Genomic DNA, 981,140 nt, shown 5'->3' with positions numbered 1-981,140 from the left:
TTTGCAGTGTTAGTTTGTGCAACTTCTGTACGTTGGAGATACGTGAGGAAAAGGCCAAAAAGATTCCTTGTAGAAATGCAAGTACTGTCTCCCTTGCTCAAAAAAAAACAACAACAACAAAACCTAGAATGACAACAGTATGCTGAATTTTACACTTTTCTATCATGGGACTCCTGTTGCTGTGAAGTACACTTTTTCCCTTAAAAGATTTTCACACATCCCTAGCTTTTTTCAACAGTTCACTACAAAGCACGGTGTATTGATTATTCACAACTCCCAAGCTCAAACAGCATGAAGAAAGCATGGATTCAAATAAATCTTCTTATGCCATATCGTTCATAGTCCACGTCACTATGGTGTGAATGGTGCACTGAGCATCCCCTTTACACACATCCCAATAACCATAGACAGTGCGGTTGAATGATTTCTGAAATTCATTTGTGTCTAAACAAAAGTATTATCAAGTGCCCCTTGGAAGAGACAATTTCAGCTGCTGTGTCACACTGTCAGATTGTGAAATAACTTCTGTCACTCAGAAGAAGAAGAGATGTTGGAATCATGGTGGATAATGCCCTAAAATATCAGTAAAGAAGACTGCAGCTATTTAAAAAGCAACAGTGCACTACCATTTTACTTATCAGATATAAATAACACAGAATATAAACCTCCTCCATTAACTGGTAATGGAAATGGTCAAAGTGGGGGCAGGCATGGTTGGATATTCCCATTTCAACTCCATTCATGTCTATGGTGGGATGCAAAAGGGCTGATTCTAATATCCAGCATGAACAGAGAGGACTTCTGAATAAATACATCTCACTTCCTCTTTCAGGTATACTTAAACCTTACTGTGCTGAAGAGCAGAAAGACTGCAGAAAGGGCAGAAGGTCTGTGCAGAAAGACAGCAGTGATGAAAGGGGAATACCAAGAAGCTCCCCCTGACCCTGTAAGGGAAGCAGAGGTGCCTTTGCGACCAATAACTTGCTCTGCATAGAGTGAGGCTTTGCTCTCTGCAGTTTACTATGAACTAATCCTAATGCAAGGACTATGTATGCATATCTTTGACCGACCTTGGGAGGAATAACTTACACATACAAGTCATAATGTAAAAGGCTACTTTGCATATATTTCCAATACACACAAATTGTGCGTTTCCTTTCGCACCTCATTTCCTTTCCTTTCACTCCCCCGCCTTTCACTTCCTCTTCCTTTATTAACATGTTTCTCACCAGTAGTACACAGCAAGCCATCATAATCTCTTCAAGTCCTATTCCTACACTTTAAAAGCCCACTTACCATATTAATTCCACCTAACGGCAAGCCTGCTGTAATATGATGGGAGTTTTAAGGTTGTAAATGAAACAAGCTCACATTAAGGGAGATTCGCTAGTTCTGTATGAAAGGCTGTGCAAAATCAATGAAGGTTGCCATCCTAGGAATACTTACTTGGGAGTAAGTCTCACTGAAAATGATGGAATTCCACAGGGGAGCAGTAAGAAATATTATAATATTGCTGACCTGCTCATTTGCAACAAATTGGGGTATTACCTCTTGTGGGGAACACATCATACTCCTTCTGGGGTAGTTTGTCCACCTTTGGTCCCTATCCAGCACTCAGCTGTCATCTGTGGCTCCTAAAAGTTGCTGGCATGTGACAGCAGCCACATCCCAGGAATGGCTTCGACTGGCCGGCTAAACCAGGTGAGGGTAGCCTATGGGTCTCAATCTCTTGGTGAGTTAGGGACTTCCCCTGTTTGCAAAGCCAGGCTCTGAAGGATTGAGCAGATGAGACCAACATTGGGTCCAAGGGTCAAGAAGACGGTTTCTGCATGTGCTATAGATGGAAGTGGGGGGCAGATGGAGATTGTCAACCCTGGGAAGGAAAACTCTGATCCTAAGCCTCTGCTGCCTTGTGGGATACCTTCAGGAGAAGAAAAGGCTAAAGAGTAAACCCTACACAAATCCCGAGTGGAGTTCCTAAGATGGTTGGATGGCATCTTGTATGCTTCCTTCCAGCAACTCCTGCAGTCAAGCTGGTGCCAAACATATTGCTCTGCTTTCCTTTGGACCATCAGTGAGGCCAAAAGTGGGGTTTGATTGTCTGGGCAGCCCAGGACCTCCATACACACTGCCCAGGCTTGCACCCCAAGAAAGTCACTTTGGTGCTGCTAACACAGTGGTTTGACTTCACCCCTGAAGGTGCAGTCCATTGTCTCTAGAGACAGACAGATGCAAACAACATTATGTATAGTCCAATCTGATGCATTTTAACTTGGAAGTCATAGTGAATTCAATGGAACCATACTACCTAAAGGACCATCTTCTCTAATAAGATAGTCAGATGAAGGGGGACTTGTTTATCTACACAGGCGAGTCCCTTTTCATTTAAACAGGACTAATGAGGTGATTTGTTCTTCTCGGCTGCTGGCTGCCATTTTGTTTCCATTTTTTATCTGCTCTTACCCTATTTCTATATGGTTTTATCATGTTGTTGCTTGTTACGTTATGTGGATTGGTTAGTTTCTATTGTGGATTTTATTATTCTTTCCCACATTGGGCTTTTTAAATTGGAACATGTTGGTGTAAATGTAACAAACAAAAATAAGTGAGTAAGTCCCATTGAACTTAATGAGATTTCTGGGTAGAGAGGCATAGACTAGTGATGGAGGTCAATAGGAATACAATAACTGACCATTTTGAGGGGGAAAGTGCTAGTTTTCAGAATAAAAGCTGGAAATATGTAACTGAAGTTGCAAAAATGTCCTTTATATGTCAGTATCATCTAAACTCCTAGTTGTAGTATAATACACACATTAAAGTTTCATTCCACAGAACTGTGTATCTAGTTATCTGAATCCATGAGGAGTTTTTCTGAGGGGAATTTCAAGAGCAGTTTCTGATATGGCATAAGATCAGCCGCTCTATCTCTACTGTCAGAGGAGGGAAGAGTGCTGTTGCACCCAGGTCCTGCTTGCAGGTTTACCCACAGGCGTCTGGTTGGCCACTGTGAGAAAAGAATCCTGAACTAGATGGTCCACTGGCCTGAACCAGGCGGCTTTTAAGTTCCTATTCTTAACCTCCTCATATTGGCAGCCTCTGAACCTAAGTTCCTAGCTGACCTACTTCTTTTAAAAGAAAGTTAAAAATCAGAAGAGGAGTTTGAAAAAACTGCAATGAAAAGCAAATAGATATGCAAAATGGTAAATAAATTGTATATATAAACAAGAGATTACCGTTAAGCCATTTTTAGTCTAGCATTTTTATTGTGTTTATAAAAAACCCATCTGGTTAATTAAAACCCTTATTACTGTTTTCATCTCTCATTAACTTGCAACAGGGGAAAACCCTTACTATCCATGAACATTATTAAACTCATTCGTTTTAAATGTACATTTAAACAAAAGCTTTTAGTGTTCATACATCAAAACAGCATGACATTGCAATGAAGGTATAATTAAGGAATTAAATGTTGCACTTTCATTTACAGCGTGTATGTTTCGCCCAGACGTATCCTAAGCAATCTTGCTTGTGGTCTAAGGAGCATTTGGAGCTGAGACGTTAAAATCAGAGATGGCCCAAGACTTTTTTGTGTCTCAGAGAAAAAACCAGCAACATATGGGCTCTTATGGTGGTTTTATATAGTTCTAATAGATAAGGCTCAGTTTTTATGTATCCTTACTTTGGAATAAGCTCCTGCACCCTACCCATCTATTCCACGTGGAAGGTAGATAGTGCTGTTGGGATAGAAAAGTGAGAATTATACAGAATCTTAGCTGGCAGCTGCATTGTGGCTAGCTGAGTCACGCTCCTCTCCCAACTTCTCAGAGTGCCCACTAGTAAGCCCCCAGCTCCAGTCTTCCCCATCACTGACATTGCCGTCACTGTTCCCTACCCATTCCTCCATACTACTGAGTATAGAATGGTTTTGGCAAGGCAAAGAAAAGGAGGCAAAATTTGGATTGGCAACTGGAAAGATTGCATTTGAACCAGGGGACAGCAGCTACCAGCTTCTAGCACAGAAGTGGGAAACCTATGGCCCTCCAGATGTTCCTGAACTACACCTCCCATTGACCAATGGGAGCTGTAGTTCGACAACATCTGGAGGGCCACAGGTTCCTTACCCCTATCCTAGCATAAAGGCTCAAACAGAAGCAGGGTGTGTTTTAACTGATCATGTGAGAAGACTCAGCAAGTTTTACTGCTTTTATCTCTATCACTTTTGGTACATTTTAGCTGCTTTAATTTCCACTATGGAAGTACGTGGAGGGAAAAAATCCCTACCCTAACAAAGACAACAACCGCTAGACAAAATGTTTTTATTTTCATGCGTCTAAAAGCATTTCCCTTGTGGTTATATGTATGAGTCAGCAACTCATCAATTCTGCAGTATTTTTAAAGAGTTGCTTAAGGGACAATATGGCAAAGCAAACCTTCTGAAATTAGGATATGCAAAACTTCCAGGGCGGGTGGAACTATCCAGACTCTGGCTCTACCAATTGATTTTGAACTAGGTGGGGGGTGGGATACCAGGATTATTATTAATAGCCTTCTAGCTTTCTGGGAAATGATCTCACCAAGCTGGACTAATCTTTTAAATTTGCATTATGGAGGCAAAATGTCTTTTTTTAGAGGCAGCTATTTAAATCGATGGGTCATTTCTAACTATATAATACCTTATATGTTGCTCTGAATCTTGGAATATGCCCAGAATTCCAACAGCAAAAAAGAAAGAGCAGGATATCTCAAAAGAGAACGCTGTGCATTTTCTCTCATTGCAGGTACACAAAATGCAAATCAACCCAGTCCCAAAACACTAAGCCCCTTCCACGCAAGGGGTCTGCAAGATGCTATTGAGCTTTAAGTGGCCTGCCTCCTTAATTAATTACACATGTAATCCTATTTAAAAAATCCACTGAGAGGATATGCTTTGAATTCCAATTTGTTTATGCCCCGCCTGTGTTCATCTTGAGCTTACTTAAGGATGCGCCCCACCCCCTTCCAGAGGCTCACTTTTCCAGAGGGAACAGGAGCAACTTCTCCCTTACTGTTATGCTATTCTTGCCTTGGTCCGGCTGCTGTACTGATAAGTGCAAAAATGAATTGGAGAGGAGGAGGCATAGAATAAACAACTGCAACAGGAACAAGCTCGTATAAATGTTCCCTACTGCAGGTGTCAAACCACTTCGGAATCTGCTTTGATGTTGCAGAGGTTCCCAAGGTACAGTGGTACCTCGGGTTGCTTACGCTTCAGGTTACATACGCTTCAGGTTACACACTCCGCTAACCCAGAAACAGTGCTTGAGGTTAAGAACTTTGCTTCAGGATAAGAACAGAAATCAGGCTCCGGCGGCGCGGCAGCAGCAGGAGGCCCTATTAGCTAAAGTGGTGCTTCAGGTTAAGAACAGTTTCAGGTTAAGAACGGGCGTCCGGAACGAATTAAGTACTTAACCCGAGGTACCACTGTACTTGCTTGGTGTACATGGGGAGAGCAGGTTAGGCCAAAACAGCACATAAGACTTTGACCTCCTGGATTTGTAAGTCACCACAAGTGATCACTAGTTGCCCCTTAAGAGAAAGCCCAAATTGCTGGAAAGGAGGCATGCACATCCCTCACGGTGGGATGGGGAGGTTTTTTGTTTTAATTAAGGTTCATGGCAGGGTGTTGCTGCAAATGAAAGAGCAGCTTTTATCTGCTATCCACTGCTTGTGGCAGTCTATTTATTTATTTAGTTTTTTATGGACTGTCTTACCCGCCCTTCACCATGAGGCTCCAGGGCAGGTTATGGCAACACAAAATCTGTGGAATCTACATCTATCTATCTAAACTGTCAAAGGCCAGGATGGAAAAGTGTGTCTTCGGCATTTGGTAAAAAAGATGTTGCCAGATGCAGCTCTGTGGAGAGGAAACTTAGAAGCTATCCCAGGGAATGGGCTACCTCAGGGAATATGCCCTTTCCTGGGCTGTTCCCCCACAACCTTCCAAGAGCGATCGAACTACCAAGGGGGCCTTTCTGCTGATCTGAACACCTGAGAGGGCCTGTAGGGAAGGGAGTGGCCTTCCATACATTGCAGAGGAACATTACTGGCTGCAAGTCTGCAGGGAAGGTTTCTGATCTGCAGCTACCTCCCAAAGTGATATGAATGCAATGTGACAGTAAAATGCCTCAATAAATCTGTTAGTCTTTCAGTTGTGTGCGCACATGTATTCAAAGTGGAATTCTAGTGATGGCAATACAAGGAAAACATATTATTGTGCATATAATGTGCTCGGGAAAAGAAGGGGTGAAAGCCATTGCATGTCTGTGAAAATCAATCAGCTGCACAACCCTTAGAATTTGAAGCAGGTTTAGAGACACCTGCTGACTTATTTCTGTATGGCAGTTAAATATTTCTTAGGGCTTTGGAATCAGAATTTAACTGTATGTCCCAATGCAAAGGATGTCAAAAACCTGTATTTTTAAATAATGAAGTACATGGAGAGCTTTTGGGGGAAAAACAACTTGTCAAGTAGCAGGGAGGAAAGTCTGAGCATGCTGAAATTTCCCCTTCTGTGCAATTAGGAAATGTATAGGCACCCAGCCCAGTTCTGCATCTGATTGCATGATCTGCATGACATTCCTATTTCTCTTTCATTCCACCTTTCCAAAACTCAGCTGGAAGCTTATCCCTTTCTCTCTTCCTTAGCCTCCCCAAACCCTACTCCTCGTACATTATGTCATCTCTCTACTGATACTTATGGGGTGAAATGAATTGCAACAGGGTATATACAGCAATTTTTGCTGACCTGGTGCCTTCCAGGTGTTTTGCACTACAACTCTCATCACATGCTGGCTGCGGCAGATGGGAGTTCTGGAGAAGGCTGGCATACGGAGTGTGTTGAATGTTGAATACAAGGAGCAGAGCAGTACATTTTGACTGGCCTAACTTGTTGTGAGAGTTTAGAAAAGCTGCACCTTCTAGAATTCTTTCTTCTTTATAATTATGTCTTTCTCTGTATCTGGACACATTAATCCAAACAGCAGGTCTCCTGGCTATGTGTTCTTCCTGAACTTCCTCACTTCTATAGGAATAAGGTTTTGTGTTTTTTTTCAATAAGAGGATCCTGCATCTTTAAGCATTGTGGAGGGACAAGAATTTTGGCATGTAAAGCTTATCATGCATGGATTTCACTTAATCTGACTCATTTGGCTGGAACAACAAGAACTAAACAGATTCATCTCTTTTTAATACAACTTGTAGATAAAAGCATGTTCTGAATAAAAACAAATACTGCAACAGCCCACTGGTAACTTTTGAGTGCAGTTGTGGTGGAATCAGAGAGGTTATTTTTATTATTTATATTATTAACTATTATTATTTTTGTTTGTTTGCTTGAAAACACTGGCAAGTATAGAAGCATGCTGCATTTTGTGGGATAAAGTCAGGGCTTTGATTCCACAAGACAAAGCAGGTGTGACAGTAATTCATTCCAGTTCCCAGGGCTAAATGAATAACTGACAGCTCTTGCTTCTTCCACATTCTTATGCTGGGTGCACAGAAGAGGGGCTCAGCATTCTCCAGGCGGGGAAGACGCTTTGCTGACACTTCACTCTCTTAGGGCTCAATAACTGTTTCCCTTATTACAGCAGCTAACAGATTTTGTCAGTAAACTGGATTCTGCAGCATGCTGCGAAGAAAAGAGTGATAGGTGCCAACAGAGTCATTTCTGGACCCTTTCTAAGTTAAATATGGGACACTGCTGATATGCCTCTTTAACTGCTGTAGATGAGAGACAATTTGGGTTGATTCTGCTTTTTCTACCACTGTGGCACCAAGCTGCACAATTTCCCCTTCTATGTAATCTGCATTTGCAGGCACAGGTAGAAGCTTTAGTCCAATGTTACATGCCTTAGTCTAAAAGTAAATTTTCTGGAGGTCATCAGTTACATTACCCTGAAGTCTCACTGTAGCTTTTATGAATAATATGATTGAAAATGGCTCAAAAGTTATTCTAACCCATCTGCCCTAATATTTGCCAGTTTTAAACACTGTTGTTCCTCACACAGCCATGCCTCCTGTTTATATAATTGCGAAGCTTTCTTTCTATCTCACTTAAGGTCACCAGAGTGTTTCCTAGCGTGGCTGGGTTGATTTGTAAGAGCTGCATAATTGGCAGAGATTCAGCTGGCGAATCTTTCCTTCCTGCACTGCATCACTATGCCAAAGAAGAATCATCTACTGAATTTTCCGCCCATCATGCACTGTTAAAGGCAGACGAGATATGCCAGCAAAAGGGTTGCTAACCTTTCTGTCTATAAGTGTGCAAATACAACCAGCAGAGTTGAGAGGCAAATACAACCCTCCCCCCCTCCGTAGTAAAAATGATGCAAGTGAAGCTTTGCCTGGGAAACCTTAATAATGAATTTTGACATGTCATGCACCTGTTAAGTAATCATGATGGAAGACAGTTGACAACCTTATTCTATCTTCCACCATCCCTCTCCCAATCTGAACAAGACTGTGACTTACCCTGATCCTAAACATGTTTCCTTAGGAAGATAATAAGATTTATTACAAGTAATGGCGCATAGGCTTAGATTCTCAGTGGAAGGGCTTTTATGTGATGAGCAGATTCCCGACCGTAAAATCTCCCTATGAGTGGCTGAAGCAGAAGTCATGACACAGCATGCCTGTTCACTTGCTATGGAAACTATGTTTGGTTAAGTATCAAGTGTCCAGATTTCTGCTCATGTGCTTAGCAAGGAAGCGCTGCATATTTATAACTTAGGCAGCCTAAAGACTACAACAGCAAAGCAATTCCCTTATGGGCTAGCAAATTCATTCCACAGCTTGGCCTGAGCAATGTATTAATTATTGTTGTTTTTATATTGCCAGAAGAATGTGGAATCTCTTCTAGACCAAGATAAATTGATACCAGAAGGATTAATGGTCTAAATTAGCTACAACACAGGAAGGCGATAAACCAAAGAGTGGGGACCCATATTGAGGCCTGAGGGTTGTATCCAACCAAGTTATACTCAAAGCAGAGTCCATGAAATTAATGGACCCGTTAGTCATGTCCATTCTTTTCAATGGGTTTACTCCAGGAGTAAGGAAGCTTTCACCTGTGAACCAAACCTGGCCCAGCAAACCTCCCCATTTGGCCTGCTAGGCTGCTTTTCTTAAACCAGGCCTACCTGCCCCACACCTGACGTATAAGATGTCAGGTCTGGGGCAGGTACCACTGTGGCTACAAAGTAACAATCAGGAGTGTAAAGTGAGTGACCGATTGTTCCTTGCTGGAGCATGGTGCATTTCAGACGATGGATGAAGGGAGTGCACCTTTTTCTGAAAGCACCAAGCAGTTTGCATTAAAATTTATGCTAAAACAGGTTTCCCCCCCTCCACTTCAATGCAACCTGCTGGGCACTACAGGATCAGCAAAGTGCCTTGTTCTGCGGTTCCCAGTTGCCAACTGGCTGTCAGGCACTTGACATAATGATGCCAAGTGATTGACAAGTGAGTTGTCCAGCCCACCTGTCAAAGCTGGCCCACAGGTTATGGTCAGATAAGGATCTGGTTCACTGGTCCACGAAGGTCCCCCATCCCTGGTTTACTCTGAGTAGTACTAATATTGGCTACAACACTGAGTAATCCAGAAAACTATTCCGTAGGGGCATGTTGGAGCTGCAAAAAGAACCTGGATGAAGGGTGTGTTTGAGAACATATATGAACACCTTAAATTAGGAGGCTGCACAGGTACATTGAATCAATTACCACCTTGTTGGTGAGATCCTGAAGCAACATAACTTTTTATAACATGTCGAGATTGGAAGCTTGGCAGGCTCCCCAAACAACTTTGTGATCCTCCCACACCCACAATCTGCGCTGTTGTTGAGATGCACACTTCCCTCTAGTACAAAGTGTATTACTTAGGAGAAAATGTGGGAATTCTTTTTACCAAAGTCATGTTTGTGTGAGAAACAGATGTGTACTGTTTTCAAAAAACTGAAATTAAAAATTTGTGCAGAAAGTATGTAAACTGGTAAACTTGCTGCCCCCTAGTGTATCAATGTATTCATGGATGGAGACTAGCTTTTCGCTCTCCTATTATAAGGACTTACAGTAATAATTGGAGCTTTGCACACTTCATAACATATAGCAAAACACAGATTTGCCATAATTAAAGAAATTGTTGCTTAAGCAACAGCATAGATTTGTGATACTAAAAATAAATTTTGAAGTACACAGTGTGAAAATCAAGGTTTGATCATTAATTTAAATTCCCAAGAGATTGCATGAACATGCTACATACCTAAATGCACACAGTAAAGAACCTGATTTTCTGTTTGGCAACAGCTTTCACAAAAAAATAGACTTTTGTTACATGAAACTATCAGCCTGGTTTAAATTTGATGATGGTAAACTAGTTTTCTGATCACTTCACCTAAAATTATCAGCACATCCACAACAAGACTACTTGTGATTCACATGGGATCTGGGTCTGTGACAGCCTGTTCAGATACTTGGCTCAACACATTTAATGTCAAACAGATAATAGAAAAAAACAATGAGTTGTGAAATTGGTACGACATCTTTGGCTATAATAATAAGACTTTGAGTAGGACTTATCAGATGCAATCCTTTAAATCAGTAGAAGTTACTTTCTAGTACTATGAATGGCTTAAAAGCTGTTGAATGCACTCTGAATTCATTCAAGCTCAGGATCTATATCTCCATCCTAGGTGGTAACATTACATGACCCCAATGTTTGGTTAGAAACAAAAACAAGCCAGTTCTCTCTAATATGGTATTCATTGAATGAAAATGCTCTTTTTTTTTTTGTACTTGCAAGGCAAAGGCATGTGAAGTAGCAATTACTATCGGATAGGTAAAAATATTGCCCCAGCTCAACACTGTGACCAAGCTAAGATGCCTCAGTGAGATCAGGAGACATCAAAAGAAAATGGTATTTCACATACTAGGGAGTCTACTAACTCAAGAGGTGATAATGCTAAGCATTTACATAGCTTCCCTAATATTATGTCTTGCAAAACTGTGATAATGATAGCGTAGCTCGATCCAGTACTGCATTCTCATTATAATTTGTGAATTAAGAACTCCTGAATATGTTGTACAGTCATTGCATGATGCGCAGAAAGTCAGCTCCTAAGACTCTCGGCTTGTAAGAACAAAGCAAGCTTTTAGCTGACATAATTGGCATGTGTTCAAATGCAGGGTGGCCTGATGCAAAAGGAGACAAAGCTTTTGCACCTTTAAGAGCTGTGTAGAAAAATGGAATTTCAGGAGGCATGGCTTGTCATGCAAGCTACATCTGCTGCAGTGCCCTCTTCTGAAGAGCTATTGATTTTATTTATTAGTTATATTTATTTCTAGCCAGACTTTCAGCCTACCCACACCACTATCCCCATCCCCAGTAATTACGGCCGGCATTTTGGCGGTCTTGTAATAACAAAAAGGAGAAAGCAGTACTCCTGAAGAGAGAGCGGCCCCTCGCTATCGCCTAACGTCAACCGTGAGCCCCTGAGCCCCTCTCTTATTAGAAGAAATCAGAGAGGACGTCGCTTTCGACCCCGCAGCTCGTCAATTGCACCGATCGCGCAATCCCAAACCTGGAGCTAAAAACCAGCGTTTTGAAGGAGGCGATTCCTATTTTTGCCAGCCAAGAAAGCAGCGCCTCCTTCCCAAATTTATTATTATTCTTGCTATTCTATCTTTGCCAGCCAAGAAAACAGCGCCTCCTTCCCAAATTCATTGTTCTTCTTGCTATTATTGTTGTTGTTACATATGTACTGAATTCTGATGGGGTGTTGTTTAGGCTGCTGCTGCTAATTTAAGACAAAACATGCGAAAAGGTATTTCATTCAATAAGGCAAAGCGTATCCCGCGCCAGCCATGGGAAAGGCCCCCTTCTCTTTCGCTGCGGCTGAGCCTGAACCAGAGACTAAGCGGAAGCTGAACCAAGAGGCGGGGGAAGGGCTATTGCTCAATCGATCCAGCGAACGGATTTAATCCGTCGAATTGGAATTTAACAAGGAGCCGCCATCTCGAGGCAGCAATAAACTCACGTGCAGCCCGAGAGCCAAATACCCCACAAAAGGGTTAGAGCTGCTTAGAGGGTGGGGAGCGGGAACCCAGCCTGGTTTGTTGTTCTGCAGTCCAGGTTTGGTTTGTCTTAAAGCAGCGTGTCCTAACGTGGTCATTTAGCTTCGGGTTCTTTTCGTGGCAAAGGCGATATATTACCACTAATAACGGAGGCTCAAGCGGCAGTTTAAACAGCAAAGTTACTCCCACGGAGCTATATAATACCAGGTCAACATGGATAGGAATTGCAGCCTGAAGGGGCTGACCTCAAAAGCCACCCAGCCTTACATCCTTTTGCTTTGCAATGGGGAATATTGCAAGCACCACCCAACACTGTGGGACCGACTTCTGTGTAAAGCAGAGGCTCAGCTGTCCAGCTGCGGCTTCGTTGCTAGAGCCACCCACCTTGCGCGCGCATGGTCCCACGTTCAATTCCCGGCATCTCCCAGTAGGCTTTTTTTTTTTTTCAGCACTCCTGCCTGAAATCCTGGAGAGGTGGGCCAAGAGCCTGACTCGACTTAAGGCAGCATCTTAAGTCCCCCCCCCCCATAGGACTGCCCTGTTTATAGGGCTCCCCCCAAGTAGAAAGCGATATGTAAAATGTTGTCAAGGCGACGAGTAAGCACCTTGGAGCCGTTTAATCTCTCCACTTAGGCTGTGCAGCTGCCTCTGCCCACGCCTATTTGCCCCCATGGAAGCCAACGGGGGGCTGACTACCCTGCGAAGAACGACGCCTAGGGGCTGGACAAGCACGAGAGCGGTGCGTTTTCCTGTCAGGCAGCGAGCGGGGCAGCCCCGCGACGGCAGTGTGGAAGGACCCGTACCTTTGGCGGCACGGAGAGTGGTGGGAGTGCCCAGAGCGCCGTGCCCGCAGCCCGTCCGACTCGCAGCTTCTCCTCGGCGGCGTCGCCATGTCCGTCAGCGAGATGTTCATCGCTTTGCAAGGGGTGCTCACGGCCGACCAGGATATCCGCGAGGTGAGAGGGTCGCGCCGGTGCAAGGGCCACGGACGCTTCACCAGAGCTCGGAAGGGGGATCCCTTTCCTGCCCACCCCTTTCGCTGCTCTTCGGATCACAGGAACTAGAGCCTTGGTTTTCCTACCTTCCAAACCTCGAGAGCCAACCTTTTAACAACTGCATGCCTGAAACATGGGACCCATTTCTATCACGTAAACCCAAACCGCCCTATGTGTCTCTGTTGTGGCTCCTGTGATATTTACATAACGGCCCAGAAGAGGGAAATTTAGTTGTTGCTGCTTGTTACGCTAAGTGTGAGAGAAATTGCATCGGCTGAAATTTTCCGTCCTGCACCACCACCGTTAAAGATCTTGTTCTCCTTTGCAAATATTCTTTGTCAAAGCTGAACAAAGAAATAACAACCACAACCAGTGATGATTGCAAGCACTGCCACCCATCTTGGGTCAAGGTGTGATCCACTATGGGGTACTGACCCATCACAAGTAGTAGTATGATGAACAAAATCATAGTAACAACCTAATTGCCTCATAGATAACCATTAGTTAGCTAAGTAGTGCAGACCCTGTTTTTCAAAAGCCAAGCTATGGACCCACTACTTTTAAAAAGTTTGATATCTCTGTGGTAGTTTTTGTTACGTGAATGGTGCCACAGATCTCCCGGGTGGATTACTGGGACTCCCTGGGGTCCGTTCCAATTAGGAACCAGAGGTCTATAAATTTACTAGAGATAAAGACAGGCAAAATTGAACAGCAGCTTTGTGCTAACACATTGCATATTTTAATGTACCATCATGTTCTGAGTATTTTATTGTTGTTTACAGGAGATCAGGAAAGTTGTTCAAACTCTGGAGCAAACAGCCCGGGAAATTCTTACAGTGCTACAAGGAGTCCACCAGGGGTCTGGATTTCAGGACAGTAGGTCATGTTTTGTTTGCCTATTGAGAAAAAAAAAGTCACAAACATGTTTACATGCATAAAGGATGGTTACAGAAGACGAGGATAAAAGATGCCACTCAGTAACATAAAAGTGAAATGGTTATGTGTTTTGTGAATAACATTTTTCTACTCCAGTTTCTTTGTGAATTGGAAATGCAGGAAAGTGAATTATGTACAATAGATTATAACACTAAATTTGACTGTTTCATTATTGGGCACTTAGTCAACAAAGACTTATTCAGCTGTGAAATCTTAAAACAAGTCTGGTTTCTATATCCTATCAGACAGGGCAGGGCAGCTTGTGGGTTCTACTCTGCTTGAGCAGAGCCTGCTACAAAAGACATATTATTAGAATGAAAGAATTCAGAACCTGGAAATTTTTTAAGGGACAGAACTGAGCAAAGCACACAGTCTTTCCACACAATAATCCACTCCCTCCCCATTTCAGCAGTACAATTTAGTGGGTCATTTTGTTGTTGCAAGTGTTAAACACATCTGAGTAAGAAATCCTTGCTGATCTGCTTCAGATCACCCAGAGAATTACTATTCAGTCACAATTTACCTTCTGTTCACTTCAGGTGTGGGAAGCCTAAACAAGTAGAAGCAGGCTTCCTGCTTCAAACTGCCACCCTCCAATTCATGGGGATTGGGGGTGGGCAGTGCTAGCACATTTGCTTCCACACCTCTACTCATCTGACAGCTTACCCAGTTGCAGGAATGAATCTCCCAGTAGAGCAGAGCGGCTGCAATAACATTCCCACAGCAGAGTCACTGCCATTTACTACGAGGGTGGGAAGGGGTAGGTGGTGTGAAGGTCAGGGCTGTACAGACGAGCTAGCTAGCAGGAGCCCTGGATTGCCTCTGCCAGTGCATCCACTGCCCGGACGCTGAGGTCCAGCGCCGAGGGCCTTCTGGCGGTTCCCTCATTGCGAGAAGTAAAGCTACAGGGAACCAGGCAGAGGGCCTTCTCGGTAGTGGCGCCCGCCCTGTGGAACGCCCTTCCAGCAGATGTCAAAGCGATAAACAACTACCTGACATTCAGAAGACATCTTAAGGCAGCCCTGTTCAGGGAAGTTTTTAACGTGTGATATTTTACTGTATTTTTGGTTTTTATGGAAGCCGCCCAGAGTGGCTGGGGAGGCCCAGCCAGATGGGCGGGGTATAAATAATAAATTATTATTATTATTATTATTATTATTATTATTATTATTATCATCATCCACAGAACCGTAACTCACCCACCCACCTAGTCTTTCCCTGTAAATGACAGTGACTTCTTCCAGGCACCTATTGCTGCAGCTGAACCACTCCTGTCATTATGAACTTATTTCAGTGGGCTTAAACCATGACTAACTTAGGCTTCATTCCTGTATCCACTTAGCTAGGAATAAGCCCCATTGAACTTAATGGAACTTAGTTTTGATGCATAGGATTGTGGTGTCCTATGGATGGATCCAGTGAATCAAACTTAATAGAAAATTAATAAATATATAAATGCTGTTGGGGTTGTTGTTCATTATTATAGTGCGTACGTTTGTGTTTTAATGTTGTAAACAACCCAGTGTTCTTCAGAGGGAGGTATAGATAGCAAATAAATAAGAAACCTGTTTCTTTAAAGTATCACAGTATTGTCTTTGCTCATGGTTCTATGCCTAAAGGGTGTTTTCTTTAAAGAAACTCAAAAACCAATAACTAGCCTTTGTTTTCGAGGTTAAGTGCTGTTTGTTTTTAATTTCAGTACCAAAGAAGTGTCAGAAGGCTCGTGAACACTTTGGTACTGTTAGAACACAGTTGGCCTCTCTGAAAAACAAGTTCCCTGCAGATCAATATTACAGGTTAGTAAATGTCCACTTTCCTCCTGCCTTTTGTGGTCTTTTTAATAATATTTTATTCTTTTTTCCATATAGAAAGTTACATTTGTTACTGAGCAATTTCAAACCAATCATTTAAATATGGATGGCTATGATTTATTTCCACTGTTGGAGGCAGCATGCTTCAGCATACCAGTTACTAGGAATCACAAGTGGGGAGGATGCTATTGTACCACCACAAGGATAGGATTTAGGACTAGATGGGCATTTTATCAGGTCCAGCAGGAGTCTTCTGTTTAAAGTGCCAGGAATCACTTTCTCTTTCCCCCCCATGCAGATTTAATGAACATTGGAGATTTGTGTTACAACGTTTGGTGTTCTTAGCAGCATTTGTTGTCTACTTGGAGACAGAAACCTTAGTGACTCGGGAAGCTGCTACAGAAATACTTGGAAGTAAGGAATTGTTTTTCCACTTAAACACAATGACTTTTGGCTTTAGCAAGGCTCCCTGTCTAAGAAATTCAGTAAAATGTTAACCTAAATTGGCACGTCAGAAAGCTTCTACATGTCACTTAGTTTTCCTTCTAAAACCTTTTGACGTAGTTTGATGGTGAAATAAAGACTAGACCTCTGCTTCAGCTCTGCCAAGGTTCCTTTTTTAACTGAAAAAATTAGTAACTGTTAGTAAAAAAAGGAGTCCATATATGCACTGCTCGAGAGCTATGAGTTGGCAGAGTTGCAGGCTCCCTGGAAAGGTAGAAAGTCCACAGTGAAAGACAGGGGAATGTGGGAAGATTAGGTGTACACATTAATTGTATGAAGCTTCTATACATTCTTATTTACTTTGAAGAAGCCACACTTGTATTCAGTGAGGCTTACTAAATGTTTAGGATTACAGCTCTACTCCAGCAGTGTGGACTCTAAACGGCAGCTACTCATGAGGATCTTGGGCAGAGGTTTTCCCCATGAGCCCTGCTACCTGAAAATCCTTTTAACTAAAGATGCTAGGGACTGAACCTGGGACCTTCTGCATGTAAATAATGTGGTCGGCCACTGTGCTTTGGATTTGGTGCTAAGATATGTAACCCTACAATCCTTCCTAGAGTCTGAGATTAACATCTGAAGTACTTCTCTGTGTGCACCCACCGAGAGATGTCAGAGAGTGGCAATGAGGGAATGGGCCTTTTCAGTGGTAACCTCAGTTATAGGATACTCTCCCCAGGGAAACTCACCTGACACTGGCTTTGTCCTCTTTCAGGCACTAGGTGAAGACATTTTTATTCTCCCAGGCATTTGGACAGCAGCACTGATATTGGAACTTTTGGTGGCTACCAGGGTATACATCCTGTGTGAAGGGCGTGGATGCTTTGTGCTGTTTCAGATTACCTTTTCTTTGGATGAACACTTTTAGTATTTTATATTTGAATTGTTTTTGAATTGATCAGTGTAATTAACTAACCATTAACCTAAAAGGAAGGCCTAATCTGAATTGGCACTCCTTTCATTTTGGAGTCTTCTAACCCTGATGATTTGTATTATCAGAGTTGAATCCAAATCCGTTCATTCTTTTTGCAGTTGAATCTGAAAGAGAGAAAGGCTTTCACCTGGACATTGAGGATTACCTCTCTGGGGTGTTGACTCTGGCTAGTGAGCTGGTAAGTAAAGAGTATTGAGAAGTTTTAGAACTAATGCAGCATGACTTACCTAGTTGGACTGAAACTAATATCCAGGGCCTTGCGTGGACAAAACTAGAGGTTACATACCATGGCTCTTTCTTTAATGAAGTTGCTAGTTGCTAGTTGCTCTTTTTCTGCAAAGGGAGGCTTATGGTTGCATATTACTCTACTAATAGTAAAGGTTCGCAAGATTGAGGCTTCTTCATCAAATGTGCTCTAAAAGCCAGTATAATTTATCCTTTGGAAGGAAGACAAAGTGCTGAATACCCTGTTCAGATGCTAATACTCTTGTGGGACTCCAGTAAGGCCTACCTAACCCGATTTGGTCTGTGCACGTCTGCTTATCTTGCACCATTCTGCCTTCTTCCATAGGCTAGGTTGGCAGTGAACAGTGTCACAGCTGGAGACTACGCCCGTCCCCTCCGCATCTCTGCTTTTATCAACGAGTTGGATTCCGGATTCCGCCTTCTCAACCTGAAGAATGACTCCCTGAGGAAGCGCTACGATGGCCTCAAGTACGATGTCAAGAAGATAGAGGAGGTGGTTTATGACCTGTCAATCAGAGGGCTCAACAAGGACTCAATTGCTAATGCTGGTGGGGAGAAATAGAGGAGGGCTTGTTGAACTGAAGCAATCATTACCTCAGTCTTGCTGCCAATGAAGGAGAAGCTTTAACTTGAGCTCTCCAGCAGTAGTTTAGAGGAACCACAAAGCTGCATACCACTGTTGTTTTTTCCTAATGGAATGTTTAGTATGTCCAAGCAGAAGCACTCATTCCCCACCCCCAAGCCCAACAGGCGCTGCTTGGAGTCCTAAGTCACCCTGGTTTAAGCAAACTGTCATCTCTGAACTACAGCTGTTGCTATCCCATTATCCCTGCAGAACCAAGCATGGGGATTATTTTCCCCATGCATCACAGCCTTTGTTCAAGCCTCATCCTTTTTGGATCTCCACGTCATTTACATGTAGCACAGTTTATGCACACTGCTGCCCTGGGCTCCTTTGTAATAAATAAAAGTTCAGTACTTGGCTGCAGCTGATGTGTAAACAGCTTGTCAAAAAGCATTCATTTTCTGCTCATCTGTGTAAACCAGATAGATTGCTGCATAAAATCAAGAGTTCAGAACTAGAATGATCAGTTCAGTAGAAATATTGTTGGGAATATATGTTTTCAAATAGTCACCATTATTATAGTACACATATATTTGTATCCTTAAAATGCTGATTTTTACATTTGGGAAGAGACATGAAATAGTCATTGAAGCTGAACAGTTGCTTGTGGGCATGTTCCAAGTTTATATATAAGTTTTAAAAAGCAAATCCTGGAACATGTTTTAGGTGATTTTTTGTGGGGGGGAGGAGCACAGATTTCAAGGAGGTAAGTAGTTACGTAACAGGGTGAAGGTGTTTGTGTTCCTTTGAATTCTAAGTGACCTGTTTCACATTTCCTTCATTTTGTATTATATCTTTTTTATATAACATTCTTGGTCCATCATGCAGCAAAGAATGTGTTTGGCCTTAACAAAAAACGGTGACACTTACCTTGATCCTAAACACATGTACATGGAGGCGAGTTGCTTTGTGCATAGGAGCACAGCTTTTATATGTAGGGTGCAGGTGCAAATCACTCTTCTTTCACCTCCATGTGTGTGCTACCTCCACTGTATTAGTATTTAACATCCATCTTCTGAATCTCATTTATATGTGCAAAATTTGTTTCTGCAATATACCGTGTTGTTTTGTCTGAGCATTTTTCATATTGTGTGCTGTATAGGATCTGTTTTCCCCCTTGCCCTAAAGTTTTTCCTTTGACAAATATCACCTCCAAAAGATAAGAAAAATATTTGTACTTTACAATATTAGTGGCTGTAAGTATCTTTTGTTTGTAAATCTTTGCCTTTTTCTGGTTACGTTTTGGGATGGGTGGGGGAAAGTTCATTGAAAAGCAAATTCTTCCTTTGTTAACGTGGGTAAATAAAAGACACTGTTCTTTAATAGTATGCTTCTGTGATTTTGTTTTGTATGTTTCTTACAAGCTTGCACCCTGTAATTCACAATAACTTGTTTAGTATACAGGTGTCATACTTTCTTTGTTTTAACAAAAACCCCTTCTTTCAAGACACTGCAATTTTACAGCGCCCATTTTGGGAGGAAGGCTATGATAAAGGGTTCACAACTGGTGCAGAAAATCTTGCTAAACGATATTCTTACAGTTTTTTCCCTGTCGGCTATAGAATAGAAAAGTGCTGCCACATATTTTGTTCTCTAGTATTCTACAGAGTTCTTTTTTATTATTATTCTCATGTGTCACTAGGATAGGAGTGATCTGGTATGGAAAACAAAAAGAGAAGTTAATTAAAGTGCAAGGAAACATAATTATTAAAACATTTTATGTTAATCTACAATAATGTAACGGATTCCTTTTTAATTAAAATTTTGAAATACACTAGATTACATCATTTAAATAATCACAAACTAGAAGAGGTAATTGAGCCTTGTTAACAGAAGCGTATTTCAGAACGATTTCTGATGTTAAGACATTCCTTGGATTTCTACAATGGGTTTTTAACCATTTACAAACAAATCCAGTGATCCGTAAAGGGAGAGAGTATTGCTTATCCACAGGATTATACAGGTATTCTGGAATGTTTGTGAGTGAACTCTGAATATATTTCGGCTTCCTTTTCCATTTACGTGTTACATGCATTCAGTGCAAAGTAAAACTCGGTAAACTGGTTCCTACATGGGCATGAGGGTAGAAGAAGAAAACTGATAAGCTAACAAAAGATGGATGAATTAAATGTTTCCTGGGAGAGCAAGCTGAAATGAGGCTAATTATACTGTCTAAACATTCTCCTTTATTGTGTTAATACTGCTCTAAATTTGACTGGATGTTGCCTAATGCTGTTATAATATATGCACAATGAAACCAGTCTATCATATATGGTCAAAATTCCTTTTTCCCAGCACAATCATGCAGTGTCAGACATCTCACACTCCTATCTGATCCCCACATTATTAACAATATTAGCTCAATATTTTCTCTCTAGAGACCTGCTCCTCATGATCTGGTGCCAATAACCCCTAATTACCATAGAGGAAGACATCCCAAGTAGGCCACAAATCTGAAGGGCCCGCCCTGCCCCCCTTGAGCAAGTCTTCACAGGGTAAAGCCTATTTGCCCTCAGACAGACAACACACATTTTGTTGTCTTCACTGTTACACCTATTTACAAAATGTGCAAAAGATTCCCATTACCCAGAATCGAGATCTCACTCCTCTTACCACTTAAGAGCCTCCTCTGATTTCTCCTCAGGCCAAGTTGTGCTGAAGTGATTATTTTGGCTAGCCAGAATAACTCCTTATGTTCCTACAGCTCATGCTCAACTTTCACTCCACACTTAACAGGCAGTCTTCAAACTAACAACACTCTTCCTTTTCACTACCAGCTCAGTCAGTTACACTAAGCAGAGGGTCGGCCACCAACCTCTCAAGATGACAGCCTCTTTTTGACAGTTCTTGTTCATTGGGGCCCTCACTTTATCACCTCATCAGGCAATGCCTCTCAAAATGGGGAATGTGGCCTCCAGAAGGGTTTGTGGGGCACCTACAAGAGAGGGGGCAGCATTTTGTAAGTCTTATTGATAAGTAGGTCTATAAAGAGGCTCAAGATTTCCCACAATCTGAGTGTCTACCTCGTGGATTTGCTGACAGGGAAGGGTGGAATGGTCAGTCACAGACTGCTGTGGGTTACCTGAAGCTAGAGACCATGGGCTGTGGAGCAGCTGAGAAGAGGAGTAGCGGAGGTAGGGGAGCAACTGTGTGTGTAGGAACCACTCAGTTGGGAGCAAAGCAGACATAAAGGTTGTAGGAGCCAGGTAGCTACACCCAATGAGGTTTCTAAGTTGGGTTGTATGGAAGATCTAACAAGCTTAAAAACGGGGCACATTTTTTCCTTCAATTTGAGAAACACTTATTTAAGTGGTACTCGTCACAAATGAATTCTCAGTAGAAAACGACATCGTTACGGATAGCTCCAATGCTAATTGGCCAGGTGAAGTTCATCCTTGGTGCAATTTTTGTTGAAAAGGAGATCTTCAACCCAAAGCAGGTTGTGAGGAAATTTCTGAGCTTACTTAGCCAAGTCATTTCGCAGTCAGCGATCCTTTCATGACCTATTGTGCGATGCGCTTATCATGATGTTGGGCAAGGCGTTGCGCCGCTTCTTCCAGGAGCCCAGCTCCCGAGAGTACCTCCGTATCTGCCTGAACCAGTGGTGAGTCCGTGCCTTGTCTCCATCTCGGAACACAAAAGACTCCCGCCTGATCTCAAGGAGTTCAAACGTGTCGTCGCAGTCGGGATCCACAGAGACCACACAGTTGCTGAGTCTCAAGGGCTCCCTGAGCAAGCTGAACTTCCCATTGTTTTTGTCCCTAATCAGTACCAATACTGCATCTTTCACAGGCCCTGGCTCTCCGGGTTCAAAGCTAGACTCAGAGGCGCGTCTTATGTTGACCATGAGGAGCACTTGCATGTTCTGGAATTTTAAGGTCTTGCTGCCCTTTTTGACCCACTGTCCATCAGGAGGCTGGGCCAGCTGCAAGGGCCCTTCCATCACAAAGCGGGTTTCTTCCCGCAGCCAGCCCACAGTCTTGATAGCGGTTTCCCTCATTTCAATGTTAATGACCTCCCTGTTCTTTTTGCTGTCCTGGCGGAAGGAACGCAAAGTCCACGAGTTCCCTTCCTGCTTGGTCTTCATGTTTATGTGCTCCAGGTGGGACTCAATGCGGCTTTTGGCCTCCCTCAGGCTGCTGTGATCTGGGTGGTACTCAGTGGTGGCTTTGATGATGCGGCTCAGCAGAAGTGGGTACTTGGTGACTCTCTGCAGTGGAGCCATGAGGAAGGACCGCAGATTCATGCGGCGAAGAGCTGTGTTGTCGTTCTGGGAAACATTGAGGAAAATCCTGCAGGGAGGTCAAAAAAGAACGTATTTTGTAAACAGGTACAGGAAAACAGAAAAGCTTACACCGAGAGACTTGTTCGTACATACACATTAGGCATTATCTTTAATTAATTAACATTTACAAAGTAATTATGACTTAAGATCCCAGAATATTATTGATATATACTGCTTTCCTGCAAAACCATTTACTTGATTTGCTAGACTCAGGAACATTTTTTAATTTTTTTCCCGTTCTCAGGCTTTGTTTAATGCATGACTAAGGTAAGGTTCAATAGACTTGCTGTTGATATCTTAGCTGTTAAATATTACTAAATTTATGCAAATGTAGACACAGGGCAGTATCTAGCATATTAGTTGCAATAGTGCAGGGAATGTTTTCACCCTCTCCTTGTCCTATGTGTCCTCTGTGCACGCCCTAAATCTGTTCTGAGGGTTCCCCCAGCCCTCTAGAATGGATTTGGGGAGGAGGTTGGAGGTGCAGGGAGCACTCAGACACTATACTGGGAATGTCACAGGTGGATGAGCACAGCCTTTCTATCGTTCTGATAAAGCCCCAGTTGGTGATGTGCCTTTATTGGTAAACTCCTCAGCTCTAGTTGATGCCACGTATCCTGGTGCAAGTGCCTGGTCATTGATGAACACCCCCTTCCAAAGCATACTTGCTCCAAGGGGTGTTGCTAAGTACTTAAAAGTAAGGGCTCATAGACAAACTTTTGCATATCTGAATTAATATGTACAGATGCAAATTCAGAATTTTAATATTACAGATGATAAGCTCACCGGACACCCCAAATATGTTCAATTATCTTGGACCCCACTCCAGATCTGTCCCCTCTTCAATTAATTTACTCTCGTTTTCCCAACAGATCTTTCTCCAAATCCATTTAATCCCCTTACAATTGCCCCCATTCATTGTTATCTCTAGGTACAATCATTTCAAATTCATTTATTTCCACAAATTTATATCTTACTCACTAACCCAGATCACACACCCCTCTGACACACACCCAGTTAATCTCTTGAATACATTACCTACCCAGAAATGCTCAGTACATTTAGGAAAAGATATGGAGTCTGTGCCCCAAGGCATATACTTCCTACCAGGCCTGTGCAAGGGGGCAGGGACAGCTGGGTACACTTGCCCTGGGTCTTGGAGGGCTAGGATGACTGGGGGGCTCCACCAGGGGCCTGCAGGACTTCCGGTGTCATGTCAAGAACAAGACTTCCATGCTGGGCTTCATACAAGCGCTGAATGGTCCTGCTACCAACCCAAGATTAAGAGGTCTCCTCACCTGAGTAACTCCTTCTCTTTTTCCAGTGCATTGAGCATGTTTACTGAAGATGACTGCTGGAGGCAGTACGTCTGGAAGGCAGGCAGCATATTGACAAATTCCAGGAATATCTCACCGATGCACACAGTCATGAGGTCATCATCGCCCTGCCGAAACACAACATACAAGGCAATGCATCAGCCAGAGAGGTGGAGGCACCAGAGGCCATTAAAAGACACCGGCCTGATATTCAATTGTGACGAATGTGCTGGAGTGGAGCTGGTGACATTGGTGTCTCTGCAGTTTACGGAGCTGAGGTGGGTCAGGGCAGCGGCAAAGGCAGGGCTGTGTGGACATACCAGCAGGAGGAACAGACTGGTGTCCACACAGCACTGACCGCATCACCTGCCTGCCCTGTGCCAGCCCTGCCCAGGTAATATGCAGCCCAGACCTACCACCTTGACTGCAACTGCTAATATAATTACAAGCTGATCTTGGACAACACGTTAGCAACACACCTCATGATAGCTGTTTCAACAGTGAGTTTCTTTTGGCCACGTTTCCCATGAATTACAGCTTGAATGCATTCTGAATAATTAAGCTCTTTCCACACTGAAAACAAGCAAAAGTGCTACACGTTTTTTCCTTGAACTGCTAACTTCTGCAATCTATTCTCCAAACAGTGGCCTAAGCCCAGTCACTAGGAATCACAAGGCAGGAAAATGCTGTTAAACTCAGCTTCTGTTTGTGAGCTTCCCATAGGCATCTCATTGGCCACTGTGAGGACAAGATGGTAGGTGAGATGGGCCTTTGGCCTGATCTAGCGGGGATCTTCTTATGATTTTCTACTGACTCTGGTAGAACATTAAAGGTGTATGCAAACACAATGCAAAAGTGATTAATCTCAGCTTGACAACCATGTTGTTATTCCCTTCCATGTCTTTTAATGATTTACTCTACTGATGTATATTTTTAGAATCTGTTACATTTTGATTCCTAATTAAAAAAAAGATAAAAGTATTTCACAAAAGACTATTGCAAGACCATTCCCTGTTTTTTGCCAGCATGAGGTGCTGTAGCACAGAGGCTCAGTTATGAGAGAGAGTACTACACTATTGCTGAAACAGAAACAAACATTCATAATTAAGGAAACATGCCATCCAACTTAAATGGTTTGCTGAAATCCATTAGCAGGCAGCATCCTTGCAAGTTAAACTGGATTTCAGTTGAATTCCATGGATTAAATCTGCACTTTTGAGGTTTTGAAACTGGAGACTGTACCACCCTATTCCCCCCAAAATTTCAACCCCATATATGTCAAAATAGAACACTCAACATCTGAACCCTTTAAACTTACTGCATTAAAATTTGAATGCACACAGATTCCTATGAAGTATTGCAATGCAAATTTTGCATATATGATTTTGAGTTCTAAATTAATTTTTAAAATTGTGACTGGCAGAGCTGGAAATGGCTCACAGGATCTCTTTTACACCTTTGGTCTTATCCCTCAGCTCCTCTATTATCCTTGATTTCCCTCCTTGGCTCCCCAGCATCTTAAAAAGTTCAACTACATCTCTGACGCAGTGGATAGCATTATCACATTTCCCCATTTTGGATGATTATATCGTGGCTTAAAAAGACACAAACCTTTTGCCTGCTCGCACCACAAGCATGCAGTCCCTGGAAGGTCAGCTATGAGGAAATACAACCCTTGAACTGAAAAAGGTTCCTTGACCCTCGTCCAGACTGGCTGGGACTGACCCCCAAGGGTTTCACACAAGTCTCGTTTCCAACCCTACCTGGGAGATGCCAGAGATCAAACCTTGAACCTTTGTATATAAAACATGACCTCCGACACCAGGAAGAATCCCTGTCCTGCCTACTTGTCCATATACCCAGTACTGTCTTCTCTGATGGCCCTCTAAGGCAGAGGGTCTTCACTGCACCTGCTATCTGATCCTTCCCCTTCCCTCCCTTTTAAAAATGGCTAAGTCAGAGACTGAACCTGGAACTTTCTGCATGAAAAGCATGTGTTCTCCTGCTGAGCTCTGGCCCTTCCCCAAGGCGATTATCCGGCCTTCAAAATAATACTCTCTCCCGCATTTGACTTGCAAAGTTCAGCAATAGGGCGCAGAGCCGTGTGCCGTACACAGGGTGCTAGTCTGTAATAATGAACCATCAAGAACTGCTGTTCCAGCAAATTATAAGTAACCTTGAGTACGTTCAAGAAAGAGAGCCAGTTTGGAGCGTGGCTCAAATAACACTTAAAGGATTTAACTAGCCTTGCGTCTGTTCTTGGCCACCGGCAATTGTTGGCAGGCAAAGCCGCTTTTAATTGCTCTCCTGTGGGCAAGATGGGCTTCTTTGAATGCTGCTGTAAAAATTAATTTCATGGTAAAAGGGTGTTTTGTTTCTTTCAGAGCCCTTAATAAAGCACAGGGCATAATATAAATACACAGCGGCGTGTAAATGCCATTCGCCTTGCTGAGGTGCTAGCGCAACCGTCTGCCTGCTGGCATTGTTTTCCTTCAGCCAATGGAAATGTGGTAATATCTGGAACTGATGGTAGGCCTCACTGCACAGCAAATTGAAAGCAAAAGGGGCAATTCCACATGTCATAAAGCTAGCCCCAGACTGGTCTGTTTAGGAGCACATAGGGCAATAGGACTCAAGGGGTAAGGCAGCCTTCCCCAGCCTGGTGCCTGCCAGATGTTTTGGACTACAACTCCCATCACCCCTTACCATTGGACATGCTGGCTAGGGCTGATGGGAGCTGTAGTCCAACAACACCTAGAGGGCACTAGGCTGGGGAAGGTTGGCATAGGGATTCATGCATTGCAGGGGGCTTTCTTAGGTGATTCTATGATTCTACAAGGCACAAAGGATTTTTGAGATGCTTATTCACCAAGTGGTCCTGAATTCACGTATCTTGTCAATCACAAAGAAACACAGGCGACTTATGGTAGACTGGGGGCATCCAATCAGAGCTGAGGCCCTCTTCCCTAATCTAGAGGCAGATGTTTTCTCACACAATTGAAATGACAAGAAATAAATAAAAAGTTGGTACCCTTTGGAACAAGAGCACAGGGAAGCTGCCTTATACCAAGCCAGACCAACTAGCTCAATACTGTCTTCTTTGACTGGTAGCATCTCTCCCAGCCCTACCTGGAGATGGTGGGGACGGAACCTGGCACCTCCTACACGCAATGCAGATGCTCTTACACTCAGCAATGGCCCCTTCCCCCTTTCAGCAGCTAAAATGAGTCAGACAGAGGCATACCCATTCTCAATTCCCTTACCTGCTCATTAGGCATTGTGCCTTTCTAATGAGTGGCACAACCTTTGAGTGCCATAGTAACAAAGCTGCAGTGGCAAAAGTAGCTCATTATAACTGCACAGGGAAACGGAGAAGAAATCTGAGACCACACACTACCTGCTCAAAGGCCTGCTCAATCTCTTCCTGAAGGTACTCCAGGAAGTTTTCGTTGAGGTCAATGAGCTCCTGTATGTTGCCGAAAACCACCAGCAGCTGGTCCTGTGTTAGCAGGCCAGCAGCTTGCATGGGGAGGTAGAACTCTTCCTTGATGATGCGCAGGTCCTCCCCGTAGCTGGTTTCAGTGTTGACAAACTCCAGCACCGACTCCTTCCGCTCCGTCCGGCACTTCAGGCACTTCTCGCAGAGGACGGCCCGCCTCTTGTTCTGGTTCTGGACATCCGTCTCCAGCGGGAAGTGTCTCCCCCCACAGTCGGTGCAAGGCTGGTGGGCCTCCCACGCCTGCAGAGATGCCAGCGTCTCCGACGCCTTGCTCCTCCACTTCCTACTCAGCACCTGGCCGATGCCGCTGTCCGCCCGCTCCATCTCAGCTGACCTCATCCTTGGCACCCCTCCACTGCTGGCATCGGCACTGTCCCTCTCTTCACTCCCGCCCACAATGCCGCTGTCGGCGCTGAGACTGCTGACGTTGCTCCAGCGGTGTTTGGAACGAAAGGAGCCGCCCAGAATGCCGTGGTTCTCATCAACGTTGCTGCTGTAGTTGAGGTTGGCTTTCGTCAGCACTGGGCCTGAGCGGGGAGGAAAATAAAATAAATCTATTTGTAGAACCTTCCCATTGTTTTGTTCCTCAGCCCTGTTCATCCAACAGTAAAAAACTTGTCCTGTTTTGTTTTGTTTTTATCCTTGTGACCAGGAAGGATTCTGCAAAGTACCTGAATACAGAGCCAGGGAGAATCTAGTTCTTAATGATATGTTGCTACATTCTGGCATTTTCATACATACATAAAGATTTTCTTTTTCTTCATGCTAAGAAAAGCTTGACCTGATCGCTGAGCATGCTCTTAAAGGTACAGTAGCAGGTCATAAAAAAAAAAAGACAGAAACCCTCCTTGTATTGTACTGGTTAAATTGTCCATCTAGCCTAGTGTTACCTCAAAGCCTTGGTCAAGGTTTCCTTAGCCTTGCCTGCTGAGATCCTTTAAATAGACCTAGACAACTTTTGACCCACCAATATATCCCACTGGCTACATTGCTTGCTGGGTGCTTCTATATATTTGCAGCCCCCCCAAAAGTAGAGGTTTATCAAACTCCTGGTGGGCCACAATGCACAACTGTGTTTAGTCTCGTGGGTCACAAGCTAGCAGGTCTACTTGACAGTATGCAAAGAACATATTCCGCTTCTGAGTTACATTTCTCTCTTTAATTCAACAGCTAGGGAAGGACGCTCTCATTTGGAATTTGGCTCAGGTGTGTTGGAAGAAACAAGCCTGTCCTAATGAACTATGCAAACAACAAGCGGAAGCCACATATTGATGGCTCCATCTGCTCAGTATACTTGCAGAACAATTGTTCCAGGTTCTACTCACCTTTTGCTATATCATGCATAAAGTCAAAGAAAGCACTAGATTGAAGCTTAGCTCATGACACTGCCTTACCTTTGCATACCCCCTTTCCTGCATTTGCCAGGAGCCAGTTTGGTCCTGTATGGGCCCAATCCAGGCTATTGGCTGTTGCTATGAATTCTACAGACAGAGAGTACACTGGAGGAGGAGCTGCTACTGTATTCCCTCTCCTCTGGAGGGACCCTGGAATAAGAGGCTACAGCCGGCTGCAAACATAATCCACAGCTGTTGAGTGCGAGATGTTTGGAGGCTATCTCTCTGAATGATGACTGCTAACCTAATGTCAAAACACACCCAGAACTATGAGTGACATGGACAGACCCTGCAAATCACACACAAAGCAAAAGGCAAGGGGAGCATACTGGAGTCTCTCTCTTGCCGGCGCTTCTGGGCATGCTGCCGTGCTGCTGCAGCGATCTTCAGCTCCAGTTGTTTCCTCTTCACAGCATCTGTTGGCATCGGATCACTGAAATGAGGCCGCAGCCGACACTCCCGTTGAGCTTTGGTGCAGTCCGAAGTTTCGTAGGAGATGTCAGAACTTGATCGGCGGCAGTTGGGGCTGGAGGTCTGGAAGGAAAGCAAGGGGTGGTTGTGGGGAGAAGTTTCTACTAAACAATATATGAGATACTTAAATAAGGTAAAGGTAAAGGTAAAGGGACCCCTGACCATTAGGTCCAGTCGTGACCGACTCTGGGGTTGTGGTGCTCATCTTGCTTTATTGGCCGAGGGAGCTGGTGTACAGCTTCCGGGTCATGTGGCCAGCATGACTAAGCTGCTTCTGGCGAACCAGAGCAGTGCACGGAAACACCGTTTACCTTCCCACCAGAGCGGTACCTATTTATCTACTTGCACTTTGATGTGCTTTCGAACTACTAGGTTGGCAGGAGCAGGGACCAAGCAACAAGAGCTCACCCTGTCGTGGGGATTCGAACTGCCAACCTTCTGAACAGCAAGTCCTAGGCTCTGTGGTTTAACCCCCAGTGCCACCCGCATCCCTTGAAGATACTTAAATATACATGGCCAAATCCGACACCCAGCACCCACTACCTCTAAAACCGTTGTTTCTCCTCATATCTTTCTGGGGGGGGGCGCAACACCCTCACTCAAGAAAGGAAGCAAAATATGAGTTGTTAAGTGTTACATTAAACACATGTTCATGAAATCTGTGTGCAGCTGTTTAAATATGCACATAGTTTAATATTGGGGTGTGTGTCAGCAAGCAACATGTCTATTTTATCGGGCTGTATGGGAGAGTTGGCAGGATGGGCAACCATATGTGGACAGTGTATCGCAGCAGCAGCTTTACTCCAATTAAGATGGCAACAGCTCTCTTTCCCCAGCCACCACTGTTTGCAATCCAAACCCAATGATTTGGATTTGTAAGTGCTTGACTGAGGATGAAACGGGCATTCCTCCCCATGCCTTTCCTTACACACTTTCTGAAGGCTGGAACTTTATGTCTATACTACATAGTTAAACCACTTTCCAGCTGCTTTCATTGTTGTGGGTCATGACCAAGCGATCAAGAAACACTTTTCCGTGAAGGATCTACACAGATTACTCTGAGCACCCTCACACAGCTGTTGTTCACCCAAAGCTCCAGTTGGGTGAAGCTAGGATAATAAAACAACTCTCAGACCAATTTTAAAATATTGTGGGCCCGATCCAGCTAACATTATGTGAACAGGTCCTATTGAAAGCAATGGAGAAAGTTAATCACCAGTTCCATTGCTTTCAACAGTACTTTGGGCCACTCCAGATATCCTTCTTATTGCGCACATGTGATGATTCATATTCATGCTGGTATCGGGGCAGTTATCCACAATCCCGCTTTCAGTCATTTGCACCTGTCATCGTTCTGATGTGAACATACTTTTCAATTGGTGCATTTCCTGTAGTTTCCTGATGAAACCCTATAACTTTTCATATGGCAAATGTCTCAGGTTTTTTGTTTTGTCCTGCATTTGTTTTGCTACAGAGCAAGATTATCCCTCCAGACAGGAATCATGCAGTAACACTGGGGAAACATTTGCAGAACAACTGATAAAGCAGAATAATCATAGCTGTCAACTTTTCCCTTTTCTTGCCAGGAATACTATTCGGAATAAAGGAATTTCCCTTAAAAAGGGGGAACGTTGACAGCTATGAGAATAATGTGTGGACAGTCCAGCGTCGATCCAACATGATTGCACTATTACTGCATGAATGACACGTTATGGAATACACCTCCAAAATGCACCAGTCTGGAGGGGCCCTTAGTCACATGTAACTTTAGTTGGATTTGCACGGTAGTGTTGATGTGCCTTAGGTATCTTCATTCATTAGCTTGTTCCTTGCAGCCACCCAGAAGCAGGAAGGGTGAGATGGGGTGCAGGAAAACAGGAAAGAGAGAGAGAGGGGAGAGAGGAAGAAGAGGGGAGGAAGGAAAGGGCATGTAGAGGAGAGCCAGAAGAGTATTAGTGACAGGGGTACAGAATAGCTGAGAGCTGTCATAGCAAGTAAAGTTACAGCTCCCTGACCCAACACTTCTGAAACCCCTTTCTGCTCCAGGCCACGCAACTCACGGTGGGTTGATGCGAGTCCTCCACAAAAGTGAGATCATCCTTCTTAAGTTCACAAAATCCTTTGGAAGGGGGCTCAGGGGTAGCTTCGCCACTGCAGCTGTGAAAAAAGGGACACCACCCCAATTAATGTTCTGCACAAACAGCAGTCCAGAGCCAACTCCAGGGGTTGAGAGGAAAATGCATCTTTAAAGCTACAGTGTATTATTCTACAGGTCTTCTACCTTGTCAAAAGCACCTCATATCTTCTTTCTCTTACATATGCCATTCCATAAACGGACTTCTGCTGATGCAGTGGATAATAGGGTTGTGTGTGTGGTTTTTTTAATGAAACATGTTTGTAAATTTAAAGGGTTGCCCCCCCTTAATATTTCTGTATAAAAGCAGCATCTAAAGTGCATGAAATCTTTAAGCTTCTCATCCCTCTTAGTTGTTTTATTTGCACTAAGATAGGAGACAACTTTCTGTTCTGTCATCAGAAAGAAAGTGCTCCCCTAAATTATCAGATACCATGAATAATTTCTCATTCATAAATGATGAGGAAACTGTATATCCAAGCCCCGAGGGACAGAAGAGAGAGGACAAAACCTAGTCACACCCACATATACAGGATTAGCGGTGGCAGAAACAGAGATAATATTTAGCATTTACGTAGCTCACTTGAAGTGTTCACTACACTCGGCACAAAATTATGAATGGGTGAAGGGGTTTAAGATTTCCAGGTGTCAATCACACACAAAAATGCATGCTTTGCTTATTTGATATATTGCATTTGGGGATCTTGTGAATCATCAGGAGACTGCAGTATCCTTCCTTCTGCCTGTGTTAAAGAACTGTATACCATTCTAGATAGTTGCCCTCTAGGCAACCCTTCATACAAAAACACAAAATACATCTTTTAAAATAAATATTCCCTGTGTGGCCCATCACACATTTTCTCACAAATATACAGTGAATCTTTGGTTACTATGCTGCTTCATATAGCATTTTTAAAATAAAAAAATACATCATTTAACAAAACAACAACAGAGTAACTATACCAACTCTGGATAGTGACATTGGATAATATCTATGTACATATTATTCCTGTGGCTTGGCTCACTTTCATGAATCGCTTGGTATTATCTGATATGAAGACAGCTCAGAGGTGTGTGACTTGTTCACTCCTGCTTTCAGCTTGTGGCACAGTGTTCTGAATTGATCTGTAAGGAGCTGGTGCATGGATAATCCTGCCTTGTGGGGAAGAAAAGGGAGGTTGGAGTCCATGCCAGTTTGGTGTTCTCCAACTCTATGGCTCTGCCTAACTGGGATGACAGCGCTTTCTGCCTAACAATGTTATACACACCGTGGACAAATTCCCAGCTTAGAATGCAGTTAGCTTGTTCTATTTCTCAACTGACGCTGGTTTAGAAGGAAATGCATCAAAATGCAGTAAAAGTATCTCCCTGCTTACGCATGTTCAACTCTCGCGTGACCATGTATATGCAGGGAAACAATTAAATAAATAGATTTAAACTTCAAAAAGGCAAGAAAAAGGCAAAAGCAGTCCTAAAAGAGCACAAGAACTACAAAAATGGTGTGAAAAGAGCAGGAAAAAAATGGCTAGCAATCCCAGGAGCCTTTGCAACTGTAATCTCATGAGCCTTTGCACCAACCTTCGAGTTAAGTTTGAGAAAGGAGGTTTGGAGGGAGCGATTGTGGTGGAGTTTGGCATGTTTTAGGTGGCGCTTGACGGGGAAGCTGTTTACAGGATTTAGATGTGCCTAATATTCTGTGTGCCCTGCTTCCCAAACCAGCTGTGGAAGTACACTGGATGCAGAATAAACAGAACTGTGAGCACCACCTCAGTTTTCCAGAGAAAGAGAGAGTACGGTAGGTATTTCAGGCGATATGCAAAATGGCAAATTATATTAAAACTACTGGGAATTTTCCTTTGTAGGAAGTTGTTTCTCTTTATATTCAAGAAATCATATACACACAGTTCCATATTTATTGGATACTGGAGTGCTCTTATCTGTACATTAGTTCTCATGATATATATCCTCTCAACTGCCTCTTGGCCGACTGTTTTTGCATCTATTCTATCTCTTTCTCCCAGGTGAGAGTAGTTCTTCCATATGGTATTAGAGCAAGGAATTATGTAATGGAAGATTTCTGGATGGGGGGAAATGTACATAATGGTACTGCAGCTATTTGTGGCTGAGGTGGTTCAATCAGAGATGAGCCTAATCCGAATGAAGCTAGGATGATCAGTATATGAGGTGGGTGTTGTTTTTGTTTCTGCTAGACATGGTAACTGGCTTCAGTTTTTGGAGAAGGGTAGTCCATTTGCCTGCTTCACTGAAAAAAAAATTGTTCCCAAGGCTCCACCCTATTTAGTACCTCACTGCTGCAGATCCCAAATGGTCCAATTTCATCTTTGATTTTATTATGGAACCATCTTTACCCACCTCTTAAATAACTGAGCAATACTTCAATCTTGAGGCACCCTGTCATCTAGCATTCCTTCATCTACTCTACAAGCTGGGCCTTTCTGTTATGGCTGAATTTTTCCTCTTCTCACTTCCCCCATATCATCCTTGACATTGGCTGCTGTTTTGACCTTGAAAGAAAACATTAATTTGCCCAGCAACTTCATGCACTTTAATATACTCAAATCCAAATATTTTTATTTTTTATTTTTTTAACCTTGGGACTTTTATTTCCTTAACTGCTTTCTCTGTCATCGTAAAATTTTTGCCTGTCTTTATTTAATTCCTTATATACTGGATGATCTGATTTCCTGCCCATTCACTGACTTGACTATTAATAATGCCCTAGGTTTTCATCTTTCTCTGTCTTCAGAAGTCAAATTCCTCAGAAAGCCTGGTAAACACAATTCACAATCAAAAGGTAAAACAGGTAATAAATCAGGATCTCCTTTCAATCATGCTTTCAACCATTTCTTTTTTGCTCAAGTAAAAAAAAAAATGCTCTACAATTCATGACAGGCTTTAGATTATTCCATGAAGATAAAACACTACAAATTAGAGGCTCAGAATTAAAACATTAAGCTGCTTATAAATGTGCTGAGTAAATTACATTTGGAAGAAAGTTCAGAAATAAAGGGCAGATGTGTTGCATGTAATTCAAACACACGCACAAAATTCCAGCAGAATCTTAAGAAGCCAATGACAAGAATAACCCAGGAAGTCTTACACTTCACATGAATGAATGCTAACTTAATCTGAAATGATAAAATTGTCATGGATGAAAAGGGTATCAATGGCCAGTAGTTATGAAGGCTATATTACCTCCAGTATGCCTCTCACTACCAGTTGCTGGACAGCATAAGTGCTATTGCAAAAATGTCCTGCTTGTGGGCTTCTTGTAGGCATCTGGGTGGCCACTGTGGTAACAGGATGCTGGACCAAATGGACCTTTGGTCTGATCCAGCAGTGCTCTTCTTATGATTTTATGTGCTGAAAGGATGCTGCTCCATGTAAACAATTGACTGTATGCAGCAGCTCACCTTACGGACTGGCCTCACACCAGATCTCCCCATGTTATTCATATTACTGAGGTTTTCTTACAACAAGCACTGGGTCAAATCATGCGGCATGGGGGAAATCCACACGGCAAGACAAGGCACATGAATACCTGGCCCCATGGAGCAACTGCCACAAGGACCCAATTTCAAGCAGCCTCAGCGCCACATGTTGCTGAAGTGAACCTAAGGCTTGCAACCCTGTCATTTCACTGCCAAATCCTGAGAATATGTTGCCTTTCAAATCTAGTGACACCCCTGCCGCTGAGCCAGAAACTCCCATCATCAAAACAAGATCCTCCATGAGATTGCTAAAGCTCTGGAAGAAAATGACAGCTGGGTTTTGAGCAAATAATGGCTCTCAGTTTTACAATTTCAAAGGGAAACTGTTTGGTCTCATAAGCTTTTGACTCAAAGTCATGAGAAGCTTGGCAACTGGTTGAAATGACCATTGTGCTTTTCATAGCAATGAATTAATTTCAGAAAGCTCTGAATGTAAGCAAACTGAGCTTGATAGTCCATCTATTACTATGACCCTGCCTGGCAAAAGGGATGTTGTGAACAAAAGAAAATAACACTGTGCGATGGATCTCAGTCCCATACTTGCAGAACCCATGGCTTACAAGAGCAGAGGCTGGCTCACCTGAGCAGGAGGAGGTGTTTTTCTGCACTTGGGACAACGGAATCTCTATGTAGATCAAACAAGAGTTCCTCAATTTTTTTAGACCAAAGGGCTGCATTTTCTCAGTCTCCAAGCTCCTATGTGGTTTTTAATGTTTGAATACCCCTTTCATTGACTTTTGCTGCTCTGATGGGTTTCACCAGGCTGTATATTATGTATTTTCTGTTGCGTTTATAGTTTTCTTGTTCTCATTCTTGTTAGTTACTTTTATTTTCAAATTTTGTATTGCCTCATGTTTGCACATCGATAAACAAGATTTTCTGGTTTATTGTGAACTGCTTCTTTCCCCTCCTAGCACCAGAAAGATAAACTAGGAAGCCTTGGCTTCCTAGTATATCTGAATCAGGGCTCATGGTTTGTGGCTTCCTAGTTTATCTGAATCAGGGCTCATGGTTTGTGGCTTCCTAGTTTATCTGAATCAGGGTTCATGGTTTGTTGATCAGTAACAAACCAACCAACCATGATTACAAGCAAACTTTAAGCCATAGTTGTTGGCCTATGACATGTGGACTTGTTAGGGAGCAACAAATCATGATTCCTAGCTTGGATGTAATGGGAAGCCAAGACTTCCTGGTTTGTTCATCCTGCCTGGGGGGAATGAGGTGGGAGTGATTGAGCATGCTGCTCATTTACAATAAACCACAATCTGCCAGAAAATCTGACTTATTATGATATGTGAATGTATATGTGATAGAGCAGAGCATAAATCTTTATATATAAACCAATAAGGGTGCCATTCAGTCACCCCGTATGACCCTAAAATAGTGCATCCTAAGCTTATGGTTCCAACAAGGGAATTCAGTCTCTGCCTTGAACTCATCATGGAAACTATCCCTCATAGGATTTATGTTGTAGGTTGCCCCAAATACACACTGAAGGAAATCTACCAATATATTAGGTCTCCATAACCATTGATAGCTTAGAAAAGGCAGCATTTTTTGAATTATTTGCCCTAGTCACCTGAAAGTCAGTTTTCAAGTGGTCACAGACTTTAATATTATGTTTTGTGTCACCTCCATTCACATGATTGACATTTCCTCCAACCTTCTGCCCAGAGTCAATAATTAACCCTCCCTGTGAAGATCTAGATGTGTGTCAATGAACAAGGAGGACCAGTCATTTCAGTGCCTCAAGGAACAGAGCAAACACCCCTCACGGGGCAGAGGGAGTCCCCACCTCTCCACAATCCCCAGACTACCCTTCTAGATTGTTAGGCAAACTCCTTCCTGACATCAGATATAGCAGTTAGTTAAAAACCCCAGCTTCATCAGTTCTCCCAAAGTGGCATATGGGAAAATGTCTGCACAAATTAACAAAGCCCCAACACTGTCTCTTTCCCTAAAGCTGCCTGATACCTCAAAGAAAGGAACTCCCCACAGGTCAAAAGGGGGAAAGTTATTAATGGCGTAAGTGTCTGTACAAATTATTACACCTCTGCAGCATACTGATTCAGCAAGGAAATTCTATAAATTACTTAATGCAGCTAAATTTGAAAGTGCATTTATAAGTACCCGAAAACTGAAATTGCTCTCAAGAACTCTAACAGAGTTGGTTACCTCTTCTTAATGAGGTCCAGTGCAGAGCCTATAAATTCATCCTTCATTTTCTGCAGTTTAGCTCCATAGCTGGATATATCTGTCGCTTCTAATAGCAATGGGCAGCAAGAAGACTGGTTTTCAGGCACCACTGGCTGTCCAGCATGGTGGAGGACTTCGCTTAGTTGTCTTGCATTCAATCCCTGAGTCTCCCCTTCAGCAAAAGTTTTCCCTCCCTCCTCCCTAAGGGCTGCAGCAGACTGTAGAGGTGGTCTTGGAATTGGACTCGAACAAATGGGGACCGGGATTCTATCTGAAGTTGGCACTTCATAGCGCTTGTCCCTAGCCATAGGCATGTTCATCAGGCAGAAGCTCCTGTCCCATGTAGATGAATTATCTTGATAGCCAACAAGGCCAGAAGTGCTCTGGGTATTTTCATGAAACACATCATCATAATAATCTATCGTTGCAACCGTTTCTTTGGCAAGAATTTGCTGGGCACCTGAACAAGGGTTCTGATTTCTTTTTTCTTCCAACTTTTGGGTTCCTTCCTTCACATCTTTTGTCACGTCACCGCTGCCACCGAGAAAACATGTCTCCTTGATTCTCATCCGCTTGAACTCTTCAAAAGTTGGAATGTAGAGTCTCTCTTTGAAGTCCCCTTTTTTGCTCAGCTCCAAAATCCTTTTGGTGTCTCCTTCCCCCTCATATCCCTTTAAGGATCCAGTCGTTTGGGACTTGACCATGTCCTGGCCATCACTGGCACAATGGAGAGTCAAGTTGGGTGAGCTGTTCTGTCTCCTGATCTGCAACCTTCTCCGAGCTTCTTGCTTGATGTCTTCTGGGTTTGTTAGTCGGCGAGAAAAGCAAGGCCGATGACTCCCCAGAGCTGTCCATGGCCCGTGAGTGAGGGTGGCATGCTGCACAAATATGGTGCAACAGTTCACCGAACAACCATTCTTATATTGCTGGCACGCCCGGCATTCAGAGCATTCCCTTGGAACCAGGTCATTCAAGGAAACCTGAGGTCTGAGAGGCTTGCAGATCTCTGCAGCTTTACTACTGTGAATTCGAAGTTTCTCCTTTAGGGTTTTTTTGGCATCCCCGTCGACGGAGGAGAAAAGCCACGGAGGCACTTTGGCACAAGGAGGAAGGGTGACGTCTCGCGCTGCAGGTGGAATTCTGTCCAACGTGAGAGGGAAGTGTCGGCAGCATTCAGGTGAGCTGGGGGATGGAGTACCTTCCGCAGAACACTTTGACCAATGAGCTGTGCCTTTGTAACGGACAACAAATTCTTTGTCTACATTTCCGTAGCGGGGATGGCAATGCGGCTCAGCCCCCGTGGCCCAGTGCAGATTCTCCACACTTCGATACAGATGTGCCCCTGCAGTGCTGTCTACTTTGCTCACAGGATTAAAGTCCCCAGTAAAAATGCGAGCGTCCAAGTTCTTCAGTGGATGCATGCTGCTAACTGAGAAATCCTTTAAGCCATGTTGTGCATAAAGCTGATTATTCTGGCAGCTCAAAATTACCCGACAGTGTTCCTGCCTCTCATCAACGCTGATGTATGTCATAGCAAATTGACACGGACAATCTAACAGGCTGATGCTTTTTGAAGGAAGAGGGCATGAGGAGGAAGGAGTTGTCGGACTGCTCAGATGCTGTTCAGGAGTCCTAGCCACAGACAGCAGGGCTGTGCTATCTGGGTGCTCACATCAATGAGCAGGCACATCTCCACTGTGAGAGCACGTGCGGATGGAGAACACCTGATGATGCAAAGAAGAAAAGGGAGCTTACAGAAGAGACACAGCATCCAAAGAGAAGACGGGCAGCCAACGATCACAGAAGTAACCAAAAGTGAAGCTCACCCACTACCTCCGACTTTACAGCTGTTCAGCATGCTCTGTGTGGTGTGGTGTAGTGGTTAGAGTGTTGGACTACAACCTTGGAGACCACGGTTCAAATCCCCACTTGGTCATAAAGCTTACTGGGTGACCTGAGGCCAATCACTGTCTCTCAGCCTAGCCTACCTCACATGGTTAGTGAAAAGGTAGATTGAGGTGTGGATTGAGGAGTGGATTGAGGAGTGGGGAAATTATTCTCTCAGCATCACCCCAGGAACCTCATGGAAGCATGCAGTGTATTATTTCATTTTCTACCTTAAAACTTCTCTCTGTGGAGACTTCACTGTGGCTAAACGTGTGAATGTGCATTTCTTACAAGCAAGCCCACTACATGAACCACTACCCCACACGGGCTCTTTTTGATGTATATGGATTTTGTACTAGAGTACTTACACCTGAATATGATTCCCCTCTCAAAAAATAAGAATAATGTAAAGCCTTGCAGAGCATCCCCAATTTGCATGAAGAAGATGTCCATGTTTTCCCCAAGGTTATTTTCTCTTATCCGCTCACCACCTCACCTGGTCCTCTCCGAGCCTAGGAGGGCTTGTTTTGAGATGCTTGATTTTCTTCATGCTTTAATTATTTCTCCTCTGCTGTTCTCTCTGGGGAAGGCTGCAGGTAACGGCAAAGAAGCATTTCTTGTGTGATCAAAGGGTACAACTTGATCTGCCAGGAAAGACAGAATAAAGACAGCACGAGAGGTGAACGTTTAGCAGAGAACAAAGATGGCTCACCACAGAGCAGCACTGGCATAGAGGGAGGTGGGAATCTGCCAGTGAAGAAGTTTCATAGTACGATTCTATAGATTTAATGGAAATTACTCCCAGCAAATTGCAGCTACTGAAGCAGTCGCTGTGAGTTCTTCTCCCACAGTGTGAACCTGGTGCTGTGCAAACTATAGACACTCCAGCAAACCAAGTGCTAGATATGTCAGTGAGTCAGTACGTATGGTCTCTCTGACTTAAATTTATTTTTTTAAAAAATAATAATCAGATACACACTTGCACTTATGCATATGTGTGTCCATCTTTCCCACCACGTTAAAATAATGCTCCTGGGACTATGTGAATTGGCATGTTGGTGTTGTCACAGTGATTTGCCAATAGATGCTTAACCCAGCTGCAACACTATCAGCATCCAGTCTGAAACCAAACAGAAAATCTACACTCCCCCCGCCCCCAGGCCTTATACCAGGTCTGAAAAACTTTATAAATGTCCAATTTATCCCGCTGTTGTTTGTCTTCAAATAATTTGGCATATCACTTTGTGTAAATATAAAAGTAATTTTTAATAAGAAGTCATGCTGATGGCATTTGACTGTGCACCACCTCACAAAAATCTATCCAAATGTCAGCAAGACATGCTGGAAACATAAAGCAGGCTATATGTGTGTGCCTATGTGGAAAGAAAACCAGAAGTTTATGGGGGGGGGAATTGTTAATATTATGCAAAATATGATTTTTATTTAATATACCAGTGAGTCTGTTGCAACTTCTTCTAGGATATTTTAAAAATGTTATACACCCAGAACATTGTAATTGGAAAAGAAATCTGCTAAGTATAGCAAAAAAAAAGAGAAGAAGCTAACAACAACTCAGTGTACTGTGAGTGTACTCAGATAATGCCAACTGAACAAGAGTGGTTTAATAAACATGGCACATTACCTCACTGCGCTTACTGCGATGCTATGATTAAAAGAAGGAAGACATCAGATAATATCACTTTGAGAAAACTTGGTTGTTCTTTATCAGTGCTATTTTTCTAGAAAAAGAGGTACAGGAACTCACCATGAATGCCTCCCTCCTTCTCTTATAATGGCTCTGGCACCCACCTGAAAGGCGCCGGAACTCAATTCTGTTGGAAAAAAGCCCTGCTCTTTACCAATCAAATGGAACAGAAATATAGTTTGGAACTATTTTAAGCCTTTTAGTTGCTGATATAAATTTGAGATTCTTGGCTGCTCCAGATGTCATGTTGATGGTGCATTCATGATTATTTGTGTGCTCGTTGTGGTATGAAGCCATTATAAATGATCCCACTTTTAACATTGTTTGCACCTGAAAAAGATTTGGGGCGAAAATACCGCTTTGTTCCCAGTCACAGCATGTCCCAAAACTTTCCTGCTGAAATCCTACGACTTTTTATACAAAAAAATGTCCTGGTTTATTTTATTTTTTTGCCCTGCTTTTATTTATTTCTGCTATTTTTACACCACTTAATCACCAAGCTTTCGAAGCCGTATACATACACGTTCCAAAAAGCATACAGTAGGTAAAATCAATCAAAATTAATCATGAAACCAGACTGTTGTGCTACAGTGCCCCTCCAGGCAGCAATAATGCAATAACATAGGGGAAGCATATAGAGCTGGACAGGGGATTGATGTGTGGAAGGTTCAATATAAATCCACTAATGCACTATTGCTGTGTCAGTGACATGTTGCAGAATACACCTGACAAAAAACCGCACCAGTCTGTCAGATGAATTGCATTTGGAGAGTTTATAATATAATGGGCTTGCAAGGGAAAGACCTTTTTCCTCATCATTGTTGCATTTAGTAGTAAACGTGTAAGTTTTATGTTTGTGTGCGTATAAAATGAAAAACGAAGAAAAAAACCATCCTAAACCAAGCAATGGACAATAGAATTCAGAAGGGGGCTGAGAGCTTAGACACCAGCTAGGAACCCCCATCTAACCAGAAGGTCCAGAAAAGAACCACCTGTATGAGGGCTTCTTCACTTCCTAAGAAGTTGCCTGGATATCTTTAGATGTGGCAAGGCTTGCTGTGTGATTTGTGCTTTGAATATCAAGGACAGTTGACAATAAATTTGTAAAAGCTGCTGAATACCTGCTGTTGCTGTGGTAGAGTTCCAAGGCTAATCACTAAAAACTTACAGACTGTTGAGGAGCTTAAGAATACTACCTGGCTTCTTACAAACTGCCTTGCAGACGTCTCTTGCCCATGCACTTTGGAGCTCATGTTCCTCACTGGACCACATTTGGAGCCAATCTCCATGCCTGAATGAGTCATCACACAAGAGAACTTTCAGAACACTGAAGATGAAAGGTCACCTAAATTTTCTTTTCGGTTGAATCAGTTCACACATTTAGCTGTGATCCATCAAATGAGGGTAATTCAAGTGGTGTAGATATGTGCATGCAGACCTCTTATGTCACTTCATCTCCCCATATTTCAGATTTTAAGAACCCTTTCACAGCAGATCATGTCCCAGCTTCTGTAAGCTTCTCACATGGGATGCAATTGTGCCTGGGCTAATTTGCAAGATGACTGTATCAAGGCCTGAGATAACTGAGGTTCAAATCCCTACCCAGCCATGAAGCTCACTGGGTGACCTTGGACCAGACACAGCCTCTCAGCCTAACTTATCTCACAGGGTTGTTCTGAGAGTAAAATGGGGAAGATGAGAACCATGTATTTCACTCTGGGCTCCTTGGAACAAAGGTGGGGTATAAACGGAATATTAAGAAACTGAAGGTTTGAATGAGTCCTATAGCTTAGCCGGAGCTGATAAGCCTCTATGGACACCAGTCAGAGTTTTTTGCTACACCAATCCACGTGACTCCTGGGAGAAACAAATCTCATTGCTTACATAACATTTGCTAATTCGCCTGACTCAAAAATTGTTTAAACACACACACACACACACACACACACACACCACAAACGCACTGTTCTTTGACAAGCACTCGGCAAGCAACAGGACTCCTGCCCACAGACCATTATTTCTTCCCCATCTCCCCTTGAACCTAGTACAGGACAGATTTGACACCACCAGCACCAAAATCACTGAAACAGGTTTAAATGACTTCCATTCCAGTGACACTGTACTGTACTTAGCTGGCTCATAAAGCTGCTGCCCATCTTCTATTCTATTCAAAATCCCTCCCCACCCGCACCACAGCAAAGAATCTGACATATTTAGAGGATTATGCCTCACTGGAATAAATTATTTCCTCCCAAGTCTGCCTCCTGCTTGCCTGCCTGGCCCAGCTTTATTAGAATTAGTGGGAACATCAGGAGGATGAAAACAGACAAACAAGACAGGAAGAGAGAGGTAGGAGGGGAGAGGGGGGGAAAAAGAGAGAAATATTTCAGCACAAATTGGAAAGGACTTATAAAAGGAGCAAGGCAGCCTACAAAATCACCACAGACCTGAGCTAAACTGGTATGTCAGGCGCCCAATGATAATAGGCACATCTCAAAGCAATGGCAAAAATTAAAAAACTGCAGCACAGGTTGTTCACTCTGCTCCTGTAGGGATTAGCTAACATAGCGTTTTGATTCTGGAGAGCGGGTTCCTTAGATTGTCAAAGAGGAGATGGTTGACTCCATGCCTGGGAGAAAACTGCTTTGCTTGCATTTTTCCACTTCAGTTGACACCTCTGCCTGCTCCCTTCTTGCATTCCACATGGTTAAATGCGGCACTGGCCCAAGGGACTGGGGGGGGGGGGGAGCAGTTCCACGCCACATTACCCTGCACCTCCCTCTATCATCTACTTCCTGGAATAATAGCTCCCAATTAGTAGAGAACAAAGCACCTTGTGACATAATGCCAAACATGACTCTGGGGAGCAGAATGTAAGGAGCAGAGGCCAGAGCAGCTGGCTTTGCTGCAGCATTGGCTAGCAGCGGGCAGATAAAGTGTGCCTGGTCTCGTACCTCTCTAATTCCCACAATTGATGCTTCTCAAATCTCAGCAGTAAATTGGCAGTGGGACAGCATCACTTAAGAGCATCCAGCAGGGAGCCCTCAATTTTATGGCCCTTCTCCTAGATATTTAACCTATATATCTAGCAGAGAGAGCACATATGTTTTAAAGTATCTGATATCAAGAAACAGAAGTTATACAGAGTGAAGCATATCTCCTAATGCATCTCCCCCTCCTAGGCAGACAACAGCCGTCACCCCAAACTAATTTTGGTCATGCCATCGTATGATACACATGGAACTGGTTGACATCAATGATCCAATGTGCATTTGCAAATGCATGCTGTTGAACCCATTGAATAACACAACTCCATGTGAATCACAACACAAGGTGAGTGAAAACATTGCTTCATGGTGGGTGGATTGATCAATCAATCAATAGATAGACAGACAGGACCACCAGCAATGCAGGTAGGCAGAGGATTGTAAGGAGCCTTATGTAACCTTTAATGAGATTTTATAAGTAAAGAGCAAGCAGCAAGAAGCCAAAAGATGCTCAACGAAATTAAAAGGCCTTTGGAGTCCATTTAAGAACCACCTAAGAGGGGCTACAAAACATTTTTAAGAAAAGCAATTCCAGAGATGCAGGCGCATCACTAAAAAGGCCCTGTCCATGGTACCCAACAGCTTGATCTTCTTTAATGGTGAACCAGAGCAACAGCACCTCTGAGGCAGATCCTATGGCATGAGCAGGTTCTATATGGGTGCAACCAGTCCTTAAAATAACCTCCAAAGCATTCAGGCTCCAAACACCAGCCTGGCTCACAGCCCTCTTGTGGAGCAACATCGCAGAAGAGTGGTTTCAGGCAGCCTCCATATGGAGGCTGTAACCTTTGGATCAGCATCATGAGACTTTCATTTCTCAGACATCACTTTGGGGATACTGTTAGCTTTTTATTGCAGATAAAGCAGGCAAGATGACTGTGCCATTTGGATAGCAAGTTCTCCAGTAGTTCCAAGTCTTCACTTCTGGTAAGCACTGCTTCTCGGTTGACATGCAAAGTCTCCAGCATGCTCAACATCAGTAGGAGGGACATTGTCTCAGCTCCAAAGACATCCCTGGGGGGTTAGCAGGCAGCAGGGTTCTGGCATCGCCCATATCCAAGCATTGTAACGCCATCTGAATTTCACTTGAGCAGCTTGTTTCTTTGCTGGGAATGAGGCACCATTTCGGACAGAGGTTTGGCCTGAGCTTTGGTTGTGCCTGACCCCAAAGCTTCTCAGAAAGACTGAATGGGGAAAACAAGTCTGCAAAACAGCTGCACTCTTGCATCAGGAGGGAGTATTTGGGAGCTTGCTGGGGTGAACCAGGGTAAGGTTTGGATCTGAAGAAACTAGCACCTTCACAGACCCCCAAAATGCCCCCAAGCTGGCATGGTTAAATCCTCACCACTTGTTTACAGTGGGAGAGAAATCAAGTTTTTTAAATAAAAACAAAATCAGAAAACGGCTGATGAGTGCAAAACTGCTTACTGCCAGTCTGAGTGCCTAGCAGGGCACTGGATTAAGCAGTTCGATCACATTCAGCCCCTCACCCCGCCCTGGCCTTTAGTATTTCATTCTAAAGCTGAGACTTATCAGGATTCTGCTGATATACTATCAGTAAAATGGCAATCATGCAGATTTCTAAGTGAGCAAATATAAAATATTTTAAAAAGTCACTTCATTTACCATCGTGTATGGATTTTAGTTAACATCCACGGGTATAAGCAAACTGGATATTTATTAATAAACTTCTAATTCTACCATACCTGCTGATATAATGCAGTGTGTATGTATACTGTGCCATATACAACTGATTATCTTCGGGAGAAGAAAAGAAATCTAGATCGGAGTCCCTAAGATGAGTGGATGGTAGCTTGCACCCCTCCTTCCGGTCAGCAACTGAACAGCAATCCACCCATCCCCTATTATTCAGTATAGTTTCCAGTAATCAGATATTTGAGAACATAAAAGGAGTCTCATAACCGAACTACCAGAAAAGCCATGGATCATTCTACTATATTAGTTTGTCTCTGGGAGTGAGCAAAGAGCATATTAAGCACAATGTCTAACTGCCAGACTCACCAGTATACAATTATAAAAGAGCCCAATTCCCAATCCAGTTCCCATTTACTGTGCAGAACCTATATGTTGCCTATAATTTAAGAATTAAGCACTGTTCCATTACCCTTGGTAAGAGACACCAACATTGTGGCAGTTATTAAAAAAAACCCTGTACAGATAGTCAATCTATTCTGGGGTGAACGTGGTCACCTGTACCATTCTGTTACAGATTTTTTTTTAAACCAATGATAAGTGGCAGATGTGTGGTGAAATATGAGGTAAAGTGGTACCCTACCATCCTTAGGGACAACTAAATGTGACATTAAAAGCACAGCTTGGCATAGCACATATAAAGAGTAGCCAATGTGGTGTCCTCCTGATGCTGTTGGACTATAGCTTCCATAATTCCTAATCACTGCCCATGCTGTCTAAGGCTGATGACAGTTGTGATCCAACAACATCTGGTGGGCATCAATTCAGCTACCTCTGGTGTATATCTTTTAACAACTGCAAATAGCAGCTTCAGGGGGTGATTTTTTTATTGGGACTATGGTGTGGGGAAGAGGGTTCTGCAGTTGCGATTCTTATTCTGCCCCTTTTTGGTAGCTATGGTTTACAATTGTTGCTGTTGGGGTTTTCTTAAAAGAAGAAGAAGAAGAGGAGTTTGGATTTGATATCCCGCCTTTCACTCCCCTTCAGGAGCCTCAAAGCGGCTAACATTCTCCTTTCCCTTCCTCCCCCACAACAAACACTCTGTGAGGTGAGTGGGGCTGAGAGACTTCAGAGAAGTGTGACTGGCCCAAGGTCACCCAGCAGCTGCATGTGGAGGAGCGGGGAATCGAACCCGGTTCCCCAGATTACGAGACTATCGCTCTTAACCGCTACAGCACACTGGTGTACCCACCAAATGAAGTGTTTTACATCACATATAATTTGGTCCTTCCGGGTCTCCCCAAAACGTCTCTCATGCAAGGGGTCTTGTTTGCACAAAAAGACCTTCTGACAAGTTGGGTAATGGATTTGTTTAAATTGCAATGGGCATATCGTAAAATAATCACAAAATTTGATTACCTCTATCAGCATGCTGCTGTTTAATTTAATGAAACGCAGAACTCACCAGCATTCTTGTATTTTTCTCTCTTAAGCAGTTTACCTGGGAGATGTGCCATAGATCAGTGCCCTTGGCAATAGCATCATTGATACAATCCGAATTGCCCTACAAATTAAGTCTGCTTAAGCTCTCTGCATCTGTGACTCAAGAAAAGTCATATCAGGCATGGGCACATGAACAGATCCAGCTAAGTTTACACTCCCCCCCCCAACCTTGGCAGAAAATCTGACAACCTTAATGCTATGACTGACCCCAGAGCAAGATCCCAGGTCTTCCTCTCAATGCTTACCTAGGTGCTATCTAAAGACCCAGCTAGATTTTATGCACAAATGGGTGCATCTTTCTCTATCCACCTAACCCTTTTACTAAAAAAATTCCCAAAAGAGAGGCTGAATGTTTTACTGGAAGAAACTTTTCTCAGATTTTCCCGAACTAACCCCATCCACCCAACTGCTTTTGGTGGGAATAGATTTTGCTATTACTTCAAAGCTGCAAGCTCCAAAGTCTTCAGAAGGAAGGTTAAGTATCTAGGGATTTGGTTAACATCAAGGAATATAAACTTATATAAAAACAACTATGAAAAAATCTGCCTTGATTATGTATTTTTGTTAAAATTATTGTGTTGAAATATGTAATAATAATAATAAAAATTCTTCAGAAGGAGAAAAAAAAATTAAAAATGGAAAAAGATCTATTTTGGACATTATCTGTGGGTAAAATTGACCGTAACAAAAAATGACAGAAATGCAGGCAAGTGCCAGATTTTTGTAGAACTAAATTTGCTTTTATTGAATTGTTATTCTTTATTTATAATATGTTACCGTATATGCTGATTTGATTACTGTGATCAAAATGCTGCTTTTTATTTGGTTAAGGATTGGTTACTGTTTCGAACTGCTTTGGGCTCAGCTTGGTTGTTAGAAAAAGCAGCACACAAATATCAAGGTAACACAAATCAAGAATTGTGCAAGCCCGTTCCCCTACTGATCTTCACTCCCAAAGTCTATTAAACACTGGTATGACAGTGAAGATAAGCTTTTAAGGGTTTTGCTGATGCATGAAATTAAAAAGAGTAAATTAGATGCTACTTTAACGGTATTATTAGAAACCATGTGTGGTTTAAAAAAAGAAAATGAATAGTAAAATTTTGTGTATGAGTGAGTGTGCAAGCGCATTTTTATCAAGACTGCAGTGCTGGGAGGAGGTTTTGCTCTTCCCTTCTCAATAACTCTCCTTCCTCCACACACACCAGGCATGGGGAAAACGTCCACATGCATGCTACAGTCCTGATGAAAATCACACACACCCTTCAGTTTACTATTAGGATTCTTTTTTTGGGGGGGGGAGAGAAGTGTGGTTGCCAGCATGGTGCAGTGGTTAGAGCGCTGGACTAGGAACCGGTCGAAAAGGATCAAATCCCCATTTAGCTATGAAGCCCATTGGTTGACTTTGTGGGGCCAGAGCTGTGAAATGCACAAGGGGCACAATTCCTAGAACACTGCGTTGCTAGCTAGCTAGTCACTGTTGACAACGCGCATTTCCCCATCCACGAGTCTGCTGTACAGTTGGCAGGAGAAACCTATTGTTGAAAAATGAGAGTTGCAATTGGTTCATTTAAATCTATATGTCACTGGTGTGGCCTGATAAGATTGGTCTAGAAATGGGAGGGAAGAGGAGAGAGAGAGAGAGGAGGAAGAGTCCTTCCCCCTGTTTCCTCTTTTGCCATTTTTACCATATAAGGAAAGGACGCTGCTAGAAGGATGCCCCACAGCAACCACCATGCAGTCTTGACTCTCACTGCGAAGTCTGCCTCCTGTCCTGGTGACTGAGGATGTTGCAGGAAGGAAAAAAGCCACGTGCCCTTTGCCTGATCTGGGGTTCCTGGCAGGAGGGCATGCCAGCTGGCAGCCTCCTATGCCAGATCCTAGGAATCACCCCCCAGTAACGTGGCCAGTGAAAACAGCCTTCCCTAATTAAGATCAGGAGCAAGAAGTTAAATGGAGCACCAAGACATGCATTGTAATTTTATTCTGTCATACTGCCTAACCTTTACAAGTGTTCTGCCTCCTAATTAGAACATAATTTTACTTTTAAACATGAAAACGTTTTGAATGAAATTATTCTGGAGGAACCATATTTTGTGGCACATTGCCCAGCTCTGCACTGTTCCGAAAAACCTACAGCTTTTTATCTGCTTCAGCAAGCATTACGCGTAAAGGTGGCTGTGCCTGTTTTGGGAACTGAGCACCCTAAACCTGAGCCTGAACTGAGGAGAGAGAGGGGGGGGGGAAACAAGCCTCAGTTAAGCAGCATGGCTCTGTGAAATGGGCTACACGGTTACTTTATGACAGCTGATGGACTTTAGGATCTTTCATAGAGCAGAAAAGCTCAGGATTTCTGAAACAGGAGCCCAAGACTTGGCAGAATTGGGTTTCCCCATAGGCAGTGTCCCACTTAATGACTTCTTGTTGCTATGACATTACAGTGGTACCTCAGGTTACAGACGCTTCAGGTTACAGACGCTTCAGGTTACAGATGCTTCAAGTTACAGACTCCGCTAACCCAGAAATAGTACCTCGGGTTAAGAACTTTGCTTCAGGATGAGAACAGAAATCGTGCTCTGGCAGTGCGGTGGCAGCAGGAGGCCCCATTAGCTAAAGTGGTACCTCAGGTTAAGAACAGTTTCAGGTTAAGAACAGACTTCCAGAATGAATTAAGTTTTTAACCTGAGGTACCACTGTATTGACCCACAGACTTTAGATAGAGGGAAGTTCCAGCGAAGCCATCATAAAAGCCAGGGACCCTTTGGGGAAGGCCAGTATTTGCACACAGATGGATTGAAAGGACTAACTAAACTCCTTTGATGATACTCCCTGCCTTTTAGCTTACTTTTGTCATTTTTTTAAAAAGGGTATCACTCAGCAAATGTCCAAACATGTAGGTATAGAAAAGGGATTGTAACAGAGGGCGTGAGAAACAGTCAGGTAGGCACATGGGGTGTGTGCATGCGCATACTAGTAAAACAGGTGTGAGGCAACCTATGGCCCTCCAAATATTGCTGAACTACAACTCCCATCACAGCTGGCTATTGGCCATGCCTGCAGGGGCTGATGGGAATTGTCATTCAGTAACATCTGGAGGGCCAAAGGTTCTCCCACAGTGGCTATGTACTTATTTTATTGGTTTATTTAATCCACTCTTCTCTAATGCTCTTGCAGTTTATCCCTTATGATAGACAACCGGCGCAAGTTCCACTGGCTGAGCCCAAGATCTGCCAAATTAAAACTCCCTCATCCCAGCAGATATTGGTTTTGGATTGAGCTCTAAGTCTTTAGGGATACTTAAAACACAAGTATCACACAACCTAAGAGCAGCCAAGTCCCAGGATGAGAGGTATCTGGTTTCCACTTCTGTAGCCGCAACTTTTTTCTTGTCACTTCCTATGCCATGGGGTCTATGGTGAGGATTAAAAGGCACAGGGCTTGCACATTTCTGCTGTGCCTTTGAACACACTCATGAGCTGATCAGCAGTGCCTTCAAATTCTGCTTTTGACAGAGAGCCACATCTTTACTCATCCACAGATGTAGTGTGGTGGGTATTGCTTGGGAAGTTGGACAAAATGGCCTGGTGAGCCAGAGATTCCCCATTGCTGCCCAACAGTAATGCTGAAAGAACCCAGCACTCAAACTGCCTGATGCAAAAAGAGGTGTGGAACCCAGGCTTGAGCAAACAGTGGATTCAGGGCCATCTTACCCATAGGCACTAGGGGTGCGGGGCACCCGGGCGCTGGGCTCTCAGGGGCACCAGGCCGAGAGTCTGGGGCCCAAGAGCTGAGCCTGGGAAGAGCCAGGCTCGGAGCACTGCTGCAGGCTGTTCTGCTGTGGGTGGCTCTGCGCCGCGAGTTCAGGGGCAACCAAGCCAGCGAGACGCTGAGGCGGCCAGCCGGCTCCACCCTCCTGCCGCCTGGGACTGGGCAGCCGGGGGTGGGCACCAGGCGGATCTTTGCACCCCAGCGCCAAATATGCATAAGACAGCCCTGAGTGGATTGCATTACACATGCATGCACACATGCACGTGATTCCTCTACACTTGTTTACCGAATACGTACTAGTTAATAACTGACATCCGAATGTGTGGACCCACTCTAACGTAAAACATTACACTGGATCCAGCATTCTCAAGACCAAGACTCCTCTGAGGACACACCTGCTGGAAGAAAGGCATTGGGTGATTTTTGCTGGTTCCTCCTTCCCATTGTACCTCCTGTATATTTGCTGTAGAGGGTTGAGGGTTGGAGGAGACCTGGTACAATGGGAATCAATGAACACTCTGCCTTCTCCTCTCCTTCCTCTAGCAGGAGCCTCCACTGGACCTCAGTCCCAAGAGATTGATAGAAATCCTTCTGTTCACAGAAGAGTCACTCAGAAGCTAACACACTGCATTTGTAAAAGTTCTGCTCACGGTATTCAACTTGTGATATGGCCCATGCATGCATGCATGCCCATCCCTTCATGCTGCAGTCACCGAGAGATAAATGTGCATTGATGAATGCCTTAAAAGCTCGAGGGTGGGTTGGGTTCCTGCCAAAGGGGAGCACAAATATACTTGGGCCTGGCCAGGTCTCCTTCAGCACAACCCTTCCCCACATTTTTGATGCAATTGCATCACATGCTGGCAGGCACAAAGCTAGTTCTGCAATATTCTTTTCCAATATATGGGGGCTGTTTTATTCCTGTGCTTTCAGCCATGGCAGCAGAATGCTAGAATGCGCCTTTAAAAGAAATCAGAAACAAGGTTCCATACTTAGAAATGTCCTTCGAGAAAAAGGAAATAAAAGGCTCAGAAAGCTATAAAATCAGCCAGCATGGAAATTAATAAAAAGAGCAGCAATAGAATGGGAAGCAATTTATATTGGACACATCTTCCATTTCGCTGTCGCCCTCGTAGCAGTGGCACTCTCTCTGAATGCAAAATCAGAAGCAGTCAGATCTAAGAGATGGAAAAACCCTGCATCTGAAGAGGACTGGGGAATCCGCTTCGATTCTGCCAAATGCTAAGCCAGTATTGCTTCCCATGCTCATCCATCAGAGGGCAGTTATCGTAGCCTTCCATAAAGACATGCCACAAAAGAAACTTTTTCAAATTCACAGCACAGAGCCGGGTTATCTCTGAATTCAATGGCTAGGCCTACAGCAGGTAAAAGGGAATAGAGGCAAAAGCCTATTCTTTTCAGATCCAGCAAGAGAATGGAAAAGAATAGATTCTACACATTTATTGGCAGGGGATGGGGAAGGAAGTGAGGCTGGCTAGTGAGGATGGAAAGCTGTCTGACAACATCCCCTCACTAGCAAAGCTGCTCATGTCCTACAAAATCAAAGGCTTTTCCTCAGAGGATATCATTTCCAAAATCTATGGATGCACTTTTATTGCTGGGATACATGGTGCAGTCGAGTTGCTTTAATATTCCCCCCCCCCCATTGTATGACACTCCAAAACCTCACCATCTGCAATTAACTAGCGGAGAAAAATTCATCAATCACAAGCAAAACAAAGGTCCTTATTAAAGTGTTCCTCTGACACTGATAATGGGGAACAAATTTGTCCACTAGTATCTTCTTCTACGGCAGTCAAGGGCTGATGGGAGTCGTAGTCCGAAATTAGTGGAGGGCACCAGGTTGGCACAGGTTGCTGTACAATGAGCTGCTGTGTAGAAGTCTGAGGCACCTCAGAATCTTCTGTGAGATGTGAGGGTTCTGCAGCAGCTATTTAAAAGTTCCTTAACATGCAGATTTATGTGCAAAGGATCTCCTGGATCAGGACCTATGAAAACATCTGCCTTATAAATGAGAGGCTGCATTGCAGTAACCACACCCACACTGCTTTGTGATACCATTACATCACACAGCAAAGAGTAAAAAATTATTGGCAGCCATAGGATGGAGCAATAAATATTTTGATCAATGGGGTGAGGCTGATTCAGTGCAATCTCCAAGAAAAAAACTCTCCAATAACGTACTGCTTTTTCAATTTCAACAGTCCTTTTCTGACAGGAAAACCTGTGTGTTTGGGTTGTACTTTAGACTGCCGGTAGAGCTCCCATGACAGAATGTTCCTCAGCACTGTAAATAAATAATAAATAAAACTCCTGCATGCTGAAAACTAGTCTGTCAGGGTAAACGCCAGGCTAGACTCCTCCTCTCTAACATCTAGTTTTCTGTATGCAGGAAACACTCAGCACTCCTCCAGACTACCCGTCTATTGGGCGTTCATCCCAATTTGATGGTATGAAGCTTGCACAGCAGTTAGAATGTGCTCTGTCTTCATTTGAGTGCTCAATTTGAGTGGGGAGATTATGCAACAATGAGCATTCATCATCATTTTGATTTGTTGTGTGGTAGTTACGCATCTTCCCATTAATCTTCATTCATCACACAGTTTTACTTTCAGAACTGCAAAAAGTCTTGTGTTGTTTTAAGATGGATTTGTTGCACCAGGACGACAGAGCACTTTAATCCCCATTAATTGCGCAAACCTAAATTTCTAGCTTGTGTTTTAATCTCTCCTGCAAAATATAGTGACAGTCAACTGGAGGCGATCTCAGTCATGGGAGCTCCTACCTACAGGGGTACAACCAAGAACTAAGCTTCCCTCTTGGCACTTGTGAGCACTTACAATAACATTTCTGAAGGTTTATAACTCTGCACCTAGTTCATGTTGTACGAAAAGGTGGGAAACTAGTAGGAAAAAATAGAAAGTAGACTTGCTCCTTTTTGCAGTGTCAGAAGCAGTTCTAAACACAGGATCCCTTTGCTCCAAAACAACAACTGCCTTCTGCTGCAATCAAACTGTAATTTTTGCCTGAATGGTGATGAATGGCATTGTTTGGAATGAGCAAAGGCAATGAACTAAACGAGTAATAGGAATTGCAAGAGTCCCTTTGCTCTGCAGCTCTCCTATTATTTTATTTAGCTTCATGATTTAATTAAAAACTCCATGACTCCACTGCTGGGTAAGGCGAGAATTGCTCATGTGAGCCAGAACTCAGAAGGCTTGTGATCTTTCTTACTTGGAAACTTAAGCGTAATGAGCTACTTACTCATGTAGGGAACCTTACGATAGATGGCCTAAATCTGCTTTCAGAGTTGACCACAAAGCTAACCAATGTTAAATTGCCCTTCAGTTTTCCAGAGATATCACTGTTTGCGGTTACATATTCAGACACCCTTTTAATTCAGCAATAAGATTGTGGGAGCTGGCTGCCGACGTTATCTACCATTGTATAGACTGTCTGGCTCCTAAAAAAAATCTCCCTGAACCATCAGAGCGAAAAGCTCAAAAATGTTTGGAAAGGTCTCCACTGCAGTTGTTGGTTTCAGTCCACAAACAGTATGTAATGCTACGTAATTTCCTCCCCCCAATTTACACTGGGTTTCTTCTGAATTGAAATGAATGGTGAGGAATAGCATAATTAATTATGTAACATTTCACCATAATGGACAGCAAGATAAATAATGTAGTTTTTGCCGGAAGATGAACTGCAGTGGAACAGAAACAATGCTGCGTGCTACGAGAATACAGGGTGGGATGGAATCTGACGCCTTCTTATATCACTGGTCAGGATTGGGCAATAGTTGCCAGATGGGCAACCTGGACATACTTTTTACCTTTACCTGATACAATGGGAGATGCAGCTGGTGAGGTGAGGGGGGGGGGGAGTAGTACTTGGCCACAGGGATTTAGGGAAGCAGCATGTTCTTACAGGTGGGGGCTGAGACGCAGCAATAGCAAAAGAGAGAGGCTAGCTCTGAGCTGAATAGGTGCCCACACAGTAACAGCACAGCAAGATACAGATGTCAGGTTGCTGGTGCAGCACCTTCCACTTCTGACTGCAGCTGACCAGCCATTCCCTGACTCCACTGCCACTTATCAACATCTCCTAAGTCCTTAATGTAGGAACCAGTGTAGTTATTGGTGTGGTGGAGCAAAACTGCCCTTTCAGCACCAGCATCACTAGAGTACACCTGGATCTTCTTCTTTGCCGATCACTCGTAGCCAAGTAAGATTGTCTTCCATAAACACAGTTTTTACATCTGGATGGGACCAGAGTGCGTAACCCTGCCCAACCCCATCCCTGTCCAGATACACCATAGCAGTGCTTGTGTCAGGAAGGAGGCTCTGTCCCACCTTACTGACTGCTACTGTGTGGGTACCACTCCTGCTTGGCCTCTGCTCAGTGGCTGTTGCAGAGTACCACTGTAGGAGATATAAAAGCAAACATCTCAGGATTGCGGTGTCCTTCATAGATCCTTGTTCCCCTCTACAGTTGGCAAACACAAAATTGGCAAGTACCCTTATGAATATTAACTGGCACAATTTGTCAGAGAATTCAGCATTCCCTAGTGCAAAACACTAGACTGTGGTTTTGTTTTAAAGCACAGCTCTGTGCATAGATACCACAGGCAAATCACTGAGCAGATAAACCCTGTGTATGAAGCAGCTCCTAACTTAACCTTTATACATCAGAGAGAGATTTTACCTTGTTTGTAAATACCATCCGGCTGTCACCACTACGTGTAGTTACGATGTCTCAGAGAACTTAATGATCACTTAAGGAAGGCAAGGGGAAAATGAGTTGCATGACCTTTGTCATCCCATATCCTGTAGGTCAGCATTATTTAAGGCAACTGGGACAACGAGGAACTGAACATTAGGCCTGCCAGATGAACAGATGGATGGATGAAAGCCAGAGCAATCCATCTTCCAGCTTTCCCCTCCACAGAGCAGAGTGACATTCAAGCCCATCTATTTCCTCACATACGTGGGGAAAGCACGTGGAATTTCACAGCAGCTCTTTGGCTGATGTGGAGGCTTACCACAATATGCTTTATGGCACAATACAGTGGTACCTCTGGTTATGAACTTAATTCATTCTGAGGTCCGTTCTTAACCTGAAACCGTTCTTAACCTGAGGTACCACTTTAGCTAATGGGGGCCCCCGCTGCTGCTGCACCGCTGCCGTGCGATTTCTGTTCTCATCCTTAGGTAAACTTATTAACCTAAGGTACTATTTCCGGGTTAGCGGAGTCTGTAACCCGAAGTGTTTGTAACCCAAGGTGTTTGTAAACCGAGGTACCATTGTACAAGCAACTGTGTGAAAGAGGAAGCACAATTTAAGGAGGCAAGCAATATAATGACCACTAGGGCTTTTCTTGGCAAACAATATAAAAATTGGGCACAAACCATTTGCTTTTATCTTGAAATATTTCAAATGAGTTGACCTTTAAATCATAATGTTGGGATCAAATGATACATTATATGTATCTGTGTATCTTTTTCCTTCTGTTTTAACTGAAACTAGCCTCAAAAATTGTGTGTTTTAGACAAGGGAACAAGACGTTTCTTAACTTTTTTGCTCTAGTTGTTTCTGGACTCAAAACTGAAAGCAAGATTTCTTTTTCCTTTTTCTGTTTTATATGCATGGCATATCTTTTCCTCCATGGGGTAAAAAGCAGCTGGGGAAAATTTGGAATAAAACAGCCAGGAGGGAAAGAGTTACAAAGTCCTTCTGTTCCTGCCCCTAAACTCCTATTCTGAGATTTACTGGCATGAAGACTACATTCAATTTAAAAAGAAAAGAAAAACATAGTTAAATAATGGATACACATGGCCGCATGTAATACGTCATTTGGCCTTTAGAAGTTGCTATCAAATAAGATGCCTAATTGCTTCTTGGCAACAAATATGTTTGGAACAAATATCTTGGAAGGCAAATATGTTCCAACTGGGGTTGCACAGGTCTAGGCAGGTTTCCATAGCTCTTGAGTTTGGATCAGGTATGTAGGAGGAGAGACTTGACTGACCCTAAGACGGTACAGCAAAAAGGGCAAAGAAGGTATGACACCTGGTGAGATTAGACTGGCATAGGCTCATCTCACACATAACACAGGTACAGACAGCCATCCCTCGCCATGCGTAAGCTGCTTATAAACTCACCACAGGACAATTAAAACCTTGTGAGGAGATGTCTGTGGTGTCCAGGTATGCTCTCTCACGAAAAGGATGCCCAACATCCTAAGCACAAGGACATCATGAGGGTAGGTAAAAGTGGAAGCTGGGTTGGAGGGCATCACTCCCCCCCCCCCGTCATGTTAACTTTATATATCACAGTTGTTGCTGGACTACAGGTCCCTCCAGGGATGTTGTCCAGATCCACTGGCTGAAGCTGATCTGAGCCCATCGGCGTCTAGAGGGCTGCAAGTTGCCCATCCCTGTATTTTCTTTAAATCCCCATTTAATCTCCAAACCTCTTTCCTTTCAGCACAGTCCTTGTCATTTCAAATCTCTATGAAAGTCTATGATTTTTTTTTAAGAAAATGAGCCAGCTCTTACACATTCAGCTCTCACTCATACCTCCATACAGATGACAAAGATCTAATAAAACAGGCAAGCCTTTTCTAATTAAAGGTTCAGCCATATGAGCCAGCATCTCCTTTCACCCGACCTCCTCCTCCTGCATTTCCTTTATAAAGATCTACTGATATCACTGATTGCTGAAGACATGACTATATTTCACACTGTGTGGTAGTCTTCTTCCATGGGCTGCTCCCAGAGGCCAGACTATAAAAACTCCCCTAATGGCAAAGCCCCTTCTGCAAGGTCTGTCTTTGAGAAATTCATCCAAAAAGATCCCCATTGTCAGGTCTGCAGGTGAGCTGCTCCACTTTGACTCTCCCTGATGACATATTTCCATTGGAATGGAAGCCAGAAACACACCACTGGTAGGTTAAATATTGTTGCACATCACCCCAATCTCTGAGTGGTGCAAGATCCCAAGGGTTCCAGGTTTGTGGAACAAACCCAGGGTTTGTGTTTCTTTTAAGAATAAGGCACAGAGGAGACTGGTGTCTTTAGGACATATGGTTTATTTACACATACAGTGGTACCTCAGGTTACATATGCTTCAGGTTACATACGCTTCAGGTTACAGACTCTGCTAACCCAGAAATAGTACCTCAGGTTAAGAACTTTGCTTCAGGATGAGAACAGAAATCGGGTTCTGGCGGCGCGGCGGCAGCAGGAGGCCCCATTAGCTAAAGTGGTGCTTCAGGTTAAGAACAGTTTCAGGTTAAGAACGGACCTCCGGAACGAATTAAGTACTTAACCCGAGGTACCACTGTATAGGCAGTCTGAGCCTACGATGGAGGGTTGCACACCCCCAAAGGGTCTTGTTTCTCCCATAGCCACAGCCTTGGATTTAAAGAGAAATGAACCATTGTTGCCTCTCTTGCTTTCCAGCTTGCTGCTCTGCTTCTGGCCCATATCACTACAAACTCAACTCTAAACACAGGCTTTGTCCTTCCAACTATCTGTGAGTTAAGGGTGGGCTCCCACCCATTTGTCGTCACCCACCCATTTGTCGTCTCGCACAGAGCCCCCTTTCCTTTGTTCTCTTACTGGCCCATCACCCAGGCTATCACCTCTTCAGGAAGCTAGCCTGGCTTATATTTTAATACTTGGTGGGTCCAGGGTTAGAAGGGTCTCAACTTCCCACCCCACCCCAAACTCCTAACAGTGTTCAGGAGGAAATCACTGATTGGTACTGAAGGCTCACACTCAATGTGGCTACTTGTCTAAATGTTTTGTGCCAAATACTTAAATTCTCTCAAGCCCACAGCATTCCCCCTGCCTGCCAAGACTTAAGCACAGATTTCTGCACTTTTTATTTATTTTATTTAACAAGATTTATATACTGCTTGATTGTAAGGAAGCCTCTTAAGTGGTCTACAATAAATATTATCGATAAAACAGTTAAAAACATTAAAAACAGTTAAAATGATCAGCAAAAAAGATTTAAAAACATCAACATATTAAGTGTCTGGATAGGCTAGCCTAAACAAAAATGTTTTTAAGTAGGCACCGAAAAGAGTGCTGTACTCTTTCTGCTTCTTATAGTCATCATGCTGCAGCTGTGACTGTAAGAACTTAAAAGCTTGCTGGATTAAGTCAGGGGTCCATCTATCCCCTGCCGTGGTCACAATCAGAACCAGACCACACACCCCATACTTGCTACTCACAATGGGAGGAAAGTGGCAGTAAGAGCTTCTCCTCCTGGGGAATGGAAGGGCTACGGGATGGGATTCCAACTGGGTCCATGGAAGGTAGAAAAGCTTAAATCCTGACCCTGACTAGGGTCCTTTTCTAGCTCACCCTCATGCCTCCCATGCTAGTTATTTTTGTTTTGCTTTTATAAAGAACCACACACACCAGGGCTAACCATCTGATTTAGTATCATGTCTAGTTGGACCCAACTGAGCTCAGTTTTCCGACATGCAATGTGATGGTTTGAAATCACGATTCGAAAGGAGAAACAAGAAAACAGTGTGAGCTGCCGAGATCTGCTCCCTGCTTAATCCCGCTCCAGCTGAAACAGAGCTTAATGCTTCCCTCCTGTACACATCAGCCAAGGGATTAAGTCCAGCGGAACACAGGCTACAGAAACACTATACCTTCAAAGCTCATTCTAAGAACAATCGGCTCCCGCTCAAAGAATTCTGGGCACTGTAATTTGCTGCAGGTTGCAATTGTGAGACATAAACTACCCAGTGCCCAGAATTCTTTGAGGGGGGGAGCGCTTTGGGGGTATAGTGTGCACAAGGCAACAATGGCACTTACTCCAAGTAAGCATGCAAAAGATTGCCACCACATGCAGGTGTAACTGCATTTGCCAAGACTCATCTCTTGTTACCTTGCCTCTCCTTTCCCACCCACTCCTCGGCTGCCCCCCTGCCAAAATGCAGAATGTAACCTACTCAAGGCAGGGACCTGTCTTTTCTTTGGTTGTGAAACTCTGTGAAGAACTATGTGCACAGATGGCATATGGTGGATAAAGGTAAAGGTAAAGGGACTCCTGATCATTAGGTCCATTCGTGACCGACTCTGGGGTCGCGGCACTCATCTTGCTTTATTGGCCGAGGGAGCCGACATACAGCTTCCGGGTCATGTGGCCAGCATGACTAAGCCGCTTCTGGTGAAACCAGAGCAGCGCACAGAAATACCGTTTACCTTTCCGCCAGAGTGGTACCTATTTATCTATTTGCACTTTGACATGCTTTCGAACTGCTAGGTTGGCAGGAGCAGGGACTGAGCAATGGGAGCTCACCTCGTTGCGGGATTCGAATCGCCGACCTTCTGATCGGCAAGTCCTAGGCTCTGTGGTTTAACCCACAGCGCCACCCGTGTCCCATACGGTGGTAATGGACAGATAAATAAATAAATAGCTTCAGCATCAATTCACAGCTCACATGGTGTATGTAAAGCATGGATAAAGAGCTGCTATATCAACACGAACAGCCTGCTCCTACGCAGGAATTTTGAGCAGCAAATCCCATTGACCTAAACAGGATTTAGGGTTCATCCATACTTCCGTTCATCCCAATACCCCCCTCCCATTTGTCCCGTGAATTCTAGGCACAGGTCTGAGAGGTTATTCTTTTGTCCCACTGCTTTCCCTGTGAAAATCCGCTGTTTACTGCTGAGTTGGAACAAACAACAATCCTCAGAAAACCCAACTGACGTTTGTTCCAATGCAGCAGTAAATATGGGTCCATGAGCCCTCACTTCCTGGTAAGCATACTTAGTTTTGCAGCCTTGGGGTGCCAACAATTACAATGCAACCCAAGGCATGTATTTACTCAGAAGTAAACCCTATTTCTTCCTTGGAATGTGTGTTTAGGATTGCAACCTTAGGCTTGTTAACTCCCCTTGGTTTCAACTGACTGTGGGCTCATCCAAACGTTCTCTTGGCCCACATTTTGATCTTACTGTGTACCAATTAATTTCCCTGGGCCTGAGAGCTTTTCTTCTTCGTCAAAAATCTGAACTTACCCACTAAAAAGAAGCTCAGTTAAGCAAAGTCTCTCTTCGGATTTCCCACACATCTGGTAAGATCCAGTTCAGCAGGTAAAATCAGATTTTCTCAAGGTACAGACGCAGAACAATGAGAAAAGCTGTTTGGCTCAGGGGAATTAATCAGTACACAATATGATCAATATACTGATCAAGCAAGTGTGCATGAGCCCTGTGCACAGGTTTGCAGCCTTGGTCTACTGCTTATCATCAGCTATTCTGACTTAAAAATGGCTTACTATGTAATATTTTATTTTGAACTGCTATCCATGGCGGTACCAAATACAGTCATTGTTTGCCTTGTTTGTCCCCTTGCAATGAACGCCAAGCATTGTTCTCAGTGTATTGTGAAACCTTGCTACAGACATTGCTCTTTTGTCAAATAGTGTTATCCAGTGGTGAATTTGAACAAAGACTGCCCAAGGGGAAAATCAATGTGAGAGTTTCATCTCTTAGGTATCAGCTTTCAGGTGGTCATTCGAGCTACCATGCTGCTTTGAAGGAGTTTATCTTCACACAGCGAAAAGAAAAGGGAAGTTCAGACAAGGCTCCAAGTACACAGACCCCATGCATTGTGTGTAGGATCAGAATTGTGCCCTCTCTGCCCACTGGGCATGGCAGTCCTGCCTGACACCCACAAGCTGGGTGCAATGTTTGTACAGTATAAGAGCCCACATGCATAGGTATCCTTGGCAGCAATTCTGCAAGGCATTTGCAAAACGTAACATATTAAATGCTTAACATTATTTTTCTGAAGGTTTGTCTCAGCTTAGTTGCAATGTGAACTTTATTCTCAAGAGTTTGGGGCAGGGAGTCACTGCCCAATTGCATCCATTTGAAGTTTCTTGCAGAACAGTGTTTCCCAAAGTGAGGCAGGCATGCAGCATGCTAAATGTACACGCAGAGGGGCACAGGAGCTTCTTCTCCTCTTGATTCTTGCATTCCTGCCCCCCATTTTTGTGTGTGCCCACTATCCTTTTTCTCCCATGTTCTTCTGCTGTGTCACCCAAAGTTGCTCAGGACCCTAAGAGTGCTTTAGGGGTTCTGCACGAGGTTGCCTCCTCTGAAAGATGCCTTAACACAACATTGCAGTACGTACAAAATATCATCCAGTCTCTATTCTGGCCTCGGTAAAGGGACCCCTGACCATTAGGTCCAGTCGTGACCGACTCTGGGGTTGCGGCGCTCATCTTGCTTTATTGGCCGAGGGAGCCAGCATACAGCTTCCGGGTCATGTGGCCAGCATGATTAAGCTGCTTCTGGCGAACCAGAGCAGTGCACGGAAACACCGTTTACCTTCCCGCCGGAGCAGTACCTATTTATCTACTTGCACTTTGACGTGCTTTCGAACTGCTAGGTTGGCAGGAGCAGGGACCAAGCAATGGGAGCTCACCCCGTCGCGGGGATTCGAACTGCCAACCTTCTGATCAGCAAGTCCTAGGCTCTGTGGTTTAAGCCACAGTGCCACCTGTGTCCCTTAATTCTGGCCTAACCTCACATTTTTAGGGGAACTTGCTGAGAATGCTGCAGCAATACTCCTGCACCAGCACCTAGACTGGGATCAGTAACTGATGAAAGGGGTGGGATGTAAATTAAATAAAAATGAAACAGATTCCAAAAACATTTTCCAGTCGGGGCTCCAATCCTCCTGTGGGATAGATGTGGCACTTGTCAGGATAGCAAATGATTTATTTGCTAATGATTTCAGACTGAGGACCGATGGCAACTGTGGTTACAGCAGACCTCACAGCACATTCAATACTATTGAGCATGGGTTGCTGTTTCAGCAGATGAGAGACATTGCAGGGTATGACCACAACTGTCAGTGTCATAGGCACAAGAAGAGAGTCAATCAGTGGTGATGGATAGCTATTCATCATCCCAGAGATGCTTAAAATGTAGCATCCCTCAGAGATGCAATCTGCAGCTCACTTTGTGAACAATAAATATAGGGGCCCCTGAGGAATGTCATGCTAAGAGCAGAGATTCAGTTTGCTGATAATATGCAATTGAACGTTACTTGCCCTGTGAGGAACAGCAGCTCTTCCTGCTCCAGAGGAAGTGCCTGAACTAAGTAGGACTGCCAGCTGCATAAACAGCTTGGGATCAGGCTAACTGAAAGTTTGCCTTCCTCTTCATGCATCTACTTGAACTTTAAAGTCCTCTTCCATGGACCTATTCTGGGTACCCCTGCCAAACAGTGAGGTCAGTAACTCATAGGGAGTTGGCCTTTGCAGTAATGGCACCTGAATTTGAATGAATTTACCTTATTACAATCATAGACCAGCATAAGCAAAGCATCTAAATAAATAGCATAACAGTGAATGGCACCTTTATTATAGAAGAGCCTTCCCTGGGAGGCTCACCTGAGAAGGCTGTTGTGGTCTGGAGAACCTTGTTTGGGCAGACCTTTTAACCAACTTCGATAATCTGGGCTTCCATTTTTCAAAGTCTGTTTTGACTTTGGGTGGTGTGACTAGTTCTGTTTTGTTGTACTTTTGTAGTGTCTGTCTCCCCCCCACACACACACCTTGTTTTAACGGTTGTATGTTTTATTTAATATGCAAAAAGCGAATGCAATATATATTGTGAGCCACCCAGAGAACATACAAATGCCATAAATAAATAAAAGTTATATTGACTTCAAGGAAGTTGTATCCAATTACGCTATCTGCAATTTTAGCCCAGAATGATGCTATTAATTTAAAAGAACTCCCTGTGCTAATTTTTAGATCAAGCTAAGTTAGACACATTGTGATCACCACCAGTGTTCATGAGAGCTCTGTAGTAGTGGTGGTGGTGGTGGTGGTGTGGTCTGCATCTTGTTTATCTATGGCTAAGTTACAATCCCCTACCCCTTTCCACTAAAAGCCCACAACAGCATTTGGCAAATGAACCTCTTGGCGCCTCGGCTAGTGGTCCTAGCCTGCCTGAAAGGGCACTGTGGAAAACTCTGGGCTTATTAAATTTAATGAGGAGTTCAACCAGTTCCTAAATAATTCACTGCTTATCATCATCAGCTGCTGTGGTAATAAGAGCTCAGCAAGTCACTACTTCAAGAAACTATGCCAGGCTGCCTCATGTCCAAAACCAACTTACATAAAAGAAAGTTTACAAAGATATTGGATGTTGCTTTAAGGTATCAACAGGCATCATAAAAGACCAGGTTTTCAGTGGATATGTTATTATATACCAACAGAATATTTGGTTTAGATACAGCTATGCTATAAAATTCATTTTGGCTTTAACGGTTATTCTCTCTCCCAGATAACCTTGGAAATTGTAGTCTGATAATACGGAAAGAGGCTAGGGATTCCTAACAGAGAATGATGAGCTCCCACACCTGGCAGTGGCCAAGTTGACAATTAAAGGTAAGCCATAGTCTGAAACAAACCATTGTTCAACTGCCCTCTCCTCCGTATACTGTGCCAGAAGAATACAAGCCAGAGCAGTGGCTTAGTATTACAGAAGAACTAACACTTATGGTTTGTTCCCCCAAAACAAACCACAAACAGTGAGCCAAGATCAACAAATTCCCTCTACCAATACACCATTGTTGCTGCTTTGGTAAACTGCTTCAAAATTACACACCTCCAGGCAATTTCTGGTGGAAATGAACATTTGAATGCTCTCATTTTAAAAACACAAACACAAAAAAAATCGCTGCACATGGAAGTCAACATGTTGGGGATAATGTTCCTCCGACAAGTCCACTGTCTATAAGCAGTACATTTTAAAAATGTGTGAGACCATCCAGATTTGTGACATACTCACCAAGGTGTATCACGTGCATTTTCTAAACATCTTAATCTATTCCAAGCTAGAAAAAGCCATAGATCAAGGTTATAATTTAAAAAATGGAATTAAAAGACAAGTCTTTAGCTCAGGGGTGGGAATCTGTGGTCATCTGAATGTTGGACTCCAATTCTCATCAGCCCCAGCCAGTATCCCAATAGTCAGGAGTGATGGGAGCTATAGTCCAGGAACATCTGGACAGCACCAGGTTCCTGATACCTACTTTGAACTGAATTAAAAGGCTAGTGTAGCCTTTAGATCAGGGATGGGGAACCTGCAGTCAGCTTCTATCAGCCCCAGCCACCGCAGCCAATGGTTAGAGACAATGACAGCTGGACTTCAGCAACATCTGTTAGGCGATGGGAGGAAAGTATGATGTCAGCAACTTGGTGACTTAATACTTTTACAAAGTACAGAAATGAAACGTATCTTCCTGACTCATAATGAGTACTATGAGAAGATTAGGAATTCAGTAAGTGATGCCTACTTCTTCTCTTTCTATTTTCACAATAAGTGAAAACATTCCTCCTCAGTGATCCATAGTGATGTAAGCCCCTTAGTGTATCTTTCTTACATAGTGTTTGTGCCAGTTTACCAGACAATGAACTTCCCATCAGTCATATACAACCATGACGTAATGCTACTGTTTATACAATTTAATTGGTGTTTCTTCCCCCTAAGAGGAAGTCATCAATAATTTACAGCATGTCCTCTGAGCAATAAGGCGCCATCCCTCAAATCATGAGCAACTGGGCATAATGAAATGATCAGAGGGGCTTATAGTTTGGAAAAGGCAGACATTTTTGATCATGAAAGGAAAAACAACAACACAAAGTAACTTAAGACTTTTCTTCGAGTACTGAGGACTAATGATGACACTGTTAAAAGGAAGTTCAGCTTGTGTATAAAAAAATGAGTTGTTTGGGGGGAGTGTTCTGGAAAGCAATTCTCTCAGAGGGTTATTCAGCTAACACATTACAGTGCAAGAGAAATAAATTAGTACAAGCTAATATGAGCAAGGAGGGGAGTTTGTCATGGTACATGGAATGGAAAGTTGTCTTATGGATATCACAGCTGGCTTCTATAAACCCTTTGCAAATGTGCCTAGAATCTACACATATTGAAAGATCGGGTACCCACCCTCCTTGAAATGCAGAGCTAGTGGCTAGGATTATTATTTTTTTAAGTATTCCCCAAACTAAAATTTCAGCAGCAAAATTGGACAAGTTTTGCAACTGAAAGGTCTACAATTTTAGCAAATCTGAAGACTGTACAAAATTTTACTTCACTTGTAATATAAGTGATTGAGTCTTATGGAGAAATGTCAAAACAAGATGAAAATCTCTGTAATTTCCCCAATGGTTTCATGCCCTTATAAATGTATCCCACCATGTGGTGCATTGAAGGGGGGATGGAAGCACTGTAAACTTATTCATTGAAGCATTTCTCTCTCTCTCTCTCTCTCTCTCTCTCTCTCTCTCTCTCTCTCTTTCTCTCTCATAAGCAATAAATATATGCCCCAGTTATATTACAACAGTTCCACATGGTAGCCTCCCTCCACAAGTCTCTTACAGCCTGTATCCCATTATGTACATAATATGAAGAGAATACTTTGCGAATACTTTACTGCTGTTTGCCACATTTAATAAAGTGTCAGCAAGGTGCACTCCAGCGCTTGAGAAGGCAAGTGCATAGCATCCTAAATTTAAAGCATTTTTAGGGAAAAGGAAATTTGTAAAATAAGCAATTAGTTGAAATAATTGATTTAATTTTTAGGAAGGGCAGATGCAACCTATTGCCAAGTGCCCTCAAAATGGAATAATTTGAGGCAGAGAAGGTATGAAATAAGTAGGTGCTTAACCTTTCCTCTGTTAGCCTTTTTTTGGGGGGGATTCTTCTCCCCTCCCCCTAGCCACTTTTGCACCACTGCAGGGACAAGACCTGGGTCTGGCAAGAGTAAAAGCAACTTGGTGGAGAAGCTTCAGCAGGAAAAGGTGGTTGGCAAGGAAATGATTAAGCACCTTCAAGCTAAGAATGGATGCAGGTCAAATGCCCAACTAGTCAGCATCCACTTCTCACAGTGGACAAGGAGATGTCTATGGGAAACTTGAAACAAGCAGGATATAAGTACAACAGCACTCTCCTCACTTGCAATTCTCAGTATTCAGAGGCTTATTGCCTCCAACAGTGGAGGTAGAACATAGCCATCCTTAATCTCCCAACACTCAGTTTCATTAAAAAAGGTAAAGGGACCCCTGACCATTAGGTCCAGTTGTGACCGACTCTGAGGTTGCGGCGCTCATCTCGCTTTATTGGCCGAGGAATCCGGCATACAGCTTCTGGGTCATGTGGCCAGCATGACAAAGCCGCTTCTGGCGAACCAGAGCAGCACACGGAAACGCCGTTTACCTTCCCGCCGGAGCGGTACCTATTTATCTACTTGCACGGCCCTAAATTCTATGACACATGCGGGAAAATGTTTCTCTGTCCACTTTCTCGACACCCTGCACAACTGTAAATGCCTCTATCATGTTCTCCCACCCTTTACACGCCCCTTTTTCTAAAATGAAAATTATAAATGTTGCAACCTTTCCTCACAGCGGAACAGCTCCAAACCCTCGGTCATTTCAGTTGCTCTTTTCTGCACATTTCCCAACTCTGCAATATCCTTTTTGAGGTGAGGCAACCAGAACTGTACACCGTTTTCCAAGTGCAGCTGCACCCTAAATATGTATACTGGCATTATGATACTGGCACTTTTATCTTCAACCCCTTTTCTAACGACTTCTAGAATGGAATTCACCCCTTTCACAGCTACCACACACAAGGTTGCAGAGTTTTGTTTTGTTTTGAAGCAGATTTTCAAATTGCACCAATTTCTCACCAAGACATCCCACGCCAAGAGTCCAACTGCCAGATGCATTAAGGGTGCTCTGAAATCAGCAGAATGCTGGGAATATCTCCACAACAGCTTAATGGGAAATGAGTGGCTTGAGCAATAAAAGAATTGTGTACAGTACTTAATTCGTTCCGGAGGTCCATTCTTAACCTGAAACTGTTCTTAACCTGAAGCACCACTTTAGCTAATGGGGCCTCCTGCTGCCGCTGCACTGCCAGAGCACGATTTCTGTTCTTATCCTGAAGCAAAGTTCTTAACCTGAGGTACTATTTCTGGGTTAGCGGAGTCTGTAACCTGAAGCGTATGTAACCTGAAGCATATGTAACCCGAGATACCACTGTACATTTGTTTCGCAGCAAACTGTGTGGAAAGGCCCTAATAGAGAATTTTCTTTGTCTGGATCTGTTTCACCACACAGAGATGAATATCAAATGAAAAACAAACAACCACTGAAAATTTACAGGGGCATTTTGCCTCATGACAACAAGCATGTTCTGAGCAGCACTTATTAAAGGAAAACAAAGGGACAATTTTCATCTCTCAAATGACAGGAGGAAATCATTGTTTCAGCCTACATGTGTAGACCTGGGGCACAAAAGTTTACAAAGCTTGGTGTTTGTATAATTTCTCATTTCTAGGGGAGTATACCTACTACAGATGCCAACCATCCTTTTGCTTTTTCCAGTCCAGGATATACAAACCACAAAATGCAGCACAGGAAGCAAGGTTCATGGGATTTTGAACTCATACCTTTGAGAACATGATAATGGAGAATAACCAAGCAAATAGGGAGAGGGAAATAATTTCTTCTGAGAAAGAAGTGACTGGAAGGACAGAAGCGAATGGAGTTAATTAGCAACAGGGGAGTAAAAGCCAAGCTTCAGGTGAAACTATGTGCATGCCTCCACGGCTTAGGTTAAACAGAACAGCTTTGCGAAAGCTACAACTAAACCCATTTATCACAGCTAATAAAATGGTCTCAGTGGTGTTTAAATGTTGTAATTTCTGAGGCTGTTTTAATTGGATAGAAAGCCTTGAACTATAAAGTCAGTTGTGTGATGGAATCAACAACCAAAACACCAGAAGTCAATAATATATTTACGTTCTATCTTCCTTATCAGACTGATAACATGGACAGCACACATGCATTTTATAAAGAGAGAGAGAACAAACATTTTACATTTGCAGTGATTGCTCTGTGCATAGTAGAAATTAAGGCACCAATGGCCATGGGTAGAGGGAAAAACCAAAGCTGCAGATTTTGTGATAATGATCATACTAACAAAGACACGAGTGGCCTTCTGTGTGACAGTTACATCATTGTCCACTTACACGAGGCAACTGGTGTTCCCTCCACATTTGATGTGGCATGGTGCAATTACAAAATTTAATGATATCTGGAGGAACAATGGGCCATGTATATACTGGTTCTGGCAGATGAAGCATAAACATAATAGAAGGAGGTGATCAACAATTATGAAATGAATACTAGAGAAGGAAAGTTCCCAATCCAGTTTGAGGACAGTTGTGTGGACAAAGCCCACAAACGTACGATTTGTACACGTGTAGGCTCTGTGCCAATGTGGTTCTGAATGTACATGGTGGGGGTGGGTAGGGATGGGGCCAGGAGGTATGAAACAATTTCCTCCATTTATGTATTTACTTCACGTACTCAGTGTACACACAGAGCTTTAGATAGGTTTTATTTACCGTATTTTTCGCTCTATAAGACGCACCAGACCACAAGATGCACCTAGTTTTTGGAGGAGGGAAACAAGAAAAAAAATATTCTGAATCTCAGAAGCCAGAACAGCAAGAGGGATCGCTGTGCACTGAAAGCAGCAATCCCTCTTGCTGTTCTGGCTTCTAGGATAGCTGCGCAGCCTGCATTCGCTCCATAAGACGCACACACATCTCCCCTTACTTTTTAAGAGGGAAAAAGTGAGTCTTATAGAGCAAAAAATACGGTATATTAAACTATCAGTGTGAACAAAACAAGGAGCTAGCATGATGCAACCCGTAATGCGTCTTAGTAACACCAATATATCATATCAATATAAAAATCACTTTTAAAGAACATTAATCAGCAGATTTCTAAAAAGAAATATTTGCTGAACTGCCTTGCCCACTCTCTCAAATGCATATATGTGATGCTAAAGAGAATGGTTATCCTGGATGAGGGTCTCCCAAAATCAAGCAGTCTTACAAGTGCAATCCTATGCATGTCTTGGGCTGGGAATGCACTCCACTGAACATTGTGGGACTTACTTCCGAGGAAACATGAACAGGATTGCACTGTGCATCTTGCAGATTTGGGAAACATGTTTGGCCATGTGCATAGTTACTGTGTAACAATTGTGCTGTTGTTGTTAAAAATCATTTCACAGGGGCATGTTTGAACACAACATGGTAAAATTCCACAATATATGAATACACTCAAATAATCTGTTTTAGACCTATTGACTGCAGTGCTAGGAGAATTACACCAGTCCAAGTGGAAGAATCTGGATTTTTGTCTCGTCCCACAAAGAGACTGAAGCAAAGCTGCAGTGAAAGCCGCCATCCATTTATCACACTGTATGCTGCTCCCCCTGAGAGGCAGAGCAAAAGCAGATCAATAGTAAACATGGAGCAGGGACAGCTAATCTGCACCCAGAGCGTTGCTGCAAATTAAAAAGAATATGCAATCATCACAGTCCTCTTGCCCCTTGCCATTATTCTATTGGATGATAATTAAAATCCACAGGCCAAATTCAATCTGAGAATAACTCTATGGATTCCAGGAGAGGTTCAGCAGAGATCAGTTCACCTCGTTATGTTAATTGTTGTGCTGTAGCTGAAAAGGGCAGCAGCAGCAGTAGCAACAACAACAAAAGGAGGAGGAGCGAGGAAGCCTCTATGTAACAGCAAAGTTGTTAACTCCTGCCTGCTAGGCACATGGACTAGAGTGGCTGCTGCCGTCCGCCACAACCTTGCTGCTTTTGTATTCCATGGAAAGAATCTTCCAGGAGCTCAGGTCATTTACATGCTGAGTTCCCCACACTGGTATTTCAGAAAGGCTGCAGTGTTGTTTCACAGCTCTCGGCAAAAGACGTGCAAATTTTTGCCTAATATTAGGCTTCTTTCTGCTATACCAGGCATAGGCAAACTCGACTCTCCAGATGTTTTTGGGACTACAACTCCCATCATCCCTGACCACTGGTCCTGTTAGCTAGGGATGATGGGAGTTGTAGTCCCAAAAAAGCTGGAGTGCCAAGTTTGCCTATGCCTGTGCTATACAGCCACCCATGCAGCTGTGCATCCTCCTCATTGGATCTACCTCATACCACATCCTCCAATATATCCTTCACCCTGTGTGGTAACAGATGATCACCTTTATTACATATTTTCCCACACCATCAACACCTGATGTATAGCAAAATCACTCTTATTTATATACTGCTTTCTGTACTGTTTGCGCCAGCAAACTTTTGAGGGCAGCCAGATTGCTTCACTCCCAATCAGTGCCTATCCCGTTGTAACTTCCTGCTGAAAGCCTTTAACTTTGTATACCACAAATATTCTTGTTTATTTTGGCTTGCATTTGTTGTACTGTAGTCCCCTCTGGGACAGCAATAATGTGGTAGCATTGGGGAAGTACTGCAGAACAAACTAAAGCAGAAAAAAGGGACCATCAATGCACTATTATTGTGTTAAGAACATGTTGCATAATACACATGAAATAAAACAGCAGTCTGTCTAGATGGGCCCTATGTTATGTCAGAATTTCTGTGTTGGCTGACCTCAGAAGCCAACAGACCTCAACTCTATCTATCTATCTATCTATCTATCTATCTATTTATTTATTTATTTATTGCTTGCTTGCTTGCTTGCTTGCTTGCTTGCTTGCTTGCTTGCTTGCTTGCCACGGATGTGCATGGAGGACAGGCCCCTGCCCCCAAGGAGTTTACAGTGTCAAAGAGGAGGTTTACAACCTCCTGTTAATCAGCTGCCTGCAGCCTGGAAAGAACGAATAATCTGAATATTCCTTAAATATATAATTATAGAACCTGCATTGAAAATATATTTCACAAGTAAGCATGGTTGTATGTTTTTCATGTGCGTTAAATGGTCACAGAAGAACCTATCACTTGAGACTTACTTGGGTTTGTAGAGCAGCTTCCCAGAGGAGCTTGAGGCCTTGAAAGTGTGTTAATAAGCAACTGTTCTAAAGAACAAAGCCCTCTTGTTTAACAACTGTCCTACTGGTCAGTGCCTCAGACTTTTGTTGAAGCTTCTTGCAGTGTTGGAGAATTACTGCTTTCTCTGAAGCTGGCGTTGATCTGTGGCTGAGGAACCAGAAAGAAAAGCAGTGTACACACTCCCATTTATTCTGTATCCAGTGCACTCCCACCACTGGTTTGGGAAGTGGTGTACATGCAACGTTATTCTGTAGCTATCCTGCCATTTCGTATGAAATATTGCATTCTGATGTTTTCCCTCAAACCAGCTTTGAGCCAAATGGAGAAAAAGAACACCCTAGCTGCATTTTGAGATGGTAACGTGCCCACAGCCAACATCACCTGGGATGAAACCTATACCTGCCTAGATGCTACTTCAGGACAAGGCAGCAGACTGCGCAAGTTGTTAAAATGAGCAACAAATGTCAACAGCCTGTTGAGCCACCCCAAGCAAGCCAAGTGGGATCTGGGAAGGGAATGCAAAGAAAATGGTTATTTTTCCTTCAAGCACCTGAATTTCAAAGAAGGAAAAGATTCCATCCTTAATGTGGTAGCTTCCAAAAGTCATTAGATTACAACTTCCAAGGATGATGGGAGCTGGAGTCCAACAACAAGTAGAATACAGTGGTATCACAGGTTACAAACACCTCAGGTTACAAACACTTTGGGTTACAGACTCCGCTAACCTGGAAGTAGTACCTCGGGTTAAGAACTTTACCTCAGGATGAGAACAGAAATCGCGCGCCGGCAGCACGGTGGCAGCGGGAGGCCCCATTAACTAAAGTGGTACCTCAGGTTAAGAACGGTTTCAGGTTAAGAACGGACCTCCAAAACGAATTAAGTTCGTAACCAGAGGTATCACTGTACACCAGTTTGGGCTGGTGTACAGCTCAAAACTTCAGTTTGTTTCTGTTTAATTTTTGATCAGTAGATTCCAGAGTAGACACCAAGACTCCCAAATGGAAGTTATACCAGATTACAAAACTACCCAACATCCATTTGCCAGTTTGGACAATCCCTACAGCTGCAGAACAGGGAGGTGGATCTTGTGGCCCTCCAAATGCTGTTGTACTCTAATTCTCATCAGCTGCTGCCAAAATGGTCAATGATCATGGGGTGATGGGAGTTGTAGTCCAGCAACATCTAGAGGGCTACAGGTCCCCCATTATCTGTTCTAGAAAGAGAAATAAAACTTTCCAAGATCTTAGGTGGTGAAAAATAGTCCCTTCCTGATCTCAGCAGGCAGCAATGGAGACCCTGGGAGGGAAATGGCAACAGTTCATAAAATATCTTTCAGATAAGACATAACATGGACCTTACACTATAGAGGTTGATAGGGGAGAACGATAGTCTTTGCATCATGAGTATTTCAGGGGAAGTAATGGCAGCACCATGCACCAGAATATGTGCTCACCTCACTTCTGGGTGTGGAGGCACTGCAGAAATCTGAGTAAAGATGCATGGAGAACAGGGATAGATTGGCAGGGTTGTAGAGCAGTGGCTCATCAAGTGTATTTTAGGCCTAAAATTCCCATCAGCCCATGCTGGTTTCCATTTCTGTAGCACAACCTTCTGTGGACAGTGGAAGAGATGGGTGCCTTTTCAAAACTGTGCTTGTTGTTGGTGTGAATCCCCCAACCTCCAGCTTCTGCACCAGGCAACACCCTGAAACAGCTCAGCTGGATTCAGCACTTCCTCCTACTCAGCGAGGGGTAGCACCTTGCAGGCCACGGGCTATAGATCCTCCTTCACAGTGGGTGGCACCCCATGCCTAGCAAATCAGGCAGTTCTTAGCAGGGAAACAGTGTTGCTAAGGGACAGCTGTGGAATTAGCAGATGCTTAATGAGAGCAAAGGAGGGCTAACAGAAGGCCAGCCTGGTGGCAACCACGTGGATGCTTCGCAGGTGAAGAGCAGTTTGTTGTGTTTTGCAAAATAACCGAACTGAGCTACAGGTGATGAAGGGATGCATATCATGTGAAGATTCTACGTACCCTACTACAGTGGTACCTCGGGTTAAGTACTTAATTCATTCCGGAGGTCCGTTCTTAACCTGAAACTGTTCTTAACCTGAAGCACCACTTTAGCTAATGGGGCCTCCTGCTGCTGCCGCGCCGCCGGAGCCCGATTACTGTTCTCATCCTGAAGCAAAGTTCTTAACCCGAGGTACTATTTCTGGGTTAGCGGAGTCTGTAACCTGAAGCGTATGTAACCTGAAGCGTATGTAACCCGAGGTACCACTGTATTCTGAAAGTAATTTCTGGATGACCTTGTTGTATACAACCAGTGCTGGGGGTGGGGTATTATGAAGGTGCCAGTACTCCACACTAGTGAATATCATCACACACAAAAAGAACTGGATACAACCCAGCCAACCAAAGTCTATGCAGCTAGTGCACAGGGCTCCCTGCCACCTTGCTTTCAATATAAACACCGAGGACGGCCATTTTGTGCCATACAGTTATCTCTGGGAACAGTGGAACATTGTCAAGTCCCATCACTTCCAGGGGGACTTCCTTTATGTGCACTGAAAGCAAAATTATGTCATTTACTGGTGATTCCTAATAAGTATTTGGGAACAACTGGTTTAAAAGGCACTATAATGTTCTTTTGTGGTGAGGCTATAATTGCATTTTTAAAAAACAGGTTGCCATTTGCAATCATCCGAGTTAATATGAAGTATTTTCTGCTATCCAAAATGAATTGTGTTTGCTTTCCAAAGGTCACAGTGATCTTATCTAATCTGTTTTGCGGGTCCGTGTCTTAACTCTTATCCTATATTCTGTATTCCTATCTCCAAAGTTTCCCCTTTGACGTCAGTGCAGCTAAACACTTGTTAATAAATATTGTATGGGATAAGCATCAATATACAAGTACTTCATTACCGTTATTTTTTAAAGCATGCTTTTGCATAATTCATGACATGAGATATAGATTTTTTTTTCCAGAGGCTGATCATTCTAATTAACCATGATATATGTTATTATTATATGCAATGATATCTGACTTACAAACACATTGAGAATTAATGCCACCCAAAAATCCATATATTTGCAACCATAAAGAGTCAACTTCATCAGTTTTTTCCCCTCCTTCAGCTTGTTGTCTTTCCACTACTAATATTTAGAACCACATTTATCAGCTATGGGGTGCTAATTTTTTCCTCAATTAGTTTTTCTGTAATAAAAGAACCACCTGGTACATTACTCATGACTAACACGTTACTTTTAAGGCACATTCCCCCAAGAGCCTCAAGCCTCCACCCCAATGCCTAGTGCATTGCTTAGCCAGCTTTGGGAAGGCAAGGCAAGCGTGGGGAGCAGTTGTCAAATTTTGAGCTTGCTCTCCCCCCCTCCCTCCACACATGCAACAGGACAATGTGTAGCCCATGGGTTCCATGTTAAAGTACTCTTGCAGCCCATTTTGTATGATAAGTTGGGTAGGCCTGTTCCAAGTGGTGCTGCTTGACTTTGACTGTGTGTTGAGGGCAGTGATATGAGATTTCTGGAAAGTTTTGAATTTGCACAGGGTAATTTGCATTGGGATTTTTTTCTGATGCCATAGTGTGAGCTAATTTAGCATGTCTATTTTACTTATATTTAATAAACAAGGTTTTTTTCTTTTTAAAAAAGGGCCACATGTTCATTTTTTGCCCCAATACACAAGTATTTGACCTAAAATATTTGAAAGGGGGAGGAATTAAAGCACACTTAATGTGGTTTAAATATTATATTGTGTAGTATTGTTCATTGGAATGCTTGTAAAAATAAAGACAATAGCATGCCCTTCCCTTACATTGTTTAAATTTAAGGTAGTGGGGAAGATATTGAAAACCACTGACACACTAAAGTTTATTTTCGCAAACCCAACTGACAACCATTCTTCTAGTTTAGCATCAATTCATTGTTACTAATGAGCTTATGAAATGGAAAAAAGGTTTCCAGGAAATTACCCCACATCACTGAAAGTTAAATTGCGTAAGTGTAACAAAGTACATTTCTGGCTCTCAGATCATTGTGGTCCCCAAGAATACAAAAACTGGCCATCTCTGATTTATAGCACTAGCTTATCTGGCTTCATCCTTCACTCTTGCTAAGCTTTTCCCTCCTCTCTACCATTCCAGCACCAATATTGTGTCCTATTGTGAGGCCTAGTGAGATCTTCTTATATTTTATTTATTTTAATTGTACTTTAATCGTTATTTTCCTTCACCTGTTGCTCCAAAGCTTTAGGATAGCATTGCCTATGAATACAAGCAGTCAGCTTTCCCTTCCAGACGCCACAGCTAAAATTCAGCAATTCCAGCAACCTTCCAGTTAGGCAACAAGTTTCCCGTATTTTGATCTTATTCTTCCTATCCTCCCCTACTCAACATACCCAGAGCAGTGAATGGCCTGCTTTTGCATGGTCAGGCACTTATACAAGGACACTTTAAAAAACACTTCATTCCTCTCCTGCCAGGAGTTATTTGCCAGAACAGTGCATACAAAAGTTTTCTTCAGTGCTTGTGGCCTGTCCTCTTTATTCAGCTCCCTGACTGTGTTCACACTGGCATTTTTCCTTCGCTGATCAGCTACACTGAACACAAGCAACAGCCAAACAACTTCTTCACAGAACAAACGCAGTGTATCTTGACAAAGTCCCCCAAGATATTCTTGCGGAGAAGTTGGTAAAATATGGACTGGGCAAGGTAACTGTTAGGCGGATTTGTAGCTGGTTGACTGACTAGACCCACAGTGCTCACTATAATGGTTCCTCATCATCCATGGAAAAAGTGACCAGTGGGGTGCTGCAGGGTTCTGTCTGGGCCTGTTGCTGTTCAACATCTTTAGATACAACGACTTGGACAAAGGAAGTGAGGGGGCGCTCATGAAATTTGCAGGTGACGCCAAACTGAGAGGGGTAGCTAATGCCACAGAAGACAGAATGGGGATTCAAGATGGCCTTAACAGATTGGAGAACAAATTAACAGAATGAAATTCAAAAGGGACAAATGTAAGGAGTCCAACAACATCTAGGGGCCCCATCCCTGCAATACACCATAGGTGCTATTTCCCTTATAAAAAGCTGATTAGCTATGTACCTGTGTAAAAATGTAGATTTTATTGTCAGTTGTTAAATAATGCTGGTAGGGTATCAAGTATCAAAACGGCTCTCAAAGATGGCTGTGCATATAAGCAAGCCAAGCAGAAACTGGTCTTTGGTGCTGATAGAGCATCAGGTGCAAATGGGAGTCAAGTCCGTAAGAGAACTATTTGGAGACAGTAATTTTGAAAACCCACCCATGATAGCTCCCTTTCGTTTTAGAAACAAAAGCTTTGTTTTAAATGTGAAGGGTAAATTACTCTGTCATTTTAAAGTCTGGAGTCTAGGAGAAAGATAATATGTATTCCTCACACAGACAGAACAGTCCAACAAGCATTGATTTTTGAGCAGCCTATATTCAAAATATTACTTGGTCACTCCTTCATGTACACTCATTGTTTTCAAATGTGTGACATTTGCTAAGCTGAAGAGTCATGGGCAGTTGTTAGGAAATAGTTCCTAATCCTTTCAGTATCCCTGTTTGAATGCTGCCCATAGGATTGAAACTGTGTAAACGTACTGGCATCCAATGCAATGTCCCTATATTTCACTGTGCTTTCTTCCCACTGTTTAAAAACTGTGCTCATATTAAATGAAGACCAGAAGGGACCACTTCCCCTTACCTTTTCGGATGACCACTTAGCCCAGGGGTAGGGAACTTTTTTTCTGGCAGGTAGGCAGAACCACCCATTGTCAGTCACCTGACACCAGGTGACGCTTCCCTTTGAAGCACCAATTGCCCCTGTGTTTCCAGAGTTCCCTGGGAAAAGGGACTCGCTAAACTACTCTGGGAATTGTACCTCTGTGAAGGGAACAGGGGTCTCTGAGCAGCTCTCAGCACCCTTAACAAACTACAGTTCCCATGATTCTTTGGGGGAAAGCCATGACTGTTTAAAGTGGTATGACACTGCTTTAAGTGTATAGTGCAGATCTTCTGAGAATCATCCCTGAGCCTAAGGGACTGGAATGTGGAGTCACAGGCCAAAGAACAATGTTTTAGAGGTCCCCTAGACAAATACATCATATTATGATAAAACTGAATGCAACTGAATGCTCTCCCATATTAAAAATCCCTGCTAGAGATGTCGAAGTCAGTCTTTACCCTGATATACTCATTTTCTACATGTAGGAGCATAACGTGCTTTTAATCGTAGTGTAATAACAGTGGTTTATGGCACCTAAGGAAAGCAAGGGAGATCAGAGGGGTTAAACTCACAATCCCAAGGGCAAAAACCTGGGAAGCATGATAGGCTTAAGCTACTGAGCTACAGTGTACTGCGCTAGTCTTTAAATATATCTGTACCACCACTGCACATCCCCTACATCTGCTATCATGGAGGCACTGCCCATATTTGGGCCAATATATTGAAGTAAATGACTTTTAATTATTATGCTTCCAGTGTGGAGAACCACCATAGTAAAGTGCCTTCAGGCAGCCTTCGCTTGAGGGCTGCAATGCTCAAAATCTTAAGCTTCTTCCACACAGAAAATGTCAGCTTTCTGCATTAGTGCTGCTTGAAGAAACTTCAAAAAAACCACAACCCAGTACCGAGCTGTTACCCAGAACTCTAACAAAGCTGCAAGCCAAAATAGTGCAGATTCATGCAAAGTGAGCGTGAAAGGCCACTGAACTCTGTGGGATTCTTTGAAGAATTACAGGATCCTGAGGGCTCTCTTACAGAGTCATTTGGAATCTAGAGAGTTTGGTTCCAGCTCTTGATAAAAATTAAATGTCTATAAAGGTAATCAGGGGGGATTTTTTTTTTAAAAAAAGAAAAACCCTCTTACGTCCCAAAGCCAAGACAAATATTAATGCAATGTTACTGAGACAAGCAAGGAGCTTTGCTAAAACTAATGTATTTTAATAATGTTATAACCTTCCCAACTGCAAACAGACACAGTGAGAGAGACAAGTTCAGCAGTGCTTTGCACCATTTTCACGTAGAGTTGGTTCCTTCGAGAGGCAGAGAAGGTTTCATCACAATGAATCGTGCACTAAATAGCCATGCCTACCCCGCCAGACAAAAATGAACAGACATGGAAGAGATCACTTCACTCCCCACTATACCAATGTCCACAGAAAGTAGAGTGTCTTGCAACACACCCTCCATGGAATTGATGACTTGATGGTTTAGGTGCTGTTTTCCTGTCTTGGTGCTGAACATGGGCGCTGGATGGAATGATCAGTGATGCTCATGACAAACGTGTGGGCCACCCCTTCACAGGATTCAAGGTCAACCAGTATTTGGTATGGGAAGGCCTTTGGTCCCGAAGGGCTATGAATTCACTGTGCTAATCTGTTGACCAGCTGTCGAGCAGTGTTTGACAACATCAGAAGCTTTTCTGCTACCTGGGTGTGTTCCAATCACCAGGTACTTACGTAGCAACCAATATGATGATGGCGTCACATTCCACAAACAACCTTTCCTGAAATCTTTTCTCTTTTATAACCAATGTCCTCGGGACACGATCCTAGCATATCTGGAGATCCTAACGGGATCTCAAATGCTTTGCTCTAAGTGTAAATCATTTCCACGCAATACCATTAACACAACTGACAATTCTCAAGTAATACAGCAGTTAATAAATTTCACATCTAATGGCATCTCTCTATGCGTTTCTCTTCGGAATTGACCCAAACCCCTCAGCACCAATGCTATGCCTGTGTTCAGCATTTACCAATATTCCACTCATCTGCACTGCAGTCATGCATGCATCTGTCTGTCAGCGCAGGGCTTGCACAGCAGGTGCTCTGTACAGACAGAGGAGCAAAGTCAGCACAATGTGTCAGTTCTGTGTATGGGGGATTTTTGCTCTCCTGGCGCTTCCACATCAATACTAAAACAGCAAATCAGGAGTGTAGGAGCTCTTTGTGAGATACGCCCCAAGCATTGCTAAGACATAAGAATCTGCGTGCTTTGTTAAGTAAACAAATTGCTCATTCAGAAGATGATGCTTTACCAAAATTACTCACTGAAAATCCTTTACAAGTCAAGTAAGGTACTATAGGCATCAGCATTCATTAGGAGGGCTGTTATTATGTCTTGTATTGATTTCAAAAGCCAAAGGTTGGACAAGTCAACTGTCACTCAGTAAAGGTACTCAATTTGGGAAAATGCCAAACTGGGAGAAAACTGTATAAGTTCTGGACCTCATAAAATCATTTTACACACCCTTTAGCAAACTGTCTTAAACTTCAGGTTTTATATTTCAGTGCACAGTTTCTGCAGGGGCTGAGTTTGTGGTTATGAAATGATACCCTTAGATGGAGTATTGCACTGTCACAGCACAAGTCTTACTGCGCAACCAAAGACTTACAGGAAGACATAATGTGGCAGGCAACATGGATTTTGGCATCCTAAGAATTTCAAATGTTTGTTATCAAAGAAAACACATAGCTTTGTTTTTGCACAGAGAAACTTCTAATATGCATTGGCAGCATCTGCCAAAGGCAAGCTGACCGATGGGATTTTTGCAGGTACTGCTACAGGTTATAGGGAGCCAGAATAACATTCAGACTGCTTGGTTGTTGTAATAAATTTTACAAATTATGTGTGTGATTTTTATGGCATTATGCAAATTTAGCAACATCTGTGTACAACTACACCCAGCAATTGGGTTTTCCTAGTACAGAGTATTTGAAGACACAGTGGCAGAAACCTGAGATGGAAAGGGCACCAGAAACCTCTTTTAGCAGGAAAAGGTACCAGGGCCAGCCCTACCATTAGCCAGAGTGAGGTGATCACACCAGGCAGCAGATGCTTGAGGACTTATCAGCGGCAGCCCCCAGCCACAAGTTCCTCTGTTTGAAAGCAGAGTTGTATCCTGCACCTTTTAAACTAGTCTGCTTCTCTTTGGTGTGGTGTGTGACACTCGCCTATTGCCAGTACTGAAGTAAAAAAAGGTAACTGCCAGCCCAGTCAGCTTTCTTCTTGTATTTTGCCTCAGGCAGCAATATGTTTTGAGCTGGTCCTGATGGGCACTTCCAAACAAAAATAAAATACCAGCGTAGCACTAGCTCATTCTAAATGAGCTAGATCTAGTCTAAGGGGCTGCTCAAGATAGTTTGCCACTTGAGGCCAAACACATTAGAGGTTGACTCTTATGTCAACACTGCAATTGAGACAGCATTCTACACCACACCCAGGATAGCTCAGTTGGTGCTGAGCAGCTTGCGTTGCACACACAGATCAGCCCTCCACAATTTGCCACCACTCCTTGCTTCCCCAAACTATCTGTCACCTGAGGCAGCTACCTCACTCTGCCTAATGGCAGAGCTGACTCTAATTCCCACAAACGTGATAACATTTCACTTCTGCGCAGAAGATTTCACCTGCCCAGCCCCTTTCCATGGAAGAGCTCCTGCCACTGCTGAGTTCCTCCCTCAGAAAAAAGGGCACATGTGTATAAACTAGTTTTAGAGCACACCATTAATATTTTAATTAAATTCACTCACAGTGCAATCCTATGTACGTCAGCTCTGAAGTATGTCCCATTGCATTCAGCAGGGCTTGCTTCCAGGTAAGTTGGTACAAGACTGTAGCCTCAGTTGCCAAAACCCATCATTGTAAAGTCTTCTGGGCTTTGCAAGGACAGAGGGCATAAATGCTTTAGGAAGAGGAGGAGGAGGAAAGAAAATACTCCATGGTTTCATAATCAGACGCTCCATTTCAATTAACTAAATTATGGGACTGTAAATAAAATAATCCAGTCAATAATATGAGTCCATCATGTTGCATTAGCATCACAGGCTAAGTGAGTGATAACAGGGCACAGAATTAATCGGATGTGACAGGAAGCTGCAACTGCAGCACCCTGATGAAGGCCCCCAAGCAGTATCCTTTTCCAGAAAGCCACTCAGCCCTAAATGAAACAACAACCTGGCCTGCAAAATTGTGACCTTAACTAACATACGCAAGTGACTGCCAATACTTTTATTGAGGGGGGGGGGAAGCTCAAGTGGCTTTTGCACTTTGTCAGTCAGTTCCAATCCCTGCTCTTGATGTGAACACCATTTCTGTCTTTTAAAATGTTATTATGCAGTTTACTGCTTACAGAATGATGAGTTCTTAAGAACCTAAGAGCCTCTGCTGGATAAGCGAAAGGCCCATCCAGCCCAGAATCCTGTTCTCAAATCAGCCAATCTGATGCTCATGGGAAGCCCACAAGAGGACCTGAGTGCAGTAGCATTCTCCCACATGTGGCCCCAGCGACTGGTACTCAGAGGCATACTCTGAGGCTGGAGGCAGTACACAGGCATCTTGACTAGTAGCCATTCATATCCTTATCCTCCATGTCTAGTAAACTTTTATAGCCATCTCTACATCTTGCGGCACTGGATTCCAGAGTTTAAACACTTCCTTCTGTCAGTTCTGCATCTCCTAACATTTAGCTTCAATGGGTGATCTCAAGAAAGAGGGGAGAAACTGGCTTCTATCCACTTTCTCAACACTATTCAGGACTTTATAAACCTGTCTTATGCCCTCGCCAGCGACACACCATTTTATCCAAACTGAAAAGCCCCAAACACCGTAATATTCCCTCGCAGAGTAGTTGCTCTAGCTGAGGCATGGGCAAACTCCATCCCTCCGGATGTTTGGGACTACAATTCCCATAATCCCTGACCAATGGTCCTGTTGGCTAAGGATGATGGGAATTGTAGTCCCAAACATTTGGAGGGCCGGAGTTTGCCTATGCCTGCTCTAGCTGCTTGATCATTTTGGTTGCCTTTTTCTAGACCTTTTCCCAGCTCTACGATGTCCTTTTTCAGGCATGGCCAGCAGAACAAAGTACAGTACACCAAGCGCAGCTGCGCCATAGATATGATAATGGCAGTTTCATTTTGCAATCCCTTTTCTAATTATCCCTAATGTGAAACTTGCCTTTTTCACAGCTACAGCACACTGGGTCAACATTTTCATTGTGCCATCCACCACAACCCCAAGATCTCTTTCCTGGTCAGTCAAAGCCAGGTCAGTTCTCATGAGCATATATGGGAAGTTAGGGATTTTTGCCCCAACGTTCATCACTTTGCACTTAACATTGACTTTGCTACCCACAGGTTATTCTGCTGGCAAATATATTGCTGGCTCCATATTAAACCATAGTCTTTAAACTACCTGAGTGGCAAAAAGTACCATCAGGTAGTGCCTTTGCCTCCAGAAAAAATTCAATGAGGACATAGGTGATTTATTCTGATAGAACATGCTGGCCTCTTTCAGACGTAATCTAAACTGTGGTTTCATGTTTTACAAGTGGCTGCATCAGAGAAGAGGCAGGGGAAGGGGGGCACACAAGCCCAAGGCTCACTGATGTAAGGCTAAGCCAAGTCTAACATTACATCTGAACCAGATCATTGTGAAGGCAAGACCTAGTGAAATTCACACTAGGAAAGGTATACAAATCTGAGCACTAGAAAAGGCTGCCGATATATTTTATTGTTCCTGTGCGTGCAATTTGTAGTACATTATACAGAATTTTATTAACTTACTTTTATTTAGTTGTTTAATAAAATTTGAATATAACTTAGCTCTGAAGAAAACCTCTCAGCAATTCACAAATATAAAATACACACATTAAGACAGTTACCAAAAAATGTTAAAAACAAGTTTAAAAAGCAAATGAATAAAACCAACGGTTAAAAGCATAGATTATGAGTATACATAAAAAACTAAAATTACAGATTAAAATATATGTCAGCTTTACATGTCCTATGTATTAATGTAACAAAATAACTGAATGGTTTGCAATGACTTCATCATGACCGAAATCAATATTTTCTTAAAACACTGTATAGTTCTGTGCATATGCATTAATTAGAATTTGTGTAATTATCTGCCTAGCTTTCCATCAGATACCTACTAGGAAGTATCATTTAACTCAGTGAGACTTGTTTCGCAGTAAAAATGCAAAGGTTCCTTTATTATAGAGTCCAGATCGTGAGAAGTAACGGTATCACTCTATTCTGCTTTGTTCCATTCTCACCTAAGACACCAGTTCTGGGCACCAAAGTTTTAAAAGGGTATCAACAAACTGGAAAATGTCAAAAGAAGGGCAACAGTGATGGTGAGTTGTCTGGAGACCAAACCCTACAAGGAAAGGCTGAAAAAGTTGGGCATGTTCGGCCAGGAAGAGACTATATTAAAAAATATGATCATATTTTTCAACTATAGAAGGATTGTAATATAGTTTATAGGCCACATTTATTTTCTCTCGCTCCAAGTCATGGCTGGCAAACTAAGGCCTGGGGGCCAGATCCAGCCCAATCGCCTTCTAAATCCGGCCCGCAGACTTTTGCATGAGTAGAATGTGTCCTTTTATTTAAAAGGCATCTCTGGGTTATTTGTGGGGCCTGCCTGGTGTTTTTACATGAGTAGAATGTGTGCTTTTATTTAAAATGCATCTCTGGGTTATTTGTGGGGCATAGGAATCGTTCATTCCCCCCCCCAAAAAAATATACAAGGTCTGAGGGACAGTGGACCGGCCCCCTGCTGAAAAAGTTTGCTGACCCCTGCTCCAGATGGTTAGGACCCAAGCCAATTGATTCAAATTTCAAGGCAAAGGATTTACAAAACCTTAGAAAGAGCTTTCCAAAAGGATCAGTTTTCCAACCATAGGGCAGGCTGGCTTGAAAAGTAGTGGAATGTCCTTCATCCGAGGTGACCCTTGAAGTCCTTCTCAACTTAATAACATCTTTTCAGTTATATATATATATATATATATATATATATATATATATATATATATAAAATGTTTTGATGCACATCATTTGATTTCTGCTTTAAAATGTGCAGCTATATGATTAAGTAGCCCCCCCTCAACATACAATGGGCATATGGAATTGTCGTTAAAGGAGCTTGTTTTTTGTTTTGTTTTTAAATCACCTTTCACAGGCTTGAACACAAAAAAACTGACAAAACTTGTTTCGCATATTTCTGTAGCTTTTTTTCTTGTTTCCCCCTATTTGTGCTGACCTGTTGCCATTAGTGATTTCATATATATTTAAGACAATGGTCACCTGATCTTTGGAATCAATGAGATTTTTTTAAAAAAAAGGATTAATAGAAACCATAGGCTTGCACAATGTAACAGAGGCCAGCTATTCATTTGTTTCCCCCAAAGAAGGGCCCATGAAAGTTCTTGTTCCTCAAAGTCAACCTCTACAATGCACACTACAGTGTGTTACTGCAGAAAGCTACCTGCAGAGCAACCTGATCCCAAGGCCAAAATATATATGACGTTAAATGCATATAAGATTTAGCATGCAAATATTAAAGACTTTGAAAATTAGGTTGGGGAAAGAATCAATACCACCATGCATGTGTAGGGTTTTTTCCTTAATAATAATAATAAAACAAACCCTTTTCCCTGTGTGCCACAGTCTGCAGAAACTGTCCCTATCCCCAAAGCTGATATTAGTCCTGGGAAAGAAGCTTTTATTTAGGTGAGAATTAAAAACTAATACAGGTTTTACAAATTAAGGAAAATTACAAGTTTTCCAAAGAAACTGATCTGGAGAAAGATTTCATTCCGACTCCATATATGGTAGTCAGACCCTAGCAATCAAAAGCTTTCCATTGAGACTGTGTATTAACGATCATCTCTGCTGCATAATAAAACCTATTGCCCCCTTACTGCAATTCTTGATAGTATGAAGAGTTGATCTAGCATCAGTAGCTTGATAACTTTACCAACACAAGTAGGAAGGCAAAAGCCTCATTGAAGGGTGTAAGAAGCCTGTTTGGTGTTTTCCTAATTACAGCCATTTCCTCTTGGGCTGCATAATTAAAAGGCAATAGGAAATTCAAACCAGATTACAAGCAATTAATAGTCTAGGCAATTTCACACACACAACCAAATAAAGCTACAGCCCCCCCCCCCGCATTTTTAGAAGAGTAGATGAACACATAATCAGATAGATATTCTTCAGGAGTGGGAAACAGTGAAGGTCTCTCAGACCAAAATATATGTATCTGCTGTAGCCATGCTGATCATACTTCTGGGGGTTTGTTTTCGCTTTTCTAAAGTACAGCTTTAAGAATGATGAAAACCTGCAAAATGTCCTCAGTATCATTGTATCCACCGATGGCTTTGGTTATATGCTTGGTGGCAAACCAGGGTTTGCATCTAACTGGGCATAAAAGTTGAGGGGTACAGAATAATGTTTAGTCTATGGCCCCAATAACTGGTAACCCACCTGTTCTTATCTGCATAAATTAGTCATCCAGTTAGCTATGCTTTATAAGGTGGCAAACTCTTTAGCTTGGCTTGCTCTGAATCACTCTTCTTTCAAACATTCTGTGCATCTCATTCACATTAACATTTCCCACCTTTGAGTAAATATGTTGATTTCTGAGTTTCCCATCACTTTGCTTCGGGGAAAAGATCTTAGTATGTTTTTCCTACATCAGCATATGCTTCCTCCAGCACGCATATTGCACTTCCCACTTCCATCTATATGTGAGATGCCCCTGTCAGCAAGCCACATTAAAACCAATGGTCCTAAAAGCTCCACAGCAGACCAAGTACAGTGGTACCTCTGGTTACGAACTTAATTCGTTCCGGAGGCCTGTTCTTAACCTGAAACCGTTCTTAACCTGAGGTACCACTTTAGCTAATGCACAATTTCTGTTCTCATACTGGGACAAAGTTCTTAACCCGAGGTACTACTTCTGGGTTAGCGGAGTCTGCAACACGAAGTGTTTGTAACCCGAGGTATTTGTAAGCCGGGGTACCACTGTATTATTAGAAAATTGTGTTCACATTTTATAATTGGCAAGCAAACTTGTATTTGTGCTGGCCTGTGCTAAAAAATAACAGCTTCAGCTTCCAGGTTCTCAAAGAGTGCAGAATATGGAATGCCACATAAACAGAGACCCAGGCCAGACCCAGAAATAAGAGATATACAATTCTTTCAGAAGGATGACATGATGTGAGCTTGCCCATGCCATTTTCATGTGCACATTCCCTACACCCGCAGTTTAGAAGCAGTGGAAATGGCAATAACACAGGCTAATGCAGATATACCACAACACCTGTCGGCCTTGGATTTGCAGCCTCAACACCTGCAAGGCTGCATCCCCATTCTTTAGAACGCACATAGAACATTGTAGTAATTATTTGAGGGGCATGTAAAGTTTAACTTTACAAGGTGCTCATTCTTGGTACAAAAAAAGGGGGGGCACAGCTACCAAGGATGACCTCATTGCTATCATCTGACACAAGTGAAAAGGTCTTTCACATCATCTGCTACCAAATTCTCCCCATTGGAGATGCCAAGGATTTAACTTGGGACCTTCTGCATGCCAAGCATGTGCTCTCACTGAGCTACGGTACCTGCATTGGGAACAACAGCTGAGCTCTATGCAAGTGCAATGCCCATTCCAGAGAACAACCTCTCACTATCCTGTGCCATGCATTGTGTTATATCTAAAAGCAGTATCAGCAAAGAAAGAACTGGTACAAAGCATGATTGTTACTGAAGTTGTTACTAACACTGTTTATAGGGCATTTTACCATGCCAAGTCTTTCACAGGGCTCACCACAAGCCCATGAGGTAGGCAAAGCTGAGTGATTCCTATGCAACAAATAATGCAGTGAAGGTGAGAATCTAGGACTTGCCTCCAAATCACCCCCACAAGTCCATTTTTGATGTGATATTTGAATTTAGGCTCTCCTCGACTTTTTGTTCCCCTCTTCTATGAGTGCCACAGCAAATAAATGCAAAGAACACCCAAGCCTTTAGGAACAATTGTGAATTAAATTTCTGCTGTGTAATTATAATTGAAGAGGTGTAGATTTGGCTTTGGCTGGTTATTTATAGATTCACGTTGGAATTCTATTTATACTTGACATTTTCCAATAATCCAATGAAATAACTCCCCACAAGCATTCAAACAGATGACCTTGCCAATGCCTTCTGGGGCTTCAAATCCATATGTATAAAAGAAAGAGGGGAATATATTATGAATCAGAGTGGTGAAAGGAAAAATGAGTCACATCCTCCTGATTCAAAGGGTGAGATGCTAAGCAGCTCTCTTTTTTTATTTTTTTTAAAAAAACACTTAAACTCCCGTTACAAGAAGTATGAAATCAGCTATCCCAGATGGGGAAACAATCATCCAGAAATGTACGCATTTTATGCCCCACTGCTCTGAGAACGCTTAGCATTTTTGCCTACTACAGATGCTGAGCTATCTCAATAATTGACTGGAAAGTGTTTGGATTTCCCTCAAATCTTTATAAAAGCAGGGAAATCCTATTTTTCAATATATCCAACAGAAACAGTGCTTTTTGCATTGGTGAGTGCAGTATGGATGATCATGTACTTAAACAACCCTTGCATGCAAATTTCCACAGGGAGGTGAAAATTCATCCTTTGTATAGTATCTTCGTTTCATCTCTAGGGTTTTTTTTTTAATTCATACTTTCATTCAGCCTATTATTAATGTTAGAAATCATTATTAATAAGAGGACAATAGGTACAACAAAAAGGCATGGTGAGTCGTCCCCAGATTGTAGGAACAGTCTGTTGAGCATCAGACACAGCCAGGAAAGGAGTTAATGCATTTTGGAAGCAATGCCTTGCCTCTGCAATGTGACAATTCCGATATGGATGCAGCTCTGGCTGGCTGTTTGGCAGGTAACAGACTTAGTAGCAAAAGGATTGGGTCTGTGTACCAGAGCAGATCCTCTGATAATGTAAGATGTGGTTTCTATTTATTTAATGATGTTCTTGGCTTGCTATTTCAAGGGGGTGAGGGATGACCAGAACACAGGCAAATAAGAGAAGGCACTGTCTGCTCACTAACCTCTTGTAGCTCTCCCTTTCACTCTACGCAGCCATTTGCCTTTGTAGCAAAGCCTATGCTACAGCCCTGCAAGCTTGGGTCAGTATAGCCAGGTTTGCTTTGGAAACCAATTCCTTCCACGCAGTCTTTCTAAACAAAGCTATTCCTTTAATCACCCCCAAACTTCCACAAATCTGTCTTATGACAACTAGCCCCACTAATGAAATCCCTACCAGACTAGGTATGGCAGAATGAGGATTTCTAAATAATAATAATAATAAATTAAGCTATAAGTACATAAAATGTGGAGATACAATCACATGGAAAGGAGAAATGGATGCTAATTTGTAAGGAGAAAGAAAAACGTTCTGAGAAGTAACTCAAGGAGACTCTTAAATTGAATACTAAATGTGTGGTTTATGCAAGGTGGCAGCTTTTTCTTTCCCAGAAATCATTCTTAAAACCATGGCAGAGTCAAGAAGAAACAACCGGTGCATGATTGTGGAATCCCCAACTGACAAGTGGTTGCTGCAGCTTTGGTTCTGAGGCACCCCTTCCTTTTACACACGGTGGCCTTTATTTTAAATGGTTGTGTTCTTTTTTCCAGAACACCGCAGTCCCATAAACCACCATGGATAGCCGGAACTCCAAAGAGCCCCATGCACAGTTCTCTGGTGTAGCCTATTATTATTATTATTAATAATAATAACATTAATTAATTAATTAATTAAAATGAATCAGGCACCTTTCACACAACGGGCACAAAACCGTGAGCATCTGCATACAGAACTTAACCCTGCAAAGCACACGACCAACAGCCTTCAAGCCCAAGTGGGAAGTTTCTTCGCCTTCACGCCTTCCTCCACAACCCAGCCCCACCAAGCACTCTGCCACTTCAGCTTCCTCGCTCCCCCCTTCGGAAGAAACTCCGTCCCCAACTTTAATGCCTTTTTTTGATCTGAAAACCTTCATTCACCAAACAGCCGTCGCTTGGCGGGGTGGGGGGTGGAAATCCGCAAGAGCCGGGATGCGCCTTATTGATTGTGTGCAGTGCGCGCACAATAGAGGCAAGGAAGGAAGCTGTACACACACACAAAATCAAGGCAACGACCACAACCCCTAACGGGGAAGGAGCGCCCATCCACGCCACAATCTACCCCGCTTCCATTTTGGCAAGTTCCCCTCACCCCTTTCTCGCCTTGCACCCCCCCCCAGCTCTACACACGCGGCTTTTGTTCCCCTGCCGTCTCCTGCTGAGCCTCACGGTTCCTTTACCTGGAGCGCTTCGACTAGGATGTTTCGCCTCGCCGCTTTTCTTGCGCCCGCTCTCCGTCTTCGGCTCCAGCCGCTGCAGCACCTTGCGCGGCTGATAAGCGAGCCCTCCTCTTCCCCCTTCTCCTCCTCCTCCTCCCTCCTCCTCCCCAGCCGAGCTTGTTGCAGGCTGGCGGGCAGCCTCTGGTTTAGTCCGTCGCCACAGCAACCCCCGGCGAGAGGCGCGCGCGAGAGGAGCAGCGCCCGCGCTGATTGGGTAGCTGCGGCGTATATGCAAAAGAGGCGAAGGGGGCCGGGCCTGGGAAGGAGCTTCTTCGCCGGGGCGTGTCGTAGGCGAGCGTGAGGGATGCACCTGCTGGGATCCCACGGAGCTGCTGTTCCAGAGGGCGAAGCGGGCGGGGAAGGAAAGGGGTGCTTCCAAGGCAAGGGGAGGGCAAGGTTGCCCGAAAGGGGCTTCGCTGAGCCAAATGCTCGTTTCACTCCCAACCCATCCCCCCCACCCGGAAGCAGGTTTATGTCCACGGAGATAACGCCAGACAAAAGATTTAGGGAGATCTTATCTCGCGCAGAGAATGCCAGTCTTGAATATTTCCAGAGGAGGGGCTGTGTTGGTCTGCTGCAGCGGGGAACGAGGAACAAGTCTCGTGGCACCTCAGAGACTTCAACAAATTGACGGTGGCAAGAGGATAAGTATTCATGGGTTACAGAAAATGGTCCACAAAAAGCTTGTGCCAACGCCAGAATAAATTTGTGAGTCTTTTAAGGTGCCACAAGACTCTTTGTTATGATTCTCAAAGTTGAAGGTGCTACCACTGCTGTTTATGGATGCTTTTGGGACTTGGGAGTCCCAAAGGGCCAAGGTCATATGGGATTTTCATGAGGGACCGAATGAGCTGACATTCAGTGAAGAGAATTGCCAACAGGTTAGAGTTAGGTCAAGGTTTAGTCCGATTTTCCATATCAGCTGAGCTTCCAGTTCTGCAAAAAAACCCAATATACCTGAATATAGCGTAATTATTATTACTATATTAAGTTTGTGTACTGCCCTTCATCCAAAGATCACAGGGCGGTTCACAATAGGTTCATAATAGGCCAAAGGGAGCAATGTAATCCCCAAACAGGGTACAAATTCTGACTAAACAAAAGAAGTTTCTGACAAAGCTGTTTGACAGTGGCCTGGACTACCTTGGAAGGTAGTAGCCTCTTCTTCATTGGAGGTTTTTAAATAGTGGTTGAATGGCCATCTGTCAGAGATTCTTTAGCTTTCATTTCTGCAGGGGGTTGAACTAGATGACCATTGGGGTTCCTTCCAACTCTACAATTCTGATTCTTAGTGTCGTCATCTCCACAAAAAATCTGCACATGCAGCACTTTGCATAGTCTTTTGACCGATCCTGACCCAAGTGTTGTTTCTCAGTTGATAACACTATACTTTCTTTGACCCTGGGAGTAAAATGATACTGTGTTTTTAAAACATTGTATTTTATAATGCCTGATTTACTACGGGGCTGTCCAAAAACAAGGCACTGTTGCCCAGTAAGAAGAATATGTTATTTATGCATCCATTCTACCCCATTTACAAGACTCGAGATGGATTAGTGTCAGAACAGCATGTGTTAAACACCTGTTGAAAACAGAATATATGTGTTTTTTTAATGGAGCAACGTGACTTGTCCAGTCTGCTGTCAATGCAAAGGCAGTTATCACATCTAATCTATCCTTCATTTCTTTGAATATATATAAATACACCTAATTCTGTTTCCTGGAAGAAGAAAAACACCAGCAGTTTCTCAGTAAGCTTTGTGCATTTATTCACACAATAGCTGAGAAAGGATCTTTTGGGCTTGGAACCTACTGACATCAGTTTGACAGCCCACTGAGATATGTTAAAATAAGCTGCTGCCTGTGCTAACTTTGCTTTTCAGGGAGCCCTTTGTCACCACAGTTCTCTAGTTACTGGAGGTCTGAATTAAGGTGGGAAACAGGGTTTATTAGGAAAGAAGCACCAGGAGCAAATGACTAGATGATGTCAGGATTCTGCTTGTTCAGGGACAATAATCTGCCTGTTTGTTTAAAGTGATGGTTCTCCACTGTAGGAACCTGTGACGTATAGGACTCTTTTGCTTCCCCCACTTATCGAGATGAATTTTCCAAATGTGTTCTGTGGCCGTTTTGTCGCTTGAGGCCCTGTGTGCAGATGAATGGCTGTTATTTGTTATTTCTCTAATTTGTATCCTTCGACTGTAACAACATTGCCCCAGCCAAGCAGTATTATCTTAAGGTGGGAGGTAGGATGGGATGGGATGTGATTCAACAAATTGTTTCAATTCATCAAAACTCCAGAATTGTACAATAAATCTAAAATGGCCTCATGGGCCAGTTTGGACAGCAGGCTTATTCCCTTCCCTCACAGAATGTGTGCTACTCCGAGGTGAATGCATCGGAGATGACAGAGCCTCTGCTCTGAACTTTCTTGGCCTCTGATGGGCTCCTTGGGTGACCTCTGCACGAGGACTCTCAAATAAATCCTTTTTATTGCTGCTGCTGTTATTGTTGATAATTTATGAATAACTTTTAACGTGTGCACCAAGATTATTTACGAACATCACAAAAAGAAGCTAAAAATGGTTTTTGAAAACAGAACAAAAATAATTGAACACAAAATGCTCTGAGTTAATGTGGGATGTGTTTCTCATATTTTTGGAACTTGCAGGACCAGCTCTCCCAAAGACTGGGTGTATAAAGGATAAGGTGGTCTCTCAAGCAGTCTGGGCCTGAGCTGTATAAGGGCTTAGATGTCAGTACCAGAACCCTAAACTCGGCCTGGTAGCTGATTGACAGCCCATGCAAATCCTGCAAACAAGGTGTTATATGCTGGTGGTAGTTTGCCCCCACAGGCAGTGGGGCCACCACCTTCTGCATTAGCTGCAGCCTCTGAACCAACCTCAAGGGTAGCCCCACATAAAATACATTGCAGTAATTCAACAGTTGCATGGGCTGTAGTGAAGCTATCCCAGTCCAGGAGCAACCATAAAAGGCACTCCTAGCCACTAAGGACATCTGTACGTTCAGCGGCAAAGCTGGATGTAGGACCAACTCCAAACAATGTACCTGATCTTTCAGGGAGTGGAACCCCATAAAGGACAGACAAGTTACTGTTCTTAACCTGAAGCACCACTTTAGCTAATGGGGCCTCCTGCTGCCGCTGCGCCGCCGGATAACAATTTCTGTTTTCATCCTGAAGCAAAGTTCTTAACCTGAAGCACTATTTCTGGGTTAGTGGAGTCTGTAACCTGAAGCGTATGTAACCTGAGGTACCACTGTACTGATTTATTGGACCTGGGAACCTCTCACTCACAGAGCCTCCATCTTGCCAGGATTCAGACATGGTTTATTACACCTCATCTAGCCAACCACTACACCCAGACACTGGTCCAGGGCCTTCTCCAGATCATGTAATATTTGCCAATTACTCGTTCTTGCATTATTTTTACTCCAAACCCAAACAGGAAATCTGCCCTCCCTGATTCATACTAGGTTACAGGCAAATCTATGATTCTTAATTCACATTGATGATTTGTGACTTCAGAACTAGGAAAGTGATAAACTATTACTTCGAGTTAATGCAGAGTGAGAAAGGGGCACAGTCTCATTTCTCTTTTCATCTATATTCCACTCCTCTTTGGTTAGCCTCACTCTTTCTGGACTTGGGTGGCTTTCTCACAGTTCCTGCTAGAAAAAGGCTTACTTTCAGTAGTCACATTATAATGTCACTAAAATAACAATGACATCCATGCATCCTATCATATAAGGCTAGGCAACTGTAGCAACCAAAAACTGGGTGACTAAGCAGCCCCAAAAATGCATATTGCTGCAGATCCAATGAAATAAGTTATAGACCAAATCTGGTCCATGGGTCATAGGTTCCTCACTGCTTCTTTAAGGCAAGGACCAAGAAAGTAACTTTGACATTATAGTAAAAACTGTGTATTACAAACTGCATGTTAATAATAGGTCTCTGGCCTAAATACGGCTTTCTCAAAAGATAGTAGTCTTTCTAAAGCAGCAAACAGCATTTAATGGAAAAATGAGGTGACTTCTAAATTGTTTTGTGATATGATGGAACCTCAATAGTGGTTTTCTTGCAAACAAATAACAGTTAAAACATTGCTTGGACAGAGATATGTACATAGATTGTTTACAATGATATCTATTCTCTCACAGGGGACCACTCATTAAGATTAAGTTTAGAATCCCACTCAAATCAATTAAAAATTTCAACATTTAAATGGTGTGCATGAATAGAGCCCCAAAATACATACATTGAACGATGGAAATATGGTTGGAATTCTGTACTGGGAGGTTTGTAGAGCTCAAAAGCCAATGTGATTGTACTTAAACGTAAGTAAACCAACCCTGACCCAGCCCTCTGGCTGGTAGCAGAAAGCTGTTTTCAGCCATTAAAAGAGGTATCTTACAGGAGCAGAATCCCAAGATAAAATGGTAGTAGAGACCACACAGCCCTGGAGAGAAGTAGAGCCATGTTTATGCTGATGATAAATAGTCTTGTATGGTGAACTCCACTGACACTTAGGTACTTTTAATCAGCCATTGAAAAGGGGGGTTAAAAATGGAAATCCTATTATCTAGCAAACTGCATATTACAAAGGGGGAGTTCATAATCTAGTTCAATGGTGGTAAGTGGCAGAGGCCATTAGCATGACAATGAATGGACTTTTGGTGAGACAGCTCTATAATTCACCAGCTATTTAACACAGGCCAGGGGGTTCATTTCTTTAGAGGGAATGCATTATGCAGGACACCTTTGTGAACATCTCCCTGTGATAAAAAGATCCTATAATGAGGATAATTATGAGGAGTTGGGAATAGAGCACTGCACTGCAGTAAAAATTCATAAAACAAGGAAGTCCAGTGCAAAAGGTATGGCACACAGTATGGAGACAGAGAGAGCCTCGAGGGCAAAGTCAGGAGCAGCTCCTCCAATGTTTTCACATGTCCTAGAAGCAGGAAAACTCTAGGCTCTTCAAAGCTGTTTCCAAGCTGCTCTTGCAACACATTGCTGCACTGTTTTTAATGAGCATTGCTGATTCACTCTGTGCCTAGAATATGAAGTGGTGGGGAATAAGTCCATTATACAGGAGAAAGCCCAAAGTTTGACACAGTTCCACTTTAAGGTGGTAACTAAGCTACGGATTTGCTGGAGATAAAAAGCTACCCTCTCTCAATAGTATACAATTTAGAAAGATTAGCCCTGCACTGCCAGTGTCATCATATCACCGCCACACCTTTGTGTTTCATGACATTAGCTGCGGTGATGTCCCAATGTAGTAACAAATGTTATGCATCAAATCAAACTTGAGTGGAATCTACACACATATAAAAAATGTTCTGAAAATGCTTTTTTAAAAAGCATTTTAAAAATACATTGATTTTTCCATAAGGCTCACCATCACCATCTATTGTCACATTGTATACAGTCATACCTGGGGTTGAAGTAGCTTCGGGATGAATATTTTTGGGTTGCGTTTCGTGGCGTCCTGGAAGTAACGGAGCGCATTACTTTCGGGTTTCGCTGCTCGCGCATGTGCAGACGCTGAAAATGACGCGATGCGTATGTGCAGAAGCGGCAAAACGCGACCTGCGCACACACGCAGTCGCGTCTTACGTTTACTTCAGGATGTGAACAGGGCTCCGGAACGGATCCTGTTTGTATCCAGAGGTACCACTGTATTGCACTTAAAACCTTTTATTTGCGGCTGTATAGCTGAGTCCTTGGTCTTGTCTTGGTCTGTTAAAAAGGGACTTATTTGTAACAATTTACTATCCTTTAATAATACAAAGAAAAGAACATTGATAGTAGAGACGTGTATTTCCCAGCCACTCTATGTTAGAGGTGAGAAATCATGTTTAGAACCCAATTTGTCACCATGAGCTTATTCTGTAAATTCCTTAAAGATTCTACAATGGCACCAAAGAGACTGTAGGTTAACAGGGGTAGCTTCCCAAGTATACAATACAGAGAACAGACCTCCTAAAATCAATAGACTGCAATTACTCAAGTAAGTAGTGGGTCTACTCTGAGCATGTTGAGCACTGCATAAAGCAACAGCACATGGAACCTATCAATAAGATTCAGTAGATCAGCTAGCCCTAGAAAAGTTCTAAATGAGGGAAGAGAATATAGCTTATGCCATGCAAAATGCCTGGTAGTCGAAAGTCTGGCCATTTTTGTAATGCTTGAAAAACACTTCTGGTCATGAGAGTCTAGGCCTATAATTTAAAATGCAATCAGAGGCAGGATCTCATAAGGATTCCTCCATTAGTTTCTCAAACTATTTAATACTGCTTCTCTCAGACAAACTAACATAATAATAATGCTAATTCATTAAAACAAAAAAGTAAATTTCATAGCACATCTAAAGAAGATAAAACATGTACAAACTGGTTAATCAGAAGACTCAAAGCAGAATGGGATGATATTGTAAGTCAAGCGTGGGGAACCTCAGTCAGGGGGCAAGCCAAATGCAGCTCTCTATTGGGCTCTTTGCACTCTCCCTAGGCTACACCCTCTTCTCTGCAGGCCACACCCCCCACACTGGCCCTGCTTTGCACCTGAATGCTTTTGCCTGGCTGGAATGACCTCTTGAACTCTGATGATTGCTCTTGCTTGTCTAGATGCAAGATAGAGATGGGTGCTTGAATGTGTGCAAAAGCTAGCTTACTGTGCAGTGCTAAAGCTGGCATTGGTCGCCTCACACACTTTTGCATCTGGCTCACACACCATTGGCATCTGACCCTTGGAAGGCTACCTAGAAAAGGAATATGGACCTCAAGCTGAAAAAAATGCTCTAAGTCATAAGGGGACTGAAGATTCTCTCTGCTGACCCTTGCTTCCTTCCAGAGCTCCAAGGTTCTATTTCCTAGCCTATACATACACACAGCTAACTCCCCACAAAATTAAATTCAAAATCCCACTTTTTTTTAAACAATCCAACTGAATTTCACAAATATTTAAAATGTGAATTGTAATGATTTTCAAGTCATCTGAATGGTAAAATTTAGATATTCTGGTCAGAGGTCAAAATCTGCAAAACAGGAACTTGATAACAGATATATATATATATATATATATATATATATATATATATATATATATATATTGCATAAGTACAAACTCATCTTATTAACTAAATTTTTTGAAAAAATCAAATCATTTGGACAGCATTGGATGGACTGTTTGCCAGACCATCTTGGAATACTTTCTTTTTTCACAGAAGACATAGTCCAGACTATAACCTTGTTCATTCCAGATTATGTTTTGCTGCCACCAATGAACAAAGTTCCCACTTCAGCACTCAGATCTTCTGAGATAGCCTCTTCCTCTAAGAAGTCTTCTTCCAGCTTCTTCCACCATGGCCACCGTGTATATTTCAACATGGTGCTGTGGGATTGTTTGGCTTTGGCTACCACAGGAACTGATCTACTCATAAAGATATTCAGATCTTTCGTAGTGGATTCGGTTAGACTTGGAGCACCTGTGACAAAAGGAGCAAAAGAATCACAATTACTTTTTTTCTTAAAATACAAGGTTGATCATCTTGGGGCTATATTTCTTCCACTTTCCATTATTTTGAGTCTTCATGGGCCAGTACCAGTGGGTTTATCCCTTTCATTTTTGTAACCTAATTCTTCTATTTATAATTCAGTGAACCCATCTTCTGGGCACTACAATTAAAAACCAAATCTCAAACATGCTGGGAAAGTACATGCCACATATAGCTCACAATGGCAAAGGGAAATAAAAGAAGAACCCCAGCATACTGAACTTCATTTTGTTTTGTTTTGTGATACGGTAGAGGGTTTCTGCCCACACAGCAAGCAGAAGATTTCTGTAAAGTTTCCCAAAACACCTTTACACAAATACTCTCAACATTAACATCTTAAATGGGAACAAGACCAAAACTGCCATGGAATCAACAGGCTACATGGCTCATGAGTCACACAACCAAATATTATCTCTGGATGAGTGCTGTGGTGTCTACTATTAGCATGAATCAGCCCCGACACTCACTTTCATCAACATTTACCACAATATGGGAAGAAAATCAGAGCCAGGCTAAAATAATGGTGATGATGAGGTAGACACATACTCATTAGCTGGTCCACATCAGTGTGGACTTGGGCTAGCAATGCCTCTCTATGCTGCTCTGCTTTGCGATCCTGGCTTCTTTTCAACAAATACTGGGCCAGCTTTTCCTGAGCTTGATGATGAAGTTCCCTGCTCATTTCTTGTGACATTTCAGAAGCCTGGAGAAAAATGATAGTGCCGGTCACTGTTAGCGGTTATCAGCTTCAAACCTTTGTGGATGTCTACAGCACAACATTTGCATTTCTTGGGTACTTGTAAATCTAATGACTGTGCTGCTTCCTGTGTTTCCTCCCTGAAGCCATCGATCTATCACTGAATAAATTTAGTTTCCTAATTAGGATTCAGGAAGAAGCAAATTCCTATTATTATATTAATGGGGGAAAGGGAGGGGGGAAAGCACCAAGCAACACCCAATACCTTGTTTCACAGACCAAATAAAGAGGGACCAGTATATTTCTGATATATTCAGAGTTTACGTTAGGTAAACAGCATGGAACTCTAGGTAAAGGCTGTGTACTGATATAAACTTTTCAAGATTTGGCAAGTGATATTGTAGAGCCATCATTACCTCTACTACCCATCAATTTCTCTCTCTACAGTCAGGGCCTCTTGTCAAAGTAGTTTCGTAGACTTAAAAAAAATGGTTTGGGGGGGGAAGCTAACAGCAAAACTGGTACTGCTGCAACAGGTATGCACACAGGTCTCATAGGCACCTCCTGGCTGCAGTTGCTTGCAGCAGCAGCAGCACTATCGACCAGCAACATATGAAAGCAACAGAAGCAAAATACTAAAAAAAAATAAATCTGTAAACATACTGGCAGTCCTTGTGAAAAAATAAAAAGCCCAACTGCATTCCTGTTGACAACTATCTTCCTCAGGGCCCCCCAATTAAGGTTCTCCTATGAAGGTCATATTTCTCTGATCAGGAACACCTACTTTTTAAAGCTTTCCTTAAACACTTTAATATTAGTACCATAAAGGATGTGTGCATATATGTATGAGCACCCATGCAACCATTTGATAAGTGAAAAATGTTCAGGCATTTATGGAAACGAAACAGACTCACTAGTTCATGAGTTTGTGTGGAATTTAAAAAGCAGTTGCAATTAGGATAGGAGGCAACAGATTTCCCCCTCCCCACTGAGTTATTGCAGTTATCTAACTGCCAATGCTGAATTGTGGCTCCTGTCAAAGTAGTGATTAGGGGCAAAACATTCCTGTTGTTCTATGGATGTGGTCTTCAAACTGTGATCCTAGGTTACCCAGGTTTCTTGGAAATTACAGGGTCCTTCAGTGAGGAGACAGAGATGTGGCACTGATGCTTCCCTAAAAGGCAGCTTTTACCTGTCTTCACCATTACCTATCTTCTTCTGTCACGCACAGCTCCAGTGAGAGCTTTGCGCATGGTCAAGGCTAAACTAATGTCATGTGTGACCATGCCATGTGTAAACTGAAAGTGTGCCTAGACTCCACAGCAACATGCAGGGTTTCCCAGCATGTCTGTCAGCATTCCTTGGCCAACAAACGAATGTGAAAAGGTGCCCTAGCCAAAGGAGGAATGATGATGTACCGGGTGCAGTTTGATGTAGTCATTTACTTTTTGTTGCAATGATAGCCTCTGTTCATCAGAGAGGTGCTTGGACTGTTTCAAGAGAGAATAAGCTTTCCTTTTCCTTTGCTTTTCCAAGAACTTAAGCACCTGTGGAAACAAAAGTATTCAAGTAACACAATGTATTTATACAGTCAGAATTTTTACAGCGGGATAGTTTCTTGATGTCCTTCTGGTTAGCTTGGGAATCCACACACACACGCGCATGCGCGCGCACGCACACACACACACACACACACACAGAATAATTCATGAACAAATAGTATCTTGTATTCCATTTAAACTAAAACATTATTATAGTATTCTTGCTTTATGCAATAAAAAAAACAAGAGTGATTCTCAATTCAGTGCTCTGTCAACATGGAAATGAATACAAACCTTTAAGCTCAGATCTGTTACTTGAGTATCTAGTCCAGCACCCTCCTTTCTGCTGAGTTACGATGAAAGCCAGACCACTGAGAAATATGCATGTTTCTCCATTTGATTTTTTTTCTTCAGGCAGATACAACTCAGCAAGCCTCAATTTAGCTGGAGAATGTGGTTCTGCAAGTGCAGCTTCAAATAAGAGCTTGGCCTCCACAATGTCATCAAATTAAAGAATAATTTTATAAATTGGTAGGAAGGATTGGCCAGGGGGCGGCGGCGGGGGGGGGGATGATGAAGCTAGAAATGGTTTTCTAGGGTAATATTCAGCACTATGGTCTCAAGTCTTTGACAGCTTCTTCTAACAGGTTTTTAAAAGGGTTGTTCAGATTTTTGCAAATTTTTGCTATGAAGATTCTGAAGACTAATGCTCCAGCTTAATTTTTAAAGCAGCTGCTTATAGTAGACTATACTGGAAGCTTTGAATTAAAACATGAATGTTAACTGTTTGGGTAAATTTTATGTCATGGCAGCACTTGCTTGCATACTCACCGCTCTCTGAATGAGGACAGCTGCTTTATACTGCTTAAGAGACTTCTTTTGATGATGAAAATTTCTCCTTTCCCTAAATGCTCTCCAGTATCTTTGGATAGTTATGGCTGACTTCTCCTCCATTTCATGCATATGCTTATCTACCTGACCTAGGAGATAAAGGAGGCAAATTTCTGAATATGCTTGGGTTTCATGGGAGACTCAAGACAAGCCAGCTGGTTTCAAAAAAATTCAGCTCAAACAGCAGAAGCAGACCTTCTTCTAAACCAATATCCATATATGTTTGAGGACATTTTGGTAAGGGTGGCGATTTGTGGTCCAGCTGCTACACAGATGAGACCCTGTACCAAAGTCCAAGAGGAAATTATTCACATAGAGATCCTCTGGGGAAATTAAACTATTCACATTCAATGAGCAGTTCAGTTCCAAGCGTAGAATTGCATTCCTGACAAGGGGCCGCAATAGTTAATACTGAAAGAAATAGATAGAAGAAATTGCACAGGGAAACGAAGTGGATAGCTATCCTGCCCCAGGGTTTGATATTAAGGATGTTCCAGTACAGTTGTTACCTTCCAAAATGAAGGAAACAGAGAATGAGTGGGGGAGAAAGCACATAAACCTAAGGCAAAGAAATGATTCACACATTTACTGAATGAGCATCGAATTACATTCATTTCTCCCATCAACTTGTTCTAAGTATACATTATCACTATCTCCCCATAAGTCCTAAAGTGGCCCAAGGGAAAGATGCTGATACATCCTTGAAAAAATACCCGGCCATTTAAGGAAATGGCATCTTGTGCCTCAAATACTAAGTCTTAGGAAACAGAGTATGAATAGAAGTTTTCAACTAACAAGAAAGAATAAGGGAAATTTCTTTCTGCATGGAAAACGCCCTTCTTGCTACTATAATAACCATACCTGGATGAACTATTTCCAGTAGCGTAAGCTGTCGTTCATGGAACAGCCTCATGGCTCTCTGTCTCCGAAGCTGCAATTGTTGGCGGAGGTCCTCCTCTTCTTTCTGCTTTTTTAAACCTTGCAACTCCTGTTTTCTTTTAGCTCTACAGCAACAAAGTTTTAGAAATTACAGGGGGCAGAGTGTTCTACATTTAAACAGGTCTGCATTTCTCATGCAGATGGGAACATGTACCCCAATAGTCTCAAGATGCACATGTAGTGGTATGCACAAACATACTTTAAATCATGGCCTGGATGCTTAGTAGTGAAGCCTGAAATTCTGATTGGAACCAAAGATTGCGCTGAAATCTGGAAACCCATTACATGCGAAGTCTGCCCTCTACTGGATTTTCCAAACATGTGCCCGTTAAGATACCTTTTTAAAATGCATTTTATTATAGAGCAAACCCCTCTATACTTCTGCAATCAATTAGCTAATGTAGCACCAAGAAATTTGCATGCTGCTTAATATATTCTCACAGCAATGTTTCTGGCCAACACAATATTATGAGAGGGAAAGAATGTAAGTATCAGGGAACTTCAAAAACCTAATCTCTAGCACAGGTAGAGAAGTTACATAGATCAGCAAGCATGTTATTGGAGAAACTGCAGAAAGGGATGAGGGTCACAGTGACCTGTAGAGGCCACATGCAGGCACTGGGTGAGACCAAAAGAGAAAGCTGCCCCATGATCTGCCTTTGCAACCACCTCACCACCACTTTCTTTTTTCTTCTATAAGGGAAGAAAAGGGAAAGGAATGGGAGAACGGACAAGGGAGTGGGAGGAAGAAGGGCTCCATCACATAACCATCTGTTTGCATCCACAGGTTTGTAATAAACCAAAGGTCTTGCTTTACCTGAAATTTCTCTGCAAGATTATTACTGCTTTTGGAAGCTGCTTTAATCTTTTTCGCGTTTGAAATCCTCTCCATGCTGCTTGGATTACGCAAGCTGCTTGATGTAGTCTCTGAAATAAACAAGTCAGAGCAGTGCTTTTTATCTAGGAAAAACAGGTGCTAGTACTCACCATGGAGTTGTTACAGTAAGTACGACACTTTTTAACAACAATAAAAAGAAGCTGGTACTGCGTACCCTTGAGTACTCCCTGAAAAAAAGGACTGGGTCAGAGGATTATGCTCATTTCCCCATCGAGCACAGTGACAATATTAATACAACTTTAATGCTTTGCATGTCCCCCTTGCCCCATGTCAATTTAAACTATTCCTCGGTGGTGAGGTGGACAATGTCATACTATTATTTGCCAGAACAATTCCTGCGTAAATTCAAACTGATCTGCCTCTTTCCAGGTAATACAATACCTCAACTTTACATGATCCAAATGAAAACAAGAATTCATTTTTTAACAACCATTAGAAATGTTCTGAATATGCAAGCATTATCAGCCTGCCCAACGGAACAATCCACGCAATCATCTCAAGACAACATACAATTTAAACAGCTAACAACTGCTTTAAAAACCACAAAAACCACAGTTCAAGTCCTTTGAGAAAGGTTTGATCCCCTCCTCAACCACCAGCGTCCATTTCCCATTCTCAGAGTTGTCAAGTGACAACCTGAAAATCCCCCTGCACCAAAATATTCACTGATGAATTGGGAAAAGATCCATTTGCTCAGCTTTAGCTTGTGTGCCAGCTGCAGCTTTTCCTGGGCCATGCTGATCAGGCAAGTGTCACCCATGCCCTGCTCACATCGAGACTGCACTGCTGCAGGGGTTGTGGGGAAAAGTGTTTAGAAACTGACAGGGACAAAATTCAGCAGTCCAAGTGGTTTCTAGTGCTTGCTTTTCAGAACTTATTACATCAGCTCTTGTCCATTTGGACTGGCTTCAAATTCATTTGAGAGCACAATTCAAAATGTTGCTTATTACCTCTAAAGAGCTAAATAGCTTAGGACCAGGTTATCTGGAGTAGTGTTTCCTCCCATATGAAGTTACCTGTGCACTGTGTTCAACATGTGAGACCCTATTTCATCTTCTCCCACCTTCAGTAGTGCATTACCAGCTTCTGAGGTGGGGAACACACAGTGGACCCTCTGTGCTGGCACCTGGTCTGTGAACTCATTTCTGATAGATGTCTGTTGGCTCCCTTTCTCCCAAGCTTAACAATGGTAGCAAAGACTCTTATTCCACTGTGCTTTTAATCATACCTACTTATACGGTGATATGTCTTTAAAGTGGCTGCTTATGCCCTTTCATGCACTGTTTTAATGATTTAATTGACAATGTATTTTTGTATTTGAAAGCTGCAATAAAAGAGGGGGGGGTGTATGAGATTTATAAACTCTTAGAGGTGTTTCTGTGTTAACTGATCTATTGTACCTATAACATCTAGTGAATAGATGTTGGTTGGAGGCACTGAAATACACAGTAATATACTGATGAAACTTTAAGTACAAGCTACTTCCATCACATACAGAACTCAGTAAGATTTCCACCACACCTGTGTTTTGACAGCCTTGTAATTTTCTGAGCACAGCAAGTCCAAAAGCTGATTGAGGTTCCTGTCAAATCCTTTGCCAGTCCACTGCTTGCTTAGAAGGCTTTGTAGTCCTTAATCAGTGAGACACATCAAGATAAATATGCTGCTTTATAAGAAGCACAGTTAGTTTGCTTATCCTGCAGACACTGGGAAATTATAGTTGTACATGCCAAAGCAGGCAGTAGCATGATTTTTTCTCACAAAAACATGAATGGTGAAAAGAATGAACGAAGGGTTGATACAACTAAAGATGTTTACACCTGCAAAGTGAGGGAAAAGCCAGATTTCCCTTCAGCTGGAAAATAAGCTAACCAAGGGCCTTTTGGTGTATGAACTAGTATAATGCACACTGGCAAATGCATTTGTCCCAATGGTATAGAGTATTTTCAAATGTACACATAAAACATGTACAGACCTGCCATAAAATGCAATATTGAAATGGTTGCAATAGTGCTACAACTTTCTAGGCCATATATTTTGATGAAAAATCATATTAAAAATGGCAAAATACTCAATGCAATTAGTACCATGCAGGAAAAGACCAATTTCATATATAATGACAGCTCAAGTATGCTGTCCTGGTTTAATATAGAACCTACCAGGACAATTGTATTGACTGAACAAACTTGGCATTGGTAATTGGTGGCAGAATGGCAGCTTATGGCATTCACTTTTGGAAAATTTGGAGGGAGTGCACTATGTTTACCAAGAAGTAGTTGCTCTCAGATGTCACAAGAGGCACCTGGAATTAATCTATACATGCTGTAATTTTAAGGAGCCCAGGTACCAGCGAAATCGAATGGCAATGCAGAAAAAAAACTTATTTTGTTGCTTGTCAGTTTCATGGGCTAGCTTGGCTAATCAATTTCAGGTTGGCTTAACTTTATAGAAGACACTGACAGTGTTTACATGTAACATTAAACCAGTTTAGCACAGGGATGGGGAGCCTGAGGCCCTCCAGACCATGTTTGGTTCCAACACTCATCCAGTTTAACCAGCATGATCAATGGTCAAAAATGATGGGCACTGTGGCCATCCAGATGATGTTGGACTCCAGCTTCCCCACTGTTGGTTTAGCACTATATATCTGAGCATAAAGGAGCCCACATGAAGCATTAGACTCAAGCACTAGACCATCCCCCTAAATGGCTGGGAGGAGGAATAAATGATGATTCAGTTTCGCTTTAGCCAATTCCTGGCTTGTCCTTATGTGCAAACCAGGAATCCTGGTGTTAAATAAACTCTAGTCAATGTAAAAGAAGCCACCTTAAAAACATGAGTTACAAAGCAGGCTTGTTAACAACTTAAGAATTTATTTTAAACCTGGACTCCTGGTTTTTGTGTTAATGACAACCCATTAAGTGAAAACAAATTCTGTTTTATTCTTCTAGCCTTACAGAAGGTGGGAGGGGAAGACTAGTTGAACTCAAGCCTTTACTCGGCCTTGCAGAGGCTCATGCTTATAATGTTACATCATACAATGTATGGCTTAGCATTACTGGCAAATGTGCCTATTGATTTTCCTGTGCAGTAAAAGTAGTGCAACATCAGATGCAGTTATTTTGTGAAAACGTTTGTACCAAGCATAGAGTTGGATCCACATTATGTTACTTGAACCTAGGTCCCATTCAATTCTGGATCCAACCAATAGGATTTATGCTTATCTGAGAGCAAGTCCCACTGACATCCATGTATGGAACTTTAAGTTTTCACATTCAATACCTTTTAGAATTGATACACAAGTTCTAGGCTGTACAAAGTATACCTTTGCTTTTGGAATTACAGTGGGCCTTGACTCTGAAGGGCTAATCAGTGCCAGCGTTACTACAAAATTCTTCCCAAGTCTGAGAAACAGAGTAACAAACCTTTGTAGCGGGTAGCGAATGTTGTCACAAGTTGGGCATCAGACTGTGCAATCAAGAGTAACAGCTTTATAGCTGCATTTCCTATGACAGGATTGATGGAAGACGAAAGCTTGTAAACAAGCTCATTTAAAATGCAGTGCAGGGACTTTTCAGCAACTTGAAGTAACACAGCACTGACATAACAAGAAAAAAGATGGAATGATACTGGAATCTATTCAATGGTGCTGGAGGGGAGGGGAAGGTAAGCAGATTACAGTAGCTAGCAAGTATTGCACCAAACCCTTTAGTAACTTTAAAATACAACTGTAGTGATGCTTAAAGGTTGTAAAAGGGATTTCACTTAATAGTATTGACAAGTAATCAAAATGGATCACACAGAAGTTTTGCTTGGGTTGACTCTGGTTGTACTGGCTTTCATTATATTGAGATTCTAAGCTACTACAGTGGAACCTTGGTTCTCGAATGGCTTAGTTGATGAACAAATTGGCTCCCGAATGCCCAAAACCTGAAGTGTTCCAGTTTTCAAATGTTTTTCGGAAGGCGAACGTCTGACGTGGCTTCCGCTTGAGTGCAGGAAGCTTCTGCAGCCAATCGGAAGCCGCGCCTTGGTTTTCAAACATTTCGGGAGTTGGGCGGACTTCTGGAATGGATTAAGTTCGACAACCAAGATACCACTGTATATTCAAGTGTTCTAAACTGCTCTGAGTGGACCAATCTGAGAGGTTCTCTGTACAAGAAAGGCAGGATGCAATATTTAATAAATAAATGCACACAATAAAATTAATAAATACAGGCTAAACCGATAGGTGGTCCTCCAGAGAGAAGAGGATATGGCTGTTGGTTAGACAATATTAAAAGTCGCCTGCCTCTTGAGGTAATGCATTATAAAACATTCCTTCTAAATTTGGAATCGTAACCATTTGGTGCAGAAAGAAAGGACCCCTCAAGGTGTATGAATCTATATGGTATCTCTACTTAAGTCAAAAAAAAGATACTGTTATAGCAGGAGGTCGTGCAACATGTGCAGCAGTTAATGGAATGGAAGAGTTTGTCACTTATCACTAACATATTACAAAAACACGCCTTGGCACACACCTGAATTCAGCACAGCAATGTCACCTGCTAGCTAGAGGGAATAATAGATTGACTGCCTTGAATGGGAAAGAAATGGGAAACTCCCATAATAAAAGCATAATCTTGAAGATGATGTGAGAACACTCTACCATCAAAGGGTAATTAATGCACAATAAACTGCTCAAAAAGGCCTTTGCTTTCAGAATCCTGGACGCTTCCTATGAACGATCATGAAGTTCTACGGATGATATTTATGTGGTTATCTTGAACTAAAACAGTCACTAGGAAACCACCTGTCATTCTTCTGGAGCTTTTACTGTGCCTTTAACTCTCTCCTGGCAGTATCTCTTGCTCATGTAAATAAATTCAGAGAAGTGATTAGCACTGTATGATAAACTTAAAGATATATTAAGGGAAATGTTTAAATTAAGGTCTATCAGTTACCTATTGACTCTTAAAATATTCTGCAACACAGACATCATTATGGTTGAAGTTTCAACATCGTCCGTCATCAGCAGTTGCTGGAAGTGTCTATTCTGAAGCACTAGGGGAAAAAACAGGAAGAAAACTCAAGCCATGAAGCAATATCCATGAATTTGTAGTTTTACCAAGGAAAAACACAACAGTTATCTACAAGCAGATCACAAAAGGGGGAAATATTTCACCAGAAACCGCTATGCAGCTATAGTAATGATCTTTCAGATCTTTCTTCCCTTACCATTTGCTGTTAGCTGAATTAATCCGCCACACAGCCAGCAGATGGCATCAGTTACTGTTCTGAAACAGTGTAAAAATTCATTCCTCTCTTCATCCTTCACAAAAAAGCAAAAATTAAGATTATAATTCCTGAAACATTACTTTGAAAGCAACTTATTCTGAAGTTATATACTTGCTGAGCAGGATAGTTAATTCTGAAACTCCCTCCATCCAAACTTCATCAGTCTGAGGTCTGGGAACTCCTTTGCCGATCACCATTGGTGGACAGATGCAGCTTTTAAAAACTTAAAACAATTTTTCTACTGGAAAACCAGTTGGTTCCATGGGTCAGTAATGCTACTACTGTAATCTGATTCATCAAATCCACCAACCTTTTTGGAATGCTGTGAATTAAAACTTTCAACATTTAGTTCAACTTTTGTTGAAATGCTGCTTTAAGAAGAAAGCATCTACACCACAATATTTGTCCTGGAGGCATGTCATAATTCTGCTTGCATTTTTTTTTATATTCAATAAACTATTAGTGATTTAACTTTTACTGGCGCTGGTCCAGTATCCCTTGCTGTCAACCATGGCATCAAACAATATCATAAGAGGACAAAGCTTCCTGCTGTAATATAGTTGTTCTGAGTCCTGATTCCACAGAAGATATGCCCTTGATATTTGGTATGCAAGGCGCCTGGAGTTGGGGGGCAGGGCGGGGGAAGCCTGAATAAATCAACTATTCAGCATGTTAACATGTCAAGAACTTACAAAACAGTTCCACTACACAACCTTAAGCCGTTCAGCCTGAATACCTTGATCGCTCGGATGAATCGTGCTTGCAGGCGCCTTCCCAAGAAGAGGAGATTGTCTGCTGCAGAAGGAAGTAGCTTATTGTAAAACTCCTCTAGTTCTTCTTTTACCTCAAGGCCCACACAACACTGGCTGAGAAAATAAACACACATACATTTTAGCAGTTTGCAGGTAATGCTGTAATACACCCAGGCTAATACACAGTCACACAATGATTTCAAGAAGGGTGGGCTAGAGGCAATTCAGGAATAAAATTTGTGTAACCATGGAAGAGTTTACCTTAGTATCTCTGCTATCTGGGCAGCAGTAGTCCAGCCTCCAAGCACTCTTGTATAATCTTGCTTAAGGACTAATGTGCAGTATTGAACCAGATCGTAGTAGTACAAGTCTTGTTTAATTTTTTTTAATTCTTTGCTGCCAGGCGGTGCACTATTTAAAATATCTAGGGAAGAAAAAGAAACCAAAACAGATGGACCAGGAGCTTGGGTGACAAAATTATACTTTCTCAATTATAGCATGTGACACTCAAGTACCCTTCTACTCTGAAAGGGAGTATAATATCAAGAAAGATTAAGTGAGCATGAGACAATGTGGAACCCCAACTACCATCTTGTCATTACTGCAACACTGATACAGAGGCAATTGCCAGCTAGGAAATCTATAAAACAAACAAACGATTCATGCGTAGAACGCTTACAGAATACATTATAGATGGATAGAAAAAGATGGGCAAAGAAGTCAGTGGGATGGCGCAAAGGAGAATTAAGAAACGGTGGAGATGCAAGTATGATGAAAAATAAGGTGGCTTATAGAAGACTTCCTTGTTTTGCACTACTAGAATTACTAGACTCCGGCCACAAAGACTTCCTTTACTAGAAAGTAGCCCTCTAGCAACTGACAGTTCCTCTAGCTATAATGCTGCTGCAGTTCATCAGCAGTCTCTCTCCAGAATGTATATAAGACTTGCTTATAAGTAGGAGCAACTCTTACCATAGAGATTTTAAGAATGCAGAAACAGGCCCATGCGGGGGGGGGGGAGGTGTAAACAGGTGCAATTGTCCCAGGCCTCAGAGGGCCAAGGTGTCAGGGGACCCTGCTAGGGGCCTGCTGGACTTACAGTGTCATGCCAAAACCTTTATTCTACACAAGCCTGCACAGAAGTCCCATTCTAGCTCAAACATAACAAACATACATACAGCTCTCAGTTCTTCCCTTCATCCTTAATCCTAGTTCTTGTGGCACAGCACCTCTTTGGTTCCATTTCCCTACTTTTGCCTTTCAACATTCTATTCCGTGTTAAAAATAATGCAAATTAGATATACTCGTTAAAATTGGCCTAGTTTGCATATAGTCTCTTATGCGCTGGGTACACACATTTCCAATGACAGGCAGTGGAAGGCGGGGAGAGGAAAGTTTATATATTCATAGAGAGGGAGATTGTTTCTATAAACACATATACTCTGTTATATCACCCTATAACAAGATCTCAAGGAGGTCCATGACCCCTGTCAAACAGCAATATCATTTATACAGCTGCCATATTGAAAAATGACAGAAAAGAAACTAACCATCTCCTATAGATGAGTTCCTTTTCCTCTGTTGGCCTCAAATCAATAATTATATTTGGAAAGACTTGCAGAAAATATAAAATGTGCACATATAGACTTTGTAGAATAGTGAATCTCAATAGTTCAGATAGAGTTTAACGAGTAGTGAAAAACAATTTCATTTATAGTTTAAGAATCTCAACACTTGAAACTATTTCATCACAGGTCTGAAAGAACTCAACCTATTTACCTTTTAACTTCAGCAGCAGCACAGGGACATCCTGATCAGGGCTTTCAGTAGCCTGGGAAGCCAGGGACAATATTCTGGAATCCACTGATAATGGCTTCATTTCATCCAAGCCAACTATATTTTAATATGAAAGAAAGAAGAAAAGAGACAAAACATTTGACTTCAGCTATGGAAGAGAGCACTGATGTTTTATAGGAAGTGAACAGATAAATAAAAAACAGTTCAACAAAACAGATGCATCTAATAAAAATGCATCTAATATGATAAAATCCACACTGGATAACCATAGGAGGATGTGTTCCAAAGACAAACCAATTTTAATAGCAGATTCATAGAATATGCCTCTTCTACTCTAAATGACATCATGTGTTTTCCCACAGCTAAGCTAGAAAACATAGTTTAATAATTGACATCTTAGCCCAAAGCCCCAGGCCCACTCCCTGGCACTGCCGGTTAGTTGATTTCAAATAAATCTGTGTGAAACACTTTTGCCTGATACCCTGCAGAGCTGTTGCCAATAACAGTAAACAGACCTGGCCTAGATGGCTCATTGGTCTGACTGTGGGAGCCAGCTCCTCATACCTTTATTAAGCCATCATATGGAGCTGTTATTAGTAGGTGACTGCAGTGCTTGTCAAAACTGGGACAAACTGGAAGGTGGCAAACTACTCACTTTACAAATACCAGCTTGGTTGGTCCCATTGACTGATTCCTAATGGGCTATAGCTGGAAATTATTAAACAGAAGAAAGCAAACAAAAAGCCCACAAAGTAAAAAAAAAAAAAGCACCTCTTCATGATTTTATGGCTATCCAGAGTTGGTAGAGGGGAGAATCATAGCTTGGGAAACAATTGGGTATAAATATTTGTGAGCAGAGAAAATATCTAGGACACTTGAGAAATATCTGCTACTCTGGCCATAGATGACTGAAGTGAGACTTTTCATTTAACAACTACTAGCTGGTTGAGTATTCTTTATGAAAATTTGTTTGCAGTGCAGTAACACTGTTGAACACCAAGGTATCATAATGAAACGTAGTATACATTGCCCAGGGGACAACTCTCTGTTTCTTCTTTCAGTACCAGCTTAACTCCCACACCTGTTTCAAAGGGAAAAGAAAATGAAAAATGCAACACAACGTACTGAGGCACTAGAATGGCAACTGGCATGCATTTACAATACACACTAAACTATTTATTTATTTATTCATTCATTCATTTCATTTACCGGTATATACCAACTTTTTCTTCCAGTGAGCTCAAGGTGCTGTATATGGTTCTCCTTCACCCCATTTCATCTTTACAACAGTCCTGTGAGGTAGGTTAGGCTAAGAAGGAGTGATTGGCCCAAGTTCACCCACTGGGCTTCATGGCTCAGTGGGGATTTGAATCCTTGTCTCCCAGGTCATACTCCAGCACTCAAACCATTATGCCACACTGGTTCTAGTCTAGTTTTACTACAAACTCCAGTTTGATGTCACCCCCTCCACATTTGTGTATTTCCCTCCTCAAATGATTAACGATCAAGAGTATAGCGATAGTTCCCAAGCCCACATGCTAGAAAACAGTGCTGTACAGAAGAGCGAGATTTGTACACATAGGCTTCTCCTATGATATGGAACTCTGTGCAATGAGGAATCCACACCACAAGGGAGCTGATTTGACACATGGAGCACTCTCCCTTCTATGCATGAGCAGCAGTGGAGTGCGAACAGGTGCAGGCACAATCCCATTGCACGTGATCATAAATCACATGAATGAACACACAAACAGGACACAAGTGTCAAGGGAAACAAAACTCTGCGATACAGAAAGGCTGATGGATCATAATGAAAACTGATGCACACATTCACAGCTTGCTGCTGTTTCAAGTACAAAGTTCAGCTCAGCCTCCACCCCACATTTCCAAAAGGGAAGAATGGGCAAATGTAGGAAGCTGCTTTATGCAGTCAGATCCTTAGCTCAGCATCAGCTCAGCATTGTCTACTGATGACAAAAACCCTTCAGGGTTGTTGGTTTTTTTACTAATGAGTCAGGATTAAACCTCAAAATGTATGCCTGTAATACAACTTAAGAAGAAGCTGCTGGATAAAACCGATGGTCTATCTGTTCCTAAAGCGGCTAACCAGATTTATTTATTTAAGATAAATAATGCATCCTTCTGAGGGGACTTACAAAGGATAATTTCATATGCATAGTAGGTACGTTATGCTTCCAAATGATCTACAGAATCGGAATTGTAGAGCTGGAAGGGACCAAAGGGTCAGCTAGTCCAACCCCTTGCAACACAGGAATACATAGAGCAATCCACTCATAATGCTTCCAAGGCAGGCCCCCAATGCTCTTTCCTTTTCTAATCCACCTCTGTGCCTATTCACCAAAGTAGTTCCCAGCTCCTGGAGCCAGTGTGGTGTAGTGGTTAAGAGCGGTAGTCTCCTAATCTGGGGAACCGGGTTCGCATCTCCGCTCCTCCACATGCAGCTGCTGGGTGACCTTGGGCCAGTCACACTTCTGTGAAGTCTCTCAGCCCCACTCACCTCACGGAGTGTTTGTTGTGGGGGAGGAAGGGAAAGGAGAATGTTAGCTGCTTTGAGACTCCTGAAGGGGAGTGAAAGGCGGGATATCAAATCCAAACTCTTCTTCTTCTTTCTACACCTTCGCTCACCCATGTTCCACCTGCCTCCTTGGATATCCCAATGTCTCAGTCCACTAGAATTTGTTTGAAGAATGGAATGATTCTGTATGTTGAACAGCCCTCCCCTTTTGACTTTCTGTTATCCAAAGCCCTTCTTATCTGCACTACAGCAAGCAATAATCAAGGCCATGAAGCTTGATCTAAGCACAATGGAGAGAATCCTGCTTCTCCTTGTCTTAGCTTCAAAGACAGCTGTGGGCAGCTTCAGAGAGGGGGAACTGTCAGCTGAAGCAAGACGAAGGTGTCCAACTGCTGTCTCCCTTGCTGTTGGTGGCCTCTGCGCCTGAAGTTGGTTACCTCTGAGAAGACCAAGCAGGTCAGGAACACACTCCTCTTCATGTTCCCCAGCGTGGGTGTAGCCAAGCAGGGGCGGGGGGGGGGAGCAGCTGCCCCTCTCAGATCAAGTAAACCAGTAGAAATACTTAATTAACTGACCAATCAGATCAGTCCTGCCCCCCCAAATACTGGCTACGCCCATGTTCCTCAGCAACTATAATTCAGAGACATACCACCTCAGAGTGGACAGCGGTCATGACCAGCAGCCACTGAGCGCCTTATCCTCCGTGCATTTGTCTAATTCCCTTTTGTAGCTTGTCCGAGTTGGCAACTATCACTATGTGACGCGGTAGTAGATGCCATAGTTCAACTACCGGCCTTGCGAAGATGCATCACCCTGGATGATTCACATGGCAGAAGAGAAGTCAGTGTGCATGTTCAGGGCACCGTCCCGAGTCCCAAGCACAAAACTGAGGTTTGATCCTCCAAAAACCTTTCACAGGTTGTTAAGAAGGCCTCTCAAACACTGCGCCCTTTACCAGATTGTTCACAATGAACAGCCTCACTGTCCGCCCATTACCCATAAACTTCACGCCCCCGCGGAAACCCCGACCATTACCAGCCCCCTCATCCAAGCGCCTCCTTCCACAACCGGAAGGACTAATGCGGGTCTCCTTACTCACACGGCCAGTTTCACGGCTGAGGTCACGAGGGCTCCTGCCCAATAGGAACGCGAACCTGGGCGCGAGGAAGCGGCAACTGTCCCGCCGGCACGCGCTTCGCCAACCGTCCCTCCGCCCTTATTTGCATATGTTCCCTCCCTAACGCCTCGCTCGAACTCCAGGAGGCTCGGCAACAGGCGGCAGCATCCCCTCACCCCACTGTCACTAGTGACGGACGCTTACGGTGGGCGTGACTAAGGTGCGTAGCTGCAGCCAATAGAGAGGCGTTAAAGCTCCCTCCGCGTCTCCGCTTCCCTCTGAGGAAAGCCGCGCGGGGAGGGGGGGGGTTGGTGCTACCAAACTCGATCAGCCGCTGAGGAGGCGGAGCGCAGAAAAGGGGGCGCGGCCTCTGGGCGGAGAGCGCGGGGTGCCCCCGCCCCCTCGCCTCGGCAGGGCGAAGAGGGGTGGTTTAGCCTGGCAGCGGCAGAAGTGGAGCGGCTCCGTTGCGCGCTGGTCTGTGTGAGAGAGAGAAAAGAGAGAGAGGCAGGAGCGGGCGGCTCGGGGATGAACGGGGCGGCCCCGCCGATCTTCGACTGCAAGGAGCGCGCCCTGCTGCTGGGCGAGAGCTTCGAGAGGCAGCCGCGCTGCGCCTTCCACACCGTGCGCTGTGAGTGAGCAGAGCGCGCCGGCTGGGAAGCAGCAGGGGCTGCCAGGCAGGCAGGCAGGGAGGGAGGCAGGCGGGCGCCTCGATCCCGTCCAGGTTGGCGTCGCGAGGTGGGGAAGAGTTTGGGTGAGGAGAGATGGCTCCCTCGTAAGTGAACGCCCGACAACTTCATAGCTGGTGTATATGTCATAACGATGGGTGGTAACTTGCTAATCGCCGTCGTCATCACTGCTATTATGTTGGAAGCAGGAAGGTTGGCATCTGTTTGGAAAGGAACCAAAGTGCTTCATCTAGAGCTAAGTCAGAAATTTTGGAAGCGACGGGCACTTTGGACTTGCTGCGGGAATTTTTTTTTTTGGGGGGGGGGGTAATTGTTTACGCAAATACCACGAACAAATTGAGGGAAAGAAGCTGTCACTGTGTCTACCATTGTAAGAGTTCAAGAAAGGAATAAGGCTTTTTTTTAAAAAAAATGCCTTTATTTGCTCAATATGATAAAGCTCCATACTTTTAAACCTATCAGAAATATTAAATTCAGCATCCAGTGACATCCAGTGAACTTTAAGAACCCATTGTGTTCTTAAAAGGGACGAAGAAAACCAAAGGTGACCTGTCAAATCTAATTAGAAGGTCTGCATGGAAATGGGGAGATCTGAGGTATTTTGGTGTGTTTGGGGAGAGGAGGCACAGGGGATGAGTAGAGTGCCTGGATATTGCCCAACAACAGTCTCTACCACAGCAATGATATAAAGATGAGCATAACTATAGGTTGTTGTGAGTTTGATTTTTTTTTTAAATTAAGGCAAGAGACTGTTTAAGGTATTGCAGCTAGGGAATATAAAACAAAGCCATGCACTTCTTTTTGTAGGTGATGTATATATGTATCTCATGCTCATGAACTCTTCTAAGTTCACAGAGGAGCAAAAGCCAGGCACTCACTCTCAGAAATCATGGCTTCCATGCTCACTAGATGTAGGCAACATTTAGCTTTCAAATATCTAAATATTTCGTGCATTTGTGGCTTTTAATGAATTTAAGTATCACTCTTCCAATGGAGCTCAGGGTAATACATGCAACCTATAATATAAGTATTACAAACACAATGCCAAAAGGAGATCTTAGCAACTCATTAAAACATGGCTGCATTTACACTGCAATCTTTTACATGCTTATTTGGAAGCAAGCCCAATGGTGATGGTGTTTACTCCCTTGGGAATTCAGAATAGTAGTGTATGGGTTTGAATTGGCTTTTAAAAAGACCTGTTAATTTGGAGTTGAAGCTAGTTCCTAGCCATGTGGAAGTTTGAGATCTATTTAAAACTTAAACACTTTGTTACAGTGTCAATAATTAACAGGCTTAGTTAACAGGATCAAGACCAAACTGGCAGTAACAAGTGTATTTTTAGTATACTATTTTGAAATATTTCAAGAAAGCAGTATGTTTTTAAAGCAAGCAAAGGAAGGAAGGAAGGAAGGAAGGAAGGAAGGAAGGAAGGAAGAGAAAGAAAGAAAAGTTATGTGTCACATTGTCCTGACCTAACTGGGTGTCAGCAAATTCAATATTTTATTTTACTAATGCCTATGGTAAGTCAGAAACTCTTGGTAGATCCTGTTTCTTTGGACCATAATAGAATGCAGAAGGCTACAAAATAGAAAATAAAGCTGAAACTTAATCTTTTAGAGCATTACTGTGTTTCAGTAGAAGGATTAAAATCACTATATATGTAACTATTGAGAGTTCTACTTGTTACAAGGATTTGGGGTAATTTCATTTGTACTTGGGCAATATTTGTCTTTAGGTCTGAAAGTTCGTGAACCTTAGTTTTCCATTATTTTCTCTTGAAAATTAGGTGCAAGTGAATTTCAGTGCTCTATTTAAAAATCATTCAGCATATCTTGGTGAATTTGTACAGCTCCTACGTGTGGTGAATATATGATAGGTATTAAGAAAACCTTCTGGTCTGTGCACATTTTGCAGTCTTTTGGATAATAATGTAACTGAATGTGGCAGGCAAACCAGCATTAGAGAAGCTATGAACAGAATGATCCAGCACCCTCACCTTCGCCTTGTGACAGGATCGCTGATTAAGGGAGTAGTGAAAAACATGACCTAATATATGTAACTGTAACTTTTTTTACTTAGATGATTTCAAACCAGCATCCATTGATACATCTTGTGAAGGAGATCTTGAAGTTGGTAAAGGTGAACAGGTGACAATAACTCTGCCAAATATTGAGGTGAGATTTTCTGTTCCCTTTGAGGGGAGGAGTCTAGCTGATTCTTAAACTGTGGCACTCTTTTGTAAATACATGAAGAATGTGGCAATAACATATGCTATGGTTGTGCCGGTGTTAAACCAATGTATTCTACTTCACATATTTACTGGGTGGATGGGGAAATCCACCTGGGTGGGTTATAAATCATCATCATCATTTCACTTCATTAAAATGCAATGGTCATACATTTGGAAGGCACAGCCAATCAGAGTTCAACACTGAGGAAGGCATATCTGTACTGTTCACTTTATTGATTCTTATCTCTTTCAACCCTGCCACACACACTTTGGGTAGCTTTGACACATAGGTAGAGCCGTCCACCTGCCAATCATCTGATGGCACAATAACATCCTTGCTTGCAAAATGCTTTGCCTCCCAGACGGCACTAGGGAGTTCTTGATGGAGACCTTTCTAGGGCAACTGATCCCAGTGGGTTTCTCTGTCGATGAACCCTGCTTGCAAAGGAACAATCGGAGGATTACTTTCAGTTCCTTGTTGTTTCTTTTGAACCACATCCATACCTGCCCATTTGTGATTCCCAGTACAGTAACTGGGTACAGCATACTGCCTCTGACAGTAGGATGCCTGTCATGGGACAGGTGGGAGGAACAGCTTCACAGACCAAACTGGGACCCATACAGAGCCTGATTAGTTCTGCGGGCTGGAGTCTCTCTACCCCTGATGTATTGATACATATTTTTGCTGTTATGTTGTAAGCTGCATGGTCATATTTATGTGGGAAAAAAGCCTTGTCACCTCCCTGACCTGTTCTTCATTTTCCATTAATTATTTCTCTTATTCACACTAGTATTTGGCCAAAAACAATTTTGTGGTGTTTATAATCTTTGTTTCATGAGAGATGTTTGCAATTCTCTGATAGGAGTGACTTTTTTGAGGCTATGTTGTGAAACTTATTATGAGATAGCTTAATGTTCATTTTCTTAAATATGCCAAAAAATATCCTCAGTAAATAATTGGCAGGCTAGAAAGCTCAAATGGTTGTGTTAAAGTGATCAAAATGGATTGGGAAAAGGCTATATGCAACCCTGACAACAATAAGCGCAGTGTTCTGTGATAGTTTCCCTTTCCCCATATTCTGGTATAGATTTTAAGAACAAAAGATGAAGGGAGTATAGTTCAATCTTTGTTGGTGGTGATTGATGGTTACTGGTGCCAACAAGCACTTGCTTTTTTATTACCGCTTCATAATTGATAGAATATGTTAATAAAGGAGTTGGTTGAAATTTTATTTGGTTATATGACAGGTTAGGAGAATGAGTCAGCTTTCAACTGGATGGAATTCAGCATCTTGAGAGGAAACTTGAAAGAACTAAAAAAGAAAAAAAAGCCACTTGGTCAATGAAAAGTCAATCCATTTTCATATTGAGACCATATTTTGTAATAAATCTTGGAGTCCTGCAAAATCACTGTAGCAAAACTGGCTTCATTCTCTGCCTTCTTATAATAATGCTGTTAGCACAGTGTGTTGTGAAAAGTGCAGGATTTTAAATCATGAAATAGACTCTTTAAAAAAGCAGTTCTAGAAGTGCTTGTAGTAGGAGTAATTTTCTTTTGATTTAAAATAGGGTTCTACTCCACCAGTAACAGTTTTCAAAGGTTCCAAGAAGCCATACCAAAAAGAATGCATCTTGATAATTAACCATGACACTGGAGAATGTAGACTAGAGAAACTTAGTAGCAATATCACTGTGAAGAAAACCAGGTGGGTGGAAAATTGGAAACACTCTTGTTTTCTTACTCATTATGAAAATTCCATAGTAAAAGCAATTTTGTCTAAATTAGGAAGAAGAAAAACTGACTGCTACTTTCTTTTAAGAAAGAGACTGAAGAAATGACCTAGTTCACATGTAACACTAAGCCAAACCATGGCTTTGCACAAGCATGCATATGTGTGAGTTCCCAGAATGAAGATCACGGCTGCTGCACTCCTCCCCCTGCCCTGTTGCTATCATACTACCTGGGGTTAAGCCATAGTTTGATTTGACAATAAGTTGAAACTAGGGCTTGTGGCTTGTCTCACTCCAGACAAACCAGAATCTGTAACCAAAGTTCTTGATTTACTACTCCTGGTTTGTCTTGTGACCTAGTTCCGTAAGCCTATTGATTTCAACTCAGAAAGTAACATTGGATATCATCACCCAGTTCAATTTGTTTGCATTTTTGGGGTGGTGTTTGGAGAACATTTCACTGGAACCTGCACAGACTTAGCATTTGTTAAGTACTGCACATAAGAGCTTTCTTATTATCCATCAAAAGTGGTGAAAAATCAGTTCTTCTAAAACTACTTGGAAACAAAAGAAATGGCTTTATAGAATTCACAGATACAACTTTGTTTTTCAACCCTTTCATACAGAGGTGAAGGAAGCAGTAAGGTCCAGTCTCGTATTGGGCAACAGCAACAGCTAATTCGAAATGCAAATAAGATTCCAAATAGTGTTAAATGTTCTCCACCAAAAGAGAAGATGTCTCCACCACCTTCTCCTATGGATGATATTGAAAGAGGTAAGTTGTAATTGAATCTCATATTGTTCAGAGTCTTAAATTATTCTGTAGTTTGAAGGTTTTGAGGTTGGAGTCCATGACCTAATTTTAATTGATGTGGTAAGCTTGTCTAGTCTTTGCAGCTCACATGACTGAATGCTTCCCTCTCACTCCCTGCCCCAGCATGTAGAAGAATGCATAATGGTGGGAAGGTTCTAACCTAGCTGTTCCCTAACATTCCAGTTTTCTATGTGAAGGAATCGTTTTTTTCTGTGGAGGAGCATTCAACTACAGGAACCGCTCCTTTGTAGTCTGAAGTGGTACAGCCCATACATAGATTTACCACCTCAGCGAGAAATATGCTTGTGTTGCAGTTTTTCTAACCCTATATTGTCTTGAAGTAGTCACTGGCTACAAATCCCCTGCTCTGACCTTATTTATCTCTACCATCCCAGCTACCACCAGAAAAAGTAGTATGGTATGACATAAAAAGGCTAATGACAACAGTGTACTGTTCTGTTAGTGTTGGTCTATCATTGGGTCTTCCTTCCATCTTAGTCCAATGATTGCTAACAGCTTACATATATCATTAGGTCCCTATCCTCGTCTTCTTCCCTTAATTGCTTGAAATGGTCTCATTTCCTTACCCGATGTGTACCTGCCAATTACATAATTTTGCTATATGTTGTTTAAGGCAAGCTTAGTCATATATTTATAAGATTTCCTTCATAACCCTGAGGGCAAGATTCTTTTAGAGCATTAACCTAAAAACTTTACAAATTTAAAAAGTATCCTGGTTGCTTAGGTACACCTTTCAGAGCCTTGGGTGACCAGATAACTGGCAATACATGGCTGCCTTAAAATATAATGTGCACCATGAGGAAAGGATTATGGGTAATACCTTATTCTACATGCAGTCACTCTAAATAAATGCTTCTGGTGGCTTAAAAGTAACTTAGTAGAATGTCATACTGTGTTCATTTGGCCAGCTGAACTTCCTGCTGAAAAGTTGGGGCAAGCAGCAGGAAAGGAAGATGTTACATGTTGAATTAATGCTGGCAGATGGTTGCTCTGTTTATTGATAACTAGTACTGAATCCTTGAGTACACAGTGCAAAAAATGGAATGTCTCATGCAGGTGTTTCTTTGTAACTATAATGAGAAAATTCTGTCATTTCTTTCCTTGAACAGTTGCTAAAAAGTAGCCAGTGCTGCAGGGGAGGGTGTTCAAGGGCACATGAAATCTGAGAGACTCTTCTAGAAGGGTTGGTTAGCTTGGTTTAAAACTTGTTCTGAGTGACTCACAAAATCCCAAAGCTGTTTTCCCACATTCTAGCAGCCGCATCATTATGCATAAAGCATTGTGTTACCTGATAATTTCCCATCGAGAAACTTGCTTTTGTGCTAGGGCCCATGACAGAAGCATGGGAACAGTAGCATTACTGAGCAAGTTGCTTTGTGTGCAAAAATGCACTTACAAATAATAATAATTATGCTGGCTAAACAGTAAGCCCCAAACAGGAGTGCTGTAGCACTTCTGTTTGGAATGACTATAATACAGTACAGGAGCACTACAACATTGGATTTGGGACTGGTTCAGGATCTGTCATGATGTCTTACCATGGGTCCTTTACTTCTTTAAGTTCTAATATCAATATCTCTATAAATTAGCAGTGCTGAACTTTGCTCTGAGAACAATTAATGTCCAAGTGGTTGGCAATTTTTAAAAAACATTAATATCGTATGTTAAAATCTGATATTCTTGTAAACCCTCTTTTAGGATTTCTAATTATACCTTATTTAGCTACGTCCATAAAAAAATATAAGGGCTTTACAAAGTAAATACTGAGAGACATTAGATACCTTACGGGTGCATTTCCACCACTATGTGAGCCTGTGTTGGCTGTATTTTTTTTTCTGAGGATATGCTATCTTCCGTATTTGATGCCATGGAATGAGCTAGCTACATGGAAGCCACCCAGCAGACACTAAGCCTAGAATGGTTTTATTTGCCTATTGTTGTAACAGCTTGAAAAAACACTGGTTGTGGTGGTGGGAGAAGTTGACTAAGGATCAACATGTGGCTGTTGGCAGAAATCAGCTGTCACATAAGCAACTCACCCTTGATAAAAGTGGCAGATAAAAGTGGCAGCTGCTGTGGCCTTAATTTGATTAAAATTTTAGGGCTGCTAGAATAACACCTCTTGTCTAATGATGTTGTGATACAGCAGTCTGGGAAGCCTGGCAATTAAATTTATCGCCTTCTTCTCCTCCCTACCCTCTGCCCAGTTTGGGAAGGTTACCTTTATACCTAAGGAGTAGAATACTGATTTATCAGAATTGATTATTATGTTTGTCTTCCCAGGAGGCATACATTGTGCTCCTATTTTATAGTTTAAGTTACTGTGTGGAGTGAGGCTGAGAGATGGTGACATCAAGGCATTCAGTGATTGTTGAAGAAGTAAAGAAACTTCGAGGTCTGCAGGCAATTATTTATTGAGCCCAATGTGCTTTGAATGGAGTTCTTCCTCAGTTGAACAACCAATTGAAACCAATTTCAATCCTCCTGAGAGGAGACCAGGATTTAAACTTGTAGTTCAAGAATGCCCCTGAGGAAGAATTAAATTCTAAACATGCTGAGATCAAATAAATGTTTCCTGTGCAGCTGTAAATTTTCTTCCCTTCCTTTTTTCTGCAGTTGAGACCTCTCTGCTTCTTCTTTCTTGAGTAGGGATTTCACCCTGGCTCCAACACTATCTATTATACCACACTGACAGATAAATACCATTCCTTTGCTCACTGTCTTGAGGTCACTCCCAAATACTACTCTTGAGTTTATTTATTTTCTTAGAATTTAATATTGTGATCATGTAAGTAATGAATTTAGTTCTTAAATTCTTTTCCCTTCCACTTAAATCTTATTTTCAGAGCTAAAAGCAGAAGCTAAAGTTATAGAGCAGATGAGTAGCTCCGATAGCTCATCTGAATCTAAGAGTTCCTCCTCTTCATCAAGCAGTGAAAATAGTTCTAGTGATTCAGAAGACGAAGAGACAAAGCCACCCCTTCCTCTGTCAATGCCACACCTACAGCCTTCGATGATGACTGTCTCACAGCGAGCCTTCCCAGATGTAGATGCTGGATATCACAGAAGTCGAGAGGGCACTGGCCACTTGATGAACACACTGCGTAAGTACCGGTACATGAAGCAGAGAAGCTTGTGAGATTCATACTTGAGGAATCTAAAAGGAAACCACATGCTTTTATAACTTTCTCATGTAACTTAAGCTTTGTCTGGGTAGAGAGGGTTTGACCTACTGAGGTTTAGATCAGAAGCTGGGATAAAAGCTGTTTTGACCACTGATTATGGTAAATTAAAGCTTATGCCGTTTACAATGTCATAGATGATGCTGACTGCTGCTGAGTTGTATACAGTGGGATTAAAAACCAGTAATTTGTTCTGGAGACATTCAGACATCTCAAAAGGAATTGCTTAAGCGTTTAGTGCAGTATGGCCTAACTCTCATTGCAATAAAATGCCCAATCAACAGGGCCAGACCAGATTCACTAATAAAACTGTGTTATGTACAGTAGGGGTATCTAACAACTTTCATCATCCCTAACCATTGGCCATGCTGGCTAGGGCTGGTGGGAGTTGAAGTCCAGCAACTTCTGGAGGGCCACAGATTCCATACCTCTTTCATTTGTGGTTCTGTACCTTTGTTCCTCATGACAAAGGGAGCCATTGCTGTCTGGTAAAGCATGAAGGTAGCAGAGGAGGTAAGGATTGTCATCACAAACATATGGTAATCCCCATCTGCTTCCCTAGCATGACATTTGGGGTTTGTTTCAGTGTTGTCAAGGCACTGAGTGTCTCAGCACCCTAGGACCAAAACATCAAGCTCCTACTCTTTCCAGTTGTAAAACTGGAGCTAGGGAGGGAAGCAGAGTATTTATCTGTGACATTGCATGGAGAAAGGTTAGAGGTTACCACAATCTCTAGCTTAGTTTCCAAGCACAGCCTAAAATGGTGAACCCTGAATCATGTACCTTTATTCCATTCTCTGAATCTTAGTTCAATGTAGCCAAAGCTGCACCACTCAAGCATGGGAGGAATGGTTTCATCAGACTTAGAAGGACCCTGAGCTTTGCAAAACTACTAGAGAATCTTAAAACAACCCATTGAGGACTAGGCATGCCCAATGTTCATGGAACATTGACTGGGTGCGGCAGGTGGTTTAGAGTGGCTGGGGGAAAAGGATGGAGGAAGAAACACAGTTCTTTCTACCATTGTATCACTGGATAGTATTTTTAAAAAAGTTCTGTTAGTGCAAGGACTTCTGGCTCTTCATGGAACTTCTGCTCCCTCTCTACCCCGCAATGCCCCCTAAAACTGTTATTGGTGTTCCCCCACCCCACCCCCTGGAGCGGATTAGGGGGAGGGGAGTTTCTATGTGGCAAAAGGAAATATTTGTGCTAACAGAACTACTTTACTAGATACAACCATCCTAACTTCTGTGATCTCTATTGCCACTCAGCTAAATTTCCTGCAACTTTTTTTGCTCTAACTCTTCCAATAAAAAAATAAAATACAGCTTTCCAAGCTGGATAATGTTGAAAGATGAGATTTATGTGCCCCATGTGCATAATGCAGAGGTCATGGAAGATGCCTAAAGAATTTGGACCATGGGGCATTAGAGATCTATGGTTGGATCTCCTCTCCATTTAAAAATATATCTCAAAAATAAGCAGCTGGTGGTATAGAAAGTAGGATCCAGATGGGGACTATGGTATTGGGTGTGGATTTCCTGGTGAAAACTGCCTCCCCCAGTGTGCTATTTACTTCATCTTAATAGTTTTCTTCTAAATATGGCTCTTAATTTGCACCTGAATCCACCGTTTGACGTGAGCTTTATGTTTAGACCAAAGAGACTAATGTACTGTACTGGGAGATATTCGCTGCTTCATGGAACAGAATGTTATCTGGAGTTGATAGCATGACTTTTTTTTAAATTTTAGGGAATGATCTCCAGTTGAGTGAATCTGGAAGTGACAGTGATGACTGAAGGTAGTTGACATCATTTCCCTGGATGAAGATGAAAATGCATTTGTTTTGCACTACGTATGAACTGATAATAGACAGAGGAATGTTACCAACTTTGATAATAAAGTTGACTTAATTTTTCCGATGTTGTGGTTCAAGTTCATCAGCATTCTTTTTGCCATAACTTTATATGGCTCTTCCAAATGTTTGGGTTTGGTACTTACTCTTTTTAGCTGAATCCAGAGTTTAGCTTTTACTACCTCCTGTACTTAGAAGTTTCAGACAGTTAACTACTATGTGTAAGTTAGACATAGAGGAAGTTCTTGCTTATACATTTTGGATTGAAGTTTCATTTGAGAACCTGTGTCTGCATGTGTATGTACAAGTAAGAGAAAGCAAACAGTTGAAACCCATTATGTTTTTATTTCTTACAGCTAATGTTATGAAATAAATTGCCAATGTTTTGAACAATACAGCAATACATTTTGAAGTTCCTTGTGTTTCCCAGTTTGCAGTCTCTCACACTAGAGATTTCCCCCCCTTTATAATAAACTTGGCTTAACTGAAAGCTTCAGCATCTTGCTAGCTAAATGTAGAATGCTGTGCAACACAAATGTGTTTCATTAAAATTCTGTTAAGATCAATGTATTAGTTTTGATAGGAATTTAAGAAATATTAAAATATTTATCATTTCATTTTTTATTACTGTTTTTTATTTGAAACATTTCTATGGATTTTTCCTCTTTATAACCTAACAGAGCGTACACTAAGGTTTCTGATTACGTGATTGCAGTAAAACCAAGAGCTATTTGAGCTTTGACAGCACAATAATGTGCATGCAATAATTTAATCAATCAAGGGTTTGTTATGGGCAAACCATTAAAAATATAAAGTACAAAATTCACTGCCTCAATAGAACCAATTATTAAGCTTGAAGCTATCTACCATAGCAAGACTGAGGAATATGTCAAAATATCTGAATGTTGTCATCTGTTTGGTAATAATTAGTTTCTTCAAGGTCCAGGATTGTCTCATAAGAGGATAAGTTATACATTCTCTAATGCCTTGATAAAATCTACCATAGAAGAATGCATGAGACATTAATTTAGTCTCTTGAGTGGGTTGCAAGGACAGCACCTATTGTTGAGGAGAACTTTGGCAAATTTGTCATCTAGGACCTTGAAGAACATAACATTAAAATAAGCCCACAAAACTCTTGTTCTGTATTTGAGTATTGTTAGGAAATCTAGATGTCGCATACTTGGTAACCATGGTATACAATGGCTTTTTAACTGACACATGTAAATCTTGCACACATGCTTATATTTTATTTTCTGTTTAGCTCTAGGAAAAAAATGGCTAGGAAAAAATGGCTTTGTGAGCCAAATTAGGACTGCTAGCAGGCTTAATTTTTCCCACAGGCTGGAGGTATGCTATACCTGATCTAAAGTAAAGCTCTTGAGCATGTTAGCAGGAGAATTTGGAATGCACAGTACATGGAGGATTGCATTATGATGTAAGGAAAATTACAGTGGTACCTCAGGTTAAGAACTTAATTCGTTCCGGAGGTCTGTTCTTAACCTGAAACTGTTCTTAACCTGAAGCACCGCTTTAGCTAATGGGGCCTCCTGCTGCGCGATTTCTGTTCTCATCCTGAAGCAAAGTTCTTAACCCAAGGTACTATTTCTGGGTTAGCGGAGTCTGTAACCTGAAGCGTCTGTAACCTGAAGCATATGTAACCTGAGGTATCACTGTAAAGCAAAAGCTGACACATTTCTCATGATTGAAGATGCTGCCTCTCTCTTTAGACTGATTAGTGGGAACACTTTGGTCTTGTCATTCCAAGTTTGCTTCACATCCATCTATGTGGAATCTACTTCATTGGTGGTGCAATTTCCTACAAACAGTGAACATTGCTTGGGAATGTTCCTTACAATTGACACACTGACACACTAGGTGTTGATTGCCTAGGAAAATCCCGAGAAATTGGATCCACTCTACCCATCTGCTTGCTTCATCTATACACAGCCCACAGCTTTGTGATCATATCACACAAAAGTGGCTATGGATGAAGAAAGGCACCTAAGTAAATAATGTATTGTTGATGTATAGCATTGCTTCTATTTGGCAATTGGGAGTAACCTCCTAAGCTGCTTTAATGGAATTGGTTATAGTATGTCAGTTAATAGACATTTGTCTTCTTAACTGGTGTCTTTCAAAGGCAAACAGCCATGGGATGCCTTGATGCTGCTTATTGCCAGTATGCCTGTTTTCTCTGATAGCATAGCCATAGCAGATTGAGACAGCCAAAGCAGGTGTGGAATTGGACACTTTTCTGGAAAAAATCCTTTATACCTGCTCGAACAACTGCAGATAGACGGGAAGGCATAGCAATCTAAGACCTCTCAGTTGTTTATAGAAGCCCAAGAGAAGTTAGCTTCAACACAGAGCAGAAAGTCCAAGAATGACAGTATGTGGAAACTGTGTCCCTTGCCCTCTTCCCTCTTCCTTTTTTCTCCTCACTTAAAAAAGAGTCTGCAATCAGGCACAATACTGCCCCCCACCTGTTGCCTGTCCGCAGAATAGCCTTCCTATAGAAAATAAAATGTGGCAAATGTCTCTGAACAGCTTGCTTTCTCCTATGCTCTGAGTGTTGTCACCCTGCTGCATTAACATTGGAAGTTATGCTGCTTTTTAAACACTCTTTTCCCCCCCTTTACTTTGAAAAATGAATTGTATAAATGTTTAAAAGATGGATTATATAAGTTATGTTCAGGGCAGCATACTAAATGTGGGTTGATGGACAGTTTTTGAGGTTATAAGAAGTAGTCTAAGAGCCCCTCCACCCTGATTTGTTTGTGCACAGCTTAGGTGGGGGTGAGACCATCTCCAGTCTTCACTGAGCATTTATTCTGATTTGTTGGCAGGGTGGTTAGACCACAGTGAGCGTTTGACGTGATTAGCTTGTGGGGTGTTTACATGTGTTTCTGGTAATCATTCATTCATCCCATACTTTTCCATGAATATCCCCATCACTTTCAGAACTGCAAGAAAGTTGGGTTTTGTTTTGTTTTTAGAAAAGTGGATTGTGTTATGCCAGGGCAACAGGGCATTTTAGTTTGTTCTAATTGCACGAACCTAAAGTTCTAGTATGTGCTTGAATCCCAAAATACTGACAGTACTGGAAGCACCATAACATTGAATATCTTCCCTAAGCAAGTCCAGAATGGTGGAATAGAGGAATACCTTGTCATGTTTACAAGACTGCTGATGTGTCCTACTGGTGGTCTGAATGAAATGAGCTATTACCTGTGTCAATTTGAACATGTTACAGAGAGAAGTGGATGATGCAGCATAAACTGGAATAAAGAGCATCCTATATATAGTTGCATACATTAAAAGAACATGCTAATACACTTGTTTCTTCTTTAATTCAAAACTGCCTGTCTCTTGTGCTTGTTACAGTCTGCTTGTTACAATAGATATGGCTGGATTCTGTCTTTATACAAAGTGAACTGTATACAAATGTGAGTTTTTGCATGACCGCTAATATTATACAAATGAATTAAGTGGAAGATGTAAAGTTTTTATAGGGAGAGCATAGTTGCTTAGAGTGAAGAACTGCTCAGTCAAGTTCCCAAAAGGTACAAGGTAATTGTTATCCGTCAGAAAAACATTAGCTTTTGCTCTGGGTGTGTGTGATAATAACATGTTAGATACTTTGGTTCCCGCTTTAGGCCTGCCCAAAGAAACTTTCTTGACGGTAGTAGATAATCTTGTTTAGTAACGCACATCTAGCTCTAGTGCTTCTGAATAATACAGTAGTCACAGCATATATTTAAAAAGGATGGGGGGGGGGGGAAACAATAGGCTGGTTATTGAAGGATTGCTTAACTGGCAAGAAGTATTCTAAGTGTTTGTTTGTTTAATCCTCCTCCTCTCTTGCAATTCATGTCAGATTGGCACATAATCTGCTGAGCTTCTGAAGACCTCCCTGGAAACTCCCTGGAAATTGTGTATGTGTTACATTACTGTTTTGCATATATGGCTGTTCAGTATAGTAAATGCTGGCTGCTGGACCATACTATAATTTATTCTGCCTTAAGAAAAAAAAATCGGACCCACAATAGTTACACAAATGATTAGATTAGATCACAGAATTGTAGAGTTGGAATGGATCACGAGGATCACCTCACTGCAATGCAGGAATCTTTTGCCCAATGTGGTGCTGGAACCCATGACTCTGAGATTAAGAGTGCTGAGCTATCCCACCCTCTCTTAATAAATATGTCTCACACTTCCTTGTCTTCCTTATTTCTGCTTGTTGTATGATTTAGGGTTCTGCTGACAGAAGCAAGGTCTGGAAAAGTAAGTCTCTGAGGATTTGCATCCACCTACAAGCCTGCCAAAATGGGAAGGTGACTCACAGTTTCTAGGTCCTGTGTTGCCCATCCCTGTTTCTGATCATTATTCGAAGCGACAGGGGCTGGGCACTTAAATTACTTAACAAGTGGGTGAAATACACAGTTATCTGTAGGAACAAGCATCTCATAAAATGTTCCAAACTCAGCATCACAATGTTTTGGTTTGTTATAAAAAAGGAGAGTGATCCGCATGGAAACATCAAAGGGGACATCAAAGTTCTTTCCAAATTCAAGGTCACAGGTTTGAAATGAAGAGAACAAGTAAATTAAAGCACAGTGAATGGAAAAAATAATAATTCAGATTCCCACTGCCATCAATGTCCTCCTCCTGTTGCAATATTCTTGGCTGGCAAGTACTGTACTGAGTTCAGCAGTAGCCCCACCCAGCCAGTGTCCAACTGCATCCTTATACCACTGCAATTGCTTACTAATTCTAGTCACCATTCAGCTTTTAAAGTCTTTTTGATGAGCTCAGCGATGCTTGAAGCCTTGCATATCTATCTGTGCAAGCTGAGCCAATAAAAGGAATGCATTTTCAGATGAAAGCCATGAACAAAGCTTCTATTGATTATGATGGGATGATGAATAACCTAACATAGACAGAAGAAGAAGAAGAAGAAGACTGGTCTGGGCACACTAGCAGCCTGATGCATCAGAGCAGGTCTCCCTGTGCCAGCATTGCATGGAAATACCGCATTCCATACAAGCGTCAGTCGATCCACCTCATGAAAAATATATTGTGGCACTAACAAATTTACTTGTGGCATTGGTAACTGTGAAGTAGAGCTCACTTTATTAGATGCATGAAAGTGCTATCCTGAGGTTGCCAATATCTGCAGATCAATATTTTGGGTGGTGAGGGGAGCTGGGAATAGTGATAGTTGGAAGCGCATGGTCTGTTACTTCAAATGACCATGTAATTGACCACAACAGTGATAACTGGTGATCTTATTAGCTTCGCTATACTAATGTTACATTTATTGGGAACATGAGAGAGAAACAAAGTCCCCATTGCCAATTTCTACCATTTTGCATGGTCAGTATATTTATCCTGTATACATCTGGCTGCAGTGTAGAAAAATCAGATGGCATTGCCATTTAGCTCCACTGTTTTACAATTTCTCTGTGTGTGTAATACAGTGGTACCTCGGGTTAAGTACTTAATTCGTTCCAGAGGTCCATTCTTAACCTGAAACTGTTCTCAACCTGAAGCACCACTTTAGTTAATGGGGCCTCCTGCTGCCGCTGCGCCGCCGCCGCACGATTTCTGTTCTCATCCTGAAGCAACGTTCTTAACCCGAGGTACTATTTCTGGGTTAGCGGAGTCTGTAACCTGAAGTGTATGTAACCCGAGGTACCACTGTATAGGGAATCCATGCATGCTGCTGCTGAAGTTATCAAAAGCATATGCAGCAATAAAAACAACATTGGTTCCTGTCACTGTTAGCTTTTTCCAAACACCTGAGCATGAGCCTTGCAGATGGAGTGACAGATATTCAATTTCTCTGTATGAAATCTTTCTCTACACAAAAAAAGTAACTTTAATTCAATAGAAATAATTGTGTTTCTTCTGCAGTCTTCTGCACGCTTGGGAGTGAGTCCCAGTGCAATCAGTGATGTTTGTTTCTCACATCATCATCATTTTTTAGTGTAAGAGAGAGATTCCTTTCATTATGCAGATTATAAATTGTATCAGAGAGCTTTTACCTAGAATCATATATTTTGTTTAGTCTGGAGGGCAGAGGGTAATAAATGCATCTGTCCACCTTTCCTACCTGTATTTGTTTTTCTCCTGTTTCGCATGAGGTTTGCCTCATGTTTTAACTTGCCCCTGCCCCATTATTTCAAATATTTAATTTGGGATTTGGAAAAAGACTTGTTTGACATCTTTCTGTTATTTTCTCCTAACCTCTATTGTCTCCTCAGTTTCCTCTGCTGTACAGAGGTAATCCCATGAACAAATATTCTTTTTATGAACCTCTGGTTTCACTTTTATATGCCAAGTAGCTTGCTCTACCAGATTTTTAAATCCTCCAAATGCAGTTGCACAACCACACACTTGGCAGCAGGCAGCACAGCTAATATATGGATGCTTTGTGCTACTTACTGCCTCAAGACTGGCCCTGCCTATGTGTTCCCTAGGTCAATCTGGGGAGCAATTTCTTCCCCCGTCCCTAGCAGTAAAAGAAAGCTACTTTTGAAAGAATGATAGGCAACCAGCTGATTCTCCACATTTGTGGAAAGACTGATTCTTTTTTGTGTCACAAAACCAGCTAAGGTGACAGGCAGATTATTATTTTTAAGTGCGTAAATATGTTTAATTTGCATTCTCTCAGGAACACTTGCATTTTAAAATAGATCCATTTTCAAAAACATATGTAACATATATTACATTTATATCCTACCTTTCCTCAAAGGAGTGCAAAGCAACACATACGATTCTCCCTCACCCTCAATGTTACCCTCAAAACAGCTCTGTGAGGTAGGTTAGGTTGAAAAGTGACTGGCCCTAGCTCACCCAATGAGCTTCATGGTTTCCCAGTACTAACCTGACAGCCTGACCATTCTATCATACTGGTTATATTTAGTTTCTTTTGCAAGTGTCAGAGCGTATGGAAGTAAAACAGGTTCAGATAAAGTAAATAGGCTTATAGGTAATTGAAACCCTAGGGGAAAACACAGATGCTCTGCCCTTAAACAAAGGAAGCTTTTTTGGGCACTGATATTATGCTTTCAAACCAAACATATATATATGAACACTAGAATTAGTGGAAATCCTCAGCAGACCAAAGCCTGAAGCAGGATCCTTGCTGAATTCAGCACACAAAGAGGTTTAGAAAATGAATAGTCATTATTATATTGCATTTTCACCACACCCTTCAAGTATATCCTTGTTTCAAAACTGTGTCTTGAAGGCCCAGACTGTTGACTTAAACTTCATTTTGTTATACCGCAGACACTCTTAAAAGCTAGAATATTTGGAAGCAAGCTGTTCATGTAAGTGGGTTAACTGCCCACAGGTTTCTAGGGGTGGGGGAGAAATGTGATTCAGTTCACATTTAAAGGTACTAATTTCCACATTCCAAAACAGTGCATGAATCGAAACAGCCATCCTTTGAAATTCACAGTTCTCTGAAATTTGCAAGGCAGTACTGAAGCCAGGTGATGTGTACAAAAACACATATACTAGGGGTAAAATGTGCGTGAAAATTTATGAAATAGCAGGTGCTGTGCCACTGAACTATGGCCCTTCACTTCTGTCATGCTCTATTCTCTTAAGATGCTTAGGAACCGGTGGAGGCTGGTGCCCATTGGGATTGGCAAGGTGGAAAGGTAGGGACCGCAAATAGTAGGTGGAGGCAAGAGCCAATGAGAGGCAAAGTCAACTATTCTAGTTTTGTGAGTTCAACAAGGAGCAATGCTGAGACTAAGGAGGAGGAAGCTGCCACAGGCAGTGCCACCCCTTAGACAGGTTGTAAGAAAGTAGGCAGACAGGTGGAGTTGACTGACAGCCGACTTAGGTTGGAGACGCAGCATCCATTTGCCCTAAGAAACCAGCCTCCACTGTTTGGAATGCATTCACACTGTCTCCGTGTGTGTGTGTGTGTGTGTGTGTACACACACATACACATAAAAAGGGGAGAGAGACACTGAGCAGGGACTGCTATTCTTTCATTTTTGTTCTACCCTTACTCTAGTGCTCTTTCTATATAACAAACAGCAAATCTCTACTAAAAGGTGATGCAAATTTTTTTTAGAAATATATTTTGTGGTGAGCTTTGCAGGGATGATATAGTTGGCATTGGCACTTGTTAATAGCACCACAACTCTGTTGGCAATATGAAACAGACAGGTTTAAGCACTGCTTGAAATGGCGGACAGGAATGCCATTTCAGTCCCAAGTCACAGCACTCTTTTCCCTGTGAGGTAGATCATCATCACTTCCGTTTTAATGGGGGGAGGGCACTGAGTTGTGAGAGGCAATTCCACTGAGCCCATAACTGAGCAGTGATTAAAATCCTGCTCTCTCTGGTATAGTAATAACACTCTGTCTGCTGAACTGCACCTGCTCTCCTCTTAAGGATTTGTTTGTTACATTTTGCATTCCACCCTTCCTCCAAGGAGCTAGCGTTGCAAAAGACAAAAACAAAACACTCACCCAAAATTTAAAAAACTCAGCAACCACCACTACCATCTCAGATATTCAAATAAACCAATAGTTGAGTCAGGATTTGAATGCAGGTTTCCCTCTTGACCAGTAGCAGCAAGCATCATTATTTGGCAACTGTTGAAGCCCCACACTGCTGATGCTGTCCTGGACCCTCCTTTCTGTTTCCCTGAACTCAGCTATGATGTTGTCCTGGTCTTCCTGTAGGGCTACCTCACAGCTGGTTGAAATGAACAGGAGCCAATGTTCATACCTGCTGCTGATAGGAAGTTCCTAATTCACATGTGAGGATGCCCATCTGCATGGGTCCTCCCTGTTGGCATGGATCTCCCCAAACCTGGCTTCCCTCTTCATTTCCCAATAGCACAGCTCTTCAAAGGTGGCCTGAGACTTTTGGCCACCTAAGTTGAAGGACAAGATGGCACTCTCCATTCTATCTTTGGAAGCTGACCAGGCTGTAGGTGAACACTGACAGCATTCTCCACCATACTGGAGCGCAGCAGGATAGCTTAGGACAGGGATGAGTGACCCCTGGGAGAGGGTGCCATATTGTCCTTCACCTCAGGTAGCAAAATGTATGGGGCTGACCATGCCACTTAGCATGCAATCACCAACAAATTTTTGCCATACCTTCCTAACAACTTCCACAAGGAACATCCTAGAACACATTATAAGAGTCAGTATGTAAGTATCTGGATAATGTTTAGTAGAAGTCAACATGGATTTGTCAATAATCTTGCCAGATTAATAATATTCCTTTTTGGGATTGGGTTACCAGTTTAGCGGATTGTGGGGATGCTGTGGATGTACTTTACCATTTCACAAAAGTCTCCTGTTATACAGTTTTTGGCTAGCAAACTGGTGAAAAGCAGGCATGATAATAAATGAGTCAGGTGGATTAAGAGTTGGTTGGAAAACCATAGTCACAGAGTGTTCATCAATGGTTTCTAATTAAAGTAGAGGGAAATTTTGAGTGGGGTGCTGCAGGTGCTGTTCAATACTCATTAACCTTTTTGATCAATTACTTTGATGAGGGGTTGAAGGCAATCTATAGTTGATAGGGATAGTAACAATGAAGTGAGGAATAAAACTCAAAATGACCATGTAATTCTGGTCTCAATACACACACAAAAAGGAAATTCAACAGAGACAAATGCGAGGTTCTGCATGACAAAGTAAAATATAAATGCACGGGTGTATTGTAGGGAATACTTAGTTTGGCAGCAGTACATGTGACAAGGATCTTAGGATTGCTGTTGATCATAAGCTGAAGAACAAGATGTGATAAAGCGGCAAAAAAGGCTGGTGTGATTTTGGACTGCATGAATAAAGCCGTCATTTCCATAGCCTGAAAAAGAGACAATGGGGACTGTGGTCAAAATAATCTTCAAATACCTGAGGAACTGTCACACATAACAAGGCAAATACTTGTTCTCTGCTACTCTAAGGGGCAGGGAAATATAGAATGTTCTTAAGTTACAGGAGGGTAGATGTTGGTTGAACTTTAAGAGAAACGTATTTGAGGTAAGAGCAGCTGGGCAATGAGATTCATTACCTAATTATGTTGTGGGGGGGCTTATAGGTTCCCAAACAGAGATTGTACAGCCATTTCTTGCAGATGTTCTAGCTCTGGATTTCCTGTGAACAGGGCGTTGGACTAGATGCCCTACAAAGTCCCCTTCATTTCTTTACTTCTATAACCAGGGCACATCTGGACAGGGACTTTGGAGGGGTAGACAACTTCCCTTCCCAACTGTCAGCGCTGGGCTGCATTTTGTTTGCCTTCTGCTCTAATCAGCCAAGCAAAATATGAGTGATTTGTTGAGGGATCATGTATTGACAAGGGTGTGCTTCCTCATTTCGGCAAATGAGATGTTTATAGAATGTTTCTAACCAGATTGTTCTCAATTTAGAGAGTACCATCTGGACAGGATGTCATAAACCTTCTGGGAATTTTTTTTTAAAAAAAACACCCCAAACTATGAATTTGAATATTTTGTTTTTTTCTACAAAGGCTTTGTTGAACTCTTTGAATTTCTCTATCCCCTGAGTGCTGGCTTTTCTCCTTTGACTCACTTGCTGGTGATGATGAAACACCAACTCACAGGTGAATATTGAACTCCCCGAGAGTGAAACTTGTTAACTTTTTAATAAGGCTTTCGGTCTATTTATAGAGTTGAGGAGCTGAGCAAGGCACAAAAATAATGTCACACCACACCGGAGTCTTTCAGCTTGACTGTAAGAGCTTTAGATACCCAAGGAGCTCACATGCTTCCCTCTCAAAACCTAGCACTCAAAAGAAAAGTGTGTAATGGATATACAATGGGTGAGTCAGCAACTGTCTGTATAGAGGCAGCCATTTTACTTCATGTCCATGGTCTTTGTGAGCAAACTGAACCAAAATATATTATGCAACTTGCTGCGAGGAGCTGCTTCTGAATCTGGGACTTTTCAGCTGTTGCTGAAAAGATCTAGGTCATGGGTGAGCAAACTTTTTCAACAGGGGGCCAGGCCACTGTCCCTCAGAACTTGTGGGGGGCTGGACTATATTTTGGAGGAAAAAAATGAACGAATTCCTATGCCCCACAAATAACCCAGAGATGCATTTTAAATAAAAGGACACATTCTACTCATGTAAAAACACGCTGATTCCCAGACTGACTGCAGGCCGGATTTAGAAGGCGATTGGGCCAGATCTGGCCCCCGGGCCTTAGTTTGCCTACCCATGATCTAGGTGTTACTATAAAAGCTTCCTGTTCAGCCTTGATCTCTGCCCAGTGGCGGCTGTTCTATTAGGGCAAATGGTGTGCTGCCCTACCAGCCTCAACCTGTCCTCACCTGTCTGCCTTCTTACATTCAACCAGTCCTGTAAGTGCCACTGCCTGTTAGCTTCCTCCTCCTTAGTGTTGCCCTTGTACAATTCAGAAGGAAGGATGATGTGGACAAAATTAGAATTATTTCCTTGTGCCTATCATTGGCTCTGGCACCATCTACTGCCTTCCACCCTACTAGTCCAAATGTGCACCAGCAAACCACTGCCTCTGCCTGAGCAAAAGGGGACTGTGCGAATGTTTCCTAGCTTCTCTTGAGGTTGGCCTAGTTCATGCCATCTGGCCTTGCCACCTGACTTGGCAGGAGCTGGGTTTGATGACTGGCCAGCCAGGCCTAGTGAGCAGAAGCTTGTGAAACCAGTCCTCCTTGTTTCTTAAGGGGACACCCAAACAGATTGTCTTGCGGTAGTGTTGGTGGAATAGCTACATGGAGTTGGCTTTTGGTTTGGGCCTCTGCAGTGGTTGGAAAGCAAAAGAGGCTGCCTGCATAAGGGATTCTAAATCTACTTCAAATGTAGCAGGCCAAGAATTAAATTAAGGGCCTGTTCACATAGCTGTTTAAGCTGGCAATACTGGCTTCATAGCCATGTTAACTGCCATTTAGCTTTTTGGCAGCCCACCACAAGCACTCAAGAAGCACGGGGTTTCTGGTGGCGTGCCCAAAGCCGACATGGTCTGACTTCAGTCTGAGCCAGTGACATGAGCACATCCACCTCACCACAGGCTGACGTGGTTGGCAGTCAGTGTGGCTTGAGTTGACTGACTGAAAACCACAGCCTCCATGCACATAAATGGATGGTACAAAGTAGGCATTCGTTTTGCTTCCTGACTTTCAAGGGAGGAAGGTATCTATCTGAAATATAATCTGGTGTGAAGTAAATGAATGCGTGACACCAAGAAATCGTATGCCACAACAAAAGACGTAAGTCAGCTATTAAACCTGTGTGTTTGCCGCTAGTTCAAGAAATGTGGGACTCGGCTATACAGCTGCAAATAAAACATTTTAAGTGTGATTTAAGTGCAATATACAATGTGACATTAGATGACGATGGTGAGCCTAATGGAAAATTCAATGTATTTTTAAAAACACTTTTTTAAAAAAAGCATTTTCAGAAGGTTTTTTATATGTGTGTAGATTCCACCATGGTCTCATACTAACACCAGCAAAATCTTGCTCCTCTCTCACATAACCTTCTTTAGGCTTCCCCAGCACACACACTCTCTCTCTCTCTCTCTCTCTCTCTCTCTCTCTCTCTCTCTCTGTATTGCTTGGAAAAGGAATACTTGAATACCTCTTTCCTTATAATGACAGGGTTGGCTTCAACATCTCATAGGTGTTCTCTGCATGAACACTGAAAGCATTTTACGAATGACATGATAACATCTCCCCCTGCCCCTCCACTGACAAAGGTACACTATCTAATTTCCATCTATTAAATGGAGACGGGAATAGCCTTGTGGAGAGAGCTTTATTCCCTTAAATGATCCCTGAGAAACATTAGCTGCTTATTTCTTTAATTAGATATTTGCTTCCTTATGCTTCCAGTTGTTTAAGCAGCCACTTAACATAAGACAATCAGTCCTGTTATCATTTGCACAGATGGTGAACAGTCTGCAGGCTGTTTGCTGCAGTATATAAACATTTACCCCTGACCTATGCATTGTATACTTAACTTAGCTTACAGCCATCAGTTGTTAGGGCATGAGACTCGTCATCCCAGGGTCGTGGGTTCAAGCCCCACATTGGGCAAAAGATTCCTTCACTGCAGGGGGTTGGACTAGGTGACCCTCATGGTCCTTTCCAGCTCTGCTATTCTGTGATTCTAATTTCCAAACTCTACACATCAGAGGATTGAAAATAATAAAATGGTGCCACCTGCTGGATGTCTCTGCACAGCTTAATCTGCTGAATTCCTTACACTTCTCTAGAGAGGTGTCTTCAATACACCACCTATTTGCAAATAAGCCTTGGTTATTGGAAAATAATGCAGAGGACCCCTCAGATGATTCTGCTAGAATACAAGGCTACTGCATATGATATGAAACATGAATCAAAGACATTAATATAACCCACAAAAGCTCTTTCCGCATGCAGATATCTAAAATAAATAAATCAAACATCATTTTGTATTGCATACGTGGAAGTAAGCCACACTGAGTACAGATATAGAACGTTATGCAATAATTGTCTAGTAGAGATCTGAAGAATCCATGCACATTGTGCATGAAATGCAGGATGCTTGTAGGGCTGAATTATTGCATTTTGGCTTCTTCCTTAAACACCCTATAGTTCTCATGAATTCTAATCTGTCTCAGGTGCTAGTGCTGAAAATGCTTGGTATGAATTCTGTACTGGGTCACACTGGCACAATCAGATACTGACCTTAGCCTGCTCTGATGTGATGCCTTATCCATAAGAGGTTTTAAATATATATATATATATATATATAAATATATATATATATATATATATATATATATATATATTTGTCCATACACATCACATTATACAGTGGTACCTTGGGTTAAGAACTTAATTTGTTCCGGAGGTCCGTTCTTAACCTGAAACTGTTCTTAACCTGAAGCACCACTTTAGCTAATGGGGCCTTCCACTGCCGCTGCGCCGCCGGAGCACAATTTCTGTTCTCATCCTGAAGCAAAGTTCTTAACCCAAGGTACTATTTCTGGGTTAGCGGAGTCTGTAACCTGAAGCGTATGTGACCCACGGTACCACTGTACATGAAACTCTCAAAGGCAGTTTACATAGGGTTGTCATACGTCCAGAGTTGTCAGGATTCGGCCATTGGAAACAGTGTCCGGGTGGAAATTGCTTAAATGTCTGGAAAACTAACTTTGCCTAAAAAGCTCAACAAGTTTTGTTTTCACTTTTTGAAATATGGCAACCCAACAATCATGACAGCTTGTCTGTGTGCCTCTCCAATCGGATCCTTTTAAATTTGTAAAGCTTTTAAAATTTCCATCATGACCTTCCCTTGTAAGGGTTAAGATCAGACAAGGTGCACTTGTGAGTTTGATGTACACACATACTGATGTTCATGAGCCCTGTGCCCTTGCCCTTTGTTTTGTGACTGGAGCAACTGTGGCATTCATCACAACTGTGTCATAAAAGTTTTGGCATCCTGCTGTCACTATAGCCCTCCCACCCCAGTTCCCATGTATAAGAAACTTTGCTGGGGAGAGAAACAGTTGGGAATTGAAGTGGCTTGTTGAGGATTATTTAAATTTTGGCAGAGAGGTGCGCACCAGCACTGAAATGCAGGAGCAATAACATGGCAAGCGGTGGGAGCAGAATGTACATGCATTCTGTAAAAGAAATGTTTGGCCTGATGGCAAAAGGCCCAAAGGTATTGCTCTCTTTTCCAGCAGGGACTGAAAACAGAATATTCCATTTTCTGGAATATTCTGCAGTAAAAGAATGTATCTGGAGTAATACAAATTTTGTACTGACATTGCTAAATGGTTCAATAGGGTCAGCTGATCACCAGTTATACTTGGAGAAACTTTGGCTAGCTTTTTATTTTTTCTTTGGATGTGCAGTTCGAGCCTTCTAAACAGGTTTGAATTCCATTATGCTTATTTAGGGATTTATTCCCTGGTAATGGTGCTTACGACTGAGGCCTGAGGGGGGCTCATGGAGACAAAGAACTGCAGCTGTGTAAGAAAGAGCAATGCAACATTTGCTGAACCACAGATATGGCTGGTAATGAAGTTACAAACACAAGGGATGCATTAAATGGAACTCTATCTGACACACCTTGTCTGTCTGTTGTAATATCCAGATTTCATTTTTATTGGAGATCACTTCAGTTTGTTCCACGGTGGTTGGGAAGCTGATGTGTTTTAATGGAATCCAAACCCTCAACCCTATAAAACCTTTGAACTTGCAAAGCCTTAAACGGCTTGGGAGCACAATACCTCAAGGACCATCTCTCATCTGAGGCCCTTCTTCGTGTGCCTCTTCTGCAAGACATTTAGAGGGCGGTTACACAAGAAAATATCTTTTCTGACACAAATGTTCCAGGGATTTTGTGTGTGTGTGTGTCCCCTTTTGTTGTGCTATAGCATTAGAGTGCCCTTCATTGTCAATAGTTAGGAGATCATGAAGGTGGCAGTAGCAGCCCATTATTAAGGCGCACATTGAAAGATGAACCTACCTAATTCACACTGAGGGAAACAATATGCAACCTGGAAAATAGCCAACCTTCAACATTCATGTTTCCACTTTTTGCAAAGCAGTTCTGCAGTCAAGTAATGCATCTATAGGGTAATGTGTGCGTTAAGATGCATTTACTAGCAAAAAACAATACAGAAATGCATTGAGTTAGGGAAAGTTCCTTTGTCAACTGAAATTGACAAGTTCACCCATCCCTACCTGAAAGTACTTCCCAGTTTGTCACATCTATATGTTATGAGTTTGGGAGTGCTAACCTCCCTAAATTCCTGGATCCAGTCAGTGTTAGAATTTAATCACTGCTTGGGATGTTAAGCTGGATGCTAGGCACTACTAATCTCTTGATTCAGCAAGTGCTAAAAGCTAATCAAGCCTGGCTACCCTCCTGGGTGATGGACCAATAACAAAGGATCAAAGGGATTGTGCTATATACCAGATGGGTGGGGACCCCCCCCCCATCAGATAAAGCAGCAAGCTGGAGAGGGAGTGAAATATTCAATTTCTGTTTGAATCCATCATAGGCTCAGGTTGTATATATGTGTAAATAAACCATATATCATAAAGACACCACAGTCCCCACTGTGCCTCATTCCAAAAGGAAGTACGAACCATGGGTAAATGCTGGAACCCCTGGAATCTTGCACTGCTTGGAGAGTGGGGTGGTATGCAACACTGGTTCCTGAAGGAAATTGGGAGAGTGTGCAACGGTATTTTATAACGCCAACTGAATGGCCACGACTTAGCAGCCAGGGTTTTACAGCTATGCAAAGCATGTGCTCAGGTATAACTGAGGCATTACCTACAAAAGGCATAGGAGCTAAGCCACACTAAAGCGGCAGACAATCCATGTGTTGTAATAACTCATACTCATGTTAGTTTTCCTTATGTATGATACTCCCTAGGGACACTTTTAATTGCCACCTGTTAGATTTAGAATGAGGTTGGGCTGCATCACATATCTTCAGGGCTGGATCTGGTTTGCAGAGTGCCAGTTGGCTACTCCAGTCTAGGGTTCTTCCAGACAGGTGTTTATTGTGGGTTTGTTGCTGCTCATTGATGAAATAAATAAATAATTTAAAACCCTTTTGCAGCATCCACATCCGTAGGATTGAAAATACCATCCTGTATTTCCCCATTTAATCAGGATTTATGCTTTCGGTGGAAAATCCGTTAAGTTTTAAAAAAAACAACCTGTTGCCAACAATCTGTTTGTGACATCAAAACAACCCATTTGCAGTATTAAGCCTTCATGTGGAAGTCACCCAAGAATGTTTCTCTCTGTTTTCCTTGAAATATCTGTGACCAGTGCTTATAGGGTGGCAATTGGCCAGAAAAGTACTCAAACATCAAATTACTCAGGGGTTGTTGCTTCTTGTTGTTGTCCTACACTTCAGCTGAGGGTCACTGAATGCAACAGTGATAGATCACGTCTGGTAGGGGCTGAGAAGCCTTCTGCATGTTGATTACACAACAATTTTGGGAACTGCACTTCAGGGCGATCATTACTCATCCAGGAAGCAACTTAGCCCAAATGTCCTTGAAATGTTTCCGAATTTTATTCTGGATACTTTACAATGTCTGCCAGTGTGTGTGTGTGTGTGTGTGTGTGTGTGTGTCTGTGTGTCTGTGTCTGTGTCTGTGTTTGTATTTGATTGTGATTTGGAAAAACAAAACAAAAAGAGGATTTGAGATTTGGCTCAGGCTATCTGGTAAAATCTAAAACGTACATTTGTGACTTGCTGTCCTTGTTCCATAAGGTGGCGTTCATGTTTAGTGCAGGATTTTAAAAACAAGGGCTTTGAAAAGACTGGTTGATGCACTCTGCTATGCAGAATAATTCACTAGGAATGGAATCAATGCGGACCAGCTGATATAGCTGAACGTTTGGTTCTTGATTTAAACTGATCCTCAGAAGAAAATTTATTACTTTGATGATTTATACATTCCACGTTGCTCTTTTCTCCCCCTCTTCAGAAATGGCAAATGCTGTTGTTTCAATATTTCCCAGTTATGTGACAAATTAAGGCAAAGTCATTGGATCATAAAATGCTGGTAATAATCACCTATAATTGCCTTCATGTGTTACCTGTGCATGAGAAAAATATTTTACTATTTTTTATAAAGGAGGAAATACTATTATTCTCACAAGTCCCAATCCACCCCCTCCCATCTGTGTTAAAAATACACTCCTTAGCTAATCAGCAAATTTATTAAGACCTGCATTTTGCCGTTTGGTAAATGTACGATAGCTCATTTTTGTCCCAGTCAGCTGTCCCAATGCTCGGTGTTGAAGTTGAGAAACTTCAAAGTTCCTGCTGTCCTTATTATGGTTCCATATCTTTAAACTGGACTCTGACAGCCCTTTAAACAAAGGACTGGATTCTGTCAAGTAGTACAGATGGCCACCTTAGGCCATCTAATCTCTATTTTTGACCTACCATTCAGGGATGGCGTGAAGATAAAATCAGATATATACCCATGTCTAATGCCCTGAACTCCTTGAACAAAGGGCTGAATGCAACTAGGGCTACAATCCTAGGTCACAAAGAACCCAGGGAACAGCCGTTTGTTAAGGGGGCTGGGAATTGTAGCTCTCTGAGGGGTTAACTACCATTCCCATGATTCTCTGGGGGGAAGTGATGTACTTTAAATGTGTGTTAAAAGTGTATTAAATGTATGGTGTAGATGTGATCCTATTCTCATTCATTGGGCAGTAAGTTCCTTTGAACTCATTGTGGACATGTAATGGATTACACTGTAAAAAGGATTAATAAATGGTGATTCTCATACACCTGTGTTTTCTGGGTGTCCCATTGTTTTGGGAACCCAAGGCTGTTTCAGCATATTCCTTCCTTCCTTCCTTCCTTCTAATTATATCCCCCCCCCCTTTCTGCAAGGAGCTCAAGATGGTATATAGAGCACTACACATCTCCATTTAACCCCCACAACAAACCTGTGAGGTAGATTAGGTTGAGAGGCAGTGACTGGCCCAATATCACTCAGTGATTTCATGATTGAGTGGGGGATTCAAACTCTGGTCTCCCAGGTCCTAGTCCAGCTCTCTATCCACTACACCACATTGGCTATAGGCCTTGTTTTTTTCCATTTCCTTTTCACCACAAAACTTTCCAAGAACTGAAAGTCATTTATTACTACCAAACAAGCCAATACGTTCTCAGAAGAGAAAGAGATTGCCGCTAGAGGGGAGGATTTACAATTATAACCTCATCTTCCAAGTGACTGATCATGTTGCCATGGGATGGACATCCTGTCAAACAGATCTACAGTTAACAAGGAGACTCTTTCATTATGGTTGGCACTGTGACTTTAGCTTTGCTTTTAATGCTACTGCAGAGGTGTTTTCCATATCGCCCAGTCAGCGCTTTTGCATACGCCCTGTCTCTTTCAACCACTCAGAAGCAAAACTGTATCAAAGGGACACGAGCAAAACACCACCATCAACCCACATCAGTGCTGATTCTGTTCAGAGGGCTCAAAACAGCAGTTCTTACATTGCTGACAAATAAGCTCTCAAGCAAAGGATCAGAATAGGGTGGTTCTACATTTTTTCAGGTCAAATCCTGCTCCCCGATCTGTCAGTTAAATGATAACTAGACTCTTAAGAGCCTGGGCTAGTGAGGCTTGGTTGCTCCTTTCAAATAGTAATTCCTTTATCTTTCAGCAACGTTTCAAAAAGATGCAGCATCAGGCTAAATCAGACAGTAAACATGTAATTGCCTCTCATATATAAGAACAAATAGACAGGGATGAAGAACATGCCCCCCCCCAATGTTGTTGGACTTAAACTCCTGCTAACTACAGCCAGTTTAGTCAGCGGTTGGAGAGAAGGGTAGTTAGAGTCCAATGAGTGGGCTGCCGATTCCCCCTCCCTATTTTAAAATAGCACCAGAGGGGTGATCTGGATCAGGATCATGGAGGGAGGAAGCCTTAATGCCCCCCCAACTGATTTCCTGCCAAACCCCTACCCTGAAGATGTCATTGCAGCCAAAGCCTCAGGGCCTTGCAAAATTTCTACCCACATATTCAGAGCCCAATTCAAAGTGCTGCTTTTAACCTGTTAAGCCTTAAGAGGCTTGGGTGTCAACTATATGAAAGACTGAATCCATACCAACCTGCTTGCATATTAAGATCAACAATGAACGTCCTCCTCATTTGCCTGCTATTTAGGTCAGTGAAGTTGGCAGGCTTGAGGTGGTGGCCCAGCAGCACTGGAACTCGATACCATCAGACACCTGGAAAGCTATTGCTTTCCAGTACTTTTGCTTTGGTTTTTAATTTTTTTTTATATAAATTATAATATTTACAAATTATTCAAGAAAAAACAATACATTTATTCATCAGCTTCCCTTCCATGGTTCTTTCTAATTATCTTCTACTGCTGCATATTCTAATTGCTCCATTTTAATGAAAGCTTTCCATTACTTTTGCAAGATCTACCTGTTACAGGTGTACTTCATCAGACTGATACAGGGCTTGAAATGTGTGTCTTTTCATTGCTCTGCTGTGAAATTATGTCTTGTAACTTGGACTGGCTATTTTTATTGGCTTAGTAACTTCAGAGGTGTTGTAGAATTTGAGGGTGAAATCCAGTTCTGCTCATGCAACAGGACCTCAAAGAGGCATCCTATGATTTCTTTCAAATTTTAAAAATACTTCTATCTCCTTGAACCTATAGTATATATATTATTTCTCCACTTTTAATAGATATAATTAAATTTTCTATAAATTATATAATTTATCCACATTTCTGAATGTGAGCGAAGCAAGTTTGTGGGAGATGGGTGGGCACACAATTGGCAGCTTTCCACGGACACAAAACTTTCTAGTTGCAGCCTTGCTTGGGGCAGAGCAGTGGCTGCTGTCAGCCTGAGGGATCTGCTGGTGGCTGAATGTTGTACATGGCCTTGGGAGGATAGACCAGCATTTGATTAATGTGTTGAATATTATTACTGAGATATTCACGCTCTATAAATCCCTCAGAATATATTACATTATTAAAATGAGCTTCACCTTCAACTTGATTTCTTTATCTTTAAAAAGAGGCTCATTATGTCCTTGCTGGAATATCAACATTCATGCCAGTGTAACGTCTAAAGGAAATAGGGCTATACATTGTTGTAATGTCGCTCAGCCCATGAGCCAGTCTCCTTGGGGTGCTCCAAGCACTTTCAAAGGCACCTCCTGGGTTGTTTACAGTGTCTCTTTCATGTGCTTCATCTTCCAGCAAATTGCATCTCTTCATAATGTACGGACTAGATTGGTGTAAGTGGACATTTGCAACTTATCAGGTCAGAGGGTTTCATTTCCAATGCCAGATCAAAGTCGGCAAAAGGTAGAAGAGTTTGTTCTTTCTGCCATTTTGCTTCCCTGTTCTTCCAAAGTATATTTCCACAGTGGGATGCTACCCTTTTCCTAAGATGCAGGTGAGGATTTCATAAAGCCACAGGTTCCAGAAGGACCTCTAAATTGTCTCTTCCTGGTGTTCAGTGCCAGATTACCAAATAGGCAGAGTAGGCACCAGCCTATGAGCCCCATGCCTTTTAGGGACCCCGTGACAACGGATCAAAATAATATTGATTTGATCTTGAAATAAACTTACAACCAAGCTTTCTTAGTTCAATGTTAATCCCACTAGAGTGCACACATGAGCCCCCCCCCCCCCGATTTTGATTGCCTTGGGTCCCCCACAGGGTTTAATCCAGCAGTGCTGGTGCTAGATTTAGGCATGATTCTGAATAACAAGATCAGAGATGGGGAACCTGCAGCCCTCCAGATGTTCTCAGATTCCAACTCACATCAGCTCCCACCAGCAGGGCCAGTGATCAGGGATGCTAGGAGTTGCAGTCCAACAATATCACAGCTTTTCCACCCCTGTCTTAGATACTGAGCAGTGGAATAAAAATGTGGGAAACTGCTTCAGTTTGTATTTATTGAGAATCATAAGCCAGTACTTTATCAAAATTTAAAGTCAATAAGGGGGGGGGGGCTTTCCATATTATTTGTGTGTGCGTTCAAATGAATAAATGTGCAGTCATCACTCATTTGTTTTCTTGGATCCAGACCTCTTTTGTCAAGATGATGCTTCTGTTGCTGGCACGTTGCATTTTCCCAGTGGTACTCAGACCACAGCTCTGTTGGGGGCACAAGGCCCTCCTGTGGCACAATGGGTACCTGGCTGTTAACGAGAAGGTTGGTGGTTTGAGCCCATCCAGGGTTGGCTGTGAGTGGGATTCCTGCATGGTAGAGGGTTGGAGTAGATGACCCTCAGGGCCCCTTCCAACTCTGCAATTCATGATAGCTCAGTTGATGAGAGCAGGGTACTAATAACACCAAGGTTGCAGGTTCGATCCCTGTATGAGGCAGTTGCATATATCTGCATTGCAAGAGGTTGGACAAGATGATCCTCAGAGGCCCTTCCAGTTCTATGATTCTATGAATTCTGTGATCCTATGAGAGCTTTGTGGAATGTGGTTGCACTAACATCACACTGGGGTATGAAATGAATGGCCCTGCCTGTGTGACGCTTCCTGCTGCTCCTTCATCAAGTTAGGATTGACAAGAAAGTCAGCTGGCACCATTGACCCTTTGCACTCAGCCAACCTCTCTCTAGCTGCTATCCCGAGGATTCATTGTCAAAGTAGCTGCTGCTATCTCTGTATTAAGAAAAACAACCTTGTGGACATCGTAACTGTCCTATCCAATTAGTTTTCCTTTATGTCAGGCACAGTGTGGTGACACTTGCAGGCTTGGCTATCAAAACAAAACCACCGTCCATCTGGAAGGATGGTTTTGTGGTATGTGCCAGCCATATTTATTTATAAAAACCCTGGGGCCACTTAGTGGAAGCAACCTTCATTCCAAAATTCAATTTATCATTTCCTAATAAACAAACAGTTATAGTTTCAGTGACATGATACCCATGTTATCTCCTTGCTCAAAAATTATAGAGCAGGCACCCTATTCCCCCCCCCCTTTGTCAATTGTTAACATGGAACTTCTTCCACTAGTGTTTTTAGCTGACAAATCAGCTGCAATCTTTCCTGGAAAGTGATGACTGTCACCCATGTTCTAGTAATGATGAAATTTGGCATTACACAGGCCTGGCTTTGAAAAGTGTGTGGAAGTGACAACAGGGTACAAAAAGAGGTGGCCATGCTGTTAACTGTGGCTGGCTGCAAAAAACAAATACAACACTGGTGTGAGATATCTTCACTGGCATAAGTAACAAGAAGAAAACACCAAGCCACTTCTTTGAGAGAAAAGAATGATAAAAAGAGAGGAGCAAATGTTAGGTATCTTTCTGAATATTGTTCTTGCTATGTATTTTTCCTTTGGCTTTTGAACTATCTGCACTCAGACATCACATCAAACCATAGTTTATCATGAGTGCAACAACGCTAGGCTTCTCCTGGGCTCATGTGCTCCCTCACTCCTCTGGGCATGACCACAGAAAGGAGTTCAGAAGGTTTTGCTTCTTCTTCTTTATCAAGCACAGCTTCTTGTCCAAACTCAATAGACCAATTTATCGTAGTAATGGTTTGTTTGAAAGGAACCACATTCAAACCCTGGTTTATGAAGCTTCTTCTTTCAACAAACCATAGTTAAGATTAACCTTGGTTTAAGATTCAGATGGAATGTTAAACTGTGCTTAATTGAAATCTTAAAACAAACCTTCCTCTTAGCGGGTGTGCTGTGTGGAAAGTGTGGGGTGGATATTTGTGCCCAAAGGAATGCTAGGTTTGGTTCATTCCTATCACAACAAACTGTGGATTATCACAATGTACAAATGTAGCCCATTTCAGTACCTGGATCTTGGTCTTGCTTCTTCAGCAATGGAGTCTGAAGTGCTCCTGTTTGATTACAGAGCCCAGGTATAAATTATCTCTAGTGAAAGCTGGTGCTAAATAACAGGCTGTATTACTAATTAGGGTAAATGTCATAGCAAGAGCATGCTGACATTGTTACGATTAATGGCCCAGTGCATTACTATTTAAAACACCTTTGGAAGTTAATGGAATTGTATTAATTGTGCTGTTGAAGGGACTGAGGCAAGTGGAGTCCATCATTCCTGGGCTTTCTGGAGCAGCACCTCTTGTCATTATGTTAGAACTGGATGCCATGCAAGTTCTTTATGCTTTAAAGATGTTCTCCTCTGCAATCATTTCTCAAATTAATATAGCAGCTGTGCTCTGCTCCCTAGTGGAAAGGGAAGGAATCCAGCTGGATTCTTCCAGTAGCACAAATCCTTCTTAGTGGACAGATTACGTGCACATTCTCCATGAGGTCTAGTGAAAGTACACAATTGCCAGCTGTTGTGCACATTAACTGATCAGTTTACATTACACACACACACACACAAACACACACACACCCTTCTAAGAAGGTTAGGTTAGGATACATGGAGTTTGTCACATTTTATCCTAACAATGACCTTGCATGGTAGGTTAGACTACCATGAAGGGCATCCACTGAGCTTCATAGCTGAATAAGGATTTGAACTCGGGCCTCCTCTGTCCATCACTTTATGTACTTCATCACACTGGCCCTGACAAAGATGGTAGCTGTAGATGAAAATGAAGCTTTTCATTTCCCCAGTGGGTGAGAAGGTGGTGGTAACCAAGCAGGCCTCAAGAGGCTACAATTCACCTGCACAGATTTATGTTAAATGCACCAGCAAAAGACCAGTAAATGTTTTTCAGATTAGAAAACATAAAAGCATGATAACATCAAATAGAAATTAAAAGTATGAATCACGAGGAATGAGAAATCCAATAAATAATGATGTGGTTATTACATGGAGGGATTATGATATGCAAGATTAAAATCAAATACAACTTAGTGGTTGCTGAATTCTATATTGTCTGACCTAAACTTTACCAGCTTTCTAGTTAAAGCTTACTACATAACCTTAATTTTTCTGGCTGCATGGCCTATTAGAGAAGAGTATAGCTAACAAAATGATATCACAGCAAATAGGCTCCTGTGGTCTTAAATGCATGTTGCTAGAGATCAAGATGGTGTCCAGAGTAGATTATCCAGGAAAATCCAAAGAGAAAATAAGTTCAGATAAAAATGAAAGAAAAAATAATACAAAGAAATATGAACCTTAGAATCCCGGAGCTGGAAGGGATCCTGAGGATCATCTAGTCGAACCCTCTACAATAGCAGGAATATGCAGCTGTCCCACACGGGGATCAAACCTGCAACCTTGGTGTTACCAGCACCACTCACTAACCGACTGAGCTATCCAGCACCCTTATCTGAGAAAAAAACACTAAATTTAGTCAAAGCTGTCTATAGGCTGAAGCTCAGAACAATTATCATAAGGAATAGCTATGGCAGGGGCAAAGTAAAATCTCCCCAAAACTCAGAGCAAAGATTAGTCAGAGTTGTATACGAAGGATGTGGAAAATTCAGCACAGAAAAACCTAACCCAGTGTAAAATTATTATCAACAGTAAGAATGGAATCTAAAAACACATCTTTCTACTTTTTGTGTGTTTGAGAGAAGAGATAAGTTACAGCACACAAAAAAGCCGTCAGAAATACTGTTTGTGTGAAATAGAGATGAAGCCAAGATAGAGTCCAGAGAAGAAAATGAAACTTATCTCTGTTCTTTAGCATTCTCAAAACTCCCCCCTTCTTGTTGATTGATTCCTTTAATTCCCCTTTTGCTCATCACTAAAATTTGTTCTGTATCAGAACACCTGCAGAAACAGTTTTCTTTTTTTTTTTTAGAGGCTGACATTATTGGGGTACAGGGAGACTCACAAAAGTCACCTAGCACTGCTAGCCACATGGAGTAACAAATCTTTTATTCCCACACTGGTATGTTGTCTTAGCTCGAATTTGTGGCCTTGCCAGTATTTCTGCTTTTCACACTCCAGACAGAAAACAATTTCTGCTCTCAACACTAGGGATGCTGAACAATTCTGACCAGTGCTGGATTTACGTATAAGCTAAACAAGCAATAGCTTAGGGCCCCATTCTCTTGTGGGCCCCCAAAAAATTTAAAGGAAAAAAACCTGGATGTCCAAAATATAAGATAAAAAACAAATAAAATAAAACCTACATACAGTTAGAGCTTAATAATTATTTCACTATTAATATACTTCTTCTTAATTGTATTTCAGTTCAACAATTACTTTGATAAAATACATATTTTGCTATGTGCAAATGGCTTTAGATACCTATTAGGTCCATAAATTTCCATATAGTATATATTCAACACAAAAAAGCGACAATTTGTGGTTGACAAAGGACAGCTGGACATACTGTATAAAGGGCCCCATTACCTTCAGTAGCTTAGGGCCTCATCAAACCTAAATCTGGCCCTGATTCTGACCAGCATACAAAAAGAAGAGGAAATTCCCATTGTTTGCTTATTCGTCCCATGTCCGGAACAGAAATCAATCCAGCAAATGTGTGTTTGCATTGAAATGAATGGGGTAGAAAAACATAAAGACAATGTAATTAGGTAAATTATGTAATGTCAAAGCAGCAGACAGCAAGACGAGCAATGTAGTTTTGGTGGAAGATGAACTGCAGTAGAATAGAAACAGTGCTGTATGCGACAAATACAGGGGGGAATGGAAACAGTGCCTTCTTGCATCCCTTCTCATGACAAACATTCAGGCCTGCTTCAGTCATGAGCCAGAGCTTCTTGCATTCTACTCAACAGGTTCTGGGGTGAACACCTTCTCCAAGCACACAGATTTACCCTAAAAAGCAAGCTTAGTAAAAATAGATGTTTGCAGCTTGTTGTTAGCCTGGCATCCTTTTTTTTCTTATGTGTCAGCTGCCATATCTAAACCTTGCACATAGTAGTCATCTCTGGTTTTCTCCATTGTGCAAATGTTCCCACATGGCCAAAAATATTTCTTCAGGGACCAGCTTGCCAAGTCTCTGTAAATGAAATTTTCTTAAGCTAGTTAATAGTGTTCTGTAATGGAAGGTTGGCGTGAGCACCACTGTTCTCTATAAAATTTGATTGTGTGAACTCAGCGACAGACATAGATGGCTACATCACAAAGCCAATTTCTGTGATCACTGAGTGTGGAATGCTTTTAGGAATACATTGGTTTGAGGTTCTCCCCGCAAAGCCTCACTGTGTGCAGCCTCTCTGAGAACAACAATTTCACTTCCGTGAACATTTGCACTGTTGTGTGAAAGAGTGGAAAGTAGAATCTATTTTGCCTGTGTGAACACTTCCACATTCCCTAAAATGGTTCCCCAGTGAATATCAAATCACACAAAAATGCAGTGCAGCACCAAGGGCAAGACATATATATTACGGTACAAAAACAATAGTGGATCATTTCAGCACATTTTCTGGCTGCTTCCTAATATATTTGCAAAACAGACATGAGGAAATGAAGCGCTCCTCAGAAAATACAGGACTAAGCTTTCTCCCCAATACTCCCTTGATCCTTGCCAGACATCCTTGCCCAGCAGGCATCCTTCCTTCCTTTTGCTGGAAGGAATAGCATACAGTGGTACCTCAGGTTGAGAACTTAATGCGTTCTGAAACTGTTCTTAACCTGAGGTACCACTTTAGCTAATGGGGCCTCCCTCTGCCACCGCCACATGATTTCTGTTCTCATCCTGAAGCAAAGTTCTTAACCCGAGGTACTATTTCTGGAGTTTGTAACCTGAAGCATCTGTAACCCAAGGTGCCACTGTAGTTGTCTTCTTGCTGCTAGATCACAGATCTCAGCAGCCAGACTACCTCACCTGCCCTTTAAAACACACACACACACACACACACACACACACATGTCCCTTCCAACTGTACAATTCTAAGAGACTATGGGCATTATTTGATTTTAGGGTGCCACTGTATCCCTGGAAGTATTTCATCAGTAGCTGAAAATTCAACAGGTGCAGTTTCCCCCACTGCTGCCTCTACAATAAGCCGCACTTGTTGAATTTCTGGCAGCCCTATTAGTTTCGCTTCCTGGATAGACTTCTTATTTCCTTCCCTTTCATCTTTCAAAGGAACTGCAGGACTCTTTTTTTATTCATTAAATGCATTCATGTTACAAAACGATGAATGATTAATTTGCCCCCAAACCCTTCCCATTTCCACCTCTTCCCATTATCTGTCTATTCTCATCCTATATAGCTCTGTACAGCCTTGGCTATCTAAGAGATCCTCCTGCATCGAAATCGCCTTTTTCTTTTCCCCTGTCCCATTACTTCATACATTCTGCCATTTCATCAAATGCTGCTGATGTTTCTCTTTCATTTTAATGCCACATTTTTTATTTGCACTCTTGTCTATTGAGAACCACATTGCAGAGAGCTGTTTTCGAAAAACTAAAAGTCCTTCCTAAAACCTAATACTCAATATTTTTTTCTGCCCATTTAATAATCTTTCTAATTCACTTTCCCTTGGTTTTATGGATCTCTAAAGCTGCTCTCTGGATGGTTTATATTTTTAATGCAATTCCTTTTATTGCTCATATTCCTCCTTACCTTTTGGCTTAAGCACCTCAGCTTTGAATGTTTTTAGGTCCCAGGCTGGTGAGTCTCATATAATGGAAGAATGTGCTCCAGGCAGCATACACGGCGGATGAACAAATGACAATTCTGAGGTGTACATTAGGGAATCTAACATACCAGCATCCAAGATTTTTTCCACTCCTCAAACCCAAGTCTCCTAGGCGCCTGAGAGAGAAGAGAGTCTTGTCTCTCTTGAATTACTAGTACAATTCACAACCTGAACTACACAATGTATTCCTGTAAACAAAATCTATGACTATGCAAAATGGCCCACTCTCTATGACATGATTTTATATAGCCTGTCACTTGCTGGTGAACACTAAGGTTCTGATTAACGACATTTAATGGCTGGTAGTGGCTGTTTAAACCTACTGACATTTTTGACGCATCAATCTGCCTGGAGATTGAGGACCAAACTTACACACGAGATCTGTGGCCACTGGGTGATATCTGTCATTCATCATATCCAGAAGACACCCACAGAAACCAAGTCCCTAGATTTCAATAGCCTAAGTATGACAAATGTTGGATATGACGCTATAGCTCTCAAAATTTCTTTTTAGATCTAAAAGCTTTTTTAAAAGCAAAGAAACAAATGTCAAGAAATCTGATTATGTGTTTCCTGCACCACGTGTCATTTGGCCTATGAGCAATTTTTCAAACTTGAATGTGAGCAGGTATGGTGCTTGGTGAAAAAGGCTGCTAAGAGACTTCTGGCTGGAGAAAGCAGCTTCTTAGGTTTTGTGATGCTTGTTGAGTAGCATCTCTAGTGGATATGCTTGCTACCCATCTGCTCAACCTGTACTTTTCTCCGTAAAAAAGAAAGAAAGATACTGAACAAGTGTTCGCTTCTCACAAGGAAACTGTTCCTGAAGCAAGCTTCCCTTTAGTTTGTACCAGTCAGGGAACTGGGTAGTATAAAATCATATTAACAAATGGTGCCAGTGCTTTCTAATACCATGTTTACAGTGGCGGAGCCTCATGCTCCGGCACTGGGGGCTTGGCTGGTGCATGTCCGGGGGGGGGGCATGTCCCGGGGGCTTGCCGCGTTTCCTGCAGGGGCATGGCGCGTATCCCAGGGGCATGGCGCGGATCCTGGGGATGTGGCGCCCAGCGTGGAAGGGCAGCCATGATGGCACCCCACCGGGATCGTGGTGCCGGGGGCAATGTGCTCCCCCCCACCCCCCTCTTCCTCCGCCAGTGCACGTTTACTTGTGGAAGGCAGGGAGGGAAGACCCAGCCAGAAGAAGTTACTGTTCAACTGCCTGTGCTAATCTATATAAATTCTGCATAGTCACTTAAGTTAACACAGGGCTAATTGTTGTGCAATAGCAGCCTAGTCCTATGGAAATGGAATACAGATGAATATGTGACACTGTCTTTTCCTTTGGCCTATTTAGGTCAATATTGTCACACTCACAGCAGCGCTCTCAAGATTTTTGGACCAGAGATCTTTCCCAGCGTTGCCTGGAGATGCTGGAGATTAAACCTGAGATCTTCTGCGCTGAAAGCATGTCCTCTACCACTGAGCCCCTGCCTCTCCTCCACTGCGGTATCCAGAGCCACTTTGGAGAGGAACTCAGAAAAACGATGAATTATTATTTTTTTGTTCAAGGTGCACAGCTTCTACAACAGTGAGCCTGCATTCTCATCTTTACCCCCCACCACCATCCGGCATGTTCCTTGCCGTGCTGCATAATGCAATTAAATTTAGCACTAGCCGAGGGGGGTCGCTGCACAACCGGATCATCTAACAGCCTTAAAGATGAAAACTCAATACTGCATCTTGCTCGTGCTTATGAAGTAAAAGCAAACTTTAGAGCAGGATGTTTGAACTGTAATCCAATTTCATTTCTTGTAGCTTCATTAGTCCTGGTGATAAAAGTTACAAGTCGGTCTGATTAAATTTTCTCCGAAGACTACGGAGGTAGTGAGATGGCTAAGGTAGGTATAATACAGATTTGAAAAATCTGAACTCCTGGGGAAATGTCCCTGCCTCTATTTATTTATTTATTTATTTATTTATATCTGGGCTCCACATAAATCCCCAGGGATGGCAAATAGGGATTCATCCGTAATCCATTTGCTTTGCAGTACTAGAAAGATACAGATGTCCTAGAAAGGGTTGTTTTAATTGGTGCATGGAAAACTACTGTGCTTTGTTGCTGTACTTTGAAAAGCCAAGAACCAAAGATGGCTTTGATGCTCTGTTACATCATGGAAAAAGTTGCAGAAATATCACTCTCTGCTCTTTGGATTGGTACCTTCCATTTATTAACACTAAGGATTGGGTGTTTTATTAACACTAACAATTTAACACCACCTCTCTAACCATGTGGTCTATCACTGGCTGAGCCCGGCTTTGGTTGGGGAGGGCGGGATATAAATAAAATTTTATTATTATTACTACTACTACTATGTGGTTCATCTGGAAAACGTTGGCTCATCTAGGAAGCTCTGCCCCCACTCTCAGTTTTCTGATTTGACCTCATTGAGCCAAATCTGATTGGCTACTTGCTTCATGATGTCATCCTATCCATTATATAAGTCACCAGTATGACTGATCCAGGAAGGAGGGGTAAAGCAGCCTCTGAGCTGGGGATGGTACCTAAACAGCAGCAACTAGATGAAACTATGGGTCTGATGTGGGTCAAAAGAGTGAATATTCATGCAAAGGTTGTGGGGGGATAAATATTTCTACCCTACCAAAATCGGTCTTTCCAACCTACTGGAGACTATTCAGCGTAGCTCTGAAAAAGACACATAATATTCCACACAAGAGTCAGCTTCTGAAATACATTAGAACATCAATTTAAGCCAATAGATAAACTGAAGTGTATCCCCCCCCCAAAAAATGCACTTGTACCACACCTGCATGCATTTTCTGACACGTATGAATGCTATCAACATGGGACAGCGACCAGAAATAAGACTGAATGCACATTGCCATCCATGTCGGTTTTGCATTCGTGTCAGGAGTTCGTTCGTGTCAGGAGCTGATTCAACAGAAAGCTGATTTAAGCTTCAAAGCTCCTTTGGGCTGATAATGACAAAACCTTTATTGTTCTCCATCCTCTATATAGTACGCACACTAGAATAGCCTTTTAAGGCGCAGATTGCATGTAAAACCTGCACAGCAATCCACTTTACAAGCCACATTTTTACAAGTCATAGCTCATTATCCACACAACAGCCCTATGAGGAAGGTGATTATTTCTCCTGTGTTACCTACAGGGAATTCTAGAGTCCATTTTGAATTTGAATACGATGCTAAATCCAAGTCTCTCGTATTTAATCTCAGCAGGCTAGCTGTGGGATTTGAGGGGGGGGAGAGGACCCTGACTATGCTAAGTTTGAAAATAAATATATCTAGCTGAAGACTAGACAGACAACTATTATCCAAAAAGTATAATGCCATTAGAATCCATAGTGCCGAGCACTGCAGCTAAAGTGGCGAAGCTACATTAATAAATAATAACTCATAAACGCTGCGGTGTAATGTTCTCTCTATTTAATAAGGTTCTACATTGATCTACAGCTGCAAATTATACTTTTTTGATTGTTTAAGTAATACCGTGCTTTCACTCGGCTTCCATTTTATGAGGTAATTTAAACTTCCACAGTCTCGCTAATGCTGACTGAACAGAAGCGGCCCAAAGTTATAGCTATTTTACATATCAGATGGGAACAAGTTCTTCCTTCACTGTTCTCTCCCCGGTGTGCCTTCTCCCTTTTGTTTCACACAACACCATCAACCAGTGTGCAAACACAGATCTTGATTAACAAACCCAAAATTATTATTTTAAATTAACGCTCAGCTAACATGGATCCATTATTTGCTCAATCTGATGAGGACCAAAAAAAAAGGGGGGGGAGGGAGAAATGAGAGGAAAAGGTACTTTCTAAAAGCTGATTACTCTAATTGCTCGTTGTTTTTGATCCACCGCCTAGAACCACTTTCCAAAAGTTTCATTAATGAATGTAAATATATGGTTGACTTTTTGATTCACACAGATATGAACTCCAGACAACAGTGATAGGGTGGGAATCAAATAATGAGTCCCGCCAGTGGAAATCGGGACATCCCATTTTTTTCACGCAAGAGCACGATACCCAAAGCCACACATTCTTGGGTGCTGTGAAGGCACAACCCCCAAAAGATGCTTTTTTTCATGGCCATGATCTTGCATGCATCATGTGACTCGCACGAGAGTGTAGCCCCATAGGACGCACATCTTGGTTTTTACTTCGAAATGTTGGAGGGTATAGGTAATTAGGCTTAGGACTGCAGCTTTAGTTAGTGTCTTTCCCCATACAAGCCCACATATCCATTAAAGTCTGGGGGACGGGGCCTTTTCCATGGTGGCCCTGAAGCTTTGGAATTCCTGCCCATATTATAAGATACTATGCTTCAAGCTCTGGCTTTCCAGAGCTGATGTCTTTATTGTCTGGACTGTGGTCATTACATAGTTTTGCTGTGGCGTTTTTCCCCTGTTTGATGTGAATGAATATGTTTTATTGGTCTTGTTCTTTCAGAAGATTTGAAGGATTTCTAATTTTTGTATTATTGATCTTCTACTTTTTTTATTGTTGTGAGCAAATAAATACTTCAGATTCTTTCTACTATGAGCATTAAATTAGTGGTACCTCGGGTTAAGAACTTAATTCATTCTGGAGGTCCGTTCTTAACCTGAAACTGTTCTTAACCTGAGGTACCACTTTAGCTAATGGGGCCTCCCGCTGCTGCTGTGCCACCGCCACACGATTTCTGTTCTCATCCTGAAGCAAAGTTCTTAACCTGAGGTACTATTTCTGGGTTAGCAGAGTCTGTAACCTGAAGCATCTGTAACCTGAAGCGCCTGTAACCCGAGGTACCACTGTACTGGATCACCCTACTCAGAAAGGTTTACTTCAGTCTAAGTCTCCATGTTTTCTGAAAGAAAAGTAAAACTTCTGGTAGGTAGGTGTTTAACTTATGTTAATGGCTCTATTTATTGAATATAAGTTTTTCTTTTGGACAATCTTTAGTGATATTTGTTTCAATACAGTGTCATTTTGTAGTTTGGGAACTGGTTTTAGCCACCTTGAGGAGATTGCCAGTTCTTGGGCAGCTGGGGTATAAATTAAATTACTAAGATTGTCATAGTTTTTTAAAAAATCTGGTTTTCCAGAACATTTCTTTAAGGGTGCAAGATTCCAATCCTCATTTGCACAATATTTGTAATTAAACTACAATATCCCCTAGATGGCAGCACCTTTATATGAATTTTGAATCTTACAGAATAAAGGAAAACAAAGCTGCTTCATGAAGCTGTTCTGCGGAGATTTGATCATGTTTTGTTTTGAATGGAGGGGCGCCCGCCTTTGCTCTTTGATGATCCCTAGAGCAGGATAGGAAACGACTAAGGAAGAGAAGCAGTGCCAACTTTGAGGCAGATGTCCAGGGACCCCCAAAGCACCTGTGAAGCACAGGTTTCGGTGAGATCTCGTAAAGCATACGAGACCTCTTAAGATTTCAGCAAGATCTCATAAGATCTCGCTGGAAGCTCCTCCCATTGCTTCTCCACCACTTGCAGGGGCAGCAGGCAAGGTGCCAGTGGGGTCCCACCTCTTAGGTTTCTGCCACCTGAGGCAGCTGCCTCAGCCCACCTCATGGGTAGGCCAACCCTGCTTTGTCTTGGGTGCCATCTTAGAACCCTGTTTACTTATTTTTTAATATGTCTATGAATTAGGTATAGCCAGTGCTTTTTTCTGGGGGGGGGATGCAAGGGGAAGCATACCCCTAAACATTTTGAGAATCTTTGTACTTTTGTCCATTTACTGTATTTATTTTCCCGAATTTGAACTAGAAAATGGTGATTTTATTGAGTAAAATTGAGAGTACCCCTAAACATTTTTATTTTATTTTTAGGGGGGGAAAGCACCGGGTATAGCAGTATACCTAATTAATATTTATATCTATCTGTCTTCTTTATTTTTCATCTGTCTTCTACTATAGGTATAGCACCACAATGCTATACTGCTATCACATTCTGCATATGTTTCCTCCAGGTGAGCTGCCTCTCAAAAGACTAGGCAAGAAAATGGTAATGTGAACTGGCTCTTTTTCTCACTTCTCAGCAGGTACAGTCTGTAAACATCACTTTATGTTGAACTTGATGTTGGAATATCCAGATGTATTTATACCCTCCTCCTCTCCAGCACTTTCCCCTCCCTATTGGGATGAAAATGGTTGTGATGAGACCTCCGGGTATAGGGCGGTTAATAATAATAATAATAATAATCGTTTTAGAGCTGAACAGCCACGGCAATGTTGTAACCTCCATGATCTGCACCAAATGAATTGGCATTCTACTTGCGTTTAAAAACCTTTTGTGCAGAACAGTCTAATTTTGTCTTATCAGCACTTTGTTTTTTTGTCACTTCAGTTAGTACTTAATTCAATAGGCCACTTGTAGTCTAATGCTTCAGGCTGCATAGAATGGATTTAAGGGCTTAAGAATGTATTTATCACATTTGTACACCAAGGATGTCAGAGGTTATCCCCATTCTGTCTTCAGATCAATGTGGTGTGATAGGTTGGGCTGGTAGAGTGATGCTTTTTCAAGGAGTTTCATTGGCTAGGTGAGGATTTGAATTCAGGTCTCCCTGGTCCAAGACCAATGTCTTGTCCACTACTGGTATTGCTGAATCTGTGAGAAGGCTGGTGCTGCTCAGTGATCATATTTGGCCCTTCTTGCATGCACTAAATCCCTTCAGAAGGAAGAAAAGACAGAAACTTCTCTTAGTCTTATTGACTGTTTATTCACTTCTTCAAAAGCAATTAGGAATTTAATCACAGTTTCTATGGATTTCTGGGGGAAAATCTGTAATTAAATCTGCACAGTGCCCTTGCATGATAGGTTTAACTTTTCCACAGCAGTGCGGGAATACTTTTAGTATTCTCGTATCTCTGCATTAAAATTGGCCAGGCATGCCACAAACCCAGGACCCCACATTGCTTTCCTACATAGCTAAAAACCCATTCTAATAAGCCAGAATTGGAGGTTAGCCCTCTTGATCTAATCAAAGTTGTTCTCATAATGGACAGAGATGTTCCTTTCCATCATTATTTTACAGCACAGAGAGGAAAGGAAGAAAGCTCTCCCTCTCCTTGTGTGGGAAATGAGGCTGGCCTCCCTCCCAATAAAGCTGGCTTAAATCTGCCGTTAATTGAAAGCTTATCTTCTCTCTGAAAAAGGGAATGATGTTCATATAAAAACGCAATGTAATAACTTAATAGCTCTGCTGGAGGTGACTTGTACGTGTGTGGGACAGATCGAGAAGGTTAAGAATTGTGGATGCTTAATTCCTGTTGGTTCAAATGTACGTCTAGGAACGAGAAGCAAAGAAAGAACATGGTCTTGCTGTCTTATTCCTGCTTGCATGGATGAGAAGAACTGTCACAATTGATCCAATGTCACTGACCCTCTCTTGGCTGTTACCGTATCAGCAGTCAAATGATGCATGAGGCAGGCATTCTCTGCTGGGCAGTTGAAGGAGGCTGGGTGCAAACGAGGCACATTGCAAAATGAGAACCCGGCTTCTGTGAGACTGCCAAATACCCCCTTTCAAGACAAGTCCTCTTCAAAATGGCACCATTATTATGCCACAGACCACCTGCATTTTCTGTCCACAGGAGTTTTTCCTCGTGACCCTTTCGCATGTGGCTAAGGGACAGGCAGAAATATAGCTAAAACGACCCCAAAGAATTTAAGGAGCAACATTTTCCTTGCATAGAACTTACACTGAAGTAACTCCTGCCTTTTAAGCCCAGTCTCCTTCCACCCAAAGAAAAGAGATGCATTGTTCCTGCCTGATGAATTGGATTGATACTTCCTTATCATGCCATTGGACTGTAAAACGTAAAACCTGGATCCAATCCAAAGTTCTTTCTCTTTGCTTTAGCATTTTAGGGAGCCTGAAGACAGATGGACTTGTTCATCCTACTGCTAATTCAGCAGTGAAGCTGAATTCTGCATGAGAAACAGTGCTTCTTCTGCAGGTAGGGATGGTGGTTGGGGGGGGGGATTAAATTCAGTTTGCATTTAAAGGTGAACTGACTTAATTTCTGAAACAATACATGAACTGGAACACAGCCATCCTTCGACATTCACACTTCTCCAAATTTTGCAATGCTGTTCTCCAGCCAAGTAATGCATACAAAAATGCACGTATATTAGAGTAATTGTATCAATGTAGCAATTCTAGATGAGACCCATGACAGGGAATGGGGCACATAAGCACATTCTGGTCCGTTTAGGATACTGTGTCGTGCTGAGGATTGCAGCCCCATGACATCCAAGAATGAACCTTTCCAAACAAGACAGCTCATGCTCTGCGGGTAGGAATGGATAAACCTGTCAATCTCAGTTTCAATTTTAGTGTGCATTTCTCATTTTATACACACGTTTGTATGCAATTTCCCATGATATACACATCTTTGCAAAGCAATTTCCCCCAATATAATGCATTTCTGTATGTTACTTGCATAGATATATGAATTTTTTATGTATGTTTTACTGCAGTATGTGCGTTTTTGTACACAATATTTGACTGGAGAACTGAATTGCCAAATTTTGAAAAGCGGGGATTTCAATGGGTGGCTGTGTGTTGTTTCAGAAAGTGCAGATCAGGGAAGTTTGCCTTTAAATGCCAGTTGAACAAAATTCTCTCCCATCCTTATTCACACCTAGCTTCTGTTGTAAGCGCACAAAGCCAGTTTCCCCTGTGCTTGGTCTGGGAAAGGTTATACATCTGCACAAAAAGTGGGGACTGCAAAATGAGCTCACCATTCAAATTAAGTACCTCTGTATAGCTTATAGTGAGAAAGAGCCTTAAGACTGACATTTCTGAGGCAAACTCATTTCCACAACACAGCCGATTAGAATGGCAGTGAATCATGCTAGCCGATAGGGCAGCCTGACAGAGCTGTTATGATTTCAAATCCAGAACTGTGGATCTTTCTTTTTCCATTCTGCCCTTTGCATTTTGTTTACACTCCTTCACTTTGCAAGATAATTCTGTTCCCTCCTTGGGTATTTATATCTCAGCACTGTGTGGGCTGCTATCTTCTCCCAATCTAATAATCTCCCTGATGAGCTCTACAGCAATATTTATCTCTCCTGATCTTCTCATCATAAATCAGTTGCACTTGCCTTTTAAAATCTTTTCGGTGTATGGTGCTCCATTTGTTAGCTTCCACCAGCCTTTGATTGCAGAAGCACACCTATGAAATTGCAGATCCACAGATCTCACCAACACCCCTCCTTAGTTGTTTGGCACTTCCGCTAGCAGGTTGTTTACCTCACTGCTGCCTGGCCTTGTGATAAGGATGGGAACGCAGGTGGTGCTGTGGTCTAAACCACTGAGCCTCTTGGGCTTGCCAATCAGAAGGTCGGTAGTTCGAATCCCCACAACAGGGTGAGCTCCTGTTGCTCTGTCCCAACTCCTGACAGTTTGAAAGCATGCCAGCGCAAGTAGATAAATAGGTACCACTGCAGTGGGAAGGTAAATGGTGTTTCCGCACACTCTGGCTTCCATCACGGTGTCCCATTGTGCCAGAAGCAGTTTAGTCATGCTGGCCACATGACCTGGAAAGCTGTCTGTGGACAAACACCGGCTCCCTCGGCCTGAAGCGAGATGAACACTGCAACCCCATAGTTGCCTTTGACTGGACTTAACCATCCAGGGGTCCTTTACCTTTTTTACCTAGTGATAAGGCAAACTGGATAATCCCATGCTGTCAAGGCAGCAAGGATCAAGCTAGCTGGGCAAGTGCTGGGCTAGCTTTAAAAAAAGAGCAAGGAGGGTACCATGAAGGGGCAAGGGGTTGTTTAACCTCCCCTCACCAATGCTTTTCCCTTCCAGCTTCCTCCAGCTGTTGCCCCCTAGATGGCATGCACTGATGTGTGTTTGCAACAAGCAACAGGCCGCAGGGGAAAACAGCCGCTTGACCATTGTCGCTTGCAAGTTACTCTACCTCCCATGTTGCTTAGTAGCGAGCAGTTTCCAGGCCAGGCCTGCCTCTGCCCCAGAATACCTGGATTTGCACATTAGAGATTAGGGTGAGAAGATGGGTCTACCTTTTGTTTCTCTTAGAACACTGCCTGCAAGGGATTGGTTTGAAGGAGTGTGGTTCCATGGCCTGTGTGTGACATCACTTCTCTTGTTCTTCTGGTGGAATTCTGACTTATCTTAGCAGAAGCTTTCGTTCCACGGACTGTTGGAGAACAATAACCTCCACTGCCTCCAACTTCTGTGCCCTCCTCTGACACCCAGCAAGCTAATATACCTTTAAAAAACATTGGTTTGGTTTTGGAGAAAGAGATTCCCACCCCTGCCCCTCGCATCTCTCAGCAGAACAATTTGGCTTAATAATTAATAGATTGATCACTCTTGGCAGCAAAGGTAACGACCATGGTCAAACTATATGGATAATGTAATAAAAACGTGTTGTTGTTTTTCAATGGTAATCGGCTTTAACAAGAAACTGAAAAGACTACGCTGTGGATGCTGAGGCAAATCCCTTAAACAGTGACGCAGCATGATGGAGCTAGTTAATGTTATAGCACATGATTGTCTTTACTTTCTGCAATCAGCGTTTTATTCACAATTTTACAATAGGTGTAAATTTTTATCACTCAGTAGGCAAGCAGAAGAATGAACTGAACCTCAAGAAAAATCACTTAAGAATTGGCTACAGTGATATAACAGAGCAATAACTGATCCAAGACCAACCATCTAGTGGGAGAAGAAAAAGTAAGTGACATATAAAATGCTAAAAGGTCAGATTTCTTCTTCTTCTTTTTTTTTTAAAGAAAGAAAGGAATCCACAAACAGGAACATATTGTACCATGTCAACAGAATGGCTGTGAGCTGAGCTTTAGAAAAATGAAGGTTCATTATAAAAGCTTTAGAAGTGAAAAATAAAATGTTACATTCTGGATCTTCTTCGTAGGCTGTGAGGGGGGTGGGAAGAAGCCCATGACAGGAGCAACAGGAAATAAGAAGTCTAATTAAGCATCATTCTTGCTATGTGAATGATAGAAGAAGAGGGAATTAGACCTGGAATTTTGCTATGATGGACAGATTATGTGACCAGGAAAATGAAATAGTAAACATATTGAATCAACTGGACAGATTATAATAAATTTAAGCATGCTTTACTTAAGAATTAGCACTATTAAGCTCAGCTGGAATTACATTCAACTAAACCTAATATGCAGGCGATAGTTGCAGATTAGCTGACATTTCTTTTCTTAATTAAACATGGTTGATTACCTGCAGGATATGACATTGTTTTTGTGGGGATTTGAGGCTGTAGCAGGAGTTTCATTGTGAAGTGAGAACCCCCACCCACAATGTTTCATATAAAATGTGATTACGTCTTAGGAGCACCTATATTTACAGCTCATACTCAATGCACTGAAAGACAGATGGACATATGCATTCAACGCAAAACACATCAACTTGGTTACTTTTTTAAAAAAGGGAGAGGGAGCTGCTCTCTGATTGGGGCTGCATAATGACGCCATGTTGTGCAGTGGTGTGGAGTCGCAATTCATGAAGGATGGGGAAGTGCAACTGGGAGAGCTGGTGGAACTGGGAGTTGTGGCATCAACACCAAATTGGAATGTGAGATCTTCTGCCCCGGAACACATTCTGCCTCTGCATACCTCAAGGCAACCCAAGGCTTCTGTACTCCCATTGTATTTTCAGAAAGAGAAATCACCCTCACATCTGGCTGCTCTTCTTCCTCAGCTTCCCAGCTGGCCTTTGCATTGGATGGATGGACACCATGGTGGATTACTACAAAATCCTGGATGTTCCCCATAGTGCCTCTATGAGTGATATTAAAAGAGCGTAAGAGAAATCTTTCCTTGGAGTGCCCCTTTTCCTAGGTAAAGGTAAAGGGAACCCCTGACCGTTAGGTCCAGTCGTGACCGACTCTGGGGTTGCGGCACTCATCTCGCTTTATTGGCCGAGGGAGCCGGCGTACAGCTTCCGGGTCATGTGGCCAGCATGACTAAGCCGCTTCTGGCGAACCAGAGCGGCGCACGGAAACGCCATTTACCTTCCCGCCAGAGTGGTACCTATTTATCTACTTGCACTTTGACGTGCTTTCGAACTGCTAGGTTGGCAGGAGCAGGGACTGAGCAACGGGAGCTCACCCCATCGCGGGGATTTGAACCGCCAACCTTCTGATCGGCAAGTCCTAGGCTTTGTGGTTTAACCCACAGCGCCACCCACATCCCTCAGCCCTTTTCCTACAACCCTGTAATCTTAATCGTTCCTCATGTTGCTTCTCTGTCAACATTTACCAGCAGGGCTTAATATTAGTAAGTGACTTAATATCAGGAAAGGTGCCATAGTTCAGAAGCAGAGCACCTGCCTTGCATTTAGAAGGCCCCATGTTTAATTCCTGGCATCTCCAGGTAGGGCTGGGCAAGAACCCTCAAGAGTTTCTGTAGATAAATACTGAGCCAGATGGACCAATGATCTGACTCAGTATAAGGCAGGTTCCTATGTTGTTGACTTGGCTTCATCCGTGGACAATTGAGGCAGAAATCCAGTTGCAAGCTATTGCCTCATCATCACCATGATAAGTCATGGTCTGAGAAACTGTCCAGAATAATGGGACTGGAAGATGGTCACTAGCCTATTTGGGTGGTTCTCACCATTATCATGGTGGATAGCATAGGTGGATAGTTCTAGGATGGATAGCCACTAATGTTTGTTGCATCTTGTGAACTGTGCAGGTACAGGAGTAAAGTGCTCAGATGGCACCCAGATAAAAATCCAGATAACAGGGCAGAAGCTGAACAGAAGTTCAAGGAGGTTGTGGAAGCCTACAAAGTCCTTTCAGACAGTAAGGCACCCAGTTTCTCTTCAGTGCTCCTTTTCTTTCTCTCTCCAATAGAACATTCACAGTCACAACAGCCTATTTTTGACTGATTAATCCCAAATAAAAACATAATGAACATGGATTAAACTTTGTCAACTGCTCTAGAATGCAAATAAATGAACAAATAAAAATAGTAACACTCCATTCTTTAGGCAGCGACACAAGGTTGCATAAGTAATTCCAAACTTCCTTCCTTCATCTTTTTGTTTGCACAGTCGGAATTGTTAACATATTTTCTCCCAATCCTTCAATGCACATATGAGACCATTCCCACATTTGACCTTTGTTTCCTTCCACTCCAGTTTAAGCTGCTTAATCTAATCTCCATTTACAATTATCTTTGGAAGGATGGAAGTTCAACCTTCTACCTTGCTGACAGAATGATTTTTTTTTCTTAAAAAAGGCTTGAATATGGAGAAACTAACTATGATTGGAGCTAAACTTTACAAGAAATATGGATCTGCCACAACTCTGTTCTCCTTTATCTCCAATTCCTAGTAAGATATAGCATAATAATACAGTTTGGACTGTGGGTCAAATTAGACTCAGCAGGAGTCTCAATTTGGGCTGCAAGGCTGTTTTCCCCAAACAACACCCACCTGCTCTGCACCCGACATCATTTGGTGTGGGGCACGTAAATACGTGGTTGCAAAGAAACAATAAGGAGTTTTAAGCACACTCTTGATTGTTCCTTGGCAAGCGGAGCTCACTAACAGCAAGGCCTTTTGAAGCTGGTGTGGTTTGGAGCCAAACTGCACTTGTAACTGGACATTTTTATTTTGTAGACCAGCTTTGCAAAGAGCTGCAGAGACACAATATCCTTTTGCAGGCATGGTTTGCATCCAAACCATGCCTGCAAAAGGCCAACGTGGGGCTCACCATCAATATAAATCAGTTGATCAGCACTAACAGCAGGCCCCTCTGAAGTTGTCACCTGCCATCATAATAAGACAATTAACAATTGGGTGGCTCTGCCCACCTGTCAAAGTGGCCTGGAGGTGGCAGTGGAAGTCATGTTCTGGTCCAGCAGTTGGAAAAGATACCACACCCCATCATGCGCTGTGCATCTCCCCACTGTCAAACTGATATTACATTCTTGACATACACTTCCCAGCCATGCTTCCCCCAGGGAGGCTCACCTGGCGCCTTCAGCGTATCTTTTGGCAACAGGCAAAAACATTCCTCTTCTCCCAGGTCTTTGTTTAATTCGCCAGTTATGGCCTTTTAAACTGTTTTTGTTTCTTACTGTGTTATGTATTTTTGTGTTTTTATAATGTAAACTGCCCTGTGAGCCTCGGATGAAGGGTTGCATAGAAATGGAGAGAACTGAAGTCCAGAGACAGCGGCTTGTCTAACAGCCACTGAGCTGGATTTATGGATGTGGTGTGGTTTGAACCAGGGACTTCTTGGTCTCTTTAACATGATGCAGAACAGCAGCAATAAAACTGGAAAACTCAAAGCTAGAGATGAAGAGGCAGCTTGAAATTTCCTTCCACTTTTACTTCTATTCCAGGAAGCACGCGTAACCAGTATGATGGGAGCAGCACAGAGACATTCAAAGAAACAAGTGAGTAGTCTATAGAAGAGGCCAAGGGCCTCGTCCCAACCTCTGATTAAGCCTATTAACATCTCTAAGGCTTAGTGGGACTTACCAACCTGTCCACTTCAGTTCTTCTTGGATTCACATTTTTCCAGCCTTTCACCACATTTCCACATCAGTTTGCATTTTTTTCTTGAAGCCCACATATTTTTGCATTCATTTCCCCTAAAGTGCATGATTTTTGCATGTGACATTGCATCCACTCTATCCAGTTTTTCAACCAATTTCCTCTAGCCTGATGCATTTTGGAACATGATTTTCATGAATATATGTACACTTTTTTGTACACTTATTTTGCTGGAGAATGGTGTTTGCAAAATTCAGAGAGGTCTGACTTTTGAAAGATAGCTGTGTTTTGTTTTGTGTATTGGATATGCGAATTGGGTAGGTTTGCATTAAAATGCTAAGAAAACAAATTTCTCACTCCGTTCCTAACAGGACATTAATGGTTTTGTTTAGCACTGGGCTCAGGAAAGCAACTGAACGCTCTTTGCAGCTGTTTCACCCACTTTTAAAAAAGATTGCTCCAGCAATCTTTAAAAGGGTGAGAGAAACTTCTGCAAAGAGCATTCAGCCCTATCCTGTGCTCAGACAGGATTGTGGGGACCACAAAGGATTTCAGTGGGTGTGTGGAGCAACCCACCTGTCAAACATGTGATGCCCATAGTGGTGTTGTGACTGCCAGATGTATCATCTCACCACCTGCAGAGCCCAAAATGTTCCTCACCCCTTTGTACACATACCTCAAGAGCTATGAATGGTTTTCAAAAGTCTTCTTCACCCATATGTGTTTAAAGAGATCCAGAATCTAATTCTGTTTCCTTACGCACAAAGAAGCATGCCGCCGGTTGAAAATAGCTACTATAATACCTGTAGGTTGACTGTATCTAGGGGTTCCATGACTGCTGCAGCCTGGTAGATTGGAAAGCAATTTGGAGGAAATAACTAGTTTTGCCTCCAAGGAGAGATTCTTTTGCCTCCTTTCCTTAATCCTCCCATACATCCTGGAAGGAGAAGATGCAACAACTTTGGTGATGTTGTAACAGCTCATTTTTATTTTTCAAAACCATGCTATTTACATATCCCTTTCAAACAGCACAGCATTTGGAATTGTTTCCCTTTCTCTCTCCTTAGAGAGATCTGAGGATGAGAAGCACCTGTCTGTGTTTGATCACGATGGCATCAAAATATTCTTCACAAAACAACGTTCTTCTTCAGGTAACCTTCACATCCTTTCTGAAAACTGCTCTGTTGTGAAGCCTGTTGGTTGCCACAGCTGTTAGCTTAGGACTGCTAATTCAAGTACCCAGGGCTTTTTTCCAGCCGGAACTTGCCGGAACTTGCTGGAACTCAGTTCTGGCACATCTCAGGTGGGCTCCATTACCATGATAAGAGAACAAGGGAGGCGATCATGGTGAGTTCTGGCACCTCTTTTTCTAGAAAAATAGCACTGCAGGTACCTATACCTGCAGGTACCTGTGGTGAGGCTTCTGTTTGTGGCACAGTATTCTGATAGAAAGAGAAATAAATAGCCAGGTTTTAAGGATTTAACCACATTGAGAATACATACAGGCCAGGCATAAAGCTATGCTGTAGAAAGAGAGCAGAAGAGCAATGCCTAAGGAAAAGATTATTTGGAAGGGTGTGTTGATCATCATCATCATCTCTCTCTCTTTCTCTCTGTCCCTCGGCCTATTTCTGGTTTCAATATTTCAGTCCCACTTGCCCTTCTGGTGCTTTGTGCCAAAATGGTGACTAAACAGCAGCATAAGACTTCTGCTGTTGTTACCAGCAATCCTCCCTCCCATTGCCAGTGTTATCAGAAAAATCACTAAATCTGATGTAAAAGTCTGCTGGGGCGGAAGCTGCTGTGGAGGTGATTTGATCCTTAGGGAGCAAGTTCAATAGCTCCAGAGGTCCTTTTCAGTCTTATAACTAGTATCGCTGAGGTAATTGACAAGAGCAAGTGTAGCCAATATGATAACCTCCTGATGTTTTGGGAATCAAACCTGCATCACACCCAGGCAGCATTGCTATGATTAGAGCAACTTCTGGAGGGCACTGAGTTAGCTACCCCTGACCAGAGCATCTTACAAGAGAGGATGAAAGATGAATTACAGTGTGCTTGTTTTGTGTGTGTGTGTGTGTGTAATTTGTGGCCTGGATGCACTTCATAATGAGTATGTGGCAACCTGTGTGTTTCAGATTTTTCTGTATCCTTCTTCAGCGCTCCTAAAAGGTTCCATCACTTTTCCATCATGACTGCCTTCATGAATGGCAAAAAAATCACAACCAAAAGGTAAGTGGGGGGGACAGACATCTTTGTAGGAATCTTCTCCTTAAGTCTTGCTTCTCCTGGCTGCATAACTCTGTGTGTTTGCAATGTGCAAGCGTGTCCAAAAGCAAAATGCCTCTGAAATACCAGTTGCTGGGAATTACAGGTGTGCACTCATGTCCAGCTTGCAGGCTTCCCACAGACATTTGTTTGACCACTGTGAGAACGGGATGCTGGACAAGATGGGCCATTGGCCTGATCCAGCAGGCTTGTTTTATGTTTCTAACTCCTGGGTCCAGGATAATGTAACGCATCTGTGTTTATACTTTGTATGTTGCTTGGAGTCCTTAGGGTAGCAAGCAAGTAATGTGTCTGACTCTCTCAGGTGTACAGGATGTGAGAGGGTATCTGTACATCTTTAGAGGAAAGAGGTATGTGAGTGAGTTTAACAGTCATATGTCTGCCTTACAGAATTTGTGAGGAAACTTTTATTAGATGAATATTTGAGACAACAATGACTTGACGGGCAGATTCCTACACACATATAGGAGCAAATAAAGTTCTCACATGCACACAGGGATCTATCCAAATGAGTGTTTGAACAAGGAGGCTATAATATGGAGGCTTCTCTTGTTCCTAAAGCATCTGTCCCTTGTTTGGTCAGGTAACTATGTGACATTTCTCCCCTTCAGACATCTTGAAAATGAAAGCAAGTACTTGGAAGTAGAAGAGGACGGGAAGACGGTATCTATCCATGTTAATGGTAAATTTGAGTGGGCTGTATTATGCCTTGTGACAGGTGTTAAATGTTTACCTCAGTGTGTATAGGGCACCTCTGAGGAGCCTGGTTTTCAGAAAGCATGCTTTCCCTCTTGAAAATTGAGACACCCAGAAAATTCTGACTCAGAGGGTTTTTTGTTTCCTTTTGTTTGAAAACCACCTTATTCTTTCACAGCTCATTAGGCAAACAAAAAACAAAACAACAACCCAACCCAATAAGAAAACATGTTCTTTGTCCTGTAAATTATAGGTAAGGATGATTAGCTCTGCAAGCAAACAAATGACTGAACAAATGAATGAATGAATGAATGAATAAAGGTGCAGGATATATGCCAAATACACTCAAATCTGGAATAAACAATGGAAAAGAAAGAACAATTTCATTGATTAGCATATGTTGTATTGGTGTAATCTAGGGAATCTACAATATTCACAATATATTAAGGCCTGGAATGGCAGGCAGTGGGAAGAGGGTAACATCCAGCTATTGCCAACAAACTTCTATGTAGAGTAGACCTATTGAAATTAATGAGCCTAAGTTATGCATTTTCAGTAATTTCAGTGTGTCTACTCTGAGTATGACTAACACTGAATAAAACCCATTAGGTCATCATGATGATGACAGCAGCATTTATATACTGCCCATCTGCCCAAGTCCTCTGGGCACTTTACAAAGACGATAAAATACAAAACCCTGTTTACAAAAACAGAACAAAACAAAACACCTAAACCTAAAAACCAAAAAATAAAAGCTCAGCAATGCTATCCCCAAAGCAGCACAAGACACAGCTGATAAAAGAATTATAATCGGCACAACCAGCATAAACCAGGGGATGCTGGTTGCAAAAAATGAACCCTCTCTGGTTTACTCTAGTCTAGTCATTTACTTGGCAAAATTATGCACCTTAGTCAATTCAGGCACTGTTCTCCATTACCTGTCTTATATCTCCTTCAATGTCTGCTTCTCTCTCCCCTGTTGAATTTAAGAATGTGTGTGGTACATTATTATCCTAATTTCCATGGGACATGATAATGAGTGGCATGCAGTGCCTCTGTTCCATTCACATAATAGACTTCTGCTTGGCACAAAGGAACTTCCTCCCCTGTATAGCTTTTACACACCCTTACAATTTGCCCCAGGGAATCTCTGGAAAGTCCTGTTGCATGAATGGAATTTTGCTTACACAGCATTGAATACAACCCAAGCTGTTTACTCTTTTTCTTGGGTATTTCCTTTGTGTGAGTATGATTAGCGTTCTTACTAAAGCCACCAAATGCAGACCACTGACCAAATTCTGGTGGGCCATCTGGTGGATGGTGGGATACTCAAGATCCCTTGCTGTTGCCTCAGACAACATAGGGACTTAGAGACCATATGGGGACCATAGGGACTGAGAGAGAACATGTGTGGCTGAATTCAGCATACCCTTAGTGCAAATAAGGGTGACAAAAAGGATTGGATCTAGACTTAGTTATGCTTAGAGCAGACCCACAGAAATCTTGTTGATTGTGACTATCTTAAGTTGCATTGATTTCTGTGGGTCTACTCTAAGCATGACTAAGTCTGAATGCAACAGAATAGTTAACATTATTGTCAGCGAGTCATAAGAATTCTGGATGTTTACATGCTCTACAAATTTCATTCTATGGGAGAAACATAAACCATGCCCTGAAATTGTGTGATAATTTTTAATCATGCTGGACATGGAAAGTGTGTGTAAATGCAAATCCTAGGCTTATTTCTGTAGCTCCATCACTGGAACAGACCTCCAGTTGACCAATATATTCTGGCTCTTGCAGGCATACCTGTTTACGATAGAGAAATTAACGCAAACAACTGGGATTACAGGTTGGACAGGGGCTACTATTATCCAGAAAAGAATCGGTTTTGGACATGTGAAAGGCGTCGGTGGGCAGAAGACTGGCGGCGCTGGGCAAGCCAATGGCGAGACTGGGCAGAAGAGTGTCGAGACTGGGCTGAAGGAAAGCAACATGAGAAAGACAAGTGCTTTTCTGGGGCTAATGCTGGTCATCGCTGGGCAAAAGCAGCACAAGGTCCAAAGGCTAGTGAGGAACATCTCAGGTCAGACAGGGGTTGTCCTAGGCCAGGGGAAGGGAAATGTGATCTGAAAGAAGGACATAAGACTAATAAGGGACTATCTCGCCCAGAAGTGGAACACTCCAAGTCAGATAAAGGGTATTTTGTGTTTCCCAAGCCAGGTGAGAATTCTGGACCAGACGAAGGGCATCTCAAGGCAAACAAGAGGCAACAGAGAGTGGACGAGGGGCATTCCCCATCAGATAAGAACAACCCAGGAGTTGTTAGGCTGGGGGAGGGACATACGGATCAGGACAAGGGGCATGCCACAAGGAAAAAAGAGCAGCCTAGGCAGGATGAGGGGCAGCCCAGGCCAGATAAGGGGTCCCTCAGTTACAAGAAACCAGACCCTGTGTGTAATGAATCAGCTATGAAGCACAAGGTGGTTTCTGAACACAACCCTCAGGCTGGGAATAGGGAGCCTCATGCTGGGAAACAGAAGCAACCGCCAGAAAGAAGCAACCCACGTGCTGTGAAAAGCGAAAAGCTGCTCAGAAAGAATGAGCCGAAGGATGACAAGCCGGAGTCCAAAGGTGAGAAGCACAGGCTTACGTTAGAGTCTGAACCTGGGAAGGGAACAGAATTCAATGGTATGAAGGGAAAGGCTTGTGCTGATACTAAAGTGGCTCCTCAAACACATCTGACTTCCTCTGGTGGCAGAGTGCTGCCACTGAAAAGGAAAGAGCCCCAGATTCGGGTAAGAAAGCTGTATGGCAAGAGGAGCAAGTCTCAAGCTGGAAGGAGGTCGTCGCACGGTGGTAGGAGCAAGTCCCGGGCAGGGAAGAATAGGGTGCCTGATGGACAAAGTAAGGCAGAGCCTGGGGGGAGCAGCTCATCTAAAGGACTCGATGAAGAACAGCCTGAGGGGAATGACTTAGCTAAAGAACCCAGTAAAGGAAAGCCTGAGAGGAACGACTCAGCTGAAGGACGCAGTTTAGGAGGGCCTGGGGGGAATGGCTCAGCTAATGGAAGCAGGGAGGCGCCACCTGAGGGGAAGCAGACACAGGCAGATTCTAAGGGTGCACTGCAAGGTCGGAAAAAGGGACCTCTATCAGCTCTCCTGGGGGGTGACATTTCTCTCCCAACAAAACACAGACTGCTCAGAAGAACAGCACAATCTCGCCTCTTATCTGAAGTCCAGGGTGAAAAGCACCAGTACGTATCTGAAACGAGCCAGGTCATCAGCATGAATGACCAACGGAGAAGGAGACTGACTAAACTCCCTCAGTCTGGTACACAGCTTCCAAGTATTGAAGGCCAGAAACTTGGAGCAAATCAGTTCCCAAATGTGACTCATTGACCAAGGGTATGTTCAAGCTAGCTGGCTCACATTTAAGCTCACCGTCTTGCTCAGTGATTTGTGATCACCTCTGACTTCTGTGTTCACACCAGGCAGTGCAGGACCCCACATTTGCTGGGCTGCAATAGGAAGGAGAGATTCCAGAGATTGTGGTCGGTAAGGGAGGTGTGTTTTTCAATAAAGGCAGTAATGTAACTCTCACAATTTATTGGTATGTGCTTATTATTCGGTAAGAAACAGGATATATATTCAGGAGATGCTGAGCTAGCTCTAGATCTCTACATTCCACATGAACCTGATTTTCCCCATTATCAGGATAGATTTGGGTTTGCTGAGCATCTGCTCACTTTTAATTCCCCAGAGTGTTTTCATCAATGCTTGTAGATTACAGGATAGGCACGTACACACAGATGGGCCTTGCAAGTTGCAATTTGGGACCTGATATTGCCTAGGCTTTCTTAACCATGGAGGAAATACGCAGCATTTCCAGCCCTAACCCATAAAGGGGGGGGGGTTTGAGGTCCAGCTCCGAGGGCCTTCTAGTAGATCCCTCACTGAGAAGGCACAGGGCCTTCTCAGTAGCGGTGCCCGCCCTGTGGAACGCCCTCTCGCCAGATGTCAAAAAGATAAATAACTATATGACTTTTGGAATACGTCTGAAGGCAGTCCTCTATAGGGAAGTTTTTTTAATGTTTGATGTTTTATTGTGTTTTTATATTTTGCTGGAAGCCGCCCAGAGTGGCTGGGGCAACCCAGTCAGATGGCCAGCATATAAGTACTACTACTAGTAGTGCTATTAATTATGTTGAGGGCCATGTTTTGGAGACCACATGCAGTCAGTCGACCATCATCAAAGGGAGCCACTGTAACAATTTCTCTGCTAATTTTGTATTAGGCAGAGCCCAAAGTGTGCATGTACGCTGCCTTGGTTGGGTTCCATGAAAGAAGAAGGGTGGTGGAGGAAGAAAAAGAAATAAAATTAAGAAAGTGGGCAAAGGAAGAACCAAATCTCTCTCTTTCTCTCTCTCCATTAACATAGGCCAGAACGGATTGCTTGTAAATGGTTTCTTCCCTTCCATTGCTTCATCCCTTTTGACTCTGTGTAATTTTCTTCTCCCTTACCTGCCCTTCTTTGCTTTCTCTGGGCCCCACAATGCTCCATGGCTTTCAGCAACACACGAGACAGCAGTGCTAGCATTATAACCAGTAAAACTAACACAATAAACCCCACATCTCAGTACAGCCTTTACCTGATGCAATATTAGCATCTCAGGGGAAATATACAAAGGTAGCCATTGTAACAATTTCTCTGTGACATTTGTGTTAGGCAAATGTGAATGTGATTCCTCTGGTGTTGTTGTTCCCAGGTCATGTTTTATTAAATTTGACATGGCGCAGATCCTTAAAACATTAATTCCCATCTTCCGGTGATAAGATACACCGTAGCAATCCTATCATGTTCTATAATTTATTTTGAGGCAGTTCACAAGCATCTTTTAATGATTTGTTTATCTCCTCTGAAATGATTAACACATCACTCTTCAAAGGTCCTTATTAGATAAGTATCATGCCACCGGGGGCTTAATAACTGAGCTATTGGGCATGAAATTAGGAGATGGACAAAACTCAGGTTCTGGATGAAGCTGAAAATGTATTTTTACGCTGTCAATTATGAAGTGATTATGGGCTTCAGCATCTGCAGCATCACTTTGAGCAATAACTGGGCTATTGTTGCAGGGAATCTAAATATCATCCCTCAAAAGCACTTACACTGTGGATACATTTTTATTTCACAGAACCCAAATTACAGTATTTTGTCTCTGCAAACATGGTAATTTCTCCTGTGGGTAGTACACTTACCACGACAGTTTGCATAGTCTGGACTAGTTGTACAAATGTCAAGACAAACAATAGGCTTGTCTTCATGACTATTGTAGTACTGTGACAAACAGTATAACTTCCTTTCTATGTGCAGTGCCTGCACCATTTTGTAACTTCAAAATGTGTGCACATGCATGCATTGATCAAACAACTGATCTAGTTTATTCAGATGGGAGCCTCATTTTGTTCAATAGGACTTTCTTCCCAGTTGTTGTGGAGTGCAGTCTTTCAGTGCAATCCCATACAGTACATGTCTTTTACTTCAATAGGGCAGATAAGTGTGCATATGATTGCAGCCTTTGTTCATACTGTAACCTCTTAAAAATTGTAGTTCTCTTTTTTCCATGGATGGTGAAATTCTTCATGAATAGTGTTATTGACCTTCCTTGGAAATGTAAATCATCATAGTGCAGTTGTTTATTGATTGTACCAAGGTGTGGTTTTATTTTAAAATGCCTTGCTCTCCAAAATGGTTTAAAATGTGTGCAGTATTACTAAATCAAAGAGCAGATAAAAGGGAAAACAAATTGAGAAGATGGAAACATGTGCTGTTCTAATACGTGAACTTTCAAGAAATATTCAAAGGACAATAGTTTGAACACTCCAAATTGATTTTGTGTTTTAAGGTCAGAAGCAGGCCTGACTGTTTTGTAAATCACATGGCTTGTGGGGGAGTCTTTTTGAACTTACAGTTTTATTGATTTTTTTCCTGGGGTGGGGAGCATGTTTACCAATAGGAAAGGAATGTTATGACCATAATAATGATAATGGATTGTATCCAGCTAAGTCAGACTCAGTGGAAACGCACTGGCATGTCCTACTTAATTGCATTGATTTCAATGGGTCTACTCTATAACTTAGCTGAATACAAACCCCAGTGCAGTTAAAGGTTTAGTATCTTCTGTCTGTGCTTATTACAGACCTTTAGTTTAACATCTGAAACCCTAACCTTCATGCTTTATGCGGTGTTATTAGTTGATGCTGTCAAGATTTGTCTGTGTGGGCATGAGACAGGGAGCTACAGCGATGGTGCTTCAGTGTTGCTGGTTCTGGGCAGGGGAAAGTAGAGCATGAGTGAAAAGGCTAGCGATAATTTGGGACAGAGGCCTAAATGTGTGGTCCCATGCCCTAACTGTAGGGGAACATGATGGGCTCCCCCCCCCCTCGTAAAAAAGGAGTGGCGGCAAAACTAGGCCTTCTGGAGTTGGGGCCCTGATGGAATTGTTATGGGAGAGTGGTTCCTGTGTGCAATAAATTGGTCACTTGCATGCCTTGGATGGAGATATACTCTCTGAAGAAGCAGATTCACAGTTTGGGCATGCTTTGGGATCCAGCTTTGTCACCAGAGGCTCAGATGGCCTCAGTGGCTAGGACCACCTTTTACCATTCTTGGCTGGTGTGCCAGCTGCAACTGTTCTGGGACCAGGATAGCTTGACTGCAATACTCCAGGCACTGACAACTTCAAGATTGGGTTACTTCAATGCACTCTATGTAGTTACTATGATGCACTGCTTGTGATTGGTCTGGAAAATACAGTGCAGAGCAATGTAGCATGAATGTTCACAGAAGTGAGACTCTGTCCATACATATATCACATCCCTGCTCAAGAGATCTGCACAGGCTGCCAATTTGTTACCAGGCCAGATTCAAGATATTTGTATGTAAGGCTCTCAATAGCTTTAGGAATGACTCTGCTGCTAGACTATTGAACAGAATAGTAACCACAAAAAGTGGCCTTTTCCTGACAGAAATGATTGTGTGTGTCCACCCAAATAGTGGAAAACCCATTACAGTACAGAATTAGAGTGATTGACCTTGCCAATTATTAAAGAAGTTGTAAGAAGCTGGTATTTTCCCTGTAGATGCATTAAATTAAAATTAGATCTCAATGGCTTGTGAGCAAATAATGTTTTTCCAAAACATCTGGTTTAAAGGTTGCATTTAACCCTGTGAATTATGGGAAGTTTTAGCCACTTGCCAAATCAGCAAGACAGGTTTTCTACCTCCTGCCCTTGCCTGGATATTTCCTGGCAGTTACTGTAGTATAGATAGCACTGGGTTCGATGGACCAAGAGTCTTCCTCAGCATAAGAAAGCATCATAGAGGTATTGATTCAAATTTCATTTCCCTCACCCCAAACCTCAAAAAATGGCCTTAGACCAACTGCAGTCTCTCAGCCATCCGGCATATGGGCTCAAAACACTCCGCTTATATTATGAAACATGTTTTCTATTTGGTATGGACAAAGGTCCTGAAATATGAATATTCTACAACAATTATGAACAAAGGCAAGCCTATCTAGGGTGCAGAAACAGGAATAAAAGCCAGCCTGTTTAGACTGAAAGAAGCTTGTCTCCTCTTCTGAAGTTAAGAACTGTCACATGGAGCCATTAAATGTTTTGAACCTAAGCTGGTGTAAAATGGCATAACCCTGTCCAAGCCAAGGAGACTGTGTCAATTTATGCCAGGCAGTGAGTTGGGCCTAATTCATCTGGAGCGAGCATCCTGTTTCCACAATAACATACATACACAAAAAACCCCTTTAAAAACCACCACTGCTGTAACAAATGGCGATTTCTGAAGTGCAACTCTCAAAAGTATGTCAAGCCTCTTTTTAAATCAATGGGCTACATTTACACACAAATGCGGACTGTCTATGCAAGCTTTTTAATTTGGCCAGACTGGGAATAAGTAACTTTAAGTTAACAAGTTAATCTTGTTGACCAAAAAAAAGTTTAGCTGCGGGGAGGAAGTTTGCTTGTATTTTAGAGGTGGCTAAGGGAGCTAAGACAGTAAAGTGAAATATTAACAAGACTTGGCACAGAGTCGCTCAGGACGTCTTAGAGAAAGTCTTCCTCTGCCAGCGCACAGCTGGATTTGCAGAGTGCAGAGGAAAAGGCAGAAATGGCTGAGGAGGAAAGCGGCGCAAAAGGAGGAAAAGAGAAGCAAAGAGGTCAGTGGCTATTTGATGCTTCCCCACCCCTAGTCCTTCTAAAGTAAAGTGACTCTGCCCATCATTCAGAGCTTCTTGTACACTTTGGGGGGTACAGATGGCGCTTCAGTGTGAAGAAGCTTGCTCACAGACTCTGAAAGACTGAGCAGTTACACTGCTGCTGAAATGCCCTTTTCTGCACCGCTACTAAAGGCACAGGAGCCCTGTCCTCGTTCGCTACCCTAGTAGAGTTGCCCTCTTCTACTCTAAGCCATGTCTAGGAGAGTTGCCTTTTTCCACTAGAACTTCTCTGTCTGCAAAGGATCAGAGCTCCTACAGGTACAATGAAGTACATATGTGGAGAATCTTGGTGGAATGAATGAGGGCCAGTCACTTCACTGGGATTTCCTATGTTGCATATTGGTCATTTACCATGTAGACTGCTGGCCAGGGATGGTGTCTAGTGCTCAGTGTTCCTCAGGTCTTTTCTTGACTCTGCCGCTTGTTCGATAATTGTCCTTTGGCAGGGCCCTTATCAAAGGTTTGGTGGTGGAGGATCCTAAGGGATGAGAAAGAGCAAAGCTGAAAGAAACCTAAATTTATTTTAAGTTAGTAGATGCATGGAGTGATGTTAATAAATTTCTGTTCTATTCATCGAAAATATTTTCATTATGTTGCTGTTCAGTAAAACCCTCCAGGGCAGCTCACAGCAGAGTAATGAAACGAAACGGAAAGATGAAAAAAATAAATTGAAGGAACTCAATTGAATAGATAGAACAGTAAAAAAATTGAATTAATATAATATGCAAAACATATGGCACTCTCAGTCTCCTTTCCGAGTTCTCCAACACTTACTATCAACAGCCAGTGATGTGGGGCAAGGAACGCACCCCATGATAACGCCATGACATGGGTAAGTTAGTCTAAAAATTTATCAGCAGAGCTTGACCACAATAGTTCAGGCATTGGTAACACCAGAATTGTCTTCCCTTGTCCTTGACCTGGAAACAGTAATTACTGCAGGATGCTAAAACACAATTGCTAACAGGAGTGAGACCCTGTCAGCATATAACACCTGAGCTCAGAGGTTAGCAGTGGCTGCCTACTTGCTATAGGACCAAGTTCAAGGTGTTACTACAGTGGTACCTTGGTTGTCGAACAGCTTTGCTCCTGAACAAAACGGCTCCTGAACGCTGCAAACCTGGAAATGAGTGTTCTGGTTTGCAAACATTTTTCAAAAGCTGTACATCCAATGTGGCTTCCGATTGAGTGCAGGAAGCTCCTGCAGCCAATCGGAAGCCGTGCCTTGGTTTTCAAACCTTTTCGGGAGTTGAACGGACTCCCGGAACAGATGAAATTCAAGAACCAAGGTACCACTGTATTCATATATAAAGCCCTTCACAGTTTGGGATTACCATATCCAGTACAATTGTACCTTGGATCCCGAATGCCTTGTGAGTCAAGCGTTTTGGCTCCCAAACACCGCAAATCCGAAAGTGGGTGTTCCAGTTTGTGAACGTTCTTTTGAATGTCCACCATGGCTTCCGTGGCTTCCAATTAAGCCACGCCTTGGTTTCTGAACATTTTGGAAGTCGAATGGACTTCTGGAACAGATTCCGTTCGACTTCCAAGGTACCACTGTATATTCTCACTCCACTGCTTCAATCTGTGGCAGTGGCACAGTTATGGGTGCCATACAATGCCCATTTTGAACTTGTTTTTAAATGCTTTAAATCAACAATTTAAATTTTTTATTTCATTTTGTGATACACTAGTTAGAGGGGTTTTAGTTTTTTGTTGTTTGTTTTTTTTACAGTCAAGGGGCATATAAACATTGCTAATGAAATAAATAAATTAAAGTTACAGGAGACACCAAGGAGAACTCGAAAAGAGCATGTGTCTTTGTTGCAGAATCGTGTCGAGGATAAGTATAGTTCCAACCTGTGAAAGGTTCAGCTGGTCCTTTTCCGTTTTAAACTAATTGTGAATTGCATTTTCAAAACTTTGAAGACTGCTGCTTTCATTGTAAAATATCAATCAGCTGGTGGAGATATTGTAGAAGGGCCTTTCCCCTCAGGCAACTGATGGAGCCCTTTCACATCCCTCTCCTCTGACACTCATCAAGGTGCACCGCAAAGCATCCTTGCCATTACGGAGAATGCAAGGCCATTTTAGAAGTTACAATGCTTTGGGATGTTCCAGCACCCCAAAGTCCACTCCAGAACTAACCCCCCCCCCAATTCATGTGTTCTGTAAATTTTCATGGTGAATCACTGCGTGTTTTCTGGCACAGTAAAATTTTTTTATTCATCATATGATGCCATAGCGTACATTATTATGCTGACATTACTGCTCCCACATGACATCTCTGACCATTAACTACTATGGCAACAAATTGCCTATACTTGGCCTGCTCTTTAAGTTTTGCAAAGGCTCATTCTCCCAACAAACAGAAATGTGCCAGGCTATCTGTTTAGCAAAAGAAACTGGATGCTGGATGTTAAGTCCTTATGTAACAAAATAAAAATCAATATGGGGGGAAAAACAGCTGTGCAGGAAAAAAGGGGGGAATAGAAAATCCTCCTTTCTCATGTGGGACAGGACAAAAGAGAACAGTCTGAACCACATGTGGAATAGGAATCAGGGATTTGCCAAGTATAATGCAGCAATTAAGGATAAGAATAAAAACATCAGTGTGGAAAGGGTGGGCAATCAAAAAGAAAAATATATACATTGTATGTTAAATAAATTTGTTATTATTTTTTTTTTAAAAAAAAACCTAATAAAAATTAATAATGAAAAAAAGGAAGCATCCCTAATGTCATGGCCCTTCCTTTCCTGGGCTCCAGGTCAGCAAATAATATATCTTGCATACTGCAGTGTGGTGTAGTGGTTAAGAGTGGTAGACTCATAATCTGGGGAACCGAGTTCGCGTCTCCGATCCTCCACATGCAGCTGCTGGGTGACCTAGGGCTAGTCACACTTCTCTGAAGTCTCTCAGCCCCACTTACCTCACAGAGTGTTTGTTGTGGGGGAGGAAGGGAAAGGAAATTGTTAGCCGCTTTGAGACACCTTTGGGTAGTGATAAAGCGGGATATCAAATCCAAACTCTTCTTCTTCTTCTTCTTCTTCTTCTTGGGCCTAGCAAGGAACAGGCCACTATATATTAAGGAGATGTGTGCATAGCCCTCACGTTCTTAGTAATGATGGAGTACCTTGCAATGCACGCAGCAATAGTTGCAAGTGGCTGGAGGCTGGTGGGAGAGACAGAAAGGACTCAGTATTCCTTGTGGGGAAGCACTTCCACAAGTGCAGATTTATGAGTGTGGAGCAATGCATGAGGAAGCGATAGATCTTGCCCATTATTCAAACATTATAATGTGCAATTCTACACATAATCTGCACAGAAGTAAGCCCCAGTGAGTTCAGTGGGAATTTCTCCTAGGTAAATATGTACAGGATTGCAGCAGACTTAATTTCTTAAAGAATTTCAATAAAATGTAATGTGGATAAGATACAAACAGAATTAAATACATTCCTAACCATGTCTACACAGAAGCACCTCCTACTGAATTCAGCGGGGTTATTCCCAGGTAATGGGGTTAGTATTGCAGCGTTAACATATTAAGCACTCTTCCTAGGGTTTTATTACCCCCCCAGTGCAAAATAAATGGGTTTTTACCATCCACATTCTGTCCTCTGGTTCTTGCTAAGCAATAAACATTAAGATCACTTCTCAGGGACTCTGTAAAAACAACACAAAAATCAGCACAGTAGGTTTAATCTGACAGACAGCCTTGGAAAGAGTTTCAGAAAAAGAATAAATTGGTGAGGCTTTTGCGGTGTAGAAAGATGACAGCCTAAAGGTAAAGCAGGGTGGGACATCAGATTGGTGCTGCTGAGGTCATTTGTTAATTAATGGTGCCTCACTTCAGATCTTACTCATAGCTAGCTAATGAGAGAAGCGAACACCAATGCATATACTTAAGCAATAATCCACAAAACCCCATCCTTGCACTTCCTCTAAATGGGAGCAACACTATATGTTATGCTTAACACACAGGGCTGCCTCTAAAAATGTAGCCCAATGTTGAGTTATTCCATCTCAACGCCATGCTCATTTAGGCACGTCTTCTCCTGTTGGGTGATATTATCACAGGGGTGGCAACTTGAATAAAATATTGGGAGGGGCCCAGGTAAGCCCCACACTGCTTAACTGATCACAAGATGTGGCATGCAGACACCGTTTGAATACCAATGCCCATCATCTTTGGTGGGAGGCCGAAGGAGTAGGCTCCTATATATGATAACATTTGGCGTTTCCCCACTGATGCCAGCAGGAGCCAAATATGGAGTGATGGCGGAAAAGTTCACATCCCAACCACCTTGCAATGCATGTTGCAAGTATGGCTAAAAATTACATGGGAGAAGAGGGAGAACTAGACAAGCAGCTGCCATTTTTAGCAGCAGCCTTGCGTCAGATATGAACAGAAGAAGCTGCCTTATACTGATTCAGACCACTGGTCCACCAAGCTCAGTATTGCCCTCACAGACTAGTAGCAGCTCTCTAGCGTTTCAGACTGGGGACATCCCCAGCTCTGCCTGCAGATGATGAGGATTGAATCTGTGTTCTGCATGCAGAGCAGATGCTCTTTCACTGAGCTACAGCTGTCCCCCCAATGCATTGCTCTGTCCAGAGACAGGGGCAGTGTGAATTGCCTTTTTAGTACGAATGATGTTGCTTTTTGCTGTTGGACGTGAAGCAGCCGGTAAAGAACTTGCAGGAGGGCCAGGGATAAGGCCTTTGCCCTCCCAGGTCATCTTGTGGCTATAGACATGCCCTTTAGCAAGTCGCTGAGCACTTGTATGACAGACAGACAGCAGCAGCAGCAGCAGCAAAAATGACAGAGATTTTTGCCAAGACTTGAACAGCAGAAAAAATAATAGGGGTGTGTGTTCCTATAAAGTTGTTCACCTTAAAATGCGAAGCAGTGAACAGCAGCAAGGAAAGAAGGGTCCTACATTACAATAACAAAACAAGGAGCAGATAAAACATAGGAGCCCTGGCCGTGGGTGTCCCTGAAGGGAGCGATGCAGTGGAAATAATGTTTGCTGTTTCGGTATTGATTGCAGAGGTAGCATGCAATTTGATCTTGGGGCTGATAAGAAATGAGAGACTGTGAACTTCAGGTTGTAATTTGGTTCTGGTATGGTTTGTGCTTGTAATAGAACAGGGGAGGGGGAACTTTTGGCCCTCCAGATGCTGCTGGACTACAACTCCCATCATTCCTGACCAGTGGTTCTGCTGGTTTGGGTTGATGGAAGTGGGAGTCCAGCAGCTAGGGGCGTCTGGGGGCCCTCCAAAATTTCAAGGCGTGGGGGCCTGGCCCCCTCAAAATCCCATGGTGGCCATGCGTGTACACTGTGAGGTATGTTGACATCATTCACACAAGCCGTGCAGCGTGCGTATGACACATCAGCACACTACACAGCATGCGCGAGTGACATCAGCATGTTGCACGGCCAAGGCCCTCTCAGTCATGGGGCCAAGCGGGCACACTTGCCAGCGACATCTGGAGACTCACAACTTAGCCTAAGTAGGACAACTGGAAAGATAGATTTATATCCCAGTCCTCCTTTGCCCAGGCAGTAGAATCTCCTGTACACATGCAGCTGCAGAAACTTTGATCACGGTCAGGATAGACTCTCGTGTGCAGCCTAGAAAGAAGTGATCCTGCTTCAGGCAGCACCATGAGCAGAGGCAGTTTTAGGGTAGCACAACTGGTGCAGCTGCCACAACAGTGCTGTAGCATGGAGCCCAAGAGGCGGTGTGGGGCCAAATGTTGCTGTTGCACAGGGTACTGCTGAAACTTGAGAGCCCAAAGTCTGCCACTGCGATAAAAAGAGGAACTGATGCCTGAATGGTACAGCAAGATTTTTAAAAGCCCTAGGGGTAGGGAACCTTATTCAGCCCAAGAGCCACATTTCCTCATGGATGATCTTTCAAGGGTTACTTACCAGTGGCAGGCAGAGCCCAAGGCAAAAGTGAGTGGAGCAATGGCTGTGACTCTTTTCCTTTTGTCCTGCATGTTCTCACAGTGGGAGATGAGGAGATATAAATTGATGGGTTTTTATTTTTACAATATGAGCAAAAACCGGGCAGAGGCCAATATGGACAAATAAATCTGGAGGGAGTGGATTTTGAGGAGCTGGGCATCTTACACACTTTTAATTATACACAGTAGTTCTAAGCTTCCTGTTCTCCCCCACCTCTTTGTTCAAAAATGGTAAATCCTTTGTGAGGTACTAGGGTTGCTAGCTAATCTCCTCCTGTGGAGCAGGGTAAGCCATAAACAACCCTGCAGGGTTACATACAAGCCCTGCCCTTATCTCTGCAGAGGGGTGCATGAGGAATCCATTTATTACCTATACTAGTAGCCTACGGTGGCTGCACAGATAAGAGACTATTAAAAAGAGGGTCAATCAAAAGAAATGTGAGGAGCTCTTCGCAGTTATTTATTTTATGTATGCATTTATTTATTGCTCTTATATCTTGCTCTTCCTGCGGCAAGCTTATTGGGGAGCATTTTATTAGTGAGATATCAGAGTCTTTTAAAGCCAAGCAGCGCCTAAATAGCAAATGAGCAGCAGAAATCTAAGTGTAAGCCACACAGAGCTCATTTGCTCTGAGCTCTCAATGCATCATTTTGCTTCAGCCAGCTAGTTTCAAATAGGCGGGGATGCCTGTGGTTCCTGCAGAATAAGCCTGCTATTATAGCAGAGATGGCCCAAAGCCACAAACCTTGCCACTAATTATGAGTTTCAACATTTGGAATAGGGATTATCATTCAGTATGCATTTCGCTTGACTCAACACAAGGGTTACTCAGAGTACCTGAAGTGTGCTCAGAGCAAACGGCACACAGCCCTGCCTGCAGGTGCTGAGGACAGCCCTGTGACCGTTGTGATTTAGTGACAGTTTCACCAGCCCAGTTTAACTTTGCTCTTCTCCTTCCTCATGAAGCTGTCCTCCTGCCTCAGCCTGGCAGAGAGAAAAATGTGCACAATCAGGGTTAACTTAAATCTGAACTAAACTCCACTCATTTGGAAGTCTTCCCAACCAACTCACCACGACAGCAGAGAGTTGTGTGAGGCAAACTGGGGAGGGAAAAAAGAAAAGCATAGGATGGACCTCTCAGGGAGAAAAGAATCTAAGGAGACTCTGTTCACTTTTATTTCTGCAGGAGATAATCCTTCAGAAGGAGTTTGCCCTCCTGAGAGAAAGTCCCCGGTAAGTATTTGATCTGACTTGGTTGGGGTGTGGTGGAAGGGTTGTCGTGGAGGGTTGTTTTTATTTTGGGGCGAGTTTATTTTGCTGTTTCTTTCAACTTCCCTGGAACAACTCTCGAGAGCTTGCTGCTCTTGCCTTCCCCTGTTGTGCTTTGGCCTCAGACAGACAAGCACCATTTCTTGCCTAGGGTTGGTATTAGCATTAGAGATTCGAAATGAAATTCTTTCTTGCTAACCTGATTAATGTACTAGAAAGGCAGCTCAGACAACAGAGGAACAAACCCGAGCCAATGGCTTCTTTGGGAATTACCACTTCTTGGAATGCATTTCCCAGGCAAAAACAACACTCTTTTGAAGGAAGCAAGAATGATATACATAGAGGGGGAGGTGAGCCTGCAGCTTTGCTTGCTGGATTTCAAAAGTGGAGGCAGCTTCCAATTCAGCAGCAATATTTTGATATGGGTTAGTTCTATTGTCAGAATTTCCACTAGATTTTTTCTTCTTCTTTCCCCTCTCTGAGGATAAGTGCTCCTGAGCCTTTCTAGCTTATTCAAAAGCACACATTTTATTCTCCAGACTGTATTTGTAGAGAGCTAGTTTAAAGATTGCTGCGAAAGGAATAGATATGCAATGGTGAATTAAGGAAGAAATTAAGGTAGATGTGCAGTCAAGTACTGGAGTAGGAAGTACATAACCTTCAAAGAACAAGATTGTGCTATGTATATTTGTAAAAGTCAAAAGGCTAATGAAGAGGAACATACATGATGATACAGATGGAGAGGGGAAACCTTGCTGGTTTTTAGTAAAACAAGGGGTGGCTTGGTGAGTGCTTATGTGTTGGAATGTCCTCTCAATCCATTAAATAAATTAATAGTGTTAATAAAAACAAGGAGTCATGGGGAGAGGGTCTAAATGGGTCACTCAGCAGCATGACTAGTGATAATCTGGAAAAGTGTTCTGATTGAGGTTTTGATCAGATTAATTTCTTCCACTGTATACAGTTTTGTCATTTGTGCAGATTCAAGGATGGATACAGGAACGCATTAGCATTGACACCTGTGCAAATTCATAAGTTAATGCTGTAATTACCTTAAGGAATGAGCCAACATAATTTTGTGTTGTTCCCCTTATTGTCAATATCCACTGGAAGAAACTATGGGCTAAAAACTAGTCAAAGTGCAAGTAGATAAATAGGTACCACTCCGGTGGGAAGGTAAACGGCATTTCTGTGTACTGCTCTGGTTTGCCAGAAGTGGCTTAGTCATGCTGGCCACGTGACCCGGAAGCTGTCTGCGGACAAACACCGGCTCCCGCGGCCTATAGAGCGAGATAAGTGCACAACCCCAGAGTTGTCCATGACTGGACCTTCTGGTCAGGGGTACCTTTACCTTTACCTTTAATGGTTTAAATCTTTTTATTAAACCCTGCTCTCACACACAAGCACAAAACTGGTGTTTGGATCTAGATTATGTGATCATACTCCACCCCCCTGTAAGTATTATAGGGAAGCAAGCTCACAACATTCCACCATGCCCATCAGGCATACCTGTTCCAGTGAATATAGTGTCTGAAAAGGTCACATCTGTTCAAAATGCAATGTGTGTAGGCCTGAAAAACATTCAAGTTCCCTCATACATTCTGGGAATTGACCAAATTGCTTGTTCTCACACATACAGGTTGGTTTATGTTTATTTGTGTTTACTCTATTCAAACATTATGTGACATTCGGATGCCTGACAAGACAGGTTTACCAAATAGACAAGGTGGGAAGGAGTGATATGCAGGATTGAAAGCAGTGGTGGAAGAAGTTTAGCAAGGCCACATAAATCTCCTCAGAACTTGGGAGGCAATTGGTGCAGATTAATAAACAGAGAAAATCAAAGGTTCCAGAATAAAGTGTTCTGGGTTAATAAAAGTTATTTTCAAATATTAGAACCAGGGCTTCTAGACCTCTATTTCGTCTACTAACACAAATAAACCTGGGCTGCTAGTAGAAGGAAACTTCAAGGGGGAAAGTGATGGGCAAGGGAAGGTTTAAGCACCCTCTTCCTGCCTATCACTTCTCTGCTGCAAGTTGCACCCGCCCAGAACTTCTTTGCAAGAAGCAATTGTGTCTAGGTTTGGAGGCACTGGAGGTGGAATAGGTAGATCTGCCCTCAGCTGAAATGTAAACACACACTTGGTTAGGAGCAACTTACTTAGCTTTTCAGTTCTATTCTCATTAATGAGATGTAGGGATCGGAGAGAAATTTGATTCAGTTCACATTTAAAGGTGAGCTTGCCTAATCCGTACTTTCTGAAACCATGCACAGTACCAAAATACAGCCATCTTGCAAAATTCGTCTTTCTCTGAATTCTGCAATGCAGTTATCCCAGTAAGGACTTTTATTTATTCATTTATTTAAATAACCAACTGATATGGAAAGCTGAATTTAAGATTGGAAAACTGGGAAACTGAAATGGACAGATTCACCCATCCCTAACGAGATGTGTCTCAATCCTCTTTAAATTCCACAGTGATCCTGATTTATGTCCTTTCTGGTTCACATCATACATTAACTTAGAAGGAGAAGGGTTTCCCTCTTCTTCTGGCATTGATGTGTGTTGCTCTGCTAAGATGCATGAAATGATGCTAGGTAGATGCTATTTTTACTTTGAAAGAAAATAATTGCTCATTGGATAATGACAGATGTTTGAATGAATCCAAACAGAGTACAAAATAGGGGTTAGTACTCAGGAGCATCCTTGGCATGCCTAATGTACTAATCCTCATTTTGAATTTATCCAGGTTTTTGACAGCATGATGACACTCACCTGATTAGTGAACACTCCTGATCGGAGAGCAAAAATTCCCCTTAACAGACGTTCCAGTGAACATGTGCTGGATGGAGCAGGATTGCTGCTGCAGACTCAGCATTTTTTGAGCATGTATAGAGAATCCCTCCATGTAGAACTGTATGTGTGTAGGGCTTTTTCTGTGTGTTCAACAGCTTCTGATTTCCAAGGAGTTCATGCAGGAACTCACTGCACATATTCACATGAATGCTTGTTGGTTGGGATAGAGCCTGCTGAGGAAGTGCAAGTTTAATTCTTTTGTTCATATCTGCGGTGCCTAAATATAAATTTCAAATTTCTAAATTTGGGCCTTCAAATTCACCTAACCAGCTAGTTGCTGTCAGAACCATGTCACCAGCACTGCATAGGCTGTTTATTTTCCCCACTATCAGATGGGTTTATGTTTCTCCATAGGCTATGCTGTCTCTTTTATGTCCTGAGATAACACCACAAAATGATGCAACAGCACTCTGGGGAAAATGCCAGCTAACATTGTTTCCTTGTTTTACAGCGAAGCCTCACAAAGTTGAGGACAAAGTGAGGGCTTGGCTCTGAATGCAATATGAGTGTCACGTTGCTTCCAGTCACATAGTAATCCTTTCGTGTGTGATGTCTGGAGACCTGTGTCTTACTGACACTGGCATTATCATTTTCTTCCCCCTTTTTGTTTATTTTTCTGTTGATGACATAAACTACTGGATAGATCTCATTACAAACTACTGGATAGGTGGAACCCAAGCATGCTGGGATTTGCTTCATGGTTAGAATTAATCACTAAATGGAACAAATGGAACTTTCTAGAAAAGCAGTTGACATCTGCCCTGATCACTTCTGATCCACAAAAATTCTTCCTCCTCTTTTCTTTCTTTCTTTACTTTTTTTTTGCCAACAGCTGTTTTCCCTTACATAAGCTGTCCCTTGGACCAGGTGGTCATGTAATTATTCGTTTCGTTTCATTTATGGATCACTTCCCTTAAAACATCCCAAAGCAATTTAACAGTGAAAAATATCAAAAATATAAAAACAGCAATAAGAACAATTTCAAGTCCAAGGCAGATATGGACAGGGATTTTTTTTAAAAAAATCCACACTTAAAGGGCTTGTTGGTGAAGGAAGGTCTTCCAGGTGTGCTGAAAAGGTAATGGATAAGGTATGTCTGATATGTGATTGGCGTTCCAAGGGTAGGTGCTGCCTCGTGAAAGGCCTGGTTCTCCATCATATGGAAGAGGACTCCTGATGAGAAGGTGTCTGCAGGAGGCCCTTTCCTGTAGAGTGCGGTGACTGGGAATACAAGGGATGAGTTTGAAGAAAACCATGAACACACATTTGTGGTTCCTGTTTATCTAACTTGCAAAGCCACAATTATGCCTGCTATAGCTAGAAAATTTATACAGAGGGAGAAATATATATTTCAAACGTATTCACCTCCATTTGACATTCGTTCACTGTGCTGATTGTCAGCCTTTGGGCAAGGCTTTATTTATTATAAGCTCTGTATTTCCTTCGAATCCCTTCTCTGGGGACATCTGCCAATTCAGCATTGAATTATAGGTTTGTACATTTGATTCTGGGATTCTGTGTGCTGTGCGTCATTATGTCAACTGTACATATGACCGAAGGACAAGTTTTGTATGACACTACCTTTTTTCTGGTTTGCTTCTTTAGAAAGTATGTGGTACCAATTACCCTCTCAGCATCGCCTTCATTGTGGTGAATGAGTTTTGCGAGCGCTTCTCCTACTATGGCATGAAAGGTGTGTGTTATATCTTTCATCATTTCTCCACAGCTTCTCAGAGAATAGTTTGGCTCTCTTTGCAATTTGTTTTGCCTTTAGGATGATAAAAGGGGGGCTGTGGGTGGGAGCAGAGAATTAATAGTAGGAATTATCTGAAAAGATTCCTTGCCTTCAGATCTTAAATTGCCTCAGATACCTCAGCTGTCTCTGATACGTGTACACACTAACAGGATAGACTGAAAGGTTATAAACATGGTGCCAGAGGCTGCTTCCAGGTGGGTGGCTCCTAGTACTGCCGAATAATTGCACTTCTGCTGTAAGCTACAAGTGAAGTTGCACTTGACTTTCCACATTATTGGGAGTTCTAAACTTTTTCTGTGTCTGCATGCTGCTGTGTTCTGTACACAAGTGCTCATGACATAACTGCTGTGGGTGAGGCTAACTGAAGCTCAGCACACATCCACTTAAACCCTTGCAGCAGCCATTTTGTATGGCCCCATTTTTTAAACTTTGTCTTTTAATAAGCTCTAAAATTCTTTCTTGCCTTTGTTAATGAATGAAAGGTATAGTGCTATAACACTATAATGCTGATTTGTTTGTTTTTTTAAAAAAACTATTTTAGGAATACATGCATACAAAAAAAATCCCCTCTCGACTACGTAAAATGGGAGCCATGTACATTTTGCTAAAATTGCTTCGGTCAGAAAGAGCATTATATAACAAATTTGGTGTTACAGTGCTGTAACTCTCATTCATTTTTTTAAGTGCCATAATACTACATTTTAAACAAAAGGTTTAAAAAATAACCTTTCTGATCACTGCTATTTTAGCGACATGTCAAACATAGGTTACTGGTAGGAGTTTCAACGCTTTTAAATAACATTAATACACACACAGAGAGAGAGAGAGAGAGAGAGAGGGAATCAAATCCCCATACTTTTAAAAATATAGAATACTAATGCTAATCTACACCTGTGGAGATTGCATCACTCTTCTGTTCTTCTGAAAAATGTCTGACTTTCTGCCTTCTGAGAAAAGGTGGGAAGAGCCACAGGAGCAATAAAGGATGAAAGCATTGTGTGGATGTCTCATGAAAAGTGTGCAAATGAAGCATCAATTCCACATCAAGCATCCATTGTGACAGCCCACTTGCGCAACTGCTCGTCCACTAGTAGAAGCCATATTCCTAAGCCATAGTGCAATAGCCAAATTCAACGAGTGTTTTGTGCTTGAATAAAAAGTTTCATAACCCCCAACTGAATGTTATTATTATACTTGGTGACAGTTAAGCTTATGCATTACTATTTGTGCTACTACTCGGACATCAACTCTCAAACTGCTTGCACTAAAGTTATGTTGGATCTCGCCCCCTGCTATGGAAGCTCTCTCCTGTCTCTTCCCTTTGGGGACAGTAATATGGAAGCAGAACTGGAAGCTGGTCAGCAAGGGCTACAATCTCTGGAGAATGACCAGGAGCATATAGGGGAGAGAAAGGAAGAGTGACAGGAAAGGTCTATTGGTCTGACATCCAGGATTGCTTGCTTTTCCTCTATTGGAGGCTGTATGCTTGTATCAGTGGGATGATAGCTAGAGACTGAGAAAGGGCAATTTGCTCATCACTGTGTTTTCATGGTAGTGAAAGCTGAGCCTCCTTGGGTTTCTTTTGGTCATTGTTGGCATCGGCCTGCCTCAGGAGACAATGGAAAAGTTGCGCCTTCAGGGGTAAAGTCAAACTGTTGGAGAGTTGCAGAGCCTGCTATGGCTGTAGAGTTTTCATGGTAGTGAAAGCTGACCCTCATTGGATTTCTTTCTGTCACACCACTGGTAAAAGCACAGAGCCTCTTTCAGGAAAAGAAAATGGCAATTATTGTCACACTCTGGGGCTCACACATTGTTTATAAAACTCATTGCTTTTGTCTTTGTTTTTATCCCTCAGCCGTTCTGACTTTGTATTTCCTCTACTTCCTTCACTGGGATGAGAATACATCCACCTCCGTCTACCATGCCTTCTCAAGTCTGTGTTACTTTACACCTGTCATTGGTGCCCTCATGGCTGACTCTTGGCTGGGAAAATACAAGTAAGGATAAAATATATTACATCTTCAAGTGGAAGATGGGAGAGGAATTTTCCAGCTTACATTTTAATGCAACCTTGTTTAATGCAAATTTGTGAAATTTGTGGTTCTCTGAATTTTGCAATGCTGTTCACCAACCAAATGATGTGTACAAAAATGGGTATGTTAAGGAAATGTGTGCATAACAATGTGCATATTAGTGAAAATAACATACAAAAATGTTTCATATATTAGCGGAAATATGCTTGCCAAAATGTGTATATTAGGCAAAATTGCATACAAATGGGTGGATATTAGGAGAACTCTGATTACTTTTCAACAGGAATGAAATTTATAACAAAAGCAAAAATAGATTCAGAAATGTGGAGAACTGAATTTACGTTTGGAGAAGTAAGAAACCTGATAGAAACCAAAATTCACAAATTTGTCCATCTGTACTTCAGGTACATAAATGATGGCCGATGCGCCCCCCCCCTGGTTAATTAATGGAGCAAATGGGGCATTTTCTAGCTGATTAATAGTACTATTTTTAGAAACTTTTGATATACGTTATCACAGATTGCCCCCTTTGTTTGCCATTGAATTTTAGCGTGCCTTATTAACTTGCCTATGCAATGAGATTTTTGTTTGCACATTGATTGGTCTTTGCACAATTATATCCTGGTTTAAGAAATCTCCCCCTTGTCCAGCTCATATCTAGATAGACTGCAAGAAAAGTGCTTAAAGCAGTGGAATGCAACTGAGGCAGCTTTACCTGCAGCAATTGCATGTTGATTGCCGTCTTAAAAGACAAAGTCCAGCAACTGGAGAAACGTGTAGCTACGCTCCAAAGAATTAGAGAGCTGGAGCTCTTCTTGGAAGCAACAGAGCACACCGTCTCCACCAAGGAGGAGACAGGGGACTCCCCTGAGAAGGAGGCTAGTTCACCAACACAGGAGCCAGATATATGGAGAAACGTGACTCAAAGAAGTAGGAGGCCCAGGGTTCGCTCTGATTGTTTAGAAATACACAATCGCTTTGAGGTCCTCTCCCCTAGCATGGAAGATGAAGAGCAGACTCCATTTGAGGATCTCTCCCTCATTACAGTCGATCAGGTATATGAAGACGAGGAGCAAAGTCAGTCCTCAGGGAATGTGCAGGCGACCTTGGAACGGACAGCTCACGGAAGAACCCCGACCAGACCTAAGAGGAGGCGTGTAGTGGTGATAGGGGATTCCCTACTGAGGGGAACAGAAGCAGTGATCTGTGGGCCTGACAAGATGTCTCGGGAAGTGTGCTGTCTCCCCGGGGCTAAGATTCAAGATGTAACTAAACGACTGCAAGGAATCATAAAACCCACTGACAAATACCCCTTCCTCTTGGTTCATGTGGGAACCAATGACACTGCAAGCAATAGCCTCCAGAAGATCAAAAGAGATTACGAGGCTCTGGGCAGGAAATTGAAGCAATTAAATGCACAAATTGTCATCTCATCTGTCCTCCCAGTTGAACGACGTGGCCCAGGGAGAGAGGGAAAAATAGTGGAAGTGAACAACTGGCTTCGCAAATGGTGTAAACAGGAACGGTTTGGATTCTTAGATCACAGACTGCAGTTTCTTGAAGATGGACTTCTGGCAAGCGATGGGCTGCACCTCACAATGGTTGGGAGGAAAGTTTTTGCAAAAAATCTCAGAAACCTCATCAGGAGGGCTTTAAACTGACTAATGTGGGGGAGGGAGACAGTGCTCCTGAAGGTAGGAGTCTATCAGTTGATGAAGATGATCATCCAAATGTCATAGACCGAATGGAGCAAACAGCACACAGACCTAGTGGTGGGAGGAAAAAAGCCTTAAATAAGAGACACGGGGGAATGATTAATGGACTTCAATGTCTGTACACTAAGGCGCAAAGCATGGGAAATAAACAAGATGAGCTTGAGCTCTTGGTACAGCAAACTAAATATGACATAATAGGCATCACTGAAACCTGGTGGGATAAGTCCCACGATTGGAATGTAATAATGGAGGGATACAATCTATTTCAGAGGAACAGACCAGACAAGAAAGGAGGAGGAGTGGCGTTATATGTCAGGGATGTGTATACCTGTGAAGAGATCCAAGATTTAGAACCTCAAAGCCAAAGTGAGAGCATTTGGGTCAAAATTAAGGGAGAGAAGAAGAAGAAGAAGAAGAAGAAGAAGAAGAGGAGTTTGGATTTGATATCCCGCCTTTCACTCCCTTTAAGGAGTCTCAAAGCGGCTAACATTCTCCTTTCCCTTCCTTCCCCACAACAAACACTCTGTGAGGTGAGTGGGGCTGAGAGACTTCAAAGAAGCGTGACTGGCCCAAGGTCACCCAGCAGCTGCATGTGGAGGAGCGGAGACGCGAACCCGGTTCCCCAGATTATGAGACTACCGCTCTTAACCACTACACCACACTGGCTCTCCTCATTGTGACCTCATTGTGGGAGTTTACTATAGATCCCCAAGCCAAACGGAGGAAATAGATGATGCCTTCCTGGAACAGATGGCCAAGCATGCAAAAGGAAGGGAGATAGTAGTAATGGGGGACTTCAATTACCCGGATATTTGTTGGATGTCAAACTCAGCCAAGAGCATAAGGTCAAACAGATTCCTCACTGGCCTTGCAGACAACTTCATTGTACAGAAAGTGGGAGAAGCAACAAGAGGAACAGCCATTTTAGATCTGGTCCTAACCAATGTTGATGACCTGGTTAGTGGGGTAGAAGTGGAAGGATCATTAGGCGTGAGTGATCATGCTCTTCTGAAGTTTACTATACAGCGGAAAGGAGCAGCCAAGCATACTAGGACACAATTTCTCGACTTTAAGAAAGCCGACTTCATAAAACTTAGGGAAGTGCCGGGTGAGATCCCATGGACAGTAATACTAAAAGGAAAGGGAGTTCATGATGGCTGGGAGTTTGTTAAGAGGGAGATAGTAAAAGCACAACTTCAGGCAATACCAATGAGACGGAAACATGGAAGGTGCCTAAAGAAGCCAGGGTGGCTATCTAAAGAACTTTTAACCGAGTTAAGATTTAAAAAGGATGTGTACAAAGAATGGAAAAGGGGGGAAACCACAAAGAGGAATTCAAACAAATAGCCAGCATGTGTAGACACAAAGTCAGAAAAGCTAAAGCACAGAATGAACTCAGGCTTGCTAGAGAGGTTAAAAGCAACAAAAAAGGCTTTTATGGGTATGTTCGTAGCAAAAGGAAGAACAAAGAAACAGTGGGGTCACTCAGAGGAGAAGATGGTGAAATGCAAACAGGAGACACAGAAAGGGCTGAACTCCTCAATGCCTTCTTTGCCTCAGTCTTCTCCGATAAAGAAAACAATGCCCAACCTGAAGAATTTGGAGCAAATGATTCAGCAGAGGAAACACAGCCCAGAATAACTAAGGTGATAGTACAACAATATTTGGCTAGTCTAGATGTATTCAAGTCTCCAGGGCCAGATGAACTGCATCCAAGAGTATTAAAAGAACTGGCAGATGTGATCTCAGAACCACTGGCAGTCATCTTTGAGAATTCCTGGAGAACAGGCGAAGTCCCGGCAGACTGGAGGAGGGCAAATGTTGTCCCTATTTTCAAAAAGGGGAAAAGAGAGGACCCAAATAATTACCGCCCAGTCAGTCTGACATCAATACCAGGGAAGATTCTGGAGCAGATCATTAAGCAAACAGTCTGTGAACACCTAGAAAGGAATGCTGTGATCACCAATAGTCAGCATGGATTTCTGAAAAATAAGTCATGTCAGACTAACCTGATCTCGTTTTTTGACAGAATTACAAGCCTGGTAGATGAAGGGAACGCAGTGGATGTAGCCTACCTTGATTTCAGCAAGGCATTTGACAAGGTGCCCCATGATATTCTTGTAAAGAAGCTGGTAAAATGCGGTCTTGACTATGCTACCACTCAGTGGATTTGTAACTGGCTGACCGACCGAACCCAAAGGGTGCTCATCAATGGTTCCTCTTCATCCTGGAGAAGAGTGACTAGTGGGGTGCCACAGGGTTCTGTCTTGGGCCCGGTCTTATTCAACATCTTTATCAACAACTTGGATGATGGACTCAAGGGCATCCTGATCAAATTTGCAGATGACACCAAACTGGGAGGGGTGGCTAACACCCCAGAGGACAGGATCACACTTCAAAATGACCTTGACAGATTAGAGAACTGGGCCAAAACAAACAAGATGAATTTTATCAGGGAGAAATGTAAAGTATTGCACTTGGGCAAAAAAAATGAGAGGCACAAATACGAGATGGGTGACACCTGGCTTGAGAGCAGTACATGCGAAAAGGATCTAGGAGTCTTGGTTGACCACAAACTTGACATGAGCCAACAGTGTGACGCGGCAGCTAAAAAAACCAATGCACTTCTGGGCTGCATCAATAGGAGTATAGCATCTAGATCAAGGGAAGTAATAGTGCCACTGTATTCTGCTCTGGTCAGACCTCACCTGGAGTACTGTGTCCAGTTCTGGGCACCACAGTTCAAGAGGGACACTGACAAACTGGAACGTGTCCAGAGGAGGGCAACCAAAATGATCAAAGGCCTGGAAACGATGCCTTATGAGGAACGGCTAAGGGAGCTGGGCATGTTTAGCCTGGAGAAGAGGAGGTTAAGGAGTGATATGATAGCCATGTTCAAATATATAAAAGGATGTCACATAGAGGAGGGAGAAAGGCTGTTTTCTGCTGCTCCAGAGAAGCGGACACGGAGCAATGGATCCAAACTACAAGAAAGAAGATTCCACCTAAACATTAGGAAGAACTTCCTGACAGTAAGAGCTGTTCGACAGTGGAATTTGCTGCCAAGGAGTGTGGTGGAGTCTCCTTCTTTGGAGGTCTTTAAGCAGAGGCTTGACAACCATATGTCAGGAGTGCTCTGATGGTGTTCCTGCTTGGCAGGGGGTTGGACTCGATGGCCCTTGTGGTCTCTTCCAACTGCTTTCGCACCATTACATCCTGTTATTGTCCCCCCCCCACTTTGGTTTTATTTTGCTGCTATTTTTAGTCTGTTTTTGTTTATATGGTGGTAATTTATTTGTGTACTTTACCATATTAATTTTTACTATGGACTGTTGTTATGGATGGAATATAAATAATTTGTAAATGAAGAGAATAAAATTGGTCTGCTTGGGTTCTGTGGGCTTGGAAAGTGGAGTTTGGGGACACCATTTGCTGTTCTGTCCCCCAGGCAGAGAGTGTCTTGGGCTGGCCCTTCCACCACAAGTGGTGGGAAACAGAGCAGCTGTGCCTGTCAGTGCGGTTGTCCCAACTTTCTGTTCAGCTGCAGCTTTTTCTCAATGCTTTGAAGCATGATGGAGAAAGAGGAGTTTCAGTTCTGGTAGAGGGAAAAGGGTAACAGAGAAAATCCTTGTGCCTTCCCTATCAGGAAATACAGACACACGTTCTGTTTTCAGATTATAAATCATGCCACTGCCTTGGGCTGATAGCATTTCCTTACTTTTTTCTCTCTTTCTTTCCACAGAACAATCATTTATCTCTCCATTGTTTACGTTATTGGGCACGTGATCAAGTCCGTTGGGGCGATACCAAGTGTGGGAAACCAAATTGTTCATGTGTAAGTAATGAAAAGACGGGTCTGCTATGTTTTGATAACATTATTATTAATTGGCTTGTATTAAGGTATAGATCATTCACGTGCACCTTGCAATAAGTGGTTGTGTGGTTATTTCTGGGCTTTTGTTAATGCTGGCACCGTGTCCTCCATCCCAAATCGTGTCTGGACATCGTAGCCTTGAAAGCTGCTAGCACCTTGTGCTAGGCAATCCACCAGTCTTGCGTCTTGAGGGGCAATGCATCAAGTCTTGTACTGTACTGGCATAGCCTCCGTACATTTCCATGGCGAGGGTGAGCACTGCTTCAAGCAATGAGCCCTTAGAAAGCGCTTTACGCATGAGCTGCAGGCAAACCTCTGTCCCGAGCCACATGCTTCAGAAGCTCATTAACTTCAGCTGTTACTTATTTTTTAGCACTCTAAGGTTTTTCATTTTGTTTAGATCTAAAGCCCAAACCTGGAGTGGGGCGGGGGGGGGGGAGCAAACCACTGTTTTAGAAAGTGTATGTTTGGTTTTCTCAGAGGTGAACGGTATAGGCAGGCAAGGACAGAGTCCATCTTAGAATCCTGCAGAAGTCTTGTAATATGACCATCACAGCTGGTTGTATGGAATGACCTACGGGAACCAGGTAGGGCATTTTCATGCCCACTTCAGCTGCATTTGCCACAGAGGGAGGGAAAGCCGTTGGGGGTGGCAGTGGCTCCCATTCAAACTGGGCGTTTATTTAATGACAATCCTGGGACTTGCAGGGGAGGGAACATTTAACCAGCTGAGGAAGGGTTACCCAGCATGGAAAATGGAGTGTGCCTCTGATCCTGCTTTGAAATTGTGCCAGTTCAGAATGCAGGTGTGGAATCACAAATTCAGATGCTCCCCTCATGTCAAAAGCTCTCTACACATGTAAAGCAAATTCTTCTTACACTGGCTGGCAGCAGTTCTCCAGGCTTCGGGACAGGGAGTTTCCCCAAGCCCTACTTGGAGATGCTGCAGGTTGAACTTTCGCATGCAAGGAAGACCCTTATCCACTGAGCTACAGCCCCTTCTCAGTTATGACACCAGAAAAGAGCATACAGAACATCATGCATAGTTCTTTGCATTCCAGGCTTTTGCTGTTGTTGTTTTTAAAACTGCACTCTTTTGGCCCACAAAGTTCAAGGAGGCTTATAAAGCCACCATGGAACATCCTTATCACATGAAAAAGTATTATGTATTAACAGCAGAGTAAAAAATACACCCGCAACAGCACAAATACAAATGCCATCCAACAGATAACCCCAGTTAATCACTTGGAATGGCTTAACTTTTCAACAGCTTGCCTAAATAAATAAGTTTCTCAAAGCTCCCAAAACCACACTAAAGGAGCGCATTAGCAGACTTCCTTTGGCAGCTCATTCCAGAACTGTATGATGTAATTTTTCTGAATGTTTGAATCAGGCCTTAGGCATCATTCCCACTTCAAGCTAGTGGTGTGCTAGCAATTTTCTTGCCAAATCCCAGGCAAGTGCAGCATGCATATAAATAAAGCAGGGTTTCCCCAAACTTTGGCTGGCTATGACATAGATAATATTTTTTTTCCTGGGCTGAAACTGTTCCCCTGCCATGGCTGAAAATGGGAGGTACATGGGTACTATAATATTGCAATGTTGTTGTTGTTGTTGTTGTTGTTGTTTGTGTGTGTGTGTGTTTAAATACAGTGTTACCAGAATACTTGGGATCAGCTCATAGGAGCAGGACCTGTCTTGTTCAGACCATTGGTTCATCTAGCTCTGTATTAGCTATCTACACTGACTGGGCAGTAGCCCTCAAGGATTTCCAACAGGGAACCTTTTGCAGTCCTGCCTGGAAATTCCAGTGAGTGAAAACAGAACCTTCTGCATGGAAAGCTTGTGCTCTTCTACTGAGCTACAGCCCTTCCCAGAAGCAGACAGTGTGTTTGCCTGCCATGGTGACAGGCCCAGCATCAGCATGGAACCCACTGGGGCTGATGCCTGGTTTGCTCTTCTAGCACATTCTGTCACTACCCAATACCTACTACCTGAAAGTGGTGGTCAGGGACAAAGTGACAGGTTGGTTCCCAGTGTCTGGTGCCAAGTAAATCCACTCGCTATACAAGGGTGGAACTGGCTGTCTCATCCGCTTCACCTCACACTCATGAGTGGGCTTAGCTGGTGGCAGTGCCATGGCTACCAGTGAGTTCACAGAGTGAGTGCAAAGGAAATAATAATAATATTATTATTATAATTTATTAATTATACCCTGCCCATCTGACTGGGTTTCCCCAGCCACTCTGGGCGGCTTCCAACAGAATATTAAAATACAATAGTCTATTAAACATTAAAAGTTTCCCTAAACAGTGCTGCCTTCAGATGTCTTCTAAAAGTCTGGTAGTTGTTTTTCTCTTTGACATCTGGTCGGAGGGCATTCCACAGGGCAGGTGACACTACCAAGAAGGCCCTCTGCCTGGTTCCCTGTAACTTGGCTTCTTGCAGCGAGGGAACCGCCAGAAGGCCCTCAGCACTGGACCTCAGTGTCTGGGCAGAACGATGGGGGTGGAGATGCTCCTTCAGGTATACTGGACCAAGGCCATTTAGGGCTTTAAAGGTCAGTACCAACACTTTGAATTGTGTTCGGAATTGTACTGGGAAGGTGAGGCTGGCAGCTGCAGTAGTGCTGACGCTCAGAGGAGATGACTCTGAGCCGGGGGCGGGGGTCAGTCAGCACTAAGGGGTAGTCTGCTGAGGGAAGGGCCCTGTAAAATCTGAAACCAGGCTTGAATGGTGATGTTTCTGTGATTTTCCTGCACTAATCAGCCATAGCAAGTGCTGCTTCAGAGACTTCCAGTGCACCCTCAGGACAGTTATCGCTGCCTGGGAAGTGATAGAGAATGTGAGAGGGTGGTTTCTGCCAAATCCAACATGATGGTTTGATTGCTTCCTCCCTTGTGGCATACCAATCTCTCTGGTAGCACACTTTTGGGGATTCTGAATAAATATCCCACCTGGTTACTACTCTCTTTCCTAGTTGGGAAGCAGTTTGACTCATGCAACTGGCCTCACCCCCACCCACCCCCACCCCCGTATTCAGCCCCTTCTTGCAGAAAAGTAGCTGTCACACACCAAGTGTGAATGGGCCTTCAGTAATGTGCTTCAAAGTATTCTGGTCCTCCACTCAGGGTTAATGAGGAGTTTGCATGCAGATGAAGGTGATGGATGGTTGGGGAAGGACCCTGTGTGAGAAGCAGGGAAGGAAAGATCTCCCAGACTGGGAGGCTGGGAGTGTTCACCTCTTTCTGTGTGGGACAGGTTAAGATCTACCTATAAGAGAGGACTTTGCATTCTCCTTTTTCTCTTTTCTCTGTTTAGATTAGTTTATTTTTTGTTGTAACACATCATGAAAGGTCTTAATAAACTTTTACTGGGGAGAAAAGGATTCTGGTATGCAATGTAGTTGGGAGGTGCTGCTATTCTCCCTACACACACACACACACACACACACACACACACACACACACACCCTTCTGTGGTACTGAAATGTCTCCATTCCTGTTTGAAGGGTTCTGTCGATGACTGGCCTGACTCTGATTGCTCTTGGAACAGGAGGTATCAAGCCCTGTGTGGCGGCGTTTGGTGGAGACCAGTTTGAAGAGGAGCATGTAAGAGTTTTGTTTCTTTTATCCATGTGGTTTCTTAATGCCTTTTTAAACATAGCACTTAGCAGGGATGGTTAATCCCTGACCTATGGGCTGTATCTGGACTCCTGAAGTAATTCATGGTGGTCCCGAACTACCACCCTAACAATTTGCCTTCTTTCTTTTAAAAAAAAACCCTTATAAAAACATTGTCCAGCAGTTGACATTATTAAGTCCCACCATTTCTCCATTGATCTGGTACACAGCGGGGAGGGGGGAGGTGCTGCTGCTTCTTTTCACCTTCCAAAGGGGCCCTTCTACATCTGACCTGGCATCATCCTTTGAATGTTGGTGACATTAGATAGTCTCAGAGAGGTTTGGGAAACAGGAAGGAATGCTCTTTCCTTTTTCCTTTCTAAGACTTCCTGTCAGTGTTGCCTTACCAGAGGGAGAAGGAGCTCCTTTGCAAAAGATAAAAAAGAAGCTGTGTTTCTGCTCCCCACGGCAACAATGGAGCAGGAGCAGGCCCTCTCATGCCAGCTTGTCTCCCTTCATCTGCTGAGTGCGTGCCTGTATATGTACGCTGCCTGTTTATCACCTTCTGCTGAGTGTGTGAGTGTGTGCACTGCCATGCAGCCCTTGGAATGGTGGTCAAACTCTCAATGTGACTATCAAGCCTCAAAGGGTTACTCACTCCTGGCTCATCATTTTTAATAAACAGTCAAATGCAATGTAATGAACATGCATTGTTGACTCATCCATGCAAAAGAGTCGATAGCAAGGTTGCCTATATAAAGGGTAGCTTTGGCTATTACTCAGAAGCTCTGTCCATGAGAAGTGTGCAACTTGCCCATCCTCTGTCCACATCTAGGGAGCCTAGTAAGTTGCCCTATTCCATGTCATAGGGCTTGTCTAATGTAACCAAGCATAGTTAAACTCTGTCTGGCAGCAGTGCTCCAAGGTCTCAAACAGAGCAAGGTATTTCTCACCACCTGCTACCTGGTTCATTTTGCTGGAAATGCCAGTGGCTGAACCTGGTGCCTTCTGCCTTCAAAGCATGAGCTCTGCCTCTGAGCTAAACCTTTCCTCCCACACTTCTCTGAAGCCTCTGAGGAACAAACAGGAAAATATGCAGGATTTGGTCACTGCTGCCAACTATGGCTTGAGGTCTCGTAAAACATGGACATCTGTGGAAACAAAATGGGATGTCATTGGACAAGCGCCACCTGAAGTTGCTTACTTCCATTTAGTCCCTCCCTCCATATCTCAGAAAGCATCATCGACGGCACAGGTGACTGTGAGCTGTGGTGGTTGGAACTGAAGAAGCAGCAAATGGAGTTCCTGCATTCCTTTGCCAAAACTTTGTGCATACAAGGCAGAATCTGTTTCATTGGAACCTGTTTTTCCACTTCTTTGCCACCACTTCCCCTAAGGATACTCTCTCATGCCATCACGGAAGCTGAGCTGAAAACAACTCTCTGAGCTCTGGGACATTCCCATTACCTACTACCCACCGTGGCTTCATGGAGATGTCAAATAGGCCTAAATGGACCACTGTCCAAACCGAGAAGGAAACTCTGGCATTAACAATTAAGGAAACAAGTTGAACCTATGCAATAAAATGGTGCAATATGTCTCCTCTTAAGAGTTCAGGCCACTTCATTTGCCCTCCTTCCCCATTTTCCTTTTCCAACCAATGCTCAGGATGATATGGCTACTGAGCATATTCAGTTCTCATTGTACTGTTTTGAGTGAGTCCTGCCCCCCAAAATATGTGAGTGTGTGTGTGTATTTATGCTGAACCTGCTGTTCCCCCAAGCATGCTGATACCTCCCTCTTTTCTCTCAGTTGCCCCATTTTGAGTCCATTGCTGTTGGCACTTGTCACAAAGTTCACTATTAAAGTCAGTGTTGGGAACATTAATGGTGTCTGTGTTTCCAATAAAAATCATGTGCAAAGCTGGTCAGTGCAAATACACCTTGTATTTCATGCTGGTTTAAAGAACAACTCTCCCTTACTTTCCACTAACCTTGCATACCTCTGCGTCCTAATCTTCCTTTCCTCTCTTTCTCTGTTTGTAGTTTCATACCCCCAAGCCCAGAGCATGGGGAGTTTTTTCTACTGTGCATGGCTTACCAGCACAAGGTGAATGTGTGTGTATTTAAAATAAGATTTCACCAAGGAATTCTATCTATTACGTTACTAGCAGTTTACTGAAACACCTTGTATTTTTTCTGTAGTGTTCCCCATCCTAGCACAAACTGCATTCACTTTCTCACATAGCTCATGAAACCTAAACAATAGGATACCTTCAGGATATTGAAAATTCCTAGCATCCCCCGAAAGCCTGTTTGTTAATGATCAGGCAGGCAATAGTTTTGATCAAACATGAGATTGCATATTTTCACAGCCCTGCATATCATCTCTGTAGCTGCGGATGGATGTACTGAGTTATTTTATTGCATTTTGGTTGTTTATTGTCAGAGCTACCCTAGGTCCCAGCTCACAAAGGACCAACGCTGCTTCGTTGTTAAGTATTTATTGAAGTTCAGTTTCACTTCCAGAGCCGCAGCGCGCAGCCCCACGTCTTTATTGAAGTTCAGTTTCACTTCCAGAGCCGCAGCGCGCAGCCCCACGTCTAAAGTGTCAGACCGCTGATGCTCCGTCTGAGTCTCCTCCCCCTTGACACCAATTTAAGATTCTAGCCTTGCTCCACCTTCTCCGCTGCTCTTTCCTCCTCTGGGTCCGCCTGCCCGCCGGGGTTCCGCCCTTTCTAGCCTCTTCTCCCGCTGATTCCCCTGAGCCTTCTCCCTCCCTCCGGCGGGCTTTAGGAGCTGGTTCCCCATCCGGGTCTCCTGTTGTTCCGCGCGCCTGCACATTTGAACTTGGCGCGCGCGCCCAGCCAGCAGCTTTCCTCCTGACCGTTCCACTGCTGCTGTCACTGCTTCCCCCTTCGGGGGGGCTAGCTGCAACTGACCTCCCCTCCGTTGGAGGCGTGGTCAGCCCTGACTCCCTCTCTGGAGGAGACACTGCCCCTGACACATGTGACTCTTCCCCCCCACTACGCTCTGGTGGGGAAACTGGTCCCGATCCTCCACTGCTGCTTTGGGGTTCCCCTCTGGCTCCTTGTTTCTGGTGCGTCCCCCCTGGGACCCCCCTTGCCCTGACCATCGGTGCCCCCTTCTGGGAATCTTCTGATTCGCTGGAGAAGCTCATGGAATCTCTCGGGCCACTGTCATACTCCCCTACGCTGCCCTCGGATTCTTCCCCTTCGCTCTCCCAATCCTCTCTCCCCAGTGCTCCTGCTCCTGATTCCCTGACATTTATGTTTGCCTGTTGTTGGGGGGGGGATCATGTAGTTAGCATCTGGGCCTATGTCAGAAAATAATATTAGAACACAGATAATCATAGATTTAAGGTATGGGGAAGTATCATTATTAGGCAGAGAGCTGACAACATAAGAATCACACAGATCATGTAATTTGGCTGGGGAAGGGAAAGACACATAAAAGATTTGTTTGAGTTTAGAAAAAGTAATTGTAATTGACATTAGGAATCTTCCTCTGCTTATCTCAAAGTAGCAGCTCCTGAGGGTTATATCATTCCCAGAAGTGCAACATCTATGACTAATAATAATTAGTAATATTTTGTAATCAACTTCTAATTAACAACTAATTAGTATATGATTATAACAAGAACACACAGCACTTGTTTTCAAAATGCTTTACAGATTCCCTCCAAATTAATCACTGTGCTCTTGTCTGAGAGGTTAAGTATTACCTTCCTGGGTTAAGTTGATCTTTAGAAGTTGTTAAAAGCTAATCGTTAATGGAGACGAGGAGACCTTTGAATGTTTCACCCCAAAATTCCAAACTCTGAATGAAGAAACAGTTGTTTTCTTTTGGAAGATCATTATCATGTGCACTCTGCTTCAGCCGTGTATTCCTTAAGGAGGGTGTACTAAGGTTCACTTCATATGTAGGAATGTAAGCAGGCATTGATTTGTGTTCTGTGTTCATCGTACACAGTCTTGTTTCTGCTCTGCTGCATGTCAGCATCCAACAAAACCTACATTATTCGTCTTGCTGTCCACTGTGGTGGAATTTTACATAATTAATTGCATTCTTGTTACATTATTCGACAACATTCCTTCCAGTGCAAAGTCCATTTATTGCAGTGCAAAGGAAGCACAGTGCAAAATGGAAGGGAACCCCAGCAACAATTATGCAATCGTTTGCAGGCTGAAAACAACCACAATGAATACCAATCCTATTCGCTGGATTGATTTCCATTCTGGACATGCACTAAATAAGCAAATGTCATTAATTTCCCTTCCTGTTTCCATTCCCATTAGAATTCTCCAACATCCCTGCGAAAAGCCAGCATGTGAGCAGACTCATGTTCCTGCTTTCCGCGGGTTATTTGGCCTGCAAAAAAGAGCAAGCGCATGCATTTACCCTGCAGGTTGCTGTGCTTCAATTTAATGTGCATAGGTTCCAGATGCACACTGGGAAGGGGAATAACACTTGTCACACTTGACTTCTGCAAAGAAAGCAGGGGTAGAGTATCTTTCGCAGGGACTGGGACCTTGGTGTTCAGCCTACAGAGCAAGGGTGACCTGGCAGCTTTTATATAGGCAGCACCACATGGTCTATTCTAGCCTACTGCTGTGAAGAGAATTGCTTGCTGTCTGATGTGGCTCTTTTCCTTGTAGTTCTCCTCAGGCTGGAGCTTGTTAGAACTCACGGGATGCCTACCTGCTGCAGGCCACAGATTTAAGGCTTACTATGGGCTTAAGTCAATGCGTTTTTATCTGGCAGGCGAAATCCTTGACTTCCTTTCTTTTTGTCACTCAGCTTTATGTCAATTTCTTGACATACTGTTTAAAATGAGCCACCCCAAACTATTCAGTGTATTGCAATGTAACTTCCTGCCCCTGTGCCTTAGGACCACTTCTCCCATTATGCTTTAAAGTAATGGGTGCATTATGGCAAGCTGGAGTATATATTCTGTGGCAAGGCAGGTAGGATTATGTGCAAAAAAATGTGATTGAGAAGGTTGTGTACATACACAAGGCATTGCATTGCTGTTCTTTGCATCAAACATTGTATCAAATGCCTGTATGGACCTCTTTAGGTACTCTTGGGCAGCAGAAGGCAATATTGGCTAGTTAAGGGTTCCCAAATGTATGTATACTGTTGTTTAAACAGGTACTTCAGATACTTTGTATTATAACTCCCATCAACCCCAGTCAGCTGTTGTGGGAGTTATAGTCTGAAACATCTGGCAAAGACTGCACCACCATACCACCTATGATTCCCTCCAAAATCATAAAGGTGTAGAACTGCCCTTACTCTGCAAAATAACATGTACAAATAAAAATTTCACTACCACTGCAAGATGATATGTCATTTCCTCACCCCAACTACTGCCACTTAACAATATAATTCATTTACACACGGTGGGGAGTTGTGCTTAAAATATTTGCAGACTGTTGTCAACTGCTACCTAGCCTACGAAATTCACTTCAAGATAGATGTAAATTGTGGAAATTGTGTTGAATTGTTGTAGTGCTGGTCATTCTGAATCCTGCTCCATAAATTATGACAAGCACACTGAAATCAATTTGAATGCATTTCAGAAATCTATCACATGTTCACGATGGATCCCTCACCTCTTCCCCACATTATTCTGTTTTCACATGATACCTGTGTTCTTGGGATATTTTAACACTTTCATGACAAACCATCTCTCCTGCAGTTCTGCAATATCAACTTTCATGTCAAGACTTTTTGCAGCTTTGAACTATTTGCAACGCCATTATGGATGAAAGAGACAATAGACTCCCCCAAATGTTGTGAGTCCTGTGAGCTCTCTTGTTCCATGCAAGTGGTGAACTGTCTGCAACCCACTGTCTTTGGGATATGAGAGTGGCTTTATGACACTCCGGCATGCCCAAGAATGACTACGCATGCAGCTTTACAAGCTCTGTGCTGCAGGGTGACCTCAAGCAAAATATGCATCTGCAAGAATGACTACAGCTTTCAAAATACAGAGTAGAGAGTGAAAATGCATGTGCACAAATATCCAGAGTTTTGAATTAAAGCAAATAATTGAGAAAGCAGCATGGAAGTACATCAGGAACTGAAGGGATTTCAAAGCAACCAACAGAAATCCACCAAAATCCAATTACACCGGAATCCAATTCTTGGAACCAAGAAAATGGCATTGACAATGAGATCACTTCTATAGGCTTCACACTCAAGATACGCTTTCTTTCCCCTCTGTGGCATCAAGATTATTCAAGAGATGTACCAGATGTGATTGCTCATAATGAGACATACATTTACATCTAAATTGTGGACTCCCAAGTTGAGGAGGCATTTAGGTGCGGAAAATGAATGAAGAACTAAGCCAGAGTCAAAACAAATATGTCAAGGGAAGGGGCTCAGGCTCATGCACTGCCTTTTTGGAAATTCACACCTCACTTTATGGATGCTGCTGCTGGGAAGTAACAAAGTGGGGAATGATCTTTGAAGTTTTCTTCTGCAACTGCTAAGTGTTGACAGATGCAGTTACTCAGCAGGTGCCAGTGCACGGTCTGTGGGAGGTGGAAACCAGTGAAGTCATCAAAACTGGTTAATTCAGGCATAAGATGCTTTAGGGATTTTGAGCCTGGTGATCCTTTCACCTTCCCTCGAATCCTAATGAGATCTCTAAAAAAGTCACCAGCCCATGATATCCACAGTACAGCTTTGAAAGTCCATGCGAATGCTGAAATCACGCTTTCAAAAGCTTGAGAATGACTGCTGACAGAGCTTTAAGGCTATAAGGTCCTTCATGCAGCATGGACCTCAAGCAAAATAAATAACTTCAAACAAGCTACATGCCAAGAATCCCAAGTGCCTTCATAATTTCGGAGTCCGTCTTGAATACCAGAAAGCACCAAATGGATAGCAATATGCTAAAGCAAGTGGAGGCAGTGCATCATTTACATCAGTCTGTATAGGCGCAGGCTAGAGATAGGGGAGAAACTGGATTCAGTTTGCATTTAAAGCCAAATTTATCAAATTTGCACTTTCTGAAACAGTATGAGATCTGAAACAGCCATCCTTTAGAATTCACATTTTTCTAAATTTTGTGATGCAGTTCTGTAACCAGCTAATGTATACCCAAAAAAGGCATATATTAGGTAACAGTATGCATAAGCATGAATATATTAGTTGAAATAACATTCAATAATTCAATATATTAGGAGAAATTGCTTGCAAAAATGTGTTTATTTGGAGAAATTCACACATGCAGAAGAATTTCATGAGGATTTAAAAGAAAACAGAAAATCTACAAATTGCTGCTGAAATGTAGAGAATTGATTTTAAGAAGGGATCAAAACGGACAGACCCTACTATCCCTAGTCACAGTCACCAGAAAAAGCACCAGAAATGGTCTTACACAGGGGCAGCCAAGGTGATGTCCTCCAGATGTTTGGGACTATAATTCTCATCATACTCAGCCAATGTGGTGAAGGGTTAGGGATGACGGAAGGTGTAGTCCACATCTGTCGGGACTCATCTTGGATAACCCCTGTCTAACAGCAGTTAGCAAACCTTGCTCGGTCTTGGGTTTGATGGATAGGCTGTTAGGAACCAGTGTTGCCTTCACATAGCAGGGCTATGGTCTGATAGTTGGTAGTGGGGATTATTTAGCTCAAGGGGCTAATAGATAAGTGGATGAAACAGTAGCACAATTTGTCCCTTAACAAGCAAGTTAAAGAGTTATGGTGAAAAGTCGTTTGCAAAATCTTAATATTTATTTTCGTTACTTGTATTTCTGTATAAATAATTAGTAATCTGGAAACCAAATTCAACTGCAGAAAATTACATTTGCTATACTTAGTGTGAGCAAAAAGGTTTCTGTGTATACTAATTATGGTCAACAGCTCTTGTTTTCTATAATTAAGCTATAGGGACTTTTTTCTTTTCTGTTTATAGAAAATGTGGCTAAGCCATACTTCCCTTTCAATATTACTGTATTCACTCAAAATGAAATTCAGCTGTTTCCAGATGACCCCAGTTCATCCTGATTTGTTTATAGGGAGGCTAGATGATGTCAGCTATTCACTGAACATTGAATGTGGTGAGGTTAAACAATGCTGCATTTTCCCTGTGACTTTCTTTGTCATAAAAAGTCCATGGGGTGGGGTTTGTTGTGCAGGACCTTCCAAGCACCTGTAATTAGACAATCATAATTTGCCAGCATGTGATTTAATCCCACCCCTACATAGTGACCTCCTGCCAACCTAGCAGTTCGAAAGCATGTCAAAGTGCAAGTAGATAAATAGGTACCGCTCTGGCGGGAAGGTAAACGGCGTTTCCGTGGGCTTCTCTGGTTCGCCAGAAGCGGCTTAGTCATGCTGGCCACATGACCCGGAAGCTGTATGCCGGCTCCCTCGGCCAATAAAGCGAGATGAACGCCACAACCCCAGAGTCGGTCACGACTGGACCTAATGGTCAGGGGTCCCTTTACCTTTACCTTACATAGTGACAGTCTGGAAGCAATCATAGATTCACACTTACCAGAATTTTGTGATACAGTTCTCCAAGCACAAAACAGTTACAAAAATGCATATATTAGGGAAAAGTGTGCATAAGAATAAAGCTATTTGTGGAAGTAACATACAAAAGTGCATTGTATTTGGGGAAGATGCTTGCAAACATCTGTACATTAGTCAGAACTGCATATTAAAATAGGTTCATTAGGAGGAATTGGCACTAAAATGCTGACGCATTTAAAAAAGAATTCTTAAATAGCTGCAAAATTTGGAGAACCGATTTTAAGATTGGAAAAATGAGAAACTGAGAGAACCTAGATAGATAGAGCCTTCCATCTGCAGTACCAGGTTCTGTCTGAATGTTGTTGTTCATGAATAAATGCAACTATTGAAGTTCTCCTGACTCCGGCTGTTTCCTGGACAGATCCATTGCAAGATTTCCTCCCACAATGAATACCCTACCCAAACCCACAGAATACTTCACTGTCAGCATAAAAAGGTCTTTGGATACAATTGAAAGTTCAAAGTGAGGGCGCTTGCCAGATCTCCTCCATAAGAGTCTGCCACAGCATGGGACCAGTATGCTGTGGACCCCAACTTGTTGTTGAAGCCAGCTGGTCCTCTGTAACATGAGGGACAACAAACAGCATTTCTCCGTGTGAGCTCAGTGAGCAAGCTGAGATATGAAAAGCTAAAATCAACAAAGGCACTTTCAATTTCATTATAAAAATAATCAGAGAGAAAGCCTAATAGATGAGCAGGGGGAGGATGTTCCACAGACAAAGTGCCATGATTGAGTCCTATCTCTTCTTGCTGTTCACCTCCCCTCAGAAGATGGAAGCACTCTGATCAGGTTCTCCAAAGAAGATATTAAAGGTTGTGCAGGCTCATGAAGGAGCTTTACCTAAATATGAAAGCATTTTGGGATAGTAAATTGGCACAAGGAAGGGTGGTCTACAAACTGGCGAAAAATAAACAAAGGTTCGCTGTTGCACCTCTTAAATATTATTAAGAAAATAATATTTGGATTCCACCCATTCATTATCATAGTCTGCCTGTGAAACTCCACAACCTTGAGCACTGGAAGGTAGCTCTGCACATAAAAAATCTATATGGGGCAATTTCTCATTACTGTATAACGATTTTGAACCTTTTTATAAATTAAATAACCGCAGGAGTTCATGTAAAAAGAGGAGCAGACATTTACATATATTGCTCTCCCTCCTGCCATTTTCTCACGTCAGAATCAGCCTGTGCCAGTACAAAGAGAACTGAGTCTGCCTATTATTTTTGCCAACTTCAGAGTCAATAATAGTGAGAGGTGCCATTAGAGCAGCACTTTGGGGCTAACAGAGAGGGGCCCCACTCAGCAGGAGGAGCTACAAACACAGCAGGGCTGGCTTCCCACACTTTAAAGTACGTGAAGTAATGCACATTACCATCTTAAAGAGTCCCTTCTCTAAGTCCAGAATCAAAATCATCTAACTGTGCTACTCACATTAGAGTATAGCTGAATAGCTGTAAATTGGCCAAGGCTTCTGAGCACATATTGAGTCTGAGTTTTTTTATTTCGCTAGCGGCTCTTTGCTCTGCTCTGTCATCCACAATTAAATAAGTGATTGTGAAACCTGAATCTTTGGCCTATTACCTGGAAACTTGTTGCTCTTGCCTGGTTCTAACTTCCTGAGCTGGGCAACTGGAGCACTTTTGATTTCTATGGCTTATTTTTAGTTGTGTTCTGATTAATGAAAAGGAGCAGCCATAAGATTCTGCATTGGCTTTGCTAGCTTTTTTTAGAATGCCCTGGCATAAGGCATGGCTGGCTGGCTGGCTGAAATCCACACTGTAGCATTTTGTTGTAAATTCCACATGTATCTGCATGTAATGCATATTAGTAATATCAGTTCTTCTTCTGTGCTCCTGGTTAGCATAAGCAAAAGTTAATAGCCCCTTGAATTAGTCTAGCAAGGATATTTTTAGCCTACAGAAGTAGGTTCCGTTGAAATAAATGAGCTAATACTACGAAGCAAATGTACTTAAGGCTGAAATGTAATTTATATAATCCCAATTATTTCTTGCCTAACTATGGCTTCACTTTGCCAAGTTCTTCCACCCTTTTCCTTATCTGAGCTGTTGGTGTATGCTTTTTATAATGAATATGTTTCTTTTCCTATTTATGTTTTTTTGGGAGAATATTGCCTAGACATGATGAGCTGTCAAGCACTGCCAAGTTGGGTTGAATGAGGCTATATTGGGACTCAATTAAAATGCTCCTTCTGAATAAGTAACTGCTACTCTCTTTGTAAATCCCCCTCCCTCCACCATGCAAAGAGAAGAGAATCTTTCCTTCTACTTGTGTGTTTATATAGAAGTGTGAAGAAAGAGAGAGAATCTATATCTTGCCTTGATTTTAACCTTGCATTTTATTTTAGGTCAATACAAATGTATAATTCATAGTGGAGTGGAATTGATGGAGCCCCGTTGACAAATCCATTTCTATGTTTCTAAGCAGTGTTTAAAAAAATCTCTGATGTTGATTTGATCTTCTCTCATTTCAGGGCCAGGAAAGAAGCAAGTTCTTCTCTGTCTTCTACCTGTCCATTAATGCAGGAAGTCTGATCTCTACTTTCCTTACCCCTGTGCTGAGAGGTCAGTGTTGATTAACAACATGGATGGATGATATTCCCCCAGATATAGTTGGGCTACAACTCCCATCATTCTTGACTATTAGCCATGCATGGTGCAGCAATAGGAGCTGGAGTCCAAGAACATCTGAAAGGCCACCAGTTTCCCAGCATGGATTTAGAATGACGGTGGGAATTAGATGCAGCATGACTATCCTACTCCCTTAGCTAATTGGGTTTTCCTGATTTCCACGTGAATAAAATCATATGTCTGTTTGGAGTAACTAGACCACTGTGATTCTGCTGAAAGAACAGAGAGAAGTTGTTTTTAAAACGGGATACAATTTGTATGTACAGAACTGCACCTTGGAGGGCTCCACAAAGAACACAACAGAACCCCATTCCCCCTTAGGAGGTGGAAACATATGGATGACTCTTTAGAAACAGTGCCAGAGCAGTCTGGGGAATGGGAGACATGGAAGCAGGAGGTCCACCTAACCAGCCTTCTCTACTTGGGGAAGGATTGCAAACGTGGAGTTCATGTTCCTTGAGTGAGTGGATCAGAGATTAGAGGACAAGTTGGGGATCTCAGAGTTGCATATGGACCTCCCGTTCACCAGAACAGCATGGCAAGCTGAATGCCTGCGCCTATGCACTATAGTGGGGTGTTGGGGGAGAAAAGGAGGAAACAATGCTCTTTTATCTGTTAGGGGGATTCCTTCATGTGCAGGTGCTGTACCCATGTTGCAAAGGATTGTGTTGTTTGTTTGTTTGTTTGTAGTACCATAAGACTTTCTGTGATATAAACATTGAAGAGAAGATGTGATTGAGTAAGCTCAGTTATGGATCCAACTTGCAATACAATACAAATCTTTATTACGGCCATAGACCAGCATTTAAAATCTGAAAAAGCGCTTTAGAAACCTAAAAGGCATTAAAGCACAAGGTGAATATAAAAATCTATAAGAATTTTAAAGAAACTAAAAGAATCCAAAAGAAGGGTCAGGAACATTGGACAGGTGTGGAAGAGCACAAAAGGTTGATATATAAAGGCTTTAACTATTATTTAAAGAGCACCCTGATATGTTCATTATAACTGATTTATGGCACAGGTCATCCTCCTATGACTCTGGAGCGCTGCTATGCAGAACCTAGCAATGCTATACGTTGCAGCAGGATCCAACTTGTATTTTCCCAGCTTCTGCTCGTGATCTTCATTCCATTCCCAAACAGAAGGGCAGCTACCCTCAGACCAGCACAGAGTTCAGCACTCTAAATCCCATTGAGTTAAAAGAACAGATAATTATATATTGGGCTATGACCAACAGATCTGGGACAAACAAAATGGTAGTCATTACAAGATAATGCCAGCCTGCCAGAGATGCCATGCTCTTTTGCTTGTCCTATATTGTATCACTGAAGGGAACGATGTAGGAAGGAGGAAATATCTTACAGGGAGTCAGATAAAGGAGTTTTCCCTCCTGGTCTCATCTTCTCCCATAGAGAAGACATGACAAATACCGTAGATTCTGGCATATAAGACGACTTTTTAACCCCGGAAAAGAGGTTAAAAAGTTGGGGGGGGGGTTGTCTTATACCCCGGGTATGGCTGCAGTGGGCGGCGGGCTCCACTCCGCGCCAGGAGGAAGCTGCCCAGCGATGCTAAGCCGACTTTGCTGGGCGGCTTCCTCTCGGCGTGGAGTCCGCCGCCCACTGCTGCTTTGGAAGCTGCCAAAGCTACCGCTGCAGCAGCAGTGGGCAGCGGGCTCTGCTCCGCGGCGGGAGGAAGCTGCCCAGAATTATACATTCTGGAGTATGCCGAGAGAAATAATTTAGGATAATAACATAATACCAGTTTCTCTTCTACATCACAGCAACTTTCAGGAGCATTATAGATTTGCAAAGGTTTTTAGTTAATGTGCCAAACTGAGTAAAGTTCTCTCCTGACCACCAAGTTGCAAAAGCCCATTTCAATCGAAACATCACTACCACCCTGATATTTAACATGTCCAAGTTAGGCCAAATGCCTCCCATTTCTTGCTTCGTGTTTTGACTGCTCTATTTGGTAGCAGGAGTATGATAGCAACGTATTGAGAACACTTGAGATGCTGTTAGGGCCAGGCCACGATCATTCTGGGATCTTCAGAACAGCAGTAGAGGCAGAATTATGCAGCTTGCTCTGCGTTAGAGAATATAGAAATCTGCCATACAGCATGTCAGACCGTGTAGATCAGCACTGTCTACACCGGCTGCCAGCAGGTCTCCAGGATTTGAGACTGGGATATTCCTTGCCCTACCTGGAAATGCCAGGGATTGAAACTGGGACCTTCTTCCTGAACAACAGATGCTCTACAACTTCATTATGATCCTTCCCCATACTGTATATGTTCTTTCTTGAGAGCTGGTGGAACGCAGCATGACATCACCTGGTGAGCATAATCTAGCGGATCACAAGTTTGCAGACCTTTGTAAATCACATTGCCATTGACTTTGCATGGCCATCTATCCACAATCATTCAGTGAGACCTATGCCAGAAAATACTGCCCTAAAGTTCCTATGCCAGTCTCCCACCCATACACTGACCAGATAGACCTGTTGAGCTTCAGCAAAATTGTTGTGTTCTGTGTTTTCAGCCCATGTCCTGAGATGCAAGGAGTGAAAGCAGACAGAACAAGAGGTTACCTTTAGCATTGCACAGAGCAGCTCTCAGGAGAAAAACAATCACATCCACAGGAGCAAAGAGAGGACAGTTTGTGTGTCTTGTGTGTCTTGTGTGTTGTTTTTGAAACCTATTTAATGTCTGGGGTTGGATTGGGAACTTGCTTGCCTTCTATATTTAATCTAAAGTACAAGACAGAAAGCAAAGCTATTTACCTGTGTCAACACTGGTAAGTAGCTGCTGCTCAGAACATTTTGTAGCTGATTGAAAAGGAAGCTTCTTTTAGGCTCTGCATCTTATATCAACACAGGTCAATGCCAGGACAAATAAATATTGTGGCATGGTGCAGAGTGGAATGAGGATGTTTGGTTCTTAAGAGTCTTCCTTGAAGAGAAAAAAGAAGCACATTCCCTTTAAAACTTGGCTGTTTTGTGTGGTCTCTGTGGCTACTATATCGAGCAAGCCAATGTCCCAAACAGCTAAAAACGTCCTCTGGTGAAAATCAGAAATAACATGGGCAGTTCTGGACTATCAAATTTCAGCTTATGCCTCTGAAAGCAAAATACTGTAAATAACCCAACATTAGGCACAAACACAAAGGCAGCATTATAAACTTTAGATAAATATGTCACACATTAATAATAGCCAGTATTTTTTTTTTATCCTGTTGGTGTTCAGCTGTGAAATTGTTTTGTTTTCATTTGTTCCGGTGCAGAACAAACAGCATCTCTGCAACCACTTCTCCTGGAATATTTGCAGCTGGGTGTATGTAACCCTTGATTCAGAAGTTGGGCCACGTTCATGAGTCTAGAGGTTTCTCTCTGACTTTCACTGTGTTCTGGCTTGAGTACCCAGCCAGGTGAGCCTGGGACTCCAGTCTGGATGCCTGGGTAACTGTTCCCTCCCCATCACTTTCACACCTACTGCATATATCCAGGCACACACTGTTGGGAAGTGTTCTTATCAACAAAGTAATGTTGTGGCTTTTGGAGTCAGTGCAATGTTAAGGTTTTGTGTATGGAAGATTAATTAAGGCAGGAGTTGTCATCAACCATTTTGGGGCAAGTTTGCAGACTGGATAAATGGGCACACATTTAAAGTACATCCAATACACATTTGAAGCACACAATTCTACCCCCGAAACCAAGAAACTTGGCCCTACAGCAATTCCCAGCACCCTTAACAAACCAAATTTCCCAGGATTGTTGCAGGGAGAGTTATGTGTTTTAAATGTGCATTAGATTCACTTTTTAAAGTCATTTGCACCACACACACACACCACAACCTAGCACATACCATAACCTAGCCTATAGGCTACAATAAAATGCTTCTTTTGAGTTTAATTTCAATGAGTGTGGGGGACCCTGCAGGCACAAGGGAAAGGTTCTGTGGGCACATGTGAGCCTACAGGTGCCCTTGACTTTAAGCACCAGTTCATACAATTTTTTAAATATTATTCATTACCCACCCTTCACCAGCTGGCTCTGGGGCAGGTTACGACAATTTTAAAATTCTACATTAAAAATAGTTAGAACACATCCTGAGAAGTCTTAGAAAGTGAGCAGAGCCCTAGGCACGCTATTTCCTGATCTGCATACATTCTGAGCCACTCACCAAACTGATTCAGTGCATGCAGGTATACTAAGGAAAACTTGTCCTGTGTTGACTTCAAGCAAAGAAAAAGGTGGTAATGGGCATCTCTTTTTATTATGGCATTGGAAGGAAGGGTGGGAATCAGAATTGAAACATGATGAAAGGGAGTTGTGTTTCTGCTTCTCTTAGGTGATGTGGAGTGCTTTGGTGGAGACTGCTATGCCTTAGCTTTTGGTGTTCCTGCTGCTCTCATGGTCATCGCTCTCAGTAAGTAGGTGGTGCTGTAACAGAGCAGCGGCAGTGCTAACATCTTATCTACCCCTTTGCAATACTGTATTGCTTGAAGCAGAGCAACTGGATGTACAGTCGCTCACAGCAGAGAATCAGTGTCCACCCAGAGGCCCGGAGAAATGCTGCCTTTTGCTTTGGAGAGAATAATCTGTGCAACGAAAAAGGCAGTGTTTCCTACCACCACCACCACCCCACCACCCCCAGCTTCTATTTGTCTAGCTGCTTTAATGCCCTCTGGAATAGAAGTCTTCCCAGCAAAGACTAGGAGATGCCACTAGACAGCAGCTGATGTTGCAGGAATGGTCCCCCTTCACACACACCAAACAAAACCCAACAACATGCCAGCAGAATCCTAGAAGCCTCCTGTTTACCACATGGTTCCTTTGTATTCGTGTACTGTGCTTGTTGGATATCATCTGACATTACTGTTTAAAAAGTACATCACAGAAGCAGTCAAGGGAAAACATGCCAGCAAATGCTGCAGTTCTTTTCTTTCACTTTTTTTTTAAAAAAAGTCTACCCAAAATGGATTTGTTGCTGTTCCTGCTATTTGTTGATATGGCTGCAGATCCTTCAGTGATATGAGGTGGGCACAACTAAGTTTCAGAGCATATATTGGAATGGACCAAAGCTAAGATTTTAGTTAGTTCCCTTCCCCCTCCAAATTGGGTTATTAATAATTATGGCTCAAGGTATGCACGCACACATGTGTGTGTGCGCGCGCGCACACACACACACAGAAGCCCAGATTAAATGCCAATTCAAAGCATGCTTCTATTTTACTTGTGTGTTTCTTTACATGTATACTGTGTGCATGCCAACACATGCCTGTGATAGCAACAAAATTAAATGCCAGAACAAATCAGATGACTGGACCATTTAGTCCAGTATTTCATTTGTTACAGTGACAAATGAAAAAAATAAGAATCAGATTTTGAGTATTTTTTTATGCATGATGGTTTTCAAATCTGCTCTTGCTTGTGTTGAGTTAGGCAAAATTTTAAAACTACTTTGTCCAGAATGCTCAATCGCGCCACAGATGCCTCCCTCCATCCCACATCGGTCTCTTCTCCATGAGCAATTAAGCACAACGTAGATAGCGGGGACATCCGACAAAGCTAAGTGTTGAAAGTTTTAGGGCAGACAAAAGAAAATGCTTCTTCACACAGCACAGTCAAACTATGGGATTTGCTCCCGCTAGATGTATTAACGGCCACCAACTTGGATGCATTTGAAAGAGCAGCAGATGAATTCATGGAGGATAAAGCTGTCAATGGCAACTTGCCATAATGGATACATTCTACCTCATCTGTCAGAGGCAGAATGCCTCTGAATACCAATTGCTGGGAATCTTGCTGTTGTGCTCAGATTCTTCTCAAGGGCTTCTGCTGGGCTTCCAATTTAGCCACTCCCAAAACAGGATGCTGGACTAGATGGGCCTTTGGCCTGGCCCTGCAGGGCTTTTTGTAAGTTCTTGTGTTGAATTATGGAGTGGATGTGCAGCTGTATGCGCCAGCCCCTCCTCCACACTTTATTCCCCCCCCCCATGCATTATTTGAACACCTAAATAAAGTTTATAGCAATCAATGTTTGGGGACACTTAGATTTTTTTTCTTAAAAAATGCATTCTTTGTCTCAATGGACACACTCTTCGTAAGATTTCTAAAGCAGTGGAAAGTGATTCTGCTTGGTCAAGGCAAGGCACCTGATTTTTGACTGTGCATCCTGCCTCTGTGCCACTTTCCGTGCTATTCTGAAAGGTCCCTGTACCCCCAGGACCAACTATGAAATTTTCTTCATGCAGATGCATAGCTACATTGGATGTACAGTAACTACTTTTGCCTACATTTCCCTACACTTCTTTTATAGTTGTGTTTATTGCTGGAAATGGAATGTACAAAAAGACTCCACCAGAAGGAAATATCTTACTCGAAATTTGCAAGTGTATTGGGGTAAGTGTGTTTCTTAGATATCCTTTTCATGCATGACTCTGAGATTGTAAAATCATATTTTCCACATGTCTGACCCTGATGTTAATTGATTAGCCATATGAGTTTTACAGTGCAATCCTATATAGATTTTGCTTAGAAATAAATTCCACTGCAGTGGAATAATGCCTACTGCTGCTGCTTCTGGCCTCTATGTTGCACACAAACAGGCCCTGGGCAAAATACCTGATCAACACAGTGAAGCAGAGGAGGGGCAGGTAGCCAACGTTATTCTGCTCCCTGCTGGATATACTGATTATCTCCACTCTTTCAGTCATCTGCTTAGGGCTTTTATGTCAATGATTCCAAGAGCCAGCTTCAGATTGGAGAAGGGACTTTAGCCAAGTAGCCATTCAGACTCAAAGGTAATACATGGGAATATTTTGTCCAACTTCTCTCAAAGCATAACTGCATGTTGGATCTAAACCAGAGGGCTTGGGGCCAAAAACGTTCATTGGCTCCGCTGCTCAACATCCAGAATGGCTCCCTACCATCCATCATCCTGCTTAGTATTACTTTACTCCAGCACTGAGGTCACTGTGACAATTTGCACAACATGGCATTCGAGGCTTAAAAAAAAAAAGATTAGGAAAAATATAACTCAGGGGTGTGATGCAATGGACATGTGAAGAATTGTGAATGGTATGAAGGGTTATATTACATCACTTTCTCATTCTCCCCTTCCTAGGATATTAGATTTCAGGGTCAACCAGTGAAATTGATTGGCACTGTATTAACTGCAGTCAAAATAAGTTGTTTCTCATACAGTCATTAGTACATAATTATCATATGAAATTCATCACCAGAAGGTGATGGCCACTAGCCTTAAGGTGGTTTCTTAAAATGGATTAAATACCTCAATAGGGAATGGGTTGCTCAGTGGCTATTAGCCATTACAGATAAATGGAAATTCTCTGTCCAAAGGAAGTACAATTGATGATGAGGTGCTAGGTATGGCTGCCTCAGTAATCATCACACCCTCCTCATTAACATAGGGTTGCCACTGCAGTGAGTAGGGCTCTCTGGGCCCCTTTAAGGGATCTACTGTTGACCTTCTGGGCCTCCTGACACTGCTGTACTTTATCTCTGCTCTCATTGTTCATCTGCCTCCTCTGGACATGCAAGGAGTGAGCAGAGGGAGGAGGAAAAAACAGCATCCTTCACTTGCCTTGAATTCTCCTTCTGGGTCCTGAAGGAGAGGGAAAATAATGGCCAATGGCAACAGCAGCAAGGAGGAGGTGGACTCTCTCAGGGATGGGGCCCACTTGGAGTTGGCAGTGGGCCACTGACAGAATGTTGGGGTGAATGAAACTTGGTCTTACTTTTCAAGGACAGGAAACTTTTCTCTATCATCTAGATTTTCCAGATCAACATTTCCAAAATAAAGGACACTGCAGATATGTGGTCAACTACAGAGTTGCATATGTGGAACTTACCAGCAGCTGTTAAATGTTGCCATTTTTTTCTGGTGAAAAGAAAAAGACCAAGAATTGCAGGAACAATATCAAGCATGCCACATACGCCATCATTTGCTTTGCTGGACTAAGGGGTATGGAACCCAAGTCCTTATTCATACAACAAATGCCATTACCCAGAAATAATATCCTTTGTGTCTTGTGGAAGTCATCCAGTGAATCAATGAAAGGGATGAAACCTGATTTAAGACAGGGATGAGGAACCCGTGGCCTTCCAGATGTTGCTAGACTGCAATTCCCATCGTCCCTGACCACAGAATATGCTTGCTGGGGTTGATGGGAGTTTGTGTCCAATGGTATCCGAAGGGCCACAGGTTCTCCACTCATGATATATGGCATGAGAATAGGGTCAATAAAACAATATAAGATTGTGTAAGAAATGATGTAATTAATTGTAATGGGCTTTACGCAGTGGACTAAGTTAAACAAATGTAGGAGCAACTCCATAACCTACACATCTCTCAATTGCTTTTATTCCCCTCTAGTTTGCTGTTACAAACCGCATCAAAAATCGATCCCGGCACATTCCTAAAAGGGAGCACTGGCTGGACTGGGCCTCAGAAAAATACTCAGTAAGTCAATATTTGGATCTGAAGTATTTTAATATATATTCCTCCAATAAGATGTGAGCTTTCAGAGTATAACAGCTAGAATGTAGAAATGGATCAAGTCTCCTCATCTTCATTCAAAATCACTGCAAGTGTCTCCTGAAGACCACTGTAAGTGTCTTCAGAGAATGTACAAAAAATACACCCCCCCCCAATTGACTTCAGTTTTTTTGTGCATGTGTGCTTCCTTTATGAAATGAATACACATTTTTGCAACACTGCCTGGGAATCGTAGTGTGAATACAGGGAAACTGAAGCTCCCAACATCAGCCATAGTGGAAATTTGTTTGTAAACTGTCCCTCTCCCAAAACAAAGCACCCAAGAACAGAGGAGTTTAGATCTGAACCAACCCAAGTTTGCCACCATGAGCACACTGTTCAGGAAGGTGCATCCAATTCCACCTCTGTGGTTGGTGCGCCTCTATTATAGGCATGTGTTTGTCACAATCACACCTTACGATTTTAGTGTATACCTGAAAAAGTAGTGTGTTCCCTGATACTGAGATACATTGATTTGGTGCAGTGCATGTCTGCCTACCCGTTTTCTTTGTTCCTCCCTTGTGCTTGCTATATTAGCTCACATTGTTTACAGTACATTTGCTCAAATATCCATAACCAGAACTGCCATGTTTGATTATTCTGCAGTAACTGGGTCACCCCAAATATGCATAGGCATAGCTCTCTTTGCATCAGCCTCCAAAGTCATTGCATCTAAAATGTTCCACAACGGAGCTGAACAGATTGAGAAGTACCTGAACACATCAACTGCAGAACTGGTGTACTTAAAGCATAAAAGTTGATATTAGGGAAAACACACATATTTTCCTACACAGAGTTCACCTCCATGCAGCAAAATTATAATGTCTGAGACTGTTGCTTATAGACCTTTCTTTCCTACTAACCATTATTGCCTTTTGCTTTGTGTTTCCCTTCACAGAACCAACTGATAACTGAAGTTAAAATGGTGACACGGGTCCTGTTTCTCTTCATACCACTGCCAATGTTCTGGGCTCTCTTTGATCAACAGGTAATGTGCAGTACTATCTAGTGTGGCTTCACTGTACCCTTCAGCCCCAGTATCAAGATAATGCAGCTGCAGGACTTTTTTAAAGAACAGGAGCAATGACATAATTGGGTAAAGCACCAGGGTAATTGGCAGACACACTTTGTTCTGGCAAGTGATTGAGCTAGTAATAAGGCTTTCAGGTCCTTTCCTTTAATGGGGTTTCTGCATTACAGTAGGTTAGGTTAGCAATTTAAATGGCAGTAGTACATCTTTGCAAGCTTGTTTTCATTTCTAATAAAAAGCTTAAGGCTACATTTCAGCTGGGCTGAAGATCTTTTCTTAAATTTCAGTGTGCTTTGCAAGTTTAAACCTATGCAGCAGGAAGTAAACACCACTGTGATCAATGGAACTTACTCTCAAATAACTAGGTATAGGGATACAGACAGGGTACAAAAAAACCTTAGACTTTATGGTGCCACAGGACTCCTTGATTAGCTCCTGCACTTCAGAATTTACCACTACACCACTGTGTATGAAATTAAAAGGTGACCTTCACCGGTGACTTTCACGGTCTTATGTTCGGTTCTCTAGTTTTCTGAACTGTTTTTTTAAAAAAGCTGTCATGAAAATTCATCAGCAAATTGCTCCAAACATGCACAATTTTGTATGCAGTTTTACCTCCTAACACATATCATTGCAATGCAATTTCCCGTAATCTAATGCATTTTTAACTTTGCCAAACCTTTATTAGGCATTACAAGTATAGGCCATGATAAAACATCTATATATAAAATTTTAAAATATATACAAATAAACAGCCATGTAAAATATGTAATAATGAGGATTTTCATTGGAATTGCTTCTCACTAAATAGTGCCAATAGTATCTAAGAGATACTATTGACAAAAACTCAGCCACCCTTGCAGTTACTTCCAGGTTAATGTCAGACAGATAGAAACTAATATTTTCACTGTGCCGTGATGTTAGACTACCCAAAAAAGGGGATAGCACATGTTTGTGTAGCTGGTTGTACAATGGACAGTAGAAAAGTTTCCTGAAATGCACACATTCAAGCAATTAAACAGAACAAAAAAACCCTCTGATATTATTAGAGACCAAATTAAATTCAGCTTGTATTTAAAGGTGAACCTACCTAACCTGCACTTTTCACAACACTATGCAAACCAAAACACAACCACTGTTGGAAATTTTCACTTCTCCAAATTTTGCAATGCAGTTCTACAGCAAAGTAAAATATTTAAAAATGCATATGCTAGGGTAAAGTATGCAATAAAAGAGGAAGAGGTGGCCTACACGATAGATAAGGCATTCAGAATTAGAGGGAAAACGCAGCAAGTGAAATAAAAAAAAACTTGCTGGCGACTGCTTAGTGGTCTTCAATTCAATTGAGATGAAAAATACGATTCTAAGATTGAGCTATAAAAAAAAACTAATAATTGAAGGAAGATCTATTGTTATATAGAAAAGAAATTCCAATCAGGCTCTTACGCAAAAGGGACGGATACAGATAAATAGCAAGTGTCCTAAGAAGGAATGCCATACCTTATAGATGGGAATTTCCAGAAGGGATCACCTTCTATTACAAGGATAAGAGATTTAGATTTATGAATACCCAAGAAGCTGATAAATTCCTGAGAAGATACGAGAAGGAACTTGGGAAAGTGGATGAAAGGTTGGAAGAGGGAGAGAGATTCACAGAGGAGAGAGAGAAGAAGAGAAGGAAAGAGAAGGGGAAAGAGAAAGGAGAGAGAGGGAAAGAAGAGGAGGAAGAAGAGGAAGAAAAAGAGGAAGAGGGGGCGGTGGGAGGAGAAGAAGAGGAAGAAAACGAGGAAGAAACTACAAGGAACAGGAAAATTAGATTATAAGCTTGTGCACGCGTGCAATAAGAATTAAAAAATAAACGCATACGATAATGACTCTTAAAATCCTATCTTGGAATGTGAACAGACTAAATGACAAATCTAAAAGGAATAAAATCCTGAAGGTTTTGGTGAAAAAGAATGCTGATGTGATATGCTGTCAGGAAACACACGTGGCCAAAAAACACAAACATATTTTGATAAACAAAAGGTTGGGGGTTGAATTCATTAATTCAGATATAAACAAAAAAAGAGGAGTGGTGATATATGCAAAAGAAAAAGGGGACCCCAAATTAATATGCAAAGATGAGGAAGGGAGAATCGTGGGGATACAGATTAACCACCAGGGAGAAAAATTAGATGTGGTAAATGTTTATGCCCCAAACACGAATAAAGCAGAATTTTTTAAAAAACTGGAACAAATATTACTGGATTTAGAGCCTCATAAATTGATCCTATTAGGTGATTTAAATGGAGTTCCAATACCAGAGTTAGACAGAAGTGCAAAAAAGAAAAAATTGAGTCAAGGGAAACTACCAAGATCATTTAAAAACCTTGAAGAAAACTTAGACTTGACGGACATTTGGAGACACAAAAACCCACTGACAAAACAATTTACATACTTCTCAGAGCCGCATCAGAGCTGGGGTAGAATAGACCAGATTTAGGTATCAAGAGAATTAGTAACAAGAGTTGAAAAATGTGAAATACAACCCAGAACCCTTTCTGATCATAATTCGATATCCTTGGAAATTAAGCGTGGAGTACAGGGTGTGTACAGATGGAGAATGAACGAATATCTATTTGAAAATGAGGAGGTAACTGAGAAGGCCAAAAAAACCTTAAAAGATTTCCTTGACTTAAACCTTAATAAAGAGACAAATATTGACACAGTTTGGGACGCCAGCAAGGCGGTGCTAAGAGGCTTTTTAATTCAACAAAACAGCCATAGGAAAAAAATAAGAGAACAAAAGAAAGATGAAATCCTGACCCAATTAAGAGATTGTGAGAAAAAATTAATAATAAATCCTAGTGATGAACAGACCAAACAAACATCCAAATTGTTACAATCACAATATTCAATGCTAATTAACCAAGAAGTCGAATGGAGAATCAAATCAATGAGGCAAAAATTCTTCGAATCAGCAAACAAAACAGGGAAATTCCTGGCCTGGCAACTACGAAAAAGCAAAAAGCAAAATGTGATTAATAAGATAAAAATAGAAGAAAGGCTTGTGGAAGAACCAAATGAAATAAAGAAAAATTTCCTAAAATTCTTTGAAAAACTTTACCAGAAAGAAGAAGAAGACATAATAGAAATAGGAAAATATCTAGAAAATAACGGAATAACATCTATAACGGAGGAAGAGAAAATCCAACTGAATAAGTGCATATCAGTAGATGAAGTTTAGGAAGCAATAAAGAGAACGAAACTGGGGAAAGCACCAGGTCCAGATGGATTATCGGCCAAATACTATAAAGTCCTCAAAGAATACTTAGCCCCGGTGTTATGTGAGGTAATGAATAATATTCTACAAGGAGGGAAGATACCAGACTCCTGGAAAGATGCTCACATAATGCTGATACCTAAAGCGGACTCAGACAAATTAAACATAAAAAATTACAGACCGATATCACTTCTTAACAACGATTACAAAATATTCGCTGAGATAATGGCAAACAGACTTAAGAATTATCTAAAAAATGCAATACATATGGATCAAACTGGATTCCTTCCTAATAGACAATTAAAAGACAATGTTAGGCATATAATAAATATCATTGAATACTTGGAAAAGAAGAACGAAATTCCTGCAGCATTGATTTTTATCGATGCAGAAAAAGCATTCGATAATGTATCATGGCGATTCCTATTAGAGTGTTTGGAGACAGCAGGGATAGAAGGTGCTTTCATGGAGGGAATCAAAGCAATTTATTCAAATCAAAGAGCCAAACTGATTATTAATAACAACTTATCTGACACATTCGAAATTTCAAAGGGTACGAGACAAGGCTGCCCCTTGTCACCGCTTCTTTTCATAATGGTGTTGGAAGTAATTGCAAATAAGATAAGGAAAACATCTGAGATACGAGGAATTAGAATTGGGGTGAAAGAATTCAAACTGAAAGCATACGCGTAATATCAGTTGAGGACCCGATACAGAGTACTGACAAAGTTCTGGCACTTCTAGAGGAATTTGGGAAAGTAGCGGGCTTCAAGTTAAATAAAACTAAAACTAAAATGATGGTTAAGAATATGGGAGAAGATCTAAGGAGGCAGCTAGAACTCCAATCGGGAATCAAAGAAGCAAAAAGATAAAATATCTAGGAGTGTGGCTAACGATGAAAAATATAAACTTAATGGCTGATAACTATACAAACACCTGGAAGGAAATCCAAAAGGAACTAGATATTTGGAATAGGATAAAACTCTCTTGGTCAGGCAGAATGGCTGCAACCAAGATGTGTATATTACCAAAACTTCTATTTTTATTCCAAAATGTCCCAGTGATTAGAGGAAGTGCAATATTTAAAAATTGGCAAAAAATTCTCTCTAAATTTATATGGCAAGGTAAAAGACCGAGAATTAGATTTAAACTGCTAACGGACAGAAAAGACAGAGGGGGATTCTCGGTCCCAAATCTGAGACTGTATTATGAAGCCTCGTGCCTTTGTTGGCTTAGAGAATGGGTTACTTTAAAAAACACAGATCTGCTAGATTTAGAAGGCTTCGATTTAAGATTTGGTTGGCATGCTTATCTCTGGCAGAATAAGGAAAAGGTGCATAAAGGCTTCTCAAACCACATTATCAGAGGAACATTGTTAGAAGTGTGGGAAAAGAATAAAAAACTACTGGAAAAAAATACCCCCTGGTGGCTATCCCCTATCGACATATTAACTACCGAAAAAACAAATATGGAAGGTGAGAGATTGACCTATGAAGACCTCCTGGAAAGATCGGAAAGAGGATGGAAAATTAGGTCTTATGAAGAGTTAAAAAGCAAATTAACAGGTTGGCTGCAGTATCATCAAATTAATGCCTTATGGAAGGAAGATAAAAAGATTGGAATGAATGAGAAAAAATCAAAGTTCCAGGTAGAGATAATAGAAAGGAAAACTAAACTGCTATCTAAAATGTATAATCAGCTATTAGAGTGTGACACCAAGGACGAAGAGGTTAAGGAGGTTATGGTAAAATGGGCAATAGACATTGGATATAATTTGGATTTTGAAAAATGGACGAAGTTGTGGACTAAAGGAATGAAATTTACAGCCTGTACTGCCCTCAGAGAAAATATGGAAAAGATGATGTATCGTTGGTACATCACCCCTGTGAAATTGCAAAAAATGTATAAGACTGGCGACAAAAGGTGTTGGAAGTGTAAATCTAAAGAGGGAAGCTTCTACCACATGTGGTGGAAATGTGCAGAAGTTAAAAAATTTTGGGATTCCATCTACAACAAACTAAAGAAAATACTTAAATACACCTTTGTCAAAAAGCCCGAAGCCTTCCTTCTGGGAATGATCGGAGAGGAGATTAAGAAAGAAGATTATATAATGTTTCAATATGCAACTGTAGCTGCCAGGATTCTGTTAGCACAAAATTGGAAAACCCCAAATACCCCGACCGTTAAAGATTGGCAAATTAAATTATTTGAGTATATGGATCTGGCAAAAATGACGCAGAGCATTAGACAGCAAAAAGGTTCAAGGTTTATCGACAATTGGTCTAAATTCATAACATATATGGAAACAAATTCTAGAGATATAAAAATCACAGTAGGTTTAATATAACCCTTGCGATGTGTTTACGCTAAAAAATGAAAAACTGCAGAATGGATTTAATATTCACATAACCCAAAACCAAGATTGAGGGAAGTCAAACGTTATTTATTGTTAATTAATGTTTGTTTTTTGGTTGGTTTAGGTGTTTTGATTTGGTTGATCTTTTCTTTTCTTTTTTTTTTTCTTTTTTTGGTATGTGTTGGCTATTTTTCTTTTTCTTTCTTTGCTGTTGTTTGGTTATAGAAAATGAATAAAAAGAAGTTAAAAAAAAAAGGATGCAATAAAATGCCTGTAGTGAGAACAATGTGCGAAAATGCATTGGTCCCTCAGCTTTCGTCAAGAGCAGATAATCAAACATCCCCAGAAATGATAGACATTGTGGATGTTCTTTGAATGTGCCAGACACTGTAGAACATATCATTCTGTTTAAATTTTCAATGGCAATCCCTACACATGTGGATATTTAAGTCCAATGATGTAGTGAGCATATATTTGCCCCACCTCCATTCCTCTTAAGAGATCCTGGGGCACATATACACTACAAGCCTATATCAAATTTATTTATACCAATTGTCACAATCAAGATAGGTGATGAGATCCTACACACACTTACATGAGAATAAGTTCCATTGAACTCAGTGGGACTTGCTTCTCAATAGACATGTGGTGGATTGCACAGATAAGCCCTTGAAGATGAATCCATCCCTAACTACTTATTTTCCTTTTCATTGAGAAGCATTGTTTCCGGGTTTCTTACAGCATTTGACTATCAGAAAAGGTATGAATAAGATACTTCCTTGTGTGGGAAATATACATGTCAAGAACTGGGTATTGCTTAGAAAATGTTACATTTGATTCCATTTTTAAGAACAGCCTTCCTACCTTGGTTGTGTGCATAATTCTACCTGTTGATTTAGCCTTTTCTTGGTTTGCTAAATGTGATTCTGTGGATTTTCTCCCTATTCAAAGGGTAGGCATTTAGGAAAAGAATTGGCAAGGTTCTGTTTCTGATAACAGATAAGGAGAAAATGCACATGCTTTCATTTAACTGCAATTATTATATATGTTAAGAATGTATGATGAATGCATTTTCATGTTCTGAACCTTAACAATATTTCATGGCCCCTTTTGGTAATTTGCTATTGCTTTTCTTTCCAATGTTGGCCATGCATGCAGTACTCCATGGTATTCATTTTGATCTGTTTTCTCCTTAGGGTTCTAGGTGGACACTGCAAGCCACTAAAATGAATGCTGACTTTGTAAGTAGATAGGGTTCATTCACGATAATTATATTTCTTCATTAAACAAATTCAAGTCAGTAGTTTAAATTATGGGCTGGCAGTGTAATAAAGGGTCACACTTCTATTGATTTTAAAATAAGTGCATCTCTAACGGAACAATAATTATAGACTTAATGACTAGTGGGGGGCAGGATGGGAGAACAATTTAATATGGAATAGAAGAGATATGGAGAGTATCCTCCAGCAATTAATATATTTTGGCTCAGTGAGATTCTGAGAGTCCCTAAGGGAATTCCCATTTGCTCTTTAGCCTACTGTGTCATATTATTTATTTAACAAAAATTGTGTACTGCTTGATAATAAAAAGACCCTCTAAGCGATTTACAGATATATAAAATAAAACATCAAACTTTTCAGTAAAACCAGGTATTTAAAAGCTTTCAAAATATTATTAGATTAAACAGTAGCTAAAAATAGATAAAACCCATTACGATCATCTTCATGGTCTTCCACTTACTTTATCATAGTACAGTGGTACCTCGGGTTACATATGCTTCAGGTTACATGCGCTTCAGGTTACAGACTCTGCTAACCCAGAAATAGTGCTTCAAGTTAAGAACTTTGCTTCAGGATGAGAACAGAAATCGTGCTCCGGCGGCGCAGCGGCAGCAGGAGGCCCCATTAGCTAAAGTGGTGCTTCAGGTTAAGAACAGACCTCTGGAACGAATTAAGTACTTAACCCGAGGTACCACTGTATTGTCATGATTTTCAGCCTGCTTTGTATTATTACCATCAGCAACAACAGTAATGTTCAGTCAAGGTAGACAAAGCCAGCTCAAAAGTGTTTTCATGCAGTGGGTGGGCAAAATAGGATATTGGACTTCTGACTGAAACTCTCTTTGACTAAGGTTATTATAGGAAGATGATGTCTCAGCAGAGAGCTAAAGTATACTGAAGCCTTATGGATGCAACCATGGCCTATAGTGTGGTTGGTTCTGCCTCTTGGGAAAGGTGGCTGAATTATGGAAGAGCCCTTGCCTGATTTTGCAGTCTTTGACTTCTGCAAGTCTGAGAGGATGGAGGTCCTGCAAGGGTCTCATCATCTGAGTCCAAGAATGGTGGCAGGGCTGTGTCATTGCACTGGGAGAGCCCCAAATAAGATACTGACAGTTATCTCCATGAGGAAGTGGTCTGAATCTTGTCACCATTGGTGTCCACTGCTGTGCACTACAAGGTCTCAGAGGTCAGGGATCATGACACATGACCAGGCGACTGAGCAGGGCAGGGCTGAGAACATAGTTCCAGTAGAGCATGACTGAGGAATCAGACAAATGCTCATGATACATTATGAAATTCATAAATAGATATACAGTCCTGTTCTTAAACAAACAGTGTGTCCCTGTGGCTAGTCCCACGTCTGTTTAGAGATGTTGTCTAAATACAGTTTGGTCTGAAATGCAATGAAGTTTTCTGCTATGGGATCTCTGTTATGTTCGGCAGATGGCTTGCTTCTAAAGCATTGTTCCTTTCATCCTCCCGCATGTGTTAGCTGTCTGCTTCACTGATGTCAGTTCTGCCACGGTTCCCTTATTTTGTTTGCTAACCAGTTTCAATCCTTTAATTTCAGGGAGGATTTGTCCTTCAACCTGACCAGATGCAGGTAAGGCAATGGTTGTCAGCTAGGGCACGTTGCTACTGTGTTGGAACTCGTATTGATGGCACTGGCATAGCACCAGCGATTCGTTGTTTAACCACTTCATCTATATAATTACAGACTGTAGCCTGGCATTCCATCAGCACCAGTTGTGAATTACTCCCTATGGTGTATTTAGGACTTCAGCCTAAGTTACCATAAATGGCTAATATAATGCATCATTTGGTTTTTCAGTTCTTAAATCCTCTCTTGATCCTTGTCTTCATCCCAGTTTTTGACTTCGGGCTGTACCCCTTGGTGAACCTGTGCAAATTTAATTTCACGTAAGTACCTGAACTTTTCCCCTTTTTATTTAGAAAATGCAGTACAGATTCATGGATGCACATACTCTTGTAGGTTGAAAATGTCTAAGATTATTAGTCAAGCATGGATAGTTTTATGATGGAGAGGTAACAGAAGGGAGAATCTCCTTCAATCTCTATAGCCTGTGAGTTCTAGGAAAATGTGGCCTACTAGTTAAAAAAAGATGGACTTTACTGCAGCTTTTAGATATCTCCTCAAAGCAGAGGGACTGCATGCAAACACTAGTATCTTCTAGTTTTAGTGGTTTGTGGTGGGAGGCACCAGTATTTTTACAGCCTTCCAATATTTTTCTGTCAAAGTAGAGCATCTTTACATATTGAAACACTCTCCTAACTTGTGCTTCACTTCATTTAGGCCCAAGGGATATCCACACAAGCACAGATATCACATTTTGAAAATGTTGGTCATGATAGGTGCTCTGAGAGATGTGCAATTTATTTCTTACATGCCTTCAGCACTTGTAGTTCAATAACCCAAGGCAATTTTTCTGTCTGCTGCCCTGGAAGGGAGTTGGAGATAGATCATCAGTGGTGCTTTCCTCCACTTCACACATTAACTAAATGCCAAACAACGTTCCTTCCTAGAAGAGCTAAGGGGAAGATAATATGAAACTTGCTAGCACAGAGAATTTTTTAAATAGCTTATCAATTTGAATGGGCCTCGGTTATAGTCTCATAATAATATAATATGGAGGTTTTATGTTAAAAGAACAGCCTCTGTCTGTTCATATGGCTTAATGTGCAATGATCTCGGACTCAGAGGAATTGCATGATTCATCTTAAATTACACATTTTTTGTAATTAAGTTGTGTTTATTTACTATCAGACCCATTAAAAAGATGGCAACTGGCATGATCCTTGCGGGCCTGGCATTTGCAATTGCAGCTGTTGTAGAACTCAGGATAGAGGTAAGCGCTGAGCAGCTGTATGAAGCAAAGAGGTAAAGATACATGCTTCCTACCTCTATGTACCAATGCACTACCCATCCTCCCTCCTTGACTTGTTTTATGGTATTGGCTCCTGAATACACAATTTTAAAATATTCTTAGGTTTCAGATCCATATTTTGGAACAGAGATTGAGTGTCATGAATCTGTAGATCAGAAAGTGATCTGGATCTAATCTGGATCATTAATAACCAGAATTCAGGGAATCATTGTGATTATATTGTGGCATACTCTTTTAATTAGGAAAGGCTATGTTGAAGCCAATTCCAAAAGAATATTGCCTTTAGAGCACATATTTGACAGACATAATCCTAGCAATAGCACGCTGGAACTCATAACAAGTGCATGTTGCCTGAGACTCAGTGCTGAGGTCCAGTTCTTGTCCTTTGTGGTGCAGCTGCTGGTTCTTCATGCTTGGGTCCCATGCCAATCTGCTAATACTTGGAACAGGAAGACCATGTGAGATGGGCAGATGTTTCTGGTTCATCTCAGATGAGTAGGACGTCTTCCTGGACACACACACTTCCTGTTCCAAACATGAATGGTGCAGTGTGACACATGGCCACAAAGATGTGATGATCACTTCGCAAAAGGTAACATCAGCCCTAAAGTTAGAAAGAAACCCACCTGTATGTATATTCTTGTATATATTATCAAGTAGAGGAAAAGTCTGTGCATGTGTGGAACACACCTCTTTTACAGCAACGTTTTCAAAAGTCTTTTATGCCTCTTTTATAATAACTACCAACCATCAAGATATCTATAACTAAGAGCTACGTTCTGTTGCTATTGTACAGCTTCAGTAAAGGAGGGAAAGGGGTTTTGACTAACTGAGTGCTTAATATTACCTACTGTAGTATTATAGCTATGCAATTTATTTCCATTAGGAAAATGCTGTGCCAAAGCCAGTTTCAAAAGAAAGCTACATTCAGGTCCTGAATTTGGCAGACAGTGATATTGAAGTGGCAATCCAAGATTATGACCTATTTCAACAGCCGATCAAACCATTTCAGGTGAGCTTATTGGTTATTTTCTTGGCAAGATCATTCCTTTTCAAAGTTAATACTTAACTTTCCAAGTTACCACAGACAGATACCACAGAAAGATGCTGTGAACTGCCCTGAGATCTATGGATGAAGGGCAGTACACAATGTTGTTGTTGTTGTTGTTGTTGTTATCACACCCTGCGATAATTATTGGTTCTGTGTTTTACATTTCTTATGTATTTATTATTGTATGGATCCTTTCTCAGTCATTATGATAATGGCTCCTGTAAGAAAGCTTCCATTTCCTCATATATTCAGAAGAACAAGAAGATTTGACCTTCCTTCCCCTGTGTCTGTCCTACCATATGGAGCGGTGACACGTTTCTACAGGGCACTGTGCCTTTGACAGCAATCCCCATCCTCCCCAGCGTATTTCAACAAAAAAGGCACAGATGGCTGACTATATTTACTTATAATTAGGGAAAAAAGGTTAAATCTTCTGGGATGAATATGTTCCCCAAAAAGCCTCTTTATATGATCTGTGTTTCCCATAGGTCACAGTCAGTTTAGATCTGAAAGAAACATGCTAGAACAGGAAAAATTAAAAGAAGTGCACAGGAAGAATATAAAGAATGGGGTGGTTAACCAAAAGCGCTGAAAGTTTGGTTCTCTCCCCTTTTTCATAATTCTAGGGTTATCAGAAGTAAGTTCAAGCATGCAATGTATCCAGCTGGCAGGCTTTCTGCATGATTTGCCACTGAAACTCAGTTAAGGAGGGAGTGTTATCATTTACGCTCCTCTTCCTTTGATTTGTTCATGCAGAAGCTTGGGATTCATTGAAGAAGTCTGGGCTGGAGCTTGGTCATGTCCACCTTTTATATTTTTTGGCTTCCCTTTTGAAGTTGAACTTCCTGCCCACCTCATTCATCTAGATGTGAGAGCTAGTGGAGCGGAGCGGCTTGAAACTTAGGTTTCTTCTACACTAACAGTTCAGTCTGAAATTGCCATCCTTAGTTAACTCATCTTTTCAGAGAAAACAGATGACATCATTGGCAGAGTATTGTATTCCATTTTCTGTATTGTCCTCCGATTTTTGTTAAACCTGAATTGTTGTGATGTGGTGTGTGTGTGCTGTAAATTGCAGGGGTAATCTGTCCAGCATGAACAAATTGCTCTTGTTCCCATGGGATGGTTTTAGGTCCCAATTTTTCCATTTTTCTTTTTCTTTTTACATCGTGAAATTACATTATTTTGCTATATAAAAATGAAAAAGAGAGAGACCATTAGTAACTAACATCCCTGTTCCACTGATGGAGCAGGAACTGACAACAAGGAAGAAGTTAAAGAACCCATTCAAGGGGCAATTCATCACTATTCTTCTAGCAGAAATTAGAGGAAAGCCACAAAAGGGCAAAAACTTAAATTAAAAGCATAGGATCACTTAAAAGATTCAACGGCCTATTTACTAATCTCCCACCTGTATAGTAAAACAGGCATAACCTGCAGATAGGTTCATACCTGCAGTGTGGGGACAATGGGTTGTATCCAAGGCAGCACCAAGGGTTGAATCCCCCAACCCTTTCGAGCTGGTTTTGAGGGTGCTGGGGGGCTGCAGGGGAGAGGGGAGCCAAGTTCTGTTCTGCTAGCCATATCCATTGCTCTAGCAGAATGGGAGTGTTGGCTACTGCCCAATAATATTGGTCTATTCAATGGGAATGTTGGGTCATTGACAAAATGCTTTGTACATTCTAGTATTACATAAATGCTAATAATCGTTCTTTCAGGCTACCTACCCCATGAACCATCTCATGAGTCTTTTTCTGACAAATTGCATAAAATCTTTGAGATGTGCACATGTGCACAGCTGCAAAGGTGCAAGTTCACGGTTTATTAAGAAATGGTATATAAACATGAACTAAAATAATATTTTTTTTCATGCACAATGAATATATTGTTTTCTTTCTTTCATTTTGCTCAGGATCCTGCTGAGTACACCAAATTGATTCTGAGAGATGGCCAACAAAACCTTCATTTGAAGATACAGTATCAAGGATCATCTTTCATGTTTAATTCTACTGCCCACGAAAAGTCAGTGTACAGCTTAATTGTCTACAAGGTGGAAAGAAGCCTAACAAGCCATTTAGTAAGTGAGGAAATTGAGTAGGGCAATGTCAGATACTTGAGAAAATCCAACAACCTACATAATCCTGTAAGGAAGATTTCAGTTTGCAGCCAACAAGCAGAGAACATTAATGTGCTGGACCTGATATCATCCCATTTTCTAATTTTTGCATTTTAAGTTTTGTACCTCCAGACTAGAGATGCATGCAAATGGCCTCTCAAAATTCTTCCCTGTATCCATGGGGAAATAGCTTGAGAAACCATTTCACCAAATTTCTCCAGGGCGAAAAGTTCTCCAAAAAATTATTGGGACTGGTGATCTGCTTTAAAGGTAGCACTAGCACAGCATCTAGCTTCCGCCCACCCCACCCCAAGAGGATTTCTTTTAGCCTAGCTATCATTTCCATTGTCTCCAACAATGCCCTGGTCCATGTGTCATTCTGAAGCATTGGTGGGGTGGGCCATAAAAATGGTGAATAATATTTGGCGAAAAATCTGTCAAAGTGGCTTTTCCCCCTAGGTGGTTGGTGATAAGGAAAAAAATTCTCAGAAAAAAATGTCTTTTGAAAATAAATTGGCTTAGTTCTACTCCCAGACTAAGGGCTAACTTCCAAAAAATTTATCCATGTTCCTTGGAATCCAAAGCTATGATTTGATTTTGGTAGGCATAGTAGCAGATTGCCTCACAGATTCTAAATAGGAAGCAATTCTCATCCTAGAATGAAAAGTATAGCATCTATTGAGCGGATATCACAATGCAATTAGTAAGAGATAACTAGTTCATTATCTCATCTACTTATTCATGAGGGACTTACGATTAATTTTGATGTCTTAACAAGTGGTACTGCCTCTGCTATCACTTCTGCTAGGTGGTTTTATAGCTTTTGAGATGCTAGACCCAATTTAAGCTGCCAAACACTGCAATGGGAGATCAGAATAAGACCTACTGGATGGCAAAGCCCTACAAAAAGAGTAGAGGACAAGAAGAAACTTTTTTCCAAAAGTATTTCACATAAAATAAAGTTTGCAAAGAGGCTGTGGAATGGCAAATTGGATAAATCAATTAGGTGATGAGATATGTTTAATCACTGCTCTAACACGACACCATAGTAATTTGGAATAGAAGCCACCAAAATGACCGTACCAAAAGCCATCAGAATCATTAGAGTTACATTGGCCATTTGGAAGTACTAAAGCACTTACAATAAATCACTTTTACATTTTTTTTTTAAATATAAGTTTTTGAATTGACAATGAACCCTGTGTTTGTGATTTAAATTTCTCCTTGTTTTCACGACAGACGCAAATTCTCTAGACTCTAGGCTCTTTGCAAATGAACAGAACAGCCATTAAGCTGACAGAATAGGCCACATGATTAAGCAAACTTCTCTCTTTCTGCAGAAATCTACATAGAAGCAGCAAAACCAGAGCCAAAGACTTAATGATGAGGCAGCTTTTGCTATTCTCTGCTTCTTGCACAATATAATTTGCATGATGATAGGCTAATGTTTTCTATAAAGAGATGATGGGCAAGGGAATCAGGCCAAAATAAAGGGGTTGAACTATATGATGTTGATGTTTGACCTAAACATTCTATAATAGTAATACTCTTTAAAGATGTAAGTACCATACTGTGGGAGAGTTTCAATGAATGAGACCTATTAGCTGGCTCCCTGCACAAACACTTCCACTTTGCAATGGGGCTCCCTGCTCCCAGCTACTCCCCCTGTGTTGCCCCCAAAATTGTCTCAGGGGTGGGGGGCTGTGCTAGGGGGGAAAGAGGATCATTCTGCCTGGCAAGCTGAAATATTTGCCCTTTCAGAATTATCACCTTAACACAATGTTGAAATCCTCCCCATGGAAAACTTGCCTTTGTTTATTAGCAACAGAAAAGTAAATCCCTGCGACGGGGTGAACTCCCATTGCTCGGTCCCTGCTCCTGCCAACCTAGCAGTTCGAAAGCACCTCAAAGTGCAAGTAGATAAATAGGTACCTCTCCTGCGGGAAGGTAAACGGCATTTCAGTGCGCTGCTCTGGTTCGCCAGAAGTGGCTTAATCATGCTGGCCACATGACCTGGAAGCTGTACGCCGGCTCCCTCGGCCAATAAAGCGAGATGAGCGCTGCAACCCCAGAGTCGTCTGCGACTGGACCTAATGGTCAGTGGTCCCTTTACCTTTACCTTTACCTTTACCTTTACCTTTACCATGCATGCAGTCTTAAAGATGTTTACAAGTGTCCGGGCTGGTGCAGGACATTTTGATTCATGAGGCAAGGAACAACCAGATGCCATTCCCTCTTTCTATGTAGTACAGAAGCTGACTGGGCTGGCAGTCATTTTTTATTTCAACAAGTGGCTCATGTAGTATCCTCTGTGGCTGAGTCTAATGATAGAGCTAGTCCTGACAGGAGTTTAAGGTCAGAGGTCTTATTTCTGCAATAGAGTTTTATTTCCTCTCCCCATGACTCCCAACTTTCTCTCACTGTCTGCAGCTGCCCCTGGACCTATGCCTCTCTTTTCATTTTATTTCCCATGTTCTTATGAAACAGACATTTGCCCCTCAGTGCTTCTATTCTCAGGCTCTTGCAAAAGCTGCCACTAGACATCAGGATGTGCACATATTTTTTTCTGCATCCCCTGTTCATTAGCGAGACATCACAGAAGTCAACTAACACATACCTGGGAATAAGGTCCATTGAACTCAGTGGGTCTGTTTCTTAGGAGATATGCATGGGGCTTGTTTTCAGTTTAAGCCCTGTTGCTTTTGCAAGACTGGTTATTTGTTTTGTTTGTTTGGTAGGATTCAGTAGGAGAATGATTGCTGCAGCATCTCCATATATTTGATGGCATCACAGCCACTGCCTGAAAAATTAATCATTGTTGGTTAGCACCAATAACTGGCTGGATCCGCTAGTGAGAGGCTAATCAGCTTGAATTCATTATCAAGGGAAATGCTGCTGTGGACTGTTTGCAAACTAGTTGTTCATTATTAATCATGTTTATCTACTATTCCTTTTACAATTTATTGTCTGTTTACCAAATATAAGCCATGCAGCACTCAAAGGCCTTTTATAGACATGGAAGTGAAAAGGTTGGGAAGAAACCCTCTTCCAAAAGTCATTACAGTTAAGTGTAAAGGACTGCCCAGCTGTTGGAATTGTTACTGACAACTGGGGTCCTCTCACTAGTCCTGTTTGTGTGCCCTGTGAAAGTTCTGTGTAGCACACTCAGTTTATGGAGTGATATTACAGCGATTACAACCATTATCTAGCAACTTGCAGGTTAAAAAAATTGTTCTGATTTTAAAAATGCTATTTTGGATGAATATGTGAAAATTCAGCAATGCATATCTCTTCCCAGCCCTTTTAATGAGAAGTAACTGTGGTTTGTATCCAGTTGTATCCCTCTGCTGATGGAAAACTTCCAATAGTGGAAGGATGTAATTCGATAGTATCTTCCATTCTTTAGATCTGTGTGAGATTTCCCACCATTCCCCTCCTGCATCTTTCATCCCCTAACCTTCAGTTAAAAAACTTTATGCATTCAGTTTCTTAACCAACATGATCTGCTATGCTGTGGTGATAAAGCTTAGGCCTTAACCATTCTGTAGGAAATAAAGGACACAGACAGTCCATTAAATATTCATCTGCTATTTAGAATTGAGAAATGCATATAAGGTGCTACATACTTGTCTAGACCTCTGGTTTTCAACTGATAGGTCGGGACACCCACTTCAAGGTCACAGCCTGATCTAAGGTGGGTCACAATGGCAGCACTTCCACACAAAAAATGCATGCTTAAAAATTAAGAACTGGGTCTCCAAGTGCATGTTTGGGTTAAAGGTGGATGGAAAGGTTGAAGAGTCCTGCTCCAGAGGCCCTCCAGGCATGTGGTATCACATGGACTCACTGTAATGCTTCAGTGTGTACCCCTCCACCACTTCTTTCTCAACTCAGTGCTGACCCAGACCCTGGTGATCTTCTCCACTCCTCCATGTTTTGTGGAAACTAAGGGCTTGTTCACACTTACCTTTTGCCCTGCACTTTAAAGCTCTGTGTCCAACTGTTTGGTTTCACTTTTTCATTTTTTGCCCCCTGCCCCAGGAAAACCCATCCTTTAATGCTAAATCATAACAAACAGCAAGTTGGGTTTTCTGCTGATTGCTGTTTGCTCCAATTCAGCAGTAAAGAGTGGGTTTCTCGGGGGGAAGCGCTGGGCACAAAAGAACATCTGGATGAGCCCTAAGTGCAGCTGGTGAAGCACCTGATTTTGTCACAAAGTAGATCAATGCATGCCTGGGCAAAACAGGGTCCCATTTTAGCCTTTAGCTTTAGCGAGATGAGAAAGTTGCCTTGCCTGTCATTTGCACCAGTGCGAGCCTGGTAGGTTATGAATTGGATAGGAACCTTCCTACCAGAAATCAAGCCATATAGGACCTGATAAAAAGAGCATTTCAAACATCTCCTTCCATTTAATAAGTTCACATTCAGAACCAATGGTTTTTTTTAATTTTTTATTTACAAATTCTTTGCTCGTTAGAAAGCCTGCATGTAAGCAGAAACCATGTACTGATTTTGTTTTCCTTTGGTTTCAGATTAAAGATATGGGGGGAAAGCCATCAGAAGGCATGTCTGCTGTGAGGTGTGAACTGGATTTGGGTGACCTGTTTCTTTGCTGCTCTAATTCCATGCTTTGACAGAAGCCGTTAACACAGGCTCAGCCAGAGCTTGGGCCTCATCAGTGTGTTTCAAATGAAAGCTGTACTATATGGCAATTATGCTTGCTATGGCTGCACCCAGTGAGAGTGTAAAGGTAGGAAGTAGTAGGAAGAGTCTATTATCACTAAGCAGTGACCAAAGAAGAGGAGAACTTTAGCAGTAGGAAATGCAAGGTGATGGTGGAGGCAGGGAAGTCAAATGGTGCAGATACGCAGCTGGTGAATGGTTAGGAACAACCACTGCAGCAGTTCCCACTGAGCACTCTGAAGCAGCCACATCACACACTTCTATACAACGCTGAATTCAGTTGGCTCCTTGCAGCTGCTTCTCTCCTCTCAGGGAAAGGGTGCTGTGTTTTCTCCACGTTTTGTAAAGCGTTTGGACAAGATGCCTTCAGTGGGTCACTTTCCCAAGTGGGTCAGTCAATCGCCGTTTCCCTCTGGTCCCGATCCATTGTGCTCTCCAGAAGGAGAGGGAGTCTGCAGCTCTTGACAAGTGTTTAGCAAGTGTTTAGTGTTTAGCAATTCATGTCTCCCATGCCAGATTCCCCCTGTTTCATGTGGCACACACAGTTTTGATGTTGCTGCAGCAAACATGATTGCCATGCAAACTGTGAAGAGTCTCAGAGAGACAGCTGCACTAGTGAGGTATTCTGGTTCAGTCTTGTAAGCTACCCAGAGTGGCTGGGGAAACCCAGCCAGATGGGCAGGGTATCAGTAGTAGTAGTAGTAGTAGTAGTAGTAGTAGTAGTAGTAGTATAGCAGTAATACAGTTCATGAATCCACCATGCAAGCCCGAATGGCATTAGAAATGCTTCCTTCAGAGTGGCCCAAGATTGAAATGTGGTCGAAGGGGAGTGACCTTATGTGAAGGATGGGAAACCATTTTGGTATCAGTGAACTGCAACTCCCATAATCCTTGACTTTTGGCCATGTTGGCTGGGGCTCATGAGAGTTGACAGGGGAGGGGAACCTGTGTCCCTCCACACAGAACTTACTGGGTTTTAACTCCAGTCATTCCTGACAACTTGGTTGGGGCCAGTGGGAGTTGGAGTCTCCAACAACATCCGAAAGCCAGCCCCCCCCGCCTTACCCCACCAAAATAATGTTCTAAAGAAGGAAATGCAAGCTTGTCATATTGCTTATACATGTTCCTTATTTTATTCTTATTCCTGTAATGTGTCGTGCTTTTAAACTGATTAACTGAAGATAATTCTGAGAGTATTAATAAAGGAAAGAGTACCCCTTCCATCTGAATAACAATTCACATAATTCATTGGGAAAGTCATCTGTAAAACCTCACATGAGTGGAGACTTCTACACAGTCTGCTTATTACAAATGTTGTTTCTGTTGAACACTCTTTGGAAGGGAAAATACGTCTTTTAAATTACAACCTCTGTTAAAGCCTGTGATTAATGAATTAATCAATTGCAATAATTAATTCCATTTTTTCTCTTATCCTAATTATTGTTGTGTTGCAGTCCACTGCCCACCTCTAGGGATCAGAGCCTCCATCATTCTGCAGAAAGTGGCGGGTGGGGTGGGTGGAATCCCGGATAGTTCAGATCTGTAGCCATTAGACCATAATGTTTTTTCTTTCTTTGCATTGTGCAAGGAGTAGAAACAGTCTACACTGTGCTTACCTAAAAGGAGCAGGGAACAACTCACTTGGTTTACATGGTTGCTGATGCTCGTTCGGTTCTACTCCTTGGCTGCAAGGAAAATGGGAAATATATGGAAAGAAACTTACCATTTTGCATGAGACTGGACAGATCTATTCGGCTTACTTAGGACTTGGAACACTGTAAAGTTTATGGGAAAACTAAATCTTCATTGTTGAGTTTAACTCCACTTTGGAGATCTGGCATTGTACCCAGTGCTGGTGTTCCAGCCACATAGCAGACTTCGACTTGCACTTCAAAACTTTCCCCTCCTCTCACCTGTGCAACCTCAGAATCTGCTTTAGAGGGCTGAGGAACCTTGTGGAGTAGATTTTGGGGGTGCAGAAGGAGGGGAGGAAAAGGGGCTGTGCAGTTGGATTTGACTGGACTAGATTGGATACAACCAATGGATTCCAGGTCAGGAGGATGTAAGGAATTACAATATGCTATTCAGGCGTTCTGTTAAAGTTTGGGTGAATAATATGAGGATGTCCCTGTTGGCTTCACCCTCAACATTTCCATGTTTAGAGGAAATCCTCCCCACATTTGGGAACCCTACACAGTCCTTTAATTGACAAAGCCAGACCAAACCTGGGAACTTTAGCATACAAGTATGTGCTGTGCCATGGAACCGGCAAATGTTCATAAACTGTGCTGAGCTGGGATTTATCCAAAATGTTCCTACAGTTTCTCTACCCTCCCAGATGAAATATTTAAGATATAATGGGATCCATTTCACCCTCCCAAAGACATATTCACCCTGTCTTGTTCATAGAGCATTCTATTTAAATTGCTAGCAAAAGTAAGCCAGCACACAAAGGAATAGATAGAATTTGAGGAGGGAGGACACTGGAAATCATAATGCAGGTTTGTGTTTCCTACCAATGTTAGAAATTCTATTCTGATTTGTTGAAGGGAGGTCTCTTTCAAATCAGCAGATGTCAGGCTTGCACAGTTAGTAACTCAAGCCAAATGCAGCCATGTATGGTGGCTCACCAGGATCACAGTGAACCTCCTGTTCTGCTGCCTGCCTATATAAGAAAAGATTAAGGGAAGATATGGTAGCAGTCTCTCCAGAAATGTGAAGGGATGTCAGGCAGAAGATGTTCTCATTGCCCCACTAGAACCAGTGGGTGGCAGTTTGCAGGGAAACAACACTCTTGGCTGTTAGGAAAACCCTGCTAATTGTAAGAGTTGTGCAAACCATGCCCTTCACTGGATGTATTTAAGCAGGAGGTAGCCCACTGCCAGAGATACACTGAAGGTTCTGTATTGAGCAGGAGTTGCACCAGGTGACCTTCAAGGTCCCTTTCACCTCTGTTGACTGCAAAACAGAGTAGATTGTCAAGGACCTGGTGGGCTATGCTCAGCTTGGTCAGTCACAAGTTGTGCAGGTCTGATACAGTTGCATAACAGTTGCATAACAATTGTTGTTCAGCATCCTGTTTGGACAGATGTTTGGGCAGATGCCTTGCTGAGAATCACAAGCATCAGAGCTTACTAGCCACCCCCTGCTGTACGTCCTCAGCATGGAGCCATTGTGATGCCCCTGAACTCTGAGATTTTATTATTTTTCATAAAAAAGTAATCATACAACTCTGGAACTTATCCAGTGCCTTCTGAAAAACATAGTGTTTGCCTAATATAGCCAATAGGAAATTGTTCTTTCTGGAGTAGTATCATGAAGGAGAGCAATGTTTAGCACCCTTGACTAAGGTTTCCATCCCCCCTCAGCCATCCCATCCCACTGAGTTTCTTAGATAGAATTACCCACACAAATCATTTTATTTCTCCTAGAAAGGAAAAGGGCATCATTGCATTGTCTCAAGGGGTTAAATGTACAGGGATACTGTAATCTGTGATTAATTGGTAGTATTTCTGGCTGGCAAGACTATCATAAAAATTAAGAGATAGATGAAGCCCCCTTTAAAAAGAGATTGCATGCCTCCAGTGAAATATCTGATGCTTTCTTTCGCTTTATTCACTTTCTGTCATGATGAAATCAAGTTTCCTTTCAGATTCATTAATTCTTTGGACCTGGATGTCAACATCACTCTTGGCAATGAGGATTTTGTCAGTATTAACAAAAGTTACGGTGTTTCAAGCTACAGGACCCTGGCAAGGGGAAGGTAAGATGCTGTCAACATTTCCATGCTCCGAGCTAGCACCCATTTCCCTTTGGGGGCTCTCTGTGATATCTCTGGGTCAGTTCACTAGAAATTTGGCTCTTTCTTATTATTATAAGGTATGGTTCTGGTCTAGTTTCCCCATGTATATCTTCCAAATACCTTCCCATCCAAATAATCAGATGAAGAGAAGTACACAGCGGGGTTGTTCTGGGCTAGGCAATTCACTGGATAGCCTACACTCCAAGAAACAAACAACAACAAAGCTCCACTGAGTTTAAGAATGAAGCTCACATAGAGCTTTCCCAGCCTGAAATGACTGCATGGAATATCCATAAGTGATCATGTAGATGTATGATGGGATTAAGAACTACCAGTCCAAGGCAGGCATCACAGTTTCCCACATAGTCCATAACAAGGAAATTCAGCAGTGTTAGAACTGACAGCTCTGATCCTCTCTTGACAGCAAGGAAGGACCATGTGGTACAGCTCATGCTCTGCAGGCAGAAAGTCCAAGGTTCAGCTCCTGGCATTTGCAGTTTAGAAGTTCAGGTAACAGGTAATGTGAAGGACCTCTGCAGGAAACCATAGAAAGTCATTGCCAGAGTGAACAATACCGGGCCTGATAAACAAATGATGTGTATTAATCCTTCTAGTGTGGCTAGCAGGAGTCCTCCAAGCTCTCACACGGGTCTTTAACAGCTTTGCTCTCAGAGATCTTTTAACAGGAGGTTCCCAGGATTGAACCTGTGACCTTTTGCCTACAAGGCAGATGTTCTTCCACTAAGCTGTGGTCTCTTTTTAAGAAATGCATGTTCATTGTGCATCTTATCTTGCTCCTGAGTAAATTAGTATGTGTGAAAAAGATGAGTACAAAAAGTTATTCTTCTTCCAGTCCTTATAGTTGGTAAGCCTTGCTGAAATTAGTAAAACCAAACCAGGCATCTGGCAAATCCGTATTGCTTCTCTGCAATTTTGCCTACCTGCACATGCAGAACAGGGTCTAAGATGTTTTTTCTTCTTCTTCTTCTTCTTCTTCTTCTTCTTCTTCTTCTTCTTCTTCTTCTTCTCCTCCTCCTCCTCCTCCTCCTCCTCCTCCTCCTCCTCCTCCTCCTCCTCCTCCTCCTCCTCCTCTGTCTTTAAAGAAAACCAGAGCTGGAAAATAAATAAATAAAAGTTTCAACAATTCTGGCAATTTACTGTACAATGCAAAATAAATGCACAATTGTTTTTGATCAGTGCCCTTCTTCAGCTGTCCCTAAAACAATAGCTGTGAATATTAAAATGCTAATACACACTGTACTTAACACAGAACCAGAAACATGGGTTATACAATGCCCTCAATCAGCTTGAAGGATCTTGTTAATGGCTACACCCTGTGCTTTTCAGTCATGAGTGGCTAACCAGGAACTATTGTGTTCCCTCTTTGTCATATCAAGATACAACAATGTCAAATGCAGAGTGGGAGCAGAAGAATTCATCCTGCACCTGGGCCTTCTCGATTTTGGAGCGGCATATACAGTTGTTATAACAAACGTAAGTTGCCCTTTGACTCTTGCATGCCATTTCCAGCCAAAGTTCAGCCACTGAAGTCAAGGCTAAGCCACAAGTCTCCCACATTGACTTCAGTGGGTGTCTGGCTGAAATCCTATGTGAATTTATTAGGGACGCGGGTGGCGCTATGGTCTAAACCACTGAGCCTAGGGCTTGCTGATCGGAAGGTCAGCAGCTCGAATCCTCACGATGGAGCGAGCTCCCATTGTTCGGTCCCAGCTCCTGCCAACCTAGCAGTTCGAAAGCACATCAAAGTGCAAATAGATAAATAGGTACCACTCCGGTGGGAAGGTAAATGGCATTTCCGTGTGCTGCTCTGGTTTTGCCAGAAGCAGCTTTACCTTTACCTTTTTAATCCCTACTGAACAGAGTGAGATTTACTTCTGAGTAGTCATGCATGGATTGCAGGTCTGGCATAGTCCTCGGCAGGGTGCAGCAAATGCTGCCCACAGATGCCAATGACAAAACTTTTTTTAAAAGGCCCTGTGCACATCAGGCAGCTGCAGCCTCTACTTAATTTCCTCAGACACCTCTGGATCATGACATAGGACCCAGAGGCATTCTGGGAAAATTAAGATGGTGGCAGCTGCCTCAGTGTAGAAGAATTATCCTTTGTCTACCCAGAAACAAGCCCCATTGAACACTTTGTTACTTCCTTCTGAATAAATATGCATAGAATTTGTGATAAACACACTGATGAACTGATGAATGATTGAACAGACATATGAATGGATAGACACAGCCCAGCAGAAATTAAATTTTTGCTTTTAATTCTTGAGGGTCTGACATAGATTGTCCAGTTTTTTGTTTTTGTTTTGTTACTGAATATTTAATACTTCACTATTTGTTATCCATAGCCCTATCAACTGTTTCTTGGGACACAATATGAGACTGGCCAATCAGGAGCAGGAATTTCCAATACTCATTTATTCATCCCATGTCCACAATGGAAATCAATCCAGCAAAATTCAATTTGTATCCACTATTGTTCTTGCTTTCATTTCAAAAATGATTTATTGATTAACACCGCGCGCACACACACACACACACACACATGCATTTGCACTGGATTTTATCTCATTGAGAAGAATGGGGTGGAATAACATAGTGACAACATAACTTATACAACTTAATTATGTAAATTACGTTGGTTATGTAATTTTACTGCAGCAGAGAGTGAGACAAATGACAGTTTTTGACAGAAGTTGAACTGCAGCAGAATGGAAACAGTGCTGCATGCAGTGAATACAGGGAGGAACAGAAAGCAATGCTTTCTTTCATCTCTACTGTGAACAAAAATAGATGCCAGGGAACTGTCATCGGAAGAACAGGTGGTGGAGGGGCTCCCAGAGGTTGAGAGAGACTTATCAGCGGAGGAGGGAACCAGCAGGGGGCGAGAAAGAGCTCCAAGGGAAGGCGAGTCAGAAGATTGGCTCAGAGACAATTCCAGCGAGAACAGCGAGGAGGTTTCAGGACCTCCATTAGGGACACCCACTCCTCGCCGGAAATTGTCACGTAGAGAGTCCAGAAGACGTGTTTCCGTTAAGGAGCTGTTATGCTGGAAGAAATTCCGTAAACGCCCACTGTCGGATTCTGCCAGCGACTGACGGAGCCATGCTTATGGGCGCTCCGTTACAGACAGTGGTTTGTGGACTTAGCCAAACACTGAGGGATTAGGAACTTTACGCACAAGCAGCTCAACATCCCATCACAATAGACAAGTAAAATTTATCACACATTCCAAGCAATGAAGTATACACATATGTATTCATAATTTCTATTGTGTGAATTAGTCTTTATCTGCAAGTAGTTATGTTCTGGATTGGTAGAGTTGGTAGATGTGAAAGACCTGAAGTAAATGTAATTGTATTATACTGAGGAGTGTGTATTGTGCATTTATGTATTGCAGTCAGAATAATGTGGGATCTAGATTTATAACAGTATGAACAATCAAGAGTTTAGCAGTATGCATCAGGATGGTAAAGAACTGCCACTGATAGCACTCAAGTCAATCTGGCCTGTTTTGAATTTTCTGCTGGCAGTATCTCTTCTCATTATATACCTATTCTTCTTATTATTGACCAAGTGACTGATCTTCTCCAATCTAGCTGTTGCAATTAACAGTATGCTTTGTTCAGCTTCCAGATCTATTATGCTTTGTGGCATATGCATAAAGAAGCTAAATTATGCATATGGTGCTGCAATATGGCTGAACTGCAGTATGTAAATAGCTAGGATCATTATCTTCTATGCCCAATCTTTTGTCAACATCAAACTTCTTTTGAAGGTGTTTGTGACATTTCTCCATAGTCCAATGAGTAATGCACACAATTACTGCTCACCCCTTTTAGCCTTCTAAAACAGGCCTTCTTGTTGTCTTTCCCTTTATGGTGATTAAATGCATCTCATAAACAAATCCAGCACCTACCCTGTAAAAGCAGAGTTTGCCGATGCTTTTAATGTGATTTTATTTCAGTCAACTGGCAGAGTTCACAGTTGTTTAGTGGGCCCAGGAGGAGAATGCTGCTTCAGTCTTCAAAAGAAAACCTTTCCTCTCCACACACACACCAACATAGATTCTGCATTAACATCACCTAATCATCATGACTTGTTTTCCTCCTAACTTAGACTTCTACAAAGTCCCTCCAAGCATGGAAGACAGAAGACATCTCAGCCAATAACGTCCATATTTCATGGCAGATTCCACAGTACCTGTTAATATCAGCTGGAGAAGTGATGTTTTCCATTACAGGCATTGCCTTCTCTTACTCCCAGGTAATGTATGTAGAGCACAAAGAAGAAAATCGGAAATCTGATGTGCTTAATGAGGAGAAGGGCAGGATAGAAAGCTGCACTTTGCCAGGTCTTCCAAAGGCTGAGAGAACAGAGAACAAGTTGCAAGTTTGGTGTAGACTTGCACCACGATTCCTGACCAAATTTACTGTGAATTTACTTGCAAGTAAAGTGTGCCTTGGACTGCAGTCCTGATCTAATAATATGTACATCTCTCTATTCTCCGTCTCGTGTGGACATTATGATTGAATGCAGTGACCAGAAGATCTGGCACAATAAGAACATAAGATGTGCCCTGCTGCATCAGTCCAAAGGTGCATCGAGCTCAGCATCCTGTTCTCCCAATGGTCTGTGGGAAGCCAACAAGCATGACATGAGCATAATAGCCCTTTACAGATCATTATCCTCATCCACTGGTATACAGCGGCACACTGCCTCAGAGACTGAAAGTAGTATATAGCCATTTTGACTATAGCCATATGAACTTGTCCCATATAACAGCCATCCAAGTTGGTTGCCATCACTACATCCCGCCATAACAAATTTCATAATTCTATTATAAACTAGGTCAAATGGGTAGAAACCACGGCCCACACAATTACTATGGAAGCAATTACCCTTCTGTATTAAAGGTTCCAGGAGTAAATGGAAACATTAGCTTTGGCTATCACAATATAATATTGATGTTTTAAAATTTATTAGGTTGATGGGGGGAAACTAGTGTATAAAGTAATCCTGAGTAATCCTTTTAAAACTTAAGGTCTAGAAACATATTAGGTTTATAGCAATATGGGACAGAATATAATCGGGAGCAGTGTTAGCTTGAGTCATGTGCGCTCTCTCTCTCTCTCTCTCTCTTGTTTCTTTTGTATTGTGCTGACAGATTAGTTCTTATTTGTGTGCAATGAGGAGGGGCCATTGTTCAGTAGCAGAGCACATGCCTTGCATGCAGAAGGCCTCCTGGTCTATCCAATTTTTTTAAAAATTTTTTTTAAGGATCAGATTGCTGGTGATAAGGGAAAATCCCTGCCTGACACCCTGGAGAGATTCTGTCAGTCAGAGCAAAAACACTAAGATAAGCAAACCTGGTATAAGGCAGCTTCCTATGCTGCTTCCCTCAAACATCCAAGAAAACCACAGGGCATTTCAACAGCCACATTGATTTCAAAGGCTATGTGGTATTTCTCCACTCTCCTATATTCCTGAAGTCTCTTCTTGGGGCCCCTGGGAGAATACAGAGATAACCCACACATGACACAGGAAGGTAGGATGACGCTTGCATGAGAGCTGCTGGAGGGCAGAGGAAGTATGTGCTGGTTCTCAGAATCCCCTTGATATACCTCAGTGCCATTTTCTGCCATGCCTCAGGGTTGATTGATTTACACACACATAAATGCTCATCGCTCGATGGCCACAGCATCAGATTGTGATGGTCAGATGTGAATGAGCCATTACATATCAGACACCTTGGCAGAGACTTCCAGATCACTTCACATTACCTCAGAATGATATAGCGTTATTCAACTGAGTCAGTTCACACATCAGTCTGCAAGTCACTGGGCCACTCCAAAGCATTTTGGTACCTGAGGTAAATGGTGTGCTGCCATCCCCACCCTCTACCATTACATGTACAGATGCTGATTGGAGTGGCATATCACCACCACCACCACCATTTATTATTAAGGGAATTTAACTTTAACTCTGGCAACGAGACAGATGTCCTTTACTGCACATGAGGGCAGCAAACTAACTTAAGGACTGAAGGTCAGGCCACATGGTGTCCTCCAATGCCTCACCACCATTCCCTTTCTGCATCTTCTGCTGGAAGCGGCCACCTCATTCTGCCTGATGGTAGAGGCCGGTCCTGGCGAATCATCAGGTGTTGAACCAAGTAACTAAGGAATACATACTGATTTGTAACTGGCCCGCAGAGCCATAAGGTGATTTGCTTACTCCATCGCGAAACAGGAAAGTGGTTGAGCGCAGTCTGCAGCATAGTACTCAGTGAGGATGCTGAGGAAATTTCTCAGTGTTTGAGAATGGACTAATCTTCCTGGTTTTCTTTTCTTTTTTTTCAGGCTCCTGCCAGCATGAAGTCAGTGCTGCAGGCTGGCTGGCTGTTAACCGTGGCCTTTGGAAATGCGATTGTGCTTGTTGTTGCCCAGGCTGCACCAATGGAACAGGTATGGGATAGAATACATTAACCATGGCACTAAGGCTGGAGTTGTGAGTAACACTCCACAGGACATTCTGATCTGCTTTCAGTACATTTGGCAGCCATTCTTGCAGAACAAGGGTGGGGAAACTAGTGGCTTTTCATATGTTGTTGGGACTCCAAATCCCATCAGCCTCAGTCAACATAGCGAATTGGCAGGGATGATTGGAGTTCTCAGGTATGTTTTCTATGCTCAGGTGCAATCCCTGTCCTGTCCAGTAAAAAGGATTAGGTAGGGGGTGATGGGAAAGGCATTTTCTTTGCATTAGACCCTAGGGAGTTAAAGAAGAGTGTTATGTACTGAGTTGAATAGGATCCAAACTGCAGCAGTCTGATTGGTCCTAGAACAATAGGATCCAAAAGGCAGCAGTCTGATTGGTCCTAGAATAATAGGATTCAGAATGCAGCAGTCTGATTGGTCCTAGAACAATGCAGCAGTATGATTGGTTGGCAGGAACCACCCAATCATGCTCCAGATAAAAGTGAATCCACAACCTGATTGGCTTACAGTAGAATTCCGGAATTAGCCAATCATGTGCAGCCCATTGTGTAAATAATGTATATAAAGCAGATACTTTGAGGGGACATTCATTCATTCCTCCTCACCACTATGAGCTGAATAAAGAGCATGAAATCACTTTGCGACTCTGAGTATATTTCAAAGAGAGTACAGGATAAGATGGAAATGGCAGTCACTCACCTATTTATTTCCTAGACCTGGTTTTACTGTTGATTAACCTGGCAATCCCCAATATAGTGAGAAGTAATCCGCTTAACCACAGTTGCACCTGATTGTCCAGTTCACACATTACATTTGTTTACACCAGGGATGGGGATCTGTGTCCCTCCAAATGTCATTGGAATCCAGTTCCCATTTGGCCTACCAACCATGGTGAACAATCAGGTATTATGGGAGTTATATTCCAGCAGCATCTGGAGGGCCACAGGTTCCCATCCCTGAAACATGAATGCATACCCAGAGACCCAGGACTTTCTTCATGCAAAGAAAGACATCCTTCCGTTGAGGCAAGAATGCATGTTGTGTTGAAGAGGAATGTTCTAAAATGGACCATCCTTCCTAACTATCACTTCAACCTCTGTAAAGGACACAGCATCTTAGTATAACGGACATTTTCTCTGTTAGTGTGGCACGTAAGTTAGTGGACATGAGAAGGTGTGGTTTCAGAATAGGCAAAGCTAGTGCTCTTTTTTGTGATGGTACTCCCTGGTATGGATTACCCTAATGGATGGTATTCACCAGTACAGAGTATTATCTCTTTTTTCTTTTTTTGTTGCCATGATAGTCATTTTGTGCTGCAACCATGATGATCAAGATATGACCACCGGCAATCATTTTTTAAACCAAAAAAAAAAAAAGCACTGGGTACAACCAGTGGAAACCAAATCCTCCTTCCAAGTGCTAATTTAAAATGCTCAGAGAGACTTATAACCTAGATTGTTGTCGACAGTTTAATGTGTATGATTAGGACACTTGCCTACCAATGGCCCCAGTATATAGCCCAGAAGTAATGAATGCGGAAATAAGTAACTTGTACAAAGGGGAAGAGATACATCACAAAAAAATAACTGATTAACCTACATAATGGAGAGAAAGGCCACTGAGCAAATGAGCAATTAACTAATAAAGCAATAGAGCTGACACAACAAGGAGAATAGAATGCAATTAGTGTGCCATCCAATTTAGTGTCCTCCCTCACAAATTAATAACATACACACACCAAAAAAAATTAATGCCAGGGCATTTAGCTGAGCACATGTGTTGTTCCATTCTGTACCAGTAACAATAGATGTATATTGCTGGAAAATATTCACAGGAAGGACATTGGGGGGGAATAAGAAAACTAATTAAACTAGATTCATTTGACTCTACCTGTCAGCTCACATGATGCATGACCTTGCTTCTATATGACAATATCAAGTTCATGCACACTCAGGCTACAAACCATTCATTTAAAGCACCTGCCCCACCCCAAAAGTCCTGTGAATTGTAGTTCACTCCTCACAGAGCTATAATTCCCAGCACCCTTAAGAAACCACAGTTCCAAGGATCCTTTAGTGGTGTGTGTATGCTTTAAATGTGTGTATTTAGTCTCATTTTCCAGCATGAGTGTCTTTTATTGCACAGAAGAACTCCTATGTGCAATTAAGTGTTTTTAAACTTTGGACATAATGGTGGGTTGGGGGTGGGGCTACTTAGCTGGTAATGTGTATTACTGCACTTACTGCAAAATATGCTGAGCCAGCTCTGCTGCATTTTGCAGCCATCCAGCTCATTCTGCTGAGTGGGAACCTGGACTTCTGCCCCTTATGGTACATCTGCAACTACAGCCGTTCATGTTATCTCAGTCCTCTCCCAAACACACATACACACAGTGACATTTTGCTGTGGTCATGAGAACTGGTAAACTTATCGTAATTCCAATAACTCCCCTCAGAGGCCAAAATGCCAAAATTCTGCCCTTCAGGATAGCATATCCCTGTTTTTAGCCTCCCTAAGTATTCCCCAAATAAAACACAATGTGGATTTTGAAAAATTGGGTTATCAAAATTGGGTTGTCAAAATTGGGGGTTTTTCCCCATGCCACACATGCACTGAAAAGAGCAGGAGTTTAGCTATATGGTCTTCCGAAGGATTTCCATGCTCACATTCCTGAGCCATTTTGGAAACCGGAGCAAACTGGAGCTTTCCTCCAATGTAAGTATTCAGTGCAGGACCCCTAATCGAGATCAGTACTGCAATGGGGCCGCATGCAAAGGGATGACGCCATCCCTATCACCCATGTCACAGTCCCATTGAAGCTTGGTGTTTGGGGGAAGGAGGCACACCAGCTATTGGTTAAAGCAAAAAGACCAAATTGTGTCCTATAAATTGCATCTAGTTTGGCCCTGTCAGAGTGATTTGCAAAGTTCTGCTCCTCTGTCACTTCCAGGTGCCATATGCAGCTGGTAACTAGAAGTGAAATAGTTTGACTAAGCTTCTGTACAGTTGGAAGAAGATCAATATGTAAGTGTTGTTGGCAAATAAATATTATTTTTTTTGTTTTTTTCAAAACCCTCTTCTTTCTCCAGTGGCTCGAGTTTGTCCTCTTTGCTGCACTACTCTTTATCGTGTTTATTATTTTCTCCGTCATGGGATATTTTTACACCAGCATGGACCCAGAAGAACTCCTTGCCAGAGAGGACCAGCAAGGGACGTCAAACAGTAAAAATATGATTGGGCTTGTTACCAAGAAAGCAGAGCTATAAAGGCGGCTGTGGACACTGGCATGGGATTTTGTGGCCTTTCTCTTTTAACAAGATGTGGAGGAAATGGATTTATTTTTCATGATGGCATCTCACAAAATATATTATATTCAGGGGAAAGGGCAAAATAGGCTCTTTTAAAGTCGGCTGAATAAATGTGAACAAACTCCTTGGACATGAAGCATTAAAAATAGATGCAGAGTGGTTTCAAATCTGCCCATTCCTTCCAGCCCCACCAAGCAGTTGGAGTAGTTATTCTCAAATGTACACAGTGTGGTGAGTGACCATCATCTCAAACAATAGGTCGTGTGTATTTGCAAAGTTCTGAAGAAATGAATGAGTGAAACAACCTGGAGAGCACGCAAGTAATGCATAAAAAAAAATTCAAGAAATGCATCAATGGATAAAATCTAAGGGGTGTGTGTGATCAAGTATGTTATAATTCACCCTTCCTGCTCAGTTCCATTTCTGTGCCAACATGCTATTACAGGCAGACAAAAGCAATAGGTCACAATCCAGAGTGGTTTATGAAGCTTGCTTACCTATGTATCCCTGACCGAACCCCACTCTACCCCCAAGAGCCCCTCTTTCAGCAGCTCTCCTCATGGAATCTTCAACCTGATCTTTAAAACAAAACAAAGTTCTAACACTAATGTGGGAGGTGTTGGCACTGCTGTTTCTGTTGGGACCGGGAATGGTTTTCAACTAAGTTTGACTCAGTGTGTAGTCCCACTGAAATTAATGCACATGACTAAGTTAGGTTCATTATTTTCAGTTAGGTTCATTATTTTCAGTAGGTCTACTCTGAGTACAACATAGTAGAACACCACCCCAAAATGTGGCAACTGGCATTAAGGGGAAGTTGTTTTTCTCCACCTAATACTAACTACCAGGCACGATGCTAAACTGAGTCTCAGCACTCTGAGTGCTGTAGTTCCAATGAAAATCAGCACATACACCTCAGCTGTGCTTTTAAAAAATAAAAAGAAAAAAAGGTGCCATTACTCACAACGAAGTTGTTACAGTATGTGCCACACTTTTAACATCTGGAGAAAAATGGTGCTGGTACATCATACCCTTGAGCAGCCCCAGAAAAAAGCGCTACACCTCAGTGTTGGTGTTAGTGCTGTTAAAACAAATCTGGTTCCTTATCACAATATTAAAGTAATGTTTGGTTTGTTTCATAATCCAACATTTTGCAAAGCTGTGTTTCTTCGAATTATCCACTCATGGAGCATATGCCCGTAAGACTTTCCAGATAGTCTAAGACTGTGGATTGAGATATTTGTATGCTCTGCTCACTAAGCTCTAGTGACTTGGCCAGAAGAGTGCTTTGATTTTGTATGTTTTACTGTACGTGGATCAACTGATCATAGACTGTTGCTTAAGAGTATCGCTATTCAAGTAATAAGCTCTTTAAAATGTGACAATTTTTCTGAGCAGAAAACATTTCCACATAGAGAATGGCATGCAAGCCATGTGTAACTTTTTATCCATCTGTTCCTTTTATTACAGCAAATTGTCACTCACAGAGTGACTCTTGAGCGAGACCTGAATTCAGATCCCTAGTGAGTGAGTGAAGTATATTGGCTAGATTTGGGTCAGACACAGACTCTCAGTCTATCCTACCTCACAGGGTCGCTGTGATAAGCCCCATGTTAGCTGTCTTATGAGACACGGCAGGAAACAAATAACAAATAATGCTATGAAGATCCATCAACACAAATATATGGATCGTAGTGGTTATGTGGAAGTTGAGTAATAGTGATTGCTTTCAGTAGAAACGCTTGCATAGCCTCTCCAGAATTCCACTTCTGCTCTGATGTATACACAAAGCTTTTGCATTTGCAAGCTTCCCCATTCACTTCACTGAAGAAACATGATCCACATGCACAACAGATCTAAATTGAGAAGTTATTGAGGATGAAAGTATCTGGAGGATGCATCTCTAACAAGCTTCAAAACCCATAAACAATTGCTGGATCAGGATATGTTAAAAGTTGGGGCACAAGAGCACCAAGGTTTACATGATTGTGCAAAAAAAAAAAAAGAAAAAATATGTATCTTCTTATCTCTTACCGTTCTTCAGGCTCAGAGGAAGGCAGATAAGAGCATAAATGATGCTTTTGGCTCTTGTAAGAGAATTAATCAGAGATGCATCTATTTCTTTGCAATGTCGAGAAGTGCAACTTCCAGGAGGCTTGTAATATAATTGTCCAATTTCTCAGCTTGTACAAGCATGAGATATTTTGGTGCTTGAAAGTTATAGCCTCATAATTATTGGCCCAGTTCTTGCTAACCCCATCACTCCTCCCCCCACATTAACCACCCAGTGCTTCCCCTTCCTACCCCATGCAACTACTAAACACCCTTTCAACCTTCCCAATATATTTTAAGCTACTTTTCTATTCTACAGCACCACCATTTACACCTTCACCCTTGTATCCGTGCCTACCCTTCTCCCTCCTTTTGTGCAATACCCACTTACAGTCCAACCACCCCCATGGAAACCCCCTGCATCTTCCTCTTCCCATGCATTGCAACTACTCAGCACCCTTTTCATCTCCTACTCAACTATGAAACCACCATTCCCTCCTATTCAGCACTCCCTTTTGTACCGTTGCTTTCATCTTCACCCTTATTTCCATGCTTCCTACGCCGTCTTTTTTGCAATTCTAATTTTCACCATCAGCCCTTTCCCCTGCCTCCTCCTTCCTTTTTTCAACTCTCCCTTGCATCCAGACCAGCCCCATCTCCATGCCACTGCCTCTGTCCTATTCTTCAGCCCCCTTTTCACACACACCACATGATGATGTATGTGACTGTATCTTTGAGATGAATAGAATCTTAAGAGAAGGAGTCAGTTTGTTCAGCTAGAGGTTAAGTTCAACTGATGGAAGTTCTTAGCTCTATTTTTCTAGAAATAGTGGTGCTGGAACTCACCATGAACACCTCCCTTTTTCCTTTATAAAGGCAATGGCGCCCACCAGAGAGGTGCTGGAACTCAGTTCTGATGAGTTTCAGCTGAAACAAACAAACAACCATTCTCTTTAAGGTCCATTCAGAGCTGCTTCTTTAAATGGCAATCCACTTAAAGCCTGAGTTGATGTTTGCTCCGACTGTGCAATAAAGAGTGGGTTTTCATGGGGGAAACTCTGAGGGGGGACCCCAAATGCTCAAAGGGCTTTTAAATGTGGGCCTATGGTGGTTTCCTGTTTGCAGAATGTTCTCCCCAGGCAGACTCACCTGGTGCCTTCATGACATATCCTTAGGCACCAGGCGAAAACATTTCTCTAGAACTAGGCCTTTGTTGGTCTGTTTTTGTTTTATTATGTATTTTGTGTTCTCTTTTTATGTTTTTATGTTGTGAGCTGCCAGACTGGGCTTCCCCAAGGAATGTGGTGGGGCAAACAGAAAACCATGCCTAGAAAGCAACAACAACCCTCTGCTTTCTAGGCACAGGACAAATGGAAGTGTGGACAAGTCCTCCCTTCCTTCATGTGTATAAAACAGAGACATTCAACCAAGAATTAAGAGGAAAACTCCCTCACAACTATATAGCCAATAAACATACATGCTATCTCACTGAAGGATCATTCCACTCCACCTGCTTGCTTGCATCCCCCTCTTGGCAAGTTGACTTTTAACACCAACGGAATCAGCCCATAAATTGCACACTGAAAACTACACATGCTGAGATTTCCTTTTCAACATGACTATTAAATGTTCAGGAGCCCTGTGCTCTCGTTTGCTTCTGGCTACCCACAAGTGAAGTTTCACTTGTTTTCCATTTTCTCTGTTTATGCCCATTATGTTTGGGGATTACTGGAGCACATTCTTTGCTCTTCAAGAAATTTGTTTGCTTTTCCTAATTCTGTTTTATGACACATTGCAAATTAGCTCTGCAACAGCTGAACTGCACGAGTGTGATGCTTCCATGAGCTGCTTCCAAATTGAAGCACACATAGAAAATAGGGCTCTTACCCACTCATCCCAAATCCCATGCCTGAAGGAACAGATGAATTCCAGCACTGGTTAGGACTAGCAGACACGATTTTAAATTACTGGAGCATTTAAATTTTTATAAGCCTTCAATTTGGGTACTTGGCTTTTGGAACACACATGGCACCTGATGAATGAAAATTATTGGGAACTTTTATTTTGTTGTAAAATAAAAGGTTTATCTGCAGAAGGCAATGCCACTGCCCAATGAGATACTCTTTAAAACCACATAATTTCCAAAAGCTCTTCCTTTGCTAAAAGCAACAACAACAATCAAATTACAAGAGGGGGGGCAGAGGGAGCCAGAATCAGTCAGGGAGCACAGATTGTCGCACACGCAGAGCTTTAATTAAAGGAATCCCATTCCAATATCATAAAAGAGTCATTTTACATGCAACATGACTCTTTATTTTCCATTCATATTGCCAAATATACCCCGTCTCAGATTTTACCAATAGATGCTGCAAAAAGTGGTAGAAGCGACAGTAAGAGGTTTAAAAACAACAACTCAACATCTTATCCTGCTCATTGATGAGATTCAAAACCCTTAAAAAGCCCAGTTTCACAATGCAGCGTGATCACTGCCACAAATCGCTGTATGTTCCCTGTTTCAGAGTCGTCAGGGTTAGCTGTACAGAAGTGAGGAACCTGTGGCCTTCTGAATGTTCCTAGACTCCAGTTCCCATCAGCTCCAACCAGCATGGTCAGTCAGTGGTCAGGGATGATGGGAGTCCAGCAACGTCTGTAAGGTCAGAGGTCGTCTGCCACCCCGCCTTCTAGAGATCCTGCAAGACCTGTTAGCATTAGAGCATTAGTGGGATTCAGTGTTGTTCAGTGGTGAGCATCCCATCAACACAAGCATTGCAATTTGCCAGACAGAACAACAATCCCACCTTTTCTCCCTTCATTCACCGTTCTGCGGGTTCTCCTGACCCCCCTCCCCCAGAGCCAGTTTCAGGGCTCCAGGAGGCACGGAGAGAGGAAAGGGACAGTTCCATTTTGCAAGCAGAAGCCCTCATATGCAGGACTCACACTGACCAGACTCCTTAGGCAAATCCCACCCCTGGTCTCCCCCAGGGGCCTTCAAATCAGAATTGCTGTGGCTTCTACTCTTCCCTTTCCATCCAGTAAATATAAGCAGACTCTGCCTGCAAATAAACACCTGCAGCTTACAGATCCTTTCCCCACATTCACTCATTGATTAAAACCTCAGTGGGAGCGGGGAAGAAATCTGATTCAGTTTACATTTATTCAACACAATATTTATTTATTTTCAATACTTCCCACCCACCTTTCATCAAAGAATTATCCCAGGGAGGGGTATAGCAAAATAAAATGCTGAACTTGAAACCATAAATACATCAAATTCCAAACCATAGTATATATCAGCAGGGATTTAAAAAACCCACAGTAAATAACTTCAAAAGAATAGACAGGCTTCATTCTTAAAATAAATAAAAAGATTTCATTGATTTTCATTTTTCACATCACACATAAAACAACCTAACTCAAAACACATCAGCCACATTGCTTAAAAATATCAAATCAAATTATTACAGTTTGCTCCAAAAAATCTTTCCACATATTTCCATGAGACCTCGGGGGGTTATAAACAAAATCTTTTGGACACACATAGTCCCAAAATGGTTGCCACACATTATGGAAAAGATTGGGGTGGGGTGGGGGTTAGAATTCCCTTTGGTCACATGAATCTGGTACATCAGCTTTACAGCCAGGGCTATTGTCCATGCTTTGAGTACCAAGCTTCAGTGTTCACGCCCAAGACAGTGTGCCATCACACGGCTATTTCCATACATGCCACCCCAAGGAAAAATGTTAAAAGTTCTTTATGCACAATTGTTATTCCAAGTAAAGCAAGTTGAAAGGAAGGTTGTAGGTCTGTTTGAAAGGTTTCATTCTTCAAAATAAATGTGCCGCAAACATTCCATGAAGAAGAAGAAGAGGAAGAGTTTGGATTTGATATCCCGATTTATCACTACCCGAAGGAGTCTCAAAGCGGCTAACATTCTCCTTTCCCTTCCTCCCCCACAACAAACACTCTGTGAGGTGAGTGGGGCTGAGAGACTTCAGAGAAGTGTGACTAGCCCAAGGTCACCCAGCAGCTGCATGTGGAGTAGCGGAGACGTGAACCCGGTTCCCCAGATTACGAGACTACCACTCTTAACCACTACACCACACTGAGTAAACAGGTGAGTTTTAATCTGACACTAAAAATTAAAAAGTCAGCACCTACCATACTTCAGAGAGGTGACACATTCCATAATAGGGGCACTGCCACAGAGCAGGTCCTTTTTTACATATCACCACCATATAATAAACATAGTACTTCCATCTTTGTTTCTCGTCAGTCTGCCTTTTAAAAGCATCTTTGCTAGTGTTTAGGTGTGCAGAAATGAAAAGTTTTTCATTGAATGCTGCTCTTTAAAGGTGCAGAAATAAGTTGGAAGTGTTGGGGGGGGTGTTTTTTAGCATTTCTATGCTGTCTGGAAAGAGTACAGTTAAAATTACAATGGTATCGTTTAGATCACAAACACAAAAGAAATAAGCTGAAAACCCCCAAAGATACCTCCCTTTTTGGAAGAGCAGCTTGACCTGGAAAATGGAGGTATACCAGCTGTTAGCAGGTCGAATTCACTGTGGTGCATTAAACTGAGAGAAAATGAGATTGTAAAGCTGAGAATATAATTAAATACTGGAAGACTTTAGATATTACCAACACACACACACAACCCTCTCTCTGCCATTCATGAGAATTCTAAGCAAGTTGGCAAGAAAGATTTCTAAGCAGCAGCAAGCAATTTGCACTGACCTCTTTGTAAAACAGGTGCTGCAGGAGTCAGCTTGTTGTCCATCCGTCACTCCCTACATTCACATCAGAAGCCATCATGATGTCAGTTGAGCAGATACCAGAGGAGTTTTCAGGGTTCCTGCCTTGTTTGCAGATTCTATTTACGTGCACACTTACCCTCTTGGTTTAGCATAATTCATTGGTAGAAAATGTGCCCATTTCCCCTTAAAATATGCATTTTTGTAAACATGGGTTGGTTGGTTGGAGAATTAAATCATGAAATTTGGGAGAGTATGAATTTTGAAGGATGGCTGTGTTTCAGTACTCATGCTGTTTCAGAAAGTGCAGATCTGATAAATTTGGCTTGAAATGCAAACTGATTTTAATTTTTCCCTGTACTTCATTTTTATTGCCCTATTTCTGGGTCAGTTTCAGGGTACAGGGTTGCACTGCTAGGGTGGCTCATGAAGTCCCTGTGACTAGATACACATAAAAATGTATCACCTTAAGAAATATTTGCCAGGGCTCACAACTATCAGTTTGGAACCATGCGCTAGTACAGCTGTTTGCATCATGCCTATCCTTATGTTCAGTTCATCAAATCCTTCTTCATTCCTCCTTTGCAATATAAAGAACACATAGCATCCTGTCAGTCTCTCTGGTACAGTCGCATTAGGTGTACTATGTTGCATTTCCTCTAATACAACTGGTGGAATGCGACCACCACATAGAAGCACTTAGAATCACTGTTTTGCTAGTTGAGTATTCATGTTACACAAAAGTTTGTATTGTAGATTTGCTAGTCTCACCTGTCTGTTGCGTGTGTAGGTCCCCAGGCCACCCCTCAAATAACTTCACACATAACACGTAATTTGGCTTTGGTTTTTGGGCACTATTTTGGCCACAACTTTATTAAAATACAAAATCAGTGAGTGGTTGTTTAGACATTGGTTATGACTATCTGTCCCCCCGCCTGGGACAGAACTGACATCCCGAGGTCCGATCGGTAGCCAGTAGAAGGGAAAGTCTAACTTGGGGATCATTTGAGCTAAGCGTCGGACCCACGCCGCTCACTCCAGCAGCTCCCCGAAAGCTTGCCGGCCCGGTCCTATGACAAGGATTCCCATTACAAGGATTGGGCGGCCCTGGTCCCATGACAGGGATTGGACGAAATCATGGCAAGCCCCAGGATTCCTTTAACGGAATTCCCTTCAGCGCAACGGGAGGGGCAGGCACGGCCTAACCTGACCCCTCCACCACCAGCATATTATAACCAATGCCTAACCACAACCTTACAAGTTGTGACGAATTGCTGAGTAGTAGGCAAAAACCAAATGGCACAGCCAATCACCAAATGGCAAAATTCCTACTAGGCCCCTGCGCCAAGGCGGACGACCCCATGACAGGCAAAGCAAGGTCAACTGGAAAAGAGGGCGGGTGGGCGGGCAGGTGATCCGATGCACTCTGGAAAGAGAAAGAGAAACCAGAGTGCACTGATATTTAAAGACTATGGTCCCACCCACCCAATTTGCAACATACAATTTGCCCCAGCAACCCGGTTATCCAATCGCAATGCCAGGCAACAACTATTAACCTGCCTGGCAACCAGAGGCCTGGCCCGGCGGCCCACACCGCAACACGTGCTCTCATTTATTGGAGAACACGCTTTACCAATGGTGACATTGGCCCCCATGCTTATTTCATTTCTCCACTCTCCTCGGTTGTTCCGGGCTCCTCCTGCAGCTTCTCCCAGATAAAGCTGTCAATGGGCTGACACCTCCATCTTCTCCGTCATGGTTTTCCATTATGGCTCCCTCGAGTTCTGTCGAACTACATTCATGGTGCTTTAAACAGGATAAGCTGAGTAAATCATTAAAAGCCTTGCTGCTCCGCAAAGACACCCTTTTCATCAAATAGCAAGATTAAATTAGGTTCCCCTGATAAATTGATTTGATGAGCCAATTTGGCTGGTACATAAGGTATTTATACAATTCCAAAGAGATTGGGATTAAAAAAAGGAAAACCCCCACTGAGTTAAACTTCTGCAATCCATGCACTGGCTTTTATTAATTCCCCCCCCTTCCCCTAACCATACAAGTAAGATTTTGCTTAGGGTCAAATTTAAAATGACATTAAATGGATGACTATGCATAATGTGCATTGTCCTGTTCTCCCCATCCACCCCCTCACATGCACACACCAATAACAGCTGCAGAGAGAAAGGGGGATCAAGACTGAGATTACAAACAAAGAAAAGAGTTTGGGAATACAGAACAGATCTGCTGCCCCTGTGGGTCCTGCTGCCTGAGTCACCTCACCTTGCCTCATGGGTGGGCTGGTGCTGGATGAAGCACACTTGTTAATCCCCTGCCCCAGCATCTGCCACCTGGCTCCTTTGTCTCTCTGCCTAAAGGGGAACCAAGAGTCCAAAGAGCACACGAATAAGAAGTGATGGCGATGCTGTCGGGCTGCACAGCCAGCCTTGCAAGAACATCCTCATTATGACAAGGCTATATGTCTGCTGTTGCTTTTGAGGAACATCTGCCCTTCATTTTAATTACAGCACTTAGAATCCAACATAGTGGCTTGAGTACAAATTGATCTTGTTTTTCAGCCAGGAAGTTTGTTTTTCCTCTCTTTATGATAATAAATGTGCCACTGGTAATGGCAAGGGGGCCCTATAGTGGCTCATTGTGTTGTGTGTGCACTGAGCCTACTACGTCGGGGCAGGCTTTTCTTATTATGCGTTATTGATGTGACAGTTTGCAAACATTGTACAAAATGAATTAACGGGCTCGCCTTTTCTTCTCCCTGAGTTTGGGATTTTAATCTTATTGACGGCTACAGCTGCAATTAGCAGTGATCTCACTTAAAATGTCATTTTGTCATAGGCAGTCAAGTCCTGCGTGTCTAGTTGCAAAGTGACACTCTGTGGACAGGCGATAGAAATAAAATGTGACATTCTGTGGACACCCAACACCTCCCCAGGACATAGCCAAGTCCATTTTGAAAAAAATCTCCAATTCCCTTTCTGAGCTGCTATTTCTTTGGAAAAGCTGGCTTCTTTGAGAGCTATAGAGTCGAGAGGGGTAAATGCAGAACTCTACTCAGTCAGTTATGCAGCTCACTCTTTGGCCTTGTGCCTTGGGCAAAGCATTATCTCTTAACCTTTTTCACAGAGCTATTGCAAGGCTAAACAAAGAAGATTAAAAAAAATATTCAGTGAAGAGTGCAACACAAATGATAAATAATTTTTAAAAGGCATAGTTTAGGTAGAGGGCTCTACTCAGAGCCTCAGGGAACATTTACTAGGTAATGCCTAGCCCAAATATGCAAACATGCTCAAGTTAAGGAAGAAATCTTGGTTTTGGAACATGGCAATCTTTCCTTATACCAGGTCTAAATTATTTGTGCATCGAGTGCAGTAGTGTCTAATGATTAGCAGTGATTTTCTAAAGCCCCAGGCAGTGATCTTTCCCATTAAGCGCAGATTTAACCTTTTAACCAGAGCTGCCATGGATTTAACATTGCATCTTCTGCACAGAAAACATGCACTACGTGTGCACTGAGCTATGGTTTTGCACACAGCAGAGTCATGAAATTCCAGCGGATCTCTGAAACCAAAAAGTAATCCTTTCTATTTAAAATGCCAGCATCTATTATTTCCCCCTCCTGCTGAAAATAATGTTCAATCCACTGATATGGCTGTTACTTCACAGCCATCCAGCTGTGAAGGTGGATGGAGGAAGATAGGTATGGAGCACCACTGAAAAAATTTATGACATGCACTCACATTCACCAGTTCAGACCTTTTGATTCAGAACACCAACGGCATGATTCAAACACTATATTGTGGGGCAGCAGCAATCTTGCAGACAGGTGAGTGTGCAATTTGCCCAATCTGCATGTTTCTTCTGTGTCTGTCTACTGCTCCCACTGCATCATGTGTGAGATTTGAAGACGTCATCTGCAAAAATCTAGGCTTCCATGCTCCCAGCCTTTGTCTGGGAAGTGTAAACTTCTTGTTACAAGCCTAAATGTCTGTGTGGGGCCTTAGAGGTTCAGTATAAATGTTTCATATGCCTGTTGCCTTTGTCCATTGAGTTCTCTTGGCAGGGATACTGGAGTGGCTTGCTGGTTCCTGCTCCAGGTGGATCACGTTTGGTCCAAACTCTTCACTATGACCTGTCCGTCTTGGGTGGCCCTGCATGGCATAGCTCATAACTTCTCTGAGTTATTCAAGCCCCTTCACCACGACAAGGCAGTGATCCATGAAGGATTGCTGGAAGAAATATCAACAACCTCAGATATGCAGATGTCACAACCTTGATGGCAGAAAGTGAGGAGGAATTAAAGAACCTTTTAATAAGGGTGAAAGAGGAGGGCGCAAAATATGGTCTGAAGTTCAACATCAAAAAAACTAAGATCATGGCCACTGGTCCCATCATCTCCTGGCAAAGAGAAGGGGGAGAAATGGAGGCAGTGAGAAATTTTACTTTCTTGGGCTCCATGATCACTGCAAATGGTGACAGCAGTCACAAAATTAAAAGACGCCTGCTTCTTGGGAGAAAAGCAATGACAAACCTAGACAGCATCTTAAAAAGCAGAGACATCACCTTGCCGACAAAGGTCCGTATAGTTAAAGCTATGGTTTTCCCAGTAGTGATGTATGGAAGTGAGAGCTGGACCATAAAGAAGGCTGATTGCCGAAGAATTGATGCTTTTGAATTATGGTGCTGGAGGAGACTCTTGAGAGTCCCACCGACTGCAAGAAGATCAAACCTATCCACTCTGAAGGAAATCAGCCCTGAGTGACAGATCCTGAAGCTGAGGCTCCAATACTTTGGTCACCACATGAGAAGAGAAGACTCCCTGGAAAAGACCCTGATGTTGGGAAAGATGGAGGGCACAAGGAGAATGGGACGACAGAGGACGAGATGGTTGGACAGTGTTCTCGAAGCTACCAGCATGAGTTTGACCAAACTGCGGGAGGCAGTGGAAGACAGGAGTGCCTGGCGTGCTCTGGTCCATGGGGTCACGAAGAGTCGGACATGACTAAACAACTAAACAATAAATGTTTGGGACTTTCTGGCACAAAACACATACTGTATTCTACCTTAATGGGACCTCCATTTTCTTTCAATGTCTTTGACCCATGAACATTGCTGCATATGCATTTCATATCCTTACTGCAGGGATAGGGATCCTGAGGTCCTCCAGTTATTGTTGGACTACAGTTTCTATCATCCCTGACCATTGACCATGCTGGATAGAACTGACAGGAGTTGTAGTCCAGCAACATCTAGAGGGCCAGAGATTCCTATCCCTGCCTTACTGGGAAAATGGGCACAAAAAGTTCAAAACAATATTAGAGGATTGAAATTCCAGTCCCCAGCTAGGTGCCCCAAGGGTAGTAGTAAGACAACCCAATTTACCTTTTGCAGTTCACCAGCAGCAACCATTGTAGATTAGGAATCAAGCCAACCACAAGGAAGAAAACTATTAAAGCTGCTCTCTTATAATCATTAATTATGAAGATATCATCATTCATGTTTATAATCTATGAAATGTCCCAGAGTAATTGATTTTTGTAGTTCGATGAATTTTAATGGCAGGACTGCAAACAATGCTTGCAAAATAACTCACTTAGGGGGACAACTAGCAATGGCTCCAATCAGCCCAGGCTACTTTCAGCCTGAGAAACAGGACAGCTGCCTCCTCCTAGGTCTGCAGAGGTCAGTCTGCAGTCATATATCAATTGACAATATGCTCCAGTTGCTACAAAGAGTGAGCATAAGGGCAGCCAGGCCATAGCTACTGACCAAGCGACTGTGGTGTGCCTCATGGGCACAGATAAACATTGTAAAAAGGCTAGTTTTACTGAAAATAGTATAGCAGAAATGCAGATTTATGCCTACAAGAAAACTCTCATGGCTGCCAGTCAGGTCAAGCCGGTCAGGAGACTTTCTGTGCGACAGCAAAACTCAGGTTGGAATATTTCTTGTAGTTTGAAGACTAATGCAAAATATAGATTCAGGATTACTGGAGCAGACTTCTAAGCACTAGACTAGGTGTGTGGAACCTTTGGCCCTTCAGGTGTTGCTGAACTATAACTCCCATCAGCCCTGATCATTGGATACTTGCTGGGGCTGATGGGAATTGTAGTTGAGCAGTATCTGGAGGCCCAAAGGTTCCCCACAGTTGTGCTGGACTGCTATGATGTTGGGCCTAAGGTTGCAAATATCATAGATGTGCATCTACCACCTTAATTATACAGCTTCTGGTTACGGAAGACACACGTATTTACCCTGACTTCTGACACTTGAGGTATATATTTTCAGGAGCCAGCTTATTATTGTTTTCAGTATTGTGTTTTAAGGTTGCAACCTGCCCTGGGATCTTAGGGTGAAGGGGAGATAATTAATAACAATAACAACAACCTGGGAGGAAGATTCCATTTGGCTAAGGATTTTTGTCTAATTGCTTGCTTATGAGACAGTTGCTAGAAAGCAAGAGCAAAATTCTGTCCCCACTTCCCTTCCCTCAGCAATCTCCCCCAACTTAGGTGTATAAACAGCCACTGAATTTGGCACTTTGCACACAGACTCGCCGCCTAAACCACTGATCTTCACTCCCTGTTTGTAATCAATGGATTTGCCCAACTCATTTACCATGAGCTGAAGCTGCAGCTTAGAACTGGCTAGACAGCTCTGTGCCTTCCATTGTCTCTATGTCAGGGCTCCCCCCCCCCATGAACTTGGGGGAACTCAGTTCCGGCACCTCTCAGGTGGGCACCATTGCCATTCTAAGAGAACAAGGGAGGCATTCATGGTGAGTCCCAGCACCTCTTTTCTAGAAAAATAGCGCTGCTCTATGTTCATACTTTCTAAAAAAATCAGGCCTCCCTCATTTGTGTCCTACGAAGCTAAATGTAACCCACTAGCCATGCCTTTGTGGCCTACCACAGTGCCTGGCCACCCCCTCACCTGCTCCTTGTAACTTCTCACCGCTTGATGTGCACTTTGGTACCTCAACAAAAGCAATTTAGGTCCTTTAAACGAGGCACATGCATAATTTCTATAAACAACTTCTGCCAGTTTCATGTGAGTGTGCGATTCACACGTGTGAAAGGGGAGGAAAGGCATCTTTCCTTCTCCATCCACTCCCCTCACAACTGGCAACTAGGCCTCTGGGCAATTTCCTACCAGCCCAGTGGGCCTACATATATACCACTGTAGCTACATATATACCCACTGTACTGGGGCACAGGGCTCTCGATCTCAGCCCTGCATGTCATGTCAAATGCTGCTGCTGCTTCATGGCCCCTTGCTTCACATCCGGAGTGTTTTTGCCTGGCTGGAATGTGTCCTCCGGTAATGCCTCTGGATAAATGGTGCAGAGGGGTGTGTGAGGGTGTGTAGAAACTAGCCTCTTGTACCACTGGTACAATGTGGGTGACAGTAGCAGAGCAGTGGTGATGTGGCAATTGGCAACTGTGGGCCTTGGCTCTCACCCATACTTCCCCCTGTGGCCTTGTCTCCTGACCTGTACCAGATTTTCCCTCACTCCATCAAATCACAAAATTGCAATCCCATTTGTGTGAGATCGCATTTCGGCTCTTCTTGTTGTCTCTGTTTTCCTCCCTGATGGATGTGGTGTCAGAAGGATGCTCTTTGTATCTAACCATGGAAAGAATCATCAGGGAAAACTGTAAGAAGCCATGTCTGTGTGAGAGAAATATTGATGAACAGGACGTTGTGGGGTGGAGTGCTAATTAAATAGAAGTTATGTCATCTGCTAGCTGTCAGGATCTAATTGAATTAGAATTGAGGAGGTGAGATTAAAAGGCAGATAATACGAAAGCAGCATGGCTTGGCTAGGTAAAGAGAGAGAGAGAGAGATTACAAAATCCTATTTCTAAGTTCTTCTTTGGAATAGGAGAGTGAATGCCCTCTCACTTGACAGATTCAGTCTAAAAGCCCTGTAAGATGTGCAGCAAGGGAAGAGGCTTGTGAAGGAAAACTAGGCCCCATAATAATTTGGCATGCAGATGCAAACTGACGTAGGGATGGAAGAGAAATTCAATTCAGTTTGCATTTCAAGGTGAACCTAGCTAATCTGCACTTTCAGAAACAAAACACGGCCATCATTCCAAATTTGGAACACAGTTACCCAGCCAAGTAATGTGTGCAAAACTACATAACTTGATGTAAAGGGTGCATAAAAATGCATATATTTGTGAAAATGTTTGGTTTTGGTAAAAGGGAAATAGTAGTGGTATAATAAAAGGAAAAAATCCCTGGATGCCTAGATCCAGGTTTGGGGCAAGTATTCTTTGGTGAGAGAGCCTCGGTAGAGATTTAAAATCACAAAACAAGCAGCAATATAAAGCATGGAAATATAGGCTGTTAGACCTTTAAAACATCCCCTTCTAAGTTGCTTTCAAAAATTCCCACTTCCCTTAGCATAGAACCATAAATGGTTTACTTACAAATTATTCAAAGGCCAGATTAATATGCTTTTCCATACAGCAGCAAAAAAAGACAAGCAGTTTAACTTAGTTTCAAAATGGTAAATGTTTCTAAATTAGATGGCTTGCTAAAGCCACACAGTCTAAGTTTGGAGCATCCAACTTAGACATCCTTATTGGTTCACATGGTGGAAAAACTTAGAACAAAGAGTTTGGTAACCATTTCTCCAAGGTGAGAGAAACTAAGCCTAGCAGGAGATCTTACTATATGGTCTTAACCTCTTCATGCATGAATTAGAGCTAAGCATGTTGGCTATATGAGACTGAATATATCCCACAAAAATAACATTTTTAAAAACTCAGCAGATTAGGGAAGACTGCTTTTCAAAAATGTGTAGATTAGGCAAAATTGCATATAAGCATGTGTATATTAGGAAAAAAATCATGCTAAAATGCTGGTGAATTTCCATAAGGACTTTAAAACAAGCAAACAAACAGTCTCAAAGTGGAGAATTGAAAAAAATGAGGAAACTGAGAGAAACTGGCAAGTACATTGTCAGAGCCAGCCCAAGGTGTTTTTGCTATCTGAGGCAAATCAGCATGACACATACACCAGTCGTGGTTGGTCAAGTTATTTTGAGACCTGAGGCAGAAAAGCACAAAACAGTCTCTCCCTCTCCTGGCAATAATAAAATTAATAATTGGGCGGGGGAGACACACACCTAACTAAATAGCTAACAACTTGCTACTGTTCCATGACAACCCAAAACCAGCTGCCTGCAGCACCTTCCTCATTCTACATAACAGCAGGCTATCCGCCTGAGTGTGCTCAGGAATGCTCACTCAGAGTGCATGAGATGAGGCTCCATTGCTGCACCATCCTCCTGGCTGCAGCAGCATATCTGCTCACAGGGATGAGGTGGGGCAGAATGGAAGGAAAGGAGGGGGGAAGCACAAGGGAGGATGGGGGACACACACATCTTCACCCACTTCTGCCACCAGCCCAGTGCTCCCCCATCTTTACCACCACTCTGTCCTGTCCTATCCTGGCCCCTCCAAGCAGCAGTACCTCTGCAGCTGGGCTGACAGCACAGCAGTGGTTCCCATTTCACATGCTGCCCTTGGGAATGCCAGACCTGCTGCCTTAGGAGGATGAAATTTTGTCCAAGGGGACACTAGATCAGAGATGGGGAATCTGTACCCCTCCTGTTCTTGTTGTTGAACTCCAGCTCCCATCAGCCCCAACAAGCATAGTCCATGTTCAGGGACAATGGGAACTGTAGTCCAGCAACAACTGGAGGGCCACAGATTCCCCATCATTTCACTAGAGGAAGCATGTTTACAACAGGCATGTATGACACTAGTCATACTTAAAGCACATTAAGCACCAAATTTAAGAAGCACACTTCAGCCAGAAGGTCCCATGCAAGCCCCCTTGAAATGAGCACAGGTTGCTGTGCAAAAACACCATTGTGATCCTGGCACAACACCCATTCATTTCTGTGGGGCACGCAAAGCAGAACTTCTAGGTGGACTTTTGCTTGTCATAAGCTGGTGGTCATAATCTGCACAAGTCCTGGTGACTGCCAACGCAATAATAGTCTTTGCTGTGTGTTTATAGCATCACACACACAACATGAATCCAGCTTTTCAATGGCACCATGTTCAGCAGATACGGGCACTTGGCCCTCATTCTGTCCATGTGGAAGTGTGCCTAGTTTTCTTTTGGAACATCTTCATAAAGGTTTATTTTGCTTTATAATTAACTTATGAGCTGATGAATGGGTTCTAATATGCAACATGTTTAATTTTGGTTTGACCTGATTTATAGCATGATACCAAACCACAGGTGAAGATTTTAATTAAGTAGGTGGCGACTCTGATTCAGCACATGAAGTGAAACTGAAGCGGTGATAAATTTGATTTGGAAGGTGATGCATCATTTTGAGTACAAAATGTATTAAATTTATTGTGCAATGTATTTGTTGCACTGCATGATGTATAGCTTATACAAATGCGCTACATTTTTTATTTTTGTCACTCCTGTAGGATTTTTTAAGGTTTACTAAGTCACTATCCCATGAAATAAAGTTTTGTGCTACTGCCTTTTAAACTTTGCAAAATTAAAAAGAGATCTAAAGCAGTCCTGGTCAGTAATAATGTTTAGCATTTATACAGCTCCATTGTTCAAACCACTTCAGATATATAGTATCATAAAGTGTCCATATCAAAAGATGTAATGGTACCACTCTATTCTACCATGGTCAGACCCCACCTGGAGTACTTTGTCCAGTTCTTGGCATCACAGTTTGAGATTTGTCCAGTTAAGGATCACAGGATATCGAGAAGCTGGAATGTGTGCAGAGGAGGGCAACCAAGATGATAGACTGAATATGTTTACCCTGGAGAAGAGAAGACTGAAAGATGATATGATAGCCATCTTCAAATATCTGAATGGCTGTCACAAAGAAGTTGGAGCAAACTTGTTTCCTGCTGCTCCAGAGGGTAGAACCAGAACCAATGGATTCAAATTCAAGGAAGAGTATTCCGACTAAACATTAGGAATAACCTTCTGATGATAAAAGCTGTTTGACAGTGGAATGGGCTAACTTGGAAAGTGGTAGACTCTCCTTTGTTGGAAGTTTTTAAACAGGGTTTGGATGGCCATCTATCAGATATTCTTCAGCTGTGATTCCTGAATCATAGGGGGTTGGACTAGATGGCTCTTGGGATCTCTTCCGACTCATCAATTCTGTGATCTCAGATTGGGCTAACCTGTGCCTCCCCAAACTGAATCCAGCCCACCAAGCCCCAGGAAGTGGCCCACCTGCCCCAAAGCTTTAGCTTAACACTTCTTTATTAGCTTTATTTAGCCATCCAAAAAATAAAGCATCCTGCCTGCTCTTTAGTGAGAGATCTAAAGAACTGGCAGAGCACTATCTCTCCCAATCAGAGATAGAGCCTCTCTAAGTAGAAGGCAAGGGACGCGGGTGGCACTGTGGGTAAAACCTCAGCGCCTAGGACTTGCCGATTGCATGGTCGGCGGTTCGAATCCCCGCGGCGGGGTGCGCTCCCGTCGTTCAGTCCCAGCACCTGCCAACCTAGCAGTTTGAAAGCACCCCCGGGTGCAAGTAGATAAATAGGGACCGCTTACTAGTGGGAAGGTAAACGGCATTTCCGTGTGCGGCTCTGGCTCGCCAGAGTAGCTTCGTCACGCTGGCCACGTGACCCGGAAGTGTTTGCAGACAGCGCTGGCTCCCGGCCTATAGAGTGAGATGAGCGCACAACCCTAGAGTCTGGCAAGACTGGCCCGTACGGGCAGGGGTACCTTTACCTTTACCTTTTTAAGTAGAAGGCATCATGGCACATAAGCATCTTATACTGGTGGTAAAGCCATCTGCTTGCTCTTAGAGAGTAGAAGGTAGCATTCCCAGCCCCCACATCACTCCAGTGCTGGAATTTTGTGCTCAAATAGGAGAGCAAACCCTCCCCACCCCAGGTGCTCTTTACAGATTACACTAAGCACCAGAGTGCTAATATTGGAAATAAGGGTCCAAGACTATAGAATTCACTGCCCCAAGACGATCCAGCCACTTTGATCATCATCACACCCTGCTATGACGTTTCAAAGAATTTTGTATCTTGAATTCTTTTAAAAGGGATCACTGTAAATAATTGTTGAAAACCAAAGACAATAACAAAAAGCAACCAGGCCTGATGCAAGTAAAAGAGAAAATTGCTACCAACGCAAGCTTTTGCAATAGCAGAATGTTCAGATTTGACAGAACAGGCAAACCTGTTCTATATTTAGAAAAATTCCTTCTTTCTCAATTTCTCAACCATGTTATCTTTAAAATGAAAGGAAAGAAAATAACAATGAACCCAATCCTTAGCAAAGTAAAATGTCTGTTCCAGTACTTATTTTTTAAGGAAACAACAGCAACAAGGATTTGGTCTCCAAAGGAAAATTGAAATCTGAAACATATGGCCCTAAATTAATGAGTAGCAATTCATTCACCTCAGGATCAATGAAGCAGAATAATTTCTGGCCACTAATAACAGCTTAATAAAATGAATAGCTTCAGCCTTGTCATGAATTACTTTAAAGCAGGGGATTGATGAATGGCAATATAAACAACCATTGATTCCCTCCCCTGCTTTAGAACATACAGTATCACAAATAAAATATGACTCCAGTCCGTCTGTAATTGATACCAGGCACAGCTGTGCATCACTGAGAGGACTGGTGTGATGGGAAAGCATAATGGAACCTTTGCGATTCTTGAGGAGATTCAAGGAATGAAAGAGGCACAGTGCAGAAATGATGAAGACTCATATAGCTGATGCTTGGGATCGTCCAAATCTAACATGATTTCATTAATAACCCATTAGCCCAGGCCAGCTAGTTCAGCTCCATTAATTGAAATAATGTGATTAATGGCATTAAAGGAGACTGGGCAGACTTAGGGATATAAATGGCATTTGTACTGCCACTAGGGATGAAATTCTTAGCAGATGTTTAACTGTGCATGCAAACTGATCCAATAGGCAAAATAACAGAAATAAGGGGTTTGCTTTGCATAGGCTGCAATCCTGTGTGCGTTTACTTGGGAGTAAGCCCCATTTGACACAAAGGGACTTACTTCTAGGGTTGTGGTTGTTTGTTGTTTAGAAAGGAATCCAGTCAAATTTGGTAGTGAGTAGGGTAGAATAGCCACTTGTTTGCTCATATTTGGAAACATTTGTCCAAAAACAGAAAACATTTCATGGACACACTTGTTCATTGTTTCGTTCCCTTTGTAGGGAGATGGCAAAAAAGGCCATGTTGCAAAATCAGGATTTTGCCAGGTGATGAAGCCAACATTGCTGCGCTCTCAGAAGTGGCCCACATGCTACTCAAATGCGGTTCCCATATTTGCAGGGGTGGGTGCCTTTGCCTCTATCCACTGCTTGGGACCCACTAAACCATTATTGTCTTGCACATTAGGGCTCAACAGTTTTATACGGTGGCAAGTTCCCAGCATCTTAAAACTGGTTGCAATCATGTTAAGGGTGCAATCCTAAGCACACTTGCTAGTGAGTAGCCCCAGTGGGTCTTCTGAGAAAACAACTATAGGAACATAGGAAGCTGCTTTTGCCAAGTCAGACCATTAGTCCACCTAGCTTGGTATTGTCTACACTGGCTGGCAGCAGCTGTTACTGGTTCTCAGACAGGATTCTCTTCCAGTCCTACCTGGAGATGTCAGGGATTGAATCTGGGACGATCTAGTGGCTAAGCAGATGCTCTTTAATGAGCTATGACCCTTCCCCAGGATTGCACTGCAAGTCAATCTTCCCAGCTGTTCTCTGAAGCAGAAGGAGCCTATCATGAACCGGCAGGACAATGGGGAGGAGGAAGAGGCTCCTGGCAAGGTTTGTAGCCAGGACTAGGTCACACCAGGACAGGCTGGGGATGGGGAAGGAGAGGTTGGTGTAGGAAGTACTCATGGGGTGTTGGAAAATGATGAGGGGATGGGGTTCAGTGCACAGGAACCAACCAGAGCAGCAGGACCCATCACCAGAGCCAGAGGGGCCCCTGTCTCCACAAACATGGCGGGTTCTGAGGTGTAGGGAACAGCGGGAGTGGCGCTGTAGGAAGCTGAGGCAGGCAAGGGCCCATAACTGAGCTTCCTAGCTGGCCAGGTGGGGCTTGCTAGCTCTGGGAGGAGGTGGAATAGAATTGGAACAGGTGAGGATCACATGCCTCATCAAGCCCAGATGCTGCAATCAGCATCAGAGCTGAGGTGCTGTGTCTGCTCAACTGCCCATGTTGATGGACTGCAGCTTGGATGCTCCAGGATCTCTGAGGAGCTTTGGACACTCGATATGTGGATTGAGCCAGGACTGGGGACTTGGTGTACTGACTTGCTGCAAGGTAGGTCAGGGGTTCAGGACATAGCTTTGGGTCTAAGTAAAAGTAACCATTGTATAGAGGCAATTTGTCTTCAGTTGGGAACTATTGCACACTTCTTCTCGTTGTACGCATGTGTTGTCTGTGCAGTAGTATTGGTATATTATCCCCATTTCCCCAGTTTGTCTGAACTTAGCCAAGGCCACCCACCTTCGGAGGTATGCCACAGGAAAATGGTGCTTTATTACTTAAAATAAACATACTAGCTGCTATTCATTGAGCAGTTAGACACACTTAATTTATGGTGATGCTTTTTGGGGGTCTTGAGCACGTGCAATCGTGAGCTGAATCACAATTCTTATTTCCAAGGTCTAAAGCTTCTGAATTCTAGGGTTTAAAAAAATGTCACATTCTGCATTCATTTCCATTTCTTCTCTGCTCTGACTGGCGTAGAAAAATATGCTGATGTGTCTTATTATTAGTTCAAATAAAAGTGTTACGTTTGCTTTCTACCTTTCTTTTCTCTCCACCTTATCCAGTTGGACTAGGGATCCTTTGTTTGTCTAGAACAGTTCCCAAATCCCACCAATCTGTTCTCCTATTTGCAATTAATACAAAGAACTTGAGGAGGTGTGGGGGGGGGGAGTGCTAATGAAGGCACATCTGTTTTCCCATAGTGACTGAAACAAATTACAGGCTGCATGCAACATGGGAGGTCAGCTTTTATGGCCTGTTTACTTTCCATCTTCTTGGCTTGCTCTCAATCCATGCTCCTAATCAGAACACAAACACTGGCGTCTCCTTGTTAGCAAAGCGCAGATTTCCACAGTAGGCCAACAGGCAAACACTCCTTGTTTGTTTCTATTTTCCCCTTCATTTGGAAGTTAATTGCTTCTTCTATAAATATTTTTCATCTTTTGCATTGATGTTTGCAAAAGCGAATTTGGTGGCAACATTATTTCTGCCATCCCCTTTCCTTATTTTCACTTTGTTTTCATATGGTGCTCTTGACTCCTGCAGGATTGCTTAGTATGTATGGGCAGCCACTTTCACCAGATGTATTTTGGGGTCAGTGGTTGAAACAAATGGTCGTGCCCTTTGGTAATTTGTTGGAATTAATATTACATTTGGCCTCTTGCAGTATTTTACTTTTTAATGTGGGGTTTTAGATTCCTATAAAACTACTGGCTCTTGGCTGCAGCGAAGACTGCCTTAGCCTTTTGAGGGTGGTCCATTGGGGGAAGTGGGGCACTGTCCCACCAGCTCCAGCCTGCCCTCAGCCAGCCCCCACTTGCCCGTCCTCTTACTTACAATCAGTTTACAGGGTGGAACTGCCTATCAGCTTCTTCCTTCTTGGCCTCAATGGGCTCATCTGTACTTCCATTAGTCCTATAGTTTCTTCTGTTTGTCCCACGATTTCTGGGCACAGGTCTGAGAGGTTTTTCTTTCATCCCACCGCTTTCCTCGGGAAAGCCTACTGTTTATTGCTGAAATAAATCAGCAAAGTAACTGAACTGATGTTTGTTGCGATTCAATGGTTTTTCCCAGGGAAAGTGTCTGGACAAATGGACTGTGGATGAGACCAGTGTTGCTCATGTAGAACTCAACAGGGAGAAGGATGGGGATAAAACTGGAATTAGTTGGCTCTGCCTGTCATTGGCTGTAGCTCCACCTGCTGTGGGTCTCCCTAAATTCTGCCCTACCAGTCCCAATGGGCACCACCCACCATTGTTTCTTAGCTATACACTGGAATGCTGTTTCCATTCTGTCTGTTAAGGAATAGCTGAATAAGGCATTGGAGATGGCCGAGATTGACAGACTGATTGACAGCATATACAGAGAAGTAATGGAGTTACGACATCAATTTCTGTGTTGCAAAAATGGTTTCCTTTTATAATAAAGTTGCAATGCAGGCTCATTAGATAGACTTTTGTTTCTGTAACATTTTGGCCAGTTTAATAAAAGCTTAAAAGAAAGAATGCCAGTGCTTAGGTCTTAATCCCTGTGTTGTTGTTTAGTCGTTTAGTCGTGTCCAACTCTTCGTGACCCCATGGACCAGAGCACGCCAGGCACTCCTGTCTTCCACTGCCTCACGCAGTTTGGTCAAACTCATGCTGGTAGCTTCGAGAACACTGTCCAAACATCTCGTCCTCTGTCATCCCCTTCTCTTTGTGCCCTCCATCTTTCCCAACATCAGGGTCTTTTCCAGGGAGTCTTCTCTTCTCATGAGGTGGCCAAAGTATTGGAGCCTCAGCTTCACGATCCCTGTAGTCAGTGCTATTAATCCCTGTAGTCAGTGCTATTTTCCTAAAAAAAGAGCTGCCAGAACTTGCCATGAACACCTCCCTCATTCTCTTAGAATAGCAATGGCATCCACTTGAGAGGTGCCAGAAATGAGTTCCCTCAAGTACCTGCTGAAAAAAAGACCTGCCCGTAAACTGACTGTATTTCATACTTAGATCTAGATTGTTTGGCATCCTGCTCTAAAGGTTATTTTGGCATCCGCATCCCTTCACATGCAGATCTGTAATATTATATCAGAAGGCTCTCACACTCCCTGATGTTGAATCATTCAAGAATACACTATTATTAATAACCCTTCAGGCACTCAGGTAGGAAAGGCCAGGGATGGGAAACCTGTGGCTCTCCAGGTATTGTTGCCATTGTTTCCACCACGTTGGCTTGGGCTGATGGGAGTTGGGTCCAACATAAGGTTACCTGATGTCCCCATTTCCCAGGGACAGTCCCCAGATTTACACATCAGTCCCCATACAAAATCCATTGAAGTTGAAAAGTGTCCCCGGATTCATTGAAAAAATCTGGTAACCTTAGTCCAACAGCATCTAGAGGATCATAGGTTTCTGACTCCTGCTATAGGCCTTAAAATAGAATCCTTAGTTTAGCTGCTAACAGCAGTTAAAAGGATAAAGTAGCAGTTTATAAAAACACCTCTGCCTAAGGCTCTGGAAAGCTGCTGGAGTATGCAATCCAGATAAAGAGATTCTAATCCAGCTGCCTTGAATCACCACTATTCAGTTCTGGATGGAGTTGCCCCATCCGACAGCTTCCATGGCACTCCAGGCACCACAGAAAACCCTTCAGTGTTCATCATGAACAAAGTCATAATGATTTTCTTTTATCACCCTCAACAACAAAAAGAGGGGAAAAAGAAGGGGCTTAGCCAATGTTTTATTGAATAGCTAGGGGGATTGCAAACCGCTGCCCTTGCCTTCTCAATCATTTTCATGCATTTCAATATTCCTGCTTGAAAAACGAGTCGTCTTCCTCAGCCAGTTTCCCTCTGCCCCTTCTGCTGTTTTTGCAGTTCCATCCCACTGTCTCTGATTTGCTTGGCGCAGTTACTCAAGCTAACGTTACCTCCACCAGGATTTGCAGAAATGCACAGCCATTTGTTTCCTGGACCGCAGTCAAAACTATGACTTTGACGGTCTTTCAAGACGGAACCTCTTTTCCTAATGAAATCAAATAGGGTCATGAAACTGACATTTGAAACTTTTGCACAGGCTCTTCTGTTGTTATCAAATATGGGGTGGGAGAAGCTTTTTCAACCCAAGGGCCATGTTTCCTTCTGGATATTCTTCCAGGGGCCAAATGCTAGTGATGGGCAGAACCAGAGGCAAAAGTGGACAGAGCAACAAATGTGAAATTCACCTTTGGTACTGTAGGTTGCCTTCTATGTGCATGTGCAAACCTCCATCCATTTATCCTCCATCTGGGCAAACAAGTTCATCGGCACAGTCAAGCCAAGTGAAAACACTCAACTGGCTGGCAGGGTACAAAGTAGGGCTGGTAATGTGTGTGGCCTGCGGGGAGAGGATGTGGCTGGGGACGTGTGTAGGGGAAAGTCCCAAGGGCCAGATAGAGAGACCTAGAGAGCCACATTTGGCCCCCACCCCTCAGGTTCTGTATCTCTGTCTGACAGCAACATTTCAGAGGTATGCTGTCTCTGAGATACCGAATCTGTTCATGTGGAGGGGTGGATGCTGATGCTGGTCGCAGCATTGATGCTGTTGGCTGAGATGGAGGGAAGGGGCCCAGTGTGCATACCTTGGTAGCAGTGAAGACGGTAGGTGTGTGTTGTGCCTGAACAGGTGCCATATCTAGAGAATGCCTGCCACACAAACCAATGGCACCGTATACTGTATTCTCCAGGTACAGCAGCTACACTGGGCTGCCCCAGTTCACTCCTTGCCTCCACTCAATAATGCCTTCTGGTTAATGTGCCTTGCAGCTTGCCTCAAACAGCTCCTGCCAGAGAGACCAAGCAAGAAAGCATCATTGCCTCGTAGAGGCATCCAGATGTGTGAGAGTGGAGCACATTTCCCGTGGATTTACTCAGCATTACTCGAGGCCCAGTTTTCAGAAAAGCACTGTGAGAGGGAAATCTTCGTAAAGGCATCCGGGCTTTGAGATAGCTTCATATGGTTTCCGAGTAGCAGCCCTCCATGGAATGCAGTTCTAAATGGGCACTTTGCAGGGAGAGGGGAGAAATTGAGTTCCCTTTTCATATCAAAGGCAGTAATGGTTTGTGTTATCATTTAATTACTGAAACTGTAAATGTAAATGGACTCCAATTTTTAGTTCTAGTCAATTTAAATTGCCTACTTACACTGCTTAATCCTCTGCTTTGAGAAGATATTGTATCGGTCTAAAGCATATTTAGGGGCTATAATATTAGTTAGCTTTTGATCATATTTTAAATGGCATAATCAACTGATAGCCATGTTGCACTGCATAGCATTGGGAAATCAGTTAGGCAGAAGAGTGCAATGTATTATTGACCCCTTTTCTCTATTCAGGAATACCTGCACCATGTTACTAAAACGTGTGAGCTCACACTAGTACAATTTCTTTCTTTCTTTCTTTCTTTCTTTCTTTCTTTCTTTCTTTCTTTCTTTCTTTTCTTTCGCCCATCTTAAAATTACTCCGGACTAGTTATATTGGTTCAGACCAATAACCTAACTAGCTCAGTCATTTCTCTCCATGTTCAACAGGCATAGGTTTAGGCCCTCCCTAAGCATGTCTCCCTGCTCCTCTTCCAATGACTTTGCCTAATGACTAGTGGATCACATTGGCTTCCATGAACCATGAATTTGCTCCATGGATATAATCAGCAGCACCCTCCTCTTGGCATGTGGTATGGATGCAGGGGTGGCCTAATGATTAGGCAGCGTGTGTCAGCTTCCTCAGGCAGTGGATGCTGGGAGGTGGGGGGAGAGCACTGCTGCCAGGCTGCCATGCAGGCTGCCCTTTGTTCTTCAAGGAAACTTGCTGCACTCAGGTAGGGGTGGGCAAACCTCTCTATTAGGGTTTCTCTCAGATTCTCTTTTTCTTCATTCTTAAGTTCAGTTCTCCATATCAGTTACCAATTTTAAAAACCTAATTAAAATTTGCCAGCATTTTCGTGCCAGTTTCTTCTTATGCACATGTTTGCATGAAATATTGCCCTATATACACTTTTTTGGCAAAGCGATTTTCTGCCAATGCATTAGTTAATTTCCCACCCCTCTCTCTCTTTACACACACACACACTTTATCCTAGTATATACATATTACATGGCTAGAGAACTACACTGAAAAAGTCAAGGACATGAGAATTTCAAAGGATGGTTGTGTTTCAGTTTGCAAGTAGTTTCAGAAGGTGCAATTTAGGTAGGTTTGCCTTTAAAGGTGAACTGAGTCAAATTCCTTTCCTCCCTCTCCTGCTCAAGTGTGATGGAAGAAGCTGCTCCCTGGCCAGAGTTGAAGTCAGGTTTTCAGCTGCCAGTCTCTTCATGCAATGGAAGCGAGGTGCCATCTTGTCCTTAACCTCAGGCAGCAAAATGTCTTGAGCGGACCCTGCTATGATCAGGAGGTTTTGCTCCGTTCCTCAGTACACTGTACCAAAAATGAACCTCGGTATAGATTGTCTGTTCACCCTTTGAAACATATGTTGTGCCCAACGGCACCAATTGCATGCAGTTGGAAGAGTCTTCCCCATCCACTCCGATGTCTTGCTGTGGGCCATAAATACACTAGGAACTGCTGAAAGCAGACTTGATCAATGACTGCCGAGTCCCTCTGGTTGCCGAGCTCTTCCGACAAATCACAGAGGATCTTTGTGGACAATTCTTCTTTTCTGGCAAATGGCAGGTTCCTAAAGTGGTTTTCTCATCACTGTCTTTTTACTCAGCCTCTTGTCTCCCCTAAAGCAAATAGCCACAGAGTGCCAGCGTCTAGAAACTTGCTCAAGTAATAAGTCAGGAGGACATGAATTATGGGCTTTCAGAGCAAAGAGACCAGCAGATAAATGGCTCCAGTGACATACCTGTCTGCCCTCTTGATTAATTTGTTCTTAATATTACTAATTTTCTTCAAGCTTAAGCAGGCTTCCTGACTGTTAATATCGCCAGTGGTACCAATAGGTATAATTCTCCTCTCTGACTGGAAACTGTCATAGCCGTCACAAAGGAAAGGGAAGTACAATGTGCCAGAAGGGAATGCTGGAATAGGATATGCCAGCTTTCCTACTGCCCACCTCACCTTGGTGGAAGTTTTCCTTCCAGGGCTGGATTAAGACATTTAAAGGCCCTATGCACTGAAAAGATTATGGTGTCTTGTCTCTTAGTGAAGACCCGGGTCACCGAGCCTGAGCTTCCACAGCTGCCAGCCGCCATGAACTGGAGAGGAAATGCCTCCCTGTCTCTTACTGTGGCATTAACATATAACCAGAGCACATGAAGGTGGTAACTATCTGCTGAGTTCCCCTCTCCCTTACCCTCCAGCCCAGAAGCTACAGTGTGTGGACAGTTAGCAACTGTTCACTCTGTACGGTATTCTCGTTTTGCTTGTGATCACCAGTTTGTTTGTTTTTAAACTTTTATTGATAAATGCAATACAGTGGTACCTCGGGTTACATACGCTTCAGGTTACATACGCTTCAGGTTACATACTCCACTAACCCAGAAATAGTGCTTCAGGTTAAGAACTTTGCTTCAGGATGAGAACAGAAATTGTGCTCCGGCGGCGCAGCAGCAGCAGGAGGCCCCATTAGCTAAAATGGTGCTTCAGGTTAAGAACAGTTTCAGGTTAAGAACAGACCTCCGGAACGAATTAAGTACTTAACCCGAGGTACCACTGTACTTACAAACACAAACCAGAACACTAAACAAACTTATTATACATAGATACATACACCTCTCAACTTAGATTACAAAAAAAGAAAACAAACATATAAACTAAACATAAATTTTGACTTCCCTCCACCTATATGTGGCTTCCTTTGTTTCTTCTTTTCGCTGTGTTATCAGTATTATTTTTGACTATCTCATCTTATACCCATTTCTTCTTAATTTTTTACTCTATAAGTTTCATTCATTGCATATTGATATATTAATACTAGAACAATGTTTTTTGATGTATTCCTTCACGCAAGTCCACTCCTCTATCAGTTTTGGGTCTGATTGGCCTCTTACCACTGCTGTAAGTCTTGCTGATTCTATATATTCACAAAATCTTATTTGCCATTCTCTTATTGAGGGAGTTTTTTCTCCCTTCCATTTTTTTGCTATAATCATTCTGGCCGCAGCGGCTGCATATAAGAAAACTTTTTTCCTAGCGGCAGGAATGTCAGTCGATATAATTCCCAAGAGGTACGCCTCTGGTTTTTGTTTTTTTAACATGATATTTTAAGCATTTTTTTAAAGTTCCTCTTGAATGTGTGATCACCAGTTTTGACATATGTTTGAAGGAAATGAATAAGTGATGTGACTGCAAGGAAGTCCAGGATAAATTTACAACAGCTTTAGCATCAGAAAAACCTGGTGTTTAGTGCAGTCTACAAAGGAGAGCTGGGAGGAGCGTTTTGGAACTAGAGTGCCTTGTGCAGAAAAGAGTTCAGGCTTCAAGTCCACATCTGTACATTATCTTTCCTACCGTCCCAATTTGTCCTAACATTTCCCCTTGAGCAAATGATAGGCAATAAGCAGACACCCTCCTATTTAATCATGAGTGCTTACATCCTGCGGGTATCTTTATGGCCACTGTCTTAATCTAAAATGGGTTTTAGGTGGTGAGTTGGCAAAGCTTACCATACAGAGAACAAAAGCTGAGCAGTAACGGAAAGATTTTATCTGCAGAAGTACCTTTGTCATAAAGCTCCATAAAATAAATTTTATTTTCAATGGATCCCTGGGGGCTTACAGAATAAATATCCAGGGATTCACATAGTGGTGAAAGTCGATAAAATGTTTGAGGCCAATGAACTATGGAGAAGTTATGGATGGCAATGCACGGATGGAGACTTCTACAAATCTCTCTGTGGAGGGATGCTGACAAAATGAAGATGCAGCACATGTAGTAGTAGGGGTATTTTTGTCCCTGTGATGGCTGCGTTGTCTGTTTTTTAAAGTGATCTTTTGCCATACTCTGTGTATGGTGGGCGGGAGGGGGAATCACCTCAAGGGTGTTCTATAGAAAAGGCTAAGTAAATTCCTCATACTATCAGCTGATAGACCCATCACAATTATCTCTTGAATCAGTGTTAAAAGTAGTATGAATGTGAGAGGTGACAATGGGGGCTCCTCCAGACCTTTTTATTGGTTGGCTTGCACAAGTCTTTTGAGGAGTTTAGACTATGTCTGGTCTTGAGGATTCATTGTGATTTATTTGCAGCAGGAGATTATACAACAATGAGCAATCAACCAGATTTGCTTGTGGGGTTTTTTATACATCCCATCATTTGTTTGTTCTACACTCTTCAATGCATTTCCCCTTTACTTTCCTTACTGCTAACAGACTGTGTGTGCATGTGTTGTGTTGTGCCAGGGAAATAGAGCACTTCAAGTAAATCTATATTTCCACTATGTTTCAACGTCAAGAAACCTGTAGCAATAAATTGCAAAACCATGCCACGCAGAGGTGGGTGGAGCACATAGTTCCTGAGAGGTGACCGGTGGTAACATGTGAGTGTGGCCAAAAGATGTACAACTTGTGAGCACTCAATTGTGCAAAGAATTCCACTATAGGTAATGCCAGCTTCCAGGGGATTTTGAGTTTGAAGACATTCTTCTTAAATTGGGTAGTCACTAGTCCACAATTATATTCACTGCCTTGATCTTATGCATGCTTAGAAGCAAGTCCCATTGCGCCCAGTGGGGTCAGTGTTCATAGGTTTACAGCCTGAGTTGTTTTGTGGTCTGAACGAAAGCAGTGTCCTTGCCCTTCCTTACTGCTTTATCCCCAGCAGCTGGAATTCAGTGCCCTGTTGAAACCAGAGGTTGTGTTCATATTTTACAGGCCATTCCTCTTGTCCCAGGGTAGGGGAAAGAGAATATATTCTTGCTCTCTTGTTAACTTCCTGTTGGCAACTTTCTCCTATGGTAGTGGGGCGAGGGGAGAGCTGGTTTTGAAAATGCATCCACAACAACAGGGGAATAATGCATAATGTGCTAAAAAGTCCTGCATGACCAGGAAAAAGATGAAACCAAGAACTTGCTTTCATTTACACGGCTTTGTTCCTCACAAAGGCCATTCGGACACAGAATGTGATTTTGATCTGGCTTTGTGATATTTGATACAACCTCCATGTTGTTGATTTGCTGAATGAGCAGGCCTTGCATTAGCATTCTCCTGCACAGCTACACAAGGTCAGCAGTGATGATCTGCCAGCAATCCAATTTTCACCACGGCCCAATGCAATTAAAATCTATTACTATATATTGTATATTATAACTCCATGCATATAGATTCACAAGTCAATGGTGCTGGATAAAGTAATGCATAGAAGCACTAATTCAGGACCTTTCTGCTTGGATTTTAAAGTGAAATTAATTTGTCATCCCTAGATGACTTGTCCAATATGTCACCAAAATGCCAAATTTGAGTGTTACAGTTGTAAATTGAATGCTTTTAATGGACTAGTCTTCACTTACAGAGCTGTGGAAAATAGGAAAGTCTAGACAAGGCAGGCTCCTGGGAGACATAGGTTAGTAAAATAATTGTCACGCAAGGTGGCCTGTTTCCTGAAGTGGGGTAATAGTAAAAAAATGAAAGGAGAGATTCTGCCAGGTTAAGAATTGAATTCCTTTGAGATTTTGATTCAATCTCAACTTTAGGAACATCCAAACTGGTGAATTGAAGATGTGGATTGAGTCAATCAGTGCGGACTTTGACACAGGCTGACATCATAACAGTGCATTTGTTATGTTAAGCGGCAAGGGCACAAGGTATGTAGGACAAGCCAGAAGAGCTTTAGCAACTTTTACTGGTGTACATAAGAGTAAAATTCATACTGATGCTTTGAAACATCCACAGACTTCACATTTTGCAGAATGTAAACCTACTGCTGAGGTGCTTATTTATTTACTTATCTATAGAACAGACACACATGCCTCTGTATAAAGGGCAAGATCCAATTCGAACATTAGAGATATGTTAGACATTTTGGATTTTCACACTGAGTCTTAATGAACTCAACAGCAAACTTGGATTATCTATGTTGCTTTAACATCTGTTTATGATAATTAAGGATTAGTCACATGAGAAAGCATACTCACAGCTATAATAGATTATGTTTAATGAAAGTGGTATTTATTCTCTTTCTCTCTGGAAGGCATTCTTAGAGTTTTCCTGATGTTCCTAGAGTTCATTACGGTATTGTTTTCATATTTTGGGTCTTTTTATTATGTATTTTTATCTGAAGCTAGAGCCACATCACCTCATTGCCACCAATCCACACCAAGTCAGCCCTCTCCACTGCTGCCTCGCCTTTTCCAGCTTGCCTTGTTTATTATTATTATTATTAATTTAATAATTACATTTAGATCACACTTTCCCTCCAAGGAGCCCAAGGTGGCACACAAATAATGGTTCTCCCCTGTGATGTTGATTAGGCTGAGAGACAGTTGGATGTTACCCAGTGGGGATTTGAACGCTGGTCTCCAGTCTGGCACTCTTAACAAGTACACCGCATTATTGAAGGGGACTGCTGTCAAGGAAGTCTCTCAGCAACCCTAGGCATTCCTGCATGCCATCACAAGCAAGCATAGCCATAGCCAGTTGGCACTGGGAAGCAGTATCAGTGGATACTGCTGCTCACGCTTGAGGAAACCTTTGGAGCTCCATTCCTCATAGTCTTTAAGCCTGAAAGTTAGGCTACTTGCAAAGCTTCTTCCCTCAATAAGGTTTGAATTTGGAAAGATGCAGGCAGAACTAGTGGCTGGGAAGAGTGGTAGCAGAGAATTGAGCACCTATGAGCCAAACTTCTGAGGGATCTAGGACTGATTCAGAGGGGGCTCAGACTGGTGAAATTCCCTTTCCAAGCCTTCCCCTCATTTCTAGATTTGACACCATGATTAAATGAATGGTTGTGTGGCAAACATAGTTTACAATCAGCTACATGCAGATTCTGTTGGGATCCTCTTACTATGTGAGTTCCCTGCTATATCTTCCAGCATCACTATCACTCTTTTGAGTCTCTCTGAATCCTGAGGAACACAAAGGAGCAGCTGCTGTTCTACAGGAATGGTCAGTCTTTCAGCAATATAGCTCCTATATCTTAGGTCACAAGGGCCGCGCTTCATGTGGGACAACAAAAAGGGGGAAGGGTGAGAAGAAGGGGTAGGAAAGAGAGGGGAATGGCAAAAAGAGTGAAATAGAGGTGACCCCACCCACCCAACTCTGGTCCCCCTTGCTTTTGGTTCCATTGCCACCCGTCACTGGTATACAGCCCCCCAATTATCCTTGAGGGAATGTAGCTCTCAACAGAAAAAGGTTGCCCTCCTCTGCCTTAGGTTTTAATAATTAGGCAGAAGATGCCATTTTAGTAGTTTCTGAAAATTTGTACCTGCCGACCTTCAGTCAACACTTAAACACAACTGAGGCTAGACATTGCTATTATACTATAAAAATGATTTGACAACCACTACCATCCTTTCTCATAAAGCAAAAACAAACAGCTTGAACAATGGCATCCTTTTTTGAATGCTACAGTTTGATAACTGCACACACGCTCCCATACACTAAAGAGTTTGCCTTTGAATTTAATGGATAAAAGAAATTGGTCTGTGTTAGAAATCGGCTTCATCTGAATGCTTGGCTGTATAATTGTTTATTCTGAAAAAGAAATTATACAATTCAGTAGCACGGCTGCCAAATTTCATTGTGGCATAAAGAATATTTTTATGAGCAGGTAATAAACCTTTGGAAAGTGAGATTTGCAAGTGGATTGCTGACATCGGAGGAACAACTAGCAAAAACATGATATATACACCTATCACAAAATAACACAGCATTTCAGAAACGACTATAAATCAGTAGCTCCCCTTGCTGGGTCAGGGGTGGACTAGGAGTGATTTGATGATTGGTTTTAATGGCTATATCCTTTAGCTCGCTTGGTTATGGGTGGACTTATTTCAGTGACCTTTTACCAGCACTTAAAATCAGAGCTGTGACAGCATGCTCAATGGAGGAGGCTTCCATAGCAAACAAACACAGTGAAGTGGGAGGTGGGTGGGTGGGGGAAGAGCATGGGTAAGGCCACATCTGCACTATACATTTAAAGTAGTATCATACCACTTTCCCCAAAGAATCCTGGGGACTGTAATTTGCTAAAGGTGCTGAGCGTTGTTAACAGGTAAAGGTAAAGGGACCCCTGACCATTAGGTCCAGTCGTGGCTGACTCTGGGGTTGCGGCGCTCATCTCGCTTTATTGGCCGAGGGAGCTGGCGTGCAGCTTCCGGGTCATGTGGCCAGCATGACTAAGCCGCTTCTGGCGAACCAGAGCAGCGCACGGAAACACTGTTTACCTTCCTGCCAGAGCGGTACCTATTTATCCACTTGCACTTTGACGTGCTTTCGAACTGCTAGGTTGGCAGAAGCTGGGACTGAGCAACGGGAGCTCACTCCGTCACAGGGATTCGAACCGCCGACCTTCTGATCAGCAAGCCCTAGGCTCTGTGGTTTGGACCACAGCACCACCCGCTTCCCTAGTGCCACCTACATCCCGTTGTTAGGAGATTCTTATTCCCCTCACAGAGCTACTTTTCCAGAGTTCCCAGACACTGTCTAGCAAGGCAAAAACACTCAAGGTGTGAAGCATGTGGTGGGGAGGTAGGTGTGTGGTATTTGGAGAGCCCCAAGGGCAAGGTAGGCAGGCCTGGAAGCCTCATTCCATCCCTAGGCCTGAGATTCCCCATCCTTGGACTGAATGCTTTATTGCAGAGAGGGCATTCACAACCAGCTTACCTTATAAGATCTATGCAATCCAATTCAGGAGTAAATATGGCGATTTGTAGTGGCTCCAATCCAACCTGGATGGTCTGGGCAGAGTGCAAAATTTATTTAGAGCCTTGTACAGTCATGGCATATGCCTCTCCCTTTCTCGCTCCCAATCATATGTTTAATCAGGGTTTAAAACCCTTATTCTTCTCCTCTGACCACGTGCTTAATCAGGATTTAACCCCCTCTGACAGCCCTGGGTTGACCCAATCCAACCTGTAGTGATCCAAGGCTGCCTCAACCCAATCTAACCAAATTGGCCAATTCAGTTCAGGTTCTGAGATTTGGCTAGATCTGGTGTACAGCCCTAGTAGTAATATACAGTCTATGTATTTATTTATTCAGATTTTTATCCATATCCGTATTATTTATTCATCTACCACTTAATGTTCTTCTAAGTGGTTTGCAAATCATAAAACCAATTGAACTGCATTGTTAAAATACAGATTAAAGTATCCTATAAAATAATCCATTAAAACATTAATATTGCAAAGGCATATTGTACCATTCCCAAATGCTGTAACAAAATAACCTCTAGAATGCAACAATAACTAACAATTAAAGCCTCACTGTTGGTGAAATTCTACACCTCTTTTTATCCCAGGACCACCCACCCTAGATCAGAATGAGACTTAGCTAGTTCAGAATATAAGAAGGGCCTGCTGGATCAAGCCAATTACCCATTTAGTCCATCATTCTGTTCTCACAGTGGCCATTCAGATGCCTGTGGGAAGCCCATAAAGAAGATCCAATCTGAGCCAGGATGATCCACAGCTGAAGCAACCAGGACCCAGGAGACCATTCCGTTGTCAAATAGCTCTTCCTGATGTTTAGTTGAAATCTTTTCTTCTAATTTGAAGCCATCTTCCATGTGACAGCCCTTTAGATATTTGAAGATGGCTAAACATACACACAACTCCTTCAAGCACAGACAGTGTTGGCTCTGCTAGAACATCAGGTAATCCTCAAAATCACTTTGCAGCTCAGGGAAAACCAACCTGTTGCAGTGAGCCACTCCTGGGGAGTCACACAATCAAATGCACTTAGTGCTTTGCTTTCCCAGTAAATTCCATGTAATTCCATAAAGAAAGGTGAATTGCCCTTTCAGTCCACTTGAATTGCTACCATTCTCTGACAGGTGACAACCTAACTAGGCTCCAAGGAGAAGAATCCAAAACTATTAGCCTGCCCATTGCAACACCTTCTAATTAATTTGGACACAGATAGTTGGGTTTTTACGAAAAGGAATGTGCTCTTGCCCGGGAATCATTGCTCCAACCTTTGCTATTGACTTTAGTTCCTCCTTCCGTGGAAATGCTAACAGATATACAAAGTCTGATGACTTGAAAGAAGTTGGGAGGTTTTTGGCTGAACCAGCATTTCCACAAATATCTAAATGCTGATAAATATATGTGCAAGTGGCCTGCCCTCAAAGTTGATGAATTTCTGGACATCCTTTAGACATTTTTGCATTTAGAAAAGAAGCTAATATTTACACATTGCACTCAATTCTTACAAGCTACTTCTTTATGCATTGATGCAGGCTGTTCATCCTCTCTCTCTTAGAGGTCTGTGGCATAATTTATTTATAGCATAAACCTGGACGGATGGGAATTAGATGTGGTTTGATACTTTTATGTTTCCTTAGCTCCATCCAGATGCCAAATTTACATCTGCATGAATATAGAGGGTGTAAAGTTAAACAACATAAAAGAAGCAGCACGCAGCTAAGACATAATATTTAAATGAGTTGTTACTTAGATTATACAGAGACATTTAATGGCCCCTGTATCTCTTCTCCCCCAAGCCAAAGTCTTTAGAGATTCCTTCTTTTCATTCCTGTACCATAATAACCATTATTTACCTATTAAAATGCTACTTAACACAACAGGGTTTCTGCCAGAAGAACTTGTTCCTCCTCTGAACAAAAATATTCTGTAAAGGAAATGGTTCTAGGAACCTCCACAGCCCTAGTTAATGCTTGTCAGTGTTGAATCTGTTATTGCATGCCAAGGCCCCATGACCCGCAGTTCCCTGGTGGATAAATAAAACACACAAAAAAGCGGATTTTGGTTTATGGGTTCAAATACTTTATTGGTTACAGATGCAAGCAGTTTGCCTTAGGCATCTGGTAAAGCCAGACTATCTCTCAAAGTTGTGGCGATTGTTACGAGGTAGGCAAAAACCAAATGGCTGGAGCCAATTGCCAAGTGGAAGAATTTCTGCCCCATCCCAAAATATGGTGACCAACATTTGTCCATAGCAAGGCTGTATTGTAGCAAAGCAGAAAAAGTGGGCCAGTGGGTGGGGGATCCAGCAAACGGCCCGAGAGGACAGTCTCCCCGCTGCGCCGTGGTTTAAATTCCCTGTGGTCACACCCCCTGTCAGCGCTGGTTGGTCAGTGGGGCCCTGCCCAGTGCCCAGTGCCACTGGCATGGGCAAGCGGTGGCGAGGAGGGCGCAAGTCTCCATCCCCTGGCCGGACCACCATGGGGCCCAGGGCCCAGCCACAAACCCACCCACCAAATAAGATAAGTGGACTTGTAGCAAAGGGATGGGAAATCTGTGTTCCTTCAGATGTTGCTGGACTACAGTTCCCATCATGTCTAACCAATGGCCATGTTGGCTGGGGCTGATGGCATTTAGAGTCCAAATTTAGAGGAGGGACACAGGTTCTGCACCCCTTGTGTGGCAAAATCTGTCTGTTACTGTCAAAAAGTATGAAAATCTAAACTCCGGAAGGGTTATGGACCATTAACTCATGGGTATAATGTCTATATTTTCCACTCCCTGCTGCTCCTTTCAACAGTCTTGTGTTTCTGCTTCCATGTTCCAACTAATCCCTGCCCCATTTCTGATTCCCCTTGAGCTGCCAAAATGTCAAATAAACCACCATATTTCTCAATTAAAATATTCTTAAAAACTAAGCATACATCTACATTTTCTGCAGCTTGTTCTTATTTTGGCCCACAGGTAAGTTTTTGCATTTAGAGGCTATATAAGCCATGCACTCTGCAGTGGTTCCATTCAAATGAATAAAGTCATTCCAGCGTAGTTACATCATATGTACAGCTTTTTAAAGAATGCAATAGACTTCTGAACCAACATGTCCGCCTCTAGTACCTAGTATAGGGCCGAGGGAAGGAAACGAAGAATTGGCACCGGTGAAAGAAATTAAAACTCAGAATTGTAAAGTGGGGAGTGTTGATAAATAGGCATCTGCCAGGGGTTTGCCTAGCCCACAGGCACTTTTAATGAAGACAGATTTCAACAGCTGCTTGAACAAATGTTTAATATATTGAAATCATTTATGTTCATTTGTAGCAAATAATTACATTACAAAGTAGCTATTCATTTGAATTACTTTAATAATTGTAGATGTAATTGTTTTAAGTGTTGTATTCAGGAATGCAACCCACAACAAGGCATATTTCATTGCTTGATGAGAACCAGGCAAGAGACAAAGGAGGCAAGGCATACTTAGGTCCATTTGAACTGGAATCTTTTAGCCAAGACCACACAACACAGGGACAAAACAGAGTTGCTGGACATGGGCCTAGCCAGGATTTTTGTTGGGTGGAGACAGAACCTCAGTTAGTTTTTTATTGATTAAGTGGAGGGCAGCTGCCCCTCCCTGCCCCCCTTGACTATGCCCATGCTGCTAGATCAAACAAAGGGACAATCAAGTCCAACATCCTGTGGGATCAGATGCCCTCTGGGAAGTACACAAGTAGGGCATGGGCACAATAACACTCTCTTACTTGTGGTCCCCAGCAACTGGTATTCCTAGCAATACTGACTCTGTGCCTCAAGTGGCTCTTGACAGACTTATCCTGGCTGCTCAATACAGTGGTACCTCGGGTTAAGTACTTAATTCGTTCCGGAGGTCCGTTCTTAACCTGAAACTGTTCTTAACCTGAAGCACCACTTTAGCTAAGGGGGCCTCCTGCTGCCGCCGCGCCGCTGGAGCACAATTTCTGTTCTCATCCTGAAGCAAAGCTCTTAACCTGAAGCACTATTTCTGGGTTAGCGGAGTCTGTAACCTGAAGCGTATGTAACCTGAAGCGTATGTAATCTGAAGTACCACTGTAATAGTTCCTCTAAAGTAAATGGGACGGATCCAAAATTAAACACTTTCTCTCTTAGATACCAGTTGGGATTTTAAGGTCTGATATATTTGATATGTGGCAACTCAAGAAGCGTTCTTGATACATGCACCCTGTTTGTGGACAAATCTCTCTACAGTTGGCGGCAAGTCTTACAAGTGTAGGGTGCTGTGCAAACAGCTACTTACTCACTCAGGCTTCCGGTTGAATCTGTGTTGTTGCACTTTGTAAATAGTTGTTTGGTTGTGTATGTACCGACATCAGTTTTTCATAGTTTATATGTTGGCCGACTATGATTTCATTGAGTTTTATTGGTACTGTACCCTGTTTTGGGATTATTTTATCACGGAAAATGAAAATCAATTTTTATTTTAAAAGCAAATAAATCAGTAAGTGACCTTCCAGGTCAGAATGGATAGCTATATTGTAGTTGCTGAAAGTTATTTAGATTTTGTTGCTGTTGTTTATTCTATAGCAGCTACATGGCTCCATAGCAGCAGGTGATTTGAAGGCAGTGAGGGGGAATCTCTGAAAAGTGGACCTAAATTGAAACTAAAATTAAGAATTGCAATAATCTCCCCAGTAAAGAGCTGCAAGTGTCTTTTCTGATGGCTTGAAATATTTCCTAACTGTGACAATAATGCAAATATGTGTGTGTGTGTGTGTGTGCGCCCGCACCAATTTTTGTAATTATACCACTTGCAATATAGACAAAAAAATACAGTATGGAAAGGCTATCCCAAAGCTTGTTCACTGATTGCCCTTCAGTCTTCCTTGATAAATGGGGGGTTAGCAAGGCTATTTTTCTTCTATTCATGCTAAAATAGAGACAAGACTACTTTTGCTGTTTTACAACAGGAAGCAAAAGAGCTGCTGTGCTTTCCCAGTGACTGAATATTATTCTCTATTTCCTCTAAACAGCACAAAGGCTAACGGATCGTACAGCAAGCAAAGAAGTGAAAAGAGAGACCAAAAAATTATCCATCCCCATTATCTATAATAAGGGATGGCAGAGAAATTCATTTCAGTTTGCATTTAAAGGCAAAACCTACTGAGTCCACATTTTCCAAAATAATATGTGAACCAAAATACAGCCACTCTTTGATATTCACACTTCCCTTAATTTCATGGTGCAGAGAGAATTCCCTGATTCGAGCTGAAAGAGATCTATAGTGAACCTTTTCCCAAGCCTTTTCTCCTATCTGAACTCCCCAATTGTGTTCCCACTAGGACCAATGATTTTGGCCTGAGATAAAAGTAGCATTTAACAAAGGTTTATACAACAGTGATACTTTTAACTGTGTTCATGTGAGGTTTTACTAGTTTATGGGTATATTATTATTATTATTATTATTATTATTATTATTATTATTATTATTATTTCTTCTGCTTTTATGGTTTCTTAATTGTTATTTTTATCCATGGCTTGTATTTAACTGTTGTAATCTGCCTTGAGGCTTTGCAGTATGCCAGGAGATAGATCAAAATTAGTTTTTGTTGTTTATTGCCCTGCACGCCTTTGACTTCTTTGATGAAGGATAGGATAAAATTATAAACAGGGGAATCCCCACTTACATGGGGGTTCCATTCCAGGATGCGTGCAAGTGGGGACTCCCCTGTTTCACACCCGCTCTGCCCCATTCTACACCCATTCTGGCCCTGCCCTGCCCCCTTTTGGCACTGTTTTCATGTCGTTGGGAGCATGTGCCCTGATCATATGCAAGTGGGGATACGCCTGTATCTGTTGTTGCAGACATTTTGTAAGTTTTTATCTTATTCCCCAGGCTTTTCCAGGTCTGTAAGTCTAGACCCTGTTATTCCTGAATTCCTCTTTTTTAAATCGGTTTTTACAATACCGTTTTATTGTTTTTACATTGAATTTTTGTTCACCACTCAGATTATAATATGTTAAACAGTTCTGAAATGCTCTTCAGTTCAATTCAAAGTGGTGTATGTGTGTGTAGACACACTGTTTTTTAATTCCACTTCCAGCAGATCGTGGAAAAGCAGCCCCCCAGCCATGATAAAGGGCCTTGTTGTGGAAGCAACTTTTCAAAAAAACAAGGAGGCAAAATGAGAGAGCAAGAGAAATGAGAGCCTTAAGGGGGGAAAGCTTCAAGAGTGTTGATACCACTTTTGAAAGGTCTCCTGCGTCTTCAGTATAAATTATGAGCTTCCTGATGCAGAAAATAAAACTTCTGGATTCACTGGAGGTCTTCCAGAGCAGCACCCTCTTCCTCTGCCCACATATCGACTGCCTTATTTTAGATTCTGAAGAGTAATCTTGTAGGGTGTTTTTAAGATTGTAAGGGGGAATAGGCCTTATTTACTGCCTTCATTTTTGAGAGGAATGTCCTCTTTTAGGACTTGTGTAGCATACAGCCTACCCCCCCCAAAAAGTTTTTATTTTCCTTTTAAACACAAGGAGCTGATTTAGGAGACTGCAAGGGAGATGCAGGGAGTCTTCACTGAAAATACATCGATTTGCTGCAGGCTGTGGAGCAAAAGAATTGCCACTGTTTTGAGGAATGGGGGACAACTTTGTTCTAAAAATCACAGTAGTGTTTTCCCAAAGTGTTTATGAAGCCTAAATAAGTTGGTCAGGTGTGGTTACTGTGGGATTTTATTTGATGTTTTATTCAATTTTATCTATTGTAAGTGAACACAGAGCTTTACATACACAAACAAAACCACCCAGAAGGAAAAGAGAGAGAAAAGAGAGCCAACTTATTGATTAAATTTGTATACCATAATTCATCCGAAGATCACAGGGCGGTTCACAACATAAAAATAGAAAATGAGAACACAAAATACAAAATAACCACTCTACCACAAACACATTTAAAAGGTCATACATAGGATGTTTAATCAGCCAAAGACCTGGTTATATAGAAATGTTTTCACCTGGCACCTTATCCATAATCAATCATCAGTACTCTCCATCATTCATAGTTCACATATTTCTCAACACTTCTGGTAAAATGCACACATTTAAACCATTCCTACCAGCAACCTAATACAGTGGTACCTTGGTTCTCAAACTCCTTGATACTAAAACAACTTGGAACCCAAACACTGCAAACCCGGAAGTAAGTTTTCTGGTATGCGAACTTTTTTCGGAAGCTGAACGTGCTCTGTTTTGAGTGCAACACTTCTGTTTTGAGTACGCTGAGGTCTGTATGTTTTTGCTATTTTGTGTTTTTGTGACTGTGTCGAACCCAGTTCACCTACAGATTGATTGATTGATTGATTGATTGTGTGACTGCAGTACATTGTTTATTGCTTTCATTTTATGGTTCAATGGTCTCGTTAGATAATTCATGTTAAATTGCTGTTTTAGGGGTTGTTTTTAAAAGTCTGTAATGGATTAATCCATTTTGCATTACTTTCTATGGGAAAGCGTGCCTTGGTTTTGGAACGCTTTGGTTTTGGAACAGACTTCCAGAACAGATTAAGTATGAGAACCAAGGTACCACTGTACATTAAAACCCAGTTTTCTCAACCAAACCATCTCTGAAACTTTAGGAGGTTTCAACCTGCAACCTATTTTGCAGCCCTTAAAGAAACAAATCAAAGTCTTTGTTATATCAAAGTTGGATCAAACTCAATGTTTTTCTTATGATCGCAAAAACATTTAACTTTGGGACATGACCACCTTTGACCTCATTATAGCTCCAGCATGTTCCATCCACATTCCTATTATTGCATCTTCATCTCTTGCTCTAAACACTATGCAATCTCATCCTGATTAGCTAGAAGAAAGAGCACCATTGCGCTCCAGGGTACTTACATTTGAGGATTCATACATACATACCATTGCATTGGCTGTAACTTGAGAATGATTTTCCATTTGATTTGCACCAGGGGGCCAACTTGAATAAAATATGCGGGGGGTGTGCTCAGGTAAGCTCCGCCCCACATAATCACATGGCCCCTTAAAGACATACACATTGGGTGGAACAATGATGAACCTTTACATTTAAAGAAACCATTCAACAAGTATACGGTCCTGAAGGAAGGATGAAATAACAACAAAACAAATAAATACACCACAAATAAATAACTATTACATAGTTCCTAAGGAAGCAATTGGCTTTCTAAAGTTTTTTTTTAAAAAACCTCTTTCCTTCAAAATCAGTTAAGATAGCCTTTCTCAAGTGATAAAATACAAAGCTGTGAGATTCAACGATGTCTCTAAAAATAAATGCATATTGATCGTCTGCCTTTTTGTTCTAGCTATAGATCTAATTCAGAGACAGTATCTCAAAGTCTTGTAAGCAGAAAGGGCTATTAGCATACCTGGCTGCAACAAGTGTCATGTGAATCATACTCATAAGATAAATAGCATACATTGTACTTTGCAGAAATAAGTTTGAGCAATAGCACTCAGCATCAAATAATTGGTCTTTTTTCTATGGCTCCTTTGTTGCTTCCGTATTCACTTCTGCCTTCAGGGCTGTACTCTTAATCTAGCTGTGAAAATCAAGTTATTTTCTGCTTCACTAAACCAAGCAGATCACTAGGCATATTCTTCCATTCATTAATAGCTGCTTGCTAGGCCCGGCTTCTTCTTTTTTTAAAGAAAGGTAGGTTTTCAAACACTTAATGATCACAAAATTGTTAATATCCCTGAATGGACATGGTGCTAAGTAAAGTTGTTAAGGTCCCTAAGCCAGTGGTGTGTCAGTTCTATGCTATTCTGATTTCTGTGACTTTTACTGTGGATAGCTCAGTTGATTATGGCATGGTGCTGATAACTACAAGGCTGCAGGTTCAATCCTACTAAGCAGTGCTTTTTTTCTGGGAGGAACGCAGGGGTACGCATACCCCTAAACATTTTTAAAGAAAAAAAAGCACTGCTTGTAAGGGACAGCTGCATATTCTTAGATTGCAGGGGGTTGGACTAGATGATCCTCAGGGTCCCTTCTAGCCCATTGACTCTATGATGAATTTTCATGGATGAATTACCTGTCTTCTTATTACCACCTACCTTTAGATAAAATTGAAAATAATATTTACTATTAACATTGCTTTGGCAGCTTGTAATTTTTTGGACAGATGATACTTATACCTCTTGAAGGTAGGGATTGGCATCTGCATGACCTTGGTTTATGGAATGAAGCACCCATAACTGCATTCTTTTGGTAATGTGATTATTATAATAATTTATTACCCACCCTTCACCTTAAAGTCTCAGGGCGTGTTACCACACTTCAGAAGACAACATTAAAAATGACAAAGAATGACAAAGAATAAGGCGTGTCCTAAAAATATATGTCTCAGGTGTCAAAGGCCAGGGTAAAGAGGTAAACAACTCCCACAAAGACTGGAAATTCACAGCATTTGGCTTTATCTCCAGTTGTGAAGGGCACAGATTCTTTCCAGGGGCAGTGAAGTCAGAGCTACAGGTGAGGAGGGTGGCGTGTCCTGTGAGAAGCAGCTCTACACCTTTATTCCTCCACAAGAGAGAAACACGATTGGCTGCATACTGTGAAACTGAAGCATGTGGCCACTTCACACTGTAACGGTGCACATCATGGGCTGACAGATGCACACTATTAATTATAATGTGCGAACATGGAAGAAGATGCCACAAGAGAAGCGATGGCTTTAAATTAGGCAGGCATAAAGAAATGTGCATGACAGACAGCTAAGACCCCCTTTGGAGCATTGGCAATATCATTTTTAAAGGACTTTCACAGTAGCGGATCTCATCTGATATCCTCTCAGAGTCATGACCCAGGCAGCATTCAAATCTTTCAGTGTCTCTTTCATCTGATTATAAAACACAGCATAGAGCTTCTTCTCAACAGCTTTAGAACTGATGTCAATCCAGCATCAGCTGTTACCATCCTTTCCCTTTCCCTTTCCCCCTCTCATAGCCTACCAAATATATATTATAATTCATAGACCCTGCAAAAGTCTGGCAGTCTTGCTGCTGTGCTCCACGAGAAGTTCTACTTAAATCACTTTAATGCCTTGCTTGTTCCGTTACATTTTCCGTTAAGGCAAGCTTCCTCCAGTTCAGGCATTTTAATTAACACGAGCGATCTTACCTTTGACTGGTGCACTGTTAAAATGTTGTTATGCTAAGTAATTGTTACAGGAGGTGCTCTAAAGTATTCTGCTGCCCACCTGAGCCTTTCCTTACCTCCTCCATCCAAGCATAAGTTTGCATTCCTTACGGAATTCATCACAGTGAGTTTTGAGATGGCATTAAAAAAATGTTTAGACAACTTCATGGAAGATAAGTCTATCAATGGTTAAAAGCCACAAGAAACTACTTTAAGTGTCAGAAATCTTGCACTCCATTGAATGTCAAGTGCAGCGAGCGGCAAACTACATTTGACCATTAAATTTGTCTCTGCAGACTTTAAACTGCAACAGCTGGAGGGGGAGCTAATTAGTAGGATTTTAGCAGGTGTGGAGGGGAAATTGAACCCTTTCCTTCCTTGCTGTGATCCTGAAGTGAATACTTGCTTTGGGGATGGGGGAAAATTCCCCACTGTTTCCACTGTTGGGGGATTGTTTTATTTACTGCATTTATAACCTCCAAGGAGCTCCAGGCAGCATACATGCTTTCTTTCCCTTCCTCTGTTATCCTCACAACAAACCTGCAAGGTAAGCTTATGCTGAGCAATAGTGACTGGCCTAAGGCTACCCGATGAACTTTGTGGTTGAGTGAGGGGCTTGTCCAGCAATCTTACCATTATACCACACTGGCTAACATCACACCTAAGCAAATGCTATTATCAGAAGAGGGATTTTCCTCAAGACTGCAGCAAGGAAACAGTTAAATTCCCCTTCCAGGTCCACTCTGATTCCCATAAATATCAGTTGATGTGCTTTGCTTTTTTGGAAAACTTGCACATTAGATGCAATGACACATGTGTAATATCGTGTGTCATTTGATATTGATGGCTTATTGCTGGGAACAGATTTCTGGAAGACCTTGGTCTTTTCCACCAAAACAGTTCTTAACATCCATTTGATTGCAGCTTCTGATACATTTCAAGGCTATCAGTATTGGAGTGTAAGCTCAGACGAATCACCAGTTTTCCTATTACCACCTACCATTAGATAAAATTGATAATGCTCTTTACTATTATCTTTGCTTTGGAAGCTTGTAAATTTTTGACAGCTGAGAATTGTGTTAGCAATATTCAGGATTGTTAATTGTCTTTTTGATGCTGCTTCTGTTAGTTTTTTTTTTTTTTGAAAATGTAAAAGGATGAATTCAGTGTAGCCCTAAGGAGATTGTTCCATCAGGCAAGCAGAAATGTTTTCGCTGGCAGAGCATTCTCCCCTCATGAGCTGTTCTGGGGCTTCTCCTGACAGCTTCAGTCAAACTGCATTGGGGCAGAAGTGAATTTAGAGGAACGTGACTAGTTTGGTCACATTGGGTGCAGAGCCTTGGGGGCACCAGGGGGTACTACAACTATAATGTAGAATGGAAGGTGAGAGGCGCCGAATTTAGTGTTGCAAAGGACATTGCTTAAATTTGAGACCCCAAGGTCCGCCACTGATTGTGGGGAGGAGAGGGAGCAAAAGCCCCCCTGTGCTTGAAAAAGCCCTTATGCAGAGTTCCACTAGTGGGACTGCTTAGTTTAATGTGGCCCTATACTTGCATGAAATGCAAGTAGATAAATAGGTACCGCTCCGGCGGGAAGGTAAACAGTGTTTCTGTGTGCTGCTCTGGTTCGCCAGAAGCAGCTTAGTCATGCTGGCCACATGACCGGAAGCTGTACACTGGCTCCCTCGGCCAGTAAAGCGAGATGAGCGCCACAACCCCAGAGTCATCCACGACTGGACCTAATGGTCAGGGGTCCCTTTACCTTTTGTGTATTGTTTAAAATTTACAGATAAGACAAGCTTGGGGGTCTGAATTGATGGAAAGGTGAGATACATATGCTATAAATATGAACAAATAAATTAGCATTAACAGTGTTCAAAATGCTTCACATGCATTATCTAGTTGTAATCTTTATGGCAAACCTGTATGACAATAATTATTTCCCATACTGCAGATAGGAGAACTGAGGCTGAGGGAGTCTGGCTTGCTTAAGACTCTTTAGTGAGCTGATGGCAGACACAAGATTCAGACTGGGAACTTCTCAATTTATGCCTCAGTCTCTTAGACAATACATCCCATGCCCCAAAACGTGTGTACAAATACACACCTTAAGGGTGCCTCCAGAGTGGGGAATACAGGCTTGTGCAATTAGTGGGTTAAAGCGCTCAGTCACCCTAGGGCAACAAATCGACTGTTAGGAAAGGCATGGAGCTATGTGTTGAAAAGTGTTGAGTGAATGAAGTATCAATTTTCAAGTCATATAATAAGCACTTCACAAGCAATTCATAATGAATGCTCCTGGTCATATTATAACCTTCCTGCAAACTAATCAGAATGAATGGTCAATAAAGACAGTAGACAGTCTGACCTCCATATAATCTTTGTGTAAGCAAATCAGGATGAATGCTCAATAAACAGGTCATCTGGAAGAGCCCTAAGGATGTGCTCCCATTCACTGATCTGTTCTGGGTATGAGAACTCCAATGCACATTGAAAGATTCCTTGCCCTCAATGGCTCCTTCATTCATTTAATTAAAAGTAGCCAAGCTGTTCATCTGTATGTTCAGATCCCTCCACTCAAATAAATGAGGAACGTGCTGGGCATACATGCATGCACCTGATTTCAAGATTAGGTAGATTGGTATTGTAGCTTATTAACAGAAAAAGCTGGAAAAGGAAATCTAAAATTCTAAAGGATTTTAATCTGTAGGTACATAAACAAACAAATCAATAAATCAGGGATGTAATGGAGCAGTGCAGTCATAGAACTATTTAAATTTTATTTACTCCCAGTTTCAGAGATATGGCCATTCCACGAACACCACTCAGCTTTCCTTAATTAAGACATCACAGCTGTCATCTTCAAACCTTCACCCACCTCCTACCCCCAAGTCGAGGGAGGAATAGTGTGCATTGCTAATGCACCCCATAATGCATGCTGTCCCATTGCTCCAAGCCATGGCAGGTGGCTATCAAAGAGAGCGCTTCTTAAATGCTTTTATACACTGTAATAATAATAATAACAACAGCAGTAGTAGTAATAATTCATGATGGAGTTTGTGTGCTAAAACCTATTGGCTCATGGGAACAGGCCTCTCCTAGAGACATTTTTTAGGGGGGAGGAAAAGTTAACCAGGTTAATCAAATTCATAGTGCTCGGAACATCTGAGTTATGCTAATAGCAGCATCTCTAGAGTAATTACATCTTTGTTAATTGGTCTTGATTGCCTTGCACTGGTTGCGTTGTATGCCTGACTTTTGTGCACCAGACACCAATGGAGTGCAGCTAATGTGCAAACCCTCAAAGGTTTGGCTAATTAATTTTTCCCAGGAGCAAACGATGAAGGTTAAGGCTACAGTGTTGGCTTCCCCTTTCGATCTTGCCAGCCTGCCCAGTGTAATGTCCTGCAGGACACATTCTGTCACCTGACAAGCTGGATAATCGTTAATATTTGATTTTCAGAATGAGACTGTTGTACCACCACCACATAGCAGTAAGGGTGGGGAAAAGAGAAGGAATACCTTGCACACACACCCTTACTAATACTGAATGGAAAACTCCTTCCTTTGCCACCCAGAAATGTTTGTGCATTTTGCATACTTGCCCTTCCATCCATGTGGCTCAAGGCTCTTTAGCAGAGCTGCTCCTGGGAGCTCCTACAACTTCTAGTGGTTCTTTTAGGAATCAGAATGCAAATGGGGTGAAGGCTAAATGGTTTGATTAGAACGCCCAAAGAAATCTACAAATATTCCCACTATCTTATGTCCCCCTTTGGTCATTGGTTGCTGGGAATCACATCAGCAACAGATGGAGATGGAGCTTGGTTGGTGCACAGTGCTTTCCAGATCAGCTTGCATAGAGGTTCACAGGTTCTGACACTCTCTTAGCAATTTACCACATTTTTCGCTCTATAAGACGCACCAGACCACAAGACGCACCTAATTTTTGGAGGAGGAAAATAAGAAAAAAAATATTCTGAATCTCAGAAGCCAGCACAGCAAGAGGGATCGCTGTGCAGTGAAAGCAACAATCCCTCTTGCTGTTCTGGCTTCTGGGATAGCTGTGCAGCCTGCATTCACTCCATAAGACGCACACACATTTCCCCTTACTTTTCAGGAAGGAAAAAGTCAGTCTTATAGAGCAACAAATACAAACAAACAGAACTGTTGAGGTTACGTCAGCTACATCTGATATTTGGGTTTAAAATCAGGTTCCCACCAGAGTAAGTCACAGCTGAGGTTATCGGTAACCCACCAGTTACCCACCAGAGTGGAAGATGCTTAGCAGGAAGTCAACATAGATAACTTCCAAGCTAGCCTATACTCCATATTCCAGGTGCAGCCTTATCCTAAAGATAAACATTCCCACATGGTGCCATCTCAACAACAAATAACTGTGAAAAACTAACACCTTATGAAATGAACAGAATTAACCACTAAAAACCCCAGGTCTACAGCATATCTAGGCATTATCTGGGCACTGGAGAAACAATTTCTAGACCCCACTCTATCTCCTTGAGAACATGTTTTTCAGCACACATTTAAATCTCTTTAAATGCATGGCGCCCCCCCCCCAGTTCAAGGAACCTTGAAACTTTACCTCTTTACCAGGCATCAGCAGTACGACTGCAAAAAACTGACTACCCTAAATCTTGTTAGCCTTTTAACAGCAGCCTGACCAGGTGCTGTTTTTCATCAACCTCAGATTATTTGTATGGCACCACCCCACAAAATTGTGCCAGAGTGCCTCAACAACATATCAAATGATAAATCTAACAATTAAAAAATAAGAACAATTGAAAATAATAATGTCTATAAATACAGAAAATAAATCTGCACATTATAGAAAATAATGGAAATAAGACAACCCATTTTTAACAGCTTAAAACTAAACAGGGTAGAGAATAACACCCAACAGAAATAGCACGTTTGAAGCACATCTCTTGCCCCCCCTTAAAGAATCCAGGGGACTGTAGTTTGTTAAAAGGGCTGAAATCCGTAGCTCTGTGAGGCATAAACTACAGTCCCTATGATTATTTGAGGTGGGAGGTATGTGCTCTGGAGATATGGTGTGTGTGCAGCCAAAATGGTAGTATATAAAACTGGGGAGTGGAGGGAAGAGAGTCTCTGTTCTCGAGGGACATTCCACAAAAGCTCGACCCCATTAACTAATAATAATAATAATAATAATAATAATAATTTATTATTTATACCCACCCATCTGGCTGGGTCCCCTCAGCCACTCTGGGCGGCTTCCAACAAAACACTAAAATACAATAACCTATTAAACATTAAAAGCTTCCCTAAACAGGGCTGCCTTTAGATGTCTTCTAAAAGTCTGGTAGTTGTTGTTCTCTTTGACATCTGGTGGAAGGGCGTTCCACAGGGAGGGCGCCACTACCGAGAAGGCCTGGTTCCCTGTAACTTGGCTTCTCGCAGCGAGGGAACCGCCAGAAGGCCCTCGGCGCTGGACCTCAGTGTCCAGGCAGAACGATGGAGGTGGAGACGCTCCTTCAGGTATACTGGACCAAGGCCGTTTAGGGCTTTAAAGGTCAGCACCAATACTTTGAATTGTGCTCGGAAACGTACTGGGATATGCATTGGATGTTAGCCACACCTCTCAGTTGGGAATGTAAAAATTTATTGTCCTCCTTCAAGCACCACTTAACCTTACTGTTTTGATATCTCTCCCTCTCTCCCTGAACATCCCTTCCAACATTGTCTTTGAGACACAGAAACCATGAGCCAAGTTTGGCTCCTACAGCACTACCTGCTCCAAAGTATAGAGATCAGCACTGTCACCTGTTGATTACTATTAGCTCCGGCTGCATCCCACCATTCATCTAAGGAGTTCACCGTGGCATGCATGGGGATCACCCCATTTTATTCTCATAACACCCCTAAAAGAGTGAGTGATGAAAGGTCAGCTCACTGGGCTGCATGGATATGAGTCCAGACCTCTCCAGCCTGAGGACACCTCTCTGCTAAAGTCTGCAGACAAGATCTAACTGCTGTTGAAGACAAAGGAGCAAAGGCTGGCTAAAAGAAAAGGAAATGCTGGGAAACCTAAGCAATGGGGCGGGTGGGGGGGGACAAGGTACGCAGCCTGCAAACTCAAGGGAAGGTGAAAAGCATGCATTAGCATACAGAGAATGGAAGAACAGCTATTCCGCATGTTTTCCTTTATAAACAGGACAGAGATTGTTGCAGGGGAAGAGAAAGCAGCATCTCCAAAGGGTCGCTAGGTCATGCCACCCCTAAGAGACAAGAGAATCCAAGCTGAAACCTTGGCAGCTCTTTTCTTTTCCGTCAATGCTGTCCTGGCAAAGCCAAACGATGACGCTATGAGGACCCATGGGGACATGGCAGAAAGTGCCAATTTTAAGTAGGGCAAAGAAAGCTAAAGCCGTTTGACAAAAGACAAAAGTTCTGAAAGGGAATGCAAAATACAGGGTTGAAGCAGCACAGTACGACACCGCAGGAAATACGATAAAACTTGCTCAATATATGCAGCACTTCTCAGAAACTATATTAGCATTTGCTTCTTGCAAGGTTTGCATTGCAGTCCCTGCTGCTGGGCTCGCCACTCAGACAACGCTATTTTTCATTTCCACAGTGGGCTTTTTTCAGGCAGTGCAGCAAAGGCTTTTTACTAATTGGATTGGATCCCTTTTTGCTGGAGACAAAACGAGTTATTAGTCTAGTTGAAAGGGAAGGGAGAGACACATATTCTGTTGTCCGATGTCCCGAAATGTATGTGAACAAGTATTTCAAGAACTGAGTGGGAGTGGAGGGCACTACAATGGGGAGATGAAGAAATCTACCACACCAGCTTGTTTTCCTGTTCTTGCCAGTCATTCTTGCTACTATTGTTGGAGTCATTTTCTTTGGCTATGTTCCACCTTCGATGTCAGAGGCAGTATGCTATGGAACAGGTTGCTGGACTAGATGGGCCACTGGCAAACACCAGTGCAATGAACTGTGCTGAGAAATAGATGGGCAGCCAGAATAGTTCAGAAAATGAGGGTTATCCTCCATGTGGCTGATTCAAGCTTGCAATCTATTTGCTATATTTTGGACCTGTGGTCATTTCAGGGCAATCTAATAAATCTGCTACCAATACACTGATAATTGTCTGCGCTCAGAAAGAGAAACTCAATGGGTTCCTTGTGCAACGGAAGTTGCATTTATTTCCCCCCCTCTCTTATGTCACTTTGCCCACCAAGAAGGCCTTGGTATTGTGCACCTTTGTATGCACTCAATTTATAGCACACAATGTTTTGGGTGATACATAATCTTATTTAATCAGCATCATGGGTCTCTATAAAAGAACCAAATTTAACTGTTGAGAATGATTCCTCCCTTGCTGGTTATCTATACAGTTTCAGATGAGTAAATGAGGGAGGTTATAACTCTATCTTTCATTATTAGATTTTCTCTCCCCTTGTATCATCATTAATAACTGTTATGAAACTTAACTTTTTAACTATTTTAGATCACTGTTTTCATTATTGAAAACTCACTGAAGTTTATAGTTTTTAAATCCACAAATAGGTATAATGTCATATTATCATCCATCAAAGCATAAAACAGTTAAGGTATTAAAATAAACAGTAACATTTCAGAATCCATTTAACCTGCAACAAAAATCCATTAAGGTACTTATAAAAGCCAATTTTTAAAAAATATTCTGAAGGCACAAAATGCCTTTTCTGAAGCTTTTCTGAAGCTAAACAGGTCTGAGGTTGATCAGTGCCTGGGTGGGAAAGTACAGTGTCATTTATTTAAAGGCTTTATACCCTGCTTTTCATGTGTCCCAATGTTGCTTGCAAATAAAAAACAACAACAAATATTGAGTCCCCATGTACGTCTCCTTCAGTCCCATGATGAAAGAAATGTGATTAACAGCATTTCATAATCCATTTCAAATTCAAGGAAACGGTAATAAACTCAAACAACGTAGAACAGCAAATTTATATTAAAACAGCCATTTCCAGGCCAAGCAAGCACATTCGTCAAACTTCAAAGACCACTGGAAAACAGGGAGAATAAGTTCAGTGGGGACATGCACCAATGTGCATCTACTGGAAAATAGTTTCAAAGAACCAAGGTAATAGCTACTAAGATCCAGTTCTTTGATGCTCCTGGCTTGTAGAATTAACTCAGGGCTTTCAGCAGATACCAGAGAGAAGGAGGAGTCCTTCATAGAGATTTAAGGCCTCCAAAGTCAAACTCAGCCCACTAAATCCATCTGTCAGTATATGTACAGCACACAGAGCTGATATAGATTTGGAAACCTATGCCAATACAGAGTTGTGCATTTGAAGTTTCTGAACACTCAAGTCCCATATTGATCCTGTCACTTCTAGCACTTAAAAACACTGGTGATATAGTGTCAGCTGCATTACTACTATGTATATCCCAAAGTTCTGTTAGTCTCTTGTGGCACCCTATTACATGGGTCATTCACAATCTGTTTATTGTCTATTACAGTAGTCTAAGCCTTTCTTCCAGAGTTCCTGCCAACTTATTTGTATCCCATCTCACACATGTATAAGAATCTTTGACTTTTCTTTCCTATATGCAACATTTTCCTATTTTGTTTTTTAATTTTGTTGCCATCTATAAGGATAATCTAGAAGTGATCCCTCCATGAAAACAAGAGTGGTGATAATCTACAGAACGGCTAGGGAATGGTTTACAGATGTTGTTGGACTACAACTCCCATCAGTCTCAGCCAACAATCAGAAATGATGAGAGCTAACGTTAACAACTGGAGGGCCACAAGTTCTTCCTCCCTAATCTACAGCACAATTAAAACTAAGGCCAATGTTAGATTCGATTATTATTAGTCTTGGATGTTGGAGCAAAAATCGCTAAGTTTTGATGTGGTAGAAATATCAGAACTGAAGAGTAATATGTTGAGAGATCATGCGATCAGCCAGCAAAGAAACAACCACTGCTGCAGTTTGCAATTGGTAGTACAGTGGTACCTTGGTTTACAAACTTAATCCGTTCTGGAAGTCCGTTCTTAAACCAAAGCATTCTTAAACCAAGGCATGCTTTCCCATAGCAGTAGGGGACTCAGTTGACAAATGCAATACACTCATCAGGAAGTGAAACATGTTCTGCTTCCAAGGCAAAGTTCACAAACCAAAACACCTACTTCTGGGTTTGCAGTGTTCTTAATCCAAGTTGTTCATAAACTAAACTGTTCTTAAACCACTGTATACATTTAAAAACCTGTCTTGAGGCAGTAAAATGTATCTATAAATCACCCTTCAGCAATGCTTCAATGCCCTTAGTAGTACATTTGAACATAAGGTCAACTTCAACACAGTCTTCCATACACTGTATGCCCTGCATACAGTATATATTTCTGGTCTGCATAATGACAACTATGTCCATGGAGGACAGAGGCAATAAACTAAGTAGCAGAAGAAATCAAGGTTTTGCCATCTAATAGGGACAGTTTTCTTTAATAATAATAATAAACCATGCCAGGAGACTACTGTAACTAGGAGACTGTCAAAACCCTTGTCCTTAACAGTAGGAAACGGAGGACACTGGCTTATTAGGTACCTAGAGCTACTAAGACACAAAGCATTGCATTTCTTTAAACAAGGCAATTAGGGCCTTTTGAGGAGTTTTGTGGCTTTTGTGACATGCTTGCCAAAGTCATGGCAACCTTCAGAATCGGTTCATGGTCAAAATGTTAATACACGCAAGTGACCATAGAGCAATCACTTGTGGATAAATCAAATTAATACAAATGAAGAGAATGCCATAGAAATTCTCTCGAAGAGCAAAAATTATATTTAGAGACAGCTTATTTATAGTGTCAAATAAATGTTAATTAGTAAATCTGTCCACTTCCCAGTGGGGAGGAGTTGCAGTGGACCGCGTGGCCACCCACTCCCCACCAGGGCAGGGGACCTTGTCCCCCATTGCCTGGGGGATCCTGGCCACGTCAGAGACCGGCCAGCCAACCCGCCGGCCGGGGGGGGGGTCGTGGCTGGGGCCGTTTAAACAGAGGAGCGAGCCAGAGGACTTCCTCTTTGGCTCGCTTCCTCAATCACCCACCCTCCCTCCCTATTTTGCAGGTTAGGCAATGGCCTTGCTATGGACTTCAGTTGGTCGCCTTGGTTGTCCGAGAGGCCTGGTAGGAATTTTTCCACTTGGCAAATTGGCACTGGCCACTTGGTTTTCGCCTACCTTGAAGCAATCGTCACAACTTTGTTAGGGTTGCGGTTAGGCATTGTTTGACCTTGTGTGGGGGATGGGAGGTGTGGCCATCACCTGCCCCTCCATGCTTAAGGGTATTCCGTTAAAGGAATCCGGTGGTGTTGTTCTAGTGTGAAGCCCGGCTGGGGGGCTAAGGCCTTGACACGACCCCGACGGGAACACCAGGGGGAGCTTGAGTTGGTCCGCATCTACAGGGCTCCCCCTACCGGTGGCTTTTTTTTTTAAAGTAATATTTATTAAGAGTTTAAAGATTACAAAAAGAAGGGAAAAAAATTAAACAAAGCAAAACAATACAATACAAGAAAAACAAAAACACTACTTATCTTAACAAAACAAAAGCAAGAACAGAAACAATTAAAAACACATCCAATATTTCCATATCTTGTCTTTCATTTACTTGTTTCAACGGCCTCCTCACACCTCCCTTTTTTGTATTCCAATTCAGTTAGCTATTTCAGCAAATCCTTTCCATCTTTCTCAGTTTTTGTCCTATAATTTATCTTAACCCAATCTAACCTTATTTTTTCCCCTTTGGCCCATTAACAATCTATTTTTACTTAATTCTTTATAACATTCCTACTAAAGCCATATAACTTCATTCCAACATCCTTCTAACATTCATTAATTTTACAATGTTTCTGTAAATAATCTTTAAATTTCTTCCAATCTTCTTCCACCGACTCTTCTCCCTGGTCTCGGATTCTGCCAGTCATTTCTGCCAGTTCCATGTAGTCCATCAACTTCATCTGCCATTCTTCCCGGGTGGGTAAATCTTGTGTCTTCCAATACTTTGCGATGAGTATTCTTGCTGCTGTTGTAGCATACATAAAGAAAGTTCTATCCTTCTTTGTCACCAATTGGCCGACCATGCCCAGGAGAAAGGCCTCTGGTTTCTTCAGGAAGGTATATTTAAATACCTTTTTCATTTCATTATAGATCATCTCCCAGAATGTCTTAATCCTTGGGCACGTCCACCAAAAGTGAAAGAATGTACCTTCAGTCTCATTACATTTCCAACATTTATTATCGGGCAGATGGTAAATTTTTGCAAGCTTGACTGGTGTCACGTACCACCTGTAAATCATTTTCATTAAATTCTCTCTTAAGGCATTACATGCCGTAAACTTCATACCTGTGGTCCATAACTGTTCCCAGTCAGCCATCATGATGTTGTGTCCAACATCTTGTGCCCATTTAATCATAGCAGATTTCACCGTTTCATCCTGAGTGTTCCATTTCAACAGCAAGTTATACATTCTTGACAAATTCTTAATTTTGGGATCTAACAATTCTGTTTCCAATTTTGATTTTTCCACCTGGAAGCCAAGTTTTTTGTCCAAATTATATGCCTCCATTATTTGGTAGTAATGGAGCCAGTCTCGCACTCTGTTTTTTAATTTTTCAAAGCTCTGCAGTTTTATTCTGTCTCCCTCTTGTTCCAGAATTTCCCAATATTTTGGCCATTTGGCCTCCATATTGAGTTTTTTCTGAGCCTTCGCTTCCATTGGTGACAACCATCTTGGGGTTTTATTTTCTAACAAGTCCTTATATCTTATCCAGACATTAAACAATGCTTTTCTAACAATATGGTTTTTAAACGCTTTATGTGCTTTAACCTTGTTAAAGCATGCCAACCAAATACATTGTTGAAACCTTCTAAGTCCAGCACATCAGTGTTTTCAAGAAGCAGCCACTTTCTCAGCCAGCAAAAAGCGACTGATTCATAATAAAGTTTAAGGTCTGGCAGGGCAAATCCACCTCTTTCTTTAGCATCAGTTAATATCTTAAATTTTATTCGAGGCTTCTTGCCCTGCCAGACGAATCTGGAAATATCTCTCTGCCACTTCTTGAAACAGTCCATTTTGTCCAAGATTTGCAATGTTTGAAACAAAAACAGCATCCTTGGCAATACGTTCATTTTTGTCACAGCAATTCGGCCTAACAGTGATAGCTTCAAATTTGACAATATTTCTAAGTCCTTTTTCACTTCAATCCAGCATTTTTCATAATTATCCTTAAATAAATTCACATTCTTAGCAGTCATGTTAACCCCTAAATATTTCACTTTCTTAACGAATGTTAATCCTGTCTCCTTCTGAAACTTATCTCTCTCTATCACAGTTAGGTTTTTCTCTAGAACCTTAATTTTTGTCTTGTTCAACTTAAAGCCTGCTACCTGACCAAATTCTTGAATCAGTTCCAGTACTCTTTTAGTACTAGATTCTGGCTCCTGTAAAGTCAATACCAAATCATCGGCAAATGCTTTCAGTTTGTACTGTTTAGCTCCCACTTGTATACCTTTAACCAATTGGTCCCTTCTAATCATATTTAGCAGAACCTCCAGGACCGATATAAAAAGCAATGGAGAGATTGGGCAACCTTGTCGTGTTCCTTTCTCAATCTTAAATTCTTCTGTCACTACATTATTCACAATTAATTTAGCCTTTTGTTCTGAATAAATTGCACCTATACCGTTTCCAAAACCTTGACCTACCCCCATCCCCTGTAGATTCTTCTTCATAAAACTCCAAGAAATATTGTCAAAGGCTTTCTCTGCGTCCACAAATATCAGAACTGCTTTAGTATTAATATTCACTTGTAGTTTTTCTAAGATATTAATTATGTTCCTCGTATTATCAGACAAATGTCTGCCCGGGAGAAAACCCGCTTCGTCTTTATGAATTTCTTCTACTAACACTTTTTTAAATCTTTTAGCTAAAATATCTGCAAAAATTTTATAATCCACATTAAGCAGCGATATGGGGCGGTAGTTCTTAAGCTGTGTCTTTTCAGTCTCTGTTTTCGGTATAAGTGAAATGTAAGCTTCCTTACCCTTACTGGGCACTTCCTGCACAATGGGCAGGAGTCAGATATAGTCAGGTCCAATCAATGCCTAAGCCAATACCACTCACATTCTGTAATTCCAATAAAGTTGTGGCCAAAATTTGCCCAATAACATAAACCTAATATCCGTGTCCTTGTGCGAGTTATTTCCAACAAGGGGGTGGCTGAGGGGTCTCGAAATGCAAAATGTAACTGCAAAACAAAGGGTGTGCACTGAGGAGAGACAAACCCATGAGAAACAATATTGTTCACCCGCAGGGCGAAAGAGAGTGAATTGCAATAGCTGTATTGAAATTCTCAATACATCTACGGAGGAGTTTGCACACTAGTATAGAAATGAAAATGTTTGCTACCCTCTGAGCAGAGAGGCCCAGACACATAGAACAATAATTAAGTTTCACTGTGTGCAGTGGAACTTCCTCTCAGGGAACTGCATAGACTGCCTAAGCACTCCCCATTACTCAGCATCCTGTGCTTGCCTGCTTGGGAAGCAGTAGATACACATTAGCCACAAACCGTACCTTGTATTTATCCTGTCCTGAATTACTGCATTTTGATGACTCCCCCCAACCACCCTCAAACTATCCAAACTGAGAAAAAGAGCAACCTAGCTGTGTTTTAATATGTAATGTGTATACAGGCTTAGCGTCATTGAGTTCAGTGGGATTTAGCACCAGGTTAATGTGCTTAGAATTGCAACCTAAAGCACTGGAAGGTTGTAATTATGGTATGTTAATGGGGTTGTTGGGCAAGACAGGAGGTAATAATTTCTGGCTCTTCATCCAGCTTCAACCAGCTAGACCTGGCCTAAGATGATGCAAAGGCTTTGTGAAGCACCTTCCTAAAACATTTTTGTTGTCTTAAAATAAACAATTTATTTATATATTTTGACAATGATTTGTGTTGTCTTAGCCTTCTGACAAAACACATAAATGATCCAGCAGGATTCTTCTTCTATTTTTATGCATAAAGACAATTGTTAGTTTTTAAGGTACCAAAAGACTGTTGCTTCTGCTGCAACACACAAACTTAGCTACCCCATGGGAAATGGTTACAAAAGCCCTGACATAGTTAGCTGCTGTATTGTTTGGAAGTTTGCAGTTGAGCTGATGCTGATGCGCAGCTAAGAATTCTTTAGTACAGAAGCTGTGGAACCTCCAGAACATACTTGTCATTCGTTTTTTTTATTTTCAGAAAAGCACACATTTTAAACAGTTGCTCTTTCTATCAAAAGTTGAGCCATTAAACGGATGACTTGGGGATTTAGCACACAATCTAGCAAATCATTTGTACAAATAACTGCTTGTGGAGAGATGCTACTACATCCTGGATCCTTCTGATCTACTAATGCTCCAGAATCACCAATCACTTTTGATGTCTTCCCAGCACAATGCAATTTTCCAAAGTGTTCATCATTTTCATTTGGAGACCCTTTACTGTCATTTTCAGCTGAACCAGTTGAATCTGTTTCCCAGAATTGTGGTAAAACCTGAAAAAGATTATGTCCAAATGGAATTTTTTCCAGTTTCTTTCCTTGGATCACGGTTAGGCTAGATTCACAGGACATCAACTGGAAGCCTTCAGGTTTTGATCTCCCTTGGACCTTCTTTCTTTTACATGGGTATTGATTAACCTCTTCAGTTCTAAGGTCCGTGTCTTCAATTTTACTAGTCTTCTGATGCTCTAAATATGCAGAAACAGCCCCATTCACATACTGAAGATTGGTTTCATGGGAAGTTACTTCAACCTAGAAAATAAAATACATTCAGTGTATAAACAGGTGATACCTTCTCTGCTAATCTTAGGATTCGTTTATATGTTTTGTCCTTCTCATCTATCCCCATTGCTTCCACTTTATTTTGCCACCCTATTGTGTTCTTTGGGTGCTTTTCTGCTTGCTTTCATTTCAACCAAGGTGGCCCACTAGCCCAGCCAAGACATTGCGTGCATGGGACTTTCCCCTCTGTTGAAGCAAAGGAGGAAGCTGGTTAAGCAAGAGCCGCCTGTGCAAGCCTGAGTTTGTGTGGCATATTTATTGCCTGCAAAAAGCGAATGTCAAATAAAATTAAACTATCCCTGTCAAAGTGCTTCCTTACCATAAAGCACTGGTCTTTACAGTAATATGTGACGATGTTAGGGTGGACTTAAGAACAACTGAATGTGCCCAGAGCCATGCAGTGCACACACCCACACTCTTAACTGTGCTGGATCCCCTGACCATCCCTACTACATACAGGGCAAATGGCTAGATATGTACAGATGGAGCAATCTGAACTTCTGAATCTCTGGACTTGGAGGAGGGAATCCTTGAAAGACACGGTGTTCGCTTCCAGTGAGGGGTTAAACCAAGATAATGGGGAGCAGCCATGAAGACTCAGGCTCTGCCATGCCAAAGTTACTAAAAATTCAGCTGCAAAGGTGGGGGAGTGGGGGAGCATAGACTTGCAGTTTAGGAAACAAAAATGTCACTGGGTCAAAGGAGTGAAAACCATGGCTTATTCATGCGGAACTTCACCTCTGTGGGGTTGAGCCAGGAATCTGATGCACTGGTGTTTTCAGCAGATTTGATTGCACATATCAGCGTTCGAGTTATTGCCTCTTCTATACGGGCTTCATGATCTGCATCCTACAAAAGAAACATAAGCTAACATTGTGATAACTGGAATGGATAGAAAGGAAGAGAGGGAAACTTAGAGGTGCAATGAAGAGGTGATTGATCAAGCTCAATGTGTTTTGAGCCAGCCACTCTTCTTTAGTGGAACTGATAAAGCAAAAAATCAGTACAAAGAAGTACAAAAGGCCACGTTTTTGCTTTCAGGTTCTGTTCCTGGACTTTGGGTTGTGAATGAAAACACCTCTTGCAAGGGCAACCCATAACATAAGCACTAGGGCAGAATTAGTTCTTCTGTGATGCGTTTTTATCCATCCTGTCTTAAAAAAACTTTTCCAGAAAATAAGATCTCACAAATTTCTCAAGCAACTTGGAAACACAGAAGCGGACTTATACCAAGTGAGATTGTTTAACTTCTCCACCAAGCAGGGCATGCAAGTAATAGTCTTCTCCTGCTGTTGCTCTCTAGCAACTGTCGTTCAGTGGCATATTCTGAGACTTCACCAGTCTTCCCACCAATAATCCAACCTTTATGACTTGGATGTTGTGTTTTTTTAATGAAAGCTGGGGTTTAATTATTTTCTAGGAAGAAGTTTAATTACATAGAAGTAGAGGGAAGTGGGGGTCAGATGGAGCTCATTAACCCAGGAAGGTAGCCCATCTAGGAGAAGGAAAACTCTTCCCCTTCCTTTGTTGTCTCCCCTGCGTCGCAATTATATCAGTTGTAAGCTGCTCAGAACAGAGACCTGTCTCTTATACAGATGGATGCCAACAACAACAAAAATTGTCTACTCTGATTGGCAGCAGCTCTTCCAGGGTTTCGCACATATTTTAACTGGGGATGTCAAGGATAAAACCTGGGAGCTTCTGCATGTCTTCTACCGACCTATAGTCACTGAATGGAGGGGCTGCAGCTCAGAGTTATTGGTTTGACCATTCACACTACTGACATCTTCAGGAGCTATGGTGCCCCGAACTTCTGAAGAATCCTCATCCCGGACCTCACCCAGTAGTACTAGAGAAGGCTTCCCTAATCTTAGGTTACATCATATTTTTGGACTGTGACTCCTTTGACCCCCTGACTATCAGCCATGCTGACTGGGGATGATGGGGGATCCAGCAACACAGGATTGGGGACATAATGACTCCCTGTACAATATACAAATCAAGGGAAGAATTTAATATTGTGCTATGTTGATCTTTCCATCAGGGCAAGCATGCCAGACAGAACGACCCCCCCCTCACCTCCCCCTGCACTGTTCTGAGGATTCTCCTGCCACCTGAACCAATCTCAGGGGCACACTGTGGGAGATGGGAGGAAAGCCCTGTTGCACAAGGCTGGATGCAATAGTTGAAGGAACGAAGACTCTCGTGTTAAAGAGATCTCTAATTTCCAGCACATACACTTGGGGGTGGGGTGGGGAATTAACATCCCTTATTATCATACTACGCATAATATGCCCATAAAAGCCACATGATCAAGCAATTACATGTTTCTAATTGGCGGACAATACACTGTATTAGCGTCTTGTTAAGTTAATTGAGTCTTGTGAACCTTAATTTATACCACAGGGATGCTGTCTAATGTATAGGGTCTTTAATTCAGGAAGATCAAAAAGGTATGTCCAAAATTGTATCTCTAAATGACTTAAGCTAAGACACAAAGGATATTTCTGAGAGACAGCAAATGCCTTGGGAGCTATTACAAATGCAAAACTAAATCATTTTAAATTCCAGGGAGCATACTGTCATCTGACAGTATCACCAACCCACTGATGTATTATTGCAGCCTTAAATAGCAGCAGCAGGGGGGGAAAGCAAATGTTGTCTTTAACGAAGGATACCAGCACACAGCTTTTAAAGATGAAACAAGAATCCAGTAATTGATTCTTACATGTTACAAGCTGTCATGTCTCTTCTGAGTGCCATTAGGCGGTGAAATACAAAGACTAATTTAGGATTTCATCAGGATGAGACACACAGGCAGGCCAGGCTTTCTTGTTTAAGTGAATTGCTTTGGATCGGAGGACTGTTTATGGGCAAGGACAAGCAAATTCAACGTGTAACGTGGTATTCCTGGCACCATAGCAAATAGTAAGATGGAGGCAGATTGACGAAATGGGGCTTGCTTGCTTGAGTTTGGCTGGAAGGAAACTGAAGGTGGTGTATAAGAAGATGCTTGTTCCTTCCCCATGGAAACTGCATAAAATCTACCTTCCTCTACCTACCGTCCCATTCCTCTTTCTTCTCTACTATTTATCACTGCACCAGCAAAGGAAGCACTATCTAGAATAAACCGTTAGCATTTCTGATGGTGCCATATCACATCTATATCAAACAAATAACCCCAGATTGATCTAGTTCAAAGTTATCAAAGGAGGATTGCAACTTGTACAGACTAGACAGCCTTTGCTGGTCCAGCATCAGTCTCTGTTTGCTATCTATATCAACTCATGCTGAAGTCGTGCAGTAAAAGCTAGACTTGCCTTTTCTTTCTTTAGATATGTGTGTGTTTGCTTTTTAAGTTTTTATTGATTCTGTTTACTGCAAATGGCTTTAGGACTTCTACTGTGTTTGCAAGTCACTTTGAGTCATTTTTATGAGTTACGCAATATCACCACCATCACCACCGCAGTCCCAAAACTCTGTACAGTGGTGCCTCGCAAGATGAAATTAATTCGTTCCGCGAGTCTTTTCGTCTTGCGATGTTTTTCGTCTTGCGAAGCACGGTCCGTCGCAACTGCACCTCTTCAAGCGGCTTTAAGAAAAAAGGAAGCAAACTCGCAAGACGTTTTCGTCTTGTGAAGCAAGCCCATAGGGAAAATCGTCTTGTGAAGCAACGCAAAAAACGAAAAACCCTTTCGTCTTGCGCGTTTTTCGTCTTGCGAGGCATTCGTCTTGCAAGGCACCACTGTATAAACTCCTAGACATGGTGCGACAAGGTACTGTTTCCTTTGGTAAGTTCCCTTTATTAAATAGTTTGGGAACAACTGCTTCGATGTGCTCAATAATCCTAGGAACCCAGAGCAAAATACTAATTGTGATTAGGAAAAAGAAAGCTTGGCAGAAGGACCACTTCATTGTCTCACATCAGGGCAGTTGCTACGGAATCTCATGTAAAATTGAACTAAAATGTAGTGCCAGAGACTTGTAATATAAAACTGATGTTAGGAATTGCGGACAATCTTACCAGAATCTACAATTCTTTTTTTCAAATACTCTGCTCCAGTCTAAACAATTAAGATAGCTCTCATTATGATTTTATTTCATGGACAGTCACAATGTATGTAGTCTTAGAGCTACCAGCAATAATTTTATAATCTTAAGACTAAGAAATTCATCATACGGTCTGATTGTGAAGTATATATACAGAAAAAGATCTGGGGTCTGTACCTGTTAAATTCAGAGCAGGTGGGCTGTTTCATAGGAAAATGGATTTCAGTAGTTTTACATGTCCTTTCCTGCAGACATTTTGATCTTATTGCAATGCAGCTTCATAAGCCTGAAACTTTTCAGCTCATCTATTCACATTTTAGTATGTACACATTTAGTCTAGCTTACCTCGGTACATGAACATTCTTAAAGCATTTCAAGGGGTTGCAAGCCTGGAAAGTTCATTTTGCCTCAAAGTATCCATGAATAGCATTAATCCCCCCTACCGTAAGAAGCAAGAGTTGAAGTGGTCTCAGTGTGTTGAAAACAAATTAAAACTTTATCCTTTATTATAAGGTCTCAGCGAAATAATTAATTGTATCAGTAAGGCTATTGAAGAGGGCTTGACACACACCTATCATATCAACGTGGTAGCAGCTGGTTATTGCTGGAAGCTGGAGAACTGCTTGAGTGAATAATGAAAATGTTCTTGATATTACATTTTAACACCCGTGTCACGCATTATTTTTCTAAGACAGATAGCCCGACACCTAAAAAGTAATGCTGCTGTCATCTCCAGGGATAATAGGGTATAATCAACTGTCACCAAAAAGACGACATGCAGGCATTCCTCGGGTTAAGCAGTGCCCACAGTCAACTTATTAGCTTGAAGCCTCCAAACTGTTTGTGAGGTTTTTAATTTTGGGAGATAGTTAATAACTTCAGTCCAGCATGCTGCATTCAAGCAATACCGGAGACTACAAAACACTAATGTTTGCTTAGCTTTGACTTCAAGAGCATATGCCATTTTGTAAAAAGATGAGGAAGGCATCCTGTGTAGAATACTACCAAGCCTTGGGATTTTCAGGATGTCAGATTCAGTTCCAAGTTACATGGCATGAAGGCACATGAGGCCCCCATTTTGCTGAAACTAAGCAGATCTGGGTCTGGCCACTGTTGATGGATCACCCTGAGAAACATATATATATATACATAGACTGCCATGAGTTCCATGGTAGAAGACAAGATGGGATGTAAATGTTGTGGGGGGAGGAAGATAATATGACATCAAAGTGAAGCAGACATTTTAACTAAATAGACACGCTAGTAGCATCTTCACTTTTGTTCCTCTCCACCCCCTCTAGCTTGTACTGTCTTGGTCTCCAAAAGCTGTTTCTTGGAAATTTCATGAGAGAGCTGAAAATACGCTCAGCTTTTAAACCACACACACAAAAATAAACTACAGCAAGGGGTGGGGTACATGTGGCCCTCCTGGATTCCAACTCCCAGCCCTGACCACTGGCCATGTTGGCTAGAGTTGATATGAGTCCAACAGTATGTGGGTGATGATTTATATAGCCTCATCTATGTACATTACACATTGCACATTACAAAATGTAAGAGACAGGTCTCTGTCCTGGGCGGCTTACAATCTATGTAATTCCAAGGCAGGGGAGACAACATGGGAAGGGGAAGGTCAACGGTAGCAAGGGAAAGAATCTGTGATCATTGCAGTCAAGTATGCTTAGTAGGGTGTATGGAAATAGGTAGCTAGATCATTATTATAAACTACTCCAGCACATTTCCAGATGCCATGCCCATCTGTGAACATTCAGGCCATGTGTGTGCCTGATGGTTTTAAGAGATAAACAATGGGGGGTGGGGGGAGGATAGTTACCAGTTCAATCCATGAGTTTATGCTAACAGTGATTGGGTCAATGGATTCTACGTAATGCCACCAGTGCCTGGGAACAAACAGGACCTGAATGGGAGAAGAAGAAGAAAAGGAATTTAAAAAGTCATAAAACCCCTTTTGTGCAACTATAGCATTTCCCTGACATTAAAAAAAAAATCACCTTGAAAAATATATTTTTCAGCAGCAGTTTCTAAACTTCTCCAATTGATCCTCCTCTGCATTTGCTGTCTGCTGTATAATGTACTTAGGCTGTCTGACATGGATCTTATCTGGTTCTGCCAGCCTTTCATTGCTAGGTTCAAAATGCAAACTCCAACTAACCCACCTCCGCTGGAAACAATTTTTAAACAGTCTTGTCAGCAAAACAAGTTCCCCCTCTCTGTGAAATGGCAGGGGGAGAGCAGCATGTTGGTGAGACCAAAGTGCAGGAGGATTTCCTGTCACTAGCTTGTCCAGACTTCCCTTCTTATCTGACATAAGGAGGGAAGGAAACGCCAGAATGTCTCATCCTAGGTCAATCTCCATCTTTACCTTCATCTTAAAAAAATATAAATAAAAAAATACAGGGTTCGGTAGAGGAAAGAGAATAGAGAAGAATGGAATTTGGGAGCTAGAACCAGGAACCAGGAAGGCAGTTCATTCATTAGATGCTAAGGGTGCAAAATGATTATTAAAGGAAGATGGGAAAATGAAAGAAAAGCTAAAGGAATGATTTGAATTCTTCTTACTGCATATCTGAAGTCAGCCAGATATCCACCCCAAACCAGTTTTTGGGAGAGAGCATCTGCAGAATTATTATCATGAGATTATATTATTTAATATTTCTATCCCTCTCTTCCATTCAAATGAATACTTACAACAGCTAACAAAAGAAAATTAACAAAATAGATAATATCGAAGCTATGCATTAATACAACAATAATGAAAAGCAGCAGTCATTAAATGAAACAATTAACTGAATCAAATAAGAGTAATATGAGTCTACAATTCTGTGACTCTATGAGGTTCTGAAGCTAACTGACAACGTACAAATTAGCAAGTCACCAGGACCGTATGGCATCGCTGAGAGTTCTTAAAGAACTGTGAAATTGGTTAATCTTCTAACAGAAAAATGAAACTTGTCACTAAAATCAACCTCCTTACTGGAGAACTGGAAGACAGCTAATGTAGCACCATTAAAAAAAAAAAATCCTAGGAAAAGTCAGGAAAGTAATTGTTGTATATTATTTGAAGTCGGGGGTAAGCAAGGATGCAGTCAAGTCTGCCAATAAGACCAAGTTAACCAAGGTGCTGAAAACCCATATAAACTGTGAAGACCTCCAAAAGGAATCAGAGGCCTGTCTAGCCCAGCACTCAGTTGACAAACAAAGACCTTTGGAAACCCCACAAGCAGAACACGAGGAGAGCAAGAGCCCTCTCTTGATGTGGTCCCCGTATTCTTTACGCTAGTTGGGTGTGGCTCCCCAGAGTCTCGGGCAGAGGTCTTTTCCCATTGTTGTTGTTGTTGTTTAGTCGTTTAGTCGTGTCTGACTCTTTGTGACCCCATGGACCAGAGCACGCCAGGCACTCCTGTCTTCCACTGCCTCCCGCAGTTTGGTCAGACTCATGTTTGTAGCTTCGAGAATGCTGTCCAACCATCTCGTACTCTGTCGTCCCCTTCTTCTTGTGCCCTCAATCTTTCCCAACATCAAGGTCTTTTCCAGGGAGTTTTCTCTTCTCATGAGGTGGCCAAAGTTTTGGAGCCTCAGCTTCACGATCTGTCCTTCCAGTGAGCACTCAGGGCTGATTTCCTTAAGAATAGATACGTTTGATCTTCTTGCAGTCCATGGGACTCTCAAGAGTCTCCTCCAGCACCATAATTCAAAAGCATCAATTCTTCGGCGATCAGCCTTCTTTATGGTCCAGCTCTCACTTCCATACATCACTACTGGGAAAACCATGGCTTTAACTATACGGACCTTTGTTGGTAAGGTGATGTCCCATTACCTGGTTATTTTAGCCGAGGATGCTAGGGATGCAACCTGAGACCTTCTGCATTCTATGCATGTGCTCTACCACTGAGCTATGGTCCCTGAACAATCACAAGATCCAGTTCCTGCAAATTATTGTACTCAATTTTCTTCTGACCCCAATTCTCCCAGGACTCTTATCCGAAAAGAAAACACTGGCTCCAAACCTTCCACAGGACAAAGCCAGGATTCGGGTGTCATGGGAAGCTCGGGTGACCACAGAGATCCATCATTTTCCATCCCACCTCCAAAACTGGTGTAATAATCTTAGTATCATTCATAAAAAGATTATTAGCAGCATTACGTACATCCAAGGAATATTAAATGCTTTCAAGTGTTCAAACAGCTGCAGAATCTCCATTAAGCACACAGCAATGTCAGCACTAATACACAGGAGCAAAATTAAGGCATGATTTGATTTGATTGATCAGTTTATAAGCTGCCTTAAACCGAGTGCTCAAAGCAGCACCAAGAGATTAAGGGCTGAAGGAAGATTGGTCATTGGGACACGGGTCCCTAGGTATTATTTTGGCCTTTGAAAAATCCACTCTTGCAAGAATTTTTTCAAGGACATACACAAAGTTTCTCAGTAATAGTATTCACAATGCTTTACTTCCTCCTGGTTTTTCTAAGTGGAATTATCTCAAGGCTAAAAACATCCTCCATAGTCTTGTTCTACCAATATTTACTACAGAGAGTGACCAGCCCATTGATAACCTCTCATTCCAAATCCTCTTATCTGAAACAGGGTTATTAGCCCTGAACTATTGCACACATAAACAAGGGTTAGATTGAAAGAAAAAGCCGCCCTCCCCCCAAAGCAGAGGAACCATTTAGCAAAACAACCCCAGAAGACCCTAGTCTGTGATGTTCAGTAAATGCTTTCAGTAGCTGCTCTAATGCAGCAAATAAAGAGCCAATTCCAAACAGCATTTTCATCTGTAGAAATACTTTTGGTACTATCCTCTTGGAGGAAGACACATGGAAGACATTACAGCAATCCTGAAAACCCACAGGGGTTTTTCAGGAAATATCCATGAGCAACATGCTAGGTTCCTGCCACATACAGCTATGTAACTTCATTGAAAAATCCACTGACAAAAATAAAATTCTGATGTACTATTTTCCTCCATTGATGTCTTTTCCTCTGTTGATACAAATCCAAATTCAGTGAGGAGGAACAAAGCATGAAGGACATAAAACTATCCCCCAATTAAGCACTTCTAGGTCTCAGTGAGTTCACTAAGATTCCTATTGATTTCATTGCACCCTGCTAACAGTCCAATCCTACATGCTTCATCAGAAGTAAGCTCCACTGAGTTCAATGGGACTTGTTCCCAAGTGTATATAGGATCAAAGCCTAAATCTCTCCCAGTCCCAGTGAAGTTGACGGAAATTAAAAAGTGCTTAATTTTTGACTAGATCACACCCTAAGTATATTTACATTCTAGCATAGTCTTCACTAACCTGCAGATATTCTGGAGAACCAGCTACCACCATTTCTGACCAGAGGCCATGCTGGCTAATGGGCTAATGGGAATCCAACAGCTTCAGAAGGACACTGAGCTGGGGAAGGCTGTTCTAGCAGATGATTAACAGTGTATACTTTCAGTTCAATGTTTTAAATGGTGCATATGTTAATGCTGTTTTGATGCATTGCTCTCCAGCTCATTATCCAAACCTCATTAATCCTAAACCTGTGATTATTTAAAAACAACTCTTTGCAAGCGTGTGCACACAGAGATGCACCATGCAGCTTACACAGGGAGATGGGTATATGTAAAACACAGGCCCATTTACCAGAATATTTGGGGCATTTTGGATAAATATTTTTAATCCTATGGAAAACTGTTGGTCATAAGAAACTATGAGGTCATAAAAACAGGGACTAAGAGTATAAAAATATCTATCAGAGCATAGGAAAGGAACTATTGTGTGGTAAATATATTACAGTAAATTAATTTACTGAAATACCTACATTGATAAGAATTCTCCAGTTTTAAAGATATCCAAGGACATGATTCAAAGTGTTAAAGTGCCTTTGAATCCCATGGATTTCTGTGGAATTGAACTATATGCGTGTAACCAGTGGGGCTTACAGTGCAATCCTATGTATGTTTACTCAGAAGCAGATTCCATTCTGTTCAGTGGGTATTAATCCCTAGTTAAGTGGATATAGGACTGCAGCCTTAGGTGTCTAACTTCAGCTATACAGTGTACCAGATTTTCAGATAACCTATGTTGGGGTCGCCTAGGCCAGTATAGTATGTCTAAAAGACATACCTCCGATATTCATCCACCCACAGTCACTTTCAATGACATTATTACATGTGTTAGCAGAATTCATGTCTAAAGATCCCTTAAATTTAGAATAATCATGCTATACTCATGACAAAGGAACTAGTAAAATAACATTGGAACAAAAATACATGAGGCTGTCACTGAGAAAAAGAACATGTGTTTGCAGTTTTGTGCTTCAAATGTTTTCTTTCCAATATAGATGCATACATTATATAGTATGGACACTTCTACAATCCAGAATTCCTATGCGTTGTGATGCTTATACAAAGCTCTTGCTCACATCATTCTCCTCTTTCTTTTTCAATTAAATGGAAGGAGCAGCTGTGGATGTTGGTGTCAGGGCTGGGGAGTTGCACCACTGAACTAAATGGAGTAATTTTTTAGGGCAAGGTAAGAAACTACCTGCACACATTAGAGCACCTCCAAACCTCTACTGGCTTGCTGTAATAATGCTATTAGAGTTATTTAGACACAGATGCTACTCTTACGGTAAATGGGAAAGGCAACATGAGATAACTAGTAAAGATGGGACAGAGACGAAAGGTTGACTATGGGGGGAAAGGAGATAAAAAATGTAAAGTAATAAAACAGCTGTCAAGAGAACGCCTTGAAACAATATCTTATTTGTACATGACATTTTTGGACATGCTAACATAGCGCCAGAAGGTATTCTGAGCAAGTGTGGTTATGGGGTGTGCAAATGTAGACAAGAACAATGAACTAATGTATTTCTCAATTTAACGCAGGCCTTTGCAACCAGTCCTTGCACAATTTACTACTGTGCAGCTACGGATTCTGACTGCAAGCCAAGCATAGTAAATAACTAGCCAAGAGAACATCTGTGCATACCAGCATAATGTTAAAACCAGAATTTATTAAAGCAGCAAGGAATGTAAAGTTATCAAAGGTGAAAAAGGAGAGTGTTGGTGGATGGAATACAAAACTGATGGCAATTCATGTTTCGAGTTTTGTAAATGTTTTCTCCAAACACATGTCTCTATGGTGTCTATGCATGTAAGGCCCACCCTTCATAACCAGGACTTTATAGAGGTCCCTGTACATGTTATGCATGTGAACAAGGTCCATGTACTGAAGGGGGGCAGTGGGGCTGTGATGCAGGTCTCCTCCTCAATGTTGCAGCTTCCCCAGCCCTGACTCCAAAATCCACACCTTAGGTGTGGATAACTGAAGCAGGAAAGGCTACATGTTTAGCCCTTCTTTGGCTGGCGGTCCAGCTGTGGCCCTACGTGGAGGGGGGTACTCTAGTTTCAGTTGTCTATGCTCTGTTACCCTCTAGGTCAGATCACTGCAGTGTGTTATGTGTGGTATGCTGCAGTCTTCATCAGAGGCCTCATCTGAAGTAAAAGGAAACATAAAGGACCGCTGTATGGTTAAGTCCAGTCAAAGGCAACTATGGGGTGTAGCACTCATCTCTCTTCAGGCCAAGGGAGCCAGCGTTTGTCCACAGAAAGATTTCTGGGTCATGTGGTCGGCATGACTAAACTGCTTCTGGCGCAACAGAACACTGATGGAAGCCAGAGCGTACAGAAACACCATTTACCTTTCTGCCGCAGCGGTACCTATTTATCTACTTGCACTGGTGTGCTTTCAAACTGCTAGGTTGGGAGAAGCAAGGGCAGAGCAATGGGAGCTCACCACTGTTGTGTGGATTTGAACTGATGGCCTTCTGATCAGCAAGCCCAAGAAGAGGCTCAGTGGTTTAGACCACTGCACCACCCAATCTCATGCCTCATCCGAGACAGGCATGGAAAGTGACCACACAATAATGGACCTTTTCAGTGGTAGCCCCTAATGTGTGGAATGCAGAGACACATGCCTGGGACCATCACTGTCAGGTTTGCAGGCACTAGGCTAAGAAATGTCTTTTTACCCAGGTCTTTGGTAGTTAAGTTAACCTTTTTTGTGGTAAAGGCAATGACTGATTTACGCATATCCAACTGACACGCGACCATGCATGTGTGTATCACAGTGGCCGGAAAAGGGGTGTAATGGGCTTATACATGCTCCTCCATCATGCATGATGACCTGGAATGCAACCCCTGTGCAAATCGGGGAGTTGCCTGTACTTTTATTTTAGTGGGGTGAGAGAAGACTCGCCCTTCTCATTGCATGGTTGGCTGAGCCTTTTAGGAATTTAGTACAGTACATTGTTTTGAAATTTTATGCTTTTGATTTTCATCTATTTGCAAAGTTCAGTTACTTTGAGGCTTTTTTCTTTTCAGTGACTAACAAACGTAATCAGCAACTCATCCAGCTCCCATAGAAGCTTACCTGAGCAGTCAGGGATCCAGCTCATGTAAATATCTACATACATATGTTTCCTTGGCTCAGACATCCCCACCTAATGTGTAAATGTCAGAGGTATAGCTGGGGTCCTGCTGCCATTTTGAATAATGCAGCCCCTTTATGTGCATAAGACATTGGAGGGGACTCTGCTTTTCCTGTCTCCCAGTTAGGCAGAGTAACTGTACACCCTGCAGAACATTCAACAGAATGAGTGTAGGCTGCAGGGCAAGACATATCCCCTTTCCCCTCTTCGCCTCCTACACGTTAATTCACCAGTTATGCTGTGTGAATAGGGTTATCAATAGGGCTGCATGTGGGGAAGTTTTATTTTAAAGGCCTTTAAAAAGTGTCCAAAACATTACGGAAGGTCCCTTCTAAGTTCATGATATACGTCATTAGTCTTGTTCCAAAAGCTGTGACAGTCTCACCAAAAGGTCCCCACCTTTTGTACTGAACGTGTATATTACAATATATATATTTGCCCATCAAAAAAACAAAATCTGTCCAAAATTAGGCAAGACATCACTTGCCTACAAGGAGGGTTAAAAATCACTAGCAAAGCAAGAGAGCAATTTCTGAGGGGCAAGCCCTCAGTCTTGAATGTTTGTCACAGAACAAACACATTCACACAGAATGAAATAACTCATGAGCAGTTTCATGCTTATTCAGAGGGCAGAGCAGGGTTGATTTTGCTGATGTGCAGTAGTATTCTAAAGAGATATTAAGTTAAATCTTTTAGTGAAATTGAGATGAAGATTACAATTTATTTCAATGCCATTTCAAATCCGTTTTCCATATATGATGACAAACTTGATGAAACAAATACTCTTTTTTTGTGGGGGTGGGGTGGGTGTAGCCTACAATTTATATGAATTGTGCTCCACAAAAGAGAAGAGTTATGAATGTGTGAAAATGAGTTTTTTATTGATCAGCAGCTACCCACATCTCTTGTCCATTGTTTTTGTTTTTGTTTTCCAGAGTATTCTTTTTAATTCAGGTAGGTAGCTGATGCCAATTTGCTATTAGAAAAAAAAACCACACAAACATCAGACACTCACAAATGAACCTCTCATTTTGAACACATAATTATGCTCACAAACCCACATGCTGAAATTATCATTTGCAAGTGCGAGATGGAATTAATTCTGAAGTAACTTGGCCATCACTGATGATCACACAGATGTTTTAAGGATAGTGTGACATTTCAAACATTTTAATTGGGGGTGTTAAGATTTCAAAGGACACATTCAAGCTTCTAAAAAAAAAATTAGCCTACAAACTGACTAGGCAAATCTTTTAAAATCAATGAAATTGCATTGAATTTAGCTCATCCACTTCTATTCATCCTGGCTTAAGAGTTAAAGACCAAGGTAACATTAAAAAGCAATTAGAATATATATTGAAACAGGGATCCTGAATGTATTTAATATAAGCAAGAGTGGTGGAATGAGACACATTGGCCAGAAGATGGCATTAGGCACATTAAGTTTCTTTTAATATTCAAAGCCAGTATCCAGCTAGCATACAGCTGCTCTCCTGAATACCAAAACACACCTTTATCTTTATTTTATTTTTCAATTCTGCATTGTTACAACATCTTAATCCAAGGCATGCAGTTCCTGGCCAAGCAAGAAACAGAGATTACTGTAAATTACCACAAAGTGAAGCTGACTGCAAATCCTCAAGTAATTGTATTTGTAATACACGCTCAATCTTTGCATTCGGTTAGAACAATTCGTTTGCTATCTAAGGGATTCTCATCAAATTGCTTCATCACAAACCCTTCCAATACTAGACAGGCCTGAGCAGAGCCAGCAGGCATTATTCTTCTGGGAGACAGGCCTGCCTTAAAGGGCCTTGGCATTCATTCATTGCAGACAATTCCTTAGCTTTGCTCATTTGGAAGGATCGCTTAGTACAGCCCTCCTGGGATTTTAACACTTTAGAGGGCAGGTAAAAAGTGGTGGCTGCAGGAATGCATGCTCCATTAATTTTCTTTAAGGTCCCTGTACACAGAAAATGAGCAGGGCAGGGAGAAAGCTAGGCTAGAAGGCTTCTTCCAGATCTGCTACCTGTCCGTAAGCAGGGAACTATTTACATGGAAGTATATTCAATCATCCTCTGGAATGTGTCCAGAAGAGGGCGACAGAGGTGCTGAGGGAGACCTGGAGACCAAGTCCTACTAGGAAAGGTTGAAGGAGTTGGGTATGTTTAGCCTGGAGGAGGAGCTGAAGGTGTATTCCTTCAAATACCTGAAGGGCTGCCCTATAGATGGTTCAAAACTATTTTTGAACCTGACCCAATTAATTCAAATATCACCCCTGCCTGCTGCTCACAAAAGATTCAGATAAAGCCTTAGAACTTCAGGATGGCATGAACTTTTCAGACCACGGAATAGACTGCCTTAGAAGGATGTGGACTCTTCCTTGTTAGATGTTTTTAAGCAGAGGATGGGTGGTCACCTATCAGGGATGCTGTAGCAGAGAGGTTCCTGCACCGGCAAGGAGCTGGAATAGATGGCCTCGAAGACACCAGGCGAGCCTCCCTGGAAATAGCATTCCACAAATGGGAAGCCACCACAGAAAAGGCCCACTCCTCTCATGCTCCCACCCTCTGGACCTCTCATGGAGAGGGCACATGAGGAAGAGCTGCAGATGATGATTGCAGGGGCTGGGTCAGTTCATATGGGGAGAGGCAGTCCTTGGGGTATTGTGGTCTTATGGTTCTATGTCCTCACTTGCATTCTGAAGTAGAAACCTAGGCTGGCATTGCCATGTGTTTTCTTGGCTTCAAGTCTCTGTCCACTCAGTGGCTGCCAGAGATTATAAAGAAGAAGCAGCTATACTAGCATGTCTTTTGCAAAGTAGCACCTCAGAGCACTGGAACAAGCAGCTGGCCTTTAAACCTTCTATTTTTAACAAGATTTGACTTCTAATTAGTTGAAGCTTAATTAAAAACAGTGACACTACTGCTTCATTACCATTCCTAATCACTGAAACAGAATGCCTACATTGAATTCTTTAACCTGAAAACAAGGCAATGCCCCACTGTTGGCAATTTAAAAAAAAACAACTGAGGAAAAACAAAAAACACCATCTATTGAAAACATCAACAAAATGATGAGCAAAGATCATTACTCTGCTGCAGGAGAGAAAAAACTGTGAAGTAAAATCATTTAATTTGGGGCACTGGGAATACATTTATTATGCAGTATAAAATGTTAATTTGCTATACAACAGAACACACTGAAAATAGCTTTGAAAGTGCCATAACAGCACAATGCTATACATGCCCACTTCTAAAACTTCAGATGTTCCAGTGGGCACTGAAAACACTTTATTCTTTGCTGTTTTTAGTGTGTGTGTGTGTGTGTGTGTAGGAGGAAAGGGGCCTCTATTTTGTGGGGGATGGGCAGATGATGAAATTTGATTCAAAGAACTGAAATGTTTTGCTGTTATTCTTGCTATTAGCATACTGTTTGATATTTTGTATGGGATATGTGTGTGTGTGTGTGTGTGTGTGTGTGTGTGTGTTTTAGGCCACCACAAATGGTGAAATATAAATACATTTTAAAAAGAACTTATTTTTTGCAGATTTCACAGTAACTTTAAAATGCAGCTACAGGTAACAGACACAGGGTAGAATTCAATGCAGTGCTAAGGAAATGATGCCATCAGCCTGAGCATTCCTGCTTGCCCAAAGGAATGATCTCTCACCTTCCCCGTCCACCCCCCCCCACCCCACATTGTGCTCAGGGTTCTCCCAACTCTCCAGAGTGGATTTGGGGGAGGCACAGGGTGGGGGGCACATGAGGGAAAAGAGGAGAAAAACCCTGTTGTGCCAACAGGAGTCCTTGTGCTGAATTTTGCCAGTGGAATGGAGTAGTTGAATCCGCCCATAGAATATAAATTTAATAAAACAACTCATTAAAAGGGAAAAAAGTCACAAAGAGAATTGGAGAACGTTAGCCTTACAGCCTTAACAGGTTATCATCCTGCTTCAGTCTTTAGGACCACAAATAAAAGGGTGGTAAAAGGTAAAGGTAAAGGGACCCCTGACCATTAGGTCCAGTCGTGACCGACTCTGGGGTTGCGGTGCTCATCTTGCTTTATTGGCCAAGGGAGCCAGCGTACAGCTTCTAGGTCATGTGGCCAGCATGACTAAGCCGCTTCTGGCGAACCACCATTTACCTTCCCGCCGGAGCGGTATCTATTTATCTACTTGCACTTCGTGCTTTTGAACTGCTAGGTTGGCAGGAGCAGGGACTGAGCAACGGGAGCTCACCCCGTCACGAGGATTCGAATCACTGAGGTTCTGATCGGCAAGCCCTAGGCTCTGTGGTTTAACCCACAGATAAGTCTATCTAAAACCATCTCTGTGAGTTTTAGGGCACCAGGGACCCTCCCTGTCTTGTAAGATACACAATAAAGGGTGCTGAGATTCCATCAAATCCATCAATGTGCTGCATTCCCTTAAAGACTTAAATAATAAGTGAGTCTCACTGAGTTCAGCAGCACTTACTTCCAGCAAGCGGGTATCTGAATTGGAGAAAACCAGCCCATTTTGTACAGTAAGTTACATGTTAAGCAAAGAAGTGATTACATCTACCATAGAGAAATTCATCTGAAAGGAGCATTCTAGTGACCCTTAAGTACTGATGGCCTGACACATTGAGAGATCCTTCACAGGGCTGCTTTTCAGATACTGTGGTCTCCTTTCCTCAGTAAAATATGATTAATCAACTTTCACATGACCTTGTTAAGAGTACTTTGAGATTCTCTACTGAAATACTAATGCGTGCTGTAAATACAAGTGATGTAGCTGCTGGGCAAGTGTTTCCATTATGGAAGTTATCCATCACCACGAAAGCGTAAGTAAAAGCTCTTTGCTGGCTCTGCACACTTATTCATTAAGAATACATTGTAAAACTTGTGAGTTGCAGAGATGAGATGCTTTCAGAGCAGCCCCAGAAGCCTGTTAAGTACAGGATTCAGAGAAACTAACGGGTAAAATGTCTGCGAAGCATGGTGGCTTTTTCTAGATGGTCCAGTTGCAAGACAAGTGAATGAACATGAGCCAGGAAGGTTTCACTTGCTAGAGAATGGCATTAAACAAACAAGGTTAGATGCAGAAGGCTTTGCCTCCTGTGAACGAAAAGGCTTCTCCAATTCCCAAAGGCTTCAGATCTAGCTTGAGGAATCCCACTGGTGGAACAGGAGAAAATGATTTTTTTATTTAAAAAAGCCTCCCCCCTGCAGTCTCCTATAGACCCTGGAAAACTGCTCTGGGTTGGGGAATCCTTTGAAATAACATGGGAGGTGCCACTGAGGACTACAGACGGAAAGGGATATTGCTGTAAGTTGCCTCGCCTCTCTTTCCACCAGCAGTAACAGTCTCTGCTCAGTGGATATATCACCATACAATGCAAAACGTTTTAGTGAGACTGGGAGAAGTAAGACAGACCTCATGGTCCTCCTCCCAGCTTTGTTTATTTCTTTGTTTACTCCCACCCAACCCCCCTCTCTATTTCATATTTAACAAACGTTCCAAACTAGAGTAAAGTTAGAGTTCAGGAATTACCTGGCCAGGTTCAAGCGTAACCACATGGGCCTTTGCTTTCTTAAACTGTGGGCAGCTTTTCAAATCAGGATTGACCACATTGACCCTGCTGAAGACGCTGGATTCTTCATAGGGAATTCTGGTAGGATAAAGGAAACTGGAGTCTTCAGGTGGGTAGAGATGCCATCTTTTCCTGGAAGCAGAGATGATGCAAGTCACAGTCTCCCATTTAGGCTGAGCAACTGCAAACAAACAAGTCTATCAATACCACAAACGAGCATCCTATTTAAGACTTGTGAGAAGCTGGAAAACAGGCACTTATTAAGTAGCATAATGCACTAAATGGTCACGCATCATTTTAAGGAGGCGGGGAGCATCACTTTAAAAACAACAACACATTTATGAGTCAGGACTACATTTCCCTGGATACAGCTATGAAAGGAGACAACATGTACGACAAACTTCAGTGACTCACTTCTGCCTTTACTTCTGAGAAACCAACTCTGTATTGAACTTGATACTGCAGTTTGTGTTAACTCTACTCAGGATCTTAATTTTTCTAAACAAACCAAAAGGTGCGCCACTGTGGAAGATTTCCAGTTTACATATTTCCAGTAGTTTGGGTGCCATATTTCAATATATTTAAGACATACAGCATATCCAGTGTTTATATTCTTGCATGCATCTTGGTTATTCCTCCTCTCTCAGTTGTCTTTTATGCTCACCATACTTTAGTCCAAGGAAAGCAATCTGTCTATTTAGACACCCAACTCTCATAAAATGCCAGGGTGGTGCATAGACCCCCTTTGCTTGAATTTCCTGGCTCTGCCCTTGGCGGTATGCGAGTTTAGCACAATATGAAAATCCTAGCAAGTGCATGCTTCTTCTCTCTTTGAAGAACCTAACAACATAAAGCAAGATTTTTCTGTAGGGAGCCTGCTGTCTAATTTACTTTCATGTTCAGCCCAATCCTAGCAATTGGGGGAAGTGGCCATAGTTCACTGATAGAACAAATGCCTTCCATGCAGAAGGTCCCAGGGTCAATCCTGAACATTTAAAGTCAAGAGCTTCAGAAGTTGTGAAAGGCATGTTTGCCTGAAACCCTGGAGGGAGTCAAAGCAGATATTACTAGACTATAGTATAAGGCAGCTTCCTATGGTTCTGATGCATGTTTACTTCTAAGTACATTTCTCGTTATTTAATCAGGCTTTGATCCAGGTAAGCATGGATAGGATTGCAGGGTTAGTGAAACATCCAAGTTGATTTCAGAGATCTTGGGGAACAGGCCTGCAATCCTGTTATTAAGTTATTTTTTAAAAAAATGTGTCTCTGTGTGTTTATCCATAATGCTGAATTGTCAATTCACAAGGCAGAGCAAATGAGCACATAAAAAAGTTTTATAAGGAGAAAAGTCTAAGTGATGGAAATAGTAAAAGGAAAAGTAATTAAAATAATAGCCCATGCAGCAAATTTATGGAATTTAAGAAGAGCCACATAATCAACAAAACTGGGATGCTCTCACATGTTTATTGACACCATAGACAGGAAAAGCAAAAGGCAATCTGATGAGCACAATTAAAGCAATTGGCACTGCCTGGCTTTCAGATCCAGGCTGTCTCCCTTTCCTTCCTCCTGCGACAACCATCATTTCATTGTCATACCCCCCAGTTTCTGTACCATTTTCTTCTCTAGTGATTCTTTCTATTATTTTGTGTGTAAGGTATAGTTTTGGATGTTGTAAGGAGAAGGGAGGAACAAGGAAATAGGTGTAGCAGTCAGCTTATTCACAAGGTGGCCAGAGGATGGCGAAATGCAAAAAAATGTGAAGAGCCCCAAAAGGATTTCACTGGACAGGGTGAATGGGCAATAAAATGGCAAGTGACGTGCAACACACAGAAGAGATAGAAATCCATGTTGCAGCCACACATGAAGTACTATGCCCCGTTACAGTTTCCCCATCTCATTAAAGGGCAGCATAGAACTGGAAAATGTTTAGGAAAGGATGCACAAAATAAGCAGGAATTTGGAGCACCTTTCTTATAAGGAAAATGCTAAACTGTTTGGGGCTCCCATCCGCCTTCTGATTTTGTGGAGGCCGCCTAGTATGAATCAGCTATGACCGTTAGTGAAAATGCAGCCTCTCTTTCTCTGATCCGGCTACATAACAGACTGAGCTCCCTTGTACCAAACTATCTCCTGCCTAAGTTCTGGTATCCTGCCTATGCTGGAAGCAAAGTTGGCTGTGACAAGAGATAGGGTCTTCTCCATGGCTGCACCCAACTTATGAAATAGCTTACCCCATAACACCCAGGTGGCTCTGTCTCTTCTGGCAGTGCTTAAGATATAATACCTATTACCATCTAAAAAACCTTCCCCCTCCCCATAAGACCAGTAAGCACCAAGTCTAAAATTATTCAATTGGGCATGACTCAACTATAAAGAAAGAACTTTAGAATGGACTGGTATAATTCCGTGAGTCAGATATGTACAGAAAAACAGCACCTCTGTATTGGTGTGCCAGCAGGAGAAGTATATACACTCGGCATAGCTCTTTACTCCAAGATTAACAAGATATTTCATATAAATAATATCAAGAGAAATTCATATTGATTTTCTCATTTGAGAACATTACTATTTCTTAATAATGAGCCCGGGGCTCTCCCGATCACAAAAAGCCTGAGAAAATTAAAACATCAACTAAACGTTCAAAAAGAAGGATTCATCATCAGGAATCAATCACATTTGGTTGCGCAGATGGCAATGTATAGTTAATGTTACCTTCCTTGCACTTGTAGCACTAAGTTGCACCCATAGGAGTCCAAATGACAAGGAGTGTTAGCTCTTGCTGAGCCAATCCACAGAGTACTTTCTCTTCCATTTCTTTCAGGAAATCCAAAGTCAGACCATCTTATGTCCTGTTGAAAGGATACACTTCAGGTAAAGCAATCATGTTTTGAATATATATTGTGTTACTAAGCACCCTCCACCTCTTGGATTTTTTTCTCATCCTTTGTGGGTATAGCATCTTCAGAAAGCTCTATCTACTCTTCTCCCCGCCCCCATCCCCCAATTAGATTGCCATAGGGGATATGTGCCATTAGAGAGATTCACTGAAATGAATCAGAGCTGAAAAATTATATTCAATAGAGCTTACCTTTGAGCTAACAGAGCTAAGGGAGCCTTGTTTAGGGAAACAGCTTTTAATCTAGATATGTACACTTCACGCCAGTCAAACCATTCTTTGTGGCCTATCAAGTGGTGGGTTCAGAGGGCCATTCACCAAGTGGCAGGTTTCCTCAATGTAAGTACTGACTAGGGAGTTACAGGAGACCATTTAATCATCATTTTTTGTACCCGATGTGCTGTAAAATTATCAGTACTTGACAGAAGAATACAGATGACTATGCTATCCAAGAAAAAGAGGCGTCATCCCAGGTAACTGTTCACAAGTATGGACTCTCTCTGACATCCTGTCCTGTGGCGAGGATAATATTTACCACATATTCTTTGGAAGGAACAGGATATACGTTTAATCTATCAATCAAATGAACAGGCAAACGGATTGGCTGTTTCCATCTGCTACCACTGCACCAACGTCTGGCCAACCTAAGTGGCATTAAGTTTTATCTCACTATTCCAATAGCACTCTTTGTCTGAGGAAACAAATAATTGTTACAATATGAGTACAACGCAGCTGCAAACAAGCAGTTGGATGTTGACATCACATAATGTGACTAGTCCTGGGAAAGAATGTACTAGGCAGTTCTTATCAGAACGGTTCACAGGGATTTGTTCTGTGTGTAATATGAGACCTTCTGTTTGCGCATGTGAAGGAAGTCTTACTGAGTTGCTTGGAGATGACTGAGCTGAATGGACGTGTTTTGTACAGATGTAAAGACAGAAATAAAACGTAGATGATGTAGACTTTCTGTCTTTTCTTCTTTCTCCTGTTGGTATGCAAGGAGCAAAGGGGGGTGTGCATCTTCCATGCTGGGGGGATGTCGCCTATCAAGATCTTCCTGGACTTGCGGGGATGCCAGCCAGGGCAGATCACCAGTAAACAAGCTCCGGGAACCTACGAGGGGGGCCAGTTACTCCCGAGGGGGCTTGTTTGCCAACAATAATTCCCTATGTGCAATTAACTAACCTCGGGGGGGGGGGGAGGAGAAAGGAAATTCGTAATCACAGTGTCACCACAGTTTGGTGAATCTGTATGATTTCTAGAACATAAGAAGAGCTTGCTGGATCAGGCCAATGGCCTAGCTAGTCCAACATCCTGTTCTCACAATGGCCAATCAGATGCCTGTGGGAAACCCACAAGCGGGATTTAAGCACAAGAGCACTCTCCCCTTCTGCAGTTTCCAGCAACTAGTATTTAGAAGCACTGCTGCCTCCAACTGTGGAGGCACAGCCACAATGGATAGTAGCCATTCAATTTTTGATACTATTCATTCTTAATTGGTAGAGCTCCAATCTCTTATCCCAGGTATTGGAGGGGGGCAAATTTGTCACTACATTGGGGGCTGCATGCCAGCAGCAGGGTGGGGCCCAAAGCAAAAAATGTGCAGGCCCCACCCACCTCTCTTTGGACTACAACTCCTATTATCCTTGATTATTGGTCATGTTAGCTAGGGCAGATGGAAGGCACCAGGTTGGGGAAAGTTGGAAGAGACCTTCTTTCCAGTCACCACCCCCCTAACCTCAGGTGGTAGGAGACCCAGAGAAGTGCCTCAAATGATGACTGTAGTATTCATGTCACAGAGGGCAGTCATTGAGTTATGCAGAGAACAATATACCTAGAATTTGGGCTCCTTCAAACCAAACAATAGAATCAACATGCCATGAAGGTTTAAAGGCAATTCATGGCATTTTGGTTGCTGATGTAAAGAAATGAGGCTCATTTCATTATTTAAGCAGCCATTAATTGAACTTACTGGGGAGAATTTACATTTGGTGCTCTAACCAAAAATGAAGGGTGCAAATTAATTGTCCATGAAAAGTAAAAACAGTTCTGCTCAGATCCTTTATCATTTTATGTACCAAATGCATAATATTTACTTTGTAAAATCTGTTAAACTGGAAAAAAAATACAATTCTAAGCTATCCAAACTAACCCAGTACTTGAAAATGCTTGAAGTGTCAGCTCTTGCCATACTCAAGATTTATTTAAGAGGTGTTTGTGTGCTTGATCTACATATCTAATAATTTTTGCATACCTGGACACTTTTTGCCACTCTCTGTGCTACCCTGGCTGGTATAATTAATCTAATGGACAGTTGATTCAATGCCAAATCACCTAAAACAATGGCTACAATTTGTCCAAAAAGACAGCTGATCAATTACCAATTTGTTCAGCAAGATAGTCAAGCCAGTGGTATATATCTAAAGAACAGAATAAAAATGATAACCCTCCTCAACTATGTAAATTTGAAACTGCGTTGTGCCAAGTCAAAGCCAGGGGTCCACTTATTTCCATGCTGTCTTCTTCAGCTGGCGATTGCTCTCCAGGGCCTCAGATATAGCTCTCTCCTATGCTATTATCTAAGATCTTGTAACAGGAGAGGCAAGTGACTGAACCTGGATCCTTCTGCATGTAAAAGATGGGTTCTACTGCTAAGCTATGGACCTTCCTTCATATACTTGCAGGTAGCATATCCATCCAGGGGTTCTAGCATGCCATGGTTAATATCTTTCCATGGCATGGAAACACAAGCATTATACCTTTGTCTTGGATTTTGTATGTAATATATATGTACATTCTGAAAAACATCACTACCAAATAGCACCAACTTTATTACATTGTGCAGTAGGAAACACTTCTGGCCTCTGGGCCACAGTCTGGAGACTGTGTTGTACCAGTATTGTAGGGAATACCAATATTGTAGATCCCTGCACTACACAACAGAGTTTTCTAACTTTCTTGCTCCTAAATGGTTTGGGAGCACATTATCTATATGAACTAAGATTGACCGCAGAGAACCTCACTGCAGTCCTACCAGCCAGTTAGACTGGCAGTCAGAAGAGACAAGATCTTTTCATTCATAGACTCATAGAATTGTAGAGCTGAAAGGGAATCCACGGGTCATCTAGTCGAACATGTGTAGAGTCTTACATTTGTCCCTATTGAAATTCATTTTGTTAGTTTTAGCCCAGTCCTCCAATCTGTTAAGGACATTTTTAATTCTGATTCTGGCTTCATGTTTGTACAACTCACTTCCCCAAGAGATAGATCTGGCTCCTTTCCTGCTTTCCTTTAGGTAGGCCTAAACCAGGGGTCTGCAACCCGCGGCTCCGGAGCCGCATGTGGCTCTTTTATACCTTTGCCGTGGCTCCGGGGTGGATACTAGCGAGGGGAGGAGGCGCATTGTGTGCCCCGACACTCCCCACTGTGGCGGGCGCTGTACTGGCTGTGACGTCGCATGGGAGCGGTGCGTGCATTAGTCACGCACCATCCCGATGTCACCTTCCCGCCCGCCCGCCCGCCCCATTGTAAGGGGCATGTACGCTGGTCATTGCATTGAAAGGGGGCATGTACGCTGGTCACTGTTTTGAAGGGGAGTGAAGAACACACACACACACACACAAAAAGGTAACTTGTTAATTTAATGTTTATTTCTATGAGGAGGAGTAATTCTGAGGGGTCAAACAAAGAAATAATAAAAAAGTGACAAAAAAGTTATTTTTATAATGACGAGTTTTGTGGCTCCCAGTTATTTTTTCTTCGGAAACAGGTCCAAGTGGCTCTTTTTGTCTTAAAGGTTGCAGACCCCTGGCCTAAACAATTTTGATCTACCTTTAGTTAAAGAGCTTGGGTTAGTTTAAACAACTATGTCTCTTTCGTCAAACTATTTTGTAAGATGGCTTTAGTGGGATGGCTGGTTAATTTTTGTGTGTGCTGTTCTCTTATTTTTAATATGTTAGATGAGAAGTGGGTAACCTCTGAGTTGTGGGCTAATTTGGCCCATGAGGCAGTTTCCCCCAAACAGCACGATGTGTGGCATCAGGTATGAGCCAAGTAAAGACGTGGTAAGACTGGGAGCTTCAAGTGCACTCCTGATTGTTTCTTGGCAAGCAGGGCTTATTGACAGCCAATCGCCACTGTCAGAGAGCTCCAAGGGGATTGGTTGCACTAGATCCTGCTCGCCTGTCAAAGTTAGCCAGTGTGGGGTAGATGAAGTAAGGATGTGGCCTACTGGCCAGATCTAGTGCCTCACCATGGCTGTTAAACACAGATGCAATTTCAAAATTTGGTGACCATATGCCATTTTGGGAAAATGTTACATTTTGAAAGGTGGCTTAGAAATCTTGAAATAAATGAATAGTAGTCCAAGCTTTTGCATACTAGAAACATTCAGTAAATCCTAAGATAGCACATCTTTTTCTGAAATTCAATCCTTGGGAATCGTCAAGGTGAATGATAAGGTTCCAGATGAATGAAAAAACAGTAGGGGGTTACCCGGTACTTGATTTACTGAAAGAAATACTAAAGCCTAATACAAACATTTGTCAGAAGCTTCAAGAAGCCGCAAAGGAAAAAGTTGTGCTCTAAGCTTTCCACAGTCATAAAATTTAAAATCCAATACAAGTATTTCAGTGATAAAGTTAAGGGTAATAACCATTCCTATACTTTAATCTCATACCTAAATACTTTCTGAATTCTGCCACAACTTAAGAACAAAGAGAGCGAGCTTAATCAATATTAGATTTTTAAAAGAGGGTTCTTTTTTAAAAAAATGCCGCAGTCTCAGTAAATACCTGACATGATTATGGGAAAAATAGTTTTTATCCAATGAACTGAAAAGAAATTGCTAAGTACTGAAATCTTGGCACAATGGGCTGCTCTTTCTTTTACAGTAAAAAGATCCACAGCTAAAAGAAATGCATTTTATAACTATCCCAACCATAACAGATGGCACATTACCTTCTGAATTACATTTATTTTGCTTGCTGCTTACAATAGAGCTAATATACCCATATGTCACTTTAAGAGGACTTATTTCTATTTAAGCTTCATGTATATATCTTGCCTATGATTTATATCTCAAAATTCTATAATGTAATATCAAGTGAACAAAAAAAATCCTGGATGATGTGAGACACTGCTCATACATTAAAATAATGGAATCATTACCTTAAGTCACACAACTGTAAATGATAAACAGCACAATCTAAATTTCAAACAACTTCTAAATGGCCCTATTAATCACTATAAATAAAAAAAGGGTAGATGGCCTTCTCGTACCCTTCAAATCACCTTAGAAAACTATCTAAATAAAACCTAAAATAAACAGCAGATACAGATGGGAACTTATAAGAAAACCCATCCATGGCTAAGAAGTCTTTCTTAGTATCTGGTCTGGACTTTTAAATGGGGCTTCATGCCATGACTGAATGAGCTTTTGGCCTCATCATAGGCCTATTCAAGCCTTCAAAAGAATGCATGATTGCTGAAAAACAGGGAGAGGCAACAGGCACCCATAAACAGAATTCAATCCAATATCCCTGGGCACATTGAGGTTTCTGTTCCACCACAGACTTTTTTGTGCGGGGGGTTGCAAGAGGGAGGTGAGGAAAGTTCCATTGCACAAGGAGAAGTCTGTGGTGTGAGCAGAACTGCAATGCTGGATACAACCCTAAGTGCACCTACATGTATATTTGTGAATATCCCCCCCGCCACACACACATCAAACTCTTACTTACGCATACAGTGTAACGAAGACCAAAAACACATAGTTATACAAACAAGTCAATGGCACCCCAACCCTGACTATTTGGTCAGGCAAATCTGTAACTATATTTCATTATTATTATTATTATTATTATTATTATTATTATTATTATTAAAAAAACCTTGATACTTCATCTCTCCATAAACTGTAATGATACTTAGCTTTTATACTGTGTTTTTGACCTTTCAAAGAGCTTCACATACAATTTTACAGCAACCCTATAAGGCAGGTCAAGCAATATTATCCTTATTCGCTGCTGAGGGAAATTAAGCATGAGAAAAATAGCAGCTTGGAGGCCATCTAGTGAGGTCATGGTGGTGAGATTTGAAACACAGGCTTCCCAATTCAAAACAAGCGTGGTGTAGGGGTTGAAGTGTCATACTTAGACCAGAAAGAACCAGATTCAAATTCCCACTTAATAATAACTTTTGGCCTCATTATTATCTCTTAGCAAAACCTTCACAGGGGCCAAATGAAGGCTGTGCAGTAACAACAATATATACTATCTTGAGCTCCTTGAAGGAAAAGCACACAGGTGGCGCTGTGGGACACAAGTGGCGCTGTTCTCTAAACCACTGAGCCTCTTGGGCTTGCCGATCAGAAGGTCGGGGTTGGAATCCCTGTGATGGGGTGTCCCAGCTCCTGCCAACCTAGCAGTTCGAAATCACACCAGTGCAAGTAGATAAATAGGTACTGCTGCAGCGGGAAGGTAAATGGTGTTTCCATCATGGTGTTCCATTGCGTCTGAAGTGCTTTAGTCATGCTGGCCACATGACCCAGAAAGCTATCTGTGGACAAATGCCAGCTCCCTCAGCCTGAAAACGAGATGAGCACTGCAACCTCGTAGTCGTCTGACTGGACATAACCATCCAGAGGTCCTTTACCTACACTATCTTGAGTTCCTTGAAGGAAAAGCAGGCTAAAAACATGATAAATGAAATAAAAATTACAGTATGCTACACTAGTTACTGGCTGTGTAAGAACCAGAAGATTCCCTAGGTGTTTCTGTATAGTTTCGACATGAGAAGGACAAGAAGAGGTTAATAACGCACCTGGAAATTTTCTGGCTTGTCTTCAAATAGCCTAGCAATATACTTATAGTCAGCGTAAGTCCAGTATTTACACAACTCATAACCACTGAATGGTCCACAGGAGCGTGATGGCTGTTTCCCACTCCAGGCCAGAAACTCTTCAAGTGTAGCTTCCACGTAGCTGCATTCCGTTTCAAACAGAGGAGCTAAAGCAATATAAGCAGAGACAGCATTACATGCACCCTGAACACAATGCCAATAATAAAGAATAGATATGGAGCGAGGCAGTTTAGTAGATAAAACAATAACTTTTGTGTCTCAGCTCAGACTGCTGGTTAAATGCAATATAAAGCCACAAATGAAATTACAGCAGCTTGAATGTCTCAGATGAAATGCAGCACAAATGACAAACTCTATGACTAATTCCTTAGGATTGATGGTCACTCTGAATTTTACTCTGTTGTTTGTATAACTAGAAGGGTTCATGTATCTAGAGGCCTTAGCTTCCTAGGTTTCCCTTTCTGAAAAAGTAGCTTTTCAGGGGAAAATGTCTTAGGACATGTAAACACACAACTGCTTTAAGGAACAGGGGCCCTGATCCATGTTAAGGTCCACAGCCCCCAATCTTAAAATGTGTGAGGCTGGCAATCCAGAAGCATTGTGCTTTTTTAAATATTCCAATTCTCAGAAGACTCTGGGAGAGTTTAGAAACTCAAATCCTGGCTCAGTGAAATGAGAAATGAATGCACCTTTCCCCCACACATGCAGCCCCTTCTGTCCTCCCTTTGCGTATTACAGAAGCCTGTAATTAACCATAGTTTTCTATTTCAAGCAAACTGGGAAACGAGGGATAGCTGAATACCGTACATCATGTCTTGTTTGCTTGCACTGCAAAGGGAGAAGCAGAGCAGCTTTATGCCCTTATTGAATCGAGTTATAATTCTCCAAACTTGGTTTCTGACTGGGTCCCAAAGAGCTGCTGGTATCCAAAGCACTTGGACACTCCCATCGATATCCGACCCTCTTACTTTGAACTAACTTCTTTCTTTGCATTGTCACAAGCCGCTTTTGAAATTTTCATTTATTTCAAAATAGGGTTGCCATGTGGCTGGAGCTAATGTTTGGGAAACACCAAATTAACCCATACAACGTGGTAGCCAGGTACAGTGGTACCTCGGGTTAGAGACACTTCAGGCTACATACGCTTCAGGTTACAGACTCTGCTAACCCAGAAATAGTACCTCAGGTTAAGAACTTTGCTTCAGGATGAGAACAGAAATTGCACGGCGGGGGCAGCGGGAGGCCCCATTAGCTGAAGTGGTAGCTCAGGTTAAGAACAGTTTCAGGTTAAGAACGGACCTCCAGAACAAATTAAGTTCTTAACCCAAGGTACCACTGTACTTTTCTGAAAGGAATCAAGTTGAAAGAGGCTTCTGGTGTTAGCAGAGAAGCCCCAGTTCATATATTACTTCTCCTGTGTGGGTCTATTTTGTGGGGTGGATTTTTAAACATATGATCTGGGACTCAGTTTCAACTAGTAGCGACTAACTCATCTTTCTGAGAAATATTGCTTTTCCCTACAGCAGTAATCAGCAACATATTGTTAAGCTTGCAAATGGAGCTGTTTAAGGTGTCAGGATTTGAACAGTGCTGGGCTTGTACACTGTCAATCATGTCAACATTTCAGCATGTGGGGATTTGAATACTTGTGGAGTACATAAATAGAGAGGCAGGCAGACACCCTTGCCTTTTTGCCTAGAGGAGAAAACATTGACTACTGCCTAACTGTAAGTTAGTCCACGTTGAAAATAGCCCATGTTCTTCATTCGCTCCAGTCTTGCAGATATGTATTTTTTCATGTTGTAAGCTGCCTTGAGAATGGTTTGAACTGTGGGAAGGCGGCATACAAATAAAATTTTGTACATATGCATGTATGAGTGAGTATCTGCTAGCTCCTCCCACTTGCCATCTTGTGACCAGATTCGGGTTCCATGGCTTCACCCTCGGCCAACTTGTTTCCTTCCCCCTTGCTCTGTTTACCATCTAGCTTCATGAAGCATTCTGGAGGACTCAAAAGGTGACATGCTATTTTGTGACATTTCGGTTGGCCTAATAAATGGTATTGCCCTAATACGTTTGGAATGTTACTATTTCTATTCCCTCTGAAGCTCAAAAGGCAGAGCGTGATTTAGAAACTGGTAAGATTTAAAAAAAAAAATTTAACCCTCTGCATAACCTCTTGCAACTGGCTTGCTATTTTATCACTTTTCTTACAGCCAGTCTGAATTTACTGGTTTCATGTCTTTTTCCAAAAGGTTATACCTTAATTGTGAGCACATAAGGGCAGTTAACAGAATGAAAACAAGAATGGCCTTTCTTTTCAAAATGCTATTAGTGACACAGACAGTTTCATTGGAGTGCCAAAACAATTCTTTCAAGGTAGTTCTTCAAAAGGTATATTCACAGAGCAGGAATCCTTTATGGGAAAGATAAAGGAGCTGTTCAACAGGAAAAGAAAACAGGATGACCATCACGGCTGACTTTCAATGAGGGCCCAAAATATATTATGAAATCCCTCTCTCTCTCTCTCTCTCTCTCTCTCTCTCTCTGTGTGTGTGTGTGTGTGTGTGTGTCTGTGTGTGAAGGATCATACGCACCAAAATGAAGGGCTGCTACTAGCAGCATATATTCTTTGGTTTCATTTGAGGCCAACTGCCTTCCATGTGATTCAAAGGCACTGCCATTCTGTTGCAGTGTGAACCGTTCATCTTTGCATGCATAGATGAGGGTGCATGTACAGATGGAAGCTGCACCAACTTTAGGAAAGAAACCATTGGGCAAAAACATCCCTATCCCTGCCTTGATGTGAACAGCGGCATGAGAAAGCAACTTGGAAATGGAGGGGAAGGGTTACAACCTCACAATGATTCAAGCCACTAACGTGAACACAGCCTTACTCCCATCAGTGCCATCTAGTATGGACAATGATCAGCAATGATGAGAGTTGTAGTCCAACAACATCTGGAGGGCCACCTCAGCTATATAGATTTGCATTATATTATATGCACCGGGAATGGGGAAGAGGGTAGTTAGGCAGCACATTAAAAAACTTACATTTGTATGGAATCAATTTCTACATCTTGTTTCTGGCAAATTCAGTCACAATTTTTCATCATACCACACGGGACTAAAGGCTGCAGTATTCTATCTTGCACTGTGTCACATATTTCCTGTGGCTAATCAGAAACCTTCATTTCTCATCAGAGCTTGTCCTTGCACCAAAAACACACACCATAATATATGAAATTATATACTGGACCGAAACCATTATTATTGAGGAAAGCAAATTGCAAAGGACTGCATGAATGGCAATGACAGAACAATCATTTAGCCTTCATTCCAGTACTCTTCTACAGCTGCTTAAATATGGACGCCTTTCATTCTTACAAGCAAGTCAGTGCTCCGAGGGCATTCATTCTTCATTGCTCTGACTGCATGGGAATTGCTACCATCACAAGCTCATACATTTGTTCTAATTTCCTTCAGGCAAAAGAACAAAACTTATTGTTGTAGTTTTCTATATGGCCAGCTAGGATATCAGTTTCTCTCCCCTCCCCCCCCCCATTCAGTTCACTGTAAGGTTTATTGGCTAAGAATGTAAGACAAACTTGGTGATCAGCAATACAGAAATTGGCTTGGTGCTGTACTAAGACCTTCTTCAGAAATCGTGACTATACCTTAAATAATAAAATTGTGCACATGCGGTTTCTAGCAAACAAGGGATGGAGGACTAGTGACCCCCCCCCCGGCGAAGTAACGCTCCAGCTCACATCAGCCACAGTAAGCATGGCTAATGGGCAGGGACAATGGAAGCTGTATTCCACAACACTGTGGAATGCTTTCCCCAGGGAGGCTCACCTGACACCTTTGCTACATATATTTAGGCACCAGGTAAAAAAATCCTCTTCTCCCAGGCCGTTGGCTAATTAAACAATCTATGTGACCTTTTAAATTGTGTGTGGTAGGGTATGGGTTTTGTTTGTTACTACATTATTATTGTGTGTGTGTTTGTTTGTTTGTTTTTTTAACTGCAAACTGCTCAGATGAAGGGCAGAATAGAAATTTAATACAAAATGATAATGTGTAGAACCACAGGTTCCCTGCCCTGGCATTAGATTTTAGCTTGGTTCAGATATGCCCTGGGTGTACAGGGTACATAAGACAGGGCAGCAGCTGGAAACTTACCACACACATAACCTTTAATGTGGGGGGAAATGGCCTATGAGAAAAGGCCTCACTCATGTGATTCACCTCCACAACCCCAACAAAAGGATTGGGGGTTATTCCTGTGTTGCACCAAATTTGTAAGTTATGGATCTGGGCTATGTATGATATCAGCCTTTAGATTAGTTGCATTCATTTTCTCCCCTCTACTACAGTTCAGTGCTTGTTATCGATATAGAACCATGAATGCAAGACACATCACTTTGTGAAAATATGAGCTGATTAAGGGGATATTACCCCCCCCCAAAAGATATATATGACTATTGAAGGACATTCAGATACATGAATTAATTTGGCAAGGACAATATTCTCATATAACTCTGGTTCTTTCTGAGATAAGCAGGGCAAATATTTGGAAAAAATCAAGAAACATCTCTCACTTGGATAGTTTATTGGAAAAATCCTCACTATTAATGGAAAAGGCAAAAGGCTGTATAGCTGGTTCCATTATCCCCAATGCAGAGACTTCGATTTAATTTATTTTTGATTCAGCAAGAAATACAAAATTATTCATTAGGCGCTTAGTGAATAATTAAAAGCTATCACCAGTACAGTCAGTCGATCATAATGGAATAACTAAATCAGAAAAATGCAGCTATCTTGGAAACATCAGCTCATTAAACTAAAATAAAATAAAATGAAAGGAACCAATGGGGCAGTCATGTCCTTCACAAGAACTGACATAAAGACACTGTGTCAATTACATATGTCACATGTTTTTCTAGGCTTACTTTTTCTTGGCTGTAGAAAGACACATCTTTCTAGTGGGTGTGTAATGGGTTTCCCCAAAGATACCTCTGACCTATTTAGCATACAATAGTATTATGCCAGACACACAGAAGTGGTGGTGGTGGTGGGGGGTTGCCTTAATACTGGATTTTTCAAGTTAGGGATGGAAAGGTACAGAAAGACTTTGACCTCAGTACAACTTCCTGAGTAGAGTTTGTCTCTGTGGACTGAATGCTGTTTGTTATCAGGTGATTATTACCAAATCCATTGGATGGCACTGGTGCTTTCCTTGTTATTCACCTCTCAGCCCATTTGCAGTTTTTAAGAAAGAGGCCTAAAGGATATAAAGATTGGGCATTTGCAGCATTCTTTTCCCACTCTCATTCACTCACACTTCAAAAATGTCTAGATAGTCACTCAGAGGTATGTGCATGAAAGCAGGTGCAGTCTTTTGCTAAGTCTCCAAACAGTGAGGACACCCAAGGTAACCTGAGAGTCAGGCTCACAAATGACTCTCATCTGCTTTAAAAAGCACTGGAGTTTGTGCCAAAGGCAACATGTCCCTCCTAAACAGCAAGTGACTATATTTTGGGAATTGGGTGTTCTATCTCTGATGCCTTTTCATTCCTGTAGTTGCCAGCAGTAGCAGCACACAGGCAGCCACAAAGCTGTGGGGATGGTAGATTTGTTGCAATATTTAGGAGAGAAATTAATATGTATTCTGTTACTGGAGTTCTGATTGATCTCAGTGAATAGAGGACAAATGATGAAATGTATATTACTCTTGGCGATTTTCGTTTAAAAATATATAAATACTTTGCACAACATCAGTAATCAAAGAATTTAAAAGGATTTTGCATGAATGAAGCCGCATAAAATATTTATAATACTGATAAGCGGCATTGTATTGGGAAGGGAACAGTTGCCAGCTAGTCAATAATCCATTGCCTCTAACCACAACTGAGCTGCTTAAGCCCTCATGGCTGCTCAGCCCCAGCAAACAAACCGCGGGAAGTCCTGGAGGTCAGAGACTGCCAGGCTCAGCTGCCCCATAGCCAACCAGCAACACTGTTGTGCCCAATAACAGAAGCTGAAACACACTCTGGCAAAGGGGCCGTGGCAACCTGCTCCCTGTGTGGTAACTGCTCTGACCAGGTATCTGTTTCCTCCCCAAAGCTCAACACAGATGCATTGTTAGGGGATAGCCCAGGGGTCTGAGCCCTAGAGCTCCTGCTCCTTTCCCTTGGCAAAGTGTAGTGCTGATGTGCTGATCTCACAAATCCACCACCTTAATTTGTCCAGATATGCCTGTATGTATAAATTAGTGCACGCATGGGTCTGTGCCCTAATAACCATTCAAATCCTTGAACAGCCTGTGCTGGCAAAGCGGGGAGCACTGTTACTCTAGCTCAGTGGGGACAAAATCCTTTCCTAATAAGGATTCCACTTATTATGGAGAAACCTCTCCAAAACATGGTGATCCCAACAAGAAAAGGCACCCGTCCTTTATGTACAGTATATTTATATTCATAATTGTGCTACAGCATGTTTTTATGGAACCTCTACAAGACATCTTCCTTTGCAGCCATTGTGGCTGTACCACAAAACATACCAAAGTATATTCATGTATGCAAATTCATCATACATAAATATTTAGTGCCCGTTGTGCTGGCAGTCAGGAGCTTGGGAAACCCGTGCAAGGAATTTTGACAGGTGGGCAGAACAAGCCAACTGTCCATCATGTGGCTTCATAAAAATGACATGTGAGCGACGTCAAATTTGGCCCACGAGGGCGATCCTCATAAGGATCTGTTTTTAGAGCCAAAAAAAGTTTACCACTCCATGACCAGAGCATGGGTAGGTTGATAGGATATCAATGGACTATGATTCCCATCATTCCTGACCATTGAATGCTCTGCTGGCTGGGGCTGATGGAAGCTGGATATAAGTGACACCCGGAGGGCCACAAGTTCCCCACCTCTGTTTTTGTGAATGGCTCCTCCGATAAGAATTCCTGTGTGTGCTTAAGATCTTGCCCTAAATGCTACCACTATCTGACATAAGTTTTGGACATTGACAGAGCAAGACACGATGGCATTCATTCTGTCAAACTCTTCTTAGGAATGCATGCTAGGCCTACTTTCTACTATTCATTCGGGACAATCTTAGCCATTTTATTCCAGAATACTTGGGGGTGATATGTGTGCTTAAGATGCTTTAAAAAAAAAATTGACAAAAAATTTTAACAGCTGATTTTTGCATGTTCCATTGGTTTTATGTTTGTTCAGTGTTTAATGATGTTTTATTTGTTATTCTAAGATTTTTTTTCATGTTTAGGATTTTTATTATGATTGTGAGTCATTTTGTTCTAGACTGACATGTGGGACAAATGCTTTAAAATAAAATAAAAACTTAAATGTAAGGAGAAGTGTGGAACAGGGCTGCACATTGCATTTAAGCATCCCCTACCTGTGCCCGTGTCGTTCATTCCTATTCGAAAACGCATTCTCTTTCCAGCCAATAGCTTAGCAAGATATATAGCATTCCAGTGAAGTGCTGGCCAATCAAAAGCCATGTTGCAGAAAACTGCAGGTTTCTGGAGAGACATCACAATTTCTCTGGCTTCTTCTGGTGTAAAAGGTTTGGCATCACCACCTACAATAAAAAAGAGCAAATTTTGATAGATGATTAATCATGTAAGAACAGTTACCTGTCATCTCATGGTCCCAAACCCATAAATTATTGGACTCTCCTGATTAAACCTGAATTCTTACTCCCTCCCCTCCACACTTCAAACATTTTGTTTCATCGAATTTTTTTGCAGTCCTGACACCGTAATTTTTTATGTTAAATGAGAATTTAAAGCAGCCCATTAACATCCAGAATATAAATATCTTGGTAAATATTTATGATTTCCTAATGTGCTGCATAGCCCTAGTAATTTAGAATTAGTCTGACATTCATCACAAGTCTCCTAATTAAGGAATGTTCAAAGGACACATTTTGTGATAAACCCAAAATGTGTGGCAGGGGAGGGGGACACCCAATGCAGGCAAACATTCCTTTCAAAAATGGGAGGGGGGATAAGTACAGGTTGTTGTCAATGCGATGGCAGAATGTGCTGATGCATCCAGTTTTAGCTAATTAATTAAATATACTTTGTAATGCAAAACTGATGAAGCAGCTTTCAAAAAATCATCTAGTTCTACCTTTAAAAAAAATGTTGTGTGCTAACCCAAGGACTATGCTAATCCCAGATTTCAATTTAGCCCTGAGATTTATATGCCCCACTGAAACTGTCAACCTGAAATGTTGGCAGCCTTGGATAAACTCGGCAGGTTTACAACAACTTCCCTAAAGGGACATGTTAAGAGGAAGGAACTGCTTTTTTCAATAAACAAATGTAACGATCCCACAGAATAAAAGAAGCAGACTGTATCTAGAGATCATAAAAACATCACAACATTGATTTAATGTCCCAACAAGAATTTAATAAAAAGGATTTTTTAAATGTGCATGGATTTTTGTTGTTGTTCACTGTTATATATATCTCACATAGCAACTTATTTCAATCACAGTCGGCTCTGAATATTGGACCAAGGAAGAAACATGCTGCAAAGTAATCTCTCTTTCCCTTCTCTTGTAGGCCCCACAGGAAAAATTCCTGGAAATGTAAAATATTTCTGTTCTGTCTTTCATTTTTTTTTTCATTTTTTAAAAATCAACATGGTTCAGGAACATTTTCAAAACCAGCAACAATAACCATGTCAAATTAAGAGGAAGCAAATTAACAAAATGGGCAGCAAAGTTTCAGCAAGTGGTAGATAAAAAAGCAATTTAAAATAATTGGACAGCTAAAGCCACTTAAAACCCATCCTATGTCCCGGCAGGCAAACAGAATACTCTTTATCCGACACCTAAAAGTAAACAATTTTGGTGCAAAGTGACCACCATGTGTAAGGTATTTCCACTGATGAGCCACCATAACTGGGAAGGCCCTGTCTCCAAAAGCCATCCCCCTTAGAAGGTGGGGACACCCAGTGCCAGATTTCTATATAGATGATCTCAAAAACAAACAAGTTCATTTTTAACTGAGATCTTCTGAAACGCTGTTCTGATACTGTTTAGATCTCTCAGCCCCACTCATCTCACAGTGTGTTTGTTGTGGGGGAGGAAGGGAAAGGAGAATGTTAGCCGCTTTGAGACTCCTTAAAGGGAGTGAAAGGCGGGATATCAAATCCAAACTCTTCTTCTTCTTCTTCTTTGGATGTTTAAAACCAGGACTTTGAATGAGCTAAGAAACAAACTACAGTAGTAGGTAATCAAGGTATCTAAGTACTGGTGAACTATAGCTCATTCTGTATATATATATTATATATATATAATAATGGGTCAACTACATCCTCATATACTTCCCAGCAGAACCAGTTATTTAGATTCATTACCTACCTGTAGAATCTCTGTATCCAATTAGTACTAATGCAAACAGCAAAGGAATCCCCTCCAAGGTCTAAAAAGGGCATGCCAAGATTGTGGAAAGACCACTATTACAGTTATAAAAATCACTACCTGGTATATCTGTTACTGAATCTATCATAACCTTATGAAGCTTGGGAATATATAAATTTATTGGACAAACCCATTCAAGCATCAAAGAAATCACTAAGGAGGCTCTCACAGACGTCCATGGGAATTCAAACTCCCACCCCCTGTTGAAAAAGTTCATAAAACAGTCAGTGTTCTTGTCAAAGAGCATAAAAATTGGATAAAACTATCTACTTGAGCAGAGCAAGGTGAGAATCATCATCAAAGCCTAGGACTTGCCGATCAGAAGGTCGGTGGTTCGAATTCCCGCGACGGGGTGAGCTCCCGTTGCTCGGTCCCTGCTCCTGCCAACCTAGCAGTTCGAAAGCACGTCAAAGTGCAAGTAGATAAATAGGTACTGCTCCGGCGGGAAGGTAAATGGTGTTTCCATGCGCTGCTCTGGTTAGCCAGAAGCGGCTTAGTCATGCTGGCCACATGACCCGGAAGCTGTACGCCGGCTCCCTCGGCCAATAAAGCGAGATGAGTCTGCAACCCCAGAGTCGTCTGCGACTGGATCTAATGGTCAGGGGTCCCTTTACCTTTATACATGTTAAACACATGGTTTGCCCTTGAGTTCACACATTGCATTTTGGAAACAGCCAACAAATGGGGAGCAGTGACGTGGGAAGTGGGATGGCATTAGCCCTTTAACCCCCTTGTAGTCCCAAAGTGCACTGGGGATCCATGCTGACAGTTTGCAAGGGGGAAAACCTCCCATTGCCTCCAACTGGAGCCTTCCTCCCCATGCAAATTGCAAAGGCAGCAGGCCACACCAGAACTGCAGCAGGAGGGGTGGGACAGTTAACTCCTCCCATTTCCCATCCTAGAATCTTAATCTACACAAGGATCCCCTTGTGGCTATTTCTGAAAGAAAATTCATGGATCCAAGATGGACAAACTATGTGATTAACATCACAGGTAGATTGGTCTTCAAATAACCAAATTCTAATACCTTCACCGGAAATGTGGTTCACTCATATATGAATGCAACTTGCAGTGGATTTCTTTAAAAATGGATGCTTTTTACTTAGCTGTTCTATAGGTCAGCTTTTATTTTTATAACCTCCTTTCATGAGCAACAGACCACTTGACAGCGTGACATTTCTAAAACCAAGGAGGCACGAATGAAACTTAGCCCTTGGCCTTACCCTCTGCTACGCTACAAGTCCAATGCACGTGGGGGTCTCACAGGAGCTGTATTCCTTGCCATATGTTGTTTCTTATCCTGGCAAAAGGAAATCTATGGGTTATCAAGCAACAAGCTGAATACAGAGAAAAAATATATCAGATGGAGCAGGGTGTCCAGCTGTGAGCAAGGATTGCAGACGCAGTTGCAAGTACAGGCAAGCTGGCTTTCAGGATTGATTAACTGGGTGGTATTGAGCATATCTTTGGGATGACCCTCAGCTAGAGATTAAGGGCAACAGTTTGTTTGTTTTTTAATGCTAGATGGTAGTGGGATATAATAAGTTGTGAGGACTTAAACCTTTTTACAAAGTCCCACACCCTCATGCTGATACATTTTTTTTTTTATAATATTTTTATTTTTCCATATAAACACAATACAACAAACATAAACATACAAAAACAAAAACAAAACAAAAAACATGTATCATTTCATATCCTAATTTCATATCCTATCTTCCCCGACTTCCTCATGCCTCCCCTTTCTGTATTCCAAATTCTTATCGATTGTTCAGCAAATCTTCCCTTATTTTAATTTAAATTTAGACTATTCTTCCTTATTCTCCTTGTCTTAACCATTGCTAATAGTAACCATTTACTTTCCAGTCCAACATCATTCTAACTTTCATTAACTTTGTGATATTTCTTTAAATAGTCCTTGAATTTTTTCCATTCTTCTTGCGCTGCTTCTCTTCCCTGGTTTCGGATTCTGCTCGTCATTTCTGCCAAGCCCATATAGTCTATCACCTTCATCTGCCATTCTTCCAGTGTGGGTAGTTCTTGCGTCTTCCAGTACTTCGCAATGAGTATTCTAGCTGCTGTTGTAGCATACATAAAGAAAGTTATATCCGTCTTTAACACCCCTTGGCCGACAATACCCAAGAGAAAGGCCTCTGGTTTCTTGGGGAAAGTATATTTAAATACCTTTTTAAGTTCATTATAGATCATTTCCCAGAATGCCTTAATCTTCGGGCAGGTCCACCAAAGATGAAAAAATGTACCTTCAGTTTCTTTACATTTCCAACATTTGTTATCAGGCACATGGTAAATCTTTGCAAGCTTGACTGGGGTTATGTACCACCTATATATCATTTTCATAATGTTTTCTCTTAAGGCATTACATGCCGTAAATTTTATCCCGGTGGTCCACAACTTTTCCCAATCAGCAAACAAGATATTATGACCAATGTCCTGAGCCCATTTAATCATGACCGATTTAACCGTTTCATCTTGTGTATTCCATTTCAGCAGCAAATTGTACATTTTGGACAAATTCTTAGTACTGGGTTCTAACAGTTCTGTCTCCAATTTTGATTTTTCCACCTGGAAGCCAATTTTACTGTCCAGTTTAAACGCTTCATTTATTTGATGGTAGTGGAACCAGTCTCTCACCTTCCCTTTTAATTTCTCAAAACTCTGCAATCTCAGTTTGTCCCCTTCCTTTTCCAAAATTTCCCAGTATCTTGGCCACTTGGACTCCATATTTAACTTTTTAACTGCCTTAGCTTCCATTGGCGACAGCCACCTTGGAGTTTTATTTTCCAGCAAGTCTTTATATCTGTCCCAGACATTTAATAGTGCTTTTCTGACAATATGATTTTTAAAACTTTTATGTGCTTTAACCTTGTCATACCACAAATATGCATGCCACCCAAAAATGTTATTAAAACCTTCCAAATCCAAAATGTCTGTGTTTTCAAGAAGTAGCCATTCTTTCAGCCAGCAGAAAGCTGCCGCTTCATAGTAAAGTTTAAAGTCTGGCAGGGCAAACCCCCCTCTTTCCTTTGAATCCGTTAGTATCTTAAATTTAATTCTGGGCTTTTTGCCCTGCCAGACAAATTTAGATATGTCTTTTTGCCACCTCTTGAAACAATCCATTTTATCAATTATTTGCAATGCTTGGAACAAAAACAACATTCTTGGCAATACATTCATCTTTATAGCTGCAATACGGCCTAACAAGGAAAGCTTTAAGTTGGACCAGATCTCCAAATCTTTTTTCACTTCTCTCCAAGTTTTTTCATAATTATCTTTAAACAAATTCACATTTTTAGCTGTCATATTTATACCCAAATATTTCACTTTTTTAACCACAGTCAACCCTGTCTCATTCTGGAACCTTTCCTTTTCTATCTGTGTCAAATTTTTCTCCAAAACCTTTGTCTTAGACTTATTCAATTTAAATCCTGCCATTTGACCAAACTCTTGAATTATTTCCAAAACTCTTTTCGTGCTAGCTTCTGGCTCTTGCAATGTAAGTACTAAGTCATCTGCAAATGCTCTCAGTTTATATTGTTTAGCTCCGACCTGAATCCCTTTAACCAACTGGTCCCTCCTAATCATATTAAGCAAAACCTCCAGGACCGATATAAAAAGTAATGGGGAGATAGGGCACCCCTGACGTGTCCCTTTTTCAATCTTGAACTCTTCTGTAACCACATTATTTACAATTAGTTTGGCTTTCTGTTCAGAGTATATTGCACCTATACCATTTTCAAACCCTTGGCCTACCCCCATCCCCCGGAGGTTCTTCAACATAAAACTCCAAGAAATGTTGTCAAAGGCTTTCTCGGCATCCACAAATATCAAAACAGCTTTAGTGTTTATGTTCACTTCCAGCTTTTCCAAAATGTCAATTATATTCCTTACATTGTTCGACAAGTGCCTTTTTGGGAGAAAGCCCGCTTGGTCCCCGTGAATCTCCTCCATCAAAACTCTCTTCAGTCTTTTTGCCAAAATATCAGCAAAGATTTTGTAATCCACATTCAATAACGAGATGGGTCGGTAGTTTTTAAGTTGGGTCTTTTCAGTCTCTGTCTTTGGTATAAGTGTAATGTAGGCCTCTCTCCACGTATCGGGTGCCCTTTTCCCCTCCATAATCTCATTGCAGACTTCCTTCAAAGGTTGTATCAACCCTTCCTTCAAAACTTTGTAGTATTTGGAAGTCAGTCCATCCGGTCCAGGGGATTTGCCCAGCGTCATGCCTTGAATGGCATCTTCTATTTCTTGTGCTGATATCTCCTGGTTCAATATTATCCTACTTTCTTGCGAAACCTTTTTCAGCCCATTTTCCTCGAGGAACTGTTGTATGTCCATTTCTTTTTGCGGCCCTTGTGTGTAAAGTTGTCTAAAGTAGTTCTGAAAACAATTCCTAATTTCCGCTGGGTTGCTTATGTTTTTTCCTTCCACTTCTATATTTGTTACCGTGTTGAGTTTTTGTCTCTTCTTTATTTGCCAAGCCAGTAACTTGCCACATTTATCAGCAGATTCAAAGGTCTTTTGTCTCATTTGTTTAATTTTCCATTCTAATTCTTGATTCATCAGTTCCATATATTGTGTTTGATGAAATTTGATTTCTCTTAGAATCTCTTGGGATTTTGGCTTCGATCTTAATTGTTTTTCCCCTTCTTTTATCTTTTCCAAAATTCTCTCCTTTTTCTCATTTTGCTTTCTCTTCTTTAAAGTATTTTGCTGAATCAAAAACCCTCTCATCACGGCTTTGCTTGCGTCCCATACTATTCTTTTTTCTACTTCAGACCTTAAGTTGATTTCAAAATAGTCTTTCAAGGTTTTTTGGGCCTTCTTACAGATCTCCTCGTCTCTAAATAAGGTGTCATTCATTCTCCATCTGAAGGAACCAGTTGTTGTTTGCCTCATCACCATCTTTACAGCATTATGGTCGGAGAAAGTTTTTGGGCAGATTTCTACTTTTTTTATGTTCGGAGCCATACTGCTAGTCACCCAGATTTGGTCAATCCTTGTCCATGTCATTTTGGCTTCAGAAAAGAAGGTTCCCTCTCTTTCTAATGGGTGTTTTGTTCTCCAAATATCAATCAAGTCCATGTTGTCAGTCATTTCAAAAAAAGTCTTTGGTAGTCTTCCATCTTTTGTTATTACCTGTCTTTGTGCCTTGTCCATATTTGTTGAAACCACTCCATTCATATCTCCCATCAAAATTAAGTTGTAATCCATATGGTCCATCAAAATTTCATGCAACTTCTTAAAAAATTCAGCTTTCCCTTCGTTTGGTGCATAGATTCCCACTATCAAATACTTCTCTCCTTGAGATTGAATTTCAATTGCCAAATATCTTCCTTGATCATCTTTAAAGATTTGTTTCGGTTGCAATTTTTCTTTTGCATAGATCACCACTCCTCTCTTTTTTACTCTGTCTGAAGATATAAATTCCTGTCCCAGTCTTTTATTTATTAATAATTTTCTGTGTGCTCTTGTCACGTGGGTCTCTTGTAGGCAAATCAAGTCCAATTGGTCTTTCTTTAAGGCATGAAATATACTTTTTCTCTTCCTGGGAATATTTAAGCCATTACAATTCCAGGTTAGAAGTTGCAGAGCCATGATGGGATTATTTACTCTTTCCTCCTACAGCTCCCTGTTTTTGTTCCTCGTCTGTCGGTGGTACCGTGTTCGTGTCCAGTGATGGATGCCCTTGTCCTGGAAATGTCTCTTTCTGTAGGTCTTCTTCGTGTTCTCCCAAGAACTTGTCTTTATCACTTACAGTCTTTATTCTTCTCTTCTTTCCCTTATATTTAAAAGACAAGCCTTGGGGAAATTCCCACCTGAATGGTATGTAGTTCTTCTTCAGCAGTGTCACCAGGTCCTTATAATGTCCTCTTGCGTCCAAGATACTCTTAGGGATGTCTTTAAAGATCTCAATAAAAAAGTCTTCAATTCGAAGGGCTGTTTGGTAGTGCAGGTTCAATATTTTATCTCGCTCCTCCTTTGATCTTAAAGTAATAAGACAATCTCTGGGTCGATTTCTCTTCTGTCTTATTCCCAATCTAAATGCACTTTCTATCTTAAAGTCCTCTTTCTTCAGCTCCTGCTTCCAAAAATCAGAAAATTCTTTTGTCAAATAATCCACCAAGTTCTCTCCTTCCTTTTCCGGCACAAGTCTGATCCTCAGGTTCCTCTCCTTGCGTTGCATATCCTGCATAGAGAGTGCCAGTTCATATTCATCCAATTTCTTGTAAACTGGTGGAAATTTTTCCTCCGCAGCAGTTGCAATTTCCTTAGCTTCCTCAGCTATCTTTCGTGTTATAGATGAATCTTCCAATAATTTCCCAATTGCTTCTGCATTTGAGTTCACTTTATTCCCTAGGTCAGTTATACTTTTAGTATTTAGGTCAATTTTCCCAGAGATTTCTTCAATTTTTTTATTTGTTTCAGCAACTTGTACTTTAGTTTCAGCAACTTGCAATTTAGTTTCCGCACCTTGCTTTTTTAGTTCCTCCAAAGAGTCATTTATCTTCTCCAATACCTTAGCAAATGATTCTTCTGTAGACATTGCTTTCACTTTTGGCTTTGCAGCCACTATAGTTCCAGAGGCTCCTGTTACAGAAGCCCTTCTTTGCATGAAAGTGTCAATTTTGTATTGTCTGCCAGATCTCAAGGTTGTTTCTTGTAACTCCCCTTTCTCTTTACCATCTGCCATAACAAAGTCTTTTAGTCAAGGTCATTCCCAGACTTTGAAACTCACAAAGTAAGTTCTCAAATTTTAAACTCCACTTGTTGCTGAAACAATTTGTAGGTCCTCTAGGGGGCGTAGAGTCAGTTCTATACTTCTCAAAGTAATCCCACACTCTTCAAGAAAGAAGAAATAAAAGTTTCCTAGTCCCTTTCAATTTTTCTTTCCTTTTTCAAGGGGATCCCAGTCAATAGTGTCCTGTAAGTAACTTTGTAATACCACAGAAACAGTGTTTCAAATTGGAAGTAACCAAAGTCAATTTGAGATACTTTTTAGCTTCTTATAGCAACAGTCCTTAGCCGGTTCCTTTTCTCCGGCAGTCCGATCCCAGGTTAAAGAGCAGCGATACTTAATTCAATTCTTTTAAATTGGCAGGGAAACACTTTTAAAATCTTCTTCCCCCCCCTCCTGCCTTCGGGGGGGGGAGTTCTTTGCTTTGGTGGTGGATTTCTTAAATCCCGCAAGTTTCCTCTCAAGCAGTTACAGCTAGAGTGCCTTTCGCTTTGATCTTGCTACAGAACGGAAAGCAGACTTCCTTTTTAGTGCTTATCCGTCTCGGTGCCCAATTTCTTTAATTTAGAGTCCAATTTATACTTTAGCAGTCAATCCTACTCACGGATAGTTGTTCTTTTAATCCAATTTCACGGGAAGAAGTCAGCGCTCTCCGCTAATGGCGACGCGGCTTCGTTTCGCAGGCTGGGTGAAGACGACTCTCAGCACCGCTCCAAGACCCCTCCGCTGCTCCGGAGCCTTTAAAAAGGCTATTTCGCAGCGTCGGGGGGGCGCAAAGGTGCCCGCCGAGTCTCCAGTTCACAGGCAACGCGCCTGTGATTTTTAGGGGTCCCCGCTTCGCCGTAGCTGACAGGACCCGAACCCACGAAGCAGATCTCTCCCGGAGCTCCGGTTGAGATCCGCCATTAAGCGCCGGCGCTAACCGGAAGTCCTCCCTCATGCTGATACATTGCACCCTTGTACTGTTATAGTTAATTACATTTCTGACATGCATTTGTTTTAGTGCAATAAAGCACAGAGCTAGCTTTTCATGACCTGGCAGCTGTGCTGGCCTTATTCATCTTTTTGATTTTCCAACATCCAGGAAAACAGAATCACAGCTGTCCTTTTGCTCATTAGAAAAGCCAATCACCTTGCAAAGTTCACAATTTTTAAAATATCAAATATACATTAAAATATCAAATATACATTTAAAGATTAAAAATTAAATACATAACGTGGTTATTTGTAAAATAAAATAAAAACATGATACCAAGCTGTTTTAAAACTCTTCTTCCCCATAAGATACCATCTTGCTGTCTGATCACATGTGGAAAGACAAGATATGGAAGTCTGCACATGCTCTTACTTACCTGGAGCCAGGTTGGAGCAGCCAGCTCTGCTTGCACACCTAGGTCCAGAAAAGCACAGAGCCCTCTCTGCCCTCCACTGTGCTGCTGTGACCAGCCTTCCTTGGCAAGGATTGCTTTGTGTTGGGTAAAGCGACTTTTCATTATATTTTCAGACCCCCAACTAGCTATAAATTAAAAAACTGGGCCTGAGATTTCCATGAGACTGAGCTAATGAGTTACCTTCTAGGAAGCTGAAGTGTCCTGTGAGCAGTATTTCCTTTTGAGAAGCATCAAATGATGCCGTTCACTTTGTCTGGAATTACTTATAGCTATCTCATATGAAGTTCTCAAGACTGACTTAAACTTTACTATTCCAGAGAATGAAAATATAGGGTAGAGATGTTTTATGTTGTTCGGAGTAATTGGATTGGATGATATTTGAGACTTGGGCTCAGCTGAGTTCCACCTGTGCAGGAAAGGCAACTTTTGCCAATTCCATCTTCCCTCTGCTGCCTAAAAAGCTGCTCTGGGAGGTTGGAGAAATCTCTGGCCCTGTGGGGTTCAGGGGTACTTGGTAAAAATCAATTTCCTGCTCTCTACCTTCTGTGGGGAACTTTTGCTAGATCCCAGCATCCCCCACAAAAGGAACAAGCCCTTTCATTCATCCGTTCTTAATTGTTATTATCATTTGAGATAGCCACCTGCTAACTAAAACATCAGCTATGTCTGCAAGATGCTGTCAACAACTGAAGGTGAATCTGACTACTATACCCTGAACAAATCCATACGGTTTCTAAGACCAGTATATAATGGTGGGCCTTACCATTGTTGTTGGTAGCCTGTCTCACTAAAGAATGCCACAACTGTCCCAAGGAAACAAAGGTCCAAATTACACATGCAGCAATGCACATGCAGAACCAGTTCTATCGCAAATGCAATTCTATTACTGCACCACATGGAAAGCTATGCCAAGTGGCTTCCAACACTCTTTGACCAGTTCCAACCATGTAAATTGCAAGCCTTCCTGCACCAGAACTAACAAGCACTTTGATGTGCAAATTTTTTGCATGCAAGATTCCACCCTCTTCAGGGTCTCATACTGTCTTCAGAAAATACACATCATGTTTTGAAAACCATTTTAAACATTTTCAAAGTAGGGAAAAAACAAAACCCTGACTGAAATCTGTTCAAACTTTTCAATTAATCGCTGAGAATTCTGCAGAACTGGGGGAAATAAAGAATTTAGCACCATAGGGTTTCTGCAGAAAAGTGAACTCCATGTTGTTAAGAAGTTAAATGTACTGTCAATTATTTAGAATAATTTAGCAAATTAGAAGAATTCATTACATGTCAGCAGTTGTCTTCTGCCAACATACCCTGCTGATTAAATACGGGGTTTAATTGAGAGGTTTTAGAATAATTTTCCAAAGAAAGAACCAGTTTCACTAAAATAACACTTTATTTTTAGAGTAAGCTATATATCCAGCTGTTACTCTAACAAGCACATAATAATGTATCAGCCTAACATCTTGGGGCATTGGGGTGGGCTGGGGGAACAACTGTGAGTTTTAAAAAATGAAGCCCCTTTTGTGTAAAAATCAAAAAGAAGATAAAGTCACTCACAGGATTATGAGGAAATGCAATTTTCCAGTTAATAGACAGGGTACTTCTAGTAGTGTCGGAAGACTATTTAGTGGCTCTGGTGAGATCTCATTTCTGTAAATTCTGTTTAACTGGGCACTAATTTATTAATTTTCACAGAGCCCAAACTCAATTTCACATTTTGGCTGCATACAGTTAGCATAATTTGCATGTCATCTATAGCTAACCAAAATTTTAAAATAAAATAAAATAAAGATTCAAAATATTTCAGAAAGATGCATCAGTGAGTTTAAAACTCTAGCCTCTCTAAAGCATGGGTGGCAAACCTGTGGCCCTGCAAATGTTGCTGGACTGCATCTCTCATCATCCCTGACTGTCTGGGGCTGATGGAAGATGGAATCTGAATGACCAAATGTTCCCTGTTCTAGACCTTATGCGGAGATAATTAAAAAAATGTATTTTTTAAAAACCCTACTTTTTCATTATATCCAAACTGGGCAAAGCGTAGTATGCTCACAACCTAGGAGTGCAAAACATAGCTTGAAAGAGATTTGCAATTCTGGTTTGTAGGGAAAACCATGGTTTGCCTGTTTTGGATGCAACAGCACTGTTTTGAAATGAAAGGAAAAATCAGAGCATACTAGGGACAAGGAGTGTGTGAGCCAAGGGTTCTTTCATATAGCAGCAAACTACTGTTTGGTGTTACATATAAATCAACTACAAATGCAAAGGTAATTCTCAAAACAAATCCTCATATGAATAGGGAACTTCCCAGATATATAATTGCCTCACTGACACCAAGTTCTCTTGCTTCCCATTCCACCCTTGCCCCTTCTCCCATGGAACTGAGAGCCCAGTCTCTACCTCCCCACACTCTATATCACATAGAGTGTCAGGTGTGAGGGAGGTGAGCAATGTTTAGAGAAAATGGACTCATGGGCCAAATCTGGCATGCCCACCACTGCTTTAAAAGATAAATTCAATAGTGAAATTCAACGCACACTTGGGAATAAACATTATTGAACTCAATAGAACTTGCTTCTGAATAAGATGATTGCACTGTTAGGGTATCCATCTTTTTCCTGAGCAGAGCCTTTGTATTTTAAACAGCTGCTGATATTCAGCAGGAGTATTTTACTGAATCATCTCTTCTCCGATCAAGAAAAAAAATGCCCCTAATAAATTCCTGTTTGTCAAGACCCTCCATCGTGCTTGGTTCTAATGTCATTTACCAACTGTTACTGCTAAGAACACCATAAAGAAAGCTGATCGCCAAAGAATTGATGCTTTTGAATTATGGTGCTGGAGGAGACTCTTGAGAGTCCCATGGACTGCAAGAAGATCAAACCTATCCATTCTTAAGGAAATCAGCCCTGAGTGCTCACTGGAAGGACAGATCCTGAAGCTGAGGCTCCAATACTTTGGCCACCTCATGAGAAAAGAAGACTCCCTGGAAAAGACCCTGATGTTGGGAAAGATGGAGGGCACAAGGAGAAGGGGACAACAGAGGACGAGATGGTTGTACAGTGTTCTTGAAGCTACCAGCATGAGTTTGACTAAACTGCGGGAGGCAGTGGAAGACAGAAGTGCCTGGCGTGCTCTGGTCATTGGGTCACGAAGAGTCGGACACGACTAAACAACTAAACAACAACAACACTGCTAAGACCACCAGAAAGTAAGCAATCAGTAGTCCTTCCACTGTGCTTAGATGCAGCTCCATGACCTGCTGAATTTTGTAAAGAGCTTGTGTCAAAGGTTGCTGAGCCGCACAACACCTCCTTCCCAATCCCCTTTTCTTTTGTGTGTGTTTTGTAGATTGTAAGCCTGAGGGCAGGGACTATCTTATTTTTAATCTTCATAAGCTGCTCTGAGATTTTTTCAGGCCGAAGAATGGGATAAAATGTTTTAAATCAATAAACAGCAGTTATATATGTTGGGTCATAAACGCTATATAAAAGCACAGACTGTCAGGAAAAGAAGTGGAACCTCTATATGCATTAGAAATGTGGCAAGGAGGCTAGATCACATTTTTATTGATCCAAGAAATGTCAGTATAAATATTGAGAGGTTCCCGTTTTTTCAATTAACTCCATGTGATCAGAAGCCTTCTAAATTATTATTTTCTAAATTGCTTATGGCAAATCTGCTTAGTTTTTATTAAAACATCTCTCAGCAGAGCTCTGCATATGAAAAGTGTCAGATGGCATTCTAGTAGGAACAATTGTAGCAGGAAGTCACTGGCTATGATTGCATGCCATGCAAAAACTACCGTATTTTTCGTCCCATAGGATGCACCTAGTTTTTTTGGGGGGAAATAAAGGAAATTCCCCCCTTTATTTCCCCCCAAAACCAGGTCGGGGAAACCAAACCAGGTCGGGGAACAGTGGTATGGCGGCGCTCCGCCTCCCCGCTGTCCCCCGAGCTTGTGAGGCTGGCCAATGTCTGCCTGAAGCGCAGGGCGCTCTGCTTCAGCGTGCCCTGCGCTCCGTGCAGCAGGCTGCTATCCGCAGCCTAGGGAGCCCTGCGGGAACTCCCGCAGGGCTCCCCAGGCTGCGGATGTCTGCCCGGCGCGAGGGGCGCTCTGCTTCAGGGCACCCGCGTGCCGGGCGGCAAGCTGCTATCCGCAGCCTAGGGAGCCCTGCGGGAACTCCCGCGGGCTCCCCAGGCTTGCTGATAGCTTCCTGAAGCCTGGAGAGAGAGAGGGGTCGGTGCGCACCGACCCCTCTCGTTCTCCAAGCTTCAGCAAAAGCCTGTATTTGCCCCATAGGACGCACACAGATTTCCCCTTCATTTTTGGAGGGGGAAAAGTGCGTCCTATAAGGCAAAAAATACGGTAAGCCATAGTTTAGTGGAATGTGAACAAGTAGAAATGAGTCACAGCAAGTCTTGGGCTCAGGTGCTCCCCTTTCCTAGTTCCTTGTAGCCAGAAAGAGACAAAGAAGTTTGCTTAACTGTGGTTTGTCTAGGCAGACAAACGTAAAAGCCTGCTGGATCAGCCCAGTGGCCAATCTAGTCTAGTACAGTGGTACCTCTGGTTACGTACTTAATTTGTTCTGGAGGTCCGTTCTTAACCTGAAACTGTTCTTAACCTGAAGCACCGCTTTAGGTAATGGGGCCTCCCACTGCCGCACAATTTCTGTTCTCATCCTGAAGCAAAGTTCTTAACCTGAGGTACTATTTCTGGGTTAGTGGCGTCTGTAACCTGAAGCATATGTAACCCGAGGTACACTGTTCTCACAGTGGCTAACCAGACAACTATGGGAAGCCTGAAAGCAAGACTGGGCACAACAGCACTCTCTCCCACTTGTACTTTATCTTTCCCCTCGATCAGTTTAGTTGCCCTTTCCCAAACCATTTCCAGCTATACAGCATCCTTTTGCTGGTGAGGCAACCAGAACTGTACACTCTGATTATCTTAAACGTTTGAAACAAGCTGGCTTCAAACTGCTGTTACTAAAGCTGGTTCAGTCAAACTAAATAAAGTTAAGATTACCTAACTACAGTTCCAAGTCTGGAGGACACAGAACATTGTAGTTAAAAAAAAGCAGAAATGAAAGCTTATGAATTCCTAATCTCAGCTGTCTGAGAAGAGTCAAAGACTATGTGCTCACCCAAGGCTCTCTGAAGCTCACATCTGTTTAGCTCACACTAAACTATGGTTTACTATGACTTAATACAGCCACACTGCAATTCAATCCATGTAAAAAGGCAGTATTTCAAAAGCATACAAATGGCTTTTTACACAGGAGATACATGTACCCTTTAATATTACAAAGTTAGGTGCACCTAATTAGATTAGTTGCACAGTTTCCATAGGACTGCAGGTTCCCCTCCCCGTTTCTTGCCAACATCAGGAACGGGAAGCCTGTGGCCATCTAGGGACTCCAGTTCAACCCCAGGCAACACAGTCAGCAACAACTTAGAATGACATAAGCTCCCTGCGTGTAATGAAAATGGATGTGCCCCTATTTAGTATTAATGTTTATGCTTCCAAAGCACTCTGTGACAAGGAGGAAATAATCTAACTGTGCAATATACAACATACTAGCAGTATGCCCCACTGAACTTGATGGAGCTTACTTCCAAGTAAATGTGCATAGAATAAAAATATACGCTGGCGTGAGATATTAATGCAGCAGATAAATTCCAATGCTATCTTATACACATTCTCCCATGGCTACCATTGTGCTTCAAAAATGCTTGTCCATAATGGCAGGCCTTCCTTTTTAACATAACTTTTCATAATGGGGTTTGTCTTGAGTGCAGGCTTTTAGATTATCTGCAGGCCTTGTAGGTGACAAATCACTCCTTTTCTTGTGTAGATATATATTTCCTTCTCTAGTGATACACATCTCTGGGGCTGCACTGCGAGGCAAGCTAAAGCAAGCAGAGATCTCCTTCCATTAATATTATAATGTCAACGATGAGAATGTTAAAAATACCACCCAACCGAAGTAAGAGTGAAATTAGCATATTTAGAGATGTATTAGTCCCATGAGTAAAATAATGCTATCAGCTTGCTGCAAGATAAAGCTAATTTGGCTTCCAACAGTTTATCAACAATGCGCCATTCCTCCACATTAACTAATTTAGACAGCTCTATAGCCTGCAAATTCACATGGAATGCTGTGCTATGCTAAATTAACTGGGGAGGAAAGGTCACTAGAGTCACATCTGTATGCAGGCCACGGTGCTAGGAAACAAAGTAATTAAAATACTGTAATTGCAATTAGTTATTTCAATTACAATTTGATTAATGGAAAATACAAATGAATAATATTTAACATCTATCCTAAACTCTTAATTCTGTCGGAAGAGATTTAAAGCTGATTATATTGAAAATAAGATGGCTTAGTCCAAATGACTGAATACGTGATTCATGCTCATATTTACATTCTTCATTTTCCTACTTTCTTATTTACTAGGTAAGGGACAGGCACAGAAAACTTACCAGTGTTTGTATTTTCATCAATATGAACACAGGGTGAGTGTGAATAATCAGCTTCAGATTATTTACTGATCCGATCCAAAAATTACCTAAACATCGCCCAGTTGATGGGACTAAATAAACTGGGCATTGTACCATGTGAGCATTATGAACAAGTTCCCCTTAATGAATATGAAGTCAAAAGTTCTCTAACCAGTCGGGGGGCTGGGGAATCACTTCACAGTTCAACCTGATGCATGTTTACTCACAAGCAAGTCTTACTGTATTCAATGGGGTCTTTTCCCTGGTTAATATGCAGTACAGTGGTACCTCGGGTTAAGAACTTAATTCGTTCCGGTGGTCCGTTCTTAACCTGAAACCGTTCTTAACCTGAAGCACCACTTTAGCTAATGAGGCCTCCCTCTGCTGCCACGCTGCGATTTCTGTTCTCATTCTGAAGCAAAATTCTTAATCCAAGGTACTATTTCTGGCTTAGCGGAGTATGTATGTAACCTGAAGTGTCTGTAACCCGAGGTACCACTGTATTAGAACCTCAGAGAGATGAATATACTGCTTGGAAGGTGTAAGATAGTATTTATCCATTATAAACACCGCTCATAAACCAGTAGGCTATTAGCAATACAACATAATGAGATGAACAGATTTCCCCATTCACTTAAAAGATAGTTTGGATTTAAACCACTAGAAAAGAAAAATTATAATCATAAGGAAATTGTAGGAGAACTTCTCATAAAACCACATTGGGATCTGAATTGGGCAGGGGGATCACAAATGCCATTACTACCAAAAAAATAAATAAAAGGTGAAATATTTAGTGAAGTCTGCATCTAATGCTGCAATTCTAGTGGCCAGTTCTTATGCAGAGTTGGATTCAATTGACTTAGGCATACTGAACTCATCATAGGATCAGACTGTTGCCAGTGTCTGAAGGCAGATGGTGCACCTATCTTGTTGAAGCTAAGCTAGGCTGGGTCGGGATGACAGACCACCTGGGAACCCTACACACAGCATGTTGATTTCCATGGAAACAAAAGAGAATATAAACATAATATATAAAGTAAAAATATGAGCATGATTCATTAACCTCAGGGAACTTGCTTCCACATCAACATGCATGTGAGCAGGAAGAAGGAAGAACTAAAACAGCAAGAAGTAAATTGAGTTATGCAGGCAACAGACCAGTTCTTCAAGAATCATCAGCATAAACTTGAACTATTTTTTGCACCTTCATGTGCATGATCAAATTCAGCATCAGTACAATGGTACCTCAGGTTACGAACTTAATTCGTTCCGGAGGTCCGTTCTTAACCCGAAACCGTTCTTAACCTGAGGCTAATGGAGCCTCCCGCTGCCGCTGCGCGATTTCCGTTCTCATCCTGGGGCAAATTTCACAACCCGAGGTACTACTTCCAGGTTAGCGGAATTTGTAACCCGAAGTACTTGTAACCCGAAGTGTTTGTAACCCAAGGTACCACTGTATGCACTTAACTGCTGCAAGGCTAGCTGCTCTCTCTTTTGCCTTTACCAACAGATGACATCATAATGAACTTATTTTGTTGCACATCCTTCCCCTTGCAACCAATATACACGGGTATCGATTGGGCTCACTGAGGGTTTCCTCTAAGCATAAACTTTCTGCACATACCCACAGACACTTTGAAACCCAAGAAATTATGTCTCTGACTACCAGCTGATGGGAATCACAGGTGGGTAGAGCTGTTTTGCTCATGTCCACCTTGCAGGCTTCTCACAGGCATCTAGCTGGCCATTGGGTCCCAGGATATGGGACTAGATGAAACTTTGGCCTGATCCAGCAGTCTTGTTTTATGTTCTTATGATGGGCAAGGAAAATAACTGGGCAAGTGAGAACTAGTTTCACTAGAGTTGTGCTTTCTGGCAGCTTTGTGTGCAGTATCTTCCTCTCCTGTGCACACATGGACCATAGGCCAAAGGTTACCCCATAGTATGCTGCTCTCTGCTGCTGGGAGTATTCACTAAAAGCATTGTGGGAAACATACATTCACAACCAGGGCAATTCTGGGGGAGGCAATGAATCATTCTTATTCCTGCAGTTTTTATATTCCAGGCATCCCCGTTTACAATCAAATAGATAGCTATATGTCCTGGCAAAGAAAGACCTTTGGTTTAGCCCATTTGGGCATTCCATTTGTTTGCTGACTTGTAATGCAACTTCTCTAAATTTTGAAATATCAGAATTAGGTTTGATGTGCATATTCAGGACACAATTCTACATATCAAGGTAAGATACTAGCTCAATTCTCCTATCTATATTCAAAGTGAGAGGCAAAATGCAAAATATAATGCAATACAGCTGAACACAAGAATTATCAGCATGAAATTATCAGCATGAAATGCATATACTTCGGACATCATTCCACACTTTGGTCATGAACGCTCAAATCCAAACCATTTTTCAAGGAGGGGAGAGCACAGGAAAAATGTAAAATACAAAACAATGCATTTCCTGGAAGGCTGTGACATTGGAATGGAGGTGGATATGCATGGCCAGTCAACATTCTGTTTTTTAAATGTGAAGATCAGTTTGACAGTTGTACTAGTTTTCAATGGGAAAGAAGGAAGAATGCAAGATCTAAAGTAATATCTGAATCAAAGCCTCTCAAAGCACTGCTTTTCTTACACTTAACTGATCAGCAAGTTAGTGGTGAAGAGAACAGTGGATTTATACTTTTGTTCGTGTATGTTTTGCTGTGGTGAACGCAAGATGAACACAGAATAAAGCCGGCCTTAGTGTACATTTTCTAAACTGCATGGAGAATGTGTCCAGTGGGCAATTTTGCATATATCCCAGTCAATGTGTACAGTTTCCAACTAAGGCTGGGCAACCATTAATCAATCAGCAGGACATTTCACATATTGCTCGGTTAATATGGGCAGGTTGAACGTTCACCAGCCAATATGCACAACGTCTACATTGTTCAACACGACTTGGCCACCACCGGCTTCAACTCGGGGTTGAAGGCGCTGCAGTCTGGAAGGCTTATATTGTATTTAACGAAGTTGATGCTGGTTCACCAAAGGGCATGTTAACCTGATGTCTGTCCCACGTAAATTGAGAAGCCAAGACATGAGAGCCTGTGCAAGTGAGATCCGATACTCTGGCGGGCGGGGATACCGGGACAGATATTGGCACAGAAAGGAGCAACCTACCGGGCAGCGAAGAGACCACCAGGGCATCTGCTCTCGTTGCCATCGTTTCCCTTTCTCCCTCGCCTTTCCTATTCCGAAAGAGAAACCGCCCCGGTCCCCTCCTCTTTCTCCCGCAGCGGCTCGACGTTTCGCTGTCACCACCACCAGCCCTCCCCGAGATCACGTGGGAGATCAGGCGCAGAATCACGTGGCTTTTGTTTGTGTTTTGCCTTGCAAAGCGTGGGACGGCAGCTGCTGCCCTTGCTTTTCTTCGGGGAACGCGCGACTGCTTTCCACGTAACCACAAAGCTGCGTCCAACAGTCACGAGTTAGCCTGGGCAGAGCGCACTAGTGTTTACCGATATCCCCAAATAGGAAACTCTTCCCCTCCCGCTTGCGCAACGCTTGGTGGAATGCGTTCACGTATTCAGCTGCTGCTCATCAGGGATGTGGCAATCAAATCACGTGCAGACACGTGTGAACCAGCGCGGTTCCTCTTCCCCAAAGAGCTGTGAAATCTAAGGGCGGGAGAGGTCAAGCTACGGGCACGTATAGGTGGACAAACCCTGAAGAATCAGGAGCTATACCTACGGGGGGGGGGATTAATTTGTACTCCTCGCAACTACTACAAGGAGTAGGCACCGAGGCGAGCTACTTTGCAAGGCTGTCTTAACGACCAACGGCCCCTCCTTCCCACAATATGAGGATAATGGACTGCATTAGCGTCAGCAACACAAATCTTTAAATGCTTTATTTTTTAAAAAAAATTAAACTCAGACCAATAACATTGCCTCCGCCTCAAAACAAGGCACGCGTTAGATCATAAACTCGTGTTTTCGCTACTAATCTTCTGCGTGCGTGTTGACATGCCGCTCACTCCCGGCGACACCAAAATCCTGCATTTCCCTCCCTTTCGTCTTCAATGGACAGCCGTCGCTTCTGCCCCTGAAAACGCCCGCAACGTAGGGTTGTGTCCCAACGTTAGCCCTCCTCAGAGGAGACCCGCCGAATTCAATGTACGTGGCTTTATTTTAAGGGCCAGCCATTTCGGTGGGTCTGCTCCGGGTATTAGAATAAGCACAGGACTGCCAGCGTCTTAACCTGACAAACATCCTCACTCAGGTGCAAGCGCTTATGCTGGGCTTCATTCCCACGTGAAACCGCGCCCGGGCTGAAAGCAGGAAATTCCGTGTGCAAGACAAGCAACCATTCGCCGCTCTATTCTTTTCCTCTCTCTATGCGCTGCCTGGTGCCGAGAGGCGCTTCGGCGTCGGGTGAGGCCCGGCTGAATCGCGCATGCGGCTGCCCGGGCTGCTGCCTTTTGCCTGCGTTACTGCCGCCGCCGCTGAAGTGGGGTTACGTTAGGACGCCGGCCGGCCGGCTAGGCAGGCAGGCGACAGGCAAGTGGGCGGCGGGGGGTCTCCTTCCCTGAGGCGATGGGCTCGGACTGGAGCAGCCCCGAGGAGCGGGAGCCCCTCTTGCAGCCTCCGCCGGCGCCCGCGGCGCTGCCCCAGCCCTACCCTGCGCATGGCCAGCCCCGGAGGACGGCAGCGGCCTCGCGGGCGGCTGCTCCTCGCAGCTCAGGGCTGGTCCCCGCGGCGCCTCCGCGCCTGCCGCCGCCTCCGCTGCCCGGCCGCGTGTACGGGCGGCGCTGGCTGGTGCTGCTGCTCTTCTCGCTGCTGGGCTTCGCGCAGGGCCTGGTGTGGAACACCTGGGGCCCTATCCAGAACTCGGCCCGCCAGGCCTTCCCCTTCTCCAAGCTGGACATCGCCCTGCTCGTCTTCTGGGGGCCCATCGGCTTCGTGCCCTGCTTCTTCTTCATGTGGCTCATGGACAAGAAGGGTAAGGGAAAGAGGAGGGCTGGCTGGCTGGCTGGCTGGCTGCCTGGAGCGGGGCCTGCTGCTTCTAGTGCTCCCACCCCACCTAAATATCTGGGGCAAATACCCAAAGGGATGGGCAGGGGGGCAGCGGTACAACAACCCTACTAGGTAGAAACAACTGAGTCTTAAATGGGGAACAATTTGTGGCAGAAGCTTTCATGGATTAGAGTCCGCTTTAGTTAAAGACAGGGGTAGTACCTAGAAGAAGGGCTGAAGTTCACGTTTTTGACCGCGTCTCATGCTGTTATTTACTTAATTTATTGAGTTTCTCTATCTTTCCTCGCCAAAGAGCCCATACGGTGGTATCTCGGGTTACATACGCTTCAGGTTACAGACTCCTCTAACCCAGAAATATTACCTCGGGTTAAGAACTTTGCTTCAGGATGAGAACAGAAATCGTGCTCCAGCGGTGCAGCGGCAGCAGGAGGCCCCATTACCTAAATTGGTGCTTTAGGTTAAGAACAGTTTCAGGTTAAGAACGGACCTCCGGAACAAATTAAGTGCTTAACCCGAGGTACCACTGTATTTCCCATGAGATAAAAAGTTTCTAGAGAGAAGTGATGTGTCTCAAGCTGCTCACCTTACTGAATATCTGCTTCTTAAAATACTGTACAGACCTGCTTCCCCATGTATTACTTATTTAGGGGGTGTGCTGATATTCTATGTTCAAGGTGGCTAGCAACATGGAAAACCCCCCACATAATTTCAACGTAGCAAAAGGAGTCATAATAAATAAAACATAAAAAATACACAACCAAATCGAATAATTTCCACGGAAATCGTAAGATCTAAAATAAACAAACAAAAAAATAACATCACAGCAACAATCTAACCCACCCACCCCAAAAAACAATACCCTGGCCCCAGTGTCTGTTCAGTAGCCTCAGCTTTGCATCCTCAGCTTTTGTAGCTGGAGTCAGTCAGGCCTACACCCTTCCAGCCCAGGTAGAAAAGGGCCTGCAGGGCAGGGAGCAGGTCTTCTAGGACTCACAGCAAAGTTAAGAATTCCTTCTGAGCTTTCACGGGCCTTTTGTTGTGCTTACAGTAGCTCTTTGGATCTGTGGTCATTGCTGCTTAATAATCATATTTTAATGCTATGTCAGAGTAGATCACGTTGGTTGAAACCAGATTCTATGGGCTACTCTGCTGGTTCAGTGACTTAAAGGCGTAGACTTGAGGAAACGGTTAGTGAAATAAGGATGCTGTTCGTCATGCTAGTTACTTGCTCCTAGAGTGGTGTTTGTATGTGCATTTGCAAGTGTGTTTGTACGGACCACATTTTTTGTACAAAAGAAAAGGTGAGTAATGGTGAGTAACAGCAAACTTGGCAGGTTAACCTGCCTGTTTATGTAGCACAGGATTTTACATTGCACCACAGACTTACAATGGAGGGATTGGGATATTTATGAGATATGGGAAGTGGATGAATCAATGGGATGCAGAAGGGGTCCTGACTCTTCTCACTCAAAGCCGATGGCCTCGCAGTCAGCCCTCTTTCACTCTCCCCAATTCAGAACAGAATACCCCAACCTCCACACTTGGACCTGACTTTCCAAGCACCGCTGTTTGTTACTCGTGTTCATTGTCATCCCCATTTTTGATAGCCCAGGTGTTTGGAGCTTACATGGGGGAAAGAACAAGGCCACACCATCTCCCTGCATTACATCACTGTCTCCTGGTACAACTCCCCTCCATGTTGTATTGAGTGGCACCGTATTTTTCGCCCTATAGGACGCACTGTCCCATAAGGCGCACCTAGTTTTTTGGGGGGGAAATAAAGGGGAAACAAATTATTTTTCCCCCAGGCGCGGGGCTGGGGCTAGGGAAGCCTGAGCTTCCCCCAACCCCAGCCCCCAGAACAGGCAGCTCTCTGCAAGCCATGGGAGCCCATCGCCGGCTCCCGCTGCTTGCTTAGAGCTGCACGAAGCCTGGACGCGCTGAGCTCAGCCCGCGCAGGCTTCAGCATGCAGGCAACTCTCCGCAAGCGGCAGGAGCCCAGCGCCGGGCTCCCGCTGCTTGCGGAGAGCTGCGCGAAGCCTGGGGAGCGAGAGGGGTCGGTGCGCACCGACCCCTCTCGCTCTCCAGGCTTCAGCGAAAGCCTGCATTCGCCCCATAGGATGCACACACATTTCCCCTTCATTTTTGGAGGGGAACAAGTGCGTCCTATAGGGCGAAAAATACGGTATATAGGCCAACATACACAGGCCTATTATGCAATCTAGAACTCTGATCGTGCAGTGTTCTAAGTCACATGGTAAAACCTCACATGTAGAGCAGGCTTCCCACTTTAGACTTTCAAAATGTCTCTCTCTGTGTAAGGAGGAATAGATTTGAGGTTTTCTTTCCAGTGGGACTAAAGGAAGAGAGTTACATACAGAGCTGATTTTGGGGGCCAAAGCTCACAGCATTTTTGGGGATGCTGACTGTCTTTAGAAATCTAATATGGGAGCATGGATGAGGTTTCTTGGAGTGTTTAAATTCAACCCCCTACCTGTACATTTGTAAATAAAACTCATTTATTATAGCAATATATGTATTCTGCAACCTTTGTCCAAGGGAAGCATACCTTGGTTGAGTGCTGCTCTTTTGGAATATCTTGCTGCCTGTAGTCGTGGAAGGAGCACAAGCATGCTATGCTCAGGTGTCTTCATTCTGAGTCCAGTGTTCAAAATTTGCCAGGTGCATTTTGCGACTGGCACGTGGCCAACTGTGGCCATTGGAGATCTCTGGGTGCCAAGTTGGCTACTGATATTTCCATTTGGCTGTCCCCTCCAGCTTTCTTAAACAGGTGAGCAAAATATCTTATTTATTGCATATATACCCCACATTTTTCTCCAAGGATTACAGGTGTCTCCCCGCTTGCGCACAATCAGCACATGCGCTTCCACTGACATACGTGCCATTTTTGGCACTGAAAGGGTCAGGGGAATTCCCACTCACGTGCCACCTAGTGACATGTGCAGTAGCTGGGAACAGAACCCCTGCGTAAGTGGGGATTCCCTTGTACATGGTTCACCCCTGCTCCTCGGTTAATCCTGACAATAAACCAGTGAGGTAGAGGCTGTGACTGGCCCAAGGTCACCCAGTGAGTTTCATGATCTACCAGGTCCTAGTCTGACACTCTTAACCACTACAGTGGTACCTTGGGTTACATACGCTTCAGGTTACATACGCTTCAGGTTACATACGCTTCAGGTTACAGACTCCACTAACCCAGAAATAGTACCTTGGGTTAAGAACTTTGCTTCAGGATGAGACCAGAAACCGTGCTCCATTGGCGCAGCGGAGGCAGCGGGAGGCCCCATTAGCTAAAGTGGTGCTTCAGGTTAAGAACAGTTTCAGGTTAAGAGCGGACCTCCGGAACGAATTTAGTACTTCACCCAAGGTACCACTGTATACCACACTGGCTTCCTAGAGTATTTCTGCTATGGGGCAGCTCTATAAATTGTTGGTAAATAAATATGGGAAATCAGAATGTCACTTAGGGAAGAATCTGAAATATTTCCCTTGAAGCTTGATTTTGTTTTATTCTGGATTGCTTCAGTTGATGTTTTAATGTGTTGTTAACTGTTTTGAGATCTTTTCTTTAAAATATAAAGCTGTATAGAAATGAAATGTATACTAATAATGATAATAATAAATTCCAGTGCAAAAGACACCACAGCAACGTGCCTAGACATTCTGTTGTAGTGACCATAACCTTGGTTTAAGGTCCCATTTGGTGACTAGCTTATATATATGAGTTTCTAACTCTGGCTGAGCCTCTAGTTCTGCCTTTTGCATCAGAAATGCCCATTGTTATGGGGAGTTTGAATATATTCTGTTGTAAGTGAATGCTGAAAATATTCCTACTACAACTTGGGAAGAAAATCAGTTGGCCCCAGAATGCTTCATCAATATGGCCACAGTTATTTGAACTTTGGAGCAGGTAATTTAATCTGCTGGAACAGAAACTCATGACTACATCCATTCTTTTTGTGTCCTCTTTCCCTAGAAGGTTTTGTGTATCTTCTCAACTTTCCTTAGTTTCCCCTTAATGTTCTCCCTAATCACAATTCAGAAAAAAACTGCTGTTCATAGGGAACAAAAGTGAACCATCTAGCACAAAATTGATGTCTATATGTCCAGTATATTGTCTGGCATTCATTGTAGTTTTCATAAAGAAAAAGATTCAGAAGCAGACAGCTCTGTGAATAAGTACATGTAAATGTGTTTGTTAAAGAAACTTGGATTAAGTACATAAAAGTGGTGTTACTGCAACAAGTCTAACATGTCTCTTGACAGTAGCCAGTCATGTACTGTTGGAGTGCTTGCAGACAGGACACTACTTTACAGCCATATCGTGCTGTTTATCCCTAGTGATCAGAGTTAAATTGCCTATAAGCATTGGGACTTCATTTCTTTTTTTTTTTATGTCAGCTGAATTTGTCTAATCCTCTGTTTTAAAAAGCTTTCAAAGCTTATAACCATCACAAGGAATAGCAAATTCTATGTCAATTATGGGGTGAAGAAGAAATTCGTTTTGCCTGCCCTGAATTTATCTACTGTCCATTTCATTGCATGACCTCATTGCTGAAAGGTTCTCATAGTTATCTCTATACATTAAAGATCTTTTAAGTCTTTCAGCAGTCCTAAATCTTTCAGCATACAAGCATCTCGCTTTCTGGTGGTTGACAAAAGTTGGCCAGACCAGTTATGTGAACCCAAAACATTCAACAGATTTGTCATTGTGCTTTAGTGTGCAAGTAGTTTCAGAAACAGTCAGTTGTGCATTGATAGATAAATGTGAGCACATGGAAGTTAAACTTGCACTGATAGTGTTTAGATAATAGTTCACATTGTATTGCTCATATAATAATGGAATATGAGGAATTTAGGGGAGGAGTTGGAGCTTAGAGCACAGAAATAACGCAACTAAAGTTGAGAAAATTAGAAAGTGGTTCAGTCTATGACAGTAAAATGCAACTTATAAATATTTATCAATATACACTCGGATAAACTTAGTAGTAATGGCCTACAGCTGCTCTTCAAGAAGGCAGCAGCAAAAACACACACAAACAACAACAACAACAACAACAACAACAACAACAACAACAACAACAACAACAACAACCCTGGAAGGGGTTTAAGGTTAGATCTAAAATATGTCAATAAAATTAAGGAAGTTTGTGCCCTGTCATGCCTAGCATAAGAAAAAACATGAACTTTGTTATGAAAAGGATGAATAAAATGCTAGCAGTCATGCTGAAAGTGTCGGGGTAGCAAAAATACTTTTTTGATTACTGTTAATTCATCTTTATAACATTTGAATGTCTTGTCATTCCATATCCCGAAGGCTTTGAATGAATCGCAGCATTTTAAAATTAAATGTTAAATAAATAAAGTTAAATAACTCCACATGGACGTGGAAATGTTATGTAATGGATTACATCAAATTTTGTGGAAGACATTAATTTACTTAATTTAGCAAATCTTGAAGGAAATGAGATTGAGGGTTTCTTATGAAGTAATTAACGAAGCAGTTAAATGCTAAGTATTAGTGTCTCTTCTGTGCTGAAGGTAGCTTGACATCTTGGTTTTGCAATTTTATGTTGCATTTACAGGCTGTGGCATTAAAAAATACTTTTGTTTTTATGTTACTATGGGGAGATACTCACATAGCTCCATGCTGATTGAGAGAGCACATTTTTGCAGATAAAGGGTGTAGTCTACCTTTAATGAACACAGAGAACAATTAAAACTTCTAAAAACAGATTTAGACCGAGAAATATCTTAAAATGCTTCTGAAAGGGTTAGGCCTTCATTAGGCACTGAAAAGACAACAGAGATGGCACCTAACTAGTATTTAATGAGAGGGAATTCTAAAGGGTACGAGCCATGGCACTAACGGCCCAATTCTTATATAGTTTGGAACAGACCTTTTCTGCAGAGTACAGTGATTGATTGGATATGCGAGGTGTGGGATAATCCTTTAGGTCAGTGTTTCCCAAACTTGGGTCTCTAGCTGTTTTTGGACTACAATTCCCATAATCCCTGAGTGCTGGTCCTGCTAGCTAGGGATGATGGGAGCTATCAAAAAACAGCTGGAGACCCAAATTTGGGAAACACTGCTTCAGGTCCTGGGTATTTGGTAAGCTGAGAATATTCAATTTAGGTACAATCGATTAGCTCTAGGGCAATCATATTAATAAGGAAATTCAAGGGATTTTATTTTGCACAGGAGTATTAAACACATTTTAAAATCAATTTTTGAGGGGAAATGCAGTACCATGAAGCCCAACATACAAATTATCTATTGATGACAAGAATAGAAACTAATTGGAAGAAGGATTAATTGAGATATCTCCAATTCCCATCCTTTAGGGTTTAATAATGGTACCATAAATAGTAGCTCAATTTCTTGGGTCTTTGCAGCATAATCAGTAGATTGACTTCTTGATTTTGAGAAGTAAATATCTCAGTCGACAGTTTATTCTTGAGAACCCTCTTGTGGACCCAAAGCTTCAGAATTAGTGAGGGATATTTTTGAGCTATACACTAGAGTAATTTGACCTTAAATTTAGTGAATGTGGCATTTTATTCTAAAACACTTACTAGAAATATTAAGACCTACATGAATTAAACGTAATGTATGTGTTTAAAGATTAGGACTGAAAATTACTATTTCAGAGCCTGTTTAGATCTCCAGTCCAGCAGATCCCAAGCAGTTTCAATATCCAGGCTAAGGGAAATTTATGTAGTTTAAAATATTCTCTACTGTTTTTCTTAAAGAAAAAAATCAACATAGTGTACACAAGGACACAGTATCAGATAGATCACGCAAAATAAAAATAATCAGTAAATCCAGCAGCAACAGAAATAATCAGTTAGCCATTACTGATCAACCAGTTGGATCTCATCTCGACCATGAACTCACTTGGTGGCATTAAGTGGGGAATTTGTGGCCCTCCAGATATTGCCAGACTGCACCTCTGACCAACAGCTATGCTGCCTGGGACTGATGGAGTCCAACAACATATTGAGTACCACAGATTTCTGACTCTTGAATTATTGAGAGAATGTTATGTGAAGTGCTTTGATCACTCAAAAACTCCATGTGGGTATGAAGTATTCATTATCACTCACTTGGATATTTATATTCTGTTTGCAATGAAGACAGTGTAGAAAAGAAAATCGGCTTAGGAACCACACCAGATTACACTGCACATAGACGTATGCATTTGTCAGGGTGGGGGGAGAGATTGGTAATGTATGAAGTGCTGCTGGTATGTTATGAAGTAATCTCATGCGCTTTTCTTTTACAGTTGGTAGCTTCCTTAACTGATATTTCAGCTTCCTCAAAACTGTTCTCAACCCCTAAAAAGGAGCACTATTCTGTTTTCTTCCTCCTCTCTTCCAATGTTTGAGCCTATATCTGATCAGCATCTAGGAGAGAGTGTTTTGAAAGTAAAATATGTGCTTTTAGGGAACAGCTCCTTTAATTTGTTGATAATTGCAAGCGTAGATATTATCTCCGTTCCTTTGACATCATACCCGTGGTTTGTTTATATACTCTTTCATTGGTGATTTCAGGTCAGTTGTCAAAAATAAAATAATAAATACATATAAGACAGATGAAATACAAAATGAAGAGTGTAAAGTACTGGAGATGGTCATAATGTTTTAAGTGCCTGCATAAATGTTTTTGCCTGGTGTCTAAAAGACAGCAAAGTTCGTGTCAGGCATACCTCCCTGAGGGAGGGCATTATATTTACATGCCTGTTACCCATAATTAATGCTAACAAAAGTTCTCTCTGTTAGAGTTTACAAACCTGCTTCAGATACAGCAGTTCATACTCCCTTTATTTGCCAGCCTTAAGGTCTTCTGAGTGTTGGAAGACTCAGGACAGACAAAAGAAATACTTCTTCACACAGTGTTAAATTAAACACTAGGATTCACTCTCCCCAAAAGTAGTGGATGCAATGAGAATTGGGCATTCATGGAGGATAGTGGCTGTTAGTCATGATGGCAGTGTTCTTCCTCTGTGTACCATTTGCTAGGAATCGCAAGTGGGGAAAGCGCTGTTACACTTAGGACCTTTTTGTGAGCATCCTGTAGTCATCCGGTTGGTTACTGCAAGAACTGGATGCTGAACTAGATGTACCAGCTCTGCTTTTCATCTAATGACCGTGCCAGCGAGCTTGAAGGAAAGATGTGTTGGACTGTGCGCAAGAGAGAGATTTGAAGAGTAGTTGCAGATTGAAACTATGAGTATTTTGAAGGAGGGGATTATTTATGTTTCAATAAACCTTCAAGGAGCATCTCCTTTCCAGCCCATAGTGACTCAGCCTGAGTTGTTTGCAGTGGCAAATTGTCACATTGTGAGAGAAAGAAACAAAAGCAGAAGTGAAGTAACTAGATGTACCAGATGTACTAGATGTAACTAGCAGTAACTGTAAAAATAGTGTGTTTTGGTGTGGTTGCTTCACTTGTTTCCTCAATTCACCATGCCGCCCAGTGTGCCATCTTGCTTTCTCCAAGGCATTGTCTGTTTCTTAAGGGAGATACCGCATTTTCATTACTCAGTGGACATGTTCATGGTACTGTCAGATTGAATAAGCTACTGAAAATTTATTGATGTTCTGTGCAGCTGAGAAGCAGGATATTAAAACTTAAAAGACTTAGAAATATAATAGATTTTATTGAAAATAATAAAAGTTGTTCTGAATTTAGCATTTTGGTCGTACTGCTTAATTCTGTCTTCATTATCCATGCATATAAATTTGTAGTCTAGGAGCTAATCTTTCAACAGACTTACTGCGTGTTTTATAGGCTGCAGGTCTCCACTATGATTAGTACAGTGGTACCTCAAGTTAAGTACTTAATTTGTTCCGGAGGTCCATTCTTAACCTGAAACTGTTCTTAACCTGAAGCACCACTTTAGCTAATGGGGCCTCCTGCTGCTGCCGTGCCGCTGGACCCCGATTTCTGTTCTTATCCTGAAGCAAAGTTCTTAACCTGAAGCACTATTTCTGGGTTAGCGGAGTGTGTAATCTGAAGCGCATGTAACCTGAGGTACCACTGTATATCCAAAGGCTGCTGATGTTTGGTTGATGAACAAGACAAGCACCAGTGCTAGTAAATGTTTTTGCGTTTGTATAGTTGTAGGTTCTCTTAACATATACATGACAGCCCTTTAGATATTTGAAGATGGTTATCATCTTTCCCCTCAACACAGTGAGATGAACTGTTGATGCAACAAAACATGGTACACAAACATGCATATGGCTTTTGAGGAGCTAGCTATATCATGTGCAAAATTGCATAGAGCCTTGATCCCACTCTTTAAAGAAAGACACAGACTCTTTTTGTGGGAGGATTTGAAGAAAGTGGTGTGGGAAGGGATGCTTAACCCTTCCCTACCTGCTCTTTTCACTTGGGTCCCCTAGCTTTTCCCACATGGAGTTAAAGATGTATATTTACCTGCATTTAGAATCCTGGATGGTGGGAAGCCACCCAAAGCCCCACCTCCATCGGTTTATTTTAATTTTTAAAAAATGACATGAGTGCTTCATCATACATATTTGTGTGTTATGTGTCTTTTACTCCAGAATTGGGCATGATCCAGTCCACTGTGGGTACATTGCCCATATTGAGCACAGTTGACAAGTATCCAGAGGGAGAGCTAGATGTGAATATGGAGAAAATGCAGAGATTTCCTATTCACACTGAAGTTCCATAGTGCTGCATTTACACACTTTTTATGCACTTACAGGTAGATGGTGGGTGGGAAACAGGGCTCCATTGAGACTAAGTGAGTAGTATGTGGGTGTTACACCCACAATGGACCAGATGAAGCTCCTAAAATTTAGGCCACCACATCAAATATTTTAAGTTCAAATTGTAAACTTGCTGTTGGAAAAAAGTAAAGTTATAAATTTACAAAGATAATCTTATTTTTGAATTTCTGTTTGGTCCGCTGTTTGCCCTCACCTCAAGACCTTCAGCTGTAATGCAGCCACCCTTTATAGAGTATAATATTAGTGCAGCATCTCCAGCCAGCCCTCTGTGACCTTTATGCTTTATCACCTTAATCAAGCTACCTGCTTGACATTTTTAAAAGAAGATTTTTTCTCTTCTTGGCAGTTCTTGATGTGTGTGGCATTATTCTTTAACTATAGATGATTTCCTAGGAATACGTGCATATTAAGAAGATACAAAAGGTCGGAGAAATCGTGAGCACTATTCAAAGCCCTTCAGAGTATTGCATTATAATTTGTAGCTCAAAAACCAAATGGTTGCGCTAAAGTGCTGCAGCTGGAAAAATAGTCAAATCCATCATTTGATCCTGATCCATGAGTCTCTTATCTATGATTCATAAATTTTGTACAGGCTTGGTAGCCAGTTAAAATTTGTGCTAAAGGTGGGGAGCAGGATCTTGATTGTGATGTCACGCTGAGTGCTGCACTACAAGAACCAGCCTTCTGAGTCTTCTGAGAGGCTCAAAAAGTAACAAGAGATTTCACTTATTCAATGTGAAGCTTGCAATATCTCTTCTGTGCTTAGAGAAGGGAGAGGGGTAAGGTGCAAGGCATTGCACTGTCTCTAAAAAGGATTGCAAAGCTGTGAGGCATATTGTCACTTTTCAGTACTTCAATCCGTGTGAAGTCTGAGCAGTGTGAAGTCTGGTAGGAGGTCTTGCAGGAAAAATATGTGCTTGTCAATGGTGAGCTGGCAACCATTCTCACATTTTTATCATGTGAACTCAACATTAAATATAATAAATAAGTTAATTGTGTACTGCATCTATAAAAATCAGTTCCCAGCATCATGGGACTCGGGACTCTCAAGGGAGCTTCGCATTCTTACCTCTTACATTCCACACAGTCAGTTTCATGAAAGGCATTTTGCTAGTAATAAATTGGTAATGGAGACTATGTGTGAACTCAACCTAAAACAGCCAACAGAATATTCAGAAGAAAAACATGTAGTATTAAACAAGTGATTCCTCTGAGGAAGAAGAAATCTCTTGATTTATGGCAATAGAACATTCTGCAAAACTCAAAACTGGCCGAAACATATAAATACTTTTTCTTGAGGGCTTAATATTGGGCTCCATTCCTAATACTTTGTTCCCTGTTGTCTGGGATCTGTATCTGCTACAGTGTGTATGTATCCACTCTCTGGATCAGCAACAGGAATTCTGTCATAAGGAATATATTAGTATATTTATTCATATGAAGTTAAAGCAGTCTTAATAAAGATCTTTATCCAACCACATGTTATTCTTCAATAGCACACATGTAGAGAAGATATAAAAATCCATTAAATGCCAATGTAGTATTTTAAAAATGCTGGATGCAGCAACTGGCAATTGGACCTGAACACTGCAGTCTTTGCTGCTTTTTTTGCAGTATTGCAAATAAGCAAATTCTTCCAATGTAGAAGCCATATTTATTTCAGGATTAGATTTAAGACTCCACTTTGAAAACAAACAGGAAGGGAAAACGTTAACTGTTTCAGAAAAGGAAATGATACGCATCCACTTCTCCCTTTTATACATGAGACTAGATAAACCATTCAGATTTGGCACGCGAATTACCTGTCCAGTAATTCCTTGCAGCTGTGGGAGGTCTGATGTGCATACAGAGCTCTGACCCCTTACCACAGCTTCCCCCTCGCTTTCAGTAACATCTCTGTGTAGAAGACATGCCTATGTAGAGCTGCCCTCTCTTTCAAAATGATTGGAGAAGTCTGTTTATTTAGGTGTCTTGGGTGTTTAAGTCTGGATCGAAGTGCCAGCTGAAATTTTAGTTAAGCATGCAAACATTAGCACTGTTTTTAAAAGTTCTTACTCTGTTAATATCTGTCTGTGTTTGTTTTACATATCCTGTAAGATGCACTTCCTCAAAAGGAGGATTGCTTTTGTAATTGCTACTTTTTATGTCACATGTTTGGATACGCCTGTGTTTTCCTTGTAAAATTGTTATTCTTTTCCATTTAGGCCTCAGGGTAACTATGTTGCTGACATCATCCCTCATGGTGGTAGGAGCTGGCCTGAGATGTGTTCCTGTATCAGACCAAGAAACAAGGAAATGGTGAGAGGTTTATTATTTGTTCTTTAGTGGGTGGGGAGGGGGACCCTTCCAAATTATCTTGTCTCAATAGGATACAAGGGTTTTATTGTGAAGACTGTAGTGTAGCTAAAGCATATCTGGTGACGCATACCCATTGCGATAACCGGTAGCAGTTGGAAGATGTTGAAGTAACCTAGTTGAAGACATTTTCTGCAGTTTAAATCTAGTTTTCTGCCATGGAAGGCTACATGAGAAAAATCCCATAAAACCATTCTAATGGCATTTTTTCCCTTAGGGCTGAATAAGATAATTTGCGAGATACAGTACTGTATGTAGCACACAGGAGCGGAGAGACATCCCCCCCCCATGTGCTACCTTCTAGATATGGACCACCCCCTTTCCTGACCACCAGATATTCTGAGATTTTAATAGGGTTATGAAGACTGGCCTCTTAACCACCTTCTGCCTCGGATGCTCTATTTTTGCAAGCTGTTAGGTCATGCCCACAATACTGTGGTTCACCAGCAATCGAAATAAAACTTGAAGGAATTTGTCATGGTTTAAACACAACAAAAGAGTGAATATGTAGCTTTGCATGTGTGAGGACCATTAAAATATATTTTCTGACTCCAAAGTGTCTAGAGCAGGAAAAAAATCCTAAATCAGATTGTAATTGCCTTGTGGTGCCCAGATCATACCCCTGGTTATAGTAGAACTGATTCTATATTCATGAGACTCACTTCCACCATTGTCACTGCCAATATCAAACTCACCCAGACTCAAAAACAGTAAATAACAACAACAACAACAATGTAGTGTTTATCTGTGCAGGATAGTTTGAAAATGGGATATTTGAAAATTCTGCAAAAAAAAATATTAATCTGATATAGTAAAATCAGCTTACGTCCAAAGTGGAACGTAGAACCTTGCTCACAAGGAAAGGGGCACATCACATTAGAAAGGCTAGATGGTGTTTGCTCAAATATGCGATATGTATGTGCTTTTATTTATAGAACAAAAAAAGTTTATTAAATAGTCCACCACAACTCCTCGCAATTTTCAAGTGGTTTGCGAGAGTCTGATGGGGAACTGCTCAAGGGCAGAGCTCTACGTTTCGCAAGGCAACTCAAAAGAGACATAGCTATGGCTGTAGTTGTAGCCACAACACTAGTTGTGTCCTACATTCTAGGTTACTCCTCATGCGTCCTTTCTAAAAGGTTAACATTTCAACTTCTTTTAAAAAGTAGCTTTCCATGACTCTGTTTATTTAAAAAAAATTGTCAGGTAACTTTTGTGCAAGGCATAGAAACCAAGTAGGATATTGGAAGGGCTTCCAGCAAGCAGGGACTTGACAGATGGTGCAATTTTCTGCCCTCTGTATACTCCCTCTACCATTTTCTTTCCAGACCTTTTTGCAAAATGAATTAGCTTTGTTTATAGTGCTGGATATACAGCAAATCCACATGTGTGTTGCATCCAATAATATAAACAAAACTTATTTATTTTGGGGGGAAATTAATGTGTGTTTTCCAGAATTGCATTTTGTAGGGAATTACTTCTATCTCTGATTCTATAAGCATATTATATTGTCATTTATTTCCCTTCTGCCTTACTATCAGTACAATTATTCACTCTATATCTGCAGAGCTTCCCCTCCCTCTTTGTAGTGAATCTACAGAGCCAGAATGTGCATTCTGTGTGTCAATCATTCAACATGTCTCACCGCTGTGGTTTGGTTTTGACCCTTTTGAAAATATATAAATTGTGATAGCTCTGTGAAACTAAAAATGTGAACATTAGTTATTCCTTTAATGCTTACAGTAGGCTTTCAAAAGAAATGATGCTGTGTCTTATGTGTTATTGAGTATTATGAAGTTTATGCTATGTTTACAGTTACATTCCTTTCCCCCTCAAGTCTCCTTCAAAAATATCTGAACTTATAACTTGAGCTTTTGGGCTTGGTTAGGATCTGAATAAGTTTTGTGTTCTTAACAAGGTCATTTAGAAAGAATAGTGCACTTAGCTTGATTGTATTTACCTACAAAAGGAACATAAAGTATTATCCGAGGGCAGGATCATCTTTTTTATGGATATTTGCCAAGCATTTGTCATCTTTCTGAGTGAAATAAGCAGCTTAGTATAAAACAATAATGTCTTAATGACCTATTGATTGTTTTAGGGTTGAGCTGCAGTGTGAGATTTAATTAATTTTGTTTTTAAAGCACTTTGAAGTTGGGACCAACATACCCACTGAAGTTCAAAGTATTAATAATTTTATTATTTGTGGGCAGCATGCAGTGCATTGGGTCACTTTCCCTCATATAAAAATCAATAAAACAATTGGCAAAAAAACCCTGTTCACATGCCAAGTTCCTGTGAGGAAAGGAAACTGTTGGCCCGCCAGCATATATATACTTAGCAATGAGTAATAAACCTTCAAGGGAAGCTATTTTGTAATGGGATTTGTAAGGGGGGGCCATTAGGCAAGAGTGCTTAGTAGTTGGACCAAATTTTAAACAGGCCATTTGATCCAGCTTGAGAAGTCCTAATGAATTGATTGTTCTTGCAGAAGTCATGCAATTTAAGATTTAGACCTGGTAATTTAGGATGTGCCCTTTGGGTGGTGGGTTTCTGGCTCAGTCACAGTTCTCCGTGACAAAAAATTCTTGGAAAGATCTTACTCTGTGCCTTTGATTATGTTGGGAGTGTGAGAGTTCTCAATATTTTGGCCATTTTAACTAGTCTTACCACTCCAAAGAGTTAGACAAGAGTTGTCTATACACCCCCATTTGCTTTGCATCCAATGCACTCCCAACCACTGATCTGAGAAGCGGTGTACACACAATGTTACTCACAGTCTGTATTTATCCTGTATTTGTCCTGTTGTTTCTTAGGAATACTGCTCTTCTGTATTCAGATTCTACCACACTTGGAACCACTCTTCCACAACTCTGATTTATTTTGCTAAATGCCCAGTGTATCTGCAAACTGTGGCACTATCTTCCACAGCACACTGACACAACAATCTCAGCAGATGCAATAACTGTTTCAAGCGCTTCCAATAAGGTCCTCAGCTATGTAGACATTACTATTATGAAACACAGCTAATTATTTCTTTTTGTCAATTCGGATTGAATTTGGTTCGCTGAAAAATGCATCAAAATTTAGTAAGCTTGGAGAGGGAGGAGAGGAAGAACCAGATGGCTCAGCTGTAGAGTGCTCTTGTCTTCAGGCATGGATAGCCGTGTTATTGTTGGGGTTTCACTGGTCAATGGAAATCCGTTGTTTTTCCCCCAGCTGTTTTTCCATCCAATTTCAAACCGTAGTTTATGAAGGTGGCTTGCTTTTCCACTAACCATAGTTAATATTAACCAGAAGAAATTGCAGATAACTTAAAATGAAGCGGAAGCTTCCAATCTTTTCCTTGCAGCTGTGTCAGGAGAGGGAAGTGTGGAAGCCTGGGTGGGAAGCTAGGCCTATTCTTATTATGTCTGAATGCAGCCATTTTATCTTTTAATGGCTACAATTGGATTCATTAGTCCGCTCGTGCCATCGATGAGAAATCATTCACTGCTAATTCTCTTTGCTGCATCTGGTTAGTATCAGAGTAAGAGCCCATACCAGCCTTCTGCAGCCTGGTGCTTTCCTGATTTTGTGAGACCCCATAAGCCCCAGCCAGCATGGCCAGCGGTCAGTAATGAGTTATACACCAAAACATTTTGGAGAGTACCAGGTTGGGGCAGGCTTGGCCTACAACCTCACTATGTCTATTTGTTTTGTGTGCTGCTTTTTTTTAAAGTGTGGCTTTATGGAAGAAAACCATCATGTTGAAACGGGTTGTTTTTGTTTTCTTCTTCTTGTTTTTTTAACATGTTCCTTGCAAGCTTCAATTCTGTTTGCTCCTCTATTTCAAACTTTGACCGACGAAACATTCTCAAGTGTCTGACAGCTGTGATGGCTGTGCAATAACACAGCATTATGATGTGACGATCTGAGAGAATTTGTCGATGTACTGTCAGGGGTCTTGCTGCATCGTTATATTGTTGCCTTTAAACTGTCAGGATGTCTGACAGAGATGCCATTGTCTTGGCTTGGTATTGCAGTGTTCATTTCATTGCAAATTTTTGACTCTTGCTTGGCAGGCTTTCAGTAAAAAAAAGTTTCACAATAATGAGATTCCCCACCCCCCACCCCCGCTCCATTTAATCAAAAATGGAAGTCCATTGTGTTTCAGAATCCTTATACTTTTCTTTAAAACAATAGCAGCAAGAAACAAACAGACCCCAAAGATGAGTGAGAGGATCTAGCCAAGTTCAGAGTCAAAACTACTCCAGACTCATGTTGGATGCTTTCATATTTGCTCTTTCTTTTCTAGCTAGGAGCAGTTCCTATATCAAGCCACAGACAGTGTCTTTATTAGAAGAGCCTATCAGCTTCACTTATTTCTCTGCTTTCTCCCTGAGATGTGTCTTATTTTATTTTTAGTAGTATTATTAAGCAAAATCATTCGTACGTTACCCATATTGTATTAGGTGATTACATAACATTGAAAATGAAGCCAGATATACAAGCTAAATACAGATTTAGCAAGCGGAAAACCTTTGCAGTACAAATATATCATTTAGCAATGATAATTTGGCAGCACATCTATTTGTATGGATCTGTATAGAACAAGACACTTCTACATAAATATCAGTGGGTGGAAATGCTAGTTTCTGCAAAAACAAACAAACCCTTTATTTTTCAGCTACATGTGAATATATGGCCATCTCTGGACCGAGATAGCCTGACCCTTGTCCATGTGCTGGCAACCCCCAGATTGGATTACTATTGGATTAATATTATGTTTTTCAAAAGAGGGGGTAGTTTTATGTCATCCATTTTCATATATATTATATTCACCAATACTTTGAAAAGCTTGTTTGATTCTTTAGTGGGATTTAGTTCCAGTAGTCTTGTTTGCTAGTTTGTGCAGTAGCTAAATATGCTCATTGGGTCGTATCCATTGGGTCTATCTGCAGATGGAGAGATTCTGTTAGTGAAAGGAGGGGAAGCAATTGATAGCAATTTCTCCCCTCTCCAGCTGCAGCTCCTGCTCCTAAATCTGCTCCAAATGGTTGGGGAATCTTCTAGAAACAGATTTAGAGGGGCATTGGTGAGTGATAATATTTTATAACATACTGATTTTAAAGAGACCCCCCCTTTGGGGTGCTACACACTGTAATCTTTATGTATTTATGTTTGGTTACAAATGTTTGGCCACCGAAGAGGAAGTTGCTAAAATACATGTGGTTGATTCATCTAAGGAGTGAACCCTTTTTTTAACGTTGCATTTGGCCTATATACAGAATATAGGAATGCTTTCTTAACACTGGTACATAGTATATATGACACATGGAATATGAAATAATTATTTTCATGTTTGTAAACTCACCATTGAGGATTTTACATTGACCTTGTCTTTTTGCAGTTGGATTGTGTTAAGGAGAGCAGAACTGTTTTCTGTTTTCATTTAAACACAGTCACAGCAGTTCCCCTTTTGAAGGTAAATGTGCTTGCCCAATTACTAGCTCAAAGGAAAGTTAATGCAAATTAATTCTAACTTCAAGTTTTTGATTTGGCCACAAAGCTTATTTTTAAAAAATCAAAAAATCAGGTGTTCTAGTTTGGCTTTCACAAACTTTAGACTTGAGGCAAAGGATAAGTAATTGATTATTTCATAACCCCCTCTGTTGAAATGTTCTTCTTATTTTCTTTCATAGTTTTGGTTTCAGGCTTGTTAGGAAAAGCTTCATACTCTTAGATTGAACTCTCAGAGTTCACTATGTTGCTGGGTACCTGAAAATAATTAGCTGAATATTGGAAAAGTAATGTATAAACCTAAGCACAGAGTATAGAAATCGATCAAAATACATCTCTTACCTTAGCCAGTCTTAAAAATGCTTTCCTATCGGTCCAAGTGTGGAACAAAATTGTCTTGCTCTTCTCATCTTTCATACCAAAGACATCTTGCATTACAGAATCAAACTTAAATTACAGTATTAGGCAGTGAGGGAAAATGCAGTTGCTCTTTGCTCCTTCTGGATAACAGAAACAAGAAGAAAATGGGGAAATAACAGGAACAAATGTTTCTAATCTCAGAGCAATTTTTAGAACAGATGATGGTTTGTAAGAAAGAGTTCCGATAGTCCTTTCAGGCTGAAATCTGCTGCAGTGATAACAAGACACCATAAAAAAAGCAAAATGCACTGATACTGTTGTGTTCATATTTTTCTGTCAGCTATATTAGCTGCTACAAATTTGTCTTCTAGAATAGTAGTAGATTACTCCATACATTGAACCATATCGTGGGTATCTCCTATCTGTCCGTCTCTAGGAAGATAAGGTGGAGATACACAAAAAACCCCAATGAAAAGTGGCTTAATTCTGACAGAGTTCATAAATCAGTGAATTAATACAAGTATGTGGTAGAGAGATTTCAACAAGGCTTCTGGTTTTGGTATTTGGAATGTATAAAGGCAGTAAATGCTGGGAAATGAGGAGGACAGATTGTCGGTGGTTGGGAATGTTTACTTCAAACCTCTTCCAAAGTGAATTAATAATAATAATAACAATAATTTATTTGTATCCTGCCCTCCCCGGCCGAGGTCGGGCTAAGAGCCGCTAACATCATAATTAGGTTACTGACTTATCACCTAGCTTATACATCCCTCCATGGCGTCCACTTTTATAGAGTGAAGGAAAATATAATAAGACAAAGCTGCAAAACAAGTGGGGGAAAAATGCTTACTAGTGCTCCAGAACTGGTCTGTGACCGTAATAATAAAATTTATTTTATTTACTACTGCTAAAAATTACTTTGCTTTTCAAAATGATCCTCCATGTCACACAACTTGAATAATGGATCTGCTAAATTACCCACTGGGAATTGTTACACACCCCGAGGTGAAGAGCTAACTTGGGGGGCTGCTTCAGACAGAGTGTAGAAACTGGGAATCTAAGGCTGCAATCCCGTACCATTTTACCAAAAGTAAGGCCCACTGAACTTAGCAGGACTTACTTCTGAATAAGCTGCGTAGGATTGAGCTCCACATATTTCAAGATGTTTGTTTGTTTGTTTTGTTCCTGCTCTTTAGGCAAAAGGGACAGGGAGGGGATAGAGAAAAAAGCAAATTTTGACACCAATTCTTAAATAGTAGTTCTTATAATGACCAGCTGGTATTGGAACAGCTCAGAGGTAGGAGGCATGTGATGGAGCTGGTCTTTTGGCAGAGCAAGCTGATCTTTCAGGGTGGAATGAACCCTGCTTCCAATCTCCTCATCATCATGCATGCCTGCAAAATATCTGTGCCAAAAGCATTATTTGGCAATCCAGCAGATGGCAGCCCTATATATACTTATTTACAAATTCAGTTTTTATCTTGCACCTTCAAGGTCCAAGAATTACCAGGTCAGCTAACAGACAGTATAAGAGAATAAAAGGAAACAACAGCAATATGTCATTAAAAAGCATTGTGGGGAAGGGAATTCTCATCTGGTACCAAGCAATCTTCCAAAGGCACGAAAGCAGTACCAAAAAACGCCAGTCACCATCTGCTGCACGTCAGAAGGCAGGGTATCTGGAGGAGAACCTTAGATGATGATCTTAGTGAGCAGGCAGACTTACGATACGATACGATACGATATCTTTATTGTCATTTTCCCTTGCGGAACAATGAAATTGAAAAACTACATAAAACTTGTATGAGAGAAAGCACTCCAATAAATATATTGGTACCAAACCCTGTGTAGGGCTTTTAATAGGTTAATGCCGGCTCTTTTAATTGAGTTCAGAAACTAACTGAGAAACTAATGAAGATATTTCAGTACAGGTAATGGTGTCGCAGTTTCCACTCTTAGCATCCTTGGGCCACTCTAGTTGTGAGTACAACAGGGTCATTGCATTTTAAAGCCAGGGTTGTACAAGTCATTAAATGCCTTGGAATCATTTAATCAATCACAAAATCAGTAAAGGCTGTTAAAAGGGGCAACTAGTTTGGTCCAGTGAAATGAACTAATGTATGTGTTGAGTAGAATTAAGTATGAAACTCCTGCATTTAAATACCATGTCTATTTCATGCTGTAGCCACAAGGGTAGATGAGAGAGGATTTAAGCAGGGAAAACGTTTGGTGTTCCACTTTAGACAGCAAAACATATTTGGGAGGGAGAGAGGGAGACCTAGTGCTTTTAGAGGCAGCAATATGTTGACCGTAGCATGGCTGAGATGATGCATGGCCGGGGCGGGGGGGGGAGGGCAGCAAGTTCTGTTTTGGGTTTCTGACAACAGTCCACTTGGTAGAAGCAGCAACTTTCTTTTATTACTTCCCTCTTACTTCCTCCCGCCCCCTTTCTAATCAGAGAGAGAGAGAGAGTGACTTGCTGCACAACTGTCATCTTCTCAAAGTGTCTGCCTTTTCTATTTGTTACTATGTTAAGCAGTCACGTACCTTATTATTTAACATTGTGGAAACAGTGACAATTGAGGCTCTTCGGCATGTCATTCTCATTGTCTTTGTTGATTATAATGTTTTGATGGAAGGCTTTGGAACTTTACAATCTGCTGTTTTCCCCATATGTAACCCTTTCTCTCTTTTGTTTATACATAGTGTCAGTGAAAATTACGTTTGCAGCTTGCATAAACTGGATAATACAGCTTCATGCACCCATCATGCTGTGATTCCAGTTTGCACATACAACGCAATCTGAGTTCTCTTTTCACTATCCCAATGTGTGCGGCAGTATTTGAGGTGGTTTCTTCGTAACAGATTTCCCTAGTACAAAATAACAGAGCAATTCCAGATTTCAGTCCGAAGTGATTTGGCTAATTTATGTTTTGTTTCTATAAATGATTACTGAAATGCATACATTTGTTTGATGGAATGTCTTTCAATCCACCTCAATATAGAGCAGATAATGAATTCTACTGTACATTGTTAATCTTCTTGGGAATTTACATTAGAGAGGAGATAATTGACTACATTGGAAGCAGACCAGTATATCTGTCCCTGCAAAAGTATGGTCATTGTTAATTATTTGCTAAGTGTTTGGGAGTTTAGTTTTGCGTATTGCCAAGAAGGAGCATATGGCTGCCTAACACTGCATTGGCATGTTATTTCAGTGACAACAAGGCTGGAGAGATTGTATGGCCTCTGGAATTGTATATCAAAGGCCTTAGATTGTATAATTGTGCAAAGTTATTACCATATTTTTTGCTCTATAGGACTCACTTTTTCCCTCCTAAAAAGTAAGGGGAAATGTGTGTGCGTCTTATGGGGCGAATGCAGGCTGCGCAGCTATCCCAGAAGCCAGAACAGCAAGAGGGATTGCTGCTTTCACTGCGCAGCGATCCCTCTTGCTGTTCTGTCTTCTGAGATTCAGAATATATTTTTTTCTTGTTTTCCTCCTCCAAAAACTAGGTGTGTCTTGTGGTCTGGTGCGTCTTATAGAGCGAAAAATACGGTAATCTTAGTTTACAACAGAACTCTTAGCCTTCAGTATGTATGTCACAGCATAATGATAGATTCCCACCCTTTCTCCTCTGATATCTTTTTTTAAGTTTTGTTGTGAAATCCTTGATTACCTTAATGTCCCCCCCCCCAAATAATAAATAAAAAGGAATTGACATGTTCATCAAACTTAAAGAACACACACCCCTGACAGTTCCCTGTACTTAAACATTACATCATAAAACCTTAATGTTCTGTCAGATTTTCTGTTCTCTAAATTCTAAACGGATTCAGTGCTGGGAGAGATTTAATAGCAGCTATGCAATCTTTTTTTGACAGTTCAGTATTTTTACCAAAAAGTTGGCATGTGTCTCCCCCTCCTCCTCCTGCAATTATTGAAGTACGAATGACATATGCAGAAATAACAAAGTTGCCTAGACTTTCCATACCCCAAGGACTGCTGCCTCTTCATAAACAGTATTTTGACTTCTTTGTGTGAAGGCTGCTGGGTTTATTTGAGAGAACCCAAATAATACAACAGCTTCTTACCAGCATATATAAGTTTCCCCACTGAATGTCATTAGTTAAGATTGACAAATGCCATTGCATTTCAAGTTGCATTTTAGAAAAAGGAGTATAGGAAAATCTAACTCTTCTCAGTTTGTATTACAGAATGTTTTTAGCCTGCTGAGAAATTACTTATGTATCAAGGAGACTGCACCAAATCAACCAATCTAACCCAATTAACTTTAAAATATTGGTACCATAATCTGTTTGGTAAACAAATTTAATCTCTTAGAATTTTACCAATATTAGTAACTAATTAGTCATAGTTGACATTGACCCCACTCCTTCACCTGACTCATCTGGCATGTGGAGAGGATTTGGGGCAAAGGAAGAGGCAGATTCTGCTTTCATTCCATGTCTTGGAAATGCTCAGCAGCAGCGACAGTGTCTCACAATTGTCTCCAAGTGTGGTATGAAGGGAGAAACTGACCCCCACCCACAGTGGTAGCTTTGTGCCTGGCCAGTAAATGTCTTGTGTTGTGCTTTCTCCCTAGGCTGATCCACGGAGGACAGCTGTTGAATGGATTGGCAGGCCCTACTGTCACTAGCGCTGCTCCATTCCTCTCCACTACATGGTTTTCACCAGATGAGCGTGCCACCGCCACAGCTGTTGCATCATTGATTGGTTACCTTGGTGGAGCATGCGCTTTTTTAGTAGGACCCTTCGTGGTTCCAGGACCGAATGGCACATCCACAGTTGCACCTGGAAGCAGCCCGGAGCATATCAAAGACCGCATTGAGGCTGTGTTATACGCAGGTATCGCAGAAGTAATTTCACACTTAATTTCATAATGTGCATCCATTAGGAGTTTGCTGGTGCCCTCTAGTGACTCATCTGAAAATAAATCTCCATGACTGTGAGCTCTAGAATGATGTGCCCTTAATCGTAGGAGCCAAACACTGGTTGTGGGGTGTGTAGCTGTTGAGCTTACTGTTGCCTTGAATATCGCCAGTCATTCCAGAGGTAATACCTCTTTCAGACTTCCCAAGCCAGACAGTTCCTCCAGCAAACATTTCATGAGATGGTTTAGTTCTGCTTTTTTCAATAACAGTTTTTCATGAGTCAGTAAAGTCCAGAATTAACTGCTTTCCTCTGTAAATCATTTTTAAGTTACCTTCAAAATATTTTTATTTTTATGTAGATTTTTGTCTACATAAAAATGGTAGGGAACTGCTTTATCACAGTAAATAGTTGTGTTAGGCCCCATCATTTATTTTAGCCCAAACACAAATGCCTTAAACTGATTTTCACGAAATTCAAAATGCTGTCTCCGAATACATTGGTCATGCAACTTTTTCAGGAATTACATTGTGAGCAGCGTTTAGCAGAATTTTAGGATCCTGATCATGAAAAGAAGAATTGCTTTGATCTTGGATTTAAGAAGAAATGCAAAATAAAATCTTTAATAAACAACTGTGAATGGCCAATTCAAACTTAATTTGTTTTGGTGTCAGTGTTCACAGCTATCTTCCAGGGGTCAATAATTGAGCACAATTTGTTCCATTTTGGCTCCACTAGGCAGAAATTGCTTTGCCTCTGATGTATTTCTAAAGGCAGGCAGCCACAGACCTCCAGGGCAGCCACTAAGAAGACATTTCCCTTATATATGAATGTGATGCAAGGGTGGTAGCAAGTCTAGGCTGGGATTGAAAAGGAACACAAAGGAAAAGTAGTCCGCAGATTGTAGCTCCCCCCCCCCGCCCCCGTAACAAGTTCATATTAACAAGCAGATGCTGACTGGAGGTATGCTGGCTGTTTAGCTGTAATAATAAATATTCATTCATTCATTCACTCACTCACTCACTCATGTTGACTGGAGAGGAAATGGCTGGAGTGTTGTGTTAATGCAGAAAGATTAAAATGTATCTGTTAGGCATGTGTTTATATTAGTTGTTAGCTGGAAAGTTACAAGTAATCAAGGAATATAAAAGTAGTTGGTTTTTCAAGAGGAAAACTTTGACTTCCATTCGTTTCCATAGCTGGGAACTGCTTAAAATGCATTCTCACTTCTTGTGTACCTACTGGACCTTTTAATTTGTTGTTTGCCTTACATATCGATCTGATTTGATCATTAAAGCCTTTGGCAGTGAGGGCCAGGACACTAACTGCCCACAGCACCAATGTAGTATAGCTAAAAATGACAAACTAATTTTGCAGGCCGGCCGGGCAGTGTAAACTTTCAGCTGTTGTGAATACTTTCCATACCGGTATATTGTATTTTATTTAAATATTTATCAGTCCTTTTCTGAACCAAGCTCCCAAAAGATAGGGAACAAAATATAAGCATCAGACAAACAAAATAAACCAACAATATATTAAGTGTAACTCAGCTGGTATAAAACAACAAAACAGCAGCATGGTGAATAAAACATATACATTAAAATCAATATGAAAACTTCTGAAATAGCAACTGGTGCCCGCCAATGTAGTCTCACTTGATTGATTGATTGGTTGGTTGGTTGTATTTTTAAAATTCCTAATCTGCCCTCTATCAGAACATGCTATCAGGGCTAGATATTATCACATAAACAGAAATTTAAAATACAACAAAAAATTCAGAGTAGATAAACAATAAAACAATGACTACAGACCCAGGCCATATTTGCCACTAGAGAGAATGTATAATAATAATGCTGCTGTAGTTATGCTTGTGAAGCAGGGTTCTGTTTCCTTTCCTTCCCTGCACATCTCCAAAATCTGCTCTGTAGGGTGTCCCAACGCTCTGGAAATAATTTGGGTATGTGTGGGAGGCTGGAAAAAAACAGAAGAGGAATAGGAAGTTTATTGTGTTGGTCTGTTGTGTGGGTAGAGCTGTAACACTGGATTCAGCCCATACAAAACTAGAAACTGGAAAAAAGGGGAACGAGTTTGGGGTTTTTTGGTGAGTGATGATACTGGCTTTTTCAGAATGTGTTGCCTTATCACAGAACGGTTTTTCTTTTAGCTTTTTGGATTATGGTTATTGATTCTTTAGTGTAAAGAAGCCAATATTTATAGGGCATTGGGACAACCTTATATATTACAATTGGGCAGGGAAGGCAGTTGGGCCAAATGTTGTATGTTCTTGTAAATGGATGCTTGAGATTAATTTGGCTGCCACTAGGCAGGTGCAGCTGAATAAAGCTGAATGAATTTATGTAGACCTGCTTGCTGGTTTTACTGAAAACATTAGAGTTGAATCATTGTTTCTTCATTGATGTGACTTTGTATAAAACTCTGCGTTGGAAAAGCTATGCGATTTGTACCATAGTTCTCTTGATCAGGTTGCTCCTACATTTTTGAACATGGGATGCTAAAAGTGAACACCAGGAACTGGGAGGTACTTCTGTGGTTTTCTGTTGCACATGCTTCCTTTTGAAGCATCAAGGACTTTTAATTTGTCAGATACAGGATACCGACTAGGTGCCACTTCTGTCTGGTCTTCTGTTTGGATTCAACTTTAGTGAATAATGCCATGACTATTGCCTTCGTTTTTCATATGTTCTGACCTCCTCTGCTTCATCCCTACATGGTTTGTCCCTTCTGCTGACACATGCTTTCAGACTCTATTCTTAGATTTAATTACTTCTGTGCTAGTATTGGAACCCTATTTGAAGCTTAAATTTAAAGCCATGGATGGACTCCAAATAGCATATTAGGCTGCTATGAACCCCATACTTTTGTTGTTCCTTCAGATGCTCACATAGCATTTTGGACAGGAATCTTCCTTCCTGTTGCGCTTTTCACCTGAAATGGTTTTCCTGCACTTTCCATTTCAGTCACTTCCCCTGCCCCTTGTTGCTTTCTAGTACTACACAGTGCTTTTGCAATTAATCTTATACTCCTAAAATTCTACTGAGAATTTATGTAGGAGTTTAGATTGCTAAAAGCTCTTCCCCTACATTGTCCCAGTAAAGCTGCAGTTTATATATTTAACTCGGAGATTGCAATTTGCCACTTGTCTACATGGCCTGGGGTGAAATAGCAATTACTCAGTGAAGGAATAACATTAGGTGGTGGTGGTGGGGTTGATGGTGTCCTAGTTGCCTGTCCTTTAAAGTTGAGGCATTCTACATCTCTTAGCCAAGGGAAAGATCAAAACTTTGCAGTGGCGGTTGTCCTTTAAAACCTGTCTCAGGTGCCTGGTCTTATAATACTGGGACTGGCCGGAACAACAGAGAGAGTGGACCCTGTGAGCAAAGAGTACTGTGTGTGTCTGTTCATTCCTTGTATTTAGTTAGATATTCAGATCTGTGTATGTATGTATGTATGTGTATATGTGTGTATACACACACACACACACACGTACACGTATGTCATATTCTCTGCTGTTTCTGTGCACCAGGGTTCACTTTTTAATCAATGTGTGGATCAAATCGTATATTCTGTGAATATTCATATTCCATTCCTGTTGCACATCAGTAAGGTGGAGTCCCTATTGCCTCTTCTTGTTTGTTTTTTTGCACCTGTGGACAAAGATTTTCCAGAAGCGATTTGAGCTAAGATCTGTTATTCCAGTGTATCTGAACCAAATTTGAATTGCTTTGGTTTTGCACATGTATTTGCATTGCTGATATTGTTGAGTGCTTTGAGGTGTTTCATATGAAATGATAATAGGATAATAATAGGATGATGATGATGATAGCAGCAGCAGCATCTACCATAACGGTTTGTTTTTCCCTTTGTATTCCCTTAGAATTTGGCTTTGTGGCCTTGATATTCTCTGCAGCCCTTGCCTACTTCCCATCACGTCCTCCATTTCCACCCAGTGTAGCTGCAGCTAGCCAGAGGCTCAGCTACAGAAGAAGTTTTTGTAGGCTATTAAGGTATGTATACTTTGGCTAGCTTGGTACAGGAGGTCATGGCACTCCTGCCCTTTTTATAATGTTTGTGGGTTTTAAAATAATATTGTAAGCTACAATATTAAGTTACAATATGTATTGTAATGTGTTGTATTGTAAGCTACAATACATACTGCTTTTCCAGGCTGCAGTCTTCCACAATTTTGAAATTACGCAGTCTCAACAATTACTTTGGTACAACAAAATGACATTATAACAGAAAGGCATTTTAAAAGCCAGTGAAACAGATTAGTTTGTTCATGTTGACTAAGAAGCTGAATCAGTTCTCTATTTTTAGTGAGGATTTTGTGTATCTTCATCGAAGCAAAATGAAGTCTCCTTACTAGTGTTGGACTTGCACCTTACCAGTCAAGCCTAGATTGTGCAAGGAAAATGAACTATGCAGCATTTGTTGTTTTAAAAAGTTTTTCTAAAACTGTAGGGAAATACATTCAGGGATCATTTCTATAGTTCTTTACTTCTAGAGAAGTTAACTTGAAGGTGGTCTGCTGAGCAAACCATGAGGAGTCAAGTGTTATTTTCTGAGTGTGAATTGAGTGGGTAGCAAAATGTATCTGTTACTTAGTATTGATGACTGTTCTGCCCTCCTTATATAAGCAGATTGACAAGAGGAAACAGAGACTGGGTAGAGAGATAAAAACATGGGGGGTGATCCTTTCTCCTTTGGGTAGCGCACCAATGAACAGAGTGATTCCCCCATAAGACTTAATAATTCCTGTTTATTCTCTACTTAACCTAAACTTTCAAATATACCTTTGGAAATAATCTCTACAAGTTTACTCTTTCTTAAGGCAAAAACAGAGCTTCTCGGGGAACCTTCTTTTGCAGACAAACCTGTGTTCTATGCTTTTTCTACATGCTCACAAAATTATGCCATACGCCCTTGCTATACACTAATACATGATTCCTCATTTATATTCTCATCGTTCCCTGACACGCCTTGGAAACTCAAGAGAAGATAATCTCTCAAATTCTTCTTCCCAGAGAACTTGAGTACTGCAAGGACAGAGAAGAAGAGCCCCTAATTCCTCTGTTAATTGTGGCTTATATTTTTTGGGTCCCAAAATGGAATTAGCCAGTCAGTAGAAACTGAGGAGTATGCAAGATACTGTTTTATATATATAAAGTATCAATTTCCATTTAGGACACTTGGCACCATTTTTGCTGCTGTCACCTGAGAGCCAGCCTCCTTGTCTGCCTGCGGGCTGTGTTGTAAAAATGTTACTGTCAAATAAAAACCTGAATAACAGCTGGATCTGCAGGTGGAATATAAAATGCCTATTGACAGGGCTCCATCTGGGAGCTATGTTAATAAAATGGATGCTTGTTCATAATATTCTAAACGCTGAATCTGAGATCCCTGTAAAGTTGAATGGAGAACTACAAAAGCTCAATTTTACCAGCTTTTTAAAGAAAAAAGAATACACTCCTATACTTACATACTGAATATATTTCTGTCTATGAGGCTGTAATTTGAAATGCTGGTCACGATTAATAATGTAAGAGCAGACTAATTCTTTGTTGGCTGTTTCCCTTTTAAGAAGCCCTTGGAACTTACTCTTTCATTTACCTTGTACACTATATTTTCCTGACCTTCCAAATGCTTCTTCTTAATTTTTTGTCTCTTGAGTAGATGTGTCTGTGTGTAACTAACCTGTCACTGGACGGATGTTTTAAATGGTTTTGGGAGAATTGTGAGGGTAAAATGGGGAGGAGAAGCATCTACACCACCTTGAGCTCCATATATAAATGAAATAAATAAATACAGATAGTGCCTAGTATGCAAATTGTGTATGCTGTGCAAATGTAATAATCTCAAAAGCTGTTGCCTTCAGAATTCTTCATGTGCTATCAGAGTGTATACTGGTCAGGTTTAATCACGGCATTGTTATTTAGAATTTAGACAATGAATGAATAGTGCAGAAGTTTTTCTCTTGAACTATTGTAGTTACTGGTCAGTAAGTGATTCGCATTGAGCTGCGTGTTGTGTTGTGTAAGCTCGTTTAGGAATATGCAGTGTTGTTTTTTTGGATATCAGCAATACGCTGCTGCTGTTCCATCCTTGCTTCAGTGCAAACTGGCGTGTTGGTGTTGGCGATTCGTCCTCTGTGCATCCTATTCAGTGTCCTTTCTTTTCTATTTGTAATATTTGTGCTGAAGTGTGCATCAACATTGAGGTCCGTGTTGTGTGATCAGTGTACAATTTCATTAGCTGTGTCAGCTCATGCTTGTTTGCCTACCGTATTTATCTGCCACTTTTCAGATAAATGTCACAGAGTAGTTTACATCAAGGCTGGGGAACCTGAAGGCCCACCAGATGTTCTTGGGCTAGCTACCATCATCTCTGGTTATTGACAGTCCTGGTTGGGCAATCATATCTGGTATATGGTTCCCTAGCCCTAACTTACATAAAATATTAATTCAGTAAGTACTACTAAAACTATGTAATAAAACAATAAAGACAAGCAGCAAAAGGAGAAACCCTATAGAGAGTCAAATTTCCTCTCAGAGAAGGATATTAAATAAATGGTATGTGTTTTGGTTTCCTTGTTTTCTGAGTGGAGTCTTGCGTTCACAATAACTGGTTCAAGGATCATATTGGGTTCTTGTTATGTACCGTAGGTGGTCCCCACTCCATTGTGTCCCCCCACCACTAGCATCACCTCTGATTCTTCTGCTGTGTTTGCATTGGCCCACCATTGTAGTGTCTTCAAACACTTTGCTGAAGCATGACTTGTGATGCTGCACAGGTGGAGCTGCAGGCTTGGTGCTGTTCACCCAGAATGGATGAGGCTGTTTATCATAGCTATTAATGGAAGGTGTTTAATCATTTTTGTCTAGAGTAAGTAGCTTATTTTATAATTGGTTGTAGCAGAGTGAATTATTTCTTGCTTAAGAAGCAGGAAGCTAGAAGTATATGACTACTAAGCCTTAGTATTTATTTCTTTGTGCAGGATTGCATCCAGCTAAGTAACTGTGTACATGGAATGGTTCTGTGAGCATTCCATGAGTGAAACTTTCCCTCCCTCTGCTCCCCTTGCATATACTCCAGATCTGCTCTGGGGATTCTTCCAACCCTTTGGGGCAGATTAGTGGGTATGGGGAGAAGAGGGAGTTAGTTGTTAAATTTCTTCAAATATTACTTCTAAATATTACTTTTATTTTAATCACTTGAGAGAAAAATGACTGGCTGTAGCTTTCAGTAGGTTGGTATCATGTGTTTGTGTTTGTGTGCATTTTAAACAAATAGATTATAAATTATATTCTAAAGCTTTACATTGGAGAAGATTCAATTTGGTAATTTTTTTCCTTATTTAATAGTTATATCATGTGGCATCTCAATTCAGTCTTGGTATATAGCTGCTACTAAATAGTGGCAGGATCATTGCCAACATCATTTACTGGTTATACAAATGACCAATTTTTTTCCAGCTCTGTGAACCATTTCTCTTATGCCTAGAATGGATCTTCTACCTTTTCTGTACCTAAAATAGTTTTAAACCTAACTAAATGCAGCAGAGATCGATTGCATTGCAAAATACTGATGCTATAAATGACAGCAGGTTTAGTATATGAGGTGTGGGAAGAAAGAAGGAATCCTAATAGTTTAAATAATTCTGCCATCTCAACGGACATGTTAGTAATTTTGAAAAGGTTAAGCAGAGAATGGAAAGGCATGAGAACACGATAAGTCTTCCATTCCCTTATTAATAAGAAAACCAACATGAGCATTTGGTGAAGACTATATTTATAATGCCTTTTATGTCAGAATAAATGGCTTGGTGCATGGTGCAGAATCAAAAGGTGTTTCCATCTCATTGCTACATGTGAGAAGAAATTTGAAAGCAGGGCTGTAAAGAGAATGCCATAGCTGCATTATGTGTAAATTGCATTGAAACAGTTCTTTAGAAGGAAATTAGCATATAGGTGATGATAAAATCTGGGGTTTGCAACAGCTGATCATGTCATTTCTGTGAAATTTTGCTTGGGTCATTACTTTTGTTTAAGGATTTTTGAAAAATTAACTGTTGCTCTTGCAGTAGGGCTCTGTTTTGTGGAAGCTGACAGTTCTGTTCTGCTCAAATAAAGCATGTGTACAAAACGACGCTTCCACACCAACAAGTCAGCTTCCACAAAATGGAGCCCTGCTGCAAGAGCAACAGTCCCCATCTGACCTGCTGACCCATGCTACTGTACTTAACAGAGAAAAGACAAATTCTTAATACAGAACATAATACTGATTTACGGGCCATGCCTTTAGTAAATCATGGACGGTAAAACTGTATGCTTCCCTGCAGTTTTCAAATGGAAACAGTTGAGAAGCATATACTTCTTTCTAAACAGATAACAGCTTGTTGTTCCCTTCATTTACAGTAAAGTTGTTTCTTTGGGGCTTTTCTGTCAGCTCTTGCTTACTTGACAAGGTGATGATGATACAGCTTTCACAGCTTCACCTTTAGTGTGCAGTGAAGGTGAATTGTTTTTAAGAGGGGGAAAACGCTGAATCCCTTAGCACAGCTTATTGGAGTTGTCTCTCTGTCTTAATGGAAATGGTAGTCACTGTTTCCAAATTCCTTTCTTCTTCCCTTCCCCCTTCCAAAGGCTTTCAAGTGAATAATTTCTATAGATTTATTTGAATACTGCCAATTTTTGAGATTGTTCTCCTTGTTCTGTAGACCATGTGTAAATCACTATGTTGCTAGGCAAAAATAGAGATTCGGAGAGGCACATTTGTACAGGATTTTGTTTGCCATTTCAGCATATCATATTAGTTATCGTCTGATGTAAGTGAAGCTGTGCTTCTTTCTTCCTCTCATGGTTTCAGTAGGGCACAGGCATTACATATTTGAAAAGGTTGAAGAGTTTTCTGTATAGCGCACTCTACCAGGTAGTTTGCTGTTTGGCCAGGTACCCAACTCAACAACTGTGTGTCTTCGAGCCAAGTTTGTCACATGTGTAGTAAACACACAGATGTTGTTCTTTGATGGATGAATGGAGTGCACTTGGCAAAAAATCACTTCCTCTGTTTACTATTTGGTAAACAAATAGCTAAAGAAAAAGAGAAGAGTGCAATTAAGCAGATGTTTCAAGTGTTTACATGTATATTGCATTTTACCTCATTGGCTGTTTTTAGGAATAGCAGTTCAGCTCTTACCATTCCACCCAAGTTGGAGCTAATTCTGTAGAATTAAGCAGCAATCGAAGCAGTGAGGGGAGAAAATGTAACTGCAGACAACCTTCAGCATGATTTAGGATTGGTCCTCAGTTATATTTTGATTTTAAGCTAGATATCCTGTAGCTCATGCTGCAAAAATAATATCCATAATTTGGGGCTCCATGTTGCTATGGATCAGGGATCGCTCCCAACACCACAATCTACCAGCTCTATAGCCATGTTCCCTGCTATTGATAGGAGTCTAATGGGGTGGAAATGCAAATGGAGCTGCAGGCAGAAGCCAGTTTCTGAGTTTCTGTTTGTTTTTCATGCTGGTGTGTAATTGAGGGACTGAGGTGTGTCTGAATAGTAAAAGCAACAAATAAAGTTGAAAAATATTATTTGTTACTAAAATATTTTCCTTTTGGCACTTAATGAGCTGATTCTTGTTGTCTAACAAACGTTAGCACTCAAGGCAGTTTAATAAAAATAATAACAATGTTGAAGGCAAGGAAAGTCTGAAGCAGAAGCATGTCCTACAGATCACGCTGGAACATAATTAATGCTTTTAAAATGTGCCAGAAAGAAGAGCTTAGTAACAGCAGTGTGAAGTACAGTAGGAAAACACCTTATTAGCAGCTGCTTCTTTGATTGTTCAGTCATATACTTGGAGGAGACTAAAAAGAGATCTTGCCTAAATTCCTGCCACAACATTGTGCTATCTACTCGCTTAGCCTCCTGGCAAATCAGCTTAACGCAATTCATATATTAGTGTTCTACAAAGTGAAAGCACATTAAAGTAAATGCAGGGCCCCAGTAGCACTGGATGAATAAAAAAACCCAACCTATACAGTTTGCCCTGCCTCATACATTCAGCTGGAGGCACTACTGAGCAAGTGACTGTAAGAATATTCTTTCCCTCAGCCTAATAAGCACATCTGTGAATGGTCCAATCACACAAAGTTCCTCTTTTTTTTCCTTTTTTTCTTTTTGAGGGAGAAGCCAAACAAACTCCGTCTCCATGTGACACTGAAGTGGAACACATGGGTTACATTGAAGATTATTTTGTGGGGATGAGGTGCCCTTGTAGTTTTTCCACCATACTGTTTCAGCTTGTCCCCCCCCCCCCCCCGAATGAATCAGGCTTATAAGACAAGACAAAGCAATTCCTTTCAACTCTTTAGCGTCCCTCAATATTTGTCCTGCTACAAATTTCCCTCTAAAATATGTGTTAACAACATCTGAACATGAGAGAATTCCATCCACAAGCTGTGACTTCTTGCAATAGTTATGTGACTGCAGAGGTACTTGACCTTTGGTAAGCCTTCAGAGTTTATATATGGTGCTATTTAGATTTAGTTATTGATTTAATTCCATTTCTGAGTTTCCTAAGAAGTTTTCTCTAGGTGACATGCACAGTGAAGTCGACAAAGTTAAAACAGAACAACTTGATAATCTTACACTGGCAAAATTGTTCCTAATTATTACTTTCCTTTCAGCAACCCACGGTTTCTGATGATTGCTCTAGCCTATGCTATACCATTGGGTGTTTTCTCGGGATGGTCTGGTGTTCTAGACTTGATATTATCCCCAAAGGACATAAGCCAAGTATGTATATGTGTATATTGTTTAGCTTAGCTTACGCATCATAGGCAAAATACTGGTTTTGTTACTGGTAACTGAACCAACCAAGCAGGATGCACTGGAGACTATGTCCTGCTTTTGTAGTAAAAGTGCCAATGGGTTGGAGTTGAAATAGATGCTGAAAACATTTTCAGATAACAGAGGCTAAGGAAAAAGGATAACACTGGTGTCTTTTGAAATGTGTGTATTAACATTTATTTAGAAATCTAGGAGGGAAATATTATCAAGTGAAACTGATTGGCAATAGATTTGAATTAGACAAAAGCAGATATTTAATCAAACATCACAAAATTAATTTATGCTATTTGCTGCCACAAGAAATGGTGACTGTCATTGTCTTAGATGACTTTGAAAGGGGGATTAGACAAATGAATGGAGAATAGGTCTGTCAAAGGTGACATAGAACTTCAGAGTGCTGTACCTCTGAATTCTAGTGGGTATTTGTTTATAGTAAATACTATCTCCGTTACTGTGCTTGAAATAACAGTGTTGTTCACTCTTAAATCTTTTCTAGGTGGATGCAGGTTGGATTGGATTTTGGTCTATTGTAGGAGGTTGTATTGTTGGCATAGCACTGGCAAGGTAAGTATCACAGTCTTACTTCATTTTATTTTTCTTCATTGCAATTGTCTTTTAGTTATACTGAAACAATACCCCTCAGGATCATTTCCTGTCATCTATGACAATTGTAAAAGAAGAAATGCTTTTCTGTGGGGGGGAAATAGGTTCATCTTCTAGCATAGCAATTTGTGTGTTTCATGATCTTTTTAGGCAGTGACTGCTGGAAATTCCATTTGCTCAGTCATCAAACTGAGCAGTTCATATTATTGTGTTTGACAAGTGCTCCCTATCCACTCCATCCAAAGGTGGAAAGAACCACTTAGGTAAAATAATCAAGGAACCATCAGTGGAGTTTTCCTACCTGTTTGCTTTCAGCTCCTCCATTACAGATGTGATGGATTCCTCAACAGAATAGTTAGAGAAATTTGATAGCTCTGATGTCATGTTGAGGTTTTTTGTTTGAGAGAAGAAAAGTAGGGCTTACGAGGTGCAGTTAATTTACAAGTTCTCTGATTTATTAACTGCTCAGAGATAACAAACCCAAATATTACACTGTGGTTTGATGCTGGTTTGGTATCATATTTTGTTATCCTTACTATGGTGGGGGGGATTGGTAGAGCATCTAGCTCAGTTGGTAGAGACTCTTAATCTCAGGGTCATCGTTTTGAGCCCTACACTGTGCAAAAGATTCCTGCATTGCTGGGGGTGGACTAGTTGACCCTTGTAGTCCGTTCCAGGTCTACAATCCTCTGATTCTATTATCCCCTTGCCTTTAGAGTCTGCTTATAAGGCTTAAGAATTGAGTCTCTTGAAGCCACTGGTGCTTCAAATCCACAAGTTCTTTTGAGATGGGGCTCCCCCATATTATCAGGTCCTGCACCCTGTATAAGGCTTTGTCCTCCCAGCCCTTGTGGAATTGGGCTCCACAAAAATACTTCTATTGCTGTGGAGTTCGAAAATGATTTCGTAGCAGTTACAAAAGACATTAAAAGAGTATTCTGAGACTGAAAGCAAGTTTTATGTTTTAAAAATTAATCTACTACAAAAGGTCAAGATTTTACATAATAGGTCTGAGTCAGCAGATATGCACTAGCATCATCTTATGACTAGAAGAGGATGGCCTTCCAAGCTCAGTTTAAGAGCACAATATAATTTATGAGCAGAAGAAGGAGCTTCCCAGTATTTAAAAGCGTCTATAGAAGCTTGGAAATAGTTTTTAACATGATATAGGAGATTACTGTTATTGAATGGATGTTGGCACATTTTGGGTTGCTGTTCTGTGTCTTAAATCCCATGGCTGTCACGAGTTCTGCTCTCTCACCTCTGGAATCTTTTTTAGTATCTCCTCCTATTCAACAGCCATTGCTTATTTTTACATGTTTCTGGAAACTTAATTTAGAAATGAAGTTGAACAGACTTAATTAGAGAGTGAAATCTGTTGCCAAGATTAGATTGGCCATATTTGAACATTAGAAAAATCCTTGGGGGTTTGTGCCCAGAATGTATTGTGGTGAGCCTTAGGTTCTTGTATTCTCCCTCCTTCACTCAAAACAGATTTGAAGCTTCCCATACTGGTTTGTAACTGTCCTGCCTTAACAGGTGTGGACTGTGGGTGGGCCCAAGCCCTAGAATCCAAGGAGATTGCCAAAGAAGACATGCAGAGACAACCAGGGTGATTCACAAGTATTCAGCCTAATTTGAAAACTTAATTCAGTGTCAGGAACAGAGGAGATTCAGTCTAGGCAAAAGAAGTCAAGGAGTCTAGCTCAAAGAAGGGGCTGATAAAGTCTGGCCTACCAGGCTGAGCCTAATCCCAGGCTGGTGTTTGAGGGCATTCTAAGAGCCCTTTATTCCAAGGAATACCTTTACTCCTAAAAAGGGGTTTACTCTTGAGTTGCTCTGTGACTTTTGGGCACCTACTTAGTTGTGCACCTGTTGTCTGGACTTGAATATTTAGGCACCTGTACTCAAGGTGAGGAGGGATATCTCAGCCTCTCCCTCAGACTCTACTAGGGGCTTATGGCACTCTGACTCTAAGGGCCCCTCAACAGGATTCTGTAGAGGCTCCATTTCAATTCTAAGGATCTTCAGTACTGACGGAAGGAAATCTCATCTGCTTCTCCCAGTCTTCAGACAGCTGGAGGTCCAGTTTGTCCCCTGTGGATTCTGTTTTCTGGATTGGGGTTGGGCATAGCAATAACAAACTTCAGTTTCTTGCTTCATCTGAGCTATTTATTTATTGGATTTATATACCGCCTGTCACCAAAGGATCTCAGGGCGGTTCACAACATAAAAATGCAGCATAAAAACACAAATAAGTAGCTTAAAGGCTGTGGAGTATTAATCAGCCAAAGGCCTGGTTGAAGAGGAACGTTTTCACCTGGCTCCTAAAGATGAAGGTGCTCTTAAATTGGCAAACCATTTTCTAGTCTTAAAATGACTAGTGCAGATATGCTGACTTCATGTAAATCCTGACCTTTTGTGATAGATTGATTTGTTAAATATGTAGCCTGGTTTCAGCCTCATAATATCCTTTTAATGTCTTCTGTAGCTGCTACGAAATTGGTTGCAAATTCCATAGCAATGTAGATATTCTGTGGACCCCAGTGCTGCCTCCTTCAGCCTAATCATTTCTACTTTTTCAGAAAAAACTGACTGTTGCCAGATATCTCTTTCTGATTAAGTAGCTTTATAGTTTCAAACATAGGGTTTTGGGCACACAAGGAGTGGCAGTTTGCCACTTTTGATGGATGACTGCCCCCTTTTAGGCCTACTCAGCAGTTATCTATGTACAGTTGAATCAATGTCTGTGCTGACTATAATTTGCTGAAAGTTGTAATTAGGAAAATTAGCTAATGATTCTTGTCAAGTGTGACAGGCTCATGTATTTCAAAGTCAGTCCTGTGACTTACCAGGCAGGCAGCCTGGTACCTATTGTAATAGCTCAGTGTGGGGGTGCTTTGTGTTCTACCAGCTGCTAATTTTCTTACATCAAGCGTTTCCTTTTAGGAACTGTAGTGTAGCTTTGCTTCCTCCTAGTCTCTCAGTTCCTCCTTTCATCACACTTAAATCTCAACATAATTTCACTCTGCTTATGAACTTTATTTACCTGCTATATGGAATATGTAAAAGAAACTATATTCAAGTGTCCTTCCCGTTTTCGATGATGCACAAGCTGTCATTTGGATGCCAAGCTATCTCTGCATGCTGTAGAAATGTTTTTGCGGGTGTTAACAGAATCATGCCTGTCAAAGGAAGGCACAGTTGGAAAATAAGTTCTCAAATTTCATTATTTTGTTACCCGTAGTGTACTGTGTCTTCCTTCACATGAGATTTATGCCCTTGATCTTGCCACTCCAAGCCCCAGACCAGGAGCGTTGAGATAATTTATATGGCATGTTTATGATTGAAGAGCCTTCAATATTTTAGGCAGCTGGCAGGTATTGCACCCTTTCCTTAGCAGTGATAGACTAGACTGGTGGTGGGGAGGGGAGAAAAATCAACTTAAAACAGTGACAATCTCATGTTTTTGTTTTTTTAAAATCTGCAGAGCAGCACAAATCAACCTCTCCCCCCCCCCGACATTTTTCTTGTTGCATTCACTAATGATAAGAGATATTTTTCAGATTTTGTCCTTCATAGCTCAGAATTTCCTTCATCTTTTAAACAGCAGCAAAGTCAAAATGCAGCAACTTTGTAGCATGGTGTAATTTCAATAGCAATGAGCAGCAGAGTTGACAGCAGCAAATTATTACTCGTAACTATAGGAGGCACATAATGCGAATTTTTTGGATAATAAAATCTGGGCCAAGCAGATCTGGGGAGCAGTAGACTTTTTGGTGGGAGGGGACATATCTTTGTGGCAGGAAGCATTTGTCTCCTGCTTGTCTATCTTTATCGCTCCTCTGTATTTAACATGGAACTAGGTGCTTTGTCACAATTATACCAAGAAAACAATGGAGAGGGATGGGAGAATGAGCGGCAGTGATGGGAAGCACATTGTCGGTGGAGACTGGATTAGGAGTTGGCGGTAGTAGCTGTTAACAAGAACATCTGTATAGGCACTATATCGCTGAATGCTATGTGCAGAGGAGAAAAATATTGGAATTATTTTTCCTTCATGTCTGATTTATAAGCTTCCCAAAGGTGTGTGACTGGCCACTGTTAACAACAGAATGGGGGATTGGTTTGACCAGCAAAGTACCATATTTTTCGCCCTATAGGACGCACTTTTCACCCTCCAAAAATGAAGGGGAAATGTGTGTGCGTCCTATGGGGCGAATACAGGCTTTCGCTGAAGCCTGGAGAGCGAGAGGAGTCGGTGCGCACCGACCCCTCTCGCTCTCTAGGCTTCAGGAAGCTCTGCGCAACCCTAGGGAGCTCGGTGCGAAGCCGTGCCGGGCTCCGGAGGGTTGCGCGGAGCTGCCTGCACTCCTGGGCTCCGCGCAGCTCCGCGCAACCCTCCGGAGCCTGGCGCGAAGCTGTGCCGGGCTCCCGAGGGTTGCGCGGAGCTGCCTGCACTCCCGGGCTCCGCGCAGCTCCGCGCAACCCTCCGGAGCCCGGCGCGAAGCTGCGCCGGGCTCCCAAAGGTTGCGCAGAGCTGCCTGCATTCCGAAGCCTAGGGCGCGCTGAAGAGCGCCCCCGGGCTTCGCGCAGCTCTCCGCAAGCCTGGGGAGACCGGCGCGGCTCCCTAGGCTTGCGGATAGCAGGCTGTTCTGGGGGCTGGGGTCGGGGGAAGCTTGGGCTTCCCACGTGCCAGCCCCATGCCTGGGGGGGGGGAATAATTTTTTTTCTTTATTCCCCCCCCCCAAAAAAAAACCTAGGTGCGTCCTATGGGGCGGTGCGTCCTATGGGGCGAAAAATACGGTAGTTCCTAGTGTCAAGCTAGGCCTGTGTGGAAATATTAATAAGTAGAGTGGAAGGTATTTTGACACACACGAATGGGAAGATTCTTCTCAGTATAGGAATGATCCTTTGGTTCATGGAAGCCCTTTGGATCCAACCCACTGATTTTTTTTAGTGGTAATATGTGGGAAATAGTAAGTTTCAAATCAGAGGAAATCTTACATGTATTGGTTTCCAGTATTAAAAGAGCATAAAGTTGAGACAGGTTTATGATCATGTTTTGTCTTCAGTTTCATAATGTAGCTGTCTATTATGATCCAATGTGTTTCAGATTGTAAAACGTTTCTTTTAGGGGCAAGTATAAAGACAAAACCTCTTTTACAGATCAATTTTGAACAAGGTACTTATCTTAGAAACATACTGCTGCCTCTTATTCATAAGAAGTATTTGCTTCTTTTGGTGTTTTACCTTCCTTAAACTTCAATATATCATATTTGAAATCACTATATTTCAAATTTTTGTAGCAATTTGGCTAAAGTTTACAGAATTTGTGAAGGGTTTGTTAATTGTGATTTGTGTTCCTTTCAGGTTTGCTGATTTTATCCGAGGAATGCTGAAACTTATACTGCTTCTGTTATTGTCAGGAGCAACTTTGTCATCCATCTGGTTCACTTTGACGTGTTTAACAACTGTCAGTCATCTTCCTTTAACTACAGGTATTCTAATGCCCAGCCTTGTCAAATAAATGGTTTTGGTAGCGGTTCTTAGATATGTGAGATGTTGGAAAAATAAGTTATATTGCAGATTAATTTTCAATAAACTGTTTTAATTCTGTGGTGCTGCTGGGCAGGGGAGATTGGCATACATTGTGGAATTTTTATTTTATTTTTTTGCTGTCACTTCTGAACCCCCAGCGCTACAATGTAACCGCCGCTTTGTAATGTATAATGAAGCAGAGGAGACAGCTGTCAGAATTGACAGTGTAAGACCAATTCACATATGCAAGACTGGACTCTTGAAATCTTCACGTCCATTGACTGAAGTCATTATGTCCATTGATTTCAGTGAGTCTACTCTGAGTGTGACTTATTCAGATACAACCCATACATTAAGCCGGAAGAACTCCCTGTGTCGCCATAAACAAGTTAAAGTAAAAAAAAAGGCAATAAGAAACTGTAATTTTATTTAGTGATATAAAGCCAACAAGGGGAATTTTGAAGTTCATTAAACTGACGTGTCTTTGACAAGGTTTTCAAGACTCCTGTTAGCTGGCTATAAACATTGGTTAAAACACGTGATTAATTCTAACCCTTTAGCCCGACCTGCTTGGAATTCCAGTGGATAATAGTGTGTTTTGTGGTTACTTATCTGGGAACACAAGTATGTAGGGAAATAATAAGCTTGTAATACGTCCAACTAATTAACTTGCCATTTCCCCTTTACTTGTTTTGTTACACCTCCTTTGTATATTACAATAGGTATTATGTATGAAGTACAGGTTGTCCATAGTAATTTTAAGTCAGACAAAAAGTATATGTGTTATTTAGTTTTGAACTAGACTGGGCGAGCATTTCTGAAATTTCTTTGTTTTGATATCGTATGCTTCCCCTACCCTACCCTACCCTACCCTACCCTACCCATCTCTTCATCCCACTTTCTTTTGCAGGGTTTGGGTGGGTTCTCATACCTTCTTGTATCTATATCTTGGGGAGATGCTTGAACTGAAATCCCGGATAGAAATTCAGTATATCTGTATAGTAACTAAACTTCACACTACATATATATATCGTCTAATGATATTAGACAAATTCTTGGAGTATAAGGCTGTCAGTGGCTACTAACTGTGATGGCTGTATACTACATGCAAGATCAGAGATGGCATGCTTCTGGATATCATTTGTTGCGGAATAGCAGCAGGAGAGTGCTCCCAGGCTCAGGACTTCCTTGTGGGCTTCCTAAAGACACCTGATTGATCAGGTGGGAAAACAGGATACTGAACTGGGAATTCCTTTAATCTGATCCAGTCAGGCTCTCCTTTTGTTCATATTCGTACACTTGGTAAGGTTGTTGTACTTGGGGAGGAGGTGTTAGTGAAAGAAGCTGTGCCATGTTGTATTGCTGCATTTTCTGTTGTGCTCTCTTTTTCTTCCTCATCATTGTTTTTAAACTAGTCTTCCGCTTTTGTGGCGTAGTCGCTGCTCATTTCTGTTTGCTTGTTTTCCTTCACTGATTCTCAGTCCCTATCCCACTGGAGCTCAAATTTGTTCCCATTCAATTTACTGAAACATGAAGTTGCTTTATTGGACTTAAGAGCTGATAATCCTTAAGATGGGTAGCCGGGAGTTTATGACTTGGTAGCCTCTGCCTGAAGCTTTGTGCAAATCCATTCATCCATTTAAAACATCAGCTTCTGTTCTCCTGTTTGGAAGCTTTTTCTTCTAAAAGAGAAGGCTTAGAAGATTTTAATTTAAACTGAGAGGTGCCACTACCTGAATGTGTTTTAGAAGTTACACATATGCTTAAATCAGATCTGAGAGGATTGGAGAGGCTTGAAACTATCTTAATAAACCTTGGAAGACAAGTCTTTGGTTTGATGCTGTACTCTCTGTTCTGGAGAGGAGCACTGTTGGTTTGAAGCTGATGTGCTACACCTGCTGTAACTTCTGTAGCCACAGAAATTGCCTCCCCCCCAGCTCTGCCATTGAACTTAAATTAATGAGCGGAGCTTTCATAGAGTACCCTCTCTATATAAATATAACTCTGTCTTATTCAAATTAACTTTGAGACTCCCAAATTGTCCTTGGTGCATAGCTATAAACCAGAAATGAGTACAGCATATTGAAATAGATGTCTGGTTGAGAGGAAATACCACCAGAATTACCGAAACTATAAATTCCATTTGGTGTATCCTTTGATCGGTGTTTCATATTCTAAAATAATCAGCTCTGAAATATTTTTTTAATAAGGCAAGAAAAGTATTTTTAATAGCTGAACAAATCACACGTTGCAGAAGCTGCTGTCTTTGAGATGGCATATCCTTGCACCATTCTTCCCGATCAGGAGTGAAGAGATACATTGAGAGTTTTCCCCTTTGTGCTTGTCTGCACTGTTATCAAATGCAGGTAGTAAAATAAATTGTAATGAAAAGTGAAACTGTCTGAATTGATGCAGCAGAAGCAAACTTATACATTCACTTCAGTTCTTATTTATTGAGATAAAAGTGGACGGGCTTCAGCAGGTGAAAATCACCTCCGTCTCCCTCTGTCTCTGTTTCATGCAAAACCCACTGATCCAAAACAGAGCTGGTAGATCAAGTTTATATTTTGCCAGTCTCAAATCGCTGTTTTCAGAGATTTCAGCACACACAAAACATGATTGCCTGAGAATAACAACCTCTATATTTTTTTTCTTGGTTCTTGTAGCATTAAGTTGCATTGCTTTTTTCCTAGAAGACTGCTGTGACTGTAGAGATGACAGATAATCTCTCAAATGGATTTGATAGCTTTTCATTATTAAAAGCTTTTTTGGCACCCTCCTTCAAGACTGAAGGGAGTTGGTGTCTTGGAAAAGAGAATATTGGACTGTGTTTTAGTAAACCAGGTCAGTGGCTTACTTGGTCAGTTCCATGGTCTGTGTAACTCGCTTAGAGATTTCTGATCTAATAGGGGTGAGTTTGGTTTCTGGAAGGTTTGTTCCTTCTGTCTGCATGAAAGTGTCCATTTCCCCAGTTTATTGTCACATCTTAACCAATTTGACATGCATGCTACCATGAATGTATATGCATGTAAAATGGCAGGGGGTTTGAGGTACAGGGAAATTTGTGGAGTTGAAAGATAATTTTTACACGTTTTGTGAGGATATTTCTGTCAAATGGATTAATGAAATAAATGAATTTGGCTTGCATCCTTTGCCTCAGGTGCAGGGTGTCTTTCCTGAAATCCAACAGCATTACTTTGTGATTCTTTTGGATGTAATGTCCATACAAGTGTGGGATAGCTGAGTCAGTAGAGCTTGATACTCTTAATCTCAGGGCCTTAGGTTTGAGCCCCACGTTGGGTGGGAGATTCCTGCATTGCAGGGGGTTGGACTAGATGACCCACGTGGTCCTTTCCAACTCTACAGTTCTTTGATTCTATGAAAATGGACAATAGACTGGATGTACTTAAGTCAAGGCCATATTTTAGGGAGTAGAGGATCTTAGAAACCTTCTCACAAAGTAAATTTAATTGCAGACCAGATCAGGCTGATGTGAGGGTCATGAAGTGTGCACAACCATAGGCACAACACAGTTTCCAAGACTCTTGGCTTGCAGTGTTTCTTTATTATGCTAGGAGCCACCGATGCAGTGAAGATACTGTAAACTGCAACTCTCATCGTATCTTACCATTGACCATGGTGGCTGGAGCTGATGGGAGATGTAGTTCAAAACATTTAGAGGGCAACATGTTTGCTTACATCACATGCAAATTATCTAATGCTTTGTGAGAATGATCCTATGCCCACGTGGTTGAACAGATCCTGCCCCCACTCTCAGTTGCATATTTCTTTCTCATAGTGAACATATTGGCTACCATTCTTTCCAGTCTTAGGGAACTAAGGATGAAATTTGGTGTTGCACTATTAGAAATCAGCTTGCCAGATGAAACAATCCCCCCTTCCCTGTGGACTGTTCTAGGGGTTCTTGTGACCCCCGGAGCCAATTTCAAGGGGGCAGGGGGGAATTCCCATTGGACAAGCAGAAGCCCTTCCTCAGGTCTTCTGCTGATGGGGTTCATTAGGTGAATTCTGCCAATGATCTTGCTTATTTTTTCATACTAGTTTGGATATTTTATATTTGTGACCAAAAACTTGAGATCATATGCTAGAATGAAAGATTAACATTTGGTATGACAAGTAATTTTATCCCCATAGGCAAAAAAGTGTCTCATATCTGTGACTGACACAAGTTTGTTGGCCTGTCAGTTACAAGTTGATTCCATCCAAATTCAAGTTCTGTCACATTCACTTAATTTTAGTTAATTGTAAGATTAATCTTTTCAGGCTAGGTATCAGTATGCATAATAAGTTGTCTTCATATAGAGCTGTGGGGAATGAAAACTAGAGAACCTTTCACAACAAGATGATCTCTTCCTCTGACATAGCAAGCAGCCTTTGTTTCTCTTTCATTCTTCAGGATCCATGTCTAGAGATTATTGCTAATATCAATATAGTATGCCAACACAATAAATCTTAAGGTTCTAAAAGCCTCTTCTTATCTCATTCTTGTATGCCAGTACAAATTTTAGCACTTGGCGTGATGTTTTCTAAAGCAGAATCCATTAGTTAGAGGTCAGATTCTTATTTTTAGGTTCAGTCATAGAATCGTAGAATCTTTGAGTTGGAAGGGACCCCCAGAGTCATCTAGTCCAACCCCCTGCAATGCAGGAATCTCAGCTAAAGCATCCCTGACAGGTGGCCATCCAACCTCTGCTAAAAAACCTCCAAGGAAGGAGAGTCCACCACCTCTCATGAGAGTCTGTTCCACTGCTGAACAGCTCTTACTGTCAGAAAGTTTTTCCAAATGTTTAGTTGGAATCTCCTTTCTTGTAACTTGAAGCCATTGCAACATTGAAATGGAAACACCCAGCCTTTTCTTGCTGCATTTGCTAGAGACAAAGTTTGCCTATTTCAAACTTAACCACATAGCATTTTAAATACACAAACATAACTTTTTATGTACATTGAACTAATATCCTTAAGATGAACTTCATGATTTTTAGACTTTTTTATTGTGCAACTGAATATTATATGGATGCAATGCATTCTCTTGATTTAGATATTTGTATAGTTTTGTTCTGAAGCTCCTGTCTCACATCCACACTAAATGATATAAGGATGAAAGCAAACCAGCTATTTAAGTGCTAATTTATAGGGCTTTGTGTGGTTTCTTTATTCCTGACCATAACTATGCAATATAATGGCGACCTTTGTGCTCTGGAGTAATTGAGGGAAATGGCACGATTTAATTGATTTGGTTGAACTTACTCTTTTTTCTGTTAATTAAAAGTTCCAGGGTGTATAGCATATAGCTCAGATAAAGTATGGGAGTTCAAATGCAGGGCAGTGCTTGGTGACACTCAGGCTTTGGGGAAGGAATGTGAGATGGCTGGTTAAGAAGTCAGAGCTGGTTCAGCATTAATGCCAGAGCAGCTTTGGATTGACATTGGAGGTTGCACAGGGCATTGGCAATCTTTTTTAAACGATGAAGAGGGAATACACTGTGTATAACGAAAGCAGTTTATCCATGTGTCCAAGTATCTAATTTAGCATTCCCAGTAATACTTCACATTTTCAGGGCAATTGTATGTACGCCAATAATTTGATAATGGTACTTGCTGTATGGGGAGAAAGCAAAGTCAGAAGCAGCCAGATCCAAATTAGTTTCTAGGTTATACTTCCGAAGGGCTGCCTATACATCAGGTTTAGGTAAATGAGAACTTCCAATGGTAAGGCTTGTAAGTCACCGCAAACCTGCAGCATGGGGCTTTTTGTCCCTTTCCTGTATCTCTGAGAAATTCCTTATTGTTCTTATCCATCCATCATCCATCACTCTCACTGCTCAGAGTATGCAAATGTTTGCATGAATATTTCAGCAATGAAACTGCAGCTAGAAGTACTATTCTGCCAGTGCTACATGTTTTAGAAAGATATAACATCAAACTAAATCTCTCCCATTATCAGGCTGGTTTCATAAGCTTTTGATTGGAACCACCTGGAGGAGCCTTCTAGTAGAAAAGGTGAGTGGCTTGGAAAGTTCTTGTGATGAGACCTTGAGTTATACTCCTAGTCAAGCATACTAGTTAACCAAATAGATCAACATAAGCATTATTTGTAGGATTATGCTGAATGTTCTCTCATTTCAGTTTTGAAGTAAAGCAATGCTTTCATGATGGGCAAAATGTACCTGCCCAGAGAAAAACAACCTTATGTATGTTCACATTATTTTGAACCTCTTAGCAGGAAATGGGAAGAAACAAATGGCAGCAGTTTGTGCCTTTTTCCCTTTGTAGAGGGATTTATTTAGGTCTTCTTTTTCCTTAATAGAGCCATTCATATAATGAATGGATGACAATGCTATGTAACCAATGTGTTTTGCTATGTAGCTAATGTGTTACTATTTCTGATAATTCCAAATAGCTAATATTACTAAGCAAAAGCAAATCAAAGTCAATTCATAGTGCTGCTTCTTTGATTACTCAAATGGTGATTTTAGCTGAGGCATCACATCCTACAGAACAGAACTGCATCATGGTGCTGCTGTGAATCCAGTCATACCCAGCTACGTATTGATGTCTGTGAGGGAACACAAATCTCATCCAGAGTGAGAGAGTAGCAGTTCCTGAATAGCTGAGGAATTCGGTCCACTTTTGAAGCAACCACTGAAACATTGCCTAATGCATGGAGAAAGCTTTTAATACTGGCAAAAATGTTTAACAAAACGTATCCCTACTTAGTGCATAAAGGGGGATTAGATTAGAGAGAGAGAGAGAGAGAGAGAGAGAGAGAGAGAGAGAGAGAGAGAGAACTGGCTAAAAGCAACACTACTGAATGAAGGCTAATATGGGTACAATCCAACCCAAGTAAAGTCTGTTTACGTCTAATTGATTTTAATGAGGCAGACTTAAGTCTTTGATTACTTCTGTTGAAATAAATTAGACTTAGAATTTGTCATATTTGTGCTTTTATTTGTGGCCTTGCAATGTAATTTGCATTAGCTAGAGTCATCCTCTTAGTTTTTTCAGTGGTTTGGAATTCTAAAGGACATTCCATTGTCCTTGATCTGCTACTGTTAAGCTCATTGGCTCAGCTGTGATAGAGACAGATCTCCTCCTTCAGTTCTGCCATATTCTTCCTTCCCTTCATCTATGGGAGAAACAGTAACAAACTCTGCACCCCAAGGCAGCTTTAGTCAGCTAGCCATTGGCAGAGAGCTGACAGGCCCTGCAATTTCCAGCAGTAGCTGTGCCACCAGAGGCCATGTGAAGTGGCTCATAGTCATGAATCATCCCTTCCCTACAGCAGTAACATCCAAGCTGAAACTGTGCTGAATTCTACAGGTGAACTCTTTGGCTTAACTGCTGCCATTCTCTGCTGGACTGCTTGCCTCAGAAGGTCTGCTCCTCCTTTCAAACTCGTTAAGAGTTAGATCATGCACAGAGAACCCTTATAATCCACTCTCACTTTTAAACTGTCCAAGTAAAGTACACTAGTAAGACATGTGGCGGGAGACAGTGTTTTTCTGAATAGCAGTGATTTGAAGCCACAGGAGAGGAGAGTGCTCTTGTAGCTCTTGGAAACCAGTGGTTTTCAAGCAGTGTGCTGTGGCATCCTGGGGTACCTTGAATGATGGTCAGGGGTGTCGCAGGCAACACTGGCCTCTGTCCCTCTTGCCTTCCCTTCCTCTTCTGATGCCCTCTTGCGTCTCTGCCTCCCAAAGGCTTGCACAGCTGTTTATTGCAGCAGCCCTGGCTATAAACTCCAGAAATAAATGGTGCCTTTCTTTGGGATGGGGGGCAGCTCAGAGACCTGGAGCGGCAGCAGCAACAGCTGCCCAGAGGACTCCCAAGGAAAGAGGAGAGGAGGCTGAGAGAAGACTCCACAAGAGAGGGTGTTCGAAAAAGAGTGAGAGAGGCTGCCAGCTCTGCAGGCAAAGGGTGACCCATAACTGGGCTCCTGAGCCCCACAGGAGTGCCACAAAAAGAATGCAGCTGGTCAAGGGAGCTGTGGACTCAAGAAGGTTGAAAACCTCTGCCTCAGTCAGCTGAACCTCTTAAGTAAATACCATCAAACCCACAACGAGAATATGACCACACTGGCAGAGCCCTCACTCGATAAATTACTGTGTTGTGGGTGTATTTATTTCTTTTCAGGGAACATATGAATACTTTATGGCGATATTAACACACGTTCCATTTTTAAATTGCATATATGTTCATACATGTCAGTAGATTCTCTTTAGCTCTGAGAAAGCCTTGCCTGGTTGTTGAATCATTTTCTAACAGGCAGACGTAGGCACCTGCATACATTAAAAGCTGTACAGTGGTACCTCAGGTTAAGTACTTGATTCGTTCCGGAGGTCCGTACTTAACCTGAAACTGTTCTTAACCTGAAGCACCACTTTAGCTAATGGGGCCTCCTGCTGCTGCCGTGCCGCCGGAGCACGATTTCTGTTCTCATCCTGAAGCAAAGTTATTAACCTGAAGCACTATTTCTGGGTTAGCGGAGTCTGTAACCTGAAGCGTATGTAACCTGAGGTACCACTGTATTCTTCTGTTAAGTTTGCTGCCCAAATTATACAGCTGCATGTTCACCTGCAATCTGTGCCCTTGTAACTAGGAAAAAAACCATATGTGAGCTTGTGAGCTACTTTTCCATATGAAGAAGTAGCACCTTGTGGTATTTCTCTTGCTTAGGAAAAGCATTATTTAACAATGCCTTCAATGTAGCTTGAAGCCCAGAATAACGATAGACCATGCTTTGATCCCTCTTACCTGTAGGCACTTTAAGATTGGAGAGTCTTGGGTATTTCTTCCTGGGGAAGTTGGAAGGAAAATTCCACAATATATGTCTAAACCAGCTTTGTTTACCTTATTGTCTATACCAAAGTGAGCAAGAGAGTTTTGTGTTTGTATCTTGGTTATAGTTTATTACAACCAAGCTAGTTTATAATTTCTATTCTACATTTCTGTTTAATAATAATTGATAATAGTAAATCAAAGCAGCTTACACTGACATTAAATTTATCAACATGCCCAGTAAAACAGTACAGTGACAATAATAGAAGATCACTTTTAAAGACATGGGGTTTGATCCAAGCATACCCTTTTATCCATGGAGGGAGTGTCAGTAACGTCACATTCTACGCTGTTCTGGAGGGTACCTCAAATACATTTTCAGGGGTGCACTAGGTTGAAAGAGGAACTTGTGAAAATTGTGCCCCCTACACTACCATTTGTGGGTGCCAGGAGACCTTTTCCCCAAGTGGAATTCCACTCCAACCTTATGAAGTGAAGTTAGTTTAAAAATATAACCCAAAATAGCATGTATGTCTCTCTGCACTTCCTTAAAAAATGTACATTCCTTTTTTAAGTAAGTGTGATATCTCTTTGATTAGGTTACTTAGGAAACCAGTTCACCTGAAGGAGATGGGACCTCTCATGCTGCTGTTAATGACTTTTGGTCATTTGCTGTGTTTTGTTTTGCTTTGAGGCAGAGTTCCAGAGAGTGTTTTGTTTGAAGTATACGGTAATTTCACTATGATTTTTGTGGAGAATAGAAAGTAAACCAGATTTATTCTTTAACTGCAAGCCACGTCCATGACTTTTTCGTGTGAATAAGAACTTGATCAATATGCACTGGAATAAGAATATTTCTAGTGAACTGCATTAAATTGATGAACATACCCTATGGGGAAATCCTTTTTTGTTTTTGTGTAATTCCATTACTTAATTATGGGAAAGCCTGCTATGTTAAAATTACACCGCTCAGGTTTCATGAGAGACTGTTAACACTTGGCTACTTCCCTGCCAGCTTGCATAATAATTAGCTTCACGCAGAGTAAAATAGTGGGACTTCAAATGAAGTAAATATTGCGGGGCACGAGCAGGATCTGATATCACATAGGGTCAGTTAGAGGAAAACAGATTGCTAGTTCTGTCTGTTAGAAATCACTGTGATGAGTTCACAACAAATACTCCTATTCTTTACACTGTGCTCGACTTCCCAGTAATAATTGACCACCCTACATCCACTGTTGTGCAGCAAACAAGCAATGTGATTTGTCTTGTCTTCAGTTCAGTATGGTTTTAAATACCATTACTCAGGAGCCACCTCGTTCCCAAGTTTGCCTTGTGAAAATACATCTAATGGGATGGGGTGCTTACTAAATTGAGACGAATGAGGCAAACTGGCATGGACATATAGGATGAAATCTTTGTCAGAGAGCAAGATTTTTAATTATTTTTTGGGCAATATTGTTCTGTTGAACTGCTGAGTTTTCCTCAATCTGCTGCGTCTGTTGGCTATGTTCAGATGACACAGTTAACTTGTTTACTGGGATCGGAACAAGCCTTAGGCTTTGGCTCTGTGGCCTACCAAGCCCTAAACTGCTGTTAATCTTTACTATGGTTTGTTGAAATAAGCCAGCTTTAAACTAATTATTTCAAGTTAGCTTGTTTCATACAAACCATAGTTAACCTTGGTTTATTGCATTTGGACTAAAAGGCAAGGTGAATCAAAAGTTTACAAGTGAAAATAACTTCTTTTTGTAAACAGCAGGACTCTGTACTCTGGTGCAGATGTAACCCTGGCTATTACCAATTCTTTGTATATTGGGAGCCAGCCTTGGGTTTCCCCTTGGTTTCCTTAACCTTGGTTGACGATTACTTCTGCACTATCACATGTGATGCTATACTGTACGTAAGGCAAACAGAAGAATGGATGGAATACCTAAATGCAGTGCTTTTTTTCTAAAAAAAATATTTAGGGGTAAATTCTCATATTGAAACTCTCATTTTCCTACTCATATTAAAATACTGCTCCTCAATGAGGCCAAACTTAGATTCACAAAATATTACGGGGTATGTGTACCCCTGCATACCCCCAGAAAAAGCACTGCCTAAATGCCTAAAGTGTTTTCTTAGAAAACCCTCCCTCCCTTCCCATTTGTGTTTTTAAATGTAGTTCTACATATTCTGGTGCAAATAAAGGTGTCCCTTCACCCATCCACACACTTTCCCTTTGCTTCTGGCTCTGAAATCCTATCAGATGCCAGACTACAAAATAAAAAATCTAAACCATGATTACTTTTTCTTTAAGAGGGATTAGAGGACACTTGCATTGCAAAACTGTGTTGCTGGCACCAATACAAAACAAAACAAAACACAACAACCTAGCTTGTGCAACAGATTTACTAAGTTACAAGTCTCAGTGAGGACTTTTTGTTAAATCTATGGGAGTTGTGGCAAGGGATTGGCTCATTCTGCTTCAGCAAGAAGAGCTCATTGGCTTCATGACATTACATTTCGTTTCAACTCTCCCTGAACCATGCTGAACTTCACTTGGAACGTTCCTCTGCTTTTTTTTAATCCTGAAGCTGTAATCAAAGAACATACAAGGAATGAAAAAAGCTTATGAGTGCCTTAATTCAACAACCTAGGCATGTTACAAAAAGAAACAACCCACAAAGCCGCAATCCTCTGTAAAGGCTAACCTAATCAGTCCTATTCCAAATCTATGCCGTTTATCTCTAGCAGTCCCCCCCCCCCCGGGTTTTGTCTCTAGGCATACCCTTTTCTACGATGAAATATGCACCTCTGCCCTGGGAAAGAAGCGTATCACACAGATGATCTGATGAATAGCTATTTGTGCCTTATATTTAAGCCCTTGCTATCCCTTCTTCATGACTCTTCATATATTAACAAGTGGGCATCTTTTTCAGCACTTCCAGAAAAGAGATACAGAAGATAATATTTTCTAGCAAGAGGGAATGATTTAAATCAAGATGGTTTAAAATCAGTGATTTGAATGAGCAAGAAAAAGGAGGTTGATTTAAGTCAAGTTTTCTTTTGATACTACTTCACATTTTTCCTAAAAGATGGTGCAAACTACTAAACTCTGTTAATTTACAGAATATTGCTTACCCTGTTCCATATGTACAACCAAGCCTTGCATCTCTTAGTCTCAGTATACATTTTACATACTTCCTCCTTTTTCCCTGTAGAGGGAATGTCTCTAAAATGTTCTCATATAGGATCTTTCTTATGACAAACACCCATGACAGTTTGCAAAGTTAGCAGCAGAATCCTATTTGCCCAGGAGTAAATCCTCTTGAGTTCAGTAGGGCTTTAACTATAAGTGAATATAGGACTGCAGCACAAGTATGGAGAATAATAGAGACCTGAGCGCTGCATAAGTTTGTCTTCCAGTCTTCTTTCCGGTTGCTCCTTTCTGCATCTCTTGGTCCACATTTAACAAAAATGAGGTATCCATGATTGATAGGTCAAAGCAGGGGTGATTATTACTAGGCAGACTAGAGCTGTTGATTCTCATCAGATTAAGATGAAATGCCTATATCTGAGTAATGATAAGATAGGTTCTTCATTGAGACAGAAAAATCTATCTGGATATATCTGATGGAAGGGGTTGATTCAGTGCATATAAATGAACTGTAGGTCTAACACAGCCTTGTGACTATACCCCACCCCCAAGTTACTACTAGCCTGTTAAAAGAAAAGAAAAAGCACTAACCTGCTAGGTGCTGTCCAAAGAGGGATGGAGAGCGGCATTTCTGCGCTGGGTGCAGAGGAGAGACAAGGTGCTCCATCCTTCCTCCAACAGCCCACTCCTTTCTGTGCATGGAATCCTCGTTGTCAGTGACTACAAAGCTACTATCAAGGTTGGCTAATGTTCTTATATCCAAATTAATTTACATTTGATCTCTTTATTATATAAGAGAAACTTAGCAAACCTTGTCAGAGGAATCCCTGTGTAGGAGTTTCCACTTGTGCAGTGGGGCTTTCCCCCCACTCTCCTCCCCCTGTGCCCCTGAAATTACCTTGTGGCGGGGAGTTGGGAGGATCCCCAGAATAGGGTGGGTGGGTGTGGTTTGTTCTGCTTGTGCAGAGAGAATGTTCATCACAGTGCAAAATTGAATTCCACCCTCCGTATTTTCAATTCTTAAAAACATCAAAATCCAATTATTACTATTTTTAAAAAATCTTAAATCTGATTTTTAGTCCACCTAGCATGCTTATATTTGAGAGGAAGCCAATAGAGACATCAAAGGTGGTGAATATGGGATTAATCTCAGTACCAGGTCATATGTCTATCCCCAAGATAGTAACGTCAGCACGTGGGCCGGTGCGGCTGTAGCATTTCTCCCTGAAATGTGGTTAAAGGAATTGAACTGGGCTGCAGTGTTGTGCTCCTCTCCCTTAGAAAGTCAGGTGGCCCTCTGCCTTCACCATAATGAGAGGAGTATAACTATTACATTTCAACTGCCCGGTGGTGCCTTGGCTGCTTCATTTCTTTATGTCAAGGGACTTTGTCTGAATTTGCCATAGTGTGAAAATCTCCAAAGTTGCCATATCAGAGAGAAATTATTTCTGAAGTGTTGTTTTTTTCCCTGTCACTTGAGAGCAGTTTCAGATAAAAGGTTTTAGAACAAGGAGGTCAAGTGTGTGACAGCCTGTTTTCCTCTGCCCTAGAAATATATTTATGAACTCGCACTCAAGTCCCCCCCCCCCCACTCCGCAAAACCCATTTTTGGTTTTATTTTAGCTGAAAGAACTTCCTCATCCTCCGGTGCCCTTGAGAGCACATTGAGATAGGCGTACAGTGTTTGTTTGTTTCTGAGAGCAGAACATTTGTTAGAAGCTGGAGAAGATTGCTTTCCATTCCCCTCTCTCACTGCAACAGACATCCAAATGCCAGGGACACAAGAAGGTTTTGTTCTAACCCAGAGTGTGAACTTGCACCATGAAGAAAGTGGCTGGGGATTCTTTCTAGCTTTCAAGTGCCGTGGGTTGAGGTGATCTTCAGCACAGTACATTTACCTGCTTACCTCATAAGCTAGATGCTCTTCTCTACTTAATGCCACAACCCACCACATAGTGAAGCTTGATTAATTCATTTGATTCCTGAGGGTACTGTCCTGGACTGTGCCTCTTCTGAGTCCTCTTCCAGGCTAGGCACTGTACTCCATGCTAGACCAGCAGTCACTTCCAGATGCAAGCAATTGCGGAAAGTTAACTTCCTAAATAGTATTTTCTGCAGCCACAAATTCCCCATTTGGTTAGTTTGGGACTCTGCTTTAAAAGATCTGGACTGCTCTTCTATTTAAGTCAAGCCAGAGGGAATGTAGCATTCTATAGCAGTGTTTTTCAACCACTGTTCCGCGGCACACTAGTGTGCCGCGAGATGTTGCCTGGTGTGCCGTGGGAAAAATTGAAAAATTTGAAAGATATTTTTTTTTTAAAAGTCAAATTTTCGCCCACTAGGCGGGCGCCGGACTGTGTCCTGGGCATGGGGTGGGGTGGGGTTTTTGACCCCACCCTCGGCCAGCCGGGGCGCCAATTGGCGCTCCTCAGGGGGACACCCTCCACTTTTCTGATGTCCGGGCTGTGATTGGTCCAGACTCCAGCCTGGACCTATCACAGTAGGACATCATCTTCCGACTTCCTTCCCGTCCGAGCACAGTGTGCGCAGCAGCGGAGAGAAGAAGACGTCGCGTTTAACATTTTCTAATGGTGGTGTGCCTCGTGATTTTTTTTCATGAAGCAAGTGTGCCTTTGCCCAAAAAAGGTTGAAAAACACTGTTCTATAGCATTGGCTGTACTGGATACAAAGGCCTGTGAACCTGGTAAATCCTTAGAGTTTGGTTTTCCTGTAATGGGGAAGCCTGAATTAATTCTGGCCTTCATAGTTAACAGCAAGAGAGGTTAATTCACAGTTCATTCCCAATTTAGCACAGTAATTAGCTGTTTGTAGAACACTATTTGTGTTTGTTTTGGAGTTAAATACACATAGATGTAAGCCACACTTTTAAAAATCTGCTGCACCTTTATAGAGTGAAATTTAAACTTCCTGACTTAATTCACTAAAACATAATGCAAACATTTGTTTTTTAATTGGTCAATTTTAAAGCAGACAGATGCTTCGAAAGGAACGATGTAATGAAATTATATCCATTTAACAAAATCTGCTGCTTATTATTTGTTTTCCAATTAAGTGTCAGTTAAGAAGCAATTTCTGTAGGTGGGAAGAAGAGGTATAGGCATTGTTTCTAACATTATATAAAGCCCAGAGCTGTAGCTGAAAAAAATGGTCCAGGATCCAGTGGGGCATTTAATCACAGCTCCATCTGCAACCAAGCCCTTTGAATGGATACTAGCTTTTTGTTAAATGTTAACCCTCATTTAACCCTCTTTAATGTTCTTCTTTAACCAGGGCTTTGGCTGATTGACATCCAGTGCCCTTTTAAAATATGATGGGGGTGTTATTGGGTTGTTCTTGTTCTTGTTTTTATTATGTATGTGATTTTATGTTGTGATTTTATCTTGTGAACCGCCCTGAGACCTATGGGTATAGGGCAGTATACAAATATAATAATAATAATAATAATAATAATAATAATAATAATAATAATAATAAATAAATATATATATAATATATCTTCATCAATATGATGTACTTTCTCAGTTAAAATTATGAGTACTTCACTCTTGCAAGTAAGCATATGATGGCACACAATTTATGATAAAAGAGGGGGGAAATTAAAGCAAGCTTTTGATCAGGTACTAAAGTCCAGTTCAAAACATTCTCAGCCTTCTGCATGCAGTTGAAGCCCCCTCTATGGACACGTTCATGTGAACAATGTAATGTGTGACCTGGGTCATTATCAGATACACCTGTAATCTCCTGACGGAGATTGCCAATAGTGACACTTTTTTTTTTTTTTTTTTTTGGCTGCCATAGTCACAAGAATTGCCTTTGGTAGCTGTGCTACCTCTGGTGGCATAATACATTTTAAAATAATTTAATATTGAGATGACCTGAATAAGAATTCTCATTAACACATCCCTAGAAACAGACTGGATACATCGCATAATTCAGGTGCTGAACTGGTGGAAATACACTCATAGTTCTAGTATTTAAGTGCACTAATAGAGTTGTGGTATAAAATGTCTTCAAAATAGTTTGTACTTTAAAAAATTTTTGCACTATTGTTATTTCCTGCCCCTGGGTTTCCTTTTATTAATGCTGTTTTTATACTGTTTTAAATGCCATGTTGGGTTGTTGTTGTTGTTTTGTATATATTATGGTGTTAACTTTTATGGTAAGCACCTGAGAACTTTTTGTTGCTGGGGAGTGTCTAAATAAAATAGGTAAATAATCAAATGTGCTTTTAAAAATCTCTTGCAGCCACCTTGTATACTTCTGGCATCTTGTTTGGCGTCTTCTTGAACAGCAGCGTACCTATTTTCTTTGAACTTTTTGTGGAAACTGTCTACCCTGTTCCAGAAGGGATTACTTGCGGCGTGACCACTTTCCTAAGCAACATGTTCATGGGAGTTCTTTTATTTTTTCTTACTTTCTACAATAAAGGTAAGGAGTATTTAGATGCTTGTGGTGTATCAATTTGTTAGCACAACGTATTTCAGCTGGGAGTTTTATTTTTGGCTTCACCAGGAAGAGGAGCTTCATGGAGATTCTTCTGTTAACACTAATGATGTGTATAAATCCCTTAGCATTTGTAGAAGAATAGGCCTCCCTATGTGTTCGTCTTTATAAGTCTGCCAGTCAAAGATTGAAATCTTCACATAGAATTGTTCCTTTGAAGGCAGGGCAGTGGGATGCCTTTGAGATAAATACTGTGGTGGCTTTAAAAAAAAAAAAAAAAAGACGACAAAGAACCACGTAATGTTATGACCATTAATAACATACGTAGCTAGAGGCAGGCTAAAACAGCGATAAAACTAATCCAATCTCATGCTTCAGGGTCTAATCTGGTTGTTTCAGGGGGGTAAGAAGAAGCATGTGGTTTCTTTTTCGTCTTCCAGACCTGGTCTTTTGACCACACTCACAATTTACAGATTGGCAAAAGAGGGGGTATCTCCCCACTGTCCTGTTTTCAGACAAAAGATCGTAAACTGAGGAGGGGAGAGTTGTGGGTTGTTATGTGTTGCTATAGTGCAGGTGAGGGGAAACTCCTTCAGTTCAAGGTCCCACCATTTTTGACAGGTGGGCAGGGCCACCCACATTTCGATCACCAGGCACCATACACCATAATTCTGGTTTCAAGCCAGCGGCAAGCACAATCTAGTCCCGCAACACTAAAAACAGTTGATGGTCACGTGGGCCTGGTTTGTTCAAAATGGCCTGACAGATACCTTCCCAGTGCAATGCTATAGAGATAAAGGGTTGGCTCAACCTGAAGCCTCTGAGCTTTGCTCCTGTAGAGCACAAAGGGTGTGGAACCATCTGAAGAATGTTGACAGGGTTTCTTCTCCCCACCCCCCTTCTGAAACATACCCTCTCATACAATAGAGAAAAGGTCTTTAGCCTAATGTACATCTTCTTGTACATCTCCCATACTTAGAGTGTATGTGTTTGCAGATCTGTTTGTTGTATGCATGCACTACATGCTGTTGTTTGCACGTTCATATAAAATGCCCTGTGTGCACATGTAAATAATGAGCCAGGAATGCAATGGCCCTTAGCTATTGGTTGAAAGGATGAATATTTCTGCAACCTCACATATATCAGTCCTTTCCATATTTGATTTTTCTTCAGCTCTTGCTGTTCTTTCACAAGAACTGCCATAGAATCATCCTCACCTACGATGCCATGATTCCTTGGAGGGAGAATAGAGTACACATAGATTTTGCTGTTAGTGCCTCCCAGTATACGCTTCTATTAGATATGCCAGCAGAGCTGACTTACAACACACATGATGACTGCCACTGGTGCATTGTAATGCCATAAGTTTCGTTTCTTGCTTTGAATTATTATTTTTTAAGCGCATTCTTGTTAGTTGACATCATTTTGGCCAGAAAAAATAGCTTTGACATTTGAAAGCCCCATAAAGACGGTTGCCGTCTTTTAAACAAATATATAGACCACTTACGGTTGGATAGTTTCCATGTATTAATTTGGCAGTTTGAGGGAGAGCAGCATAAGGGAATGTGAGGATACTGGAAACTTTGGTGATTTTACTTAGTTGGTGTACATTCTATTCAATGTGGTAAAAGGTAAAGCTTTTGATGGAATTGATAGCAAAAATATTAGTAGTGGGTGATGCCTAATAGAACATAAAGAGATATTTTTGACGAAGCAGTGCTGTCTATAACATTGAGTTTTGCACCTTTAGCTCTGTGAGTTACTGGGATTAAACCAAGCCAGTGTTGTTAGGTGGTTTTAGTCCTGAGGGTGCATTTAGAGTTCTGTAAAAACAGTGAACAAAGTAGGCATTTCTTCAGAAATACACATAATATTGATAGGGAGGTGGCATTTACATTGTCCTTGCTTACTGATTAACTTTAATAATTAACCATTGGACAGCATTGGTTTGGACTGCATCTTTTGCTGGAGAAATTACATTTGCTTGTCCTGACAAGCCAAATCAGACTGCTGTTGTTGATGAAAATGATATTCTCTCAATTCAAGACTAGGAAGGCAAAATAATAGCTGATGGGAGCCAAAAGAATTGACTAAATGAACACACCCTGTAGATCTTTAAAAAGCACTCATAGCTCATTCTGGAATGATTTACAGACTCTGGATTTGAAATCCAATTTATAAATATGGTCTCACTGTGCTCCACTTTCCTGACACATAGCTGTATAAGCCTAATTTTCTTGTGAGCATTTGGAATTGTGGTAGGATGATGCTCTTAATTTTTCTCCACCACAATGTCTGCAACAGCAAAGGAGTTGTGAAGACCTCATCCCATCATTGTGACTTACTTACCAAGCAAATTAAGATGGCTAAAATTTAATTAAATTTGTTTTTTAAAATGTTCCACGACAAGGGTTATAAGCAAATCATAAACTTTGTCTCAATGTGTTTATTCTCACTGCATCTTCTTAAATCAAAATCTTTGGTGCTTTATAATGCTTTTCGTTTATGTGTAAATAGTTTTGTTTCTGTTAGTTCTCAAGCATAGCAGCTAAAGACACAGAATAGGCAAGGCTGTCCTGTGTGCCCCAGTTCAGCTGGAAGAAGTCAAGCAGGGGTGCTGGCCTATTTGAGCACCCCTGCTCGATTTCTTACAGTACCCCTTTTTTCAATGAGGACAACAAGATTGCAGAGGTCTTTCTCCGAAGTGTTTGCCTTAACCTAAATTATGATGCTTTTAAAGAATTGGCAGTTTTTTATGATGAAGTAGGACATGCTTGCATCAATATTCAAGACTAATCTTTCTTCTCTCTCTCCCCCCCCCCCCCATCCAGAGTTCTCTTGGTTTAACTGGTGCCTCCCAGGCTCCTGTCTGCTAAGTCTTCTGCTCATCCTGTGCTTCAGGGAATCCTACGATAGACTTTATCTTGATGTCATTGTCTCCGTTTGATAGCACAAAACAGAAGGGAGCTCCAGAAAAGGATGGAAGTTAGAACCCTGCTCTGCCTCTTTCCTTTGGAAATTGAAAAGACCAAAGGTCAAAGCTAAAAAAAAAAAACCTAAACAGTTTTAACATTGACCTTTTAACTGAACTTACAAAGTGGTTTTTAAAGTACACTTCCTAATTTCAGATTTTATTATCTTGATAACGATGGTGAGTGTTGTACTTGAATGGGAATTTGAAATTTTTTTAAAAAGCACACACTCAGAAGAATGTGCGTTAGGGAGAAGCTATAGTTTATTAACTGTGAGATTTTTATTTAATAAGCTATTTAACTGGGTATACAGATTTTGTGCCAACTCAAGCCATTTACAAGATAGATACAAAATGAATATCTTACTTAGGGTTTAAGGGAGGAACATATTCACCATTACAAAAAGTCTATTTTTGCAGCCTAAAGAGTCTAGTAAGAATTCTGATGTTCCAATATTTTTCCTGCTTTTTAAACAATATACTATCCCCCATGGTGTAGTATATGAAAAGACAAGTGTCACTTTGATGGCCAAATATTTGCAACGTAGTTAATCAGGGCTGAACAACTTGTTCCCTCACTATGAGTCCTCTAAGCTGTATCAAAATGAGAATAGTAGGTAGATATGAATTTATCCTTCTAGGATTTTAACTATGGCCAAATATTTAAAATCCATATAAATGTCTTGACATGCCCCTTGTACACTACATTTATTTTCTAATGAAGCAATTTCTAATGTTTTCTAACCACTCCCCTTCTTGACACATTGAAGGGTCTTATATCAGTTGGTGCTATATATTCAGTTATGTCTAAAACAATTAATTGCCTTAGTATAGGAATGACATCGGTTGTGAAGGTATCATGGGTCAGCACTACCTTTACTGGGATATTTTTAATTCATTTCTCTATCCAAATACTGCAAGCTGTCCTCCCAATGTTTTATCAAGCTGACTGAACAAAATTTATGGCTTTTCTGTGACAAGTCACGTGTGTTTTCAAGCTAGTTTACAATTTAAAGAGTGCCTATCATGTGTGATTTTGTTTTTAAACAGATATTCAGTGGTGGTACTTTCGGGTAACAAAATTAAATGGCAAATCAAATCGATCCAGACTTTATCTTCTATAGAAAGCTTTCGATCCAGTGGGCAGATCCCACTGGTGGGGCCAGCATTTACCAATTTCTCTTCTCCCTCCCACAGTGTTTCAGCCCAACTCTCTGGAACATTGAGGGAGGTGGGTGAGGCTGAGGGTGCAGGAGAGCAGGGAATCTCCCTTGTCCGCCAGCAGGAGCAAAGTCTGATTCCAACTCAGAGTCTCCAGCCTTGGAACTTTGCATAACGTGGTAGTTGCAGTACTGTGTATCCTGTATTACAAGACCTATTATTTAGTTGGCTTTGTTTTCAAAAGCCAATCTAGCTTCTCCAGTTGCTTTTACAAAGCCTCACATGCTCATGCTTTGCAAGAAATCTTATGCAAAATACATGTTGCTACCATCCATTTGAGAGAGGGAATTGTCAACCTGTGTTTACTAAATTGTGGCCAGTATGCTTCTCTACTAACACAAATATTTTGAAACACTTTCATGAGCATTCTTACAGCTCTGTTAATACTGAGTTTTAATCCTGAGCTTTTTCTCTTCCGTTGGTCAGTCGGTCTGTGTGCATGCGTGTAAAATATGTTTGCACATACAAATCTTACGAGTGTATTTTTTAGTAGTAAATTTCCACAGTGTCGAAATTCTAATGATATATTTAGTGCCAATGTCCATTCGAAAAGCAATTTCTTCAAGTAATGACATAGTTTACATAACACAGTTGAGTGACTATTTTTTTTTAAGAGGAGGTAACAAAGCCAACTTGCTCAGGGGCATTTGTGGATTCCACAATCTAATATTATGCTTCAGTGAGAACTTTGAATTTGGATATGTTTCACTCCTTCAAAGAACTTCCATTCTGCCACTCTTGATTCATTTGGCCACTGTAATTCAGAAATTAAGCAATATTTCTCAGACACATGGCTTTATTCTGTTTGTCCAGTCATTTTATTCTGTGGATAACTGAAATATTTCTTCAATTTGCATTTAGGATCTTAGATGGAATTATTGGTGTCATTTTATAGCATCAACTTTTTGTTGTTGTTATGGTACCATTTTGTATTCCATATTGGTTAATAGGATGTGACAGCTTGATGAACTGATCCCCGACAGCTCATGAAAGATGAAAAACCTTTCTCTTAGAAGTACCTTTCAGCCAAAATATAGCCATTTTAATCTGCAATACAGTGGACGCTCGGGTTGTGAACGTGTGGGATGCACGTTCGCAACCCGCAGCAGCACGTCTGCGCACGCACGGGTTGCAATTTGGTGCTTCTGCGCGTGCGCAAAGCACGATTTAGCGCATGTGCAACCTCCGAAACCCTGAAGTAACCCGTTGCGGTACTTCTAGGTTTCAGAGCATCCGTAACCTGAAAAAGCGCAACCTGAAACGTCTGTAACCCGAGGTATGACTGTATAGAAAGATTCTGATTTCCCCTCACTTTACAGGCAGGCTTTTCTGTATTTTTTTCAGCAGGCTTCCTCACAGCTCTTGCCACATGATTTTTCTCTTGGGGTGCAACACCTACAAGGAGGAACAAGGCCATCCACTTAACACCCTTTCATTGCCCAGTAGGGAACAATCTAGCATTCATCTAATAGCAATGTCAATTAATACATCCTGGTCCCAGTTACATCAAGGTTGAACCTTCTTTTTGCTAAGAGTTATCCTACTGGGACTGCAGCTATATACATTTGAAGTACTTTCACAAGAAGCAGATGATGTTTTTTCACATACACATACCCCTCCTGGCTACCATGTTATTTGTGTGGCATTAGCTAAAATGAGTCTGTAGAATCAGGTTAAGGGTTCCCCTTGATTACGCTTTCTTTGTCATCTTCAAGGCATTTCTCACTGTTGGGGTTTTAGGGAAAGAAACTCTGTGTACTCTTAATCTGCTCCCAAGAGGAGTCAAGGCATTTTTTTGTTCCTGAGTTTTGTCTTACTTCTCTTGAGCACTTAAAAATGAACTAGAAGATTGGTGCAAGTAGATGTCCTCCTAGTCAGAGGGCAGCTTGGTGGCAACATTGTGATAGTGTCCTTTTTTCTTCTTCTTATATTTGTGTTGTTAAAAAGAAATCCCCAACTTGTTGGCTGAGAACTAGAAAATGTGAGTAGGATCTGCGGCTTCATTTCCTGGAGTTGTGCTTGGGCCAGTCCCTTTTTGAACTTGGTGTCCTCATCTGATGTGTGAGAGATAATACAGGTATAACTTTATTGTCACTGTCTAGGATAAGACAGATCTGTGGTCCCATCTTTTATGTAGTGCAGATCTCCTGTTCAGACAAGGTGGCCGCCTACTCTCATATCTCATAGGTAAGGCATACCAGCATAACCTGAAGAGGTGTTATATCCTTGTGTGCGCTGTTGAATGTGTGGAAAACATTTTGATTTTATAAAGATTGAACACACAATGCAAAATGAGCCACCGGGTGTGTGCTTTACTAAAAAGGGAAGTAGACATATAGGCATTAGGTAGAATTAATGAATATGAAGGCTATACATTATACAGTGGCTCAAGACAGCCTATAAAGGTTCTGATACAAGCAATTTTGATTTGGTCATTAACCTGCTTTATCATTATATTGCATAATAATGGTAACTTCTCAAGTTGCTAGGGCAGCAAAGGTGTTTTGGAAAACACTTTTTGGATGTGATGTGGTTGCTTATACTTTTTACTCATCAATTCTTTCCCAACATTAAAGTGAAAGTGACACGATTGGCTAGCTAGGTACATACAGCAATTGTATAGGAATGGTTAGGGTTATATATAGACTATCATGAAGACACCAAAGAGAAGTTCTTCCATGCAAGTTCTGTTGAAGTGAATAGGAGCAGTACAATCTTGTGTTGACCCCCTTCATTCAATGTAACTTGTACAGGAGAAATTCCCAGTGGATTATATCTTATCTAACCTTGTGCTCCAGGCAGCCCGCACAATATGTTCTCTAATAAATTAGTGAAGTTTTATTATCTGTTAGACATTTGCTTGGTCTCATTCAAATGAGTAGATCTGCCCTTGTTTTGAATGAGTCAGGAATATGAACTCTTCTCAGAGCAGTCTTACATTGATTCTCTCTAAATGTCTAAATATTGAAATCATAATATAATGATCTAAATTTAGATCAGTATTTTATCAGTTAACAGTGAAAGGCACTGATTGCCATTCTAATTACATCCCATAGTTTGATGCTAGAGCCACACTTACTTGGGAATTTGGTATCATTCAAGCAAATTTAATTTCGAGTAAACGTGTTAAGAATTTACGTGCCAGAGTGTTAAAAATATGTTCCTGAGAGAATGCACCAAATCTTTTTATCATTGATCATTTCCAGCTTGGGGGGAAAGAATGCCCACCTCTGTCCGTGCTCGGTGACTTGCATCCTGCCTAGAAGTTCAAACAAGATAAGCATGTGGAATTTTTTTCGCATGTGAAATGGAAAATACTGGTCAGTGTGGCTGCGTTGTGCAAGCAGAAACAAATGAATAAGGTCTGTGACATTTAATCAGTTAATCAAAATATTTTGATCAAATGAACACACACACACACGGTAATTATAAGTACTATTGATGACCAATTCCATCATAGAAGTATCTCCAGCCCTTGTGTGAGAGAATGGGGAGTCCCTTTTCTAAGATGATGTGTGCTACCGCATACGTTTTTATTTAGAACTACTGGGTTGTATCCCATGTTGCATGAGCTCTTTCTCTTTGCCCACTCTACAGGCAACTGTGCTTGCCAAAATCCTATCCAAAGGGCTGGGAGAACCTGCCCAACATTGTGAGCTGTCCTCTGGGCTGCAAGGGGTTGCAGGGTACTGGCGGGGGGAGCAAGGTGTTGAGTGAGATTGCCTTCTGCTTATGCCATATTGGGTGCAACCCTTAGTTTCTCATATGCAATAATTGTGCCCATTTGACTAATTCTTTAATTATTTGACTAAACCTGAGTTTATTATTGATATTTTAATTGGTGGCAGCCCTATTCTAAGATAAAAATTCCACTCCACCCCCAGATCCAAGATTTTTGCATTAAGAAGCAACTATACATTATTTCAAATACACTAACATACTTTATTCTAACTGAATTGTGTATTTTTTAAAGAAAATATAGATAAAAACCAATTTTTATGTGTTATATTTGAATGAATGAATGAAATAAGTAAATAAATAGATAGAAGAAAATGTAGATAATTGCAGTAGGCTGTGGTAAAGGGCATGTTAGGAAAGCGTCATGTTCTGGGTTTGTATGAGGAAATCAATGAATCTTTGTTACGGCATGGAAAACGCAATTGTCTAGTAGAAGTCTGCACTGCCACCCCTGGAAATGGGCCAGGATCCTCTTTAGCCCAGGCTAGAAGACCACTGACTGAAAAGAGAAGTACTCTGTACCAAACAATGAACTCAGAAACTTACATAAGTTAATATGCTTTGATGTTGTACGATATATTCCTATCTGTGCTAGTGATTGAGAGGTTCAAGGAGCTGACAATAGACTGCCCTCTAACTCTGGCTTTTGAGATTTCACCCTCCATTGCCAACACTTTTTGAAGCATATCTTCACAACCAGAAAGGCTTGGATTTTATTCTTTTAAAGAAGAAAAGCTTAATTCTTTTTGGCAGTGCCATGTTGAGTGGCTTTTCTGTTCTATGCAATGACAGCATATGCATTGGTCCTTCCTTTGGGTTTCTGAACATGTAGCAGAGTCTTTTTTAGATTTTCTGTTTTCCCCCTCCAGAACAAGGCGACCTTGGAGCCTGAAAGTTTCAGGATCAAAACCCCTCTACAGTTTGCCTTCATTGCACTCCACATTTTTTGTACCAGTTAGGGCACTTTGCATTCTTACTGTATTTGTATCTGCAATGTTTCAGATATGGGAAGAATTGATGCTAGTGTCAGGATTTCCCAATGTGAGCTGGAGAGGTTTATTGCTATCTCCCATGAGCCTTCAGTTGTCCAACTTGACATCTTAAGATCTATATTTTTGTTTCATTTGGATATACAGCTGCAGGTTCTGAAACAACACAATCCATTAAATAATGATAAAGTGTTTGGTAAACTGGGTCACACAGGTGTTGAGGAGTATTGGCTTGAGCTGTGGTGAAATGTCAAAAACACTTTGGTCTGATCTTAGGTTGGTTGTCCTTTGCTTAAGGTTCATGACAAACCTCAATTCAGTAACTCCACATTTAGCTTAACTAATTTTTTACAGCCACTGTTTTCTCATGTCTAAGCTTTTCTTTGAACTCAACTTTTTTATATGCATGTAGTCGTTCACCTGTCAGAATTCTGCATGTTCTGCGATATGCAGTATCCTCACTTTTATGTTTCAGAGAAAGTTTTATATGTTAAAATGCATGGATTTTTAATTGCATCTCAGGATTTGTTTTAACTAGGCCTAGTGGTGTGAACCTGTAGTAAAAACGATTCCCTTTCATTTGTGGGTATGACTTTTTGTAAATCTAACCTGGAATTGTAAAAACAAATACATAGAACATAAAATGATTTCATTAGGATTTGTAAGCATTTTGCTTTTTGTAATTTTGTAGGAAAAAGGGATATTTTTATTTTAGGGCAAGTTCTACTTTTGTATGTAATATGCTGACATGGGGCACAATCTGTCAGAAGCATATCCTGCATTCATCTCATGGAAATAAATTTAGAGGTGTGGCCCTGCCCTATTCCCATTCATTATTATTTTCCCTTTGGAACTTAAGTAGGACAGGTTTCTCATGGATTGTGTCTGTGATGTCTTTTATTTTTTAATAAAACTTATTTAAAACCCACTGTCTAATACATCTAGAAACGTAAACTTCACCTATCACTTTGGAGTTCTCTTTAAACTGGAATCTTGCTGTAAGTGTTTGGTGTTAACTTGTGTAATACTTGATACACATTAAAAAGGTTAATTGTAGCTTGTGAGTCATCTTTTGTGCTTGGATGCCATATAATATCCTAGAGCAATGGTAATATTCATTGAGGTATCTGCTGCTGGCTTTGTTGTGGAGGATTCCAACATGGCTTTTTGTCATATGTCTGTTGGCAAGAGATGCAAGCTTAGGAACAGGTTTAACAAGGGATCGTTTTCCAGGTCATTGTACAAATGGCAGCTGCCAGAAGAACTGGACATGCAATTTTTTGGTGAATTGTCAAAACTCAAAAATAAGTTGGGCTTTTCTCAAGACAGTTCCATGAGATGATCTTCCAAATCACAAGCAACAGAATCTTTGTTTCTTGTTTCAGAATTGGCCTCAAATTATCCCATCAAGGGCTGGTTTTTGTGACAAGCTGTGTCTTGTAAACAAAAAAAGCTACTGTTCTGTTCTTTAATCTATAAGATGATGATTCAGGATTTGGATAAAGCTTGTAAAAACACCTGTCTGTAATTATGGTTTTAATGTGTGTGGGGTTTTTTTTTAAAAAAGTTTACATGTTTTGTTATATTTATTATGTATTTTCCTCAGAGTATTTGTTTAACCTAGAAAAATGTACAACATTTATGTCTGATATGATGAGTCACAGTCATTTCTGACTTGGGACAAAAAATATCAAGGTGATGCCTCAGATTTCATCTAACACTGATTCCGTTGATGTGAACTTTTTCAAATGGGATGGCTTTAATAGTAACCTGGTAAATTCATGTCCTAATCCTGAATTTGGCTTTTTATGGACGAAGATAATACATCTTACCTTGTATTCTCAACAGACAAGCTGAAGGCACAGGTAAGTGTCACTTGTGCTGTACTGAAGTGTGATGGGATGATGAGCTGCTTGTGCGTAAAATCCTGATCCCTCAGAGTTTGGCTAAGTTCCCAAACCTCTGTCTGTGATGGAGCTCCTTAAGCGTGGCTCCATCAATCGCTCGTTGAATCGGACAGTGGGCGTTTACGGAACTTCTTCCAGCATAAAAGCTCCTTAACGGAAACACGTCTTCTGGACTCTCGGCGTGACAGTTTCCGCCGAGGAGTGGGTGTTCCTAAGGGAGGTCCTGAAACCCCCCCACTGTTCTCGCTAGAAGTATCTCTGAGCTCTCCCTCCGACTCACTTTCCCTTGGAACTCCACTTCTCCCCCTGCTGGTCCCCTCCTCCGCTGAGTGGTCTCTCTCACCCTCCATGAGCCCTTTCACCTCCTTCGTCTCAGATGACAGTTCCCTGACATCCACCTCCCCTCCAGGGCCCCCTTCACCCCCTTCCCTCCCCTCCTCTGCGGGAGGCGAGGGAGCAAAACCCCTGAAGGAACCTCCCTCATCTTCCGAAGTTTCGAACACTTCCCTCCACCTTTTGCTGTTCCCGGTTTCCAAGTACTCCTCCTCCTCGGAGTCGGTACCTCCTTCCAACTCCGATTCCCTGAATCCCTCCAGTTCCTCCTCATCGTCGGTGGTGCCAAAGTACTCCCTTCGGAACCTCGCTACTGGCTGAGGTTTCCTGGGGAACCTTTGGTGGAACGTTTCGATCAAGACCTCGTCATGGACCTCCTCTGCCTTCACCCAGGTGTTTTCTGACTCTGGTTCCCCTTCCCACGCGACCAAATACTCCACCTGATTCCCCTTCCACCTGGAGTCGATGATTTCCGCCACATAGTTGCGGCTTTCCCTTTCTTCTATGGCTGGCCCCCGTGTGGATACCCCTTCACCTTCCCCCCGGTATGGTGACAGTAATGACCTGTGGAATACTGGGTGCAGTTTCATGTGGTTCGGTAACCGGAGTCTGAAAGCCACTGGGTTGATCTGTTGGATGACCTCAAATGGTCCCAATCTTTTGGGTCTCAATTTCTTGCAACCCCCCTTGTACGGCAACCCTTGGGTTGATAGCCAGACCCGACTCCCCACCCTAATTGTTTCACCTTCCCTTCTGCTCTTGTCTGCCTGCCTCTTATATTCTTCTTTGGCCCTTTCTAAGTGGTGTTGGAGTTGACGATGGATCGCTTCCATTTCTTCTACAAAAAGTTCAGCGGCCGGAACACTCCATCTCTCTCCTCCTTCCCCTGGAAACGCCCTGGGGTGGCACCCATAATTAGCCAAAAATGGGCTCATCCCGGTGGACACATTCTCTGCATTATTGTAAGCAAATTCCGCTAGTGCCAACTTTTCGACCCAATCGTTTTCTCTGTCATTGACATAGCACCTCAGGTATTGTTGAAGGATACCGTTTGCCCTCTCCGCCTGCCCATTGGTCTCAGGGTGCCTGGCAGTCGAAAAGTTGACCTCTACGTGCAACAAGCTCATAAGCTTCCTCCAGAATCTGGACGTGAACTGTTTTCCTCTGTCGGACACCAGCCTCAAGGGGGCGCCATGCAGCCTAAAAATATGTTCTACAAACAATTTCGCTGTCTCTTCCGCCGTGACTGCATGTGAGCAAGCTACAAAGTGACCCATCTTAGTTAACTGGTCTACTACGACTAGTATGGCGGTTTTCCCCTGGGATTTGGGCAGATCAGTCATAAAATCTATCGACACCGCCTCCCACGGTCGTTCTGGTGTGGGTAACGGTTCTAATAAACCCGCTGGTGCCCGCCTTTCTCCTTTGGCTCTCTGGCATTGGTCACACCTTCTCACATACTCCCGTACATCCTCCCTCACCTTGGGCCACCAAAACTCCCTGGTCACCAACCACATGGTCTTGTGTTGCCCAAAATGCCCCGCTGTGGGATTGTCGTGCAACTGTTTGAGTACTCTCCCCCTCAATTCCCCTTCGGGTATATATAGTGCCCCTTTGTAATACAATGCCCCGTTTCTTTCTTCAAAACCTCCGGGGTCTTCTCCCTCTCTCCTTAAACCTCTGAGCTTATCCTGGGCGTACTCATCATTGACCGTCCCCTCTACCAGTTCTCTTTGCCCCACCCAGGCCGCACCACACACCCAGTGGTCCTCTGGGATAATATGTCTCTCTTCTGGCGCTCCCTCCCTCTCCAAATATTCAGGTTTGCGAGAGAGAGCGTCCGCTCTGATGTTTTCTGGACCTGGCACGTAGCAGATTTCAAAATGGAATTTGGAGAACTCCTGGGCCCATCTCACTTGTCGTTGGTTGAGCACTCGTGCTGTTCTCCAATACTCCAAATTCTTGTGGTCCGTACACACTTGCACCTTATGCTGTGCGCCAATTAGTAAGTGTCTCCATCTCCGGAACGCTTCGTGAATGGCGAGTAGTTCTCGGTCATATACCGTGTAGTTCCTCTCGGATTTGTTCAGCTTACGCGAAAAGAAGGCACACGGTCTCCATTCCGACTTATTGCTCCCTGGCTGAAGCAGCACTGCCCCCACCGCCCGGTCTGAGGCATCAGTTTCCACTCTCATGGGTTTTTGTAAATCCACATGCAGGAGCTGTTCTTCCGAAGCGAATGCCTTTTTCAATTCCTCAAAAGCGTGCTCCGCCTCTGCCGTCCAAACGAATTTCTTCTTGCTGCTTAGACAGTCCGTGATGGGAGCCGTTAAGTGGGCAAAGTTCTTGATGAATTTACGGTAAAAGTTCCCAAACCCTAAGAACCTTTGCACATCTTTTTTGGTTTTCGGTGTCTTCCATTCCAGCACCGCCTGGACCTTGCCTGGATCCATGGCTAATCCCTTGTCTGATAAGCGGTACCCCAGGAATTCCACCTCCTTGGTGTGGAACTGACACTTCTCCAATTTCACCCACAACTGGTTTGCTTGCAGCTGGCTCAGCACTTCCCTGACATCCTTCACATGCTGCTCCTCATTCTCCGAATATATCAGCACGTCATCGAGGAATGCCACGCAATTCTTGTAGAGCAAAGGTCCCAGTACATGGTTCATGAGCGATTGAAAACAGGCGGAGCCTGATTGCAATCCGAATGGCATAACGCGATATTCGAAAGCCCCTAGGGGGGTGAACATCGTTGTCTTCCATTCATCCCCCTTCTTTATTCGTATCAGGTTGTACGCTCCTCTCAAGTCCAGTTTCGTGAATATCTTTCCCTTCCTCACCCTGGTCAAAATGTCATCAATCCTGGGCATGGGGAAAGTCACTGGTTCTGACACGGCATTCAGGGCCCGGTAGTCCACGACCAATCTCGGTTTATCCGTGTTTTTTTTGTCCACAAAAAACACTGGACTGCCCCCCACCGCTCTGGACTCTCTGATGAAACCTCTCTTCAGGTTTTTGTCAATAAACTCCCTCAACTCCTGCATTTCCCTGTCTGACATGGCGTACAGCTTGCCCACGGGTAGCTGGGCCCCAGGGACCAGGTTAATCTGGCAGTCAAAGTCTCTATGCGGTGGTAGTTTATCTGCTTCCCTTTCGCTGAAGACCTTGCTCAGGTCAGCGTATTGTTTGGGCACCTTCCCTTTGTTCGCCACTTCCGTCCCTGCTATGGAGGCTTTTGCCCCTTCTGGCACCTTTCCCTCTTTGCAGTGTTCCAGGCAATGTCCTGACCCAAAGGACACCACTCTCTGATGCCAGCCCACTAGCGGGTCATGCAACGCTAGCCAGCTCATTCCCAAAATGACTGGCGCCCCTCCCAGGGTGGCTACATTGAACGCTATCCTTTCGGTGTGCCTTGCCACCCTCATAACCATTGGGACGGTCTGTAGGCTAACTTCTCCCCCCAACAGCTCCCTCCCATCGATCGTGGTGACCTGCAGGGGGTTGCTTAAAGGGAGTGTCTGTATCTGGTGTTCCGCTGCAAACTCCTTGCTCATAAAATTACAGGAGCTGCCTGAGTCTAACAGCGCCTTGGTCTTTAGTGGGTATCCGTTTGCCAGCTCTAGCAACACCTCTATTACTAGGGCTGGTCTTGGAGGTTCCGGAGTGGGCACTTTTACTGCTCCTTGGCCTGTCTGCAGTGCCCTGACAGAGGCAGACAGGCGTTGGCTTTTACTGGCTCCTGGACTTCCTCCTCCTTTCCCCCAACAGCCCCCGCCATCCCTTGCCATTCCTTTCTTTGCGGGCAGACTCTGGCAAAGTGACCTGGCTGCTGGCAGAGGTAACATTTCTTGGCGCTTTTTCCCTCCTTCTTCCTCCCTTCACTGGGATTTGAAACTGCGCGCGCGCGCGCTGTTCCAACTTCCATCGGCTCTCCGGGCGGGAAACTTGGCTCTGGAATCTCTGGAATGCGGAAATCCCTCCAACGCTCTCCTTTCCCCTCCCGCTTCTCCAAGGCTCTTGCCTCCTGGCGCGCTCCAATGGTCAGCGCTGATTTGGTCAGCTGGTCCATAGACTCCGCCCTGGGCGCCCGGGAAAGTTCGTCTTTCACCGCCGAAGAAAGCCCCTCTTCAAATAGCATTTGAATGGGTTCCGCCGATAGGTCCCACCCCAATCTATGTATCAACATTGTAAACTCAGTCCAGTACTCACGAACCGATCGGCTCCCCTGTTTGCAAGCCATCAATTGTCTGCGTACCAGTCCCTGTTCAATCTCGCTGGAAAACATCAAATCCATGGCGCGAAAAAACTTCCTCGCGTCCTTCAGCATGTCACTATTCCCTGCCATCAGGGGCCTGACCCAGTCTCTCGCCCCTCCTTCGAGATGGCCAATCACAAACGCCACTCGCGACGCCTCATCGGGAAAGTCATTAAACTGCAGTTCAAGAGCATACTGCATCTCTGTCCTAAAGGCTTGGTAGTTCCTGGGGTCCCCCCCAAACTTCTGCACCATTCCTGGCATCTTTCTTGCTAGTGTAGCGCCTTTTGCCTTTTCTGCATCCTGCGCCCTCCTTTCTTCTAGCCTCGCCGTTTGCATTGCTAGCTGGAGTTCCAACATTCTGTACCTTTCTTCCAGAGTTGGACCTCCTCCAGCTCCTCCTGCTCCTCCGGCTCCGGCTGGGTCACTCATGATGCCTCTCTGCACAAGCTGCTTTCAGGGACTGTCCGATTGCTGTGATGGGATGATGAGCTGCTTGTGCGTAAAATCCTGATCCCTCAGAGTTTGGCTAAGTTCCCAAACCTCTGTCTGTGATGGAGCTCCTTAAGCGTGGCTCCATCAATCGCTCGTTGAATCGGACAGTGGGCGTTTACGGAACTTCTTCCAGCATAAAAGCTCCTTAACGGAAACACGTCTTCTGGACTCTCGGCGTGACAGTTTCCGCCGAGGAGTGGGTGTTCCTAAGGGAGGTCCTGAAACCCCCCCACTGTTCTCGCTAGAAGTATCTCTGAGCTCTCCCTCCGACTCACTTTCCCTTGGAACTCCACTTCTCCCCCTGCTGGTCCCCTCCTCCGCTGAGTGGTCTCTCTCACCCTCCATGAGCCCTTTCACCTCCTTCGTCTCAGATGACAGTTCCCTGACATGAAGGAAAGATGCTTTGGATAACAAAAACAAAGTTTAGAATTTCTGCTCTTTATATTTTGGTGTGTTTGTTGTGGAAAACTAGAGAAAGGAGGAAGGACAAACATGTTGCTTCCTAGAGATGTTGTAGTTTTAGTCAGTTGAAGAGTAGATTAGCATTACATTGCAGACCAATTAGCAAAGGATGTGTGGATGTGCTAATTGTGCACAAATGTGCCTTAATACTAAACAATTCCATGTAGAAATTTCCCGCATGTAAAGTGTTAAGGAATCTAGGGGATAAAGCTCAATCTAGTTCACACTAAGTTTGTTTTTACTGATGTGGTGCCTCTCAATTACTTTCTAATCGGATGCATGAAAAAAATAAATTCCCAGAGGCACATTTGTGAATATGAAAACTCTCAAAATTATAGCTTATGATTGACTAGGAATGAGGCATTATGCATGCAGGTGTAGCTGGTTTCAGGTTATTAGAAATCCAATCTATTTTTTATGATATTATGGTGTAATTTTCAGCACAAGACTGTGATATAAATTTCCAGTTGCACCGGAACATAAACTACAAGTGTCCCTGACTCTTGTCACTTTCCATGGTCTTTAGTTTGATTAATAAAAGGGACGAGAGCGATAACATTTTCCCAATAAGAATCTATGATCATCCCTCAATCAAAATGGGCCCATTTTATAGTGATATGTAACAATGATAAAAAATGTTATTTCAAGACCATTGGGACTAGTCTTTCAGCCTATAAATGTTGATCATATGGGTCTGGTTCTTGAAGCAAGTAAATAGCCTATTTTCTTCTTTTGCGTTAAGAGAAGTGTCCTTGGAAATTCAAGTCTATTGGCTTCCTGGTCATATATAGCAAAAGGGTCTAAAGCTGATTTTTTTTAAAAAAACACCACACAATCAGCCCTGTTTGAAGATCTAGCATAGTAAAATTCAGGATGTTTGTCTGAAGCCAAAGGTTCAGGGGCACAATATTACTATGAATTAGTGGAATCTTAAAGGCCTTGTTAATTGTCCCCTGCCTTTAAAATAGGGCAGGAAATATAAAGTAGGAGAGGGAAGAGCTGGTAACCCTTCCAGATGTAAAGAAATTCTGATGGTCAAACTTTAGTTTTATATTCATTTGTTTGTATTTCAGGCAAGTGGAACTAGTCACTAAGAGTGCAATGTTCTATCTACATTAGTAAAAATCAGCCCTGTTGAGCTCAGTGAGGCTCTCACAGGTAAGTGTGGGTAGGATTATGCTTTAAGGCACTTGTCATGCTGCAGTGGCAAATTATACTTTGGTTGAGTGCATACATTTTTTAAAAATGGATGCAGCCAGTAAACATAGGCTAATAAATTAAAACACTTCCATAAATTTAGCCTAACGGTTTGATCATACAGAATACACTGATACAGAATTATGTACCAATGGATTAATATTAAATAAACCCAAATGAGGCAGCAATACATAAATTATATTTGCCTCAAGTGTTTCAAATTCCAATTTAAGAGAAGAGAGCTCAGGCATAGGCAAACTCAGCCCTCCAGCTATTTTGGGACTGCAATTCCCATCATCCCTGACCACTGGTCCTGTTAGCTAGGGATGATGGCAGTTGCAGCCCCAAAACATCTGGAGGGCCAAGTTTGCCTATGCCTGATGTAGGTGCTTAGAAAGAGTTTTTCAGTTAGAGGAAGTTGAAAGATATATTAACAGTAGCAAGGCGGGGGAAGAAATGTTACGGTTTATAACTGGGGAAGCGATGACCAATCTGAGACAAGAGTTGAATACTTTAATCATGTGAACAAGCCTTGTCCTACCTCATTGGAGCAAGCAGATCTTTGCCTGCACATGCAAAGCTGAGGAACAGTTCACATGAGAATGGGGCTGGTTCTGAAGCTGGCAGAGATGGGTGAACTCATTGGAGCTACTGTGCTTAAGACATCTTGAATGAAAATCCCCATCAGCTCATGGATAGAGAGATTCGTGTGTCCTTGAATAGATGTTTAGAAAGCAAATTCCAAGTTTACTGGTTCCAGTGTTTTATATGGGCTTGGACTTTTGTCGGCTTGGACTGGGAAAATCTACTCAGTTATGAAGCTTGCTGGGTTCTTTAGTGACTCACTTACTCTCAGGGATAAGCTATCATGGTGGAAGATAGGATCAGTAACGAAGGGAGTTGTTACTTCCATATCCCTCTCCCCTATCCACATGGTTTGCCTTGCTTCTCCTTTTTCAGTGCTATGGTTTAGCAAGCAGGCAACATTCCTGCGGCCTGGGTTCCAGCTACTAATCTGTCCAGGTAGGAGCTACTGTTCCCATAAATATTTTTCTGCACCAGCACCAGAAGGGATCATCCTGTTTGGCAAGAACAAAGGCTGAAGTCATAAAACGGCTGCAAGGAAACGTTATTTGTCCCTGTAAGTACATTCTGTTTGTATTTTAAAGGTTATACTATAAAATAAGTGTACAGACCTGGCTTCTCACTAAGGCCACCTACTGAGGCCCTCCTGGTTGTTCCACATTCTGCAGAAGCTCATCTTCCCAACCAGAGAGGGGTTTTTTTGTGGTGCCCACTCTTTGGAATACTCCCCCCCACACACACACACACTGCTGTGCTGGCTACTGATACCGGTCCTTTGTCAAACTTTTTAAGTTGAATTTTGCACTGGCTGTTAATGGTGTTGGGGTTATTTTTATTCATTTTAACTGATTTATTGTAAACTGTCTTGATATATGTTTGCAATAGGCTGTGTGTGTGATACATACTGCTTTCAGCAGACGAAAGCATGGAGTCCCATTTAGATACCAAGTATTGATACTCTTCAATAAACAGAGGAATTAATGATCAACCTCTGGATTAGGAGATTAGTATCTACAATGAATTGGCAGCATAATGAACTGATGAATTTGAGTTAAGTAAGAGTGAACATGCGATGAATGTTTTCCTTTGGCTTTTTGTATTAGAAACATTAATTTGCAGCAATAGAGTTCCTATAAATGTATTACTCTTGGGGGGAAATCAATTAGAATGAATAGTAGGACAGTTAATTGGGGTTTTTTAATGACTACGTTTTGTTTAGCTGATTGCTAAACATAGTTATGGTTTATTTAAATGCTGATTGTCTAAGTAATGGATTGAAATGTGCCTCCAGTTGATTTAATGAAGTGTGGATTGTTTAATTGACTAGCTTTTGTGGGAATTAATACATTTTTTCAATTGATTAAGGTATATTAATTTTGTATAGGGTTGTATCCAATGGTTACTTGGGTAGAAGGTCTCCTGTGCAACCAATCTTTCCCTTTCTTTTTGAAAAGTATCTGTCCAGGACAGTGTAGGTTGTTTTTACTACCTTTTGTTTCTACAGGGGATAAGTGTCCTGTGTAGTCCTCCTTGGAATCAAAATTATTCTCGGTGGTTATTTCAGACTTACATAGGATGACTTGGATTGCCCCTACTTACCCTAGGACATTTTTTCTTCATGTCTTTTTATCATCATAACTTAGTTTGCATTTATTTCCTTACTTTGTATTTCAGACAGGGAATAATTTATCTCCTATCCCACAATAAACCTTAAGGGATAGTTGACAACTAGTCCAGAAGGTGTCTCCCACCCCACCGCATAGAAAGAGGCAAGTCTGTTTTGTACCATTTCTATAATTGGTAGTTTGGGGGCTAATATCCGCTTCCATAGTAGTTCAATATTTTCATTATCTGAATATACTGGGAGCTGCATTTCTAGTAGCTACTAAAAATCATTTGGCTTTGTGATATCCAAAGAAATGTGTGTCAAGGTGGTTTGTCAAGCACACTCTCTGAAATGAAGGGGCGGTTTCTAAACTTCATCCAGGGGAAGCAGGCTCCGCAGAAGGGAATGTCTGTTCTTTCTACTCCCCTGTGATGAAGTAATGTGGCCAGAACCCTAATCTTATTTAGCAAGTTTTGGATTCCATGGATAATGGGATTTTATGTCTACAACAAAAGTTGGAACCAACATGAGGACTTTGCCCAGAAGCTACTATTGATAAATTTCTTTCAGCACCTTTGCTTCAGCCACAGCTTTAAACTCCATTGTCATCTTATCTACTGCTAACAAACAACTCAGAAGCTTAGTAGGTTGTTTGAGTTTTATTTCTTAATTCTTCTTTACATAGTACAATTTATAAAAATACAGAAGCCCAGCCCACCCCTAAAATTCACAGTGTCTAAAGGCAGTGGTTAACAGTATACATTACCTTTATTCTAACAGTACCATTGTGTTCAGTTGCATAGGAAGGGTATTATGCCTTCACAACAGAGTCTGATAATATTTTCTTTTCCTATTTTGCTTCACAAGGCATATACTCTGCTTGTTGTTGTGATAATAATTATCTCTACTTATATACTCAAGAGCTGTCATTTATCTCCACTTCAGCTACAAAATAGAGTGGAGGTATCTCCCATCTTCATCTCCCATTTGTGTTTCCTCGTGCTTTACTTTTTAAAAATGAATTAGATTGCATTTCAAATATGCACACATTTGGATACTGGCTGAGAGTAGTTAGTTGTGCAGCTGACTGCCCTCTACATACTTTTATCTTTTCTGTACCTCAAGCCTTTATGGAACTCTTCCTGACCTCAGTGTAAACTTGCAACACATCCCTCCTACTAGCGACTCGGGTCCCCGCAGTCAAGAATTGCCCTTCAGTAAACGTGGTCTTATCTTTAAAAATTTGCCTTTCAAATTACAAACGAAGGATCTATGTGTTCTTAAAGCTTCATCCTGAAGCAGAAGAGGGAGGTGGGAGAAAATGGTCTATATTCACAATTGAAACAAACGCTGGTGTGTCCAAGAGGTGCATGCCTATTTAAGACATCACATCTTTGGGCCCGGGAGATGGACTGGTGAGTAAACTGGGCTGGAATATTCTGCACATGGTTAAAAGCGCACTGTCTTTAGGTATTGCAGGGCTAAGCCATTGCACTGACAATGGTTTGAAATGATTCACCAGTGAGCCTTGGCTCAAATTAAGCCTCAGGGCTTTTTTCTGCTTTAGCGGTGTAATAGCTCTGAACCTACTGCAAATAAATGCAGGCTTATAGTGTAATATTAGGAAGCTGGTGCTTTTCAGGACCTATTTATAGATGGTATTTTTCTTATAATGAGAGAAACCCCTTAGAGGGAAATAGACCCATTAACCTTCCATATAATAAATATGTGGACAGGATGTGATTATTTTAGTACAAGTGGAAGTATTTGGAAGCAAATATCACCACTGGTACAATGTGTCTGATACATAATATGTATGTTGGGATAGCCTTGCCAAACTGGGTGCCCTGCCAGTACGGTCAGCCCAAACACCCACAGTGGCCATGCTGGCTGAGATGGAAGGGAGTTGTGTCCTCCAAATAATAACGGTTCCAAGTTGGGTCCAGGTGAGGTAACAAAGAAGCAGGAAAACATCTTTTATCGTATTGCAACCCATGCTTTCTATCCTAGGCTATTGAAACACTGGTTCCATGTTGACAGTGCGAGTGCCTTACCACAAAAGCCAGCCAATTCTAAATAGTTGTATTCAAATAAATGAGGTTTACTTTCCTGATCCAGAGACCCCACAACAAAAGATGCACAAAATCTACTGTCTTATCTGTGCAAGAATGGTGTTCCATGTGCATAGTGGAGTTTCAATTTCAGGCAAATGTGCTTAGGAGCCAGACATACAGCTGCTAATTTAGAATGCATTGTTTCCTAGAAAGTACATCTGGCATAAATAGCAGAGATCACCCCTAAGGAATCTCACTTTGGCAGGTTTCTAGAATTTGTCCAGCTCTTTAAATGCTGTTAAAATTCCTGGATGTTTCTCCAGAAAATAGCTTGAGGTATCACCTGAATAGTCCAACTTAGAGATGACTCAAGGGTAAACTAGATGGGGCTGGTGTGTTCTTGTGGGAACGGGGCTTTAACCAGTTTACTCTTCCTGTAATTTGGATCAAAATTGCACCTGTTACTTCCAGTGGGATGCAAGTTCTCTCTTGCACCAATGGGAATTTTCTTCCCACTGGGAATAACTGACAACCAATTCAAGAGGGATCGTTTTACCATGTGATAATAAAATTTAATTTTAAGCTCTCACAAGACTATTTTTAGTGTGGCTACTGTGCACTACAGCCTATTTTGTAGCTTGAGGACATTTCATACCTCTTAAAAAATCAGGAAGGTAACTTGAGTACCATTTATACCAGTCCCTCTCTCTCCAGCCACTAATATGTGTAGCTTTTTCTCTTTTCTTTCTGCCTCTCAACTCATTTTCAGCAAGTACAAAATGAAGTCCTGCAAAAAGAAATAGGGATGGCTAAATTTGGGATGCGCTGAATACTGAAAGTAAAGTTGGATGCACCCAACAACCACAAGGTCAGAAGTCACCCATTTTTTCTTAAATTCACTCTATAGCCCCTTAACACCATTACATTCAACCTGGAATAGTAGCCTAGAAGATGAAAGAGTATTTATTTACCTGTAGAAGAGCATCTACAATACCACCAAACCAAGTTGAAAGCAATTGATTTTTGCAGTACAGTAAACCCGCAACTTGTGTGGAGGTTACAGTCTGGGGATCGTGCCTGAAGCCAAAACCACATATACTCAAAACACATTGGGTTCAATGGTGGATGGGATGGCTAAAGTCATTTTTCCTAGAACCCTGCTCTCTTTCTAATTTTTTTCCCCAGGCATATATGCGCAAAAGTTAAAGTTGCAGGCTTACTGTAATACATTAATGAAACTGGAACTCAAGGAGCCCAGCTCATATTATTATTATTATTCCTACTTACAGCTTAGTTTTTCCTTACACACACCTCTATTGATAATTAAAAACAATAGGACCAATATACTAAGTCAATTTGGACTGTTTATTCATAAAGTATGAGCAAATACAAACATTGTTTACTTTGCCATTCTTAACAGGAATGGATTTTTTGTGGGCTAGGAAGATGAACAGTTCTAGCTACAAAAGTCAACTCCTCAATTTTAACTGAACAACAAAATTCATTCATCTACGAAATTTTTTTGTTATTTTCTCTTTCGGGTTCCCCTTTCCAAGTGCTGCTTTTATTATTCTAAATTTATTTGTAGACCATTCAGCAGTAAATATACCATTTGTATGTGTTATAAATATATAAACATACACAGGATTTGAGTAAGGGGACTTTATGATGAACTTTCCTTTTTTATTTTGCTTGTGTAATAAAGTCCCACATTTGGTGTGACTAAATGGACCGAGTTAATTAGTTTGATTGCTGGATATAATTTTTTCTTAACATTAGATTTTGTAATGCTAGAATGGGGGAGCAATCCTAAATTATACCCCCGCCCTGCAAAGGGATTCAAATCATACCCACTTCCTACACAGATCTTCATCTAAGTTCATTCTCTAAAATAAAATAAAAAAATAAGGCAGCAGGTACACATCTATAACTCATGTCATAGGTGAGCTACTGCAAGAGATGAATAAACACTCAAATCACCTTCTTTCCAATGCCATTACCTCATTATTGTTCAAAGGTTTACTTTTCACATAAAGAAGGTTCTCCCCCTTCTCTATTAGAATGTGCATATTATTGAAGAGCAGGGTGTTCTTAACTAGCTTTGCAACAATAAAGTCAATGTATATTTGTTAAAATATAAATCCTCATCGTAAACCAAAAGGGCAGATTCGATTGCTGCACTACTAGTTTGGCAGAAGTGGCAAAACATCATCAGGTTCAATAAACTGCATCACAACTGGTGCTGCCAGAAAGAGAAAGGAAATCTGTGTAGGGCTCCCATATAGTATGGTGATTAAGCTTTGCTGCTTTATTAGTCTCAACATTCTCTGTAGTCATATTATGGCAGTAGAGGGCACTGGGATAAGCAGCCGGAAAGATGAGCAAATGTTATTCACTTAGATCAGTTCTTGCACTCTCCACACACTGGACTTGCCAAAGTCTGGCACACCTTCTATGATGTGTGCAGCTCCCTTGCTAGCAAGGTTTAGCCACATTTGTTCTAACAATTTCCAGCAGCAGCTCCACAGCTATGAAAAAATAGATATGTCTTCTGCCCCTTTTCTGAGAGGGAGAGTTCTATGGCAGCTTGTAAGAAACTGCTGTATCAGCATACGTAAGAGCAGTGCAACTGTAGTGCTCATACTTCTTTCCTGCAAAAAGCTATTATTATTTTTTTCAAAACGAGATAAAACACAAGGGTGATAGTTCCTCACATTTGAGTAACCACAGGTTATGATTCTGAAATCAAAAGCTAACAACATCTTCCTACCCAAATATGAAAAGCCATTTTCTTCCCTGCACCCGGAGAAAGTGAAGAGTTAGGACAACCTCCAAAATACGATTTGTAGTTGTTATTATTCAAACCTCCGTTCTAAAAGAATCTGAATCTGCTGTGTTCTTTGCTCTCTGTCCCACTCCCTGGGTTCAGCATATCCCTCTCAAAACGAAAGCCCTAGTTTCAAATCTGTTCAACTGAATCTTGTAGATGTTGCCTAAGCTTATAAAGGTGGTTAAAAAAATAAGTAAAACAAAAAGTGGATGAGAGATCCTTTGTAGCACTTGACTGTACAGAATTTGGGCACAGTCCTCACAGCATCTCTGGGGTTGCATGCAACTTGATGACACTTTAATGGTTGCCTCCTGCTACATAGAACTGGTTTAGGAAATCCCATGCGTCTCAAGAGAGACTTGCTGTGCAAAGTGCCCCACTAGATGTAAGAGAGCTGGGTCTCTTCCCCATGGCAAAAATGCATTGCTCCTCTGAAGGATATTCCCAAACATTTGCATATTCAGTTTCCACATCAAACACTGGGAGGGGGCTTTGTTTCCTTGCTGACACTGCCAAACCAAATACATTTCCAGTGTGTACTACAACATCCATTATGACAACCCCAATTGTAATAAATGCCAGGTGTTTAGAAAACCCCTCTGGAGAATCAGACCACTCTACTGTGGACATTATCAGCTGAGTGCCTCAAACACTAAATTAACTTAGGATGCAAGAATGTCACTATGCCCTATGTCATGAACCTGCTATGTGATAAGAAACTGCTCTTATTTTGCATTAGATTGCCCCTAAAGAATTGTACTGCCATGCAAATACATTAATGGAATGTTAAAAAGCTCAGATGTTCTTTTCCACCCATTCACCCTACTTTCTGTTGAAATGGCATCTGCACACCCACGTTGCAATTGCCATTCATATTTTTGAAAGGGTATCATTCTTCACATTCAGATGCCTGGGAAGAATGAATTTGGAATATCCTAACTAAAAATATCCCTCCCCTAGCCTGCCCTGATTTCTGGCATTTGGAGAAAGAAAGATATGCTGCATAACCAGAATGGGAAAATATTCTATGTAATAAAATAAATTCTAGTCTTTATCTAACTGAAAAATAGATCTGGCTTATTTTATGGCAAAAAAAGAGTGAACGAAAGGTTTAATTCATTTGCATATATACCTTTTTAAGAACTGTTGCAAAATAAATTACAATTTTGCAGCACCCTCTGAAACAGTGACACTGATCCAGCCATTTCTTATACAATATAGAGGCTCAGATGGAGCTCAATTACGAGCAAGTGTCCCAATCATTTCGGTGGAAAACACAGATCTGCATGTGCAGCAGCTTTCTTTTGTCAGGTGAATGGGATGTTCTGCACTCAAAAGAGCCTCATGTGTGCAACAGAAACCCCAGAAGAGTCTGGATTAGAGTCTGTAGAAATTTGATCAAGTTCTCAGTCATGGGCACATGGAAGCAAACAGCAAAAACCAAAACAAAACCCCAGCAGGTTGCATATCTAAATCCCCCCAAAAATCTACAGCCCATGCATCCATCCAGACTACTTCAGCCATTGGTATACCATTCACAATTTAGGCACCAATGTTTTATGATATGTGGTTGCATAAGGTAACATCAGGTGTTGGCATCAGCACTGGATTGCTCTCCCTATTCAAACTAGCCATTTTGCATCATGAACACAGAGCCACTGACGGGTTTGCATGTCCTGCCTGTGTTAATGGTCTCGACTGCGCCATCATTCAGATTATATGTCCAAAATGTGTTTTAAAGGTGGCAACAGTAATGAGCACAGGTCTGGCTGCCAGACAGTGAACCTGAATCTAAAACAAACGGCTTGGACAAATGTCAAGCCAGCAACTGCAAATAGATATGGTCATTGCTGAAAGAAGATATGGAGGAGAATCCCCAAGCTCTGGAATTGTTCATCATTCATGCCGGGACTCTTATTACATGCTCTGCATTGTGGCAGTCTCCATCTCTTAGCACCAGGAGTTATGCTGAACAACAATGGCAAACTCGCTCACATTGCCAGACACACTGGGAATGTCCATTAAAGCATGGTGTGCATTGGCTAGACATGAATGTCAGACAATCACCTGTCCAAAGACGACATGGCTTCTGCACTGGTCTAACACAATCACACATATACAAAGAATAACATTTCAAAACAGGACTGGATTATTATTATTTGAAAAGGCTACAGACTCCGTTTTTTACCTTTACCGAAGCAGAATTACTTTTTCTTCTTCTTGCTCAGACACAGAAGGACACTGTCAACTGATGGTGCACATTGTACTCCCATGGAGAAGTACTAGCTGGAAGACACTGAAGGAATCTGCAGTAGGCTTTATGGGTTAGACTATGCTATGAAGACATTCTTCAGAGACAAACTGAACTCAAAACATTTTTTCCCCAAGTGAATAAAAAATTATAAAAAATAAAATCAGCATTAGCACAAAGCTTGGTGATTTCAACAAGGACAGCAAGGCCATCAATCTAGCAGCTCCTTAAGAGACTACCACAATCAAAGTTAAAAGAAAATAGTTGCCCCACCCCTTCCAAAATCAAGATATTCCATGGCTCTTGTTCCACTCATCATATTTTCCCTAGTGGGATAAATTCTCTTCTACCCAGAGCCCATGCTTCAAGCACCCAAACCTATACTTCAGGTAATGTCATCCTACATTTCCCTCAAAACTATGGCTGGAAATGTTTCAAAATACTACTTTTGCGTGAAGAAGCTTATCTTTGTTCTGTTTATCTCACTAGACTTTTTTTTTTCCATTGAAGGCTGCATATTATTTCAACGTGTCGCAGGAAATGGTGATGACACACTGATCAACCCCCAAACCTAAACACCAGAATCTTGAGCACAATGTTCGATAAGGCTTCTCTTGTGGATGACATTCATACTACCATTAACCTGTAGGCTTATGAAGGACGCATCTCAGCGCATTGAAGGCATTTGTCTTCCATGTCCACTGAGTTTCTGAAGCGGTGCTGGGTAGCCAAGTACCATTCCACACAAAGTTAGCACATAATGGTTGGTTCTTGGACTGTCATGGCATCAGACACAAAGGCATCTCCAGCCATAAATATCCATAGCAGTATGTGACGTCTCTAGCTGAGGACTCCTCAAAAAATCTTAGGCAAGATGGTCCATTGTCCATAAGCAGTGGGTCCACTTAAGGAGATGTACTACTCAAAAGTAAGACCACTGATAAAAGAGAAAATAAAAGGCCCACTGTATAATATTTACATCTAGAGACTGGGCCAATATTTGGTCCATAAACTCAATTTAAAAAATAAAAATCATAAAGGAAGCGATCCAGTTCTTGGTGTCCATCATCAGCTGTTGGTAAAGGTCCTTCCTGGGGAGGCCTCAGGCCTGTAGTCATACTTATTCAGTGTACTGGGGTAATAGGTGGTTGTGTACACATTTGTTTGCTGCAAAGGATAGAAGTTGGTCCTGTCATCTGGTATTAAGTTGTTCTTGTTAAGTGTCTGTGGGGAGAAAAACAGAGAAATTTATAGAGACACTCTTTTCCCTCCCTAGTCCAAAAAGCTCACATATTCCATTTTCTAATGCAATTTTGTATTAGCACCTTCCCTCTTCTAAGGTGTCATCTTAAGTATTTTGTAGCTCTCTACAGAGACCTTTCTGTGGATAGGGCCACAACTCCTCCTGGCTTTGCCAGTGTTTTGGGCAATCTGAGCCAAGCCACTACTTGCAAACCAAGATCTATGGGTTTCTCCAGATTTGCAGACATGGCTTTCCCATATTGGTGACACGATGTTTGATGGTCATCACCACCATCTCCATCACCCGCCACTGTGCAACTGAGACTGGGGTCCCGTCTACATGTTTCACTCCAGCTCCCTCCCAAGAGTAAACCAAAAGGGCATTTCTCTTTTGCTTTGGAAGAGCAGGTGCACATTTACCTGATCTCCATCTCCACTGGTAGATATCCAGGTTTGGACCCCCCGATATTAAGTGTGTCACTTCTGTAAGCTACAGTGTAAGTAACAAGGCATGGTCACATTTGAGGGGAAAAGGATGGCTGAAGAAAATTAACAACCAACAAAGTTACAAGTAGTTGTCAACAGCATGGAGAAAAAATGGAGGTGGGATGTAGGTGTCATTTTAATTACTGATGTTTAAATAAGGGATTTCTTATTCTCCCCCGCCCTTCCTTTGCTGGGCATTTATTAATTAATTCCTTTCAATGGCACCACCATAAGCTGGTGTAAAAATTCACTGTCATTTCAACACACCCTTTATCTTTTTCTAGCTCATGTTTAATCTGTCTGCTGGACAGATATATTTTTCTGTCCCCGTAAAAGAAGTCTGTCACGTTTGAACACATTCAGAAAAAGAAGCAGTGAAAAACAGCATCTTTGCAAAGGATTAAAAATATATAATTCCATAATCTTGATGTGGCTATTACAAATGAAAGAGACAGTATCTTGCCCTCTTCTGACCTCAAGTGTAGCTCTCGGTGATCTCCTAACCAGGTCACTGACCTAGTCAAAAACCACTTGAGCACCAGCAAATTTATAGCATCAGGTACAATTATCTTTCCTTATAAAGCAGCCCCTGTCACACTAGAACAGGGGTGGGCAGATTTTGTGGTTGCAGGAGAGACTTTGTGTTTTACTAGAACCCATGAACCGGAGCCAGCTGCAGAGGACGCATGTAGAATCGAGGAATTCTGAGCCCAAGGCATTTGTTTGCCAGCACTGAAAGTTCTTCACAAAGGTTTATTCCTGGTGGCAACCCAGCCACAACCACCTGCAACAATGACACACCTCCTTTCTTCATTTCAAGAGTATCATTTAGGAAGGGAGTTAATTTGGTTATTAAAGAACAACAGAAATTGGTGATCTTGAAATCACACAGATCTACCAGTAGATACAGATCTACCTTCTGCCCACTGCTACACCAGACACAATGAAGCTTTTAGACAGATGGAAAGTGGGTTAAACCCAAAAGTGCCTTTCTGCGTGTGAATGAGTCTTCTATGCATGGAAGGGCTGTTTTACACATTGATCTCTAAAGTGTTCCACAATAAAACAAACAAAAATCAAAGGTGTTTTTCCTGCACAGTCAGATGCATACGGATTGCCTCCAAATCTCCACAATATACAATAGAGACTATCATTCACTCAGCAGCCATGTGCTTGCATGATACTGATTGAACATCCCACTCTTCCACTTCCATCCCTGCCACCTAAAGACCTTGCAAGCCACCTCACTGGTCATAACAACATCTACTGTATTTTTCTGTGTAGTCAGTGGAGTGGACTCCCTCAAGTGGTTGTGGACTCTCCTTTACTGGAGGTTTTTAAGCAGAGGTTGGATGGCCATCTGCCTTGGATGCTTTCGTTGAGATTCCCACATTGAAAGGGGGTTGGACTAGGTGACTCCCAGGATCCTTTCCAGCGCTACAATTCTATGATTGTACCAACTCTGGTCAAACAAGGGTTGGGGAGCTTTGAAGCCTTCCCATTTGATACAAAACCCAGACTGGAATGAAAAGTGGGGAAAAGAGAGGAGAGGATGAGGGAACATGTAACAGTGGGGCCTATCAATTGTGTGTTTGTGTGCGATTGTGGGGAGCCTTATATCCCGCCTCAAGATAACAAAAGGGCCTGCACTACAAGTGGTCAAAGCCCAAGGCAGGTTTTGCTTGGAACATCCCAACAACAGCAACACACTCCCGACTTTATACTGCAGCACAGAAGACAGCAAAGATTCAGAGCTAGTGAATGGCTGCTAATATTCCACATAAATTTGACAGAGGCAAACATTCAAACCCTTAAGTGGCAGCATCCACTGATCTTAAATAAGACGAATGTGACAAGCCTGCCAGGCTTGCTGCTGCTACCGCCGCCATAAGGTAATGACACCTCTGTAAGATGCATCATTGCTCTGCCGGTGTAATCTTCACTGCATGAGAGCCACACCTCCCGAGCATGGCTGACTGCTCAATTTGACTCGACCCAATGAATTAAAGAGGGTCAGGGGAAGAGACTAATAGCTTTCAGCTAAGCTGTACTGCTAAATCCTTTTTGTTCCTCCTCAGTAAGCCTCCTTGCTTTCTCTTCCTAGCAGGCATTATGTAAATCAAGCATCCCTTGAAGTGATATTTAGAGCTGCGGGATAATACAATAAAAATAATGCTGTTTCCCACCTGCAAACCATTCCCTTTCATATCAGACTCTGCCCACTGAAAACATGTGCTTTGCCACTCAAGCGGCAAACATTCTTAAATGCCGGAAGGTGGGGGGAAAGGCTTTGGTACACATGAAAATCATAAGAACCAAAATTTGCATTTCACTTTTTTTCCGGGGGAGGAGGAGGAGGGTTGAGGGGATGGAATAAATGATTTGCTAATCTAGCCAAGAGTCTCAATTTTAAAGCCACGCGGTGAAGAGATGGGTCTCAAGGAGAAACCGTTACTAACTTTCCAGACTGCTGCAATTCATCCAGCTTTTGACTGATGGCTAAACTGTAAACAGATTGATGCTGCAGCTTCAAACAATGTACAACAGAAGGGTCACTACAGGAAGGAGGTGCTTGCTGTGGCTGTATCACTGCTTCTGCCAGCCCACACATGGGAATCAAGGGTGAAGAAAGAAAACAGCCAGTAAAAGTGAAAGAGCAACCTATCAAATTAAAAGATAGGAGATTGCCATCTTGAGCTTTCCAAGGGATAGAAGGGTAAAAAAACTCCACAAGCCCGTTTCTAGCCCAGCTGCAAACACCTCCTGGGAAAGGAAAGGTGGTTCAAAGTCTTCTGTGCTATCTCTGCCTCCCTGGACCCCGCAAGAGTTATTTTCAGCAGCAGTAAAAATGACCATCCACAAGGGAACAAGACGTTGAGAAGTCAGGCAGTGCTTTGGAACATCACATCCCCCTTCTAGTTTTATTTCTCATTTCACAGCTGGAAGGTCCTCCGATTTTTTTTTAAGATTGCCGCTTCATCTGAAATTATTATTCTTCAGGGGATGGGAGGAGAGCAGAGGCTCTGTTTCCCAGTCTCCAGCACTGACATTTTCCCTACAGCATCTAGGTGTATATCTCTGGGTGGTTAATGAACCACATATCACACGATTCAATATCCCTTTCACCAAGGGTACTGCGCCAGACTGATGAAACTTGCTTTCTTTCTGTTGACAGAAGGAAGGCTATATTGTGGAGATCTCTTTGCAACCTGAAATAATTCCTGTAACTGGAAGTTACAAGGCTGTATTTTGCAAATCCTCCCCCCCCCCCCCACACTCACACACAAACACACTTCCTATTGCTTCATTCCCTCGTCACCAAGAGCCACCCATTCATTGTGGCATGTCCAAGCACCAGTGGTTCTAGGCTCCAACCATCCCCTTTTATTGGTGTCTTTTTCTTCACTAACCCTGCCTGGCCCACAATCTACAACATTCCCTTTCCTTGCAGCCCTATATGACTGGGCCTGTTGCTCCTGATCTGCTTCCAAAGGACACCTTCCTCCTCCTGCCAAGCTCTCTTTTCTCTGGGTATGTGGCTGGCACTGGCAGCAGAGGCAAGGGCAGCAAAGGACAAGTCTCTTGTCTTGAACAGCTTGGGACATGTATCTGAGTTTTGAGCCAGTTTGGCCATTCATCTTTTATTTACAAATCTGATAAATATTCTGTATAATTCTACATTCTCCTTGGTCCTCCCCCCCCCCGATGTGCTGCACTGAGCTCAGCTGACATTTACCATATTGTTCACTCATGATCTAGCTCTCTTAAGACTAGCCACAAACTAGCTGTAAACCATAAACAAACCTTGGTTACAGCTCATGGATAAGCTTGAAAAAGTGCTGAACTATGAGTCGAGATTTGGATGACTGGGGAAGACTACAAGCTCCTCCCTAGGAGCTTGCTCATACTTGCTATGTTATGGTTTGGCTTAGCATGATGTGCCAATCAGGACATGGTTGCTATATGGTATTCTCGGGTTCAGAGATGCTCTGGTTTGGTTTGCTGTGGAGCAAACAGCAGAGGAGGACCACTGCCATTGTTTGGAGGCTTCCTGCTAACCACTGTTGGTAAAGAATTTTGGATTAGATGGATCCCCTATTCCTGATTGAGTAGGTCACATCTTAAGAAGATATGAAGCCACTTTATAATCTCAGACAATGATCTAGTACAGTACTGTCTGCTCCAGCCTGCCCTTCCAGTAGCTGGAGACTCCCAACTCCCACCAGCCTCCCTTAGCACAGCCAGTGGGGAGAGTTACACTACAAAACATCTGGAGAACACTAGGTTGGGGAAGGCTGGTTTACTCTGAACAGTTACAGCTTGGGCATAGGTCCCAGACCTGCAACCGAAAAATATTTTACGTCAAGATGCCATGTATTGAACCTAGAACATCTACATGAGGGGAGAAAGGTGTTTGGTCAAGCTATCTTCTTGTTCATTTATATTTATTGCAGTTTGGGGGATTTTTAAACATTCTTTGTGCTTTTAGTGCAGAAATCCCAGATTCCTGCATGTGAAGCCTACTTGCATACTCATCAGAATTAAATTTAGGAGAGCCCTCATACATAATTTTGCCCTTGGGGCTGCATGGGGTGTGTGTCTTTTCCTCACTCAGCTGGTTGGCAACTCGTGAGTACCATGATCAGCCAATATATAGGCAGGACAGAAAATCCCCTTCCTCATACCATGGATCATTACAATCATGATTACCAGCAGACTGATAACCCTTGCTTGTGTGTATGGCCCTTTTGGAACTCTCACTTGGAAGCGCAGTATCTAAAACAGCAGGTGCTTATGTTTTAATAGTGTGCGCTATTACAGCCCAAACCACCTTGCTGAGCAGGGAATGGTGTAAGGAGCTGCAGCCTAATGCATGATGTAAACAACTCCTATTACAATATGCATTCGTGCTGAACAGAACACAACACCATCAGAGGACTGTAGAAGCTATTGCTAATTAATGGAACATGAATGGCTGATTAGATGACTTGAAATATTCGCCCACAACCTTGGCTAAAAGATCTGACAGCAGAACCCAGAATATTCTGCACAAAGCAGGCAGGAGATATTCCGCCCCCCCCTCTCTGAATCATCAGTGTCTTGGCAGGTTATCAGTGAAATGATCGATGGGTTACTGCCATCAACAGCATTTACATCTCATCCATATGTACTTGAATGCCCGAATCACCCTCATGCAGGTTCCACCTCCTTGTCATTAGATCTTGCTTTCTTTGAAATATGTTGTGGTTAAAACACAGATGAAATATGCTGTGGCTAAAGCACAGCTTTTGAACAGGGAGGTTTGAAGAAACAAAAATAAAATACTAGAGATGGCTTTGGAAACCTCTGTATCATCATAGACCATTGATTGTTAACCCTCTGCGCCCCTTCCCACTATGTCAGAAGTGTTAGGGGTGCCCTGTCTGACCACCACTTTGGTTCATTTAGAATGGAAGGAATGGCAGAGCCCCGGGAAATTCTGGATAACATTCCATCTCCCATTTTCTAACCTATTGTGCCTTCCTGATTACTGTGTGAGACAACAACATCCTCGCTGTAAGCTGTGACAAACAACGCATTACAATTTTTGGCACATCAAGCACAGAACATGAGCTTTATCTTGCCTTGCCGGCAGGCGCTCACCCCACCAAACACAGCAGATTCCATTGTTCAAAACAGTGTCAGGTCTAAGTGTCAGATCCACCTTGAAATCTCCCTGCCCCAACACCTGGTCATAGCCATTTTGTAGACTTAAACAGACTTTACAGTCCCTCTTCCCTGAAAATTGTGCACCTGATGTGGGATGGGTGGTGGTGTGGGGGAAGAGATCTCTTATAAATCACAGCATGAAACTACCATTTCCAGAATTCTCTTGTCATGAAAGGTATAAAACCAATGTGACTTTGCCATATAGATGGGGTCCTCTTCCTAATTGCCTTTTCACTCCTCTGTGTTTTTTTAGAAAATCTCAATTGCCTCGAAGTCCAATGTATGTCTGGCTCTGTGGTTTCTACCATGTGGTTCCCTATAGATAGAACAGTCTTAACTCTTCTGTTAAATAAGCCATTTCTTTCTCCTCCTCTAAGGATCCACTTCTTCAGCAACTCCTTTGCTGAGCTTCACTTAGAATCATAGAATTCTAGAGTTGGAAGGGACCACGCTTAACTGCCCCTTTACTGCCCTCTGAGTCTTCCTTAGCCTATTCTCTACTACCTATCTGTCAACCTCTTATGTCTCCACCCCCACCAATCTATCTAATGTACATGACAAAATTTGAGGTCAGGGATTCTTACCACTATGATGCTTCTGCATAGCACTGAATCAGATGCTTAAAGACACCTTCCTATACAGGAATGACCTTACTGGGTTGGTGGGTGGAAGGGGATGAATGATTTCGGGACCAAGAAAATACCTCAAATTAATGAAACAATCAGAAACTTACAGTAGGATCCAGATTGTGTTTTCCTTTCTGTAAAGATCAATATTTATTTAATTAGCCAAAAGAATGGAAAGGGGCGGGAGAAAAGAGAAGCAGGGGAGGGGAAGAATCTAATTTGTGAGACATGATTTACCATCTACAAGTTCATGCTGACTTGCACTTAACAAAAGTGCTTTCTTATTAACCCTCCTCCAACTTTCTGCCAATGCAATCTTCCAAAACTTTTTTTTTTCTTATATCAGGCAAAATAATTTTACAAGGAGCAAAGCATCTCTGAGTTGACTTAAGTAAGTAAGAATGAGTATCTCCCTACCCTTCACCATCTATATTGCAACTGCACCCACAAACCAGATGGGCTTCTTAGTGTGCAAAGACAATGGATGAACATAGACACATGTATTCAGGATTCATGAGAACTTCAAAGAGTCAAATTCCTGAGGCCTGGTTTATGAGGTGGAGAGTCACAAATAAGCAACTGAGCAAGTCCGGAAATCAAGTTAAGTCTAGCATGCAAGCCCATAGAACAGGGCTGGTCCAACACATTTTGCTGCTTGAGCAGGAGGACAAATTTGGTGGTTCCATTTCTACACAACAAAGATGACTTGAGTGGCAGCTGAATCTTATTTCAACACTGACAAGGCACCTGAGGACAGCAGGCTCACTTGGAGAACACAAAGTGTAGTCTTCATGGCACACACAGCTAGGAAGCTGCCTTTAACAGAGTCAGACTATTGGTCCATGTAACAGTACTGTCGACACCATGGACAGCCAACATGGTGCCCTCCAGATGTTACCACGTTCACCATTTTAATGAAAAAAAATAAGCAACAGGGGAGAGGGTAGGTAGGAGCTGTCTGGTTACATGGTTTGCACATGCTGTTGGAATACCATGCCCTTCTGCTACATGGGCATATGATCAAGCCCACAATGCTTGCCTTCAGTGCAAGTTGCCTAATGTAGGGGCCCTCCAGGTATTTTGGACTCCCAACAGAATGACCAATGTTCAGGGAATATAAGGAGTCTAGTGGTGCCATCCACCAACTGGAAGGCACCACATTACCTACCCTTGGTCTGCACGGACTGCCAGTGGCTCCACAGGATTTTAATCAGGGATTTTCAAAGCTCTACCTTAAAATACTGCGGACTGAATCCAGGACATTTCTTAGGAGACTATTTTTAGTACAGTTAGAGATCCTGTGTTAAATAACTGTGATACACTAATTGTTCTGCATTTTTAACTTAGCCATAACATAAGCTTCACTTATGTTAGAGAAGCTTTAGAAATGGGGAACATGCAATCATAAAATCTCCTATCCACACTCTGAAGGGGTACAGTCCTAGGGGGGTTGTACTATAGGATTCCTCTGAATTTGTTAGAGGAGACCTTTAAGTTTCCCTAACTAAGTATACCTCAAGGTTTAAATTTCTTAACTTCATGCATTTCATTTTTTGTGAAGAGAAAATTGCTGTTCATTGATTCCAGATCTTTTGACACATGCTTTCTCATCCACCAAGATCCACATCACCAAAAATGTGCATTGAACTATTTCTGGAACACAATTTTGTCCTAATATTAGGAGATTTAAGCTTCCATTGAAAATTAACCATTTTCCTCAGAAAACAAGCAAGAAATTATGTGAGGAAGCAAAACGGACGATTCCTTACGTCTCAGAAAGAAATTGTCATTGATAAGGAAGGCCAACTTAGCCAGTGCAGCTCTGGAAATAATAAGGTCTTGTTATTTTTCCAGACATCTGTTGGACATGTAGCTTGTTAATCTAGACTTCAAAATAATTATTGATGCAACAGAGCTGGATTTAGGATTATCAAGGGTTAGTAACTGCCTGTGACACCACTGCCAATAAGGACAGGAGGAAACTCTCACTTGAGAGAAAGAGGCAGTTCTTCAAATGCAGAGTTGACCTCTTCCACACAGGTGAAGAGTACATCTCTGTAGGCAAGGGAGCTCCATCAATGAACTGCCGCACACGTCCTGAGAGAAGTGGGTAGGCCTGGGTGATCTATCCCCATTTGTTTGTTGGCAGCCGGTAAATTTTTCATTTGGAATTTGGCAGCTGCAGGTCAGGTAAGCTGCTTCTGAAGAATTTAGCTAACAGGCTCCAAAAACAAACAGGTTGATAAGATGAAGGGTTGCTTCCGGTTGCCAAAACCTATATTTCAGCTCTGAAGGACATTTTTAAAAATTATTTCGATGCAGTAGCACTAATTGAGAAATCCCTAAAAACGTTCTTGCTTTTTCTTTATCGCCAGGGCCATTTGGAAACCTTACTTGCCAAGGAAGCTCCGAATCCAAGAGTGGCCTAATTGCAACCTGCTCCACTTTCTGTACCTGCTGCCTGTTTTTAAAACTATGAATAGCAATCTTTCTGCTCTTGCTCTTTGCAAGTTAATTAATTGCTTTTAAGAGGTATTTCCCCCTGCCTACAAGTTACTTTGTTGATTACAGATGCTGGGTGCTTTATTATGTGTTAATTACTACTGGGATACTTGCTAGCTTGTCAGGTTCATTTCTTGATAACAGAAATGCCAGATTTCTATTGAAAAAGAGGTTGCCAAGGCAACCAATACACATTGGAGATAACTCTCTTTTGGATAGGCCTTCTAAATAAGCAAAGAATGTGGTCACAAAAAGGTGGTGTTTTATGTGGACATCATCATAACAATCTATGGCCTTTTAAACTGTGGGTGTGGGGGTTATTGCTTCGTTTCTTGTTATTTGTTTTTGTGTTTTTATACAGTAAACTGTCATGTGATCATTGGATTAAGGGCTGCATGGAAATTCAATAAATAAAAATCAAGAACTGTACAAATGTAGCTATTATTTGATCCCTTCTGAGAAGCAACATGGGAGAAAATTTGGATGAGCCATGGGAGAGGATAGGAAAACAATATTACGTATGTAAAAATACATGCAAACATAGCAGAGCACAGCCCAATGGTTCCAAATCTAAATTCTGAACCTTCAGTAGGATGCTGGGCTTATCTCCACAATTTAAATATTGATACACCATGGCCCTTCAGAAACATGTCTTAGTAATGTTAGGTAAAGGTAAAGGTACCCCTGCCCGTACGGACCAGTGGTGTCCAACTCTGGGGTTGCGTGCTCATCTCGCTCTAGAGGCCGTGAGCCGGCGCCATCCGAAGACACTTCCGGGTCACGTGGCCAGCGTGACAAAACTGCAGCTGGCGAGCCAGCACCAGCGCAGCACACGGAAACGCCGTTTACCTTCCCACTATAAAGCGGTCCCTATTTATCTACTTGCACTTAAGAGTGCTTTCGAACTGCTAGGTGGGCAGGAGCTGGGACCGAAAGACGGGAGCTCACCCCGGCACGGGGATTCGATCCGCCGACCATACGATCGGCAAGTCCTAGGCACTGAGGTTTTACCCACAGCGCCACCCGCGTCCCCCTTAGTAATGTTACCTAGCATATATGTTTGCAATGAAGGTGATGGAGAAAGCAAGCTCACTCAACAATGGAGAAACAGGCTAGTCAACCACAGCAAGAAAACATCACTTAGTTTCAACCACTGCTCTTTGGATTGATGCTTGAACCCAGCTACACAATCAGAAGAACCACGTGGTAAAGTTCCTGCTGTGCAGAAAAATTTCAGTGCTTCCGCATAATTCCCTGCATGTCAAAGAGATGGCAAAGTTACCTACCCCACCTGTTTCAGCTGATCATGTAACTCAGCTCTTAAGTGTGCTAGGAAAACTTGCTGAAGCAAACTGTACCAAACAAAGGTTATGAGCCACCAGGATGCACTGCAAATGAATTCAGTGGTATAACACAGACCTTTGGGCAGATGAAGCCTCTTACCTTGAATTCCATAGGTGTGTATTTCTCATTCTTGGGAGTTGTGTTGCCTTTGTAATGGAGATGATTGGGAGTGGTGGGATGGATAACAGTTGACTCCTGAGATTGCCTCTGGCAACGCTGGCAGTACACATAGATAACAAAGGTTAAGAGGCTAGAACCAAAGAAGCAGGAGACCCCTGTGGCAATTAGGTGGATGAGGCTGAAACCTAGAGAAGAAAGTGTGGTAAGAGATGCTGTGGTTAGAGACATAAACAAGAACAAAAACACTTTCAACAACAATAAACCACTCAAGAGGGTGATTTTCTGTTTCCTAGGCATAAGGAAAATGTGTTTCTGAAAGAAGCCAGTGTCTTGCATGGTAACACCCACTAACAGACGCTTCCTTCCTTTACTATCAAGTCTGCTCATCACAGTTCTGCTTCAGTGGCATCATACGCTGCTTTCTTAAAGCTATTCCTTTCTCCTCCAATTGATACTGAAACTAAACATTAAGCTGACAGGCAGAGAAATGAGGTATACAAACAATACACAGCAACAGGTTCCAAAGAATGTGCACGTCATGGAAATTGGGAGGTGGGTGGTAAACTCAGAATTTCTCAAATCAGAAGAAAGGAAGGCCTTCTGACCTACCTAAAATGCACAAGGAATGAAAAAGTGGAAGTGGCTGATAAGGTGTGGTAGGTCTGGGCTGGTTCCCTATTTGAGGAGGTTCTTGGCAAAGTGCTCTTGGGTGGGCCCCTCCTCTGTCAGGGGATTTACCTGGCAGTGGGTGACAGGGAGTAGTGGCAGGATTCTGAGCAAATACATCTAATTGCCATTAAAATTTACACAATGCCCCAGAGTGTCAGGGTCACAAATATGATTGCTAGGTGCTCAGAGTGCTCAGATGAAAAATTTGTATTTTTAAAGGGGGCCTAGAACAGGCTTCAGCAGTAGCCATTTCAGGGCTCTGGGACTCTGGAAGCCCAAGGATGCTGAGCGCTCATGCTAGCACTGAATGGAAGCCTGCAAAATGCTACCACCACCAAGAAGGAGGAGAGCTCATTGCTTTTTCTATGAGACCTCTGCTCAGGGCAGCCAAGGCAGGGGACCTGCTTGGCCTTGCACAAACCACCCCCTGGCTGCCTCCAATGTATGCTGGCTGCTAAGGATATAGGATTCCCCACCCTCCCACCCCAGCCTGGTTTTTTGGTCTCTGATCAGCTTCCGCTTCTCCAGCCATCTCTGAGAAGGAATTGCCATGCTGCCTTCTCCACTGAAAGCCTGCATGTGCTCTTGCTGATACTTTCTCCACTAGCCACGGAAAGGGAGCCTCCTGGGAGAAAAAACAGGAGGCAGCAAGAACAAGGGGTGACACTGAATATTGCCGGTCTTTGTTTCTTGGTGAGCAATGAAAGCAGAACCCCAGCTGCAAGCTCACACCACTGACGCAGGTACCCCGTAAAGATTTCAAAGAAGAAAGTTCCTGGTGCATAAAACATTCCCCAACACAAATAAGTAGGCATATAGATTTCAAAACGCTTCCATTCCAGTGGGTTACCAAGGAGATGTTCTACTGAGAAAGAGGAATGCAAAGGAGTAAACAACAACAAAAGCCAGTGACAAATTCTAAGAATCATAAAGTTGAAAAGTCACTTGAGGATAAGGTTTCCTAGGCCCTACTTTCAGCATCAATGTAACACTTTAACATGGATTTTGCCAAGGTGAGTTGTAGTTGGTGAGGTGCTAAGAATTCTCTGGTGCTTTGGTACTGAGCAGCAGATTCCTCAAAACTATTCACCCTCAGTCCTGTCCCTTACAAGGTCTCTCTGCCTTTCAGCTGTGCCTCCATGGCACCTGGCTAAATATTTGAATAACATGAGCATTCTATGAATCCGCAGGCTGATGTTTCTGGTTTTGCCCATAACTCAGATTCCCCCTTGTTTCACGTGTGAGAGGGCAGCAGGCTGAATTTCTAATGATTATAGCTTTGCCAGATATTCAGAGATGCTAAGGGATAAATAATATCCCCATGCATTATATAAACAAATAAGACTGCAATGGCAGAAGAGGGCAGTGAAAATATCAATACCAATGCATAATGATGAATATAAGGTTAATAAGGAGACCCTGAGCTGAGGCACACACCTGGCAGGAGGAATGGGAACACAAGAAAACCAACTATGCTGCTAATGGAACTGGAGTCTTAATTCCGTTGCTTCCCCTGCAGTCACACACACTAGACGGGAAGGTCTGCCGATGGAGCGTTTTGCCTTTTCTGTCATTGCTGTAATGCTTTTCGTACAGAGAGTGACTAATGCGCAGGCCAAGAGCTGTCCAAGCGGTTCGTCAGGAAAGCTGCTTACTTGTGGGGGCTGTTGTGCAAAACCACTGAAGCACCACGGTGCTTTTGGATGACCCAAAATCTGCTCCTGACAATTATATCTACTAGAAATTTGGTGATCAGTTTCATGACGGCTGCAACAAAAGCTTAAATCACCCATTGGCATGATATGCACAGTATGTTTATGACTTTATAAGTTTAAGATCTGCAACGAGCTGCGGTAGGAGTGCAGGGAGCTCGTTTCCATCTGCTTCAGTTATCTCTGCACAATTAACTGAAAAAGCCAGAATTCTGCTCTTAACCATAGTTCCCTACTACAACTGAACTTTCAAAGTACCAGAACAAGTGCCTTGTGTTAGCGAAGCTGCTATTTTTCTCCTATTCAGAAAGATGGTAGGTATCAAAAAGCACAATGTGAGAAGCAAGGAAGGTTGCTTTCTCTTCTGGCCCTTCAACAGACTCTGCTAGCTATCAAGCGACCTGCAGGAAATGCACAAAGAAAATGCAATTCCCTGAACTCTAAAGAAGTCAGATAAAATTAGTTGCATGGCAACTGCTTTTCCGGTAATCAAGGTTTTGCATTGGCTGTCTAATCCTGTTTCCAATGGCAAGATAGCCATCGATTTTGCATTGGGTTCATTCGTAGAGACAACTTAAGAATTCACTGCAGTCTTATTATACGAGCTACCCTGGTACAAACTCAGATTATTACACTGTGAACTACTGAAGCAATCCCCGTGCATTCATTTCTCCCCCTCTCCACCCTCGAAAACCCCTGGAGGTGGGAATTGAGATGTGGGAATGCTCTTACACAGAAAGGGAGGGAGATAGGTATGTGTTGTTGTGTATATGGTGTGTGTGTGTGTGTGTGTGTGTGTGTGTGTGTGAGAGAGAGAGAGAGAGAGAGAGAGAGAGAGAGAGAGAGAGAGAGAGATTTGGTATGCTCGTTTATGCTTGTGCGGGAGAGAGACAGTAGCAACCAAGGCTACTTTCACTTCAAAAGGTGGTTGGGTGCAAATCTCATCTTCCTGGGGGTGGCAAACACCATTCATAGACCTTTGTACATGGCAAATGAGAGACAAACACAGAAGCACCCACTACATTCAAAAGTGCTCAAGAAATTAAAACATTTATACAATTAACAAGGGATGTGTCAGATCCAGCCTGAGAAACTTTGCCAGTCTTACCAAAATTCTTTTTGCTTCCCCTTAAAAGCTTTGGAAGTTTCTCCTGAACAGGAACCCGTATCAATGTTTTGCTTATAATGAAATTCGGTGACAACTCTACAATTAACTAAGCGCTCAGGAAAATGAGGAATCTCTCTTCATCTTTTCCAGTCCATTTAAAAAGGAGCTGCAGTGGAAAGGACTGTGATCTCCCTGGTAATTAATTATTCTGAGATGCTCCCTCCCCCAAATTAAATTCTTATACCAGAAAACTGAATCACAGATACTTTCTCCCCTCCCTTCCTCCCCTCAGACAATCGGACTCCAGTGGAATTAAGGCTATCAACGGGATGTGAACTGCACAGATTAATGGTTGGGTTGATGCTTCCCAGAAAAGAGGAGTCATGTTAAGATAAAAATAAGATCTATAGTTAGCTGTACTCTACCTCCACAGTTCGTGCTCTCGTCAATGCTTGAGGCTGGCAGGATTACTAAACAAAGAGAAAAACAGTGGGGAGAAAAATGTCATTTTTGTCATCTGCGACATTGTGCAGGCAATTAAAATCCCTTTGCTCAATGCAAGGCAAGTTAATCTCTGCAGCAAATGGAGGGCCTCCCAGAGCTTTGGCAAAAAACACAGAATGTAATATAGTGAAAAAAAGTTTTAAAAAGAACATACTCTCTATTGCATGAGAAAATTGTCTGGATTGCAAACTATCCAAATACAACACAATAAGCGTCCTTAGAACTGTTTAATTCTGGCAAGAACTGTGCAAATTACAGAAATATAAATAGAGATATAAAAAAAGACTCAAATGAGGAATTTAAGTTGTGCTCATAAAATACCTGAATAAATGTGAATACCGTATGATCCAATTCAAAAATATTTTGACCAATGTATGACACAGACAGATGACCTTGCTATCTAAGGATGTTTTTATAGCGTAGTTTATTCTGTGAACTTATTGTATAAATGATCAGTTACCTTGAATTACGTCCATCAGATATAGTGAGGACCACTGGTTTAGATGGCCTTTTAAAGTGTTAGACAAATGTATAGGTATTTCAGGAACTGAACAGAACCTGCATGTTCATATATCTCTAGATACCAAATAATGAGCAGAGGTGTCACACTCTTTCCTTTCTCATGGGCCTCCTTGGAACATCTGTCTGTCTGTCCTCTGCTGGAAGCAGCATGCTGGTTCTAATTTTATCCAATCCAGCACAACTTGCCTTGTGCATTTAATTTCTGTTTGTGGTGCAGAATACAAAACTCCCTGATTATATAAGATCTATTAGTCACAGAATCCTTCCCATCCCTAGATGGAGGTTAGATATAATTCTAAACAGTCTACAACTACACCAAAGTTACTGCCATTTCATTTCCACACATGGGATCCTAAAAATCTCTTTCCTTCTGCAGGATGCCTTCTCTTTGCATAACTGAACTAATGGAATACTAGGCAGCATTCAATATACTCACTGCCTTACAAAACACAATCCTATCAATATTAAAAGTGGCAATCAGTTCTTTTTAGTAAGGCATCCATCTCAGCAATTAGTGGAGCCCTCTAAACCGAGCCCTTTCCTTGCTTATTTAGCATGCAAAGTTGCACCCACCTGGGATCTCATTGTACAAGCAGTCCTGGTATTGTGTGCTGTTCCCAGCACATTGGGAAGATCCTGGATTGTGGATTTCACAGTAACGACTACGATACTGGATCCCATCTTCGTTACACAAGCTCCATTCAGACCATTCGGACCAGCCTCCTTAAGAATGAGAGATAAGACTTAAGCATGTGGGATGATCACAATGTCAAGCCAAGAAAAAAACATGAGGGATAAACAAAGGACAAAAGGTCACATAGTTTCTGAATATGGAAACCCAACTGAGCATTTAGAAATAATGTCAAATACCCATGAACAGGGGAAGTCTGTTTTGAGAAGCATAAAGTAGACTGAAAAATGACAAAACCAGTTGTCTAGTTCTATGATTCAGAACTTGGAAAAATGCTCTGCGACAGTCTTCTCAGCCGAGCTATTGTTTGGGAACAGACAGACAGGTGAAACTCGAAAAATTAGAATATCGTGGAAAAGTTCATTTATTTCAGTAATTCAACTTAAAAGGTGAAACTAATTTCCAAATGAGATGCAGAAGTTGCTCTCATCAGAAAAGAGGCCTTGGGACCACTGAGCAACAGACCAGTTCTTTTTTCCTTTAGCCCAGGTAAAACGCTTCTGACGTTGTTTCTTGTTCAGGAGCGGCTTGACAAGAGGAATACGACATTTGAAGCCCATCTCCAGGATCCGTCTGTGTGTGGTGGCTCTTGATGCACTAACTCCAGCCTCAGTCCACTCCTTGTGAAAGTCCCCAACACGTTTGAATGGTCTTTTCCTGACAATCCTCTCCAGGCTGCGGTCATCCCTGCTGCTTGTGCACCTTTTTCCCCCACACTTTCCCCTTCCACATAACTTTCCATTAATGTGCTTCAATACAGCACTTTGGGAACATCCAACTTCTTCTGCAATTACCTTTTGAGGTTTTCCCTCCTTATAGAGGGTCTCAATGATGGCTTTCTGCACAACTGTCAGGTCAGCAGCCTTTCCCATGATTGTGCTTCCTACTGAACCAGACTGAGAGACCATTTAAAGGCTCAGGAACCCATTGCAGGTGTTACGGATTGAATAGCTACTGCACCTTTTCTGAGCTTGTTAATTTGGGGTTTTCATCAGCTGTACTCCATAATCATCACAATTATAACAAATAAAGGCTTGACCTATCTCGTTCTGCATGTCATGAGTCTATCTCATATATTAGTTTCACCTTTTAAGTTGAATTACTGAAATAAATGAACTTTCCCACGATGTTCTAGTTTTTCGAGTTTCACCTGTATGTATGTACGTATCTATCTATCTATCTATCTATCTATCTATCTATCTATCTATCTATCTCTATTTATTAATTTATTTCAAAATTACATTTGAAGAACAACAGAAGAATTACATCAGTCCTGAAATCTCAAATGCATTATGAAAACATATTTTTAAAAGAACATAAATACAAAAATGATGGCATTATACAGAATAACAACAACAGGGCTACCTTCACACAAGTGTGTGTTGCACAGTGCTTCCTCAGTGTGCAGTCCAATGCAGATATCCTCCCCGTTAGAGGGCGCTGGGTTGGTGCAGGTTCGGGTGCGCTGGTAGTGCCCTCCTCCACAAGTTGCTGAGCACTGAGACCAAGGAGTCCAGCAGGACCACGAACCTTTCACTAAGGATCATTCAAAATAAAACAATACAAAGATGCAGGCATACTTTTCACCCATCTGTTAATCCCATCACAATAAAAAAAAAACCCCAAATCATTATTTCAAGGAGAAGAAAGCTATGGAGAAGCTACCACATTAGATGAATAGCATCCTATTTGCCTACAAATACTTTTCCTCACTGTTCACAAGTCCCTACTGGTTTCTTTCTCTGCCAAAATGATTTAAGTTAGTTCATTGCATTTCTGGCCCCTCCAAGCACATAGTTCTGAAAAAGGAGGGAAGGAATGGCTATGATTATAATGCAAAAGTAATGACTATTCTCACACATGCACATTTTTTGCAATATCCAAACAATGTCATTGGCATCAAAAAGCCAGAACACATTCCCCCCACATTTAATCTGGATTTACCTTGTCTGAGAAAAATCTGATACATTAAAAAAAAACCACCTTTTGCCAACAATATATTTGTGATATCTGAATGGCCCTTTACAATATTAAGCTCCTGTCTGAAAGTCCCCTGGAAAAGCACTTCAAGGTGCACAAAACCAACAGGTGTGGTTTTGGGGGTTGGGAAAGGGTAGAGAAAATGGGGAAAGGAAGGCTCCTTTACTGTTCTAATCCAGTAAGCAGCAGGGCCATAATTTCAAGGACTAGTTAAGAAGGAAATAATATTTCCTGATTGCCAGTCAGGAAAGAGTAACCAATACTTGGAGGTGGGTAAGCCATATTGAAATAAGCAAATCTGGACCATGGTGAGCAAAGTCAAAGTACCAGATCTAATCTTAAACTTAAAGATACATCTGATTCTGCACAGCTCTCGCTTTACTGAAGGAGCAGAAAGTTCTAATGTTTTTGCAGCAATGAGATTTGGTTGCACCCTCTCTGCATGCAGTCCAAACTTTCTTTGCCTTTTGAGGGCTGAGCTTACAGCTATGTATGTTAAATGCCTAGTGCAAAAGTGCCAGCTCAAACATCAGGAACAATCATGCCATGCAGCAGGGTGAAGTGGTCAGCATTAGATGGCATCATGAGGCATGAACTGGTGTGTGAATGGTGCAGCGAGACTTTTCCACATTGTTGGCCCTAGCAGGGAAAAAGGGGACCATATGTTGGCTCTGCTTCGGGCAGGAAAATGTCTTGGGCCAGCACAGGCAAACATGCCCTACGATGGCAGGGTGAAGAGTAATGGAAGAACTTCATAGCATGCTTCTTCAGCATGCTACTCACACTGAACAAAAGCAGGGAACGGTCACAGTATTTACCTGGACAGGGATGTGGGTTGCAGTCCTGATATTCTATTGCAGATCCTATGCAAGGTAGGCCACCGTTTTTTGGTTCTGGATTGGTGCATGTTCGCTTCCTGGTTCTGAAGCCCAGCTCACAGTCTCGAGAGCAAGATGACCACCCTCCCCAAAAGGACCACCCACCATTGATAATCCGAATAGAGGTCTTGCCGCTTTTCAGAAGGTCATCAACTAAAGCTGGGGGGCAGTGGGGGGGGGAGAAAGAAAAATATAGGAATTAAACACATGGAAAACCCCAGCTTTCTTCCCAACCTTGCAGCAGCAGATGTGGGCAAGGAGTGTTCAGACAATTGCATGGTGAACTATGTTCCGTTCCCAGCTTCAAGGCTTAGATGAAGGCTGGAAGACTGTGTTGCCTAGAGGATCTTAGCCATACAAGGTCACACTGGCACTGTCTCTCTCTTTCCTTCTCTAAAGTAAGAGATTTCTGTGGCAGGTGAACTGCCAAGGCTTCACGATCACCCCAGTCACATGGGCACACTGGCAAGATTCCCTCCCCTGCAGGTGATCATGGCAAATATAGGTTACATTCATCACATAGTGAAGAAAAGAAACTGTGGTGCAGTAAATGAAATGAACCTGCTTAGCCCCACTCATGCCAACATGTGAGTGGTGCTAATGGTGCAGACACCATGCAGTGGTGGTGGGCTGGATGAGGGCCAATGCACTGAGCTTGAATCCTGGCAAGATGAAGGCCCTGTGGGCGAATAGTTATTGTATCCAAGAAATCGGCCAATTACTTGCCCTGGATGGGCTTGCACTCTCTCAGAAGGAGCAAGTAAGCAGTCTAGGGGAGACCCAGGTTTCTCACCAAAGGACTTGGTGGCTAGGAGCACTTTTTATCAGCTTCAGCTAGTGTGACATTGGTTCCTGGACCAGGATAGCCTGATCACAGTACTTCAAGCACTTCAGATTGGATTACTGCCATGCAGGTGAATCTTCCCTTGTGTTTGGCCCAGGAACTGCAACTACTGCAGGATGATTGCCAGCAGGAGAGAGAGACCCTGCTGAGGGATGAGCTGCCAATTTGTTACTGGGTGTATTACCATTAATATATAAAGCTTTCAGCACCTTGGGACCAGTTTGCTTGCCCCATATATACCCACTTGACTGCTTCAATCCATGGCACCCCAATTATCTAAAATACCCCCACAATTGTGCTCTCAACCACACAGTCCTATCATGCGCTCCTGTAGTGTGCAATCACAGCAAGCTGAAGTGACCCCTATACTGCTTGATGTGTGAAGGGCATCTTAATAAACACAGAAATTAAGATTATGCACCTCCAGCAACACAGTGTTTGCAGGTGTGTGAAAAGCTCCCAAGCAAATTCCCTAATGCTCATCCATCCTGACAGAGTATATACTGTCTCAATCTGCTGGCTTTGATTTGCTCTGTTGCTATCAACATAGATCAGCATTTATCCAACCCTACGCTTCAGCTGCCCACAACCTCCTGCATGAATAACAAGAAGCTTAGCTTGGCGCTCGTTATAATCTTGCAATCTGGCAGGACGTACAATCAGTGTCGCAAACAGCTGAGCCGTCATTGGGGCAGAACCGACTCTCTGTCTTCTTCCTGCCAAACTGGAGGTCGTGAGGGTCAGCAAGCTGAGCGCGGCAGGTGTAGCGGAAACGCTGTTCTTGACGAGCGCCACTCTGAGTGATGTTGGTGGGCATCCATGGAGTCCAAGGTGTGTTTCTTCGGACCTCTGGGCAGGCCTCTGGGCTGCAGGTTTTATACTCCTACAGAAATAGGAGAAAATGGGGGAAGGACCCAATTATTAGCATTTACTTGAGGGTTTGCAGCTGTACCAATGCACTTGGGGGCAATGACATCTAAGGAACAACAAGATAAACCTCTGAATATTTGACTCAAAATCACAAAACCACTGAAGCAGTAATAAAGCTCAGAAGATGTATAAATCAAGGTCTGGTATTGCTTCCAGTTCTTTAACAGAATACAATGCTGAGGCGACAGGCCTACGCATGTGTTACATAAAGTGCCCATACTCATGCATGCAAACGAATTCCATAGACAAAGGCCTGGTTGGAGCCGTTTCCATGCGCTCTGGCTTCCATCATGGTGTCCCGTTGCGCCAGAAGCGGTTTAGTCATGCTGGCCACATGACCCAGAAAGCTGTCTGTGGACAAATGCCGGCTCCCTTCTTACCTAGCCCCTAGGTCAATTACCTGTAAGCTCCCTCTCTTCTCTAAGCAGAGGTGTATAGGACAAGTCCTAAAGGACTGAGGAAAAGAGAACATACGAAAACAGCAACGAAAGCCTATCTGAATGAAAACGTACCACAGCACAGCCTGGGCAGGAGTTTCCATTTTCACAAGACCTCTGCCTGGAGTGCACCCCTCCACCACAATTTGCGCTACATTTATTCCAAGGGCCCCACGAAGACCAGAAGATTGGCAATGGGCATGGACTGTTCTCATTGCAGAACCTGGATGGAAACAAAATTCCAGGGAGGGAAATAAGAAACAATAATGCAAGTCAGTGTCCTGGAGCACCCCAAAGGAAAGTTGTAAAAGACTCTGCAAGGAACTGTTCGCACCAGGAAGAAAAAGGCTGACATTAGGTTGAGTAGAAATTCAACTTCAGCACCACAAGTAAAAAGATTAAAGACAGTCAGACAGAAAGAGTTAGTTGTACTTTAGACCCACTGAAATCAACGGGAAATAAATTTTGAGAAACTAGTCCTATTGATTTCAGTGGGACTAAAAGCATTACTTACTTAGTCTGGATCTAAGCCATTCTTGTTAGTGTCCATTCTGGAGGGGCTAGGAATTCCAGCAGGCTGGTTTATTTCCAGTTTGTAATACTTGCATCTTAACTATTTAATTATTTACACAGCTTTATCAATGGCAACAGCTTCTAAGTTGTTTGCATAGATGAACAATGAATGAGATCTCTTTTGTTTGTTGTTTCGGGATTATGGTCACACAAGTTTTCTACCCTGTTTAAAAACTGTAATACTACTGTTTTTTTTTCTAAAAAAAAACACTGGATGGTCATAGCAGCAGAGAAACATCATAGGAGCCAACATTGACTTACGTTTGCTAAGTATAGCAAACTATCCCGCAAAAGACCCATAGATAGTTTATACCCAAGTTAGATGTGCTCATAACCTACTACTTACGCTCACATTGTACCATTATAATACAATTTTTTTTTTCTGGCATTGCCTGGGTGAAGAAAATAAAAATGTTTTAAAAACAGATACATCTTTATAAGTGTGTATTGACAGTACTGTCCATTAACTTAGTACTTAAGCCTTAAAGCATTGCAAACTAATTTAGGCTAGAAATCCAGCTACTTGTAATTAAACTGGCCTCTTTAGGACCCCAAATTATCTAATAATCTGATGCCAATTAACCTAAAATAAATGGCTGAACTATATTATTGTTTAGCAAGTATTACACCGGGTTTAAGTAGCCAAGTCCTTATGAGAGTACAGCGAGTTGATAGATTTGATGGAAACTGGGCAACCATCACTGTGTATGTAACACAATGTTATCTACTGTCAGTATGCCCCCATCCTTCAGAGATTGTTTTGAATAGACTTATTACACAATTATTTGTGGTCCTAAAAACTGAAGTCTACTAAGTTTGCAAAGCTAACTATCTCCCATTCTCTTTGCAAAATTTTCCTTTTTGTATAGGAAATATACGTACAGTTTGCTTAGTTTGTAGTTTTGTTCGATTTATATTCTATGCCTGCCATTTGTAACTGTGCTTTAAGGTTGTAAAAACTTCAAAAACAAAACAAGAAACCCACCACATAGTATCATGGTCAGACATTACTTTCCAAACCTAGCGTGAGAAGAAGCAAGGTCTTACAGTCCATTTATTATGCATATTTATTCCATGTCAGTTCCACTTTGTTCATTTGGACTTACCTCCCAGCCATTAAGGCTTGTGTGAACCCACAATTTAGTACAATCTCCCTGCCTCCTCTGCAGTTAGAAAGTAGTTTGGCCAAACAGATCATGTTCATCTGCCCCCAGGCTTTCTGGATCATTTCTCCAGGAACTCTGGTCCAGGCAAATGTGGCATTCAGCTGTGTTCAGCAGCACTTTCCTTCAGTTAATTTTATTTTTTTCCAACTACTTTTGCTCATTTTAAAAATAAGAAAGTTCTAGCTCCACTTCAGTCATCACATAATAGAATCACCATTGCTATCACTACTTCAATGGAAAAAACGTAGTTATGTTTCCAGTAGTCACAGATCTAATCAAACATGAAGACACACAAACTAAACGAAGTGTCTTTTGCATTTGCAACTCCTGAGTAGGTTTTTGTCTGGAACTTTAGCTGAGGTACTAACCATTTCATTTTATTTTTGGCCCGAGGGACACATTCATCAATGGCCAAACCTCCAAGGGCTGCAAAACAATGGTGTGTGTGGCCACTCCGGATTCTAATATGCTCACAATATGCAGATCAGCTAAGAAGAGGGAGTTACCTCCGCCTCCCTGCTCATCAATTTGATGTCTGGGTGAGGGAACAACTTGTATTCCGACCCCCATCTCAGTGCTGCGTCCTTGTCCTTTTTCTTTGCTTTTTTGCCACCACCAAAATCGGTGGGGTCTTGGGGGCGTGTTAAAAATTTGCTTGTGGAGCCAGATCAAACCTCAATTTTGAGCAAGTCCAGCTACAAAATAAGCTGGCTCTCCCCTTCTTACCATGTTTAACAAAGAATCAGGCCTTTTAAAATAAGATTTACTTACTTTATAATCATACATTGGTTCACAGCTACAGTAGCAGTAAAAATTATGCAGGCAAAATACTTATCTTTATAACTAAAGCTGGACCAAAAGGAGGCATATCTGCATCCAATGCTGGTCAAAGAAAGATGGAGGGGGGGAACATATTATGTGTCCCTTCCTCTCCAGACAGAGGAGGGGAAATGACATCACACAGAACCTCTCTACCAATTCTATTTCTATGATCTTAGCCCTTCTCATGATAACTAGCAAGAATACGTATTTGTTAGGTTTGGCTGCAAATCTCCCACAAAACACACCCCTGGTTTTCTGACACTCAATACCTGTGACTTCCAAGCATGCTTAGGGTGGTTTTTATTTTACCCCCATGGCTCATTTTTGGCTCCACTTCTGTTAGCACTGACTAATTTAGTTTGCTGGTGTGGGGAGTGGCATGCCATCTAAAGACTATCAACCCTCCTATGAAAATGCAGCATATGTGCAGTTCTCCTTTTAAATATGCATACTATTTTCTTTCTCTATTCATAGCATAGCATAGCATGTGTTGTGGCTAGAGCATCCTTATGCTCTTATTTCACTTCTTGAGCAAATTTCTATCTCATCCTTCAGCACAAGAGCTGTATAGCTGGCTAACAGCTCCCATTCTGAATAGCAAGTGGCAATATTATGTAGCACCACAGCATACTTCACTGAAAAATTCAGGTTTAGCAACCTCAACAGCTTAACAATGCCATACTTTCTTTAAGTTATGGGCCTTGTTCCAAACTATTATTTTGACATATGGGTGCGCAACACAGTAACATATTTATCTTTATTTAAAAGGTCTGTAAGGCAGCTTTATAGGCAAAAATGAATAATTATGAGATCAATATAAAAACACAATATGACAATGATGAACCTAAAACACACATAACGTAAATGAAATAGTGAAGACTAGAAGCAGCAGAAGTAGAAGAATACAATAAATCACAATCTCATTCACAAAAGGCTTGGGGGGGTGTGAGAATTAGTTTTTTTACTTGTTCCCTAAAAGATTAAAAATGGGTGCCAAACAGGTGTTTCTGGGGAAGTGTTCCACAATCAAGGCAAGACCCTATCCCCAGTTGCCACCTGCCTAACCTCTACAGGTAGGGTCACCAGGAGCAGAGGTCTCAGACGATGATCTCAGTGAGTGGGCAGGTTCATATGGGAGAAGACATCTGGGATGGGTCACTAATCCATGTGGTGTAATGAATCCTTCAAAAGAAAACACAAGAGCTCTGAGCCAAAAAAAAAGTCTCATAGAAGTTTAGGGATGGGGAACGACTCTCACCGCTCCTCTCTGCTTTGTCCGACACAGACCCTGCCTCCGTATCGCGGAGCAGGGTTGCTGCACGACCTCTGACGGACCTGAAAGCCAATCCCACAGGAAGTGCTGCAGGGGGCCCAGGACGACCATGGTGTCCAAGCTCCATTCCTGACAGAGGGGAGGGGGAAGGAAGAAAGATAAAACATGGCATCTGGGTTAATTCTTGTTTTTTCAACTTTAACGCTAAGTTCAACACTGCTGGCTTTGGAGTACCAACAGGTTGCAGAGACTGACTAGCACTACGAAGCACGCTTCAATAGAGGTTAGCCCAAGAAACAGACAGAGATTAGGGTTAGAATTCTGCATGTGCTTTTTTTTTTTTTTTTTAGTCTTCCCCAACTTTTAAATTTGAACAAACAAAATCCATGGCAATTTCATGTTGAACAGATTTAAGCCTATGCTAAACATAATAAGGGCAGGTGAGGGTTTCATTTTTATACCCTCCATTACTCATAAATTTGCAAAGTTTTGTATCATTTTCTTGAGTTCCTTATGAAACCTTTTTCTAAAAAAAATATGTCATGGTGTTGTAGAAAAACTTGCAGAAGCAAATATGTGGGGTGCTGTAAGGGGAAGAATTACAAAGGGTTGGGCATAAGAGATGAAAGATGCCCTGACCTCACTTAGGCACCTTCATAAACAGTATTTGCTACACATAATAAAGCTTTATAAGCACTGAATCATTTATTTATTGTATTCTAAAGGCTCAGAATGCATTACATTTTTAAAAAACAACAATGAGAAACTAAAAAATAGACATACTGTAATTGCATAAAATATAAATAAAAAACACAAGCAGTTTAAAACATCAGTTAGTATTTCCTTAAGCATAAAGACAAGACAATTTATTTTTATGGACATTTGAAGATTCAGGGAACACTCTTAGGATTAATAGAGCATTCTATTGGTGGACCTGGAATATGACAAAACAGACTGCTAAACCATCTGTGAGGTGCTATTTCTCAAGAAACTTTCCTCCAATTTCAGGCGTTCTCCTCGCCCAATACTTGTTCAAATTTCTCTCATTTTACATTTGCCTTTTAGATCACAGAACCCTAGATTCCCAAATGATGTGTTAATCTCAGGGCCCGTTTAATAAAGAAAAGACAGATACTGTGGTGGTCAATTATTTTGAAAATGACTGGAACATATTCTTCTTTCTTAGAGTAGGTATGTGTCTTTCCTTAGAAATGCAGAGTCGCAACAGAAAAGACATTTCAGGGGCAAAGTTATACCCCCTCCTCATCCAACTCCAAATAATTGTTATTCTACCAAATGTAGTTTCCCTTTTGCCATCGCACACTCCTGCTTTTCACCTCAGTGGCCCTGACCAAGTGACAGAGCAACTATTTTCTACAGTTCGTTCTCAAGTCCATATCACATGCTGTCCTGTTACTTGTGGTCCTGAAAGTTGAGCTGGTGAACAGATGTGTTGATTTTCCAAGAATTGACTGAATTAATAAAAGTGTTTGGCAACCAGTGGGTACCTGGCAAGGCACCAGCTGCAGCAGGAAGCTTAAATTAAAACCTGCGTAGCCTTCACGGTTTTCAAGTCCGTTATCAACTCTCCCATTCTCTTGGCACTGTTCTCTTTTCTTTCATAAGAAGGTCAGGAAATAAAAAAGGACTTCCATACAAACTGTGATATAACCCATGTTTTGCCTATTGTTTCCTTGACCGTCTAAGAAAGACATGGTACCCAAAACTTAAAATATGTGATTACAATAAATGAATAAATGCTTTCTATCACACCCCTGAAAGTGGGTAAGGGGAAGCCACAGAAATCAAAACCACCAGTATCCAAAACTCAACTAAGTAATATATTTCTAAAATCATTCCATGTTTTGTGTGTAGTTTTAAACCCTTTTAAAATCATCCATCCATATAGCAAAACATTTGATTAGCCAAATGTTTTGGATAGTTGCCATGTCATTTGGATAAATGAAGTTCTACTGTATATGCACATATTTTGTTTTGAAGATTAAGATTTTTAAAGGAGGAAGTCTCAATTTATATTCAAAGTGTAGACAATCTTCAAGAAGGCTTTCATCAGCCCTGTGGCATTTGCAATCTTAGATCTCATTTATAACTAAAACTCTTATTTAAACTTTGTAATGAAAGCCTCGCAATGCCATACGAAGACAGTTAAAATTGAAATACTAGACCTGCAATGAGTGTAAGATGATCATATGGCTGTATTTCTTAACAGTCACTGAATTTTAACACTGAATGCATTTCTCATCCACTTCCTACAGGCTAATCTTGTGGTATCCCACACTTTTAGAGATCATGTTGTTGGCAATGATTAAATGATTGCATCAGCTGCCTTATGTCTCTTGCAGGCTAGAGGATGCTCCACATGGTAGAATTCTACCAGCTGTAAGAATGGCTGATCAAGAGCATAGAAAATTTAAAAGAAGATTGATCCACAAAGGCCCACATGCTTGCACTGGTATGCCTTCAAATTGCTAGGTTGGCAGAAGCTGGGACAGAGCAACGGGAGCTCACCCCATCGTGCGGATTTGAACCGCCAACCTTCTGATAGGCAAGCCCAAGAGACTCAGTGGTTTAGACCACAGCAGCATCCGCGTCCAGCAAACACAGATAGTAGTTGCTACACAGAAGTGTCTACACAAGCCTGAAGAAAAAAGACAGACTAAATCCCGCCAGGTGTGACAGATAAGATGGTCAATTTGCGCAATGGCATCCCTACAGCTTACAGTGTGTGTGCATGTGTTTAGGTCTCCCCAAAATAGTTTCTCCTAATCTAAATTGGATATGAATGCAAAATGGTCAATAAAGATACGTGATGGGGACCATGAAAGTGGGGAAAAAACACACACATGCAATGTGGTAATGATGACATTGATTCAGGGAGCACAACAGATGCGAAAGCTAGCTCTCAGTGATCCACAGCAAACAAAAGGGCTGCCAGTTGAACTCAGCAAGCTACACAATATCAGTTGTATTAACAAGAATAGGCTGAAGCTGCCCATAGTGGCTGGGGCAACCCAGTCAGTTGGGCAGGGTACAAATATAGTAGTAGTATTAGTAGTAGTAGTAGTAGTAGTAGTAGTAGTAATGCTAATAATAAATGACCGCATTATTATTATTATTAGCCAAGCTTTAAATGATCAGCCATTCATTTTTTAAAAAGATTGTTTATACTGCTTTCACTTGTTTCAGTATTTAAACAGTGTTAGGACTCCCATGATGCCATCTGTTAAGAGAGAACTATCAGAAGCAAGGCGTAACAATTGATTATGTTTTTATAATTTAGTTGTACCGCAGGCAATGTGATGTATTACTTTAATGAAGTTAATGCAGCTTTCTTGGTCAAACAAAGCAAAACTACGTGAATTCCTGCAACTTGGGGTGGGGGCAGCGAAAGATAAATCTATCCTTTTCTAATGTTTTATATCTGCGCTGGGGAATCTGTGGCCCTTCATATGATGTTGGGACTCCAGCTCCCATCGGCCCAAGGTGACCTGGCCAATGGTGAGGGCCGATGAGTGTGGCAGTCGACCAACATGGGGAGGACTGCTGGTCCCCATTACTGGTTTATCTGTAACAGTTTGGAAGTGTGAGGTACATAATGAATATACTAGCTAGATGCCCACAAGCCAGATATGTTCTGTGGCAATCGCTATTCTGATCACTGCTATCACAATTGACTGGAAGAACCCTTGTAGTATGAAGTGGTGATTCTATAATTCAAACTCGTAATGGGGGGTGTAATGGGGAAGAACCAAGGGTGGCATTTATTCCAGATTAATTCCTCCAATCTGTAAGTGAGACTTTGAAAATGATTTCTTTGCCAGTAGTTTCACAGTGTCAGGTTTCCTAGTAAACTCACTTGGTATTTGAGAAATCCCTCCAGTGACACGATATTTATTTTTATTATGCTTCTATCCCTGCCCTTCCTCCAATGAAACGAGGGCAGTATACTTGGCTTCCCTCTTTTATCCTCACAGCAACCCTAAGAGGTAGACAAGGCTGAGAAATAGTGGCCTCAACTATCCCAGTGAGTTTCATCCCTGTGTGGGGATTTGAACTAGTGCTCTATACAGCAGAATATTAAAGTTGTAGCAACATTGCTTCTTTTCCTGTAACCTCCGCTTCCTAATTTTAAGTGACTTTTGTGCTCTGTAGGTGAGTTTGACCAAGAAAGAGGCAATAACAGTCAGTAGACAGATGAAAGGAATAACTTTTCACTCTTCCTGCATATACAAGATATAAAAGACGTTCAGGTACCTTGAGCAATTTGCAATCTCTATCCTGGCTCCTTCACAGTCACGTCCACCACACTGAGGCTGAGGGCTGTTACACGACCGCGATCTGCACATGCAGGAGCCTGTGCTGTCACCATCCGAGTGTTCACACGGTTGCCACGGGGACCAGGCCCCCAACTGGCCATCCACCATCAGATTTTTCACCTAATTTAAATAAAGAGAAGTCATCACGGTGAGTCTGTGCATCGTAAGTTGCCCATGAGGGCAAAGTTGCAGTCGAGGCAAGGAGATGTCTGAGAATCTTTCCTACCCCTCTCTAGAAAAACACAATGTCAGTACTCCCTCCACAATTCCATACTGCAGGCAGATACTCATATTTAGCATAACATAAACTAAGGAATGAGCCCTCACTACCAGGGCCAGCCCTACCATTAAACAGAGAAAATCTATTCCTGCCTCAGGCAGGAGATGCTGAGGGATGGGCTGTAAGGTGGAACAAGGGACAGAGTTGTGTGTGCTTTGTGTCCTGCTCTGTACATCCCTAAACTAGCCCACCGCCCTCAGGTGTAGCAGAGAATCCAGTCCTGTTGCCAAATTGAAAGTAATATTCAACTCATTCATTCAATCAATCAGATTCTGCATGTGGAAGGGAGAGGGTACCAGCTTGTCCCCTGCCTGAGGCAGCAAAATTTCTTAAGCCAACCAAATTCACTACACAGTCACTATGTGTGCGGTACCCTAGATATAAGTAAATAAATATCCAATGAGAACAGAAGACTTAAATGAACTGCACATGTTCTTAAGGTCTGATTCTGAACTCTTCATTTCAGCTGAAATTTAAAAAGCAGTGGCAACCATTTCAGTTTGTGGCTACCACATTTCAAATCAGCATCATTTTGACCACAGCGCGACATGTGTGTTGTACCAAAGTGCTTCATCTGTGCTAGATAACTTCCGCTACTCCCACAGTGCACCCCTGTGCAATGCTGTCTGCACACAATATGACGCTGCAGGTACAGAAGGTAAAAAGGATTTGATTTTGGAGATCCACACATTCCTCTTAGCAGAAGCTTTTACCCAGGGGCAGGCAACCTAAGGCCTGGGGCCCAGATGCGGCCCAATTGCCTTCTCAATCCAGCCCGTAGACGGTCCGGGAATCAGCGTGTTTTTACATGAGTAGAATGTGTCCTTTTATTTAAAATGCATCTCTCTGGATTATTTGTGGGGCCTGCCTGGTGTTTTTACATGAGTAGAATGTGTGCTTTTATTTAAAATGCATCTCTGGGTTATTTGTGGGGCATAGGAATTCGTTCATTCCTCCCCCCAAAAAATATAGTCCGGCCCACCACATGGTCCGAGGGATGGTGGACTGGCCCACGGCTGAAAAAGGTTGCTGACCCCTGCTTTTACCTCTCAGGGGAAATAGCACCATCCACAGTTGAAGCAGCAAAGCAAAGCTAGAGGGGCACTTGCCCGCAGAGCAGCTCGTCAGCTGCCACTAATAGTTGTACATGTTTATTTTTGTAGAGAGGCGCTTTCTCCATCTCACAAGAGAATCAAAACACTATACCTCTTACCTGAGGCAACTCCAAAAACACACAATGAATTAGTAAGGCATTTAGGTTTACAAATCATAAGTTTCTACCTCCAACTTCTCCGCTCCTCTCTTTTTCCGGCACAGTTTAGCACTCCCTTGGCTCTTCCTATAAGCAGCCGCCACCCCCATCTCAAGACTATGAGAACTGACATGGAAGTAATTTAGGTCTGTCGTTATGCTCATCACACTGTAGTCAGAGGACTTTAAACATCTGTTGCAAAGCTTTGTTTTCACCACACTCTAATTCAGCAGTACACAAACAATAAGCACCATGGGGGAGTCTTGTGCTGAGATTTCTCCGCTCTGGATAATGCTCAGCTGGACTACTTGGCTTCGTTAGGAACATCACATATTTAAGCAAGATGAAGACAAACTGGGCAAGATTAATAGCAGAAAGATGACACGATTAAATGCTGAAGAAGCACATAATTTTCTTCTTCTTCTCTGGCACAGAGGAGGATGCTAGGAGGGAAAGCCTTATTGCAGCCCTAACTCTCCCATCTCCTGTAATTAATCGGAGATGGTGCTGGCTGCCCATTTAAAGGCTGCATTAAGAGGGGAATTTTGGGACACGGGTGGTGCTGTGGGTTAAACCACAGAGCCTAGGACTTGCCGATCAGAAGGTTGGCGGTTTGAATCCCCACGATGGGATGAGCTCCCATTGCTTGGTCCCTGCTCCTGCCAACCTAGCAGTTCGAAAGCACGCCAAAGTGCAAGTAGATAAATAGGCACCAGTCCGGCGGGAAGGTAAACGGCGTTTCCGTGCACTGCTCTGGTTCGCCAGAAGCGGCTTAGTCATGCTGGCCACATGACCCGGAAGCTGTACGCCGGCTCCCTCAGCCAATAAAGCGAGATGAGTGCTGCAACCCCAGAGTCAGCCACGACTGGACCTAATGGTCAGGGGTCCCTTTACCTTTACCTTTAAGAGGGGAATTTTAGGAAATTCACAGATAATAGGTCTTACTACTCACAGTGACAATATGCTACCTCCAGTTTCGGAGGCTGCACACCACTGAATACCAGTTCCTGGGAGATCAGATGAGGAGGGCAATTACTTTCAGGCTCTGCTTGTGGGGTTTTCAGCAACCATCATGTTGGCCACTGTGGGAAGGAAGATTCTGGGCTAAGTGAACTCTTGGTCTGAACCAGAAGGGTTCTTCTTTTTGTTCTCAGAAAATAAGCAGGTCAGAATTAATAAAGTAATGGAGAAGTGTCCTGTGTAATTTAGCCCTCTTCTAAAATTGTGAACTTTCATGTGTAGAGAAGCTTCTGATTTTCCTATGTTTGGGATTTTTCACCAGATTTTAGCAGGTCCAATTTACTCTCCTGGTTATGGATCACTCCATACCTTCTGTTATTTTTTCCAGCTTGCATTTATTGAATTTGAAGGGATGATAAGTGCACAAGTAGCAGAAGTAGTAGTTTTGTTTTAAAGAAAAGCTTATCTACTGGTCTTTGAAATCTATTATGATAAACGTATGACAACCTGTGCACGTCACACTTTTTCTGCAATCAAGAGAAACTGACAGGGCTTCTAGGAAGCCTTGCCAATTTCACCACTATCATTTGTACACACACACACACACACACACACCTGAAGTGTTGTGGCATGCACCTGTGGTGGTGCATGAACATGACCTTTTGAAGAAACAAAGTGCTCTTTGTCTTGGAAGGCTGTTTGGGCAAGGGAGGTGACCCAGCTGCTTCCTTGAGGCAGACAACAACCAATGAGCCTGTCACCACAAACAAGAGAAGGAGATCCATGCATGGAAGAAGGATTTTGTCTGTATATCATTTATTGCAGGCACAGGCAAACTCGGTCCTCCAGTTGTTTTGGGACTACAACTCCCATCATCCCTAGCTAACAGGACCAGTGTTGTAGTCCCAAAACATCTTTAGAGCCGAGTTTGATTTATTGGATCAAGAACCATCAAATGTAAATTAGAGGCACATAAATCTCAAACACCAAAGTGGCGCTTCAGAGTCATTGATATATGAGCACATATGTGAGAAAGCCACTCAAAATATTACAGCAGGAGGCTTTGTAGTATACTATTTATTGGCACTATTAGAAGTACTTGAACCAATCCTGTCATGCGACTAGGTAGACAAAGCTATAGCACACCTCCAATCAACTTATTTGTGGCAAGGCAAATAAGTTACTTGTGCACATTATTACATATTAACACCATGTTTTCAATTTCTCCTAAATTCAGCAATCTGTTTTAACAAGGAGAGAAGAGACAGAGGGCTGGAATTCATGGAACGGGGTGGATTGTGGGACAGGAGGGAACACAGGAGTCAGACCACCAGGTCCATCAAGCTGGGTATTGTCTACTCCCGACTAGCAGTAGCTCTGCGGGGCTTCAGGCAAAGTTTGCTCCCAGCCCTTCCTGGAGATGCTGAGCACTGAACCTGGGACCTTCCGCTTGCTAAGCAGATAATCCGTCACTGAGCTATGGCTATTCGAATCTCCATTGCGCTCACACGTTTTTCCCATCTGCAAAGAGTTCACTTGCATTCTCAAAAGTCTAGCACTGATCATTCAGCCTCCTGAGCATTCTCCACTGATGTGAACAGGGAACTGGGCTCATGCACAAGATCTGCACCAATGATTGCAAAGCGAATCCGGATCAGGAAAACAAGAGCTTTTACAAAGATACCAAGCTACTTTGAAATATTTCAGCTTTATTTGCTTTAAGATAAGAAGCGGGGCACAGTTAAAGATGTAACTCTAAGTCCAGATGTGTTCACTTTAATTAAAACAAATCTTTTTTTTTTCTTAGCTTTTATTTAGGCAAGATGCTTGCTGGGTTTTGTTTTTTTTAGGAAGTTTTGCTTTAATGCTGGATGCTGTTCGGAACAGGCTGTTGCAGCCTGCACGGACCCTCTGATCCAGCAGAGCTGTTCTCATGTACTTTGCTCAGAAATCAAGGACATAATTTGGCGTAGTGCTTTAATTAAGAAGCACAGAAAGAAAAAGAAAAAGAAAAATACCAGGGAACCCGAGAAACAATTATTGGATCGTAGCTGGCATAGAGAAAGCAACCACATTTTAATTAAACAAACATGGAAAATTTCAAAACAAATCAATTTTACATGCGGAAACCCTATTTATTACCCACCACCACCACCTTGAACAACATATGGATTATAATTCCAGCCTTCGGTTTGTAGCAATTTCTTTAGAATAAATTGTTTAGGATTCTGATTAAGAAAATATGCACTGATCTAGTCAGAAAACAACCCTCCTTAGTGGCTTCTCTGTAGTTCATGCATTGCCAACCAGGTTTTTTTTTAAAAAAAGAGTTGGGGAGAGATTTAAACACCATCTTTAATAGAATTAATTTCTGAAGCCTTGATCCAAGTAATAGAATCCTCCATTAATCACAGCTGGCTATGTCTTATATGAAGAATAAGAGCCAATTCCTGCATGCTACTCAAAGCATAAATTCCTAATGGATCTCAGAAAACTGCCTCACAGAGAAAGGATCTAAAACAAGAATAACAATTTATTTTTCAAAAGAAACAAAACATTAAAGACAGTATCACTTCAGAGATATGGATCGTTCGCTAGAAAAGCTATTTGAAAAGGTGAGACACCCCTTGCTCTTCAAGTTCAACGCTTCTTGTCCAAAACCTTCGTCTTGCTGCTCCCATGGTTACAACAATCCTCCCATGTACATTCCTATATTTTCAGCCAACATCACTGCCACAGTGCAGCCTGGACTCCCAAGAGTGTCCTCTTATGACTTCCCTCCCTTAGTGTCTAATTGGAAGTAGCAGCAAAAGGGCCCTATAAAAAGAATTTATGAGGCTGCACTAATACACACATTTTCCCCTACAGGCAGAAATATTGCTTTGCTTTATCCTATTTCTCTTCACAAAATGGTACAGGGAAATGAAAAATGAGTCAAGGAAATATACTCTTCTTTTCCGGAGAGGGGAGGAAACCCCCTGTGTGCACCTCATTTTTCAGATTTGTGGTGAAAAGGAAACAGCTAAAACTTTTATTTTCTCCATGGAATTAAGAAGGCTTAATCTCACATGGTCCGAAAAAAGAAGCCCAAAGCCTGCCTCTGATCGCTTCCAGAATACAGTGGCGGGGCGGGGGGAGATGACCCAATATATGAATTGGGGTGATGAAGTTACTTCTGGATAGCCTAAAGAATGGGTGTTACCTTCCAGATGTTGTTGGGTTCCAGCTCCCAAAAAAGCACAGGCAAGCACAGGCAATTGTCAATATGATATGAAAACCTTCATTGTGTGTGTCGGCAGGGTTAGGGGGTAGACTGGAGCAAAAGCTAGTTAAATAATGAACTACTAGCAAGAAATGCAAGCTACTAAGAATATTAACACATCTGTTCCTCTTATTTTCTCCCCTCTCACTCACCCCTGCTGGGGACGTGGATGGGAGGATGACTATACTACATCCTGCCATTATTTACTCCAAGGTAGTTGCCTCCTGTATCCATGTTACCTTAGAGCAGCAGGTAGCAGACTTTGACAGAGTGAACCTGTATAATTAAAAAACAGCAGCAGCAACAACAACTCTAGAAGTCTCCTCAAGTGTAACATTAAGACACAATAGACAGGCTCTTTTTCCTGGCAGCGTTAGTGTATGCCTTCAACCTAAAGGCAAGCAGCTCATAGGAGGAGAGTGGGCTCACTGCCACAGCAGATTACAGAAATGTAAATTTCTTGCAGAAGGATTAGGTTACACCATTGAGCTTCCCACTGATTCTTGGCACAAGTGATGGAGCATGGTGCTTCCCTTTACTGCATGGAGGAGATGGGGCTAGCATAGCTTGCCACTCTTCATTCTTGCCCAGTGTAGATAAGACAGGGCAGGTCAAAGTAAATGTATAACATGCAGCTTGGCCCTGGAAGAAGGGGTAGAAGGGCAAGAGAAAACTATCCTTTTGTATCAGCCTGAAGCTCCCAGGAAGGCTTTTCTAACACCTGGAGAACCACTGACATAAAGTTAGCGGCCGCTAACTTTTGATACCACAACCAAGAGTGATGACCAGAGAAGGCTCTCAAGGCACAGTACACAGGGAGACTGCTGAAGCTGAACTGGTGTGGCTCTGTGGACTGCCTCAACGGAGACCACCTGGGAGCCCCACATATGCTGCTCTGAGTTCTTCAGAGAAAGAGGAGGGAAGAAGTGCAATAAATGAGTCGTCATTACCCAAGCTGAAAGCCTAAAGTGCATTGGAGTTGCAGGAGTCTTGCAAGGGAAGACCGTACTGGAGACAACATGCTACACCCAGCAGCCCTTTGCTTCCCTTTACACAACAGTCAGGCTGGCCATGTACCCTGCATACACCTCCAAGTTAAAACCATAATAACAAACTTCAGCAGCTGCAATGCCACCCGGACTTCCCCTTCCTTTGACCACAGTCTTCTTACAGCAGCATTAAGTAATTCGCCACCTGCTGATGGTTAAAGCGATAGCCACATACGGTGCACATCAGCACTGTTAAATTAAGTCATAATGTGCTTTGAAGTGATCCATGAAGACTGCCAGTTGGTGTGTTAATGGCTGCTAAAGGTGCCTTTATGGCTGCTGCCCAGGCTGTGCAATGTAAAGGGGGAAGCAAGGGGAGCTGCATTAAGATGGCCCTAATTGGAATGAATGCTGTGGCCTGTATTGCTGCATCGTGCACACACATCTATGACTGCTGTAGGGCCTTTAGTAACCTACTGTCCCATCTCCCCATTCCCCCCCTGCTGCTCTACAAGTATGTCAACAGGTTCCCCACTCCTCCTCTGCACTGTTAAGAGGTAAGAAAAAGACAGCACTAGTGACATGTTTGATGCACAAGGCTTGTACGAGATGTACAGTACTGTTCTCCTCTTCATCATCATGATCATCATCAATTTTATTTACACCCCGCCCTCCCCAGCCAAAACCAGGCTCAGAGCAGCTAACATCAAATATATAACATATTAACATAAAATCAGGTGATCAATTAAAATACATCCTAAAATCAAATCCGAATCAAAGTGAAATCCAATCAGATGGCAACCCGCAAATTAGAGTTGGGGACCTTAAATCCTCACTGGCCTGTTTGTACTGATCTTACATGAGCCTGTGAGGAAAGTTGGGGACCACTTTCATGCAAGTTCTTATAAGGAGAGGGAGGGAGTCAGACTAGACCCCGACCAAAGGCCTGGCGGAACAGCTCCATCTTGCAGACCCTGCAGAAAGATGTCAGATCTCACAGAGCCCTGGTCTCTTGTGGCAGAGCATTCTACCAGGTTGGGGCCACGGCCGAAAAGGCCTCGGCTCTGGTTGAGGCCAGTCTAATCTCCTTGAGGCCCGGGACCTCTAAGTTGTTATTATTTGTGGACCGTAAGGTCCTCCGTGGGGCATACCAGGAGAGGCAATCCCATAGGTATGAGGGTCCTAGGCCGTATATGCAACTTACATTTGAAAGCCACTCACAGTTATACACCTGACTCATACATCGCCTTTCCGGCATAAGCTTTCTGTTGATCCAGTCCCACACACTTTGGTAACCTATCAAAATAGTCAGTGTCATACGAAAGAAGGCAACAACAGCACCATGACTAGTGGACTGTGAGGCCCAAGTCTGGGGCCCTGCACTCCTTGGGGTGTCCCACAGTCACTGGCAGATGACAGTGTGGTGGGAAACTGGAGTACTGTTAGCTCTTGGGTGGTTATTCTGAGGCTGATGTCTGCCAGTCACTGCAATTTCCCTTTTTCTTCCTTTAAGCAAACCAACAACAACATTCAGTTGGGCATGCAATCAAGGAAGCACTGGCAGAGCTTCCGGTGCACCAAACATCTTCTTTTCCCACACTGTAGTGAAATGAAGGTGATGTGTTGTTCTGGGGATGTTGGGAGTGGCTGAAGCTACAGCACTTCACTGGGCAGAACATAAAGCTGAATGTTTTGTTTTGTTTTTTTAAGAGATAATAATACAAAGATCCCCGCTCTTCTTTGCTATGGCCTTGTGAAGTGGGAGGAGAGGAACAGAGTGACCAAAGTAGCAGGGGAGGAAGAGAAAGTGGCAGTGGAGTGGCAGTGTGGGAAAGCAGGATCAGGATAGTGGCCAGGACGGCACAGCAGAGCTCCTGAACAAAGAAGCCATGTGGCAAGCGTAAGCTATAGAACTCTCTCCTACAGGAGGCAGTGATGGCCCAATAAGTTACCGTATTTTTTGCTCTATAAGACTCACTTTTTCCCTCCTAAAAAGTCAAGGGAACTGTGTGTGCGTCTTATGGAGCGAATGCAGGCTGCACAGCTATCACAGAAGCCAGAACAGCAAGAGGGATTGCTGCTTTCACTGCGAAGCGATCCCTCTTACTGTTCTGGCTTCTGATATTCAGAATATTTTTTCCTTGTTTTCCTCCTCCAAAAAACTAGGTGCGTCTTGTGGTCTGGTGCATCTTATAGAGCGAAAAATACGGTAATCCATAGCTACTAGTCATGATACTTTTGACTCTGTGGTCAGAGGTGGTATGATTCTGAATACCCGTTGCTGGAAACCACAGGAGGGGAGACTGTTCTTGTGCTCAGGTCCTGCTTGTGGGTTTGGCCACTGTCTTCTTTTTATGTTTTTTAAGGCACTTTTTATGTTCTTATGAGTACAACGACATGGCTGCTACCCTTCACACCAGCACAACCGACCTCTGGCACCAGATGGTAGCCATGGTAATGGAGGAAAACACAAGATCACAACCATCCAGCATCATTTCCCCACATCAGGGAGGTGTGAAAACAGACCGTAGAGAAGCGTTGCACATTTTAAAGAAGAGAAACGTATGAACTAAGCTATAATCATTCACTGCCTGATGTGGCAAGAGCACAATTTCTTGAGCCAGTGATGCTCCAGTTAACTTTTTTCAGCATGCATCTCTAGGATTCCTCTCTCCAAGATATGGTGCACAATAACAACTAAACTTCTAAATCGTCTGCATATTAAACATAAACCTTCCCATCCCTGGTGTCATTTCTAAAACTCAAAGGAGTCATGAGGAGCCATTTTCATCAGTTTTCAAAGACCTTGAAACAATGATAGTGAGAGGAGCTGGAAGGCTCCCCACGTGGCCAGGCCAGACATTTTCCAAGTAGAGGATTAACACTTCACACACCTATCAACAGGCAGAGGCATTAAGCTGAAGGAGATAACAGCATGTGCAGTCAAGAAGCACTATATCCCAAGAACAGCACAAGAAGGTTATAAACAGGCAATCCCTTAAAACCAGCTTTGGCGGGGTGGGGGAAAGAAAACGTAAGCTTGCCAAGTAGAGGATGGATTGAAGGAATGACTAATGCACTCTAGGGGGAAAAATGAGCTTGGGAACCAAGAATGATAAGAAGAATAAACATCCCAGCATTGCAACTTAAAATCTAACTGGCATGATGTAGATATAACCCTCTGCAACCTTAGTTATATATTGCCTCAGCATGCTAAGCTGCATCATGGCAGAAAGTAACATTATTAAAAAGGGGGGAGTGCATTTGGGTTAAGCCTACGTGCACCTCCCTTCTACCTTGGAGATCTGGTTCAAGGTACAAAACATGCGAACGCATTTCATCACAATGGCTTTGCCATCTCAACACTTCATCTAAATTTCAAATGACCAAGCCACAGATAGCCAACATGGTGCCCTCTAGATGTTGTTGGACTACAACTGCCATCAGGCCCAGCTAGCTTGGCTAAGGATGATAAAGGATGGGAGTTGAACACATCTGGAAGACACCACTTTGGCTACCCTTGAGCAAGACTTCCATGCAAAAATTGCTGCAATTGCATAAACAGCAGCTGCAGATACCTTTAAAGCAGCATACACTTTCCCCAAAGAATCATGGAAACTGCAGTTTACCCCTCACAGAGCTACAATTCCCAGCACCCTTAACAAACCAAAGTGACGGGATTCTTTGGGGGAAAATAATGTACTTTAAATATACAGGGTGTGTGCAGCCATAATCCATTTTCATACCTTTAGCCTTATACCAACTGCAGTTCCCAGGAGAGAGGGAGCCATGATATATGGGTGAGCGGTTGAGAAAGAAATTATACAAACCATAGTAGTATTAATTTGTTGCCCCCGCCCCACACCATGGGAATCATGCATATCAAACAGATGACAGGGCTTCCCTCCATACCTGTGCCATCAAACCTCGTGAAAGTATGCCCTTGGAACACATTGAGACATCAGCTGCCTGGCCTGCACATTTACAAACTTTTCACCACTACAGTGTGGGAAACAACTTCATAGATTTATTTATTCTTACGTTTATATTCCACCTTTCTTCCATTGTGGAACTCCAAGAAGCCTCCCAACCTGTAGGTCTCCCAGCCTGGCACTGATCTGATTCAAACCAGTTTAGCTTCCAACAAGGCGGTGGTCTCATGTGCCTTCAGCACATCCTGAGGTGTGCAGCAACTGTTCAAATTTATCAACCCCAAATAGCATTTGTCATACATTTACCCATTACTGGTTTAACCCTCCACTTACAGGACACTCTGTAATATTCTGACTCCACAGGCTCATATTGGAGCTGTCCTCAATGGTGGTGCAGCGCTTCTGCTTCCTATCCCAGCCGCAGTATGGGTCCCTCGCTCCCAGGCACTCACTGTGTAGGGGAAGAGAAAAAATATAAGCGACATTTCACAGATGGAAACTTAAAAAAATCAGTTACTCAAGTATAGAGCTTCTGTGCGACAGCTGTCAACTCTGCAAGGAAGGTTCATGATGAACAAAATAACAAGGTGATGACAACTCCCTCTCCCCAAGAAAATATCACTCACACAAATCAAGGATTAAAAGCCCATTTACTCTCTTCCAAGGCCCGGTAGATGACAAAGAATTGCTTTGCAAATGTAGTCAAAGAACACTTGTCCTTGCAAATAATGATGCACTCGTTCATTCTCTTACAAAGAACCTTCTGTGACAATGTTTTCTGAAACAACTTGTAGGGGTTAGACAAGCAGAAAGAGCAAGTGGGCCAATATTAAAGGTTATTAGCTTTGGCGTTTAAAACAAGAACAACAATGGCAGCACTTTTAATCATGATCTCATGCCGCCAACCTGAAACAGACACAGTTAGTGTTCCTCAGAAGTCTTTTTTGGTGGTGCTCAACAAAGGATGCATTCATTTTTATGTTCATATAGTCTGCGTATGCAGTCCCTTTCTGTGATTCATTAAAGGGAAAATAACTGTTAATACTTTCAAAATACAGTAAAGGTCAAAGATCAAACTCAAGATTATTTAGGAAAGTGATGTCAGCAACCCTTCTACTCTGGAAGTATCACTTCTGACAGTGAGTAACGGAGCACACATGCTGCTAAACGCAACTTGCTATTTGACTTAGCTTCAGGAAATTCAGAACTTGCATTTAGCATCACTTGTGAATATACCCTTGTCTAGTATAGCCTCTCCTTTAGGTCATTATACGTTTTCACTTACAAAACCAAAAGTGGCTAAACCAGGCCAAATGAATATAGAAACAGGGCTACACTTTAAATTATCATATGAAAAGCTGTGTGGCTTTCTTTATTTAGACTTCCTGTGAACAGGGCAAGGAAGGGACTTAGGTCATACATGCAGAGAACAAGAGTCATAGTCTAGCTTTATCTTCTGGTTATTTATCTGTAGTTCTCCCTGTGGCAGCTAATCTTGTTTGTTTGCACAAAGCCTTCCCTACCATTAGGCAGGGTGAGATGGCTGTCTCAGGCAGTGGATTCTGGGAAGAATGGCTTTGAAGGACAGGGCTACAAGGGCCCCACGGTCTGCCCTGCACCATCAAAGCTGCCCTTTGGATTACATAAGATTCTGGCTGACTTCTGTTCAAAGAATGCTCACCTGGGGTGGGGAATGCCCTTGGCCTCAGGCAGCAAAATGTCTGGGGCCAGGCTTGTATTCTCCTGCCCCTCCCCAAATGCTAAGGACAGCTCGTCCTGAGAGATAGAGAAAAAGAGGTATCCAACTATAGACAACAGGATGTCCTTCCCTATGGATATGACTTTAATCTCTTCCAGCTTTCTCTACTTATTGGAACGATGCCTCCAAAGTTTTGAACAGGCAGAGCTAGCTTGCTTTTCACATAGTAGGGTGTAACATGTAGCCAAAGTGAGAAACAAATGCAAATGGACAGTTGAAAGGGCCTGTAACTATGTTTTTTTGGCTGATCCTTTGCAATCATGCAATCAGCTGCTTCAGTCCTTTCCCAAAGCCTCAGCAATGACAATTAAGCCTGTGGCATTAAACCAAGGTGAGGGCGGGGGCACATCCAATTCAGGCAAAAGAAGGGAAATGAGATTTATTCCAAGCCAAGACATCAGTATGATTAAGTGAAACACCCACCCCTCCCCAAAATCAAATGAAATGAGATGTGAAGTATTCACATCCAGAAATCTTTGAAATCCCATTAGTTGGTAATCAGCTACAAATGAAAAAGCATGTCCCTTAAGCATAGCTGAACAAAGTCGGATGCAGTACCAGCCTATAGTGATTCCAAAGCAATTTGCCCCAGAGCAAACATTAGATTCCTTTCTGCTGCCAGGTGTAGGAATGGTTTTTATTATTATTTACTAGTCTCCAATCTGCTCTTCCTCCACAGAAGGACGTCTGCCTTGTGATTTAGGCATAGGCATATGATAGCAACATCTCTCTTGGCTGTTTTAAATAAAAGATTCTGGGCGAGATGCAATGATGCTCTATTATGCTTCCCTAGAAGGGAAACTTTTAAAACAAAAACACAACTATCGGAAGAGGTGAAGAGAAATGGTAATTCTGGTGCAGCTCATACCAGACAAAACATGCCAAGAGCTAAGTCATGGTGTAGGAACACAACCATGGGAGTTCCTGGCACAAGGACACTACAGAGAAAATTGTGCAGTGGGTTTGTTTGTTTTTAATCTGACTAGAGAACAATACCTTACTGCTCTAATCCCCTGAGAGGAGCTGCCAGCACCTCCCCCAAACTGTCAGTGGGCGTAAAATAAATAAATAAATAAATAAATAAATAAATAAATAAATAACAGCAGTTATTCAGAAAAGGAAACAGGGGAAGGGTTTTGTGAAGTCATTGAGTAGACAGATGGAGGGAGGGGGGGAGAGAAGTAGCTGAGACATATGGCCTTGGAGCTCAAGGTAGCCTGAACATTCCAGGGCAGAATTAAATGGTTCCTAGAGATGAGAAGAATGACGATCAGTGAAGGAGGGGGAGAGAATTCTACATCGAAGTCCCCACTTTGACCTTCAAGATTCTGAAACCAAACTCATTTGGAGTGCCTCCTATTTAAAAAGCGGAGCTGAGCACAAGATGAGCATGAGATATATAGGATGTGTACTAAGTTATTTCCATGCAGTCCATTTTTCAAACTATTATATATTTGTTTGCAGAATTTCACATCTACTATGTTTTTAATGTTTTGGTTTTTTTTACAAAAAATAACCATTTGGGAGCAACTAAGAGACAGGAAAAAGGGATAACAACACATTTAACTACCGAAGCACCCCAAAGCAAAATCAAAATCACAAACATATTCTTTTTTGCTTCCATTTCCCCAACAAGATGTATTAAGGTAGGGGGGAAGAATAGTATAATGGGAAAAGCTGGGGCTCTCTGGATGTTGTTGGACTACAATTCCCATCATTTGTGACCACTGAGCAGGCTGGCTGGGGCTGATGTGAGTTGGAGTCCAATGATACATGGAAAACTACAGGCTCCCCCACCATTCTTTTATAGAGTCAGTAGTTGTGTTTACAAAGGCACAAGTCTGGAGTATGGAAGAACAGATGGGCCATCATGGCTGAGTGGTTAGGCTCAAACGTGTCCCAAATGGAAAGTGGCAAGGAGCAACATGAAAGGCATTCTATTTGTGGTGAATGTACTGGGCTTCATATTTCGTGGCCATCAGAATGCACAGGGCAGAAGAAGTAGGGTAGTCCCAGCTGAAATGGCACAGCAGTTCAGAAATAATTACTGTTATTAAAAATAAATTAATTATTTTTAATTTACTAATTCCCACATGAGGAAAAATATTCTTTACAAAAGCATTCTCAGGTGTTGTTAGACTTCATCATTCCTGACCATTGGGGCCATGCTAGCTGGGGTAAATGGGAGTCTTCATCTGGAGTACCACAGATTCTCCAACCCCTGGTGAGAAGATGCATATAAGTATCACAGCAAGCACCAACTTATTGCACAAGAGGAAATACCTCTTACAAAATTTATCCATATTTAAATTCAAAATGTTTTAGTATCTGGGGACTAATTAATAGCAGGCACCTTTTTAAGTCCACTGAAGTGTTTCGAATCAATTCCTCTAACTCGTTAAGCAACCCAACTTTGCAGCCTAACTCAAGGCAGACTAAAATAATTACATCTAAATCTTTGCATTATCTAAAATTAGATCATCCCAATTCAGCATTCAAGACACAGCAAGCCAACATATCAATCCATGACTCCTGGGGCATCTCAATAACCTGGCAACAACCACATTCATGCAAGCTGTGTGCTAATCATCTTAATTTTGGACTCATAAAAGATTCAGTTTAGGTTTCAGCCTTCCAGCTCAATGATCCATTTCTTTCCAAAATGGCCCTTGATGCTGATCAGGTTCCATACTCCTTAAACAAAATTTTCCAGGAATGAAGGCAAGATGGAGTGATTATAATTATTCATTACACTAATGTAATCTAAGGTATTTGTTTATTTTACAACAAAACACAAGCTGAATGGATTTTTAAAAAATCGTTTCTATTTTGCCTACACTGCATCGTTGTCAGCATTCCACAGGCTGCAATGTATCCTGCTCAGGTACAGAGACTACTTTGCTGACACTTCAACCGCATGCATTATGTCTCTAACATGGCAGCAAGGTGGGGGGTGGGGAGTGAAGAATCTGGATAAAGCACTTAATGAATTATAGCAGGTCAGTCCAAGGCCTCTGTCATTAGTTTACAACTTTGCAGGGCAAGACCGCAGGACAAGAAACTAGGCAGGTGGTTATTTTCCTGCATGCATCCCAAAGAGAAGGCATCTCCACATAAGGTGGAGAGACTCCTGCCAGGAACCCTAGAGAGCCTCTGCCAATCAGTGTAGACAACGCCAAGCTAAATGGACCAATGGTCATTAATGGCATTTTTAAAAATGTGGAGAGTTTTGTTGTTGTTTTTTTAAGAAAAATGTTACTAGTAGCTGCAGCAGGAACTTAGGGAAGAGAGTTTAACACTCTCCGCCGCCTCCCATCATGATCCCATGGTCTTGAATATTGCCCAGCTGAAGCAGCTATTTGCAGAGAGGAGGCTTCCCTCTAGATACAAATGACAATTATAGGAGCACAATTTTCATTAGGAGGGGAAAGGGTTAAACTCGCCCCTCTTCACCCCTCAGGGTCCTGCTGCTGTTAAGCACCCCCTGCCCATGGCTATTTCATTTGTAAACAAGGCTTCAAGTTAATCATATTCACGCAATTAGTGTCACATCTAGTTTGACCCTTAGTTTTCCACATTTAAGCAACTTTGACAAGGAGAAATATTCAACTGTGCAATCCCTCTCTTGGAGTAAGAAACTGGTACACTCTGCCAAAAGCTGAACTACATGACTGTGCTGCTTGTGTATCTTGGCACTAAAAAGAATATTTTAATTGCAATTTCTCTCTCTGTCTCTGATCTCTTTCAATCCACCTCCCTCTCATTTATGATTTCTGTATGCATAGCCCCGCTAGATGTTAATACCTGGGGCCAGAAATTGATTATAAAATGCAGCATTAACCAGCACTGTTGCCATAAGAATCTACTGCAAACTTCAGAACAGGTTAAGCACGCGGTAGATGTAAAATAAGTTCCGTTGCAGTAACACTGGAGTACAGGGCAAAAGCCAAGATCTATAGGTGTTTGGGATCACTTTCCATGGAAGGTTTTCTAAGGCTGTAGCAGCTGAACACCATTAAAGAACTGTTTAGGTCTCAGGGTCACATGAAATAAAATATTTTCTAACTTCAAGAGAAGTTCACTGCTGGAATGTTGCCCTGGGAAGTTATAGGAGGAGACTGGGATCTGCTGGGGATTTTCAGGTTTTAGTACAGTTCTAAGGCATGTTTTCAACCAGACAACCCACTGGAGGCGTTTTCAACATTCATTACACATTCTATGAAACTCTCCTTTGGTGGAGATGATCACTGTGGCACTTGCATGCAATTCAGCAAATATTCAAAGTAATAAAGGCAGCTGTTCAATTGAATGTTCCCTTCTCAAGGATCCTCTCAATATCTGTACCAGGGGCTTCCTATGGAATTAAAACAACCTAAGCTAAATCTTGGTCAGAGTTTCATCCAAGCCTATGTGACTGTAGGCAAGTCAAGGGCAGAGTGAAAGTGGGATTTTCCAGTGACATGGACTGTGGGGTAGTGCTTACTGAAAATAAGTAAAGGGACTCTGCTGGATGGGGGAAGCTTTTCTGAGTTTGGTTGGGCAAGGTCATTTATTGTCCTACCCAAGAGCATCCAGGAGCCCTAAAAATGCTGTCTTTGGAGACTTCAACCAATGTTCTTCTAGTGTCAAAGACCTCCACAAAAGAACAGATGGAACTTCTCGTGTGTGTGTGTGTGTGTGTGTGAGAGAGAGAGAGAGAGAGAGAGAGAGAAAGATTTCCTTACAGAGGACTAAGAAGCAAGTTTGGTCTAGCAGATGAGCAAACTGACAGTCTGGACTTTTCCAACTGTGAGGGGTGTGAAGATGAATTTTTGATGTAAGCAATCTGAACTTTGCCACAAACTTTGGGCTTCTGCAAATGGAGGACGTTCCTATTCATGTAGAGAGCAACATTCTTCTTCTTTGATGATCACAACACCTTTGGTAAAGGCTGTTCTCCAACTGGAGCGCTCACAGGCCAGTGTTTCCCAATTGTCAGTGTTTATACCACATTTTTAAAAGATTTGCCTTGTGAGGGTCTTTAAACCTCTTTTGTTGTCAACCAGCATTACACTTTGAATTTTTAAGTCGAAATGGAGTAGTTGCTTTGGAAGACGATAATCAGGCATCTGTACAACATGACCAGTCCAATGAATTTGATGTTGAATCATTGCTTTGACACTGGTGATCTTTGCTTCTTCCAATACACTGGCATTAGTTTGCCCATCTTCCCATGTGGTATGTACTTTTTTTCCGGAGACACCACTGATGGAATATTTCAAGCAGCTGGAGGTGGCGTTTATAAGTGGTCCATGTTTCGCAAGCATACAATAAGGTTGGTAGTACAATAGTTTTGTAAACAAGTATTTTGGTTTCCCTGTGAATGTCCTGGTCCTCAAACACTCTGCACTTCAATCAGAAGAAAGCTGTACTCGCAGATCTCAGGTGATGCTGGATTTCAGCATCAATGTTGGCCCTTGTGGAAGGATAACAGCTCAGGTAGGAGAAGTGATCAACGTAGAGACAATTCAAGCCTGGATCCTGGCAGAGAATAATTCTACAGAAAGAACTTTTATTTGATGTGCGACACTAAAAAATAGTTCCCTTTCAATATCAATTTGAAAAAGGTAATTCTGTGGAGAACCCAATATGGAGAAGGCAATCTGGCGTGGATAAGGCCAGTGGAATTGAGAAGACCAAGACCAATTGGGAAAAGGATAACAATTCAGAAAGGACTTAAAACAGCAGAATCCAAAAAGACATGTGACTGCAGCATTCACTGTGTGAGTATATCCCACAGTTTGTGTGTATGAATGAAAGGATAGTCAGCCTAGGTAGGATAATTCACAACACATTTGGTTGTGTTTAGGGCGATGATGCTAGGGTTATTCCAGAAACTATTAGCTGTGGTATATTCATTGGGAATCCAAGAAAACGCCACCCTGAACGCATTTTAACAGATGGGATTTATTCCGACAGGGCATTAATGTCAATAGGCTTTCACTTCTAAGTCCATTGCTTTGCAATAAATGTCTTATCTGATGCCTAATAGAATACACCCCAAACACTCCATTTATAAACAATTCAATTCATCTCTCTAATACAAGAGTTATTTTGCCTCTCACTCCTTATTCTTAGCCACAGAAGACATTTGCATGAAAATAGGATCTAGGCTCCTTAGGAGTTTCCCTGCCATCTGCTGCTATGACTCTATCCTCACTCATTGTTTTAATTTGTGAAGTCACGAGTGCAGATGAAAGCAGAAGGTACAGTTTGAGATAAGTGTGGGAATAAGCACACAGAACAAAAGTGACAACCTTAGTGAAATTAATGTAGCAAAAGACTTCTTAAGCAGAGGGCTATGCTGTGCGATTTCCAAGGGTATATCCAGATGGCTCTCATTTTGGAAACTGAAAATTGCTCCAGAGTTCCCAGCCCAGGCATACAGGATACACTGGCCCATGTTCTTACATCCTGGTCCACACAGTTTCTTTGTGGCCACTGCAGAACCAACGCAAACTGTGAAGTCGGAATAATCAATTCATTAAACCTATAACAATGATGCTCTGTGAGGAGGAAATGTGCTTTTCCGTGGCACAGTTCTCATGATCTTGGCCATGTCCTACAAAGGTGAGTTAGGATCATGAAAAGTTCCCACATGGAGCAGCCCTAGGCACGGAAACCGGTATTTGATAAGAGTATTTGGGCATCCTGAGAAACTCAAGTACTATAAAAAGGAAATTATTTCAAAACCTCGGCATCACAAAGGAAAACAGGTGGTCAGTTTTAGGTGAAACTTTGGAAATCAGAGCATCTGGGCAAAAGTTTAAGAGCAAAATCACATGTTAATAACTGCTTTAAATATAAATAAATAAAGTATGCTTAACACCACCTATTGAATTTTGAAGGAAAAGCAGCCAAATTGGGGCCTGATCCACACCACGGATCCAAATTAGTTTTCCACCAACACACCCTTCCTCCCTCTAGGGACCCACAACAGCTGGTGGCAGAGGACATTTGGTGGGAAACTGGCAAATGCCCTTCATTTGGATCAAAGCCCCACAGTTGATTTTCCATTAAAGTACCAGTGGCAGCATTAAGGGCAGCTTTTTAAAAGTGTGATTGATATAATGGCCCTTAGTTGCTAGTGAGTGACAAGTTAGTGCTCTTCCACATCGACCTTCTTCCGTGTTTCATTGCTCACACTGTCAAACTCTCCATGCCGTTTCTTCCTTGCAGCCTCCTTCCTCCTTCTAAGACCTGCTCCCCATCACCAATTCCAAAGCCTTTTAAAATCAAAACCATGGGATTTTGCAAATGTCAGTAATTTGCATTAATTTGGTGGGCACAGAATTTAGCTTTTATTGATGCATCAGAACTGGGCTATGGGTTCAGCATGCTATAGCAGTGTTTATATCAGTCCACCTTATGAAAGAAGAAAAGCTGTGAGTAGAATCCAGGTTTGTAGAATTCATTCACAAAGCTGCTTGGCAACTGCCAATGCAATTTTTACAAGCAATGGAGAAGAATTATTAGATCCTTGCCCAGTAGCTGCGAGTGTGAGATTGTGCTTGGCAGTCTTGGAACTACTCGACAAGATTAGCTTATTGTCCCATTAACATCAACCTGCAAAGGGGGTTGAGCTAAACAAATAATCATATTAGTTTCCAGCCAACCAAATCCTAATTACTGACAGCCTCAATAACCAACATGCAGGATACAGAGCATCTGTCATGCCCCAAAGCAGATGGCGCTAAAAGAGCAGAATAGGAATTCATGAATGCTCAAGGGTTACGAAAATAAATAAATAAAAATAAAAGCCAAATCCTACAATTTCAATTTTCTAAGCAAAAACAAAGAAACAACCCCAAAACATAACATAAACTGTAGAGACAAACTGGTGATCTGTAAAAATCCATTATCATCCCCACTGAAAAGACAAGTGAAGCAGAACTGAGCTACTTTATCCAGACACCAGTCAAGTGGAAACAAATTCATTTTCCTGCTAAACAACACAACACATTCATGGCTGCCGTCTAGTACCAATATTCACTTCCGCTTAACGCCAACTGATTCTATTTAAACAATGGAACTAGTAATGTAATAACTCACCACCTCCCATATTAAACCGCAAGAACTTGAGTACAGAGCAGGGGAAGGACAGTTCTTTATTTGATGGGCTGCCTGGTCCAAGTGGAGTCCTCCTAAGAAGGAAGACTCGGGGCCCTTGAAGTTGCCCGTCTACAGCAGGTAGACTGAGCAGTCATGGTATTTCCCATTATGGTGAATTTAATTTCCATTTAAAAGGCTCCTGGAGTGCTTTCTAGGTGGAATGTTATATCCATAACATTCATAAACTGTATTGCATTTTTATTTAAACTATAGTAATTCTTTCTAAATTGGCACCTATGCGTATTGATTTTACAAATTTGTGCCCTTTTCTTGGTGATGCCTTTGCTCTTTTTGAATGATGCACAAGCAACCAACCTAATGACAACCATTCTGAGTCATAAGCAGATCCCGTCAGCTGGTGTAGTCTGTCTTCCCTGAGGTCAGATGCCCTCAGGTTTCTCTGTGATAAGAAACCAAGGGACTTGCTTGCAAGTCCACCAATGGCAACGCATAGTTGACACCGGCAGGTTTTTAGTTCATCAGAGCATCAGTATACTAGATGACGAGAGCAGAAATACACATGTCACTTGCCATAGTATTTTTGCTTCCTAGCATCTTCTTATTTAGAAGCCCTTGTGTTCTCAAGATTTACCAGGCCTCTTATATCTTTAGAACTGGTTGGCTGCTTGCCAGGGGCGGGGTGGGGGGGAGCAAAACATAATTCCAAATACTTTTTAAACAAGCTTTGTTTTTTAAATTTTGAAAATCCAGAGTCTTGTAAAAGTCTAAACGATCATAGATCATATGGCTGAAGTAAATGAGAAATGGCTCAGACATAATGTAAGAATTAGAGGTGCATGTTGATAACACACTCATCCTGTACAGAAACAAACAAGCACAAGCAGCTGCAAGGCCAACTTACTAACAACAGATGAGTGAGTTAATTGCAAGCTTGAGAAAAGAAAGAACAAGAAAGCAGTGATAATCCTTGAAACCTCTGTAGCTATTTTGCTGTAAAAGCTACATTAATTTAAACAAGCCTTCAATAGTGATTGACACAACTACTAAGAAGTTATACAATGCTTACAAAAATTCCAAATCTGCTTAGACATTTTAAAAAGAATCAGGATGTACAAAAGGTACAGGGAAAAGTAGGGTTATGTGTTGCTTATTGGAAGAGATTAATTCTTTATTTATAGTTTTTATATGCTGCCCAATAGCAGTATTCTCTGGAAAGCTTACACATTAAACATTAAAATACAATGAAAATTAATCAACTCTTCAAAAAGCAATAAAAATCAACATAAAATTTAAACAGCAGCAGGTAGAAAAGCGTAAGAGTGGAGAACTGATGCAGGAAGGTACTGCGCCCTAAAAATAATAACAATTAAAAACTTTGCAAATTAATAGAGGTCCCAATTTATATTTGAATGTCAATCATCACAGTTAATTGTGCACTATTAATTTGATATTCTTTTCTTTTTTTAGTATATTAACCTCTGCAACACATTTATGATTTCAGAACATAAAACTCACAATTTATATTGCCCTTGTGTATGCGTGGGCTCACATGCGTTCTCATGTATGAATGCATTTATTGCTAAGTTGCCTCCCTCATACTGGTGGGCACACAATACATTTTGAATACGTAAATTAAGCCCTTACATAGAACCTCTGAAACTAAACACAACTTTCCAGGCCGTTGGAAAGCTGACAGCAACAGCGAAATACGACTCATGGCTTCCCTGGGCCATTTCCTCTCATTTCTCCATTCACACCAGTGATTCCAGCTTGCCTTTAACTGGTTAATCCCTCGTTCCCTAGCATGTTCTGTATCTTTGTAATTGATGGCAGCTTCTCAGATTATGGCCTCAAACAATATACACAGCAAATTACTCCATTTCTTATTCCCTGACACACCTTTCCATCATCCCTAGTGACAATGAGTTCTTTATAGAGTAATTTACTTTTTAAAAGGAACAAAATAAAATAAACACTACTTTTGCTCGAATATGAAGATGAATGCTACCCCGAGGAAATTCTGATTAAATCTAGATTTACGCCTGCATCGGTAAAGAGAGAGTTATTAAAAATATATGAATAAGCACCGCTTCATAAACATTGTTTTTTTAAAAAATGCAACAACCTGAACTCCTGTTGCCTTGCCAAGAAAAAGCAACCTCAAATAAAAACAGAAATACAGTGGGCCTCTGACAACCAGCAACAAGGGCAGTCATCCAAGTGGAAACTCAGAGGCCATAAAACCAGTAATGAAAGAGACAGAGCATTTTTCCAGAGTAGGGAATAAGTCAATTTGGGTGTTGAAGCACAATCCCATTCCTAACCATGACAGTCTTACACCTTAATATAACATCCCACAGGAGAATCATCCCAGGGAGAGGAGCAGCAATTAGGGGTTTTAACTAGAGGGCTGGGAAAAGAACCAAGGCCTCCCCAACTTCAACTATCCAAGAAAAGGAGGTCTCCTTGTTCAAATGTGGAGTCACCAACACCACAACTGTCTGGTGCCGATTGAGTATGGCCCTGGAAGGAGAAATGGAAGTGAAATTATTACAGTTTATCTCTGGGCAGTTCAGATTGTTGGATCTGGTGTCTGGTGGAAATCAATGAATTTATTTTTATTTACACCCTACCTTCTCATGATGCAGTCTACAAGATGGTGGTGGTGGCAATTGTTTCTAATTTGAAACAATTGCTAATTGGCATAGATAGAACCAGAGAATTGTACAGTTGGATGGAATCCTGAGGGGTCATCAATTACAACCCACTGCAATGCAGGAATCTCAACTAGATCATACATGACAGCTGGTTATCCAACCTCTGCTTAAAAATCTCCAAGCTAGGAGAGTCCACCACATTCCAAGAGAGTCCCTTCCATTGCTGAGCAGCTCTTACTGCCAGAAAAGTTCTTCCTGATGTTTAGTTGGAATCTCCTTTCTTGTAACTTAAAGTGATTGGTTTGGGTCCTACCTTGCAGAGCAAGAGAAAACAAGCTTGTTCCACCTTTCATGTGACAGCTCTTATCCAGGCTAAACGTATCCACATGTTTAAGCTACAATTTTACATACCAATCATGAGTTTCAAGCTTACATATGATCAACTCCCCCTTTCCTGGCACAGCTGCAAGGAGCTCAGAAAGTTCCACTTCGTTTTGATTAAGCACAGTTTAGCATTATATCCGAAACCTAAAACAAGCCAGCTTCATAAACCATGATTTAGGAAACAATAAGACTAACCAAGAGTCTTCCTACATTCAGATATCCCTTTAAGCTACATTTAGTAAAAAAAATAGATGGAAGCAATACCTTCCAAAGTCCTCTTTGTAGTGGTGCCAAATGAGCATGGGGTGGTAAAGGTAGTACAGAGCAAGACAGCAAGATCAAGTCCTCTGCGTCCTGGGACCTGTCCAGGGTTCTGAAGGCCTCAACTCTGACTACCTATTCCAAGTTCTCAGTCCCTCTGCTTGTTGGTTCTAATGCTCTCCAGCTCTCTTTGCTCCAGCCCTTTGTCAGGATTTCTCAGTCTAAAGGCAAAGTAGCATCTGTGTGACTGAATAGTCACAACCAGCGCTTTTTTCCTGGGGGCACTCAGTACTGACACCTTTCCCCAATTGTTAAAAGTGTGGCACTTACTGTAATAATTTCATGATGACCAGTACCTTTTTCTCTTTATTAAAGCACTGGTCACAACCAAAATATAATTTGCATTATCATCTCTTGTAAGCAGCCCTGGAGGGCATTTGGTCAGAAGCCAGTGTATAAATCTTTTTTTAACCAATTAATTATAATAATTTGCTTGGAATTTGCTTAAAAAAACTTTATCTTTTATTTTAAAAAATTGATACACCCCATACAAAATGGATGAAAAGTGAAGCCCTCACCTCCCAAAAGTATGTATATCTCAGCTCCTTGTAAAATGGAGCAGCTCACTAAAACTAAGGAGGAACACATTTGCCATAAATACAGAAGCTTGAACTAAACGGCATGAGAATTGTGGAGAAAATAGAGTCCTTACTGCCAACATATAAGGTTGCAGCTCAAATCAGCTGCTTAGGGCAGCTGCCATTACCCTAAAGTACTGCCCCTGGGACAGGTCCCTTCAAAAGAGAGTACCTATTTCAAATATTTTGTTCTTGCAAGTTGTTATAATGTTTGTTTTAAAATGTAGAACATGTTGGAGTAAATTACAGATACTATCCTGAAGCCACAGCAATCATATGTTACTAGTGCAGCTAAAGGACCAAAGGAATCAATTGTTTGTTGTAATTGGAATGAGACTAATAGGAAAAATATCTATACAACTCTGGCTGAGAAGAACAAAATAGTTTTTAGGGATCGTTCCACCTGAACAATGGATTGCAATTGTAAGTGTTAAGCTATGCTTTCAGAAAAAGCCATGGACGAGAAGTTTCCAGATTCTGTCTTAGTAGCCTCTCCTCCTTCCATTTTGAGAGAAGAATGATATGTAACATACTTCCTCCTGCTATTCTTGCACCTGGCTTTTCTTTAACACTATTTGATCAAGCAGCGATCTGCTCCTGAACTGTGGCCACAAACCATCCATCGCAAACAGGATGCAGTTCACTAATGAGTATACACATTTAACATATGTGTTTGCAAACACATATTTTTTTCACATTCATACTTTACATTCATACACTTAAAACATATTGGCTGACACACCTAAAAATATACTTCTGAAGAGTCCCTTACAGAAGAAAATACTATAGCTAGCTCTACCTTCTCTTAGAAGACTTAGATAGCCTCATGAGATTCAGGCAGAAAATTGGCAGATGGGGAAACGCATACATTTCTAGCTTCCCTGTAACGTCCTGTAAGACTCACCAGAAAGAAGGACTGGTTTAACATTAGGCCCTGGCTGCTGTGGGGTGTGTGGCATAATGCAACATTAGAGAGGGTACAGTCATTATTGCTTTGCCACCACTCTTGGCCAACCTCAGACTCACCACAGGAAGTCAGCAATGTCTTGCTGTTCCTGATTGGGGAGATAACACAATATTGATATCTCTCTCTCTCTCTCTCTCTCTCTCTCACACTCACACACACACACACACACACACACACACAGTCTCATGCCCGCACACACACACAGTCTCATGCCCGCATGGGCATCTACATGTTGTTGTTGTTGTTTTGGGGGAGACTAAAATACTGAAGGGGTGGAACTGCCTAATTCCTCACAAAACATGTGGCGAATGGTATCTTTATTTTTTTGCCTTATATCTCAAGATCTAAAAATACTAGAAACATACTTTTTTTAAAAAAAGAAAAAGAAAAAGCAGCAGAAAATCTGGTGGTTATGGTTCATCTTGGACATACCAAAGAAGGCTGTCGCAGATGCCACACTCCCCACAGACATTAGGTTTGCAACAGTTGATATAAGGCGTGAGGGAAAAGGTTGCTCAAAATGAGCCCCTTAGCTCTTTTTCAATGTTATGTGAGGAATAAGACATGACACACATATTTTTCCAGCAGATGCAGGAGCAACTGGGCAAATGATTTTGAAAAGGAAAATGGCTGGAGGGAACTGAATTAAGAAGCACCTGCTTGGTAGCATCCCACAGCGGCTTCCATTCTACACTGTTCATGCATCTCTTGGATAACATTTGGCTTGGGCCTAATAAAGCTAATCTTGAACTGAGATCTAATCTGGTAAAATAAAGAGATATTTGATTACAAAATGTAATTATTTTGGAATCAGAAGTGTGCATATGAACATTATAAATAGATCAATTATTCTTGGAATTTCTCCATATGAGAATGGCTGCCAGAGATGTACTCTCGCCTCTGTCTTTGTTTGGAACGTTGCTGGCTTTAAATTAAATTGGAGAATGTTATACAGATAACTATTTTTCACTAATTGCCTTTGTTACTTTAATATGGAATGTTTCCTGTGTAATTTTAAGTGGGCCCTAGTCCACAAATGCTTATGTATAAGACATTTGTTAATCTTTAAGGTGCTACAAGGCTCCGATGATGGTTTTTGCTGCAACCCCCTCTGGAAATATTGAATTTTCAAGTTTATAACAAATTGCCGCATTATGTAATATATTGGCATTTCATTTAATCATTTGTAAGCAAACATGAATGCAGCGCAACGGGGAAAACAGTTTAAAAATGTAATGAATAAAAAGTTAATGTCCAAAAATGTATGGGGAAAAGAGGCATAGGGCCTCTTCACAAGTTGCTTAGGATAATACACCAAATTTAAACATTTTAGGTTTGAATAATCAAACATACTGCCTGAAAAACCGGAGACCAAACACCACACACTTATGCTGGTTTATCTACTGCGATGCTGAATTATGATCCCTGGGATTGCTAAGAATATCATTCTTGTGCAAAATTTTAGCTACAACTTAACATATTTATTTTATAGCAAATGGAAATTTTACAACTGGGTGGTCATGGTAAAAAAGCATGACTAGAAGAAGCCAAGATTGTAGAAAGACGGGACTTTTCAGCATTTCATTTCATTTTAAACTTTGTCCATTATCCTGGTACAATAATTGGTAGTGGTGAAAATTAACACAATTTTTGTGAAAATGTGATTTATATTCTACTAAAAGAAATTAGCAGATGGCATTAGCAAGACATTTATGGTGAAGCATATGATATTTCCCATTTCTTAATTCTCCTGTCTCAAGGAGAACTTTTGCAATTCCCTACTCTGGATGAATATGTCTACTAGGAGGGAGACAAAGGTTCTATTTTGTACAGCACAGAGGTTGTGTACACACTATATTTTAAAAGTGCATTTGAAACACATTTACTCTCCCCAGCCCCAAATTGTGGGCACTGTAGTTTGTTAAGGGTTGCTGGGAACAGAGTGCCCAGAATTCTTTGAGGACAAGAATGTGCTTTGAATGGGCTTTATAGTTATAGTGTATACGCAGCATGAGAAGCAGGGAAACTCCTGGCTTGGGTGGACACTTTTTTTAATTGCACAGACTGAATAATCCACTGAAGTAAATAGCAAGCTGCATCACCCCACAACTTCTCTACATCACCATGTCAGAACCCGCTTTGATTATCTGCAAATCTGTTGATAAACTGTGGACCACATATGCTAACCAAGGGTCAGAAAGTTAGTGAAAGTAAAACAAATACTAAGAGCACACTGTGAAGGATTTCCACTTGAATTTATGACTACAGTACATCAGGCTAGTTATTCTTCTGCAGCATCTGCAGGCATCTTAAGTTTTGACAATATCGCTTACTCAGTGTCAATCAGTACTAGGATGAAACTAATTTCACCTCGCTCACTGTGGCATTGTATTTTACCCTCAGTCCATCATGGCTGGATTTAGACCAGTTAGGTAGAGATAAAGAGATAAGTAGACAAAGCTATTCTATATCAAACAAGCAAGCTTTAAAAGAATAACACGTTGACACCACCTAACAGTCTCCGAACTCACTAGCATTTAAGAAACCAGAAGCTAGGCACCTCTGAAATTACTCCTTTTTACTAGTTCTGTCTCAGGCAGTGTACAAGATCATTAAGGCAAGCCCAAGACATTTTGGTGCCTGAGGCAAAGGAGAAGATGGTAAGACTGGCAATTGATCTTACTTCAAACACTGGCAACGAGAAAAGTGTTTCCCCACACACAACTGAGGCTAGAAGCATTGCGTAGGGTCTTCCAGGCAGACAGGCTGAGTGGCACACATAGCTCTGTCCTCTGACAGAGGGGAATGGCTAGAACAGGGGTCAGCAAACTTTTTCAGCAGGGCGCTGGTCCACTGTTCCTCAGACCTTGTGGGGGGCCAGACTATATTTGGGGGGGTGAACGAATTCCTATGCCCCACAAATAACCCAGAGATGCATTTTAAATAAAAGGACACATTCTACTCATGTAAAAACATGCTGATTCCCGGACCGTTTGCGGGCCAGATTTAGAAGGCGACTGGGTTGGATCCGGTCCCTGGACCTTAGTTTACCTACCCATGGGATAGAAGAAGCAGCTAGGGAGGAATGGTGGAGGACTACTGCAACCCCCCCTCCCAAAAAAACCACAAGCACATACCCTTAGGATTTGCTGCCTGAGGCGGCAGCTTCACCCTGCCTAACAGCAGAGCCAGCCATGAGGCTCATTTTCTCTCTTTTTGTCACCTATATCCTGATAAAAATACTTTTGGTGTGAAAACATCAACGTGACATAAGAAGAGCCTGTGGAATCAGGTCAGTGGCACATCAGGTCCAGCATCCTGTTCTCACAGTGGCCGACCAGGTGCCCCCATGGGAAGCCTACAAGCAGGACCTGGGGGCAACAGGAGTCTCCGCTCCTGTGGTTTCTCATATTCAGAAAGCATACTGCCTCCAACAGTGGAGGCAGAGTATAGTAACTGTGGCTAGTCATCCATGAATTTGTCTAATCCTCTTTTAAAGCCACCCAAGTTTGTGGCCATCACTGTCTCTTGTGGGAGCAAATCCCACATTTTAACTACCACCAAAATGGAGGATGGTCACAGTATCTAGGATAGGCAATGACAATCCTACGTAAGAAGATCGTGTTTGCTAACAATCTGAGCTACAGATACCGAGGACACAGAGACACTCAGATTTTCCTCTGGAAATGTAACTTCAGAAGAGCATGAAGGCTATTTCACAGTGGGAAATATCCTGCAGACCAGCTGAGCCACACATTTGGCCAAATCATGCTCTGAAAACAAATCTAGCTGAGACAGATCAGCAGAAACATATACATACTGTACACCACAGTATTTGAGCACAAAGCAAAGCACAAACCTTGGGAGTAAACCCTTTGGAAGATTCATCAGAGGCTGTAGAAGAAAACAAAGCAAGGAGAACATGCCAGAAGTGCTGTTTGCTCACCCTTGCTCTTGTTTTTGCTATACCTCTGAGAATTTCCAGTGTATCCCGGAGCCTAACATCTGCTGAGAATGCCAGAACACCTAGGTTTAATCAATGTTAAGATCAATGTTTCTTCCATGTCTGATATGCCTTTTCCCTTCCTCACTTTGGAGCCAGACCAAGGATTCCAAAACCCTGAATGATCATGACCTCCCAATCAGCCTCGAGGGTGTAACACACGAACTCACAGCTACCCCAGCAAAGTGGGACAGAGCCAAAGAAAACAAACAGGGCTGTGGTGTTGCTGCCTCGAGGGCACAAAGTCTCCTGCTGCATAAAAGCTCCCTCAAAGCCCCATGTTATTTAACAAGTTACTTTCAAAAAAAAAAATAGTGCTGAAGATGGAGTTTCTGCAAGAAGCTAGTTTTAAACACACACACACGCACACACACACACACACACACACACACACACACTCAGAGAGATGACATAAAGAAGTTAGGAAAGGAAAGGGAGGGGGGATACCGTGCCTTTCCTCCTGCAGCAAGTTTATTGGCATGTATTAAACGTAGACTCAACAACAAGAGGCTATAAATCACTGCCCAGGAGAAGTGCCAGGTAGAAAGCAATGGATGAAATTAAAACATCTTTCTTGATACAACCCAGTGCTGATACCAATACAAAGTTAGTTGGGGAACTTGTCGCCTGTATACCTAGGAAGTGTGGGTGTGGGTGAAAATATTTCAAAATGAAGGCTATTAATAAAATATGCTTACAATGCAGTTATTTATTTATTTATTTATTTATTTATTTATTTATTTAACCATCTACCAAATAGCACAGTCTCTTCTTTTGTTTCCTTAAAGATTCTGTACAACTGGTATTTTTTGCTTGGGTTTCAACATCCCTGTTATGATGAACTTGTGAATTTTGAAACCCCAGCGTTGTATTACTTTTCTGATCACACCGATTTGATCAAACTGAATGCAAGGACATTGTTAATCAGCAATCAACAACAGCAACAACATTAGTCGTTTGACTGGCTCATAGCTGCCCCCGAACCGAGCTGCCCACTCGTGCGCTGCACTAAACCAGTGCAGCACAGGGACTCGTTTCCGCAGCGCCGAAAATTGTGTCTGCACAGACGCCGAAAATCACAGGCATGCACGGTCATGCATGCACACAATCCGGCCCATGAAGGGATCTCCGCAGGACCGACCCGACCCAGGCAAGATAAACCTTGCTGACCTCTGTGGCCTAATCCAACATCCATTCTAACAATGGCCAATGAGATGTCTATAATGGGAGAAAAAGAGGGCACCAGATTGGGGAATGCTGCCATACTGGGCATGGCCAGCCATGAGTGTTCACTATCAGAGTGTGAGACCTGTGGCTCAACACATCAGTGCTTCACAGGGGCCAAGAATAATGCAGGTGTATCAGCAAGAAGTGGGGAGACAACTGAGGCAAAGGGAATTACTAGGATCAAACATTTAAAATTCCAAATATTGTGTTGGCTCAATGAAGTAGACAGGATTTTCAGTCAATCAGCACTTATCTTCTCTTTCTCCCTAAACCATTGTATGAAAAGAGTTATTTAGGCATTTATTTAATCCCATTCCTGCCTTGATGGCCTCTCCTACAAGGTTGGGTTTTTACAGTATGTATGGCAAGATGTGGGCAGACTGCAGCAGGCATCCATTTCTCATTTGACTAGATTAGCACTTCACTCTACACTGTCCAGTTCTGAGAATAAGAATCCCGGTTTTAATGCATTAACTGATCTTGCTGTATTTAAAGTAATTATGCCGTTTTTCTTTAAAGAGTACAATGATACTTAAGAAGACTGAGGTGGGGGGAAACAAGAAGGAAACTGGAGTTTTAGATTTGGGAAAGAAAATATCAGAACAATCTTAATTGGCATTTTTCTCCTGAAAAATCAAGTAGGCATAAAATTCATCCATTTAGGTTTCTTCCATTTAGATTTCTGAGAGATGAGAAAGAAAAGGCTTAGGTGAGTGGCCACACAAAGCTACAGAGCATCAGACCACTAAGTCTTCTATTGGCTCTCTGGGAAAATAAAGGAGTTTAATAAATCTATATTAGACAAAGATTTCTATTAATTCAGAGACAAGAAAGTAAAAATCTTTACCAAAGGAAAAGCACTTCTGCAAGAGCAGACCCTAGTACCTGACCAAAGATGGCCTTGCTGAATACTTTTGCATATATCTTAACAGTTCCAAGCAGAGTTTTAAATGTTTTGAAATAGTAAGGTTGTTATGTGTCCAGTGAATATGAAGCTGGGCTCAATTACATCCTGGCATCAGAATTTTGCCTCTATTTTTTATATTTTAACAAAATAACCCCAAGAAATGGGGAGCTTTTAATATGCTGTTGGTGGAACTAGGGTACGTGACATTCAAAATGCTTATCTACATAGTAGAAATAAAAAGGAACAAAAAGGAGATCAGCTTTGCCAGCTGACAAACACAAGGTTTAACTGCCCAGATCCATTGTAAAAGAAGCTAATGCTTAGTGCCCAACACCCACTTTAACTTGCTGGGCATAACATTCATCTCAAGAAGCCTAGTGAAAATTCAAAGCCTGTCAACGTTTTTGCAAGTGCTCTGAGGCAAGGTCATCAAAGACACACAAACCTTTTGTCTTTGTGACTCCCATATGGCAGGCCTGCACTCAGGAACAAAAATTGAAAACAAAACCAAACAGAAAAAATTCATTCCTATCCCCCTCCCTGTCCTTCTTGCTGACAATATAAATGTGGCATTTTTCCAGGTGTCACTTCCTTCTGAAATGAGTGATTGGCTTCAAAAAGCAATTTTTAAAAAAATCCTAGGCACCTGAGTTGGCATGGCTGTTTTGACCTGAAGAACTCTGGACCAATGAGATGCTGGAAGGCACATGTCAGGGGAGACTGCCAGGCAGAGTAGGCTGACAGTGATGTCATATTTATGTGCTCTTTGCATCTGCCCTTGGGGGACAGCACTGACAAAGGGTATATGAACAGCTAGAGGACAGATTGCTGCTTGCAAGACCGTGGAGGGCAGCTGTAAGATCTAAATGGAGTCCCATATCACAGCTGTTATTAAAGCAAACTATTTAAGAACTATTTCACATGAACATAATTAATGTTTTTAATGTTGTACATGTCCACACACAAAAATGTGATCTGCATCTTTCTCTTTGGTGATCACTCATAGCTGAGTAAGATTGTCTTCCATAAACACGGTTTTAACAATGAGTCCGTAGGTGACTGTGAAGGCCAATTCTGGATCCACACATCCTTCCACAGTGGGGACATTGGTTTCCGGGCAGGAGTTGATCACGGTGTGGATTTGCCAAGCGTGCCTTCCTCTTAGCACATTTCTCCCTTGTGTCCTGAGTTCGAGTGTCTTCAAAGCCCATGACAACTTTGGTAAAGGCTATTCTCCAACTGGAGCGCTCACAGGCCAGTGTTTCCCAGTTGTCAGTGTTTATACTACATTTTTCCAGATTTGCCTTGAGACAGTCTTTAAACCTCTTTTGTTGACCACCAGCATTACGCTTTCCATTTTTAAGTTCGGAATAGAGTAGTTGCTTTGGAAGACAATCATCAGGCATCCGCACATGACCAGTCCAACGAAGTTGATGTTGAAGAATCATTGCTTCAACACTAGTGATCTTTGCTTCTTCCAGTACACTGACATTAGTTCGCCTGTCTTCCCAAGTGATGTGTGGAGGTGGAGATGGCGTTTATAAGTGGTCCATGTTTCATAAGCATATAGTAAGGTTGGTAGTACACTAGCTTTGTAAACAAGCATTTTGGTTTCCCTGCGAATGTCCCAGTCCTCAAACACTCTGCACTTCAATCGGGAAAAAGCCACACTCGCAGAGCTCAGGCGATGCTGGATTTCAGCATCAATGTTGGCCCTTGTGGAAAGATAACTGCCTAGGTTGAAGAAGTGATTGACATTTTCCAACATTACACCATTGATTTGGATTTGCGGCACCGCAGAGGGGTTATTTTGTACTTGTTGGTGCAGCACTTTGGTTTTTTGGATGTTGAGTGATAGGCCAAGCTTTTTGTAAGCTTCTGCAAAGATATTTAGGATGCAAAGATATTTAGGATGGTTTGGAGGTCATCCTCTGAGCGTGCGCACACTATGTTGTCATCAGCACACTGAAGCTCTATGCCGGCAGTTATGGTAAACTTACTCTTTGCTTTCAGCCTGCTCAGATTGAAGAGCTTTCCATCTGTTCGATATATGATTTCTACTCCGGTGGGGAGTTTCCCTTCGACAAAGTGCAGGATCATGGCAATGAAAATAATGGGTTGGGGCAATAACACAACCCTGTTAACACCTGATCTCACTGTGACTGGTTCACTTTGAGAGCCATTGTTATCTGTGATTGTTGCTGTCATATTATCATGGAGGAGCCAAATGATGTTTACAAATTTATCTGGGCAGCCAATTTTCAGAAGGACAGTCCACAGGGCATTACGATTTACAGTGTTGAAATTTACATGTTGCATATGCAACATGGGAATGTGACCACTGTGTCTATCACATCATGTGTTTACCTCTGTGTGGTGCAAGGACAGGAAACAAGCACACATTCTGCAATGTGCCAGGAACAATGTCAAGTTCCATTCGCTGTATACAAGCAGCAGCAGCCACCTACCTTCCACTGAATATTCCAACCATCTAGCACTGAACTGCTGTCACACAAAGCAAATGTAGGGGGGACTTTAAAATGATAGAAACAAGAGATATAGAGCAACACTTCAAGTATTCACTCAAACAAGGCTTGCCATAAGTACAAAAACTCCCACTGTGTTTAGCTTGGGCTAGTCTTATCTGTGGTAGGTTTGTCCTCTCTTGTCCAATTTGTCAGGCATGCATAGTGTTCGTCCTTTTTAAATATACACCGTCATTCACACACACTTCAACTTTTCTCCTTACATTTTAAGATGTGTTATATTAAACAGAGGTATAGCAACACCTAGTTCTACTCCCAGGTTTCAGCAGTTGAGTGCAGGTGTCTAGATCTTCACAGAACTGAACTCAGCGAGTAACACTGGTCAGTTAGTACTTCACGGGTCCGGGGTAAAGGTTCAACCAATAGGCCCCATTTACTCCACTAAGTCACTGGGTCAGTTCACACTCAACACAAAACCATTATTTGGCACTACCTGAACAACCCCCGTGCTTGCAGACATAATTTCTTGGTAAACAGCATTAATTTCCAATGAGGGCTAATGAGCAAGAACAGTTGCCTTCAAATCATTCCCTTTGCTTCTATAGGCTACGTGTGCCTGTCAGAATCTTCTGCCTCTCTCTGAAAGATGAAGAAAGGTATTCTAAAATGAATCAGACTGCAATTCGTTTCCCTCATGCTTTTCTTTTAAGCTGGCATGGAATATATCAGAGCCATAAATTTCCTTACCCTTCTGTTCTGTACATTGAACATCTCTCCAGAGGAATTTTTAGCACTCCATTATTCAAACCCACAAACAGGGATCTGTCGCTGTGAAGGATTTGGAGGCTCTGGATTGGCTCCTTTTGGCTGGCAGGAAGAATCTGCATTTCCTCTAAGTAACAACTCCTTAGGCTCTTATTAGTTGTAGAAAGTGCCTTCAAAATGGTGCCATGTTCTAGCAGAACAAGAAGAAACAGGAGGCAAGTAAATCTCCAAGATGTTGATTCAGTTTATCATCCAGCACACAGAGTAAAGATTAACTACATCCCATTTACACGGCTGCTCTGACACCATTTCCCCCCCCCTCTCCAATTTCTCCTCTTCTTATACACTTATAAAAACATAACCAAAAAAAGTGAATCCATTTATTTGGTTGAAGCCCCTCTGCTTGTGCATTCAGGTTCCCATTCATTCTGAATGAAGAGTGCATGAGACTAAAGTATATAACTACTGAATGAGGCTAAAGTATGACTATTGAATTTGCTTAACAAGTTGCTCCTGTGTTCTGATTTCCACTGCATTTTTAATGGTGTTTGAAAAACTGTTAATATATAGTTTTTAACCTTTCGTGCAAGCCGCCTTGAGCTTTTATGTAGAAAGGTGGCATGTAAGTAGTTTAATCAAATAATAATAAACAAATTATATGTCTTTATTAAGGATGACATGGGATGAAGAGGTACATTTACACATTAAAGCAGTGTACCCTGCAAATTGTAACTATTTAAAGGATATAAAGATCTCTACCTAGTAAGTTTCGGCTACACCTACAACTTCCCAGGGTTGTTTTCAAATAGGGTTGAATGTGTTTCGTAGATGTGTCCTAGAGGCTGATTCACACAAAGCTGTGTGATCTTAAATATGCTAACAGCTTAAAGCTTAAAAACATTGTTGTAGGCAGAGTATCAATCTGTAGCCACAGATTCCAAGGAACATTCTGAAAATCAGTACAAACTAAACACAACTGCATCCTTGCAGTCAGCTACATCCTGTGATTGCTGGAACGCCCCCATGTAAGCTTAAGTAACAGTAGACATGTAGCTGTGATATTTCTGTGGTCCTTAGTAGGGAGCTATGACTCAACAGACTTCAGGACTGCATATCAAATACGCCTTCTAATCACACGCTAGAATCACATTATGACTGTTATCTATGCACATTCACTTGGAAATAAGCCTTACTGAGCTCAGTGGGATTTCCAAGTAAATGTGCTTCGTCCTTTAAAGTCCTAAAAATCTTGGGCCTTACAAAATTGAGTTTGTCCCTCTTCCCCCATGCTCTGTACTCCACTGACCAGACTTCCCCAAACTAAATTATTCAGTTCTCAGTCCCAACCAGTGTGGCCAATGATCAGGGATGGTGTGAGTTGTAGTCCAAAACATCTGGAGGGCACCAGGTTGAGGAAAGCTATTCCTGACTATACTACTTATGCACCAAGGCAGTCTCAGTAGTTGATCCACAGCCTGGAAACTTGCTTAACCCTGAACTTGGATATTTTCTGGAAATGCTGTAAGATATCCTCATCTGGAATGACTTTTATTAGATGGGATAATTGTGCGGGGGATGCAATTTAAATCTGATAAGTGTTTTAATATGTATTCTATCTATAGGTTTCAGTTTAAAGCGTTGTTGCATCCCTCAAGTATTGACTTGGGAATGGGCTAGACTTTAAGTTAATAAAGGAATAAAGTTAAGCATTTAAAGGTCCCATTAATTTCCAATAAAACAGCAATTCTTCCATTTAAATAAGCAGGGTTTGTTAGTATTTGTCTTTGACAACTTTGTACCACAAAGTGGTGTGTGTGGTTAGATAAAATAAGAATATTTCTGATACTAGATCAACTCTTGATCTGTCTAACAGTAGCCCATGAGGCTATTTTCACTTTGGAGTTTATGCACTAAAGTTCTACCATTTATCTCCGTAGATCAAGATTTAGTATTTGTTTTGTTAATTTGTTCTATAGTTAAATAAAGTTTTTCTCTATGCAGTTTTGTTACTGGAAATACACAAAAGCTAATCACATTCGAAGTAAGTGGCGGTAAAAGGTAGAAAGATATACTATTACTCTGTCTGGTAGATGATAACTTCTGAGACAGATGACTCCATAGTCATGGGATAAATTATACCATCACTTAGAGAGGCCATATATCTTAACATAAAATCAACTCATTCCGAATATATAATGGAATTATTAGATTTTTTAAAATGGAGCTCAGACATAAATTCTGATTAATTAAAATGTTTAATTTAGCTTCCACCACAGAAGGAAGTTACCATTTGCAATACTTCCATGGTACACCTTTCCAAGCTTTTTTTCCTACTTAAAAAGTTGGGCGTTGAAGATTAGTTCACTATTGAAAGTTTGGCAATAAATGGGATTGTGATAGGTCTCCTCATTATATCTAAACTGGGCAGACTTTGAAATACTATACAGTGGTACCTCGGGTTACATACGCTTCAGGTTACATACACTTAAGGTTAAAGACTCCGCTAACCCAGAAATAGTACCTCGGGTTAAGAACTTTGCTTCAGGATGAGAACAGAAATCATGCTCCGGCGGTGCAGCAGCAACAGGAGGCCCCATTAGCTAAAGTGGTGCTTCAGGTTAAGAACAGTTTCAGGTTAAGAACGGACCTCCGGAACGAATTAAGTACTTAACCTGAGGTACCACTGTATAAACCACAGTCTGCCAACAAACCAGGATCACAGACTTTAAGGGCATGGAAGTCTGTCTGCAAATCACTACATGCAACTACCTTGAAGAATGGCATGTGGATTCTGAGAGCATGGAAACCTCTTTGTGTGCTGGAGCTCATTATGCATATGAACCCTGCTAGCAGGATGCTTTTATTCAAAGGAACAACTCAGTAGATGTGCCTAAGTTTTGGGGATCACAGCTCAGTGGTAGAACATATGTTTTGCACATAGAAGGTTCCAGATTCAATCCCTGGCACGGTGCACAGTCAGGACAAGGTACAGACTGAGATGCAGGGAAGCTACTGCCAGTCAGAGTAGACAATATTGGCCTAGATTGCCTAGAGCAGTGATGGCCAAACTTGGCCCTCCAGCTGTTTGGGGACTACAACTCCCATCATCCCTAGCTAACAGGCCAGGGATAATGGGAATTGTAGTCCCAAAACAGCTGATGGGCCAAGTTTGGCCATCACTGGTCTAGCTAAAGCAATTTCCCATGTTCCTCTTAATGCAGAAAGTGGAGCTTGAAATCTGTTTCCCATCTCTTAACTTCATCAGAAATGCTACCCAAACGTGAAAACGCTTTTTAGATCTCTAGAAGAAAGTATGTATATGCATTTCCAACAAGGCACAATGAAGTAGAAAAATACTATATGACCCAGAAACGAGTGAAGACTGTCAACCAGCTATCTTGAGGACGTCATTTACCTCTCTACTCCTTTTTGAGCTGAACCTTCACCAGGATGGGGTTCAGTCTTCACAGAAACCTTCACTTGCATATGAATTCCATTTAAGCAGATACTATTCTCTTTCTTAGGCTAACTATAGTACCCTAACCCCATCCCTTCTGCTTCCTAAAGCCATCTAAATTGTGGCCTACACTTTCAAAATGCTCTTTCAGTTTCTACCCAGATAATAATGGAAGATCAATTCTCACGCTTTCTCCAATTTGAGAACATGTAGCAAGGAACTCACAGATTACTGTTTAATAAATCCACATATGAGATGGATGAAGTCTCCCAGGTGTAAAAAGCACTTACCTGTCCCAATATACATCACATGGTATAGTGTGTCCTTGCCCTGAACAATGTCAACCACCAGCTTAGAAAAACGGATGTTGTCCTGAGTGACATATGGATCAACAGAGACCGGTTGCACAACATCGTTCATCAGGAATAAGCGCTGAGCATCCTGAAGGATCCTCTCTGTCAAGTTTTCATTAGGACTATCATCATTCAGTATTCCACACTGAAGGAGAACAGAACAGCAGCGTTTCTTTTACAACTTTAAAAACTCTCTAACATTAACTACTGTTTTCGTTTTGTTTGCTATTTTTACTGCAGAGTTCTTGCCGACTGTCATGATGCTTATATTGACATGGATCTCAAGACACAACTTCCAGTGATAAATACAGATTACAAATTTGCAAGTTTGTTCCTTCTTCCATATTACACAGACATATCCAAATAAAAATCTTCTGGTTAAACTACTCCAAAAGAGGTTAAAAGAGGTTAATCTACTCCAATGTGGTACAAACGTAAATCCACAGCACAATCCTACCAATGCTTACTGGGAATGTCCTTCCAACTGATGGAACAGGATTGCAGCTGCAGATTTAGGCAATGCAAACATGCCGAAATCAAGATACTTCTTATACTAGAGCAGGTCTAGACATAAAATGCCCTGCTATTCCTATTTAATTTGAAATCCACAATCTTGATTGGGATAGTCTCTCCCAGTTTTGCTTCATCTCCCTTTTCCCCTGCATGAACCATCTCTGATGGTTGGGGAAACCACTAATTGCTGAACTGCATTTTCTGTTCTCAGTGGACAGAAGTTTATCATTTAATACCTGGGGTAGCATAAGTGCTAAGTAAGTGGACTTGTATTTTTCAATTGTTTCGTTCTAATTTCCATTTCATATGTCCCAGACCTGTATTTTTCTCTTGGAAGGAAAGATTTCTGGCATTGTTCCTTCATCCGCCAAACAACGAAGTGAGGATTTCCCCCTCCCCCTTCCAAATCGTTTCTTCACAGCCACTAAATTACCTTTGTCATCTCCTGAAGGCCCTTCATTGACCTCTTGTTCCTTCTGTACTTGAAAAATGTTCTAATCTCTTTTTCCAATCTTCCTGTCGTTCACCACATACATTCCCTTTTCTTTTGTAAAACTCTCATCTTGACTTTGCAATCTTTTCACACCTTCTCTGCAGCACAGGCTATACGCTTTTGAGGATGAAAGCTAGTCCAAAACATCCCTGACTGATGCTCCATTGGGAACATGCAGTGTAAAAGCTTCCGGTTGCTCCAGTGAACCAAAGGCCGGAGGGCTCCTAGTACCGTATGTAGCAGATGATGTACTGCAGTCGTAGCCAATCTAGTGCCCTCTTGATGTTGCTGGTCTATTGTTCCCTTAACCCTAACCACTGGCCACCCTGATTGGGGATGATGGGATGTGGAGTCCAACAATGACTTATTTTGTTTAAGAAGGCTTTTACTGAGGTATGACCCACTTATGAAAAATTTACTGTTTATCTGCTGGAACGGCTTTGTTGTTTTTGGAGTTTTTATGTCCTGCATTTTATTTTATTTTATTTTTATCTTGATCATTGCTTTGATGGCCTCAAGCTCTAAAGCAGCTTTTTAAATGTGAACAATAAATAAAAAAAACATGCGGAGGCCACCACTCTGGTTGCCGCTCATGTAGTACAAATGCTGCTCCCCAGATCTTCTATGATAACCCTGGTTAATTTTCTATACAAAACTCAGCTGTAAGTTTAACGGAACATGCCACAATAAACTGTGCTCCTGAAAAGCAAACTAGTACTGGTTTTGTGACCTCCCATCTACTTGGCAGGAACATGTAGAATTTTGCCTGCTAAAATATAGCTGAAATGGGATAGAACGGGTACTGAGAGCAGACTTGCAGGAGGAAGGGGCAGCAGCAGAGGTAGGGGTGGGGAGGCCTAGAGCCTATAGGTTATATGCAATGCTAGTCCTACTCAGGGTAGACCTATTGAAATGAAATTGAAACTTAGTCCATTAATTTCAATGGGTCTACTCTGGGTAGACTACTCTGGGATCAAAGACTATGAAAGAAAAGGACTATGAATCATACAAGACTAAACTACCAATACTTTATATAGCAAGGGTAGGCAGCTCTTTCACCCCAAGGGCCACATTCTCTCCTAGGGAACTTTCTCGGGGCCTTATGCCAGTAGTGGGTGGAGCCAGAAGCAGAAGCGATGAGATGCGCTAATTTATGCACACAATCCTCTCTATTCTCCCATCCAGGCAAGAAAGCAGCAGCGCTTAATGATACGTTCTAGTCAGGCAAAATATTCAAGGAGGTGATGTATGAATGGAGCTTCAGAAACAACTACATGGCTGCAGATTGGGGGGCGGGGGGGACAGGGACAAGCAAGTAATACGTGTAAAGAGTGGTTACTAAGGAGGTAACATTCTGCTAAGAGAAAATAGATTGCCCAAGACAATTTGATGAGCCTCATAACGGAATAGGCTCTCTCTGTGTGTACAGACACCTGATGTGCTAGCTGCCATTGAACCAGTTAATAAACATTTACCCATCAAACGAGGAAACAGAATGAGATGTGAGTGAATTGAGGGGTTGCATTAAAATACCTGAAAATTAGGGATGGGGTTGATTGTTGGCAGCCATGCAGATCTTGGATTTTCTTGGTATCGGAAAGGCCCATTAAAGGCTTGCGTAATAGCACTGAGATTGAAGGCACACACTGCTGAAGCAGCAATACTGTTTCTGGAAACAAGGGCAAAAGGAAAGAGAAAAGGAGAAAAATCAATTTAATCTTTAGAACATTGACACTTCCATCATAACAGACATCAAATCTCACTAAAATAAATTGCATGCAAATTACCAGGAGGAAGTGCACTGGGCTACAGGCCTCAGAAGGGAGGAGAAGAATCCTCATGGATTATATGACAATTAGGAGATGTTGAAAAGCCCCTCTTGAACACTGTACATGATTTAAGACTAAGAGAAGCAGTTTTGACATGAAAAGTCACACGCAGCTTAATTCACAAGGAACATTACTACTGATATCCCATCAATCCTGATTGATTATAAGTGGCCTAGTTTTTAAAACCTCTGGTTTATTTTTCAAGGTGAAATTTAATTTTAAGCTCCACAGGTTTCATTGTTAAGGTATTAATGCCACCTCTGAAAAGCACACCTGCCTATAGACCTTCAAATCCATTGGATACTCACCAGTTCATATACGTGCTATTTGCATAAAGCTCCAATTGCAAGGACAGACAGACAGACAGAGGAGAAGGAATACAGAATCTGGACTCATCTGGGATAAAAAATACATAATATCATAGCTTCTGGTTGGCTCATGAGAATAGTATGCCGAGACTAGATGAGCCTTTGGAGCCTTTTTATACTCTGAGAAGTATTAAAACAGGATAGAGCAGGCAATGAATTGCCCTCCAAATGTTTTCAGACTCCAAGTCCCATCAACCTTGACCACCAACCACACATACATCTGGAAAGCTATGCTTGAATGACGGTGAAAATAACTAAAAGTCCCAAGACATGGTCTGAAGGTGCACGATGCAATAGCTTCCTGAAGCTAACTACCTGGACACAAGACTTTTACATGTTGCCATGAGTTCCACAGACAAAAGCCAGGATAGAAATGAAGGAAACAATTCTAAAATGTTCCCGATGCTCACTGTTTGAAACTGCCCTTCCCTTCCCTTCCCTTCCCTAAATAGTCATTGAACTTCAGCTGTGAATTCAAGCAATTCCCTGTGTTGATTTTGAATATACAAATTAGCATTAAAAAAAGGAAATCTCTTTACATTTCTGGCACATTTCCTTTAAGATAGACAAGTAAAGCTTCAGCAGGTCACTTGTATCACTAGGAATATGCACTCAGGATCAATTACTGTGGATACTGTGGATAAGTTAATCAACCAACACTCTCAATTTGGCATCCTCATTTAGGAGGCAAGCCTCCATGTGGTGAAGGTGTATCCTTGGGTGTAGAATTGAAATGGCAGCCTACTCTCCATTATTAAGGTAAGTCATTCAACAAACACAGGCAAGCATCTGAAAAAGGTTCTCCTTGTACACACTCCTTTCCCCATTCCTCAAAGGCATTGTGCTTATTTACAACAGGTGTGGGGAACCTTTGGCCCTTCAGATGTTACTGAACTACAACTCCCACCAGCCCCAGCAAACATGGCCAGTGGCTAGGGATGATGGGAGCTGTAGTTCAGCAACACCGGGGGGGGGGAGGTTCCTCACATCTGCCTTACAATCTTCTCCTAATTCTCCTCCACTATGGGATGCAGGCAAGCCTGCAATTATTCACACTAAACAGTTGAGAAAATTAGGCTGAGATTTCATGCTTTGCCAGGAATCATATCCACATAAAGGCCATCAGACCAAGCTTGTAGAGTCCAGCTGAGGACTCTAAAACATTTATATGCTATTTTAAAAGGTGGGGAGAGAGAAGGACCAACAAAGAAGAGGAAATCAGAGAGAGCTGAAAATTGTAAAGAAGAGGCTAAAAATACAGAAAGCCCTTTCAGAACAACATGACAGACTTTGTCACCGTGCTGTGTAAATGTCTGAATAACTGCTTTATATATCAAGTTGCTAATGGTAGCAATTTGAACTACTATGAAAAGGATTTTTTTACTAAACCAGTAATTACTTAAGAACACATATCTAAGCTGTGTGATTTTAGGCAAGCAATAAGCAGAGAAGGTCCTTCCCTTCCTTCCTTCTTTTTTTTAAAGACGCTGCTACATGAAGAAGCAAAAAAAGCATGCTTCTATTTCATTCCTACTTTGTGGTACGAGCATTATGTATAGGAAGCCTGTACAGAGTTGTATCATACCAATTTAGGGCACCATCAGCAGCTTGGAGGAAAGGTGCGATATAAATGAAATGAAATGAAATGAATGAATGAATGAATAAAAGCATGCACCTCATAAACTACTTGTAGGTCCTCCAACATTTCTTTATGCTTAAATGATGCCCACCACGTCTCTCATTTGTTCCTACAAAGAAAATTTCCACCATAACAATCCCACCATGTTAGAAAACTAATCCAGAGAACTACCTCAATTTGAAATTGACTGGGAGATGCCTTTTTGCCACTGAGAAAGCAAGACATCACTTTTAAAACATTACTATTAAGATTGCGTGTTCTCCTTTCCCTCTTTCCCCTCACAGCCATCCTTCCATTTCACTGAGCAATGGAGCAGTAGGCTTTGAACTTGTCAAAGCACCACATGCTAAACCTTTCTTTGCTGGTATCTGAGTGATATTGACATGTTGCGTGTTCACAGAAGGCAGTTCTTTAGACAAAGCTAATGACGAGTGACAAGTTAATGCCTTCAGGCACAAGGAGAAGAAGAAGAAAAGCAATCGTCTAAATAAAACTGCAGATTGTTTGAGATCGGAGTGGGGCTTCCAAAACAAGCTGCCAAACATTTCATAGCAAAGTTCTCCCCTCAGAACTGCAAAGGGACAAAATCAACACAACCCTGGATTGCCCTGCAGCTTTCTGCCGTTAGAGCTGGCACACTGGCCCAAATAATAAAACATTCGCTTGCACTGTTCTTGTGCACGGAAAGATGCAGAACTAGAGCATGAAAGATGGGCTGGAAGGACCGTAAAATCACTGATCTGGAAACAGTCCTAAAGTTGATCCAAGCACTCCAAATTTTTGAAGGAGGAAATACAAGGACAGTATTACAAAATATTTATGTGTCATCCGCACCTGTCCATTACCTCATGACCATAGGTGAGACCACAGTAAGTCACAGTATAGTGAGCTGCAAGTGATGATCTGACCTCCTGGCGGGTGAGCACTGCTGCTTACCAAGATGATGAGGGGGAGGCAACAGGGAGGGCAATGCAATGTGTTTGACCACACCACCATCCCTGCCATTTCACTGCTTCCCCTCCTGGTAAGAAGCAGTGACTCAACTGCCAGCAGGTCAAGTAAGTGTCTCCACCCCACTGTGCCATCCACTACTGTGAGACAGTATGCTACATACCACGCTATGCTACGCTATCGTAACTCCAGAGCATCCTGGTGCATTGTTAAACGAAGTTTGTAATTTCAAAAATTCTTCTGACTCACTGCAGTGGGCTAAATTCCTAGATACAACAAATCCCTCTCGTGCACATATGAATTGCCAGTATCAAGAGACTTGCCCCCCCCCCCCAAACTCTGAATCCTCAGTAACATTATGACATTATATTCCCAAGGTTCCTTGGAAGTAGCCCCAGGCATGATACTAGATTTCAGTCGTAGAGCTGATGCACTGAAAGCTATTTCTCAAGATTATCTCCAGCCCCATGGCACTCTTCATTTCCCAACATGCATGACAAGAGTCTGGACTTGTGCACATGCCACATTTTATCGACTGGCTGCTACATGGACGTGTAAGTAGCTGTAACCCAACCTTCTAAGGCTGTGGATCATTGTCTTAACAATAAAATAATTCTCCAGTATGTCAAGATATATCTACAGTCTGTTGCTAATTTAATGTGTGATTCAGAGGGCAGACACCACTGGATAAAATGAGTTTATAATTCTGCAAAAATGTGTACATGCAACCTCTAAGAATGGAGTCAGAAACAGAAGGGCATTATTGTATTAAGACAGCACATATGCTTTCTCTACAATTCCGTCAGAGCCTGAGAAACAAATATACAGTGGTACCTCTGGATGCGAACAGGATCCGTTGCGGAGTTCCGTTCACATCCAGAAGCGAACGCAACCCGTGTCTGCGCGCCTGCAGGTCACGATTTGCCACTTCCGTGCATGCGCATGACATAATTTTGACTGCGCATGCGCGAGCAGCGAAACCCGGAAGTAACTCACATTGTTCTGTTGGGTTTCCTGCCATGTGCCTCCTGCCCTGTAAATTCCTGCATCTGCTATGTGGAGTTTGGAAGCATCAGCACAGTTACCAAGTGACTTGCCGGAGTCAGATGTGCTAGACAAGAGTGGCTAAGACTGAAAGTGGGGTGCTGTAGGCATACTCATATCGAAGCACCATCTCTACCTCTCCTCTCCCCTCCTCACCCCGACTTTGCATTCATGTATTTGTGCACCGCCCCGTTCTGAGAGACAGCCCTACATTCTACATTCAGGCCCACTGACAATTATGCCAAAATGTTGAGGAAAAAAGTCCAAAAGCTTTTAAATTGGGTTTCAGTGACCCTAGTGAAAACTTTAATAACAACTGCTTAAATATTTCATAGGTTCCTTCCCTAAATAGCCATCTTTCTTGCTGACTTAGCTCTGCATTACACAACAATGAGCAATAAATCAGACTATAACATGTTTTTCACAATGAAGTGCACCATGCTGGTTGATGCCCATTTTTTGGAGAATTGCTTCTGACCCCATTAAATGAGAATCTTTGAGATTTGAGTATATACGCATATATTTTTCACTTCCTTCAAGAGTAAATATGTTTTACGATAAAAATAATACACCTTTTATGCATCAGTTATACTACTGCAGCAAATGGAAGACTTACTTTGTATGCAGAATGCATACAGCATGGAATAAGTCCTGATAGAAGTTAAAAGAATAATTACCATTATTTGTCTAGTTAGCTGACAAATTGGAACTTTTCTCTGCTTTGAATTCTTGAAAGAACACTGTGTCATAGCACAAAGCCCCTATTTGATCTAAGTTTAGCTATTATCAATAATAATTTTCTCTATTCACTTCTTTTGCAGTTACATAATGCTTTTTTTCTTGCAATGTAAAAGAAAAAGAGAAGTCGTAATTGCATATTTGGTCCTTTTGCCTCTTGCTAACAAGACAGCAGTCTAAACAATTACGGGGTAAGATGAGGAAAACCATACTAGATTCTGCACATACACTCTCTTCATAAATCAACAGAGCTGGATTAAACATTAAAGCTTACAGGGAGTTACAGGGTGTATCTAATGGTGACTGTCCACTAATGGAAAGAAAAACCTTCAGCAAAAACAAGAAGGCACGTTCTCATGTTGCCGCTTTCCAGACCTCTTTTGGAGGAGGCCCATGAAGCATGGCCTCAGATTATGATCACAGGGTCCAGATTGGTTCATATGGGGAGTGGCAGTTCTTGCACCTTATAGCACATACAAATGTGCTCCAGAGGATTAGGGGACTCTCTGTAGTATGTTTAGGTGCAGTGTAGGGTGCTGCGGGAGGGATTTATGAAAATGGCATCTTTCAGTGGACTGCTCTCCCCCAGGGAGGCTCACTGTTGCCTTCGTTACATATCTTTAGGCTCCAGGCAAAAACATTCCTCTTCTCCCAAGCCTTTGGCCAATTAAACAATCTATGGCCTTTTAAACTGTGTGCGGGGTATTGTTCTTGTGGTATGCATTTTTATCTCTTTATATTGTAAATCACCTTGAGATCATTGGATGAAGAGTGGCATAGTATTTGATAAATAACAACAACAACAAACAACAAGTAAAATAGAAGGGGAGAGATTACTGAAGCAGGGGGAGGCAGCGAATAATTCAGGACCTCTCTGCCCATGCATCTGTTCCGCATGTCAAATTGCATCCACACTCCTTCTTTTAATCATAATCACAGCAGGTCCATATTTAAAGTCCTAAGGATGCTGCAATTGTGTGTAGTTTGGCCCCTGACTATTAAATCATTTCTGTTCCTCTGTCAGGGTCTTCTTGCATGAGCACTGCGATTCAGGAATCATGAACTCATGCAAGACCCAAGTCTTCTGAGAAACTGAAAACAACAACCTTGCCTTCTGTGAAGACAAAAATGAAACATAAAATACAGGACCTTTCATAAGTTCCTGGCTTCTACCTTGCATGGTTCACACAAGCAAGCTGCTTATATGAGCATGCACTTTAGCACAAATCAATCCTGGCCTCTCATCGGAGCCAGCTCTTGGATGACAATTCTTCAATTCTGTCAAAGATAAGTCATACACTGCTACTCTGAGAACAGTTTTTCAGATAATTACAACTTTTAAGAAATCCTCTTCTCCACAAGTGGCTAATTCAAATGATTAAAGTAGGAAGGCTTCATAATCTGGTGTCTAGACAGTACTGTCCCACATAGTAGCTAATCAGATTTTCTTCTTTTAGTTCATAATTAAAAACAAATTTCTTATATTCTAGTTAACACTAAAATGCTGCAACCAAGAACCATCAACATCTATGACTAACAGCTCATTTCTATGTATGTTTGTGTAAACAGTAAGAAATGTACAATACACTGAAATGTGTATAAAGAAGAAAGCAACCCTAAAAAAAAAAAGAAATTCTGTTTTTATTTGCAAATGCAATCAATTGCTTATTTTACATCTAATATAGCTCACTTATACAGTGGAACCTCAGGGCGCAAACGTGATCTGTGTGGGAGGCACGTTCGCAACCCGCAGCGTTCGCAACTCGCAGCGGTGCGTCTGTGCACACGTGTGACGCGATTTAGTGCTTTTGCGCATGCGCAAGTGCTGAAACCTGGAAGTAACCCATTCCGGTACTTCCGGGTTCAGCGCATCTGTAACTAGAAAACGCACAACCCTCACCGTTCGCAACATGAGGTATGACTGTACTATAGCCTTCATTAGTGGCAGTAGTTACTTCCAAGTTTCTGAATGAGAAGTTTCTTTACCTTTATTGGAAATAACCAATACCACTGAAAAAGAGCATATTTTACTTAAAACATTAGGCAGAGTAAGATTTGGGGCTACATCTGCAAATGAACAGTGAATTTTATTTAGCATCTTTTGAATTTTCCCTCCCTCGGTTTTCTGGTCAAAGTTGGAGATGTCTTCCTTTGTTCTGCTGACTTCATCACTGTAACTAATAACACAACCCTATGTATGTTTATTCAGAAGCTAAGTCCAACTATGAGTCTTACTTTCAGGTAAAGTACGCATAGGATTGCAACCAGAGATTCCCAGTTGTTAGCAAGGATAGGTTTACATCTAGCTCAGATGTAATAGAAACAAGTGCACAGTAATAGACACAGGTCCACAGGTGGACTGAATTATGTCTTTTTCTGGACTGGTCATTTTATATATATATATATATGTGAATATATATATGTGAACATACTAATAATATGAATATCACCAATAATATAATTTGGGTAAAAATCACAGTTCAAAAATAAAGTAATAATAACACTGAATGAATAATAACACTGAATAGGAACCACCTATTTTGCCTTACAAATATTAGAATTATAGGTGTAGAAGAAGACAGATAGGTGTAGAGGAAAACCAAGCATTGCTTTGCTTATTTTACTTAATCTTGCAGCATTTAGACATCGCAATAAACCAAGCCACAGTGAACCTTTGGTTTAAGTACTCCCACCTCCCGCTGCCCAGCACAAATATGAGTTCAGAAGATTTCACTTCTATTTTTGATTAGTTGCAGCTTATTGTTTAATCCAAACCCAATAAACATTGGTTAACTGTAACTATAGTTTGCTTAAAATAAATCAAACTATGGGTTATAAAGCTGGCTTATTTCAAACAAAAGTTAGGTAAGATTAACAGCAGATGCAACATTGGTTTGAGATGCAATGCTAAACTGAAGCTAACAGAAAACAGATGCAAAAACTTCCAGTCTTGTCCTCATGATTGCAGCAGAGGAGACACACACATGCACAAGGTCATATAAGTTGGCTCCTGTCACAACAAGCCATCATATTATGGTTCACTGTGATGTCCAAATACAGCCTCGCTAAACTGAACAATGGAAGGAATTTGCCTAAATACAAGTACTAGAAAAAAGAGGTAAGCATTATAAGGAAGTAAATAATGAGCAAGAAAAGCAACAAACTCACACATTGGTTGTAAACACTCCATAGATCAAATCTTGTTCAGGTAGATAAAATGTGCTTTGCAGTTCATTGTAGTAGAAAGGGATTTCACCAGAACGGGAGCAGTTCAGCCGAGCCTTCATAAATGTTGTCCATGTGTCCTCCAATAAAAATCTCCCCCCAATGTCGTTTTTGCAAACCCTTCCCACGCGAGAATAGACAGTTTTCCCACAGTCATGTTCTACAGCATTCTCACGGAAAAAGAAGTAAGTGAACAAACCAATGTCATAGGCAGCAATGAAGTTGGGCTCTGGAGAAAAATAAAGCCATAAAACGCAATGAGATTTACATAGAAAGGGTTGGGTTTACACAGCCTGTGGGGATAAAAGTTCAGGAGTGATCAGAGGATGAGAAAGAGGAAAACAAACCTCTTTTTTTTTCTTTTTTACAACATCCAAGAAACAGGAGAACACAATAGGCTTGTTTTTATGAGCACATTCATCATTTGATGACTACATCATTAAGAGAAGACCATGAAACCATGTGAGGGGGCTGCAGGGTCCATAGACTAATTCCACCCCAAGCTGAAGCTGTGCACCATAGCCATGCCCTCTGGTACATATGTGGAGCTTTTTGTCATGTTGGCATGTACAGAGAAGTGTTTCTGTACATGCCAATGGAAGAAAAAGCTGCGCATGCGTACTGGTGTACAAAAGTAGAATTCCTCAGCGCAAGAAGATACCCCAATTGGAGATTAACATGTATAGTATTCTTTTGCACAGGAGCTGAACACATTGGTTGTGTAATTGCTTTTCCACTTTGTGCAGCTGTGATGAGAGGCTAGCCCACAACGCCCCGCAAATGTCCTTTCAACAGGTGGGGAAGTTTCATGTGAATGTGAGTACCCATACACTTCTGAAATGGTACACACATGGAATGCTTATTTTAAGATGATGCCTGCTACAACATACATGTACATTATCTAAACACAAAAAATATTACTTCAGAAATACTGTTTTTATCCAAGTGTAAATTTAGTAAACTGACTAATGAATCAATTAATCAACAAAAACTCTTATGATTAAATTAAACTGTCTTGAATTGGATTGCCTAGTTATTATTCTTCATGTCTAATTTTTTTACAAGTGGGGGGCTGTGTGTGTGTGTGTGTGTGTGTGTGTAGCAAGGGAGAATTCAGTCATGTGATTCCTCACTCACAGTCTGAAATGGCATATATTCCAGAAGCAGTTTTACCACCTCATCTGCCTTTTGTACAGATTGACTACTTTGAGCTACAGTGATGGTCAATACTATAAGTATTTTCAAAAACACAACAAAAGAGGGAGGAGTGGGAAGAGGAACATCAACTGCTATTTCCTAAAACAGTCAGGTGCCTCAAGGACTGAGGCTAATTGATACTGTGATTAAATGGTGGGGAACAGCACACTGTCCTTTTTCCAGGGATCTGCCAATTTCCTTTGCTGCAACTAATACATGTCACTGTCAGATACAAGATCCTGGGACCAGTAATGTTCCTGCAGTTCACATATTTTCCCCACGTTTTCTACACACTAGAGCTGGGCTTATCCCAGGTGCCTCCCACACTTTTAGGCCTAGGAGCACATCTTAGAAACTGCTGTGGGCACCACAAAATACCCATCTACAGAAAAAAGGTAATGCTCAGAACCTCCCTCTCCAAACAGACAAAACACCAGCACACACCACAAAACTATGTGCTAGTGCTGAGGGGCAGCAAACTGTGGGCCCAACTCTTTCCTCTTAGTGAAAGAACAGAATTTGAAGCATAAATAGATAATCAGCATACAGCAGTGATTATTGTATAAAATGACAATTCAAGAGAAACCTTTTGGAAATTAATTCACACTGCTAGTACTAGACTTCGACCACCTCCTCCACTGCCTATTTCTCCCTCTTTCATCCCACCCTGGTGCTTGGGAGCATGCTGTGCATCCATGTGCTCTGAGTGTGCATGGAGGTACCTGCTTAAAGACTCAGCTGACAGACCACACAGGTAATGGCTGTACAGCAGCTAAACAGGTGGACAGACAAAGCCTACAGTGAAAGGGAAAACGGCAGGTAGGGTTATTTGCTTGTCAGCTGGAGCTGTGCTGAATTATGATGAATGGAAATCCCCCTGAAGGTACAGAGAGATATGTTACTATGCAGGAGGCAGCATTCACCTGGGTTTAAGCAGTATTTCCAGCAGAGAAAGCTCCCTGCGATGTCAACCTTGGAGGAAGGGACATCGCACGAGTATCCAAATATGTATTGTTTTTTTCAGTCAACTAATTAATTGACCAACCACTGAGCTCATCAAAACAAGAACAAAACAAACCTTTTAAGTCATTTTGCAAGATTCCTTGACCTAATGCAGGTGTGAAAGATATCTTCACCCATCCCTCACTGTGAAATGTATTGATGGCATTGCGGCAAAGTGCATTTTTAAAGGCACCAGCACAAGTTTACTGTCTCGCTGAATTTGGCCAACTGCAATAATCCACTGACATCTGGCTGTTGTCATTAAAGCCATTCCTTACACTTGAGAATGAACCATTTTCTGTAGGTAATATCTATATATCACCCCATAGATTAAAGTCTATGTGCAAACATCCCAAAGAACAAAAGAGCAGCAAAGTAAGGTATGTATTGATGGCAGTGCATCTCCAAATCCCAAAATGGCTCTAGATTATGGTTTGCAGTACATGCTTTCACTACTGAATGTCCCCTGCAGCAGAAAGTAATACTGGGGCCCTGTGAGGATTCTGCTGGCTGAGTGAGAAAGCAAACTAAAGGGTACACTTTCTCTGAATCCCTTCCTCCTCCCATGAGAATTTGTACTAATAATTAAGACTGGAGTTTTGAAGTCATGAATTCCAAAGGAATCTTGATGCATTTAAAATGGGGCTATTCTGCAACATGCTAAGTTCTGCTTTCCGATAATGCTTTCTGAGTGACTCTATACTATATGTTAGCCTTTGAATAACAGGGAAGCTTCTTTTTTTTGTGGCCTAAAAGTAAGCAATGCCCAACAACAGGGCAAAATAATTACAATATAAGGTAAGAAGAGGGGTTCAGGACTATATCTACATAAAGTAATAAATTTTTTAATTCAAATCATATGTGGCCAACTCATTAACAAGAAACTTGTTTTATTTTTATGAGATCTGAATAATAATAATAATAATAATAATAATAATAATAATAATAATAATAAAATTTATTATTTATACCCAGCCCATCTGGCTGGGTTTCCCCAGCCACTCTGGGCAGCTCCCAACAGAATAATATTAATAATAAAGCGATAAAACATCAAACATTAAAAACTTCCCTAAACAGGACTGCCTTCAGATGTTTTCTAAAACTCAGATAGTTGTTTATTTCCTTGACATCTGATGGGAGGGCATTCCAAAGGCGGGCACTATTACCGAGAAGGCCCTCTGCCTGGTTCCCTGTAGCTTCACTTCTCGCAGTGAGGGAACCGCCAGAAGGCTCTCGGAGCTGGACCTCAGTTTCTGGGCTGAACGATGGGGGTGGAGACGCTCCTTCAGGTATACTGGGCCATTTAGGGCTTTAAAGCTCAGCACCAATACTTTGAATTGTGCTCGGAAACGTACTGTTTAGCAGTGAGATTTATGCAAGAGTTATTGTCTGGGACTTGCTTTCAAGTGGATTCTGTTTGTTGCTAGCATGGTAGCCGGAAGGGATGATCTTGTCTTTCTCATCTGACACAGGTTTTTCCGTCTCTTCCTTACACCACTTCTGGCCAGTGTGAGGGGCTGCATTTGGGCAAACCAATCAGGGCAAATCCAAACCAGGAACCCTGGTAAGAAATGGTGTTCAGCTTCTGGATCCCTGGTGCACCTGAAAGCCTCAGTTACAATAACAGGTAATAACACCTTTCACCAACTCCCATCTAGTGAGAAGGCTGCAATCTGATCAATTTGATAAGGCCTAGTGATCGCCATTTAACGGGATTGTTTTTATTGCTTATTTTAATTATAGATGTTCATATTTCAATGTCTAAGTCAAAACAATATTTAAATTAATAAAATCTTCCTCCTCCTCTTGGGGCTGCACTACAGTACTCTGCATGGCAGAGGTGGGGAGACTCCAGCCCGTGGGTCAGATTTGGCCTGCCAGGCCTCTCAGTTTAGCCCATAAGGTCATTTCCCCCAAATCATGTCCACCTACCACATCCTCTTGCTGTACACATTATGCCATATGTGAAGTCTGGCTTAGGGTAGAAATGCATCTGCTTCTCCTGCAGAAAGCAGGAAACCCACACACAGAAATACATCCACTTTCCATTTTAAGTCACAGTTGCTGAAGTGAGCTTTTGTCAAAGTTCTCAATAGATAAGCATTCACATCCAAAATCTAGTATTCACCAAAATAAACAGAAACACACTACAAACTCATTCATCTGAAGGGGCTGTGGAAGAGCTGGAGGAAGAGGCTGGCTACTTAAAATATTTAGTCTGCCTTATCCCTGTATGAGCTGGTAGATAAATATATTGTGGACACCCCCGAATGTGGATAGCTAAATATTTTAGGTAAATGAATTTTATCTTCATTATGAGATAAGGGGGGGAAATGTCATTTCCCAAGACTGCACAGCTGGTCTTAATGATCTCTATTTCCCAGAGTGATCTTACCATTAAGCCACTTGGAGTTGTATTGTGCTGTTCTAAGAGGTGGGACATTCCCAAGGCTGCGGTAAATAGCAGGATCTCGCCCAGAGAAATCAATGACCGTTGCAGCATACAGTTCTCCCTGCGATGTGATCACTGCTGTTGAGTTGTGCCGGGGGTCATAGGGACAGCGGGCTACCCCATTTATTTTCTCAATGATTTTGCTAAGATTTCCCACCTGTATGTAAAAAGCAATGGAAGAGAAAAGGGTGAGGAGAACAGTTTGACAGATAACACAGTTGGCCAAGCAATACTTTCGTGTTTTTGCAACCCCACAGATCCCTATAGGTTAAATTAGCAAACCTGGATAATGCTACGTGCACCAAAGGCATGGTAAAAAATAGCTTTTTCTGAGCTAGCATAGCTAAGCATACCATGCCTTTATTCTTTGCACAGAGGTAAATGCTATCCCTGTGGAACTGGGTGTATTCTTTTCAGAAAACTTAAATCCAACTGAATCTAGGCTTTAGGGAGACTGGGCAGCAAGGGAATTCCTGAGCACCAGAGTAATGCTGGCAAATATCTACTTTATAGCTGACTCTAGTTCCCAAGTGGAAGCTTGCACACTGATTTGCTGGCCGTGTCAAGTCATCAGAAGCATCTCATCACTATGTTATTTTTACCTTCATAATGCCCTTCCATGTACTCTGCATACTAGTCCTGCTCCTCTAAGTTATAGTGACTATGGTCCACCTGTTTCAAGGTCCTCTTCACATGATCTGACATGAAGCTCATGCTTTCCTTAGGAAGGTTTTAGATATTTGAGGAAAGACGGGGGGGGGTCCCCAAAAGTGTGAGTTCTCTTGGGTTGCTGAGACTCATAGAATCATAGAATCATAGAGTTGGAAGAGACCACAAGGGCCATCGAGTCCAACCCCCTGCCAAGCAGGAAACACCATCAGAGCACTCCTGACATATGGTTGTCAAGCCTCTGCTTAAAGACCTCCAAAGAAGGAGACTCCACCACACTCCTTGGCAGCAAATTCCACTGTCAAACAGCTCTTACTGTCAGGAAGTTCTTCCTAATGTTTAGGTGGAATCTTCTTTCTTGTAGTTTGGATCCATTGCTCCGTGTCCGCTTCTCTGGAGCAGCAGAAAACAACCTTTCTCCCTCCTCTATGTGACATCCTTTTATATATTTGAACATGGCTATCATATCACCCCTTAACCTCCTCTTCTCCAAGCTAAACATGCCCAGCTCCCTTAGCCGTTCCTCATAAGGCATCGTTTCCAGGCCTTTGACCATTTTGGTTGCCCTCCTCTGCACACGTTCCAGTTTGTCAGTGTCCTTCTTGAACTGTGGTGCCCAGAACTGGACACAGTACTCCAGGTGAGGTCTGACCAGAGCAGAATACAGTGGCACTATTACTTCCCTTGATCTAGATGCTATACTCCTATTGATGCAGCCCAGAATTGCATTGGCTTTTTTAGCTGCCGCGTCACACTGTTGGCTTATGTCAAGTTTGTGGTCCACCAAGACTCCTAGATCCTTTTCACATGTACTGCTCTCAAGCCAGGTGTCACCCATCTTGTATTTGTGCCTCTCATTTTTTTTTGCCCAAGTGCAATACTTTACATTTCTCCCTGCTAAAATTCATCTTGTTTGTTTTGGCCCAGTTCTCTAGTCTGTCAAGGTCGTTTTGAAGTGTGATCCTGTCCTCTGGGATGTTAGCCACCCCTCCCAGTTTGGTGTCATCTGCAAATTTGATCAGGATGCCCTTGAGTCCATCATCCAAGTCATTGATAAAGACTCACAAGAGGGCCTTTGCTGAAATTCTTAGGAAATGGCCAGATTTGTATGGCAGAAGGCAGTCCTTCATATTTCCAGGTCCAGAAGCATGAATGGCTTTAGAAGGTCATCACCAGCACTTTGAATTGGACCAGGAAACAAATTTGAAGTCAGTGCCATTGCTTCAATGGGGGAGTTACATTCTCCCAGTATGTGGCTGTTGAATTCTGGACCAAATGTAGCTTACAGGCTTACTCTTCATAGGCAGTCTTACACACAGCACATTACAGGAACCCTGAGGCCTGTGAACATGCAGCCTCCAGAAATGAACATATCTGATGCACTAGCCTGAGCTACATCCAGGATAAAATCCAAACCCATAGCAACCCTTCAACTATAAAACTGCAGCCTTAGTAACTTAATTCCATGCATTACTGCATTTGACCAGCCTTCCATTTTGCTGTTTGCTGTGGTGTCTAGCAGGCTCATAAACACAGTGCAATGCTATGTGATCTTCATGCCATCTGCTTCCATCTTAAAACGTTAACTGGCCTTTCAGTGCAGAAGAGAGAAATGCACATGACTGGAGCAAATGGAAAAGAGCTGAAAATAGGCAACCACTTTCTTCCATCCTGAAGGCTATCACCTTTTGTGTATAAATTGATAGGTGCGAAAGTGGCACTGTCACCTCAGAACAAAGTCATTTGATTGCATCACCTTCAGTCCTACCATAAATGTATTGTGCCTGCAGACACTTAAAAAAGAGCTATGGTTTAGTAACCAACAACATGCTCTTCAACCAAAAAAACTCAGTCAGAGAACTTGATAGTATTTCTGCACAAGATGCTTAAGCAATAGCTGCGAGTCAGAACCCAGAATTCTAGGTTAAATAGTGTATTTGTCTGACCTATTATGAATCTTTTCATCACTGCAGAAACTTTACTGCTCAGTGATAACCTCAACCTACCATAACGTATAATGTCCCCAACATATCTTGTTATTTCTCCTCCTCTTCTCTCGTATGCCTACACATCTATCAGAATTCGTTTAGAACAAGTGGAAGCTGCAACGAAATGCTGCAGCGGGGAATGCTCCTGTTAACAGTCAGCCACACTCTCCTCCATCATACCTCGCTCTATTCCTTTCACTTGGTTCTTCCTTCCCTCCACCTTCCCAGCCAAGAGTAAGTCACCTTTCAGACCTGACTGTGTATACTCACTTCTCACTTGGCTGCTTTAGTCCCACCCCACCCCACCACCCCAGAAGACTACTTAGGGATATTATCAAGAAGAATAAAATTCCTAAGCCAAAATGAAAGAGTAAGAGGAGCCAAAGGAGAATGTGACATGTTTTGGTGAGGAAGGAACAAACAACTGAAGAGGGGCCAGCAGCCTATTTCCTGTAAAAGCTACTCCTTCCTTTGTCCACTAGAGGCGCAGGTAAGCATAACCCAGTGATGCTACACAGGCAAGTAAAACTGAGGCCTTTACATTTCCCATCTCATTTACCTACTGTCAGGGGACTGCCATCGGAACAGGGGAGGAAGGCAGGGAGGCCGTTGGGATACAGAGAGCCTCCAAAACTCCTGAGGAGCAGTTCCTCTTCCAGCGGTGGGGAAAGCCACACCTCCAGTGGAGCAGAGAGGGAAGGGGCCAGCCAAGCGAGGAGAGGGCTCGAGGATGCTGCTGAGAGTCCCAGCGTCTCACCTCACCAGGCTGGCCAGGAGGGACACATGCAACTTCTGTCGCCCAGCTTGCGCAGAGAGGTGAAACGAAAGGGGGGGAGGCTTGGGGTGCCGAAGTTCTTATGTTGGGGGAGAAGCCGGAAGGGGCCACTTCCGGATTCTGCAAGTGACTAAGATGGACATGAACTTTGTAGATCTGCACTGTAAATAGTTTGCACAATAAAACCTGTAAAAGACAGGTCGGAGTCCTGCCTGGTTACTCACAAGCAACCACCATCAGCATCTGACAACCTACAGTCATTCTTTTTCATCCTGCTCTCTGATTCATCCTTAAAGAGAAGAGGCACAACTTACCTGTCTGCTGGAACACACTGGTGAAAAAGCATTGGTACCACAAGTGAAAACTTTCTTTCCATACACAATCAGAACACGAACATAGTTCTGACATTCCTCCTGAAACGAAAAGCAGAAAAACACATTTCCAAGAAAGAGTAACAGCCTGTGCTTAATATGAGTGAACATTCCCCAGGGCTTAGTCCAGACTCTGTTTCTGATGTCATGCTTTAGTCCTGGAAAATGTGACTTGGAAATAAAGACTAGTGTGTCTCTGAGCACATGTCAAGTCCATTTCACTGATATAACTAAGCTTCACAGAGGATAATTTCCAGAGAGACTGGCCTTGGCACCTATAATTGTTTAAATTAAAACACCAAGTCCCTATGTTCATAAATCTGCTCTTAATGTGATCAGGGAACATTATATTCAAGAATGATGCGCCTAGTGTCATGTATGTGACTTCCCTCAGTCAAGCCTTATGCTGGTAGTGGATTACCAAAAAGAAGATAGCCAAAACTTTAAGCATCTGCTTTAATGGACAGCACAGCCCTTTCAAAAGTCTTATAATCTCAAAGGTACAAGGAGCACAAAGCAGGTGTGGAACTACAATTACTGACAACTATTTTTGGTGAGGATTTAAAAAGCTTACCTAACAAAGCTAAGATAATCAACCATTTGACGATGAAGTTGTACAATGAGTAGCAGGGTTGAGTTAAGACCATAATAAAATAAATGGAGCCCTGATGATCAAGCAAAAAGCTCATCCTCTTCTCACAGTAGCCAACCAGATGCCTATGTAAAGCCAACAAGTAGGACCACGGTGCAATGGCACTTTCCTCACCTGTCCTTCCCAGCACCTAGTTTTCAGAGGCACACTGCTTCCAATAGTGAAGGCAGAATATGGCCATGATGGTTTGCAGCCATCAATAGCCTTTCCTCCAGGAATTTGTCAAATCTTCTTTTAAAGGATTAAAATTGGAAAGAGGTTGCAGTGAATGTAAACATAATACAAGAAGTCTTTGCTGAAGCGTTTGTTATAATTCAGCACTAAGCAATCTGGAAAATGAACCTTCATAAAACTAACAATCCATGTGTAATATATTCTATAAAACGTAATTAGATTATTGGCAAACTGGGGTGGGAGACAACATATGACTCAATCACCTGGGAAAAAAAATATTCAGTATATTTCGTTCATAATGATCAATACCTTTGGCTGGTTGTCACTTTCACCATCTGGAAACTGGAACTTAATATATCAGCTAAATTCAAGGAACATGGACACAAAACTATGGTGATGCTTGGTCCACCACAGAAGGGGATGACATTTGTTAAATTACAAGTAGGGCTGTTCCCATTGCCTACATAAAAGGCAAGAGAGAAGCACTGCTTCCCATCCAGCCCATAAATAGCAATAGAGCCATACAGTGACTTCAGTATGGATATTACTCTCCCCAATATATAAGAGTTAGATGGCTTGAGAAAAGCTATGCCTTTTCCTCCTTCCCTTAGAGGAAGTGATGGCCAAACTTGGCCCTCCAGCCGTTTTGGGACTACAACTACCATCATCCCTAGCTAGCAGTGGTCAGGGAAGATGGGCCACCTACCGTAAGAGGCTACAGTATTTTGGGTTACAGTTCTAATTTTTAAAAATCATTCTCTGATGTACTGCAGCTTGGACAAAATTATTATAAACTGGTCACTAAGCATAGCCTACAGCTGAAGAAGAAGCCTCTTTCCTCTTGAGCAAAAACTTCATTTCTACATCCCATGTCACAAGCCTGCCTGGTGGCAAACATTTCCTGGGAGATGTTGTTTCTGCATATCAGGAATGCAAAAGCACTCCAAATCACCTTGGTGGGAAAGAAAGATCCCACTCTTTCATTTGTGATATGGAAACCAACTCATTGAAAGGCTATCCATAACAAATGGCATCATAGCGTTGCTTATGTACAAGGTACCATACGTGCTTGGTGTTTGGGGATGTATTTTATCAAGGATACTGAGAGACTCTATTGTGCAGATAGCGGGATCTGAACCACCAGAGCTGGCCGAGGGAGCATTCAGAATGAGCATGTCAAGACCGCAATGTTCCTTGGAGATGCTTCACATGCCTCACTTTTCAATTCCATTATGTCTTGATCAGATACACAGGGATCAGATTTGAAATACCTCTCAGCCTGGAAGCAAGACTTCAGCTGTGGTGATTCAGCTCATAATCTTCCAGAAATAGATAAACTGTGGGTTATTGTACATTGGCCTATCAGATGGAGCCTTAAGAAACAAAGGCTCTGAGCTGAATTCTGTGATCTCACCCTTCTGGCTCTCCCCCAGCTACATTGTAAGAGAGTAAACTTATCAACTCGGCCAAGAAAGGTTTAGCATGGCCCCTTTCCCTGATGTGTTTGTATACTACCTACAGAGAGCTTTTTATACAGAGGTAAGCAATAATAAAACCACAGTTCACCTCCACCTGTATTCTGAAATGTCACAATGTATAATTTTACCACCTCAGTCTACCAGCTTATTCTGCATTAACAGCACTGTTTGCTGTAGAAAATACATTTACCCATGCTGGGCAACACATATCGCATTTGAATCATGTGGCCTGCCTCTATGCATGGCCAGATTTAGAAGGCGATTGGGTCTGATCCGGGCCCCGGGCCTTAGTTTGCTACCCATGATTTAAATGAACCCCCTAGAAATGGGGTGCATTTACCGTATTTTTCGCCCCATAGGGTGCACCGGCCCATAAGGCGCACCTAGTTTTTTGGGGGGGAAATAAAGAAAAAAAATTATTTCCCCCCCAAGGCGCGAGGCTGGGGCGGGGGAAGCCCGAGCTTCCCCCGACCCCAGCCCCCAGAACAGGCTGCTCTCTGCAAGCCGTGGGAGCCCTCCCGCGGCTTGCGCAGAGCTACCCGAAGCCCAGGCGCAACTGCTCAGCGCGCCGGGGCTTCGTGATAAGAGGCAGTGCTACGCAAGCCGGGGGGAGGGCTCCCGCAGCTTGCGCAGAGCTACCCGAAGCCCCAGCGCGCTGAGCAGTCTCTTCGGGTAGCTTCGGGATAAGAGGCAGCGCTGCGCAAGCCGGGGGAGGGCTCCCGTGGCTTGCGCAGAGCTACCCAAAGCCCCGGCGGGACTGCTTAGCGCGCTGGGGCTTCGGGGTGCAGGCAGCTCTGCGCAAGCCGTGGGAGCCCAGGGGGAACTCCCGCGGGCTCCCACGGCTTGCGGATAGCTTCCTGAAGCCTGGAGAGCGAGACGGGTCGGTGCGCACCGACCCCTCTCGCTCTCCAGGCTTCAGCGAAAGCCTGCATTCGCCCCATAGGACGCACACACATTTCCCCTTCATTTTTGGAGGGGAAAAAGTGCATCCTATAGGGCGGAAAATACGGTAGTAAACTATTAAATAAATTCCAATATATACTTAATTAACATTTACAAAATTTCTCCTTCTTGTCATACAGATGTATATTTCAACTAATAACTGTGCGTGGTATAAAAGAAAACTTGGTTCACAGGAGCACAGGAAGCTATTTCAAACGAGACCATATCAAGCCCACAATCCATCTACCTCAACTCCCATCACCATTGGGCTAAGCTGGCTAGAGCTGATAGAACTTGAAGTTCAGCAGCATCTATAGAGCCACAGGTTTCCTATCCTTGGTCTGTATGCTCCTTTCATTTATTAGCTTCACCATTATCACAAAATAAATGTTTTTAAAAGCTCTCAATAGCTCATGGCAAAATATATCCTAGAGAAATGCCAACAAATTATGACCCCTTAACCTGAAGGTTTTTGGCCAACAATCCAGTGCAGGCAGCATTTGCGTTAGCTGTTCATATGGGACCAAAGATACAAAAAACCCCAGTAGGAAATGCATGGCAGGAGAAAGAAAGGTCCCCTGCGACTGCATAAAAGCCAACTGGGAAAACAGGACCTGAAACATAAAAAGACAGTCCACCTCCTAACATGCCAGGAAATTATTTCCAATGGGCTTTCTGCAACAAGCATTTTGTTACCAGACAACTAGAGTCCATGGTTTTCCAATAGCATCATAAGAAAGCAACCTGGTTACAGACTGTATTTGGAAGTCTGGTGACTGGGGCGGAAGGAAAAGAAAAAAGAAAAAGAAAAAGAGAAAAAGAGAAAGAAAAAAAGAAAGCTCTGCTCCAGCCTGCCTTTTCAAAGAAATTTCATTTGGGACTGCAGGGAGACGATTGTAATGTGTTTGCTGCCGTCTGTCCTAATTTTCTTTGAACACCTTGCAGGCTGCAAAACACTGTTATTAACACGCTCTCAGATATTTATATTTATTTCTTTAGACAAACAATTTCATTAATCAGTTTTGCCCAGCATCCCAGCCAAGCTGTCTTCTCCTGGCGTGCAGAAGATACCAAACAGGATTTACTAATGATTTTCTGTCTCTTGTTTGTTTTTAATGTCTGCAAGATTCTTTATTGCCAAGACTTACAAACCATTTTTACGGAAGACAGAGAGGACTTGTACTGCATTCCGCAGGGAAAGAATGAAGGAAATAAGCTCAACCATTTGGAAAAGGTACGGCATTGTCCTTTCTGTCTAGGGCAATTTTTCTGTCAAGCTATGTCCTGGGGAACCGTCCCAAGCCAAGAAAACAAATGAAATCTCCATGTGTAACTAAGACAAAGCAAACATACAGAGGCTTACACAGCTCGCTTGCATAACCAGGGCTGGGACTATCCAAATCAGTAGGAAAGGGACTCAGCAGGATAACACTAACATCAGCATTGGAAAGGCTATCTAAACACATGGAAGGTGGCAGGTGCCAGTCTGGAAAAGGACTAGGACAGGTAGGGTTAGTGGAGTGTTGCACAAGAGAGCTTCAAGCAAAGGATGCAGTTCAAAAGGGCTATGCATGCGTTAGTTACATCCTGGCTGGACTACTGTAACACGCCCCACATAGGGTTGCCTTTGAAAAGTGTTCAGAAGCTTCACATGGCCCAAAATACTGCACTCAGACAGCTGACTGGGGCTCAAGACAGGAAGCATGTCACTCCCCTGTTAAAACAGTTTCACTGGCTATTGGTTTGCTTCTGGCCATACTTCAAAGTGCTGGTTATGACCTATAAAGCCCTGTATGGCTTGGGCCCAGGCTACCTGAAAGATAATAAAATTCCTATACAAAACTGCCCAGGTCAGCTAGGTGATTATGTGAATCCCCTTAGCACATTTCTAATTAGGACTTAGTAACTGTGGGTAGCATAGTTGGAATAGGACCTAAGTCACCATGCAACCTTTGAGCTAGAAGATATTGGTAGGACCAAGCAGGAGAAGATATTGGGTGGATAATGCCTGTAGGTTGCCACTTAAGCATCTCAGACTGTGTTCCCATTACCAGGTAAAAATGCAGTTAACACACTCTTTTACTCAATTCAGATCCAAGCCGGATTGGGTGGGGGAAATGCGTCAAAACATAGTATTTCATAAGATTTGGCTGGATAGATAGGGATCGTGGCTGACATTGTGTGAGCAGTGCTCCCAAACCAGTGGTGGAAGTACAATGGATGCAGAGTGAGCAGGAGCATGGACACAGCTTTAGATACAGAAATGTGCTCTTCTTCAGTTACAGTAAAAACAAAGAAGGCTCACATTGCTGAGCTCCAGACATCTGATGCTGAACACTGTAAGATATTCTGGCTTTAGCATCATCTATTCTGCAGTAAACCACACTCCTAGCCTGACACCATTCTGTTCCATGACCTGCAACAAATTGCACCACCTCCAGAAGTAAATAATCTTAAATTCTCATGGAATAATTGTACTGTGTGTCATAAGGAACTACCAGTGTTTTATATATACCGTATTTTTCGCCCTATAGGACGCACCAGCCCATAGGACGCACCTAGTTTTTTGGGGGGGAAATAAAGGGAAAAAAATTATTTCCCCCCCCCCAGCCGCGGATATCTGCCCGAAGCGCAGGGCGCTCTGCTTCAGCGCGCCCCGCGCTCCGTGCAGCAGGCTGCTATCCGCAGCCTAGGGAGCCCAGCGGGAACTCCTGCAGGGCTCCCTAGGCTGCGGATGTCTGCCCGAAGCGCAGGGCGCTCTGCTTCGGTGCGCCTCGCACTCTGGGCAAGCAGGCTGCTATCTGCAGCCTAGGGAGCCCGGCGGGAACTCCTGCAGGGCTCCCTAGGCTGCGGATGTCTGCCTGAAGCGCAGGGCGCTCTGCTTCGGCGCGCCCCGCGCTCTGGGCAGCAGGCTCCCGCGGGCTCCCCAGGCTTGCTGATAGCTTCCTAAAGCATGGAGAGCGAGAGGGGTCGGTGCGCATCAACCCCTCTCACTCTCCACGCTTCAGCGAAAGCCTGCACTCGCCCCATAGGACGCACACAGATTTCCCCTTCATTTTTGGAGGGGGAAAAGTGCGTCCTATAGGGCGAAAAATACGGTGCGTATTTCACATATGTTATGGTAGCATCATATCAGACTTCTGACATCAGATGTTTTGTTGTGAACATTCCCAAGTGGTATTAAAATCAGTTAACTATGGCTGTATGCAGGGGGAGGTAGGTGGTGAACATACCTCAGTTTTTCCTTTACTCTGACATGATCTCCTGGTGTCTTCATCTGAACCCCATTCTGTCGCCTGGGGAACCAAAACAGAGAAAAGTTATATAACGGTACCATGCACTATTGTTTTATTTTTTTGGGCCAGCCCTCATTTGAAGACACAGGGGAATATCTAAAAGTGAGCTACACCGGCCAATTTGCAGCAGCAGACATTGTGGTAGATTCTCTTTTTTGCATCACTCTTACAGAGTGCAAAGAAGAAGCAATCAATAAAGGAGATAAACCCTCTAGGGGCCGAGGCATAAATCATACGAACATCGGAAAGAATGGTTTCTACATGTTCATATAAATGCAACAACACTTTATAATTCAGCCTTAACTAGCTCAAACTTTAGCTCAAACTTTTCCAAAGGACTTCATTTATATGAAAACCCCAAGAATGGAGAATGTTCTGAAATCTCAACACATTTCCATCAGTCATGCTGCATTTATCATAGCGTTGTGTGTGCTTTGCCTTTGACTTCAGTGGTTTTGGGTGCCCAGGGCCAAGCCTAGAGCTAAGAAATCCATGATCAAGGTCTTCCATGTTTGTATTTGAAGTTAATAACAGATGCAGGAGTTGAGGAGGGGAATTTAGTCCCTTCTCCCTGTATGACCTCCCTGAGCAAAATCAACCATCCCCAAAGTTCCTCTTTGTCTTCAGTAAAAAACTTTCAAGTACCCACCTAGTACCTCTAGGTATCTTTCATGGGGCAAAAAACCAAAACAAACAAACAAAAGCTGGTAGTGGGTTGTTGTTGTTGTTGTTCTGTATAGTTTCAAACAGGAAAATAGTTCACAGGGAAAGGATTAAACCCCACAGAGTTCCCCAGCCACTACTAATTTTTATTTAAAAATGCATGAGATCCTGGATTAAGGCTCCCTCCTACATCTCACTTTTTTTGTCCCTCAGACAAATATATACCTCCAGTTTAGTTCTGGGCTCACATTCAGTTATGACCAAAGTAGCTGTGGCTGAGTCCTAGCACTGGCCAGTTATAAGTAAGTGGGGAGCTGTGGCTGGTTAACACTCTCCAACAATTTGAACCAGTTCATAGAAAACAAACACATACTTTACCCAACAGAGTGGATAGCACATGACATGGAGAAGCATGAAAAGCTCAGTGGGTGGCTGAGATCATTACAGAGAGTCACCGTATCAGTCACTACTCTTTAGGAGATCACTTACACCTTACTCTACTCTCCTTAACATTACAGTCTGAAGCTCTCATTAGGCTTTTCTCTCCTCTGTTACCTTTCCAGTTCCAATTTTACAGGGAGACTTATTTTAAATGTCATTATGACCCAAACTACTTCACTTGTTGAATTTGTATCCTATTTCCCTCCCAGATAGCCCAGGATGGTATATAAGGGGATCATCCCATCTGGAACAAAAGCAAACAAATCTCCATATGGTAGCTTAGGCTGAGAAAAAGTGCCATAATGAATGACATCCAATGAAGTTAATGGGTAAGAAGATTTGAATCCAGCCATCATAGCACAGCAGAGATAGTCACCTCCTGCTCTTATTTACACATTTACCTTGAAAATAATAAAGAACTGCAGAGAAACCCAACATACAGGGTATAAGCTTGTTCTTACTATGATTGAGCATCAGTCTAGAATCAGGGGAGCTGTACCTAAGCCAAGAATTGGTTAAGTAACCACCTTTTCATTTGAACTAATAATACAACGCTGAACTGAAGAATAATCTCACAGTGTGCTGGGGAGAATTGTCTGCTGCTTCACATTATGGAATTGACCCTAGCATCCCGCCATTTTAAACTAGGGAAAAATAAATGAATGTTTCTTATAAGCCTCCTTTGCGCATGTTTGTCTCCATTTATAATTTGCGGAGTTTATAGCTAATTGAGGATTGATTTAAGAAGCAGGCAAGATGGGAATGGCCATAAGAGAGGCTCAAGCTGCAGGAATGGGGAGTAGATAAGGTTGTCTGAAGGTGGGTGGCATGTGGGTGCAGGCATATGTGACTGCACAAGTGAGACAAAGATTAGGAACAGACTTTGCAGGGCAAATGTTCACTTTGGGAGTGTTAGACTGCGGTAGTCATATTACTTTACTTTCCTTTGGTCTGGCTGTAAATCTTAATTTTTATGACAGTTTACTCTTTCCATTAAACAAGATACTATGAGGAAAAATGGGAATATTAATTAGAGGTATTATTTTCTGGTTTGATGTTTTCTGTTTCTTTTCTTCTTTTATATTGAGCTTTGGGTGCAAATTATGCAAAATGAGATTTTATGTAAAGTTAAGCAAAATGAGAGTTTATACCAAGTTAACTCTGTTAATACTCTGTGTACAGTATGTCACAATGACATTTCATAAATAAGGAGTTTGAATAACCAAAATAATGAAGTCCCATTGACTTAAAGGACTTCGCTATTCTGTAAGAATTTACACTGAAAGCACAACATAATTACAGTGAACAAACAGGCACACTTAAACAAATTTATTTTGAAAAGCCACCTAAACTGCCATGTGAACCTAATAAGCCATTTCCCCCTGAAATATTATTATCTGCCATTAGCACAAACTGGGCCATTGGCCACATCTAGTAACAGTTTAGGGTTTGGACCTGTGTTTTAGAAAACACATTCTCATCCCCCCCTTTCTTTCTTTTTTAATGAAAGCAGAACCTAGGCCCAGTCTCATGATGTTACACCATAGCTTAGTGTTTTGTTTGAGCACCCAATCATTTCATTCTGGAAGTAAAATTTCCCTAAACTTAAAAACAGGACAAAAATCCATCTCATGTCATATTGAGGAGAACAAATGTTCCACCTCACCATATTCCACCCCCATACATACAACTAAAGCAGAAAGAAGATTAAATACTAAAGTTTTTCACATAGTCATATCTGTTGCCAGAAAGATGCAATGTTTTCTAACCTCACATCAATTTTTGACAAGCTAAAAGGAAAAACAAAACCCACTCTAACAACCTCCAGACATGAGATGGCTTCTCTTCCCATTTCAGAAACACCCAGATACATTCTCCATTACTAGCTGAGTTTAGCTTGACAACACTTGACAGGACAAAATGAAACAAGATTTTATGTTATTGTTTTTACTTTCAGCAACCAATACAACTCAGAAGGTAAATACTCTGGCCTCTCTGGGAACTGTACTGATGGAAGTTAGCGGACTCTGTAGAATATATAAGTATACACACAAACACCTCAGTTTATATCAAAGAATGGCATTCCCTTTTTTTTTAAATAATATTTATTGAAGTTTCCAAAATACAGAAAGAGAAGAAAAGAAATTATGAAGATACATTCAGAACCTTATTTTCAAACATCCACTTTCTGGGACTCCCCCCTTCCCCCACCCCTACCGTATTCCCCTTTCATATTGTTGTTTCCACAAGTTCTATTTCTGATTTAAAGCACAATTTATATACCCCATTGTTCAAATTTAAATTTATACAAACCTTATGCAACACCCTTGATAAAAAAAAAGCAAAAGATCTCTCCCCATAGCCCACCCCCTTTTCTTTCCACAATGTCCCCCTTTTTTCCCATTAAAGTAAAAGCACACAGAATAAAAGTATAAAAAAATAAAAAATATATTAGAAAAAAGAAAACCAATTCAAAAAATAGTTGCAAGCCTTTGGATTCTAATTCTCCCTCCCCTTCCCCGGTTTAATTTCCCTTATCCTCCAATCTATGTTTCCAGCCTGGAAATCTTAAGTCCATCAATCCCATTTTTCCCCCAACTCCTTGCAGAATTATTTCCCATTTTTAGGATTACTTTTTTTAAAAATTAATTCCTAAATCTTTAAAAATGTCAAATTATAAAATTCCCCCCATTGTTCTTTCAAGGTTATAGTCCAGCTTCCTCTTGTTCCGCTGCTAAAACTTTCTTATTCAGGACTTCCGGAGGCGGCGCGACCGGTAATGGCTGCCTTCTCCGAGTAAGGAGAAGGGAGCTCCGCTGTAAACGGGTCGTCCGCTACGGCGAAGCGGAGACCCATTCAGGAAAACCACAGGTGGCAGAAGCCTGTGGTCTCGGGACCCGGCGGGCGCCAGAAGCAGCCCCCAAAACGCTGAAGGGACCCCGTAAGGGGCTCCGGATCGCGGAGGGGGTAGCGGCGCTGTGGGTCGTTGCGCAAACAGCGAAGTGAAGCCGCGTTGCTGTTGCCGGTCAGCGCTGTCCTTTCTTCCTGCAACTTTTCTGAACTTTGGAAACTACAACCCGTGAGTAAATTTGGACATTGAAAACTTTCTGAAACTTTTGTCAACTTTCTGAAACTTTTTGAGAACTTTATGAAACTTTTAAAACTTTTTTAAAAAGTTGAAATCTGGCTGAAAACGGAGTGAGGATAAGCAGGAAGCCCATCTCCCGCTATACTGAACTTTAAGCAAAGAGCAGGAGGAGTGGAGACAAAAAGTTATGCGTTAACTAAATGCTGGCACCCTGTTAAAGCAGTTTTTTGAGTGAAAGACTTTGAGCTATTGACTTTTGCTGGTCATATTCGGGGTGCATGGATATCCTTCTTCTGTGGCACCAGTGGATTATAAAATAAATAAGAATCTCTGGTGCTGGAGCTGCCTGGATGAGCACCAGTTTGCAACTTTGGATACATTGAATTCAGGTTTTGAAACATTCTGAGTTGGAATTGGATACTTTGAAACTGTTGCAGTCAAGGCACTGTAAGAAACACTGTTTTGCTTTAAGTTTTACTCTGCTAAAAATAATACATTGTGGAGGCGATGGACATGGATTTAAATTTATAAGTTTAACTTGGATTTGATCTTTTCCCTGAAGACGTATTAAGCTCCCTCTAGAGGATTTTGGACTTACAGCAGTGACTTTGTTTTACTTTCCCTTTCCCGGCCTCTGTTTGACTATTGTATCTGGGACTCTGCTTTCTCATGGGAACAACTTGGATTGACCTTGGATTACAGATAACTTTGGAATGAGTGGCGCAAGGAGAAGAGGAAGGACTAAACAAACAACTCTAACTTTATCTGCAGCCTCACAGCGTAGATCTTCTGTGCCGGCCTTGCCCTCCACTTTGCCTCCAGACATAGAGGCGGCCTCCCTAATACAGGCAGGGGAGGGTGAGACAGAGGAGCTGCACCTGGGAGATATGGCTTCAGGGACAAGTAGCTCTGTCTTGGAGAAAATTTTGGAGAAACTGGAGGCTCTGGACAAGAAGGCTGATTTGCATACAGCTAAAATTGAACAGAACACAGAAAGCTTGAATAAGCTGACTGGACAAGTTGCACAGAATGCCCAGTCTATTGGAGAATTAAAGGAGGCTGTAGGTGAAAATCGTAAACTGGCTGAAGATACTAGTCAAAGATTGGAAGAACTTGAGAAAGAAGTAAGACCACTCAGCAAACAAGTTGGAGAACATCAGATTTACTTTTTGATGACAGAACTGCGAAACAGGGAGACCAACTTGAGGATACGGTCAATACCAGAGGTGGAAGAAGATAATTTTATTGAATTTCTAACTAAGGAATTTGCCAAGTTTTGGAAGTTAGAGGAAAAAGACTTTAAAATTGTATCTGCTTTCAGGCTTGGCAGAGTCAGAAGGACAGAGAAGCCCAGAGATTGTTTGATAACACTGAGATCAAAGGAGGAAAGGGACAAGATTTTGGGCCTGCACTACGAAAAGTCACTAGACATTTTGGGCAAGAGAATTGAAATCTACAAGGACATTCCTAAGCAGTTGCTGGACCTTAGATCTAACTACACGGAATTGGCAAGACTGTTGAGAAGCAACGCAATTATCTTCAGGTGGGAGTTTCCACAAGGATTATCCTTTACCTACAGAGGGAGAAAGATCAAAATCAAAACAGTGGAAGATAGAGACAAGTTTTTGGGAGTACACGGAGAAGACCTCCACAAAGGACTTGGATTGCCAGCGCCAGAACTTCCAGGGGAGCCCGCCCCCTCGGATCCTCAAGGACCGGAGAACAAGGTACCACCCCAGAAAGAATAACCAGACCTATCCAGGATGTCTCTGCAGCTTTTGAGCTGGAACATAAATGGCTGTAACAGTCCCGAAAAAAGGTCTAAAATTTTTCATATTTTAAAAAAGGAACAATTGGACATTATATGCTTACAAGAAACACATGTGATTAGGCTCCATAGAAAGGTGTTAATAAATAAAAGGCTTGGTCAAGAATTTATATCATCGGATACAGTTAAAAAGAGAGGTGTAGTGATCTATGCAAAAGAGAGCCTTTCACCAAAATTTCTCTTTAAAGATGAAAGTGGAAGAATCCTCGCAATAGAAGTACAGTATCAAGGAGAAAAAATTTTGATATTAGGAATTTATGCTCCAAATGAAGGAAAATCGGATTTTTATAAGAAGTTGCACGAGACCATGCTGGATTATCTGGATTACAACAACGTCATCATGATGGGGGACATGAACGGGGTCGTATCAACAAATATGGATAAGTCACAGAACCAGAACATTACTAAAGAGGGAAGACTACCTAAGACCTTTTTTGAAATGACTGACAATATGGACTGGGTTGACATCTGGAGAGTTAGAAACCCCCTGGGAAGAGAAGGAACATTCTTTTCAGAAGCTCAACTGACTTGGACACGAATCGACCAAATATGGATAACTAGAAGTCTGGCACCTAAGGTGAGGAAGGTGGAAATCTGCCCCAAAACATGCTCCGACCATAACGCCTTGAGAATGGATATGACATTGATCCCAATCGGCTCCTTTAGATGGAAGATGAATGATGGCCTGTTTAGAGACCAAAGAATTGTAAAGAAGGCCCAAAAAACCTTAAAGGATTATTTTGAGATTAATTTGAACACTACGGTGGAAAAAAGAACTATCTGGGATGCAAGTAAAGCTGTGATGAGAGGGTTCTTGATTCAACAGAATTCCTTAAAGAAAAGACTGCAAAATGAAAAGAAAGATAAAATTCTGGAAAGTATCAAAGAGTTGGAGAAGAAGTTAAGATCTAACCCGAAGTCCCAACCGATTCTGAGAGAAATTAAACTTTATCAGGCGCAATATTCCAAGCTGATAAATCAGGAAATAGAATGGAAGATTAAAACAATGAAACAAAAAACTTTTGAATCGGCAAATAAATGTGGGAAACTGCTAGCTTGGCAGTTGAAAAGGAGACAAAGATTAAATACAGTAACAAACTTAGAGGTTGAAGGAAGGAACATTCAGAACCCGGGAGAGATTAGAAAGTGCTTCCAGAGGTATTTTAAAAAGTTATATACTCAAGGGCCACAAGATGAAATAGAGATTACACAATTTTTGGAGAGAAATGGATTAGCAAAGCTGTCAGAAGAAAATAGAACAATTTTAAATGGCAAAATAACACGACAAGAGATTGAACAGGCCATCCTGAGTCTGAAACAGGGCAAATCACCAGGGCCAGACGGACTGACCTCTAACTACTATAAGACATTGAAGGATTATTTGATACAACCTTTGTTGGAGGTCAGTAATGAAATAATGGAGGGGAAGAAGGCGCCTGAATCGTGGAAAGAAGCATTTATCACATTGATTCCAAAGTCAGAAACTGAAAAGACACAACTCAAGAATTACCGTCCCATCTCCCTTTTAAATGTGGATTACAAAATATTTGCAGATGTTTTGGCACAAAGATTTAAGAAAGTTTTAAGTGAGATAATCCATAAAGACCAGGCAGGCTTTCTCCCGGGCAGACATATGTTTACTAACACAAGGAACATCATAGACATATTGGAACTATTACAAACAAACATAAACACTAAAGCAGTTTTAATTTTTATAGACGCGGAGAAAGCCTTTGACAACATATCTTGGAAATTTATGAAGGGGAATTTAAAAGAAATGGGAGTGGGACGGGGGTTTGAGAACGGGATTGAGGCAATATATTCAGAACAAAAGGCTAAACTGATAGTTAACAATGTGGTTACAGAAGAGTTTAAAATTGAAAAAGGTACACGACAAGGCTGCCCGATTTCCCCATTACTGTTTATTTCGGTTCTGGAAGTGCTCCTGAATATGATTAGGGGGGACCGGTTGGTGGAAGGGATTCAGGTCGGAGCGAAACAATACAAACTTAAAGCTTTTGCAGATGACCTAGTTCTGACATTACAGGAGCCGGAGTCTAGTTTGAAAAGAGTACTACAACTGATTCAAAACTTTGGTCGAGTGGCAGGATTTAAGTTAAATAAGCAAAAAACTAAAGTTTTGGGGAAAAACGTGACAGATATTGAGTTGGAACAGCTTCAGAAAGAGACAGAACTAAATGTGGTTAAAAAAGTTAAATACCTAGGGGTAAACATAACAGCAAAAAATCTGAGTTTATTTAAAGATAATTATGAAAAATGTTGGTCAGAGATTAAGAGAGACTTGGATAGTTGGTCAAGACTAAAACTTTCTTTGTTAGGCCGAATAGCTGCCATCAAGATGAATGTATTGCCAAAAATGTTATTTTTGTTTCAGACACTGCAGATTGTAGACAAGACAGAGTGTTTCCGGAAGTGGCAGAAAGATATTTCTAAATTTGTCTGGCAGGGCAAAAAGCCCAGAATCAAATTTAAAATATTAACAGATGCGAAAGAAAGAGGGGGCTTTGCCCTGCCAGATTTAAAGTTGTATTATGAAGCTGCAGCTTTCTGCTGGTTAAAAGATTGGTTACTTCTTGAAGATACGGATGTCTTGGATTTGGAAGGTTTTAATAATGCGTTTGGATGGCATGCATATTTATGGTATGATAAAGCTAAGATAAATAAGGCCTTCAAGAACCATATTGTCAGAAAATCAGTTTTTAATGTCTGGACAAAATATAAAGACTTACTGGAGAATAAAACTCCGAGGTGGCTGTCACCCCTGGAGGCTAAGGCTCGGAAAAGAGCCAATATGGAGGCCAACTGGCCAAAATATTGGGAGATAATAGAAAAGGATGGTGACAACTGGAAATTGCAGAGTTTAGAAAAGATGAGAGACAAAGTGCGAGACTGGTTACACTATGCTCAGATTAAAGAAGTGTTTAAAAATGACAAAAAGTTAGGATTCCAAGTGGAAAAGTCAAAATTAGAAACTGAACTGTTAGAACCTAAGACTAAGGTACTTTCAAGAATGTATAACTTGCTGCTGAAATGGAACACACATGACGAAATGGTAAAATCAACAATGATAAAATGGGCGCAGGATATTGGGTATAATATTATGTTTGAAGATTGGGAAAGGTTGTGGACCTCTGGGCTGAACTTCACTGCATGTAATGCGTTGAAGGAAAATGTGATGAAAATGATGTATAGATGGTACATGACCCCTGTTAAACTGGCTAAAATATACCATTCGTCTGATAGCAAATGTTGGAAATGTAAGGAAAATGAAGGAACATTTTTTCACCTCTGGTGGACCTGCCCTAGAGTGAAGGCCTTTTGGGAGAAGATATATAATGAATTAAAAAAGGTGTTTAAATACACCTTTACTAAGAAACCAGAGGCCTTTCTCCTGGGTATTGTCGGCCAGAGTGTGTTAAAAAAGGACAGAACATTCTTTTTGTACGCAACAACAGCAGCAAGAATATTAATTGCCAAGAATTGGAAAACTCAGGAGCTACCCACTGTGGAAGAATGGCAGATGCAACTGATGGACTACATGCAATTAGCCGAGATGACCGGCAGAATTCGAGACCAGGGAGAAGAAAGGATGGAAGAAGACTGGAGGAAATTTAAGATTTATTTACAAAAATATTGTAATTTGGCTGAGTGTTGAATTGGATGCCAGTGCAGACAATTGTCTACCATTAAATTAGATTTAAGGCTGAATTATATGTCAAACCAAATTAAGATTATTAATTAAGATGAGTTAAATGATAATTTGTTTGAAATTAATTTAATAATGATGTAAGTGTATGCGGGAGGTGTGGGGGAGTCCCATGTAACAATTGAGAGATGTTAAATGGACAATGATAAGTTGTGCTTATCTAATATATGCTTTATTTGAAAACTTCAATAAATATATTATAAAAAAAAAAAAACTTTCTTATTCAGAAGTTTAGTAACTCTACATGGGTTGTTGTTATTCAGGAACAAAAACTTGCGTTCAGTCCCTTCCTTCTTCAGTAAGGTATTCTGTTGTCTCCTTTTAGTCTAAACACCCTGTAGACGAGATTCAGTTTCAGTTTTGCAGCTTTCCCAGGAGATAACCAGTTCTGTGAAATTCCGAAGTGTTGTATTTTTCCCGGCTTACGCCCATCTTTGTAATGTCCCGAAGCTCCTCTAGGGGGGTTGTTGTAACTTTGTTTCCAAAAATCCGATTGTTCTCCGTATTTTCGCCATTTTGTATTCAAGTCTTAACAAATTATATCAAGTTGTAACAAATTTGACCAAAGAATGGCATTCCCATGGCTGTGTGAGAGCAACACTGTCCTTAAATTTGTCTAACCTTAGCAAGTAGCACAGCGAGATCTGTTGATAATAGAAATCATTGATAACAGAGAAAATTATGGGAACATGTTGCTAGTGACTGCTCCATTAGTCAATTCAACTTTAATTATAGTCAAGGGGGCAATTAAGCAGAAAGGAAGGGCAAGCTATGTTTTACTAGGCCTCTGAATATGCCTGGGGTATGTTGAGAGGAGAACGGACAAAGACTAAGAAACCCTGGTACTCCAGAGGAAAATTAATGCTGCTGGCAAAACCGCCTGATGAATCTTGCCCCTAATAATGATCTAACACACACTGACACAATTCCTCAGATCTCTTTCTCCACCATGTACTAGTATGGCACTCAAACTTCCTCCCTTTCCTTCAAAAGTCACCTCCTATCTACATTTCCTTCATGAAAAACATTAATCTCCCTTCATTAACTGTTCTCCTTTGGCTGCCATCTTTCCTCTCCCAGTTTTAGTATCTTTCTTTATGTTCCTCCAAGAAGACAGCTTGACACTGCTGTACTTCTTTATGGGCTCCTGCAGATCTAGTGAACCTTTACATCACAATTGTGTAATAAAGCTTTTGACAACCTCATTTCCCAACCCTTTCGATGCACTGAAAGTTCCCGTTAGGTCCCCTCAAGAATCTTAGCTTGAAAGATACGCTTCAACCAGCCTTTTATGTCAGCAGAAATCATTTTATAAAATGTGACGACACTATTAGCACCACTATCACTTAATGTTTGCTTATTTAATGCCAACTGCATGGTAAATTGAAAACCTCATGAACAGGAACTATGACATTCCTTTTATGTACAGAGTCTCAAGTACAACAGATAAGACCAAAAAGACAGAGTGATCTTAATAAAGGAGTACTGATATTCCAGGAGAAGGCTGATGAAATACATCCAAGAACATAGAAAAATTAAATGGGAAAGTTACATACAGAGCTAGTCAGAGTACTTTAAATGCTGGACTGCAAGAAAATGCAAAATCGAGCACCCTTGCCCCTACAACACCAGTCCTCTTGGGGTGGTACCTGTGAAAAGGGGGTGTTCTGGGGGGTGGATCACCATACAGTGACAGATCCCCTCCCATCAGTCCTGATATTTTTCCCCCAGAAAAGAAAACATCAGCCCTAAAAAGGAGGTGAAAATGGAGTGGGGAAATTCCACCCTACCTTCCACTCCACTGGTGCCCCAGGTATTTGTTGGATCTTCCACATGGGATAAACCCTCTTCCCTTTCTCCCCCACCCCACCCATTTTCAATTGCTCTGCTAGCTCAGTACTGCGGCATGAAGCAATGAAAGGAATAACACAATATATGTGACAATTGAATGCAAATATTTATTTGAAATATTTACCGCTAGCCTATTAGCCAAAGTTCTCAAGGCAGCTGGCAATATATTTAAAACAAAACAAACCAGACAATTGTGATGCAAACATGCGCAGGATTATGGTGAAAGCTAGAGAGTTCCAGAAAAAACATCTACTTCTGCTTCATTGACTATGCAAAAGTCTTTGACTTTGTCGACCACAGCAAACTACGGCAAATTCTTAAAGAAATGGGAGTGCCTGATTGCCTCATCTGTCTCTTGAGAAATCTCTGTGGGACAAGAAGCTACAGTTAGAACTGGATATGGAACAACTGATTGGTTCAAAATTGAGAAAGGAGTACGTTAAGGCTGTATATTGTCTCCCTGCTTATTTAACTTATATGCAGAATTCATCATGCGAAAGGCTGGGCTGGATGAATCCCAAGCCGGAATTAAGATTGATCGCTGAAGAATTGATGCTTTTGAATTATGGTGCTGGAGGAGACTCTTGAGAGTCCCATGGACTGCAAGAAGATCAAACCTATCCATTCTTAAGGAAATCAGCCCCGAGTGCTCACCGGAAGGACAGATCTTGAAGCTGAGGCTCCAATACTTTGGCCACCTTATGAGAAGAGAAGACTCCCTGGAAAAGCCCCTGATGTTGGGAAAGATGGAGGGCACAAGGAGAAGGGGACGACAGAGGACAAGATGGTTGGACAGCGTTCTCGAAGCTACCAGCATGAGTTTGACCAAACTGCGGGAGGCAGTGGAAGACATGAGTGCCTGGCGTGCTCTGGTCCATGGGGTCACGAAGAGTTGTAGACAACTAAATGACTAAACAACAACAACAACAACTCTTCACTTGTGACAGTAGGCACTGGAGGGCTGTGTGGGCCTCAGCCATAGCCCTCACTATGAGTGGGAAGGCAGGCAAGCAAACCAGACAAGCCAACCCTTCCTTCTTCTTAACTTCAACACTGCCACCAAATGAATATATTTCATTTTCCTCAGGCTACACTCACTAAACGGCCCCTATAACTTCCTGTACATTAGCTGGCCCAACATACTCCCTATACTGGCTAAAGCACTTAGGCATGGAGTAAATAACAAGGCCTCAGACCAACTTTTTCCAAGACAAATTACGCTTTTACATAAAGTTTTAGTAAGGCAATAAGATAAACAGTCTGAGGAAACGATTTTACAAGATCAATCCACTGTACAGTTTGAGTAAACAAGCAGATAAATGCTTCCACCTACAACAGTTCGACACAATTTTTCTAACCGAGTCAATACTTATCAATTTGCATCCCTCACTTCAGCTTCTGAGCCCTTCATGGTCCCTTCTTCTAGTTCTTTCTGTCTGCATCTCTTCAAGTATCTGACTCTCAACTATCTGACTTGCCCAATTTTCTAGCTTAATTTATATCGAATACATTTTCATGCCCCCCCTTACTCTTCCAGCCAATCAGGAAAGTATACTGCAAGCTATACTTTCATTTCTGCACCCCCCTACTGCCAGTTTCCTAGGCTGACACTTTGGCCCTTTAGTGCAGAACCTCCTGAACAAAACATCACCTTAAACATTCAACCTTTGAACTTCTAATGCTCTTATACAGGAGAACCTTTACGCGGCGGCAGGGGGGGGGCGCGGCATTTTTTTACCCAACAACTGCAGTGCCCCATAGGGAGGCTGCATTTGCTCAAGGGGAACCTTCTGGAGTGTGGGGGCAAACCAGTAGTGGATGGGGCCTGAGGCAAAAGTGGGTATAGTAGTGGATGTGATTCTTATCTTTGTACAGTAGGCCACACATAAATCCAAGATTTCTAAACACACACACACCTTTCAATCCTCCATCCAGGCAAAGAATAGATCACTATCACAGTTCAAGGACACTTTCCAGTCAGACAGCAGCACTCAATAATGGTCTGGAGCGGGACCAGTGCAGGTGCAACTTGGAGAGCGGGGCATGGCCAGGCCCAGATAGAGCTGTCTGAAGGTCCACATTTGGCTCTGGTTCTGTGCCTCCCAACACCCACCTTTAAGAAAAATGCAACCATTTTAAAGCCCAAGTTTTACAACTAAAAACCACACTCAAGGTGACTGGAAGTCCACAGAGGCAAAGGTGATACAAGCCGTCCTCAGATATTACAATGTGTATACTTTAGCTACAATTTATTAAATTAGTATTTTTATGGGAAAATATAATTCAAAATCTTGATTTTATGTAGTAATTCATGAATCATATGGTCACTTGTCAGTCACCAAGCTTTGGATCAACTTCAGACTTATCCATCACTGATGGATAAATGATGTGGCTGCCTCAGCCTTTGTCAGAAGATTTTTTATAGCCTCTTTTTGTCATAATGTCAATAGTATTTTGGGTCACTTCGCCTTATCTGGTGTTTTAAACAAGTTGTCATTAAAGATAGCCTTTATATAGCTATAAGAGTAGAGACAGAGTCCTTGATTCAAATGTCATGGACACCAACTAGCCAACTAAAAAAATGAGGCTTACTGGTACTAGACTGAATTCTTGAAGGCTACAGCTGATATTAATGGATAAGACACAGGGCTGAAGATTCCTGAGGAAGAACTAGCCTGATCCCTTGGCATACCTGATTCTAGTCTTGCCTGGGGGAAAGGACTGGGACCTGTTTCAGTATCAAGGACCTAAACTCAATAAAGCTGAAGTTCATGAACTTTTGACTATCTTGTCCTTAATTGGGGCTCCCATTTGGGCCTGTTCCCCACAAGACTCATGGATCGTAGGGCCTCCAAGGTGCCCCTCCTGCAAACAGGCTCACAATAGATGCTTTTTGTTTATTTGTTTGGTTCTTCACATACACAGCCCAACCTCTCTCTCTCTCTCTATATATATATATGCCCACATGCATATACCATTCATAGCTGGAGGAAGAAGAGGAGAGGACAGAGGGTGAAGAAAGAACTGTGAGTGGAGGGGGGCACCTTTCCCATCCTCCAGACCCTCTGGGAAACTCAAAAAATCTGCTGCATCTGAAACTGGGTGAAGAGAGTGCAGCTGCATGGGACACAGTTATGGGTTGCCTAAGGAAGTAACATCCACCTTGGGTCTGCCCATAAAAAGCAAGCCTAGAGTGAAAGACCATTGTGTCCAATAACTCTTCTCGTGAGACTTTTGTGGGTAGGCTGAGAATTTGTTTGGACTCTAGGTGAGAATCCGGAGGCTAAAGAGAACCCAGAGGCTCTATAGCTAAAGGACAGATTGCGAATACTTTGTACAGATAAGAAATTGACATGAATTAAAGGGAAACTCTTAAGGGAAGTTTCTGGTAAATAATGGAAACAGAGAAAATGGCAGAAAGGAACATCAATAAAGTGAAGGGGAAGTCAAGGAAAGGTAATATGCTCCAAAGCAAGATAACATGTCCCATTTGGTAGTATTCCTCATCTATGAATACTTATAGAATTACAAGTAGAAAAGGGACTTTCTGGGATCAGGTTTACACTCAGATGGAGCTACCTAGTAGCAAATAAGCAGAGCATAAACCACTTGCATCAGACTATCTGCATTCATTTGTATCGCTGCCACCGATACATACCTTTCACTACATCTGCTTCTACCAAGTTCAACAGCAGTTCACAATTAATTCAGCTCTGTGTTTGTGCCAGCCAGAATAAGCATCTAGACAACTCCTGTTGGGCTTCATTTTGCTAGATGAATTGATTTTGACCAATATTAAGAAGAAAAGGTGGGGGGGGGAGAAGCTGTAAGAAAACAAGATGTGTTTCTGACTTAATCTGGAAAATGAAGACCTAGCTTCAATTCCTTAATTCTTTAATTACAAAGCCACCCATCTGCTATAATTCTTGCTTACATTAAATATGTGTTTCCACACAAGCTGCTCCTCGTCTGCAGCCAGGTTCAGAACTAGACTGTTCTCTTCAGTTTTCCATTAAGAAATTGGATGGATAGATGTTTCCATATGTTTCCCGTAAGATGCTGAGCCAAATTCTATGCATTTAGGAACAGTCCTATGGGTGACTGCTTAAGTCATGACCTCCGCTTTTCTTTCAATCTGCAGCAAATGCACACACACAAAATAACCTCATCCCAAAAGCTTACCAGGGCACATTACTTAGACCAGGGGTTGTCAACCCGGTCCCTACTGCCCACTAATGGGCATTTCAGGACTCTAGGTGGACGGTAGGGGGTTCTACGGCACAAGCTGAATCCTCCTTCCATCGAGCACTGGTGGGCGGTAAGGAAATTTTACCATCAAGAAGGATGCATTAGTGGGCGTTAGGTATAAAAAGGTTGACTACCCCTGATTTAGACACTTGTTTGATGTAGGAAATGCTGAATATTGGCTTCCAGCTACATCCTCCTCCACTGAGTTATGCACATAAGAGGTAGGGCAGGAGGTGGAATAATATGACAGCTATTGCACCCTGGAGACCTGGAGTGACAGAGTATCTTCCCTTCCTTACATCTTCCTTTCCAACAAATTGCACATATCTCTAGTAAAGCATGACCCTAAGAGTAGCTTGCTTCGAAAACTTCAGGGTGGGGGGTCCTCCACTGAACGACAATAAAATACAGCCTCCAATATTTATTTAATCCATAAAAATGGTTAGAAATTAGAAGGCAGAGGAGGCGAGAGAGAGAGAAAGAGAGAGAGAGAGACAGAGAGAGAGAATGGGTTACTTTGGTAACTGACAAATCATGACAAAGCAACGCCTATATGATACAGTGGTACCTCGGGTTACATACGCTTCAGGTTACAGACTCCACTAACCCATAAATAGTACATCGGGTTAAGAACTTTGCTTCAGGATGAGAACAGAAATCGCGCAGCGGCAGCGGAAAGCCCCATTAGCTAAAGTGGTACCTCAGGTTAAGAACAGTTTCAGGTTAAGAAAGGACCTTCGGAACGAATTAAGTACGTAACCAGAGGTTCCACTGTACTTTAGTAAAAAGTAAAATAAAATGAGATGCTTCAATTTTAAGGGAAAATCTCCCTTTACAAGATATCCATTCACCAGTTATCTGGATAAAAGGAAAACTTGTCTTTTGCAAACACCCCAAATTCCTCCCAAAGCTTCCATTAACATTATTCTCACACACACACACAGAAACCCTGGGAAGAGATGCCTTTATACTGACTGCTTTCTCTATCCCTACAGCTTGTCTTGTTTCACTCTCTTCCTCTTCACTGTTAGGCATTAGCACCTGATGCTACAGCCATCTGTGCAACCCTCCTTGTCAGTGAAGATTTCACTTGCTGCTTCTGCAAATAAAGCTCTAACACCAAGGTTACTTTTTTTAAAAAAAAGAAGAATTTCTTTGCCAACTCCTTTGGTCTTCTCTCCCTCTGCTCTTTTGCCATGCTGCCATTTCTCTTCCAATTTGCTTCCTTCTGAGCTCTGCCCTTCATTTCCCACAGCCACCTGTCTCCCCTTCAAAAGAACTACACTAAAGCATCATGGAAGGCCAAAGGCTGGAGAAATAAACAAATGCAGAGTATAAACTTATATAAATTGCCTTTACATTTCTCCAACATTGCACCTTTTCTTTCCTCCAAGTATTCCAGTCTGACACGCTCTTGATGTAATATGGTGGGAGTGAGGAATTAATGTTTAGCTTATAAAAGAACACTCTGCTACCAGGAAAGAAGCTAAAGGCAAGGTGACATTAGCTTCATTTTGGAAATGGATATTTGGCAGCTGCCTGAATATCCTATGCAAAAACACTTGCTATTGAAAAACAAAGATATTGACACTTATCAGAAAGCCAAATATCCAATCTCCCTCGTACCCAGCCAGATGCAACAAGCCTGCATGGCTTCCACCCGGAAAAACATCAGCACCATCATGTATAAGACCACCAGGACAGTAGAGCTGACATCTTTCTGACCATGTGCTGACAGGCTTGCGGGTAAGATAACAAAGCAGTGAGAAAGTTGGGAGTTTGAGCACCTGCTCCCAATTGCCAAAGGGAAAGGACTATTAGAGCCTGGCCAAAAGGCAGCATCTTTGGGACAGATACTTTGCACCCACAATGAATGGTGAGATGCATCTCCCCATCTCCCCAAACTCCTCAGTGCTATGAGATCCTTAATTATCCAGCTAGCAGCATCCAGAGCAACCATTTGTCCGCAATCCTTTCAGGCTCTTTGACTTTCTGACCTGTATTCAAGAAATACAGGGTGTTTACCTTTCTCCCTTGAAAGCCTTTCCTTCTTAAGAGTCTCAATGGTTCTTTGATATCATGCTTCATATCACGCTTCTTGCAGTAGCCAATTAGAACTCATCTAGGCCCTATATTTTGAACATTTAAAAAAAATTGCATTTCACAAACATAAAACCACAGTAATATGATGTTCCATCAAACTGGTCCTCATTGGAAGCAAAAAAACAAAAAACCTTGGACAGAATAGACTTTTGGTCTGATCCAGCAATTCTTATCCCAGTCCTTAGGTTCTATGTGTATTCACAATGTGGCTTGACGATTTGCTCTTCCCTTGAGAAACTTGATTCACTGCTTGAGGCTTTGATAACTGATCTAGTGACTGAATGTTGTTATCATTGTAATTTGTATTTATTGTACAGTGTTTTTATTGGATTTAAATTGTCTTCTAACTGCCTTGGGATTGGTATGGAAGGCAGTATATAAGCTTTCATAAATAAATACATCAAGAATCATAAAACACTTTTTATAATAGGGAACATCACATAATTGAAGTTTGTTTTTTTTACAGAAAAAAGAAGGAAAGCACAGTTATAGAAGGTAGCCCATCCTTACAAGTCTGATATGTCTCTTCCCATTTACATAAACAGGCATCATACTTCTGATTATTAGACCTACAGGATATCCCTGAGAAGCTTCCTCAGTAGTTTCCACAGAGCAAATTTTCATTAGGCTAACAGAATTTCAATACGTTCTCAAAAAGTTCCTAGCTGTTTCAACTGGCCTCAATGCAAGTGTCCACAGATATTATAATCTCTTTACCGTTCTGCCAACTACTAGTTCAAACCAATCTGGCACCTCATAAATCAGTTACCTCTCACCCATCAAGCATAGCTGTATTCAACAGAGGCATTTGACTGCCGTTCTCTCTCTTTGATCCTCTGCAAACACAACCATATATTTGCAAATTCTAGTTTCATCAACACATTGAAAGTATTCCCTTATTGCCTGATTCTTTGGGTTTGCAAAGTTCCCCTGAACCCAGCGACGTGGATTACACATGATACTTCGGCTTTGAATTGCAGAAATGTTGGCTGCGTTTGCAGAACAGCAAACATTATTCCATGCGGTAAAATGTTTCATGTTAATGTTTTCTACCCTGTCAATGCAGAGTGGAGTAAGCTGAAAAATGGCAGTGCAAACTGTCAGTCTTGGGCTGGGGACACACAGGTTCTGCCATCTACACAGCCATGATGCTCACTGGGTGACCTTGGACGAATATCTCTCTCTCTCTCTCTCTCTCTCTCTCTCAGCCTAACCTACTTCTCAACCTAACCTACCTAATTATTGTGATAATAAAATGGAGTGGGAAGGAGAAACCATGGTAGTTTTCTGCCTAATCTTTTTGCTGCTGTTATGGGGTAGGTGGGTGTGTATTTTTATTTAATGGATTGCACCTATTTCTGTGTGAATGTGTCAATGCTATAATGCATTTTTAATTCTAAACCGGATAAAAATGTGCCCACCATTTCCACAATACTCTGAAATCAAGCCATATGTTTCCCACAAGGGATGGGCAACTCACACAGAGTTACAGTGCTCTTCCCCACCCCCACCCCCACCCACTGCATTTATGTTATTTCGTTTGTCTTTTTGCTGCCCATAGCAGCCTGACTTAAGAAACAAGGTTTCTTAAAAAATTGAATGTGCGTACATCACCCAATCCATCAACACAAGAGTCAGTGATTGAACTATTCCAGCCAAGTAAAAATGTTGACCACTAGTGCTTAGCACAGTATTATCACACCGAACACCAGGTTTTCCTTATAATTATGTATCTATGCCAACATATAATTTCACATATAATACCAGACCTTTTCATTTCTTATGTGTTGATACACCTAGAAAGAATTTCTTTACCACCCTTCCCATGGTGTTCTGCTCTCTCCACCCTGCTCCCAGAACACCTCTGGCATTCCCCAACCCCCCAACCGCACACATACTGTGTACAAGTATTGCTTTAAAAAATAAAAACAATTCTTGTGAACAGCCTCCCAATTCCCCACCCAGCAATATATTCTATATAAATATCTGCAACCTCCAGAAAACCACCAGGCTATTATATACAGAGTGAGTCCTGACCCTCAATTATACCTGGTTGTCACAATGAACCTATTGGAAAAGGGAAATATTGGAAATGCCTTTTTAAAAAACAAACAAACAAACTCCAGGACACAACATAAAATATCAATGCTGTTGGGGAGGGGGCAACAATCTCTGTCTTTCAGAAGCGCAGTGAACCTTGAAGTAACCTCAGTATTTGAAAACTGATCTCTTGTGATTCTCCCTCTTGACATTTTAATAATTGGTGAGCAGTTCTTGCATACTGACAGGAAAAGCATGACCCTGCTAGTTTTAATGGGACCATGGTTCTCCACCCTCTTCCTTGTCTTGTAGGTGCTAGCAGGGAGTTTCGATGGGTAGCAGAAACTGCACCTATATACAGTGGTACCTCGGGTTAAGTACTTAATTCGTTCTGGAGGTCCATTCTTAACCTGAAACTGTACTTAACCTGAAGCACCACTTTAGCTAATGGGGCATCCTGCTGCTGCGCCACCGGAGCACGATTTCTGTTCTCATCCTGAAGCAAAGTTCTTAACCCGAGGTATTATTTCGGGGTTAGAGGAGTCTGTAACCTGAAGCGTACGTAACCCGAGGTACCACTGTACGTGACTGGCTAGAGGTGTGTATGGTGCGGCGCAGTGGCTGGGAGGAGGAGTACACAGTGTTATCTAGCAGTGCATGAACAGGGTAAGTGTGGCATACAGTTTTCTTTGGTTGTGTAGATTAAAATATAGCCTTGTCTGCAAAACCCCACAGATCTCCACTTCCTCCCAGTTGGAGTACAATATATTCAAAATGTCATTAAATGCAAAAAATATATATAGTCTGAGACAATTCAATTGCAGTTTAAACATATGCAAGATAAGTACTGTGAGCGTTCACAACAGCCGTATTTGGTATAACGCAGTCATCTTAGCAGTGCCCTTTTGCCTTGTACATTAGACAAATAGGTCAGTCTCTCTGGAGAAGAATCAATGGGCAGAAATTTCACATTAGAATGGAGAACATTAAGATCGGGGAAACATTAGAATTGCCCAAGACGCTCTGTTACTGACCTAAAAGTTTAAGATCTTCTGCAAAGGAAAATATTTCAGTTTTAAAATGCAAAATTAGAACTTATCAGGATGTTTGATCATATTCATTAAGCGATGAACAAAGAGATGGTTTCATGCCCCACTGCAGCACTCCCATGAACTTGAATTTCCTGATCTAAGTATTTTCTCTTTTTTCTGGATTTTTAACTGGTTTGTTTTGTGCTTTAAGTTTTAAATACTGATGTTTTAATGCTTTGATGGAAATCTTTTCTAATGGATTTTAATTATGTATGGATTGTATTATTCATTTTATACTTGTAAACCACTTAGAAGCAGTTCTGGCATGTAAGCATAATAATAATAATAATAATAATAATAATAATAATGTTGAGCTAGCTCAGCAATGCTAAGATTATGGCGTTATCAGCAAATGCTGCATTGTAAATTTTCACGACATTAAACCCAACAATTTACTTCTTTTCTCCCCCTTTTCACCCATGACATCTGAGAATAATGTTTCATGTTTCAGATTTAAGTGGGATTTAGTCCACAAAAACTTTTGAAATAATAAAACTGTTAAGTCTATAGGATCCTTGGTTGATGTACCAAATTAAAGAGTACAGCTTTTGGAGTTGCCTGCTTCAGTACACCATCTGTGAATAACGGGCAGACTGCTAAATGTTACAAGTTAATTATGCAATATTCAATACTCCCTGGGTCAGCCTGGAGATAGCCTCCACACACTGTTTTGAATGAATGCTTGCAAAGTAAGGTAGTTACTTCAAAGTACATTTACAGTATTTACAGCTATCCAAGTTGGGACCTGAATTCCTTTTTGTTCCCTTAACACCTGGCCCTTTAATGTTCTTTCCAGCTTGGAGGGATGGAAGTCTCTTTGAACCAAAAGCTTCACCAGGGTATAAAAAGATTCAAGGCAGTTTGTATCCTCACTTGCGGACTTGAAATCAATGTCCCAGACGAGTGATTAATGAACTGGGCTTCCTATTTGTCTACCAGCTCCAACTTTGCTACAAGATCAGCTAAGCCATTCAGCCCATGTCAGTGACTTTGTCATGTAGCTTTGGGCTGTGCTACTGCAATAATCCCTCCTGTATTAGCCGTTCATCTGAAAGAAGCTGTAGAACACATGTCAGTTTAAATGGTTACCAGCACAAAAAGGCATGATTACATTGTCCAGGGAAAACTGCAAAGGCTGAACAGAAGCTAAAATTAAATGCTTTAAAACTGTGAGTGGGGGAAAGTAGGCAGCATAAATGAAAGTATGGCTGTTAGCTTCTTACAAGATGCAAAGGGCTCACTCACACTTTCGTTTGTGCCATGATTTCTAGGCACAAGTCTGAGAGGTTTTACTTCTTTCTTTTTACAAATTTGTTGGCTTTTAAACAAATACAAGAACCATTAGACACTTATCCAGCAGTACATCCAATGGTGTTTGTTTTATCCATTGACTTTAGACATAAACTTACACATTATACTTTCAAACATATTACTTAATGTACCCTCTCCACTGAGAATATTGAGTGGTTGGTATAACAAGGTCTTGATTTTGGTCATTAACATAGTTAAAGAAAGGGGTCCACACTTCTTGGAATGTTATGCCTTTAATTTGCCCTCCCTGTGTCTGGTGAGACGTTCAGACACTGCTGTGTCCCAGATATTATTTTCCCATATTTTAGGAGTATTTCAGTCCGGTTCTTCCATTGTTGAGCTATCACTAATTGTGCTGCGGTCTGTGTTGCAGAGTGGAGCTGAAGTCTATGTCCAAAGATAGTAGCGCTGAAGCAGGATTTGGCCTGTAATTGTGCATATAAAGGTTGGCCTGTAATTGTGCATATAATGGAGAATACTCTACAGTGGTACCTCAGGTTAGGTACTTAATTCGTTCTTGAGGTCCGTTCTTAACCTGAAACTGTTCTTAACCTGAAGCACCACTTTAGCTAATGGGGCTTCCTGCTGCCGCCGCGCCGCCGGAGCACGATTTCTGTTCTCATCCTGAAGCAAAGTTCTTAACCTGAAGCACTATTTCTGGGTTAGTGGAGTCTGTAACCTGAAGCGTATGTAACCTGAAGCGTATGTAACCCGAGGTACCACTGTATTCCAAAAGTTTTCAACATGGGGTTTTTACCACCCAACATGAATAATTGAACCAAGATCCCCGCAGCCCTTCCAAAATAAAGAAAATAAAGGGAGGTTTTCTGCAGATTTGTTTTGATTAGGCAGTAAACAGCGGGTTTTCCCGGGGAAAGTGGCAGGACATAAGAACCACTTTTCAGGCATGTGCCTAGACATCACAGGGGAAATGGAAGTCTGAGTAAGCCCTACGGTTGCAATCCTAAACTCAGTTTCCTGGTAGTAAGCTCCATAAAGAGCTTATTCTAAAACGTGTGTGCCAGCTAAGTTCCTAGCTTAGCTGCACTTACAAAATGTCACCAGAAGTGTAGCGCTGCAGCAGTATTATGTCAGTACTGCAACTGATAAAACAAGAGAGGGTTTGGATGTTAAACAAATTACAAGTGTTAGAGTCCTCTGGTAAGCCACTTATGATTTGAGGGTTAATTTACATCCTTTGTAAGATCAATGCATCTCTTGCCAAGCACTTACACATTATATATAATGCATGACTGAAACTTTAATGCGCTCTTGTTACTTGCTGTTAGTGAGTTTGTTTGTTTATTTACGGGATTTATAAGTTAGACCCTTTTGTGCATGTAGCCGATTGGGAGGGAAGTAAGCTAGTAAATGGTGATAAAGAAAGAAAGGTTTTGCAGGGCCAACATTGTTCGGTGAAGGCAAGAGCTTTCTGGATTTTTTAAAGAATGGCAGTTACTATTCCAGATTCCATGCCAAATTATTATACAGTCATACCTCAGGTTACAAACACTGCGGATTGCACATTTTTGGGTTGCGGGCCGCGCCGAACCCGGAAGTACCAGAACGGGTTACTTCCGGGTTTCGGTGCTCGCGCATGCGCAGAAACACAAAATGATGTCACACGCATGCACAGATGCAGTGCTTCAGACTGCGAACGCTGTGGGTTGCGAACGTGCCTCCCGCACGGATCACGTTCGCAACCCGAGGTATGACTGTATATTTATTGCAGCTTATTCACATGATGTTCAAATGCAGCCTTTGCCAGTACTTGGCTAGGGTGGGTGTTCAGCCTTTCCATCCTGATAACTATGTACAAATATCAATATACTTCCTATTTTCTCCTTTTCGGGGTTTTTTTTTTGGGGGGGGGAGAGCAAGATGGGACTACAGTAGCAGTTTAAACGTTATGTGTCATGCACAAAGATGTCACATACCGTGGATTCACAAGTAGTAAAGGTCATTTTAAAACTCGCAAGTGTGCCCATTTAATGCAGCAAATATAGAACACAGATCAGGCTTCAGGGGGAAAAATCCATAATTCATACTGATTACTTACTGAGTACTCACAGAAAGCCCTAATATAAACCACAAGGCAAGTTGCTCTGTGTGTGTGTGTTTTGTGTGTGTGTGTGTGTGTGTGTGTGTGTGTGTAAAAGTGAGAAGCTATAAGAGTCGCTATGTTCAGGTTATCATATCTAGGTTTAATAACCCAAGATGTGAACAAGCCTTTTGCCAATACACAGTGTCCATTCACTCCACCATTTACATGAGCCAGCAGACAAATGAGAAAGTCTTTCATTAATTTATAGTTTCTTGTTTTATCTGAACCAAGAAGTTAAGGTTAAAATCTCCAGAATAAGCCACAATATTAAGACACAAACCATTGCTTAATATCCTGGCTTGTCTGAAGCAATTAACTATTTCATCCAAATTGGAAAACTATGGTTAACAGACTTCTTGGTTATTTGCTCACTCACACAAAGGAGCTACATAAGCAGTCAAAAGGTCCACTCAGCCATATTCAGCCATATTCATATTCAGCCAAGATATGATAGTCCAAATGAAGTCAGAAAATTGTGGCCTAGGCATAAAGTTTCACTTTTTTATAGAATAGAAGGTAAGAATATACGGACAGGCAGACAAGAAAGTGAAATGAAAGACTTGCCTAGGGGTTAAAAACAGAAGTGAATGTTTAGTATTTAGGCTTCATCATTCATCAGTGCATATAGAGCAGAGAGGCTATATATGAGGTAATTGCTATCAATTATATCTTGAATATCACTTTCTTCTGGAAAAGTGCCAAAAGATAGCAATTCCCCCCCCCATAAGACAAGTCTCCCCGTAAGTAAATAATAAAAAAGGCTAATTATTTTTGCCATTAATCACTACCTTGTTTTTAGGCAACACAAAACCTTTGACAACATGGCTTATTTTGAGTATGTGAAAACAGCGTTCTGCTGGCTGAGCTTTACCCACTCCTGCCACATACTGTCAGCCGAGTTCCCTCTCCAAAAGCAACGTTTTCCATCTCCTACACCTTTCGTGCTGGATTTACGTATAAGCTAAACAAGCTATAGCTTAGGGCCCCACTCTCTTGGGGGCCCCAAAAAATTTAAAGGGGAAAAAAGCTGGACGTACATTTTCAAAATATAAGATAAAAAAACCAAATAAAATAAAACCTACATACAACAACAGTGTTTTCTGTTGTGTAGGCTCCTATGATGTAAATAATGCACCCCGCCAGCTAGCCTGCTCCCTCAAATATCACTGGTTTGCTCATTTCTATATATAGGGTGCCTACATTCTGCATGGACTGGTTGCATGGCAACATGCGCAAATGGCTTTAGATACCTAATAGATCCATAAATTACCATATAGCATATATTCAACACAAAAAACAGTGACAATTTGTTGTTGACAAAGGACAGTTGGACATAGAAAGGGCCCCATTACCTCCAGTGGCTTAGGGCCTCATCAAACCTAAATCGGGCCCCACCTCATGTTAGAGCTCCCCAGTTTGCTGGTGGGAGGTTCACACACAGTCAGCAGACTGCATGAACAAAACAGCTAGAACTCACTGAAATGTTTTCGTCATCACTTTAACTAATATGCAACAACAACAGCAACAATTACAAAGCCCTACAGCACTCCAGTCTGAATAACAACCAAAGCTAAATCCCAAACATTGCAGTTGAATTTGCATTCATTTATTATTACTTATTTATTACATTTATATCCCACATTTCTTGCAAGGAGTACATGATATACTCCCCCTACCCATTTTATCCTGATAAAGCTGAGAGACAGAAAGTGACTTGCCCAGGGTTGCCCAGTGCACTGCTTTTTATTTTTATTTAATTTATGTTTAAACTTTATTTTTCAGTTTCAAAAAATACTTGGGACAATATACAGATACCCACACGAACATTCCATGCATAAACAGTGCAAATTATAACAGTCAAACATTAAGCAGGTTTGTGCAGTAGTCGAGAGTTCATTACAGCAGTGTCCTCTATGCTCTGTCTTAATCAATTCTCCCTGGGGGAGCTTAGTGAACCTCTGGACTGAATGAAGCAATTGCATTCTCTTAAGAGAAAAGTGTGGCGGAGGTTAACCCAAATAAACTTCCTAAATAATTCATTATATAACCCATTATATAAACTTAGGGAACATATAATTAAATGCTGCAAATCTCCTTTCCCTTCTTCCCCCACAACAAACACTCTGTGAGGTGAGTGGGGCTGAGAGACTTCAAAGAAGTGTGACTGGCCCAAGGTCACCCAGCAGCTGCATGTGGAGGAGCGGAGACGCGAACCCGGTTCACCAGATTACGTGACTACCGCTCTTAACCACTACACCAGTGTTTCCCAACCTTGGGCCTCCAGCTGTTTTTGGACTACAACTCCCATCATCCCTAGCTAGCAAGACCAGTGGTCAGGGATGATGGGAATTGTAGTTCAAAAACAGCTGGAGGCCCAAGGTTGGGAAACACTGCACTACACCACACTGGCTCACGTTACGAACTGTGCAGCAGCAAAATCAGTATACAAAGTAGACTTGCTTCATAGCATTATTATAGATTTTAATCAAGTAATCTGAAATGCTACCAAAACTATTAATTATAGGTATAGATGTTTTAGGTCTACTAATAAATAATAATAAAACATTCACGTACAAGGCTAATTTAAACTCATAACACTACTGGCTTAATGAAGACAGCAGCAGCCAAAGAGTTTGAAAGTTCTCAGTGGCATTTATGAATTAGGCCTCTGCATCCATTTTCACTGTAAGCACAGGACAAAACTGTACTGGATCAAATGAAAATGATCCACCAGCACTGCTGATCAGTCAGCTGCAATCCTAGATTGTTTGTGGCCAGCTACTGATATTGATAGGAACACTGCCTCTGAATAGTGGATTTTCTATTCAGTTATAATGACTAATGGCCATTGGCAGACCTCTCTTTGTGGGTCAAATCCCTTATTAAAAGGAGCCTCAACCTGTGGCTTTCCCCAGCAAATTCATGGAAGCAAATTCTGTAAGATAATTATGTGTTGCATGGAGAAGTACCTTCTTATGCTTGACCTTGGTCTAGTGCTACTCGGTTTCATTTGTATGGATGACCCTTCATTGTAACATGAGAGAAGGATTGAGGGCTACCAGGAGGAAACTGAAGCTGTCCGGCCTTCCCAAAACACTGCAGTCCTCACCTGATGAATGCCATATGTGAGGTAGCTCCAAAGGAGGGTAGAAAATAGGTGCTGCAACAAACCATGACAGTTCACACAGAGTGAACTGCAATTCCAAAATGGCGTGTTTCTCAGTATGTTATATTGTTCAGGTTTGTAAACATCATAGTGCTGATATTGATAAGTATCATCTAATCCAGGGTTTCCTAAACTTGGGTTTCCAGCTGTTTCTGCAGTACAGTTCCCATCATCCCTGACCACTGGTCCTGCTAGCTAGGAATGATGGAAACTGTAGTCCAAAAACAGCTGGAGACCCAAGTTTGGGAAACCCTGATCTAATCCCTTATACTCCACCTCAGTCACTGAGATCATCTCATGGAGCACTTCCGGAAGTTCTCCACACCCCTGAGCTTTAGCTGGCCTTCACTAAGGGCCTGAAGCCTTTTAGTGTATCACGGTCTACCCTGTGGAACTCCCCGCCAGTAGAGGTTTGGGAGGAACCACCCCTGCCTTGTATCAGACATCTTCTGAAAACTGCTGTTTAGACAGGCCTTCACAATATGAATTACTCTTTTTAACCACAGGTATCTACTGATGCTTTACTGGTGTATTTGGTCAGGTTTTATGGATATTTATGGATTTCTTTTATTATATTTTGCATGTTTGTAAGCTGTCTTGATATACTTTAGGAAAGTGTGGGTTTACAAATGTTTTAATTAATTAATTAAATGCTCTGGCAGTCATTCACAAAGAATAATGCCATGAGGCAGACAGCACTCAAGAACCAAAATATCCAGAGCACCCTGGATATTCAGAGGTAAGCATGAACATTATGCTTCAAAGAACACTCGCTTCTAAGTACAACTTTGTACCACTCTGCATGACTCCGTACCACCAACTGAGCTCCAGGCGGCCCAGTTTTGCAAACAATAGTAATACGTGCTTTGCTCAGTCGGTTCAGACATAATTTACTTCTTAAAACATGCCATGGGGATTTTGTTTTTAAAAGCAACATTTCCCACCTAATCTCTTAATTGTGAAGTCTACTGTAAAAAGCCCTTTTCCTGGCCTCTGTGTGAATGCCAGGGATTAGGGTTTAACCCTTTAAAAAACACTTATAACACAGTGAACAATGTGTGAAGGAATCATCATTTAGTATTCCTGTTAGACAGACAGCTGATATAAACGTTTCATCAGTCTCAAATGCAGAAAGGCAATTTGAAAGTAACAGCCCAGCTATACTGAAGCCAACATTAAAGTTATCTCCCCTTTGATTTCATCAATTAGATCAAGGTTTAAAAGAACAAAACTATATTGCTCGACAGCCTTACAGAAAGAGAAACTTCAAGGCTGGATTCAAGTAACAAGTCCCCCCTAGCAGAAGCCCACACAAGAACTTACATTAGAATAACGGGGTGCCCATCTCTCTTCCCACCCTGCCAAAAAAACTGATGAACAGTTCATGGGGAGAGAGGATTGTCACACATGGCAAGCTGAAATGATGGAATGATTGCCATAGTGCTAGGCTGAATTGCTTTCCAAGATGTTGTTTAGTTGCACTTTATGTAAAAGGTTAACATCCACATCACGAAATTTTTAACTAGAGCAATGGAAATGTCGACAGCATCCTCAATCCTAACTGGTGTTCAGAAGAAAATATTAACATTATGAGCCAAACAACATTGTTTCTTTGGTTCAAGGGTATAATAATCTTTTCCTCTTGTGGATGGGGGATGACGTTGACTACAGTAAGTGTGATGAATGACCGCTATATGCAAAATGGGAGAAAATGTTCATTTTCTGATTAAAAGAAAAAGTACAACTGGGGGAAAAACAACCCTGCATCACTCAGCCCTAGCTTTTACTTCATTTCTGGCAGCTAGCAAATGTTTCTCGAAATACTCCTTTGACAGCTGCATACGTAAAAATATTTAAAATTCGTCTTAAATTTATTGTTCTTCAGGAAAAAAAACACACACACCAGGAAATATATCAGATCTTGGCAAACAGTGAACAAATCCTGAAATGAGGCACAATGTGCCAAAAGAAAGCAAAGAGGGAGCGTTTTAGCAGAACAATGCAATCTTTGTGGGTCAAACTGTAATTTAAAGGTATATTTACATTAAATGTAATTAGACTTAATTGGATGCTTTGGGCTAAATGGCTAACTGTTTATTACTGAAGGCTGTATAGTCCAACAGATCCATTTCTGTCAGCTATCTTTTAATACTTTCCCCCTAGGTCTTGGCACTATTCCAAAACACTACAATTGTTAATTTAAATCTCTTAAACAGACATGTGAAATGGATGCTTAATCATAGGTGTTGTCAGTGAATGTTGTGTTCGTGATTCCTTGATATTGGAATGGTTCTAGTTGTAAGACAGGGGTGGGAAAACTCAGGCCTGGGGGCCAAAGGGACCCTTCTCCAAGCCTCTCATCATCATCATCATCATCATTTATTATTTATACCCCGCCCATCTGGCTGAGTTTCCCCAGCCACTCTGGGCGGCTCCCAATCAAGTGTTAAAAACAATACAGCATTAAATATTAAAAACTTCCCTAAACAGGGCAGCCTTCAGATGTCTTTTAAAGAGAAGATAGCTGCTTATTTCCTTCACATCTGAAGGGACGGCGTTCCACAGGGTGGGCACCACTACCGAGAAGGCCCTCTGTCTGGTTCCCTGTAACCTCACTTCTCGCAATGAGGGAACTGCCAGAAGGCCCTCGGCGCTGGATCTCAGTGTCCGGGCAGAACGATGGGGGTGGAGACGCTCCTTCAGGTATACAGGACCGAGGCCGTTTAGGGCTTTAAAGCTCAGCACCAACACTTTGAATTGTGCTCAGAAACGTACTGGGAGCCAATGCAAATCTCTTAGGACTGGTGTTATGTGGTCCTGGCAGCCACTCCCAGTCACCAGTCCAGCTGCCGCATTCTGGATTAATTGCAGTTTCCGGGTCACCTTCAAAGGCACGTAGAGCGCATTGCAGTAGTCCAAGCGGGAGATAACTAGAACATGTACCACTCTGGCAAGACCGTCCGCAGGCAAGTAGGGTCTCAACCTGCGTACCAGATGGAGCTGAAAGACAGCTGCCCTGGACACAGAATTGACCTGCGCCTCCATGGACAGCTGTGACTTCCAGGCTGCGCACCTGGACCTTCAGGGGCACAGTTACCCCATTCTATCTGGCCTTTGGGACACTCCTCACCCAGCATCCCTCTCTCCAGGCAGCACTCCTCACCAGCCCTGCCTCACACCCTCCTGAAGTGCTTCTGCCACACTCATATATGTCACTGAACCCTAATAATGCATCTAGGTTGCCTGGATGGAGGATAGAGGGGTGTGTGTGTGTGTGTGTGTGTGTGTGTGTGTGTGTGTGTGTAGAAACTAGCTTACTGAGCCAAGGTGAAATTTGCATTTGCTGCTCCACCCACTTTTGCTTTTGATCCCGCCCACCACTGGCATGTAGCCCACAAAGGGCGATGTGGCCCATGGGCTGAAAAGGGTTCCTCACCCCCATTTCTAAGAGGAGAAGCCTCTACACTTTTGGGAAGAAGGCCTACAGATAGAAAATGACAATTACTCAACGTTTTCCTCTGGTTGTAAAGGAAGGTAGAGACACTTATGATGAAGTCTCAGTCTTTATGGGAGCATGACTACTAGGCACTCTGGCATTGTCAAATGTGATCTGGAGAGGGAGACTAACTGTGTCTAATCACTAATCAAACATAAGTATAAATCCTTCCCACTAATACAAATTTCATGCCTGTGTGATTTGATGGGAGGGCTTGCCATTAGGTAAATAAAAAGCCACCAGAGGTGGCCTGAAAAGTTGTTTCAAACTGCGCTAATCGCCAAGTAGCTAGATTTCCCCCTGTATCCTAGCCTGCGTTTTACCACCTTCATGAAAAGCTTTTCTACAACATTTGCTTTTGTTATCACACAGCGTATACTGTACACTCCTGTTTCTAAACAGATCCAGACTGTGTAGCAGAAAGCTGTTAACTGGCATTAATGGACCCAGTGTGCTTCCCCAGAAAGAATAACATAACAGGTAAGAGACAAAAAGAAAGCGGGGGGGGTTCAATTTCTACAACTATCCTGAAGCAATGCAAACAGAGCATTGGCATGAATTTCAGAAGAAGAATAAATGGGTAGCAAGTATCAGAGTGCATCCTATTAATTGAGCGCAAATTACTAGAAAGTATCTGCCAACAACTGTAATCTGGAACATCACTTCTTCAGGTAACTCTATGGAATAGATCTAATGCTCAAGTTAAGTCACAGGAAGCTGAAGTTCCTAGTCCACCAAGCCTAAGGAATCAGTGCTCTGACAGGCTCTGTCGGCTAGCCTTTGAAGGGATGCATTTTGATGCTCTGTTTCATTCTGTCTTGTATTTTTTACCCTATTTTTCAGGGTATGTAACCTCACAAGATAGCTTACATGTACAATAAAAACATAGCATAGAATTATAAATTATCCAAATGCAGACCAGAATAAGTACATTTTAAACCATCTGTTAAAAAAACATGCAGATGCCAAGGGTATTCCAGAGGTCCTGGCCCCCATTTCCTCTTTCCTTCCAAGCTTTGTTTGAATACATACAGTTACCCAGTTTCCAGTTATGGATTGGTTCCTTTGCATTAATTATAACCCCTACCCTCCCGAGCCAGCACAGGCAATGTCCAGCAATGGTAAAACGGGTTGCAGTGCAACAGCTAATGTGCACCCAAGGTTGGAGAAGGCTGACTCTGAGCAACAGAGGACAAACTGGAACTATTCTCTTTTCAGAACTTATGCCCAAATTCTGAAACTGCTTTTGTGCTGTTCCTTGAAAACCGCTACTTCCCAAAATCAATTGTGGGAGTGAAGTCCTTGACCACATATTTAAAGAACATGAACCGAGTTTATCCGTTAGAAGAATGCCATGTACACATATGACTTCATGATCATAACAATGTGAAACAAGACTAAATAGGAGTCTGATCCAACTGTAATATTTACCCGCCTGAAGTACTGATGTTATTAAAACCCCATGCTACAATTTAACTTGAGAGCAATTTCAGTGATACAGCTAAAGTGATTTTAAATAATGACTGAATCCCTTGCTACGCTTAGGATCATTCGGTGAGGTTGCTGCCATCAGGATGAAGAGGACACCTATTTGCAAACAGTACTTCCCTCTGAAATTCTTATCATCTTAACATGTTGCTACTAAGGAATTCAACAAAATCCAGCTCCTCAGCATTTTCTGCTCATACAGGGCCAACAAAAGCTCAGGAATAGTGATGGAAGAGAATAGTAAAAAGCTTCTCTGATAGCTGCTGACGTCGGCATTAATAAAGGCTAAGGATTTCTTTACAATTGTTTTAGTTAAGCTTGCACTGGCGATCTGTCACAAGACCCACTTTGCTTCTAATGCAATGCCCATTCCTGGCACCTGTCCATTCCTCCTTCGCTCAACAACACGCAAAGGGTGAAAGAGCTGAGATAAAAAAAACAAAGTGCAGAATCCCCATCCCCATCCCCCCGCATTATATTCGGAGTGAGAAGAATATGCAAAAGGGGTATGAGCACCACACTGGAAAAGCAAAGCAACAATATAAGGACCTGGGGGCCCATGTGACCCTGAAAGCCTTATTTGATGTCTTGACCTCTAGACCAATCCAGTTCCACTATTACTTCAAGAACAAATTAGCACCATTTATTATTATTATTATTTTTAAAAAGACTATTTGTGTAGCCTGTTAATTATGTAGTCAGAACAAGCATTTGATGGGAAACATGAACATACCTGAATAAGAGAAACGTTGTGGAGACTGAGTCTGAAGAGGTAGTTCCTGTGTGAGCAAGCAAAGGAAACTTTTTAAGTATTAGAAGTTGCGCAAAACCTTTAAAGTGAATTTTAAAAAAATCATTGCACTACTGTGGCTCAGAAGCAGCATTTATGTAGACAGCACACCAAGCCTGCAGCACCAAGCAATGAAAAGCTAATAAGGGGTCTCCTTGTTTGCTCATCTTTTAATGAACTTTGTAACAACAAGAGGACTCTCCAATACCCTGTACAAAGAAAGCTGAATTTCTGGCGAGATTTGAAACTTGCCATTCTCTCTCTCTCTCTTTCTTTCTCTCTCTCTCTCTCTCTCTCTCTCTCTCTCTCTCTCTCTTTGACACACACACACACACAGAGAGAGAGAGAGAGAGAGAGAGAGAGAGAGAGAGAGAGAGAGAGAGAGATGGAACCTAAGCACTGGATCTAAGCACAGCAGAATCAGAAGTTCTGAGCCTCAAAAGTACTCCAGTGACATGACCATATCAACTTAGATAAGGGGGAGATTGATTGATTGATTGATTGATTGATTGATTGATTGCACTTATATCACACTCTTCCCATGGAGCCAAGGACAGTAAACAGACACACAAATTAAAAAGCAAAGCAAAAACATTATAAAACAGTTAAAATAGTCTAAAAACAAGTACAATTTAAAACATCTAAATGCAGTTACAGTTAAAAACTTTCTTCCATCCAATAATCTTGGGGTTGCAGGGGAGCGTATTATTCAACCATCAGATGCCTGGGTAAACAGAAAGTTTTTCGAATTCCTCCTGAAAGTAAATGGTGATGAAGACAGGCACAACTCACTAGAAAGTCTACCACCAGAGAAGAACTACTGAAAATGATCTGTCACAAGTCAATGTCAACCAGGCAGCCCCTGGAACCACCAGCAAGACCTCACCTGGCAATCGTAGGGTCTGAGATTGTTGGTATCGAGGTGAACTACTGTCTTAGGTACTCAGGTCACAAGCTATTTAGGGCTTTATATGCTAGTAACAGGACCTTGAATTTGGCCCAGTAGCTTACTGGTAGCTCACTGGGTTGTGAGTCCTGGAAATTGCCAACTTACCAGAACATCTGAGGAAGAACAGAAAGCCCCAAAATAAAAGGGAAATCTGAGACCACAGCCTTTCTTCCTATCATTCCACATCAGCACTACAGAATTTCACTATCAAGCAGGAACAGAATAAATAGGCGGGAAACAATCTATTTTGTTTAGGGAAGGTGCACAGAGATGTCTATCTGGCACACAAACATGTTGTCATGTGCAAGTAAAAATGGCTTCTGCAGGCCAGCTGTATTTTGCACACCCCTTCCATGTATCTTTTGGGTTAAGGAAAAGATGCATGAACGCTTTCTCCAACTAAAATTAGCCCCCTCCCAAGGGTATTAGCTACAGAATGCAAATATGTTCTGCTATCCACAGCTAATTTCAGTGGAGGAGGGTTGGAAAAGTTACAATTTGGATCAAAACCGCAGCATGAAGGGAAAGGGTTAAAGTTAAGTTACTTTGATCAGCACTATAGTAGCCCTGATCCAAACAGGTTCCTATGACCCTTTTTAAGCCTCTCCCCTCAAAAGAATGACGTCAGGAAATCCAATCATGGATCACCCATGCTGCACACAGTTTAGCCCCAAGACTTCTAACATGTACATTTCTTAAGTTCTTTTTTCTTCTTCTTTCTGTGAGTTGAGAAAATTGTTTACTCAAGCAACTGCTTGATATTGTTTTACAAGGTAGCTTGGGCTTTGATTTATGAATTCAATTTTCTCCCACTTGGATTTCAAGTCCTGAACACAGCACCTGCATTTAAAATCTTATCTGGACACACCGCCAAATCGTCACACAAAGCCTACTTACAACATCCATATCACATAATCAACACACTTGCTCTCCATGATCCAACATCTAAAAGATTCCTATCTACCTTTGACAGTTACTGACAAGTCAAAAGTAGTTGTTCTTCTTCTTCTTCTTCTTCTTCTTCTTCTTCTTCTTCTTCTTCTTCTTCTTCTTCTCAGATGTACCATGTTTTGCCTCTCTGCTGCTGTCAACAGTATTGTCATAGCTCAGGAGTTCCTTCATGCATCACTCAGGTAACCCCAGAAGCTCCAAGAGGAGCTCTGGCACTGCAGTTCCTCTCTACACCAGTATCACCCTGGGTTTGATGGGGACAACACAGAAATTGTGAGGAACATCAGTGTCAGCATAGGCATGAGAGCAGTCCTCATGTTACCCAAGTGAAGCAAGGACTCCAGTCCACTGCAGCAGCTCCCACACCACAAAGGCAATGCAAGAAAGCATCCTTAATCCATATTCTAGAAACAGGCCAGAATGCTAATCTATGGGTAACAAAATAACTGTCCTTCTTCAAGTCAGAAAGACCAAGAAGACAGTGAGCAGTCGGCTGCTTTTAGATGCATCAAATATAAATTTTTACGTGTTTTATAATTTCAACAGAATCTCCGTGGTCTCACTGCCTGGAGCTAGCCAAGGCTTTCCGTCACATAAGAATGTGCGGGTACCATGTTTTATAAACAGAACTTCTGTTTACCCAAACATTTGATTATCCACATCCTTTCAACATCTCCAAGGCATTTGGTTCAATGTGTACAAGCTCTGTTGTTACTGCCTAGCAATAAATTTAAGATTTCCATGGTTATACTGTATATCTTATTTATTTTCATTTTTTTTCTTGTCGGACACAGAACCCTGATGTAGTTTCACCAACTTTGGCTTTTGATTTGTAACTCCAATTCATCCATGCATTTTTCTTACAACCTTTAGGGAAATGTCATCTTGCCATTGCTAAACTAATACAATGCATAATGTATCAAAAAAAATCCAATGTGCTCCTCAGGGAGTTTGACCATTCATAAGCCTCAGGTCCCAGTTTACCCAGAGCAGGGCAACCTGAGGTTTAATGGCTCTGAATTACTATACTGTTGTTAAGAATGCTATTTAAATGCATTGGTTTTGGAAGACTCATAGTAAGAATTTGGGGCTTGTTCCAGGTTCCTGGACATGCTGTATATTTTGACTGAATAAACAACTTTAATATTATTTCTTCCATCGCTACTGAATGAGAATGGGCAGCCAATCTAATGAAGAAAAACTCAATAAGGAGTAGCATATTAATTACAGGGAACAGGTACAGTCAGCTTTCTCAGGAGAAAAGGAGAGACCACTGACATCAATAGAGCAAGTATCTTCAGATCAAAAAGCTGTCAATACAGTACAATTAACTTGCTGGGAAATGTGGCTAGGGTACTCAGGTCACTAACAAGACAAAAATGCCAAAACTCTCTGTTTTATTTATTTTTTCTTCCTCAGATGCACCATGACCCCATCCCAAACTCTTGTCAACACTGCTTATGTAGAATACCAATAAAATAAAACGTCATTCTATATAAAGGCATGTTGGTGTTGAAATGATGGGACATTTCCACAGTAGATGTAACAGATTTCTACATATGGCAAATGTGTGGTTGTTGTGCCAGAGAAACCTCCACCACTGGCTTCCATATATGGATTCTAGGAAGCAGAGATTTCTAATAGACATCCAGGTGAAAAATCCAAGTCCACAAAACCAGTTCTAAAGTTGAACCAGGTTATTTCATCTCTCTCACAGCTTTGCATTTCATTAGCGTTTACATGCTATTGTAACATTAATTTTGGATTCTCAAAATCCTGTTTCCGCCAACACATCTCATTTAACATTGCCAAATCTGTCATCTCACAAAACGGACTTTTTCCACCAATGTCAAACAGCCAAGTTTGATCCCTAACATCTATTGGTGTTCATACAACTAAGTGGCTACAAACGCTTTGACACAGCAAACATGCATACACAGTGTCTCACTGTGCATATAACCTGAGGACTACAAATTCCATCCTGCAGTGGGACTTATGAGCAAATACTCACGTGCAAATATTCCTGGCCACCCAGGGGGAGGGGAGGGGGAAATGCAGAAACAAGAAACAACAAAGTGACTCAAGTGCCATCAATACAGGTATAATTTATAAGTGAATAACTGAACAGTGGTTAAAGCTGAAGGCACCAAACAAATTTGAGCTAATGCCTTAAGATGGCGATTACCTTTCTCTCCAACAGCCTAGTTTATTTTGGGGTTTCTTAAGAGTTAAACAGCCGTACAAATCTCACAGACAAATTCTTCCATAATCTCTTTTTAATTCCACTGTGCCTGGCTGCAAAAGACAAAGCCCTTGCCGTACCTAGCACCATAAGAAAGCATGACCTGGGTCAGGGCAAGAGAACAAGACCAAACACATAGTTAGAAGGAGCTAAGAGGTACTTATCCTCATAACAGTCAATGCTATTTGTGTGCTTATGGAAAAGTCACTTGTGAGACTGCTATCCTGAAAAGCCAAATAAATGTGGCACAAACAACATATTTAATACAAATCATATTACAGAAGGATATTGACAAGCTGGAATGTGTGCAGACATCTGGAAACCAAGCCTTATGAGGAATGGTTGTGGGAGTTGGATATGTTTAGCCTGGAAAAGAGGAGACTGAGAGGAGATATGATAGCCATCTTCAAGTATCTAAAGGGATGTCACATCCCCTTAGATGGAGATGTGGAGCAAGCTTATTTTCTCCTGCTCCAGAGGGTAGGACCCAAACTAATGGCTTCAAGTTATAAGAAAGGAGGTTCTGATTAAACATCAGGAAGAACTGTCTGATGGTAAGAGCTGTTTGACAGTGGAACAGACTTCCATGAGAGGTGGTCGGCTCTCCTTCCTTGGAGGTTTTTTTTAGCAGAGGTTGGATGGCCATTGGTAATCGATGCTTTAGTTGAGATTCCTGCAGGACAGGTGGATGGACTAGATGACACTTCCAACTCTACAATTATTCGAAGAGAGGCCCCCACTACCCTTCCTACATATTTGCTAGTTTTTATGGGAAGGATGAAGCAAAGTGTTTATAACAAGTGTGGAAAAACAAATCTGAAGATATCTAAAAGCCACCACCTAATCTGTTTTGTAATGAAAGCACAGAACTTCTTACAAAAGGTTTATAAATATTTCACAGGGTGTTCGAAGCCAATTTGCGTGCTGTCTTATCGGCAAAGCTCTTCTCTTCAGGCACGATGCCCATCAGCAGTGGGAAAGTTCTTTAACAGAAATCTCCTTTCTAATTAAAATGAAATTAAGAACTCAGCCATCCTGCTGCATTGTGTGGAAAGTGTTTGAACCCAAGTCCTTTTCTACAGTTTCTGTTTTTATTTCCTCTTGGGATGCTTCTCTCACATATCCACATCACATACACCATCTGACCATCACTATTTCACAGTGATCCTGCATGCACACCAACACAAAACTGATTCTAAGCTGCGTCATTCCAGATAAACTGCAGTACACATCTTTCCCCCCTCAAGCTGCACATGATCTACAGAAAGTTAACACTGAAATGCACATATGTCACGGAAAAGCAGTCACTCAATGCAAGAGGTGGTCTGGTAGAGGCAAATCTTGATTAACTCAGAACCACCAAATTATGTGTACAAATCCATTTTAAAACAGATTCCTCCTCCATCCCTGCTTGTACTACATGCAGGATGGAGATAACATGTGGTTGGTGAGAAACAAAGAGGGGGAATGGTCAAAGGGCACTCAAAGATTAGTATTAACTAAAAAAAAAGTATAGAGAAGGACCTGGGGAAAAAGTCACACAGCCTAAGACCAACTTCCTCTGGTTTCTATTATCCACATCAGCTAACAGCTATGCCAGAGGATCAGATCTAGCCCTGGAATATATGAAGTAATAATAAAGAGGGAAAATGCCTTTGAGCATGTGTACAGTGGAGAGAGGAACAACAAGCAAAGTAGAACAGCAAGTCAGCAAATATAGGAACTCCATTTCAGTTACTAAATTTCACGCGAAAGAGTGATAGTCAATCAATCTGGATTGGCTGAGTACCAAATGAAATATCAGTTTCCTAGGCAGTTCTCAACTCCAGCCTGCCTCTTGTTTAAAACATTCCTTCAATGCAGCACTGCATGTTCTCTCGTGTGTGTATATATATAATGCCCATCAACTCCAAACAAGTTCCATAAAAGCAGAGCTATGTGTATCAACAATTTAGATGAGATGCTGCAGCTTGCAAAGCATTTGAATTAAACCTATTTGTGTGTATTTGTACATACTGTCTTGCTTCCACTAGCCACAGAGAGCACGTAGGGTATATAGAGGCATATTCAGTAGACAGTTCATACTTGGGACTACGCTATCAACAAAGGCCTTCACAAAAGGCTCCTAAATAATCTTAGCTGTCGCGGTATAAGAGGACAGTCAGGACCTCTTAATAGCTTTGCAACTTTCCAAGAAGCAGGGAGCACAAATAAAGGAACTGCTTTCACAATGGAGCTAAAGTAAGCAGCATAGACCCTCCAAGGATCTGTGATGGGGGTGAGCATCCAAGTCTGTGGATGTCACTAAATTATTAATCTTGTGCTTACCCATATATTTTCCATAAATAAAAATAGCTGGATAATTTTCAGCAGAAAAATGGCATGAGGGAAAAGGTTAAGTTCCCCTCTTCCTCCGTCCTGTTTAAAGACAACAAAAACAAACTTCATATTGCAGTCTCAGCAGCTGCACTGTATAATTGTTTTAAAAAAGAAGTCTCTCCCCCCCCCCCAAAAAAGTTATAGAACTATGCATGACTCGTAATTCCAACTTTAGCAACCTCCAGAATCCTCTCAACCTCAAAATGTTACATTCACTTTGCATTCATTCAGGGAGTTGGTCGCAGCTGCCACAGTGCAGAGCAGCTTCCTTCCTTATTCTATGCTACTGTCGCAATTTTGCTTTTTAAAAAGGATCTGAAATAATGGGTCCCTCACACTATCACTTACCACAAGGTTACCTTCACCTTAGCAACTGCCCTCTCCAAGTCAACTTCAACACCCTTTCTTTGTGAGCCAGATCAAGCTATGGTTGAAATTTCCATCCTATTTCAGACTGTCTACAGGTTTAAAGTACACACACTGCACTGAAATTACCCTTTCTGTTCCTCTTCTCTCCCTAGAGAAACCTTGAGACCTTTAATTACCTGTTTCTTTTCCTGTCTATCATAAATACAGCTTCCTAACTAATTTTCAAGGGTTCTTTACATCTTTCTATAGATTACAAAGGGGCTTTTCTTTCCCACCAGGTCGTTACTAGACGTGAGTAGCCCGTGATGTGACTTTTAAATCGGTGCCTTTCTTTTGTCTCCCAGGAAACACAGCAGAACCATGTTGGTAGAACTGAGGTTGTTTACTCTCCACAGTTTCTTTTGCCCCTTCCTCCCAATAATGTAGATAAAATCTACACAACTCTCTCTCTCCCTCTCTTTGCATCCACATTAACATGTCAGACAGGCAAGATAATTTCTCATCACTTGGTAGGGGGTAAACACAGCAGATTACAAGATAATACTAAGGCAGCCTATTCTAACATCGATAACTCATCTTAGCTCATTCAGTCTTGCATATACATTAGGTTTAAGTCTGCTGTATATCATGATTCACTATAAAGAGCTGAGGCGCACAAGACATAATTAAATCCAAGCTTTGAACTGAAGAATATCACATCCTTAACTCTGTGCACGTTAAGGGCAAGAGATCAGGACTGAGCCTATGAAGAGCCATGGAGGCAAGCATTAGCACACATTAGTCACCAGAACCACATCCAAGGCTGAGACCTGAGTCTTCAAGATACTGCCTAAGTAAAGATGTCCACATTATCCTAGGGATTCATGAGACCCAGCAGATTGCTTTTTCCTGATGAAAGCTAAGATTTTGAGGACGTAAAATCCTGAAACAGATTCCACATGCTAAGCAACATCCATCCTTGTGAAATAGTAACAGTCTTGACTACACAAACAAACAACATCAGCCAAGCTTTCCTAGGCAACTTTACATCAGAGTTTCCTAGACTCATCATGCTGTGAATAGAATATACATATATCTAAACATTATTGTATACCTACATAAGAATCCTGGTTCAAGCAGAGCATTTATATTTAAATGTTCAGTCTCCTAAACTCCATGTGTTCTCCTTAGAGATGGTGATGGTGACAATTAACATTTTGATGCCACATAACTGTATATGGGTCTTCTGGTTCTTCTTTAATCCTCACTTACTCACTTACGAGGTAAGTTAGAGTGAGTGACAGTAACTGCCTCAGGATCAACCAGTTAAGTTTCATCAGGAATCTCACCCTGAGTATCCCTGCCCCTAGTCTGATGCTCTAACCCTCACACCACACTGACTATTTTCAACACTAATTCCAGATTTATAGGTAGTGAAGCTCTATCTGAGACAAAAAAAGGCTAATGTCAAATCATATATGCATGTATATATTAAAAATGAGAAAAATGCAGTATTTGCTCATAACGCATCCTTAACCATGGGCAAATCACCAGCTTTTGACTTTGAAGCAGCCTCATTACTGGAAACTGCCATAACGTTTATTGATCATTTACTCAGGTGATTTATAACTCACTCTTCATAAAATAACTCCCACAGTTGAGTACAACACAGAAATGTATAACATTGTGTGTATAAAAATAACTGTAGTCAAATATAGTTTGCAGTATAAACTCTGTCACAACTACTCCTCCTCTAAAAATCATTACTTTAATATTTTCTTTTGAAAAATATTTATTTTCAGATATTTTCAGAAATTCTCAAGGGGGGATTACTGCCATCACTCCTGACCACAGGTCATGTTGGTTGAAGCTGATGGGAGTTGGAGCCCAACAACACCTGATGGGTCACAGCTTTCCCACCACTGGTCTACAGTGAGGGGGAACAGAATGGCCAAGAGAGCGTGCATGTCAGGATTATAATTGTAATCAAACATGATTCCAAGATTTTATTTATTAAATTTACACCCCATTCTTCCGCTCAAAGCAGCCCAACAAGAGATAAAATGATTAAAACATCTTAATTCCAATACAGATGCAGCTTGGGAAAGGTCTCCACTTGAAATTATGGTCAAAAGAGAAAGGTCTTCAGTAGGTGCTGAAAAGACAGCCAAGATGGCGCCTGTCTGATATACAAGGGAGGGAATTCCAAGGGGGAGGTGCCACAACACTGAAGGCCTGATTCCTACATTGTGCAGAATGGACTTCCTGATGAGAAAGTATCTGCAGGAGGTCCTTCACCTGCAGAACATAGTGACAGATTGCATATATAAGGGGCAAGGTTATCTTTCAGGTATTCTGGACACATGCTGTACAGAGATGTACACACCAAAACCAGCACCGTGAACAGACAGCTTTCCGGGTCATGTGGACAACATGACTAAACCAGTTCTGGCGCAACGGGACACCTTGACGAGTGCCAGAGCGCACGGAAACGCCATTTACCTTCCCACTGCAGTGGTACCTATTTATCTACTTGAACTGCTGTGCTTTTGAACTGCTAGGTTGGCAGGAGCTGAGAAAGAGCAAAGGGAGCTCACCCCGTCATGCGCATTTGAACAGCCGACCTTCTGATCAGTAAGGGTAATGTGTTGGCAATATCCCTACCCCACTGAGCAATTGACCTGACATTGCAGCTTCTGGAACAACCTCAAAGGCCTTTCCACCTTAATGGAAAATAATATATGCATTACACAGACATAATGAATTAGGCAGTGCTGAACTGTTTCCACAGCCAGACAGGCTTGGCCCAGAAGCCCACTGTTGAGGCAATGTGAGTTGCTTGCCTTGAGTGACGGAAGCCTTGCCTCTGATGCCCACTCCAAAATCTCCCTGGAAGCTGGTGCTGATGCCAGCATTTCACAGGCAGGAGCACACAATTCAGGTATGAAAGGTGTGGTACCAGCATGATGGGGGCAGAGGGCCGCACGTTCCCATTTCACCTGAAGTGGTGAAACAGGATGCATCACCCCTGCAGTCAAAAGTGTTGTAGCAGCAGCGGTACCGCTACCACCACTACTGGCATTTCAAAGCCACCAGATCTAAACTACTTGGCTGTGGTTCATCACAGGCTAGTTCCAGCACTGAAGATCCAAATGATTTACCCCTATAAGCTAAGGGTTCCTCTCTCTGTTTGCAACTCCTCAGGTTTTCTACAACAAGAGAAGGAAGGCAATTGGTGTTTCTATCAGACACCCAGAATCATCCAGTAACCATCCAATGTTCTGTACTGTAACCATCCAATGTTCATTTGATTTCTTTATATTTAGGTCTCTCCTAGAAAGCTCAGAACAGCTGACATGGAGCAAGCAATAGTCTACCATGCAGGCACCACACCCACGTGTCTTCAGCAACAATATAGAGTCTTGTTTTTCAAAGAAGGAAAACACTCACACACATATCTGGCACCACAAGCAAGCTGATATACTATGCTGTAGACCTTTCTTAAAATGGCTAATGTTGCTTGGGTCTATCAGTGCTACCATCGAGAATTCTCCAAAACAGCTTCCATTTGTTGCAACCCAGGAGCATACATTAAAGAGGAAATGTTGTATAACACCTTGGCAAACTGCCAGGTCCAACAGAATCTTGGAAATGGAACACAATTTTTGCAGTGATATATTCTGGCTGTTTCCGCCTCCACTCCCCAGCCACTCTTGCTGCTGCTACAAAAGGAAGACTGTCTTAAAAATGCATCTCTCACATCCATAGATCCAAATACCTCTAGCATTGCAAGTCCACACCTCCTGCTGCCTTTTCAGAGGAGATGATGGATGCTTCTTCTTAGGTCTCCAACACACCTTTTGTTTCAGCCACTTGTCACTGTCCCAACCTGTAGATATACCTGCATACCCATGCTGTGTCTCACAACTATCCCAATTTGGCATTCCGGTGCAGCATTCATTCTCACCAGGGTTCTTTTGAAGCCATAGTTTCCTTATCTGTTCCTGACATGGGCAATGTTTCAATGAATCACAAGCACCTTTGACAAATTTGAAGGAAACCGCTGCTATAAAACATTACACCTCACTCATACATTTATTTAGCTGTTTTTTTCCCTAGGTATCCGTGTCTGAACAAAATCTACCATACTCGACATGATTCATAGGCATCAGAAGGGAAAGTATTGTATCCAGGTCTCTTTTTTATTTTGCTGTGTGCATTATGCTTATTTCTAAACTGGACACTTAGTCTACCAAGGGCATATTATCCAGTGACGAAGAGACTGCAGAAAACAGCCACAGACCCCTTTTTAATGCCCTGGGCATGGACCCAAGTGGAGCCCACAGGCCCAGCCAGGTCCGCCTCCCATGCCTGCTTGCAATTGGTCAATTGTCTAAGCAGGCAGAATGTACCTCCTGGGCAGCAAGCTCAGTTGAGGGACATCCTTTGCCGCCCGGGAAGTGACCTGAAGGAGAAGCCTTCACCGCCAGATCACAGCATGTGGGAGGAGTGCTGGCCCACAAAGGCGCCCACCTAAGAGGGTGTGCGGACCTGTCATTTAAAAATGGTGAGTTTTGTAACAATGACAAATGGAACCTGGAAGAAACCTGAGAAGGATCGGATATACCCGAGCAGATGTAGACCTGAAAAAGATGTACTACAACAGCAGAGATTTGGAGAGGAAAGATTCACATATAACCTTAACTGCCTTGATGAGAGAGCAGCATTGTAGAGTTTTCCAAATTCACCTACCAAATTTGACAAGCAACTATATGAATACTTAGCAAAAAGAAAGATGTGAAAACTGGGTATTGTACATTGTGTGTGGAAACTTATTTATTTTTCATAGGAAGCTGGCATCATAAAATGGATAGGACCATGACATCTGAACAGGAACTATCCTGTTCCAATCTTACCTCAGCTATGAACTAAGTAGAAGGACTCAAGCAAACCACTCTCTCTCATCCCTAGATCCCCACAAAATCAACTGCTAGTCAACGATACAGTGTGATTGTTAAGGATTGACAAGAAAATGCATCAGTCATTTTGAACCCTTGGGAGAGAGGGAGAAAGTTACAAATGCTAAATACTGTTGTATAAATGCCATTTAAGAACATACCATGAGCACTAATTTTATGACGGCATTGAAAATCTTATCTGGAGTTTTTAAAGCCTTTTAAGTATCTGATCACTATATATTTGGATGAGAAAGAAAGCTCAAAGCTGTTTTCTTTGAGGAGTGTTAAAATCATGAGTCACAGGGAATCACACTACCTTGCCAAGTAACCTATCAAGGACACAAGTTGTCAGCTCCATTCAAGCCAAGCTTCACAAGGCTAATTGACTTACATTGTAAGGATGCATTGCCCTGACAACCTGGGCATATTCTCTACTAGTGTGCCTAGTTCTTTCTTTTATTTAAATACCACTATGTGAGTTCTGTTTTTGTGCATGTGGACAAATCCTAACTGAGAAAGTCTTTAAAGCATCTGTGATCCTTGGGAGACGACAGCTTTCTGCTTCATTAACTACTCATTTTTATCACATTTCCCCTTCTAAAATGAATGGCAATTTTCTCCTCTTTGGCATTATTACTGTGTTTTTAAAATCCCTCTACATAAATTATAGCTTCCTTTTAAGACCAACACTGTGTGAGCTTGCAAGCTGGAAAAGTAACCTCTTTAACAGACAGTAACCTGCCGGGAATGGGCTGGAGAAGCAATCTTGCCCCAATCAGAAGATTCTAATTTACCTGGCTCCAACAATGAGTTGATTCCTATTGGCATCCAGAGCAAGCTGGGAGAAGTCCCGTACACCTGGATAGCTGAAATTTGAGACCCAAGGCTTCAGATCTGCAAGGAAAATGAAAAAGAAGGGGGGACAATGACACTGTTTCATATGCAATAAATGTTCTATAGGACATTCTGCTAATGGATTTCCAACTGAAGCTCTATCAATAGATGGCAAGTATATAATCCAGTCATAGTTTTGGCTTTCTTGGAGTGCAAACCAGTGTAAAAATGTGGCAGGATCATGCGACAGAATTGTAGACAACCCTAAAAGAGTAAACAGCAGTGTCAAATCTGGGATAATGACAAGTAGGACATTGTGGACAAAATTGCTGGCTAGTTGATGACCAAAGACCCTATCCCATCGAAGTGGGTGACTTCTTTTATTTTTACATGTGGTTGGATATGCCAATCAACTGATCAAGTACGAAGCAAGATGGGACTCCTTTACTGTTAATAATTATATAGATGAGGGTGGTATCCAGTGAATGGGCCTTCTCTGTAAACTTCCCCTACCCAAACCTATATTTGGGACACTCTACCTCAATAGGCATGCCTAACGCCCATTTTACTATGATTCCTGCAACAGGTAAAAATGTTTCTGTTCTCTCAGGCAGATGGACAGCTTTATTTATATTGTTTTTACAGTTACTCAGCCTGGGCTCTAGTGTGTGCTTTTTATAATTGCTACTGTACTGATACTGTGGATTGTTTAGTGTGTTTTATGAGAGAGAGAGAGAGAGAGAGAGAGAGAGAGAGAGAGAGAATCACTTTCAGACTTTATTATTATAAAGAGATACACAGGTCTAATAAAAACCAAGAAAGAAATTTTGGAAAAAGCTATTTGTGTATGCAAGGACAAAAAACCAAAAACAAATAAAAAGCTGTTCTACTCCAAACATGCAGGAATTTAAATGTCAGAAACTCTAATCATGCAGGGGTCAAAGTCATGTAGAAAGCCTACATGGGTCTAGAAAGCTCCACATTGCAGATCTTCTCTGGTATTAGGAGGATGAGAAGGCCAGGTGACAACTCCCAAGGGATGGAGCCAGTTAGCATATCCTCACTTTCCCCTTGCCTTATTCTAGTTAGATGAGGGCTTTAACACCTGGATACACTTTTCATCTTTTATAAATCAGTACAACGTTCACCTAATGGCTCAGCTAGTTAGAGCACCGTGCTGATATTGCCAACATCGCAGTTTTGATCCCCGTATAGGACACCTGCATATTTCTACATGGCAGGTGGGTGGGACGAGATGATTCTTGAGATCCCTTCTGACTCTACAATTATATGATTCTATTATCTAAATATATATTGACATCATTTTCTCTCAGAATAATAGTTTGATACTCTTTGTTGTTGAAAACTGTGTCAAAAGTACAAAATCTGGAGGAAAACGGAGTCCAGGAGGTGCAAATAAGGTTATTCCACAATTAAATCTAAAGACTGAATTTGTCAAGCATCAGAAATCCTGCAGCAGCAGCAGAAAGGTATTGCCAATCCCTATACACTATTCCTGAACGGTATTCAGAATACAATTTCTTCTAACTTTGCCTTTAATCCCTAGAGCAAATGACCTTTCCAAATAATAATGGTTCCCTGTGATTCACTTAGCTCTTTTTCCTCCCATACAAGAGCTATTCCTATAACCCTGTATCTCACCTTCAGATTTCCGAGGACTAACCCCCCAAATCAAGGTACTGCCTTGCACATAATGTATGGGGTGCCCTGCCCTCCTCTAAAGGTCCACTGCTACACGAGCCAAGATATTCAGGACACCTCAGCAAGTTATCCTAGTGCAGCAGAATCTGCCAGGCAGGTTAATAATGTCCCAACACTGCAGAAGGTGCAAAAAGAAAAGAAAAGAAATGCTGCCTGCTGTATTCTGCTTGCTAATGAACCCCTGTTTTTAGCATAGATCCTTAGCAACAAGAAATCTGTCTGAACCTAATCTACGGAAATAACATGCTTCAGGTAGGTGAGCTGGATAATGCAAACACTCCCCAGCCGCCTGAGCATTTATGTTCTCTGATAGGAGGGTCATTTTACAACAATGAACCCTTTTTACAGATGCTGGTCTGATGCTCTAATTTTCTCTTGTCATTTCTTGCCCACGTGAGTTTTCTCCCTCTCCCTGCCTAAGCCATTACAATGTCATGGCAGAAAAGATGAGGTGTGTATTTCCTCTCTCTCCCCCCCCCCGCCCCCTCTTTTCATCATTCACAATCCAACTTCACCAAGGTTCTGCCATCATCTCTCTTTTTAAATAAACCCTGACAAAATTACAGGTAAAGAATTGTGGGGTGAAAAATACATGCACTGTAGGTAGCTCAATCCTTCCTATGATCGTTCTGAATGTCAGTCAAGCCTGGGAAATAACAGGCAACTGTCCCGATTTCTATTTACGACCGCAGGTGGCAGAGCATATAGAAAAAGCTTTCCCCGATTATTAAATTAAAGGCTGCAAGACATGCATCTCTGTGGCAAAAATTCAAGCCTTTATAGCCGTATCATTGGGAGATGATTAAACACAGCATGGCTCTCTCAGTTAAGAAGACTCAACTACCAGTCATCAGAATTAATGCTGAATACCGCCACCAAGCCTTCTATTGCCTACACCTTTCTGGAAGAGGAAGGGGATAAGTTGGGGAGAAAGTAACAGCTGAGGAAAGACTTTGGGATTTTTCCATTCACCATATTAAATCTCATTACCTAGGGTCACAGGCATCCCCGAGGGCACTGCACCGCTTTTATCTTAAAGAGCAAGCCTCAAAACCATATGAAGGTAAGTGCTGGAATAGGCCTGCTCTACATTAGATGAAGTTTATACATATGGACCCAATGAACTCTAGAATTTGCTTACATTTGACCTTTCTTGGAGAGCTGAGCAGTCTCTTTAACTTTGGCTAAAAGCCCTCAGAAACTGGGCCATGTTTACATTTGCAAATGTATCTCTATATAAACACTATGAAAAATTAAAACCAAAACGGCCCAGCCGTGCATCGCTGGAAGCAGGGCAGGAAATCTAAAAATGAACAACTCAGGGCCTATCATCAAGGCTCCCCTTGTGCTTTGACTTTCTAACCCACAATGAGGGGAAAGAGCCGTATTTTCCCCCCGCCCTTGCTGTACACTGCTAAGTTTTCTTTTTAATGGTGTTATGGCTTCAAGTAACCACAAAACCAGTGGTGTGATCCAGAATTACAAAATCCCTCTATACCCAGACTGGGATACAGTAGACGTATTAAAACTTTGAACACTTTTAGCTTTGTAGAGAGAAAGGAGGGGGGGGGGCAAAAGTAGGCCTACTCTGTGAGGCTAAACCAGTGTGTTGTAGTGTCTAGTGCTGTACTAGGACTGGGAAGACCCAGGTTCAAATATTCACTCAGCCATAAAGCATGCAACTAGTCACTCTTTCTCCCAGACTACAATAGGCTGATGTGCCAACTGCAACTCTAAGCAGATAAAAAGCATTTGCCCTGAACTCCTTAAAGGAAGGACAGGGCACAAATGCAATAAATAAATACATTTTTCTTTTCTTTTCTTTTCAGGCAGAAGTCTAACACAGCCATCTAGATTCTAGAATGCTATGTCTTTGCATCCTATCAGCTGTCCAACTTGTGTATGTTTGAAGGATTTTAAAAAAAAAGTTACAGCAGAAGTGCCTCTTCAAGAAATCTGACCCATAACAGAGTTTTCACGCTGACTTAAGCTCAGTGGCGAAGCTGCATGCTCCAACACCGGGGGCGGAGAGCGGGCGGGGGCGTGGCTGGCGCGTGTCCAGGGGGTGTCGCGCATGTCCTGGGGGTGTGACACGCTGCCCGGCGGGCCAGGGCACGTTGCCCAGGGAGGCATGGTGTGTGTCCTGGGGGCGTGGTGCGCTTCCTGCAGGGGAGTGGCGCCCAGCACGATAGGGGTGCACGGCGCGTGTCGGGGGGTGGCCGCAATGGTACCCCCCTCCCTGATGGTGTCAGGGGCGGTGCAATCCCCCCCCCCCAGTTCCTCCGCCAGTGCTTAAGCTTGAGGTTAAATCCAAAGGGAAGATCTGTTAAGCAAGTTATACTTGGGGGAGTGTGTTATCTTTGTTCTAATGAATCATTTGACTTCTACCCTGAACTTTTTGAATTAACAAACTGACAGGCACATGGGTTGTTTGGTTTTTTTTAGGAATTGTATACCACTTTGAGTGTGAGGATAAATGTCATAAGCCCATCTTCCCCTGTGCTTGTTCTCCATTTCAAAATTGCAGAGATAAAATGCAAAGCACGCGTGGTCAAGTGCAGTACAAGAGACGAAATGAGAAATCCCACCAGCTGAAATGTGCGTGCTCACTTTGCTTTAAATTGTCTTGCCAACTAGAATAGGTGATGGCCAATTCACAAGGCCAATAGGCGTTTCTCAACAAGTGGTGTGTGCATGCACTGTTAAGCCTTGCCATGGGATGGAAGTGGTTAAGCGATCAAGTTGCCTGAGTAATTAAGCAATCGGATCAACTGTTCCACCACTCAGGTATTACGTACATTTGTGATCCCAGAGTTTGCTTCATATGAATTTGGCCCATATGCCAGTTGTTTTCTGGAGCATCTTGGTGTTTGGGTTTTAGCAGAACAAGATTAAGGAAACAATTGACTGGGCTGCTCTTGGCTTTTGAGGGCTAACTGGCCTGGAAAAGAAGAAGAATGAAGAGTGCTTCTGGCAAGTGCATTACTCGCATCCACAGCCAGTGGATGAGCAGCAATCTGCATTTCCAAATCCTCAGCAGTCCAGCATTTAAGACAGGAGTCCTTTAGGAATCATATACTAATCCTGGGAGTAGGTTCCAAGTACATCCTGTTCTGCTCTAGAAGAGTTGAGCGTTCTTGAAACAGCAATTAAATTTTGTCCTTCAGACTCATTTTCATAATCTGTTGTCAGGGAATCAGGAGCAGGAGCACTGGGGAGAGAGGTATTGGAGAGCGAAGGGGAAGAATCCGAGGGAAGCGTAGGGGACTGTGACAGTGGCCCGAGAGATTCCATGAGCTTCTCCAGCGAATCAGAAGATTCCCAGAAGGGGGCGCCGATGGTCAGGGCAAGGGGGGTCCCAGGGGGGACGCACCAGAAACAAGGAGCCAGAGGGGAACCCCAAAGCAGCAGTGGAGGATCGGGACCAGTTTCCCCACCAGAGCGTAGTGGGGGGGAAGAGTCACATGTGTCAGGGCCAGCGTCTCCTCCGGAGGGGAGGGAGAGTAAGTCAGGGCTGACCACGCCTCCATCGGAGAGTGGGGGAATGGAGGGGAGGTCAGTTGCAGCTAGCCCCCCCGAAGGGGGAAGCAGTGACAGCAGCAGTGAAACGGTTAGGAGGAAAACGGCTGGCTGGGCGCGCGCGCCAAGTTCAAATGTGCAGGCGCGCGGGACAGCAGGAGACCCGGATGGGGAACCAGCTCCTAAAGCCCGCCGGAGGGAGGGAGAAGGCTCAGGGGAATCAGCGTCAGAGGAGGCTAGGAAGGGCGAGACCCCGGCGGGCAGGCGGACCCAGAGGAGGAAGGAGCAGCGGAAAAGGTGGAGCAAGGCTAGGGTCTTAAATTGGTGTACAGGGGGAGGAGATTCAGAAGGGTCATCAGCGGTCTGACAGTTGAGACGTGGGGCTGCGCGCTGCGGCTCTGGAAGTGAAACTGAACTTCAATAAAGACTTTTGTATTTAATTAGAAAGCAGCGTTGGTCCTTTGTGAGCTGGGACCTTGGGCAGCCTTGACATCTGTGTTCTTTGCTGAACTTTACAACATGATGTAGTCATGAGACTCACCATATGCAGAGTGCTTTTCTTGCAACACTGAGCAGGAGCAGGTAAGGTGACTTAACCTCCACTTTATCCTTTTTACCCTTTGCCTATCTAAAAATTCCCTCAGACTGTCATTCCAGGAAATCTTCCAAGCTAGACATTGGAGGTTCACTCTCCCTGTACCTCAAATAAAACACCTTGCCAGCAAGTAGACTAAGCCCTCTTTCTTAGTCATTCACATACACACCCCAATCTCTTATGTGCTCACCCACAGATATTTGGAGCTCGGATGGTAAATAAAGTTCAGGTGGAGATCAGAGGTAAAAAATAAACTAAATCTCAACTGGCAATAAACTGCAGGCAGTTCATGTGACAGCAGAGTTGTTTATTTACATACCCCAAATTGAGAGCCTACCCTTCACTCGCTTCAGAGCTTCATCAAGGGCAAAAAGTGTGAAAAGTATTGTTGAAAGCAGAAATGTTTTTAGTCTGAGTTTTGTGAGATTTTAAGCATTCTTTGACTGAAAGGTGGGTTTTAAATGAGGAGAAAGAAGATAATCCTCAAATAGTTTCAGATATTTAGAAATTCCTAGTGAAGGGCTTCAATTCTGCAAGGATGCCAGGATGATGATCCCAGAGCACAGGAATGGCAAAGCACTTATTTCTTCCACCCAACACCTAATGGAGGGAAGAGAGAAGCCTGCATTTTGCAGGCAATGACTGTGCAAAGAAGTTCTCCTCCACACAGTGGATGCCTGCAAAATGCTCCCAGAGCAAGGGTTCCCTGACGGACAGTGGGAGCAGACCTTGTTCCTATGAAGCCCTATCTGTACCCACCCCACCCTGGTATCAGCTGCAGAGGAGATGGATGTGGTTTGTGAGAAATGGCTTCACGAGCCAAATTGGAATTCCTTGTGAGCCAAGTTTGGCCTGCAAGACTGGAAGTTTCCAACCCCAGATGGATAAAGTGCTTGGGCTAGATGGACCAATAGTATTTATACCAATGGTATAAATGCAGCTTCCTATGGTTCCTATAGGGTTGGAACAGGGATTTAATGCTGCATATCTGAGGAAACATGCTTATGATCATAATGTAAATCTACAACACTCACGTGATTTCAATGTCTTGTCATGGTTTTTGTATTGTGAAGTCAGAGGGAACTGGTGTGTTTCAGGGAAAGAATGAATGGAAATGAGTTTGTAAGTAGGAGCTTCCTTCTTTCTTTCTTTCTTTCTTTCTTTCTTTCTTTCTTTCTTTCTTTCTCTCTCTCTCTCTCTCTCTCTCTCTCTCTCTTCCTTAGGTTCTCTCCTCTTTCACAGAACACAAGATGCTGCTTTACTCAACAGAAAGTGTGTTTAGGATTGCGGCCTACAATGTTTACATTTTCTGTAAAAGGAAAGCTAGCCCTCAGTAAGTGTTCATATGGCATGTCAGCACTGAAAGCGTGTAATCTATGAGCTGTCAGCAGATGCTGTAATCCCCCCTGCTGGAGACGGTGCTGAAAGGCGTAATGAAAATAATAAAAACACCTTGAAAGGCATACCACAGAAAGTCAAAAGAAAAGCATCCCCGAGGATACACATCAGCAGCACCTCCAGAAAACCGCCAGCACCTCCGGCAACCCCTTTAATTAGCCTTCAGGCTAGAGATTTATATCGGAGAACATTGTCATAAAATAAAGCTGATTCAACAATAAACACTTTGGTAATAAAGCAAAACATATTATACTGCTGGGCGCCTGCCAGACCCAGTGGGCAAAAATAAATCCTTGCAATGCCCCCCAAACTACAACTGTAGTCTTTGGAGTCACAAGCTCCTTTTGCAACTCTCTTTGTGCATTTCCCACAGAATTTAGCCGTCATTTTTTTTAAAGTGCCTATATTCTATTCCTGCAGACTGACAGCGTCTGTGTATTCATAGAACTGTGAAACTAATTTTCCTCCCTAGTGTTCTAAATAGCTCTGAGCTAAATTCCAGTTTGCCCACTTGCTTCTAAGGTTCAGAACATTACCAGCATAGGCTTTTGCTGCTGCTGCTGTTGTTGCTGTTATTTATATTTATTTAAGGATATTTATACCACCCTTCATCATCCATTTCAGGGCAGTTCACATTATTATAGTAGCAGTAGTAATAGTAATATATTTACAGAATAAACTATGAAGCAAGTAAAAACACCACCGCAATATGAAAACAGCAGGAGACAGAATTGACATAAGTACTGAAAATGTTTTTTAAAGCCTTGGGAGAATAGAAAAAGTCTTTACCAGGCCCCTTAAAGAAATAACAAGGAAAGCCGCAGGCAAGCTTCCCTGGAAAGCGAGTTCTGAAGGCAGGATGCTACATTGGGGGGGGGGGATCTCCCCCTGGTCCCCACTGGTTTGTGTGAGTGCATCACCAGATACAGCATCACCAGATACATGAATATAATGTATAGGCAGATTTAGAAGTGTTCCTTCAGGTACTGGGCTCCCAAGCCAGCTAGGACATTTTAGGGAAGCAACAGAACCTTGAAAACAGTCCTGCAGCCATGGGCAAGATGATCCCAGCAGGTAGTCCCAGGTTCTAACATATGTTCTGTTCCCTCATCACGGACATCCCTTTGCACTCAGACTGCAGCCTACATTCAAGGTTTCTAAAGAAAGTGCTAATGAATTCCAGCTTACTGGTCTAGGATGGGGTGGAGCTGCCATAAACACATGCTCATCCAATCGTCCAACAGGTATGGGGTTGTCAAACTTTTGTGGTCTATGGGCACATTTGTAAACTGGAGAAACTGTTGCAGCACACACTTAAACCCTAACCAAGCACTCATCACAACCTATGCTATTGGCTTGAACAGAATTCTTCTTTCAAGCCTAATATCATCAGGGGAGGGTATATTCTGGGAACCAGTGAAAGTCACTGGGGCACACTGGCAATTCCTAGCTCAAGGGAACAGCTGAGATTCAGATGTATCTATTCCATATACGATGCCCTATAAATTGGGCCACACTAATCAGGAAAGGTAGAAAAAGGAAGGAAGAGGGAAAGGGTTGGAATCATTATGTGCCAAACCTGACTGCAGAATTCCGTTCTTCCAGACCAGCAAATTTCTGTTTATTCCAGTCCTACTCCCACATCCAACAAATCCCAACAGTTCTAGTAGGTTATCCCCAACTAAATCACAGAGTGATCCACTGAAAGCAGTATACATGGCTAACTTAGGTCCATGATTTCAATGGGTCTACTTGGATAATGATTTAGTCAGAGACTACCCACTTACTTCCTTGGCATTATCAATCCCCTTATGGGTATTTTTAGTTCTGGAAAGACTGGGAAAGGACATGGGGAAAGGGCAAGCTAATATTTTACAGGCTTTGGAAGATATGCACAAATTGCTTCTTTTATTACTGCTTCTATTCGCTTGCTTTGACATTTCACAATGGCAGATATTTGTGCAACTTGTTCAATTTTGCAACTTCCACCTAATGTGGTATCCTATCTCAACTAATGGGGCCAGATTCAACTAACAGGTCTTGCTAGCAGCAGCCTACACAAGTTCGCCAGCTAGTACAATGGGGCTTCCTCCCCTTCTCCCTCTGCCCCTCCAAATTGGCTTGTGGGGAGGAGTTAGGAAAAACCCCAGAACAAAATGAGGGGAGAGGTGAAGACAGATCATTCCTCAGACAAGCAAAAATGTTTGCGCTGTAGGAGTCATCCCTTAGTGTTAGGCTAAATTCCTCCTATACACTTCTAGGTTTTTAACATTGAAATGTACACATTCTCAGTGCTCCATATACAACATTCACAATACTTCAGACAAAGATTTTACAGCTCCATTTTATAGCCACATTCCTCATCCACTGCCAAAGCCTTTAACTTTAATCTTATACATATCTACTAAAAACATCTGAGTTCCATGGGGCTTACTGTTAGGTAACTGAATATTCGATTGCTACATTCTTATTGTTTAACCCAGGAGCTATTGTTAATTCAGGAATGTTTCATAGCCTGAGGGTAACATTGGGGGCAACCTTTCAGATGTTGCAATGCAAGTGGTAGGCAGGGCCTCAGCAAAGGTGATGTGGCCAGACACAAAAAGTGGGCAGAGTAATATGTGCAACTCTTAGGAGGCTGCATTCCAGCCATGCAAAAATTTGAGGTTTGCTGATAGGGGAAGGTGCCAGAGGCAGTGCCAGAGCAGGTGATGTCGAATTTGGGATATCCAGTGTCACTTGGGCTGAGCACTCCTCTGACAGCCTGCTATATCCCACCATGGGATCCAGGTCTCCTCCCAGCTCACTGGGTCTCTCAGACACTTCTTGGGGTCCCAACTTATCATTCCCCATCCCACTAACACTCTCCCAGTTTCATCTAAGTCCAACTCCCCAATTTCCTGCCATTCACCTCAGTCATCTGATCAACCTCCTACAGCATTTCCACAAGACTCCTAACAATCACAGGTAAGTATGAATTATAACCAGAGACAAGTCACTGGTACAACTATACTCAATACTTTCTACTCTGATTCTCAGGGACAACCCCCACCCCCGGGGACAAGCCTGAAATGTTATGCATACAAAATAGGTATTTTATAGATCTATTTAAATACTTTTGTGAAATGCAGGCTCGTGATCAGGATCGAAGAAGATGCACATCTGACCGCACACAAATTTAAGCTGATTTAAAAAATCTAAATCCTAGGTACACACCAGGAAATATGCATACTGTATATATGTACGTGTGTGTGTGTGTGCACACACATATCATACAAAGTATTTTTTCCCATGTGTTCAATAGGGAATGATGCATCATGAACCAAATCACTAAGGATTATAATGCTAACATTTCTGCTGATGTAAATACAGACTTAAATAGCACAGGCATTCTCAGCTCTGGACACCATTCCTACTTATGCATATGCCCTCTCTTTCTCACCGATAGCCTGCTTACTCGCACACATAGTCTTCCTTGACATTAGCACTCTTTCTTCTCCGTTTCTGGGTGCTTCTGTTTTGCCTCCTGTGATTCCCCATCCCCTACCCCTTAGCTGGAGGTGGCTCTTACTCTGCCTCGGCTCTGTGAAATGATCTCTTTCACTCCTCCTATGAGAGACACTGAATCACTTCCCCTCTTTAATTCACACCGTAAAATCTTCCTTTTCTTTCCAGCTCGTGAGCGACTCTCTGTATGTGAAGCATTTTGTGAATGAAGGGCACTTTTCCCAGATCTGTCTTTTATTCCAGAGGTCTTTCTGGCTCACCACACTGCTTTATTTTTATTAGTTCTCATCATGGTTTATGCTAAGTGTCTAAAAACTCCAAAGACAGACAAATAGAAAAGAAATACTGTTGCTGTAGTTGTAAAGTGTGCTGATTTTTACTCTGAAATACTTGCTTTTAAAGAAAAAGAAATTTAAGGGTGGGGGACACACAGCTTTCCTAAAATAGCAAATATATATGGCTTTATTAGTGGCATTATCCAAACAAACAAACCCTACAGAACAGGAAATTGTCAGCATCAGTTTCTCCCATTTCATTTTCACATTTTCACATTCAATGGGATTTCATTAATGGGCAAGAAATCCATAACGGAAAGCCCATGGGTCTCTTTGAAACAACCCGCAACACTGCCAGGCATGTGCGCAATGCAGCAGCTGATGGTCGGTTTATTTTTAGCCAAAATCCATGCTCTAATAGCGTTTCCAGATTTGTAAAAGGAAAAGGTTAACCAGCAAGTCTGTGCCGTCTGATGTAGACCCACAGAAAAGGCAATATTCTGACCAAACAGCCCACAGGCATCCTTTCCCCCTGCTGCTGTCCATTAAGGGGGGGGGGGGATCCATGGAGGTTCCTGACTGCTGCAGTGCAGCTGCCCTGGGAACTGTTTGTACATAGGAACCCAAATCTCTAGCCTCTGTGAAACTGCTTGTGACTAGGCCCCCTATCATCTTCTCCTCTTCTTGATCTGAATGTGCCAGGAAACTCCAATGCTATCATATTCCATGCGTAACATGAAATACTTAGAAAACTACTTAGAAAAGGTTCACTAACCTTAAAATTGAGCAGTCCCTACTGGCAGGCTTACACAACAAAATGGCCAAGAAAAAAACAGGACAGAGGAGGCAAACCATGCAGGGCTCCCTTCATCCTCTTACAAGCTCAAAGGGAATGGGAAGGGCCTTTTAGCCTAGCCTTTAACCAACTAAGCAAGTACCTAACATACTAAAATCAATATTTATTTTCAAGATGTATTCGTTCTTTTTAAATATTGATAGCTTATACATCACTGCTAAAAGCAGTCCAAGGGGAGGTTACAATCAGAATACATTGTTAACTATCAGAACTAAAACACCAATTGCAGAATAAACCACTCACCATAATTATGGGCAAAGCTGGACAAAGGTGCCCTGCATGTTTGGAACAGGATACCACTTTTAATCATTTATGGGCAAGGCTCGTATTCATACCATAGCATCTAAAGCAGGTGTGGCTTCAAACGTTACTGAACTACAACTCCCATAAGCCCCAAGAACCATGGCCAATGGTTGTGGTTCAAGAATGTCTGCAGGGGCAAAGGTTCCCCACAGCTGAGCTAAAGAAAAGAAAAGAATCAGGACCTCTTAAGCAACACACACTGTCTTCCTTCAGTCCCTTCAAAATTAAAATAGTCACTTGATGCAGAAAGGAACAAGCAAAAACCTGCTACTGTTTATAATATAGCAACTAAATTAACCTAACATGATGCTATTCCGGAGTCAGATACAGTGGTACCTCCGGTTACATGCGTTTCAGGGTACAGACGCTTCAGGTTACAGACTCCGCTAACCCAGAAATAGTACCTCGGGTTAAGTGCTTTGCTTCAGGATGAGAACAGAAATTGTGCTCCAGTGGCATGGCGGCAACAGGAGGCCTCATTAGCTAAAGTGGTGCTTCAGGTCAAGAACAGTTTCAGGTTAAGAACGGACCTCCGGAAGGAATTAAGTACTTAACCCGAGGTACCACTGTATCCCTGAAAAATCACAACATTTGAGCTTGTTTCAAGCACAAAATCAGAGCATTCTTTCAGGCTACTGGCATTTGCAAACTACAATAGGACAAGCTTCTAAGTAGTGACTCGCCCAGTTGTTTATGGTGAGTGATGGTCACCTCATGGGAACCAGATAAAGATTACAGTGCTTCCCTCCCTTCTCCCTGTGTCTGTGAGGAAAATCCCAGAGGTAAGTCTCACTTCAATGGAGCTTATATAAGCAAGCACAGGCTTGCAGCCTTAGTCCACTAATGACTAATAGAGGAATATGTGCCTTAGGTTAAAAAAACAAACAGAAAGTTTAATACTTATCTGGAAATCTGCCATATCACATTGATCAATCACTTCTCTTGATTGGCACCTGCTCCCCTTCTAAATAAACCTTGCTCAGAGAACATACCAGTTATATCTTTCCTACCTCTCTTAAAAGGAAGATTTCCTCTCAAGTTGTTAAATAACAAAGGAGGCTAAAAGGGAAATTCCAAGAGGGAATTCAATTAACAAATTCTAAATAAAATTAACATGCTCTCTGAGAAGCTGACAATCTAGCAAGTTAATTATTGCTGGGCGCAGTAATCGACACATAGGAATGCCCACAGCACTTCTAAGCAGTTAAGTAGTTTGTGAAGACAGAAAAAGATACGCATTCATTAAAAGCAACTGATTAACCCCCAGGAGGGGGGGAACGACAGAAGTTTTATTTTACACTGCTCACAGTTTTATAAGCAAAAGCCTTCTCACAAACTTTTTACATTTGATTACTTATGCTAAGGCCCCTGTTCATACACCCCTAAGCACAGAATGGCTGGTGCATCCCAGTGCTGTGTTTTGTGTTATGCTAACACCTAGAGTCCATACAAAACTTCGAAGAAGAGCTATATTGCACATGCAAAAAGTTCCAAGCTGTAACCCTGGAATCTTGAAGAAGGGCCAGCCACCACCAGTCAATGCAGATAATGCAATTCTGACCTAGATAGACCTACCGACTGACTCCATGGTAGACAGCATCTTATGCTCCTCTAGCTACAGAGCCTTCTTGCTGGTCATGCCTGAACTTCAAAAGAAGCCAGCCCTGCTCCCTCTCTGCAATGGCCTTCCACCAGCTTGCAAATACATTTCTTTTTTAAATGGGTCTGCCAAACAGTTGATGCTTCAGCTCCTTGGGTGTTTTTTTGTTTAGTTTTTGCTGCCGTCACCTGATTCCTCATCTTTTATCTTTTATTTTTAACTGTTGTTGAGAGCTGCCTTGAGCATTTTAATAGAAAGGCAAGGTGTTGATGCTTTAAATAAATAAAGTATACAAGGGCCACATTTGCAGATCACAGCAAGCCGCAGATAATGGTTTGCTGTAGAAACAACAAACCTTGGGTTACCATTACATCTAACCTGGGAATTGTGTCTAGCTTTGCCCCATATGAACCATGATCTGAAGGCCATATTTGTTCTTGACTTTGTCATTATGGCTTGTTTCAGCAAAACAAACCATGCCAAAATAAACAAAGTCAAGAACCCTCAGTTTGGCTATAACACTAAGCCAAGATTGGTTGCTCCCACTCACTTGCCAACTGTGCTTTCAAATAAAAACCATTAAGCAAAGCTTATCGTGAAGTCTAAAGTAGGCAGTATGAATGGTCTTAGCATAACAGGTCTAAAGCAGAGCCATGGGGAAGTTATCCTTTGCTTGCTGGTCTGGCACCACAAGTCACACTTTAAGAAACAATAAGAAGGACTAAAGTACGTAACCAATTTTGTTCTCGTGACCTTGGGGGCTTCAGGTGGAGATTTAGCCTATACGCCACCCATAACGCTCTGCCTAAAATCAAGGCTCGTATGAGCTATCCAAATGTAGCAAGATAAACTGAATTTCTCTCTGTTCAACGGATGGATTCTCCTTTGCGCTGCCCAGAGTGCCGGGGCTCAACATCCTGGGTGTGTCTGAGGCTCTGTTCTCCCAAACTAGCAACGGTGTGATGGTTGATTGGTATCTAAGCCACAGTGAAGCAGTGCCATGTGGATCACTTCCAACATCGTCTGGATTTCAAGCAGCAGCAACTACTGCACAAGTCTCTCTATGTGTGTTCAATGGGATCAAATGGAATTTCCTACCACAAGCTCCTAGCACTGCACAACACAACACCACACAGAGTCTACATCATACTTTTCCCATGGCTGATCATTTGGAACTGTAGCCAGAAAACAAAGGAAGCTAGAGGTATCCAGCAGCTCATAGGTACAATTTAGCTGTGGCTGTCTAGTTCATAATATAAACGGTTCCTCTAGCAACAGCCTTTGGGTTTGTACAAACTGCTTCTATTGGCTTGTTTATGTACCTATTTCAAACATTTTTTTCCAGCCTCTCCAGAACCCCAAGGCAACTCATAAACAATTTAGAAACGTACAAAACTCTGAACAGTAATAATAATAAAACATAAAATAGAGCAGCAAAAGAAAAGTAATATTCACCAGAGGCACAAAATTAATACAAATCTAAATAATCATTTCTAACCTGATCCCATTTAAACCACAAATGTCAGTGTGTTCAGGATAATTCAGCTTTGCCTTCCGTTCAAACAAGCCTGTCACTACATTAATGGTTTAAACAGCCAAACAGGTTCTCGGTTAGTCCCAGGGGTTTTGCCTTTTGCTCTTTCCCAATAAAGCACATTGTCCAATTTACTGAGCAGTTAAAAAAAATATCAAGGTTTATTTCCTGGTTCCATAGGATGAACGTTAGAGCCGGCATTTTATTTTGCAGGCTTAAAGGTTTCACTAATTTAATTTAATCCATTTAAGTACAGGTAATGGAATAAAAGAAAAGAGAAGAACAAAAGATAACAAAAAAACCAGGCTGCTGACACATGTGAAATGCAGCAAGAGCAGTTCACTTCCTTCTAGGACTGTCTCAGGAGATGCGTCCAAAAAAAGTCAGAAGGGTCTGCAAGCTTTCAACCTTTCCTTCCTATTCTCAAAAGGTCATAAGTAGCTTCACTCATTTGTCCTGATTGGAGAATTCAATTACAAGCACACTTCCATACCCCAAAGGGAAAAAGCAAAATCAACACTTCACTTCAGAAATAATTAAAACTGGAAAATGGGCTTGAAAGTGCTTCAATGGAAGCATATTGAACACCATGAAAGGGCAGGCAATATCATTGTATGGATATTAAGGCCAAGTAGAACCATTACATAACAGGTTCTCTTTCTTCCATTTTCCTTTCACTAACAAGAAAGTATCTAGCTCTTAAAGCTGTGGAGAAATGTTTTTTAAAAGTCAGTTGGCAATGTCTGGTTAAAAACACAAGAAGAAAGACAGGGTATTCAATGCCCTGAACATTGCTCTGTTACTATCCAATAATAATCACTATCCCTTGACCTTGTATCAACTCTGCCAAAAACCCTTAATATACAGGGTTGAAAGGACAGGTACCTAACTACCACATACTATCAAGAGAGAATGGCCATCGCTTCATTGAAAGACAGAAGATGCTAACTTTACAAAGAACAACACCAATTAGAAGTTCGCAAAACTCCTGTTTTAATTTGTGGAAGAGCAGGTTTTGTAACCCAAGAGATGAAGTAGAAACTATGTGAGCAGTATATCCCACTGAACAAGCTCATCTTGCATCTCATTAGAAAACAGCATTGTAAGAGGAAGTGACAATCCAAATCCACCTATAATGCTTATTCTCAAACCAGAGAAGAGAAATCAGAAGGGAAGGACTCCCACCTTCAAAAGAAATCATTGGGTGCTCTCTTCTTGAACACTGCTGCTCATCTTCAGAGTAAACAAGGATATTCTGCGATGCAGAGAGGTGAACAGTGAGAAGGAAAAGGCTTGGCAATGATAGTGGAACAGCCTTTAATCTTGAAACAACCATGACTGAAGACGTGCTGCACATTCAGCGTCCAAGGTAGGGCCCCAGAAGATACCTGAAATATAAAGAAATAAATTAGGTAAAAGGTGGATCTCTTAAAAAAAGAATATTGAACACTCACATAACCAACCCACATGATGAGTATTTTGTCACTCACATAACCAACCCACATGATGAGTAACAATTTGCAATAATGTTCAAAACAGCAACACTGAGAACAGTCAACATGACATTAGATCTTTGGTGATACGACCATAATTTATTCCACATACGTTGGGCTCAGTTTATACAAGTGCACAGCGTCTCTCAATGTTGCATTACTGTTGACAATTGGCAATATTCAGCTAAATTCTTGTAATGGGCAGACATTAGCACTAGTGCAATGGGATTTCCCCCTCTCCCTCCACCCATACCCTACATCACCCCCAAATCTGCTCCAAAACAGATTTACAGAGGCACAGGAAGGGGAGTACTTTCCCAGTTCTCAAAACGTAGTATTTCGGACCTGGAAAAATATAATACTTCCCTCCCAGAAAGCTACTCACTCCTATATTCATCACTGTATACATTTTGCCATGGAAAATATGTTAGAACAAGTTTCATAGGCACTACTGGATGTTGCCGATGACAGAGCGAGCAACAAGCAAAACTCCCCATCACCACCATTTCATGAACTTTAAAACTTGCTGAACCATTTTAAATCAGAAATTGGAGAATAGCTGCAGGGAGAAAAGCCCATTCTATGAACAGAACTTTGCTTGCGGTTCTTTAAGATCCAACACTTTTTCCAGACTTGACAGATACTTGTGGGGCTATTTCACAAAGGTGAAAAACCATCATATACAATTGTACTGTAGTCCCCCGTCCTCCTAGAACAGTTGTGAACAGACTCGCTGCAGGGAGACAGAAATGATGGAGTTGTTGGCGTCTGAGGATGGGTAAAGTGAAGCTGACTAAGTGACCTAGAGCTGGCTGTGCATAGCCAGCCAGCAAGGAAGTTTGAAGAATAAGAAAATACTAAGAAGTAAAGGTTCCTGAAATAGCAATAGAGTGTAGGAGATGAGGGCAGACTTGCAAATTCTGGTAGGGTTTTTAAAACACAGATAAATACATTTGACACTTGATGAGCACTCCAGAAATGCAATCACACAGGAACTAAGACCATTAAAACTGGTTTACAGGGCACAGTGGCAAGTAGTTGTGTGGCCTGTCACAAGTAACCCCACAAGGCGCTATCCAGTGTGTAACCCTGACAACACACAACCACTTTCCACACAGCACTCACTTTAGCAATAAGAGGACTAACTGAGGAAAGCACAGGAAAACTTGGGTGGGAGGTCTGAGTAATAATATATAGTGACAAGTACTGGAAAAGTGCCAATATCTCCACACAGAGACATCATATTTAGTTAGAGAAATCTCTGGATCCAGAATCGGCTTCACATTTATTGTGCTATAAAGAGATTATCTGAAAGAGTGCTCAAATTCAGTTGGGGCATATATTGTCCAGTTTTGCAGAATAGTCCTGGGGCCCACAATATTAATTGCTGACAAACCAAATGTAACTGAAAGGCCTACCAGGCTGTCAAACATGATTATTATTCAAGTCGCGCCAGTACCAACAGCAACAAAGACATTAGACTCCTTTTAAAGAAACAATAAGAAGAAAGCCACAATATTTTTGAAGGCATATGTTGCTGCTGACTATGTACTTCAAGGGATGAGTTTTTGGTGGTGTTGTTGTTTTTAAGAATATTGTCAATAAAACTAAGCTGTGACTCCTCTAACTCTCAGTGGAATCATCATCACCAGTTCAGTTCAGAAGAAGTTAAACTTTACAACTCCAAGTCCCCACTCACTAAAACTGGAGGCGGGGGGAAGGAAGAATGCTGCTCAAATTAAAATTTTCTCCACAGACTGTGATAAATGAGAGGGAAAACTCAGTGTGAATGTCTAGTGACTTCAGCAAGTGCTGTGTCTAAGAAAGAGCCTATATAATCAGGCACCACGGGAACTTGGCCTGACACCGAAGGCTACTAAAATTAAGGGAAGGCATCACTCTGACTGTAGTGAGCTGTGAATCAAGGTATTGCCGGGGCTAAATGAGCGCTACGTGAGATCGTACAGGGTGTGGTGTGCATTCCAAAAGTTTTGTTCAATTTCCAAGTGGTCTACAGACAACGCACCTGCTTATAAGAACCTTTGCGAGGCCAGCTCAAACGCCTTCAGTATTTATTTTGGTCTTTCTAGTTTCATTTGTAGAAACAAAGTAAAATGAGCAAGAGTTTTTAAGGACAACTCGACATTCAAACTTACAGAAAAAGCAAATGTTCTAAGTTTTCTTCATCTATCTATCTATCTATCTATCTATCAGCCCAGCAAAGTTGTTCACCATTTGTTATCTGTGAATGGGGTGGAGCAGTTATCCAGTAAAGTCGCCCCAGAACCTTCATGGCTGAGTGAAAGGTTGAGGCTGGGTTTCCCAAGCACCACACTGTCATGTCTTCCTGCTGTAAGTGAACCACCGCGCCATACTGCACCCTCGTAATTCCCAAAACACAGTTCCCCCAACAACACACCTATCTTCAACCATTCCCCTCTGTTTAAAATTGCTTGGTTTTTCATGCTGCTTTTTAATCATGTAACTTGCTCTACTTCACTTCTATTTCCACTCAGGATTCCATTGGAACTTCTTTTAGCTTATAAAAGTCTTCTTGCCCTCCTTATCTTTCTGCTTTCTTATCACTTATCTACTTCGCTTCATTTTATTGCCTTCTTATCAAGCAAAAATAATCTCATTGGTTTGTTATCTAGTGTTTGCATCTCCTTTACTCTTGTTATTCTTCATCCTCTGGAGTGCCCTGCCTCCTGATATTAGAAAACCTCCCTGGGTTTCTGGTTTATAAATACCCCTTTTGAAGACAGGTTCCTTCTTTCCCCAGCTTTTACATGGAAGCTCATTCGCCTTCATTTCCTTTCCTATTGTATTCCTTGTGCTTCCCTGCCTTTCTGTCTATTAAATTGTAACACTGCAGCCAGGACCTCTCTTTCAGCTCACTTACTGAATAGTGCTGCATTTTGAAAGCCCTTCAGAAATTATAGGTTGGGTACAAAAGTGCCAATATGGTCAATATAGACAAGGTGTGTTTGCACCCTCATGCTACAAACAAGACTGGTGAAATCAAATCCAAGATGCGTTATTCCATTTTTGGAATCGCTTGCACGACCACTTGCATAAACGGAAGGATTCAAACTGCAATATGTAGTACTGTGTGAACAATTAAGTCAAGTAGGGATAGAAATTTGTTTTGCATTTTAATGCAAATCTACCTAATTAAGACACAAATTGAAATATAGCTATCCTTCAAAAGTCACAAGAAGGACAAGATGGTACATGAATTGCCCTGTGGTAGCAACTGGGGGAGGGAGGGGTCATCTCAGCTAGAGCACCACAAGTTACTAGTATTACTACTAATCATTGCCTGCCTACAGTGTCATAACCAAGCACGGACTAAACACGTATATGCTGTGACTTATATGATCAGAATAGTTGGATAGGGCTTTGTAGGCCAAGCACCTGCTCCATGCAGGAAATCCAGAGGGAGAGCGTTCCAAACATATGTTTGTCCAGTCTCTGCATGAAGACCTGAGAGCAAAGTAGTGCCTACCACCTCTTCCAGGTAAGTTGCTCTAGGGTTAAGCTCCTCATGAGCATCAGAGCCACTTGGGTAACATGAGACACTCCCTTTGGAGAGTGAGAATTGGCCATTGGTGTCTTGTGTGTCTGCATCATTAAAAACAATGCAGAAATAACAGCTCCACAGAGGCATGTAAACGTGATTGGTTTGCTGTTAACGAAACATTCCCTATCGCATTTGCTAGTGCTAAACTAGGCTTTCCCATTTGCTAGCTCCCTGCCTCTATCTATCTATCTATCTATCTATCTATCTATCTATCTATCTATCTATCATCTTTTAATTGTATCAGATGATAACTACTTATCGGCTTCATTTGGAAGAAATGTTCAGCCAAATGAATTCCATCAGATGCAGTAGGTGGCCATCAATGTTCTGTGGAGACAAGGGAGGCAAACAACTTGCCCCTAAAGCAAAAGCTTCAGAAGAATTAGAAATAGCTTTATAAACAATAAGACACTTCTTCTCTACAGTGCCCCCTGCCAGGCTTCCATAGGCCATGTGCTAATTAGCAATACCAAAAAAAAGGATAAATAAGTAATGTGTTACTGCCAACCATAATCTTTTCTCTTCTGGAAACATAATTTTAATGAAAAAAGGATTCTGCATGTAGAATTAGGCTGTACTTCCATGATCAAAAGATGGAAGATGAGAACATCTAATCAACTGGCTTGACACAGAAGATTCCCCACCCCCCGAAAAAGTAGTAAATCTTTTAGAGAAGAGACTAGAGACAAACCTTGTATATAAAATACTGTGTTTTACGAACTGACGCAACAGAACTACATAAGAAGAGCTGGATTAGGCCAGTGGCCCATCTAGTTTACTATCCTGTTCTCACAGTGGCCCATCAGATGTGTACGTGAAGCCCAAAAGCAGAACCCAGATGCAACAGCACTCTTCCCACTTGTAATCCCCAGTAGACTTAATGTCTCCAAGAGTGGAGGCAGCACGTGGTAACCATTGCCAAACTTGCTGCATGGCAGATCAAATGTAGGTGCTATCTTCAGGTAGTTGTCTATAGGTACCTATCCATGTAGCAAGCTGAGGTTCACAATCCCCCTGAAATCACTTGGGAATCTAGAGAAGCAAAGGAGAACTAGGCGGTGGGAATAGTCCAGAGCAAACGTCAATTCAGGTTTTCCATGGATTTAAATTTGGTCCAACTGAGCTTTAAAGAGCGGATTATCGCAGGGAAGGCTCGGGGGGGGGGGAGCACTCAGGCATGAAGCTTTAAATCAAGAACTGTGCCTGGAATGAGCAGAAGAAAGGTAAGTGTGGATAAACTTACAGTGTTCACTTTTCAAGTGTTCTTGAAGAACATTAGAATACAGCGAACAATAAAAACGGATATTGTCAAGAGCAACAAAACTACTAGACAATTTAGTTAAACAACAGTCTTGGCAAAGTCAGTCTGTAACTCAAGACTCCCACTTTAAAGTTTAGGAGCAGTATAAGAATGATGAAGTAATGTAAACAATTCTTCAGATCAACTTCCATAACCAGTTTGTGCTCCCAAAATAAAAATCCTGGCTTACAAAGCTGATCTGCGGCATAGCGTATGTCCCATTCTCATACAGACTGCTCACATGAGCTGCTAATTACCATCCTATAGGGCGAAAAATACGGTTTGTACAACTAGCTATAGGTAAAGAGTGAATTGGCCATTGGAATGTCAGCCCCTCAAGAAAAATGTTAGGTCGACTGCTTTTCATGAAATTGCCAAGAACCACCCTGAAGCAAAAAAACTATTATTATTAATATTGAGCAGCCAATGCTGTTATAATTAACAATGGCTGAGCCTCTTATTGATATCAAAGTATAAAGGTAAAGGGACCCCTGACCATTAGGTCCAGTTGCGGACGAATCTGGGGTTGTGGTGCTCATCTCGCTTTACTGGCCAAGGGAGCTGGCATACAGCTTCTGGGTCATGTGGCCAGCATGACTAAGCCACTTTCTGGCGAACCAGAGCAGCACACAGAAACGCCATTTACCTTCCCGCCAGAGCGGTACCTATTTATCTACTTGCACTTTGACATGCTTTCGAACTGCTAGGTTGGCAGGAGGATATCAAAGTATAGCAACCTGCTAAAAGCAACATGACCTGAAATTCGTATTATGCTCATTTAGTCAACTCTCTGATACAAGGAGCCTTGCAAATGGCATTGTTATATAGACTCTTTAGCTGCTTCAATACACTCCAGAAAAGGCTTTGAGACATTCAAGCACCATTGCAGAGCACTCAGGACACAGAGAAGTGCTTAAATGTAAGGTAGTGGTTATTATTGTTGTTGTTAAGGAGACAGTATCTGTTCCCATCTTCCTGTACAGACAGGACCTACATAATATTTACCAATATTAAACTAAGATTTCTGGTTTTCAGGCTTCAGTGCTTTGTTTCCTGTGCCATCAACACTCTGATCCTACTGCAAACCAGGAAAACTAAATGACAAAGCCAAGGACCTCAAGAGTGCAATAATAGCTTACCTATGCATCCAGTAAACTGACTCCAAAGGCCAATCCCAATCCTTACACCTGAAAGTGTTTAGTCCTTGCAATTCATTTCTCTAGCCTGTGGTTCTGCTGAGTTCCTGCTTACCACTCTGGACCTTGATTTTGCCCAATTTCAACAACCCACTTGCTGCTCGTTCCTCGCCATGTCCTCTGGAAGTTGACCGTGCCCATTTTAGATCCTACACCTGATCTGGCCTACATAGACAGGCAGCCAGCAACCTAGGTCCCAGAACATGGCTCCCTGAAGCCTAACCCTAATGAGATTTCAGACAACAAGCATTAAGGCAACAAGATTATTTATTTGTTACATACGCTGATTTATATCCTAGCAGCAGCATAGTGTGGAGGCGGGATGAGGGGGCTGTGGCACTGGGCGTGTTTTTCTAAGGGGGCGTGACTAGGCGCCTCCACAACAGGCTCTCTAATCAGAGCCTGGCTCTGGCGCACAAGGGAGCTGCAAAGACAGGCAGCTTTCTTGCACCCAACCAGCCACAACTCCATTCCCGGGTTGAGCCTGACCCCAAGGCAGAGAGAGGAGAGTGGGCAGCAACATTGCCACCCAACTCTCCTGGGCTGCAGCGTGTGCATATCCAGCAGCAGTTCCATCCTGGGAGTAGAGAGAGGCTGTGGTGTGTGCAAGCTCCCTCTGCACCCCATCTTCCTTAGGGTGTGCTCTACACACACACCTTGGGTGGCATGAGCTTATGCTGCACCGCTGTATGCTACCTTTGTTCCATTATGTAACTCAAAGCAGTGTTTCACACCAGATTTCAAGTCTGCCTCCCATCCAGGCACTGGCGAGACCCAGGATGATTAGGCTTCCATATGCTATCCGACACATGCCAACAATTCCAGAAAGTCCTTACACAAATCTACATGGATTGAAGCTCTGGTCACTGCAATCAAATGATTTCTTATGAACAGAGGAACTTCACTTTCTGCACAGGCTTATCCAAACTACAAGGGCTGCCCCATTCATTTAAACAGAGAAAGTCAATCTACATGCATTTTTCTTTACATGCACAAAACTTCTGCTTCCATCGAAATGAATGGCGCTGTCTACCCAAAGCAGAATTTAGTATCCACACAAGAACATATACAAAGTTCTTGACGACAGCAATTCTATTTGGTGGAATTAACACAGGGAAAGCATTTGGGTATCTGTAATATAGATTCTATACTGTATTAAGAACCTACTGAGATCTAGCAGGTGCCTTCATGGTAATCTTTTTAGAGCTTGCTGAAACATTCTTATTTAGACAAGCCTAACAAGATGCTTAGAAAGTTGAGGTAGTTTTAATCTGTTTTAGCATTTTAACTTTTGTATGTTTCAAACAACTGTTGTGATCCCCCCCTTTTGATTTTCTTGTTTTAGATTTTTGCAAACCACTTTTGAAGTTTTTAAAGAATCAAACGGTGTATACATTTTACAAAATAAATAAATAAATGATTGTTACATAAAGAGAAAAATAGCCAAAAGAAAACCCCTAATCCAGCTAACTTCTCTCAAAGCTGTAAATGGGAACAACTTCATATGCAACACTGAGGGTTTATCCACGCTTACCTTGCCTTGCACAGTCCATGCTTTAAAAGCTCCATGTCTGAGCAATCTTATTTTTAATTTTTGAACCAGAGCTTTCCCCATGAAAGCCTGCCGTTTAAAGCTGAATTGGCGCATATGGCAAACTTCAGAAAACTCGAATTGTGTTTAAGCTTTAAAGAGCAAGTTTCTGTGGGGAAAACATCAGGGCAAAAAAGGGCACTTGGACACCAGCTTTAAAGTGTGGTCCTGTGCCTAAAAATGAGCAGGGCAAAAGGCAAGTATGGCTAAGCCCTGATAATCCCTTGTATTTGGGGGAGTATAGCCACCAATTTTATATTAACCACATCTATTTAGCAATCATGATAGAAATAAAATTATGGAATGGGAGAAAAATGCTTTACTGTAGTGCAAAAGTAGAGGGAGATTTTCCATTCTGACAAGTCTGTGTGTATGAGAGATAGAGGGAGAGAAAGACTGCCTGTATGTTTTAATAAGGAAGGAAATAAAGAAGGGAGAAACTGTAGCACTTTTATGGTTGGCTAAATTCACACCAGGAGCAGCGGGTAGAATCAAATGAAGAGAGGAAAATTCAAAAACCTCATTGGCTGGATAAACACAAAGAAATATAAATGTTATAAAACCCGACAGCTGTGCCATGCAGCAGTGACAGACTGCTCCAGTGAACGTTACAGGAGGGGTGGGGAGAGAGAGAGAAATATTTTTTATTAAAAAATCGGAATCCTCTTATAGTAAAAGTGAGCCCCAACACTTTTTGCTTACACCCATCCATCACCAGTCAAGATGCCCTCCTGTCTGACCTTTTCAAAACATCATGTTGCAAAACAAAGGCAGAGGAGGGAACATTTGCGCTCCAGCTCTGGAAAGAGACTGCAATTTACCCATAACTATGTTTATTCCATGAATAGTAGATTTGTCTTACAACACAGAGCAATGCAGTACAATTACATTGCATTATTTACCAGAACAATCAATCATGTTTATAATGTCATGTCTTCAACTGGGACATGGAAGTGCCTTGTTTCCCTACAAGACATGCTAGAATTGCTAAATTTCTCTCTTAAGATCATAGTCTCCTTAAACACTGTGTTATAGAGAAGCCAAGAATTGATGCCCATGCTCTTTGGCATGTGACTGGCTAGTTGAAATTTCCTCTCAAGGCTGATCATGTGAATTCAAGTGTGCTTGTGACCGTGAGGTAGGAAGAGCATTACACCATCAATCCCTATGGACCAGGTTTCCTCAAACTCGGCCCTCCAGATGTTTTGAGACTACAGTTCCCATCATCCCTGACCACTGGTCCTGCTAGCTAGGGATCATGGGAGCTGTAGGCCAAAAACATCTGGAGGGCCAAGGCTGAGGAAGCCTGCTATAGACCCTTAATGTTGCAGTCTTCCTTGAGGGGAGGGGCAGGAGTACTAATCCTCCTTACAGCTCGAAGATGCTCAGCGCTCTGGAGTGTGCATGCCCTTGGCAAGACTGTGCAAAAGTAAAGGTCAGGTGGCAGCAGAAACAAAAGCATCATGTGGATCTGATCCATTTTTAGTCTCCTGATGGAAGGCATGAGACATCGCACCTGACAGACGTAAGTTGTCCACTATCACTTCCACAAAGCAGCATGCTCAACACGCAAGCCTGGGGGAACTTCATCTTGGTATTGGTTAATCTCATTAATTGGTATCTCAATTAATTGACCAATACCATTAATTGGTATCTCATTAATCACCATTCGTATCTCAAGGTAATTTGCAAACATAACATAAAAACAGATAACATGGTTTTAAAAATAGTGCAATAACTAAATATGGGTTTAAAAGCAATACAAAATGAAGGCCTAAGGCAGTGACATTTTCATTCCGTTGGAAAAGCTTGTCGAAATAAAAATGTTTTCGATTGTTTCTGGGAGGTACAGATAATGGGCAGATATCTGTATCTCCAACAAGCTCTGTAAAGCCATGTTCCTCATCCCTGATCCACTGATGGATGATCAGGGACATAAGCAAAAAACCACACAGATATTAAAGATTCTTGACAGCTGGAAATATCTCTCTCTGTCTTTGAAAGGAAGATGACACTCATGAACTACTGGGGAAGGCAAATAAACAATCTGTAGCAAGATTCAATTTGGGTCCAAGATGAGAGCTTTTACTTGCAGTTGACTAAAACTGAGGCATCCTTCAGCTGTGACCAATTTCTTTCAAACCCAGATGTAGGACTTGTGGCTGTACTGCCTGCTTCAGGAGTTGGGACAGAATGTCCTGTGAGCATAACAGATTATTGGGAGGGAAAAGATGGCTGTTCTCATTCTTAACTAAAGACAGATGGACAGACCAACCTTTGATCATTTCATATTTAAAGGTATGGCTATCATCTCAAAACTTCTTAGAGTTTATGAAAGTTGTAGGATATCCCACCACCCCCTGAAGAATATGAAAATATCTGTACCAAAGGACATGTCAGAGAGGAGTAACTAATGTGATGTGAAGCAGTAAAAACTTAAATACAAATACAGTGGTACTTTGGGTTACATACGCTTCAGGTTACATACATTTCAGGTTACAGACTCTGCTAACCCAGAAATATTACCACAGGGTTAAGAACTTTGCTTCAGGATGAGAACAGAGATTGTGCAGTGGCGGTGTAGCGGCAGCGAGAGGCCCCATTAGCTGAAGTGGTGCTTCAGGTTAAGAACAGTTTCAGGTTAAGAACGGACCTCTAGAACGAATTAAGTTCTTAACCCGAGGTACCACTGTAGTCCAATATGAGTTAAATGAGTTAAGTTATGTATTAAATTATGTTAGTAAAATAACACTAAATTGTTAAAAATTAAAAACAAAATCTGCCAAATTTTCAATCCTCCTCCTAGCAGAATCCAAAAATTGTAGGAACTAGTTTGTGTCATGCTGGGTCCACTTTCATGCTTACATCAATGTAAGAAAAAGGCCTTGATCCGCCTTGGCCAACCTTGTGCCGTCCTGTTAGCAACAGCTAGCAGGAACACCTGCTTACATTCAGGGAAGGATCATGGAATATTTGTGAGGGAGACATGACTCTCAGAGCTCTCCCTAGCCCCAACTGGCTATGGGTATGCATCATCCACAAAGTCTGCAGTATCTGCACACCAGCAGCAAAGAAATGGAGGCCCTGAAGCTGCCATACCCCTTGCAGCTGCTTCCCTTTCTATACGATACTAAATACAACAGCTATGCCTGCATTCCCCTGCTGCCTTGGTTGATCCCTGTACTGCAGAGAACTCAGATCTAAAAGTACATTAGTTCCATAGTAACTTGACTTTTTAAAAAGATAGGGAGAGGGAGAGAAAGAGAAAGAGAGAGGTTTTTTCTAATTAATTAGAGATTCGGGTGATATTTTGTCAATTTAGTTTAATTATCTGAAGCAGAAATGTATAATGCTAAATTTAAAAGTTTTCAATAAACCTATATCGTGATTTTCAGCTGAAGCAAATGGTTTCACTTTGTGTCGACTTACAAAGCTCAGTCTAAGGGGCTTCTTCTTGCCATTATGAGGACTTGAGAATATTTCCCAATGCAACGTGCTGAAACATACTTGCTAATTCAAGTTCTGAAGAAGTTTAGAGAACTGGAGAAACCAGAAACTGGGAAGGGGTAGGGAACAACCTAGGACATACATGTCATTTCCTGAAAATTTAAAAGCAATATTTTAAAGGAAGGTTGCCATGTTTGAAGCAACTCTTTTGAAAATTAAGAACAGGCTGAAAATTTGGACCCCAGTCCAAAGCAATTTTAGCAGGGCCACAGTAGAAACTAACGCACAACTGGCAGCATTTTGAACATCTTTGTCAAGCCAAATCTGCAACCGGAACTATATGAAACCCTTTTACCTGTTTCATCAGTTAATTATCCGATTTAAAAGCTTCCAAAATACCTCTAGCTGGGCACGATGCTTCTCCCTGCTCGCTCTTGAATTGTGCCATGAGTGTTAATAATTCAATGTGACTGTATGCACAAGGAAGTTGGCCAGCTTTGCTCTTATATTCTACTGCATTTTAATTTTATTTCAACTGAAAACTGCCATGGTCCCCTTGATGTGTTTTAGATTTACAAAGGGAGGACGTGGAGCGAGCATCACTTCGCAGCCAAGGCTTAGCTAATCTGTGTTAAATCCAGCAGGCCCTCAGACATGAGTCTGAACACATGACCGTACCCTCTCAAGATTTCACAGCATCACCTTTTACAAACAAGCTCTGAGCCAAAAGGCATCCAAAGAGCCCATAAATGTTTCAGCTTTGGAACAAAACAAACAGATTTCCTTCCCCTCCCACTGGTTGTGCCCAGCACTCCGACTTTATTGTATACATCCTTCAGCAGCAGGCAGCTGCTGTGCTACATTAACTTCTCCCATTGACAAGCCAATGGGGCTACTTTCCACAGCTCCAGCTACTGCGCTCTGGACGGATGTTATTTTAGAGGGAAGCGTGTTCCTCGGAAAGGCAGGCAGTTGTACAATGTCACTACAGAGAAATAGGCAGCTAGTAAATATGCAAATCAAATTTGCTTCCACTACAAACAGCACAGAGCTTCTCCACATAAAGCTGTCAATGGGAGATGAAAAGAACCCCCCCTTCCCACCCAAATGCCTTAGTAAATTGAAAAATTCCAAAAATCGATAGAATAACACACAACACACACACACACACACACCCCTCATATTGCTGCAACATTTGTGAAGAAATAAGGAGACATACACAACTGGCTTCTCTAGCAGAGCTTTTGAAACACAACACTCCTGCCATCCAGCCTGCCCCATGCAGTGCTGCCAGTGCACTAATCATAATAATTAATAGTTCACATGTACAAATGTAAAAAAAACGGACGTTGCCCAAGAAATCAAACCATGCAAAAAATAAATGTGGCAATATACTTGGGACAGACTCTTCTCTTGGGCAGCAATAGTGATGGTGTCCGTAGCAAAAGCAAGTATGTTTGATGGGAATGTGGGGATAAGTGTCTGATGGCAAAGGATGCCATCCAGTTATTTTGGTTAAAAGATTCAGAGACTAACTTGAGAATCCAGGAACCCCTTGTAGGCTATCCTTCTTGCTCAGCCACTTGAGGCTGAGGATGGCCTAAATGTCTGTTCTTTTTTTTCTTTTTCCTTCCTCTCCTGCTGCAGAACAACTTCTACTGCTTGGATGGCCAGAAGATGAACGATGGCCTTGTAGAAAACCTGCTGTTTTGTCTAGCTTCCTGGAACATGAAGTAGCAGTAAAATTCTCCCTTGGTCACCAGAAAAACTCCAAGGAGTAGCTAGAGAAACCATTTTGAGGTCCTACTTGTCTGATGTGAAGCGCTTAAACCTGCCTGCCTCCAATGCCCCACCCACATGGCCTGGGTCCTGGAGTCATGCACTGTTGCTTCCTGGCTCCCTTCTGGAACTTGTTGCAAGACTGATAGCTGCAAGAGGGCTGGAAGCATGAGAAGGTTGCACCTACTATTCTGTCTTACCTACTCCAGCATGATTTGCAGCCTCCCACAAGCCACTTTCTGTTGTATGATCTGCAGGCCCAAAGGGCCTGCAACTACTTCTGTCTGCAGTGATCTTTCATGGCTTTCTGCTTGTTCTGTGTTTCCACCAGAACTTTCTCAAGGGCCTCACCAAAAATATCTGGGAGGCTGTGACCCATGTGGGGGGGGTGTTATGACCTAACTGAGTCAAGGGACACAGTTATATTGTTTTAACCCCTTCATGCACTAATTAGTCCAGGCATACGCAAACTTGGCCCTCCAGATGTTTTGGGACTACAACTCCCATCATCCCTGACCACTGGTCCTGTTAGCTAGGGATGATGGGAGTTGTAGTCCCAAAATATCTGGAAGGCCGAGTTTGCCTATGCCTGAATTAGTCCTATGCTTGCCAATTGTATTTGACTGCAATCTCTCACAAAATGATGGCACCCCAATATGTAAGCTGGCGCGATAACTCTGGGATCCCAGATCCACTTCCCAACTGTGTAACCAAGCATTTTGTCATGTTGCAGTGCTGGCTGCCATTGTGCTGGCACTGAACTGCAGTGAGCTGCATGGTGCCCCGTGCCAAGTCTGCCTAAAAGTACCAGGACTGCCCTCCGGGAACCTCTGGAGAATTTCTTAATACAGTGCATTGTCCAACCAAAACAACGGCACTGGATACAGAATCCACCATCTGAAATCTGTCGAGACAGCTGCTGCTCTAAACAATGACTACAAGTCTACAAGTCTTTTTTTTTACAGAGTGTTCCAGGTTCTACAGACACTTTCTCAAAATCTGTCTAGATACACATGTCTCACTTAATAACTTGCTTATAACACAAACTGCCTGAGTCGTAAAATATGAAAAGTGAGTTTACAGTGTTGCTGGCTCATAGGTTTCCATTCACCACCAGGACTGGCACAACTAATTAAAAAGAGTGAGTGAGGTGGATGCCTCAGACCAGTGACTGAGGTATCATAAAATGGCAGCAATTTGTTCATCAAATTATTTTTATTGGTATTGTATTGTATTGTATTTTTACTGCCAGGGAGGAAAAGAGCCATTTGAGGGATTTTCTACCAAAACACCTTGCCCAGTCTTGGGTACTGTGCACCTCTACTTCGAGTGGGGCATAATAGGCTGCTCTGCCTCAGGCAGCAAAATGTCTTGGGCTGGTACCTTTCACCACGCTTCCCCTGCCTGATCCTTCCCAACTGCACATGGAAACCAAATTGGTTCAGAAGATGTAAGTTATTCAGGGGCTTAGCTGTTCAGTCAGGCCTCAAGAGGATTTCTCCTCATTATGGCTTTTATGCAAATTCTGTCCTCCAAATCTCTTTTGAATCAATTATTACGAGATTAATTTAAACATGTCCACCTGGGGTGCCTGTAGATCATGAGCCTCATGTTAAAAAGCAAGAGATGATGATCACAAATTCAGGAAAGGACTGGAACAGATTCCAGCTTTCTGGAAATGCGACCTTTTTGCATAATGTCACAAGAAAGAGACGTTCCCCCAAGAAACACAACAGAGAGGGTCATAACTCAGATCAGGTGGGCTTTCAGTCAGCCTTGGAAGTCAGCGTGATCAAATAAAATATGAATAAGGTTTTTAAAAAGCAACTTTTCAATTACCCAGACCAGCTAACTTTCATAATCCGAGAGGGGCTGCTTGATGTCAAGAGATATATAGCAGTGTAGGGGCCAAGAAAGGTAACCTCTCAGCAATAAGGGCTTTGCAGTGGTGGAGCACATTTGCTCGAGGAGCACAGTACGCACATTAATGCTCACATACCTACGTGCACATTCTATACAGAGAATACCAGAGAGCTGTAACATTAAAGTGGAGTAACTTTATTTCTTACAACTCAAAAATATTTTTGGCAGGGCCGCCAGTGTCAGATAAAATTGCTTCAGGCTGCTACAGGCCACAAGTTGATCATTGCTGCTGCAAGCTATTGAAGTCATGGGTAAGCTTTTAAATGAAACATTATGCATAATTTGAAGCAATAGAATTTTATTAATGGTAAAATGAACTAATATCATTAACCAACATTAATATTACAAATACCCCAAGGGACACCAAAGCACTTGTATTATTCATGGCATCTCGAAGCTCATACACTGTTTCTGAGCTATACAATATTTCCTGATTCAAGGGTCACTTCAGACAACATTGTAGAGAATGATGGCATTGAGTTTCTCTAAAGAAACCCCATGCCTAATTCCCAGAAGCAGTTCCCCGTGCGATCTGACTTTAAGAATTGGCAATTGCAAAGGCATTCCTTCTATTTTTAAAAAAAAAATTAAGTGTCAACCAACATCATTTAAATCCCTCTCATTCCCATTCCTTTATATCAATGGTTCTCTTTTTCCTATGGGCCACACTTTCAGAATTATAATTTTCTCGTGACACACTATTTTTTTTTTAATTGATAAGAAATACATTAAAAAGCCAACAGAAATAACTCCTACCACTGCTTGATTTATAACATAGAACACAACTACTTTATAATGTGATCATGGGACATCCAAAAAGTATAAAACAATGCCGCTACGTAAGAACATTAATCATTTTCAAAATATAATTATAAATGAGCCTCTAACATATATATATACCTTAAGTATATATACAAAGTCAATGAGAGGTGTGAGCTTGCTTTTGCCAGGTAATCTCATTTATATCTGGCCTAATTTGAGACAAACTTGCATATCCTTATCATCACAAAGAAGCCTTTCTCTTTTCTGATCTGTCCTATTTGAAAATCCCATGACAATGCATCATGGAGAACTGTAGAAGAATAGCCAATGTTCTTGAAGAGAGGCGTGGATACTGTTTCTGGTTGTATGTACAAAAGATTATTTTAATGTTATACTATACCAGGCTTCCTCAACCTCGGCCCTCCAGATGTTTTTGGCCTACAACTCCCATGATCGATCCCTAACTAGCAGGACCAGTGGTCAGGGATGATGGGAATTGTAGTCTCAAAACATCTGGAGGGCCGAGGTTGAGGAAGCCTGTACTATACTATACTATACTATACTATACTATACTATACTATACTATACTATACTGAAATGCTTAAATGTTTCTTTGTTTCTTCTCACCACACTTTCCATCCTCTGCTGCCACGCCAGTGTGGCATGGCACATATTTTGAGAACCCTGCTTTATATTACCCCTAAGTGGAAATTGTCACTTTTACTCCAAAAGGGTAGGAAGGGGGTCTCCCCTCCCCTCTAACCTTTTGCCAGACCTCACAGGAAAAATTAGCAGACAGTGGCTGCAGCCCAAACACCACTTCCCTGATAGTAAGCCCCAATGTGGCTTTCTTCTGAGTAGACATGGTTAGGACTGTACTATAAACTGCTGATTTTAAAGATTGGTTTCCAAAGGGGCTGCATGCTATTAATTCTGGTTTATTAAGCCAGGATTTTAACATCTGGATGCACCCAGCTTCACCAAATCACTTCCAATATATCAGCACATGGAGATCTACCAATATGTTCATTAGAAGGCATTAGAGGTCTAAAATTACAGCCACGTCAGCTTGCTTCCTCCTAAGTAAAGGACTCAAAAATCCAAAATATCAATGAAGGCCAAGCCCATGATAGCACTCTGGTCAGAACCTGTCATTTTAGAGTTTTAGAAGTGTCACATTCCACTGGAATATTTCTTTCATAGTGTATAAAATGCCACCATAAATAATGAAAAGCCTTATCAATAAAATGACCTATCAAAATAATTGCCTGCCATGATTAGTAGATGAAAAATAAGATTTTTTTTCTATTAAATCTAACACAGAGACAGTGTAAAGCCAGTAATCTATTTATGTGCTCTGGAGATGCAACACATGAATTCTTGGTCAGATTAAAATGCGGCTAAAATGCCACTAATGGCTTACTCAGCAACACACCCAATTAAACACTTGTGCATTGGCTCTAGCCAAGTATGAAACGGCCCTGGACAACGACGATTCATGAGGACAAGTAAAGCCAATATCACCAAATCACTCTACTGCCTTACACATCAGAGCATGGCCCTCAAGTTCCCATTATTAGTGATCTTCCAATAATGCTGACTGCCCTGTCCGGCTTAACATGACACAACCCATACTAAATACCATCTGAAACAAGCTCACCTTCCACAATATGAATCGTGCGTAGTGGCTGGGGTTGTAGAGCATTCTTGATTACAGCAAGGTCAACGTAGAGTTAACTCTAAGTCAAATTTATAAGATCATTTAAAAACCTCACAACATCAGGCTACTATAGAGATGGATGATGTTATGTAATTGCGGTACAATAGATCACAGAAGTAACCGATAAGCAGGGGGAGAATTGGGGGTGGGGGGCGAGGGGGGAGAAGCAAATGTGCCCTATATTAGAACTTACTGATTAAAGTGCCTGTATAGCCAAGAGTCTGAGACAGTGTGTGTGTTCATAAAGCCAAGACTTTCTCTGCTATTAATGGATCTGCTATTGTCACCAGGTGCAATGTTTTTTGTTGTTTCATGATTAATGGAAAGTCATACACAATGACATATTACTGGCAGGATAAAGCTGTCACAGGAAAGTCATTATTCACAGCAATTCCTGCCAGTCTGTAGTATCTGAAATGGTGTAGGCGCTGTTACAGACAAGCTCCCAAGTACAAAATACATTACCCATCTTTATATAAATAACAGTGAGTAGCAGCAGCTGTCTAGGGTAATCTCTGCGGGACAGAGAAGGAGACTGCAGAGAAAATGTCTTCAAAAATTAGTAAATTGGTATATGTTAATTTCAAGCAAACTAGCCATTTTTCTTTCTTGCATTTTGCCCAAGAAGCATATTATATAAATAACTGGACACAGGGGACAACAGAATACAAAAGACAGTTCTTAAAAGAGCCTTTTTTCTTAGTCATAAAACTGAATGCAGATCAATACTATTGAATGCCATCCCAATCTCTGAGCAATGCAAGATTCCAGGGGTTCCAGGCACTTAGGTACAGCAGAGACTGTGGTATCTTTATGATACATTGTTTCTTTACACATAAATACAACCTGAGCCTATGATGGAGGGGTTCGCAGTATTAACACTCCAAGAAGTCCCCATAATTTGGATTCAAACAGAAATCAAACATCTCTCTCTCTCTCTCTCTCTCTCTCTCTCTCTCTCTCTCTCTCTCTCTCTCTGGCTTCTGCTACTTTTTTCTAGCTTCTAGCTCACATCAGCCAGCTCCCTCAACTCTTGCATTTTTCTTTCTGACTACCAGTCAGCTGAGGGAGGGGCCCACCCACTTGCTGTCTTGCACAGATCCACTTACTTTGTTCCCTTAATGGCCCATTACCTAGGCAATCACCTCACCAGGATTTTGAATCCTTGCTTATATTTTAACACTTGCTGGATCCAGGGATTAGAAGAGTCTCGGCACACAGTCTATTCCCACCCACCCCCAAACAAACTCATAACAATATTAATTATGTTCCTACACATCAGCAACTGGTCAAGCTCATGTTCAAAAGATCCTTTGATCAAAAACCTTTGCATTTTGCTCTCACCAGCAGCCTTTAGAAGGTATCAAGTCACAATTTTCCCTCCCATCTAACTATTTCATTTCAAATCAGATAGCTCTATGACTCAGCCTCATCCTGACAATTTCTTAAAACAGGAAATACATTGTCCTAGGCTGTTGTAAACATAATGACACAAGGTTCCCAGGTGTCTCTGACTACCAGCAATACACAGACATGAGTTCCAGTATCCTGGATACAGTAGTCTATCTTCCATTTGAAAGAAAGGTGAAAGCACCTTTCTTGAGGGAAATGCTGTATGTTGAAGTACTCCTTGTTAATGTTTGTTTTTTCATCTCCTGCTAGTTTCGGGGAGGGGGGGAGAACATTCCAAATTGGGGTGAGGTAGAGCACTAAGGAATATTAAAGCTTATCTATCCCATATGTTCCTTTTCCAAAGGTTTGCCTGTTGCCTACTAGACGAGGTGAGCTGCCAAAACAAAACATTTTTGTCGAAAAAAGAGTTATTAATCCCCCACTCTGCATAATAGACAAGTTTGATCTGTTTCCCACAAAGCTTTGGTAATGTATGCTACTTTACACACAGAATTCAAGCGAAGTGCCCTGTTCTTGCGCAAAGTGAAATCCCTACACCCAAACTTTGTTCTCATGGAATTAATCCTCTCAGTATAAAACACACATGCATTTCCGATAAACTTTGAGAAGCGCCAGATTCTTGAAAAGATTCCCCTTTCAGAAGTGGTGAGAGAGAGGAGGGGAGAAAGAGGAGGAGGATTTTTACCTGGGTTGAAGATGGTCTCTGTGTGTCCCAGACTCTTGTAAATCTGCCAGTAGCAGAAAGGAGTCAGCAGAAGTTGGCAAAGACAAAAGTATTATGGCTGGATGGTCCTATGGCCTACTGGCAAACAACCTCCGTCTTTACCTAATCCAACCAGAACCCTGGAAGTGAGAAAATCCGTGTCCACTGGCCCTTTTTAATAGTCACTTAATGACCGTTAACTTTTTTCAGCCAGCCATTGATTCTAATGGCATGTGCATTCACAGACAAATAATACCTCAGACCGCCTTCATTAATTTACCATGCATTATTTCTCTGAAAGCTTTCACCAACAGAATGCTCCCCCCTCCCTGCTCAAACTGACTCACTAACTGGTGAAGATAAAGCACTTTCTGTGTGAGACTATTTATGTAGATGGAAGGGCTTTTCCCTTAAAGTAAGTTAAAAAGTGGGCATTGTCCAGAGCCTGCCACGTCCACAGAAACAGCAAAAGCTACAAAGCTTCAAAGTTTCCAAACTGCTGCCAGAATATCTGGTGATACAATGAATATATAACATAGCTTCCCATGGAGATGCGAAGGAGCAGAACTTTTAAAAATAAAAAATAATAAAGCCAACCAATATGAAAAGAGTGTTTTGTTTGTATTGTTTTCGCTCTGAGGTTCCTGAAGCGCTCTACAATTTTTAAATAATAGAAATCCTAAAAGTGGGAGCCCCCACACACATTTTCCCCCTTTTAAAAAGAAAAGGGTGGAATCAGCCAGGAAGGAGTAAGTAACTTCTTTCTTAGAAGAACCATCTAGTTTATAACTTGCAATAATAAAACAGTACCATGACACATGAAAATTGCAATACCCTGCATATTAACTTAAGAGTAAGTCACACTAAAATCAACATAGAGTTGCTCTGATAAATAGGATGACGCGCTGTGTGTGTGTGTGTGTGTGTGTGTAAAATTCTGGTTTATGCAACTCTTGATTTATTTTTTTCCATATGGGAAAATTCCAGTTTAAAGACTTGTTCTTCCATAACACAGCCACACGGACTTATAAACCATGGTTTCTGTGATTCTGGTTTTTCTGTTGCTTTTGCTGACAGCAGTCTAAACCACGTAATGAACTGATTCACACAAATCTGTCCAGAAAAATGTTTCTGCGTTACATGTGGGGGTTGCTTGGGATCCACACGGAGGCTGTGCTTAATTACCCGAGGTCATTATTGGTTACAAAATATAGAAAAGCATTTCTGTTAATTCACTTTTCCCCCTCAGCTACTTTGGAAGGAAGATTTAATGACATTCCGTATGTGAATTGTGTATACATTTGTGGTAGTGAAGTTATAAATTAAACTACAATTTACTATAGTGTGATTTTAATTGAAACGGGTGCATTTCTTCTTTGCTTGCTCCCTTTCCAGAAAGGTCTTTGGAGCAGTATTGAGTTTTTCTAGTCAGTGACATGTAATCTCATGTGACTGAACCAGGAGCAAAGTTTGCATTTCAAACTATTAAGACTGGTAAACAAATTTTACAGAATTGTGGTTGTTGTTTTTTCATCTTGTTTATTATTATTATTTAAATGGAAAATATAATTATGTTTTAGATTTTCTGCTAGTGTATTTTTCTGCAACTTTCTGTTCTCTGCTGCATCCCACTCTGACACCTCAACTTAATGGAAAGCTTAAAAATTGAAGCTCTGTGAATTATTATTAATCAACTTGAACTAAACAAATGACTTCCCTTGCACATGACTAGGAGCTCACCCTGTTTGCATTCCTGGCAGCAGCTATAGGCCCCTTGATATGCTAGTTTTCTACATGCACATGACTTATTCTAACAAATTCAAACATGTAATCGTCCAACCTGAGTTTTAAAATGGGACAGTCTAGCAAGAGTTCAATCGTGACAATATAACTTAAGCTACCCCGCCCCCCCCAAAGGCATGTTCAGGGTATCAACCTGTTGTGAACTGCCCTCGGGTCTTCAGATAAAGGGCAGTATACAAATGTAATAAATAAAATACAACATAAAATAAACCCCAAAAGTACGCTCAATAGTCACTACCACTGATATGTGTTACTTCCTTTCCCATTTACATTTTCCCTTCATGTGTTTTAGACAGGACTGTAAATGTATGCATATTTCTTCTAAAATCAATGACAGGAGTGTCTCAGAAACTGCACACAAGGTGAGGAAAGTTTGCAGGGCTTTTAGCAAAACAGCCAGTTTCACCATGCATGGACATTTGATCCACTTGCACAAAATATTATGCACGTTCAGCAGATACAGATACAGAGGGGAAATCTCAGCCGCAGTCCTCTCATGCTCACATCTCCTTGATTCACACCCACCTATGCAGTATACTGTGTAGGTTGTTCTCATTCATGTTTGCCCCCTCCCCAATCTTCTCAACCCTCTTCACAAAATTCCATGCTGTTTCACTCTTAAAGGCAAATAAAAATAGGAAGATCGCACACACGTGTATCCATCAGACTGGCCCAAAGTCACACAGGAGTATATGTGTTTTTAAGGCATGCCTTGCACCTTCTGAACTGATTGGGCCAAATATAGGTGGCAAATTGGCCGTCTTCATCGGGAAGCTCACAGAATGTCAGAGATGAGCTGGCAACTACTCCTGCATGCCTTGGAAACGAAACCCTTGCCTCACTGGGTTTAAAGGGCAAAAAGAGGCTGGTAGAGCGTCATTTCCAGGTTTATCCACTAATTGGCCATTACCTGAATAAAAATGTCATTCCAAATGGAATAATAACAGAAAGAAAGAAAGAAAAAATCCCCAGGCTCCACTTTTAACAGCAGCTTCAAAGAATAAAGTCCTATCAGCATTTCCGAAACTTAAGCAATTCCCAATCAGACACGGCAAAGGGTGTGATTAATGCTGACTGCATTTCAGCTAAGACAAAACTCCAAATAATAAACTGTAGTTCTCTCCATAACTAACCACTTGGGGAAACTTCTTCGCAGTCTTTTACAGAACGAAAACCAATTTGGAGGAATGGTTTAAAGTAAATCAAGTTTGGGACGGCACTGACTGATTAAATGTCAAGCATCATCTGTTTATTCTTCAGTGTCCCCTTCCTAATGGCAACTTAACCAAGGTTGGTACAGAGTTCACAGGACAAACTGTTGTCAGATTATTTCCACCGATTTCTACTTGGGCTTTTATTGCTGCTGCAGTTAATTCATGGTTGAATAGCTACCTCCCCTTGTTTAGGACTTCACCTTCTGCCTAATTTAACATAATTATTCCTGATGTATGAAATTGTGAAATAATAATTTTCCCGTAAGTCTCCAGAGAAGCATCTTCATGTGAATTAGCATGACAAGACATAATACAAGATTTCAAGAGTAGTTTATGAACGTTGCAAAAAGGAAATGCTCATATACTCAAATCATATGCAGAATACGTGGGCCACGTCTTGAATCATGCTGGAATTGTTTTGTGCTACCTATTTATGTCAGAGAAGAAAACCACAATGAAATCTCAAAAATCAGTTTCTTTAAACCTCTGAAAGACATGGACAAACATATTTTTCTCCCCTTTCCCACACGCCATCTGCCCCTTATTTGGGACCCAATGTCACCTGTTGCTGACCTTGCCTGACCTGTTCATTATTTCTTTCAGCTGTTAATTACCCATCCCAGACTGTCTGCTCTTAAACCATTAATCCTGACCTGGCCCCTCTAAGTTAATATGTGTGGCTCTGTGGGCATTCTCAAAAGGGCAGCAAAAAGGTACGCCATCTGCCTTCTCCTTCTTAATTTAAACTGTTAAATAAAAATACACAACATCATCTACTGACAGGGGGTGGGGAGGAGAAGGAAAAGAAACACCTTTGTTCGGGCCCTGCAAATGAGTTCAGTATTATTTCTAATTAACTGCAGACCTACTTGTTGGTTTCCAATAAGGTCACTCCTACACTAATCAGAAGTGTTCCCAAGAGACGGTGCATAAATATCCTGTGCCGGAGCCTAAATTACACCAACGTAGAACTTCCTACATCCCTACAGAGAGCAGAGAAAATATTTAGAGACACATTCAATCTCATAGGTTCTTTTTTCTGAAATCAAAACCACAAAATATCCTTTTGACAGATGTCTGTGGGCGTGTGTAACCCTTGGTTGTGTATTTTTGGTCTAGATACAGTGCAGACAAGTGACTGAACTTTAAGACAGATCTCCCAATGCCAGCACAACAACTGAACGGTAAACTGGAAGAAATAATTCCCCTCCTCTGGACTTCCAAAAACAAGGGCAATGTTATTATGCAGGGCAACCCAACTGAGAGAGAGGTCAGAGGTTAGATTCACTCCATCTTTGTTATCCTTCCGCTGGCAGGCCAGGGCTTTCCTGTTCAGACAGGACTTTGCAGACTAGGGAGTGAAGGTCTGTCTGTTCATGCCAAGGAAAAAAGTGTTGACTTTATCTGGCATGTCCATGGATATCATCAAATTACACAAATTTGGCAAAGTGAATCCAACTTTACACTATGAAGAAGAAATAGCCACAATGAACACACAATATACAACACTAAATTGGGCAGCCTGTGGTCCCCCCCCCCCTGCAATGTGTATAACAGACTACAATAAATCGTCACTGGACTTTACTTGCACAAGTTTTCTCTAAAATGTAACAATAGCACCTAATATTGTTTTGTGAATATTCAAAGCATATTATGTTATCTTAGTAAGTTTATGGCTGAGATGACATTTGAACTAAGGACTTTCCAACTAATTGACTTTGACACTATGGTAGCAACTTTCACCATGAGGTCTAGCAATATAGTAATATAATATATATATATATATATATATATATATATATATATATATATAATCTCAGAATGCCCCCCATTCTGTTGCTATCCATTTTTTTTTTTTTTTTGGTTCATAAGCATATCTTCAGCTCACAAATTTCCATTTCTTTTATTCTCTATCATAAAAGCTTTTGCTAACTCAAGCCACATGCTATGAAAACCCAAATATTGAAATCTAAATTGATTTTACAAACTTTATTCTGAATGTCAATTGTAGATTTTATTAACAAACAAACAAACAACAAACTACATCTTAGCCTATAGCTATTTGCATGCCTTATCATGTATTGTTAATTTATATGAGGGCCAGTGTGGGGTAGTGGTTAGAAACGAGAAGATGGGAAGAGCACAGTTCAAATCCACATGCCACCGCAAAGCTAACAGAATAACCTCAGGCTAGTCGCCACCTCTTAGCCTAGCCTACGTCGCAGGGTTGTTGTGAGAATAAAAAAGGCACCATGCATACTACCCTGAAGCCCCTGGAGGAACAGGATAATATAAATGTGATGATTAATTAAATAAAGAAAGCACTGCCTGGTGCTCCATAGAAAAGTAAAGACTGAAACCCAGCAAAACGTAACAACATTTTTTTAAAAAGCATTTGCTTGCTCCAATTGGTCTCGAGTTTCTCACTTGGCTGTAAGCATGAAACCTGAGAACATCTCAGTTCTACTTCATTTTTAATTCATCTTACTTAAATTAATATTGGAAAATGAAAATTTTAAAGGAAATCAAAGGTTCATTAGTTTATCACCGCCTGGAGAAATCTACCTTACATAGGCCCAGGGATATTTCCCCAGAAAAATAGGTGCCGAAACTCACCATGAACACCTCCCTTGTTCTCTTAGTACGGCAATGGCACCCACCCGAGAGGTGCCAGAACTGTGTTCCGGTGATTTCTGGCTGGAAAAAAAGCCCTGCATAGGTTTTTACAAGATACATATGAAGTGAAGGGAAGAGATGGTGAGAGTAGCCTGGAAGACCTGTCGACCAAATCACCTCTGTGTCCTCCACAGCTCAGTCCCTGCTGAACATGTTACATAGTCCAATTTCCCAAGCCACCTGCAAATCCTGGCACAATCATCATTTTGCTGTTGAGATGACCAAAATGAGAAAGAAGGTAGGTGTGGAAAGGGTAGAGGGAGCCAGTGAAGCGACTGTTTATATCGATCTCCTCCTCAACCTGGAACCATTGCACTGAAATAAGTGGAAGAATTCCCGATTTGCACGGATGAAATGAAGATAATAATCCATTTCATAGCCTGTATCTGAACAACTGCCAAGCGGCTAATGCTATTCTTTCATGTGCGTTAAGGACACCTCAAATATTAAGAAAGGAGAGGGCTGGGGGAGAAAATGAATCATCAACGTCATATATATATATATATATATATATATATATATATATGAGAGAAAGAGAATATGAGAATGAAATTTTGGGTCACTCGTGTAAGACTCTAATTCTCTCTACCTCTGGTTGGCAGGCTGCCTGGGGGAACAGAAAAGAAAAAAGGAAATAAAGCAGCGTCAAAAATGAGAGGCTGCGTGTGACCAAAAATATATCATCTCCCGTTTTCCAGGCTAGTATCAAAGTAGGCAAGGAAGTCATGGGGGAATCTTTGGATTTGATACGCTTTCTCTCCCCGGTGAGTATTGTGTAGCTGTGTATACAGAGCAGAGCTAAACAGCACAGCTGTTTGTATTCTCTCTAGGCCCAGGGAGGCAGTTCTAACCCCACCCCACCCCCGCTTTCTCTCTTTCATGCATTATTCACAACTTGCTGCAGCCATTCCACAAAGTCGCTACAGCTCCTTTAAACACAAGGCTAAGATTGAGATACAGAGCTTTGTCCTTTTGTTTGGTTTGAGTTTTAAGCAAACTGGATATGGATTTTCCTTTCTTTCTATGTAAATTCCTTTTCACTTCCTGGCTTAGCAGTGGCTCCAAGCAGCCCTAAGCTGACAGGTAGCACATGCAAGGAGTTTATGATATGGGCCTGCCATGTCGCCCTCCACCTTTTTATTCAAACCTACTGAGAGAACAAAAAAGCAACCTAGAGGTGGGATTCTCAGCAACAACCGTGGCCCTCCTGATGGTGGAATTGAACTCCTGTCCAGCATGGCCTAGAATCAGGGATTATGGAAGATGTTGAACAGCTGGAAGGAGGGTGGGCTCCCCACCCTTGATCTAATGGAATAGCTGAATTCAGATGTCACACTAGCTGATTCCACAAACCATGGTTTGGAAGACTGGCAATACCCTCTGAGCAGTGGCATAGTAGGTGGGTGACTGTAGACGAGTAAATTTAGCTCTGGTTTCACAAAATGACCGACAACATTATCTATCAGGGTACCAAGGCAACTAATGGAGCCTCTATGATTCAGCAGGTAAATGAGGTTAAATTGAGACTTTCAAGTTTTATCATTGTTTCTGACGTACAAGCATAGAGTATAGGGATGAACATTACAGTCCAATCCATCCCAGTTCTACTTGACGAAGGAACTGAGTCTGTCCCATTTTCATGCAGATTTTAAAGGGAAAACCCTTTCAAATCCATGCAGAAATGCAAATGTACTTAAAAATAAATAAAATTAGAAATCAAAGTACTTACAAGTTAGTCTCAGGGCTACAGCATTTCCTCTGTCCATTTTGTTTAGAGAAGAATCCTTTTGCAAAGCTCACAGCCTGGAGCAGCTAGTGCTTCTTGCCACTATATACTTTGAATAAAACAGAGCAAGTCTCCTTGGGACTGACTTGATGGAAGTTCCATTGCTCTCAAAACGAATTTGTAACCAAAAGAAAAGGGTCCCTCTTGGCTTATTAATGCATTCCCTGAGGGGATGACTAAGTGGATCCTTGCAAGAGGGAGTGGTCCCAGTCGTCTTGAAAGTTGATGTGAACCTGCCCCTGAGGTTGGCTAGGATGCTGCAGCTATTGCTAACTGCAGCAGCTCAGCTGCTCACTTGGGCAGACTATTGCCATTAAGTTATGCCGCTGCCCGACAGAATTGCACTGGCTGCTGATTAGCTACCAGGTGCTGGTATGAGTGTATAAAGCCCCATACAGTTTGGGACAAAGGGAGACTGCCGTTCACTCAGTTAGCTTCCAGGGCACTGGACAATGACAACAGCAAAAATAAAATAAAAGCCTAATCCATCATAGACCCATCATAAAACAACAACGAAAGCAACTGAGAAAATGGCAAACAAATGCAACCCCTTTAAAAGGCCTGATTCTTAACCTGGCATCAAACAGATTGTAGCAGTGCAGGGGGTATGGCTTCCCTTGCAGCTTTTTTAATGACAAATAGCATGAATGAGAACAGCTTATCCTGAACGCAATACCTCCTCCTCGCCCCCCTCAAAAAAATAAGAAGTCAGTTCTTGTCTTCCCCAGTAAAGATCAAATTTAGGGAATACATCTCATTTTAGCTTTAGGTGGAGGTGGAAATGACTGAATCCTGTGGATGTGAGTGGATGTTACAATCACCTCACACAGAGCAGGAAGAAGACAAGGTGTTATGTACTGAGCTGAATAGGATCCAAAAGGCAGCGGTCTGATTGGTCCTAGAATAGGATTCAGAATGCAGCAGTCTGATTGGTCCACAGGAGCCACCCAATCCAACTCCAGGTGGAAGTGAATCCGCAACCTGATTGGCCTACAGGAGAATCCCAGAATAGCCAATCACGTGGGGCCCATTGTGTAAATAATGTATATAAAGCAGACATTCTGGGGGAACTTTCATTCCTCCTCACCAGTAGGAGCTGAATAAAGAGCATGAAATCCACTCCCGACTCCAAGTATATTTCACAAACATTGTCGTATCTGAAAGATCTGGTTAGGCACTGAAACCACAGATTACTTTAAGCAACTCCTTCTGGCGGCTGACTTGCATTTTGACATCAGACAAAAGTAATGAATATGTTGGTTTTTCATATTTAAAAGTTGTTCTCTTCACTAAATTCACAATGGAAACTTAAGTGGGTGCCCAAATTCTTCTAGCTAACTCCTACGCACAGGTTTTCCACTGTCAGTTGCTACCTGCCTAAGACAGCAATCAAAAGCTACCCACACAATTCAGGACTTCAAGCTGAGATGCTCTTTCTTTGCAAACTCAAGATTAATCAAGGAGCACAAACCCTCCCTTTTACATCACTGTAACTCAATTGCTGTTCAATCCAGCATAGCCAGTGGTTGGGGATGATGGAAATTGTAGTCCAACAACATATGGGGACACAAGGTAAATTACACTGGTAGCAAATGTGACCGCACATATATAACTACTACCATAAAGTCAAATTCACATTATCATTGCTTGGGTCACTGATGTGGTCTGAATACATCTGAGTTGACCTGGGTAGAGATATACCCAACTCAGTCAATGCAATATTTAATGTCATGCATTCCCTGCAGCACAATCCACACTTACTTTCCCATCACCTAAATCCCCGCTAACAAATAAGCAACAACTCCAGATTTGTTGAACTACAAAATGTTTGCCTAGCAAGGCCTTAAATTGCTCCCTACGGTGACAGCCAACACATGTCAAGCTGCTTGTGTTTATTGGCAGTACATATATTTGGAGCAATTTTGCAGGGGAACAGCCAAGGCCGGTACCTATTATTCACACATTCGAGTTAAAATTGGGTGCCATCCCTAAGCAAAGACTTCAGTAAAGTCAGCTGCAGTAAAGTCACCTCTTGTCCTTCCTCCTTCATCTCCTCCTTGTGACATTCTGAACAAACTGTTAAGAGAGCAATCTTGCAGATCTCACAAGCAAAAGCACCGAACAGATGCTAGACACCTATGATCATCAAACTCCAACCCAAACAATCTGCTCTGCGCTTGTGTAGGAAAAACCCAAAAAACGGTAACACCAACAGTGAAGATCTGTCTATAAGCCTCTGGCAGCTAATTACCAAGGACTATTATAATTAGTAACAGTGGACGTAGCCAAGTCGCCTTGCAACTGTGCAGAATTTTCACCCTCTGCCCTATAAACCAAAAACCATCTGTCTAGCTGGAGAGCAGAACTGAAACACCAACATGCCAAATACATCTATTAAGTGTGTTACTTGCCACCACCCAGCTGTCAAATGTGTCACACAGGTTTCAAATAGGATGTGTTATGATTAAAAAAAAGGCAGGAAGGGTTCCTTTATCTCACTAATATAATGGGGAAATATTTGAAATCATGGGAAATGTTAGCGTTCTCAACTCTTCGCTTGTCACACAACTTTAAGATTAGTACTTTATACTGAACCAAAAAGAAGCTCACTTAACAAACACTGCTGAACAAAAGATATAAATAGAGCTTGTTTCAAAAAGGACAGCCATTGCCAAACTACTTGTTCACATCAAGCTTATACATTCCTAAGTGAATTTTTTAACATGATCTTATTATGTACATTGGGACAAACCACTCATTTAAACAGCAAACAAGACCGGGTCAAAATCCTGTCATCCACTCTAAAAAACCATTTGCCTCTATGCCGATACCTCTTTTGGAAAATGGCTACCCATTGACTGTTCAGTACTGTAGCTCATTGGTAGCTTAGCCCCAAATTCAATCTCCAGATATGGCTAGAAAGGACTCCTGTCTTGAAACTCTGATAGCCAGTGAACTAGATGGGCCAGTGGTCAGAGCAAAGGCTATGTTCCTGTGCTGGCGAAACTTGATGTTGAAAGGGAAAGAAAAATGAAATGCCTCTCGAAGGATAATTTAACAGCAGATGAAAGCCATCACTCTTACAAATTTCCCTAATTTAAGCAGGCTGTCTTTTCACCACCCCACTTACAGTTCCTCCCAAGGGCTTTCTTGGCTCATACAGTAATCTCTCTTACTCCATTTTTTCAAGACAACCCCACTGAATTCCCTTGCCACTCTTCAGACAACAGGACCCCGGGGGACAAATTTACAGATTAGCTAGAAACAGAGACCCAGACAACTATACTAATGTTGATGGCACTGACATCTACCTGAGTTTCTCGTATGAAATATTAACTAATATCCTTCAAAATTATTCCAAGATTACCTAAGAGGCTCCCCCTAGTCTCTCTCCCTCTCTGCATTTCCTTTAATTTAATTAGTGGTACAGCAGAGTAGGTGCACAGCTCTGGGACCTAGTTTTCAGAGCCTAAGTGATGACATCATTTGCTGGAGCATCAGGGTAATTGATAGGCTTTCCTTGCTTGGACAACTGAATGAGGACTTTCAATTTTGTTTGTGACAGGCTGGCACAGAGAAGATCAGAGAATGAGGAAAATAACCAAGTACAAGCCAGACATTTCTTTTCTTTGATGAAGTTCCTACGTCATGTGAACAGCTTAATGGTAATACTTTTTTTTTTTTTTTTTTGGAAGATGGTTTGAATATGAATGAAAGGGTAAACAGTGAATTTCAGATTGCTGAAGAACTAAATGTGTTTTTCAAGATAAACCTAGGGTACGGTCTCCCAAACTTGGGTCTAGACCTGTTTTTGGACTACAGCTCCCAGCATCCCTAGCTAGCAGGACCAGTGATGGATGGTGGGAATTGTAGCCCCAAAACAGCTGGAGACCCAAATTTGGGAAACCTTGACCTAGAGAATCAGAAGTAAGCACCACTGACTTACTCCTAGGGAAGTCATAAGGCTGTAGCAATTGCTGATCCTAATAAACTGGGTATTATACTATGTTCTCTTAGGGGGTGTGCATAAGTGTATGTATACAATGGATCAGTCTTCAATTTTGGACTCTCCATAAGTGGGTGCATGAAGCCTGTCATGTAGAGTTCCTGAATTTACCACACTAAGGAATGGAAGACCCCTTAAAATGGGGGTAGGGGAATAGAATTTTTTAATGGCTTCTAAAATAAATACAAGATTCCCAATAAAGATGGTTTTAACTTTAGGATCATGCAGATGCCCTTAATGTTAGATGCTTCCACACTCTCACAGTTACTTACCCCCCAAATCCCTGTTGTGATTCTGAAGCACCCTGGAACAACTGGTTCAGATGGCTAATTGGTGGAGGTACAAAGTTTCCAACCCAGATATCCATTATACACAGAGAGGAATAATCCCCAGTGTGTCCCACTTAAATACAGAAAACTCTAAAGGCAGTGTGAAAGTGACAATTTTCTGATGAAGCTGGAAAATTGAAACCTACAAGCATCCCCAGGCACCCATTTACTTTTCTTTCTCTACCATCTTAAATCATTCTTACGACCATTTGGAGAAAATAAGTTTTCACATGATGGCAAGCAACCAACCTCTAGAGTAAGTTGCTCCCTACCTTGAAGATTGCTAGAACAGCTTTGTTATTGTCAGTAATAGGTTATTTCTAATGCAGATTGCTGGGAAAGCAGAAAGAAAGGGAGGGGGAACACACTGCCTATTTGGAACAACAATAATCTCTCTGTGATTATTTCAATGCGTTTGAAGGAGGACATACAAGAATGAAGCAGAGGGTGCTAAAAAACCTGTCATTTCCCTCCCCTCCAAAGAAAGCAAGCATGTCTTACACCAATTGTTATTAATCCCACCTTTCCTGTCAAAGAACCTCATTATGAATGCATCAGCACAATGTCACCGCTGTGTCCCTCTGGGATACATATGTAATTGAAACTTCAAAGTCATTTAAGAATGATTGTTTTACCCTGATAAAAAGGCACTAAGTTTAGATATTTAAAAATTGTTACAACAATGGCTGCGTTGCAGAATGCTATCCAATAGAATTATTAGGCAGAAGCTCAGAGAGTTTTATTTGGGGGGAAAGCAGGTTTCCAACCCTTATGGCTTCCATGGAAAAATGAAAATACAGGTGCTATAAAGAAAAAAACTTTTTATCTATTAGCACAGCAGTTTTTTTTTTAAAAAAACATAGAATATATTGGTCTCAGACCAATTCTAATTCTAAAACCAGCTTCTTAAAGGAAAACATCTTAGATGCTTATATTAAAGTAAGGGGTCAATACCAGATAATTTTGGGTCCAATATTTCAGGTGTAACACACCTTAACTCCATAATCTTATTTGTAAACCCCTTTGAACACAGAGTCACCTACATGCAAAGGAACACGCTATGAAGACATGGTTTTTAATTAGAGACAGCTGCTTTTATTACTAATAATATCAACACAGTACCATTGTAATAATTCATCCGTCAGTTTTTTCCAGGGGTATATGGTCATATGTCTAAAACAAGTTGAATGTTAAAGGACAAGTTATAGTAATCAGCTTTGGAGCTTTATAGTCTACAGGGTTCTGAAAACTTTGAGATACATCTACGTCATAAGGATCCTCACTTTGTTTGTTGATGGCTTAGTTTGACATAGCCACTCCATGAAATCCTTTCCCCACACTTCTGTAACACAGAGACACACCCATCTATTGTTGACAAAATAACATTGAGGTGAATACTGCGGAAAAAGGAACAGTGAAGGATCCCTACCCTTGTTGAGAAAAGTTGCAAAAGAAATATTCCCCCCCCCCCCGCTATGAAGATTCTGTCATCCAGCAGAATTCCCTTCCATGGTAAATGCTAAAGTAACCTAGGCCCTGATAAATTTTCTACCTTCCTAAATTTTCCTGATTTAAGAGGGGAATTGCTTATCTCTTTCTTGAATGGGCAACAGTTATTTTAGGGTATGGCACATCTAGGCTCTTATTCTGACTAACAGCTATTGTCTACCATTGGACAAAAATAGCACTTATAGGGATGTGGATGGCCAACTGTAAATTGGATCCATGCCCAAAATAGACGGTAAAAGCCAGCTGGAAACTACAAATTACTGGTGACTCCCTTGTGGTGGTAGCCAGGATCTCAGATAGTCTTAAATGAGTAGTCCACAGACTACTTTTCTGAAAGCTAGAACATTGCCACTGGTTCACAGCCACATATCCAAGCTTCTCTTTTAAGAAGGGAAAGTAGGCTCTCTTGGATCTGTGCCACTTTACACTTTTAGTTACAGCTGGGTACAATGCAGCCATGCCAGGACTTCCAGATCAAGCAGGATTTTTATGGATCTCATCTTAAATGGTCCTCAGTTTTGGTAGGGATGTTCCAAACATGTTCCATGTTCTGAAGTCATGGAGGTTGTGCTTATTCAGGAACCAAACTGCAAGTGAGCTGAATTAAAGGATTTTGGAAGAGCCATAGCTCAGTGGCACATCACATAGTTTGAACATAGGAAACCCCAGCACATGAAACTTTACAAAGCACTTTGCAGAGTCAATGAGGGAGGAAGTCCTACATGAGACCCTGGAGAGCGCTAACAGTCAGAGCAGATAATACTGGACTAGAAGGACAAATCTTCTAACCTGATATAATGGCAACTTTATATATTGGAATGGAATACAATATATGCCAGGGTCTAGAATCTGTAACCATGGTTCATAATTAGAGTTACAAGTCTAATTTAACCTATAAAGAATGTGAAATTACCTTTTTTTGGGAGGGGATGTCCTGCATCCACTTATTTCTCCATAAATGCTCATACTTCATATTTCACTCCTATGCAGAAATATTATGCAAAATTCCTTGGTTTGAGTAAAGCATTCTAATTTCAGGTTTCTGGCTTTGGTCTCTTCCAACTGCAATCCTATTGAAAAAGCTCAATGATGAGGATTTTGCATTGCTTCCAGGTCTGCATATTGACTCTGCTTGGCTAGCTGACAAGGGTCAAGAGAGATGTTGCATCTTCAGTTAGAAAACAGTAAGATGATCAGTAAAGTGTTTTTAGCAGCTGGTGCCTAACCACTTTCTGGCTTCACTTTTTATTTTATTCTGAACTACTGTGGTTTGGGGTTTTGTCCCTCATCCACTTTTAATGCTTTACCTTCTCCTCATTACTTCCCTCTAGTCAAGTAAGAAGGTTGAAAACAATTATGGCCTATAAATTGCAAAGGGAAGAAGCATTCAGCAGTAACATTAACAATCTGGAAGGAACAGCAAACAGAAAGATGCTAAAGGTTTTGTAAGACCCAGCCCCAGAGTTAGCCTGAAAAGGGACAATTTGCATTTCATTTTCCATCTCTTTCTTTTTCTTTCCTCCTTAGAACTGACAATAAGTATTCCTCTTTTTCTATATATTTAGACAGGATCCTTACTAAATCTCCCTGGGAATGATTCAGTAATACCATCTATTTTTGTGTGTGGCAGCTGTTCAGATGTTCCATTAATCTGGTAGTGAATGGTATAGCAGCAGGTTCCCAACCAATAATTTCACCTATACATGAAACATTGCTTCCTGACATCACAGAATGCATTTTAGACACCTACTAAGATCACAGTCAAACACCACCACATTCATCAGCTCCACAATTCAATTCACAATTCACAGTCAAACACCACCACATTCATCAGCTCCACAATTCATTGAATAACCATGACAAGGAAGAATGTTACCCAGTAGTCATTGTGGTATAAAGAGTAATGTTGTGAATAATCACAAACTATGCAGAATGTTAAGGGCCAAACTAGCCACAGCATTAATTACACAAATGCAATTAATGTGCATATTTCTTGTTTCAGAAATAGCAACCCTGGGGAAGCCAGAACAGTCTCGTGACCATGGGGGGCAAGAAGAGGGAGTTTAACACACTCTCTCTCTCCCTCTCCCTCCCTCTCTCTCTCTCTCTCACACACACACACAAGAAATTGCCTCTTGGAAGCTGCTATATCCATATCAAGGTGCATCCCTACTGGCACCAAAGGGAGCTTCTCTTCATACACAAATAGATCATTTGGCTGCCCAGAACATGTGCACAGGTGAACTGTGCAGGTACTTCTCACCCAAACATTGCCTAGAAACAATCACGTGAGAAGGAAAGACAAAACTGGCCCCACCTACATGGCTCTGGAGATACAAAGGTTTCCAAAGTAGAATAGGAAGAAACTATGAGGAAGTACTCCTTAGATGCTACTGTTAACCAATGAAAGGACTTCTTCTATATAATTCATCTCACAATGCAGTCCAAACCCTGGTCCAAACACATGCACTATGATTCCTATTCGAGTACTGCAATCTACTTCAATAGCTAAAATAATTGGCTGTTCTCATATATTATACTGTCCAAACAGGATATTTTACAACAGTCTGGACATTCCACATATTTTAAATACTCTAGTTAAGTCACTAATGTTTGGGCATTAAAAAAAATAATAGTAAAATTGATGGGAAACAACGTTTATTGAAGAAAGCAGATAATCAGGATTATCTTTTACAATTCACTTCTGATCAAGAGTTGGCAGGATGGGGAAGATAAATGTTTTACACTTATATAAAGTTCAGTCAAGTCCCTTCCAAACAACCAGTTCTGGAAGTATAACACACGCAAACCTCTAGGAACTGTTCTACACAAAGTGAGAGTTCTATATTATGATCCAGTTAAGACAAAACAATCTAGGACTCAGCCAAATATACCCATGAGGTTTCTCCATTCATGTGTCCAACTTCAGTGAACCATATGACATTCAAACCAGAAAACTGTGGTTTAAGGGCTGCCAACAAGCCATGGTGTGATAGCAGCTTCAGATCCTAGTTTCATAAGCTGATTTGTAGAAAGTCCTTAAACCACAGCTTCCGAGTTTAAACATTGTGGGTAACTGTGGTTTAAGGAACCAATATATATTTGCCAAAGCAATGCATGTAAGGAGAGAAGGAAAGGAGGGAATATGTGATTTCATGTTTTGTCCCTGGTCCAATAAACCTTGATTAATCAGATTGTTGCTGCTAATATCTGAACTAGGCCTGAATCTTCACCACCACCCCATCCTTATTTATCAAAATAGCCACCCTGTGAGAAACTCAAATGTATTATCATCTGAAGTGTTGTCCACACTTCATATTATTACACTGCACTTCTATTTAAAGCTTAAGTTAACTACAAAGTGAGAGACAGTCAGCAGAACCTCAGAGTTCTAGAGTACACTCAAAACTTTCATCTGGCCATTCACCTGGCATTTCATCTGGCCTTATTGCAGTTCCTCAATCTGCAGCCAAAACACTCTCCAAAAGCCTTGCCTACCATATTTTGCCATTTCCAAGCTGCCATTGTACTTTGCCTTGTTGTCTATAGTCTTACCTTACAAAGGTCCAGATGGACTGGCTACAGAATATCCTTTGCTAGGATAGACTCATCCATAACTGCTTTCATATATTAAGTCCACTGATAAGAGATAAGGTGACATATAATAAACATATCACACACTAACCACAATTGAATGGTCACTTTGTTACCTTCAAGGAAAACAACAGATCAGGCTTTATTATGATGACTTGACATACGAAATTTACCAATGAGATGTGAAGAAATATAACTATCACAACTCTTGTATTCTGAGTGTTTAAGAAATATGACCTTAATCTGGAAGGAACAGACTTAATTGGACATTTTAGTGAAATATTACTTGCTAACCAAGCCTGAATTCTCCAAGGGTTCTATTGAAACAACTTGCTGAACCCACAGGACCTATAAACCAAAACTTAATATATAGCACAGAGTGGTAAAATGACACGAATAAAAAGAACTATATTAGCTATACATTGCTTAGCAGAATGAAGTAGAATACCACCCAGTCCAAGGAAGATATTATGTTGGAGACCCAAGGCAACTGAATGATTGACAGATTTCTTGACAGGATATTTGCCTTGTACTTTAACTGGTTGGTCAGAATATCAGATATTTTTATTTGTTTCAGCCAGTTTCAAATCACGAATTTTCTAAGTGAATTGGAAAAGGGGGAGAACCTCAATGCTCTAAATTGGAAGGCAGATATATAGACCTCATTTACACATAATGGTAAGCCATAGATAATGGCTTATAATTAATGCACCAATCTGTACTGCTTTAACTGCATGAGATAATTCCCAGCTTTATGTTATGTACAAACCACATACGTAGCCAAGGTTTGTTCTTGGTTTGTTATTATGGTTTGTCTGAGCAAAACAAACCATGATAGCTGATTCAGACATAGAGTGGTACCTCGAGTTACAGACGCTTCAGGTTACAGACGCTTCAGGTTACAGACTCCACTAACCCAGAAATATTACCTCGGGTTAAGAACTTTGCTTCAGGATGAGAACAGAAATTGCGTGGCGGCACGGCATCAGCAGGAGGCCCCATTAGCTAAAGTGATATCTCAGGTTAAGAACAGTTTCAGCCTAAGAACGGACCTCCAGAACTAATTAAGTTTTTAACCCGAGGTACCACTGTAATGCTAAATTAGGAATCATGGTCTGTTGCTACCACACAGTAGTATAGGGAGCAAAATAGCTTAAATCAGTGTATTCACAGTAAACTATTAGCTTCTGGACATGGGCCGACTCAACAGTATTATGAAGACAAAATCCCTCCTGTCATTGAAATCCCTTCTGTCAGGATTCCTTGTACCTTTCTGTGAAGCATGTGGTCCTGAAAAATAACAAAGCCACAAAGAACCATAGTAACATAGATGTGTATTTCCAAGATCACACTTCTTCTCTAAACATTTTTATTTATTTATTTTTGAAAGAAAAAGCATCACACACACTTTCCCTTTACTTGTTTCAAGCAACGTAATAAAAGTCCATAGAAACTGCAGTGTTCTCAACAATCCTTTTATTATTTGCCGGATGTAAGCTTTTACCCTTAGAACGTAAAGCCTTTCATAAGAAGCTACAGATTATGATATTGAAAGCAATAACTCACTTGTTATGATTGTCCAGACTTCAAGTACCAAGGAAGTTGCAAGTACTGTAAAATAATTATAGAAGACTTATGTCTGCCAGTCTCCAAGCTGAAATGGTTGGTTATTGCATTTAGATCCCTAAACAAGCTGGGATCAGTATACTTATTGGACCATAGACTTCAGGACCTCAAATATAATTGTGCCAATCCACTTGGGTCAATTAGAGAAGTCTTTTGTACATTCATTCCTATAGGAGATGTGGTTTGATGGGAGCACATGAAAGCAATGTTGCAGCAATCAGTCTGAGACAGGAGCCTCCAGCTGAAAACTTGGGAGTTTGGGCAGGCATCTGACTTCACCAAAATTTGAATTTAACTTTGTCTGGCTCCGGCACTATTGATGATTATACTTCCCAATCTGTTGCATTAATTTGAATTGTTATAGTTTTCAAATTTTGTCATTGTTAGATGCCTTGGGCATTTCAGAAGCATTAGAAAGGTGAGATTGTGAAGGGAACGATTAGAAGTGGAAACGATGAAAGATGTAATGCTACTTCTGTCACATTCTTTCCAACTCCAATCATATGTGCGCTTACTAACACATTTTTAGTGTTGATGCGTTGTCAGGCTAATGTAACTCTGACGGAACAGATTGTGTTGGATTGAGAATTACACCCAACCATTTACAAGGAGAATTGCCAGCTCATTTTTTGCTTCTAGAATCTTTGGATGGACCGGGTGGAATCTGGCTGCCAGACAGGAAAAGACTGAGGAAGAAGATAAATCTCTGTTGAAAATTAATACAGTGGTACGTATTCCTTCCAGAGGTCCGTACTTAACCTGAAACTGTTCTTAACCTGAAGCACCACTTTAGCTAATGGGGCCTGCTGCTGCTGCCACGCCGCCAGAGCACAATTTCTGTTCTCATCCTGAAGCAAAGTTCTTAACCCGAGGTACTATTTCTGGGTTAGCAGTGTCTGTAACCTGAAGCGTATGTAACCTGAAGCGTATGTAACCTGAGGTACCACTGTATGGCATTGATGATACACGTTTTGATGTGTACAGAAATGCAGAAGAAAGTGTATTTGGGGGGAGGGGTCAATGCATTCACCTAGACTGCACTATTATGATTATTACAGCCAAAACAGATTGTTGGAAGTTAACACTGCTCCAGAATGGAGGAAAAAACTTGTGGCACCTTAAAGTTTTTAAAATATGTAAAATTCAAAGAAATTAGAAGCAAGTATGAAAGGGAAAGAACCTCCAGAATTTGGAGATCAAAACAAAAGAAATGGCGACTCTTGACATTCTCTCTTACTGCTAGCTTTGAGAGCTTAAATTCCATCATGTCAAGTACGCAACAACCTACAGTTAGTGAAACTGCAGTCACTGCACACAGAGCAGGCAGAAGTCATTTGGAAGAGGCAATATGTGAAGAGCAACCTGTTAAATGAAAAACCAAAACATCAAACAAACAGGCAAGTGCTGGGATCTTAAAAATCATTCTGCCACTTTATTGGAAATCAATTTGTCTCCCCTAGGACAGGAATAGTATAATGGAAAAAGCTTACATCCAGTAAGGGGGCCAAGCTGTTGATTTCAGTACAACGGGCAAATACTAAAGGGCAGCAGCTGCTGGAAAATACATAAAATGAAAAGTCTAAAGAAAAACCCAAACCCCTGAACAGCCTAAACTGAATTGCTGAAATATGCTTTGAAAAAAAATCTTTTGGAGGTGCCAGTCTTCAGCATATAACTACTTCTGTTACAGGCAAAACTGCCAAGGGCAGTTATACAGAATCTATAAATATATAAACAGGTTCAGGGCGGCAATTTCTTCCACACTGCAATCCAACGCATGTTTACCCAAAAATGAGTCCCAATGTGCTCCCCAAACATGTCTGATGCTGCAGTCCTAATATTTCCAGTACCTGGGCAATGTGATTGAAAACGAATGCCAGTGATGTGATGTAACAGATGGCAATATTGAAGCTGAAAGATATCTACCCAGACAGTGAAACAGTAAAGCAGGGATGGGAGACCCTGTGGCTCACTAGCTGTTGCTGGAGTGCAGCTCCCATCATCCCTGACCACTGGCTATGCTGCTTCAGGCTCATGGGAGTTGGAGTCCAACAACAACCCAGCGAGGTCCAAAGGTTTCCCATCCCTGAAGTAAGCAAAGTTCTTAAGGATGCCACTGGATACTCTCTCTCAAAGATTTTCAAAACCGAAATAATAACAGAGATGGAGGAGTAAGCTTCAGGTGACAGGAATGCCCCTTAATTCCAAGGGGGTTAGAACCAAGCAAGGTTTAACTTGTTCATCCTATCCTAGGTACAGCTTTGGAAGAAGCAAATATTCAGCTCAAGTCTTTAAAAAGCCAACTAAACACATCTATGTCATTCTACTGTTTCTTATTAAGACCTACCAGCTTAGCCATATTTATCTTTATTTATTTATTAAATTACTATACTGCCCCTCATCCAAGGATCACAGGGCAGTTTACAGTATAAAAACACAAAAATATGTAACATAAAAACAAACAAAACAATAGTCCACAGTTTAAAATGCCATAGATTGGTTAATGAACCACAAAGGCCTGGGAGAAGAGGAATGTTTTTGCCTTGGGCCTAATTATTCGTAATGAAGGAGCCTGGCAAACCTTCCTGGCGAAAGCATTACAGAAGCAGGGAGGCACTGCAGAAAAGGCCTGTTCTTCTGCTGCTGCCCCTTGGGGACGCACCCCAGGCGGCAGTAGCATGCGCTTCCCCGCTGAATGGATCCTCTTCTTCCTCCAAAGAAATCTCATCAGGGTCTGAACATTGACTAGTCCCGAAACACACACACACATAAAAACATACAGGATGACCCTGTCTTCAATATATCATGTCTTAGACACGACAATGTTGCTCCTCCGTCTGCCTTTGCCAGCAGAAGAAATCACCAAGCTAGTGAGATTTAATAAAACCCTTGTATCTGCAGGCAAATACCAACAGAGGAAGTTCTATGGGGAGTCCAGTGTCACACTACCAGTCACAACACATCTTCCCCTTCCTTCTCATTTGCAACCTACATGCCAATCCACCAGAGGAAGTTAATGGAGTCTCATTTGCAGAAGTACAATGCCACAATTGGATATCACTCTATTATATAGTATAATTAACTATCTGAATGCATTGCTACTCTTACTTAGTTGGATTTTTTTTTTACAGGTATTCTCTGAATTTATGCACTAATGTTTTTTGTTTTTGTTTTGTTTCTGCATGATAACACTGAGGTCTTTTCTAAGCCCAGATAATAAAACATTCCTTTGTTTACTACAATGTTGACGATTTCTATTTTCAACATCCGCCCCCCCCCCCATATTCTCCCAAATGCCCAAAGCTAGGATATATTTAGGCAGCTACAGTTATAATGATTGTTTGGATAAAACCCAGGCTTTTATTCTCAGATATTTTAAAAATATGCCATACAGAGTACCATTTTATATATTACAAACTAAGTTGCAGTTCATATTATTAAAGCAAGTTTAGGTGGAATAATAATGTAAGCATTCAATTTTTAAACCATCAAAAGTTTATTTAGAAGGAAAGTAAAATTCTGCATCCCAAGGAAAACCTTTCAGGATGAATGTAAGGATTTCTGAGACCACATGTGAAACACTAAGTATCCGAAATACACGATATACATGATAAATGTTAGGGTTAGCATCACAAATGAAAAAGCTTTAGGTTCCAATCCTATAGGCATTCAGCAGGGAATAAATCCCACTTAATTCAATTATACTTCTTTTAAGTAGTCATGTATAAGACAGCCCTGTTAATATATTTTAACATCTAAAATTAATGCAATCAGTGTTAAATGCTGGCTTTCTTCTCTTCTTTCTGTGATTCTAAACCATGTTAGGAGATTGGAATGCTCTGAGTGGCAGCTATTCTGAATTAAAGTGAGAAGGCACAGGTCCTGCCCATGCAGCTTTCAAAATTATTCACAGTCAGGGAGCCTCTTGCCCCACATGCCCAGTCCTCCTAAAAAGACAGATAGGATTTCAATTAAGTGTTCCTACTGGAATCCTTTTTTACTTAGCAACACGTCCTCTCTTGGGCAGCATCAGGCTCTCCAGACAGCATTTCTATTTAATAACAGAAAATCCTCAGAGAGACACTAGCAGAGAATGTGCTAAAGTGGATTCTGATACACACACACACACACACACACACACACACATATATATATATATACACACACACACACACACACACACACACACGGTATATATATATATATATATCTACACTGAAGTGTTGGGTACTAGTTGTCTGAGTCTTACAACTCTTGAGTATTATGGTGAGATTTTCCATACAGAGAAGGGCTGCCATCCTGCATTTTGTCATCAGTTGTGTTTTGGCCATTCTTTCACACCAATCCACGTGCCTGGAAACTTGTGGCAGAAAGGCTGGCTCTCTGTACCTGATGCCAGGCCTGTCCAGAACTTGTCTGAAGCCCAGCACAGGAGTCTTGTTAGGATAAAGTTATACACTCAAACAAAAATGCAGGCAGTTCCTGGCAGGGCCCTCTGGCCAGCTTAACCCTCCAAGGCTGAGGGCAAGTGTACCCAACTGCCCCCAACTCTGCCTGGGCTGCCTAATGCTCTAGATCTGGCTCTTCAGTCTAAGCAGTAGGTCAAATTGAGTAACAATGCAAAACTTCCCTCTTCCTTTTCTTTTCTTTTCTTTTCTTTTCTTTTCCTTTCCTCACTTCACTAGCCTGATCTGATTATCTGATTGCCAGCCCTGCCCATTACCATGTCTTCTATTTTTGGCCTCTCAACCTGACCCTTAACCTGTCCACAATCATGCCATCTACCTCTGGGCCTTTAGATGTCAACAAAAAGTATTTGGCACTGGAGATGTGCCATGAACAAGTCTGTGAAGAGAATGGGCTGTATCCAACATAGCACTGAGTAAACCAGAGAAAAGATATCTACTTTGTGTGACAGGATGTTCTCTCCTTCTCCTGCACACCCCCTAAAGATGTTATCTGGGTTTCTCCAGCCCTCTAAAGCAGAACTGGGGAGCGTGCAGAGCTCAAGGGAGGGAAAGTCCCATTGTGGAAGTGGAAGTCCTTGAACTGACAGGGCATGTAAGTTGAATGCCACCCAATGTCTAATTGAAAACCACTCAATACCTACAGGGGCAGAATAAGAGGACTTGGCAAGATTGGGAGGAGGAAGGCTAGGTTAGACAGAAAAAAGTTGAGGAGGATACAGGAAAAACAAGTCCAAGGATCAAAGGAGTAAGAAGGAAACAGCAGTCTCCAATGAGGGATTGGCAATGTGAAATTCCATCAGCTGTCTGCATTTTAAAACAGAAAATGAGTATTATAAAAAGGCACTAGGAGGGGAGAAGAAGTTCAAGGCAGGTTGCTTTCTATTTTTCACAATCATAAAACCTAGCAATAAGATTCCTATCCAAATCGCTAGAAGCCAATCTTCTCTTGCTCCAAGTGCTTTATCTCAGAGAAAAAAAATTTATCTAAAAGCAGCCAAAAATAGAGGTCTAAAGAGGAAGCCATTTCAATTTTCATTACAGCTTTGCTACTGCAACACGACAGTAATTACAGATAAGATTAAAGAAAAGCAGGTATATTAAGGTGTAATGAATCCCATCAATTACTAGGGACCTGGAAAATAGCTTATATTTTATTAATATTTTAAAGGGGTTGAGTGGTTCAGGTGATTTGCACAAAGTTCTTCTAGGTCATTTGTCCAAATTTTCTGAAAAATCGTTTCTATCAAGATGGAGATTCTGCAGCGGAATCTGAAAGGCTAAAATCTTGAAAGGAGGGCATTCAGAAGACAACATTGACATTTGGGACTTACTTATAAGCAACACATTTTCTGACCAGGATCAGGGAGGGAGGGAGGGAGGGAGGGAGGGAGGGCAGAAGAAAGGGCAGCAAGAGAACTGAGATGACAAGAACATGGACAAGAAGAAAAAGATGGAAATACAGCAAAACCTTGCCACCTTCTTTCTGTTGCATGAAAATGGGAATAAAGTTTCCCATTTCCCACCTTGCAATAAGGGAGAGCATAGTATTTATCTTTTTGAGAAATTTCTTTTTTTAATGTTTTTATTGATTTTCCAATATCATTCCAATAGCAGCCTCATTATAACAATACCAATTTTATACAATTAATACAATTATTTATGCCAATTGTTCCAATGTCAAATTATACAATTTAATCAAACGTGCCTCACTGTGTGATAGATTTGATGACTTCATTCTTCTACATTTGTTCTGTGTTCCAAAACCTTAATAATTTCCATTCCATTCAGATATAATAATCCCTTATATAATAGCTACCATCTTGTGATTTCATTCATGTTGGTGTATTAGGTAATTTATAAAGTTTCAAGTGTGGAACTCTAACTGTAATCCTTATTCTTTCCTGCTTGTATATAACTTTGACATATGCAAACCCTTTCACCAAATGAAATCCCTTCCCAATCCAAACCTTTTAACTCCTTGTAGCTGGGTTCATTTTCACAATTTCTTATCTCATCATCTCTAGCACGTGCTTGTAGTTTACTCCAATTAACAAAACCCAATTAGTAGGATAACCTGTGTTTTCAGGAATGTAATGGGGGGAGGGGTTGGGGCAGCTGGAGTGCTCTATGCACCCAGTGCCTTTGCCTGCCCTCACATTCCATGGCAAAGCGAGTGCCAGACCACCAGGCAAACTGCAGGTGAGAGCCAGATTCCTCTTCCAACCAAAGAGGAATGCAGAAAATGCAGTTCCCCCATCATTTATTGATTATCTCCATCTGTCTCTCTCTGCGGTGTTGGGAGAGGCGTCCATCCCCTGACACACAGGAAATAGGAAGCCTATTTGAGGCATTTCTAATTTCACTTTATGAGGGCACACCGATAAGCTCCTCATGCTTTCAAAAGCGTCTTTGTCTGAAGCAATTTTCCCAATATGTAACTACAATTGTCAAAAGTCAATTCAGTGGCGGATGAATCAATACAATGTATAAGGAAAGGCAAGCGGTTGCATTTGGACAATGATACCTCCATTTAATAAGCTTAGATATGAATGAACCTTGTGCTCCCAGCAAGCAAGCCAGGAAGTCTTCATGTCAATGTAGTGGGCTGCTTCATCCAAGTCGGGAAACTATGGTTAACAACTCTGAAATAAGTCAGGATATGAAGTCAGGTCTTGAAGTTGTCCTGAAAACATTAATCAACTGAGAAACTGTAATTAACTGGAGACTTCCTGGCTTGTTCATTTTATTGTGCAAAAGGGAAGAACAAAACCACTGTGTGTTGAGCACAACAGTTGTTCGTTTATCGGTTTATAATTGCCTCAACACACGAGTATCTTGTCCATTGCAGGGGATGAAATATTGGCAGAGATTACTCTCCACATATGGCTGACAGCTTCCAAGCTAACATAACAAATTTCAGTTAAAATCCAAATTCTATTTTTAAGGAGGTTTGAGGGTTCGATGCCCCTGCCTTTGAACATCAACAATCAGCATTTTGTAATGGAAATCAAACACTGTATTATACGGGCATCTGACATCAGAACCTGCTGTAGTGGATTCCAATGAGGATGCTGAAAGATGAAATCAGTACTAGGCTGTTGCATCTCCCAGTTCTATAACTCAGGAGCTCTCTTTAACATCTGCCCAAGTAAATCCTCCAAACAGAAAGCCCATGATGCCCATAAGTCAGAGAAATGAGGTAGGGCTAGCGTGCCTTTTGAAGGATTGAACTGCATGTACATAAAACGGCGAAGCGCATTATATTTTCCTCAGTCCACTCTCTAATGAGTGCCTGCAGTCATCAATCAGGTATAATAAAGAGCAGCAGAATAAATTACTTTGCCATGTCTGTGTTTTAAATCAGAGAGGTGGCAGGGAAATTGCCCCCACTGCTAGGTACCCACTTCAGCAGTGCCTTTAAGCCTTGTGCCATCCCAGCAGCATTCATGTTAGAGCGTAACAAAAAGTAATATGTCTAATGAAAAGGTGGGGGTGTCATTCTGCACCACCACCCTGCTTCTCTGTAGGTCAGCAAGAATAGCGAAAAACCACAAGCACAGCAAGTTGACAAAAATTCAGATTTAACTTGACCTTTCTCCTGTTGGCTTTCCCCCCATCATGGGCTTAATGTAAATTGGTTGCCCAGGTAAGTGTATCCCTTAGGTTCCCCCCGTATTCCTCCACTCATTCCTGCCCATCTTCACTCTTCTTGTTAAGTATAGTAGTTCTTAGGCACATTAAAAGCAGCCCAGATGCTGAATGTTTTTTGCATAGATGAAGGATGGAGAACCTGAAACTCTACAGCTCTCATCATCCCTGACCATTGGTCACTCAAAAATCGTTCAGAGGGCCAGAAAGTTCATGCGCAACAGAACTTTGATAAAGTTGTCTATCTTAGTTGGTAACTGGGCCACAAAATTCATTCCAGTGATATGCCCAACTAAAACTCTATTCCAACAGCACACTGTCACATTTCTCCCCACTATTCCAGCTATGAAAAAGCACAAAAACACTTAGAGGGAGGATGTGGAATGTGTCAAAATTAATAAAGATTCTCTCTCTTTTCCATCATATTATAATCTACATTCATCATTTATTAAAAACCTCTCATTTATTAACAGCCTCTAAAGCCTATTTTAATAACCTGAAATCTTCATTTGAATCACAAATTCTTTTTTTATTACTGTACTTTTAAAAGAGAGAAAAGAAACATCGCAAGGCTTTGAATTATTATTTAAATTATATTCTCCAAACCCTAGTTCTGAAGCCAGAGTGATCAAGTACCTTTTCAGACCTGGCCTACAAGCACAGAACACATATTTGTTTAAGGGTTGTGATTTACAAGCAAGCACACACCTGAAAATAACCCCAAGCTACATCAGCACCACAGTGAAGTCGTAACATACTAAGTGGTTTCCATACTAGGTCTCCAGGAACTGATTTTGCATAACAGCAGTAAATGTGAAGAAAGCTGGGGATCAGAAAACAGGAAAAAAAGCTGTTTGTAGCCAGCTACTACCCTGGCAGTATCCCCACGACGGAATCCCCCGCGACAGGGTGAGCTCCCGTTGTTCAGACCCTGCTCCCGCCAACCTAGCAGTTCGAAAGCATGTCAAAGTGCAAGTAGATAAATAGGTACCGCTCCAGCGGGAAGGTAAACGGCGTTTCCGTGTGCTGCTCTGGTTCACCAGAAGCGGCTTAGTCATGCTGGCCACATGACCCAGAAGCTGTACGCTGGCTCCCTCGGCCAATAAAGCGAGATGAGCGCCGCAACCCCAGAGTTGGCCACGACTGGACCTAATGGTCAGGGGTCCCTTTACCCTTTACCTTTTTACTACCCTGGCACCATAAAAAGTATTTTTGGGAAAAAGAAAGGATCAAAGTTTTATTTGTAAAAATACCAGAAAGAAATAATCACTGTTAGAGGGCCCACTGTGTAAGAAGATAAGCAAGTGGAGAGAAAGTGGACAAACTTTTTTTAATTTAAAGAAATGGGCTGTTTATGCTCATGCAATTGCAAAAGGAAACCCAAGAAGTGGGCATCTTGGGGGCGAAACCTGAAAGTGTACCAAGGGTACATACAGACATTAATAAAAACAGAAGCCAAGACAGTATTTTGTGTCCTTGTCTCGGCTGTGAATGCACCCCATGATTATGGTGGTCTGTCCCCCTCCCCTTGCCTTTTTAATTTTAAGTTACCGTCTGTAAGGTTACACAGGCACCTCTGCTGCATTAAGGCACCTGAAGTGAGTGCTGAGGTTCCAGAGGCAAAGGAAGGCCTCATGACACCCGGGGACAGGTGTCACGACGTAGGGCGCATGCGCAGTATGTAGTGACGCTGCACATGTGCTGTATAGTGGATTTCTGAGGGTGCCGCTCCAGCGCCGTACGGTCAGTGCCGGGATCCCTTCATCGACGCTGCAGCCGCAAATGGAGTCTCCTCTGCAGCCGCGAGCAGAGGATCCTGCCACGGTCCATACGGCGCTGGAGTGGGCCCAGCGGCAATCCGCTATAGAGCGCATGTGCGGCATTGCTATGTACAGCGCATGTGTGTGATGATGCACATGTGCTGTACTTAGCGGATTGCTGCCAGCACCGGAATGCTCTGCTCGCAGCTCCTCCAAAGGCAGCGGCGGCGGCACAATAGCTGCTAACGCTGCCACGAGCCCCCACGGGGTGACTTCTTGTCACGCCCGCAAACACGGAACCCGGGCCTTCCGCCCCACCCCCACCCCACCCCCCGTTGCAACGCCACTGGTTCCATGCATGGAAGATGTTTGTGTTTTGGAGTTACTTTCACTAGACCTGGCAAGCTTAGGCTGGAAAAAGAATAAATCGACAATAGCATGCCCTGTTAGCACCTAAGCATCTTCTAAGAACTACACTGAGGATGAATTTTATTATTACTAAAGCAGAAAAAGGGGGAAAGGTGGGGAACAACAACCCCGAAGTTGTATATAATTCACAGGCAAAAAGAGAGACAAACCTGAAAGTCATATTTAATTCCTAGTTCTAGGGCCAAGTTTAGCGGCAGACACATCACCAAGATCATTCTCAGAGAACTGCAGTTACGGCACAGTTTGAGTTACCAATGCTTCAGAGATAGGTCAGTTTTTAAGCTCCTAAGTGTTTCAGGACTCTGAAGGGTCTTCCCTTGCCTGAACTTCTTTTTCCATTCGCAGCTCCCTTCCACCTTCACTCCTAAACAGTCTCCCATTAGCTCGCCGTGCCCCCAAGCACGCACCTGCCTCCTCTGCCAATTACTTGCACAGCTTTTCACTTAGAGGCTGAAGCAAACGTGACAGTTTCCCTAAATGCAGGTTGGTAACCGCGCTTGCCTGTAATGTGGGGTGCCCGCATGCGTTTAGACTAAACAAGTACACATCTTTTTGGCACCTTGCTGATGCCAATGCCGCTTCTTTAAAATATCCGAAGGTGAATTTCTATACATGAGTATACTACCATTATAAGGAAACAGATGTTTTTGAAGCATCTATCAAGGCTCTATGAAACAGGCTCAATAGGGTCCCTACTTGAGAGCACTCTATTATTTTACATGGGAGAGCTCCCAGTCCCACTCCCACCCATCACCATTACATATAGAAGACATTTTCTTCTGCAGGAAGCTGAGACCTAGAGTGGAACTAACCATTATTAAGGTGAAAACAGCACACCATGTTGAGTTCTCTACCTCGCCCCGTACAATCATTTATCTCTTGTTGCACCATCATTATATTGTGCATTTTGTCACTCTCAACACAGAAAGCCAATGATGTGAAGTGGGGTGTAAGAAAATACAAAACATGGAGATGAAATGACACCAAGTGAGTGAGCCTAAATGTTATGACGAAGAACTTAAACACAGTGATATTATTCTCATGTTGGATGTAACGTGCAGTTCCTTCCAGAAGAACCACCCAAGGTTGTCTGTGTTGCCTCCTCCCCTCAAAAAATGTGAAGAGCAACAGAGGCTCTGCCAGAACCCCATATGCATCACTGATCGGCACAAGCCAAGGTGTCAGGCTAGTTCCGACAATATATCTGCATGCAACAGAATGGGGATATGCCCAGGGGTGGAGGAAGAGGGGTGCAGTGGATGCGGACCGCCCCGGGTGTCACCACTGAGGTAGGTGACAAAATGTTGGTCGGCACTCACCGCAGGGCCTGCAGTGTGCCCAAGCCACACGTCTCTCCTGGGAGAGATGTGGTGGCTTAGGCACACGCAGACTCCACGATGCCTAAACGGTCAGCCCACTGCCTCCCCCCCCCCCAGCTGTAGGGCGGCTGAGTGGAAGGAGGCAAGCAGACTCCAGAGGCCCTGCAGTGTGCCGCGCCTCTATGGGTGGCTTGCCCTGCTCTCGCCCTGCCCCTGGGCGCGCCACCCCAGGCACCCAAGAGGCTTCCTCTGCCGCTGGATATGCCTGACCTTCCCTGCCTCTACAATCTAGTCAGCCTATGCAGGCAAATCTAACATGTGCAAGCCTCAGTCATTCAATTGATTCCCCCATATTTTCTGGGAAATCAACCATTCAGCTTAGACCTTCAGATGTAAGCTGATTTTGAACACAACATCCACATGCGGAAGGCAAAGGCTGGGAGAACACAACTGTTCGTGGACTGCTCCACAGAGAGGACCAGATCAGCTGGAAGATGTTGTCCCAATCAGCCCACATGCAAAAAGAATCAGATAGCTACATGGTTTAACTCTCGACAGAAACCTGATCACTCAAAGGAGAAAGCATAAGAAGACTTTTACCTGTATATTGCCGTTATACAGCACTGAGGAAGTGTACAGAATATTTCTGATCCTTCAGCCTCTGCTCAATGAAAAATATGGCCAACAAGGTATATAAGGATCAACGAGTTAGGAACAGCAGCTAAAATGTCAGCCATTCACAAGTCCATCTGTCAATAGGAACACTCTCATTTTGAATGTGAGGCAGTTAGGAGACTGGTTGGTTGGCTGGTCAGCTTCTTTCTCTAAAGCACAAGAGTTTTCTTTCTTCTGAAACCTGGAGGGGGGGAATAATTTGAGCAGCAGGACATTGACTAATTTTTATTATACTATTTATCCCAAAGGTATCAAAGGCTATAACTGCAATATTTATAGCATTTTTCTCCACAGGACCAGGGAGGCTGCCTTATGGTCTCCTGGACTCAGCAGTAACAATAAAAAAAGAAAAATAATGTATCTTCTTTTCTCTTTTTATGGAACAAATTTGGCATTTATATTGGGTGAGCCTGAAGTGGAAATCCCATGTCTCCTACCACCCAGAGTAGGCCATATGGCCTATCCCTGTTGGAAACAAGGAAACAACCATTTTACCAGCCATCTGATCAACTCACCTGATACTTCAAGTGGGCCTAGGCTACAATCGGAGGCAGACAATTTTCCAATTCCTACATGACAATAGCAGATGGTTTCTCAGCACTGAAACAGTAGTCCTCTAACAAACCTAACTCCAAGCAATGTGAAAACTAATGAATACTTAAGGTGATATTCAGCTTAGTTTGACTCAAATTAATGGACCCAATGGGCCCATAATTACAATGGGTCTACTCTGAGGAAAACTAAAATGAATACTACCCACAGAATGGGACATGCTACCTGTGTTATAACAGCATCAGAAACAATAGTGTTCTGCTGGCATTGTATGGACACTACTCTGGTACAAATGATGCAACCAAGTGAATGTTTTAAGATTTGAGCAGCACTCTTAACTCTTAATGGGCAGTGAAATGTAAATAATCCACCCTTAAGAAGCATTTTAAATTACTGCTCAACTGAAAATTGAAAGTTTTAACCCTGTGTTAAAAATAAAGATTTGTGTGTTATTTTCCTCAGTGATTTCTTAGCTGTACTGACATGTTGTACATGAGAAAAGAAATGGCAATAGCCATTTAATGGTCAAAAGCTAGCAAGTTGTCAGGCCAGAATTAGCAAATAGCAATAGAATCCTAGGCCATGAGCCACAACTTTGTCTTATAACACTTCTAAGCACATCTGCCCCAGCAAATCCCAGCTCTACCTAGGGACCTAAGACATCCCTCTCCCTCCACACAACTTAACAGTATAACCCTTCTGGGGTGATTACAACTAGTACCCAGTACCTAGCCAGTAGCTACAATCCATAACCTGGCTTGTTGGTCCAGTCACTACTTTGCAACTGGTACATGGCAACTGCTTTCCCCTTACTCACAAACGAGTGGGTAGCCTGGGACTGTCTTGAACATAGCAAGCTGTATGAAGGAATAAGGGGGAAGATGAGCAAATCCGCTGACTGCTGTTTGGGAAACTACTGGATACTTCCAAGCAATGGGGAGAAAACAGCTTGGTAAAGTGGATTTTACCTTCCCAGCAACAATGTGATAATTCTCTTCATTTCCACATGGGGGGGAAAACAAACTATTCCTTATTATTCATGACCTACAAGATAACGGAATGGACAGAGCAAAAGCTGGATTTGTGGTTTAAAGGGCATTGCCTGACATCAGCTGTAAGAGAAAGTGGAAGAGTTTTGCAGTTGGCTGGATCCTCAACATGTTCTGCACTTGTCAAGCGAGCACTAATAATGAAGCAATGGCTCAGGAATGTATGTGCGGTCATGATGGCTGTGAGAAGAATGCTGGTCAGTCATCAAGACTTTCCCAGTGCTGAGTTTTCGCACTCCACACCCCATCACTTTTCTGTTAGGTGTCAGGACAGCACAGAAACATTTCCAAGTACACTATCTTCTTCTTTTTGTTGTTATTGTCTTGATTCCAAATTTAGCTATTCTAAGAAGATAGTGAAAAGGCACAAAAACAAGCCGTAGCCTCACTTTTCCAAATTTAAAAAAACTTTTACAAACAAAAATGGAAATTGACTAAAAAAGAAATCAAGGATTTTATGGACTACTAATCAGCGTTCAATGATGCCTTTAAAAACACAGTAACAATGGTCTGCAGTGTTACCTTACAACAAAACCATGTGGTTGTTGCTGTTTTCAAAAGCTATCTAGTACAACCCACCAATAAAGCTAGAAGTATGGTTAGCGCGCGCGCACACACACACACACACACACACACACACACACAGATGAAGAACATAGTATACAATTTAACACACAATGAATCAGGAGGAGGAGGAGGAGGAAGTGGACACAAGGCCAGAGGTGTCTAGATGACCATGATGGCTAAATGAAGCCAAAGTGGCGCAAGCAAAAGACAAACAATCAAACTCATGAACAGTCACCCTTGGCTGTGGCTGAAAATGCCCAGAGAACTACTTCCCTGTACCCTGTACCCTGTGATTAGACAGACAGAGACAGTGAGAGATAGAGAGAATATATACAAGCACTAGGCTGGTATGACTTTCTGAAGAGATACTTGTGGCTTGTAATGAATGCATACATACAAAAGGCATACATACATTCTGAGATGCAAACTCAAAGGTTTTCTGGTTCACTAGCTGTGACTGTGTCTAGATAATAATAATAATAATTTATTATTTATACCCCGCCCATCTGGCTGGGCTTCCCCAGCCACTCTGGGCGGCTTCCAACCAAATATTAAAATACAGTAATACATCAAACATTAAAAGCTTCCCTAAACAGGGCTGCCTTCAGATGTCTTCTAAAAGTTTCATAGTTGTTGTTCTCTTTGACATCTGGTGGGTGGGCGCCACTACCAAGAAGGCCCTCTGCCTGGTTCCCTGTAATTTGGCTTCTCGCAGTGAGGGAAGCGCCAGAAGACCCTCAGCAATGCACTGACAATCTTCTGGCTGGATTACTGTAGTGTGTTATACATGGGGGCTGCCCTAAAAGACAGGCGCTAATTTTTTCACAGGTTCATATTCACGTTACATCTACTTTGAAAGATCTATGTTGGTTGCCTATTTTCTTCTGAGATTAATTCACGTGCTCGTTCATAAATTAAAGCCGTAAACAGCTTAGAATCCAAACATCTGAAGATGTTTGTTCCCATTGTTTGTGTCAAGATCTTCTGCAGACATCCACTCATTAGCAGTGGAAGCAATACTTCTACAAAGGAGATGGTATTTTGTTGTGGCACCTTGACTTTGGAATGTCCTCCCTAATGATGCATGTCTGGTACTGGTATTATAAGCTTTTTGGCACCAGGCCTTTCTATTTCTCCAGACATATTTTACTGCAAAAGATCTTTGAAATTTATTTTTTATCTGTTTTTAGCTTTTTAATTTGTTTTTTTAATGCTTATTGTTGTTTTACATTGTATTCCTCTGTTGTGTGAGTTAATTTTATTCACACTTTTGTACAGTGCCCTGGAATTTTTTGATGAAGGGCGGTTAAGAAATATGTTAAATAAATAGGTGTCACACTTCTCAATGTACTCAAGAGCTTAGAAATTGTTTATTTCCTTTTTAATGGGCTGGCTGCCTTTTTATGGATTTTTAGTCATCAGCTCACTGTTATTTCTATAATCTGCTGATTTATCTTGTAATTTGTTAGTGGTTTTAATGTTCTGCTTTTGTTTTTTATTATGATGTGATTTTTGTAGCTGTCTTAAGACATACACGAAAAGCCAGGATATAAATCCCAAAAATAAATAAATCTTCCAGAAGTGCAACAACAGAACGCCTTCCAGTAAAGACAGCTGAATTGGGTTAAGAGGACACTAAACAAATTTGTTGCTTATTGTACTACAGATTCTTGCCTGTTTAGTATTAGAAGGTGAATAGCCTTCTATGCTATCTGAATTAAACAGGTATGCAATATGTCCTATCTCAAAGCATGTCTGCAAGTAACTCCAAACACACTAACAGTGCACAGCATAAATGAAGAACAGCTGCAGATACTTTACCTACAAGGGAAACGCCATTTCAGCATTATCTGAAGGCTGGTGACATGCTAAAAACAGCTACAAAGAGCAAACAACACAACTTTCTTCTTCTTCAGCTAAAAGAACCCTACTTTCTTTCCTCTTGCCAAACAAGCTTCCTCCTCAAGGAAGCAATAATAATAGTCTTCACTTCATTTCAGCTGAAACTCAAATAAGACAATAGTCAAGTTCTACTTTAAGGATGCAAGAAGAGTTAAATCCCAATGGGTCCTCATTGTCTTTTGAGTCCTATGCATACAAAAGGCTTATGTATGTTGGGAGATTGAAAGGGCCATAAACTCAGCAGTTACAAATTCATACCCAGACACCTCCAGGTAGAGAGGCACAGGAAGTGCAACTTACACAGTTGTATTAAGTATTTCCTGACTATGGGCATACATCCCTAGACTGAACAAAACCTGGAAAAGAGAGACACTTCAGCCCTCTCAGGCTGTTCAAAGTCTCAGTCAATGAGAGGTAAAGTACAGACACACTAACTGGCCCAGGCCCCTCAGTCACGGCCTGTAATCCCATCACCCAGTTCCACAGGCGTCCAAGCACTGGAAGCAAACTTCTGCAACGCAAAGCCTGCTTTGTTTTTTGTGGGATTCCCCACTGCACAATCAGGGAATTAAACCCAGGGATCAGCAACCTTTTTCAGCCATGGGCCAGTCCACCGTCCCTCAGACCATGTGGTGGGCCGGACTATATTTTGAAGGGGGAAGAAATGAACAAATTCCTATGCCCCACAAATAACCCAGAGATGCATTTTAAATAAAAGCACACATTCTACTCATGTAAAAACACACTTGATTCCTGAACCGTCCGCGGGCCGGATTGAGAAGTTGATTGGGCCGCATCTGGCCCACGGGCCTTAGGTTGCCTACCCCTGGACTAAACCATGAGCAGAGCCCACACACATAGAGCAGATTATGCTGCAGACTTTCACATTTCAACATGAAGCTCTTTCCCACTCTTCCCTCATGTTATTCCAATTGTGTGAAGCTTTCAACACCTGAACAGAGCTTTTATTTCCTAGAGATGGACATATAATCCCATCTCCATTTGGAATGCAAATTGCGTGTGTGTGTGTGTGTGTGTGTAACAGTATTGTGTGACTATTTCAGAAGATGCAGCTTCCCAGATACAACTTCAACTTGCAGTCCCAGTGTGTACATAAGCCCAAACATAAGAAGAACCAGTAAGGAGGAGATGAAAAGGGGAAAGTCTGGATTAGAAACAAGGTGAGATGTTTTAGCAGCTGAAACCAATTACCTGGGGGATTTGACACAGTTTAAAACACCAGGAAGCTCTACATCAAGACAGGCCAGCTCTCTAAAAAGATTACTTGGCAGCCCAAGCAGAAATGATAGACTTGATGCCATGACTAAAGAAAGAATGAAGAGAAAAAAACAAACTCTCACTCATTATAATTCTACGGCCAGTGCAGTCTAACTTACAACAATAAACAAGTTGACACTGCTTGGGGTTCAGAATTACTGGAGCTCACCCACCCATGGCCATGCTGGTTATGGCTGATGGGATGTGTAGTCCTAAATACCTAGAGGACACCAGGTTAAGGATTGCTGCTACACATAATGGTGAGGGGAGAGACTTCATCAGGCAAGACCTTCTTCCACCCGCCTTGCTCCACCCTCCAGTCCTTTATTTGATGTAGGTTGCTTATTTTAAAGTTATGTTTTATTAACACATTTCTGTTTTGCATTAAGCTTGTTATTAAGGTGTACATTCTTTGTTTCTTCAGCTTGTAAACCACCTTGGGTATTGTAAGATAGAAAGACGGTGTACAAATTAAAAGTGATGATGACAATGGAAATGCTGAGTCGCTTTAGTTAAAAACTCAGAATCGCCCCATAAAAGCTACAAACACAAGAGCAAAATTGATTCAGACCAAGACACTAGCTATGCTAAATATTACGCCTCTTGGCAGAGGCTACAGAGGAAGTAGTCCTTGATAATACTGCAAAATCACAGAAACAGGAAGGAAGGAGAATCCTTATGCCATGTCAGTAATGCAATGGTTGAAGGCAAGGGTGGGATGCTGATGGTCCTTCAGATGTTGTTGGATTACAACTCACATCAACCCTGATCACTGGCTGTGCTGGCTGGGGCTGATGGGAGTTGGGAGCCCAACCACACATGGAAGGGCCATGGGTTTCTCCTCCTTTGTTTAACTGAAGTTGGATCAAGGCAAGATAGAGACCCTATGGGTGAGCAATTCTCAAATCCAGGAATTAGGTGCATTGCCTGTTCTGGACGAATCACACCTGAAACAACAGGCTTGTCGTCTGGAGGTGCTCCTGAAGCCCTCGCCAGAGATCCAGGCAGCCGCAGTTGCTAGGAGCACCTTTTATGAACTTCAGCTGGTATACCAACTACAGCTGTAACTGTTTTGGGATAAACTTGGCCAAGTGACCCACAGGTTGGTAACTTCAAGGCGGGACTGCTGTGATGCACTCTACATGGGGCTGCCTTTAGACTTGGTTCGGAAGCTGCAACTAATGCAGAATGTTGCAGCTAAGCTTCTTACCACATTCCATGTAATGCCTCTCCTGAGGAAATTGTACAGGCTGCCAATTTGCTACTGACTAAAGTTTAATTGTAAGGCCAATTTGAGGTTCAGTTATCCAACATAATGCCTTTCTGCATACGAGCCTGCCTGAGCACTAAGCTCTCCAGAGGAGCCCCTTCTGGTGGTGTCATGACCTGCTCTGATGTATCTGGCATCAATCAGGAAAAGGGACTTTCTCTGCAGTGGCACCAGTATTGTGGAAGTCTCCCCTTGGAGAGCTGACTGGCACCCTCAGTAGCACACCTCTGCCTGCAGTTAAACATATTCCTGTTCACCCAAATATCTGTGGATTGCTGACTGCTAGCTCAGTTACTCTTACTATGTAACTTGCCTTTATATTCTGATTTGTTTTGTTTTGATGTCTTAAATCATGTTGCATATCACTTTAGAACGTCATCTGAATAGTGGTGATCCTTGTATTAATTTATAAATAAATCAGGAAATCAGATTCTATACTGTAAATTTTACAGAGTACAGAGAGGGATGTACTTCTGAAGTTGACAATAAGCATAAAAAGTAGGGGGGACACACATAAAAAATTCAGGCAAATGACTTTCTCCACTGCATGGGGAAATGGGGGTATCAAGCAGGGTTTCCCAAACCTGCATGGTTCCCAAAATTCCTTTGGTGTCAAGCCATTTTAAGGCTCTCCAAATGGAATCAGCTAGCTTCAGGCAAGCATGCTCTTCATTTAAGCATCAGGAAGGGACTCTGATCAGGGAGACAGAGAACTCAATTTGCAGAAGAAATATGTTTTACAGAGAAATGTTTACTATTGGCAAAGGGTGCTCACTCCACTGGCATGGACAAGTCATCAAAGGAGCTGTAAAATGGGAATGGGCAATCTGTGTTCAGATTATGTTGGACGCCAACTCCCATCAGCCCCACCCATCATGTCCAATAATTGGATGGCATCTGTAGTCCAGAAACATCTGGAGGGCAACAGGTTCCCCACCACAACTGTAGCAGGAAGGGCATATGAAAGGTAATGCAAAATGGGAACACAAATTAACACTTATTTCATTATTGTTTCAAAGTGGTGTGGGACCATAAGTAACAAGATTATCATTTCAAGGGTTGGGTTCCACAAAACATGTGTACACATACTGAAGGTAATAGCATTCCATGATGTCTCATCAATGAACACCAGGAATAGCAGGAAGCTACGTAGGGGCATTAACATTCAAGGACTGCATTTAGTTTGCTTTTGGTTAGCAGCCAAAAACAGTCCTACTTCCTGTGAATCTTGCATGTCTCTTTTTAACAACGTAGGCCACACCTGTTTATTTAACACCCCACATTAGGGATGTCAACATCTGCAATGCGCAACATGCTGCATTGAACCTAAGCCATAAATTCAACCCAGGGTGACCAATGTTATGCCTTGCCACTAAAATCCTTTCTTGCCAATGTCAAGTACCTTCTATTAACAATATAACAAGAGCCCTCCGGAGAATCTCAGATGATAATTGCTTCAATAATATAGCCAGAACATTTCATCAGCCTGCTGAGAATTGCCTAACAATTTAACAAAACACTGGGCAGTAGGGAGGTAATAAGATAATTGCATGCACAAAAAGCAGCTGAAGTACACAGTGCCATAAGATCATTGCAACTCGATCACTCCATGTTTTTAATTGACTTCAGTGAGAAAATGGAGGACAATTTCTAGGACTGGGAAGGATTAGGCAGCTGGGACACCCAAATGTACCCTATGTGGTGTTAGGTTGACATTGTGTATTACAATGAAATGCTTACTGGAATGTTTCTATCTAAGCTTGGTATGTATTGTTTTATTGCTTGTTGTATATTTTATGCATTGTGAGACACTTTGGACACAAATTCTTGTGGGAAAGCAGGAGATAAATCCAGACGAGGAAGAAGAAGGAGTACTAAGAATCTTTCCCATAGGAATAGCCTTTCAACCTCTTTACACAAACACTTCATATGTGGACAACAAATATTATATTTCCCTCTGATATTATTTCCTTGAAGCAAAACCATGGCAATTCTTATTGCAATGGTAATAACTCTGGCTTAATTCATTCACTACCAAAGCAATATTCTTATTGCTTTCTCATGGTTAGCATCCTACATAGCATCTGTATTTGTAATCTTCAATGTTTTTGAGGAAGTAATAAACAGTAACACAGTCACATGGGTTCACCAAGATCATGTAGGGTTGGTTCTAAGTTGCTCTGGGTTGCCCTGAGCAAGATAAAGTGACTAACAAATTCAATAAATAATACAGTGGATCTGCAACTTACACACATTTAACTTATGCACATTCAGCTTACAGTTGGCCATTAAAAATACAGCTTGATAGTATGCATGCCAACATATACACTGTGCTACTGTATTAAAAAAATCTTGCCAGGATTATAGGCTTTGAGGAAATAAATTAAATAAGAGATCATAGGCATTTATTATTGCAAAATTGTGCCAAAAGTAACTATAAATGAGACAATTGCAGGCAATGCTTAAGGGGGGGGTCCACTTTCAAATATTTCATCGTTTGTTGGTAACATCTCCTATTGGTAAAAATGATTACCTGTTAGCAACTCAGTTTATCATTAGCGTTTCTGCTAATGAGAACACAAAGGAAATGTAAATGGAAACCCATAAATATGCCAGGAGTCATATTTGGCTACCGGAATATGGTACAAACCATGTAAATACAGCTGAAAAGTTCTAGGGAGACTTTGAAAACCTTGTAAGGTGCCTTTGTAACCTCAGCATCAAACTTTGGCCACACTTTGACTTACAACAACATTTAATTCAACAGGCATAAAATTATGATATAAAATAATAGAAATTAATTCACAGAGAATGGCTAGAAGAGGAAAAGATGCAAAAGAAAGGAAGAATGAAGAATACGAATGGGTGGACATGGGAGAAAGAGTTCTTAACCTCTTTAGTTTCAAAAACAGACTCATTCCCTCAGGTGGGACCAGGGACTGACACCGGAAACTCAGATCTAGAGGTTGAAACCAACTCCATCACTGCATGAGTGGAACAACTTACACTTCCACAAAAGAATTTCCCTTCTCTCTATACCAGGGGTAGACAACCTAAGGCCCGGGGGCCAGATGTGGCCCAATCGCCTTCTCAATCCGGTCCGCGGACGGTCCAGGAATCAGCGTGTTTTTACATGAGCAGAATGTATGCTTTTATTTAAAATGCATCTCTGGGTTATTTGTGGCGCATAGGAATTAGCTCATCCCCCCCCCAAAAAAAATATAGTTTGGCCCACCACATGGTCTGAGGGATGGTGGACTGGCCCATGGCTGCAAAAGGTTGCTGTCCCCTGCTCTACACCCTCCACACCACCACCAAATCTCCTCCAAATGGTTGGGGTAACCTCTGGAATGTAGGGGGGGAGGGGAAATTCGATCTTGTGAGTGGTAGATATCAATCTCACACAATGACTAAGTTGACTAGAACCCTAGAACAGAACCTGGCCGGTCACAGGAAATGCCCAGAAGAATCTGGAAGGTCAGAGGAGCAGTATTTGGCAGATTAGGGTGAGTTGGGTTGGGCAAGAGGCTGGCTAAATAGTGGTCAAATATTTCAGAAGCACTAACATTAAACCAACAAAGACAACCAATAGTTTGTTATTTACACTAACTGGTCGCACAGTGAACACTAGAAAGCCAGCAACAAGAAGCAGTACACTATAAAGCAAATCACAGTGCCAGCTGAGGATCTAACTACCTGCCATCTTTACCCTGGCTTTTGACACCTGAAATATGTATTTTTAAGACCCATCCTATTCCTTTGACTGTAATTGATTTTAACTGTTTTTAATTCTGAATTTTAAATTGTAAGCTACGCCGGGACCTGCTGGTGAAGGTGATTAATAAATGTAATCATCATCACTTTCATTTCCCTAGAAATACCTCAGGACCCACATGGATTTTTTGAGCCTTTGCTACTTTAGCCAGGGATGAAACCAGGGACCTGATACATGGCAAAGGTGGCATTCAATCACTGAGCCATGGACGGACTCCGCCAACATAGTAGAAAATGTTGCATGAGACATTGTACACCTGTGCCGATGTCTCATATTACATAACATACATGCTGACTATGCTATGGGCTCCAAGGAACGTTCTTTCTTCTTTGATGGGAATGCCTTTAGGCTTCATAATTCTGGCCCCAGTTATATCAATAAATATCCAAAATAATGAAATCCCCACAACTGTCATTACTGAATATTTGGATGGACAACATGAAAGCTTGTCACTCTAAAGAACTTTTGACATTGATATTAGCTGCAGCTAGGATTTCAACAGCCCAGCGATGGACAACTTTGAAAAATCTGAATTTAGCTGTGCAGCATAATAACTTATGGACTGTGGCTATTGCTAAAAAGAATTACACATTAGCTGCATGCTTTCAGGGAGATGGAGGATTCAGAACATTTTTGTGTCATCTGGTGAGATTTTATTTCCTATGCTTTGGGCTTAGATCATCATCTAAGCCAGCTCAGGAAATATGGATGTTTCGATTTATACAGTTATGTCGCCATTTCTTTTTCCTAATTATTTAGTGTTTCCTGGTTTTGGATATGGTGTGATTTAACACCCTGCTACTGCACTTTGGGGTTGTTATTAATGCTAATAATAATAACAACATGTTGCACGAGCACAGCTTGAAGACCCCATCTTTACCCAAAGCAGGAACCTCTCCAGACCTCGGTTTCAAGGGATAGTGAGGGAGAATGAGCAGTCATGTGCAGCAGTGAGGAAACTCTGGCTTTATTATGGTTCTGTGACCCTGAGGCACTTTGCCTTTGCTCTAGCGCCATGAAGCAGAGACTATGCAACAGCAAAGCAAGGACAGATACAGCCATAAAATTCTATGCTTGGGAATCAGCTTTTCTACATTTAGCCCTACTAAATTATTGTGCTGCTGTTATGCTGCCCCTCTTGTGCTTCAGATTTGTTTTCAGACAAGGGAAATGTCTGCATTTCCCCCTCAGAGGCCCTATGATACCCCACAGCATTGTGTGTGTGTGTGTGTGTGTGTGTGTGTGTGTGTGTGTGTGTTGGTGTTCTGATTCATGAAAGAGAGAATCATTCATCACAAGGATGTCATATAACCCAGAAAGTTTTCCTCTCTAGTGATTTGTTATAATAAATCCTGCTAGGAGTAAAAGCATGAGATTCATGCTACGGCGAAGACCTGCGGTCACACTTCCACACAGGTTGTCATCTTACAAGTCAGAGATTTGTTATTAAGCTGATTTGCGATTTGTCTCCCTGGAAAGCACATTCTGTGAACTTCAGGGCTCCGTTTGCATAGCAATTCCACTTCTCCAGTAATGGAGCATCGCAGTCCTCAGCTTCCTTTCATATGTTTAACATTTAAAATAATCTAAATTAGCAGTTTGACTGGCAGCATACTAGGGAATTTTCAAAAAAAGAAAGAAATGAAGGCTACTTTCATAAATATGAAATAGAGCAAGCCGTACAAAACTGACTATGAAGGCATATGCTATTCCATTAGAGCTATTTATTTGATAAGGAGATGGATGCTGCCGGTCTTTAATTCTATTAAAATGGACTGTTTCTGTTTGCTTCTGATTCTGTATGTTCCAGAGGTTTCAATCCACATTAGCATTCTGACTCCTTTTTTCTCTGCTCACATAAACCTCCAGCAACAAATTCAAGTTCTCCATCCAAGGTCAGAACTCGACCAAGCCATCAAATTCATGTGTAGACAAAATATGATGGATGGATGGAGAAATCAGGCTTGCTGTATGTTACAGATTAAAAGGTCTCTCAACACCTAAAGCAAGCAGACAACCAACATGCCTCTTTCTTTCTTCTCTCCTAATCAGTTCTTCACGCAGCACTTTTTATTTTGCCATCAGAGTGACACCCATAAATCTATCTATTTATCATTCCAGCTACCTAGTATTTCACATTTCAAAGTCTGCCTCTGGCCCCTGTCCACTTTCTTATCTGGAATCAGTTCCCCAGCTTGGATAAGAAGTACCTCCAAGATGCTCAAGGGGTGGGGATTTAATAGTTTGAGCTAGATCTGCCTGCAACCTGCTTCATTTGAGAAACTCCCTCTTGCCTCGAGGAACTATAGACATACTGCTCAGGTGTCCATAGTATCCAGGTAGCAGCTATTATATCAATCCCCACCTTGTCTTTAGCAACTCTTTTATACCCACTTCCCAGGTGGAAAAATACCTCCTTAAAGGAAATAAATCAGATGCAACCAGGAAAAACACATGTTGGCACATTAAGAAGAGACATCTCCCTACCTCAAGAGATTGTGTCATATGAAGCAAAAATGTAGGGTCGACTCCAGACTGAAATCACCAGTACATTAGCACTGAAGGAGGTGGAGATTTTCAACGAGACGCCTGACCCTTGTATAAAGGCCACCAATCTTCTTCAATTCCCAGCTTGGAATATAAAAATTTGTAGACTTGTGATGTTCATCATCTCTAATGCAAAGCAAGCACCACCACCACACTCAACCAACTCCTCCCATCCACTCCTGAGTTCAAACACACATTGCTGGTGTTCTGGTGGTAGCACTGGGAGAGAGGGTAGACTGGAGACCATCTCATTCCTGCCCTTAGCTAGTAATGAGCTGTGCAGCTAATTCTGCCCAATTCTAGCCTCACTAGTATTCAATCATTAGTCCATTCCATCTGTTTGCATTCTGCTCCATCCTGCTGCATACATTTTGTGTGCACTTTTTATGTTAAACACCCACTTTTCAGTGCTTTTTAATGCATGGTGCATTTTATGGTTTGCCACATTTTCTGTGCACCAAAAAATGTATTACAAAATCTGGAAAAGTGTACACTTTGGGAGTTGCGTTCTGACCTGTAAACAAGCTTGGGAGTGCCAGATTGGGTGAGTCCACTGTGAAAAATGGAATGAAGAACTCTCCCCGCCCCTATCCCTGCATCTCATTTGCTGCCATATCAGCAGCAAATGACCAGGGGAAAAGTACAGAAAGGCCTCCTTCCTTTCTATGACCACATTGGAAACTCATGGATGACAGAGAGGCTTGGAGGCTAAAGAGGCAGTACAAAAGGCTCCTCTGAGTTTTGGAGGGGGGGGGGGGAGTAAACTTTTCATGCCTCCAAAACTAAAGAGCCCAACCAAGTTAAAATTTAGTTAAATTGACTAGGAATAAGCAGATACAGTTGACACTTCAGGTTACAGACTCCGCTAACCCAGAAGTAGTACCTCAGGTTAAGAACTTTGCTTCGGGATGAGAACAGAAATCGCACAGCGGCAGCGGAAGGCTCCATTAGCTAAAGTGGTACCTCAGGTTAAGAACAGTTTCAGGTTAAGAACAGACCTCCGGAATGAATTAAGTTCTTAACCCGAGGTACCTCTGTATATCGGGGGAGGGGGATCACTGGCTTATTCCGAGTCATTTTGAGAGGGGTGCCCATCAACAAACCCTTAAGCAACCACACTAGGACTCTTGGGATAGTAGCAGACTTCATATATATTAACTGAACAATAGTTTAGTATATACTACTGACATAAACAGAGCTTATCAATAGTCTTAGGATTGCAGTTCATACCTTCTTTTCAGTTCCTTTAGAACAATCCTTCCTTAAAAATATGGTGTCTTTAAAAGCTGGGTGTAGGAAACAATTCACATTTTCCCTTAGGCTTTGTGAAATTAAATACATCTGGGTATTTTGTGCTGCCCTTCTTCCTTGCAGCTGTTTAAGCAGGACAGCTTCAGAGAGTTATCTATTCTCATATTAACAAAATTCCTCTCCCTCTTAGCTACATCATCATTATTTACTTGGCTGGAAATAGGGAGTCCCAATCCAAGGCATACTTGCTGCACTTTATATAGCTTTATGGCTCAATTTCTATTTTTTCCACCAATTCTGCTGTGTAAACAATTGTGCTCCAAGAAGACGCAGGCAGCAAGCTCCTGATAAAGTGCTGAACTGGTGCCTGCTTGTGCTAAACCGGTTAGCCCCGAATAAGAAGAGCTCGAAATGATTCTGAAACTCAGCTCGAAAGGCATTTCAATGCTGATCCCCCATCCGATTGCAGAGGATTACTCCTCGACTAAAGGGTTTCAGAAAGCAATGCTGCCAGACATCATTAAGAGCCTATTGTAGACACCACAGATAATCGCATGAGGAGTACATGGACCTTAAATACATCCCCCAGTTTACAAGTTTCCCAGCAGTTTGATAAAAAAATTGTATTTCATGCCAGGGATGCTAATAATACATTTTATATAAATATATATAATCCCCTTAAAACAAACTGTCCCCCATCCCTCTTTTCGGATGCCTCAATAAGTATATGCTGCTCCACTGTCTGTTGAATGCAAATACACTGGGGGTATGTCTAGACCACATCTGCAAAGGGTCACATTCACACCATTAGTTACCTTCAATTCAGACATGCAGATGAGGTGCTAGTCTGCATTTTGGGGCCAGTATTGACCATGTGGAGAACAGTGGAGGAGGAGTCACAAGGAGTGGCCTGGCACCTTTGTGATCTTTCAAGCAGTTGCAGTCATGGATATGGCCGAAGGCTCACAACACATACAGCTCAGAGCCAGCAAGAGTCTATGTGCCAAAGAAGACAGAATGATGGACTTGGAGCAAGGGGGAACCTGGCTTACAATCCCAACTTAGACATAAATCTTACTATGTGGCACTGGGCAAATCACTATCCTCTTAGGATACCCTTTCCCCCAAAGGTTACTGGTGATAAAAGGGGGAAACACTATGTGTGTCACTCTGGTAACTTTGGAGGAATGGAAGAAAACAAATGAGATTAATGGAAGATACATAAATTCAAGGTGAAACATTATGCTGGTACTGGGGATCTAGGTGAATATGATTTGGGTCCAACTAATGGGCCACCCATGAGTGGGATGCACCATTGAATCTGCTTGTAGCCTGTGACTGGGCTTGTTATCTGGATATATCTGCCTTGAGGTCACTTCTTTATTGGGATGCACCTTCTCTTTGACTAGGACCCATGGTGGTCTGGTCAGGCTAAATCACTGCTTCTGAAGCCACAAAATGAGGTGATAACAGGAAGGCCATTCAGTCAGTGTTGGAATGGACTGAAGGTCTATTTCATTCTACTGAACATGAAGGATTTCACATAAGGGGAAATCAGATAATCTGGCCCAGTGTTGGTTACTCCTACAACTGCTCTTCAGGGTCTTGGGCACAGGTATTTTCCTAAACTTTTATCTTAAATGGAGATTTGAACTCTGGTATCATGAAAGAATGCTGGGGCAGGAGTTAGAGCCTTGTGGACAGTGTTAGCATGAGTGACTTAGTTATAATCACAGAAGCTTCTAGGCAGAAGATGCAAAAGAGGTGGCACAAGCTGATCACAGAGAGATACGTTAATTAATTCTTTTAGGGAATTTATCCCAAGAATAACTCAAGGCTGGCCTCAAATATATAACAAATTTGACAGAAAAAGGCAGGGGGAAGAGATCAGTATTTCCAGACAAATGGGTGGATTTGGGCATAAATGCCAGTTCAGCTGTGGTCTTCAGGCAGGTTACTATCCTCTATTCTTTGTCCCTTGCATGTAAAAGAATTACAGTACATTAAAAATGGGATTAAAGAAAGGATAAATAAATTTATATTATAAATCATGACCCTAAGCACTACATTTAATTATGTAAGTCTTCTGCCATCAGGCACGATATCCACTCTGGGCATAGGGTGAAAAAGACATGAGGATGGGTCATTAACATCTCACTGTGCCTTCAACGGTTTCAAGAATTAAATGTTCTTTTACTCATCCAGACTTCAGAAGATAAATGCATTTCAAGCATGCTCTAATTTTGCTAGATGTCAAACCAGTGAACACTCTAGAGCTCAGGAAGACCTTGTTTTAAAACTTAACTGGAACAGAAGCCTCTCTTACAGTCCTTCCTGTCGTGGGGGACCCAATAACCTGGGAAGGCGGAGTCAGTCTAGGACCTAAGGATGCTAAAGTGCATAGCCCAGGCATAGGCAAACTCAGCCCTCCAGATGTTTTTAGGACTACAACTCCCATCATCCCTGACCACTGGTCCTGTTAGCAAGGGATGGTGGGAGTTGTAGTCCTAAAACATCTGGAGGGCCGAGTTTGCCTATGCCTGGCATAGCCAGATATTAGGTCTTCATGTGGGTCATACACTAAGGGCTCCCTGTGCAAGCCAGCCACAGCAACTCCTGACACTCTACTTACATGGCAATTAGAAACTTCCAGTCCTGGTTAGGAGTGAGCTACAGTTTGTTGATTCATCAGAGCCAACTACAATTTGTGATTGTCTGCAAACTGTGATTGTCAGATGAAGTGGCAAACTACAATTTGTAACAATATGGGATTGAAAGTTTCTGACTCCACACGAGGGGTGGATCAATGAATCAAGTGAAAGCTTCAGATCTCTCTTCTGCCCTGGAGGAGCAGAAAGCAGGGGGTAGCTGGCAAGCATGTCTCAATTAAGTTATAGCTTACAATCTAGTCTGAGCTTATGAATATAGTATTCATTTTGTCTGCTTCACACTCTTCTAGCCTGCTGGTACTATGCTCTCCTTAGGTGCAGCAACAGCCATCACTATTGTATGTCTATTTAGATACAGCACCAACTGTAATATGCAAAACCACTTTAAACTATGGTTTAAAATTCTGGTTTGTTGGTTAATAACAAACTATAGTTCATTAATTCAGTCAAGGAACAAAATGGCAGCTAAGTTTCCTTTACCACAATTTTGTGTGATGTCTAAATCAAGTACAGTGCTTTACATGTAGTGATGCTATAAAGGAACTGTATTTTGGGAAGTAATGAGATTATCTCAACATTGATCATCCTGGGCCTTTCAGAAATTAAATATGCATCTGGCCCAAATGCTGTTGCAAAAGGATGTTTTAATTGATAGTATGGTCCAGGCTGTATTTATCTTGCAGTTCCTTAAAGAGCTGTAGTGGATCTTGAAGATGTAATTAATGAAAAAGGCTTAAGGATGTCTATAACTGAAATTAAAACTCTGCTTTGCAAATATCAACAAAATAGCCACACTGTAAAAAGAATGAAAAGCAAGAAAGAAGCAGTTGTTAAATAAACGGTTCTCAAATGAGCTTTAATAAGAGATTCTAAGGGAGACTATATAGACTCACAGAATCGTAGAGTTGGAAGGTATCCCAAGGGTCATCTAGTCCAGCCCCCTGCTTAGCTTTGCAAATGTGCTAGCAGTTTTATTGCTGCACCAGCCCAACTCCCTTCCAATGTCACAGTGGCCTGGTGGCCTTAATTCTCAACCTCTTGCCGTAAAATGAAACTGCAGCAACTGTTTTAATTTTGTGCAACTAATCCCTGTAGCAAAGCCACCAATATGGTGAACTACACATCCGACATGATGCTCTTATGACCATGATCAACATTTGTCACTGCCATTCAGACCAGTAATTCTGAAAATCCCTGCTTTCTATTTCATGTGTAGTTTGTTTGTTTTTTATTTCAATATCAGGGATAGCCAATATGGTGCATTCCTAATGTTGCTAGACTACAGCTCCCATAATCCCTGTCCATTGGCCATGCTAGTCAATTCCTCCTTGAACAGCAAGGATTTGCTAGAATTTCCAAATGTTCAATTGTAATATTTCCCAAAACATTAACAAACATGTGCATAATGAACTATGAACCGCCACATACACTCTATACTGTCAATACGGCTCATACAAGTTTCTCAGCCTTAGCTACAAACTCTTATATAACTGGGGACAATCTAAGAATAATCTGTCAAGGCCACACTTGATGACAGATTAAAGGAGTATCATCCAGCCCAACCTCATCTTTGTTATAGAAGGATATGGGTAGAACTGTTTTCTGTGTTTCTGAAGCTGGAAGAGAATTTGGTCTGGGCTTCTACTCTGCAATTGCCAAACCTTTTAGGAGGGGCTGGCAGGGGGAAGAAGTCTGTGTTTCATTTTTCTTCGCAGATGCAAACGCATCTTTGTCGCACGGCAGCAAACCTTGCCGTTGTTTGTTCTTTGCCACCCAAAGTCTTTTCATGATTTCAGAGAAGGGCTTCCATCAAGGGACAGGCATTGTCTCCAGTTGTCAATATGTTTTGGCTCTAGCTGTGGAAGTGACCCCTGCTTCTACTCATCCTCTTCCCTACATTATCAGGGGAATTAGCTGCTGGTAGAGAAGAATAAAAAGCTAAAAGGAAAAGAGGGAAGTTGGCTTGCACAGCCTGGGATAAAGTAATTTTGTGTCAGCCTCCCTCTCTCACTCAGGATCTGGAAGCTGAATGCAACTCAGGGCTAGGAAACAGAATAAGCTCTTTGTTAGGAAAAGAATAACTAACTCCTCAATCTTTCCTGTTGGGAGATGCTTCTAAGGAGGAATGAACCTCTGCAGGGAGTTTATTATGTGTACATGAGAAGTGTGCCTCCTACTGAATAACAGTAGGGAACAGCTTTCTTCCTCTTACTCTGTTTCCCGCCCTTCCACTACCTATTCCTTCATTCCCCCAGGTCTGCCACCCCCACCCCCAGTGAAAAGCCTTACAATACAAAGGAACATTCAGGTAATTCGACTCAGAGTCACACAAAATTACACCCCACCCCCTTCCCTATAAACTAACAGTGTGTGGCCTGTGTTTCATTTGCAACTGTAAATGAAACAGGCCTACAACTGTGTTTATAATCCCCCTTAATTGAATTTCTGTGACAAAACCCAGAGACGGTGTTATTACCCTCAAGTTAGTACTAGCTGTGGTCTCCTGGGCAGTTAAAAAACAAAACAAAACAAAAATGCAGGGAAGTATTGACTATAACGAAGTTTTATTTTTGTATCAGTATCTTACACACACACACACACACACACAGAGAGAGAGAGAGAGAGAGAGAGAGAGGGGGGGGGGGAGAGTCTTGAAATAGTACCATATTTGTAGGATACAGAATATAAGCAAGAAGGGAAATGAGAGCAAGTACAGTGGTGCCCCGCAAGACGAATGCCTCGCAAAACGAAAAACGCGCAAGACGAAAGGGTTTTTCGGTTTTTGCGTCGCTTCACTAGACGATTTTCCCTATGGGCTTGCTTCGCAAAACGAAACGTCTTGCGAGTTCTTGTGAGTTTGTTTCCTTTTTCTTAAAGCCGCTAAGCCGTTAATAGACGCTAAGCCGCTAATAGCCGTGCTTCGCAAGACGAAAAAACCGCAAGACCAAGAGACTCGCGGAACAGATTAATTTCGTCTTGCGAGGCACCACTGTAGTTCATGCACGTGTCTGCAATAATATCTTATTCTGTGTCTTCCCACACTGGGCCAATTCACATTATAACTTTTACATGGCATATATTATGAAACCACCACATTTCATTTCATTTTTGCCACGTTCAACTGTGAGTTTTCGCATGTCCCATACTTCAGAAAATTGTCCACACAGCAGGAGGTAACCCATGACCTTGAGACATCATCACTCCCCCCCATCAACATGTGGCTGCTTCACCATGTAACCATCACACAGTATGCATTGTGTCAATAAGCACTTGGTTCAATAAGACATTACCATTCCCTTATTCCATTTAATTCAGTGGGAGAAGAAAAGGTCATTAAAGTGCAAAGTACAGAAAGCTAGTAATTCCCTAACAGGGGGTGGTCAAGCCACCAACAGCAGATATTAGAGTCCACTGCAAAAATAGTAATTAACACAGAATCTCTTTCTAGGTCAGAGCAGCATATTAACATTGCATCACGAGAGAGAGAGAAAGCAAACTTTTTAAGGTAGGCCCCCATAATACAGTGGTACCTCGGGTTACATATGCTTCAGGTTACACACTCCGCTAACCCAGAAATAGTGCTTCAGGTTAAGAACTTTGCTTCAGGATAAGAACAGAAATTGTGCAGCAGCGGCGCAGCGGCAGCAGGAGGCCCCATTAGCTAAAGTGGTGCTTCAGGTCAAGAACAGTTTCAGGTTAAGAACGGACCTCTGGAACGAATTAAGTACTTAACCCGAGGTACCACTGTATGGTATTTGGTGTATTTTAATGGCACCATCTGTACAAGATGGAAAGGCTTGGCAGAGGCAAGGCAAACTCAAGGCAAACTCGAAACAGTAAACTTGGATAGGCTTCTGTTTTGATTTAGGCTGCACACACAGCATACACCTAAAGCATATGGCTTCCCTAAAATAATTCTGGGAACTGTAGTTTGCCCCCTCACAGAACTACAATTCCCAGCACCCATAACAAGCCACAGCTCCCAGGATTCTTTTGGGAAAGCCATGTGCTTTAGATGTATGCTGTGTGTACGCAGACAAAGTTGGTCCAGTGTAAGTTTTCAGGGAGAAGCAGAGTAGAATATTCTGAAACTTTCATAAAGATGTATCTGCTGAAAATGTGCATTCCTGGACTTACAAACACACAGCTGCTTAACACTCACGGGGCTCTTCTTAAATCCAGCTCCCTTATGTGGAGGAGGAATGGTAATATATTCATAAACTACGTCAATCTGACTCACAATGCAGCAGAGTTTTAATGTCAGTACCATGCCACAGCTGAAATAGCCTACTTTTACTTGTACAAGGAAGAACTATTCCTATTGTTTATGGCATTGCTCTAAGAAAAGATCATATTATTTGAAACAGTGTCTGAAAACCGGAGCATTAAAAGAAGCCCCTTGTATTATGGAAATATAAAACACACTTTTGCAAGCTGATGAAAATATGTCCATAGAATTACTGAAAACATGTCCATAGAATTACATCATCTTAGATTATGGGATGCAATTGGAGTTTTAAACAGCAGTACCCAGGCCAATGGAGGAGTCACTGGCCCAAGCTTGTTAATTATAGGATTTGAAGTCCAAACAGCCTCTCCATCAAAGCTACACCATCAGGGGGCCAGCCCCAAGTTGTTTACCCACATTCATGTTGATTTTGGTCAATTACAAAATGGGTGGGTGGGTGGCAAGAGGTTTTCCAATTTGTTTCAAATTAGTGCATGCAACCCAGTGGTGTAATCATCTGCACATTCCCTGATTTGCCGTCCTGGCCCATGCTACATCGCTTGCCACATGTCCGTGATGTAATTAAGCCATGCATCAGTAATTAACATCACAACGTTTCAACTGTGGGATCTCACTGGATACATAACATCACCCTAAATTATTTATGGAAGTCCCTGCCAGCTGCAGATTCTGCAGAGCAGCTGTATCTCCTCAAAGCCAAGCAGCTAGACTGCGTGTACATTCGCTAGCATGAAAAGGAAGAACTAAAACACCTTGGCGAACCTTTAAACAGAGTAGTTTCTTTTGAGACTATTCTCACAGGAACATGGGACACTGCAATCTCTTGGGGGAGGGCCATAGCTCAGTGGTAGAGCATCTGCTTTGCATGCAGAAGGTCTAAGGTTCAATCCCCAGTATCTCCAATTAAGGCTGGAAAATATTCCCTGCCTGTCAGTGTTGACAATAATGAGCTAAGTGCACCAATGGTCTGCCTTGATATAAGGCAGTTTCCTCTATTTCTAATACTGTATTAAGAATCTCTAGCAGAAACTATAGCGTTTTAAATATATATATATATATATATATATATATATATATATATATATATATGAGAAAACATTCAACCAAAATATCTCATCTTTTTCTCAAATAAGAGCACAATATGTTTATGGAAAAATTCAGTTGGGGGGGTTCCAGGGGAGGGGGGTGGAAGTACTATACCTCTTTTCTTCCCTTTACACTCACTCCATGGTTCCAGCCGAAACTTCCAATTCAACAAAATGCATGTGGATCAGCCAGGGTTTTGCACAAGCAGCAATATTCATCATCAACATCTTGGGCAGCCCCCTTCTGTCTTTCACTCAGCTCTCTCTATTGGCTTAATTTACCCTCACTGAACTCAGCACAAACAAACATGAATGGTTGCACAGCATCATGTTGTCATCCCACTTACTGCATGAGTCCTAATTTCACAGGGAGCACCCGCATGACTAATCCAGGAAGAGAATGTAGTAATTAGAAGGAAAAACCAACGGAGAAGCAGCAACAGTTAGTGCAAATATAGAAGTCGGCAGGATTTAAAAAGGTAAACCCTCTCACAATTAAAGGTTTTGTTTTTTCATTGTTGTTTTAAACTACTACTACTGGTTCCCCCTCGAACATGAATTTAGACTAAAAAATAGGAACAGGAGAGCATTCAGGGAACTCTGGAGGATAACTTTGTAAGGCGAGAAACCCTCAACCAGCTGTTGAGCACAAAAAACACACCCTTCCAAAGAGCCAATTGGCAGGAGTTCCACTTCTCAAATAGGGCTGTGTGCACAACCCTTGCTGTTGGGCTGGGTTGGGGAACCATACATGGTGCAACCGATTCCCCATCCAGCTTTGGGGTACACAAGCCGAAGCCTGCATTCACATGCATATGGCCCACAGCCAGATCAGTGAGCATTCAAGCTATCTTTTCTAAGAAGCCTTCAATTGTCACTAAACTACTCAAAACTTTCTCCTACTTAGATCTTTTTACAGTGATTGCTTGCTCACACCTGTACGTGTGACATTGCTGATTAACTCGGAAAGCCTTCTCTTGCCAATTTCTCCATGAAATCACTCGGGGCTCACAGGTGATGGGCTGAGTTATCACTTTTCACCCAGCAGTTCTCAAAACATCTGCAGCTAAAGTGTAGTGGGGGGGGGGGGGGAGAGACCACATTTCTTTAGCTCATGGATGGAGAACAATATCCCAGGATATTGAAAAACTATTTGTAAAATGCAGCAACACTTTCCAGGGCTGGGCCAGCCCCAAAGCACAAAGCTAAGGTAGCTATTTACAGGGCTATAAAAATAAACAACTAGCTACCAAGGGGGTGGGAGACCAAATCTAGAAATTAAAAGAATGCTTAGTTCATATAAACATTTCTCCCAAAATGTCTGGCAAATGCACTAACTATTCCCAATGGAAATATCATCAATAAAACAGATATACTCTGTGTGTGTGTGTGTGTGTGTGTGTGTGTGTGAGAGAGAGAGAGAGAGAGAGAGAGAGAGAGAGAGAGAGAGAGAAAGCGCATGCCTGCACACACTCACAGGAATAAGTGGAGACTTTAGTCATCAGTTCTCTGATATCTTCTTTTGCACTTGTCACATTTAATTTCTTTTCCTACATTAAGTCACTTTCCCTTTCATTTAACAGTCTGTGCAACTTGCCAAAGAACTGCCAATGGACACCTCATTTTACAGAAGAATAGGCCAATTTTACCAATGAGGAAAGGCTTTTAATGTACCATGGAGACAGTACAATGAAGTGTGGTAATTTGCCTGTGTTAATGATGTTACTATGCACGGATTAGGAAAAACAAAATCTTGAGTGGTTTAATGGTACACAAACCTTGTATGGCCTGTTGCATCTGAAAACAGACAGCAGGAAAAATCTGTGTCCTGGGATGGCGCATAAAAGTGACTAAAAATAAGAATTTAATAGCAGAGTCACAGAGTAACAAGGCTACTAAAAGCTGATTCACACATTCATGTACATAATTCAACTTGCATCTGAAGTGTGAATTTTCTCCACAGAAAAGCATTATGCTATCTGTGCTGATGTCAAATGATATAGAAGCTCTAGCTGGGTTTGCTCTGCAACCGTAGTTGAAGAGAAAGAAAAATCAGCATTTGATGTAGCAGTAATCAAAGACTAAACATGCAGGTGTGAATTCACCGTACTCTAATGATCAAATATCACATAACGGCAGACCACAACATAATTAAAACTTAGGACTTTATATAAAAGTACTCCAGATGTGAAAATTTTCACTTATTTGTGTGATCCCTAAAAGATTACCAAAATGAGGGAAAATGTTCTTCTGTGGAGTGGATAGATAGAGAGGAATAGGGAGAACCCCCAGCAGAGTTAAAAAGTTACAAAAGCAGGGAGCAGTGTGATTTAGGCTGTTAAAGCTTTTAATAGCACATTTAGCCCATTACCAGAGCTTGCCTGATCCTACCCTTCTTAGCACTGAACAGACCACACATCTTAGTAAGTTTAAAATGTTTTACTTACAATGTTCCAAAGGTTAGCTTCATGCATTTATCCATGCAACAGAAAGTAAACACAGGCAAAAAACTTGGGAAACAAAATATAGTGAAATACCTCCAAGTATGTAGTCTGAGCTAAAAGCAAGCAAGCACATTACATGGTGAAAGAAAATGAACAAAGGAGGAAACTTAACTTCCTTCCTTCTAGGTGAGTGGCACGACCTAGCTGAGTCTAGGAATACAATTCTATGCTCTTAACCCCTTCATGCATTAACTAGCCCTAAGCTTGCTACTTGTGTTTCACGACAACTTCCCACAGTTTCCTCACAGAGGGCAAAGTATTTTTTTTTAAGTACCCCCCCCCCCAGTTTTGGCTCAGCCCTCAGCTGCATAACTTAAGGGGGGGGGGAGAATACTTGATGTCACCTACATCCCTGTTTAGTTCAAAAACCTATTGCTGACTTTTGTCCACAACAGCCAGCAACATCTGCACTGCAGACTGCTTCTAAAGCTTCATCAATATCAGAAAAAGTCATTTTTCACAGCTTTGATTCTTCTGAGACAATAGGACAGTGCCTAAAAATGCAGGGATGTGATTTGGCTCCAGCAATTGTCTCTCTCTCTCAAAAAAAAAGCTCCCTTAAAAACTAAACATCTGTGAATAGAAACAGCATTTTCTTTCCAATAAGCAAGTTTGGCACTATTTCTTTTTTAAAAAATCATAATTTTATCATCAGGGTTTATCATCTACTCCCATTGTGTGTGTGTAAATGTATAGCTACACAACTCACTGAAGATGTAGTTCAAACCCATGTACGACACATCTCAAATAAACACTGAAATGTTTAGGATAGAATAGGATTTCCTTGATTCTTGCTTTAAAAATACATCTTGGAAATAATGAGTAGTCTTCAATTCCTCCAAATCTTTAGAACCTCATAAAATATTATCCAATGAATACTCTTCTAGTAAACGGCATAGAGTTGACCTTTCAAGTAAATATATTTTAAGAATTCTTACTGGTAGTATAAAAAGTATTCTGATGGGCTGTTATAGGTCAGTTATAACTCAGCAGATGTTAGTGAACTAACGGCCAATTCACACATTCAATTTATAGGATGGGGATATTATGGCACAAAAAGATCCTCAAAATAGCTGCTCTACAGTTCCAAGGATCAACTAGAGTTATTTGTATGGCACTGGTTCCCATATAGTTCTATCTATGTTAGCCATTTGGGACGCGGGTGGCGCTGAGTGTAAACCACTGAGCCTTGGGCTTGCTGATCAGAAGGTTGGCGGTTCGAATCCCTGCGATGGGGTGAGCTCCTGTTGTTCGGTCCCAGCTCCTGCCAACCTAGCAGTTCGAAAGCACCTCAAAGTGCAAGTAGATAAATAGGTACCGCTCCGGCAGGAAGGTAAATGGCGTTTCCGTGCACTGCTCTGGATCGCCAGAAGCGGCTTAATCATGCTGGCCACATGACCCAGAAGCTGTACGCCGGCTCCCTCAGCCAATAAAGCGAGATGAGAACCGCAACCCCAGAGTCGTTCGCAACTGAACTTAATTGTCAGGGGTCCTTTACCTTTAGATTTTTATGTTAGCCATGCCAATGTAATTCTGATTTAATCTGTAGTTTCTGGTACAAATTTATCTGAAGGAGGAAAACATACTTTCCAAAAACAGCAACATATTATATTGTGATCCCTACCATTTCATTCCTCTTCCTCCTTTACCATGAATAAACCACAACCAAGTCTACTATTTTATTAATAATTTTTTCCCATACAATGTGGTACTGAAAACCAGAAATGGGTTTCTGCAAGAAAAAGGCCCAAACTTTACTTGTTTTGATTCCACAGGGCAAATAATTTTTGTGCTTTTAAAAATGTTTTGAGTGCATAATCTTTAAAATACCCATCAGGGAAATGAGCCATAGGGTGTGTTTAATGAATATTCATTTAGAAGCTTGTATTTTGTTTAAGTAATCACACATACAGATTAAAAGATAATTGTGATACAGATGGAACAGTAGATATCAATTTAGCAAATGTTGTAATTACCTCAGTTGTTGTTTTTTTTAGGAAGTAGGTGTCAGAGAATGATGATTGTGGATCAAATTCTGTGCATATACGATGAGTTGTATTCAGTGGTGTCCTTCTGCTGGTGAAAAACTCTTTGATCCAGCAGAGGCTCCCATCAGCAGAACCGGGAGGGAGACTATTTTAGCCAATTCACCTCCGCATTGGAAGCCTACCACACCACTTTCCATGCTGTCCCACAACCCTGAAGTACAGGCTGAAGGTGGGGAGGTGCAGGTGTAGAATGAATATGCAAAACGTCACCTTCCTTCCTGGATCCAATGATGGAAGTCACATTGGACTGAAGGGTTTTCCATCACCACACAAATAGCATTGGATAAAACCCTAAATTCTTACCTCCTTCTGCTATTCTATTATACAGCAGAGTTTTCTATATCTCAGTGTTCTGCGAAACATTCAAAACACTCCAACCACCTCTGTTTATCAAAAAACAAACAAACCCAACCCTGTATTTTATGTGTTTCCATGGACATGGAGATATGTGGGGCATAAATATGGATAACTAATGTCTGGAAAGTTTGGGAGAACCATCATCACAACGTTTTAAAATGTCGCTGTAAGCTTGACTTGCAAAATCCTGCCCTTGTTGGCCACAGACTCATGTCCATGCCAACATGAAGTTGCTTTTAGCCCCACCACTGAAAATGTTCTACATGTTTGTATTTCTGGCTTTTACCTCACAAAAACTGCAAGTAATTGTGTTATTCCTTATATCTCAGCATTACTCTCAGGAGAACCCAGAGCAGCTAACAGCAAAGACACAGTATTAAAAACAAAATAAAAGTACATCAGAAGTGAGCATTAAATACAAGTCCAAAGAAAAAGACAAATGATGTCACTCTTATTGTGCTCCATAGGCCTGTTTGAACAAATAGTACTGAGTTGCCATCTGGACAGATATAATGTGGGGGATAGTCTGATCTCAGTAGTGAAGGATTTCCACAGCTGTGACACTGTCATTGAGAATTACTCTTTTTCTTCTTTCAAAATTATTGTAATCTCCAATAACTGAAGAAACTGAGTATCCAACTAAGTAATACTCAGGATAGATGCACTGAACTCAAAGGACATAACTTCATTGATTTCAATGAGTGGATATAATTAACACTGAATATCATAGAGTCAAGATGAATGTGCGTCATATGGTGTAAGATACTGATTCAGACAGGAGCAGCCAAATTACTGTGTGCTGAGAGTGACTACAAAATAAGCCCAATCTTCCCACGCACATGGCTTCTGAAGCGATCAAGGCCTAAAAAATCACTTCTTCCCTGGATGTAGACAATAGGCACTCTTACAAGTGAAGCATCTGCAAGTTCATGACTTCAGTTTCTACTTAACTGTGGAAGTGGCTGAGGAATTAGTGTATTACTCTGGGGAGACAATAAAAATCAACACAAGGTCTGAAATGCTGGCAAAAGGATTCAATTACAGCATTATTTGTATTTCCAGTTCTCCCCCTATTGTGTTCTTTCCTTGTGACTTTTCCCAAAGTCTCCCTTAAGCAAAATAGTCTCACCCATTGATTAAAGCACAATTTTCAATGGGCCAGTGATTGAGTTATCTGATAGCTCCTGATGAAAGCCATCAACTGGGACTGAAATAAAAGGTGGAATCGATGGGTTTTTCATTACAAGATATTGACTGTACTGAGTTCCTGAATGAACTAAATAGAGATCCAATGAGTACATTAAGTAAGCAGCACAGTAAAACACACTGGGGGATAAACTGACTAAAATATATAATCAACCATTTAATTCATGCATATTAATTGGAGAGGTGGTGATTTATTAATTGGTTATCTAAACGGATAGCCCCACCTACATTCCAAAAGCCAAGAGTAGGTAACGACAAATTAAACATGTCACATTCAATTAAAATTTAACAAACCAATGAGAAACCCAAACTACATTCAAAACTAAACCAAATATCAAAGTCTTAATATATATCCAAGCTTTGGATTACATAAAACTCAAAGGACAGCCCTTAGATATCACTGAGCAGCCATGTAAGTATTCTTGACCCTACCTGACTTAATGAGGCACTTGCTATAAATGGCAGCATTAATTAAATCCTACTCAATTTCTATAATGTAGTAGTGAGGCATCTTGCTGCAACTCAATTTTTCTGAAATCACAAACAACCTGGGCAGGTGGGTGGGAATGCATCCCATTGTAGCCACTGGTGTACACTGGTGTCAAAGAACCAGAAGAGGTGAATATCATTGGTTCTAATCCTCAGGCTCTGCTGCCTTGGTAACATGTGGAAAGAGAGAAAGAGTGAGCAGAAAAACAAGTGGCATAAGAGGAATGTCAGAGACAGAGAATATTGAAGGAAGCTGAGAAATGGGTGGAGTCAGAGATGAGATGATGATGATGATGATGATGATGATGATGATGATGATAATGTATTTATACCCCATCCAATTGTTTTATTATTATTATTATTATTAAATTGTATTATTATTATTATTATTATTATTATTATTATTATTAATACCCCGCCCATCTGGCTGGGTTTCCCCAGCCACTCTGGGTGGCTCCCAATAGAATACTAAAACCACGATAAATATATCAAACATTAAAAACTTAGGTCTTTCAGGATCAGTGTTATGTGGTCTCGGTGGCCACTCCCAGTCACCAGTCTAGCTGCCGCATTATGGATTAGTTGTAGTTTCCGAGTCACCTTCACGTAGAGTACACTGCAGGACTCCAAGTGGGAGATAACTAGGGCATGCACCACTCTGGTGAGACAGTCCACGGGCAGGTAGGGTCTCAGCCTGCGTACCAGATAAAGCTGGTAGACAGCTGCCCTGGAAACAGAACTGACCTGTGTCTCCATGGACAGCTGTGAGTCCCGAATGACTCCCAGGCTGTGTACCTGGTCCTTCAGGGGCACAGTTACCCCATTCAGGACCAGGGAGTTCTCCACACCTGCCCACCCACTGTCCCCCAAAAACAGTACTTCTGTCTTGTCAGGATTCAACCTTAATCTGTTAGCCACCATCCATCCTCCAACCAACCGCCTCCAGACACTCACACAGGACCTTCACTGCCTTCACTGGTTCCGATTTAAAAGGGATGAAACTGAAGAAAGAACATGCCTGATACTCTGTTCACATACAATCCATGATTTGGGTCCTCATCATCTATTTAATAACTGTGCATGAACCTTGGGAAGAGTTAGTCATTTGGATACATTGATCACATGACTATGCCCTTTACCGCTAGATATCATGTGGTCATCCAAAAATTTCACTGCCTATCACTGGTTCCAAACAGAGCCTTTTAATTGTATGCAAGATTGTGCCAGAGAGTAAGTAGGAAGGTGTGAGACACAACGAACAGGGCCAGCCCTACAATTAAGCAATAAGGAGACTGCTTCAGGTGGCAAATGCTGAGAGACAGCATGTGTTCCTTTCTTTGGGAGGATACAGCTATATGTACAACACAACCTGCTCTACACCCCCATAACTAACCTGCTGTCCTCAGATACGACAGCCAATCTAAGCAACTTCTATATGTGGAATATTAGAACAGTGGGGGTGGAGAGAGAGAAGAGATCTTGTCTGCCTCAGGCAGCCCCTTACAACGAAGCATATGAGACATCTACAGCTAAACTGAAACCAAAGAGATTTCTGTGCTAATCCCTCCCAGTTCACACAATAGCAGACCTAGGAGGATGTGTTTATGAATGACACAATACAAAGCACAAACTTTACTCTCCCCACCCCCCATGAATGAGATGCTCTTTTTTGGGTTCTTTTCCACTGCTTCAGGTTTCTTGCTGTAACAGCAAACCATCTGTGGAAGAAACTACCATCTAGACAGAGCCTAAGTCAAAGGATTTGGAAACAAAAGTCCAAATCTAGAAAGGGTGTCATTACAGTTTTAAAAATAGAAAACTGGTTTTCTCAAAATACTCACTGTCTTTGCATCACTAGCATGTCATTTCGAGGTCCGTGCTCTCTTGTAATCCTGTTGCAACCTGCAAGAAAAGAAAAGCACAACGAAAATAAAGAATGCTAAAAATAGCAGAACAGAGTAAAAATGTAATGGATGTTATGTCATTCTCCTCCAACATTTAGCAAATGGAAACAGAGACACAATTCTATTCTGAAAGCTTAGCCATTCTTCAATCAACTGTCTCTTCCTGATGGTGTGTTGCATGGTGTCTTGGCGCTGAAGCATGCCAAACCGTCTACAGCCAAGATGTCTCCACCTTTGACGCACAAGTTTAATCTCAGAGCGGATGAAGCTGGAACTTGGGAAAATGACAACTCTACTGCAAAAAATGCACACAACAACATGCTTTTAATAAGGCACCCCCCCTCAAAAAAAACCTCAAAAGCAAATTTCTTTTGTACCAGAGACAAGTATTGGAAAATACTAGGTTCCTGGTAAACAGGGGGAATGTCTTGGAATTTATAAATCACAGATACACAATAAAAGGCAGTTATCTGTGAGTTTCTAGGAATTTTCCCTTTCTCTAGTAAAGTATTTCCAGACACACATTTCCAATCCTACATTAATTTTGCTTTGACTTCAGACACATCCAACACTAGGCAACTTCACAGACTAGGGAAAACACAGTAGAACTTCCTCTATCACTGTGTCTATGTTCTTCCTTCTCCTCTCTAAGGGTTCAACAGAGATAGTTACCATGAGATAATGATCCCTGCCTATAAGAACTCTTGCAGACCTTGGGTCACTGTGTTTCAGTATGGAACTATAAAATCCACAACCCTACATACTAAATTTCCTAGGATGCAAGAGACTTTATATCACACACTGCAGACTGTTGTTTGAACAAATAAATAAAAGGTGGGGACCCTGTGGCCTTCCAGATGTTGCGGGGCGGTTACATCTCAAACCACCCCCATTTTATGGCCATTGTTGGTGGGGCTAAAGGGAGTTGAGAGGCCAACATCATATAGAGGGCCACTCACTCCCCCAGCCCCGATAAAATGTGAGTTCTGGGATTCTTATCTGAAGGACTGTGCAGAACATTCTGTAAGAAATAAGCTCAATTCATTTGGAAGCTTGCTGTTCTAGCTTTTGGCCAACATGTTACTTGCTGGAAAGTTTCTAGCACACATCAAACTGTGGTTACGTGTCGTGGTTTGTTCTGCAGAAAAATACAAATTAGTTAACATGCACATTCATTCTCAACATCTAATTCTTAGAGAGTTATCTTCCTCCACACAGGAAACAGAAACATATGTGACCTTTGTATTGTATCCAACTCAACCAAACACAGCTCATTTAGAATTTCATCGCGTTCTCAACGGTGATTCAAAGCACTTGGCAAATAATCTTAAGGAATAAACAAATCTGAGAAAAATGTGAAACTCTCTGATGACCATTCAAGGAGCAAACACAGCCTGCATTGCAGCTCAGTTTACCAAGGGTCTCCAATTTTTCAAATGAGATTGTACTTGGAGAACAGAGTATTAGAATCCAGGTTGGGTTGGGATAGTACATCTGAATGTTGCCCCACACCAAAAATTCCCTGTCTACAGAAAGCTTGCTTTAGGAAAAGAAAGGTTCTAGCCTAGGCTGGTCTCCAGTGTGCTATTTTTCTATGAACAGGTTTTGTTTTGGTTTTCTTTACACAGGGGAACTTTTAGAATGTAAAATTTTCCACCTGCACTTTAAGCCATCACATGATTCTGCTGACTCTTTGATATGGATACAAGCCTGAAGTGCAGAGAAGCTGCTGTAATTTTCTGTGAGTCTATAATTGTGCTTGATCTCTCAGGCAGTTTACCTACCACAAGGTGCTCACATCAATAGAACTGTACAATGTGAACAAAACAAACTTGCAGTTAAAATAATTCATATACAAAGCAGATAGCACCTAGATATGGGCGTATGTAAGCTTCCTGAGAACAAAAACTGCAGAACTAGGATAGCAAATGTATCTTGGGCAACTCCTCCATCCACAGATCCCCCAAACAGGGAGAAGGCCCACTTTGTACACAGGCAATTTGAACTTTAATCACCTTGAATTACGCTTGACAGCAAAAATGTGTCTGTTAATGAGCATTACTTTTGTGGACCATTCTTCTCCCAAAAAAATGTTTCTTGTTCATTTCTGCAGCAGTTTAAGCTTCACATCAGTTTTCAAACATAGCCCTGTGTGGAATACAAGACATTAATAAATCCTGGAGCCTTCAGTCTTTACAGAGTCAATGTCTACCTTCCAACCAGAGTCTGCAACATACAACCTACTTTTAATTTTGAAACCATACACCTCCTTCCAGCAACTCCTGCAGCCAAGCCGCTGCCAAATGCATTCCTCTGCTTTACTTTGGATCATATCAACAAGACCAAGAGGGAGATCTTGTCCTCTGAGCAGCCCAGGGCCTCCATATACACACCCCAGGTTTGCACCCCAGAGACCTCCCTTTGGTGTTGCTAACTCAGCAAAAACAACGTGGGAGGCAGCAGTATGAGTTACCAGACTCTGGATCCACAGCAGGTCCATCGTCTCTTGAGGCACACAGATGCTAACAGCAACCAACAACAACAACATGCCCACTTTCAGCATTTTTCTAGGGTGTCTTCAGGAAAGCTGGGATTGCTGAAGGTCCTCCTCTGCCCTGGGTTAGCCCAGGGCAAAGCAGCCAAAGGAACATAGCGTAATCCAAGGCAGGCAGAAAGTAAAGTTCCAAAAGCAATGATCGAAGTTCAAGAAGTCCAGAAGAAGCAGGTAGAGGAATCCAAGATGAACATGAGGTCACATTCCAAATGTGCAAGGAAAGAGGGCAGAAGCTTACTCTGGCAGGAACATCTCACATTAAGAGAAGTTGCTCATAAAATAGGCTACAAGGTGACCCTCATATATTGTTTACTTGTGGCCCTCCAGATATCACATAAGTGTAACTCCTGCCATCCTTGCCTGGGATAGATGAGAGATGAAGTCCAGAACACCTGGAGACCACAAATTTTCCTCCTCTGCTTAAGGCCTGGTGGAATTAATTGGCCCATGGACCCATGAGTAGCTCAGTCAAACAGCAATACTTGGATTACAGCCAAGCAGCACCTTTGAGAAATGTAGCTCAGTGTGTCAGGTGATATACAAAGTGTTGAAGGTAGGTGCTGAAAGCCCCTGTTGAAACACACATGTGCACCAGAGTCTTCCATAGGTTCTGGGTCTTTTCTTTTGAAAGCTCTACAAACTAACAGCTATAGAAGACAGACAGACAAGAGACACTGAGACTCTGATGTATTATTATTAAACATTTATAATATGGAAATTCCCCAACAGTCATACATCCTACTCCTACTTCTCCTAGTACTATGCCAACTAAGTAAATTATTTTACTTAAATGTGACAGTTTCTGGCTTGAAACATCAAAAGACATACCAGATAAGAAAAGGATAAGTAGAGGATGAGAAAGAAACAAGGGATGAATTCACTGAAATTATTCAGTGGTTTAGCATTAATTGGTTTGGGACACAACATTTAGGCGAACAGCAATGAACTATTTCCAAAGTAACAGATTGTAACACTCCTACTAAAGTAGAATAATCCCTTACCCCACGCACAGCTTCTCTCTGTTACTATTTGAATATTGAATAATCGTGAAGTGCCACTGAATTCAAGAACATCATCTGGCTCGGTGACTTTTTGCTTTCTGGTTAGAGAAAAGGAGAAGCTTCAAGCAAAAAACAAGTAAAAAAAACTATGGCAACATATGGCTCCGAAAATCTCAGTCGTGATCTCTGCCCACCCCTAAAGCAAACTAAGGCCCCAGAAACAGGAAAAAGTGCACTGCTTTCAAGAAAAAGCGCAATTCAGAGTGGTTTTATATGTCTGGTTTTTATGTCCATCTCAAAGAGAACACTTGTGCAGAGAAAGACCATGGCTATTTTGGCAACATAGCTCTAGTTAGAGCACTCTCCCTAATGGGTATGTTTTGCAGCCATACACTCATGGGTGCTTCAAAGATGAATCTCATTTCATTTCTTCATAGAGCTACCAGCTTGGTGGATCAATGGAATCCTTGCACATAGTGTATCTTGATTTCAGTAAGGCTTCTGACCATGTCCCCCAATATATTCTTGCCGAGAAGCTAGTAAAATGTGGGCAGGACAAGGTCACTTAGGTGGATTTGTAGTTGGTTGACTGAACCAGCTGAGAATGCCAGTGAGAACCAGTGAGAATGCTTACTAACAGTTCCTCATCATTCTGGAAAAAGTGACACATGGGGGACCACAGAGTTCTGACCTGGGCCAGCAGTTGTTCAACATCTTTATCAATGACTTAGATGAAGGTATTGAGGGGATGCTCTTCAAATTTGCGGATGATACCCAACGGGGAAGGGTGGGCAATGTCATCGAAGACAGAATCGTGATTCAAGATGACTTTAACAGATTGGAGAACTGGGCCCTAACTCCCAAAATCATATAAGGACTAATGTAAAGTTCTGCATCTAGGCAAGAATAACCAGGTGCACAAATATAAGATATGGGGGGGGGGGGGGAACCTGGCTTGCCAGTAGTATATGTGAAAAAGATCCAAGGGTCTTAGTAGACCACAAGTTTAACATCAGCCAGTGTGATGAAGCTGCAAAAAAGCTAATGATATTTTAGGATGCATCAACAGAAGTGTAGAGTCCAGATCAAGGGAAGGAATAGTACCACTCTATTTTGCCTTGGTGACACCACACCCGAGTCCTGTGTCCAGTTCTAGACGCCACAATTTAAGGATGATATTGACAAGCTGGAATGTGTGCAGACGAGGGCAACCAAGATGACCAAGCGTCTGGAAACCAAGCCTTATGAGGAACGCTCGAAGGAATTGAGTATGTTTAACCTGGAAAAGAGGAGATATCCTAAAGGTCTGTCACATGAAGGGCTGAGCAAGCTTCTTTTCTCCTGTTCCGGAGACAAGGACCCAAATCAATGGCTTCAAGTTACAGTAAAGGAGATTCCGACTAAACATCAGAAAAAACTTTGTGACGTGTGCCTTCAACCAGAAAGGCTTCATAGGCCATGTTGTATTAATATTTAAGCAACTGGTAACAACCAGCAAATCCTGGCAAGCATCTGGAAAACCTATTGATTTTTCTCAAGCACCACCAAAACATTATTGGACCTGTTTTGCTGCTTTTGTGCCATCAATTGTTATAGACGCTTTTCTAATGAGTTGTATATGTTATTTGATCTTTTGAATTTCCTTTTATGGCTTTTTTGTCACCTCTTTGAAGCTATGCGGTGGGAGAAAAATCACAAAGATAAAGAAATATGCAAATGAGACGGTGTTATTTCCCCTCCCCCTCCCCACCAAAGCAGTAATGTTCCATTTTACACTGGGAGCTAAGTCACCTTCCTTATGAACTCTACGGCACTTTTCATGAATTGGATGGGCATCTTTGCATAAAACATAAGTTGACACAAGGCCTTGCTTTCTAGCCCGCGTATCTGAGACAGTTCCTTAGATACCAGTGAAAGCCCAAAGACAGGTCTTGGCTCCCCAAACCCCTTTCTTTGTAACACTTTTACACAAAGCAAGAAAGACGCTTTTGCAACAAAAGTGATGAGAAATGGAAAAAATATTGTCGTCGTGCTGGGTAACACGCCAAACCATCTGGAGACAAAGTCATATAAGGGGGCCAGGGGGGTGAAGGGGGGGAGAGAGAAAGCCTGCTACTTATTAGGCAGCCAGCTTAAAACTGATGATGTGATTGAATGAGATCCAAGGTTGTTGTCTTCCCATAAATCACACTCATGTTATACTTGGCTAGAACGGATGTGGTAAACTTGGGGAGAGCCCTTTTCTTCAGCACACTCAATTACGGGAACAATAAAAATACCACTGAGGCAAACCTATTTGGAGAGCAAATACAATCTGCCAGCAGCTCTGAAATAAATAAATAACTCATCCACAAAAATAGGAATGCAAGCAGACACCCAGTTCTAAAATGATAATTTCTCTCTCTCTCTTTCTCTCTCTTGCTTTGCCTTTTCTTAAATGCATCCTTGGTTAAGTGTTAATTTGTTTCTCCTTGTGGGTGTTTGATGTTGTGAGAATTAAAACCCAAAATATGATTATGCGTAAATTAACTAGTCTGACATGCCAAAGGTGATCAGATGAGGCAGTTGATGTGTAAAATGTGTGTGTGTATTATGAGTAATAACAATAATAGAAAAATTGTCCTGTCAAATCAGGCATAGCCGTAATAACAAGCCAATGCATACGACAGTAAAAACTGTCATTTCCACAGCTATTAATGTAAATTGAACATTGGTAGCAGACACTGGCAAAGGGAGATAAATCACGCTTAGTTATATTTCAAAATATAAGTGTCAGAGAACTCCTTTACCCCCCACCTTCTTCTCTCATTAGGAACCTTCCCCCTGTCAAACAGTTCCACGTTGATTCTGTCACTTCTGCAGTAGAGAACTCCCTGATGAACTGATTAAGTGACAATTTCATACTACTAAACATGGCTAATCTGTGCAAAAGAGCGATGAAAAGGAATCGCACAACCAAAACAATTCTTCTATTAATGTGAAACACAACTGATAAGATTTTTTTGGCCATTTTTGAGGAACACAGTTTCGCAAGGGAGGCTATGCGGCATGTAGCCAAGTTATGCAAGAGGATGCTGTGTAAAACCAATCCCCCCACATCCAATTAGAAGCAAGGGCACAATAAAAACATCACAGAAGACAATAAATGCTGTGACTGATCAGAAAACTCACCCTAGTCACTAGTTAAGTTTTTGGTAAGATTTATTTTACCTCACGCTCATAAACCAGGTTCTTTTATTTGTGGCTAGGGCAGAGCTGAAATGGGGAGAGGGCTTGCTCCTCCATCAGACCCATTCGCTACAAATATCTTCCTAAGACCCCTTTTCCTGTCCTAAAAGGGACAACCTTCATCTTTCCAAATCAATACCTTCCATGGGCATTCACTATAATTCCAATAACCTGGTTGCCCTACGCCTCCTTGGAGAAACTAGCAACCAGTCAGCTAGCTGGCTAATCTACTCAAAAAGCTCAGCAAGGGCATATTTTAGAATGTAGAATGATCAACAGTTGCATTAATAGTAGGTCAGGTGCCAAGGTGCTTGGTGGTCATGGCTCCATCTTGCTAGCAGTCTTGCCTAAAAACCCCAGTCCTTGAATCATTTCACAGCCAACGCGTTTGCTTTCTTTAAAGGGGCGGGGGGAGGCAGGACCACGCTCCTTTCATATTATGTCTTACTGTGAAGGGAAAGGTGTTTTGGGAGAAACTTACAATAACCAATATTATGTTAATTTTTATGATGAACAACTTTGTTTCATTAATTTTTTTATTACCGCTATGGATTGTAGGAAAGTTGTACCGAGTAGCCATCCCCCCCATGTCCAAAAAAGTAACATTTCCGTTACAAGGAATAAAAAACCCATAAATTTCATTCTTTGTCAAGAAAGAGCATGTCTTTGCAATAATTATCAACATAAAAAACTCTGGGTTCCATCATACCCGCACGCTGAAAATTGAGGTTTTCTAAACCTATGTTTTCCAAAAAAGTACATTTATTAAAAAAAATTAGGCATTTATAAAATCTTTTGAGTGCTGGTGTATTTTTTCCTGAAATCCTCATCCTCTTATTGAGCTCTGTGTAAAATTTCAAAGAGATCTCATACTTGGTTATTGAGAGAAAAAAATAAAATGTACATGTGCCGAGGGTCTTAAGAGGGACAGGCAACACAGATTTCACGAAACTTTGGAGTGCTATAAAATTAAAACCATTTGAGACAGAGGGAAAGAACTTAAGAGGGTTTCTTTCAACCATAAGGGAAGGGTGTACACTAAATTTCATCAAATTCTGAGACGGTGGGTGACATGACCATGTTGACATGACCCAGCATATTGCCACCTCATGTAGCTGCCTTACTTTGCCTATTGGTAGGGCTGAAAATCTGAAGAAGAAAAGGTGAAACAATATTAATCCTGCAGAGAAAATTCAGGCTGTTAGGTTAATCAGTGCTACCCATCTTTCAAACAATATAAAGCAGTATAACTTTCAAAAGCAGCGGCTCACCTGATTTTTTTTGAGAACAAAAACTGTCTATCAGGAATCAAGAAGTAAGTAAACATTTGGAAAGCATTCCTCAGAGAGCAGAGGTTTTTAGATTTGAGTCACAGGATCCATTGAAAAGAAAAATTGCTTCTGTGCATTGGGACGATGCTTTCCCTTCTGAGAACTTTATAAGAAGAAATGAATGGAGATAATCTCTTTACAAGATGTATCCATATGGTAATTCATTACTAGGGATGAATGTTTGTTAGGCTGTTTTTCTTAAAAAAAAATACTTCAAGGTAGTTCTGAAAGTGAGAATAGGGGTCAATACAAAATAACCTACATGGCAAATTGCTCTCCTTGTGCTTGCATGAAAACAATAGGATTCAAAAGAAAATGAGTCACTTCAAGCATTATATCTCATGTTGTACATTTAGTAACATTAAAGTGTGGATTCAAAAAGAGCAAGCACAAAAACATCTTGTGTAGTTGCACTCATTAAGGAATCAGGACTGGCTACAACTTTCTGTTGAGCGTATACTGGTAGTCAGATTCATATTGGCAGCCATATAATGTATGAAACATTCTGTAGAAATACCAGGCAACGTAAGAATCTGCCTTATACCAAGGCAGAACACTCAGCATTGTCTACTACACTGACTGGCAGCACCTCTCCAAGCTTTCAGACAGACTTCTCTCCCAGACCTACTTGGAGATGGCAGGGGCTGAACCAAGGACCATTGCATACAAACCAGTTACTCTTCCACTAAGCTATCATGAGACCAAATATCAGATCTATCCAGGCCCCAGCAGTTCTGTATATTTAAGTGGAAATACATAACTGTGGAGCAGCTTTAGTCATTCACTGCCTGCTTTGAACAATAAGGGGATGGGGGAAGACACATGCATTATGTCTTCAAAGAGGACTAAGGCTATCCATGGTGCTACACGGTGAGCAAAATAATTATTATGCTCATAAGAGATGAGGCACTAAGACAAAGAACCAAAATCCCAGTTCATAGGCTTACCAAGACTGGTAGAACAGCAGGCACCTATGCCTCCCTTATAACACACACACACACACACACACACACACACACACACACACACACACACACAGGATGTGACATAGATGCTTCATACAAAGACCGATTTTAACTCCAGGGTGGGAGAATGTAGCTCAGCTGCCGGAAGTTTTAGAAACTCTGCTTTGCACCATGTTTTCCCCAAGATGTCAACTCGTAAGTTAGAGATAGTAATAATAATAAACTGAACTTGACAGGCAAAACGAATCCCTCTCAATAAAGATATTAGTGTATTTGGATAACCATCAAGGAGGGCCCTTACTTTATGCTGAGCAAAGCTAAAGCTTGCTTTTCAAAGGAAAGGGGGGAGGAAGAATGATATTTCACTCACAAAGTTGTGGAGGAGAAAGAAAATGAAAGCCAAGAAGGTTTGAAGTGTGAGAAATTCTGTGACAATTTCAGTGGGACTATTTAGACAAGACTGAGGATTTGCAGTACTGGACCTTCATTTTGTGCTCTTGATAGGTTTACCTTTCAGGGCTCCAAGCCAGAATTCTGCAGGGACAGTTGCCTGGCTTCAGATTCTATTGGTTAGATTAATCTGCAATAGAGTTTAAATGCACTGTAACACTAAATCAAGAATTACAAGAAGCCCTCCTCCCTGGAGCCCAAGCTTTTTCATTTCCTTTCCTAAAGCGATCCAAGTTTGTCCAACTTACAAGATAAAGTTGATTCAATTAGATGGAAGAATAGTTTGGGAAGGCAGGAGTTCTGTCATCTCCTGAAAACAGACTTCCTTTTGCACCTTCAATTAATAATACATGCATTTTGCCACAAGCTGTTTGGGATTTGCGTGCTTTATTCTGATTGCAGCATTTGGATTTCTGCAAAATGTGAAATACTTATTCTCAAAGGTCAAGCAGCAAAAGAAAAAATGCATTATATAAAAATGGGACACAACTAGAAACCCCATGAAGGAGAGGCAGCTGTGCAAAATAGAGGTTCTACCTCATAACTACTCATTCCAGTGCCATAAAATAATAAAAGTAAAATCAGACCATATCCGAAGAACTTTTGCAGCCATCGGGAGCGCCTAAGGTTTCTCTACTGTTGCAACAAAATATCAGCCGTGGGTCAGTTACTATGAGAGGGACTTTATAAACATGAGCTAAACAATCCACAAATAGCAGCCTTTGTCCTAGCAAATTTCACTTCCCTTGAGCTCAGTTATTTGGAATTCCACTCCTTTGTAAAAAGGACTGAATCATACAGAGAACTCCATTGTGGAGCAAGTGCGTTTTCTGTGGCTGAGAGGCAGTTTCCTTTCGGCTCATGGAAGACTAACATTTTTAATGCTAATGAGGGATGGGGATGTGCCCTGGGAGATGAACATACTGTGCATATCCCCCCGAAAAGAGTTTTGTCGCTTGGAAGTAGCATGAAAATAAAAGTAATTCCTGCATGATGTGTGTCTTTAGCCAGATTGGTGTCTCTAGCCAAAATGCCCATCAGAGTACCCATCAGACTACCAAATACACCCCTGCTCACATTGTTTTCTCTGGGTACCATCAAGAAAGATTATGCAGTATTCTCAGATGCCTGAACAGAATATAATCAAGATGAGTACAGGAATGACTGACAGCTAGAATAGAAAACAATTTCCAAACAGCTGCTGGAGTAATTTAGAAGTTTAGGATGAAAATTCGGATCCCTGGAGAAAATATGAGGAAGACAGAGCTACTTTGCTTTGACATCAGTAGAGCTGAAAGTGAGAACTACTCTTTCATGTTATTTCAGGTCAAATCCTTTTCTTTCATTCTCTTATTGATATCTCTACATCAGAGTTACATATCCATAGCCACATCTTTAGATCTGTGATCTTTCAAATGATGCTTATGCTCTAAGAAATCTTGATGCTCTAAGAAAGGCTAATCTCTTTCCAGAAGACAGGCAGCAGAAACCTTTGAGTTTGTTCCTGGTTTTGCCAATGAATTTTTTTTATCATTCTCAAGTCAGAACAGTCATGCAGATTTGCCTTTCTACATCCAGAATGATTAAAAAAACAACGAAATAACACGCCCTCTAATACTGTAAAAATACTGTGAGCAATACACAGTTATTAGAAGTGAGCCAAGAGCCAAAGAACACACAGAAATCCATCAGAACCAGGAAGTGTAATTGCTAAGGCAAGATCCCAGGCCAACAAGCCAATTTTACATAGCCCTTCCTGTCAAGGACACAACAATGCCAGCTTCAGTAGGCAGAAGTCGTGCAAAGCTCACTGCTAGGAACACACTCCCAAGTTCAAATAGCTCACCACACAGGGGAGATGCGCAAAAGCCAAAAGTCCTTAGTCCTAATCTTAACAGCTCCAAAGACACATCCTTTCTAACCCTTACAATGCTCAAGGGACCTGGCATTGAGTTAGACAAGTCTGATAGGGAAATTCTGCTGATGTTCTAACATGGGAAGCATATTGACTGACCAACCCAGGGAGCCACCCATATGATACAATTCCAGCTGCTATCCTTCAGCACAGCTAAACATCATTCTGTGTGATAGGAGTCTTGGGCTGATGTGCTCCCCCCCCTCCCCCGAAGAGAAGTTGAGAAGTGTCTGCATCTCATTTTTCATTATCTCAGTTAACAAGAAGGGCAAGCTGTGGGTTAAATTACTGTTTAAAGCATGGTTTATACTCCTACCTTGTTATAATTCTAACTTGTTCAAACCATAGCCTGAGCTAGCCACAGTTTGTCCTTTCCAGCTCATACTTGGTCATTCATGTAATGCTAAACCATGGTTCAGGGACTTAAATTGGCCAGTGTGGATGGAGGATCTTCCAGTGGATAACAAGATAAGAGGTGTCAAAGAAGGAAGCACTTTTAGAAAAAGGCTTCTCTTTCCTCCAGCACTTTGCAGCAGGCAGGTCGATTGTATCTGAACAAAAAAGACTCCTGACACTTCCTAAAAAGAAATACAGTGGTACCTCAGTTTATGAACTTAATCGGTTCCGTAAGTCCATTCTTAAACCGAAACCGTTCTTAAACCGAGGCACGCTTTCCTTAATGAGGCCTCCCGCCGCCGGTGCCCTTCCACCATTTGGATTCCATCCTTAGACCGAGGTAAAGTTTGCAAACCAGGACACTACTTCCGGTTTTGCAGAGTTCATAAACCGAATCATTCTTAAACAGGACTGTTCTTAGACCAAGGTACCACTGTACTGGAAAGAAGACTGCTGGTAGTAAATGGTGGTTGACTGCAGCAGTTAAATGGTATGTTGCAACAGAGTAGGCACTGACTCTGTCCAAGTGTGAATTTTAATTTAGAAAGTTGCAAATCAATGAGGGTGATATCCAGCTAAGCCATAAGGAGGTTGTTGTTGTTGTTGTTGTTTAGTCGTGTCTAACTCTTCGTGACCCCATGGACCAGAGCACGCCAGGAACTCCTGTCTTCCACTGCCTCCCGCAGTTTGGTCAAACTCATGCTGGTGGCTTCGAGAACACTGTCCAACCATCTCGTCCTCTGTCGTCCCCTTCTCTTTGTGCCCTCCATCTTTCCCAACATCAGGGTCTTTTCCAGGGAGTCTTCTCTTCTCATGAGGTGGCCAAAGTACTGGAGCCTCAGCTTCATGATCTGTCCTTCCAGTGAGCATTCCTTCAGAATGGATAGGTTTGATCTTCTTGCAGTCCATGGGACTCTCAAGAGTCTCCTCCAGCACCATAATTCAAAAGCATCAATTCTTCGGCGATCAGCCTTCTTTATGGTCCAGCTCTCACTTCCATATACCACTACTGGGAAAACCATAGCTTTAACTATATGGACCCATTTATTTCAGTTGGTCTACTCTAAATGTAACACTGAATGTGGAACGCTGTGGGGTTTTTTCTTTTTTATTTCATGTTCTTCACACATTTTCTTTTTGTTTATAACAGGTGCCCAACTTATATACGTAGTGAATGTATTCTGGTTTGTCAAAACAACTCTAATGGAGAAAGGGGAGGGTCGTATAAGATGGTTCAACCAGATGGGCCTTTGTCATGTGAATGCTCCCCACCTTTTAAAAAGATAAAGCCTGTCAGTTAAAGAGTGCCCAAGTGGACCCTGTATTGATGGAGGTGCCAGACTAACTTCTTTGCATTTAATGAATGGGTGGTATTAGCCCAAAAGAGTGCAGCAATGTTTGGCAATAGGCTCTTCTCGTGCATTCAAGACTGGTTCTGGACTGGTCCAAGATGGGATCATAAATGGTGACCATCATGGTGTGCTTGAATTCTGAACAGGGGACACGATGGCAATCAAGAGGTGAAGAGGTGAATATTTGCTTAATATTTCCCTACATTTCCCTAGTTTTTAATTGAATTTGTGTTTCAGGAAAATTGCCTCAGGTGCTCCCATGTCGAAACAGTGAGAGGCCATTTTCACTATATTTGAAGCTTTGAACTTTGTTTATCATTGTCTACACACTGATATCAGTGCCCCTCTGAGTCTTTTTGCAGCCATCAGATTAGAATAATGAATACCTATTTTACAGAGCTCATTTTGATTAAATGAAACATACTGCATGATGTATTCCTCTCACAGTAAAGTGACACCAGAGAGTCCAATCCTGCACATGTCTACTCAAAAGAGTTAATATTTAAAAAACAATATTTTCCAATCCTAAAAAAAAGAATGCATTAACTCCTTCAGAAGAAAAAAAAAATTTGGCAGGCACAGCAGTCCAATTGTATCCTCATGAAATCTCATTAATTGCATGTGTTGGGAGACTCCTTGTATTTAAAAAGAAGGAAGCAACATAAACTGGATAATTATGCCACAAAGGAATAAATCTGTTTTGCTTTGCTCATGGTTTTGTTAACGTCAGTAAAATTATTGGTCCATATCTGCCCTTGTGCACATCAGTGGCTTTGATATTTACACAATAAAACAGCTAAATTTACACTTGGGATAAAATTCATCCCATAAACTGAACTTGGCCTGAAAGCACACTCCAAATCAGTAAAGGGGAAATTATTCAATTTACACGGACTCAAGAGAAAGTGAAATTCATAAATAACTGTGGTTCCCAAAGCCCCCCCCCAAACGCCTACTTGAAAATTGCTGATGGTCTTGGCAGACCCCTTAATGATTTTTCTCCCTATTGCAGTAATTGTAATGCCCTACAGAAGCTGTATGATTTTAATTGTATTTTTTTATTGCTTCTTTTATTTCTTATATATTTTTTAGTCTGCTACAATTTGCATTCCATATAATGCTATTTAAGAACTAAAAGGAGCAACAAAGATACATTTAAAAATCAATATGAATAATCAAAGCAGTCAGGGCTGTGGACCACCTGTATGAAGTTCATGGACAACTTCTGGTCTATACATCACAGTTTGGGAACCTCTGGGATACAAAATTGGGGGCAGGAGAGGCAACTAGTCTGTGTACCCAAAGTTGTGTAGAACTAAGAATATTGGGAAAATGTACTGTATCTTTAAAATAAGACTGCTTTTGTCTTGTTCCATGAAACTTTCACAGAATAAAAATAGTATTCTGTAGCAATGTTACCCAAACTCATAATTACATGCTTCAAAATATGTCTCATCTATATCTATATCTATATCTATATCTATATCTATATCTATATCTATATATGTCACTTGATTGTAAGAAAATCTCTAAGCAGTTTACAATAAATATTTGACATCATCAATAAAAAGCGGTTTAAAAAGAATTAACAACGTTTTTAAAATAATTAAATTCAGCAGTGAATGTGCCAAGTGCATAACAATTGGGTGCAATATCAACTGATTGTTTATCTCAAATGTAAGGCTGAAAGTACAAACAGAAATAGAGAAATGCACCTAAAGGGGCTCTTTTCCAGTTGGTTACAGCATGGTCTGGTAAAGCCAAGGTTGCAGGTTTAATCGCCATAAAAGGGCAGCTGTATATTCCTGCATTGCAGGGCGTAAGACTAGATGAGCCTCGGGGTCCCTTCCAATTCTATTATCTGTTTCCACATCCTATACTGAATGCATCCTATATTCAAAAAAGGAAAGCTAGAGTAAATATTTTTGTTGACTTTCAACTCAAGCAAAAGGAAGCCTTACTGCACTCACATGGAACTTGCTCCCTACTTATTAACATGTGTATCATAAGTACTGCTGTCATGAAGACAGCCACACATACTTTGTGAAACCGATCAAAGCAGCTGTCATCAAAAAAAATTCTGGGAAGGTATTTAGTAAATCCTTACAAAATGAATTAACCTACCAACTGGAATTTTGCACACCTCACAATGTAACCATGTTTTGCATAAATACACCCTGTTGGGAGTGTCAAGTTTTTCAAACACCAACCTGAAAAAACTATTAAGTGCTTTTACTCTGAAACCACAGCGCAGTTGTAGTTCCAGGAGTCTCTCTTACAGCTCTTCCTCTTCTGCTTTCAACTGCTGAAGAGAGACAAGATTCTTAACCTTTCACAGCATCCTTAGCAAAATATACACTACTATACGTTCACTAATGAGCACAGAAGGCAGGCATGAGACTTTCATTCAGGAACATAGAAAGCTGCCTTATACTGAATCAGACAATTGCTGACCCTGATTGGCAATGGCTCTCCCAAGATTTCTAACAGTGGTCTTTGCTAGTCCTACTAGGAAATGCAGGTGTATCCCTGTTTAAGACCTATGTGGCTGGAATTGCTTAATTAAGCAAGGATAAGATAATCTGATTTTGGTTTACTTGTCCGCAGGTTCTGGTCAACTGCCACTTGCTCTATTCTAATTTTCAGTACAGTGGAACCTCGGTTTTCGAATGTAATCTGTTCCGGAAGACCGTTCAACTTCTAAAACATTCAAAAACTGAAAGCGGAAGCCTCAATTCAATAGGGAAATTCAAAATGGAAGCTGTGTCGGGTGTTCAGGTTCCGGAAAACAATCAAAAATCAGAGCATTTACTTCCGTTTTTTTGTTGTTCGGGAGCCAAAACTTTCGAAAACATAGCCGTTCAAGAACCGAGGTTTGACTGTAACAAGTTCTCCTGCATTGCAGCCACACTTTACTTATATTACTCTTAATACCTACTAGACACGGGGCATTCTAGCCCCTGGCAGGGGTTTTCACTCATGTTCAAGGCTCCAGCTAGCCTGCAATAGAAGCCTTGTACTGATATTTTGGATTTGTAGGAGAAGACTTGCTTTTCCCTTTCCTTTCCACACCATGGTCAAATATGGTCAGGTTTGAGAATGGAAAGGGGAAGGTGGTCACATGAGAGATGGCCAGAGTGTGTACTCTCCCCTAACTTTATGTCCTCAAATGTTGATGGACTACATCATCCTGACACAAAACATATGGAAAGAGGTAGGTTGGAGAAGGTTGCTGTAAAAACCAAGGAGAGAACTTGCCAGCTGCTGGAAAGACGCAGCAAAGAGACTGGCATTCAGGCGGGAGAAGTCACAGACAGTTCCAAGGCAAATACTGAAGTTTCCAAGGAAAAGGATAGGAGATTGAGAGAGATGAGAAAAGGAAAGTCATGCATCAAAGTCAGACACAAAAGAGGCAGATTTAGTAACCTTTGGGGATCTTCCTCCTTCTGTCCCCTCGTGGAAAATTATCCCTGCAACAATTATATTCTTCTTCAGAGAACTGCAGGCAGTCTATTCTGGTTAAAGCAATAATAAAGTTGAAGCTCCTTGTTTGCCCAAGCTCATCACTGTCTCAATTTTATTCATCAACAGGAAATGGTGAAAAGCCTATATTTTAAGTGAAATCTTAACCAGACTGCTTCATTTTCAGTCTTATTTTTCTATTTATTTGTTTAAGCATATCTTAGCCAGTACGTGGTTATACTTCTAAGTATTTAAACAACAATAGCTGGTGTCAACTTTGCCACCATCAATCCTATGCACCATGATTTGCCGAATCCTACTGTTTCAATTTTACAGTGTTGGTCTTTTAAACCAGTTCTCTTTTAACACTCTTCCTTCTTTTGCATACCCGGTATCTTCAGGGTGCGGGTGGCGGGAAACAGCAAAAGTCCTCCCACGAACATATTGAATTCTTTCGTTAAGCAAGAGTCTAATTAAGAAAATCATCGTAAGATCTTCAGGGTTTGAACTTCAGAAGGTGTTTTCTTGAAACAAGAGAACTGTGGGTGTTTGATCTTAATGGGAAAGAACATTTCCGTATCTGAGTTTAAGGGAAATGATTCAAACGATTCTGCATTCCCTTCAGAGCCTTCTGAGAGTCACTTTGGCAGCTTATCGTGGAGGGCATCAGTCTGGCTCTCAGACAAGCCTTCAGTGAGTACACTTACAAGTCATTGATTCTCACTTCATTCTGCACAAGCTGCACTAGCCTAGCACATCCTCTAGAAAAAATGCACACATTTTGAAAGACTGGAGACAAAGCAAGGCAGTTGTAAATAATGTTACCAAAACAAAGCACAAAAAATTGGAAAATTTACAGGGACTATTCCAAGCCAATGGTAAATTGATACCAAAGAAAGATGTTAGAAGGTGAAGATAGTGGTTACAAACCTACATTCCAAGGGGTCACAGGAAGAAACAGATTTACATTTTTAATACAGTGGTACCTCGGGCTACAGACGCTTCAGGTTACAGACTCCGCTAACCCAGAAATAGTACCTCGGGTTAAAAACTTTGCTTCAGGATGAGAACAGAAATCGTGAGGTGGCGGTGTGGCAGCAGCGGGAGGCCCCATTAGCTAAAGTGGTGCTTCAGGTTAAGAACAGTTTCAGGTTAAGAACGGACCTCCGGAACGAATTAAGTACTTAACCTGAGGTACTACTGTACTGCAATCTACTTCAATAGTTAAAATAATTGGCTGTTCTCATATATTATACTGTCCAAACAGGATATTTTACAACAGTCTGGACATTCCACATATTTTAAATACTCTAGTTCAGTTAAGAACAGTTTCAGGTTAAGAACGGACCTCCAGAACGAATTAAGTTCTTAACCCAAGGTACCACTGTACTCTCTCCCTCCCACCCTCGTTTCAAAAAAATTAAGCAGCTCTCCCAAAGTTTTGGAGGTTTTTCTTGAAAAACGTACAATATATTTATATACTATATTAGACAATCTACTGGAGGTAGATAATGGAGGGGGGAAGATGACATTAACTTGAAGAATCAGAGCAATGGCAAACTATCTGAGCCACACCAACATCCTATAAAGTGACACAATATCAGGATCTTTGGTGGATGGCAAGTAGCTTATCCTTGGAGAAGGTATTTTGGGATGCCTTAATATGCCTAACAGCTTGTGGTGAGACAGAAGACAAACAGGGACTTTATACGTACAACACACCATGTCAACACTTGGAAAGTCTACCTGACATTTGTGGCAGAACATTTGTGTTGGCATGGAACGTACATACAAAGTCCCTGTTTGTCTTCTGTCTCACCACAAGCTGTTAAGCAAACCAAGGCATCCAGAATGCCTGCTCCAAGGATCTGTCCAATTCCCAATCTGAGGTCAAATTTTCTTACCTTCCTTCCCGTCCTAACTTTTGAAAAACAGAAACAGTTCACCAATATTAAGGCATAATCGCATGCAAAAAAGCAGCAACAAAATTAATCCAAACAAAGACCTTTAAAGTTCAGGCAGAACTAAATGCCTGGATGAAGAGATGTATTTGCCAAAATCACTAAAGAAAGATGCTAAGCGAATGGTCGTGGAGAGGAAGTTCCATAAACAGGGCACCACTAACAATAAGCCCCTGACACTGATAATCAGGTCCCTCACTTCAGAAGGCAGGAAAGTTCAGAGCTGGGTCTACAACAAAAGCCTTAATATTATGCAAAAAGTGGTGTAGTGGCTACAGCTTTGGACTACAGCCTAGGAGACCAGGGTTCAAATGCTCAAACATGAAACTCACTGGGTAAACTTGGGCCAGTCAATATCTTAGCCTAACCTACTTCACAGGGGTGTTGTGAGGATAAAATTGAGAGGAAGAGAACCAGGTATGTCACCTTGAGCTCCTTAGAAGAAGGGTGGAATATAAATGAGATGATAGATGATAGATAGATAGATAGATAGATAGATAGATAGATAGATAGATAAGATAGATAGATGATAGATATCCAATTGGAAGATAGTTCAGATACTGAACTGTTATGAATTTAGACCTCAAAACCAGCAGTTAGAACTGTGCCTAGTGGGATGCAAGTGGTGCTGTGGTCTAAACCACAGAGCCTAGGACTTGCCGATCAGAAGGACGGTGGTTTGAATCCCCAAGATGGGGTGAGCTCCCGTTACTCAGTCCCTGCTCCTGCCAACCTAGCAGTTCGAAAGCACGTCAAAGTGCAAGTAGATAAATAGGTACCGCTCCGGCAGGAAGGTAAATGGCGTTTCTGTGCGCTGCTCTGGTTTGCCCGAAGTGGCTTAGTCATGCTGGCCACATGACCTGGAAGCTGTACACCGGCTCCCTCGGCCAGTAAAGCAAGATGAGTGCCGCAACCCCAGAGTTGTCCGCGACTGGACCTAATGGTCAGGGGTTCCTTTACCTTTACCTTAGAACTGTGCCTAGAACAAGCTGGTAGTCAGATATGTTCCCTCCACCCAATACCAGACATCATTTCCAAACAGCATTCATAGGAAGCTTCCAGAAGGCATGGGGGCCCTGTGGTCTTCCATATTTAGTCCCATCATCCTGGGGTTGGGAGTTGTCAGCCAGAAACATCTGGAGGACCACATGTGAAGTGCAGTGTGCAGGTAAGCAGCAGAAGTTATGCAGTCTCCTCACTGCTCCCCTTTCCTTTCCTCTTCTCCACTCACAACATCACATGGATGGTGTTACCTTGCCCTCCTCTCTCCCCCATTGCTGTGAGCAGGGAAGCCCCACCCATCAACCAACAGCAGACTTCCACAGAACAGAGGGGTAAGAGATTGAGAAACAGAGAAAGAAGCTGCAAAGAGGAGGCACCACAGGAATCACAGAGGAGCCCACAGAAAGTTGAAACCAGCTTGGATAACTTGCTGCAGGACGAGTGGTGAATGTCTGGCCCACCAGATGTTGTTGGGACTCTAACTCATGCACCTCAATTAAAGATGCTTCCTCTGCACCTGGTACCATTTCATGCAGACTTTTACTACATCCACTCCTGTAGGGACTGCAAATTCATTCAGCCAATACACCTTAATAACTCTGAAGATGATGTTATGCCTTATCCGATTGATGATCTGCATTTTAATATCTCCCTAAACACATATTTACCAGCAGAGTCATAAAGCTGTTTAAAATCTATTGTAGCAAACTCTCCTCTTACTTCCAGAGGTTGGTTGGTTGGTTATTTATTTGAAAAATATTTGCTAAACAGCATTCCAGCTCTTGCTTCAATTGGGCTTGTGATGAAAAAGTGTAAAAGTAGTGTTGGCTAATATGCCCACTCATATTATAAATGACTCTCCTCCACTTCTTCCTCTTCATTTTCACCATTATAAGATGTAAACATAAACAACACAAGAGAGGCTTAAAGGTGATGTAATCCTTGCGTACAAAAATGCACTACGGAGTACATTGCCAACCCAAAAGTCAAAATTATAAAAGAGACAAATCTCGAAAAGGAACTGAGTATTTATTTTGTGTTGTGCACACTGTAAAGAAGTAAGGCATGTTCAAGGTCACCGCATGTCTCACTAAGGCAATTTTCAAAGCTGTCACTTCCCAAAGGAAGATACTGACAGTGTAGCATTAGCACTGCATCTCTCTGATTAACTGTTTGCATTTCTCAGTCAGTATGATACGGGTATATCGAAGTATACACACCTAAGTAGAGGCTTCTTACAAAATAAAGTGAAGAGGAAGGAGAAGTTGCCCCGTTTGTCTTAAAATAAAACAAGGCTAAAGGAAAATGTATCAATAGATATTTGCATTCACTGCCAGCCATTGCAGTTTATATACAGAGAACATTAAACAGGCAAAAATGCAAATCAACAAATAAAAAATAAATAAATAAAAACTCTAGAGTGGCCTTACTTTAATGGCATCCACCAGAAATATTGTGCACTTCAGAGACACCAGACTATCTCAGTCTGCAAGGAGAAGACTAAAAGGAAAGCAGGTCAGATAGTACAGTTTCCTCTCTTCCTGCTCCTTGCCGCAGTAATGGCTCATCCACACTACTGCTTGGGCCTGCTGCTTTCCCTCAGGAAAACTCCCTCTTTACTGCTAAATCAAAGCAAACATCAACTGGGTTTCCTCCAGATTAACATTTGCTATGATTCAGCAGGAAAGAGGGAGATTTCCCAGGAAAAGCAGCGGGGCAAACTGAAAACTGTCCACACCTGCACTTTCTAGACATTGGACAAATTAAAGTGTTGACATACACCTTTCAGGTGTACATTATTCTGCCAATATCACATTAAGACAGGCCATGTATATTCTTGCCCTCACTGCGCCCCGAAGAAGCTACCTTATGCATCAACGTGGCTATCAAAAATGAGCTAGAACCCACAGAACAGCGTGCTCTTTACCTGGCTAGTCACAATGAGAACCAGCAGTGGAGACATTTCCCCCTCAGCAACCACAGTTTAATTGATTGTTTATTTTCACCTTCACTTAGCTGTATCCTTGAGTGTTTTGCTGCCCTTGAATATGCATCCACTCCTGAAAATGCTGCTACTATGGCAATACATTACTGCCTGACCCAGTTCTACCTGAAATCTAATCAGGGCTTTTAGGCTGGGTTTTGGGTGCTGCAGAATCATATTTGGCAAACTGAGCCAAGAGCTAGTGTAAGACAAAGCAGAATTGTACAAAGACTGTGCAGTCTAAGCATTTCTGCACTGTGCCCAGTTAAATATAGGCTCCAAATACTAGCTAATGAAGGCACTTCGAGAAATGTCTTTAAGGTTAATAGAAATAACGTCTGACTTGGGTAACTTGACATATTACTCCACTTACTTTCTCAACTCACATGGATAAAAATGAGGTGAACAGGTTTAAAATGGGGCACAAGCTGTTATATCGTAAACTGCGTAAACCTCAGATGAAGGGTAACATAGAAACAAATACATAAATAATATCTAGCTTATATGATTTTGGGTCTAATCTCTAAAAATCCATTCCTAATTTGGTCATCCTAAACTCAAGAGATTTAAGTTGGGGGGGGGGGGATTTAATGAACTGAAAGTGATTTGAGACAAGTTTAGTTATCTATTATCATTTGACCCGCTACGGACAATGGTCATGTGGATTTTGCTTTGAGACAATATAAAAAAATTGCAATGCCTATTAACCTGTCTGATTGGCTAACCAACATTAAGGCCAGGTTTTCCTATTTGTACATAACAAGAAACTCTAGGTGAACGTAAATCAGAATCTGTGAAGTGAAGACGGCATATGAAGGGGTGGGACGTGGAAGAAGCGCTCAGCACAAAGACTCTTTCATAGCTTCATAAACTGTGGTTGATGGAGCCTGGAATGATCATCCGAGCCAGGCCGCTATGAGTAGCAATTTTATTTCAAATCACTTTCAGTTCTCTGAAGAACACCTTTGGGTTTTAAGATGACGCACCTGAAATAGTTAAAGGATGGAGCCACAACATTTGCAGCGAAACTTAGACTCAGTCCTCCAAAGGGGGGAGGGCAGGGTAGGAAGGGGGTGTGAATGATTCAAATATTTAAATAAATTAAGCTCTGGCACACTATAGCAAGAGATTTAACATAAAGCACAGAGCAACTCAGAATGTCAATCTGCCATCTCACACTGGCACTTCACCAATGAAAATGAAATATACTATAAACGAGCTCAAGTAGCAATAATCATGCTTTCATTGGTCTGTAGTACTGAAGATAAAAATTTGCAGAACATTAAACCAGCACACATCCTATCCACTTCTAGGCAATGGGCAATAAATACATATGTTCTACAAACGGGAGGAAATGTTACAAGACGCAACATGTGCTCCATATTTGAATGTGTGTTCCCACAAAATAAAGTAAGATTTGCTGCATAATGTATTCCCTGTTCAGGCAGAATCCTGCCTCCCCCATCCCCAAAAAAGCAGGGAACTTGCATAAAACGCAGACAAGGCTTCTCTCTAAACACGATTGTGACAGGTGCCCTATAAATAACAGCAGAGCCCGACAGAAACAGCACACGCTGCAAGTAGGAAGCCTAAGTGGCAAAGACATTTTCACCGGGCATGCCAACTTAATGAGAGTTGTCACCCAAACTCTTCTGCTTTGCTGCTAACAGGATGCAATAGCAAATGTGGGCAGCTGCTTATGAAGGAGTGGGCAGAGGTAGATGGTTTTTCAGTCAAATGAGATGTGGTGCTTTTAAGTGCAAGCTTCCTGCCAATGCCAGCACCCAAAAATCTTCTCTGTTTCACATCTTCTTATTTATTATTACATTTTATTCTCATTTTTGTGGTTACATTTTTACCGTGCCTTTTCTCCAAGAAGTTCCTTTTACCCTTGTAACAACTTTACGTGATAGGCTGTGCTGAGAGATGGGCACTGTGGCCAAGGTTACCCATTGTAGTTTGTGGCTGGACAGGTATTTGAATTGGCGTGCCCAGATTTTAAATCCAACACCCTAAGGTAAAAGGTAAAGGACCCCTGGACGGTTAAGTCCAGTCAAAGGCAACTGTGGGGTGTGGCGCTCATCTCACTTTCAGGCCGAGGGAGCCAGTGTTTGTCCACAGACAGTTTTCCAGGTCATGTGGCCAGCATGACTAAACCAAAACACTGTGAAGGAAACCAGAGCGCACGGAAATGCCGTTTACCTTCCTATTGCAGTGGTACCTATTAATTTACTTGCACTGGTGTGCTTTCGGACTGCTAGGTTGACAGGAGCTGGGAGAGAGCAACAGGACTTCACCTCGTTGTAGGGATTCAAACCGCCGACCTTCTGATCGGCAAGCCCAAGAGGCTCAGGGTTTAGACCACAGTGCCACCTGCATCCAACACCCTAACCACGACATCACACTGGGCCTCTTAGTATACTTCAGGGAAAGAAATAAAATTCTTAAAACAAATTAACTGACCAAATGCATACAAATATGTGTACTACTTAAAGGGAAATTTATAATTAATATATGCACACACACATTTTTCTTCCTGTTCCCAAGCATGGTTACAAGAAAGAAAATACCTCCAAAACCAATAATAAGCAGTATAAGTTTTTAGAGTCAATAGTACTAGTTCAAGCCTACTCTAGAATCTATTTTTATGGCCAAGAATACACTCCCATAGAAACAGCAGGAAACAATCAGAACTGTGGAGGCTTAAAATCTATTATTTATTTATGACATGAGAAGGCAGGCCACCAATACAGAATTACTGCATTTTTCGCCCTATAGGACGCACTTTTTCCCCTCCAAAAACGAAGGGGAAATGTGTGTGCGTCCTATGGGGCGAATGCAGGCTTTCGCTGAAGCCTGGAGAGCGAGAGGTGTCGGTGCGCACCGACCCGTCTCGCTCTCCAGGCTTTAGGAGAGCCCCAGCGCCAGCCCCACAAGGTCGGGGGACAGCTGGGAGGCAGAACGCCGCCATCCCGCTGTCTCCCGATGTGGTTTGGAGGCTGACGGCGGGGAGACGCGTGCTTCTCCCCGCCGCCAGCCCCACAAGCTCGGGGGACAGCAGGGAGGTGCAGCGCGCCTTCCCGCTGCCCCTGGACCTGGTCTGAAGGCTGGCGGCGGGGAGAAGAGCGCCTCTCCCCGCTGCCGGCCCCGCAAGCTCCGGGGACAGCTAAGAGGCGCAGCGCGCCTTCCTGCTGTCCCCGGACCTGGTCTGAAGGCTGGTGGCGGGGAGAAGAGCTCTTCTCCCCGCTGCCAGCCCCACAAGCGCCTGGGGGGGGGGAAATAAATTTTTTCCCTTTATTTCCCCCCAAAAAAACTTGGTGCGTCCTATGGGCCGGTGCGTCCTATGGGGCAAAAAATACGGTATAATCCCACAGGCTACAAGTGGTATAGCAAAATTTGAGGAATATTTCCTGGAGTCAAAGAGAGGGAATCTGTGGTCCATCTGTGGCAATCATAATGGGATCAGAGTCAATAGATCAGAATCTAAACCACAACCAAAGGACAATCTGGGATTGAGGCAGCAACACAAAGCATGAAGTCCTAAACTAGACGCATCAGCCTTGACAGAAACCCAAAAGCAGAATCTGGAAAACTGGAGCAAAGCTTAAAGCCAAGTGATCAGGTCAGATCAATGAACCAATGTGGACACAGGATAAAAGGGCAAAAGCAGGCTTATGGCAGGGTACATACGAACCCACGAGTCAGACTGCTTTAGACAGGAGTATAAACTGCGGTCCTTTCCAAATTTGTTCCTGATAGTTGATAGTTTAAGCCCTTTCCTACTGGAGCTACATTAGCTAACAAAGTCAAACTCGGCTGACCAACCATCTCTGGTGTCCCAGCAAAGGCACAATAGGCTGTTTTAACTTCCTTTCAAGGGACCATAAAAATGAAAAGGGCTGCCAAAGACTTGTCAGGTAGCCAAAACATGGGAGTTTATTGTGCCCCTGGTGGAAAGCAATACATGATTGATGGGCTGTGTTTGATTTGGTGGCCACAAGCTATACAGGTCACATGACTGGTTGGGCAAAGGCTAGCTTAGTAAATTTCAAGTTTCACATCTCCTGGTAGAGATAATTTGACAGCAGCTCCTTTGTAAAGAAAGGGGAAGAAACAAAAACTGCTATGAGCCAACAATAACTCCTCCTTAATTACCATGTCAGAAGGTAGCTATGGTAAAGCAAGAGAGGAGCAGTTGTCAATAGCCTCCTAACCCTGGTGGCACATTTAGTTTTATGACAAATAGGGGACGATGCTCAACAGCTATTTGATGAGCTATCTAACAGCTGCCAGGGACCATGCACTGCTGCTGCACAGCTGGAAGTGCATACCACTGCATCATTAAAAGGGCAATAACTGCAAGCTCACAGCACATCGAACACTGCCAACTTTGTTTTGACGAGTTATTTGTGGCCCTAATCAGCTGTGAAGGCTCTTTAGGAAACAGGCACTGTTGTAAAGAGGGATTAATCTTAGCAGCAACCATGCAGTTATTAAAAATCAGCTGGCACATAAAATCCTGATGGAGAGGTGCAAGTGTATGTCATGGCCGTACAAAAACGAAAAAAAGCAAAAAAAGCTATCAACTCTATTAAAAAGAAGAAGAAAGGATTGAAAGCTGCACAGCAGTAAATCAATAAACTGTGATAGTAAATATTGCTTGGAGGATGTCAGTAGAGAAAATCAGGCATCTCTAATATCCTCCTTCAACAGGGTTATCTATGGAATAACATCTTATATTATTATAGGTATGGTAGTGTTTTGCAGAGGACAAAAGCAAAACTGTAGGAGAAAATAGCTATTGCTGTTTGGAGGCTGACCTGGTTAATGTGTTGCAGTAAAATAAATAAAATGAATAGGACAAGGAAGGAGCTAGCAGGGAGAAGGGGAAAGAACATCATAATAGGAAATGGTCAAAATTTACAATTAGGCCTTACAAAAGCAACATTTCACTCAGGCCATAAAGGGTCATTCATTTCGTGCTATGGTCTCTGCCAGATTCTCACACAATCTATCAAAAACACTCTGGCTGGTCTCATTTGCACGCAAAGAGCTGAAACAAAAAATAAACACTGTGTGAGGAAAATTGGTTAATCAGCATTCATGGCAATTTAATAAACACAAATTAAAAATAAATAAATCTAGGCAGATCCCTTCTAATTCTCACTAGCGCTTGTTTATTGTGGTTTCAAAAACAGGAGCTCAAAAGAACCCAATAATTTTACAAGCATGCAGAAGCTTTAGGCAAAAAAGGTTAGAGCAAGCACTCCAGATTTTATTGTTCAGCACCACTCCTGTAAATCAATTCAAAAAACCACACCACCAAATTCACACCCAGATCCAATATTTATGCTTTAGAAGCAAACTGCATCGAAGTGTGTGTATCTGAGAAAGGCAGAAAGATTGATACACTTCATTTGAACTGTGCTCCTAAGGGGCTTTGATGGCACTTCTTAATGTCTGTGAGACTTTCCCCTCTCACTGTGTGCTCCACTCAGGGTAGCTTCGTGCACAAAGCGCATGTAAATAGCATCATTTATAAAGAAGCAGGTGTGTATAGCCTGCAATATGAGGAAGATATATAGAAGATATAAAGAAAAGTGGACCATAAAGAAGGCTGATCGCCGAAGAATTGATGCTTTTGAATTATGGTGCTGGAGGAGACTCTTGAGAGTCCCATGGACTGCAAGAAGATCAAACCTATCCATTCTTAAGGAAATCAGCCCCGAGCGCTCACTGGAAGGACAGATCCTGAAACTGAGGCTCCAATACTTTGGCCACCTCGTGAGAAGAGAAGACTCCCTGGAAAAGACCCTGATGTTGGGAAAGATGGAGGGCACAAGGAGAAGGGGACGACAGAGGACGAGATGGTTGGATAGTGTTCTCGAAGCTACCAGCATGAGTTTGACCAAACTGCGGGAGGCAGTAGAAGACAGGAGTGCCTGGCATGCTCTGGTCCATGGGGTCACGAAGAGTCGGACACGACTAAACAACAACAACAAATATAGAAAAGTAATACAAAGCAGTGAATAATGTAACCCTGTAGCCACTTAGGAGTAAGACTTCCCCAGCTTGGCACCATCCTGATGTTTTGGACTACAATTACCATAATTCCTAACCACTGGACATGCTGGCAGGGGCAGGTGGGAATTAAGAGTCCCAAACACCTGCTGGACAGCAGACTAGGAAAGTTTGGAATAACTCCTACAGTGGGACTTTTGAGAAAGAACCTAAGGGCAATGCTGCATCACACCAAAGGCCCATATGGTCCAGACTAAAGATGGGAAGGCCTGGAAAAAACAAAAACAAAAAAGGGGGGACAGGGTATCCACTCTTTCTGATTCTTTTCTAGTCCAGCATCCTGTTCTCATATTCATGAACAAGACGCATGTGGGAAGCCCACAAGCAGGACACAACTCGAGTGCCATGTTTCTCAGCAAACTGGTTTTCAGAAGCAAGGCTCCTCTGATCTTGGAGCTAATGTGGTGTAGTGGTTAAGAGCGGTGGATTCGTAATCTGGTGAACTGGGTTCGATTCCCCACTCCTCCACGTGCAGCTGCTGGGTGACCTTGGGCTAGTCACACTTCTCTGAAGTCTCTCAGCCCCACTCACCTCACAGAGTGTTTGTTGTGGGGGAGGAAGGGAAAAGGAGATTGTTAGCCGCTTTGAGACTCCCTAGGGTAGTGATAAAGTGGGATATCAAATCCAAACTCTTCTAGTATACAGTTACCATAGTATCTGTAGTAGCCATCAATGGCCATATCCTCCAGGAATTTGTCTGATCTGCTTTTAAAGCAGTCCCTGCTGGTGACCATTGCTAAATCCTGCGGGAGTGGAATCCATAGTCGGATTGTGTATTGTGCGAAGGGGGACTTCTTTTTGTCTTGTCCTGAGTTTCTGGAGCGTGACTGGATTACCAGTTTTGGCATTATGAGAGAAGGGTCAGACACTGCTTCCTATCTACTTTCTACACACCTTTTATAAGACAATACAACTCTGTCATTATCTCCCTTTAACTCATTCTTTCTCAGACATGTGCAGGATCCACCTGCATGTTCTAATGTGTACTATGAACTGTGGACTCCCTGATACCATCCTACAATCAATAGTCCTAGATTGCTCAAGAGGTAAGTGGATTCAGCAGTCTGCAAGCTGAGAACATACAAACAAAAACATTCATGTAACCTGGTCTGGCCTATGTAAGTAGCACCACCGCTGTGCTGTTCCTTCCGCCCTTAACTCATCACTAAGGCAGTTGTGTTGTTCGGTGCTGTCTTGTACATGCAGTACTTGTCTGGGAGATTTAAAAGCATAACAGTGGTGGAATTGTGATGCTAAGAATAGCCATTGTCAGAGGTGCCAAGTTAATCTACGGAAGGTGTGTGTGACACATCCCCCTCAACAACTGTGCATATGCACAGGATGTGAACTGAGTACCAGCCGAAATGTGACGCTTCTTTCATTTCCAGCTGACTTGATCGCTAGCTTTAGTTTTAAACGGTATTTGGTGCTGGTCTCTCTTGTTTAGATGCAAATAGCAGCTGGTGGGATTTCTATGTAGTGAGGGATAAATGGGAGACTCCCCCCCCAAAAAAAACCCATTTAAAAAATAATAATAATTACATTTCTAGCATAATTTTTAGAAGGACAACAACATCTCATGCCCCTTTAAATGTGTTGTGGAATGGGGGGTTATATATGCTTTTATTTTTATTATATATTTTGTGTTTTTTATATTGTAGTTTTGAGCTGTGAACCACCCTGGGATCTACGGGTATAGGGCAGGGCAGTATGCAAATTTAATTAACAATGAGAATAAGAATAAAGAAGAATAAGAAGGCCTTTGTTTCTCTTCTTAAATATACAATAGCTCACAAAAGTACGGTGGATAATTCTCTGGATAACAAAAGAAACAATTCAGAAAAAAATGTGTAATCAAGTGATTAAAAAATAGCCAACATTATGTGAAGTGTATTGCTGAAGTAATTCAATTTTTAGATGTCAATCAATTGTCTTTCAGGGGTGATTCAGGGTGTGAACAATTAGGAGTAGAGGCAAGCTGGCTCTTTTTACAGTTATTTTCTATGAAAAAAGATCAAAAATTGCAAGGAATTGTGATAACAATTCTTGCAAATGCTAAACACGTCAGCACTGAAATCCAATATGAAGTAATCCACATCATGACTAAAATAATTCTAGAAATTATTATGAAGCAAATTAATTAATTAAAGTACTTGTGTAGAATTGCTAGGGACAAACAATGTAAAGTGGTACCTTGGTTCCCAAACAGCTTGGCTCCCGAACAAATCAGCTCCTGGGTGTCGAAAAAATAAGTGTTCCGGTTTGCGAACGTTTTTTGGAAGCCAAACATCCATTTTGGCTGTTGGTATTGTTTCTGGGGCCAATCAGCCAGTCAGAAGCCGCGTCTTGGTTTGTGAACATTTTGGAAGTCAAATGGACTGAGTTCGGGAACCAAGGTACCACTGTATTGTAAATATAGCAATTGCTCTCTGATTACAGTCAACAACCATTTTGTTCTGTTCCCAACCCCCGAGTGCATTGGCATAGTGCACATAAGCACACCCTGGCCCCGTTCCGCCCTTTTAGCAGCGTGTTTAGGGATGTTTTCAGTTCACTTCCGGGTTCGGCGCCATGCGCATGTGTGCAATCATGCGTCATTCGGAGGCATATTTAATTGGCCATTGCCTATATCTTACAAGCATGAAGCCAACAGAAATATGTGTTGCAATTTACGAGCTTTGTTCACAAAGTGCTTAAAATATAACATCTGAAATTTTGTCAACATTGACTGGCTTACAGTCAAATTATGACAAACTAATTGCCCAATCATATGATGGAGATCTGTCATAAAAGGTTTATCAGCCGGTGTTCAAGCTCTAATCTCTAAAGAACTTATGTGAAAAACTTTGTTCCTGAATTGCTTTAATCACCAACTCTACTTGGTACATGCAATTATCAAAATGTACATGCAATTGAGGCTATACCTGAGATGAAGAAATGTTTTGACTTATTTGAACAGCAGTTATGTGTTGTTTTAAGAAGAAACCTGCTGAAGTTGCTTAGTAAAAACTTTTGACGTTATAGTATGGCTGTAAAAATGAGAGTTAAATAAAAAAGTTTGTGATTTTGTCTTTAAAAGACCTGTGGACCTGTGGACTAGATAAACTACCCCTTACTTTTTGTTGTTGTCGTCATTCCCACAACTTTCTAGAAAGGCTACAGGCCAGGATGGAGACAGACAGAAAATTATTTGAAGCGTACACACATAACCTATATGGGTTTCTTTCTGCTGAGTGATTAATTACAGGTAAGACAACCCCACAGAACTTTTGACGCCCTCCTGCCCATTCCATGGCAGTTCACCCACTGGCAAACAACTTTTGAAATGCTTTCCTATTGAGAGCAGTCAGTCAATCAATGTGGGGTGCTGGTCTCTGGAGCGGGGGTTTGGGATAGGGAAGAATCCAGAGTCCCACTGCAGATCTTTGCATCACTGCCAAAATAATTTAAAAATAGGCAATCCCCATAGGGTTCGAAACTAAAACAATCCACAGCACAAGAATTATTGCATGACAGGGATGGGAATTCAACTTCTGGAATGCTAAATGAATGCAGGAAGCAATCTGCCATTTGGCCCTCTGCCCTGGTGAACATAAAGATTGTCAGAAGTGTGTTTAGTCCAGCACTGACTGCAACAGTGATAAGTTCAACACACCAAGAAAGCTGTTGTTCCTCATAAAACAGCTAGGAGCCCTTCCACCAACTTAGCATACTGTATTTCCAACTCCCCAAACACTCTTCAGACTGCCCATAGATCTGAAAGAGCAGTTCACAATGCACCTGTGTGGTTGGTTCAGTGCAGTGGCAAAATACTTGTCTAAGGTGAAGTTTGGAGTTGCAGCTTCTACTGGGGCACCCCACACTGCAGCAGCAGACCATCTGCCCTCAGCGACTGAATACTCTGGGAGATTTTCCAGTGGATAGATCCTGTCAATGCTCTAGTCTCACAATGGCAGGATGAAGTGGAATATCAACATAATCACTCCTGAGCACCCTCTCCAACACTTTGCAGCACGTTCAACACCCTGGCTTTCCAAAGAATACCTTGGAACATTATTCTTATTGAAATTAGCCAAGCAACTGGAGTGATGAAGTTTCTCCACCTGTTGAGAAGCATTTTTGTTTCATCAAGCATTCTAGAGAATCCTGTTCATAGTTGGTCAATTTGTCCTGCATTTTATGATGTTTTAATGATTTCCATTGTACTTTTTAGTGCACACTGCTGCAATGTTTTTTAGTATGATTTAGGAGATTTATAATTACCCTTTAATTACCCCTATTGGCTAGTGGACAGCTGGCTGGGCCAGGAAGGTAATTAATGTCTCCTTGTGAAAGAGGGTTCCCTGCCTGCTTAAATGAGGCAGTGGTAAAACCACTCCTCAAGAAACCCTCTCTGGATTAAGAAAATCTAAGCAATTACTGGCCAAAGGCCAACCTCCCCTTCTTGAGCAAGATTACTGAGCTGTGTTCATGGACCAGATCCAGGAGCTCTTGGAGGAAACTGAATTTCTATTGGGATTTGGGCCCATACATACACTTTGTATGATGACCACTGTTGGGAGAAAGACTGGGGAAATGTGAGTGTGTGTGTGTGTGCGTTGTTCCTATTTTTATTGTGCATTTTGTGCTTTTATCTTTGTTTTTATATTTTGAACTGCCCTGAAAGCTACAGATGAAGGGTGGTATACAAATTTATAAATAAACTAACCCATAATATAAGTATATCCAGGGCTGCACAGATGCCTGTGACATTCTGTAGCTCTCAACCGTTTCATTGACACAATTAGTATTTGGAAAATCTACATGACTTTGACATCAAACTCATTTGCAGGTCTGACATCTTATTGTGAACTCATCTGGCTGTTAGTATAGAGGCCAGGACATGAAATTGAACTTAATTGTAGAATACTTTAATGATTAGTCATTTTGTAGTTTTCAACCCCACCCCCCCCACACTATCATCCCTATTTAGTATTGTTCAGTTTGCACTCAGAATAGCAGCTTTGCTCTACTGTGAGTATAGTCTATGTTTTGCAAAAGAAACACATAGCTGAAGTTGGGGCATATTTTGGAGATGGTACAGTGAAGCTCCTTCTTACAGAAACATCCTGTGTATGTGGTGCTACCTTTAGCAAATATATCCAAAGACAGACTGCTTACTGTAGCTGATGTTCTTCAAATAGTCATCTTGGAGACACACATACTGGGTCTTGAGCCAAACAAATCTTGGAACCTCCTAGAGCTGAAGAAAAAAGAAGAGAGCATTCATCACTCCATTGGGAAGCCCCTGTGCTGTGTCCATGAAACCGCAGGGATTTCACCCCTACCCTTGCTCTTTAACTCCAGAAGGTTTTGAGATGCTGCTCTGCACAGGTGCAGAACTCATACAGAACTCACAAGGGCCTGCAGAAAATGAGCTCAGATAATTTGATGCTATTACGGTGTATTGCTAAAAAGCTTAGCAAGCCTCATGCTTGGTCAACACCTCAATGGGAGACTTACAAGCTACTTCTCATAGCAAAAATGGGAAATCATGGTGCAATAAACAAATGGAACAATGCAGCTTGGGGTCTCAAGAGCTTCCCTGGCCCATTCACCCAGCACTACAACTTTTCCAAGATGGACTATGTTGCCATAGGGGAAAGCACTTGGTACTGGCTTTGCTAAATGCCAGCTGTGACACAGCAGAACCTCTGAAAAGGAAGTGCCAAAGACCTGTGCCACATTCTAGATTCCTGAATTGTTGGGTGAAGCGGATCTTCTCCCTCTACCATCCACCCAGACAGAAGAGCCAAAGTTCCTCCCTGTCCAAATTTAACAAAGGATGTCATTTTCTCCTAGAGCACCACTTCATGGCTATTCAGTGTTGGGTGAAGGCAACACCTGGAATTATAATTCACAGGTAGTATCGTAAGGGATAAATATTAGCTATAGCTATATAGAAGAACTATAGCTCCAGCATTTGTTTAGGGAGATGCAGTACATCAAAGAAATATTAGACTTAATTGGCGGGTGATATCTTGTTTTACCCTTGACAAAATTCCTGGCAAGTCTTTAAAACAATTTAGTCTCATTTTTTTGCCCCAGGGTTTGGTGAGCAGCATGAAGACGGTCTGCTGCTGTTTACAAAGTCCAAGACTGTCTCTAGGGCATACTCACTGGACAAAATTCTCCTCTAAAAGAACACTTGTTCACACATGGGAGTTCTGAAAATCTGTTGTTTCTCAGCCTACAATTAGTCAACTGCCTATAAAGCTGGAAGCTTTAAAGGACATTCTTGATCAAAGAAATACCCAGCACTTCTGCATAACTTTGGAGAATAGGACAAATGCTGCACAGGATTCCCAAAAATCATCATCAACTTTAGAGGGCACAAGATATAACTCAATTTCATAACGTATCAAACAAAATCCATCCTTGATTAAACACTACAGAATAATTGTTTACAAAAACAAAAGGATGAACAAATAGATGCTATCACTGTATTAAATCTCTAGTGGTGATCAATTTAAATACTAAATAAGAAGCAGATGGTTCATGGACAAATTGGGCTGCTGCAAATGAGGGCTGGTGTGTGGTGTGTTTGTACTTCAGAATGGAGTTGTCAAACTGTTCATGATAGGGCCTCCTCTAGGTACATACATGTAAATTTATTCAGCTTTGACTCTTTAAAATACACTCTATTGTGAAAAGGAATGAGCCCGGTTCAGATATCTTTTAAAATAACTAAAACCACAAGTGTACAATTACAAATGAAGATGCTCATCCAATTTATTTGTACAGTTAACTCACATCTTGTGCACATTTAACCTGTGTGATTGCAGCTTTACATACTTGACAGCCAGTGGACTGGCACTGCACAAATTAAACACACACACGGAGGAAAGCCTAAAAGCTCTTTTCACTGTGAGGAAACCTGGCACAAAAATACTGTATTTTTCCATATATAAGACACCCCCATGTATAAGACGACCCCTGTTTTGTTTTGTTTTTAACCAAAAATTAAGAAAACAAATCTCTAAATAAGAAGTGAAAGTCCGGACAATCAGTGGTGGTGGAAAGTTGTTGAGCTTTTTTTGGGTGACCACTTTCAAAGGTTCCAGCACACAATGGTGCCGAAGCAAAGGCAGCAGCTGGGGCACCACACTTCCCAAAGTCTGATAAGGAAGCAGACAGCTTAAAAGCTCTCTGTCTTGTGTGGGGGTCAAGACCCACCCTGTACACCAGTTTTGGAAAGGTAGGGGTGCTTGAGTGGGAGCAGTTCCAGGGCTGTTTTGACTATACACAATTTCAGCTTTATATGTCATCCCTTGAACATAACCCTCACGCAAGTTGCAAGTCAACTGTACTCAGGTTTCCTACTCAAAATCTCATTTGGAGCAGGCCTGGCAGGCAATACCAAAGTGTTGGATCCAACACACTTAATAATCAGTGCCATGGGCTTCGACAAGCACCTATCCCTTCAGCTCCACATAAATGATATCTTGCATAAACTACATTAACTGCATTTCAAATACCTAAGAAGTCTGCTAGGTGCTGTCAACCTCGTTTTTTCAGGCATGGTCAGAAACTCCCTGCCTGCCCACCCACACCCCACCCACCCAAAAAACCCAGGAAGATCTATCAAGTCCCTAGAGGGCTAGACAACATGGCTGGTGGTCTTCCGTGAGCATGGTGGCTGATAAGTTGTGTAAGGCTGCCTAATCTGAACAAGATGTTAACTCAAAACCATTCCAAAAACAGCCTCTCTTTAATCAATGTGGTGACAGGAGATTTTAATCTTCGAGAATTCTAGGTAAGATAAGCTACTCTAGGAAACACGATGACACTGTAGAGTTCCTATTCCCCAAAACACACTTTGCTTGCAACTATAAACTACACTTTTTGACATGGACCAGCTCTAAAAGGTCATGAAGTTTATTTGTTCCTCTTTCCCGTTCATTTTCCCATTAACATCTAGGGTCTTAAAGGCCCTGTAATTTGCAGCTCCTTCTCAGAAGATCAAAGGTGGTTATAAATCAAACTTTCATTATAAAATGTATGTTTTTAAGAGTAAACTTCCTTTTCAGTGACATATAACCCCTGAAAGATATTTAGAAGTGAACTGTTCACTGGGGAGAGTGTGAGATAGAGAAGTGGGATATATCTCCTTAAAAAGCATTTTAGGACCGAATTACTCATGCAAATAGCTGCGAGATTGCCATTCCTTATTATTCCATTGTTATTTCTTGTATACTGTTTTATATTTGTATCTACCGATCTTTAATGTTGATTACGTTATATAAAACAATTAACAACTATTTATATTAAGGCGGTTGCATTATAATATACAAGCACCTCCCTATTTGTTGGCGGTCAGCATGCGTGTGACCGCTGACATGCATGCCATTTTTGGTACCGAAAGGGGGTGGGGTGAGGGTGGAACGGACTAGCATGCATCCTGCTGATGTGCGCAGTGGCTGGGAATGGAACCCCCGCATAAGCGGGGATTCTCCCGTAATCAACTTCTAGATCTGATAAAATTGTATTCAGACTAAGCACTGATTCTTAGAAGATTTTGTACAGACACCCAGCTACCTGAATCATTACCATGCTACTCAGTACATAAGAAACTTCTATTTACATCAAGTAAACCAGTACTGCTTACTGTGAGAATGCACAAGTCAAATATAGGTCTACCTGAAAAGTAGAAATAATAACTTTAAAATATGCATTTTCTCACATACAGGAGGAAGCATATTTTTGTCTTTAGATATCCTACTTCTACTGACCTGCAAAATTCAAAACACTTGGTTTCAAGATTTCAAAATTCAGTACTGTCCCAAGGAAAGCAGGCCATTCCAAATAAGTACAAGTGGCACATAAATTCAAAAATCAGGTACATATTCAGTACAAACTAGGAATATGCACATAATGATATAAAAACATGTATTAAAAAGGCACAGTTGGACAGTCTGAAAATGATGTGCTTTTATTGTTCATAATGATACAACTGACAGCAAAAGCTCTTCACATGAGACAGCTTTGAGTAAAATCCAATTAAAAATCCACCTTGGGGAATAGATGTAGTTACTAAACTGGGTCTGAATAATTCTTCTCGTTTAATTTTCTAATTTAATGTTGTTTGTGTATACGTTTTTATTTTTGTGGCAACATATTCAATATGAGTTGTTTTGCAAAAGGAACACAATTCAATTATTACTTAAGAATTTCACATATGAAACCTTAACAACCAATCAGGACTGAATTATAAGGTCAGACCTATCAGTCAACTAATGAAGACTCCCCAACCCCAGTGCCCTCCAGATGTGTTACACTACAGCACCCATCAACCTCAACCAAGTTAAAGTTGTGGTACCAAACAGCTTGAGGGTACAAGATTTTTGTTGTTGGGGAAAGCTAAACTGATGCTTTCTGTCAAAGTATAGCTCCCCAATGCTGCCATAACATTGAAACTCTTTTTTCAGGCAAACTCACTAGAACAATATAAACAGAATCAGTTTTATCAAAGTTTTTCTCAATCTCCTACTAGCTATATTTACACCAAACAGTGCAAGTAGTATGAAGTCCGTGAAAATAATATTATTAATGGCTATTGGCCAAGATGGAGAAGATATGAATCCTCACATTTGATGTACTGCTTCAGCCAAGATTCTTGGAAGGTCAAAATGAACAAATATTCCCAGTGAGAAATCTTGTGAACCCTGCATAAAAACACATTCACAGTACAAAGCATTCATGGGAACAGTATACTAGATGTTCTGATCTTGAAAGCCTCTTTTTAAAAAATGAACCGGGTTTGGGGAGATTAACCCTAAATGTAAATAGAGACATTGGTAAAATGTCAAATCCCAGCCAATCTATGCCTCTTTCACTGTCCAGCTGAGACAGCTGCAGGCTCTGAAAATAAATGGGTACTTTTCCAGTGGGAAAACACACTGTCCCAGCATCCTGGAGGCTGGCAGGAAAAATCAGCTTAGCCAAAGACCGAATGATCTTATTCAACAACTATGATTCCCACGGAAATAGAACAAGGTCCCTGATAATGTCAAAATAACAACAAAAATGGAAACTGAAAATATGACAGTGGTCAAACGACACAATACATAAGGTTTCACTTACCACATTACAAAGAAATCTGCTCAGTGAATGTGTATAGCAAGATATTATACTTCATTGCTCATTTAGCAACAGCAGAGTAAACGAAAAGCAGTACAGCGGGGCTGTCAGCCAACACTATCCCTTTTGAAGTTTGTTCAGCGATCAGACATCAGGATTTGTTATTATGAGTTTACCATTAGGAAGAAAACCATATACTAATTCTGGGAACTGTACACGTATAGTTCTTGACATGTACTATACCGAATTCCACAGGGAGGCAACTTAAATTATCCTACCTTAATATGGGAAGAATGCAGCACTTTTAGATCCCACTAATTTAAAGATGAGTATCTTAAATAACAGAGGGCCGTGCTTAAACTTCCTAAGGCACTTAATGGAGCTTGGGAGTGTTTATGTTCTATCTCAACCAGCAGTCCCAGCCAGGGGACAAGACTGAAACCGAAAAAGGCAGAGAGTCATGTATCAGGTCATGTACCAGTTCCAGATCCAGGAATATTACATACCCAGCAGTGCAAGAGTCCACACCCACTACTGCTGGTGTAAAATAATCTGTGATGTGGGCAGTAAATATATATGGAGGTATGCACAGATGCTGCATAAACCTCCCACTCCTATGTTTATATATAAGGATCATGGCAATAGATATAACATGTCACATCACAGGAACAGTGGTGTGTGATATCTGGGTACCCACACCATCATGTATATAGAAAAATCAGTTTCACTAATGCATAAACCAGCCTACAGAAAAAGTCAGTATCCAGGCAAGATGAAGCCTTTCCCCCATAGGAACTGAAATCCAACCCATTCAAGACTTCCAAGTATCTGTTTAAAGCAAGCTTGTATTCCAGTCATGTTTTTCCCTTTGAGAAGATGATGGCATCTGACTCCAAAGCACTAAAGCAGACAAAATCTAGCATGAAGATGCTGCAAGATTTGACATTTTTCATGTAGCAGCAAGTCAATATGACACTTGCAAGCATAGTGTAACTAAGTAAAGCTCTGAGCCCACTGATAATAGGCAATGGGTGGCAATTACATTCAAAGATTCAAAAGGAAGGAAATGAGAAGTACAGAGGCAGTGAATAGTACAGCCTTGATTTTGGTGCTTGAATTCCACAGTAGACTCCGCATAACCTTCATATAACGTCCAATGACTCATAAATGAAGCTTGAAAGTCTAGCCCTACCATACCCAAACTCACTCAAAATCCCTTGTTTCCACAAATAGACTAAAAGAAAAAGAAAAGACATTTGTGTCTTCACTTACCCACAGCCTTCAATCTAAGAGCATTCAAACATGTTGGTCTACCTTCTCAGCATTCTTGACAATAGATCAAGATTCAGAAAAGTCGCAGAGGTCTCTCGTGTGCAATTACTGGCCCTCTTACAGTCTCACCTTATCCAACTTTCTGTTACAGTCCATGACTCTCAAGGCAAGTGATTTTCCCCAATAACTTTTCAACACCAGTCACTTGGAAGCCATTGAGGGAGACTGTTGTAAGCTCAGAATCAGGGTCTTTTATAGTCTTTTAGATGAGCATGCATGCCCACAAATGAATTATTATGGTTCTCAATATATAAATAAGCTGATGTGATAAGTAATTAATGCTCTTGGGCTAAACACAGGGACAATGGATAAAATCATCATGGGTTCAGAAAGCCATAAAAAAATGTTGCTCAAAATTCTCATCCAAACAAATGTATAATTCATTCATTTTAATATTATGTATTCCATAAGTTTTTACTGTGCATTTCGGACTTTGTAGTCCTTGCTAATCTGCCTGGCTTATATAAAATTGATAAAACTCTCTGCAGCACTAGAAACATAACAATGCAAAACATCCAACTAAGGGTGGAAGAGCATTTTGTTTGATTCACATTTTTGAGTGAAGTGACCTAATTTGCAGCTCCTGGACTATTACATCCATCTGAATATAATCAGCCTTTGAATTTCCAAGAATTTAGTAATACAGTTCTCTGCTCATAAAACATACCAAAATGTCTTAAAATTTGCATATTTGAGAGTAACATACATTGATACATGCATTCATGGGAACAAAATTCTTCTTTTATTGTGATAAAACTTGATGGGATACAGGGAGTTAAGACAATGGGCTGGTTCAGTCAACCATATCTTGGAGCAATAAGTGAGATGTGAATAACCTTTCCCCCAAGCATACAACCATTATGTCCCTCTCTTCATGAAAGCCTCAACCAAAACTGGTAGCCACTAATTAATCATTGTTTCAAATTTCTTTCAAACTGGGGGGGGCGGGGGGGAGAGATTACTGACTTTGGAACATGCCAGGATATTAAAACAACTTCAGGCTATGGTTCACTATCCTGGCTTGTTTCTAAGCTGTTACCATACTCCCTTGTTTTGCTCATGATGTTTTCTCACAACAGAGTTGTATGTGCAAGCATGTAATTCAGCTTACTAAGCAGAGCTATGATTGCCCAAACACAACGTAATGCTTGGCAACATCCAAACTCCTATTGTAGCGACACAGACCACAAGGAAAGAAATGTAGGGAAATGAACCCCTTAAAACCTTTTCCAAACTAACATTTGTAAAGGCTTAGCAAAAAAAGAAAAAATAGGGACACCTCATGTTTCCCAAAGTAGTTGAACCCTATGAATTTATCAGCAAGGGTTTACTCAAGCCTTCCACTAGAGAGTAATCTGGAACTCAAGAATGCTTTGCAACAGACTCACTTTTAGTGACCTTGACAAGTCACTTCTGGACTCAAGAGTTTCCACTTGTGAAGCAGAAACGATGACGCCTACTCATTTCCTTAGTAAAGTTGCAAGGATTTTAATACTTGCAAAATCTTCGAAGGTGAAAAGAAATGTCACTGATTTTTCTTCTTTTAGCACAGACATTCAGGCATGAGGGGGTGAGAAGAGACACTATAGCACTTAACAGGTGAACTCAGTTAAGACTTATTTAATTGCAATAGTTTTGAGAAATCTTTTTGTAAAAATGTACATACCGTATATACTCGAATATAAGCCGACCTTTTCAGCATATTTTTTATGCTGAAAAAGCCTGCCTCGGCTTATACTTGAGTGAGGCGGGCGGCTGCAGGGGGACGAGCAGAGAGGAAGGAGCAAAGGCAGGCACAGAAGCCGCGGCTGGGAGAGGCGCTGCGCTGCGCCTCTCCCAACCAGGCTCCTATGCCTGCTCTTGCGAGCGGCAGAGGCGGAGGGACGAGCGGCTTCTCCTTCCTCTTCCGCCGCCTTTTCGGGCTGCTCCTTTCTCCTCCTCCTCCACTTCTGCCACTGTCAGCGGCGGAGGAGGAGCGAGCAACCCGAAAGCAGCCCTTTAGGGCTGCTTGTTCTTCCTCCTCCGCTGCCGCCACCACCAGGTTTGTGGTGTGGTGAATCGGCTTATACTCGAGTCAATAAGTTTTCCCAGTTTTTTGTCCTAAAATTAGGTGCCTCGGCTTATATTTGGGTTGGCTTATACTCGAGTATATACGGTAATATGATGCTTATGAGAAATCATCTTACATCATTCTATGGAGAGATCCCCCCCCCCCCGCCATTAAAATTGGCTATTTTACTGTTTCAGAATGATGGGGTATATTGTGAGCCACAGTTTTCTCCAAGCCTTTAATTTATTAGGTGGTGATGGAACCAGGCCTGGAAAAGGAATAAACAAGCAGAGATATGACAAAACGAAGGTGGTGGAAGATGTGACTTTAAAGGCACAGAATATAAATGAAATGCAAAGTGTATGTCTCTTGAGGGGAAGAGGAGGTGTACACATTCCTCCAACAAAAACTCACAGAAGAGAGAAAAATGATCAATTTTTCATATATCAGTATGTGCAGAGACTCCTCAGGGGAGAGGCTTGGAAAAAATGAAGTCAAAACCGGTAGACGTTATGAAGAAGTTGGAAAGAAGAGCTGTGATAAAAGAGCAAATGAAATGGAGATTACTAGATGTTCAGAGAAGTATTTGGTGGGGACAGGGGTCAGCTCACAGGCTATTTTAATAAGATGACAACTGACACCCGAGCCAGAGCAAAGGCTGCCATCCTAAATAGAGCTTTGGACGTCACATGCTGTTTACCAACCAACCAACAGATACAAAATGGTGAAGCGTAAGTGTTCGTGATCATAGTGGAATAATTCATTTTGTTTTGGGGTCAGACTCACTTCTAGCCTTCTTTTTCTACAACAAAGCACAAACCACAAGGCAGATTGTTCTAGGTCAGCCATCTTCAACTCAGCATTTTCCAGATGGTGGGGCTACAACTCCCTTCATTCCTGTCCACTGGTCATGCTGGTTGGGGCTGATGGGATCTGGAGTCTAACAACATATGGAGGGGAGCAGGTTGGGGGAGGCTACTTTAATTATTTAGATGAACCTGGTTGTTGCACACTCATTTTATAGACTGTGCATTATGGTTAACCAAAAAGATCTCTTTACCCTGGCCTCTGGCATATGAGATAGATGATAGATAGATAGATAGATAGATAGATAGATAGATAGATAGATAGATAGATGAATGATAGATAGGACCCACCATACAGTGGTACCTCGGGTTAAGTACTTAATTCATTCCGGAGGTTCGTACTTAACCTGAAACTGTTCTTAACCTGAAGCACCACTTTTGCTAATGGGGCCTCCCACTGCCGCCGCCGCGCCGCTGGAGCACGATTTCTGTTCTCATCCTGAAGCAAAGTTCTTAACCTGAAGCACTATTTCTGGGTTAGCGGAGTCTGTAACCTGAAGTGTATGTAACCTGAAGCGTATTTAACCTGAGGTACCACTGTATTCTTTTAATTCTGTTTCTTTTACCTGTTATTAATATTGTATTTTTAAATTGCTGTAACCCATCCTGATATCCTGGAGTGAAAGGCAGTTAAGAAATTGAATCCACAGTAATGATGACAATTATCATCACACTATTGGCTAGGGGAGAGAAAACAGCAAAGTTTATGTGTGTGCCTATTTTGCTATGTGCAAACGTACAGCCAATTAAAGCTTCCCGATGCTTATACCTACAGTAAAACAAGTATGATAGCTATGCACACACATTAATTTCCTATATTGGCATATACCTATTTAGGAAAATATAATGCAAGAAGTGATTATGTTGTGAACTGAAACTGAAAGATCAGTCAGGCCCTTCTGCAACAGTGGCCATTAATTTCCAAGGTTAAAAACAAGCTTAGCAGTGGTGGTTCTTCGTTAGTGGAATTTGCTCCACAGGAGAGAATCCAACTCAATTTTGAGTGACCCCTTCTAAAGGGGGTCATGGGAAACGCTTTGGTCCCCCCCCTCCATACCAGGCATTTGATCTGTAGGATGCTGGAAGTCAAAACCGAAAAACTACTCCATTTTATAGTACTTTTGTGTTACTGATTTTAAGATTGAGTTTTTAATGCCCAGTTGGTATTACTGTATTTTATATTCCCTGTAAGCTGCTTTGAGAACATCTCTTGAAAAGCAGGATACATATTTAATAATAAGATGTCCTAAGGGGACTGACAACATTGCTGGGTTCAGTGTTTTCCCAAATGCACTACACACCAGGGGCATGAACAGAGAGAGATAAATTTGATTTTTTCACTTACTGAATTAGCTACACACACACACACACGTGTCAAAGGTACTCAGTACATTAAATTATCCAGGATCCAGCAAGGAAGGGTAGATAGGGCAATAAAAACCAATCAAGTAGGTAGAAACTCAGAAGGCAGGCAAAGCAAGCATGTGAAGTGGGAGTGTGTCTGACAGGCACAAAAGAACAACTGCTTCCCTAATCTCAGAGCAGCAGAAGCTCCTTGGATTTGACAAAGGCCCTCAGCAAAGGATCCTCAACTAACTAAATTGCCAAAAGAGAAGAGAACAGGTCCTCTTCCAGAAGACTAACTGGTAAAAATATACACAGCAGAGGGAAAGAATAGAAATTGAGAAATGGAGTCTTGTAAGACTCTGCATTAGAATCATTGCTCTTTTAACAATCTGGAGTTCGCAGGTATCAGGATATAGTCTGAAGGCACACAAGGTCAACACCTTGCTGAAGCTAAGGAGGTCGGTTCAGTGTTCGGACAGGTGACCACATGTACCATTCCTTGAGTTCCATGATGGATTTATTTAAAGACATTTGTATGCCACCTTTCGTTTTTTACAACCCTCCCAGGGCAGCTAATAACAAATAGCTTGAAAACCCACCAGAGCAGCAAAGCTAATAACTTCTATGAACCATATAATAATAAGAAAATAATAATAATAATAATAATAATAATAATAATAATAATAATAATAATAATTTATTATTTATACCCCGCCCATCTGGCTGGATTTTCCCAGCCACTCTGGGCGGCTTCCAACCAAATATTAAAAACAATACAGCATCAAACATTAACAACTTTCCTAAACAGGGCCGCCTTCAGCTGTCTTTTAAAAGTAAAATAGTTGTTTATTGCCTTGACATTTGCTGGGAGTGCGTTCCACAGGGCAGGCGCCACTACTGAGAAGGCCCTCTGCCTGGTTCCCTGTAACCTCACTTCTCGCAGCGAGGGAACTGCCAGAAGGCCCTTGGCGCTGGACTCAGTGTCCGGGCTGGACGATGGGGCTGGAGGTGCTCCTTCAGGTATACAGGTATACAGTTGATTAGAACAGTTTAAGCAACATATTGTCATGTTGGACAAATAGAAAAAGACTTCACCTGAAGCTGAAAAGGCATCAAATTCAGTGCCAGTCAGGCATCTGTGGGGGAAAGCTCTCTACATGCAGGGAGCCATGACTGAAGATGCCCTGTCTCCAGTCACCACCTACCCCAGAGCAACGCATAGAAAAGGCACAACATTTGGACAGACTCATGTACGATTGAGGCCTTTAAATGGTAAGCACCAGCATAACTGTTTTAGAACTAGTGAGATACAGTCCTTTCAGGTGACCTCAACAAGTATCCTAGCAGTGGTACTTTGCATTTACAGTGGTACCTCGGGTTAAGAACTTAATTCGTTCTGGAGGTCCGTTCTTAACATGAAACAGTTCTTAACCTGAAGCACCACTTTAGCTAATGTGGTACCGCTGCCGCTGCACCACTGCTGTGCAATTTCTGTTCTCATCCTGAAGCAGAGTTCTTAACCCAAGGTACTATTTCTGGGTTAGCGGAGTCTGTAACCTGAAGCATCTATAACCTGAGGTACCACTACTCAAGTTTCAGAGAAGTCTTCAGGGTCAGCCCCAGGAACAACCCATTTCAGTTATCTGATCTGGAGGCTCCCAGAGCACCTATAACTATAGGTTACAGTTACAGAGGGAGTTGCAGCCGGTGAAACGACCTAAGCCAATGAAAGTCACTGCACGGCATAGTTACCAACTGGTTCCCCAGTGACAAAGCTGGATCCATGACACCCACAGACACTGAACCTGAAACACTTCCATCATGTGAAAAATTAGTTTTAGTTTACTAAGCCTTCAAACAATCTATTCCTATTCTCAGACACTGATTCAGAACCCAATTTAGAATCCAGTGAAAAAGAGTAACAAAGCCAAGGGTGTCATTGGCCTACTGATACCACCTCTCCAAATCCCTTCTTTTCAGCAATTTTATGGAGCTTTCCATAACATTATCATGGAGATGTGTGAAATTTAAAAAATGATTTCGGCATAACTTGTGGAAAATGTCATAAGGTTGACCTTGGCGAAGGGGGGGAAAAGATATTCCTAAACCAAATGAGAATACATAACTGGTTAATTACCTTGAAAGAATGAGCTAATTTGCTTTTTCTCCATATTCCCAGAATGACAAAAAGCCAGAATAAAAGATATGTCCCTTGATAAAAATTGAAATATTACTCCATGTCCAACCATGGTTTGATTCTGCTACACATAATCAAATTCAGAAACAGCCTCAGGCCAAGAAATGCCTGTACCTCAGACTGAACTGAGTGCTCTGCTGATAAACATCAGCTTGGAAATAGTAAGCAATTGTTTCCTCTCTGTTCTGGTGGCTCAAAGACCTGAAAGTGCTTTAATTTTAGAAGTTACCCTGCTGAATCTCTACAGATTTATTCATCCCATAACCCTCTCCATCAAGGCCTAATTTACACAAATAAACAGACACACAAGCGCCACTTGCAATCCACACCGACAACCTATTCACTGACAGTTTTCACACCATTACAGAAAACCAAAGGGAATCATTTCCAAAGTGCACCGTGTTAAAGTCTAAACAAACTCTCATACCTATGCCTGTTTACCTTGAGTTCAATAGGGCTTACTGCCAAGTAAGGAGGGCTCCACAAATTCCATGGCAAACATTCCTTCCTTCTCTGGCGAGTATGATGAGGATTTGCACTTCTCCACATCTTGGAGAGGACAGAGATTCAGTCATTCACCCACAGCATGGACAAGGCTCCCCACCCCCTTCTTGAGCTTCAAGTCAGAGAAGGATCATCAGAGATCTTGAATCAGGGGTAGCCAACATGGTGCCCTCCAGATAATTATGGACTACACCTCCCTTCATCCTTGACTATTGGCTATGCTGGCTGGGGCTGGTGGGTGTTGTAGTCCAAAAGAGCTGAGGACCGTCACTTTGGCCATCTTGTCTTGCATTGTACTTTAGAGTCACTCACAATGCTTCTGAAGTATAAAGGTAAAGGGACCCCTGACCATTAGGTCCAGTCGCGGCCGACTCTGGGGTTGCGGCTCTCATCTCGCTTTATTGGCCGAGGGAGCCGGTGTACAGCTTCCAGGTTATGAGGCCAGCATGACTAAGCCGCTTCTGGCGAACCAGAACAGCGCACGGAAACGCCGTTTACCTTCCCGCCAGAGCGGTACCTATTTATCTACTTGCATTTTGACTTGCTTTCGAACTGCTAGGTTGGCAGGAGCAGGGACTGAGTAATGAGAGCTCACCCCGTCGCGTGGATTCGAACCGCCGACCTTCTGATCGGCAAGTCCTAGGCTCTGTGGTTTAACCCACAGCGCCACCCGCGTCCCTTTCCGAAGTATAGGACAATAGAAATTATGTGTCTGCATTACTCACAGGCAGGACAGTGCCACGTTCACTCAGAAGAAGTGCCACACTTTTAGCCCTGGTCCAGCCACATGATGCACACCAGAATTTATCTGAGAACTCAGTCACAGCAGTTGCACTTTTTAAAAAAAATAAAATATTATTTTATTGATTTGCAAAACAAATAGAAGTGAACATGAGATAAAGCTAAATACGACAGACTGGACCATGCTCTGGCCAGGCAAGAGAGGGGAAAGGATGGAACCGACCACTTTGTAAGTTTTATAGGTCAAAGGAGGAGTTGGGAAACCACAATGGAGCAAGACTGAATGTCCCTGAAATGGCCAATCAGGGGAAAGAGAAAGGCACCCAAAGAAATAAAGTAATAAGTGTCAAGTATTTCAAAATAAATTGGTATTTAATCAGAGCAAGTGTCTTAAGATTTTGTCTATTCATGGGCATAACAAAAGTCTACCATATAGATGCAAAGTCCTCTGGTTCAGTATCCCTCCTCAGTACTTTCAGATGGTTGAACAGGAGAGGCAGGCACTTTCAGCACACACAACAGTGTGTGTGTACATATGTCTATCTCCAATTCCCTTGGCAAGAAACTTGAGGCCTATAGTCTCTTATGATTTCTTCTGCACCAAAAGATCCAGCCACTCTCATTTTGAGGGTCAGAAAGTGAAATAGCTAGTGCTTTACACTCCAAATAACCCTCAGACAAATCATTTCCTTATTCTACCTGGCAACCTCCTGCAGACCTATTGCCAGAGGGCTCACTGGAATCTTATTAGGAGCTTTTGCACATTGCATAAACAGACCTGCACACCCCTCTGCCCTAAAAGCCTTGCAACTTAACACGCAGAGCTGTTCCACCTAGACTAGGCCCCCTTCAGAGCCTATCAGAAGGATATACAAGTATTCAGTCAGTCATAAAAGGGGCCCTGAGGAGGAAACTCATCAGGGAACTGCAAAACATTTAACAGCTGGTTAGTACAGCCTGGTCCAGTATCAGAAAATGTATATTTCTGCTCATGTTAATGGACCTTGTACAATAAACATTTCACTGACAGGGCAAAAAACTCACCTAGCCAAGCCTTTAACTTGAATTCTGCACAGCTTCAGCCTACCCTGGACATGCATTGGCCTTCACCACCAATTTCTCTGTCAACCGTATGGCCTCATATCTGCAGCTAACCATTGCAAATGTGAACTGTGAAAAGTAGAAGACACCATGCCCTGTATTTAGCATTATTTGTTAGCAATAAAATGCCTAACGGGCTTGAGTGTGCTTTCTTTGTGTGGGTTTTCTAATCCATTTTAGAGTAGCCTAACTCCGCCTCTCATTTAAGAAGGATTTCCCCTCCTTCCAAAATCCCTCGCCATTCACCATGCTACTGGGGCTGCTGGGAGTCCAACAACATCTGGAAAGCCACATGGTTCCCCATCCCTCTTATGGGTCCAATACACTTCCTCCTTTCCTCCCTGCTGGCTCAGCAACAATGCTTTAAAAAAATGGTTTTGGTCTCCACTAGACTTAAGCCGTATTCACTTGCAATTTAAATTGGATTTTAAAATAGCCAGGCTAATAGATACAAGCAAAACCTATGTTGCAACTACCTTCCTTTCCCATATGGAATTGACCTGACCAGTGACCATTTACACTTTCCCCCCTTCCACAATATTGTGAATTAATAATAGCGGATTCTCAGCGTTTGCTATGAATCTCCGCGCTGAGCCTGTTTTACAAACCCAGCATTATCTAATTATAGCTCCCTCCATTTAATTGCAATGTACCCCTGCCCTATTTCTTCTGCATCTCTGTGTGGAGGGGGCAGAGGGGGGGAGGTTGCAATCATCCTTCGTTTGATGAGCCCTCATTTAAAATTCCACGGCTTTGCTGCACGGACTTAACCGTTAAACTGATTTATGTTGCATAAAAGATCAAACCGGATCACACCTTGTGGCCAAATAACCATTAAAAGGTTTCTGTAAAGATCATTAATTCACCTCCCTGGACAGTTAGTTTAGTAGTAAATATGACTGAGATGACTTTATCCAGTTAACCTTAATCAATCTGTTATCATGATTGGTCACCTTACCCTAAATAACATGAGTATGGGAAAAGGGGAGGGCACTACATTTAACGTGCAAGTGAACTGCATTATGACTTGGTCTGACCCCCACACCTACCAAAGTCAATGGAGAGATTAAGTGGAATGGGCCCTTAGGTCATGCACTCGGTTAATTACCCTGAAAACTCTCATACTATCACACTACAGTGAGCTCCCAAAACTCAGATGTGGAAAAGATTACAGCAGGGGCACATCACACCAACTGACACTACTCATCAAACACACTGCTTGCTTCTGCAAGGGCAGGATAAATCTTATACCCACTTTCAATGAGTCTCGCTCATCCATGGGACTGACTTCCGAGTAGACATGCCAAATGTTGCACCGTCAGAGGCTTGCTTTTTCGGTTTTGACGGCAACAACGCTATTTGGAACTGAACTATTTCAAATCTAACCAGTGGTCTGTAGTTTTGACAAAAACTGAGCGTGCAGCATGATGGATGAGGGAGAAGCCTCAGTGGCAGCTTCAACCCCAGTGATATAGCACCAGTATCAGAAATCCAGTTTTGGTCCAAAAGATTTGAGAACTGGGTTTGGATGTGGAAGAACAGAGTTTGAAGCTCAGGTTAATGATTAATTTTGGTCTCATCTGCAGCATGAAGACGTCCTCAGCCACAATGTATGCCTGCAATCAGACTGCTGTCATAATGAAACAGATGAGGACTGTAAAGCACTCTGCAGGCTAAAAAGGCTGCACACATTATTACTATATCACCCCTATGTATCATCAGAATGGGCTGCTAGTCAGTTCCTGTGCGGCCCTACCCTACTTTAACAAAAAAAAAGTGGTAAACACAGCAATGGACACCAGTCCTCTTCCCTGATATATAAGTGTACGTGGGATGGGGTGGGTGGGTGGTTCAAGCAGCACCCATGGGTGCCAGTACACACCCCAGGACCTCCCTATGGCGCCCATGAAAGGTCACTGTAAACATCTTCTCAAAAATCCACAATGCACAAGTAACTGTTTGCAATCACTTGGCCTGTCCTACATTTAATACGATGCCTTACAGATATCCTTGTTTCAGTGATTGTCAAGTTTGCACATCTATCCTTCCTTCTGTTCTGAACACATGAGAGATACTAAGAGCTTCTCTCTGTGAGCGACCACAATGGTGGCTGATGTGGTGGCTTTCTCCTCCAGTGAAGGAGGGACAGTTCAGGTGGGGGGAACTTTGCCTTCACCATCTTGTGGTCCTTCCCCCTTTGCTGCCCTTTTGGATGTGACAACCATTTTGGGTTATAACATGCACTCACAACAGCCATTTTGTGGCTGGCGCCCATGGCACTCTCAAAATTCCACATGTATCAACCCCAAAGGGTTGGCAAGCCCTACAGGGCATGTCAGAACACTATAGGTTTTTTTTTACACCTTTACTGCAGCAAAAAAAGAAAGAAAACTCCAGGTGATCTACATCAGAGGATTTAGTGAGAAGTTTCAACTCTCTCCAAGTTTAAGAATTGGCCAATTTTGCAGGCTACGTTTTATGTTGCTGACTGATAAGGCCTTTCTGTATTGTGCTCTCCCGCTATCACTGAAGCAGTCCTCATGCACTGGCACCGTGTTAGAAATCTAAACAAGCAGATACATACTTTAAAATGCTCATTACACTCTTTACACCTCTTCTGCTTATTCAAAACTCCAGGAGCCAGTAAATTACAAGCAGTGTTTCAGTGGTGTAAATGAAATGAGACTCTGCCTCAAATGGTACCAAATTATTATTGCTTCCCTCCTGGATCAGTTTCGCTATCGCACCCAGTGGAACAAAGCCTCTTTGCTATCACACTCTTGCATTTGGTATTCAGGCAGTGAATCAGTAAATCACAACTCCCTGCCTGAAAGGATTCACTCTGTCTGGATGCAATTCAGCGTTTTGTGTGCTCATTTTGTCCATGGTGAGAGACACCTCATACTTCTTTTCTATGCTCAACCACAGGTTCCTCCAGCTTCCCCAAATTTTACATGCAACCCTAAGAATAGGGAATGGAACTTCTCTTATTCTGCAAAAGTACACTCTCTTGAGTGTTCCGGAAAATGTAAGAGTGGTCCTTCTGGTTCAAGAACAAAGACCCATCAAGTGCAGCATCCTGTTCTCACAGGGGCCAACCAGATGTCTATGGGAAGCCCACAAGAACCCCCCACATTAAAGGGGGATTTCAAAGTATACACACACACAAACGGCTCAATAAGCATATAGCCATTAGGATTTAAAAAGTATGTTACAAGGTATAGGAGGGAGGAAAACGAGAGCAAGTTTTGTCACCATCAAACAGATTGACTGATTGATTAAATATGTATACCACCCTATACCTACTGTTCTCAGGGTGGTTCATAGGATAAAACCAAATAAATATACAAAATACATAATCAAAATAAAAACAAAGCAGCCCAGTAACATTTTTAAAGTGAATTGGTTAAAGTGAATTGGTTAAAGAACGTTTTTGCCTGATGCCTAAAGGTGTACGTATAATGAAGGTATACCTGGTACACCTGGGGAGAGCATTCCACAAACGGGCAGCCACTGAAGAGAAGGCCCCTTCTCATGTTTCCACCTTCTGGACCTCTTACGGAGGCACACAAAGAACGGCACCTGTAGTGTCCAGGTAGGTTCATATTGAAAGAGGCGGTCCTTGAGGTACTGCAGTCTTGAGCTATTGACGGCTTTACAGCTCAAAACCAGCACTTTGAATTGGGCCCAAAAACTGATTGGTAGCCAATGCAGTTGGACCAGCATCAACACAGATAACTTACCTTTAGTTTGCTCCTTTCTCTAGCACATGTTGGCCTTCCCTGTTTCAGAACTGGAACAAAATAATGATATCCCCAAACACAACAATTAAACATTCATTTCTTTTATTGCTCGAAACTGAGGTGGTTTCACCCCAGCGCTTCACGGCAGGACGAGGCAGCTTGCTCCTCCCATCTGGCGCTACTCTGCTGAGGGGTGGGCAGCCATGTGCCCCTCAACGGAGAAGTGGGATACCTGCCCACACAGGCAGCCAAGGGAGGTATGAGGGCCAGAGCAAGATGACCGTTTCACCCAGCAGTATATCACAAGTGAAACCACCACCGCTCCCAAGTCCCTCTGCTACCAGTGCCTGGCTGCAGCTTGTTTCTCCCTTGGCGCACAGGGCACTGGTGGCAGAGGGGCTCAGGAGCAGCAGCGATTTCACTCATGATATACCTCTAGGTAAAGCTGCCATCGCCCAGGCCTACAGGGGAGGAACTGGATGCGGTAAAAGAATAAAACTTGGGGCTGCTCTATGAGGCTGTTAAACATACGTCTGGTCCTGTTGGCATTTGTTACTGTTTGCTAGAGCAGAGCTTAAGCTGATAAGGCCGTTAAAAAGAAAAATGAAAATAAGCAGGTTTGCACATATGTTAAGAATTGCACTGATCGGGAATTATTTATTGAGCCAGGTCTGAAACGCATCAACGATGGAAAGCAAGTTCCTTGAAGTCGATTAATTTTAACAGCCTGCTGTGTTACTCGTCACACAAATAATTAAAATTTGTAAAATTTATAGGATATTAAATCCAAGCCCCATTGGACATGGACTGAGTCAAAAGCGGATTGCTGGTAGTTTTTACGTCAAGTCTCTGAACGCGTAATACAGTTTCCTTTGCGGCAAGTCTGATTCCTCAAGGACATGCTAATTAAACAAGCAACTATCTGAAATCAATCACTGCAAAGTCAAATTGACGTATTTTTTTCAAAGGCTACATTTTCTCCCTCTGTTGCGAAACATCAATTTACAAGAGAGAGAGTGTGCGCGTACACACACATATACACGCTTAAAAGCTCATGCCTCATACAAGGCCTATCTACAAAGAAAAAAATAGCAACTAATTAAAATAATTCTCATCTTTGATATAAAATAACATACATCTTGTGTGGGCAAGAGTCATATTTTGGCCTGAAAATTATCCTTCAAATTACAGTCTTGATCATGCTACAAAAAAGCAACATGTCAAAACTATTGTTGTAATGTCCGTTGCACACCGCATTTAGTCTATAAATACACCTCATCCCATGCTTTAAGTATAACTGGACTGTGCCATGTTTAAATGCTCACTTGATTAGGAGTGGTGCATTTCTCTTATTTAAAAACCGAGGATGGCTAGGCTAGAAACACTTTCTTATGATATCTACATGAATTGCGTTCCTATACAGAGTGGCAAATTTGGTTGTAAGACATCCCACATGTGTCTCTCAAAAACCCTGGAAAACCTGTATTTTCTATGCTCTGTTGTGGATTTAAGTATCAACAGGAAAGGCCAGGAGTCCCTTTTGAGGTAAGGCATTCAAAGTTGCATAACATAGGACAAAAGCATGACTTTGTTCATTCCAGTCTTGGTTCCTCTCCTAAACTGGTTCCTCTCTCTCTGCTTGGAATACAGGAAAAGAGGAACATAGCACGTTGTGTTATGCTGAGTCAGATCACTGATCCATCTCAGTATTGTCAACACTGACTGGCAGCAGCTCTCCAAGGTTTCAGACATGAGACATTCCTACCCTTACCTGGAGAAGCCAGGGGGTGAATGGAAAGCAGATGCTCTGCCACTGAGCTACAGCCCTTCCCTTAGCCAGATTCCAGTCTTGCTTATGCCACTCTCATGCCTTGGGCATCCTGTATCCTTTCTGTGTGGTCCCTAGCCTAGCTGCTTCAGAGTCTGCCTGTCTGCCCTTCCAAAGTATAGCCTACACACCCATGTAAGCACACCCAGGCTTAGGGATGTGTCTCAGATTCAGAAAGGTTCATCAAAAGTTGGCGGGTATCAGAGACAATATCCTTCTAGCAGTGGCCCCAGACCTATGGAATTCTCTCCCCAGAGAGAGAGATATGGCCACATCTGTGAAACGCCCTCCCATCAGTTGTCAAGGAAATAAACAAGAATCTGACTTTTAGAAGACATTTGAAGGCATCTACCTTGGACTGGGTATCAGTCCTGCACTATCAGTCTCTTTTAAAGTTCTAGAGTGGGAGAAAAGAAGAAAAAAGGGACTAATGTTTATGTGGAAACACCCCCTCTGACCTGGAAGCCCCCATACCATTCCCCAGCACACAAGGCTTTTCTCTGCAGTTACTCGGTCATGATAGAAGAAAATGAATGTATCCTACATCCATTCTGGGGCAATTCATATTTTTAATGGTCCAAGGTCAAGCCCTGGCCTTGAAAACAATGTCAGGGCTCAGCTTCAGTGATTTCTGGCAGAAACTAAGATCTGTCTTTTGCTCTCCCAGCCCCAGCACAAACAAGGAAAGAGGAAATGATGGGTAAACAGATGACATACGGAAAGTGTGGAGCGGGGGCAGGAACAGACAGGAGATGATCATGAGTGGGATAGGCAGAAGAGCTTTATGCCTTTCTGATTACATGTATCAGGTTTTAAATGGAAGCTTCACCCACTGCCTGATAACCAAGGCACAATATCACTTCGAGCCACAGATGTAGAAGCTGAAACAACAGTCAACTGAGTAGGCACTTTCAGGCACTTGCAACCCTTGTTTGTGCAATTCCATCAATGCCACGAATGAATGGAGATGAAGAGATAATTTTTTCCCCAATTAAACAATTACTCCGTTGTCAAACAACAGCAAGGATGTTGGAGGGTCTGTCACTGAACACGAGCAGAATATAATGGCTTGCCAATGAAAATATTGTTGCAAACGAAGAAAATAAAATTCTGTGTAGATAGTCAATGTCGCTAATGGATATGCAATTTTTCTGATTTGCTTTATCAATCTCTCGCACAAGGTGATAGGTTAATCACTCCTTTTATTGGCTTAATAAATGCCAAGGGTGTTTGAAGTTTAACCTTATAACCTAGTTAAAGGCAATGGGGGGGGGAATTCAGCGTGGGGTCCTTTTGTGTATACCGAAGATAAACATTTCTGCAGTCGTCTACCGTTTTTCCAAGAGTGCCTTCAAATACCCTGTTTAGAAGGGAGTTTAGGCAATTGCCATGTGGTCTTTCATGTACATAGTATTAACTATCCACTGTATTTTAGAAATCCTCAAGAAATTATTTATTTAGCCATATAATGTTCTTAACCAAGCAACACCGCCCATGGTATGTATTTCAGTACAGTGGACGCTCGGGTTGTGAACATGATCCATGCAGGATGCACGTTCACAACCTGCAGCGTCCGCAACCCGCAGTGGCACGTCTGCGCAAGCGCGGGTTGCGATTTGGCGCTTCTGCACATGTGCAACTGCCAAAACCTGGAAGTAACCTGTTCCAGTACTTCCGGGTTTCGACAGTCCGCAACCCGAAAAAACGCAATCTGAAGCATCTGTAACTCGAGGTATAACTGTACTGGTTTATATTCCATACCTCCCAAGTTTGGATCCTCTGTTCCCTTCTCTGAAACTGTGGACAGCATTGTACAAGAATGCATTTGTGGGCAAAATCATTTTCAATGGAAAATCTCACAAGCTACAACCCTGCCCATGGTATCAAAAGTACTTAAACAGGCTTTGCAGGATTACCCACCAAGTTAACTGGTCAAAAAAATTATACAGAGTCAACCGTGGCAGAGTGATTAAACCCAAACAGAATGAACTGAAAAGGTCATCCAGGCAAAAACATTTGACTAGCATAGGTATATCCAACAGGTATATTGCGGGGTGTTCCTGGTAGATCCCGGTCGATCTCTGGCTCAGCAATCTCCTTACAAAAAAACCAAAAAACCAAAGCTCAACAACTTAAAAGCTTAACAACTTTGGGTAGATCACTGCCAGCTTTTTTACGACAATGGGTAGATCACTGCCAGTTTTTTTTATACTGTGAGTAGATTGCAGTCTATTGGGAGTTGGATGTCCCTGGACTAGCACAACTAAAGCAGCGCAAGAAGTGGGCAGTTTAAGAATCATGGAACTCTGGAGCAGGGGCTCTTGTTACCCCATGAAGTGTAGAGATGAAGGAGATCAATGAAGGAGATCAAAGTTTAAATTCCCACTAAAACGTAACTCACTGTGTGACCATAGGCCAGTCTCTCCTCTCCTCTCCTCTCCTCTCCACCCCACCCCAGACAGTAGGTTTGCTGTGAGGATAAAGGTGGGATTTGGAAAACCTGTACACCACCCTGAGCTTCTTGGAGGAAGGGTAGAATTTGTTGGCATCCACCTGTCTCAAGAGACAATGGAGTGCACCTCCCGGGGTGAAGTCAAACAGCTGAAGAATCACAGCGCCTGCTGTGGCTGCAGAGACTGGTAACTCATAAACTGCTACCTCCTGGGTTGTTTTTGATGCATTAACAACACCAAAGTGACCTCCCTGGGGCACAAGCCTAGGCAGTGTGTACGGAGTTCCAGGGCTGCCCAAACAGTAAGACCCCCCCCCCCCAGACACACTGATGTGGTTCAAAGGAAATACATTTGGCACCAGCTTGGCTGCAGGTGTCACTGGAAAGAGGAGTACAAGGTGCCATCCAACCATCTTAGGGACTCCACTCTGGATTTGTGTGGGGTTCACTCCTTAGTCTCGCAAGGCAGCAGGTAGAATATTTACTGTATAAATAAAATTAAGTCTCAGCTTTGATATTTTAGAAGCAGGAATCTCTACTTCTCAGGAGACCGAAATCACAAAGATAATATTTTTTATGAAATAGCAGTATATTTTTTATGAAATAGCAGTATATAAATATTTTAAAAAATACATTTCAACATATGGTAGCAAAGGTTTCACAGGAAACAGTGCCTACTCCAAATTTCATCACTGATAGATACCCATTCAATCACCTTAAAAAGAAAAACACACACCAGCAAAAGCAAGCCTCACTATCTTGCCAAGTACCTTTTCCCATTCTTAAACTGTCCTTACTATCAAGAAAAATAATCCTGATGTCCAAATGAAATCCACTCTGATTTGTCTTGGAACCACTGGCCCTTGTAATTTCTTCAATGATCTTGCCAAATTTGCTGTTCTTTTCCTTCCTTCAAGGCAGCCATTCATCTATTTGCCAACAGCGGCTGGTCCGCATGGGGTGCTGGGGACAGTGGTAAAAAACTGCGCTGATCAACTAGCAGGGGTCCTGACAAGGATTTTTAACATCTCCCTGCAGACTGCTTGTGTACCATCATGCTTGAAAGCAGCCACTATTGTCCCAGTCCCAAAGAAAACAGCAATTAACTGCCTAAATGACTACAGACCCATTGCATTAACATCTGTAGTGATGAAATGCTTCGAGAGATTGGTTCTTCAACACCTTAGGACATGTTTTCCACTGGATTGTGATGAACATCAGTTCGCTTACAGGATAAATAGGTCAACAGATGATGCCATAGCCACAGCTTTTCACCTTGCAGTGAGTCATCTGGAGAGACCAAGGAATTATGTCAGAATGCTGTTTATTGATTATAGCTCAGCTTTTAATACCATCCTTCCGGACATTCTTATTAAAAAGCTGATGGACCTGGACCTTTCCCCTACCATCTGCGATTGGATTGAAGCCTTTCTGAGGGATCGCACACAAATACTGAGGATTGGGCCTGTTACATCTACCTCTCTGAAGCTCAGCACTGGCACCCCACAGGGATGCGTGCTGAGTCCCTACCGGTACTCGTTGTATACATATGACTGCATTTCATCTGATCCATCCACTGCAATTATTAAGTTTGCAGATGATACCACCATAATGGGTATAATTACAGGTGGAGATGAATCAGCGTATAGGGAGGAGGTTCAAAAAGTCTCCACATGGTGCCCAGAGAACAACTTGTATCTAAATATCAGCAAGACAAAGGAGATGGTGTTGGGACTTTCAGAGGAAGAGAGAGGAATTATGTAGTCCCGTTGTATATCAGGTGTGTGTGTGTGTGTGTGTGTGTGTGTGTGTGTGTGTAAAGAGTCTCTTCCTTTAAATTCCTGGGAGTTTACCTTAGTGAAGACCTCACTTGGAAAATCAATACAACCCAGGTGGTTAGGAAGGCCTAACAGAGACTCCATTTCCTCAGGGTCTTGCGAAAGAACAATATCAAACAAAAATTGATGGTCTCATTCTACCGGGCCACAATAGAAAGTGTCCCTTCGTACTGTATAACAGTGTGGTACGCTGGTTTGACAGCCACAGACAGGAAGTCCCTACAGAGGGTGGCGAATACAGCACATGACATCATGGGCTGTCCTCGGAGTTCGCTAGATAACATTGCGGGAGACCGCTGCCTCAGGAGAGCGAGGAAAATTCTTAAGGACAACTCACACCCTGGCCAGCACCTTTTAAATCTCCTACCTTCGGGCAGGAGATACAGAAGTATAGTCAGCCACACCAACAGGTTAAACAACAGTTTTTATCCGTGGCTGTTGGGCTGCTGAATGGAAAAAAATAGTGGTGTAATTGACTTCTGACAAGCACACAGAGCGCGAACAAGACTGAGTGTATGGGGGGGGGGTCGTTTAATTTCACTGCACACAGGTGGTGGTGACAATAAAGGTTTTTATTATTATTATTATGTCCCCAACTCATATCACCACCTTTAACTATTTTTCTCCTGCTGCATTATCAAACTTAACTCATTCAACTTTTCCCTGCATCCAAGCCCAAACAAATAGATGTGATATAGCATGGTCATTTATGAATAACCAACAGGAGGCAAAAGTTTTACATCAAATATGCAGGTGCCAATTCATACGCATAATGCAATGGATTTGTAATTATAATGTAGATGGAAATGAAATATATTTCACCATAGTAGGAAAGATCATGTGGTACAATGGGTCAGTGCATCTGACTGTTAACCAAAAGGTTGGGGGTTCGAGCCTACCCAGGGGTGGCTGTGAGAAAATTTCTGCATTGTGAGGGGTTGGACTAGATGACCCTTTGAGGTCCCTTCCAACTCTACAATTCTATGATTCCACGTCCAGGTGATCTATTTCCCTGCTGAGTCTGCTGTCCAGGGTGTTTAACTGCTGGTTTGCCACTTTAGGGTCCTTGCTCTCCATTCCTAGGATTCCTTATCTTTAAAGCAGACTTGGAAGAGGCAATGCTTCAAATAGAGAACTGTCTGCTTTAAAATAGAACGGTGACATTTACTGAAGAGAACATATCGATATGAAACCAAGAGATCCGAGGCCCTTTCCCCAACATCCCAAATAAGTATCTCTGCCATGCATAATCAAAATAAAATAAAAGGTCCGTTTTAAAATGTATCATAGAAAGGAACTAAGATCACCAAGTTTTGTCGCTCTTCGGCTCCTGATTCCATCCGCAGTTATCTCTTTCCTCCTATTGTACATGCAATGAGCAATTTCCAATATACATGCTCATTACGCTCCAGTGGAGCGCACCGTGATAAAGCAAAAGGTAAGCAGCACACATTCACCCTGATTACATAGGAGCCGCCACTGGCAGAGAAACTTATTCTCGGCTTACAAAATCCACTCAGACACTTGCACAAAAATTCACATCAGATATCTGATCTTGCTGAATGGATAATGTAAATACGTCGCACCCAATAATCCAAGTGTTATCTGCGTTCCAGCTACCGAATCATGCAATATAGCTATACACCAGGTGTAATTTTAATAACCTGAATGCACAAAGAGCAAACAAAGCACAATAACTACAGCATACAATACAAGGCTGATACCCCCCACCCCTTCCCCCCACCCCACACGTACACACCTTAGGTTGCATCCTGCTGCGGTATCTTGTATCAGGTAGCTTATCTGAAACATAAGCAGACCCAAGTAGAGGACAAGGAGCTCACAGTAAATGCTTTTAGGGCAAAAGGCTGAACCCTATTTGATATGTCATCGTCCTCATCTGCTTCAAATAAAGTCCGATGCCATAAGCCAAAAGTTCCTTATTCAAATAAATATCAGCTTTCAAGAAATCAATACTTTAAGTAAAGATATACTAAGAGGTTTTAACAACGAACAGCCAGCAGTTAATCTGCATGATTTAGTTATGTATAGTTAGCACCATCTGCGTATTCTTTTAATGGAGGAGGCATATGGATGTCAAGCTGCAGCTGGCTGACAAGTTGCATCCTCTGTACAGTGTCTTGCAACTGGCACTGTTCATCTCAAAATGCAGGGGGGTGGATTTCAGCAAGCCTTCCTCAAAACAGGCTCAGAAAAGAGAAACAAAATAAATCTCAAGCACATGGTACAATGTCAAGCTTCTTTTTATAGAACATTTCCATCAAGTTTTTCCATGCTCCATGGAGATGAAAGAGCTAGCTAGGGTAAAACTAGGCATGATGTGGGAGCTCCATGTCTAGAACTCCCAACATCTTTTTCTTTCTGAGAAGGCAGTAATTTGGATTAGGGCTGGGGTGCAGGAGCAATGGCTTAATCAGCCTCCCTTGTTATCATGGCCCAATCCACATCAGAACCTCCGACCCACCATATCAAAGGGAGAGGGAAGACATTGGGTGCTTCAAACATAGAAGGTGGAAGAAGCACCAAGGGAATCATCTATCTTGGACCTGGTCCTCACCAACAGGGAGGAACTGATCGACGAAGTGGAAGTACAGGGAGCCTTGGGAGGCAGAGATAATGTCCTCTTGGGTTTCGTGATACAGAGGCAGGGGAAAGCTGACTGTAATCAGACACACACTTTAGACTTTAAACCTTTAGACTTTAAACCTTTAGACTTAAAACCTTAAGGAACTACTGGGTAAGATCCCATGGTCAGAAATACTCAAAGAGAAGGAAGTCCAAGATGGGTGGGAGTTTCCTAAAGGTGAAATATCTAAGGCACAAATGCAGACAATTCTAACTAGAAAGAAAAGTAGTAGGCTAGAGAAACCAGAAGCTTCAAGATGAGCTGATATTTAAGAAGGACAATGGAAAAAAAGGGATATAACAAAGGAAGAGTATATACAAGTAGCCAACAGTTGCAGGGAGGTCAGGAGGGTGAACTTTAAATTACTTCAAATCCTCAGGGTCTGATGAGTTGCATCCAATGGTACTAAAAGAACTTGTGGATGTAATATCAGAGCCTCTGTCTACAATCTTTGAGAATTCTTGGAGAACAGGTGAGATCCCTACAGACTGGAGGCAGGCAAATGTCCCCATCTTCAAAAAGGGGAAAAAATAAGGCCCAGGTAACTACTAACCTGTGAGCTTGACATCAATACCACGAAAGGTCCTAGAATAGATAATTAAGCAGTTGGTCTGTTAGCACTTGGAAAGTATGCTGTGATTAAGATCCAAGTATAGGTTTCTCAAAAACGTGTCATGCCAGACAAATCTCATTTGTTTGTGATAGAGTTACAAGCTTGGTGGATCAGGCGAATGCTGTGGACATACTGAAATCAAGACACACTGAGGCTTTTGACAAAGTCCCCCATGGTGTTCTTGTAGAGAAGCTGGTGAAATGTAGGCTGGATGAGGTTACAGTTAGGTGGCTTTGTAGCTGGTTGACTGACATCCATGAGGCTGCTTGAGACAACAAAACCAGGTTTTATCCCATTAGCAAATTCAGGAAATCACATGAAGAGCAGGATGGCAACACAGTATTTGCAAGCAAGCTTTAAAGAGCTAAATTTAGCTTTATCGAAGCTTTGCCTAAAAACAAGCCGGCTTCATTACTGCAACTTATCAAACAGAGGGTTAAGAAGTGGCAGTCTAAAGTATGCATGCAAGAAAAAGATATCTCATGGCTTAATCTAGCAGACAAAAGCATTTTTTAAAATGCAACAGCTAAAAGGTGAACATACTTGTAGGCAGCAAAAGCTATTAATTAATATTATGTGCGTCTAAAAAATAGAAGGGGTAGAGGTTGCTTACTGGAGGTTTTTTTATAACTACATTAGTCACTGAAGTTTGGAAATATGCAAGGAAGCATAAAAATGAGACAGCTTTATATTTAGCATTGCAGAGCAATAGAACGCTTGTTTAATAACTGAGCAGCAGATATAATGGTCTACCTGACCAGGCATGCTCCTCTATCAAAAGGAGACCACACGTGTAGTTTATATTACAGGTGTGGTGCAGTGGTGGAAGCAGATTAAAGACATTGAGCTAATTCTGGAGGGTTTTTCAAGACTGTATGGACCTCTGACGTGAATCTTTTATGGCTTTTCACTATCAGTTCTACAGAGCTGGTTCCATTAAACCTTTTAATTTGACTCGTACAGACTTACTTTCAAGCTAACGTTGTCTCTGGATTTCAATTACAGAAACACATACCAATAATTTCCTCTTAGATTTACAACTGGGTCTAATCCTTCAGTAACCCAAGTCAATTGAAATGAGCATATTAACCTCAGGGCTTGCTTACATTATCACTTATGCGGCAACGATAAGATCTTAATGGATTTCAACTTTGTGTTTGTTGACACAACCGATGGGCAAATCTGAGCAAAGTGAACATTAAAGGAAAGAGCTCTAGGCATCAAATGTCATCTTAAGCTAACTGTGCACAAAATAATAATAGCACAGACAGTAACTGAGGTGGACAGGGAGCTGGGGAAAGTATTGACTCTCTACTGAGAGAAATTCAACGCGGGTCTTCCGCTCACTTTATTATACCTCAGGGCTCTGAGCAACAATGTCAAATGAGCCTGAGGAAGAGTAGCCCATTTGGAATAACAAACCTAAACCTTAAAGCATCAGGTCCCTTTACTGTGCACACAAACATAGTTTTCAACATATATAAACTATTCAGGAACAGGACGTTTGTGAGGTATTACATCTATATTAGATAGGAGCCCATGTTAGTAAGTGTGACATCAGCTTTCAGACATGGAACAGAAGGGAGCATATTGTACACTGGAAAATTTGAGAAGAACACAAGAGGAGACCTGGTCAGATCAAAGACCCATCTAGTCTAGAATCCCGTTTTCACAATGGTCAGTCAACGCCCTCAACAGCACTCTCTCCACTTATGATTTCCAGCAGGTGGTATTAAGATATATGCTGCCTCTGACACTGGAGGTAGCAGTAGCCTGTACAAATTTGTCTAATCCTCTTTTAAAGCTATCCAAGTTGGAGGTGGCCATCACTTACATCTTATAGGAAGAAATTCCATAGTTTGACTATGCACTGTGTGAAGTACCTCATCTTATGTGTCCTGAAACTTCCAACATTTGAATAAAGGATTCTTATTAGAAAAGGTCAATGTAACCAAGCCTGAATATATTGCTCTGTCAAAGCCCAGGTTTTTTTATTTGTCTATACCGAAAGGTCCTACAAAGCTCCAAGACATGAATTTAAATTAAACGTCTGACCCTAGTGGATTCTTTTTCTTTTAAAAAACATGGCATAGCTTTATGTTCCTGGACTTCTAACAATGGGCTTTGCATTGTTCATTCTCTGCCGCTTTAAAACACACACAAACACACAGTTATTCTATAGAACGCTTCCCATCCTAACACTACTGTGGCTTTTTCCATTTCATTCACCCAGCCATCAATGGGGACATTGTTTAATCTCACAAAAGACAAATCATTTGTGGGCGAATTAATTTTGATGTTGTTACATTCCTCCGGATTAAAAAGGAATATGCAGCTCACCAAGAGAGGAGAAGGAACAAGGATGTGAGAGGGGGTGGGAAGCATTCTTAACTAACACAGTGGTTCAAAGAATTGTATTCCACTGACACAGTGAATTCTTGAGACTCCTGAATGTTTGGCAGGAAAGCATCAAGCAAGCCTCTCCAGCTTGCTTACAAAATGCTATTTGTCTCCAATCAAGTGGCAGAAGATTGCGGAAAAGCTTCAACATGTTTCTTTCCTGTCCTTGGACTACAACACAAAAAGTTAAACCTCTCCAGGACCAGTTGGGAGAGTATACAAAGAAGTCTGGTTTTTGTCAAAAGTTGCCTTGGTTTATTATATTTCTTCTTTCTTCTCTTTCTTTTCTTTCTTTCTTTCTTTCTTTCTTTTTCTTTCTTTTTTTGCAAGATCAAACCACCTTCTCCATCTTGAACCAGAGTTTGAAAAGTAAGCAGAGAATGTGCATTTCTTTGTCACAAAATCACAGAACCTCCCCCTGCTCCCAAGAAATACAATTTTACAAGGAGAAACCCAAACTAATTATTCACATAATAAAAAGTTAAAAAGAAAGGTGCAAGATACATTTGAGAACTACATGGTGGTTTGTACAGAAAGACAGCCACAACTATGTTCACACTTCAATCTTCAAATCATGTACCCCACAATATTCCCATTTATTTCAGTGGCATGGTTTTAAAGTGTTTGAGACACTGAGTGTATTTGAAATTGTCATACACAACGGCGTAAACAACACACACAATATGCCAACAGAATTCATGGTGTGTTTGAACTGTAATGCAAATGCAAATTCTTTTAGGTAATGAATCTCCCTGTAGCCCAAGGAGGGAAAAAGAATTTGAACTGAAGTCCAAAGAGCAAGTAGACCGAGGTAAAACAGAGTTTGTGCTTCAGAGCAATGAATTGACTTTAAAAGGCAACCTGCCCAGTGAGCAAGAAAGGAACACAAACCCAATCAGGAACATAGGAAGTTGCCTAATACCAAATCAGACCATGTGGCCATCTAAGCTCAATACTGTCTACACTAACTAGCAGCAACTCTCAAGGGTTTTAGGCAGGGGTCTCTCCCAGGCTCTACCTGGAGATACCAGCAATTGAGCCTGGGAGTTTCTCCATACAAAGCACATGCGCTACCAGAGCTACGAGCCCCCACCCTCTTGTAGGTATCAATGGAATCCAGTTGGAGCCCTTGATCCAAAAGACAACTCCACTAACAAGGGCGGGGGGAGAGAGAGAGACATATTTGGCGATTCACCCTTCTCCCTGCAGTCCCCTGCTTTTTATCCTGTTCTGGAGGGTCCCCCAATTCTCTGAGGCTGACTTTAGGGAATGCTAAGAGAGGAAATTGCCCTCCTCCCAAAAAACTTCTCTTTTCTTCTTTCACATTTGCTGGATTAAAAGCCTTTCCATGAGTTGAAAGGCACCAACTGTAAGCCAAATCACTGAACAAAATGCTTCTCATGCTACGGACAGCTTCAAGGTGAAGAGAGAGATCATTCCATCTTGCTCGACATGTTTCAGGTAAAACAAAAAAAAAAATTTCTTCCAGTAGCACCTTAAAGACCAACTAAGTTAGTTCTTGGTATGAGCTTTCGTGTGCATGCACACTTCTTCAGATACACACCTTTTTCTTCAGATACACTTTTTCTTCAGATTCTTTTTCTTCAGATACACACCTTTTTTAACTTTTTATTATGTGTGTATCTGAAGAAGTGTGCATGCACACGAAAGCTCATACCAAGAACTAACTTAGTTGGTCTTTAAGGTGCTACTGGAAGAAAAAAAAATTTTTTGTTTTGACTATGGCAGACCAACACGGCTACCTATCTGTAAATGTTTCAGGTAGTATATGAACTGCCTGTAACCACATCTGGAACACCATAATACACCAAGATCTTCTGTAGAGGTTGTTCTCATGCACCTCTGCCACTGGAGGAGCTATTGGTGGTGGTGTCCAATTGTAGAATGCTTTCGCTCCAGGAAACTTTACCTCTTGCCAATTCTGAGATCGTTTCCATGACTTGTCTATTAATCCAATCTGTTGTATCACTGCTACTGCTTTTACACTGATCTTTTTAGATTTGATGCTTTTAATACTGTGTGGTTTTAACTGTTTTTATTGGGTTGCTTTTTTTTTGTAAGATGCCATGGAAATTTATTTAAAGGGCTTGGTTGAAATCCCCATCAAACATAAGCATTTACAGAATGTTCTGTTAAAGTCAAACCTTTTCAGGACTCCTTTCCTTGTCACCTGAATTAAACCATTTGCCTGTGATTGTGCCAAAACCGTTGAAGCAGCATTTAAAGTTATTTCAATATATAAACCAAGAAACAACTCCATGTTTTCTCACATTCATGTGTGTAAAATATGCTGAGCACTTCACACAGTAGTAACAGGAAATCAAGCTTCCCTCAAGGAATAGATGAGCAAACATGTGTAAAACAGGTAGGTCTTATCTAATGTTGACAGTGCTTTGCACATTTGTGTCTTGGATCTCCAAGGAGGCCATTAAAATAAAGAGAGCAGGCAGCCCTTAGGGAAGGATTCTATCTGCCTTGGCCATACCGCTGAAATGGGCAAAGGATAAATAAATTCATTGTGGGAAGAGGACGTTCTCAGAGTTTATAGTCATAACTACAAGGGGGCTTACTGAAGTTCTTTGTCCTGGCTAGATCCAACGAAGATGGGTATTGAAAAGGCCTTGTTTAAAATCAAGCCACATTTCCTTGAATCAAGAAACATAAAAACCCATCAGAAGCCAGAGTTCAATTTACCTCAAAGTATCTGATACACTACAAAACTCTGTGGAGGGGTAAGCTTACAATCTCCTCTCTCTTCTGGCACATCTGATACCTCATTCCCATCAAGGGAGCCTGGCCCAACGCTTCGGGATCTAGGCATTAACCCTAAGGTACAGGCACACACCTGGGTAGAGATAAAAACATTGTAAACGGCAAAATGTCAACCAAATGCAGGAGGTACAAATTCACATACAGGTCCTCCTCCATTTCATAATTATTCTGCCCTACTGTTTACAACGTCTGTGGGCTCAGACACATGTGTATCTGGCAACTTAGGCAATGCCTCTTGTACCTGATGGCATTCTGGAGTCCACAACAAATCTGTCAATTATTACGTTTCCACGATATGTGTTTTCCTTTTGTTTTCTTGTTTTTGTGCAAGCAACTAGCATGGCTACCCACTCTGGAAAATGTTAGACGTTAACTTCTATCTCCATAGCTCCTATGTAAAGGTAAAGGGACCCCTGACCATTAGGTCCAGTCATGGCCAACTCTGGGGTTGCGGCGCTCATCTCACTTTATTGGCCGAGGGAGCCGGCGTACAGCTTCCAGGTCATGTGGCCAGCATGACTAAGCCGCTTCTGGCGAACCAGAGCAGCGCACGGAAACACCGTTTACCTTCCCACCGGAGCAGTATCCATTTATCTACTTGCACTTTGATGTGCTTTCAAACTGCTAGGTTGTGGCAGGAGCAGAGACCGAGCAACGGGAGCTCACTCCATCACGGGGATTCGAACCGCTGGCCTTCTGATTGGCAAATCCTAGGCTCTGTGGTTTAACACACAGCGCCACCCGCAACCCTATAGCTCCTATGTATCAACAATGTTGTATCAATTTTTATTTGCTGAAAATCTGTGTTTTTAATGCTCTAGCTTTACTTTGCAATAAGTACCATACTTTTCTGTGTATTAGATGAGGTTTTTCCCCTCAAAACAAATGTAAAAAAATGGGGGGGGGGAAGTCCCGTCTTATCCATGGTCAGTGCATTTTGGTGTCATGGGATTTGTTGCTTCTGCTAGCCTGAGATAGTCAGCAGTGTTATTGGTGGCTGAGACAAGAGATGGTGTGGATTTGCTGTTGCTGCAGCTTCTGGCTGCAAGGGAACAGCTGATAGGCGGGTTTTGTGCGCATGAGCGACAGCGCAAATCTGGCAGGTGAGTGACACAGCGCATCCCGCATCACCAGAGACCAGCCTTCGTTGCCATCTCTGCAGCTGGAGGTGCCCAGCAAGGGTTCGTTGCTTCCCGCAGCCCCAGCATGACCCATTCCCTCTGTGGGGAGCTGAAGGATAATAATAACGAAAAGGAGGAGATGATCTGCGCTCACTGCCCTCTTCGTCCTCTGCCTTCGCCGCCTTACTTCACCTCAGCTGCTGCTGCTGCGACTGCCCGTTGCCTGCCACCTTCATGTTCTTCTCCCTGCACCCCTCCCCCGCTTCCCTCAATAAATAAGAAAGCGCGTGAGCCGCCCGTCACTGGTGAGGAAGGCAGGCAGGCAGCAGCAGCGCCGCCACCGCCACCACAGAGCAAGTCAGTCTGTGGCTGGAGGGGGAGGAGAGTATGGAGGACGGGAGTTGTGATTCGAGGACCCGATCCCCGCTTGGGGAATAAAGACACGTGGACACAGAAAGTAAGGTTAATGGGTAAGGTAAAGGCCACAACTTTATTGATTACAGCATGTGAGAAGGTATTGGCTTAGGCATTGGACCACGGAACATTAGACTCCACCCACTCGTAGAAGGGTGAGTCTGAGGAGGGGTTAACCACCAGTAGGGGAAGCCTGTTGATGCTAATCCAACTATAGGCTCTCTTTCTGATGTCACCGAGGTTCGTTCCATGGCCCCCCGCCACACGGGCATCGGACAGGATCCACGACCGCCGGATTCCTTTAGCCGAATACCCAAAATTGCCGGGGAAGGCGATGGCCACACCTTGCCCCCCGAAACACTAACAACACATTCCAATGCCTAACCGCCAAATACCACGAAAGTTGTGACGGTTGCTACGAGGTAGGCGAAAAAAACCAAGAGGCTGGGCCAATTTAGCCAATTGGAAAAAACTCCTACCAGGCCTCCTGGTTAAACAGGGCGACCAACCAGAGGTCCATAGCAAAGTCTCAGGAACAGCTAATCTAAAGGGAGTGGAGGGTGGGTGACTCAGAGAAAATGTGTGTGCAATGGTGGGGATGGCTGGCGGGGCTGCGTTTCAGCAGCAAGCCACGCCCCCGCCGAGCTTCCCTATTGGGTGCCCAACCGGGGAGGGGCGTGGCACGCCAGCCCTGGAGTTGAAGCAGGGGGCGGAGCGCCCCCTGCATGACGCAGGAATCGTCTTCCGATCACAACCCCTTCCCTTCCTGGGAGGAGGAAAGGCTTTACCTCATAGCAACGCAATGGCGTCCCTCCTCCTCCTCCTCGCCTCAGGGCTCTGCTGGGTTACATTGCTGCCTGCCTGCAGGAAACAAGGACAGCAAGAAGAGGGGGAATGAACCAGGGGGAGCCATTTTCCTCAGTTTGCATCCCCCAAAATAGGGGTCGTCTAATACACGGGGGCGTGTTATACACGGAAAAATACGGTATGCACAACTACATTGAAGACAGATATATAAAGGGTCGGATAAGCTTTAAATGCAGAATATGCATCTCAAATCACGGCTTCCAAATACAAGGCAGAGAAGGAAATCAGCACATGGGCACAAAAATCCAATCATTCTAGTCCTGGACACCTGCAAGAAGTTCTGAAACTAGAAGCCTCTGCACTAAACAGCAACTGCAATTATGGGGTTAGCTTCCCTCTTCCCTCTGCGCACACCTGCAGTTTCCATTTATGTTTAAAAGCAACCAGAAAGGCATGAACATACTTTCTGGTGCAAACAGCCTATTTCTTTCCCCACCAACACCCTCAGAAAGAAAATGTGATTTGCTTAGCTTTTCTATCATATTTGCTCTTTATAATATTCATGCAATTGCAGTTCTACCGTGAGGGGGAGGGTAAGACTCCTGTTGGTGACACAAAAATAAATAACATCCTGATAACATGTAAGCTGTGGAGCATAAAGGAGGTTCAGAATGATAAAACATCTCTCTCCCCCCCCCCTTCCACTACAAGAGAAAGTAATAGGTTTTAAAACACAAATAAGTGAAATGAACGAAGTTATTGATCAGGCTCTAGACTACAGAGGGTGGGGGTGGATGGAAGGTGGAAATGACAAGAATGGAAACTCCTCCAAATTGGGGGTGGGGATCGAACCCCACTGGAAGCAAAGCTGCAGATAACAAATGAAATACTTCCTTTTCTTCCAGCATGTGACTCCCAATAAATGGAACTCACCTATGGAATGCAGATACATTATTGTTCCATGACAGACACAATCCCTTCATGTGGCAGAGGTCAAGGTAGGAAGAGCCGAGAGAGCAAAACAGGTTGAAAAAACAAATGAGGGAGAATGACTTTCCAAATGTTCCAAGTGCTCCTGGTTTGCTTATTAGACACCCATTCAGGAAAGTGGATGAATTATGCATCTAATAAACTGCATCCAACACACCTGTTCTGAAGATATGGAAATCTGCCCAAAAGAAGAATTTACTGGCATCACTTCTGTAAAATCCTGAAGAGCACAAGCATGGTCAAGCAGGCAGAGTGATGGGCTGGGACATGGGAAACCCGAGTTCAATTTGGGGTTAGTAATGAACTCTGTTGCTGAAGGTGCAACAAGTCACCACAACTTCAGCCATCTAATGAAGCACACCCTTGCCTATGCAAGACATGCCCTTGCCTGCATGCAGCAGGCTAACCCCTTTGTCTCTTCTTATGCCCAAGGGGTCATTTACAGTCTAAATCAGGATAAACTAAATCCATCCCAGCACAGATGACTGCCAAATCCAACGACTTCTTAGCAGGTAAAATACATAGGAGAAAATTTGCCATATTCAGGTTCCAAACTGACAAAGAATGACAATTCTAAAGATCTAACAGTAATATGGAACAGATAATTTCCCCAAACTGAACGTTTCCAGTACTTTATTTTTCTATTTTATAAGTTAATTAGTAACAATGAACAAACGACAAATACAATATTCAGCAAGCTTAGCAGTTTTCCATTTTCTAGCCTTTACTAAATGCAAGGAAAAGAAACATACTGAATCAGATCCCTCACTAGGATAGAGTTTTCCAAACTTTTCATGTTGGTGACACACTTTTTAGACATGCATCATTTCACGACACATTAATTCAGTTTTACTAGCAAATAAAAATGTTCCCCGTAAGAGTGCTAGCATGCAAAATTCCCAGGCTCTCAAATACCAAGACAGCGATTCCTATGCACACTTATCTATGTGTAAGTACCACTGAAATCAGTGAACTAACTTTGAGCAGACATGCAGGGACTGTACAGAGAGCCAATGTTTGTATGTTTTAACCCAACTCTGCTGTGGGAACTCTTAATGAGAAATTTAATTATAAAATGTATCTTCTTTGGTAGAGTTTGCTTTATTAGATCTAACAGTCAGTGTAAAATGTGCCTACGAGACAAGAAAGATAGAGCAGAGTTTCATTTACGAGGAATTATTTATGGTGCATGATTTCATTTTCAATAAATTTACACTGTGTAGAAGTGTCATTTCCCCCCTCTCAGTTTCATTAGTTTTCTGTTTCTAGTGCCTTCATTCTTGAATCAAGATAGGACAAAAATCAATTGGTGAAAAACTAAAACACACAAAAAAACCATCTCCTAAAGTGTGACTTAATGGATGTTAGGCAAAATTCAGTCTATTGGGTTTTTTCTTTAGCACAATACTGTACTTGAATCCCAACAACCATGACTTGTCATTTCATTTTCACTATATATTTAAGAGAAATAAACATTGTAACATTAAAATACATGTCAGCAAATGACAGGTGAGCCTACATAGAATTTTCTTCAGAGATTAACAAAGAAACAACTATTGGGTCTGCGAATTGTTTGGGGGTTGTTTATTGGGGAGTTTGTTGGCAGCGGGGGGGGGGGCGGGGAGTCGTTACTGTTATTGGTACTAATTTTTGTATCTTTGTTTCAGATCTTATTATTTATGTGGAAATGGTTTGATTTGGTTGTACACTTTTTGGTGTTTTGTTATGCTTGTAATTATGTATCTTTTTCACATTGTAAGCTGCCTTGAACATTCTTTTAATATGGAAAGGCGGCATAGAAATCAAAATACAGCGGTACCTCTAGATACGAACGGGATCCGTTCCGGAGCCCCGTTCGCATCTAGAGGTAAACGTAACTAGCGACGGCACGTCTGCGCACGCGCGTATCGCTTTTTGCCGCTTCTGCACATGACGTCATTTTGGGTGTCTGCGCATGCGCAAGCGGCGAAACCTGGAAGTAACGCGCTCTGTTACTTCTGGGTTGCCGAGGAGCGCAACTCAAACACACTCAACTCGAAGCGTATTTAACCCAAGGTATGACTGTATGTATGTATGTTTGATATCACCGGCTTGAGTCCACAAAGTGTCTTGCACAAGCAATGAGCACTCCCCTTCTTGCAAAGTGTGCTCCTTCCAAATCTTGCCAACTCCCTTGTCTTGCTGCCATCCCCACACCACATTCTCTGCCGTTCTAGAAGATCCCTCAATGCTTTTCAGAGGAACGTGATGAGATGTCCTCTTGCTTATTAAGTAGCGAGAGAATTATCTGAACTCAGCCATTCTTTATGTGCGTACACTAGGGTTAAAATCCTGAACAGCAGGTGCAGCCAGCCACACACAATGCCAAGGAATTCTCCAGTTTCAAACACTGTCTCAATTAGCGAGCAACCATATAAGAGTACCAGCTCACAATTAACATGAATCATACGCCAATGGCAATTAATACACCAGGACACCAAAAACTTCCCTAGAAGCAAGTTTCCTTTATCACGCCTAATGCATCAGTCTGATGTGACGCCAATGTTAGAAGGTGCTAATACCAGACATGCAGGTGGGCACCTTAAAAAAAAAAAAAGAATTCACTCTATTTTAAATCCAGGATGTTTTAAAATTCATCTCCCTCCAAACAGGCTGCAAGACAAGAACAATACTGAGGCCAGGGAGAGAAACCTTGCTCCCAGACACTTTCTTGAGGGACTGCTGTGTGCCTAAACACCAGCATGGAGTACACTTTTATGGCAAGCTTCTAAGCCCCTGAATAAGAGGGTCTTAGTTGAAATATTGTCAGAAGTTTAACTACCCTGGGCCAAACTGACATCACCACCAACACAGGAAAAGCCTGCAGACACAGCTGGCTTCACCCCAGAGCTCAAACTGGACCAGAGCCTCCCTCAAAGTTGGCATGGCTGAAATACACAAAGCTAACACAGAAGCAATGGAAGCAGCCAGGTCTCTTGGGGCTCTGGTCCTTTGCCCTGGCATCTGTCGGGTCCCTGCTTCAAGAGGACGAGAGGCACTGTGCACCTCATGAATTAGCACCTGCCATCTCACCTATGAAATCAGCTCGAAAGGAATTCAGTGACACCTTGCTGAGGAACAGCCATTACGCACTACATTCCTTCTAATAATTTACAAAAGCTCCAGGGAACAACCAACAACAACAAAAACAACAACAGAAGAGTACCCTTTTGTTAGCAGTTATTTACACCAGCAGGCTATCATTTGTATGGAGAACTGTTGCTTTGTTAGGGTTTTAAAGAAAAAGACCACACAAGAATTTATTTTATTTATTTATTTATACGCCCTGGAAATAGATCATTCTGACTGGTTACTAACAAAGCTGGACTTCATGAAGAGGCTTTCTTCATGTGATTGTGAATAGAATAACCTCACTGAAAATTACACATTGAGGGTGCGAGTCTAAGGCTTTTAAGAACAAAATCTGGTGGAGTTTTGCCATTGATTTCCAATGGATCTGGATTTCTCTTAGCATTTCCAAAACAATTTTACACAAAGGACCACATGGCATTATTCCTATCCTGGTATTTTCTCCCTCTTCTTACACCAAGGTGCTTAGTTTGAAGTAGCTTAGTTTGAAGTTATGCCCCAGTACTACCAATCTTTAGAGACAAGAAATACATACACAAATCTCACATTATGAAACAAATTCATTATTGCTGTTGAACTCCTGAATTTATTACATCAGATTTTTCGAGTATAAACACCCCAAATCCAAGCCTCCAAAATCCAGATTTGGGCTCAAAGACATCAGATTTAGAACACCTACATGTTCCTTAAACTGGGTATCCATGAAGCAGCTTTTCACTTACTACATTACTACAGTACCAGCTGTAATCTATAGCGTCAATAGTTTTTTTAATTGTTCAAATCTAATGGACAGGGGAGGAGCTTCACTGCAGGAGGAAATCCCATTTGTACCATTTTCTTAATTGCAACTGCTTCTCCATCTCCAGTCTAAGTCAATGAAGTGGGAGAAACTAACTAGACAAGATTGCAGCTTCTATTTCTAGCCAATTTCAATTCTAAGGGAAATTCTTTTTTTAAATAAACAGCTTCATGTTTGCTCTTCAGCAAACATGCTCATGTGCTTTCACCTAAAACGAAAAATACCCAACAATGGGTGAACTGTGAGAGCACATAAGCCCTGGCATTCATGAAACAGAAGGCAACCTGTCTTCAAAGACCGATTGCCCATTGCTATTGCAGTGGTACCTCTGGTTACAGACACCTCGGATTACAGACACTTCAGGTTACAGACTCCACTGACCCAGAAGTAGTACCTCAGGATGAGAATGGAAATCACATGGCGGCAGCGGGAGACCCCATTAGCTAAAGTGGTACCTCAAGTTAAGAACAGTTTCAGGTTAAGAACGGACCTCCAGAACGAATTAAGTTATTAACCCGAGGTACCACTGTACTCCTAGCCTGCCAAACGCCTCCACAGAGTCTTGACTGAGTCCTGGAAGACCTGCTTCCTGCCTTGCAAGCCCTTTTTCCACCTGGCCTGGGAGGGTGGGGTCCTAGCCAACTCCAGCTATAAAAACTGAGGCTGCTGAACAGGTGCTGGTGCATTTTATGACGGCAGGTTGTTGATATTATTGATATAACTTTTTGTATCTTTATTTTAGATCTTACTTTGATTTGTGGAAATGGTTCCATTCCGGATGGAAGATGCAGGGCTGGGGGGCAGGTCCATGCCGTCCCCACTCCATTGCAAGGCAAGCCTTGCTGGGTGGCTGCACTACTCCCCATGGCCAGGACTGTCTTCGGAAATGGCTTATGGGACCAAAATTGGCCAGGGGGCGTGTTCCTTCATGGCTCCTCTGGTCTTTCTGGTCCCCCTGACTCTCCTTTTGCAGCTGGTGATGGTGACAGTGGTCTCAGCAGCGCAGGGACCGGCTCAATAGCTCAGCAGGTGTTGTTTCTCCCTAGGAGCTATCTGTTATTTGTATGAATTTCATCTTATTTATATGAAAAAAAACCCCACATACAATGTTTCATTAAAAATACTTGAGAAATCTCCCTTTTATACTGGTGGGTAGGAGAAGATAAAATTTGTGACATCCCATGCTCCATTGCAAACTCAAGACACATTTTGGCAAACTTGGTTCTGGAGAGAAAATGTTTCTTTTGAACAAAGCATGTTGAGTGAACTTACAAAGGGGCCTCACTTTTCAAATAATGTTACATTTGTACATTCTATACTCTCATAGTGCTTCTTAACACCATTCAGCATCTGTGTATTTCTGCAGGTTGTCAAACTTCTCGACATTACTCCAAAAGCCCCTAATTAGTTTAATGATCTATACTTTCAAACTACCAACTGGCGTTTAGAGTTCAAGCGGGGAGGTGGGGATTAAACTACTTCTGTGAATTAAAAAAAAGCACGGCTGAGTAATTGCTGCTTCGTGCCTGCATAGATTTCATTCAGTTCAATTATATTCTAATACGTAAAAAGCGGAGTGGGGGTGAGAATAGACACTTTAAAGAGCTATTTCAAGAAGCTATGTTGAAATCTGTACAAATGGAAAGGAGAAAATAGAACACCACTGTTTAATGAAAGTAATGTGTAGTTATTTTTCCTAGGAGGATAATGTTTATTGTTATTATCATACCACCAATGTGTTTTGCATGCTACTTCCACTAAGCCATCATCACATTTTCTGTCAATCAAATACAGCCATATTCAAGGTGTATTGAAACAATGGTCTGCAGTACAATCCTCAGATTGCATCTGCTGGGCAAAGATCAGATCACACTTATGCCAGTGCTACAATGCATTACATCAGAATGGTGTTACTGTGGCACAGGTGTTATGCAGGGCCAACAACCGTTATGCCAGTAGTACATGGCCAGCACAATGGGTAGCAATGGGCTAAGCTAGGTTATGGAGCTTAGGTGGATTCCTGTGGTCACTCAGAGTCTCACCCTTAATGATGGCATAGCATTACTACCCTACACTGGAGGTCACTACAAGTGCCAGCCAACCAAAGCAAGTAACCAGGACTATGGGTGAATATAGTGCTCATAGCTCAAGATGAGAAGCATGGAGCTACTGCTCTGCCCTGATGTCTAACTGGGGAGAATACAATTGGGCATGTGGGTTTTGTGTACTTTGCACTAACAGCAGACACAAGGAGGGCATATCGCTTACACTTCTTCCTGACATAGTCCATCTCAACTGGGCATCTTCACCACCATCACTGCCAGGACAAGCACTCCTACAACGTTAACTACAGAGGAAGAGGCCATGCCTCACAGCATGACTCCTGAATCTCCACTGGAGGAAAGCAATGTGTATGCAGAGCCCTCAAATACCTACAGCCACAGAATGTCTATTCATCCCTTACCCACAATATGGAGCAACAGAGTCCTAGCTAAGCAAGCCTCCCTTACTCAACATATTGGAATGGTGTGTGACCACAAACAGCACTCCAACACTCACAGAGGTAAGAATGGTTCCTTCAGTTCTTGGAATTAATGGCCAAATTAAATGCAGCAGCTGCCATTACATGAAAGCAATCAACATGCATGTTTTTTGCTAAGTAAATAAGCAGCTGTGGGAAGACCGAGCAACCTCATGACCATGGGGTGGGGAGCAGACACAGGGAAGGGGAATATTAAATGTTTTCTCTCCATGTCATGGTCCCATCAAGTTATCACCTTTCGGTAGCTTGCATCAGTGAAGGCTTCCATTGAAAAAACACAAACAATTGCAGACAAGAGATTTTTTTTATTTATCATCATCATCATCATAGACTTTTATTGCGCTAGCCATAGGCCATGGCATCATTCAGAAAAATAACAAAAGGAAAAACAGCAATAACCATAAAAATCATCAGGCACCACACATACAATATAAACCACGGTCACAACTACTAAGATTGTTTGTTGCATAAAACAGAATATCAGAAGATTCTCTAGTAAAATGTGCCAAATTACATATCCGAATCCCCTGTGGAGTTGACCGCTATTTTAACTTTTTTATTTATATTTATGTCAGCGAGTGGTTATTTCCAGTGCTTTCTGTTGCGAGCACGATGTTTAAAGGAGAGGACTATATAATCAATACCTATTTAGAAGCACGGGATAAATTTAGGTCCTAACTAGCACCTAACATCTCACCAGTTGGTTCTGTAATCAGATATGAAAGCTTCAACCCAGGTGGATACCTATGGAAATTCAAATTATGGCAGCAGAAAAATATAGACAGATGCTAAGATTTGGTATGAAACAATAATGTAGTAGCATATGAGCCAGGTGTGTGCGTTAATGCAGTAAGACTGCTACCTTTTCAATATACAGAAGTAAAATTGTTTTTGATGAAACAGAATGAAAAAAATGTGTTTAACCAAGAACTAACAGAAAAATAAGTTCAATATATGGGGTATTACTATACTCGGAAACTAGATGGGGAAGTACATGTGAGGAAGTGGGATAGAGATTTAAAGATGGAAGTCCCAGATGAAGCATGGAAGTTTATATTTATCAGCGGTTTTTGTTTCACAGTGACACTGCAATGCAATGGTACCTTGGTTTGCAAACACTCTGGTTTGCATACGTTTTGGATTACAAACACGCCAAACCTGGAAGTGCGTGTCCTGGTTTGCAAACCTTTTTTTTTTTTAGGCCCCATTGGCAAAAATGCGCTTTGGGTTACAACCTGTTTTGGTTTACAAATGGACCTCCAGAACAGATTATGGTTGTAAACCAAGGTAGCACTGTGCTGGGGAGACTGCTTTAAGATGAGTATGCAATGGCACTTACCACCTTGGAAAATGTGGAAGGCATATAACGAAGAGGAAGGAAGGTGCTGAGTATATTAGCATCTAAATAAAGAGTATTACCATTTGGAGCAGATGTGTGAAGAAGAAAAAAGGCAGCCAGATACAGGAAGACGAAGTTAAAAGTCATTGAGAAAATGTTTCAACCCAAACTAGATCCAGTGATGTGTTCACTGAATTATGTTGAAAATTGTGTGTTGGTTGGAAGGCATGTTCCAGTCTTGTGTGTTCTCAACATCAAAAGTAAAATAGAAGAGACACGTCTCCAAACAGTCAGGAGGCAGCTATTGCCCACAGAATCTGGTGCATGCCAACAGAATATGTACATTTAAGTAAGGGATGGGGAAGCCGTTGTTGTCCAAATGTTATTAGACTACAACTCCCAACATTCATGTCAATTGACAGTTCTGGCTAGGGCTGACGAGAATTGGATTCCAACAACATCTGCAGTGCCATAGAGGTTTCCCGCACCTTCTTGAAAGTGTGTACCACAATGAAGCACCAGTTCACCCACAGGAAATATGGCTGCTGCAGAAGACGACAAATACAGTCTTCAGGTTGCGCTCAGGTTGCGAACGTGATCCGTGCGGGATGCACGTTTGCAACCTGCGACTGCGAACGCACGGGTTGCGATTTAGCGCTTCTGCGCATGTGCGACTGCCGAAACCCAGAAGTAACCCGTTCTGGTACTTCCGGATTTCGGCAGTCCACAACCTGAAAAAACGCAACCTGAAGCAGACGCAACATGAGGTATGACTGTAGACTTAAATCCAAATACTCTGTCAACTGCGTTGTAGATAGCTGGGAAAGCAACTGGCCAGAGAAGCAGAAGGTTGTGAAGAGATGGACTCATTGTTTCCTGAGAAGTCTACACGAGAAATATTCAGCTGACATGGACAGCAAAAACCCAGATACCAAGGTAATCTTTCATTTTCCAGAATGACATCTTCCAAATGTGCTTGGCTTTTAATAACAGTAAATTATATTAAGAATTGAGTAGTGTGGTGTGAAGAGGAATACATATGGACCGCAAAGTTAATGTTCCAATTACTGTTAATGTTCCTATTACTCTGCAAACCACAAAACGTTTAGCTGAACATCTTTAATTGAAATGTTCTGAACCCTCAAGAAGCAGGCACAGAAGCTCACGAAAAAGCAACAAAATCCAGCAGCACAGAACCAAATTAAGTGCACTGACTCAGCATCAAAGTAGTCTACCCACCTGTTTTGCATTCATCATCCAGGTCCATCTTGGCCTTCAGAACCTTAGATGAACATCTCAGGATCCTAATTCTAGCTGATGAAAATTATTCCTCATAGACATAGCTGCTAACCCACACAGAACTGAAAAGGCGTAGTCAACAAGAATCAAACCATGTTTCAGAACACGTCTTCTTGGGCAAAAGATTTCTGCACTGAAGGGGGTTGGACTAGATGACCCTCATGGTCCCTTCTAACACTACAATTCTATGATTTTACTATTCCTCTGCTACAGCCTGAAATACCAGCCCAGTACGAGGATGGTTCAGTGTTGTGGCTGAGAAGATCAAATAGTACTAACACAGCTTCCTTTTAAAACATTACAGAAATGGGAAATTCAGAGATGCCCTATGATGGTCTCACAAAATTTAGCCAAGTATACTGTATATATAGTCTTACAAACAGCGGCACCTTGCCTCTAAAAGCTGATCACACCTGATTTCATTTTGTTTTTTGCGAAAGTGGCAATGTTCTGGGTATCACTAGCTAATAGCCTGAGGAAACAGCCTTGGGGACATTGGTCACACCAACTCTGCTCAAGCTAATGAGCAATGCTCTCGTTATGCAATTAGGGCACAGGTGGTCCCCAAAAACTCCAGAACCACCCAATTTCCTTTCACTGATAGCTGACAGCGTTCTTTTAAGTCTGAGCAAAGGACATGACAAAACTGTTCAGCCATCTCACCTTGATTTGTGAGACACATTAAAAGAGAGAGAGAAAGAGAGAGAGAGAGAGAGAGAGAAGAGGGAATGAAAGAGAGAAAGAGAGATAGAGGAGCGAATGAAGTTGCACTGACAAAAGGTAGGAGCTGACAGCCACCATAAAACTGTGTTAATGCAAGAAGCATAGTCAATTTCTTCAACAGGCACTTCTTTGATCAGAAGTGATTGTGCTCACGGTCCTACTTTAAAGAGAGAAGGATGGGCCCCATTTTCACCTGGACTCCTACTCTGTGCCCTCAAGAAAATTAAACTAAGATAAATGCCTTCCCAGCTTTTTTGTAGATTCTGTGAAAGCGATTCTGCCTCAACATGTGAAGTAAGTTTTATCCAGTCAACTTTAGGTCAGTGAAACAAAGAACCGCTGTTCTTTCAACACACAGTGCCCTCCTTTCATACTCAACACATTGGCAGAAGTTCCATTTTTATAAGTGCTGGACTGTACAACTGAATCGATAGTAGCCTTAGGGTTGTGTCCAAGGCTAACATGTTTACTTAAAGAACTGCTCCCAAAGTAAAACTATAATGTGGGGAAGATTTATGCATGCATTTATTAGTGCACATTCCAACCTTGCCTTGCACAGAAAAACACCTTTAAAAACTATCTTAAACTATTAAAAAATAACCCACCAGAGTGTGATTTATCATCTGTTGAACTGTTGAGGTGGCGAACAAGACTTCTGCAATTTTTCCAAATGCATATCTTAGCAGTTAAATAGGTAGGCAAACAACAATCCTTCAGTGGTGTTTCCCAGTGTACAGTCTGAAGGCATATGAGGATATCACTTTGCTGAAACTAAGGAAGCCTGAGTCCAGTTCATGAGTGGTATTCAAAGTAAACCCACTGAAATCAATGGACATTATTAACTTAGCTCCATTAGTTTCTGTGGGTCTACTCTGAGTGATAATTGCTGACTAGCACCATGTGTCTGGATGGGTGACCTCTGGGCATGACATACACCTCCTTGGGTTTCATAACCGAGGAAGTAAGGGATGCAAATGTAGGAAAACTAATATTTGGAAGTATCTTACAGCATGGGCTTTGTTATATGCATATGCAAGAAGAACATTAAGTAAATCCAAGTACATGCCTCGTCTAAACACATTGCAAAATGTTAGAACCTTGAGAAGGCTGAGTGGACTGTACCATATCATATGTGTGAAATTCGGATTATTATTTTTTGCCTCAATGTACATCATTTTACTCTTGTTTACACTGAATTGTATTTGCCATTTTTACTGCTCATTCATTCTGTTTGGAGAGATGCTTTTTGAGCTTCCTCACAATGCCCAGCTATCACTACTCTCTACTTCCTATTCCTTAACCAGTTACTGATCCATAAGAGGATCTCTGCTTTTATTCCATGACTGTTAAGTTTACTCAAGTACATAGTGGGCTGACTCAAATAATCCTTAATAGGTTAGCGGGACAGGACTTATTCTTGCAAAAGTCATGCTGGTTCTGCTGCAGCAAGACATGTTCTATATGCTTGGCAATCCAACCAATAACAATGCTTTCCATTATTTCCACATATTTCATTCCAGTATTTCCACTTCAGAAAAGTGTCATATCCTACAACCATTGAATCAGCCATTCACCTGTAGCGAAAAGTTACATGCAACTACCCCACAATAACAGGTTGAGTGGCAAAGTGCACCCACACCATATATAACTCTTGGTCCCCCCCCCCCCACTGTGCAGGCTGAATAACTCTGAATCTAGTGAATGCAAACCACTGTCTCTTTGCTCACCCCCACTTTCCATTCTGGCTTCCCTGCAAGACCAATAATGCTATGTTATATCAAAGCAACAAGTAAACTACAACTGGGGGAAAACAAACACACAAAACCACAACTATCCAGGTTTCAGAAAACAGGAACAGAGAGAAGAACAAGCAAGGTCTTATTGCCAAACAGTGAGTAAAATTAATGAGCCTTTCAAACATCCAACTGGCAGTGCTAGCACGCTGGAGGAATGCAAAAGACACCATCTGCTTGCCAACTCAGAAAGCTCTGAGCTGATGCTAACAGACCACTGGGTTGATGGGCTGAAAATGTACGATCTCTGCTTCTAACGGATGCTTTCAGGACTTGTATAAAATGTACAGTAATTACATCTGAGCATCTTTTTTTGTGTTTCTTTCACTGGTTCATAATCCATTAGCAGGTAGAAAAATGCAGGCTTCCTTCTGAATGGTGAAATATATCGGTTTCCTACCCAAAGTAAACCACATTTTCACTGTGGCTTTTTCACACTTTATATTGTGCAGTTTTAAAATCAAGAATGAAGGGAATCAGTTTTACTCTACCTGAAATCAGCTTACTCACTCAGCTGGGAGTATGCCCTATTCCATTAAACTGAGTGGAGCTTACTCCTGAGTAGACGTTCATAAGATTGCAGTTTCAGAGTACTTGCCACTGCCATAGACTGGTAGGCTGCAGTAAACTGGTGGTATAGTCTCAAATGTAAAACAACATCACTTGCCATTCCAGTGATGTCATTCAGGCAAGTTACTTAGATGCAGTTTTAATAGAACGGCTCCCTAGCAAAGTCCCTTTTGCTCATCAACTGTCAGAACCCACTTTGCTGGTTTTCTCAGAATGACAGAACAAAATGTAAAATGCAGCTATGCATTTTGCCAAGTCTATCTACTGCTCCTTTTCCTGGAAGACCAGAATTGTAGTTATAAAACATTTAGATTAGAGTGAGAGACATTACTCAATTAATCACTGACTGAATAAGGTGTTTTTAATCAGATTTTAAGTCAAAAGCTGTCTGCCTCGGTACACTGTTCAATGTTAACTAAATTGCTGTAAACAATTCTCTGCATCTAAGGCCAAGGAAGCGAGATGATTTTTCAAAGATTATAAAGTGACTTGTCTGGTATCTATATATTAACTTGCATGTACTGTAATGTTAATCACTTGGTTGACTAATATACAGCAACTTAGCATTTTTTCATTTGTTGATTCCTGTTATTTCAGACTAAAAAAGAAACCACTGGCAAGTTTAAATGAAGTGTGTGCAAATATGATGTGCTAACATCTGGCACCAAGAAAATGAGTGGGGCAGAACGTTCCTGTTTTGTGAGTGCAAGGGACACGTCTTAGAGCACTGGTCTTCAACTGTGGGGCGAGGACCCACTATGGGTCACAGTCTGATCCCAGGTGAGTCACAACAGTAGCACTACTACCATGCAAATATATGGTAAAGGATTAGGAAACGGTTCCCCAAATGCATGTTTGGGTTAAAAGTGGGTCCTGAGTCTGAAAATTCAACAGGGACGAAATGACGCAAGCAGCCAATGGAGTCTGTTTTTACAAAGTTTCTGATTCTGTCATGGCTCCGCTCCAGTTTCTTCACTCAGGTGTCCGTACACAGCTTTTCTTGTACAGCCCCCATCTATCCATTCATCCCTCACTTGAGAGTCTAGACCAGGCACCCCCAAACTCAGCTCTCCAGATGTTTTGGGACTACAACTCCCATCATCTAATAGGACCAGTGGTCAGGGATGATGGGAATTGCAGTCCCAAAACATCTGGAGAGCCGAGTTTGGGGGTGCCTGGTCTAGACTACCAGCCACGAAACTGCTTTGGTTATTTGGTTGAGCGTGCAACAAATATAACCTTGCATTTGGCAACAAGAGGAACTCAAATCTTCATGCACTAGCAGACTTAAAGTCTTCACTAATTCATAATGAAGACAGGAAGTAGTTCCCTTGCTTTGGCTTTAAGATGCTATCACGTAACACTATCTATCCAGTTAGACTAGTTTAACAGTGCCTCTTTTTGAATAGTTTTATGTGTTTTATCATTGCAATGATTTATTTGTTTTTATAATTGTATGTTTTATTGTTGTAACCTGCCCTGGGGCCTCTAACGAAGGACAGGTAAAAAACAGTATTTTTAAACTGGGGAAAAATAGCTTTAAAAATCATGCTGGTTACATCCCTGATTGGTTGGGACAAACCAATATTATAACAAGGTTGTTAGTTTTCTGATGGTGTCAAAACAGCTAATGAGCGGGGCAGTGAAGAACAGTGAACAGGGTGAGGGGTATTACTGAAGTAAGACGAAACTGTTGACTCTTAAGCACTTGACAAAGTCCTACTTTTTTATTATTATTTGTCGCATTTGTATTCCATATTTCCACCAAACTGTGCAAAAGACAGCTCCCAGATTCAAATCCTCTACTTGGCAGGATAAAGCTCACAGGGTAACCTTGGACCAGCCACGGTCTTTCATCCTAACTTACCTCATGGTGTTAGGAGAGGATAAAATGGGTAAAACTTCACAAGAGGCAGGGAAGGATATAAATGAGAGGATTTTTTAAAGGAATCCTATGTTGGCAAGATGTGATATTATTATTTTTCATATGAAAGAATGCTGCACTACCCTATTGACTTGGTTCCTAAAAGTTATCTTTCCCAGTATATCACTTTTAGAGAAAATGGTGTGTGCTGTGCATATAATCTCACTTATGAAAACTGGGCTAAACAGTTTCAGATTAATGCATCCCTGCATCTAATGGCAAACCATCTCATTAGCAGGCACTACCAAAACTCTCAAAATGTTCAAAAATTAAAAGTAGGTCCTTAAATAATACAATGGTTGCTAGCTTAACTCAGGTTTCCCAAGGCATATCTTCTTATTCAATGCTCAACTCCCCCCAAATGCATGTACATCCCTTAATATCTATCTCACCACTTATTAACTCTCAGCTGAATCTGTGATCTGCCTCAACTGAACAACAGGTGTTTCATATTCAAATCAAAAATTAATGATGCAAACCATGAGGGATCAACTCAACACGCATCAGTGAATGTGTACTTACAAGAAGGCCCTAGCACGCAATATAGGAAACAGAACCATATTGGTGCCTACATTCCCCTATAGGGATATTGTACAGTAAGGCATCCTATCTGAACAAGTTCTTGGATAGGAAATCAGTCATACTCCTCCAAGTAAGAAACTGTGCTTTTAGCGTCAAAGCACTAAAAGAAGAAAGGAAATTGATTCAAGACTCCATTATGAGAAGGATGTCAGATATATCAATACTTTACTTAAATTCCCACATTTGCTTTCTTTCTGAAAAAACTCAATCTACTTTCAGCAGAACAGAGTGGATTCCACAGGCACAATTAATATTTTATGTAGTAAAGGTTCACATACGTATTTCTGATGTACGATTTATTTTACAATAAACATGCAAAAAAACTGGGATAACAATGGCTCCTTCTCATGTGGGATGCCAGTTACTGCTACAAAAAGAGAAGTGGCCAATGGAAGCCTACCAACTGGAACAATGCACAAAACACAACATGTGTTTAAGCCTCTTTAAAACGAAAAGAGGCATCTTAGGGAAGGGCCATAGCTCAGCAGCAACAGAATTCATCTTGCTTACATGCTTATGATCCCAGGTCAATTCATTATAAGGCTAATGCCTATGTTATTGTGTTTCCTCTGCTCATTGTAACAGAAGTACATTAAATCACCACAAATGCCAGCCCAAATGTACAGCTTCAGGATAGCATTGGCTATGTCTGTGGTCCTACTCTCAGTTCAAGCAGGAAAACAGTGAGAACCAACAGGACTGGCCAGCACCCAGCATGGACTGAACATGCACCCTAAATAATACGCCCCTCCAAACTATCTGCAAAGAACAACAGTTTTATGGAAGACACTCAGTGACTCTCTGACTACGTTACTTCAAAAAAGATAGAGGGTTGCAAAACCCAGGTGTAAAAGGATAAAATGAAACCTAGTGATAACTGTGTTGTGATGCCAGCTTTCAAAAACAACACAGGATACAGTACACAGAAGCAGATCTGACAATGCATTAGAACATGGGTAGGCAAACTAAGGCCCGGGGGCCGGATCCAGCCCAATTGCCTTCTAAATCTGGCCCGCGGATGGTCCAGGAATCAGCATGAGTAGAATGTGTCCTTTTATTTAAAATGCATGTCTGGGTTATTTGTGGGGCCTGCCTGGTGTTTTTACATGAGTAGAATGTGTCCTTTTATTTAAAATGCACCTCTGGGTTATTTGTGGCACATAGGAATTTGTTCATTTTTATTTTTTCCCCAAAATATAGTCCAGCCCCCCACAAGGTCTGAGGGACAGTGGACCGCCCCCCTGCTGTAAAAGTTTACTGACCCCTGCATTAGAAGAACGTGCACATACAAATGTAACAGCATTCAAAACTGATGGGAGACACCATATATATATATATATATATATATATATATATATATATATATATATATTTATATATATATATATACATATATATTCATGCCAGAACAGCTGCTCTATCACAGATCATGTATCATGCCAACAAATCCTACAATTTGGACTCAAGTCCATGTGTTAGCTCGCCTTGTACAGCTAGGCATTCTGCACGGTTATCATGGGCTCTGTCCCACACATCACCCTCAGTCATCTGGCACATACTAGGAAGCCACACAAACACACATATCGTGCAAGTCCAGGCTTGGGATTAAAAGGCCAAGGTCAAACACATTGTGTTTTGGAGCTTCTATGTGTCTCTGAAGTGCAGTGTGGAGTCAGATGTAGAAAAGGATGATTGCCAGAGGGGAGGGAGGGGGAGTCGCCACGGTGACCGAATTTGTAGACCCTTGATGACTGCCCAATATGCATTTTTCCACTCATTAAGTGAGGTTTAGCGCAGCCAGCCAAAATGCTCATTTGCAGATGGAGAACACCAAAAGCAGCACGCCTACCCCCTGGAGAGAGACAGAGAAAGAGACACATCCTGCCCTTAACCGAGTGTGGTCCAGCTGCTTCAGAGCAGATGGATGGATCCCAGTCAGTTGAATACAGAACCACATTGTTGAAACTGCACACTGAGTGCTACGTCGTGTGATCAATTCCAGATTTAAGCTGTATAATATCTATAATACAGACCACCTGAAGTTGCAAAACAATCTCAATAGCTGAAGATTCCAAGTACCACAGTGGATAGCTGTTTACATGTCACAAGAACATAAAAGTGAAAAGGCTATTCTTATAAGGAAGATTAGTACTGTATACTGTTGCTGTTTCTTCTTCCTCATCCTTATCTTGATTTATATCCTGTTTTCCCTCAAGAATTTGTGTCCAAAGTGTCTTACAATGCATAACATTTACATAACAATAAAACAAAACAAGTCAAAATTAGTTGTGATTCCTAGATGACTCTACAGTTCTACAATTCTAAGTACAGTAATGCACTGGCACTTCCATTCGTGGCAGAAATGTCTTATTTTCTTTCCTGAAGCAGAATGCAAGTAATAGCCTTAGAACAAAGAGGAAGGCAGCAAACCAAGGGTTTTAAAGCGAGGGAGTGGAATCAATGAAGTGCGATGGTCAAACACATGGAAGGAATTCAAAAATTTGTCTTCAAAGGAAGGAATTCCCAACTCCGACTATTATGTTGCCTTATAAAGATTACATACTTAACCTTGTTTCCTCCCTATACAGTGGTACCTCGGGTTAAGTACTTAATTCCTTCTGGAGGTCCATTCTTAACCTGAAACTGTTCTTAACCTGAAGCACCACTTTATCTAATGGGGCCTCCTGCTGCTGCCGCGCCGCCGGAGCACAATTTCTGTTCTCATCCTGAAGCAAAGTTCTTAACCCAAGGTACTATTTCTGGATTAGCAGAGTCTGTAACCTGAAGCGGATGTAACCTGAAGCGTATGTAACCCAAGGTACCACTGTATTATTTATGTCTCGCCATCAATGTGATTTACGTGGCTTATTCACTGCAGGATAAAGAACCTTGAGTCCATGGGTCAAATGTGGCCTCCCAGGCCACTGTATCTAGCCCTGAAACTGTCCCCAGCCCTCCTCTGCACTCCTCAATGCTTCTGCCTGCCTGGTATATGTCCCTGAACTGTGATAATGCCTTCCGCTGGCCTGGCTGGAGAGGGTGAGGGCAAGAAGATAGCAAACCTGTGACTTTTGCATGGCATGACAGTTAGTTTACTGTGCCAAAATCAAGACTCTCATTCCTTGATTTACCCACCTTTGTCTACTCCTGCCCATCAGCGACACGCAGCGACAGGCAGCACCTGACAGGTTGCAAATTGAGAACTTCAGCCCTTGGATTCAAAGGGGTTCCCTACTCCCAACTTACAGACAGGCCCCTAACCTGCAGAGTTTACCGTCATAAATTCAATACAGGGGAGGCAACAGAGGGTAAACAAGGTATCCCCATATTGGTTACCTAGGTTTATTTGGAGAAGGAATGAGATTTGCACTTTTGCTCGCATTGTACAGGCTAAGAAAAAACGGGGAAGGACCATAGTTCAGCAGATGTGCTCTGAACATCTGGGAAATTCCTCTGCCTAAACCCAGATGGGTAACTGCAAGTCAGGGCAAAGAATAAAAGGTTATATTGATCAACCTAAGGCAGCGTCTTATATCCTATGAGGAAATAAGAATGTCAAAACTTAGCACAAAGTGTTGCCCTGTCAAAAACAAAACAAAAAAAGCAGTAAGCAATGGAAAAAATCATCTTTAAAAACAGGGAATTGGGGAGATTGTTCACAACAGCTCTGATACAGGTAACATGCAACTTATGAACGTTTAACACATTCAATTGAAATGTTTTGTGGCTGAAGACAGGCCGGTTGAAATCACACCAATTAAATGGATGCAAGGAAGGCGGAGAGTTTAAAAGCTGTTTTTTTTCACCGGGTTTTCCTGGCATGGAAATAGCTTTTGAGTTCTCAGACTTGCTTGCTTGCTCTGAGAGGCTCTCGCAAGATCTTGCAGGAACTTGGACAGCCCCACAAGATCTCGTAAGAACCTCCCAGAGCCCAGTAAGCAAGGCAGAGTTTAAAAGCACTCTTCACTGCTTGGAGGGTAAGACACATTTGGAACGGGAGCTCCAGAAGGTTAAGATTGCTCTCATGGGCTCGGTTCAAAGGGGTGGCTTGACTATACATACATGTTTTTGCGTATACACACAATCCCTGGAATGTAACCCACAGACAAGTTGTGAGTTCCCCATAGAGCAATGTAACTTTTACAAGCTTGTTTTTTTTAAAAAAAATTGAATTAGGGCCCTTTCACTTGTTCTGCTATTGTGGGATCACTCATATCAATCATACATTGTAGCCATATAGATCAGCCTTGAAAACAATCAGGGTGAAGTCTTGGAGTGAGTAGTGGGCGGAGAAGGTACATGAAGCAATTCCAAAGTTAGATGTAGCTTTAATACTGTGGACAAATCTGAGAACAGCTTTCATGTATTTTAATTTTTTATTGTTTCATTCGATTTTTTAAAATTTAGTTTTTGCTGGTTTGTTGCTTGGCATCCCAAGTTCCTTTGGGAGGAAGGGTGGGACAGAAATAAAATAAAATAGTCTGGTTGCATACCTGTGGTAGCAGAGAGGTAGGACATAGCATTTTAGACCTCCTGGACACATCATGTGTACTGACGGCTACAGAGTTTAGCTGTCCACCTCAAAGCAAAGACAGAACTATCAAAAGGTCACAGAACAGTGAAGAGTTTTGTGGCGAGTGCTTGTAAAGCTGTGAACGGAAGACGTCACTGTGGTGAGTGACTTCAATGCTAACACAGATTCAGGGAATCAGAGTTACATGGAGCCATTGAAAACTGAAGACTTGGCAAGACTTTTATAGTCACTTGGATCTGGGAAATGGTACAGCACAGGGAGAAGGGACTTGAGAGCTCACATGCTCCCGGTTTCAATAGCTGTGAGCTCGAGGCCTGTGGCCAGCAGCAGCTACAGAAGTCGGCTACTTGTTTCTGGTTCACAAAGATACACATGGCAAGTCACATCAACCATTTTTGGGAGGGACGTTGTGCACATTATCCCGCTGTCAGGCTTCTGCTATACTGACTTTTCCCTTTCCCACTCTGCATGAACTCAAAGCAACGAACATAGGATTCACAGTAACCTCCCAGACAGGTGCAGACATAGACCCCCTTACCTTTGGCAAGGTTGCAATGCGAGTCTGTCAAAGCTGTGTGCAAAGGCAATTGATCTTCAGACTGAAGGCATCCATAAAATGTTCAATTGCTAGTAACAAGTGTTAGGAAAGTGCTGGTATTGGTGGCTTTTGTTCAGCTTGGAAGAGTGGGTCCGAGGTAGCCAAAGTTACGTGAAGTTGCCAATGGTTCTGGTCGTCACTCTCATATGGGAAATGCAGGTGTCACTCTGATTTTTAACCTTAAGGACTAGGAGGATTGGAATGGCCACATACGTGCAGATCACAGAACAGCAAAGCTGGAATGCTTATCAATAACCCTTCCAATTTTGCTGTCTCTTAGTGTACATAGCACCACAGAGCAACAATCAGAAAAAAGTATAGCCAAATCTAGAGAAGTTTTTCTAATGGAGCGTCACCCAGAAAAAGGTAAACGTGAAAAAGGAGCAGTGCATGCTGGGTAGAATCCAAGGTAGCCCTTTCCAGTTTGCAACGCAGAGAGACGTCAAATGCATTTCAATTTCATTTGGTGCTATGTTAAAAACAAGGTATGAAAAGCTCATTCTGCCCAGAGTCCTGTCATCTATTACCCTCCTTCAGTCGCTGCACAATGCACCACAGCAGACAAGGGACGGGACAGGAAACAGACAAGGTGACTCCTGACTATCTGGTCTGAGTGTATCAGGGTATTTCAAAGTGCGCATTCCAGTGTCCAGGTTGCAGGGCAGCAGCACTAACCCACTATGGGAATTAACGTCTGTGAATACCACAGTACACTATTTGACAGCCAATATTTAACTGGAACTGCGCTGAAAATGCCAAGCGACAGAACATAACTGCTCATAGTTGGCTAGGTGTCAGGGGTCACACAGTCCAGCCCCTGAACCGAGACAGCGTCACCAAACATCTCTAATACATCAGCCAGGTCCTCTGCTCCTGCGACTCATTCCAGAAAGATTATTACAGACAGTTCCTTTTGTTCTTCTAGCCTACTCCCATTTGTTGGCCATGTCCGGCTTTAACAAGCAAAGCATTTAACCTTTTTAACATTGCTAGTAACAGGTGCCAATGAGCTCAATAAAGCCACACTGGAATCATTCTTACCTAACTGCAAAATCAATTCCACCTGTCACAAAGTGGTAATAGCTGCTTCTGCAAATGTGCAGCATGCTCTGTTACTCTTTACCCTGACCCAGAATCTCTTATAACACACACACAAACACAAACACACACAGAGAATTTACTGTAATGGAACACTTTCTGTGTGAGTGCATTCCAGTTCACTGTTGTTATTGCTTTATACAAAGAAATAGCCGCTGTGGTGATGTATTCTCTGGATGTGCCTCTAAAGCACAGGTTGCATCTCAGAACCTCGCAAGCCCTAAAAATGAAGTGTAAGTGGATAAGGAAGGGTGACATTTGTTTTCTCTTCTCCCACCCCCACCCCTGGGCCCAAGATCAGTCTGCCTAGCTTGCTGCAATTTCTTGCCTAGTAGTGTTGCCAATGTTTGACCCAACACATGCAACAGTGCCTTCAGCACTGTTACTCTTTGTTAAAATATTACTATAATACAATTTCAAAGAAAAAGTGGTTTACAACAAAATTACATAAAACCTGACAGTAAAAATCCTATGTAAAAAGTTGAAAACAGGCATCAAATAACTATTGTGGAAAGATGTATTCTTAACCACAGCTTTCTGCCTGCCGATCACTGCAGAATTGGGTGATGCTGAAGGCCAAAGAGGAGGTCTGTTAGCAGCCCTACTAACTTGATTATAGTAAGTGGATTGGAGAAAAGAGCTACGGCTACCACTGTACTTTGAAGCACAGCACTGGACATCTTAGTAGCATTTTGGTTTCTACCTTTTACTTATGAGAAAGGAAGCGGCACAATTCACAGTGACAAAGAGTGCTGCCTCTGCAATTCGCATTGCTCAGTTATGACTTCCATATGAAATCCTTGGATGCCAAATGTCAAAGTTTCCAGAATTATGTACAGTTGTTCAAAAATTACACCAAAAAAATGCACCCTCCATTTAAGAAACTGTTCACAGATGGGCAAAAAGGTCTATCCATTCAAATTAGGGTAAGGATCGCTCGCACACCAATTTGGTTCTCTGACACCACAATGCAACCAAATCTTGACAGCTTCCTTACAATAGTGTGCAGCCAATTCTGTCTTTACCCTTTACCCTGTCTTTACCCAGCTTTGTCTCATAACCAATAAAGTGGTGCTGTTTTTATTGTAATTATTGGAATGTTTTAAACACATTTGTTATATGCATATAGCTTTAATTCTATTAATGTTTAATTGCTTTTTAATTATTATTATTTTCTACGTTTTTAGTTACTCTTTTTACATTTGTAAGCTGCCTTGAGTCCCATCAGGTAAAAAGGCAGGTTATAAATATATATAAAATAATAAAAATATAAATAAATAAAATGTAATACAGCCAACGTGACTGAATTTCACTGCCTAATCTGAACCCTGATTGGCTGGGATTATGTCAGGGAGCCACCCCTAATTTTTTTCAAAATGGTTCCAAAGTAGACAATGGCAAACCACAGAAAAGGTAGAAGCCAGGGGGTGCATGAGAAGAGAAATATATTGCATCATTCATTCATTCATTCATTCATTCATTCCATTTACCATATATCCCACCCTTCATCCTGAAAGAGCCCAGGGAGGCAATGAACACTCAGGCAGCACAAAAAAGCCTCAGGAGGCCCATGATGTGAATCGTGCTTCCTCATCAGTTTATAGGATGCTATTGTCCCTCTTTGAATAACAACTTTAAGTGTTTTTAAACACTGCTTGGAGATCCTCAGACTGTGAATGCATTAGTGCAGTCCATTATTTGGCAACAAGAGGAAAAAATGACAGCCTTCACTCTGTGTGCTTATTATCTAACCCTCAAAGAAGACAACAAACCCTAACAACTGCTGCTCCCCACCAACTTGTTTATTCTGCTGTTTATTAAACAAACAAATACTTAGGAAATCAGGTTACACCAGAGGAATCCACCGACTCCGAGAACAAATATGAATTAATTATGGATCAACACGAATGCTACATATTCAGTAGATTACATTGCACTTGCTGAAGGATATACATGTGCTAAAGAAAACTACTAACTAAGCAGGGTTTTAAACTAGTGGCAAGGTCAGGAAGGAGCTGCAGTGGAAATTTCTACTATCCAAGCAACTAGTCAGGTATGATATTGGGGAGGAAGGGAGCATCTACATTCATTCGTTTTATTTAGCTCCCACCTTTACTCCAGGAGCTCAAGGTAGCAAATATGGTCCGTCCGTCCCCCACCGCCGATTTTATCCTCACAACAACCCTGTGACGTAGGCTTGGCTAAGAGGCAGTGACTAACTCAAGGTCACCCAATGAGCTTCATTATGAACTCTGGTCTCCCAGGTCTTAAAGGTACCCCCTGCCCGTCAGGGCCAGTCGTAACCAACTCTTGGGTTGCAAGCTCATCTCGCTCAAGAGGCCAGGAGCCGGCGCTGTCCGAAAACACTTCCGGGTCACGTGGCCAGCGTGACGAAGCCGCATCTGGCGAGCCAGCACCAGCGCCGCACACGGAAACGCCATTTACCTTCCCGCTAGAAAGTGGTCCCTATTTATCTACTTGCACTTAGGGGTGCTTTCGAACTGCTAGGTGGGCAGGAGCTGGGACTGAACGACGGGAGCTCACCCCGCTGCAGGGATTCGAACCGCCGACCTTTCGATCAGCAAGTCCTAGGCGCCACCCGCGTCCCGCTCCCAGGTCGTAATCCAACACTATAACCACTACACCACAAACGTCAGGATGAACATGCTCTCAACAAAAAGACAGAGAGGGCAACTAACGTAAGCAGAACCTAACCACTCCAGGTGCAGTGCAACAAGTAAAACAGGCAGGGGTGCTACCTTTTCAGTAATGCAAGTTTTGCAACTTAAAATACCTGCACGGCAGATATTCAGCAGGCTAGCCTTCCCTATCGCAGCACTGTATCTCCACACTGGCAGAGGAAGAGGAGTGGGGGGGGAGCGCACCACCCCCGAAAGCACGATCCCAGCAGGGTGCCATTGCAGCTCCCCCGCCCCACACGCTGGGGCGGCATGCCCCCGAAGGCGGCACGCCCCGCCCCCAGTACGCGTCCCACGCCCCTGCGGGCACTGCGCCCCGCCCCCACCTGCTCTCCGCCCCCCCCCCCCCGGTGCCGAAGCATGAAGCTCCGCCACTGTATCTCCATGTTTTCAGAAGCATGTGATAAAGATGAGGTCGAGTCTTTCACAACAGGTTGTTTTAAGGAAAGAACTAACCACAGCCTTGGCTTTTTTAAAAAACCAACATTAAGATTTCTTAGCAGTCTGGGTTAAGTGTGGAGGGTGTGATGGCTAGTGGATGTTCCTTAAAGTAAACTTTGCTAAGGAGATGGTTTCTTGGTATACAGAATTTCTCCAGAATGGGAAACTCACCAAAACTTGGAACGCTGACAGACCTTCTCTTCAATCTCCAAATCCCCTACCCCAAGCTAATGGAAGAGGAGTTGATGAAAGCTATCTGTGGGTGCGCAGCAGCGTTCTCCAACTAGGTGCCTTCCAATGATCCCAACTCCCATCAGCCCCTGCCAGCATGGCCAGAGGTCAGGAGCTGTAGTCCAGCAACAACAGGAGGGCACTAATTTGGGGAAGTGTGAAGCATGGAAAGAGTAGCTTGATGAAACATCACAATTTTATCTAACATTACTATGGGAGACAGACTATAAACACCACATAAACAGGTTTATCGAAAGGCGGCTTTCATTTACCATGTCTTGCAACAGCTATTACCAGTGTAATATTCAAACATAAACTTCCTCCTCTCCATTACAAATTCACTCTCTCCCCTCTTTTTCCCTTTTATTAGTCTGCTAGCTTACTTTTTACATGAATGTACATGTCTGTACAAGTTTACAGAGAGGTATATATGAATGTACAATTAGATTTTAAGTAGAATAATAAAAACAGAAGCAGCCGTTTGAGGTAGAAGTAAAAGCGAGCTTGGAGTTAAGGGCTGAGAGCAGCTTAGGGGGCCAAGTGCCTCTCTATGAAAGGCCAATCTGAGGCAGGAGATCTGCTACCCAGTGGAAGTGTTTTGCCTCTCCCTCAATATGCAACTTGTGCTTGTATATGTGAAGAAACCAAGTAGAACAAAACTGGTCCTGCTAGCTAGGGATGATGGGAGTTGTAGTCCAACAACAGCTGGAGACCAACGTTTGAGAAACCTTCGGCTGATGGCTATTTGGAGGCAGCAGAACAAGAGAAAGCAGTATGAAACACCAAAGGCATATCTACACTACAAATTTAGATTGGTCTGATACCAGTCTAGTTGTCATGATTTCACCCAAAGCATCCTGGAATATGAATAGTAAGAAGTCCCTGATGAAGTTGTTCAAACCAGTCAGCCCCTCTCCCCCACTACTGTATAAGCAGAAGCACCCTTGGAAAAGCAGTAAGGAATTAAATCTGTTTACCGGTAAGTATGTGACATACAACAATAGGGGATTGGGCTAGTTGACCCTCCTGGTCCCTTTCAACTCTATGATTCTATGATAGGATGCAGCCATATGGGAACAGAAACAGCAATGGTACACTATTAGTTGAAGTGAAATAAATCAACCACTAGGGGTCTCTCAGCTGTACAGAAGAGCACAGCATGGTTATTAATAATCAAGGCAGAGCCCACTGTGCAGAAGCATGCGCAGTAAATGTTAAAATAATTAACTTGTGGAAAAAATTAATATTTGTAGCTTGGTTTTAAAGAGAACTAAGGGTGATTTACCAGCATGACATGCAACTGAACAAAACTGCAACTTGTTAAAGAGACAATTAAAGGCCTTATTCATATATTTTTTAAAATTACCAAAGCATATGATAGCTCGTCTATCTAGTAACGAGGCACATTACTACCATTCTTTGGAGATAGTTAGGTAGGTAGGTAGGTAGATGGATATATTTCTAAGCTGAATTAACAATGCATTTGCTATCGTAAACAACACAGATCCACCTGAACAGAAAATAACTCCAGTTATATTGTTCCACCAAACTAAAAAGGCACGATTTCTTTCCACAGTTGACTGAAACCAGGCCTCTGTTAATCCTCCGCCACTGATCCATGGGCAGCCTTGAGCAAATCACTTAAGCTGCTATTACTTCCCCTACTTTTCCCATCTGTAAACATTAGTCCTAGGGGGATTTAACTAATGTCAGCAAACAGCTTGAGCAAAAACAGCCGAAAGCATATTTCATTTAGGCAAGAGAACTTAGACATGGCACCGCAGGAATTTGTATATATAAAATGTTTCTGTCATCCTCGCTTTGAACACTGCAACAGAAAGTTAGGTTGGGACTGAGATGAACCACCAGCCACCTTTAAAGAGGCTTACATCTCTGCTCTTTGCACTTGCCTTACTTTCCTTGGCAAAGGTTGCAGCAGCCAAGTCAAGCATTCCTCACTGGTTATTTACCAGCAGACACCAGTATCCTGTACAACCCAACACAGCCTGGCTTTGTGTCTATAGCAAACCCACATTTTCCTTTTGATGTGTAGAGCAGAGATTGAGCTCCTTAATTTTTTGGCTCACAGGCCCTTTTCAAAGTGGCAAAACTACTAACCGGACAAATAGCCTTTTCCCCAACATGCTCACTTTCTAGGTGTTGGGGAGATAATTCACATGGAGGAACTTTCATTCATATGGTCCCAACATCAACTGTGAAATGGCACAATCCAGACCAGGTCAGGGACTGGAAGGTGGAGTCCTCTTCATCAGATAGAGATGAGGACTCCAAACCTGAAGGGCATGGAGCCTATAGGTGCTATAGGAGCCTATAGGTGCTGCTAACCCAAATAACATGTGGGGTTAGTACCCCCTGCCTGGCCTGAGGATGAGGCACTGCCATCCTCGGACTCCACTGTAGCATACCCTGGAAGACCTGAGCCTCCACTGCAGTAGGAGACTACCAGCGAAGGCTGGGCCCAGTGTCTGAAACTCCCATTGCTCTAGGCACATTTTACGACAGGGAATCTCGTAAGCACGAGTAGTTTCTGAGCTCTAGGCGCAGTACTACGCCTAAGATTTCCAATTAAAACTGCAGAGGGGAAGGAAAGGACCTTTTTCTGCCTCCTCACTTCCAGTTACTCTCTGAAGACTGGAGAAGAGACCGTCTTAAGAATATTAGGGGGGTTGGGCAGGGGAAGGACTAGACCACGTGAAAATTGAACATTATATTTTAGCTGCAGTTTATTCATTTTCAGCTTTGTATTCTTGCTATAAAAAAATGTGCCGAGACATTCTGCTGATGCACCCACAACCCAGGTTTAAGGTGCCATTTAGCTCCTAGTTTCACATCTCAGTTTCTAACACTGGCTGGGCTGAATCTTGCAGCACCATTTGTGGTGACCATCAGGCTGCACCTGTTGCCATTACTATACGAGGGCTCAGTTTCAACTTGTTCCTTTAAGAGCGATTTCTGCCTCTCCCAGAGTCCTGCCTAGACTCTACCTGGTGTCCTGCCTGAACCTTCCCTTGCCTTACATCATGGCTGCACCATGCCACACCGCAGAGCAGCACAGGCACAAGTTAAGCACAAACTCAACAACAACTAGACTCGGGCAACACTAGCCCTCCCACCAGAGGGAGGAACTGTAGCTCAGTGGCATTTGTTCAAATGCCTTGAAAGCAGAAGGTGCCATGCTCAATCATATGGAGTTAAAAGGTCCAAATGGCTGGTATTATGAAAGGCCTCTGTACAAACCCCTGCAGAGAGAAGGGCAAATAGTCAGACCTCATATTCTAAGACAGCTTCTTCCACAGCCAGTGTGGTGTAGTGGTTAAGAGCGGTAGACTCGTAATCTGGTGAACCGGGTTCGTGTCTCCGCTCCTCCACATGCTGGGTGACCTTGGGCCAGTCACACTTCTTTGAAGTCTCTCAGCCCCACTCACCTCACAGAGTGTTTGTTGTGGGGGAGGAAGGGAAAGGAGAATGTTAGCCGCTTTGAGACTCCTTAAAGGGAGTGAAAGGCGGGATATCAAATCCAAGCTCTTCTTCCTCTTCATCTTCTTCCTTCCTGGCAAATCTAAAATTATGTTTTGCATAGTGTGAATCTGCAGTGGTCCTTTTTACAAAAAAAAACCACAAATAAGTGTTGTTATTGGACCTGTGCAGCTTGCGAATACATCTGCAGTTTCTGTTCTGTGAAAGGCAAAGTTTTGAGTAAAATATCCTACCACATCAATCTGCTTTGAAGTGCTTCCTACAATCATGATAATCTGTTCCAGAAGCTGGTCATGAGGAAAGCACCATTTCGAAGCAGCATATGAAGCGTTCTTCCAAATGCACTTTCTGCTACACCTCAATGGCAAACATGCCATGGCTCAACTTGCTTTTCATCTGGCTCGGCTGCTCCGATAAGCCTGCAATTTTTCACGATCTATTGGCTTTTAATTATGTCTCTCAACCCAGCATAACCAAGCGGTGTGTTAGCTTTGCCATTGGAAATAAACAGAAGATGCCTAAATTACTTCAGTACATTTTAAACAGATGCTGGCTGGCTGCACGCTTAGATGTAAAAATGGAAATTATATCTAAAGTGGCCAGCTCGCTAGTATTTGTTTATTAGTCCACCAGAACCAAGTATGGATCCAATATAGCTCAGGTTAGGCTGCAGAGACAGACGGCAGTTTTTCAGAGAATTAAAGGTGGTTTAAAGATAAGAAGCCTCTAATAATTAGGTTCTGCAGGTTTTCGGCTGATCCCAAAACCTGCAAAACCTGGTTCACCAGAGACAACAATGGGATAATTAGACGTGTATTGGTCATATGGTAAGTGATGCCTCAGTCAAACCACTTTTCCATCCTCTCATCAACAAGTGCATAGGGAAGTACAGTGAACATGAAAATTGCACAGGATTATATTTAAAAAATATGAATATATAATAATATAATAATTTACAGTATCAGGTGGCAAATGTCACCCTCATTTATAAATTATACTTGCTAATTTTATCTACCCTTCTGCTAAAATAAAAACCTTTCCAACAATATGAAGAATAAGTTAGTTATCATTACAGTAGCAGTAATTATCACCCATCCTTCACCAGGGAAACTTTCAACAATATAAAATATAGTGCTTTAATAGCACTTCCATACATCAGAAGACTACATCCAGGACCGGGCAGTGCATATTCAATAAAATGGTGGGAAATTATGTGTAAAGAGGAGTCCCTTGGGTTCAAGCTTTTCGTCCTCTATTCAGAACTTAGCCATTGTTGACAGCAGCAGATACCCTTTGCTCCTGGTGCATAGTCCTGCTGGTTACGATCATCTTGTTCTGTAGAGATTTAATTTGGATGATAATACAACCTGACAGCACCAATACAATATATGAGACGGGATAGGACTTTTACAGACCCTGGTGTCCCATAATACACTGCATGCTTGTGGGGAAGCATCAGTACATTGAGTTCCACTTTTTCTCTGCTGGCTTTTAGAACGGGTCCCACACACATGGCAGGCTCTAGGTGAACAAGATGGCGGCTCATCACCAAGAGAAACATGGCAGAGTAGTGGGAAGTGCAGGGGAAGGCAATGAAGTGCAGGGAGAGAGAGAGGCTGGCTGAAGGGTGGAGAAGGAGAGCATGGAAATCCATGACCCCACAGAACTGAGAAGGAAAATGACCGTGAATGTGTATGCAGCAGAGTGCTATGAGGAAAGGGTCAGGTTGGAGGAAGCACAGGAAGAGTGAAAATGGAGCCCTAATATTATGCTCCAATAACCAAAATGGCAACCTGACTTTTTTGTCCTATTGTTCTTTGGAGTATTTTAGAGCTCCGGGTGCCTCTGAATTTGAACTCTACCACCGTAATTGTTCTCAGACAGAAACGGAAGGCAGCACACTATTGCCGGGCCTCTACAAATTAACTTGCTCCATCTATTCAGTGCCATCATTACCTGGGAAATTGTGTCCAAATGAAGAATCAATAAATAAATATGAAGAAGAAATTTAAAGAAAACAAAGTGCCATTAACATTGCAGCAGTATAATGAACTCATAATTCTCAAAGGCAATGCAGCGAAGCCTAGCCGTACAAGGCAACTCCAAGATAAGTAGGTTTGAACCACTCATTCCAAATCTAAGACGTTTCAGTATTTCAAAGACATATTAGAGAAAGCAAACACCATTTAAAATACTACGTTGTATTTTCCTGGTGCTGAACCACACCATACAGCTAGCAAGTTACTCTTCAAATGAAAATACTATATTTGTTATGAGCCCAAATGCTGGAATGTAATAATATACAGTGGTTCCTCGGGTTACAGACGCTTCAGGTTACAGACTCTCTAACCCAGAAATAGTAGCTCAGGTTAAGAACTTTGCTTCAGGATGAGAACAGAAATCGCGTGGCGGTGGCGCAGCGGCAGCAGGAGGCCCCGTTAGCTAAAGTGGTACCTCAGGTTAAGAACAGTTTCAGGTTAAGAACGGACCTCCAGAACGAATTAAGTTCTTAACTCGAGGTACCACTGTATCAGCCACTTTTATACAGATCAAGAACCACCCAAGCCATCTGTAAAATGAATTTGCCAACTTTTACAAAGCCTTTTGGGGACTATGGGAAAAAATGCCACAATAAAATTATCCCACGTTACCACTTTAAACCCTACCCTCTAATTTTATTCAGTAACATAAGCAAAAAGGCACACCACGTCTCATCCCTAAATTAAGTGTTAATTCAAGTTATGTACCTAAGTCAATTTGGAGATCAGAGCTTGCCAGCAACTGCATAAGCCAAGCCATATCTGCTCAGATATAACCACAAGGAAGGGAAAGATAAAGAGGAAGAACAACTTGCTCTTCTACTTCTGTGGCCCACTGTATATGAACAGATGATCATGCGGGACAACTACATCTCTTTAGACTGTAAATGGAGGGTTACTTAACTGAATGGTTCTCACCTCCCCTATACATCAAACAAGGACACCTTGTCAGGTGACTGCTTATCATTGCATATCTGCAGACAAAGCAAAGGAAAATATCTATATGCAAGATAGACTACCTATGGCCCTCCAGTTGTTGGACTCAGACTCCCATAAGCCCAGCATAGTCAATATCAAGAATGATGGGTGTTGCTCCCCATCCCTGAGATAGTGGCATAGTAAAGCAGCAATCAAAGGACAAGAGAATTTAAGCAGTGCAAAAGCACATGTGTTGCTGATTGCCTTTTCGCCCAACAGCTGCAGCTAGTTATTGCATTTTCATAGTTATGATATTTTATAGATATTTATGTGTTTTATTTATTGGATGTACTTTGCTGTTCTATTATACTGTGCATCACCCTAGGCTCCATTGGGAGGAAGGGTGATTCAGAAATGAAATATATACATTGATAAATGAAAATATGAATGGGGAAATCCTGAAGTTCATACAACTGCTTACAACTCCCCACCACCACCACCACAAGAAACCAGGGGAGATGCAGAGTACATCTGAACTAGATAAATATCATAAAAACTAACTTTTGCCGCAGCTACCGTTGCAGTGCATTTAGGGAATAGTCAATTGTAGAAAGCAAAAAGGCTGGGAACTAACCTGGAATATTGTTGTAAGGTGTTGTTTATAATAATTATCTATACACTGTGAAGCAGAGTACAATTCTTGGAAAGGAAGGAATGCTGAGCCTCTTGCATTCCAGCAGTAAAGCTTGCACTGACCAGGACAGGACAGAATCAGAGGCTTGCTTTTTGCAGAGTTGATCCCTCTCTGCTTACTTAGAGGGACGGGAAACAAATTAACAACAGGTACGTACTGTGTTTGAAATTCCAGCTAGACATTGCAAGAGCAGAGTGCAACCCTTGCAGGCATGATAAATGATAAGCGCAAGGGCAGCTGTACCACACTGCAATACCTTTGAGAGGCACTCAGGTAGTAAATCAGGATAATGAAAATTAGACGGCTGCAGCTTCTGACCCATGCATGGGCAGAGCCCCTGTGTGCTGCTAAAGTCCTCACACACACACACTACCTCCCACAAGCCAGAACAGGCGGACTCCAGCTGTTCAGTAAAAATGCACACTTAAGATATCCAGGTAGTAGCTTGCTTTATCACCATTCCTTGACAAAGAGGTCTATCAAGGGATAGCGCATTCTGTTGGGCTGAAAGGTAGACACAGGAAGACCAGATTAAAACCCCCGTTTGGCTCATTGTTTGGCATTGGGCAAGTCCTTCCCTCTCAAGTCTTGGCTGCCCATCTGCAAAACAATAATATTCATAGACGTCACCCTGAGAAACCAAGCATAGAGACTGTAAGTCACTTTGCTCTGTGAAGTTGCTACAAAGGCTATGAATGCTAACAAGAGGCCACTGCTTATCTATGCCATGTGAAAGCAGCGACAGGGGTTGTGCAAATGACACAAACATCCTCTTTCCATGCCTGTAGGTCCCACGCAAAAGGGGGGAAATTCACACATTTCCATGGAAGAAGCTTAAGCTCCATCAGCAGGGGGAGAAAACAACTGAGAACGCTAAATTGAAACTTACTGGAAGGATGCTAGTGTGATGCAAAATATGTGGCTTGGTGAGAAAGCAATCTACAGCCAGCAGTCCTGAGAATTCAGGCTAGTGTGAGAACAGTTGTTTTCTTTCCTGTATGTTGCCTTGGGTGTTACAAGGTCATAAATATGAAAAATGAACGCATGAATTAATAATTACATACAAGCTCAGTGACTTCAGATGTTCTATTTTGTAGAAATAGAAAGCACGAGTTTCTGAAATTCCTGTTCCTCTGCGGCAAGAGAACTATTGCGCTTCTGGGTTTCCCATGGGCACCTAACCTGACCGTAGCGAGAACAAAGACAAAAAGCTGGACACCATGTTGTGACAGTCTGATATCAACTTATTAAATTTCCCCTGTAATGTCATCAAGATAGTTCTAACTTCAATTACATCCATGATGTAATTTTTGCTGAAAATGCCAAAATGAGCTTTGAATATATGGAGAATTCCAAGTTCTCAGTTTGGTATATTAAAATTAAATCCGACTATAAAAAGGCTGCTTATCTGTGGGAAATAACTTTTCTTTCCCGTTAGACATATGTTTACTCAGCTCAGATTTCAAATGTCTGAACAGTAAATTCTTTGAAATTACCAGTCTCTGTGTATGTAGATCAACCCAAGTCGAAGACAGTGTGCACTATATTCTTTATTACCCTTTATGCATTCACCTAGGAGTAGGTTCCTCCATTCATTCCAGAATTTTTAAAGTGGAGTCACTGGATTCTACTTCAGGATATTTCCAGATCCTGTTTCAGTCTCTCATACGGTTCACTGCTAGTCCATGGCATGCTGTACACAAGAGTCACCAACACAGCACCCAGGGGCACCATGGCATATGGGATGGCCTTCACTGGCACCCCCAGGCAGAGACTCCAGACTTCAAGCTTTCATCTTCCTTTTTTAAAGAGTTAAGTCTCTAACCGCCCCCCCAAGAAAGCAAGTTATGAAGAAATGTGTGCAGGAACCTTTGTAAGAGTGGCATCAGGGTTATGATTGATAAGCGAGTTGCTTGGACACCAAGCAACAGGAATCCCTGGAGTCCTAAAGATCTTCAGTTTCCTCTTCGCCTTTACTGCACTTTTCCTGCTTCTTTCTTATCATCTAGTCCTTGGGATCTCCACAGTTTGTCCTCTCTTTTCCCCTAGCAACCAGGATGCATCTTTTCTGTGGTGGGCTTGCTTATAAGTTATTTTTTTGCCAATACAGCTCCACAATCAGTATTCCCTCAAAAAGGCTAATGCGAAACACAGGGAGTACAGAATGGCAGCCTAGGTTTTGGTTTAGGGTTGGCATTGGGCAAAACTGGGCTCTTTTGCCCTTAACAGCTTGTATAGCAGGCAGAAATTAAACAGGCTTAGTGTTTTCTAATATGGAAAAGTTTCACCATGATTGTAGTCTCTAATTTTGTTTTATGCCATGCTCCACACAGCAGCCATGTTGTGTTATGCTATGCCCTCATAGCAACCATTTTGTGACTGGCTCCCACAGTACTCTCTCATAATTCAGTACTGTATATGCCTACTGGTCCAAAAAGATGTTGACCCCTGGCTTAGCAAAGAGAACAGAGACCCAGGAGGAAGAATGAGACAGCCACTAACAGCCTTCTAGAACAAATGAACTAGTAAAACCAACCTGAAGCAAAATCAGAATCAACAGGGGCCACCATTACAAAACCCAAGAAACAGAGGAGGCCTTCTTTATACATATGTCCTTATGGTCTGATCATAAATCCTGTAAATCCTGTGGGGGAAAACAATGAGGATACCTTCCCTGACTTCAATGCACTTTGGATCAGGCTTGTGTAGAGCATCTCAGAGTAAATATTATAGAAAAGCTGAAGATACACTAAAAGTAAACAATGAAAGCAGTCCCAGTGTTTTGACAAGGCCCTCTCAGGATGTGAAATCCAAAAACTAATCCTGTAAAGTTGGGCAAGTGAATTGCATCTAATAAAACACTGTGTCTGATGAAGAAAGTCCGGAGTTTGCCAAAGTTCAGCATTCAAAATAAGACTAACAAACAGATTTATTTTTACACACACATACACCAATACATTTTCAATTTTCCAAGCTGTTTGCACCACAGATTTGCAAAATATTTGCTTGCATAATAAGAATAATTGTTATTGTTACTTTGTTGGTAAAGAGGGAGTTAAACATTTAAATGCACTTTAAGGTTTGTGGGGGATGGAGATAGATCAGTAGTGCTTGATCAATAACATCCTGCTAGGCTGAAATTAAATGAGTTCTCAAAAGATGCTAAGGACAAAAGAACAAAACATTCATTTCTCTTACTAATGTGAAAAGAAATGATGGAAATTATGTGGAAGATAATTTATGAAGAGACTAAATTGAGGGCTTTGTTCTGCGTTCTTGCAACCCAGTCCACACAGCATTTTAACCAGGGATGAGTTTATCGTGAATTTTTAATGCATATTTACTCAGACACAAACCCTCTTGCCTTCAGTGGTGTTTACTCCCAGATAAGTGATGTAGGATTGCAGAAAAGTCCATGACTACCTACAAAAATACTTTTTCTATGGTGGCAACTCATACTGTATGTGGAAAACTCTCTACCCCCAGCGCTTAGGTTACCTTCCCTTTTATTTAACAAAATGTATCTACTGCTTACTCAACAGAACAACTCTAAGCATTTGATTAAAACATGGGTAGGCAAACTAAGGCCTAGGGGTCAAATCCGGCCCAATCACATTCTAAATCCAGCCTGCGGATGGTCCGGGAATCAGCGTGTTTTTACATGAGTAGAATGTGTGGTTTTATTTAAAATACATCTCTGGGTTATTTGTGGGGCATAGGAATTTGTTCATCCCCCCCCAAATGTAGTCCAGCCCCCCACAAGGTCTGAGGGACAGTGGACCAGCCCCCTGCTGAAAAAGTTTGCTGATCCCTAGATTAAAATGATTAAAAATACCAATAAAAGCAAACATTGAAAACAACCTGATGTATTTTTTGTCAAAATATAAATAAAACCAGCAATTTTAAAACAGCCATATATAATAAAAAGTACCTCTTAAAGTTACATGTCTAGGTAGGCTTATCTAAACAAAAAGGTTTTTAGCAGGTATCAAGATGAATATAGTGATGGTGCCTGCCTTTTGCCTAATGTCAATAGGGAGGGGGCTACCACACTAAAAGATCAATTCCTTGCATGTGCATAATGGACATTGCATGGCATTTGTAGAAGTGTCTGTTCCACAGACTGAAAGGATCAAGTGGGAACATAAAGAGTGAGCTTCACTAGCAAAAATCCCTTTTTTAAACAAGCTTTTGATTCTGCTGCTGCTGAACATATTGATTTTATTTGCTGCTGTTTTTAGCTTTTTCCATTTCTGTAATCAGCAGTAATTTCTCCCTTACAAAACAAACTAATGTCTTCATTGTATAACTTTTTACACAGATGAGCAGTACTATTAAAATAAAAAACATGGGCCAAGTGAGATCACCCAAAAATCATAAGCCAATAATAGGAACTGCACGTGTTATTCAATGTTTAAGATGGAATACATACACAGACACTCAAAAGATGGTAAAGGTGCTGTTTGATGCTGCCCCCTTTTGCCAAGCAAAGTCAACAGCCTAGATTTCCACTAAAACTTTTCATAGTCGGTCTATCTTTTTCACAGCAAAACGTGTTCAAGGAAAATGATGAAACCCCAACAGATCTCCAGACAAAGTTTGTCACGCATTTATCAAGCTTTACAGAAGTGAAAGCTGGTGATGCACTCATAATACATACACCTGACGACAGATGGTAGCAGAAATTCAAGGATATGGGACTCCACAGTGTTCATTCTGCTTGAGTGCCAAAGACCACAGTAACTCTGAAAAACAAGGCCACACCTTATGTTCTAGGATCAGCAGCCTGTCATATATGGGAATAAGGAGCAATCCCTGAACACAACAGTGTGCTAAGTATGAGCAGCCTGGCAATTCTTAACGCAAACTTCAACGGAATAAATTGTTCTCGAAACTAATGCCACCAGAACTCGTTTAAAGCATTTTTGCACAACATCTGGTGGTACTACCAAGTTATACCCCAACCCAACAAGGAATGTCAGGACAACAAACAACAAATACATCTGGAATGATTAACATAATAATAATAATAATAATAATAATAATAATACCACCGCTGCTGACTGATCCAACACTCAAGGCTTTAAACGCATACGCTCCCCTGCCTGATCTGTTTTACAGTGGTACCTCGGGTTACATACGCTTCAGGTTACAGACTCTGCTAACCCAGAAATAGTGCTTCAGGTTAAGAACTTTGCTTCAGGATAAGAACAGAAATTGTGCTCCAGCGGCGCGGCAGCAGCAGAAGGAGGCCCCATTAGCTAAAGTGGTGCTTCAGGTTAAGAACAGTTTCAGGTTAAGAACGGACCTCCAGAACGAATTAAGTACTTAACCCGAGGTACCACTGTACTCTGCAGAGTCTATTAATCATACAATCCAATCTGAAAGAGGAGGGGAAAGTTTCAGTCAGAAGGAAAGAAACATGTGATTCAAGAGGAGGTTGAAAAAAGAAGCAGCTATTTAAAAACCCTGAGTAACTTGCTTAAATATCAGCAGAATTATTCACCTCCCACCCCAGTCTCTCTGCAGTTGCCAACTAGAATACACTTCTTCACTTGCCTTGTAGATCAGACATATGAAGGAAGTTTAACTCCTCCACAAGCAGTTCTGTGATGGGCACAGCTCACCAATTCTATAGATTCCCTACCCCTAAAATATCAAGAACTAGCTAGAACCCTTTTTCTTCCAAGGCACCCCACACCCTTCCATTCAATAACCAAATATTTAGAAAGAGATGGGGAGGGAGGGAAAGACATGATAGCCAGACTTCAAACTCATTCAACTGGATGCCTTTTCTGCCTGCAGTTCAATCAATGCCATGAAAAAAAGGAATTAATTGAGGGAGGGGGGCAGAAACAAACTTTGCTTTCCAGTCAGAACATGAACTTGTGGGGAAATGTTTGTTTTTTTAAAAAAAATAAGCATGATTTTGGAACGGAGGCTTCATTACACCATTTTGTCCCGTCCTGTCCCCCCCTCCTCAACAAAATCCACAGAGAAACCAAGTGCTGAAAGTCCACATGCCTGGAAACTGAGCAGAGTGAGGATGGGATGGATTTTGTTTTAAAGTGCAAGGATGGATTTCTAAATTCAAAGTTGCATGGTGTAAACCTGTGCAGATATGGATCTTCACACTTTGCCTCCCTCCCACCTCCACTCCTGTCCCAAACAAGCAGGCGTCAAGAATTTGCTGCAGGAGAGAGCTGTCAGGCTCTTAAATGTTCTCTTACAACTCACCCCCTCCTGCTTTTTAGTAGAAACATTCTGAATGAAGTAGCACACCAATGCAGCAAGTGGAAGGAACAGTTAAGAGATCTAAATCAGCAACTTTAAATAAAAATAAAAGTGACAAGGGAAAGAGGGTGCATGTCTTGCATCTACTAAGATCTGTTTGGACATAGGATTTTTCCCTCCTTCTATCCGCTCCCCTTCCTCTTATTTCCAACAATGCATAAAACCAGAGAGCCCTGCAAGCTTCTCTGCTTCCCTCTCTCCCCTCCGCTTTTGATCTTCATCAGGACGTGAGCAGAAAGTTAATGGGCCACCCCTACCACAAAGGCAAATTACCACGTGAACAAAAAAAGAAAGAAAAGAAAAAAATAATATATTTTGCTTCTCTACAGACCCTTCGCTCCCAGGCATCCCACCCTGCAATGTAACCCCCAAGCTATCTTATTGCTTACAACCCCCACGAATGGAATGGGAAGGGGGGGGAGAGATTTAGACGGCATCAGGCAACACTAACCGAGCTTTTAGTTAATTTCCTCTTCAGCGTCTCAACTGCTTGGAGACCACCCCTGGTTTCCACAACCGCCGCTAAAGCCGGGGGGGGGGGAGTGCGCGGAGAACAGAGGGACGTCAGGGGACCCCTTAACCTGGTACACTGCACGTTCAAGACTACAATGCATCCCAGAAGCCATTAAGACAACAAACAACAGACCACCACGGCCAGCCCGGCTCCATTCCCCTTGTGCTTTTGCTGCTAAAGGGGACTAAAACAGACGAGGCCACGCAATGAAGCAAAGCTTTTCTTTCAAACTCGCTCCTCAAACAAAAAGGCTTTGCGTCTCCATCCTTCTGCCGAGGCAACTACACCTCCCTCCCTCCCCGGACTCCTCCCCCCTACCCCCCCACAACTCCAAGTTCCTAAACTTTGCAACTTCTTCATGCACGTCGAATGCGGAGGGTGGGTAGCATGTTTTAAAATATTCTCCCCCCTCGCATGCATGCCACCACTCATACAGTGGACGCGGTTCGACTTACCCTTTGTTTGAGGTCTCCAGGGCGATAGAGCTTTTGCAAGCGTTCACACGCACATCTTTACACTGAAGGAAATTACCGCGGCGGCAGACGTAATACGGTGGGGGGGGGGTCGCGCAGAAGATCCCAGGAAAACAACAGCCCTCGAGAAAGCCCAGCGAATCCTACAAGCTGCCGTGGGGGCCTCCTGAGTCCCGATGACCGCCAAGCAAGCAGGGTCCGCTGCGAACTGCAGCCGCCTCGGAGTTTCGGCTTGAGTCCACCCTCCTTGTTTCCCTTCTCTCTTTCTGTCCCCCTCTCCCTTCCAGCCAGGAGCAGTCCAGGCTCCTATCAGAAACGCTTCAACCCTTTTCCATCAGGAGGGGAGGAGACGGAGACGCTGGGGGGGGGGAGGAGGGAGGGAGCAAAAGGGGCTGCCAGCTCTCACTCTGCGCTGATGTCAACTAACCAATTCAAGAGTTAACAGGGCACTTATTTACGCGCAGCTCCCCACCAAGAACCCTGGTCGTGGGAATTAAGATATATGCCGAAGCTTGATCATGGCTCTTAAAGAAATCCGGCCAGCGCCTCTTTGGGAAATAACGTTTGGGGATCTTTTTGAACTCTGTTTTGAGTGCATGAGATTTTCATCAGTTTTTCTCACCCCGTTTACATCCCAGAACGATCGCTTATACCGAATCTGATTTACCGACCGCGTGGTTTGCCGCTGTTACTACCCCACCCCCGTTCCCGCGCCTGCCTGCCTGTATGGCAAGCCCGACAGTACGAGTTGCCTTGCAAATGCATGGATGTTCTGTGCTGGGTGATTTACAAAAGGGCAAATGACCAAGGACAGAAATGCAAAGGGGGGCGGGCGGCTGGAAGGAGCAGGCTACGAAATGTGCATTTTCTTTTAATTCCTTAAGCGTGGGGTATTATTCGAAATCAGAAGTGATAGCTAGGCAGAGAGAACTGCTGGCGCTGCTGCTTACCGGGGAGAAACCGGACTGAGCTGGCGGGGGAGAAGCGTTTGGAGACATTGAGAAGGCGGCTTGAAAGAGCAAGGAACTTCCAGCGAGTGGAAACTTGAGCCCTTGTAAAATAAACAGAAGATCTTTGCCCTGTGATCGCCTTAAAAGCAACAGCAAACGCTGCCCCCGAGCTATCCACACTCTTTCCCCCACCCTTCAGTGTATGGGCAGGTGGGGCAGTGTTGCAATCCCACGGATAGCAGAAAGCGCTGAAGAGCTCGGCTTGCAGCAGAAACGTGGACCATAGAGGGCAGTAAGGGGCTAATTAAAGAGACGCCTCAGCCCACCCCTACCCCTTAGGTCAGATTTGGAGGTGCGGTATTAGAGAGACGAGTCAACCCCTTTAATGGAACGATTAGAAAATCCATAGGAAGAACACCCAAGCGCGCGCGCACAAAAAGCATCGATAAGTAAAACAAAAAAACCGCCCATTTGGAACGAAGAATATATATATATATTTGCAGCACAGAGAAAACTGTGTACCTTGCTCTGGGCATCGTGCCTAGGGGGCGCTTGGGAAGCAGCGAAGAAAACAGGCTCCTGTCGCCGCCCGCCGCCTCGCCCGGACAATGTGCGAACGGATCCCGAAATCGTTTCCACTTGGAAGTCGATTGTGTTGGTTTCAGAGAAACTCGCTCCCAATTTTTTTACGTGTTTTGATGGCTACAATTCTGCGAACACTTACGCGAGAATAAGCCCACCCATCCCCGGGGAACTCAACGGGGTTTTACTTCCGAACAGAATCATACCATTGTAGAGTTGGAAGGGACCCCGAGGCTCATCTAGGGCAACGCTCCCCACCTGAGTCTCACAGTTGTGCACATTTTTAAAGCTGTAATCCCAGGCATGCTTGATTTGGCTTGCAAATCCTCTCTCGCCGTTTCAGCCCTTGGTGCTACACAAGCCTGCATTGCTTGCATACGGACCCATCCGAATATAACGCATCTCTGAGGGAGCCTTGAGGAGCAAAGCCAGCCTCTCTGCTGCTGCCACCTTTTGAAAACAAGCCGCCCTACAGCGCATAGAAGAGAATGGAGGAGTACAGTTTGTTGCGCCCCACACATTCCAGAGATATCGAATGGAAAACATTCGTATTATAAAGGTCCATTTGCGGGAGGGGGGACCCTACTCACAGTAAAATGGTCCACTGTTTAAACTGTGGGGAGTAGGGGGAAAAGACCTTTTCCAGCCGGAGATCAGCCTCCCCCTCCGAGGAACCACCGAGAGCGCCATGCTAGCGGTGGGCGGAGCCAAAGGCAAAAGTGGCGGGAACAGCAAAAGAAAATTTCACCTCTTATGCTTCTACTCACATACTGCTCTGTGTTCTCCATCCAGTAGAAGCAAGAGACAGTGAGAGTTCAAAGACACCTTTTAGCCAGACAAAAAACATTCAGGGTGCAGAAGCAAGGGGAGACTTCTGGCGACCAAATAGAGATGCCTAGAAGACACATTTCTTCCTCAGGCGTACAGTTTCCCACCCCTGGGAAGGAAAGCTGAATGCCACTCTTATTTGGTTTTTCCTCAAAGGGCTTGTGGGGGTACACTTCTTTCTCACCCACTTGTTTGCAGCTGCCACTGCCTCAGTTTCTCCATAAGTTTGGAATAATATTGACCTTCATGTGGTGCCTTGGCTATGAAGTTTATATATGACCCTTTGAATTTGCTTCAAAGTAAGCATGCATAGGATTGTTTCATGGTACAATCTTGGGCAGCCATGGCCAAACTTGGCCCTCCAGATGTTTTGGGACTACAATTCCCATCATCCCTGACCATTGATCCTGTTAGCTAGGGATGATGGGAGTTGTAGTCCCAAAATATCTGGCGGGCCAAGTTTGGGGATGCCTGATCTTGGGCATGCCTACCATGGGCGTAGCCAGGATTTTTGTTATGGGGGCAGGCCTTTTGTTACGGGGGGCAGAACCTCAGTTTCTTATGTATTTTACTGAATTTTATTGATTGGGGGGGCAGTTGCCCCTCCCTGCCCCCCTAGCTACACCCATGATGCCTACTCAGAAGTAATCCCTAATAGGTTCAATGGGGCTTACTTCCATGTATGTGGGTAAAGGACTGCAGTCTCGGTGAGCTTTCCCATCCTGTGTGCTAGAATGCGGCCTACTAGTACATTTTTTTAAAGTCTCTCACCCATATTTATTCTTTATTCACTTATATTTATGTGTCCAGGAATCAAAATGTTTAAAAACAATCCATTTAAGTTTAATAATCACAAAACTTTAAACATGCTGAATTGGGGGATTTCACCCATAATTTTGCTTATTGATCACTTTGCCCCAGTTAATTCTGCACAATAAAACAATCAACTCAGCTTCATTAACTATGCACCCTCAAATCAGTGAAGTATATTTTTGCTGTGTTCTTAAGCTGTTATCTGTACCTTCCTAACGCTGCTTGAAGCGGCCAATTAAAAACCCTATTACAACCTGGATAACAAGTGCAAATAATAAAGCAAAATGAGTGCACTGTGCTGTAATCAATTTGCTATGTGTTATTTTTAACAGTTTCTTCAAGCGTTGCCATTTAAAAGGCACTAATATGAATTCAGGTCTCTTATGCATTTGTTTTTTGGCTATTTAACTCACTGGTATTTGGCAGGGCTTTTTCTTGAAGCCATGAAAAATTAAAGGTTATTTCACAAGCAAATATCCTAAAATAGCACACCTTTTCTCAAATAGTAGTAATAAAGCTTAATGTCAAATGCAGGATGGCTAAACTGTGGTGATCCAGATGTTGCTCCAGATGTTGCCACAGTTCCCATAACCTTTGGCTGCGCTGCTTGGGGCTGATGGTCAAGCAACATCTGGAAAGCCATAGGTTTCCCATTCTTGTTCTAAACATGGAGGGGTGATACACCATGTGAAATGCCAATCCCTCTAGCAAATGCCACATTTATGCAGCTCTTGGGTATCAAACATGATCTGTCATGGTTCCAGATACTAATCTGATCCCATAAGCACACTAACAGACACTTTGGATACACTGCTGATGCCACCCCAGTCAGAGACTCTGCTAGCAAGGACGGCTATGTTCCCACACACAGAGGAAGTCAAGTCATGTAGGCTAAACCAGGAAATCTCTGTTGCAACATCACACTCCCCAAACTCAGAAGAAGCACAGAACCAGACAGTGACCCCAGGCATATCCAGGGGAACTCTGAGATGCTCTCTGCTGAAAGCACAAACATGCTCAAGAGTTTTCAGGTTCAAATATCCCTGTGGGGGGAAAAACCTCCACATCCAATTTGGGGGGGGGGCGATATATCACCAGGCAGCAACAAGAAGCAAATAATTATTCATTGGTGCAGAGGGGGAGAGAGAGAGAGCAGGGAGAGCAGCCATGGGCATTCAGACACTAGGCCAAAGTGTGCAGGCATGTTGGGGAGGCTGTGTCATGCCAACCAGAGATGCATGTTTGCAGGCAAGGAGATGGAAGCTATGTCAGTGCCAGGCATGCCACCATTATTGGAGGATTGAGATAGCCCAAAATATTGCTGGATGACACTTCAAAGAACTAGCAATAGAGATGCCTGCTGCTCAGAAAGGCTGGGTAGGGGGCATATCCCAAATATATTCTCAAATCTATGGAGGTCTGGAGAGGCATGACTAAACACTTCACTATGTGGGTGTCCTCAGGAAGCCACAGCCCCACAGAACATGCCTGGCAATGGCAGGAGTCCATTGCCTGCTCCACAACTCAGAGGCTGTGGGAGCCCCTGTGAAGTCATTGCACCACAGATCCAGAATCACACATGCCAACCCTGATCAGGAGCTCCACAGCCCCCAGCTACAAGGCCTTAAAGTAGGACCTGTGCCAGGATGGCATAGAGGAACCAAGAGTACTCAATGGGCCAGTTCTTCTCCCTGTGGTAGGCTGAGATATTAACTTTCTAACAGGAGAATGAACACGGGAGTTCACCATAAGGTTCCCATTCATGACACACCCACCTCCTACAACTCCATGCTTCATGTGGAGGAACATGCAGGGATGCCCACTTTCCAGGACCAGGCAGCAGCATAAAGATGAGGGCCAGGGGGACTGTGAGGCATGGCATGGCAGGGGTGGACAGATTAGAGTGAACTCCACAGCTATGCCATGAAAGAGCACTCAATAATGCCATTTCTTACTATATTCCATACAGCTGCTTTGGCACCTGCAGCCATGCAACTCTTCACCATCACAGCAATTACACCAGAGGAGGTCTTCTGTCACCGACATGACTGGCATTTGGGCATTGGTCTGGATTTCACTGGCTTCTCGGTTAATTCTAGCTCAGTTTCATTAACTGGGCAAAGCAAAACACAATTCTTCCTAATAACTAGAGTCACCAACCCTTGATCATGTAATATACATGAGCCGTGACAAAGGAAATTCGCAATTTTACAAATTAAAATATGCAACAGTATTCTGAGAACCGCACAACTTGATTCAATCTGATAAACTGCAGGGGTCTGTACTTATTTGGGGGGAAACCACCAGATTTAGGGCAGTGCAGGCAGTTCCTCTGCACAGGGCACTGAGCCGAGGCAGCATCATTGAAAAGATCCATTTGGGGGTGCCAATGCTCAGGGCACCACATTACCAAAGTTTGCCCCTGCATATATTTCATTATCTGCTGTGAACATGGCACCTGAATTGGTGCACAGCACAATAAAATTGCTAAACCAGTTTGCTAGGCAAGCAGAAGGTCCCAGGTTTATTCTCCAGGCAGAGCTGGGACAGATCTCTGACCAGAAACATGAAGCACTGCTGGCAGTCAGTGCTGACTGTACTGAGCTAGATGGACAAAGAGTCTGACTCAGTATAAGGCATCTTACTGTGCCCCCCCCATGCACAAATTTGCAGAGACATTTGCTTCCTAAGCATTTCCTTTGCAGAAGCAATTTAAAAATATTAACAACTTGTATTTTCACCACATAATGGGCAATCCCATAACACATTCAGTGTTTGGTTGCCAGTGGTTTGGAAGAAATTGCTTTGTTGACTGTATCATATGCTGAACAGGTTGTAGGAATGCTAATTGCACATATCACAGTCAACATGGATCTGCTTTTGCATCCCTTAGTTTCACTTCAGAATAGATTTTGAAGCATTCATTTTTCGTTTGAATTCCAACCATTCCATTACTTTTTTTGTTAATTTCTCCACTCTTCTTTCTTTTTTAAATTACACGGTTTCCTCGACAACATGTCCTATATTTTGTGAGATTCATTGCACTGTATCCTTACTTCCCACAGCCCAAACAAGACAATGCTCTGCAAAGAGGTCTGTCTGCTAGAGCCCAAATTCCCGCAGAGTTCATGCAAGCACAAATAAATGTTAGATTCGTTTTTTAACCACTAGGTGGAGTACATGTGTTCTTATGCAGCCTTTCAATGCAGGGCGGGGGGAGGGAGACTACTTTGTTATGGATGCTACTGGCCTGCCTTCCGCACGGTCAGAGAAGCACAATGATCCCCCGTATAATGGGCATATAAACATTATATATTTGAAAGCCTTACTTTTATATGGTGCTTACATTCTAAAGGCCACACTACAAGTAATATAGCAGCTTAAAGTCATCATGTTGTGATAGTTTCCTCACCCACAGAAAAAACTTTAAACCTACATTTCAACTTTTAAAAAATCCTTGTTTCAGGTAGGATGCATTTCCTTGGAAGTTACTGTTTTCAGTACTTCATATACAATGTAGTTAAAGTTTTGGATTTAATAGTCAGAAGCTCAACACATAGATTTGGGGTTAACAGCAGCAATATGGCAGCTTCCATGAGCTCAGTAAGAGAATAATAAACAATAAGAAGAACAACAGCAAGGCCATTTGTGTTGCCACTGCACTGCCGCTGCTGCCGCTGAAGGGAAACCAGGAGAGCTGGAGGAACTGCGTGACAACACATCTTTTTGTGCAGGATCAGCTTCAAGACTGATTTTCCTGGCAACCTGCTGAGACTAGAAGCCCCAGGGAACCGGCAGCTGTGCAGTGAGGCTCAGCCAATGGCTTGACGCATGGTGCGCAAACTTCTTCCTCCACCAGCAAGTGGGCACTGGTCATGAGTGGAGGCTCAACAGTCCACATATTCAAAAAACAGCCACTGAAGAAGAAGATGGCTGTGCCCAGGAGGAGGGAAGCCTGACTTGCCCCTGTTTCCCATGTGGCTTCTCCCTGAGGCACTCTTCTCTCCCCGGCCCTCAACTCCCACAGGTCTTCTGACGCAGTTTAAACCATAGCTGTCAGCTTTTCCCTTTTCTTGCGAGGAATCCTATTCGGAATAAGGTAATTTCCCTTTAAAAAGGGAAGCGTTGGCAGCTATGGTTTAAACCACTGCACAGGTGAGCAGCAGCTCCATCTTTGGTTTTGTTCATTCCTTCTGTTTTTAAAAGAGACTTCTTCTTCTAAATATTTTGTTTTATTTAAAAGTAAAACAGAATCACAAGCTCGCTCCAGGCACTGCAAACTCCCCAGCTGTCACTTGCGGAAAAAGAGAGGAGTCAGGTAGCATGAAGCTGCTGAACTTTCACACACACTTCAGGAAGGAAGGGGGGGAAGCAAGAGAGAGAAGGGGAAAGGGAGAGGCAGGTAGGCAGACAAAGCAAAGAAAGAAAGAAAGAAAGAAAGAAAGAAAGAAAGAGGGAAAGGAGGAGGGGGAGGGGGAAACCAACAACAACAAGGATGCAGGATTTACTGTAAAAGAATTTGTGATGGTGGTCTCCCGTCTCCCCCCCCCCCCAACTTTTTACTGCTGTTGTTCAAGAGAGGCTCTTAAATCAGCCTGCCTGTTCTAGGGAGATCAGCTATCTTTGGAGGTGCTCAGATAAAGCAGAAATCAGAGAGAAGAGAGGCTAGTTAAAACTAATATCAGCAAATAAAAAGTATTGTACTTCCGGCTCAAACATGACAATCATGGTCGCTTGACCCCAGAGTTTTGAGAACCCCACCGAAACACCCAGCCCCTCGGGGGAATGAAAGGGGAACCCACGATGCAAAGTGAACCAGACCAACACTATACCCCTAACCCCAAAGCAAAACCATACACAGTCAAGTTCAGGGACAACGGAGAAGTCAAAATGGCAATGATCAAGGAGAAGGTGGAAATCAAAGAAACGACAGTGACTTCACACAGCAAGCACACACCACCACAACCAGACCTGAAGGAACTTGAACAGAAAATAACAGAAGCCATCCAAGGCTCCATAACGGACTCGCTGTGCCAAGCCTAGAGGGACTTAACGACCCCATTGGAGCAGCAGATCAAATAACTGAACTCCAAATTTGAGACTCTACCCAGCACCTTTACCACCTTGGAGAAGAAGACTCAGATACAAGAGAAACAAATTAACCACTGTCAGAAGGAAAACACAGACATGAGAAACAAACTAGCTGACGTCAAAAATCTCAATGGATGCTGCAACATTCACATTCACAACTTTCTTGAAAAACTGGAGAAAATAGACCAAACAAGTTTTGTCGTGCAATGGCTGAAAACCCCGTTCCCAGACCTGCCACTCAATGTGGAGAACCTGGAAAGGGCACACAGGGCTCTGAAACCCATCCTGAAAGCTGGCGCGCGCACACACACACACACACACACACCATGGGACATCATTGTATGCTTTGTCTGGAAGAGACTCAATAAATTAACCTCCCTGTGACACGAGGACAACCACATCATGACCTTACAGCAGGGGTAGGCAACCTAAGGCCTGGAGGGCAGATGTGGCCCAATCGCCTTCTCAATCCGGCCCATAGACAGTCTGGGAATCAGCGTGTTTTTACATGAGTAGAATGTGTCCTTTTATTTAAAATGCATCTCTGGGCATAGGAATTTGTTCATTTTTATTTTTATTTTCAAAATATAGTCTGGCCCACCACATGGTCTGAGGGATGGTGGACCAGCCCACAGCTGAAAAAGGTTGCTGACCCCTGCCTTACAGGATCTTTCACGGGAGACTCTGCATCCTTGCACACCAACTCTCCAACAAGCAGGAATAAAAGACTGATGGGGCTTTCCCTCTGCACCTAATCTCAGACTGGGATAGAGGGTAGGGAGCAAGATGTTGCAAAATGCTGCATTTGATTAACTGAAATCATCCCAGGTTTACGAGAACCTGCAAATCACTTGTAGTTGGTAAAGCCAGTGCTTCTCCCCACCAGGCCAAAATCTATAATTCACTAGCCAGCAGTAGTTCATGCCATTGGATCCACACAGTGATAAGAAGAGAAATGCTTTCTCCTGCAACCAGCTGTAACATTACACACAGGTTTGATGGATGAAAAAGAAAGGAGAACATTCCTTGAGAGGGGATCTCTACATTTAGACAATTACAAATCTATAGGGATTGACAATTGGTGGCATTTTAACTAGGCTCTTCCTCTTTCCAGGTGTCATGTACAATCATTCCAATAGACTCCCTCAGTTCTGCCATGCTAGAAGATGAAAATTAACAAAGCCAACATAAATATTTATTCAGAAAGCATTGTTCATTACCCGCTGCCACTACTGTAAGTGGCTGAAGAATGGTTACTTTGTACCTGCTTAGTGCTGGAATAATCTACTCATTCACTGAAATCGAAATATATTTATATCACAGCACTGAGAATCTATTGGCAGTCATTGTGCTGCATATGTCCACCCTACAGGGATGCAGGTTGGATTTGGCAGTCCACTCTTGTCATTTTCAGCCAGTTAGTTAAAATTTTGGGGTGATGCCCACTCACAACATGCAACCCCAGGACCATCACCTGTTTCACACACCTGCTGCTCCTGGTGGCTGCCAGCGTTTCAGTCATGGACTCCATGCTACCTTCACAAAAGTTCCCTTTCCTCAGAGATCTTCAGGTTAGTCTTTGCTTAGGGAGGCATCTTAACTCAAAAAGCAACATCAAAGAGGACATATGATAGTCTTTTGGGGTAAATGCCCCAACCTGGAGGCATTGAGTAAACACCACACTCTTAAAAAATAAATAGTGTTGTGCAACATGGTTAACATTTTAGCAAGCTGCATATCAAATGGGAGTCTGTTGATCCTGGGGCGTAGCTGTCCTCCTATCTAGTGTATTTATAGGCAGTGAATACTGGTATGGCTTCCAATGGAAGTGAGAAACATGATAAACAGAGAGTTTGGCAAATAAGCAGCTGTGGACAAGGAATGTCACCACCAGAAGGATGTGATAGATTAGCCAAAAGGAATCAAGTGTGGTCATCATGCTACACATGGAATCACTACAAACTTCCCTCAGTGACCTATGAACTTCCAGAAACTGCCTGTACTCAGGCCATACAACCTTCTTGAGGCACAAAAGGGAATGCAACTACAGCAAGCTGTAAGAAGCCTCTGGACTTGCATAAATAGGAGGAGTCTGGCTTTCTTATCTTTCCCTGTTAATGAAGCAGTACTTCATTGCTCACCAAAAACAGCTTTAGGTGCTGCATTTAGATGTTCACTCAAAATATGTTCAGGGTAAGCTCTCCCGAGTGATCAGGTGGGCCACTAATTCTATTTTCTATGTCCCTATCTGGATATCATACAGAATAGGCATCACCTTAAAGGTTTGTGATAGGTTTGGATCTCAGAATTAAAATGCTGGTGATATAGTGTAAAAATGTGAGCCCTAGGGGCACTATTCTATAAAACATCCATTAGTATGCAGGGAATTGTTTTTAGACAACCATAACAGCAATAAGATTTAATTATAATTTTGCCACAGAGGAAGAGAACTGGTGCTTGAAAACAAGAGCAACCCACTTTTCTTATGAGACAAACAAATTGAAAGTGTTTACCCAAAATGCCCAGGGACAAGTTACCTAATTTATTTCTTTATTTATATTTTCTTGCCCATCATCTTAAAGCTATTCATGTGGCAAAAGAGTAGCAGAGGTCATTTTAGGCTAAACTAGCACAACTTATGCAACTGCATTGGTTTCCAAGACAACAAGTACGGTAAGTTGCTGCTCTTGTCTGGATCACTTTTCTCAAAAGTAAAAGCTCGGGGTTTACAGGCCTTAGGCTCTAACTTTACTTGGAAATATTGAAGGACAAGCATAACTTCTGGCAGGTAGATGTTATGAAATACATCTTCTGGATTAAAAAAAGATGTAGAATTCTCTTATTGAAAAGGAGGATAACATTTAATAAGAACAGCATTACTGACAGCTGACACTGCTTGTGATGTGTCATCTCCCTGTGTCTTATATCTCAGCTGTCACAATTGGCTGTTAAAAAGAAAAATATGCAAGGAGACTGGGCCACATACAGAGTGCTAATAGAAGAAATTAATGATAACTTCAAACTGAAATAATTTGAAGAAATTAGAAGACATTTGACAGACTGGCTACAATATTTACAGATAAATGAAAGACTGAGCTTAGATAAAAACGAAGGTCTTGCAAAAGAAACATCTAGATTTGAAAAAGAATTCATTCAATATAAAGGAAAATAAATTTCAAGAATATATAATCTCTTAGAATGGGAGGTGAAAGAAGAATTGGTGAAAGGGACAATGGTGAAATGGGTGCAAGACCTAGGGTATAACATCTATATGGATCAATGAGAGAAATTATGGAGGGAGGGTATTAAATTTATGGCATGCTACAATCTCAGAGAAAATATTATGAAAATACAATACAGATGGCACCACACTCCAGCAAAACTTGCGAATATATAGAAAAATAGATCACCAACTTGCTGGAGGTGTAAAGACGGTATAGGGTCATATATGCACATGTGGTGGGAATGCACAGCCATTAATGAATTTTGGAATAACATCTATAATGAATTTTAAAAGTTATTTAAGTTCTCATTTAAGAAAAAACCTGAAACCTTCCTCCTAGGTATAATGTTGCCAGAAATTTAAAAAAGATGTTAGACCACTTTTTATGTATATGACAGTAGCAGCCAGGATCTTAATTGCAAGAAACTGGAAAAGTGATAAAACACCTACAGTAAATGAGTGGCAGGTCCAAATGATAGAATATCTGCAGTTGGCCATGATGACAGGGAGAGTCAGAGCTTAACCAAAACAGAAAGTACAGAAAGAATGGAAAATATTTAAAGAATATCTGGAAAACTATTGTAATAATAAACATCTCCTGGCAGAACTAGAATGATTCTTGTAAAATAAGAAACATAATGTTTTTGGTATCTGATAAAAATAAAGAAAGTAATACAGTAATTTGGAACTGTGTGTGACAGAACAATAGAAATAATAATACAATGAGTCTAATTGGAAGTTAAATGTGTTTATTCTTTCTGTAAATTCTTTTTTTATTAATTCCCCCCCTTCTTTTTCTATTTTCTCTCTCCCCTTTTTCCTCCTTTGGTTTTTTTTCTTTCTTCTCACTTTCTTATTTTGTTCTCCTTTCTGATTTGCTAAGAAAGAGATAAAGTTAAATAGGAAACTCAGAAGGGCGGGATTTGAGGAAGTCAACCAAGATGTTTAAAAGGTTGGATTTGTGAAGAATTAAGTTTGTTATTATTGTCTATCTGTTTATTGTTCCCCCCCTTTCTTCTTTTTTCTTTTTCCTTTTCTGTTTTTGTGTATCATCTTGCTTTGTGGTTTGTGTTATCACGGTGGAAAATCTAATAAAATTTTATTTTTTTAAAAAAGAGATAAAGTTAAATATGAAAAGTTGACTAAATCAAAGCGATGTTTTATAGTTTGTTAACTATTGTTAAAGATGGTCAACTGTAATGAATTGATGTATTGTTATTGTTGATTTATTGTTATTGTCAAATTTTAAATAAAATTTGTTTTGGGTTGTGGAAAAATATATATATTATGACATAAGATTTAATGGATTGCAGCCCACTTCATCAGATGCATGAAGTGCTATTCCTAGCTGCAGATACATATATATATATGATTAGGGGCAGCAGAACTGCAGTGCAGAAAAGCACAGTGGCACTTCACAGAAAACAGTTGTGTTGATAACAAAGACATCCTGGCATTGATAAGCCAATTAAACCATGGAGCATGATCAAGTTCCATTGTGATGATTCAGTCCACAGGTAATAGCACTTAACCTCCTGATGTATTTTGTAATTCAGTTGTTTCATGTAGCAGTTGCCCTTAGTTCCTTGATTTGAGAATTCTCATCTTAAGATCAGTTACAGAATATCCTGGGAGGGCGAAATGTTCTCCCACTGCACACCCACCTGGGCGATTTTTGGTGTCAAATTATCCTTTTGTGTAAGAATTCTCAATCACAACACTTTTAAAAAGCTGAAGAATAAAACACACATCAAGGAACAAGATAAAATCAGAGTCAGATAATGAAAATAAATATTTGCCTGGTGGCAAAATGGCATCAAAATAGTTGCCAGACAAGTATCCCTAAGGATCCACAGCTGAAAACACCCCACTTTTCACTTCTACCTGCCTCACTTCAAAAGGCAGGGGAACCCAGAGACAGGTGACCAATGATGATGATGATGATAATTTATTTGTACCCCACCCATCTGACTGGGTTGCCCCAGCTACTCTGGGCAGCTTCCAACATACTGTATATAAAAACATAACAAAACATTAAACCTTAAAAAGGTATCAAGGCATCAGTAAAGTGCCTTGATGGGAGCCAGCATAGTGTAGTGGTTAAGAGCGGTGGACTCGTAATCTGGTGAACCAGGTTCGCTTCCCCACTCCTCCACATGCAGCTGCTGGGTGACCTTGGGCTAGTCACACTTCTCTGAAGTCTCTCAGCCCCACTCACATCATAGAGTGTTTGTTGTGGGGAAGGAAGAGAAAGGAGATTGTTAGCCACTTTGAGACTCCTTAGGGTAGTGATAAAGCGGGATATCAAATCCAAACTCCTCCTCCTCTTCTTCTTCTTCTTCTTCTTCTTCTTCTTCTTCTTCTTCTTCTTCTTCTAAATATGTGTGGGGAAGGATTGTTCTACAAAACCTCTGTGGTGTTTAATTTGTCATGCCAATTTCATAAAGGCAGCTCATCTCTTGATGTTGAAGTCATCCAATAAGGAATCTGCATTTGCCAAGTCAGATCCAGATATTGTCCAAACCATATCTTGGTCAACGCAAGAGGAGAACATTCAGGAATACTATAGTGCTCCATTCACTGGCATTCATCCTCAGCTTTTGTCAGCCAAGATGTGTACAAAGGCAATTACAGGAAAGGCCATATGGAAAACTGACCTTTAAAGCTGCAGGGGAAAGTGAGTGTGGTTCAACCATTCTTGTATTTTTTCCTTCATGCCTCCACCATTCTCTCACTCACACAGACACAAACACACAATTATGAGCAGAGAACAACTACAGCTGCACAGGGAAGATGATGGAATCGTTTTATGAAGAAATCTCAGTCTCATTTGTGGGAATGGTAGGGGGGGAAATAAGGGGTTTGATTATTATTCTGTCAGGGTAACTCAACAAAACACCTGCATGACACTAGAACCTATTACATTACCTAAAAATGAGGTAGAATGCCATATACTATACATAATCTTAACAAAGTGTCCCAGCTTCCTCCTTCCATGCAGTATCCTGTGATCTGAGCCACAGATAAAGAAAAATGATTGCAGCAAAGAGTGGAATTCATGCAGGAACAGAGTGGTTTCCTGCTGTAACATTCAGTGATTAATAACATGCAAACCTTCCCAGCACAGCATCATGTTCTCAATTCAGCATAGACATCACAGCACATGGTTTAAAGACAAAAAGGCACTTTATCCTGTCTGTTGGACACCCTATTAAAAAAGGGCAACCTGCAGCTTTCCAGTGGCCTCTTTTTTTAAAAGTACAATTCAGGAGTTCTGCCTTTCAAGAGCAGGGCATTGTTCCTTAATACACTGCCTTGCAATGTCAATGAACAATCGAACACTCTGAGTGAATTACAGGAATTTTGAGCGAGAAGCACTTTGAACACAATGTAATCAAGATCTCTGTGTTACCAAACTCACTGAAATTGGGAGGTGTTTCTTACACGTTATAAGACTGTACAGCAGTGCAGTTGCAATTTGTCTTCTCAGGTCTCGCTCTAAGCAGCCTAATTCTTTAACTGTATAATCAATTTCAACCACTTTCTCCAAAGTAGCCCATGACCTTTGCAGCAGTGACCTTTGTATCACCAGAACAGTTTCAGGAGCTATACATCTATTCTAGCCAGAACAAAGATTATGCTTTACTGTTTTGGTGCCATTTCACAAACTCAGATTTCCATAGTACCAGTACAATCAAAAAAAGTATATATTATCCCTGAACTAGGGCATCTTCAAAAATCAGAACAGTTGAGTGATTAACAGGTGATAGTCTCATAGATGCATTATTTTGAAACTGTGGTGGCATCTAGGTATGCAGCAAATATACACAAATAAATAATTCCCTGAAGTTTACTTCTACACAACACATTGGCCTAGGACATGGGCATAGCCAGGATTGGGGGGGGGGCTTTTATGGGGGGGCAGAACCTCAGATTTGCATTGCTTTTTGTTGATTTTTATTATTTGGGGGGCAGCTGCCCCTCTGTCCCCGACTATGCCCATGGCCAAGGACGGTCTTTGATGTCTAAAATGAAAGATTCTGAGGCTTAAGTCAATTCTTTCTTTCACTATCCTTTTTTTCAATTATCTCAGACGATCAAGTTTTCTTTCACATCAACATTGTGAGATAGGTTAGACTGAGTGATAGCAATGGCCACAGTATTCCAGTGAGTTTCACAACTGAATACATTTGTGTGGCGAGGCCCCGGGCCCCGCAGCCCCCTCTGAAATAAATACACAAACACAAGTATATTAGGTTAATGGGACACAATAATAATGACACAACTTTATTGGTGAGCAGCTTGGCTTAGGCAACTGGGTGAAGCAAGACTATATCCTGACTCCCGCCTGTCTGCAGGAAGTCTCATAAGGGTCAACCACCGGAAGGAGGAGCCCTATGATATACATCAATTAAGAGCACTTCCAGGGTCACCGATGGGATGACCCTAGCCCAGGCCCAGGCTTCGGACAGGAACCACACCCTGGATCCCTTTAACGGGATACCCTTAATGAGGAGGGGCAGGCGGAGGCAACAACCTCCCCTCCCATAATGAGGCTTACCCAATGCCTAACCTTACAAAGTTGTGACGATTGCTACTAGGTAGGTGAAAACCAAATGGCTAGTGCCAATTTTGCCAAGGGGAAAAATTCCTACCCAGCCCCAACAATCAGGCAACCGACACAGCAAGGCCAAAGTCAATTCACGCAACAAAGGAGGGTGGGCAGGCTGGGAGATCCGAAGAATGGAGGCAAAAGGAGGCTGCTTCCCTGACCGCACCACAATTTAAACAGTCATAGCTACGCCCCCAGGCAAACCCAATTGGCTGGCCGGGGTGTGTGACATGGCTGCGCGTCCTCTTGACGTGGGCTGCGTTCCACCGCCCACTGCCAGGTCACTGCATTCCCGCCCGCAAAGTAGCCCCCCCAAAAGGGGGAACTGACTTCCCTGCTTCAAGAACAGCAGTTTGTGGCAGCCACTTCATACTGGTTCTTGCAAGTAACATCCTGAGTGACCTGGTGACCCAGAAACCTTTCCTTTCTTGCCTAATACATAGAGCCTGATTTCAGTTTATTCAGTGGTGAAAGGCACTCTGCATATGCCAGAAGCCATCCATTATTGGGATTGCTTAAAATTACCAATGGTTGCAATCTAACATATAAAACAGGCCCTAGAGCTAAATTCAGCTGAGACCTGGCTCTTAAAACACACTCACTGTTGAAATACTGTCTTGTCTTAAAAGCAACTCATCAGGTTTAGATCTTTGATCAGCTAGACACATTCCCTTAATCCTCTGATATTACAGTATATTGCTCCAATGCCAAACCCCAGCAGACTTTCTCAGACTACCGCATCCAAATCCTTTTTGTTGGTTTTTTAATGCTAAAAAGGCACAATTGATTCCCTCTCACTGAGAGCTGGCCCAATATATTTTGCTGACTGAGGTAAAGCAGCACATGATATCCCATACTTTCCAAAACACCCAAGACTGGCCAAGTTTTTTTCAGCACCTGAGGCAAAAAAAATATCCCATAAACATTTCTTTCCCACACCCTGCTTATAACAAAAATGCAAAAACAACAAATAGGCTTTAAAGAAACCTGCTGACTTGGTGCCCTTTAATAACACACAAAATCACCTGCTGAGGCAGTGCCTTGTCTGGTCTGAAAAGAGGCAAACTAGTGGTCAAGCTGGAGGTAAGACACTGAGTATAGAATTCTAGGGCTCTGATGTTGCTTTAGAACAGGCTTCCTCAACCTCGGCCCTCCAGATGTTTTGAAACTACACTTCCCATCATCCCTGACCACTGGTCCTGCTAGCTAGGGATCATGGGAGTTGTAGGCCAAAAACATCTGGAGGGCCGAGGTTGAGGAAGCCTGCTTTAGAGCTCTGGAGACTTGAGTCTTGTGTAGTAAAAGCAGCTAAATCTCAACTGTTAGCCCCACTTGTTCCAGAAGATGCCTTTTTAATTAAAGAGGCCCAGCCCACTCAAGCAGTTTCCTATGGTGTCAAAGCCTCTGAATTCACTGGGTCTTGGAGTCCTCCAAGTCTGAGGATGGCAGCGCCATATCCTTGGGTTTCAGGGATGCTGGTCTCACAGGGTCCTCTGGATACAACAGTTCTGGCTGATCTTATGGAAATGCAGTCTTTTAATGATCTTGTGACCAAATAAATCCAATTCAAAACCTGACCTCAGATAGACAATTGCTGCACATGGAAGTTCTACTTTTGACAATTTGCTTTTACTGGAAGGGATGTTCATTTCTCCTTTGGTCATACAGTCATAATACTTATTAGGATTCCTTTGTATTCAAATGATATATTGTCTATTTTTATGCCCTTTATGAATAAATGTGTTGAGGTGTGCGTAAGTGTTTGTTTGTTTGTTTGTATGTATGTATGTATGTGTATGTACGCAAACAGTCATTGTGGGGATGGGGTACCAAACTGGGTCAGTCCTGAGTTAGGCTTCAGATAAACTCATTATTTACTGCATGTATATCTTGTCTTTTTATATCTTGAAGTTCAAGGGTTCCCTGCTGGTCTCCCATCCAGGCACTGACCTGCTTATCTTCAGCCAAGGCTGCTGCTATATCATGGTCTGTGCTATGAAACTGAACAGCAGCAAATTCAGCACGGAGAAAATAAAACACTTTTTTTTTTTGCACACAGTGCCTAATTAATCTATATAATTCCTTGCAATAAGATGTGATGGCTAATATGTTAGATGACATTAAACAGGATTAGACAAATTAATGGAAGGAACTGTTTTATTGGCTGTTAGTCATGGCGCTATGTTCCAAACCATGTACAGAGGCAGTGTGCTCCTAATCCTAGTTGCTACGGCATTCTTGTGCAGTTGTATAGTGTTTGTTATTTATTTTATTATATTTATTGGGTGCGTTTCCACCCTGGGACCATATGACAAAGGTTAGGCTGCACATGATGAATAGAAATAGGAAGCAACGGCAGAGAAGGCTGTTGCCTTAAAACCAGGGATTATGAACCCATGTGCCTTGAGTCCTACAAAAGCATCACGGAGAGGTTGGTCAGAGCCAGAGGAGTAGGAGAAGCTTGAAGAGATTATGTTGGAAGATCCTGGGTAGGGACTCAGTGGGCTGCAGGTTATCTGAGCCTCAAGAGGTATCTGATCCCAGGGAGAGACCCAGTGGCCAGGTGTGGGTGTGTGGAGAAGGCTTAAGTGGGCTACCAGAAGATTGTTACACTCCTGTCCCTCCTGGTCCACTGCCTTCTGTTGAACAGCCACCTTTGGCACCTCCTCCTGCCAGTGCTGGCACAAGCAAACTTCACAGAACTACATCTCCCTTGAAAGACCGCTTGTTTACTTGCTGAATTTCAGGCTCCAGCAGTAAAGCCGTGTCTCCCCTCCCCACTCTTCAAAAGGAAGGTGCAGGAAGCGTGTCACTTGTTGGACCAACATCCCATGCATTTAGCCTCTTGTGACTCTGCTTAGCTCTGTAACCTGTAACCTGCCTTTTATACTAATCTGATCTACATATTAAAGCTTTTGGCATAAACTGAGTTGTGTGTTCAAGTTATTTGTTGGATGGGAAGGGCCAGGATGCCGTGGTGTGGTCTCTTAGTTTCTGTTGGACTCCAACACTCTCCAACCCCAATGGTCAAGGGTGATGGGAATTCTCGTTCAGCAACATCTCAAAGCCCTGATTATGAGCATCCTGTTGGACACTGTGGGAAATACCATGCATATGCACCAGGAAACAAGTCATGTGATCCGGTTCCTAAGATCTTATTTCATCCATTATTCTTTGGATCCTGTACACACTAGTGTTGAAGAACAAAAACTGAAGAGAGGACCAAAGGGCAAGAAACAGAACATGGGACGGGAAACCCACATTAATTAGTGGAAGCAATAACATTTTTGCCAGTCATCCATATTTCCTGCGGGGTGTAGCTGCATTGGTTCAAAGTCACTAATGTTACATTTGTTTCATTTGTTATCAGTTAAGTGTGTTTAGCTCTTATAAAAGCTTCAGTCACCTGACTTGGTGTTCATCCATCATTCCCTTATATGTTTTTTATTTCCTTTCTGTAATAATGTCTGAAGTATTTTGTAAAAGTTAACTCATTCTCACCATAGTTTTCAGAGAATGAAGCAACTCATTATTAGTATGATGATGATGATGATGCCACACAGCAGATATAAAAACAAAGTAATTTCGTCAATGTACTATGCTGATTAACAGCAGAGCAAGCCTTTTACTCAACATTTACTCCCCACGCTAGATCCCTGTACATCACTTCCTAAGTTTTATTATTATTACTGAGCAGGGCTCTCCTTTCATAAAGTTGCCCTGACTCACATGTAAACCTTCTGCCCTGCAGTTCTTGCCAACTATTAATGGTTTTAATTTCCTGTATGTTTCAGCCTCCCCCAGTTCCTTGGAGATTATGATAAATCTTTGCAAAATCCACCCTCCTTCTCCCCACCCTGTTGGCTGCCATCCTATACCTAGCATACTCGCTTTTCCCCAACTGCCATTCATTCTGTATCTGGATTATATAATTAAGAATTGGCATATATATATATATATATATATGAAAAATGGGATCAGATGTCACTATACTTTTCTTAAGGTTTTATTCTCCAAGATTGTTCACAGATGTTCTTTCACCATTTAGGTACAAGAGGCCTCCAATATACCTCCTGTGACCCCATAAGAAGAAAAAAGTCAATATACCTACAAAGACAATGCTCAGCTTGCAAAGGCACATACATTCCTGGAGGCCTCTTCTACTCTCCAAGCGAATAAGACGAAAGTGTTTCAAGCTATGTATAGTTACTTGTTCAAATTGGTGGCCTAATACCATATTTATTTATTACATTCAAATTCCAAGTTTCCTCTAAAACGATCAAGATGGCATACCTGGCTCTCCCATCTCCATTTTATCCTCCCAGCAGCCCTGTGAGGTAGGTTCAGCTGGGAGATAATGACTGGCCCAAAGTTACCCAGTGGCTGAATGCTCCCATAGCTCTGTTGGTAGAGCAGGAGGCTCTTCATCTCAGAGTCGTGGGTTCAAGCCCCACGTTGGGCAAAAGATTCCTGCATTGCAGGGGGTTGGACTAGGTGACCCTCGGGATCCCTTCCAACTCTACAATTCTATGATTCTATACTGTTTCTTATGTCTCTCTCTATCATCCTTCAACAAGTTCTCTTTCTCAGTTACTTTATATTCTTCAAACCATACTTCTGCAGTCTCACAGCTTCAGAATTTTCTGCTACCGGTAAACCCTCCCCTTCTTCACGCCACCTACCTTTGTCATATCTGACTGATTTAAAGGTCTCAGGGCAGGGGTGCCATGTCACTTCTCTGCTTTGTACATTGCACCCTTCCACCCCAGTGAACAATAGGGTCCTAATTCATCTTCCCTGATGGACAGTCACTATTCGGAGCTCACCCACCTGCCTGTGTGGAGACTGAAAGGCTCACTTTGTGCAGTTTATATTTGTCCAGAGAAATAAAAAACAGTAGTGAGGATTTGGAGCTGGCTGGCAGAAAAATTGAAGCCCCAGAGATGCTGATGTTGCTTTGACACGAATGCGGCTTTGTACCTGCTTTCTTGCCACCTGCTCAATTCTCAGTTGTACATTTGTACAGAAACAGGTATTACAAAACGCTATCCGTCTCCAGAGCTCTCTCATTTGAAGAAAATTGACCCTGCAGAGCTGCCCTGGAAATCTCCACTGCTCAGAAAACAGGGAACACTATTAAGTAAGACTGAGCAGCTAAACATGATTGTCCAGTTAAGAACATGGGTGGACATGTGGCTCACCCACAAACCCCACATATGCACCCACTTTGGGCTCTTTCCTTCTCAGCTGGGAATTCTTTCCTTCCTGCAGTCAGCATAAATGCAATACATCTTTTCATTAATTTCACATAAATTTGCTAGTGTTTGGCAATTTTAACCTCGTCCAGTTTAATTAACCCATGATTGGTAGTTTTCATTATTGTGAGACTATGCCATCTCTTGGAATTCCTTACAAAATACCAGTTTCCCTTAAAGTAACCATGTATATAAACTTGTCCCCGGCTATATCAATGTGGGCAGGAGCCTGTTGCTCTACAGATATTGCTGGACTACAGCTCCCATCATTCTTGGCCATTGGCCATGCTGGTTGGGACTGATAGAAGTTGAAGTCCAACCAACCACATCTGTAGGGCCACGGTTTCTGCACCCCTGATATAGACAAAGGTGCATGTAAACTTCTACAACCATAGCATTGTTCACTGTCAACCTCTGTTTCAGAAGGCTGAACATTTGCTGCACACTCATGCATTTTTAAGCACTGCCAATTACCCTTTGTCCATAGATAAATTAATAATGTATCCAGGCCCCTCCATCACTTTGTGTTTATTTTTATTTTTTTAAATATAGCTCTCCACTTGAAGCATTTATTTTGTTAAAGTAGCTTGCTTTATCTCTGTCACACATGGAGCAATTGAACTTTTTCCAATGACCCACTTGGTTACATCTGCACTCCATTCTGTTGCTCTGTAAGAGTTCTGCTGGCCTGTGTTTTATTAGTGTCTCAGGGTTATTCCCAGTTTATATCTCCCAGAACACTATGCCTACACATACTAGCTTCATTGCTTGTCTTCGTCACTTAGCTGTCCCTCCTCCTCTTTTTTCAATTGAGGGCCATGCACTCAGTGGTGTAGACATGATACGCATGGTAAGTTTCCAAAGAGGCCTCAGCATGTGAATGTGCACACAAAATCCTAAACACACAGGTACTGTACAATTAAATAAGTAAAATTGGAAGAGCATGGGATAATAATGTTTTTCAGCACGTTTATATTCACAGAAAAGTCTGATAACTCCAGAGTCATTTGGAAGTGGTCCATGAAACATTCTGACCCTTGTTCCACGCACCGTGGATTCTGGTGCTAGAAGAGCACAGGCAGAGCTACTAAAAATCCCTTATTGTATAGCAATGGGTTTTCAAGACAGAGCAAACTTGGACTCCCCAGGCAAGCCAGACGGCACTGTCCAGGGCTGACCAAAACCATAATATGGGCTTGGAATCAGCATGCGCACCACTCAAAATGAATGAGTGGTAGGTGGCAGTTTGGTCCAAAGAACAGAGAAGGGTGGATTCAAAGGATGCTTAGACACAAAACTAGGCACCTGGAGGATGCGGGGGCTGCTGTTGCTTTCTGTGTGCCCTCTTTCCTGGACTGTGCAGATAAAGTTGTGGGTAGGTTGGAAATGACAAGATAAGAGAGGATGATAGTGATTCTGGAAGACTCCCCAGACACTCCCTGCATCTGCATAAAAGGAAGGACACAGCAACAGTGGAGAAACATCTCTGGGACCTAGAAAGGTAGACAATGGATGGAATTTGAGAGATTTATTGACCAAGGACAGGCTGCAGAGCAAGAAAAGTAAATCAGAAAAAACTACACGCACACAAATGAGAGGCTTTAGTTATGGATTATTATGCTACAGCAAATAGGCCAGTTTATGGTACTGGGGTGAGAAGGGGCTCTAAGGAGTGTGTGGACCTCAAAAAACACATTTGTGGCACTGGGGACTCGGCTAAAGGTAAAGGTACCCCTGACCATTAGGTCCAGTCGCGGATGACTCTGGGGTTGCGGCACTCATCTCGCTCTATAGGCCAAGGGAACCAGTGTTTGTCTGCAGACAGCTTCCGGGTCACGTGGCGAACCAGAGCAGCGCATGGAAACGCCGTTTACCTTCCCGCCGGAGCAGTATCTATTTATCTACTTGCACTTTGACGTGCTTTCGAACTGCTAGGTGGGCAGGAGCAGGGACCGAGCAACAGGAGGTCACCCCGTCACGGGGATTCGAACCGCCGACCTTCCAACTGGCAATCCCTAGGCTCTGTGGTTTAGACCACAGCGCCACCCGCGTCCCTGGGGACTCAGCTATACAGCTGCAAATAAAACGTTTTGTGTTTTAAGTGCAATATACAATGTGACGCTAGATGGCGATAGTGAGACTTATGGGAAATTCGATGCATTTTTAAAAATGTTTTTTAAAAAGCATTTTCAGAACGGTTTTTATATGGGTGTAGATTCCACCTGGGACTCTGCTGAAGATGATGATCTCTATGTGTATGTGCAGTGCATGAGTTTTGGTTTCATGGAGAGCTGTGTAAGCTCCAGGAAAGACCATCATAATAAGCAAGACTGTCATGAGCTGGCAGGATGCTGGTGAAGAGGAAGGGTGTGGCTACAACTGGTACATACCAGGACAAGCTGAAGATGGGGAAGGGGAGGTTGGGGACTTAGGAAGGATTCAAGGGACATCAGAGGATGTTGAAGGGGCAGCTGCCAGTTCACAGGAGGCAGGGGGAGTGCCCACATCACCAGAACCAAAGGTGCCCCCGTCACCATGAAAAAGGCGGGCTCCAAGGCATTGAGAATAGTGGGATGTGCACTTTAAGAGACTGAGGCAGGCAAGACACCACAGCCCAGCTTACTAGGTGATCAGTTCAGAGAGGTCCCGAGGCTGAAGCGGAGGCTGGGGAGGAAGGGGGCCAGGAGGCAGAGGCCCTTCTCTCCTCTCAACTGCCTCATTGGGGCAAGACCTACTGGGAATAATTGCTGTGATCACTAGGCCTGAGCTGTTTTGTTTCCACCACTCCTCTGCATCCATCCATCCATTCCACGACATCCTCCATTGATAGGAAGGTATTCCTTTTTTCCTTTCCAGTTTTCTTTCTGTTCTGCTCTGTCTTCCCCACTAAGAAAAAGATTTCCCCCCCCCCAAGACACAGACATGTACATAGGTGCAGTGGCGTAGCGTGGGTTGTCAGAACCCGGGGCAAGGCAAGTAATTTGCACCCCTAACCCGTGGATTTGCGCCCCCTAACCCTAACCCCCAGATGTTGTGCCCGGTGCGGCCGGCCCCCCCTGCACCCCCATGCTACGCCACTGCATAGGTGTGTGTTTGGTTTTTTTCGTAGCGTTTACCTTCTCATTTAAAATATTAGCTATTTCTGCAAGCCTAGCTTCAAAACAAACACACACACACACACACACACACACACACCCCAAGTGGGAGTACTCAAGGGTACATTTAAAACCCCTGTTGTGAAGGGATACAATTCTATAAACAGGTCACCCATTTTTCTCTTTTTCCCTTCTATAAATTGGGTATTCCTTTTCTTCCTTTTCCTTTCAATGCCCTGCCAGTTTTGATTTCTATAAATAAATCCAGTCTATCCTTTTAACTCCATACTGTGACTTTGGGGCTTTCAGATACTGTCTATCCCTGACACTCTGGGTCCATGTTACCAGGTTTACTCCCAAATACTGCTGAGGTTTTACTATCTTGTCATTAGCAGAATTTAATAAGGAGTTCTGACAGTCAGAGTACTGACAGTCTGAGAAAAAATTGACTGGAACAGTGTAGGAGCTTCGGAAGCTCTGCATGTTCTAATCCATCCCAGGCTCCTTAAAGTTAAATGAAATAGGCTGAATCTTCACCGACCTTTTAAATATTATAAGCATGATATTAGATATATCATTCTAAAACGTCACAGGGCATACTGGTAAATTCAAAACGTTCCTTACCTTTTGTTTGTCCAAACACAGTTTCGCTACTGCCGGTTCTTGATTGCTCTGCAGCACCCTCTGGCATCACATTGTCATAATGCACTACAATATTAACATTACAAGCAAAACGCAATGTGTCCATCTTAACGTTATAAACCGTGTGTGTAGATCTGCCCATAGTGTCTGTTGTACAGTGAATGTGCAGGATGAGCCTACCAAGAAGAAGGCAGCTAGTTTCCTACTGAGGCCAGGCAAGGAGTAGTTAGTAGATACCAGGAGAGATGGTGACAACAACATGGAGAAAAATTGCTAAGACACTGACAAAGCATACATGCGCACAGAGAATGGCACTTTAAATTCAAGTTCTTACTACATTCCAAATAAGATGGTCAAGAGCAGCCCAATACTTTTTGTTGCCTAAGGTAAAAGGCAAGATGGCACCCACCCCACATTTCCACACTCAAACGTTGACCAAACTGGATCTTATTTCAACATTGGCAAGGAGGATTCAGGCAACCTACTAGGCCATATTCTCCATCCTCCTGTAACACCCTGCTGCTGCCCACCCTGCAGCATCTTCCGCCTTACTCTACCTAATAGTAGGACTTGCCATGAAGCTAAGAAAGGTTATGGCAATGGCCTGATCTATGTGATCCTATTTCACGTGTGTGAGGCATTGCAAGGTCACTTTCTTTCTCAATATTCACACGATTGAGTAGTCTGGTGAAAATTCATACAGAACGTCCAACTTATCCTGCCCTTCTCATGATAGCCTTATGAGCACTTTTCTAAATGTGTTACTCCTTCAGAGACGGGGAAGGATCGCTTGCATTGCGCTTCTGCAAAGAATGCTGGAGGAATGCAATACTCTTCCCTGTAGTTAAGATGACAAACAAAAGAGCTTTGGTAGAGTTTGTTGATATGCATGCAGCTATTTTTGTCTCACTTCAGACAGGGTGCATGTGTTTTGCATAAAGAACCTGAGGGTGCATCACATTCCTATAGAACTGTATGTATAGTGTCCTATAAGTTGACGTCTTGGGAATGATGAATGTGTGTATCCCTATTGCTCCCTCTGGTAAACTAGTGAAAGCAAAATATACGCTGCTGTATAGCTGCTTGCCACCAAGTCAGGAACTGACAATAAAGCTAAGGGAATACTGAATGCTTGCAATAGCGGTTGGCAGCACACCAAGATATCAAAATAATTAGCACATCTGAAATGCAAAGGGCAGAGACTGGCTACATGATGGCAGTAACCACAATACAGCTTCATTCTGGAAAGAAATGACGCATTGTTAAGGAATGAGGCAAATATCCAGTGTTACTGCCAAAAATAAGGCAATAACAACATTTAGGCATACCAGTATTGAATACCAAAGTGGACTGACTCCCCTTTCATTAGTCAGAGAACTGCTCAGCTACATGAATATACTTTATGGGGTTCTTAATTACTTAGGTGAGTACTAGAAAAGAAAAGAAAACCAAGATGCAAATAATAAATAAACTTTCCCTGTTAAATACAAGACTGAATGCTTCATTTTGAAAATCACAGTGCTGACAATTTCGTAGGGTTAAGTACCCCATAAGGACTGTGCTCATATAAGCCATCTATATAATGTTAAATTAGGGCAAGATTTCAAAGAGGCCAGTCTAGAACTATTTTAGTAACCTAGAAATTAGAGTAACATAGATGGTTCCCTCCATTTCCATGAATGGCAATTCCATCAAAGGGTGATGGAATTAAGACTTTTTAATTCTTAACCTTTTCGATATTCCTGAAAATAATTCCAGAATTAACAAATAACACAGTAGTAGCAGGACCATCCAACCAAGACTCTGGGAAGACACTTAGAGCTCTGTGGAGATCTCCCCTCCAACTGAAGGCTTGAATTAATCTGCAGTAGTCCAAAGGCAGCCTGAAGACCTCCATCTCAATAATTTTTCACCTGGGTCCCCCAAGCACCTCTCCTCCCACATCTCAAACCTTGCCTCATTCCCCAGTTCTACCACATCACCTCAGAACACAGAAGTGAAGGTGGAAGAGTCACAGGAGTACCTGTTTGATTGCTGGACAGTTTTCTTACCAGGCGTCTACGCAGGAGGGGGAGAAGACCCAGTTGTAAGATACAACCTAGCAAAGGCCCGGGTAGAAAGAGACATGCCAATGACTATAGAAGAATCTCCTCTGAACTTTTTCTGGGTTATTCCCGTATTCCCTTTTGAGCTCATTAATTTACAGCTTCCATGCCAGATGCTGGTCATCCACAAATAGGTAGAACTGTATACAAAGGGCAATCCCTCTTCATATGTAGTGCTGGCTCCTTGCAAACAAATTTCTGCAATTTGTGAGCCAGAACATAGGATCATGCACTCTCTTCAACACCAGTTCCTCTCTCTTTTCCCTTGTTAGTCTTAACAACCTACATGAGAGATCGATAGCTCAGTAGTAGAGAGAGCACACTTTCATGTAGATCATTCATTATTTGGTATTGCTAATGATAAAGAAAGGCCCCTACTTCAGACCCTGGGAAGCTTGTGCAGGCCACAGAACAGTGGAGTAGATAGGCTAATAGCCTGACTCATTATAAAGTAACTCCCAGTGTCTTGTTCTTAAGTAATAAATATAATTCTGTGCTAAGGAATTGTTTTAAAGAACAGAATTTAACAGGTACATAATATCTCTTTCACTCTCCCTCCCAAACCCACATTACAACTTATTCTGTCTTTGCAATTGTAGTAAGCCATAAGGAAAATATCAACAAAAATAAGGAGTATCTCAAGCATATGTCAAACTGTCTCTAGAAAAGTCTTTGGCACCTATTGAAGACCATTCTTTTCCAACAAGCCTTTTAAGACAAGATTTCTTATCCCACTCTGTAGGTGTACTAGACTTGAAATTGTTGTTATGTGTGCTTTTATTGTTAAATTACTTTAAGTTGTTTTATGGAAGTGATTCATACATAAATAAAGAAATAAGCAAACTGCAAACCTTCAGCACACATTCCTTAACCTCAAAATAACACAGAGATTCTTGTTAAGAACCTTCCATTATTTACGTTTAAGAAACCGGGCATCTAGGTCATTGTTAAAACATTAAAAGCAAATCCAACAGTTAATATGTATGAGAATAATTTAATTAGTTGTTCTCTTGCACCAGCGCTTTAATAAGAAGTGGCTGTAGAGGACATTGCTGTCACAGCCCTGTTCCTGAGTTAAGAGTCAGAGGACGATAAGCTGGCTGCGTTCCGCTGGACAACTTAACTGGGTGCCTGATCCTCAGGCAAATGCTCCAGTGCCCAGGGAACCAAAGCTAGGGCTCTCACGGATGCCTTCTTCGAAATCCATTTAGCCTGAGAAGTCACCTCCTTGACCACCAGACCTACTCAATAACACAGGGACCATACCCGTCTGGAGACTACAGAAAAGAGGAGGCACTCTCCTTCATAGATTCAATCACAGAATTGTAGAGTTGGGAGGGACCACAAGGGTCATCTAGTCAAATCCCATGTAATGCAGGAAGTTTTTGCCTAATGTGGGGCAATGCTCTATCCCATGCTAAGGGGTTGCCCCGATTCACATTCTTCAGGCAGGAGATGGAGGTCTATTGTGCTGCTTTTCGGAGGCTCAGGAAAAGCAGGACCCCCTTCTCCTACATTAAACGGCATCTGATGAAACTTGTTTGGTTGACGATCACAATGGATAATTGTGTAAACATATTCTAGAAATAATGCCTGATAGTAATGGAGAGGGGAAGTACAGGGTACACAGAGACTACATTTTAAGGTTTCAGTCATGGTTGTACCTAATAAGAGACACAGGTTTGTATGGCATTTTAATAGTAGTTATGAACTGGTTGTTGTGTTCATATTACTAATTTAATATTGGCTATGTTGAAAATCTTGTTAGGCATTTATGCATTGTTGCTGTATGTGTGATCTTTGTCTATGGGAATCCTGTGGGCTTAGCTGGAATAAAGTTTGTGAATAATTAATGTGAACCAATTTTCTCTAATTCAAATAATAATTATACCAAGAAATAAAGCAATACAGCAATGGTTTCTATTGTATCTTTGAGTAGCCACCCAGTGGAGTTCTTCTATGTGGTCTGGAGGTTGGTCACTCCTGACAGGGATTGGTTGACTTAGCACTTCCAGGATAAAGTTGCTTGGCTCTGCAGTGATGAAGATGCTGCTCTTGTGACAGTGTCAGCCAAGGTGTCCAATGAGTCATGAACTTATGTTGGGATGTAATACTGAGCTAAACCATATTCCTTAGCTATTCTACAGGTCCATCACATATGACAGAAAGTTCCTTCCATATCATTACATTTCCAACAATCACCTGACTCCAGTGAGATCACAGTGGAGGCAGTGCAGCTGGTGGTGAGCCCATGGGACACCATCTCTTGGACTTCTGTTGCCCAAGGCAACTGCTTCAGCCTACCTTATGGATGGGTCAGCCCTGCTGATTAGGCAGCAGATCAAGGCAAGCATGTCCAAGGGACATCCACATCCAAGCCTCTTAGACCCCACATGGCTGTTAAAGTGAATGTGAATATGGAGAACTCTATATTGTTAAGGGTGCTCAAAGTTGCTAGGAGATAGAAGTACAATTCCCAGCACCTGTAACAAACTATAGTTCCTGGAATGATGTGGGGGGGGGAGCACATTACAGTTTAAATGGTATAAGAGAGCTGTTGGTGTGGATGTGAATGGTAGGAAGCAGGCCCCATGGGGAACTGGTCATAAATAGGGCATCACCCATCCACTCAGCTGCAAACCATTATTTATGGCAATACTTCCATACAGATGCCAACCATTTGGAGGGCATTTTTCTAGTTTGTTGTGAAAGACTGTGCCAAACCTAAGACTGGGTTTGAAATCCATAGAAAACTGACAAAACAGGGAAGGGAACTTCGACAATAACAGACTTCGCATACGAGAACAAAGGCAAAGTGGAATAATGGAAGCACACAAAACAAACTAAGTGATTATGAGAGGAAACAACCAAAGCAAGACATCAAAAATAAAGGCAACATGTTAGTACAGATTGATCCAGGGCTGTAATTCAATGAAGCTGCCTTATCTATTGACTTGCTGCGTAGTTTGTGTGAATTGCTGTCGTTGGTCCACTTTCCAACCTGCACAAGTATTATAAAGACAATTATATCCTATCTGAATAGTTTTTGAAGCCTCTGTTTGGAAATGACTGTGTAAAAGCTAGGTGCTATTACAGCTGGAAATTGTCAAAACATGATGTGATTTTGTTCCCTGTTGCAGATGCAGTCTCCTTGAATTGCCGTGTAAAGTAAGCCACTCTTGTGTTGAAAGATGCTCTCTCCCCTCTCTCTCTTTTTGCTATTGCAGGGAGCATTTCTGCTTTCCGGTCTGATAAAAGCCGTCCTGCCAACCTAGCTTGGCAAATTTTTCATACTGAGGTTGCTTTTGCATTCTTTAAGAGCAGCGACTGTGCTATAGAGCACCTGAAGATGTAAGCATTTTTTGGCACAAAGGAATCAAAGAGAAGTTATGATAATCATTGAAGGTTCAGAAATCCATGGGAAACCAGAAGAGTGCACACAGGCTGGGATAATTGTGTCTGTATAATACAAATGGAAATCTGTTTAAAAGTGCCTGGGAGTTACCAGGTGAATCTATTTTATTTTTTTGGTTTGTGTAAAAGGAGTCACTTATGTAGATAGCAAGGAATTTCTCTACTTGCATATCCAATATTATATATTGAGCGGTGGAGAGGTGTATTATTTTTAATTACGTGTGTATGTGTGAGTGAGAATTAACAGCAGTTATTATCTGCTTCCTCTTCTCTTCCAGCAAGAATTATGGACAGTTTTCTACCAGTACAGTTGAGGTTGCATGCAGTTTTTATGCTCAGGTAACCAATATTTCTAAGGATCACACTGAATTATACCTGGTTTGGGGGCGGGGGCTGATTCAGATGTTGCACCACTTTTTATACTTGCCAGCATCTATAGTTGTGAGGTAGGCATAACATGTCAGTGGAGAGTCTATGGACTTCTGCTATACCATGGTCTCAAAGATTCCAAAATGTTAAAGTCTGTGTGCTTTCTTAGCGCACATTGTATGATGCTTATATGAACAATGAGCTTAGTAATACAAAAATGGTTGGAAGTCTTCCATGTGAGCATAGAAAGCAGTTTGTGAGTGCAGATGGTAATGTTTGAACTGGCCTTTATAATGTCACACAAGGTAGGCTTGATTTCATAGAATCATAAAACTCTAGAGTTGGAAGGGACCCCTGAGGATCGTCTCATCCAACCCCCTGCAATGCTGGAATCTCAACACGTTTCCCCATCCAATTTGAAACCATACCAGACCCTGCTTAGCTTTGCAAATGTACTAGCAGTGTTGTTGCTTCACCACATTTGCAGGCACCATTAACAAAAAGAAAATATTTAGTGATTTGAGACAATAAACATATACAAGTCAAGTAAACATAGAATGCAACCAAGAGCCATGTACCAATAGTATTACTCATAATGGCTTCACTTTTTTCACTTTGGGATTACAGTGACAGGTTATTACAGTGACAGGTTAACAAATCTATACTGTTACACTTTGCAACAGGAGTACAGAACCTGTGATCACCCAGATGTGATTGGACTGCATCTCCCATCTTCCCTGACCATTGGGAGTTGGACTCCAACCAGCAACATCTCTATGTCTGCAAGTTCCCTACCCTTATTTCACACACTGTTTGGCTGTAGGTTAAGAAATTTCCTGATTATGCAGTGACCAATTACATTATACACTCAATTACTTACCTAGGCATTAGTATTCCTAGCAAGGCTTACTGGCCATGCCAGACATTACTTGCTCTCTGCATGCCTATGATTTGGGAAGTGTACCAATTAGTTATCTGGGATGAGATGATCATTCAAATATAATGATCAAAATGAAGGTTACACAAATTGATTCTGGACAGGCTGTGCTTCATTTGTTTACTTGGAAGTTTTGAAGAGTTCCCAATACATAATCAAGGCTGAAATGAAACCACTTCTCACACACCAGCAGAACTAACACAGGTTGTACTGAGGGTATCTTCCTTCTCCAAGCCTGCCCAAGGACTAGAAAAAATGGCAAAAAGCTATGATCGTGTTGGACTATGTATTTGGCACTGTGAGCTACAGTGGAAATGTATACCAGGCTGGTGAGACATCACTAATAGCATTAAAAGCACAATCGCCTTGCTACCATATAGTTTTTAACCAATAAAGCTGCTAATGGTGGAACCCAATGGCAAAAGTATTTCCCTGTTTCATACCACAATACTGAAGCAATCTGAAGCATGCTTATTTGGGAGTTAAATCCCTTAGAATTTAGTGAAGCTTGTGTGTGACTTAGCAGGATCTTAAGGTGCATTCTTAAGCATCTTAACAATATGATCCTAACAATGTTTCTTCATAAGTAAACCCCAGTGAATTCAGTTGTACGTAGTTCTGAGTAAGAAACCTAGGCCAGCAGTCATACTTGAAAATAAAGTTGCATTTAAATTGGTGGAACTTCATTCTAAGTAAATGTGTTAATCTGGTTGTCTGAACAAATGAAAGCACCCCATTAACATTTCATGGATGTGTTTCTAGTATGTCAATTATGCCAAGTTATATAGACACAAATCCTTGATGGCTGCCGCACGCTGCAGAACTCCTGCCCTTAGGCTCTCAGACACTAATATTATTTCTTTAAAACCTTATTTGTGTGGCTTGTATTTTTATTTGAATAATTTATATGCTTTTACTTTGAAGAATTGCAACTGGTCCCTAGCCCTCATTTTTGGGTGGGCTAGCAATCAAAATAATGTCTTTTAAAAGTGGGTGCATAGTGAATGTAATAATACTATCTAGAAGTTTTCCTTGGCTCTATATTTACTCATTTCTGTATTTTGCATTACACAACTCGAATTTTCTTAGTGATTCTATGTACAAAATTGGGGAGCTTGATTGTTGCCTTTTCCCATTTCAACACACTTCTGTTGGGCTGAACATTCTGGGTTGCATCCAGTCATACTTTGAGTACACCCAATGAGATCAATAGTCCTAAGTTATTGTAATGTCCGAGTATGACTTAGCTGAATACAGCTAACTCTCCTAAATTTCCCTGACGAGGTGCTAGTTAAGCCTGTTTTAGGGTTGCCATATTTCAAAAGGTAAAAACCAGGACACCCCAAAAGTTGTTGAGTGTTTTAGGAAACCACCGAAATTGTTGAGCTTTTTAAAGGAAAACCCAAAAGTTGTTCAGCTGTCTTTTTATGAAAACACAAAAACCCCATGTTTTTTGGTCTATTTGCCGAAGATCCAGGACAAACTGCCACCCAGATGTCACTTCCGCCTTTGAAATCCTGGTAATGTCTGGGAAAATCCGGACATATGGCAGCCCTAGTTTTTAAGTACCTGCAAATCAGAACATTCCTGTGCCTGTATCTGGACTATGGATCTGGGATGCCTAACATTGTTCCCCTGTCATTAACAGAGCAGCCAAAGCACATTCTCACAATCTCTTTCATTTTATATGCGTATATGGCAAGTATGGGAAACATGTGGCCCTACAGGTGCCTTTGGACTCCAGCTAGTGTTGCCACCGTTGGTCGGGCAAAATAAAGAACAGGTTGGGCAAAATACAGGACAGGACAGGGTGGGGGGTGGGATTGAAGGGCTAAAAATTACTTCACTGGGTGGAGAAATGACTTCAAAGAAATCCATTACAATGGCACATGGGGGCTACAGTGGTTTATTCAGTGAAAACAGCAACAAAAGCACTCGCTCTCTGATCCACCTGCCTCTGTGCATAAACTCCTTCCCAATTCCCCCTGCACTCCACTGGGTGGATGGACAGACCAGGCCCGTGAAACACCCCTCTTTCTCCAGGACTCACCCTCTGCCTGCACAAAAACCCCCTCTCTCAAACTCCTCCTCCTGGCCCCACCCCACTCTCTGCTCACCATCCCACAATAACTCTTGCTCTCACTCTCCACCTTATGGACCCACCCTCCCTATACAAACTCCTGCTCAGGCTCTCCCTCTCCTCCTCCCACCGGACCCACCCTCTGCTCGCACAGTTTTGAGGATGAGAATGAGCCTGAATACATGAAAAAAGGCATCCCGTCCAAACAGGGCAGGGGACACTTTTCTCCCCAAAAAGGACAATCACATATTTCTAGGGACGGGTGGCAACCCTAACTCTCGCTCCCACCATCCCTGTCCGTTGGCCATGCTGGCAGGGGCAGATGGGAGTTGGAGTCCAACAACATTTGGAAGGTCACAGGTTCTCTATTCCTGGCATACAGGGTAGCTAACTTGGTACCTTCAAGATTTTGCTATTGCTCCCATCATCCCTGACCATGGGTCATGCTGGCTGGGGCTGATATGTATAAGTTCCCAGGTTCAATACCTGGAGCTACTTGTTCAAGGACTTGAGGTAGCAAGGCTAAAAAAGACTGTGAAGAGAGTTGTTGCCAATTAGAAGAGACTGTACTCAATTTAATGGCATGCTATAAGGCAGGTTGTAAAGTGCTTCTGCCATTTTAGGGGTATTTGTGCAATGGGATATATGTAGAAGGTAATGTTTTACAGAACTGTGATATTGCAGGGAATATCCATCCTAGGCATGGCTATCCTAGAAGCATTTTGAGGTGTTTGATAGCGTCTGGCATTTGGGTGTTCTTTTGTTTTTACTGCCATGGAGCAGGGGGGTGCCTTATTGTATAGGATTCTGTGTGAGGCTGCTTGTTCTGTGGGGCTCATAAGCTCTTTTATGGAGATGTGAGAGGCACCACGTGTGCGAAAGAGATGCTTTTCAAAACAAATCTGCAAGGTGCCTGTGATTTTATAGTGGGGTTCTTGAAGCTGTACATGTGCCAGTCAGGTAGGCTGGTCTAACTGTAACACTGGGAAATGAAGGCTGGGTACACACCCTTATTTACTCTGCACCCAGTGTGCTCCCAGCAGTGGCTTGGGAAGCAGTGTACACATGACGTTTGCCACAATCCATATCTGTCCTGTTGTTTTCCTTATCATGTTTTTAATATTCTGTTGGGAGCCGCCCAGAGTATTATTATTATTCCTTATGAAATACTGCATTTTGATGCACTTTCCCTAAAACTGCCTTCAGCCCGACTTGAGGAAAAGAACAATCTAGCTGTGTTTTAAACCAGTAATGTTTACACAAAATAATGGATGCAGTCCTAAACTCCACTTACCAGGGAATAAGCTTAATTGAATTAAAAAGGATTTACTGCTGAGTACACATGGCCAGGATTTCAGTGTAAATTACCAAGAAACTGCTGCTGTTTTCGTTTTTGTAATGTTCAAGACTGGAAGAGTTTCTAGAAAAAATAAATATAAATGATAAGCCGAGATATGTCCATAGACATATTAAACCAACAAGCAGTTTGCATGCCCACCCCAGTGTTTATTTACAAAACATGAAGAAAAAGCCCTGCCCCCTTTCAGGTATGCTAACAAAATCTTAACCAAGCATCTACATCCCCCCTCTACTTTGCTCACGCCGGTTATTTTGAAACGATTACCAGTCAGAATGAGATTTGAAGCAGCGATTGCTCTGCTCAGACCTCAGGCTCTTAGTCTCTGCAGAGGAAGCATCTACTGCTACCTCATGGAGGACGCCCGCCGCGCGCCCCCCTTCCTATGCCAATTCGGATTAGACTATACCCTGCAGCAGACGTGTTAATCCGATACTTCTTCCCACCTGTTTCCTCGCCCGTTACCCAACGACCTGAGCCGCCGGAGAGACTACGCTTCCCAGCATGCACTTCGGCCGCTCCGCGCTCCGCTCCAGTGTAGCAGGATTTTCCCTGTGGATTGCGCATGCCTAGCCAGACGTGGCAGCAGCAGCAGCCGCCAGAGCCAGCAGCTCCTCGTTCTGCCAGCGCGAGCGGCAGTCGGTGATGGGTCTGGCGGGGCGCAGCTTTGGGAGGACGAAGTGCTTCGCAGGGAGGATGTTGCTGCTGGCCCTCTTGGTAAGTGGCTGTTGCTGGGAAGCGGCTTCTGCTGCGGAGGGGCGTTTCGTGAAGGACGCGCGGGGCGGCGGAGGGCGGGGGCGAGCTGTCCGGGGCACTTGGGCTGGTACACTGGTTCTGCTGGTGGTGGTGAGAACTGGTGATTCTGGAGGTGCCGGGCTCCGTGTGTGCTTGTGTGTTTGCACACAGCTCGCCTGTCAAAGTGAAAGCGGCAGGCTCACATTGCTTAGGTGGCAGAAGTTAAAACTTCTTCGGCCTTTGGAAAGCGGGCGGGCGGGCAGGCGGGGTTTGTGTATGTGTGTGTGCAAATACCTCACGAGAGGAGCCGCTGCTTGCAAAGGCTCGCGCTGCTTTCCTTTCCTTTCCTGCCTGCCACGCTTGCGAGAACCCCGTGGCCGGTTGTTGGTGAGTTGGAGGAAACCCGGCTGCTCCAAGGCAGGCTAGTTGCCGGCTGATTTATGCCTCCACTGCCACTTAACGCTCGGGTCCTTTATCAGTCCCGAGCTCAGGTTCTCCGGCTGCATGTTTTACATTGCTGTTTCTGAGATGATTATACAATATGTCCTGTAGAGCAGCACTGTTACTATTTCTCTCTCTGTCTCTCTTGAGATTCTCCAGTAGGTAGGTGTAAGTCATTCCCCTACTCTGTGAGGAAAGAGAGAGAAGTGTTGGCGACAATGATTGGGTTAGTTCAAATGGTTAGCTCTGAACTAAATTTTTGTGCAGAATATCAATCGACCTATTTCCTTTCCCCTTTTCTTTTTTAAATAGAAATAAAAGCAATGAACTGAATGTGCCGTGGTGAAACAAGACATCTGTAGTTCAATATTTCAGGGGTAAATAGAATGTAACGGTGCAATCCTATGCTACTCTGAAGCAAGTCCCTTGAGTTCAGGGAGACTTGCTCCCAGGGAAGGACAGCAGCCTAAATGCTGTTTGCTGAAGCTAGTGCTTCCAACCTGCTTTCAGAAAATGGGTTCAAGAGTGAGATAAGCACAGACAGGTCCTCTGCATGTTTACTCAAAAGATAAACCCCACTGGGATTCTCTCCCAAGTGCATACAGGCTGGGTTGCTTCCTTATACATCTTGCAATTCTAGGTGTGGCTATTCTGAAGTGTGTCTTGCTGAGTAAATTGGGACTCATTCCCTAGTCATTGTGTTTAGGATTGCAGCCTTCATTTTTGTGAAAAGAATAAAAGTCACTGAAATATACTCAGAGTCGCCTCGTGTTCCAAGGATGCTGGCTGTGATGGGGCTGTTTGGTCTGGCGCAACCGGCTCGCTCAGTCGTGGTTCTGGTTCCGGTGTCCTTTCGGCCTCACGGGTCCTCTCTGTATTTACTGATTCTGCCTCTCCTGCTTGCCCCTGCTGCTCTATGGGCCTCACTGCCCCACTGTTCCCTTGGGACACCTCTGACCTGTCCTCCTCCTCCTGGTTTTCTCCCGGGAATCGTCGCCGTATCTGGTCGTAGTGGCGGTGCCTGCATTGCCCCCCATCTGTTAGCACCTCATACGACACGGGGCCAGTGACCCTGGTGACTGTGGCGGGTACCCATGCAGGGCCTGCCCCAAAATTCTTTGCGTACACTGGGTCCTGGGCCTCGAAGGTCCGGGGGTTCCTGCCTTCCCCCACCACTACCTCATCCTGAGCTCCATCGGGGTGAAGGCGGTCCAATCTGATTGCAAGGCGCCGACCCATTAGTAGTTCAGTGGGGCTCCGGCCAGTCGTTGAGCTGGGGGTGCTGTGCTGTGCTAGAAGGAATGTGGCAAGGCGGTACTCCCAATCCCCTTGCGTCATGCGGCGAAGGGTGTCCTTGGTGGTCCGCACCATGCGTTCTGCTTGGCCATTGGTGGCAGGGTGGAATGGCGCCGAACGGATGTGGCGGATGGCGTTCTGCGCTGTGAAGGTTTGGAATTCTCCTGACGTAAATGCAGTCCCGTTGTCTGAGACGAGAGTGTCAGGGAGCCCGTGGGTTGCAAACAGCCTGCGTAGTACTCGGATGGCTGCGGACGTAGAAGTGGACGGTACCAGTGCGACTTCCAGCCATTTGGTGTAGGAGTCCACCACTATGAAGAATGTTTTCCCCTGAAAGGGGCCAGCGAAGTCCACATGCAGGCGTGACCATGGTGCTCGGGCGGACTCCCAGGACTGGACTGGGGCCCTTGGGGGATCTGGGCGGGATTCTTGGCAGGCCTGGCAGTGTTTGACCCAGGCCTCTATCTCTCCATCGATCCCCGGCCACCACACATAACTCCTGGCAAGGGCCTTCATTCTTACTACCCCTGGGTGTGTCTCGTGTAGGGCTGTGAGGACCCTTTTGCGGAGGGGCTGGGGAACAACGACCCTGCTTCCCCATAACAGGCACCCCTTGTGGGCCGACAGTTCATGTTTGCGGGTTGTGTAGCTGGCGAATTCTGGCCCGGGGCTGCTGCTGGGCCATCCCCTCCACACCCAGTCCAGGACCCGGGAGATGACCCTATATTTCTTGGAATGGTGTGCAATTTCTTGTGCCTGAATGGGGCGGTCGGGAAGCAGCTCCGGGCTCATAACCTCTTGTGCAGGTGCTGGTTCGGGGCCTGTTTCTGGTAGTGGGTAGCCTGCTGAGGGCGTCCGCATGGCCCATCGCCTTCCCAGGGCGGTGAATCAGTGCATACTGGTAGCTGGCAAGGAAAATTGACCACCTGAGGACGCGAGGAGACAGCACTTGGGGGGTCTGCTTTTCGGGGGCAAACAAGCCAAGCAACGGCTTGTGGTCAGTCACCACGGTGAAGGGCCGCCCGTACAAGAAATCATGGAATTTTTTTACTCCCTTCACGATTGCCAGACCCTCCTTGTTGATTTGCGAGTAGTTCCGCTTGGTTGCGTTGAGTGTCTGGGAAAAGTATGCCACCGGTACCTCTCTTCCATCCGGGAGTTGGTGTCCCAGGACAGCGCCAATGCCATAGGGCGAGGCGTCGCATGCTAGCACCACCGGCAGCCTCTCGTCGAAGTGTGCCAAGACCGAGTTTGAGACAAGCAAGTCCTTGACTGCCTGGAATGCGGCCTCCTGGCACTGGCCCCACACCCAAGGGGCCCGCTTGTCCAGGAGTCTGTGTAGGGGCTCCGCTACCGCCGCCTTGTGGGGAAGGAAGGAATGGTAAAAGTTCAATAGTCCCAAGAAGGCCTGAAGTTCAGTCTTGTTCTTGGGCGCTGGGGCATCACAAATGGCCCGTACCTTGTCCCCAGTCGGGTGGACCCCTTCTGTGTCCACCATAAATCCCAGAAAGTCCACCTGAGGCACTCCTAGTAGACATTTTTCCCGCTTCACCTTGAGACCCACCGTCTGGAAACGGTACAGAACGGTGTGGAGGCGGTCCTCAAACTCCTCTGGTGTGGGCCCGGCAATCAACACATCATCGAAGAAGGGGGTGACGCCAGGAATCCCTTTAAGGAGAGAGTCCATTAGATTCTGGAATATGCCTGGTGCCACGCTGACACCGAATTGCAGCCGCTTTACCCTGAACGCTCCTCTGTGTGTCACAATTGTCTGTGCCTCTGCTGTGGCCTCATCTACTGGCAGCTGTTGATATGCTTGGGCCAAGTCCAGCTTGCCAAAAATTTTTGACCCAGCCAGGGTGGCAAGGACATGGCTGACCACTGGTACTGGGTATGCATGGGCCGTGAGGGCCTTGTTTATGGTGCATTTGTAGTCTGCGCAGATGCGGACCGAACCATTAGGCTTGACAGGTGTGACGATTGGGGTTTCCCAGGGGGCATTAGGCACCGGCTCCAGCACTCCTTGCTCCACGAGCCGGTCCAATTCCTCGTCTATACGGGGTTTCAGGGCGAACGGGACCCGGCGGGCCTTGAGCCTGACTGGTCGTACTGCAGGGTCAAGCTGTAGAGCAATGGGGGGGGCGTATACTGTCCCAATTTCCCATAGAAAACCCCCGGAAATTCCTTGCATATGGCGTCCACGTCCACTTGTAAGCTCGTGTGGTTCACCCCGGTGACCCCAGTGGTCCAAACCATGCCAATCCCAGTAAGCTAATGTAGGGGCCCTTGACCACAAGCAAGTCCAGTTGCCGCGTCCGCCCTCGGTATTGCACCCTGAAGGCCCCCACCCCCATTGCGGGGACATTACGTTTCTGGAAGTCCCGGAGGGTGAATGGGGCCGGCCTGAGCTTGGGATCCCCAGTAGGACACAGTTTCCTTAAGGTCCTTGCCGAGATTATGGATAGAGTTGAACCCGTGTCAAGCTCCATGCGGCATGGGGCCCCCTCTATCTGTACCTCTACATAATTTTTCTCTACGTTGGGGTGGGGCAACTGGTATACCTGGAAGTCCGTGAGCTCCGTCGAGTTGCCTTGGTGCATTGGGTCCCGGGACCTGGGGCTCTAGGATTGGTCATCTGATGCCTGGCGTCGGGTGGGCCGAGCCCGACACACCCGGGCGATGTGTCCCAATTTTCTGCACTGCCTGCACTCTGCGTTGCGGAAACGGCAGGTCCTCCTCTCGTGACTTTCTCCACAGCTTGCGCAGTTCCCTCCTTCTCGTCGAGGCAGCTGTGGTATGTGGGCTGCATGAGTGCGCTGCTGTACTCGGTGCACCTCCTCCCTGTTGGATCCTGAGTCGTCGGTGAGGTCTTTGTGGTGGACCCTCGGTTGGGACGGCTGGCTCGGCCGTGCCTCTTGCATCGACCTCTCGGCAGCTTCCGTTGCCAGGGCCTCCTCCAGAGCGACCTGGAATGTTAGGTTCTTCTTAGCGTAGAGGCGTCGTTGCAGCTTCTCATCCTTCAGGCCACCGACGAGGCAGTCACGAAGCATGTTCTCCAATTCTGAGAAGTTGCAGAACCGGGCGGCTTGGCGGAGAGAGGTCACAAACTCAGTTATGGTTTCCCCAGGGGCTTGCCACTTTGCGTAGAAGGCATTTCGACGAGCCACCACTGAGGGCTGTGGCGAAAAGTGCCCCTTCACCTGGATACACAGTGCGAGGCAGCGGTGCGGCAGGTGGCGGTGCTGTGTGTGGCAGTCAGCTCAGCGGGATCCCATCCTCGTCGCCAGTGAAATATACTCAGAGTCGCAAAGTGATTTCATGCTCTTTATTCAGCTCATAGTGGTGAGGAGGAATGAATGAAAGTCCCCTCAAAGCATCTGCTTTATATACATTATTTACACAATGGGCTGCACATGATTGGCTAATTCCGGAATTCTACTGTAAGCCAGTCAGGTTGTGGATTCACTTCTATCTGGAGCATGATTGGGTGGTTCCTGCCAACCAATCATACTGCTGCATTGTTCTAGGACCAATCACACTGCTGCATTCTGAATCCTATTGTTCTAGGACCAATCAGACTGCTGCCTTTTGGATCCTATTGTTCTAGGACCAATCAGACTGCTGCAGTTTGGATCCTATTCAACTCAGTACATAACAGTCACAGAGTTAGGAGATAAGATGACTTGAGAGATGTGTGTATATATAGCTCAGTACAGTGGCGTAGCGTGGGTTGTCAGCACCCGGGGCAAGGCAAGTAATTTGCGCCCCCTAACCCATGGATTTGCGCCCCCTAACCCGTGGATTTGCGCCCCCTAACCCATGGATTTGCCCTAACCCCAAATGTTGCGCCCGGTGCGGCCCGCCCCCCCTGCACCCCCCACGCTACGCCACTGGCTCAGTAACATATAAATATTTCCTTTTCAGAGGTGGGTTGAGGAAGGATGGAGGGTTGACACTTAAGGCTCACATGGGTGCTCAAATTCCTGTGACCTTGCTTGCAGTGCAATGCACTTATCATTGTTTGCTTTTCACTTCCCTTAATTCTCTTGTGTTTTTCCTACCACCGTTTCAAAACAGAAACATTTTTTAAAAAATTGTTTTTCCATTTCCACTGGAATTTTGCAGACTTCCCTTATGGCTCCTCTCAACTCTCAAATGCCTACTGTTATCCCAGAGAAGAATCTGAACTGTCTGTTGTCAATAATAATAAATCATTTCCATTTTTAGTGCTTGGAAGACATGGCTTATGCTATCCACATTAGTCTGACATACCAGATTATTTTAGGTTTTGCAGTAAATGGTTTAAACTCAGACTTCATCCATTCATGGTGAAATGTAACTTGGATTCCTTATAGAGGATGATTATATGGATATGACTGGGTGACATTAAAATAATGAGCTTGAGAATTCTCAGATCTCTGTATGCATAGGTACACTTTGCACAATATGAGTTCTTCTTGAATGTGCTGAGAGAAAAAAGAGAGAGGAAACCTTGAAGTTTTGGGCATTGAGTGGGAAAGCTTTATGACAGCACATTCAGAAATATCTGGGTATGGTATAATTTAAATGGATGCAGTACCACAAATGGTTTAATAACACTAGCTGCTAAAGTGGAGCTTTTTTCTGTGGTGGGAAAAAAGCTTTTACAACTCTTAATTGATTCTTTAAAGAGGCTTAACATGAATAAGTCAGAAGGTTGTTTAACATGAATGCTTGCATAAATACTTCTTTTCATTTACCCTGTGAAATTAGACTTTCTTCTTTCCCCTGACAAATAATCATAACCTAGGTAAGTTCTTAATTTTCTTAAACCTGCTCAGTCAGTCAGATGTGGACTTCTGAAACAGAGTGACATGATAGCAGTGCATTAATTTGTCTGCAACAAACAAAATGTATAATTGTGGTTGTGTTGCCATTTCCCCCCGCTCCCTTCCCCACCAATCCTTATTTGCAACCCCCACTCAACTGTCTTGGTGTGATGGACACAAATGCTGTGCCATTCATGGAAAAAGAGTTGAGTGGTTGGTTTTCACTGACCTCTTGCTTCTGACACACTTTTATTGGCTTTGAAGGAAAAACAAAAACTCAAGCAACAATGCCCTAGCACACAGGTGGGGGATTTCATGATGGAAGGGTCCCTTAATAGGAGTCCTGTAGATAGAAAATTAGAAATTCGGGGAGAAGGTTCAGACTGTGTATGTATGTATGTGTAGGGAAGAGTGTCTATTCTGAAGTGGCAGTCTAGATACAGCTTTACTATCTCATCTGCTGTTTGGGATAATGCTAAATTAATTTCAACAGAGAAAGATTGAAACTTTTGGGCAAAGAAAGAGCCTGTGGTTATTGCTTGCAATGTTACTTTATTAGGTTAACTTAACACAAATGTGCATATGTCGAACAGGAAGTGTTATATGAATTTTGGTTTCCTGCTAATAGTACACACTCTTCCAGTCAGCTTCCAGAGCTTTGCAGAAATTGAAAGAGGATTTTGTTTAATCATTTCCAAGTGTTTGGTGTATTTACTTCCCACCCTCTTTTAGTACCACAGTTTGATGTGCCTCCTGGACCTGGATTCTACTGTTTAGCCTTATTACTGCTCCCTGATTCTCCTTTTCCTATTGCATGTGGGAACTGATTTTCTTGTTCTAGATCTCCCAAGTGCAGATCACATGGGTAGCCCCATGTACAGGTTGCCCTATTTGTATGGTGGTAGAACTAATAATAAAATAAAGGTTTATTTTTCCTTATAAAAACATAACTACATAGATCTGAACATTTTGTTACCCAACTGGATTCCCCCCCCCCCAGAAAAGATTCATTTTTGCTTGTAGTATATATTACTAGTATGCTTTGGTTTTGAGAGAAGGTGGGTTAACCCTTCTTGAAAGAGTCAGAATGATGTAAGTTTGCTCCTCCAGTTTCCAACATGTGAAATGCTTCTGGATATGGGCCAGTTTGGTATTTTGGGGTGTGTGGGGGTGATTGATGGGTTGGATCCTATTACTACGTAGTATAGGACTTGGATTAATCTGGACATTCAGTTCCTTCCATCAAATTCTGGCAGAACTATTTTTTTATAAAAAGGTTGGCCAAAGTGGAGCTACTTGATGCATGATGGAATGGTGCTGTTTTTCAACATAGGGCGTCCACTATCATCTGTATGACTCAGATAGTCTTCTGTAATGGCTATTTTACAGTCCTCCATGCTGTTCTTTCATCCTGTATGTTTCAGTGCCTGCCAGGTTCTGCAGTTTTTGTTAAAAAGATTCTCCTGTACTCTGAACCAGGAATCAATACCCTGTCCCAATATTAATATTTGCTACTGATCCCTCTTCTTGAAAGAGAACATCTTTTACCTTTTCCATGTGCAAAATTCCCACTGTGGCCTTTTGTTTTTAGGATTGTTCAAGATCTGTTCTCAGACATGCAAGTCCTGTCGCTCTTCTCAGAACCCTTTTATTGCAGTCTTGCCCTTTCTGAAATGAGGTGAATATTACATGATAAGGTTAAATTACACGATGCTATTGCAGATTATCCTTATTATTCTCTATCTTCTTTGTCTAGCCCTAGATTTCCTTTGCTACTCTTATGCAGAGCTTAGGTTGGTTCAGCCAATTTCGCTCCAACAATGTATACAATTAAATGCTACTTCTGAATTGTACTGTTTTGAATGTATATATCTGTATTAGCTTGGCATCATTTTGTAACAGATTTAGCTTTTTATAATTTAATACATATTTGATACTCTTGCTGCATCTTGTACAGTGGTGCAGGTCCTGTTTGCAAGGCAGTAAAACAAATTAAATTGTTGCTATAAAAAAAATCCTCAAATATGTGTATGTATTTGTAACTTTTCATTTACAGGACTGCACACTGAGTGCAATATTAAGTATATTCAAGTCTTTCCCCCTCCCTACCCCAAATTCTTGCAGGTTCTGAGGATTACAACTGGCAGTTTAGGAAATGATCTGGAATAATTATTCTCCCCTCTTCTTGTCCAACAAAAATTTGTGGCATGGGTGGGGGAAACTATCACTTATTGCCATGTGCTCAAGTGGGTGATCTGCAACTAGACAAGCATTGAGTTACTTATAGTACAGTCCTGTCTGTATGGCTACTTAGACCCTCCTAGGCTAAACTATGCCACACAAGTGTTCAAGCTCCTAGGGAGGACATTGTAGCGAGTGTTCGAAATTCCTCAGGTGTTTTGCTACTGGCACGGGTCCAATTGCTATTACATGGAGATTTTCGGGCACCAGGTTGGTGACCAGAGTTTAAACATCTCTGCCTTAGTCTATGGTTAATACCATTTCCATTTCCACTGTGTGTTTTTCTCCTTGCATACTGGCACAAGTGGCTTATAAGGGCAAGCTACAGTCAAGCAACGTAGTTAAGATCATAGAATTGTAACATTGGAAGCAGTGTTAGAAACTGGGATATTTGCCACATGGCTCCTGGAACTTGGGTTACAGGCGCAAAAACATAATGGCTAGGTTTTTCCAAGGCTTGCGCAGTCTTGCTAAGCCAAGGTTTGGCTTAGCATGTCATGTGAACCAGGCCATGGGGTTTGCTTTCCAAGTTTGCTTGGGATTGCAGCTTTAGTTTAAAGTAGCATGTTATTTATGCACAGGATTCTTTCCCCCTTTATTGCTTCTTGCTTTTGTTGGTCTTTTGTTTTCACCATGTGGAAGTATGTGTTGAGTGTTTGCATATAGTCTCACTAAAAGGGCATTATCCTACTGTGTTCTTGGCTTGAGATCATGTAGTTGGAGTAGCTAATTGAACTGCTGAATATGACTGCTACTTCTCTACAGGAAAAAACATTTAACCCAAAAGCTTAAAATGTGACTTTGAGGAGCCTTAGTGCTCAGTCACTTCCATAATTATTGTGTGTTCTCCTGCTTGGAGTCAGGCCTTGAAGTTGTTTCATGCTGGAGGACACCTTCTGCCAATTAAGCTTTCGGCTATTTGTCCGATGTAGGAAATAAAATGCTTTAAAAAGAAGAAGACACTAAACTGCAGCCTTCTTATTCTTGACTTTCTTCTTCAAAAACAGAATGTACTTGAAGTAGAACTTGACAGTTATGAATTTTTCAGTGCGGGGGGGGGGAGAGCTTTGTTTTGAAATGTTTATTCAAAGGTTTTTTTAACCTCTCTCTGAGGATGACAAAACACAGTAAGTCCTGGTTGCAGCACAGCAGATTTTAGTTTTAAGTTCTTGAAGTATCTCAGTAGAAAATAAACTGAGGAGTGGAATGGTTCCAAGGAAAGTAGAATCTGGAATCCTGGAACATGAGTCTGTGTGTATGTCAGGACGGTTTATGTCTACTGACATCCTTCCAGTACATAAGAGTTAGCTAAAATGACTCCTGAAGAACCTTTCAAATTTAGTTTAATGTCATCGCTTGCTTGCTTGCATCCATTCTTCCAGCAGACTCCTCTCCTCCCTCAGTGATGATAATCTCCCACCTCACAAATTGAACAGCAACTTGTTGTCTTGCTTCTTGAGCCCCTGATTTGGCAGAACATCTGTAAAGGAACTGAGGGTTTTCTCTTGAGGTTCTGCTGTGCTCTTATTAGATTCCTCTGACGTAGTTGCTTTGTCTCTCAAAGTGAGGGGAGAGAGTAGAGTTTTTCCCCTCAACCCTACAGGGCCACTCACCAAAGATAAACACGGAAGCAAAGCACAGAAACTTCACAGGGATACATAGGCAACCAAACTTCCCTCGCTGAAGAAATAAAAGCAGCTGAGTAGTACAGACAAGAGGGGGAAAATGGCATGGCACAATGCAAAAGAGGTAAGAAGTTGATGTTTGCTTCTCTTTAAATGCCAAGAGGAGTGATGGTATTCCTGGGCCCACAATTTCCTTACTTTTCTATTTGAGTGGATTCATACAGCCATTTGAGGTGATGGCTGATGTAATGAAGCTATTACAATTGCTGGGTGTGTGGGGAGAATGTTCCCCCAAACTTTGACATGTTCTGCAAGGTGATAAATTGCTTGCCTCCTTGTGTATGTTTCTGAGATTTTCCAAGTAGGGATTGTGATTTTGACATGTTTTTGATTTGCTGGAGCAGTCGTAGTTAATGGCTTCAAACATTTCAGCTGCCATCTTGAAATGGTCATGTGAACTTATACCCACTGAATCTCAGAACTATGAACACACTTTTGGAAAGCCGACTGAGCGCTAGGAATTGACTCCTGAGACTCAAAGCTGAAAAACAAAGTGAATGATAGAGGGGCAGGTTCTGGCCTGGAAGAACCTAAAGTTCTTTAAACTATCACAACTATTTTAAAAGAAGTGTTACATTTTGAACATGAAACACTCCTACATGCAAGTAGATATCATTGGCTACAGACGGATTCAGTGCCAGTCTTCTTGAGTGACTGACTTAGAGCTTTTATGGTAGCCTCTTCATACAGAAGATATAGGGAGAATATCTAATGACCACTTTCCCATTAAGTAAAAAAGTACAAAGCGACCATGGTTAGGAAAACATTAAAAGATACTACCGTATTTTTCCGTGTATAAGACACCCCCATGTATAAGTCGACCTCTATTTTCTGAGTCCCAAATTAAGAAATAAATATTTTAAACACCAAACAGAACAACTTTGATATTTTATTAAATATTCAAAACACCAGTATATTTAGTACTGTATATTTAAACATCAAACAGTGAGGCAAGCTGTGTAATGGCAGCTGCTCCTGTCAGCTCAGTGTAACTCCACTGTAGCTGCAGCTCCTCTCTTCCGCCTTTTGTTGCACCTTTGTCTCAGTATTTATGGTCTGTACCCTGTTTACTCCACGAGTGGTGGCAGATGCGAACGCTAATCAAGGAGCTGCGACTGCCAGAGCTGCCTGAGTGAGTGCGCTTGGGGAATGGGGGGTCTGGGTAGCCAGGGGGCGGCTGAGGGAACCGGGTAGAAGGGACAATGTCTGGAGCGGGGGCTGCTGGGGGGGGAGTACCAGACCAGGGTTCGTCGTGAGGCCAATAGTGAGGGGAGGCTGTGGGGAAAGAATATGGATGGCGGCGTGTATTTATTTATATATTTAATTGCAACATTCCTTCTATAAGACGACCCCCAATTTTAAACTTAAATTTTTTGGGGGGAAATATTGTCTTATACATGGGAAAATATATTAAATTGAGAAGTGAACACAGTTTACAACAATGCCTTCCACCTTAATAACCCCTTTACAAGAATGGTCTGGTTTAAAATGTGGGCTAAAAACCATTATATTAGTCAATGTATATCTGTTAAAAGTATCAAGCAAACTTTCAACACTAATGACTGGGTAAACTAATAAAGGGTTTTGACAAATTGTGATAATAGTACAATTAAAATATTTTATTGTAGATTTCTTCGTAAACCTTTCATGGGTTACCTTGATGCAACCAGAAAGTTGTGATTTAATTTAGAGATTTCCCTTTTCCTGCTGTAATAAATGGAAGACTTAGTTTTCTGGCTTTCAGTGAAAGTCAGACTGTATTTAGGTGAGTGTGGCCATAAGCTGGAGAACACATTTTTCATCAGGAGGTGGATATCATGAGGGTGAAGGTGAATAATAACTTTGATTTGTATGAATGGTTGTCATAGCAGTGACTGTCAGATGCTGGGCTATTTAAAGATTTTGTGTAGATCACCACCTTTTCAAGTTGTGGGTTTAAGGTAATAATGGTCAGGAGCTGAGGCAGACTAACTAGAATGCCTAGGTTAATGGGGCAAGAGAAGAATGGGAACCTTGTGGCCCTCTATACTTTGTTGAACTAAAATTACTGACTGTTGACTATGCTGTCTGGGGCTGCTGGGATTTGGAGTCAAACAACACCTGGAAGACTACAGTTCCTCATCCCCAGACTAAGAAGTAAGGAAGAAAAACAGAATTCCATTAATAGATCCTGTGAGTTAAAAGTGTAGGAAAAACTGTGCTGTTACCATAGTTATTCTCTGTAATTTGTAAAGTGGTGTGCTTGCCTACGAAGTAGGTCACTTGTACAGTGCAATTCTGTGCATGCCTTCTTGGAAGTATGCTTCACTGAGTTCAGTGAAGGCGATTCTCAGGTAAGTGTATATAGGATAGCACCCTAAATCAGATTTTCTAATAAAGCCACAGTGGCTGTAAAGTAGTAACAAGAATTTGAACCCAGGTGTGTCAGGCATAAGTTCTAGATAAAGGAAAGATTTAGGTTATTCATCTTGAAGAGTATCTAAGAATAGACAGGCAGTGAAATAAGCTAACTGCTTAAGGAGAATGAATATTGTCAACAATAGCTCTCAACATTATCTAAAATGTCAGAAACGGTTATTGGCTTTGTGTAGGATCACAGAGGTGGATTTGACCTTAAAAGATTCCTCCAAGCTTTGAAAGCTAGCGGAGAATGCTATGTGGAAAGTTACATAACCAGCAAGGAATGTTATGGTGGATCCAGTGATAGGAGCAGATGAGTTAATTTTTCAACTGTAATCCAGAGTTCTCCATAGTATTTTGATATTGGCTAACTGTTGCATCATGGATGTGTGATGCAGTGTCAGGATTTTTATTTTGGAGATTGTGAAACACTTGACTAAGATGGTATGGAAGTTGTTGGTAGACGCAGGTTAGATTTCAGAAACGTGAGGGTCCCACTCCTTTGATGATTTACAAATTGATTCTAACAGTACAATTATCATAGTTCAATTCTACTGTATTTATATTTACTCAGAAGCAAGTGCTGTTGAGCTCAGCAGGGTTTACTCCCTGAGTGATGAGTATAGGACTGTATTCTCAAGGGCACAGGAGCTGCAAATTCATCTAACCTGACTTTATTTACAGAAGACAATGAGCTTTTCAGTTCACTGAATAATGGGATCACAAATGGTAGAGTCTTGGTGGTGAGGGGGAGACAGAACTATGTCACTGCTGTCAGTCCTGAAAGAATCATTTCCTGCCTTGCTAGCCTTTTTCCACCTGGCCTGGGAGGGCAGGGCCCTGGCTGACTCCAGCTACAAAAGCTAAGGCTGATGGAGAAGCTAGAGGCCATCTTTGCTGTGAGTCCTGCAGTTCCTGCTGCCATGGGTGCAGCCAGGATTTTTGTTGGGGGGTGGGGAGGACTTTGTTAGAGGGGCAGAACCGATGTGATTGGTCAGTTAGTTAAGTATTTCTATTGTTTTACTTGATCTGGAGGGGGTAGCTGCTCCCCTGCCTCCACGGCTACACCCATGCCTGTTGCTCAGGGTGCCTAGAGGTGCAGTATTGTTTAGGGTTTTTTGGGGGGGGTGTCAAGTTTTCATTTTGGAGATGTTTAATTTCTGCTGTTATTTGGTATTTAATTTTTTGTATGTTTGATGATAGACCGTACTTCCTGATTATTTATTTATTGCTTAGGAGTACTTATGTTATATTTTTGAAATTATATAAATCTTCATGGTGTGAGCCACCTTGAGCATGATTTAACTATGAAAAGGTGGCATAAGTGAGCAATGAATATGATTGTAAAAATGTGAAGATTTTAATAAACCCTAATAAACTAACAATTAAAAACAACGATCATTTCTAATTCAGGCTGGTAAATAACAACCTGACTGATCTACATGTGGTAAGTAAGGAGCACTTTCAAGTGGGAAAGGTATACACAAGCTGGTAGTTCTATTCCTTTAAGCTAAATTTGACTTTATACCAGTAGCATATTACTCTGTCATTAACTTCACTGGCTTCCAGTTTGTTTCAAAGTGTTTGGCAGCTGGCTACATGAGAGATGGCCTTTTCTGTGGTGGCTCCCAAATACTTGAATTCTCTTGTGCTTGCCTGGCATCTCCATTGTGCACATTTAGGTGCTAGGCAAAGCCCACCCAGTTTTCACAGGCTTTTATTGGATCCTTCTCCTAGTTTTAGCACCCACCCAAATTGTGTTTTGTGTGTGTTGCCTTTCTCATTCTGTCATAGTTTTAATTTGATATGTTGATTCTCTTATTTGTATTTGTTTTGGAAGCCCCCATGAGGCCACCTGTCCAAAAGCAGAGAACTGGTTCTGCAAATAAACAATAAAGTCCCGTGGTATCTTGGCAGGTGAGCTAGTGACTTCTGAGGACTCATTTGCGTGCCTGTTTTAGCTGCTTCTTCAAAGTTAGGAGTCTGTGCAGGTGTGTGTGTATGTGTGTTTTCCTCAGTGATGTACTCGGCTCCCTGAATTAATTGATGTGGGAGGGAAGCCTTACTTTGGTTGGTTGATCATGCCAACTGAATAGATGAAAGTTTGCAGCTGTAAATACATGGTGATTCCCTCAGTGCCAGTAGTATTCATAAGGACACTCTTCCCATTTTCACCTCAGATGGTTTTTCAAAGGAGTTCAGGATTATCATTACTCTTTTCCTTCTTTCTTTACAACATATACCTGTTGTTCATAAGAGACTTAATCTCAAGAGCCCTTTTCCTTCCATTTATATACAAAACTAAGCAGAGAGTTCGCTTTTCAGGTGGCAGAAGCAACTGAGGCTGACAGTTCTCAGCTGAAATCAATGTCAATATCTCCTTTAAATCAGGATTCTTTGCAGTCCTTGGTTCTGCCCTGAAGTTGTTTGTTTTTGTCTTGGAAGCCCTTTTGCCACTGATGTTTTAATGCAAGAGCGTTTCATGTTCCCAATTTGATGAACAAGGAATTCATTAAGTTGGCCTTTCAGCACAAAGTGGTAACTTGTCTTGCAAGTTTTATCATGGAAGTGTCATCTTCATTCATGATTAATCAAGAATACCTTTGTTGGCTTCGCATTTTGTAAGTGCATTTAAATTTAATCAAGCAATCCGTCAGTGAAAAGTCAGATGCCCAAGTTAACACTTTCAGTTGAATGACAGTCCCTATCATGCATTCTTCATGTAAGAAATCCAAAAAGAATTGGTTTCCATTTTTATTTTTATTTTTGAAATCTGGACTGGGCCTCTATAGCAGTCAGTATCACAGGCTGCATAATTTCAGTGGCACTGTCTTATTGGGTGTTCAGGTGCTTGTCACCCACTTCCTTGCCCCTGGTGTTAAATGCATTGAGTCCTGTAGTTCTCTTGCAGTGACTATCATTATTGTGATGATGAAGACTCTTGAAGAACCATAAGCAACAGTGCTAATAATACAGTGTCAAGATCAAAAAAATAACAATACCGTAAGTGTTTACTGTGACTGATATTTGTAGCATATTTTTGTTGAATTAGAAGGACTTTCTGTTGACATACCAGTTTAATCCATTTTTCAGAGATGAGAAGCACGGTGTAGATAAGTGCAAATTGGTAATGTTCAACAAGCCCTATCTGCTATTAAAATCAGTGCAGCAAAGTAGAAACATCTTGCTTGAAATGCACCAGCAAAACAAAGAATATTGCAGTGCTGTTCCTAAAGCTGTTCTTAGTTTTATGACCTTGCGTGTTTTCTCCAATTTCTTGACTTCTGCCTGTTGGGGAGACTTCAGCCTGAAATGATTGAACTAGAATATATTGGCAAGTTTGAGTCTATTAATTTAGAACGTAATTAAGAGCAGGTATTTCTCTCCCAATGTGTTAAATTAGCAAGCAGCCCTAGGAATATTGTATTAGCAGTAATTATCGCTACTGGGTACAGTCATTGGTATCTTATATACCTTTTAACTGGGTTTAGAAATAACACAAAAGGTCCCCCTTGTGTCAAGGTCTTCAAGCCCTGTTATGCTGTCTGCCAACTAAAGATACGGCTTCATAGATCTTACAAATTCCTGAGGCACCACAATGAATGGTTAACATTTAAGGTGCCACAAGGCTCCTGATTTGATTGAGAAGCCTGCAAGCCAAGACTTTTCATAAATGAGAGCACTGCAAAAGCTCTTGCCACAAGAAATGTGTTTGGGGGTCTTATTTGTGGAAATCTCATCTTGGTTGTAACATGTTAGTTCTGTGTCTGACCACCGTGGTTGGTATATCACTGGTGCATGTTGAAGTACAGGCAACAGAACATTCAGTGCTGCGTGCACTGCATCTGCTACTCTTGTCTGGCACAGCCCTTGACACGTTGTATTTTGTCTCTCTATAATATCCTCCCACTGCTTCTTGGCCTACAGATCCCCTCCTTTCAGGAATATAAGCTGTTCTTTGGGGCTTAAATAAAGCTATGCACACATACATCTTTGACTCCCAAGAACTGCTGGAGTGCCTTGAGGAAAAATGTGTGGGGACTTAGAGAAACTTGTCTAAGTGTTGTGGATTTTTGTTGCCAGGTATATCTGCCTCTGGCCTGCTTGGAAAGGCTGCTACTATTGGGCTCTTACAGTACAATCCTATACATGTCTACTTGGAAGTACCGCTGAAGTCAGTGGGACATCTAGATAGATGTTTATAGATTTGTAGCTTTAATTTTTGCCCCAGAGCTTCTGGTCTCCTATGGACTTGGAACTTCTGTTGCTGCCAGGCTATTCTGCTCTTGGATGGAAACATGGATCAGCTACGTAGCAGCCTGTTCACTCTGGAACAACAGAAGCACAAGTACACAAGCTCCAACCACTGGCATTGGCCACAGTAGGGTGTGTGTGTGTGTGTGTGTGTGTGTGTGTGTGTGTGTTATTTAGACAAACCATGCAGGACATTGCTTGAAATCTCACATTCTTTTAACTGGGTACCAATTTTCATGCTGTGAAACCTGGAAGTGGAACTCTGTGCTTCCAGGATACATTTGTGCCCCCTTATCAGATTCTACCAGCTACTTCTATGCTCTTCAGTGCTGGATTTTGAAAAAAGACCAGTTATGGAGATACATTTTAGTTAGTCAGGCTGAGGATTGGCTGTAGTTGTGGCTGTAACCTTCCCAACAGTCAGCATAGGCCACCGCATGATAACACTCCATTATGAATCTCCCTCAAGATGGCAACCAGTTGGCTTTTGTGGCTAGCTTGGCTCATTACTCTTCCTGTTAAATATTGGTAATTCTCATCAACCTGGAAGGGGAGTTATATGGGTTAATTAGTTAATATTGGTGCTGCATTTGAAGACATTGCTTCCTGTATATGTGCTAAGTATTATTAGGGGTAATTTGTTCCCATCACTGACTCCCATTAGTGTGTTAATATGCTCATCGAGTAGCTCTAGGCTTCCATGGAAACTAATTTCTAACATAATAATGTGGCATACGCGCTCTCTTTTTTCCCTCTGACTGTCCCTAATTGTTAAAATTATACAAATATATTCTTTTTACAAATGGTATCTGGAACAAATATTAACCAGAGTGCTAATGAAATAATATTGTGTTGAGTTTGATGTGGAATTGAATTCCGCATACATAGAGAGAAGGAAAATTTAGTCAGTGCAGGTAATTGACCATATTACAATAATTTGTTAATTAGTAAATAGTTGTGCTGGCTTTCCTTCACTAAGCATTTTAAAATTGGCAATATGCAGCATAATTAATTGGCTACCCAGAGCCTTGAAAGAACTTGTAGCAACAGATACTATGGTTAGACATGTTTCCTAAACACCCCCCCCCAAAAAAAACGCCTTTCAGCATTTAACTACTGTGTATTCATGGGTAAGCTCTATTCAGTGACTCAGTGGCCCTGTAGTTGCATTATCCTTACATTACAAATGGGTGACTACTGGAAATGCCACTTTAAATAGAATATCTTTGCTGTTTGTCCTCCACATTGCACACATTATTTATTTAATACACTCATTTGCCGCCTTTCAGTAATTCTTCCTATGGTGGTTTACAGTCTGACAGTCAAAATAGAATAGGAAAATACAGTAAAACATTTAAAACACTATAATCATTTCAATATAGTATAATTAATCAACATTGTTAAAATCAGCAAGCCCCCAAATCATCCAGCATAATACAGCAAGTACCGCCACCAGACCCCAACCCACAATATTGGCCTACATCTGAGGCCAAATTACTAGGCCAGAATATGGAAGTGAGTTTTTAAGGCCTGCTTAAAATTATCCAGGAATGGGGCCTGTCTAATATGAACTGGGGTTTACAAATTCCATAAAGTAGCAAACTCCTTAGAAACCTTCCCATTTTCATATTTATTTGTAAAAGTAATAAGAAGTAATACAGCCAGTAATGCACCTTTGTGTTTTTCCTTCTAGCTCTGCCTGTAACTTTTATGTAAGTTTTTCAATTACAGCTATTTGGTACTATACCAGGACCAAAGCAGACCCCTTTAGGTCATTCCAGAAGTTAGCAACGGTTGTTTGTATCGCAACCAAAAGGTATCCTATCATATTTTTATTTAGCAGTTCTGCATCCTCACCCATAAACAAGCTTATCAGAGCTACTTCTAGGGCCCTTTTTGGTTGGTTGGTTGGTTGGTTGGTTGGTTAGTAATTTTAGATATTTTTCCAATAGCCAAAATGTGGACCTGGGTGCAGGTCCACCACATATGTTTTAGAACAGGCATGACCAAACTTGGCCCTCCAGCTATTTTTGGGACTAAAATTCCCATCATCCCTGACCACTGGTCCTGTTAGCTAGGGATGATGGGAGTTGTAGTCCCAAAACAACTGGAGGGCCAAGTTTGGCCAAGCCTGTTTTAGAATAACCTTTGTCCCCACTCCTCTGCCAGCAAAGCATCAGGAAAAAAGGTACCCTTCTCACATAATTTGCAGCATCAATTATTTGCTAGCATTCATGGTGCTTTGTGTGTGTGTGTGTGTGTGTGTGTGTGTGTGTGTGTAAAGTAAATTGTACTTCATTTATGTTACTTTATAGTGCAGTAAACAGCTCTTAGACTTACTGCTTCTGTACACCATCAACCAAATAGTTTGATTCTACTCAACTGGTCACTAGAAACTGGATTCATTCAGATATTGTGCCAAAACATAGTTTATACTAACCATAGCTAAGGATCCACACTGTCATTTGACCTCCAAAATACAGGAAAGACAAGCCATGGTTAGAGCTACTTTTGTAGTTTTGTTTTCCAGTTGCTCAGCACGTGGCTTCATAAGTTCGCTTCTTATGAAGTGAGCAGCAGCCTTTTGGTTCACAGCAATGACTATCACTGGTTTGTTAATGGTTTGTCAATTTAGACAAAAAAAGCAAGCCACAGTCAGCTTGCTTATGGTTTGCAAACCAGTTTCAAACTGTGGTTTGGTGTCTTTGTTTGCCAGTTTCTCACAAGTCATGGTTTGTGATCTGATACAGGTTCAGTCATAAAAATAAAACTATGGTTTGGTGTAACATCTGAATGAAGTGATCGTTGTTATGCCATGTAGTATCAGTGACTGGCCTCTTGTTGCCCAGCTTGCTACCACTGAAAGATGCCTTGGGAACCCTATCAAATGTCTTTTTTTCTGTCAGGAACTACAGTCTTATTCTGGCAGCAGGAGAGGGGGATTAGCCTCTTTATTTTATTTTTTTATAATAAATTTTTATTGGTTTTACAACATATATTAACAGACAAGAACTGACAATTCACAACATAACACATTAACAAACAAACATATAAACACGTATAATTTCATCACCTTTTTTTCTTAAACCTTATTTCAACGACTTCCCCATACCTCCCTTTTCTGCATCCCTGTTTTAAACTTTTTCAGCAACCCCTAATTTCAGATACTTATGATTCAATTTTTTTTAATCCTTTTTCTCTAACCCAATCGTTTATCGTTGCAATTCTGTTTTACATTACCCATGACATTTTAGCACTCATTAATTTTACAACAGTTCTTAAGGTAAACTTTAAATTTCTTCCAATCTTCTTCCACCGTCTCTTTCCCTTGGTCACGGATTCTGCCAGTCATCTCGGCCAGTCCCATATAGTCAATCACCTTCGTCTGCCACTCTTCCAGCGTGGGGGGGGGGATTAGCCTCTTTAGAACATAGATGCCATATGCTTCTGTGTTACTTCTAACATGTACTATGTAGACAGTATCCAATGTTCCTGTTTTACTAGCACAAGAGACTTGCAGAACATAACTCTTTCCTCCTCAACCTTGTAGTAGTCCTCTGTACACCCTCCAGAAAGTTGGGCGATCTTGGGAGCAGATTTTGGGAGCATGTTGGTGGAGGAGAGGAGCCTTGTTGCATGAGTGGAGTTGCAGAGCATTGGATGCAACCATCCGAGAGGCTCTTTTCATAACCCTGACAGAATGGTAAGGATAGAGCTACAAGGGACCACAAGGGCAGTTGCTTAGCAACCATTCCATGACCCCTGGGACAACTTAGAAATGACTGAGAAGCATATGGCATGTATGCTCTGGATAGCTTTTTCTTTTGCTAATGTTTCTAAGACCAGAATGAGATAAGTAGCCTTTGTCAGGAACATGCAGGCTTTTGACAAGGTATTTGTATCTTTAATCGTTGGCAGACCATGCAAGGGTGCCTCACAGAAAACAAGAAGCCAATAACTTAACTGGTTCGTTTAGTATAATGGCAACCAGCATGAGCAGGGTAAATGACTCCTAATTTATTGTTCTTTACCAACCTAAAACTTATTTTTCGTCAAACATTGACCCATAATATTTTCTGTAGCAGTCCAAGTTGTGGCTATCCCACATACCCATCCTTGGTTGACTTTAGACAAATATGCATTTTTGTTCCAACAGGATTTTCCAATCAGATTTAGCGCTTCTAAGCTTGGCTCCATGTTTGCACGAGATTGTTTCCATTTTAGAATTGACATTTTTTAATTGTGATTTTGTATTGTGTGCTTTAATAATGAAGTGAACTGCCTTAAGATGAGACCCAATAAAGGAATGGGCTTTTTTAGGGAGGGCTTTTCGCTCCCCAGAACTAAGAGATTTTGACTTACAGAGAGTTCTACAGTGAAACTTAGCAAGAACTGAGTTATATCAAAGCTAGACATCATCTTTGCTAGATAAAAAGCTGAGATTCTTATTTGAAGTGTGCTGTTTGATGTAACATACCTGGTAGACATGGCGTCTCAAAATGTATATGCCTTTTGATCACAGTAGACAACACAGAATCTGGATGTCTCGGTTAAAGAGAATCCTGAGACTCTCCACCTTCCTATAAAAAGGTGGTAGCTAAGTTGGCCTTCATGGTGTGTTTCAGAACTTTCCATGGTTAGGAGCAGGACTTCTGCATGCTTTGAGTTTCTTCGTTTGTTCTCAGTCTCTTTCATTTCATCCACATTCATGTTTTACCATTAGTATTCAATAAATACTTGTCAGCTCTCTACATTAGTGATGTCTGTGTGGCCCTACAGTTGCTGTTGGACTGCGGTTGCCATCAGCCCCAGCTGGAATGGTCCGTGGTAGGGGATGATGGCAGTCATCTCACCTTTCAGTGGGTGCCCTCAGGAGCTACTGTTCCACTCCCTGGAGGGATGTCTCTTAGCAAAACATTCACTAGTGAGGTCATAGTAGTACTTTGGATTAGGGTTTTGGACTGAGGAATTTCATTCAGCTATGAAACACACTGAGTGATACTGGGCCAGTGAGTGGAACACCTTCCCATCAGATTTCAAAGAGATAAGCAATTATACAACTTTCTGAAGACATCTGAAGGCAGCCCTGTATGGGAAAGTTTTTAATGTTTGATGTTTCACTGTGTTTTTTATATTCCATTGGAAGCTGCTTAGAGTGGCTGGGTCAACCCAGTCAGATGTGCAGGGTGTAAGTAGCAAAATATTATTAGCCAAGCAGTTATCCAAGCTATAGTGTGTAGGACTGTAAATTGTGCTTGACTATTCTCCTCTTGTGTGAGGCTTGCCTCTCAGTTTTTGGTTCAGCACTGAACATAGCTTGCTTTGATGTCCAAATAAGCCAAGTGTGGTTAATGCTTGTAAACCTAAAATCAGAAACCCACTTCAAACTGTAGTGGAAAGCTGAGAGAGAAGCAATGGATGTGAAGGCAGTGTGAATATATGGCTCATTTTCAATCCTCTAAACTAGGCATGTCCAATTTACAAGAGACTGCAATCTACTCCCACTATAAATTGTTGAGTCTTTTTTGGAAAGCCAAAGTTGTGGAGCTTTACTTTTTTCCGGGTAGATCAACCAGTAGATTGCGCTCGACCGGTTGGACATGCCTGCTCTAATAAACCATGGTTTGGAGGGTTGCCGGAATAGATAGTAGAAAAAGTTTCTACCTAGCAGTGAGGATAACACATGGTCACCCTGAAGTCAGATGAATGGTGGAATAAAACTGTCTAAAATGCAATAATTTTTGGCTTAATCAGGAGATTTTAGAATAGAATTTTAGAACCCCATATTTAGAAGTTCCATCCTTACTTTCTATGTATGCATCTCCTAGGGCGGGGGTCGTGGCGCTACTCCTGTTTCTCCATGGGTGATTTTGTCTGGAGAATTCTCAGACAGTGTTAGCTATTAATCATGAACAAAAACTGGGGATTGTTCTACTAATCGCTTTATGTCTCGGGAGACATTTGTTACTGATGGTTGAGTGATCAAGGTGATTGCAGCTCAGAATGTAAATAGCAATGGAAGGGAGCGTTTGTGATGGGAAAGGAAGCAATTATTGCACAAGGTCAGGAGTAGTTTGCATGATGAGCAAAAGGACAGAAAAGCATGCCATCAAATCCTAGTGTGTTCTCTGTCCTTCTCTATCTTGATTTGGGGAGAAATGGCTTTAGGTCAGCCTACAATGGCAGAGCTGTAGGTAGTTATTTGTGTGAAGATTTAAATTAAATGTGCTTGGTTTGGGGATACTTCTGTTGCTCACTTTTAAGATACAGATAGGTAGCCGTGTTGGTCTGCCATAGTCAAAACAAAAAAAAATTTTTCCTTCCAGTAGCACCTTAAAGACCAACTAAGTTAGTTCTTAGAACTAACTTAGTTGGTCTTTAAGGTGCTACTGGAAGGAAAAAAAATTTTTTGTTTTCACTTTTAAGAATCTGTCTTAGGCTGTGGTGCTTTGTTGCATGTGACATCCATTGAAGCATGTACAAAAATGTACAGGTGGGGTTCTGTTATGTCACTCAGTGTAACATGATATGCAATTTGAAGTTGATTGATCAAAAGAATGGGGTGCTACTATGCTTATGTCTTTGAGTACCTTTTGCTGGTGGTTTATTGGGCTCTCTCAATGACCTGTAAGTGGCTTACGCCATTTTGTACATTCTCCCTCCTCTTTTGTTCCCCTTGTCTGTGGTCACTACCTTCAGCACTTCCATCAAAATGACTTAGCAGTTGATGGTGGCACTATTTTGCTCTGCACAGTCTTCACAAGGAAACATTATCGTCTCCCTCTCTCTGTTCAGTCTAGTCTCTCAGTTTGTTATTCAAGGAAGTGACACAAAATAGGTAAGCCACAGATACCTGCATCTGTTCCCAAGTATGCTACTTCTCTCCAATCTAGAAGCAACTTACCAGTATTGCATCTCACAGTATTCTAATCCAAAATGAGTATATCTGATATATTGACCTTAGAACTTATATGACCAAGGCAAATTACTTTGACTGAAAATATGATTTAGGTGCTCCAGTCATTCAGGTATTTTAATATGTATCCTAGCTTTTGTGCATATTAACATAATGATTTAGATTGTCCCAAATCTGTGCTTTGAGCTTTAAAATGATGCCAAGATTGCCTTGGCATGGAGAATTTTTGGTTTGCCAACAATTGCATTTTAAAAGTGTGGGTATTGAATAGGAAAAAGAAAAACTTGTGTGGGAGGAAGGGAAAAAAACAAGTCAACTTGCAAAGACCACTTCATTGAGAATGAGTGGGATGTGGAGGGTAAACCCTTCTCTTCTGACAGTGTTCAAGGAGCTGCATGTTAATCGAGTTTATATAAAACTGAAGGGAGGGGCTATAGCTCAATGGTGGAACACAGGCTTCATGTGCAGAAGTGTCTCTAGCCTAGCCCACTCCTTGGCACCAGGTAGCCGGGGATGTAGAAGATCTCTAAGATCCTGGGTAGTCATTGCCAGTCAAGAGCATGGAATGCTGATAGCTGAGAACCCAAAACAAGATTTGAGCTTGCAGATACGCAGCAGGTTGGTTTACTACACGGATGAGACCTCATTATTGAGCTTACTCTGTGGCATTGATGGTAAAGCAGAAACAATACTTAGCTGTCAAAATGGGGTTGTCTTGTACCCCCAGTAGTGTTTCCCACTGCTGCAGAAATGTTACATCTATCTGCATACAGAGTTAAGCTTTCACATATTATTACTGTAAAGTGCTGGTGTCTAGAGGGCCTGCAGGAAAACTCTGCTGCTTCAGAAAAGCTTGCTACATCTTAAAATGTGTGTCAGTCTGCAAGGCCAACAAGGTTACAAACATCTTGCACTTCATGTGCTTAAGTGTGGCTCATCAGAGAATTCTGTTCTAGTAGCGTAATTGCTTCCTGTCTCTGTGTATAGTTTACAATCTATGGGTCAGGAGCTTGACTTAGCATACAAAACCCCATCAGGGCCCAAGTTGGGTCAAGCTGATTCTTACACACATTATCAGTGAAGCGGATAAGACAAAATCACTAGCTGAGAGTGAGCTGTACAGGGAATCTGAGGGCTGTGGGTCATTTGGAACACCTGGTCTGTTCCTAGCTGGAAAACAGCAAGGCAGTAGGCTCAAGATGGTTGCAGCAATAGGGAGCAGAATGTTTCTGTGTTTGTAACTGGCTACTCATTTCCCACTTTGTTGACACGTGACCATAGCCTGTTCATGTTAAGCAGTGTATTGTGTAATTGGGGAACCAAGAAAAATGTGGCAATCCCTTCTTGTGATGAGAGCAGCTCCAAAAACATATACATTCCTAATAATGGAGGGTACCACCCTTTGGTTTCTAGCTCTCACTTTTTGCAGAGTTCAGCATTTAGCTGAATGCCCAGTATGACCTGAAAGAAGGAGAAAATAAAGTGGCTGTGAAAGAGTGATTTGCCCAAGACTATCCAATTAGCTTCATGACTAGACAGTGATGTGAGTTCAAGGCCTTGTAGCTTAAGTCCAACAATGCTATAACCCTGCATATGGTGGAAAGTCACCAGCTTGGTGTGGGAAACCTGCTGGGCACGCTAGCGTTTTACAGTGAGTGAAACAGCTCTCTGGGTATCACAGTTACTGTGTGAAACCTCCAGAACAGGTTGTGAATGGTTGAAAATCAAGTTAAATTAATTACAATAGTCATGTCATAAGGTGAGCTTTTCAGGTGCTTGTAAAAGTGAGCTAGATTTTGTGTAGACACTGCTGCCCTGTTCAAGTGTAAGCCAGTTTTGCAGCTTTTAAAATTTGAAAAATGCACCCTTACACAAGCCCTGCATCTTTTTAACCAACGTCAAATAGTTCTCATGTTTATCTGGAATGCAGGCAAGTGGTCTTTCAATGCCTACATGAGCAACAATTCTACAATTTACAGAGATTGCTGGAAAATTTAATGGAAGAACTCAAGGGACTATCTCACTAATAAATATTGCCCTGAAGGCTAAATGGAAAATCTAAAAAAACCTGATAATTATTCAGCTCTGAAGATCAGGGAAAGAAGAGGAGAGAGAGAAAAACACTTTAGATAAAAGTGGTAGTCTTGTAATTTCTTGCACATTGGTTTTAACACCCCAGAGTCATTCAATCTGAATATAGTACATGAATCCCAGAGCTTATGTTCCCTCAGGCCTTTACAAAGTGAATAATTTGTAACTGCAGAATCTGATTATATGTTCCAAGTCGGGTATAAATGAGTTTTGATTCTTGAGTTTAGGGATAGTAAGTATGGCTGGCACATAGTTTAAAGTGCTTTGAAGTCCCTTCTTATTTTGCCATGTCAGTCCAGATATTGTGCAAAACTAAGGTTTGTGCCACCCAGAATCACACCATAGTTTGAGCTTTCAGATGTATAGCAGGCACACCCTGGTTGTGTGTTCCTCTCACAACTGCTCATCAATTTACTTCATCTCTTGTCTCCATGGGGCAGCAGTTTCTTGAGGTTGTGTAATAATCTTAACTGTGGACTATCAATGGCTTGTGATTTTTGACACAATGGTGAACCATGGTTAGCATAATCTGCATTTTGCAAACCAGCTTCAAACCATGGTTTGATACCCATTGTGTTTGAGTAGTCTGGTTTGGATGAATAAACAAACAAACTGTTATTTGTATGATATTTGACTGCAGCTATGCGTAGCTGCCCCACTGATTGTGGGGCAATGCATTCAAAATGAGCCTGATTGCTACTTCCTTAAGAGATGATGGCATCATTCTCTCTTAAGGGCACATTTATACTCTTCTGCATAGGGTAAGTTCTTTTCTCATTCAGTCGGAACCATCCATGATCGGCAAGGATCCAAAAGAAATACGATTGTACGCACTTCCTCAAGCCTTCTGTTACCATTGGAGAAGGAAACGGTGTGAAACTTATCCAAGCCAACAGAACAAGGTAGTACCAGTGACACCTCTGGCTTGCATTCTGCTTCAACAGTAAGATAGCTAAATCGTGTTAGATGTGAACAATTTCATACACAAAATGTTGATGAGTTCCTTCACAGGGGCATTGCAGAAGTGGGCTGAGTGACTAAGACTGCAGAGACAGAAAATGTTTCATCGCTCAGAGCAGCTCTCAGCAACAGTGCATATGCACATGATGACGGGAGGAAAGCCATTACTGCCACTGCAGTCCTTTTAACAGCTTGTTCACTTTTATCTCCTGTATACCTACAAGAATAATTGATGCCCTCTTCAGCTGGAACCCACATCAGATCATTTCCGGCTTGATGTGATCCTGTTTATCTAACAAATGTTAACAATTGTAATAATGCTTTTAAAAGCACTGTTTTTCAGTAATTCAGAAACTGGATTCCAAAGCTGCAATTGCGTCGATGCCTTCAACAAAATTAATTTTTGACTTTACAGGTTGTGGATGTGTGCTCTTGCACATGTCGAACGGCAAGCTTCAGTAGTTGTGTCCGATTCTTATTGCTTGTTATGAGCTTCACAGGAGAAGCAGACAGATTTCCTTTCCAGAAATGTGTGTCAACTTTCCTGACCTCGTAACATGTGCTCATCCGTTTCTGTGACCTTGGGTGTAAAACAAATGAATAGAGGGGTTTTTTTTATTGCCTAGACTGGCTTGTAGCACCTTCTGTGAAGTCTTTTTGCAAACAATGTAGTGTGAATCTATCCCTTGAGTCATATCCCAGCATTCATAAAGTGTGTTCCTTTGGTAGCATACTAGTCTTGATGTATTTGGCCAGAGGTTTTTGCTTTTTCCTCTTTGCTCTTTCTGTCTGGGTCTTTTAAAATGACAAAAAAATAATATACTCATTATTCAGTTTAACGTTAAAATTGTATCTAACTTACTTGAAATTCCTGGATTTAATGTTAGAGGAATTTGCAGGGTTTTTTAATGAAAGTAAATGGCAGTGAAAAGTACCATATTTTTCCATGTATAAGACTATATTTTTTCCTAATTTTTTGACGTTTAAAATAATGGGACGTCTTATACACAGATAAAGCATAGTGCATTTTCTTAATTTTGGGTTAAAAAAATAGGGGTCGCCTTATACATGGGGCGTCTTATACACGGAAAAATACGGTGTATATTCTAGCCATAGGGTTAACGGTTGCAAATGCCAGTCCTAGCAGTTGATCTGCATTGTAATGACTATAAGTGATCAAAAACAGAATGTATGGAGTAAATTGCTCTCCTTGACCAGTACCAGTGGTCAGAGAGCTTTCGGTGGAACTAGGCTTACTTGTTCTGTAAGCTGACAGTGAACTAGATTCTTACCTTCACACTTTTTCATGGAGAAAAGCTATATATGGAGATACAAATGTTCCTACCTGGGACTTGAAAAATACAAGCTCCCTGAAAGCCTAACATAGAATTCAGGCGTGTTGGGTGTACTTTGTTTTTTGCTAGAGCCTCAATACCTACAACCCAGAGTCAGGTGCAGAAGACAGTTTGTGAGGTGGGGTCTATATTGATATTTGGGTGCCAGGCACCATATTAAATCAAGATGGCAAACTGAAATGTGACTTTGTCATGACTGTGCTCATTTTATTGGTATCTCCGAACTTAGCACAAGGGTTCCCAAGGTGGGAGCTGTGGTCTTTGTCAGCATTGAGATTCTAGGCACCATTTTCAGTCAGGAAGGCAGACTAAAATGTGACTTTGGCATGACTTAACCTGATTCTTAGTGTGATATTCTCAAATTACACTGTCCATTTAAAGAAAATAATATCTTTTAGCCCAGCCAGATGGGCGGGGTATAAATAAATTATTATTATCCCTGAGGTAGAGATGGCATTCCTCATTGACATTTAGGTGAAGGTTACCATTTTGAATCAAGATGGCAGACTAAAACATGACTTTGGTGACTATGCTATTTTTTTATTTTTTTATTTTGCATAGTCTTGGCCACCTCTCAAGATAGTTTTGCTGAACTTGGCGTGAGGGTTCCTGAGTTGCAGGTGGGGGGGTCTAAGCTGATGTTTGGGTGCCAGGTGCCATTTTGAATCAAGATGGTGGACTTGAAATTTGACTTTGGTGTGATGTCAATGGTTTTTTTGGCATAGATTTGGCCACCTCTTAAGATACCATTGCCACACATGGCATGAGGGTTCCTGAGGTTGTGGTAGCAGCCTTCATCAATGTCTGGATACCAGGTTCCACTTCGAATGAAGATTCCATTTTGAATTGCCCAGTATTTTATGTGAGTGGCCCAAGCTCACAAAACACACAATCAACTTAAAAATCACAATATTTTTTGGTTTCTAAAAAAAAAAAAAAATCTGGGCAGTGCCAGGCACTCCCTACTAACTGACATAAAAAAACTAAACAATGAGGGGTGGGAAGGGGAGAAGAGGAATATTAGAGCATCTGGGCTCATGACATTCTCAAGGCCCAGAAGAAGGATGTCCAAAAATGCCATTGGTCAAAAATAACACCCTTCACCCTTGTCATACTCCAGAGGTATTACAATGGATCCCCTCACACCTCTGGGAAAAGATTTAAGTAGATTATGCTTCCTGTTTCTGGTCCATGTGAGAGAAACATTACAACTGCATGGAGTCCCAAGTGAGTTAATGACAACTCCTAGCAGCTGTTTATAGAGGAAGCCCGGTGTCTTGCTTAGAGGAGTGTGGCCTGATGTCTGAATTAATGCACAGAGCTGCTTCTGAAAAGAGAATTGCATTATCCGACTTTTTAACTCTTATCAACTTGCAAATGTCATGTAGTCCACAGTGCTTATCTCAAGGTGACAAGTTCTTGGGATGCCCTCGATCACCTACTGAATATCTGATGCAGAGGCCTAAGCATGAATATGCAGATTTCCATATTCCACCTGCCAGCACAGAACACTTGCAGTGAACATTTAGGTTCTGTGGCCTCGACAGGGCAAAACATTAATCTTAATACAGAGGAAATGGTGGTGATTTATTCAGCAAGTGCCAGTGGGATACTTGTAGGCCCGCCATACAAGGGAAATGGCATGGCACCTGTGCCTATGGTTCAGGGCAGAAACTGAGGAAATTCTCCGTTACTGCATGAATCATTTGGGGGTATAACATAAGGCAGAATTTGCTTTTGGGATATAAATTCATGCTTTAAATACTGTTTGACAGGAATTAATGTTTGCAAGCTGTGTCATACAACAGAAGTGACACAGAAGACACAAGTGTGTGGAGGCATGTAGTGCCTAAGATTGTGTTTCCCCCAGGGGGTGTATGATGCTGCAGCAAAACTCTACTGAAACTTGCACTGCCTCATTTCCATTTTTGGGAGGAATAATTCCAAGCTACCTCTATAAGCATCTCTTTTAATAAGGCCACCTGGATTTTGCTACAGAATCTGGTGATGGTGAGACTTGGTTAAAATCCATTTGATTGTATTAAAATCCTAATTTACATAGTGTGCTATTTACTCTCCGGAGACACATGACTTCCCGCAGTGTATTGGAAGCTTTGAGCAGGTAAGCACTGCATTTTAAAGTAAGTAACTCCAGCTTTTAGACTCAGCAGGCAGAAAGTAATACTGGACACCCCCTCATAGCTTTAAGAAGGGAACAAGCATTAATTACAGACATGGCATGTTAATTCTCAGAACTGTTCCTGTAATCACACATTAAAGAAATGAGTGTGCTGCAGCACATTTTTCTGGCCTCCGAAAATGCACACTTCCCCTGAGAAATCACATGAACGGCAAAGGGGTTTAGGCAGCGCAGCAGGTCACATATATTCTGTCTGAGCAGGTTGTGTGTAATGAGAGACTACTGTCACATGTGGTGAAGGACAACTTGGGATAGCAGAATGGGGGGCAGGGAGGGAGAGAGAGAGAGAGAAGAGGGATATTGGGGAGAAAATGGGTTGCCCTGCCCACTTTTATCCCTGGCCACTACCAACTCCGCTCCTGGTATGTGACTCCCTGAGGAGTAAGTCACAGGGAATGCTGCCCTCAGTTCAGCATCCCTGGTGTATTACCATCATATCAGTGCATGCAGGGCTGCGTTTGCAAAGTTACACATTTACTGTTCGTCTTATTTGATCACCCCTTTGTGTGAGGTGTTTGAATTCAAACTTTCTTCAGTTTTTCACTCTTCATAGCTCCAAACCGGTGCAGCGGATATTAAAAACACATAGTTGGGCAGGGTGAGGCTTTCACTAAGTAATAGCATTGAATGGGAAAGTGAAGAGGCTGCAGGAGAAACACAGTGTTTTAATAGACTACAGGGCTAGAATGTATGTCTCTTGTTCAAGAGTTAGACTCAATAACAGCTTGCCTACAGACAGTGGGAGGCAGACAATGCAATAATTGCAATATCCCTTATAGCCTCCAACAGCAATGTTGATTGCCATGAAAATAAAGTGGGTTTTTTTGGCGTTCATATTGATCCTTGAAAAATCATCCTTTGCTACTGCATACCCTTCCTCGCGATCCCTTTCATTCTGAAAAAGATGAATACAGGTGATGTCTATTTTTGGTCAGTGATACCTGTTCCAGGAATGTGTAGAAGCTGCAGCCATGGATAGCATTGTGTCTGCTGGGTTCCCTAATAGGAACCTGTTTTGAGTGCCCACATTAGGCCTCTTAATTGCGTCTAATATATATTTACCATGCAGTTCTAATGGAAACCAATGCCACTACCTTGCTGGATGGTGTGAGGGATTGTTGTCCCCTCGCTGTAAACCCTTTTAGTTTCTCCGTGACCTCTTTGGGGTCTGTTTCCATTGGTGTCCCAGGATTGCTTGCTGCATCAAGCAGAGGAAGGGACATAGGTCATTGGGAGAGCACATGCTTTGTGTCATGGTAGGACTGGGATTGTCCCCTGTCTGAAACCCTGGAGAGCCTTTGCCAGTTTGTGTAGACTAAACTGAGCAAGGTCAACCAGTGTTCTGCCTTGCTATGAGAGGTCTTTCTAGTCCTGTGACTCATAGTGGTTTGAAATTTGGGCATTGCTTTCTTTCCCACCCCTACCCTACAGTGGGTCTTTCACTTGCTTACCTGTTTAGGGATATATTTGTCTCATATCTGCATTTTTTAGACTTCAGGTAGGTCTTTGTGTCTGGGAAGGCATGTGGCAGGTTGTGGACTAAGAACCAGTGGTCCAGTTCACATGTGATGCTATACCAAACCATGGTTAAATAGGGACTCAGCTACATTATTCAAAAAACAGTGTTTTGAATGTGTTATAAACATGCAACACCAGATAGTGCTGTAGAGCAGAAAACTTTTCTATGTGATCTTACATAGTTCTCCCCTTTTGTTATAATGATTTAATTTCTGACTTATTTATAGTGGTTTTTTTCCTGTGTGTAGATCCACCCTAGGAGTGTTATAGAGCTCTATATGGGGAGGAGCTACTTGTCCGGACACTCAACTCGGGGGCTGATGGGCCATAGCAACCCCCAAATGGTGGTTATGGAAGTTTCCTGGAATTGATGCATGTCATAGGGTGACCTGTAATCTTGATCAACCCTGCTGATCCACAACTCACAGGTGGGCTGGTTGATTTAAGGATACATACCCATTCCCTATGCCAAAACCTGCTGACATCTGTAATCAATACAGCTGTGGCCTGTTTAACCCCATACTTATGTCACATGTTTTATTGCTGCCTGTTTTGTATTCAGCCCCCTTTGGCTCTGCTGCGCCCTGTCATGCAAACAGGTTGTGTCGTAATAGTAATGTGCCTGTTTGTTTTTCTCTTTGTCTTTCCATTGCAGACCATCTTTCCAGCCTGCCTATTATCAGCAAAGATGTCCCCATTGATAGAGAAAATTAGTGATCAGAAGGACTTCAAGAAGCTCCTGAGAACACGGAACAATGTGTTGGTGCTATATTCCAAATCTTGTGAGTGCTGCTCATTAAAAAACAAGCAAAGGTTTAAGAGCAATTAATATGTTAACAAATAAGGCTGAGTGGCTGAAGGTTGAAAGTATCACTAAAAGAGCAAGGATTATTATTATTTTTTAAAAGTTAAGTCTTGATTTCAGACCTTATATACTGTATATCTGATAAATGGCAGACTGTTTTGCAAACTGATACAAGCATTTGCTGATAAAACTTTGGATTCCCCCCCCCCCCCAGGAATGAATTCATTTCTCTCTTGCTATTTTCCTTCCTGTCCTTACACTGAACAAAATAAGTTTTTTTAAATTTTATAACTTTTATAAATAAAATGATGTATCGCTTCTGTTTTGTAAGAGCAGTCCTATAACGAGAAGCGCAGATGGAGGCAGATCTGGTGAGCTTTTCGGCTTAACATTACACAAGTCATTCCACTCTTTTGCCTTGAGGCACTCTTCATACCATTTCTTTTCCCTTTATTCTCTTAACACACATCAAGGATGTTCTCAGCAATAGTTTTATTTGCCCTTTATCATATATATATAATATATAAACACTGTGTGTGAAAAAGAGCAATTTTCCTTCCTCTACGCCTAGTTATACAAGCATCCCCACACACCAAGTTGGTGTCACCAGCATTTGTGTTTATCCTTCTGTTTCCTTCTCTCTCTCCCCCCCCCCCCCCGCCTTTGGTCTGTTCCGTTTGCATCTTCTTATGCTTCACCTCCGCTTGAAATACCCTTCTTAACTTCTTGTCTGCTAGCCACCCACTTGCTGTCTCTTTCAGTTACAATCAACTTATTTTCTCTGCTGGTTTCCTCCTTCTGCCTCCATCCCTGATTCTATAGTACAGCTTTTCTTCTGCTTTCTTTCTCTCTCTTTTTAATTGTCTGTACTGGATTGTGAGCTGCTCTTGGCAAGATTATTTGCAAGAGCTTGGTCCATTTAGGGCACTGTGTGCAGAAAGGCTAATTACGCCTAATATTTCATGGCTGTGATATTTACTTGGCCAGGAGATGTATGATCTGCACATTAGCTTGGAAATTAGATCAAATTGGTCTCTTTAATGCTTTTTTATTCCCTCCTTGAGTCCCCCCTTTGGGTGAGGAAGAGGAACAAGCCAAGAGATGTTGGTTTTAAAATTTTATTACACAGTTTTCAGTTGCTCTTAGGCTTAAGCCCCCTTGTTGCTTATTCTGAAAGGGGGGGAGCTGCTTCTCCCAAGTAGCTTGTTTGGGGAAGCTTATTCAAGAATTAGGTTTTTTTTTAACTTATCTGATTTTAGAATATATTACATTGACTGCAACATAATTAGATTAAAGGACAGAATTTTATGGAATCTTAAGTGACTGAGGTTCATCTCTTCTTGCTACTAAGGCAGGACTCTTTTACTAATTTCTATCGATTAATTAGATAATGGAGGGGACAGGAAAGGGAACAGATGCTTGATTAAGCCACCTTCCAAAACTATGATTAAGAAGATTGGCCAGCAGACCAGAAGCTGCAGCCATGGTTTAAAGTGGGTTTGTGATTTCGAGTGCTGTTGGAGTTGACAAACAATAGTTATGTCCACAGTTCCCCCCAGAGCCTGGATTGCTCAGCTGTCAGAAAATGAAAGCAAACAAGTGGAAATAATGCATGATTTGCCTGTGAGTTTGGAAGTTCAGTACATGGTTCAGATTCTAAATACAAACCATGGTTTGGAGTAATGTCTGTGCTAATATCAAAGTCAAAAATAATTCAACAGGACTCAGCTATAAAGTGTCCTGAAACACTTGTTCCAATGAAAAAACTTCTTCAGAGTTACTAGGGAAGGACCACTGGTGAACAACACTTAGAAATGGCCTCTCCACCACTAAGGGACTGCATAGCTCCATTTGTCATCTGTTACTACACCCATCCCTTTCTCTCACTCCCCTTTAATAAATGTCAGGTGGGATTTTGCACACATAAGCTAGCATATGTGATATTGGGGAGATGGTGCTTCTGACAGAGGGTAGTCTTCCCAGAGAGCAATTTTCATTGCTCATCTCTTTATACATGTCACTGATATTTAAATACTTTTTTATCTTGTTGGAGTGCCGTCCAGGAGCATATACATTTGTCTGCTCCTGTTGATGTGGGGTTTGTTTGTTTTTTGGTCTTTATGGCTCTTCCAGAAGAGGTAACTAATAGTGGCCCCATGCATTCTTATGCAGAATTTAAACCCACTGTGTCCAGTATAATTTCCTATGTCAAATTCAGATTTGGGAGGCAAGGACCTGACCTTATGTACACTGTAAAGCACAATGCACATTGATAGCAGTGAATAATTAAATAATAAGTACATTTTATTGATAATACAGAATAATGTTTATCATACTATTTGCAGCATGCCACAAGTAGAAAGCAGAAACATTATGGTCTGCTATGGCTGTTGGTTATCAGAGAATATAATTAATTTCATTTGTGCATTGCATATAATAAAAAAAGGCCCACAGTGCTAGTAAGATTTTCAAAAAAATCGGGACACCACATGGGAACAATCTGATCTAGAAAGGCCATTGAGCATTTAGAAATCCAGAACTATATCATACAGTATACCCACTAATTAATAATTATATTTTAAAAGTAAATATATAACTTGCAAGATAATGTGGATTGCTAATTATCAGCACAACAATGCACATTGTCATCGACAAGGAATAGCTCAACAAATCTGTAGAGTGGAATTATCTTTCAGAGTTGGGATATTGCTACCTCTTTTCTTAATATAATGTAAACCCAAGTTACCTTTCTCTGCAGTAGAAGTTGTTTGTGGAAAAGAACTATCTTAAATGAAGGGATTATGTAGGTGCTAATTAGAATTCCTCTTCACATCTGTCAGTCTGCCTTTACAATATTCCCATAACGTTCACTTTTTATGTTTGAGAAGGAACGTCCTCAATTCATACTGTGTGTGAGCTGCCTCTCACCTGTTTTGGAACCACATGACCATGTAGGAGTCTGAGCACCTGGAGTCTCCTGCTGGTTGTTCCTGAAGGGTATTTGGGATTCTTCCTCTCCTCACAGCACTATGACGGTGTATCAGATTCTCTCTATCCATGCATTCTAAAACAGTGGGTTTGATAGTAGCAGGGGAGAAGAGTGAAAATGCTGTTCCTCTTCACCTACCTCTCTACTGTAAGATTTCCTTTAAAATTCAGATAAGGCACTTGTAGCAGAAGGATAAACTTTTCCTCAATTTCTCTAGAAAGTGAAATAGCTTTTAATGGATGCTCGTGTGACCTAATTGCTGTTAAAATATTTATGTTATTGGTAGCATAAGGTAGAATAGCAAGCTCATTTTCTGCTCTTGTCTTTCTGTACTAACTCTTAAAGTTCAATTTGCAACATGGTTTCTAACTTCATTCTCTGAATTTGAAAGAGGATTTTAAAGCAGTGCTGGCCTATGTGTCTTGTTTTTTTGCTCTCAAGTGGAGTATCTAACAGCATATCCAAACATACAGAATAGGAGGGCATTAATATTTCTTAAAAGATTTCCGTAAATGTTATCTTACTATCATTTTTTTATTTAAAAAATATGTGCCTCATATCTGATGCATGACACATATCGGAGCTGAATCTGACTGTTAAAAACAATCTATCAGATTTTTCACATTAAGCAATGGAAAAGAAGCTAAGATTAGCTCTCTAAATAGATGGAGGAGATTTACATGTGTAAAATATTCACACTTAACGATATAGCTAAATGCAGTTGTGGTAAAAATATTAACTAATGTTATGCAAAACTCTACTTGAGTAAAAATTGCAAGGAAAGGGGACAGTCTTCTCAGAGTTCAACTTTCCCTCCCTAGAAAATATATTTTATATGTCTGAAGATATCTTACTGTTTGCCCTGTTCTTATCACCATGGCTCAGATTTCAATCTTGCCATTGAGGATGGTGAGCTGTCCAATGAATCAGAGATAAGGTTTCTAGAATAGTAGGAGAGCTGTCCAGTTAATGGGACTTGAGAGATGGGCATGGTGTGGTGGGACAACAACTAGATGCACACTGAGCAGCTTCGTATTTGACTCTTGCTATTCTTGAACACCAGCAGGGTCCTGATTCAGAACATGGGTTGGTTCTGGCTGTATCTTCCCAAGTACAGCTCAGGGGTGAGAGACTGTCTCATGCTGCCAAACAAACAGGGAGGCATCTCATACTGGCCTCTACTTAGAACCTGTGCTGACTCTGTTCTTGGTGTCCTGGTATGGACTGACTAAAACAAAAACTTACTTGTCAGTGTCGAAACTTGCCCAAGCACATGGAAGGGGAAACGAATGGGAGCAGGGACATACTTGCCTGGGGAAGCTAAAAGCTAGAGAGGAAATTGCTTAGCCATGAAGATCAGCATGATGAAAGGTAGGCAAACATAGTTTCCTTACTGCAGATAGGGCCCTCCAATTGTTGCTGTATTACAACTCCCATCAGCCCCAGCAAGCAAGGCCAGGGATGATGGGATCTGTAGTTCAGCAACATCTGGAGGGCCAAAGGTTCATCACATCTGCCTTACTGTATTCATTGACCTAAAGTGAATGTAATTTGTTCCACGTACCTAAGGAGGTTTTGGGCTTGTGACATTTCAACAACATCCATGACAGATGGTAAACCACACTTGAAACTGACATCCAGAAACAGTGTGTGGTATGGAGCAGAGTCTCCAAAGAAGGAAGAATCTAAAATCCTACTGAGCACGCTCAAATTCTTGGGCATATCTAAAGTGGCTCTTTGGATCCCAGCCCTTAGTAAAATGTTGAGGGAAAAGCCTATGCTGCCTCTGGCAACTGTTTGTTTTCTGGCAGGGAGAACTTAGTGAAAGTGTTTCAGCAAAGAATTTTGCAGAGTTGCACTGGATATTAATTATTGTTTCAATATATACAGTACATTTATTTATTTGTTTGTTTGTTTATTTTGCTCTCTTTTCCAGCGGCTGCTGCTGACACTTCACTCAGGTTATTATCTGATGTAGCCCAAGCGGTGAAAGGCCGAGGTACTATATCATGGATAGATTGCGGGTATGTAATGTCCTGCCCACTATGGTGCCCTCCCTTCTCCCACCTGGTGAATTGTCCATGTCTAAACAAGCAAGATTTTGCTGCTGTTGTGTGCTTTATGTGGCAAGGAGAAAGCATTGTCCTTTGTTCCCCACGGCTTCCTATACAGTGCTACCTCGGATTACAGATGCTTCAGGTTACAGACGCTTCAGGTTACAGACTCCGCTACCCCAGAAATAGTACCTCAGGTTAAGAACTTTGCTTCAGGATGAGAGCAGAAATTGTGCGGCGGTGGCAGCGGGAGGCCCCATTAGTTAAAGTGGTTTCAGGTTAAGAACGGACCTCCAGAACGAATTAAGTTCTTAACCCGAGGTACCACTGTATTGTAGGGGTGGCCAACTCCCAAGAGACTGCGATCTACTAACAGAGTGATCTACCCCCTTTTTGGGGTTCAGGTCAAAGCTTTTTTTAGGGGAGCCTGTGATCTACCACAGACGTCACAATCTACCTATTGGGCCTGCCTGCTATATTGTTTCTAACATGCCTAACTTCAGCATCCGCAGGTTTTGACACTAATATCACACAGGCAGAGCCACCTGCTGCCATTCTGTGCAACACTCTGTAACTACCACATTCCTCCTTGGCTCCATTCATTCAGGCAGTATTATCATCCTCTGTCCCCTACACGCTGGTCTGCTGCTTTATGTGGTCTTCCCAGTACCCCTCACTTTAGGGAGAACAACCGAACAAAGGGATAAAACCTGCAATGTTCTGACCAAGAGGTATCGTTGGTCCTGGGAGATTTAGATCACATGCCTTTGATAAGTTTATGACCCTCCAGATGTTCCTGGGAGTCCTATCGGCCCCAGCCGGCATGGCCAATTGTCAGGGATTGTGTGGGTTGTAGTACAACAGCACTTGGGAGGGGCACAGGTTCTTTCTCCCTGCATTCAAGTAATCTTTAAGTTATTTGTTTCTCCCTCTGTCAGAGGAGTATGGAGGATTTCAGTGCATATAAGCTTTTGGTGTGCTTCTAGCACCTTCTAGGGTACCATTTTAAGGGGAGAAGCATCATCTTTAAGTACATCTTTGTATATGTTCAGCATATCCTTGAGAGAGGAGGATAGGCAGTGGTAAGGCACTGAACGTTCTGTTACGCCTTTACTTTGCTTGTGGAGAATTTCCTATGCTTCTATTAAGTGGTTGGAATTTATTTGAGAATCTCTTTTAGCTGATTATTAAATATAATTCATAATATAGTTGGTATCTCCCGAGCCTTTAAGTGTGCTTTACAGATACTGCGTTAATGTAGGATTGGCTAACCAGATGCTGCTGTACTATTACTATTACTTCCATCCGTCCCTGACCACTGGCCATGCTGACTGGGGCTGATGGGCTGGGACTGATGGGAGTCCAACACCAACTGGAGAGCCACAGGTTAGCCATCCCCATCTTAATGAATTTTGCTGCATGCCACTTGTATGAGCTGCAAAAGTACTTTTCTTGGAATGGCTCCAGGATTGTTTCATTCGCAAAGCAGATTTGAGAGTAGCACTGAGGATGTGTTGGGTCTTGCACTGACTCCAAAGTCCAAACTATCTTGTTTAAAAATAGTCTGATCAGTGCCTGGCAAGTTCATTTTAAAAAAGTAATTGGTTCCAGTTTCTGCTCACCATATCAAAAAATGAATTTGGATTCACAATTGATTCACATGGTTCCCCCATTCAGAATTTTAGAAGCTACTCTGCTAAAGTATCCCCTATCCCAGGAGTTCCTCTGCTGTTCTTTCTAGAGTGAGATCCCTTTAGTGGATCCTTCCTTTCCTTCAATGATTTTACTTCCATTGTGGACTTCTTCGAACTGTAATAACTGTTCAAGTGAACATGGCCTTAGCTGCCATGCTTAAATTGCTTCTCACACAACTGCCTTCCTTAAAACCTCTGGTATCACTTTGACCCTCCCCAAGCCTCACTGTTCCATCTTCAGGTCATGTCCTCTCCTTCACTTTTGTCCTATTGAACTTAGATCATGAGCCTTCTTGGCAGGAACCACATTGCTTCTCTGTTCTATGTAGTGTTGTGCCACTAACTAAATGTCACTACATGCCCTTCAGCAAAATCACTGTCTTATATTCTTGCATGTAACTTGTCAAACCTTTAGGGGGGCTGTTGATATGTCTCGGGAAACACTAATGCTTTCCCATAATATAATTTTGTGCTTCAATTTGTTGGCTGTCTTGCATCATGAGCCCCACGTCGGGTGAAAGATTTCTGCGTTGCAGGGGGTTGGACTAGATGACCCTTGTGGTCCCTTCCAACTCTACAATTGTATGTGTCCTAGCAGAAACTGCTAAATCTTTTAAAAGATTCAGTGTGTGTTTGTGTTTAAGTAAGAAGCTGGATCTGAATAGTAACTGGGAGAAATGTGTTGCAAATCAAATAATGATTTAAGCTTGTGTCAGTGTTTTGCCTTGGGCAGGGTTCATTTTCTGCATTTGTGATTGTTTCTCATGGCATTATTGGAAAGAAAGTTCTGTGTTGGTTTGTTTACTTAGTTGTTAACTTTGCGAGACTTCCCACAATATGGAAATGCCTTGGTGTGTCTTTCTGTCATCAGCCCCCAATGACTTAGCTTTTTTTGCGGGCACTTTGAAACCACAAGTCTTAACAAGAACTGCTTCAGGGAGGTGCCTGAGGAGAGAGACAGAGAGACCCTCCCATTGCAAACACATGTTGCAACTCCTTCTCAAGGATCTCAAGGCTGAAGGAGCAAATTACACAGATGTTGGGGGGTATTTACTGTGTATGCCCAGTTTGTTTGACAAATATTGACAAGGAGCGGTTTGTTTGGCTGCTATGTTCTCCTTTCCCAGTAGCACAGATTTATTTATTTTTTTGGCTTTGCTTCTCATATCACACAGTATAGCGAGTTTTCTGAACAGGGGAAGAAAGAAACATTGTGTGTGTATGTGTGTTGGCAAGGCTGGCAGGCATGCTGTGCTGTGTGGCTGCTGCCTTCTGCTCTCCCTGCAGCGATGACAGCTCTGCCTTTTATGAAATTGGCTGTGTTTTGTTTCTTATAGCTACTGTTTTACTCTTGACTTGGGAGAAAGGAAGATGCTGCCCCAGCTATTATCAGGCGACATCATTTTATTATCTCTTTGTTGATCCCAGCATTGTCCACGGAGCTATTCTCAAAACTGCTTCTTTATTGTGCAGTCTTGTTGTTCATCTTTGAAGTAAATTGTGGCACTGCTTCTTCCTTGTGTATTCGCTGGAAAATATTTATGGGTGTAATTCTTGGGATGCCTATGTGTTTTGGAAGGTGGAACAGTCCCACCACTGCTTAGGTTTTCAGGTTAAAATAAGCGCAAGGCAATGTATCTAGTCCACAAAGGCCACTATGTCCCTCTCACCACTGCTTTTCACTCGAAAGGCTTGTACTGTGGCAATAGTGGAACCTGCCATAAAGGCTTTGTGGGACAAAAGGTAAGCTATACATTGGTCCAGTTTGCATATAACAACCAGGAACAGCCACAGCAAGCCTTGTTTTCCCACACACTCTGCTCTCCTCTCCTTCTGTGGAGTTTGGAATCTTCTGTTTTTGGTTAACCACAGTTTGCCATGTTTTTGGTTAACCACAGTTTGCCGTGTTGTCCGGGCATAGAATTATGATACACATTAACTGTGGTTAGTGCAGTGTCTGAACGGGGCCAGCTAATGCATTGCCTGTCCCTTAGTCACTGTGTTAAAGTGTAACAGTTTGCCTAGTATTGACCACAACCCACACTTGAGGGGAGCCTTCAATGTGATCCAGTAAAATTCTTATTTTCTTACACTTCTGTATAGTTGCAGATTGGGTCAGGCTATCTGCTACTACAGATGCTGATTCCCACCCCCCACCCCAATCCCTTTTGTTTCAAAAAGTTTTGGGATATGGCATGTAGCACTCTGTCCATGTTCTAGGTCCCCATGCATGCAGGGCTTTTAACTTCAAACCCACAAGGGCAGTTGACAACAGTAAATGTTTCTGGTGAACCCTCTAAAAGGCAGTTTCAATTTGGAAGCGTTAATTATAAATGTAGCCATACTTGGTATACCCTCATCTAGGGGTGGATGAATCAGTCTATTACCAGTCAGCATCAATTTTGCATGTATTTATTCATAGTAATGCTATTTCCTGTTTTTGCATTAATATATTTAAATATTTTATCTCAGTGTATGCATTTCAAAACCTATTGTATCCTAAAATAACCATTCTGTAACACATTTTGGTGTGTTTTTCAGTCTAGAGCTATATAACAAATTTGGGAGAAGTGCAGAACCTGAAGAACCTCAATCCACACAATCCTCAAACCGCCTGTGGGGGTTGGTCAGTTCACTTTGGAATTCACAGAATAAATTCCTCAAGCATCCCAGCCAACAGGGGTGGGAAGCCTGTGGCCCCCCCCCCCCCGATCTTGCTGAACTACAACTCACATCATCCTGACCATTGGCCATGATGCCTGGTACTGATGGGAATTGGAGTCTCACAGCATTGGAGGACCAGAGGTTCCCCATACTATCTCCTATAGGACAGTAATACGATTTAATGATAGGTTTAAATCTGAACCACCCATCATTTCATATTGGTAGCATACTTACTAAAATGTTGGGGGGGGGGTCATCTAATTCTCAGAAGCTTGATGAGGCAGTAAGGTAATTAAGACTGGCTATTTTTCTCTTCTCGCTTCTCCACAATTCCACGTGTTGCTCTCTGCATAATCCACACAGAGCATGTTCAATTAAGGACGCAAGACCCACAAACAGTGTGACAGAAATACTTACTTATTGTAGCCTTCCCATGTTTTAATTAAAGAGTTCTTGCCCAAGGTGTTTGATGTTTGAATGATTTGCAGAGGAGGAGACATTGGAATATTGAATTAATAATGTCTGCTGAGATTTCACAGTGTACGCATGATATCTACTTTTTGTTGCTTGTCAGTTTTAAGCAGAATGTTCCCATTATACTGTGGAAAATCCAGTGCATTAGATCTAGATTAGAAATGAAAGGCTAACTACCAGGGCTGGAGGTGCAGTTCGTCATTGCAGTTCAGTAAATGTTTAAGCACTGCAGTCAGTGTGCCAGGATGTGCACATAATACCAAATGGGCTCTTCCCTGACCCAGAGGTAGACTTCTGAATGAAGTCATCTAGGCAGAGTGGCATTCTTCCAATGCAGTGACCAAGGGGCAGGCAATGCATTAATCGGTCCCATTCACACACTGTGCTAACTGTATTGAAGGTTAACCACAATTTTAGGCCTGGACAACGTGGCAAACTGTGGTTAACCAAGAACAAATTTTCAAACTCTTCCTTGCAGGCACACACTGGAGGAGGAGAGGGAGGAGAGTGTGTTCAAGTCCAAGGCTCACTGTGGTTGTTCCTGCTCATGCAGGCTATGTCAAACAGCATGTGCTGAAAGTTTTCCTTAGTATTATGTATTTAAGCGTTTTTTAAATAAAAGTTTTGTTGTGTTGAAATGGATAATAGTTACTGTTAACTCAGTCGAAGCATATGGAAAATTCTAAAAACTAAGATTGTTTGTGCCTAACATACTGGATTCATAGCCATTTAAAATTGATCTCATTGAATAACTAAGGATTTGGAGGAAAAGAGAAAAGAGTTAGGGCAGCTAGTAGGATGATTCTCCACTCCATTAGTAAAGACTTGAGTGGACAATGTAAAATTTTATACCGGCAAAGAGAGAACAACATTTAGTACAGCCTTCTCCAACCTGGTGCCTTTCAGATGTTGTACTCCGACTCTAATCAGCCCTAGCCAGCATGGGTAATGGTCAGGGATGATGGAAATTGAACCCTAACAACATCTGGATGGTACCAGGATGGGAAAGGCTGATTTAGCTTACATCACTGCTACTCAATTCTGGCTTTTCCTTCTAACAAATTTTGAGTTAAGGGAGGGGGTTCCACCCACTTGTCATCTCACACAGAGACCCTTTCCTTTTTTCTCTTAATGATGCATCACCTAGAAGATCACCTCATCAAGAAGCTAGCCTGGCTGGTTCCAGGGGTCAGAAGGCTCTCTGCATACAGCCTCTCCCCCCCCCCCACTTCCCAAACTCATAGCAATATCTAGAATCGTACTGCAAAATGGGTTTGAGGCAATGTGGAGAGAAGCTTTTAATGTTTAGGCAGTGTTTGAAACATCCCCAAACACATACAAATACATCACTGATGTTGCAGTCATTGTTCCGCTATAATGTATTGAAATTTTATACAGAGGAGAAACGAAAAAGGAGACAGAATTAAATGTTCTGGCTTTCTGTCATAAATCGCACGGGGTGTACAGAATCTCTTATGTTTTGCCTATGTTAATATTCCCAGAAGCATCTTAAGGATTCAGGTTTGCTATCTACTGACTTGGGTTTTTTTGGCATGTCAGAAATTGAATCCATATATCTAAATACTTGCCCCACCTCCATTTTTGCCTTTTCACTAAGAGTTGCAGTTGATTGAATAAATTCTCAATCATTATTATGCTCCATATTTTAAAGTACCAAAATTTTACTGTAGGAAGGCTGAGGTCTTTCCATTTCTCTGCAGTACATGGTCTTAACAGCCTCTAGTAAAAGGGATATAGATTCTTTTTGTATGGAAACTGCATCCATTTTTTAAAGGAGAGGAGAATTGCTTAGCAGGTATAACTGGTTTATAGGACCTGTATTGATATCACTGTTATTACTTTCCTCCAGACTGATTCCATAGCACGAATAAGAACATGTGCTGCAGCCATTGAGTCAGTTAGTCAGTGATGCCCAGGTCACCTCATCCTTATGCATATCTGAGGAGTCCTCACCTCATATCCCTCTGTGCTGCACTGCTTTAGACTTTTTCCTTTTAATTCTTCCCTAAAGTTTCATTGACTGAATTTTCAGGACTATTCTTTTTTAATTAAAAGTTTGGCTATCAAGCGTTCCCCACTGTGCCTTTTCTTTAAAGCCCTTGAATGATGTTGTATAATTAAGTTCAGGGCAACCTGTGTTCCTTGCAGCTTTTCTGTGCTGTCCTGGAGTCTAGTTACACATTTTGTGGAATCTACCACTGTGGTGGTGATGGTGTTGGAAGTTGATTCTTCCATGGTTTCTTCCAGTTTTCACGTTTCTTTCTAGTACATGTGTCCCATGTAAGGCGTGTGAAAATTGGGTTGTATCCCAGGGACTGTTAGTGCAGCTCTCAGTCCCACCTCTAATCAGAGGTGGATTTAGGGCAGCACGATCATTTCCATTGCACTCGGCGCCAAGACTAGGGGGCACCATAAGTAGGACGTAGTGAATTGAGCAGAATAGGGCGCCACTGAAATTTGAAATACCAAAGTGTGCCCTTGCTCCCATGCTGTTCAAGAAGGTCCCCTCCCCCAAGCCTCGGAAGCAGCTTTTCTGAGGGAACAGTGGGCTGCAGGTTGGAGGAGGAATAAGAGAAAACAACCTTTGTCCACCCCATATCTTTCAGTGAAGCATCCTGTCAGTGGAACTTATGTGAAGCCTGGATCCAACCCACTATATATGAAAAGCTGGAACTCAATAGGACATCAAAAATGTTTGCATTTACACTAAAATTTTAAATATGTGCATCTTCCTGTTCCTTCTCACACACAGCCAGACATATGTGCAAGTTTATTGAATGACAGGACCATTCTCTTACCAAGCTGATCCTCAAAGTACTTTGGCAAGTGAGAGGATCACTGAAGCCAGCAGAGCTCCTTCTGTCAAGATGCTTCAGAATTGGATTGTCAGCTGTTTTAAAAGGCTGTGATGAAAGAGCTTTTCTTTCTTTTTAAAATGATGAAAGTCCCTCTGTCTTTCTTCACCAGGAGATCCTGTGCTGTGTTTGGCACTTCTCCTTAACCTACTGCTTATTTCTGTGCAGTGGTGTCAATTTCAAGAGAGATTCACTTATTAACATGCCTCTCCTTGGAAAATGCCATTTGTTATAACACGCTGGTTTCTGCACAGCTGGAATGCTATGCTGTTGAGTTGTACTCTCCATTCCTTATGGTTGACATCCAAAGACACCTGCCTCGCGTTTGACTTGCTAGTCTGTTGTCTTTGAGTTGAAACAGCTCTTGGTATTGCAAAGCGAAGAAGTGTCCTCATTCAGTGCCAAAGTCATTAATCGGTATGATGAATTAATTAGCCATAGATTACTAATGTGGATCTTTAAATGGTATTCTTATCACAGCGGTTTCCACGGGGAAAGCTGCAGTGCTGATGGCAAGATTGTAAACTGTCTCAGGCAATGCATTTGAGATGATTTTTCTCAGCAGGAGATTATTTAATCTGAGGAGTTTCCTTGAGCATAATTTTTGCTAACATAATTGTTTGTTAATGAGGGGTGAAGTCTTGTTCTGACTTGCACCAAAGTAAATACCACTGATACCTGTAGAATCTTCACATTGAGACCAAAATTACTTTGATGCTTGGCTTCCCTAACCTCATTATCCTATTATTTGCTTTCCAAACAGGTTTGTCTAGCACACATTTAAGTTACATAGATTTCAGTAACTTTTAAGCATGCCCATTTTTCTCTGAATTGTGCCCATATTCATTCATTCATTCATAAATTTAGGATTGTGATTATTGTGTGCCATCAGTATACATGGTGTTGTACAGAGTACAACAGGGCAGGTCCCTGTCTCAAGGAAATTACAATCTAATATTTGATTGGGGTGGGGGATGACAACAGAGGAAGTAGGGCAGGAAAGTGGAGACAGGGAAGGAATGTGCAGTTGTTTCATCTGCACCTGCTCAAGCTTAGTTGCAGGCTGAGTTACAGTAGGGCATTTCTTCATTTCCTTAAAAAGAAATCTGGAAAAGAGAGCTCTTTTTTCTGTCACTCACATCTCCCTGGTCTTTTCTCTTTACTTTTCTCCACCCCATCCCCCGCCACACCCAATATAATTGTTTTGCCCATCAGTGCTTCCTTTTCAAATCATTTTGACATGAGCTGCATACAGCTGTATTGAAATCTTCAGTTGTTGGATTCTGTGTCTCGGAGGCATAGAGATGAGTCATAGACTTTAGGCTGGCATTTCTTTATCTGTCTGTTTGGGTCTTTCTATTTCAGTCTGGGAGGGTCTTCTTGTTTTTGTCCATGTGTGGAAGCAAGAGACCATTATCATACAGGGGTTGCTTCTCCCTCCCTCTCTCTCTCTCTCTCTCCTTTTTCAAGGAAGAGCTCTTGCAGCCTTTATTTTGACACTTCCTTTGTGGTGCTCCCTCCCCATCATAAAGGACTGAAACAGAAAGGCCTAATATCATTAATCCATGAGGATCCATATAAATATGAATTGCTATTACTGGTTCCACTACTACCACAGAATTAGGAAGAAGCAATAATAGGGACACCAAAAGAGTCCCTGAAGCTGGAGCAGAAGCCAATATGTTTTTCATTTTCCTAGCACAATTCCCTAGCTTCTCTTTCATAAAGCATACCGCCAACACTGCTGCTTTGAGAATATGGAGAAAAATAATAATGTGTTGGATCTTTTCAAAGAGCCTTTTCAGGCAGAGGATCTTAAATCTGAGACACAGGGAAAAGTACATGGACCCCTTGACGACATCCTCTGTATGTGCTTTCAGACATCACAGTCCCAGCCCAATCTAGCTGATGTGTAGACATATGTAGGATTGTTGAGTTTTGCTTGGGAAGGGGTTGCATTTGAAGGATCCACATAGCACTCTCCTCCTCCTCCTCCACCACCACCTCCACAGCACAATGAGAGGGTTTGTTCAACACACTGCTAATTATATTTTCAGTTAAATTGCTAGTTTACTAGAAAGCAGGGAAATGATGCGGGGGGGGGGGGAGCCAAGTGTATTGAGTCCAAATTCCCAATGAATCTTCTTGTAGTCATGGCTTCATAGTCTGAAAAACAACACTAGTGATAAGCAAACACAATCTTGATTCAGAATTGCATCCAGCAAATTTAATGTGAACAAATCTGAAAATGGCTCTTTTTGTTCCAGGTCCAGTTTGGACCTTGTTGTATTCCTGATGATATCACTGGGACTGAAGTAGCATTCAAGGATCTCACCCGCATCTCCCACTACCCCATTCCACTTGCCTAGTCTGGCCACGAGGCCTTACTTGAGGACTTCAATCACTTGATCATCTACTAGAATTTCTTTAGGAAACATCAACTCTGGGTCATATAATTTCCATGACTTTTGGTGTCAAAGGAGGTTAGGCACTTTTAGTAAACTACATATTGAAATGGTGGTAGCGAGGTGCACCTTTGTTGCAGTCACTGGGAAAGTAAGAGAGAAGATATTCTCTGGTTTCATTACAGTCCAAGCCAGAGAAGATTGTCGTGCTCACTTTGGATTGGAGACAAACTTTACAAGTCTTCAGCGTTTGTGTTCTGAGCAAGGAAAGTGCAAAGTTTGACATCACTAAAACATATCCCAACTATTTTGGGGGTGATAGTCTTTATGCAGTGAGGTTTCTGCTTTTACCATGCTGTTAAATTGACTTCCTTTGAACAATATACTGCGAGCTTGTTAGATGATGTATTTGTCTCTATTCCAGAAAGGCAGTTATTGTCACTCAATCTGAAGTTTTAATAACTTAATAGCAAGTCCCCGCCCAAGAAACATGGCTACAGCAGCAACACAAACCTTCACATCTAACTTGATACACTATTAAATACTTTGCCACACAGTGATTAAACTTATGCAGAAATTTGTAATATATGAATTGGTACCACAAAGAGTTCTGTTTTTATTTTAGGAACAGCATTCTGAGATAAAAGCATGAATATTTAGCTAATTCTTTCCAAATGGATAGTTTCTCACTGTCCTTTGGCAACTCTGTTGTGGTTTCAAGGTTGGGGATTAATCACATGAGGGCAGCCGCCTTCTGTATTTACAGATGCTGCTCTGAATTAGATGAATGGTATTCAACCAAGGCTGCTGTGTTCTGTTGTACATTTATAGAAGCTTTGCCATAATGACCTCTAGTTGTTACTTGAAGGCGTAATGATTATCTGTGGCACTTCCAATTGTGCTTAGATCTAAGGATCACATGGCTCAACTATTATTAACAGCAGATGTTTAAGAAGGAGCCACACAATAACAGTTTCCACTATTATAAAATTCCTAGTTATGGCTGCAAAAAATAGACACCAATACACTAGTTGTGCTTTTTTCAGATTGAACTGCGTTATAGAATATATTATGTCTAAAGGTATGAGTTTTGTATTTCTTAATATCAGTATATGGTGCTAGAATTACTACCTTAGAAAAGATATAACTGAGTGTAAGTGAATTGAAGGTAATGTGGGGTTGTTGTTTTTTTAAAAAAAGTTGTTTGACCTCCTTCTTTACAAGAGCACAATTTTAATGTCTCTGCCAAGCCTACCTGCATTTTCTACTGTATTGAACTTTAGGTAAAAGGGAGGGGTGTTGAGATCAAGAGAGTTACAAACTCTATTAAGGACTTCCCTTCTTCCTTCTCTCTCATACACATTCTTCCATCACAAGAGCTGTTGTCCTAATTACCCTTTTCCACACTAGAAGTGAGGTGTTTTTCCTTAAGAGGATGTTGGCGAAATTCCAAAGACATTCTCCTCAGAGCAGAAAACTGATTCTGCTTTTCTATTACATTGTTATTCAGAATAAAGGAGGGCATTAACCAAATGCTGTCAGAAAGGGTTTCCTGAAGCAGATGCTTGGTAAGGTAGTTTATTTTCTGGCATCTGTGGAAAGGGGACGGAAGACAGAAGGGAGGGAGGTCAAAATGGCCATTTCAGTCAAAATGTGCTCAAGGTACAGTATGTGGTGAGACTGAGCTGCACCTTTGGTTTCTTTGCATATAGGAAGGTAATATGTGTACTGAGAAGTTGTACACATATTATCTGAAAGCTCTCTTTCTGACCTTGTGATATAATTAGGTAGGAAGAATCTATGTGGAGGTGAGAGGAGATTGAGTGTCTGAACAGGCTTTCGGTTTGTGTCATTCTGTCCATAGCCAATCCATACTGGCAGGTTTAAGTGTAAGTGTCTCATGTACTGTTGGAACAGCCCTGCCTCTGTTCACCTGATGGGATACTCGCTTGCATTGTGTTAAGTCTAGATCAGATACAAACCACACTCATGCTTCCTTATCCTCCCCTGAAATGTATACAGACTGTGAGATTTCAAAAGATGCTTTTCTCAAGGTGAGGTTGAATCCAGAGGGCAAAAAGGCCTGTTGCCTCTGTCCAGAAAAAACTTTTCCTGCCTGAGGGCTGTTTAACAAGGATTTTGTGATGAAGGATTGTGATCTTGTTTTAAATTGTATTGATGCATTTTATGTATTTTTCTGTTGTGCTTTATGCTTTGTAAGTGACTTCAAGGGCAGTTCTAGGGGACTGTGTAGAAATTGAATAAAAATAATAATAAATGTGAGTTATGACACTTATGAGTACCTGTCAACAGCCTCTGGAAGGATGTGGTTCAAAGGATATGAATAACCTGCTTTCTCCCACTGTATAATCTTTCTCAATCACCATCCATGGGATAGTCAAACCATTGTTAGAATGCAGGTAAAAGATCAGAATGGGAAATTAGGCATTGATTTGGGCCTCAACTGCTTCTGTGGGTGCTAAATTGCTATATATTTAGCAGTTAAAGTCAGCACAGCTGTGACTTCTTTTCAAATTAAAGGAGTAGGATTCAAAGATACAGGAAAATAGCTGCTTGCACTGTTTAGCAAACACTTGCACAGGTGCTGATGGAATTATTTGTGTAGTGCTAAAATTGGCTAGGTTCTATAGCAGTTGTTATGCTTCCGTTTGCATCAAGTAAAATAATATATTTGATTTTGGTTTTCTCATGCAGTGCTCTAGTACAAGTTGTAAAACAGCCCTTCTGAGGATGGAAAGAAGCTCCCACGTGTCGAAGGAAACCTTTGGAACTAACCCAGTGATTGGAAATATTGAATGACTTGTCTCATTCTGGGATGTAATTGAAAATGATAAGAGATGCTTTGGGTGGCTGCCCAGTAGCCATGCACTACTGCTGATCCACCACATTCAAAGATGGCACTGGGACAGTCTCATAAGGCATTAGATGAGAGAGGGGACAAAATGGCTTCTCCCATGATCTACCGTACTCCTTCAGTACAAAGTACACCCCCATTGGGTCTGCAAGACTGATCTTAGACGGAAACTAGTTAGTATGTGCAGCCATGTGTTGTATCACCCCACTACCAGCTTAAAAAAAACAAGAAGTGTCAGGCAACTGTGTTTAAGCAGAATAATGGTAGGGACAAAGCTGCTTAGCACTTTCCACTGGCACTTAAATTCTCTCAACTTCTGTTCCCTGTCTATAGAGGAAAAACATAAATCGTGCTTTGGGGGAGGTGGTGATTTTGAGCAGGAAAATAAAGTGCCAAGAAAGAAAGGGTTAAGCAGCTCTTCTTGTCCCCTGTTCCCCCCACTTGCTCACAGTCTCCCATCACTGGTGTGAGTGAGTCTCTCTGTGTTTTAAATTACACTGGTGAAAAGTTAACTTTAGCTGTGTGTGTAGTATTTAATTGGGGGGCTTTAAAGAGACGATTTGCACAGTGTACTGGAACTACACAGTTTCCTCGTTTCCACATTTTAAGACGATAATGAGATCAGTCTCATAAAGCTGACTTTAGTACTGGTGGTAACATCTGCTGCTTAAGGAATCACCTGGTGCCCTAGCAGATCTAAGAAAGGGGTGGAAGTTTGTGCTGGGCCACCATCATGGTGTGTACAACACTGCAAAATTCGTGGAGGTCTGTGTTGGACAGGATGGTGTTTTAGCCAGCGTCAGCTGTTCCTTTCTGATGTGGTCTAGCATGCACTACATGTGAGAAGCCATTGCCTTGGCAAGATTGCAGGCTTTGCTTTAATGGGTGAAAGCGTTCACCTTTAAGTGAGGAAGTCTGTCTTAGTGTCTTAGTTTTGCTAGTTAGTGCTTTAAAATGCTAATGTCAGTGCATGCCAGACCGCTGATTATCATGCGTTTCTGTATGCTACAGTCTTCCTGCTCAGACTAACTACCATCTGCAGGGTATGTGCTGAACTCTTCTCACCCAAGCTCTCCCGTCTTATCTGCAACATAGTGCTAATTTATTTATTGTTCATTCTTCACATTTGCCGTAAAGACAGCTTGAAAATGTCGAGAGAATTAACAGGAATGCCAGCAACCGCAAAAGCAGCACTTCGTGTAGGGAAGGGCCCTAATCAGTTCCTCATTTCTCAAGTGTTGAATGTGTGCTCAGCAATTTCAGTCCATGCTGGCACATTGGTGCGCAGATGCATGTTGCTCTGTGCCTTTCAGTTTGACTCAATCCAAGAATCTTTGAAGATGCCTCTTCTGTCTTTGGCCCTGCTATTAATGCTCTTCATCCTGCCACTTTGTGCCAGTCTAAGATATAATACTTCCAGGCTAGGCTGCAGGATTATACCTGCCTCTTGGGCGAATTATCCCATATTTTCTTCTACAGGCCTTATGTCAGGGCCAACCTTAACAAGGATTTGGTATTAGCCAGGATTTATCCATAGCCAGCTGTTATCCGCAAAGTCAGTGGAGATTAAAGCAGTTCCGGCCCAAGTCATTTTGTTGCCTGAAGCAGAGCCCAAATAAGTTTTAATCTTATATGGGCATTAAAGCACAGATCCTTTTTGCCCCCAGTTTGTCCACATGTTCTGTGGGACTGTGTGGTCTGCTGCTGAGAATGCTTAGGAACATTAGTATGGGAAAACTGATGAGGTGGGTTTTAATTCCAATAGAGGCACATCCTCTCTGGTCTTTATATATCTCATGTAGAATATATGAGTGGTGGTGTTCTTTAGAAGAAAGCATTGCAGCCACCACTCCCACCCCACTTTCTCCCAGTATCCCATAAGAATAGACTGGGTGGAACTTCATCATTGCCGATTATAATCATTAGCCCTCATGCCCCCAACACCCACCCAAAGGAGAGATCTTCATGGCTCTTGTTCTGTATTGGCCTCCAGGAACGCTCAGCATACCATCTAGATTCTAGAAATTAAGCCTTAGTGAACAAGTAGGTTAGGATCTGCATTTGATATTGTTTACTGTCTGGTTATACTTTGTGCCTACCCCCCCCCCCAATCTCTCTGTATTTCTTTATATGTTACTTCTTCAGTTCATTCTACTTTAGTTTATTTTCCTTGGTGTCTCATACCCTTCACACATGTACAAATATAATTGCATGTGTCTGTGTTCTTAGGCAAATTCAGGGTGTTTGTGATGTCTGTGCGATGCCACTACTGGCTTCTTCAACACCTTCATACTGTACATCATTTCTTCTTGTTGCCTCCTACGATTCATTTACCTACTGACCTATTGTTAAGCTCCTTGTACAGGTTGTGACTATTTATCTGATGTTCGTATATTCTTTGAGTAGTTTCAGGGATGCTACCAAGAATACCAAGAATAGGGACGCGGGTGGCGCTGTGGGTAAAACCTCAGTGCCTAGGACTTGCCGATCGTCAGGTCGGCAGTTCGAATCCCCGCAGTGGGGTGCGCTCCCGTTGCTCGGTCCCAGCGCCTGCCAACCTAGCAGTTCGAAAGCACCCCCCGGGTGCAAGTAGATAAATAGGGACCGCTTACTAGCGGGAAGGTAAACGGCGTTTCTGTGTGCTGTGCTGGCTCGCCAGATGCAGCTTGTCACGCTGGCCACGTGACCCGGAAGTGTCTTCGGACAGCGCTGGCCCCTGGCCTCTTAAGCGAGATGGGCGCGCAACCCCAGAGTCTGGCAAGACTGGCCCGTACAGGCAGGGGTACCTTTACCTTTACCTTTTTACCAAGAATACTTCTGACAATATAGGCATTTTCAGCAAATATACCCCAATATTATAGGCAGTTTCCTAGTACTTCAGGTCGGGTATGAAAGCTAGAAATGGTTATACATTTTCTGTGGGGCTGGGTGGTAATGTGTTGCTGTGGCTCTGCTTGTATCTGGATGACCATTTCCAGAAGGTGGTGATGGGGGATTTCTACTTAACTCAGTGGTGTTTGTGCCACAGGGTCCTGCAGAGTCTATAGTATCTCCCATTCTTTTTAACATCTACATGAAACTGCTGAGCATAGTCATTTGGGGATTTGAAGTGAGTTGTTGCCAGCATGTGGGTGACACACAACTTTTCATTAAAACCACATGAAGTGCTGAATGTGCTAGGCTAGGGTAAAGGACAAGATGAGAATAACAAGCTGAGGTTAGCTCTGTGAATAAGTACTTCTCTCCAGATGAGCAGGGTTCAGCCTGCTCTGGATGGGATTGCACTTCTTCTAAATGATCAAATTCATAGCTTGGGGGTGGTCTTGTATCCATCAGTGTCCTTACAGATATAAGTGACTCGTTAATTAACTTTGGCTTGTAGCCAGTGCAGTGCTACGTAACTGTGCCGTCAGTGCAAAGATTTGCACTGGCACAATGGGAGGTCCCTCCACCCCACTTTTAACACCCCCAGTGTATGGTGTATTTTTGGCTGTTTCCATGTGTGAAATGATTTTCCTGTCTTCTTTTTCTTCTTCCAAACTTGTATTTGAAGGGTTGTTTAGGATTCTAAAGTTCAATTCTACTGTACAGTGGTACCTTGGGTTACAGATGCTTCAGGTTACAGACTCCGCTAACCCAGAAATAGTACCTTGGGTTAAGAACTTTGCTTCAGGATGAGACCAGAAACCGTGCGGCAGCAGGAGGCCCCATTAGCTAAAGTCGTACCTCAGGAAGAACAGTTTCAGGTTAAGAACAGAACAAATTACGTTCTTAACCCGAGGTACCACTGTATTGGGTGGAATTCAACATAGCACAAACTGGGGTATATGAATACAGGAAATGAGATCCACTGACACAACAGAACTTCCACCTCCTCCTGCCATGTGCCCCCTAAACCTGTCCTTAGGACTCATCCAACCCTCCAGAGCAGATTTAGCAGGAGAGGAAAAGTGGACCTTGTTTTTATCCATATATATATATTAAACTTGAACATCACCTGGAGATATTTTTCTTGCGGCAAGTAGTAAAACTAAATAATAAATGTCACTCATAGATTTAAAGAGACAGAAACAGAAAGAGCAGTTGAATCATACTGCAATCACCTGTGCCACCAACTGCTGCCATGAGATAAAGAGACGTGGTGCAGTAGCATGAGAAAGATTCCTGTGTGAGTGCATTTCTCTGCTCCTTCATTAGCCTGTTGCAGCTCTTGCTTGCTCAATTAACTTTGTGACAAATTTATGTATTGGGGAATGTGTAAAATGTTCCCCAGGATTTCATTCATGGCATTCCAGCTGTTTTATGGTGTCCTTTTAGATGTTAATCTTGTCTGTTGCCCTGTTTCCCAGAGAAGCCAATTTCAGAGCTTTTCGCGTTTTAATCATTCTGCAGATTTGTGGCTGTGTTGCATTCTTTTTATCTTCATGTTGTGGGCACATTCTGGGATGGGAAGGTTGACATGGGCTTGGTTGCTACAGAAAACTGTGGGTTGGTGTTGCTGAGTAAGTCTGTCCACCCCTCCTGCCTTGTGCTATGATTTGGAAGTGTGGGACGGGGCTGCCTTTGGCTGTAACTCTTAGCAACTGAATCATTAAGGAGAAGGCTGGCAGAAAGAAGTGCTATCAGGGCTGCACCCAGCTATTCTAACTGAGTATTGACTTGGAAATAAGTCCCACTCTGCTCAGTGCAGCTTACTAAGTGTGTTTAGGATTGCATCATAGAATTATAGAACTATAGTTGGGAGGGACCCCAAGGGTCATCTAGTTTTAACTCCTGCAGTGCAGGAATCCCACTAAAGCATCCCTGAATGTTGCCGTCCCATGCTGCTGCTTGTGTCCTAGGTTAAATTATCAGTAATTACGGCAGAGGTGCTAAACTAGAATCGTTCACATGTAGTTAATGTTGTGTAATTTAATGCTAATATTTTAAAAAATATATCAAATGCTTTTGTTTGTTTTTCTTGCAGTGATTCAGAGAGCAGAAAACTATGCAAGAAGATGAAAGTTGACCCTAGTTTGAAGGAGAAAGGGGTAGAGTTATTGCATTACAAGTACGTGCAAGAATGGGTTCTTATTTTATTTGTTGAGACAATTTATATACTGCTTAATTACAATCCTATCTAAGATTGTCAAGGAATGCAACATAATGTGTTGAGAGTGGCTGTGCTGCCATTGGCTTTATCTTCTCCTAAAGATACCTTGCAAGGCAGCAGAGGTTTAGTATCAGTGTTTTCCTTTTCCTAGATGGGCTACCTTCCCAGGTTGATGAGCCCCATGTGTCCCTCACTTCCCTCTACAACATGTGCAGGAACCGCCTTCTTGGCTATTGGACCCACTATTGGTCTTGTCTGCTCAATCCACCAGAGCCTGTCTTTGTATGCAGGGCAAGTCCCTAAATCAATGAGGATTTGAGGCCCATCGGCTACCCTCACCTGGTTTAGCCAGCCAGTCAAAGCCATTTCCCGGGATGTAGCTGCTGTTGCATGCTGACAGCCTCTAGGAGCCACAGGTGAGAGCTGAGTGCAGAGTGGGGACCAAAGGTGGACAAACTGCCCCAGAAGGAGCACAATATGTCTCCCACCAGAGGTACTACCCCTCCCCATACAGCCCAGAGTGGCTATGCAAAAAGAACAAAAGTTCGTAAGGCAGAGATAATAATTTTCATATGTACTGCATTCCAAAATTGGGCTGCTAATGGACACTTAATGGGCAGGCAACATGGTATGGGTTGGCTATGATGAGCTGGTGGCTGAAAGTTAATTTTTGTTAGTGCACTCTGTCCCACTAAGATCTTAGTGCTTGCTAATATTTAAGAATATTAAATGCTTTTGTTTATCTCTTGCAGTTGCCAGAACCATGCACCTTCCTCAGCAGTTGGGTTTTTTTTCTGACCTTGCACCATACATCTGAAATGCAGCACAAGGTCGGAGACAATTTCTGTCCCAATCCCAAACCTGGAGGAGGGTTCAGAGTTCCGTGCAATGGGAAAGCAAGCCTTCAACCCCCTCCAGTTTAGAGTTGGAGGGAAGCGGGCAGGCTTGCTTTGTCTGTATGTTTGCTAGGCAGTTGAAGCGCCTGTCAAATGTAGATGTCAAGACACCTGCCTCTCCTCCTAGCTTGGAGCTGGATCCAAAACACATCCCAAGCTTCCTCTGAACTGTGGAGGCAAGGAGGAGCAGGGTCATCCCCTTCCCCCTCGCAGCTTCAAACTTTGAAGTAACCCTAGGACTTACCCAAGAGGCTTTCTGAGCCACAAAAGTGGCAAGTAAAATTGTAAACTCCTAAACATAATTGCACTGTATCTACTGGTGCGTACATAGATAATGTAAGTTTTGTTGTGACTATCAAAGAGCATGTTACATACTCAGGAGAGGTCCCCGAATAAAAATGTGTGTGATTACATAATACACTGTTATTAATATTAGTAGTCTGGGTCAGCATTAAGAGTTGAAAATTAACCCTCCCCCATCTGCCTGGCCTGAGAGAAATAGAAAAACTCATCACATTATTATTATTAGGGATCAGTAGGGATGTTTTTAATGCAGATGATTTTGGGGAAGAAATTACCCCCTGAAAAATTACAACCATACTTAAAGAAAGTGTTGTCTCCTCTTCCAGTATTCCATCATAATTCTTTTTAATGAGACAGTCCCTACCTGTGTTACCTAAATCAGTTGGAGGTTGGTTTCCCAGCTGACTTATTTCAGGAGACTTCAGCATGTGATTGTTTTTTGTTCTTTGGGAACCAACATGCATAAATATAGCAGTGCATTGTTGCAAATAGAAATTGCCCCCTGAAACTGCCACTCCCCAAGTCTAGCCTGTGCTAAATGCTCTCATTAAGGCTTTGTGGAAGTGATTGCCCATTAGAGACCTGGTTGCTTCAAGAACTTGTTTTCGATGGCTGTGTTTTCTACAGCCCTGCAAGCTGAGGAAAACTTAATTTATCCAGACCAGAGGAAACAGCTGCATGATTTTCTAATAGCACTCCTAAAATTAATTGCTGTTTTTCCCCATACTGTTTCTTGACAGGGATGGCGCATTTCACACTGAATATAACAGAGCACTCACACTGAAGGTAAATTTACAGTAGTTTGAAATCTTCCGAACAGGGAGATGTGTTTGGGTGTAGAACAGATGTTAATGCTTACAGCTTTATATTTGGATGGTTTCCCCCCCATACATTTCAGGAACAGCTGTTTGGGTGACCTAAAGGGTTTCTCTCCATTCTCATATCTCCTGCACATCTGCCAGGCAAACATCCTGCAAAGCTGTGTGTGATTAACTAGATGGAGACACTGTTAAATTGCAATATAAATTGTGAACTTCGTTGCAATCTGCTAACAAATAAAGTGGGTTTTTTATTTAGTATGTGTGTTGTAAATTATTTTTGTCTTGCTGCAAGATCCCTTTTGATGCCAGCTTGTATCTAATAGCATTACCCTGGCAGTGATTGGGAAAATGCTCTCCCCTTCTATTTCATCTGCCATGAGATGAGCTTGGAAAAGAGAGGACGTGGCCTTTTCTCAGATATGATTGCAACCATGGAGTAAAGTCCTAGGTAGATGCCCAGCACATAGCATGGGCAAACTGGCCTCCTTTCCTTTTGTTGCACGGCCATAATAGACTGCACAGAGCAAAAGGAGAAGTGCCCTTTGAAGCAGCTTTCAGAGAAAAGGGGTATCCTAGAAAACACCAGAGAATACTCCTAGAATAGGAGGCCTTTCCTCATGGTGACTTAAGAAAAAGCTTTGTTCACAAAAGTAGCCTCAGGAGGTCTTGGCTCTGTTCCTGAAATGATTGTAGGAGGTGTTTTTAAACTCCAGAAGAGCCTTTAAAAATTGACAAATCGAATGATACTCAGTTGAATTCACCTGGTGTGTTTCCTTCAACCTTCTCCAGCACTTAGAGGATTTCCCCCAAAGTCATTGGAGGGACTCAAAACGACAGAATAGATTCAACAAAAATAAGTTCTGTTTAGTTTTGGAAGTATTTGGGAACCTTCCCTATAAGAGGAGGCTGAAGTGTTTGGCGCTGTTTGCCTTAGGAAGAATTACTAAGAGGAAACATTATAGGGGAGGGGAGCCAGCAGTGCATAACCCAGACATTATACAAAGTGAATAAATTGTAAAGCTTTGCATAAATTTCTCTCTTTCTGGTCTTTATAACAGAACAAAACAGATAAATTTATCTGCACAGACCCTGGCTTGCTCATAGTTCACAGTACGGTGGCAGTTATGAGATTTGAGCACCATTATTGAAGGTAGTGGCAACTGCCAGGTCTCAACACTGATTCCTCCTGCCTTATTAGAGGAGACTTAGTTTTGCAACTGCTACCACATTTTGCAGATTGTACTTCATTAATAGATTTCTTCTTCTTCTTTGGCAATCACTCGTAGCCGAGTAAGATTGTCTTCAATAAACACGGTTTAACAATGAGTCCGTAAGTGACTGTGGAGGCCAGTTCTGGATCCACACATCCTTCCACAGTGGGGACATTGGTTTCCGGGCAGGAGTTGATCACGGTGTGGATTTGCCAAGCGTGCCTTCCTCTTAGCACATTTCTCCCTTGCGTCCTGAGTTCGGGTGTCTTCAAAGCCCATGACACCTTTGGTAAAGGCTGTTCTCCAACTGGAGCGCTCACAGATCAGAGTTTCCCAGTTGTCAGTGTTTATACTACATTTTTTAAGATTTGCCTTGAGACAGTCTTTAAACCTCTTTTGTTGACTACCAGCATTACGCTTTCCATTTTTAAGTTCGGAATAGAGTAGTTGCTTTGGAAGACGATCATCAGGCATCGGCACACAACATGACCAGTCCAACAAAGTTGATGTTGAAGAATCATTGCTTCAACACTGGTGATCTTTGCTTCTTCCAATACACTGATATTACTTTGTCATTAGCCTGTCTTCCCAAGTGATGTGTAAAATGACTCCATAAGTTGTTCTAATTATTGAATGTGTGTGTGTTATTATTTATTAATCAGTTGGTTGGAAAGTGTTCGCACACTACACATTCCTTATGGGGTTTAGAAGCAGTGAAAGTCTCTTCCCTCTTCCAGAGGGACTGTACCTGCATTCTCCTCAGCTCCCCTGTTTGGAGGGAAAGCTGCTCTAGGCATTGTTGGTGCTAGGTGCTCTTAGGCAGGTGCCTGTACAGCATCAGCCCAAGCACTCCTGGCAGCCTCTGGCTGGCTTCTGCCAAGCAGAAAAGAGCGGAGAGTGTGTGTGTTTCTGCCTTCCCTCAGGAGTTGCTTTCATTGGCTGCCACTGGGATTGATATTTCCCATCTGGTGTGTTATCTACCGACTGTCTCCCTCTTCCTTTTTTGTTTCCATTTTTTAAAATGATGGAAACAGGCTTGCACAAGGCCCCTCTCCTCCTCCTCTGAATATAAAGTTTAGAATCTGACTCCATGCCCAGAAGTAGGGCTTTCCCCCAAAGCTAGCTGTTGTCTTCTTCTCAGGGGAGAATATGATGAAAAAATATGACATGTCAAACTAATTGGAGGCATCTTTAAAATAAGCATGCTGAAGAGTTTGATGCATGAGTCTTGAATAATGACAAGATCTGGTTAACATGCTTGTGAACCCGACTGCTTCCAGAAGTTATCATAAAAGGTTATGGTCAAGTATTTGGGCTGTTTCCCCTCCCTTTTAGTCAAATTATTTTTTCAAATGCCTATAGCACCTTTAGCACCTTTTAATCAATAAATGCTCACTGGGCAGGCCACAATAAAAAAAGCCATTCAGTTATTAAATCCCTCCAATAAAATTATGAATATAAAATCGATCAAAAGGTGGAATTATTCTTATGGAAATAGATGTAGTTTGTGTTTATGCAGCAATATTAGAGGCTAAAATGGAAACCCGAGTGGCAGTTGTTGCCCATAAAGAGATTCCTATTGGATGAAACCAAGGTCCATCTTGTTGGTGACCTTGCTTCCTAAAATGACCAACCATAAACGTCCTGAAAGCCCACTAGCAGGGAATGAATTGCCCATCCCTGTTGCTGCTTCTGCTTCCCAGCAACTGGTATTCAGTGGCATACTGCCAAAGTCCTAGTCAGCTAACACTGATTGGTAGACTTCTCATCTAGTAACTTGCCTAGACCCCCTGTAAAGCCATTTGAGGTGGCTTTAAAGGTGGCTTGTGAAGATGAATTCCTTAAGTCAGTTACATGTATGAAGAAGAACCTTGTTTTGTCTATATTGTAAACAAACTTCTTTGTATGACCCCCAAGTTCATATGTTACCATAGAGGGAGAAGAACTGTTTTTTTTCTCTCTGTTTCATTATAACCTATCAATGTGGTGCTCTCCAGATGATGTTGGTCTAATACTCCCATCAGTCACAGCCAGCAACATCTGGAAGGCACCCTGTTGGCTACCCCTGCACTATTATGGTCAGGTCGGCGGTTCGAATCCCCGCGGCGGGGTGCGCTCCCGCTGCTCGGTCCCAGCGCCTGCCAACCTAGCAGTTTGAAAGCACCTCCGGGTGCAAGTAGATAAATAGGGACCGCTTACTAGCGGGAAGGTAAACGGCGTTTCTGTGTGCTGCGCTGGCTCGCCAGATGCAGCTTGTCACGCTGGCCACGTGACCCGGAAGTGTCTTCGGACAGCGCTGGCCCCCGGCCTCTTAAGTGAGATGGGCGCACAACCCTAGAGTCGGACACGACTGGCCCGTACGGGCAGGGGTAACTACTTTCACGGGGAAAGCCCTGGAACAAAAAAAGAGGGGTGCTCAATCAGACATGGAGCTGAAGAAAGTGCGGAAGAAAGGTAAGTGTGGATCAGTTCTTAGGAACCTTTGTCACTATACAATTAGGCCACAGGAAATGTTGCTACATTGGAGAAAAGACATTAAAAAGACACTCATCATCATCTTCCATTTTATTCATAAAGTGCCTAAAATAACTAGTTGCTTATGCAATATTTTTTTTTAAAAAAATCTGGCTCCCTAATCCCTAAATTAAAAATTAACTAGTACAATAGGACGGGTAGCGAAGGAAACAGAAGCAGCCTGTTCAGTAATGCCGAGAAGGCTTAGAACACATGAAAACAGCAGATTATTTAATATTGTTTTATATTTAGGTATGTGTATCTCAGAACATGTTTTGTTTTTAATCGGGTATTCCTGTTTTCTGTGACCCTGCTGCTTCAAGTGTGTGTAGCTTTTAAAAACTGTTAACAGATTTAACTTAACACTTCATTTTGCAGTATATCAGTAATAGCGAACAAAGCTCTCTAGATCTGCTGTGTTACATTTTAAGACAATATGAAAATGCATTTGGCAGTAAGGTGGGGTGTGCTGTTCTAATGAGGCTGCCATGCTGCTCCCAGCACTCTTTCTTTCCTGGGCTGCAATCCAAAGAGCCTCTTAAGCACACAGAAACCCTTTCATATGTGCAAGCAGAGCTTTGGAATTTCTCCCTCCCTCCACCCTTCCCTTCCTCCCCCCCCCCCCCAAACACAGAGCAACTTCTCCAACAGCATCACAAACTAGTTTGAAAACCAGGGTTGCGAAACTTTTCTGTGGTTCTCCAGACGTTGTTGAACTACAACTCCCATCAGCCCCAGCCAGCCTGGCCAATAGTCGTAGATGGTAATAGTTGTAGCCCATCAATGTTTGGAGGGCCTCGACTGCAAACTCAATTCCAGGTTTTGAGAATAGCTCCTCAAGCTTCATTCTGAGCCTCTGTTAGGAAAAAGAATCAAGAGGTGTGATGTACAGTGAGCCCACAACTTGCACACATTTAACTTGTGTGCATTCAGTTTTACGCAGGTGGGGGGGGGGAATTACAAAGGAGGTGAGGTTCTGGGGGGAAATGACTTTGGCAGTCCCACCCGCCATTGAACCCAGTAGGTTTTGACCATATGCGATTTTGGCTTTAGACACAATCCCTGGAACATAAACCCTGCGTAAGTTGTAGGCCTGCTGTATACACAAATGTCCAGCTCCTGGATTTGTGGACCTAATTTGATGCAAAGTGGAGCAGATTTATCCACTTAGATTGTTGCTGTCTGTCACTGGAAAGTTCAGCACTGGCAAGACCACATATATGGCAGCACACTGTTTCGTGTTTGACATTCTGGTGTGCGTTGCAATCAGTGTTTCCTGTTTGTTTTTCTTCATGTGTAGTAGCTTGTGTTAGTTTTGGCAGTTAGATAAAAAGAGAAAGCCAGTGCTGTTCAAACACCTGCTAAATATGCTAGGAATTTACTAAGCTAGTTGAAACAAACAAACTGTTTGTTTGTTTCATTTAACAGGGGTGTGAGGCTCAACTGCACACTAAAACACACAGCGTTCCTATGCTGGGCAGAAGAGAAACAAGCCTGATATCTCTCTGGTGTCTGGAATACTTTCCCAGCACCCTTAACTGGTGAGGGAGCACACACTAAGTCTAAGGGTGTAATGCTATGCAAACTTGACAGAAAGACAGCTCTACTGAATACAATAGGTCTTAAGAATAAACTTGCATAGGACTGTGCTGATCACCTACTGAAAATAGAAGCAAACAAAAATATTGAAAGCTGGGTTGTTAGGGAAGATTGCCTGGGGTCCTCCTGCTTGTGGATCCAGCTTTTCATTAAAAAGTTACGAACTGTACCTTTAGACTTCCATGGAATTTGAAGAAGACATTATCTCTGCTCCCTTTGGTCCTCCTCTCTTTGGTCCAGTTATGTCCGTAATTTGTTGGACATACCCATTTTGTGTCCAGATTTTCACTTTTTAAAATATGGCAACCCTACATTAGAACACAGCAGACATAGTATTGTTGTTTTACATGAGAGATATTTAGAAGCTATTAACAGCAGTGGGATAACATAGATCACAGGTGGGCAATTTGCAGCCAACACCTCATTTTATGCATCTCACACCCCATTTGTCCAATCCATATCAGAGTTAATTCCTTCCTACTAATTTCCTCCTTATTTTTCCTAGATTTAAAAACCTGTTTCCCTATCTTTTTTATTTGGTTTCAGAACAATTGGGAGGGGCAGCAGCACTTTATATGATTTTTTAGAAAATTGTTTGTATGGTTTGGGGAAAATAAATTTCCCCCATCCCAAACATCTGAGAGCAATTTGGTAGGCTTCTGTCCTTTATAGCACACTAGTCAGAAAGGAATTTGTTTTGCTTGCTTTCCAGAACAATATTCACCTGTTGTTTTTTTTAAAAAGTGTTGTTTTTTTAAAATCCTTATGCCAAAGGTTTCTGGAATCTGTTTAAAAAACTTTGCTGCTTGGGTTTCTTTTTATTTTTTAAAGAAGTCTGAAGTGCAAGGGTGAACCAATGAATGTTGTTACTGGAAGTAGAATGGCAAAGTCAGCATTCCAAGGATTGGTGATAGTTCTGTTGTGGGGTTAAAAACTTTTGTCTTTCCATTTCTGTACAGTCAATGGTGGCCTTTCTAAAGGATCCAGAAGGAGCTCCATTGTGGGAGGAAGATCCTGAAGCCAAAGACATTGTCCACATTGACAGTGAAAAGGTATGTTAACCAGAATTGTGAAATGCTTGGAACAAAACAAAGTTCTTCCACAAAATTAACTCCTGCACGTAATGAATGCAGAACCCTTTGCACTCAAATGAGCTTGAGAAAATCAGGGAAATGTTGTTACTCTGTTCTGTAAGCTAATATGCTTTAAGGGCACCAAAGAAGTTGCACAGGACATGAGAGAGATGCTTTGCAATTGCATGTTGTACATACCCCCTTGCAGCATGCCTTAACTGCATCAGCCACTCTAGGCACCAAATATAACTTGTGCTCTCCCAGCTGATAGTTCCTTGAACTTTACAGTTTTCTAGTTGGCTTGTGGGGTAGTTGCACTAATTTTTGCAACATGGAACGGTTGTGATAAATGGCTGGGTATCACGTGGGTATCACATAAGCAAAGCACTCAGACTTCTATTACTTCATTAATTTGTTTATGCTCGGCACACCTGTTGGTTCTGGCATCGTTATAAATCTTTATGGTATAAGTAGTATGATAACCCTGTAGGTTTTTACAACAGGTTACAGTTTTGAATTGAACCCAGCATCAAGGCTGAGCAAAATGAGCATATTAATCATTGAAGGCTGTGATTAAATGGGTGATATGATCCAGTTTAAATGGAGATAGAATGAGGAATGGGTGAAAAGCAAAGGGTTGTTGCTTAGTGGTGGAGCGCAGGCTGATTTCATTGAAGGCAGTGTGCTGTGCTCCTACAGATGGACTACTGACTATCACCCTGACCTTTATAGAACTGATGGTTCAAATGGTGAATTGTTTAAGGATGCAAATGCACTTTTAATTTTTTTATATATGAAGTTCAAAATTGGTATATGTAACCAGCAAATCCTTAGGATACAACAGAATGTGAATTAAAATGGATCAAATATCTTAAACATGGGAATATTCCTCTGTTTGGATTATCCCATGGGAAATGGGTTCTGAGTCATACTACAGGGGTTGGTTGGAACATTTTGGATTGTAACATGTTGAGGTAAAATATAGAATCCACAATTAATATTTTAACTGGAGCAGAGTTAGCTTTTTTGGCAAGGTACTAATTGGCCTAAGTGACAGAATAGGAAAATGACTACTCCCCAGAGTGCTCTCGTGCCATCCTTTTTAAAAGCCGTGGAGGGACTGGCATGGTAACCAAAATTTAGATGCATTTGATGGCTTACAGGTTTGAATCACTGGCAGATATTTAAGGGTCATGATAAAGCCCTTTGAGTTGCAGGACACTATAAGACCAATAGGAAAACTATGTATGATGGTTTGTTCAGTCTTAATGTGGGCAAATGAGGACTATGGCAAGGGATAGTGAGGTTACCTGAGATCTCACATGCAGCAGATAGAGGCTGTTTAAGCCCAGCAAGGCTTCCCTAGCCATCAAATTATTTTGATTTAATAGCAGCTAATTCATAAAAGCAGAGAACAGTCCTAAATCATACACCTACTTTTGTTGCAGAAATTTAGTTTCATCATTCTACTTCCTCCTCTTTCTTGGTAAACTCTGAGCAATGTGTGTTGTATTCCCTCCCACCCACCCTATTGATTTTAAATTTTAATTGATTGGTCTCTGGCTGGTATTTCATAGAGTCATTTCAGTTTCTTAGCTTTCATTCTGGTATTAGGAACAGTTACTTTGGCATTCACTTTTTGTAAGAAGATTAATTTTTAATGTTCACCTTTCTGTTCTCTATTACAATCTCTCCTGGGGTCATTTTCAATTTAAAATTTTCATCTTGCCTTTCTAATCATACTGACTCTGAAAAATCCATCCTTATAGTCCCTCATAGCCCTGGATTGGTTTGTGTTGAAAGGAAACAAGCAGATTTTTCTGTCCTTAATAAAAGTGGGGTGCCTGTTTCATTGAAGAAAACAGTCCTGTGGTTCTGGGGTAATCAACCAGAGGTGCATACCTCATCTAATTTATAATACTTGTCTATTTTTTGACAGTTACTTGGCAGTTTCTGGATAGAAAGTACTGTAAGGGTAGACAACATGGTGCCTTCCAGCTGTTGTTGAACTACATATCCCATCACCATTGACCACTGGACATGATGGTTGGGGCTAATGGGAATTGTAGTCCAGCAACACATGGAGGGTACCACATAGGCTTCCCCTGGTTGCTCCTGTGAGAACAACATCTTTATTTTCCCAGCCCAATTTAGATACAGTTTCCTGATATTTGCACAAGCCCTGGTGAAACCTAGGCTCACATGCTTCCCCTTTTGTGCTCATGAGAGGGAAAGTGAAACCTTCTGTTTTCAATTTTAAACAAGCTATGGTTCCCTGTGATGTTGAAACTTGGGTGGCTGTAGTTCATTTAAACAGTGATTTAGTGGGGCAAAGTCAGGATGAAACTGTGGTTTCAGACTCTGACTTGTATTTACATTAAAAAAAACACACCACAGATACAGTTCAAACAAATTGTAGCTCTCTAAATCCTGATGTCACAGGGAATTGTGATTAATTTGAATCTAGAAGCAGTTGCTTCCAGTCTTCTCTGTTTTGGACACAAAGGAGAAAAGGGGTTTGCGGGAGTGAGAGGCTAGCTGCAGTTCATCCACTTAGCAGGAAATCATGGTTTCCTATTACATCTGAAGTGGGCCTTGGTTAGCTTTTTTGTGAGTTAGCTGAGCTAGAAAGTTGGAGGAGAAAATTATGTTTGTATCTACTTTTAAATACCCTTCAGCTCCATATTCTCTTGGCTATAAAGCTGAGAAAGGGGTGAAGAAAACAACCAAATTTGATGGGTTCCCTAAAGAATATTCTAGGAATCTTATAACTACAGCAACAAAAAAGTCACAATGTAACACTATAAATAGGGTAAAATACAGTGATGAGAATACACAAAGAACAAAAATCCAATATGGGTGTAAAGTTGCTCATAAATCCATCAGCACAGATGAGATATATCTTAAATGTTCTGAATAAACCCCTTTTGAGTAAATCCCACTGGAAGCTTGCCCCATTAATTTATTTTGGATTATCTGCATTTATGAAAACATATCAGCAGGAAAACAATGTGTTTGCTTCATTTGTAAATCTGTGGAAATATTCCACTTATACGGAGTTGTGTTGTAGTTACTGTGGAGTTGCAAACATCTGCTTCTAGCAGGCTCACACTGTTGTCTTTAAAATAACTGAAAGCAACATATTAAAGATAAATGGTTTGTTTGTGAGAGAATGCATTTCTCTCAATAGTAAAAATAAAAATAAATCTAAGCCATAGTTCATTTGTGCCATGTCTTGGCTTAAAAACAAGAGACCCATCTTGGTCTCATAAATGTATGTTAATAGTGAATAGTGGCCATGTTCGATTGCTCATAAAACATGGGTTTGAAACCTTGGATATGGAGGTATTTACTATGTTCTTAAAAGGCATAAGCCCATTACACTTCCTGTAAGCAAGTTTTAAAAAGTTTTGCATTTTTTTTTAAAAAAAGAAGGGACCTGGTGCAAAAGACCCAGGGCCTTATCAACACCCCTACTTGGATTATCACCTAAATGCAGCAAATTCCTCCAATTCATCAACCTGTTGGCCTTAAATTTGGCACAGTAAATTCTGTTATTCAAGCCCCTAATACAGACCAATCCTTACTCCATATATTGACACATGTAATCCAGACTATATGTGCTTGGAAATTTTACCTGAAATCTGTGGGGATATATTGTTTCTTAAATTCTGGGTTCTAATTATAGCATGTTTATCTCTTTGGGTTTTAAGGAACTGAAAAGACTTTTGAAGAAGGAAGATAGGCCTCTGCTGCTGATGTTCTATGCCCCCTGTAAGTAATTAATATGCTGATGTTCTGTGCCCCCTGGAAGTAATCTAATATGCAAGATCTCAAATCCTTCTTTTTTCCTTTTTTTTCATCCTGTGGTCCAGTAAAACAATCTGGACTGTCTGTTAAATTCAATTTCATGTGTATGTGATTGCCATATGGTTATCAATTAGCAGATGATTTTTTCCACTTCATATTCTTCCTAGCTCAGTTCTCCAAATTTCAGTGTAAATGCTGACAGTATAGCACAAGAATATTTCAGATATTTGCTTTCTCTAGGAGCACTCTCCTTAAATTATTGAGAGAGGAAAAACACTTGGCTGGACTTGCCGTTATAGTTCATATTTGTACTCTCAGTTCTAAAAACTGAGTTTAGGAAGCCTGAGGTACCAGATCCAAAACATTCTTTGCTCCAGCCTTAATCCATCTGAAAAATGAATGGATGTGAATTCATATTGACCCACCATTAGAATCATAGAATCATAGAGTTGGAAGAGACCACAAGGGCCATCGAGTCCAACCCCCTGCCAAGCAGGAAACACCATCAGAGCACTCCTGACATATGGAGTTATAACAAAAATAGACTGACCACACAAAGGGAGCTGTACTGTTCCAGCCTGGCTGAGTTTGCAAGTTGCTGGACGAAGTCAGAAGAAGCTGATCTTGATTAGCAGGGAGCTCGCTAGAATTAAGTGGCACAGGACCTTGGATAGCTCCCAGTGACAGCAGCTGTTGGTTCCTTAGCTTTCAAACTTTATTAGAGACTGATGTCTACAAGAACCCTACCAGTGAAGTTGCAATCAATATAGAGACAATGCTCTGATTTCAGTTGTGCACTGTGAATTACCTTGCACTGAACCCTCTAAGGGAATGGACAGCTTTGGGTGGTGGTTGGGTTGATACAGATTCTCAACAGAGATATCTGAGCTGCCAGTCCAAGATCTACAGTCTAGTTATTCACCTTCCTCAGAGAGATTAATAGGGAGTTTCCCTTCTGCCTCTCCAATTTCCCTTTTCTGGTGGGTTTAAATATTCCTGGGCAGATGTTGCTGGCTCAAAGTAATCAACCAGTAAAGGAGGATGTAGGGGAAGCTTGAGGTCAATATCAGATGGATCACCATTAGAATCATTGAGGGCCTGGATCCCAACAAGAAGTTCATATGCAGGTCAGATGCAACCCATCACTTTAGATATGAACGCATGCCATTGCAGGCTCTCAGATAACTGGACTCATTATCTTTATTAAGAAAGACTTGCATGTCACAAGTAGTTTTCTCTTCCCATCTACTACTCAGAACCTAAGGGTCTGAACTGGAATCTAGAGGTTTAATTTATTAGCTGTGAATATGTCCAAACTGCCCATCTAAAAAGACATGCCTTTGAGGTACAATCTTGAACTTGTTCATTATTCATCTACTGCAAGATTTACTTCCATCTATCATCTGGCAGAATGTTAGTGGCTTGTTGTTTTGCCTATTGCTATTCAGTTTGCACCTACATTTCTCTTCCACTACTGGCTATTGTCGTGGGGTAGGTAGATATGAACATAATTGCTTTTGTCATTTGAAACCTTGTTAAATGAGATAGAGACTGTATTGAACTTGAGAAATAGAATCTTTTCATTATATTGAATGCAATAGACCAGTGGTCCTCAAAGGGTGTGGTGCACCACACTGGTGTGACAGGAGAGGATGTCTAGTGTGGTGGGAAGATTCAACAGCAAAGAAATTTGTATACAATTTCATTTTGAGAGTGATTCATGTTCTTACGTAGCTGCATTGTTTAATACATTATGGCTGTCCCATTATCATGTTATAAAGTAGTTGTGTTCTATTAGGGTTGCCATATTTCAAAAAGTAAAAACCAGGAGCTTTTCTTAGGAGGACCCCAAAATTGTTGCAACACACAAAAAGGCGATTTTTTGGTTTGCTTGCCTAAACTCCAGGACAAACCGCCAACTTCCGGAAATCCCCCTCCCCCCCGGATGCCACTTCCGCCTTTGAAATCCCAGCAATATCTAGGAAATCCAGACGTATGGCAACTCTACTTCTATGTTACAAATCAAGCACTGCTAGGAGTTGTTTTGTTTTTGTTTTCCAATTTATTATCAGTAAAAAAAAAATTGGTGTAGTATGAGCAAATTTTCATTCGGAAAGTGGCCCAGATAAAAAAGTTTGAGAGCCACTGGTATAGACCTCAATTCATCCATTATACATGGATTGTGAGAAGCATTGGTGTTTCCTTGGCAAACACAGCTGATGTGTAAAGTGGCTCATAGTAATATTTGTATCATTCCATATTCAAAGGCTTTTCCTACTTATACCAGTGCATGCCTATTACTTTTTGTTAAAAAGGGCAAGTTGGAACAATTAAGTATAGGATATGGTAAATATGGCTAAATAAGAGTATATCTGGTGGGTTTCTGGATGAAATATAGGCTCTGGATCCATTCCAGTCCGGCTTCTGCTCTGGTCATGGGACCAAGACGGCTCTGGACACCCTAACATATGATCTCCGCAGGCAGTTGGAGTGAGGTGGGTCGGGGCTGCTGATTCTTTTAGAAGCCGCACAGAGAGGCTGGGGCAACTCAGTCAGATGGGCCAGGTATTACTATTACTACTACTCATCCTCATGAGGATATGTATGTATCCTCCCTCTGTCTATTGCTGTTTTATGGCTCTTTCAGATGACATGTAGAATAGCTGCTAGTATTGTTTTCACCTTTTCAAGGCTGAATACTACCGCATTTTAGCCACTGATCACCAAAGACAGTGGATTAGTTGTAGAACGGAAACCATCCTATGCTTGTTGCATATGGAATTGGTGTTGCAGCACATGGCTCACCCCTTCCAGTGCAGTGGCTTTTGCTCAGACTCACGTTTCACAATCTCCAGTTTGTTCCTTGGGTGAGTGTTCTCTATAATGCTGGCTCCCTTTATTGTTAAGGCCGCTGTTGCCTATGGCTCCCTGACAATTATATGTCATGGCATGTTTTTCAACCACACAGATTTACTCTTAACAAGCCTACTTTTAAACTTATGCAAACAAGGCAGAATTTTTGGATTATCTCTGAATGGCCGCTGTTTTCTGGCTCGCAGGATGTAATGCAACCGCCTGCTGTTTTATATCGGTTTGAAGCTCTCAAGCCTGCTTTAGGCCTGTAAATCATTCATTCAGGGAGAGTCCATAGCATCAGAACACTTTCATACTATTACTCTCTAGCAAGTAACTTTTTTTTTTAACAACAAAGTATTTTCCTTCAACGTACATCATCTGACCCTTCAGTCGGTTTGAACTATCCCCCCCTAGACACACTGCTTTTCTGCCTCCTTCCAGTTTTCTTTCCTTTGAAGCAGGAAAACATTTGAGGCAGCAATATTTTTCTTGTTTCTAAATGGCTGTGGAGGAGCCGAATTACTATTTTAGCAGCTTTAAAAATTTTTCTCTCCCTCCCCAGTTTTCATTCAATGTTATAACTTTTAGCATAGACAGTTTGATCTGCTGGTGTTCTGGGTATACCCAAGACAAAAATTAAACCACTAATTGAAGTCTAGTAAACTAAAGATGCTTACAAAGGTCTCCCCTTACAAATGTATTTTTATACTGTTGGGTTCTGATTTGCCTGATCTTGTTTGTGGAGAAGTACTTGAAAGTGTGGGCGGAAGGTGGGGCTGAGCTGGTTCCAGCCAAGATGGCTGCTTTCAGGAAGGGCCTCCTCTTCTTTCAGATGAAAAGTGCAACATAATAATGAGAATTGCTGAAGATAAGCCACACAGAAATCCAGTGTGGATTCTAGATACCACACTGTTGCAACAGGAGAGGTTTGTGAACAAATTAAGTGAGGAAATTCTTTGAGAAAGAATTGTTTTCAGGGCTTTCCTGTACAATGGTCTGCAATTCAGTGAAAATGGTTACAAGAGAAACATAGTGTATTTAAAGGTTAGAAATGTAGAGAGAGAGAGGCTGACTACTGTAATCATGAGATTAGATCTAATACATAAAGAAACAGTTAGTACTAAGATCTATAGGCAACTCATGCAGAAAAGAAGTGAGGATCTAAAACCACAGGAGCCAGTTCTTCAGAGTGATTAAGGGAGTGTAAGATTTTTTGGAGTTATTTACACATATGGCTGCAGTGTCCAGTAGTGCAGCTTTTCTGACAACACATCCATGAAGAACTGTCATCATAGAAGAAGAGGTGTCCACCTAGACCCATAAGTAGCTTTATGTCATTTGTTTGTCAGGCCAAATAAAAATCTAATGACCAAGGGTCTAATCATTATCCCATTAATAACATCTAGACTTGGAATGGCGAAAAATGCAGGTGTGTTACTACGAGTTACAGTATTAAATCACATGGGATATAGTATTAGATGGAAAAATAACATGTTTCAGCGTGGCTTTATGAGGTAACACAAATCATAACACTTTTTAATGTGGTATGGGATAGTTTCAGTAGGCACATAAACAATCAGGATAATCAGAGATGAGCACCTCAAACACAAAGGCCTTTGGAAAGATGTGTGCCCACAAAACATGCCAATTAGGAAATGCTGTGCAAATGTATGAGAATGTAAATGTTGACTGCTAGCAATGACAAAGGTATAGGGTTATTTGGTGTTTTTGTAATGTTTTGTTTTATTTTGTTGCATGTCTTTTAAGTATGTGTATGTGTATAAAAGTGTGCCGGGAGGGAGAAGTGGACTGCTTAGGATTCAAGCAGTATCCAATAACCTTGTTTTGTTTTAAGATTTATAGAAAGGAGAGGTCACAAGACAGTGATGAAAAGATCAGGAAGATTTGAATGTCCTACAGACAACAGTTAGGACAGGTCAAGGCTGAGGACCTTCCTTTACCTGTGCTAGAATAAGCCAATAATGTTAACGAAAACTTATTGCGTGGGATTGGTCTATTTTAGGCTATTCGGACTGCGAAGACTGATTTTCTGGCTTGCCTTCTATACTGAGCAGCAGATGCAGGCTGCTAGGCTCTATGTTCCAAGAAGTCGCTCAGTTTAGTCAGTATCTATCCTTTGTGTAAGAACTTCTGCTTCCTACTCCCACAGTGTTCTGTTTAGTATTAGAAGAAAGTGCCAGTTTGCAAGGTGATTTTGATTTGTTCAGCATTGTATGCATGTAGTCTCTAGCATTCCACAGCCAGATGATGACTTGGCTGCATTCTCTCTTTTACTGACAAGTCTTCAAAGTCTGGCATCATAAGCTTCTGGGTCCTAATGAAGGTGGTTCTTTGAATTACCACTATTCTTAGTAATCATGCCAACATTGCCATTGCTTGTTTTTTTTATCTCTGTGTGCTTAATTTGATGAAAGGTGCTTCAGTTAAATTCCTACGGCTTGTCTTGTCTAAATTAAGCCTGTAGAGCCTATTAGCTTACCCTGGGTTGCTTTGGAGGCCTTGAGGTTGGAATTGAACCCGTGCACAATAAGCAAAGCAGTTACTCAGCCAAATAAAGCAAAATGCATTTAACAAGATGACTAAACCACTGCAAACAGATCAATATGAATTAAAAACAAGATAAAACAAGGTTGATACAAAATAATGGCTATGAAAATAAGGGTTTATATATCTCTAACTCTAAGCACCTAACTGAACTTAGGTTACAGAGTCCTTTTTGAAGATTTCTGAGTTCTACTTTGATTCCAGTAAGTCTAGTTTTATGGATTCTGTCCCTATCACTAGACATGTGTAGGCTCAGCTAACTATATCATTCCAGCATAGGCTCCCTTAAGTCCTATATTCTTCTTGCCACAATGGGTCTTAGGTAGAATTAGGACATATTTGGTTAATAGAGACTCTGGCCTGGTTTTGTTGTTGCTTGGCAAGCTCCAAAGGATTCTTCTTCAGTGTACAAAATTGAAATAGCTGGATTCTTGCAAGTTTCAAAACTGAACCAACCAACTTCTCCTCCTCTTCCTCAGCTAGTTTGAGAATATTCGTACCTGTACTGGGCATCTGTTTTGAGATGAAAGTACTCTTGTTACTCCCCAAGAATTCTATAACTTAACTCTTTTTTATATTGGGTAGGAGAGAGATTCGTACTTGTCCAGTTTTTATCTTCCCCAATACTGTCATCATTGCAACACTAGACATTTCAGTTACAAAGGCTAGTTTTTGCTTTCTCACTGGAAGGAAATTGGAGCTGATATAAGAGATTTGCGTATACCCCTTCAAACATGATGTGGAGAGTATTGTGAAGTGGGGAACTAGATACAGCATTTGAGATACCGGTCAGAATGCTGTGGTTTAAATGATGCAGCACGGCTGTATGGCATTTATAAAAACAAAAAGCAAATTGCAGTTAGAACAAACCATCAAAGAGACATACTTGGGGCCAGCCCACCCACATGACAAAGTGAAGCTACTGCCTCAGGTGGCAGGATCCACTGGAGCAGCAAATCCCAATGTCAATCTACCTCCCCTCACTTTTCTCCTTCTTCCCTGGAGAGGAGAGGGGCACCATTTTGGGGTTCGCCTCAGGTGTACAAGGCTTTAGAATATAGGGCCAATGGGAGATGCCTAAAATCTGGACCTTGGCAAGTCAAGAATAATTCAGTGTGTTTTAAGTTGTAAGTTCCCTAGCTCCAACTCAGTGGAAATGACAGGAAATATAGGGGTGTTTTTCATTTGATGTCCATGCAGATGCATTTAATGGTGTCATTAATTTTTTTTTCTCTCTCTTTTTCTCTCTCTCATATATTAGGGTGTGGTGTTTGCAAAAGAATGATGCCATCTTTCCAGCAAGCATCCACAGAAGTTAAAGGCATGTATGTAAGTGAGAGGAGTTGCAAAACTAATGAATGTTCTGGTGTTTTGTTTTTGTTTCTGTGCAGCTTCATGTGTGTGGGTGTTTTCTGTCCTTTCTGTACAACTATTGCGACATGCAAACAGATCTTACCATATTTAGTTTTTAAATGGCATCCCATTTTTTCCTTCAAAGAAGTCAAAGAAACTGACAATACAAAACATAGTCATGAAAAACCTTCAAAGAATCATAATCCAAGAGACAGTATTCACTTTGGTAGTTGTACTGTTGGGTAATGAATATTGATCAGTACCTAATATTGTTTTCATGCCCTCTGTCCACATGGTGCTTGCCACTGACAGATAATTGTAGCTAAATATTGGGAGAAATGGGGACACGGGTGGCGCTGTGGTCTAAACCACTGAGCCTAGGGCTTGCCGATTGGAAGGTCAGCAGTTCAAATCTCTGCGACGGGGTAAGCTCCCGTTGTTCAGTCCCAGCTCCTGCCCACCTAGCAGTTCGAAAGCACGTCAAAGTGCAAGTAGATAAATAGTTACCGCTCCGGCTGGAAGGAAAACGGCGTTTCCATGCACTGCTCTGGTTCGCCAGAAGCAGCTTAGTCATGCTGGCCACATGGCCCGGAAGCTGTCTGTGGACAAATGCTGGCTCCCTCGGCCACTAAAGTGGGATGAGCATACAACCCCAGAGTCATCCACGACTGGACCTAACGGTCAGGGGTACCTTTACCTTTACCTATTGGGAGAGATGCAGTGCCCATACGCACTCTAGCTGCATTGTCATATCTATAGTCCATTTTCTTGATGGAGGCTGGGGAGAGCTCCACTTGCCCCACATGATGATAGGAGACTGTAGGATGAATACAAGCGGTGAGGCTTTTAGGACTGTGTTTACTGTAGATTTCATGGGGGAAAGGTTATCCTCCCTACCCCCCCCCCCCGCACCTAGGCAAGTTGATGCCTTGCCAGCTCTATGCTGTAAAATGAACAAAATCTCAAGAAGTTGCCCTGCAGTATTGCCCCTTTTTGAATGAGCCATAAAACTGGGGCGGAGAGGGGCTGCCCCCTCTTTCTTAGCACACTTCTCCAGATAGGAATTATATATACAACACAAGACTGAAAGCTCTTGAGTAGAAGCAGGGAATTGCTTAGTTGGTAAAAGCAACCTCATGAATCTGTAATGCAGAGGTTGCTGATGTAAGGGTTTCCCCCCGTTAATCCGTTGGATGTTCTTCAAAGTAGGTGTTGATGTCTCAGAATGGTGGATAAGGGTTGGGGAAAGACCAAGACTCTGTGTGTAGGTTTGCTTTTGTTATTTATGTATATATATAAAAACCTCTAATGCTTTCTGAGCAACAGCTGACCTTCTGAAGGGAACGGTCTGCTTTAAGATTTATTTCACACTACCTCCAAGCACATTTGGTCTGAGCAGCATTTTATGTGAAAGAAAAATCCTGCTTTTGGATGGGGAGGGTGAAGTGGGTGCAGTTAGATTAACACTGTGCTGCTAAAGGGATTTAAGCCTTCAGTGTTATTAATCAAGAGTTAATCTTCCAGTTGTATCTTCAGCAACTGGCCATTGAGGAATATAGCTACAAGATGACTTGCGTCTAAATCTTAGACCCAGAGAGAGGCAGTCCAATCCTCTGAGTAGTTTCATTTTAAAAGTGCTTGGGGCTTTAGAGGAGCAGAGTTGGTAGTTTATTGTTCTGAGCAGAGGATGGCAAGTCACAAGCTCTGTATCCAAATGCCTTTTTCTAGTATTCCTCATCCTTCAGGGCAAAAGTCTGCTCCCTTTTCAGTAAAAGATGAGCCTGGCACCAGGCCTGCAGCTGTGAAGATAAATTAAAGAGCTGTGGCTGTAGGCAAGGCTCCAAAGTATATTCTAGCAGTAGTGTTTCCAGCAGGTATGAAAAATGAGCAAGCTCAAGAAGGTCTGCTCATTCCCCTGGCTGGAGTGTTTGTAATGGTGAACTTCCTCTTGGGTGATCAAATTTTATATGCATGGAGGTAGGTTAGGATGAGCGATAGTAGCTGGCCCAAGATCACCCAGTAAGTTTCATGACTGCGTGGAGTTTTTGTTGAATCTTGGTTTCCTCAGTCTTAGGCCGATACTTGACCTGCTATACCACACTGACTCTTTGCAGCAGTCCCCTGGGGTATCTTAGGCTGAGAGGTAGCAATTTATTGCCACCCAGATTGCTTCATAGCTGAACAGAGGTTTGACTTCTCACTTCCTCGGTCCAAGCTCAATACTCTGCCCACTAAACCACTCCGATTCTGAGGATCTTTACAAGCGTTACGTTTTTTTTGTGTACATCAAGAAAAATGTGGTCTGAACATTACAGATTTGTAATTGCAAATACATGCATCATACAGGTACAAATAAAAGAGCTGGAACTGGACACTCAAGTAACAAAAATGTCCTGTCCCCCCCCCCCCGCATAATATGTGAAAAGACAATCGGTGTTTCCTAAGCAGGGCCCATTTCCCCTTCTATTTTTCCATGTTAATGGCACAGTGAACTTCACATGGGGTTTCCTTTGGTGTTCCTGATTAATAATAAAAAGGAATCCATTAACAGACTAATATATAATAGGCTTTTGAAATAAGTATTTTCTCTTGAGGTCATCTGTGAGATGTTCGCACTGTCTCTTATGAGAGAAAAAGAGAGCATCTTTGTTAATGGACACTTATAGTACACGTGGAAGAGAGGTGAGCTGCTGAAAGACAAGGGCTCTCGAAGTAGCCAGTGCATTTCAGACCACTTAAAAATGATCCCTGGGCCTCTGATTCTAGACATCAATGAGCCATGTATGTCTATGCTTCCCCACCCCCCACTGCAAACTGTTTCCCCCTTCTCTATTCCCAAGCTTCTGCATGAGGAGGAAGCTCCATGTTAACTGCCATGCCAGGAATAAAAAATCTGTGATCCTCCTGACATTGTAGGAGTCCAACTCCTACCAGCCCCATGCAGCATGGCCAACAGTTGAGTGATGGGAGTTGTAGTCCAGCAATATCTAGAGGGCTGCAGGTTCTCCATCCCTACTGTATAATCTATGTAAGTGATTTATGGCTTAAATAAAAAAGAATCCCCAACTTTTCCTGCCTTCAAATCCTATATGAGCACACAATTCATTCTCTACTGTAACGGAGAATGGTAAGCCCCAGCACACATGGCAAAGCATGAGATACTTCATTTTAGGGTTTTTTTAAAAGACCTATCAATTCTTGCCCTCATGAGCCCATGGTGGTGAGAACAGCCACTGTGTTTTTATTGGCTTTTAAGTGTTAAACTTTTCTGTAGCTTTATTAGCAAGCAGAGATTCCTGTAAAATATAATCAGTACTGCAATAAAATACAGCTTCGATAGATGCTTCTGCTTCTGGTGTAAGACTCTTCTGGTTCTGTCATTACAGGTACTTGCAGGGATGAATGTATACTCAGCTGAATTTGAAAAAATAAAAGAAGAATACAATGTCCGGGGATACCCAACCATTTGCTACTTTGAGTAAGTCTCTGCTTATTCTGCATGTAGATAATGGCAACACCAATCATGTATTTTGTTGGTTTTCCTGTATTTCAAACCTTGTTTTGTTGCATTTATAGAAAGGGAAAATTCCTGTTCAACTTTGAGAACTATGGTGCTACGGCAAAGGACATCATTGAATGGCTGAAAGAGTAAGTGTCTGAAATGTATCTCCTACATCTTTAGAACTGCATTTTGAATAAACAGTATCACACCTTGCAAATAGCAGCATCTTCATCGCTACTCCAAAGGCAAATAAAAGCATCACACTGAACTATTAAAGATGAACCTGGGTTGTTTGCTTCAGTTTCCATGCTTTCTATTTCATACTTGCAGTATCTTCCCAGTTGCAATTCTCCTATTATCTTTTCTGGACATCGGAAGGATGCCATTGATCTGTGTCAAAACCTTCATTTTTAAAACCTCAGACTTTAAAATTTTCATTCCCTTGTTGTGGACACCTCTATTATCAGACAATTTGAAATGGCTCTGACTGAGAGATTGTGAATCTTTTGTTCCAGTATCTTTTACCAGGGAAAGGAGACAGACTCAGTGGTGTGTAGGAATGATGATCCAAATTGAGAGGCAAGACAGGATTCATAGGATGACACTAGAGTTCTTGCTTTTAGTATCTAATGTTGTGTTCAGCATAGCCAGAAGGACATTTTAGTTTTTGATTACGAAACAAAATGCAGCAAACACTGGCATATATTTATAGGTTTGGCAAGTTTGATGCTTGATTGAGATAGAAAAATCTGACCTAAGCAAAATTGATTGACACTGGGACCTTGTGGCAAGGTCTTGAGCATTGTTAGTGAAGCTGTTTGATAATTATCGGAGGAAAACTATAATTTGGTGTTGGACTGAAAGTAAAGCATAAATTACAGAGAGCATGCAAGAACCTATGGGCTTGTTCACACCATTTCATGGCAGCCTTTGAGGAAGAGCCATAGCTTAGTGCTAGATTATCTGCTTTGCATGCTGAAGTTCTCAGGTTCAATCCCCAGGAGAGAATGTCTGAAACCATGGAGTGCCACTGGCAGTCCGCGTCAACAGTACCGAGCTACATGTACCCAATGCTTTGACTTTGTATAAAGCATCTTTCTTTATTACTGTGCTGTGTGTTGTCTTTCATTGTGTGCTTTGCTCCACAAGGTATGAGCCACTGAAGTCCATCGATGGGCTTTTGTATACTGCCTGCACTTGCTGCTCCTGTGCCTTGACATGTCTACATATTTGGTTTCCTCTCTGTCTTTCTTTGGGACTGTTTGCTCTGCAGGCTCATGGAGAATAGTACATTGTGATCTGGACTGTGTAGGCAGATCTGCTGTGGTGGGGTAGGGATGGGGGTGTTGGACGATGGTAATGCCACTACTTAGAAAAGGAATTTATATGAAGTACTCAGAGCTCTTCATATGCATCCTTCTGCTTATCCTAATAATGTCCTGCAGTAGAGGCTGTTCTTGCTATTCCCAAACTAGAGACTGGAGAGTAGAGGTGAGATTGAGAAGAAAGTGAAGTTGACTTAGGCAACTCCAAGAGTTCCTGTTTGCATGGACACATCTAGTTCATAGCTCATGTCCTTAACTGTTATGTTGTAATGTTTCGGCAGCATCACAATCTTTTGATCCCTCGCAAATCATTGGGTGGACAGTTGTGGAATCTTTCCTAATTTAATCATGCTCTCATCTTTTGCTTTTCCACCTCTCATTTTGCGGAAATGTACATGGGCATCCCTAGGTGTTTACAGTCTTGCCTAGTGCACTTCTAGGTATATCCACGAAGGAACAAACTTATGTAGCCGTTGAATCCATGTAAATAGGTTGCTAAATTATCAGTGGAAACAGTGATTATTGTGCCTGTGGAGACTGCACATCCTAGGATACTGGGAGCGCAGGGTAGGGGGTATGTGTCCAATAACCAATTGTTTGGCTAAAGAGCTTTGTAGATGCGATAAGGCAGGTGTTTAATAGAGCTGGAGGCGTCATGGTTCAGTGACATTGTATGGCATTCAGGCTGCTGTCTCTTACAGTGGAATACTCAGCACATTGAGTACCTACTGTGTGGATCAAGGAAGGAAATTTTGCCCTTAGAATTAATGTCGCTCTTGGTCTGTTAAGAAAGCAGCACCCGCGAGCGGAAGAGAGATAGCATTTCTTCCACAGCCCCTTAGCAATGATGTGTGCCTTCATCACCTGTACCTTTTCTCTTTGCCTTTTGGCTCTGCGTGGAGGCCCTTATCTCTTGGCTACCACATGTGAAACATTAGAAGTGTCTGGAGCCCCCCTCCCCTTTTCTTCCCTCCAATCTGCCTACATTATAGTCTGATAATCCCTGCAATATGCAGTGCTTTTATATCAGTGCTGCGACAGCTACTGAAGGCAAAGCAGAACAGCTGCAGACTCTTCCCAGTGATAATCTCTGCTAACAAGCCACTCTGGGCTTTGGCTGATATTTCAGTCGTCCAGAGCTAAAGACAGCTGTTTGTCCTCAATTAATTTCCAATGCACACTTAATAATTTCCCAGAAGGCAAAGTGATGCAGCCGCTTTTCTTCCCTCCCCTAAAAGAAATCAATATGCTGCGGGGGGCGGGGGGCGGGGAGAGGAATTCTTATTCAGAAGCCGTGCTTTAGTTGGAAGCTGTCCATAATTGAGGTTGCAGTTATAATTTGTATACAGTGTAAGACCCGCACATAGGCATAGTAATGAATTACTCAACGGAGTCTGTAATATGGGGTAGTCCAGTGCTCTGTGGCAGTGGCTCAAGAAGGCCTGGAAAGTGTAATTGAATAATGGGACAACATATGTAGGCACTATATGGGAAATAATAAACCTAATTAAAAAGAACAACAGGAACAAATAACATTTCCAATTAATTCAGCCTCCTGTTAGAGGCTGATAGTGGGGGGGGGGGGGAGCTGATAGTAGGGGTGGTTCTTTTTTTTAATAATGCTTTTATCAGCCCTGATTCTCAAAGGACCTGTGAACACAGAATCTCTGTTTATTTCTTTGGGGCACCTGCCTTACTACTGCATATGAGTGGTGTGAAAAACCAAGAATTTGTGATGATTGTGCTCTGAAGGTGCAAAAGGCAGACAGATAACTGATTTCCCTTTTGCAAGAAAGCTGAAGATACGAAATTCCTTAATTCAAAATACAATTGGGATTGGCAGGGGGTGGGCGGTGGCCAAACACCGCAGGTTTCTGTTGTCTTCCTGCATACTTTTCAAGTCCAGCTGCATTTTTTCTGTCTCCAGAAAGCACCATTCCTTGGGGACAGATATAAAGAGGAAGGAGAAAAGGCTGCTCCCAGGCTGCTTTACCTCATTTTATTTGTTTTGTATAACAAGATCTATATATAGCTTAATCAGAAGAATTAATGACTCCTTGCAAGAGGGGGCAGTCCCTGCCTTCTTAAAGTACTTCTAGTGATTTGAAGGAACTAATACTCTTTGAACAATTTTATTGTAAACTGCCCAAACCACCTAGAGTACTTGTGCACAATTGGAATCCTAAAATTGCCAAGGATGCTGCGGTTCTGGCTGAAAACATGAAATTGAATTGCCAGGAAAGTTTTGGAAATCCAACCCAGAAAGCAGCAGCAGCTCTGATAATAACGTGAAGTCCACTATCCACATTGAGTAGTAGGTACTCCATGTGCTTAGTATTTTACTGTAAGAGACAGAAGGTTGAAATAAACAATACTGAGTAAACAAACACATTTTTTCAAGTGTTTAAAGGGAGAGGCATCTTTGTGACTCATCAGAGTTCTAGAACTTGGGGGCAAAATAAGTACCGTAGTTTGAGTGTAAGCTGGAGGGTACTCCATTTGATGTATTTAATTTTGGTGGCACTACACTGGTAGGATAAAACTCTTCAATGGTATTTAATATTCAAACACCCATTATTATTATTTTATATTGACAAAGCAAACAGTGTTGTCCTGTACGTTAATTTCATTTCATTATCTTTAACCTTAATTGGGTTATGCAAAACCTTCAGTATTTGTTCCTTTTGTTACAAATCATCATAAATCTAAGATCACAGCAGCAAGGGTGGGGAAATGATGGGAGGGATCCATCATTCCACTGTTGTTATTGTTCCATCAGTGCAAGCATTTTGGCTCACCAGACATAACAATCTCCCCTTTCCTCTCATCCACCCCCCACAAACTGTTCTGCCATCGGGGTGGGTGGGCATGGGGAGTGGCTACCCTCTTAGAATAGGTAACCTCTTCATCAAAATAGCACATACAAAATCATTTTAATTTCTTAAGATCCAGTTCGTGAAAGCAGCTGCTATTTTTCTCCTTGTAGCATCTTCTAAATTTTACCTGTTTGTTTCTAGTCCTCAGCCACCTAAGCCACAGGCCCCAGAGACTCCCTGGTCAGAAGAAGATAATGCTGTTTATCACCTAACAGATGATGACTTTGACAAGTTCACCAAGGAGCATCCTTCTGTTTTAGTGATGTTCTACGCACCATGTGAGTCTCCATTTTGTTTGTTTGTTTATTGTTCACCAATATATTGAGAGATGATCTGGTTCACATGGTGTACTTAGACTCTTGAGTAAGCTTAGATGTCATGGAATAAGAGGAAGGGACCTCTTGTGGATCAGGAATTGGTTAAGTTGCAGGGAGCATAGAGCAGGAATAAATGGACAGTGGTAGAGTTGGAAAAGGTTCTGAAAACGGCAACCAAAATGATCAAGGGGTCGGAGTAACTCCTCTATGAAGAAAGGTTGCAGCATTTGGGATTTTTTTTTTTTTTTTTTTTACTTTTGAGAAAAGGTAAGAGGTGGCATGATAAAAGTTTGTAAAATTATGCCTGGCATAGAGAAAGTGGATAGAGAGTGGGTTTTTTTGTCTCCGCCTCTGATAACATTAGAACTCAAGGACATCCAATGAAGCTGAACGTTGGAAGATTCAGGGCAGACAAAAGAAAGTAGCTATTTATGCAACACGTTAATTATGCAACAAGTTAAACCACGGAACTCGCTCCCCACAGGAGGCAGTGATGGCCACTAACTCAGATGGCTTTCAAAGAGGATTAGACAAATTCATGGAAGACCAGTCTACCAGTGACTGCTAGCCATGATGGCTATGATCTGCCTCCATGGTCGGATGCAGTATGCTTCTGAATACCAGTTGCTGGAAACTCCAGGAGGGGGAGCATGTTCTTGTGCTTGGGTCCTGCATGCAGTTTTCCCACAGGCAGGTTCTCACAGGTTGGCCCCTGTGAGAATAGGATGCCAAACCAGATGAGCCATTTGCCTGATCCAGCAGGGTTTCCTGGTGACTGAATCCAGGGTTGCTAGGAACCTTAGAACTATAGCTTCCCAATCCTGCTTTGAATGTTCAGGACAGTATCCATGCAATAGATTCTATGGTTTGGCCCTACGATGGGACAAACCGCAAGCATTCTGTACTAATGTTTCCCATGTGTCTATGAATGAAAAAAGGAAAGATGTAGACGTTAAATATTTTAGCACTGCAGCAGGAAAACAAAACACTCAATTCAGAACCCAGTTTATTTCGTCAAACAGCTTGAAGGTGTCAAGCAAATTAATTCAGTTTCTCTCTGTTATGCTAGATTTGCATCCATATGCTTAGGGTATATTTTTATATACAGGAGAACAAATTCAAATACACCATCCCCTCAAGTGCTACAGACCAAATAAAGTATTACCACTTGATCCTACTGAATAGATAAAATGGTTTTCAGTTCATTCAGGTTTCTCTAAATGATTGTCTAAATGATTACTTAAGCTTTGCTGTGCTATGTTAATACCTCCTTTTAAACTAGATAGAGATTCAATTAATTATTACATGTATTTTATGTCCAATTATGTCATCCTTATGACATAAGGATGGAGGACAACCCTGTGGAGGTTATTGTATTTCATAGTGATCCCATTTTACAGATGAGAGGGGGCCTAGGCTCATCATGACTTTGCAAGCCCACTCAGCCAGAATGCTTATGTATGAACCAAGATTTCAGCTCAGACTGCCTGTTGCAAATCCAGTTCTTTATGCAGTACAGCACACTAAAAAGCTTTTATGGAACTTTGGAAACTAACCATTGTAGCTTCTGAGTTGCAGAGAGCAAAATTCCACTGAATGGATTACTCCTGTGGACCAAAGAGAGATTCTCCCTTCCCCTTTTCAACCACAAAAATATTTGCTCCAGAGAGGGTTGGAGGGCTCTCTGGAACAGCATGGGAGGTGTTGTGGTCTGCAGGGGAAACTGGCAGATATCTCCTCCTGCTGCTTGTTCTGAGCCACGAACGGAAGGAGCCCTGCCATTTGCAGAACAGCAGGTCTGGATTCAATCCAATGTCTTCCTTTTAAAAAAACACACATTTAGTACATTTTTTTGCTGATGGCAAGGATAATAGCTAGTGATTACTAAACAGGCAGATTTCACTGCTGCCAGGATGCAGGAGCACTTTTCTACTAGGAATCCCCTGCAGGCAACATTAAGTGAAGGTGAATATGCAAGTTAATTAACAGAAGACAGCTATCATAAACAGTTATCTCCATGATTAAAAGATCTTCTCCAGACACTTTTTATATTTACTAATGGAGTCACCTTACAAATATAAGTAGATAAGATTCTTCCATGAAAGCAATGCAGCAAAGACAAGGAGCTTATTCATATTTCTTTCATCCTTGGGACACCTGAAAGGTTGCAAACTTACTAGCTTGAGAACAGCAAAAATCAAACCAAAGCCAAGAGTGCTTCATGTACACTGAAGTGTGCACCTAATTTGTTTCTTTTAATGGGAATTTTGATATGAGATTTGCAACAGTGACTTGGAGTTAGTAACCTGGCTTTCACAGCCGATAAAACTAGTATACAGTTGCATTATGTTTACAGACTACAGATCTTATGTTCATAGAGTGTTCTTTTGGAGAGGAGACAGAATTGTGGTGGTAACTTGATTACAAAGTTGTAGTCAGATGGGCAGAATATTAAGAGTCCATTAGTGCAATGCAATTCGTTCACACACATCAGAGCAAACTGTTCTTAGCATAGGTCCAACACATTTTGGTAGCAGAGGAAGAAAATTAGAATGACTCCCCTGGTGGTAAAAGATACCATAATACACTGTGTAGTGTGCTATTTGCTGTCCTTGAATGTTTGCCCAGCTCAGGGAACAGATTTTGGGGTAACTCACCTTGACTTAATGGTAAAGCAGGGCCATTTTCTGAAATGATATATACTTCATGGCACATGGAGGATTTCTCCAGTGGTAAGATTCAGCACATACTTTAAGTTGATGGTGCCTTGGTGGTTTGATTAGATGCTGTCATTATTTTTCCACACAACTTGATTTTCATGTCATACCCTCGAACAGTGATTCCCAAACCTTTTTTCCACCAATGGACCTTTGCAAGATTGTTGAGGGACTTGGTGGATCCCTGAATGATTTTCTACCTCTTTTGGCAATTGTAATGTGCTGTGCAAGATGCTGTGTGATTTTTAATTACATTTTTATTGTTGATTTTATTTCTTATATTGTATTTTATTACCATTTAAATTCTATGGAATTCCACTGGCAGCATTTTCACATCACAGTAAACCGTAACTTGTGGTCTGCATCCTTGGCTTACCGTTACTTTCTGTAGCCAAGGTTTGTTCTTGGGTTATGAATTGTAGCTTCTTTGGAGAGCAACATACCATGATCCCTGGTTTGACCATAATGCTAGGTCAGAGACTGTGGTTTGTTTTTCCCAGCAGAAATAGGGAGGAATGAAGCTGACATGATCAGCTCATACACAGTAAACCAGGGTCTATATATACCATGGTGCCCTAATGTGCCCATTGTGACTTTATAGAACTGTAGAATTGTAGAGTTGGAAGAGACCCAAGGGTCATCTAGTCCAACCCCTTGCAGTGCAGGGATCTCAACTAAAGCGTACATGACAGATGACCATATAACTTCTGCTTTAAAACTTCCAAGGAAGACGAGTCTGTCATCTCGCATGGGAGTCTGTTTCACTGTCAAGCAGCTCTTACTGTCAGAAAGTTCCTCCTGACGTTTAATCGGAATCTCCTTTCATGTAACTTGAATCCACTGGTTTGGGTTGTGCCCTGTGGAGCAGAAGAAAAGAAGCTTGCTCTATCTTCCATGTGACAGCCCTTTCGATATTTGGAGATGGCTATCTTATCGCTTCTCAGTCTCCTCTTTACCAAGCTAAAGGTACACAATTCCCTCCATTCTTCCTCTTGGGAAGCAGAGGGAATATTTTTTTAAGGTACCTTTTGTGCTTTCCCCCCCAGAGCATATTATAGGGAGGTGTTTGTGTGTGTTGCAGAATTGTGCTCACATATGTTCCTTTAAGCTCAGTCTGTACCCACCAGAGACACTACAGTAGTGAAAGGAAGGTTCAGCTCTTGTTTCTAAGACGATTGTGTATTTGTGGGGGTGGGGATTTGATTGAGAGGCAGCACATCAAAGGGTGTGCTGTGTCTGACCCAGTTTCCCCAGTCCTCTGGCGATCTCTTCAGCAAAAGGAGCACTCGGCTGTATTTCATTCCCAACGTGATGGTTGTGGGGGAAGGAAGCGTTTGTGACAAGCTAACAGGGCTAAGAGATTTACACTTCCGAGCCTAGTAACCATAATCTATCTGACCAAGTTAATATGGCTGTAAATAAAGTTGCCTGAGGTAGAACAAGCAGATCAGGCAACTGAGGTGGCAAGGCATAGCATGTGAACTTCAGTGGCGCATTGACCATTAGTTTAGTTTTGGTCACCCTGGCCAAGGGGCAGCATAGCACAAGTTCAGATGCTAAGTCACCACTTACCAGGTCAGTGAAGCGAGTTGTGGTTTCGCACAGTGACTAACAACAGGCACATTCTGTTTCCAAGGCCAAGGAAGAATCACAACAGGATTATTGTTCAGATATAAGTAATAATTGGTGCAATGCCAGTAGTACCTGAACCACTTGTAGGTCTTAAGATCACCCATTTTGATCCAGGAGAAAGTTGCTTTGATTGATTAACGGCTTTGAGGGTTTTTGTTTTATTACAGTCAATATAAATGTTATTAAGTAAACAAACAAATAAGCAAACTTCTCCTGGTGACCCCGAGTCCATTACAATATCTCTGCACAGAAATTCAGTAAGCAGAAGCATGTCCTAAGATGGTTCCAGTCAAAAACAACCAACAACACTAGGGTCTGACCCTAAAATGCAAGGCTTTTTTCTTTCTTACATGGATCTCTACTCTCTCTAAATCCATGTCAGGAGCACTTCCTCATTTTTACCAAGGAAAAACAAGCGTGTGTCAAATCTACTATCTGAGAGTCTATAAATAGTAGTGATCTTTTTAAAATGCCTTGGAAATGGTTCACTTCAGTGGGGAAAGCTTAAAACATGTGTGAGATGTTATCCTGTAGAGAAAAGATGGAATATCTTGCCCTGAGGTAAATCACGGGTGCATATCCAGATCTATTAACTGCTTGTCAGCAGGCGTTCCCAAGGTGCATCTGCATTTACACAAAAGCATTTCTTGCTTAGATCTGGTTACATAAACTGCACTTCACAGCTCTCAAGCATAGCATGCGGTGGGACATTTCAGCATTCGCAAGCTTCTTTGAATATTGGTTGTTTAGATAACATAAATTCCCCTGTGAAATTGTCTCTCCTCAACATAGCTATGGACAATGCAGTTTGCCGCAATTGCTGTGTTAAAATGGGAAGCGGCGCTTAAGGGTGCTAAGGGGATTCAAATTGAACTGCTTGGGCTCTTCTCTCCACCACTGCCACCCTTCTCTTTCAATTTGACAAATCAATTCATTCTGTGACTGGTTTTTACCCCCACAGGGGTAAAAAATAAATAAATCATTTATTCTCTCCCCCGCCTTAGGCACAGAAATGTCTTGGTTCATATGTGCCTGCTTAACCCCCACTGGTTAACTTGTGAAGAATGCCAGAGCATAGACCTGAAAACCCTTATCCTCCGATCCTAGAGTGTGAGGGTGGATTATGATCATTCACAATGGGGGGGGGGACGACCTTTGGTCCATCAGGCGTTATTGGACTCCAGTTCCAGCTGGAGATACTCTCTGCACATACTCAGAAGCTCTTTGCTACATATTCCACTGATGTGTTTCAGCATTGATAATTGGTTCTGGCTCACTCTAAGCCCAATTCAAGCCTTCAACTGACATGCCTTGTGAATATTATGCTCCTTGCCTTTTGAGCTTTGCTTCTTCTTTCATGCGCTGCTGCCATTTACTTACCTGTATTGTAGGGACAGACTGAAAAACCTTATAGCATTCTTACCTGAGAGGTGGGCAAATAAACATCAAGTTCTGTATGGGCTTGTTGTATGTTTACTATTTCCACCCTAAACAGTTCTTTACTTTTTAAAAATCACTAATGTATTTTTAAATTTTTCATGGCCAGTAGATTAAGCTAGGGTGAATAACTGATGGGTTTTGATTGCTAGGTGTAGGACCTGGTGAGTGTTTGGCAGGTCAGAGATGGAACCAGTTGAATTTTGGTGGATATGGCAAGAGTCTGATGGGCTTTGACTCATCAGGCTAAAGCCTTGTACATCGAGTGTGGGTTCCATAGGAGGTAGTTTAACACACACACCACAACTCAGAATATCTGATAACAAACACAATGCAAGAGTAACATGTGCTTGTCTTCACTTGCACACAGGGCCGTCTTAAGCATATCCGATGCCGTGGTGCAAAGATCCCTCCAGTGCCCCCCCCCCAACTCCAAGGGAGGGGGCGGTGGAAAATGTCCTCTGCCTCCCCCACTGTCCCGATCCCCAGCATGGTGGTGGCGATCAAGCAGGAAAACGTGCTGGCAGACATGCTCTCCAGCATTGGGGTGCCCGAGAAGGCAGCCCAGGAAGGCTGCACGCCGCCTTTCGCCAGGAAGCAGGAGGAAGACAACAACTGGGAGCAGGGCCGTCTTTAGCAAATGCAGAGGCTTGGGAGGGAAGCTGAGCCTCTGTGGGGATTGCTCTCCTCTTGCGCAGGCTTAGGAAGGAAGCTGCACACCCGCCAGCCATATAGTTGGCGGGGCGCAGCTGGCGGGCATGCAGGGAAAGGGGAGGCTGCCAGCAAAGCTGCGCAGCTCCCCCACTCGCTAGGGCGTCCCTGAGAGGCCGGCACCCTGGCGCAACGAACCACTAAGACCAATGGGAAAGGCTGCTCTGCTTGCACACACACAATGCAGTATCATTCAAAAGAGAAAACAAGTCATAACACACTGGGAAGGGCATTGTAGGTATGGAGGCATCCAGGGTCCATCTTACACAGGGTGATGACTCAAAGAGCTGCAGAGCCTTTTGAGTAGATCAGGCCCAGTAATTTCCATGGTGCCCAGCATATTGGACAAACCAGCCATGCAAAGGCCACAGGGTTGCTTTCAACCCTACTCTCTGCCACAAATCAGGGCTTCATTATTACATTTCTCCACACGCTCCCCACCCCCCACGCCCGCCACACATATGTAAGAGGATAGGTGTCACAGGGAGAAGAGGTGACCTTTAAGCCCCTTTATACATCCGGTGATGAAATTGTGGGTAGGAAGGTAGTTAGCAACAGAGCATGTGAGTACATAATCTGTTCTTAGGTGCAAACAATTCATTTGGTGAAATAATAAAGGGATGCATTTTAAGTTGTGGAAATCAAGTGTGCCTTTCTCCCCATCTAGTGGCTGGTCCACAAGAGGTTTGTCAGTGTGCTGTTCATCCTGCATAAGCTATGTGGAGCTCAAACCCCCACGTATTTCTGCCAGCAGGAGCATTAACGAAGTTGGCAGGGCTCCCATCAGCAAGTTGAAAAGATTTTGAGCTGTGGGCTTACTGGATGGCATTGAATGTAGATTTATCTAGGTGCTGAGCTTCTGTATCTTATGTTTACTCACCATACCAGACATACCATGTATACCTGTTGAAAATATAAACACCATACTAATAATCTAGTGATAATATATTTCAGGCTTGATTCAAAGCCTTATACGTTCTGTAGTTATTGCAGACATTTTCAAAGATCTGTCAGTATTTTATTTGCCATTCCCTGTAATAGCAAAGTTAAGAAGCTGAATGTCAATCAGATCTGAAGACAACAACAATGGACCCAACAAAAAATAGCCCAACAAAGACCTATTAGTTCCCAGAACTTATATAATGTTGGTGGCATTAGATGGTCTTGCCTTTGCTGCTTCCTTTTCCTGGGCTATCTCTTGTTGAAACGCTGCTATGTCCTGGATTTCTCCATTGTTTTAGGGATGTAGGAAGCTGCCTTAAACCAATTCCTGCCATTGTTCCATCTAACCCTGTATTTTCTAGATGGAATGGCAGTGGCTCTGCAGGATTTTAGACAGGATTCTATTCCAGCTTTATATCAGGATGTGTGGCCCTTTTTATGTGATATACCTCTTTTTCTCTCTGGTCAGGCCTCTCTTCTGTCACCAGGGTGGGAAGGGAGGTCTAAAGGAAGCAGAAATTGGGCAGAGTTGCACAAGTGGAAATCCTGACAGAACTAGTTAGTTGGATATTGCCCATTGTCTGGACTAATCAGATAATGATAAAGTCCACATAGTTATGGAGAGGAAGCATTCTTACTTTGTTCATAACCTGAAACGGTTATTTTAATGCACTTAGGCTCTCATGCAAAATTCAACTGTGCCAGGTTCTTCTAGATTAAAATAATACAAGTTTCTCTTTGTTGTTCTTGTTTTAATGCATAGGAATGATAGATACACAGTGGGTTGGTTAACACAAGGCATTCCATTTGCAAGTACTCTTGTTTGAAAGAGAGCACCAAGGTTGCTAAGTGAAATACTCAAAGCGAGCAAATGCCAAAGCTTAATTAAAGACTGAATCACAGAGCAAAGGCACAAAGGCATTTTTCTACCACAGTAACAGTCACAAACTAAAAACAGTTCAGCTATATAAGATAGCTAGTTAGCATGTGCAAGGGCCCCCCGGTAGTAATATCATTTTTGGCAAATGTGTTCCCTGTTGTCCATCTTGTTAGAATAAATATGTAATGAGCTTTGTATTTTGCAAATAATTCAGCATACTGTAATTGAGCACGTTTTGCATATTTTCAGCAGAATTTTAACCCCTCAGGCAAGAGTAAACTGTAGAAATGTTAATACAACCCCATTGTTGAGTGGATTGTCCATCTACAGCCCATTCTTCCATCATCTGTAATTACCTGTAGTTACAAAAAAATGATATTACTGGGTCTGGCCCATAGTCCTTTAATCCCAGTAACTTAGGTCCCTTTTCACTGGTCACGTACAGTAAAGACTTAAATATAGACTCAGAGCAAACAACTTTGTGTATGTCTAACAACTTTGAAGTTGTTCAAGGAAGCTCCAAGTCTGAGGATTTATGGGTTCTGAGATAATCTGAAGTGATTTTTAAAGTACTTTCATATAGGTGGAAAGGTTAGAACTGTTTTGCAATTCATTTCACAAGAAAAACCTCAACTAAAGTCTAGTATACTTTTTATGGATCAGTCCCAGAGGTATAGTTTGAGAAACTAGTTCCAACAAAATGGATTGGTTCAGACTTAATCATATTTGGTGTAGGGCCACTTGTATGAGTGGGAGCCTGCAATCCTAGCCTCATTTACCACTGAATTCAGTAGGACTTACTCCTGAGCAGACATGGTTAGGATTGCATTGTAACTCTGACTCCAACCCAGTGTTTCACACTTTGTGTACAAGTATTGTTCACAGTTCACCAGCAGCAACATCCTTCCCATAGTGTATAAGTAATAACTTGGACTATAAGGCAGTGCCCTTGCCTGCTTCAACTCTTGAAAGACTTAGGTAAGGATTGTCATCTGGGGGAAAAAATCAATGCACATTTATAGCAAAAGATCATGTAAATAAGGTATGAACATAATAAAAAATCTGAACAACTGAGTTATGCAGTAAAACTTGATGGGTTACCTAATCAAATCTATGAGGGTGATAAAAATGGTTTATTATCTCCCTTAATCCATAACTTCTAAGAGTCATATAACCTAAAGCAGTGGAAGTATTAGGTCTGGATAGACAGAGTGCTTTAAGGACTGAGCAGCTATGCTGGATGAAGAATGAGAACATGAGTGTCACTTTTTTTTTACTAGAGTTGTAGGCACCTGAAGATTTAATTCTGTGGAGTGTATATGTCTCCATGCTTCCTTCGTGATATTATTGATTATATGACACTGAATATTGTGCATGATACCTGGGGCATATTGCATTATTACTTTGGACAGTGCACCACATTCCCCATTTTAAATTATTGAAGCAACTTCCATTTTTAAGTACTGATCCAGACAGCTCTGCTCAACAGCTGCTTGCACTCCCTGGTCATGAAGATGCTGGCCCTTTCCCACCATAGGCCGGCAGAGAAGCCTGCTTCACCTCTGCTAGCTGATTGACAACCCTACCTGGGTTCAAATGCTGGGGACTGGGGGCCATATCTTTCCAAGCTGAGATGTGCCTCACCTGGGAACTTTACATTTTCTCTGAGGTGACATATAGAGAGAAACTGATGGCATGTGCCTGGAATAATATCACTTGGGGAGAGCTTGAGGTAAGAGAGGAGGGGCAAGTCAGATGAAGGGGATGCAACACAGGCAGTTTGTGGATGTTTTGCATGCTAGCCCCTTCTCTACCCAGAAGAATTAGAGTTGTGCTATCAGCCAGCCTTCTGGCCTGTTGATGCTGCAGCTGAACACCAGGTCACTTTTCAGTAAGCTCTCCCTCGTCCATTTGATTCACATGTGGAGGTGCGTTTCTAACTAGTACAGCCTGAACCTAAGAGCAGGATGGAACTGATGGTGGCCTGCTTGTTCATAAATTGCTTATATTCACCAGAACCTTAACTCCTCCTGCTCCTCCTGCTCCTCCTCCTCTTCTTCTATTTGTATGCCACCCTATACCCATAGATCGCAGGGTGGTTCACAACATTAAATTACAATATATTAAAAAATACATAATAAAAGTAAGAACAAAAGCAAAGCAATAATTCCCCTCATCCACATTTAAAAGGGCATCGATGTCCATCAGCCAAAGACCTGTTTAAAGGTGTATAGTGAAGGTGCCAGCCAAACATCTCTGAGGAGAGCATTCCACAAGCAAGGAGCCACTGCAGAAAAGGCCTGTTCTCATGTCTGCCACCCTCTAGACCTCTTATGGAGGAGGCACATGAAGAAGGGACTCAGAGGATGATCTCCTATTAGAAAAGGTGAATCTCAAGAGGTCTAGTCCTGTTTTGTTAGATCAATTACAGGTGGTATGGCTTGAGGATGTGGACCTGTTGAGTACAAAATATTTTAGGTTCAGCAAATTATGACACTTGAATATAAATGAGGGATGTGCTGTTGTTTAGTGAGTATTCTACAGTCTGAGGTTCAGTCTCTGCCATTTCCCCCTAAAAGGATCTCTAGTTCAACTAGGAAACACGTTTGCTTGAATTCATGGGAAGCTGCTAAAGGTCAGAGTAGATAGCACTGGGTTAGAAGACCAATGGTCTGACTTGATCTAAAGCAGCTTTATAAGTTCTTTAGCAAAAACCAAAGTGCAGTAGCCATGATCTAGACTATTTGGCCTGCATGCATAGTTGAACTGAAGAATAAGCTGTGTGAACAAGGCACTGTTAGTACAGAATGTGCCTAGTATTTTCTTAAATACTCAGCCCAGAAGCTTCCTTTCTTGTGTCCTTTCCATAATGCATCAATTTCTGAAATCATCAGCTTTCATGTGGTCATTTTGCAGCACATGCAAATATATTTTTGTTTGTTTTGCTAATCACTCATTCCAGACTGCAGTCAAAAGTAACTAAGTGTCCTCATTCCCTTTAAAATATGCATTCTTTGTAGATAAGGAGTGTGGATGTATGATCAGTTAATGCTCAGTAATGCCACAAAAGCCACCCACACCTGTGTGTACAGTGGTAATTCACACACCTCAATTGTTAAATCTGTTAGGGAGTCTCTTGAAAAGAGATTGGGGGAGAGGGCATTGCTTATCATTACATTTCTGCCCCCTGTTGTGCTGGCAATGCAAGTTTCTGACCAGAATCCCACATTCTGACTGATTCTGTAAAGGAAGAATTATGTTCCGAATATACATGGAATTTTAAACTATTTTTGTGTAGTACTATCTTTGGGCTACATTTTTCGAGCAAAAGAATTGTATTTCTAATACGAAATGTGGTGATGATATAATCATTAGTGTTGGGTTCTGCATCTTTCTGTGACTATTTTTAGATATGGTAGGGACTGCTGCATCTTTTGCCCCAGTGTGCAAAACAGAATCCATAAGGTCTTACCTATCTCTATACACACATGAAGGTGTGGTATAAAAGGTTGGGGCTGTTGAGATGTTTGTGTTTATTTCTCACATAGACTCCCCCGCCAAACTCATTACTCAAAAGGGAATAATGAACAAAGGCTGTCAGAAGAGTAGTCCACAGCATGACCTGCACCATATGGCATTAGGGAAATAGATTGCATGTGCTAATTTAGATCTCTGCCTTCATTAACGTTTTCTTATGTTTTCCCCAAATTAACTACCATGCTGACTCAACAGTCAAGGAATACTTGTCAAGGAACCAATTCCTTAGAATTGGTTAATATTATATCTGGATCAGCTGAAGACAGAAATGCTACCTGATTTTCTTTCAGTCATGTTCCCGGACATGTTTCATTTGCATAGCTGCTTTTTTCCACCCATAATGCCAGCAACACCCTTTTTCATCTGCTGAGGTTTTCGTTGTTTGTCTCTAAATTCTCACTAGGAAAGAAAAAACCAAGTCTTAAAATATTTCAGTGCATGACATGAACAGGCAGTTGCAGATCAGAAGCAATGCTTAGCAAATTGTATATTCCACTATTCCTTCCCCTGCCATTCCATTGCCAATACTGTATGGAATTTAAGAGCCTTCAGCTTTTCCTTTTTCTATAAGTTCCTGCTCCAGTTCCGCATGATCCCCAGAGCCTTGTTTTATCCTGTATAAAACTGTAATACCCTTTTATAGTTATATTTAACATTTTAAACCACTTCGCCCACAGGCCTCAGATGGAATCAATACATGGTTGTATTTTGGCTGATTTCATGTCATGTGTACTCAGCAACCACATGCTTAGATCACAACTGGATAGTGAAATATACAGGCAGTTAAGTCAGATTAGCCTGCCCATCACTCACTCATCACATTGGCATATCTTTGCATTGTTAGTGTAGAAGAATAACATGAAATTTGTCTCGGTCTGTGTAATATAGATCTACCATCAGGTTGGGTCAAATGAAATTACCTTAGGGTTTCTCAGACAGTAGAAGTTTTGCCCTAGTTAGTTAGTTTGTTGATAGTGATTCTGGTTTCCTTTATCCCTGTTTTGGCTGATTACCCTCATATCTTGCTTTGAACCAAGCACACCTTGTGCAGTAGTAACATTTGTAATATTTTTACATATTTTTAAATATTATATTTTAAAATATAATATTTGACTCAGTAATACACATGCTCCACTGTTCTCATTAGCCCATGTTCTGTTGTAGCAGCCTTCACCCAGAAGAAAGGGAAATTCAAAGATCTTAAGAAGAAAAAGCTTTCCATTATCCCATAGACCCTTCCCAACAGGCCAGTTAACGGCTAATTGAAGAAAAATTCTACTAATTAATCATCAGTGTGCATTTACCTCCGGAATCTGGAAATGGGGGCCTCCATTTGCGGGAACTAACATTTGTACATTGCAAGTCTGGAGGAAACTTGCAGCTCAATTTTATTGCCTTTACCTAGGTGCTTCTAATGACTGATGTACCAATAAAACTATTTTGTGTCATTAAAGCAGCTATATGTTTATACCTTTTGAAAATGAATTTCCTCTCCTGCCTGGTGTGTAATACCAATTAATTTGAAATACAGCTATGGTTATTTCCATTCATAAAACCTTAGACAGTGTCTTGCATCATAGTGAACTGGCTCTTCCATTTAGCAGCATCTCGCCAGCAAATCTTTGGTCAGATTCTGTCATATGTGACGTGCAACGTGATATTTGTGCTTACTGTACATTGTATTTAAAGCACATGCATGTGAAGAACAGCTTTGGTAGGAAGACTGTTTCTTTCCTGACTTTTGGATGCTTTCCCTGTGCATCCAAATGTTTAATGTTTCTGGCATTTCAGTACACTTTATTTTAATCCCAGTGGGGTGTATTGTGAAATTGCTAGCTATTTCCAGGCAGTCTGAAATATAGAAGGTTAAACGCATCAAAGAAATAGTTGTTATGGTTTATGATGTTTTGTAAGTGTGAAGGAATTGTATCTTTTTGTTTTCGTTAAGGCTTTACTAGCGTTCATTGTTGCAGTGCAAAATTGTACCTTGGCCAGAGCTGTATTCATAGAGTGTAATGAGCATAGCATGAGACAGAGAAAGCAGGAAGGGTTTCTGGCACATTCCAGGAGGAATGGATCAGCAAACAGCAACAGCCTGTATAGAACATTTGTAGAAACACACTCAAATGGAATTGGAGGATAGGTGAAAAATATACTTATAGTTTTTAATCTGATGACCCAGTTGGGATCATTCAAGTGAAGAAACAAGACACCCAACTGGACAGTAACAATGCTTTGTAAACTGGAGGTTCACTTTTTTTTCTCTCTCTATCTGTATTCCTAATATGACAGAATTTGGTTGTGCTCTTTAAAAACATTGGTGGGAATATGGGATAGAAAAGAGAGTATAGTTTTAATGGTTTATCTGAGCTCCCAAGACTCTGCACATTTTTCTTCTCTAATGTTCTGTGTGACCGTATAAGATACCCTCTGTCTTTCATGGTCCATCTTAAAATGAAGATTCTTGAGAAGTTTATATTTGAGATTGCTATAGCTATAAATTAGTCAGAGAGCAAAGAGAACTCTCTTGATAAGGATTGTGCTTCCTGTTTTGTGAGAAGGAATTTTCTTCAGGTCATATTCATCAGTGTGCATCATGGATTTTGTGCTGGTGTTTGCCCCTGTTTTCACTACAGCATGCAATAATTTGGATTATGTCAAGTAGTATGTGAATGTGAACTAATGTGTGAATTGCTGGGTTGCCAGTAGTACATATGAAAAAAATCTAGGGGTCTTAGTGGACCACAAGTTTAACACGAGTCAACAGTGTAATGCAGCAGCAAAAAAAAGCTAATGCTTGACCGCTGCTTAAGTTTCAAGTAATCTGTAAAGAAACTGATCTGTAAAGAAACTGACCTCCCAGTCCACTGGCCCTGACCATCCAACACTGCCCCTTGTTTTAGGCAGCACATCCTTCCTTATGTTTATGTGTTAAAGTAGGCACATACCGGTGGTAAGATGTGTACAGGATAGGCTATTGATGTGCTTAGTTTTCCTGCAGATTAGAACATGGTTACAGCCCCTCTCTCACCGAATTTTAAAGAACCTGGTCTTAAGGAGCACTCAGGTAATTTGTACAGCTGCCAGGTGTGAGTTGCTAACTTATTTTGCTTGGAATGTATAGCTCAGGAATACTCAGACCTGTTTAAATTCCCTTTGGGGACCTAATCCCCATGGAAACCTCTCATTCTACCAAGGAGAGAGGCTGAAAAAAATCTTCAGTACATTCCCATTAACACACAACTATCAAGCTGCACAGATCTCTTTGTGCAGTCACGTGGTTAGCATATTTTTTAAAAAAGTACAAACCAATATTTGGAGCTTACTCTTTGGCTTCAGTTTGTTAAACATGTAACTGTTCTGTCCTCTTAATTTTGTAGAAATGCATACAAATGTATGAGCTGTTAAGTATCAGGCTCCAAAAGGCTTACAGTGTTCAAAGGCTGCATTGCCTGCAGAACTGCCCATTACTCTCCCCTAGCTAGTCCTTGAGCAATAAGAACCTGAAGTGCATTTGCCTGAAACAAGCATGCACTCCTTTCTCTCTGGATTCATGCTGCTTCCAAAAACATTGGTGAATGATCCTCAAATGTAGGGAATACTTAACAAGAATATTGAACAATGGACATGGCCTAGTGCTTTTGTGGGGAATATAATTGGAGGCCTTGTGCCCCACTCCCATACCCATCTTAACTCTGTACATCCTTCCTCCCTGTTCGGTAAGACCAGGAGAAATGTTTATGGCACATTTTAAACCAGTGTTCTCATTACATTAACAGAAATATTTGTGGCATGCAGCCATCAAAGAACGTGGAAGCAAGCTAATGAATGCTAATGATTTCCAAATAGCTTGTCAATAGAACAAATTTAATAATCAGTGTTTTGGGATTCTACATTCATAAGTCAGTGTGTTGCTAGGGTACAGAAGTCAGAGATACTGTCTTCTCCCATCTGCTTTGAGACGGATGGTGATCTGTATTTCCTGTCTGTGTCATTCTTCTAGCTTCAGGCCATAGCCTGGATGAGGCAGTGCCAAAAATTAGATGAGGAGTCTGTGAACACACTTTTTAATCCATAATCGCTCAATGTGAGAGACGTATATGTGGCAAGTACATGTGACAACTAGCAATGTGACATTGCTATTCTACAATCAGAAAATGCTACATATAGAATAGTAAGAGTTGATAGACGGATGAAGAAAAACAGTTTTCTTGTACATAAAGTTTAATGGTTTCAGTCCTAATTTCAACCATTAATCGCTGTTGGCATACTTTGTACTTTAGTTCAATAGCCACAAATTTTTAAAAAGTAAATATTAAAATATATTTATCAAAATTATCCAGATAGATACAAATAGATACCCTGCATGCGAAATCAGGCTTTGGTAGATTGAGCACAGGAGACCAACAGTGGGTCCAAGAGCCAAGAAGACAGCTTCTGCACATGCTGTAGAGAAAGTGAGGAGCAGATGGGGCTCATCAATGTGGGAAGGTAACCCATCTAGGAGATGGAAAATTCTGATCCTAAACCTCCACCACCTTGCGGGATCTCTTTGGGAGGTGAAAAGGCAAACCCTACACATATCCAGATTTGAGAATGGAGTCCCTAAGGCAGTTGTACACCTCCTCCTGGCAACTCCTGCAGCCAAGCTGGTGCCAAACATATTGCTCTGCTTTTCTTTGGATCACAGCCGTGAATCAGCACAAGACCTCCATACACACTGCCCAGACTTGCGCCCCAGAGAGGACACTTTGGTGTTGCTAACGCGGGTTTTTGACTTCAACCCCGGAGGAGCATTCCATTCTCTCTTGAGACAGACAAATGCCAGCAGCAGCAGCAGCTACACCACCACCACCCACACACACACACACACAAAATTATATATCTTTTTAAGAGGAAGTAAACCTGTTGAAAGCACGCCCAATGTCCATATGAAAGCTATAGGCATCTCTTTATGCAGGTCTGCCTTGTAGCAGATCAGACTGTTGGTCTGTCTAGCTCAGGAATGTATATTGTGTCTCTGGCTCTGCAGAAGTCTTACCCACCACCTGCTAATTGAGCCTTTTAACAGGATTATACTTGGTACCTTCTGCGTATGAATAATGGGCTCTACAGCTTGAACTGTGGTCCCTTCGTCATATTGCTGGTCCCTTCCTATAGGAATTATTGTCTGTATCTTATTTATATTTTATTGATCTTTCATTAGGCCTCTTGTGGCTCCCAGAATTACTTTGTTTATTTATTTTTACTTTGTACTTAACTGATCCATGGCAAAATGCTTAGGTGGGCTTTTTTTTTTTTTAAAGTACATTCCTCTGGAAGCCTTCCAGGCTTTGACAGATGACAAGGGGAAGTCAGCCTCAAACTTAAGGAGCAGCCACTGAGAGTGCTTGCTCCACAAAACTTGGCAATGGAATGTGCCGCTGATTACTGTTGTGCAACCATGGGTATCCCAGAACCTAGCCTTAGGCTTTATCTGCCCATTCAGGAGAAATTGAGGTGGAATGAACTGTACCACTTCAAAACCAGGTTGTGATTCCAATTTTGAATAATCGCCCATGTAACAAATTCCCTGATGATAGAACTACATAAAGCAGAAGAAGAGGAGGAGGAGGAGGAGTTTGGATTTGATATCCCGCTTTGTCACTACCCGAAGGAGTCTCAAAGCGGCTAACATTCTCCTTTCCCTTCCTCCCCCACAACAAACACTGTGAGGTGAGTGGGGCTGAGAGACTTCAGAGAAGTGTGACTGGCCCAAGGTCACCCAGCAGCTGCATGTGGAAGAGCGGAGACACGAACCCGGTTCACCAGATTACAAGACTACTGCTCTTAACCACTACGCCACACTTGCTCTTTTAAAGAGAGAGAGAGAGATTATGCACCTGCAGACTGAACAGGTAAAGTCCATCCTATCACATCATTCTCTTGCATATGTGGCCCAGTGATAAGTCAAAGAGCATTGCAGACCTGTAAATCTGAGGGCTGGTATACACTTGCAGCAGAATGATGTGGTTAAACACTGAGGTTGCCCTGCAGGAAGAGCCAGTTCAGTGCAGGTTTATAAATGCAAATAATAAATAAATATAACCACTGCAAACATTGCTAGCCAAAGGCTAAATGTGGCATTGTGTATATATACCTGTCCAAGAGACAGGTTGTCTTTGTTTGCAGTCAGCTCTGAACAAGGATTTAATTCCAATAATACTCTGGGAATCCTGATTCCCAGTTATGCTGTTATTTTATATTTTCTCGGATATTCCAGGCAAGCTGGGAGGAAGAACTGGTTATGTTAGTGTGTTGCAACTGACATGAAGGTGTCCTTGCATTTGATTTTTGACCTTTCTCTTCCCCTCCTGGGACAGAATATGTCACTTCACTTTCTTGGTCTTTGGCTTTTACTGCAGTCATGTCAATATTCACTTAACACAAAAGGGCATCTCTTTCAATAATGCACATCAAAGGTGTTTTGCTATAAAAACTTGGACAATCCAAGCAAGCCTTGTGCAACATATTATACAGCATCTGGGTTAAGGGCAGCTTGGAGAGTTCTGTTAAAAAAAAAAAAAAAGCAAGAGGAGCTTTATAGCAAGGAATCTATAACTGTATAGAGATGGATAAAGCAGTAGTTGGGTAGGATGTACACCACTTTGGGATTAGGTGTTTTTTGTGTGTGTGACTCTCTCATAGTTTCGGAGGATTCAGTGTTTAACATTTTCAAGAATAATCAAACATTGAACAGATATTTGATGCTTTCTGGAGTTAAGTTTACATGCAGTAGCAAGGGAATTGAAAGGTTTTAGCAGGCATGCATGGAATAGTGGATGATGAGGGGAGTGCATTTGCCTTAGGGCTCCCTGTTAATGAGAAAATATCAGTTCCATTCACCACGGCTGTGTATCTGCCTGTTCCACCCATGAGGATAAACACCCATCATGATAAAATAAGAAAATTATAGGAAGAAATGAGACATTGAAAGATTATCTAGTCTGTCTCCCCACCCAACTGGGACCAATTATCCCTATTACCATCCCTGATGCAAGAAAAACACTTAAATTTCATAATGTAATAATTTCCAGCCAGAATAGTGTGTGTTTTCCATAGGGTGTAAATTGAATAATAAAGTGACTGATGTCAGTGGAGTTCCCAAATACAGATCTCAAGTCCAGCCCTGTGAATCTTTCTATTTTAGTACAGAAGAGTTCAGTAGTTACGTTTGATTTTTTTTTAACAGGGTATGACATATTCTGTTGACTAGGCTTTCCCCAAAATCATTAAAGGGATATCAGTTCTGTAAAAATGTTTGCTGACAATATGCCTAGCTGAGCTTTGAAGCAAAGGTTAGGTGCATGACAGAATACCAGGCATCTGGCAACCAAACATATTTCACTCCTACCTAACCTCTGACTTCAGAATTGTCAGAGCCTTCCTATAGCACCTGTTCTGTAGGGCAGGGATTTCTGTTTCAGAACCCTTCAAGTGATGGTGATGATTATGCTCCCAAATAATAATAATCTAAGCTGCAGCTGTTGAATTTTAAAAGTTTCCTCCACATAAAAAGTTATGCTTTGCTTTTACATTTTAAGGGCTGTGCTGTATAGCATGCGAATCATAGCAAAGCCAGTGTGCGTTTCTTCATTGCAATGAAATGTGACGTTAAGCTATTACTTGAAAACTGTTTTCCAGTGTAAATTTTATGCCTACCATGGGAAACAATGGTAGCTATGTTCATTGTTACAACCTTGATGGGGAAGCCCAGTCTGCTTGTTCATTTAATCATGCAAGGAACTAAGGATTCTTGCATCCTCACCCACTTTTGCTTCCTGACTTCTACGCACAGTGATAATATGTAGTGAATGTTGTGATCGCGTAAATTCGTGCTGTTTTAAAAAAAAAGTATGTAGAAATGAAATATTAATTTTAATCTCTGGATAAATTGCACAATTTAGAAACACATTTAATTTGCATATTCTAAAAGCACATCCAGGATTCAAGCAGGCAAATTATTTGCAGGCATAGAGATCTGAATCTCAGCCCATGAGAGGAAGGGTAGGCAAAAGTCTGGAAAGCCTAGACATGGAGATGTGGAACAAAGGCATAGGGTTAAATATTAACAAGGTTGGGGGAGTCAAAATTGTCTGTTGGATCAGAGTTAGCTAGCTTGTACAGTCAAAGAGACAATGTAGGGTGCCCCTGTTTATAGAAGAGAATCAGTAGCATATATGACAAATTTTGTCCTAGTTGTTCAGTTTCCTGACTTGAGAATACGGAGAAAATTGGTAAGATCAGAACCAGCTGTTCTCCAGGTTTCCTTCACCGAGTGGACTGCACTGCGCCAGGTGGGAGATGAACTGTAGCTTTTAATGGCATGTATTTTCTCTGCTGAGATTGCCTATGATGACAGAGATAGAATTTTTTTAAATAAAATAAAAATAATTATGCTGATGGGGTATTTTCCCAGCTTGTAGTACTGTAAGCTTATTACCTGCCCTCAAGCTCTGGAACACTGGTAAGCTGTTTGCTTACAATATAAGCCCTGGAAACAGATGGACAGTCCCCTGCTATTGCTGTCAGCCAAAGGCAGCCTTGGTCTTGGCCTTGTTGTATAAGGGAGACTTCTGATTCCATCAACAAGGCAGAAATATTAGATTTTGACAAATAAATCATCCCCATCCCTTCTACTAATTGTGGAACACATTTCAGAGTCCACGGTTTTCTCTTTTCAGTGTGTTAGGCACTTGGATTTATGTAGTTTTTCCCTCCACGTGCTTTCCTTTGTGGCAAGAATGCTTATATGTAATGTTGCATAGAGGCTGCCCCATTGAGAGTCGGCCAATCTCAGTTTTCTCTGTACTCCCTGGCAGTGTCTCTCTAGGGTTTTAGACGGGAGACTTTCACAAACGTACCTGGAGATGCTGGATATTGAACACAAGACCTTCAGATGTTCAACCCATTGAGCTACAGCCCTTTCTAAACCACCAATAACTTGCCAGTCCCTTCCCAAAGAGAGTACTGAATTATTATTTTAACCATGAACTGTGAAATCCATTTACTATACTTATTACTGAGCCAGTCTTGGGTGTGCAGTCTTGCCACACATAGCCATAAATGCTCACTTGCCACACATATCTAATACATAAGTCATTGGTTGGCTCAAAGAAACAGCTTTCGTAAAATAAAATTTTGCTCGGTGAGCTAGCAACCAGTGAATTGTAAGTTATAACAGCTTACTTTAGTTCCCATTTTCTTGGAACTGGTGGTCAAACAGGCGGAGAAATATGGTACAAATTGAAAACCTTTCAAGATTAAAATTCCTAAATGTACACTGATATGTTTTATTCAGCTTGTTAACCCTCCTCAGGGTCTATAACTGAGGGCAGGTCCTGTGTTGGTGGTGGATAGGGGTGGTGTGGAAGAAACTAACTGATTCCTACTGCTTTATCTAATAAACTTCTGTATCATCAGTGTTAGTCCCACCCAAACATTCCTGTGCATTAACTAGGCCTGTGGGCATCATCATCGTCAATAGATCAGTGCAGAGACCAGCACATCTGTTAAAACATGGATTGTGGTGGGAAAAGCTTACATGGGTGTAATTACATGGGTGTAAATGAGCCTTTTTAATGATCCGTTTGCTCCCTGGTGGGGTTAGTAGCCTTTATATGTATGAGGAAATAGCACTTTTTCCATTTTACAGCTACTCAATATTTTAAAGAGCCAGACCAAACCCAATTTCAGATACGTATATAATGGGCGAAATGAAACTGTGTGTTACAGCGAAGTGAAGCTGAATACAAGCATGGACAGATCCCAGAAGCACAATATTGGGTGCCCTCCACTGCAATTAAAAGGGGGGGGCAGACCAAGGAAGCAGACATTGGAAGTGCTATTGATGTATCACTGATGTGGTCCGAGAAGCACTTGGGATGATAATGTTGCTCTCTTTGCTCTCCCATCCAACACAGAACTTATTTTTATTTTTATCACTGAAGGCCCTTGCAATATGTGTGTCAGGTGAGGTATGTGTATAAGAATGAAATTTATAATTTATTAGGAGGCAGTAGAACGTGTGCTATCATCTTTTCCCGTAGGCAAAGCCAGTTTTTGTGTAAGGTAATTCGACTGACAAGATGAAGGATCCATTCTGAGCCAGCAGACTGCAAGCAAGAGGCCAATTATACCTGTAACAGGGTAGCCATAGCCAACGACTTGTCACACTCCAGTGGACGGCACTACTAATGTACAGTTCCCAGGATTAAAAGTTGGCCGTCTAGTGTGCACCCAAGTGCATCTCAAAGCAATAAGCTTTAGTGATGTAGAGATGTATCTTAATCACAGTGCCTACTCTTGTATCAGTTACTGGTTTCTAAATCTTAAATCCGGAATGGTGTAGTGTTTAATAGAATGAGCTGTGGACCAGCAAATCCCTGTTTCAAATTTCATGGCAGTCATGAACTCATTGAGTGCCCTCCAGCACACTTATGTTTCAGCCTTATCCCTACTTGTAATAACTAGATGATAATATTGGCCTGCCTTATTGGGGTGTTGGAGAGATTGCTGAGGTAATGTTAGTAAAAAGTGCATTGTATGCTGAGGGAAAATGCTTTATGAATTACCTGTCAATAATGTAAGCAAAATGAGTACTGCATTTTAATAATCTCTGCCTAAATTTGCAATATAACTTGCAATTTCTTATAATAACTGCTTGTTGTTTTTTTAAGCATATGTATTGTAACCCTTACTACTAAACAGAAGTTTAATGCAGCATTGAAATGCTAATGTAAAGTCTGCAAAGCAGAAGACAAATGAGATTAAGGCATAAACTATCAACATGTTTTACATGGGGTCTCACACATACTTTTTTAAAAATGCTAGTTATTGTTAGTCCCCTCCCGCGCCAGATGACCAAATGGATTTTTAATAACTTAGTTGTAGGCAGCTCTCTGATTTTTTTCTGAAACATGTAGTGGATCGATTTTCTTTGTAAAGAAAAATGTTCTGTTAAACTTTTTTTTCTGGCAGGGTGTGGGCACTGTAAGAAAATGAAGCCGGAATATGAGAACGCCGCTGAGATGCTCCACGCAGACAGTGATGTAAGCTAATTCCCTCTTCTTACCCTGTTTCCAAATTATCCTTAATAAATAAATGAAATCATAAAAATTGTTCTCCTTTCTTGCTGCAAGAATTTCAGCTGTTCTCATCTTCCCAAGGGGCTGCAAAAGTGATGGTTCCAAAGTAGAAGCTCATCGGTAATACATGAGCTCTGCCAGAATTGTTAGCAAGAACATTCTGTCTTTAAACACAAACAAAACATTCACAGGGTGTTTATATATTCAGCCGTAGAAGCTTGCATTGTACATAACATGATTGAGCCCAAAAGCTGCACAGAAATGTTTTGTCCCCACTATTAATTACAGATTTCATGTATAACACAAACCTATGAAAGCATTGGCTTGCATTTAACGCTGTGCACTTGTGAGCTAATAAGGGTGTTCTCCCCTTAAGGGTGTTACTGACTTTGACTTGATTTTCTGCCTACCTATTGTGCATTCCAGTAATGCAGAGAAGAGTTAGGCACGACTGCTATCATTAGTATAATTAAAACCATGCACTAATAGGTCATGCAACAAGAGCTGGCCTCACTGCATAATTTGAGCACTTGTTAACTATGTTCTGGGAGTATCTTTATATTTGGATGAGGGGGAGCGGTTCTCACCTGCTGTTTAATGGCTGAAGGACTTGAGACATAAAGGTGGGTAGAATTTTGCAAACCCAGGAAAAACCATCATGGAGGCTTGCGCTACAAATGGAAAGTCTTGGTGGGTAAATGCTCTTCATTCAAGGCTCGGGGCCATGCTAGGTCATCCCATCATTACACATGTGCAGCAAGTGTTGATGTTTTTTATTGTTTTATCCTTTTATGATTCTTTTTTAAACCGTTCTGCTATTTGTGGTGATAGAAAGGTTCAAGTACACCTTTCTATGTATGCTTTGCACTTCCTTTGTAAAACCCATTCTGGGCTCTGAATGGCTGGCCTATGAATTCTTAGTCTCCTTCCTAAGCTTCAAAACCAGTGATTTGTAGTTACAGGTATTACTTTTTATATTGCAGAGACCAGGTGTCCTGGCAGCAGTAGATGCTACTGTCAACAAAGCTGTAGCAGAAAGGTTTCATATATCAGGATTTCCAACACTCAAGTACTTCCAGGATGGAGAAGAGAAATATACTTTGCCACACCTCCGAACAAAGAGTAAAATTGTTGAATGGCTCCAAAAGTAAGTGGTAGGCACCAAAGATTTATCAAGATTAACAACTAGACACAGATGGTTACTTTTTAAAGATGTTTAAAAAGAAGTTTTTAGCAGCTCCATCTCTTTCCATTTAAGTCTTTTATTTAAAACACCCCAATTCAAACTGTGGTGTCCCACAGAAAGCTAAACAAACATGGGGTATGTTTAGCCAGGAGGTAGTTTTGTCAGTATTTTCCAAACTAAATGGGATTGTGCTTTCAGGTAGCTTGAGAACAGCAAACACCATGAAAAGTGAATGGTGTACGGGAGGGAGAAGGAAGGTTGTTGCCACAGTGGAAATGTATTAGCTATTCTGTACTTTTTTTTTTTACAAATCTTTCAATATATTTTATAAGCATATCAAGGATATGATGGGACAGAGCAGAGATACCCTCCTTGCTACTTTGACTTGGAAGATATGGCTGACTTTCCTCAGATCTGGGGTTGTTTCATAAAATCCTGGTTGTGTTTTTGTTTAAACATAGTGTTTTACAAATAATAGTTTCTTGCAGTTTGCATGAAACATAAATTGCCTTCAAAACTGAAACTTAGTAGCTGTGAGGAACAGGAACCCTACATCACATTCCTAATCCTCCAGACTATGGTTTGGAACAGGGGTGGGGAATTTCCAGACCCTGTGCCAAACTTGGCCCACCAGGGGTTCAGATTTGGCCCACAAGGTCATTTGCCCCCAAACCACCTGACTCACACCTCATGTCATATGTGATGAAAGATGCAGGGGGGGGGGTGAGCGTAGAAACAGAGCTGTCAATGCACAATCAAGAGTCTTTAAATCTGTTCCTGATTGTGCACTGGCAAGGGAAACAGGCTTTGTCACTGTCACTTGCCAGCCAATGGGTGGTAAAGCCAAAGTCTTGGGCATTTTAAACCATGCAGGGTGCGCTTGTGCTTTGAAGTCCCAACTTCAAAGTATCCAATCCTTTGATGTCATTGTGACGTCAGACAGTTGACAGCTGGGCAGCCTCACCTATCTGTCAGTTTGATCTGCAAGGCTAGGAATTGACAGGGATCTGGACCACAAAGCCAAAACAGCCCTGTAGCCTACCTTCCATGCTAGATGAGGCACCATTTAGCTGCCACGGGGACAAAGAGAGAGAGAGAGAGAGAGAGAGAGAGAGAGAGGTGCTGCTACTGCTGAGTACTGTCACAAAAATAGTCCTCACATTTAGCAATAAGTAGCCAGTCCTGCTCTACTCATCACAGAAACTGCAGAATAAACAAACTCTTATTGCTTACTACAGGCTAAAGTCTGTTCACTCAATACCTTCCCTGAGGGTGGATTTTTCATGATCACAATCACCCTATTATTACTTAAGTGAAACTCTTGAGTGAGCAAACTTTTGGGGACTTTTTTCAGATGAGGCTTGCCCTGCCTATCAACATAATTAAGCAGAAGCTCCTATTATTAAATCACTCATATGCTTAAAACAAAAAAAGTTGTCCTCCTTTGTATGGAGGTTGACATTGTCTGTCATGTCAAAAATTAGACAATTAAAAAAAACTTGAGGGCAGAGTCCTACACTGGCTACAGGGCTACTCCCACGCTGCTGGTTTGGAAGAATGGAAACATTATATTTGAAGCAACCCAGTACCTTGCGTTTGTGCAGCTACCAAAGAGGAAAAAATTGTCTTCCTTTTTTTACAAAGGACTGTTAAGTGAATTTGTAAAGTTTGGCAGCAGTAGGTAAACACTATTGCGTGTGCTTTTTGTTTGTTTTGTTTTGCACAAAATATTTGCTTTTGGGGGAAATAACATATTTTGCCCCAAACCCTAACAGGCCTACCACTTTGATGGATTGGGAAAAATGTGTTGAGCCTAAGCTTAATGCATATTGAAAACTGTGTAATTCCAAGAGGCAGGACTTACTGGTGGTGGCATTCTTGTTGATGGTTACAGAGCTTATTCATTATGAAAGCTGCCAATTAGCCAAGGGCAAATTGCATCATTTTGAATCAAATGGTAAATGTACTACTGCATACAGGGGAAAATACAAAAGTGTCCTTTGGGGAGAGGGTGTGTGAATTCTTAATGGTTTGTAGAAAAAAAAAATTTAAATTTGCCAGTTTGGCATTAAGGGTGCATAAAAAGACTCCTTTTAGTGTTTTGAAAACTACTTGGCAGTGCTGGAATTTAAACTATATAATTGGGAAACATGTGCCTTCAGGCATATACCCTCTACTTTTTGAGCATCTGAGTTTTAATTAACAGTATTTTGCACTTTTATTATCTGTGGTTCTTGAAAGATCATTATAGTAAGTTTAATTAATTTAGCTTCACTATGGCTTTATGAAAGCGTTTCAGCTATACATACCTTAAATACTAATACGGTGAATAGTGAGAGACTCTCCAACTAGACATGGTTCCCACAGGATGTCTTATCTGTCACAGAGCTACAATTCAGTGGCTGCAAGAAACTAAGTTGCTCTTGGTGTAGTAGGAAACTCCAGATATCAAGTTCTAATGGTAGCACGATGTCTGAACTCACCAAGCTGTGGTTCATCTTAACTATGCTTTATTGAATCATAATAGGTAGTTTGAAGTTAATTTTTTATTGGGTTTGGATAAAACGACAAGCTGATGATGATTGAAAATGTAGGGCAAAGCTTCTGATCTTCTCCTTTGCACCCACATGGGAAAAGGAAAGGAGAGTGCGAATTCCAAGGCTTCCTGGCAATCATTTCAACCCTGATAAACCATGGTATATCATGATGTCTGAATCAGTTCTAAGTAAATGAGACAGGTAACTTTTTTAATAAAACGTTTAGTTTGACAAAGTTCTTCCAAAGAAGGCTTTGGCATTTTGCGTCTATTCTTACCAGTAAAAAAAAAGGGGGGGGGGAAAGCTACAACATTATTTTATTCAATCTTCAGTCCACAGGCGCCACCTCCACCTGAACCAACTTGGGAAGAAAGGCAAACAAGTGTAATCCATCTAGCAGGAGAAGACTTCAGGGAATCTCTGAAGAAAAAGAAACACGCTCTTGTGATGTTCTATGCTCCATGTGAGTAGATGCTTATCTGAATTGCCTCTAATCATGCAAGTACATAGAGTGCAGCAGAAAGAATAATAACTTTTCAGTGCTTTTACACCAAACTAGACATGAGTGCATTCTGAGAAGTATTAGTCCATTGCTCATTTAAAGAATGAGTTTTAGATATGCTCAGAAATGCATCTCAATTCTCTGTCAATTTGGCCCTCATGATATTGATTGGGCCAGCACTGTGGGGGAGCCAACTGTATTGGAAAGGTAGGTCCAACATCAGAACTGTCTCCCTGACATTAGAGAGGGCTCCTCAATACAACCTGGGGCCTCTGGGTTGCTCTCTTCGGCGTGTAGCCTTTGTTTGTTTGAAAGAAAAATAAGAAACTGCAGGTAACAAGCCTGTTCTGCACCAATATGAGCCACTCTGTAGCTGAGAAGAACATATTGGTGTTCTGAACATTTAGTATAATGACTTTAGCTTTTATGTAGAAATATGCTGAACTTCAAAATTCCTAAATGAATGTTATGGCAATGCTACCAAGCAGTTGAAATTCTAACGCTGCCTTTTAGAAACAATGAAGAGCATAATCCACAGTCTGGTTAAGCCCAAATGCTTGCTTAAGCTTTGTAGTTTTAATAACTTCAGAAGGTTTTGCTGGCTGTGCTCCATGTATGCTAGTTATGTAGTGCACTGAATTGCACAAAAACGCTGATGGTCATGTATGCAACTTTCCCCCTGAAAATTATTTCTCCAGTACATTTACTCATAACACTCGTCTGTCCTTCCTTAGTTCTAGCAGGACCATTTTGGGAAAGTGCGTCATGGTCTTCAGTGTCACAGCTACACCACATGTCTAAAGCACATAGCTTCCCCCAAAGAATCATAGGAACTGTTGCTTAACGGTTCTGGGAATTATACTCAATGAGGTGTAAACTACAGTTCCCAAAATTATTTGAGGGAAGACATATGGTTTAACTGTCTGGCATGAACATGACAATGAATTTTGAGATGAGTTGTCATAATTCAGAACTGTAAAGTGGGCTGCAGTTGGTTGGCTGTGTTTCTTAAAACCTTTGAGATAAAAACTCCACTACAGATCCTAATTTAGTAATGGAAATACCTTTAATTTGATGCTATGATGAATCCTATAACTAATGTATTTACATCTGCTGTAATATTATCATTTCCTGTGCTCATGAGGCTCTGAGACTCTTAAGTTTTATTTCAGAAAAATGTACGAGTGCATGTGGTACCTTTGATATATAATGCACTCATATACGCACAGCCTCTTCTTAATCAAGCACTGTATGGTGTAACTACTGAATATTTCAAATCTCTGCTTGCAGTGAGATACTTATTAGGGAAACCGAACAAATACAAATCATCATGTAGTGAGATGGTTCCTTTTCTCCACTGGTAATGTGCCTTCTGTTAAATTTGATAGATTATCGTTGTTTATCTCTTTCTCAGTCACGGAGCCTCTTGGGGTTTTTATGCCTACCAATTACCACTAACTTGCTTATTTTAGTGCAGAAGGAGAACGACTAAGATGGCCCAGCAAATAATTTTCTTTTCCTATTCAGAGCCGTATCCCAGGTCAGTGAAGCTCCTCAGCCAAGGCCACCATACTGTGTTCAATAAAGAGTTGCAAACGCCTTGCGTGATTAGGGTTTGTTTTTCGATCTGCTTGAACTCTTTGATCCACATTCTAAAGCCTTCGGTTTAATTAGGCGAAAAGTTGGTGCAGGTATACTTGCAGCTGGCAAATCCCCACAAATAGTTGCTGAAATGTATAGCATCTTTATTTGAGATCTTATGGAAGACCCCAATGGCTACTTAATAAAACTGCACCTTCCCATTTAGTCACTTTAGGAACTCCTACGATTGTCTATTATTCCCCATTTCAGACATGGGGAAATGAAATAGAAAACCTTCTGAAATAGGACGCTGAGTAGAGGAATAGATTACCCATATCAGAAAGGGTGAAAAAGGTGAAATGGATTACAAAGTAGGATAGAGTAGGCCTCTTACTATGTGTGTCTCACGATGATAATGATAAATAATAGTCGGGTAATATAACTGGCACAGTCAAATTTCTTCTCTGTTTCCCTTTGCAATGCCATTTCTGCATTTGGCTTTTGCATAGTACTTGAAATTTTAATTGCTAGCTGCCCCCATGCCTAAAACCACAGGGCAATTTATCTGCATTCATCAGAGTGCAGTCCATTTCTACCATTTCTACTACCCCTTGTGTGCTTCAACTGGCATTGGCCAGTTGGTGCTTAATCCATGTAAATTGGAAGACTTGTTGCGCCTGCACAAAAGAGCCCAGGATACATATACCATCATTAGCATCTAATCCAATGCAGCATCACAAAGCATGTGTTGTGTTGTTGTTGTTTTTAGAAAAAAAATAATATTTATTAAATTTTCCATTTTAACAATCCAATTAAAACCACATTAAAACATTCCAAATTATGATACAATGAAAAAAGCCAAATATTCAATGCCAAATTATATATATTTTCGGTGACTTCCTCATGCTCTGAAGTTCATGTGTTGTGTTGTTCTGGTGTGCTATCATTCATTACATTCTTGATGCAGGCAGGTGCTACTGTTCAAATATGAGATAGGAAGCTGGATAGCTCCCCTTTTCGCACACAATGCTAAACCATGGTTTAACTTTGCTTGCATGGGCAGCATGAATCTTGGGCTCATGCTCTCCCCTCTGACTTGGCTGTGAAGAAGTGGCTGAAGGCTTTCACTTCCAGTTTTAAAATGGCCAGAATTCCTCATTACATTTGATCTCATAGGATGAAACAGTGGTTTATGATCCTAATTTATTAACAAACCATGGTTTAAACTGACCAGCGTTCCCCCAGGTTCTGATGAAATAAGTAATTCTGGTTAGTAGAATATTGGAAGTGAAAGCCATAAGATAAGAGGGGAGGGAGGCATGCATTCATTTGCAGAAGACCATGTAAGAGCAGCTTTGCTGGATCAGACTAAAATCCCACCTAGCCTAGCACCTTGTTATCACAGTGGCCAATCAGATGCTGATGGGAAGCATGAAAACAAGACCAGAAAGAAGCAGCACTCTAGTATTTTTTATTATTATTATTATTATTATTATTATTATTATTATTATTATTTATTTATTTATTTATTTATTATTTATTTATTTATTTATTTATTTAGAAAGAGAGACTGTCTACGACAGGGGCCCAACTCTCATTAGTAAGCATGAATCACTGCAACTCCCTTCTTAGAGAAGTTAGACTGGCTCCCTCCTTGCGGTCCTTCTGCTGACTGTGAATACTTCCTTATTCCAATAGGCCTTTTATTGTAATTATTGGTATGTTTTAAACAGATTTTATATATGTATATAGTTTTAATTCTATGTTTAATAGTATTTTGATTATTGATTTTCCCATGTTTATAGCAGTTCTTGTTTTTATCTGTAAGCTGCCTTGAGGCGAAGAATAAATAAATTATTATTAATAATAATAATCTTAACAGTAATACAGGTTTTGTTTTACTTTTACATTTTGTTGTCACCTGCATGAAAAGGATTTCAGTTAGTTACCTGACTATGTAATGAGACAAAAATTGTGTTTTTAAATAACTGTCAGATACCATACATAATTATGTACCAGTCTTTATTATGGATATATAGCCTTTCCACATGCTACTTTAAACATAATTAAACCATAGTTTAAAGGTGAATGCACAGCCTTCTGGCTCACACTGCTGAAATCACAGGCACTTCACTTCTCCCCCGCTCCTTCTGCTGTGATGGTTGCAAACCTTGGTTAAAACTCAAGGTATGTTGGGAGAGGAACAAACCATAACTCTGGTTTGACTAAAACACTAAGCCAGACCATAATTTAGCACCCAGTGCAGCAGGAGCAGGGGATGGGCAAAGCACCTACAGTTGTAGCACTGTGCAACAGCATATTCATTCACCTTTAAATCATGGATTTAGCTCAGTTGTGGTTTGTGACATACAAACCAAGCCATTGACTAGAGGCAAAGGAGAGCAGCAAAGCTTCTGCACTGTTGATAGCTCTGGGGAAGGGAGAACTCTGAAAGCATACACTTCACCTTACAAGGATAAGAAAAGCTGCACTTCTTTAATTCTTCCTTTTATTTAATGACAGGGTAAGCAGGGAGTCCTGTAAGCAGGAGTCATTAGCAGTAGCCCAGGAGTGGGGAGCCTATGGCTCACCAGATGTTTTTGGACTGCAACTCCCATCACCCCTGATCACTGGACATGCTAGCAGGGCCTGTGGGGAGATGGACTCCAAAAACATCTGGGGGATTGCAGGTTTCCCATTTCTGCTCTACTCCAATTACAATAATGGTTATTTTCCCTAGATATTTTTTTTAAGCCAAAGAAGCAAAAGTGCTTTCTATTAGTAGAAAGAAGAAAGAAACAAGAAGACAAAAGTTTGCCTTTCATCCAAATGCTGCATAAGGATGGCAATTGCCAATATTATTAACTTTTTGAATGGCTTCAATTTGCAGACCTCTACAGGGTGCATGGAATTGATGTTTCTTGTAGATGATTTGCAGCACAAAGCTGATACCCAGTTCGCTTTATTAATCATAAGAGAAAATTTCAGTTAACTTGAAATAATGATAGTTGGCTTATGAAACCCCTTTAAGAGGATAATTGCAGCCATGATCTATGAGCACTAGATGGAGGGCACCAGAACCTACCCCCTTTACTCCCCTTCTGTTGGCTGCATTTGTATCGAACCAATTAATGCTAAACAACTGCTGTGTTTGTTCCTGAGATAATGATTATCTTTCCCTGCTTTTCAGAAAGCTTTCTTTTTCCAAATTACAAAATTGGACATGTTAAGATATGAATGTTCTGCTTTTTGTTACCTTTCATAGACCCCCTGGAGAGTGTCAGAATACTGTGATGGGGTGTTGTTAGCAGAATAATGTGCCTCAGGTTTTTAAAATGATTGTTTCTTTATGTAATTTTCTTGCTGCTATAAAGGTACACCTTGGTACCATTGCAAAGTAGCTGTCATGTACCTCAATACAAGTCCCATTCAGAAGCTCTTGGGGCAACTTTCCTCAACTTTCCTCAACTTTTTTCCTATCCCAAAGTACTCCTGGCCAGCCATGAAAACAACATTCACTGGGGGAGCTTGTAGCCACGACTGCTGCAACAAACAGCTGTGCACACCTTTGGGAGGCAGAGATGTGAGAGGGCATCAGAACAGGGAGGGAAGGAAAGAAAGAAGAACAGATGCCAGTGTTGCCTGCGGCACCCCTGACCATCATTCAAGGCACCCTAGGGTTCCATGGCACACTGGTTGAAAACCACTGGTCTAACCAGATCAGTAGCTGTGTATGGGCCTCTGTATGGACTGCTTGGTTCACACCAAAAGAAGAAGAAGAAGAAGAAGAAGAAGAAGAAGAAGAGGAAGAAGAAGAGTTGTTTGGATTTGATATCCCGCTTTATCACTACCCGAAGGAGTCTCAAAGCAGCTAACATTCTCCTTTCCCTTCCTCCCCCACAACAAACACCCTGTGAGGTGGGTGGGGCTGAGAGACTTCAAAGAAGTGTAACTAGCCCAAGGTCTCCCAGCAGCTGCATGTGGAGGAGCGGAGACACGAACCCAGTTCCTCAGATTACGAGACTACCGCTCTTAACCACTACACCACACTGGAAAAAGCTATATGTTTGGTGGAGCTGTAGGGACACGTGCAGTTGGGGTGCCTGCTCATTGTCTCATCCAAGGCAGAGTCAATTGTAGATGCCTCTGCCTATAGTTTGTTTCTTTGGATATTGGTGATGGGGCAGAATTTGCTTTCAGTGACAATTGGTTTGTCCTTAATGGAGCAAACACATCTGGAGAGCATGAGGTTGGTAAAAGTTGGTACACTTTTTCTTTCATTACAGATGGACCTGTGAAATGATTTCCTGCTAGTACAGTCACTATTTAATCCTTGTTCTTCTTGCTCACATGTATTAATTAGTACTTGGGGAGCTGCCCTTGAAAATACTTGTTTCAACATTACTCCTACTCCAAAAGTTATGAGTCAGTTTAATAGACTTGAACACACTAGCAAGGCAAGAAGTGTGGCTAGAAAGCAGCTGTGACACTAAAACCTAAAAGATAAATTTGTCAGGTTTTGCACTCATAAAACCTTTTAGTTCTTGTACAACAGGATTTTCGCTTTAAATATTTAATAACCTTAAAATGTTGCATGTGATTTAATTACCTAAAAGGAGATTACCTTTAGTATGCACCTACGTCAGCTTTGAAATATATGAATGCCTCTCTTTGGCAGACAGTTTAGATTCAGCAATGGAGGGACACCATTTACCCCTGAATGATTCACTTCTCCATTAACATGTTCCTGCTGCCAGATAATTATCAGGCCACTAGATTTTAAAAGTGTTAGGTTTCAGCATATTGATACAAATTCTGATTCATGGTTGTGAGTACAGAGCCCTAGTGACTCACCCTAAATGATATGGGGTTTGAGGCTTGCTCACAAAAGCATATTGCTTCCACAATACCTGCTTTTAATGTCATCATTGTGGAGCAGAATTTAGTTCCACCTAGAACCTTAGAGCTGGGGGCAGCCCAAAATGTTTCAGCACCAGAAGCAAAATGCCCCCTGCCACCCCCGTGATGGAGGGAGCATGAGGCTCTGCCGGGCTGCTGTGGGTGGGGGTGGGCTTCCTTCCTGAAACACCCTTCCTGCCCAGCAGCAAAGCACATCCCCTTTCGCTGACTTGGCAAGAGGGGAGGTATTACACGGAGCTTTGTCACCAGTGTCTCTCCTCCTCTAGGGGCAATGGAGACTGGCAGCAAAGCTGGGTGGCAGAATGCTGTCCCACACAATTTTTAGGTCCCTCCTCCATAGAGTACAGGGAAGTGGTTTTTTCCCCCTAATCATGCTTGACTCAGGAGAATATTCAAATGGGATTTTAGAAAATGCACCAATACTGCAAAGTCCAATTATTGAAAAATAAATATATTTAAAATGGGGAACTTTCTTTTTAAAAAAAAACACCAAAACTCTACCAGCTTTATGGAAGCAGAATCATAAAATTGGCAAGCTCTTTTTTTCCTATATTTATGTATATTCTTTTATGAAAATAATGGTTTTTTCTATTTAAATATTTGAGGTAAAGTTGATTAATATAGAATATAGAGAGCCTTAATAGTGCATCTCCTAGGTTGTAGATTCTCAACCTTAAAATATATATTTATTGTTTGCTGTGATATTCTTGTTCCCTTGTGGCAGACATGTATATTACTGTTAGACATGTCTAATATACATAATATTTTTTAATGTCTACCAGCAAAGTATATGTCTGCCACATATATATTACAAAATCAGTGAAATGAATGCTCTTTGGCTCAAGCACCTATTAGTTCTTGTAAACACTTAGACTAGCAGGTAGATGCTTAATGATTTACTGTCTCTGAATTAGTCAGACTCTTCTTTGATGCTCATGCTTGGCTTTTTCCAGGAAAAAAGCTGCCTTCTTTTTTTCAGAAGAAAATTTCTGTAACATTTTAATATAACATCAAGTACAACCTCATTTATGTAAGTCACTAGGAAGGCATATACAGATGACTGATGATAATGCCCTGCAGTTGGCCATGACTCCCAAGGCATCTGGTTAGGAACTGAGAGAACAAAATGCTGGAGTAGCTGAGCCTTTGATCCGATCCAGCAGCGTTCTTGTTATGTTCTCAGAATCAATGTGTCTCAATCTACCTTTGGAATTCATGTTGGATGGTTCATGTAAGTGACTCCTATGCAAAGTGGTGCTAAAAACTTAATTTTAAAAGCTATGTGGGGAACATGGAGCTGTGAGTGTGTTCACAGAGGAAGTTTACCTCTGGATTGCTGCTGGATCCGCCTCCATTCTTGTAGAGTTTGTACCTGACTGGAAGCAGCTTTGTGAGAAATCCTTTTATAGGTTAGGGACAGCTACACTTCACTTCTACAGTGGTGGTGCAGACAGTATGGAAATTAAGTGTTTTGCTGCTGACATTACTGTTTCAAGAGAGTAAATGCAAACATGTCCTAAGCTTCAGAGTAATATTTGTGCATCAGTGTTCTAGAATGCAGCAATAAACCTTGGGGGGGGGGGGAGAGATACACTGTGGCAAGATAAATTACAGTTGTGTGAGGGGTGAGTTTAGGGAAGCAGCTGGCTATAGCTCTCCTGCCATACCAAACAGTGATTCTTTCGCTACTTGGGAACGATAACAAAAGCATGGCCCTGTCCATTTGCAGAAGCAAGCTTCATCTGCATTGTTCAATGAGATGACTTCACAACATTGTTTGGGTAGACTTGTTATTTGAAAAAATACATTTGTGCATTTAATGTAGTTCAATTTGTCTGCAGCCACAGAACTGCCATGCGCTGTAGGCTGTACTATAGCAGGAAAAGAGGATCTCAGCTGTGGAATGCCATCTTCTCACTGCAAGTAGGGTATGCAACCTGTTGGTATGCAGACTAATCTTTTGAAGTATGCTCCTCCTTATTTATTCTTCCCTATCTATTTTTTCTTTCTTAGCAATTTGCACAACATAGGTTTCTTTTACTCCCATCTGCTTCCTGTTCAGAGAGTGTTCTTGGTTTCAAAAGGCACTTCCTTTTGCCTCCTTTTAAACCCTTGTACTGTACTCTTCCTTTTTGACGTTTTTTGTTGGCCTTCTTAAAATATGCAAACCATCTGTGCTTTTATATACTGATCTTAAACAGCCCCTACTCCAGATTTGTACTTCTTAAATTCGTCCTTCAGCCTATAATTAATCATCTTCCATGTAAATTTTAAACCTGTCATTTAAATGAGGGGAGCCTCTCTTGGCTATATCAAATCCAGTTGTCTAGTGCTTACTGCGAACCAGCCATGAACATTGCTAGTGTACCACACAGGGCTCTGCCCTTGAAACTTACATGAAAGTCTGCATAATATCCAGGCCTCCTTTATGTCAATGTTTATATCAAGCCAAATGGGCACTCCAGATGTTCCCTTGTTTATATTTAAGATTTTTCTATCATACGTAGTCTATAATTCTGTCCAAAAATGTAGTTTTCTACATGTTTTCATTTCTTGTACTGTTAATTTTAATTATTAATTTTAACTGTTTTCATTGATAATTTTAATATTTCTTGTAAACTGTTTATGTTTTACTACAAAAAAGAGATATATAAATGTTAAATTAAACAAAAAAGGGTGGCTCTGATTGCCTGATCCCACAAGCAACTGGACAGCTGCATTATACATGTTCTGAAGTCTTCCAAGCTATCTTTAAAGACATCCCTGTACTTGGGCACATTACTTGTAGAGTAGAAGCTGGATTGGAGTTTATTAGTAGATCTCTTGAGTGATTTGTAATGGATTGACAAGGGATTTCAACTCTCTGCCTATCAGTAGCAACACAAAAGGGCTTCTTCTCTTCCACTCTGGTTGCTGAAAGAAAGGCTTGGGGAAAACCAGGAGTAGACTTTTGTGTGGAAGGATTTATGAGCTTGTTCTGAAACTGATCACAAATTCCTGGGCTGAGCATGTGCTTAGCCAAGTGGTTGTATGGTATTTTGCACCTTGCTCTGACTGGTGAATCTCAGGGTTCAAGCTTCTCCCCCCCCCCCCCCCGGTAGGTCCCACAAGCATGGCCTGTCCACTCCTGTTACAGAGCATTTCTCTTTTGAAAATTAAAATCTTTGCAAATGTATTAATAGATTAAAAATGTGATAGTGGGCGTGACATGGGTCTGGAGAAAATGAGGATGGTGAAAATTTAATCCCTAATGCTTTTTTCAGCCTGCCTGTGTTTTAAATAGAATTAAAGTCTGAATTGGGTTTTATCCAGTTTCCTGCACTTGGCAACCCTTGCAAGTTGTAGCAGATGAAGTTCTACTGTTCCATTCAATGAGCTTCTTCCCATATCTTTTTTTTCTGATGACTTCTTAATTCCTTGAGAATTCAACACAGGATTCACATCTGTTCTGTTTGGAGAGACGTTGAAAGCCCAGTAAAAACGCCCCATTGGGCGTAGAAGTTGTGTGGTACATAAAAACTCATATGTTGACATTTTGACTTCACTTTTAGATGATGTGGTAAAGTGGAAAAAAATACCTTTGGCTAAAGGTATAGATCCTGTTGCACTTGAGTAAAATAGCACAATTTTAATGAGGGGAAGAAAGGGGTGTAGCATTGCAGAAGTGGCTGTTAAAAGATGACTGTTGTGTATGAAACAATGGCTGGAGACATTTTTTTTTCCCACTTCAAGAAGTTGAAGGTGGCATGGTATAAGTATGTATATTTATTCTATTCTTAGCTCTGGTAAACATGCTTTAGTCTCAAAAATCTGCAATAGTTGTTCTATGGGATAATAATAATAATAATAATAATAATAATAATAATAATAATAATAATAATTGTTTTAAAATTTATATTTATATCCGCCCTCCCCAGCCGAAACTGGGCTCAGCTCAAGTACATGTACATACCAAGTACAATAATGCATCTAGCATCCTTCCTTTGTCTTTCCTAGAATCTATTGTCTGTCACCAGCCTTAGTCATTCATTCTACATTATAGAGACAGCTCCTGCAAAATGTTTGTCTGTCACTAGGAAAACAGAAACAAATTACTGTTGTCTGAACTTCTGTTCATAGTTATTTTGAATCAATGTCATCTTTTGGAGATGTCTGTGATGAGTCAGAATATTGCACAGCGTGAAACACATAGCAGGTAAACATGGTAGGATCATCAAGCAATTCTACACATTGATTGGTATTGGATTTTCAGATCGGATTTTCAGTAAAATGTTCAGAAAATCTCACAATAGCAAAACACCTAGCAGTTGAATTTTTGTGCATTATAATGTGCAAGTTGCTTCTTTAAATGTCATTCTTCTAGTGAACATGGTTGTAATTTGCTTTGCTTCATAATACACCATGAGGTCTAAACAGTTAAAACCTATGAAGATTATTTATAAATGAGTATTTCTGAAGCATTATTTAGTAGCCTGAACTAGCATAATAGTTCCTCTCGCCATATGAAAGCTAGCTTATGGTTAAGCCTTTGTGCCCAGGAGCCTATAAATTTAATTTGTGGCATGTCACCTCATACAAACAAGGAAAACATCCCTTTTCAGATCAAATGGTATATGTACTGAAAATCTAGAGATGGTAAAATTTTGGTATTTTTGAATGCTCCCTGGTTCCTCTGACATGAGTGTTTTACATGGAAGAGCATTCAGGAACACAGTCCTTGACTTCAGGCTGCAAGTGATAAAGTATCAAATTCTGCCACCTCAGGTCTACATACCAGAGCTCATAGAATAGCTCTGTCAGTTGAGCATCCAATTTTCTGCTATATATTTTAATGTGCAAAAGAGCCTTTTTCCCTTTGGCTAATCTGTGAAGCAGCTTCCTGGCAGTCTAGCCTGCTTCCCAGCCCTACTGCTCAAGAATTCAGGGGTTTTGCTGTTTAGGTTCCAATGTGTAAGCATTGATAAAGACTCGCTTCAGCTGTCATTTTCCTTTATTATGTGACTTCTGAGAGGAGCTCTGTCAATTCATGCTTGTTTCACCTTCTTTAGTATATTAATGCCCTAGCAGAACCATTAAGGAGAGTGAAATGAAGTAATTGAAATAGTGCTGCCTCTTACTGGGTGTCACCTCAGTGCACAATTACTGTTCAAAGAGAAGGGCTTTCTCGTTCTCTGAAAAGACGAGAAGCCTTTTTTGTGCCACACATTGTCCATCTGCGAATAGGTAAAACTAGTCTCCATAAGCATAGTCTACTGTTCAGTTTCTGTCTGATCAGGCCTGTTTTGTTCTGTGCTGACCGAGAGGGGAAGAGTGCCACCTATATGTGCATGTTGCACAGCTAACAACAGTAAAAGCAACATTTCACAATCCGCTGCTGTTAAGGTGGGGAGGCACTCAGTTGGGCAGCAAGTTCTTTCATTGTAGAGAGGTGGGTCTTAATTGACGTTTGGCTCCTGAGCCAGTTTTAGAGAGTGTATAGAAGCAAAATGAAATAGAAGTGGTGTTTATGTACCTTATGTACCAGACGTTTCACCTTCTGTACACAGAGATCAAGGGCTGCCAGGAGAAGGATGCAATGGCACTTGTATAGGTCTAACTGATAGAAACAGGGAGATTTTAGAGCAGCAAAGGAGGAGAAGCTGTAGCAGTGAAAGCTGTAGGGAACCTAGTCAAGGAAGGAGAAGCACTGGCAAGAGGGACAACTGCTGTAGTCTACTTATGTGAAAGTTGCTTAGAATAAATGTGATGCAAAGCCTTTGAATTAGGAGAGTGAAGAAGAGGGCACAGCCCTCTTTTAAAGAAGAACTATTTGGTTTTCTATTCACATTTCTCTCACTCAAAAGCAATGACTGTGGTTTCCTCTTTGTTTCCAGCCTTAGGTTTCTATTTATTTTTTTGTAAATAGAATCTGACGTACTTGTGTGGTGTCCTTTGGTTCTGTGGTATGATTGACTGTCCAAATTCAAGATAGCTGTGACAAAAACAAAAGGTTGATGATTGTAGAGAAGCTAGAAACAGATGGTCATAAACTCCAGCACGTGGGGCAAGTACAATAGGACAATGCAATCACCTCCAAGTCTAGAAGATATTGCAATGTGGGTAGGAAGATTGCACAGGCATCACCATCTTTCCCAAGCACCAAGGGGAAGCATGTGCCAGATTTCCCAAACTTCTCACTTTACCCCTCACATCTTCTATAACAAATGTAATGTACAGTTCATAGGTTGGTACTACTAGGCAATGCTGGTGAAATAACCCTGGGATATTTCAGTGAATTAAAATGATGTGAAATTGCACACTTGGTGGCTTTGTGTTTTGGGCCAGCTTCATACATTTAGCTGAATGGTAATATCCTTCATGTAGTGGGGTGGAAATCATAGTTCCAGGTATGTGCAAGCTGAGACCATGAAAATATGCAATGTGTGGGCTGTTATCAATGATCCTTCCACCCCAGTGTAAGATAATGTGTGTATGAACACATGACCCAGTGGTGATGCCCACTCAAGTGGAATCAGATCTGCACACTCCCAAAGCCTCACTTGCCACCATGTGCAGCTAGACTGAATATCTAAGAATATCTAAACTAATTTGATGATTAATGTTGTTTTTCCTCTTAATCTACAGGGTGCCCACACTGTAAAAACTCCATCCCCCATTTCACAACAGCTGCAGAACTATTTAAAGAAGATCGAAAGGTAATCCCATTTTGGATTGTTTCTAAGGTGTTACGTAGAACATCACAGCCATCCTTTTCTGCTAACAACTTTTATCCAGGTTTTTAAATGGTGAAATGCTGGGCTTGTGCTTTAAAGCAGTGACAAAACAACTGAATGAATTAATCTATCATCTAAAGCGAAGGCAGTGAGCCAGGGGTGGATAACCTGTGGCCCTCCAGATGTTGATGGGCTCCAACTTCCATCAGCCCTAGCCAAAATATGCAGTGGTCAGGGATGATGGGAGTTATCATCCAGCAACATCTGGAGGGCCATAGGTTCCCCATCCCTGCAGTAAGCTAACAAATTCCACTCATTTCTCCTAATTTGTTGCTTAAATAAATGTGGTTTGGTTCATGTTACTCTCCCATGATATACTACTTTTTCTCTCTCTCTTCAGTCTCAACTTGAGACATACAGTTCATTTCAAACTCAAAGGCCAAGATTCAAAGAAGGGAAATACGACACCTGAGAAACTCTGGAGCTTCGCTTCCTGCTGTTAGTGCAGCTGACCCTGCTGCTGAAAGAGACCACCTGCTTTTCAGGTTGTCCTTATTAATCAGTGGACCTTCCATGGCTTGATGCAGAATTGGCTCAACATGTACAGGCTTTCTCAGATAACTCTTCAGGATGGGGGGAATCTCACTCTCCACCCAAAACCCCCCTGTCTTCTAGCACATAATTCAGTGCCTTATTAAGTGGCCCTGCTAACTTAAGTTTCAAGAGAGAGGTAAAAGGCCTCCAGGCGTTCATTTTAGAGCTCAGATAACTGTAGATTCCCCTGATCAAGATTGTGGATGCTCCCCATCCTGACTGAGCAGCTGCTTATACGCCTTCTATTAAGCCCTCTAATTTTAGTTTGTAGCTATTCTTTTACTACCTTATAGGGTAGTAACAACTCTGTTTGTTGATCACGTAACTAGAAGTTTTACTGAGGCCAGTAAAAAAACAAAGCAACCCCACTCAGGTAAACTTTGCAAAGAGTTGTTTAAAAGGGCAGGAATTGTTTAAAAGGAACAAAAAAAGGTTGCGAGGAAGTACTCTAGCAGGTACACTTTCCTCCCCCAAGACTTTATATTAAATGCAGATTAGAAACATAGCATTTTAATACCAGAGATAGGAGGTGAAGTGGAGCAGGACTCGTAACTGCAGCCATACAGGCTGAGAGAAGGAACTGGACACCACAGCTTACCCCTTCAGTAGCAAGAAACGCAAAGAACAAGTTGCAGTGAATTCACTTCTCTCCTACTTTTCATGAGGTTCTTTAGGAGGGAAAATGCTGCTCCCAAGATGCAACTCCCTGTCTACGGGCTGTGCCTCAGAAGGCATGCTTCCTAGTTGTGCTGCGGAGCCAACACCTCCTCACACAAATAATGGTGGGTCGGGTGCACCTGGAAATGATTTCTTCTGCCTGGGGAGTCAAGTGTTAAGTTTATGAACCCAAAGAGAACATTTGGATAGATGGGTGGATGGATGGATTGGACTCCTGTGAAAGGCTCTTTACTATCTGAGGAGGGGAAGAGAGAGGGAGAAAACGGATTGTGTTAATTGATATATTGAAAAAATGAAACATGGCTGTCTTACTTTTTAAAGAATGTTTTGATTGGCTGATATTTACTTTGTGGGTCTGCTTCTTGACTAAGATACTGTAGAATGAATAAACGAATAAGGTCCTGACCCTTTTAGTGTGCACCCAGCTTCCCCCTGCCCACACCATCAGTGCTAAGCAATGCATCTACTGCATCTTTATTAATGAATGAGGGAATCCTTTCCTATGCATCATCTTGAAGCAATTTCTAAATAAACAAAACCATTTATTCCTTGAAATAAAGCCTTCCACACATGAGATGCTATTCCCCCCATGGCTGCTATGTGTGTTTGTGTGTGAATACCACAAACTTGGGGAGAGGGAATTATGTGGGTCATTATCAACCAATGAGATCCCTGCCAGGATGTCTGTGTGCTTAATATCAAAGAATGCTGCTAAACAGATGGGTGAAATTCCACATGCTCAATCCTTCCGCTGGGTAAAATGTCTGATTGTTCAAAAACTGCTGAAGATTGAGAGAGGGTCTTTTAGCCCTCGAGACGATGATTGATGGATGGAACCCTTATTTCAGCCAGTGGTAGTTAACAGCTAAAGTGCCGTGGTATAAAATTTAATGAGGTGGAACCAAAGTTCAAATTGAGAATATTGAGTTTGGTGGGGGTTCCTCAAGGCCAGGCACACAGGAAAAACAGCTTTGTTTTTCCCCCTCTTGACTTTTCAAGGTGGTAGAGATTGATAATTTTGGACTCCTCCTTCAATCATACACAATCCAATTCTGCTGAAGTACTTCTTGTGGTCTGCTAATGTCCTTAATGGATAATTTACAGAGGCTGTAGCACAGCACAGGAATGCAAGTGCTAGATAATTTCTTTGCAGCTACTTCTTTTTTTAACAATTCTTTTGTAAAGTTTACACAAGTGTCTTTGTGGACTGGTTGCTCTGCAGTTCACTACAGAGAAAATGAACAGGGCTCCAAAATAACTGCTCTAAAACCCAGTAAGGTTTAATTTAAAAGAAGAGCAAAAGGCTAGACTTTCAGTAGCTTGTTTTCTTTGATATTCCATATCTGTGAACTTTTTCTTTTCCTGCAGTATTTCAGAGGAAGGTTTTTTTTCTATCTAAGAATGTTTTCCTATTTATGGTTTCAAATGATGACACCAGGTCAGAACTTTCATATCACTCACATCAGTAGAGAATGAATTTTAGTGGAGGCATTTTGCATAAGGATTATCTAGTGATGAAATCAATTCTGTTCCTGCAGAAGGCAAGATGGAACCGTGCCCCAACCTTGCTGGATTCTTTGAGCAATCAGCTATCATTTGGCTCTTTCCCTCCCTGAACTGTTTCCATCCAAGCTGATCATTATTAAGAACTGCCATGTAGCTTTGATAATTTGGGCTTGTTTGCTGCTCCCACCCCTACATCCCTTTTTGCAACATGTCTTCTAAATCGTTATCCTGTGGGGAGGGACCGTCAGTGTGTACAGCACTTGGCAAATTCATGCTCTTTATCATTTATTAATTTTAACAACCAAAAATTTGAATTAGTTCTAAGTGTTCCAAACTCAAGATGCCATTGTAAAATGTTTTCTGTATACAGTGGTACCTCTGGTTACGAACATAATTCGTTCCGGAGGTCTGTTCTTAAGCTGAAACCGTTCTTATCCTGAGGCACGCTTTTGCTAATGGTGCCTCTGGCACACGACTTCCGCTCGCATCCTGGGGCAAAGTTTGCAACCAGGAGCAACTACTTCTGGGTTAGCGGAGCTCATAACCCGAAGCGTGCATAACCAGAAGCGTTCGTAACCAGAGGTACGACTGTGTACATAAGCATGTGTTGGCAAGATGCATGTCTTATATAGATGCAGAAGAAACTGGCTCATTAGGGTGAATGGCCACTGCTCTATTAACCTTCATGTACCCTCGAGCAGCTTTCTTTCTTTCTTAAAACCAGTCATGGGCTCTGGCTCCACCTACTACTTGGTTTCCCTGTCTTCAGCTTTACAGGTCCAGTGGGCCATCATAGTACAGATCATACGTCATAGTACTCTCTAGCGAGACTGAATTAGGTTTGGTTCCCTGAAGTTGGTGGCAACCATGAGTTTTGTCACAGCTATGTTATATATTATATATTAAACAGCCCTCACAGTCAAGTGTGGGTTGATCTCCTGGAAATCCCCTTGTGCCTTCTATCAGGCCCCTGCAAATCCCAAGACGTCTCGAGGCTCCATGTTTAGCTTGGCCAAGAAGCACTGTGTTTATGATGTATAATACTTAACAGAAATAAAGCAACAGCACAGTCATTGTCAGGGAACAGAAGATTTGCAATACGCCCCATGCAGAACCCAACCTTTAAGTCATTTGGCAACAACATCCTTTTCTGTGTAAGCAGAGATTTGTCATCTTTAGTTGACTACTTTCTAAGCTATTCTTTTCCCGACTGAAATGTTATCCTTTTTAAAAGAACACTTAGGAAGGGGGGAGAAATTAAAAACCTGCCCTTTTTCATTCCTTTCCAAAATCAATGTTCAGTTAGTTATTCACTTCCATTTTCATAACAAAAGTCAATATTTGCTCCTGCAGAGATTTATTTCCTTGAATCAATAAGCTGATGTGTGGTGGTACATATTTTAATGGGAGAAAGGCCAAGTGCTCCTGCAGGAGACTTCTATTATTACAGGCTCCTGTGGTAGCTAGAAAGGCAGTCTGTGAAAAGAGGGGGGAAAGGCTGGACATAGGTGGGTGGGTGGGTGTGAGTATGGGTGTAAACCAGAGGCACTTCAGGGTTTGAGAATGCACCAAGCCAGGGGTCCTCTGCGACAGGGCCCACGCTGCTCTGGTCATTTCTCCACCACTGTTGCCCTGGCCCACTGCTTTCTCCTAGCTCCACTTCTATGATGGTGTCCCCCTTGCTGCTGCCCCACATTTTAAACCTTTTGGTCAGCAGAGCCATTCTTATTTCCTCTCTCCTGCCTCCACTGCTGCTGCCTGCTACTCCACTTGTGCTTTCTTGAAAAACCTTTTTGACCAACCAAGTGGCTAGTGCTGTGTATCACTTTACTGGCTGAACTTCCAGCAGCCTGCCATTTGCAGCTGGAAGTTGATGAGCTACTGGAACCTGGGTTGCACAGTGATTTGCTTCATAAGGCACAGTGCAGTTTCCTCTGCCGCCCACAGTCAACTGCTCCTCACTTTAGAGTATCATCTGGGGAGTGGAGAGCGTAGCGTGTTATTTTGCTCAGCTATCCACCCAAGTACAGGGACTGTGGGGGCCTGAACTTTGGCCCTGAAGTCTGCATGTAATGTAGTCATTTAAGCGAAGTGAAGCTGAGTATGTAGTTAATTCTTTGCCATTTGCTCATTTGAGTTTGAATAATCACTAGCAGAGGCTTGCTCAAATTGCTAGACCAGGAAGGAAATCTGGTTGAAGAGTCGAGGTGTAAAACCCTGCGACTAAAGATGTAAGACAAAAAGAAATATTGATTATACTGTACTGTATATATCTCTGTTTTAAAGTGCTGAAGATGAGTACTCCTCAGGGTTGACAAGCCGTTGTAATAACACACTGACCCATTTCTGAGATCACACATGACCCCATTAGACTCCTGGCTACTAGCCAATTCTGACTTCATGGCAGAGGCCACCACCCATGGATAGGTACCATGTGCAATTTCCCTCTTTCAAAAAAATACTCCAGGTGTTCTGTTGAACAATTCTGAAAAGGAAAAGGAAATAGCACTGCACAGGAGTGCTGAAGTTAAAAAACAACAACCCTAAAGCTAGTCTATATTTATTTGTAATTTCTAACACACCCAAAATCACTTTTAAATTTTGTATTTACCTTTTATTATCATTTCATTCCACGCTCCTCCACATTTTTACTCCAACACACCTTCAGAAGACAATTGATTTATACATAGTTGGCTGTGGGATGGTCAAACTATAAAACTGAATGCTAAAATCTGGAGGGGAATCTGACAGACAAGGATTTCATAATGATTCCTTAAAAAGGGAGGGAATAATTGCAGCATGTTGCCAGATCTGACCGCTTTAACTTGCCTTATTATGATGTATCAAGCAGGTGATGACCATAGAGTTGCCGTAAGGCCAGAACTGAATGGTTTTGGCAACTATGAGGCCTCACCCCCATTCCACTTCATTGGTGGCTGTTTTCAGGGTTAAGGAAAGCTGGATTATGACCATGTCACATCATACAATTACTAGAGCCCTATTCAGGGATCCAGTCTTTGTGTAAAACAAAACATGAGAATAAGGGTTGATGTGTTGCCAAGACTAACCCACTCTCTCAATAGTTTTGAGCCCTCCACAAGTATGAAGACAAAGGTTTGACATGAGGAGAAATGTCAACTTGAGGCTCCCCCCACTATTTTGAACCCTGAACAATCAGGATTCTTAATCTTGTGGCCAAGGTCCATGAGTACAAGAGGCTGCCTCCCTCAGGCCCTTGCCCTCACACTTATGTAGAGTTGACATGCCAGAGAGGGTAGGGCTTGGCAGAACACCTAATTTCTCTTCACATGCTTGCTTGCAAGTGAGGGGATTCAGCACCCAAATCAGACTTAGATTATCAGAGAAATTGGGGGGTATAAAGCGGCTGCTTTTGACAGAAGACACAAATGTAATAAAATAGCTAGTTCTGGCCTCAGACTCAAACATATATTGCCACTTGGAATACAGATTGAGTGTTTTAACCACCAGTTATATCAGCTGTCAGTGATACAAGGGATCATGTAGATACAAGTGCATTTAAATAATATGAAGCACTCAGATACTATAACAACACGGGCCAAAGACGTCTCACAGTTGCATCTATAAATCACTCTAGAACAGAAAGCTGTGTTTTACTGCTCTCCTGGAATATGTTTCGCTTGAAGAAGTCATGATATGAATAGTGCTGAAAATGGTTCTCCAACTTATTCTTGCAAATCCCACAGAGGCAGGGACTTACTAGCTGCAATTTTCAGATAAGGCACTGAGGAACTGACAGTTTAATGTTCACATTTCAAGAAACTCAACATCTCCTTTTGAATCTAACAACGTGAATGACGATGGGGTTTTTTTTTTTAGAAGCTACAATAAACCATCTATTTTGAACACAAAGAAGTGGGCAATCTTTTTGAATTTATTTTTTTAAAAAAACAAAAAACAGCATAGCTGGTTTGCTTTCATTCTTACCACAGCAGCTACTGTTCAAATTATATCAGCCATTGGTTCTAATCCAAGGCCCAGGTATATACAATGTACACATACACACAGTGATAGGGAGGAGATTCCCCAGTCTCTTCACTGTCATTACACATATATAGTGTCTTCAGTGTTGGAAATGAATGGAGAAGCCCCTGGAGCACCTTCTGTGGATAAAAGTAGTAGTCTTAAATTTTCAGTGCTCTTCAGTTGGTTTATTTCCACTTAAGAGTACTTGTCACTTCTCCCGTGACAGCTTTATTCATACAAGGTGCCCGTCCCTGATTTCCACCAGTTCCCCCATCCCACTGATGCTCCTATATCACAACCCATGTCTTTCCTGAGTGCTTCATATTATTTAAATTAAAACTGGAAATTGCAGAAGGCACACAAAGTATACATTTCCTACACAAGGGGACTTTTCGGCAGGGGCAGGGCAGAAGCTGCATAAATCCCCATTTGTTGTGCAAAGTTTTAAGAGTCCAGATTCATACTGGACATGAGGCAATGGTTTGACTTGCTCTCTCAGACATTGCATACTCCAAATATAGGCTTGGTGAATAAGGTAGGATTGCCATATTTCAAAGAGTAAAAACCAGGACACCCCAAGCTTCTTTTTAGGAAAATCCGAAAGTTGTTGAGCTTCCTCCCCCCCCCAAAAAAACTCCAGAAAATACAAACATTTTCAGTTTACTTGACTTGAGAGCCATGACATACCAATGCCTTCCAGAAATGCCGCCCCCCCTCCCGACGTCACTTCCGCTTTTGAAATCCTGGTATTGTTCTGGTAATCCCAGACATATGGGAGCCCTGGTTTTACAAATAAAGCACTGCTAGGAGTTGCTTCTTTTCATTTTCCAATGTCATTTTTCCCCCTTAAAAAAGTCTTTTTTTAAAAAAATTGCTGAATTTGTTTACTCCTCACTTGATCATTTATTCTTCCATCAAGGCCATAAAAACTATGAGGGAAATTTATTTCTGTTTCACCCCTGAATTGGTAACCCAAAAGAAACCTATTTCTGTGGAAATATTGCTGACATCTGACTGCCTTGAAGGCAAACAAATGTGTATATATTTGCATCCAGTTCCTCTTTCCATTGGCCTTCTGGGATACAGATTGTGAAAAATATTTATTCATTTTCTATTTAATATATATTCAGTGGCGGCGTAGGGAGCAGTGGAAACAAAAGCTGCTAATGTAGTATGTAAATCAAATGATTTTAATCCACTTAATATGGTGACGCTTTGCTGTTGTTGATTAACACCTCCCAATTATCAGGGGAATAGCAAAGCAGTTGGAGTAAGATTAGCAAAGTCCCTATACAAATAAATGGTTTGATGTTTTCAGGCCACTTTAACATCATCACAACCAGACTATGCACTTGTACAATACAAGATCTCAGAGTGGCAAAATTCACAGGTCTTGGAGGTGCATACTTCCTTCTCTTTTGCATCTCACCCTTGATTTCTTGATTTTTATGAAAAGTTAGCAGAACATTTCTTCCCAAGGACGTTGCTGGAGAGGGATTTATTATTTTTCCTATGGTAAACAAATAATAATAATAATAATAATAATAATAATAATAATAATAATAATAATACATTTCAAAGAAACTTCTCATTTAGACAATAAAGGCTATAGGCAGTGCAGATAATGTTTTTATTTTTGCAACCAATGTTACAAAAGCCTTATTGAAATCAGAGTATGTTTCAAATTTACGTTCTTTTTCAGGGGAGTTGTGAAATTATAATAAAAAAACCTGCTAAACAGCCAGAAAATCATCTGCTGATAAAACTTCTAACCACCACTGTGATAAAGCATCAAGACAAATATACATACAAAAATATATGGCATGAATGCAAGTTATCAAAAGTTCTAACGAAAAGTAATTATTAATAATTGTTTACACCTATATGTCCATTGCCGGGGGGGAAACTAAACACACAAAAATGTTTAAAATGTGAAATTTGTTTCCAGTTGCATGCCATTTTCCTCCCCCACCCCCATTCAATTTAGCTATTCATTGTCCAAAACACCTTTTTCTATAAAGAACAAAGTTTTCTAACCAATAGGCAAAAAAAGAAGATTTCATTTGAGCCAGAGCACGTCACAAAATATCCCTAACCACTGCTGCTACCTGATTAACCAGGGGGTAAATTCAGAAGCATCTGTATGGTAAAATCATGCATTAATGAGTACTTCATTCATCGCTACATACCTTAGACCACTTCCTCTCCTTTTGTACCATCGTGCAATTAACCAAGAACAGCTTTCTGACGGTATCATTCATGTGCTCAGTTTGAAGAGCAAGACGGAAAACTCTTTCCCTAGAGGTCTGTGAAATTCCAGGGCTGAATGCTTTCCAGAAGAACTGTAAAAAATTCTTTTCAGGTTGGCGTTCAACAACTAGGGTTGAACAGGCATCTGATAAAATGTAATTGGGTATTTTGTCAATATACTCCTCTTTTTCTTTTTAGCTGCTGATACTTGCTCAAGGACCTTGAGAAGGAATAGGATAGAAAATGAACTAAATAAATAATATTTAGATCGCCTTGCCCCATATAGGTCTACTCGATCAGCAGAACTGGCACGGTTACAGGTGCCGCATAATATTCATTCCACATTTGGAATAAATCAGTCTTTTAGTGTGGAATGCCCTGCCTATTGACATCAGACAGGCACATTCATTGTATTTTTTCCAGTGCTTGCTAAAAACATTACCCAGATATGTAGAATGTTTGCATGTGTTTTAATCTGTTTTTAGCTTATCACTGATTTTAGTTTTATTTGAATTTTTAAATAGCTGTTTCTACTGATAATTGCATTCTTTTTGTAAACCACCTTGTGTTTTTTTGAGGGTGTTTTTTACAATCAAGCAGTATATAAAATTAGGCAGTATATAGCTTACAAACTTTTCTCAAATTCAAAGAGAGTGAGGATCTTAAGCATTAAATCGTAACATAAAGAAGCAAATAACTATTTTGAGGAAATGATGCAATGGCTCAGAAACACTAGGAGTCTCTTTTTTAATGCGAAGCTCACTTCTGGGTTTTAATATTTGTGCAATAAATCTTGGCTGCACCACTTGTAAATTTTGACTTGGGTATTTTTGCTTACTCACACATCTGTGTTACCTGTGAGATGGCCAAGGGTGAATTCAAGTGACAGTAAAGTCAGCAGTGGCCGCTTAAAAACTGCTGGGTGATGGCTCAAATTGCATGATGAAATGCAATTATTTGTCACATCTGGTTACATGAAACCCAGCATCACTGCTTCCCTGTTGTGGGTTCTTAGCAAAACTGGGTTGACTTTTCCATGTGGAAAGTTGCTAAATGGGTGTTAAATGATGTTTGGATCCATCATGAAGTGCTGTGTGAAATAGAAATAGATTAAAATTGAGTTGTTGTTTTCAGTGATGCAGCCTAGAATTCCAAGGCCAGCTTCAATGCATGTGAAGTACAAACCTAGATTGGCTTTTAAAAACGGGACCTAATAATGTGAATCATGTCAGTGCCCTTTCTTTTCTTTTTTTAATAGAAAAATGGTGCTGGAACTCACCATAAAGTTGTTATAATAAGTGCCACACTTTTAACATTTGTGGAGGTGGGGTGTGTGTGAAAGTGCTGGTACTGTGTACCCTTGAGTACCCCCAGAAAAAAAGGACTGATTACAGTAATCTTAAACATTATAAAAGGATTTCTTGGTCCCAATGATAAAAAAACACACTTTGTGTGTTTGCTCAAATCAACAAGAGGCTAAGCAGGATTTAACTACACACCAACTGGATATCTTAAGAGCTACAGTGTTAATTAGATAAGTAGCAGCCTTCCCTATAGTGGCTTTTTTAAAAAGAGAGAGAGAGACAGAGAAAGAGAAAGGCAGCTATTTAAGAATGATGGCAATTGCTGGTTGCTTCTGATCTCTTGGGCACATGCTTATATAAGTTCAGTTTGAGTGAGCTTATCTTTATTGTGTAAATAGTATTTCTTAAGTCTGGGGACATGCCATGTGCTAGCATTCGTCTTAATGTTAACACTCAAATGATAGTTGGTGGCTTGTACACTTCTGTTGCAGTCTGCTACTGTCGGAGATGGGCAAAGCTACCTTGTGGCTCAAAAACAAGCCATTTTCATGCAAAATATATTTTTAAATGTATTGGCTGACTTCCCTCCCATGCCAAATTTTAATCCATTACTGCTCCCACCCTCTGATATCCAAAAAAGAAGACGACTTTCCTGGACACAGGAAATATTCACAACCAAGTACTGAGGGGCCTTGCAAGCCTCCATAATTTCTTCCTATTGGTGGCTACCATTTGTGCAGACAGTACAGATTGTTTGTGCAGACAGTAGTGAAAGCCTTTGGCAGCCAGGAAAGCATGCATGTCTTCATAGATTCCGACTGTCAAAGACTCTGATTGTACTGCCATGAGAGGTCACTGCTGGCTGCATGAATCTTTTGACAGGCAGACATGAACAGTCTAGGACAATCCTTGCCCGGCTAGCAAAGGCTTGCTACAAAGGTTTCCACAGCCTCCACAGTTCAGATGATTCACATGAATGGCTAAGGAAGCGCCTTGACCTCAGGCTTCAAGAAATCTTGAGCATGCAGCACCTTCCAGGACTTCACCAGCAATTCTACTTCTTAATAGTAGTAGAACATACAGTAGCTATTTCATCAGCTGGTAGTGTTATTAGTGCACTTTCTCTTGCTTGATTTGTTAGGTTTCTGGCCAGGGGATGTTGCCTCCTGTTTCTCTTCTTGAGGCAAAACAAAAAGTGCCACCACCTATCTTCTCCTGCTGCTGCCAGCGCTTCACCACATCTCATTTTATTTTTCCTTCTAAAATGAATCTTCCCTTCATAGAGAAAGGTGTAGGATAAGAGTGCACAACATCTTTCCTCTTGATGTTGTTGGACATGCTGACTGAGGCGGATGGGAGCTGGAATCCAGCAACACCTGGAGGACATCACACTACCTAGCCCTACTATGGGAAATAATAACAAGTATGGACTCAGCCTAAATAATGCTGCTAGTTGTTCATAAGCTGGTTATTGAGAGACTTTCAGGAGTTATAATGCAGCTGGGAAAATTAAGAGATGGGCTGAGGAAGGGTTTGCAAAGAGTGTATAAAGAGACTGACTGAGCTTTTCTTCAGTTGGGATGCATGCTTCTCTGAGCTTTTGCGTTCTCTCTCTCTCTTATTTTGGCTCAGGGACTGCACCGCTTCATTATCCACAGAGAAGGAGCATTTGTCAGTTAAACATTTGCAAAGGGTTCCAAAGGGCCAGTCAGCTGTGTTGGGACAATCCCATTGAGAACGTACACTTTGAGTGGAAATGAGAGTCCTAAGCGGAAATAACTTTAACTGTCACATGCCAGCTGGGTATGCCTAAAGGAAGTGAACTGGCTTTGCTCCTGCCAGCCAAGATACTGGCCAGCTTGCCTATGCCAGCAGATGAGTTTGCATTGACAAGTAAGCAACACTTGCTCACTGCCCAGCAGTAGATGGCTCTAGAGCAAAAGAAGAGTCAAAGGCAGCAGCAATTCAAGCAAGGAAGTAATTAGGTGGAGCGCAGAGTGAACAAATGGAATAGAAAGAAAATGACTTGTCCAGAGCTGTTAATAACTAGTAAGAATGCCGCTGTAGGTGCATGTGTAACGTTTACTGCATAACACCAGGAAGTTAGAGGTCATAATGGAATATTAAATGACATTTAATTATGGGACTGCAGCTCAATAACAGCCCGGAAGGCAAGAGGGGGGTATTATGAGCAGATAGTCTAAAAGAAGCAGTGTAATGGAATCTTAAATTTTAAAACTGCTTTAAATTTCCCTTCAATAGATTCTAGCCAGCAGTCACAATAAAATTAAAGTAGAAGGCTCCCATATCTGTATTTAAATGGGATTAAAACTGAACAAATGACTTTTCTACAGGAATGAGCCTGGCAGATGTAGTGAAGCAAATGTGTATTAATAGCAGTATAGTCTTAGAAAGTGCTGTTGCGGTAGTGTTGACCTATCAGTGTCCGCTAAAGGCAGAAGGATCATCTAGAGAGCCCTAGTGAGAGAGCAGAGCATTGCAGGATAATTCTTAGGAATTAACATTTGCCAGGCCTTTTCCTGAGACATAATGTAGCAGCTATAATGAAGTCTGTTGAGGCAGCATATGATAATACTTTGCATTACCTTTCAAATGTATATTTCAAGTATATCTTTTTTTATTTAAAAAATGTGTTCAAGGGAGCTTAATGTAATCTCAGTAATCCTTTGGTGGCCTTGGAAGATAGGCCAGTTTTATGCCCCTGTTTTAGAAGGTAAGCTGACCTGACAGAATAGTGGCTTGTCTAAGGGTATGCGGTAAATTTGTGGCTCAGGTAGGATTTGATCACATTCTTAGCCACTGTCTCATACTCACATGCTAGAACCCAGTCATGTAGCCGTGCATATAATACCTGTGTGTTAGGACTTTGCCTTGGGATCTGAGTAATCTACATCCAGCCCATCTTATAGCCAGCCTCTAGGAACTGAACCCATGCTCCTGAACCAGGTACATTATTTCTGTACGTTGGTTCAGTGTTGAGGTTTCCCCAACTTATCCCTGGTCACTTGGATTCAGACTATTCCACTGATGGTTTAGGAATAGTGAGGGTTGTGGGTTGGACTTGGACTGGGGAGACCTGCAGTTCAATCTCTGCTCATCCACAAAGCTCTTTGGGTTGCATATCACTGGGTGGAATCCATCTGTTGCTCATGTGCTCACAGAAGAGCTCTTGATTTAGCAGAGGTGTGTCCACCAGCAAAAGAGGAAAGCAGGCAATTCCCATCCCCCTGCTACCTGCAGGCAAAAGTACCCTCTGAAAATCTGTTCCAGATTGTTGGGGGGCCCTCCAGAACAGGGTGGAAAGTGATATGGAAGTCTACTTGAGGACAGTGGAATCAACAGAAATCCCCTCACCCTTTTCATTAGCTGATGCCTTGATCCAAAGCTCTTCTTTCATGCAAGGGCACTAGTTGGATTTCACCACCTCTCACCCTTACATTAAAGGATGAAATGAGAACATCTCATTTATGCCAGCTTGAACTCAGCTGGGGGCAAGGTGGAGGTAAAATGTAGCAACTGAATAAGGCACTATGATGAATCTACAGGAATAGCTTGGCCTCAGTAATCCATGCTCTGATAACCTTTCATTTTCATTCCTGCTATACATACTATGCAGGGCTGCCCTTGAAGACCACTTGGAAATTGCGGCTGGGGCGAAATGTAGTGGTTCATCTCTTGAGCAGAGTCTCCAGTCAGAATAATCTTTCTCCAGTTCTAAAATATTTGCAGTTGTTTCCAATCCATTTCCACTCTGAATTCAAAGTTTTACAAATGGCATAAAAAGCCCTGGATTACTTGCATGAGGGAACTCCTCTTCCTGTATGTGGCAGTCCAGGGAGTTCAGATCCTCTATGGAGGCTCTCCTTAATGTCCTAACCTTGGGAATTACATGTAGGCAATCCTTTCCCCTGGCAGCATCCCTGCTCTGGAATGCCTTCCCATCCACTGTTTAACCTGTCTGTTTGTTTGGAGCTTTGGCCTGCTTAATGTGAAACTGTTCACGTCCTGTTTTTATTGTGCTTTGCTGTGACTTTAAATGAGATTACTTTGTCTTATTAAATATCATTGTTGCCTGCCCAGAGAATGTTTGGATGTAGAGCAGGAGATCAATGAAACTAAGTACAGTACGTAGATAGATATCTAGTTGTTCTATGAGATGCAGTGACATTGCTCTTCATGCACTTAAAGAATTGCTGTAGTTTAAGGGACAGGATCCTTTCAGAACAAACCTTGGTTACAGCTTAGTGTGCTGCAGCAGGAAACTTCATGTCCAGGAGCCCACATGTTCGCGTGATTTTGCTCAATCAAATAGTGGCTTTGTATCATCCCTTTGTGCGCAAGTGGAAGGATTTTCCACTAATGCACAGGGGGGTAAGGTGCTGGATCTGCCCTGAGCACCTATGCTCAGGAATTGGCAAAACAAGAACTCAGAATTCTGATTCTGGTAGTGCTTAGCCTTTGGAAATATTTCCCATATCTTAGTTTATGTGAAACAGCATATGTTTCATTTTTAAAGTGTCTGAGGGCCATAGAATGGGATCACACTTGGTGACAGCTGATCTGCTTTTCCTTCCTGTGTTAGATTGCCTATGCTGCAGTGGACTGTGCCAAAGAACAGAATCACGACCTGTGTAAGCAGGAAGGTGTGGATGGTTACCCAACCTTTAACTACTACAACTATGGAAAATTTATAGAAAAATATAATGGAGACAGAGGGGTAAGTACATGGTGCTGCTCTAAAAGATGTACTGGTGTGGGGAGGGAGTATCTTTTTTAAGTGGTTTCATCAGCAAACAGTAAAATCACCAGCAGCAACAACAGGGACACAATACAGAGCCAGTTATTTTGCCAATGAGTTTAATGCTTCCATTATGAATTCCTCATGACTGTGTCACCTTATTCCACACATAATGCATGCATTTAGCATCTGGAATTAACTCAGTAGAAAATTTTGGAGGCTTTTATTTTGAGTCTTATAATTTATTAAAAATTTAGCACTAATGAAAATGCAAAAATTGAACGCCTGCCAATTCCACATCAACTCCTAGCCAATGTAGTGCAGAAGCTGTTCCAATGGGCTCTCCATATTCATTAGGAATCTAAGCCTTTGGTTGCCCTGTACACATTTGGAAATTCACTACACACAGCCAAATGATAATAGATTGTTTGTTGGTTTTGTTTTGTGACCAAAACCCACATTTTCTGGGCAGTTTGCACTTGTCACCTTTAGCTTGTGACCTTGATGTCTCCTTACATTTCAGGTTTTGCAGAGATAGATTATTAGCAGTTCACTTATATCTTGAAATGGAGGAGACAAAAGTTTAGCAGCTACTCGAGAATGCTCAGTTTAAAGTTCCATAGCTAGGTTGTTAATAATTGCCTGGAGAAGATCGGGACTGTCAGGGAACTGACATCGGAGCCAGAAGTGGAGGCAAGGCTCCCAAGCGATGCCGGAGAAGGGCCCAGCAGGGAGAGAGGGAACTCATCAGCTGGGGAAGGAAATCAGCGTAACACCAGGAATAAAGGGGGGCGGATGGGGGAATCGGAGAGGGGGCTCCAGGACTCTTCGCCGGAGACCAGCGGGGAGAGCACAGGTCCTCCGCTACCCACACCCACCCTGTGCAGAAGACTTCCGCGCAGGGAAAGTAGGCGTAGACTTGGCGTCAAAGAACTTCTTTGCTGGAAGAAGTTCAAGAAACGCCCACTGATGGATTCTGCTAGCGACTGAAACAGCCACGAAGTGAAGGGCTGTCCAGCCAGGAAAAGGTTTAACCAGGCAACCTAGCCAGGAGTGGCGGCAACTTACGCACGAGCAACCCCATATAACCATTACAGGGACCTAATGTGAAAGATTGTTTTGTATATTAATATGGCCAGTAACCATTGTTGAGAAACATTTGACTGCAATATTATTGCTGCTGGTACAAAAAAATCTGTAGATATATAGAAAGAGAGGATTTGTGGTACGATCCTGTGGGTCTTCAATGAGCCTTTCTGCAGGTTTTTCATGTGGGAATTCTGTCAGGATAACACCTCCACAATTTGATCCTTAATGAACTAAGCTATACTGTAAACTTTGTCATGGATCAAGTGTTGTGCTTTGCTTTTAGAATGAAGCTTTATCCGCCTAAATATAAATAACAGGGAATTGAGTTTAAGCCACAACATCTCTTTGGCTTTATAAATGCGCTTACAAAAGTAAAGGGATTTATGAAAACCAACAGAACTTGTTTGTTTGGCTAAGGAAGAAAAAAACAAGTGCACACTTGCTCTTTCAAAATCACACTTTGGGGGTGGAGAATCTGGCTAGTTGTCCTAGCGTTCAATTATCCTTTTCGTTTCTTAACATCTGAGTTAGCACAGAGTGCCTCTCCAACTTCATTCTCTCAGTTACTAGCAGAGGGCTGCCTCCCTCTACCCAGCTGGAACCTATGTGCTCAGAGGAGACTGTAACTGCCAAGTGCTTACTGGGAAATTGGAGATTTTGTTAAATCCTTTCGTTAGTTTAAAAATATTTCCATTTGTGGCGATGAGCAACTTGCCCTCCCCCCAATCCCTTTCCTCCTAGGCCAACATTTCAGCTTATGTTAGGTAGTGTTATCCCTGTTGAGAGTAACTCTAGCAGTGCATCTTTAGTACAGCAGCAAACTGCTAATTTACTGTCATTGTACTCATATGTTGCAAGGCTGTATTTATTACATTGCAAATAAGGATACAATCTCTTACTAGCTCTCATTAAAAAAAAGGAGTCTGGGCTTCTCATATGCAGTGAAAGAGAACGTTCCCTGTGAAGTCTCAGTGGGACTCATGGCACTTACTTTGGCTCATCTGTCTTACAGGGCTCCAAAGAGGTATCGTGCTTTAGGCACAGGGCATGTCTAGTAGAATATTTATCTGGGGTCTTTCAACCATTGAGAATAGATTTAAGATAGATGTAGGAGGAAGGGGGAATCGCAGAAAATTACATTCCTGGTTGTTTTGCTGATGAATTCCTTCTCTCAGTCACCACTAGATACCACCCCCAGTCTTTGAACCACAGGCCCCATATCGTACAGCAGTATTAACGGTCCCTTCAGTTTTAAAAGTAATAATTGACCATGTGATGGTGGCTGCTGTTCAATAAATCCATGCACCTAAACTTCTTTGGATCCCACACTGCTTCTACACTGCAGTGAGCCTGGAGAAAGGCAGATAACAGACCAATGCAATGTTGCTGTGTTGAAAACAGGACCTGCTAAACACATCTTGAAGTGGAGCACTAAAAAAGAGCGGGGGAGCTTATTTTAATTGTAGTTATATATCCTTTTCAACAGTTACTTGGGTATTGGACATTTTGTTAGAAATGGAGAAAGAAACATCACACACAGCTTCACTGGGCTGGATAATGTGTTTCGGATAACACTTGTAATAGCAGGTACATTGCTAATCAAAAGCTAGTTCTTTGGGGTGTTTACTAGGATCTCAAATTTCGCAACTAGTGGTGCGGAACATTCTGAATTAAAATTGACAGATGCAGCCGACAGAATAGCAGTGGTTCCATTCCCTCTGCATCATGTGTCCAAATAGATCAGATGAGTTGTCAGGTCTAATCTAAAGCCCTTGGAAATTAATGGAAAAGCTTACAGACTTCTGTGGTAGTTTGGCTCAAACTCTCACTGTTTTGGGAGCATGACCTCATTATTTTGATCACTTACAAAGAGACAATATGCTGCAGATTAAAGGCATAGTTCTTTGCTGCAGAATTCTCACAGACATGGCAGAATAACAGCAGAACTCCCCTGCCCTGCAAATTTCATGTTCACTTTTAGTAATGACTTGTTTCAGAATGTGGTTACACCTTTCAAGTATTTTCACATTGGGGAGCCTTCACAAGGCGGTTTAATCATCTGATGAGTTTAGCTGGAAGCTTTTCCTTATAGTGATTATTCCATCTCAAAAATGGCTCAGCAGCAGAGGAAGCTTTTAAGAAGGGACAGAGATAATGAAGGACATATGACCAGGTGTGGGCAGTGTGGGGACTGAACTGTGAGATTACCACTCTGAGGAAGGAAGATTATACAGTTTCTAGTGGTGGAGGCCAGGAGGCTTTTGAAAATAGTGATCCAAAACCAGGAGCGGGTGTTGGCAGACTGGAATTGGGGAAAGTTGTGTGGCAAGAGTGAGCCAGGGGAGAGGAAGGCAGCAGCAGCAGTGCGCAACGTGCATCCTTCACATAGCTGTGTCCACTTAGGTTCTGGAAGAGTGATGAAGTACCGGTACTTAACTCCCACTCTGACCCCATCCATCCATTCAGAGCAACCATGATGCTGTAGAGTGTTGCTTTTACTTAAGGGAAGTGTTCAGTTTGTGACCAAATGGTCACTTGTCATATAAATACAAGGACCTGCCTTACCTGCTCCTTTTACCTCTGCCTGCACTACTGCATGTCTATTTGCCTGTAGAAGACGCACTGGAGTCCTGTGTTCCAGTTTCACTATGCAACCAATGCCTTTCTTTCCTCTCACATTCCAGGAGTCTGGATTCTCAACTTTCATGCGGACGCTCAGAGAACGGGACCATGAAAAGATAGGGAAGAGGAAAGATGAGTTGTAATTTCTGCCTCACACGATGATTTCCACTGCACTGTGAATGGTCTCAGGGCCACTGGTACAATGCCTGGGATTCCACATCTTTTTAAAAAGAGAGACTTTGGTTTTTTTTACAAACAGCCATTTGCCATTTTGTACAATTTTGAAATAAAGTGAGATCATTTGATTTTTAAAAGGAAAAAAATAAATGACATCATTGTTGCCATATTCTGTTATGGAAAACGAAAAGAAGAGCGTTTTCTCTTCATTTGATGCACCTATGCCCATTTGATACTCCTATGCAATCTTTTTTGTAATCTGTAGGTTTGATAGTGATTTCCCCTGACAAGGTGATTTCTGCATTTTTTTTAATTTTTGAAGAATATTATATGTGAAATGGCTTTTAAAAATTGGAGGGAGAGGATGAAAGGAAGGTGCAATGGATCCATCAGGAGCAAGTTCCATGGAAACTGACAGAGCTTTGAGGTCCCAGTGGACTCTGCCCCAAGCCTCTTCAGGTGCAGTTGTGTGCACAGCACTTATTTCAGGAACCAGGTGTGATTAAGTGCACTTTCAGTCCTTATAGTCCACGTACTAAGCAGACATCAGCCTGCACTGCTCACTCCCGCTCTGCATGGCTAATGGGACATCTGCCAGAACAGGGTAGTGTGTGGAGTCTGCATGACAGATCTGCCACAATTATCACGCAAGCATCTTTTGTAAGTGGGGCCTTTTCCAGGAACAGTGTGTGTGCATTTCTAGTTGTGCTCAACAGTGCCAAACTAGTAGGATGACTAGTTGTGACTGGGACATGCTCTTGCGGTCTTGCTAGGTTACACTTCCTTCCTAGAGAGATTGGGGGGGCGCAATTTTTAAGGTGCTCAGGGATAATAGGGAAATAATGAAGAAGCATTGATTGGCCATTTCAGATCTTAATTGACTGTAGTGGTGGTTTTTGTTTTGTTTTTGTTTTTTTAATCTGCCGTACTGTTTACATATCTTTATAGAATGTGTGGGTTATTTCAAACAAATGTCTCTGCATTCGGCACATATCAAGCACCGAATGTCTCTCAGTGTATGTGTTTGCTCTCACGTTGTCCAATGCTCCTGTAAGCATAGGAGTGGTGTAGTGCAGGTATAAATAAGGTTCTACTTAATTTATGATCTGACCATAGGAACTGCGTATTTGCTAAGCATTCCATTTGACTGTTGACAGAGGCACTGATATTTTTGATATGAAGAAACATCATGCAACAATACTTGTTTACGTTCCAAAGGCTTGTCTATGTGAGTTAACTACAAAAGGAAAGTATAATTTTTTTAGAATTCTATAGAAGCAAGTTGTGCTTTAAAAAAAAAATTGTTTAGCCCCTTGTCAGTGATGTAAGAAAATAACAGCATTACTAGAACTAGCTTTTAAAAGTCCGTAATTATGTGCAGATTCTGTGAGGTGAGGGTGATCTGGACATTGTGTCTCCATGGGATTTATTATATTTTTTGTGATTTCCAATTTGATCAAAAAGAATAAAAGATTGAAAATATGCTCTAATTGCTGCCTTTATTCAACATTTTGTAGGCCAGATTGCCTGAAGCTGCTGTGCTGGTGACTAAAAACCATTTCTGCTAACCGTTCTCGCTAGCCACACCGGAAAGGTCAAGCATCTCCAGTCTCCGCTTCCATGTTTTCAAAGTCCCTGTGGGGAAAAAACAAAAGTCTCCTTGCCACTGTCTTGCCTAATTGTTAAGGCAAGTTACAAGTAACAAAAGAGTCTTCGTAACGCTGTTTCTCTTGACTCCTCTGCTCCATCTGGTGGAAGATGCAGATAAATTCGGGAAATCTGTAATGAAATAAAACCCACAGCCTCTCTACCTGGGCTACTTCTTGCCAGTACATAGATCTCAAAGGAGATAAATTTTTCCTTACTTCACTCCCATCAATTTGGGGTGTCCGTTAGCAATGAAAGTTGGATCTAGCAACTAACAAACTTGCTGGAATACTTATAGGATGTATGCATAGAAAAGGGGCAGTAGTGGTACAGATATGACCCACATACACTGTCACTTTTGAATATAGTATGCGTAAAACGGCATGTATGAATCCGAGAATGTCACTGGAGTATTCTCAGTGGAGAAACAATCTCTACTCACTGTCTGCTTGATCTTGCTTCTTTTCACTCTTGTTCGGGCTCCACGTTTTATCTGCTGTGGGTTCTCACTTTTTAACAAGCTACCAGCGGCCTGGTTTTCCTCTTATGTATTCATTTGAATGCTAGCAAGCAGGGAGGTCTGCATTGATGACCTGCTGTAAAGCCCAGTTGTCATTCAGGTGATCTACAGCTGGGAGG

The 981,140-nt window shown here is 41.9% G+C and overlaps 10 protein-coding genes and 3 long non-coding RNA genes across 37 annotated transcripts; 7 read left to right on the top strand and 6 right to left on the bottom strand.

Annotated features, from left to right (window-relative positions):
• The first annotated feature begins 12,891 nt into the window (after positions 1-12,891).
• TSN (translin) lies at positions 12,892-19,479 on the top strand. Its single transcript, XM_083586048.1, has 6 exons — positions 12,892-13,061; positions 13,883-13,976; positions 15,736-15,832; positions 16,146-16,261; positions 17,384-17,463; positions 17,857-19,479. Exons 1-6 carry the CDS (start codon positions 12,996-12,998, stop codon positions 18,091-18,093), a joined length of 690 nt encoding a protein of 229 aa, XP_083442174.1. The 5' UTR covers positions 12,892-12,995; the 3' UTR covers positions 18,094-19,479.
• Positions 19,480-19,860: 381 nt separating this feature from the next.
• Positions 19,861-89,850, bottom strand: LOC310748762 (uncharacterized protein). 2 transcript variants are annotated; one of them, XM_083584621.1, is made up of 8 exons: positions 89,683-89,850; positions 39,347-39,494; positions 36,943-38,687; positions 31,182-31,278; positions 28,980-29,184; positions 27,155-27,783; positions 23,740-23,885; positions 19,861-22,448 (listed from the first exon to the last, which is right to left on the bottom strand). In XM_083584621.1, the coding sequence occupies exons 3-8, from the start codon at positions 38,493-38,495 to the stop codon at positions 21,653-21,655; spliced, it is 3,426 nt and encodes a 1,141-aa protein (XP_083440747.1). In that variant the 5' UTR covers positions 38,496-38,687; positions 39,347-39,494; positions 89,683-89,850; the 3' UTR covers positions 19,861-21,652. The 2 variants fall into 2 exon arrangements, with proteins under 2 accessions (XP_083440747.1, XP_083440748.1); XM_083584622.1 differs by having other exon boundaries at positions 39,347-39,440; positions 89,683-89,832.
• Positions 89,851-96,855: 7,005 nt separating this feature from the next.
• On the bottom strand, positions 96,856-113,977 carry IQCB1 (IQ motif containing B1). Of its 5 annotated transcripts, XM_083585459.1 has the most exons (15): positions 113,204-113,729; positions 112,731-112,933; positions 110,079-112,473; positions 108,561-108,723; positions 108,284-108,413; positions 107,488-107,581; positions 107,214-107,313; positions 105,696-105,868; positions 103,792-103,901; positions 102,190-102,299; positions 101,295-101,437; positions 100,374-100,522; positions 99,420-99,548; positions 97,851-98,007; positions 96,856-97,235 (listed from the first exon to the last, which is right to left on the bottom strand). In XM_083585459.1, exons 3-15 carry the CDS (start codon positions 110,176-110,178, stop codon positions 97,012-97,014), a joined length of 1,782 nt encoding a protein of 593 aa, XP_083441585.1. In that variant the 5' UTR covers positions 110,179-112,473; positions 112,731-112,933; positions 113,204-113,729; the 3' UTR covers positions 96,856-97,011. The 5 variants fall into 5 exon arrangements, with proteins under 5 accessions (XP_083441585.1, XP_083441583.1, XP_083441584.1 ...); XM_083585457.1 differs by lacking the exons at positions 112,731-112,933; positions 113,204-113,729 and adding an exon at positions 113,732-113,977 and having other exon boundaries at positions 110,079-110,192; XM_083585458.1 differs by lacking the exon at positions 112,731-112,933 and having other exon boundaries at positions 110,079-110,194; positions 113,521-113,660.
• Positions 113,978-114,242: 265 nt separating this feature from the next.
• On the top strand, positions 114,243-124,888 carry EAF2 (ELL associated factor 2). Its single transcript, XM_083585977.1, has 6 exons — positions 114,243-114,377; positions 116,518-116,612; positions 118,238-118,374; positions 119,026-119,174; positions 122,081-122,338; positions 124,169-124,888. Exons 1-6 carry the CDS (start codon positions 114,275-114,277, stop codon positions 124,213-124,215), a joined length of 789 nt encoding a protein of 262 aa, XP_083442103.1. The 5' UTR covers positions 114,243-114,274; the 3' UTR covers positions 124,216-124,888.
• A 34,228-nt stretch (positions 124,889-159,116) lies between these two features.
• Positions 159,117-162,546, bottom strand: LOC310744575. The gene is made up of 2 exons (XR_014539629.1): positions 162,457-162,546; positions 159,117-159,875 (listed from the first exon to the last, which is right to left on the bottom strand). It is a non-coding gene; the product is annotated as an uncharacterized lncRNA (long non-coding RNA).
• A 30-nt stretch (positions 162,547-162,576) lies between these two features.
• Positions 162,577-173,535, top strand: LOC310744570 (uncharacterized protein). Of its 2 annotated transcripts, none has more exons than XM_083576072.1 (9): positions 162,577-162,781; positions 163,022-163,132; positions 164,135-164,236; positions 165,133-165,242; positions 166,792-166,845; positions 168,013-168,096; positions 169,084-169,177; positions 169,846-169,916; positions 171,734-173,535. In XM_083576072.1, the coding sequence occupies exons 3-9, from the start codon at positions 164,163-164,165 to the stop codon at positions 173,329-173,331; spliced, it is 2,085 nt and encodes a 694-aa protein (XP_083432198.1). In that variant the 5' UTR covers positions 162,577-162,781; positions 163,022-163,132; positions 164,135-164,162; the 3' UTR covers positions 173,332-173,535. The 2 variants fall into 2 exon arrangements, with proteins under 2 accessions (XP_083432198.1, XP_083432197.1); XM_083576071.1 differs by having other exon boundaries at positions 164,093-164,236.
• A 4,296-nt stretch (positions 173,536-177,831) lies between these two features.
• Positions 177,832-254,854, top strand: SLC15A2 (solute carrier family 15 member 2). 3 transcript variants are annotated; one of them, XM_083585096.1, is made up of 23 exons: positions 177,832-178,166; positions 185,389-185,435; positions 189,935-190,022; positions 191,941-192,082; positions 197,576-197,668; positions 201,219-201,318; positions 212,404-212,494; positions 216,912-216,989; positions 218,883-218,965; positions 220,962-221,048; positions 222,022-222,111; positions 228,971-229,015; positions 230,625-230,657; positions 230,886-230,974; positions 231,840-231,921; positions 232,847-232,972; positions 234,924-235,088; positions 239,660-239,706; positions 243,463-243,573; positions 245,010-245,106; positions 247,753-247,899; positions 249,996-250,100; positions 253,223-254,854. In XM_083585096.1, exons 1-23 carry the CDS (start codon positions 178,118-178,120, stop codon positions 253,397-253,399), a joined length of 2,172 nt encoding a protein of 723 aa, XP_083441222.1. In that variant the 5' UTR covers positions 177,832-178,117; the 3' UTR covers positions 253,400-254,854. The 3 variants fall into 3 exon arrangements, with proteins under 3 accessions (XP_083441222.1, XP_083441223.1, XP_083441221.1); XM_083585097.1 differs by lacking the exon at positions 177,832-178,166 and adding an exon at positions 185,008-185,078; XM_083585095.1 differs by lacking the exon at positions 177,832-178,166 and having other exon boundaries at positions 185,085-185,435.
• Positions 254,855-312,277: 57,423 nt separating this feature from the next.
• On the bottom strand, positions 312,278-368,370 carry HSPBAP1 (HSPB1 associated protein 1). The gene is made up of 8 exons (XM_083585684.1): positions 368,077-368,370; positions 348,210-348,395; positions 340,749-340,933; positions 333,746-333,882; positions 330,989-331,160; positions 318,774-318,857; positions 313,628-313,738; positions 312,278-312,859 (listed from the first exon to the last, which is right to left on the bottom strand). Exons 1-8 carry the CDS (start codon positions 368,117-368,119, stop codon positions 312,320-312,322), a joined length of 1,458 nt encoding a protein of 485 aa, XP_083441810.1. The 5' UTR covers positions 368,120-368,370; the 3' UTR covers positions 312,278-312,319.
• Positions 368,371-368,903: 533 nt separating this feature from the next.
• Positions 368,904-436,227, top strand: SLC49A4 (solute carrier family 49 member 4). Of its 3 annotated transcripts, XM_083585648.1 has the most exons (11): positions 368,904-369,897; positions 381,920-382,013; positions 392,540-392,802; positions 396,722-396,851; positions 403,542-403,650; positions 404,201-404,268; positions 409,681-409,808; positions 426,055-426,237; positions 429,084-429,767; positions 429,809-431,522; positions 431,673-436,227. In XM_083585648.1, exons 1-9 carry the CDS (start codon positions 369,492-369,494, stop codon positions 429,197-429,199), a joined length of 1,497 nt encoding a protein of 498 aa, XP_083441774.1. In that variant the 5' UTR covers positions 368,904-369,491; the 3' UTR covers positions 429,200-429,767; positions 429,809-431,522; positions 431,673-436,227. The 3 variants fall into 3 exon arrangements, with proteins under 3 accessions (XP_083441774.1, XP_083441772.1, XP_083441773.1); XM_083585646.1 differs by having other exon boundaries at positions 429,084-431,513; positions 431,666-436,227; XM_083585647.1 differs by having other exon boundaries at positions 429,084-431,522.
• Positions 436,228-446,654: 10,427 nt separating this feature from the next.
• Positions 446,655-802,869, bottom strand: SEMA5B (semaphorin 5B). Of its 10 annotated transcripts, XM_083584647.1 has the most exons (25): positions 800,230-800,588; positions 724,774-724,855; positions 691,869-691,929; positions 610,662-610,864; positions 594,128-594,227; positions 581,450-581,495; positions 548,009-548,071; positions 541,473-541,571; positions 537,670-537,883; positions 533,019-533,304; positions 524,815-524,950; positions 522,213-522,420; positions 518,448-518,655; positions 494,633-494,750; positions 483,563-483,744; positions 479,273-479,416; positions 475,529-475,676; positions 474,744-474,969; positions 473,183-473,401; positions 471,750-471,920; positions 470,267-470,416; positions 469,093-469,137; positions 465,158-465,363; positions 454,812-454,881; positions 454,266-454,373 (listed from the first exon to the last, which is right to left on the bottom strand). In XM_083584647.1, the coding sequence occupies exons 4-25, from the start codon at positions 610,831-610,833 to the stop codon at positions 454,366-454,368; spliced, it is 3,219 nt and encodes a 1,072-aa protein (XP_083440773.1). In that variant the 5' UTR covers positions 610,834-610,864; positions 691,869-691,929; positions 724,774-724,855; positions 800,230-800,588; the 3' UTR covers positions 454,266-454,365. The 10 variants fall into 10 exon arrangements, with proteins under 10 accessions (XP_083440768.1, XP_083440767.1, XP_083440764.1 ...); XM_083584642.1 differs by lacking the exons at positions 454,812-454,881; positions 800,230-800,588 and adding an exon at positions 802,417-802,869 and having other exon boundaries at positions 446,655-454,373; XM_083584641.1 differs by lacking the exons at positions 454,812-454,881; positions 800,230-800,588 and adding an exon at positions 802,370-802,390 and having other exon boundaries at positions 446,655-454,373.
• LOC310749491 lies at positions 780,589-786,158 on the top strand. The gene is made up of 2 exons (XR_014541655.1): positions 780,589-784,710; positions 785,063-786,158. It is a non-coding gene; the product is annotated as an uncharacterized lncRNA (long non-coding RNA).
• A 19,288-nt stretch (positions 802,870-822,157) lies between the features above and the next one.
• Positions 822,158-836,157, bottom strand: LOC310749442. The gene is made up of 4 exons (XR_014541630.1): positions 836,047-836,157; positions 835,612-835,663; positions 825,321-825,404; positions 822,158-823,094 (listed from the first exon to the last, which is right to left on the bottom strand). It is a non-coding gene; the product is annotated as an uncharacterized lncRNA (long non-coding RNA).
• A 31-nt stretch (positions 836,158-836,188) lies between these two features.
• Positions 836,189-980,344, top strand: PDIA5 (protein disulfide isomerase family A member 5). Of its 6 annotated transcripts, none has more exons than XM_083585540.1 (18): positions 853,544-853,592; positions 863,228-863,369; positions 869,156-869,282; positions 874,231-874,318; positions 892,303-892,386; positions 894,368-894,413; positions 900,732-900,824; positions 904,559-904,619; positions 911,338-911,405; positions 914,816-914,907; positions 915,006-915,077; positions 919,274-919,410; positions 942,325-942,395; positions 943,415-943,578; positions 946,487-946,617; positions 959,782-959,852; positions 974,811-974,945; positions 978,740-980,344. In XM_083585540.1, the coding sequence occupies exons 2-18, from the start codon at positions 863,262-863,264 to the stop codon at positions 978,818-978,820; spliced, it is 1,629 nt and encodes a 542-aa protein (XP_083441666.1). In that variant the 5' UTR covers positions 853,544-853,592; positions 863,228-863,261; the 3' UTR covers positions 978,821-980,344. The 6 variants fall into 6 exon arrangements, with proteins under 6 accessions (XP_083441668.1, XP_083441667.1, XP_083441666.1 ...); XM_083585538.1 differs by lacking the exon at positions 853,544-853,592 and adding an exon at positions 853,915-853,988; XM_083585539.1 differs by lacking the exon at positions 853,544-853,592 and adding an exon at positions 855,255-855,276.
• The last annotated feature ends 796 nt before the right edge of the window (positions 980,345-981,140 follow it).

This window comes from Podarcis filfolensis (assembly GCF_964270895.1).
Source record: "Podarcis filfolensis genome assembly, chromosome: 1".
Lineage (NCBI taxonomy): Eukaryota > Metazoa > Chordata > Lepidosauria > Squamata > Lacertidae > Podarcis > Podarcis filfolensis.
The sequence above is the reverse complement of the archived record's forward strand: the minus strand, read 5'-3'. Positions and strand labels throughout refer to the sequence as shown.

Excerpts from the sequence above, each read along its gene's own strand:
- EAF2 (XM_083585977.1), top strand. The coding sequence starts at position 114,275 with ATGAACGGGGCGGCCCCGCCGATCTTCGACTGCAAGGAGCGCGCCCTG. Across the intron at positions 118,375-119,025 it reads ATCACTGTGAAGAAAACCAG|AGGTGAAGGAAGCAGTAAGG; the intron begins GTGGGTGGAAAA and ends CCTTTCATACAG. Across the intron at positions 119,175-122,080 it reads TATGGATGATATTGAAAGAG|AGCTAAAAGCAGAAGCTAAA; the intron begins GTAAGTTGTAAT and ends TCTTATTTTCAG.
- SLC15A2 (XM_083585095.1), top strand. The coding sequence starts at position 185,331 with ATGGACCTCTCAGGGAGAAAAGAATCTAAGGAGACTCTGTTCACTTTT. Across the intron at positions 212,495-216,911 it reads CCTTACCCCTGTGCTGAGAG|GTGATGTGGAGTGCTTTGGT; the intron begins GTCAGTGTTGAT and ends TGCTTCTCTTAG. Across the intron at positions 222,112-228,970 it reads GGGCTCTCTTTGATCAACAG|GGTTCTAGGTGGACACTGCA; the intron begins GTAATGTGCAGT and ends TTTTCTCCTTAG.
- HSPBAP1 (XM_083585684.1), bottom strand. The coding sequence starts at position 368,119 with ATGGCAACGAGAGCAGATGCCCTGGTGGTCTCTTCGCTGCCCG. Across the intron at positions 340,934-348,209 it reads AATGAACGACACGGGCACAG|CTCCTCTGTTTGAAACGGAA; the intron begins GTAGGGGATGCT and ends ATATTGCTTTAG. Across the intron at positions 312,860-313,627 it reads CCTGGCTCAACCCCACAGAG|GTTGAAGTAACTTCCCATGA; the intron begins GTGAAGTTCCGC and ends TTTATTTTCTAG.
- TSN (XM_083586048.1), top strand. The coding sequence starts at position 12,996 with ATGTCCGTCAGCGAGATGTTCATCGCTTTGCAAGGGGTGCTCACGGCC. Across the intron at positions 15,833-16,145 it reads CCTGCAGATCAATATTACAG|ATTTAATGAACATTGGAGAT; the intron begins GTTAGTAAATGT and ends CCCCCCATGCAG. Across the intron at positions 16,262-17,383 it reads TGCTACAGAAATACTTGGAA|TTGAATCTGAAAGAGAGAAA; the intron begins GTAAGGAATTGT and ends TTCTTTTTGCAG.
- SLC49A4 (XM_083585648.1), top strand. The coding sequence starts at position 369,492 with ATGGGCTCGGACTGGAGCAGCCCCGAGGAGCGGGAGCCCCTCTTGCAG. Across the intron at positions 369,898-381,919 it reads GTGGCTCATGGACAAGAAGG|GCCTCAGGGTAACTATGTTG; the intron begins GTAAGGGAAAGA and ends TTTTCCATTTAG. Across the intron at positions 409,809-426,054 it reads TCATCTTCCTTTAACTACAG|CCACCTTGTATACTTCTGGC; the intron begins GTATTCTAATGC and ends AATCTCTTGCAG.
- SEMA5B (XM_083584642.1), bottom strand. The coding sequence starts at position 610,833 with ATGTGCAGCACGTCTTCAGTCATGGTTGTTTCAAGATTAAAGGCTGTT. Across the intron at positions 548,072-581,449 it reads ACAACGTTTCTCTTATTCAG|GCGACAGAATGGGGTTCAGA; the intron begins GTATGTTCATGT and ends TTGGTTCCCCAG. Across the intron at positions 522,421-524,814 it reads ACCCCATCCCTAATTTTCAG|TGTGGAATACTGAATGATGA; the intron begins GTATTTTAATGC and ends GTTCTCCTTCAG.
- PDIA5 (XM_083585538.1), top strand. The coding sequence starts at position 853,930 with ATGGCAACCAGTTGGCTTTTGTGGCTAGCTTGGCTCATTACTCTTCCT. Across the intron at positions 892,387-894,367 it reads GTAGAGTTATTGCATTACAA|GGATGGCGCATTTCACACTG; the intron begins GTACGTGCAAGA and ends GTTTCTTGACAG. Across the intron at positions 915,078-919,273 it reads ATCATTGAATGGCTGAAAGA|TCCTCAGCCACCTAAGCCAC; the intron begins GTAAGTGTCTGA and ends GTTTGTTTCTAG.
- LOC310748762 (XM_083584621.1), bottom strand. The coding sequence starts at position 38,495 with ATGACATACATCAGCGTTGATGAGAGGCAGGAACACTGTCGGGTAATT. Across the intron at positions 31,279-36,942 it reads CTGGACCTCATTAAGAAGAG|CTGCAGTGGCGAAGCTACCC; the intron begins GTAACCAACTCT and ends CTTTTTTCACAG. Across the intron at positions 29,185-31,181 it reads AGGACTCGCATCAACCCACC|ACCTCCAGCCCCAACTGCCG; the intron begins GTGAGTTGCGTG and ends CTTTCCTTCCAG.
- IQCB1 (XM_083585456.1), bottom strand. Across the intron at positions 108,414-108,560 it reads CAGATAGCAGAGATACTAAG|CCAGTGTTGTGTGGGCCTTG; the intron begins GTAAACTCTTCC and ends TTATTTTCTCAG. Across the intron at positions 107,314-107,487 it reads AATTCAGCTAACAGCAAATG|TGCTTCAGAATAGACACTTC; the intron begins GTAAGGGAAGAA and ends TTTTTCCCCTAG.
- LOC310744570 (XM_083576072.1), top strand. The coding sequence starts at position 164,163 with ATGGACACCATGGTGGATTACTACAAAATCCTGGATGTTCCCCATAGT. Across the intron at positions 164,237-165,132 it reads ATGAGTGATATTAAAAGAGC|GTACAGGAGTAAAGTGCTCA; the intron begins GTAAGAGAAATC and ends TGAACTGTGCAG. Across the intron at positions 168,097-169,083 it reads AAAACAACGTTCTTCTTCAG|ATTTTTCTGTATCCTTCTTC; the intron begins GTAACCTTCACA and ends TGTGTGTTTCAG.